The sequence below is a fragment of the Chlorocebus sabaeus genome, chromosome 13 (genome assembly GCF_047675955.1).
Source record: "Chlorocebus sabaeus isolate Y175 chromosome 13, mChlSab1.0.hap1, whole genome shotgun sequence".
Taxonomy (NCBI): domain Eukaryota; kingdom Metazoa; phylum Chordata; class Mammalia; order Primates; family Cercopithecidae; genus Chlorocebus; species Chlorocebus sabaeus.
In genome coordinates, this window is record NC_132916.1 from 53,130,789 (window position 1) to 54,284,221 (window position 1,153,433).

Genomic DNA, 1,153,433 nt, shown 5'->3' on the forward strand with positions numbered 1-1,153,433 from the left:
CAACACGTCACTTACATGTTTGTGGCGATGGTGGTGTAAACAAACCTATTGTGCTGCTAGTCATATAAAAGTATATTGTATACAATTATGTATAGTACATAATACTTGATAAAGATACTAAACAATGATGTTACAGATATATGTATTTACTATACTACAGTTTTTATCATTATTTTTAAAGTGTATTTCTTCTACTTATATAAAAAAAGGTAACTATAAAACAGCCTCAGGCAGGTCCTTCAGGAGGTCTTATAGAAGAAGGCATTGTTGTCATAGGAGATGACAGCTCCATGCGTGTTACAGTCCTTGAAAACCTTCCTGTGGCACAGATGTGGAAGCAGAAGACAGTGATATTGATCCTGACCCTGTGTAGGCCTAGGCTAATGTGTATGTTTGGGTCTTAGTTTTCAACAAAATCTTTAAAAAATAAAAATAAAAAAACTTTAAATCCAATAAAGTTTATAGAATAAAGACAGAATACATTTTTATTTATAAAAAGGATAAAAAGGATAGCTGAATTTTTGTACACCTGTTCAATGCATTTCTGTTTTAAGCTAATTGTTCCTTCAAAACAGTCAAAAAGTTTAAAAATTAAAAATTTTATGAAGCAAAAAAGTTATTGAATAGAAATTTTTTTAATAAATTAGTGTAGCCTAAGTGTACAGTGTTTATAAGTCTATAGCAGTAGAGTGCAGTAATATCCTAGGCCTTCACATTCACTCATCACTCATGCACTGACTTACCCAGAGCAATTTCCGGTCTTGCAAGCTCCATTTAAGGTAATTGCCCTATATAGGTGTACCCTTTTTTAATCTTTTTTATTGTATTTTTACTGTAACATTTCCATGTTTCAGTATGTTTAGATATACAAGTACTTATTGTGTTACAATAGCGTACGGTATCCAGTACAGTAACATGCTGTACAGGTTGTATAGCTTTGTAGTCTAGGAGCAAAAGGCTATACCTTTTTATATATACCTTTTATATAGTCTACATATGTAGTAGACTGTATCATCTAAGTTTGCACAGCAGTAAAATCGCCTAACGGTGCATTTCTCAGAACATCTCCCTGTTGTTAAGGGACATATGTCTGTAAATGTTTATTATTTATTACTTTTTGGTGGATATATTTTTACATCTTTTTACATCCTACTCAAAAGCAGAAATTATTTCAGCCATCTTATATTGTGCCTTCTGTTTGTGGAGACAGACTTATCTCTACTGTCTGTGTTCACCGACAGACCAGTTTCTTTCCTACCATCCTTTTATTAAGGGTACGGCCATCCCTGAGTGCGGCTACGAGTAGGTCCAAGATTTTGTCTCTTAGTTTCTATCTGTACCTTAAAATACAAACCATTAGTTCATTGAAGTCAATAAATCGTTCATGAAGAGTGATGATTAGGTTTTAGTGTACCACGCAGGTTATTAGTACTTTGTTTCTATTCTCTCTTCTCTCACTCACCCTTTTAACAACTCATGGGGGAGTACCCCCATCCCCAATTCGCTAAACTATACCTATGAAAGCTTGTTTTCTAGATTTTATTCAGCATTTCTAGGGGCTCCGTGGTTGGACAATATCTACTGTGCCATATTGACAGAAGACAGAAGTCCCTTCTTATGCCTCCATGTAACTTTTAACCTTTCCATCACACAATCTGGAAATACTGTTTTTCTTCTTCTGAAACCCTTCAGAATTTTTCAGTTCCCCCTTTATGACACTTATCGTGTTCTCTGTTATGTCACTACTAGTTTGCATGCATGTCCTAGATGTACTATAAGAATGTAAGTTTAATAACGAAATAATTTTCTTATATTCTTTATATCTTTAGGGCCAGGTGTAATACATGGCAATATACTATGCACTTGATGGAATAATTGATGTATGGAGAGCATAATAATGTCAATGAATTTCTCCAGACAAAAAGCAAAACATTTCCATGACCCAGGTAAAATTCTGCAGTTTTGATCCCTTTAGCTGTAGAAACAGACGAGAAAAAAATCCAAAGACAAGAAGACAATGGTGCTTTTCTCAAGTCAATTACAGCAAAGTTATATTGCCTTAATTATATAGTTGCCAGATTTAGCAAATAATTATAATAATATAAATCTCTCCATTAAATTTGAATTTCAAATAAACAATGAATTTTTAAATATATAAGTATGTCTCAAATCGCAATATTTGTTGTTTATCTGGAATTCAAATTTAAATAGATGTCCTGTATTTTATCTGGTAACCCCATTCACATTACAAGTAGGATGCTCAGAATCTAAACTTCAGGTTTAGACTCCTTGGACTGTATCCTATACCCCAAATATCTCTCTCAATGCCACTTCTCTCATTATCAGGAGAACCCACTCACGATGTTTAACATGGGTTCTTTTCTATTTCCTAAATGTCTCCGCTGGGTTGAAAAATAAAGGGAAAGAGCACAAGAGAGAGAAATTTAAAGCTGGGTGTCCGGGGAAGACATCACATGTCGCAGGATCCGTAAAACCAGCAAGTTTTTATTAGCGATTTTCAAAAGGGGAGGGAGTGCATGACTAGGGTGTAGGTCACAGAGATCACATACTTCACAAGGTAATAAAATAGCACAAAGCAAATGGAGGCAGGGCGAGATCACAGGACCACCGGATGAAGTGAAATTAAAATTGCTAATGAAGTTTTGGCACGCATTGTCATTGATAACATCTTATCAGGAAACAGGGTTTGAGAGCAGATAACCTGTCTGACCACAGTTTATTAGGCCGGAATTTTCCTCCACCTAATAAGCCTGGGAGTGCTATAGGAGACCGGGGCTTATTTCATCCCTTCGGCTTCAACCATAAAAGAAGGGACACCTTGAAAAGGGGCCGTCTATAAGCCTACCTTCAGGGCGCATTCTCTTTCTCAGGGATGTTCCTTGCTGAGAAAAAGAATTCAGCGATATTTCTCCTATTTGCTTATGAAAGAGGAGAAACATAGCTCTGTTCTGTCCGGCTCACCTGCGGCCAGTTCAAAGTTACCTCTCTTGTTCCCTGAACATTACTGTTATCCTGTTCTTTTTTTAAGATGCTCAGATTTCATATTGTTCAAACACACATGCTCTACAAACAATTTGTGCAGTTGATACAATCACAGGGTCCTGAGGCGACATTTATCCTCCTTAGTTTACAAAGAAGATGACGGGATTAAGAGATTAAAGACAGGCATAGGAAAATGCAAGGGTATTGACTGGGGAAGTGATAAGTGTCCATGAAATCTTCACAATTTATGTTCAGAGATTACAGTAAAGACAGGTGTAAGAAATTATGCAAGTATTAATTTGGGGAACTAATGAATGTCCATGAAATCTTCACAATTTATGTTCTTCTGCCGCAGCTTCAGCCGGTCCCTCCATTCACGGTCCCTGACTTCCCGCAACGTCTCATGAGGGTAATTTCCCAGTATTCTTTTTGTTTTTCAAGAGTGCGATTAGCAAATTGACAAAACTAAGCTGTGTTGCATGAATAGTAGGTATATCCTGGAATTTGCAAATCTCATGTAACATGTGCCTAAGGTAACAGTGATCTTTTGGATTCAATAATCCAAATAGATGATTCTATTAATGGAAATCTCAAACCAGAGACAAAAATATCAACAAAAAGCAAGGAAGAAACTTGTCTTCCAAACAACTCAATAAGGTGACTGCTAGTGACGTCCATGTTTGGAGGAGATTTCCTGCCTGTTAGAACTCCTAGCATGCAGATTTTGTGATTATTAGCTATCTTATGTTAACTGTAATTGAAAACATTTTTTGTTTTTTAAAAAGATATTAAAAATTTCATATGATCACTTGCAGTCTTGCATTCTAAAAATTTATGGCAGATAAATACTCTCTGGCAGATAAACAACCAAAACTGGTCATAAATAGGTCTTTTAGACACAAAATTGCACACACCACCAGAATTTCTCTCCAGATCACATACTTCTTACTGCACACCACAACTTCTCCACTATTAAAGTATGCAAGAAGTCTAGAAATCAAATAGACACATTATTGGAATTATGAACAAATAAACTGCTACCTAAAATTGTTGTTGTTATTATTATTATTATCAGAAGAGGGAAGAGAATATGGAATTGTTAAATGTTTCAAGTAAAATAAAAAGAAGTTTTTGAGTATTTTAAGTACATGTTTTGTTTTGTGAGACAACAGAGATTTTAAATTACAGCAGAAATAATGGTTACATGGAATATAAGGAAATACTTGTAACTGGAGTATAAACCAGGAAGATAACTGACAACTGTGGATAATTTTCAGAGGAACACTTATGATCATCTTTTTCAGATGGATATCTTCTTGATGATTTTGCACATTCTACAGATTTCTGTGTGGTTTGTTTATATATAATGAGTCAGATTTTAGGAATGGAAAGGACCATTTTCTTGTGGTTCTCAACCATTTTCCCCCTACTCAACACACCTGAGGAAAACAACCAACTCCTAAAGGTAACCACTGGAGTGGTTCCCAAAATGGTAGTAGTTCAGAATTCAGGTGAAGGATTGGGAGGCTACAGAGTGACATAAGTAGTTTGATGAAGTCCTCCAAATAATTCTGGCATCCAGCTGGGTGCAGTGACTCACGCCTATAATTCCAGCACTTTGGGAGGCCTAGGCAGGGGGATCACCTGAGGTCAGGAGTTCGAGACCAGCCTGGCCAACATGGCAAAATCCCATCTCTACTAAAAATACAAAAATTAGCCGGGTGTGGTGGTGGGTGCCTATAATCCTAGCTACTCAGGAGGCTGAGGCAGATTCACTTGAACTAGGGAGGTGGAGGTTGCAGTGAGCTGAGATCGCACCACTGCACTCCAGCCTGGGTGACAGAGTGAGACTCTTTCTCAAAATAATAATAATAATAATAATAATAATAATAATAATAATAATTCTGGTATCATTTTTCCTTTCTGAAGGATCATATATCTAATATCAACTTTTTTTTTAATGAGGTAATTGAGAGTCAGTTTTGTCCAACATTGCTGAGAAAATCAGATAAGAAAACAGAATTGGAAATGATGTCTATGTCTCCCATTTTTAAATGCAGTGCTCTTTCTAATGCATCATATTTTACCCTCCTCTTCATATACTTCTCTTAGTGACCGTAATGGTTTATCACTTCAGTTCACAAATGCATGTGGATTCTTTGACCTTTTCTTTTTCAAAAAAACTGATTTTCTTTAATTGTTTTAAAGCAGTGAGTCTCTGGCAGATAAATACTGAGACATGAATTGCCTTAGTTATTCCTACTCTGATGCTCCCTGATGAACTCAAAGGTATCAATATAGATCTTGTCTTTTTGTATTACATAAGGTTTTGGAACACATTGTTAGAATCTTTAATGAGGGATGAAAAATATCAGACCTCTTGCCCTAATGATTAATTCTGATTAACTCATTTAACCAATCTGGTTTATAATTCCATCCTGTGGTTTCACTAATTTCATAAGTTCAGACAGTCCTATAACAAGGAGGATAATCTTATGGGACAGTAGTCAGTGATGATGCACAGTCCTTTTCTGGTATCAGAGACAAGTGGGTGAAAAGAGGCATTGGCATGCAGCTGAGATCTGTCAGTTCCTGCTCATGGCACCTGGTTCTTGGGTGAGAATCAGAGCCAATTTCATCATATCAAAATTACTAATCCTACTCACTGTGTAAATTATTTTACATCCATCAATCTAATTTCTGAGCTTTGAGAGATATCCTTTTTTTTTGTTATGTCTTGAACTTTCTTTTGGTCTATTAAATATCTGTGTATATAAACTCATCAGAATTATATAATTTTTAGTATACATTCATTCATTTATGTTAAAAATATAGTCATTGAGCTCCTTCTATATGCCAAACATTGCCCTAAGTCATGGGCACAGAACAGTCACTACAACAGTCTTTGCTCTCATGGAGTTTATAGCCTGGTTGAAACTTATAATTTTAAAGTCTGGCTGGTAAAGATTTTACACACACAGATATGCATATGTGTGTGTGTGTGTGTGTATATATATATATGTTTATAAATATATATGTATATGTCTGTGGGTATATGTTTGGTGATAAGGGGTAATAAAATAAAGTGAGTAAGGGGACAGAATTTCCCAGGGGTGTTATTTTAGCTAGACAGCAAATGCCTCCCATATGTAGTAATGTATAAGTGGAGATATAGATTAAGTGAAGGAGTGAGCCAGGGTGAAATCAGACAAAAGAACATTTCAATTCTTGCTTTGGGAGGAGCTTGGTTTGTATGTTTGTAGAATTGCGGAGAGGTGATTTGGTAGGAGCACCATGACAGGAAAGTGAGAGAACCTGGCATCTGAGAAGTTGTCAGGAACCAGGTGATGTAGGGCTTTGTAGGCCTAGTAAAGAGTTTGGACTTTATTCTCTATAAAATGTGCATATACTGAAGGGTTTTGAGTTGATGAAGGACATGATCTTGTTTATGTTTTAAAAAATAGTACAGGAAAACACCAGCAAGATGAGAGATTAGAGATGCCTGGCATTTATCCTCTCAAAAACAAAGGACTAAGGCAGAAGATACACAGCTAAGATTTGACTGGAGGGTTGAAGGGGAGAGTGCTGGAGTGCAGTGGGGGAGTGGAGAGGTACCTATGGTGATTGGAGATCCAGGAGGGAAGTATGGAGGTGCCTCACCTCTGCAGCCCCATCTCCCCTAGCCTGGATAAGACCTGACTGGAGTCAGAATGGATTCTTGCTGAGGGGAAAAGGTAGGCAGAAGAATTCCACAGCCTCCATTGCCATCACAAACACCTATAGTCCTTGTAACAGGAGACTCCCACAATCTCCCAGGTTGGAGAACTTCCAGGTTTTCATGCCACTGCATTGCCCTGGATTGGGAGCACAGGGTGTGTACTCCTCACACCCTATCCACTCCCTGTGAGGCAACTTGTTTCAGCACGGTGCCATCTTGAGAATGGAACCACCTCTGAAGTGCGCCCTCCTCTGGAGGCCAGTGGCCACTGTAATTCCCCAGCATTGAGGCTCCATTTTTGTTCCACCAAGGGCACGTCAGTGGCTGAACACCACAACCCCAGTAGCATGGAACCTAAGCCCAGGATTGGTTGTGATGTTGTTCCCAGGCAGGAGGGAAGTCAACTCCTGTTACCCTAACTTCCAGTCAGAGAAACAATCTGATATTCCCACCGAGAACCTGCCCTTAAGCTGGTCAAACTGCTACGTACTCTTCCCACCAAGCGGGAGAGGTCTTTAAGCCTCCGAGCAGCTGGCGTGCTCCCAGGCCAGCAAAGCGGCTACATACCTGATTCAAGAACCTGAGTAACAACCCTGAAGGCCCCACCCCATGGCAGAGGAGCCCTTAACCTGCCCAATGGCCCCGTACCTGCAGCCAGAGGCTGAGAAAAACCTCTATGGGTTGCCCCTAGCATAAACACCTCAGGCCAGCTGAGCAGCTGTGTACCCATGCCCCAGGACTGAGAGAGACCTCTGCAGGCTTCTCCCGGTGGGCAGGCTCCCAGGCCAGTCAAGCAGCTGTCTGCCCATTGATATGCTTTGGCTGTGTCCCCACCAAAATCTCAATTTGAATTTTATCTCCCAGAATTCCCACATGTTGTGGGAGGGACCCAGCGGGGCGGAGGGAGTGGGGTAATTGAATCATGGGTGCTGGTCCTTTCCTGTGTCATTCTTCTGATAGTGAATAAGTTTCACAAGATCTGATGGATTTATCAGGGGTTTCTGCTCTTGCTTCTTCCTCATTTTTCTCTTGCTGCTGCCATGTAAGAAGTGCCTTTTGCCTCCCACCATAATTCTGAGGCCTCCCCAGCTATATGGAACTGTAAATCCAATTGAACCTCTTTTTCTTCCCAGTTTTAGGTATGTCTTTATCAGCAGCGTGAAAATGAACGAATACACCCATGCTCCAAGCCGAAAACTAGCCCCGTGGGCCACCCCCCGCAGACATAACCCCAGGCCAGCCAAGCAGCTTTGCCCCTATAGCCCACTCCTGAGAAGCAGCCCTGTAGACTGCCCCTGGCATACACACCTGTAAGTCAGCCAAGCAGTTTTGCGCCCACATCTCATGCTGGAGAAATAGTCCCACTAGGCCACTCACAGCAGATATGCACCTAGACCAACTGAGAAGCTGTGTAGCCATATACCAGACCTGAGAAACAGCTCTGTCAGCTGCCCCTGTTGGCCAAAACCCACCATGCCCCCACGTTGGCCAAAATCGACCAAAATCAAGATGGTGACAAGAAGTGATTTCTGGTCGTCCTCACTGCTCATTATATGCTAATTATAAGGCATAAGCATGCTAAAAGACACTCCTACAAACACCATGACAGTTTACAGATGCCATGGCAACATCCAGAGTTGCCCCATGTGGTCTAAAAAGGAGAGGAACTCTCAACTTTGGGAATTGCCCACCCCTTTCCTGGAAAATTCGTAAACACTCCACCCCTTGTTTAGCATATAATCAAGAAATAACCATAAAATAGCCAACGAGCAACCCATGCTGCTGCTCTGCTTATGGAGTAGTCATTGTTTATTCATTTAATGAACTTGCTTTCACGTAAGAAAAAAAAAGAAAAGTAAGAAGCCAGAAATAAAGTTAAACACTGCATGTTCTCACTCACAGGCAGACACTAAAAATAGTTGATGTTATAAAAGTAACAAGCAGAACAGAGGATACTAGAGACCAGGAACAGTAGAGAGAAATGGGAGTTCAGGAGATGTTTGTTAAAGAATGCAACATATATAGCCAGATAGGAGGAAAAAGTTCTAAGGTTCTGTACCACTATAGAATGAGCATAGTTAATAATAATATATAATTTTAAATGGCTAGAAGGAAGACATTGAATGTTCCCAGCAAAAAGAAATGATGAATGTTCAAGATAATGAATATGTTAATTACCCCAATCTGATCACTATACATCATGTGTGTTGGACATTACTATGTACCCCATTAATGTGTATAATTATTATTTGTCAGTTCAAAAAATAAAATAAGTATTAGTCAGAAAAACCAGTGGCAGTGGAGAAGGAGCAAGAAATCTGTAACTGGTTGTGAGCAATTCATTGTAAACACCACTGCACTTGGACCTACCCTGAAGGCATTTTAAAGGGAATGTTTTCAATATTTTCCATTAGGATGGGGGCAGTCTGATCTCAGTGCCCCACTGTCTCCTGGCCTTTTCTGGAGCCCCAGCCTTGCTGTAGCCACTTGCAGAACAGCCTTGAATGCCCAACCAGGGTGCTCCTGAGGCCATCATAGCTCCTTCACTGGGAGACTGTGCCTGACTATCAGCACCCCCTGACATGCAACTACCCATCTGCAGCCTCTCCCCATTGCAGCCTCCCCCAACCACTTTGCAGATGCACACTCACCAATGCCTGTCCCGGACACTGTTTTGCTGGCACCTGCAGGTGGACTTTGCCTCTTCTCCTCCACTAGCATGCATGCACACACTACACTGCTCCACTGCCACTGCCACAAATGTGCTTGTATGGCTAATGCTACCAAACCCCCATGGGCACCCCACCTCCACCAATGTGTGGGCACCTTTCTGCACCACTGCACACTGTTGCCCGTGTGAGCATGTGCATGGATGCTGGCCTCCCACCCTCACCCACGCCCCACCCCTGCCAATGCACATGTACCTCACCATGCCATGGCTCCCGCTGGTATGTAGTTGCAGGTAAGGATCCCACTGCTATTGCCCCAATGAAGCACTGTGGTAGGCACTCCTCATTGAATGTTGATGCCAGCAGACCTGCAACACTTCAGCCCCAAAATGCAGCAGGTTTCTAACCTCAAGGGGTCACAGAACAAAGCAATGGGCCTAGAAACAGCCCTTCAGGGCTACAGCACACAGCCCAGGAGTGATAAGCTGAGCTTTGGTCCGCTGAAATCTCCCAGTAACAAAACCAATCAAGTGAGCCCACCTTATACAACAATCAAACCGTCAAGTTATCAAATATAAAAGGATAAAACCTCATCCAAAGGGCAGCAACTTCAAAGATTAAAGGAATATCAACTCACACAGATGAGAAAGAACCAGCACAAGAACTCTGACAACTCAAAAAGCCAGAGTGCCTTCTTACTTCCAAATGAACACCCAAGTTTCCCAGCAATGGTTGTTAACCAAGCTGAAATGGCTGAGATGACAGACAGAGTTCAGAACCTGGATAGGAATAAAGATCATCAAGATTCAGGAGAAAGTTGAAACCCAATCCAAGGACTCTAAGGAATCCAATAAAACAATATAAAGAATGAAAGATGAAATAGTCATTTTAGGAAAGAACAAAACTGATCCAAGGGGGCTGAAAAACTCACTACAAGAATTTCATAACACAATTGCAAGTATTAACAGCAGATTGGACCAAAGTGAGGAAAGAATCTCAGAGCTCAAAGACTGGTTCTTGGAATCAACACAGTCAAATGAAAATAAGGAAAAATAATAAAAAGAAATGAGCAAAACCTCGGGGAAATATGGGATTATATGAGGAAAACAAGTCTATGACTCATTGATGTCTCTAAAGGGAGGGAGAGAAAGCAAGCAACTTGGAAAACATATTTGAGGATACTCTCTTATGAAAATTTCCCCAACCTCACTAGAGACTAGGCCAACATTCAAATTCTGGAATTGTAAATAACCCCTGTGAGATACCACAAAAAGATGACCGTCCTCATTACACATAATTATCAGACTCTCCAAGGTCAACATGAAAGAAAAGGGGCAGGTTACCTACAAAGGGAATACAATTAAGCAAACAGTGCAAACTTTCAGCAGAAACTCTAAAACCAAGAAGCAATTGGGGACCTATATTCAGTATTCTTAAGGAAAGAAATTCCAACCAAGAATTTCGTATCTAGCCAAACTAAGCTTCATAAGTGATAGAGAAATAAGATCCTTTTCAGACAAGCAAATGCTAAGGAAATTTACCACCAGACCTGCCTTATAAGGTATCTTTGCCTTATAAGGTGTCTTTAAGGGAGTACTAAATATGGAAACCAAAGACTGTTACAGCCACCACCACACATAAAAAAACCACTTAAGGACATAGACCATTGACACTATAAAGCAACTACACAATCAAGTCTGCGTAATAACCAGCTAGCAACACACTGGGATGTATTAGTGTGTATTAATGTACACACTAATACATCCTAATACATAGGATGTATTAGTCTGTTTTCATGCTGCTGATAAAGACATACCTGAGACTGGAAAATTTACAAAAGAAAGAGGTTTAATTGGACTTACAGTTCCACATGGCTGGGGAGGCCTCACAATCATGGTAGAAGGCAAGAAGGAACAAGTCACATCCTATGTAGATTGGTGGCAGGCAAAGAGAGAGAGAACTTGTGCAGGGGAATTCCTCTTTTCTAAAACCATCGATCTTGTGAGACTTATTCACTCTCATGAGAACAGCATGGGAAAGACTTGCCTCCATGATTCAGTTACCTCCCACTGCATCCCTCCCACAACACATGGGAATTCAAGATGAGATTTGGCGGGGGACACAGCCAAATCATATCACAGGATAATATCCACACATATCAATATTAACCTTGAACAAATATGGGCTTAAATGCCCCACTTGAGAGGCAGAGAGTGGCAAGTTGGAAAAGAAATAATACTCAGCATGCTGCATTCAAGAGATCCATCTCAAATGCAATGACACCCATAGGCTTAAAGTAAAAGGATGGGGGAAAAAAAAAAAAAAAAAAAAAAAAAAAACAACTCTACCAAGCAAATGTAAAATAAACAACAACAACAAAAAAAATCAGGGATTGCCACTCTAATTTCAGACAAAACAGACTCAAAACCAACAACTCTCAAAAAAAGACAAAGAAGGCCATTTCATAGTGGTAAAGAGTTCAATTCAATAAGAAGACCTAACTATCCTCAATATATATACCCCCAATACAGGAACACCCATATTCATAAAACAAGTTCTTAGAGATGTAGGCAGACACTTAGTTAACCACACAATAATAGTGGGAGACTTCAATACCTCACTGAGAGTATCAGAGAGATCATTGAGGCAGAAAACTAACAAAGATATTTAGGACCTAAACTCAACACTGGACCAAATGGACTTAAGAGACATGTATAGAACTCTCCACCCAAAACCAATAGAATATACATTCGTTTCATCTGCACATGACATATACTCTAAAATCAACCACACAGTCAGCCGTAACATAATTCTCAGCACTTTCAAAGGAACTGAAACAATATCAGCCACACTCTTGGACCACAGCGCACACACAAAAAAATAAAGAAAAGTGCTCAAAACCACACAATTACATGAATATTAAACAACCTGCTCATGAATGACTTTTGGGTCATTCAAACAATTTGAAACAATGAAATTAAGGCAGAAATCAAGAAATTATGAAACTAATGAAAATGAAGTTACAACATACCCGAATCTCTGGGACACAGCTAACACAGTGTTAAAAGGGAAGTTTATAGTGCTAAATGCCCACATCAAAAATTAGAAAGATCTAAAATTAACAACCTAAAATCATACCCAAGGAGCTAAAAAAATAGGACCAAACAAACCCAAAACCTAGCAGAAGACAAGAAATAATCCAAATCAGAACTGAACTGAATGAAACTAAGATGTGAAAACCATACAAAAGACAAACATAACCAGAAGATAGTTTGTCAAAAGAATAAAAATATTATAGATTTCTAGCTAGACTAATAAAAAAAAGAGAAGATCCAAACAAACACAGACATAAATTGGACGAAGAAGATGTTACCACCAACTCCACAGAAATACATAAAGCACTCAAAAACTATTATGAACACCTCTCTACCCGCAAACTAGACACCCTACAAGAAATGGATACATTCCTGGAAACATGCAACCTCCCAAGATTGAACCAGGAAAACACTGAAACCATGAACAGACCAATAAAGTTCAAAAATTGAATCAGTAGTAAAAATTCTAGCAATCAAGAAAGCCCTGGACCAGAGTGATTCAGAGCCGAATTGTACCAGACATATAAAGAAGTGTTAGTACTATTCCAGGGCCAGGCACAGTGGCACATGCCTGTAATCCCGGCACTTTGGAAAGCTGAGGCAGTTGCATCACTTGAGGCCAGGAGTTTGAGACCAGCCTGGCCAACACGGTGAAACCCCATCTCTACTAAAAATACAAAAATTAGCTGGTCATGGTGGCCCATGCCTTAATCCCAGCTACTCAAGGGGCTGAGGCACGAGAATGGCTTGAGCCTGGGAGGTGAAGGTTGTGTTGAGCTGAGATTGCACCACTGTACTCCAGCCTGGAAGACAGAGCAAGACTTGGTCTCAAAAGAAAAAAAAAAAGAAGAAAAGAAAAAGAAGTGTTAGTACCATTCCTACTGAAACTACTTTTTAAAATTGAGGAGGACGTACTCTTCACTAACTCATTTTACAAGACCAGTATCATCTTGATACCAAAACCTGGTAGAGACACAATAAAAATCAGAAAACTTCAGGCCAATATTCTTGATGAACATGAATGCAAAACTTTTCAACAAAATAATGACAAGCTGAACCAAGTAGGACATCAAAAAGCTAATTCACTACTATCAAGTAGGCTTTATTCGTGGGATGCATGGTTGGTTCAACATATACGAATCAATAAATGCGATTCATCATATGAACAGAACTATAAACCAAAGATCATCTCAATAGATGCAGAAAGGCTTTTGATAAAATTTGGCATTGTGTTACGTTATATATATATATTAAAAAAAACCTAAAGAAACTAGGCATTGAAGCAACTTACCTGGAAACAGCCAGCTATAACAAACTCACAGCCAACCCTAAAACCGAATGGGCAAAAGCTAGAATCATTCCCCGTGAAAATGGGAACAAGACAATTATGCCTACTCTAATCACTCCTATTCAAAATAGTAATGGAAGTCCTAGAAAGAGGAATCAGGCAAGAGAAAAAGAAGGCATCCAGATAGGAAAATAGGAAGTCAACATATCTCTGTTTGCAGATTATATGATTCTATACCTAGAAAATCCCATAGTCTTGGTCCAAAAGCCCCTTGATCTGATAAACAACTTCAGCAAAGTTTCAGTATACAAAATCAATGTACAAAAATTAGTAGCATTTCTATACCTCAACAATGTACATGCTGAGAAAACAATCCCATTCACAATAGCCACATATGAAAATAAAATACCTAGGAACGCAGCCAACCAGGGAGGAAAAAGATCTCCACAAAGAGAATTACAAAACCCTGCTGAAAGAAATCAGAGATGACACAAACAAATGGAAAAACATTCCATGCACGTGGATAAGAAGAATCAATATTGTTAAAATGGCCATACTGCCCAAAGCAATCTACAGATTCGATGCTATTCCTATCAAGTTACCAATGACATTTTTTACAGAATGTATTAGTCCATTCTCATGCTGCTAATAAAAACATGCCCAAGACTAGGTAATTTATAAAGAAAACAGGTTTAATGGACTCACAGTTCAGCATGGCTGGGGAGGCCTCAGGAAACTTACAATCATGGTGGAAGGGGAAGCAAACATATCCTTTCTCACATGGTGACAGCAAGGAGAAGTGCAGAGTGAAGTGAGGGAAAAGCTCCTTATAAAACCATCAGCTCTCATGAGAGCTCACTCACTATAATGAGAACATCATGGAGTTAACTGCCCCCATGATTCAATAACCTCCTACCAGGTCCCTCCCACAATATGTGGGGATTATGGAAACTACAATTTAAGATGAAATTTGGGTGGAGACAAACCAAACTCTATCGTTCTACCCCTGGCCCCCAAATCTCATGTCCTCACATTTCAAAACACAGTCCTGCCTTTGCAACAGTCCCTCAAAGTCTTAACTCATTCCAGCATTAACTCAAAATCCATGTCCAAAGTCTCATTTGAGAAAAGGCAATTCCCTTCCACCTATAAGCCTGTAAATTCAAAAACAAGGTAGCTACTTCCTAGATACAATGTGGGTACAAGCATTGGGCAAATCAGCCATTCCAAATGGGAGAAATTGGCCAAAATAAATGGGCCACAGGCTCCAAGAAAGTTCAGAATCCAATAGGGCAAGTTATTAAAGCTTAAAGTTCCATAATGATCTCCTTTGACTTCATGTCTCATATCCAGGGCATGCTGATGCAAGAGGTGGGCTCCCATGGCCTTGGGCAGCTCCACCTCTGTGGCTCCCCTCTTGGCTGGTAGCTGGTGTTATACAGGCTGGTGCTGAGTGTCTGTGGCTTTTCCAGGTGCATGGTACAAGCTGTCAGTGGACCTACCATTCTGGGGTCTGGAGGACGGTGGCCCTCTTCTCACAGCTCTACTAGGCAGGGCCCCAGTGGTGACTCTGCGTGGGTGCTCCGGACCCCACATTTCCCTTCTGCATTCCCGTAGCATGAGGGCTCTGTCCCAGCAGTGCAATATTCAGGTGTTTCTATACAACCTCTGTAATCTAGGCAGAGGTTCCTAAAGCTTGATTCTTGTCTTCTCTGCAACCCCAGGACCAACATCATGTGAAAGCCACCAAGGCTTGTGGCTTGCATCCTCTGAAGCCATGACCTGAGCTGTACCTTGGCCCCTTTTAGCCATAGCTGGAGCAGTTAGGACACAAGGTACCAAGTCTCTAGGCTGCACACTGCAGGGGGGTCCTGGATCAGGCCCACAAAACCATTTTTCCCTCCTAGGCCTCGACCTGTGGTGGGAGAGGCTGCCATGAAGGTCTCTGACATGTCCCGGAGATATTTTCCCCATTGTCTTGGCGATTAACATTTAGTTCCTCCTTAATTACGCAAATTTCTGTAGTTAGCTTGAAATTCTTTTACGAAAATAGGTTTTTTTTTTTTTTTCTGTTGCATTGTCAGGCTGCAAATTTTCTGAACTTTTATGCCCTGCTTCACTTTTAAATATAAGCTCCAATCCAAACCACATCTTTGTGAATACATAGATCTGAATGCTTTCAACAGCACCCAAGTCACCTCTTGAATACTTTGCTGCTTAGAAATTTCTTCTGCCAGATATTCTAGATTATCTCTCTCAAGTTCAAAGTTCCATAGATCTCTAGTGCAAGGGAAAAATGCCATGTCTCTTTGCTAAAACAGCAAAATTCACCTTTATTCAAGTTCCCAACAAGTTCCTCATCTCCATCTGAGACTACCTTAACCTGGGCTTCATTGTCCATATCACTATCAGCATTTGGTCCAAGCCATTCAATAAGTCCCTTGGAAGTTCCAAACTTTCCTATATCTTCCTGTTCTCCAAGATTTCCAAGTCTCTACGAAGTTCTAAACTTTCCCATATCTTCCTGTCTTCTTCTGAGCCTGCTACACAGTTCTGAAGCCACTTCCACATTTTCAGGTATGCTTACAGCAGTAACCCACTCTACCAGTACCAATTTACCATATTAGTCCATTTTCATACTGCTATGAAGAAATACCCAAGACTGGGTAATTTATAAAGAAAAAGAGGTTTAAGGAACTGACAGTTCCACATGACTGGGGAAACCTCAAAATTATAGCAGAATGTGAAGGAGGAGCAAAGGTACATCTTGCATGGTGGCAGGCAAGAGAGCATGTGCAGGGGCACTGCCCTTTATAAAACAATCATATCTCATGAAACTTATTCACTGTCATGAGAACAGCATGGGAAACACCTGCTCCCATGATTCAATTACCTCCTACCAGGTCCCTCCTATGATACATGGGCATTATGGGAGCCACAATTCAAGATGAGATTCTAGTGGGGACACAGCCAGACTATATCACAGAATTAGAAAAATCTATTCTAACATTCATATGGAACCCGAAAAAAGTCCAGGTAGCCAAAGCAATACTAAGTGTATTATGTCATTCTTGCATCACTATAGATAAGTACCTGAAACTTGGTAATTTATAGGAAAAAAAGTTTAATTGGCTCATGGCTCTGCAGGCTGAAAAGGAAGCATGGCAGCAGCTGCTTCTGGGGAGGTCTCAGCGAGCTTTTACTAATGGAGAAAGACAAAGTGGAAGCATGTACTTCACATGGCAAAAGCAGGAGCAAGAGAGAGAAAGAGGAAGTGCCATGCACTTTTAAATAACCAGGTCTCACTTTCTTGAGGATAGCACTAAGGGGATGATGCTAAATTATTCATGAAAAATTCTCCCCCATGGCCGAATTACTTCCCACCAGGCCCCACTTCCAACATTAGGGATTACATTTTAACATGATAGTTGGGTAGGGACACATATCCAAACTATATCACTATGCAAAAAGATCAAAGCTGGAGGCTTCACATTACCCAGTTCCAAACTGTATTACAAGGGTACAGTAACCAAAACAGAATGGGACTGGTACAAAAACAGACACATAGACCAATGGAACAGAGTAGAGAGCCCCGAAAAAGCCAAGACATCTACAACCACCTGATCTTTGACAAAGTCAACAAAAACAAGCAATGTGGAAAGGACTTCCTATTCAATAAATGGTGTCTGAATAACTGGCTAGCCATGTACAGAAGATTGAAAGAGAACCCTTTCCTTTTACCATACGCAAAAATCAACTCAAGGTGGATTAAAGACTTAAATGTAAAACCTAAGACTATAAAAACACTAGTCAAAAACCTAGGAAGTATTATTCTGGACACAGGCCCTGGCAAATATTTCATGACAAAGATGACAAAAGCAATTGCAACAAAAATTAAAACTGACAAATGTGACCTAATTAAACTAAAGAGCTTCTGCATAGCAAAAGAAACTGTCAACAGAGTAAGCAGACAATCTAGAATGGAAGAAAATATGTGTACACTATGCATCCTACAAAGGTATAATATTAAGAATCTATAAGGAGCTTAAACAACTTAACAAATAAAAATTTAAAAAACCATTAAAAAGTGGACAAAGGAAACAAACAGAAACTTTTCAAAAGAAGACATGCAAGTGGCCATCAAGCATATGAAAAAATGCACAACATCACTCATTATTAGATAAATGCAAATCAAAATCACAATGAATATCATCTCACACCAGTCAGAATGGCTATTATTAAAAAGTCAAAAAATAAACGATGCTGTTTCAGCCAGTGTGGAAAACAGTTTGGCAATTTTTCAAAGAACTTAAAATGAAGCTACCATTTGACCCAGCAATCCCATTATTGGTTATATACCCAAAGGAATATAAATCATTCTACCATAAAGACACTCTCACATGTACGTTCATTGTTGCATATTCACAATAACAAAGAAATGGAATCAACATAAATTCCCATTAATAGTAGACTAGAAGAAGAACATGTGGTACAGACACAACATGGAATACTATGCAGCCATAAAAAGGAAAGTGCAGCAACACTGATGGAGCTGGAGGTCATTATCCTAAGTGAACTAGTGCAGGAACAAAAATCCAAATACCACAAGTTCTCACTTATAAGTAGGAGCTAAATAATGAGTACACATGCACACAAAGAAGGGAACGATAGATACTGGGGCCTACTTGTGGGTGGAGAGTGGGAGGAGGGTGAGGATCAAAAAGCTACCCATTGCATACTATGTTTATCACCTGGGTGATGAAATAACATGAACACTATGCACCTGTAGCACACACTTTACATATATGACAAACCTGCACATGTACCCCGAACCTAAAAGTCTAAAAATAAAATTTACCATTATTTATGGTGCTATGTCTGTTTGTCTGTCTGTGTACATTGTGTCCGATGTAAGTACTTTATAGATGCACTTTTTCAATAAAGACCTTTTCAATTCCTGGTTCATTTTGTCATAAATGAATGTTTACCGACTATGTTTTCCATATCTATAGGGATAACTATACAATTTGTTTAATATGTCAAATTACATACATTTATTTTCTAAAGGATATTTCCATTCCTGAGTAGACTCAGTGAGTTGTGGTATATTTTTATACATATTGTTAGATTATTTTAACAAATATTTTACTTTTTATTTTATTAAGAAAATATTTTACTTGTATTTTATTAAGAGTGTTTGCATCTCTGTTATAGATTATATTGGACTATAATTTTCCTTTATTTTACTATCTTTGCCTGGGTTTGTTGTTCAGATTATAGATTGAGGAATTTTTCTGATCTTTCTGTTTTCAGGAAGAAATGATGCAAGATCTGAATGTTGTATTTCTTTATTTTTTTTTTTTTTTTTTTTTTTATTTTTTTTTTGAGACGGAGTCTGGCTCTGTCGCCCAGGGTGGAGTGCAGTGGCCGGATCTCAGCTCACTGCAAGCTCCGCCTCCCGGGTTTACGCCATTCTCCTGCCTCAGCGTCCCGAGTAGCTGGGACTACAGGCGCCGCCACCACGCCCGGCTGGTTTTTTTTTTTTTTGTATTTTTTAGTAGAGACGGGGTTTCACCGTGTTAGCCAGGATGGTCTCGATCTCCTGACCTCGTGATCCGCCCGTCTCGGCCTGCCAAAGTGCTGGGATTACAGGCTTGAGCCACCGCGCCCGGCCGTATTTCTTTAATATTTTATCAGCCTCAGCTATAAATTCATATGGTTATGCTGTTTTCCTTGCAAAAACATTTTAAACTACTGGTTTAAGTTTAGTAATGATTATAAATGACTATTCAGATTTTCCATTTCTTCTCAATTCAGGTAAGTAGTATTTTCCAAGAATTTATTCATTTCATTTAAGTTGTAAAATGTAGCGGCCTATTTCTGCTCCTAATATCCTTATATTACTATATTCCCCTCAAGGATTTCAAATGCAGAAGATTGAGTTATTCATAATCTTTGGATGATGGCACATTTTCATTATGATCCATGTTAGATGTCTTTCTCTTTCTTTCCTTTCTCTATTTATTTCCATTTCCAAACCCCATAGCCTATGGATTTGCATCTTTTTTTGTGATATTAAAATAATAACTCCAGCTTCCCTTATGATATGATAACCCTCAAATATTTTGTACATCCTGTGACTGAAGTTTTCTGTGTTGTTTAACATGTATCTTTAGAATGCAAAAATATCTGGATATTGTTCTTAACTATTCCACTAATCTTTTCTTTTACTGATAAGTTTAGTACGTTCACATTTATAATGATTGCTAACATATTGTGATTGGCTTGCATCTTCTTACAAACTTTCTACTTGTGTGGCTTCTTTATTTTATGTTATTTTATTTGCTTTCCTCTCTTTTCACTCTCATCTTCTTTAGATCACATTTTTTAAAACTTCCCCCTTTAATTTTTCTCAATTCATTTTTTTCTTCTAACAGCCTGAAACTTTTGTGATCTGCATATTATTTTTGCAAATAACAAAATCTTAAGCAATCTTAGGTGACATATTTAACATACTTAACAAATTCTAAATTAAACAGTATCTTTACCATGATTCCAAATAACATAAGTAAAGTACCGTAGTTAATTTAATTTAGAATTCAGAAGTTTCTTTAGTGTTTGATGTCTTGATTGACAATTTTTGCCAACAAATTAGGTATTATTGTTGTTGTTGTTGTTGTTGCTGTTTTATTTATCATATCAATAATGTATGGATATATCCACATACATGCAGTATCTTTGCCTGTAACTTTTACTCAATTAAACCTTGTATGTCAGATTGATTTCTATTAATATTTGTCAGAGGTAAATATTTTAAACTTTTTCAGTAATAAGAACCCTATGTGATAAAAATATCTAAAATTTTGTGTGCCTGAAAATAAACTTATTTTGCTGTGTTCTTAAAAGATAGATTCACTGGGTATAGAATTCTAAGTTGAAAATTATTTTTCTTGGTACATCAAACATATTCCACCTGTGGTTTCTCTTATCACTGTTAAGAAGTTGTGTCTAAATCTCAATGCTGTTTTCTTGATTTTTTTTTTTTTTTTTTTTTTTTGGTCTTTCTGATTTCTTTTAAAACCATTCCTTTTTTTTTTTTTTTTTTTTTTTTTGCCATTTTGCACTTCACATGCTGTGTCTAAGCATGGATTTTTAAATTTATTCGTTCATCCTGTTTGGGGATCCCTGAATTTCTTAGATCTGGTAATTGGAATATTTCAACAATTTTGGGAAAAAATATAATCTCTTTGAATAGCTGCGCTTGTCTGGAACTTACCTCAGCCCTGGAGCTAAGGAAATAATAAGAAATATCTGAAGTGGAGTTTCCATCTTGATATGCTGGTAGATGGGAGACTAAAAGGAAATTTGGACACAAACATGTAAGAAGAAAGAAGCTGCGAAGGAATAGGGAGAAGACGGCTATCTACAAGCCAAGGAGAGAGGTCTCAGAAGGAACTACTTTTGCTGACACCTGAATCACAGTCATCTGGTCTTCAGAATTGGTGACTTTCTCATGGAGTTCTAACTTGCTTGAAATTCTTGGCTACCTGAAGTATCTGGCATATTGGAAGGAATCCTCTGGACTTTAGAATGCAATTACCAGGACTGGAAGAATGGCTAATTGGATTAACAGCTCCTTGGATTTGCTGTTCTAAAGCTGCTAAAGTACCTGCTTTTCTGGGCTACCTAATGCCTGACACCTTCACCCACTCCTGTGTTCCCTGTATCTAGGGAACATCATATCTTTTTTATTTTTTATTATACTTTTAAGTTCTAGGGTACATGTGCGCAAGGTGCAGGTTTGTTACATAGGTATACATGTGCCATGTTGGTTTGCTGCACCCATCAACTCGTCATTTACATTAGGTATTTCTCCTAATACTATCCCTCCCCCAGTCACCTACCCCCCAACAGGCCCCAGTGTGTGATGTTCCCTGTCCTGCGTCCAAGTATTCTCATTGTTCAGTTTCCACCTATGAGTGAGAACATGTGGTGTTTGGGTTTCCATCCTCGTGATAGTTTGCTGAGAATGATGGTTTCCAGCATTATCCATGTTCCTGCAAAGGACAAGAACTCATCCTTTTTTATGGCTGCATAGTATTCCATTGTATATATGTGACATATTTTCTTAATCCAGTCTGTCATTGATGGACATTTGGGTTGGTTCCCAGTCTTTACTATTGTGAATAGTGCCACAGTAAACATACATGTGCATGTGTCTTTATAGTAGCATGATTTATAATCCTTTGGTTATATACCCAATAATGGGATTGCTGGGTCAAATGATATTTCTAGTTCTAGATCCTTGAGGAATCACCACACTGTCTTCCACAATGGTTGAACTAATTTACACTCCCACCAACAGTGTAAAGGCGTTCCTATTTCTCTGCATCCTCTCCAGCATCTGTTGTTTCCTGACTTTTTAATGATTGTCCTTCTAACTGGCATGAGATGGTATCTCACTGTGGTTTTGATTTGCATTTCTCTGATGGCCAGTGTTGATGAGCATTTTTTCATGTGTCTGTTGGCTGCATAAATGTCTTATTTTGAGAAGTATCTGTTCATATCCTTTGACCACTTTTTGATAGGGTTTTTTGGTTTTTTTCTTTTAAATTTCTTTAAGTTCTTTGTAGATTCTGGATATTAGACTTTGTCAGATGGGTAGATTGCATATTTTTCTACCGTTCTGTAGGTTGCCTGTTCACTCTGATGGTAGTTTCTTTTGCTATGCAGAAGCTCTTTAGTTTAATTAGATCCCATTTGTCTGTTTTTGCTTTTGTTGCCATTGCTTCTGGTGTTTTAGTCATGAAGTTTTTGCTCATGCCTATGTCCTGAATGGTATTGCCTAGGTTTTCTTCTATGGTTTTTATGATTTTAGGTCTGACATTTAAGTCTTTAATCCATCTTGAATTAATTCTTGTTTTTGTCAGGTTTGTCAAAGATCAGATGTTTGTAGAAGTGTGGTGTTATTTCTGAGGCCTCTGTTCTGTTCCATTGGTCTATATGTCTGTTTTGGTACCAGTACCATGCTGTTTTAGTTACTGTAGGCTTGTAGTATAATTTGAAGTCAGGTAGTTTGATGCCTCCAGCTTTTCTTTTTGCTTAGGATTGTCTTGGCTATGCAGGCTCTTTTTAGGTTCCATATGAACTTTAAAGTAGTTTCTTCCAATACTGTGAAGAAAGTCATTGGTAGCTTGATGGGGATGGCATTGAATCTATAAATTACTTTGGGCAGTATGGCCATTTTCACTATATTGATTCTTTCTATCCATGAGCATGGAATGTTCTTCCATTTGTTTGTGTCCTCTTATTTTGTTGAGCAGTGGTTTATAGTTCTCCTTGAAGAGGTCCTTCACATCCCTTGTAAGTTGTATTCCTAGGTATTTTATTATTCCTAGTTGTATTCCTAGGTAGCAATTCTGAATGGGAGTTCACTCATGATTTGTCTCTCTGTTTGTCTGTTATTGGTGTATAGGAATGCTTGTGATTGTTGCACATTGATTTTGTATCCTGAGACTTTTACTGAAGTTGTTTATCAGCTTAAGGAGATTTTGGGCTGAGACAATGGGGTTTTCTAAATATACGATCATGTAACTGCAAACAGGGACAATTTGAGTTCTTCTTTTCCTAATAGAATACCCTTTATTTCTTTCTCTGGCCTGATTGCCTTGGCCAGAACGTCTAGCACTATGTTGAATAGTAGTGGTGAGAGAGGGCATCCTTGTTTTTGGCCGGTTTTCAAAGGGAATGCTTCGAGTTTTTGCCCATTCAGTATGATATTGGCTGTGGGCTTGTCATGAATAGCTCTTATTATTTTTAGATACATTCCAGCAATACCTAATTTATTGAGAGTTTTTAACATGAAGGGTTGTTGAATTTTGTTGAAGGCCTTTTCTGCATCTATTAAGATAATCATGTGGTTTTTGTCGTTGGTTCTGTTTATGTGGTGGATTATGCTTATTGATTTGCGTATGTTGAACCAGCCTTGCATCCCAGAGATGAAGCTTACTTGATCATGGTGTATAAGCTTTTTGATGTGCTACTGGATTCTGTTTGCCAGTGTTTTGTTGAAGATTTTTGCATCGATGTTCATCAGGGATATTGGTCTAAAATTCTCTTTTTTTGTTGTGTCTCTGCCAGGCTTTGGTGTCAGGATGATGCTGGCCTCTTAAAATGAGTTAGGGAGAATTCCCTCTTTTTCTATTGATTGGAATAGTTTCAGGAATGGTACCAGTTCCTCTTTGTAGCTCTTGTAGAATCAGCTGTGAATCCATCTGGTCCTGGACTTTTTATGGTGGGTAGTATATTAATTATTGCCTCAATTTCAGAACCTGTTATTGGTCTATTCAGAGATTCAATTTCTTTCTGGTTGAGTCTTGGGAGGGTGTATGTGTCCAGGAATTTATCCGTTCTTCTAGATTTTCTAGTTTATTTGCACAGAGGTGTTTATAGTATTCTCTGATGGTAGTGTGTATTTCTGTGGGATCAGTGGTGATATCCTCCTTTATCATTTTTTATTGCATCTATTTGATTCTTTTCTCTTTTCTTCTTTATTATTTTTTGCTAGCTATCCATCAGTTTTGTTGATCTTTTCAAAAAACCAGCTCCTGGATTTATTGATTTTTTGAAGGGTTTTTGTGTCTCTATCTCCTTCAGTTTTGCTCTGATCTTGTTATTTCTTGCCTTCTGTTAGCTTTTGAATTTGTTTGCTCTTGCTACTCTAATTCTTTTAATTGTGATCTTTCCTGCTTTCTCTTGTGGGCATTTATTGCTATAAAATTTCCCTACACGCTGCTTTAAATGTGTCCCAGAGATTCTCATATGTGGTGTCTTTGTTCTCATTGGTTTCAAATAACATCTTTGTTTCTGCCATCATTTCGTTATTTACCCAGCAGTCAGTCAGGTGCAGGTTGTTCATTTTCCATGTAGTTGTGCAGTTTTGAGTGAGTTTCTAAATCGTGAGTTCTAATTTGATTGCACTGTGGTCTGAGAGACAGTTTTTTGTGATTTCTGTTCTTTTACATTTGCTGAGGAGTGCTTTACTTCCAATTACGTGGTCAATATTAGAATAAGAGCAATGTGGTACTGAGAAGAATGTATACTCTGTTGATTTGGGGTGGAGAGTTCTGTAGATGTCTGTTAAGCCTGCTGGGTGCAGAGCTGAGTTCAAGTCCTAGATATCCTTGTTAACCTTCTGTCTCGTTGATCTGTCTAATATTGACAGTGGGGTGTTGCAGTCTCCCATTGTTATTGTGTGGGAGTATAAGTCTCTTCGTAGGTCTCTGCTTTATGAATCCGTGTGCTCCTGTATTGGGTGCATATATATTTCCGATAGTTAGCTCTTCTTGTTGAATTGACCCCTTTACCATTATGTAATGGCCTTCTTTGTCTCTTTTGATCTTTGATAATGTAAAGTCTGTTTTATCAGAGACTAGGATTGCAACCTCTGCTTTTTTTTTTTTTTTTTTTTTTTCTTTCCATGTACTTGGTAGATCTTCCTCCATCCCTTTATTTTGAGCCTATGTGTGTTTCTGCATGTGAGATGGGTCTCCTGAATATAGCACACTGAGGGTCTTGACTCTTTTCCAGGCTGTGTCTTTTAACTGGAGAATTTAGCCCATTTACGTTTAAGGTTAATATTGTTATGTGTGAATTTGATCCTGTCATTATAATGTTAGCTGGTTATTTTGCCTGTTTAGTGCTGCAGTTTCTTCATGGCATCAATGATGTTTACAATTTGGCATGTTTTTGCAGTAGCTGGTCCCAGTTGGTTCTTTCCATGTTTACTGCTTCCTTCAGGAGCTCTTGTAAGGCAGGCCTGCTGGTGACAAAATCTCTCAGCATTTGCTTGTCTGTAAAGGATTTTATTTCTCCTTCACTTATAAAGCTTAGTTTGGCTGGATATGAAATTCTTGGTTGAAAGTTCTTTTCTTGAAGAATGTTGAATATTGGCCCCCACTCTCTTCTGGCATGTAGGGTTTCTGACGAGAAATCTGCTGTTAGTCTGATGGGCTTCCTCTTATAGGTAACCTGACCTTTCTCTCTGGCTGCTCTTAATGTTTTTTCCTTCATTTCAATCTTGGTGAATCTGACAATTATGTGTTTTGGGGTTATTCTTCTCGAGGAGTATCTTTGTGGTGTTCTCTGTATTCCTGAATTTGAATGTCGGCCTGCCTTGCAAAGTTGGGGAAATTCTCCTGGATAATATCCTGAAGAGTGTTTTTCAACTTGGTTCCATTTTCCCCATCACTTTTGGATACACCAATCAAACATAAATTTGGTCTTTTCACATAGTCCCGTATTTCTTGGAGGCTTTGTTTGTTTCTTTTTACTGTTTTTTCTCTAATCTTGTCTTCTTGCTTTATTTCTTTAATTTGATCTTCTATCACTGATATCCTTTCTTCCACTTGATAAAATTGACTACTGAAGGTTATGCATGCATCACAAAGTTTTCGTGCCATGGTTTTTGGCTCCATCAGGTCATTTAAGGTCTTCTCTACACTGTTTATTCTAGTTAGCCATTTGTCTAACGTTTTTTCAAGGTTTTTAGCTTCCTTGCGATGGGTTAGAACATGATCCTTCAGCTTGAAGAAGTTTGTTATTACCGACTGAAGTATGAAGCCTACTTCTGTCAACTCGTTAAAGTCATTCTCCATCCAGCTTTGTTCCATTACTGGTGAGGAGTTGCAATCCTTTGGAGGAGAAGAGGCACTCTGGTTTTTAGAATTTTCAGCTTTTCTTCTCTGGTTTCTCCCCATCTTTGTGGTATTATCTATCTTTGGTGTTTGATGTTGGTGAGCTACAGATGGGGTTTTGGTGTGGGTGTCCTTTTTGTTGATGTTGATCCTATTCCTTTCTGTTTGTTAGTTTTCCTTCTAACAGTCAGGTCCCTCAGCTGCAGGTCTGTTGGAGTTTGCTGGAAGACCATTCCAGACCCTGTTTCCCTGGGTATCACCAGCAGGGGCTGCAGAACAGCAAATATTGCAGATCAGAAAATATTGTTGCCTGATCCTTTCCCTGGAAGCTTCGTCCCAGAGGGTCACCCACCTGTATTAGGCGTCTGTCAGCTCCCACTGGGAGGTGTCTCCCAGTTAGGCTACATGGGGTTCAGGAACTCACTTGAGCAGGCAGTCTGTCTGTTCTCAGAGCTCAAATGCCATGCTGGGAGAACAACTGCTCTCTCCAGAGCTGTCAGGTAGGGACATTTAAGTCTGCAGAAGTTGTCTGCTGCCTTTTGTTCAGCTATGCCCTGCCCACAGAGGTGGAGTCTATAGAGGCAGTAGGCCTTGCTGAACTGTGGTGGGCTCTGCCCAGTTCAAGATTCCTGGCTGCTTTGTTTACCTACTCAAGCCTCAACAATGGCAGATGCCCTCCTACCCCTGCCAGGCTGCACCCTTGCAGGTCAATCTCAGTCTGGTGTGCTAGCAGTGAGCAAGGCTCCATGGGCATGGGACCCACCGAGCCAGGCACATGAGAGAATCTCCTGGTTTGCTAGATGCTAAGACTGTGGGAGAAGCGCAGTATTTGGGCACAAGTGTCCCATTTTTCCAGGCACAGTTTATCATGGCTTCCCTTGGCTAGAAAAGGGAAATCCCATGACCTCTTGCACTTCCTGGGTGAGGCAATGCCACACCCTGCTTCAGTTCACCCTCTGTAGGCTGCACCCACTGTCCAACCAGTCCCAATGAGATGAACCAGCTACCTCAGTTGGAAATGAAGAAACCACCTGTCTTCTGTGTTGGTCACGCAGGGAGTTGCAGACTGGAGCTGTTACTATTCGGCCATCTTGGAAAGGACACCCATTGTGGAGGGGACATCATATCTTTTAAGGCTAAAGCTGCCTTTTAGAAGTTGCTATTGCCAAATACTTTCCCATCCTCCTATATAGCTAGGAAGCACAAGACTCCAGTTCTGCCAATCACAATTGGAATCAAAGTCAGTGATAAGAAGAAACAGGTCCCTGGGCTAGAATCTATTAGGAAGTGGGTTGGAGGCAGTTATATCCAAGCTACAGAGATAAATGAAAATAAGGACATTCTGTCAAAACTTATGAGATATAATTGAAGCTACACTTAAGAAACTTTGTAAGTGGCAATAAATCTGGTATACATCCACAGTGATCCTTGAAGTGCTAGCTGTGGTCTCTATACAGGCTCCGTCACTGTGACAAATATTTCTTCACTGGAGTCTTCTCAAGTGGGCTTTGAGATAACATTCCTGGCTGTGTAGCCCCTAATTCTCGTTCTCTACCTTTCCTGGAGATCTTTGTGCCTCTTCACATTCTTTATTACATGTTGTTCAAGAGTAGACAAAAGTAGAGAGAATTGCATAATGAACACCTTGTACCCATGACCCAGATTCAACAATTATCAATGCAGGACCAGTTCATCCATTAAAAAATATACTTTAAACAAATTCAAGACTTTGTATCATTTCATCATAAGTACTTCACTTTGCATCTTTAAGAGGTTTTTTTTTTAAAAAAAAAAATATTATAGCCACTAACAAACAAAAAATTACCATCTTCAAAGAGTAAAATTAAAAATATAAGACAATATTGTATGTATATTGAAAAGAATAGTCCATAATTCCTGAATTTTTTAACCTAAGAAATAACCTAAGAAAATAAACTAGAACTAATGTTGAAGCTGGCTTGAACCAATGTGGCACCTATAGAGGAATCAGTTTCTCAATATTTCTTAAAGGTAAACCAAGATTTGTTGTTTTGGATATGGAATGTGAGAGGAAGAAAAGCTAAGATGTCTCCATGAATTTTGGCTTGACTGGAAAAACATAAGTTGCCATATTAGTGAGAAGAAGAAATAATATTAGATGAGTCGTGATTTCCAGAGTCTTTCTTAATAATGTAACAATTCCTGCTGGATGTAAGTAAAAACTCCTCCAAAAGATCAGATTGGTTCAGTACCTCTTTATGTTACTTCTTGAGTATTTTTCACACTTGCTAATCAAACTTAGGTAGTCAGCAGAGATAAAAATGATTGGTGGAGCTATGAGGGAAATTTTCAGAGAGGCTAACAATTATCTTGCTTGACAGGCAGAAACAATGATACTTAAATGCCTTTAGGACTTGGCAGTGGCCTAAAAAACCCTAGTTTAAAGGAATTCCAGCCTTACCATAGCCTCACAGGAACCCTGACTTCACTATCCGTTTGCTACTACAAAAGAAATAAGGGAGTTTCTCCCCTCTCTTGGTTGAATTTTAAATCAGTACTAAATGCTGAAAAATTAAATATTTAGGTTGGTGCGAAAGTAATTGTGGTTTTTTCATTACATTCAATGGCAAAAGCCATAATTATTTTTTGCACCAACCTAATAGATTTAATTTTTCCCTTTTAATTAGAAGAAAAGGACTCGTTTATTTTCTCCCTGGGAGTAGAATGAAGAAATCTAGAATCATTTAGTATTCTGATACGTTTCATATTGGAAAAATAATCAGATAAAAAACTTAATTAGAAAAATATATTTAACAGAAATCTTGAAAAAACATGTAAGAATAAATCTTAAAATTTATATGATGAACTTTTTTCTGGATACACACTGTTTTTTTTATGTGTGGATTTCCTATAATCTAGGATGTTTTGTTATTAGAGAAAACTATTGTTAAAAAGAGCACACTCAAGTAGTAACTTTTTAAAAATGCAAGAGTATATCAGAATCCAGATATTTTCAGTAATGACATGTTTTGTGTACTATATTAATACTCTACAGGTCAGTTCCTATAATAATCTGTCTTCCACCTAATGAAGAGTGCTGTGATCGCAGATATTTCAGACAAAATCTATCTCTTAACCTAAGAAAATAAACTAAAAGAAAACTCAAATTTCCAGGGTCACCAAAGCGGGAATCTTTCCAAAAAGAATTTTAATTTTTTATTCTGAATGCATTCCTGAAATATACAGTTTTCTAACTGAGCATTTCCTTCAATTCTTTGCCTCTCCTGATGACACAGCTAATTCGGTACCATTACATCGTCATCAGGTACCAGGACGGCCCTCTTTAGTTTACAAACCACTACTCCTGTGGCTGTGCCAGATGTAAAATACCTTGCCTTGTTTTGAAACCCTTACTATGACTCCAAGCCACCTTCCTCAGTTCTTTCATGAGTAGGCTTTTCAGTCTTTCCTTCTCATTCACTGAAGGCTTTAATACGCGAATTACAGCTTTCCACCTCACATCATATTCCTGCCATCATTCTTGATGACTGCAACAAACATGTGGATGATTTTTGCAACATTCTAATTTCTCAGTTTCTTGCACTCTTATCTCTACCCATCTTCAATCCCTCAGTCACTGTCATATCCTAAAAATTTTATCACCAAGGACTTACCCACTTCAACCATTTGATTCAGATCTTAATTTCTGCCCACATCCTCTTCTCAGGACAACTTTCTCACTTAGTTCCTCCCAGCTTGTCTCTCCTCTGCCCTCTCTGGAATCTCTGGCATTGGAAACCTCTTTTTTTTCTGCTTTCCCTGCTCCTGCCTTTACATGCATTCTTATTCAGTTTAGATGTCCAGGTTTATTACTTCACTTTCCCAGTATCTTCAGTCTCACATCAAATTCTCCTTCGATCCTATCTGCTAGGAAAAACATACCTGTATCCATCAGGAATAGTTGTTGCAAGTGATGGAAACTGCTCTGACTCATTAGATCAGAAAGGAATGTATTAGAAAGATACTCGGTAGCTTACGAAATAGGTTGGAAGACAGGAGAATGAAGCTCAGAAGATAGGCTGGCATCAAGGGAGGTTCTGCAAAGAACCTGTGTGCAGGGTCAGGCCACAGGGACATCTGGGTGGGGTGCTGATACTGAAGCAGCCAGCCGCACTGACATAGCTCTTAGAACAGTGCTGCCACAGCACACTAATTCAGATACTGATGGATTAGCAAAGCCGTGCTGTGGCCACAAAAGACTTCTAAACTGTGTTCCTTTGTATCATTTTCTCAAGATTCAGCGTCTCAGGTGGGAGCATATGTTATGTTGCTTCAAACAATCACATTCTGGTTTTAAGAATGGGAGGTAGAAAGTTCTCTCCCCTTCATCTCATCACATTTATATTTTTTCCATCTTTTATCTCATTTATTAATCTTCCATGCTCTAGATCCTTTCTCTTTGCATTTTTTTTCAAATTTTTTACTTGGTTGATTCTTCTTCTTCTTATGAGATGTTGGAAAATTTATTATGTATGACCTGTCCTATGCATTCCCCATCCATTATATAGTCCAAGGATGTTTAGAGGATTCTCATTTAAGTAAAGCATTGAGCACCAGCATCCTTGAAAAGCCCTGTGGCGACTGTCTTCTGTAGCCCAGTGACCACCATATGTGATGCTACCAGTAAGATAGGTTTCCTAATTTCAGTAGGGATGGTAAGATCCAAGAGCAACAGAAGCTTAGCAGCTGTGATTTAATAGGACAAGGTAGGTACATTTACCATAATGGAAAGTAGGCTTGAGTTGGTAATCTAAATATTTTAAGCCACAGGAATTTTTAGAGGAGACTATTTATAAAAATGGGTATGTATCAAAGGTGTTTTTAAATCCTTGTTGGCAGAGCCACAAAATGATAAAGCTGATTCTTTTTTAAAAAAACTATAGGGTAGAAATAATTGATAGACATAGAAAGAGAATGCTATATTAAGATTTCTAAATTATATACAAAAAAAAAATGTCAGTGCCCTACAGGGCATGCAATGTTTTCTATGGGATAAAAATCCTTTGCATATCTACAGGACAAAATTAATCTGCACTGCTACAGAAACAGAATCATCTGCATAACTATCAGTTTTCTACTCTTCAACACCTATCCTTATAGAGTTGTAAAATACTGTAATCAAAGGCACATCCCCCTTGGGTTTAGATAATCCTTGTTAGATAAGCCTCTTAGGCAATATTCTAGTATGACATTGAAAGGACAAGCAGTTTTCCATTATTTCCAAGCATTGGATTTTTTTTGTCTTAACAGTTCCTCCCTTATAAACACAAATTCTCTTTATCCCTGGCTGCAGACAACCACTGATGTTTTATGTCACTATAAATTAGATTTGATCTCTTAGAGATTCTAGAAATGGAATCATGTAGAATGTACTCTTTTGAGTCTGGGTATTTTGCTTAGTACAATATCATTGGGCTAAATATATTTTAGTGTTTACCAGTAGTAAATTTTGTTGTTGTTGTTGAGTTGTGTATGGATATCCCAAGATTTGTTTATCCACTTACTTACTTTTTGTGTCTTTTTATCTTCCCAGTTTTTAACTATTTTGAAAGAAGCTAAGGGTCTTCACATATAATAAGTCTTATGTGAATGCTTTCATTTCTACTGGATAAGTAACTCCGAGTTACATTAATGGGTTACCTTTATAAGTATCAATCTAAATAAACAGGGAGAGACTCTCTAAAAGAAAAGGATATTTATTTGGGAATAGAGCATAGCAATGGTAATACATGTGCCATAGTAAACCATATGCATATTCAAGGAAGTAAAGGAAGACAAAGATTTTTAAAGAAAAAATGAGGATGATCACACAATTGTTTTAAAATAATCCTCAGCTACAAAGATCAATTAAAAGGGTGACACCAGTCTGAGGGTTGACAGCCAGTTGCTGGGCAGATATCCTTGCAGAAGTATTGTTTTGTATAAGGATGTGATGGTCTTTTTGCAAGATTATGCTTTTCACAGATTCTTTTGTGATACTTTTTATTATCAAGTATACGAGCAGGAGAACCCTCTCTTCATGGTGTTGCCTGGCTCTATTTGTCAGGGTTTTTTTTTCAACATTAGTGACTCCATATTGATTCTGAAAACTTTCACATGAGAAACTGCCAACAACTTTTTCAAAATGGTTATATCATTTTAGAATCTTTTAGTGTATGAAAGTACCAGGGACTCCCCATCATTACCAACAATTGATATTATCAGTCCGCTTTGTTTTAACTATCATAATGAGTATGTAGCAATAACTTATTGCCGTTTTAATTTTCTTCTTTAAATTAACTTTTAAAATAATACTTTAAGTTCTGGGGTACATGTGTAGAACGTGTACATAGGTTGGTTACATAGGTATATATGTGCCATGGTGGTTTGCTGCACCCATCAAACTGTCATTACATTAGATATTTCTCCTAATACTAAACCTCCCCTAGCCCTCCACCCTCTGACAAGCCCCAGTGTGTGATGTTCCCCTCTCTGTGTCCATGCAGTCTCACTGTTCAACTACCACTTACGAGTGAGAACATGTGGTGTCTGGTTTTCTGTTCTTGTGTTAGTTTGCTGACAATGATGGTTTCTAGCCTCATCCATGTCCCCAAGGACATGAACTCATCCTTTTTTTGTGGCTGCATAGTATTCCGTGGTGTATATGTGCCATATTTTCTTTATCTGGTCTCTAACTGATGGACATTTGGGTTGGTTCCAAGTCTTTGCCCTTGTGAACAGTGCCACAATAAACATACGTGTGCATGAGTCTTTATAGTAGAATAATTTATAATCTTTTGGGTATATATCCAGTAATGAGATTCCTGGGTCAAATGGTATTTCTAGTTCTAGATCCTTGAGGAATCACCACACTGTCTTCCACAATGGTTGAACTAACTTACACTCCCACCAACAGTGTAAAAGTGTTCCTATTTCTCCACATCCTCTCCAGCATCTGTTTTTTTCCTGGGTTTTAAATGATCACCAATGTAACTGATGTGAGATGGTATCTCAGTGTGGTTTTGATTTGCATTTCTCTAATGACCAGTGATGATGAGCATTTTGCATGTGTTTGTTGGCTGCATAAATGTCTTCTTTTGAGAAATGTCTGTTCATATCCTTTGCCCACTTTTTGATGGGGCTGTTTGCTTTTTTCTTGTACATTTGTTTAACTTCTTTGTAGATTCTGGATATTAGCCCTTTGTCAGATGGGTAGATTGCAACAATTTTCTCCCATTCTGTAGGTTGCCTGTTCACTCTAATGATAATTTCTTTTGCTGTACAGAAGCTCTTTAGTTTAATTAGATCCCATTTGTCTATTTTGGCTTTTGTTGCCATTGCTTTTGGTGTTTTAGTCATGAAGTCTTTGTCCATGCCTATGTCCTCAATGGTATTGCCTAGGTTCTCTTCTAGGGTTTTTATGGTTTTAGGCCTAACATTTAAGTCTTTAATCCATCTTGAATTGCTTTTTGTATAAGGTGTAAGGAAGGAATCCAGTTTCAGCTTTCTGTATATGGCTATCCAGTCTTCCTAGCACCATTTATTAAATAGGGAATCCTTTTCTCATTGCTTGTTTTTGTCAGGTTTGCCAAAGATCACATGGTTGTAGATGTGTGGTGTTATTTCTGAGGTCTCTGTTCTGTTACATTGGTCTATATATCTGTTTTGGTATCAGCACCATGCTGTTTTGGTTACTGTAAGCTTGTAGAATAGCTTGAAGTCAGGTAGTTTGATGCCTCCAGCTTTGTTCTTTTTGTTTAGGATTATTTTGGCTATGTGGGCTCTTTTTAGGTTCCACATGAACTTTAAAGTAGTTTTTTCCAATTTTATGAAGAAAGTCAATCATAGTTTGATGAGGATAGCATTGAATCTGTAAATTACTTTGGGCAGTATGGCCATTTTCACTATATTGATTCTTCCTATCCATGAGCATGCAATGTTTTTGCATTTGTTTGTGTCCACTCTTATTTCATTGAGCAGTGGTTTGTCCTTCTCCTTGAAGGAGTCCTTTGCATCCCTTCTAAGTTGTATTCCTAGGTATTTTATTCTCTTTGTAGTAATTGTGAATGGGAGTTCACTCTTTTGACTGTCTGTCTGTCTGTTATTGGTGTATAGGAATATTTGTGATTTGGGCACATTGATTTTGTATCCTGAGACTGCTCTCTAGACTCCTCCTCTCTGGCCAGGGCATCTCTGAAAAATAGGCAGCAGCCCCAGTCAGGGACTTGTAGATAAAACCCCTATCTCCCTGGGACAGAGCACCTGTGGGAAGGGGCAGCTGTGGCGTAATGTCAGCAGACTTAAAAATCCCTGCCTGACAGCTCTGAGGAGGGCAGTGGTTCTCCCAGTACAGTGTTTGAGTTCTGATAAGGGGCAGACTGCCTCCTCAAGTGAGTCCCTGACCCCTGTGTATCCTGACTGGGAGTCACCTCCCAGTAGGTGCTGACAGACACCTCATATAGGAGAGTTCTGACCGGCATCTTGTGGGGGCCCCTCTGGGACGAAGCGTCCAAAGGAGAGAATAAGCAGCAATCTTTGTTGCTCTGCAGCCTCCACTGGTGATACCCAGAAAAACAGGGCCTGGAGTGGACCTCCAGCAAACTCCAGCAGATGTGCAGCAGAGGGGTCTGATGACTGTTAGAAGGAAAACTAACAAACAGAAAGGAATAGTATCAGCATTAACAAAAAGGACGTCCACTCAGAGACCCTTTCCGAAGGTCACCAGCATCAAAGACCAAAGGTAGATAAATCCACAAAGATGGGGTGAAACCAGTGCCAAAAGGCTGAAAATTCCAAAAACCAGAATGCTTCCTCTCCTCCAAAGGATCACAAGTCCTCACCAGCAAGGGAACAAAACTGGGCAGAGAATGAGTTTGATGAATTGACAGAAGCAGGCTTCAGAAAGTGGATAATAACAAACTCCTCCCCAATGCAAGGAATCTAAGAACCTTGAAAAAAAGGTTAGATGAATTGCTAACTAGAATATACAGTGTAGAGAAGAACATAAATGACCTGATGGAGCTGAAAAACACAGCATGAGAACTTCGTGAACCATACACAAGTATCAATAACTGAATCGATCAAGTGGAAGAAAGGATATCAGAAATTGAAGATAAACTCAATGAAATAAAGTGAGAAGACAAGATTAGATAAAAAAGAGTGAAAAGAAAAAAACAAAATCTCCAAGAAATATGGCACTATGTGAAAAGACCAAATCTACCTTTGATTGGAGTACCTAAAAGTGATGGGGAGAATGGAACCAAGTTGGAAAACACTCTTCAGGATAGTATCCAAGAGAACTTCCCCAACCTAGCAAGGCAGGCCAACATTCAAATTCAGGAAATACAGAGAACACCACAAAGATATTCCTCGAGAAGAGCAACCCCAAAACACATAATTGTCAAATTCACCAAGGTTGAAATGAAGGAAGAAATGTTAAGGGCATCCAGAGAGAAAGGCTGGGTTACCCACAAGGGGAAGCCCATCAGACTAACAGTAGATCTCTCGTCAGAAACCCTACAAGCCAGAAGAGAGTGGGGGCCAATATTCAACATTCTTCAAGAAAAGAGCTTTCAACCAAGAATTTCATATCCAGCCAAACTGAGCTTCATAAGTGAAGGAGAAATAAAATTCTTTAATTTTCTTTTTCTTTTTTTTTTTTGACAGAGTCTCACTCTCTCACCCAGGCTGGAGTACAGTGGCGTGATCTCGGCTCACTGCAGCCTCCGCCTCCTGAGTTCAAGCGATTCGCCTGTCTCAGCCTTCTAAGTAGCTGGTACCAGAGGTGTGCACCACCATGCCTGGCCAATTTTTGTTTTTTTAGTAGAGACAGGGTTTTACCACATTGCCCAGGCTATTCTCAAACTCCTGACCTCAAGTGATCCGCCTGCCTTGAACTCCCAAAGTGCTGGGATTACAGGTGTGAGGTAAATGATGAAGTCTTTTACTTATTTTTGAGGAGTGTGTCTTTTTCTACTAAATATTTATTTTTGAATACTCTTTATATACTCTAAATATAAGTCATTTTCTAAATATATATACTGAGAATGTTTTCTTTCAGTCTGTGCGCTGTCTTACCGTTTTCTTAACAGTGTAATTTAAAGAGCCTAAGTTTTGAACTGAAGGGGTACGGGACATGCCATGCCAAAATATGCTGCTTTGGCATTTTGAATTATTTTGATTTGAAGGCACTTGCAAAGCAGCAAATGCAGGTAGAGGCTTTTCCTAACTCCCCTTATCTATCAAAAGAAAGATCCTCCAAAAGAAATTCAGTTGTCATAAGTCTCTTCCCCAGCAGTTTCATCAGCTGGGGAAGATTGACTCTTATCACAGGAGAGGAGACTAGATTTCAACAGTATACCCAAACTTTGTCACAAACAATCATATCTCTCACCTATTCACCTTCCTTCCTTCCTTCATTCCTTTCCTTCCTTTCCTTCCTTTCCTTCTTTCTATCTTTTTTGAGACAGGATCTCACTTTGTCACCCAGACTGGTGGGCAGTGGCATGATCTCTACTCACTGGAGCCTCGACCTCCTCGGCTCAAGCTATCCTCCATCTCAGCCCCTCACATAGCTTTAAGTACAGGCATGCACCACCACACTGGCCAATTTTTGTATTTTTTTTGTAGCGTTGGAGTTTCACCATGTTGCCAAGGCTGGTCTTGAACTCCTGGGCTCGAGCGATCCACCCAGCTCAACCGCCCAAAGTGCTGAGATTAGAGGTGTGAGCCACCGCATCTGGCCCCACCTATTATTTTAAGGACCTGTATTAGTCTGTTCTGCTTTGCTATAAAGGAATACCTGAAACTGGGTAATTTATAATGAAAGGTTTATCTGGTTCACAGCTCTGCAGGCTGTACAAGAAGCATGCTGCCAGCATCTGCTTCTCATGAGGGCTTCAGAGAGCATCCAGTTATTGTGAAAGAGGAAGGGGAGCTGGCGTGTCACATGGTGAGAGAAGGAGCAAGAGAAAGAAGTGGAGGTGCCAGGACTTTTTTAAACGACCCGTTTTCATATGTACTAATTGAGCACTCATTATCATGGGAGGGCACCAAACCATTCATGAGAGATATATCCCCATGACCCAAACACCTTCCACCAGCCACCCCCAACACTGAGGGTCACATTTTCATATGAGATTTGGAGGGTGTAAATAGCCAAACAATATCAAGGTCCATTGAGTTTTCCTAAAAATCATTTACTCTCCCCTAAGTGGCCTACTTTACCCTCCTCCCATTATCCTCTTAAGACTGTATATAAACTTTCAAATCTCACCACTTCTTTTTGGTATTCACTTTTTTTTCCCCTTGTGATGCTTCATGTGTGTACCACTAAAAATTAATAAATTTGTATACCTTTTCTCTTATTGATCTTCCTGTTGTTGATTTATTTCATAGACCTAGCTATCAAACTTAGGAATGTGGTGAGAAAATCTTTCCTGCTCCATAGAATTTTAATTAAGTCCAATTTACATATATATGCATATGGATATGGATATATATATGAATGATGATTTTTCTGTACTATCTTTGCATACTTCACTATTACAAAGAGGGTGTCTTATGTTTTCTTCATAGAAATGTTACATTTTTAGGTTATATGTTTAGGTCTGTAATATACTTTGAACTAATTTTTTTTTTTTTTTTTTTTTTTTTTAAGATGGGAGTCTCTCTCTGTCACCCAGGCTGGTGTGCAGTGGCATGATCTTGGCTCACTGCAACCTCTGCCTCCCAGGTTCAAGTGATTCTCCTGCCTCAGCCTCCTAGAGCTAGCTTTTATATGTAAAAAGGTAATGGTAGCTGTCAGGTAGTAGTAGTAGAGGTTTACATTTTTTCCATGTAAATATCAAGTTGTTCTAGTACCATTTGATGAAAATATAATTTTCCTATAAAATTATCTCAGCATCTTTGTCAAAATAAATTCAGTGCAAATGTACAGACCTACTCTGTATTCTGTATTTTGTTCCTTTGATCCTTATCTCACTCCTTATATTAATGGCAGATTGTCTTGATTTCTGTAGCAATATACTAAGGCTTAAAATCAAGTAATGCATGTTCTTCAAATTCATTCTTCTTTTTATTAAATTAAATTAAATTAAATTTATTTATTTATTTATTTATTTTATTATACTTTAAGTTTTAGGGTACATTGCACAACGTGCAGGTTTGTTACATATGTATACTTGTGCCATGTTGGTGTGCTGCACCCATCAACTCGTCAGCACCCATCAACTCATTATTTACATCAGGTATAACTCCCAATGCCATCCCTCCCCCCACCTCCCCATAATAGGCCCCGTTGTGTGATGTTCCCCTTCCCAAATCCAAGTGATCTCATTGTTCAATTCCCACCTATGAGTGAGAACTTGCGGTGTTTGGTTTTCTGTTCTTACAACAGTTTGCTGAGAATGATGGTTTCCAGCTGCATTCATGTCCCTACAAAGGCCACAAACTCATCCTTTTTTATGGCTGCATAGTATTCCATGGTGTATATGTGCCACATTTTCTTAATCCAGTCTGTCACTGATGGACATTTGGGTTGATTCCAAGTCTTTGTATTTCTTCTTTTTTAAAAAAAATTTCATTATTCTAGGTTCTTTACATTTCTATGTAATTTTAGGAACAGCTTAACTTTCACAAAAATCCTCCTTGTGTTTTATTGGGACTGTATTGAAGAGATAGGTCAATTATGGAGAATTGTCTTAACAGCATGAGACCTATGAATTCATGAAGATAGAATTTTCCTCCATTTCTTCAGGTGTTTTAACATTTTACCCAGAAACGTTTTGAAATATTTAAAATGTAAGTTTTCCATATATTTTAAGAATTTATCCTTCAGTATTTCATGTCTTTGCTGCTTTTGTAAATTGTTACAGCTTGAATTTCAATTTCAAATTATTCATTGCTAGTAAACAGCAATAAAATTGATTTTTACATTGATTTTATATCTTATATGCTTGTTAAATTTTCTTATTATTTCTCAGAATCACTTGGTATATTTCTTACCATATTCCACATGAATGATCATGTCATCTGGAAACAAAGACAGATATATTTCCTCCTTATCCATGAGACTGCATTTTATTTATTTTTCTCACCTTATTGCATTGGCTAAAATTTTCAGTACAGTTTGAGTAGAAGAGCATATACCCTCATAGCTCCTGGTATTTAGTGAAAACATTCAGTTTTTTCATCATTAAGTATTATGTCACTATAGGTTTTTCATAGATGCCCTGTTTGAGTAAATTTCCCTGAATTTCCATTTTGCTCAGAATTTTTAATGTGGATGGATAATACATTTTGCTAACTGTTTTTCTGCATCTACTGGGATGTTCATATGACTTAACGTTTTATTTTGTCAATATGTTTCAGTATATGGCTTGATTTTCACGTGTTAAACCAACATTGAATTCCTGAGATAATAACTACATTTTTCACTTTTTCATTATTGTATTATCTCTCTGTATATTACTGGAATTGATTTGTCTAGAATTGCTAATTTTATCTAAGTTTTTCATCTATTTTCCAGATGGATATTTCTTCCTTCCTTCCTTCCTTCCTTCCTTCCTTCCTTCCTTCCTTCCTTCCTTCCTTCCTTCCTCTCTCTCTCTCCCCTTTTAAATAATTTGGCTCTTTTTCATATCAGGGTAATGTTGGTTTCATAAAATCATTTAGGCAGTGTATTTTCTAAAATTGTTTTCACTTATTGATATTTTCTTTTTCTCAAAGAGCTTGATAAAATTAAGTAGTAAACTCTTTGGTTCTAAATTTTTGTGTGTGTGGTAAAGTGCATTGAATATACATTACATTTCTTTAGTAAATTTACGGGTATTTATGTTTTCTATTTTTTCTTGAGTGAACTTTGATTGTTTATGTCTTAGAAGAAATTTTTCCTCTTTATAAAAATTGTCAAACTTGGTGTCAAATTTGACACATCAACTTGATCATTTATTCTTAAGTACAAATACACTTATACCTGTTTCTACAGTTACTAAAGACAAAAAAACCACATGATTATATCAAAAGATGAACAAAACGTTTTCAATAAAATTCAACATCTTTTTATGTTAAAGACTCTCAATACGCTAGGTATTGAAGGGGCATACCTCGAAATAGTGAGAGCCATATACAACAAAGCCACAGCAAACATCGTAATGAATGGGCAAAAGCTGGAAGCATTCCTCATGAAAACTGGCACAAGACAAGGATGCCCTCTCTCACCACTCATATCATATAGTATTCTCTTCCTATTTTGATGCCCTTTGTTTCTGGCCAGAGTAATTAGGCAAGAGAAAGAAATAAAGGACATCGAAATAGGAAGAGAAGAAGTCAAACTATCCCTGTTTGCAGACAACATAATCCTATATCTAGAAAACCCCATCAATTCAGCCCAAAAGCTTCTTAAGCTGATGAACAATTTCAGCAAAGTCTCAGGATACAAAATCAACATGCAAAAATCACTAGCCCTCCTGTACACTAACAACAGTCAAACCAACAGCCATGAACAAATTACTCAAATCAGGAATGAACTCTCATTCACAACTGCCACAAAAAGAATAAAATACCTAGAAATACAGGTAACTAGTGAGACAAAAGATCTCTACAAGGAGAACTACAAACCACTGCTCAAAGAAATCAAAGGTGACACAAAGAAATAGAAAAAGCTTTGATAGGAAAAATCAATACTGTTAAAATGGCCATACTTCCCAAAGCAATTTACAGATTCAATGCTATTCCTATTAAACTACCATGGATATTCCTCCCAGATCTAGAAAATACTATTTTAGAATTTACATGAAACCAAAAACAAACAAACAAAAAGAGCCCAAATAGCCAAGGCAATCCTAAGCAAAAAGGACAAAGCTGGAGGCATGATACTACTCTACTTCAAACTATACTAAAGAGCTACTGTAACCAAAACAACATGGTACTGGTACAAAACAGACATATAGACCAATGGAATAGAATGGAGAACCTAGAAATAAGACTGCACACCTACAACTGTCTGATCTTCAACAAACTTGGCAAAAACAAGCAACGAGGAAAGGATTCCCTATTCAATAAATGGTGCTGAGATAACTGGGTAGCCATATGCAGAAGATTTTAAATTAACTCAATTAACTCATACAACCATTAACTCAAAATGGATTAAAGACTTAAATGTAAAATCTAAAACTGGCCAGTATGGTGGCTCATACCTGTAATCACAGCACTTTGGAAGGCGGGGATGGGCAGATCACCTGAGATAAGGAACTTGAGACCAGCCTGGCCAACATGGTGAAACCCCATCTCTACTAAAAATACAAAAATGAGCCAGGCATGGTGGCGCATGCTTATAATCCCAGCTACCCACGGGGCTGAGGGAGGAGAATTGCTGGAACCTGGGATGAGCCAGGCATGGTGGCACGTGCCTGTAATCGCAGCTACTTGGGAGGGCTGAGGGAGGAGAAGAGCTGGAACCTGGGAGTCAGAGGTTGCAGAGAGTTGAAGTGGCGCCATTGCACTCCAGCCTGTGCTATAAAACAAGACTCTGTCTCAAAGAAAAAAAAATCTAAAACTATGAAAACCCTAGATGACAACCTAGGCAATACCATTCAGGACATAGGCATGGGCAAAGATTTAATGACAAAGACGCCAAAAGGAATTGCAACAGAAGCAAAAATTGACAAACTAGGATCTAGTTAAACTAAAGAGCTTCTGCACAGCAAGACAAACTATCAACGGAGTAAATAGATTACCTACAGAAAGGAAGAATATTTTTACAAACTATATATCTGACAAAGGTCTAATATCCAGCATCTATAAGGAACTTAAACAAATTTACAATGTAAAACCAAACAACCCCATTAAAAAGTGGGCAGAGAATATGAACATACACTTTTCAAAAGAAGACATACATGCGGCCAACAATTATAATTTTAAAAAGCTCGACATCACTGATCATTAGAGAAATGCAAATCAAAACTACAATGAGATAACATCTTACACCAGTCACAATGGCTATTACTGAAAAGTCAAAAAAAGAACAGACAGACGCTAGCAAGGTTATGGAGAAAAAGGGATGCTTATACACTGTTGATGGGACTGTAAATTAGTTCAACCATTGTGGAAGACAGCATGGCGATTCCTCGAAGACCTAAAGAAAGAATTACCATTCGACCTAGCAATCTCATTACTGGGTATGTACTCAAAGGAATATAAATCATTATATTATAAAGACACACACATGCATGTTCATTGCAGCACTATTCACAATGGCAAAGACATGGAATCAACCTACATGCCCATCAGTGATAGACTGGACAAAGAAAATGGTACATAAACACCATGGAATGCAATGCAGCTGTAAAAAAGAACGAAATCTTGTCCTTTTCAGGGACATGGATGGAGCTGGAGGCCATTATTCTTAGCAAACTAACACAGGAGCAGAAAACCAAATACCACATGTTCTCACTTATAAGTAGGAGCTAAATGATGAGAACACATGAACACACAGAGGCGAACAACACACACTGGGGCCTACGAGAAGGTGGAGGGTGGGAGGAGGGAGAGGATTTGGAAAAATAACTAATGGTTACTAGACTTAATACCTGAGTGATGAAATAACCTGTATAACGTACCCGCATGAGACACATTTACCTATGTAACCAATCTGTACATGTACCTGTGAATTTAAAAAGTTAAAAAAAAAAATCTTATGTCATGAAAGGGCTTCCCAATTTATGATATTTCTATTGATTGTATGTTTGTTATATTACTGTACAGTTTTACTTTTTAAATGTAGTCAAGTATTTTAAATTCTCTTATTGCTTTAATCTGACAGAATTATATTATGCCTCTACTAAAAAAACAAATGTTTTTTAATAGCTACAAGCTACAGTTGACATTACATTTATAGAAACATAGATTGAAAAGTCATGTAAAAGGAAGAAGCATATATGAAAGAAAATAAGTTTTTCGTTTGACTTAAGGATTTGTTTAACTTTGCTCATTTATTAATTTATTAAATCTACAAACATTGGGCTTAGCCCCAGCAATATAACACATTACTATGTACTGAGGATATAAAGTTATGTAAGACCTCTTTAATGTCCATGAAGCCACATGTTCAAAAAGGTAAAAACTAATTTGATACCATGTTAAAAGTGATAATTTAGATATGTAGTATATATACTCAATGAATAACTATACAATCAGTACATTTTATAATATTAATAGTAATAACCATGATAATATTATGATTCTGTCAGTCTGTATTTCCCAGCTTTAAAAATAGTACTTTATTATATTTGCATGGAACCCCAGATTAGTTCTAGTACCTGTATTGATCACAGTATATTTTTAGTGTTTTAAACTCCTACAGCTTGGGGCACTGGAGTTTTCATGACTAGAAAAGTGAGTCTTTTCCAAAAGGTTCTGCACTCAGGAGTTATAAACTTATGGGATCCCAGAAAGAAAGTGAAGAAGATTGTGAATGTGGCAGGATGACTTCAGCTGACACATTGGTTTCTAAGCCTAACTGAAACATCCTTGAATAGTACCAGGAGGAAAAATAACCCTGATGCATAAATGCAGGGAAGCTTATTTCCTACTTAGGCATATAGGAGAGAAGTTGGTGACCCATATTTAAGTATATGTCCATTTTTAAAACCACAGACTAGTAAGGTTTTGGAATACTGGATATAATTAAAATAAATTCCTATCAATTGAGATAACATCATCATATCCTAAAATGTTTGTTCCATTCTGAGGAAGCTTAACTAATACAATTATATAAGACACTTTTTTCTATAAGAAATGAGCACAGGCAGCAGTATTGAGAGTTTTTCTCCTACTGAATTAATGTGGGGATAGAAAAGACTAAGAGTTATGTTATTTTTATTTTTTGCTATTTCAAGCGAAAAAGGATTGTGATCAAAGAAGAAAACAACGAGCTAAGAAGAATGTGTTAGAAATTATCTCATAGAAATAGCTGAATTAATTTGTATAATTTAACAAATTATTTATAATTACTATTACTATTCTTTTTATTCAACTTTTTATTTTGAAAAAAATCATAGGCTTACTAACAGTTGCAAAAATAATACAGAGAGGGTCTGTATATGCATCACCCAGTTTCTGCCAACAATGGCATCTTATGCAGTGTTATCTAGGTCAGGATATTTATATTGGCAAATTTCAGTTAAACTAGACCAGTTCCTCAAATGCCACAAACTACCTAAACTCACCCAAGATGAAATAGATAATTTGAATGTTACTGCAACTCCTAGAGAAATTGAATTTGTCACATAAAACTTCTGAAAAGTGAATTTCATTGGAGAATTTTACCAAGTACTTACAGAAGAATTAATATCAACTCTATATAATCTCTCTCAGAAAATAGAAGAGTTATGCTTCTGACATATTTTTGAAGCCAACATTATCATGATACAAAAACTAGATGAAGATTGTACACAAAAATCTAACTACAAACCAGTATTTTGCAAGAATATAGATGCAAAAATCCTCCAGAAAATATTATATTAAATTCAGTAATACATAAAAAATTATATATAATGACCAAGTGAATTTTTCTCCACATGTGTGAGGTTAGTTTAACACTAAAATAATCTATCAATGTAGCCACCATATTAAGAGACTAGAGAGGAAAAAATCACGTGGTTACCTCAATTAATGCAGGAAAAGTATTTGACAGAATGTGGAATTTATTCCTGATAAAAACTTACAGTTAATTGGGAATAGAAGAAAACTTCCTCAACCTGATATAAAACATCTATGAAAAACCTCCATGTAGCATCATCTTCAACACTGAATACACTGGAAATAAGGCAAGAATGTTGCTAAGGTTTGAATATTTGTCCCCTCCAAAACTCATGTTGAAATTTAATCTCCAGTGTGGTATCACTGAGAAGTAGGGCCTTTTTAAGAGGTAATTGGGTCACAAGGGCTTTGCCCTCAGGAACATATTAACCCATTTGTGGATTAATGGATTAACAGGTTATCAAGGCATTTGGACTGGTAGCTTTGTGAGAAAAGGAAGAGAGACCTGAACTAGCCCCCTCACCATACGATGCGCTGTGCCACTTTGGGACTCTGTAGAGAGTCTCCGCCAGCAAAAGTGCCCTCACCAGATGTGGCCCCTTGACCTTGGATTTCTCAGTCTTCATAACTAAGAAACAAGCTCCTTTTAAAAATAAATTACCCAGTTTTGGATAATCTGTTGTAAGCAACAGAAACAGACTAAGACAGATGTCCACTCTCGCCATCCTTATTTCACAGAGTATTGGAAGACCTTGACAGTGCAAAAGGCAAGAAAATAAAAGTATGTAGTTTGTAAAGGAAAAAGTAAAACTGTCTTTACTTTGAGATTACATGATATTCTATATATAAAACCATAAAAAATCTAAAACACATTAGAACTACTAAGTAGGCTCGGTAAGGTCAAGGGTACAGTCAGCACACAAATTATTTGCATTACTTTATTCTAACAGTAAACTTTTGGAAAACATAATTTAAAACACAATATCATTTATAATTACTCTGAAAACACATGAACTACTTAGGCATAAATTTAACAAAACATGAACAGAATCTGTATGCTAAAAACTACAAAATCATGATGAAAAAAGGAGCTAGATAAATAGAGACACAAACCATGTTCCTGGATTGGAAAGCTCAACATGATAAAGAGGTTAATTCTCCCCAAACCAACTTGTGGATTAAACACATTTCTTGTCAAATTCCCAAGAAGATGGAGGAAGGATTGAAGGATTGTATGATTGTAGTTTCAAGTGATTTATGCACATTCGAACGTCAGTTGACAAAACAAAAAAACAAGCGTACGCAAAACCATTTACAGGAATTTGATTAAAATTAGTCATGTATATAAAACACGAAACTACAAACATTTAAAGGAGAATATTGGAGAAAGTCTTCATGACTTAGCATTAGGCAAAGACTTGCTAGACATAACATCAAAAGCATGATCCATAAGAGAAAAAGTAGATAAATTGAACCTCATAAAAAATTTAAAATATTTGCTCCATAAAGACTCTGGTAAATGTCTATTAGGTGAAGTTAGTTGATAAAATAAAAGCCACTGATTGGGAGAAAATATTTGGAAATCACATATAGGACAAAAACTTGAATCTGGAAAATAAACTTTCAACTCTACAGTCAAAAAAAAAGGAACCCAGTTAGAAAATATTAAAAAACTTGATCACTTCACTAAAACAGTTATTTGAGTAGTAAATAAACACGTGAAAGATGTTCAACATCACTAGCCACTAGAGAAATGCAAATTAAAAGCTACAATGATATGCCACTACGCACCTATTAGAATGGCCAAAATGAAAAAAAAAACAAAAACAAAAACAAAAACAAACTAGTAATACCAGTGCTGTACAGAATAGTGAAATTTGCTGGTATAAAGGTAAAGTGGTATAGCTACTGTGGAAATCAGTCTAGTTTTTCTTAAAAAATTAACCATACATTTACCATACAACTCAGCAATTACAACCCTGGTTGTTTATCCTAGAAAAATAAAAATTTATGTTACACAAAAACCTGAATAGAAATTTTTATAATAGTTTTATTTTTTATAGCTACAAACTTGAAACTACTCAGAAGTCTTTTATATGTATGGGTAAACAAACAGTGTTATATCTATACAATGCAATACTGCTGTACAATAAAAATTGATTAACTATTGATACACACAGCAACTTGCATGGATTTCAGCGTCATAATGTTGAGGAAAAATGCCAGCCTCAAAAGATTATGTGCCATATGACTTCCATGCATTTAAATTCATCAATATTTATTTATCATCCAGATTATGGCCTATCTTGGTAAATGTTCTGTGCATTTTTGAAACAAATTTGTATTCTTTTTTGAATAATGATGTTCAATATAATTTTAGAGTGTTGCATAAATTTCAATCAGCTGAAGGTGGTTGATAGTGTTACTCAATTCTTCTAAAGTCAAACTGAGTTTTTAATCCATTCAATGTATCATTTATTGAGAGGGGTATTGAAATCTGCCTGTGTAAATGTGTATATGTCTATTTCTCTTGCAATTCTATTCTTTTTGCTTTGTGTATTTTGAAACTCTACTTAGTAGTGTGATGTCCTTTTGATATATTTACTCTTTTATCATTTATGAACTGACTTCCTTTAACTCAAGTCATATTCTTTCCTTCAAAGTCCATTTTATCTAATATTCACACAGCAATTCTATCTTTCTTTTGATTTTTTTCTCTCCTTTATATTTAATGTTTGTGTATTATGTTTAAAAATGGTTTTATTACTTGTTAAAGAAGAGAGTAAACTCATGGTTACCAGGGGCTGGTGGGGTGGATTGGGGAATTGGGTACATGTTTGTCAAGGGATACAAAATTTCAGTAAGGTAAAAATCAGTTCAAGATACAACATGGTGACTACAATTAGTAACAATGTATTCTGTGTTGGAAAGTCACAAAGAGAGTAGATTTTGAGTATTCTCAGAACAAAAAAAAAATGATAACCATGTGAGGTAATGCATATGTTCATTCGCTTGATTCAGTCATTCCCCAATGTATATATATTTCAAGACATCGTATTGTACACCATAAATATATGCATTCTTTTTTTGTCAATTAAAAAATAACAAGAAAAATGAATTTCTTATAGGCAGCATATAGTAAAGTCTTGCTTTTTATTCCATCTGATTATCTGTACTTTACTTTTCCATTGTAAAGTCATTTATATTTAATGTAATTATCAATATGGTTAGGTTTGAATCTACAAACTTGTTATTTGTATTTTATTTTTCCCTTCTGATTGCTCTCCCCTTTTTCCTTTATTCTGCTTTATCTTTGATTCAGTGAATATTTTATGTCATTGCTTTTGTTAACTTATTAGCTAGAATGATTTGTTTTATTTTTCTAGTGGTTTAATTAGAGTTTAAGTCTGACATTAGAATTTTTTTTTTCTATGAAGAAAGTTATTAAACATCTTATGCTTTAAAAGTCATATGCAGTCTTGTGGTATACTCCTCTTTCCCCCCTCCTTCTCTTCTTCCTCTTCCCAATCCTCTTATTCTTCTGTTTCTTCTTGTTCTTCATCTAATAAGTCATTAATAATGAAAAACAGTGTTCTTAGCTCATGAACCACGCAAAACAACAACAAAAACCAACAACAATTTAAAAAATAGAGTGCTATTGTACCACTTTATATATAGTACAGGAATCTTACCTTATATTGTATTTTTTTCTAGCTCAGTCCTTTATGCTATTGTTACATATTTTATTTCTACAAATATTATCACCCCCATGCTACATTGTTGTTGTCTGCTTTAACAATACTATGTGGCTGAATAATAAGAAAAAATATGTTTATCCACATAGCGTCCATTTTCAGTGTTCTTTGTTCTTTTGTGTTGATTCAGATATTTATCCAGTGCCATTTTTCTTCTGCTTGAATTTCATTAGCAATTCTTATAGTGTGAATTCTGGTGATACTTTTTTAAACTTTTTTATGTCTAGAAAAGCTCATATTTGCCTTTACTTTTGAAATATCTTTTTTTCTTGTGTAAAATCTACATTGAGTTTTTTATTTCAGTATTTTAAACACATTGCTCTATTATCTTTTGGACTACAGTGTTTTCAATGAGGAATGTGCTGTCTTCCTTATCTTTGCTGCTTTTTATATAACAAAGTGTTTTTTCCATGTATACTTTTAAGATTGTTTCTTTATCACTGGTTTTGAGCAATTAGAATATGATGTGTATTGGTGTAGATTTCCTTATGACTCTCCTACTTTAGATTTTCTTGAGTTTGGTGTACCTTTGAGTTTATAATTTTAATCACATATGTGGAAAAATTGGCCTTTATTTATTCAATTAATTTTCTGTCTCATCATAATCTTCTCTTTTTTTGAGTCCTCCAGTTACTCATATGTTAGACCACTTGTAGTTATTTAACAGCTCACAACTCACTAATTCTCTGTTCAGTTTAATTCTTTTTATACGTCATGGTTTTTTTTGTTTGTTTGTTTCTATGGCTATGTCTTAGAGTTTGCTAATATTTTACAATATCTCATCTTCACTTAAACCTATCCAGTGTATTTTTCATCTCATATATTTTAGTTTTATCTCTAGAAGCTCAGTTCACACACACACATATATATGTATGTGTGTGTGCCTATATATGCGTGTATATATATATGGGGAATATATATAATATAAAACTTATATTTCATATCTAACATGACATATAATATTGAACTTTATAATAGATATATAGTATATAATATATGACTATTATATATCTTATATATTTTATAATTTCACATATGATATATAAATTCCCCCGTGTGTGTAAATATATGTGTGTATATATATGTGTGTGTATATATATATTACCCCCAGGTCTGCATGTCTTTTTGTCCCACGTACTTAATATGTTCAATCCTTCCTCTAGTTTGGAACATATAAGGAATAATTATAGTGACTGCTTTCATGTCCTGTCCACTAATTCTAATATCTGTTCCTGTTCTGGGTCAGTTACAACTGGTTGATTTTTCTCTAATGATGGGTCAGTCGTATTTTCTTTGTTCTTTGGATACTCGGTCTTCTCAATTGAATGACAGGCAATATGAATTTTGCTTGGTTTGGTACAAGATACTTTTGTATTTCTAGAAATGTTCTTTACTTTTAGTCTCAATGCACTTAAGTTATTTGAAAACAGTTTGATCCTTTCTGGTCTTGCTTTAAATTTGTCTGTGAGGACAAAAGCAACATTTAATCTTGGGCTTATTTTATCACATTACTGAGGCAAGACCTTTCTGAATACATAATGTGCCCCAAATTTTGAGGTTTTCTAATCTGGCTGGTGGGAATAGGCACTTTTTATGGCCCTGGGAGAGTACTAGATACTGGCCCCTCTAATTAATGAGGATAAATAGATTTTTCTTTGCTTTGAGTATTCTCATTACATTCATACAGCAATGAGTATTCTTTTGTAGACTAGAGACGAATGCTCCACAGTTCTTTGGGGTTTACGCTCTGTGAAGCTTTCTTCTCATTGGTAATCTTTTCTACAACTCTATTCGTTTTGATTTTTATGGATTTTCAGCTGTTTTCTTCACTTATGGAGTCTGCCATTCTCCTCTGGGTAGCCCTTTCCTGCACAGAAGCCTGGAAACTCTTTCAAGACAGGAAGTTCGGGCAGTAGGACTCACCTAATTTGGCTCCCATCTCTCAGGGATCATTGTCTTTAATCTGATGCATTGAAAACTATTGTTCCAGATATATTTTGTCTGCTTTTGTAGTTGTTCAAGTAGAACGGTTTTTCTAACTCCTTAACCAGATGTGAAAGTCTCCCACCATTCTATTTTACCTACATATCTAAAATATTTCCTACATTCTCTCCTTTGATTTTCACTCTCTTCTAGTAAATTTCCTTTGTTGCAATGAGAGTGATTCTTCTAAAATACATAGCTGGTCAAGAAAAACTCGGCTTTAAAATGTGCAGGGCTTCTGCTAGCATTTAGTGCGCGCACACACACACACACAAATAAAACTTAATATGGTTTAGAAAGAAGTCTTTCATTTAAATCTGGCCTCAACTTCTCCAGTCCAATATCCTTCAAGTCTTCCTCTGTAACCTATATTCCAGCCACACTGAACTTGGAGTTCTTCAGAGGTCCAAGACAGTCTCACATCTTTTAGATACAGATACATACTTTCCCCTTTCTCCTAGTTATTTCCTACTCTTCTTTAATGACTTCCTACTTATCTTTAAGTGGAGAACATTTAAAGTACACTTCCTATAGGTTTAACTCAGTGTCTACCACATAACAGGCAAATAAGAAATATTTCCTTTTGCATATTGTTATTTGGTGTTGGGGAAGATAGGATGGAGTTAAAAATAGACAAAATCTGAATATTTGTGATATTTTGTTTTTAAAACTAAATGGGTTCTTAAATAAAATTATGTTACTCATGCCTATCTTCTGAAGATCTTTATTTTTTTTAACTGAATGGTAGAAGTATGTTTGTTTTCAACAACTCAAGTTTGCAGCAGAGTTTATCCACCTGCTTCCTGTTCTCATCTCTCTCCTACCGAGTCATCTGGACTTTCTCCAGGGCTCTCCATTTAGTACCAGATTTCACCCAATTTAAGGCCGGCATAATCGTTCAATTTTATTCCAAGAAAAGTTCTTCTACTCCTTCCCCAGGCCAGCTGGAATCTTCTTAAAACCCTTTCCAATATTCATGGGCTGTCTTCTGTTCCAGGTTCTTCCTGACTTGGCTTTTTCTCGTAACACCAGATTCTCTAATGAGGCAAAGGCTATTGGTCTTGACTGGTGGTGGGCAGAATTCCTAGTCCTATTACAAACCACCAAGCAGAAATTATTTAACTAGTGAGGCAAGATGGTATTTAAATTGTTTGTTAAATCAAAGAAAAAAATAAAGGGCAAAACCTTATTTTTACACTTGAGATGAATGTCCGTAAGACAGTATTCTCACATAAAGCTAAAATGCTTTAAGTTACTAACATGAAACTCTAGTTTGCACTGTTTCAAAGGAATTTCTTTTTTCAGTTAAATGACTTGAAAATATATGTATGATAATGCTTCAAAAGAAAAAACGATTACTTTGGTTTTACTTCTTCAGACCTTTTTGAATATAGACTGCACTTAATTGTTTGAATCATATATCCATCTGTCATAGAATATTAAGCACTGATATATGAAAAACACAATGCTTGATTTGGGAACATGTAAGAGTCAACAATGGACATGTAGAGTCTGCTTTCATGTACATGTATGTAAACAGATCACTAAAAGGCAAGTTATTGGCTCAGAGCTGAACTGTAAAAGTTTAGAGCATCTACATTGTCTAACTATATTCTATACCTATTTTTAAAAATATTTTGCAGAAACTGAGATATTAACTAAATTTGTCTTCTTTTTTCCTTATTGCTTCTTCATATCCCAGGGGCATGGAATCAGATAAACATTTATCTTTGTTTTATCACATACTCTTACTAGTGGTGCTTGTGTACGGTATTTATTAGTCTGTTTTTGTTTATGAGTAATAATGTAACAAACACCAGTTTCTAACTTGACACCCAGTTTAGAACCTATAACATCTAATGATCTGGTTCTTCTCCTTTCTGTTCTCTATGTACTTTCTCACCAACTTCTAGTCCGTATTTTTCTGAATTACGTTTGGATATTCTCTTGCTTAAAAAAATATGACTTACTCATAGCTATGTATCTATAAAAAGTAAATGCTGTTTAAAAAATATATTATGTAGTATTTTAACTTTTTGGATTTACTTCCCCCACTTAATTTTAGACAGTTTTTATTTATATGTGTCATTGTGTGTAGTATTTATTCATTCATTATTTAACATTATTGCCTTTTGGGAATACAAACTAATGTGTTCATTCATTTGCCTGCCAGTGTGCTTTTGGATTGCTTTCAGATTTTTGCTATTATGAACCTTGCCAATATAAACTGGTACATACTGATATTCTGTACTTATGCACTGGTCCACCTTTGCAAACAATTATCTTTGGTATAAAATTGTCTGAATTAACCATGATTTTCCTAAAAGTTATCAGAGCAAAACAGGAGTGTTCTAAACTTTGTTGTTATATGATCTCATGGATCTCAGATAAATTTTATTTATCGTAATGTATGTGTGTAGAAATGTAATTTTAATACTTTTCTAAAAGTTATTTTTTTCTGAAATCTCAAATTTGTTGTTCAAGGATTAAATTCAACCTGCAAACGTTTTTATTTGCCTCACAGAACGCTTTAAAATATTAGATACAAACATTTACTTATTGGAATATAAAATACAAGTCTTGTTTTTTATCTCCTCTTGAACAATATAACAATTTGGCAGTGGTGAGTCTTTATTTCATACAATTAGCAAGAACTGTAGCGACAGACTCCTTGAAACTGGGTATCAGCTCAGAGGCATAAGGCTGTAAGAGAATATTTGACTAAAAGTGAACTAAAGAAAGGTAGTTTAATAATAAATCTCCTTTACTCCACAGGTAGATGATTTTAGCAGTTCAGTTTCTCAACAACTCTCCTGGATTTCCCCTCATTGCCACAGGATGACTACATTGCCAAGCATTATATCTTCAAATGACAGTGTCCAAGGCTGGCAGGAAGAAATTAGCTTTCTTTTCTTTATCAGTAAAGAGAAATTTTCCAGCTATCTCATCAGGTTCCATTGCTCAGGATTGTGACTGACTGTCTTAGTCTGCTTTGTGCTTACAGAGTACCCGAGACTGGGTAGTTTATCATGAAGAAAAGTTTTTTGACTCATAGTTCTGGAGGCTGGAAAGGCCAATATGAAGGTGCCAGTATCTTGCAAGGGCCTTCTTGCTGCATCATCACATAGCAGAAGGACAAAGAGAGAGCAAAAGGGGACAAAACATGCCCTTTTATAATGGCACCAATTCCACCCATGAGAATGGAGCCCTTGTGATCTAATCACCTCTAAAATGTGATTACTTAATACTGTTGCAATGGCATTTAAATTTCAACATCAGTTTTTGAGGGAACGAGCATTCAAACTACAGCACTGACAGATGGATGCAATGGTCTAGCTGCAAGGGAGGCTGCATAAGTAAATACCTGAATTTTTAAATCTTTCCATCAGGAGGCAGGTTCTGCCAGAAAGGAATAACGGACTCAGACAATGTTTCTGCCTAGAACACTTCACTAATATACGATTTCTTTATGGCCTATGTAGGTATTTGTGAACTTTGCTCAACATAATTATTTATCAGATAATTTTAAAGAGTTCTCAGGCTTATACAAACTTGAGCAACATTTTTTATTGACCAGAAAATATTACTGTTTCTTATTTCAATCTATATGTTCCTACTAAAAGTGTAAATATGTTTTGTCAATATGCAGTGACAATGACTTCTTTAATTCAGATCTCAGTAAAAAGCAAAAAAAAAAAAAAAAAAAAATTAGCAACTAAAATGGAATGGACTATTTAGAATTTCAGGCTATTTTTTAAAACTTTGGCAAGAGAGTCAGTAATTATTACGTAGATTGATTCAAACTTTAACATTCTGTTAATAGGATGATTTGTTGCAAATTTTATAGAAATTTACATTTCTATAAAATACACATTTTTCTGAATATAGAAAAATGCTTATGAAGTGAAATATAATACAAGAAAAATACTTTCAACTTATGAATTCTTCTTTTTTCATCATATTTTTAAAGGTGAACAGGTGCTCTTCTGCCTAATGAAAAAGAACATGCTAAATACCATGTTGTTTCTCAGTGGGTGTATCAGTTAATGTAATTGAAACAACTATTTTTGCACTGGACAACCATTTCTCAGGGTTAGCTAAAAAAAAGTAAGCCAAGAGCTGTAAACAGATTTTACAAATTGAGAGGAAATAGAAAATATCATCCTAATGCCGTTTTTTCATATGATAGAGTGCAGAATTTTTAACAAGTTATTTGGAGTGAAAGAATCCACTGATATGTGTTCAATATGTTTATGTTATTCAACATCACTTTTAATGGTCTCTTTCAAACTATTTGACATTTCTTTTTGTCCTAAGCCCTTTTATTCAAATTATGTCTCTTGTATCTCCTTATCACAAAGCAAAACTTACACTAAACTTTTTTTTCTGTGGCCAGGTAGGACAGTGGTCAGTGCCTCCTGAAGTTACTGAAGGCATGATTCTTACTTGCCTCTCTTAGGTCTGCTTTTGTATTCAGAATTTTTTTCTTAAGGTTGCATTTGTAATTTATTACTTTACCACAAGGGTGCACTAAGAAGCCCTCATAAACACAAGAATCAGCTACTTAATTTGCTGAAACTCATTTAACCAGAGCAGTAAAATGTTTTCATTGGATTCATTGAAAGTGTTGATACTTAAAGAACTTTCCTACATTGTTAGAGATACTGTGCATAGGGTCAAAACTATATTTCCCTCACAAATAAAATACAAAAGATAGAGTTTGTTTTCTATTAACTAATCATTAAATCTTTAAAATATCTCATAGATTGTTTCAGGCATGAAAATAAATTCAGTCAAGGATTTTTTTTTTATGTCTTTGGCAATTAAAAAATAGTTTCCTTTTGGAAAAAAATTTAATTATTTGGGAGAAATTGTGATAGGATTTTAGCATATATTCTAATTGTGAACTGTAAAACTTTATATTTTGTTAGCATCATGTCAATTTTTCTTCATTACTTGAATTGTTACGTAAAATTGTCTATTGGGTTTTTTATAAGCCTTACATAAATCAAGAGGCATTTAACATACTGCATATACAATCTGCACTATTGGAAATGAGGAGATTTCTTTTCAAAAAACAAACATTCACACAAACGATAGTGCCCCAAACCTAATTATGTCTCTATATTAGAAACACATCATGTATGCCATCTTATTGACAAATGGCAATCATTTTTCTTTTAGATAAAGCTTTGCAATTGTTGACATACAGATCTGACACAACCTTTATTCTGCAGTGAACATTATTAACTGCCTATTGTAGGTCAGACACTGTGATAGATTTTGTAGAATCAAGGATTAATAACAGCAACAACAAAGACCTCTTTAAAAGGCTTTCACCATCTATCAGGATGGTAGTGAAGATGGAGTTACTAGAGAGGAGTATGAGAGGTCAAAGCTTTCTTCAGTATGCATTGGAGAGTTTGCATTAGCAGAGTGAATTTATTTGCAAGGGACATAATGCCACATTATGTTTTTATGTTGGGTAACGGAAGAAGCACTAGGTTGAGAGGCAGAAGTTTTTTGAGTTTTAGACTCAGCTCAATCAATAATACCTTGGAAACTTCAAAATATCTCATTTGTAAAATACAAGATGTAGAGTACATGATCTTTCAATTTTCGTGAGCTTTAACATGCTATCATGTCACTTACGTGACTGCAGAATTAAAAGATTTGCTCCACTAGATGCAAAAGAAATTGGATTGCAAACAATATTTTATAGTAACAGGACAATACATATATTGTAAGCTTTTAATTTTGAATATAAAGACATTATTCATTTTTACAGTTTAGTTCAGCAGTGGGCATCTTGCCCATATGATAGGCACAAAATGACCCCTTACATAGAAAATAATCCTTTGAATACCACAACATTCCAGTCCACTGCTGTTCATTACTGTAAATTTCTTGGTAGGCTAATTGGCTTGATGATGAAAAAAAATGTAGAATACCATTCCAAGAAATTATATTTAACATTGAAAATTAAATACTGTGGGATTTCTTTTACTCTGTTAACAACTTTTTATTTTTTATCTTTTTATATTTTTCATTTTTTATTTCAATAGTTTTTGGGAACAGGTGGGTTTTGGTTACATGAATGAGTTCTTCAATGGTGATTTCTGAGATTTTGGTGCACCCATCACCTGAGCAGTGTACACTGTATCCAAGGTGTAGTCTTTTATCCCTTATCCCATCCCACCCTTTCCCCAGAGTTCCCAAAGTCCATTATATCATTCCTATACCTTTGAATCCTCATAGCTTGGCTCCCACTTATCAGGGAGAACATATGATGTTTGGTTTTCCATTCCTGACTTACTTCACTTAGAGTAATGGTCTGCAACTCCATCCAAGTTGCTGCAAATGCTATTATTTCATTTTTTTTTAATGGCTCAGTAGTATTCCATGGTATATATATACCAGATTTTCTTTATTTACTCATTGGCTGATGGGCATTTATGTTCAATCCATATTTTGCAATTCTGAATTGTGCTGCTATAAACATGTTTGTACAAGTGTCTTTTTCATTTAATGACTTATATTCCTTTGCATAGATACCTAGTAGTGGGATTGCTGCATCAAATGATGATAGTTCTACTTTTAGTTCTTTAAGGAATATCTGTACTATTTTCTATAGTGGTTGTGCTAGTTTACATTCCCACCAGCAGTTAGTGTTCCCTTTTCACCACATCCGTGCCAACATCCATTATTTTTTGATTTTTAAATTATGGCCATTCTTGCAAGAGTAAGATGGTAGCACATTGTGGTTTCAATTTGCATTTCCCTGATCATTAGTGATGTCAAGCATTTTTTTCTTGTTTGTTGGCCATTTGTATATCCTCTTTTGATAATTTTCTATTCATGTCCTTTACCCACTTTTTGATGGGGTTGTTTTTTACTTGCTGATTTGTTTGAGTTCCTTATAGATTCTGGATATTAATCCTTTGTTGGATGCATAGTTTGCAAATATTTTCTCTCACTCTGTGGGATGTCCATTTACTCTGCTGATTATTTCTTTTGCTGTGCAGAAGCTTTTTAGTTTAATTAGTTCCCATTTATTTATTTTTGTTTTTGTTGCATTTGCTTTTGAGTTCTTGGCCATGAATTCTTTGCATAAGCCAATATCTAGAGGAGTTTTTCTGATGTTATCTTCTAGAATTTTTAATGGCTTCAGGTCTTAGATTTAGGTCTTTGATCCATCTTGAGTCGATTTTTGTATAAGGTGACAGATGAGGATCCAGTTTCATTCTTCTACATATGCCAGTTTTCCCAGCACCATTTGTTGAATAGGGTGTCCTTTCCCCACTTTATGTTTTTGTATGCTTTGTCAAAGATCAGTTGACTGTAAGTATTTAGCTTTAATTCTGGCTTTTCTATTCTGTTTCAGTGGTCTTTATAAGAGTACCATGCCATTTTGGTAATGATAGCCTTGTACTATAGCTTGAAGTTGGGTAATGTGATGCCTCCAGATTTGTTCTTTTTGCTTAGCATTGCTTTGGCTATCTGGGCTCTTTTTTGGTTTCATATGAATTTTAGGATTTTTTTTTCTAGTTCTGGGAAGAAGGATGATGGTAGTTTGATGGGAATTGCATGAATTGTAGATTACTTTTGGCAATATGGTCATTTTCACAACATTGATTCTACCCATCCATGAGCATAGGATATGTTTCCATTTGTTTGTGTCATCTATTATTTCTTTCAGCAGTGTGTTGTAGTTTTCCTTGTAGAGATCTTTCACCTCCTTGGTTAAGTATATTCCTAAGTATTTTATATATTTTTGCAGCTGTTGTAAAAGGGATTGAGTTTTTGATTTGACTCTCAGCTTGGTCACTGTTGGTGTATAGCAATGCTATTGACTTGTGCATGTTGATTTTGTATCCTGAAATTTTACTGAATTTCTTTATCAGATCTAGGAACTTCTTGGATGATTTATATATATATTTTTAGATGGAATCTTGCTCTGTCACCCAGGCTGGAATGCAGTGGCATGATCTGTGCTCACTGCAACCTCCCGCTGCCTCTGGGTTCAAGCTATTCTTCTGCCTTAGCCTCCTGAGTAGATGCAGATGAGTCTTTAGGATTTACTGGGTATACAATCACAGCATTGGCAAACAGTGACATTTTGACTTCCTCTTTTCCAATCTGGATTTTTTTTTTTTTTTTTCTTGTCTAATTCCTCTGGGTAGGACTTCCAGTAATATGTTGAATAGAAATGGTAAAAGTGAGCATCCTTGTCTTGTTCCACTTCTCAAGGTGAATGCTTTAAACTGTTCCCCATTCAGTATGATGCTGGCTGTGGGTTTTTCATACATGGCTTTTATTACTTTGAGACATGTCTCTTCTAGGCCAATTTTGCTGAAGGTTTTTATCATAAAGGGATGCTGGATTTTGTCCAATGTTTTTTCTGCATCTATGAGATGATCATATGATGATCTATGATCATCTTTGTTTTTAATTCTGTTTATGTGATATACTGCATTTATTGACTGCCAAGATGATACCCACTTGATTGTGATGTATCATCTTTCTAATATGCTGTTGGATTGAGTTAGCTAGTATTTTGTTGAGGATTTTTGCATCTATATGTGTCAAGGATATTGGTCTCTTGTGTTCTTTTTTTTTTTTTTTTGGTTTGTTATGGGCTTTCCTGGTTTTGGTATTAAGGTGATACTGGTTTCATAGAATGATTTAGGAAGGATTTCTTCTTTCTCTATCTTTTGGAATAGTTTCAGTAGGATTGGTACCAATTCTTCTTTGAATGTCTGATAGAATTCAGCTATGAATCCATCTGGTCCTGGACTTTATTTTGTTGAAAAATTTGTCTTTATTACTGTTTCAAACTTGCTACTTGCTATTGATCTGTTCAGAGTTTCTATTTCTTCCTGATTTAATCTAGGAGGGTTGGATATTTCCAGGAATATATCCCTCTCCTCTAGGTGTTCTAGTTTGCCCACGTAAAGGTGTTCATAGTATCCTGGAATTATCTTTTGTATTTCTGTGGTATTGGTTGTAATATCTCCAGCTTCATCTCTTATTGAGCTTAATTATATCTTCTCTCTTCTCTTCTTGGTTAGTCTTGCTAATGGTCTATCAATTTTATTTATTTGTTCAAAGAACTAGCTTTTTGTTTGATTGATCTTTTGGTTTTTTTTTTTCAATTTTACTTAGTTCTGCTCTCATCTTTGTTATTTCTTTTCTTTGCTGATTTGGAGATTGGTTTGTTATTGTTTCTCTAGTTCCTTGAGATGTAACTTTAGGTTGTTTATTTGTATTCTTTCAGGCTTTTTATATATGCATTTAATGCTATGAACTTTCCTCTTAGCACCACTTTTGTTGTATCTCAGAGGTTTTGATAGGTTGTGTCACTATTATCATTCAGTTCAAATAATTTTTAAATTTCATTTTGATTTCATTATTAACCAAAAGATCATTCAAGAGCAGGTTATTTAATTTCCGTGTATTTGTATAGTTCTCAGGGTTCCTTCTGGAGTTAATTTCTAGTTTTATTTTCTGTGGTCTGAGATGATGCTTGATATAATTTTGATTTTCTTAAATTTATTGAGACTTGTTTTGTGACCTATTGTATGGTCTATCTTGGAGAATGTTCCATGTGCTGATGAAAAGAATGTATTCTGTATTGTTGGGTAGAATGTTCCATAAATATCTGTTAGGTCCATTTGTTCTAGGGTATAGCCAAAGTCTATTGTTTCTTTGTTGAGTTTCTGTCCTGATGACTTGTCTAGTGCTGTCAGTGGGATTTTGCAGTCTCTCAATACTGTAGTGTTTTACAGAGGACTTTATTTCCCATCACACCTATCATCACCTATTTAATTTTTTTAATTATAGAAAATGTAAAAATGTAATAAATGAGATAGAATGGTATAATACATTCCCTGTATTCCTCACACAGCTGTAACAATTATCAACCCATGACCAATCTTTATTACCATATGCCATCCACCCCTGATTATCATGTCATCTGAAAATACAATCACAAAGTGATCCAAACCATTTGTAATCCAGGTTCAGGCTTTTTCCTACTCGTTCCTCCTCCCACATGGCCACTGGTGTGAGTTAATGTGGATGATAGGGAATTCTGGGATGCCTGATCATGTGCTTTTTTTTTTTTTATGTACTTCAGCCTTATTTGGACTTGATCCTGGATGTACTATTTCCATCTTACAGTGTTTGGCTACCAGGTCTGCCTGACTTTATGACTTAGTAGACCCAATAGTACACAATCCATGATAGGGTTTTTGAATGGTTTTTTCCCACAATTTTAGAAGCATTTTATATGTTTGTGATATTAACTGTTTTCTGTGACAGATATTTACTTTTGTCACTTTCTCATTTGATTTCCACTTTGTTCATGACTTTTTTGGTCTCACAGATTATATGTAATAAACTGTATCTATCTTTCTTTTCTTATAGTTTTAGAATCTGAAATTTAGAAATATATACAATTTTGTTGTAATGGTTATCCTTATACTAATGCCTTTATAAAATATTCTTATTCCTTCCCCGCTGCCTTTTTCCCCACTATTGGCCACTGGTGTTCTACTATGTTAATGAATTCAGTTATTGTATTTATTTCTTAGGGTTACCATAACAAATTACCACAAACTCAGTGGCTTAAAACAAAAGAAATTTTATTCTTTCACAGTTTTAGAGACCAGGAGTACAAACTCCATGTGTCAGTAGGGCCATACTCCTTCCAGAGGATCTAGGGAGATTTATTTCTTATCTCTTCTGGCTTCTGGTGGCATTTCCTGGCATTCTTTTGCTGAATAACCCCAGTCTTTTCTTTCATGATCACATTGCCTCCTGCCCTTCTCTATTCTCCTCTGTGTGCCTCTTATAAGATTCTTCTCACTGGATTTAGGGCACACTCATATAATCCAGGATGATCTCCTCTCAAGTTCCTTAATTACAGCTGTAAAGACTGTTTTTCCAAATTAATATTTATAGGTCCTGAAATGTGATATGGGTATCTTTTGGGTGCTTGTTTTTAACCTACCACAGTTAGTATCTGTTCTATTTCCTTCCTATACCCAATATAAAATAATTATAGTGTATGTATGCCTCCACAGAAATACAGTCATTGTGACTGTACTATTTTCTTTATAGCTATCATTTAGTTTTAGGTTTATAGGTAAATATATACTTAACGTTCATTCCAGAGCTCACGCTGATGGCTCCCAATTCATGTAGGTTGTTGAAACTTCTCTAACAGATTTCTCCACAAGTGCTCATAGAAGCAATATTCTCTGTGCTCTTGATGTTCCTAAGAGTTGAATGCCTTTATGTCTGTATATATTGTATGTTTATGGGCATATATGGCAGTTAGCCTGAATAGAAAATCATTGATTTACATTTTCTTGCATCATGTTTTCAAATGTTTCTTCTTTGTCTTCCGACAGAAAGTGCTGATGTCAAATAGTCTAGTAACAGTCCAATTTCTTTTCTCTTTTAAGTGTCTCGGTATTTTGCCTAGATGCTCAAACTCCCCTACATGCTTTTTTTCTTTTTTCCCAAATATAATAGTTTTCCTAAAATGTGTCTTGATCTTTCCTATTCTGGATCATTTGTCCATGTATACAGTGTGCCTTACAATATGTACTTTCAAGTTCTCCTTTTTTTCAGGGAATTTTTAGAATTGTGTTATTACTATTTCTTATTTCACGATCTTGGTTTTTATATGTTGGATCTTGCCTGTCTTCCAGCTATCTTTCATTTTCTTTTGAATCCCACTTCATCTCTTTCTTCATTTTATGTTGATTTTTAAGCATTGGCTGCTTCCCATCTTCCCTTTCTCTGAAGTCATTATTTGTGTGTGTGTGTGTGTGTGTGTGTGTGTGTTTCCCTGCTAGTTTAGTCTTTATTTCTGAAATAATTTTCTCCTATTTATAATTATTTCTAAGTTTTGACATCTTTCCATTCTCTGGTAGTCTCAATTATGGGTATGTATAATTCTATTTAAGCTGCTCATTCATGGCTTCTAACATTTTCTTAATTTCTTTGGATTCATTTTTAAAGACAGGTAACTGGTTCGTAGAAGTGTCTTTCTAGTGGTAGATATTGTCTTCATTGTCTATGGAGACATAAACCTTCTCCTTAATCTCTATTTTATTCCAATAATTTTACATGTGATTTGACTATAATTCTTTTTATTGTTCATGCTTGAGATTAATTTTCTTGTATTCTTAGGAGAAAGGCATGGGTAATATTACATTTCCAAGGTTCATAATTCTGGATATCCTTCTTAGATGTCCTTCTTCTGCTAGCTAGGTGAAGTTTGAAAACAAATGCATCCTTGTACTCTCTGAGACATTATGGCTCTTTTCTTCCCCACTACATTAAGTGATATTTCTCTTTCTTTGCCCTATTGCTCATCTCTTACACAGTTTGATTCTACTCTCCAGCAGGTTTTCAAAGACATATTGCTTGAGTTTTGTTTTTTGTTTTTGTTTAGTTTTTTAATATTTTTACTGAGTTCAGAGGGCTCTGACTACTCCAACACCATCTGACCTTACCAGGTTTTGTTAGATTGTACCTGCAAATGAAAGCCTGTTAAGTCCTTTTCCAAATCAGTTACTCTTCCAACGTTTGCTTTCCATGCTTTCCAAAGCTTGGTGACTTGGACATTCTCTAGATCCCATGGCTCTCAAAAGTCCTTGTGCCTTCCCTCTGCTTCCTCCTGCATGGTCAGCCAGGCCATTTGGGTCTTGTTCTTGCAGTTTATATCCTCACCTATTAGTATTTTAAGGTTTGTGAGGATAACTTACCACCTAGTATTGATGTAGAGGTTGTCCATGGTTTTTGATGATCCTACTCCAAGTGCTCTGTCTGCTTTTATGGGAACATTAGGGAAGATAAAAAGCCATGCATATTAGTTTGCCAGGCTGCAATAACAAAGTGCCTGAGACTGGGTGATTTAAACTCCCTGTTCTAGAGACTGGAAGTCCCAAATCAAGGTGTCAGCAGGTTACTTAGTTCTGAGGGCTATGATAAAAGAACCTCTTCTAGGCCTCTCTCCTTGGCTTGTGGAGAGTCATCTTCTCTCTCGGGGAGGACATAATTAAAACCACAACACTATATAATAACTGCTGACTTTCAAACTTTATTTTCTTATTTAATTTATTTTTTACAAATCAAAAATTAATCAAAGTACTTTACTTAATCCATCATATGTATTTATAATGTCTATAAAAGAAGATTGCAGTTTTTAAGGAGTTTGCAAACAAATGGAGGGATAGTTGTAATACTGAAATGCATGAAAAACTGAATTTTTCATGCTTTAGGAGTTGAAACAAGAGCACTCAATAAAGGATTTTATAATCAGGAAAGGTTTTCTTTGAACTGAGAGTTGATCCAAGTGTTGAAGAATAATGGGAAGGATCTGCATAAATGAAAGGAGCATGTTTTCAATGTGATCAAGGCCTACATGTGCATACCTGTACAAATCGTCCAGAGAAGACTTAGAAGTTTATAGTGGGCCTTGGGAAGTAATGGGAAAATGTTGGATAGCAATGATGTAAGCAGCTTTTGCTGACCTTGAATGTTAGGTGGAGTAGCTAGATTACCTAAGAAAAGAAGCTGAAAGCTGATCAGTTTTGAGGCACATTGTGTGTAAAGCAAATTTAAGGAGATTGTCAGCAATGTGCTTGATGGTGTCCAGTTGAAATTAGTATTTTAATTTATAATATATAAAATAGGTTTACATCTTTTTTTTTTTTTTTTTTTTTTTTTTGAGAGAGAATCTCGCTCTGTTGCCCAGGCAGGAGTGCAGTGGCACGATCTCAGCTCACTACAAGCTCTGCCTCCCGGGTTCACACCATTCTCCTGCCTCAGCTTCCCGAGTAGCTGAGACTACAGGCACCCGCCACCACATCCGGCTAATATTTTGTATTTTTAATAGAGACGGGATTTCACTGTGTTAGCCAGGATGGTCTCGATCTCCCGACCTCATGTTCTGCCCACCTTGGCCTCCCAAAGTGCTGGGATTATAGGCATGAACCACCGCACCCAGCCTACATCATTTTTTTTTTTAACGCTGGTGGAAGTTAGGAAATAAAAATTAGCCTTGATAATATCCCAGGAGATTTGCATAATTGTTATCTCATTTACTCTTTGCAAAAACACTTCAATGTACATGTGAGTGCTCATATATTACAAATAACAAAATTAAGTCCAGAGAGTTGAAGCAACTTCCTCAAATACATATATTTCATATATGCTTAAGTTAAAATTTGAATCCAGGTCCTTCTGTCTTCAAAGTTCATGCTCTTTTCACTATCCTACACTGCTATATAAGAGGTTACTATGTTTTAGAGGTGTTATAAAATATATATTAGAGATCTGGCAATAAAGTCATAGAGGAAGGGATAGGCATTTTAGAGATCTGGCAATAAAACTATAGATGAAGGGATAGGCATGAGAAATTTGGGGGAAGCAGAATGGGTTAGAGAGTGATTATTTATTTTTTGAGCTCATTTATGCATTCCATGAACCCAGCATATTGTGGCAACACGTTTGTGTTTTTACAGACTCTTTTTATGAGAATGCAATGGTGAAACTTACTCTCAGTATTATACAAGTCAGAATAGCATTCTATGATCTTTCCCTGTACCGGAGTAAAAATAATGTCCAGAAAATCAATAGTATTTAATTATCATTCCTGGACATAATTTTCCTATATATTAAAAGGAAATATTTCATCATCTTTTTTTTTAAGTTAATGGTCAACTGTCTCCTACTTATTGTGGGTATAAAGGTTAATTTTAGTGTCAACTTGACTGGGTTAAAGGATATCCAGATAGCTGATAAAATACTATTTGGGGGTACGTGTATTAGTCTGTTCTCATGCTGCTGTTAAGGACTGCCAGAGACTGGGTATTTTGTAAAGGAAAGAGGTTTAATGGGCTCACAGTTTCACATGGCTAGGGAGGCCTCAGAAAATTTACAACCATGGCTGAAGGGGAAGCAAACATCTCCTTCTTCACATGATGGCAAGAAGGAGAAGAATGAGTGCCCAGTGAAGGAGGAAGCCCGTTATAAAATCATCAGCTCTGGTGAGACCTAACTCACTATCACAAGAAGAGGATATGGGAAATGGCTCCGATGAATCAATTATCTCCACCTGGTCCCTCCCATGACACATGGGGATTATGGGAACTACAATTCAGGATGAGATTTGGGTGGGGACAGAGCCAAACCATATCAGTATGTTTGTGAAAATTTTTCCAGTAGAAAATTTTTAATCAGTGGGCTGAGTTAGGAAGATCATCCTCACCTAGTGTGGGCCAGCACTATCAAATTGGTTGAGGACCCAGATAAAACAAAATGTCAGAGGAAAGGTAAATTATTTCTCTTTCTCCTGGAACTAAGACACCCTTCTTTCCCTGTCCTTGGACATCACAACTTCAGTTTCTCTGGCCTTTGGACTCCGGGAGTTTTATCAGTGGCTTTCCAGTTCTCGGAACTTTGGCTTCAGTCTGAGAGTTCTTACTTGGTTTTCAGGTCTTTGAATTTGGACTGAGCCAAATGGCTTCTCTGGTTTTCTACTTTGTAGAGACTGTCGTGGGATTTTTCAGCCTCCATAATCACATGAGCCAATTCTGATATTAAATCCTCTCACGCATCTTTATATCTTAAGGGTACTGTTTGTTGAGAGAAACCTACTAATGCAATGGCTCTCAGAGAAGTCTATTTGGTAGTTGAAAGTACACAAAGAAAATTGAGAGGATGAAAAGAGGAGCAGGAATCACTAGCTAGGTCTTTCTTTTTTGTGGGGATAGCATTTAGCACAATAGAAATTCAGTCATGGCGTTTTGCCTTCCTCTTCCCCCAGCTCTGGTTTCTGGTCTGTTATATTTCTATGATCAGAATAAATTTTGGACCTCCCTTAATTACATCACATTCTAAATAATTTAAGGATGTTAATGTGTTGTCTGCACAAACCAGGGACGTGATATAAGGGATACTAATTCCCATGAAACACGGACAGAGTAAGACGTTTCTTGCATTTAGTATTTTAAATTATGTCTTATATAATGTTAAAGATGAATGAATTATATTAGCGCATTGTGATAAAATTTATATTACGTTAAAGTATTTTCTGTTAAAATTATGAAATTATGTTAAAGATTAAGGAACACATATTTGAGCCTCATTAGTAGTCATTGAATGCTATTTAAAAAAATACTTTTGACATATTATACAATAAAAACTTTATAAAATTAAAATCTAACAAGTAGGTGATAAAAGTCAATGTATGAAGTTCATTTGTATTATGAAAATTAATATACAGGAATCATGGAGATGTTGCCTTATGGAACCTTTTTGTTTTTTTAAATTGAGATGCAGTCTCACTCAGTAACCCAGGTTGAGTGCAGTGGTGCTATCTCGGCTCACTGCAACCTCTCCTTCACAGGTTCAAGTGATTCTCATGCCTCAGCCTCCCGAGTAGCTGGGACTACAGTCATGTGCCACCAGACCAGGCTAATTTTTTGTATTTTTAGTAGAGACGGGGGTTTCTACATATTGGCCAGGCTGGTCTCAAACCCCTGACCTCAAGTGATCTGCCTACTTCGGCCTCCCAAAGTCCTGGGATTACAGGCGAGAGCCACCCTGCCTGGCCTGATTTTTTTTTTTTTTTAACCAAAGAACATTGATTCGAGTTCTGATTCCAGTAATGGTGAGTAACTTTTATCAAACTGACCCTCCTATTGACAACTATTACACGTCTAGTTTTAAAAAACTGTTTGAAGATATTAGAAAGCAATGAAAAGCACCAGAAACTTCATGGGATACAATACTTTAAAGACAAGAAGTGAAGAAGGTAATACTTCTATTTAGCTGGTTTTAACCCAAGGGTACTTCCCAATTTCCTGAGACATGTAGAGAAATAGAGGTCAAATAAAAATTTCAATTCTTACTGAATTGAAAGGACAGAGGTTGAAAAAGACAAGAGCAGACAGAAATTGAGGGGAAAGTCTCAGGAAGGACAGAGCCATAGAAAGGGGATACCTGCCGCTAAATTCTGGATACCAATTCTTCCCACACTTCTTTTAAGTCCTTCAGTGATTCCTAAAATATGCACATGACCAGCCAGACTCCAAAGAACCCAAAGGAAAACAGAGTTGGGAGGCCAAAAAATGAGAAGAGACTTCAGCACTTGCCCCTTGCTCAGGACAAAGAGTTTGCCTTTAAATGTTGCTAAGTTAAGTCTCTAGACCTGTGACAGAATAAGTCTCTCTTGTTGAAGTCACCCAGTTTGTGTACTTTGTTAAGGTAACCCTCATAAGCCAATATAATGAGCAAATCACATGCAGTCATATGTAACCAAGATAATAAATCATGACCAATGGCAGTTTATTCCATAAATGCAAGATTGATTTAATATTTGAAATCAATCAATGTAATTTTACCACATCAACAAGAAAATGAAAGAAAAATATGATCAATAGATGCACAAAAAGTATTTAATAAAATTCAATACTAATTCGTAAGAAAAAAAAAAAGATCCCAGCAAACTAGGAGTACACAGAAACATTCCTAACCTGATTGAGGAAACCTATGAAAAACCTACAATTAACATAATATAACTCTTAGTCGTTCACGAATATATATATTATTCCAACGAAAAATCAAGCACTCATTGCTCTCAGCACTTCTAGTCAATTTTGAAAGTCCTAGCCAGAAAGTTAAACAAAAAGAATAGCAAACTATCGCAAGAACAGAAAACCAAACACCGCATGTTCTCACTCATAGTTGGGAATTGAACAATGAGAACATTTGAACACAGGAAGGGGAACGTCACACACTGGGGCCTGTCGTGGGGTCGGGAGGTGGGGAGGGATAGCATTAGGAGGTATACCTAATATAAATGATGAGTTAACGGGTGCAGCACACCAACATGGTACATGTATACATGTGTAACAAACCTGCACGTTGTGCACATGTACCCTAGAACTTAAAGTCTAAAAGAAAAAAAAAAATCCATAAGATTAAGAAAAAAAGAAAAAAAAATAAAAGCAGGCTATTTCAAGAGAATGAGAAGACAAAGCACAGGCTGGGAGAAAAAATTTTCAGAAGATACGTCTGATTAAAAAAAACCTGTCATCCAAACTATACAAAGAACTCTTAAAACTCAACAAGAAAATAAACAATTAGGTTATAAAACAGGCAAAAGACTAACAGAAACCTCACCAGAGAAGATATACAGATGGCAAAGAAGCATATAAAAAGATGCTCCACATTACATATCATCAGGAAAATGCAAATTAAAACAACAATGAGATAAAAGTAGAAACCTATTAGAATGGCGAAAGTCCACAAGGTTGACAACATCAAATACTGGCAAGGATATGGAGGAACAAAAACTCTTGTTCATTGTTGGTGGGAATCCCAAATGGCATGACCACTGTGGAAGACAATCTGGCAAGTTTCTTACAACAAAACATGCTCTTATCATTTGATACAGCAATTGTGATCCTTCCTACCTAACCAAAGAAGTTGAAAACTATGTTCACACAAAAACTTGCACTCAGATGTTTATAGCAGCTGTGTTCATAATTGCCAAAACTTGGAAACAACCAAAATGCCCTTCAGTAGCTAAATAACTGTGGTACATCCAGACAAAGAGATATTATTAATGGGTAAAAAGAAATGAGCTATCACAACATGAAAAGACATTAAGCAAGCTTGAATGCATATTATTAAGTGAAAGAAGTCAATCTGAAAAAGCTACCTACTGTATAAACCCAACTATATGACATTCTGAAAAAGGCAAAACTAAAGGGACAGAAAAAAAAAAAAAAAAACAAAGAAACAGGGAGTAGGATGGTGGTGGGAGAAGGGATGAAGAGGCAAAACACAGAGAAATCAAAGGGCAGTGGAAATATTATGATACCATAATTGTATTTACATATACAACCCTGTTGTAACTACTAATTTCTGATGATGATCATGAGTTAATGTAGGTTCATCAGCTGTTAATAAATGTACCATTTTAGTGAAGGGTGTTGATGATGTTGAAATCTCTGTACCTTACTCTCAATTTTGCTGTGCAGCTGAAACTGCTCAAAAAAATTAATTTTTTTAAAAAAGTTTTTTTTAAAGTAGGAAGATTAGAACGGAAGAAGTAAAACTTTATTTGTTAATGGTAACATAACACATTGTATAGATAAAAAATTTCTAAACATTATAAAAATAAAGCAAAAACAAAAGCAAAAGCCTACTAGAACTAATGAGTGAATTTAGTGTGGTGACACAAATGCTTCCAGAAAACTGAAGAGGAAGGATTTCTAATCTATTCTTTTGAGGCCAGCATTACGCTGACAAATGCATTACTCTAACAAACCAGACAAATGCGTTACAGGGAAAAAAAATTATAGAACAATATCCTTTGTTAATGTAGATTTTAAAATTATTAATAGAATTTTAGTAAATCAAATATAATATATACAATTAATAAAGTGATATGAAAAAGTGATGTTTATGCCAGTAACACAAGTTTAGTTTAATGTTTGAAAGTAAGAGAATATGACCCATTATATAAACAAACAAAAAAGAAAAAACACATGCTTATCTCAACACATGCAGAAAAAAACATTTAAGAGAATCCAGCTTCTAGTACTATTAGAAACACTCAGCAGGTCGGGCGCCATGGCTCCAGGTGCTTTGGGAGGTCGAGGTGGGCAGATTGCTTGAGCCCAGGAGTTCAAGACTAGCCTGGTCCACTTGGTGAAATCCTGTCTCTACAAAAAATGCAAAAATTACCTGGGTGTGATGCTGCACACCTGTAGTGCCAGCTACTTGGGAAGCTGAGGTGGGAAGATTGCTTGAGCCCAAGAATTCGAGGCTGCGGTGAGCCGAGATCATACCACTGCACTCCAGTCTGGGTAACAGAGCAAGACCCTGTCTCAACAAACAAACAAACAAACAAACAAACAAGCAAACAAACAAAACCATTCAGCAAACAGGAATGGAAGGTGTATTAGTTAATATTCTCCAGAGAAACAGAACTGACGCAGATGGATAGATAGATGAATAAGTGGATGGACGCAGAAAGGCAGGGATTGAGAGACATTCATTTCAAGGAATTAGTTCATGTGATTGTAGTAGTAAGCAAGTCGGAAATTTGGCAGGCTGATAGGCTGGAGTTACTGGCAAGATGTTGTGTGGTCTTGAGTTTGAAGATAGTCTGGAGGCAAAAGTTCTCCTTTTGGAGACCTTAGTCTTTTATCTTAAGGCCTTCAACTGACTGGATGAGGCCCTTTGCCTAATGAAGAGGAGTCTACTTTACTCAGAATCTACTGATTTGCATGTTAGCCACTTCTAAACAGTATCTTAACCGGAATATCTAGACTGGTGTTTGACAAAACAACAGGGCACCATAGCCTAGACAAGCTGACGCATAAAATTAACCACTATAGAAAAGAATGTCTTCAACTTGATAAAAATCATCTTTGACAAACTTACAGTTAACCCCATATTTAATGGTGAAAGATTAAATGCTATCCCTCAAAGCTGAGGAAGAAAGCAAGGATACCCTGTCTCATCATTTCTATTCAAAATTGTATTGCAGATTTTAGCCAATACAATATAGCAAGCAAAAGAAATAAAAGGAATCCAGATTGGAAAAGAAGCTGTATTTTTTGTAGATGACATGACGGTAGAATATCCCATGGAACCTACAATAAGGCTACTCTAACTAACAAGGGAGTCTAGAAATGTTGCAGTACATAGGATCAATATATAAAGTTAATTATGTTTTTACATAGTAGTAATAAATAGGAAAATGGCATAAAAGAATACTACTTAAAAATACTACATCAAAAATATAAACTAGGGAAGAACCTGACCGAAAAAGGGACAAGACTTGTATACTGAAAATTATAAAATATCGCTGAGGTAAATTAAGGAAAAGCTAAATAAATGGAGAGATATGCTGTGTTCATGAGTCAGAAGACTAAATATTGTTAAGATGTCAGTTCTCTAAGAATTGATTTACACATTCAATGAATTACATTCATGTACATGTTGCCCAAAGCTGCTTTAGCACTACAGTAGCCAATTTGAGTAGAAGTTGCCACAAGGGATTGTATGGTCCATAAAGCCCAAATTATTTACTACCTAGCCTTTTACAGTAAAAGTTTGCTCTATTTCATTTTCTACACTGATCCTAGTTCTTTTTTCTGGCTCCTTCCTGTGTCACCTCCGACTTATACACCAGCATGCCAAACTTCTAACACATTTTCTAATGTACCATGCTGCCTCTCATCTTCTGTTTTCTCTGAAAGATTGTAAGCTTTCTCTGAAACCTTCATGAGGAAGGGATTGTGTCTAATTTGTTTACTGGGGACTGGCATATAATATCTTCTCAGTAAGTAACTATTGAATGAATTAATATATAAATGACAGCTTTGGACAAGACAAGTTTGGACCCAGGAAGAATGGTTGAAAAAAGCTTTTGTGACTATTATAATGGCACTTACCATTGTTCTCTTCCAAAAGAACTCTATGTCATTTCTCCTGGCTAGACTAGATTCCAATTTGAGACAGAGAGTTAGAGTTCTTAGAATCTAACTTTTTAATATATATATAAATTGTGGAATCAGATCACAAAGAATTCTTGTATAAACATTTGTGAAATTAACCTTCCCTCTGACATAACATTGATAGATTTCTGAATTCTATCTTTCAGAATTGCTTTCTGAATTTTTTTCAATCCTATTTTAAATGAAAATAAAAACTAGTTTATTGACTGATATGCTAACACAGGAGGGGAATTCTCTGGGCTCCTTTTTCAGATCAACCACTGACTTGTTTTGTATAAAAAGCACACATTTTTATTTGCAGCCCAGCTTTTTCCTATTTAAGGTGGTGAGAAAATGAGTTTCAACATAATTCCTTAACACGATTGTCAGGAGAATCGTCATCCCTGTAATATTTTAAAGTACAAAATTTGGAAGATCTCTGAGTGCAACTTCAGGGGTTATGGAGGAAGAACAGGTAGGCATCAGTAGCTGGGTAGAGAAGACAAAAGTTACACTTTTGTTATGTAAGTAAATACTATCTTGATATTCAAAGTAAATAAATGAAGTGCTTTAAAGTACAAATGAAACTTGAAACTGTGTGATGGGAACAACCACATGATATTGATCAGTAAAAGTTACAAATGGAATCTTGAATGAAAATTACTGATTCAAATCACTAGTTACCTAGTTTAACAATTGAAAGATCTTACCTGGGGCAACCACATTTCGATTGAAGGAGAAGGGGCAATACAGCTCTGATACTATGTGTTTGGTCATTTGGATTAAATGCAGTAGGAACAACTTTAGGAAGCCAGAAGGTACAGTGAGACATCTAAACAATGAAGGGATGATATTTGGGAAGGAAAGGCAGGTTCATTATTTAGACATCAAATAGTTAAGCGGATGTTAGACATAGTGCTTTTTTAAGATAAGGATTTATGGTATAACCATGTATTGGATTATAAAGAAATTGGAAAAATATATTGCAAAATATAGATTTTAAATTGGCTAGAAAGAATACAAAGTGACATCAGTTATGTTGCCCCAGAAAAATAACGTCCTAAAATCTCTCTTTGTGTTTTTTTTTGGCGCAATGCATTTGGCTTCCACCTGTGCAGGAAAAAAGGTGATGGGCAGAAGCGCTATCATCCCTGCAGAATATTTTTGACTCAGCAACGGAAAGTGGCATCCTAAGTTACAGAAAATTGGTGGAGATATACAATTGGACAAATAAAAGTCATTTTATTTCTTTCAGAAGTTAGAGTGTATAAACTAAGAAACAAAGGTTTGCAAAGCCAAAAAATCCAAACCTTAGAGGAGAAGTGAGCAGAAACTGTTGACTTAGAGTAAAAAAATTAGAAAGATAGACAAAGAGTGAATATATAACAGGATTACTGATGCATTATGTTCTTTTTGTGTCATCTCCTTGTTTCCAGAGACAAAGGAAAGATGTGTGAGAAAATAAGCAAAACAACAGCAATAAAAAATATGCAACAACACTCCCAAAAAAAGACACAAAACCCCAAATTTGAATATTTATGAAGAAAAATATTTATGAGGAAGGCCAGACTTGAAATCAATCAATAAATCTGAACTAAGTAATAATTTATCAAGTGATGTATGATGTTTCTTGAATTCATAAAGTACCTTCAGAGGGAATGTGTCCTTAGAAGAAAAATAATAAACCTCTTTAGAATTGGGTTTAGGGGATGGCACTTCATTCAAATTTGGAAAACAGAAACAGCTGTTTCTGAAGAGCTGCTATTATTAAGATAATAGCAAAAAATTGTTAAAAAGCCTTTAGATATAGGAAAAAATCAACTTATTCAACATGGTTCCTTCAACATTGACAGATGACAGCATTGCCCATGGATGTTGAGTAGGGAAGTATGGTCCAGGTACTTTTCTGGACACTGGAGATTCTCAGGGAAGTCATAGTTATTAAGTTGCTCACAGTATATTGAGAGAGATGTGGAAATAAAAACTACACTACCATATATTTTTGGAGAGGTGTACGTAGAATACATGAATATATTGATGAAAGAGCTCCTATGTCTCAAATTCTCAGAATGGATTCTCAATTTGCAGGCCAGAGAGAGATCTTACCTACTTTATTCCGCACTGTATTTCCAGTTCCTAGAATACTGACTGGCACAGAAGAGTACTCAGCATTTTTTAAAAGAATGAACAAAAATTAAATCTGCCTTAGGATGTTAGGCTAAATTTTACTGTGGAGATGATGCATAAACCGATTCTTTGGGAAAGACAGGAAAAGAATACATCAAGTTACTCAACAGCACAGAAGGACAAAACAGCTTGATAGTCTGGTTAACAGCCAGTAGGTCTGAGTGGCTGCCAGCCTTGTTTGAGAGATGAAGTCGCTAAAGGCTGAACAGCCTGGAGAGGGGAGCAGGGATTATCATTTTAGATAGATTAGACATGTAGAGGATACTGAATGTTTGGTATGGAAGTTCACCGAGATAATGGAAGAAAAGCTCTTGCTTGAAATTTCTTCCTGAAAAAGATGAGTTTCAATACTGTGTTAAATCTGGCTGTGGCAAGATTTGAATGGGCATCTCAACCAGAGCAGAGGAAGTTCTGAGACTTGGAAATGAGAGAAGCACTTTTGGATGGTGGACTTTGGGTGTGTGTGGATTGCCTCTGGCCATGGGAAGGCAGGCCAGGAGAAATAGACCTGAGGGTCGTACTAGAGCTACTCCATATTGTAGTATATGTCATGTACTGTTCAAGAATTCTCTTCCATTTTCACACAGTGGTGATATCACCTAGTGGGGTTCATGGCTAAAGTCGTAGTCTGGTCTCAATTGATGGTAGGATATTAAGATAAAACCTTGGGATACTCTCACGGAAATCTGCAATGAAGCCATTGATGTCTTATGCGGTTGCAGCTTGAATAAGACACTTTGGCACATTGTTTGGACATAGGAAGCACACATAAATGTTAGTTGCCGTTATCTTTCTTTGCCCCGTATTATGAAAGGCAAATACTTAATGATTTCCATGATCACAAGCCTTTGCCTTTCACTGCTCTTTATCAGTATCCGAATTTAGTGTCTGATCTTTTTTTTCTATGTAGACAATTTTTATTTATCTGCTTCCTCTTCTTAAAATGCTTACTTACTTTCTCTCCAACAAGTCATGTTAATCAATTCGATTAAAACTTGGATATTATCTCTATAAGGATACCTAATATCAACCTAATTTTGTGTATTTATTTCCTATGCTTGCAATTGATTTTTCTTTATTCTCACCAAATCTTAAACAATACTTAAGGTCTCTAAGTTCCCATCTAGTGCAAGAAGATACCTTCAGCCCTACTGTGTTTGTCTGAATTCAAACTACTGTTGCTTTTAGGTCAGTATTACTCATTAGGTATTAATGATTTTGTGTGTTACGGATGATGTCACCAATAGGTTGTAAACTCCTTGACCATCAGGTCTTCTGTGTATTTGTATCCCTCACAAGGCTAAATCCAAAGCTCAGTGTATACTCATTAAGTGCGTGCTACTTAAAGAGTCCACGTGTGGGTGGAAAAATGATTCTTAAGTCTCTCTACAGCCCTAAATCATGCACCTTTTTGATTAATCAGAGTTGGGAGGTGCCTTTCTCACCACCCTTCTCTTTCAGACTTCTTTATGACCTTTCTTTTGACATTCCACTATTTTCTTTCTGCCATCAACGACTTGCACAGCTCTACATCAATGAGATCTTTGTGATTATAAAATAACATGAGGTACGCATGGAAAGAATTTGTTGCATATCACTATAAATGAGATGTTGCTCATATGAGGTAATGTGATATGGCAAGCCCCAATCACTGGAATGTTCTCGGTGTATTATTGAACACAACAAAAATGGAACAGTTGCACCATGCACATATGACTTTGCAAATTTATTCTCAGAAACGGTGAAGTAGAAACCCTAAATAGTTGCTTATAATTTGCTGTGTTATATATAAATACAACTAAGTGTAGACTTATCTCCAGCATCTGGTTTAGTAAACTTGTTATCAACTATCTAAGGATCTTTGCTATTATATGAATAAAAAATTAAAAAATGCTTGGTTGAACTTTTCTTTTGTGCTTCTTAAAGGTAGAAATAGTAAGCAAGAATATTGGAACGTTTATGAAGAAAATAAATGTTGCACAAAAAATTCTGTGTAGAAAATTGGACTGTTGATATAAAATTGTTATCACCCTGAATATTTTCTTATCATTATCTCAGAGTTTTTGAATATATCATTTTCTAAGTTATTCTAAATAGCAAATGGGAATCATGTACCCAGTTAATTGACAATTTAATTAGCTGAACTATGATAGTATTTTTCTGATGAGTAACTTGGAATATTAGTTAAGGCAAGCTGGTGTATTGTCTGCATTTGTTCTGCAGGCACAGCTGTGTTTTTACTTCTACTGATGATAACAATTTTTTAACCCCTGATTTGTGACAAAGAAGGTAAGACAGTCATTTTTCTCTAACAATATCTGTGGTTGTTATTCCCAAGAGAAATTGCCTAAAGGCCCTCTTTTCCAGTTATAAGTTTTCTCAAAGACAAAAAATTCAGTCTCTCAAAAGCTATGAAGAGCTGTGAGCAAACTAGGCTTTTCCCAGTGGGTTTTCCCATAGCATTCCAGGACTACTGCTGTGCCCCTCACTGCCAAAACTGAATGGGGTTATAAATTGTTAGGACTAGAGAGACTAGTTGGAAATATTGGTGAGATCAATTTAACAGTGACCAGTATGCAGTCTATGCTCTCTCAATGCTATTTAAAATTAATTAAATATGATGGGAGTAGAACCCTAGAAAAAAGAAAATCAACACAACTAGACATCTTTACTACTGCTTTTGATTGTTTGTTGGTTATTTTATAATGGCAAATTAATGAAGTGAGGATTATGTGTAGAACTTTGTATGTGTACTTACATACACTTTGTTACATTAAGAGAACAGTTAGCTTCAATGAAATATAGACTTACCTTTTCTTTTTTTAAGAACTACAATCACATCACTTTGATGGTCTGTTGATGTATTTGATGAAGCCAGAAAAGAGCCGTACTAAAACGGGAGCTACAGTCCGTACAAAACATGCTAACGTTGATAATTTATTTCTACTTCCTGTGCCTTTCTTAGCCTTTCCTCAAGACTTGGACCACACTAGCCTTGAACACAAGTTAAGTTTAGAGTAAGAGCTACAGAGACATCAATCCCTCAGTCCCCATCTGGCACTGTCACAGGTGCCCCATGTCATTCTGCTCACTAAAATACTTACATTTTCATTTACTTATCCTCCTGGTAATTTTTTTTTTTTTTGAGGTGGAGTTTCACTCTTATTGCCCAGGCTGTAATGCAGTGGTGCAATCTCGGCTCACTGCAACCTCCACCTCCCAGGTTCAAGTGATTTTCCTGCCTCAGGCTCCTGAGTAGCTGAGACTATGGGTGCCCACCACCAAACCCGGCTAAGTTTGTGTATTTTTAGTAGAGATGGGGTTTCACCATGTTGGCCAGGCTGGTCTTGAACTCCTGACCTCAGGTGATCCACCCCCGCTTGACCTCCCAGAGTGCTGGGATTATAGGCATGAGTCACCATGCCCAGCCTCTTCTGGTAATCTTTTGCTGTGGCAGTTGCTTCCACTAAAATTGAGAAGCCCCTAGAGGACTGCGAGGGCCCATCCACCATGGCTATCCTTAGAATATTAATGCAAACTTATTTTTCCCACCGGTACTCACATTTTTTCCTCACCTAAATACTATCACAGAATACTGTAAAGTTCACAGAATTGGCAGAGATTTTCTTGATTGATTTCAGCATGACTGACCAACAATGCATCATTGCATTTTTCAATGATTACTGTACTTTATCCTCAGCTTTATAGTCCTTTTCACTGAGGTTACAAAGATGAAGGGTAACAAAATATAAGAATTCTCTAAAAAATATTTTCAAAAATGTTCCTTCCACAGTCACGTGTGTGGGCCTTTTGAATCTCTCTTCAAGAAGAACTTGCTGTTTAACTGTAAGTAGTGCGGTGAGCTGAGAGCCTACAGCTGTGAGCACATTCAGTATCTTTTGATCCAAGTCCATACTATTCTCAAACAGCCCCTAGTCAATGACTGAGCATGGTCTGGGCAGTGGTCCTGGTCCATCTGCCCAGAACAGGACTCCACTAAGGGACAATCTTTGCTCTAGAGTGTCCTGTTGGGTTGGTTGAGATTTCATCAGAACTGTATCACTGCTGAGAGACTCCCTGCCCAATCCTTCTTATAGCTCATTTTTCCTTTTGTAAGTATCAGATTTTCATTATGACCTCAAGCCTCTCTCTGCCAGATTCTGCTTCTTTCAACTCTTATCTTTTATGTGTATTGCCTCTCAATAAAATTCTTGACTGCCTATATTTGTCTCAGAGTCTGCTTCCCAAAGAAATAGTATTTTACCTGATTTGTTTAATGGTTAAATCATTTGCTGTGATTTATAATCTAATTCCCCTTTTATTCTCTTAAGTTCTTCCACAAACAGAGTTTGAGACTGGGGCTTATGTCTGGACAGCTTATTTGCTAAGTTATTCTAAAGAACAGGAGTGGACACTGGAACAGAATGAAACAGAGAATCCAAGGGTAGTCAGTCAGTTGGTCACTGTGACCTACTGGAGGAAAGTACTACTAAATACCTGTTGAGGAGGTTGGTCAAACCCTTTCAGAACTGTTTGCTGGAAGAATGAAAAAAGGGAGTTGATATGATTTGGATTTCTCTCCTTACCCAAATCTCATGCAGAATTGTAATCCCCAGTGCTGGAGGAAGGACCTGGTGGAAGGTGATTGGATCATGGGGGTGAATTTCTCCCTTGCTGTTCTCATTATAGTGAGTGAGATCTCACCAGATCTAGTTGTTTAAAAGTATGTAGCGCCTCCCACTTCACTTTCTTCCTCCCGCTTCTGCCATGTAGGATGTGCCTACTTCCCCTTCGCCTTCTGCCATGATTGTAAGTTTCCTGAGGCCTCCCCAGCCATGCCTCCTGTACAGCCTGCCGAACCATGAGCCAATCAAACCTCTTGTCTTTATAAATTATCCAGTTTCAGGTATTTCTTTATAGTAACGCAAGAACAGACTAATACAAGAGTGATTTTCATCACCCCCTGTGTCCCTCCTTGGTCAAAGGTTGCCCTTAGGGTGTTGACTCATTTGCGCTGCCTGGTTTCCTTGTATATGCTTGTATCCAAATGATTGAATGGATTCCTGCTGGCAACCCAGGAGTGGGATAGCAGATAATCCTTTGCCAAGAAGTGAGAGAGAGGAGGAATACCTGAAGCAAGATGCTATCACTTATACCTCTGTACAGCTATTTGCTGCATTAAGGGCTAAAATTAAAAGGCAGGTCAAGAGAATCTGAAGTGTGCCCCAAGAAGTGTCTAATATACCTTCTTTGGAAGCTTCATTACAAGTTAGGCTCAATTTCTCTTAAGGACTTCTGGCAATTTTCCATCTTTAATCCTGTTTTCACTGTATTAAGAAAATTTTGAAATAAATAAAATTATAAAAAATGATGCAATAGGACCCTACATACCCAGCTTTAACAACTGTCAATATTCCACCACTCTTATTTCATCAATTGCTCCCTCACCTTTTCTTCTGGCATGTTTTAAAGCAAATCCAATGCAATATATCAATTTTTATCTATAAGAACTTTAGTATATATCTCTATTAGATAAGAACTTTTAAATCTAATCACAATATCATTGTTACACTTGGTAAAAGAAATGTAATCTAATGCCAAGTTCATGTTCATTTTTTCCTTTTTCCAACATGCTTCTTATACAGTTGCTTTATTTGAATTAGAATCTTAACATTGCATTTGGTTTGATTTTTTTCATTTAATATATAATATTGTGTGTGTATGTGTGTGTGTGTGTACACCTAACACCCCATTTATTTGTTGAAGCGACAGCAACTGGATCATGTGTCCTGTGGAATTTCCTATACTATCTCACTGACTGTTAATGATTCCATGGTGTTTGTATAAGATACTCCTCCATACCAGAGTTTTTAACCTGGGTATCCCAGATTGATAGAATTCAAGGAGTCTGTTACTATGGATTAGATAAAAAAGCATCTTTATGTTCCCTGACCACTACCAGCAAGTTAGCATTTCCTTTATATTGAACGTAGGCAACCAATCACAGAAATATTAGCACCACTCTGTAGGCTTCTATTTGTCACAAGTAAACAAGTAAATGTTTCTATATAATATTACAGTTGTTGCAGATACCTTGAAATGCTATTTTCCTTTATTATTATTCTATTGATTAATTTATATCAACATTTAACTGTGGGTATTAGATACCTCACTAGAATATAAGTTGTCCGTTTTCTTGTCCACAATCCTGGTTAGCCAACTAGGAACCAAACCTGAGCCTAATAATTATTTATTGACAACACCATGACTTGGTTTGGATAGACTACATGGGAGTTCTCAACTCTGTTTGTGTTATTAAAAGGCAGTCTTTTGTTACACAAGCTATGAATGTAGACTACGCAAGTTCAAACATATCTTACAGTTGAGGTAAATACCATATTTGCTATTTAATGGAACTTCTTATTACTACAAGTAGATTGTATGCTTCCAGCTCTAAGCTTTGTAAGTAGCAGAGGCTCTTTCTTGTTTATCTTTTTTCTTGGTACCCTTTGAATACTATCTATGTTATGAAACAAAAACTTTCACATACTAAAATATTAGCAGCGAAATTCGATTTCAGGGAGACTCTATATATGTGAAAAAAATCTTGGAAATTTATGTGTCGAAATGGATTCTGATGTATTTCTTTTGACAGGTCTAAATCAACTAAAAATTATTGCACCCAATCTGTGTCACTTGGAGATGAAGAAAATAAAAAGCATCGAAAAAATACTCTTTGTTAGAGAGAATTCCTTTTTACTATTTTATTTTAAAATTTATAGAAATTCTTAAGTTGTTGAAAATCATTTATCAAGTTATAGGTGGCAAAAAAACATTGGGGATTCTTATTGTACTTGTCTTTCCTTCCATATAGTTCCTAGGTGGGTAGTTTTATTTCTTTAGTAAGAAAAGCAAATCATGATAAAATGTTGAATTATTTCTATATGATAGTAAGGTGAGTGTATATTTTATCATTTTTCCCTGTATTTTTTAATTTTCTCAGTATTAAAAAAACTAAAAATCAATGACACCATTGCTACCCTCAAGGAGCAATGCAATAAAAAAAGACAAGCAAGTACAACACCAATTTGGAAAGTATGTGACTCATGCTATATTAGAAGGACAGACCATGTGCTATGAGAGCAGAGAGGCTGGGTGCCTAACTGATAGGAACTAGGGAACAGCTTCCCAAAGGCATGGCCAGCAATTAAGAGATGAGAAGGAGTTGATGAACTGGGAACTGGAGGTTGAGTTTCTGCTGAAGGCAGTAAGAAGAGTATTTACAAAGGAAAGACAGCCAGAGAGAACATGATATTTTGGAGGAACTGGAAGGAATTTTTAATATCCCAGACTCACCTGGTGTGTGAAGGAGTTGTGAGAGTGGAGGCTAGAAAGGCAGGCAAGAGTGAGATGCTGAAAGGAAGTAGATTAAACTCTCAGGAGTTTCAAGTTTATCCTGAGTGAGGGAACCCACCAAAGACTTTTCATTAGGGCATAATATTACCAGGTGTAGCTTATAGAGAGATCATTGCAAGGAGACCAATCAGCTTGATCTTATAATAGGCTATTTGAGAAGTGATTATCTGAATGAGGGAGAGAAGCAGTAGGGCATAGGGGAGGAAATCAGATGTAGGAAGAGAAAACTATAGGACTAATTACATGTGACTGTGAGGAACAGAAAGAATAAGCAGATGACTAGGTGAGTAATTTTGAATGAACTAAGATTTCTATTATTGCTTGACAAGTGTTACTAAAGGTATGCAGTGTAAATGTGACCTATTACCCTGCAGAGTTTTTGAAAGACTACCTTAAATATTTCAAATGTTCACCAAACTACATTTTAAAGAAGTCACAACTTACTAATAATGATCAAGATTTAAGTACTAAAATATTAATGAGTTGCTATTTGCTACACTGTAAAATTTAGAATCCAGATGATAATTAATGGGACACTTTGCACTGTGACATCAACTGTTACTAAAATAATACCTGAAGGAAATAATTAAATGTGTTTATGAGATAAACAGCTCTTTCTTACCACATACTTTTTCAGTCATTCATTGAATTTTGAAATTCTCAGATTTGTATTGACTCTAAATCAGGGGTTCTCAAACTTTAGTCTGCATCAGGGTCACTTGAAGACTGTTAAAACTCAGAGGGCCGGCCCCAAATTCTTAATGCAATAAATTTGGAGTAGCATTTGGGAATGTGCCTTTCTCAGAAGTTCTTGGGTGATGTGAATGCTGATGGGCTAGGAACCACACTTTGAGAATCACTGTTGTAAAATGTTATGTGAATTTATTTAGTCATTAATTCAACCACTGTATACAAATTTAGAATGAGTACCTACTATGTATCAAAACCTAGAAATAAAACAGTGGGAAAGCTACATAGTGAGTGTGTAAGTTTGGTTTATATCACAAATTAATCCAGTGTTTAGCTACTACTTGCAATTTCATGTTTCTATGGTATTTTTATGTCACTCAAATTTTTTCCATATGGAATGAATCAGTATTTTATTTATCAAATCAAGACAATTATACTTAAAATGAAATGTAAAGCTATTTCACTAAATCTGAAAAGTGAGATCTGAAGATCTTATATTTGTAAATAGTGATTGAGATACTGTATTAGCTTGCTAGGACTTCCAAAACAAAATTCCACAAACTGAGTGGTTTCAACAACAGAGGCTTATTTCTCAGAGTTCTGAAGATGGAAAGTCTATGATCAAGGTGTTGGTAGGACTTACCTTCTGGTAAGGCCTCTTCTCTTGGCTTGCGGATGGCTGTCTTCATGCTGTGTCATCACATGGCTTTTTCTCTGTGCCTGTGCCTTCCTGGTGTCTCTTTCTCATCTGATGAGGACATCAGTCATTTTGGGTTAGGGCCCCACCCTACTGGCCTCATTTTAACTTCACCATGTCTTTGAAGGCCCTATCTCAAGTATGGTCACATGGATGAAGGCTCATGCTTATGACTTCATTTCACCTTAATTACCTCTTCAAAGGCCCTATCTCTATACATACTTACATTCTGAGGTACTGAGGGTTGGGACTTCAACATATGAATTTTGGGTAAATGCAACTCATCCCATAACAGATATTCACAGTTGTTACGAGAAAATATATCCTTGAAATACAACTTTAAAATTGCCCCCTTTGGATTTGTATCTAAAACATTCTCTTTTCTTTGTCATACAGTTAGTCCTTCTATAGCCATAAATTAAGTGCTACTACATTTCCAGGGCTACCATAGGAGCCAAGAGAATAAACGAAGCTTATTGTGCCTTCATTTTCGAAGGTTATTTCTAAATATTTATTTGTAAATTTGTCTATTAGTGAATTACAACCCCTAGTCCTATAGAAGGCATATTTTGTTGAAGGGTCAGTTTCTCAAAAGATCTAAAACATCCCATTTAATTTATAATCGGATTGAACTATCATATAACTCACAATATAAACTAACCTAATCCCAATTTGGGCTAAGGATAAATTGAATTTTCTTGATGCAAGTAGTAAAACAATTCACACAAGGTCGTTCACTCAAAGGAAGACTCCTCTGTAAAATAACTACTTAGGGAGTTGTGGACAGGGTTGAGAAAATAAATGAGATCCACTGAGGTGTTCCAAGCCTAGCCATTACCACTCTTAGATCAGAAGGTTCAAAGGCAGGAAATTCAGATGTTGGAGCCTGCTGAAAACTGGAATGAATCATGGAGGAAGGGACACACATGGGGAGCTATAGATGAGTGGGTGAGTTAAGCTACTGACAGAAATATGACCCAAAGCAATGGAGTAGTGAAAATATAATAATTTCTCCTTCCTTCTGCCCTCTATTCCCCTGATAGTGCCTTCTTTTATTCAAATCCCATAAGAAACCAGACAACAAGAGAATCTGAGTGACATAGTCCATTGGGATTGGCAAAGAAAGGAGTAGAATACATGAAGACAGGGGAGGACCAATGAATAACAGCAAATAACCAGCACAGAAGTCACAGTGGGGCTGAGATTACAGTCAGCACAGCCATTCGGATATGTTATTTACAGACGAGAATATGTGTATATCAAGTATTGTTGGTATAAAATAAGCTTGTACTCTTCTGCCTCTGAAATTGAATCACGGAGAAGACTAAGAAATATGCACAATAGATTACAAAGCCAAAAAGAATAAACAATTGTGAGCTAAGTCATGTACTGAGAAAAAGAAAAAAAAAGTGGAGGCTCAGTCCAGGAGAGATCACTGGGGGTAACAAATTTATATTTTAACAAAAATCAGTTGACCAATTTTAATGATGGCTTAACTAGTGTCCTGAGCTTATTATGCTCAGTGTCATGGTAACTCGATAGTTGATGTAAGATATTTTCCCAATCTTTATGGAGGATATGCCGTACTGGAATCTACTTATTTGAGAAGCCGTTGAAAGAAAGTCTTGGCAGTATTCTCAGAGTGACCAAATCTTTCTGTCTTTGGAAAGAGTTATACAGTTTCAGAAACTGCTAAGGTAGCTGTGTGGTATTTGAGCTCTATAGGTGGACAGTGTAAATATGTTACTTGACAAGATAAATGAATACCATAGAATAATAGGAAATCTCCAAGTTTTTTTCTCTGACATTTAAGTACAGGGGTACATGTGCAGGATATGCAGGTTTGTTACATAGGTAAATGTGTGCCATGGCTACACAAATCATCTCATCACCTAAGTATTAAGCCCAGCATCCATTAGCTATTCTTCCTGATGCTCTCCTTCCTCCGAATCCCCACCCTCCAACAGGTTCCAGTGTGTGTTATTCTCCTCTATGTGTCCATGTGTTCTCATCATTCAGCTCTCATTTATAAATAAGAATATACAGTATTTGGTTATCTGTTCCTGCATTACTTTGCTGAGGATAATGGCTTCCAACTCCATCTATGTACCTGCAAAGGATGTGATCTTGTTCATTTTTATGGCTACATAGTATTCCATGGTGAATACATTCTACATTTTCTTTATCCAGTCTATCATTGATGGACATTTAAGTTGATCCCATGTCTTTGCTGTTGTAAATTGTGCTGCAATGAACATATAAGTGCATGTATCTTTATAACAGAATGATTTGTATTCCTTTGGGTATATACTCAGTAATGGGATTGCTGGATCAAATGGTATTTCTGCCTCTAGGTCTTCAAGGAATTGCCGCTCTGTCTTCCACAATAGTTGAACTAATATATACTCCCACCAACACTGTAAAAACATTCCTTTTTCTCCCCAACTTTGCCAGCATCTGTTTTTTTTTTTTTTACTTTTTATTAATAGCCATTCTGACCAAGTATTTATGTATATAAAAAAGCAAAAATTAGAAATATCCTCATAAAATATTTTACCTCATTTATCAAAATAGTTGGAGCAATTATAAATAAGAGAAAATCCACCATATGATTAATTTACTCTTATCTTTGCACAGTTTCTGGGTTTTCTAAAATGCAACATATTATTGACAAAGCATTCCATCTTTTAGACAAATTCTACAACTTTATCTCCTCTGACAAATATTTATAAGTTCAATTTAACTGAATCCATAAGCACTAGAACTCATTATTTCCTTAGTGAATCATTTGAACAAATATATATCACTGCCGGAAATAATTAGCTAAATTACTAGATTGAATTCTATTCATATAATTGTTTGTCATCTGTCTCTTCAAATATTTGTAGCAATTATTTTATTTTTATTTTGCTAAGGTTTACATTGGAAAAGGACATATATGTTGGGAAGAATCATACAGTGATTAATCCTGTGGGCTTGCAGTAGAGTCCACAGATTTGAGCTGTGGCTCCTCCTTGCTAACTGTTTACCTTAATGAAGCTTTTAAACTTCTACAAACTTTACTTTCTTTATCTGTAAAATGAGGAATAATAGCAATATTTCTGCAAGAATTATTATGAGGAATGTATGAAAAATGTATCTTGATTGGTCAGTGATTTAAGTATTTAAATTATTATTGCTATTGTTAGTACATGTATCTAATATTATACACATCTAAAATATCAAAATAATGATAATATTTACTTGTTTATCAGTATGCTGTTTTTTGATGTTTATATCACTGGATATTAGCACAAACAACACAATATGCAACGTTCTCATACTTTAGACTGACCCATTACTTAATTTAGTGTATAATATGCCTATGAATAACAGTAAATTAATATTTTAGACTTAATATTTCTCTTTTGCAATTATTGATCTTTTAAAATAATTTATTATTGGTGAATTGAGAAATAAGATTTTAATATTAAATAGTCCATCTTATAAAAAACATATAATAGCTTAGTAATTTGGGTGAAATTTTAGAGAAAATAAATTCCTAAATGTTAAGTGTTTCCTGGCTGGGCATGGTGGCTCACACCTGTAATCCCAGTACTTTAGGAGGCTGAGGTGGGAGGATCACTTGAGGCCAGGGGTTTGAGACCAGCCTGTGCAACACAGCATGACTCCATCTTTACAAAAAAATAAAATAGAAAACTTATCCAGGCATGGTGGCACATGCCAGTAGTCCCAGCTGCTTGGGAAAATGAGGTGGGAAGATCATTGGAGCCCAGGAGTTTGAGGCTGCAGTGAGCTATGATTGCACCATTGCACTCCAGCCTGGGCAACAGAGTTAGGCTCTATCCCTAAGAAACATTTTTTAAAAAGTTTCCTCTAGTCATATTCTGAGGCATTCTAAAAAGTCAACATTTCCATCTGTTCTTTCTATCATTAGTGAAGCAGGTGGTGTATGTAATATCCAAGGTGAAGTAAAAATCATTTGGGCTTTCAAAAACTCTAATATGAGTGTATAAGAAATTAGTACTACTCCTGTTTACAGAATTTTTTTTAATGGAAGACAAATAATTTTAGTCATAGATATTTTGTTTTCCCCCATAAAAATAGAGGAAGACCTTAGGCCATTTGTGCCTAATCCCATGTATTTAGAAAGTAGACCCTCCAAGGAAAAATAATTCTAGAGATCAGAAATTCATATCCACAATTAGTACGCCTTGGCTTTTCTACCATACTTTACTGCATTCCTCATGTTGCACATAACATACAGACACAGACACCCAAGAGAAGGTGGCTTAAACATTAAAGGGGATTTATTGGCTTTCATAAGTATGTAACTCTGGAAGCCCCTTGACTTTCTGAGCTGGCTTTGATTCAACAACCTAATGGTATCTTTACGGACCCAGTGTTTTTTGGTATTTATTTTCACCCATAGTCAACTTCATCTTAGAGCTTTCCTCATGACGACAAAATTGTTGCAGCAATTCTAGTGTGTATAACCATACATCATCCTGAAATAAGAGGGCTTCTTTCCCAGCATTCTAAGCAAGGGTCCTAAAATTCACTTGTCAAAGTTCAGCTTCTGATTGGATCAGTTAAGATTACCTCCATACATTTGAAGTAACCACTATGCAGGGGATTAGAAATGTGCTGATTGATTTAGGTCAATCAGATGCCATGCTCTCTAGTTTAACTTTTCTTATAGTATCTGGGCTACATAGTGGAATAGTATATATACAAACTGAAATTCATAATGCTTTTAGGAAGGAGAAAGGAGTCAATAGATGCTGACTAGATGGCCAATTAATCCACTGCAGGGACTTTAATCAGAGTCATAAAAAAATCACAAAAATCACAAAATCTAATCTCAGAGATTTTGCTAATATAACTACATCTTAAATTACATCTAGAAATAAATAAAAGCACATCTAAAGAATATGTCTACTAATATTACAGTAATTATTTAACTTGTTTTTTCTCAAAGAGAGACTGTATTACCAAGGGTTACCTATTTTTTTAAATGCAGATCTTACTGAAGCATATAGATCTTGGGATGCAAAAGTCTTAAATGACTGTGGCCAAGTGTATATTGGGCAATGTGTTGCAATGGAGTGTATTATTAGTTACAGAAATTGGGTGCTTAAAAAAAACTCCTAATAAATGAATAATATAATAGAAAAATCTAAAAATATCCACTCCTAATGGCATCTGGGAGACACTTGTCATGTGAATCCATCGTGCTCAGTTCAGATACCTTTTCATCTGCAAGCATATTATTGGATTTCTAGATCTGGTTTAGCACTGGATGGTTTAAGAATGCATATATGAAAATTATATGTGGTTTTATCTTTACTATTTCTCTGGTGCCATCAACAACCACACCCCCTATTTCAAATAGACCTCCAGGACTGACAACTAACTGTATATGAAGAGGGAAGGAAGAGTTAACATTCCTCTTCCCTCTTTTTGGTTTTAGCACAACCACTCTGGATAAGTTGAGGCAAAACTTCAGTTAGAAGAGACTTGAGAATATTGGGCCAATACACAATACATATTAGTCAAAGTTCTCCAGATAGTCAGAACCAATAGGTACTTAATAGAACCTATGAATATTATAAGGAATTGGCTCATGCAATTATGGAGGCTGATGAGTCCCCAAATCTGTAGGTGGCAAGCTGGAGACCCTGGAGAGCTGATGGTTTTGTCCTAGTTGAGTCTGTAGGCCTGAGAACCAGGTATAGTTCTAGTATGAAGGCTAGTAGGTTTCAGACCCAGGAAGATTCAGTGTTTCAATTTGAGTCAGAAGGCAGGAAAACACCTGTATCCTAACTCAAAGGCAAGAACACTTCTTTTACTCAAGAAAGCCTCAGCCTTCTTGGTCTGTTCAGGACTTCAACTGATTGGGGGAGTCCACTGAGTGGGGGCCCACCCACATTATAGGAAGGACAGTCTGATTTTCTCAGTCTGCCTATTCAAATGTTAATCTTATCCAGAAACACCCTCACAGACACATCTAGAATGATGTTTGACCAAATGTCTGGACATCCCATGAGCAAGTCAAGTTGACACATAAAATTAACCTTCACACAATATAAGCTCAGGATGGTTTGTGTGAAAAGTTAACAGATGCTGTAAATTCTTCTTTAGGGACTGAACAAAGCAATTCTGTTCAATTCAAATGAACAAGATATAAAGCGTTGCTCCGAAATTTTTATGACTTTAGAGCCAAAATTCTTCAGTTCTTTATACATTTTTATCCACATGTAATGACCTAGATAGAACAAATAAACATGGGTTTGTATATGACTGTATTTGGAGGAAAGAATTAGGAGGATTAGAAGGATTAACGATATAGCAAACGTTATTTAGCCTAGAAAAGAGTTCCAAAAAGGACACCTTGAGAATGTGCATATCTTCAGGCCAAACTATGCTTAAAATTTTCCAGGAAGTTTATTGGTGCTAGTATTTCTTAAAATCCTCCAGAAGAGTAGGCTCAGACAATAATTTGATAGTCAAAGTATTGCATATTATATATAAAAGGAATTACTGCTAAGTTAGGCCGCACATGAGTTGATTTACATGAAGAAGAAAGGGCTTGGTGGTAGTTTATGCTTGGTTGACGCTGGAGGTCGGAGAAGTGCAGAGAAAGACCCCCTTGACTGCGTCTCAGCCTACGCACAGAGAAGCATAGGTAATTGAAAGAGTAACTGAAAGTAATTGAAAGAGCCCTTTTTATAAAGGATTCCATGAAATAAGGGAATCTTGAGCATTGTCAGTTCAGGGCTCTGGTCTGAAATGTGACTGAGACAGAGCGGTATATTCTAGTTGTTTATTTTTTCTAAGCAACACAGCATGACACAGACATAGAGAAGACTGAAGGAAATTCAGTGTCATTTTGTTCCCTAGTGAGTTTGTAGCTTTGTAAGCAACAAGAGAGGTTACCCTTATCTGGAAATAATATTTTCATGAAGGGCACACACAGCAGCAGCAGTGTAAGAGGCCACCCTCAGAGTGCTTTGGTAGAAAGCAAACTTCAGAGAGATGCTGGACTAAGTCCAGAGAATTGTTTGTAAGCTTATACAAGACAAAACAACAGGCGGAGAGGACTGGATGGAGATGCTGGATATTTTTTATAGACAGATGGAGTCATAATCCAATGGTATTTGAGTTGTTGCTGTTAATAAGATTACTTCATATTGGCAAGGGATGTATTCAATAGCCTATTTTTTAGCTTTATGATTGTAAAAACTAAACAAACAAAAATAAAAAGAGACAATTAATGAACCTCAAGGCAAATAATACTTGTACTTATGCTATGTATTTCAAGGGAACTCTGTTTTCCTATTACATTACTTCCGTGTCAGTGACTTCTAACATCAGTTGTAAAAAGGATTGCGGATTACTTATGTTCAGTTTAGAGGTTAATTTGATTGCCTGAGGCATGGATAATTAAATGAATAAGGGAAGACGCAGGAGCTCTCTTTTATATTGTGGGAAGCTAGCATTTGATATGCAAACCTTTAAAGAATAATTCTTCAGATTGGTTAGCATCGTTAGAGATGAGAAATAGTTACTTATGAGAAAAATATGGAATGTCTTTGATGGGTTTGCATAAATGACTCCTCTACATGGCCCTAATTCTGATGTTTTTTGATGTTTTAAGTAGAAATTTTTTGTTAGTAAATTGCAGTATGTGAACTATACAATAATCTTTCAACATATTTCTTGTTCTGCTTATATTAGAACTGTGGGTTTGAGGTATTCAGACAAGAACTGTGTCTCGTAAATGGATTATATTTTCTATGGAGTTGCTGAAAGACATATACAGCATTAACACTTGAGTATAAAAAAATTATTGAATTTGATGGTATTTGGTTCAGACTGGATCTTTACTCTGAAAATTTTCTTTTCTCATGTTCATTGCCTCTTGACTCCATCAACTTTGTTTTAGAACTGGTTTCGACACAAGAGAAGAAAGAGTAAGAGCCTTTTACTCAGTAGATTGAGGCTCAATGTTATCATAATGAATGTCAATCTAGCTCTCGTCTTTACTTATTTCTGAAAATTGGAATTCTGGCTTGCTCCTGTTAATAGACTATATGGATTAATTAAATTAACTAATTTTTCAAGTATTCGAATATGGTCAAACTCCCTACCACAATAACATTGTGGCATCCAAGTAAGTAAGTTTGAAATTGTCCTTAACTCTACCTTCTACCTCATACCTTCTATCCCACATTTAGCTGTTTATCAAGTTCTATGTTTTCAGTGTTCTCGTGAATATTGTTGGTGTTTTGCCCATATCCCCTTGGGTTTTCCTGTCCTTTCCATGTAAAATGACTTGATTTCCAAAGGCCATTTTTGTCTAATGGCAGCCCTTGTGTTGTTGAATCCATTTTGCCCTCCTGCTACTGAATGCACTTCACAAAATAAGAGTTGGAATGAAGAGATAAAGAATAGAGGTCCCTGGGAATTAGCAGCCTTCTGGAAGGAGCCCTTAATTGCTAAGTAGCATATTGGCTCAGGGTCTGCTGTTGAGGGAACTCCAAAGTTATACACTTCTTCACCTGTTTTTCCATAGCACTTTTCCTCTGTGTTTCTTAGATTTGATTATAGAACATCCATTAGAGCTTATCTCTTGACTCCTCCTCTCGACTGCTCCAGCAAAGGGACCAGAAAAGGGACTTATCTCTGCATTTCCATGATCTTGGGCTAAACTTGGCTCATGATGGGACTTCAACAAATGGCTACTGAAATGAACTGGGATTATCCTTTGTGGCATCGAAATCCCTCAATCACCCTTTTTAGTCCTCTGATTCCTCTAGAATTGTGGAGTGTTTGACCCTCCATAGAACGTAAGCTTCTCTTTCAGGGAATGGACTCTTGGACTCTTGTGCCTGAAATTCCAACTCATGACTTTTGCCTTCTAATTGATGACAAGTTTCATTTGATTTGTTTTTCTGATTTTTGCTTTCCTGGCTAGTCTTTCCAAAAAAAAAAAAAAAAGAAGGAGGAGGAGGAGGAGGAGAAGAAGAAGAAGAAGAAGAAGAAGAAGAAGAAGAAGAAGAAGAAGAAGAAGAAGAAGAAGAAGAAGAAGAAGAAGAAGGGGAGGAAGAAGGGGAGGAAGACAGAAATGAATTAAGAAGAAAGTGAATGAGAAAAAAAGAAAAGGAGAAAATAAATGAACAAAATGTGAGAGAGGTGACGGGGAGAAGGAGGGAGGAAGTAAAATGACAGGAAAATTAAAATAGAGAAGAACGTTGAGAGCTCATGTTAGATGTTCTTCCTCTTCTCAATAGGAGACAAAATCAGTTGCTGAGATAAAGAGATAAGAAGATACAGGATTGAGTGGAGTGGAAAAGGCTTGAGAAACCTGAAGAGGAAAACAGTGCAGATAGATAAGCAGCAGTGAGGCACAGTATTGGCATTTCCTCAATCAGTAAACAATTACAGCGCACCAATATGTATCCTGTCCCATACTGAGCATGATTGAGATGAAGAATACACATCCATAACTTTATATCAGTATTTTCATTCTGTTATTTTCACTAAGTTTACTCCTCAAAACATCTAAATAATACTATTAGCCAAAAATATGAAAACATTTATTAAAAAAGCAAAACATATATCAAGTATTTAAGCCTTGAAACTAAGCATTCTTCCATTACATATAGCTGCTACCAATGTCAGAATCTATTTTCTGCTGTTTTGTTGTCCAGTAAAGAGAAAAATACTTCTGGCAATATCACTTTCTTTATTATCTTTGCTGAAGTTATCCAGAAAGCAGGATATTGAGTCATTGTCCCAAAGCAGAAAAAAATACCTGCTGAGGTCTGCTCAGAGGTTTACAATATATTCTAAAGTAAAGTGTAATTTTATAACTAGAGTCTTTTGACTCAATTTCACAATTCGAAGAACTTTTAGGCCTATGGCAAAAATCTTAATCTACTGGTTCAGGTTTTAAATTCAATCATAATCTTACATTATTCTTCCATATCACATTTCCTTATCAGTTTTCCCCAAGAAAGAAGGCAATATTATATGTCAAAATTACTATGTACACTATTTACACTTTAAACCTTGTGCAAAGTTAATTATGCAATTATAAACAATGTACATAATAAGTAAAAGGGTGGAATTGGCATCTGACACACCTGAAATAATTGTTTTTTTCTGTCACTTATTACCTGTGACCTCAAAGAAGCTATTTAGTCTTGTTATATTTTAGATTCTGCTCCAAAAATGGGGAAAATGGAGTAATTTAAGAACCCAGTGAATTAATAGATTGAAAACTAATAAAAAATTGGCTGGTAATAACACAAAGTTGATAAATGTTAACAATTTATACTGAATATTTGCTTTTCTTTTAGTTTGCTTTAAGCTGTTCATTATGTGGTCTACTTTCCTATACACTGAGAATTTCCAACCTAAAACTCTTGGTGAGGGAGTCTACTTTGTTATATAGAAACTTAAATGACAAGCATTTATGATGCTTTGTTGTCTTGCCTCTCTCACAGTTAGACTTGAAAACCAAGTGCCATGTGGCCTATACTTTGAATTGAGATAATGTTGCAAAGAAATATACACAGAAGTGAATCTGTCTTAAAGAAGAAAAAGACAGTCATAACAATGACAATCACCTTCCAGGGGCAGCAATATCAGGAGTCCCAGCAGACATTTAGAATTGTTAGTGGTGCTTCCTGTGGCTTTGAATGTGTTTCAGCAGTGGCAACAGTGGCAAGGAAAGTGGCAAGTTCATAGTATTATTTTGGCTGCTGATCTAACTGTGTGACTGTTAAACCTGGTTCTCTAATACCACTGAAATTATTTCAAAACCTGCTTTTCTCTTGAATCAGCCAGTGTTAGTTTTTGTTGCTTTCAATGAAGAGCCCGGATTCATAAAAAATTGGGACCAGAAATATTTGCAAGCATCAAGCCTAAGGGAAAATTAGGCATGGATGTTGGGGGGTTGAGAAGTCTGGGATTTGTTAACTGGCTTGGAGGCAGAAAAAAAACCTAGTATTAAAGGAAAGAACTTTGGTAGGCAACGGCATGTGGTACCCAAGCCACTAATTAAATTATCCCCTGTGGTCATCTACTATGAAATAACCATTCGAAGAAAGGCTGTGACAGACGCAGTGTCTATTACAGTATAGTATGAAGGGCAATTCAATTAGTATGGAAGACTTTTTTCTGAATATATAGACATCCTAAAAAAAGAGAATGGTTTTCTCAAATTCCAAAATTCTTGGCTTAAGGCACAGACTGTAAGGGAATTTCTAGGTCCCTGCTGATAGAAGAAAAGACATCCATCATCTTTTGCTATGCATAGCTAAGATACTGAAAACAAAATGTAAGATTGAGTTTATGTATTGCTGAATTGTGTTGAGTGAATTCATTGTTCATACTTTTATTAGTGCATGCAAAACACTGTCCAGATACAAAGATAAATTAAATAGATCTTGCTTTTCAGTGCAGAGAGGCACAAACAACTTAATTGTAGTTGTTTAATCACCCAGATGAACCCATCTGTTTATGTTAGGATTATATTTGCCTGCAAGTAACAAAAGTCTAACTAGTGTGGTTTGTACCTAAACCAAGAAGCCCCGAGGTAAGACATGGTCAATGCATTCAAAAGCTCTGTGATGTTAGGGCCTATGGCTCTGTGTTTCACTTTGATGTTCCCTCATGTCAAAGGATGGCCACTGCAATTCTTACCTCTTCATTCATGTTCAAGGTAGGACCATGTTAAGAAAAAAAGGGCAAAATCTGCGTGTATTTCCCCGTTTATCAAGAAAATAAACATTTTCCCAAAATACCATCAATCTTACACACTTCTGCTAAGGTATCGTAGTTACCTTAGGTACATGTGTGTCCACCCTGACAATAAGAAAGTATAGAAGAAAACAGGGGAGGTTTGTCATGATGCATTCCATTGGGCTACACACATTGCTCTCTGAATCAAAGTGAGAGTGTTAAAAAAGGAGGTAAGGAATGAATATAAAGTTGTCAACTAATAAGGTATGCCACATTATCCTGTATTTATTTTGCCAGGTTCTGAGTGTATGATTGGAATACATATTTTTAGTAACTTGCAACACCTCCATTTACTCATCTAAACCACGGAATAAAGGTCACCATGACAGAAAGGACAAAATGCAATCTGGTGATCTCCTTTCCTAGCAAGATAATAAATTGGAACCAATACTCTATCCCTGGAGAAAAAATACCATTATCAAAAACTTGAAAGAAGCCCAAGATACAATAAAATGCCCTGTTCTTTGGAAAGATCTACTGGAATGCCTCAGACAGCTGATATATCCCCCATCTCCACCAAATTTCCGTGATGTGGTAGTCCCCTGATTTTTCGAAGAATATATTTTCTCTCTTCTGCAGCTGGTTTTTCTCACCAATGTTTCCAGCATGGTTGTCTCTTATTGCTTATCTGGCTTCTTTAGCATAATATCATTGATGTATAAGTAAACTACTCAGTTTTGTGCAGTATCCTGGGGCTTCGGGTCCCCTCAAGCTATATTACAAGAGTGTGGGTGAGAGTTAACAGAGGTGAAAGACAAGAGTTTAAGTGTACATGTCCAGAGTCACATCAGTGTGCTTTGGGTTTGAGAGCCTGATGAACTAGTCACTTGAGTGTTCGTGTGTGTGTGTTATTATGGGTGTGTTTGCAAAGACAACTCTAATACAGTTACTGATTTATTTATAACCATTCTTTCTTAAGTTATTTGAGTTTTGGATTACCGTTCCTAAAGGAAACATGTATTGTATTTTTAATAAGATTGGTTGTTAGGCCAGCCCATACAGGTCAACTTAGTTTTGTTAGGCCATGAAGTAGGTATAGTGTGATTGCACTAATGAGCATTTTAGGTCCTATAAAAAGGAAATCATGAACTGCAGTGGAAGAAGAAAAAAGAGGCATCTTTCTGTCTTCAGGGCTTTGGAAAAAAATAAAAGAACCAAAACTGTCGCTATTCTACTTCCTGGTTATTGATGTGTGGCCCTCATCCAGCTTTACTGTAAGATACACATTCCAAAATTATTGACTTTTAAAAATTAATTTACACTAATATTTATAGCACTGTATTTGCTGGTAAATCTGAAGATGCTTTACGTTTGGCTTCACGAAGTGCTATTTCAGTAGGCTGGCTCTACCTACAGGTCTACTCCCAGTGTTGGTTCGCCAGACCTCTTCTGCTTTCTACAGCTTCTTCTTTTCTCCAATTCTAAATACCTAGATAATTCTGAAACTTTATCTTCTGGAGATTCCTTTGGTGGCACAGCTTGGCTTCTAAGAATTGGGAGAGTGGATAAAGGTAGGTGGTTAGCATTTTGGGATTATCTGTACATTGAGTTTTAATGAAACTGAGGCCTTTTTAAAAAAATTATCGTCACTGTTAAGCAGACATTGTCATTAGAAAGTCCTAGTAGTTTTATTCCAGGGCTCCCAATGCCCTAGGAGCTACTAGAAAGCATATTGCAGACTTCTGCAAGGCAAAGAGGGAAAAGAGGAGAGAGCTGTTCAGTGGGCAGGGCTCCAGCTGTCTTCTTTGCTTACAGACTTTTGTGAAGCACTAGATGATATTTAATGCCCATTGAAACTTCAAAATTCAATAGCTTGATACTTACAAATTCTCCACTTATAAAATCTTAATTTTTTGAAATGTGTATATTTTGTGAGTATTAAAAAATATTTGATGAATTTGAGAGAATTAAATACAATGAATTTTAAAGTGTGATTATTTTTATTTATAATTAAAATCAGTAATAGATAAGTACATTGAATTTTAGAACAAAATAAGAGTCTTGTTTTTTCTTCCAAGGCTTAATAGATTAAAGCAGCATTAAATCCCTATTCCATCATTTCCTAGCAATGTGAACTTCTTGAACTTTTTATTCTTTAATTTCCTCATCTGTAAAATGAAGATAATAATGGCATCTATCTAGTGGTAGTAAAAAAATATTGTAAGACATTTAAAAGCTTTAGGAGAGTGGCTGAAAGATAGCAAGCACTCAATATAAATTATAATTTTTGTTATTGCTTATTGTGAAATTATCAACTCGATATGGCTTGACCACTGAAAATTAGAATGCCTAATTTATGCAATTGCAAAAAAAATAGGACATCTAGAATAGTTTGAAGTAGAAACGCAAAAAGGAAAACAGATGGGCAATATCCAGTAAGAAAATTTTGCTCAGTATTGCCCATCTGCTTCTCTCTGCCTGCATGCTTTGCAGTAATATAAATTTTCAAAGAGCCAAGTAATATAATTCTCAATCTAGTTTAATTTGTGTTTGCACTTCATTGGCTACTGGCAAGGGAATGGTTAGATTCAGATTTGATGATAATGCCACATAGTCCTCATGTTTATCCCATGAGAGGCAAAGCTGTACAAAAGATTAAAATTAGTAGGAGGCAATTATTCTCCTTATTAATCAATTCTAGACACATTTGGCAGCTTTTCTCTTGCAACAGAAGTACTATTCAAATAAAGGTGGTAGAGACTCTTTTCAAAAATGTTGTTTTAATTGAAAGTGTCAAGCTCTCTTTAGTAGACCATAACCTTCTTTGCCTAAGAATGTGTTAAGATTAGTATTTTTTCATTTGAAAATTACATAGTTTTCTAAAAGCATGATCATTATTCATTTTCTTATTACCTTAAAGCATGCTTCTTCACAGTGAAAATAAATAGAAGCTTATTTGATTCAGGAATTACGAAATAATGCACTTTCTGCCTAACAGGAAAAAGTTGATATTATTTTGATTTCTTTTAATAAATGGCCATTCATGCAGATCCAGATTAGAAATTGGATGATGGTTTTCCTAAATGCAAGACTGAAATAAAGCTTCTGTATTTAGTAAGTGATTGCCAGTTTTTGCAGAAATAAAGACAGAGATTAAGTTTATAGATTACTAGGCCACATGATCATTTTTCTGTTTTAAGAAGTCGATTCAAGCAGGCACTTGGGAATGAAAAATAAGAGACAGTAATTTTGGGTTTACTTGTACTCCAGAAGGGGAAAGTGTGCTGATGGCTTTTCCCCTCCTTTTTCTTGGATAATTCTTAGTAGGGATAGGAATGTAGGGATAGGAAGGTAAGGATAGGAATGCTCTACTGCAATCAAATACCCCAACCTCTCAAGGTCTGATAACAGCAAATGTTTAGATCTTATTTACACTACATGTCACTTAAAACAGCATGGGACCCAGGTACTGCCTTCTCTGGACCATTGCTAGTCTCCATGACGGAGTGGGGAAAAGCATGCTGAAGTACACAGAAGTGACAAATGCCACATTTCTTAATTAACTGGCCAAAACAAGTCACATGACAAGCCAGGGTTCAAATCAGTGAATTGTAACGTCCCCACTGGTAGGGTCAATGAATTACCCCTTTCAGCACTCATCACAAATACGACTAAAAGAGACCTTGTTGAATCCCCTGCAGACCTTTATCTGAAAAGTAGGAGGAGAGAAAAATTCTAGTTGTGTTAGATTGGTCATTTTTGTAGTGTGGGAAGAGAGAGAAAAGATCCAGTAAGAAGTAAAAACAAAAAATTGACCTTTATCCTGAGTAGCACTTCTAGCCATCCCCAAATTACTCTGGTTGAGTGTTTTGAGATTATACGTCCTGACATGAACAGGGTGCTTCAATTTTTAAGGACAATTTACTCACTAACTTAAAATTCAGAGTCTGTCAAATGATTTTCTTTCTCAATACCTCTTTTGATCCAAATGTTCTTTCAGTTGAAAATTTTTGTAACACTATGCTAGTTACAATGAATCTACAGTACTTCATAATTCTTTCTATATTTCTTGTCATAATTTTTGCCTCCATGTAGATAATGGATATATTTTGATCCTAATTGAATTATAATATGGTATAAGGTAAAATAGGTTGGTGGGACATTTGGCTTCTGAAGAATATTATTTGACACTTAAGATATAAATTTCAACCCTATTTTTCTCCTTCAGAGGAGTGCTGATTCAGGGAGCCATTCTATATTCTTAAACCTCTAAGTCAGGGTTAATGATGTATTTTATGTTCCATACAAGGGTTTTATCTACTGCAGAAGTTTTGTAAAAAAGTCCAAAAGAAAAGAATTTCCTTTAAAATGGTAGAAGCTGTTCTATGGTATGTGTTATCAATTATATTCATAACTAGGAGCTCATTAATTATTTTTTGAAATATTTTGGTCTCTTTGTGGTAGCCTTCTCCTAATTAAATATCAAAATCCTCACTGACTCTTCTGGTATACTTCTGCCTTTCTCAGTTTCCTGACTGTCTTTTCTCCAGGAGAAGAGGAGAAAATTATCTGGTCTGATAAACTGAGGAGTAAGAATTGGGCATGTAACGCTGTGGCTTTGCTATTTCTGATGTTTGACTGCTTGCTCAGTCCTCTGTTCCATAAATGTTTTCTTTGGGTGGGGCTCTGTGGAGTGGTGAGGGTGATGCTTGTAGTTGACTCCTAGCTGGTGGAAGTGCCTCACTCCAGGATTTGGTATTGAAAAGCTCTCCTGGTTACACAACAATACGATGGTACTTTCCAACAATACGATGGCATATACTGATTTTTTATTTCTTCTCTGCCTGGCTCCTTTGTCTATCTTTTAACAGATACTGAACTCAGAGAAAGAGAAAATTTTTCAAATCCTAAACATACAATCCTCCTCTAACCAGCCCCATTCTAGGTTCACTGCTACAGATTAGTCCATCCAATTTCCCTGCTGCTCTTCACTAATTGAACTGGAATTGCTGGAGGTGGGTCTGGAAATATATATTTTCAGAAAACTCCATATATGTTTTGATGTGCTCACAGGTTAATGAAGATGTTGACATATCAATTATATGTGTTGCATATTTTTTCGAGTTTAAGTTTTCATATTGTTTATGATTTTTGACATAAAGGTTTGAAATTTACTGATAAGGCTATTCATCTTTTTATTTTTCCATTTCTATCATCCTCTATTCTGGGAGTTGAATATTTTCCTGTAGATTTTTAGGGTTTGAATTTAAAATAGATTATTTAAAAATCACTACCTGAATGCATGCATATTGTTTAAAAAGCCCCAAATTGTATAGAAAAATATTTATTAAAACACAAAAATTTCCCATTAGTAACACTTCCAGCCTTATAAGCAACCATCAGGAACAATTTGGTACATGCAGATATAGCTTTGTATTTCTAATTTTAATGTTATCATATATATTCCTTAGTAACTTTAAGAAGTATTTTTAATTTTGTGGGTACATAGTGGGTATATGTATTTATGAAGTACATGAGGTGTTTTGCTACAGGCATGCAATGAATAATAATCACATCATGGAAAATTGGGTATCCATTTCCTCAAGCATTTATCCTGTGTGTTACAAACAATTCAATTATACTGCTTTGTTATTTTTAAACATACAGTTAAATTATTATTGACTATAGTCTAACTATTTTTTTGTATGCATCAACCATCTCTGTCTCCCCAACCCCCATCACTGCCTACTATCCTTCCAAGCTTCTGGTAATTATCCTTCTATTCTGTACCTCCATGACTTCAATTGTTTTGATTTTTAGGCCCCATAAACAAGTGAGAACATGCAAAGTTTGTCTTTCTATGCCTGGCCTATTTCACTTAACTAATGACCTCCAGCTCCATCCATATTGTTGCAAATGACAGGATCTCATTCTTTTTTATGGATGGATAGTACTCCATTGTTTATCTGTACCACGTTTTCTTTATCCATTCATCTGTCAATGCACACTTTGGTTGCTTCTAAATTTTACCTAGTATAAACCATCCTTGCCTTCCTAGGATAAATCCCACTTGGTCATGATGAATGACTGTTTTAATGCATTGCTGAATTTGGTTTGCTAGTATTTTGCTGAGAATTTTTGCATCAGTATTAATCAGGGTTATTAGCCTGTAGTTTTATTTCTCTGAGGTGTCTTTGTCTGGTTTTGGTATGAGGGTAATACTGGCCATGTAAGAATGAGTTTGGAAGTATTCCTTCTTCCTCTGTTTTTTGAAACAGTTTCAGTATGATTGATACTAGTTCTTCCTTAAGTGTTTAGTAGAAACAGCAGTGAAGTCACATTGGGTCCCAGGCTTTTCATTTTTGGAGAACTTTTATAATGGCTTTATATACTTGTTACTTGCTGTTGGTCTGTTCGGCTTTTGGATTTTGTTATGGTTCAATCTTGATAAGTTGTATGTGTCTAGGGATTTATCCATTTCTACATTTTGCAATTTATTGGCATATATTTGCTCATAGTAGCCACTAATGACCCTTTAAATTTCTGCAGTATCAGTTGTGATGTCTCCTTTTTCATTTATGATTTTCATTATTTGGTTCTTTTCTCTTTTTTCTTAATCTGGCTAACGGTTTGTCAATATTGTCTATGTTTTCAAAAAACCAACATTTGTTTATTGATGTTTTATATTGTTTTTGTTTCAAATTCATTTATTTCTGCTCTAATTTTATTATTTCTTCTACTAATTTTGTATTTGGTTTGCTCTTGCTTTTCTAGTTCTTTAAGACTCATCATTAGGTTATTTCTTTGAAGTTTTTATTTTTCTTTTTTTTTTGATGTAGGCACTTACAAAGTTTCCTCTTAGTACTGCTTTCACTATATCCCGTAGGTTTTGGTATGCTGTGTTACCATTCAATTTTCTTCTTAATTTCTTCATTGATCCACTGGTAATTCCAGAGCATATTGTTTAATTTCCACGTATTTGTGTAGTTTCCAAAATTATTCCTGTTATTTACTTCATTGAAGTCAGAGAAGATGCTTGATATTATTTCATGTTTTTGAATCTTTTAAGACTTATTTGTGACCTAATTTATGGTCTATCCTTAAGAATAATTCCTGTGCTGAAGAGAAAAAATGTGTATTATGCATCCATTGGATAAAATGTTCCATAAATAAATATCAGATCAATTTGTTCTGTAGTAAAGATTAAGTCCAATGTTTCTTTGTTGATTTTCTTTCCTGGAGATCTGTTCAGTGCTTAAAGTGGAGTGTTAAAGTCTCCAGCTATTATTGTATTGGGATCTATATTTTCTCTCTTTAGTGCTAATAATGTTTGCTTTATATATCTGATTGCTCCAGAGTTGGGTTCACATATATTTTAAATCCTTATATCCTCTTGCTGCATTGATCCCTTTATAATTATATAATGGCCCTTTTGGTCTCCTCTTATATAATGACCAGTTTTTATCTTGATATCTATTTTTGTCTCATGTAAGTATAGCTACTCCTGCTCTTTCTTGGTTTCTATTGGCATGGAATATCTTTTCCCCTCCCTTTATTAATTCTATGTGCTGCTTTATAGGTGAAGTGTGTTTCTTGTAGGCAACAGATCATTGGGTCTTTTTTTTTAATCCTTTCAGCACTCTGTCTTTTGATTAGAGAGTGTAGTTCATTTACGTTTAATATTGTTATTGATAAATAGGGTCTTACACCTGCCATTTTGTTATTTATTTTCTGTTTGTTTTACAGGCTTCTCTGCTTTCTTTCTTTCCTTCCTGACTTCCTTTAAGTGAAGGTCATTTTCTCTGGTGATATGCTTTCATTTCCTTCTTTTCATTTTGAGTGTCCTTTGGATGTTTTTCAATTTGAGGTTGCCATGAGACTTGTAAATAAATGGGTTATCTTATAACCCATTATTTTAAACTGATGAAAATTTAACTCTCATTGCCTAAACAAACATGCAAAATTAAAACTAGTAAAACTCTACACTTTAACTTCATCCCTCCACTTTTTAGATTTTTGTTGTTTATTTTTATGTCTTTTTATACTGTCTATGTTTTGAAAAATTGTTGTTGTCATTATTTTTGATTGTTTCATCATTTAGTTTTTCTACTTAAGTCAGGAAAAGTTTACACACCATAATTACCGTGTTACACTATTCTGTGTTTTTACTATTACCAGTGAGTTTTGTACCTTCTGATGATTTTTTTCTTGCATATTAACATTCTTTTTGTTCAGACTGAAGAATTCCTTTTAACATTTCTTGTAGGGCAGGTCTGGTGTTGATAAAATCCCTCAGCATTTGTTTGTCTGGGAAGGTCTTTATTTCTCCTTCAAGCTTAAAGGATATTTTCACTGGATATACTACTCTAGATTACAAGGTTTTTTCTTTCAGCACTTTAAATATGTCATGCCACTCTCTCTTGGCCTGCAAGGTTTCCACTGGAAAGTCTTCTGCCAGATGTATTGAAGCTCCATTTTATGTTATTTGTTTCTTTTCTCTTGCTGCTTTTAGAAACCTTTTTTGTTATTGACATTTGGGAGTTTGATTATTAAATGCCTTGAGGTAGCCTTTGGATTAAATCTACTTGTTGTTCTATAACCTTCTTGTACTTAAATGTTGATATTTTTCTCCAGGTTTGGAAAGTTCTCTGATATTATTTCTTGGAATAAACTTCTACCCCTGTCTCTTTCTTTACTTCTTCTTTAAGGCCAATAACTCTTAGATTTGCCATTATGAGGCTATTTTCTAGATCTTATAGACACGCTTTATTGTTTTTTATTCTTTTTTTTTGGTACCCTCTGATTGTATTTTCAAATAGCCTCTCTTCAAGCTCACTAACTGATTTGGATATGTGTTCCTGCTCAAGTCTCATGATGAATTGTAGTCCCCACTACTGGAGGTGGAGCCTGGTGGGAGCTAATAGGATCATGGGGTAGATTTCTCATGAATGTCTTAGTACCACCCACTTGGGGTGTCCTCATGATAGCGAGTTACTTCTCATGAGATCTGGCCATTTACAGCCATGTGGTACTTCACTTTCTTTCTCTTGCTCCTGCTTTCACCATATGACATGCCTACTCCCCTTTCACCTTCTGCCATTCTTCCTGAAACTTCCCTAGAAGCTGAGAAGCTGGTACCGTACTTCCTATAAAGCCCGTATAACTGTGAGCTAATTAAACCTCTTTTTTAAATAAATTACCCAATATTAGATTTTGTATAGCAATATAAGAATTGCCTAATACACTAGATATTTCTTCTGCTTGATCAGTTCTGTTAGTAAGAGACTGTGATGCATTCTTTAGCATGCCAATTGCATTTTTCAACTGCAGAATTTCTGCTTGATTCTTTTTAATTATTTCAATCTCTTTGTTAAATTTATCTGATAGAATTCTGAATTCTTTCTCTGTATTATCTTGAATTTCTTTGAGTTTCCTCAAAACAGCTCTTTTCAATTCTCTGTGTATATCTCTCAGGATCAGTCACTGATGTCTAATTTAGTTCATTTGGCAAGGTCTGGTTTTCCTGGCTGGTCTTAATGCTTGTAGACTTTCTTCACTGTCTGGGCATTAAAGAGTTAGGTATTAATTTTAGTCTTCACAGTCTGGGCTGTTTGTGCTTGCTCTTCCTAGGAAGGCTTTCCAGGGTTTTGAAGGGATTTGGACCCAAAGCCCAATAACACAGTGATTTTTGCAGACTTGTAGAGGCCTTAGTGGTCTTGCATAAGATCTGGAAGAATTATCTGGATTACCAGGCAGAGACTCTTGTTTTTTTCCCCTACTTTCTCCTAAACATAAGGAATTTTTCTCTCTATGATGAGCCACCTAGAACTGGGGGTGTGGTGATACAAGCAACCCTGTGGCCAGCAGTACTGGGACTGTACAGGTTCTGACCTGAAGCACAGCATTGGACCTTATCCAAGGCCCTTCCCTTAGGGGTGTCCAATTCCCCTAGGTCCCAAGCATGTCTAGAGATGCTATCAGGGAGCCAGGGATTGGAGTCAAAATCCTTAGCAATTTATCTAATGTTCTATTCTATTGAGGCTAAGCTGGCACTCAAGCCAAAATACAAAGTCCTTCCCACTCTTCCATTCCCTTTCCATAGGCAGAGGAGCCTCTCCCTGTGGCCACCACTTGTCCATGGGTTGGGGGGTTTCTCCTAGGCCACCACCAATGTTCACTTAAAGCCCAAAGGCTCTTTTGTCAGCTTCTGGTGAATGATGCCAGGCCTGGGACTCACTCTTTGGTGAGTTGGCTTTATTCTGGCCTAGTACAGGTCCAGAAATGCTTTCTAAGAGCCTAGGCATGGTCTTGGGAACCCCAAGAGGCTGCTTGTTGCTCTTCCCTACTGTGGCTGAGCTGGTATGTAGGGTATAAGACAGTCCACTTTAATTTTCTCTCTGCTTTTCTCAAACAGAAGGAGTCTTACATCATAGCCACCATAGCCGGGAATGTGCTGCGTCTCCCCTGCAACCAGGAGTTCTCAGAGCACATGGCCCACGGCGTTCCCTTCTGGCCCACCAAAGGGAACCCTGTTCCTTGAAGGTTATATCTAGAAATGCAGTCCAGGAGCGAGGGCCTGGACTAGAAGTCTCACAACTCTGCCCAGTGCCCTATCATGCTATGGCTGAGCTGATATCTAAGATGCAAGACAAAGTCCTCTTTACTCTTTGATCTCTTCTCCTTAAGTAGAAGGAAGGAATAACTTCTATTGCTGTAAGCTGCACTGCCTGGGGTTGGAGGAGGGATGGCGCCAGCCCTCCCTTAGCTGTGCCAGCTAAGGTCGTGTGCCACCCTACTTTGCTGGCTGTAAGCCCAGCCCAGCACTAGGAGTTGTCTAGTTGTCTTTGTGTCCTAGGTTGCCTTTCACGTTTACCTAGAACCACAGAGTACTTTGTCCTGCAGTGGAGAGGTTTGCCAAGGTGTGCCAAGAAACTCAAGTTCTGATGGCTGGAATGGACCGTTCCTCTCTGACTAGTGCTGGTTCAAATGCTCTCTCCATGCACAGGCACTGGCTAAGCCCGGTATGGCTTTATTTTCTACTGTGAAAGGGCAGCACTGAGTTCAATATAAAGTCTCCCAGTTGCTGTGCTCTCTTGCCCCAAAGAACACAGACTCTCTCTCTGTGCAGCACTGCCTCTGCAGGGGCAGATTGGGAGGGGTGGTGTGGGTGATTCAAGACTGTCTCTCCTGCCTTCCTCAATCCCTCTTTACATGATATGAAGTTAAAACCAGGTACTGTGATTGCTCACCTGATTTTTGGTTCTTGTGACAGTGCTTTCCTGTGTTCGGATAGTTGTTAAAATTTGCTGTTCCAGTGAGGGAGACAAATAGTACAGGCTTCTATTCTACCATCTTGGCTTAGTAACTTTTTAAAATTAGTATATCTTGGTGAAATTTTCATGCCTATGGAACTACTTCCTTTTGATAATGGCATAGTATTCTATAGAAAGGAAAGACCGTAATTTTTAAAATTCCCCCACTGATGGACTCGAGGTCTCCAAATATTTACTATTGCAGACACATTGCTTGCAAGTACAAGCTTTTTTCTTTGAGCTCCTAAAAATAGAGCCTCATGTTCTTCAAATTAGTGCAATTAAGATGACATGGCATAAAATAGGATTGTGATAGACCACTCAATACCTGTGTGTCTTTGAAACTAGAGCACCAACCAAAACAGAATATGGTACTTGGGGAGTCAATGTGGGCTGCCCAGGCAAAAGAGTTCTTGTGTTTGGAGGCTGTCACAGTGGATATAAAAAGTGTACAAAATCACTAAATGGTAATGCTGAAGAGTAGGTGCTGAAAGAGTGCAGTTGAAGAAGAGCTGTGAGCTGGATGGAGGCCCTTAACATGGGCAATGAAACCTTTGTGAGATGAGGGCTATGTGAGGCTGAGGGCAGGTCTTATGGGAAGTTGGCTGCAGGAGCTGCTTCTTAATGGAGTCCTAATACTATTGAATCAGCCCAGCTGTAGGCGTTTTCCTTTTATGCTGGAGATTGTATTTCTATTCATGCTTTCTGTACTTCCTTTGCCTGGAAAAAAAACCATGTATTAACCTACACAGATTCTATGTGATATTTGCACCCATTATCTTATTTATGAATCAAGTACTCATAATTCACATTAGAGAAATATGGGCTGAGGTAAAACAGACTGTGTATATGAATCATATGTTGCTACAAGAGGAATAATTAGAACAAAGGAAATTTATGTTTTAAATGTTGAGGATTCTACCAAATTGTTCCCCAAAACAATGATAATAATTTACAACAACAAGGTTTGAGAATATTTTTTCTGTATGTTCATCAGCATTAGGTAGGATTAACTTTTAGATTTTGTTTGTTCAATTTATTTCACCCATCAGAGTAAAAATAGATACTTCATAATTAAAACAATATCTTATCTAAGATAATTAGTTGAAAAATTTTTGTGTCTTTTTTCCAATTGAATCTTTGTTCTTGTGAATTATTTATTAATATTCTTTGCCTACTTTTACACTGGGTTGCTTGCTTTCTTCTTAGTAGTTCACAGAAACTTAAAAAACATGTATATAAACCATGCACCCATTATATGTTGAAAAAAATTCCTCACAGACTTTGGCCTGTAACTTAACATTACATGTGGGTTATTTTCACATGAAAAAAATTTAACATTTTTATGTTAAAAATTATGCTGATATTTCTCTGGTGGTTTGGAACTTTATGATTTGTTTAGGAAGAACTTTCCTACCCCTATATTATTCATATGTGAATATGTTCTTTTATAATTTTCATGTAGACTTTTGAAATGCTATTGTATTGTTAAAATTTGAATTTATTTGATATTAATTATTCTGTAAGATATGCAATAGTCACCTGTTTCATTTTTTTCTCAGTTGATACATAGTTAATGATCATAGGGTCAACCTTCTTCCCTTAATTCATAAGGATTTTACCTATAAATCTAAATATACACTATTGAATTGATTTATTTCCAAATTGCTGAAGTGTTAATGTCTTCCCTGGTTGTTCTTTTTTTTTTAATTGAAATTTTGTTTTGGCTATTTGTAACCTATTTCCCCCTAAGAAAACTTTTTTAAGGTAACTAAGACCCTCTTCTTGAGCAAACTTTAGTTAGGTTATATGAGCCCTCTTCTGGATAAGGCCTTGACCCTGGACTTCCATGTTTGTCCTTTCAGAGTCCAGTTTTAGCAAGAATCCTGCTGAGTCCAAGAGTGAGTCTCCTACCCCTGATATCAGGACACTCTGGCATAACTTTAGCAAGAATCCTGTTAAGTTGGTTTGGCAAGAATCTCCCTGCCCTTGATGTATCCTTTTAGTAAGTTTTCATCCACTGACCTCACAATCTACTCCTTGGCTATGAATCCCCACTTGTACTTCTTGTATTCGGAATTGAGGTCAATCTCTTTCCCCCATTGCAGCATCCTTCACACACACAAGCAGTCATCAGTAAAGTGTTCTTATCTTTTTAACAAATGTCAGAATAATTTTTTCTTTAACAAGAATCAACTTGTCATATTTCGTAAATAATTCTAGGGTTTTAATTAGTATTGATCAATTTTGAGAATAATATTTGGCACATAGTCTGTCTCTCTAGCTTTTGAAAAAAAATCTGTTGCATGAGTATAATTTTATTTTTATAAGTCTAGGCATGTGCATACAAGTACACATTTGTGTAGTTTTAAGCTTTAATAATATCAGAAGTATAGGCATAAACTTACAAAACATATTTAAACGTTCCTTTAGTTTTTTTACATTTTTTTATTTTTGGGAATTAGAATAATACATTTTTAATTCTTTTTAGTCAATGTTTGCCATCTTCAGTCAGAAAGACTAAAACAAAATTAAAAATTAATTTTTTTTTTTTTTTTTGAAACGGAGTCTCGCTCTGTCGCCCAGGCTGGAGTGCAGTGGCGCGATCTCGGCTCACTGCAAGCTCTGCCTCCTGGGTTCACGCCATTCTCCTGCCTCAGCCTCCTGAGTAGCTGGGACTACAGGCGCCCGCCACCGTGCCCGGCTAATTTTTTGTATTTTTAGTAGAGACGGGGTTTCACCGTGGTCTCGATCTCCTGACCTTGTGATCCGCCCATCTCGGCCCCCCAAAGTGCTGGGATTACAGGCGTGAGCCACCGCGCCCGGCCAAAAATTAAAAATTTATGATTCACTAAATTAAATGCATATATAGGAAATGTAAACAAATACACTTTCAAATGATTTTGAGGGTAGGTTTGTATAATTTGTAAAAAGGAACAACATTTCAAAGTAGATAGAGGGGAAAGGCTTTTCTTGGCTTTTTATCCTGAAAATGAGACTAAAAATATAAAACAAATATTTATCTTATGAAAATAAAAGATCATTTTAACTGCTCCTATTTATGGCATACTGAAAGAATGAAATGAGAGTGTTTTGTTGTAAATTTTTCTGATAATATTGTGTGAAAACATGATATAAAATTATTTATTTCACATTTGGCCTTTGTAACAAGGTCCTTAAACAGTCCAGTTTTACTTAAGTATGCGAGAGTGGTTTGTTAAGCACTTTGATCTTAAAATCATTCTCTTTTAAAGCATTCATCTTGTTACTATCCTTCTTCATTTTATCTTCTTTAATTGCTAACTGGACTAATTTCAAATGATCTGGTTTGTACCTTATGTAGTTCCCAAGGTCACTTTTAATGACTTCATGCAACGTTATAGTTTTTGCATAATTTTCATTTTCATATTGTAGGTGATTTATATTGTACTTTTTACTGTACTATTAGAAATAATTTCTAATAATCAATAAGAGACTGACCAATAATTTAGAATGACATGCAGGGATATGCTTCACTGAAGTTTGGGAACTAATTTTAAAATTGAGCTATTAAGATAGTTATTTTAATGTTATAATGACTTAATAATGACTTTATCTTTTTCTATCTAATCTAACAACTGTGGAAACTCAGATAACTTTTACCCAGACAATCATCATACCCTTTTATCACATGAGTATTATCCTGTGTTTTTTCAGTCAACTTCCTTTTTTGGGTAGCATTTATATTATATATCTTTCCATGTTAGGATCTAAAAATATACTTTATTCTTGTATGCGGTATATATGCTTCATAGGTTTATCAACTCCTCTGTTGGAAGAAATTTAGGAGACTTCTCATTTTTCACTAGTACAAAGAACACTGTGCATAGCTTCTTAAAATTATTATTATTATTATTATTTTCTTTTTGGAGGGAACACCCAGATCATAGATTTTTTTAGTTACATGAGAATATTTCCCAGTAATAGACATGAAATGAACTTGCTAGGTTGAGATTTTAGGTATTTTATATTTAAGCATATTTTGTCAATCTGCACTCCTCGATGTGTTTAGAAATTTTGCATTTCCATAGACAGTACATGAGCATCCCATATTGTGCTCTGTCCAACTCTTGAATATTTCCAACTTCTTGTTTTTTGTTTCCAACCTGATGGATGAAAACTGGCATTTAATTGTTTTAATTTGTGTTTTCTTGCTAACTGGCAAGGGTGAGCATCTTTTTCTATGTGTATTACTCTTCCCATTTTCTCTTTTGTGAATATCCTCAATATATATGTTACTAATTTTTTTCTATTGAATTATTTGCCTTCTCTTGTTCATTTCTAAGGATGTGATATATGTTTGAAGTACTAAGTTTTTATCTCATATATGTTACACATACTTTCTACCTGTCTGTTGCTTATCTGTTCATTTTATTTATTGTAATGTTAATATTACTTATGGCTTTTCAATTTTGAGGTGTTAAGAAGGCTTCCCTATCTTCTACTATATTTTCTTCTAATGTGTTTATAATTTTATTTTTAACACTTTTAACACTGCCTTTAAAAATTAGCTTTAAGTTAAGTTAAGTTCTTAATCTGCTGGAATTTTGATTTTGTGAAAAATGTGAAGCAAGAAAATCTGGTGAGATTTATCTTTAAAATATGACTAGTATCCACCTCTTCTCTCCACCTCAGCTACCCTCTGGTTCTAGACACCATCACAGTTACAGATTTCTGCAGTAGCCTGCTAAGTGATCATCTTTTGTCTGTACTTGTTGACTTCAAGCTATTTCAACACAGCATCCAGAGGTATCTTTTAAAAATATAAGATACACTTTGGGAGGCAGGGGCAGGTGGATCATGAGGTCAGGAGTTTGAAACCAGCCTGACCAACATGGTGAAACCCTGTCTCTACTAAAAATACAAAAATTAGCCAGGCATGGTCATGCACGTCTGTAATCCCAGCTACTCAAGAGGCTGAGGCAGGAGAATCGCTTGATCCCTGGAGGCAGAGGTTGCAGTGAGCCGAGATCACGGCACTGCACTCCAGCCTGGGCGACAAAGCGAGACTCCATCTCAAAAAAAAAAAAAAAAAAAAAAAAAAAAAAAAAAAAAAAAAAAAAGAAAGAAAAAAAGTAAAATAGCAATAGCTACTGTTTTCACTCAGTGTAAAACCAGTGTGTTCATAATGGCTAACATGATCTGTCCCCATTCTTGCTGGCCTCTCTTATGACTTTGCCGACCCCTTTCTTCATCCTTCAATGTCTTAAAGTTTGCATTGGCTTTAACTTACACCCCACCTCAGCTCTATGCACATATCCTGCTTTCTACACAGAGTACCCAAGGACAACCTGCCCTGTTTCCATAGGCCTCAAGCTAGGTTGCTGCTATAACAGCTTCTTCTACTTTAGACTGATTGGCCTGCTCTTGCTGGTGTTCCTGGTCCCTCTTTAACATATGAGCACAAACTTTCTTTTGCTTCTTTTTTAGGGTTCCTGTGTTGCCACTAAGTTTCAAGACATGGGCAGCAGCTCTTCGCTCTTCATTTTACTAAGCACCCAAACGTGCAACTCAGAAGTGTGGGGGGCTAATTCCTAAATAGTGAACTTTGACAAAAGGGTGATGGAGTCAGTGGACAAATTATTTTTCCCTTTTCCTCCTTTTGGAGGCAGAGTAGCTTCATGCAGTTTCTGGAAATGTCTTGCATGGCTAAGCAATTGGCTTGCTATAAATCTGTGTCCAGCTCAACAATATTTTCCTTTATTGTCTTCTATCTAATTCCCTGTTTTACTTCATTTTTCCAGCATTCCTGCTTCTCTGGGATTGTACTTCATAATAAAATGTTAGCACAAATGTATTTCCTTTAGGGTCTGTTTTCTATAGCACCATGGTTAAGACAAATTTTTCTGCAATGTCATGCTTTCACTGAAGCCTATCCCAGTCACCTACTCCAGGCACTGCTCGCCCCCACAAATCTCTTTGACTTTTTCATTTATTATTACCTAATGTATAATTTACTTAATTATTATAATTATTATTTGTATCTTCCCTCTTTCCCCATAATAAAAGCTTTCAGGTTATAGAGAATCAGAGGTCTTTGTTTTGTTGATAACTGTATCCCCAGCACCTAAAACAATGCTGGTCACATAGTAGACCCTCAATTAATATCAGTTGAATGAACTGAAATGAGGTCTGGTGTTGATACTACTGACGAAGCATCACCACCATTGCCACTATAATAAATTTGAACTTATCTCTGCTTCTTTATACTATCAGATGTAGGTTAGGAGGCCTGTTTGGGCAAGAGCTTCTGATTGGCAATGTTTAACACTGTTTCCCTTATCAGTTTCTTGGAAACTGATTTGTTTTCTGTATTGGATGACAAGACCCCTCCTTCTACCAAAAAATCAAACAACAGTTGGTTTCCCAAAAGAAGGACTAGCTGAAAAAAAGAAAAAAATTTCCTTATAGGATTGAATTAGATTTACAAATTAATTTGGAGGGACTCTTTATGTTTTGAATATTGTTATCTAAAAGTATTGAATAATCTTTTATTTATTTAGGTCATCTTTTATGTTACCTGGATGTTTTCAAAATATTGCTTTATATCTTTGCCTTATGCATTTCTTGTTATATTGATTACTAGATAGAATTTTTCAAAACTAGTATGAATAGATTCTCATTTTCTAATTGATTGTGTTTGGTATATAACACAATTGTTTTTTATTTCTATAATAACTGTGTATCTATCTTCCTTGCCATACTCATTATCATTGTTTTAAATAATTTGACATTTCTCACATTTAATTACTCAATTTATTTGAAATTTTATGTATGGCATTTAGTGAAGTTCTAACTCAATTTTATTTTTCCAGTTGTTCACCCAATTGTCTAAGCCATTATAGTTGATACTTCTGTTTTCTCCTCATTAATTTATGATGCAAATGAGCATATACTAAATTATTTTGTGTCTAGGCTAGCTATGTTTTTGAATTATTTCCTCCACATTCATTGCTCAACTTCATAGAGAAATCTATTCCCTTGACTGTGTGCTCTGTCCCTGAATGACTATGAAATGCTTGCATAAGAACTAAAAATAACCAGCTGGACATCTCCAATGGCAATTACTTCAACACATCTAACTCATACCTGGCAGTCTTTCTCTATGTCCTATCTCAGTTATTAATACTGCCAGACGGCCAGTTGCTCCAGCCAGAAACTTTAGAATAATCCTTAAATCCCCATATCCGGTTGGTTAGGAAGTCTTGTGAATTCACTGTTCCAAACATCTACAAAATATTTTCTCTCCTCTCCACTAACACTGCATTCATTGGAGTGCTGTCGGCTGTCAGATCTCAGCTTAAATGTCACCTCCTGTGAGAGGTTTTCCTGCCACCCTATTAAAGAAAACTTCACCTTATAGTTACTGTTGTATCACCTCATTTCTTTCCTTTATAAATGTTCTAACAGTTTCTAATGACTCATTTAAAACTTTTTGCTAATTTATTATTTATTTCTCCAGTAGAATGTAAGTGCTGTGACAGTGGGCCTTGTCTATTTTGTTTTCTGTAGTAATGACAGTGTCTAGTTTTTAGCATGTAGCAGGCAGTATGTAATTATATGAGAATGAGTGAATGAAAGAATGAATGACACAATGCCCTCTTATTAGTTTTATTTGCTTCCACCTGTCTTAGTAATTTTCTACCAAACAGCCCTCTGCACTGATAGAACTGGTTACGAAAATAGAGATCTAATCATGATAAATCTCATTTAAAAATCCATCGCTGCCTCCTAAGTACAAGATAGATACTACTTTCCTTAGCCTATTAAAAAAAATGATAGAACTACTTTGAATCTACTTTAAATGAAGTTTTGAGTAGAATTGAATATATGATATTAGATCAAAATCTTAAATTCATATTTCTGTATTAAATTCTGTATTTAGAAAAACTGAGCAGTTTTAGAGGGGAAAAAACCAACATGAGTTAATCCAGATTATGTGTATCCTTTCTTCAAAGATGTTTCCAACTTATTTTTTCCCACATATTAAATTATTTTACTTCTATTCTCCATAGGGATTTTTTTGTTTCTATTAATTTTTTTTAATATTTTAGAATTTTAACCCTTAAACGCTGTTTTTTTTTTTTTTTTTTTTTTTTTCCTAGGTAGAGCTACAGAAATCAAACAGAAAATAATTGTGTTTTGGGATTAGACAGCGGGGTTGGTTTCTCTTATGCCATTTTTCCTTCTACAGATAATAAGCCGGCACTGTGTGATAAAACTTTCAGTGACAAGGAAAATGTGCTGTGTTCGCAAATACTGTCCACATGTGACTTTAGAATATGTAAAATGACTAGGTGACTGAAAAACTTGAATTATTAGTTTTATTTTATTTGAACTTATTTAAATTTAGCTAGTCATGTGAGGCTAGTGATACTGCATTGGACAGTGCTAAACACTCCAGGAAGAAGGCAAAAATTATCAGCCTGTTTGAAAAAGCAAGACTCAATTATCGGCTGACTATAGGAGACAACCTTTATACATAAAGATAGAGGATGAGAAAAATATGCAAAGCAAAGATTAATTATCAAATATATAGAGTGGATATATGAATATCATGCACATGGATTTTGGCAGAAAAAATATTACCAGAGATAAAGAGAGATATTTAATTGTGATAAAAGATCAGATTTTGAGGAAGATATAACAATAGTAATGTGTAGACACTGATAATAGAGCTTCATCATGAGTAGAAATATTATGATGAAGAACTCTTAATCTTAAAATGAAGACAAACCTTATAAGATTGTGGTGGTTTTAAAATATACTCACATGTTTTCTGATACTCCTCCTTTGTAAGGTGTAACCTAATTTCTTGTCCCTTGGGAGTGTAATCTGTACTTATTTATCTACTTACAGTAAACAGAACTTGATGGAAGAGGTGTGTGTGACTTCTGTGACTAAGTCACAAATGGCATTGTGGATTTCTCCATGCCCTCTTTGTCTCTAATATCACTTGCTGTAGTAAGCCAACTGCCACAGCATAGGACACTCAAGGACCCCTATGGTGAAGCACATGTGGCAAGAAGCTAAAGCCTCCTGCCAATGGCCGTCTTAGACGTGGATCCTCTAGCCCCATTCTAGCCTTCAGATGACTATAACCCTGGCTAATATCTTCACTGCAACCTCATGAGAGACCCCACGTCAGAACTACCTGAGTAAATTATTTCTGAATTCTTGATCACAGTAACTCTGAGATAATAAGTGTTCAATTTTTTAAGCTGCTAAACTTGGTAGCAATTATTTACTAAGCAATAGATAATTAACAGAAGACATAAAAGGTGAAATAGAAATAGCCACAATTATAGTTGGAGATTTCAACATTTATCTCTTAGAAATCGATAGAACAAATAAACAGCAAATGATAAGTATAAAGAAAAATGCTATAAACAAACTTCACTTAATTAACCTTTACAGAATACCCCACCTAAGAAAGGCAGAATACCATTGTTTTCAAGTGAATATAGAATATTCACAAGTATAGATATACCATATGCTACAATAAAAAACAAGTTTCAGTAAGTTAAAAAGTATCGAAATCATGCAGATTATGTTCTCTGGCCATAAATAAATTAATGAGAAATTAATAACAATAAGATATTGTTATATCTAGCAAAAAAATTTTGCTAGAAATTTCTAGTAAAAATAATAATATTATTATCAGCAATAAGATATTGTTATTTTTAGCAAAAGCTAAAAAATTGAGTATTAACAACATACTTAAAAATAACATGTAGGTCAAATAAGGAAACACAAAAGAAATATTTCAAGTTTTTCATTGAATACAAACTTGTCAATTTTCAAATATGTGTGATGCACCTAAGGCTCTACTTAGAGGAAAATATAGTGCTTTAATACTTAGGAAAGAAAAAAGGTTTACAGTCAATCTAAACTTTCACCATAAGAAGCTATAATAAAACGATGAGTGAAGTAATCCCAACATTAGTAGAAGGAAGGAAATTTTAAATATTCAAGTAGAAATTAAAGATACAGAAAATTTAAAAAACAATAAAATAAAAAGTAGTAAAGTCAAAAGCTGATTCTTTGAAAGAATCAACAAAATTGACAAGCCTCTAGTTTGAATGATGTTAAAAAAATTGAGGAGACACAAATTATCAGGAAAAGGGGGTATCATTAAAGATCCTATAGACATTTAAGGATAATAAAAACTATTTTGAATAACTTTTTGCCAATAAATTTGACAACCTAAACAAAATAGATACATTCCTTAATAGGTACAAATCACTAAAACTGATGTAAGAAGAAATAGAAAATCTGAACAGTAATTCTATATTTACTTAAAATATCATGATATGATTTGACTCTGTGTTCCCACCCAAATTTCATTTTGGATTGTAGCTCCCATAATTCCCATGTGTTGTGGGAGGGGCCTGGTGTGAGGTAGTTGAATCATGGGGCGGTTTTCCCCGTACTGTTCTCGAGACAGAGAATAAGTCTCACAAGATCTGATGATTTTATAAGGGGGAGTTTCCCTGTGCAGGTGCTCTTTGCCTGCTGCCATCCATGTAAGACATGACTTGCTCCTTTTTGCCTTCTACCATGATTGTGAGGCCTCCCCAGCCATGTGGAACTGAGTTCATTAAACCTCTATCCTGCATAAATTACTCAGTCTCAGGTATGTCTTTATTAGCAGCATGAAAATGGACTAATACAGTAAATTGGTACCAGTAGAGTGCAGCACTGCTGAAAAGATACCTGAAAATGTGAAAATGACTTTGAAACTGGGTAACAGGCAGAGATTGGAACAGTTTGAAGGGCTCAGAAGAAGACAGGTAAATGTGGGAAGTTTGGAACTCCCTAGGGACTTGCTGAATGGCTTTGACCAAAATGCTGATAATGATATGTATGATGAAATCCAGGCTAAGGTGGTCTCAGATGAAGATGAGGAACTGCTTGGGAACTGGAGCAAAGGCGATTCTTGTTATATTTTAGCAAAGAAACTGGTGGCATTTTGCTTCTGCCCTAGAAATTTGTGGAACTTTGAACTTGAGAGAGATGATATAGGGTATCTGGCAGAAGAAATTTCTAGGCAGCAAAGCATTCAAGGGTTCACTTGGGTGCTGTTAAAGGCACTCAGTTTTAAAAGGGAAGCAGAGCATAAAAGTTTGGAAAATTTGCAGCCTGACAATGCAATAGAAAAGAAAATCCCATCTTCCGAGGAGAAATTCACGCTGGCTGCAGAAATTTGCATAAGTAACAAGGAGTTGAATATTAATCACCAAAACTATGGGGAAAACGTCTCCAGGGCATGTCAAAGACATTTGCAGCAGCCCATTCCATCACAGACTGGAAGGCCTAGGAAAAAAAAAAAATGGTTTGTGGGCAGAGCCCAGGGTCCCTCTGCTATGTGAAGTCTAGGGATTTGGTGACCTGTGTTCTATCTGCTCCAGCTGTGACTAAAAGGGGCCAAGGTACAGCTCAGGCCATGGCTTTGAAGGTGCAAGCCCCAAGCCTTGGCAGCTTCCATGTGGCGGTGAGCTTGCCAGTGCACAGAAGTCAGGAACTAAGGTTTGGGAACCTCTGCCTAGATTTCAGAGGCTGTATGGAAGCGCCTGGATGTCCAGGCAAAAGTTTGCTGCACGGGCAGGGCACCCATGGAGAACCTCTGCTAGGGCAGCGCGGAAGGGAAAGGTGGGGTCAGGACCCCCACACAGAGTCCCCACTGGGGTACTGCCTAGTGGAGATATGAGAAGAGGGCTACTGTCCTCCAGACCCCAGAATGGTAGATCCACTGACAGTTTGCATTGTGTGCCTGGAAAAGCCACAGACACCCAACACCAGCCCGTGAAAACAGCCAGGAGGGAGGCTGTACCCTGCAAAGCCACAGGGGCAGAGCTGCCCAAGATCATGGGAACCCCCATCTTCCATCAGTGTGACTTGGATGTGAGACAATCAAAGGAGTCAAAGGGGATCATTTCGGAGCTTTAAGATTTGACTGCCCCACTGAATTTCTGACTAGCATGGGGCCTGTAGCCCCTTTATTTTGGCAATTTCTCCCAAAATAATAATTTGGAATGGCTGCATTTTCCCAATGCCTGTACCCTCATTGTATCTAGGAAGTAACTAATTTGCTTTTGGTTTTACCAGCACATAGGTGGAAGGGACTTGCCTCGTCTCAGATAAGACTTGGGACTGTGGACTTTTGAGGTAATGCTGAAATGAGTTAAGAGGTTGGGAGACTGTTGGGAAGGCGTGATTTTGAAATCTGAGGACATGAGATTTGCTAGGGGCCAGCGGTGGAATGATATGATTTGGCTCTGTGTCTGCATCCAAATCTCATCTTGAACTGTAGCTCCCATAATTCCCATGTGTTTTGGGAGGGACCTAGTGGGAGATAATTGAATGATGGGATGGTTTCCCCCATACTGTTCTCGAGGTGGTAAATAAATCTCAGTCAGGTCTGATAGTTTTATAAGGGTTTTCTGCTTCTATGTCTCTCTCATTCTCTCTTGCCATTGCCATGTAAGAAGAGTTTTTCACCTTCTGCCATGATTGTGAAGCCTCACCAGCCATGTGGAACTGTGAGTCCATTAAACCTATTTTTCTTCCCAGTCTTAGGTATGTCTTTATTGGCAGCATAAAAACAGACTAATACACATTATATTTGAAATTTATAATAAAACCTTTCAAAAAAGTAAACTATAGCCCAAAATGGTTTCACTGGTGAAGTTCCATCCAACATGATGTAGGGAAGGAATTATGGAAACCCTACATGAACTGTTTCAGAAAGAAATATTCTCCAACTCATTATGTAAGGTCATCATAACCATGATACCCAAACCAGATAAAGATATTACAAGAAAATTACCATAGACTGATATCCCTCATAAATATACAAACAAACATACTTTTTTAAATAGAAAAAGTTCTATTGAAGTATAATTGATATAGAAAACACTGTACATATTTAATGTATACAATCTGATGAGCTTGGACATATACAAACACTCGTGAACCAATGCCATAATCAAGGAAATAGACATGTCTATCACCTCTAAAAGTTTCCTCATGTCCCTTTCTTCTGTGTGTGTGGCAAGAACACTTCACACGAGATCTACATTATCCTTTAAGTGCACAGGATAGTATTGTTGACTATTAGATACAAAAATACTTAACAAAATATTAATTAATCTACTCAGGTGCACGCAAAATGGGTGCACTAAAATCTTAGACTTCACCGCTATACTATTCATTCATGCAACCAAAAGTGACATGTACTCCAAAAGCTTTTGGAAATAAAACAATTATATATTTAAGAAAGAAAAATACTAAATTTAAACTGGTGACATATAAAGGGATAATACATCATGACTCATTGGGATTTATTGCGGGACCATGAATTTTGTTTAATGATGAAAATCAGTCACTATAATTCACCGTATTAACCAAAGAAAACAAATCATGTTTATATAAACAGATGCAAAAAAAGCATTTACCAAAATTTAATATTATTTTGTCAAAGAAACTCTCAGCAAAAGAAGAGAATTTTCTCCACTTTATACTGAGCATCTGTTGAAAACCTAGAGCCACATCATAACGGTCAATGAATGTTTTTTCCCTCTGATAAGAAATTAGGCAAAAATGTCCACTCTTACCATTTCTATTCAACTTTTTAACTAGAGGTCACAGCCAGAGCAAAATAGCAAGAAAAAATCTAAAAAGCATACAGATTGGAAAGACAGAAATAAAGCTGCCTTTATTTTTAGATAGCATAATCCTATGTATAATAATCCTAAAGAATCAACATACAAACTACTTACAAGTGATTTCAACAACTTTTTAGGATCTGATGTATACAACCTACATCACTTATATTACTATGAAACTAAATTTATGAAAAACTAAATGGAAAAATATTTATAATAGCACTCAAAAACTTGAAACACAAAGTAATTTTTAAATTTACTTTTATTTTTATTTTTATTTATTTTTCTTTTTGGAGACGGACTCTCACTCTGTCACCTAGGCTGGAGTGCAGTGGTGCAATCTTGGCTCACTGAAAACTCCGCCTCCTGGGTTCACGCCATTCCCCTGCCTCAGCCTCCCAAGTAGCTGGGACTACAGGCGCCCGCCACCATGCCTGGCTAATTTTTTGTATTTTTAGTAGAGATGGGGTTTCACAGTGTTAGCCAGAATGGTCTCGATCTCCTGATCTTGTGATCCGCCTGCCTCAGCCTCCCAAAGTGCTGGGATTAGAGGCGTGAGCCATCGCACCAGGCCACAAGTTAAATTTTAGAAATTATGTTGACATGTACATGAATGGGAAGCCAAGTTGGGAGGATTTCTTGAGCCCAGGAGTTCGAGACTGGCCTTGGCAACATAGTAAGACCCTATCTCTACAAAAAAAAAAAAAAAAAAAATTTGGATTAGCTGGGTGTGGGTGAGGTGGCATATGCGTATAGTTCCGTATTCTCAGAAGGCTGAAGTGGGAGGATTGATTGAGCCCAAGAGGTTGATACTGCAGTGAGCCATGACTGTGCCACTGCACTACAGTCTGGGTCATATAGTGAGACTCTGTCTCAAGAAGAAGCACGGTGGCTCACGTCCGTAATCCCAGCACTTTGGGAGACTGAGGTGGGTGGATCACTTGAGGTTAGAAGTTCAAGACCAGCAAGGCCAACATGCTGAAACCCTGTCTCTACTAAAAATACAAAAGTTAGCTGGGCTTGGTGGCACACATTTGTAATCCCAGCTACTTGGGAGGCTGAGGCGAGAGGATGACTTGAACCCAGGAGGCAGAAGTTGGAGTGAGCTGAGATCACACCACTGCACTGCAGCCTGGGTGACAGAGTGAGACTCTGTCTCAAAAGAGAAAAAAAAAGAAAAGAAAAGAAAAAAAATCTAAAGGACATGTACATTGAGAACTATAAGGCACTGCTTAGAATGTTAAAGATGTAAATAAATGAAGACAGGCTGTATTCGTGAGTGGTAGTCTAAATATTGCTAAGATATCAGTTATCCCACAATTTATCTATAGGTCCAACCTGATTACAATCATGTTCCCTATTCTCCTTTTTTTGGGTAAAAATTGATAAACTGATTTTTTAAATTATGTGGACTTAAGAAAGCTAAACTTACTCTTACCATATGATCCAGGCAATTGTACTCCTGGGTATTTACCCAAAGGAATTGGAAACTTGTGTCCACACAGAAACCTTCAAACAGATGTTGACAGCAGTTGTATCCATAATTGTCAAAACTTGGAACCAACAAAGGTGTTTTTCAGTAGATGAATGGAAGAGTAAACTGTGGTACTTCAAGATAATGAAATATTTTTTCAGTGCTAAAAAGAAATAAGCTATCAAGCCATGAAAAGAGGAAACTTAAATGCATATTACTAAGTGAAAGAAACCAATCTGAAAGGCTATATATTGTATGATTCCAAATATATGAGCTTTTGGAAAAGGTAAAACTAAGGGGACAGTAAAAAGATCAGTGGTTGCCGGAGTTTGGAGGTGGGAACAGGGAGGAGGCATGAATAGGTGGAGCACAGAGGAATCTCAGGGCAGTAAAATTACTCTATATGATAGTGTAATGTTGGATACATGACATTATAAATTTAAGTAATTGTAAATTACATGAAACCCTGATGTAAACTATGAAGTCTGAGTGATAACGATATGTCAATGTAGGTTTTCTGTTGTGACAAATATATCACTCTGAAGGGACATGTTGATAAAGGGGGAGGCTATGCATGTGTTGGGTCAGAGAGTATATGGGAAATCTCTCTGTACCTTTTGCTCAATTTTGTTGTGAATCTAAAACAGCTCTAAACAATTGTCTATTAAAATTAAAAAATAAAATATTCAACTTTACCAGTAAATAAATTTTTACCTAAATATTATATAACATGTGAAAAACCTAAAATAGTAAAGATAATTTCGTTCTGTAAAACAACATTGTAGGATTTACATTACCTAACTTTGAGGCTCACTATAAAGCTACAGTAATAGAGACTGTGATAGTGGAATAAGGATGGATATATATATGTCAATGAAAAGAGAGTCCAAAAATAGACCCACACATGGTCAATTGACTTTTGAAAAAAGATCTAAGATAATTAGATGAGGAAATTATATCTTTCTCAACAAATGATGCTGAAGTGAAGGGATATCTGCATGGAAAAAGAAAGCCCTTATCTAAGCCTTTACTTCAAAACAAACACCAAAATTTGCTGGAAATAAATTATAGACCCAACTGTAGAAGCTAAGACTATAAAATCTCTAGAAAAAAATAAAGAAGATAATGTTCACAACTTTGGTGTAAGCAATGATTTCTGAAAGGGACAAAAATATTAAGCACAAATGAATGATTTAATTGTATTTAATCAGAATTAAACACTTCTGCTCTTTGAGAGCACTCAAAATGGAAAGTCAAGTCACAGATTGAGAACAATACATATTATAGTAAATGTACTTGACAAGGTCTTTTCTCTAGAATATGTATTTAAATCTTATTAATAATCAGGCAAACAAAGCAAAATGAGCAAAGATTTGAAGAAGAATTTAACAAAAGAAGATATACAAATGATCACTAAGCACATGAAAATATGTTCAGCATCATCAAAGAAGTGCAAATGACACTGCCATTGAGATATCACCACACAAGCATTAGAGTGGCTAAAATGTAACACTATTACATGTTAATAAAGCCATAGAGCATCTGGAACTCCTATATATTGCTGTGGGAGGAATGTAAAATAATACAACAACACTGGAAAACAGTTCCACAGTTTTGTATAGTGCTAGTTACATACCTGATAATATAACTCCTAGGAATTGATAGGAATAGAGAAATATAAACATGTCCATGTAAACACTGTGTTTAAATAATCACAGAAATTTTATTCTTCATAGCCCCAAACTAGAACAACCCAAATGTACTTTAATAGCTGAATGTATTAAAAAATTGTGATATATCCATATGATGTAGAATGATAGATACTATTAGAATGAGATAGAATATTATTCAGCGATGAAAAGGAATGTACTACTGATATAAGCAACATGACTATACCTCCACAACATGTTGCAAAGTGGAAGAAGCCAGACACAAAAGATTACTATTTTATTACTGTATTTACATGAAATATGAGAATAGTTATAATCTATGGTGACAAAATTAGATCAGCAGTTGTCTTTTTCTGGGAATGGAGGTTTGGGTATTTATTGCAAAAGATCAGAAAGAAAACTTTTTGAGATTATAGAAATAGACGATATATTGCGTACTTTGTCAGATGAGTATTTACATTTAAAAAATGTTCCAAATGAGCATATTTATTGTGTGTACATTGTACCTTTTTTGGTTTATTTGAAAAAAATATAACTCTAAATATACTGGTTCATTTTAATTTGGGTTAAATATTTAAGAATTTTTTCTATGTGCTGAATCAAACAAGTAGAGTTGACAGTGGAGATCATAGTCTTATTCTCAAGGCATTTTCATGTAAAATAGGAGCTCAGGCAACTGGAGTGACTGCAGAAAAGCAGGTACAAATATTGATATAAAATCCTGGGAAAATGTAAAGAGGAAGGGGATAGAGGGAACATGGTATATTTTCATTCTATAATTAGAGTTAGCAGCTGCATCATTCTGATTTTCCTTTTTATTCATTTCCTTTTTATTCATTAGTTAACTAATTTGAGTTGAGGTCATAATATTGTTGAGTAAATATAATCATTCTGAGCCTAGCAATAGGTTTAGAAGGTTAATTTAGGGTGCCTCTTTGTTATTAGATGTACCTGAAAAACACTTTCAGGCAAAATTAGACCAAATTAAAAACACTGGTGTTTCAATTATAATAAACACTCAAATAGAAGTTTTATTATTGTTTATTATAACAATAATTAATAAAAAATAATGTGTGAGTGTGCAGACATGGGCCAGACTACATTTTGAAAATTTCCACAGTAAGGTAAAAGGATTATAAAGCTTTCTGGTATCATATTAACAGAATTTAAAAAACATGAATAATATTAAAGAATGGGCTTTGGCTAGTGATCAGTTCTCTCGGAAGCAATACTCTCTTAATTTTACTGAAAGAAAACTCAACTTTAATATAGTATTTAAATAAATCAATACAACATCTTAATGATAAAATAAAAAAGAGAAAACTATTTGTATAAGACAATATGTGTTTCAGTATATAAATTCTTGGGTAAAACTACCTTAGGAGACAAAATAAAATAGAAGTTTGCACCTATTCTTAGATGACCCCAATATAATCGATGGGGTGTTGATATTGTGCCGGTGACTCAAATACCATGGGCAAAGTTGTCATCAGTGACGTGCTTCTCTGAAAGCACATCAAAAAAAAAGTCCAAAAACTCAAAGTAAATTATCTTCTCAATTTATATAGTAGATGTATCCTAGAAAACAAAAACAACATAAAAAAATTTGATGTAGAAACAAACTTAAATTAGGTTTCAAATATAATGCAAGGTTTTGTTGTTTTGTTTGTTTGTTTACTTATTACATGAATGACCAGTGACCTATTCAGAAGTCCAAGGACAAAATATGTTGTAGGATTGTCCTGACCACTGAGGGACAGCTCGCACCCTGACCCCACAGTATACTAAGGCCTGCAGTAACCACCGTTCCCGGAGTAAACCAAAAGACATCCTTCTGCAACTCACAAAATCCATTAAGGAGTTGTTTCAAACCTTATGAGAACCACTGACTTAGGCCGTAAAACACAAACGAACAAATAACAACAAAAACTAGGCATGGCAGTAGTTCTGCTGAGTTAAAGAGGAGAAACCAGGACTGGTAGGGATGAAATTGTGAGTCTGGAAGGAAACCATTGCAAAGGCCTTTACCTTTAAGTAAATGTCTCCTAACTGAACTGAAAGCCTTCATTGTAACCATTACTTTGGTCAGGAACATTTCAGAGACGCCAGGGGGGCTGTTTTATCTTGCACTCCCTTTACTGTCCTCCCAGCAGCCTACCTAGCAGTAAGTTCCCCAGCCTGCAGTGTCCCCAGAGGGCACCTTCCCTCGAATAGAAACTTCTCAGACACTCTGGCCTTGGGCACGTCTTGGATCTTCTAGGTACCCAGTGGCTGCGCACAGTTTTGCCAGGCCTTTCTCAAGGGGTAAAAGTTCCTGGCTGTTTGCATTTCCCAGAAATAATGTTTTCCATGTGTAGGGATTTTACAGATTTCAAAGTGCTTTCATGTCAAGTACTTTCTTTAATTGAAAAGAAGTTCAGAGACTAGGTCAAGCTAGGAATGATCCGGTCTCAGAGGGAAGGAGCGCTCTAGGAAAGTAGGATCCTTTAATAGAGGGCCGTCCTGGGGCCGCGTGCCCGGGGAAGGCGAGAGTGGAGGAGTGTCCTCTCTCTCCCCCACCCTCAGGCGGCGGCCCGGCCAAAGCCAGAGGGGGCTGTCTCCTCCTCTTCCCCAGCAGCTGCTGCTCGCTCAGCTCACAAGCCAGGGTCAGGGGACTGGGCGGCAGCGACTCCTCTGGCTCCTGAGAAGTGGATCCGGTCGGGGCCACTACGATGCCGGGAGCCGCCGGGGTCCTCCTCCTCCTGCTGCTCTCCGGGGGCCTCAGGGGCGGTCAGGCGCAGCGGCCGCAGCAGCAACGGCGGCCACAGGCACATCAGCAAAGAGGTACAGTTGAGGCACGGGCTTGGGTTGCATCCTTTGCCGAGACGGAGACCCCTCACTTCTTCCATTCTTCCGAGAGTTGCTGTCTGGGGACCGCCGTCTTGCTTCGCCTTCAGAGAGTGCGCTTTGGGACAAGAGGAACTTGAAGCAAGTTCAAGTTCAATGCCCTGAGAGAGTAGTGTAGGGGGAATTACCTAAGTCCTGCAAAGGGAACCGGTAGTGCTTTTCATTGTTCATTCTTTTCGAAGAGATCTTGCTATCACGATACATCCTGTAAATTGATTTCTGAAATCTTTCCAAGAGGAAAACTTTTTCCAATTGGAAAAAAAAGAATTTCTTCAAATCAGATCCTGTCCTGCAGAGAAAGGTTTCCCAAGCTGTGTGGTACATATGGAGGGTAGCTGATGTATCTAATAAAACAATTACACACACACACACACACACACACACATATACACACACACACATATATATGTATAAATTTTACAGAACTTTGTTTTCAACTTTTAAAACAGGATTTCTAAAGAGGTTATGTGGTTTTTTTTCTTTCATGGCAATGGCGCCTCCAGCCTCACCTTTTTCAAGCCCACATCTTATCTTCATATCCTATTTTATTGCCGTGAAATTGGAAAATTTCTCCTTTTGTTTAAACACAGAGGAGACTTCTATGTCATGTGTGCTTTAAGGCCACAGTGACGAGATATTCAATTTGGGGGACTTTGGAAGATGGCTGTATTTAATGTAACTTAAATAACTTATTCTCCTCAGAGCCTCTTAGTGTTTATGTATATATCTCTCTCATTTCTGAAACTTTTGGGAGTCTTTGAAGAGTTATTTTATTATCATGAATTTTACAGGAAGTACATGTGCAGCATTCTAAAACATGCTTTGTAACACAGTATTTCAGCAAACAATTCTTTAAGTTGGAAAACCTGTATCAAAGTAAAAAAAGTTAAGAAATATTTATTATTCTGTTTTAAATATCAAAATGTTTAACCTAAGAGTACAAAATCTGGAGGTTAGAAGCTTTTAAACGTTTTAATGAGGCTGAATCTGCTAAAGTTTTGAAGTATACGTATCCTTCTTCCAGTTAACTTCTAGCTAAGTCAATAGTTCTGATATTTGTTCTTATAATCTTGCATTTTTAGCAGTACTATTTTTTTAAGGAGTAAAGAGATATCCCAGGCTCCTTCTATAATAATAACTCCCTGATTAAAATTCTTGGAATAAAAATGGCCTTGCATTCACTATATAACTTTTTTTCTTCTATTTTTGCTTTTGCTTCTCTGAGAGGTAAAATGGGGCCAATATGACTTAATGAATAGAATTTATGAGAGTGATTTTTGAGAGTATCTCTGGCCACTGATTTTTTAAAATGCTACTTTCAACTATTAAACTTTGCTCAATTACAAGATGTGTTTAAATAAGACTTAATACTTTAATAATATTACGTAGCTGGGAGAAATGAGGGGCCAGGGGCACCAATCCTTATGTCCACTTGGAATGGGGTAGAAACGCAAAGCATGCAGTGTAGGGATCAAGTGAATTGTCGCTGAGAATTATCCTGAGCACGCATAGGATTTCTCTTTTTCCGTCTCCCTTCTTATCTACTCTTTTTTCAAATAAGGTAATATCAACTCTGATTTCTATGACCCAGGTACAAGATGAAGTGAATTCCAGAGGAAGGGTTATACTACCATTCTGTCAAGATACCACTTAAATGCTACATACAATAAGGAATTTTATTCAAAATAACTACAACATACAATCTACTATAGACTGCTATAATCTGCATTCTAGTATCCATTATTGTCTTTGTCATAGACCATTTACAATATATTTGGAGGTTGGCTCAAGGATAAATGATTTAAACCTGTTAATATTAAAAGTGTGTAAAATTCATGGAACTTTAAAATTGGATAGTGATTTATGATTTAAAAATGCCTTATGTACATGATCTTTATTCGCCTTCAGATATTATTATTCTCAAAGGACAAATTTAGAACGTAGGCTTGCAGTAGTAGTAATTTAAGTTTACATAAGAACAACTTCATTTTCAACAACTAAAACACTTCTGGTATTGTTTGTGCTGAATTTTCTTTTTTATGGTTCCAAGGTTTCTTTCCATTAATTTTTTAGGCCATGTTTTCTTTTCAGTGTTGTTCCATTGAAGCAAGCCCTCTGTGAAAATCATGGGATATGAGTATGACTGAAGAAGGGGTTGCCTGGCTAAGATCAACTTTTCTGTTTTCGATTATACCAGCACTGACCTTTCTAGGCAAGCGCTAATTGTGTAGAAGGTCTATTTCTCCTTATAATTCGATGCCAATTTATTAAGAATTTTTGACATGAATCAACCATTTTGAGATGTTGTAATTGAGTTAGAAACATAACCAGACTTTTTGTTTGTTTTTTACTTTTTCTTTGCAATCTTATGTGGTTTGTATAGCATACTCTATTGTAGTATGAATAGCATTGATTCAGCAAGAATGGTAGTCCAAGGAAATTCTTTAGCTATATTTAAAATTGACAAAATAGGAGAATGATGTAATCAAACTGATTCTACATTTCAGCAAGTCAGTGTCTAAAATTTTTTCTGATATTCTTGTGAATAATATGTGGAAATGGAAGCATAACGTTAGGTAAATTGCAACTGATTGAAAAATAGTTTCCAAAGAATATTGCATAGTGGATTAAGATCAATCTGGAAAGAAGTCTCTAGCAGTTCTACAGTGGTTTTCTTATGTTCAACCATCTTGGTAATGGCTTGATGGAAAATGTAAAATCCAAGCTTATCAGAACTGCAGGTGGTCCAAAATTGATACAAGTGGCTAAGCAGGTTACTAACAAGTTCAGAAATTTTAAAGGTCTCTATAGCCTGGACCATGAATGGCACCTACATGAAGTTGCTTTTATTATTCATATCCACATGTTAAAAAAAGTCCATTTGTGCTCTTCGGGAAATTAGTTATATCCTTTATATATTTAGGAATGAATATGAAGACAGGAAGAGAAAGGCCACTCTGAATTGCAGCAAGTTCAATATGAACATATAGTATGATACAGTGACAAAAAAGGGTTAGCTCACTTTTATACAAAACTCGTAGAAGCACATAGGTCTGTTGGTTAACACACATTTGGGTATTTCATTGACAAATGGGTGTAGATTCAGAGAGGGGAGAGCAGAATGGTTAAGAGTCTGAGATTTTCAGAAGACGAATGTCCCAAGTAAAACCTTTCCATCTGAACAAGGAAAGATTTAGGGAAGGCAATCATAAGAAATGTCCTCAAATTTTCTGAAGAGTCGCTATGTTAAAGAGAGACTATTCTAAAGGCTGAGTGTGGATTCATAGAAGAACATGACTAACAACCAGGTTTGAATTTTATAATATGGAGAAAACAGCTACTCTCCTCACTCTCTCCCCACACCATTTTGAGCTGTTCAGAAATAGCTGGATTGTATTTGACCAACTTGCTTCTGGAAATGACCATGCCGTGATCAGATGTACAACTAGTGAGGGCTGCTTTATGAGGGAATACCTCTACTGAGAGGAAGTTAAGATCCATCAACTGTCTAGCCATTTTTCAATTCTAAGATTCTAATATTGTAGTCTATTGTTTTTAGAGTGCATACTTGTATTTAAATTTCTGAATTCTTAAAATGTCAAGAAAATGTTAAATATATAAAAATGTGCTTTTAAATCCCTTCTGGGATTTAAAATAAAAACATGTTTGAGACAATCCTCACACATTTTTGGCAAGAATACTTAGATATTTGGCATGGAATTTCCACATCACCGTCAATTGCACAGTTCTAAAACATCTTGTGTTATAACACGCAAGAATACTTTAGAAATTACCTGAGAAGTTTTCAGGGGACTCATAGTGGCCATAAACCTAGAATTAATTTTTTAAATGTTTTTCTTTGCCGCATACATAATTTTTTGGCTTGTTTGCCATATACTGATCTAATCATTTAATAAAAATGATTCATAACAGATAAAATGCATGGCATTTCAACATATTTAAAATATTTATATGAACATATTCAATACTAAATATTATAGATGTGATAGAATTAATAACATTTATATAAATTTTATATTACATTATGTTTCACGTATTAACATATACAGATTTCTGGTCTATCTTAAGATTTTTCTACCCTAGGATTTCATGCAAACTAATGAACTGAATCTATATCAAGAGATGCTGGGGGCTGGGCAAGGTGGCTCACTCCTGTAGTCACAGCACTTTGGGAGGCCTAGGTGGGTGGATCACCTGTCAGGAGTTCAAGACCAGCTGAACCAACATAGCGGAAACCTTGTCTGTACTAAAAATACAAAAATTAGCTGGGCGTGGTGGCATGTGCCTGTAATTCCAGCTACTCGGGAGGCTGAGGCAGGAGAATCACTTGAACCCTGGAGACAGAGGTTGCAGTGAGCTGAGATCGTGTCACTGCACTCCAGCCTGGGCAGCAGAGGGAGACTCTATCTCAAAAAAACAAAACAAAACAAAAATTTAAAGAGTTGCAACTTACCATCTGTCCAGTTTGCAGTAGGGCCTTATTTAGCATCTAGAAACCATGTGAAAAAGATCAGGAAGAAATTATTGTAAATAATTATTGTAAGTGGTTGCACAAGTGGTTTAACTTCTAATCTAGAAGATTCGGGTTTGGGATTTGTTTATAGTTGCAACTTGAAACTCGAGAGCTAAACAGGAATTCAGGCAGAAGCTCAGTTGCAGTGAATGAGAAAACAAGATAGAGTTTAGAGAAAGATACAAGTAGATTTTCCAGGCTTAGTATATACCAAGCAGATAGAAATAAAACTAATTCTAGGCTTTCCCCATTGTTAAGACTGAATTTAGAGGTCAGAATTTGTGAAGGAAATTGGGGGGGTTGGGCCCATATGCATTAGAATGTGGTAAATGAATGAATATTCAACTGAGTAAAACAGACAAAAAAATTCCTGCTCTTGTGGAACTAATATTTAGTCGGGATGGAGATGAGAAGACAGGACTATGATGAATATATAATAAAGTAACATAAGAACACCTATATTGTACAGAATGTAGTTAATGATAAATGCCCTGGACAAACAAATACAGTGGGGTAAGGACTGTCAGTTCTAGGAATGGAGGGAGGTTGATGACTATTTTAAATAGTTGGTAAAGGTTGACCACTTTGAGAGGATCTCACTTGGGCAAACACTTGAAAGTGACGTGGGAGTGATCCGTGCAGTTATCAGGGGAAAAGTACCCTCTGTACAGGGAGCAGGCCTCTGAGGATCTAAGCTTGGAGCACGGTGAGAAGGCTCAGAGGAGAAATGGGAAACTGGAACACATAGCATTGTTGACCTTAATTGTAAAGATTTTGCCTTTTAGTCTGAGTGAGACAGGGAGGCATTGGTGAGTTTTAACAGAGTTAAATAAATGAATAAAATCACTGTTAATTTTTTTTTTTCTCTAACACGCACTAATCCATGGGACTAGACCAACAATCCAAGCATAGAATTATTTTAGATTCATCTCTTGTCCCAAACATCCCACTGATACAACACATTTAAATGATTCTACATTCAAGAGCATTCCACTTCAACCATCCTGTCTTATCATGGTGAAGCTCAGATGCGTCTTTGTAACACTTCTTTTCTTCCCTTTGGCAACTCAGTGCTATTCCATTATTCAAAATATATCAGTACCTCAAAAACAACTTGTGTGCCGGGAACTTCCACAGCTTTTAAAAATTTTGCTCCAGTGTGCTTAGAAATATGACATAGATTTTTAAGGGTAATTTACAATAATATACACTTTAAAACAAGAATGAATTATTCACAATCCCACAGGGACATATAGGAACTTTGGAGTTCCCTTTTTTATTTTCTATTTCAATATCAAACGCTAAAGTTCGGACACAATTGTTGAAAATGACATAGTGATGTATTGGTCTGATGACTTATTTTATGATATGAACTTTTACATTCAGAAACTTATTCTATGCTCTGTTTCCATTTTTGTGACTGTTTTAAGAATCACTGTAAGTTTTAGCAATAACCTTTTGGACTATAGTATGCAATTTTGGCCTAATTTAATTCTGTCATTTAGAACAAAAAGGTGAAAAATTTGGATAGCTTTTCCCTCTCTCTCCCTCCCTTCTCTTTCTCCCTTCCTCCCTTTATTTTCCTTTTCCTTTAGTATTCTTCCTGTGAATAAAATATGGTGATTAAAATAGATGATTCTAACAAATGTAACATTCAGGAAGATAGTAAGGCAAAACGTTACTTAAATTTTCCTCATTAAAAGCCACAGGTAATTACTATCTAAAGATAATTTAGGACATACTTTCAGGGTGAGTTAAAGCTAAAGACATTTGCTTGTCAAAGCTGTAGAATATGGGTTTAAAAAGGTTTTTCTCCTAAGTAATCTTGAGTGTGGATCTTAATATGGGAACTTTATGTTATTTGGCTTTTATTTGGACACGTGACAATATCATTGAGGATTGCCTATTAATGGGTTATTATTCATAATATTGGCCTCTGTGACATGCCTAATCTAGTTCAAACAACAAGTTAATCTATGCAAATTGCTGATGATGAAAACCTCAGGAGCTGTTTAGTGCCTGACACTTAGGAAATGTACCTTGTGCAATGTTAAGTATGTCTCTGCATGTGTAGTCCACTCAACTGACCCCCGAACTGTGTACCTTCCCAAGGCTCTTCATTTAGCTGCGTCGTGTCAGATGGTTTCGATTGGTATAATAATATGTAGTTCCATTGTGAGCATTAACACATTTACTTACGTAGCAGAGCTGTTCAGTAGATTAATATAATTATCCTCATTTTGTAGAAGGAAAATATGCCCAGCAATTTGTCAAGGACAAATAAAAATTCCAATGCTTGTTTTAGAGTTAGAAATTGGACTTTTATATATTTATCTTTTATAAAACACCCTGAGGAAAAAAATATATATATCCATTTCTGAGTTATGTTAGTCTATCATAATCAGAGATTCATTTGGTATTATGGAAGAACAAAAAATAAAATGTTTAGTCTTGAAGATTTTTTTCATTTAAATACACACACACACACACACATATGCTGCTTATTACTATGTAGACATATACACACATGTGTATTACTTAAAACTATGCATTAATTCAAATGCATTCATCACATTTTAGTCTTTACATTCTTAGAACTTTGATTACTGGACACTAGGCTATAAGAAAATATTAATGATTCTTTATTGGCTTTTCAAAGTCACTTTACAGAAGTTACTGCAGCAAGCTAGAAATACAATGGTATTTATTATACTGTATAATGAACTCTTTAAAAATAGTCAATGTATAAATGTCAGTGAATGAAAAGAACAAGAACCAAACAGATATACCTAAGAATCAGAGCAAGGTTAATCTCAAAAGTCCTTCTGAAAAGATGAAAAACCTTGGCATCTTCATAAAAACATTTAAAGACTTTCATTTGAAGTTGAACTCAGTTAAGACAAAGTTTTTCTAATCTCCCAGATTTTGAGAGGGTGTGTTTGTGTATGTATGTAATTGCAGCACCAGTACACATGTACCATTTATAGCCTAGTACTCACAGGACCTAATCTGTATATTTAGTATGTTGTCTGTTTGATTTTTGTTTTCTTAAGGTATTAGATTTTGTTTATCAAAATCTTTGAATAAGAAAATATAAAAATTGAATTTCTGGAAAAGTCTCATTGCCCTGACAAAGGATTATGGACCAAAGAATAAATTATAAATGAGACAATTATAATATTCCATCCAGTAGCTATACTGTTAAAATTCCAAGGTGTAATCCCTTTCGAGTGACTTGTAACTTAGAAGGTCCTATTCTATAGAAGAAATAGAGTTAGTAGAGTTTGCTGCATCAAATATATTTTTTTCAAATGCCTACGTATTATAGTTGACACAATTTCCTGGCTTATTGCCTTCTATGCAATTTTCAATTACTGGATGAAGCTGAAAGTTTGAAAGAGAACATGAAGCAGTGCAATTGTCATTTCAGTGAGCTACCTCGTCTTATTGGTTTGTCATGGTGCATATGTAAAACACTGAATATAAAACATGAAACATCTAGTATAGCCTCAATAAATGTTCATTTTCAAAATGCCTCAAAAAAAGGAATTAAACCTAACAACCTAACATGACATTCTCTGGCTGAAAGTAACACTCTTCTCCAATATCATGTGGTATACCAAATTCAGTTGAGGGTGTTTGTGAAGGAAGGAATTTGCTTATATACTTGAAAACACAAGTGTTTGAATTCTGTTCTAATTAGAATTTGCACTGCAGTATTTCTTTATTCTCAACTTTATAGCTTAGCCTACAATAAAAACTCTTATTAGTACGTACCTCTTTATACCTTCAGTTTCCATATACAGTACTCTGCTTTGGAGGTAACTTTCAACCGTAGAAAATGTATGAACTTGGGAGAAGGCTAGAATTGGATTCATAGCCAAGTCACCACTTTACTAAGATCAGAAGCCTGAGTCAACAGAGTTAAATCTTCTATTTGTAAAATAGGTTTAGGTTAGATAATAAATGTGAAAATGCTTGCCAGCTAATCAGTAAATGCTAGCTCTTTTCTTATTTATTTTATGAGCATAAAACTAAAAAAAGTGATATTTGCTTTGCATATAACGTATCGTTTTTCCTTAAAAACAGCAAAATATTCTAAAAATTTCTTTGAGTAGAACCTAAGAGACTATAGATGGCAAACTATTTATCTCATTGCCAAGAGATTGAATAATACTGTCGAAGTTACACAGCAAGTCAGTAACAGAGATAAGAAGAAACACAAGTTCCTATAATTAGCCAACAGCTACGTTAGTAGCTCTGTGTGAGAAGTGATTTAAAACAGGCAACATGATGGAAATTTTTGCAATAATTTGTAGTTATTCATACTTCAAATGTGATACAATAAACATTTTTTCTAGGAATCTCATTGTTAACTATGTATTTATTTTGTTGATAAACTATTTTTTAAAAACTTCTTTAATACATATAATATGTTTAGATAAATATATGGCACATAGTAAGCATTTCATAAAGGTTAGTTATTATTCTTAGTCTATGAAGTATATGTTTTCCTTGACACCTGCTTGGGTAGAGATGACAATTTGGCATGTTTGACACACAATGTAAGTTAATTTCAGCATGGCCTTCAGTGAAAAGTCTACTGGATTCCAGAAAAGCTCTCAATATAGATTGTCTCTATTTGGACTCTCCCTAATTACTACAGTAAAAAAAATTCTGGGAATACATTATTTAATACAACCCTGGATAGGGAGGATTTTTAGTGTGTCTACTTGTGTATTAAATTTTCAGTGTGTCTATTTTGTATTAAATCTACTATTAAAATAAACCACCAAAAAACAAAACCAAAAAAACCTACTTCAGAAAATCATGTAACACTCTAACAAATCTCTAGAGAAAACTGCTTTTCTAAACTTGGGAACACTGGATTTTGAAAATATTGCAGACAAAACACTTCTTATAGGCCCTTTTACCTTCAAAAAGTTTCAATCTTGCCTAACACATAATGTGCAACTATCCATTTTTTCATTCTGATACATTAGAAAAGTCACTGGATTTGTAATTGGAATTACAGAATATAAATTTTCCCTCTAGCCCTTCCTAACGAGATTGCCTTAAACATGGATAAGTCATTTAACTATTCTGAAATTCAATTTTCCATCTAAAAAATGACAATATAAAGTTTGAATCTATTTCATGGGGTTGTTATAAGGGTTAAATAAGGCAGACCACACAAATACCATTACTAATACTATTTGTTATTGTAATAAATGACAGAGTTGGCCTTAGGCATCATTGGTTATGAAGTTTGCTCCACCCCCTTTCTTTGTTTTTTCCCCCCAGTGGCTCTTAACCATTTGTTATTAACTAATAATGTTATATATTTATATATATATATTTATTAATAATGTTATTAAAAACATTTTGTATCAATATACTTAGTTCTCCTGTTTTCAAGGACCCATGACACATAGCTTTCAAACATGCACAAATTATTTGTTTAGTAAACATATACATACTATTGCATAAGAAGAAAATGTGGTATCTGAAAATGTACATCAGTTTCCTACAAACAAGTAGCAAACAGTAAGTATTTAGTGAAACTATAAAACTATCATAAAAATAGTCCAAGGGTTCTGAAACATTTTGTGTCAAGATTCCTTTATCCTCTTAAAAATAATCAAAGCTTTGATTTATGGTATATCTACTATTTGATTATATTAAAATTAAAATTGGAAAATTTAAAAATGTTTGCTAATTAATTTAAAATAACAGTAATAAAACAATTGCGTGTTGACAAAAAGAACATAGCTTTATGAAAAATAATTTTATATCCAAAATAAAACTCTTCATATCTGATTTAATAGAAAAGAACTGGATTCTCATTTCTGCCTCTGCATTCAAATTATTACATGTTATTTTAGTTTAAATTACTTTGGTTTAAGCATATTACGAAATATATAACAACAAACATAGCTATGCTGTTGGAAAAAAGAGGAGACTTTCAGTGCCTTTTAAGATAGCTGTAAATATGCTTTGATTTTATATCAAAACTCAGTAAGTGGTAGTTTTCAAAATGATTGGCTGCAGTGTGGTATCTGAAACTGTATCAATGATATTTTTGTACTCTTTTATATTAAAATGCACTGATCTATCTTGCACTTAGAAAGAATTTTACCCAAGTGTGATGTTATAGCATCATTCATAGATCGTTTGGAAGATACTGATTTACTAGTTATGCAGATCACCCACAAGTTGACAGATTTTCTTGTAAAATATTTTTTTAAATCACGTTTTTTAATCACTATTGATCTCATCAGAAAAGTTCCTAAATATTAGAAGCTGTAAATCTCACAGTGATAGAGACAAGTTTTTCAGAATTTTTATTTTCCTTTGTAAGTTCACGTAGTTATTGACAAATTTTGTTATTTTTCTTGAAATGCAGTTACTTTATTCATTTTTAAGAAAATGTTTATCAAACAACTGAGTCTTAAAAACCATAATCAGATACTTTGTGTAGTACATAGGGTATTCCACGATAAAAGTGGCTAGTTTAGCTTGCAGCTGAAAACAGTTGTACAAATGCTTTTCTTCAAATCAACCATCATGCTTCAGTATACAATTAATGTTAAAAAGGTGTACCCAAGGGTAAAGATTTAATAAATTTAATCATTGTTACTACTTCATCAGTTATATTCATCTGTGAAACTAGTTGTTTTTTTCTTCTGGGAGTGTGCGGTGGTGAAAAGTAAACTGACCACTAGCATGCTTTAGTACCCCTGCCTTGATTTGTGCTAACATACCATCAGTGTTTCCCACGACTATTACTTTTGCACCATCAGTGCACATGTCAGTACAATGAAAAGGCAGCTAATAATTAAATCTTATTACTGAAAGCATTTTTGAACTTGTGTACCTATGGATAGCAGATCTTCCTCTGAGCTCCACAGGGTTAGACTATAGTTAAGTTCCTCACTGCCTGCCTCTTCACCAATTCTACAAAATCTATAGCCATATGAAGGTAAATTTTGCATTCAGAAAAAGCCAAAACCACTTCCGTTTTTACCTCAGGTCTAGTCTAGGCTAGTGATACCATTTCTTTTTAAGGGGGAAGAAATCCAGAAGAGATTCTTCTGTGGAAAAAGCAGGAAGGGTTAAAACCAGCCAGACATACATACAGAAATCAAAATCTCTCCATATCACCTGCCCTTCTTTCTTTCCGTTCACTTGCCCAAACTAGAGTAGAGATAGTGTACTTACCCACAGTTGGACATATGATGTTATTCCTAACAGATTTTAGAAGTGAACTCATGGCCGGGCGCGGTGGCTCACGCCTGTAATCCCAGCAGTTTGGGAGGCCAAGGCGGGCGAATCACGAGGTCAGGAGATCGAGACCATCCTGGCTAACACGGTGAAATCCCGCCTCTACTAGAAAAAAAAAAAAAAAAAAAATACAAAAATCAGCTGGGCGTGGTGGCCGGCGCCTGTAGTCCCAGCTACTCGGGAGGCTGAGGCAGGAAAATGGTGTGAACCCGGGAGGCGGAGCTTGCAGTGAGCAGAGATCGCGCCACTGCACTCCAGCCTGCGTGACAGATCGAGACTCCGTGAACTCATGAGCAAGGCTTAGTACAAAGGAAACATGCTAATATCGATAATTCTGAATATTAGCAGAGGAGATTTTTATTCCTTGCTGAGCTCCTGAACTCACATCAGGAGGGGTCCTTTGTACTTTTCATAGAAAGAATTCTTGTTAGAAGCACTGGATATCATATTTCTCAAAATATGGAATTTCCTTTATTTATTTCTAGCCTTTGAAGTTTTGTGATTTCTAAAGCATTTGAAAGGTTTTTGTAATGTTGAGAACCTAAAACGTGATTCTTTTCTCTGTGCCCTTCTCATACTATTATATGTGTGTCAAATGATGGATCTAGTTTCTTTTTCTTATTTTTTGGGAGATGTCCAGAGACTCAAGGATCCATCCTTTGACCAAATTTTTCACTCTTCAAGGTCCTCATACTGCTCTGATTTCAGATGTACAGCTATATTGCTTATCAAACACTGCTGGATCTGAACATGACTGGTAATAAGATATTTCCAGATTAAGTAGACAAATTGCTCAGAACTTTTTAGCATCACAATTTAAATGACTAAATTTTTGAGGTTTATGTGTTTCCAGCCCAATATGCCCTCTCCTTATCTAATGTAATTTATCTTTTAAAATTAGCCTGGCTTTGCATGTCAGATTTTGCATTTAACAGACTTTTTATGTATTTCTTTGTTAGGAAGTGTTCAATGTTAGACAAAGGGAGCAGTTTACTTTGGAATCCATGTCCTGGTCCTGTTGAATAACATGCCTTCACCCTTCTTCTCTCTCTCTCTTTTTTTTTTTTTCTCCCATACACTTCCAGTAACATAGAAAGAGTTAATTGGTGTGTCCCATCTTTATTGCTTTTGTAAATAGCTATAGATACACTTTATGTGTAGATAATGGTACGTTTTAAAATTCTGCAAAAATACCTTTTCAATTCTCTTTATTCTCTTTCTCAAGCTTTGATAAAATATTTTTCATTCAACTTTTAGGGACCGATTTTCTCCGTAGAGTTCCTGATGTAGTGCTACCGAAGTGGCGCTGAGAAAACGTTATTCTAAAGTTCCTCATTCACCTAGGATATGAAATTTTATCTTTATTTATTTATTCCTTTGGATAAAACATTGCCCTCGCAGGCTATTCTTTTCTAAAATGTTTGCTGTGCTGTTATTATTCACTTTAATGCGAATTAATTTTTCCGCTGACCTTCCTTCTTGATAGTTTAGGACTGCATTAAGTTTTCAGATCTGCTTGGTGAGGAATAGTGAAATAAAACTAGTTAACATCTATGGAATACTTAACTATGGGCCAGCACTGCTGTAAGCATGTCTCATGCCTTAATTTGTCAAAGGTAGATACTATTAATCTCATTTAACAGAAGAGAAAACTGAAATACAAAATGTTAAGTAACTTTCCAAAAGTCAAACAACCAGTGAACTGGTAGAGACCAAGATTTGGATCTAGGTGGTTCTTCTTTGTGGCCCATTCACCTACCCATGGCAGCATGTGACCTGAACCCTGAAAGAGCACAAATTAGTAAGTAAAGGGCTTCCTTTAGTGACATACTGCAGAGGTGATCTTGTTTCCCTCTTTTGTGAGGTTTCCTATGAAAAGATTAACATTTAAACAATATTTACCATTTACATTCAGCACTATATCCTGATACATCAGAAGAGTCTATGAACATATTTTTTTTAAAGAATCCTTGGAGATAGCAATGAATAAATTCTTAACTGTGTCAGGTATGCATGAATTTTTTGAGTCATATTTAAGGGTTTGTAGCACTCCTAGAATTATGAATTGGTAAAAGTGTGCTTTTTTTTCCTCTTTGTTGTTGTGTGCAGTGTTAAAGCAGAAATAATCAAGGCCCAGGGCTTTTCCTGGTTAATTAATGGATATATGACAAGTGATGGCAAAGGGATAGTTAAAGTTATTAACTTAATCATTAATTGGCCCAGGGTATCCCCAAAGCCACGGCTGGAACTGAAGTACTACAAAAATGACTGTTTTGTTGTTATACCTTTTCCTTTCATAAGGAAATAAATAAGCAAAAAGAGGGAGTATCTTACCTATTTGTCGATCAAATATCTTGTAATTCTGCTTATGGTAACTCCCAGAGTAGAGAATATCATCCAGTTGGCCCCCTTTTTGAAATTGGATTGCAATGAAAATCCTGCTGGCCAGGTTACTGGTTAACAGGAGCTCTAGTGCTAGAGCTGTGACTGCATCAGAAGTCCAGCGGTGTGGGCACAAAGCAGCGCAGCACTTTTGAAGTTAGACATCGAGAGTTTGAGTCCTAGATTCACACCTTGCTGGCTGAGTGCTGTTGAAATAGTGCTGTTGGGCGAATTATGTAACTTCTTTAAACCTGACAATCTCGCCTTTAAAAGAATGACAATAGTAGTGCCTTTTTAAAGATTAAATGGAATTAAGTGTTTAATTTGTATTCAGAAGAGGATGGAATCATCATTCAAAGACTTTATAGTCAGTGGTGTTTTCAGCATGGACAACAGGAGCTTTAACTTAAAAGATCTAGAAACTGGGCTTGTTGGCCATAGTTTTAGTGTGATTAGAGGTGGTCATAGGCTGGTCTAAGTTGCCATATCCTGGTTATGGATGGTAATAGAACGGCCTATTTATTTGATGTCTTTGCTTAGTTGTCTCCTAGGTCCTTCAAAGAGAACATTTGCCAGGATTGAACACAGGTACTCTGCATTTCCTCCACTCTTCTCCCATCAGCTTTTCCCAACTCAGAAAATGGTACCATCATTCACCCCTTGAATCAAATTTGACATCTAGAAGTTACTATTAACTTCTCTCTTTCCTTCACCTCCCAGATTGAAATAATCAGCATGTCTGTCATCTATACCACCAGAGTTTATTCCATAAATATCCACATCTTTTTGTCCTTATTGCCTTCTAGACCAGAGTACTTTTTTTTTGCCTAGGCAACTTCAGCAGCCTCCCAGCTGCTCTCCCTTCTTTTCTCTTTTCCATTTTACAATCAATTTTCCATGCAATAGGCAAAGTGAACTCTGAAAATAGTAAATCAGATTAGATCTTCCCTCTGCTTAAAACCTTTCAATGCTTTTCTATTATAAGAATAAATTCTAAATTCATTAGATTTTAAGGCTATTCATGATAGCTCTTGTATTTTTCTTTGATTTCAAATTATTCTCTTTTTCTGTTACTTTCCAGCAACAGTAAAGACTTTTTTTTCCATTTCAAGGCCTTTGTCCTTGCTGTTCCTCTGTCCATAAAATTGTTCCATTAGGTCCCCGATGGCTGTCTCCTTCTCAATGTTCCAATCTCATGTCAAATGTCACCTCTTAGAGAGGCCTTTCCAGAGGACCACTTTAAATTAGTTTCTGTCAGGCACTCAACTCCCTGTTGTAATTTCTTTGAACAATTAAATAAATGTTTATCTTGAATACCCTTGTTTATTTATTTTTCTTCTTTGTTGTTTGTCTGCCCAGACTGTTGGAATATAAATTCTGTTCTAAAAGGATCTTCATCTCCAGAGTTGAGGAGATACATAAATATTTTTTTATTTTGAATTAACACATGGCTGTGTTCAGGCTCTTCTGAACGTAATTCCATAGAGGAGGTCAAAATTGGATTCCTGTATGTAATGAATCTGTCCTGTTTATGATTTTCAGTTATATAATGAGTTAGAAGACCAATCCAACCATATTTCAGATAAACCTCAAGAGCAATTGCTATGGCAGAGAACTAGAAGGGTATTTAATCAACTAGTTCCTCTTCTAAGATCTTTAGCTCTTTAACAGTTATAAATTAGTAAACTATGTTATATAATGCTAGGACTTTTTGCCTTTCATTGTTTCTATTGCTTTATCTCCAGCTTCTAGTCTGACATATGGTAGGCACTCAAAAATTGGATGAAGAAGCAGCTCTTTTTGGACAGACCAAGAGTGTTGCCTTTTAAAACATTCTATGTGTACTTTTTCCCCCGATCCTTTTATAGTATGAATGAATATTTGTATAAGATATACATTTCTACAAATACTGAAACACAGTATGGACAGATATGAGTTATCATTATTAATATCACCTAGATAATAAATAAAATATCTTAGAAAGTAAGGCTACCTTAAATTATCTTGCTTCTTGAGTTTTTATTTTTCCACCTCTAAGGATATTCCAGTAAGAGTTGAGCAGTATTTAAGCTTTGGATAAGGAATGCGTATTTCTTGGCTTAGTCAGAACTTTTCTGGATGGAAGGTCTTTTTGGATGAGAATTACACTACATAAGATTAAAATGCCCATTTAAGATGTAAATTCTAAGGATAAAATATAGATAACTCACATGGGGCGATTTGATTGGCATCTGTTTTCATTTTTCTTTGTTTCTTTTTAGATACCACCAAAGTCCTTCCTATTTCAGGCAGAAAGATATGTTTTAAAAACCACTCACAAGGCCTCTACAATGTGTCAGATAATTCATGTGCGTGCATGTCCTTGGATGTGTATGGTCTCTTGCTTGAAGTTATCAGCCAGCAAAATGGTGAAATACTTAGAATTAGTAAAACTTCTGGAGGTCAAGAAATGCAGTACCTATATTCTTCTCTTTATTTTAAGAATGAAACTAATAAAAAGTAAGGTGGAGCTGGCCCTTCAGCAAAGGAGGGATTTTTATTTATGAGTGAATTTGAGAGAAAGGGGGACAAGAAAAGACCTTTGAGATCAGGGCCCAGGTCTGTTTTGTTGCTACTATATCCTTACTGCATAGCACAGTGCCTGGCACCTAGAATGGTCACAGTAAATATTGAATGAGAGAAAAATAGAAAAGGAAGAGCTAACTTTTAGGAAGGAACACTTACTTCCCACCTACAGGTACTGAAAAAAATATGAAGATGGTTAACATTATGATACTGTCAGATGTAGGCACTTACAATTTCTACTCAACTGTAGAGAAAAGAACTAAAGACAGAATTTACCAGGACATGAAAGAAAGGTGTAAGATCATGGATTCCTGAAACAGGATGTTCCAATTAAATATTTAAATTTAAGGGAGGATTCTAGGAGTTTAACAGCTATTTAAAATATGCCCTGCTGGTTTTCTTCCTAGGTTCTCCACACCTTCAAAGCTCATCACTTGGACAAGATTGCCTCTTTACTTTTTCTAAATTAAACTGGTTCATCCATTTTTTTTGCAAAAAATGACAACTCCCCTCTCTCACTACGGTATTTGAGCCATCCAGAACACCCTCCTGTCTAGGTATGGTGGCTCACAGCTGTAATCCTAGCATGTTGGAAGACCAAGGCAGGAGGATGGCTTGAGGCCAGGAGTTCAAGACCAGCCTAGGCAAAATAGTAAGATCCCTGCCTCTGCAAAAATAAAATGAAAAAATCAGCTGTGTGTGGCGGCACACGTCACGTCAGTGGTCCCAGCTACTCAGGAGGCTGAGGTGGGAAGATTACTTGAACCCGGGAGGTCAAGGCTGCAGTGAGCCATGATCACACAACTGCACTCTAGCCTGGGCATCAGAGCGAGACCCTATCTAGGAACAATAAAGAAACCCAAAACAAAAACACGTTATAGATTATCTATAGATTCAATTTTCAAAAATCCTAGGCTTCTCATCTCTAAATATTGTTATAATGCTGCAATTTTCAAATTAGCTTTCACCTTTAAGAAATGCTACTTTCCATATTGGAGTGAATAATTAATATAGAACAAAAATGCATGTCTGGAATTTAGAAAATCTTGGGATTCTGTTTCTATCCTTGCTTATTTTTTATTAAGCTAAGTCATTCATTTTAAGAAATGATCCCCTTTACCCCAACTGTAGAGGTATATACTACCTTATATACTACCATACTCAAAAGGTTAGTGAAGAGGCATAGAAAGAGTAGTGAAACAGTGAAACCTTCTAGATGCCAGACGCTAGACAAAAGTGAAGCATATGACACCAGCATGGTGAAGAAGGAAGCTAATTAAGACCATCAGATAGTATTTGATTTTATTTCTCCATAGAAATCATGATAACTATGTTATATAGTTACTGAAATTTAGACATTAAGTTTGTGGAATCTCTCTGACAGTTATATTAGCTAATCACTAAACAGAAATTTTAAAAGAAGTATTTAATATTAATTCCCAGTCTTAAGAGAATATTTAGCTAATAATTCTACAGTTGACTGCAGAGTTTATTCATTATTTAATTCATAATGTCTTTTCAATCACTTTACTGTTTCTTGATTCATGAAAAATACATACCAAGTGTATTAGTCTGTTCTCACACTGCTGTAAAGAACTGCCCAAGACTGGGTAATTCATAAAGAGGTTTAATTGACTCAGTTCCGCGTGGCTGGGGAGGCTTCAGGAAACTTACAATCATGGCAGAAAGGAAAGCAAACACAATCTTATTCATGATGTCAGGAAGAAGTGCAGAGCGAAGAGGGTTTTGGAAAAGCCCCTTATAAAACCATCAGACCTCATGAGACTCACTCACTATCATGAGAACAGCATGGGGGAACCACTCTCGTGATCTACTCCCCTTTCAGGAGGTCCCTCCCCCAACACATGAGGATTACAGTTTGGATTACAATTCAAGGTGAGATTTCGTGAGGACACAGAACCAGACCATATCACCAAGAGAATAAAAATTACCACAGAATGCCACTTTTCTATTCTCTTTAAATATTTCCAATTGAAAATATTTCCATGACCTGGCAAGTTCTTATAGAATTCAATCACTATTGATGTCCCAATTGGTATAATAAAAGAAGAAAACACACAATTTTGAGACAAATTCCACCTTTCCCACACTCTCAGCATATAAACACATAATTGAAACAAGAAAAATGAGAAAATAAATCAAATATACAATATGATGAAGAATTTACACTATTCATTATGATATGTGGGACCAAAGTGACAAAAGTAATTGGATAAAGGTAGACTCAGCAATGAGGACCTGGAAGAAACGAGTTTTCAACCCATTTTAAAAGTAGAAGAGAAGGTAGGGTATCAAAAGTAGAGTGTGCTAAGGAAAGTGGAGGGTATTTTTGTTGTTGTTGTTGTTGTTGTTGTTGTTGTTTTTAGAGACAGGGTCTCCCTCTGTCACCCATCTTTGCCCATTGCAACCTTGAACTACTGGGCTCAAGTGATCCTCCTGCCTCAGTCTCCCACAGTGCTGGAATTACAAATGTGAGCTACCCACCACCCGATGTTTTCTTGATTCAGTAAAAGAAAATTGATGGTTTCTCATGTTCACCAGAGGGAAACATCCATTCATTTTATCAATGTGTTCAAAATAATTCTTACTCCTTCTTTCACTTTCAAGTGTTTAATTCATTTTTGTATTCTATTCATAAATATGACCAGATACAACTTAGAATATGTATGCCATCTTATTTCATATTAACACACACATTTTGTTCTTTCATAATAGATTTGTGTACAGTTTCATATATTAGAGTGTTAAATATTGAATTTATTATAATTTACTTAGTAAAATATTGATGTTAAAATCTAGTGTGTTTATTTGAGGGGTATAGGAGGCTTACAGTGAAATCATCCTTTCATCAAGATTTCTTTGTAAGACACTATTACTGGAATTGTGCTTTGTGCATTATATTCCATTGACGTAATTTTAAACTTCCATTCTACTTCACTACAAATGGAATTTCATTATATCTGACTCCACAGTAAGTGGGTTCCAGAATCGTTGACATTTAGTAGAATTACAGATATTAATGTCTTTGTATTTTCTGCATTAAAATGCATTATGTGTGCTTTCAATTCTGTTTTAAAGAAACTGCCATTGATTTACATAGTTGTATAGAAGAGTTTTGTTTAAATGGCATTGCCTGATTTCATGGTGGCTTTTATTTTCCTTCTGAAATCATTTACAAATATTTCTTAAGGTATTGGCTACTGTTGGTTTGAAATGAGATAAAACTTATGGACTATAAATATGTTTGTGTAAATTTTCTCTAGCAGTAAGTCTTTCTAAAATCTTTGTGGACATTAAGCTGTAATTGTAGCTTTCTCTTGCAAGTTTCTTTATTCTCTGCTTTATTATTCCCTTGTAGGAAATTAAGTATTTTATATAATAATGCTTAGAACATCTTTCTCCTTTAAAGAGGGAAATTAAGATAAAGAGCTTGGTGAGAATAGGATCTTTTCCTGGATTGTATGTTTCTGAGACTTGGTGACACAGCGTCTGCTGTGGAGGCAGGAGAAGGAGGGATCCGGGCTGAAGAAGTAGACAAAGACAGTGGACTTTGGTTTTAGAGGCCTGCTGCTGGGATCTTCTCACCCATTCCTAGCAGAGTTCAGAAGTAGGCATCCAGTTGCAGGTAATTGTGTTTTGGGCTCAAAGGAGCCCTTAGAGTGCCAGACCTAAAGAGGCAACACCCGATAAGAGTTTCAATAGTTGTATCCGTTCTAGAATCGCCATTTTCTTAAGAGTCTGAGGCCCAGGGACAAATGCCCAAGACATATATACATTTTGATAGAGGAACATTTCAAATCCATCCAGGTCAAGATCACTCACTAGGTCTTGTGCACCTCCTCCTCCTCTTTTCTGTCTGGAGTTAGTAACTACCACAAAAGACAGCTTTCTGACTCGTCATTATACCACCCACAGTCTTATTTTTAGCTTGGTTTGAGGGTGTCCTGATGAGTTTTTTTCTCCCTTTCTTTCTTTCTCCGTTTCTTTCTTTCTTTCTTTTCTCCCTTCCCTTCCCTCCCCTTCCCTCCCCTCTCCTTCCCTTCCCTTCCCTTCCTCCCTTTCCCTCCCCTCCCCTCCCTTCCCCTGCCTTCTCCTCCCCCCCTCTTCCCTTCTCCTCACCTCCCCTCCTCTCCCCTCCCCTCCCCTCCCCTCCCCTTCCCTTCCTTTCCTTTCCTTTCCTTTCCTGGAGTCTCATCTTGTTGCCCAGGCTGGAGTGCAATGGCGTGATCTTGACTCACTGCAACCTCCGCCTCCTGGGTTCAAGCGATTCTCCTGCCTCAGCCTCCTAAGTAGCTGGGATTACAGGTAAGCACCACCACGCCCGGCTAATTTATTTTTGTATTTTCAGTGGAGATGGGGTTTCACTATGTTGGCCAGGCTGGTCTCGAACTCATGACCTTGTGATCTGCCCTCCTTGGCCTCCCAAAGTGCTGGGATTACAGGTGTGAGCCACCATGCCCAGCCTTCCTGCTGAGTTTCTTAGTATTATTGCCAGGTTAAAATTTAGGCATAGTAACATGAAACATGTTATTCTGCATCTGGAGGCCCGAATATAATAAGCATTGTTAATTTAGTTAAAGGAAAAGGCTGCTGTTGAAGATTACACTTCTTGTGTATATGTGGGAGATTACAGAATAATGTCTCTTTTCCAAGATGCTATGGTTTTCTTTTGCTTATATGCCAATTTTAATCAGTGGAGGAATAAGTTAAATAAAATAATTAACCATTTTATAATTTTAGTTAGATATTGGTTGACCCAGTACTTATATGATGGTATAAAGTTCTAGAAACTGGATAACTTTAAAAATCTTTCCATATAATGCATTATATTCTGGGTCATAGTTTCCTATATTATAACTACTAAACAAGATAAACCAATTTTATTTTCAAAATCAATCTTTGGGGTAACTTTTACTTAGAGCTCTGACCTAATAAATGATGTGCGTGTTTATTTCTGACATTTATTTTGATAATCATTTAGATTAGTCTTATTTGTGTTGGTATGTATAATAAAACTTCTTTGGAAAATATGGTTTATTTATTGAGTTTAAACCTCTTATCTCCATTTAGCTTTCCTAAATTTTAACTATTTTTTTCTGTTCTATTGAAGGCATAGTACCAATTTTGTGTCAGGCATTTTATTCACTTTGTTTCAACTGTTCTTGAGATCCCTGAGGACTAGGAGTATTGCAGTTATGAGTCTGTAACTGAGGAAAGGAAGCTTATCTGGACAGGAAGATATTTACAGTATGATATAAAGACACAATCTTTTTTTAAAAACAACATTTTAAAGGTATAATTTCTATAAAATAAAGGGTTTTTTTTACACATAAGCAGTGTATGTGACATTTGACAAATATATATACCCATATAACCATCACCCCAACCAAAAACAATAGAACATTTCTACTTTTCCAGAAAGCCCTCACTGGTTATTTGCTGTCTTCTTCCACAGCCCTGAAACTCTTATCTGATTAGTTTCATCTGTCCTAGAATTTCCTTTATATGAATCACCAACTATGTACTTTTTCCTGTCTGCCTTCTTTCACCCAGTCTACTGTCTGTAAAAATCATTCATGTTTTTGTGTCCATCAATATTTTGCTCCTTTTAATTACTAACTTTTTCCGTTGTATGAATGTACCTCCATTTTTATTTTATTGGCCTGTTGATGACATTCAGACTGTTTCCAGTTTTTAATTATTATGAATAAAGTTGCTGTATATAAGTCATGTACAAGTTTTTTTATGGACATATGTTTTCATTTGTCATGTTTATCTAGGAGTCAAATTCCTGGGTTGCATGGAAAAAAATGTTCATTTAATTTTATAATAGAAAAATTGTTTTCTAAATAAAGGCATGATCTTAGTCTGGTAATGTTTATTTACTTCTATCAACATACGTGTTTGGTGAGTTAATTTTTTGGATAATGAATGATACCATAACTGATACTTTTTCTTCCTACTTCTTCCTTTCTCCCTCTTTTTACACAATTAAAAAAATTAAGAGAAAAGTTGGCTCTACAGGGAAAGATTTTGTTTTTTAAGTTTCTGGCAAATTTGAGATTTCCATAAAATTCTTCATAGGCATATAAAACAGAGTAAGTATATTTTGTTTAACTTTTAAGGCAGGGTATTATCCATTTGTTAGTTAATTGTTTAAAATTTATTCTAATTATGGGTAAGGCAGTGATACAAAAGGAAGAAAAGAAAAATCCCAGCTTATTATTTAGTAAGAATGTGTCAATGCATTTTGACTGAGAAAAGTCATTTTACACTCCAGATACAAAGATGAGCAAGACAATTTTTTAACCTCAGGAATGGTATAGTACAGAAAACAGTGAATGTACATATATCATTAGATTTATACAGTCAGGCTGAATGTAGAAAGGACTTTAAGAAAGTTATTAAAATTGTTTTTAAATTATAGGGAAGTAGAAACATTTCCATCTAACAGGAGTAGGGCAGTTTCACAGAGGAGTTGAAATTTGGACTGAGTTTTGAACAGAAGAGAATTTTGATGGGCAGATCAGGAAAAGAGCAGTGCAGGAGGAGGGAATGGTGGGCTGTGGAGCATGGGCGATGAGAAAGGCAGATTAAGTTAAAATAGGGTTGACAAATTGTGAGAACACAGGATTAAGGGACTGGAATTTAAGTTTAGATTTGCTTTGATAAAGAAAAATGTTACTTTGTGATGAGAGAAAATAAGCTAAAAATTAAAAATTTAGAAGCATATCCACTCTGAGAGATTAAGAAAAGTAAAGATGGGGTCTGCTAACGTGTTATTGAAATGGACTGCAGAGTACAGCCATTGGCATTGATGAGTCTAGATGATGTGAGAAAGATCATTACTACATTGACAATTCTAAGTGGCTGGAGAACTTTTAAACTTTCAAATTCCATATTTTTAGTAATTTTTCAAACGTGATTAATTTAGCCCACAAAAATACACCCCATCATTGATATAACCAACCATTATAATTATTTATTCGACTGGTGCACTTTGTCTCTAAATGACACATTTCTGTGAAAAAAGGTCAGCTTCACTAACTCCTCAGGCTTCTGGCTGTGACTTTTCGTAAATGTCTGCATGAAAGTAAGCTATAACTTTGCTTCATTGTTGTTTAGATGACATTAATAATTGGTTTTACTTACTGACTACAGGCATTGTAATACAAGATTCCATTTTAAAATTGTGTACTTGTAGCTTATTGCAACATAGTGACCAAGACACCGTATTCTTACTTCTGGAATCAATTTGTGGGCATTGTTAACAGTATCTTCACAACTGCACTAGTCAAGCAGCCAGAGCTAAGCTTTCAGAGCAGATTAGGCAAAGCTTGTTAGCAATAAAATATAGTCAAAGTATACCAGGCGTAATCATATTTTCATGTAGTGGAATTACCTCAGCACATAGTGACTCTAAATTAAATGAGTTTATAATTGAGGTTTGTGTGCAAGGGAAAAGAAAATTCGTGTGTTATGGAAACTCTATATATTTTTTACATTATAGCCAAAGTCTTAGTTACCTTTTGAGGGTATCTGTAGGTGCCATTAAATTCAGCTATCCTCTTCAGCTGTGGGTATAAGCATATGGCAAACCCAGGCAAATATTAGAAAAATAAAAAGGATTGTAAAGAAATGGAAGATAAAAAATTAATAAGAGAAGAGGCAAGCTAACTTCCTCATCCATTTTTTTTCCCTCAAGGTTATTAACAGAAATTATTTCCAACATAAATGTCCATAAATAGTTTTCAAAAACTAGAAAGAAATTGCATTTCTACTTTAAAAATAGCTTTCTATGACTGAAGGTTTGCTTCAGTTGTTTTACTGTCACAACTCCCAAAAGCCACCTGGTTCTGGGATGTCGTATCAATTTGATACTTCAAACCAATGGTTTGTGCTCATTGGCTCCCTGGTGCATACAGGGAGATAAATGCTACTTAAATAGCAGGGGAATGTAATTTTGCACTTTAGAAAATGTCTGCATGTTTATTAGAAAAGTGAATGCTGAAATCAGCAACAAAATGTAAAGTGAGCAACTGAGAAATACTACTTATGATAAGAGCTCACTTGTATTGTTTAACTGTGTAATCCTCTATCATATATATATGTAATATTTGCTTCAAGTTCATTATAGCTCCTGGGCCCAGTACATCCTAGTCCGGTTCCAAGCATGTCTAATTTTAAAATAGCTACGCTCACTTCAAAAGAAGATTTTGCTACAGCTTTATTTTATGTTATAGGCTTTAATTTTTTTTTTTTTTTTTTTTTGAGACAGAGACTCATTCTGTCGCCCAGGCTAGAGTGCAGTGGTGCAATCTCCGCTCACTGCAAGCTATGCCTCCCGGGTTCACGCCATTCTCCTGCCTCAACCTCCCAAGTAGCTGACACTACAGGCGCCTGCCACCACGCCGGGCTAATTTTTTTTTTTTTTTTTTTTTTTTGGTATCTTAGTAAAAACGGGGTTTCACCATTTTAACCAGGATGGTTTTGATCTCCTGACCTCGTGATCCGCCCGCCTTGGTCTCCCAAAGTGCTGGGATTACAGGCGTGAGCCACCGCGCCTGGCAGGCTTTACTTTTAAAGTTGTATTACCTATAGATAACAGAGACAGCTTTCATGGACACCTCAATTTGGAAGAGTCTTATGGGCACTTTGTGAGATATACAGTAAGTGTATGTGCTAATCAGATAATTCTTTTACTAGAGCCTTTAGGTGAAGATACCAAATGTAAAACATCCTGATAATTAAACTGGGTTGATCATTATTGGGTTCATTATTATCAAATTTAATTATGCTTTATTTTATAATGTTTAAAATGTGTTCTTAAATTCAGTAGAATATTAATATATCTTACTTTTCCATTTTTTAATCTTATTAAAAATAACAAAAATATTACTTATCCAAAAATGCTTTATACTTAATGTACATTACTGATTTTAAGTACAAGAACGACTAAGACAATGAGCCAGACCTATTTATGAGTAGCTCTAATTGGAGCAGCTTATTGCTGGACCCTATTTAGTGGTAGAAATAAGGTTGAGATGGCTGAATATTTCATCTAATTTGAAATACTTTGGTGTCACATGGGCCTTTTCCTGAATACCATGGCTATGTACTCGCTATTTGGCCAAATGCTGAAAATGAACATACATTTGCCTCTGTCAAAATGTTTTGTAAATGTTCACTCAGACATTGACATGAGCAAGGCAGAAAGGTTAATGGGGAAAAAAAAATGATTTTTCTTTAAAAAACATACATACACATTTCCTCTCTTTTAGTTTTTAACCTGCTTTTTAGATTAGTCCATGGTCGTCTTGGAAGAGGTGTGGAGAACAGGGTGAGAGCTAAGGAAGGAATTCTACCCAAAGCGTTTCTGGTTCTCTTAGTATTTTGTGGAACAGCATGAGACATGTCTTCCAGTTGTGTAGGATAAGTACAGCCCACTGAACGCTGCTTATCAGCAGTTTACCACGAGCCAGTTATAATGTCAAAAACATCGGAACCCTTTCTTTTCTTCTATATTTGAATAATGATAAATGCCTTCATGCTGTGTGAATACTATTGAAGTGTGTTTCTCTGCAGGTAAACTTGGCAGTGTCTTGTATAACTACACTCGATGGGAGTATTACTTAAACAGTGTGAAATACATTGTCTGATAAAAATTGTATCACAATTTGGAATGATGTTTATGCAAGTGGATAGTCTGCCAGTTATTTTATAGTCTTAAAAATGAGCCTCTAAGGCTATAATATCAAATCCAAGTCTTTATAGTTGGATATTTGTAGTGAAAACAACTATGGGGGAATAATATAAGCTTAATCATTTGGTGATTAGTCTACCAACTATTTATGATGAGAGATAACCTATCTGTTCTTTATTTCTAAACTAAGATGTATAATACAACTAATGAATCACTATTTTAAAAGGAATTTAAATATGGTTTTCATTGAAATTCAAATATTTAATTGCATGTGTACCTAATGCCTAATTATTTACATGTCGGCTGATGTTCTCTATTATTTAACTGCTGTGCTGTTCTCAATTGCTGCTAGTTCATCTCTGCCCATCTCCATTGGTGATGATAGTCCTGAATTTCATGACAATTTTCAACAGCAGTTCAATGGTCCTAAGTGAGTAGCATAATAGCCAGGTGAAAAAGAAAACAAAAACAAAAACGTATTTGACTAATTGGGATATGGGAATTGAGGCCAAAACTTTTAGTCCTTGTTAAATTCTTTAAAACTTCAATTATCTTGACTCATATTCCCATTTGTTGGGTCGGTAGGCACTCCAAAAAAATATAATAATCAGAGAGAACACTAACTGTAGGTACTAGTTTTAGCAATGGAAACAACTGGTATTAAAATCACCGAGCTTCTGTTACGTGAATACCTGAGTGTTATGTGGTTACTTCTTAAATGAAGTATGCAGTGCTCTTATAATTGGGCATTTCAGTTGAACATTGCTTCAGTAAAATAACTGGCATTTCAAGTCTTCCTTCTCTAGTGATTGCTTTATCTTTATTCAATGATTACTTTTTTAAGTTAGAATCTGGTGGCATAGTGCTCCATGGTTCTTTCCTATGGAGTGGTGTTTCTCAAATAGGGTCGATGTGGAGAAGCCAGGAGACATCCTACAGCTCTGAGAAGCATTTGATGTTGGCAGCAGTGGCTGTGAGGTTAGCGCATGAACTTAGGGCTAGAGGTGAATCTTAACCTTCGATTCAGCATTTTTTCCATCTGAACATTCAAGTCAAATTGGAAACCTGTTGGCCCTCCAGCTGGATCTTTCCACTGTTTTAATTGGAATGGATTGGATAAGTTATAAGCCAGATGGTAAGACTGGATCTGATGGGATGGAGTTTCGTGAAGTGGAAACTTTTAAGCATTAGGTTTGAGATAGCTAGGGAGTGTTGACCTCTCTTTCCCCCTGACGTTATCCTCACATTTGTTTTTATTTCTCCAGATCTACCTTGGTCCACCTGATTCTTGTTTTCACTTTTTTCTTTCATTCACTTTGTGCTGGCTTTCTTTCCTTTTTTAAAAATCCCATGGTATCTCATAATTTCTTCTTGTCCGCCCATTCTACAAATAGAACATGAACTTGAAGCCCCTCTTAAAAAAAAAAAACAAACTAATTATAGAAGTAGTATATGTTTACTCTGTACTTACCATAATTAGAAACTATATATAAGCAAAAAAGAGAGCTTGTCCATCAATCCACATGCAACACTGGTTGAGTACCTTGAAGATTTGTAATAGTATATAGAGAAGAACATTCATTTTCTGAACTATTTAAAAGTGTGTTCCTCATTCTCAATTAAAAGTCATTTTATCTTTTACTTTTTCTTTTATTCCTTTTTAAGTAACAAAGGAATTAAATTTCCTTTGTTTTATATATGGCCTATTAACCTCAATGGAGAAAGAGGCTCCCCTTGCTTGCTTCAGGACTTACATATTATTATAGTTAGTCCTTAGGTCAATGAAATGAGAAGAGCTTCACATCAGCCCTAGTTCTTCCCCGTGGAATTTTAATTTCTCCACAACCACTTTACTGAATGTGTATAATTTTAAGAGTTATTTCATTTTCTTACAGCTTTATCTCTTTATTTTATACTCTCACCCTATTATCTGTCCTTTTTCATTTTTCTTTTTTGAGACAGGCTCTTACTCTGTTGCCCAGGCTGAAGTGCAGTGGCAGGATCATGGCTCATTGAACCCTTCATATCTCAGTTTCAAGCGATCCTCTCAATTCAGCCTCCCCACTAGCTGGGACTACAGGATCTTGCCACCATACCTGGCTAATTTTTCTATATATATATTTTTTTTTTGTAAAGATGGTATTTTGCCATGTTGCTCAGACTGAACTCCTGGGCTCAAATAATCCTCTGCTGTTGGCCTCCCAAAGTGCTAGTATTATAGGCATGAGCCACTGTGCCTGGCTTTTATATTCTTAATATTTCTTGTTTCTTCTATTTATTTTCTTTACTTTAAACTCATTGTTATAAAGTGGTATGGGTTAATCAAGAGTGATGGAAAGATTAGCTCTGTTTTTTTGTGTGTGAGTGAAAGATTTAGAAGTAAGAAAATATAATTATTTTTCTTCCCAAAGTGATATTTACCAAAACACTGGTAACATTACTTTAAATTTCCTAAATTTATAATTCAATTTAGTAAAGTAGGACTTCTGAAATGGATTTTTAGATACATTGGGGAAAAAAACAATTCAGGATCTAAGGTAAACTTTTTAGGATGTATATATATTTGCATGGCAGTCATGGTTGTGTTTATCTGAAAATCAAATACATTTTTATCATAAAAACCTACATAATTCTAAATAATCTTAAGTGAAATTAGAATTAATATAAAGAAATAAACAAATGTTGGAAGTTAGAATTTGCAGATTTATTAGGTGTTAAACTGAATTTTTCATCTTCTACTCCTATACTCCCATATATACTATATAGAAAATTGTCACCCAACCTATTGTAGAACTAGAAACCTAGTAGTCTTCCTCGTCTTCATTTTCTTCATTATCTCCACTACACTAAACATTCCCTTGTAACCAATAAAATATTCACAGCATTGTGCAAAAAAATGTACATTTTAAATTTCTAGTATAAAATTTGATTTGTGACTCTGAGCCCCCAGTTTCCTTAGGGCAAACAATATGGTTGCTTTCAGTTAATTTTAGTCCAATCCAGTAATTTTAAAGTTACTTTTCCATTTAAAACAAGTAGTTCGAGGTTCAGCCTTCTGATCATTTTCTTGATATGGAATCTGGGAGCAGCAGGGAACATAAGTATTGTCACGGTGTCAGGATTGGGAGGTGTGCATTTTGGATCCTGATTAAATGCATCAACGTAGGTAATATATTGTGATTGTTTCAAATAGTGAAGATCAGAAATCCTTCCTGGCACCAATTCAGTTCCCCACAGTAACCTCAAAATTGGCTTCAAACCTACATTCTATCTGACCCATGGTGTTTCTCCTCTTCCATCACTTTTCACTGTGTTCTGCTGATCTCCAGCAAATGAATGCACTCCCATTCTGTTTCCTCAATGATGGGCCCACAAAAATGCTGGAAGTTTTCTTCTATTTCCCTCTTTGAGAATCTTGAGGCACTCATTGGGATTGTGGTTCTGGGGTTTTTCCCTCTTTGTGCCTATTTATGTATGAGCCATATACAATCAACTGTTCTCTCAATATCAAGAGGTGGCAATTTTAAGTGTTCTATGTTTTAAACTTTAATGTATAACTTATGTCAGTCAATCGTGATAATACCACTATTCTCACTAGTCATCATCATCATCATTATCATCATTGTCATCATCGTCATGTAACAATTATATAACGGTTAATATTGGCCACAAATCAATCCTAGTTCCTTAAAATCTATTAGTTGAGCCTTATAAAACTGCCCTTTTTGTAGGTTCAAATGGTGAGTAGGAGTAATTTTATATGGTTTAACTTATTATTACTTCAATTTCCTTACAGGCTTACAACCATCACAGTGATTCAGGCCACCATCATCACACAACTAGAAATCATCACTGTGGCCTTCTAATGGATATTCTTGCTTCCAGTTTAGCCCTCCCCCATTTGTTTGTTGTACTTCAGCTAGATTAAGCTTTATAAAACACAATAGTATTGAGCAATTCCTCTCTCTAAAATGCTGTCGTGACATCTGATTGACCTTAGCATAAAATCCAAGCTCTGCTAATGTGATTTATAAGTCATGTAGCCGTACATCCCAGTTAGTCTCTGACAGCCCTGGTTTACAACTGCTGACCCAGCCTAATTAATAGTAGTGCTCCCTTTATTCTCAGAAGTGGACTGGTTTGGATGATGAATTACATGACCACCTTATTTATAAGGTACTTCATGCTCTGGCCTCTGCAACTCTCTCCAGCCTCATCTCTCACCACTTTTTAAATCATAAAAATGAGCTGTATCCATTCTGAATTCCTTTGGATTTATGGGATATATCACTGTCTCTTTCAGTTCAGAGACTGTGCCCATAATGCTGCTACTGCCTAAAACATCTGTCTGTTAACCTGACTAATGCATGCCAATTTTCATGCTCCTTTTTCCTTTTTTCTTTTTTTTTTGACGGAGTCTTGCTCTGTCCCCAGGCTGGAGTACAGTGCTGCGATCTCAGCTCACTGCAACCTCCACCTCCCGGGTTCAAGTGATTCTCCTGCCTCAGCCTCCAGAGTAGCTGGGACTACAGGCGTGTGCTACCACGCCCAGCTAATTTTTGTATTTTTAGTACAGACAGGATTTCACCATGTTGGCTATGTTGGTCTTGATCGCCTGACGTCGCAATTCGCCTGCCTTGGGCTCCCAAAGTGCTGGGATTACAGGTGTGAGCCACCATGCCCAGCCCTCATGCTCCATTTTTATAGTTTCTCCAAGAAGCACTTTCTGACCTCTAGACTAGTTTGAATTTTTCTATTTTCTGTACCCATATTGGCTCTATTCTTCCCCTAACCAAACCCTTTTCCCAGTTAACCATGTTTATATCCTAGTTTATGTGCTTCCTTTTACCTTGTACCATTGTTTCTCTGGGGCCTTATAAGTGTTTGTTATATAGATATTACATATATATATAGGCATATATATGCACACATATATGAGTGTATGTGTGTGCACATGTTGAACAAATTAATGAGACAAAATATAACTTTAAGGTTGTTTTTGGACTTTGACATCTGGTCTTGACTTTTTATGCTGAGAAAGGGATGTTGAAAGTATGAAGCACTATAACAAGAGAGAAGAAGAGAAAGAGAGACCAGAAAAGGGCCGATGATTGAATATCAAGAAAGGAACAAATAGAAAAGAACTGAGAGGCTTTGAACTGACAATTTGGATGGACAACTACATTCCATTTCTGATCATTGACCCTGTCTTTGCACTGTTGCTTGCACTTATCTTAGCAGTGGCACTTAAAAAGCCGGAAACGCATGTCTTGCCTGCAGTGTACAAACTTACCAGAACATCTTATATAGTAACAGAATTTTCAGTATAAGTATAGATAGTAATTATGTTTGAATTTGAGTAAGTATTTGACTAAGATTATCTCTCCTTTTTTAAAAGTTGGTAAGTTATGTTAAAGAAAAACAAAACAATTTCTAAAACGATGACTAAAAGTAAGGATTGTTTAAATCCGTTTCATAAAATTTACTTCCAGAAGATAAAAGTGGGAAGCTGAAGTGGCATATCATTTCTAAGCTATTTTTGTAGGTCGAATTGCATCCTCCAAAAAGAAATGTTGAAGTCTTAACCTCAGTTACCTATGAATGTGACCTTATTTGCAAATAGGGTCTTTGCAAATGTAATTAAGTTAAGGTGATGTCATACTGGTTTAGGGTGGACCCTGATCCAATATGGCTGATATCCTCATAGAAGAGGGGAGGAGATACAGAAACACAGGGAGAAAGCTGTGTAAAGATGGAGGTAGAGATGTGAGTGGTGCATCCACAAACCAAGCAATGCCAACGAAAGAAGCATGGACATTTTTTCTTACTGTGTCTAGAAGGAACCAACTAGGCTGACATTTTGGTTTCAGACTTATAGCCTCCTGAACTGTGAAATGAATGTCTATTGTTTTAAGCTACCTAGTTTGTGGTAATTTATTATGGCAGTACTAGAAAACTAAGATAGCGAAATTAGGAAACAAATATAGCTATACTAGGAAACAGGTATAACTATTTTAAAAGGGGAAAATATATTCAATATATTTAATACAGAAAGGATGAAGATATAGATAGTGGAACGATCAGAGGAATACTAATTTTTTCCCACTGTTCTCAATATCACTGCTAATTCCTATAAGAACACAATTACTCAATCACTAATCTGCTGTAGTAGTCTGATCAATGCTAAGCCTTACTGCAGGAATGAATAAACCCCCAAATCTCAAAAGCTTGGCATTACAGAGGTTTATTTCTCAATGATGCAATGTCAAATACAGGTCCATCTGGTGACTCAGGGTCCCAGTTGTCCTCTTCTTGTGATGTTTCCAACTCAGGAAATGGTTTCTATGGTTGCTATGGCAGAGGAAGAGAGTAGTGGGGAGCTGGCACCTAGGTCTTCAGTGCTTCAGCTAGGAAGTCATAGTCATGACTCCGCTCCACATTTTTACAATCTGAGAATAGTTAGATGCCCCTCTTAACTGCAATGGACTGAGAAGTGTAGGGAACACAAGAATACTTTTTGAGAGCTACTATCTCTGCTTATATATAATGGCAGAAGAAAATATGCTCCAAAATCTATTAAAATCATACTATGCTCTCAAAGATTCTAGATACTCCCTTAATTTGATTTTTTATCCCAGTTAGTTTTTACACACTTCTTTTCATATACATATATATACACACACACATATATATGTATTTATGTGTGTATGTATACATAACTGTTACACAAGTCTTTCCATTAACGTGGTGTTATATTTGTTTTTACCAGCACTACTAACTACTGACAACATGAAACTCTTCTTCACCCAAAATCATTCCTATTTAAACATTTATTAGTGTTCAATTCTAATACCATTGAACTGCTCATAAAGGAGAAAGAGGAAGAGAAGAAGAAGGAGGAGGAGAAGTTTTCCTGTTAAGTTTTTACAGTAAAGGAAATATCCTGCCATTTTGATTATTTTGAGTATCAATTAAATTATCAGTTAATAATTCAAGAAAATATATCCCAGGAAAAAAATTCCCCTATATAATAAACTACAGCTTTTTTAAACATCCTTCTTAATCCCTCATATGAAAAATTTATACTCCCCCTCTTAGATATTAGTAAGAGCCCATCATCCCTGCTGGCTTTGCAGGTCCAGCTCATGCAGATGGATTATTTCCCAGCATGTGGATGCTCTATTTGACTCCACTGTAGGCCAGCCATCCCTTCTCATCAATCATGTTGCAATTATTTTTACCCAATTACATATTCTTTTGGAGAAGAGAATTATTTAACCAGAAATAACATCAACAAGCCTTTTACAGAATATACATGCTTAGGTTTCACACCATATTGTTGAGATATTTTGAGTGTTTAAAAAATAGTATGTGAATATATTTTGGTTGTAAAAAATTCAAACGAAACTTTATACCCATTAGGATGGCTGCCATAATTTTAAAAATGAAAGGTAGAAATTGGTGAGGATGTGAAGGAATTAGAAGCCTTATGCATTGTTGATGGGAATATAAAATGGTGTGACAACCATGGAAAACAGTATGGAGGGTCCTCAAAACATTACAAATAGAATTGCAATAGGATCCAACAATTCCACTTCTGGGAATATGCCCCAAATAATTAAAAGCAGGGTCCTGAAAAGATATTTGTACATCTCTGTCATAATAGCATTATTTACAATGGCCAAAAGGTGGGAACAACCTGGCTGTTGACAGATGAATAGTTAAATAAAATGTTGTACATGTATACGATGGAATATTATTCCATCTGTAAAGGAGAGGAAATTCTGACACATGCTACCATATGAATGGACATTGAGGACATTGTGCTAAGTGAAATATACCAGTTACAAAAAGACAAATACTGTTATGATTCTACTTACCTAGAGTCGTCCGATTCATAGAGACAGAAAGTATAATGGCGATTACCAGGGGCTGCAGGGAGAGAGGAATGGGGAGTTCTTATTTAATGAGTACCAAATTTCAGTTTTGCAAGATGAAAAGCATTCTGGATGTGAATAGTGTTGATGGTTGCACAACAACGTGAAGGTACTAATACTACTGAACTGTACACTTAAAAATGGTTACAATGATGAATTTTATGTTATGTGTATTTTACCATACTTTAAAATCATTCAAAAACAACATCCTCACTCCCAGTGCTCTATCCAGAGAAAACCAATGCCTTTATTCTTTAGTTATGCATTTACATAGACACAAATTCTCACATAGCATTATATGGTTTATTCTTTGATTCATTTTGTTTATCACATAAATGTCATCTTAATGCATATCTTGTTCTGCATGTTCAACAGTATCTCAGTCTTGCTATGAGAAATGGAGCAGGGAAACTTCCTGGGCCTAAACTGAATAGGCCATTTTATTCTCTTCTCTACCACATTCTTTGTGATTCTATCTCCGTTGGACTGGGACTCTCCATTGGTCCTTCACCAATGAGCCATCCTGACAGAATATTTCACCAGATCTAGGATTTCCACATAGTACTTCTAACATTTCAGTATTTCTTTGCCTAAAATTTTCTGTTCTATTTGAAAATTGTGTGCCTTTTTTTTTTCTTTTTCCTTTTTGTCACCTACATGGGGAGGTAGAGTGTTGGCCTTCAAAGGTGAAATTGCATCTTTCCACAACTCTCAGTTTTCTTAGTTTTGAGTCTGTTCTTAACTTATTTTAAAAAGCTCTTTGGTCATGGTGGCAACAGAGGTTAGAGTATGAATACCAACTCCTCTCGTTTAGGCCTCTGTTCTTTAGATATGGTCATTTTACCGCTTCAAGGATCAGAACGTATCATATCCCAAATTTATAATCCCCAGAGGTAACTCAGATATGTATAATTCTTTAATAATAATGTGATTTGTTCTCAATATTTAAAGTGAACCCAAGATGAAGAGTTGGAAAGAAAATTTTTAAAACTCTAATGCGTTAGTAGGCTCTCAAACTGGTGACAGCTCAAATCTTCTGTTTCTTTTGTCAACATATAAAAATCCAGAATAGCCGGGTGCGGTGGCTCACGCCTGTAATCCTAGCACTTTGGGAGGCTGAGACGGGCGGATCATGAGGTCAGGAGATCGAGACCATCCTGGCTAACACGGTGAAACCTCGTCTCTACTAAAAATACAAAAAAAAATTAGCCGGGTGAGGTGGTGGGCACCTGTAGTCCCAGCTACTCGGGAGGCTGAGGCAGGAGAATGGCGTGAACCCGGGAGGTGGAGCTTGCAGTGAGCCGAGATTGCGCCACTGCACTCCAGCCTGGGAGACAGAGCCAGACTCCGTCTCAAAAAAAAAAAAAAAAAAAAAATCCAGAATAACAGTTAAATATTCCATAGCTAACTATTATTTAATACTAATATTATGTCTTGGTTAATGGAAGACACCATAGACCATATTTTGAATATTTATGCTCCTTTTTCATATTGGTAATCCTCCTTCTGAGATAAATTCAGGAATCTTATTAAGGTATATACTGAATCTTATTAAGGTCGACATCCAGTTTGAATATGTTCGTCCTCTAAGGTACGGTTTTGGGTATAAACCATCGAGCAAGCACAAAATAGCGAAGCTGAGAGCTGCAGGACATAAAGATCTGGTGGATTCTAAAGAACTGAGAATGATAGATGGCTACTAAAATGAAGTGTGAAATGGTATCCATAGCTGATATTTGTCTTTAACTGATAAAATGGCTAAAGCATTTCCTGGTCAACACACCACTCTCCCTCCTCTCTTCTTATTCCTCTAGAACAGTGGCCTTCAACCTCTTTTCTTGATAAGAAATGCACTTAAATTGGATAATATCTCTCTTTCTAACACATTCACACATAATAAAAATGACACGAGATGTCTTAAAGAAATACTTAGACATTTTACATTCAGAGGACTCCAATATTTCTATTTTATATTCTTTTTAAAATACCGGTTTTGACCTATTAAACGGACTTCAAGGTCCACTAGTAAATAATAATAGCAATTTGAAAACTACTCATCATAATGTTTCGCCTTATATATTTGACTACATTAGAATAATTGAATGTATGTTTATTGTGTAATTCAGGAGTCCCCAACCCCTGGGCCACAGACTGGTACTGGGGATTGGGGACCCGTGCATTCCACCAGTCAGTGGCCTGTTAGGAACTGGGCTGCACAGTAGGAAGTGAGTGGTGGGTGAGTGAGTGAAGCTTCATCTGTGTTTACAGCCACTCCCCATCACTGGCATTACCACCTGAGCTCCACCCTCTGTCAGATCAGCAGTGGCATTAGATTCTCATAGGAGTGCAAACCCTATTGTGAACTGCATCAGTAAGGGATCTAGGTTGCATGCTTCTTATAAGGATCTAATGTCTGATGATCTGTCACTGTTTCTCATTATCCCTAGATGGGACCATCTAGGTGCAGGAAAACAAGCTCAGGGCTCACCCTGATTCCGTGTTATGGTGAGTTGTATAATTATTTCATTATGTATTGCAATATAATGATAATAGACACGAAGTGCACAATAAATGTAATGCACTTGAATCATCCCAAAACCACCCCCAACCCTGGTCTCTGGAAAAATCTGTCTTCCACCAAACTGGACTCTGGTGCCAAAAAGGCTGGGAACCACTGGTATAATGAATTAGTTCAAATTTACCTGTATAGATAGTAAAAAAGCAATATATCTGCAAGCTGGAAACTTTGTTCAAAAACTGCACTTGAAAACCTTCATAAAGGATTTCATTCATTAATTCTTTACTAAAAATTCACGTCTGAGCATGTTAAGGCAAAGAGAATAGAAACCTCTCTTTAAAAATTGCAAAACTCTTATAATGCCTTTCAGAAGATCATCTTTAAGTATGTGCTTCTTAATTGTTCCACTGTAAGTCAAGTTTTCACTTATATTTTTACATGGTGAACTTCCAGGAATGAGATATAAAAACTGTAGGATATGTTAACATAAGACTCCTGAAAGATTCAAAATTCACAACTATCACCAATTTCATCCTTAAAGAGTAGTGTTCCTTCTTCCTGAAGAACTTTTCAAATTCTTACCTGAATTATATTTATTAGTAGTAGTTTATTTTTTTTCCCAGAAATGTGAAGCCAGTAAAATTAGATCAACATTCTTTCTATTGACTCAAGAATATGGGAAGGTCAATCTAATGGTATGAAATTTGCAGTCTCATCTAGGCCTATAGATTTAAATATTACTTCTATGTTAGTGACTTCAAAATCCTTATTTCCATATTTGACCACTTCTGTGAGTGAACTCCATCTCTAACTTTCTATCTCCTTTGGATATCCTTACTTGCACATTCCTTCCAGAACTTACAACTTTACATGGCTTAAACTTAACAGCTAAACATTCTCCCTCTGAAGTGTCCCATTCTTTCCACAGTCCTCACCCACCTCCATCAAGTTATTTTCCTCCTGTTTCCAAATTTCTGCTGAGGGTCCCATCAGTCTTGCAGGTATAAACCATTAGATTCCTACTAGATCCCTATCTTTCTTCCCATTATATCAATGAGCAAGGTCTTGATTCTATTTCTTTTTTTTGTCACAATTTGTATTAATAGGAAATAAACACTTATTCCAGTTTCAAAATTGTTGTACTTGAAGTTGCTAATTTAAAAAAAAGAATTTTAAATAATCACTTAATAATCATGCTTTGACTAAGACAATGAAATGTGGCTTAAAAAAAAAGTATTCAGCATCATTTGCTCATAGGTCTTTCAGAATTTGTTCTTAAAGTTTCTGGAACTTTCCTGTCTGTAAAGTACAGGAAATACTGAGCTACATTGGAAAGCCTCTCTGGGACAGGCAATGGGGAGTTAAGCAGTTGTCATAAAGGAATCAATGTACATTCAGCACAGTGACTTGGACTGCACAAGAATCCCTTCCCCTCTAGAGCAGCTCAAGAGAGATATGTTTCTAAGCACAGAGGTATGAGGAGTCTCAGACTGTTATTTGCTGTTAGAATTGGTCTCCCCATCTAGTAACAGTAAATCTCTGACACGGATGCTATTGGCCCTTAATGTTCTGTGATTTTAGGAAATAGTTTGGATTTAGTTTAATTTATTCAGAAATCAAACATGTTTAATTAGGTTCACTACTCTGGCAGAGTAAGGGTATGCTGGTTTAGTATCTTTATAATATATATATAATGTGTAGGTAAATCATAATCTTAAATCATGCTTAGAATACTATATTATTTAAACTAATATCTATTTTAACAAAATGTTTATAACTAAAAACAGCTGATGAAACTAAATCCAAAGGTATGACAAAGAGGACTCAGCTCTGTGTTGCTTAAAGAACTGTTCAAAAGAGTGTGCCCATAAAGCCATTCAAGGAGAGGGAAGGAGGTCCACTTCTCCTTATTCTTACTATAGAATTCCTACTGGGGCTGGGCCAGAAATGAGCATTTCTAAGTATTTCAGAGAAGTCCAAAGAGTTAAAGAAAAGTCTTCCACACAAAAGAACGTCTTTCTGAATCAGTGAATAGTAATGCTCATCAGAAATTCCTAATAACACAAAAACAAAGCCAGGTCCATACATTCGATCAGTTGTCAAAGTAATGGGAGGTGGATTATGTCAACCTTAGAGCTCCTGCTGGCTTCTTCCTATACACTGTTCACCAATTTGAGTAAAGTGGACTTTGTGAGAGAATAGTGTTTGATGGCCAGGACCTCTTTTGGGCATTCTTCCTAAGTGGAATACACAACAGATAAGGGAGTAGAGGAGGTAATACAGGGAAGCTACTCATTCCAGTTCAGAAGGAGGTGATGAAGCCCATATATGCATTCAGGGAGCCAATGGCATCCTCTAGCTGTGGATAGTGGCTTATGTGGTGGTCATCCAGAATCGACACTGCGGACCACGGCAGCGTTTTCCCGTACAGCTCCAAAAACTCTGCATAGAGATTTACAGGATCCAATGGCCCATAGATAAAATGAATAGGGATAGTTACAGAGGCAAGAGCTCCCACCCAGCGCCTTCTGAACTTCTTCCTCTGATTGATGTACTGTAAGAGACCATCAATGGCTAAGTTCCCGTCATTGTTGCGGATCCCTGCCCACGTGTCCCACAGCTCACTCTCAGAGGGCCAAGTATACAGCCCAAAGACTGCGGTGAGACCTCGAGAGAATACAAAGAAGTTCATCAGTTGTGTGAGGATGGGTGATAGCACACCTCTATCTTTGAGTAGCTGTTGGAGAAGGAGAGGACGGCGAGTCTCAGGGAAGATACCTCCATTTGACAGACAGACTCTATATGGTATGCCGACCAGATCGATTCTGCCTGTACCTGTAGAGAAGCTCCTGAGCAACAATTATCTCCATAGTCATGAGACTTGATCCTGAGGTTCTGGAGCCCCAGATGCCGCAAAAGTGCTTCCACGATGCTGACCTGCTCAAATATGGACTAGTGATGTGGTCTCGGTTTGTCACTGAAGCCAACGCCTAAAGAAATCAAGGGCAATCACTCGATGAAACCTCAAGGTCAGACCTTCCCAAATATTGTACAAATCGTAGCTGGATGTTGGAAAACGTGTAAAACCACAACTATCTCCTGACTTCCATCCACACCCACAGAGTCTTGGTAGAAGATACGCAGTCCCTTGTAAGTGAAAAACTTGTCTGAAGACTTCCATGATTGAAGATCAGGTGAGAGCTGAGGGGGCGGGATGTGCGGGTAAGCAGCAAGCCCCACCCGGACCCACCTGGACCCACCACTCCCTCATCCTCGGAGGCGATCTCTGCGAACGGCTACGTTATCCCAAGCTGCCCGCCGCAGCGTTGCAGAGCACGGGGCGCTGCGGCGCCTGCAGTCCTGCAGGGCCGGCCGCAAGCGGAGGCGCAGTCAGCAACCCACAGCCGGAACAGGGCGGCGCCGCGCCCGGCAGCTACAGCCACTCTGGCATGCACGGCGGCACTGCATTTGCTAGGCCCGACTGCCGCAAGGGAAGTGCCGGGTGTGGTGGTTGCTGCGGCCTCTATTTCTAAACTATTTCTTTTGTTTTCCTATTTCTTTTCATTTCTACTGCTTACACCCTCATTGACTATTGCAACCGCCTCTTGAGGGGATTGAAATATTCACAGATATTCCAGTTATTCTCCTTTTGGGCATATAGTAGGATTACATTTGCTCACCCCTGAAATTAGGCATAGACACAGTCAATGAAATGTGAATAGAACTGACATGCGTTACTCTTAGACTGAGTACGAGTTTTACAAGCCAGTGCATAATTCACCATGCTATAGAGACAGATGATCTTCCAGATGGATGCCTGAGTGTAGTGTAGCTCAGTTCCCCCCACCCTTCACACATGGGCCCAAAATGTACACGGAGCAGCAGCAAGAAATACATGTCCTTGCTATCTTTGTTAGTTTAATCCACAGAGACTTCGGAGTCTGCAGTTATACAGCATCCTAGCCTGTCCTGACTGATATGATCCCTTTACTGATTTCTCTACTCACAGTCTCTTCTCTCTCCGATTATTCTACATCACTATCATATTAATCTTCCTGAAATAGAAGTCTAATTACATAAATTCCTTATGAAAATCTTTCAATATTTCCCTGTTATCTTCACTGACTTTCACATCACAGAGTGCATCTCAACTTCCTTTTAAAACTCCCACGGTTTCTCTACATGCACACACATACTTTCTAACGCGTTCGCTTTTCTGTTCCGGTGATTCTAGGATGCTCTCTGCTAGTCCTGTCCGTTTAAGTGCTACCTATTCTTAAGTACCAGTTCAAATGCCAGTATCTCTATGAGGCCTTTTCTGGATCTCTGCAAAAAAACGGGGGGGTGGGGGGGGAGGACAAGAAATACCTTCCTCCCAAAGGAACAAAGAATGGCAATTACTTATAAGTAAGCCAGATTTTAGCAATTGGACCATTTTTGTCTTAAATATAACTAACCTGTCTCTGTAGCTTACAAGGTATTCATAAATTCTTCAAACAAAAGAAATTTATCATAAAGGATACAGGTAAATAGAAGTTCTGTGAAATTGTTTTAAAAATAAGTAAATAAATGAATTCCCAAAGGACTTTAAGTCTTTATTGTAGTTCTCATCACACTTGGCAGTGGCCATTTCTAGCACTTTTCAGGCAGTAAATGGTCTTCTTTCACTTCCGCGTTGTTGAAAATTCTTTTGCATAATGCCTAGTAAATATCTTAATATTGAATATCTGAATGAATGAATGAATGAATGAATGAAATTAAGGTTATATTGTATTTTACAACTACCACTTTTTTCTTCAGAAGTCACAACAAGGCAAATGTTGCCAATAAAAGAGTTATTAAGTTAAAAAACATAAGTATCTGAGAAATGAACGGAGAAAAGGAGAAATCGTTACAGGACATGAATGGTACAGGATAATAGTACATATCAAAGGGTGAACTCTGGGTCACAGCTTGTGGGATCAGGCAAGAACATATCTAGTCATAGTCTTTCAAATAATCTTCTTAAAAATTATTTTTTCTGAGATCCACTTTTATTCTTTTCTCTGACTAATTTTATTTGGCTTTCAAGCATTTCTTTGTGACTTCAGTTTTAAAACAATTTAAACAAATAAAAATTACGTTACAGAATTGTTACTTTTAAACTCTTACTTTCCACTGGGACTGTTAGTGTAAAATCTGTTCTTATTCTTTTAATTTATCTATATTATTTTGTTTTAAATGTAATAATTGTTCATTATATTTTTCTCCAACTGCTTTAAATGCACCAAACCTTCTTTTCTGTGTAAGTATCAAAGTCCTTAAATATTCTTTGTCATTATCCTAACTTTGAATAATAAAAGGAAAAAAAAAACTCTCACAACTTTTTATTATACAAAATAGTACTTAAAATATGCCCCTATTTTTACTGTAAATGTAGTCTTCACACCAACAGTCAAGAGAACAAGACTTAGTCATTCTTCATCACACATTGCAAGGGTTATGCCTCTTCTGTTGTGAGGCCTGCAGCAATATTCTCACAAGTGGAACTCTGGGTCATTGACTGCACTTTTGCTAATGAGAAATCTTCAGTAAGAGTGACCGGGCCTTATGCAAATATCTCCAGTAGTTTCTTCCTTATGCAAATATCTCCAGTAGTTTCTTCCACTAGTGATGCCTTAGAGCCTCAGAATCCGTCACTCAACAAGTATTTACTGAAAACTTACTGATACTCAGACCTTAAACTGTTACTAAACAGAATACCAGATATGGGATAGAATTCCTGCCTGAAGGGTTTATACTCCAGACAAGACTTATATATATTACAGAGAAGCGTAACAGAGCAAGTGATTAAGTTCTAAATTTCACTGTACACCCTAAAAAAAGGAGAAATTGATATGGAACATGAATGGTATAGGAAAACGGTTCTTAGGGAGGCCAGACATGAGAGGGGGAGCTCCAGGTGACCACTTCTAGGATCAGGCAAGAACATATCTAGTCCTGGAGTCAAGATTTCTATTTTTTCTAGATTTATAGAGGTATAATTGTCAAGTAAAAATTGTATATATTCTAGATATGCATGATGATTTAATATACATATCGATTGTGAAATGATTACCACAACCAAATTAATTAATATGTGTATCACCTCACATACTTATCACTCTGTGTGTGCGTGTTTGTTTATGCATGGAGGACATTTAAGATCTATGTTTGGAAAATTTCAAGTAAACAATAAAATATTGTTAACTATAGTCACTATTCTGTACACTAGTTCCCTAGAACTTATTCATCTTATAACTGAAAGTGTGTACCCTTTGACCCAAACCTCTCATTTACCCCAATTCCTGGCAACCGCCATTCATTCCACCATTCTACTCTCTGCTTCTATGAGTTCAACTTTTTAGGTTCCACATGTAAGTTAGATCATACTGTATTCGTTTTTCTGTGTGAGGCTTATTTCACCTAGCACAACGCCCTCCAGGCTCATCCATGTCATTGCAAATAGCAGGATTTCCTTCTCTTTTATGGCTGAATAATATTCCTCTATCTCCCTGTCTCCCTCCCTCCCTCTCTCTCTGTGTGTGTGTGTGTGTCTGTGTGTCTGTGTATGTGTGTATACCATATTTACTTTATCCATTCATTCACTGATGGATACTTAGGCCATTTATTTATCTTGACTGCTGTGAATGATGCTGCTATGAACATGTGGATGCAGATATCTCCTTGAGATACTGATATCACCTTTTAAAATATATAGCTAGAAATGGGATTGCTGGGTCATATTGTAGTACTATTTTTATTTTTTGAAGAATCTCTATGCTCTATGGTGTTTTCCATAGTGGCTATGCCTATTTACATTCCCACCAAAAGTATAGAAGGGTTTCTTTTTCTTGGTTTCCTCTCCAACATGTGTTATCTTTTATCTTTTATGTAGTAGCCATCCTAATAGGTATGAGGTGATATCTCACTGTGGTTTTGATTTGTATTTCCCTGGTGATTAATGATGTTGAACACTTTTTAATATACCTGTTGGCCATTTGTATGTCTCTTTTTGGAAACATGTCTATTTTTTAGGTATGTTTAGGTTCTATGTCCATTTTAAAATAGGTTTATTTTGTGTTTTCTTGCTATTGAGTTGTATGAATTCTGTATATATTTTGAATATTAACTCCTGATCATAGATATAGTTTGCCAATATATTATCACATACCACAACTTGCTTATTTATTTTGTTGATTGTATCCTTTGCTGCAGAAGTTTTTAGTTAGATGCAGTTACACTTCTTTGTTTTTGCTTTTGTTGCCTGTGCTTTGGGTGTCATACCCCAAAAATCATCACCAAGACCTATGGCAAGGAGCTTTTTCTTTGTATTTATTTTAGAAGCTTTATGGTTTCAGATCATACATTTCAGTCTTGAACCCATTTTCAGTTATTTTTGTATATGGAATAAGATAAACATCCAAAATCATTCTTTTGCATGTGGATATCTAGTTTCCCCAATACAGTCTATTGAAAAGACTATTTGTTCCCCATTGTGTAGTTTTCATGGCCTAGTCAAAGATTAGTTGGCCATATATTTGTGGTTTTACTTTGGGTTATTCCATTTCTTTGGTCTATATGTCTGTTTTTATAGCACTACTACACTGTTTTGATTACCATGGCTTTGTATATAGTTTGAAATCATGACCCATTATGCTTCTGGCTTTGTCCTTCTTTCTTAAGATTGCGTTGGATATTTTGGGTCATTTGTGATTTCATTTGAATTTTAATTATTAAAATTCTTATTCTATTTTTAGAACTGTTTTTTTCCACATTTTCTTTTCTTTTTTTTTCTTTCTTTCTTTTTTTTTTTTTCTTTTTTTTTTTTTTTTTTTTTTTTGAGGTGGAATTTCCCTCTTTTCACTCAAGTTGCAGTGCAATGGTGCAATCTCACCTCACTGCAACCTCTGCCTCCTGGGTTCAAGTGATTCTCCTGCCTCAGCCTCCTAAGTAGCTGAGATTACAGGTGCACACCACCATGTCCAGCTTTTTTTTGCTTTGTTTTGTTTTGTTTTTTGTATTTCTTAGTAGAGATGGGGTTTCACTATGTTGGCCAGGTTGGTCTCGAACTCTTGACCTCAAGTGATCCACTCACCTCAGCCTCCAAAGTGCTGGGCTTACAGGCATAAGCCACTACACCCGGCCATTTTTTCTACATTTTCTAAAAAAATGCCATTGAAATTTTGAGTGACTGCATTGACTCTGTAGATCATTATGGGTAGTGCAGACATTTTAACAATATTAGTTCTTCCAATTAATGAACACAGAAAATCTTTCCATTTATTTGTGTCTTCTTCCATTTCTTTCTTCAATGTCTTATAGTTTTCAGTGTACAGATCTTTCACCTCCTTGGTTAAATTTATTTGTAAGTAAGTATTTCATTATTTTTGATGCTGTTGCTTTGGTTTCTTCTTATTATTATACTTTGAGTTCTAGGGTACATGTGCACAACGTGCAGGTTTGTTACATAGGTATACATGTGCCATGTTGGTTTGCTGCACCCATCAACTCATCATTTACATTAGGTATTTCTCCTAACGCTATCCCTACCCCAGCCATGCACCCCCCAACAGACCCCAGTGTGTGATGTTCCCCTCCCTGTGTCTATGTGTTCTCATTGTTCAACTCCCACTTATGAGTGAGAACATACATTGTTTGGTTTTCTGTCCTTGTGATATTTTACCGAGAATAATGGTTTCCAGCTTCATCCATGTCCCTGCAAAGGACATGAACTCATCTTTTTTATGGCTGCATAGTATTCCATGGTGTATATGTGCCACATTTTTTTTATTGATTTTTTTCCAGTCTATTATTGATGGACATTTGGGTTGGTTCCAAGTCTTTGCTATTGTGAATAGTGCCGCAGTAAACATACGTGTACGTGTGTCTTTATAGTAGCATGATTTATAATCCTGTGGGTACTTAATTCTTTTTTGGATAATTTGTTGTTAGTATAGATGCACAACTGATTTTCATATGTTGATTTCATATCCTGCAACTTTATTGAATTTCTTTGTTAGTTTCTAATATCACTTTAGATGGAGTTTAGGATTTCCTATGTATAAGATCATGTCATCTGCAAACAGAGACAATTAACCTTCTTCCTTTCCAATTCAGATGAATGTTATTTCTTTTTCTTGCTTAATTGCTCTGGCTAGGACTTATAGTACTATGTTGATTGGGAGTGGTAAAAGTGGGCACCTGATAAGGTTAGGCTTTATGTCCCCACCCAAATCTCATCTTCAATTGTAACCTGCATCATCCCCATAATCCCCACATATCAAAGGAAACCAGGTGAAGGTAATTGAATCATGGAGGGCAGTTTCCCTGATGCTGTTCTTGTGATAGTGAGTTCTCGTGAACTCTGATAGTTTTGTAAGGGGCTCTTCCCCCTTCGCTTGGCACTTCTTCTTGCTACCTTGTGAAGAAGGTGCCTTGCTTCCCCTTGGCCTTCTGCCAGTTGTAAGCTTCCTGAGGTCTCCCCAGCCATGCTGAACTGTGATTCAGTTAAACCTTTTTCCTTTATAAATCACACACTTTCTTGCAGTTCTTTATAGCAGTGTGAAAACAGACTAATACAACACCCTTATCTTATTCCTAATGTCAGAAAAGCTTTCAACTTTTCACTATTCAGTATGATATCAGCTGTAGACTTGTCATACATGTCCTTTATTATGTTTAGATACATTCTTTCTATACCTAATTTGTTGGGAGCTTTTATCATGACAGGATGTTGAATTTTGAGAAATGCTTTTTCTGCATCTGAGATGATAATATGATTTTTATCCATTATTCTGTGAAGATGATATACAGTAGTCCCTGTTTATGCATGAGGAATACATTCCGGGACCCCCAGAGGATGTCTGAAACTGCAGATTGTACTGAAACCTACTTATAGTATGCTTTTTATTCTATGTATATACCTATGAAAAAGTTTAATTTATGTTAGGCACAGCAAGAGATTAACAACAATAGAGCAATTATAACAATATACTATAATAAGAGTTATGTGAATGTTGTCTCTCTCACTTCCTCTCAAAATATCCTATTGTATTAGACTCATCTTTCTTCTTGTGATGATGTGTGTGATAAAAGGTCACCATGATGTGATGAAGTATGGTGAACGACACAGACATTTATGTAGGCATTAATCTACATAAAATTAGGTTACTATTGACTTTATGATTATACATCAGAAGGAAGACCATTTGCTTTGAGTGACCCTTGATTATTGAGCTATGAGAATGTTGATGGTTGGATGCCAAGTGCATATGATGTCAATGTCCAACAGGTCGGTTGTGATACAGTTTGGATACCCTGGAAAAAGGAATGGTTCATCTCCTGGGTGGGAGGAAACAGGACAGTGTAAGATTTCATCCTGCTACTTAAAATGCACAATTCAAAACTTATGAATTGTTTTTCTGAAATTTTCCATTTAATATTTTCAGACCATGATTGAGTACAGGTAACTGAAACCATGGAAAGTGAAACCAAGCATAAGTGAGAATTCTATATCACATTTATTGACTCATGTATGTTGAATTATCTATTTATTCCAAGGATAAAGACCTCTTAATCATGGTGAATGTTCCTTTTGATATGCTGTTGAATTTGATTTGCTAGCATTTTTTTGAGGATTTTTATATCTATGTTCTTCAGAGATATTGGCCTGTAATTTTCTTTATTTGTGTTGTCCTTATCTGGGTTAGCATTATATAACAGTGACCTCATGTAATGAGATTGGAAGTGTTCCCTCCAAGTGTCTGCTCTTAGATTTTTCTTTATTGGGAGATTTTTTTTTTATTTCTGATTTATTCTCCTTACTCATTATTGGGTACTCATTACCCAAATTTGTTCAGATTTTCTATTTCTTCATCACTCAGTCTTGGTAGATTCTATGTGTCTAGCCTTTATCAATTTGTTGTAAGTTATTGTATTTTTTGGCATATAATTGTTCATAGCAGTCTCTATGATCCTTATTATTATTGGGTACTCATTACCCAAATTTGTTCAGATTTTCTATTTCTTCATCACTCAGTCTTGGTAGATTCTATGTGTCTAGCCTTTATCAATTTGTTGTAAGTTATTGTATTTTTTGGCATATAATTGTTCATAGCAGTCTCTATGATCCTTTTTTATTTCTGTTGCAATATCTCCTCGTTAATTTATAATTTTATTTAGTTGAATCCTCATTCCTTTTTTCTTGATTTGGCTGAAGGTTTGTCAATTTTGTTTATCTTTAAAAAAATAACTCTTAGTTATATTGATCTTTTCTATTATCTTTCTAGTAACTATTTCATTTATTTATGCTCTAATGTTTATTATTCCCTTCCCTTTTCTATCTTTGCCTTAGTTTTTTTTCCTATTTTCTTGAGGTATAAAGTTAAGTTGTTCATTTGAGATTTTTTAAATTATAGGCATTTATCAATGTAAACGTCCCTCTTAGAACATCTTTTGCTGCATCCCAGAAGTTTTGGTATGTTGTATTGTTATTGTTATTTTCATTTGTCTCAAGACACTTTTGATTTCTCTTTGGATTTCTTCTTTGACCCAATGGTCATTTGGGAGTATATTGTTTACTTTCCATATATCTGTGCTGGGATTAATATTTCTGACTTTTTAGCCAGGCTGCCTGTATTCTAATTACAACTTCACCACTTACAAGATATTTAGCTTTAGGTAAGCCATTTAAACTCTCAGTGCCTCAGTCCCCTTATCTGTAACAATGAGGAAGATAATGATATTAATAATAATAAGAGTATCTACCTCCCTGACTGATTGTGAAGATGAAATGAAATAGTCAGTAGAAACTAGTTAAAATTGTTCATAGTATGCAGTATTTATTCTTTTTATGTATAACTGATGTTTTATGAGATTCTTAGAGTGCTAGACATTGTTTGTATGAATTATTTTATATGATCTCACCACAACCTTATAAAAAAGTTTTTATTGTCCCATGTTTTAGGTGGAGTGGTTACAGGAGTTAGTTTCAGCCATCAGTTAGTATATAGAGAAGCTGCTAGGCAAACATAAGATTTTTTTTTAATCTAGCATAAGGACCTGAACACTTTACCACATCTGTCTCCCCTGTTGACTATGAATTCAATGCCTAGATCCCATGAGGCAAGGGTCAAAGCATTTGATGTTGGGAATGTCGAACTCATACTTCTCACAGGATGTCCTTCTGAGAAGTATTCTTTCTCTTACTTACTTATGTTTTGTTAATTTTTGCTTGGTTTTGATTGTAGACATCAGTTTGTAATTTCTTGTGTACAACAGAAATGAAGGGAAGATCCTGGGAGTACCAACATTTAAGAGTGACCAAAAGAATGGAAGCCAGCAGAAGGGATAGAAATCTATCATCTTGACTCCCAAACCTACTCCATGTTGATAGTCTTAATCTTAGTTAATGATCCCTGCTGCTTGATCCAAAAACCACGGAATGACTTCACTCATTTCCCTCCTTCTGTACTGTTGTTACCACTTCAGAGACAAAACTTCAATACTTTCCACTTAGACTTTCACTACTGACTTCTAACTCATCTTTTTGCTGCTAGCTTTCTCTTATTTTGAGCAGTTATCCAGCTTACTCTAAGACCAGAGTAAATTTTCAAAAAAATTAAAGGTTCTGCAACTTTTCATTTTTCTTCAATTCCAACTCAGGTTCATATGTTTGTCACCCAGTCTAGAAGGGCTTTCCTCCACAATTTTGCTTGGCAAACTCCTTTTCGTCCTTTAAGACCCAATAAAATTGTTGCCTTTTCATGAAAATGGACACTCTTCCATCCTTCCGATATTAACAATGTTTTGTTCTTGTGTCCATGATAAACCTTGTCATAATATATTACAGTTTATCCTGGAGGAAAGCACCACAAGACCAAGAATTTCTTTTTTTTCATCCCAATGCTTGATACATAGTAGCCATTTGGTAAATACATGTTGAATGAAAGCATGAATTTATAGCATATTTACCTTCGCTTGACTTGGAGTTCCATAAGGAATGCAACAGCAACCAATTTATGTACTTTCTTTCTGCTTAACAAAGTATCTGACACATAGTACAAAAGTTAAATATAATAAATAAAAGATTCATTGCATAGATTTTTTTAAAGGAGATAGAAAATATTTTAATATCCAGGAATTTCACCCTAAGATGGAAGACCTGTGGGTGGTTACAAGTAGGTAAGCAGAGTCCAAAATGTAGTGTCATTTTCAATGGCAGAGGGGAACAGGAGAGTCAGTAAAAAACAAATGCTCAAGGAGCTTGAGTGGAGACTGAAATAGGCATCTCTTTATTATCTTATTGGCTGATTTATACTTCTTATAAAATAATTAGCTTACGCATTACCTCCTCTAAGAAACAAGAATCCTAGGCAGATTATCCAAAAGTTTGGGTCCAAACATGATCCAAAAGTTTACAGTGGCCTACCATGGTTCCTTTACAAAAAAAGACCAAAAATGTTCTGCCATTCTTGCTCATCATGATTTTGCCTCAATTTTTCAAGTTATGTTTTATTCATAATGAATTTTTTTTTTTTTTTTTGGTTTTCTGAACGTGTTCTGTTCCTTTTACTGCCTTAAAAAACCCTTATCGCTGAGTCTTCCTATTTCCTTCACCTCCACATACCCTACTGAATTTTCAAACTGCAATTCAAATATTCCTTCCTTAGGGGAATCTCATCAGACTGTCTCCCTAGACCACCACACCCCACTCAACAACTAGATCACATCCCTTTATTAGGGGTACTATTGTTTCAATATAATTGCAATTATAATTATTGACCCATTGAATGGGTTGATTCGTGTCCCTTCCTTCTTTATTATAAGCTTAAGAGGGCAAAATCTATTTCTGTTTTTCTTATCATCTTTCCCTCTTTAGTGCTTCCACATTGTCTGGTACCTTTCTGACACCTAATAAATATTTGTTGGAAGGAATAAATATTAGTGAGAGAATAAATGGGTAATGCATTCATGAATGAATAAGGATTATATCATATTTTTGTGGTAAATATTTTGTTTACCTCCAATTACTGAAACAAAGAGTTCCATATCCTGAAATATGACCTGAAAGTCATGAAATGAAAGGTTTGATAAGGCTGGACATGGTAGCTCACACCTGTGATCCCAGCACTTCCGGAGGCCAGGGTGAGAGGATTGCTTGACCTCAGAAGTTCAAGACCAGCCTGGGCAGCACAATACCTTGTGTCCACAAAAAAAGAAACAAAATTAGCTGAGTGTGGCGGTACACACCTGTAGTCCCACCTACTCCAAAGGCTGAAGTGGGAGAATTGCATGAGCCCAGGAGTTCCAGGCTGCAGCATGCTGAGATCATGCCACTGTGCTCCAGGCTGGGTGACAGAGCAAGAGCCTGTCTCAAAAAAAAATTTTTTTTAAATAAGAAAGTTTTGATAAGCAGAATATTAGTTTAAATATGAATGAGAAGAGATGTATAGCATTTGTAGGTGTACAGAGCCATATATTCCATAAAGGAAGAAGTTAAGAGCAATGATATGGAATAAGCATGGGGCTTTTAAGAACTTGTCTAAGTAGAGCGTATTCTTTGGTCAGTACTTGAAAAAATAAAAAGGCTTGCTGGAGTGGAGCAAGTCAATGGAAACCCTTCACAGTTAGGAGGAGCATTTACAGTAAATGACTTTATTTCAAACATTCAATAAACACTGTCTATTGGTTACCAGCCATATAATGTTAGGTGCTAGGGAAATAGAAGTAAGTAGAATGAGGTGGGGGAGGTTCATTGTGGCTCTTGGAAAAGAAAATACATAATCAAAGTTTGTGTTAGAAGGGTCAACCTGAAGGCTTTTGAAAAATGGATCTGGGATAGGGAGGATGTTTGCTGAATGAACAAATCAATCGATTCAATTAATTCAATAAACTAATTATGATTTTAGTGAGTATTCTGTGAACCCTCACTTAGTTTGATTACCTTGACTGTGACATTTAACTTTGTATTTCACTACTTCTTTGCTTCTGTTACATTCAGTTAAAAATATTTTTAAAATATAATTTTCAAGGTTCAGAAACAAAAAAGTAAATGACATTCTGGAAAAAGATAGATGTGCTTAGAACCAAAAAATAAAAATAATGGAGATGGTAAATATGTAAGTGAGAAATATGATGATGATTTTCATTAACAAAATACACCATTAAATATATTCTCGTGTGGCCCAAAGTAATTTCATTCTCTGCGCCCAGCGAGTTGTTATCTACCGATGGTGGTTTTTCAAATGCACCGTGCAGTTAGAGGTCTGTGACCCCCATCATAGACCTCCATCACTGAGAAGTTCAGAGGTAGAAGATGTAGTGGGACAACATTGGCCTCCATTAATCTTAGCTTGAAAAGAGGATCTTTAGAGAACACTATCTAAATTTAGCTGTGTTCAAAATGCTCCACCACAAAAGAGCAGCATAAAGCAATCTCATTAAAACAAGCTCAGAAAACAATTCCAGGATATATGAGTAAAAGCAAACTGAACAATGGAAGCACAAATAGTATGACCTTCTCTTGACTTCTACTTGCACAGCTCTACTTATTCAAGCTCTGTTTTGGACATTAAGCTTTTTTCATAGCCATAACTTTTGTGTTTTTTCAATCATCCCATCTATTATGTTTCCCCTTTTACTTTTTATTCTTTTAGGAGAAATTTGAAAAAAAAAATCTTTATAAATCGAGGTTTTTTTACTCAAGAGCTTTTAAAATAACAGTACATCACCAGATCATTAAAAAAAGTGTTCTATCGTAGTTAAGTTACTGTTCATTGAAATTTCTCTAGTCTTCAGTGGGAGAGCTACTGTTTCTTCCAGTTGAGCTCAAAAGGAAAAGCAAAAAAAAAAAAAAGATGGGCAGAAGCCAGAAATGCTGAATAAATTAGTGTCCTTTTTATTTACTTTTTAAAAACTATGAATTGGCTCATTTAAATAGATTCTAAAAGTATTTGTATGTGGGTCCGGACACTGTTGTCATGGAGATTAAAACATTTTTGCTGTTGTTGTGTACACTAGAGATGGCAGTTTTCTTCTAGTTGATGCTTCTGTAGAATAAAAAAGAGTTGAGCTGAGAAAGGTATGTCTTAATGGAATTGTTAATATGTAGTCTTATTTTGGATGACATTTTAAAATCACTTACATATTTAATCTGTGTATTGTAGAGCATGCTGGGCAATTATCAGTTCCATTGGTACCTGCCTCAGTTGCAGTTCAGTCTTAAGTACTTACCAAAGGGAACTCATCTGGGGCGGCAGGGGTAACTGAAAAGTGTGGGAGCTGAGGAAGTGTTTGAGAGCTTGTGGGCAGTGTGCCTGCTCCAATTGTAGTCTCAGTGAGGAAGAGCACCATCTGTGCAAGATTTTCTCAGATGTCCTCTATAGAACTCTCATTGTCATCAGTTCTATGTGCTCTAAAATCATTACTTTTTCTTCTTCATTTTGAACATAAGCTATTTTTTAAGACATATAGGTTTTATTTCTGTGTGATCAAAAACTATGTCTCAGGCATCTTCTACTTTTTGGGATTAACAATTATTTTCTTTGTGGTCTTGACTGTCTCACTCTCTCTGTGTATATATACATCCATATATGTATATATACAAACAGAGAGAGTGTGTATATATATACACAGAGAGAGAGAGAGACAGAGAGAGAGTCAGTCTTGCTCTCTTAACCAGCTGGGGTGCAGTGGTGCAATTATGGCTCACTGGAGCCTCCACCTCCCAGACTCAAGCAATTCTCATGCCTCAGTCTTCTGAGTGGCTGGGACTACCAGCATGCACCACCACACCCAGTTAGTTATTGCACTTTTTTTTGAAGAGACAGGGTTTTGCAGTGTTGCCCAAGCTGGTCTTGAACTCCTGGGCCTCCAACAATTCTCCTGACTTGACTTCTCAATGTGCTAAAATTATAGGCATGAGCCACCTTGCCTGATCATCGTCCACATATATTTTTGAAAGTGAGGAACAATGAGACTTTTCTAAGTTTTTTTCTGTTTGCTAACTTATCAGAGAAAACTAGTGGAAATAATATTAAAAAGAAATCACTAAATACTACTCATGGATAATGTGCAAGAAAACACAGCAAAATTATTAGGCACAGATGAAGAAGAGAAGAAGAAAAATGCCCTCTTTGTGAGAATACCACAGTAGACCCTTCAGATAGGAGGTACCTTATTAAGAAAGAGCAATTCTTATTAATGAAGATTTAGAGAGATCACTTATAAGATGTATGTATGGCAGCAAGCTCATTCGGTACATATATGCAAGAGGAAATCAAGATCTGAAAAGATTTTCAAAGGTTAGAGTGATACATCTGTTATGATGCAATTAATAGTGATATACTCTCTATTGGAGATTTGTTCTCCAAAACTTGACCATCTAATACTTTGTAGGAACTAATATATAATATTAGGGGGCTTAGTGGACAGAAAGTTCATTAGTTGTTGGTATTGCGATAGAATGAGGAAAAAGCGAATGGGGCCTTATACAATATGAATAGAATGGTTTCTCAAAGAGTAGTCTACGGCTCACCTGAGTACAAATCACAAAGGATGCTGACAATGCACAGTCAAGGTTCCCTACCTAGATTAAATGAATTAATTTTGGACTTGGGTTTAGATATTTACATTTTTATCAGGACTTCTTATGTTCACCCCAAAGTTTGCAAAATGCTTATCTAAAATAAGAAAGGTGATAGGCCTGATCCATCTTCTGCTTAGTAGGCTAAATCTGGAAAATATAAACCTCAGGTGCCAGACTACAGAGGGATATAGAAAAGCAATTACTTTTTGCATTAGTCCATCCTTGCATTGCTAACATCCTAAAGTTTGGATAATTTCTAAAGAAAAGATGATTAAGGCCGGACGCGGTGGCTCAAGCCTGTAATCCCAGCACTTTGGGATGCCGAGGTGGGCAGATCATGAGGTCAGGAGTTGAAGACCAGCCTGGCCAACATGGTGAAACCTCGTCTCTGCTAAAAGTACAGAGAAGGAAGGAAGGAAGGAAGGAAGGAAGGAAGGAAGGAAGGAAGGAAGGAAGGAAGGAGGAAGGGAGGGAGGGAGGGAGGGAGGGAGGGAGGCAGGGAGGGAGGGAGGGAAAGAAAGAGAAAAACAAGAGAAAAGAAAGAAAAGAAAAGAAAGAAAAAAGAAAAGAAAAGACGATTAAGTGGTTCTAGATTCTACAGGCTGTACAGAAAGCACAACAGCATCTGCCTCTGGGGAGGCCTCAGGAAGCTTCCAATCATGACAGAAGGTTAAGGGGAAGCAGGCATGCCACATTGCATAATCAGGAGCAAGAGAGAGTGGGAAGGTGCTATATACTTTAAAATGACCTCATGAGAACTCACTATCATGAGGACAGTTCCAAGGGGGATGGTGCTAAACCACTCATGAGAAATCAGGCCCCATTATCCAATTATCTCCCACCAGGCTCCTCCCCTAACATCGGAGATTACATTTCAATATGAGATTTGGGTAGGGTCACACATCCTATATCACTTTTGGTGAAAGAATGGAGGTAGCTGTGAAGGTTTGTTACATCATGGCATTTGAGGAATGGCTGGGGTGATGGCAAATATTTATCATCTAGAAGAGCAGGCTCAGAAAAGATATACCAGTTGTTTTCAAATATCTGAGAAAATATCAGTAAAAAGAAGTATAGTCATGTCCCTCACTTGCCTAAACATTTTGATTAAAAATGCATTTTAGTAGATTTAATTATGCCCTTTTCCTCTGGTGACCACCTGTTAAAATTTTCAAAACCTAGACCTATTAAAAAAAATTGTCAGTAAGATGCATTTGTTGTACCAAACTTCTCAGTTCTGGACTTTTAATCAGTGAACTTGCCATTGGACTCACCCACCAGGTTGCCTGCTAATCCATCTGATCTGTGTCACTTAAATACAGCAGGGAGTGAAGAACAGCTGCTTTTCTTATTTCATCCTCCTTCTATCTGTCATAAAACCCAGGTACCAATAACTAGGGATAAGCGTTTTACCAAGAGAAGTTATTTCAATAGCTTGAACTTAAATACCAGCTTAATAGTCAAAAAATAAAAATAATGTTTAGTATAAGTTTTAATAATGGCATATAGATGAAATATTTGGACTTAGTGACTTTTAAGTTGTGGCTGCTTTTTAAATGACTTCTCTGGATGTTTGAGGACTTTGTGTATACACGAAGTCCTATCACATTTGTGGTAGGAAGATTCTAAGATGACCCTCGATTCACAACCTCTGGGGTACGCATCCTATATGATCCCCTCCTGTTGAGTGTGATTGGAGCCTATGAATATGACGGGACATCATTCCCATGATTAGGTGACATTTTACAACAAAGTAGAAGATATAATTCGGATATAACTCAGGTCCCTAATTAGTTTTCTTCAAGCTACTCAAAAGGAAGATTATCCTGAGGGCACCCAACTTAATCAAGTTAACTCCTAAAAGAGCATCTAGTTCTCAGAGAGCTTTTCCTGCTCTTGAAGAAGCAAACAATCATGCTGTGAGAGGGCCACACAGCAAGAGGCTCAGGAGGCCCCTAGAAGCTGAGAGCAGCACTGGATTGATAATCAGCAAGAAAGCACAGCTGAGCTAACACGGAGACTGCAGCCTCTCTAGGTCGACAGGAACTATCATAATCAATGAATGTTGTTTAAAGTCACTATGTTTGTGATAATTTATTATACAGCACTAAAAACCAAATACGAAAGATTTTTTAAAAGTCTGAGTTGAAGATATCTTAAGCCAAATTGCATTTAATACATCTAACCTACTGAACATCATAGTTTAGCCTAGGCTACGTTTAACATACTCAGAACACTCACGTTAGCCCACAGTTGGACAAAATTACCTGGCAGCGCAGTACACTGTGGAATATTGGTTGTTCAACCTCATGAACGTGTGGCGGACTGGGGTCCTCAGCTCACTGTCCCTGCCCAGCATCACACAGAGAAGTGTGCTTCATATCACTAGCCTGGAAAAAGATCAAAATTCAAAATTTGAAGTATGGTTTATATTGACTACGTATTGCTTTGGCACTATCACAAAATCGAAAAATATCAGGTTGAACCACCGCAAATCGAGGACAATCTGTACCGCCAAACAGCCCATTACTCAAATCCTCAACTTTTTCTCTTTAATACTTGTGACCTCTATTTATATAGTCAATACTTCTTGGTTTGAAAAAGGATTGGATAATAATAGAAGTGAAAAGTTTGAATGATTATACCCATTCTTTCTTTTTCTTTATCTACAAACCAGCATCCAGTTGGAACATTATCTAATTTTAGTTCTCAGGTTGTAAACTGCTGAAAGTTGAGGTTTTCTTATTGATGATTCTCTGCTAACATTTGATAAGTAGGTCTCACTGAATATCACAATTAATCTATTGAAGAAGATTGAGCGATATACACTGTTAAACCAAAGGAAAAATGGTAAATGAAATGATGATTTATATTTTTTTCCTAATTCATGAGCATTGAATATTAATTTAGTGGTCTGCACTTGTGGCTTGTTAATTGTTTGGTATCTAGCTGAAAAGTAAAGTGTTATATCACAGATAGCTTTTCTAATTGCAAACACATCACCTTGTTTATTCATTTGTTCACTAATCTTTAATTAGGTATCTATTCTGTACCAAATGGTATGCCAGGGGTGAGGATACAAAGATAGAATAGAACGTTTCAGTACAGTGTGAAGAAAGAAACATAAAGAAATAACACTGCTAAAGTATTTTAACTACCAGGTTTGCACATTGACTTCATGCTTCATTTGGATTTTCTGAGGCTTCAACGTTTTCTGTTTTTAAGACTAACCTCAAGGGTCAATTCTTTCATGAAAATTAATTGCTATTTATGTTTCCATCTATAAGAAGAGTGAAATAAACAATGAAATCTAATGACATTGAAAAGTGCTTTCAATGTACTGTTGAGTGGGAAAAGCCACATTTTTAACTTGTATGTTCAGTGTGATTCCAATTTTATAATTCTACTCTCGATCCGTATATGTGAATATAATACATAAGAAAGAGGTTGGAAGTAATTCAATCATGAGGTTAACAAGTTTTAACTCTGATGAGATTGTGTGTGATTTTTAAAAATTATATTTATTCTACCTAATAAGCATGTATTACTTTTATAACCTGAGAGATAAACATTATTGAAAAAGAAGAGCATGAATTTAAAGTGAGGATGTGAGACTGTAGTTGTTACTTTTTTTTTTTTTTTTTTTTTTTTGGAACTTGGTTAGGAAGGGAAAGAGGGACAGAGATTGTGGGACATAGAGGCAGATGCAGGCCTGAGGACAGTTACAACGTTATAAAGGGAGAGGCTTAAGTATCATTATAATATGAGCAGAAATTGCAAAGAGTGAGAGGCTAAAATGGAAGGGAGATGATAAATAGCTCAACAAGGTTTTTAGGGAAGCAGAAATGACTCAGATTTGAAATATAGGTGACAGAATTAGTCCTAAGGAGGAGAAAGAAAAGATCTTTTGAGACTATTAAGAAAGGAGGTGGAGAGTTGATGTAGCCATAAAAAATACAGAGATGAAAGGGTGGGAAGTTAAAAGAGTGTGTGTATGTAGCCTAAATTCTTGCTATGAACTAGAAAGCCAGGTCATTAGCTGAAATTGAGAATGGGATAGGGGTGTTCTTGGGGAGATTAATGCTAGAAAAATCCAAGCAAAGCAGGTAACAAGAGAGGGACTTGATTCCAGACTGTGAACAGATTTGAGTCAGCATCAGAAAGCCACCCTGGGATTTCAGTGCTATAAACCTTTAGTGGGAACTCTATAGGAATACTAATTTCTCCCTTCATCTACAAAGATACTATACTGGTCCTGTAAAGAGGCTTAGTCACTTCCCAGTTTATGTATTTCAAGATTATATTCAAAAAACATAGAAGTTTTTCAGTTTGTTCCCTAACCTGACCCCAGTCTCCCTGTTTCCATCCAGACATATCACTACCACTTCTAAACCACCTCCAGCCACACACACAACACACACTATGCTTGAGTCATTCCAAATTACACACCTTCCTCTAAATATTAGTGTGAAATTAGGACATTTGGGAAATGTGTTTGATATGATTTGCATGTTTGCCCCCTTCAAATCGCATGTTGAAATGGGATTCCCAGTGTTGGATGTGGGGACTGGTGGGAGGTGATTGAACCATGGGAGCACATCCCTCATGAATGGTGTAGCACCATCCCCTTGGTGATAAGTGAGTTCTCCATTAGTTCCCATGAGATCTGGTTGTTTAAAAGAAATTGGGATCTCCCCCTGCTTTCTCTTGCTCCCACTCTCTCCATGTGACATGCATACTCTAGCTTTACCTTCTGCCATGACTGGAATCTTCCTGAGGCCCTCACCAGAATCAGATGTCTGCACCATGCTTCCTGTACAGCCTACAGAACACTGAACTAATTAAACACCTTTTCTTTACAAATTACCCAGTCTCAGGTGTTTCTTAAAAGCAATGCAAAAATGGCTTCACACTGTGATATTTGGTATTTTCTAGTCCAGTAGTGAACATCTCCCCAATCTAGGATAAATATGGTATGAATATTTGAATATTTTTATGAGTAATAATTAAGCTTATTGAATTATCACAACTCCAGTGAGATATGTCTAATTTTAATATGATTAGAAAGATGAAGAAGTCAAGACCAGTGAGGGCTACTAACTTTTCAAGGACACGCTCATCCTCATGTGAGAGCTGGAACTCAAAACCAAACCTTGACTTTGTCAATATGCACTTTTGGTTCCCAATCTGATATTAGGTGCAGATTCTTCTCTCCTTTAACCAAGGGCCAAATAATACACCCTCCCACCCCATCCTGCCCCAGCTCTCCTCTTAGAACCAAACTGTTGCTCTCTCACTTTAGTGAGGTGGAAGGAAGACTATTTCAAATTGACTGATGAATTAACCCTATCAAAGGTCAGAAAAATGTCAGATAACTTACAGGGGGAAAAAATAAAATAAATATCAAAATGTGGAAATGTTTAAAAAAGAAAGACAAGAAGGATAGGGGAAAAGAGAGGGAAGAATAGAGACGGAAAGGAAGACAGAAGGGAAGGAAGAAGAATGTTTGATGAGCTTATGAAGGATGTCTCTTTGTAACTGAGTGTGTGAATTTAGATGCGTTTATATAACACGAAACAAAATGAAATGAAGGAAAAAAAACCAGATACATTCAATGATTTAAAAATGGGGTAATTCTTTCTGTTTTTATTTCACAAGTCTTTTGTAACTTATTTTAGAGTTTTAAAACTGTAGACATATTTAAAATGCTCAATTTTCACTAAAACAATCACATTTTTAAACATAAAGGCATATACTTGGTGTGACAACCTAACATTTACCACCAAGTGTTAAAGATGAACCCGTTTTAATTTTAACTAGATGATTTAAAACTTTTTTGATATACTTGAGAATTTGGGACTACCAAAAACCCCAAAATATGATCCTTCATAGTTTTATTATTTCTAAACTATTTTGATTCTAAACAAATATATGTAAACACTATCTGGAGAATTTTAAATACTAAAAATTTAAGGAAAATATTGTTTAAGTACTTACAATATGCTCGGGACTGTACATGATGCTAAAAGTAGCAAGATGCAATGGTTACTGACTTCAAGTGGCGTCTTTTTGAAACAGAGGGCAGAAATGAATAAATCTAAGAGACATGATGCGAGCTTGTCCCACACTGGTGAATATGTGGCACCAGAAAAAAGAGTGTGTGAAACTGCAGGAGAGGAGAAACTTTGGGTTTGGCACTCCAGGAAGATATGTTCAAAGCGGAAGGTAAAGGGCACTGATTGTTCAAGAAAAGTGAGTACTCTGGAAAGGGTCATTATATCTGAAGCAACATACCAAAAAGGAGGCAGGAAAAGAGAAGACAAAACAGCAGTGTGGAAGTTGGGTGAGGAGCCAGACCACGTGGGTAGAACTTGAGTATCAGAATGTTTCTCCATCTAAATGCTACTAGGACTAGAAGTCTTATGGACATTTTATTTACTCTACAAAGTACCCACCTCAGTGACAGACAGAGAGTCAACCTCTGGGAGTAGCTTAGGCAGGTTCCACACTGCCCAGGATTGAGCCTCTTTCTCTCACTGTTTAGCTGTTTGACCTCCGTCAAGTTATGTCACCTCTCATGCCTCTGTATTTTTGTCTGTAAATTGGGAATAATAAGGTACCTACCTCTTAGAAGTATTGTGAGGATTATACATACATATATATAATAATATATCATATATAATGTTAATATATATTAGCACATATGTATAATCTGCACATATGCTTATTAGGTATGCCCATATATATATTACATTATATATTCATGTATATATACACATGTAAGGTGCTTAACAGAGTCCCTGGTACCCAATAAGCACTGAATCAACATTAACTATTATTATTTAGTTTGCCTGAAACATTCAAATGGTATAGCACTAAGGCCACGTAAAAATATCGTGTATCTCAGCTATTGAAACTTTTTTCAGATTTTTGGGTATCTAGGATAGAGAAGGGGAGGAAGGATCTAGTCACATAATATTTGAGAGTCAGAAAACTGTTTCAACAATAATGTGTTTGTATTTGTCTGTGTGAGGTTTCTATGATGGTCATTTTCATGGAGCCAGTCAAGCATTGACTTTGAAATTAGGCAGATATGAATTTGAATTGCAGTTTTCCGTCTACTAGCCATTTGACCTTGTACAAGTGACTTTAACTCATTTTTTATTATTAAAAAAATAGGGATTTTTCTTTGTAAGATTTTTAAAGAGGATTCAATGTGATAACAGGTATAAGTGCTTGGTAGAGGGCCTGCCATAGATAAATCCTCAATGAAGGGTAACTGTTAGTAAAAGAAAGATATAAGGGGAGATACGACACCACTTCCAAATAAAATTCCTGGTTCAATGTTGGAGCAGGGGGACCCCCTTTAAGAGAAGCATCCTCCCAGCATAATGTCCAAAATGAAAATATTTCATTCATAAGCATAAGAAAGTAGTCATTTTAAGTGAAGTGACTGACTTATCAAGCCAATCCACTGAACTGTAGCTTGGAGTCTGAGTTACAAAGTAATCTATAGTGATCTGAGGGAATAATACAAACTCCAAGCTAATGATTGTAGAATAAATTCTACTGGTATTTGCAGTCAAGTGTCATCAAGGCTAATTCTCCTTTACAGAGGCAAAAGCTTCTTATTGTCCCCAAAGCTGTTGATATAGTATGTAACTCAGCATGTTACAGAAATGTTGTTTATCCACTTTGGCTATTTTCTTAAAAAAAACTTTTCTACCCTTTTTATTTACTTATTTTAAAATTTCTATATTTAATAAGTAAACCAAGCTTCAACACTCTTTAGAAAACATTTCAGGCCAGTCGTGGGGACTCACACCTGTAATCACAGCACTTTGGGAGGCTTGTACAGGAAGATCGCTTGAGGCCAGGAGTTCAAGACTAACCTGTGCCACATAGGGATACCCTGTCTCTACAGAAAATGAAAAATAATTAGCCGGGCATGGTGGCACATGTCTGTAGTCTCTGATACCTGAGAGGCTGAAGTGGGAGAATTGCTTGAGCCCAGGAGTTTGAGGCTGCAGTGAGCCATGATCGTGCCACTGCACTCCAGCCTGGGCAATGGAGCAAGACCCTGTCTTGAAAAAAGAAAACAAAAACAAACCATTTCAAATTCAAACAATATATTTTTCTGAATTAAAAAAGAAAAAATTACCTTCTTTAAATATATGAAAAAGCAAATGTCTTTTCTAGAGTATATTACATTTTAACAGCTCTTGAAAATTCAGTTAAGTGGTCTAGTGCTTGTGGTAATCTGGATGTTAGCGAAAAAGAATAAAAATTAATTCCATACATTATCAACAGCAAAGAATTTTGGAGTATCTACCATAAATAAGCAACTGCTTTAGATGCTGGAGATCTACGTATGGTTAAGATATAATTCCAACCCTCAAGGATCTAGTTTGTTGAGAAACATAGGCATCATAACAAATACATGTTCTTGAATTCAACAAAATTAAAGCTTGATTGTTCAGAAAGCAATTTCATCTATATTTAGCAGATCTGAGTTCACTTTTTGTATAAGTAGAAGGGTCACACTATTATATTAATAGTGATAATATTATTAACATTGTTAGATTTCTTCCATGTACTTTCCTAGGTATTTTGTTTATTCCTAGAATTTTATAGAAGAGGTAGTTTTTCTTATGTTAGCCTTCAGTTGCAGGTGATAGAAATCCAAACTGAGCATCTATTGACTCCTCTATCGATCTGTTCAGGGAAGTACAGAGGAGACCTGCCTTCGCCATCTGTTGACCAGAGGACAAATCACATCATCAGGACTCTCTCCTTTCTCCTCTCGACTTTCCTCTTTGTTGTCTTTATTTTCACTAAGGCTTTCTTTGTAAGGTGCATAAAATGGCTATTAGTAGCTACAGGATTAGGTCGTGGTCTGTAGCAGTTTAAATCGGAGAAGGAAAAAGACCTCCTGTTCTTAAAGTCCCTGTTAATCTCTGTTGGCCTTGCATGGGTGATGTGCCCAACCATGTGGGAACACAGGGCAGCTTAGGTCATATTTCCATAAATATCAGAGATGTGGTATTGCCTGATATATATTCCATAGCTAGCAAATGACAACTGGAATTGAAGTCCATGTTTCTTCCGAGTGATCACTCTCCCTCTGTTTAAGTACCTTTCAACTGAAACTGTTTCCTAGCGTTACTTTAATTTTGTGTGAAAAACTATCTTCTCAATTTTAAGTAAAAGCAATGAAAAAGGCCCTCTAATATTTTCTGCTCACAAAAAATTAGCTTTACAGATAGTAGACTTCATCAGTAGATACAGTCTTTAAGGAAGAAAAACATAGTTCATATACAATATTACTATACCACTTATTATGTAATGCCTCCTGGATTCTGTAATAATTGATGATCTGTGTGATCTGCTTGCCATCTTCCAAGATGTGCCCCTCATTGAAAAAACAAAAACAAAACCTGTGTCTGTAGTATGTATATTTGTGCCTTTAAATGTTTGTGCCCATGGACTTGTGTGTGTGTGTGTGACTATGTCTATGTATATGTATAGTGTTTGTGTGAGAGGCAAAGAGAAGAGAAAAAAAGTATGATGTTAGCTTATCAATATATTATAATTAAATTGTGTTGACTAGTTTCTTTATCTTTCTCTTCCAAACTGATAAAAGGACAATTTTTGGTGCGCCATTTAAAAAGAGAAGAACTTTTCCCTCTATACTGAGGGCAATTTTAAAAGAAGGTAGTTTCTCAGATGTTTCTAGTTAAAATGACAAACCTACAAAGTACATTTGCATTATTCTATGTATACTTTATTGGCAGTGTCCTTTAAATGTTGAGTCCAAGCTAATTTTTCTTAATCTTCAAAAAGTTTAGGGATCAAATTGTATCCTGCAGATTTTTGTTGTTTTTGTTATGCTAAATTTCATTTCATCTCTTTTTCTCCTTTAGTTCTACAGGGAAATTAGGTCAAGATTGTTTGAAAGTAGACTTGAGACCAAAAATTTGTCTCTTTGACCAGTAGATTGTTTACCAATTTTAAAAAATATAGCATGTCTATGGAAGAAAACGTTACTTTTGCATGTCAGCATGTTGTCATTATCATTAGAAGAACACATCTTTCAAAGAAAGAAAATATAAACTCCATAGTGATGCGTGATCTTATTCTTGAAGATGGCTATCATTTTAACTGTTATAAAACAGTAAGGAACATCATGGAGCATTAGATTATAATATCTAGAGTCCCACTAGCACACCATTAAATAAAGTGAAGGTATGAATATTTAAATTAGAATTTGTTTTTTATACTATATTATGTCAGGAAGAAATTGCAAGCTCTGGAAATTCTTTGTGTCTTAGGAAAATAAGATTCCATTTTTTATAACTCTTTTAAAAAAATACCTGCATCAGCAGACAATTGGTAACAGTCATCATATTTGGTGTTATTTAGTATTTCGTAAAAATGTGGCAGTTGTGTTTATGTGGGTGTGGTGTGTTGGCATTTTTACATTATCGATTTCCTTGATTCAATTTCTACTCTGTGCTGACCTGTCATATGGGATAAATATAACTACAGTAAAGCTCTATTGTGCTTCAGTATAGTACAACAGATAAGTAAGCCAGATATAATACATTTGGGTGAAAAAAACTACAAAATCATAGAGGTGGAACTTTGTAAGAGCTTTTAAAACAATCTTTTGGTTTAAGGCAGAGAAGTATTCTACAATGAAACACTAGATTGCATAAGATGAGCCTGTGCATGTTCCAACTTAATTTTCTTTGTTACTCTAAGAACTCCCCATATATATGTAAATTTTAGCAGTATTAATGGGCTTTCTTCAGTGTGTCAGAAAAAGATTGTAATTTGTGGATACAATCTTCTTCTGTCTCTGTGTCTTTGTCTATAAAATGAGGATAACAATAGTTCCTATCTACAAGTGTTATTGAGGAAATTAATGAATCATATGTAAAGAGTTCAGGACATTTCCTGGTATGTAATAAATGCCATATCCTCATAAGTCTTTGCTTTGATTATCCCTCAGATCTTGTATTAAAAATACAAACCAAAGATTTATCACTACATTTAATAGAACCATTTTAATGTCAGTTGGATTGAACTTTTCCTCTTTATAGAGATAGTAGCACTTACTACTATGGATAAAAAAATGCATGAACCACCTCAATAATAATTGTTATTTAGTATTTCTTTTTGAAGGGTGATTCTTACTATTTTTTTGCTCATACCTGTACCTTATGGATTTATCTCTAGACACAGAGATAGAGGTTAAATATATTTACTGGGACCACACAGCTAGGAATTGGCAGAACCAGGATTTGGGCACTAAAATCTGTGTACTTAACCACTAGCCTACATGGTCATTGGAAATGAATTATACAGAGATGAAAAGTTTTAGTTATAGATTCCCTCATTGAAACTCAAAAACAGAAGGTCAAATATGTAAAAGAACTCAAAATCGAGAATATTTTTGAAAATAGAATAAAATGTAATAGAAAAAAAAATCACATTTAATAGTTTCTTTCTTCTATTACTTTTACCATTCCAGTTATGGGCATTTGGATACAGTTTGGGTTTAATAAAACTCCCAAGTATGGTTTTTATTTAAATAAACAAATCTATCATTGGTCAATACATTACATTTATCTCTCTTTGCTAATAGTGTCAAATCTGAGCAGCAAATATAGAGCTACTATACAAAAATCAAAGATTTAAAAGTTTTAGCATTGCATTGAGCTATTAATCACTGTGAAAACATTTTGAATGCCTCAATTTTTTAGATGATAGCTACACATTAAAGAGGGAATGTAGGTAGGGTGGTTGATCAGTGTATCTAAATAGACTATAGTATGCAAAAACATTCAGTAAAAAATATTCCTTGAGCAAAAAGAAAAAATAACGACAGCTGATCAAAACACAGGAATTTATATGACTCAATACTTCTTACATTATCATACATTTTGCTACCACTTTTATGAAAACAATTCACAGAACTCACAATGTGAGGAGCAATTACCATCAAAGATACATAATAATATGCCATGCGATATATAGAGCCACAGGATGAAGATGGCAGGTTTTTTGGGGCCATCAATTTTACTCAAGAGCATTTTAAAATAATATTTTAATATTAAAGGAGCATATCATACTGTAGAATAAAATTTATTTGAATTTTTAAAATCTCCAACCTGTCTCTTCTATGAAATTTCAGAGTTGTGGCTGTTAAATTGGAACTATGCCACCAAGCCCTGGGGTATGTCTATTTATTCTTCTCTGCCTTTAGGGAATTTTTTTAAAAAGTTTGAGAAGCCATGAGATAATGCAACCTTCATAGTTATTCTGTTTGTAGATTGGTAGTAAATTTTTGATACTTATTATGAACCCAAGAGTGGAGGTGAAACACAGCACTGGACATTTTTATATGTGTTGGTCTATGTCAGTCAAATAGGATAGATAAAATGATAGTCTTGTTAGTGAAAGAAAATAAGGACAATTAATGTATAATAAACTTAAAGTTACATGATATGACAGCACAGAATTAAAAATATGTGTGTCTAGGAATTTTTTTTTTTACCTTGGCAATTGTTGCTTTCTTCGTAGGCTTTTCCTATTGTTTTCTGTCAAGACACTGCAGTCTGTTTTAATCATTATCATCTACTGCTTCTATTTCACTTGTCATATCATACTAATTCATGTTTGGTTCTCAACTAATACTATTTCAGGAGGTCACAAAGAAGGCTTTTTTTTAAAGGAACACCAAAATCAAATGATGGTATGGTAGATTTTATGTGTGACTGAGCTTGTGTGGAGTGAAGAGAAATTCAAAATAAACTGCTCTCTGAGACACACTGCATGGAAATATCAAAGCAGTGCAATTCTCTCATAAATTAAAGGTTATACTGTCATTCTATTTTGGGCCTATCCAGAACATGATGTTTCGAGAGCCACAATTTCTCAGGACACTCTTCTGTTTTTGACTGTGGTACCAAGAAATTTGCCAGGGAAAGAATGACTTGCCTTTATTCTTTTAATTTTTAATCTTTATTCTTTATAAATTTAATTCTATTTTAGCAAATTAAGAATATTTTTCCAAAATCATTTTAAATTATTGAGTGTTTATTATGAGTATTTATGATGTGCAAGGTGCCAGGCTAATCGCTGGTTGTGTATAAAGGTATTTGGACTCCAGTAATATTCTATTTTTATTTTGTAGTCTGTGTGAATTTATAAATCACTAAATCTTTTAGGTTTAATACTCAAAACTCCTTTTGTCATCAATATACCTACCACAGACTGTAAGGGATTATTTCAAGTAGTCAGTTGGGGATTGATACAGTGTTAGTGTATTTACACCATTCTATCAATTTCAGGTGTGTTCTTTTATTCTTTTTCTTTTTTCTTTAATTTTTCCAGGCTGAAATAGTTATCTTTTAAAGTCTATTTTATAGCAGCTACTCCACTGCAGTCATTGCCTTTAGCTTTCTCTGGATCGCCATTAGGCCTCCTTGAAGTCGTGCTTATTACAGATACGTGAGGAGTGCATTTGGCGGGGGGAAGGAGGGAAACAGATGTAGAATAATTCTTTTTTGCTGTTGTTTTTAACACCCTTTTCTATGATGGCCAGTGTTTCACTGATCTGGTAGGCTGTCTCAGTGGCTAGATGGTTTGTCTTGAAGAGCAGTTTACACTGAGTAGTGACCAGGTCCTTGAGAGCTCTTAGCTCATCATTCTTTAAGTATAATTTGGAGTATTCTTCCCAGTCTGTACTACTTCATGCATTTTTTTTTTTTCCTATTGTATTTAGAGTTTTTCCTGAAATGAATTTCTCACTATGTATTTGACTACCAGGAAGAGTTGTATCATCTGCAACTTTGAGGTTTCACTTGAAAATCCTCTTAGCATACAGGGAATACTTCATTCCAGTAGGTTCTTAATGTCCTTCCCTGTTTCCTGTTTCTAATCCATTTACTGCTCTTTGAAGATTACCTTATACTCCTTTTTCTTATTATAAAATATTGCATATTCATATTAAAATCTGGAAAATTCATAGAAGCAGAAATAAGTAATCTAATGAATCAAAAACAAAGTAGTGTTTATTAATCATTGCAATTATTTATGAATTGTGGTTTTAATTTTTCAACATTTGGTCTACTCGATCTGTGGCACACATTGTTCTATGAAATCCAAACAATGTTATTGTAAAGTCTCTGGGCTTCTTAGAGCAAAAGTTTTAAAACCATCATTTATATGTTTAATATATTTTTATCTATTTTTAGATTTATTTTAAAGGCAGAAAAATAATATAACAGGCTCCTGGGTATCCATGGTGTTTATATATTATGAAGAAATGAAATATTACTCATACAGTCGAAACCCTAGCATTAAATTCCTTCCCCTCCCTTCAGAGGGAACCTATTATAATTTATAATTTGTGATCATGAATGATTTCAACTAATTGTTATGATATTTGTATTTATTCTGCACCTTCACCCTCATCATCATCCTTACAATAGGCTTTTCTTCTGGAAATACGTATAATATTGATGTGCTTTGGTTTTAATCATCACCTGCCTCTTGCCTCAGCAAGCTCTAGGTTGTATTTTAAAGGAGGTTAAATATATTTTCACTGAATTTAATTGTATCTAAGTAATACCTTTCGAAGAGTCAAATAATACAGAAAAGCTCATAACAAAAAGTTGCAATTCTTCTATCCCTCCTTCACTCTCAGAGACATGACTGATCTATCTTAGCTGTTTCTTCTAGCATTTACCTCTGGATTTAAAAATAATATATTTAAACAACTATAACTTAATTTAAATATTTTAGACATTCTCTCTTCCTTTCCTAGTATGGAAGACAAAGGTGGAGCGCTCTCATCTGACACTCACACATTTCTGCCTACATCCTGCAACACACACTTAAAATAAATATTTAATGCTAACATTATTAAAACTATGTAAATATTACTCACAGCTGAGCTCTGTGGTGCACTGTCTCCTTTTTCTTTCTTTTTTTTTTTTTTTTTTTACATGGTTGCCTGGCGTTAATAATTGCCTTGTTTTTAAAAATTAGTCTTAGTTTACTATATACATTTTCCTAATTTTAAACTACACACTCTGACAGAATTATTAAACTCTCTTCAGTATGTTTCATCGCATTTGGAAATCTATTAATTGATTATTTTTGTTATTATTTGTGTTTCATTGTTAAGAAAAACCATCCTGATGCTTTTCTCTCCCACATTTTTGTAACTTCCTTAGAAAGAGGGAAGAAAAGGTAAATGTTTTCCATAGATTATGTGTCTGAAGATGCTGTAATTCCCCCCTCTTTTAGATATAAGCCGGCTCTAGAATTCTAGGTGGAAAGCATGTCTTCTCAGAATTTGAAGACACTGCTTCATGGCTCTCAATTCTTCACTCATCTTACTCTATGAACCCTGGGGTCTTTACATCCCTTGAGGACTGAAGCATGTTTCCACTTCGGGTCCTTTGCACTGGCTGGTCTTCTGTCTGGAATGCCTCTCCCCAAGATATCTTCTGGCTGACTCTCTTTTCTGCTTAGAAAATTGCTAAGATGTACCATTCCCAATGAGCCCCCTCTTGTTCTATTATTTATTTTTGCAAACTGCCCCTGCCCACTGCTATTCCTGGTCTCCGTAAACAAGTCTTAGTATTTCTTCCCTTTCTCTTTTCATGTTCAAATACACTATATAGTTTACTCATGTATTAGGTAAACTTTTTATTGCCTCTCTCTGTACCCCCCAAGCTACTTCCTGACCCTTGAAAAAATGTAGATTCCATGATGGTATACAATTTTTATTACTTTAAAATTTTTTTCTAAATTAATAAATTATGAAACAATAATCTATTAAAAGCAAATAGATGTATGCCTAAACACCTAGAAAAGTGCCTGGCGCATGTTAGAAATTAAAAAGTATTTGTTAAAGACTTGGAATCAACCCAAATGTCCATCAGTGACAGATTGGATTAAGAAAATGTGGCACATATACACCATGGAATACTATGCAGCCATAAAAAAGGATGAGTTTGTGTCCTTTGTAGGGACATGGATGCAGCTGGAAACCATCATTCTTAGCAAACTATCACAAGAACAGAAAACCAAACACCGCATGTTCTCACTCGTAGGTGGGAACTGAACAATGAGATCACTTGGACTCGGGAAGGGGAACATCACACACAGGGGCCTATCATGGGGAGGGGGGAGGGGGGAGGGATTGCATTGGGAGTTATACCTGATGTAAATGACGAGTTGATGGGTGCAGCACACCAACATGGCACAAGTATACATATGTAGCAAACCTGCACGTTGTGCACATGTACCCTACAACTTGAAGTTTAATAATAATAAATAAATAAAAATAAAAATAAAAAAAAAAGTATTTGTTATGAATAGTTTCATGATTTTCCACATTGAAGTTGCAGAGGCTTGCCAATTTCCCCCATTTTACGTATGTGATCAGATTTCTGCATCTGTAAACTTTTAGGATTTTATCTTGATCACAATATGACCGGTGCTATGAATTTTTTGACCCTGGAAATTCATACCTCTAACTTATGGATTTTAATTTTTCATTATTAATTCTTTAACAATGTGCTATTTATCTATGGAACTCTTCTTAGTTGGATATTGAATTTCATGGATTAATCCCCTAGCTTTTTGTCTTTTCTGTATTTTGATTTGTCTCTCTCTTTTTTTTTTTTTTTTTTTTTTTTTTTTTTTTGAGACGAAGTCACACTCTTGTCCCCCAGGCTGGAGTGCGATGGCATGATCTCGGCTCACTGCAACCTCCGCCTCCCGGGTTCCACGATTCTCTGACCTTGGCCCCTCGCCCTGAGTAGCTGGGATTTCAGGTGCCTGCCACCACGCCCGGCTAATTTTTGTGTTTTTAGTAGAGACGGGGTTTCACCATGTGGACCAGGCTGGTCTAGAATGCCTGACCTCAGGTGATCCACCCGCCTCGGCCTCCCAAAGTGCTGGGATTACAGGTGTGAGCCACCTCACCCGGCTGATTTCTCTTTTCTTTTATTTCCTTTTATTTATATTCTATTGTTTCCCCTGGGGAGACTTCCTCACCTTTGTCTTACAACATTTTTAAAATTATCATAATTTTATTTTTAATAACTCTTTTGTGCTTTGAATAGTCTTTTAAAAATTAATGCCTCATCCTGTTCTTGTTTCGTGCATGCCATATGTTTTGCTAGTTCTCCGAGGATGTTGACTCATTTTTGAAGTTTTTAATCCTATTTTTCCCTTTGTTTCCTCCTCTGAATGCCTTCATTCTATTTCTCTGTTTTGTTTACTTTCATGGGAGATATAAAATTTCTGGGAAAGTTTTGCTGTCCAATAATGTTTAGCTGAGACACTAAAATTGTTAAATCTCTGTATGTCAGAAAAACATGTTAACTCAGGTATGAATGAGGTATCATTTCATTGGAAGACTCCCAAATATCCTCTCAGTAGGTTATTTTTATGAACAGGTATTTTCCAATCTTTGTCTGCTAGCATTTCTGTTGAGAATGGAGCATGAGCTAAGGATGAGAATAATCACATTCTACAATATGTAGATTTTCACTTTTTCATTTTTAGTATGAAATCTTATCCTCACCCCTCATCCTTCACTGCATGGTAATTGGACACTTTCTTATTAAATTTCCCTAGAGAATTTTATTAGGGTTCTGTAGAGGGACAGAACTAATAGGATATATATATATATATGATATATAGGATATATATGAGATTTATAATATATAGGATATATGATATATATGATATGATATATGATAGTTATATATGATATATATGATATGATATATGATATGATATGATATATATGAGTTTATTAAGTATTAACTTACACGACTGCACACTTATATATATATATATATATAAACTTACACGATCACAAGGTCCCATAATAGGCTGTCTGCAAGCTGAGGAGCAAGGAGAGCCAGTCCAAGTCCCAAAACTGAAGACTTGGAGTCTGATGTTTGAGGGCAGAAAGCATCCAGCATGGGAGAAAGATGTAGCCTGGGAGTCTAGGCCAGTCTCTCCTTTTCACATTTTTCTGCCTGCTTTATATTTGCTGGCAGCTGATTAGATTGTGCCCACCAGATTAAGGGTGGATCTGCCTTTCCCAGCCCACTGAATCAAATGTTAATCTCCTTTGGCAACACCCTCACAGACATACCCAGGATCAATACTTTGTATCCTTCAGTCCTATCAAGTTGACACTCTATATTAACCATCACAAGAATAAATTCCCAGGAGTCTCTTGTCAGGTTCAGCAATGGGATAGTAACTAGGTTTATAGGGTTGGCAGGGGGATCTGGATACCTAACTAAGATTTTGCAGCCTCAACATTTACTCCAGCCTTGTAAGTTACCTGGTGCTTCAAATTTCAGAGACATTCTGGGGATCAACAGCTCAAATAACACTTCTTGCTGTGGTTTGCTCCTCCCGTTTGCAGACACATCTTATCCCCAGCTTTCACTGCTCTGGGCTAGTACCACTCACTCATCCACTTTCCTTCCATCATATATCAATTTGTTAACACTTCTTTTCTGATGTCATCCTCTGGCCCATATACATACATATTATATATAATATGTATATATATGACTTAACTCTTATTTTAGAAGATTTGTGGGTTATAACAGCATTTAAGTGTGTGTGTTCACCATCAGGTTTAACCAGTCCTAGGCCTGAGTATTTCAATCTGAAGAACAAACAGAATATGATCTTACTTTCGTACCTCTATTTTTGATAGTCTGTGATACTGAGCCCTATCTATGCTTTCAATCAAATTACCAGTGGTATGAAACTCTTTAATTTTGTGTGTCTCACATTAATACAGAGAAGTAGAGGGTGGTTTAAGAAGTCTTTAACTGCATGACTATTGTGAGGAGGATGCTTATGAGTTATTCTTCATTTCCATGGGGACAAGGACAATCAAAATACAGTATAACTACATTCAGAGTGTTATTAGAAGTTAGGTAGTACCTTTTAATTGTTAAACAATAAAGTAATAACATTTTGCTCATGAGGCATGTGCTTATATAGACAAAGAGGCCTGATTTACTGATTTAGTAATTTTGTCCAAGGCTTTGACATCCATATGATGTAGACCTCTGGGTACCAAAGAAGTCTATAAATCCCAATCACAACTATGATTAATTACAAAAATCTTATGCGTGTATTTCTTTAGCTAATGACAGAGGTAGAATCAATTAAATATTACTCCAAGTTTACTGCCCCTATTTCTCTTCATTTGAAAACAGCTCAAAAGGCAAAGGGAAAGTTTGTCATCCACATCTCTTATTAATGAAAGAAAGTGTAACAATCAAATACTCACATTTCTCCTTCTGAATAAAACAAACTACTGATGAGAGACTAAGATAATTATTTTTAGTATCTCTGTTTATTTATTTTTTGGAAAAGTGAAACAAGACATGATTATATTGGGAGAAGAATAGTGACCCAAGGACTAGATGACCTTCTTCTGGTACAGTTCTTTCACTATCTGGTATACCTCTAAAGTTTGATCGAACATGACTGATCATAACCAGATAATCTTTAAAGCCCTTATCCTCCCTCCCTTTCTGTATTTTTACCTTTCTTCCCTTCTTGATGCTAAGACCTTGATACCAAGTTGTTCACAACTGACCCACATTCTAGGGTGAAATGATGGTGCATGTTGGAGACAAATGTACAAATAAATACCATATGGTTACATTACTACTGTGAAATGTATGTAGAAAATGCTGGGGTAATATGGACTATTTTCTTAATAATCTAATTTCTTACTTAATAGACAGTCAACATTTCCAGTCATGGAAATGAACTATGTCCACATGACTGAAATCCTTCACATCTGGCTATCTTTAGGCACTAAATTATGTCACATTGACTGAGTATTTTCCACAGAGTGCTTTGTTTACTGTTGTAAAATCTTAAACCAAAATGTTACATCAAAGGAAGAGTTGCATCAAAAGAACCTCAGCAAAACCTCAAAACAACCAAACACTCCACTTCTCTGTTTAAATTATTAGCAAAAGCAGCTCTGTTATCCCAGCTTCTAAGCTAACCAGACTCATCATTTTGGCCTTTCATGTATGCTTTTCCCATGGACACAATGTCCGCAAATTACTAATAAATGCTGGCAAGGAGAGAGGTTAAAACAAGGAAACCATGCGTTTTAGCTGACAAAACATTCTTTGAAAGGCTATCTGGGTGAAGCACTGAGAAATTCATCATCTGAATAGTCTAAATTATAGTACATGAAGAATGCAACTTGCTAGGAGGACATACCTTCAGCATTATTCGAGGTTAATTTAAACCAACATGCAGATGTTTGTATGCTTCATGTGTGGTATCTCAAAAGGTTGTGTTTTCTCTTTTGATCTTTGAATATGCTGATCACCTTTCATGAACAGTGGCATTCAATGCACTTTGAAGAAAACATAATCTTTTTCTTTGAAGGTAACTTGTAAGAAAGAGAAACCATGAAAGCCTGGAGTGTAGGATTGTTGTTGACTGAAATGGTATCAAGTGAGTTGAATGCCCCCTATTTTAAAAGTGGGCATGATCTCTATTATTACTGAAAAAAATATCTGCATTTTATGTTATATCTGACATGGGAAAGGGATGCTTGATGAGTAGCCAATGATGTTGAACTGGCTGCATTTTCCGACTGACTTGTTTTTCTTATGAAGGCAGCAGTTTAGTAAAATTGTGTTTGTTTTTCTTTCTGATAGGCTCTAATTGAAGTTTGAAGGTTCATTACACAGTGCCTGGGAATATGCTGTCAAATACAATTCACCTCTCCCACAGTGAATGTTGGCATTATTTTATAGGACAGGGTACTCTAGAGCCCAGCTGTCATAATATTTGGCTCCAATTTCATTCATAATGGACAGAATATCTACAATGTTTTGAATCCCTACTTTCAAATGTCAGTACACTGGAACAAATATTAAAGAATGGGTTTGAATCTAAGTAGATGAATATAGGCCTTCAAACAACACGTTGTATGTTGTTTCCTTCAGTTATGTTGAAATAATGTAACCTTAAATGTTTCACAGATGTATCACTTGAAATCTAAAACACATACTACTCATCAAAGTCATCTTTATTTAAGCTTAGGAAGAAAAATAAAAATCTAAAATGTTTGCTCTTAGTCCACACACACTTCTCATCTGGCAGGACATTTCTGATTTTACCTAGGAAATTGAATATATGTCAGGTAGGTTTGGGTTGCTGGGTAAATGAGTGTGCTTCAGTGTCAGGACTGTTTTTATTAACAGATTTTATAAACTGACTTGGTAGTTTCCAGTTCTGTGGCAAGAACAATCTATCATAATAAACCTGTAACATAAATGTACAGAATACATTCCTGTTTCAAGAGGCTATAAGAGGAGTCCCCTCATGAACAATTTATATGAGAGGATTATAAAATGAAGTTCAGCAGTAGCACAAGCAACTGTGGTGAATGGTGTGTTGTTAAGGTACTTAAATCATGAAAAAAATATACTTTCAAGGATTTATTAATCTTACTCCAAATATGTATATTTTGGTAAATAGCAATTGGAAACAAGAGTTTGTATTTCTTAGAAGCACAGAGCTGACCAATATATTGGAAAACTAAATAAAGCCGGCCAGTGATCTCTGTTCTGAGTGAAATAATTTGCTCTGTTTGACATCTGGGTGCAATGATGGCTATGTCAGTGTCACTTTATTTTTCTTTTGTGCAAGTTTGATAAACTCTTTAAATACTAATGTGTATTTTAGAAAATGCAAACTCTGTTATATTCCAGGAGGAAGGAAATTGCCTTAGGATATGAATCAGATTTGATAACGTGATCATCAACTGAACTGTATCTTATTTATTTAATTATTCTAAATTGATAACATCATGAAAGATAATTGAGATTTTTCCAATTTTATTTTACTCTTGCTTCTTGTTTATTTGAATCATTCATTTTATTCTTCTTCCTACTCAGAGAGGCTAAGCTTTCAAAAGGAAAGAAGTAATTTATTATGTGTAAGTTTCTAAGCATAGATATTTTTCAACAAACACATAAGCAATTATTGAGGACATTATTACTTATGTCACATAAAAACTGTGTTTAAACAGGTTAAAAATATTTTCTGGTGAGTTTTATTTATTTTACAATGTTTACAAGTGAATCGTCAAGATGTCTCCCAATATTATTTCCTCTCCAGATAGCAACCTTTAAATCCTCCTTAAGTCATCTTTTATTCCAGTTTTCCTTTTTTTTTGAGTTTAAAGGACATAAATTATAACAATACAAAACTTATACTCTTGGTCCCATAGCTTCTCTTTTCTGTTGAAATATAGATTGCTTTTTGGAATATTAACATGTAAACCAGAGGTGTTTATTTTCTTGTTGTTGTTTGTTTGTTTGTTTTTTGAACAATCTGACTATTCTAAAACACTTTTTAGGATATTACTAATTGTCAGTCAGGAATTGAGATCCACAGATAAACTTATCAGGAACAGAAAATTCTTTTGAATACATTTTTAATATTTAAATAGTCATAGATCAGCACTAATTTTTTTTGTAAAGATTTTATTAAATAGGTAGGACTTCACATTGGATTCAACCTCGTATTTAAAATGCAAATACTTTCGATTTCTCTTTTTGCTAAGTAATATTCTAAGAGATTAGTCATATATTTTAAAATGTTGTGACTGTTTTTATGTTCCATGTTTGTATAAATGTAGAGATTAGACACTTGTTTAAGATCCTTAAAGATCTGAGGTAAATTATTTTTGAGAAATGCAAATTTCTTTGTGTAATTTCTACCTTCTGTGAATAACTTCCTGAAGACTGTTCTGTTGCTCTTGGTTTATATGCAGGTCTCTTAAAATAAAAAATAAAAATAAAAAACAATACATAAGGACAAAGACTGGAAATAAAGGAAAAATAATTTAAACTCAAGGGATTTTCTTGGGTAAGGCCTCAGAGAATGTTCCAGCTGTTCTTAAGAAAGGCATTGTATATAAAGGCCACATTTAGCTGAATCTATTGAAAAATCCTTATTATTTTGAGAAATAATTCAATTGTTGTCTCAATGCTAAATATTCATGAAAAGTATCTATTCATTCACGTAATCCTTTTTAAAATAAAGTAATTAGAAAAAACAGGTCAATGTGCTAAGAAATGAGCTTTTCTTTATCGAATGGTTAATTCTTTATTAAATGGTTATTCTTTAAAATGAGCAAAGATGAGCTCTGCAAATAAGGTACTTGTAATAATGAAAGTACTATATGCAGGAATACTAGCTTTTTGTTTTTAATCTGCAATTGGTTAATTAAATTTCATTGTGAATGTATTGCATAAAATATATTTCAAAGGCACCATTCTTCCTCATAATACAACTAGCAAAGGTCCAAATTTCAGTGACTCAAGTGTAGGTGGGAAAAAGTCCTCATAGACTTTACGCAAATTGTTAGAAAAGCTTATGTAAACATGACTACTGTGAATACAGACCAGGGACGTGCCCCAGAGTCAATGCGTTCTATTCACTTGCTGCCACAATGCTTTCAGGCCTAGGCTCTTTGCAGACAGAGAGCAGCATCAGGGAATGGTTAGCACCTGTGCCCAGTGGGGTTTGTTGAACTGCTAATGGACACAGGTAGATTCAAGTCCTCTATCATTCCCAAAGACATACAAAATCAAATATTGACTTAAAGAGAAATATAAATGAAATAAATTCTAAAAGGAAAAGAAAACAAAGAAATGTCTTTTACAAGGCACTAAAGAAAGACACAAGGGAACGTTCATATAGATTATTTTATTAAATATTTATTGAGCAAAACGTTTGTGCCAGGCACTGTTAGATTGGCCTCATGAGCTTTGCATGGGCACCCACTTGCTATACATCAGGCTTGGAAACATACTCCTGACCAGCATTTATGCTAGACGTGATTTCTGTCTCATACTGTGCTGAGGGAGTGACTAAAATCTATATTGACCAATACCTGATGAGTATATTTGACAGATGTTTAAAAATTAACCCTGCTCAAAAGTGTAAGGGAATCTCTGCTAATCAGGATCATAGGTTTGCACGGGTTCCTAGGAGGAAAAGAATGAGTGTGACCAGTTTATACATCAAGCATCAAAGGACTCCGTTCTCTCCCTAGGGAAACACGGATTTTACTGCTCAGTGGATGATGAAAATTTGATTCTGACTTTTACACCTCAGATTATTTCTAAGTTATTCAGTCTTAGCCTAAGATTCCCAGCCCCAGGTCCATAGTTGCTCAAGGGTAAGATCACAGACCTAGTGCCTGCATTGTTCCCCTTCTGCCCACATCGTGAGGGTCAATTTTGCCCCCTAATAATTTGCATTAAACAAACCAATCACTAGATTCCTTCTACAGGTGAAAATGCATTTATTCAATCAAACAAAAGGGAATCCATGTGAGGCAACTAAGGAAAGGCTTTCCCTCCAGTCTGGTGAGCAGTGGCTATGGCTCTGCTGGCTCTATTTTGGGAGGTCTTTATAAATGACCACAATTAAGCTGTAGATGTACTCATGCCCTAGATGTAACCATCTGTTCTGGGGAATATGGCTTGGTAAACCCATTGGTGTCTAACACTTATTCATGTCATTCATTCATTCATTTATTCAAACAAATATTTTTGAGCTCTTATGAGATGCCAGGCACTGTTCTAAGCAATGGGAAAACAGAAGTAAACAAGTGCCCTTTCTTATGATGCTTTATTTTAGAGGGGATGGGAAGAAGGAGAAAAAACTAATGAATAAGGAAAGAAATAAATCAACAAGATAATTTCGTATAATGCTAAGGATGAGAAGAAATGAAAGCAGGTGTTGGAATAGATCATGGGGTGGGAGTTAACTGAAAGGGTAGTCAAGAAAGGCCCTGCTAAAGAAGGGTTGAGTTGGTTAAAGCCCAGTGAGGGACTTTCCAACTCTGGAGATGTTTGCAGAGAAATGCAGAGGTCCTAAGATGGGAATGAACATCTCATGTAGGGTATAGCTTCTCATGTTTGAGAAACAGAAACAAGGCCCTAAAGGATCTAATATTGTGAGCCAGGATAAGGGCAGCCAGGGTAAGGGCAGATGACATCTGGAGACAGGTAGGACCTTGTACTGTGTATATAGGACCTTGTACATGTAGAAGTCAGATCACGTGGGACCTTGTGCTTCGTTTGAATTTTATTCTAAATGTTGGGAATAGATTAGATGATTTTGAAAATAATACTTGCTTAATACTGTGCCACTCTGCCTACTTTCTGAGAAACAGATCATAGGGAGACAAGGGTTGGAGGCAGGCAATGCTTCTATAGAAGACTTTGATGGGTTCGGTTTCTATAATTTCCAAACTCAACTTTGATGGGTTTGGTTTCTATAATTTCCAAACTCTGCAGGAGACCACTACAACTTCCTTCTCAGATGCTCTTATTTACTATGGGTCCAAACCCCTCAGCAGATAAAATCTGGCATCAATAACACTGCCAATTCTGGCTAACACCTTGGCCAGTGGAAAGGATTAATATAACAAGAGGGGAGACGACAGATGGAAAACCATTTCTTTTACCTCTTTTTTGGTCTCCACAGGATGACAATAACACTTTGTGATATTCACATGTATGCAATTTACTAGAAGTTTTGAAATCTTAGATTACCACTAACATTCCAATTTCTAAAGGCAGTGGACATGAATTCCTGCAGCTCTCTGTGACTAGATTTTAGCTGTTAATATTATATTACAACTTCCTACATAGTTTTAAAAATTTAGGTTAATGTTTCCTGTTAATTAATTGATTGATTGTTTTTTTTTTTTTTTGAAATGGAGTCTCACTCCGTTGCCCAGGCTGGAGTGTAGTGGTGTGATCTCAGGTCACTGCAACTTTGTCTCCCAGGCTCAAGTGATCCTCCTGCCTCGGTCACGAGAGTAGCTGGGATTACAGGTGCTTGCCGCTACGCCCAGCAAACTTTTGTATTTTCAGTAGATATGAGGTTTCACCATGTTGCCCAGGCTATTCTCAAACTCCTGAGCTCAAGTGATCCACCCACCTAGGCCTCCCAAAGTGCTGGGACTACAGGCATGAGCTACCGCACCCAGCTTCCTGTGAATTTAAAGTAAATTAATATTATGTACACAGAAGTTACAACAAAAAATGCTTCTATTTGGATAAAACAAAAAAATTAAAAGTACTTTAAAAGTGAAAGATACCACATACTTTAGAAATAACTGGTATTTGTATGCAAGCAGGCCCAAATCTAACGTTGTGTGAAGATCAAAGTCAAGTACAATCATAGCTCATGTTGCAGTTATTTCGAGGTCTCAAAAGGGATAACAAAAATCTATAATAAAAAACAGAATCTGGGTTAAAATCAGTGGAAATAATTTTTATTCAGGATTAAATAAATTGAGTGAAATGAAGTATCTGGCTCTTGGAGGAAAATATGGTGTCTTATTCTTTAAATATCTTTAAATTTATAAGCCATAAACTGCAAGTCACTAGCATCATTATGTTGATGAATTACCAGGTTTAATTCTTATAAAAATTGAAATTATCTTTTGAGTGCTAAGTCATATTTTAGCCACAGGTAGTTTTTTTGTTTTGTTTTGTTTTGTTTTGTTTAATCAATAATTCCTGAAAGAATGAAACTTATTTGACTTTTATTACGTGACAAGGTTTAAAAAAATTTGCTTGAATAAAACATTATGGAGCCTGAATTCAAAGCATAAAGGCAGAAAGTAAAGTATGAAGATCTTTCAAATGTCTGTCACTTTTAATAGTTTTGTTCTATGTTATATGACCTGCAAATGTTAAGAGTCTGTAAGAGTTTCTTCAGCTGCATTTGATTTTACCAACACCCTGTGGGCACAGTTAAGAAGATGACTTATTTGAGGCTTTATAACTGAAATTGGATATGGTTCAAATATTCAACAGATATAAACATACTTTAATTAAGAATAAATATTTTTATAAGATTGCTCAAATGACTTCTCTCAAAAATTTATTCTGGAATATCAGCAAATAAATTTGCATTACAAAATAGAAAATTCAATTGTGGAAAATCATATTCTAACTTATTCTGATGATGTATTTCCCTTGTCAGGAAGCTTTTCCTTGAAGTGTGTTTTATGATTTGTGATAGAATTATCATCACTAAGTTGATCATTGCCCATTGGTTAGTCTACATTTACTGCCTTTTAGTGACATGAGTTCAATTCTAATTAAGAATGAGAATAGCCTATAACTGTAAACATGGATAGCTACATGTGTCTCTAGTGAGAGGTACTAGTCCTCTTTGACATTTCTCTTAAAGCGGAATTTATCGGGAGTAGTGATGGTTCTACTGGTAGCCATGTGGGAAGATAAGGACCCCAAGATATTCATTTCTACTGCTGGCATGAGGAATGCTGTTTTTCTGCTCCATGCCAGTCTCTCATTTGATTCAGAAAGATTTGTGCATCCTTAGCTTTGACCATCAAGAAGAGTCCATCTCCTTTGCCCTCCTGTGCCTGGTACCTGAAAGACCTAGTGAAGACTGAAAGAAAAGTTTTTGATTTTTTACATAGTGAAAGCACTTCAAAGCATTTTGTTATACATATCTATAATTTAACATGATTCCTATATTGATCATTTACAATTCAACACATTATTTTAGCAAGTAATGAACCATTCTTAAGTGCTTAGTGTTGTCATAGGCATAAATCAAGTAGGATACCTGCCCTCAAGAAAGTGTATGGTTTTATTCATTGAGATAAGAGAGGAGTACTTTCACAGAAACAAACAAATAATTATTTAACAAAATGGAGAACTTAAGCTCATAGGTGAATGTGAGAATATGGAGGAGAATGAAAATCATTGCCAGGTGAGTGGTCCAAGAGTGCATTCTAGAAAAGGTGGTACTTGCACAGGGTTTGAAAGATGCATTGGGATTAAATAAGAGAGAAATGAGAGGGAAGTCAGATCTTCCAGGCAGAGTGTCTAGAAGCAGAGCCAGCAGCAGATTTCAGTGTAAGCAATTTATTGAAAAAGTCCTCTCAGATGATATCTGTGGGAGGATAAAGAGAAGCTGAAAAGGGTAGGGGAGAAAGTAGACAAAGATGTGATCTCCAAAGTTGAGCCTCAGACTGATACATGGCATGGTCTGAAGGGAGAATTGTACCACAGAAGTGGGTACCCCTTAAGGAACAGGATGCTGGGATTTTACACCTCATATCTGTCAGTTATTGGCTCCAGGTTCAAGGGGTAGGGGGAAGTGCAAGTGATGTATTTTGCTAAAGGTCTCTGGGTGAGGAGGCTCTCATTCAAAAAGGCAGATCTCTGGAATGAGGCAGCTGCAAGCCATTAGCAGCCAAGTCTTGCCTCAGCTGAGAGATGGGTACCAGGATGAAAGGCCTGGTAAAGGGTTATGGGTGTGCCACCAGTGGAATTTCCTACAATTGGAATATATATGCTAGGTACATACAATGTTCGGTGTGAGAGGGGAGACCAGCCTGTTGGAAAGTATTCATTAATGCATATTTGTCAAGAATTCTAGCTGGTAACACTATTAAACATTAGATATTGCTATTTTATGTTCTTTGAAGCAATTACACTGTTGGAAAAACCTTGTTTTGTAAAAAATCCATTCTATTCACTGTCTCACAGATTTAGGACAGTTTATTAATTAAGAACGCTAGATTTCAAGTCAAACAGACCTGACCTTAAACCTTGACCTTGTTCTTTGCTGTATAAATGGTTTTGTATGAGTTACTTAACCACACTGAGCCTCAAATTCCCATCAATTATATGTGGATTATAATATCTGCCTCATGCTTGTTGTGAACGTTCAATGTGATCATTCATATGAAGAAGCAATGAACACAGGGTCTGGTGCACGTAAATGTTCAACAAGTGATAGACATTACTTCCTTCTGGAAGAGTAAAACCTTGATGTTTTCAATACAGGTATTTGGAACTATGGTTGAATCTTTTCTGGGAGTTATTTACAGGACTAGAGTCAGGATGAGGTGGATGAAATGCCCGGTACTTTCATTTGTACGACTTGAGAGTGCATGCATCTAATTTTGCACCCTCGAGCACCTCTCTCACCTCAACATTGGAAAAAATATATGCCGGATTAAAAAAAATTAAATTGGAAAGGATGGTTTGTAGAAATGTTAGAGCATCCGTAAAACTCATTACAAAGGAAAATATATTAGTAATAAAATGATTCTAGTAATACCTCAGGAACCACTCTAATTCCAAATCATCTCTATGTCTCTTGTAATGGCTTTCCAATATTCTTTGAAAAATATTGAGGCTATTTTAGTTGTGATATTGGTATTCTGATTTAGTTTAAATATCCTTTTATTCTTGAGATATAACATTTCAACTGAATGGCAACTATGATGCAGTTGAAAATGTACAGAAAAATAAATTACAAATTAGTCAACATATTAATTTAAAAGCAGTTACAAGCAAGTTACTATATTGCAATGAAAAAAAGGTCCTAAAATTGGTAATTCAACTATTGCTGTCCTAATAGCTGAAGTCATTTTCATGTGTGGCAATCCTAAATCAAAACCATCGTATGATACTGCAGACCTCTTAATAGCTTGGCTCCAGTGCTAATGAGCCCAGGACATTAGAGCTCATTTGAGAGCAGGATTCATGATTATTTTAATGTGCAGCTCTCCTACCTCTGGCTTTGTCTCAAAGACGTAGCCACACATGGAGAAGGACACTGATAATATGAGACTTTGACATTCTTTATAATTTTTCTTTTGCCAGGATCCTTATAATTCTTGAATCAAAATGATTGAAGCAGTTATTTTTAAAAGTAGAAGCTAGATCTAAAATGTATTATTTCGTGCCTCTTTCCTTTGACATTATTTTGTTCAGAGCACCTTTAAAAATTCTATTGGTGATTAAAATATTGAAACTATAACAGTATTTATGGCATGATTTTTAAATACTTCTTTCAGCTATATACTTCTATAACTTATTGGCTTATTATTTGGTTTAATTGTTCTTAGGTAGCATTAATTATGAGAATTTGCTTCTTATTATGAGAAGCATTAATTATGAGAATTTTCCTCTTGGCAATTTGAGAATAAAGGAAGCGGGAAAGAGGAGGTGGTTGGAGGATGGATATAAACTGTTTTTTCAATGTACTGAAGGCATTTCAGATAACCAGAAGAATCTCAGCGACAAGGGACCATTTGGCCATAGGATTAAGCCTGTCACTTTACCTACCTCATGAATAAGTAACTATGGCAACTCACTAAAAGTGCTTAGCCACTATGGGAGTGGATGGAGTTCTTGCTTTGTGGGGACAATGCTGTGGGACCTCAATGCCCCCATCCGTAAGGGATCTTGGGAATTGCCTTCTAGCAGAGAGGCCAACTCACGTTTCAAATAAATATTTTTCTCTCTTGAATGGCTTTTTTAAGCTTTGCACATTAACACTGACCTAGTGCACCATTTAAAAGTCCTAAATATATCACACAGTAGCCAGCCCAATCAGGGTAAGTGGTCAGACACCAGCATGCTGTGCACAGTATGCTAGTTGGCCTTTGTATAATACAGGGTACACCATTTATGTCCAGTTAACCAGGTGACCCTCTAGTTGCTTTATTAAGCACAGGGTTGACTGTCAAACAGGTCACAAGGAGGACAAAAAGTGTCCTTGCATCATATGAAAAGAGTTGCTTGAAATCACAGAATACCTCCTATTAATTGCTAAAATCCAATTTCCACCTGAAGACATGCCTCCATGACTTGTGAGAAAAATCAATTCTTAAGTAAATAGGATCTGCAACTCAAACACTCAGACCTATTAGAGTATCCAGCAGAATGCCAGGAGATAGACTGAGCTGCAAGATAAATATGGAGCCATCTTGTGGAATATAAATTTTAATTAAAGGTTTTAAGTGAGCATATAATAAGGAAAGCATTGTTTTATATTAAAATGTATTCAATTATATTATGGGATGGAACTGAAAGTTCACATGCAGTTTTCAGATGTGTCCCCCAAAGTTAATATATTTCCTGGGCACTCATTCACACTCTTCTGCCAATAGTATTAATGCTTTGGGAAATGTTTGAGAAGTGCTATTCTAGTGGAAATGAGCCTGTGGGTTCACTGATTCATTTATCCACTCATTCATTTACTCATTCATACAGTATATAGCTTTCAAGCCACTTTTATGGACTATTTTTATTAACTTTGAATATCAAAACCAATAAAATAGACTTTGTGTCTGCTTTGTGACACAACCTAATGAGTAACAATTTTTAAAAGAAAAATAAATAGCAAATGATGAGTTAAGTACAAAAATAAATCAAACATAATGCTATTAGGACCATATGGCAGAAAAACAACAGAATCTTTTTTTAAAATTAATTAATTAATTATTATTATTATACTTTAAGTTCTAGGGTACATGTGCATAATGTGCAGGTTTGTTACATATGTATACTTGTGCCATGTTGGTGTGCTGCACCCATCAACTCGTCAGCACCCATCAACTCGTCATTTACATCAGGTATAACTCCCAATGCAATCCCTCCCCCCTCCCCCCTCCCCGTGAGAGGCCCCGGTGTGTGATGTTCCCCTTCCCGAGTCCAAGTGATCTCATTGTTCAGTTCCCACCTATGAGTGAGAACATGCGGTGTTTGGTTTTCTGTTCTTGTGATAGTTTGCTAAGAATGATGGTTTCCAACTGCATCCATGTCCCTACAAAGGACACAAACTCATCCTTTTTTATGGCTGCATAGTATTCCATGGTGTATATGTGCCACATTTAAAAGAGTTAGCGAAGACTTTCCAAAGGAAGTAGCAATTAACCTGGGGTTTTTAAGGATGAGCAGGAGAATTTCAGGCAAATAAAACTTGCAGTGGGGTTGGGGGTAGGTGGATGAACCATGATATTCCAGGTGAATAATTGAGCACTTTAGCTTGGGAGGCGGGCCCTAAGCGAGAAAGTATATGACGTATTTCAGGAACTGAAAGAAATTTGGAATGCTTGGAATATAAAATGTGGGGCAAATGATGGAGGACAAAGAGGCAGCAGGAATAATATGGTTTGGCTGTACCTCCACCCAAATCTCATCTTGAATTGTAGTTCCCACAATTCCCAAGGGTCATGAGAGGGACCCAGATGGAGGCAATTGAATCATGGGGGCAGGTCTTTCCCATGCTTTTCTGGTGATAGTGAATAAGTCTCACGAGATCTGGTTATTGTATAAAGGAGAGTTCCCCTGTACTTACCCTCTTGCCTGCCACCATAGATGTGACTTTGCTCTTCATTTGCCTTCTGCCATGATTTTGAGGCCTCCCCAGCCATGTGGAATTGTGAGTCAACTAAACTTGTTTCTTTTATAAATTACCCAGTCTTGGGTATGTCTTTATTAGCGGTGTGAGAATGGATTAATACAAGGCATTAGAGGAAAAGAGTGGGGAGGGGTAAGGTTGAAAGACAAGCAAGAAGCAGATCATGAACCACTTTGTAAGGCTTGTTAGTGAGTTTCAGGGAAATCCTTCTGACCGCAGTATGGAAAATGAATTGGAAGGGTTAGAAGAGGAAAATTCATTAAAAGGTTATGAAGTAATTAAAGGGATTTAGGATAATGGCCTGAACTAAGATGGTGGCAGTGGGAATGAATAATATGAATGGACTGACAGGATTTTTTATTTTTATTTTTATTCTGTATTTTGACTCAGCAGGCGTTGGTGGCATTAGGTATAGAGAGTGAGGAGGGAGAAGGCTTTAGGCATGACACTCAGATTGCTGATTTGGTTAAAAGAAGCACAGAAAGATACATTTGAAGAGGAAACAAGAATCCCCACTTGGAGTTTTTTGTTTTGTTTTGTTTTTGTTTTTTCCAGTTCCTGATAGATAGCCATGCTCAAGTGTCCGAGTGGCAGTTGAGTATTTCAAGTCAAAGCTCAGGGGAGAATTCGAGCTGGTGATAATGATTTGGGAAATTTTACTGTATAAATACTCATTGGAACCCAGGGAAATGGGAGGTAATATCCAGGATAAGCTTGCAGAAGGAAGAGACTGTATGGTAGGAACACAGAGAAAGAGATCAACACCAGAGAGGAAGAGATGCTTTACTTGAGGGTGGACTCTACATTTACATTGTTCTCTTTGAGAGAAGCATCATGACAACAAGAAATTTGATTTATTCCATATTTCAGATGTTTTTGAAAGTGGTATCTCACTAACGAAAGGAGTGTGAAATGAATATTGTTGACATTCCTGAGGAATATATCTTGGGGCCTTAAAATTTGTAAGTATCGTAAATATCATATGAATCCTAAGAAATTCTGGGATTTAAGGATGAGCAGGAGACTTAGGTTCTTGATTCTGTGTTATAAGTTATTCTCCAAATATAGTGGGACCATAGCACTGATGAAAATGATTTATACAGTAGTCTTATGATCCAATGTCCATGTATGAATAAAGGTTACTGTTCCTGTCCTCTAAATTGGGGTTCCCAGTGTAATACAGAAAGACTACCGTGTGATAGTAAACAGAAAGCACGATCTATATTTGACCTTATTTTCCTCATTGGATGTGTTTATGGATATATTTTATTCTGCTTTTATCTGTCTGAGATTAATGCCTTGTCTGGCCTTTTTTCCTATGAGTACCTTTGGTTATAAAGAACTTTGCATTGTTACATTATCAATTTTCCGTCTCTTTTCTTTTTTATTTTTTAATTTCTTTGCCACCTCCTCTTAGTACATAATGTTCTTTCTTCCTTCTTTCCTCCCCTTCTCTCTTCCTTCCTCTTTTCTTTCTTTCTTTCTTTCTTTCTTTCTTTCTTTCTTTCTTTCTTTCTTTCTTTCTTTCTTTCTTTCTTTCTTTCTTTCTTTCTTTCTTTCTTTTTCTTTCTTTCTCTCTCTCTTTCTTTCTTTCTTTCTTTCTTTCTTTCTTTCTTTCTTTCTTTCTTTCTTTCTTTCTTTCTTTCTTTCCTTGTTTCTTTCTTTCCTTCCTTCCTTCCTTCCTTCCTTCCTTCCTTCCTTCCTTCCTTCCTTCCTTCCTTCCTTCCTTCCTTCCTTCTTTCTCTTTTCGTTCCTTCCTTCCTTGCTTCCTTCCTTCCTTCCTTTCTTTATTTATTTCCTTTATTCTTTCTTTTTTTTTTCTTCAGGGTCTCACTCTGTTGCCCAGGATGGAGTACAGTAGTGCAATCATGGCTCACTGCAGCCTCAACCTCCTGGGCTCAAGCAATCCTTCCACCTCCGCACCCCTAAGCAGCTGGGACTACAAGCAAGTACCACCATGCCCAGCTAATTTATTTTCGGTTTTTGTAGAGATGAGGTCTCCCTATGTTGCCCAGGCTGGTCTCAAACTCCTGGGCCAAATGATCTTTCTGCCTCGGCCTTTCAAAATATGGGATTACAGATATGAGCCACCTTCCCCAAACTTTCCCTATTTTTTTTTTTTTTGAGAGATTCTTAAACTAGATTGTACTTATGATAAATGTTGTTTGATTCATTACCTTCAACAGTGCTTTTAGTCTCTGATGGTTCAGAGAAATTATGTGTGTAGTTAACATTTCACCTGAATCAGGTTTCGATTGAGACAATAATTTCCTGACTATGTCTCCACTTCACAAAATTAATTTATTTTCAACTTTTCTCTAGTTTTATCACTGTTTTGATAAATAGTCTTATAGTAGAGGAAGACTTATTGAAACAATTTCATCACTTTTTTTCTCTTGTTTGCCTCAGAGTATGGTTGATTCATTCTCTCTCTAGGTTGGAGCCATTGCAAAATCAATATTTTACTTTTAAATGACTCTAAAATGTATACATTCTAGTTAAGTACTCTCAGCACTATGAGTTGTCCTTCTTTTAAAGGGAACTTATTTTTCTAAATGATATCATTAAAAACAAGTCATTCCATGAGAAGAGAAGATAAGTACAGAGTTGTAAACCTGCAATAAAATAAGTACCCTGGATATCCAGCTTCACTGACTAGTTTAACTGGCTCATTCTTACTCGTTAACCAAATGCTTTTGAGATGCAAAGGCAGGGTCTGAGGGAAATTATCAATGAATACTTGTAATGAACCATTGAGGCTGGTTGTGAATAGTTGAAACTTCCAATATTAAGGCTCTGTATGCCAAGAATCTAGTTATACTTTCAGAAAAATTTTTTTCTGACCATCTACTCTGTGCCTTAAGCAAAAGTACCTGCCCTTCTCTCTCCCCCTCTTTTTTTTGTTTTATTTGAGAGCATTGGCACCGTCTTGGCTCACTGCAACCTCAGCCTCTCAGGTTCAAGCAATTCACCTGCCTCAGCCTCCTGAGTAGCTGGGATTACAGGTGTCTGCCACCAAGCCCGGCTAATTTTTGTATTTTTAGTAGAGACAGGGTTTCACCATGTTGGTCAGACTGGTCTTCAAACTTCTGACCTCATGATCCACCCGCCTGAGCTTTCCAAAGTGCTAGGATTACAAGCTTGAGCCACCATACCCAGCCAGGACCTGACCTTCTCTAAAGGCACTTGCTTGTAGTTGTTGGAGGAGATAGACTTTGATTAACTCATCAACCTAATTGCAAGTATCATTTGACATGAGAAAGGGTAAGAAACAGGATTCTCAATAGCGTGATCTACAAGATAGACAGCAGTCAGTAGACTCTTGCTTCTCTGAGGAAGTGACTCTTGAAAGAATTAGTAGGAGCTAGGTGGACAAACTAGGGTAAAATAGAAGGTTGAGAAAGATGTTTTCAGAGAAGTCTCCACAGGAACATAGTTCTGCTGTACTATGGAGAGAACATGGAGCCTTCAGAGATATAAAAATGTCTTTGTGGCTGGAATGCAAAGATGAGGTGAAAGAGTTTGAATTGAGGAAGGGGGCAGAGCATGCAACACTTTAAAGGTTACTTTAAGAATTTAGTGCATTGTACTCATTAAGTGATGTGTTTACCACTTAGGTCAACAAACATTCTGTAAAGGCTTAGATAGTAAGTATTATAAATATTGCAGGTGATATGGTCTCTGTTGAAATTATTCAACTCTGCTGTTGTAAGGGAAAAGCAGATATAAACAATATGTATGTGTGAGTGGATGTTTCAATAAAACTTTATTTACAGAAACAAGCCATGACAGTATCTGGCATATCCCCTGATTCGATCAATCCTAACATTGCTGCCTTATTTCCCAATGTCTCCATTTGAACTAGTGCAGGGATATTTTGGAGACTTTAGCAGTGCCTAGTCAGCAAGCATCAGTGTCTGTAGACATTGAAAATAAGATTAAGAAAAAAAAAATGGACTCCTTTGATTTTCCTTTGAAGTAATGTCACAAGAAGAAAACAGCAGGCTGATTCATTTGCCAAGAAAGGAAGAGCATAAAAGACAAAACGAAATGCCAGAAACTAGGTACTAGAGGAAAGGAGTGCTAAGAAAGTGTTCAAAAGGTATCTTGAAAAGCAAGGATCACCTGGTAGGTGAACTTGTTCAAAGTGTTCACTAACTCACCTCTTGCAAGAACAAACTATCTTATGAGGCTCTACTCCAACATGTCTGATACACAGCACGTGCAGTCAACAGACTCTGTAGTTGCAAAGTATTGAGTTTTGTGCTCAAGCTATAGAGGATAATGCACTGTCATAAAATTGTTCAGGTGAAACCCAGCAAAGCTTAAAAGACTAAGGTGGATTTTGCCTCCTCTTTTAATCTGGTACTAATTTCTTTGAGTAATTTCAGAAAACTTTTTTATGCTAAAGTGATTCATTTATAAAGTTCTCGTCGGCCGGGCGCGGTGGCTCACGCCTGTAATCCCAGCACTGTGGGAGGCCGAGACGAGCGGATCACCAGGTCAGGAGACCGAGACCACCCTGGCTGAGACGGGGTTTGTAAAAATACAAAAAACTAGCCGGGCGTGGTGGCGGGCGCCTGTAGTCCCAGCTACTCGGGAGGCTGAGGCAGGAGAATGGCGTGAACCAGGGAGGCGGAGCTTGCAGTGAGCCAAGATCATGCCACTGCACTCTAGTCTGGGAGACACAGCAAGACTCCGTCTCAAAAAAAAAAAAAAAAAAAGTTCTCGTCAAAACCACCAGTGTATTTAAAATATTTTGGAGTTATAATACAGGACACAAGTGAAAGAAGATACTTACTAGGCAGGATGGGCTAGATTATGCTGCAATAATGAACAACCCCCAAATCTTTAGTGGCTGCAAACAACACAACTTTTTGTTCCTCACTCACAATATGGGTTCATCATTGTCAGCAGGGTGCTCCACGAACCACAACTACTGATATAGCTACTGACAGATCAACAACCTTCTCAGTGTTGCTGGTAGCCATGAGAAAAGGCAATAATCATCTTTCATATCAAATATCAGAACAATGCAAGAGAAATATGGCGATTTTACTCTCTATATCAGTATCACACACACTAACATTTGGTGTGCATTTTAGAATATCTTGCTGGTGCCCAGTCAATGTGTCAACTTTTTGCACTGTATACCCCTTGAAATGTCAATACTCCACAAATATGCATAGTCTGCTGACAGTAACCTGCCAGGTTCTAGACTTCCATATTGATCACTGTTAGCTGAATGTGTAGGTGAATTTTTTTTTCTTTTTTGTTTTTTGAGACGGAGTCTCACTCTGTCCCCCAGGCTGGAGAGCAGTGGTGGGATCTCTGCTTACTGCAAGCTCCGCCTCCGGGGTTCACGCCATTCTCCTGCCTCAGCCTCCCGAGTAGCTGGGACTACAGGCGCCCAACACCACGCCCGGCTAATTTTTTGTATCTTTAGTAGAGACAGGGTTTCACCATGTTAGCCAGGATGGTCTCGATCTCCTGGCCTCATGATCCACTAGGCCTTCCAAAGTGCTGGGATTACAGGTGTGAGCCACCGCACCAGGCCATGTGTAGGTGAAATTTTTGTAGGGTACGCATGTGACCATTCACAAAAGGCAAGAGGTTCTCTTTGGAATTTAATTTTCTGTGTGAAAAAGAAATCACATTTTTTTGTGTGTGTGGAACATTTCTCATGGAATAATGGGTCATATTAGGTTAAGTTTAGGAAACTGATGTTTATTGAGCTGTGCACATATCTGCTAAAGGAATTTCACATCTATAAATAAATAAGCTTATTTTTCCATGGTGCCAGAGAGATAATGAGACTTTCATATAAAACTATTTTTGCCAGCTGAAATATCATGATTGTTGTTCTAATATTTCCTCCACAAAGACTTAGTGAACTGCGTGTCCATTTTAGAAAGTTGGAGTAGATATTTTAATTTTTTCTTGCTTCTTGAGAACTACTATCAACAATAAAAATAGCTTTGATTTTAACGTGTATATCTTAAGATTTCTTTGATCAATACTAATGAAAATAAATCTGAAATGCTAATCATTGGACAAATGTGAGATTTTTCCTTTAATTTATACCTTAATTGATGTAAGATAGTATTTAGAAAGTTTCAATCCTTTCCAGTTACAATTGTAATTGTCCCTTACCTCAAACTAAGCAAATGGACTCTTTCCCATATTTTTCAACTTGGTGAAGGACATTCTAATCATCTAGATGCCTAAATCAGAAACCTAGGAGTCATCCCTTCATTCTTTCTGTTCCTCACAGTCACACTTAATTAGTTGAATGGTTTTTGGTCCCTACATACTTCCTGATTTCCTCCCCGGTGCCCTACTGCTTCTCTCCCTAATTCAGATAATCATTTCTCGACTATCCCATTTTAAGATCAAGCTATTTTGTCTCCCTGCAATGATCTTTCTAGAACCCGGTAATGTCATGCCCTAATGAAAAGTCTTTGGTCAGCTTCTGTCACCCAGGATAAACTTGAAACTCCTGAGAGTTGGATCTACCTCCTTTCAGCATCTCACCCTTGCCTGCTCTTCTAGCCTCCACTCTCAAAACTCTTTCACACATCATTTGAAACTGAGACATTAAAAATGCTTTCCAGGGCTTGGTGCAGTGGCACACACCTGTAATCTCAGCATTTTGGGAGGCCAAGACCAGCAGATCGCTTGAGCTCAGGAGTTTGAGACTAGCCTGGGCAATATGCAAAACCCCATCTCCACCAAAAAAAAAAAAAAAAAAAAAAAAAAAAAAAAAAACAAAACAAAAAAAAAAAACCATAGCTGAGGTTGGTGGTTGTGCCTGTCATCCCAGCTACTCAGTAGGCTGAGGTTGGAGGATCCCTTGAATTCAGAAGTTCAAGGCTTCAGTGAGCAGAAATTGAGCCACTGTACTCCAGCATAGGTGACAGAGCCAGACCCTGTCTCAAAAAGAAAATGATAATAATACCTTTCAGTTCCTCCAAAATAACATGTCTTTCCTTTGTAAATACTCTTCTTACTGCTTTTAGCAGACATTCAACCTGCAGGTCCCACGTCATTGACTCATTCTTGTCTCTTAATTGCTGGCCAGGCCTTTGGGAAGCCATTCTCTAGTTCCTACTCAGTTAGGCACCAACCTCTCTGCACTGATAGCACATAGGCTGTCCCTGTAACATAGCATGAGCCACACACTTTCCAAACTTGGTGTTTACCTGCTTGTCTTCTTTACTGCGTTGCTCCTTGAGGTAGCAAGGATGTCTTCTTTATTAGCCTTTTTATACTGAGAACATTTTAAAATACAGGAAAAGAAACATGATAAAATATATACCCACATTCCTAAATCTTAGAAATAACTGTTGACATTTTATCATGTTTTCTTTTCTTACTAGAGAAAGAAAATGAAATAAAACTAACCTTCATTTCTATCCTACTTTTCTGCCTGTCTTAGAGGCAAACAATATCACCGGTTTGTTGTCAATTTATTTCCCATTAAAAATACTTTTACATACATATTATTTATCTATAGCCAACAAATCTTATACATATGTGGTATTTGTGTTTTTCCAATTTTAGAAATGGTTTCCTACCTTTCTTAACTTATGACTTCTGACAATTTTCTTTCAAAATTATGCCAATATGTATAAATCTCAAAAACATAATATTGAGTGAATATGCCAATAGGTAGAATGTCATGTAAAGTTTAATTTTTGTCAATTTTATGAGTGGAAATGGTATATCACTGTTGTTTTTATTTACCTTTTTGATGAATGAGATTTAACTTTTTCCCATTGACCACTCACATGTTCCCAACTCTGAATTTCTAGTAAATTCATGTTTTTCCAGGGAATGAAACAGTGAATGGCCACCGTCTTGAGGAAATGGGAGTATTCTAGATGCATAGTCAGGCAGTGTGGTTAGTACTGTGCAAGAATGGTAGGAGAGGATGGAGAGGAAAATGGGAAAACACCTTGCTAAGAAGTTTGGATTTTATCGTCTGGTGATAGAAATGTATTGATGGGCCCTGACAAGGGTAACAACTACTTTAGAGCTGAATTTCAAGAATCAGCTTGTGAACAATGCTTTGGAGATTAAGACAGTAGAAAGAAGATTTGAAGCGGTAAAGTGATTTAGAAAACTATTGCGGTGGACCAGACAAGAGATGGTAATGGCCTGAAATGAGCAGAGGGAGTGGAAATGAAGTCACATGGCTGCAGTTGCCATTTATTGGAGAAACTGAATTTCAGGGATTTGGATTGGGTCAAGGTATATTATGCACATAAACTAAATGTTAATGATATTTATTTAATATGCACCGATGATACTCAATTTTCCCTTCACTAAACTGAAGATTAAGGCAATCAGAACCTACTAAACATTGCTGAATTCACCATTGTATCCCCCAGTGCTAGTACACAAAAAGTATATAATGAATTCTACTAACTACCTTTTGTAGTGTGGTTATTCTTGCAGATTTTACCCTTTTCCTTCCTTTCAGTAATTCTTGTTTCCCCATGCCCCATATATCATTTAGCCACCACACCTTTTTGTGTTATTTTGTTTCTGCAATGATGCTGCTGCAATTCAGAACTGCTAGCAAAATCTCATCTTTAGCTTGATGTGATATTTTCCTGCTTATAAACTACCCATGTTCTTGCTGTGCTGTAGTCAATATGTGGAACTCTTCTAAAGCCTCCTCATTCATTGCAGATGTTTGCAAACTTACCTCTCTCCTTAAGGACCCATTAGTATATATTTAAATAGGAAGATCATTACAGACAAGTATCCACATGTGAACTCCCTTAGCTACTGTTCTTTTCTCTAAATTTGTCATTTTCTCTGTTCAAAACTTTTCCATCTTTCTACTTTGTGGACACCTCTGGAAAAAAAAAGAAAGTAATGTCTTACCAATTTTGCAGAATTGAATTACAAGTTTCTCACACCAAGACATTTTTCTAGGGAAGAAACAAGGTTCTTTTGTAGAGACGAGAATTTAAATGAATTTTTTGCAGTGGGAAGAGAGATATTTCTCACTAGTCTTACAGGTTTTCGTCTGACTTTATAGTTTAAACTTGATAGCCATTTTGATGGCAATAAACATGGTTTAGTTAAATTTTACTCCGTCCTCAGTTTTCCTGAGGGACTATCAGCTGCTGTGTTTGCTTTACAAAACAACATAAATTGCATGTATCCACCCTGGGAATCACTTCACTGCATTGAATCTGGATAGGACATAAAGATTCATGAATATTTCACAGTTTACTAGGAACTATCACTTTCTTGCTCTTCTGTGTAGATCTTCTGCTAATTAGTTACTTGGTACGTCTAAGATACGTTATTTTTATTATACATTCAAAGACTGTATTACTTTTTATCCTTTGATATAAATCATAATATAGTATCTTGTAAGTACGGCTTTTTAAAAACTCTTTTCATAGGCTGCCTCATTCTTTTTAGATTTATGCCCATGATGTACATGGTCCTGAACGTGGAATAGGTCTCTCTGAAGAAAAGTGGGTCAGATGGTCGTTCGTGCAGATTGGAAAGAAACTAGTAGCTTCCTGGTCTCTTTTGAAGGGCTCTGTTGTAAAATACGGATTAGTCAAGGTTTACAGTGCTGTTACTAGCCTGAACACTTCAAACCACCATGCAATTTAAAACTATTCAGTGCTTATGGCAAAATTCTGGTCTTTTGATGTTGGGGCAGGAGTAGACATTTTATTGGAATGAAAGGCAAAAATAGAGATGAAAACATTGGATCATTTTTGGCAGGGGGATTGACTTACCTTTAATAATAATTTTTTATACCTTTAAATCCAGAAATGTCAAGAAGATGCCACACAAGAACAAAACAAAAGAAAAATTCAATTTAGAGCCCACTTAAGAATCTGACATTGATCTTCCAATGCCTTAAAAATGTTTTTATTATGAAAAAATTTGAACATATAAAAAGTGGAAGATATGGTGTAAGGAACCTTCAAGTACACATTACTTGCTTCAATAATTATCACCCATCAACCAATTATTTTTCATCTGTAACCCCACCAACTGTTCTGTTTTCCCACTGGAATATTTCAAAGCAAATCATCGTCTCATGTAATCTATAATCTGCAAATATTTAAGTATGCATATCTAAAAGTTAAAATTCTTTTTAAAAACATAATCTCAATATAATTAAACACTAAAAAATGAACAATAATTATTTAATCCCATCAAATACTGACAAGCTATTATTCTTTTAATATATATGAGCTAGAATTTTATGTAGAGAAAAGCTTTCCACCATTGACTCTTGTTTACCTACAGGTAGAATTCAAACAGGAAAGCAGATCAAATACTTGATTCTTTCTATTTGCCAGTTTTTAGAAAAAGTGAGTTGGTTTACTAGTATCCTTTAATGGTAACCAGTTGGCTTTTTGTATCTCTATGAACTCATAGATTTTAAATATATTTGAGGTGTTTCAATTCATTGCAGTTATGATTCTTTTCAATAATCAAATTGTCTCATCTTTGGTTGGTAGGAGTGTCTTCAACTTGGCTTTCTAGTCCTTTAAACTCAGTTTTCCTTAATGATTCCCATGCTTTTCAGTGTTAAGGTATGGTAGGATTGTTTTACATATTTCCTGCCGTGGTCTTAGAAGCAGTCATTTCATGGAAGAGTCCTGGTTCCTTATAGTGAAAAAGGGTATTTCAAGACCACAGGTCTGTAGGGCTGTTTACTGTTAATATGTAGGTGGTTTCTAGGTCTTTTCAGTGGACCAGGTGGGAAATATCTATTTTAAATAGAGAAAATACATTATAGTTTATTCTGATATGCCCATTTAGGAATACGAGGCTTATATTTAAATTCATTAATTTCATATTTGTATCTTTTTTCTCATCCACTGAAAGTTTTGATTCCTAATAACTTGTTTACTCTATCATGCTGTCTATATATCATTTCATAATAATAATAGAAATATTATCATATACAACATAGTTGCTGAAATGACTTTGAAAGATTTCTTAGCTACAATTTTGTATTTCTAAAACATCCCACTAGGCATCTACAATCAAATTACCTTTAAAAAAAATCACTTGAAAAAATTCTTTTGTGGTTAAGCCACCAAACAACCTCATTGGCTTATTTGACTTTTCACCTGAAAATATTTTAAATATTTGCTTTATAATGATGTAAAACTCTTTTACATAGTTTCAAGGTCAAATTTGCAAAATGAGTTATATTCAGAGACTAGACTCTCTAGATCCATTCATCCTGTTTTCTTCCTCACTAATGTGTAACCATTTTCTTTAGGGTTATCTTTCCTTTTGTTAGAAATATTATATAGAAAAATAGGTTATTTTAACAGTCCACTTAAGAATATTTTTCCAGTCTTTTGCTGCTACAAATCTTGCAATCAGTTGTTTTGTGCATGTGTCTTTTATTTTTTTTGTCGGTGCATCTTTAGGATAGAATTTTTTTTTTTTTTTTGAGGCAGAGTCTCGCTCTGTTGCCCAGGCTGGAGTACAGTGGTGTGATATCAGTTCACTGCAACCTCTGCCTCCCAGGTTCAAGTGCTTCAGCCTCCCTAGTAGCCAAGACTACAAGTGTGCTTCAGCACGACTGGCTGTTTTTTTTTTTTTTTTTTTTTTCGTGTGTTTGGTAGAGACGGAGTTTCATCATTTTGGCCAGGCTGGTCTCAAACTCCTGACCTCAGGATCCACTGGCCTCGGTCTCCCAAACTGCTGGGATTACAGTTGTGAGCTACTGTGCCCTGCCAGGATAGATTTCTAAAAGTGTGATTACTCAGTCAAAAGGTAAAAGTAGATAAATTTATTAGATGTTGTCAAATTCTTCTTTGGGGGTAATGCCACTTTCCAATCCTAAGATCAGCATGTGAGAGTGTGTTGTGTTTCTATAGGTTCTCCAACAAATTATCTTGCCAAACTTTATGTTCCAAGGCTTTGTGGGGATATGTCTGGTAGTTGATTGGGGCAGAGAAAATGAGAAAAACTTGGTATGAAGAAAAGAGTCCTGGGCTTGAAACTAAAAGACACAGGTTTAATTCTTGACCACTCCTGATCACTTGTTTCACCTTAGACAAGTCAGCTAACTTTTTTCATCTGCTCCACAGATCTGTGGTAAGGATTAAATGAGATGACATCCACGAAACATATGACAGAATACCTTGCCATAGTGATTACTCAGCATGTAGGTTTTTTGTTTGTTTGTTTGTTTGAGACAGAGTCTCCTTCTGTCCCTGAGCTGGAGTGCAGAGGCGAGATCTCTGCTCACTGCAACCTCTGCCTCCCACATTCAAGTGAGTCTCCTGCCTCAGACTCCCGAGTACCTGAGATTACAGGCATCCGGCACCACGCCCAGCTAATTTTTTGTATTTTTAGTAGAGATGGGGTTTCACCATGTTAGCCAAGCTGGTCTTGAATTCCTGACCTAGGGTAATCTGCCCGTCTTGGCCTCCCAAAGTGCTGATATTATAGGCGTGAGCCACCGTGCCCGGCCTAGCATGTAGTTTCTAAAACGCAAAGCAATTGAGATTTGTACAGCATTTGGATATCGACAAAAGTTATTTGATGAGAACATACAAGGGGACATCTCTTATGGACTAGTGATTTTAGGATTGTCCAATTGATGTTAACTAAATATCCTTCCTAATGCCAAACCAACACACAGACTAAGAATATGTGATGCTGAATAAAAAAAAAAAAAAAAAAAATTGATTTCTCTATCAAATATACTTTTAGGTAATAAAAAAAAATACAAAGTATAAAATATTTGTATGGGTAAATGTTTTACTAAGGGTGTCTGGATTATTTTCTATTGAGCAAAACATGCTAAGCCAGCATAAGACGCACTGAACTAAAGTGCAGTAGAGATGCTACTGTCAGCAAGAAAAGGACTCAAAGAGACAGGAAGCCCAATCCAAGCATTACTTGGACAATTAAACAGTCAGTTATTGGGATTTTCACAGTTCTTAGAGTTTAGACTAAGTTAGGTTTTTTTTTTGTTTGTTTTTTGTTTTTTGTTTTTTTTTTTTTTGAGACAGAGTCTCGCTCAGTCCCCCAGGCTGGAGTGCAGTGGCGCGATTTCGGCTCACTGCAAGCTCCGCCTCCTGGGTTCACGCCATTCTCCTGCCTCAGCCTCCCAAGTATCTGGGACTACAGGCGCCTGCCGCCACGCCCAGCTCTTTTTTTTTTTTTTTTTTTTTTTTGTTTTTTTGCATTTTTAGTAGAGACGGAATTTCACTGTGTTAGCCAGGATGGTCTCCATCTCTTGACCTCGTGATCCGCCCGCCTCGGCCTCCCACAGTGCTGGGATTACAGGCGTGAGCCACCGTGCCCGGCCTAAGTTATCTTTTTTAACTTTAAGTTTTAAAAATCATCATGGAAAGAAATTCAGTTCTTAACTTTTATTTTCTGGGCTTGATGAAGATTAAATTTCATCAGAAATGAGCTAAACAAATTAAAACTGAAGCATTTAATTTAGAAACCTCAGAAATTTCTTCAGCCTAAAATTGTTCATTTAAACAAGTTTATTCGTTTCTCAAATTAATAGGATACTGAAAATCTGAAATTATTCTTTCCTGGAAAGGTGTATCGACAAACAGGACAAAATCGCTATTTTATAAGTAATACATATTAAGTCAAGAAATAGTAAAGGATTATTTGTCTTCAAGAAAACATTCGATGAAGAATGGCAATGTTAGTGGTATATAGATGTAAGATGCTTAAAAAGAATGATTATCTAGAAGATGTTATAGATGTCATAATTATCTTTAAGTCTGCCTTCTCTAATTCTGTAAGTTAGTTAAATACAAATATTGATACTTTAATTTTTTAAATATTTTTTAAAGTAGCTGAAAATGGGGCTCCATCCTTCAAAGTTCTAACAATACAATTTATAATAAAGAATATGTATGAGAAACATTTGTTCTTAGAAATTCAGAAAAATCAAATATATAATATGAAGACAGAATAATGTAGAGAAGTTAAAGAGGAGAAGGGGGTGACGAGTTCTGAATCAAGTGAGTTTTAGTTTCTTTTAAGTGAAATCATGCATGCTCCTCACATACGCTAATGTACAAAACATCAATTTATAGAATAGTATTTGAATTACCTGCCTGGCCTTTGCAAGCCTAGACCTTTGAATGTGCATTGGAATTCTTGATGTATATTTTCTAGCTGGGTTACTAGAAAGCAAGACACTTTCTTTTCAGTACCTTGGGCTCTCCATCTATTAAGTGGAGATCATTAAAATCTGTCTTGCATCGCTGTCCTAAGGATTTGAGATGAAACATACAAAGGGCTTAGCACATAGTAGGTGTTCCTAAATGGTAACTTTATTCTTCACCTCAGGCTTTGCTTATACTTATAAAAGCCAGTTTTGTAGATAATTTGCTGACTAGAACTAAGAATAGTTATAAATATTATAAATATTGGCTTAGTTTATTTGAGCTGCTATAACAACATACCATAAACTGGATGGATTATAAGCAATGAAAATTTATTTCTCACAGTCTGGAGGCTGGGAAGTCCAAGTCCACAGCAGTGGCAAATTCAGTGTCCAGTGAGTATCTGCTTTCTTGTTCATAGACAGCACGTTTATTTTCTGTAGCCTCACATGATGAAAGGGAGCAAGAGGGACCTCTTTCAGACACTAGTCACCTCCCTAAAGCCCCACCTCCTGATATCCTCACATTGGAGATTAGGTTTCAACATATGAATTTTAGGGGGACACAGACATTCATAACATAGAAAATACATATTATTTTAAAATGCTTTCTTATTCTTTATGATAACCACTATTAAAACCAAACAGAAAGCTGTAGAACTAGCCAAGGTATCTTACATAGATTTGCTTCAGAGGAGTGTTTATTAGATTCTGTTGTATACAATATTTGGTTAGATTTTTCTGTTTTTCGGGTCCTCGGCCTATGCTATTACAGAAAGAATATTATTCTCTTTTGTATTTACTATTGGTTTCCTGAAGGAAGCAATTATTTTAATTATTGATTATTTATGGTTTAATGGGGAACCATTTTATTCTAATTCATAGGAATAAAACAATAACAAATGGGATGCATGCAAAATATCTCATAAATGTGTACCTAACAAATAAAACATACATCTTCAAATATGAATATGCATTTAGAGCCTGGCTTGCTGTCTGAGGTCTTAACTTGTTCTGTGCTTCAACTTCCTATTATAATGGATGCTGCACATGGAAGCTCTTGGGTCACCACTGGAGGTAATAGCACCCTGTAGAGTTTTGTGTCTGGGAAGAAGTGGACTTTGTGGTTAGGCAATTAAATATTTACCAATTTGCCTTAAGCCAAGTACATGTTAAAGGACTATTTTGTATTTTTATTTTGTTTTTTAAGCAGGCCCCTTTCTCTCACGTTTATCTTTCCTTAATTGGGGAGTGTATTGTTTATTAAAAAGCTTTAATCTGAACTACTTTCATTGTGTATGTGTATGTTGTTTGAAACAAATGAACTAAAAATGTTTTTAACTGAGCTGCAAGTGAAGACTTGTCAGTACCTAAATTATACAGTATTATATATCCCTGTATACGCATAAAGAGGATATTTTAATCAGCACATGTCCCTGTATTTAAAAGTTAAAAGAACCACTCTACAGAGCTAAGAATATAGGTATTTTCATTTTTTAAATGATTATAACAGGGGAAATTCCACTGTTGTTTCTTTAGTGTTTGATGAGAGATTGTAATCTAATCAGTTTAAACAACTATAAACACAGAGATGATCATTTAAGTTGGATTTTCATTTGAAAAGTAAGTTCTTGGAATTTAGGAAATTGCACAATCTGTCCCACACAGGGGGAAAAAATCACCTACTTGTGATTTTTGCTAAATTTTTTTCCCTGAGAATAGAATCCTGCTGGGAAGCTTATTTTATTCTCTTAGATTTGCTTCCTCCTTTTTTCCTCCTCCTGAGAACGATGACTGGTTTACAAATAGAAATTTATATCAACTGACACAGTCCTTTTTCCTTATACTGTTGATCTCAAAACGGTTCTGCAGTCCTGAAATATGAAACACCATTGCCATTTTTTGGTACAGCCAGTGCTCTCAAAAATGTAAATGGATGAAAGTGATTCAATCTATTATGGAAGCAGAAACATCTTCCTATTTGCTTTACAAATTTTTCCAAGTAAAATACAGTCAGGTTTGTAACATTGCATAAAAACTTGCTTTAGAATTCTTTACAATAAATTGAAGAAAATAAAGCAATCTGCTTCTCATACTAAACTGTGAGGTGAAAAGCATTATTTTAAAGAAATATTTCCGTTTTCTTAGTGTACAAAATTCTGTAATAGTGGCTAACTTCTTTAGGAAACTTTTTAGGTGAAACTTATGATTGACTATGAAATCTATTATAGGACAAAATAAAATGAGAATAGAATTACATGTCTAATTAAATGATGAGATATCTAGGCAAACTAACTATTCAAGTTTTAATTTTTATGAATACTTTCTATGTGCCCCTGACATCTGTACATGTATTTAATTTCCAATGAATTCAAAATACTTCAAGTGGTCTCATTTGAGTATTAACTAGGGAAATACATTCATAGTCTAGTAATTTTCTTTTATGTCTACATTATTTTAAAACATATCATAGATTTTCCACTGTGCTTTATGACCAGAACACATTTATTTGTAGAATATTTCACTTATTTTATATTACAGCATATGGTATAGAACAATTGATAAGGTCAACTGTTCAAAACTTCAGATGCAATGATGGAGCCTTGGCATTTGTAGATGGCATTTGCACAGTTGCAACTCTTTCAGTTTCAGACATTTGTGAGGAGCCTCACAGGTGTGTAATATGGTTTGAAATTTGTGAGGACAGCAATTCGTACTCTGACTCCAGTCATTGGCGGCCAGTGAGGAAGCTCAACTGATCACCCAGTATCAACTTCACAATGTGGCTTCCACTAATCGGCACCTTATATTAATTTTTATGAAATAATGAAAACCTTATTTCATAACAGGACTAGTACCCAAAAAGAAGTTAAATGGCTAATCCTTTATAGGTTTTATAGTTTTGGAAATTTGTGATCTCAAGACTATCCCTCAAGAATGTTAAAGTTTTGCTGAAGTTAAAGACATTTGTTATTCTGTGGTCAGATTATTTCAGTAGTTGAGATGTAGTTTCACATTAAGGGAGAAATCTACAAACTAGAAATGGTTTGCAAATGGCAAGGCAAAGCATTCAAATAACTGTTACGTGTGATAAAAATCTCTTTTGGAATTCAGAATGACTAGGTACAGGACCCAGGGATTGGCATTTAAAGAAAACTCTTATACACACACCTAAATTCAACCAAAAAAAAAAGTCTGTATTCTATAATATCCAATTACCTTCATTGTGTAGTGGGGAAAACGAAGAGTTGAATTTCTGGTTAGCTAGATTAGGGTAGGAAGACACCAGCTGTTTGTTTGTTTTGTGCTTTGACATTTCAATTTTCCCACTTAGCTTTGTCCTTCTGTCTTCCCTTGCCATTGATGATTTTGTTGTAGGTACATCACTTCCTTGAATCGACTGATATGAAGAGAAAGCTATAACTAAAGTTAGGACAATGTTAAAGTAAGGTCCAGCTCTCAGGGCTATCCAAAAGAAAAATGGAAATTTCATTTAAAATAGCTGCATCTTTTAAGTAGGAATATTTTGGGCTATTATATGCCAAACCCATCACTGGTACCATTTAATTTCTCCTCCCATCAATGAGAGCTCTCCCTGAGACATATTGTGAAATCTTTCTGAGGATGAAATCACTTAACCGCAGCAATGCCACTGATTATTTTCAACTACAACAACCATACTTCTATGCACATATATCAATCATGCCATAAAACATTCTGACTAAAAAGCTCAAAAGGAAATAAGCATTCTCTTTTCCATATGAAGGTATTACTGACCAACAGAAAGTGGAAAAATGTATACATAATGTATATAGATACTGACTTAACAATGAGTGAACAGTTGCGTCTCACAAATTTCAGTACCGTTGTCTTGACAGTGGTTCATGGTGCTTCTGTGTTGCTAGGCAACCCAAGAGGGGATGGCGCATTTAAACGCAAATTTACTTATATATGTTAGATTTTAGACACATTATATTGAGAGTGTATTACACATATCATTACAGGCTAGTTGTACATTTCTATTCTGTCTTTTATATGAGCTTCTCTGTATGTACATGAAAGACACTCTGTCTGTATCCTTGCTCCTCTATTTTTGAAAATTAACATAGTCCTAATATGCATTTTTATGGTTGACAGTTGTGGCTATATGAGAGAAAGTATGTAGCCTTTGATGTAAAAAATGATTGTTTTTTAAAAAAACATAAACTGTCCAATATACGCTTGTATGTGTCAGTCAGAGAGGGGAAGGTGGAGAGAGGCAGTGTTTCTGAAACAAGAGATCTATGAAAGAAACAGTCTGTTAGTTCCACCTGGTTCTTCTCATTTAATTACTATAATTAATATGTGCAGAAGAAAAATTAATAGGGTTCTTAAATCCAGGGAGATATTAAATGTCAGAAATGTGGATATTTGAATTAAAGACGAATCAACTTGAACAACACATTATAATGTTAAAGAACTGGTAGCACATTAATTTCAAGTGAGAGTTTTAAACTTGATAACTGCAGTGGTTTTGTGAATCCAATTTTAAGAGTTAAATGTTGTGTCAATGCCATGAATCAAGGAATAGATATTTATAACAAAAGATCTTTATGAAATGATGCATAATAGATTGTGATGGCTGAAGCTGCTGAAAATTGATGGTCTAAATCAAAAGGATGGATTAGGAATCTTTGTGGAATTATTACACACCTGTAGTTTTGTGAGAAAATCAGGGAATGTCAAGATCTTTTACTTCAAGAAGGACTTGAAGAATTTGGGGGTATACATTATTGTATTAGCTTAGTCAGTTTACAGCTAGCTAGACAGTGCAGACTTGTGAGGGAGGATGTTTTCAGTATATCACACAAGGATCATGGCACCAGTCCTGAAGAAGTAGGTGGAGCTTTTGATCTCCATCATACCATATACACACCTATGTGTGGGAATGCTAATGGGATAGGATCTGATACAGTTAGTGTCTGAAACACTTTGAGTTCCTTATGGTACTTTGAATCAATATTTAGTTGAGTACTTGTTGTTCATTTCTTTGTATTATCCTCATTAGATTGAACCTGTATAGGTTTATATTTGAAACTAAAGATTAAATTGAAAGTAAGTTCTACTGCATATTTTATCAAGATTATTTTTAAAATAGCTTTTATTACAAGAATCCTGAGTACATATCTACTGCTATCCTCTACTGCATAGAAATTTAGAGATGATGAAAAAGTATGCTCCTGGGTTTGGTTTTCTGGGCAAAGAAAATTAAAAACTTTAAACAGGTATCACATAGAATAATATACTCAACAGAAATTATTTTGTGGGTGACAATTTTCATAGGCATTATATGTCAGATGAAATAGCTAATTAACATTAATTCTATTATATTTACCATAATACCATATATACCTGGGTGAATAGAGAAGATTTCTAAAGGATGAGTTTGAGAGGTATTGATAAGGATCAGATATTTAGTAAAGAAATCCCATGATTCCTTAGATTTGTGACTCTTCAGTGACACATTTAATTAGTTAATGTTTGTGAATCCCAAAATTCTTTGTAAATATTGTGATATACCATATTTTTGTCATATGAATAACAATGTAATTCTGATTCTCCTATAGATGAATCTCTGCATTCTATCTTTCATGCTACTTTGAATTCAGTTTTTAAAAGTGAATTTAAACATCACAGTACTTATCATATGATATTCAACAACTTGACTGATTTGTTTTCCATTTTATTTTATTTTATCAACTTTTATCTTAGAATCAGGGGGTATATGTGCAGGTATATATCACACAAGATATATTGTGTGATGCTGAGGTTTGGAGTACAAATGAATCTGTCATCCAGGTAGTGGGTATAGTACCCAATAGGTAGTTTTGTTTTCAGACAAAGTCTCACTCTGTAACCCAGGCTGGAGTGCAGTGGTGTGATCTTGGCTCACTGCAACCTCCACCTCCTGGGTTCAAGCACTTCTCCTGCCTCAGTCTCCATAGTAGCTGGTATTACAGGCACCTGCCACCACGCCTGGCTAATTTTTTTGTATTTTCAGTAGAGACGGGATTTTCACCATGTTAGCCAGGCTGGCCTTGAACTCCTTACCTCAGGTGATCCACCTGCCTTGACCTCCCAAAGTGTTGGGATTACAGGCATGAGCCACTGCACCTGGACCCAATAGGTGGTTTTAAACCCTTTCTCCTTCTCTCTCTCCCCTCTCTTGTATTCCCCAGTGTCTATTGTTCCCACTTTTATGACCATGTATTTTTCTTTTTTAAATCAGTAATTTTTTAGTTGTTAAAATCAATTTTTGCATAGATGACAATTTACTTAGCCTAATTTCTCATTCTTAAGTAAAACAAAATAAGGACATAATTAATAGACTTGATATATACTGATTTTTTGGTATAGATTACTCAATAAGTACTGAACTTTTTTCTTTAGGACGTTTAGAGTTTTTGACAGGTATATAGTCAAGTTCTACTCTCTTTTACTTCCTTTTTATTCTCTCTGATTATTTGTGTATGAATTCATTCTTTAATGATAATATCAAAATGACAAAACATACAAGGTCTTTGTCCTAATGGATCTTATAAATCTGATGCAGGAGGCAGACAGTAAGTAACTAAACAATAAAATTGTATATGTGGTAAGTGCTAGAAGGAATTAAACAAGGTGACACAACAGAAAGTAGTTGTGTTGGGCAATTTTAGATAGAATGGTGAGTGAATGCTGTGCATGGAGGTGACATCTTGCCAGAGACAGGAGGACGAGAAAGAGCTTGGCATGTGAAAATCGGGGAAATGAGCACATTGGGCAGAGTGAGGCAAAAATGAAAAAGGCATGATGGTGGGGAGTGTTTAGTGAGTAAGAGAAACTATCATCAGAGTAACAGGCAACCTACAGAATGGGAGAAAATTTTTGCAATCTATCCATCTGACAAAGGGCTAATATCCAGAATCTACAAGGAACTTAAACAAATTTACAAGAAAAAGCAACCCTATCGAAAAATGGGCAAAAGATATGAGCAGACACTTCTCAAAAGAAGACATTTATGCGGCCAAAAAACATATAAAAAAAGCTCATCATCACTGTAATTAAAGAAATGCAAATCAAAACCACAATGAGATACCATCTCATGCCAGTTAGAATGACGATCATTAAAAAGCCAGGAAACAACAGATACTGGAGAGGATGTGGAGAAATAGGAACGCTTTTACACTGTTGGTGGGAGTGTAAATTAGTTCAAACATTGCAGAAGACAGTGTGGTGATTCCTCAAGGATCTAGAACCAGGAATACCATTTGACCCAGCAATCCCATTACTGGGTATTTACCCAAAGGATTATAAATCATTCTACTGTAAAGACACATGCACACGTATGTTTACTGCAGCACTATTCACAATATCATAGACTTGAAACCAACCCAAATGCCTATCAATGATAGACTGGATAAAGAAAATGTGGCACATACACACCATGGAACACTATGCAGCCATGAAAAAGGAAGAGTTCATGTTCTTTCCAGGAACATGGATGAAGCTGGAAACCATCATTCTCAGCAAGCTAACACAGGAACAGAAAACCAAACACTGCATGTTCTCACTCATAAGTGAGTGTTGAACAATGAGAACACATGAACACAGGGAGGAGAACATCACACACCAGGGCCTGTCACGGGGGTCGGGGGCAAGGGGAGGGATAGCATTAGAAGAAATACCTAATGTAGATGATGGGTTGATGGCTGCAGGAAACTACCATGGCATGTGTATACCTATGTAACAAACCTGCACATTCTGCACATGTATCACAGAACTTAAAGTAGAAAGAAAGAAAGAAAGAAAGAAAGAAAGAAAGAAAGAAAGAAAGAAAGAAAGAAAGAAAGAAAGAAAGAAAGAAAGAAAGGAAAGAAAAAGAAAGAAAGAAAGAAAGAAAGAAAGAAAGAAAGAAAGAAAGAAAGAAAGAAAGAAAGAAAGAAAGAAAGAAAGAAAGAGAAAGAATGAAAGAGAAAGAAGGAAGGAAATGGGATAGCCAATGTGACTAGAGTGAAGTAAGGGAGAAGAAGAATAGTATGAGTCAAGGTTGAAATTGAAGACATGAACTGGCTATTCAAGACTTTATACCCGTGATGTGGCCAGGCATGGTGGCTCACACCTGTAATTCCAGCACTTTGGGAGGCCGAGGCAGGTGGATCACTTGAGGTCAGGAGTTCCAGACCAGCCTGGCAAACATGGTGAAACCCTGTCTCTACCAAAAATACAAAAATTGGCCAGGTGTGGTGGCACATGCCTATACTCACAGCTACTCAGGAGGCTGAGGTAGGAGAATCACTTGAACCTGGGAGGCAGAGGCTGCAGTGAGTCAAGATTGCACCACTGCACTCCAGCCTGAACAACAAAGCGAGACTCTGTCTCAAAAGGAAAAAAAAAGTTTATACCTGTAATGAGATGAGAAGTTCAGATTTTCTGGTGTGTGTTGTATAAATGAAGGATGCAATTTTCTCAGACAGAAGATAAAAGGAGTTAAGGTTCGTAATGAGGTGATTTTAAGGATGGATCATAGAATCATCAAGCCAGGAAGGAGAGAGTGAAATCAGGGAGAAGGCGACGGATGGGAGAAAGGACCCTGACTTACTATAACAGAGTCCAAGAGTCAGATTGCTGCACAGATGGAGTGTGGTATGCCAGTCAAGGGAAGAGCCATGGGAGTGGGTGCCTGATGCGGAGAGGAGGAAAAGAGGTCAACGAGGAGGTAAAGAGCCTGGGCACAGTCATGTTGGTGGATTTTACAGTTACACAAGGAGAGACAGGACGGAAGATGGTGATCCAGAAAGTAAGTCATTAATAATGGCTGAAAGGTGGTTTTACGGGGGATGTGGATTTTCGGAGAGAAAGAGAAAACTGATTAGGAAGTAGCATCAAAGAGGAACAAAGTTGACACACAACTTATCTCTAGATCTTGAAGGTCTTATAGAATATTGTTTCTAAGTCAGAAGTATGATGATGAATGGTCATTTTCCTTAAAATAAAATCATATATCCATACTTACTGACTTACACCTATATGCACTTCTGGGAAATTTAGCCAGCATGTATTTCCACAAGGGCAGGGATAGTTTTTGTTCTGTGGACTGCTGAATGATCACAGCCTAATGTATTGCCTTCTCAGTAAGCACACATTGACTTAAATCAGTTGGGTAAATTGTAAACTTAATTCCTTACTTTGACTTTAATTTGAAAATTAAGAATAGTGTACTTTTCTTATTTTCAGGCCTTATTTATAATTCCTAATGCTATATGCTATTATGTTACAGCATGCACTTGTATTTTGACACTTTCTAATTATTGTCAAATTATAAATATTACTAATTAATATATCCTTGATTCTTCATAACATTCTATTAACCAGCACTTAACACCTTTTTCATAAAACGCTTTTCAGGATATATTTATAGTTAGGGCTTGTTGACACTATTTCATCTTGGTTTTAATTTACACAGTCCAAATTTTCAAGTAAAACCTTATGGAATTATCAGATTCATCGCTAACTTTCAAAACTTTTATAAAACATCTGCTGAGTTTTCAGACGTTTATTCTGGAAAGAAAAGACATGCTGGAAAGAAACATTTTACTTACTCTAATGTGTTTTATTTTAAATAAAAAGTCCTATAGGTTATGATTTTACTGTCTTCTTTTTTTTCTGAAAAACATTAAGGTTTCTTTCCCAAAGCTTATTAGTTAATTGTCAGTTTTCATATAAGCTCATGAGGTTAGATTTGTATAAGGGAGTAATTTTAAATTCTCCCTCTCTTCCCACCCTTCCTTTTTTCCCTTTCTCTTTTATTTTCTTCCTTCTTCTTTATTAATTTTTAAATATGCATATCTCTTTTTATAGGAGAGAGGATGGATAATGATTGCAGCATTCTCTGACCATTCTAATATCTCATCCTAGAAATTTTAATAAATGATTTACTAACATTCTCATCAGGCTTTTTATTATGAAATAATATCAAAGAAAATTTACTTTTTGAAAAAATATCTTGATACTAGTATTTTACCAAATTCATGGGTATTGATAACTTTTGATTTCGCATTACTTTCAAGTATCTTCTTATTGTAAAATTTTAATCAAATTTCAGATCCCATGCTTAACATATAAAAATGAATAAATTGATGTTGAGGGACTTTCACATTATTTTATTCTGAAAAGTTGTTCAATTATTCTAAAGTTCTATATATTAATCCAAAGCTGTCTCTACTTGGGGGAAAAATGTGTGTGTGTATGTGTGTGTAAAATTTTTTGGAGATATATATATATATATATATATATGAGGATGACTGCCTTATCATAAGTTTCAGTACAATTGATATATATATAGGTTATATCTGCATTTTCGGTTATATATATTTATATATATAAATGCTTGGCCATTTTGTCTCTTTATTTACCTATCTACCTATAAACTTCAGCATTTTTTGTTTGGGTAATTAATATTTTGAAGTTTTCTCTCTTGTTATCCTTGTTTGGAATGATCTGTTTGAGACTTACTGTGTTTTTAACAAAAGTACATGTAAGCTTGATATACTTAACCTTATTTTTTGCTAAACAACAATGAAAAAGACCCCCTAATTTTGAAAAGTGTCCATCAGTATCACTGTTTGTCATTTTATCATAAAGATTCAATCAGTATTCAATAAATCTATAATTGAATAAATAATGTTAGCAGCAAATATCACAGGCTAGGATCAGCTTAAGAAATCTTCAAAATGTGAGCCTACATAATTGAGACCAAGTGACATTTCATTTGGTGTTAATTAACATATACTGTCTAAAAATGGTATTATTCTTTGCACAACAATATTTTCAGCATTTTAATGTAAATTTTAACATGCTTTCTGATAGTTTAATATCTTTTAACTTGTGCCAATAGATTTTTTTTTTTAGTAAGAAATGAGTGATAATCTTAATTTTATTTTACCCGATTCAAACATTCTTGCCTTGATATTAGAGGCCGGGGAATAGGCAGCATGACCTCTCATCTCTTCCTCTCTTTCCTGAGTCTTAGTGAAGAGTGTCCTATTCACCCATCTGTCCACACCAGGAGCCATACTGTGGATCATCCACTCAGCCACCAAGTCCTGCATGTACTGCCTCTTTCCAGTTACAGCCACTGCCTTCATTCGGAATCTAAATATTTCTGCCCTTGATTTCTGAACTGCGTCTGCAGTTAGTTATCTGCTGCCCTCTCCTCATTCCTTTCATCTTTCTATCATTCCTGCTTAATACTTTCCTAGGGATCTCCATGGTGTCCGATATAAAATTGTACTGAGACTTGTAATCAGGCAGGCATCCCCTTTATAATCAGATCTCCATCATCAGTCCAACCTGGTCTTTGACCTCTTCTCACTGACACTCTATGCTCCTGTCATGCTGGACTCTGCAGTTGCTGGGCAGTGTACCTGCATGCTTTCCTGCAGGCTATCCCATCTGACTCTCTTCTCCTAAACCTCACCATATTTGCATGGGTAACATGTCCTCACCTCTTAAGAATTTCCTGAAGTTCTCCCTGACATCCTGATTCCTGAACAACCACCCCTTTGTGTTCACAAAGGTCTTTGTAGATATATCATTTATCATACAGTATTTCCACTGAGAGTTTAAGAGTTTAAGTGCCTGTTCCCCATCGTGGCTCCTGAGTAGCTATGCAGAAGGCGTAGGGGAAGCAATCTGGTGGAACTGGGCCAAGGAGTCTTGTCTCTAAGCTACATTGGCAGAGCAGTGTTTTACTTAGATTATATCTATTTAAGATGGATTTAGGGAGGCTCAGGGAGATTACTGGAGAGAGGGAAAATATGAGAGACCCTAAGCACCTCTTGGCAGCACTGCTGTGTTTCCTCTACTGTGGAGTGAGCTCCTGGAAAACAGGGACTCTGTGTGTCATCTGTGTGCTCCCTGAGCACCACATGGTGTGTGCCAAATAGATTGTATGCCTGCTGCATAGTAGGCTCTTAATAAATAAGAAGTGAATTGAGGATTGTAGATGCTATTCATGTTCCCATATTAATTTGCTTTCAAAAAGTAAATCCTCTGTGGCACTGAAGTCTATTAAAAATACACTCCTCTTCCAAATAAAATGTCTGCTCCAGGCGATTTGAGGAAGACATGTGGGCTCAAATAAGATTAAACCAAACCATTGTCATGTACATGTAAATATTGCATGAGTAACTAGTCTTACATTTTCTCCACTAATGGGGATTTATTCTAAAGAACTTTTTTGTTCAGTATTTTTTGATGAAGGAATAGTCAGAAATATCAAAAGCCTTCTTACTCCATTTTAGGCTGCCATTTTTTTCCTAAGAGCTGTTACTCATCAAGCATACCTAAATTGCCTTTCTGAAATACAGGAACACAGTGTATTGTCAGTAAAATGGTCTGTGTTGATTAGTTTGTCTTTGGGGTGTACTTGATTCATCAGATGATGGAGATCCTGCTGGCATTTCATGCAACCTGCTATGGTATGTGGGCTTTATTGCCTTCCCAGTAGTGACACTGACACAAATTGTCAGATTTTATGGGCAGTTTTAAACCTAATGAAATACATCCTTGAGAAGCTTCCTTCACCATTTTAGTAGCTGTGCAATTTGAAAGAAAAAAGTCAGTGTACACCACACAGGGTAGTTCACTATTGAAATCATGGAGGACAATGACAGCATGCTTATTTTGCTCTTGAACATGCTGTCATTAACTGCACGATGGGATACTGATGCTGCCTCAGAGGCTGGTATTAATCTTTGTGCCAAACCTTGCAGAAACCCTGTGTGCATCTACTGACATAAGCATTGCTCTCCATCTCTTTGATCTTAAGATTACTCCTTTGGGGATAGACGGTAATATAAGGCTGCTGAAATTAAAAAAAAATGCTCAAAGTGAGTGAAGGTAAAAGATGTTCATTTTCTTCCAGTACTGAAAATTAAGAGTACAGACCCACATGCTATTATACAAGAGAAAGTAGTCCTACGACTGCTGGATAATTTACATACATTATCTAATTTAATCATAACCCTGGGAGAGTGGAAATACTGCTATTCCTATTTTACTAGTGAGAGACTAAGTGATTTGCTGGTTTTTGATCTCAGGTCTACATGAATACAAAGATAAAGCTTTAATTCATTCTGTATAGGGTCTCAAAGCAGTCATTTTACTAAATTTTTGATCTTTATTAAACATAGATGCAAAAGTAATAATAATATTTCCACATGTAAAGGGATGATGACAAAAATTAATGTTCAAGACTCATTTCAGTGTTTTTCTACCTCTTTAAATATTCCAGAAATGGTGATACAGTCAGGAGCAATATATTGCCAGGAACTTTGGCAGGATGAGAGATCACTTTTTGGATAGAAACAGTTGCAGGAATTTTCCAAATGATTCACACAGAATCAACTTAATCTTCTGGAAAACATTTTAGGGACCACAAATACATATTGTACCCAGGATGTAGTGTACTTACTGCAGTGTGGTCTATGATTTTTCTTGGCATGCGTAATTCAAAGACCCACATAGAAATGACTGATTTTAGCACTTCCAGCAATAAAACAAAAGCTCTTCTACAGGAGAATATCTTCATGCATGTTAAACGTATCAATATCTCAAGTAAATATAATGAATTTTGAGATAGGGATCATGCCATTGGGGTCTCATCTGGTGGCCATGGGGAAATGGTCCTCTTTCTTGGGTATCTTTGGAGAGTATAGTATTTGACTCGTTAGTCAAACTGAGGATCAGTATTTTAAAAGTCTATAAAATACTTAAGCCATCTTGCAGAAATAAATAGTCTTCCCACCCAGACCATAATCTCTTGAATAATTATTAGGAATTTTCTTTTTTCTTTCAAGTCCTTTGGAATTATAACTTAGATTCTTTAAAAACTGAGTTTTATGACTGATTTTTCAAAAAAGCCTCAAAAACGTGACAAATGTTGCGTTTCTTTTTCTAATTAGGATAAGTATTTTAAAAAGTCACAACATGCTTCAGCCAAAAATCCAGTGTGAAAATAGAAATTAGAAATGATCTTTTGAAAAAATTTAGAAATTATTTTTTGAAAAAGTGTGCAGTCATTCATTAAGTGTTTGACCTTTTGTGGCTTCTTAAATGTTCATTTTCAAAAAGATAGAAGCAGTTAGAAGGAAAAGACTATGAATGTAGGTTCAGGGCCAGAGGACAAAAACTGTTGAAATTGCCTTGATATAGATTCATAGATTGCAAACGAGCACTTTTTAAAATTTAAACTCTTGAATATGATATCTCAGGCACAGAGTGAGTTCTTTATATATACAAAACGTGATTCTTACCGCCTGCCAGCTGTCTTCCAATTTCACAAGATGACCTTGCCTATAAGTTTGACACGTAACTCATAAAATGCATGGCTCTGGAGAACAATTATCATGACGGGAGTATGCTTTCTTGATTGTATGGCGGGATCCTCTTTCCCACCTCTGCTTCTGAAGGATATTAAAGGTGAGATTAAAAATGCTCCAGTTGTTCTGCTTGTCTGATTGTAACAGTGAAGGAGACAAAATTGATTCTAGCTTATGGCTCAGTGTTTCAATGTTATTCCACAGCACTTGTTTGCCAGCAGCTGTTAGGGATTATTGCAGGTTTCTTTGTCAGGAACAGTGTGGCAACAATAATAAATCACATTTAAACTGGCTACTGAAGGGGTTTGTTTAAAAGATTTAAAAGTCTTTTTAGAGTCAAAGGTGTTAATTCTACCTGGTGAACCAGAATGATCATGCATGTATCTTGGGACTGACTTATATTTTCTAAATATCGGTAATGATCATACATGCACTGAAAAGAGGACCATCTTCTCTCAGAAATATACAACACCAAAAGATTCTCTACCAGACATGCATGAAAAGATAGAAAAGTACAGTATTTCTTTAATCATTTTCTTTCCTTTTTGGTTTAGGTGAAATAGAGGATACAGCTCTGATCATTAGAATTTCATATGGAAAACGCTCACACACATAGTGGATTTGAGGAAATCAATTTTCACTAATCTAGAAAATTCTCTCCTCAAGAGAAAAGGGATTTAAAAACTTTCATGGTGTATTTAAATTCAACATATCTTTCGCCTACTTTAAACAGGGAAAAAGTGACTCTAAGGTCATAACGTGGAATTGACTTTACCCTTCCTGGTACAGAATGGCATTTCACATTGAGAAAAACTAGGGAGAAGCATTGAAGAATCAATGGGCAGTGGGGAGAGTAATGTAGTTCATTATTTCATTATTTGTCATGGTAACACCTACTTTATACAATGTATCACTCCTACTTGTCCAAATATGTGTTTCTCCTAAGGTAAAATTTCAAAAATTCTCGATGATGTTTTGGAGGTTCTGTAGAGAAGGTGAATGGTATAGAGCTAAAGCAAATCTTGTACGACTTTTTATTTAATATGTTTATTTCCTATACCTATACCTTTACTGTGTATACATATACACACATATCCCTATATATTCACGTGGTCACTTTTGATTTCAAATCTTATTTGTGAAAAAAGCAGATTTATTATTTTTTCTCTTTGAGATGGAGTCTCGCTCTGTCACTCCCCCGGCTGGAGTGCAGTGGCTCGATCTCGGTTCACTGCAACTTCCGCCTCCCAGGTTCAAGTGATTCTCCTGCCTCAGCCTCCTGAGTAGCTGGAACTAGATTTATTCTTAATCCCATTTATCCATGTGGAGAATATGTCACCCTGCTCATTTCACTTTGCAAACTGACTCATTATTATTATTATTATTATTTTTTACCTCTTTCCTTCTATTTCTTTTTGCTCTGTCACTAATAGAGCTTTCAGCTACCAAGACACACAGGAGTGCTTTCTAGAGAGTAACTGAAATTAACCACATACATCGTTTTGGTGGCAAACCTTACAGTCACCAGTCATTTATAGTACCAAGTCCCTCCTCTTTGGGTAACAGTGGAAAAGAAATGCTACCAAGCTCCTTATGTGGAGAAAAGACTGTTCTCCCATTTGGAAGCCTTATGCCCACATCTGTGCCCTTTGCACATTTATAAAATAACCGTGACTTGTCCTTTTTGTTTTTTCAAGCATTCATACCATTAGGCAAGGCTCTGCTTAATGGAAGAGAAGTACTCTTATTCTGTGCCCAGGTGGCTCATCCATCTCTGGGTATTTTCAAGCATCGGAGGTGGCAATAGTGTGCTTAGTCTCATGACTGAGCAAAGAAAATAACTTTCCAGAGATTACTCTTAAAATCTCCCATTATGAGAGCACATGTTTCTCTTAGTACTGTTTACTCAGGACTTTCAGGGTCAGTAGGCAAACTTTTCAACAAATTTGGTTTCTTTTAAAACTTATTTTTGGTAGTTTTGTTAAATGTGCCTGGTAATTCATTTTAAGTGGAAAAGGGATGGAGATAAAGGGTAGGTAGAATTCTAAATGTCCTAAGGCTGTTTTATCATCCTATGGTTTTAATAAGTTTTATCTGGTAACAGACAAACATTGTAAAAACAAGAATGGGTTTAATGTAGTTAAATAAAGAAAATGTATTAAAAGAGAAAAATGAGGCACTGGGCTCTTCTACTCTCATTCATATTCTTCACCCTTGTGTTGCTTCTGCTCAGGACTCCATTGTAAATGCTCAGGATTAATTTTTTGTTACTTGATGCAGTTCTATACTGTACCTTGTCTTTCTGCAAAGCAAAGATAATATTGTAGTTTAAAACTTGGCTATACACCACCATGAGGGAATATGCTTCCATTATTTTTCTGCAGAAACATTTAAAATTTCTTCAGTTATATTTTGTACTTACCTGAATTCTTAAAAATAGAATATAGATAATACATTTCCCTATTTTTGTGACTCACACACTGTTAATAGTTACTGTTCTAATTTGAATAATATTACGCTTTGTTAAGTTATTTAGAACCACTTACCTCTATCTGTAAATAACCCCAAGTTCCTATACTGTCATCACCATTGTTTCTTCTAACATGCTGTAATGTAAAATCAAAATTAGTAAGTTGTTATAATTATTTATGATATAAGAAGTATTCTCCTGTGGATAAAGTACACATTTATTTTGGACATTTATAATACTTTTTGTTTGTTTTGGCATAATTCCTTTTTCTTGACTATTTACAGGAAATAGCTGGTTATAGTTTTTACCTAAGTCTCATTTGAGATAATGGATTATGCAAATAAAGTTTGCTCACTGAAGGACAAGAATATTCTGTATGTTTTTTTCTGGTTCTTCAAGATGATAGTTCATAAAGAATATGTTCCATTGACAAAGTTAGTTATGTATTTTAGCTTATTAAATGAATTTAAGGACAAAGAAGAGAAAAAAATTTTCAAACCCACTGTGCTTGGCCCTCACTAATTATGTTTTTGCCTATGGGATATGGATTTTGGAGGTTATATTTATGATAAGTGACACACCATTTATAAATGATAAAATATAAAATATTTGTCTTAAATAGGGAGATGCTGTAATGTCTCTTTCCCCTCTTCAACATAATCATGTTACAGTGATTCCTCAATGAGCAGCTGAATTTCCACCTCTTCTTGAGCCTATCACCATCATGCTGCTTTATGAAACTCATTTTTAGAGATAAAGCAAATTGTCCAAATGTCACCAGTTATTAAATCTAAATGTGGGCATACAGGTTTTATTTGAAGCAGTCTTTCAGCTTTTCTATATGATTATATTTTTATTTAAAAATTTTGAATAAACAGAATAAAGTGATAGCAAATAGCTAGGCAGCTATTATGGTGGTCAAGGAAAACCCACTAAAAGAAACCAGCACAGTATTTTGTATGAGCACAGAAGGTTAGAGAAATCCAATGTCTCTATTTTAGAAAGAAATGTCATCAAGGTGGACAGAGACCAGAACATGTAGCACTTTGTAAGCCATGAAAAGCATTTTCATTTTATTCTTGTAGATTTTAAGTAGAGATGCAGCTTACTTCTCATGCATTTTAGAAATATTTCTTTGGTTACCATATAGAGCCAGTTCTCATATAGGGAGTTTATTATTGGGACGCAAGATCTAAAATAGAAAGACAGGATATGAGGCTGTTGGATCCCCATTATAATGGTAGCTTGGATGAGATAGATTTCATGAAAATGGGAAAAAGCAGACATGTGTGGGATGTTTTTGGCAGGTGGAATCAATAGTACTTATTAACGGACTAGAGATCTTAGTAGTAAAGCAAAGAGGAGAAACTTTAGATAAGGCAGTTAGAGAAGGAAAATCCAGGATAGACTCTAGATTTTGGTCTTGAGCAATTGCATGGATGGTGATATCATTGAATGTAATGGAATAGATTGGGAGTGGTGCAAGATTTTTCATGGAGGGAAGTCCAGAGAAGAGAGTTCTGCTTTAGCCACACTGAAGTTTAGACACCTTTAAGACATCTAAATAGAACTATTGATTTACTATTTGGACATGTAAGTCTCATCTGTATGCCATCTCTTCTGGCTATCTTACATTTGGATCCTGTGTATTTTTGACACTGGCCTGGAAAAGCTGGCAAAACCTAGAACTGCACTTGTCCCCTCTGTATTTATACTGTTTCAGTTAACAGGTCTAATTTTAAGTTTCACCTTTTCATAATTGATTATTCATTTGTACACAAGTATTTATTGAGTACCAGAAATAGCATTTAGTCCTTTCAAGCTTTAGTCTTTCATAATTCTATTGTCCAGATTTCAGCAGCATCAGAAGAAGCCATATAAACACTGCCTTGGGATGGCCCTTAGATGGCCACCAAGATCCCCTAGTGACATTTTCTGAGTACAAAGCAGAAGAAAGATGTCCTTCATTCTGTACACAGTGTGCTACATTGTGGTTTAGTTTATTATTAAAGAGCATAATTAAAAAGAAAACATACACTATTTAGGTTTGGATTTCTAATTTTAAGATTAAATGCCTTTATGCCATATTTCTTTGAAGCTAAACATGTACTCAAACCTCAGCTCCCCCAAAATTAGATATTTGAACATGGTGGAAATAATGAACCTATCACCTTTAAAGAATATAAAATCTGATAGAGTGGATAACATTATTATAACAAAGTAAAGATTTAAAGATTATAAAATATTAAAAGTTCAATATTGTCATTAGACTCTAATCAATAATGAGCATATCAGGTATTATATTCTGACACGAAGAACTATCTAGCCTTAGAGCTTTGAAATATAACTAAGAAATCCATTAAAATAAATTAAATAGAATATATTCCAAAGTAACGAATGTTTTTCCATATTAACTCAGAACAACTTTGTCTGAAATTAAACTCAATATAGATCATTTATAGGTATAAGCATAGAGTTTAAATTCAGGTAATCTTATTTGGATGTACAAATGATGAATATAGACATTAAGGAAAAGTAGCCATAATTAATTATATCAAATCTTCAGAGTTCACACCTTTCCTCTTCCTAAAAACACATACAAGTTTAGGCTGGTCAAGACATCAATGTCTGCTCTGAGATCATCAAAGTAATGCATCCATTCTAAGAAGCACTAGTGGCATAGAAGATCATGGTAAAAGAGCAAGAAAAGGAGCCCTCACTTAGAACCCCGTAAGACAGGAAAGATACAGCATCAACCTGTCCTCCCCAGTTTATCTGTATTATGGATGTAAGAGCGTTTTGAAATAATATTTTACTTAGTAAAGTAATATCCACAAGCATTTCACCATGAAAAAATTAAACATTTTAAGTATATAATATGAAATGTACCATCTCTGATGATTATTTTTATTGACGATATTCTTGCCAACTCTAAAGTACTCTAACACTAGAATTTTAAACTTGTTATATTTTTTACTTTTGGTATGAATATCAAAGAAAGGTATTACCTGTAAGAATTAGATTCCTCATTGTTCCTAAACAAAGAATTTCTTTTTATGTAGTCTGCACTAGGAATTGGAAATGATGCACACAAAATACATCCTTTTAACCTGCGAGATTGTTTATGCATCTTAGGTTTGCATAGTTTTGCAAATGCGTGCATTTAAAAATCACCATTTGTATTTTGTACTCTTCTGGCTTTTGACTGTAGTGGAAATTTGGATTGAAGACAATGGAAACTGTGAAGTGCAATATATAAACTTGCATCCAACCGAGAAAAACCACTACTCTTATCTGCACTTCAATCAGCAGGAGGTTCTTTTTCAGTTTGTTTAGAAAAAGTAGGGCCTGTCATCTGCATGGCATACAATCTTTGACAGAGAAATTTTCTTTTGCCCTTTGTATCTTAACTACTAAGTGCTGCAGAAACTTCTGTCTAACTGCAAAACAGTTTAAGGTATCATCTATGACTACATTAAAAGTAAAACCCAATCAAATTTTATGTTATCGTGCATAATAGACCAAGCACAATTATCTGAATACCAAACAGGACCAAATATTTCTCTATGATTCCGATGAGACATAAAAGCATTTTAAAAACAAATATGTGCTATGAATCACTTTGGAAAACCATTAGCATTATCTACTGAAATTAATATGTGCATACTCTGTGATGCTGCAATTCAACTTGTAAGCATATACTCAAGAGAAATAGGTGTGCATGTGTACCAAGACATATTCAAGAATGCTCATAACAGCACTATTAATAATATCTAAAGCTGGAAATAACCAAATGACATTGCTATTGGCAAGAATAAATATTTTGTAGTATCATCATATTAAGAATACTATAAAGCAGTAAAAATGAACAAGCAACTGTTATACCCAACAGCATGGGTGAATCCATAAACATAATCTTAAGGAAAAGAAATTATACATAAAACAGGATACAGTGCCTGATTCCATTGACATAACATTCAAAAACAGATGCAGTTCAACTTTCATGTTAGATAGAAGTCAGGATACTGATTATCTTCGGAAAGGGTAGAGATAGGGAGGATTCTTAATACGGGCAATATGCTTTTTTGATCTATATGATGGTTACATAGGTTTTTATATGTAGGTTATTAAAATAATATAGTGATAATATGATCATACATTGAGGCTTTTATTTATTATAATCAGTTGGGATTATACAAAGAGTACATTTGTTCATTTTTCTATACCTATATATACAATATATATTACATATACATATATATATCAATTTTTTAAAATGTTCTAAGAGAAAGAACAAAAGCTCAGTAAACAAAAACAACCTATTTCCTTTTCACTAGATATGAATTATTATGTTCAAATCATATATACAGCATATTATATATATAAAACTCTTAAAATATGCTGAATAAGCATATCAACAACTACATCTAGACTTTCTTCTGCATCGCAAAGCAGAATTACATTTAAATGCATTTTATTTCACACTTAAAGAATTAAAATGAAACTCTTTTCTGAACAATCTTCCAATATATTGACCATAAGTAAATTTAATATGAGTCAATTATTTTAACGGTTTTGTAACTCAATGTCTGTTGTATTTATCTTGATTTTTATCAAGTTCAGCAATTCGATTTCCACATTTACTTTTGTTTCTATTTTTGTGAGGCACTATACTTTTTATATCATAAATGTTACTGATATGGCCACCTAGTTAGAAAATTTTGTTCATGAGAGTATATTGATTTTAGCAAAACTTACATATTTACATATATACATCCACGTTTGCATATGTAAAAATATAGGTTATTTACTTACTATTGAAGTGTATTATGGAAGATAAAAGGTTTTCATCCCTGCCATATGACAGCTTTAGTAACATAAGTTCTAGCAAACTTTCATTACTCCTACATATATATATATATAATTGTTTTTCATAATTTCATGGGATGCATCATCCAAGAGAATGATCGAGCTGATGCTAAGGCACCTGCCACATGCCAGACACATGATGACTTGACTGATGATACATGTGATAGGTGTTTCCCAAGAGAGTCCCTTTAAACAAGGTTTCTTCTCTCCCTTCATATTGATGAAGTGTTTTTTCTAAAGTCATTGTTTCATTTATTCTACGAAAGACAAAATTGGCATTTTCAAAGTAGAACACAGTCTTTTGATACCTGTCATCTGAGGTACTTACAAGTTTTTTTTTTTTTTTTTTTTTTTTTTTTTCACAAGTTAGCATCAAGGGGAAATAATAACAAATGTAGTTATTTTGTGTTAGATCTTGTAGGTCTAAATATACGCACAGCAATATTTAACATCCTGAAATCAGGAGTTTTGTTTCTGATGGCATCTTTTTCCATTATGTGATTTGAAACATTTTAGGGATATTTTCCTGTCTACTTTGCATGGAAAAAAACTACAGACTTTGTCAAATCTAGTTGCCTTGGAAGAAGAATGAAAAAGAGGAGATGTGTTAACCATTATAAAATTTTAGGATATGTTAAAAGTAGTATGAAAGTCAAAGGAAAGACTGATGAGACTTACTATTATGAAATGAGGTTTCTTCAATAAATATATAAGTACAAAAAAGTTAAATTGTATTAAGGAGCTTGAGAATAAAAAAGAAAAAAAAAAAGAAAAGTACTTAAACCACCCCTCTTGAGCTCCCAGCCACATTCCTCTTAGTTGTCTAACAATAACACTTCTTGGCTATTTCATTGGATATTTCTAAATGATAGGGTCCTATTCACATATCTCAAGTTGTCAATTTTTGATATCATCAACTGACATTCTTTTTTAAAAATCACAGTTTAGCTTTCTTATACTCCATGTTCAGTGCTTATCCTTCGAATGTAATAGTATCATAATTTTATTTAAATACTATGTGTCTTTTACGATGTAAATATTGTCTAATACTAAAACATCTACTGTTCCATATTTACGTGTTTTATCTTAAGGGGTTTTTTTTGTTTGTTTATTTTTCCTGGATTTTTAGTTTTTCTCGTACTTCTTGTCCTATTTGCCATTATTATATTATTTTCCCACTAACATTTCAAAATATTAGTTTTTCTAAATACTATGACTTTTCTTTAGAGTTCTTCACCCAAAGTCCTCTGTGTTCTGCCTGAACTAGGACTGATTATTCCCTACACCCACTGTACTCTTTTTCTACATTGGATCTACCTTGTCAGGGATCCACACCATTCCTCTTTCTTGGTTTACTTTCTCATTTTGCTGGAACACATCCTCAAATGGCTTCGTAAGAAATATTACATGGGCAGTGAATTTTCTGAGTCCTTCTATGTTTAACTCATTGCAATATACAAAATGGTAGGCTCGATCCATTTTATATACTTATTCCTTCAAGTTTTGGTAATTTATCTGCATTATTATTAAATAATAAAATAATATATTAATATATTATTTAAAATATAAATTCAAATATAAATTCCTTCTAATTTCTCCATTCTATTTTTTTGAAACTCCCGTGAGTCAAATTTTTACCTCTTTGTGTTGGTAATTGATATTATCATTTCTCTCATATTCTAAATATTTTTTTGTTTCTCTTTTGTGGGTAATGTCTTCAACTTTTTCATCCAAGAGTCATATTAAAACTTTATTTTAAAAGATTTGTATTTTCCCTTTTTAATATTATTCAATTTTTCTTCTTGAATCTCTTCAAAAATATTAATTAGCAGTTTGCTTTTAAAAATATTTTCAGTTTCTTTTTTGTATAAGCATTTGTCTTCCAGATTTGTTCCCCTGTTTAATCTTGATTCTTCTTTTCCATGAGGGACTGTTTACTCAACAATTTACATACTCTTTATTCCCTATTAACATTTAACTGTGATATACTAAAATGGCCTGATTGAGGAACTGATTGAGATGATTAAGAGCTCTGTAGCAGGGCACGGTGGCTCACACCTATAATCCCAGCACTTTGGGCATCCGAGATAGGCAGATCACCTGAGGTCAGGAGTTCGAGACCAGTCTGGCCAACATGGCAAAACTCTGGTCTCTACTAAAAGTACAAAAATTAGCTGGGTGTGGTGGCAGGTGCCTGTAATCCCAGCTACTCAGGAGACTGAGGCAGGAGAATTGCTTGAACCTGGGAGGCAGGGGTTGCAGTGAGCTGAGATCACCACTGCACTCCAGCCTAGGTGACAAGAGCCAGACTCCGTCTCAAAAAGAATGAAGAAGAAGAAGAAGGAGAAGGAGAAGGAGAAGGAGAAGGAGAAGGAAGAAGAAGAAGAAGAAGTCTGTGTATAGGGCAGGACAAAAGGTGATTTGGTAGAAAGTTAGCTGTTTTGCCAGGCAGCATCAAATGTAAGAATGTGCAGATTTTTTCCTCTGGGATCCTATCATTTCTCCAGAATGGTAATTTCCATACTTATCCCTGGAGGAGAGGTGGTTACAAGTATTCGGGGGCCACGGCTGTTCTTGGTCTTTTGTCTACCCCTGAAGGTTCCATCACTGGAATAAACCGAACAGTTAGACAGATTAACAAGAGAAAAGGCATACACATTCGTTACACGCACATGTACCTGGAAGGCAACAAAGTATGAGACCTAAAGAGGGGCCAGATGGTTGAAATTTAGATAGCATCTGGAGCTATGGAAGGAAATAAGGACTTAAAGTCTCGTAGTAGGTGGTGGCGACAAGCTGTGGGAGTGTGAAGAGAGGAACTGCATGGCAAGCAAAGGTTGTCATATCATGAAGACAAAGTCTCTAAGGTAACAATCCTCAGAAGAATACGTGAAAATGTGTCCCAGGCGTGGTGTCCTGGAAGTTTCCTCTCCTGAGATAGGATTTAATCTTCTGTGGTTCATGTAGATTCCACGGGAGGGGCTCACGGCAATTACATTCCTTCTGGAGGAACTTCCCTTAAATAAGGGGGAGCTTCGAAGAAAGCCTCTCCCTGTGCTTGAGGAGAGGCGGAGGGGTGAGAGACAGGAGTGGAAGGCGAGTCGGAGAGACCTTGGTTCTAAGGCGGCTTCTTTAGTCCAAGTGCTCAGCTCATGAAAGCGCCATACTTCGGAGTACTATTTGCTGAACCCTAACAGCCACAAATGGAAGAAGTATTCCCCTGTACTTCTTGACAAGTTTGCATTACTTTGTCAGATTATGTCTCTTAATAAAATCACATTTTATGAATAAGTTTCATTTCACATAACTGATTTATTTATTTTTTAAAACCACAACTTTAATTCCCAAGTGACTCTTAGAAGTTTCTCCTTTTTGGATTTTCATTTTGATATTTAGTAGGCTTAAATTCCAGTGTTTGACAAAACCCCTGGCTTTTGAGTCACAGTTTATTTCATTATAGTAGACCCCTGATTGCCAAATTACAATATCTTATGAACTGGGAAAAATGTTGACTTATTTAGGACATTATGTTACCTATTTATTCCAAAATATTTCATTTGAAAATCAACTACATTCCCATGTAGACTTTTCTTTGTACAAAAATTAAAATAATTACGGAAAGGTAAATTATTCTGATGCTAAAATTAGCCTTTCATTGATTTCAAGTGGATTGTAATTGGCTAGGATCAAATACATGCTTTATGTAATACAGTTTATTTCTCAAAATGACACAGAAAGTGCACATAATTCTGGAAGTAAAAATGTTCAAAAGCTAAGAAGCTCTCCTGTTATTTTTCTTCCATTTGCTACAAACATATATAGAGTGTAGTTACTTCTCTAGCCATAAGAATTAGCAGAAGCTTTGGAGAGAAAAGGTAGGAGACTGAATGCCCTGAGCATCCCTTTGAATAGCTCAGGCAAGAACAGGTGCTATTATCCCAGGAGGAGACTGTAAGTGACTTTTGTGTAATTGGAAGTATGTCCTGCCCTGATAAGGACTTGTGGGTAAGGAAACAAGAGACTAGTAAATAGCCAAAGGGAAGAAAGTCAGAAAAGCTTGCTGTGTTCCTCCACTTAAATATATGTTATTTCTTTAGGGTCTGCAGGTTTTACAAAGAGATGAAGACTAATTTGGAATGCTACTTACCTCTGTTTCCAAAAGAAAAAGACTCCTCCAGAATGTGGTTTTAAGTAGGCCATGGACCAAAAGTAGGCCATAAGGCATGGCAGGCAGCTTTATGAACTTCAAGGTTCTAGGAAATTTCATCCTTTGGAGAGTTCCCCAGTGCTTTAAACAGTATTAGAAAGAAAACAGCAGTACAAATCAACCATCCTAGTAAAAATCTCTCCTGCAAGACATTACTGAGTGGTGAAGACGAAATGGTTTTGCCATTGTTGTTTTGTACTGTTGGTTGGATGGTTTGCTTTGGATATTTGCTTGCTTCTTTGCTTGTTGATTTTTAGCATATAAATAAAATTTACAAGACCAACAAAAGAAAATAAAGCAACCTTTCAAGAGGCTTTAAGATAATATCGTACATTTTTGAGGTTTTTAAGGCTGAGATTCTATTTTGTTTTACTTAAAAGGAATGTTACAATGCTGTTAACATTTTTGCTTATTCTACATTTTTGCTCATTCATGAAACTCAGAAGAAATTCTGTCTATTGACAGGCTCTCATTGTGTATTCATCACCACACTAAACACTCATTTACTCCAAAATTAAGTGCTCAGTGATATGCATGTTATAAATTCATTCTCAGTTGCAAAATTTTCTTGGTGCTTAAGAAATTGTACTTTAATCGCTTTTAGCCAAAAAGTTTAGCAAAAAATTGTAGTTTAACATAGTACTGACAGCCTGTGCTTAGATTTTGATAAATGTGGACAAAATCAATGGATAGATGCATGAGGAGTGCCCAGATAAAATCATCATACTTCAAAAGCTTTTTCTAACGTAACTCACAGCTGTAGACTTTTCCTTTCAATAATAAGCAAAAACAGTTTTCATAACTAGAAACCACCGACTTTCTATTCAAAGAGGACTTCTTTGCAGGAGGCAGAGTAATAACTCAACAAAATAAATAGAATCTCTAATTTCAAAATACTATTATACCCAAAAGTAATGCGAATTTTAAAAAATATTTAGTGTTTCCAGTTTAGATATTTAAATGCACCACTCACATCTACATGCCAAATAAATTGACTCCACCCTCCACCCCTAATATCAGGGCCCCATTTCGTCCATTGTCTTTTGTCTTAGTTATATCTTGATATGTCACCCTATTAGTTTTTTCCTTGCAGCATTTCACTTGCTAACTTCTTACCTTTTTTAAACAAAAATTTATACACTACCCTGCCTGCATCCGTGTTCCTGCTGCCTCATATTCATTCGTTCTTCAGCTGGTGGCAATCAGCATTCAGTTTCTTTCTATAAAACTGTTATTAAATTCAATAAGCTTTTCATTTCTGAAACAAGTGAAGATTTTTCTCTATCTTTCCTGAATGCTTTATGGCATTTAACTTATCTTTTCTAAATAAATTCACATTATGATGGTAATGGTATATCCAAATAGCTATCCAGTTTTTGATTAGGCAGAAGTATGCTTATGGTCAGTCAGAATAAAAAGTCAGACCAATATGGTGGCATGCACATGTAGTCCCAGCTACTTAGGAGGTGGAGACAGGAGGACCCTTTGAGCTTAGGAGTCCAAGGCTATAGTGCACTATGATTGTACCTATGAATAACCGCTGCACTCTAGCCTGGGCAGTGTAGCAAGACCCTATCTCTGAAAAAAAAATCAAAGGCCTTAAGAAATATTTTATTTTTAACTCAGAAAATTTAAAAATTAACTTAGAGCTAAATAGTTTGGAGTTCATAGTGTGTAGAAATGAATCTTGCAACAGTAACAGTTTCCCATTACACATAATAAATGTCTGCTTTGAGTAAATTTGTTGAGGAGTCTAATTTAGTTTGAATCACCAGGAAGAGACACAACTGAGGTTTTATAAAATGTAAAAAAATCAAATGAACTCTGTACTTCCACTTTTTTACATAAAGGAGATCTTCCACTTCCAGTTACAAAAAGTCTTTTTTTCTCACTCTTGAGTTGCTTATCTGCAGTAAGTAAGTTTGGGAAAAGTGCAAGTATCCATATATACATTGTTTTGCATTTAAAAGAAAAGTGATAACGTTCAAACCCATGGTATTTACAAAAATCAAAAGCTCAAATCATGAATTTTGTTTGTGTTAAGGATTTTAACAAATAGAGGCATGAGAATAGTTATTGCTCCTTAATAAAGATAGAGATACCACATTTTGCTTTAACATACCTAGAGGCACCTTTTTCATCAATAGCTTTGTTAGTAGGTCAAGGAGAAATCATACCTAAGTAGAAAGGTCCATGGAGAAAAGAGACAAACCATATCGGAGTTAAAATTAAATTGAAAAAATTTAAATCAAGGAAACTATTTTTGCTTCTTTTGATAGGATGTGCAAAATCATGCATTTTAAATGGGAAATGGGACATTTCTTAGCCTCTTAGCAGTGATGTGAGCTCTGTGGTCTGAGTGGATACAGGGCATGTGGGTGCTTTTGCTCGTTTAAGGAAATTGCATTAGAAACATTCTCACTACATTATGGAGCCACAAGAAAATTTATAGTGATTTCTTTTTGGTGGAACAAAGTACATGCTCTTTTCCAGCTCAGGATCCTTTTCCAGTCTTCCTACACTTAACAACCAGTACAAACTTAGTCCATAGAATGTATTTGTTGTGCACAGACCTGCACAAACACACACACACGCAAGGTTTCACGAATCAGGTATGTATTTTGTGTATGTGTCAAACTTAGCCATTAACTGGAATTTGTGTTTCAGTTTGGACGCTAATTTGCCTCATCAATAAAATGCCCTTCACTTACTCTCTCTAGACGTAGACTATTTTCCATCAAATATGTTAGTGATTTCGTATTTAATGTGATATAGAATTGAATGAAAGGTTGTGTGAAATTAAAGTCATGATATCAATTATCTATCTGTCATGGGGAATAAAATAAGTGCTTTGACCAGATAGAAAAAGTATTTATAGTAATTAAGTACATTCATACTGTATCAACTAAATTTGTAGAATATTGATTTCTGTATTAAATTATGTAACATTTTAATTAAAACAAATGTATTGTCAATTGTGAGCAGCACAGTGGTAAGAATATTTTGTATGAAGATCGTTGCATAAGAATGCACTAAAATTGTGTCTAACTGCAAAAAACTGAACGCAGTAGCTACACATTTAGAAAGAAGTTCTAAGAATAAAGCAGTTTACAAGCAAATACTATATATACATGTATGTGCTTTGTTAGAAGAAAGAGAATTTATTGTGAGTGGGATACTTTCACTCTTTCAGACTTAAGGATTCTGTTTCCCAAATAACTTCATTCATGTAAGCAGCATACTTCATGTGAGTCAGGTTTTATTTTCTAGGTGTTTTCTAATGTGGGAAAGTGAAATACTAGGGTTTGAAATGGTTCTGGGGATGCAGTCTTTCCTGTCAGATTCCAGCAGATGCTGATATAATTTAATATTCGTGGAAGACAGGGCAAATATAGAATAGCATCAAATTGATTTTGCAGAGTTTTCAAGCCAGATGTCCCTTGGCATTTACATGGAAGAAGTCTACTGTGTACCAAGTTGAATATTTTTTTGTGTAAGTTCTCAGCCATGGTATGTAGTCATTGGTGTTTTGACAGCCATCTGCTCAGACCTTTCTTTCTCCGTTCAGCCATAACTAAAATTGAATATTTTTCAAATGTTCCAGGTAGTTTCGATTTTAAGATAACAGAAAACTAATATTCAATGTTAAAAAGAAAAAAAGCAATACCTATCTTTGGCTTAGTAATAACCCCTAAATTGAAAGATAATTTCTTATAAATAGCAGTGCAAAATGAATAAACTTTGAGAACAGAGGCCTCACCTTATTATCAAATGAGTTTGTTTTAATCATTTGGAAGGCTCTCAGCTAGACACTGAGGAAGTTATAGAAATGAGTAATTCCAAGGTGACTGTTCCAAGGATAGCCTTGTCTTATACATAACAAGCACTTCGTCAACATTTGCTGAATGAATGCGTATGTTAGAATCCATATGTAATAGCTTGTCCATTTGAACATATTTTCACCCCACTAATAGCTTTTAATACGTGGAGGTACACATACACATTTCTGTGTTTTTCGTGGGTGAGATATGTAGGCTTACATGTTGTGAGTGAATGAAACTGTGTTTGATAAGAACTGTTGAGCATTGACTATGCACTTATTGATGTGCTAAACATTTAAGATTCAGAAGTATACAACATTATTTCTAATGTTATGATTACATCTACAGACAAAGAATTAAACAATGATTCTTTTTAATGGTAAGTTGTGTTTTTCTAATGGCAAAGATATGGACCAAATGATACAGAATAGGAAAGGATGAGTTTTTTTCTCTGTCAGAAGGATAGATTTTGAGCTAATCTTGAAAGAAATACTAAATTTAGACTTATGGAGAATAATTGAGGAAAGTAAATGAGCACTACCCAGGGGAGGTGGGAAGTGAGATGCTGTGTTCAGAGTGAGATAAGGAAATAATTTGACCAGAGCATGGGATTTTAATTGAGAATATTAAGAGATAAAATTATAATAAATGTAGGGAAGGTGTATCAGAGTGAGATTATCATATACTATACTTGAAATATCTAAATGAACTATTTATGTTTACTCTAAAAGTCAAGTGAGACAGATTCTGGAGTGAGACAAGAATGTGAGGAATGGGGACTTCTGTGGAGTTTAATCTACAGTAATGCACATGAATCTGATAAATTATTATAATCTTTGTTTTTAATAGAAATGGGGATTTAGAGTACATTAGTACAGATGGAGAAAAATGTGAATTTAAAGCATATTTTAAAAAGCAAGGATAAGAATTAGTGTTTAAAACCGAAAAGACAAGAATTTGTGTCCGATAACTCCAAAATAAAGTAAATGCACATACACGTACACTACATACATCCTCATAATTTAAATTATGAACTATTTTATCACACTCTGCTGTGTAACTTTTTCTAACTCATATTGTATATCATCCATATTGTATTCTTGCATTAATTAATGTATTCATTAAATATGTCTTCAGTACTTTTTTGGGTCCAGTATTACATTAAGCAGATATATTATTAAGCAAGTTTAGTTTCAGAAATTTAGTTCAGAAAAAGAGGGACGATAAATAAATATTATTATGAGTGTTTAGAAATACCAAGACCCTGAATCCATCTATCAGTTTCATAACAATGATTTTCAAGCTTGTTTCATTTCTCAAAGGGTAGACAAAGACAAAATATATATCTCATAAAAATAATAATTTACCAGGCATGCTTGTTGTAGCCAAGCAAATATATTGAATTCTAAAATATTGTTTATAGCACTTGTTTCAACATGCTTGGGACAAGTTAATGTTTACAGTTTTATGAGTGAATAAATCTATATACTGAAAACATTTCATTCAATAAGTTGACCTTCTTGAGGTCTGAATAAATTTTGGAGCCTGAGGGAATCAATACGGTTCTTAAGTTGATCTCCTAGGTATGTCTAAGTTTAAGCTCTTAATATAATTATCAACCCTTTATTATTTTAATATTTCATTGCATTAATTCTCTTTTGGAATATTTTTGCTGATCAGTAACTTCTAGTCATAAACCATTCTGGTACCAATCATCAAATTTCATATTTGTAAGAAAAAAATGAATAGCCTTTGGCTGTCTTGACATGCCCAAATCCACCAAGTATATATTTCACTTCCAAAATAGTCTCAGGATATGTTTTCTAGATATGATCTTAGATGATGGAGTGTATTGTCAAATTAACAAGTAGGACAAAAATAAACAAAATGTTATTAAAAAAACAAGGAGAAAGGAATATGTTAGAAACGAGTAAGAAGTTCCATATGGAAAACTGAGAAGCAATTTTTTAGAAGCAAAAATCTCATGACGCTAAAACAAGATGATGAAGAAATTACTCTGTGTGCAAGTGTGGAGAAAAAATAGCTGGTGATACCATAGTGATCTTAGAGCTCATTATACATCAGCAATGAAGAGCTTTAACTACCATGCAATTAAAATACTAGAGAATATAAATAAGAGTGTACCATGTGTATGTGGCAGCATATAAAAACTCAGAAGTGGAAGGAATTTTAGTCAAGTGCTACTCTTGAAAAAGCGAATTGATTAGGAATATTTAATTGGAGAACAACATAGACACCTTCTGTAATATCATTCAAGTAAGAATGTCTCATTTTGGACATCTTACTTACAGTCAGATTGATTCTCAAAACACTTTTTAAATGTCTAGAAATATTTACAATGGTATTTATCCTGAGAAACGGTAAAAAAAAATTAGAAAACGTAAAGGTGACTGAAGTTAGGAAATAACATAAAATTGGTGATGATGAGCAATTTTCTTAATGGCTGTTCATAATTGGAAAAGAACAGATATGCTCCTAAATATATGAATTGTGAGATAAACTGCAGTAAAAGACCCCAAGAAATTGAGGGAAACCATGGAAATGATTTTAGCAAGTGGTAGCAAGCTATTTTTGGTTGCATTTTGAAAGCAGTTTTTAGAAATTTCTAATTTTGAAAATCTTAAATTGATTCTTATGAATTCTGGGGCTACTTCTTTCTCAGACCTCTAGGGCAACCAATTGTAGAGACTTCTCCCTTCTGTTAATTGACTAAGATCTGCTTACATATCAGCTGGAAAAAAGAGTTCCTCCCTTTTGAAGCAGTTGACTCAGAATCAGGTCCTTCTTTTAAGATCCTTACATTTAATTACTTTGTCTTCAAACCTGGGGTCCTAATCTTTGCCTAGGAATTTAAAGTAAAGATTGGCTGACTCTTATTTCTCTTGACTTGTATCCACCCTTACTTTAGCTCACCCTCTGGGCTTGACCTCTAGCCAGTCTCACTTTGAGTATCTTTGAAACTCTCTTCTTATTGTCAACCCCTACTTTGATTTTTTTTTTTTTAATTTACTGTTTCCAATGTAGAAATGTATCTTAAAAATTATGCAGAAATTCTATCATACAGTGTGCTTGCAAGGGTTTGAAGCTCTTTGAAGGCAACGGACTTTGCCTGCATTGTTCATTGTTGTGTAATTACTGCCTAGACGAGTGCTTGGAAAGGTGGAGGGATTCAATGAATATGTGTTGCATACAGTTTAAGAAGAACTGGGGCTGGAATTAAAAACACATGTTCCATCTTTAGCAAATCACCCATCATTACTAATCTTCCATTATTTTATCTGTGATATTGAGCAAGTAATGCCTATCCCATCTATGTTATAACTTTGTTGGAAGAATCAAGGGATAAAGTGAAAATACTTTGTAGAGTTCAGTGCTATACATTTATTATGGTCAATGAACTGCATTACCCAAACCAACATTAATTGTACATAACAGGTGACAAAGAAAGGCTTATGGTTTTGGAGTTTGTTTGTTTGTTTTAGAAGACCAGATAAACTAAAACAAATATTTTCCGTGAAGAATTTTTTTTCAAGTTAGAACTCATATGATTAAATTGATTCACAAAATTTGAGGTCATTTATTAATTTTATGAATATTTTACTGAGCACCTATTTGGTGTCAGTGACTCTAATTGTCTCTGAAAATAAAAAGATTAATGAATCATGGCTTCTGCCTTCAAGGAACTTAGAGTTTAATGGTTACAGAATGTTGGTTAAAAAAAAAAGGCAAAAATAAAATTCTGACAAAAACTCATTATATCTAAGAGTTTATATGTGCTTGCTAAATAAAAAGAATTATTACCAATACTATGCTGAATGACTGTAAAATGTTGACTTTTTACTTAAAATATTTACAAGAGGAAACAGAATATTTGTGGGTTTTCCTGCGTATTTATGTGTGTGTTCAAACAGCTGCTAAAGAACAAAGTGTTTTGCTATAAACACTGTCAAATCTCACTTTGAAAAAAATTTGTCTATAAAACAAGTATTTTCATAGATATACTAAAGCTGCATAGAATTTGCTTTTATAGCATAAAACAGAATTAGATGCTTGAGTCAGCTATGAAGTACTTTTCATGCAACACTCATTCTAATTCTTTACTCTATGCATTAGGCTGAGGCCTGGTAATTTGAAAGTGATAATGCAATATAGAAATTCCAGAAGCTGGGGGTGGAATAGACTGGAATACTGCAAAATGCATCATTTCAGCAATCAAACTCCTATTTCATCAACCAAACCAACCTAATCCCATAGAGAATTCAAAGTGACTCAGAAAAAGACAAACAAAAGATGAAATGTTTTGTTTATTTTCCAGATGGAATGTGTAAACTATCCAGAGGGTAGTGGTATGGGTTTAGAAAGACAATTCACACAATAAATTTTAAGGAAATAATGGTTTTAGTCTTTGATGCTAACATTATTTCTGGGCTTCCAAGTCACCAAAACAATACATGCATCATTTTTTAAACGTTATTTTTATTGTGTTGTTTGGTTTCGTGTTTTAGTCTTTTTATTTTCTGACAAAAGAAAGTTTGCCGTGTCTCCAGAACAGGCACACAATTTATGTACTAAATCCTGATATGAATTTATTTTCTTCTGTTTTTTTGTTTTGTTTTGTTTTGTTTTTTGTTTTTTGTTTTTTTGAAATGGAGTCTTACTCTGCTTCCCAGGCTGGAGTACAGTGGCACGATCTCTGCAACCTCTACCTCCCTGGTTCAAAATGATTCTCCTGCTTTATCCTCCTGAGTAGCTGGGATTACAGGCGTGCATGCGCCACCATACCTGGCCAATTTTTGTATTTTTAGTAGAGATGGGGTCTGGCCATGTTGGCCGGGCTGGTCTTGAATTCCTACTCGGGTGATCCTCCTGCCTTGGCCTACCAAAGTGGGATTACAGGCGTGAACCACCAGGCCCATCCTCTGATATGAATTTCTCTCTCTCTCTCTCTCTCTCTCTCTCTCTCTCTCTCTCTCTCTCTCTCTCTCTCTCTTTTTATTTTGACGGAGTCTTGCTCTGTCGTCCAGGCTGGAGTGCAGTGGCGCAATCTCGGCTCACTGCAAGCTCCGCCTCCCAGGTTCACGCCATTCTCCTGCCTCAGCCTCCCAAGTAGCTGCGACTACAGGCGCCCGCCACCACGCCCGGCTAATTTTTTGTAGTTTTCAGTAGAGACGGAGTTTCACCGTGTTAGCCAGGATGGTCTCGATCTCCTGACCTCGTGATCTGCCAGCCTCGGCCTCCCAAAGTGCTGGGATTACAGGAGTGAGCCACCGCACCTGGCCTCTGATAGGAATTTCTTTCTTTCTTTCTTTTTTTTTTTTTTGAGAGGGTGTCTCGCTCTGTTGCCCAGGCTGGAGTGCAGTGGCGCGATCTCGGCTCACTGCAAGCTCCACCTCTCAGGTTCACGCCATTCTCCTGCCTCAGCCTCCTGAGTAGCTGGGACTACAGGCGCCCACCACCACGTCAGACTAATTTTTTGTATTTTTAGTAGAGATGGGGTTTCACCATGTTAGCCAGGATGGTCTCGATCTCCTGACCTGGTGATCTGCCCGCCTCAGCCTCCCAAAGTGCTGGGATTACAGGAGTGAGCCACCGCACCCGGCCTCTGATAGGAATTTCTTATTGGAGAATCCCTTTATGTGTCCAGCCCGGTGGTAGGTTCTGAGAATACAGTGATGAACAAGGTAAACAAAACATACATAATCTCTCCCATCATGAAGCTTACATTCCAGGAAGGAAGCTGGACCTTCCATAGATTATTATCATTTAAAATTAAACTTTGCAATCAGTGCAAGAAAAATAAGGCAGAATTAGGGGCTGTAATGAAGGACCTGTTTACAAAGCATTAGGAAAGCCCTCATGGAGGAAATAAGACAAGGAAGAAACACTTGTGAACAATAGGAAGGTATGTGAAGTGAGGGAGAGTTAAGGAACAGAGATTTCTAGACAAGCCCTAAGGAAGGGAAAAGCAGAGCTTTATTGTAGAAACGGACTAAAGGTAGTATTCTTTGAATGTGATGAGAGGATATTGTAAGCCAGGATAATCATTTTGAATTTTAACCTAGGTACAACTGGGATCTACTTTTAAGAAGACCGACTTGATCACATTTGAATCTTAAGAAAACTCATTATGTTAAAAAAGGGGGGGGGGGAGCTAAAGAAAGGATAAGGGTAGTCAGCAGGCCATTTAGGAGGCTATTGCAGACGTCCAGATGTTACAAACGCTTGTGACTTGGCCCCAAGTATTGGCAGTGACCCTGGAGAGAAGCAGATGGATCTGAAATTTATTTTGGAGTTAGCATAATATTAAATGATGCAATGGCATCAGTAATAACTCCCAGTTTTCTCTACGAGACACTGGGTGGGTAAAGTAAAATGTGTTGAGCTTGAGAGAATTCAGGAGTAGCTAATCCTGGGTGTCCCTTCGGGTGGGGATTGGAACACTGAAAACCATAAACTCCACTTTGGAGTAATATGAAGTTTGTGATGTCCTGAGACATCTAAAAAAGTGGAGATTTAACCACGCATTTGGATATATAGGTCTATACTTTCAGAAAGATATCTGGTCTGGAGATATAACTTGGGAGTTTTTGACTCTACAGATGGTGTGTAAATAAGTTGGAAGTGGATAAGATTTGGGGAAGAGAAGAATGAAATAATAAAATGATCCAGGATTAAGCCCTGAGGAATGCTAATAGTTACTGATTAAAAAAAAAAGAATGAAGTAAATGAATGTGACTTTTCTGTCTCATTTTCTCTAAGTCTTTTAAGCCAGAGAAAACATAATGTGGAACAGTGTTTTTATGTGTATTTTATCACTAGAGATAGGAAATTGTCAAGCAGTACTTAAGGAGCAGGGAGGGTCCATGGGGAACAGCATCTTTCCTGATGCTGTTGCAGTCATCAAAGCGTACATGAATCGCTTCTGATATTTTTGTTTGAGGAACATGAATATAAGCTCATGCTCCTAGCATAGCAATTAGTTTAGAGATTTACCATTGTTTTGTTTTTACTTTTCAATTATTAACTGTAGACACAGCCCTAAATTTTTTTGGTTTTCTATATCACAAATACCTTTTTTTGGTTTAAGTTTCTAAATTTCATTTTCCGTGGCTTGAAACTGTTTTGCACTTCCCCTCCTTGCTTTATATTTTGAGTTTACACACTAACCTGCCAAAGAGACATCTAGTTTATAGGCTTGATTTTGGAAAGCAGACAGAAGAGAGCAGATACTGAACATATGTTCCACTGATATTGATGAAGTGAGGTTGGAAGAAGCTTGGAAGCAGTCTATTTCTCTCCAACTGCCACCCCCTCAATGAATATTTTGGGTACCCTTATGCTGGAACATTCCAAATAAGTGCCCCAGCTATGGTTTCTTTTTTTTTTTTTTTTTTCTCATAATGATTCTGAAAGCCTTTAGGATGATTTAGAATTGTTCTACAAGTGGAACATAAACCAAAACAAAGCAATTCAAGGTCTCTAATTTTATGACTGATGGATGAGATTTCAATGCAAATTGTAAAGACTGAAAATGGTGTGACCAGAAAAGTGCCCCCTAGATAGTAAGTACTCAATAAATGACAGAAGCAGGGTGTAGTATGAACCTGTTTCTTGGGAAAATAGATTTGAAGTTAGACAAAAATCTGTTTAATCAAAGTCTAGATATGATCTTTTTTATTATTATTATTATACTTTAAGTTCTAGGGTACATGTGCATAACGTGCAGGTTTGTTACATATGTATACTTGTGCCATCTTGCTGTGCTGCACCCATCAACCATCATTCTTAGCAAACTATCACAAGAACAGAAAACCAAACACCGCATGTTCTCACTCATAGGTGGGAACTGAACAATGAGATCACTTGGACTCAGGAAGGGGAACATCACACACCGGGGCCTATCATGGGGAGGGGGGAGGGAGGAGGGATTGCATTGGGAGTTATACCTGATGTAAATGACGAGTTGATGGGTAGATATGATCTTTTGCTAACTTTTGTGTTTTGTTGCTTTGGTGTTTTGGAGTTGTTTTTTTTTTTTTTTTTTTTTTTTTTTTTTTTTGCACTTCAAGAAGTCTTTTTGATCTGAGGTAGGGTAGTCAATTCTAATTTATTAAGCATAAAGTGACTGGTTACAGGTGTTTTAACAGATACTTGGAGGAGTTTGGGTAAGTTGAAGTACAAACACATTATTTGAAGTCACTGTTATAGAGGTGCACTATTTTTTTTTTTATTATACTTTAAGTTCTAGGGTACATGTACATAGCGTGCAGGTTTGTTACATATGTATACTTGTGCCATGTTGCTGTGCTGCACCCATCAACTCGTCAGCACCCATCAATTCGTCATTTACATCAGGTATAACTCCCAGTGCAATCCCTCCCCCCTCCCCCCTCCCCATGATAGGCCCCTGTGTGTGATGTTCCCCTTCCCGAGTCCAAGTGATCTCATTGTTCAGTTCCCACCTATGAGTGAGAACATGAGGTGCTTGGTTTTCTGTTCTTGTGATAGTTTGCTAAGAATGATGGTTTCCAGCTGCATCCATGTCCCTACAAAGGACACAAACTCATCCTTTTTTATGGCTGCATAGTATTCCATGGTGTATATGTGCCACATTTTCTTAATCCAGTCTGTCACTGATAGATATTTGGGTTGATTCCAAGTCTTTGCTATTGTGAATAGTGCCGCAGTAAACATACGTGTGCATGTGTCTTTATAGCAGCATGATTTATAATCCTTTGGGTATATACCCAGTAATGGGATGGCTGGGTCATATGGTACATCTAGTTCCAGATCCTTGAGGAATCGCCATACTGTTTTCCATAATGGTTGAACTAGTTTACAATCCCACCAACAGTGTAAAAGAGTTCCTATTTCTCCACATCCTCTCCAGCACCTGTTGTTTCCTGACTTTTTAATGATCGCCATTCTAACTGGTGTGAGATGGTATCTCATTGTGGTTTTGATTTGCATTTCTCTGATGGCCAGTGATGATGAGCATTTTTTCATGTGTGTGTTGGCTGTATGAATGTCTTCTTTTGAGAAATGTCTGTTCATATCCTTTGCCCACTTTTTGATGGGGTTGTTTGTTTTTTTCTTGTAAATTTGTTTGAGTTCTTTGTAGGTTCTGGTTATTAGCCCTTTGTCAGATGAGTAGATTGCAAAAATTTTCTCCCATTCTGTAGGTTGCCTGTTCACTCTGATGGTAGTTTCTTTTGCTGTGCAGAAGCTCTTTAGTTTAATGAGATCCCATTTGTCAATTTTGGCTTTTGCTGCCATTGCTTTTGGTGTTTTAGACATGAAGTCTTTGCCCATGCCTATGTCCTGAATGGTACTACCTAGGTTTTCCTCTAGGATTTTTATGGTATTAGGTCTAACATTTAAGTCTCTAATCCATCTTGAATTAATTTTCGTATAAGGAGAAAGGAAAGGATCCAGTTTCTGCTTTCTATTTATGGCTAGCCAATTTTCCCAGCACCATTTATTAAATAGGGAATCTTTTCCCCATTTCTTGTTTCTCTCAGGTTTGTCAAAGATCAGATGGCTGTAGATGTATGGTATTATTTCTGAGGACTCTATTCTGTTCCATTGGTCTATATCTCTGTTTTGGTACCAGTACCATGCTGTTTTGGTTACTGTAGCCTTGTAGTATAGTTTGAAGTCAGGTAGCGTGATGCCTCCAGTTTTGTTCTTTTGACTTAGGATTGTCTTGGAGATGCGGGCTCTTTTTTGGTTCCATATGAACTTTAAAGCAGTTTTTTCCAATTCTGTGAAGAAACTCATTGGTAGCTTAATGGAGATGGCATTGAATCTATAAATAACCTTGGACAGTATGGCCATTTTCACGATATCGATTCTTCCTATCCATGAGCATGGTATGTTCTTCCATTTGTTTGTGTCCTCTTTGATTTCACTGAGCAGTGGTTTGTAGTTCTCCTTGAAGAGGTCCTTTACATCCCTTGTAAGTTGGATTCCTAGGTATTTTATTCTCTTTGAAGCAATTGTGAATGGAAGTTCATTCATGATTTGGCTGTCTGTTTGTCTGTTACTGGTGTATATGAATGCCTGTGATTTTTGCACATTAATTTTGTATCCTGAGACTTTGCTGAAGTTGCTTATCAGTTTAAGGAGATTTTGGGCTGAGACAATGGGTTTTTCTAAATATACAATCATGTCATCTGCAAAGAGGGACAATTTGACTTCTTCTTTTCCTAACTGAATACCCTTGATTTCTTTCTCTTGCCTGATTGCCCTAGCCAGAACTTCCAACACTATGTTGAATAAGAGTGGTGAGAGAGGGCATCCCTGTCTTGTGCCAGTTTTCAAAGGGAATTTTTCCAGTTTTTGCCCATTCAGTATGATATTGGCTGTGGGTTTGTCATAAATAGCTCTTATTATTTTGAGGTACGTTCCATCAATACCAAATTTATTGAGCATTTTTAGCATGAAGGGCTGTTGAATTTTGTCAAAAGCCTTTTCTGCATCTATTGAGATAATCATGTGGTTTTTGTCTTTGGTTCCATTTATATGCTGGATTATGTTTATTGATTTGTGAATGTTGAACCAGCCTTGCATTCCAGGGATGAAGCCCACTTGATCATGGTGGATAAGCTTTTTGATGTGCTGCTGAATCCGGTTTGCCAGTATTTTATTGAGGATTTTTGCATCGATGTTCATCAGGGATATTGGTCTAAAATTCTCTGTTTTTGTTGTGTCTCTGCCAGGCTTTGGTATCAGGATGATGTTGGCCTCATAAAATGAGTTAGGGAGGATTCCCTCTTTTTCTATTGATTGGAATAGTTTCAGAAGGAATGGTACCAGCTCCTCCTTGTACCTCTGGTAGAATTCGGCTGTGAATCCATCTAGTCCTGGACTTTTTTTGGTTTGTAGGCTATTAATTATTGCCTCAATTTCAGAGCCTACTATTGGTCTATTCAGGGATTCAACTTCTTCCTGGTTTAGTCTTGGAAGAGTGTAAGTGTCCAGGAAATTATCCATTTCTTCTAGATTTTCCAGTTTATTTGCGTAGAGGTGTTTATAGTATTCTTTGATGGTAGTTTGTATTTCCGTGGGGTCGGTGGTGATATCCCCTTTATCATTTTTTATTGCGTCAATTTGATTCTTCTCTCTTTTCTTCTTTATTAGTCTCTCTAGCGGTCTGTCAATTTTGTTGATCTTTTCAAAAAACCAACTCCTGGATTCATTGATTTTTTGGAGGGTTTTTTGTGTCTCTATCTCCTTCAGTTCTGCTCTGATCTTAGTTATTTCTTGCCTTCTGCTAGCTTTTGAATGTGTTTGCTCTTGCTTCTCTAGTTCTTTTAATTGTGATGTTAGAGTGTCAATTTTAGATCTTTCCTGCTTTCTCTTGTGGGCATTTAGTGCTATAAATTTCCCTCTACACACTGCTTTAAATGTGTCCTAGAGATTCTGGTATGTTGTATCTTTGTTCTCATTGGTTTCAAAGAACATCTTTATTTCTGTCTTCATTTCGTTATGTACCCAGTAGTCATTCAGGAGCAGGTTGTTCAGTTTCCATGTAGTTGAGCGGTTTTGATTGGCTTTCTTAGTCCTGAGTTCTAGTTTGATTGCACTGTTTTCTGAGAGACAGTTTGTTATAATTTCTGTTCTTGTACATTTGCTGAGGAGTGCTTTACTTCCAATTATGTGGTCAATTTTGGAGTAAGTACGATGTGGTGCTGAGAAGAATGTATATTCTGTTGATTTGGGGTGGAGAGTTCTATAGATGTCTATTAGGTCTGCTTGCTGCAGAGATGAGTTCAATTCCTGGATATCCTTGTTAACTTTCTGTCTCGTTGATCTGTCTAATGTTGACAGTGGGGTGTTGAAGTCTCCCATTATTATTGTATGGGAGTCTAAGTCTCTTTGTAAGTCTCTAAGGACTTGCTTTATGAATCTGGGTGCTCCTGTATTGGGTGCATATATATTTAGGATAGTTAGCTCTTCCTGTTGAATTGATCCCTTTACCATTATGTAATGGCCTTCTTTGTCTCTTTTGATCTTTGATGGTTTAAAGTCTGTTTTATCAGAGACTAGTATTGCAACCCCTGCTTTTTTTTGTTCTCCATTTGCTTGGTGAATCTTCCTCCATCCCTTTATTTTGAGCCTATGTGTGTCTCTGCATGTGAGATGGGTCTCCTGAATACAGCAGACTGATGGGTCTTGACTCTTTATCCAGTTTGCCAGTCTGTGTCTTGTAATTGGAGCATTTAGTCCATTTACATTTAAGGTTAATATTGTTACGTGTGAACTTGATCCTGCCATTATGATATTAACTGGTTATTTTGCTCGTTAGTTGATGCAGTTTCTTCCTAGCCTTGATGGTCTTTACATTTTGGCATGTTTTTGCAATGGCTGGTACTGGTTGTTCCTTTCCATGTTTAGTGCTTCCTTCAGGGTCTCTTGTAAGGCAGGCCTAGTGGTAACGAAATCTCTAAGCATTTGCTTATCTGTAAAGGATTTTATTTCTCCTTCACTTATGAAACTTAGTTTGGCTGGATATGAAATTCTAGGTTTAAAATTCTTTTCTTTAAGAATGTTGAATATTGGCCCCCACTCTCTTCTGGCTTGTAGAGTTTCTGCCGAGAGATCTGCTGTTAGTCTGATGGGCTTCCCTTTGTGGGTAACCTGACCTTTCTCTCTGGCTGCCCTTAAGATTTTTTCCTTCATTTCAACTTTGGTGAATCTGGCAATTATGTGTCTTGGAGTTGCTCTTCTCGAGGAGTATCTTTGTGGTGTTCTCTGTATTTCCTGGATTTGAATGTTGGACTGCCCTACTAGGTTGGGGAAGTTCTCCTGGATGATATCCTGAAGTGTGTTTTCCAGCTTGGTTTCATTTTCCCCCTCACTTTCAGGCACCCCAATCAGACGTAGATTTGGTCTTTTTACATAATCCCATACTTCTTGCAGGCTTTGTTCATTTCTTTTACTTCTTTTTTCTTTTGGTTTCTCTTCTCGCTTCATTTCATTCATTTGATCCTCAGTCGCTGATACTCTTTCTTCCAGTTGATCGAGTCGGTTACTGAAGCTTGTGCATTTGTCACGTATTTCTCGTGTCATGGTTTTCATATCTTTCATTTCGTTTATGACCTTCTCTGCATTAATTACTCTAGCCATCAATTCTTCCACTTTTTTTTCAAGATTTTTAGTTTCTTTGCGCTGGGTACGTAATTCCTCCTTTAGCTCTGAGAAGTTTGATGGACTGAAGCCTTCTTCTCTCATCTCGTCAAAGTCATTCTCTGTCCAGCTTTGATCTGTTGCTGGCGATGAGCTGCGCTCCTTTGCCGGGGGAGATGCGCTCTTATTTTTTGAATTTCCAGCTTGTCTGCCCTGCTTTTTCCCCATCTTTGTGGTTTTATCTGCCTCTGGTCTTTGATGATGGTGACGTACTGATGGGGTTTTGGTGTAGGTGTCCTTCCTGTTTGATAGTTTTCCTTCTAACAGTCAGGACCCTCAGCTGAAGGTCTGCTGGAGATTGCTTGCGGTCCACTCCAGACCCTGTTTGCCTGGGTATCAGCAGCAGAGGCTGCAGAAGATAGAATATTGCTGAACAGCGAGTGTACCTGTCTGATTCTTGCTTTGGAAGCTTCCTCTCAGGGGTGTACTCCACCCTGTGAGGTGTGGGGTGTCAGACTGCCCCTAGTGGGGGATGTCTCCCAGTTAGGCTACTCAGGGGTCAGGGACCCACTTGAGTAGGCAGTCTGTCCCTTCTCAGATCTCGACCTCCGTGTTGGGAGATCCACTGCTCTCTTCAAAGCTGTCAGACAGAGTCGTTTGTGTCTGTAGAGGTTTCTGCTGCTTTTGTTTATCTGTGCCCTGTCCCCAGAGGTGGAGTCTACAGAGACAGGCAGGTTTCCTTGAGCTGCTGTGAGCTCCACCCAGTTTGAGCTTCCCAGTGGCTTTGTTTACCTACTTAAGCCTCAGCAATGGCGGGCGCCCCTCCCCCAGCCTCGCTGCTGCCTTGCAGTTAGATCGCAGACTGCTGTGCTAGCAATGAGGGAGGCTCTGTAGGCGTGGGACCCTCCCGGCCAGGTGTGGGATATAATCTCCTGGTGTGCCCATGTGCGCAGTATTGGGGTGGGAGCTACCCGATTTTCCAGGTGTTGTGTGTCTCAGTTCCCCTGGCTAGGAAAAGGGATTCCCTTCCCCCTTGCGCTTCCCAGGTGAGGGGATGCCTTGCCCTGCTTCAGCTCTCCCTGGTCGGGCTGCAGCAGCTGACCAGCACCGATTGTCTGGCACTCCCTAGTGAGATGAACCCAGTACCTTGGTTGAAAATGCAGAAATCACCGGTCTTCTGTGTTGCTGGCGCTGGGAGTTGGAGACTGGAGCTGTTCCTATTCAGCCATCTTGCTCCGCCCCTCAGAGGTACACTATTTTGTCCTTCCTGATGTAGCCATTAATGTTCCTACAAGAAATCTGAATTATCATGACAGCCTTTTTTTTTTTTTTTCTTTTTTTAATTTTAGATTCAGGGGATACATGTGCAGGTTTGTGACATGGGTATATTGTGTAATGGTGAGGTTTAGGCTTCTAGTGAACCCATCACCCAAATGGTGAACATTATATTCTGTCAGTAATTTTTCAGTCCTCATTCCTCTCTCAGCTTCTTCCCTTTTGTATTCCTAGGTGTCTATTTTTTCCATCTTCGTTTCCATGTGTATCCATTGGTTAGCTCCCACTTTCAAGTGAAAATGTGGTATTCAATTTTCTGCTTCTGAGTTATTTCATTTAGGATAATAGTCTCCAGCTCCATCCATGTTGCTGCAAAGGACGTGATTTCATTCTTTTTTGTGGCTGCTTAGTATTCTATGGTGTTCATACACCACACTTTCTTTGTCCAACCAACACATAGATTGTTGACCACATAGATTGATTCCATGACTTTGCTATTGTGAATAGTGCTGCAACAAACACACAAATGTAGGTGTCTTTTTGATATAGTTATTTATTTTCCTTTGGGTAGATACCCAGTAGTGGGATTTCTATATCAAACAGTAGTTCTCTTTTTCATTCTTTAAGAAATCTCCATACTGATTTCCGTAGGCGTTGAACTAATTTACATTCCCACCAACAGTGTACAAGCATTCCCTTTTCTCTGCAACCTCACCAACATGTAATATTTTTTTACTTTTTAATACTAGCTATTCTAATTTGTGTGAGGTGTCTCACATGGTTTTAATTTGCATCTCCCTGACGATTAGTGATACTGAGCATTTTTTCATTTGCTTTTTGGCCACTTGTATGTCTTTACTTTCTTTTTTCTTTTTTTTTCAGAAGTGTCTGTTAATTTCCTTTGCCCACTTTTAATGGAGTTATTTGTTTTTTTTTTCTTGTTGATTTGTTTAAGTTTCTTATCGTTTCTGGATATTAGTCATTTGTCAGATGCACAGTTTACAAGTATTTTCTCCCATTCTGCAGTTGTCTGTTTATTTTTGTTAATTGTTTCTTTGCTGTGCAAAAGCTCTTTAGTTTAATTAAGTCCCATTTGTTCATTTTTGTTTTTGTTGCATTTGCTTTTGCAATTAGTCTTAGTCATTAATTCTTTACCTAGGCCAATGTCCAGAAGAATTGTTCCCAGGTTTTCTTTTTATGGTTTCAGGTCTTGCATTTAAGTCTTTAATTGATCTTGAGTTAATTTTTGTATATAGTGACACATAGGGTCCAGTTTTATTCTTCCGCATAGTGCTAGCCAGTCATTAAATAGGGAGTCCTTTCCCCATTGCTTATTTGTATTGACTTTGTCTAAGATTAGTTATAGGAATATGGATTTATCTTTGCATTCTCTATTTTGTCTCATTGCCTTATGTGCCAATTTTATACCATTACCATGCTTTTTTGATTACTATAGCCTCATAGTCTCAGAGCATAGTGTGAAGTCAGGTAATGTGATGCCCCCAGCATTGATCTTTTTGCTTAGAATCTTTTTCTTTGGCTATTTGGGCTCTTTTTTGTTTCCATATTAATTTTAGAATTGTTTTTTCTAATTCTGTGAAAAATGACATTGGAAATTTGATAGGGATTCCATTGAATCTGTAGATACTTTTGGGTAGCATAGTCATTTTAAAGATATTGATTCTTTCTATCCATGAGCGTGGAATGTTTTTCCACTTGTCCATATCATTTATGATTTCTTTCATCAGTGTTTTGAAGAAATCATAATCAATTCCTGGTAGAGATCTTTTACCTCCTTGGTTAAATGTATTCCTAGGTATTTCACTTTTAATCGTTATTTTCTTATGTATGTCTAAATTTTAATCACAGAAAATTTATGGTGTAATCCTATCTTAATTAGATGAATGGTGTCCTTTGTTGGGGATTTAATAAAATCTAATACTGCTTAGCTGGACCAAGTGGCTAAGATGACATTTGTGTCCATAGTGGACCTTGTAGCCCTTCTTTTATTTGGGGTATCTACTACACAGAGAAAACTTTGGTATTCTATAAACATGCCTAAAATCCATTGAAGTATGTATGGTTAGCTCTGTTTATTTTCTCTTTGGTTAAAATAAAAATATGTAACATTTTCACTGTAATCTATTTGGAAGGAAGACAGTAAACAATTTAAAAAATTAATTCCACAGAGAAACATGTACTACCTTTTCTGATTAAAGAAAGAAAAAAAAGAAGAAAAGAGCCCATAGCAGCTCAGAAGCCTCCAAAAATACTGTTTTATTTTGGAAGCTGAAAAGGGCATATCTAACTAACAGTACAAGACAAACTGAAAGTCCTATAAACAGGAATAGAATACATGCTCTCTTTGGTTTTGTTTGCTTCTGAACAACTAGATTCAACATTATTTTTACCCCCCATCTCTTATGCATTGTTGTTTCAGGACAGCTATGATTCAAACTGGGCTGATTTTCCAGATCTATTAAACCCTTCATCTGCATTGTGGATCAAATACATTAACTTGCTGTCTGCAGTGCACAGCGGGAAATCATTCTCTTCCACATTTTGCTTTGTGCCATTTTTGTTTTATACCAATATGCTCTGACACACCCACATAGCTCAAGATTTCAGCAGTCAAGTGTCTCCTTTTCTTCCTTGATAGGTCTTAGAACATTTTAAATTGGTGTATTCTCTTTTGTCTTTTAAGTATTGAATCATTTGCAAACATCTCTGCTTGCATGAATATTTTTCAAAATGCTCCATAGACCTAGAAGCTGAAATGGAACGTTAGAATCATTCAAACACAAATTTTGATTTTATTCCTTTGAGAGGTGATAGGTGCTTGGCATGAACTAGCAGGAGAAATATTGTCTACCAAGAGTAAGATGAGAGAGAGAGGAAGAGAGAGAGACAGAGGCAGAGAGAAAGAATGAGAATCTGCCGTGTATTCTTGTAAACAATATATGATATCTTAGAGGTTACTTTAAAATTAATATATTGAAGTGAATTGTTTCATTGACTGAATGGCTTTTCCATAGAAAGACTCCAGCTATCATCAGTTATCAGTTACATTATTGGTGGTCTTTACAAACTTGACTATAAATGTTGAGACATTATTTGAGAAATACATACACATGTATGTGTATGTGTGTATATAAGTATCTATTGGTATCTCTGCATGTTAGTTAAAAATATAATAATATGCCAGGTACAAACAATGAAGACAACTACTCCACAATATTCATTTAGTTTGATATTTAAGCTGATAAAACAAGAAAATATATTTTTAAAATTTTGTGCTAGACTACATTAGAAAGATTTTCTTTAAAGATGTGAGCTTTATAGAGGTCATTTTAAAATGATGATTTATCAAATTTTACGCAGTTAATGATAGTGAAAATAAAGAGCACATTGAAAAATAACTAGATGGACATTTTCACTGTGAAACAGAATTCCTGAAGTGATGCTATGTTCACTTCTGATCATGGTCATTGTATAACCATTGAGTCTTTGTGTAATTGCTGTGAGTAGTGTCACTACCATTTTCCCTTCACATTTTTTCTATAGATATTTAAATGAAGCAACTGTATACATATTTATTCATTTTGTCAGTTATAATCAAGTTATTCTCTCTTAATCTTTCTAGCTTCACTCTGTGTGTGTGTGTCTGTGAGTGTGTACATAACATGTGATATTTATTTCCATCTTCCTTCTTGATCACAAGCAACAGAAACCACCAATACTATTTTACTTAAGCTGAAATACATTTGAAATATATCATATAACTTGCAGAGTTGATGGGAAAATTTGAAAACCAGGGTGAGAAGATGACAGACATCAAGGTCATCCCTAGGTTTTGATACGTGTACAGAATAGTCATTGCTTACTGCTGCCGCCATCACTACTTCCTCTTTCATTCCTCTGATATGACTATCTCTGCCACTATCCTTATCTGATTTTCCTTATCTCTCTAGTCTGTGCTTCACATCCTCAAGAGTCAAATTCCTAGGCCAAAGTCACGTGCACATGCCCTAATTGCTATAGGATAGGGAGAAAAAAAGTCTCCTGTATTTACGCTTCCTTGGCAGGAGGCAGGACACTGCATACCCTCAATAGTAAACACAATGCCAATTGCTCAAGAAAAGAAATGGAGGATGAATGTTGGACAGTCAAGAAATGATTAAGGTCTGCCACATTTTTCATACAGGTTGGCTTTCTCTTTGAATATTTTCACTTAGCTAGTGTACCAAAACAGTTCTACATTTCCACCAAATTAAGGGTCTGATTAGTTTAATGGCCTTCATTTGCCATAATTTTCTCAAGAAAGATTATACAGTGCATGAACTTATTCTCATTCAGCAAATTTAAATTTGAGTGGCAATATATTCCAGCTAGTGTTATCCATGCCCTCAGTAATTTTATAGACTAGAGAGCCACTGTAAAAAATATTAAAGTTACAGTATGGTGAGGGTTCTACTAAATATCAACTAAGTAGTATATGGACACCGAGAAAGAAACAGAAAATTCTGTGGGGCAAAGTCAGAAAACACTTTCATAGAGCAGGGAATATTTGAGCTAGGTCATGAAAGATGACCATGCAACAAAAAAGGAGAATATTCTTTGTTGAAGAGACAAGATAATGTCATCACAAAGCATTTTCAAAATGCCTACTATATTTGTAAATAGGAAGATATCAGTTCACTAGATGTATAAGAAGGCATGAAGGAGGATAGCAACAGATGAGTTCAGACAGGTAGAAGGGGGGGCCTGATTATAAATGCTGAGATCACCAAAGAGTTTGTCTACTACACTACAGGTGGTAGGCAACTCAGAAAAGTCTTTAAACAAGGAAGTAAGTTTTGGGGAAGATAATTTCAACAATGGGGAAGATTAATGGGAGTGGAGTCATGCAGGAAGACTGGGAAGGACAGTGGTGCGCAACCTTTTTGACGCCAGGGACCATTTTTGTGGAAGACAATTTTTCCATTGACAGGGGTAGGGGCAGATGGTTTCAGGATGAAACTGTTCCACCTCAGATCATCAGGCACTAGATTCTTCTAAGTAGCTCATAACCTAGATTCCTCGCATGCACAGTTCACAATACAGTTCATGCTCCTGTGAGAGTCTAATGCTGTTGTTTATTTGATAGGAGGCAGAGCTCAGATAGTAATGCTTGTTTGCCAGCCACTCACCTCCTGCTGTGCGGCCCTGTTCCTAACAGGCCACAGGCTGGTACTGGTCCATAGCCTGGGGGTTGGGGACCCTGGGTTAGGATGCTACTATAATAAATGTAAAGTAAGGTTAGGATATCTGAATATAAACGTTGATGTGTGTGTGGTAGGGGAGTGGTGTGTGTAGCTGAATTTGAGGTAGAGACAAAAAGTAATTAAACTGGAAGCAGAAATCTTAGAATGGGGAAAAGTAAGACATACTTGTTCACAAAGTATCTTTTAACATTTTCTGGTTTCTGTGGAGTCACATTTTATTAATGCTGGTTGATGTTTATCTACCTAGAAAGAATGACAGAAATTTCAGGAACAAAGATGACTGTGAATTAGGTACCAATATTTTTGTGGACAGTCTTCATGAAGTCAGCCAATAATGGAGATGAGTATGTGGAAAGGGTGGATTATTTTGACTTTTCGAAAAGAAGTTATTGGGCAAGCATGATGGCTCATGCCTGTAATCTCAACAGTTTGGAAGGTGGAAGTGGGAGGATCACTTGAGGCCAGGAGTTTGAGATCAACTTGGGCAACAGAGCAAGATCCATCTTTACAATAATTTTTTTAAAAAATAGAAATTAGTTGGATATGATGACTTTCACCTGTAGTTCTAGCTACTTCGGATGCTCAGGCAAGAGGATCACTTGAGCCTAGGAGGTAGAGGCTTCAGTGAGCCATGATCATGCCACTGCACTCCAGCCTGGGCAACAGAGTGAGATCCTGTCTTAAAAAAATTAAACAAATGAAAAGAAATGAAGCTATTGAGTGACAATGAAAGAAACTGATTTGTAAGTGGCCTTCAGGAAGCAGAAGGAGGCTACTTGTTTTTCCCCAGTGATTTTATGAATCCATTGAGGAGATCTGCAGAAGTGGTGTCACTGCCAGAGGAAACCAAGGCTTCACTTGCAAAGAGGAGTACTTTCTTAAAATTGAGAAATTTGGAAATATATCATAGAACTTGTAAAGCTGTGATGAAAGTTGGCCCATGAGTGTGTTTATAGAAGGTAGAACTAGATGGCATAAGACTCAGGAATGATGCAGGAGTTGATAAATGTTTTGGTTTAGAGTAGGAAAGAGAGTGAAACACAGTAGATCTTTAACAATAAAATTTTCACTCATTTGGAATCTTGGAAACTGTGTTTGAAAACCAGCTGTGCCATTTAAATTCTGGGCATTTGTTTCTTCATTTGTAAAATTCAAGTTTGAACTAGGCTTCTTTGAACTAAATTCTTCTTGCCACCAGACAACATCCTTCTTCTTCATCACCTAGAGGAACTTTGCCTGCCTGAAGCCTAAGGAAGTAGCCTTCCCTATGCCACACAGCAGACCCCTTAATGGTTCAGTGAATTTCTCATTGACTTGTATAGTGCTTCAAAAGAAAACACTTATGCATTAGACATGATTCTAAGTCCAAGTTCTTCATTTATATGAGATTAAAGAACTGGAAAACTGTACAAGAGAAATAGTCACCTGCTGATTGCAGGCCTGTAGGTTTCTTGGAAAAACTCAGCAATTTTGTTCCTCCAGGACTATCTTTTTGCTCAGTTCCTCTGATTCTGAAGGAAGTTGAAAAGATAGTTTTCCTTTGCTGTATCCAACATCCTTTTCTACAGTTGATTTAAGAAATGTCTATCTAACTTTATATTGATACTGATATTGAAAATACATAAAATCCAATGAATGAGATAAATCTTACATTTGTGTCATATTTCTATAGATTTTTTTTGACCAACATTTTATTTTGAAAATTTTCATGCACATGGTAAGGTTGAAAGAATCATACAGTGAAACACTACGTACTCGAAATATAGATTCTAAAATTAGGCCAAGTATAGTGGCTCATGCCTGTAATCCCAGTGATTAGGGAGGCTGAGGTGGGAGAATTGCCTGAGGGCGGGAGTTTGAGACCAGCACAGGCAACATAGTGAGACCATGTCTCTACCAAAAAAAAAAAAAAAAAAAAAAAAGTGAGCCCAGCACAGTGCTGCATGCCTGTAGTTATAGCTACTCAGGAAGCTGAGGCAGGAGGATTGCTTGAGCCCGGGAGTTCAAGGTTACAGTGAAGTATTATAATCATGCCATTCCACTCCAGCCTGGGCAACAGAATGAGACCCTGTCTCAAAAAATAATAATAGTTAATGCCAGGTGCGGTGACTCATGCCTGTAATCCTAACACTTTAGGAGTCTGAGACAGGCGAATCAGTTGAAGTCAGGCCAATAGGGCAAAACCCCGTCTCTACTAAAAATACAAAAAATAGCTGGGTGTGGTGGCAGGTGCCTGCAATATCAGCTACTCGGGAGGCTGAGGCAGGAGAATCACTTGAACCTGAGAGGTGGAGGTTGCAGTGAGTTGAGATCGTACAGCTGCACTCCAGCCTGGGCGACAGAGCAAGACTCTATGTCAATAATAATAATAATAATAATAATAATAATGATAAATTAACATGTGGCTATATTTGCTTTATCACACATCTATCCATCTGAGCATATCTACCCATAAATCCATTTTATCTTTTAATATACTGCAAACCTCATTCCTATACACATGATCATGAATATCGTTAACTGGAGTTAAATACTGCTATATTTCTTTTCAAGCTCAAATTTATCTACATTGAAATGCATAAATTATCACCCAGTGTAACATTCACTCACTGAATGTAATATTTAATTAACAAATACATACACCATTATAATACAAACTGCTACCAAGAATATTATCATCATCCCAGAAATTTTCTTTATGCCCCTTCCCAGTCAGACTCTGCCCCCAAGTCCCCAAAGGCAACCATTTTTCTTATTTTATTTTCCCAAAAGATTAGGTATGTTTAAAAAGATCATATAAATGAATAATAGAGTATCCACTCTTTGGTGTAAACTTCTATTATGTGGCATAATCCTTTTTGGAGTCATCAGCGTTGTTGTGTGTATCAGTAATTTGTTCCATTTTTATGTTGAATAGTATTTCATTGTTTAAATACACCACAGTTTTTGTATCATTTCTCCCATTTCATGGAAACCTAAGGTGTTTACAGGTTTGGCTATTATGATAAAAACTTCTATGAACATTTTTGTTTAGGTCTTTTTATGGACATGTAGTGTCGTTTATCTTGGATATGTACCTAACAGGAGAAAATGTGAAGGGCTTTTGTATTTATTAAAAACTACCTGTTTTCTAAAAAGGTTATGCTAATTTACATTCCCAATAGCAATACAGCAGACTTTCAGTTCTTCCACAAACTTTTTAATATTTGGTGTTGTCAATCTCTTTAATATAATGCCATTTAATCTAAAACATGAGAACTTTGCCAATATATAGGTCCAGTTACCGTGATCTCTTACCCACCATTTCTTCATTATAGTTGTCATATATATTCTATTTACAAACATAGGCAAGGATGTGATTTTTGCCTTAAATATTAACATGCATTTAAAAGAATTTAAGAGGGAAAAAGTCTATTGACTTCAAGTGTACTTATACTTTCTTTTATCATCTCCAATTTTCTATTAATCACATATAGTGGATTTTTTTAAATTCTAGATACTGTGTTACATTTTTCAGTTACAGAATTCAATATTGAATTGAAAAATATTCAATATTTTTTGTTGTTACTATTTCTTTTTTGGTACAATAATTTTGTGTATGTGTGTGTGTCCTTGAGTATAGTTTAAAAGCTGCTTGAAGATGCTTGTTTGCTTATTCCAACATCTGGTTGATCTCAGTATAGTCTCCATTGCTTGGTTTTTCTCATAAGTATGAGTTACTTTGTATTGCTTCCTTATATGTCTAGGGTTTTTTTATTTTTTATTTTTTATTTATTTATTTATTTTTTTAAATTGCCACCTGGATGTCATCAATAGTATATTGTAGAAACTCTGGGTTTTGTTATGTTCCTCTGAAGAGCACTCACTCATTCTTTTTTGTTGTTGCATCAGTTGGTTAACTTAACTGGGACCAAACTTTTTACTTTCCTGTAGAGTGCAGGACCTAAAATCTCTGTTCAGTTTTTCAGTCCTAGTTGGGCTACTTGGAATCTGCCTAGGGCATGTGTAGGTATGGCATCATTGAGCAATTTGGACAGAGTTTATGCACAGATTGAGGCTCCCTTTCTGTGGCCCTCTCGTTACAGCTGCTGTGGCTATTTTTAGTTTTGTTGACTAGTTCTTCAAGCCAGTAAAACTGTGGGTTTCTATCTGAGTTTTAGCCATCCAGTGCCTTTTCCTTCTAAGTATTCATAGCCCTCCTGGCTTACCTGTTCTTGGGTGCACTCCAGGTATCTGGTGTTTGCTGTGTATATATATATATACATATATGTGTGTGTGTATATACATAGGATATACACAGGATTTATAGCTGTTATCTATGGGAGCTTTGCTCCAATAAAAGCTACTTCACAATTATTAAAAGTAGAACCTCCATAAGTAGATTTAAAATGCTTCTGCCATTTGAAACCAAAAAGTGGGATTTTGAGAATGTAGATCATCAAAATCATGCCAACATGTATGAACATACTACATTATTTGAGAAAGCAAATACAGTATAAACACATCCAAATAAAAACAGTGGAAATTGGGTGATTTTTTTCAAATATTTGCCATATTGTAGCAGAATTTCAATTTTTCACATGATATAGTTAGCCCTTTTCTAGATATTCTGTTACCACATATATATATATATATACACGCTATAGAACAGAATATATTATTCTATATATTATATGAATAGTCTAATCTCTAATAAAATATTTAGTATAAACAGAATATTGTTTGATTTTTTTGTTCAGACATTGTTCCTTATAACCAGAACTCCAACTAATTTAGTCTAGTGCTATGCAGAAAAAAAATGTCAATCATAGTTGTATGGATAATGATCACTGGCTTTTATGTCATTAACATTACAGGACCTTAAATTGAGTTAAGAAGCTGTAAGTCAATACTCTCTAAAGGTTCATCAGTTATTTATAGTTCATTTACACTCCTAATGTTTACATAATCTTAACCAAGTAACACATATTGAATATGGAAATAAATATTGCCCTGGTGCTTTTGAATGGGAATAAGTAGGCACTGCATAATAGATTTAACATATAATGAAAATGGGTTGCAATCTATAATAAGACATGCTGAAGATTCAATAAAGGCTCAGATATTGATTCATTCTTCAAACTGGTCATTAGCAACTAACTGGAGACCTTCACTGACCAATATGCTTAACTTTTTAAAAATCAACAGCAAAATAGCTGATGAAATTTCATAAAGCAACTGTTCCCTGACCATAAAACAAGGCAATTAAATTGTGCAAAGGTTAATTTTTGAGCACATAATCAACAACTGTAATAGAAACAAATCAAAGACAAGAACTGAAAGATCCTAAATGTGAATTTTATTAGTATCTTTAGTTTTATGGTTAGAAAACTCTATGAAGCAATGATGGATTGGTGAGGGATAAGTTACTTATTTTATTAAAGATTTAAATAAGCTTTGCCAAGGACCAGATTTTGGTTTTACTTTAGGCCCTGACAAGAAGTCTTGTATGCTTTTTAAAGAGCTCTCTTGAAATCATAGTTATCAGTCTTACTAATTCATAACTTTGTGCATATCGTTTATCTTCTCTGAGCTGCACTTCCTTCATTTATAAAGTGGAATTAATAAAATTTATACAATGGGTTATATGGGAATTAAATAATATGAATAATATAGAATAGCTTCAGAATCAATGTTTCTTCTACTCTGATTTGCTTTGTAGCTGTATGATTTTGCTCTCTTTAATTATTTAATTATGTGGGATAATTGGCATATAATCCAATTCTATATTTTCTGAACATACAACATGAAGAAAATACTTTTTCCCTGGTCTGTTCTCTTCCTCCCATGATTGCTCAGGCCTGGGAAAGTACAGGTCTTACCTGCTCCAATCAGGTCTTTCAAGGCTCACCAAAGCAGGGCACGGGGAGTCTTACCCATACCTGCAAAACAGGACTGAGGCCATGGTCAGGGTCAAAACTAGTCAGTGCTGAGGGAGGAGGCAAAAATTCAAGAGAAAAACTGACAATGCGCTGGTGAAGTTTTAGAAATGTTAGCACCTGCCTGTGATGACTTTTGTGTAAGTACGCTGGCTGTCTTTGAAGGGGGCAGATGGAGCTAGACTACTTAAACTCATCATATAAGCCAGCAAGAGAAGTATAATTTTATAGATTCCCAGCATGTCTCTTCATTCTTACTACCTATTTTTCTATACTGTAAATTAAATTTTAAAGAACTGGAGAAAAATCCACTAAAACAAATTACTAACAGTGACAAATAAGCAGTGGTTTATGTTAATATGTAAGTGCACCATTGTATTAGTTCATTCTCATGCTGCTAATAAAGACATACACGAGACTGGAGAATTTATAGAGAAAAATAGATTTAATAGACTCACATTTCCACATGGCTGGGGAGGCCTCACAATCATGGTGGAAGGCAAAGAAGTAGCAAAGGCAGGTCTTCTTGCATGGTGGCAGGCAAGAGAGCATGTGCAGGGGCATGGCCCTTTATAAAATTGCCAGATATCATGAGAATTATTTACTAGCACGAGAACAGCATGAGAAAACCCTGCCCCCATGATTCAAATATCTCCCATCGTGTCCCTCCCACAACACATGGGGATTATGGAAGCTATAATTCAAGATGAGATTTGGGTAGGGACACAGCCAAACCATATCAACCATTATGTATATTCAGTGTGTAACCTATCTGTATCTGTATATATATCCGCATCTATATCCAGAAAATTACATAATCTTGTATGTTGAACAATTACAGATTCAAGTACTCTGACTCACTCATCATTCACATAAGCTTTCAGCATAGAGACCATACTCATATGCCATTCCCTCTGCCTGATATGTTTGGTTTTACTTTCTTCATTTTCCCTAACAGATAAACTTCTATTTCTCCTTGAAAATTCAGCTCAAGATTACTTCCCATGATAAGCCCATCTTAGTAATAGTTTTATTTTCAGATCCTTTACTGTCTGGCATGATACGTGCTCGAAACATATTTGATGAAAGAATAGTTGTACAGTTAAATGCAAAATGGTGATGAATGACAAAAGAGACAGATATACAGACAAACTTTATTTATTTAATCATATATCATTTATTTACCTAGAAAATAAAATGTCTAAGATAGATAACGGCGTGGAGACCATCTAATTATTTTTAAATTAGATGGTCTGATAAACTTCACAAAATTGTTAACCTGATAAACTTCACAAAATTGTTAGACAGTTTTCACTAAGCCTTCTATCATGGAAAAGATAAAAAGAAAAAAGGTAAAAACTTTTATATGGTACTCTACTTTTTGCAAAACATTACATTTTCTAATGAAATAAATAATAGTTTATGAATGTTTAATATTTCTGTAACCAAATATTACATTAGCTTTCCTTACATCACATTGACAGACTGTTTCACTGTGTTGGGGCCAGAGAGCACAGAGATGAGGGGGGGAATAAATTTATCAGGAACAATAAATGAGATAGTGATTAAGTGAAAAAGTAGGTACCATTGGCAAATCAGGAAAAATTGGGAACCTCAACTTTCAGCTGGAGAAAAACACAAGGCAGGAGGCCAAATGAGAGCTGGGGGGCACTATCTTGGAGGAGCAGAATCAAGGGATTTTAAAGATGTATGTATGGGTAGGGAGAAAAGAAAGAAGAGATTGTTTGTGTGCATCTCTTCGGGAGATCTTAAGCATGACTGAGACAAGAACTGAGCTGTCACTTGATCTTTTGAATTCATTTTCCTATGGAATTTTTTACAGTGATTACCATAAAGATTTAAACTATTTATAATTTCCATTTTTACTGTACTATTATCTTTAAAGAACTCATAATAATCAATACATACAAGTCTAATAATCAAATATTATAAAAATTTTCCTAATTTACTTTCTTTTTTAATTTTTTGTTTCTTTCAATTCCAAGGCCAACCAGGTCCGCGAGGTAGCACTAGATCTATGTTGGTTTCATACAACATTGTAGATGCCATTCAGTGGAGTGATTAAGAGGATAGACTCTGGAGCCAGATTGCTTTGGTTCAAATCATAGCTCTGCTACTTGCTAGCTGTAATCATGGGCGAGTTACTTAACACCTCTGTGCCTTCTTAATAAAATAGAGATAATAGTGGTATGAAGCTCATGTGGATGTTTCGTGTAGCAAATCAGTTCATGCAGAAAAATAATGTAGGAACAGTGTCTGACAATAGTGCCCGGCACATTGCAAACATTCAACGATGCTGGCTATTATGATTATAATTATTATTATTATATGCAGATGATACAGACAAACATTTTTGAGTCCAATATTTATAATCTAATTATTCATTTATTTTACAAATACATTGAGTGTCTACTCTGTCCCTACTATGTGCCAAGCTTTGAGGATAAGGCAGAAAACACAAATTCAAGATCTAGGGATCTCAGTAAAATATCAAGTCATGAGATTTAGTCGGGAAAGTTATTTCTCTTTCTTTCTTTCTTTTTTCTTTCTTTCTTTCTTTCTTTTTCTCTTTCTTTCTTTCCTTCCTTCCTTCCTTCCTTCCTTCCTCCTTCCTTCCTCCCTTCCTTCCCTTCCTTCCCTCCCTTCCTCCCTTCCTTCTCTCTCTCTCTCTCTCTCTCTCTCTTTCTGTTTTTCTTGACAGAGTCTTACTCTGTCTCCCAGTCTGGAGTGCAGTGATGTGATCTCAGCTCACTGCAACCTCCATCCCCGGGGCTCAAGCAGTTCTCCTGCCTCAACTTTCTGAGTAGCTGGGATTACATTACAGTAGCCCACCACCATGCCCTGCTAATTTTTGTACTTTTAGTAGAGACAGGGTTTCACCATGTTGGCCAGGCTGGTCTTGAACTCCTGACCTCAAGTGATCCACCCACCTCAGCCTCCCAAAGTGCTGGGATTACAAGCATGAGTCACCATGCCCGGCGAGGAATGACTTTCTATCAGAAGTTGAATTGATATTGACCTATTTGGCACATATATAGAGCTGAAACAACCTAGATGATCAGCATGTTTTCTCCATAAATAGAATCAAATTATCTGTAATCTCAAATGTACCTTCTCCAAGAACAGATTTTTCAGTTAAAGAGTGGCTTTTGATGAGTGATTTTGCTATACTGTTATTGAAAAAGGGTCTATAATATGCAAATGCTAGACATGTATGAAGCACAATTGACATTAAGTTACAGGAAGAAAAGAGACTGAATTTGGTTCTCAGAGGGAATAAAAAAATCTCCCTAGCCCTACACTTGCATGGACCTCTGAGATTGTATCTACAAAAGTCAAAAACTTCTATTCTATCTAAGACATAATTACTGGTGTATGATCATGGACTACTATAATGGCTTGTTTCTGGCAATATACTGCTTTATAATATTGCTGGATAGCATGGAAAGCAGTAAGAAATGGTTTTCCAAAATAAACATTCTCTATCTTCTCTAGTCTGGGGATAAAGAAGTTTTACTAATTATTTACACCAAAGGATAATTGGAGCATGAAATGACCATAAAAAATATTTGCATAGTTGTGAAGAAACATCAACATGCAATTATGTCTTAATACTAGATATAAAATATATGAAATGGAAGATGGAAGACTTAGTGAGATCTTTTACCAATAACTTCAACAGAAGATTTGTTTTTTAGAATGTGTCCTAGAAACAGGACCTTCTTTCTAGCTAAATAATAGAGATGAAAAATTAAAAAGAGTCTTAAAATCCATACTTAAGACCCAGAAAGAAAAATAATATTCTTTTGATAACACATAGTATTTATGTAGTATACTGAATTGTCAGGTATTTATCATTAATTATCTCATGTTGAGTTACTTTAATGCTCTGAAAAATATTTTATCTCAATTGCTTTTAAAATGCATCAAAATTATAACTTTGTTTCTGGTCTACTCACCTTCATTTGTCCGTCTTTTTCAGGTTTATTCCCTGCTGTCCTGAATCTTGCTTCTAATGCTCTTATCACAACCAATGCAACATGTGGAGAAAAGGGACCTGAAATGTACTGCAAATTGGTGGAACATGTCCCTGGGCAGCCTGTGAGAAACCCCCAGTGTCGAATCTGCAATCAAAACAGCAGCAATCCAAACCGTATGTATTTTAGTGTGTATTTGTGTGGCAGTGGGTAGGATCTATAACTGTGAGATGTTGAGGCCAAGTTGCATTAAATTCAAGGGTTTGTAATCCTAAGAATTCCTAGAATTCTTTTTTCCACTAAGAGCTTCTTCCTGGCCCCTCTCTGTCATTCAGCAAACATTATCAGACTTCCTTCTATGTACTAAGTACGGTGATTGGTGATGATTCGCCAGCTGAAGGCCTGGGGCAGTCATTGGGTTTACTAACTCCAGATACCAGAGTGGTTTCTGAGGACATGGTTATTAACTCAGGCTGTCGTCATTCATTGGTAACTTATGTGCCAGGTATTATACCTGAGATCCAGGAGGAATAAGGTAGGGTATGGTCTTTGAGCTACTGATATATAGTGTGGTAAGTACAAAGGAAAGAATGAGCACAGGGTTCTGCAGAATAGAGAGGATGGCCACAAAATCAGTCTTGGTGTAAGTAAAGGCTTGCTAGAAGGAGTGATGTGCAAGCTGATAACCAAGGACATGAGATAAACAAGGGTATGAGATAAACAGGTAAAGAGGTGAGGCAGGGGAAGAGGAAAAGTCATGCCGGGAAGAGAAATCAGAATTAGACAGAAAATCCTGATTACTCAGGGAGCTACAAGTAGTTAGGAATGACTAGAACTGAAAGTGCCAAAGGGCAGAGAGTAGAGATGAGACTAGAGCAGAAGGCTGGAGCCGGATTATGAAGGCATTTAACAGCACAGGAGAGGTGATTTAGGGAGAGGCACCATGCGAAGCCCTCTTTCCGGCCTCTATGAACCACAATGATACCTCAGACTTATTGATGTATTTATTTAATAGGCCTTTGAACGCCTCCTATTAGCAATGCATTGTATTGGAGCATAATGTTAAATTACACATAACCGCTGATTCAGAGGACCTAGAGGGGAAATAGAGGCAAAAGAAAAGTAAATTTGGTGATAAAGGAACATGAATGCTCCATGTAGATGCTAAGGTCATCTAAAGATTCCTGATTAAGAAATCTTTATATATCTCTATCTCTATCTGTATCTATCTTTCTGACATGCCTTCTTCTCTTCTCCTCCCTTACCTCTCTCTCTCTCTCTGTGTGTGTGTGTGTGTGTGTGTGTGTGTATATATATATAAAATATGCATAAAATAATATAGAAGGTGGCTATATACTTATATGTAATCTACATAAAGGTAAATATGTATCTTATTTATATTATTTTTATTTATATTATTTTTAATAAACAGATATATTTTGTTTTTATTTTGTTTTTGAGGCAGAGTCTCACTCTGTGACTCAGGCTGGAGTGCAGTGGTGCGATCTCAGCTCACTGCAACCGCCACCTCCTGGGTTCAAGCGATTCTCCTGCCTCAGCCTCCTGAGTAGCTAGGATTACAGGCATGTGACACCACGCCTGGCTATTTTTTTGTATTTTAAGTAGAGATGGGATTTTGCCATGTTGGCCAGGCTGATCTCAAACTCCTGACCTCAAGTGATCCACCCACCTGAGCATCCCAATAGATATATTTTTTGTTAATATTATTTTATATATAATATATAAAAAGGTAGATACATATATATATATATATGTAGAAAGAGAGAGAAAGGAGGTTAATAAAGTGAATACTTAATGTCAAGTGAGGTGAACTATGATGTGAGTAAAGCTTCACAGTTATATTATTTTAAAATTTACTCAGTATTTCTTCTTCTTCTTCTTTTTTTTTTTTTTTTTTGAGACGAAGTCTTGCTCTGTCACCCAGGCTGGAGGGCAGTGGCGCGATCTGGGCTCACTGCAAGCTCTGCCTCCTGGGTTCACACCATTCTCCTGCCTCAGCCTCCCCAGCAGCTAGGACTACAGGCACCCACCACCACGCCCGGCTAAGTTTTTTTTTTTATTTTTTATTTTTAGTAGAGACGGCGTTTCACCGTGTTAGCCAAGATGGTCTCGATCTCCTGACCTCGTGATCTGCCCGCCTCGGCCTCCCAAAGTGCTGGGATAACAGGCGTGAGCCACCGCGCCCGGCCTCTTCTCTATCTTTTTTAATAGACCTTATTTTTAGAGCAGTTTGAGATTCACACCAAAATTAAAAGTACAGAAATTCCCCATATATCCCCCGCCCCAAAACATGTGTGGACTTCTCCATTACCAATATCCCCCTCTAGGGTGCTACATTTGTTACAGTCCATGAACCTACATTGACAACAGCATCACCAAGTTCATAGACTGCATTAGGGTTTACTCTTGGTGTTCTACATTTTATGGGTTTGGACAAACTTATAATGATATATATCTACCATTAGAGTATCACACAAAGTAGTTTCATCGCTCTTTTTTTTTAATTACAAAATGTATGAGAGCTTTTTCTCACAATTTACATTTTTTATCCCAAAAAGAAAAGTGAAAGGCATTGTGCCTTTTTTCTTGGAGCTGGTTAAAGAGAGCCATGCATAGTTCCCTCATTATATAATTTAGGAATGCAGAAAACATTACTATATTTGAGCAATTGAGACGTGTGATTAAAATTACTGGTCATATATATCACGGAATATTAGAAAACATATTAAGACACCAAAGAAGGCAACCACCAGAAACCTTTCCTATTAATGATTCTGGTTCATTTCCTTCTTTTTAATTTTTTTTTTGGTTTTGTTTTGTTTTGAGACAGAGTTTTGCTCTTGTTGCTCAGGCTGGAGTGCAATGGCACGACCTCGGCTCACCACGACCTCCGGCTCCCGGGTTCAAGAGATTCTCCTGCCTCAGCCTCCTCAGAAGCTGGGATTACAGGCATGCGCCATCATGCCCGGCTAATTTTGTATTTTTAGTAGAGATGAGGTTTCTCCATGTTGGTTAGGCTGGTCCTGAACTCCGGACCTCAGTTGATCCACCTGCCTCGGCCTCCCAAAGTGCTGGGATTACAGGCATGAGCCACTGTGCCTGGCCGACTCTGGTGAATTTCTGGGATGTAAGTTGTTATGGTATGTGTGTAGGAGTGGGGAGTATCATTGTATACCCATGTGTTTGCTAGCTCTTGTATAGAATGTCAGAGGAAAGGATCTATGTCAGAGCCCTTTGCTTTTATGTAAAAGCCAAGGGAGTTCAGGTAAATGGAGTCAAGCAAGGCAATAAAGGGAAACAGATTTCAAGGAAAAAAATCAGGAAAATGAGGCATTAGGTATGTGATGAAGGAAAGAATATTCAGGAAGAAAAAGTAACAGTTTTAAATGCTTCCAAGATAATTGAGTAAGAAAAGCATGAAATAGGTTTCCCTTGCTTTTGACAACATGGCCATCCATTGATCACCTTTCTAAAGTACTCAGCAGATTTATGGTGGCAAGAGGCACACTTAAGAGGTAATAAATGAATGATGAAGAAGAGGGGAATATAGAAATATTCTCTCAAGTATCCTTGATGTGAAAGAGAATGAAGGACAGAGGAGGTTGTGGAGTTGCAAAGATTTTCAAAGATAACAGACATTTGAGCTGGTTTAGATGCTTAGGAGGAAGGGCAGGGAAGTTGAAGACCAAGTAGTAGTGGGGATGATATCTCTCTAGAAGTAAAAACATATGGGTCCTTAAGAATAGTAAAAAACCTTATATTATAAGATACATACTTTTACCTCACCAAATAAGAAAGAAGGAAGAATGAATAGCAGCACACAGCAGAAAGTATTGGGAGAAATTTCTTATTTGATGATCTTGATTTCTTCATTAAGATGTAAATCTGGGTTACCTGCTGAGGAAAGAAGCAAACATTTAGATTATGAGCCTCTCAGGGGAATAGGAGGGGATCACTGAGCCATAATCGGAATAAAGTGGCAATTCCATATGGAGTAAAATAAAGAATCGAACGTGTGGACTGATACTCTTGGAGCAATACAGGGAAAGTAGAATGGAAGGAGAAGATGGCAAGAAAATTGAAGAAAAGGCCAGAAAGTAAATGAATTGATGGATTATTAGTTTCAGGTTCATTAGGCAAGACGTAAAGTCTGATGGAGGGAAACCACCATTGGTTCAGGGACTGGTGGCCTTGAAAATTTCGTGGAGAATGTGAGAAAGCCCAGGGGCATGAACGGAGTTGTGGGGAGGAGGTGCGAGTGTGTAGATGTGTGTCTAGGATGGGCTGTGCAGACAGGGAGGATTAGAGAGATAAAATATGTAAAACCATAAATGTGTGTATATGTACGCAGGTATATAAATATATTTATTAAATATTTAATTTGACATGAAATATATGATGTGTTATATAATATACTTATATAATTATATTAAATAAATTTATATAAATAGTATATGTACATATATAAGTATATTATATATAAAATAATATATACATATGTGTATATAATATTTACACCAGAAAGGCAAGAAATAAGAAAATGTATCCAATCATAAAAATGGGATGGAGGAATGATACAAAGATTGGGGTAGAAAATAATTGGGATCTCCACTCAATTATTTTTATTCTTGGTTGGAAAAATGGATGAGATGCATTTGTTAAATTGAGTCCAAGAGCTATTCTGTCTCTCACCCTCTTGAAAGTTCTACATTCAGAGTATCTTTTATCTCATGGAAGATATATATATTCAGCCAATACTATCCATGTTTTCACACTGAAACCAAAAATGAATACATGATTTCAGTAAAGCAAGATTACCTGTAGTGTTTTTTAAACCCATCACAGTCTGGATTTACTTTATTATTATTACTATTATTGTTATTATTATTGTTATTATTTGAGATGGAGTCTCTCACTCTGTTGCCCAGGCTGGAGCGCAGTGGTGCGATCTCAGCTCACTGCAACCTCCACCTCCTAGGTTCAAGTCATTCTCAAGCCTCAGCCTCCTGAGTAGCTGGGACTACAGGCATGTATGCCACCGCATTTGGCTAATTTTTTTGTATTTTTAGTAGAGATGGGGTTTCACCATGTTGGCCAGGCTGGTCTTGAACTCCCGACCTCATGTGATCTGCCTGCCTTGGCCTCCCAAAGTGCTAGGATTACAGGCGTGAGTCACCATGCCCGGCCTGCATGATTATTTTTAAATGACCAGATTCATTCCACATTTCCAGATTATGCTTTAGTACTAGAAATTTAGAAAGAATAAAACCCCACAAGAATAAAAATCTAGCAATCAACTGCATGAATATATGTTAATAAAAGTTGGATCAACAGGTGATAAAATTCCACAAATTCAGTGAACTCTGAGAATAAATATGGAAGGTCCGCAGTGAATTACCCTGCAAAGAAAACGAACCTTGAACTTTCTGACTGTTAATAGACTTTGCTTCCCAATTAAAAACTAGCAGTTTGAAAGGTTTACTTCATCAATGATTCCCTATCCAGTTTTCAGATGCAGTTAGCCCTTGGATTGACTTGCATATTTATCCTTGTTGAGGATGTTATACATTTCTATCTCCTTTTAAATAAGGGAACTATGCCAACAATTCATCAGTATTTGCAAATTAATTATGATTAAACTTTCATAATAGGGATTATGGTTAATTGTTGATTCATCTCCCAGTCCTCCTTTTTGTGACTAATTCTCTTATCAATTTGACCTGAGGTGGCAGATATCAAAATTTCCAATTAGACAACTTCTCTCACAATTACCTAAGAGCCATGAATTTGATTTAGAAATGGGGTTGTACATGTGTGTTTTTCTATCATGTATTAAACCCACAATCTGTAAAAAAAATTTAGACGGATGTTTGGGAAATGTTTTCTGTGATATTTATTTTTCTTCAGAGGCAGTACCAACAATATTTCATTTATGGTTTGCATTCCCAATATGCCAATTTCAGCACCCCCTTATGTCACCAGGGTCATTTGTTTGGTATTTAGTTATGCTTCTGGTATTTGCTGTCATCATAGAGACCTGACATCTTCCCTAGCTTCAAAAGAACAATTTAACTAACGCTAACATTTAAATATATTCAGAAATTTTGCTTTTCATTAATGAGACAGGAAGCCTCATCTCTGTGGACTGCTAACATGATGATTTGGTGGAAAATAAAGTCCAGCCAGCTGTTAAGTTGAATTTAAAAATTTACTAATAACAGTGGAATATTTTTGCCCTGTCCTGTCCAGTCATATTAAGATTTGCAATATGAATATCCATATCTGGAATAGGACTATCATACCATAAATAGCTCAAAACATAGCCTGTATGTTTTCAGTAAATATTATGGCAGTTTATTATATATCAATTATAAACTAATATATAATACAAATCTTCACAAATCTGAAAATGCCAAATTTAGTGAATATTCAGCTTTTTTATTTTTAAGTGGAGTCTCACTCTGTCACCCAGGCTGGAGTGCAATGGCGTGATCTCATCTCACTACAATCTCTACCTCCCGGGTTCAAGTGATTTTCCTGTTTCAGCCTCCCAAGTAGCTGGGAATACAGGCGCCTGCCACCACGCCTGTGCTAATTTTTTTTTTTAAGGTTGGGATTTCACTGTGTTGACCAGGCTGGTCTTGAACTCCTGACGTCAGGTGACCTGCCCACCTCAGCCTCCCAAAGTGCTGGGATTACAGGCGTGAGGCACTGCACCTAGCCAATATTCAGCTTTTAATAAAATTTTTCTTTTAAAGATGATTTTACTTTCTATCAGATTCCTATTGGATTGAGGACTTAGTTTTGCTTTATTTTTATTGTTTTTTCAAATGTTTTACCAAGTGCAACTTGTCTCTTATTAAGATTTAGAACAGTGTACATTTTGAACAGATATATCATTTATTTTATATATATGCATAATAATGGTTAGAATGTTCATAGTTATACTGTTCATCAGTAACTCTGTGAAAAAAGGGTTCACATCCAAGATGTTTTCACTGGTCCGTGGCAAAGTAAGAAAATGAGAACAACTTGCCACATTTTTCATAAAAATAGAAAGGATACAATTTAAATAATTGTCCTCCATTTTGATCTTACGGTTTTTAAAAACTGTTGATGGTTTTTAAATGCCCTTTGTTTCATGAAATAATAATGATGCTTTATTAAATGATAGAAGTATATTGGAGGTTATTATTACTTGGAAAAACTAAAAGCTAGAATTCCTATATCAAATTCACAAATCTGTCATACATTTATTTTTAACTTCACTTTTTTTTTTTTTTCTGAAAATTATGAGTCTGGAAACCACTGCTGTGAGCAGAATTTTGTTATTCCTAGATCAGAGATGACACATAGTGTTGAAGTGATTTTTCTGTGGTCAATTATGTACTAAGTGGTGGAGCCAGTAGGAATATCTAGCTACCCGTGTGCTGGCACCTCATGGTCCCCCTCTCTTTCATCACCATTATTATTAGAATACATGGCTAGATTGCAATATTAGATAGGAAAATTGAGAGTCCATGTTTGTTCCTCATAGCGATGTGATTTGTTCATTATGTGAGGTATTCCTTCCAATTTAAAAAGGATTGTGTTCTAATCTAAAAGGTCATTCATAAGCCACTCATTTGAAACATCTTCCCAGATAATTAGTTTTATGAAATTCTCAAGACTGACACCCCAAAGCATCCTTAATCTATAATAAACACAGGAGTACAGGGAAGCTCACCTCCACTTTGTTTACATTTCTATGGGCAAATGTGCTGACTTTCCAGTGAGATGTGAGGAACTTAAGTGCCCTTACTGTAGCCTTGGGAATAGAACCAGGATCACCAACAACCTCCACTCCTGCCATCTTCACCCACACGTGAGCAAGGCCTGTTTAGAGAGGGAGAAAGAAAAAGACCTTATATTACTTGGAAAATGAGAAGCAAAGATTTTAGACAAGAACCAATGACTGGGAACCAAAATGCAATGAGTGCTTGGCAACCCAGGAGTAGTGGCTGCTGTTGTGAGACATGGGAGCTAAAACGGGAGGAGATGAGAAACTGAGCTTTGAGGGTTTTAAGAAGGAAGGCAGCTGCAGCAAAGATCACAGGTCTGTGGGGTTGCCACCCCTCCTATTTTCTTTTTCAAATATCTCTTTTGATTTTCACAATTGGTCCTGTTCTCATATGTCTGGCGTGAAAGTAAGGGAAGATCTGTGGTTTTTTGATAGGATGGAGTTTCATGTGCCATTGTCTCCTTCCTTGCCATTATTGTGAAGATTCCTCCACTAGAGTTAGTGATGATGGCAACAGACAAATGCCAGATGTGAGGTTTGGGTTATCGTTCATTTTATTAAATAGCGGTAGAAAATTGGCAACTTAAAGACTGGCTGCAAAAAGCTTCTGTAAGGGCCAAGGGAGAACTTCCCTTTTGCCCTCTGAAGGTTTGCTGAAAAATCAACCGAAAAAAGTTAGCCTGATAGGTGAAAGGCATACAAAGTGTATTTTAAAATGCATAGCATGGAATAATCACAGGAGGATGATTACCCAATAACCCCATGGGGGCATAGATGTAGATATACCCTTCTTCACAGGGGAGGGGAGATGGGGAAAATAATGGCAGTTTGGCAAATAGTAAATGATTTTTAGGGGAATTCAAGAACATACAACGGCCTGGGACAAAGTCTGTTGGGCCCACAGAGCAGACAGTGGTTTGTAACAAAAGTTTGTTCAGGTGTGTTGACAAACTTCAGTCCCTCTTCATGTGAAATGAGTTAAATTAATGAAAACTTAACAAAAGGGCCAGAGGAAACTTTTTTTCTTGGTGGGATTGGACTGTAAGTAGATAAGGGAGTTTCAGAGTAAAACTTATTTCAGCATTTGGTGGTCTCCAAGGACCTTTAATTTAAAATAATCAGCATACCAGGATGCTATATTTTCGGGTATTGGTTTCTGAGCCTCAATATCTCATAGAATGAATTTAACAGCGTTTTATATTAAAACCAGATACATATTGGACTCCTCAAGTCTTGATAATAATGAATGTGTCAGAAGGGCAAGTGTTCAAGTATCTTTCAACCACAAGTCAGGATTTTATGTTTCTGTTAACAAAGTTGATGGCATACTAGAGCTGTCTCAAGAGTTAGTTGTTGCTTTTTTGAATGATTGACAGGTCAATTAGATTTCAATATTATATCTTTACACTTAATTTCTGTAGTTACCTTTTAAAGTTGCGCATTTTGGTTGACGGCCAGAGTGCTGACCAGCTCATTCCCCTGCAGCCTAAGCATTTAAACATTTCCTGCTACCTTGTATGGTGCTATGAGACAGCTGTCATTGAAGAAATTCTGTTGAAAATCTGAATTACTCTCTTTTTGTATTATTTTCATGTTTATATTCACATGATGATTGTTTTAACAGTTTTATTATTATTATTTTTTACTTTAAAGAAAAAGCTATAAATTGTTATATGATCTTTTCTTCCTCCTTTCATGCTGCTAACTCAATAGAGAGACACCCGATTACAAATGCTATTGATGGAAAGAACACTTGGTGGCAGAGTCCCAGTATTAAGAATGGAATCGAATACCATTACGTGACAATTACACTGGATTTACAGCAGGTATAGTTCCTCTTTTTTTGTCATTTCCACTTTTGAAACTGCATTTTACATTTGCTGTTTGTTCAGTTAGTGGTTTGTGAGTGAAAGGATACTCTTTCTTATCACTCTCCATTGTTTTCTTGATAAGATGAACAAAGGGTCCTATTCATATGGCATATTGTTTTTTAAAGGTATTTGGCATTTAATTCTAAAGCACAACTCAAATGGAAGCATGTGAAGAGCTTAGAAATGAATTAGGAGCTGACTCTGTTTTAGCTAGCTGGACTTAATGATGAAAATAAGGATCAATAAAATTTTACCTAACAAAAATATAATAGTATCATTTTTAACTTTTAAAATAATACAGTGCTCCCACTGTGCTGATGGTGTGTGCACTTGAAGGTTCTTGGATAACAAGGCTCTTGAGCAAATTGCCTCTCATTACTGAGAGTTGAGAAAGCTGTGACAGTTGATTTCAAATTAAACTTGGGTGACTAAATGAGGTAACAAGCCTTGTAGTTATACAAAATTGATGCCGGAAGTTGTTCAAGTTTGTCTTGCATAGGCCTGGGTGCCTTCTATGCTTAATTTCTTTCTTCCTTCTCTTCACAATATTCAGGTCAGGCTGAAGTTATTAATCAGGAATCACCAGTACCTCAAATTATTTAGGCTTGCAATTAGGATGGAAAGTGGACAAATGCCACATTCCATCCTATTTGTATTCCTAAATAATGTGCAGGGGTGATGGTCAGGATAGTTAATGACAGACACCATACACTGTAAAGGTCACGGTTTTTATAAGTTGTCAGTGTGTGGGGAAGCCCCAGCCAGTGGGCTAGATCAGCACAAGACATTTTCCTAATGAAGGCCATTTGCCACCAGCATGAGTACAGTCTCCCTCCTCCAGTGTCTAGGTTCATTTTGGTGAGGGCTGCATATATTCAAGAGCCACAAAAAGCTGGCTGGAGCAAACAAACTGGCGGGTTACACGGTAGACCTGCCTTCCACCCATATGGGACTCTTCGGGATATGAGGAACTGGTGGCAGCAGGGGCTCAGTGCTGCAGCTTAAATCACCAACTGGCATGGACTTATTTCTACCCTCACTAGTATACAGCAGCTGAATGTCAGTCCTGAGTTAATAATATTTCTCAGGAAGTCTCAGAACACTATCAGAGAATACCAGGGCAAGCGACCACACTGATCAATCATGCTTTAGGAAAATTAATCCTGTGTATGAATCCCCTGGGGATTTTAGCCTTAAAATGGACTGCATACCACTTGTGATAAAGACAACTTGGTCCTTTATTGGTCACAGGAGTTCTCCCCCTTCATGTGATCATTGAAAGTCTAGTCTCCCAATCAAGAGTGAGTCTGCTGTGCATTGACTGAGGTCATCTCCTGGGACAGGCAGTCCATAGATAGTGATGCTTTATTGTTCTGGTTTACTTTCCATTTATTCTTTTAGATTGCACGTAGAACAATGGAGTCAATTTTTAATATAATTTGCACAAATCACTTATACTACTCTTTGAGCTCAACAGCAATATTATTTCCCTGTTATCAAACATGGCAGCATTTTTCCCCTCCTAATTTACAACTGTATGGTGCAACCACAAGTTTTTACTAAACCATTTCTATCTAACTTGCCTATTTTTATCAATTCAGCAAGTCAAAGAGTTTACCTGAAAGCCTATTTTTCAGTGATGTCATTGATGTTTTCCTAAATTTGCTTTGCATACTCACTCATCCATTCCCACACAGTGTCTTAAAAATTATGTGGATTTGTCTTTCTGTTTTCTCTTCCTCCAATTTAGTTTAATGGAGGTAAGATGAGTGAATATGGCAAGACATATTTTATGCTTCATTCATCATAACAAAGTGCCAGAAATCTGTATATAACCCAGGTCTACTGGACTCCAAAGTCTGAAATACAGCAAGTGGAATTGGTACAGAGGATATGTGTTCAAATTCTCCCATATTCCAGGATGGTGTCCATCCATATCCTTATTTATTCCAGCTTTCTATTTCCTGAAAATCAACCTACTGTGTGTGTAAAAGAAGGGGAATTCAAGTAATCTATAAAATGTAATAAACTCTTATTTCTACTTGACTCAAGATTTTAATTTAGTCAGTTATTTAATGATGTGAAAAGTTAAACAGTTTTTGTAATCAAGTTTGGTGATGGAGCTTCTCAGACAAGAAAGAGCTTCAGACTTCTCATTTGGCCTCAAGCTTTGGAATAACAAGCTGTGAGACATGTTTATAATACTTAGTCAGCTACGGATGGTATATTGTACTGCATTGGCAACAGAGAAAATGTGGACATTCTTATTATGTAACTCCACACAATAATCCTGAATAAGCCAGCTAATATTAATATTCCTATTGCATAGTTGAAGAACACTGTGCTTTAGAAAAGTTCAGTGACTTGGCCTTCTTTCTAAAGCTTATTATGGGTAGGGCTGGGACAACATGAATAGTCTGGATCCAGACCCAAAGTACACTAGTCTTTTGTAAGGGGAATCTGAAGACATAATCCTAGGGAGCTCAGGATAATTTTTATTAGATACTTTCAAGTGCTCCAAATATAGTTCAGGTTCAAAAAATATTGCACTATCTTCTCCTGGCTTCTATGGGATAATATAGCCAACAACCTGTTTTGTTATAAAGCAGGGGACTAGAACTCTCATTTTCTAGTATATTCTAGTGTGCCTCTAAAATGGCAAAGCTTCTGTCTTTTCTACCTACAGCATGAAAGATTAATAGGTTATTCGAAATAAGATGAACTATTATCCAACTGGGAGTAAAGGGCAGTAAAGTTATAATGAATAGGTAAATATCACTAAATGTTTGTTTGTCATTGATTCAGCAAGAGTCTTGACCATTTATTAGCTTTTCTTCTTATTTTGAGGTGTATAAATTTCAACAAGTGCCAGTATTGTTGATGAATGCTTGGCTCCTCTGTGACACATTTTTATAAATTAGTATCTGAAACATAACAGAAAACTATTGCATTTATTTGATTAAATCACCATAGATTACAGTGGGTTTTGTTGTTGTTGTTGTTGTACATTTTAACATTCAAGATAAGCACTAGAAAAAACAGCAATGTGTTTGGAAGAAAGTAGCTCCTTATTTTATAAGTAGATTGTTCTTAGATACGTATTACTAAGGGATTATCAACTTCTCAATTCTATTTACTCATAGCATATTTTGAGCAAGTGATTTAATCATGCTGTGCCTCAACTTCTAGATTAGCAGAATAAATATTACAATATCTTGGCAAGAAAATTAAAATCATGATAATGGCAATATAGCAACTAAATTCCATCTCACAATTACAGCTATTAAAAGGACCTAGAGTCAGCATGAACTTAAAGAAAAGCTTAACTGTTCCAGTGATGTGTATATAAAAATGCAATATAATCATGAACAAAAATATACAACAATTTAAAAGAGACAGTAATAGGGACTCATATTAATAAGATGTCCAAAACATTCTATTTTAGTATTTTTCTTACCAGATTTCACCAGAATATGTCATTATGTCTGATTTTATTTATGTCTTTTAAAATCTGGCCATTATCTCCATCATGCCCTTTGATTTGTTTCAGAAGAAAGCTGATTGGCAGATGGGGTAAAACAGGCGAGCAGCTTTTCAGTAGACTTTCCCAACATATATTGTGGTCATACTCACTCCTGGCTAATCCAGGAATACCATTAATTAGTTAAGTTCATGTCTTAACTATGAGTCTTCTTCTCCTCCATAAACAATTCACTTCTCTTCCTGGTGTATCTCTCAAAACTAAGAATGCATTTATCAAACAAGATTATCTTACAACTACAGAGATCACATGCCACATATTCTTAACCTACATATTTTATTCACTGACCTTGCAGAGAAAAATTTGGTGAGATGGGTTAACAGATTTAACAGGAAGTTACGTTTTAGGAGGAGGATAAACTAGTATTTCTATGAAAATATTACTATACTTTTAGAATCCATGTGAATAGTATAAAATGATTTTTTTCTAAAGCCTAGAATCATTAATGTAAAGGTTAAACATTTCTGCAATAATAAAACATAAAATTCATGGCGATACTTTATATATTCAAGTTTTAACAATCATTTAAACATATTAAAGGTGATCCAATTTTCAGTCTTGAAGGAAGGTCATTATTCTTTCATATCAAATTCTTTCTTCATGCTCTTCTTACTGATTCTTGATTACTGATTAAAGGATGTGTTGTACAAGGAGGGAATTTTGGAAAATTCACAATTACATGGAAATTGAGCAACATACTCCCAAACAACCAATGGATTAAGAAAAAATTAAACGAGAAATTTAAAAATAACTTGAGTCAAATGAGAATGGACACACTAACACTGATGAGAAGAAGCAAAAGCAGGTCTAAGAAGAAAGTCTATAATAATAAATGCCTATATCAAAAAGAAGAAAGATCTGAAATTAACAACCTAAGGTTACACTTCAAGAAACCTAGGCCTAGAAGTAGCAGAAAGAAGGAAATAATAAAGGTCTGGGTAGAAATAAATGAAATAGAGACTAGGGAAACAATGGAAGAGATTAGCAAAACTGTCACTTGGGTTTTGGAAAAGATAAGCCAAATTGACAAAACTTTAGCTAAACTTACTAAGATAAAAAGAGAGAAACTCAAATAAGATCAGAATTGAAAGAGGAGACATTACTACTGATACTTCAGAAATATGAAGGATCAAAAGTGACTACTCTCAACAATTATATGCCAACAAACTGGATAACCTAGAAAAAAATGGACAAATTCCTAGACACATAGCCTACCAACACTGAATCATGAAGAAATAGATAATATGAGCAGACCAAGAGTAACGAGATTGAATTGGTAATAAGAAATACCCCATCAAAGAAAAGTTCAGAACCTGATGGTTTTACTGCTGAATTCTACCAAACATTTAAGGAACTAATACCAATCCTTCTCAAAATCCTCCAAATAACTGAAAATGAGGGAATACTTCCAAACTTATTTTATGAGACCAGCCATTAGATACCAAAGCCAAAGACACTACAAGAAAAGAACATTACAGAACAATATTTTTGATGAACATAGATGCAAAACTCCTCAACAAAATACTAACAAACCAAATTGAACAGCACATTAAAAGGATCATTCACTGTGATCAAGTGGGATTAATCCCAGGGATGCCATGGTTTAACCTTTGCAAATCTGTAAATGTGATATCTTACATTAGTAGAATGAAGGACGAAAATCATATGATCATCTCAATAGATGCAGAAAAAGCATTTGACAAAATTCAACATTCTTTAATGATAAAAGCTGTCAACAAATTAGAAGGAATGTACATCAACATAATAAAGACTGTATATGACAAATCCATAGCTAACATCATACTCAATTGTGGAAAGCTGAACGATTTTTCTCTAAGATCAGGAATAAGACAGGGATATCCACTTGCACCACTTCTATTTGGCATAATACTGGAAGACCTAGCCAGAGAAATCAGGCAAGAAAAGAAATAAAGTTGGCATCAAAATTGAAAAAGAAAAAAGGTAAAATGTCACTTTTTGCAGATGACATAATCTTATATATAGAAAACCCTGACTCCACTAAAATAACTGTTAGAAGTAATAAATTCTGTAAATTAGCAGGATACAAAATCAACACACAAAAATTAGCAACATTTCCATACACTCACAAGGAACTATCTTTAAAAAAAAATCAATAAAATAATCCCATTCACGGTAGCTAAAAGAAAAATAAAAAACTTGATAATAATTTTAACCAAAAGGATTTCTATGATTTGGCTCTGTGTCCCCACCCGAATCTCATCTTGAATTGTACTCCAATAATTCCCACATGTTGTGGGAGGAACCTGGTGGGAGATGGTTGAATCATGGGGGTGTTTTCTCCCATGCTGCTCTTGTGGTAGTGAATAAGTCTCACGAGATCTGGTAGTTTTTCCACTTTTGTGTCTTCTTCATTCTCTCTTTGCCTGCTGCTATCCATGTTAAGACAGGACTCTCCTTGCCTTCCAACATGATTGTGAGGCTTCCCCAGCCATATGAAACTATAAGTCCAATTAAACCTCTTTCTTTTGTAAATTGCCCAGTCTCAGATATGTCTTTATCAGCAGTGTATAAACAGACTAATACAGGGATGAAAGACCAGTACACTGAAAACTGTAAAACAATGATGAAAGAAATTGAAGACACAAAGAAATGGGAAAACATCCTGTGTTCATAGATTGGAATAACTAATATTATTAAAATGTCCATACTACTCAAAGTGATCCATAGATTCAGTGCAATTCTTGTCAAAATTCCAATGACATTTTTCACAAACATAAAAATAAATCCTAAATATTTTATGGAACCCCAAAAGGTGCTGAATAGCCAAAGCAATCTTGAGCAAAAAGAACAAAGCTGGAAGCATCACATTATCTGACTTTAAAATATATACAAAGCTGTAGTTATCAAAACAGTATGCTGCTAACATAAAAACAGATACATAGACCAGCCGAACAGAATAAGAGCTCCGAAATAAGTCTAAGCATTTAGGGTCAATTGATTTTTGACAAAGGTGCCAAGAACACACAATGGGATTGAACTATCCAATGAAAGGTGTTGGGAGCAGTAGATGTCCACATGCAGAAGAATGAATGTAGACCCTTATCTCACACTATACAAAAAATCCATTCAAATTCTAAATGAAATGAAGACTAAACCTGTAAAACTACTGAAAGAAAACATAGGGGAAAAGTTCCATGACATTGGTCTGGGCAATGATTTTTTTTAAAGATATAAACCAAGAAACACAGGAAACACAATAAAAAAAATAGACAAATGAGATTACATTAAACTGAAACACTTCTGGATAACCAGGGAAACAGTCAACATGGCTGCTCTTCAAATCACTGTATTTGTTTTGTTGGTACTATTTGGGTCACTGCTAAATTGGTGAATACAAAAGTAACACAGAAGAGATTATAATATACATGTTCAAAATGTAGATTATACCTTACCTGGATATACTTTGTTTAAGTATAACAGAATATAATTAAAATCACAGTTCTTGGCCCAGCGTGGTGGCTCACGCCTGTAATCCCAGCACTTTGGAGGCCAAGGGGGGCGGATCACGAGGTCAGGAGATCGAGACCATCTTGGCTAACACGGTGAGCCCCCGTCTCCGCTAAAAATACAAAAAAAAATTAGCCGGGCGTGGTGGCGGGCGCCTGTAGTCCCAGCCACTCAGGAGGCTGAGGTAGGAGAATGGCGGGAACCCGGGAGGCGGAGCTTGCAGTGAGCCCAGATCATCACGCCACTGCGCTCCAGCCTGGGCGACAGTGTGAGACCCCGTCTGAAAAAAAAAAAAAAAAGAAAAAAGAAAAAGAAATCACAGTTTTTTACCTGCTTTACTTGTATACATATATTTAAGATCATTGTTCAGTATCATAAGTAGAATCTGTGGTTAATTAGAAAATATATTTTCCCTCTAAATGAATTTGCGCTGACTTTTAAAATCATTAATAAATGTGACAGCCAGCTTTGGTGTCTATATTGAAGAAACTGTTTATCCTAATTGGTTTCCACTTGTCTACCCTTTGGTCTGCTTTCAACATAGCAGTCACAGCAATCTCATTAGTACAGATCACACAACTCTTTCCACTAAAAGTGGAAATCTTATTAGTGCAGATCACACAACGCTTTCCATTAAAAGTCTCTACTGGTTTTCCATCACATTCAGTGAAAAAAGCACAATGCCCCACAAGGCCTTAAGGACCTTTTCCTCACCTCTCTTCATCTCTAGCCTCATCTGATCTCTCCTCCTCAGTTGCCCAGCTGGTTGTCCCTCTGTGTCTTGAACACTCACACCTGCCTCAGGGTCTTTGCACTTGATATTTCTTATGTCTAGAATTATTTTCTGCAATTTCAATGTAGCCTGTTTCCTCACCTCCTTTTGGTTTTTATTCAAGTGTTACCTTCTCAACAAGGACCCCTTTGACAACTCTATTTAAAATTGCAGCCCCCAGCCTGTCCACTTCCTACACCACTTTTCCTGCTTTATTTTTCCCCATAAAATATATCACCATTTAACTTACTATGTACATTTTACGATTTATGTTGAATATCTTTCTAAATACAATTTTTATGTGCATGGAGATATTTGTTGTAATCATTGCTTTCTAAGCACTTAGAATAGTGCCCAACATATAGGAAGCATTCAATGCATTTGTATTAAGTTAATAAATGATTGAATGAATAACCAGTACAAGCCACCGATCCATAATTTAAGAATCTTATTGAATCTGAGAATTAAAGGATTAAGTGATTTCATTGTGCTTCTTATGATAAACCACACTGCATTTTTTTCTAATTTATGAAATTTCCTTTAAGGTTGAATAGCATTGTTTTAGTCTGTTTGGGCTATTATAACAAAGTCAGCAGCAATTTATTTCTCATAGTTCTGGAGGCTTGACATCCAAGATCAAAGCATTGGCAGATTCAATGTCTGGTGAGGGTCTGCTTCCTGCTTCATAGATGGCCTTCTTCTTGCTACAGCCTCACACGGCAGAAGGAGCAAATAAACTTTCTGGGGTTTCATTTACAAGGGTACTAATTCCATTCTTGGGGGCTCTGTCCTCGTGACCTAATTACCTCCCAAATCCCCATCACCTAATACCATCACATTAGGGGTTAGGATTTCAACATATGAATTTTAGGGGAACAGAAACAGTCTATAGAAAGCATGAAGTAAATTTTCCTCCAGTTCCTATGCATGTTCTTACTCTGCTTTTAAGCATATTCTAAATTTCAGTCATATCTGTCACAATGTGACTTTACCACACTTACAGCTTTATTTGGGAAAAGAGATGTTAATTATTCTAACTCTTCTTTTGTAATAGAGAAGTCTGGGACTGTCTTTTTTTTTTTTTTTTTTTTGCTTGACATTTTATTTTTTCCTTATGGAAAAAAAGTTAGTATAAAAGAAAGGGAAAAAAGTTCATACAATGATGCTGTTTAAACAAGAGTGTAAATGTAGGATATGTATTTTGATCTAAAATGTTGATAAACCAAATTCTAGCAATACAATGAAAATGTAAACATTTTGGAGACCCAGATCCTATTTCCAACAGAGTCAAGATGACTGCCCTAGAAAATGCTTCTTGAAGTCATGGAATAAATTAGACAATTGTTTATTTAACAACAGGAACAATAATACATAGAGAGGAGATCTGTTAAAAATTTGTGAGGAAAGAGCTGTGAAAATGTTGAAACCACATGAATTCTGTTATGGAAAGTCTGAACAAGACTCTCTAAAATAGATTGAATGTGGGCAGTTTTCACAGCTGTCTGATGACTTCCACACACAAAACATCCACATTTCATCCTTTTGGTGGAATACTGTGTATTTTCCAATTTTATTCTTAGGGTTTAAATTTTTACTTGCATATTATGCTTATGTATATCATGTTTGTTATCTATATTATAGATAACTAATATACGATTATATTATTTATTTATAAATAAGGAATTAAAAACTTACAATTAAAATCAATTATATTATTTATTTATAAATGAGGAATTAAACAAATAAGGAAGAGACTGTATTTATTGTAGATCTTGGATCTGTGACTAAAAACCCCATGCACACAGAAAATTCTTGAGTTAAATGGCTTCACTGGTGAATAGAAGTTAGAATACCATTTATTGTTACAAGGAGAGGGAAGATAATGACTGGGAGAGGGTATGAGGAAAGTTTCAACTCTTATTTTTTATTATATATATAAAATTGTACAATAATAATGTGTTAGTACATAGAACTAATATAATTGTAAATAAGTATGGTTATATTATATAATAAAATATAATATGCAAATATATAATATATTGTATAATATATAATTATATATAATAAAATATGATAAATAATATTGTATAATATATAATTATATACAATTATATTAATTATATGTACTAATGTATTAGCTGTATGTATTTATATGTACCTATATATAAGATTTTTTTTCTAGAAATTGACTACATTTTTTTTTTTTTTATTGTTATACTTTGAGTTCTAGGGTACATGTGCATAACGTGCAGGTTTGTTACATATGTATACTTGTGCCATGTTGGTGTGCTGCACCCATCAACTCGTCATTTACATCAGGTATAACTCCCAATGCAATCCCTCCCCCCTCCCCATGATAGGCCCCGGTGTGTGATGTTCCCCTTCCTGAGTCCAGGTGATCTCATTGTTCAGTTCCCACCTATGAGTGAGAACATGCGGTGTTTGGTTTTCTGTTCTTGTGATAGTTTGCTAAGAATGATGGTTTCCAGCTGCATCCATGTCCCTACAAAGGACACAAACTCATCCTTTTTTATGGCTGCATAGTATTCCATGGTGTATATGTGCCACATTTTCTTAATCCAATCTGTCACTGATGGACATTTGGGTTGATTCCAAGTCTGCTATTGTGAATAGTGCCACAATAAACATACGTGTGCATGTGTCTTTATAGCAGCATGATTTATAATCCTTTGGGTATATACCCAGTAATGGGATGGCTGGGTCATATGGTACATCTAGTTCTAGATCCTTGAGGAATCGCCATACTGTTTTCCATACTGGTTGAACTAGTTTACAATCCCACCAACAGTGTAAAAGTGTTCCTATTTCTCCACATCCTCTCCAGCACCTGTTGTTTCCTGACTTTTTAATGATCGCCATTCTAACTGGTGTGAGATGGTATCTCATTGTGGTTTTGATTTGCATTTCTCTGATGGCCAGTGATGATGAGCATTTTTTCATGTGTCTGTTGGCTGTATGAATGTCTTCTTTTGAGAAATGTCTGTTCATATCCTTTGCCCACTTTTGGATGGGGTTGTTTGTTTTTTTCTTGTAAATTTGTTTGAGTTCTTTGTAGGTTCTGGATATTAGCCCTTTGTCAGATGAGTAGATTGCAAAAATTTTCTCCCATTCTGTAGGTTGCCTGTTCACTCTGATGGTAGTTTCTTTTGCTGTGCAGAAGCTCTTTAGTTTAATGAGATCCCATTTGTCAATTTTGGCTTTTGTTGCCGTTGCTTTTGGTGTTTTAGACATGAAGTCTTTGCCCATGCCTATGTCCTGAATGGTACTACCTAGGTTTTCTTCTAGGATTTTTATGGTATTAGGTCTAACATTTAAGTCTCTAATCCATCTTGAATTAATTTTTTATAAGGAGTAAGGAAAGGACCCAGTTTCAGCTTTCTACTTATGGCTAGCCAATTTTCCCAGCACCATTTATTAAATAGGGAATCCTTTCCCCATTTCCTGTTTCTCTCAGGTTTGTCAAAGATCAGATGGCTGTAGATGTGTGGTATTATTTCTGAGGACTCTGTTCTGTTCCATTGGTCTATATCTCTGTTTTGGTACCAGTACCATGCTGTTTTGGTTACTGTAGCCTTGTAGTATAATTTGAAGTCAGGTAGCGTGATGCCTCCAGCTTTGTTCTTTTGACTTAGGATTGTCTTGGAGATGCGGGCTCTTTTTTGGTTCCATATGAACTTTAAAGCAGTTTTTTCCAATTCTGTGAAGAAACTCATTGGTAGCTTGATGGGGATGGCATTGAATCTATAAATAACCTTGGGCAGTATGGCCATTTTCATGATATTGATTCTTCCTATCCATGAGCATGGTATGTTCTTCCATTTGTTTGTGTCCTCTTTTATTTCACTGAGCAGTGGTTTGTAGTTCTCCTTGAAGAGGTCCTTTACATCCCTTGTAAGTTGGATTCCTAGGTATTTTATTCTCTTTGAAGCAATTGTGAATGGAAGTTCATTCATGATTTGGCTCTCTGTTTGTCTGTTACTGGTGTATAGGAATGCTTGTGATTTTTGCACATTAATTTTGTATCCTGAGACTTTGCTGAAGTTGTTTATCAACTTAAGGAGATTTTGGGCTGAGACAATGGGGTTTTCTAAATATACAATCATGTCATCTGCAAAGAGGGACAATTTGACTTCTTCTTTTCCTAACTAAATCCCCTTGATTTCTTTCTCTTGCCTGATTGCCCTAGTCAGAACTTCCAACACTATGTTGAATAGGAGTGGTGAGAGAGGGCATCCCTGTCTTGCGCCAGTTTTCAAAGGGAATTTTCCAGTTTTTGCCCATTCAGTATGATATTGGCTGTGGGTTTGTCATAAATAGCTCTTATTATTTTGAGGTACGTTCCATCAATACTGAATCTATTGAGCATTTTTAGCATGAAGGGCTGTTGAATTTTGTCAAAAGCCTTTTCTGCATCTATTGAGATAATCATGTGGTTCTTGTCTTTGGTTCTGTTTATATGCTGGGTTATGTTTATTTATTTGCGAATGTTGAATCAGCCTTGCATTCCAGGGATGAAGCCCACTTGATCATGGTGGATAAGCTTTTTGATGTGCTGCTGAATCCGGTTTGCCAGTATTTTATTGAGGATTTTTGCATCGATGTTCATCAGGGATATTGGTCTAAAATTCTCTTTTTTTGTTGTGTCTCTGCCAGGCTTTGGTATCAGGATGATGTTGGCCTCATAAAATGAGTTAGGGAGGATTCCCTCTTTTTCTATTGATTGGAATAGTTTCAGAAGGAATGGTACCAGCTCCTCCTTGTACTTCTGGTAGAATTCGGCTGTGAATCCATCTGGTCCTGGACTTTTTTTGGTTGGTAGGCTATTAATTATTGCCACAATTTCAGAGCCTGCTATTGGTCTATTCAGGGATTCAACTTCTTCCTGGTTTAGTCTTGGAAGAGTGTAAGTGTCCAGGAAATTATCCATTTCTTCTAGATTTTCCAGCTTATTTGCATAGAGGTGTTTATAGTACTCTCTGATGATAGTTTGCATTTCTGTGGGGTCGGTGGTGATATCCCCTTTATCATTTTTTATTGCGTCAATTTGATTCTTCTCTCTTTTCTTCTTTATTAGTCTTGCTAGCGGTCTGTCAATTTTGTTGATCTTTTCAAAAAACCAACTCCTGGATTCATTGATTTTTTGGAGGGTTTTTGTGTTTCTATCTCCTTCAGTTCTGCTCTGATCTTCGTTATTTCTTGCCTTCTGCTAGCTTTCGAATGTGTTTGCTCTTGCTTCTCTAGTTCTTTTAATTGTGATGTTAGAGTGTCAATTTTAGATCTTTCCTGCTTTCTCTTGTGGGCATTTAGTGCTATAAATTTCCCTCTACACACTGCTTTAAATGTGTCCCAGAGATTCTGGTATGTTGTATCTTTGTTCTCATTGGTTTCAAAGAACATCTTTATTTCTGCCTTCATTTCGTTATGTACCCAGTAGTCATTCAGGAGCAGGTTGTTCAGTTTCCATGTAGTTGAGCGGTTTGGATTGAGTTTCTTAGTCCTGAGTTCTAGTTTGATTGCACTGTTTTCTGAGAGACAGTTTGTTATAATTTCTGTTCTTGTACATTTGCTGAGGAGTGCTTTACTTCCAATTATGTGGTCAATTTTGGAGTAAGTGCGATGTGGTGCTGAGAAGAATGTATATTCTGTTGATTTGGGGTGGAGAGTTCTATAGAAGTCTATTAGGTCTGCTTGCTGCAGAGATGAGTTCAATTCCTGGATATCCTTGTTAACTTTCTGTCTCGTTGATCTGTCTAATGTTGACAGTGGAGTGTTGAAGTCTCCCATTATTATTGTATGGGAGTCTAAGTCTCTTTGTAAGTCTCTAAGGACTTGCTTTATGAATCTGGGTGCTCCTGTATTGGGTGCATATGTATTTAGGATAGTTAGCTCTTCCTGTTGAATTGATCCCTTTACCATTATGTAATGGCCTTCTTTGTCTCTTTTGATCTTTGATGGTTTAAAGTCTGTTTTATCAGAGACTAGTATTGCAACCCCTGCTTTTTTTTGTTCTCCATTTGCTTGGTAAATCTTCCTCCATCCCTTTATTTTGAGCCTATGTATATCTCTGCATGTGAGATGGGTCTCCTGAATACAGCAGACTGATGGGTCTTGACTCTTTATCCAGTTTGCCAGTCTGTGTCTTTTAATTGGAGCATTTAGTCCATTTACATTTAAGGTTAATAGTGTTACATGTGAACTTGATCCTGCCATTATGATATTAACTGGTTATTTTGCTCGTTAGTTGATGCAGTTTCTTCCTAGCCTTGATGGTCTTTACATTTTGGCATGTTTTTGCAATGGCTGGTACCGGTTGTTCCTTTCCATGTTTAGTGCTTCCTTCAGGGTCTTTTGTAAGGCAGGCCTAGTGGTGACAAAATCTCTAAGCATTTGCTTATCTGTAAAGGATTTTATTTCTCCTTCACTTATGAAACTTAGTTTGGCTGGATATGAAATTCTAGGTTTAAAATTCTTTTCTTTAAGAATGTTGAATATTGGCCCCCACTCTCTTCTGGCTTGTAGAGTTTCTGCTGAGAGATCTGCTGTTAGTCTGATGGGCTTCCCTTTGTGGGTAACCCGACCTTTCTCTCTGGCTGCCCTTAAGATTTTTTCCTTCATTTCAACTTTGGTGAATCTGGCAATTACGTTTCTTGGAGTTGCTCTTCTCGAGGAGTATCTTTGTGGCGTTCTCTGTATTTCCTGGATTTGAATGTTGGCCTGCCCTACTAGGTTGGGGAAGTTCTCCTGGATGATATCCTGAAGTGTGTTTTCCAACTTGGTTCCATTTTCCCCCTCACTTTCAGGCACCCCAATCAGACGTAGATTTGGTCTTTTGACATAATCCCATACTTCTTGCAGGCTTTGTTCATTTCTTTTTCTTCTTTTTTCTTTTGGTTTCTCTTCTTGCTTCTTTTCATTCATTTGATCCTCAATCGCTGATACTCTTTCTTCCAGTTGATCGAGTCGGTTACTGAAGCTTGTGCATTTGTCACCTATTTCTCGTGTCATGGTTTTCATCTCTTTCATTTCGTTTATGACCTTCTCTGCATTAATTACTCTAGCCATCAATTCTTCCACTTTTTTTTCAAGATTTTTAGTTTCTTTGTGCTGGGTACGTAATTCCTCCTTTAGCTCTGAGAAGTTTGATGGACTGAAGCCTTCTTCTCTCATCTCGTCAAAGTCATTCTCCGTCCAGCTTTGATCCGTTGCTGGCGATGAGCTGTGCTCCTTTGCCGGGGGAGATGTGCTCTTATTTTTTGAATTTCCAGCTTTTCTGCCCTGCTTTTTCCCCATCTTTGTGGTTTTATCTGCCTCTGGTCTTTGATGATGGTGATGTACTGATGGGGTTTTGGTGTAGGTGTCCTTCCTCTTTGATAGTTTTCCTTCTAACAGTCAGGACCCTCAGCTGTAGGTCTGTTGGAGATTGCTTGAGGTCCACTCCAGACCCTGTTTGCCTGGGTATCAGCAGTAGAGGCTCAGTTGAAAATGCAGAAATCACCGGTCTTCTGTGTCGCTCGCGCTGGGAGTTGGAGACTGGAGCTGTTCCTATTTGGCCATCTTGCTCCGCCTTGACTACATATTTGAATTGTGAGACAGCATGTATGTTTTCATTCATAGATAAGATATGTTTCTAATATTACCCAAATCTCTAAAATACAAATATGGCAGAAAAGGCTGGAGTGAAACTAAGGAGAAATGAGGAGGTATCATTGTGCCCAGATTCCATTTCTTTATCTATGACTTATGCATCAGTACATATACCTTAGGTAACTTGTTCTACTTTTATGCTCTTCAATTTGGTCATGTGTAAAATGGAGCCAATGGGCCCACTTCCTTATTATGAGGGATATTATAAGGATAAAGTGATGTGATATAGGCAAAGAGCATAGCACACTGCTGCCCTTTAGTTGACACTCAGAAAATATAACTTTTGGTCTTCCACATTGAAAATAATGGTGAATGGAGAATAAATGGGCTAGATTTGTAATGGGAAAGATGGAAAATAACAAAACAAAAGCTCAAAAATACTTTAATTACTGAATATTTAAATGATACCTACCAGGTTCACTTTGTATATCACCTAAGAACAGTATTTTACTCAATATATTTTTAGTACTTTATGGACATTTATATTTCTATGGAGAAAGCTTAAAAGTGTCACTTGTGCATTGAAACTCTTGTAACACCCTCTTTACTCTTCTGTTGTTATTATATCCTCCAGATTACTTAAATTTTTAATCAAGAAGTAACCTTACTTATTACTAGTATGCTCTTAAAAGCTTTTCTGATTGATATTATTTTAGTTATATCAATCTTGTTTTGTTATTATTTACAGTTTTTAATTCTTTTAATAATTTCAACCTTTCTGCAACTTTCCATTTTAGATATGCTTCATTAATAGCACATAGTGAAGTTTTGATGTTTTGTCTAGTTTGGCAGTGTTGGTCTTTTAATGAAACATGCATTTTCAGCAGATCTGTGTGTATCTAGTAAAGCATGTACACAGAAAAGGTAACAATAAAAGTTTGATAGAATTTTTGCTACATGAACTTCCCAAATAACTACTACTGAGACAAAGATAACCAGCAACCCAGAAACTTCCCTCATGCCTTTTCCAATCACTATCTTGCCTCCTCCCCTAATAGTAACCAGTATTCTAACTTCTACTCACCAGTGAAGCCATTTGATCTAGGAGTTTTCTCTGCGCATGGGTTTTAGTCACAGATTCAATATCTATAATAAATGTGGGACTCACTAGAGTTTTCATTTCTTTTATTTTCATTTATTTTATATAAATAAAGTTTTCATTTATTTTCAGTTTAGTTGAGTTGGGTTTTTCAAGAAATTGATCCATTCCCCTAATTTTTCAAATATATCAACATGAGTTGTTAGTGATATTATCATCTTTTAATTTACAATGATCTGTAGTGATGCCCTTTTTTTCATTCCAGATATTGTTTGTGTAACCTTTGTGTTTCCTTTACAGCTTTAATAGGTCTTCATAATTTCATTAGTCTTTTCAAATAGCCAGCTTTTGGATTGATTGATTTTCTCTATCATGAAATTGTTTTATTGTATTGAATTCTGCTCTTATGTCTTGTTTTTACTTCCGGTTATTTTTTATTTTAGTTTACTACATTTTCTTAGCTTCTTGAAATGGATGCCTATGTTATTAATATTTCAGTTCTTCTTCTAATATATGTATTAAAGCCTACAATTTGCCTCTACACAGGGCTTTAGTTGCCTCCTACAGGTTTGATGTATTGGATTTTTCATTATCATTTATTTTAAAATATATTCTAACTTTCATAGTAATTTTTTCTGTGGCCTCTGAGTTATATAGAAGTGAAGTGCTTAATTTCTGAACTATTGAGTGCTTTTCTAATCTTTTTGTTTTTGTTGTTATTCCTTTCTTCACTAATTCCACTATGGTCAGTATATTTTCAATTCTTTGTGACTAAACTTTTTGAGACTTGTTTTCATCCAACATATGGCAGTGACTTGAAAACAGTGTGGAACAGTTGCCCTGGTTCCCTACTGTAATCCCAGCAATTTGGGAGGCCAAGGCAGGTGGATGGCTTGAGCCCAGAAGTTCAAGACCAGTGTGGGCAACATGGTAAAACCTCATCTCTACGAAAAAACAAAACCAAACTAACTAACTAAAACAACAACAACAAAACAACCCCAAAACAAATTAACCAGGTGTGTGCCTGTAGTCCCAGCTATTCTGGAGCGTGAGGTGGGAGAATCACTTGAACCCAGGAGGTAGAGTTTGTGGTGAGCTGAGATTATGCCACTGCACTCCAGCCTGGGTGACAAAGCTGAACATCAGACCCTGATGTCAAAAATAGCAAAGAAAAGAATGCAGATTCTATAGTTGTTGGTTGTACTGCTACAAATACATCAGTGAGTTATATTTATATATATTGAGACTTTTTAATTAGAGGCATAAAAATTTGGGATTATTAAATTTAATAATTTAAATTTTATATTAACCTTTTTGTATTAAATTTTGTATTAACCATATTTTTAATACTTCTACCAGCAGTACTATCTTTAGAGTGTACTTTTGTGTGTGGATTCACTAGCTTCCTTTTTTTGTGTATTTGCATGATATAGGTTTTCTCATATATTGAGTGTACATATATTTAAGGTGTATCTTCTGTGAGCAGCACAAATTTGAATTATTTAACTAATCTAATAATCTTTTCCTTTAAATTGGATACTTAATTCATTTACATTTAGTATTACTATACTGATATATGGGTTCAAATTACCATATTCTCATCTGTTTTCTGTTCCTCTTATCTTTTGTTAATTTTTCTTCCTCATAACTTTCTTACTTTGGAATTACTTTTTTCCCTATTTAATTATTCCATTTCTTCTTTCATTAGCTTGTCTTCTGTGAAGTCTTTTATTACTCATACTAATTACCATAAACATGGTAACTTGCATCCTTCATTTATCAGAACTTTGTAATATTTTACCTGAGTCCCACCTCCCCATCAGATTTAATTCTATAGTTCTCATATGTTTAATTCTATGTATATATTAAGCTCCATAGGAAGTAATTGTTACCATCATAAACATGCAGTATTCATCTAGTTTTAAACACCTTTAACTTTTTTGTTTATTTTTTGTTAGTATACTTTGTTTATTTATTTATTTTTGTTAGAATACTTCCATCAAGAAAGTGTCCCATTTCTTTTCTGCCTTTTTAAAATGAAGGCCTGCTAGTGACAAATCTCTCTTTTTTATGTTTTTGTTTTTTTACTTTTCTTTACTTTTGAGACTTATTTTCCACTGAGTATAAAATATAATTTCTTGCTTGGTTGGACTTTTGTTTTGTTTTGTTTTGTTTCCAGCACTCTAAATATATCCTATCAGTATTACCTGGTTTTCATTATTTCTATCATGAAGTAAGTGGAAAGTCTTATTGCTGGTCCTTGGAAACAAGATCATTTTTCCTTTTACTCCATTGAAGTCTCTTTTGTTTTGTTTTGTTTTGTTTTGCCTTTGGTGTTCGGGGGTTTATCACAATGTACTTAGGAATGATTTTATTTGTATAAATACTGCTTGGTATTCAAAAGCTTCTAGATTCTGTGGATCAATGTCTTTCACCAATTTGGGGAAATTCTTAGCCGATATTTTCTCGAATGTTGTTACTGTCCATTCTTTCTCTCCACTTTCCCTGAGACTTCAGTCACATCTCTGCTAAACTGTTTGCTGTGCTCATTATGTATTCTGTGGCTTCTTTTCGTTTGTCTTCTCTTCTTTTGAGGTTTCTCAGTCTGTACATTTTCTGGGTGACCTGTTGTTTGGTATAAATAATCCTTTTTTTTCTGCTAGATTCAATCTTCTATTACATACATTTACTGGATTCTTAATTTCAGTAATTTTGTTTTTTAGTTTTAGAATATCTATTTGATACTTTTAAAAAATTAGATTCCAAATACCTCTCCACTTAGTCATCTGGAACCTATTAGTAACAGTAATTTTAAATTATATGTCTGATAACTCTAACATTGGAAACAACTGGGAGTGTATTTCTATTGTCTTTTCATGCGTCCACGTTTTACTGTTTTATGACAAGCTTGGTAGTTTTTGATTAAATAATGTATGTGTCTGAAAATGTATAAAAATTCTGGAAGATGTTATTTTTCTCTTAAAAGTATTTATTTTCATTCTGTCAAGAGTTAGTGTAGAGGCAAGTTGCTTTGATTCAGTCAGCAACTTAAATGTTTTGTAGCTTAGTTAGAGATTCGGATGGTTGTTTCTAGTTTACCCTTAGTTCTAGGGATAGACTTTCAGGACTCCAACAGAAACCCCGTTTTGTTTACCACACTCTTTCCTTCTTGGCTGACTCTGAACTCCAAAGTTTGTCTTCCCAACTCTGTGAGACTTCCCAAGGATCTTCTTAGTTTTCCACTTCTCATGAGTTCATTTTTGCATGATGTTTATCTTCTGGCTCCTTCACCACTTAGAAATTGGCAAATCTCTTGGAGGCAAAAGCTGTGAAGAATGTAGATCTTATTACTCTATGAATTATGGTCCCTCACACCCTAGCTGACTTCATAGCCCTGAATTCTAATGTTTATCTTCTTATCCTGTGAGATTGCTGAACACGCTAAGATGTAGCTTTCTCTATGACTTCCTATTCAACTGTCAGCAGATCAGTAAAAGTACCCTGAGAGGAAAATGGCCAGCTTACCTTAATTTGCTTCCCTTTTGTTAAGTCTGGCTGCCTTGGTTGCTTGCTGATGCCTTCAAACAGCTGTTTTTAGTATTTTGTCTAGCTTTTATGGTTGTTGTCTTTGAGAGAAAATGGAAAGGGAAAAAATATTTATCTTATTTACAGTTTTAAAAACAAAAATCAGAGCATATTATCTGATAAAATTGTTATTGCTCTTTGTGAATTTAAGGAACGTTCTGAATTATTGCTTCAATATTAAAACAGTAATGATTGGAATATTTTGATGGATTATGAAGATAGAATGTGTAAAATTGGGATCATGTGGAAAATCTGGCATGCATGAAATTAGCATATAAAGTAGGCCTAAACAAAGTAGGTGCTATTCTTAGTAAGAAACATCATGCCTCTTATGGTATATCTGCTCTGAATAATACATAAAGAAAATAATTTAACAGTAATGTGTTTAAAAAAATATTTATTGAGCAACTACTGTTTTTTAAGCAGTGTTCTAAGCCTTCAGTTCTGCCCATTGAAGGAGACAGGAGTCCTTGCATTCCAGGGTTTTCAAGTAAACAATTTAAAATAGTACAGTTCATGAAAAAAAAAAAAAAAAAAAAAAACAGGATAAGATTATAGACAGTGATGAAAGAGCTAATTTACATGTATGTTCTATGTATGCATTTTTGACGAAGTGCTATTTGAGCTGAGAATTAAAAACCAGAAAATACCAGTCATAGAAAAATCTGGGTAAAATGTATTACCAGCAGGAATAAATGTGGGGTGCTGACGAATGGAAAGAAGACCAATGTGACTGGAACCGAGTGATCAAGAGCAAAGGTGGCAGGAGATGCTGTCAGGAAAGTCTCCAGGTCTTCTTAGCTCCTGAAGGGAGTGGTCAGTCATGATAAGCAGTTTATATTGAATTCTGGGTATAATGAGAAACCTGCAGTGGTATTTAAGCAGGTGTAACATGATTTCCTTTATCTCATTAGAAGTACCATTCTGCTAAATGGAGAATGATTACAGTGAGATAAGTATGAAAACTAGGTGGCAGTCAGAAAACCATAGCACTTTTTTTAGCAAAGAGAGGGTGGTAACTTGGACTAGAGTGGTAGTGGTAGAGAGAAGTGGCAGGCTGAGATTTATTTGGAGTTTGGCATCATCCGACTTGATGGCGGAACAAATGTGGAGAGTGGGGCCAAAATGTTGACTCCTAGGAGTCTGGCCTGAAGAAATTTTTCTGAAATAGTATGGATTGAAGGAGGAGCAGAATGGAGATACTGGGTGGCAATTAAGGTCTGTTTTAACATGTTATGTTTGGAACATTCGAGTGGTGCCGGGCATGGTGGCTCACTCCTGTAAGCCCAGCACTTTGAGAGGTCGAGGTGGGAGGATTGCTTAAGCCCAGGTATTTGAGACCAGCAACCAGCCCGGGCAACAAAGTGAGACCCCCATTTCTACCAAAAAAATAAAAAACCAGGCATAGTAGTCCCAGCAACTCAGGAGGTTGAGGCAAGAGAATCACTTAGGACCAGGAGGTCAAGGCTGCAGTGAGTCATGTTCACATCACTGCACTCCAGCCTGGGAGACAGAACAAGACCTTGTCTCAAAACAAAACAAAAAAAATTATTCAAGTGGAAATATTAAAGGGACAATTGGATTTATGAGTCTGCAGTTGAGTGATATGCATTGGGAAAGAGTCTGTTCTTAACAGTAAAGCCCTGTTTAAGATCATGTAGAAAGCAAGTATAGAGATAAAAAGAGGGCCTATAATTGAATCCTAGTCACTTCAAATTTAAAGATGGTAAGATGAAATACATCAAGAAAGAGGGAATCTTCAACTATGGCAATGCAGTTGCTGTGAGGTACAAGTTAAACCACTCAGGTTTTGGAAATATATGGACAGGGGGAAAAACACCTAAATGGTAGTGAGTAATATATATACACACACACACACATATATACATACATACATACGTACATATATATATATATATATTTTTTTTTAATTAGAGAATCTTTAATAAGAGGTGAATGGCTCCAAACACAGATTTAATTTGGAAGCTCCCATCTTAGCAATACCTACTGGTGTTCATTTTATTTATGTAAACACACAAATGTTGACTATGTAATTTTTCAATTAAAGAAATAACCAATAAAACTGTGTGGAAAAAGGATAGTGGTAGCAGATAATAGCATCTTTTACTTACTAAAGAGATCGTGTCTAAATATTAAAAGTAATACATTCCCTTCTCAAAACACTTCATTTTTATTTGTTTTCACAAATATTTTAATGTGGATTTTGAGCCACATTTTCTGTAAGAAGGTCATGGTAGATTAATCTCAAATTAGCTGAAACAATCAACACAACGAAAAGAAAAATCAGCCTTGTAATATAGTACAACTAAGCAGATCAGTTTATAACACTAACGAGCAGTTGCCTCTCAGCACTGGGTCATTATGATTATAGTAATATAATAAGTTAAGTTCAGGTTAGGAAGCAAAGATGAATAATCTTCAAAAGACACAGTAAATAGTTAATTTAGCTGCCTACCTTCATAGTATTTACTATTTCCATACTAAAAGTTTACAGCTGTGGGTTACAATATATGATATTCACGTAATAATTATTTAAATTGAATTTCATTTTTTTTGCTTCTTCATTATCCTTACCACCACCCTCCTCAATGAATTCATCTCAAATGATAAGTTTTTCCACCCATCATTGTGAAGAATAATTTTTTTACTCAATGAGTCTGGAAACATGAGAATGTTTATAAAATGAAATACAAAAATTAACAAATGGAGTGGGCAAGTAAAAAGACATTTTCCCACTGATTTTAGAGTATAATCAAGAAAATTAAACTAGTGACAAAATAGATTTATTTAACTTATAAGCTAATTCATAAATTAATTGCAAAATTTATCATAATATGCATAACTGGGATTTTGCAGATTTTTTGTAAATAGATAACATCCTGATACAATTAACAGATCTCCATCAGCTGCATTAGATTTCAAGTTGCCTTGCTATCTTTGTATATATGCATATAGATAAATATGTATATGTACTGCAATACAGACCAGAAGATACAAAGTTGTTTTATTTTGTTTGAATACGTAATATAGAGAACCCTATGTGTTCCATAGCACCTTATATATCTTTCTTTTAAGAGAACCTCATAGGACTTCCAAGTTCTTCACTGAAATAGCTCCTGCTTCTTATATTACCTTTTGATATGTCAGAAAGATTCTTTTTCTGAAAGCTGTTGTTTGCATCCACATCATTGCACAGGCTGACAATCAAGACACTATTTCTCACTTTCTTTAAAACTAAATCAGGAGTTGGGGGAGTGGAGGGATGACTAGGCAGAGCAAAAGGATTTTTAAGGCAGTGAAAATACTTTGTAGGATACTATAATGATAGGTACATGTCCAAACTCACAGAACGTGCAAGGCCAAGAGTGAAGCCTCATATAAACTATAGGCTTTGGGTAATTTTGACGTGTCAATGTCGTTTCATCAGTCATTACAAATGTACCACTCTCCTGGGGGATGATGACAATAGGGGAGATTATGCGTTTATGGGAGCAGTTGAGTGTATGGGAAATCTCTATTTTTTTTTTTTTTTTTTTTTTTTTCTTTTTTGAGGCAAAGTCTTGCTGGGTCGCTCAGACTGGAGTGCAGTGGCACGATCTCGGCTCATTGCAGCCTCCACCTCCAGCGTTCAAGCGATTCTCTGGCCTCAGCTTCCTGAATACCTGGGACTACAGGTGTGCACCACCATATCCAGCTAATTTTTGTGTTTTTAGTAAAGACGAGGTTTCACTTGCCCAGGCTGGTCTCGAACTCCTGACCTTAAGTGATCTGCCCACCTCAGCCTCCTAAAGTGCTTGGATTACAGGTATGAGCCACTGCACCTGGCCAAAATCTCTGTATCTTCCTTTCAATTTTGCTTTGAACCTAAAACTCTCCCTAAAAAATAAAATATTAAAAAATAAAAGAAACTCTATGTACCCCACTGACTCTTTGTCAAAGATTATCTGTTTTTTTTTTTTTTTTTTTTTTCTCAACTCATGCAATTATTAACACTTTGGACCACATTATTGCTTACGGTTAGCCTCTTATAATATGCTAAGGCTATTTTTTAAAAAGTGGTAAAATGACATAACAAACAATTATTTTTATCTTAGCCACTGTTAAGTGTACATTGTTGTGCAACCATCATCACCATTCAGCTCTACAGTGCTTTTCATCTTGTAAAACTTGAAATACTGCACTCATTAAATAATAACTCCTCATTCTCTCCCCCCAGCCCCTGGCAAACACTCAAACACTATTCTACCTTCGGTCTCTATAAATTTGATCATTCTAGACATGTCATATAAGTGGAACCACACAGTATTTGTCCTTTTGTGACTGGTTTATTTCATTCAACATAATGTCTTTGAGATTCTTTCATGTTATAGCATATATCAGAATTTCCTTCATTTTTAAGGCTGAATAATATTCCAATGTGTATGTGTAAGTACACTCACATACATACATATATGGCATGTTTTTTATCCATTAATCCATCTGTGGACACAGGTTAATTCCACCTTCTGGCTATTGTGAATAATGCTATAAACATGGGCATATGGGCTTCAATCTTTAAGGTTTCAGTTACTCATGGCAAACTGAAGTCTGAAAATATTATGTACAAAAACATTTTGAGAGAGAGAGAGAGAGTCTACATTCACATAACTTTTATTATTTTATATCGTTCTATTTTTATTATTGTTGTTAAATCTCCTACTGTGCCTATTTTATAAATTAAACTTTATCAAAGATGTGTATGTATGCAAAACTACATTGTATATATGGACTTCACGCATCGAGTGAGGGTCTTAGGATGTATCCCCTGAGGATAAGGAGGGACTACTACAATTCTGCTGTTAATTTTTTGAGGAACCACCATATTGTTTTGCATAGTGGCTGCACCATTTTACATTCCCATCGGCCATACACAAGGATTCTAATTTCTCCACACCCTTGCCAACTTTTTTTTCTGTTTTTTTTTTCTTTCTTTTTAAATAGCATCAAATGAGTGTGAGCAGTAGTGGTTCATATTTTTAGTCATCGTTTTCCGATATTTCTCAAGATAATTTTGAAATATTGTAAGAGATATAAAATAACTTCGATGTTGGAAAGAATAGCAGTGAAGAATGTGCATGTAAAATTTGAGAATCTTGAAACATGACAGATACAACATTGCATTAAAGGAAATTAAATCCTGGACAATTTTGCTTGGCTTGTAAGTACATATACAACACATAGAAATACATGTACCTGTAAGTACATATAAAATACATCTTTTCTAATTTTGGCTATATTGTCAGATTCCTGAGAAAATTATTATCTTTATAGCCTCTGTGATATGTCGCCAATGCAAGGCCCGTGATAACTCAAAAAGAGTCAGTTAGTAAATGAACTCTTTTATTATTTGTATAAATTATAGTTTTTATAATATAAATGTAATGTATGAATACTTGTATCTGGAATTACAATAGACACATTTTTATCTCCAGGGAGTTACTACTGGCACTTTTTGAAATCCCGTTTTGTCTGAGACACTGGACAAAATATTTTACATAAATTATCTTATAGAACTTTTCAACTCCATAAGAAAGACACTATTATAATTAGAACATTGTGTATCACAGAAATTAAACAACTTGCTCAAAATGACACAGTGAGAAAACAATAGAGCAGAAACTAAATCCAGTTCTTTCTGATGTCAGAGACTGCCCTGTATACTCTGGATGACCTGAACCTTAGAGTAACTAAAAGCGTCAGACTTCTCTGATGTATAATTGTGATAATCTCACTAAAAGCAAGATTAAATTACTACAGAAGAGTCTTAGGATTTAAAACTCTAAAAAGTGAAACTTACACTTTACCAAAACTGTTACTAACTTCTCAAATACATGTATGGATATAACCTGAAATGCTGGGTTGACTATTGAAATGTCTGTATGTTTTCTTGATTTTTTTCCAAATGTTTTGAAAAAAGTTATTGTATTATTGAATGCTATTCATTGGTCAATTTAAGTAATCTTCTTTTAAGAAATCATGCAGAATTTGTGGGTCCTTGATCCTAATTCTGTTTGGGTAATTCCAATTGCAATAGGCTAAACACTGCACTGGAAGATTTGAGAAAGAATATCATTGATCCATTTTGTCAAAATCATTTCTAGAAGTTTAAATCCTTTTTTCTTCATTTTTAGTGTGATTCACTGATTTTGCTACGGAAAGAACATTTAACTTCTCTCAGTAATCACAAGGAATACCTACCTGAGCGTTTAAGTATCAATAGAGGATTTAAAATTCTTATTACTTGTAAGCATTAAATGAATTCAATACTCCAAATTTTATAGAAGAAGCATTTCTGAAGATAGAAAACAAGGATAATTTTTAAACACAAGAAATCATACACTTTTTGCATCATTGTCAATGTGGTAAATCCTAAAACAATTTGGTATTAAAATCCATTTATTAGAAACTTGTTTAATTAATATGTCAAATATTTGGGTTTTTAAGTTATATATAACAATCAAAATATTCCTAAAAACATATTGAGAACTTTAACATAACATTTTACCCTTGAAATGAAATTAGTACTGGATGGTTGGATTAAAAGCCAGTAGAAATTATTTATTATCCTATAAATGTAGGACTGTATGAGTTCTTGGTAATCCCTTTTCATATTTTTATTACTTTTTCCAGTACCTAAGTGGATACTGGTGACTGGTGTATAATAGGTAACCAATGAATAGATATTAAATAAATGTGTTCCTTTACTCAATTTTCTCATCTCTGAGCTTTCCTGTCTGTGTTACTATAACATTACTTTATTAAGTATTTTCTCTCACTCCATTACAATAATATTACAGAAGTTATTCCCTGATTAAGAATAGTACATATTGACAATCCAAGCCCTCAAATGAAATTTTTTCATGATCTGAATGTCCAATAAAGGTATAACATGCTAGTTTTCCAGTAGGTGCCCATTTTCAAGATTCCAAAACTTTCAACAAAAACATTTATATATTTTTCTATTGATTGCATAACATGGGGATTCTGTTTTGGGAATGCACATAAAGATTATGATATTCTGAACTGTATTCGAACTGTAATTTATTCACCATCCTTTTTAAATTTGTCTATATTTTTGGTTTCCTGAGAAAAATTGTGTCTTTATAGCCATTCTGAATATTGAATATATTGAGACTCGCTTTAATTCTCTTGATTTTTATTAAGACTTCGAATTCCAACTTTATTAGTGAACTACATGCTTATATAAAAGTACATTTCATCAAACAGCTTTCTCTTTATCTCTTTAAAATCATTCCCTTTTATTATTTTCAGTATGCTTTAAAATTAATGCTTTTAAATTTTATTATTGAAACATTTGGTTTTTCCATTGCTACTTTCCTATTGATTGAGATTTTAGTCTAGGTTTTATAACAAGCATAGCTATATTTACAGATTTTTTTCTATAAAATTTTTTATATAGATTCTAATTGTTAATCTTACAAAAAATTGTTAACACCATTATCATTTGGATTTATTTCCTTCTAGTTCTCCTCTACACACACACACACACGTGTGTACACACAAATACATATATATATAAAATGGCCAGCACACCAATAAAGATAAAAATGAACTTTATAAAGTTTTACACTTCTTTTAAACTGGATATTATATTGTGAACATCCCCATGTAACTGCATAGTATTTGAAACTTAGTTATTTAAACGTTAAATTGCAAACATATGATCTTATAGACTATTTTCCTGCTTCCAAGACTTCTTTGGAACTGTGGACTCCCTGAAATGCCAGGGTAACATAAGTGAGACAGAACAGCTAGGGAACCTCAGGGAACACCACTGACTTTATGGTGTTAGCCAGTATCATGAGAGCCTGCAATGTTACCTTTCAAATCAAGTGATACATTTATATCAATAATTAAATAAATTTGAAAATACACTGTCATTGCATTTGCAATCTTCTGTCTTTGTTCTTTATTCATTGCAATAATAAAAACAAACAAACAAAAACCAACCCCAAATCCAATGACTATTGGCGGGGAAATTATAAGAATAGATGGGAGTGAAGACCCAAGCTGACTTTACCTCCAACTCGAAGATTTTTATCCACTAATCTAATTTCGCTTTCTGTCTCTTTTTGTTAAAAGTTTCAAAGTAGATGTAGGTTCTCTTGCCAACTTGAGACTCGTGTTCTTTCCTTTTCAAGATTACATAAAAAGTATAACTTAGATCCGACATATCAACCTGGAATGGATGCAAATATCACTACTGATTACAACTAGTATTTAACGAGGCTTACTATGGACAAAACACTGATCTAGGTATTTCATATGTATTATGTTTTGTAATCCTCACAACTTTATGAAGGAAGTCTACGATTATTTCCATTGTCCAGATGGAAATAAGCTGGAGCACAGAAAGATTAAGAAACTTGCCTAAGTGACAGAGCCCATTTAACAATATACTGCAGCAGTCTCTCGACCAGCAATTCCACTTGAATGTCTTTCTGCTGGAGCATCACAAAGTTTACCACTCAAAAAAGAATCCTTAATTTCCTTCCTCAAAACATGCACTTCTCTCCGTGAATAGCACCATTCTTAAGCCAATTGTTCAGACAAACAAAAACAAACAAAAACCCTGGGAATCATCCTGGATTATTCTTTTCTTTTCTTGCGTTTTAGTCAGGTCCTGCGAGTTCTACCTACAAAATATACCCTGAAACTGCCCACTTATCTGAACCGCTATTATCTTTAGCTAGGCCACCATCATCTCTCTCACCAGAGTCACTAGTATCACCACATATCTGGTGTCTCTGTTTCCACATCCCCTCTCTATAGCCCACACACCAAACAACAGCCAGAGTAATCTTTTAAAAATATACCTTAGATATCATCATCCCTCTTCTCTAAATCTCCAAACCCTCCAATGACATCTCAGTGTATGTAGTCTGAAATCTATATGTGCTACATCCTGTACAGCCCACATTACCTGACCCTTGTGTGATTCTCCAATGTCATAACTGACCACATTCTGTTGCTCCTATTTTATTCCAGCCACATTGGCTTTCTTGAGATGAGCCAAGTTTATTCCTGCATCGGGGTCTTTATGCTTGTTCTTTTCTCTGCCTTAAATGCCATTTCCCAAGATCTTGACATGGCTTCATCACTTGAGTCACTAAGGTCACTACTCAAATGTCACCTTCTCAGAAGATCACCATCTATTATAGAAACCTCTACCTAAAATTTCATTGCTTACTCATTTTCCTTGTTCGCCATTGCAGCGTTATCCTGAAAAATGTTTAACAACTTGTTCTCTCCAGAGGATTTTAAAAAATAAAAATAAATATGATTTAAAGTGTTAGCCAGTTTCCGTGGTGTAAATACTCCCTTCATAACTGATTTCAAGTGACCAATGTGCTGTTATTGCACAAGGAGTTGAGAAAAGATACACACGATTAGATTTTGAGAGCCAATGCAACTGCACTGCAGGTGTATCGCCTGTTCGAATCTTTCCTTACCACTCATATTAACACCTAAGTTAAAGGCTGGCACAATAAGTAATGTGTTTCTTGATAATATTTGTAAAATAAATGGATTAGTGAACAAGTTAATATGTCACTCTGTGGTCTTTAAAATATATATGGAAATGCAGAATATTAAAATCTGTAATACATATTTTGAAAAACAAAGGTGAGAGTAATGCTAGCCAAAGTAGGTTTGACTGCAGGCACAACTGTCCTTACCACTCTTCTTAATTGAAGAGTCACCTCAATCCCCATTTGAATGTTCTCTTTTCAACCTCCTTAAAAAGGTTACTGAGAATGTAGATATTAAAATGTATTCTGTTCATCTTTAAATAATTTCATTTACGTTTAAGCTGCAAAAATTGATCCAAAGTTAGTCTGGTGTATTGTGTAAGCATTTGATACATTTCTAAAATGTTGTTCATGTCAAGAATATCTACAATTCAAATCATGACCTTCTTTTGGCTTGTATTCTAATTTTGAAGTTTCTGACCTGGACACAAAAATCAGTAACTCAAGAATTTTAATAGTCATACTGTTGTTCTTCACTTCTATCAGCAATGATATTTGATAGTGTAATATGCTGAGCAGGCAAACAATGAAAAAGTCCCTTCCATGCAAAATGTATGTAAAATCAGCTTTCAATAAGTGAACAGTATTTACTACCTGCTGTTCCTTTTCATTATTTTCAGTACCATTCTTAGACTCACTGCAGGCATAAACCCTGGGATAAGGAAAAGTTAAGCCTGCATTCTTCATACCTCTAATAAGGCTTTGCCAATAGCTGCAATCATTTTACAACCATCCACTTATGTTTAGGTTTAACAGAGTCTTGGCTTCATAATGAAACACTTCATTAAAGTATTTTTATGGTATCTGTTTACACATATGTTCATGGTAGAATTGCATGGTGTTCTGTTAACCAGTCCTTGCCATTCACATGGACTCAGTTTATAGTGTCTGGTTATGCTACTGAAGATCTTCGAGCTTTACCATTTGCTGTTAAGTAATTGTAGTCAGTCAGACTGCCCAGGAAGCGCCATGGACTCAGTTTTATCCCTCGGGTATCACAAATGAGGAAGAGTTTGATTCCATATTGGTAAAATGCTACTTCTGTTTCCCAAAGATATGTTGTTTCCTAAGATTTGCTTCTAGATTTTGTGATTAAATGTTTTATTGGACAGGGATTTCAGAATCAGAATTTCATGACACTTTGTCCTACTTTAAATGAAAATGTCTATAGACTTTTCTAGTGAAGGCTTTTACAAATCATGTTAAGGGATGATTGAATGCTCACAGCAGGACACCTGGCATTACAGAAGGTCTCCAGAATTATTCACCCTTTTGGGGAGAACTATAACCATGATTTTTTGTGACACTCATAACCTATAATATTAATGTTAGAAATCTCTTCGCATGTCACTTTTAAAAATCTTTTTCTTTTTTGCCTCCTGTAGCATGAGTGCTAGTTTGATTAAACTAGACACTTGATTTTCTCCAATGGTAACATATTTTTTACAAATGATTTTTTCTCTGGTGCAACCAATTGGGCCAATATGAGGAACTTTGGAAGGACCATGAGCAGTCAAACTTGCTAACAGCAAAACATATTTTTCTGAAGGCAGCATGAAAAGGACGGAGGAGTTCTCTAAGTACTGTGAGTTTCACGGGTCCTTCTGAGCTTCAGAAATCCAGCTCTCAGCACTTCATAAATCATTTCTGACCTGATGTCACTGAAGTTGTATTATTATGTAGTTAGTATCAAATTCAGAAAAATTGGGAGAAAATACAAAGAAAAGAATTTGCTGGGTCATTCCTGTAAGAATTTTATCATGTCCTCTTAAAAATGGTAGCTTTTCAGAAGTATTTGTTAACTTTTTTGCATTCCATCTTGAGAAAATGTCTATATAGTTAGATGAGCGTCATCTCCTATCCTTGTTTTTAAATCATATCCAGAATGACATCAGGCTCTCTAGACTTCTCATTTTTTCCTTCCATTTACACTCTTCACACTTCATTGGCAACTGAGGTCACCACTTTAAATTTTAGGGTGAAGGCTAAAGGCCAGCTTGACAGACTGTTGGCAGATGCTCTCTTTTGCAAGTCTTCGTTTTAAAGAAAGAATGTGAGATTTAGAAATATTTCAGATTGTCATCTTGGTAGAATTTCTCATCTACCAATGAGGGATGCGGCATCTCTATTTATTTATGTTGTGTTGGTTAGATACGTTCACCCATTAGGTATGTGCAGAGGTACCTCAAACCATCTGAGAGGTGGCATTCCATTTTTCATCATCTATTCAATTGAATTTTAAAGATAACTGACCATCTTTTATATACAAGACATAAACAGACATTTATATTCTATGGTATCTACTGCTAGCAACTTACAACAGTTTTGGGGTAAAATAAAGGCAAACTTGCTTCATAATGAAACAATATTAAATTATCAAAAAGAAATGTTCAGTTGTTGATTTAAAATATAAAATGAGACATGAGAACAACCTTAGGTTAGAAATTCAGATGTAGAAAATATCTGTGTAAGAAGTTACTTGAAATACTCATAGGCATGAAAGGTATGCAAAAAGCCAAAGTAGACAAAACTGGATCTATGAAGTTGCTCCATAATGTACTAGTCAGGTGAAGTAGCACAAGTTACCTAGTGTATCAATTTTCTATTGTTAACATAACAGATTACCACAAATGTAATGGCTTAAAACCTCACAAATTTATTATCTCACAGTTTAATAGGTTAGTAATCTGATACAAGTCTCACTGAGCTAAAGTCCAGGTGTGGGCAATATTGCATTTCTTTCTGGAGGCTCTAAGGTAGAATTCATTTTCCAAAATTCATTCATTTAGGATAGAAGCTGGAAGAATCAGTTCCTACAGGCTACCTGCATCCCTTGGCTCCTGACCCCTTCCTCCATCTTCAAAGCCAGGAACAGTTTGAATCTTCCATTGTACCACTCAAACGTCTTCTTCTGCCTCCCTCTTATACTTTTCAGGACCCTCATTATTACACTGAGCCCAGTGGATCATCCAGGATCATCCTTTCATCTCAAGGTCTTTAACTGAATTATATCTACAAAGTTCCTTTTGCCATACAAAGGATCATATTCACAAGTTCCAAGAATTAAATATAGACGTCTTTGAGGGACCATTGTTCACTCTACCATAACTAGCCTATCTCATTTCCATTTTCTCGTCAGTTACTACCTGTCTCTTAGAGTTCTTGTTAGCAGAAACAAATTTTTGTGTGGTAAAGTGCCTGGCAAAAAGTAGATCCTAAGTAAAATGTTATTTTCCCCAAGGAAAAGATTATTAGGAACTGGAACACTGGGACACACCTTTGTTTAAAAAGCTCTAATTAGTAAGAACCACAGCAGGGGCACACATGCAGGCGTTGGAGAGGAATTCAGACAGTGCTGTCTTCTGAATACTCCTTCTATCTTCATTCTCTCCTCTGCCATTGTTTACCTTCCATTTTAGGCAAGGAGCTGTATTAGGAAGATGTGGTTTTCTTTTATTAAAAGAAAATCTCTAATTTATTAATAGATATTACTTTTCCAAAGAAAGTTTCAGAAAGGAGAAAAACAATATAATCAAGATCTGTGGACACTTTAAAGATGATGATGATGGAGAAAAAGACTGAATTTTGCAACCAGGTTATAATAGCTCCTGAGGGTGATTATAATAGGGTGATTAGGCCATGCATGGGCTGCAGGGGATTAAATAGAAAAGGAGTGGTAAAGTAATAAACAGCAGAGGATACAGGCTACTCTTAAGAGAGTCCCTCAAGAAGGATAAGAAAATGGGGCAATATATAAGCTTGAAAATAGATGATGATATTTCATTTGCAATAGCTAAAATTGACTGTTAAGTGACTCTGATCTGTTGAAAGAATTCATGAACCAAGATCAGAAACTTTCTACTGTCTTTGATTTGTTATTCTACGTTGTTAACATTATACTTCTAACACTTCCCATCACTACAAATCTTTGCTATTATTCCCCAAATGCTTTGAACTAGAGTGATTCATTTATGTGTGTAATGTCGTAAATTGGAGTACGTGTAGGTTCTTCTTACCTTGGTAACTACAGAAGCACAAAAACCAAAGGCAATGCCAGGTATTTCTCCAGGGTGAATAATTTTTAGAAAGCAAGTTTAAACTGTCATATTTGTGATTGTCTGTGATTCACACCATTGTTGTACTCTGTGATGGTTTTATTGAAAGGACTGTCATGTTCCATGGGGGACTCAGCCTACCTGCTCTTTTAACAGTAGCTGGTGGGAAAGCCATGCTGTGCTAGTGACTTATTCACAGGAGGCAGGTCAATCTTTTGAAACCATAGATTGTTTCAAATGAGAGAGAAACATGTGAGAAAAGAATAGATGTCAAGGGTAATGCTAAAGACAAGGAAAATGCTTGCCTGGGTTTTCCCTGCAGCCAGCGTGGTTAAAAATGATAGCAACTTAATGAAGCATGGAGTACTAAATGCATTAATAAGCCAAGGGAGGACCTTATTCATTACAATTTGGACTCTGCTCACTCGTGTTACTCGTTTTCTTAAGACTAGACTAAAATTGTGAGACCTTATGGGCCAAAAATGCCCTTTAGAGCTGATAATTAATTTGAAAGAATTATTAAAGCATATTTCTTGAGCTAAGAAAGCAGTGTATTCACAGTAAGAGGCAGAGTTAACCATTTATCAAGATAATTAAGAAAATGCATTAAAGGTTTGCTCTCTAAGAGCAAGCACTAAATTACCAGTAATAGTAATACTATTATGTGAAAGGCAATCCACAGTTTGTTTATTAAAATGAGATGGGCCGGGCGCGGTGGCTCAAGCCTATAATCCCAGCACTTTGGGAGGCCGAGACGGGTGGATCACGAGGTCAGGAGATCAAGACCATCCTGGCTAACACGGTGAAACCCCGTCTCTACTAAAAAATACAAAAAACTAGCTGGGCGAGGTGGCGGGCGCCTGTAGTCCCAGCTACTCGGGAGGCTGAGGCAGGAGAATGGCATAAACCCGGGAGGCGGAGCTTGCAGTGAGCTGAGATCCGGCCACTGCACTCCAGCCTGGGCAACAGAGCGAGACTCCGTCTCAAAAAAAAAAATAAATAAATAAAATAAAATAAAATAAAATAAAATGAGATGTATTAGCAAACTTTTTTATTCTGATTATAAAAATTTTCAAATATACACAAAGGTATAGAGAATACAATGGACTCAAATGTACCCAATACCCATCCATAACTATTAACTCAGGACCCCTCTTGTATCAGTTTTCAACTCATCCACATCCTACTTCACCTCTCCAGATTATTGGGAAGCAAATTCCATATGTATTACTCTCTTCGTAACCACTTCATTATGTATCTCTGAAGGATAAGACTATTTTATAAAGGAAACCATTGTCACATCTAAAAATTTATGCTATTACTACTGCTTCTTTAATATTAACAAATATTTACTCAGCATTCAAATTCATCACACCTGCTTTCAAGTTTTTAAAAAACGGTTGAATCAGGATTCACATGGAGTCACATACTGCATTTGTTCAGTATACCTAGGTCTCTCAATCTATAACATTATTATTTCCTTGCAACTTATTTTTTTGAAGAAACCGTATTGTTTCTCCAATAGTGTTTCTTACGTCCTGCATTTTGCTACTTAGGGTTCCTGTAGTACTGTTTGCATATTTCTCTAATACTATATTTCCCAAAAACTGATAGGTAAATTTAGAGAGTTACTCTGGTTCAGAGTTTACATTTTTGGCACAACCACTTTTTTTTTTTTTTTTTTTTTTGAGACGGAGTCTCGCTCTGTCGCCCAGGCTGGAGTGCAGTGGCGCAATCTCGGCTCACTACAAGCTCCGCCTCCCGGACAACCACTTTTTTGTGTGTGATAATTTCTTTTTTTTTAATTATACTTTAAGTTCTAGGGTACATGTGTACAACATGCAGGTTTGTTACATATGTATACATGTGCCATGTTGGTGTGCTGCACCCATTAACTCGTCATTTACATTAGGTGTATCTCCTAATGCTATCCCTCCCCCACCTCCCCACAATAGGCCCCGGTGTGTGATGATCCGCTTCCTGTGTCCAAGTGATCTCATTGTTCAATTCCCACCTATGAGTGAGAACATGTGGTATTCGGTTTTCTGTTCTTGCGATAGTTTGCTGAGAATGATGGTTTCCAGTTGCATCCACGTCCCTACAAAGGACACGAACTCATCCTTTTTGTGGCTGCATAGTATTCCATGGTATATATGTGCCACATTTTCTTAATCCAGTCTGTCATTGATGGACATTTGGGTTGATTCCAAGTCTTTGCTATTGTGAATAGTGCTGCAACACACATACGTGTGCATGTGTCTTTATAGCAGCATGACTTATAATCCTTTGGGTATATCTTCAGTAATAGGATGGCTGGGTCAAATGGTATGTCTAGTTCTAGATCCCTGAGGAATCGCCACACTGTTTTCCACAATGGTTGAACTAGTTTACAATCCCACCAACAGTGTAAAGGTGTTCCTATTTCTCCACATCCCCTCTAGCACCTGTTGTTTCCTGATATTTTAATGATAGCCATTCTAACTGGTGTGAGATGGTATCTCATTGTGGTTTTGATTTTCATTTCTCTGATGGCGAGTGATGATGAGCATTTTTTCTTGTGTGTGGCACAACCATTTTATAGATTTGCTTCCATCATGCTGCAGAAACTATCTGAGTGTCTCTCTTTTGGGGATGTTTGTGGTCATTGACCAGCATTAATGGCCACAGGTCCATCATTTTATGGGGGCTCCCTTCATAGTAAACTGCATAGTAAACTATACACAGTGAACCTTGTAGTAAACTGTAGCATCCTGTGTACTATAGCAATTTACTCCATGTTACTTTTTCCATTTAACATTAAATCCCGCCATTCATTGCTCTTCCACCTCAGGGTTTTCTTGCTTATTGTTACTTGTTAAAATTCTTCCAAATCATATTTATAATCAAGTTGTTCAGCACTAAGGAAAAAAACTAACATTTTCATGAAAAATGAAATTGCATTACATTTATATATTCTCTTAGGAACATTAAAAATAACTTGCTATTTTTCAGAGCTAGACTTTGCGATTTGCTTTCTTGCAGAGTGAGATAGAGAAGTCCTTCAAATAGTGTCCCTTGAAGAGTTAGGCATTGATATAAACCCTTTTGAAAAACAATTTCAACAAATAATTGAAAATATTCTCTTCAAAGGATTATTAGTCGTCCAGTTAGATTATTATTTCTTAGGAATTCCGGGGTAGTAGAATAATTCATTTTCCAATTTGTTAACTTCTCATGAGTTTAATGTGAGTATAAAAAGTCTGTTTTAATTGGGGGCAGAGTATTTCTTTTTCTCTTACAGTGCAGGAGCCAGTTACCCTGACGTGAAATGACCTCTTGGCGTACCTGCGACTTCAGGAATTTCATGCTTAGCAATTGCAGTACACACTTGCAGGGGTAGGGGTAGGTGTTTGGATAAGTGGGTTGAACTTAATAACTCAGTGACAATTACAAATCGTTTCACTATGGGAAAGTATTTGAAGTAAATTTACCTGAAGATAGAAAATATGGGTGGGCAAGCTCCTCCTGAACTCTCCACCACATTATTCTAGATTTATTGAAGTAAATGTAAACTTATAAGGGAACATAAAACTCACACAAAAAATAATAATTAGATGTATTTCAACGTTAATTTTTAAAGTTAAAAACATTATTTAAAAACTTATTGTCATCGGAACTTGACTTAAACAAGTTCAGTTATAACATTGTCAGAATCTGCATAAGGATCTCTTCAGGGAATTTTTAAGATGAGAGTGAACAACTAATTTTCTGAGATTGCCTAGACATTTTTGTAACAGGGTAGGAGCCACATTCTGTGTGGCTTAGGTGGGGATGGGGCTTTGAGTGAATCCTCTGTTGTACACAGACTTAATACATTCTCCATTTCAGCCCACTTTTCACCACTGCTTTCATCAGACCTACCTCGGTGAGGTTCTAGACTTCTGCTCTGCTGCAGTCACTCAGTACTTTAGGCCATAACCTCCGCTCTCCTTCCTCAGCAGCTCACCGTAGACCTTCCGGAAAAATGCTAAACCCTTCTCATCCTTTTCTTGTTATTGGTTTCTATTTTCTTTCTTTCTTTTTTCTTTAGAGTCACAGGGGAAGAGCTGATAATCGCTTTGGCTATGGGTATCAACTCAAACAGAGATACATTACCTGCAGTTCTGTGAACATTCCCAGATTATTCCAATGGGTACTAAGCTTGAAAACATGATGTCTATGATTCTTTCTGGTTCTGATATTGTATAACTCTCATTACTTAATGAAAACCACCGTTCCTATTTGGATAAATAAGAGAACTGAAAAACACACTGTTAGAACTAAGAGTACAAACGAGCTTTCCAAATATATTAGAGATGGCATCACAGTACATGGAAATGTTAAAATCCATAAAATGGGCAAGAGTACATACTAGAAAAGTGCAGAGCCTCCTTAGAAGTGAAACATTTTTGTTCCATGTACATCCATTTGCTATAGGAGTTCAGGGACAGACAGCAATGTGAGAAGGAGGCAGAGTTCAACATTGGGCAGAAATTAGACACACACTCTTCTCTTGAGAGATTAAGAAAGAATAAATAGAAGAGAGTAATTCAGGTCCTATGAAAAGGATAAATCATTATCTTCCATAGAGAATGACCTTCATTAATATTTTTATGGCTTTCGTGGAGATCATCCTAAGGAAACAGAAGTCCTTTGGCCTTATTACATCATTATAGAATCACACTTTGGCTGTGTCTCTTAACATGTGTGACAGTGATGCTTAAAAGTCTCTGTAAATCTCCAAAACACAATATTCTTTAGTAGCATTTCTTAGATTTGTGATTCTTCTGGGGACAAAGGATCTGGAATACAATGGGTTCCTGAGAATCATAGTAGAGGATTTTTTCTTTTTTTTTTTTTTTTTGACAGTTTTGCTCTTGTTGCCCAGGCTAGAGTGCAGTGGTGTGATCTCAGCTCACTGCAACCTCCGCCTTCCGGTTTTCAAGCAATTCTCCTGCCTCAGCCTCCGGAGTAGCCCGCCACCACCCCCGGCTAATCTTTTTTTTTTTTTTTTTTGTACTTTTTAGTAGAGACAGAGTTTCACCATGTTGGCCAGGCTGGTCTTGAACTCCTGACCTCATGATCCACCCGCCTCAGCCTCCCAAAGTGCTGGGATTACAGGCGTGAGCCACTGTGCCCGGCCGAGGTGTTTTTTTTTTTAAAATCAAGACTTAGCAGTGCATGTGCTAGAAACTGGTTCTGGTTTTCAGACTTACTGACATGGGTATAGGTGAGCTAAGATATTCAACTGCAGGGCAGGGTCAGAGTTCCTGGGCTGCTCACTTCAGGCTATGAGGGCTCCAGAACACTGGTAAAAACCCCAGTACTGTACAAATATCATTTTATCTTAGCCATGATGTTCAAAAGATTGGAAAACATAACTCTATGTGATCATCATTGTCCATTGCTTATTATTTTGAGACTAAAGGATGCTTTAGAAAGACCCTATTCTCTATTTCCACACTAAATGAGATCAAGTTCTTAATACTCTTCTTATTGTAGGAGGAACACCTAATTCAATGCTGCATCAGTAATTAAATGATATGTTGTTAGATGACATGCAAATGAGTAACAAATTGAATATGAAATAGAAAGCTTCCTTTGTTACGTAAATTGCCAAACACTTGGTATTGTTTTTAAAGTTATTTGGGATTTTTTTTTAAGACACTAAGTTTGTAACAAGTGCCCTTTAACAGAAAAGACACTTGGGTATCATGCGATGTTATCTTAGGTTCCTCAAAGCCTAGCAGTCATAGCATTTTAATACTTATTAATGGAGTGTTTGCCTTCCTTGCTGCACATGGGAACAGATTGGGGTGGGGGTTAATCATCTGGAAATGTGGTATTATAACTACTGATTTTGAAGAGTCTTTATAATGAAAACAAGACACAGTTAATAAAAGTAGCATAGATAACATTAGAGAGTTATTTTATTAGGGCCATTAAATATTTGGAGTACAGTACTTAGAAAATCACTTAAAATTTTTACAGTTACTCTGAAGCCTGCTAAGAATACTGCTATTTATTACATTTTTAATAATGCTATTTACTACATTTTAAAAGTTTACTCAAAAACTGCATGACTTTCAAGTCATTGAAGAAGTCCAAAAGAAATTCCATGCCAATAAATTTAATTAATTTTGCATGGAATGTGAAAGAACCCGTAGAAAATAAATGAAAGAGGGATATTGTTTTGAAATGGGACTCATTCAGTGTTCTCTAAGGTGGTGACTGCTTTTCCATGTCACTTACTGCTGGCAGTTATGTTGAATTATAGAAAGAGTCTGTGGGGTCTCTAGTAGAACTTCTCTTCGTGGATTATTTTTATCTATTATTCCAGAGCCAACACAGGAGCTATGAAGTCATAAATCCACATTGTAGCTGCATGAGAACTTGGCCCTGTCCCATATTTGCCTGCTGAGTGCTTTCTAAGCAAAGTTCTTTATCCATAACCTTAGTGCAGTCTTATTTTTCTTAGTGAGTACCTGTGATCTCTAATATGCTTTGTTATCTCTCTTTTTGTTTTATATCTTTAAAAAAATCTCTATGTTTTTATTTTTTCTGGAAGGAAACGAGCTCACTTGAAATATTTACATAGGTTCTCTCTTTCACAAGAACACGCAGTATTTTGTATTCATTATCTCTTCCCTCCTTGTGTCTTTAGAAAAGTAACAATGGACAACAGAGGGTAAAAGAATTTAAGTAATTGTCTCAACTCACAGATACCTAATAGGACAAACACTCCAGGAATGTATGCCTTAGTTCCTGCAGGTGACAATATATATTAACTGGGATTCAAGCTTTAACAAACAGAAAAGACCAGCGTAAAACTAATAACCATAACATACAAGCACATTACATGATTTTGGCTATCCAATTAAATGTAATCAATATCAAATGTCCACCGTTTCAGAAGAATTACAATAAGAAATATAGCATCTGTAACCCATTTCTCATTTGCCCAAAGAATACTCGCCAGCAGCACTTGTGGCTGTAGTGTTTACCCCGGGATAACTTGTGGATTACCGTCCTAATATTATCCCCAAAGTTTGTCATGCAATATTTCACTTTTGTTATTATTTTTGCAATGCTCTCGCATATTGACTTTGGAAACAAAAGACATCATTCTATTTATAGCATTCTGGGTTTGATAGTAGTATTTCCATATACAAAATATAGTAATTATTGATTGCAGAAACATCAAATCCTAGAAAATACAGCATTCCTACATAAAAAATCATTAAATTCTGATCATCATATACATTTCTGTTACATTAGGATTAGAGATATGTTTTATTTAGAAATAACTCTAAGAACAGTTTTTATGTTTTATTTTCACTTTGAAAACAAGTCAAATTTGCTTCAGCCTCAACGAACATGTTTATGTAAAATTAAATGAGAGCTGGCAGTGAGCTGTACATTTTTTTTCCTAATGGGAAATGGGTTATGGGTTAAAGATGTACAAGCTGGCTGGGCATGGTAGTTCATGCCTGTAATCTCAACACTTTGGGAGGCTAAGGCAGGTGTATCACCTGAGGTTAGGAGTTCGACACCAGCCTTACCAATATGGTGAAACTCCATCTCTACTAAATACAAAAAAATAAAATAGGATAAAATAAAAATTAGCCTGGTGCAGTGGCACCTGCCTGTAATCCCAGCTACTAGGGAGGCTGAGGCAGAAGAATTGCTTGAACCTGGGAGGCAGAGGTTGCAGTGAGCCAGGATTGTGCCATTGTACTCCAGCCTGGACAACAGAGCAAGATTCAATCTGGGGGGGGGAAAAAAAAAAAAAAAAGGTATAAGAGCTAGAGGCCCTGGCCTCTACAACCAGCAATTTAGTTATTCGTCTCCCTTGTCTTCTTTATTATTTGAAGACCTTGTGGGAATACTTTGGGATTACCAGTAGTTAGGACCAGGATATTTCATATTTTATAGTAGAGACAATTCTATCTGTGCATTTTATAAGATTAATCAGTTGGTATGTTTCTTGGTGAATTTCTATATGAAGAAATTCTACGTGATGAGTTGTTCAATATAAACTGTCTAAAAAACAATTCCTTATGAATAATACCTAAAAATGCATAAGTAGCAAATATCTTTTATAATGGTTGGTGTAACATGTTCTATGTTGTTCCTACTTTTGCCCTTTCTCTGTTGCTTATTTTACTTTGTCTTCATTTTAAAGATAATTTTATTTAAAAGTAAAACATTTATGTTCATACAAAAAATATAGCAGAATATGGGATGGAAAATAAAAGTCCTTCACCTTTTTCCTTGACTCCTAAAGGAAACAGCTTTAATATGTTCACATATTATCTCTCCCCAAATGTCTTGGCATATTCAAGCAGTTACAGGCACATACATAGATATGTGTGTCTATCTGCATTTATACTTATCTATGTGCCTTTGTAAATATAAATTCATCACTATTTCTCACCTGCAGTGATACTCAATAAAACAGAATTCTCAAAGCCCAGACGCCTCGGGACAAATATCTTGGCTGTCCTTCCTATGCTGGGTCCAATCAGCTGGTCTCAGGGGAGAGGAGGCATTTGGGAGGTTGGGCAGCAGTGATTTGTCAACAAGTACAGAAGCATTTCAGTATTTTATCAACTAGTTGTTCCACAGCTGCACCTAAAAGGCTAATACTAACCCTACTTTGACTCATTCGATGGGTGATTTCCCCTCTATGGTCTCAAGCAAGCCTGCATTCAAGTAAAGATCTTGAAGGACTAGCATCAGAGCCACCCATATTACCCCATTTCATACCAACTTTTTATATTTTTAAATCTAGTCCCTTAGGGTATACCATAGATCCTATACATGTATGCATGAGCTACCATGTCAAAACTATGAAGCAGATAAAATTTATTTCTAGAGCATCCCTTTCAGGATTCCCTCTAGCTCAGCAGGCCTGTTAATCACATTGTAGTGAGCCTGTCCTCCCAATTGTGCCCCACCAGTGATCTCACCCACTTAGAGCTTAGAGCTGCCAAGCTCTCATACCTCATAGCATTTACTAGTCAAGAACATATCATACTGTTTTATTATTACAGCACTTTTCATTTGTCTCATTATTACACTGTATTGCAACACATTGATGGTGAAATAATAATTTAAACTAATTTATATCTGTCTTTCTACCTAGAACATTGTATATAAATGTCATTCCATAATGTTTCTGCACTATTCTTTTGGACTACATTGGTAAAGACACAGATGTGTACTACCACAAAACATTTAGAATATGTCTTCTTTTATATCTTGAAATTCTATACAAATTTGTAAATAGAGCATTGCCACATTCGTCTCCATTGTCACTCTGTCGACAGTAAAAATACCTCTTTATTTCGCCCTTTTTCTTGCATGTTTACCTTTTGTAAAGAGAAGGTACAGAAACCCTTCAGTTAATGTGTTTCAGGTTTAATCAGTTGTCTTCATAATACTGGAATTTCTCATCCATTATTTTCTATTTCGGACTGTAAATGAATGGACATGTATTGAGGGTTTACTGCCACAATGCTAGAACCACAGTCTGAACATAGGAATGTGCTTGTTTTTGCTGTACCATACTAACTCCCTCTAAATGGCATTTTTTTGAGGATTATCTGATATAAGTAAACATGTTTTCTAAACTATCAAGCACTATTCACACTGGGAATTTCTAGCTTGTATTTTACAGTCTTTAACGTAGTAAGGTGAGTAAATTGGTATGTACTATTAATAAATGCTTTGGGTGGTAATAATTGTAATGGAACTTTAAATGTCAGGTGAAATGTTGCCAATGAGTTGTTACAAAACTAAAATCCAGTCTTAATCCATTTCTTTTAAAGCCATGGTTGTCAAAACAAAACATCACTTCTTAGCAAAAAAGGTTATTAACTATGAACCTATAATGGTAAAATCATTTCAGACAACATTATAAGATTATAGAATAAAATCCAAAATAAAATCTACTGTAGCATTTAGACTTATATTTGACATAAAATGATGACAATATTTGGGAACTCAATGTTGTTGTTGTTGTTATTCTTCCCTAGGTGTTCCAGATTGCGTATGTGATTGTGAAGGCAGCTAACTCCCCCCGGCCTGGAAACTGGATTTTGGAACGCTCTCTTGATGATGTTGAATACAAGCCCTGGCAGTATCATGCTGTGACAGACACGGAGTGCCTAACCCTTTACAATATTTATCCCCGCACTGGGCCACCGTCATATGCCAAAGACGATGAGGTCATCTGCACTTCATTTTACTCCAAGATACACCCCTTAGAAAATGGAGAGGTAAGATGAGAAAACTCACCATTTAAGCACATTTAAGACGGCGAAATAGGCCTGTCAGAAAGACCTGAATATATCAGTAATTAATGTCAGGGAGATTTTAAAATAGGATTTAGCAAAAGTACATTTAAATGAGTTATTAAATAAAAAAAGAAAAACCTGAGGTGATTAGAATTTTAACTACCCTCATGTGTCTCCCATCTCCAGTAAAGATCAGAGAAGAGGAAATAGGTTTAATCTGGAAAGTCAATGATTAATTTTGCATATAAAGAGACTTTCTCAACAATGAGGATTGCTAATGATTAGAGAAGGTCTGGAGACCTTACAGGTGGCCTTACATTTGTGTGTACTTTGGTCTGAGATGGAGACAAAAGAAATGAATTTGTGAAGAAATGTAATCCACATGAAAGACCCAAATGAAAAGTAATTCTTTCAATCTTTTGATGTTTTTCTGCTGTCACCCCGTAGGGCTACAGTGGGGTTTCTTCCCTGGGTCAGGCTTTGTGGAATAGTGATGTGCAGGAAGTCTTAAGTTCTCAGTGATGTGCAAGTTAGGTTATATGCTTACTTCAAATATGTTCTACTTCTCCAGTGTCTTTCATCTTGTGGTTAAGATTTGAGATTCATTCATTAATTTTAAGCCACATATTTTAACCATGGCTTCAGTTGTTATTAGTTTATTAGTTGTGTGTGGGGGTGGGGGGATTGGTGTTTTTTTTTTTTTTTTTTTTTTTCTATTTTCTGGCTTCGTTATGTGTTCTTGATCCAGTTACTTAAATTCTCTGCACCTCAGTTTCATCGCCCATAAATCAGGAATAATAATAGTTCTTACCTCATATAATTGTCAAGAAGAATAAATGCATTATTGTATTTAAAGCATTAGAACAATGCTGAAATGCACACTAAGTACTCTGTAAGTACTATTTTTATTGTTTTGTTGCCATTAAGGAATTAATAACCATTACTACTATTATTTTTATTATTATCCTTAGTCTTCTCTTAAATACCCAAACTTTGACTTAGTAACTCTCTTGGATTATCCAATATCTGTTTAGTATATTTCCCTAACTTGTCTCCCTTTAGTATATGTGACCCACCTCCTTTCATCCTACCTAATTATGTACATCTCCATTGATACTCACACATCTGAAGCTAGTATCATCTTTTATATTTACATTTTCAGAAAACCCGTACATTCTATCATGCCCACCCCAGCCGATCTAGGGTTATCTCTAAACACTTCTAGAGAAGATTAGATTTTTGGCATAAATCTGTCAGACCCTCATTAGGCACTATTCGTGTATTAATATATAGCAGTGGTTCACTATATTTCAAATTCCATGGTCAAAAATACCAGTTTTAGGGAAAAACATTCCAAACAGTACTCTCAGCAGAGATCTCAATCTGCCAAATGACAAGGACTCAAATGCAGTGAGTCAAACAGCTGTTCAACCTGCTTTGTGCCTAGAGGCATCCAATTCCTGGCCAGTTTGGCCTGAGGATAGGAGGGTAGGGACTGCAGAAAGAATTTTGAGTTGAATTTTTATTAATTTTTATCCTAGATTCAGTTTACATAAAACTAATAATTGTCTCATATTTTAAGGCTATTCTATACCTTTAAAAATGGTTCAATTCAGAAATTTATTAAGCAATGCAAAATACACTTAGGCAGATATGTAAAATGCATGCCACAAGCATATACCCTACCCATTCTCTCCCTTCATTAATAATGGTTCTCCATTTCTTAAACCAAGTCAGCCTGCCAATATGAAACAAAAGATGTGTTTGTTAGTTAATTACTTAGTTTCTTTAGTTGGCTATATTGTTTTCACTCCTAGACAACACTTACTAAAAACTATTTATTGATGGTTACTATTAAGAGCAACTGACTGAACTATCTCTATGACATATTTCCTTATATTCATTTGTCACTCATAGGGAAGTGAATGAAATAAGGAACAGAAAGTAATTCAAAATATCTGTAATAGAATGATAGGATTGAAGAATAAGAATTAAATTCAGACTTCTCCTAGGCTATCTGTTCATTTTATATAGCTTACTTTGTGGAATATGTTACCTTTTTGAATAGACAGGTGATATTCTCCAAGACTCTCAGCTCAATGGTAATAGAACTGAAATAATAATTGAGGTCTCTGATTCTCAGGTAAATATTTCATCCATAATCTGGTAAAGACTAGAAGTTGTCTTTTAAAGTTGACAATAGCTAAACTTAAAAATGGTTCAGAGAAGATATAGTATTGCTGGATCTAATGTAAGTAGAAAGACACATGGAATTAGAAGACCTGGATTCTGGTACTGGTTCCAGTTATTTGTGGGACCTTGGTCAAATGATTTAATCTCTCTGGGATTAAATTTGTTTAATAGATGAATTAGTTCAATGCCAAAATTGTTCTAAGGTAGCATGGTATTTTCTAAAATAATATAGTTTTGGCTATCATACAACATTTGAGGATATTCTAAAAGTTGTGGATGCTTTTCTCTAACATTATCCAGACAAAGCTGTGGAATAAATCTCACTTATCAGCTTCAGTTTCAAAATTTTGTACTTTCACATAACCCTTAACACCTGGAATACAATTATGAGTCGTTTATGTTCAAAACTTTACAGAGAAGTGACAGTCAAAGAAGAGAAGCAAACATTTAAACCAGTACATAAAACATGATTGTATAAGTACTACAACAGTAGTGTGTACAGAGAGCGGTAAATCTCCCCCTGCTTGAGTGGAAGGAGGCACATTGAGAAGAAAACTTCTCAGAATACAGGACAGCAACAACTCTTATCTCAAAAGTCTGAAAGCCAATATGCAAATTCATCTCTAATAATGCCTATGTGTTAAACTCGGTACATACAGAATTCACCTCCATTGTTGAGGGATATTGTTATTAGATATAGGATTCTAGGTTTGCAGTTATTTTGTTTTGGAACATTTTATTGTTTTCTGGTTTCCATTGCTTATGCAGAGAATGCAGCCATCTAATGACTATCTTTTGGAGTGACTTTTCTCTGATTTCTTTAAATATATTTTCTTTATCTTTGTTCTTCAGTAGTTTTATAATGATGCTCCAGATCTTCACTGCCCACTACAAGAGCCACTAGCCATATGTGGTAATTCAAATCTAAATTTCAGTTAATCCAAATTAAATTAAAATTCAGTTTCTCCGTTGCACTAGCCACATTTCAGGTGCTCAATAGCCACATGGGACTAGCAGCCATCACACTGGTTTGGGCAGAAAGGAACATTGCCATTATTGCACAAAGTTCTGTTGGGCAATGCTACTGTAGATTGTACCTTTTTATTTTCTACATCTCTGCAGACTGATGTCTTTCATCAGTTCAGAGAACTGTTCAGTCATTACCTCTCTAAATATTGCCTCTTCCCCGTTCCCTCTGCTCTATGATTCTAATTAAAAATGACTTGGAACTTTTTACTGTATACACTATGTATCTTAAACTATCTTCCTTAGTTTTCATCCTTTTGTCTTTCTGTAGCTTCATTCTAGATATTTTCTTCTGGATTATTTCTAGTTCATTAATTATCTTCTCAGCTATGTAAATATTGCTTTTAAAGTTATTCATAGGATTCTTAATCATATATTGTAGTTTTCAGTTTCTAAATTTATCTGGTTCATTTTATTTTTTCTTTCTTTTTTTTGAGACAGAGTCTCACTCTGTCACCCAGGCTGCAGTGCGATGGTGCAATCTCGGCTCACTGCAACCTCCACCTCCCAAGTTCAAGTGATTCTCCTGCTCAGCCTCCTGAGTAGCTGGGATTACAAGCATGTGCCACGATGTCCAGCTGTTTTTTGTGTTTTTAGTAGAGACAGAGTTTCACCATGTTGGCCAGGATGGTCTTGATCTCTTAACCCCGCGATCCACCCGCCTTGGCCTCCCAAAGTGCTGGGATTACAGGCATGAGCCACTGTGCCCGGCCTGGTTCATTTTCAAATAGAAGTTGTTTCTCATTTTACATTGAAATTTTATATTTATAGTAAAATTTTAATTTAATAATATGATTTATTCTAAAAGTTTCAATATTCTATTTTTGATCTCCTCGAGCATAAAGTAAAAATTATTTTTAAAAGTTTTTGATAATTCTAATATATGACCTTTTTGGATATATTTTATTTTCTGTTTCATCTGCTGATTCTTTTTATGCTGTCTTACATTCTTATGTGCCTGATTATCTTTGTATAATAGAAGTTGTATTTGAAAGAGAACGTGTAGAAATAATTTGAGAGCTAGTATATTGTTTTCATCCTGTGTGGATTTTCTTATGCTACTGCCAGGCCATGGAAATCTGGATCAACTTAATTCAATTTTAGGGATTCAAATTTCTGGGACATTCAGATGATTCAAAGCGGTGCTACAACCCAATGACAGCTGCTTTAATTCCAGTATATGCTCATTCTCATGCTGCCTGTCTTTGGAGTCCAAGCCAGCGTGTGTGGGAATTACCAAAGTCCCACCCATGCAGTCCTGGAATCCAACTTTTGTCCTCCTAATACAGCAGGGCTGTCAAAGTGCTGCTCAGTCTCTCAGCCATGTCCCTGGACAGGAAAATGCTCACAGGACAAAAACTGTCACAACATACCAGTCACCTGTCTAGACATCTCTTTTGTCCTTGATGTTGAGAAGGTTATTCTTCACTCTCCTGATAGCCCTCACATGGCTTTAAACATATGTTTTTGTATATTTATCCAGTTTGTCTAGTTGTTATCATTGAGAGTGTTGACTCTTACTGTATAATCTACCATAAATAGAAGCAAAGTTGCACATGCATTTAATTTTTTTTTATTTTGGAATTTTATTTTGGAATTATGTTAAATTTACACACATATATGAAGATTACAGAGAATCCTCACATTCCCTCATCCAGATATCCCTAGGAATAAGATCTTTAATGACGATACACATGTTAAAACTAAGAAATTAGCATTGATACATTATTTTTAACTAAACCACAGACCTCATTCAGGTTTCATTCACTTTACCAATTTCATTTTTTCTCTTCTGGGTTCCAATTCAGGTATTATGTTGCATTTAGTCACTTATCTGTGACAGTTTTAAGAGACATTTTAAGAGATACTTAGAGATATTTTATAGACTATTATTCAATTTGGGTTTACCTGATGTTTTCTCATGGTGAAACTGGGCTTCTGGATTTTGGGAACCAATACCACAGAGGAAAGAGTTTTCTCATTGCATCAATCATTGTTTATTAATATATGCATTTTTTTGTTTATTTTTTATTGGTTTATGGGGCTTATGCTTCTATTAATAGGTAGATTTTTAAAATGATTTTATTTTTAATTTTTATGGTTACATAATAGGTATATATATTTTAGACAGATTTTTCATGTGGACAACAGTATGTAAATATTTACTGTGATTTGCAATGTATATTTTTGACAAAGCATTGAATGGTCATTTTCTTCCAGACCATCAAAATATTCCTTAAATATGTCAGAAATAAGAAAAACAAGTCCCTTCCTCCCTTCTCCCTTCTCCCTTCCTTCCTTCCTTCCTTCCTTCCTTCCTTCCTTCCTTCCTTCCTTCCTTTCTTCCTTCCTTTTTTTTTCTTTCTTCTTTAAAAAGAGGTTCTCATTGTGTTGCTCAGGCTAGAGTCCAGTGGCGTGATTATAGCTCACTGCAGCCTCAAATTCCTAGTCTCAAGAAATCTTCCTACCTAAAAAATCAACCTCCAGCTAATTTTTAAAATGTTTTTGTAGAGACAGGGTCTTGCTATGTTGCCCAGGCTGTTCTCAAACTCCTGGCCTCAAGTGATACTTCCACTTTAGCCTTCTAAAGTTACAGTCTTCTGAGATTACAGGCATGAGCCAAGGCCCATCCATGTAACAAGGCATTATGAAATAAACATGTCTGAATTGTTACTCACTAGTTAGACAACAATGTTCATGTTTTAGGCTTAGAGCATTAATAGGAAATAGTCTTCTTGTGACTAACGCCAAATCTACTAAGTCTAAGGTTTATTACAATGCCACTTGTCTAGAGAATTTTTGAGACATGTGCCAAAATCTTTGGAACATTAGAGCTGAAAGGTACCTTAAGTAAATTTCTCATCGATCTATTAAAGGATATTCAAACCCTCAATTTCAGCCCCTGTATCCAAACTTCAATACTGCCCTATGTCCATATCATCACTGGAGAGGTCTAGCCTTTCCTTATGGCCTCTTTAATCTTAATTGCATCATCTCTCATGTTTTATTTGGCTTTGTTACTCCAGCTACTCCCACCTGTTTCCCTTCATGGTTTAGTTTGGCCCCTTCTCTGTCCTCCACCCCACATTGATTTCAAGAGATCAACAAATGTTAATCATGTGCATTTGCCAGTCCCCTAGATAACTAGGTTCAACTACTACCAAGAAAGAGCTTAAACCTGAAGCTTAGCATCCTAGGCCTGCACCCAAAGGGAGAAGAGAAGCTCATTCTGAGCTACGAGATAATCATAAGGTATCGAGTCTCAAGGCCTGGCAAAGGAGGGATAATGGAGGACATAGGCGGGACAATAATATGACCGGGTGTGTTGCTATCCAGGCTGCAAATAGAAGGAGGCTTTGAGCAAAAGCCTTAAAAGAGTTTTATTTTAGAAGAGCAATTTTCTATCATCAATGCCAAGAGAAGGCTCAGCAGGGACCCTACTTTGTCCTGCTTTGAGCAAATGATACTGAGCTCCCTAAGGGGAGTTGCAGGGTATGAAGCAACAGACCACAGGAGCCTCCATTACTTTGAGGTCAACCATAGGGTAGAGTTCTTGTGGGAACAGCTACATAACATGCATGTCCAGCAGTGCCGCAGGGAACCAAGCCATCAAGAGCTACTATCATAGCCCAAGTGCTGCCTCTGCCGAAAGCAGTAGCCCAGATGCTATTGAGAACTGCTAACAAGAACTGCCACTTGGAAGCACCCCGATAATTTGGCTTTACTTGAAAATCACCTAGAAGCATTTGAAAAATAGCTACTCCTGAAACCAAAACTTTTAATTCATTAGATTTGTCAGAAGCTCAGGGCTTCAGCCTTTTAAACCCTGTAGGAGAAAAGGGCACCAGTTATTTAGGGAAAGAATAGTGGTCATTCCAGCTACTTTCAACTGAAGAAAGAAACTAACTTTTTCTGTCAAGAAACGTGATAGGTTTTGGTGGACTGAATCTCTTGGCAGGTTTGAGTTGAGCAAATAAACTTCTAACTAAAATTAGGTTATTGATGGTCGAAAGGGTAGCTGAGAGAAGAATCACAGTAATAATGTTGAGGAGGACGAACTGTCTAGATGGCACTTCTTTAGAGATCCTAGAATTAAAATTATAATATTTTTCTGTTGTATGAGACTTTTCCCTTTCTATGACTCAGATTATTGCTTTTAATTTATTTGGATTGTCACTAGGCTGCTAACTAAATATTCATGGTTGCCATAGTGATTTTGCTTCCATTTCCTCATACAGAGAACTTTAAGTTATTTACATATGATTTTTTTTCCTTCTTACCACCACCTTCTCACTCTCCTGGACTGCAGCTCAATGGAACTTAGATTCACTTTGATTCTGCTTTGAAACATGGCAGGCTTATATAAAAATCTCTGGAGAAACCATCATTAAATCTTGAAGACACTTTTTTTTTTTTGTAAACTGTATGTAGAGCTTTGATATTATTTTGATTTCCTATGTGACAGAATTTTATATATACAGACAGAATATTTTTCTTCCTCTTTTCATCATCTGACATTATGGTGATCCTTAGAATTGCAAATACAGAAGAAGGAAGACACAAACCCAAGCCTGTATTAAAAAATGTTTCAGAAATTCTCCTTTGATATAACATTGTTAAGGTTATAACATGATTTCACATGTGAGTTTGTATGGAAATGAGGGAATGGAAATGAAGACCTAGGCTTTCTCAATTACCCTTGCAATTGTTCCTTTAGGGAGAAACAGTGGAGTATCACTAATTTGTATTGGTTTTGAATAGAAATTTAGTTAAAGAGTTATTTGGGGTTTCAGGCTTCCTTTCTCTAAACATAATTCTTTTTAGACCAATGTGGGGCCAGTCAGTACCTGGAGCAACAATGTTAAAATACCTCCTTACAATGAGGTATATATGGAGTCCTCTAAAAAATGAAATGTTTCAACTCTGGTTGGAAGACACAGAGCAGCTGAAATATTTTGGAATGGCACACACATAAAATACATAATTTATTTAAGGTAATATATTGTTATATTTTAAAAACACATCTTTGTAATAAAATAAAGATAAAATTAAGAGGATTATATTCCTCCTTTTTCTCTGTTGGTCAGTTAATAGACTCCCTTACTCCTCCAAAATATATATATATATATTATGCCTAGAAAGCATCCACAAATCCTTGTAAAATTAATGCAGTATTGTTGAAAAACAAAGATAGCCAGAGAAACTGAATGAGAATGGAATCCTGAGGAGAAAACGCCAATATTTAAGAGACCTGGTTTTCTCAGTGTTGTGGAACAGGAGCCACGTAATGGAACAGAAGGGTAAGCTTCTGTTAAGCTGGGTAAATAAGCCCAGAGCTGTGGAAGAAGGTACAAAGACAGTGCACACTGACTTTTGGGGAATTACCTGGATTTGGCTTTCAGGTAGCTCTGCAAGGATTAACAACAGGGTTCAGAAAGAAGAGTAAACTACCTAATATGTGCCCCAGCCAGTTTACATGGTTATGAAAACGCTCAAATTAGATTTTTATGGCAACACTCTCTTTAACCTCTACAATATAATAGCATTTCCAGCCTTTTTATTCTCAAGGTTCAGTAGCTAACATTGGCTTAAGCCCACTCCTAACTGTGAAATGACTGAGCTGGCTCAGCCTGGAATGCGAGGAACATGAGAGGGACCCAGCCATACCACATGGGGCCATGGCTAGGGAAGGCAGAGGCTGCTGAACAAGACCGAAGGAATAAGTGAAGCAAAACACCACAAGCTTACTGAAGTTGGAGGACCAGAAGGAATAGGTGAGGGTCTCAGTGCTAATGTAGGGTTAGTCCAGGACTAAGTAGACAAAAATAACAATAAAAACAACAACAATAATAATAACAATAACAAATGATGGCTAGTATTTGTTGCACATTTATTTTATGGAGGGTGTTAATCTCAGAATTTCCCATGTATAAATTCGTATATACTAATACTTGTCCCATTTTACAGCTGAGACACAGGTAGTACAGAGAGGTCAAATAACTTTCCCAGGGTTCCTTAGTTAGAAATTTTTGGAGTTGTGATTTGAATTCAGTGTATTCTCAGAGCACCAGAAAGGTACAAGGCTAAAAGTTTCCTTCTGTGTCTGGGGTTTCCTGGAAAATCTGCTCAACACGATAGGCTCAGAAGTCCCCTCTCTTAGCAGGTCCTGCTGAAACTCTGTGTGAGGTTGCACAGGTCTGAGTTTGAGCTGCTGCTTATTTTTTATTTTGGGGTTTCAGTGTTTTCATGTTTTAGATTTAAAAAATTCTTTACCTTTTAGCTTTGATGAATTACTTCATTTTTATAACTAATAGGGTTTTTTTTACCTTCACTTTAATTGATTTCTTAACCTCTTTATCTTGCTCATTTTTTGATCTTTTTAATGATTTTAGATTGCTGATTTTAATAATTTTATCTTGGTATATTTATATTTATCAGTTTTTTCTGCTTCAAGCTTTATTCTGGCAAATGATGTATATTTATATTTCTTTTGTGTTGTTTTTAAAATATTTTTAAAATTTTGTTTCTGGAATTTCATGTATTTCAATTGTGTTACATACTTGTCAGATTTTTTTCTTTAATAATTTTTAAAGTGACTTTTTGCATTACTTTTGATCATTTTACTCTTAGCCTATTTTGCACTTTTGATATCTAAATATAATCTTGTTTGTCTAGTGTTTTAGTGTCTTTATTCATTACTTCTACATGGCAATAGGAAATATGACCATAAAAACCTCAGTGAAAGTAACCCACATTTACAGATGGCTTGTATTCCTTTATCCCACCCCCGCCACACCCCACCCATTCAACCCATCTGTAACTTCCCTTTCAGCTGTTCTTAAGACTTTCTTTTTTAAGGGAACTTACATTTTCCCTTCAATACTAAATCCCAAGAGCTAATAGCAATACAGAAGATCCACTGACTAACAGTTCTTCCCAAGACAATAATAGTAACTTACATGCATAATTGTTAAAGCAGTTTTAAGGTTTTTGTTTTGTTTTTTGCTATCCATGCTCCTAAAACATGTTATTCCTCTAAAATTTTACTATATGAAATAATTGACTAATGGTTGAACAAATACTATAAACATATAAGGAAGGTGATATGGGTTTTACTCACAGAAGAATCCTCGAAACGTATATCTGATTTGGTTCTAATAAGAATCACATTACAGGAGATCCAACAGAAGCTATATAAAAAGGGTTTTAGAAAATGTCTTTAAATATTAATTTGCATCCACTATAGCATTACTATTTGAATTTAACTTCCTTCCAGTACACCTGTAGAATGAGCTATTGAGTTTAACTTCTTTCCAGGCATGGTTATGGAGTCTGCTAGTGTGTGGGCGTCCCAGGGGCCACACCATATTAAATAGGCTGGTGACAAAATGGGTAGGACAAGATTTCTCATCAGGAACATTTTAAACAGAATCTGTTGATTCTATGTTGGGGACAGAGGCTGGGAGAAATAGGAAGATATTAGTCAATGCATTACTTTTATAAGTGGGCAACAGAACCCATGTTTTGTGGTCAAAGTACTGCAGAACTTCCCAAGCATTGTACACATGTTTCAGTTTTTGACCACGACTTTAATGCTCCACAAGGAAGCCCTCTAAGAATCTTTTTCTTGTCCATTTCTATAAGAGAAAACAAACTGCTGTGTTAGACATAGTTGAGACCCATTATAATAATGTCACTACATTTTGAAATAAAATTCTGAAATGCCTTAATACATAAATCAGTTTATGAAGTCTTTAAAATTGCCTGCTAAAACCAGTAAAATTATATTTTTGGAACATAGTTAACCATTTTGTGCACGTAAGTGAGACTGTAGAAACTAGGGTTTTAAATGACTTAAAAGAGATATATGTCTCCAAATTGTAGGTAATTATATCAATATTACTTTGACAGAGATATAGTAATTCTCCATCTTAGAGTAAAATTTATTAAAATATTAAGTAAACCAACAAGTAAATACACTTTTGGTCAAACAAAACTTTAAAAATTATGCTTTTCTTTTATTTGACTCAAGCTAATTCTTTCTGTTATTTTTGTTATTAATTGACTACTCAGGTAAAATTCCATCTAAATTGAATTGACATCATCTATTCCATTGTCAGAAAAGACTAGCCCTCTATCCCATTCAATTTATTAAACCGCTTATCTTCCGGACTTTTCTTCGAAGCTTGTCAGTTTTGATCCAAATAAACTTCAGATTTCATTGTATAGACCTGTTACTTCTTGTGTGAAAGACAGTATGGTTTCATAGAATCCACTCTTGGCCATTGTTAGTATTGTACAGATAGGTACACAAGTGTTTAAATATGCTAGCACCTTATTGCAAAAAAAAAGTTCTACTTATATTCATTGCAATTTATTATAGAAAATATTTTCTGAACTGAAAATTATAAACTGTTGTCAATAATTCAAGTCCCAATTCTGAAGTGTATTGAGATTACTGAACTGTGAAGCAGGAAGGATATTTATTCTCTACATAAAGAAAGAAAAGGACTATTAAATGAACTTGATATTATAAGAAGCACTTCAGGTTGCCAAAACTCATATTATGACATCTATAATCAGGCCTAAAATTCCCAAGTAAACATTCCCTGATGGAATGGCAGATCATGCTAGATTTGCTGGTTATTGTCAGTTTTATTTAACGTTACCTAAGTAGAGTTTAAGCCTTTTAGTTAAAATATGACTCCCAAGCAAAAGGAAGAGGATTAGTGGATTAACTGTTGTTTGTATTATCAATAATATTGGCAATAATCATTTGTCTGTTGCGCTGTGTCAGTTACAAGGCACTCTGCCATGCATTCTTCCATCTGATCCTCACCAAAGCCTTGGAGATACTTGAAGCCAAAATTGTTATTTTTCTCATTTTACAGATGGAGATGAAGGAACTGATTTGAGGTCACATTGTGGTAAATGTTCAACACTAATCTCTAGTCCAGGTCCAGTCCAGACCTTCTGATGGCAAACTTTATAATCATTCCACTTCATAAATGGAACACTTAGGTCCAATCAGTCATTTTCTAAATGTGTATTTACCATTGGTCACAAGGGTTTGTACGACACTGTGTGGATAATTAAATGCCATCCACCATCTCTACTGAGGAAAACCCAAGGGTGTGTCAGTTAATCAGTCTTACACGGGAAAGATAATGTACTATTATCTTTATTGCAAAAGTATACTTGAAAATACAACAAAGGATATTGAAGCTATTAAAATAAGCTTCTGATCCTTAGGGAAACTATTTCAACACTAGAGCTATCATCAAAAGTCCTTGAGACAAGTAACCCAGGAGTGGAATGGTTATGATTACACTTTATAGGCAAACTTAAAAAGATATCAGGATTTGCTTTACTAGGTCCCCTGCTATGAAGTGAAAACTGGAGAAAAATGTACAGCAAAGCATTCTAGCCTGAGGATGTGTACTATTTTGCACCATAGCAGACTGACTACAGTCAAATATTTTCATTGGAAAAATGTAAATTAAAACCATTGCTCAATTCTGCTACCTGGGTAGTACATAAGACATATAATTTAAATTCTAATCATGGATAACAAAAATCCTATGATACTTATTTTGCAAAGGAAAATGGCAGTCCTGGCAAGATTATAAGTTAGAAAATTATATTTCCTTTGTGTAAATTTGTTCTTTAGCTTCATTCAGTAATCAGAATTATTTGTTTCCTTTTTCAAATTGTAAGTGCCTTCTAAAACCAAGCCTACTACTATTATGTTGAGCCATGAGAAATTGCCAATATTTGACTATTTTAGTCAATTAAAATGCAGTTTTGTATGGTTTAAACTAATAATATGCCAAAGCATGAATAGAAATACTTGCAGAAATACTGTCCTAAGTATAACCTCAGAGGTACACAGCATTTTAGCAAAAGCATCAGTGGGAAATCAGACAAGTCCTTTTGCTGAAACAATTTATAAGTATAATAATTTAATTTGTGAAGGCCTTTTCTTTACCAAATTAGTAATATGGTGAATATTAAACTAAACATGAGTCATACTACATTTGTTTTTAAATTTTGTAGGTAAGGGGGGAATAGCAAATAATATTTTTGTACTAATAATCAGGCATTATATCAGTTGTTATAAGGAACTACATGAAAGTTGGTGGTATACAGGTTACCAGTAGTAAGTTTGAGAACTGTGTTGTTTTGGCTCACAGAATATAAAGCATGTATGTATATACCTGTATCTTCACATAGACACACTCTGTTACCCTTATATGTATTATATAATCACATGTGTAGATGTTCATTGTATCAAGAGTGACAGTTGACACCTTTTAGGAGCATTTTACATATTTTAAAACCTGACATCCACTTATAGCACTTATCCACTATTCTCTTCAGGATAAACTACCTTTGTTGCATGACTGTTGGTAAAAATTCTTGGATTATGTCAAGGGAAAAAACAATCCTCTATTGCTTTTTAAAGAAAAAATATCAGAATGATTTAATTTTGTGTTATTTTTTATCTCCACATTAGTTTGTTCTTTCAGTGGATTAAAGACATTTTTCTCTTCCATTATTTCAATTTGTTATGTTGCATCCATTTATCTTACAGAAAGATAAATTTTTGTGTTGAATTAGCTATGGAAGACCAGTGCACACATTAATCACTACTAAGCAAATGCATTACAAAAAAAAAAGAGGACAACAAAAATGAGCTGGAATACAGTTTCAGTTCTAACACCAAACAATTTAATATCATGAATAATTTTCTTGGGTATATGTAGCCAGTGAGTAGACCTCAACATTTAGCTATTTTTTTCAATAAATAAATATTGATCACTGCCTTTATAGCAAACACTGTCTTAGGTGCAGGGGATAATGGACATTATGCTTTGGAGGGATTAGATAAGAGATGAAATAAGTCAGAGAAAAGATCTCTATTACAGAAAAATCTTGGTTACAAGATTACAGAGAGAGAGAGAGAGAGAGAGAGAGAGAGAGAGAAAATGGTAGTGACCTGTCTAGGGAACTGTGTGGTTGCCACATGGAAAATGTGGAAGGGAATGATGGGAGACATGCTATGTTCCTAGCAAATTGCCTTGACTCACCATAATTATTTCACCTACTGAATAACTGAATACATTGAGTAGAGAGGCTGCTTGTACTGAACTGTAAAACAGTTTCAGGATGAGAAAATTACATTTTAAATGTACACTTAGGGAAAACAAAAACAAAAACAAAACACCTGACTTGCAGAAACATGTCATAGAAACAGATTTTAGGGAGAATTATTTCCCTGTACAACGATTATGATCAAGTAAATGTTAAAATGAAAAGAAGTATGTTTAGCAGCATAAGAAATAGAAACATTTGGAGATTTAGCTTTAATTTATACAATGCATCCTGTTTTATAAATGTTTTCCAACAATGTTTACATAATGTGGGGGTCACTCTTTAGCATGAGAGGATCTGTCACTAGAATTGCAATGTGTTAGCCCCTCATTTTCTCCAGTGTTTTTGTAAATCTTTCCATTGACAATCTTTTAATAATTCCTAAAACAATCGGAGCTAATGTTCGAATTCTAAGTTCTTGTCGTAAATCAATCAATCCAGTTGGCAGGAGAAGGATGTACTCTTTTTGCTGATGTTCCATGCTAAGAAAAGCATACACATTTTTCTTGAGAGTATGGTTAGCCGAAAAGCATCTGAGAACTGATGAAATCCTAAGGCAGACAGAAAAGCCAAAAACCAAAAGCCAAGTAACTGGCTTTGTCTTCAGCACTTACATTTTGTTGTCTGGGTGCCATGACATAGCCTCTACTAGTTAATTCCATTAAGCAACATGGGCCATTTAAATATAGGCAAAACAAAAACAAAACAAAGCAAACAAATAAAAACTCTGTGACCGCAGAAAGAGCCTGTAACATAGACAGAAGACTACAAATAGTGTTCTTAGGAAGATAGATCATTAAAACAGTAGCAAAATGAGGAGGAATGGTGTTCTGAGCAACATAAAGTGTGTATACCCTTCTACCTGTACAAACACTCAACTGAAATTTGCCAAGGCTCACTAGTGTCTTTGAGGCATCCTTGAGAGGGGAACCAGGAAATAACCATCATCCTCAGCCCTTCCATGGTAAGGCCCTACAGTAGGACTCAGAGGAGAGATAGTTAGGAGCATTTTATCCCTATCACTGGAAAATAGCTCAGTTGGTGCCTAACTTCCTTTTGTTGAAAATAACACAGGTAATTTTTTAGCCAAATGAGATTTTTATCAAAAAAGCAAACAAAGGCAGAATGTGAAAAGGAGCTGATATCAGTAATTCCAAGAATACTAAAATTTGTCTTAAATAATAAAGAAATAGCATCTTCAGGCCCTTTAGAGTTTAGACTCCAAAATTGGATGCAGATCAAATAGGATATTTATATATTAAAAAATCCCAAGAGAACTTGTACAGCATAAGGTAAATACAAATCAAGGTTGAACAGATATAAAATAATTAGGTCAAGAGTAATCAGCAAAATATATGCAGAACCAAACAATACTTTGATATTCTGGTCTGGAAAGAGGATTTGGGGTTATTCTGAAAAATAACATCACTACAACCCTGTCCAGAATTCACAGCTGCAGAAGCAAGAGTAAACAAGTCATCTTATTAGAAGACTGCAAGGTTAAAGAACAGCTAAAGATTCAAAACTAAATGACATTCTTGTTAGTTCCCATTGATACGATTATAACTCATGCAATTCCCTAAAGGAAAACTACAAAAAGGATGTTTCTTGAGATAGGAATACAAATAAACTTTTGCTTGTTTGTTTGTTTTGTTTTAAATCCAGTAATAAGAATGAATGTTTTCTGTATTTGCTTTAAAAAAAAAAAAAAAAAAAAACTCTGTATTTTATGTGCAGACATTTAACATAAAATCTTTTCCCAATGTCTTTTCTTACATGATTAGGTAGTTGAAAGATGCTACTGTTTACCAGGCATTGCTACAAGCTTTTGAGTTCCATGAGGGAGGGTGCCATGACCTACTCCTTTGTACATTTGCCCACTCCTCAGTTTACATCACATAAACATATATGTATGGTCTTCCATGCAGTCAGCCAAATCAGATAAATCATGCCTGGGAGTTGAAAGTGGGAACTGACTTGTCTAGTTTGAATATTCTGATTATTGAACTAACTAGCTTAGAATTTTGTGGTGTTTGCATATGTCATTCATTTATGTACGAGAGCTACACCTAAGTCCCAGAAAAATCAATAACAAAATAACCTATTATTCTAGATTCAAATTTTAAAATCCACGTAAATTAATAACACAAATTATTTGTATGACAATGACTTCTATTTTTTTCATTTCACCCTCAGAGATCTGTACTTCCTCTATCCAAAAGCAACACAGAAGCAAAATGTTACAGAGATACCAGAATGTTGCCCAGAAAACCGTGCATTAATTACTCAAGCCAGGAAACTCCCAATTTTGCAACTCTATTTTATCATTTAAGAGAGATCTTTCCACATGTGTGTACTAAAAAAGAACAGAGAAATGACCAGTCTTCTGTAACTTAGCAAAAATACGAATTGGTGTCTCCACTTTGATTTCTCTTTTTGAAATCAACTTTCAGCTGGGCTTTCTTTTGCCTCCGGTATTCTGGATGATCATTTTGTAGCATCTGGATAATTTTACATTAACATCTGGAGTCGAGGGTCTTTTTATTTGTCTGATGCATATAGAATGCTTCTGTAAGAAATGTATTTTCCCAGCTGCTGTTTATTCCTTTTAAAGAGACATGGTTAAGTGACTGTAACAGCCTCCTTAGGAAATTCAATTCCTAAATTCCTTAGGAAACACAAACCATGTTTCATCTGAAGTCCTGCCAGTCTATTTTCTCTCTTACCGGCTTTTCCCATGGCAGAAATGGTTGAGATCTGTACAGAAGGAGGACTTTAGTCTGGTAACAGGTGGTGTTGCTGAGTGCAAGGGCCTTTGAAATCAGGCCTGGTTTGGAATCTTGGTCCGGCAATCAATAGCTGTGTAATCTTGGGTACCTCTTTGAAGTTTAGTTTCCACATCTAAGAATGAGGAAGTATAAATACATGTCTGCCCACATTGGTTGTATTAAATGAGATAATTTATATAACACATCCGGCTAAGGTGCAGATGTAATAAATGACAGCTGTTATTATCATTTATTTCAGCACATTGCAGAAAGCAACTTACCATTTCTTCTTTTCCTGACCTCCTAGGGCTTTTATGCATGCAATTAGCAATTTGGGATTTGCACAAGGTTTTTTCGGAGTACAAGCTTTTTGAGAGCTGTGGCTGAATCTTATTCTTTAGAAATTTACTGAGTAGAGGAAAAGGAAGAAACTAAGTTGATTAATGACGTTATAAAAGCAGGTAGAGAATCATTTCTTTCTGAGTTTCTGTAGCACAGGCTATGAAGTGTGCTAGTAAATTCAATTTTAAGCAAAGTTTCAGAAATCACCATAATAAAATAAATACTGTGAGTCCCAGCTATTAAACTGGCAGGGATAAAAGAGACCTACATTCATTAAATTAAATGCAATGTTCAATGTCGTTCGAATGTTGTTCAAAATGTTTTTAAATTTTTTCTTGTAGTTGATTGTTTTTAAAACGATGACTTCATGTCATGACTCTCAATGATTTTGTTTATCTCCCTGCACCCAAAATTATTCACCTTCACAGATGAAATTTGGTAATATTGAGACAGTCAAAGGAATGTCCTGAAGTTCTGACCACAGCTATGAATAGTTCTAAAATCTTCGGAATATTTTTGGGATATGTATCCAACCAAGATGATTTGTGTGAAAGGTTTTTCCATTCGCTTAGTTGTATTATTTTTTAATATAATTGTTTAAAAAAGATTTATGTCATATTCACAGATTAAAAGGCAGTTTTTAAAGGAAATGAATTATCAGAGAAACAATTTTAATAACATACATTTTTTGCATGTATTAATTCTGAAAACAGTTATTTTCTTCAATATATTATTTTCTTATAACTACTTTAAAGAAATTAAGGACTTGCAGGTTGTCTAGTTTTTTACTATTTTTCTTATACATAGCAAGATTGGTGCTCAGTAATACTAGATGAGCAACTGAATGAAGAGATCACAAAAATAAATGAATTTATTACCACTGCATGTTAAAGAAGTGTACTTTTTATGCTTGTCTTTGAGAAAAGTGTCAAGGTGGCATACATGACAAAACACAACTTAAAAAGACAAAAAATTAAAATTTCACTGAACAAAAAAAAGAAAGAAAAATGCACACTAGCTGCTCATCTGGGATGAGTTAGTTGTTGCAGTTGAACTTGTAATTTAATGCAGAATTGTCAGACAATTAGGGCCAAAAAAGAAAATGTTAAATTATCTAGTGTCTGACAAAGAAGAAAGCTTTCAAATTTTCAAGATGAACATTTTATTGGCAATGAACTATCAGAGCAAATTTAATGCAGTCCTTATGTAAGGACGTCAGGTAGAAAAAAGTATAAGGATTTCAAGCATCACTAATGCAAAGGACAATATTACTTGCTTATTTCTGCAGCATAAGAAAGCTAAAGATATTCTCTTAAATTTTTTACTCAGTGGTGATTCATGTGTCTCTGAGGAACTAAGATAATATGATTTAATTCTGTACTTTTGGAACAGTCTAACTTAATTCATGAAGGAGTACAGGGGATGGGCGCTTAGTATGTCCACTTTGTTGTCACTCTCAAATGTCAGATGTGCAGACAAATTCTCAGAGTTGAATTACTTGACAGACACTTAAGCATCCGTATTTGTTGCCAGGTAGTCTTCTGTGTGATTAAAGTACAGAGTGTACTCCTACAAAAACAGAGAGGCAGCCTACTGCCATGCAAAAATGTTTTTTTCAGATGGCTTCTGGTTAGAACCAATATATTTTTCTAGCACACACTTTGAGTGATAATAGCTCATATTCCTTGATCACATGCCATGTGCCAGGTACCATTCTAAATGCCTTGCATCTTGTAACTCATTAAACCTTTACAGTAACCTCATGAAATGTACACTCTTATTGTTCCCATTTTGCAAATAAGAAAACCGATGGGCAATATTACTTTGCCCAAGTTTATACAGCTAGTAAGTGGCAGAGTCAGGATTTGAACCCAGGCTGATGGTACAGTCTGCGTGCTTAGCCACAATCATGAACCTGCCTTCAAAATGCCTGTGTTTGCATAAGCATGTGGATACTACAGGATACATACTTTAGATTTATATCATGTAGGAGGAATAGTGACATGAACCATCATAAGAGGAGCATTAACTAAACTTTGCTTGCCTTACCCATGAAAGAAAATCAATGTGACTCCCTGCCAAATATCTGATAATGATAAGAAATGCATTGTGATCAGCAGGATAAAATGAAGAAAATAAAAATGTACACTGAAATAGTTGAACGAATGAATTAACAACCTATTTTATAGCATTGTGCTGGAGAAGAGTGCTCATCTTACAGAGGTGATTGTGTCTAATAAAAACTGCACTGGATTTGAAGTAAAAAATGAAAAATAAAAACTGGATCTAATTTCCAATTCTATCACTTGCAGTCTCTGTAACCTCCTGGTCTCTTTCACTGGGATCTTAGATGTGCCTTCTTAGAAGCTAAATTTTCTTATCTGTGAGTTGGTTTACGATTCCTTCTTCCTCTATCCTCTCACTTTATTGTGATATCAAAATAAGATAGTGTATGTGCATATCCTCGGAGATTTTAAAGCTATTTTAAAATGTGCTGTATTTAAACATACTGAACATAGTTAAAATACATGCATCTGATTAATGTAAAAACTATACCAATGTATTGTAGTCCAATTGGAAAGACAAGTAGCTTACATAAAGGTCTATTTTGTTGCATTTAAAGTTGGAAATTCACCACTTATAAATCTCTTCCCAAGTACTGTGATCCTGTCTTTAATACAACTTTAATAGACTGGAATATATGCCAAGAGTATACAGTCAGAATTTCTCTAAGTATCAAAGACTGACGAGAAACCACTGAAAGCTGTGAAAACTGTGTTATTGTTTTTAATTGCTTCCCTAAAGAATGAGAGAAGGCGAAGCCGGGACGCTAGTGGTGTTGATGGGCTGTTGCTCCTTATCCATGATGGGCAAGAGTGAGGAACTAAGTCTGAAAACGTTTTAAGGGGAAAATAGCAATATAGCATACTGGAAGTTTTGTTGTAATATTTAAAAATTCCAATTAAAAAATAAATAGTGCAAAATTGTATAAAGCAATTATATGAGAATTGTTTGGGGATCAGCAGTTCAAAGATAAAGTCTCCTCCCCATGTTCTTTTCACTGCTAGCAACGATTAACATTTGGCATATATCCTCCTAGATTTCATTTTCTATGCAAAAGTGAAAATGTATGAATAAAATGTGTTCTTGTTATATTATAGTTCTTGTTTTAACACAAGTGGAATTATCCTCTATATGATGTTTATGATTTGCTTTTGCACTTATGAGGTTGTATTTAAAATGTTTTACACTTTTTAAACTTTAGCATCGGTAAATTTACTTTGTTTTTATTTTAACATAGTATTCCATTGAAACGTAAGTATACTGCAACTTATTTATCATATCTCCACTGATGGCCCTTCAGGTTATTTCTAATTTTTCTTGATTATCAGCAATGTTATAATGACTGTCTTGTACAAGTATGTTTATACTCTTCCATTAATACTTTCGTAAATCTGAGAAGCGAAATTGTAGGCTAAAGGATATATTGTACATTTTATTTTATTTTATTTTATTTTATTTTAAGACGGAGTCTCGCTCTGTCACCCAGGCTGGAGTGTAGCGGCATGATCTCTGCTCACTGCAAGCTCCGCCTCCCAGGTTCACGCCATTCTCCTGCCTCAGCCTCCCCAGTAGCTGGGACTACAGGCTCCCGCCACCACGCCCGGCTAATTTTTTGTATTTTTAGTAGAGACGGGATTTCACCGTGTTAGCCAGGATGGTCTCGATCTCCTAACCTCGTGATCTGCCCGCCTCAAAGTGCTGAGATTACAGGCGTGAGCCACCGCGCCTGACCCACATTTTATTTTTGATATGCACTGGCACAGAATTGTGTGAAGAACCAACTAATAAATATGTCTAAGGATTTTCTACGACTTTCTACATGTCTCTTCACATTGAGTTAGGAAATCTTCAAGGAAATTAGTATCCTCGGGTATACACAACCTTTTGCTATCCTATTTGCTCTAACATGGAACAAAGGCAAAAGATAGGGGAAAATGTAGAAGTGGGCATTGTAAAAGAATTCAAATGTATCTAATGTCTTCTTCATACTCCTTCCTTCTAGCCTTTATTAAAAAAATAGCTTCTGAATTACAAGGATATTTTTAAGCCACATGAATCAGTATGCCCCTTCAGCTGGACTTTTCAAGGAGACTGTAAATGCTGAAATGGTTAACAATATGTGATGCTAAATTGCACTGAACCGTGGAACCATGTGGTGTGGCAATAGTGGGTGGGAAGACATATTAGTTAAGAGGTCCCTGCTGAGCAAAAGACAAAGACCTCCTTCTCCATTGTCCCTCTCTGATGGTGGGCTTGGGATGTATTTTCAGAAATAATTATTTGCAGGGAGCTTATAAAAACAAATGAATCACCCTCATCACTGTGCTTGTTCCGTTTTGCGATGTTTGTCTACTAGACTTTCTAAATTGGGAGATTTCGAAATTCAGTAAGAAAGATATTTAACAATTTTTTTGAGGTCTTCAGTGTCTTCTGCAAATACACTTTCAATTTTTATTACAGACAGACTCTCTTGATGCTGTTGTTCACCATTGCATTTCTATTTAACTTGAATATTTTAATTTAGCATGAGTCATTCCCATGGATTAACAACTTTGTATGCTAGTGTATCTAGTTGTATCTTCTGTGTGTTTTCAATGGTGTGTCTGCTACTCCAAAGATCTTCCTGAATTTTACATATTAGAAGTGGCATAGGCTCATGACACTTTTTATCAAGCAGGAAGTTCTGGAAGGTGATGCTAACAAATACCTCAAATCTGGAAATTGTGTGCTTTAGAAAAATAAAATCATCTTGTTAGTGAATGTCTATATTAGACTTTCTAATACCTTATAAACAGGTTTTCAAAAATTAATTATATTGATATCCTCAAAAAAAAAAAACTAGGGAAAAAGCTGTGTCTCAAACACATTACAATGGAGCAGTAAATTATAAACAATATATTTTGAAATCATAATTAAAATTAACGAGTCAATTTTCTGAGGCATTGACCTATTAAAGATTTATGAGTTACCTAAACCCCCAAATCTTTCCTGAGGTAATAGCTTCAGATGAGATAAAGGGAAGGTATCTTATTTGTTGCTTCACTGCAGGAAAAAATAAAATTTGTGATTATGACTCATTATCCTGATGCCTATTGCAAAATTACAGCTCACTCTTAAAATTTTGTGAGAAAAGATCATTAAATGTTTTAGACATTTCTTAAAACTTATAAGTGAAACTTTCAAGTTTTTAAAACCGATTTACTGGTTGTATATGTAGCTAATTGTCTATGAAAACTTTAAGCTTCACTCTTTGTAGACCTTCTATCATATCATTACTTTATAAATTATTATCAGAATATTGAAGGAAATAGACTTTTTTCAGCTATATTTATGCAGTCAATATTTACTAGGTAGTTTTTGAAAAAATCTTATATAAGAACTTATTACTTGTATGCCAAATGTTTCTTCATGGAACACCGCCAGCATAGACATTTTTGTTTCCTCTGTCCAACTGGATTTCATTCTGGGAAGCTTCAATTTGTACATGAGCTCATTTTCACAAACCGTCTTACCAATACTTAGAGTCCAAAGTGAAATTCAGGGAACTACGGCCCAGCAAGCCTTCATGTGCTATTCTTTGCTTCATGACTTTGGAAATCTGTGGGAGACCCTGAATCACCAGACTGAAAAGCAGGATTACATATGAAGTTTACCATCTGATTTTTTTCCTAAGGGTTTTTACACAAATGTTTATACCTTGTCTTTTTGTGTGGATTCAGCATCTTCAGGTTTACTGAACAGGGCTTGTGAAATCTGTTGTTCACAACTGAGCTCATTCCCACTGTGTTGATATACTCTGGCTCCCCAACACAGCTCCACCCCACTAACCCCAACCTTATGCACCACACTATTGGGCTTAAATCCTGACTCTGCCACTTCCTAGCTGGTTCTTGAGCATGCTCTTTAACCTCTCTGAACCTGTTTCCTCATCCACAAAAAGGATGAGGAACACAAAGGATGCGCTATCTTCTTAACACTGACAATTAAATAAGGTAAGCTTAAATTATAAAATCAGCATAGAGGGAATGTAAATTGGTGCAACCATTATGGAAGGAAAAAAAGTAGGAAGGTTCCTCAAAAAATTCAAAATGATACTGCCAGGCCAGGCTTGGTGGCTCACACCTGTAGTCTCAACACTTTGCGAGGCTGAGGCAGGCAGAGCATTTTGAGGTCAGGCATTTGAGACTAGCCTGGCCAATGTGGTGAAACTCCATCTCTACTAAAAAACATAGAAAAATTAGCCTGGCATAGTGGTGCATGCCTGTAATCCCAGGTACTTGGGAGGCTTAGGCAGGAGAATTGTGTGAATGGGGAGGCAGAGGTTGCAGTGAGCTGAAATTGTGCCACTGCACTCCAGCCTGAGCAATAGAGTAAGACTCTGTCTCAAAAAAAAAAAAAAAAAAAAAAAGGAAGTACCATATGATCCAGCCATCTCACTTCTGCATATATATATATATATATATATATATATACACACACACACATACATACATACACAAAGCAATTGAAATCAGGATCTCAAAGAGATATCTGCATCCCCATGTTTATTTTAGTATTATTCACAATAGTCAAGATATGGAAACAACCTAAATATCTGTTGACAGATGAATAAATAAGGAAAATGTGGTATATACATACAATGGGATATTACTTAGCCTTAGAAAAAGAAGGAAATCCTGCCATTTCAGACAATGTGGAAAACGTGAAGGACATTATGCCAAGTGAAATGGAAGGACAAATATTACAAAATATCATTTATATAAGAAAACTAAAATAGTCAAAACTCAGAAACCTGAGAGTAGAATGGTAGCTACCAGGGTCTGGGGTAGAGGGGAAAACAGGAAAGTATTAGTGAAAGGGTAACATTTTTATTTATACAAGATGAATTAAGTCCTTGAGATGTACTGCACTGCATAGTGCCTAGACTTAACATTACTGTATCGTATGTTTAAAATTTTCCTAACAAAGTCAATCTTACAAATGTCCTTATCACAAAATAATAATAATAATAAAGAGAGTGAGAGAAAACTTTTGGAGGTTATCAATATGTTCATGGCAGAAACGGTGGTGATGGTTTCACTGGTGCATACTTATCTCCAAACTCATTAGGTTGTAAACATCAAATACGTAAGGCGTTTTGTATGTCAATCAACGTCAACATGTTTTCTTTTTAAAAGCAGTATAGAAATACCTATTTTTAAAAATTATTACAACTTAAAGCCTTCTAACTCGTGGTGTTTTCTTGAAATAATAATAGTATCTTGGTTAATAGTTGAGGTCTAAAAGCTTAGGCCTAAATTCAGATAGAAACCGTGGCACATCTGTTATAAGTTTTGAAACCAGGTGCACAGACCATCTTTGTTCCAGACGATCTTCTCAGGGATGTTTGTAAAGTGAACAGCCTTGGAAGGTAGAGATGGTGTCTACCCGGGAAGCAAAGTGTAGGTCTACTCATAGCTTGCGAAGAGAGATGGTGTCTTTCTCTAGATGAGGGGAATATGTTTACCACCCATAAGAAAATATTTGTGCCCCTTAAACTGAGGGTGCCTCTTCTGCAACACCACCCACTGTGAGTGGCAGCATCAGCTGGCCCGCTTTCTATCTCTCTGCAGGAAGTAGAGCCCAGGCAACTGGCACCAAATATGCCAAAGCGTAAGCTGCTTCCTGGGCTGTGAGTAATAAAGTCCCTTTTCCCTCTTTTAGAAGTCTCATATGTTCTGCCAGCAGCCACCAAGCTGTGTCAGGCTAAATTGTTGTCTTGAAAGTAGAATAAAATCCTAGACCCTTTGCAATCTTTTACCAAAAAAAATAAAAAAATCTTATTAAAGAAATATTTTAAATACCACATAATTCACAAATTTACCGTATACAGTTCAGAAGTATTTATTAATAGTATATTCACAGAGTTGTGCAACCACCACCACAATCGAATTTTAGATCATTTCAACAACTCAAAAAGAAACCTTGTACATGTTAAGTGTCATTCCTTCCCCACTCCCTGCAAATCTGCTTGCTCTAGCTGTGCTGGATTGATGTCAAAACATAGGCGGGAAGGACAAATGCAAGGGAGCAGGTAAGAAGCTTTCACGCAACTCGGGACAAATGATAGTGGCTTGGAGCAGGGTAGCAGCATGAAGGTAGTAAGAAGTGGCAGAATAGAAGATACATTTTCAAAGTGGAACCAATAGTATTTCCTGACCAATTGGCTCTGCCAAGAGGATGTGCTGATCAATTTTCTGTGAGGTGTGAGAATGAGATGGCTGAGGAGTGAGTCCACGGTTTGGGCATGAGCAAAGGGAAGGATTGAGTTGCTTTGAAATGAGTTGGGGAAGACTGTGGGCATAGCAAGTTTTGACACAGAAGAATAGGAGTCCAGCATTGCATATGTTAACTTGATATGTCTATTAGACATTTTGGTGAAGCTGAATAGACGGTATATAGTATTCTGGAATTCAGATGAGAAATTCTGCTTAAAGATATGAATTAGAGAATTTAAAATCATGAGACTGAATGAGATCACCCAGGAAGTACAAGAAGACCTAGAAAAGTAACAGTCCAAGAACGGAGCTCTAAGGGACATCAACCTTTAGAGGTCAGAGAGATGAAGTAGAGCTAGTAAAACCAAGGAGCAAACACACACAGTTTTGGACAGAGAGATTTCCCATAAAAACATTGCATGTGTTACATATTCTCTTTATTGGATGTGAAAATAATCTTTTGGGAAATGTGTGCTTAGACCTTGATGTGATGCATAGAATAAGCAAGGGACAAATTGCTAATTCTATTTGCTTCCTAAAAAAATGAAATGTTATTAAATAAACAGTGTCAGGGCAAGGAGTCCAGGTCCATAAAGAAAAACTTGACCATGCTTTTCCAGGTTTGGTATACATTAAAAGTCAACAAGCTAGCGTATACTGTTTTATGGCACTGAGAATCCATATTCTAAATTATCATATCAGATTTATTTTTTTTTTCTTTTGAGACAAGATCTGCCTCTGTCATCCAGGTTGAAGTGCAGTAGCACAGTCTCAGCTCACTGCAACCTCTGCCTACCAGGCTCAAGCAATCCTCCCAGCTCAACCTCCCAATTCGCTGGGGCTACAGGTGCACACCACTGCACTTGGCTAATTTTTGCATTTTTATGTAGAGCTGGTGGCGTTTCACCATGTTGCCCATGCTGGTCTCAAACTCCAAGCAATTGAACTCAAGCAATCCACCTGCCTCAGTCTCCCAAAATGCTGGTGTGAGCAATCGTGAGCAACCGTGCCCAGTCCCTATCAGATCTTAAATATCATATAGTCAAGGATATGTCACTATGGCATATGCTTGAAATAGCATCTGAGGGATAAACTTTGAATTTGCAGACTTACTTTTTTAAAAATTTATAATTTATGATATATTCAGTTTCTGAAATTCATATATAACACTTGATATTCAAAATTAGGTTTTGATTCTGGCTTTCTTTGTGTTTGTAAAAGTTTGCAATTTATTTTAAAGTACAATTTTATTTATGATATTATAAAAGTCTTATCAGTAGAAATGTACACATTGAGGAAAAAAATGAACCATTCTGCTTCATTCATATTAGTTTCCTCCCCATTATGATAAGCCAGACTCAAGAAACATTTTATTTTTTTGTAAAACTAAGGTGGTGTCTTATGTGATGCCAAACATCTGGGTGAAACTGAAAAATATAGTTAGTCATCAATGTTTATTACTATCTGGATATTTGATGTCATGGAAATGATAAATCATAATTAGCATTTCAATTTGTCAAACAGATGTTCATTGAAAAACAAACACAACCTATTCCACAAGCTGGAAGGACGTTTTAGATGGCCCACCTAAGTATAATTGTTTTTCTGGTTCTCAAAAAAAGAAACAAAATTTGTCAGCATAGTTCATTTAATGATGTGTAAAGATAAGGTATGGTTTGTTTTATTCAAAATATGAGATTTTACACTGAAATGATACTGTGTTGAAATTTGATTTAACCTGTGCTTTCTTAATGATATTAATTACTGAAAACAGCAGCAGGCAGAATTATAAATTTAAATATAATTTATATTGTAGGTTTAAATACGAGTATAAGTATATCACAGATTTTTGCCAGGTGTTTTTTGATGGCTTTTATTTTTTATTGTAAATTGACAATTTCTAATTATATAAATTTATGGGTTACAAAGTGATGTTATAATATATGAATGCAATGTGGAATAATTCTATTAAGCTAGTAACATACCCATTCCCTCAAATACTAATATTTTTTATGATGAGAGCACTTGAAATTTACTCTTTTAGCAATTTTGAAATCTGCAATACACCATTATTACTTTTGTTCACCATGCTGTGCACTAGAAGTAAAAAAAAAAAATAAAAAATAAAGCCCATTTTTTTAACTGAGATTTTGTAGCTTTTGACATCATCTCCCCTTTCCCACAGCCCTCAGCCTCTGTAACTTCCTTTCCACTCATGCCCTCTAAGAATTTGATTGTTTTAGATATCACATGTAAGAGAGAACATGCAATCTTTCCAAATGACAGAATTTTCTTTTTTAGAGCTCAATAGTATTTCATTGTGTATGTGTACAATTTTTCTTTATCCATTCATCTGTTGATGGGCAGATTGATTTCAAAATGTGGCTACTGTGAAGTGCTGCAGTGAACGTGGGAGTGCAGATATTTCCGCTAAACTAATTTCACATCTTTGGGGTAAATACTTGGAAGTGAGATTGCTAAATTGCATTGTAATTCTACTTTTAGTTTTTTTAGAAAACTCCATGTAGTTTTCCATAATGGCTGTACTAGTTTACATTCCCACCAACAGTGTACAAGGATTCTGCTTCTTCCATATTCTCGCCAACATTTGTTATCTTCTTTTTGATAATACCTCTTCTGATAAGTGTGAGATGATATCTCATTGTAATTTTAATTCGCATTTCCCTAATGATTAGTGATTTCTTCATGTATCTCTTGGCCATTTGTTAGTCTTCTTTTGAGCAATGTCTATTCAGATTCCTTGCTCATTTTTAATTTTTTTTCTTTCTCTTAAGTTGATGGAACTCTTTATATATTTGTGGATATTAACTCTTTATTGAATGTATGGCTTACAAATATTTTCTCCACGTTCGTAGTTTGTCTCTTCACATTGTTGCTTCCTTTGTTGTGCAGAAGCTTTTTAGTTTGATATAACCCAATTTGTTTATTTGTACTTTTGTGGCCTATACTTTGGGGGTCAAATTCAAAAAATTATTACCCGGACCAATGTCATATAGTTTCTCTCCTGTGTTTTCTTCTAGCAGTTTGGAGTTGCTGGTCTTACACTTAAGGTCTTACACTCAATTCATTTTGAATTGAGTTTTGTATATGATGTGAAATAAAGGGCCAATTTTATTCTTCTGCATGTGGATATCTAGTTTCCGCAACACCATTCATTGAAGAGACTGACCTTTTCTCATTGTGTATTCTTAGCATCTTTGTCAAAAATAAATTGATTGTACATGCATAAGTTGATTTCTGGGCTCTGTATTATGCTGCATTGATCCATATTTCTTTTTTGCCAGTACCATGCTGTTTTAATTAATACTACAGTAGCTTTGTAGTATTGTTTGAAGTCAAGTAGTATGATGTCTTTATTTTTGTTTTGTTTGCTCGTGATGGGTTTGACTCTTCTAGGTTTTTTGTGGTTCCGTGGGATTTTAAAACTATTTTTTCTATATCTTTGAAAAATGACATCAAAATCTTGATAGGGATTGTACTGAATCTGTAGATTGCTTTGGGTAGTATGGACATTTTAACAATATTAAATTCTTCCAATCCATGAACACAGGATATCTTTCCATTTATTCATGTCTTCTTCAATTTCTTTCATCAACATTTTACAGTTTTCAGTGTATGCAGGTCTTTTCAACTCCTTGGTTAAATTTATTCCTAAGCGGTTAGTCTTTTTTTATAGCTATTGTGAATGGGATTTTTTAAACTCTAAGTTTATTTCATAGATGGCATTGATATAGTAAAATCCTTTATTCCATAAATGGCATTTATATAGTAAAATCTTTTCCGTGGTGAATGATTATTAGTCTTAAATGAAATACAAATATTTGATTTTATAAGTGAAAATATTTCTTAAGTAAACTATCCTTGGTTGCCAGTTTCTTTCTTAAAACTTTAATATTTCCCAGCAGCTTCCTGTGGTTGATTCTTAAGGAATACTGAAGCTGAAAGGAGCCCAGGAATTCTGGGTGATGGAGGAAATATGTGGCCAGGCTCTGCTATCCATATCTTACTCAATTTTCAGCTTGAATTTTATACTTGTACTCTGACCTCTAATTTTCGTGATCTAATTTCCTTTTCCCCAACAATATTTGTTTTTGCACTAGTCTTCCTCATGCCATTTAAATAAACATTTCAGGAATAAAGAAAAACACAGGAGTATTAAAATGGAGAGCATCAATATTGTTATAAACAGAGCACCCCAAAATAATTATTTTGAAAAAGCAGCACTCATTTGAATTTATAAACTCTGGAATGCTTATTTCAAAATTGTTAACTAATGTGTTAACCTACATACAAATTTGTATTTTTACTTGAAAGCAGGATTGCTGGTACTGTACATGTGCTTCTGTACAGATTGTACACATTGAGGATGATGTTTATGCCATAAGAGAATCATTTCCTCTCTTTTTATCAGGGCCATTACATCATTTCTCAAATAGACCACTGTTAGGAAGTAGCGATATATAAGTATAAGGGAAGAGACCCAAGTGAAAACAGAGTGGTGCATATCCTACAAATTGAGAATAAGGCATATTTTATCTTTTAAAATAACATATTTTAGAGACTCAGTAAAAGAATTTTAAACGGGCAGAAATACAGATGTAGCTGTTAGGAGGAAGCATTATTTCAGTCATAGCACATTACTGGAGGATAGGAAGAGCATGTGGTATTCCAGTGAAGGAGCTTAATTATAATAGAGAAGAAAGGATTAGAAACAGAAAAGAAGGTGGATTATCAGGAATAAAGTCAAAGAAGGGACTGAATATTGATCAGATTTTCAGAAAAACCTACAAACAAACCCCAGCACACACTAGCACCAGTCATAGGACTGAGATTTGCCAAAGCTATTTCTCTTGGGGTGCACTCTGGTTCACTGTGAATACAAGTGGGCCATAGAGTGTGACCATTGTGGTCTCTGGCCCTAGGCCATGGAGTGAGATAATTGAGACAAGAGAAGTCTGTATATCATCTTTCCACATAAGCAATAGAGCTCATTGGGCTGCCTGTGAACAAGATTTTAGAGATTCATTTTTATTTTTCTTAAAAGACTGCCACACTTAGCCATCTGATACAGAATGGCATCTCCTCTTAATGAAACTGTCTTTATTTGCATCTTATCAAACTGGGAGATACTGAAGTTAGCAGTGATGCTGATAGTGGTGAGACATGGAAGATGTAGAGGAAAGCTACAAGGAAGCCTGAGATGGGAGAGAAAGGGTAATATTTAGAAGTAGATTGGAAGAACTGCATTCTGGGCAATAAATATTCACTGGACTTAGAATGTATTCCTTTTTTTTAAAGGAACCAAGTTCACGGTTGTTAGAACTACAAGAGCACATTAGATAATCATGACATTAAATAAGCATAAAAATAATGCTTATTTTTAATTTTTCCAGGTGTAGTTCTAGAAACTATCTCTATAAAGAGATTAATGTTAGTTTCTTGTTTTGGAAATAAGATAATGGGAGGGAAGGACAAATGAAACAGTTTTTTTTTTGCCATCTCTCATTGTGAACCAGTTTAAACATGAAAACAAACAAACAAAACAACTCTTAAGCCCAACAGCAACATTCATTATAATTTTCCTAATTACACTCTCTCTTCTTTTTTGCTAAGAAGGAACGGTTGTATTTTTGTCATTAACAGAAAAGGGAACAGTGCCTAAACAACCTATTATAAATTCTTCTGGGAAAACATATTACAAATAATTGAAAACAACCCTGATTCTGTGAACTTGGCAGCAAATGTATAAAAGAAAGCAATTCAGCCCTGGTCCCTGGATGATTGATTAAATGTTTTATTCTTTTTACCTTTCATTCATGCTGTGTTTGTCAAGAGGAAAGAGAAAAGGAATGCTGTGAAACAAAGTCCACTTTAGACAAATAACTTACAATAATGATCAATGATCTCTAATCAGCTGTTTACTCATTTTTCTTAAGTTGTAATGTTTCTTAATATTAGCTATTCTGCATGGACCCGGCAGAAAACAAGGTCCTGAGTGTTAGCTTGTCCCCAACTCCCTACCAGCTAACCAGCAGCACAAGCTGTATCTGAGCTTCTTCGAGGGCATGGCCCTGCAGCTCCCTGTGGTCAGTTATTAGTCTGAGTCCAGCAAAGGAACAAGAACACTGTGTGCTTGGTAAATCTACAGGAAACTTCATCTTCTGGTTGTGTGGGAGGAGAGGTCCCTTTGTGTACTCTGTTTCTTTGAAGGAACTAGGGATCTGTCGGTGCTGTACAGATGTCGAGGTGCACAGAGCCAACATCCTACAAACCTAGTAAATAAATGATTAAGATTCAACTCTGTACAGAATCCCCCATAATGGTAGGAACCTAAACTTTAGGATACTGTTGACTTATATCAAAATTGTTGTTGTCCTATAAGCCATGTAAAATTAACTACAGATCTCCTCAATGAAACACTTTCTTAGAACCTTGATATTTTTAAATGATATCTAGCCATCTGTATACATCATAATGTTGAGCTGCAAATGTGGTGGCTTTAACAAAATTTTAAGTATGAAGTCAGATGTATAGAGGATCCCTTCTCCATCGCGTTCTTCTATTTTTCATTTCCCGCTTCTCACAAACTACTGCCCAGATGTCAATAATTCTACAATCTCCTGTTCCTGCAACCTTTGTGTTGGTCCTTGGTCATCTACTCTGATCTCAGCCACAAAAGCCATCATGTCAGGGGACGAGATTATAGGTCATCCCCAGAGCAACAGCCTCAGCACCTCAGCAGAAATCTGGAGGGGATTTGAGCTAGAAAGAACTCTGACCTTACTCTTAATTGCTTGCATGAAAATTGGATATGGATAAGAAGACAAACCCAAGAATATGTCCTGCTTTCCTTGATGCACATTCTCCTATTGATGTTCAGCTACCTTAACATTTCCAGAAGCACCTCTTTATTGTGGGTGGAAACTTACTTATTCATATTATCTCAGGCTGTCCATGTTGGTAACAGGTAACTGCTATAAAGGGTGGAGCGCATCCTGCTTAATGGAGAGATCCAGTGTCATTTACCTTTTTTTAACTCTTTCAAAGGTAATGCCAACTAGCAATGGTTTCTCTTGTGTGCTAGATATTGTTCTAATCATTTCACATAAATTATTCCTTTTAACCCACCAAACAACACTATAAGATAGATATTATTTTTATTTACCTTTGTTAGAGAAAACTAAGGTATGGAGAGATTAAGTAAATTGTCTAAATTCACATAGATAGTAAGTGGAGGAGCCAGAATTTGAACACAAGCAATTTGTCTCCAACAAATGTGATCTTAAACTATGGTTAACTCTCTGAACATACACACAAACACACATACATACATGGAATCACACAAAGTATCAGGCACATGGGGATAGACAATATTAGAAAAGCATATATATACAAACATCCCTACAGTCGCACACATAGACTCAGGTTTATAAACCCACTGAAATGAAGACTCATCATTTATGAAAATATACAATTTTATTCTGCAAAATAATTTATTTTTTTAAAATTCCTTGTGCAATGAGAAAAGATCAGAGAGGCCTGAGTTTCTTTTTACAGAGCTAGGCTAGGGGCTATATTTAGAGTAATTGAACACATGAGTTCACTTGAAAGCAGAGAAACTTGACCAACTGTGAATATGCAATTTCACTCTACAGATGAAATAAAATTAAACAGGGCAAAAGTAAAGAAGAATAGAGACTAGGTAAAGTGATGGAAAGAGACACCAAAAAACTTGTCATGTGAAAATGAAACTAAGAGGAGAGGGAAAGGTGGCAAAAGAAGGGAACGTTCAGAGAATGTTTATATATTGAGAGGTGAGAGTAGGGAGTTGGTAGGCAAGTGTCAGAGTGTGGAAGGATGGTGACAGTCACTAGGAACTCCAGTTTGCATACACACAATGTTAACAACATTAGAAATTAGCTAGCCAATGGAATGCTCAGTCTTGAAGAGCTTGTATCTCTGCCTAAACTCCTGTATGCAATAGTATGATTCCAAAAATTTAAAGTCTCTGACATCTTGAGTTTTAAGCTTTCTGAGCGTTAAATCGGCTGAGACTGCTGGTAGCTATCCTGAAATGCTGCTTCTATACATATGAGTAAAAATCCAAATTAATGTATTTATACAGCTTTTCATTTATGTACTCATAAAATACACACACACAAACACACCCACAATTCAGTTTTTCTCTGAAGAACCTTTGATTCAGAGAATGAGAATGAAGGAGACTGAATTTCTCTTTTAAGTTCCGGTCTAGGTTTTGTTCCAATCTAATGACACAGGATCTGGCACCATATTTAGACCTCCTGCTCCAAGATTTTATTTTAATTTTAAGCAAGTGTTCCCACACGGGGACTGAAAACAAAACAGGAAAATGTTGCTTAAGTTTTCCTTTGAGCTGTTGTTATCTGACTTTCAAGTGTACTGATTGTTCTGTCTCACCAATGTAGGTCATTGTACCCTCAGTTATTTTGTTTTCTATCAGAACTTTCTCTAACAGCTCTCCACATTAAGAGAGATCATGTTATTTCACAGAAATTTATTTTTGTTATTAACATATTTTCTTCATCTCCCTATTATTTGAGGTTTTAGCACTTTCTTCTTTGTAGACTTTACCATAAAGCATATGTATTTTTGAAAACTAGGGAATGGCTTTTACTTACTAAAGTACTTAGGTACTAAACCTATCATAACCAATTTCACTTATTAAGATGTTAGTAAGACTTTAGGAGTTGTTGGTTCTTTTCCAGAGAATAATACTTTAGCCCAGCAGTCCCCAACATTTTTGGTACCAGGGACTGACTTTGTAGAAGAGTTTTTCCATGGAATTGGCAGGGGGGGTGGGGTGTGGGGATGGGTTTCCAGATGAAACTGTTCTTCCTCACATCATCAAGCATCAGAGTCTCATAAGGAGCCTGCAAGCTAGGTCCCTCACATGCACAGTTCACAATAGGGTTTGCACTCCTTTGAGAACCTAATGCCACAGCTGCTGATCTGACAGAAGGCGGAGCTCAGGCACCTCCTTCTGTGCAGCCTGGTTCCTAACAGGCCACAGATAGTACTTGTCCATGGCCCAGCGGTTGGGGACCCCTGCTTTAGCCCTCAACTCTTAGGCATGTTTCAATTCTGATTTTGGTCAGCATAGAGTTTTGCTTCTATTTACCAGGAGGATCTCTACTGTTATGGATCAATGGCAGGAGGTGATACTGGGTCTGGAACTATCCTTTGGCTTAGTGACATTTGTATTCTAATCTGCCTCACTCCTGCACCTTCTCAGGGGACCTGGGCACTGTCTGATCCCATGACGGGTCCTACATGGTGACCTAGGGCATGGTAAACAGTCTACCCCAGGAAGCCTAGAATGGATAGAATACAGATTCATCCAACACAAATTCATGAAGAAAAGCCAAGATCTGCAGAAAATCAAACAGTAAAGACTATTCCAGAAGAGCAACAGCAGGACAATAAAGAGGAGATGGAGTTAAAATGCTGGGTCTGTCATAGACAGGATTGGAATGGAATCCCAAATCAGATGATAGAACGAAGGGAAGGTGCACAGAATAAGGCTCTCACTAGTGGTGAGCTTTCTGTCACTACAAGTCTTCAAAAGGGGCCTAGATGACTAGTTCTTTTTCATTCAACAAATGCTTATTGAACCCTTCCTCTGTGGGTAGTGATGAGCACATTCAGTGAATTCAGACTGGAATTGAGCACACTGAAGCATTAAATGAGTTAATCTTAGATGAGTTCGTACATATAGATCACATGCAAGAGTGTCTCATATCCAGTAACTTTGGAAGAATAACTACTATTGTTTTTGTGTACAAGATCTTGCGTATTGTAAAGAAATTTCTGAAATAGCAATGAGGTTGGAATACATGACTAATGAATCCATTCTCTTATGATATCTCTGGTTGGGGCACACCCAAAACAAAATTTGGAGCAATGCAAATGTTTGAGGAGAGTGAAAGAACTTCCTTCTGGTGTTTTTCCCTCATGACTTGCTCTGAAGCTACTCCTCTTAGATTGTTTCCTAGCTGTGTATTCCCATATAGTCTTAGCTTAACAGTACAAAGATTTGACAACAGTGTCTGCATTTGATAAAATGTAAATGAGAAGCTCCCAAAAGAAATTGAGAAGCCCTATTTTGACAACTCTTCTTTTATCTATGTAATTATCATATACTTTAACTGAAGAAAGAAAAACACAAAGATAAATACAATATTTCAACTTTGGGTACTGTTTAAAAATTATTTGAAAGCATTTAAAAATATATGTAAAATGAACTCCTGTATGTTAAATTCCTTTCAGAGAAAAAAAAAAGGTAGAGGGAAGAGGGAAATTTGCATTTAGTAATTTTGTTTTGTTTTGTTTTGTTTTGTTTGAAAATTTCAGGCAGTTAGTAATCAGTGTTCCTTTTGTACATCATGCCCAATGGGAATGATACCAGGATCTTTCATTCAATTATATGGATTACAGGTCACCCACCTGGGCATGTTTCAGATGAAACTAACCTAAGCTCATCTTGAATAAGGGGCTTAGAAGTAAATGCTTTGTTGGTTGCTTTGAGTTGTATAAAGCAGGACGACCACCAGAGGCTTTGTAAGAAAAAGAATCATAAAGACTTTGAGAAAATTGGAATCCTAAAGCAGCTGAGGCTTTGCTTCTATTTTTGATCATTTTTAAAAACTTAGTTCTTCCGGTGTTCAGTAGTTCCATAGTAGTTAGAAAGCACTGCCATATGAAATCTGCTATTGGTACAAAAAGAAAATGTTGCAGCTAACTCTGATACAATGAGACAGAGAGAGAGAGAGAGAGACAGAGAGAGAGAGAGAGAGAGAGAGAGAGAGAGAGAGAGAGAGAGGAGACCTGTTCTTCTTTGACCAGCAGGAAAAAAAAAAAAAAAAAAAAAAACCTGCACAAACCTTTTAACTAGTTTCGCTAGGAGAAAAGAAAAATAAAAACACAAAATAACAAACACTCTTTAAAGAAAACAGATTTTCTTATTATGCTGAAATTTATTAAAGACTATTGCTTTGACTGAAGAATATGTTTAAATATTTTGTAGAAGGCAAAGCTTTCATCCAGGAATGAGAAGTGCAAGGACTGTAATTCTAAAGACATTAAAGAAAAGGAGAATGACAATTTAAGTTCAGGGATAGTTGGAATCAAGCAATAATGATTTACAACTTTTGAAAATTTTCAGGCACTTAGTGGTCAGTGTTCCTTTTATGCGTTATGACCAGTGGGAAAGATACCAGAATCTTCCATTCAGTTATTACAGGTTACAGGTCACCCATCAGTGACCTGTGGTCGCAGTGTTAGGTACTGAAAGCATAATACCTTCTTATGTAAGAGGGAAAGACCTGTTAAGTCTATGCTTAGGGGTAGAGTTGTCAATGATACAGTCATATTTGTTGAACAGTTCAAGTTGCCATTTCCTTGTATTCTTGGAAGAGGTAAGTTAAAGAAGCCTGTGGCCAGTTCTTGACACTTTATTATTACAGCACTACCTTTCAAGCCACTCAGTAGTCATTGAACATGTAAGAGTAGTTGTTCTTTTTGGTCGTGTAAATTTGTAGTGACAGTAGGAAAAAAAAAAAAGGCCTTTATTAAAGACCTTCCAAACTAATTCAGTGCCCTCCATGCTGCATGAAAACAAAGTCGTTCCAAAAAAAGGAGTATTAAGGCACCTGAAAGGACAAATCCATTTATAAAATTATTTTTCTCTTTGTGATAAAAAATATAAATGGCTCTGTATACTAAAAAATATAAATGGCTCTACTAGTATATTTAATAATCCTTTATTGATTTACCTAAATGTATGAAGATACCCATATAACGTTTTTAAAAATATTTAAGTTATTATAGCTCTAAAATAATTTATTAGACTATAATAAATATATTTATACTAGAATTTATGAATAGTCATTAAATAGAATTTAAAATATAGGTAAAATACAATTAAATATATATACAAATTTTAAATGATACATGCAATGCACAAATTGTAAATGTTTGCCTGAGGAAAGAGTTAATTCATTGGAAACTCTATTCCAGTCTATAGTATTTGGGGACTGCTATTGATATGTTCATTCAACAAATAATTACTGATAATATAGTATGTACTTAAATCATTATGTTAAACACTGAGGCTATACAATAAATAAGAAAATGTATACCCTCATTGAACTTAAATCTATTAGCAGACACAAGCAAGTAAATTGGCAATAAAAATAGGGGGGAGTCAAGGGAGTTTGGATAAATTGTAAAAGGAGATCCTAGACAGTCCATGGAAGTATTTGTGGGAAGATGGAATTGGCAACACAGTTGAGATTTTAAAGATATATAAAGTACATCTTTGTAAATGGCAAGCAGTGAGAATACAGAAAAGGTGTTTAAGGAAAGGACCTAAAGATAAGATAGACCGTGATACAGAAAGGAAAGTAAAAATTCAGTGACCATCTAGTAGATATCCAATACATATATTTGAATGAATGAGTGATAGACTAACTATATGAATGAGAAATATTGAAATATAAAAAGGGAGTAAAGCTCTGAGAGGTAAGCATATGTTTTAAGCCTTCAGAGTACCTAATCATCTGAATATGCAAATAAGCAGTGTTCGAATTAATAAAAATGAGTCTAAAAATGAGAACTCTTGGCTGGAGAAAATAACAAAATGTGAAGTAAAGGAAAATTGACAGAATACTTCAAAAACTGTGCCTGATATAATTGGAAATAATGCCTGGAAAGAGATTGAGTCCATAATCCTGTATTTGCTTATTAAGGCCAGAAAGATTCTTGATAAGGAAATGTCTAGTCTGAAAGGTCTAAAGATTGTATTAACCTGTATAATAAATTATATCTTATGAAACTCTTGTCATTTATCCAGTATATTTGAATTATCCATGCATTACTGTTTCATATATTCATGGTATTTTCATATTTTATAACATTTAAAAGTATTTCAATATTCCATTGATTTGAATAAGATTTCTTAAATTACAGTGAAAACTTTCTGATAAGGTATGGTAAGATTATTTTTCAGTGACTATGCTGATACATACAATAAAGCCAGTGACAATTCATAAAGATGATAATACACTTAGTACAAACTGAGCTTCAATGGGATTACTAAATGAGTATGTGAGGACAGAGCAGAGAAAAAGGCCAAGGATTGAGCACTGTGGTGCTCTATTATGAGAAAGTTAAGAAGGATTAAAGGTAGCAGTGAAGGGGATTGAGAAGGGGTAGCTGAAGCAGTAGAAGGAAAAGAAGAACAGTGTGTCCTGGAAGTCAATGGAGTAATCAGTTGTCTCAAATGCTGCTAATAGATCAAATATGGTGAGGACTGAGAATTGGACACTTCAGTTAGTAATGTGAAGGACATTAGTGACTTTCCCAAGAGCAGTTTCAGTGGAATGGAGGAAGACCAATGGAATAATAGGAGCCTTGTGGAGGAATAAACCAAAATGTACCTATTTACCATCCCGAGCCAGACTCAGAGCCTTTACTCTGTGCTAGAAACACAATGACCAATTGTTGCATTGTTCCCTTTCCTTGAGCTTTCTACAGCTCACCTTGCTTCTTCAAATGTATACAGTCAGACCTCCGAATCTGTGGATTCCACATCCATGGATTCAACTGACTGCAGATGAAAAATATTAGAAAAAATACCTGCATCTGTACTGAACATGTGCAGACTTTTTTCTTGTCATTATTCCCTAAATAATACAGTATAACAACTATTTACATAGTCTTTACATTGTGTTAGGTATTTAAAGTAATGTAGATGTGATTTAAATAATTTTGAAGTATGTGTGTAGGTTACACGCACATACTATGCCATTTTATATCAAGGACTTGAGCATCCTCAGATTTTGATATCCACAGGGGGTCCTGGAACCAATCCCCACAAATCCCCTGAAACTATAACTGATGAGGGGTGATGGTACTTCTTTTTTTATACAGTCAAAATAAAAGAGATTAGGCTTATTTTTGAAAGTTCTTTTTATAATCTTATTATTTCTCCCGAAATAATGCCATATTGAGCATGACTGGATTTAAGAGGTTCCCAGATGTCTCAGCCACTCATTTACATACAAATTCTGTGTCCATATTCGTACATCCTTAATCTCAAACTACACGTATGGATTTACTGTTTTGTCTCCTGGGGTCAGTCAAACTTTCAATTTGTTTTGCTTATTTCATTTGCACACTTGTAGAGATTGATAACACAAACATGTTTTAAGAGAGAGCATACAACACATCAAGTTGCCAACTTTATCCACTTCTGCTACTTATTTCAAAGTTTCTGAGACTTATTCATGATCTTTCAGTAGCCTTCATTCTCCCGTCTATCCATTCACTCAAGAAACTTGTATTGTTAGGGAAGGTATTAGAATTATGGCTCTTCCAGCTGTCCAAAACAAATGTAGCAACATAAACAGACAAGCATAATACTGGAAAATCATCTATATGAGAAATCTAATTATTTGCAACATAAATCATTTTTAAAATGTATTCTAAAATAAAAATGCCAGAGAGGCACAGAGGTCTTACTAATCTATAAAGGAAACATGATTTATATAGTATGCTTACACTAGTAAAAACAGGATTATTTGGGTGAACAGAGTATCATATTGATATAGTCATTTGGTTATAAAAAGAGGTATTTCTGATGAGGTTTCCCCCATTTATTTGCCTTGGAAAATGAATTTCAAAGAAAAGTATAATTTTAAAATCTAAAAAACCAGTTGATACCCATAGTCTGATATTTTCAGTTGGAATGAATTTCTGTGACAGCATGAACATACACCCACCACCACGTCTGTAATAGAAACCATTTTGCAAGACATTAGAGGCTGCCACAGATTTCTCAGGTCCTCACAGCAAGACAGTGGTGGTCTTGGGGATGGATACATTTCATCTTCCTTGAAGACCGATACCACCCTCCGGTTGTCACCCCATAGGAAATCAGGAAGTACGCTAAGCTACCCAGTGGACTTGGAATTACACTGCATTGTGCTGGTGGAAATATCCTATCCAACATTATGATTTATTTTGAAGGAAAATGGAAAAAAAAATACACACAAAACGGTGGAAGGAAGCTGCACACAACATCGCCAAACAGCTGGCTTGTTTTATATCCCAGAAACAGCTTGGGACTAACTGTATTCACAAGATCTCTTGGCAGAGTAGCTTGATGAAAATACCAAAGCTGTGAGAAGTGTTCTTTTGCTGAATCCTTCATGTAGCTATCATACGGTTTATTAACTTAAATGAGAATATGTACACCTTTTTTTCCAAAAAAGTACTTTGTATATTTAAGTGAGAAACTTACTGATTCTTTATACGGCACAAACATGATTCACCACAGTATTCACACCAAATAAACCCTAATAATGTTCAGAAACTATAATCCTAGACATGTATTGATTTCCTTCTTTCTTTCAAGTAGTATTTTTGGGGGCAGTCAAGGGAGAATTTGATAGAAATGTAAGCTTGAGTTCAACGGCACTGGTGACTTTCTTGGGTGCCAGGGTTAATTTCAGAGGGAAATTAGTTTTAATGGCTTCATCCATACATTTATCCATTCTTTTAACATTTAACTCTTACTTCCTCAAGCGAAAAATATAACTCAATTCTAAACACATTTCTGGCTCACCTGCTAGATGCCAGAAATGTGTATCTTGAGGAATATACAAGATCTGCTTTACTCTTTTAGAATCCCTGCATTAGAGGGGATTCATTATTTTCAGATTCAGTATTTTAGAAGACCTTGCATTCTATTCCTTACTAAGTATCCAAGGTAGATTCAATTAGCTGGAACATATTCATATTTTTATCGTGAGGCATTTTGAGTCTATTCTTTGTGACACCGAATTAGTTTCTCGTCTCAGAGTTTGCTATATTTCTCTGGTGACTCAAGTAGTTTATTGGCAGTCAGTTTGTAAAAGGCTCCCTGGGATTATCTAAATGCAGGATGTTAGCAATGGAAATACATATCATTGCCTGTCCTGTCAAAAAATGTAATTAACACACATGATATATCATCTTACAAAAGTGGATGAAAATTCCAGTGAGTGACCTTGAGTCACAGCTCCCCAGTGCACACATTGTCCTGTACCCAAGCATCTCCTAGACAGCACAGAACTCCCACTTGCTGCATCCCTGTACGTTTGGCACTGTGTGTATGTATGTGTGTGTGTGTGTGAGTGTGTGTGTGTGTGTATTTTCAGTTCAAAATCTACCACTCAATTTCACTTTCTTTAACAATTTTGGTTTGATTCAACTTGTTACATAGGTAATAATCCATTTACAAAAAAAAAAAAGTGAAAATACGTGCTTCTTCCTACCTGTATATTGAGAGATTCCTCATTTTTATGGTTGCAAATAATTCATTATGCAGATATACAGTTTATTTATCCAGTCCCATATTGATGGATACTAGGTTATTTCCAGTCCTTTGATGTGACAAAAAAAAATTATAATCAAAAATGCTGAGGTAATAATATTGTTTTTGTCAGTTTGGGCAGCCATAAGAAAGGTCCATAGACTAGGTGGGCTGTAAACAAGAGAAATTCATTTCCCACAGTTCTGGAGACTGAAAGTCTGAGATCAAGGTGTCTGCATGGTTGCCCTCTGGTAAGGACTCTTTTCTGGCTTGCATACTGCTGACTTCTTGTAGCCTCACATGGTAGAAAGAGAGCTAGCTAGCTCTCTGGCCTCCTTTTATTAGGTCACTAATCTCATTCATGAGGGTTCCACCTTCAGGATCTAATTATCTACCAAAGGCCTTGCCCCCAAATATCATCACATTTGGGATTAGGGTTCCAACATATGAATTTTAGTGGGGGAATGCAAACATTCAGTCCATTAACCATATTCAGTTCACCTGCATTATAGTATCCATACCATTTTATATCTGTAGAATAATTCCTAGAAGTGGAATTGCTAGGTCAAAATTACTGTGTGTTTCTAATTTTGATAGTTACTGCTCAATTTACTTTCTTGAGAATTTGTATCATTTTAACTTTATACCTGTAAATGTAAGAGACATGTATCTACTCTCTTAGTCGTACCATCCGAGAGTATTACTAATATTTGTGGAGTTTGCCAATCTGAAAAAATGGGAAGTTTATCAGTGTGTTTTTAACTAATATTTATCCTATATGAGGGAGGATCAGTATCTTATAAACATTTAACAGTAATTTTAATTTTCTTTTCTTTGAATAGGGCCCTCACATATTTGTGCATTTTGTTATGTTGTTGGTGTGTTTGTTTATTTATTAACAACAGTTCTTTAGGTAATAGGAACACGCTTCTTTTATTTGTGCTAACAGTACTTTTTATTTTATCACACAGTTTATTCTTCATCAGAATTCTTTGCTCTTGGGACGTCTCTGTGAGAGTCTACCAGCATTGTACACCTTTGGAGGGCAGTTTGTTGTCAATTTCTCAATTCTTCTTTCACATAGAAAATGATCTGACTGAATTGTATTTCTTTTGGTGTCAACTGTGCTAAATTATTGCCCTAAAAAATTCACCATTCCATTCAGGTTCAACATATTTTTTAGAGTGTGATTTTCATAGAGTATGTTACATTCTTGGTGATTTTTTGTCCTCTTGACCTATCAATTACTAAAAAAAAAACTACACATAACAATAACCTAAAACAGCCTATTGAAATATCTCACTGTGATGATAGATTTGTCTAGTTTTTTTTGCAATTTTTGTTCTCCACATTTTAAGGCTACATAATGTGATGCTTTCAAGTAGAGAATTGTTTTAAGTTCCTAATGGGTTCCTTTTTTAATTTGATGTTTTATAACTTTTTCCCCAAGTTTTCTGGTTTCCCACCATAACCCAGATTCTTAAATAATTTAGGGCACAATAATTTTCAGAGAAAGAATGATTAAGAATTCATGGAAATCCTAAGAAGGTCAAGTTGATGCAGTGCCTTGGAAGAAAGAAATAGAGGTAGCTGAAGTATATAGAGAAATGCCTATGATATAAACAAACAAATTGCATGTACATGTATTAAGAAGACTATAAAATATGTCAATTACTTCACTAGATGCCAGTGTATAGGCATGTACCTGAATCTGCCTAATTGGGAGAATGGGAAGTTACCTTTATTTTTCCAAGAAAAAGAAACAAAATCAATATTTAAATTTTGGAAAACATAATTGTTAAATTATTTTTCATATTGTCTAGATTCACATCTCTTTAATCAATGGGAGACCAAGCGCCGATGATCCTTCTCCAGAACTGCTGGAATTTACCTCTGCTCGCTATATTCGCCTGAGATTTCAGAGGATCCGCACACTGAATGCTGACTTGATGATGTTTGCTCACAAAGACCCAAGAGAAATTGACCCCATTGTCACCAGAAGAGTAAGTTATGATGAATCGTATTAGAACCTACAAATGATATCCCAGTTATCTTTTTGTCTGTTAAATACTTTAAAAAAATTGTTAGTGATTTGTAGGAGTGGTTATTATCAAATTTTTATTTTAGAATTTTAAATTATTTTTATTAATTATCATTATTTGAAATTTGGCAGACTTTCATTTGTTCAGATTCAAGCTGTGCCACTTATTACACGTGTAACATTTATCAAACATTTTAGCCTTCTCAAACTTTAATTTCTTCTTTTGTAAAATGAGAATCACAATGTCTAGTTAATAATCTTATTTTTCAGAATAAAATTAGTCTTTGTACTTTAGGTGATCTGTACTACTATTATAATTGGCTTTGGCGAGTTACTACTGCAAGTGCAGGGGTTTGAAACATGATTTTTGCCATAACTGAGCCAGAATACACACATGCACACATACAGAGAGCAGTATGTCTGAAACCTTAATGTGCATGCAATTAGCCATGGATCTTGTGGAGTGATCTTGTGGAAATATAGATTATGATTCAGTAGGGCAGAGCAGAGACACTGCACTTCAAAAACTTTCAAGGTGATGCTGGTGTTGCTGGTTTGTAGGCCATCAAATAATTTGGTTTTATGCTTGATTAATGAATCACAATCCATAGTTTTAAAAATGCACTGTTATAGGAGAAAACTGATTCTACATACTGTTTTATTTTCCTTTACAAATAAAATATTAGGTGAAAAAAGTTTAAAGCATCTTTTCAAAAGCTTTTTGAACACAAGAGCTAACAGACGTGCTGTCTTCCAGTGTTAAACAGGAATTTGTGGAATTACAAGATAGATGACCAACTCAGATTGGTATGAGTGATAACCGTGCTTCCTCCTGTCTACCTTCTACCACATTCACTGGTTTATGGCACCTCCCACATACGCTGCTACACAACCAAGACATTATTATCAGTGAAATCAATTCAGCCATAACTCCATAAAGCAAACTCCTGTGAATAGAGTATCTACTGTATGACTAGAGGCATAGCTAAGAAAGAGGATTATAGGGAGAAACTAAAATTGTAGGACAAAGCACTTAATTCTAGAATGATCCTACTAAGGTAACACCACTGTTACCAGTTGCAAAATTGCTGAATCACTAGGGTAAATAGTTACAGATCCTAAATACTCCTCACATGTTTTCTTTCCTTGTTACTTAACTTCCCACATCTAACCTCTCCATCATCACAAGGTAACTTTTAAGGCTTTACTTAGTCCTATGCAACATATGTCAGATGTTTTAGTGCTCTGTATTTTCCAAACTTGAAATAATTTCCCCTTGTATTATATCTCAACATATTGTACATTGTCTCATGTAAAACTAATCATTATTTTATAGCAATGTTTAGATTTTTCACTCATTTAAGAAAACATTTTCAATTCTAATTTTGGTGTGACTTAAAAATATACACCGAGGAAGACTGAATAATATTGAATTGAAATTTAATCTTTCTTGACAGTATATCTAGCAGAGAAAAAAAATCAATGAAAATAAATTAGTGTTCTTTCTATCATCTTTTGCAGGAGGCAGAGTCGGGGTTGGGGTACACATCTATTATTTGTAACTTTATCGTACATGAGCCTTTAAAATAGTGCAGTATAAGTCAACATATAAATATGTTGTTTTGAAAGTACTGAAGTTCAATAAACACTACATCTAAATTTAAATATATAAAAATAAGATAGCGAATTTTAGCTATTCTTCATGACTCAAAAGCAAAGCATTATACATTTATATTTGAAATAGATTCTGCAGTTTTAAAAGCATTTACAAATACTACTGTATCAGCATTCTAAGCAAATACCTCTATTTGTATGTATATTATTAAGTGATGAGGTAAAATGAAAAAAAAATTTTATACTATCCAAACTCCCTAGCCAGTTCCATTACTTCAAGGTCTCGGTATATCAGATAAGATAACATAACAAATATATTTTCAAAGACACTATATGTATGTAACAAAAACAAATAAAAGGAAAAAGAAACAAATAAGTAAATTGGAAAAGGGGGATTTTTAGTCAGGTAACTCAGATATGTGTCCACCTACATATTCTTGCTAAATCTGTGTTTTTCTTTTGTGTGTGTAATTGGAATAATAGAACTATCGAACACTAAGTTATTTGAATATGATAATGTAAAGTGCTCTGACAATTATAAAATGTTATATACATATTAATTAAAACTTTAAAAATAGTCCAGCCTCCATAATTATCCTTAAAAAATAGCTAGATAGATTAAAATAATTAGTAACATAGCTCTATGTTAACTTCATATATAAAGGTAATTGTATGGACTTTTAAACTTAGTAATATAAAAATGCAAATGTTCTGCACAATAAACTTACAGTTAATGACTTTTTAATTTTCTTCTTAATAATTAAGGACTATATTGTTATGAGCACAATTTCTCCCTATGTTGGTTCTTTTCAAATCCATTAAGTAAAATAGTGTGCATATGATTTGTGAATACTGCAGTTCCTATAATCACAATAAAAGAAGGTTTCTTGCAAGAAACTATGTAAAACAACTTTTAAGAAGAAGAATAGTCGTCCTTAGCCCCAGATAAAAACTACTGTCAGCCACAAGTACTCCAGCATGGACTTGGTACTGACTGGGAGAAAGACATTTCTAAAATGCCTACCTAACTTAAATTAAACGCCACTCTTCCTTTGGGCTAAGATTACAATGCTAGAAGATACTTTGTCGGTTTTGTAAGTCCTCACTTGTCCTTAAGAAACATAAATGTCCTTCAAACTAAGGATAAAAGCAGAAAATAAAGTTTTTACTGAATGTCCCCTTTTGTTATTTTCACCCTGCAATCATCTTAACAGGATTTCTCTCTGGATTGCTTTTTGCAGTATTACTACTCGGTCAAGGATATTTCAGTTGGAGGGATGTGCATCTGCTATGGTCATGCCAGGGCTTGTCCACTTGATCCAGCGACAAATGTATGTATATTTATAGGATGCTTAGGCAAAATGAAGCCCTGAGCTGTAAAATGTTTCATGAGAGTCTTTGCTGACAGAGAACGCTGTAAATGGGTGTCAGGTCCCCACTTAGACAGTGTAACAGAAATCCATGCCAGGGTGAAATAAGAGCTGGCAGTTAGGATGATAGACTTTGAAATCAGCCATCACAGTATCAGAAAACAGATTAGTTTTTCTTTCTTTCTTTTTTTTTTTTCCAAAAAGGCTCCAAACTGGTCTATCTATTTTGAAACCTCTCTAGCTCTGACAGCCTGCCTCATGATGTAGCTTTAGCGAATGCCTGCCATCAATCAACCTGACCATTTCTTTTAAAGTTTTTAATCAAAAAATTAATGCAAATGAATTTAAAAATGTGCAGGGAAGTAAATATATAAATGGCAATGGAACGGGAGGATAAAGTAGGGCAGGGGCAATGAGGGGGTAGAGGGGGTGGAGTGGATGAGAGAATCAAGAGAGCAGTAGTGGCAAGCCGGAAAATGCCAGAATGCTTTTGGGTAGAGTTTTTTCATTAATGACAATGAATTAAGTGAACATAACCTAAAGGAGAAGATGAATAATGAGCATCAGTTTTTCCTGTCGTAGACAAACTGGTGAAATTCAAACTCATCTCCTGTATAGTATATGGAAAAATACATTGAATAGTAACATCAGTGAATGTAAATAGGCCACAAATTTTTTTCTCAAATATTGTAATGCAAATGACATTATACTCAAAGCTAGTTTTCTGATTCTTGGATTATAATGTTATCTCCTAGGAAGATTAAAGTACACTAGCATATTTTTATGGGCAAAGCTGCAGTGCTGCTTTCTGCCTGGTATGGGTGCTTTTTTTTTTTTTTTTTTTTTTTTTTTTTTCATTTTACTTTAAATCCTGGGATACTCATGCACAACATGCAGGTTTGTAACACAGATAAATGTGTGTCATATCATGGTCATTAGCTTCCCCTATCACCTGCCCCGTCACCTAGGCGTAATTTTCCACAGGCTTTAGAGTCCCTTTGTCTCACTGGCTTTCTGCATTTTAAAAATGCATTTACTGTTATTTTATTTGTAAGAAGTGAAAAAAATGCATATGCCACCATGGGATACAATGCTGCCATAAAAAGGAATGAGATCATGTCCTTTGCAGGGACATGGATGAAGCTGGAAACCATCATCCTCAGGAAACTAACACAGGAACAGAAAACCAAACACTGCATGTTCTCATTCATAAGTGAGAGCTAAACAATAAGAACACATGGACTCAAGGAGGGGAACAACACACACCAGGGCTTATCAGATGGAGGGAGACAAAAGGAGGGATAACATCAGGACAAATAGCTAATGCAGGCAGGGTGCTTTCTATCAGGTGTACTGATGAACAGTGTTTCCAAGGCTTTGAAAGTCCACAAGACAGCCTTGGAAGGCCAGTTCCATGTAGCAAATTGAGACTGTATTCAGAGCACACACAGACAGGAGATTTAGTCCTAGAGACATTCGATTTATGTTTTACCTGCATCCCCAGAGGCCTGGGAATCAACTCCCTCCTTTTTGCCATATCCAAAAATGTTAACAACATTTTGAGGGGAGCCTTAAAATAAGCACATCAACCCCCAAAAAACACATAGATCCCAGGCATCAGAGAAGGAGAATTCAGTCTTCAAGACCACTCCCAGCGTGGCCTTCCTGCTTTCTTCTGAGCCTAAACCCAGTGATTCCAGAACCGGCCTGGACTTCCTGAAGCTGATGTTGATCAAATACACCCACTTCAAGCCTGGCACCACTTTCTTCCTAGACTGTGTAGTTTTACATTTTAGTACATAGTCCAGATGTTTTCTCTTTTCTTCGTAGTATCTTTAGAGAGAGGCTTCCTTTATGGTTCTAAATAAGGCTAAAATTTGTGCTTCCTCCCTCTTCTTGACTAGAAATCTCGCTGTGAGTGTGAGCATAACACATGTGGCGATAGCTGTGATCAGTGCTGTCCAGGATTCCATCAGAAACCCTGGAGAGCTGGAACTTTTCTAACTAAAACTGAATGTGAAGGTATGTTCTTTAGAAGCCAACAAAATATGTCATACTTCCTTTCCAAGAAAAAAAAAGCCAATAATGAAAAATAGTGAAATGGCTGGTTATGCAAATGTGTCAACAAATACTCATTTATATTATCACTTCGAAGAGAACCCATATGTCTAGCTTTTCCTAAAGGGAAATAGCTAAGAAACGTAGCAGATGACTTTATAGCCTAATAGTGACAACTGGTCTTATTAGGTGACAGGTATCATGGAGAAATCTGTGTTTCTGGAGATTTTCTCAACCCAAGAAAAGACCTAAAAATAGTCTTGGGCTGAACTGTAAACCTAAACTAGCATAAAGTCCAATTCAACTGAATTCAAATATTAATATTACAGTAAATCAGCCCTAACCACATTTTTTTCAGCTCACTAAGTATATATGGCCTTCAAAAACAGCTTGATAGACATTTTAAATTAATACCAACAGTATATATTCTCCGAATAGCAAATTAACTCAACTCACATTTATCATGTACAACATGTCAGACATGACAGGTCTTTAAAGCTATTGAATCACAACACACCTTAATCATAAAATGTTCCCCAACTATAAGATATAAAGTCGGCCTTCCATATCCACGGTTTCCCCATCCATGGGTCTAACTAACTGCAGATCAAAGATGTTTGAAAAAATAACTGCATCTGTACTGAACTTGTAAAGACGTTTTTCTTGTTATTATTTCCTAAACAATATAATACAACAACTATTTATATAGTGTTTACATTTTGTTAGGTGTTATAAGTAATCTAGAGATGATTTAAAGTATACAGGAGAATGTGCACAGGCTGTATGCAAATACTATGCCACTTTATAGCAGGGACTTGAGTATCCTTGAATCTTGGTGTTTGAGGGAGGTCCTGGAACCATTCCCATGGATATTGAGGGATGGTTGTATTTTCTTTTTAGTTTGACATTCTGCATATATGCTATTAGGTCTCCTTATTTTCTGCACTCACTTCATTTGCTTGTGGATTTGTGTCTGCCTGCTTATAAAGATATTATGAATTAGAAATCTCCCATTATTATAGAAGCATATCTGGAGGCATGAGCCACCATTGGATCATCACTCACCATGCATGGTAGGGGACCATTGGAAGCCCAGCCTTTGTTTCCTTCAACTACTTCCAGCCATGTTCTGGCTAATCTCTCAGTTCTCCACAGCTTCTCCATAGAGAACAGACATTTGTTCTAAAGAGTAACTTTAAATGTAATGCCACCCAGGGATGTTTGCTCTCGAGCTTCTTTAAATTTTAATTACATTTCTCTTCTGTTTGTGGAATATCAGTAATCATAAGTGGGAGCAGCACTTGAAGTTAGGGGTCTTCCTGTTGCCACTGACATGCTTTCACACAGTGATAATTATGTAATGTTAAGTGGCTCTGCAAAATCCTTTACCACTCTTTACTTGTGTTTCTATGTTTAAATACAAAACAAAAAGAATAGAGCAACTTGTTAGCAATAGAGGTAGACTAAACAAAGCAAGACATTTCAAACCACTACTGTACACATTTTTAAAATAGTGGAATTGTGAAGCATTTTTTTTTTCTTTCCCTGTAGGGAAGAGGGAAGGTCATATTTCCAAACTGAAAAACAAACATTTTAAAAACCAAGAAATTCAAGATGGGGATCTTAGCCATAAAGTCATACATAAAATCACACTTTCAGCAATGAATACATTCCTAAAAGCTTATGTAAAAATGTTCTTTTCCAAGTTGAATCATATTCCAATCACCTTAATATTTAGAAAAATCCTTCCGTGACATGACAAATCCCTCCATAAAATGAATAATCACATTCTAATTCATTTGAGTTTAATTTGGATTTTCATCAATCTAGCTTACATAAGGGAAGATAATATCTCTAAAAAGCATAGAATATTCATTCAACTGCTAAGCCTTTACTAAAGAACAGTTTTATATGATATATCTTGGACATTCCGTGAAATAGTAAGTTGCTGACGACGGAGCAAAAACATGGCTTCGTGATCAGTTACTAGCCACATTCTTGAAGGTTACACACAGAGCAGGGTAGGCTGCAGCCTACAGACAGAAAATGGGGCTGTAGGTGTAGGGTCCTGGCTGCACAGAGTGTGTGAAGGACCGTTTCTTTGGCATCAGTGTTTTACCTACCTACAGTAGTTCATAGTTCTAAACACTCTTGACAACACCAATTCTAAATACTGTGAGTCTGTACTACTTTATGTTTTTCTCTGCTTATACTGGCAGCAGAAGTTTTGACTGTTTCTTGAAATACACTTTTACAACAAAGCTTTTAAGAATTCATAGCCAGGTCCAATGGCATGCGCCTATAATCCCAGCTACTAGAAAGAAGCTATGGTGGGAGGATCTCTTGAGCCCAGGAGTTTGAGGCCAGCCTGGGCCACATAGTGAGATCCTGTCTGTATTATTCCGTTTTCACACTGCTATAAAGATACTACCCGAGACTGGGTAATTTATAAAGGAAAGAGGTTTAGTTGATTCACCCTTCTGCATGGCCAGGAGGCCTCAGGAAACTTACAATCAAGGGGAAAGAGGGAGCAGGCATGTCTTACATGGTGCAGGAGAGAGAGGAGAAAGTGAAAGGGGAAGAGCCCCTTATAAAACCATCAGATCTTGTAAGAACTCACTCACTATCACGAGGACAGCGTGGGGGAGCTGCCCCCTTGATCCATCTCCTCCCTCCCTCCATACATGGAGATTACAATTTGAAATGAGGTTTGGGTGGGGACACAGAGCCAAGCTATATCACTGTCTTTCTGAAAAAAAAAAAAAAGGAATTCTTGTATGTTGTCCTAAAGATATAAAACTGCTTACAATGCCTAGTGATTTGTATTTATTACTATGTGTTCCCTAAAGTTTGAAACTCTCCATTAACATAGCAAAAATACTATATTCTAAATCAAATGTCAGCAGGTTGGGAAAGGTATTTACAACAAACATGACAAGGGGATAATAACCTTTCTATATTAAGAGATCTTACATATCAATAGAAAAAAGTTAATTAACCTGTTAAAAATGAGAAAGATCAAAACAGGCATTCCTCAGAAATGACATATAACTTTGTAAAAAGATAATCACACTCATAATGAAGGAAGTATCAATTAAAACAATGACAATATTATTTTTCACTTATCAAAGTGTTTATTCTTATCAAAGTGTTTATTCTTCCACTCAACAAATATTTGAATGCTTATTATGTCCAGGAATTATATTCAAGGGTTGATAATACACTAGGTTGGTGGCTATGGAGACACTGTTTTATCATATCTACTAGAGGAAAAGTCATTTGTCATAGCATTCCTGGAGGGGAATTTTTAAGTGATTAAAATTTAAATTTTACATATCCTTTGACTAGAAATTATGCTTCCAGGAGTTTAGCCTATAGATATATTCATATAGATGTACAAGGCATATTATCATGATCCTCATCATTATTATACAAGTGCTACCACTACTGCTACTAACATTTCTTGAGCTCAGTATTTAGTATGTTTCAGGCATTCTGCTAAGCATTCGAAAAACATGTATAAGAGACAAGTACTAAAGTGATGCTAGGACTTGAGTTTTTGCCTCAGTCTCTCAATTGGCAAATAGGAAACTTTTCTAACATTAGAGCCCCTCCCTGCACCCAGCATCCTTGTCCTCCCAGTATGTGTTCAGTATTATTTGAAAGGGAGAAACATGGAAGCTGTGTAACTGTTCATTAATAGGGACCTGATCAATACCTTCATTCAAGTAGTACTCTGTGTACCCTTAGGGGATACACATGCTAATGTGGAAAGATCTCCATGATTTACTGTTAGTAAAAAGAAACGGTTCTAAACAGTATACAAATGCCCTTTCCCTTTTGTAAAATAAATAAAAAGATTGAGCTGTATGCATACAAGCACACCTATGTGCACACGCACACACACACGTGAAAATAAATATAAGTACTCCTAAGAAACTCAACATCTCAGGTAGGAAGGAGACTCTGCGTCGGTATATTTCCCTGGTTCTATCCTAATATAAATTCTTCATGTTTAGAAAAGTCTTACCCAATCCTTTCTGGAGAAAGTGATTTTTCACTTCTTTGAATTCTTCTAATGTAACATGAAAAAGATAAGGAGGATGAAGAGAAGAAAAATCAATTGTGAACTTATTTATAAGACATTATGCTAATGATTGTACATGCATGATCTCACTTGCACTTTTAGATATCCCAATCTAGTAATTACTATTGATCACTCCGTGTTTTATATGGAAACTGGGCCTTCATGTAATTAAGAATTTTCCAATGTCATATGACTACTAAGTAGGGGAGAGCACACTCACATCCAAGACAGTTGGGTGCAAAATAGCATGATCTTAGCCGCTAGCTCTCGGTTTGTCTTAATTCCTTGGCACGCGCCGTGTATCTTATTTCGTTCACCAGGTAGAATGTGAAGGGATCCTGGCAGTCTTTAGCAGGGCAGACTCTGGAGTCTGGCTTCAGAGGTTGGTTTCCAATACTGATTGGAGGATCTTTTACACGTTATTTCACTTCTCTGGACTCAGGTTTCTAGTATACGAAAATGGGTTAATAATAATAATACCTAATTCCTAAAAGCATTTTTGAGGATTAAAATCAGTAGCAACAAATATGGAGCATTCAGAACAGTGTCTGGCATTGAAAAAAACCTAAATATGTTTTAGTTGTTATTAGTATCAAGAAAGGAATTACATTATACGTATTTTTCTTTACCCATAGGCTCTAATACAGAAATTTCCATATGGTAATAATTCATTACAGATGACCTAGTTGTTAATCATTCAGTGCCATCATTCAATAATTTATTATTTGTTATAATAGGAAATTGTAAGTTGATCCATATAAAATTGCACATTAGTCAAAATCAAATATTGGCAATTGCATATGATTGAGCTTAATGTATATGTTTTAATTATTTCAAATTCCATTATAATGTGTGAATTTATTAATACCTCCAATAAATCCAGATACTTTCTAGATGCCTTTGTGTGTGTGTATGCTAAATGTAATTTCCCGTATGGTACAAAAATCTAGGCCAGGAGCGGTGGCTCACGCCTGTAGTCCCAACACTTTGGGAGACCAAGGCGGGTGGATCATGGGTCAGGAGTTCAAGACCAGCCTGGTTAACATGGTGAAACCCTGTCTCTACTAAAAATACAAAAATTAGCTGGGTATAGTGACGCACGCCTGTAGTCCCAGCTACTCGGGAGGCTGGGACAGGAAGATTGCTTGAACCTGGGAGGCAGAGGTTGCAGTGAGCCAAGATGGTGCCACTCTGCACTCCAGCCTGGCAGCAGAGCAAGACTCTGTCTCAAAAAAAAAAAGAAATCTATTATGTATAATAGAAATGATTTTTAAATGTATCTGAAATCTGAAATTAATGTTTATTAATTTATTTTTCCCTAATGCAGCATGCAATTGTCATGGAAAAGCTGAAGAATGCTATTATGATGAAAATGTTGCCAGAAGAAGTCTGAGTTTGAATATACATGGAAAGTACATTGGAGGGGGTGTTTGCATTAATTGTACCCAAAATACTGCTGGTATAAACTGTGAGACATGTATTGATGGCTTCTTCAGACCCAAAGGGGTAAAGTATGCTTTTTCCTTCATAAAGAGTTATTTTTTGCTTTTTCATACAAAAATGTTTTATACAAAAAAAAAAAAAAAAAAAATTTGAAAGCTTCTCTAAGCAGTTGAACCTCAAATTAAAAGGTGAGTAGGAACATTTTGTAGTTGAAACTGACCTAAATCTTTGAGGATGTAAAATAAAACATTTCCATCACTCCAGAAAGTTTTATCATGGCTTCTTCCAGTCAATCCCCACCCCTAAGCAAACTCTATTCTGAGTTTTAGAACATAAATTACATGTGCCTCTTAGAGAATTTCATAAAAATGGAATCATACAGTACATACTAGTCTGTCTTCTTTCACTCAAGATAACATTTTGAGATTTATCCATGTTGTTTGTGCATCAGTAGTTCTTTTTCTTGAAAGAAATTGCTGAGTAGTATTTATCTGCCTGAACATACTAAAATTTTAAATCCATTCTCCTGTTGATAGAAATCAAGATCTTTTCCAGTTTTAGCTTACCTTCTACAAATAATTTTATACTACTATTTTTTTAGACTATACGTTTTATAGTCATGTTTTTATTTACCTTGTGTAAATACTTAGGAGTAGAATACTTTTTTCATAAGATAGGTAGATGCTTAACTTTATAAGAAACCATCAATATTTTGCCAAATTAGTAATAATGTATAACATGTTCACCAAAAAGTTATATGAGTTCCAGTTTTTCTATATCATCTCTAATATTTGATGTTGACTACCTTTTCGGATTTTAGTCATCTAGTGGATGTGAAATGGCATCTGATTATGGATTTAATTTTAATTTAAGGACTTATTGACCATGCCTGTATCTTCTCATATGAAGTACATGTTCAATGTCTAAATAATATTTTTTATCCTAAAAACTTACAGAGCTATTGCCCATGTCAAGTAAATGTTTGTGTGTGGTGTGAAATATGTAACCAGATTTATATGGTTAACCTGAAGTTCTATACCATTTGTTGAAAAATCAATTGATCATATTACATGGATCAGTTTCTAGAACCTCGGTTATCTATTTTTCCAAGCATCTGTTTTTCCCTCTATGTGCTAATACCATACTATCTTCATTGCTTTAGTAAGTCTAGAATTTAGGTAATATAATGTACCAATTTTATTATTTATTTTCAAGATTGTTTTGTCTATAGCAGGGTGTGTGTGTGTGTGTGTGTTTCCATACAATTTTAGAATCAACTTGTCAATTACAGAAAATATTAGGATTATTGCTTAGAATCTACATGCAAATATGGAAAATGTAGCTTGAGGAGTTGTTGGTCAAAGAATACAAAATTTCAGTTAGATAGTAGGAAAACATTGAAGATATCTATTGCACAACATGGTGACTATACCTAATAACAATATATTTATTCTTGAAAAATGCTGAGAGTAGATTTTCAGCATTCTTACCACAAAATTGATAATTATGTTAGATAATATGTTATTAGTTTGATATAACCATTTCACAATTTGTATATATATATAATAACATATACAGTAATATTCAAAATATCATGTCGCATGTGATAAATATATACAATTTTGTCAAAAGAAAAAATTAAACTTTAAAAGAAAACAAGTATTGAGGAAAATAACATAATAATATTGAGTCATTTAACCAATGAATATAGTATACCTCTCCATTTATTTCTATCTTCTTTATTCATGTCAGTGTTCCAGTACAGAGATCTTGCATGTCTTTTGTTAAATTAATCTTTAGTATTTTGCTTTGCATGATTGCAAAAAAAGTTTTTAAAATAGTTTTCAAATTATTTAGTGTAATTATTAAAGAATTTTGAATATTGACTTTATGTCCTATAGCCATCCTCAATTTCTTTATTAGTTCTAGTAGTTTTAAACTATGTGCTTTAGAAACGTACACATGAACAATCATTTTACCCGCAAGTAAATTCAGACTTACTTCTTCCTTTGCAATCTTTATGCCAAGGTTAACTAAAAATAGTGAGAGCTGACATCTTCACTTTGTTCTCAATTTTAAAGTAATATTTCACTATAGAGTATGACGTGAACTGCAGATTTTTAATGGACGCCCTTTATCAGATTCAGTAGGTCCCCCATTATTCCTAAGTTGCAGAGAGTTTTTATAACAAAATGCTTTTGAATTTTGTCATATGCTTTTTGAAACCTACTGAAATGAACATAAGGATTTTCTCCTTTATTCTGTTAACGTGGACAATTTACACAAATTTAATTTTAAAATATGAAGCCAGCTCTGCATTTGTGAATTAATCTCCCTTTGGTTATGTTATATTATCATTTTTATACATTGGATGATTCAGTTGACTAATGTTTGGTTAAGAATTTTGACATCCTTTCATAAAAGATATTGGATTGGTCTATAATTTTATTTTCTTATAATGTCTTCGTCAGGTTATTTTATTGGGGTATACTGGCATCAACAAATGATCTGGGAAATGCAATTCATCTTCCTCTGTTTTCTAAAGTAACTTCAGATTAAAATTAATTCTCTTTAAAATGCTTGATAAAATTTCCCGGTGAAACTATCTGAGTCTCTAGTTTTCTTTGTGGGAAAACTTTTTTAAATGCATTGGCTAATTTTTATTAGACATAGGCCTAGATAAGTTTTGTATTAATATCTTTGGGGAGGGTCAATTTTTGATATATTGTATTTTTCAAGTAATTTGTTCAATTCATCTAAATTGTCAAATTATTGGCAATTGGCAGTTTTAAAAATTCCATTATTATTTTCTCGAAGTCTATAGCATCTATCTGGATATCGCCTCTGTGGTTTTTAAAATGATTAAGTTGTGCTTTTCTCCTTTTATTGATCACTTTTGTTAGGGGTTTATCAATTTTCTTAATCTTTTCAAAAAAAACTCCTGCCATTTTATTTTTTGTATTTTTATTGATTCTGTTCTATTTATTATATTATTCATTTGACCTGTTTTGGGTTTAAATTACATTTTCTTTTGCTACCTATCAATTTGGAAAGTTAAATGATTTTAAACCTTTCTTCTTTTATCATGTGAACTTTTAAATATAAATTTCCTTCTAGCAGTTCTTTAGCTGCTGCTCATGAATTCAGAAATGCTGTATGTTCATTATCTATTTAACATAATTTATAATTTATCTTGCAATTTATTTTTTGTTGTCTAATATCCAAATATTTAAGCTTTATTAAATATTACATTTTTTATTTCTACACTGGATGTTTATGATCTGAGAACATACTCTCTAAGATATCAAACTTTAGAAGTTTATTGAAATGTAACTTATGGCTCAGTGCATGGTCTCTCTTGGTAAACAAATAAATGTGGATTTTTCCAGTCTGTGATTATGGATTCCTACCTTTCTTTCATTTTTTCAGTATTTCTTCATGTTTTTTGAAGCTCTGTTATGAGGTACATACATATTTAGAATATTTTGAATCTTTATATTTTTATATCTTATAAATTGATATTTTAATAACTGTGATGATCTCCACTTAATCTCAGATATCACTTTTTATCATAAAGTCTACTTTGTTTTTTATTAATATTGTTATAGCAGTTTTCATATGCTTACTCTGTATGGTATGTCTTTTCTGATTTTGTTTAACTTTCAACCTATCTTTATTTTCATTTAAAAGATTTCTTATAAAGAGTAAAATAGATGGAGTTTTTATCCTGAAAGTTACTGTGTGTTTAGTCCATAAATTTAATATAGTGAATAATATGATCGGGTTTTGCTCTTTGTTTCCTATTTGTGTCACAAAATTTTTGTTCCCATTCTTCCTTTTCTGTCTACTTTTATGTTAAACAAATATCTTTCAGTATTCCATTTTATTTCCTTTATTATCTTTTTAGCAGTAGGGAATTGTATATATTTTTTTCCATTCCAACTTTTATTTTAGGTTCAGGGAGTACGTGGGTAAATTATGTGTCATGGGATTTGGTGCACAGATTATTTCATCACCCAGATAATAAGCATAAGTTTTTCAATCTTCACCCCGCTCCCACCCTTCTCAAGTAGGCCCTAGTGTCTATTGTTGCCTTCTTTGTGTCCACGTGTACTCAGTGTTTACCTCCCACTCATAAGAGAGAACATGCAGTATCTGGTTTTCTATTCTTACATTAATTCACTTAGGATAATGGCCTTCGGCTCCATCCGTGTTGCTTCGAAGGACATGATTTTATTCTTTTTTATGGCTGTGTAGTATTCCATAGTGTATATGTACTACATTTTTTTATTCAGTCCACCGATGATGGTACCTAGGTTGATTCCATGTCTTTGTTACTGTGAATAGGGCTGCGATGAACATATGCATGCATGTGGCTTTATGGTAGAATGATATTTATTCCTTTGGGTAAATGCCCAGTAATGGGATTGCTGAGTTGAGTGCTAGTTCTGTTTTAAGTTTTTCGAGAAATCTCCCAACTGTTTCCCACAGTGGCTGAACTAATTTACATTCCCACCAGCAGTGTATAAATGTTCCCTTTCTCTGCAACCTCACCAGTATCTGTTATTTTTGACTTTCAGTAATAGCCGTTCTGACGGGTTCTGGTAGTATTTTAAGCTCATGATATAGTGATATAGTCCTATCTTTTGGACTATAGTTTTCATATGCTGCAAATAATTTATAAGCCACTAATACAATGTTGTAATTTTTGTTTGAAGTCACAAAATTACAAAAACAGTCTTAAAGAAATGAAAAGAAGGAAACAAACTTTACATTAACCCAAACTTTCCCATTTCCCATACTCTGTGGTTCTATCTTATATATATTGCCCTCCCGCTTGAAAATTTTCCTTTTAGCATTTTTTTTTTTTTTTTTTGATAGTGCAGAGCTGCTGGTGACAAATTTTCTCAATTTCCCTTTATCTGAAAATGTCTTTAATCTACTTTCATTATTGAAGGATATTTTCATCATAGTTACAGAGGTGTGTGTTTTCTTCTTTGCTTAGCACTTTAAAGATGTGGTACCATTATTTTCTGGATTTCATTCATTCTTATGAGAACATAGCCATTATTTGTTTCTCTGTTCTATATATATCTTTAATTCACTAGATGATTTCAAAATTTTTTTGTATCTGCTTTTTGACAGTTATACCATGTATGATAAAACTTTGGCCTGTAGACCAAATTTAACTCATGGCCTATATTTGTATGACCTGTAAGCAAAGGATGTTTTTACATTTGTAGAGATTTGTTAAAAGACGAAGTAGAAGAATGGGAGAATGAAGAGAATTATGAGGGGGAAGAAGAGAAGGAGGAATGAACAGAGTCTTTATATGGCTTATTTTACTATCTGGCTCTTTACAGAAAAGTTTTCCAGCCTCAGAGTTAAACTATGATGTGTCTGTATGGCTTTCAAGCTTACCTTGCTTGATTCGCAAAGCTTCCAGGAACTATAAATTGAGATTTTATTCCACATTTAGGAAATTTTAGGCTATTTTTTTAACACCTATTTTGGATCAATGTTTTTCTTTCTTTTTCTAGGACTCCAACTGCATGTGTGCTAAGGTGTTGATTGTATCTGAGGCAGTGCTAATTAATTTTTTTTTCTTTCTCTGTTCTTTAGATTGGATCTTTTCCTGTCCTTACACTTTGTTCTACATATAATGCATCTTTAATTTAATAGCTGATTTTAAAATATTCTCATTAGGCCAGGAACGGTGGCTCACACCTATAATCCCATCACTTTGGAAGGCCGAGGCAGGCAAATCACTTGAGGTCAGGAGTTCAAGACCAACCTGGCCAACATGGTGAAACACCGTCTCTATTAAAAATACAAAATTTAGCCAGGCATGGTGGCAGGCACCTGTAATCTCAGCTACTCTGGAGACTGAGGCAGGAGAAGAGCTTGAACCCAGGAACTGAGGCTGCAGTGGGCCGAACTTGTGCCAGTGCACTTCAGCCTGGGTGAGAGATCGAGACCCTATCTCAAAAATAAATAAATAAATACATACATAAATTCTCATTATTTATATATAATTTTAACAATTATACCGTGTTTGAGAAAACTTTGGCCTGTAGACCAAATCCTGGCCTATAGCCAGATGACTACAAAAGTAGTCATTAGGTAGACTTCTCTTCCTCCTATCATCTCTACCTGATGTTAAGCATATCCAGTGAATTATTAAATTGAGGTATTTTACTTTTCAGCTTTCTGGAGTTATTATATTCCTTAGAGCTTCCATTTCCCTGCTGAAATGCTCCAGGCCTTCACTCATTATAAACATTATTTCCTTTATATTCTTGGTCATATTTACAGAACTTACGTTGACTTCCTTGTATGCTAATTTCGATATCTGGGTCACCTCAGGATCTGCTTTTTTCAGCTTCTTTTTTTAATAAAGACAACATTTTCGTGTTTCTTTCCTGTATATCTAATGCAGTAGTCCTCGTTTATTCACAGAGGATATGTTCCAGGAACTCCAGTTGATACCTAAAATCATTGATAGTACCAAACTTATATATACTATGTTTTTTTCTGTTTGATACCTGTGATGGGACTAAGTGACTAATCGGAGGGTAGTTCTCTACAGCATAGATATGCTGGACAAAGGGACGATTCATATCCCTGGCGAGACAGAGCAAGATGGCTTGAGATTTCACCACACTATTCAAAATGGAATGCAAATTAAAACTTATGAATTGTTTATTTCTGGAATTTTCCATTTAATATTTCTGAACTGTAGTTAACCATGATAACTGAAACCTCAGACAGCAAAACTGCAGATGAGGTGGGGACTACTGTAATTTATCATCTGTACAGATACAATGCAGAGACACTGGTTTCTGTTATGTTCCTCTGAAGATTTTGAATTGGTTCTAATGAGTAATAAACTTGCTGAGTGATCACCATGAAGTCATGAAAGTTTACTCTCATACTTTGTTAGGACAGATTAATGGCAAACTCCAGGTATTCATCAGACATTTCTAATGTAGTTAACTTAAAGTCCAATTTCTCTTTACTTTATGGTTTGTAACACCTGAAAACTCTTCTCACCTTGTTCAGTTTACCAGCGGTTGCTTTCCACTGAATTTCCTAGAATCTTCTGAATGAATATACAATAAAGGGATCAGTTAAGGCTGGGACGGGTATTGTTATGCAAATTTTGTGAACTGCAATTTAACAGCTAAAAAATTTATCTCTATGATGTTCATAAAATTATTGTCTTAAAAATGTCATTTTAGATTTATCCACTTAATAACATTTCATTTATATGTGTATATAAAATATGCTTACCTATTCTGTGCACAGTCCTAACTTCATAATGGGGGAACGAATGAATGTGTCTTAAACAAATGATGATTTTGAAACTCATCTGTGAACTTAGTTAATTGAGATTCAGTCAGGTATATAAATAAGTCTAATTTTAACACTCTGATTTATAGTAGCAAACAAGTTTTCATTTGTAAATTAAGCCTAGATATATATACATATGAAAGCTATATTTAATAGGTGGGTATTTCTTGGACAAATAATTTAGTTTTTTTGGTTTTTTCCTATTAAATCTGGAAAATAAATCTTGTATATATAGCATATGAACACAGTGTAGGTTTGTTTAAGTAACTGTGTTCATATACTATATAAACAAGATAAAAAGGAATAAAACATGAAAATATCAATAATTATTGAATCTAAGTAACAAATATATAGGAGTTTATTGTTCCATCATCTTTACATTTGTGTAAGCACGTAAACGAATTGGATTTTAGACATTATAAACATGTATTAAAGGTAATTCTTATAATTTTCTCAATAATTTACTTCTCTGTATTACTAAAACTACTTTGTCTATAAAAGTTTGCTGAAATGAAAAATATTGCTATTTTTATTACATTTGGTTAAATTCATTTTAATATTTTTGTTAGGTATCTCCAAATTATCCAAGGCCATGCCAGCCATGTCACTGCAATCCAATTGGTTCCTTAAATGAAGTCTGTGTCAAGGATGAGAAACATGCTCGACGAGGTGAGAGCTGCAGCAGAATGTCACCGCTCTGATAGAAGGACAACTAAAAGCCAAATATGATTATTTTCAGAAGAATATTTTGCAGTAAATGTCATTCATGTAATAAGTTTATTCTTTAATCTATCAGTGTATTAGCGTTCCCTCCAGGAAGCAGTTTTTAAATTCATCTCGATAATTACTTTCATGTTTAATTATGTTTTCATAGCAAGAAGAGTTGAATTATTTATTTTGAGATACACACACACACACACACACACAGAGAGAGAGAGAGAGATAGAGAGAAAGAGAGAGAAAGTAAATCACAAATCTGTGGTATATGTAATTTTTTCATGTCATGTTATAGTTTGTAGCTTCTATGAGTTCTAGTATGAAATGCCAGCGTTCACTGAGGAATGTATGTGTTGTAGTGGGAAAAGCAAACAGAAGAACTCACACATTGAGATGTAGGCAATAATATAGAAAGCAAGAAGTGTTTATAAAGGACTAAGAAGGTAGTAGTCATGAGTTAATGAAAAGAAAGAGGCTGACACTAATTTAAGCTAAACACTTCCTTTGAGGAATGATATTCATGAACTCCAAACATTAAGGAATCAAATGCCAACATAACTCCTTGATATAAAGCGTTTAGGAGCTACTTCCAGGGCAGTTGCTCTCCAAGTTTAGGAAATTTATAGAATGCACTGGGACATTTCTTCTCTAGAAAGACTAAAATTAACCAAGGCTACAATGTAGTTTCCCCACACCTCCCCCACCAATGATTAGCGTTAAAAGATTGGCAATGTTTCTCAGGCACAATTTTGATTACCTGCATTCTTTATAAAACTGTAGGATTATCAATCTGAGTGTTACATGTAGACTAAATTTTGAAATATTAAAAAGCAGATACCTTTTGATAGTTGAATGATGAATTACTGAGCTCACTTTTCGTTTCAAGTCTTCTTTTCTTTTTGTGGTTACAAGTAAATCACAATGTTGTTTTCATTAATAGCATGTAACTCTTCCCTAGCCCTTTTTGAATAATGAGTATATGATCACAGAATAAAAATGGAAAGGTAGAAAAATAAATATACAATTCAGTAGTAATTCAGGAGAGATGCCATTATTAACAATGTCATATATTTCTGTCATAATGCATAGAGAAATTTCTGGTCTTACTCCTCTTAACTTTTTGTGATGAGTTTCCCCAAAAATCTATGAAGACGTTCTCTGAAGTCTGGTTTCAGCACTTAAATAACACATTTTATTATATGGTTATTATTGTATGGTTGTGCCATAATTATTTACCCTCTAAACTTTATATGGACATTAAGATTGTTTCAAATTTTTGTTTATTGTAACCAATCCTTTAATAATAATTATTCCATTTAATTATTTTTCAATTATTATAAAAACAATACATAGTAAAATAAATTCTTAATAGTAAAGAAATAAAATAACAAGTGTCCTCTTCAACCTATTTATCCCAGTCTTACTTCCAAAATTGAAAATATTGAGCATTTTTTCCAATTCAGTTTTTTAGTGAGTTACCTTTAATATCTAAATAATATTCTTATCAGTACTTTTATCACCATTACATATTGCCTATTGACTCTCCATCTGGAAAGGTGAAGAAATGTATCATTCACAACACCTTCCTCCTTCATTCCACCATTCATATATTTTTATTATGTGTTTCTTCTATGATATCTTTATCATATTGAAGAGAGCTTACATGTCTATTTCATCGTTGACTACATTTAGACTTTCTCTTGCGGTCCTACTATATAAGATGTGATAAAGACCATCATCCCTACATTCTTCGCCACTTGTCAGTGTCTGTCAATTACATATTTATCTTTTCAAAGATTTTCAGTTATATTCAGCTCCAGACCAATAATTAATGCTTATAATTTAGAAATAAAAACCTAATAATCAAAATTGTAACACTGTAATTAGATACATATTATTTGATACAGACTCAGATTGCAAAATTAGACAGATATCTGTAGGTCATTTTTATCTTCATGCTTACTCTGATAACTTCTTTAGGAAAGAGTGTAAGATGTGGTCTTATGGTTTGCACTTCTTCATCAGATTACATAACCAGATAGTAGAAAAGGATATTTTAGTGTATTACTGGTATTAATTTGATTACCAGGGAAATACAATATATTTCTTTTCTGATTTTTCTTTTAGTTTTCTTCATTTTCTTTTGCTAGAAGGACGTTTTCTCCCTCATAGATTTGTAAGAGCACTTTAAATATTAAAAACAGTGATAGAAGGTCATTTTTTAATAACCAGTTTTCAGATTTGCTTTGTGTCTCACTACTGTTGATAATTTCTAATGCACAAAACTTCAGAAGTTTTATGTAATCATCTATCAAAATTCAGGCAAAATTCTCTACTTATAATAATGGTATCATCCCATGGTTAGTATATATTTTGATATTTTTGTATTTCTTACATACTTTATAATCCTAAAACTCTCATCTATCCAAAGATTAGGAAAATGTATTTGTTTTCTTTATTTGTATGATTTCATTTTATAATATTTAATTTTTTAATCCATCTGGAATTTATTTTGTTATATTTTACAGGGAAAGTTTCAAACTACATTTTATTTTTCAATACTCTTTTTTACTCATCTACATTTAATATTACTTTCAGTTCTTTAGACATATTATGTATATTTATTTTATTTTCTGTATCTGTTAGAAGCACTCTCTGTTATCTGAATCTGAGTCTGCATTTTTATTTCTCTTCTATCTCTTATTCATATGGTCTTCATTTTCTTATGTGTGTGTATGTATGTATGTGTGTTTTGTGGATGTATGCCTGCATATATATTTCTTAGTTTATTCTTTCAGAAGCCTTGAATTTACATGAGGTTATGTGATAATGACCCAGCGTATGTAGGACCTAGAATTTTTGTTGTTCTTCTGTAAAGCCATGCTCCATGAACTGTAGTCTAGTCATCAGAATTTGCCAGTCAACTCCAGGAAAGACATTGTTTTAAAGAATGACTTAAGTCAATGTTTCTTTCTAGAAGTCCATTTTGTAGTTTCTCATCTCCAAGGGGTTTCTTTATTTCACACCAGTGCAACCATACTATTATCTGCCATCTATCTATTTATCTATCTATCTATCTATCTATCTATCTATCTATCTATCTGCCTACCTACCTACCTACCCATCTATTTTTCTATGTTTAATTTTATTCTGTATCTTCAAGTGTTCTGAACAGGAGGGGTTCTTTGGACATCCAGTTTACAATATTTCCAGAAATAAAAGTTAAGATATGCATTGTTTAATACATGAAGTACTTCTCCATTTAGCCTCAATTTCTGGAAACTTTAACATCAGAAGTAAATGATAAACTATTTAATGCCTTTGTAAACTTTATTAAAATTATCAGACTTCTTTTCCATTTGGTCTATTGGTGTAATCTATTAGAAATGAACTTATTAACATTAAACAGGCCGGGTGCAGTGGCTCACGCCTGTAATCCCAGCACTTTGGGAGGCCGAGACGGGAGGATCACGAAGTCAGGAGATTGAGACCATCCTGGCTAACACGGTGAAACTCCGTCTCTACTAAAAATACAAAAAATTAGCCGGGTGCGGTGGCGGGCGCCTGTAGTCCCAGCTACACAGGAGGCTGAGGCAGGAGAATGGCGTGAACCCGGGAGGCGGAGCTTGCAGTGAGCCAAGATTGTGCCACTGCACTCCAGCCTGGGGGACAGAGCAAGACTCCGTCTCAAAAAAAAAAAAAAAAAAAAAAATTAAACAATATTTATATTTCCAGAGTATGTTCTACCTGACATCATAGAGGATCCTTTTAATGTACTTTAGGATTCAGTTTGGAGTTTTACTCATCTTGATTCATAAGTTAAACTGCCTGTGACTCAGACACCCACCAGTTGTGCTCCTTTGGGAAATCACTTAATTTCTCTGTGCCTTATTTACCTCATCTGTGAAACGGAAAAATAATAATGTCTGTCTCATATAGATGTTTTGAGTACCAACTGAATTAACCCGTGTGTTTTGTGTAATGCTAAGTACAATGACTACCTTAAAATAAGTGCTATTTGAGTCTTAGCAGTTTTGTTTATTTTGTGTTATCATTTTTTGCATTTGGATATCAAGTTAAAATTAGCTTCATAAATTGAATTACATAGCTCTCCATTTCTATATGACCATAAGAGTTTCAAGTTTTGAAAACAATCTGTAAAAATTAACGAGCATTACAGAAAACCAAATAACGCATGTTCTCACTCATAGGTGGGTGTTGAACAACAAGAACACGTGGATGGACACAGGGACGGGAACATGACACACCGGGGCCTGTCAGTGGGTGGAGGTCTAGGGGAAGGATAGCATTAGGAGAAACACCTAATGTAGATGACAGACAGGTCGATGGCTGCAGCAAACCACCATGGCACATAGATATCCATGTAATAAACTTGGATATTTTGCACATGTATTCCAGAACTTAAAGTATAATAATAAAAAAATTAACTAGCATTAAAAGATATTTGTGGTAGTTCTTTGATAATTTGTCCTCTTTTGATACCCTTGATTAGCTTTGTTTACAGTTTCCTTTTGCTTGTTTTTCTTTTTTCAAATCTCTTTATTTCCTGTGGTGTTTATGTTTTCTCTTTCTTATACTTAAATGAATTGAATTTTAATTTATCTGTATTTTTTAAAGTAATGGACTATTTAAGCCTAGAAGTTTACTTTTGGGTACAGTTTATTTTTTCCATACCCAATAAACATTAAGTTCCCTTTTTACTGCTATTATATTCTACCTGGATAGCTATTTATTTTTAATCAAAGTCTTGATTTTCTCTTTAACCCAAGAGTTATTAAAGAGAAATATTCAGGCATTAATTCTTAAAATGGTTGAATTTTGCATAAAATTCTCTCATCATGTTTGATATTTGGAATTAATTTAATTCTAATTTTTGTGGCATTTGATACACATCTAAAAGTAGTAATTTATGTTAATAAAATAAGCCTTAGATAATTTCTGCTTTGATAATGGAACATTTTTTATAGATTAGTCAATCATAAGCTATGGTAAATATTTATAGTTATATACCACATAATATGTAATTCGACATTATTAGATTATTCAAATTTTCTGTTTTTACTTACTTCATCTGTAAATATTTAAGATGAGTAAGTTAGCATCATTTTCAGCCATTGACTTTTAAACTTTTTATTTCTGATATCTTTTGTTGTCTACATATTTTTGTGTTGATAATTAGTGCTTATTTGAAGCATGAACATAATAATTTAAATCATGTTTTCATTATATTTTTATCAATGTAAAATGAGAGTTTGTCTTATTGAACCTAGTTTATTTGAGTTCTACTTTGGCCCTAATTAATATTTCACAACTGTTTTTTCTTTTCCATATGCTTTCTTGACACACATTCATTTTCTTTTATTTGTAATATTCCTGTTCATTTTGTGTATCTCTTGTGCATATTACATGTTTATGTTTTTAATAAGAACAGTAAGACTACTTAACTCATTAGTATGTATTTAGTATGCATTTCTGACACTAATTCTGTCATTCTGCTTTCTGCTTTCTCTCCCTAAAGTTTCCTTGCCTTTTTTTTCCCCTGCTCCTTTCTTCTTTCTGATGGACTATGTATACTACTGATCTGCTTTTATCTTCCTCCAGATTTTGAAGGTCTGTTAGTTGTATTAATTCATCCTGTATTTTTTCCATTTTTTTTAACCAAAGACATGAATAAACAGTGTCTTTTGTACTTCTCCATGTTAAAAAAGTTAATTTAAACTTTTCATTTCCCTCATCTATTGCTTCTTATCCCCAAAGTATCAATTCCCATGAACACCTTTATTTTCTTTAATAATACTGCCAGTGGCAATGTTCTTAGAGAATCATTGTTAAACTGTGTTTTAAGTAGTATATCTTTATTCCCAAGGCTACTTGCACCTCTGATAGTCTGTTGGAGCAGGCTTGTTTCATGAGCCACTAGTTTTGCATTCGTTACTGCTTATTCTTCTCAATGTAGCATCATCAGCATTAGCGTTTGTGGAAATCACTCCTTGGTCTTTGTTTTCTATAGTCATAGTTTGGTAGATGCTTTGAGATTTCATCTTTCTTGTTTACATTTTTAATATTTTTATTGACACTTAGAAGATGCTATGTTTAGCCAATCATAGAAAACTTTTAATTAAACCCTATGCTCTTTGGTTTTAACTTTTCTTTATTGATGTACATCAAAAATCTATTTTTGTGTCAAAATAGTCTTTTAAAGGTTACGATCATTAAAACTTTAAGAACGAAATTATGTATTTGTTTTAGAAATGTTGATATGTGACTCATCTTTCTTTAGGATTGGCATCTGGATCCTGTCATTGCAAAACTGGTTTTGGAGGTGTGAGCTGTGATCGGTGTGCCAGGGGCTACACTGGCTACCCAGACTGCAAAGCCTGTAACTGCAGTGGCTTAGGGAGCAAAAATGAGGACCCTTGTTTTGGCCCCTGTAACTGCAAGGTACATTGTTTATTCCAGTAATGTCCCACTGTCAAGATACAAGGTTATTTTTCTTGGCTTCTCTGTTGATTTCCTTGGCATTAAGCAATTATAATGACTTCTGGAAGTATCCACTATCTATTCTATATGTGGTGACCCTATACATGTCTTTAAATGCCCACCAGGTTCACTGTAGCAAGATGTTTATAAGGCACTTATCTAAAAGCCTACAAATGCACAGAGGATAAACCACATTTAAAGGCTATGTTATTTTAAAACAAAAACACTTTCACCCCATTGCCCAACTAGGGTGTTAATTTAAAAATATACGGCGCTAGAAATAGCAACCCTTTAAAACTAAAGTGCATTCAAATCTATTATACCTTTGCATCTAAATCAGAAATGAATTCTGTCAAGGGTTTTATTCTGAATTTTTAAATAAACTTCTAAAAGTTGAACCCAGGTAAGTCTTCACATACTCACTACATTCAAATTTTTCTGTTTAATTATAAAAAATGTATGAAGCCCTAATGAAATTGATTAAAGGCTCAATATTTTCTTCCAAGAGTGCTTTTAGAAATGCAACTTTCTTTGTTGTACATGCTCACCTAATAACAAATCATGTTAACACCAAGGGATGCATTATATCTGCAACTTATAAACATTATGAAACATAGAGGCATGCACAAGTGAAAAATGAAAAGACTGATTTACTTTAGCTATGGTAATGAGTTCTCTAACATTCTGACCAGACGGTGTATAACTACATTAGCTGAGAGAATGAACCATTCTTTGAAAAAGTTAGCATACCATACTAATGTAAAAATGAAAGTTACTACTTTTTTTCTTTATTTTCAATTAAAAAGGGACCCTTATTAAAAATATTTTAACATGGTAGTATTATCTTGGCAGCTATGAAATATTATATAGTTGTATTTGATACATGTGACCCTATGTGTATATATACAACCATTAAGCCATAATATAAGTAGCAAATATTAGTTTTAATGAAGTATTTATGAATTGGGACAAGAATGTCTGGAAATATCAAGCTAAATATAATAATAGTTACATCATAGGTTTATGTTACATCAGGGGCAATTTAGGAACCTATTTTGAACTACTGAAATAACAAAAGTCCTGTGGACACAGTAAGCAGAAAAGTCCACAAGCCTGTAGTAAAAAGTCGCCATATCCTGGAATATAGTAAATTTTCTAATCTATTACATTTCATTCCAATATTATCTGAAATGAAAAATTGCTTGAGTCGACCAAGATCGTGTAGCAGTGTGTGAGTGATTGCTTGCTTAAGGACACCTCCCCTCTCCATCTTGTATGTCTTTGTGGGCAATCCTGCAGACTCTTAGTGCATCTTCTCTAGTATTTATCAAAACATGCCTTGTGTGTGCTTTATTCTCTTTTCAAAACTCCATAGAAATCTCTAACCTTTACCACTCGTTCAAATAAAGGACAGGCCAAACAGAGCTTAAAATGGAAAGAAACCTCCTGAGTTTCTGGAATACATAAAATCAAACAGGGAAGAAAAAGAAGTGGTTTGCTATACCTACCACTCATACAATGGTAATGTCTGGTATTTGCAAGGAAAGAGAGTAACAAGTGAGTTTATTTTCTTTGGTAAATATAGCGAGAAAGGCTAGAGCAAGAGAGCTGTGGTGATTAGCAGGGCTCCAAGGGAAAGCCCCTTGAGCTGCTTACTGCCTGCTCTCAGCCGAACTCAATATTGTACTGAGAATGATTATAATCCTAATAAGAAAGATGCCTCCTGTGTAGACACTTGAAGCTCTACACAGACAATTAAAATGCAACAATAAACAGCAATTAAGAAATCATAAAAGAGAATGAAAATTAAGTAAATAGCATCATTAAAATAAATGCCTTTCAACCATGTGATATCTTAAATAGAAAACTGTAAGTTCTTATAAACTAAATTGTTTCAGGATTAAAAACTTGCAGAAAGCAAGTTTCATAAAACATCTACATAATTATAAAAATCACAAATTATATGCATATAACATGAATTATATTACAAAATTACATCATATCACAATATCACAATATGCCATGAAGAGTCACATCAAAATGTGCATGCAATGTACTACAATTAAGTGCCTACAGTCTCTTGTTTAAAAAATAATAAATAACCCAGCATTTCAACAAAATATGCATACAATTTAAATACTGAAAAGACACTTAGTGTAGAGAGAAATGTAACAGTTCATACTGTTTCACAAAAACATGATTTGACATAGATATGTCAACTGATTGTAAAAACAGCATGGACCACAATGCTGTCTAAGAAGCAAAATTGTATTGAGAGACTAAAATATTGGAGATATAAATTCAAATCAAATGACATATTTTTAGCAGAAGGGGAAGAATATACACATAAGCGTCCATGTATTTATATCCAAGTTAGTAACTTTAAATAAGTATTTATCTGTAAATAGAAATAATATAAATCACATGTGAAATAATGTGTATATAAGTATTCATCTCCAAAATGCATATTAACCTTAAATATTTATACCTTTATTCTCTTATACTGTAACATATGAGTTTTTAAATAATTTTTCATCAGAAAGAAATATCTCACTGAAGTGTGAAGACGTTTTTAAAAAGGGCTTCATTAAGAAGTCTTGGGCCTAACTATTTTTTGTTTTATAAATTTTAAATGACTGCTCTGTGATGAGTGCATTTCACTTGAGGCTGTATTATTTTCCCTGTGGGTAAAATGACATACTGAGCTGATATGGACATCACTTCTCCCACTTTTGCTATTTTAAAAACACAGATATGCTGCATAAACATAACAAATAGATTTATAAACATTTAGATTCAAGAAAGAAAGGGAAATTCCTAGATGTCAGACCAAAGAGGGAAATCTAAGTTAAGCATAAGCAAAAGCTCAAGCTAAACTGAGCAACTGGGGTCATGGGGTGGGGGATGGGAGGCAAGTCTTAGTTCTAAGATCGGGGCTAACGTTTGGAGTTTTAATGCCCTCACTAGGACTTGCCACTAGGATTTGGACCCACAGAGGGAAATTGCAGCTGAGCTCACTGAAGCAGGGACACTAGAAATACTTTCAGACAGTGAAATGGGGGCTAGAAAATTCTTCCTGCAAGCCTACAGAGGCAGCTAGAAAACTTTTCTTTTAGGGCCTCTGAGTGGGTAAAGGTTACTACCTTGTATAGGACCAAATCCCCAAACCTGTGTGCCACATGGGAATGGGATCCATTTTTATTCTCCCTTTATGTGCTGGAATTCTTCAACAAGTCAAGGAAATGGTATTCTCATAAGAAAAATAATACAGCCTCAACTGAAAATGATCTCATCACGAAGCAAGTAAAGTACACAAAAGGAAAATAACTACAAAAGGAAACCAGCAGCCACAAAAATAAGAATATTTATACACAAAGAACTAGAAAGGATAGTCTGAAAGAAGTTTTATATTCATAAAAATCTGTGATAATATTTTTATCACATAAATCATAAAAATGTTTAAAATATACAATTGTAAAAGCATGATTAGAAGATTGAAGAATAAACAAAGAAGGAATAGGAAAAAAATAAAACAGATGCTATATTAAAATTCAAAAGTAATCAGGTTTGGAAAAGAAACATATGTAATTTACTTCCAGAAATTAAAAAAAATATATATATAGTCATTGAAATTAAAAATTCAATGATTGGGTTAAACAAGAGATGAGAAACCACAGGATAGAACATCAGAAATATAGACCTGAAAAAAATTACCTATAAATTGACATAGGGAAGTAAATAAATATGATGCTAACTGACTCATAGAATGATAAAATTCAACGGAAGTTTAGCAGAAGTTGCCAAAGAAGAGATTAGAAGAAGTTGAGGAGAAACAATATTCAAAAAAAAAATGAAGGAGAAAAGAATGATCATGAGTTAAAAACTATTATAAATCCTCAGTTTGAGGATGATAAAAAATAATCTTACCCATAGTAGAAAATCTGTCAACCAGAAAGACAAAGAGAAAAATATTAAAACTGGGGGCAAATATCTTTATTGTGAGTGTTTACCACTCACAGTCCAACTTCATTGAAAGAAATATTAAATAATGTATGTCCTTTAGTAAGAATATTGAACCCATAAGACATTTTAACTGGATTATAGCCTAGAAGAATCTATCTACAGCAGTAGTATTTCTATATGTCAATGACAAGCAAATAGAAAATGTAGTAAAAATATTTAGAATAGCGACAAAAACTTTGTGATACCTAAATATAAATGTTTTTTAAATTGAGATAATTTTTAAAGGTTACTGAAGAACATAAAATTCTAAATGAGCAGACAGCTGACCATCACCAAGTACCAGTGAAAATCTGTGAAATTTTAAATGTTTAAATGTTTACCATTTCTATTAATAGAGTTAATTAGTACCACAATTTAGGAGGGCAATATGGCATTATTTAGTATCTTTGAAGGTGATAAAACTCTGTCAACCAACAATTCCACATCCAAAGGTTTACCCCCAAAACTCTTAACAATATGTGCAGAAAAACCATCTAAAAAGTGCTCAACGTAGACGTACTTACTATGATGAAGATAAGAAAAATAAATAAATAGCAAAAATAAATTGTCATATTCCCTTTAGTCTGATAAAAAACCAGTTAAAGTGAATGAAATAGGTCTTCATGTATAAACAATGATAAATTTCAGAAACTTCAGGTGGAAAAACAATGTCATTATGCTATTATTTATATCAAGTTGTAAAACATAAAACAATGCTACATTGTTTGTGAGCACATACATTATAATTTTAAAATTTGAATACACTTGTAGGGTAAGTACTAATTTCAGAATAGTAGTTACCTCTAGAGAAACAGGAAAGGGAATAAATTATATAGTTGTATTTGATACATGTGAGCCTATGTGTACATATACAACCATTAAGCCATAATATAAGTAGCAAATATTAGTTTTAATGAAGTGTTTATGAATTGGGACAAGAATGTCTGGAAATATCAAGCTAAATATAATAATAGTTACATCATAGGTTTATGTTACATCAGGGGCAATTTAGGAACCTATTTTGAACTACTGAAATAACAAAAGTCCTGTGGACACAGTAAGTGAAATGAGATTCATTTGTATCTAAGTATCATTGCTTTAAAAATATATCTGAGGCAAATATAAAATATGAATGTTTTGTTACCCCTAGGTTGCATGGGTAATGCATGTTATATGTGCTTTTTGAATGTCTTAAAATAATTTCTAATTTAAAATTTCTTTAATTGAATGTAAAAAAGAATTTCAGATTTAAAAAGAGGTGAATGAAATTTTTAATACAATGTCAACTACATTATTACATTTTACACATAATATTTTCTCTTCAACAATGATATTAATGAACATTATCATCATTATATTTCAAAATGTTAAAGGAATGCTAGCTCAAGACACTAAAATGTTTATAATATTTTCGCATTGTTAAAAATTTTGAAACTTCTGTCTCTTATGAATTACAAGAAGCAAGTCAATTTCAGATATATGACAAGTCATTGAATATAAGTGCTGTCTGACTCTCGGTATTTGTTTATTTCAAGTACCATATGCTAGAAATTGGCTCTTTTGCAGTTTGGTGTCATATTATTTATGCAAAATCAGTTGGTTTGTAGAATCTCACACATAATATAAATTGACCTTGATCTAGGTAGGAACATGTGCTTTTATCAAAGTTTTATCAAAGTGTTATAATAGAAAGATAAATAGTGAAGTAGAAGACTAGAAATTAAAGTCTGTATTTTCATATTGTTTTCCTTTGTTTTTATTGCATTTTTCCATTAAGTCCTTACAGGCCCATGAGACTATGTGATCTGGCCTTGGCTTACCTCTCCAGAATGTTCTTGAGTTTCAGTCACTGTTTTTCAGCTTTGCTTAAATTTCTTGAGTCTATTAGTTCTTTGTAGCATCTGGAATTTTATAAGTTCTATTCGGATTGCTTGGGAAATCTCATTTCTAGCCCTATTCCTTTGCTTAGCCAGGCATTTTTAATGGCTCGACTTAACTTCAACTTTCTCAGGAAAGCTGCCCCTGCATCCTCAAATCATATCATTCCCATGGCATAATCACTTTTCAAACCTTTTTCTTTTCTTTTATGATCTCATAATTATTAATTCTGTTTTATGTCTATCTCACCTCTGGTGATGATATGGACCCTATGTATTTTCTTTATCATTGCACAATAAGAAGATAACACAATGACTCATACAAAAGAAAGATGGAAGGAAGAGAGCTAAAATCTCGTGAAGCTTTAACAGTCATTTAGCCTTTCTGATTCTATTTTGTAATCTATGAAATGGTGTTATTGAATCTTTTCTGCCTTTCAATAGGTATAATTATAACATTGAAGACCTGTACAAATATAAAGTATAACTATAAATACCTATTGGATTACTTTTTGTTGTTGTTTATATTGCTTTTCTCAAGCAGAGATAAGTTTCTGTTCTTTTTCCCTGAAAGGATTTTTATGGTGTGTTAACATTTTTATTGGTTTTGGATTTCCCCCTTCTTTTTCATTTGTGTACAGGAATGGTCACTTCATTAACTTGTAGACTTGATTCCTGGGTATTTTTACAAATGGCCTTCAATGGTACATTTAATCGTGAATCGAAATTACAGATGTAGAATTTTTGGCATAAAAAGTTCATGCAGGAATTTATCTCTTGCAACAGCTACAGTTCAAATAACATTATGTTAGCCAATTTTTTACATTGACAGACTCCTTGACCAAACTTTGGAAAGGCTTCTCTGAGTCCTCTTTTTGATGAGGCCTCTTCGTTGAGCCTTGTCCTCAAACCTAGCTTAGTTATAGCAAGAATTCTGCTAAGTCAGTGTGTGAATAACCCCTTACCCTTGATATCTGATCTCTCTGGCCTGTCTTCAGCAAGAATCCTGTTCATGTGGTTTAGCAAGAATCCCCTGTATCGCTGATGTCTCTTCTTAATGATTGTTCACCCCTGATCCTTGCTCCATGGCTATAAATCTCCACCCTGTTCCTTGGCTGTGAATCCCTACTTGTTCATGTTGTATTGGGAATGGAGGCTAGTTCTTTACTAAGGTCGTTTTTTCCCTATTGCAGTAGTTTTTCATTGAAGCCTATTTTCATTGTTTTAACTACTGTCCAGCTCTGGTTCTCTTTCACACTATTAAAAGCTAAGCTTGTGAAAAGTAAGAACTAATGTTTATGTATTTCCTTCTCCTCCCTAACCCATCAACTATTATCTAGCCTTGGAAAAATGTGTTTTAGGAGTAAGTCTTCAACAAATACTGCTGATTAACTAATTATCCCTGTTTTGTTAACTTCTTTTAATACTAGGATGCATTAGTATAAAGGTCATAACAGAAGAAAACCTGTAATTAACTACAAACTACCAAAAAACCAAGCATGACTGAGAAATTCCTGAAGCAATTATCACAGAAAAATAACTTAAATGTCACTGTATCTATTCCTGGTAACTTTGTCAGTAGTACTCCAAGCTGACTAACAATCACAGTTCAGTATGTATTGCTGAAGTTGTACCTAATTTATAAGGCAGTAGCTTCCATGAGAAAGAATATAAGAAAACTACTGTGACTGTATTTCTCCAGAGAAAAACTGTACTGAGGAAACTACAGCAAAAAGAAAATTGATGTCAACACGATAGTATCTCACTTCAAGAAATCAAAAACAAAAGAACTTAGTAAAATTTTTCTAATTCAACTTTGTTTTTAAAGGGAAAAAAGAACTAAAGAAAAAAAAGGCAGCCATGATAAGTTTTTTGTAGCATAGGCCACAACATTTAGCTATGTTCAACAGAAATAGATGTCTAAAGCACACATTTCTTCCTAAAAGAATGAAAACTGGTTCTTGGGGAACAAAAATATCATTGATTTTATGTAAAGGCAAACATTCACATGGTGCATCTGTACATAAAATATATCTGGAGTATTAAAGCTTCATGGTGGGGATGATTATGAAAAAATGTCTATATAGGTTCTGTAGGGACATGATAATAAAAAATAGATTAAGTAGACTGAAAACACTAGTCTAAAGTGAAGTGGCATGTTTTAATATCATAATATGTGAGAATATAAAAGTATTTATGTGTGGATTATTTACAATGGAAAAATGAATATTATCTATTGGGGGAACCTGCCCCCAATATTTCAACGTAGGTTCTTTCTATTTTCCCTAAGTGTTGACTGGTCTGAGAAATAAAGAGAAAGAATACAAAGAGAGGAATTTTATAGCTGGGCCTCTGGGGGTAACATCACATATCGGTAGGGCTGTGATGCCCACCTGAGCCACAAAACCAGCAAGTTTTTATTAAGGATTTCAAAAGGGGAAGGGGTGTACGAACAGGGAGTAGTTCACAAAGATCACATGCTTCAAAAGGCAAAAGGGAGAACAAAGATCACGTGCTTCTGAGGAAACGGCACAGACAAAAGCAAAGATCACAATGCAAATGGCAAAATTAGAACTACTGATATGGATCTATGTTTAGCTGTGCATGTATTGTCTTGATAAACATCTTAAACAACAGAAAACAGGATTTGAGAGCAGAGAACGGTCTGACCTCAAATTTACCAGGGTGGGGTTTCTTCCCCACTCTAATAAGCCTGCGGGTACTACAGGAGATCAGGGTATATTTCGGTATTTCAGTCCTTATCTCAACCGCATAAAACAGACACTCCCAGAGCAGCCTTTATAGACCTCCCCCAAGGAATGCATTCCTTTCCCAAGGTCTTAATTATTAATATTCCTTGCAAGGAAAAGAATTTAGCGATATCTTCCCTATTTGCACGTCCATTTATAGGCTCTGCAAGAAGGACAATATAGCTGTATTCTGCCTGACCCCGCAGGCAGTCAGACCTTATAGTTGTCTTCCCTTGTTCCCTGAAAATTGCTGTTATTCCTTCCTTTTTCAAGGTGCACTGATTTCATATTGTTCAAACACACATGTTTTACAATCAATTTGTACAGTTTAACACAATAGTGGTCCTGAGGTGACATACCTTCTCAGCTTACGAAGATAACAGGATTAAGAGATTAAAGTAAGACAGGCATAAGAAATTATAAAAGTATTAATTTTGGGAACTGATATGTGTCCATATTAAAATGAAATCTTCACAATTTGTGTTCCTCTGCTCCGGCTCCAGCTGGTCCCTGAGTTCAGGATCCCTGACTTCCTGTAACAATTATCAGTTCATATTTCATTTTATTAATATAATTGATTACAATAATGGCATAGAAATAGCAAAAGTTGAATATTTGGTTTTAAGAAAATATGGTGATATAAGCGAATGAATATTAATCTCTAGAGTGGAAGTCTGTAGCATTCTAGAAATTACCCTGTTTTATAGGCTTTAGTGTGAAAGTTATCATTAACTATGCAAAATGAAAAGAATCACTAATGGACTCTATACAAATAAAGTGTTAAAATGAATTTATTGGATCAATAGGAGTTTCCCAGTAGGAATGCTGAGAGATTTAATACATTAGACTCCATTTTGTTTAGATTAACAGTTAAAACAACTTTAAATTTTTTTATTAAATTATGTTTTTGCAACCATTGAAGTACAAACAAAAAAAGAAAAAATTAGTTATATGTTAATAACTTTTTAAAATTCATCAGTACAAATAAGTTATAGAATTATAAAGGAACATAGAAATCTCATGATGATTAAAATAACATTCAATCTGGAAGGTACAAGACTTTTACCATATCATTTGATATTTAGGGTCATTATATTCCCATCTGTGCTTTAGGGACTGAATTGGATGATGGTAATAAGGTATAATATATGGTCTGTGCCAATCTTATAAATGGCAAGAAAAGAATAAAATTATGCTTTTACTGTTTGTATTTATTTGTCTATTTATTTATTTCAATAAATGCCCTTTAGTAGATATTTTTACATCTGGAGACATTCTTACATCTGGAAGAGGACAGCATGGCAGTACCTTATTTTAATCTTATGAAAATCTTGGGATACATCTTTTTTGCTCAACCCTATGGTTTTTCTGCCTTATTTTTTTCTTCAGGGGCATAGTGGACTCTGGTGATGAATTTGGTGTCAGATCCAGAATATGTTGTCTGTATGCCTCTTACAACAGTGATTTTCTTCCACCTTGTGATATACTTATCTGAAATGAGCCTCATCAGAAAGTACATAGGGAAGCTATCGTGACTCTATTTCTCCAGGTAGAAACTGTGCTAAGGGAACTATAGCAAAAAAGAAAATTCCTACTTCCTTTACTATAATCCTCTTGAGGGCATTTTTATATTCCCTCTGATATCTCATATGTCTTGTATATAGTAGTTCAGCTATAAGGTGATGAACGAATAATATAAAGAATAAAGCAACAATAAGAAATAATGTACAGAGCATTTATTCATAATTTGATATTGATATTGATATTGATAACAGAGGAAGTGAAATTATTCAAAGAGCTCAATCATAAAGCTAATGGCTCACTTGCAAGCTAGGAATCAAAAAAAAATGTAAGTCCTAGAATATTCATATCAAGAAGATCTTCCAAGAATAAGCCAGGAATGCAATTAGGAGCTGACTCATGGATGACAATGGTTGATGAGTCACGAAGAAATTTTGGAAAAGCAATGATGTCCCTGGAGACACATAGAAAGAATTGGAACTAGACTGTCAAGATCATGTATATTAACAAGCTAGTAGAAGGCAGGAAACTTTGGTCTCTGTGAAGATGTGCACAAAAGTCCCGGGACATGGTACTTCTGTGTTTGAATTGTGCTACTCTAAATTATATAAAATATACACTCTAGTGTAGTAAAGAAAGATTTCTTTAAGCCAATGTCTTACATTTTATAGACATTTTACCTGCTACTGCCAACTTAAGTGACTCAAGTATAGTTCTGTTGATTTATCTCCTAATGAACAACCGCTAATGACTTACCAATTCCTAAGGAATATCTCTTAGGATGGGCTTTCTGAGGGCAGGGCCCTGGATCTCAAGTACCAAGTGAAGTTCTAGCATATAGGAAGTATTAAATGCAAGACTGAGTATCCCTTATCCAAAATGCTTGAGGCCAGAAATGTTTCAGATTTTGGATTTTTTCAGATTTTGGAATATTTGCAGAATACATACTGGCTGATCATTCCTAATCAGAAAATCCAAAAGCTGACATGCTCCAATGAGCATTCCTTTTGAGCATCATATAGGTGCCCCTAAAGTTTCAAATTTCGAAACATTTCAGATTTGGGTTCTGATTAGGGATGCTCAACCTGCACATTTGTCTTGAAAAATAAATAATGAATGAACCTCCAACTTTTAAAATGAATTCTTGTTCCCAATGTCTTTGCTAACATGGGTCTCTCATTCTGTCTATGTCCACAAGTTGAATTTTTAAACCATGCTTCAAGGATTGGGTCAAACTCCACTCCTGTCATAAAGCTTCCTTAAGCCTTATAGCAGAAATTAGTGCTTCCTCTATGTGCCCATAATTTAATTCATTTCTCAGATGCACTTACCATATTCCACCCTGCATTATAGTTGATTGTGAGTATATCTTTTTACCCAACTAGATATTGGTTTTTAAGGACAAAGACCTTGACTTATTTATCTTCAGAGTGCCTAGAATTCCTACCCTAATATGTTGCTTCAGGTTATTAAATAAAATTGAATATGAAATTATTTAATCATATTTTTTCAAGGTCATTTTACTAGGCTAAAATGGAACTAAGGAAAATGTAGCTAGTGTCTGCAAATTTCTCATTGTTGAACTTAGTCTGAATCTCAGAATAGTGGCATTATAAGCTTTCAAATTAGAGTAAATGAAAAGTAGATTAGACCAAGCGCGTAAGAACACAGTGTACAGAACAGCTGTACTGTGTCCTCAACGGAATAAACTAAATCATAATTACAGATATGTTTCATCTTTCTTGCCTTTATACTCTTTTGAAGATGCTCTCAACTTTAGTGCTTTGGGGATTTATTTGTCACTATAAGTCTGAAATTAGTTTGATTAGTTTTGCTGATATCTATCATTTCAAAATGTCTGAAATCTGCCTTAAAAAGTAAGCTGGCAAAAATCTTATGGCAGTGCTTAGTAAGGTTCCCACATAGAAGTGGCTGAGTTTGGAAATGAGTCATAATAATTCAGTATCAAAAAGTTAATTTAAGACAAATTATTCTCTTGGATATAAGGAGGACCGCTTTCTTTATTCTTAAAATTTTCTCCTTATTTCTTCATGCTATTTTTCTCTTCTCCTCTGATTTTCCTTATATGTTCTCAGATTTTATCATCCCTATCTTCTGCTCAATCTGGGTTTGTTTAAAGATGTTTTTATTAAGCTCGTACTCTGTGTATAGCACTTTGCTATGCATGAAAAACATGACAGCCAAGAGATTTATTTGAACTTAGTAAATTTGATGAAGCTAATGCTCAATGCTGTACCAGGAACCATGTTATTTTCTCAGACTATAAAGATAAGAAAGACGGAGTTTCTACCTCTGAATAGATTATGGTAGATAGCTAGAGAGAACAATCTTTGAACAATGCTTTTTTGTGGTTGTGATAGGGTAATGTATAAAGGGCTATGAAAACTACATTGAGAGAGAAGTTAGTTGTCCAAGGGAATTTATTAAAAAGCCCCAGAACTGATAATAAGGGAATTCAAGGAAGAGGGGAAATGTAGAGAAAATATGTATGTAGGGAATATTACAAATCTGTTTCCTGGAAAGCAGGATGCCTTCATTTAGAAGTATTAGTCAAGATTAACTGCTCTTTAAATTGAGAGATTACATCCTTCCCTGTTTATCATTATAGGGTCAGCTTTCACTGGCCTGAGTCCACATTTTAGGCTCAACTGTATACAAATAATTTTTCAGTGTACTGAAAGTAGGATTAATGAAATCAGTCTGGAGAGCAGTCACAGAATGAGAATAGCTCTTTCCCATAGTATCACTATGTGACTAACTGATTGTTCTGATGTGTTACAGAAAACACTGTAAACAGTTAACCGGGAGAAAACTTTGCTACCTTTCTACTTTATCTAATCTTTACCCCAGTTTCTCTACCTGTCAAGTTCCTATGCTTGCCTCAAATGTACATATTTTTAATCTGAAATGTGAAAAGTATTTATAACTGGTGTGATATCAATGTTCTATTATACATCCATGTATTAATGTCTTTAATTTTACCATAAAATTAAATGAAGTACCTCAATAAGAGAACAGTGAACCTAACTGGCCCCATTTTAGTCTAATTCATTCCTGCACAGGTATTTATCATGACATTTACTCTACACTCAACCTACATGAAGATCAAAATAGTCACTTTTACGAGAGTAGATTTGCATCCAGTAATCTTTCTCACCCGTGTAATTAGAAAGGATATGGCTTAATATAGAGCTTTCGAGCAGGTTTTTTAAAATATCATTATACTTTAAATATAGTTGAGAGGGTAAAATGAAGAAGGTACAGTTAATATTTTATACAGACATGGACACAGATCATAATGTTGAAGGATACCTCTGTTGCTGATACATCCCTTTATTTTCAGGAGAATGTTGAAGGAGGAGACTGTAGTCGTTGCAAATCCGGCTTCTTCAATTTGCAAGAGGATAATTGGAAAGGCTGCGATGAGTGTTTCTGTTCAGGTGTTTCAAACAGATGTCAGAGTTCCTACTGGACCTATGGCAAAGTAAGCAAGCACCATTTGGTTCTGTTTGCTGCCCCATCAGCCTTCTTTGTTGCTTTCATTGTGGTTCCTTTGTAAGAAATTTTTACATACTTTTTTCTGATAGTGAACTTCTACATGAAGTTACATGAAGAAGTAATGGAATTTTCTTCAAATGCTATTCTGTATTTTTGCTCAAAGCCTTTGAGGTTGTATTTGTAATATTGTGTAGACTGGAATTTCTTAGAATAGGTAGACATTGTCTTTTTAGTGTTCATGATTACTCTATGAAACAGTAATGCAATTAAGGTTTCAATTCCAAGAGTGCATGATTTAAGAGAGAAAACAGGACATTGTGATATGAATTATAGTTTCCATTTACTGGTATGTTTGCATACAAGTTGAGAAAAACTCTTTATCATCTATATACATAATACATATTATCCACCAACCCTTTAGTTACTATTTGATGTTGCCTAGGCTCTTTCATTATTAAAAGGGGACATTAAATATAGACAATACCTTCATTCTGAGTTGGCTTGAAAAACTATTAAACTATTTAATAGCAACTGAAATTTTCTTTCTTTCTTTTTTTTTTTTTTTTTTTTTTTTTTTGAGATGGAGTCTTGCTCTATTGCCCAGGCTGGAGTGCAGTGGCGCAATCTCGGCTCACTGCAAGCTCTAGTTCCCGGGTTCACACCATTCTCCTGCCTCAGCCTCCCAAGAAGCTGGGACTACAGGCACCCACCACCACGCCCGGCTAATTTTTTGTATGTTTTAGTAGAGACGGGGTTTCACCACGTTAGCCAGGATGGTCTCGATCTCCTGACCTTGTGATCCACCTGCCTCGGCCTCCCAAAGTACTGGGATTACAGGTGTGAGCCACCGTGCCTGGCCTAAAAATTTTCTTTGTTTAACATGAATGTCTTTACTTTTCTGACTTCACTGCCTACACTACTTACTGCCTTTTCAACTCTGTGCAGACAGCATGTTGTCTCCCTATACAGAAGAGTGTCAGAGGAAAATGGGACTTTCTGGGAATTTTACACAGCCTATGTGGCTGGACTTAAAAGTGCAGAATGGTAGGAAATGGGCTGGAGAGAGAGAGAAGTCTAGAGAGGGGAATGAGAAGCTAGAACTTATAGGGTTGAATACGCTAAGAATTTGAGATACTTTACTTGGAGTGTCATTGAAGAATTTTAAGCTAAGGACTGACATTATCAGAGTTGTGTTTTATAAAGACTGCTATTTAGATAAACTATTTCCTAAACACTTCTTCCTTTCAACTTTAATCAGCGGACTAATCCTGAACAGAGCTATCAAATATTTTCTCTGCCTGCGGTGCTTTTAAGTCAAATCTCATATTATGAAATATTATCTATACTTTATCAACTATATCGCTTTCAGAGCAGACTTCAAAGAATCAAACACAGATGGACATCTAGTCTAACCCTCATTTTGTTTATGAAGTCCCACCCCACCCTCCAGACTACTCCACTGACAGATCAAAGTTTCATAGCCAGCCAAGGGGCAGAGCTGGTACTCAAGCTTTGATCATCAGATGCTAGAGACACAGAATCCCACTCAACTGTCTTAGAATGCCTCAAGGGTGACGTTAGAAAGGGAAGAAGAGCAAGGAATATATTACTTATTGTCCAGTAAGTCAACAGGTTGTACCTGGCTTCTATTTCTCATTTAACCAAAGAAATCTCAGTGATTTCACAGCTTTGGGATAAGCAGAGTCAAATAATCTATGAAGATATTTTTTAAAATATTTCATCCACATAGTCACCCTTAGCATTCTGCTTCCCATCACCCACAACATGAAGCAGCTCATGCATGTCTAGTAGGTTCCTGATAGCTTGTACCCTAAGCCCTTAGTAATCAGTGTTTTGTCCTGACTGGGTAGGATGCTTTAAATTAGACATGTAGCTGTGGGCCTGAACTTGGCTGGAGCATAAAGACGTAAAAACAAATCATTGTGCATTCCCTGATTCCTCCTTTAAGGTTCCTTCCATTTCTGGGTCAGGGATCTAGGCTGTGGGTCCCCACAGAACTTCTGACCCTGTTTGAAGGAATACATACAGTATTGCGAGGTGTTGTCATAGTAACAGGCCGGTGGGTTCAAATATCCTTAAGCCTCAAAGTAGAAATTTTTCTAAAAGCAACAAGAAATTACTAGTGGAGTAAGAAATATGGAACTGAAAGTCCAACTGTATCTTATAACCATTGTATGACTTTGAGTGAGTTTCTATTTTTAAGAAAGTGGTATTTGGAACCACAATTTTTTAAAAAGCATAAGTTCAATGAAAACAGATTATTATAGAATACCTTGGAAACTCCTAGAAACATCGAGAAAAAAAAATAAACAATGGAAACCTACGTGAGTACATATGTCTAATGATATCCATAATGCTCATGTTTTTTTTAAATGTTTGTAGTTTTGTGGTTTTTTTTTTTTTTTTTTTTTTTTTTTTAATTTCCAAAAGTAGACATGACCAGGAACATGAAAGAAAATGAAGCTTAGAGATATTTTTTTAAATTAATGATGATGTGTGTTTTCTCTAAGATACAAGATATGAGTGGCTGGTATCTGACTGACCTTTCTGGCCGCATTCGAGTGGCTCCCCAGCAGGACGACTCGGACTCACCTCAGCAGATCAGCATCAGTAACGCGGAGGCCCGGCAAGCCCTGCCGCACAGCTACTACTGGAGCGCACCGGCTCCCTATCTGGGAAACAAAGTAAGTCCACGCTTAATTCCCGCTATTCTGCTTTAACTGACTGATCGTGAGAATGGGTTTTAGTTGATAATTCTTTTAGAGAAAGACAAAATTAAATACACACTGGATTGGATTGCCAGAACCAGCTAAATCACATTGAGTTGGGCGTTTCTTCCATGTTGCACAAGACCTTAACGAGCCACGGCATCCCTAATATGCAACTTTGTATAGTTGATGTTCTATGTAAACTTTTTGAATGGGCAAATAAATTAATGAAGCCTCTAGGGTATTTTGTAAAGCAAATTACAGCTATTGGAAGAAACTGTTGTGCTTATGTGAAAAGAACTGTTTTCTGGAGTTGTTTATGGTGGGATACTTACTGAAGGTTTTCTCATCTGTTTCCATTCCATTACAAAACTGATACTCAAGAGATTTACTTTTCCTTCTACCTGATATGAATGTTAATTGGAAAAGGAATGTATTACATAACTAATTAAATGCTTGCCATGAGGCTTATGTAAACAACATATTTCCTGGAGCTCAGACAGAAACTACCCTAAAAGTGCCAGATTGGAAGCACATGTTTGTTTTAAAGCCCACACATACGTAAAAACATACACAGATAAACAAATGTAGCAGCCTCAGACATACAGGCTTATTTTTTTCTGTTGTGGATTATGTCTATCTAGATAGATATCCTGGGGTTTAGAATTTTAGTTTATCTTGCCTAATACTTCGTTGGAAATAAAATTTGGCGACTTCTCTATAAACGTGAATACTTGCTTGTTGTGTGAAAGTTAATACCTTCTCAGCTGATAGTTAAAATACCTGATCACACCAGAAGCTGTGATGGGAAAATCCCTTCGTGAATTGATGCTGTTTAAGCCTAGTTTACACCTAACGAAATATAGCATTATTTATGAAGAAATTGTCATTGATTAAGCAAATAAAAGTGTGTTTATAGTCAGTGGTTTTCTTGCATGGCATGTGAGTATTGAAATAGAAAAACTTAGTATCTCATATGCTACTCAGTGAATGGGAACTTGTGGTGTTGGCTGGTTGAAACATTTTTAACTTATGGCCGTTTTCTTATTTTTAGCAGACCTCTAAATGCTATTACAAAAAGTATGTAAATGTCTAAAACACATTTTCAATGAACATGTATTCTAAGAGACAGCGTATGTTGCATAAAATTCAATAGCTGTAATAAAAATCAAATTAAACTTCTATTTGCAAGGCCCTTTACAGCAAGAAGTCATTTTATCCTATTCTATTTAGGAAACTCTAGTATTCCCAAAAAGAACAAAATAGCATGTAGGACTTGAATTTCCACTGCTTAAAATTGCCAAAAAAATATAAAAATGTACTGTCAATTAAAAAAAAAAAAAAAAAAAACTACTCTGAAGAGTTCCAAGAAGAGCCTTAGGTCAAAATTGGATGAATTTCAAAGGTCTTATTTCTTATATGATGGCAACACTTATTTAAAGTAGCTTATAATAGAAATATTCTTTACCAGATTTTCCATCCTTTCTTCTTTGGTCATATGCATTTTTTTTCTGTTGGCTGACAATCAAACTGACAGAAGGAAAGCAAGCAAATGGAATATTCGATAGAATCAGAACAAAGAATTTGGACATCCCATTAGTAGTTGTTGGTTCCCGAAGATAACTTCCCTTATCCTGGTTGAAAAGTTTCTTTCTTATAACCCACAATGAAGCTCTTCATATTCCCCTACCAATCATTTTCACATCAAAACGCTGTTCTTGCCTGTGCTGCCGTTTCCATTCGGTGCACAAAATAACAGTAACAGGGTGTACAAATTGTTTGAATACGGAGGACATTTTTAATGTAACGTGAAGCCCTTGGTGGTTTACTGTCAGGCATCTCAGTATGAATGAAACAATTTGCCTTAATAACTGAACCATATAAATTTTTGATACTACAATAATACTGCAAGCTCTCAGAAATTACCACAGTACATCTTAACTGTCATGTCACATCACGTAAATTATAGTCATGATGACATGCTTAGCTTGGTTGATTTAATATCTTGCTAAGGAAATGGAAAATTGTAGGGCCTTGTCGGTAAATTCAATAAATCCACTTTTCTAAATAGCTGAAACTAAATTCTTTTTCTTTTTTTTTTTTTTTTTAAAACGGAGTCTCGCTCTGTCGCTCAGGCTGGAGTGCAGTGGCAAGATCTCGGTTCCCTGCAAGCTCCGCCTCCTGAGTTCACACTATTCTCCTGTCTCAGCCTCCCTAGTAGCTGGGACTACAGGTGCCCGCCACCACGCCCAGCTAATTATTTTTGTATTTTTAGTAGAGATGGGGTTTCACCATGTTAGCCAGGATGGTCTCGATCTCCTGACCTCGTGACCCACCTGCCTCGGCTTCCCAAAGTGCTGGAATTACAGGTATGAGCCACCACACCCAGCTGAGGCTGAATTCTTTACCAGTAATTGCTGTTCGAATCAGAACCATTGCCAGAATCTGACAGAAATAGCATATCAAGATACAAACGCATCTGCTTAAATGTTGAATTTTATTTACATCCATGACCGAGAGGCTATGGTACATAATCCTTCCTCTGCTTTTATAGTGTTATTTCCTAATTGGAAAAAATTATGAGATGCTATTAGCTTTTCCTAAATATTTACATACAGACTTTCAAACATTTTCCAAGTTGCTTGATTATAAGCCTTCTTCTAACAGAAGGGAGATATGATGTGCGTGTTCTCTTATAATGGAGATGCCACATGCCGTTATTCTTTTTTTTAGGAGCCTAATCCCAAATAATAAAAGTGTGCTGACATGGGACACACTTTTGCTCACATGGGTGTCTGCCTGGTTGTAATAAAACTCAGGAATACTAGCCAATTTAGCAAAGGAGTACCTTGCATCCTGTGAAACATTTTTCACATTTTTACTCTTTTGGAATAATGAAGTATAAGTAAGTGATTATAAGTACATGTGTGGATAATGGATGAGGCCTAGGAAAACTTAGCACGTTTTTATACTTTCTATTTTTGAAATTCTCACAATCTCAGCTAGGAATTATTCCTCAATTTTTTTCCCCTATGTACCAGTGAAGATTCGGCACAACTGGCAGAATAAAGTGTTAATTTTTCCCCGCCTCATTCTCAATAGTCAAAGAGAACTAAATCAGGCACCCACAGGGCTATCCCAGGTGCATTTCATTTTCAAAATGCTTGGCAAATGTTAATGCTTGGTTTTAGGGCATTTGTTTAAGCAACCAGGCAGCAGTGGAAAGAGCTAGAGGACAAAGAATCCTGCTGGTTTGCTGCAGGCTACAGCTATTCAGAAACAGTTTGGGAATTTCAGAGTTGGGATAATTTGCTGCCTTAGTAAACTAAGTGCTACTGGAACATTGTGACAGTCATTTACTTAAGGTTACCCTAGTGGTCTGAAATAGTTAATGCAGCTTCCAAAAGCAATTCTCTTTGCATCTGTAAGTTCTGAGAGAAGCTAGCTTGGCTTGTCTACTGTTCCTGTATTACCATTAAGGTTTGAAATTCTGTCTCTGAACATTATTAAATTAATCTTATATGATTTGTTCTTCACCCAAACATGCTTATTTTCTACAGCATTATGCTGTCTTTCTGTTTCTAGCTTAGAGAAGCCTTTAAATTTTTTCATGTAGTTGCCAAGAATACCTACAGCCTAGTTTAAGATGCACATTAGGAGAGTCTGCTGACATAGTAGCACCTGGCTTCTAAAAGTAATCTCTGGTAAATTCCTTTGTTGTTCTTGCTTGATTTTCAGTTTTGCTTCACAGATCTCAAATTAAAGCCATAGATTTGAAGAAGGAAATTGATATTTGAGATTTATAGGACAGGGTAGATCTTATCACATAAAAGAAGCTCAACAAGTACTATGTAATTGATGCTACATGCTTAACACAAACAAAATTCTAAGAAATTGTTTTTTTTTTTTTTTTTTTTGGATTGGTCAGAAATGCCCATTGAGTTAGATTTGTGTGAGTTGAAAGATGAATTCTGTCTTACTTTACAAAATAATTAAAAACTCACTAACAAATATGTTCCACTCTCCTTGCGTATTTGTGACCTCTTCCTTCATAGTCCTCAAAATTATTCAACAGTGAAGTTCAAACCCCTCCTCCCCATCCATAATTTCCTCCTATTTAGATCTTGGATTAAGTGGGTTAGTTAAGAAGATCACTATGCAAGTGAAGAATGGCATGGCTATAAAAGTAAATAGGATAAATCATCTATGGTTGATTTTTTATTCCATAAATCAGATCCCATCAAGACTGACTTGGCAATGGAGTAGAACCAGGAAGAAGGTTTGCTGCCTAAAATAAACTGAATTAATTTGTAAGCCAAAAATAAAATTCTAAGCCCCCTGACCGAATGAACCGCCATCTTGGCCAAGGGAATCCCAAAGAAACCTGAAAATCCCAAAGAAACCTGAACATCATGGGAAGGGACAGTTACACATTCCTCATTATACGATGCTCCCTTTGGAGTTTAGACACAACAGACCAACAGTAACATTAAAACAGAGATTTTAAAACTGACTAGACAGACGCTTTACAGCAGCAAGATACCAAATTCCAACCTCACTCTGGTATAGCATAACATAACAGATAGCAGACCCTAAAAGAAATCAAAGTATTTTATACCAAAATATATTTCTTTGACATATGAAATGGCCTTGCAAAGCTGTCTCTTGGGGAAATTTGCATTCTATGGAGAACCTCCTTCCCTTACTAAGTCTTTTCTGGAGAGTCGGATACCTTTTAAGGTCTGGTGAGAGACATTCACCATCAGCCTGCTACTTTAGCCTACTACCTGGAGGCTTCATCTACCTGACAAGGACCATGGCTTCCACAATCAACCTTCTTAACTCAAGCTGACATCAACTCTTCAGGCATAATTTTACTCTTTTGACCAATTGCCAGTCAGAAAATCTTTGAATCCATCAATGACTTGAAAGCCCCCACCTCGCTTCGAGATGTCCTACCTTTCTGGGCTGAACCAATGTATAACTTACATGTATTGGTGTATGTCTTTGCCTGCAACTTTTTTCTCCCTAAAATATATAAAGCCAAGCTGTAACCCAATCATCTTGGGTGCATATTCTCAGGACCTCCTGAAGCTGTGTCACAGGCCATGGTCCTTAACCTCGACAAATAAACCTCTAAACTGAGACCTGTCTCTGATGCTTTTTGGTTTATAAATTGTTAAGGATAAATAAGAAAATAAGTATTAAAAAACAAAAAAATCAAGTACTTATTTATTTCCCATAGCTGTGATAGAATCTGCTATGTAAAACTAGCACAAATGCAAGAGCTCAAGGTCAAACATAGAAATCTCTGTCTTACCTACCCTTGTCATAACATTCTCTTGACATTTTTCCTAATTACATTTATAAAGCACTAGTTCTCATGTTACAAATTTTTGTATAAAAAGCATTTTAATCTTCACATGCATTCTGTTTACAGTGTTTTCCATTTTGTTTACAATTCATCAGCTGAATGAATACTACATAGGAAAATGTTCCATTTGATAAAAACTCATGAGAAAAATAAAATAGCTTACTTAACAGTAATTTCAGTAAGAGTTGATGTGTGATGTGGTTGGCAACAAAACTTACATGATCTAGGGCTACATTGGCAGGAATTTACTGGTCAGGACAAAGGAGGTAGTGTTTGTACAGATTCTGCACAAAACACATGTCACCCAAAATATTTACCTTACTTGTGAATTTCTCTTTTTATCTTTGTTAATATACATGACCCAAGTCATCAGCTAATAAACCAAGAAATCCAAATTAAGAAGAAATAGAGCCAGGATTACTGTCCAGATGTGTCTATAGCCTCTTCCAATTAAGCATTTTTTTAATCAGTTAAGTTTATGAGTTCTTGCAGGGCATTGATCTTTGGAATAGAGATACTGAAGCAGCTTATTCAAAAGAAAGCATAAGAAAGGGAACAACAAAGATATGAATTTGTATAAATACAAATGAATGAGATGAATAACAAATGTCAATAGAAAGGACACAAATCCACCAACTTTTTAAAATGGTTTCAAAGCTCTGGCAAGATTAATCAAGCAAAAAGTGGGTGAAGAGCACATAATTTTAGAAATGTAAAAATGGACGTAACTGCAATTACTTCAAAAATAAACAAATAAGGAAGTATCAGAAAATAAATTAAGAGTATTATGAAAATTTACACACAATAAATTAGAATACAATTTAGAAAAAGGAATATCTTTCTAGGAAAATGCAACTTAATAAAACTGACTCAAAGGAAAAAAATCTATAATGTCAGATAAACATTAAAGTAATTGAATCAGCAGTGCAATAAACCATCCAATGAAGTTAATTCCAAGCCTATTTGTTTGCAAGTAAGTTCAATCAAAACTCAAAATTTTTTTAAATGCAAAATTATACAAACTTTCCAGAGAATGGAACAACTGGGACCTGCTCTTCAAGTAATTTTATGTGACTTGATACAAAATCTTGACAAGAGGACTATGAAAAAGAAAACCCTTACCCAAAGCCACTCATGAATATGGTTGAAAATATCCTAAATAAAACATTAACAACCCAAATCCATCAGTTTATAAAAATAGTCAGGCTAAATTGGCTAAGTGGATTTTATCATCGGTGTTTAAGGTTACTTTCAAATAGAAAACCGGTTTAAGTAGTTGACTATATTGACTGATTAAAAGAGAAGAAAATCAATTATCTCAATAGATGCAGAAAAAGAAATGGGTAAAATTAATTAAACATTCTTCATGTCTGAAAAATTTTGAAAACTAAAGTTGGAAAAGCACTTTAACTGACGAAGGCTACCTACATAAAAATAAATAGCAAATATCTTACTTAATATAAAATCTTTAAAGTATTGTTTAATATAACAAACATAAAACAGTTGTCACTATCACGACTTGCATTTAACATTGTGCTAGAAGATATGGATAGTGCAGTAGATAGGAAAAAAATATATAGGAATCAGAAAGGAAGAAATAAAACTCACTTGTAGATGATATAATTAACTGCTTTGTAAAATCAAAAGAATCTACAGACAATTCTTAATCAGTGAGTCAATAAGGGGATTATGCAAAAGTAATATACAAAAGTCAATCATATTTCTTTATATCAACACTTTTCAAAAAAAAAATTTTAAGAAGCCATGTATAATAGCAATAAATATAAATAGTACCAAGGATTAAATTTGTAGGGAAAAGCCAATTGCCAAGAATAATCAAAAGAAATTCTAAGCAGGGCACAATGGCTCGCGTCCCAGCACTTTGGGAGGCCAAGGCGGGTGAATCACCAGAGGTCAGAAGTTCAAGACCACCCTGGTCAACATGGCAAAACCCTGTCTCTACTAAAAATACAAAAATTAGCCGGACGTGGTGACAGGTGCCTGTAATCCCAGCTACTCAGGAGGCTTAGGCAAGAGAATCGCTTGAACCCAGGAGGCAGAGGCTGCAGTGAGCCGAGATCAGGCTGCGGCATGAAGACTCTCCAAAAAAAAAAAAAAAAAAAAAAAGTACATGTATATATACATATGTATAGAAATTCTAAAGGAAAGAGGTGGGTCTTTTGGGAAAGTGATTGTTATGAGGGTTCTAATCTCTATGAATGGAGTTAATGCCCTTATAAAAATCTTATCTGATATAAAGAGTTAGGACTTACTTTAAAAGATATAATGATGAAGGCAAAATGTTATTAGTGTGAAAACAAACCAATGGAACTGAAAAAATAGCTCATAGACATCGCACACATATATGAATACTTAATTTTTAATGAAATAGGCATTGCAGATCAATGACAATAGGTTAGACCCTATATAGTAAATGGCCTGGTACCACTGATTATCTAGAGAAAAAATTAAAATTTCTGCATCCTTACTCCACATTATACATAAAAATAAACTCCCCTTGAAACAAATCATAAATGTTCAAAAATTATGCTAAAAACAAGCCTTTATAAAGACAACACATTGGGATTTCTGCTCCTGACCATAACTGAATAATAGTGTCTATATTTGCTTATCTGCCTTAAACAACAAGAAAACCTGAGGGGGAAATAATGTGGAACAAAAGTTTTTAGACACTGTTCCACAGATAGCCTAAAACTGTGATCTCTGAAAAAGAAAAACAAATGAAGTGAGGTTTACAGTTGCCCCAAGATTATTGCCTGGGGACTGTCTCCAGGGTGAAGTGCATTGGTGTATTGAGAAAAAAGCCAAACATAGCCTGGCCTTGCGAAATGGAAAGACAGAGGTTAGGGTTCGTGGAGGCCCAGGCAGCTAGCCTTTGTGAGGCAGCATATAAGGCAAGAGGGACCTGACCTACACAGAGAGAGAGAGGAGGAGAGAGCTGCAGATACGTGTAAAGAGAATCTAGAGTACTGAGTTGTAAATATGTGAGAGAAAACTACCTAAGGGTAATGGAAGAATCACTAAAAAGTAGTAAGAGAAACAATTCCTGAGCTGATACAGGGCTGGTAATAGTTTACTTTCCTACCACCCAACGTGGAATGCCTTTATAACAGGGACTAAATTAGCTCCGAACTGTAAGCTACTCTAGGTTCACCCGAACAAATCTTAAAAACAAGCCTTAAAAGAAGTCGACTTATTTCAAATAAATTAACTACATGCCAGAACAAAGTCCAATAGTATTTAATTACAACAAAATCCAGCACTCAACAATGCAAAATTCATGATGTCTGGCATCAAATCAAAAATTACCAGGTACATAAACAAGCACAGCATATAAACCACAACCAGAAGGAAAATCAATCAATGGAAACAGAATCCCAAATGGCAAGAAAATCATGTCAAGATATATCAGAATCAAATTATTAAAAAGACAGGTAACTGGAAAATTTGTAAAAGCAGCCAGAGAAAAAAATAACATTACGAGACATGGTGGCTCATGCTTGTAATCCCACCACTTTGGGAGGCCACGGCGGGTGGATCATGAGGTCAGGAGTTCAAGACCAGCCTGGCCAATATGGTGAAACCCCATCTCTACCAAAAATACAAAAATTAGCTGGGCGTGGTGTGCACACCTGTAGTCCCAGCTGCTCGGGAGGCTGAGGCAGGAGAATCACTTGAACCTGGGAGGCGGTGGTTGCAGTAGGCCAAGATCATGCCACTATACTCCAGACTAGGCAAAAGAGCGAGACTCCGTCAAAAAAAAAAAAAAAAAAAGAACGAAAAGAAAAAAAATAAATAACAGGTACAGAGGAACAAAGATAAGAAAGAGCAGTCTCTTGTGAGGCATGATATGCTATGGTCTGAATGTTGGTGTCCTCCTAAAACTTATATGCTGGAACCTAATGCCTAATGTGATAGTATTAAGAGGTGGGGCTTTGGGGAAGTGATTAAGTCATGAGGGCTCTAATCTCCATGAATGGGATTAATGCCCTTATAAAAGAGGTTGAGGATGCTGCCTTGCCCTTTCCTTTATGTGAAGGGGCAGCAGGGAGGTACCACCTTGGAAACCTTGAGCAATCCCTCACCAGACATCAAATCTGCTGATGCGTGCATCTTGGACTTCTCAGTCTCTAGCACTGTGAGCAATATATTTTTAATGCTTAAAACCTACCTAGTCTGTGTTATTTTGTTGTAGCAGCCTGAATGGACCAGGACACTTTGCAAGCCAGAATACAATACAGAGATATGTTAAAGTATTAGGAAAAAGCAATACAAGCAATCAAACAAAACAAATACTATCAGTTTATAATTCTTTACCAGGCAAAAATATCTTCCAAAAATGAAGAAAAAACAAAGATTGTTTCAGAGAAATAGAAGTTGAATGTATCACAGACTGATGTACACTAGAAGAAATGTAGAAAGTTCTTCAGGCAAAAGAAAAATGATACCAGATGGAAATTTGCTCCTACAAATAGAAATAAAGTGTATCAAAAAGGTGAATAGCAACGTTTTGTCACCAGTGCTAGCTATCACAGGACCTCTAGCCAGTCACGTTTTTAGCTGTAGGGCCTAACACCATGGTTAAGGAATGAATACCTAAATACACAAACTTAAAGTAGAACTTCAAATACTCCCTGTATAAAATTATCTCTCTGAAGTTTTAAAAAGAAAGACTGGGTTGTAAAATAAGTATAAAAAAGTCTTGCTTCTCCAGCTCTCATTTCTCATTTCAAACCTAAAGAAAGAAAACCAGCACCAATTGTAAAGTGTTTCAATCAACTCTCAATGTAAAACTTCATGTCGTTTTCTGTAGCTTTTCAGTAACTTCTTACACTCACGTTCTGTGTGCAGCTCAGTGGAGAACTATTTGGTATTCGGATCCAGTGGATTGTTGGTTCTGACACACTAGCCTACGTGCATGTGGGGCAACCCCCAATATGCTGGACCCTGCCACTTGCAATAGATCAGACCCACCCATTGTGGTTGAGTGAGGCAGTATTATGCCAATTCTAAACCTGGCTTTCTGTTTATTTTTGTTGAGTGTTGTTGGTAGTGGGAGAAGAAAATGGGTCACAGACAGTGTGAAGACACAGGAGATGACAGCCATCTACAAGCTAAGGAGAGAGGGCTGCAACAGCTTAATTCCTTGTAGCGTTCATAAAGAACCAATCCTGCTGACAGCTTGATCTCAGACTAGCAAAATAATACATGACTTTTTTTCCTCCTTCATTTCCATGAGAATTGGGTGAAAGCTATTATTCATATAAGCGGATGACCTGATTCTCTTATTGTGGTTATCTTTTATTAGTGTTTTGGTCTTTATGTGTTTCACAGACCTGATTCAAATGCTGGATCTCTGCTTTATTAGCTTTGTGATTTCGGACATATCCCTTAATCTAGTTGAGCCAGACTCTCATTGTCTGCAAAATGAGGGTTCTAGCACCCCTCAGAATTGTACAAAGCTCTCAAAAATATCCTTAGCACACCGAAGCTGTCCGATAAATGCCAATTGCTTTATGCATTTCTGTAGTTGTATGCTGCCATAATTTATTTTGGAGATCATCCTTATATCAGTAAAAGACATTTGTTAAACAACACTTTGTCACCTGTCTGACACAGTATCTGGTGGTAGTAAGGATAAGACATCATTAAAAATAAAAATGGACAATCAGAGAGAGTTAATTTTAGCAAGTAAGTAGATTATGTACCTTAAATGGCAGCTTTGTAGCAAAGTGCAAAACATAAATCAGTCAACCAGCTTTGTGAAATACCCACAGAGTGTTTTAGACTTGATTTTGAAGGTGCCAAATTAGAGCTAACATGCATCGCTTCATGTCTTCCCAAGAAAATTACATGATAAATATCTAACTATCTCTGCTTCACTGACGACCTAGCAGTGAAAGGGATTTGAGGTTTGTGCCCATCAATAACTAATTAGAGAAGCAAATTTTATAACTAGTCAGTATTCTGTGGCTACAGTGTGATAAGTTAAAATAAGATCCTTAAGGTGGGCGCTAACCCAATATGACTTGTATCCTTATGACAAAAAAGAACAATTTGGAGATAAACACACAGACAGGGTGAACATCATGTGAGCATCATCATGGCCATTCACAAGCCACGGAGAGAGACCTGGAACAGATTTCTCTTAGCCCTCAGAGGGAACTAACCCTGCCAATACCTTGATTTCAGACTTAGAGCCTCTAGAACTGCGAAACAATACATTCCTGTTGTATAAGCCACCTAGTCTGTGATATTTTATTATGGCAGCCCTAACGAACCAATACAAATCATAAAACATCAATTATTTTTAAAATCTCACAATTTTCATTCTTGTTATATATATAAAACAAAAGGTGAATCTCTCTAATGTATAAAGAAGTTAGAGAAATTGATAACAGAAAGGCCAACAGTCCAACAGAAATGAATGAGCAGTTTATAGAGAAGGAAATTTAAATGGCTCTTAAATGTATGAAACAGTACTCAATCTGACTCATAACATGCGAACAACACTGAGAAATCATTGCCTTCTAACATATAGGAAAGTCAACCAAATGAATAACACATGCTATTACTGTGGTTTCTTCAGGAACAAAGGTCCTCATAAATTGGTAGTGGGAACATACATGGATGCAATCCCTCCCCCGCAAAAAAAAAATCCAAAGTTATAACCGGGCAGGGTGGCTCATGCCTGTAATCCCAGCACTTTGGGAGGCTGAGGTGGACGGATCATGAGGTCAGGAGTTGGGCACCATCTTGGCTAACACGGTGAAACCCCTTCTTTACTGTAAAAAATACAAAAAGTTAGCTGGGCCTGGTGGCATGCACCTGTAGTCCCAGCTACTCGAGAGGCTGAGGCAGGAGTATCGCTTTAATCCAGGAGGCAGAGGTTGCAGTGAGCTGAGATCATGCTACTGCACTCCAGCCTGGATGACAGAGCAAGAAAGTCTGTCTCAAAAAAAAAAAAAAAAAAAAAAATCCAAAGTTATAAATGCACTTAGTCCTACATACTTCTCTTCTGGGAATGTATTCTGTAAGTGTGTGTGTGTGTGTGTGTGTGTGTGTGTGTGTATGTAAAATGACATGTATGCAAAGTGATTCATTCCAGAAATGTTTGTGATAGTCACCACAAAGCTGTCAATCACTGAGAGACTGATTAAATGAGTTTTGGTACACTCGTGCAATCAAACACTATAAAACTATTAAAAAAAAAAAAAGGAAGGAAGATTTTTGTATAATAATATGGAATGATCCAAGGTGTATTTTAAATAAATTAAACTTAGGAGGCCAGGTACACTGGCTCATGCCTGTAATCCCAACACTTTTGGTGGTTGGGGCAGGTGGATCACTGGAGGCCAGGAGTTCAAGACCAGCCTGGCCAACATGGTGAGACCCCCTCTCTACTAAAAATACAAAAATTAGTGGGCATGGTGGCATATACCTGTAGTCCCTGCTATCAGGGAGGCTGAGACATGAGAATCACCTGAACCCAGAAAGCAGAGATAGCTGAGATTGTGCCACTGCACTCCAGTCTGGGTGACAGAGCGAGACTCCATTTCAAAAAAAAAGAAAGGAAAAGAAAAAAAAGAAAAGAAAAGAGAAAAGGGAAGGGAAGGGAAGGAGGGAGGGAGGGAGGAAGGAAGGAAGGAAGGAAGGAAGGAAGGAAGGAAGGAAGGAAGGAAGGAAGGAAGGAAGGAAGGGAAATTAAACCTAGGAACAATGTAGTTTATCTAATCTATATATATGACTACTATTTGTCTTTTAAAGTGAGAAACGAATATGTCTTTGTAATTATAAGGTGACTTAGCTACTTAGAGTGACATGTAGCATTTACATCAAGGTGAGTTTGTCTCAAAAGCTCTGTTCTACTGCCCCACTCAAGAACAGGTATTGTCAAATTTGTAAAACAGATATTTTAACTAGAATAGACTTTATTTTTATTGCTGATTTAATATATTACAAAATATTACTTTTCTATTCTAAGCTGTTATAAAAATGATTGCTTTAATATGATCACTTAATAAGTATTAAACGCCCCAATTCTATCTGCTAAAAATTGTTTGGCATGTTTAATTGATCACAAGGATTTGAATAGCACTCTTATCTTTCCAAGTATCTTCAAGAAATTCTTATTTTCAGCAGGTCATGTTGAGGAAACATAAAGCTTACATTTTTATTCCTGATGTCTTCTCATCACTTCCAACAGTAGCCACTGAGTCAAAGCCAGTGCTCTCTTTTCTCACTTTTTCTAAAGCTCTCCCTGTCTATTAGCTACGTCTGAGATTGCAGGCAGTTAAAATCCAACATTTGGCACACTGAAAAAGGGGCTATGTGATAGGGCCCCAAACTGAAATGTGATGAATTATTAAACAGGTAGTTTGTTGGGTGATTGAAAATTACCTGCGAAAGAGTGCTTATCTCCTTGAGGCACATCGAAAGCTAACGGAATTGAGCCAATTAGACTGACTGTCTCTTCAATGAGTTGTGACCTATCATTGGTAATAGCTTATTATGATGATAAATGAACCCATCTCTCAAACTGAAGCCTGAGTACACACTTCAGCAGTTTCCTTGAATCATGAGGCCATTACCTCTCAACTTCAGATCGACAGCAGTGACAGCCACAGGAGCAGAGAGCATGCATGACTAGACACAGATGATTGTTTTACTCAGATGAATATATTTACAGCTATTTCCAAAGAAACGGGCCCTTCTTTTGCATTGTGTATTCGTATCTGAAATAGTTACCATATGACGTTTCCTTCATTAGGAAGACAATCCCTCCCTGCTGTAGCATTCTGAGATAACTGGATTTTGAAGGTCTTTTTTCTTCACTTTTTGTTTATTGTTTACAATGTTTTAATTTCTCATTCTTGTGAGTAATAACTCCTTGTTGAGTAAAATTTCAGAATAAAAGTATTGTTTTATAGTAAACATGCTTGTAATATCAAAACAAGTATTTTTTAAAAAAAATAATTTCATCCTATTACATTTCACATTTTATATTTGATGTGGGTTGGAGGAACCCCTTAGAGCTTCTTTTTTCTTTGTAGAGAAGTTTTGTAGAGATCAATAGTGTAAGAATCATACAAGTGTAAATAGTTCTGTTTCCTTTTAATTTTTTTAAAAAAATTGAAAATTCTTTAAGTAGTTACTGAAATTTGGTAAGTTCCATGTGCTGTTATATCGATATATTTTGTTTTACGAGAATTAGAAGCAAAAGGGCTATTTTTATAATGAAATACAATCTTCTAGTTCCTAAAAAGTATTAGACACCTGTTAGCTGCCAACTTCCCAAAAAATACCCCTGGAAAAAAAAAAAACCTGTTGGTCAAGAAAGTTTATGAAGTTATTACAGTAAAGAAGAACATCGCCTTGATATTCATAGTAATGTCTCAGAAGGTGAGGGTCAGGAGAAGATATTTACAGGTTTTAGGGAAAAGACTGGGTGATTTCAAGGCAAATCTTGCATGAGAGGGAACTGGTTGGGATTCTGCAGGGTTTATTATATAATAGTTTTGGATTTGTCACCAGAGTGAAGCAAGGGTCTTGAATCAAACATTGAAGAACATGTTATAGGTCTATAAGGAAGTTAGTTTAGATGGATCACAGAGCAGACAAGATTTTCTTGGAGATTGTTCACAGCATTCTTAAAATAGGGGGTGGAAATTTTGCTTGCTCCCAGCATTATTTAGTACAGGAAAAGGAAATTGTGTTAACCTTACAAGAGATTGTGTCTGCTTTAGTTCTTACAGACATATGTTTACTGAATCGTCTGTGCCACTGTTTCCTAATATATAAAATGAAAATAATATGAATACCTACTTTATAGTGTTATTTTGAGGGTTAAATGAATTAACACATATGCAGTACTCAAGATGGTGTCGGAAAATGATAAGCATTTAGTATTAGCTATTATTATTAACTCCAACTGGGCTTAATTTGAGGTCAGGCATTATTTTGTAGAAACTTTATTTTATTTTATTTTATTTTATTTTTGAGACGGAGTCGCTCTGTCGCCCAGGCTGGAGTGCAGTGGCGCGATCTCGGCTCACTGCAAGCTCCGCCTCCCAGGTTCACGCCATTCTCCTGCCTCAGCCTCCCGAGTAGCTGGGACTTGTTGAAATTTTAGAAAGACTTCCCTCACACATAAACAGACAGAAAGAGAGAGAGGAAGAAAGAAGAAAAGAGCGAGAAAGAGAGAGAGATAGAGAGAGGCAGAAAGAGAGAAAAAGAAAGAGAGAAAGAAAGAAAAGGAAGGAAGAAAGAAGGAAGAAAGGAAGGGAGGAAGGGAGGAAGGAAGGAAGGAAGGAAGGAAGGAAGGAAGGAAGGAAGGAAGGAAGGAAGGAAGGAAGGAAGGGAGGGAGGGAGGGAGGAAGGGAGGAAGGAAAAGAAAGAAAGAGAAAGAAAAGAAGGAAAAAAGAAAAGGAGAGAGAGAAAAAAAGAAAGAGAGAGAGAAAGAGAAGGAAGGAAAGAAAAGAGGGAGAGAGAAAGAAAAGAAGAAGGAGGAGGAGGAGGGGAAGGACGGAAGGAAGGAGGAAGGAAGGAAGGAAAGAAGGAAGGAAGGAAGGAAAAGGGAGGAAGGAAGGAAAAGGGAGGAAGGAAGGAAGGAAGGAAGGAAGGAAGGAAGGGGAAGCAGGGAGGGAAAGGAAAGGAAAAAATGGAAAGAATAAAGAAGTAAATACTGCAGGAAAGGAAAAATAATAGGAGGAATTTGCTCAAATATGTTTAATTTTTAGGGTATTTTGATTTACGAAGTAACTGACTATCAAGACCTCTCTTAGAGATGATCTGGTATGACAGTAAATGGCTTTTCTTTCCAGTTTTCATCTCGGGCTGGGTTTGAAGTGATCATCAGCCTCAGTGTTCTGGAAGTAAGTCATTTATAATGGAATGGAGTTGGAAATAACCCACAGACCAAAAGCTTAGCAAGCCATTGAAGTTCCCCTAGGCCATTTACTGCCTTAAGCTTGTTTTTACTTGTACTGCAGGAAAAAAAGAATGAGTATGGAGGTGGTGTTCTTATATCACATAATTTTAAATTAAGATGTGATGGTTTTATATAAAAGTAAAAATGCTTGATTTTGCTTTTTGTTCAAGACAAGTACAGAGATGAAATGTAAATATGTTAATATCTAATCTTAAGTCTGCTCTTGATCCGAAACTCTTTTGAAACTTTACCTAGAAAATGATAGAGCAATTTAATGTGTCTCAGAATCTAGCAGAGATTTGGAAGGTGATGGATAGAATAAGGGCTTAACACGAGAAATAATTTCTGTTGTACCAAGCTCGTGAGCTTTATGCATGGTGAAAGATATTTAGGCTAAAGAAAATGTTAACTATGCAGGGAATGAAACTCGTGACAGCTTGATCCCATAAGACTCAGCAAGGATGAGGTTTGACTCTGCATCCCTGACTTATATAGTGCAGTATTTTTATTTAAAGGAGATAAACCAGGTTGAAGGATTCAGCAAAACTGTTAAATTAACTCCTTTAAAAAACTAGTTATTGCTATGAAAGTATCTCAAGTGCGGTGCTCAGGCTTTTTGCATCTGTCATCTGGAGTCTTTATTTAAACTGTTTATTATTAGCTGGGCGTGGTGGCTCACGCCTGTAATCCCAGCACTTTGGGAGGCCGAGGTGGGCAGATCACGAGGTCAGGAGATGGAGACCATCCTGGCTAAGGCAGTGAAACTCCGTCTCTACTAAAAATACAAAAAAAAAAAAAAAAAAAAAAAAAATAGCCGGCCATGGTGGCGGGCACCTGTAGTCGCAGCTACTCGGGAGGCTGAGGCAGGAGAATGGCATGAACCCGGAAGGAGGAACTTGCAGTGAGCAGAGATTGCGCCACTGCGCTCCAGCCTGGGTGACAGAGCGAGACTCCGTCTCAAAAATAAATAAATAAATAAATAAATAAATAAATAAATAAATAAATAAATTTTTTAAAAACTTTATTATTGACCGTTACTCTGGATTCACTTACTCAGGAGATGTGGGGAAACCTACGTTTTTATTCAGCTCCCCAAGTGATTCTTCACCCATAAGAATTTGGCGGCCACTCTTTTATGACTACTTTTTAAAATTACTGATGATTAATTATCTGCAGATATTTCCCTAGACTATGACTTTCCAAGACTTTAAAAAAGCAAACCAATAAACAAAAAACCCTGCATATGCTTTTAGTCTGAATTCAGGGATTGATTTTCTTATTTAATAGTCTATCCTGTACAAGGGAACCCTAAAATAATGCCTTCTTAGCCACCACCAAAGTCTATGCAAATACAAATTTATTTATCAATCTCATTAGAAACCGAACCATGCATGTGTGCACGCACACACACACACACACACCCCACACCAACCACACATTTACATTGGAATAAAATGAATCTTAGAAAGCAGCTATTTTTTTAAAAAACAGGAAGTCTAACATGTACTGCCATTAACATTTGGAATGACAGAGAAAGGAAACTTGGCAGAACCAGAATATTGCGTGAAGGTTGGAGATAGCTTCAGATTCTAGCAGTTTCTAGCTCTTCCTGAATATGTGTTAACAGTTTTGCTGTTTGAGCTCTGCTACCCACTAGCCAGGTGTAAACACAGGCAAGACCCTTAACTTCACAGGGCCTGTTGGGAAGAGGTTATACGTTTTTAGCACAGAACCTGTTTTTCAAACAAAATCCTGATTAGAACACCCAAAAACAAACAAAATAAAGGATTCAAATGGGTGACATGGCCAGTCCTGGTTATATGAGACAGATGCCGGTTACAGTGGGCAACAGAACAGATGCTGGCTACAGTGGTTGACAGAGTTCATTTTTTCAAGCAGAAGGTAGGGCTGGTTTCTGGTTATAACATACGACAGAGTTAGGAGTTCTACCTACATTATATCCCCATGGCCTCATCTGTGGTTTCCCCATAAGAAAACTACCTTTTGGGAAAACAAGTTATGAATACAAACAGATCAGATGAATTAAAAGGTCTCCTGCAGATTTAAAATTTTATGAATATAATGCCAGATATAATCTTACACTCAGTTGACTACTAATAAGGAAAAAATAACCCTACAAAAATATGGTAAAATGAATCCATGACAACAATTGAAAAGAAAATAATTGCACTCAGCTGAGCTGTTGTCCATATCTAGATGCACTGATGATACATAAACCCAGCCACAGAAAATGCGGAATGTGTCAAAGCAAAGCAACTAAAATGATTCAAGGCACTAACAGTGTTCAAGCTATGTAATTTCTTACCTATATTGCAGGAAAAAAACATCTAACTTTTTTTCTACCTCCAACCTCCCTCCTCTGAAATGCTATTCACATACCTGGTTGAGAAGAATCTTTAAAAAACTCAAATTTGATTACCTTAGTCCTCTGTTTAAAATTTCAGTGTCTTTCAATGAAAGCTCAGAGACCATTCTGGACTTGTAACTCCCTTGCAGCTCGTAAGGGACCTGTGGTCCAGTAATTAAAATGCCCGTAAGTGTTCAGTGCTCTCTCATGCTTTTCTTCTCACAATGTCCCTTCAGTACAGGATTTATTTCTCCCATTTTCCTAGTCATCATTCAAAATGCATTTAAGCATTGACTTCTATATGAAATGTTTCTGATCACCGTATCTCCCAGCTCTGGCTAAGTTAGGCCTTCTCTACACAATTCCCATGAGACCACCTACCACCCAGCAGGCAGAAATATCCCTCTTTGACTTTCTCACTAAACTGCGAGTTCCTAGTGGGTAAGAACTGGATTCTGTTCTTCTTCCGACCTCTAGAACCTAGCAGATTGCTTTGGAGAGCTTAGGAACTTAATTCTTTGTTGAGTGAATAAAGGGATGCTTTGTGTGGACAGTAGTTATTTCTGTTTCCACAGAAGATGAACAAGAGAAATACAGGTAAAATTATCCTAAATTTTAAAAAATTTGGAACTTAGAAAAAGTGTTGGATTTAAGTTCCTTTGTCTGGATTTCTGAAACATTTTTAAGATTTTTTCTGGGATCATTTAAGGCCACATCTATTCAAAACGAAGGGGAGGACCAAAATATTCTGCCAAATTCTTTTCCAGCCCTCAAATTTTATGAGCCTGAGTTGCATTGTGTGGGTAAAAGTCTTGTGCTCTGTGGATCAGGAGGAAGTTAGATGTTTTGGATGTTTACATAGAAACAAAGAATTTGAAGACTGGAAAGAACTTGAGCAGGACTCTATTAAATGTGTTTTGTGTGAGATGGTTTTCACCCTATGTTCTTGTGGTTCCTCCATGCTAGGGGCAGGAGGTAGGATGAAGCAGATCGGAAGTCTCTTTCCCTCTTAAACCAGGATGTTTTTTTAAAATCAATTTTGTATGTTGAGAGTCCATGGAGTGGAATGTGGAAACTGAGACCCTGAAAGATTCAGTCACTTGAAAAAAGATAAACAGCTTCTCCAGAGGCCAGGCAGACATCAGATTTATGATTTCCTGACTTTCACTGCAGATCTCTCACCATTTTTCTATGCAAGACGTAAAAAAAGAGTCAGCTATTTACTTTCTAGTCAAGGTAGGTTAAAATCAAGCCACTTGTTTTCAAACATCGATTTAGGGTTCATGCCATCAAATTTAAAAATTCGCTTAACTGAGCTTAATTTGCGTTCACTTAGGAAGCAGCTGCCTTTCAAGATAATAAAATAAACAGATACAATAATATTTGGTCAGCTGTGGCTTTTAATTTAAATGTTTAATTTAATGTTGTTTAGTTTGCTGGATTCCAAAATATTCTCTGCAAGAGAAGCATACACATTCTAAAGCATTTCAAGTGTTTATTATGATGTCCTAGAGGTGACTGTCTTTCTGTTGCTGCGCATAACCTGAGCAGACTTGACATTGCTTTGGAAGCACATATTTTCTGATAGACATATTTCTCTCATAATCTAAATTTTTTCAGAAGTTACAAAAGTGGGGTGGGCCATTTTCTTCTTCACTGTCTCTAGGATTTTGCTTTTTTCCAGATGTCATGTAGTTAGACTCATAGTGTGTTGTTTTTTATGTTGGCTTCTTTCACTTGGCAATACACCTGTCAGGTTCCTCCATGTCTTTTCTTGCCTTGAGAGTTCATTTCTTTTTAGCTCTGAATATTGTTTTGTTGTCTGGATATAACCACAGTTGAATTATCCATTTACCTCCTGAAAAACATCTTGCTTGCTTGTTCTGGCAATATGAACAAAGCTGCTATAAACACTCGTGTGATAAGTCTTGTGTGGATATAAGTATTCAACTTATTTGGGTAAACACCAAAGAGTACAATTGCTCGATCATATGGTCAGAGTATGCCAGTTTTGTAAAAAACTGCCAAACTATCTTCCAATATGGTTGTATAATTTTGCATTCTCACCAGCAATGAATGAGAGTTCGTGTTTCTCCACATTCTCACCAGCGTTTGATATTGTCAATGCTTTAGACATCAGCTATACTAATAGGTATGTAGTGGTACATCATTGTTGTTTTAATTTGAAATTCTCTAATGACGTAAGATGATGAGCATCTTTTCATATGCTTATTTTCCATCTGTATATAAGCTTTGCTGAGGTATCTGTTTAGATTTTTTCCAATTTTTAAATTGGGTCATTTATTTTCTTATTGTTGACAGTTAAGAGTTCTTTGTATGTTTTGGACCACATCAGGTACATCTTTTGCAAATATTTTCTTGCAAATGGGGATTTCTCTTCTCATTCTCTTCACAGTGTCTTTCATAGAGAAGATGATTTTTAATTTTAATAATATCTAAAATGAATTTTTCTTTCATGGATCTTGACTTTATATATAAACAGTTATATATAAAGAGTTACTACAAACTCAGGGTTATTTAGATTTTCTTCTATGTTATCTTCCAAGAGTCACAGTTTTGCACTTTATATGATCCATTTTGAGGTCTATGATCCATTTTGTGTTAATTTTTGTGAGGGTCTGTATCTGGATTTATGTATTTTTTCACAAGTTGTCTCAGTCAATTTTCTGTTGCTGTAACAGAATACCTGAGACTGGGTAATTTATAAGGGAGAGAGTTCTATTTAGCTTGTGATCCTGGGAGCTTGACTAAGACATATAAGTTAGGACAGCCGCATTTGGTCCAGTTCTGGTGAGAGTCTTGTGCTGCATCTTAACATGGTGGAGAAGTGAAAGAAAAGTGGGCATGTCCAAAATGACCAAACACAAGAGGGCAACTTCCTTTTTAACAACCCACCCTTGAGGTAACTAATACAGTCCTGCAAGAGCAAGAACTCATGCTAAGAAAGGTATGAATTCCTTTTTAAAAACCTAACCACCTCTCCAAGGCACCACCTCTCATCACCCCATTGGGAACCAAGCCTCACTATGAGTTTTGATGGGGACAAACCATATTCAAACCGTAACACAAATGATGTCCAGTTTTTCTAGTGCCATTTGTTGAAAACACTTTTCTTTCTTCATTGAATTTCCTTTGCTCCTTTGTGAAAGATCAGATGACCATATTCATATGAGTGTATTTCTGGGCTTGCTATTCTGTTCCATTGACCTAAGTGTCTTTTTTCTCACTAGTACTACATTGTCTTGATTACTATAGTTTTATACTAAGTCTTGAAGTTGTGTAGTGTTAGCTTTACAAGTTTGTTCAATATTATTCGAAGTTGTGTTGGCTATTCTTGGTCTTTCCTCTCCATATAAATTTTAGAATCAGTGTGTTGATATCCAAAAAATAACTTGCTGGGATTTTGACTGGGATTGCTTTGAATCTATACACAAATTGGGAAGAACTGGCATCCCACCTTGAGTATTCCTATTTATGGACATAGAATATGTCTCCCTTTATTTAGTTTTCCTTTGATGACTTTCATTGGAGTTTTATAGTTTTCCTCGTATAGATTTTGTACATAATTTGTTAGATTTATATTGAAGTGTCTTTCGGGGCTTGCTAGTGTAAATGGTTTTGTGTTTTTAACTTCACATTCCAATTTGCTTTGCTAATATATAAGGAAGCAATAGACTTTTATACCACCTTTTTCTTCAGACAGATGGAATCAAGTGACTTAGAAATTGGCTTTGTTGCTCTATCTTGAAAATTCTCATCTTCCTTCTGAAAACCGTAACCTACATATCTCAAAGTTATAGATAAAATGCTGCCTACAAAGTCCTTGTAATGTTTATGATCTAAAAGACTAAATAAGGCCTCAAGAGATTATTCAAAATCAGAGTTGTTGATTCCCAGTGGATTCATAAAGGGCTATGTTACATTAGCTGCAACTCTAATCCAATATCAAAGCTTCTGACTTCCACTCCCCCATATCTAGGGAGGTTTCCCTCAACAGTTAAAAAATAACTATAGATACTGCTTTGCCATTTCATGCCACAAAAATGCATTTCTGAAGGATGCAACAGAGCAATATGTATCTCTTAAGCCCAGCTCGTATCTATTTCTCAAGGCGTGTGATATCATAGAAAGAATGATGGAGTCAAATAGATAAATGTTTATTTATTTATTTATTTATCAGTCAAAAAAATCTGATTTAATTTTTTAGAACTTAACATTTAGTAACTGTGAGACCTTACAGAAATTTCTTCACCTTGTATCCTTTGTCACTTTATCTATGAAATGGAGAGTGTAAATACTACTTCTTAGAATTATCATGATTATTTAATCTAATAACACATGAGACACTGGATATGTAATAGGAACTGAATAGTTATTAACCCACTTGCTTTCCCTTGACATTTCCAGAAAATAAAACTTGATTGAATGTCTAAGATTATATGATAGATTCCACTAGACTAAGTGAATCTAAGGGAAGAAGTATTTGTCACTTTTCTTCTCTTCTTTGGTTTCTTAAAAGTACCATTAGAAATAGAATCAGTAACTATAAACAAATTTCTGTGTACTGATCCAATATTAACGAGACAATGATTGTTGACTGTGCCTTACTGTGCAAGGTAAAAATGAACTCAAGATATTATCAAAATCGTGAATCAGAAAGAAAATTTTGTTTTACAAATGATGGATAACTACAAAACAACTAGGACATATAATCTCTGATTACACAACTACAGTCTATAGCTGTATTCTGCAGATTAAACACCATTGTAGAGATGGAAACTTTATTGTTTATATTTTATGAAAACTATTCTCTTTTGTTTTTATGTCAGTTTGAGAGTAGAAGAATATCCTGGAGGGCAAAACATGTCTTTCATACATTAGAGCTGCCTAGAGCATAGTCTGGCACATTATATAAATATTAAATAATTCCTATAATTAAACTGATGTTTTTTTGGAATGAGGATGGAGACACATAGTTATCTGAATCGCCTTAAGCTAGTTTTGCAGTAAGTAGATTTTACTATTCTAGAATATGTAATGAATGAATCATGCTATGTTACAAGTAAGTATTAATTAATGGTTGAAATACGAAAACATCTCCCTTGAATTATGTGAGAATCTACATCACAGCAAAAGGAATTTATCATGATAAATGCTAGTCAATGTTGAATCACAGAGGGCTATATGAGATCCATTTTCATTCTTAAAGAAAATTATTATATCTTTTTATTAATACTGTGAATATCAACTCAGTAAATAATAAAGAAAACTAATATAAAGTGTAATTTGTAATATTCTATTTATGATGCATGATTTTTGTTGCACAATTAGAAAATACTTAAGTTCTTGAGAATAGTTGGAAGGGGTTGTAATGATCAGAAACACTTATTATACCTAAACATGTATTAGGACCTTGTTTTAAAAATTAGATCTTGAAGCAAGAAAGTAAGCTGTATAATTATGTTCTTAGAATACAGGGTCAGGTGCGGGGGCTCATGCCTGTAATCCCAGAACTATGGGAGGCCGAGGCGGGCAGATCATGAGGTTAGGAGATCAAGACTATCCTGACCAACATGACGAAACCCTGTCTCTACTAAAAATACAAAAATTAGCTGTGTATGATGGCATGTGCCTGTAATCCCAGCTACTCTGGAGGCTGAGGCAGGAGAATTGCTTGAACCCAGGAGGCAGAGGTTGCAGTGAGCTGAGATCGTGCCACTGCACTCCAACCTGGTGACAGAGCGAGACTACATCTCAAAAAATAATAATAATAATAATACAGGTAAATACAAGGAGTGTATTTTGAATGCAAAATATCTATTTTTAGAATCTCAAACCCATGAGTTACTTCCTTCCATATATAAGTCCCAACATATGTTTTCTATAATCAGTCTATGTCTATTAGATGTGTAATTATATTAATTATGTAAGTGCACATGAATACCAAATTATTTGGTTAATCTTTGAGTTTCTTTTAGCAATTATATACTCTCCTCCGCGTTAGATTGAGCTTTCCCTTCAACTCAGAGAAATCAGTGTCAACAGGCTACCTTCTATAAGACTACCAGAGAGCTATGCATTAGTCTGTACAAGGATATTTCTCCTATAAATGTTCCCATAGTGCTTTCAATAGGGAAAATCTGTTACCGTGTTGTCAGTAAATTCAAATATTTCCTCTTTTGTAATACTCTGTTCCTATTAAAACAAGAGCTGTTTCCTTCTTTGAAACAGGATATTTAGATTTATCTGGTTACGATATCCTATCTTAAACCATAAGACCTTTTTGAATACTTTACATAGAGAAAAATGAAAAAATTTAAACAAATGTCAGAGCTGCTGGGAACCCCAGGATGTAGTCTACTGTAGATTGTCATTCACAGACAAAGACACCTCCTATTTATAGGCTTGGGACAGTTCAGCTTCTCCAACTTGAAGAGCGTTTTGAAGATCAAATACAAGTGGGTCTTGTGAAGTTTCAAAAAATGTTTCTCAAAGTCCTTTGAGAAAAATAATTTGGGCCTGTAGCCAATAGTTTGTATTCCAGGCTTTTAGAAAAAAATTCAAATCCAGAAACACCAGATTTTATTTGCCATAGGGGTCATGACATATTTTAATGTAAGTGCAGAAACTATCTGTAATGAATCAAAACTTAAATCAGATGACATTAAGACCAGCTTTGCTATTACCACAGATGGCATCACAATTAACTTTTAATATATCAAATATATGAGTGTATTCATATATCATCAGTCATTTAATCATGACATTCCAATATTAACATCTTAGTGTATTGTGAAAATGATTCATTTGTGAAGTGTTTTTGCTCTTCTAGATTTTCAGTTTCATGAAGGAAGGAACAGTATTTTACTCATCTTGTGGTGACCCTCCTGTACATGTTGCCTGAGACATAATAACTATTCAACAAGGTTTACAGTATTCAGTGGAATTATATAAATCTTGGTTTAAAAAGTTTGATATACAACAAAACATACTTGGGCAAATTATAAAGCTGTTCCTGAAAATGAGCTAATACATATTTAGTTGTTAAAATTCTGAGGGGAAAATGTAAATTAGATGTGAACTACCTCTACCATATAAAGTAGCAGTAGGCTGTAAGTTAAAATAATGGTTTCTCTCATTTTTGAGTAACATTCATTAAATGCCTGATACAATTCTGTACTTCTGAAAATTGACTATAATGAAGAAATCCTGGCCATTATAAAATTGTCATCCAGTCATAGGTAGAATAAATGAGAGAATTATGGTGATCTAAATATAGAAAGCATTTAAATTGAAGAACAGATGAAATTGTGCTTCTAAAACATTTCAGTGTTGTTCATTTTCTATATGTTATATTGAAAAAAGTAATATGGAAATGTAATGTTTTCATTTGCAGATGCTTAAATTTAGATACATGTTTAATACTGTAATCATTTTGATCAAACAGCTGCTATTATTTATTATTCAATATTTATATGTAAAACCTGAAACTTTCATCTACCTTAATGAAGGTATTGTAATAAAAGTTACCTGTGTATCAGCAAGATTTGACAATTCTTTTTATTCCTTAAAGAATATCTGACAATTTGCTGGTTTGCATAAGTTTGAATTAAGACACTTGATAATGTCCTGCAGTATATATGTCAAAATATATGGGGTCAAAAAGACACTCTAAGATAGCAGTCTCCAGGAACCCAGGAAGTATGTGATCCATAGGAGTGTACATATTTTATTTTCTTTAAGAATAAGACTATTAAAAGTTCATCGCATGGATTGCCACTGGCCTGCTCCCTGGTGGAGTACCAGCTCAAGATGTTTTGAGGAAAAAATTTGCATTTACCAAGTGGGAGGATTTGTAGTGGTGATTTCACTTGTTCATTGATTTAGACATATAAAATATTATATTTTTTGCACAACTAAGTTGGCTTTCAAATTATATGACCATATTTTGAACTAAATGAAGCTTTGCTGAATAAATACATGAGTTAGTATATGCCTTCAAAAAACTTATAGTGAAATAATATTAACTATACAACAATAAGCAATGAACAAGAAAACACTAGTGCTTACCACTGCTCCTGGTAAGAGCTTTCCTTCAGGCCCAAAATGAGATAAAAGTAATGACAACATAAAACTGGATGAAAAGTTGATCAACAAATGAGGAATCAACTGTCTTGCAAAAGCAGTTTTTATTATACAGAAACCATTCTGAAAGCAGTTATTCAGAAAGATTCTATCAGTATATGATTTGTAGCTCAAATTTTTGTTGGTCTATCAATCACAAATACTATTTTCTGCATAATAAAACTAGAAAATATAATTAACCTGTTTTTAAAGTCTTCTAAACATGAAGTTTCAGTGAGCTTTGAAGCTTTTTGTTAAATATGTTAAATGTTATGCTTTCCAAATAGTTTCCAATGATAACCAATTAGCATCAGAAAATGTATTAGCCAAATTTCATCAAGAACCTAATTTGTGAGAGAATTGAAAAATGAGTATCGTAATTTAGTGTGCTCAGCTATTGATGTAATTCTTATAACAGGACCTGTGTATTTTTTTGTCTGTGCAGTATCTCTTTTCAGCTGTGAAAACCATTACTATTAAGTATTAAAACAAACCAAGGGCAAGGCATGGTGGCTCATGCCTGTATTCCCAGCACTTTGGGAGGCCAAGGCAGGTGGATCACTTGAGGTCAGGAGTTCAAGACCAGCCTGGCCAACAGGGTGAAACCCAGTCTCTGCTAAAAATACAAAAATTAGCCGGGCATGGTGGCACATGCCTGTAATCCCACCTACTTGGGAGGCTGAGGCAGGAGAATCATTTGAACCTGGGAGACAGAGGTTGCAGTGAGCTGATACCGTACCACTGCACTCCAGCCTGGGCGACAGAGCAAGACTCCATCTCAGGGGAAAAAAAAAAAAAAAAAAAAACTGAACCTGGAAATGGACCTTCAAATGTCAACACTTAGTAATATTTTTAATTATTAAACCAAGATTTTCAAAAACAAGAAAAGCATAGTTGATTATACTGATTTCTAAAAAAGATTGTAATATATTGTTGAGAGTAAAAGGGAGTTTTATATCAACAATTAAATTATTTTAAAATAGTGTTTATTTCATTTCTCATATTTTAAATTACTTATTTACATTTTAATAATAGATTACTATCATAACACATGTATATAGTACGGGTAGAAAGAGAGAGCATATACTCTGAAAGCATTTTTAATTATAATGTTGTAAAACCAAACTCTAGAGACCCCTGTTCTAGGTAACTGATTAGTCCAGTAAATGCAAGCATAAGAAAAATGTATGAAATAGATGACGTTAATCTTTCATGCACAATAACACCTTTCTCCAGCTGTGGCTCTAACTCTCCTGATGGATTCTTTACTGCTCTCAACTAATCCATTATATGGTTTTAGACATTCAGGATAGACACTGAAAGGAATAACTATTACAAAAGTAAGGAATAACTATTAAAAAAGTAATTTTAAGAGGAGCATTTGATTGACTAATTTATGTATTCATTGATCCTGCATATATCTGATAATTTGATTGGTGGTTTGATTCCAGATATATTAACTTGCCAGAAACTTTCTAGTTTCCAAACAGCAAATACAACTTAGACATCATGAAGCTTACATTCTCGTTAGAAGAGAGAATATTAATTAGATAAGCACATAAAATATATAGTGTGTTAGATAGTGATAAATGACAAGAAAAAAAGTAGAGCATGGAGGGCCTAGGAAGGATGATAGTGATTGAATAGGCTTTAATTTTAGGTGGAATATTAGGTCAGAGAACTGAAAGTGACTAGGAAAACATTATGTGGGTATCTGGAGCAAGAGGGTCTTAAGAGAAAGAGAAAGTAAGTGCAAAGGCCCTAAGATGTGAATGTGCCTGGCATGTTCAAAGAACCTCAAGGATGGGGTAAGAGTGGGGGAGAGCTGAAGGATGGGGGGAAGGGGAAAATACTGTAGGCCTTTGACACTTTGTAGTTAATGTCTTCACATTTTTCTTGCAATGCAATGCGAAGCACAGACATGTAGTGATCTGAGTTATGTTTTAAAAGGGTTAGTATGATTGTTACCTTGAGAATTGATTGAGCGAGGACAGAGAGACCAGGTAAGAGACTTGGCATTCATCCAGTCATTAGCTATGAAGGCTTGGACCACAGTGATGATGGTGAAAATGGTCAAGTGTGGTTTGATTCCAGATACAATTTGAAGGTAATGCTAAAAAGATATGCTAATAGTTTGGCTGTGGAACATGAAAGAAAGAGAAGAGTTGAGAATTATTTCCCAGTTATGGGCCTGAGCAACTAAGAGACTTGTCATTGACTTGGATAGGGAAGACTGTGGTAAAAACAAATTTTTTTTAAGGAAGATCATAAGCTTAGCTATTTATATAAAGTTAGAGATGCCTATTATATATCGAGGTGGAAATGTTAAATTGATAGCTAGTATAGAAGTCTGAAGTTCATTGGGTCAGGGGCATCTGAACTGAAGATGAATGATGTTTGAATCATCAGTACAGATGTCGTTTAAAACAGGAGACTAGATGTGATAACCAAGGAAATGAATAATAAGAGACAAAATAAGAGATCTAAGGATTGGGCCTTACAGCACCCCAACATTTAGAAATTAGGATACTGAGGAGGAAGTAGAAAGGAGTCTAAAGATCAGTGGCCAAAAAAAGTAGAAGGAAAACCACAGAAGTTTTGTATTGAAAGTCATTTGAATGAATCAAGTGATCACCTTTGTCTGATACTGTTGATGGGCCAAATAAGGTAAGAAATGAGAATTGACCATTGGATATAGCAATGCATTCGACCAATGACCTTGAGAAGAGTACTTCAGTGGAATGAAGGACAACATGGGAACTGGAGTGGATTTAAGAGAGAATAAGAAGAAAGAATATGGAGACGGCAAGTGTAGACTTGTGTCTTTCTAGAAAAAAAATAAGGGCATAGATACTTTTATAGGGGGTGGAATGGTGCTGAGACATGTGGAAGTCTCTTCTATTGGTCTTTATATTCTTAGAAAATAGAAAATAATTGAGTATGAGAATATGGGGGGAGAATGCTGAAGATTCAAGGAGAAAGGAGAAAGTATGAAACAGTATCCAGGAACATAGCAAAGAACATGGACCAGACAGCATTAGGGATCTACATGAGCTTAGTAATCATGAATTTGAGGCAAGGTCAGTCAACAGGTACGGTGAGTTTCTTCAGATGTATCCAGCTCAACAGTTACAGGTACAGAGAAGATAGAGATTAGATTTAACTGAAGTTGTGGTTTAGCCAAGTGAATACAGTAAAACTAGAGATTAAAATAATTGACCATGGAATCGAAGACAGTGATGAGAAACCCTCAAGCTACAGCAATTTCCCATTGTCTCCCTAAATGCTATTGGTACTGTATTCAAGACAAGTCTTTGTTTTATAGGACTACACAAGGCCTTAGAGGATATTTAGTATCCTTGGCCTAAAGGATAAAGGTAAAGTGGTACAGTACACATTTATTATGCTGTACACTAAATATCAGTAGCACTTTGCCACTAATTAAAGGAACAGTATATAGTCCTTGACAGTGCTTTAACTCCACTGCATTTCCTTCTTTTTTAGAACGGAGTTTTTTTCTATATGTTCCCCAAAGCAAGGATAATTTATATAACATTAAATTACTTATGCAAATGCAAAAATTAATCTGTTCATCTATTTATTATATCCAGCACAAAACATAGCAACAAAGAAGGCATAGGTTAATGTTTGGAAATTATGCTTTACTAAACACATAGGAATTACTACCAATCATTTAAATAGTTGCCTTATTTCTTAGACAAATAGTAACTGAAATGTATGGAGCATTCATGTGTATATTTGGAATGTATTAAGTGTTCATGTGTATACCTGGCACAGTGTTAATTGTTTTGCCTGCATTATCTGATTTGATTTTCCCACAGTGCTCTGAAGTATGAATTATACTATATAATATCTCTATTATATAGTAAACAGTATAAAAATATACCTATGACTTGGAGAATGGAAAAATGTTTTACAATATTATATTCTGGTTATTCACTTTCCTTCCATTCATTGAATTGTTCTAGGCTGCTAAGGCTGCACCATCAGAAGCCACTTTTTTTCTAGGCATACACATGATTCCTTTGTCCTTTAGTTCCTTAAATTACCCATGCACTTTTCTCCTCTTTCTTTTTACATTGATGATTAAAATAGTGAGCCTAAATTTTTTTTAATAAAACCCAACCGAGTGGAACATACGCCCTACAAAATATCATTTAGTGCATTTTAAACATAAAATGATTTAACTGCTTGAAGAAAATTTCCAGCTTCTGAAATGGCATGCCATTAGATGTTAGTGACATTTATTTATAAACAAATAAATGTCTTCAACCTCTATGTAGTTAGTATCAATATAGCCGTACAATATATATGGAGTTCCAAATACATTTCAAAAAGTAATATAGATACAGTAGTGATCTCTTATGTCCCTTTGATTGAAACTGCATTATATGAAGTTCTTTCCTTTCAGCACAATAACCTGAAAAATATAGCTGTCTATTTAAAGAAGACATTTTCTTGTTTGGCAGAATATTATCATCATACAGCATATGTACAATATGGTCCTAATTTGTGTCAATATGTGCTAGGCTTAGAAAACTCGTTTTAAGTTTTACCAAATTTATTTTGGAGTTTAACTCTTACTTTTGACATGATTTATATTCTAAGGAGATCTCAGCTTCTTTCTACTTAAATGACATTACATAGATAGCAAGGTATATATTCTTATTATAGCAGTGTCTGCCAGGGCTGCAGTCCTGTTGTTAGAAGGCTGTCAGAATTTTAAATGTAAGCCTTCCTTTCCTAGGTGTTATAATTTAATCTGCTAACTCCTATTAGTTTCTGAAGACTGTGCGGCCATCCTGTGTCTTAGCACAAAATCTAGATATGTATGTTCCTGATTTTTTCTCCATATTTACCTTCCCCCAAATGTTTACATTTTATTATTTCAAAATAATAGTAATAGCAATGGATTTCAAATTGAAATTCTGGCTAGTGAATCCCTCAGGAATTTCTTTATATTGATTGATTTATATGTTGTAGGCTAAATAATGCCCTCCTCCAAGATACCCATAGCTGAATTTCCAGAACCTGTAAATATGTTCCCTGTTACATGGCAAAAGAGACTTTGCAAATGTGACTAAATTTAAGAGCCTTAAGGTGGGAAGATAATCCTGCATTATCCAGGTGGACCAAATCCAGTCACGTGAGACCTTAAAAGTAGAAGAGGGGGTCAGAGTGATGAAACAATGGAAGAAGAGGAAGGAGAAATTTGAAGCATGAAAAATAATTCATTCATCATTGCTGGCTTTAAAGATGGAGAGTCCCTTAGACCAAGGAATGTGAATGACCTCTAGAACCTGGGAAAGAGCATTGGCTGACAAACAGCAAGGAAATGGGAACCTCAGTTCCACAACCACAAGAACTGAATTCTGCCAACAACCTGAGTGAACAAGGAAATAGATTCTCCTCTAGAGCCACCAGAAAGGAATGTATCCATGCCAACACCATCATTTTAGTCCTTTTAGCTAAAGGAGACCCATGTTGGAATATTCACCTACAGAACAACAATATTCCAACAAGGAGGCACATGTTGGAATATTCACCTACAGAACCATGAGATAATATATTTGTGTTGCTTTCAACTGCTAAGTTTGTTATGGTAACAATAGGAAACTAATGCAATGTACAGTTGACCCTTGAACAATGCAGGGGTTAGGGATGCTGATCTCTACACAGTTGAAAATTTGTTTATAATTTTTAACTCTCTGAAAGCATAACTACTAATAGTCTACTGTTGATCAGAAGTCTTACTGATAACATAAACAATTTATTAACATATTTTGTATTTCATATGTATATATACTGTATTCTTACACTAAAGTGTTAGAGAAAAGAAAATGTTATTAAGGAAATCATAAGGAAGATAAAATATATTGTTGTTCATCAAGTGAAAGTGGATCATCTTAAAGGTCTTCATCTGCATCATCTTCATGTTGAGTCGGCTAAGGAGGAGGAAGAAGAGGAGGAGTTGATCTTGCCATCTCAGGGGCGGCAGAGACAGAAGAAAATCCACGAGTAAGTGGACCGGACCTGCACGGTTCACACCTGTGTTGTTCAGGTGTCAACTGTATGTGAAGGCCTTCTTCTTTAAACAGATTTGAAGAAAACAATGGGATAAAAAAAATCATGGCGATTTCATGGTATTTGTCCTTTTTTTCCCTCTCCCCTTCACTAAGGGTCTTGAAAAACCGGTTTGAAACTCCACTCCAGTAGAGCAAAAAGAAGGACTGAAAGTTAAGAAGATATTTTTGTGAAAAATGTTATGAGACAAATTTTGACACAGGGTTGAAGAACTCTTTTTTTTTTTTCCACATCTGACCAAGAGCAGGCTTGATATCCTGAGGGTTAACGCCAGCTTTGCTTGAAGCAAAGTTCTCACTATGTGAAGTAGCAGCCACTTAATGAAGAGTTATCTTGATGGGAGGCCAGAACAAATTTGCTTTGGAGATGTATAAGGGCCTAAGAACTCTTCTTAGTGGACTCCAATGTGAGATTTTATTTCTATCCATTGGTTTGCAAAGCCTGGAGATATATGCATTATATAAAAATACTGTATTTATAATTAGAAAAGTCTCCAATAATTAATGTCCAAATATGCAACCAATTTAAATGATGTCCACATAATACCACATATAGATGAAAATCCAAAAAGTCAAACATTCATTATAATAATTCTTCCAATCTAGTTGTTATTACGTAGAAGCCCCTCAGAGGGCACCCTGTTTTGCTGACTTTCTTGAGTATTTTACTTACACCACAGAATCAGGATGTTCAAAGTATAACAAAGATGAGAGGTAAGTTGAAAAAAGAATTAATAGTGATATTTCTTCTACCATATACATGTTATCTTGGAATTTTTTTGTAATAAGAAATCTATTAGGATAAATACAGTTTAAATTGAATAAGTAAATTTCATTAAAAACAAAATATTTCTTTGGGGTACATTTTATAAATAGTTGCAAAATCAAAACTGTACTTTTAAAATATAAGCCATATTGATGCAAGTAAGTCAATATGCTCATTATTAATTGTGTATGTACTTTTATGTTATTTAGAAAATTTAATTACATGTACAATGTTTTAAGTATTCAATAGATAAACCACCTAGGAATATAATAGGGGGCATAAAACATATCATTGACTGTGTGTCTTTATGAAACCAAATAAAGGAAAGAAAAGTCTGTCAATTACTCAGCCAGTTTCATCTTAGTATTGTACTGTAAATTAAGGTCTATGTTTTTGAGTGAATGAAATCTAGTAAATTAAGTTCATCAGGTCTTATTCTAGTTTATTTTAGATATAAATGTATGATTTTTAAAACTGGGAATAAAATCTTACACATATTTCTGAAATGTTAAGAAGATAATTTCATAATTCAAACCTGTACAAGAACTTAGTCTGCCTATCTGAGAAAATTGTACATTCCTTATTGAATGCTCACGTGAAAGACAAGCAGGAAACTTCCAGGGGCCAAGGGACTTAGAACCGACTGAACTGGAACAAAATAAACCATAAACCTTAGGTATTTCAGTACATAGAGTTTGTGGACAAAAAGAATAGGCTCTTACCAATTACTATGCTACCAAAATATCCAGTTTTGCTTTTACCAAGTCTTAGTGAGAAGTGAATGAATTCTAACAAGAAGATTCAAAGACCCTGGTGCTCCTGTGTTTCCCTTCACTTATTCTGCATGGTCAGCACCTCTTCAAAAGACCAAACTTTGCTTCACCCCAACATTTTCCATTTGTTGATAGAGCTACCGGGCTTTTCTATCTTTCTACCATGATATAAAATAAAGATTTATGTTTTCATGAATTGTACCAAAATAGAAATGTATTCATTCTCTTTGCTGTATTCTTAGATTTATACATGCTTTGGATAGGACCAAGCTTAACACCAAGCCATATATAAAAATATGCCTATTGAATTACCTAATAATCACTAAAATTATAATGGAATTTTATTTTGTCCAGAAAGATGATCAAATTTTCTTGAATGTCAGATATGTAAAGTAAGATATTAGAAAATTTAATAATATGATATATGTGCTTGCCTAATGATTATTATACACATTAACATTTCTTCAGTTCTCATTAGCTAAATATAATGTAACTCTAAAAATGTCTATTATCACATTAATTTGCTGAAAATTTATTATGCAACTTACCTTGCCTGAAGAATATTTTGCCTGGATGTTCTTTTTTCTTTTTGAACTTTTATTAATTAATTTAAAGTATATTGCTAGATTTTATCACTTTTTTAGAAAGAGTGAAATTCCTTGTTTTTGTCTTAATTATTTGATTCTTAATTATTTTAAATAAAAAAATTACACAATTATACAGGGAAAATTTTTAAAGAAATTTGACTAAAAAAGTAAAAGCGAAGTCACTCTATTCTGGGATCACAAAAATAGTATATGAATAGATGGAACAATTATAGGCCCCAAAGAAAGATTAAGAAATAAAGCTGTAGAACAGCCTAACTTTTGACCTGTGGTGGATGAATTTATTAAACTAGCCAGGTACACTACATCAGACCTAAAAATGTACCCATTACCTATTGCCAACCTGATTAACAAACAACATCAGAATTAGCAGTGTCAAACAGCTATTTTATATGTTCACAGATTTTGCAGGTAAAGAATTTGGACAGTGCATTGTAGAGATGACTTGTCTTTATTCCATAATATCTGAGGTCTCAGCCAGGCAAACTTAAATGGTAGGGGTGAATTGAATGGCTGGAGGCTTCTTCACTGATATATCTGGTGCCTGGGCTACAAAAACTCAAAGGCTGAGCTCAGCTGAGATAGATAACCAGGCATCCCACGCATGACCTAGATATGTAGCTTGGGCTTCCTCAAAACATGGTGGCCTGAGGCAGCTCTTTTAGGGTTCCAAAAGAATAGGTAATCAGAACACAAGGCAAAAGCTCAGTGGTCTTTTATAATCTTACCTCAGAAGCTACAGACTACTTCCACAGTATTGCATTGGTCAAAGCAATCACAGGCCAATTCAGATTCAAGATACAGGACAAAGACTTCAGTGACACTCACTGGAAAGATCATCAAGGAATTTGAGACCATATTTTAAAGCCATGATGACGAAATAAAATGGAACAGAAAATATGTTGTCCCAAGCAAATAGTGTTTATGAACACATGTGGAGACACAGAACTGAAAGCCAAGACCAAGACCCTCTGCCATTATTTGCAATTTGACTTTGAGCACATTGTATATCTTTCCTAGGACCATTTTTTCTTAATGATAAAATAAAGTAAGTGGTTTGGGGTTTTAAAATATATAAAATGCTTTGACAGCTGAGGAAATAAATGTAATCAATAAGATTTTCAGGCAGCTTTTTAATACATGATTCCTTTCAGAATTTAAGCTGTAGATTCTGAAGTGATAAAAAAAAGTCATTCGTTTATCAAGCTACTGCTTATTCATCATTGAATACATGTCTACCAAAGATCAGATGGTCATACATATAGGTTTTCTTTACAATTCACTTTTAGTGAATTTCAAGGAAATTTCTGATATTTTAAAATATAAAATGATTACTTCAAAGAATGACAAGTGGCCTAAGTTTAGGAGACAGTTAAAGCTCAGTATTTTTCTGTCTCAGCAGTTAGGATATGGGTTAACGGAAGAAGGTGTTTTCCTTCTTCCTCAGTAGGAGGGGACATTTTTGTTAAATGAACCAGAAAGCTTGGAGTTTTGGATTAGGAAAACCTTTGCTGTTGCCATTTCCACGCAAGTACACAGGACATTATATATTTAATTGGAAATGTTTTATATTAGTCGTTAGTAGCCAGAGATAGCCTTCTGTTTTAACTAATAACACAAGTCCCGTGTATTTTCACATACCAAGATCTAAATGGTAGCTCAAAGAGAAAAATTGATGAGGAGCCTGAAAATTAATGATACATAAAAGCTTTTGACTATGACCTTGAGATGCAATTTGGTATTTATGATGTTAAATTACTTGCCTTGTTTTAAATACAGAAACAGCTGGTCTGTGTGGGAGGGATGTTCAGTTAAGATTGAGCAAAAACAGAGAAACAACAGAAATTTTAAGTTCTTCAAAAAATGCTATATAAAATAAATACTACAAAATCCAACGCAATATGTTAAAGTTCACAAAATACATAAAGGTTGTCCCCTGCAAGAAGTATACAATTGCTCCTCTGATGTGAAAGCATATGAAGAAAATAAGTGTCCAAAGCTGCATAAATATTTGCACCCCTGTGAGAGTGTGAGAAAGTGTGTGTTTTATGTTGTGATTGATAAGACAGCTTTCATGGCCCACTTTGAACTCTTAGCAGGAACTTTGGAATGTCCTGAGGGTCTGTCTGCCTTTGTATGGCAGGAACTCTGTTTTCTTAGAAAATAGTAAAGAACAGTTTGTACTCCTTTGTTCTAAAAGGGTGCCTATAGTTTATGGGAATTGGGGAACTTAGTAGAAAAATCACCAACTTTCTCATATTTCTTGTAAAAAATGTTCAACTTTATTTGGAAACTTTGGCCATTGTTTTCTTTTTCTTCTTTCTTCTCCTCCTTCTTCTTTTGAGTTAAAAAGGCCAAAGTCTGACCTACTTATATGTGTGATGAAATGTGTAGTCTCTACCAAGACTATTTATTGTAATGATTTATCTACTCAAGATAAAAAGAAATAAAGTGAAGACAAATCTAAAATACTGTGTAATGTACTTACTTGAAAGCAATAAGTTCGCATGTTAGAGGACTTCCCTATTAAACAAGAAATCTTGAACACTTCATTGAAATTGTATGATCTGATTTTTATTATCATTTAAGTCAGGGAATTTTAGAATTAAAAGTGTCGATTATAAAACTGTACATATGTATAGCCTCCAAAATGTGTTAAACTTTACTTCATATGAATCTCAAAATACTATAACACCATAAAATGAGCAAGAAAATTATTGAAATTTGCACAGTAGAGATGACACTTTTAATGTTCACTGAGGAAAATAATTTGTCCAAAGTTATATTTCTGTGAGATACTCAACTGAGACATAATCTCAGCTTTTTTCCCTTCCATATTCTATATTTTGGTTTTCATTTTGCTCTTAAGAAACAAGTATTTTAAAAATGAAACATCTGGTTTCAGCAGTGCTGGCTAACACTGAGAACTCCCTTCCCTTATTTTCTTCAATGTCACCCTTCTATAAAAACCTCTGAACATCTGAATACATTTTAAGAGCACCCTTTATAAAACACACTTTTTGCTTGGTTATAAGTTTCATTTTGCAGGTGCCAAAGTCACAAATATTTCACCTCAGGCAGATATTCCAGGTAGTAATGCTGATATTTTTTTGAGTCATTTTATCTGACAAAATTAATTTAAGAATAAATAACAGTGAAATAGTAAGTACCATGCATTTTGGACTTAATTCTTATTTTCTCTATTTCTATCCTTCCATGTTTTAATAGATTAATATACACTCATATGTATGTATGTACATGCACATTCATATACACACACATATAAGTATATATATATTTCTTTTTCATCATTTTATACAGGTGGAAATGTGCTATACACATTATAAGAGCACAGTATAATTTTTGTGTAATATAATTTGAAGTTAATTCCATATTGGATAGTTTCTTCATTATATGTGTAAGTATATGTAATATATCATATGTATCTATGATTGTGTATTTCATTGAATGCATGCACTCAAATGTGTTCAGCAATCAGCATAGAAGTTATAGAGGTTAAACATTGACTCTAGTACTAGACTGTGAAGGTTCAAATCCTGCTTTTACCACCTGTCATCTTTGTAACCTTGAACAAGTTATGTAAGTACTCAATGCTTCAATTCCCTCATCTTTAAAATCAATGTAACAGTTATAAGATTCTTACCACATAAGGTTGTGTGTGTTGTTTTGAGAATTTAATGAATGAATGTATCCAAAGCCACATTGTAGAATGCTTAGCACTTACAAAGCATAATGTCAGTGTTAGCTGTCATTTCCATCGTCATTTTTAACATGTTTAATTGCAACCCCTATTGATGGACATGAGGATATTTTCAATATTTTTTACTACAAACATTGTTCAACATTGTTTTTCTGTTGTTGTTGTTGTTGTTTGAGATGGAGTCTCCCTCTGTCACCCAGGCTGGAGTGCAGTGGTGCGATCTCGGCTCACTGCAACCTCCACCTCCCGGGTTCAAGTGATTCTCTGCCTCAGCCTCCCGAGTAGCTGGGATTACAGGCGCCGGCCACCAGCCCTGCTAATCTTTGTATTTTTAGTAGAGACAGGGTTTCGCCATCTTGGCCAGGCTGGTCTTGAACTCCTGAACTCATGATTCACCCTTTTCAGCCTCCCAAAGTGCTGGGATTACAAGCATTTTTCAATGAATAGCCATGTGCCCAGCTATTTCTCACATGCACCCTTGTAACTGTGAGATAAATCTCTGAAGATGAAATTGCTATGTCAAAGTATATATATCCTTTTATAATTTTAACAGATATTGCCAAATTGAACCCATATGTTTTAGACATGCTGCCACCAGTGCATGAGAGTACTTGTTTCCCTAAACCCCTCTCTAATAGAGTATATTATCAAACTTTTGGGTCTTTGGCAATCCAATGGGTGAAAAATGACATTTCGGGCTTGGGGTGGTGGCTCATGCCTGTAATCCCACCACTTAGGAGGCTGAGGCAGGCAAATCCCTGAGGCCACGAGTTTGAGACCAGGCTGGCCAACATGGTAAAACCCTGTGTTTACTAAAAATACATTAAAAAAAAAAAAAAAGCTGGGCATGGTGGTGCACACCTGTAATTCCAGCTACTTGGGAGTCTGAGGCATGAGAATCAATTAATTGCTTGAACCTGGGAGACAGAGGTTGCAGTGAGCCAAGATAGTGCCATTGCACTCCAACCTGGGCAACAGAACAAGACTCCATCTCAAAAAAAAGAAAAACAGAGAGAGAGAGACAATTATACTTTTTTCCACACAAGCTTTACAATCTAATTCAAAAATCTATTTTGAACTTACCGAATCCCAAGAATAATTAAGAGAGGAAAAGAGATAATGTTTAAATAAATTCTATCTGCCTGGTACTATAGAACATGAAGAATGGGTTCTGTGTTCCTCTTAGGAATTTCTTTTTAAAACCCTTCAAAGTAGATATTTTCATACCCTTTTAGACATAACACAACTTATAATTCAGAGTTGAATTAATTTTCCCAAAATCACACAGTAAATATATAGACTACAATTAGAGGGTGGGTAGGTCTCATTCTTAAACACATACCTTTGCATTATAGTCACATGATACCACTGAGAGTGTGTGTGTGTGTGTGTGTGTGTGTGTGTGTGTGTGAGAGAGAGAGAGAGAGAGAGAGAGAGAGAGCCCAAGAGTGAGAGTTTGTCTTGAGGAGAAGTGTTTAGAAGGTAAACATAAATCAAGGATGCATTACAGTATCACCAAAGTAACGGTGTGAACTTGAACAATTTAACCTTTCAGAGCCATGATTGCTCCATCTATACAAAAGAATAATAATAATAAACCTACATTATACAATTTCTGGAAATTAAATGAGGATGAAGAGTACTTTTGAAATTCTAAAGTTCTGTGAAAATGTTAGCTTTGATTACATATGGTTCAGCAGTTGGGTCTCCTTATTTTTTGAGATCTACCTTTTTTTTGTATTATCTGTAGCTTGCTAAAATAACGTGCCAGATGTTTTTGTTTTCAAATTTTAAAAATCCAGATCATACTGATTAGTTACAATGGTATAGTATTCAGAGAATCTTGCTCTGGGCAGTTACAATATTTTGGAGATTGTTTTACATAATAGCAACAATAACAAGAACAATGATAACTGCTAACCTGTTTACATTTACAAAATGTCAAACACTATTCTAGAATATTCAATTGAATCATCACAAAAACCCTATGAAGTAGTTACTGTTATATTGTTTTGATTTCCCTGATGGAGACTTGACACAAAGAAAGACTAAGTAATTCACTCCTGTCACACACAGCTAAAAAGTGGCAGAGCTCAGTGTTTTACCCCAGGTGGTCCAGTTCTAGAGCTGTACTCTTTTCCACTATGCTATACTATCTTCCTAATATTATCTGTACAAGGAATTTTCTCCTAATGAAATGTGTTGCTGTACCCTATATAAGCTTTAGCTCTAAAATTGCAGAGCAGGGAGCAGGTGGATAAAGCTAATTGCTATTCTAGTACCCTACAATAGAAATTGCAATGGACTAACTCTAATATTTAAATAACCCACTGTTAATAAACTGGCATGGTGGAATTGCATGTTTCCCAGTTAGATCAGATCTAGTCCAACAACTCAGCAGATATAGGAATTCCTTTTCTATCACCTCAGACAGGTGGACCTCTACTCATGAATCTTCAGAGAAATGGATACCATACAAAGGAGCACATTCCATTTTCAACAGCTCTAGATATTATTTTATTTATTTATGTTAGATGAAGTTTTGCCGTGTTGTCCAACCTGGTCTCAATCCCCTGGGCTCAAGCAATCCTCCTGCCTCAGCTTCCCAAGTAACTGGAATTATAGTTGTGTGTCACTGCACCTAGCTCTAGTTCCAGATTTTAGAAGTTAATTCTTACACAGGGTTCTCTGGAGGGACAGAACTAATAGGATTGATGTATATATGAAGGGAAGTTTGTTAGGAGAGAGTTGACTCACATGGTCACAAGGTGAAGTCCCACAATAGGCCATCTACAAGCTGAGGAGCAAGGAAGCCAGTGCGAGTCCCGGAACCTCAGAAGTAGGGAAGCCAGCAGTGCAGCCTTCAGTCTGTGGCTGAAGGCCCGAGAGCCCCTGGCAAATTACTGGTGTAAGTGCAAAGATCCAAAAGCTGAAAAACTTGGGAACTGATATTTGAGGGCAGGAAGCATCCGGCACAGGAGAAAGATGAAAACTGGAAGACTGTGCAATTCTAGACCTTCCATGTTCTTCTGCCTGCTTTATCCTAGCCAAACTGGCAGCTAATTAGATGGTGCCCACCCAGAATGAGGGTGGTTCTGTCTTTCCCAGCCCACTGACTCAAATGTTAATCTCCTTTGGCAACACCCTCACAGACACACCCAGGATCAATACTTTTCATCCTTCAATGCAATCAAGTAGATATTCAATATTAACCATCACATTCTCCAACACGTTCTTATATAGGTTCTATTTCTACACTATGAACAGTGAGGTTTTTCTCTAGTATACTTGATAGACCTTCAAATGTTCCAAGAAAACAATCATCACGCTTTTCCTAAGTCTTCTCTTTTTAAACACTCCCATTACCTTTCCAAACCTTTCGTTCAGCTATTGGGACCATCAACATCCTGGTCACACCTCTATGGATGAACTCTAATTTGTCAACTACTCTCTTAAATGGTGGTGTCATGAATTGATCACAGTGCTCTGGATGTGCTCTGACTAGCTATGACTGCTACTGGATCGCCGCTTCCTTTAATCTGTACACTACTTGTTTTCCTAATACAGAGACTATGTTGTTTGCCTATATATCATAACATATTGAAAATGCATTTACAACTTATAAAGTATATATTATTAGGTGCTAGAATTTACACTATTATTCTAATATACCGAAGCTGAGAAAAGTAATGCCATATAGTTGATTTATGTGTGTAAATGTCTAAGTGACTTAAATATTGATTTTTCTCCTTCAACTGCAGATCAAACTTCCCAAACGCTAAAGCTTCCTTATTTTAAAACAAATGCATTTATGGTTTACCAGTCGGCAGTACAGTAAGCTTTTTATAAGTAAGCTCAAATCACTGAAAAGCTCAAATAGACACATCTCCTTTAGCCTATTTTTAGGACTGATAAAGCTAAGAACAGAGAAACCAATAAAGACATATTTTAATGATGGCAAGGTATCTCATGGGGTAGTACAAATTTATCCCAGTTTTTTTATGCCTTCTCTATGTGTAACACGTTGAAGTGATATATGGTGTTGAATGTGATTAAAATTCAGCAGATACTTATGCAAGATCTACTATCTATAAGATGCTTATGCAGAGTTCCATAGGGAAACATTAAGACGTGAATAAAATCTGAATTGGGCCATCACTATGATCTCTCCCCCAAAACCTGGGATTTTAAAGTGCATTTAGAATTATGAAATAAACCACTAGGTTTTTAATGTGAAATGTTTACAGTATTTTAATTTTGAAAACTATACTTATTAAAACAGTATGACTGACAACATTTGTTGAATACATGTTATGTGCTAGGTACCAAGTGAGGAGTTTTATGTTTATTTTCTCATTTCATCTTGAGAACAAACTTCTGAGGTAGGTGTGATTCGTCTCATTTTAGCGAAAATTCACTGATGCTCTGAAAGCAAAATTAACTTTCCCAAGGGCCTTGTAGTGCTTAAAGGCAGAATCAGAATCCACAACCAGCTCTGGAAAATCTCCAGAAATGAGCTTAATTTTTGTGTTATTTATATATGACTCCAATATTAATAGACATGTCAAACAACTAACACAACCCTTTACCTGTTTATTTTGGAAGAAGAGGCATAAAATGTATTTTATTAACCTGTTGATTCTCCTCTGGAGTGTGACTTAGTATCTGTTGCACCTTTGGGATTCTTATCTTCTAAAATTCACAGTTTCTACTGCTGTAATAACGAATCACCTGCAGAGTTCACGAATGAGGAAAGAGTGAAAAGGGAATAGTGGTAGATCAATAACACTTAGCATCACATCAAAATAGTATTCCAAGGTTGGTGTTCTGGCTTCTGCTTTTGTGGGAAATAAGTTGTCTGCTATTTCAAAATGCCCTCCGTCTGAATAATGTAACCTGAAATTTATTCAACTCATATTTAGCACTTTAGGCCATATTCAGGGTTGTGGACAGTGTAAGTAAACAATGAGGATTGGCTACAAGGCAAGATGAGAACTCTGTTTTCTATGCTTTCTATTGTTCCTCCCTTTGCAACAAAAGTAGAAAGGGCCATACCATAGCCATCCACTGTCCAACGTGATGAATATCCTTAAAGACAAAATCCTTAAGCAGTAAGTGAAAGGTTAACTACAATTCTCATTTAAAAAGAAAATTGCATTGCTCATATCTCTTTTTTACAGCATTCCCATAAATTTTCCACAAAGATTATACATTTTCTTTTTATTCATTTGTCATTTATTTGACAATAGTAAGCCTGTTTGTCTTTAGCTTAAAGGAACTTGGATTAAATTTTTTTTTTTTCTTTCTTTTTCTTTTTCTTTTTTTTTTTTTGAGACGGAATCTCGCTCTGTAGTCCAGGCTGGAGTGCAGTGGCGCAATCTCGGCTCACTGCAAGCTCCGCCTCCCAGGTTCACGCCATTCTGCTGCCTCAGCCTCCAGAGTAGTTGAGACTACAGGCGCCCGCCACCACGCTTGGCTAATTTTTTGTATTTTTAGTAGAGACGGGGTTTCACCGTGTTAGCCAGGATGGTCTCGATCTCCTGACCTCGTGATCCACCCGCCTAGGCCTCCCAAAGTGCTGGGATTGCAGGTGTGAGCCACCGCACGCGGCCTTTTCTGTTATTACAATCAGCATTGATGTTGTATATTATGAACGTGTGACTTTTCATTTGCTTGGCAGAGACTTTGAAAAACTTTTGAACTCTAGTCAATAAGAAATCTCTGTTTTAATATAAAACCATAACTTAAGGTTTATTTGATTAGGTCAATGTTTAATTATGGATAACATGTATTTTTTGCACTGAATATTTACACATAAATTAATCTAGCCCATAGTAAGAGTGCTAATGGAATGTTTCATCCAAACTTAAGTTAGTAAATGGAAAACAAACAGCTGTTGCAAAGACCCTGTTTTTGGGTCTGGACCTCATAGCACAAAGCACTTCAGAGAATTTCGCCACTACCATTTACTCACATCTGTTGAGATTGTACTATTTCAACTCAAGATTTGATCAGTATATGTCACAAAGTAACAAGTAGTACTCTAAGCCAGAAAACTTAAAGGAAACATTAAATACTCATTTCCTATATGGAATGTTGCCTTTCTAAGCACACTATCTTCTTCTACGTGACGTTTTGCAAATCTATTCATAGGAGATTTATATTTTCAAGCGTGCCCAAATGGATCTAAGTGTTGGGGAAAGATATGTGAAGTAAGAAAAGAAAAAAACCTAATCCATTTGTTTTAAAATTTTGTCTGCCTACCACATTTTGTTGGACTTCTTGTTATATGAGAACTCCTAACTGTCTGGTTTTCAATTGCAACCAAAAGCATTCTTACCTGATCAAACTCTTCAAATTCTATTTACTTTGAATTATAACTGAGTACATGGAAAGTATAACTGGGCCTTACTTTTTTTTTTTTTTCCATTAAGTTCTAGGGTACATGTGCACAATGTGCAGGTTTGTTACATATGTATACATGTGCCATGTTGGTGTGCTGCACCCATTAACTCGTCATTTACATTAGGTATATCTCCTAATGCTATCCCTCCCCCATCCCCTACCCCACGACAGGCTCCAGTGTGTGATGTTCCCCTTCCTGTGTCCAAGTGATCTCATTGTTCAGTTCCCACCTATGAGTGAGAACATGCGGTGTTTGGTTTTTTGTCCTTGCGATAGTTTGCTGAGAGTGATGGTTTCCAGCTTCATCTATGTCCGTACAAAGGCCATGAACTCATCCTTTTTTATGGCTGCATAGTATTCCATGGTGTATATGTGCCACATTTTTTTAATCCAGTCTGTCACTGATGGACATTTGGGTTGATTCCAAGTCTTTGCTATTGTGAATAGTGCCACAATAAACATACGTGTGCATGTGTCTTTATAGCAGCATGATTTATAATCCTTTGGGTATATCCCCAGTAATGGGATGGCTGGGTCAAATGGTATTTCTAGTCTAGATCCTTGAGGAATCACCACACTGTCTTCCACAATGGTTCAACTAGTTTACAGTCCACCAACAGTGTAAAAGTGTTCCTATTTCTCCACATCCTCTCTAGCACCTGTTGTTTCCTGACTTTTTAATGATCACCATTCTAACTGGTGTGAGATAGTATCTCATTGTGGTTTTGATTTGCATTTCTCTGATGGCCAGTGATGATGAGCATTTTTTCATGTGTCTGTTGGCTGCAGAAATGTCTCTTTTGAGAAGTGTCTGTTCATATCCTTCACCCACTTTTTGATGGGGTTGTTTTTTTCTTGTGTATTTGTTTGAGTTCTTTGTAGATTCTGGATATTAGCCGTTTGTCAGATAAGTAGATTTCAAAGATTTTCTCCATTCTATAGGTTGCCTGTTCACTCTGATGGTAGTTTCTTTTGCTGTGCAGAAGATCTTTAGTTTAATTAGATCCCATTTGTCAAGTTTGGCTTTTGTTGCCATTGCTTTTGATGTTTTAGACATGAAGTCCTTGAATTGGGTCTTTAACACAGCCGACAAAACACATGCTCAAGATAGGTTAGTGCTATTCAAGTGAATAAACATTTTGACAAAAATTTGTATGAGAAATTCCTGTTGGCCTCTCATTCCTCTCTATATGTCTTTCATAGTTATTCTTTTTCCCCTTGACAATCAAAACACTTTAATGAATATCTCTTGGCCTTAACAATAAGAAACATTGAATTGGGTTTTGTTTATTGTATATTGACTAGGCTGTAGTTTATGAGAATGTGGAGTTATATGAAATTGGGAAGAAATAATATGAGTGAGTAGTCCTGTGGGGAGTGGAAGGGCTGAGCTTCTGGGACACTGATAAGCAATCAGTGTTAGTTACACTTGAGGCAGTATCTCTGGTGGTCTGTCCCAGAATTATGTCCTTGACCCTGTCACATTCATAGTTTTCATCACTACCTTTTATACTTCTGCAATTTAGGTCACCCAACACAGATTATCTTATCAGGTTAAACTGATTGTAGTGGTCACATTGAAAAGGAAAAAAAAAAATCCCAAATTCAGGCCTTTTCCCAGCTATTTCTAATTACTGCATGTGTAAAAGGACATAGTTATTGTGAAAAGAAATGCTATCAAAACAGTCTAATGACTACAAGAAAAAAAAAGAAAAGAAGAAGAAGGAGGAAGAGGAGAAGGAGACGAAGAAGAAAGCTAAGGAGAAGATGGGTAACAGGAGAGAAAAAAGAGGGCAAGAAAAGCAGATAGGAAGGGAAAAAAAAAGGGGAAGAGAGAAATGAATGCAGGCAGGCAGGATGTTTCCTTGAGGTGTTTTATGTGTCTCCCCTGGACTGCATAACTCAGTTTCTTCCCTTCTAAACCAACTTTTCTAGAATATATTGTCTCCGTTTGACACCTACAACTCTGGTCCATTTTCTATGCATTAAGGATGATGTAACTTTAAAACCTCTCATGTCAATTCTGCCTGTTCTCTAATTCTACAATCCTCTTGTTTATGTTCTATTCTAATAATTATTGAGCTTTTAAAGAAGAGAAATCTGTTCTTATCTCAAATTTATAAATACACTGAAGGAAATAACAAAACCTTGAAGTGAAACACTGTTTCTGTGATAAAAGAGAGCTCTACAAACAGATGCATGAATAAACACTTTTATGGGAGGGATACCTTTTCAGAGTTTAAGACTCAGGGGCTTTGGAATCTAAGAAGATGAATCGCTTGCCCTGTTTGTGATCCTGAATGGAAATTGACAGATATGTTTAATTTATCCTGCTTGCTATTACAAAGCCTTTTTCTCATTTGATTTTTGTGTATCCCTCCTGAAATATTCGCTCTGGTAAGCAAAGCAAATATTAGGTTTTACACCCCATTTAGTGAAATAACAGTGATGATAATCTGACATCAGAGAACTAAATGTTCCAGGCTTATTTCATGAAAAGGATTTCCTCTCCAGATACATTGTCCTCAATAGGCTATCCCATCCTTCATTCCTCAATTCATATTTCTTGAGATTGAGAGGGAAAAAAAAAGAGGCCAGACCACCAGTAGCCTACTGCTAAATTCTTTTATGAAGCTTAGTTTTATAAATTACCTTTTAGCCTTTTCCAGTCATGTGGGAAAACTTTCCTGCCTCATTAAATCTTTAATGCAATGTGCACCATGCACACTGTATTGTTATTTGTGACATTAGGTTATATATTGCATAGTAACGATAATATTACTTGCAAACAAGCTGGTTTTTTCCCCCTGAAGGTAGAATTAAAACAGGTACTCATGGGAAACAACTACTTGTGTTGTTCTTTTCTTAATGGGGTGAAGCTGAAGAACAGGAAAGTGAATGGCTTAGCCCAGAACCATCTCCAGGAATGGTGATACATTTTTCCTGCAGTGCCTTCTCAATTTGACATCTGAATCTCCCTGAAGAGAATTTCCCTTAGTAGATATGGAGAAAGAGGGAAAAGGCCAAGCCTTTGGAGACCCTTATGAAATGGAATGAACTGCTCTCACTAAATTCACTTTCTCTTTGTATTGAAAAGAGATATAATTTTCATCTCTAGTAAATATAGTCTAATCCATCCAGCAAATATAAGAATTACCTCAAAGTGAACTAAAATTGCACTTACTTCTACCTGTGGAAAACCATATTTCTCTAGTCAATAGAACAATGACAGCTTAGTTCCTAAATAGCAGGAAAAAATGAAATGTTCTATTGGCTGAACACACAGTGCTCTGTAAAATCAGAGAAACCATTTTGTCCCCAAAATGAACTAATTTGAAAGTCTCGAAGATGCTCAATTTTATGAAAGACTCATAAAATTAATAAATGAGTCTGCAAAGTCCAAAAATGTGGAAAATTACAGTTATATTTAGTATATATAACTTACCAAGACCACTTATATTTTGTCAAAAATTTTCAACGAATGTTAATGGATGAATTTTTTTATACAGAGTTCTCCTGTTTGGAATCTTTTAGCTCCCTTATTTACTGTGGTTGCCACTGACTCCTCATCAGACTTTGAAAATGTAACTAAAAACCTTTTTTTCCTTAGTCTTCTTACTAAGCAAACAAAGAAAAGCATTTGAACGATCAGAGAGCTATAAGAATGAGAATTCTGACAGGAAAATTTGTTTTTAAAAATCTAAGTAACAGAATGGGTAAATACAAAAAGAGGCTAGATCAGACATACCCAAACATTCTCAGTTCAGAATGCTCATAGTGTATTCATGATTTTTGCATAGTGCCTCCTTGGCCAACAGAAATAAGCCACCGTTCTATTTCTTAAGTAGTTAGTGCCAAACAACTTAATAAATATTCATGTTCTAACAACCTAGCAATTGTTTAGGAAGAAAATGGACAGGAAATAATAATTTTTTTCATAAATAACCAGAATTACTTACTGATGGGATGTGGTACCTTTGGGGTAGTATATGCCTTCTCAAACTTGAGTATCAGATTGGATAATGCTATCCTTATTTCCTTTTCCACATTGACTTTTGTGCAGTTCTTGCTTTTAATTACAGTCTCCCCTGAAAACCTTTCTTTATAAGATATAAGATGGCCTAAAGTACAAGTAAGCAAAAACATGGCTCAAAATGTTGAGAACATCCTTAAATGGAATATAGCATGTTCTAAGGTTTCAATTTGTGAACCACCTTGAATTAGTTGTTGCAGTGCCCAACAGATATTTAGTATCGCTGTGTTTCCTTCAAATGTTTAGAATATTCCACTGTGCCTTTATGAGTTCACTGCAGCACCCTGGGGCACCTCTACACACAGTTTGTGAACATGGGAGTAAATAGATCCTACAGGCATTGAAACTACACAGAAACTTGAATGACATTAGGGATCCCAGAGCCACTGGAGAATCTTCATTAGGGAAGTGCAACAACATATGTAATAGCTGATTAAACTTTCCCCATCAAAAAGACTGAAGTCAGAGAGATGAATTCAGATTCTTGATGAGGACCTACTTGGTGTGATATGGCATTGGGAATGGAAAGTTAGACTAGAAATAATTCAAGAGAATAGATTGAAGGACTAATCTGATATAAATAATAAAGTTAAAAAATCTGATGCACTTATGAGTTTTGTAATTTAAAATAGAAAAATAAAGCATTTGGCTTGACCCAATCATGGAGGTTGAGAAAATGATCAAGTTTGGCTCCCAGAAAGATCTAGATAATGAGATTAACTTAGGGTATGTTGAGCGTTCAAGACATTATTGGAAAGTAATTCAGTAAAAGACTGTTATGGGCTACATTGCACTCCCTCAAAAGTCATATGTTGAAGTGTTAATCTTCAGTACCTCTGAATATGACTCTGTTCAGAGATAGTATCTTTTAAGGGGTAATTAAGTTAAAATGATGTCATTAGCGTGGACCCTGATCCAATATGACTGGTGTTCTTATAGCAAGACACAATTAGAGCACAGATACACTCAGAGGGAAGTCCCTGTGAAGAAACAGAGAGAAGGCAGCCATCCATGTGCTAAGGTGGGAGGTCTCAAAAGAAACCAACTCTGTTGACACCTTGATCTTGAACTTCTAGCTTCTAGTACTGTGAGATAATAAGTTTCTGTTGTTTAAGTCACTTCATGTCTGGTACTTTTTTATACAGGCCAGAGAAAATTAACAGAGAAACACAGGACAGGCCAGAAGATATAGATTGGTGGACCGGGTATAAACATAGTAGATAATCTATGAGAATGGAATCCATATGAAATGATAATCAAAAAAGAGTGAGAAAAGTCTTAGAGATATCAATCACTGAGTGGAGAATAAGGGGAAAAAAAGTGTCTATAAGTGAGACAGAGGTATGACCAGGGCAGGGGAAGAAGTACCAGGAAAATTCAGTGTAATGAAAGACAAGGGAGTCAAGAATCATAAGAATCTTGACTCTTAATAATAAAGATTAAGAATAAAACTCAACCAAAGGGCCATTAGTGGTTGCTACACAGAATTTATAAGTGACCTTTCAAGACTCACTTCTAATGGAGTACCAAAGGCAGTCAACAGGATGCAGAAGATAAAAATTAGAAAACATGGATGTATGGGAAGACAGAAACTGAATGTGATGCCCCATATCTCTAAGTTTGATAGTGAAACTAATAAATAACCATAGGTAAGAGCTGGAGGAGACAATAGAGATTGGCAACCCTGTGCACATGGGATTTGAAGGAGAGAGTAAACGTTAGGATACTGAAGGGTTTCTAAGAGAGTGCAGAAGCGAGGGCAAGGAGGCACCAAACAAAGGTGGTACCTGGAACATAGGGGAGTGGACAGATGGAGAAGAGGTAGAGAATTCTTCATCTAAAGCAAGAAGAAAGTATGATGTATACTCAGAATATTCTCAAAGCTTTTTCCCTGAATAAAAGCATCCTTCAGAAAAAAAAGTGTTGTCTTGTAACTGACTCATTGCAAAGTCTCATATGCAATGGTATGTACTCTTTGGGGAAGACACATTAGCCGGAGACAACACCAGGAAAAGCTTGATTTTACAGCTTATGGAAAGATTGTGGAGTTGAAGAAAAAAATAGAAAGAAAGGCATTTTAAAAATAATAAGTTAGTATTCCTAGGGGTACAACCTCTAAATTGCAGAATGATATCTTAAGCAATCCTTTTAAGAATTACTTAAGTGTCTGAGCATGGTGGCTCACACCTATAATTCCAGCACTTTGGGAGACGGAGGTGAGTAGATTGCTTGGGTTAGGATTTTGAGACCATCCTGGTCAACATGGCGAAATCCCATCTCTACAAAAAATACAAAAAATTAGCCAGGTGTGGTGGCACACACCTGTAGTCCCAGATACGTGGGAGGTTGAGGCACGAGAACTGCATAAGCCTGGGAGGAGGAGGTTGCAGTGAGCTGAGATTGTGCCACTCCACTCCAGCCTTGTTGGCAGAGTAAGACTCTATCTCAAAAAATAAAGAAAGAAAGAATTACTTAAGTAAGTACTTGACTAACTGGTTATATAAATGTGATCATAAACACATACCTTTAGGGTGACTGAAAACGATATTGATTCTAATATTGTAAATGAGTACTCATGGCTTGGGAAAAAACATCTAGTAACAGTATCCTGAAAATTTTTAAGCAGTCTGTGTTTCACACAACTTAAGTGGAAATCAAACAGCTTCACTCACAACAATTTCCAGGTGATTCAAAATATGTTGTAATTGGCAAACATGAGTATCAGAGACACACAAGAGAGTTTAGAAAAAGAATCATTTTATGGAATATGAGCTAAAACAATGTTTTACTATTGTTGCTATTTTTATTAGCCCTCAGCAGAATAAGGTAAATTATTTCTATTCCTTAGTTCGTGTTTTATATTATCTCTGACATGTGTAAGGCACCCCTATTTTTCTACATATTTATTTGTTCATCTTTCCCCCTTTCTCCACCTCTAATTTCTTTCTCTTAGTATTTTACTTTATGTCAGGAATCCCCAACCCCTCGGGGCTATACAGGTCCATGGCCTGTTAAGAATTGGGCCGCACAGCAGTAGGTGAGCATCAGGCAAGTGAGCATTACTGCCTGAGCTCCACCCCTGTCTGATCATCAGGCATTAGATTCTCATAGGAGCATGTGCCTCATTGTGAACTGCACATGCGAGGGATCTAGGTTGCATGCTCCTTATGAGAATCTAATGCCTGATGATCTGACGTGGAAAAGTTTTATCCCAAAACCCCTCCTCTGCCTCTGTGGGAAAAATTGTCTTCCACGAAACCAGTCCCTGATGCCAAAAAGGTTGGGGACTGCTGCAAGTTTACATTATATGTGACTTTATTGACTTTATTATAAATAGATATGAAAAACACATTAGCAAATCAGATATCATAGGTGATCTTTTTCTACTTCATCTATAGTCTTAACAGTTTTGACATTCAAATTACACACAATTTGACTCTTTTTATTGACAAAATGGAAAATTATCCTTAATTCAAAATGTATTTTATTTGAGCATATATGGTGATTTCATATATTGATATTTTTCTTTCCTTTTTAGAGAAGCCATATTCAAGAAAAATAGGATGTACTTCAAATTTTAAATAATCAAAATAGATTCGGAAGCTCAAAAGTTTTGGAACATTATAGGCCTATATCCCGATATTCTTCCAAAACCTCCTTTCAAATATATTTATTAATTTACAAAATTCTAAATAGTTTATTCTTTTTTTTTTTTGAAATATATACAATGTAAAACTTTTTTTTCTCCTGCCTTTCTAGAATCCTCTTACTGAGAAAATGTGTAGCTGATCTGAAGAAGCATGCTATGTGAAATTTTGAATGTTTATCTTAATAGAACCTAAAATCTTCCACATAGGTTCACCCCTCATTACTCATAATAATGCCAAGTGCTGTAGTCCAGGCAGATGTGTATTATTTTATATGTGAAAAGACATTAGAATAAGGCCATTTCTCAGTGGATTAGGGGAGTCAGAGTTTTCTGAATTTAAGTTCCTTATAGAGCCCCACGTAATGAGCTCTTAGAAGACGTTGCAGAGCTGTAATATAAAATCCTGTTTAATCAGCCATAGTGAGCTATGTGCCATTCTCTGTGGAACACTAAGAGGAATCAGGGTTCCTCCTCCTCCATCCAGTGCACTCCCAGCCCGGAATTGCTTTCTGGTCAGGGTCGGCCATGAAAGGCCATAGAGAGCCAACCCTGCGAAGCCAGGTCTCCGCATGTCAGCACGGAGCAAGCAGCAGAATACAGATCATCAGCTTTGTTTTATGAATGTCTCTATTTACAGTGCTGGAGTGGAATTTTAAAAAAAGGATTGCAGTATTTGCATTGAATCTGTCACTCACAACTTCAATTTTGATTCCTGTCCTATAAATGATCTTGCTTTCCCATTTTTTTCTTAATTTCTACAAGGTGACTGTCAATGTCAAAAAATGTAAACCTCAAGTGTATATTACATGGGGCTTGGCATGTATGTTAGAAGGAAAGAAGTTCGCTTAATGAAAAGAGGATAATATTTATTCAAACTAAGCCTTTTAAATTGCACAGAGGAAAGTATACCTTCTTTGGCTGTTTTGATTGAATTTTAATATAAAATAAAACTTGCTGCTAACCTTTTGTTTTTATTTGACCAATAACATTTCTCAGCTTAGTGTATGGGTTATGTAAAGTGCCTGTCAAATGGAGGGATGTCTTGTTGAAAGAATCCAGACTCACAGAAAGTGAGTGACCCTCAGGGATGGGTAGAAATCTCCCAATTTTGACAAAGATCATTCTCTGTTTGGGATTTGTAAAGCTCAAACTATAGACTAAGAAGATGACAGGAGTGTCTGGTGTTTGGCTTCGTGGAACTTAACCTATTTCAGCAAGCCTGCAATACTGGGGAAAATAATACATAAATTTATGTTTATGTCAGGCTTGCAGTTGATGAGTAAGGTTTGTAAAAGTTTACTTCTAAATAAATGCCTATCATTCCCACTCCATACTCCAGTGATTTCTGCTTCTTGCAAATACTGCCCTCTAGAACAATAAAATTCTTATACAACAATAAGTAAAATATGATTTAATAGCCCATCTCCTATCCTGTAATGATTATGCATCTTCTGTCTTGTAGCTCCCAGCAGTAGGAGGACAGTTGACATTTACCATATCATATGACCTGGAAGAAGAGGAAGAAGATACAGAACATGTTCTCCAGTTTATTATTATCTTAGAGGTAGAGTACTGAGAGCATCATTGATGTTCACCCATGTTACTTCCTTATGTTACTTGAGGTTACCAGTACTGTATTTTTTTACCTGCCTCGTTTGACATTGACTTACATGACTACTAAAAATATATACCTTAGGAGTTTTTAATGCCACTCTTATGTTTCTCTCTGAGACATATCTAGAAGATTGAGTATATTTGTTGGGTTTGAATGATAAAAGAGAACTCTAGACCAGACTTGAAATGAAATTTCAAACATAAGAATCATGTTTCCAAAATATAAATATTATGAAAGTGTTTAGGTACACGCTAATTTACATAGTTGTGTTTTTCTCATGTTCACTTGCTTCCAAGTAGATTTTATTGTCTACTTCCTTGATTACATTAGATAAAATAAAATGAAACAGGAAACTTGTTTATTTAGCGATAGTTTAATCTCGACTTCAAAATCCTGTTTTAGGTAAGAAAGGTACAGGAGAAACTGCTTTCAAGATTTGAAGGGCCATAGGCAATTTCAAAATGCTCGAAGCCTGAAGTTTCCTTAGAGGCTCTCTGCCACCCTTTCTTATCATATCCATTCTTTCCAATAATGTATCCCCTCCCCTCGACACTGATATATATTCAGAGGCACACACATGCATGCATGTTCGTGATTCCAAACGGGTAGATGTTAATTTAGCACCAGGCTCTGTTGTTCTTCTGTCTTGAAACTTTCATGCATGTGAATCTATGACAAAATAAAAAATTCTTTTCTCAAAATGGACATTTTCCAGTATTGGATGAAGTGGTCTGCTCTTGCTCTCTCTTTCTCTCTCTCTCTATGTCTCTCTCTCTCTCTCTCTCTCTCTCTCTCTCTCTCTGTGTGTATATATATATATCTATGGCAACTAGATGTATACTTTGGAATTCCTTTAAGATAAAAGGAGTTCTCTAAATGCAAAGTGTTGAGTGAAATTACGTATCATTCATGTGAATGAACTAAGACAAGAAGGATTACCTAAATGTCATAGGTCATTCAATATACTCCTTAGATGCCATTATCCTATTTTGAGAATTAGACTGCAGTCTTTTTTATTGTTTGTTTTTTCCCATGTAGAAGTTCCTTTAAAATAATAGCTTAATTCAGTTTTAAGTTTCTTTCCCTATTGTTCTACACGACCCACATCCATCATAAAATAATATATTTGAAATATGTAACTTTTGTGCACTTTTGTCAGTTTCAGGTGTTTGTAATCACATATATATTTATGAGTTGTCAGGTAGCTATTATTTTAGTTAATGGGGAACTAACATCATGCCAAACCAAGAAGCAAGAAGCATATGCTTCATAATGCATTTGGCTAAGGTTAATATTGAAATTGCATTGCCTTCCCTTCATGTATACCACAAATATATTCCCTGAATGATAGGGAAAGCCAACCTGAAAATAAAAGTCTACTAAAACCAGGCATGGTGGCTCACACCTGTAATCCCAGCACTTTGGGAGGCTGAGGCAGGTGGATCACCTGATGTCGGGAGTTTGAGACCAGACTGGCCAACATGGCAAAACCCTCACCTCTTCTAAAAATAAAAAAAAATTAGCCGGGCTTGGTGGCAGGCACCTGTAATCCCAGTTACTAGGGAGGCTGAGGCATGAGAATTGCTTGAACCTGGGAGGCAGAGGTGGCAGTGAGCGGAGATCACACCATTGCACTCCAGCCTGGGGGATACAGCGAGACTCTGTCTCCAAAAAACATAAATAAATAAAAAATAAACATAAATTTAAAAAGTTAAAAGTCTATTGAGGGTGGAGGATCCAAATATAGATATGTTTGACACTTTTGTACCCTCTTTTCAGTTTTACCCTTTTTGCTTTTTTTTTTTTTTCCTCCCTTTAGGGTAATGACTTGAGAATCAGCACAGCCCAAGATGAGGTGTACCTGCACCCATCTGAAGAACATGTTAATGTATTGTTACTTAGAGAAGAATCATTTACCATACATGGCACACATTTTCCAGTCAGTAGAAAGGAATTTATGACCGTGCTTGCGAATTTGAAGAGAGTCCTCCTACAAATCACATACAGCTTTGGGATGGATGCCATCTTCAGGTAAAATCAAGAACTGCAGCTCCAACATTCACACATTTGCTTTGGGGCAAAGGTACAGGAGCCGCCCCAGGAGTGAATTTTTTAAGGCACCTAGGATTTGCTGTCTTCAAAGAGCAGATAAGAACGGAGTCCTAGTTTTCTGAAAGGTTTTCCTCTTAAACATTTACAGTTTTAAATGCCCAGAATAAATTCGTCTCGGTTTTTATTATTATTGATGATTCACTCACAATTGTGTCAGAACATGTGATCAATAATGATTCCTATATTGAGAAATGTTATATTGGAAAATAAAGTCTCCTTTATGATGGCTCAGAGTGGGAAACTAAAAGATATACTTTCCAGGGCACCCTTATTCGGAAAGCGGTTTCTAAAATATTTCCTTCCAGTGGTTGTTAACTAGTTTCTGGCTTAATAGTATATAGACTGTAATAAGAAACGTAAGTCTTTTCATTTAAGTAACCACCGATCTCACTGTAAAACACTTTAAGACTATAACAGCCACATGGTATAAAGGAAAGAATATGAACTTTGGAGCCAAACTGAGTAGAAATTCAATAAGCTTTATTGCTTACTGTATGTGTGACCTTGGGCAAGTGATTAGGCCTCAAGGAACGTTTCTTTCCCGTGTAAAGTGGATATACTAATGCCTACTTTTCAGGGTCTTTGTTAACATGATATGTGATAATTAGGAAAGTACTCATCACCTAGAACACTTTCAGTTTTTTCTTGTTCTCCCCCGCACCCCCCCCCCCTTGTTTTTTAAATAGCAAACTCCCTGACTTGAACCAAATCTGCTTGTGTCTGATTAACTGCTGTAGGCTGCTATGTTTTTTTATTTTTAAAACAATGACATTTTTATCTGACAGAATTTTAACTTCAACTGTGTCTGAATGGGCTCTTTACCCTTCTCCTTTTCTACTCTAATAATAAGTAACACAAGGTGTCATAGGAACTTGCTTCTAAATCAGATTAAGTTAGATGTTCAAATGTGACCCCAGCCTGACAACCCAGTATACCTTTAATGAAAGCAATGCCTCCAGTATTGGAGTTTTTATTGCTGATGCCACCACCTCTCACCTCCCTGTTCCCCATCATTTCCCTGTGCTGCCTAGTTTGCCTTTCACTGGTAATATTTCAACTTAGTCTATCATCATTACCATTTCCCAAAGGAGAGAACTGCAGAATCATAAACAGAACCATTGCCAAACAATGTACCTCTTTTGCATAGGCAATTCTTCTAGAAGCTGGGTTAAAATGCCATGGAGATGAGAAGCAGCACTTAGGAATTAATTATGTTTTTCCCATTTAGTAAATAGAGATTGTCATGATGTTTAAACTACAAAGAGATGAGTCCTCCGGCTTTCAAAATGAATGACAACCAAATTGAAAAAAAAGTGGCTAGGGGGGCTTATTTATTTTTGTCAGCATTGCTTTTCAGGCTAGTTAATACAGAGACATTTCTCCCTGATTTATGTCAGACAGTTTCAGTGTCTACCCATCTTAAAATCACTGGTTTCATTTGCAGTCTTCTGAGGTTTCGCCATATAGGAAGAATGCATTCACAGTGCGACTCTGTGCTCTGTGAAATGACAAAAGAGCTAATCCAAGTAGGTGGCTACTTTCTGTCACCTATATTACCTAAAGCACTGTGGTTCAGTAAGTAAAAGTCCATGTCAGATTTGAAACTCCTACCCACTCAGGTGAGCTGAAAGTGAGCATGAATCTGGAGTCAGTCAGTAAGCTTGTTATATATTATCTTTGATCTACTAGTAGATTGAGTCATATTTGCAAAACATCACTTGAATTGATTTCAACTTGTCTTCCACAGTAGGCTTCCGACTTGGTATACTGTTTGTGTGCAAGCATGAGTAAATTGAAGCTCAACAAAAATTCATATTTAGACTTATTTACAGTGGATTTACTTCCATGGCAGTTCTTTCAGCAAATGGGCTTAGGTTCCTCCAGTTATATGGTTAGATGGAATTCTATAACGGAAGGAGAACTGGACTGCAGGTCAAGGATTTTGACTTTTGTTTTCAAGTCAGCTATTTAATAGTTGTAAACATAAGTATGGTTTTGACCTCTTTGGACTTCAATCACTTCATCTGTAAAATAAGGAGGACGACAATTGCCCTGCCAACTTCAAAAGGTCGCCGCAAGAATTGAATTACAGAGCTGCAAAAGCACTTGGCTAGTGATAACCCAGCATACAAATATGAGGCATTTCTATCTTATCTACTTCATCCCAAAGGATCACGTTTTCTCCAAATACCATTAGACTTAGAGACCTCTAGAGAAAGGCACATACTGGTATTTCCATACATATGACAGTTCTTATTGTCATTTTTTTTCCAGAATCCTGATACCCATTAGATAAAATAATTTATTTTCTTCTCACTGTTCTCACTAGGAAGATGAAGGCACAAGTAGAACACTTTTCCTTCTTCTTTTAAGAGTATAAGAGAAATCAACCTAACTGAACTGTGCATCTTTCTCTTTTAAATTCTCCAAGCCTTGGATTTAGTAACATCCTTGGTCTTTAAATTAAGAAAGGCTTTTATGAAGCACCTACATTAGATACAGAACTCTGCACAAAATGTATTTTCCTCTTACTTTACAGTAGACATTAGTAGAGTTCACCAAATTTCCAATCTCATCCATAAGGGATATTGCATTTCTCTAACCCTGGAGGGCAGATGTGTCATATGACTTAGTTTAGCCAATGAACTGTGGCCGAAATGTATTTTTTTCCCACCTGGGTTAAACGTTGAATTTCCAATGTGAGACTCTCTGCAGCTTACTCAGCAAACAGATTAAAAAACAGCTTGAGGCCAGGCGCGGTGGCTCGTGCCTGTAATCCCAGCAATTTGGGAGGCCGAGGTGGGCAGATCACGAGGTCAGGAGTTCGAGACCGGCCTGACCAACATGGTGAAACCCTGTCTCTACTAAAAATACCAAAATTAGCCGGGCATAGTGACGCATGCCTATAATCCCAGCTACTCAGAAGGCTGAGGCAGTAGAATGGCTTGATCCTGTGAGGCGGATGTTGCAGTGAGCCGAGATCTCGCCATTGCACTCCAGCCTGGGCAACAGAGGGACACTCTGTCAAAAAAAAAAGAGAAAAAAAACAGCCTGGAATACAGATTTAGCACACAGACGTCAGCTGCCCTAACAGTCACCCAGGCCTGTAGAGGATTTTACATGAGTAAGCCTTTGTTTTCTGTGAAGCCATTGGGAATTTGGAGTTGTTACCACAGCATAACCAAGTCCATCATGACTTTATCATTGATACAACTCATGAGTATTGCTCGAAAATAAATACAAAATATTTTCAAGGCAAGATATTTTTATACAACTTTTAGTGTAAATTTTGGGGTTTGGGATCAAAAAAGATTATACAGAATTTATATAATAATCTAGAAAAATTCTTGTAAGCAAAGGAGTCTTTGATAATCATAGAAATAGTATTGATAGGTACACAGCGTACCTCTGCCTTCTGAAGTTAATGATTTGGGTAACTACATTTTGAAGACATTTTGCTGATTACACTAGGACTTAAAAAGATTTTTGCAGCTCCCTTGGCATCCGGCTATTGGTAAGAGGTGCAGTCAAAACTTTACCCTACGTTTCCTTCCCATTATCTTTGACTACCTCCCAATGCTATTCTGTAAGTATTCGATTCGTTCAGTCTTCAAATATTTACTGAGCACCTTCCATGATTCTCTCTCTAAATCTTAGTTCCTCTTCTATACAATGGCAGAAACAATGTCTAAATTTCAAGATTGGCAATTAAGTGAAAACACAATGTATGTTAAGCACCTGAAATAGTATCTAGCATATATTGGGAGGCAATGCAGGGTAACAAGGAGATCTCTGTTTTTGGAGTCGTGCTTGGGTTTGAATCTATGCTGCACCTTTTGCTAATAGTATTACGTTGGACAAGGCTCTTTACTCCTCTGAGCCTCAGATTCTTCATTTGTAAATGTGACTATACATGGGTTGTTACATTGTTTATTGATACTTAAATGAAATGTCTTTGCAGCCTGTATCATAGTGCACAGAAGATAGTAGACAGTAAGTAGTAACTATTAAGAAGCAGTCATTCTAGGCTAGGCTATAAGGATACAAACGTGGACAAATGATCATTCAATTCAAAGAAGGCATTGTACAGCAGAGAAGACAGAGATATATATACATGCTGTACATTTATGATAATATAAATAGTGCAGAAGAAGTGTGCACAGTGCATATAAATAGTGCAGAAGAAGTGTGCACAGTGCATACTGGTAGAACTAAGAAGGAAGAGATGAATTCTTGTGTTAGCATTTAATACACTTTTAATAAATTGCTGCAAAAGTATCAGATTCTGTCAGTTACTGCTCGTACTTGATGTGAGATTGAAAATGTTTAGATAAAATATCTTGCTCTGTCTCTATATATATAGAAAAAAGACAATTGTAACATGAAGGGCTTTTTGTTGTTTTAAAGTATAATGTTTTGAGCTGGTTGTTTTAGTATAATATAGCATGTCTTATTCTGGTGGGAAATGTAGTAAAACAAAAATATTGAGAACAATCTTTAAAGCAGCACCAGGACAATATTTTCCATAGTAGCTTGTAGAATTATGTCCTCTCTCTTCATCCATCATCTTTTCTGTATTTTCAAGGCATAAAAATAAGAAGGGAAAGTCAGCTAAAGCATTTGACTTAGTTGACAATTCTTTGATAGCTCATGTATCTCCAAAATTCAGTGCTTTATTACTGCCAACATTATGTATTTAAATGAATACAGCTTGATATCAAGAAAATGACCATATTGAAGGAAAAAACAGTAAACTGCAGCCTTCTTCATGAGTAACACTTGAAACTGTTAAGCACATTAAAATCCCATTTAACAAATAGCAGAACCTAATGAACATTGGGATTACTCAGTGAATACTAATGTGGAATATTACTGGGAAGGATGTTTGAGTGTTGAAGTTTCTCACAGCTCAAAATGGTTACACAGATTAAGGAGAGGAACATCTGTTGTTCAAAAGACAAATGAAATTTGTCAGTTTACTGAAATTATTTTTGTTTTTGTATCTTTTTAAAAATCGTTTCTTAAAGTAGTCAATTACTCATTCTTCTATTTTGAAATTTCCAGAAATCTTTCTTTAAGTGTTGCATGTCAATTTTATATCAGAAATTCTTGGGCTGTATCTAGATACAGTTAATCAATCTGCTGTTTAGTAAATTGTAGTGATCTATTGTATGATAATCAACTAGTATATCAACCATGAAATCATCTAATTCTGAAATTAAAATGATCAGAATTACAGGCTTATCAAGTGACAGTCCACTAATTCCAGGCAGTTAGGTTTCACAATACATTCAGGTGAGCTCTGGTCTCTGGCCTCAAGTTCTAACGATAACAGTTTCCATTCATTTTCTATTGCAAATCAAACAAGTAATTTGTCTTTTACTTATCTGATTTTATTTGTCTGAAATGTGGTTAGTAGGCTTTACTGTATCCTTTGTCATGGAGTGTGTTAGTCATTGATTGTAATAGAACTGTTTTACATTCATCTATTCATTTGTTATTTAAGTATTTAGTCAGTTACTTTTGTATACATCTATCCATCTATCTACTCATCCATCCATCCATTCATCAATTCACCCATTCAACAAAAGTCTACTGAACTACTGAACATGTGTGGAGATGATCATGTTGCTTATATAGATGGCAGGACAGGTTTCTGTTCTCAAGGAGTAGCCCATAAGCTCATACCAACATAAGTACTGTCTTTAGTTTAGTAACTCTTCCAAACCCTGTTGTGTTAAGGAGACTTATGAGGCCCAGAAATTCTGTTTCTAGATATATATCCAAAAGAATTGAAAATGGGTATTATGTGTTCATGAATATGAATAGCAATGTTATTTATGATAGCTCAAAGGTATAAACAATCCAAATATTCATCAACTGATGAATGAATAAACAAAATGTAGCATGTACATGCAGTGAATATTAGTCATAAAAAGAAATGAAATACTGATACATGCTACAGTGAAGTTATCTAGAATAGGTAACTTCATAGCGACAAAAGCAGATTGTTAGCTTACAGGGGTTAGAGGAAGAGTGGAATAGAGAATGACTGCCTAATGGATTCTGGGTTTTCTTTTGGGCTGACAAAATGTCTTAGAATTAGATGTATGTAGTAGCTGCACAACATTGTAAATGTACTAAATGGCAGAATTGTACAATTTATTTTTTAAATTTTAAATAGGTTTGAAAATGTCCATCCTATCCCAAACATCATACTTCCTCTCTATGTATAATTTAAAATGCTTAATTTCATGTGATGTGAATTGCACCTGAACTAATGACAAGAAAAAGAAATGAAGATGGCCGAATAGGAACAGCTGCAGTCTCCAACTCCCAGCGCGAGTGACACAGAAGACAGGTGATTTCCGCATTTTCAACTGAAGTACTGGGTTCATCTCACTAGGGAGTACAGGATGGTCGGTGTGTTCAGCTGCTGCAGCCCAACCAGCGAGAGCTGAAGCAGGGCAAGGCATCACCTCACCTGGGAAGCGCAAGGGGGAAGGGAATCCCTTTTCCTAGCCAGGGGAACTGAGACACACAACACCTGTTAAATTGGGTAACTCCCACCCCAATACTGTGCTCTACCAAGGATCTTAGCAAACGGACACATCAGGAGATTATATTCCACACCTGGCCGGGAGGGTCCCACGCCCACGGAGCCTCCCTCATTGCTAGCACAGCAGTCTGGGATCTCCTGACAAGGCAGCAGCAAGGCTGGGGGAGGGGTGCCCACCATTGCTGAGGCTTAAGTAGATAAACAAAGCGGCTAGGAAGCTCAAACTGGGTGGAGCCCACAGCAGCTCAAGGAGTCCTGCCTGTCTCTGCAGACTCCACCTCTGGGGACAGGGCACAGCTAAACAACAACAACAACAAGAAAAAGCAGCTGAAACCTCTGCAGACACAAACGACTCTGTCTGACAGCTTTGAAGAGAGCAGTGGCTCTCCCAACACGGAGGTTGAGATCTGAGAACAGACAGGCTGCCTGCTCAAGTGGGTCCCTGACCCCTGAGTAGCCTAACTGGGAGACATCCCCCACTAGGGGCAGACCAAAACCCCACACCTCACACGGTGGAGTACACCCCTGAGAGGAAGCTTCCAAAGCAAGAATCAGACAGGTACACTCGCTGTTCAGCGATATTCTATCTTCTGCAGCCTCTGCTGCTGATACCCAAGCAAACAGGGTCTGGAGTGGACAGCAACAATCTCCAATAGACTTACAGCTGAGGGTCCTGACTGTTAGAAGGAAAACTAACAAACAGGAAGGACACCCACACCAAAACCCCATCAGTACGTCACCATCATCAAAGACCAGAGGCAGATAAAACCACAAAGATGGGGAAAAAGCAGAGCAGAAAAGCTGGAAATTCAAAAAAGAAGAGCGCATCTCCCCCTGCAAAGGAACGCAGCTCATCGCCAGCAATGGATCAAAGCTGGACGGAGAATGACTTTGATGACACGAGAGAATAAGGCTGCAGTCCATCAAACTTCTCAGAGCTAAAGGAGGAATTATGTACCCAGCGCAAAGAAACTAAAAATCTTGAAAAAAGAGTGGAAGAATTGATAACTAGAATAATTAATGCAGAGAAGGCCATAAACGAATGGACAGAGATGAAAACCATGACACGAGAAATACGTAACAAATGCACAAGCTTCAGTAACCGACTCGATCAACTGGAAGAAAGAGTATCAGTGATTGAGGATCAAATGAATGAAATGAAGCAAGAAGAGAAACCTAAAGAAAAAAGAAGAAAAAGAAATGAACAAAGCCTGCAAGAAGTATGGGATTATGTCAAAAGACAAAATCTACGTCTGATTGCAGTGCCTGAAAGTGAGGGGGAATATGGAACCAAGTTGGAAAACACTCTTCAGGATATCATCCAGGAGAACTTCTCCAAACTAGTAGGGCAGGCCAACATTCAAATTCAGGAAATACAGAGAACGCCACAAAGATACTCCTCGAGAAGAGCAACTCCAAGACACATAATTGCCAGATTCACCAAAGTTGAAATGAAGGAAAAAGTCTTAAGGGCAGCCAGAGAGAAAGGTTGGGTTACCCACAAAGGGAAGCCCATCAGACTAACAGCAGATCTCTCAGCAGAAACTCTACAAGCCAGAAGAGAGTGGGGGCCAATATTCAACATTCTTAAAGAAAAGAATTTTAAACCCAGAATTTCATATCCAGCCAAACTAAGTTTCATAAGTGAAGGAGAAATAAAATCCTTTACAGATAAGCAAATGCTTAGAGATTTTGTCCCACCAGGCCTGCCTTACAAGAGACCCTGAAGGAAGCACTAAACATGGAAAGGAACAACCGGTACCAGCCATTGCAAAAACATGCCAAAATGTAAAGACCATCGAGGCTAGGAATAAACTGCATCAACTAACGAGCAAAATAACCAGTTAATATCATAATGGCAGGATCAAGTTCACACATAACACTATTAACCTTAAATGTAAATGGAGTAAATGCTCCAATTAAAAGACACAGACTGGCAAACTGGATAAAGAGTCAAGACCCATCAGTCTGCTGTATTCAGGAGACCCATCTCACATGCAGAGACATACATAGGCTCAAAATAAAGGGATGGTAGAAGATCTACCAAACAAATGGAGAACAAAAAAAAGCAGGTGTTGCAATACAAGTCTCTGATAAAACAGACTTTAAACCATCAAAGATCAAAAGAGACAAAGAAGGCCATTACATAATGGTAAAGGGATCAATTCAACAGGAAGAGCTAACTATCCTAAATATATATGCACCCAATACAGGAGCACCCAGATTCATAAAGCAAGTCCTTAGAGACTTACAAAGAGACTTAGACTCCCATACAATAATAATGGCAGACTTCAACACCTCACTGTCAACATTAGACAGATCAACGAGACAGAAAGTTAACAAGGATATCCAGGAATTGAACTCATCTCTGCAGCAAGCAGACCTAATAAACATCTACAGAACTCTCCACCCCAAATCAACAGAATATACATTCTACTCAGCACCACATCACACTTATTCCAAAATCGACCATATAATTGGAAGTAAAGCACTCCTCAGCAAATATAAAAGAACAGAAATTATAACAAACTGTCTCTCAGACCACAGTGCAATCAAACTAGAACTCAGGACTAAGAAACTCAATCAAAACCACTCAACTACATGGAAACTGAATAACCTGCTCCTGAATGACTACTGGGTATATAAGGAAATGAAGGCAGAAATAAAGATGTTCTTTGAAACCAATGAGAACAAAGATGCAACATACCAGAATCTCTGGGACACATTTAAAGCAGTGTGTAAAGGGAAATTTATAGCACTAAATGCCCACAAGAGAAAGCTGGAAAGATCTAAAATTTACACTCTAACATCACAATTAAAAGAACCAGAGAAGCAAGAGCAAACACATTCAAAAGCTAGCAGAAGGCAAGAAATAACTAAGATCAGAGCAGAAGTGAAGGAGATAGAGACACAAAAAGCCCTCCCAAAAATCAATGAATCCAGGAGTTGGTTTTTTGAAAAGATCAACAAAATTGATACCGCTAGCAAGACTAATAAAGAAGAAAAGAGAGAAGAATCAAATAGACGCAATAAAAAATGAAAAACGGGATATCACCACCGACCCCACAGAAATACAAACTACCATCAGAGAATACTATAAACACTTCTATGCAAATAAACTAGAAAATCTAGAAGAAATGGATAATTTCCTGGACACTTACACTCTCCCAAGACTAAACCAGGAAGAAGCTGAATTCCTGAATAGACCAATAGCAGGCTCTGAAATTGAGGCAATAATTAATAGCCTACCAACCAAAAAAAGTACAGGACCAGATGGATTCACAGCTGAATTCTACCAGAGGTACAAGGAGGAGCTGGTACCATTCCTTCTGAAGCTATTCCAATCAATAGAAAAAGAGAGAATCCTCCCTAACTCATTTTATGAGGCCAACATCATCCCGATACCAAAGCCTGGCACAGACAAAACAAAAAAAGAGAATTTTAGACCAATATCCCTGATGAACATTGATGCAAAAATCCTCAATAAAATACTGGCAAACTGGATCCAGTAGCACATCAAAAAGCTTATCCACCATGATCAAGTGGGCTTCATCTCTGGGATGCAAGGCTGGTTCAACATACGCAAATCAATAAACGTAATCCAGCATATAAACAGAACCAAAGACAAAAACCACATGATTATCTCAATAGATGCAGAAAAGGCCTTTGACAAAATTCAACAGCCCTTCATGTTAAAAACTCTCGATAAATTCGGTATTGATGGAACGTATCTCAAAATCATAAGAGCTATTTATGACAAACCCACAGCCAATATCATACTGAATGGGCAAAAACTGGAAAAATTCCCTTTGAAAACTGGCACAAGACAGGGATGCCCTCTCTCACCACTCCTATTCAACATAGTGTTGGAAGTTCTGGTTAGGGCAATCAGGCAAGAGAAAGAAATCAAGGGTATTCAGTTAGGAAAAGAAGAAGTCAAATTGTCCCTGTTTGCAGATGACATGATTGTATATTTAGAAAACCCCATTGTCTCAGCCCAAAATCTCCTTAAGCTGATAAGCAACTTCAGCAAAATCTCAAGATACAAAATTAATGTGCAAAAATCACAAGCATTCTTATACACCAGTAACAGACAAACAGAAAGCCAAATCATGAATGAACTTCCATTCACAATTGCTTCAAAGAGAATGAAATACCTAGGAATCCAACTTACAAGGGATGTAAAGGACCTCTTCAAGGAGAACTACAAACCACTGCTCAGTGAAATAAAAGAGGACACAAACAAATGGAAGAACATACCATGCTCATGGATAGGAAGAATCATTATCGTGAAAATGGCCATACTGCCCAAGGTAATTTATAGATTCAATGCCATCCCCATCAAGCTACCAATGAGTTTCTTCACAGAATTGGAAAAAACTGCTTTAAAGTTCATATGGAACCAAAAAAGAGCCCGCATTGCCAAGACAATCCTAAGTCAAAAGAACAAAGCTGGAGGCATCACGCTACCTGACTTCAAACTATACTACAAGGCTACAGTAACCATAACAGCATGGTACTGGTACCAAAACAGAAATATAGACCAATGGATCAGAACAGAGTCCTCAGAAATAATACCACATATCTACAGCCATCTGATCTTTGAAAACCTCAGAAAAACAAGAAATGGGGAAAGGATCCCTATTTAATAAATGGTGTGGGAAAATTGGCTAGCCATAAGTAGAAAGCTGAAACTGGATCCTTTCCTTACTCCTTATACGAAAATGAATTCAAGATGGATTACAGACTTAAATGTTAGACCTAATGCCATAAAAACCCTAGAAGAAAACCTAGGTAATACCATTCAAGACATAGGCATGGGCAAGGACTTCATGTCTAAAACACCAAAAGCAACGGCAACAAAAGCCAAAATTGACACATGGGATCTAATTAAACTAAAGATCTTCTGCACAGCAAAAGAAACTACCATCAGAGTGAACAGGCAACCTACAGAATGGGAGAAAATTTTTGCAATCTACTCATCTGACAAAGGGCTAATATCCAGAACCTACAAAGAACTCAAACAAATTTACAGGAAAAAAACAAACAACCCCATCAAAAAGTGGGCAAAGGATATGAACAGACAGTTCTCAAAAGAAGGCATTCATACAGCCAACAGACACTTGAAAAAATGCTCATCATCACTGGCCATCAAAGAAATGCAAATCAAAACCACAATGAGATACCATCTCACAGCATTTAGAATGGCAATCATCAAAAAGTCAGGAAGCAACAGGTGCTGGAGAGGATGTGGAGAAATAGGTACACTTTTACACTGTTGGTGGGATTGTAAAATAGTTCAACCATTATGGAAAACAGTATGGCGATTCCTCAAGGATCTAGAACTAGAAGTACCATATGACCCAGCCATCCCATTACTGGGTATATACCCAAAGGATTATAAATCATGCTGCTATAAAGACACATGCACACGTATGTTTATTGCAGCACTATTCACAATAGCAAAGACTTGGAATCAACCCAAATGTCCATCAGTGACAGACTGGATTAAGAAAATGTGGCACATATACACCATGGAATACTATGCATCCATAAAAATGGATGAGTTTGTGTCCTTTGTAGGGACATGGATGCAGCTGGAAACCATCATTCTCAGCAAACTATCAGAAGAACAGAAAACCAAACACTGCAGGTTCTCACTTACAGGTGGGAACTGAACAATGAGATCACTTGGACTCGGGAAGGGGAACATCATACACTGGGGCCTATCACGGGAAGTGGGGAGGGGGGAGGGATTGCACTGGGAGTTATACCTGATGTAAATGAAGAGTTGATGGGTGCTGACGAGTTGATGGGTGCAGCACGCCAACATGGCACAAGTATACATATGTAACAAACCTGCACGTTATGCACATGTACCCTAGAACTTAAAGTATAATAATATAAAAAAAAAGAAAGAAAAAGAAAAAGAAATGCTTGTGACACTGCATTTTTCATTAATAGGGTTCCTTGGTGAAAGGGGAAAAAAGCATTTAATGATTTTCAGATGACACAAGTAACCTAAACACTGTAGACCAGTGATATTTGCCTAATCTAGGACCTTCTACCAGGTTGTCCAAAATGTGCCTCTAGAGAAGATAGCACTCAATTAATAGTGTTGGATGAGTTTATTTACAGGTAAAGATAATTTGCTTGTCTTTAGAGGGTGCCACCTAGCACTCAGCAGCTAGGATGATTCCATCCAACTGCCTGTATTTGGTGATTTCAGGGTTAATTTCCTTTTCTGCTTCCTGATCATATATGAACTCAAACATATTCAAAAGTACTGTCAAGTGTCTAGGCTTAGCAAAGTGGGGGTAAAAGCAATGAAAATTTGAGAAATCTATTGCCGAAAAGCTTACAATTTGGGTAAAGATCATCATTTTTGAAGATACATTTACACCTTGTAATGAGCCTTTTAGCTTTGCTCTCTGGCTTGATTCCCAAATTCCCAGCCTTGATTCCCAAATCTAACAAGTTATTTGGTAAGTGTGAATCACTGATCAATAGAAATCTACCATCACTCCTGAGAAAGGAACTGAAAATGCAGGCCATAGCAAGATTCAGTTGCTTCTTTCTTATAGTTACAAGATGGCATATCATATGCTATGAAATGTCTATCAGTAATTTTTAAAACTGTAATTATTATGAATCAATAGTAGTCATTTAATTATGTGCTTTTAGAGTTTATTTAAAATGTATTTTCATACACTAAAATGATTTGGAGATACAAATAGTAAAAAGTGTACTTCTTGTAATGTTCATGTCGTCATTTCTATTTGGTTTCAACAGTCGATGAAAATAGGTTAATAAAATGTCTAGTATTCCATAATAACCTACTGTGTGTTACGTATTATACAAGAACTTTATATTCATTTTCCTTTTAAATCAAGCTCAAGGTGTATGGACTATTATATTATCTCCATTGTATAGAAGAAAAAATTGAGGTCTAGAAAGAATAAGTTATTTTCTTCTAGGCCACAAGGCTGGTAAATATCAGAGAAAGGACATAAATCCTGGTCTATTTGACCCGCAAAATTGTATTCTTAATAATTAAGCTTTTAAAATGTCCTTTTACACAAAAATAGGAAAAGCAAGTAAGATACCGGTAACATTTATTCAAATCGTGAATGCATAATAAGAAAAGAAATGTGTGTGTGACAGCATTTTTTCCAGTTTTCCATTTGACCAAACCAGCTTTTCTCTGAAATAATGAGTTATATCAAATCACTCCACCAACATCACCAGATTGCAAAAAAGTACCAGTAAAATGAAAGCCATAGGTACAGAGAACAACAGATTTAATTTATGACAAAAACAAATCCCAGAGATCATCCTAAGTCAGTCAACTGAGTATTTTGAGAAAGTTTAGCTTATACCGATGACAAACATGCAAGTTTATCTCAAAGGAAAAGAAAATACAATTGTTTCGTCTTTTATTTCAATTTAAAAGCTGAGATGGAATGTTAATATTGTCTGCTTCTGCTTTCCTTGTTTAAGCACTAAAAGAAATCAAGCAGTCATTGGAATGTTTTCCATTTTAAAAATCCCTTTAACTATATGATTTTAAAAATGTCTATCTATCTTCAAAAAATGAAAATCAAAACACATAGCCAAGAGCCAAGAGATGAGGAAGAACGTTCTCATATCTCTTCAACATTTGGGGTTGGTGGTGATTGTCAGCACTTTAGACTGAGCTAACTTGACCTAATATGACAGACGACCAGAGCTTTTGGTTATGGTATTCATCAGCTTCCTTTCTCAGCATACATAATTGGCTTATATTTATGTCATTGTTGCTGTACGATTCCTACAGCTGTATAATACCTAAAAACTTTACTTATTCACCATCTCTTTTTTCCTCTGCCATAGGTTGAGCTCTGTTAACCTTGAATCCGCTGTCTCCTATCCTACTGATGGAAGCGTTGCGGCAGCTGTAGAAGTGTGTCAGTGCCCACCAGGGTATACTGGCTCCTCTTGTGAAGTAAGCTTGCAAGAATGCATCCTCAGTGCATTCAAAATTCCCTCAACATTGCTTTCAATAACCTATTCTAATAAGAGCTCTTTTTTTCTATCAATAATTACACAAATAATGGGTATCACTTAAAAAAGAAACTTGAATGTATACCAAAAGTTGTGGCTTTCAATTAGAGTATTAACCACATAATTTCATCTTGTAACTGTTTCTCTCTGAGATATTTTGCCTATGACTGAAAATCTGATGTTTCTGTCTTTGTTACCTATTTGATCTATTGAATGGTAGCGGAATAAGACTTCAAAATATTTTCTCTTCATTTTCATCACAATGGTTATCCAAAATTTAGCACTATTTTTTTTTTTTTTACTTTTCTCTCATGTTTTAATTCTATGTATCACACTTTTCCTCTACTTCATTTCTAAGAATACAACCAAATCGCAATCATCTGAAGCATTACAATCTTCAGAATGTCAAGAACATAATATATGGAAAAAATACCTTGATAGAGAAAATTGCCTACAGGTCTTTCATTTGTTTAGCACCTAATGTTTGAGATATTTATTGTTGTCTCCGCATCCAAGATTTATAATAAGATTAATGATTCTTACTTAATACCACAGTGTGTCGTCTTAAGGTAACACTTTGTATTTACTTCTATATATTTTCCTTTAGATTGTCTGAAAATTAGTTTTACTTGAAACCTGGTCAAAAAATGTGAGCACTATTTCCTTGACAGAGGGCATGGCTTACAGATAAATAGGAGCTTAGTTCCTTTAAAATGGTGCCTTTAAGGAATCATTTGAGTGTACTGAGATATTTCACTTCAGAACACTACCTCATTATGCCATTTATAGAAATACTCTAGGCATTGCTTTGTCGGTTCTCTCGTACTTTAAAAATAATGCATACATCTAGAGATACACAGTCATATTCATGACAGCTGTGTTGCCTTTAACTGAGCTCAGATTCACCTTTCTAGAAATAAAACTAGATATAACTTATAGAAGTACTTGCTTTTCCAAAATTCATGTAGATAAGATAAAAACAATTATGGATATCAATTAGTTATGCCAACCCAAATTTGATTTTACATATAAAACATACACTGTATTTGATGAAACAAGAGGCTTTCGCTCTTGATTCCAACCAGACTGCTCTATTTGAACTTTAAAGATCCTCTCTCAATTGGCATAATACATAACTTAATTCTACTCTTGTTTTAATGCTTGTTTCCACATATGTTATTCTCATCCTTTGCATTATCTTTTATACAAGTTCTAAATGCCCATTGAATATAAAATTACTTGAATATTACAATTGCTTAATTGGCTATGCTTTTAGTCTCTTCCTTCTCTCCGTCAAAAATATTTTTGATTCTAGTTATGTCTGATAAATTCTGTAAATTTACCTGTATAAATTATCAGTAAGTACATACAACATAATCCCTGTCTTTATGGAGCTAGCAATCTGTTTAGGGAGACAATAAATACCTATGAAAAATGGGATCTCAGCGCTATGTAATTAAGGGATCAGTATGTGCTACAGAACATTCATGCAATAATCATTCAGAGGGATGAACTACTGCAGTGGAGAGAGGTGTAAAGTGTCCTGGGGTGGAGAAATCTTAAATTGGATGCTAAATAATGGTAACAGATAGATAGAAGCATTTGAGTGTGAAAAAAAAACAAAACAAAAACAAAGAAGAGAGAGATAATAAAAGCTTCTTGTATCTGTCACACAGGAATTGTTTGATAAATAAAGTTACTTTGTAATCCATAAAATAACTTAGTTGAATCAAGAGACAATGAATTTTGGAACTTTGAATTTTTTCTCTGACTTCTTCATTTCTTCTATTCTCTAAAATTCGTTTTTTCTTATCAAAATTTTCTGTGCCTAAATTCTCTATTATTCTGTCCTATCCTTTCGTTATTTCATTTGCTTTTCAATTAAGTGTAGTTCATAAGGCCAGTCATTCTAGCCTTGTTATCACTAATATTCTGGGATCCCTTAAAAGCTGAGTAAACACCAAAGACCATTAATGTCTTCATTCCAGCTTGCTGAAAGCCTCTAGCCAAAAACAGATCAAATGACTCCATTGTAGATATTCTCTTTTACTTCATTTGAGGCCAAAGTGTTGATTCAGAATCTTTTTCTCATTTCTACTTGACTTCTTATAAAGTGTTCTACAGTTAAATCTTTTAAAAATTTTCTTACTTTCATAGTACTGTCATCATTCATTTCACCTGACAGATGAGACAGGTGGGACACTAAAAAAAAGAGTTTTGGGCAGTCTCAGTTTCTTCTATGTAATGGAAATAATATTAACCACCTCATAGAATTGCTTGTTTGTTCATACTTTCATTTAGCTGACTAGTATTTGATGAACATATATTTTGAGACAAACAAGACCCTACACATGGAAAATAGTACAATTAACAATGCAGATATTGTACCTGTCCTCAAGGATGTTGCATTGAGTGGTGGCATTAACAATATGCCAGAAAGCAAATATAAATAAATGTGACAAATTCTATGAAGGAAATAAACAGGGTGAAATAAATAGGGTTCTATGATAAAGTTACTGCAAGTGGTTATATGAAGGTTAGAAAGTCTATTTTGTAAAAGTTTGTCAGGAAAGGCTTCCTGAGGTGGTGACAGCTAAACGGAATGTTGAAGAATGAGAGGGACAACGATGTAAAAAGAGCTGCTAAGGAAGCAGTGTAGATTGTGGAGTATGTAAGGACTGCAAAGAAGGAGCATGGCTGGAGCTTTCTAAGCAAGGGGAAAAGTGGGACAAGAGGTGAATGGAAAAGCCAGGCCATTAGGAGTTTTGCACATATGATAAGAATTGAGCATTTTATTCTCATGGCATGGAACATCATTGCAAACCTTTTAGCAGAGTAGTGGAATAGTGTAGTGATCTGATTTACATTTTTGGGTTTGGGGTGTTTCTTGTTTTTTGAGACAGGGTCTTGCTCTGTCACCCAGGCTGGAGTGCAGTGATGCTGTCAAAGCTTACTGCAGCCTCAAACTCCTGAGCTTAAGTGATCCTCCTGCCTCAGCCTCCTGAGTAGCTGGGACTACGGGTGTATACCACTATGCCCAGCTATTTTTGTTTGTTTGTTTGTTTGTTTTAATAGAGACAAGACCTCACTATGTTGCACAGGCTGATCTCGAACTCCTGAGCTCAAGCAATCCTCCCACCTCAGCCTCCCAAAGTTCTGAGGTTACAGGCATGAGTCAATGCACCCAGCCTGAGTTACATTATTTTGAAGAAGGCATTATGGCTACAGTAGGAAGAACATGTCTTAGGAGGGCATGAATGATAGGAAGGAGAAGGGTTAATATGTAGTTGCAGTGGAACACAGCAATAATAGTGGTTGCTGTTAGGATCATGGCAGGGGATATAAAAAGTCTTATCATATTCTATATATATTTTGATAGTAGAACCAGTAGGACTCACTGATTCAAGACTGTATGTCTGGGGAGAGATTAAAGAAATAAAGACTTTAAGAGTGAGTCATGGATGACCAGTTTGAACGATTGATCAGTTGCTTGTGTTGTCCTTTACTGAGCTGAGGAAGACAGAGAGAGGAATAGTTGGTGGGGGTGGGGGGGTATGGAATCCATAGTCCATTTTAGAAATTTTAGGTTTGAAAAGGCTGTGAAGTGTAAATGTCAATGTGTATTTATAATATTCAGGTCTTAAATTCAGCATGTCTGTCTGGTCTAGAGATATGTTTTTGGAAGGCATCATAAACTATGGAACTGAATAAAATTACCCAGGAGAAAGTGCAATTGATTTAAAAAAGAGAAAAATAACCCAACCCAAGCCCCGAGGAGCTCCTGACGTTAAGAAGCAGGGTCAAAGCAGAGGACACAGCAAAGAAATATGGTAGAAATTTGAAAAGAGTGATGTCATAGAAGTTGAGAAAAGAAATTGTGGGAGGAAAAGGAGTCAGCTAGGCCCCAGGCTGATAAAAGGTCAGATAAAATGCAATTGCAGAATCATCCATCAAATTTGGCTGCATGGAATTTGGTGACAAGGACCAGAGCAGTTTTAATTGAGAGGTGGTGACACAAAACAGATTAGAATGGAATGAAGTGTGAAAAAGAAGTGAGGAATATAATACTTGTTAAGAGTAGTGTGACTGAAAAGAAAAACATAGATGACTAGAAAAGTTATATGAGGTTGAGGACAGTTTTCTCATTTGTGTTTTGTTTATTTTTGATGGAGACACTAGATCGTATTTTTGTGTGTGTGTGTGCTGAAAATAATGACCCAGTAGAAAAGAAAGTTATTACTAATGCATCAGAGAAAGTGAATATTGAGAAGAAAATAGATGCTGGAATCAGATGACAAGTGGAGCAATGTTCCTTTAGGAAGAAGGACCCCACATCCGCCACATCTCTTGTTTGGAATGGGAATATGGCAACAAGGTTTGGAGATATATGCTTAGATCTCTGGACTTGTTAGTGCAAAGATGGCTTTAATTTTTTCTGTGAGTAATAAGATAAAATCACTGGCTAAAAGAGAGGTGTAAGGAGTTGGGAAGATTGAAGAAAGAAGATGTGGTATGAGTAGTGCATTTGCAGAGTATTAAAACAAAAAACTTATTAAGGAAAACTTCATGGATATCTGTCTGAAAACAGATTAGTTCTCTCCCTTTTCTCAATATCCTTAATTTTTACCCCCTTATGAACATGTAGCTTCACCAGCTTTTTAAAAAGTATATTACAGAAGTAAATCACTTCTATAATAAATCTAGGGATGCAAACAATGTAATGGGGAGGTATGGGAAGGGATTTAATTGGGAGAAATGGAAATGGAAAGGGATAGAAATTTGACAATTTTGGGTTGGTTGTGGGAGTTGAACAATGAGAACACATGGACACAGGGAGGGGAACATTACACACTGGGGCCTGTTGGGGGGTGGGGGGCTAGGGGAGGGATAGCATTAGCAGAAATACCTAATGTAGATGATGGGTTGGTGGGTTCAACAAACTACCATGGCACGTGTATATGTATGTAACAAACCTGCACGTTCTGCACATGTATCCTAGAACTTAAAGTATAATAATAACTAAAAAAAAGAAATTTGACACTTTTTTGTTACTGCTCAAATTAAAGAGAAAGTTTATTTTATTTATTTTCAGATATGAAGTATCAGTACATAATGTTTTTATGTGTTTGTTATTGACGGAGAAGGAACATTTCCACGGACACATAACACAATTCTATATCCTTTATTGCTTCAGTGATTTCTCTTTTGTTTCCTTTTTCAACTGGAGAAGATGGGCTTTTCATGATATATGATGTTGTACGCAACCATCCAGAAATACAGTAAATAACCCACAAGATGCAATTTCACTGGAGGGGGATCATAAGCTCTTAGAGGGCAGCAGTATTTGCCTCGTGCTTATTTTGCATCTCATTCACTTTGTAGTAATCCCCACAGACGAAAAACTTAATTAAGGATGACGGGGAACTTAGAGCAGGCATTGACACAGGGAATCTAAGACTCAAATATCCTGTTTTAATCAGAATTCAGTTTTTATATAATAAAGTGTTTCACATTTTAAACAAGAAATGAAAAATACAGGCAAAGTTATAGAAGAATGCCATAAAGTAAACTAACAAGAAAGTATGTGGGAAATAAATCATAAACTTTTTGTATACATAGCAAAGCATTATAGGATTGAGGAAATTTAGCATGAAATACATGAATTATATATGTGTAGAAATTAGCTGTGTACGTGGTCAAATATAAGTGTGGGTGCCGCCTTTCTTCCAAATCATGTCAAATATTTTCTGGAAATGATGAAGTTAAGGGCAATTAGTATGTGGGAAAGTGAACACATTCCAGAAAATCAAAATTGCTTGGGATGACATTGGGTACTCTCTGAGGCTAAGATTATATGATGAGTCCTTTTATATCAGCTGCCTTTTTTACAGTACTTTTTCTTCTATTTTCCTGTCTGTGCTTTTTACTTTGAGACTGTCACATTTCAATTCTTTATATCTCTGCTTTATTTTACCATTTCAGAAGCGACACCAAGCTAATGCTTCCTCTAATCTCATACCTGCCAATAACACTAAGGTCAGTGCAAAGCCCCAGTGTCAGGAAGAATACCTCTGTCGCAACGTGTCAATAATGGCAATGCTTTGACAAGCACATTTGATGAGTTTCCTACATGTTATTTTCTATTATCACAAAACAAACAAAAACAACTTTTTGTTTTAATCTCCAAAACCGACTAAAGCCTTATCTTCCTTTCAGTCTTGTTGGCCTAGGCACAGGCGAATTAACGGCACCATTTTTGGTGGCATCTGTGAGCCATGTCAGTGCTTTGGTCATGCGGAGTCCTGTGATGACGTCACTGGAGAATGCCTGGTAAGTGCTCTCTTCTTTGGGGATGCTGATTGACAAGTCTGAAATCATCTCAACAGATGCTACAATTCAGTTACTACCTGGGGACCTTAAACACTTGAGTCAGTAAGTGCTTTGACAAAGATCTTTGTATTGAACTGAATTGGAACTGAGAATGCTCTTTCATATGTGATCTACCTAATGAATATGAAGAAGTGTTTATTCATATTAGTCCAAGAATTAAATTAGAATCACATACATTATTTTAAGGCATAACTTATGATTGGAGATATAACTACCATGAATATATATGGTTTACTTCCTTCTATAAATCTATGGAAAGTACAGCGTGCTTTTAAAATAGAGAATAATTTTTATCCCCATAACATGAAAAGTATAAAATATAACCTTTACAGGAAGCATAATTAAGTTTTCTTCATGTTGAAAGTGAAAACATACTGCATATTTTTACTTAAAATGTTCAGAATTTAACTAAATGCATAGCGTCATTTGTAGATTAAAAATAAAAACAATATGTAATACATATTCACCAGAGCTGCTTCTCCTTTACAATTAAGTCTAAGCTTTAACCAGAAAATAGGTTTTACAAAGTGCAAAGCACTTTCCATCCTGCTAAGAAGTCTTAGGATTGGAGAATTACACTGAATAGACCATTTTGATTAACTCAAGGGCATGTTAGTTTTATATTGTCTGACATGGCATGAAGCTTGAAACAACACTTCTCATTTCATTAGTCTTGCAGAAACACAATTTAAAATGGTACCAATTTAGGAGGATATCACACTCTCATTTCCCTGAAGAATTTAAGGCGGACTCTGTTATCTGTAATTCTTAATATTCTGTCTTTCTCTTGCTTATTTTCCCCCATTTCTCTTCTACTTAAGAGCTTCTGGGAAAAATCCAAAATGAAAATTCAGGGCTTTCGTTTCAGTGTAATTTGGCATTTAGGTTTATTGATGCTCTTTTTCTTTTCTCTATATAAGATTTTTGTTTAATTGCATTGCATTATAAAGCATGAGAGTCTTAATTTGTGGATCAGTAGATTTTTGAAATGACATTTTTATGAATAGAAAGACTAAGTGATTTTCATTTTAATTATGCCATAAGTCTTTTAAAATGTACTTTGGGAAAAATATTGGGTTACCTTTAAACACTTTACTAACATGCAATAGGAAATAATATTCAGCCCAAACCTGACATGGAATTGTTTTACTCACCCTAAGAAGACAAAAATAAATATGTCATAATACCAAACTCATAATGTTCCCTATAGTCATATTTCATGTTGAATTCATTAGGATAAAATCAAATCAAATGTTCATGCTGAATTCATTAGGATGAAAGCAAATTGGTCCATTTGGTGATGTGATATTTCTAAAACGAGAAGCCTTTTTTAACGAACGAAACAGTGTCATTCAGCATAATTTTGAGAGAAAGAAGGGAGAGAACAGACCCTACTAATGAAACCTACTTTACTGATTTTGTTTCATGAACAGAGAGATAGGAGGTCTCTTTCAAATAACAGAGTGATCTTGAGGCAACAGTGGACATCTTGATGATAAAGACAGAATCTGGTGTTTCCTGAATTTTCCATCATAGCTAGTAAATAGGTGATCATGTAGGATATACTGACTTTCAAGTGCCCTTTCTCCAAAATAGTACTGAAAACTAAGTGCTGATATTCCATTTTGAGTATGTGAGTTCTGATATAATATACAAAGAGAAGAATATTTTAATGTTGCTCATCAAGGGCATTCTTACTGTTCAGTTGACCCTGCATTTTAGCTTCTTATTTAGTTTTCATGAGCATTAAATAGTATGGTTTTTACCGTGAAAAATGAATTTATGAACAAATGCTTAGCTTGCTTTAAAATTTGATTGTAAATTATCTGAAATATATTTTTGACAACAGAACAAAATCTAAACTTCTGCAATAGTGTAGGTCTATATTAAAAAGACATTTTAACTCAAAGTACATTTGAAGTAAGCCAGGAAATATTCAATGTCACATGGGAAGATTGCATGCTTGCTTCTTCTCATGGTTCTTGTGATATGTAATGTGAACGCTTTTGTAAAAAATTTGTAAATTTGTAAAGCGCTTTTGTAACAGGACGCCTGTAAGAATAACCAATTCATCAGAGTGAAACTTCCATCTTTTTGTTTTGATTTCCATTATATAGGTTGTCTGATGCTATTTTCTGGTTTCCACTACAAAAATACTTGAGTTTTAAAGATGATTTTTATTTAATGAAACGTGACATTAGAAAATGTAAGAACTACATATTATTTCTCTTTTAAATCAATAATTGGAAAAAAAAAACCCTCTTAATTATGCAAGATTTTCAGTTGAAAGTTAGAAATACCGTTTTCAACATGTTTAAGGCATAATTAATTTTTTGATTCCATTTTTTTTAAACCCTTAAGTCTTTGAAGACATAATTTTAGTTGTATCAGTGAGATAACATGTAAATAATTTTACAAAAAAACAAAACAATTCTTTAGTAATAGCTTAGTTTAGCTAAACTTAAAAATTGAAAGGAAGTAAAACAAAAATCAAATCGGGGAAAAATCCTTCTCCATGTTTTGCCCATTAAATCCCAATATGCTGCATTATTAAGGCAACTATTCATAGTGGAGTTGACCTTAATGCTATCTTTTAAAACGTTTTGTTAAAAATAAATTTCAGAAAGAATTTTAAATAACTTAAAGAAAAGCCTATTTTCAAATATCACCAGTTACTACAGAAATACATATTCACATTTAGTTGATTAAACTGGCATGTGATGTGTAAAATTTTTCAGTTTTCTCAATGTTTGATTATGAGTCAAACAAGCTTCTCACAGCTGTAATACAGTAGTGCATTGTCCAAGCCATCAGTGTCCACTGAGGCCAAAATTAATGTCTGAGCTAAGAGGGCATAGCCCCAGAGGATTTGTATGACTAGCCACAGTCTCCATTAAGTCAGCAATTTCAAGCTGAACAATTGATTTTTACCTAGAATCAGCTACAATTTCCATTAAACATATGTTGTTAGTGCTCTATGACTACACACACACACACACACACACACACACACACACAAAATCATGTATTTTCTTAAGGAAAAAACTAAAGAAAAAATGAAGTAAGATTTGCATAATGAAAAATATTAAAATGAATTTCAGTCATCTTTTTGTAAGTATGCATATGCTGAAATTAGTGTGTAGTTTATAAGCTAGATATTAAATTAACTTTCAATGCTATTTCCCTGCTGTAAAATTGACCATTTAACATGGAAAAAATATTCTTGCTGGTGGGGAGCAGACTAATGGCTTCGTAGACCTATTTTTGGCAGCATGTTGATCCCTGACACCAAAATAATAAACTCTGATGCGCATTTCTTTCTCAGAACTGTAAAGATCACACAGGCGGCCCATATTGTGATAAATGTCTTCCTGGTTTCTATGGAGATCCTACTAAAGGAACCTCTGAAGACTGTCAACCCTGTGCCTGTCCACTCAATATCCCATCCAATAAGTAAGTAACAAACTTACCCTGTGAATAAATTCAGCATCCTTTTCTGCAAGTACACTTTTCATAGCAAATATACCCTTTTTCTTATCCCATGTAAATAAATAATAAACACAGGCATGAATTTTTTTCAGAAAAATAATATGAATTTTCCAAACCTAAGGTATTTAAAACTATGAGGATTTCTAAGAATTTGTAATTTTTTAGCTCTAGTTTTGGTGATTTAATATCTGAGAGTAGAACTCAAAAAGAATTTTGACACCAATTCCAAAGAACATAAACATTTATACAAACACATACATGTGCATGCATGTACACACCTACACACAGACACATACCCATCTTCATGCCTTAATAAAAGGATACAAATACAGCTAATTTGGATTCTACCCATACACTATTTTTTTTTGTGAATCTTGGGCAAGTCATAAACCTCTTAAAATGTAAACTGAAGGGGCTGATTTAACTGACTTTTAAGCACCCATTCTATCTCTTCTTTTTTAAAAAATTCCAGTTGTTTACCTAGAACAACCACCTTAGAGCAGATTTTTAAAAAGCACACAGCAACAAGAAAGAGCACTTGACTTCCTCGTTTCCTTGCCTTTTAGGGAAATGCTATATCCAGCTGCTTGAATTCACATTTCCTCAGGGCAGCCATCTCTAAGTAAACAGCTAAGCACACCCCAACAAAAATGTTCTGTTTTGTTTTTAAATTGGGATACTATGTTGAAAAAAAATCAACAACTGTTACTCAAAAGCAATTACAGATAACTATACTTTTAAATAAAAGGAGATTCTTTTCTGAAGAACTCTCTTAAAGGTGAACTTAGTGCTTAATGAAGTTCATATCGTATGGTACACTTTCCAGCTACATCTAGGCACTGTGATAACTGACAGAGCAAAAATTGTCTATGATCTTTAAGGGAAATCTGTCAGCTATAGTCTTTTAATGTGAAGATGTGATCAAGTAGGTCATACTTCAAACTCTTACCCAGAATGCGCCTAATTAAAATGGTCTTTTGTTAGATTCAATGAATACTATAAGCTAAAGACTTTCAGATAATTCTGACATTAAGTTTAAATGTTCTCCTTGGAACTGTTCTTCCTACTGTTCAATCCGCATGAAATCCTTATCCTCCCAATGACCCTCTTTACTCAGAATTTTTTTACCTTACTCGTTGTTTGGAAAAGAAAAGAAAGCACTACTATTTAGTAAAAGCAGACTGCTATATTCTAGGCCAAACACTATATTTGGTGTTATTTCACCTTCAACTATAACTCAGTAAGGTAGATATTATTATCCTCATTTTATAGATTAAGAAATGAAAGCTATTAGTAGAAAAATGGCATTATGGTGCCAATTCTAGAACCAGAATCTTTGGTTTAAATGCTGGGTTCCATTCTTTCCAGCTGTGCAACTTTAGGCAAGTCGCTGAAACTCTCCATGCCTCAGTTCTGACATCATTAGTTATAATAATAGGACTCTCATAGGGTTGATGTGGGAAAGACATAATTGAGATGTGTAAACCACCTAAACTGTGACTGGATATGATTAACCCAATCTAAGAGCTGACTGTTATTAACCTGCTCAGAGTCATCAAGCATTAAAGTATCAGAGTTGGAATTCTAGTTTTAAAATCCATGTGCTTTCCAAATCTCTACAGTCTACAATGAAGACCTTAAAAAAAAAAATACACAGTTCATTTTAAGTGACAACACTAAAAGCAATAATTAATTCATTAGATAAGTCAATTTTTCTAGCAAGGTTTTGAGAATATAAGACGTTGGTTTAATGCAGGGGTCCTCAACCATCTATGGCCTGTTAGGAACCGGGCCGCCCAGCAAGAGGTGAGTGGTGGACGTTACCACCTGAGCTCTGCCTCCTATCAGATCAGGCAGGCATTAGATTCTCATAGAAGCTCGAACCCTATTGCGAACTGCACCTGTGAGGGATCTAGGTTGCATACCCCTTTTGAGAGTCTGACTAATGCCTGATGATCTGACGTGGAACAGTTTTATCCCAAAACTCCTCCCCTGCGTCTGTGGACAAAATTGTCTCCAAAACGAATACCTGGTGCCAAAAATGTTGGGGACCACTGGTTAGTGTATATTAGTGATCAGAACATTTCCAGGGCTTAAGGCATGAGCCTGAATGAGCACAAAGCTGAAGATTCTTTAACAACCAAGGATGTTAGAGAAGAGGAAGAAGGCAAGAGAGAAACCTACTGGAAAATAATGAATATAGGAGAACAAATGAAATATATTCCTTCATAATTAATGGCTACTCAAGTCTATGATAGTCACAACATCACACAAAAACCTGCACTCTGGTATGTAAGTGAAGAGTTAGATCACCCAATGGAAGACCTACCCGTTTGCCATGGCTGAATGGCATTCTCTTAACCATCCTCATTTACATGAAACTCATTGTTCATGACTAACATGCATTTGAGGAAAGCAGAAGGATTTCATCTGGCCACTTATATTGCATCTCCTTCTCAGCCAAGATGTCAAGAGCATTAGCACCACTATCAATCCAGTAGAGCTGGCTGCTCATTGCACCATGTGAATTCTAGCTGAATACATATTAGAATTATATAATTGATTGAGTATGTAAACCCTATGGATTTACCCTCAAGTCTGACCAATATTTACTATAAATGTAGAGGAAACATTAGGGAGATAATTTTGCTTGGATAATTATAGGCATTCATGACCCATTGTTGTCTCTTTATTTGCTGTGCATTTACTTGGATAATAGGTTCTAATTGTTGTTTCTGAAAAAGAAAGAAAGTCTGCAAGCATTAAAACACAGTCTATCAGTGCCAAAGGGATTGGGGTTCCAGTGTCCAATAATGTTATTTCCTAAAAGATGTGTATTCCAATTTGGTATAATTATGTTGATCCTGATTTTTAAAAATGCAGATAACACAGTGATAGCAATACCAGTAACACCAAGTATTTAAGGATTCTTCCATTTTCAAAGTGCTTTCACTTAGAGTAATTAGCAATTATTAGTAAATATTATAATTAGCAAATTATCAAATATTAATATTATAAAATATTAAAACTAGCAAATTACTAAATAATAATTTTATTTTTAGTAATAGAATTGGGACTAGAGTAGCAATCTATTTTAAATTCCAGCTTTCAATGTGGTATTTTAACAAGCAGAAAGGGAGGGCAGTGATAATTCACTTAGTTTATAAATCCTAGAAGTTTTGTGATAGGATTATAATGTCTTTTACATTTAAAACAATTTCAAACAATTTTACATTTAAAACAACTAGAAAATTATCATAGTTTAACTGCACAACTGTGATGAGAAAAATCCATTTTCATCTAACAACCTGAAATGTTTAAAAAAAATCAGTAAACAAGACACTTACTGACCTAGGGAAACTATCCTTTTTAAAAAGGTTTTGTAAAAAACATTACTGTTATAATGTGAGCTAGAAACTCTGAGATGTGAATTGAATATGTGCATATAATCCTGAAGATGGGATTTTAATTTCCATGGGTTATTCAGAGAGAAAAAAAAAAGAGCTAAAGGTTGCCGCAACCTTCATGGGAAGTCTAAAGCTTAGTGATAGTTTTACCTTGGTGATTTATCTATTTAATCCCTGGTCATAAATCTTATAGATCACAAGCATTTTGGCTCCAAATTTCTTAGATAATATTGCTAAATAAATCAAATGTGTAAGAAGATAGAGATAGATTGGTGTAATTATTATGATGTATGAATACAGACAAGCATATAATATTTAAATTATACATATATATCAACTTCATCAACTATTTACGGTGGTCACTGTGCTTGGCCTTATCATCTTGTTGATGTATCTATTCTAGCTATAGATTGTAACTAGGCAGTAACATTTATCTAAAGAGAAGCAAATAAAAATGTAAGTATTCCAAATGTTTATATTCATTAATTTCTGGCATCACATAGCTTATAGGTTAAATAAAATATGAAAGTGACATGTGAATCTCTGCCTTTGAATACTTAGGATGTATTTGAATATATAATATTATTGAAGTTGTTATAGATTTTCATCAGTTATATAATAAAAGACAGTATTGGCACAAGGCTGGGCAGAGGTAGGCCCTCAATAAGTTCTGTCTACTAATATCATTGTAAATACTACTGCCTTTTGTAGGTCAGGAATGCTGAAATTTAAGTTTTTGAAAGAATGAAACTCAAATTTAAGTCGACCTTTAGGCTCACTCAAGAGATCATATAGAATGCACATTGTTAAAATTAATATAGAGAAATATATTCCAAGACAAGAAGTAAATTTAAGGAAACATCCAATTCAACCATATTCTCTAGAAAATTGAGAATGCTCTAGATGCTTTAGTACTCTTTCCTACACATTGTTTTATGTCCACATGGGAGATTATGATGGGTCTTCCTGGTTCCATATACCAAAGGAAAAAACTAAAGTTCAGAGAAATTAAATGCCTTGATAGTGATTACACAGCTTGCTTGTGGCAGAACCAATATTGGAACTCATATATTTTGACTCACCTCTCTGTGCTTCTTCCACTGGGGCTACAGTAATAGAAACAATTACAGGAACATTGAAAAGAAGCCAAAAAAGAAAAAAATCAATAGAATTTAATGTCAGACAAACTGTAAATGTTCAGTGTAAAAATCAGTAAATCTTCACTGTTTGGCAAGAGTTATGTTAACTATGCTACATAGTTACAGTTATATTAACAGGTATGTTAATATAGGGGACTACAACAGGATGCAAAAACTGCAGATTTAATTCTTTAACTATTAACTAAATACCTTAAACGTTAAATCAACATACCTTAATTTGTTTAAAAATTTGTAAAAAAAAAAAGGCAAAGTTTTTGAAAAATTAGTAAATTGTATCTATAATTTATTATGGCACTATGCTTTCATACTTTTTCAGTATAAAAGGGTTTATCAAATCAATCATATTATTCCATTTTGCAGAATAGGAAACAGGTTTAGAGAAATATATCATTCAAAGACATACTTAGAAAATAAATCAAGTCTAATTAAAAAATCCAATTGTGGAGATTAAATCAGATTTCATAGTACTTAAAGGTAATTAAAGAAATAAGTGCTTGCTTAATGATTCTTCTGAGAATAAGTAGGAGAGATCATTGAACTGAAGAAGAAAAAACTTAGAGAGAAACTTCAGAAATGTATGAAGCTAACACCAAAATCATGAAGTAAATGATTTTTTTCTTTTTCTCCTCTTCCTCTCAGTCCTCTGCCCCTTCTCAGTTGTGTGTGGATAGTCTCATTACCCTCATCTGCAGCTTCTCCACTGACATTGCGTAGCCACTCAGAATGGTTTCTTTTCCTACCCAACTGTTCAAGATGATAATTAGTTGAAAGGAGTCCTGATCCCCTATATGTGCAAATACTGAACATGCCCTGATTCTCTAACTCTCATGATGGAAGTTTTAATTTTATGCTCGTGATTAAAGGAGTAGTTATTTTATATGACATCACAGTCCCAAGAAGCAATTCCTTATATTTTATTTCAAATGCATGACAGTTAAAGACACACAAAATATTCCCACACATTTACTTAATATGTGTTTAATTTTATTTTAAAGTATTGGATTAACTCTCTGTGGGAGCATTTTATGTTAGAACTGAATTTCAAGACCCACAGAAGTTTCCCTAATGTCTGATAATCAGGAATTGTTGAGCTTCTATTGAGCAACTGTTTTGTTTTTGGCTTCTAGCTGCTCTGAATTGTTTACCTGTTGATTGTTCACTTTTGCATTACTGTGAAAAACCTCAAGGCCAAATGCTGATCCACCATTATCAAATGGACATACCTTATAACATGCAGTTTGAATTCTAAATACACCCTTGAATTTGTCTTTTTTTTAGTATTTTTTTATCTTTAACCTTGCTTTATTCTTAATGCACATATTTTGACAGATAGAATTAAATTATTTTTAGAACAAGATTGATTGTTTCTGTATGTATACATGTACATGCATAAACATACATGCATATGTTGACATACATAGTCACATGTATACACGTGTATGTACACATACATATATGCATACATGTATACATACTTATAAGTAGATCCTTATAAAAATAAAAGTGTATATTCAACCACTAAGAGGGATTATTTTCATGTCCAGCTTCTTATTGGTTATCCCAATAACAGCTTCCCTTCCTCCCCTATTTGTGGAAAATGCCTGCTGCTCTTGGCTTTCTTGTGTTTCCTGAGCCGTGGTTTGGATAATCCAGGATGAAGAACATTCTCTGCTGGTGTGGAGCTAGCCAAATAGAGATAAATGACATAATCTTGGAATCACTTGAACTCAGTGATGATCTCAAAATTTCCTCTTTGTGTCACGGAACAATTAGCTTCATATCTTGGCCAAAATCAGTGCTAAGTCACTGCATTTGCCAATGCAAATTCTGTAGATGTTTTTTACTGTGCATGTTTATTTCTCATTCTAATTTTATTTTTGTTGTTGAATGCCATCTTCTGCCATAGCTGTAACTGCAATTACAGCAATAAGAGAGTGAATCTTCAGTTTCTGTTGTTGAAAGAATATCAAAGCACAAATACAGATATATTTTATGAGAAAGTTTTATTTGGATGCATTATGTCAAGTATCTACATTACTAGAAACCTAAACTTACTTAATTCTTACCAGTAGGTTTCAATGACAGTTGGTTATAGGAAGAAGAGAATATCACCTTAAGAATCTGAAGTCCTAGATCCCATACTAAATTCTCCTGGAAATTTTGTATATGACTTTGGTTAAGAAAAACTGTGCTTGCCCCAACCAACTCATAGGAATTTGTGAAAATGTGGTAAAATTGTAAATGTATTCTGAATGGTAAGGAGCTAGTCAAATCTAACATATTCTTATTGCTTAATTTTTTTCTTGAAAAAGTATTGATTTTTGTCAGTGAACACCTTTTACTTTACTTATGTTGGTTTTAACTGACATGTGAATGCATTTAATAATTTGAAATCTATTTTGTGAATAGGTTTAAAGTGTAGGGTGCAGTGGCTCATGCCTGTAATCCTAGCACTTTGGGGGGCCAAAGCAGGTGGATCACTTGAGGTCAGGAGTTCAAGACCAGCCTGGCCAATATGGTGAGACCCCATTTCTACTAAAAATACAAAAATTAGCCAGGTGTGGTAGCACCCGCATGTAATACCAGCTACTCAGGAGGGTAAGACAGAAGAATCGCTTGAACCCAGGAGGCAGAGGTTTCAGTGAGTCAAGATCGCACCACTGCATTCCAGCCTGGGCAACAGAGCAAGACTCTGTCTCAAATAAAATAAAATATTTTTAAAATGTTCGGAAGCCTTGTCAACAACCATTGACACGAGTTATGATAAACTGATGTAGGATTATAAAAAATAATTGGTACAGTTTTCTTTCAATCAGTGTAGTCCTATAGAGGGGGTATTTTAACCTGTGCATCTTCAGTGCAATCACAATCCTGTCAAGAAAATCACCCATAGTAAACTGTCTTTGGGTCAGGTGTAGCAAAGTACAGGATGCTTTATAAAAGGAGTTTCTTTACTCGCAGTGCACACACTGGGTATGTCTTGTCTGCTGTTCATGACAGCTACCATAACTCCTTAATGTGGAATCTTTGATTCAGATAATATTTGTAAATTCAAAGCATCCCAGACCAGGTTTTATCTCCTTGACCCAGGAGATTCATTTAGACTTTCCACTGAGCTGAAATGTTTAAAACATAGACTTACCTGATCCTAGTATCTTGCTAGTATCCCAAAAAAGAGAAGAACTATTAAATCTTTGCACAACTACCCAGAGTTAAGCCAGAGAAATATCATTCAGAAAGAGTGTTCATGATCTGATCTGCACCGAAGTTAAGAAAGTATTTCAAAGTAATTCAAGTGTCAGGAGCAGAATGAAATCAGGACTTGCAATGTTTAATTTGTTGTTCTTTCTTTAATTCATTTAGCCATCAAGCAAGCCTCTATTGAATTGCCCTGTCATATATAATAGAAAATAAATCTACTTAGGGAAAACATAATAAGAGAAAGATTAATTGAGGGCATTTCCCTTTGAAACGGTAGCACAGCAGACCTTACAGAATTCAAAATGGTTGATGGCCCTTCAGAGAGCCAGTCGAGAACCACATTACCATGTGTCAATCTTGGGGTAGGGGTTCGTGTATGAGAGGTGCCTCTCACAAGGCAAAGAAGCATGACTGGAGTGAAACATGTTGTTGAAGGCTAAAGCTAGCACCTGAGTTCTCTGCTGGTTCTTCATCTGGTGTTCAGCTCTATTACTTCAGACCCAAATTAGAAATATGTGCAAAGAAAGAAGTGAACTTTGAAACATGCCAGAAGGTACGAGATGGCAAGGTTGCTTTTGTTTGTTGAGGTTTATGATAAGTTTAGGTAGAATATGCACACTCGATCCCTTCTGAAAGCTTTCCTGAGGTGTGAGGGCATACCTGCAAGGAAGCACATGCCACAGCCTGCACACAGGCATGCCCCACTATGGCAGTAGCTGAAGAAGGAAGAACTGCCACCACCACTGCTACATACTGAGATTTCCAAAATCTCTAACAAATTTCTTCAGGCTGCTTCAAAGTCAGAGGGATTTGGCTAGAGAAGAAAGTATGTGAGGCTGCATATGTGCCAGGCCTGGAGGAATTTCTAAAAAGCAGCTCTACATTTCCACTTGTTACTAATGATCACGACCCAGAGCAGTCGAAAGTCAGTTAATAACATGTCACAGGGATACTGCTCTCCACTGGGCTATATTCACGTCTGCAGAAACAGCAATGTCATTTCATCCTCCATTGGCCAGACCCTAATCTCCATCTCTGGGGCGAGAATGACCAGCCTGTACTCTTTTGTCAGAGCAGTAGTGGAGATAGAAATGAGAAAATGCTGCTAATGACTTTGTGTATGTGCTTCTTCCTTGTCCCTGTTTTCCACAACAATATCAACGTAGCTTTAGCCCAACGTGCCATTTAGATCGGAGTCTTGGATTGATCTGTGATGGATGCCCTGTCGGGTACATAGGACCACGCTGTGAGAGGTAAGCGTGTACTGCACCATCTTGCAAAATGATTTCTACCTTGGGAGTTATAAAACCACAGATACAATCATCCTTTGCATCATCCTTTGGAGAAAAATGGCCACGCTCAATGAGGTGAAATAAAGTTTCTCAACACACTTGTCAAACAAATGCATTATATTTTTGTAATTTATTTATTTTTCAGAAATTGCTTCATAAATCTTCATTCACTCAGAGAATATCTGATTAATGTTTTAATCTTAAAGGTTAAGTATTAACCTACAATCTTTGTAGAAAGTATTGCTCAAGTGGAAAGTCATGCACTTTAAGATTTATCTTGCTGTCTATGTCGGCACCATTTATTTTTCATAATTAACTTTTTGTCCTTAAAATGTAGCTTAAATGCATAGTTCATAGTTCACCAAGTGGTTCATAATTTACTTTAAAGATACTTGAAAATAGAAACAAAATGTAATTTATTATCATGATTTGTATCCTCTTCTAATTACTCCTAAACCAGTATTTTAATTCCTGTTGATTTTACTGGGTTGCTTTGCAGTGGAAACAAGAGTATTATTTTATGTGATTTGTGTGATTATATTTCCTCCTGAAATGTTTTTGAAGAAATAATTCTTCTATATATTCAGCTTTAGCATAAAAATGATACAAACTTCCCCCTTGGCATCATTGCCAAACACAAAAACCTCCCTCTGGTTTCAGCACTGGGAATGTCCCTGCTGCTGCCCTTCCTGGGAGGGAGGGGTGCAAAGGAAGTGACCTGCTTTCACTCATCATCACTGAGGCTAACCCTGAAGAGGGCTGTTTTTGCCCATCTTTTCCTGTCATCTTGGCAGCTATCACCCCTGTTTCAACCAGGATGCATAAAATTAATGAAGCAGGAGCCTATCACCCAGAGAGAATTTAGCTAGCGACTAGCAGTCTGTGGACAAACTGCCAGTGACAGTTCCTAGCAGCAACAAGTACTATTTGTGAGTATGGAAGCATCTGTAAATTAGGAATGTAAGAAAAAAAAAAAAATGAAACAAGCAGCGTTTATTTGCAATCAAGAAACTAGATCTCTTTAATTGTGTGTGTGTCTGTGTGTGTGTTTAAAGAAAGGCATGTGCATATTACTTACTATAATAGGAGAACATATCATTGCCAAGACAGATTTACATCAAGTGCTTAAACCCCCCAGTTCACTACAGGCAGCCTTTTTTTAGCAACTGGAAAATGACAGCTGCTCTGTCATACAAGGCTATTAAATCCACTTATCTAGGTGAGCATAATCTCTGATATATTTACTTTGCTCTGCTTTATGTACTATGCTCCCTATACATGTTAGACAGTAGTTTCTGAACCATCTATAATTTAAAACCCTACATTTTACTTAACAAACATCTGTTTAGCAACTACCATGTGCTGGGTACAGGGCTAGACATTGGATATAAATATATGCATTTTCCCATCCTTGCCCTCAGCACCTCACATCTTTCTTTAATGCAAGTGAGGATGGTTGCATGTATTCTTCAGAGAATTCTATTTGAATAGCAAAAATCACCAAGGAACGAAATACCTGACAGAAAGCATGATTTCCTGTCTAAAATCTGTATTAATCTGATTCAGAAGATGGCAACATGCATATGCAGTGTAATGAATGGCATATCTTATCTCCAGCTCAAGTTTTTCCACAACTGATACCATATTTTTCTAGCCAGAATTTAGGTTAGGGTTTTCCAGGAATATTTAAGATTTATAATTTCATTGTATTTATGTGAGTCAAAAGAACCCCTTGGATAGATCTAAAATATGAAGGAAACATTTTTTGTTTGAGACGTGCCTGTTGAAGTAGAAGAGGGGGAAGATAAGGGTCAGGGTAAGGAGGAGATACTGGTTGCATTGAAAATCTTGTAATCAAAACCATTCTGTAACTGATTTGTGTGATCAGCTTATGCACATCATCTAAATAAGACCAGAATTTAAAAACTAAAGCAACATTTCCCAAATTGTAGATGTTCCTGGAATAAAGAATTCTGTGATCACATAAGTTTGGGAAGCATCCATTTGCATGTTAAAAGTTCTGGCATGTCCTACAGTGCGTAATGAAGAAATCTGTTCAATTTGTTTAGCTCAGCATTTCCTAAACTTATGTGGCCATAAACTCTCTGCTTTAACTATATAGCAGGAATATATCTCAGACTACAGCTCAGGTGGGACAACAGTTATAACTTTATAGTCTTTATCACAATTTAATGTATATTTTGAGACCCCTTTCTCTATATGTGGGACCTGTGAGGGCTTAGAAACATAATCTGAGCCCTTTTCAAGTTGTTTTCTTCTCCTCTCTCCAAGCTTGAATCAAAGTTCTATTAAGCTTACCTAGTACCAAAGGCCTTGTTATGCAAGGGTAGAAGGGAGGGTATAATGTCTGTGAGTATGTGTTGAGCAAGGGGACATATGCTAGGGCCAGCCAGTGCTGAGCATTTCACCCAAGCATGTTTCTGCTGACCTATCCCTTTTTTCCTGTCCTCCTAATTACCTTTCCTTTCAGGTCTAGAAAGCCTCCCAACTACTTTCCTCCCATTCTTGGGGGCACAGGAATCATTCAGCTTATTTCATTCCACACTAAGACCCACCAACATCTCTACCATCATCATTTTTCCAACTCCATCCCATTTTCTATTTGGAAGAGGATGAGCTACATTCTTGGAACTGGTGGCTTTCAGAACTTGGAGTCTGGAAGATTCCTATGTCTCTGCCTTCTGCCCTGTCAAATCCCTTCACTCAGACATGTGGCACAAGATGGCCTTGCTTCTTGAATTGAGGGGGTTAAGAAAAGCAGTGAACAAGAGAGTGGCCAAACAAGATACAACCAAGCATGGATTGGTATTCTGTCACAAGTAGAACACTAGTTACAGCTTGGAAAACATTCACTTATGGCCAAAACACCACTGTTTTTGAGGTATCACTGCTTTGCTGGGGAATGTTTTAAACAAAGGAAAAAGAAGAGTCAGAGAGTAAGGGGAGAAGGTATTCATTATGGCACCTTTGCTAAGATTATAGACTTTTATCATCTGGACAAGAGGAGAAAAAAATTAACAAAGAGACAGTATCTTGAAGGGCTAAAAAGGATTAAGTAAGCCTTAGAGCATCAAGAGCAATTAAAAAGAATATTGAGCTAAAAGTGAGTTAAATGCTGAGGATACCTGCCTGATCGGACACTAAGATACTTTCAGAATAAGTCTGTAACCTCAGCAACGTGTCATACATTATGGAGAAGGCATTTCCAAAAGACTGTGGCAAGTTCACCTGGTGGGTTCTATAGGACAACATGAAACTTAATGGGATACATAGACTTCTTAAGCCCTACCCACTCCCCAGCTGGCAAATTTTTAACAACTCCTCCCTAGGTGAGGAGAGAGGGGTCAAAAGCCAGGACTAATTTCACAGTTGCCACTGAAAATATGGAAGATATTTAAATCCATTTACTTAATATTTTGAAAATTCACCTACAGTTTTATCCTCAAGATTCATATCAGGTATCGAAGAAATTCCTTTTTGTTTCTTCAACTTCAGTTCCAAAATCCCATTTAGTTTTTGTCTGCTTCAGAATGTCTGAATTGGAATCAAGTCTAATCACCCCCTTTGATCACTATGCTCTTGAGACCTTCTACTCATTTATGAGTCTCCTTGTGCCTTTGGGTCCTGCAGAGCATGGGCTACAGAAATAACGGCGGATGGGGGCAGTTATACCTACTTGCTAGTGCCGTTAGCAAAACTGCGACTCCAACTGAGGTGTCAAGAGGCCACTCATATGTGGTTGTGCAGTTTGTACACTGCACAAAGGCCCTCAGGGAAGGGGAAGATTGAGGGCTTGAATCCAGTCTGCCCTCTTCTTTTCTGTGAAGTCCCTGGGTGTCTAGCTGTGTCCACTGTCTCTTTACTTTTTCTGCATATGTCTAGAGAGAACACTTTCTTCCAACTTGCAAAAGTCATCATTTGAGCAGGCAAACACCCTCAGTCTTTTGCTGATTGTGTCATATGGGAGGAAGTAAGCATTACAGCCATGCCTCTTTATACAGCAGCCACCCTCTTCTGTGCCTTTGCCAATACTGTTCCCTCTGCCTGGAGGATTGCAGCCCTTTCACTCCTCCGCCCGAGACTAACTAATCCCTGTTCAGCTCCCAAAAGTCAGCACTATCATCCTGAAAATGTCCTTGATGAGGCCTAATCTGAGTTGATTGCCCTTTTCTGTGCTGCTATAATAGCATTTGCATATCTCCAGTTGTTCTACTGCTACATTTTAAAATGTGTGTTTATTCTCCATGGACTGTAGTATAAGACGGTACCTTCTTTATATTAGTACCATGTAAAAGTGCTCAGCTGATTTTTTTTTTTTTTTTTTTTGAATGCGGTGGGAGAAATGAGAGCTTTTCTCATTTGCTTGGCTAGATTAAGCTAGCATTATATTGTTTCATTGTTTTCAGTGTATAGATAATAGAAATGTAGACCATGATTTTAGCCAAAAGTTGCTGAAAAAATGATGGTGCAGAATGAGATAAAAGTCTCATCAATGCGGTTGTTTTCTTCTCATTGTTGCTTCTCTGCACGTCCGCTCTTTTTCTACCTCTCCCTCTCTCTCTTCTTCTCTCCCTCCCTCCCTCTAACATTGTTCCTAAATTATCAATAGCAGCAAGAGTAACAAATAACTGCATGTGTTATCTGGAGTCTTATTTACATTTAAATGGTCCTTTCTCAAAATATTACAATTTGATTTGAAAAAGGTAACAGATATGGAAAGGAACAATGCCTTTGTTATGTCAAGATGTCTGTTTCTAGCAAGGCATTCAATAAACTATTTTTTAAAATGCACTCATTCTGCCTTGCATATGAAAATGAGGGGGCTTGACATTTCACATTACAATTATTTTTGGTGGAGTGAAAAACCAAAGGACTGTGATTTTAACTGATTTTAATTAGGTGAATGCAACTTAATCAGACTCTAACACATTATTTTTATTAATAAAAGTTATATGATTAGCAGTATTATATTCTCTGACCCTCAAATTACTTTTTAATTCCGAATGGAACATCTTCAGAAATCTCTAATACTGTTCTCTGTATAGAAACACACACCCATACACCAGTAATGTGCTGAGTATTGCAGAAAATAGTCCCACTTTCAGTAACATGGCATATGATTTTTCTATCATGTATATTCACAAATTTTCCTTACATGCCCTGCAAGAAAAAAAAAAAAGACAGATACTTCTTTAGTTATTCTATTTAATTGTAGTTATCTTCTTCCTGAAATGAGTTTTTTTTTTTTATTATGGAGAATTTCAGTCTTATTAATTGCTATCTAAGTTAAGAAAAAGTCCCAGATCTCGTTATATAAAGCCATATCTCTGAAGGGCAATAAGTCATCTTGAGGAGAGTGAGCTGAAAATAATAGGTTTTCATTTGCTGTGATAATGATCATTGTATATCCTTATTCCAGTGGTGCAAAGTCACTCTCTTACTGGTAAACAAAATGAGATGTGAATATACGTGGATGTGATCATAAGCTCTGAATATTAAATAAGGCAAGAAGAATCAGATTCAAAAGAATCTTCTTCTTATCTTTATCAAATGTCTCTCCTGAAGGGATTTTGGAGGAATTTTATGCACTCAAATTTTGTTACATATTTTATAATAGAGAATTAGTGAACAATTATATTTGTGGTTGGCAGTATTTTTCTAAGCAATATTTATACAACTCATAAATGAATAAAATCTTTTGTGAATATAAGTAATTTCATTTACAAAATTATGATAAAAGATCAGATCTATGAATTATAGTACCTAAGTATCTATACATTTTCTAGAAAACTAAGAATAGTCAGTGTATCTGCACCAAATTAATGACTCTGCCCCAGAATTGTGATTTGTTAAAGTACTCTCAACATAATGTACTGGATTTAAACCATTTTTATTTCAAATGGGAGAGAGCCTTTCTCTAAATAATGACTGCATATCTGTGAGTAGATGAGCATAAAAGTAGTGTACTACTGAGAAAATTATATTCTCCCACATTGTTTTTGATCCCCTTCAATTTTGACACTTGCTGCAAAAGACTTTATCTTCTTAAGATGGCAAAGATAACAGAGCTAGCCTGACCATAAGATTCAGATGTCCTGTTTTGTTTCTCCTTTGGCAAGGGTGGCTTAGTATAAAGCGTGAGCAAATGTCATTGAAAGAGAAGAGAGAGCAGAATATAAATAGGCGCTGCCTATAAGGACATTTCTGCATGCCTGTAGCAGTAAGTTGCATTTTAAAACATAACATTTAGGTCAGAGAAAATTTGCTGCAATGATTTTTTAAAAATCTTCTCTACCATGCCCTATAAACAAACTTTTGTTTTTCCAATAATATGTAGATAGTTTTTGGTAAGAAAGAAAGAGAGAAAGAGAGAGAGAGAAAGAAGGACAGAGAAAGAAAGAAGGAAAGAAAGAAAGAAAGAAAGAACCTGGATTTGCTAATAGAGTTGGCAGGCACAGTTCAGTATCACCTTATGGCATATTCCCATAATATGCAGGCATGCTTTCTCAAACTTCCCTTTAGTAAAGCCTTCAATGAAAATCTGCCTCTGAATTCATATACAAATACATACAAACAGATTATTAATTCAGATATACCCACAGCCCCCACCCAATTAATAAGAATCTTCTGAGTCACAGTTTCTAGTTAATACATTCTGAACTCTTATTACTGAATTTCCTTGTGAGCCTGTTTCCTCATAACAAGTTCTGGCTGCAACAACAACAAAAAATGTGAACCTTACATATTTGTAGAGAAAATAACCAACTGGAGTAGAGACACATGATGTGTTGTACTACAAAGGCTTTCCAACATGGACCTGGATTCCTCCAGAGTGCCAGCGGCAGATTCTTATTATGCTTTGGTCTCGTCTTCAGTGCCAGTGACAAGATTATATATATATTTTTTTCGGGCTGAAATCTAATTACTAGTGGGCTGGCAGGATTTCATCTTGTATCTACACTGCAGTTGTAGAAAAACATTTTTTAATCACTTTGCGTTTGAGAAAAGGAACACTTAAAAGGAAAAGCCATCATCCTGGGAGAAGGGGAGAATGAAAAATATGTAAACATTGCCCCAACTGAGGTCCCCCCAAAGGCTCACTGATGAAATTTCTCGCCTCAGGTGTGCAGAAGGCTATTTTGGACAACCCTCTGTACCTGGAGGATCATGTCAGCCATGCCAATGCAATGACAACCTTGACTTCTCCATCCCTGGCAGCTGTGACAGTTTGTCTGGCTCCTGTCTGATATGTAAACCAGGTACAACAGGCCGGTACTGTGAGCTCTGTGCTGATGGATATTTTGGAGACGCAGTTGATGCAAGGAACTGTCAGCGTAAGTCCTGAACTATTGATGCCCCTGACAGAATTGATGTATTGTACTTCAAAGTAGCTGATGAGTTCTTGACTGTGGATTGAAGATTAGGAAATTATGTGGAATACATGGTTGATAGATGCGCAGGATATACAGAGTCTGCATACTCCAGAACATTTCCTTGTACTACCCCTAATAGAGTAAATCCTTTTAAAATTGCTGTGTTATTGAAGTGTCACTGTTTTCCACATGATAAACATGTTTCTATTTACATGCGGAAGGAAGTTTCTTTAATGAACTTATGTCCATGGCAGGAAACAAGAATTTGCACATTAGGTAGACCCCATGTATCCTTTTTTTGTTTATCTTAATTCTAATCACTTGCTTGAAATAAATTTTTCTGCCCATGATATTTCAGTAGTAGCCATCAGAAGATGTTTATCAGTTATGCTTTCATATGTTAACTTTACAGTGTCATATTTTGTAATAAGTGTAAAATTCTGCCAATATTTTCACACATGGGCATTTGTCATTGTTGAATGATTAACCTCATTTTAGTTTCATAATAGTAATTTAAAGACTATTTCTAGAATGCTCTTTCAGTGTTTTCCTTCCACAAAATTAGCTACTCTAGGGCTTCATCCATACTAATATAATACATTTCTCCCCTCTTTACCTTTTTAGCTATATTAATACTACATAGAATTTCCAAATCCTTAATGTCAGTGGGATTATAATATGAAGGGGGATCTTGTTGCAGAAGATCAAATGGAATGTGAATCCAATGTTAGCACTTGGCCATGATCAGCTTCATCTGCTATCATATTGTTTAAGCACAGTAGGTTATGAGACCAGCCTATTCATTCATTTCTGTCAAGTTTATGTGAGAGGCCCTTCCAATTATTCAGGTGGGTCCCAGGACATGCAGAATTATAGAAACCACTGTAAATGTAGCCTATCATCAACTCTACTGTAAGCACCAAAGACCCAGTAGGGTCTCCTATTTCATTAACAAATGTGTCTCTCTCATCACAGGTTTAGAAGATGAGTTCTAACTTTGTTATTTAATAATGATAATTTGTTGAATCAAAACCAGATCACTCTCTGGACCAACTGGCACCTATTAATGTAACCTGTACATTGATCTTTTTTTAAAGCAAAATTTCCAGCAGGCTCAAAGTGCCATTAAACACTGAATTCTTGACAAATGTGTAAAATCATAGGGAGCCTAAGAAATTCTTCCTTTCCAGCAGATCATCTAGGATCTACATTTTCTAACTGTGTGCTCCTGAGCAAGACATTTGACCTCCTTGAGACACAGTTTCCTAGTCTACAAAAAGGGTCATGAATTTTCTGTGGGGACTAAAGGATTTGGCACATAGAGGGTATCCAGTGAGTTCCTGAGTCCTGGAGATGCTCACACATGGTAACTGTTTTTGGTAGCAGTGCTCGTAGTAGCTGTGATATCAATTGTTCACCAGTGAATTCTAGGGCTAAGTTAGTCATTTACTGACATTTTATCCTGTCTTCCAATAACCCCCACCCCCATAAAGTTAGAGATATTATTCCACTTATTTTATTATGGTAAACTAGGGATCTGTGGCATGAAGTCTTAAGAACATAAAAAAGAATGTGAGAATAAAAACATTTTGACCATTACCAATTTTCATACTACTTGCCATGAGTATAGATATGATTACAATTTTTAATGCTCTTTGCCATATAATCACAATTAAAATTATAAGAAGCACATTTGTTACCTATTTTTGTAATTTTTCATGGATACAATTATCACTTCTATGCATAGATGGCAAAACCTCAAGGAAAGAAATTTCATGAAAATACATTATTTTAGTTACCTATAGATTTGTTCAAGAAAAGTACACCACTACAAAGAAATACATTTTGCATTTTAAATTTGTGTATATTGTTGGTGTCATACTTTTCCATTGAAATGACACTTTAGCAAAACTTTATATTGCTTTGTTTTTTTAAGATAACGTTAATTAATTACCATCATATTTATGGTAAATTTAATTTTGCGGTTTACACTCTAAGAAGTGACTTCTAAAGTCTAAATAAATTGATGTTTTTAAAATGTATGTATGATATGCATAAGAAGCTTTCATAAAATAATAAAAGTATATACAAATTTGATAATTCAGATGAAAATGGATATTTAAAGGAAAAATTTTCAGGCTTTCCTTATATTTCAGCCACAGACTATCCATAAGCTCTTTCCGTTTCTCAATGGCCGTTACTCTAGTATCCACTTGGCAGACACTGAAGACAAACTTTACTGGAAGATAAATTAAGCAGTTTTTAGAAAAGCAGTTGTTTTGTTTGTTTGTTTGTTTGTTTTTTAAAAGGAGAACCTAGAGCCAGGAGAATAAAATATTAGCATAGGCTGATAGAGTACCTGTTTATAACATAATTTTAAGTTGTGTTCAAATCAAAGTATTCAGAAATTTAACAAAATCATCTATGAGTAGCCTAAATTCCCATGTCATCTCCTCCTTGTATTTTTATTCTGGTATAAATGCAATTATATGTACCATTAAAAATATAGGGTAAACAATGAATTACTATTCTATTTGTGAAAAGGCCACTTGAGCTTTGGACTGATTTATTCTACATTTTAGAATAACCTCAGACAGCTTTATAACAAAGCAAAAAAGAAAAAAAGATTACTTAAACTACATATATTTTGTATGTTTGGAGATAGCCTATAAACTGTAAAATAAAAGTGATTCTTAAATGCTATAATACTATAGTCTTAAGATACTTGAAATGATGTTGTTGTTGTCTGATAAACTTTCAAATCTTAAAAAAGGCATAAATATTTCACCTCAAACCATTTTTTAAACTTAACACGAAAACTGGCACATAGTAAATCATTAAATCAAAAAAAGTAACTAAATTTGTCTAGATTAATAGTAACATTAAAATTATGCCAGGGGTGCTACTAATTTTGATAATTCCTCAAAACTATTTTAGTTCTAAAGTCAGTATGTATTACTTACAATGGGATAATAGTATTTTAAGTGTTACCCTGATGTATCTGTAAAGAACTAAAACAGCGTTACACCTTGAGTCAAGAACTCCAAGTTCCCATCACGTTCTGGACTCACCTATACGACAGAACAGCCATATGGACTTGTATAAGCTATGGCTCCTTTCGATTTCAGTGTCTTCATGCTCAAAATTGGAATAATGATGATGACATTAATATTTTAATGTCATATGATGGGCCAGACAAGTTGCTAAAGCCTTTACGTGAATTATGTCTACAGCTTGTAGAATTGTCATAGGGATTAAATGCCTAACAGGGCACTTAACATTCTGTTACTGAACTTAAGTGTCCATGTTACCATGTGGGGTATATTATTATTTAACAAGCCTATTAAGACTATTAGAAAGTTTTCCTGACCACAGATTTCTCTTCTCTTTGCAGCCTGTCGCTGTAATGCCAATGGCTCTTTCTCTGAGATTTGCCACAGTCAAACTGGACAGTGTGAGTGCAGAGCCAACGTGCAGGGTCAGAGGTGTGACAAATGCAAGGTAAAGAGTAGAGGCTGACCCATATGTTACTTTCTCTTTGCAAATGTTCACTGACTTTTCATGACATGTTTTGTATACCTTCATATATTAAAAGGAAGGTTTGGGATTATCTAATTCTACAAGTGAAATGACTGTGATCAGTGAAAAGTTTTTATCAGACTAGAACAAAATTCATTATACGTTACCATTTGACCTTAAGCTAACATTTTGTTTGGCAGTGAATGTGTATTATATTCGCTTTAATTCAGACATTTCTGAAACAAATAGCATGCAAATTTAATCTTAATCTGTGGAGATACTCTTTCTTTTGCCTTTACATTTCTGGCAGAATAAAATTTTACTCCCGGGGCCGGTGGCTCACGCCTGTAATCCCAGCACTTCGGGAGGCCGAGGCAGGTGGATCACAAGGTCAGGAGTTCAAGAACAGCCTGGCCAAGATGGTGAAACCCTGTCTCTGCTAAAAACTACAGAAATTAGCCAGGTGTGGTGGCAGGCACCTGTAATCCCAGCTACTCGGGAGTCTGAGGCAGAAGAATCGCTTGAACCCAGGTGGCAGAGGTTGCAGTGAGCCGAGATGGTGCCACTGCACTCCAGCCTGTGCAACCGAGTGAGACTCTGTCTCAAAACACAAAACAAAACAAAAATGTTACTCCCTTTGCTTTTTAGCAAACACCTTCTTCTAGTTCCATCATTTAAAAGCTACTTCCTGTGAGAACTGTACCTAACAGAAGTTTTCAGTAGAGAAGCTAATCAAGATATTTTTTAAGATGCATTATTTTGCTAAAACAAAATATTCCATTAAAGTACAGCATGTTGTTCTCAGTCCCTGAACATACCGATTGCCCTGCTTTCAGTATGGTAAGCAACTTCAGATTCCTCCATGAGAGCGGACAGATTTGCTCTAGCTCTTTCACAAAAATACATTGTATTTGTGATAAAGATGGTTAAGCAGAAGCAAGCATTTCTCCTATGTCAAACTGGCCTTACTGTAGGAAGTTTGAAAGTATCATCTGCTTCTATCTCTTGAATAATATCATTGCTCTGTTTTGTTTTTATTTTATTTTATGGTTGGCTTTTAAAGCCCAATATGTGGTGGGATCCAGAGAAGCGATTCTGTGTGCTATGTGACTGCGATCCCGTTGGCTCTGTGTCACCGCAATGTGATATTACAGGAAGATGTGTCTGTAAATCAGACTTCGTAGGGAAACAGTGCAACCTCGGCAGGCAGGTGCACCAACAGGAGGAGCAGCCGCGGAGAGCGCAACGGGTGCTGGGTTCTCCTCAGAGGTGGGCTATCGGCAGTTCCAGCGGGTGCCCTCGGGGAGCCTATCGGGCCCCAGCTCCGGTAATCCCAGAGGCACTGCATGGCTCATGCCTCCGCATGTTGTGTTCTGTGTGCTGCGGCTGAAGTTCCCTGGTGGCATTTTACCAAGTAACAATTGCTAAGTGTGCAAATTGCAAATGCAAAAATTAGAGAATTCCTAATTGAACCCTTGCCCTTTTAAAAATAACCATCCATATGCTTTAAAAAGCATATTCAAGTTCACAGGGTCATAAAACTTTCAATTAACCAAACTTTCAATTAACCATGAATATGTAGAAATCAAATAAAAATCTACTTGCGAGAACCTATAATCTTAGACATGGAAGGGACTTCAGGCATCCTTTGGATAAAGCTAACATTTATGAATGAACAAATGAAGGGAAATCTAGCAGAGAAAGTGATTTGCCCAAGAAAACTCAGCCCGTTTATCTGGCATTTTATCATCAGTAAAAATTTTGTTAATTTCCACATCAGTTGTGCTTATGTGTACGACAAACACAAGAAACACATTTTCACACACTATAAATGGACAAATACCCCAAATGGGGGAAGTTTTTTCTAATTACAAAAGTGTGGTTCTCCTATCACAGGACAAAACAAAACAAATGCTGGGGAAGAAGGAAGAGAGTGAGGGAGGGAAGAAGAGGTCCCAGGCTGAGCTGCAGAAGAGCAGGAGACAAAACTTGCCAGTATAGAGTGAGGACCTGCAGGGAGTTGAGGATAGGGCATAGAAGGAGAGAGGGAAATAAAGGGTAAAGAAGAAGAAGTGAAAAACAATTCATGGTTTTCTTGGCTCATTATCACACATTTTTTAAAAAACAGATTTTGATGTCAGACTGCCTTAGATCAAATCCCGGCCTCATTACTTCCTAGCTATAAATTCGTTGAATCTTTCTGTAATTCAGCTTCTTCATCTGTAGTAAGATCCACTTCAGAGAGTTTATGTCTGCTTACATACTCCAAGAAGCAAATGCCAAGAGATTTCCTGGGGGAAAGGCCAATGAAGCATGAAGTGGAAGAGAGAATAGCCTTCTGCTGCAATGGGATTCTGACTCCCAGGAAAACATATAAGGAAAGACTGGGTAGGAAAAGCCTCGTTTGGTGAATTTTGTCAAACCCTAAATTCTTGGCCAAGCCAGTGGGATGTACCCAAGCAAATTTTGCCCACTACAGGAATCCTGAATTGGTCAGGAAGACTCTAGTATCTTACTGTAATCAGCCTGAGAGAAAGATAATCTTGTGGAAGCTCATCTTAGTTCGTTCCGAGTGCTATAAGAGCATAGCATAGACTAAGTGGCATGTAAACAATGGAAATTCACTTCGCACAGTTCTGGAGGCTGGGAAGTACAAGATCCAGGTGCTAGCAGATTTCCTATCTAGTGTGGGCCCTCTTTCTCTAGACAGTCATTTACCCAATAGAACCTCACATGGTGGAGGAACCTCTCTGGGACCTCTTTTATAAGTGCAGTGATCCCATTCAGGAGAGCTCCATCCTCACGACCTAATCACCTCCCAAAGGCCGCACCTCCTGTCTATACCACCACCTTGAGGGTTAAGATTTCTACGTATGAATTTTGGGGGAACATAAACATTCAGTCCATTACAGAGCGCCTCTGGTGGATCCAAAAGCCAGGAAACTGGAGGCTTTCATTCAGTGAAATTCTGCACTGCAGGTTGTCTGGCAGGTAGATCGGATGAGGCGCCTCCAAGGTGTCTCAGGGCAGCAGTGAGAACAGTGTATCAGGCAGGAGCATGGAGAGTTTTTAGTAAATGTTAGACCTGATTACTATTATTATTACTAGTGTTGTTAAATGAAAACATCTTTAAAATAATTTTTTTCAAAAACAAATGCATACATTTACAATAAAAAAAGATAATAACTGATTAAATTGTCTCCAAAATATAAATTTAGCAGAAAATCAACGTTCATTCAAGCCCTACATGTCTTACAGTACTATTGCATGAAGCAGGGTTTTATCCTGAGACTATTTCTTCCTCTGCGGCAGTATGTGTGAGGGCTAAGAACTCGAATTCCGGAGCCAACCTAGCTGATCTGGAATCTTGACTCCACAGTTGGTTAGCTCGTGACCTTAGGCAACTTACTTAACCTGTCTGTGCCTCAGTTTCACCACTCAATAAAAAAGTGGTGAGAATGACAACTGTCTGCCAGGGTTGTCCTGAGGAGTAAATGAGTACGTATTTGTAAAGAGTTTAGATTTGTAAAGGGTTTAGAATCGTGCTTTTCAAAAAGGAAGCACAGTATGTGAATGCTAGTTCTTATTACCCCGAGAGAGACACATTTATGGGAACCCATCCAATTTCCCACTGGGTCTGGACAGACACTCTCTCCTGTATTTGTTTTACCTCATTAATTTCAATTACTGACTATGAATGTCTGGTCCTTAAGTTTGTTTACTAGTGGGGTTTTCTTTAGCCTTTGAAATAAATTTTTGAACAAATTTGTAAACATTTTATTACTGAAATTTGGTAGTATTTATTTTGCTACAACTTAGCCTTTAAAGCTACATTATTTAAATATTTGAAATGCGAGGTAGACCCATTTCTTCTTGTATATTTCCTTACATGATCAACTATGGAATTTTTAAAATGATAGATATAATTTAGAATTTCATTTGATATTTGATTGATTTAAAGGGGTGTACACACACCCCTTTAATGAGTAAATCAATATGAGTGTGTTGCATGTATAGATATAGATGTAATTATATAAGTCTATGTATATATATGTCTGTGTATATATATGTGTGTATATCAGCATATATATATGAGTGAAGATAATTTCTGAAATAAAGATGAATACAATTCTATGACTCAGATATTTTTCAATACTGTTTTAATATATTATGTTTAGTTTTTTTGTCTATATATTTCTGTTTCTGTTTGTGTGTCTGGGTAGTGTGTGTGTCATTATGGGTATGTAATTGAAATTTACATAGCATTTATATAATTTCGTATTTTTGTTTAATTTCTATTTCATGCTATATCCTAAGCATATTTATATCATTAAAACTGCTTCAAAACAGGATTTTAATTCTTGCATATTATTTTATAATGTGGATGTCATCATTTAATTTATTCAACAATTTTTCTAACATTGAACATTTAAATGCCTGCATAGTTATTCACCATGATAAATATTATTGTAACAGGCATGCTTTTGCTTTAATAATTGTTCCAATTTCTGATTATTTCTCTAAGCCAGGTATCTACAATTTTACGTGAATTTCTTTTTACCAATAATAATACTATATGGTTAGTTTTTTTTATATGGGTGAATTTAATTTCAAAGTCATGTCATCTGTTGGAACTGTTACATGCTTTTTTCTTTAATCGTTTCCCACAATCTGAATTAGAACTAGAAATAAAAATAAAACCAAAAGTACATGTAAAGATGAGAATGATTGTCAAACTCAGTCAACCCATTTTGCATTTTAAAAATAAAACTATTCTTAGCTACAGTCATTTTAAAAGTCTAATTTTCAGTTTGATTTCATTTTTATAACATTTTTAAAACTACTAACAATAATATCTAAAATATATAATGAGGCTTATTCACTTCTCTTTGGGTGGCTCACGTTAAGTGGCAAGATTTGTTTTTTTACCAAGAAGCAATGATTAAGTCTAATTTTCCACAATAAGAATTATTTTTACAAAGAAGTAATTACCAAGACTAATTTTCCAGATTAAAATATCATAATAATGTGACATGCTTTATACTTTTTAAAAATGGCCCTGAAATACTTTAAGCAGGATAGATTCTTTTCATTTTTCTGATACAAGTGATTTTTTAATCCATCAGCATTTTCTAACATTGTCATTTTAGGCCTGATAACATGCATTTCAAGAAAGTCAACTGAAGCTGGTAATGCAAACTTGACCATAAAAGATGATTTGTTATAGATAGATAAGAGATATGCATATGAATAACTCATCAGAGAATGAAAGTTTCCTTTACTTACCTACTCTGGTTCTTTAATATGTGTTCTCACTAAGCAATTTCAATTATTAGAATGAAACCCAAGAAATCAAATGTTTGTTGAAACAATTATTTGGTCAGTGTAAGCATAACCTGAAAATTATATTTATAATATGAACATTATAGCAATGATTAAAAGTATGTATGGATAGTGACAGAATTCGATCAAATGCTAGGATGAAAAGGATTATTTTAACATTAGGCTGCTGGTCGATAATGCTGAAAGTACTTTTACCAAGTAGGAGTCCATAGATCTGAAAGTAATCAATTCAGATTACTGAGAAAGAAGCAAGTAAAATTTTAAATTAAGACTAGAAATATCGCCTATAGGTCCTTTCCATATTGCTATTGGAACCTTGAGAAGTATTGGGACAGGCTGGTGAAAATACAACAGACAGTAAAGGAAGTGCCTAATTCTGCAGTTAATTTTGATAAAATATCAGAATAATTGAACTTTTCTCTTTGGATATTCTAGAAAAGGTCCATTTGATTGAATGAAAACCCAGTTGTCATAACATCAGTGAGGAATCCTGATAACTCCCAAGTTCCTTTTTTCCCACCAGATCTTTGGTATTGTGATTCTTGCTTCACTTTGAGTTAACTGATTTAAATTTAATTTTTCTCTCCTCTTCCATTGCCAGCCTGGGACCTTTGGTCTGCAATCAGCAAGGGGCTGTGTTCCCTGTAACTGCAATTCTTTTGGGTCTAAGTCATTTGACTGTGAAGAGAGTGGACAATGTTGGTGCCAACCTGGAGTCACAGGGAAGAAATGTGACCGCTGTGCCCACGGCTATTTCAACTTCCAAGAAGGAGGCTGCACAGGTCTGTAAATACCACTTAAGTCCTACATATTCACTCTGATAGTTTTAGAGTCTGACTTCTGTAATGGTTTGTTCTTTTAAAGGAAGCGCAGATTGATACAACATATTTAACATAATGAGTAATGTCTACTTATTTTTACATTACTTAAAAAAAGAAATACATGGCAGTTTGAAATACCGCCTTAATAACTGTGTGCAGGTACTCAATAAAAATCAGCAGAAGCTCATTTGGTTGTGTCCCTCCCTGTCTGTGACATTCCTTCAGCCAATCACTCAAAGACTGCTACAGCTTGAAAGGTAGATGTTCGATTTTTCTGGTACCAATCTTATCTTAGTTTAAGCTCAAACTCCACACCAAAGCATTTCAACTTTCCCTTTTTCCTATTGCAAAATTGGTATCAGGATCAAGAAGTCAAGGTGTTTTTTTTTTTTTTCTGGTACCCCCAAAATATGTTGTCATCTACTTTTGGCTGCCTTGAAAACTGTGACGTTCTAAGAGAGAAATAGGTTGGCTCTAGATATTTAGTTCATAAAACAAATGCAGGCAGAGATTTCTAACCATGATTCCCTCAAGCAGTATTCTTATACATTCTACAGCCTTCACCCAAATCATGAGCTAAGAAAATATCACTTGGCATGCTGCAGATGAAAGTAAAGATTGAACATTAGCCTTGATTTATATGCCACTAATTTCAAATTGACCCTTATTCCAACAATAACTAGTTTGAATATTACCTTTGCTTACTAATGTCATTGATTCAACCTGGATAATGCTCACATACTCTCAGCACCATAGTAAGATTTCAAAACATTATTATTCACTGTTGTGGCAAATTTATGTAGGAAGCAGTAGGAATAATATTTAAAACTATTTAAAGAACCAATATCTTTCAGATATTCTCTAGCACTTTAGATATGTGGATTTTACCATAAATTAAGCCATGATAAGTTATTCTAATTGTTATAATTGTAGATCCTGTAAGAATCTGTATATCTCTAAGTCAATATCTGTATATACTTAAAAATTATAAAGCTGAATTTTAAAATATACTCTGTTCTTTAAATCCAAAGCTCACTGACATTTTCACTTAATATGAATTAATGAGGTAGTATTATACATGTACATACATATAGTAACAAATTATAAACGAGACCAAGAATGTTATTTTAAATTATAGAAAGATGACAGTATTTAAGAAATGCAGACCAACTAATATTCTGACCCAAAAAACACCACAGAAAAAAAAAGCACAAAACAGGCAGGTTAGTAATAGGACTGAGGACATGACTTGCACAAAACAGCCTGGATTTGTCTAATGGCTCCCTCAGTAACTAGTTCTGGGACCTTGAGTGATTTTGTTTCACTTTCCACCTGCAAAATTCATCTATTAAATGAAGATAATAATAGTATCTACCACACATGGTTTTTGTTACAATTAGTTGAGTTAGTGGCTATAAAATATTTAGAGTAATGCCTAACATGTAAGTGCTATGGAAGCATTTATCATTATTATTATTATCTTTATTAGTTTTATTCATTGTGGTATACATTGTGCTTTGGCACAGGAAAACTAGCTAATTACTCAGGTCTTCTTTCTATTTAGTGTTATGATTCCGCTGAAGAACTACTTAAGATAATTTCTGTTTGCAAGTAATGATTTGGACTGTCCCATGACATTTTTTAGCATATAAATTTAAATGTAATGGTAACTATTTTTCTTCTTAATGAAGGACACATCTAAAATAAATCATTTGGCTTAAAATTAGCAACAGCAGTAATAACCAAAACAGCAATGACTAACATTTATTTAGTGTTTACTCTGTGTAAAGTATTTTTCTAAGCATCTTTCACAGCTGGTATATAATGCTGTGAGCAATGATTATTGTAATCTCATAAAAAGTGAGTTTTGTCAAATATTCTAAGTATATTCAGTGAAAATGATTTAGTCATCACATAGCCAATTAAAAGTTTACTCATAACATTAGTCTTCCATTTGAATTCAAGTATTTGGGTTTCTTCCCTCACTTACATTTCTTTGACATGAAACGCTGCACTAGAAATATTCTTAGTAGCTGGGTCAACTATCGCTATGTGGCATGCATTCCTTGTCTTGGATGACTTTGAAGATATTCTCAAACATTATTTTTACAATCTTTGAAAAAGTACAAAAGGTATATAACTTTGTACCCTTTGAATATTGCATGGTAGCAACAAAAATGAAAAATCTATAAAAAAAAGTTAGGTGGTAAATAAAAATCAAAAGTATCTTTATATATAAACAGTGTCTGTAATTCAACCATTTTAAAGTATTTGCAAAATTGGAATATCCTGATGTGTGTGTTTCTAACTATATACATGATGTACCAAATTTAAGAAGCTTATTAAGTTTTTTGGTTTTTACTGTAGATCAGACTCATCAAGGAAAATCTACTCCGTACAGCATAAACAAATCAGAAATGAACTTAAAATAAATATACAAACAAAATAGTAAACTTTATAATACCTGGGTATAAGGTATTACAGTTAACATGGAATCTGATAACACCAGTTCTTTCCTTTCTTAAACTTCATAAGAAAGCTAAAAATACTTTAACTTTTGAAATTATTACATGAAATACATCTTATATTTATTGAACAGCTCCTTTCTGAAATACACTGTATTATAATATAAAAGGTGAATGAGGTAAGTTTTAATTTCCAAATATCCTTAAGTATAGAACTGAAAAGAAAGTAAGATAAACCAACACAATATAAAACTCAACACTTTGTATCAAATTTTTACTATTTTTTCCCCTTCTTTGTTTTCCCTCTTACACCTGTGAAGCTTGTGAGTGTTCTCATCTGGGTAATAATTGTGACCCAAAGACTGGGCGATGCATTTGCCCTCCCAATACCATTGGAGAGAAATGTTCTAAATGCACACCCAATACCTGGGGCCACAGCATTACCACTGGTTGTAAGGTGAGTGAACCACTTTCTTGCTCTGATAATTTTTTGGAGAGATCTTTGTTTTATAGAGCTCTATAATTGGGCATTTCAAAATTCAATATTATATCACAAAATAACGTAGAACTATTACTATAATGTGATTACAAATATTAATCAGTATCTTACAGTTTACTTGTAGGAAAGATGATGAAGTAAGCACACATTGATGCAGCTGAACCCTTGAAATCTACAAGAGGGGTACAAAAGAACAAAAAATTCTATAATAATACCAGAAAAGAGCTATAACTTCATACCTAGGCACAAGGACATACATCTGCAAAGCATGAGGAAATGAGGAACTAATTAATTTTCCAAAAATCTATAGAAATGGCCCCAGATTATGACTAGGTTTTAGGTTTCAAGAAGTAGTCGAGATCATTCTGAAGAGTCATTTTAACAACATTTAGCTTGGAAAAAAATCATTTTTTCCCATTAGTAGTCCATAGAAAGTGACATGGCCAGAGTCATGTTGAGAGAAATCTATCTACATTAGCAGGAATGGGTAACAATTTATAAGGCTGTTGAAGAAATATTAACGAGAGATGCCAGAAGCCTGGACCCAGCCAATGAGCATCAGTGAAGATATATAGAAAGCGAGTTACGTTTTAGAACTCAGACTGATACAGCCTGGCGAACTCATTGATTTGGGGAATAAGAAAGAGAAGGCGTAAGGATGACTCCCAGGTTTTGCTTTGCAATGGAGTAGATGATAATAAGTACCAGTTATGGTTACAGGAATTATAGAAGGAGGAGCAAGTTCAGGAAGGAAAGATAATCACTTTGGATTTTTATCAGCTTTTTGTGAAGTATTAATAAAACAAAATTCACCCATTTAAGGAAATGAATTTTAACCCATGATTACAGAGGTGTAATCATCCCTTGTGCCCCATTGCCAGGAACTCCCCATCACCTCCCATGCACCTACTGTTTTGCCTTCTAGCATTGTAATTTTGCAATTTCTACAACTTCTTAAAAATAGAATCATAGTCTGTTTTTTGGGGGGAGGGTTGTTTGTTTCTTTGTTTGGCTTCCTTCACTTGCTGTTATGTTTTTATGATTCATCCATATTGTTGCATATATCAGCAGTTTATTCTAAAAATTGCTTGATAATATTCCATTTGTATAATGTACAGTGACTTGCTTATCTGTTTATCATTTGATGGGTGTTTGGGTCATTTCCAGTTTGGGGTTACAATTTTTCTATGAACAGTAGCATACAAGTCAAAAGCATATTTAGAGACAAATGTTTTCTCTTTTTTTCATAAGAACACTCCACATCTTTACCAACTCTTGGAATGTTAACCCTATTTTAATTTTAAGAATTCTGAGGCATATGTATTTCTATTGTTTGCATTTATTTAATGCCTAATAATGTTGGGAATCATTTTTTTATTTATTTGTCATTTATACATCTTTTATGAAGTGTTTACAAAGCTTATGCCCATTTCTATTTTGAGTTGTTTGTTTCCTTAGTAATGCATTGCAATAATTCTTTATAGATTCTGGATACATGTTCTTAACATATGTTAAAGCTTGCTTTTCATGTAGATTGCTTTTTACCTGGTTTCATCATGTAATTTTTATGAACACTAGCTTATTATCTTTTTCTTTTATAGTCCATACTTTTTTATGTTCTACCCAAGAAAGACAAGGTCCAAGGATTTCTCTCCTAGGTTTTCTTCAAGAAGCTTTATAGTTTTAGCTCTTAAATGTAGGTTTGTATTTCATTTTGAATATTAATTTTTCTATATATCAGGTAGTGGTCAAAGTTCACTTTTTATGGATATCCAAGTTTTCAAACATTATTTGTTGTAAAGACTATCTTTTTCCCATTGAATTACTTTGGCTCCTTTGTCAAAATCTATCAACTATGCATTTCTGGACTCTTTTCTGCTTCACTGATCTATTCTTATGTTAATACTAGTTAATATGTTAATTGTTGTAGCTTTCCAGCAAGTCATAAAATCAGGTATTGTAAACTCTTCAACCTCATTCATCATTTTCAATACCTTTTGAGTACTTTAGCTCCTTTACATTTCCACGTAACTTTTAAATTTAGCATGTCAATTCTTTACCAAAAAGCCTGCTAGGATTTGGCTGAAATTATATTGAATTAATAGGTCAATTTGGGAAGAACTGACATCTTACAAGTATTAGATATCCCAATGTATGAACATGGCATAACTCTGCATTTATTTAGGTCGTTATAATTTTTTTCTCAGAAATGTTTTCTAGTTTTTGATATGCAAGCCTTGCATGCATATTGTTAAATTTATCAGTGTTTCATATTTTTGATCAAAAGCAAATGTTACTGTATTCCATTTCAGTTTTAAATTATTTGTTACTAGAATAGAAAAATACAATAATTTTTATGCGTTAACCTTCTATACTGTAATCTTGCTAAACTTATTAGTTCTAGTTACTTTTCGGTCCATTTAGTGGGATTTTCTTGTAGATAATCATGTCATCTGCAAAGGGAAATTTACTTCCTTTCTAATCTGTGTAACTTCTGTGGCATTTTCTTATCCTATTGCAGTAAACTATTGACTAGAAGTGGTGGAAGAAAATATCCTTGCCTTATTCCTTATGTTAAGTGGAAAGCATTGTCTCTTACAATTGAAAATGATGTTGGCTATATTTTACCTATAGGTGCTCCTTATTGGTTTGAGGATGCCCCCTCATGTTTTTAGTTTGCTGAGAGCTTTTATCAAGACTATGTGTTCAATTTTGTTAAATGGACTTTTCTGCATCTATTGAGATGACCATATGATATTTCTTTTTAAGCTGTTAATATGACAAATTATACTGATTGACTTTCACAATGTCAATCCAGTCTTGCAATCTTTAGATTAATCCTGCTTGGCAATTGGGATTATCCTTTTAAAATTATGTTGAATCCTGTTTGCTAGCATTTTGTTAATGATTTTGGATCTATGTTTATAAGGAATATTGGTATGAACTTATTTTTTCTTGTGGCGTTGCTGTCGGGATGAGATACTGCAAGCCTCATGAAATGGATTCAGAAGTATTCTCTCCTCATAATTTCTAAAAGAGTTTACACAATCAATGAAGTAGAAAACAGAAATACTTTAGAGGAACCCAAAAGCTGGTTCTTTGAAAAGATCAGTAAAGTTGATAATATTCTAGAAAAGTTTATCAAGAAAAAAGAGAGAAGAAACAAGCAATCAAAATCATAAATAAAGGGAGACATCACTATAGATCCTATAGACATTAAAATAATAATATGGTAGAAATAGGAACAACTTTTGCCTAGTAAATGTAACAACTTGTATGAAAAGAACATTCCTTCTTTTTGCTTACTTTGAGTTTAATTTTTCTCTTGTGTTCCAAGTTTCTTAAGGTTAAACATTAGATCATTGATTTGTAATCTTTTTTCTCTACTAATATAGGCATTTTATATTACAATTTTTTTCCAGGAACTACTTTGTTTGCACTCCACATATTTTGGTATGTTGTGCTTTAATTTTCACTCGGTTTAATATAATCTTTCATTTATTTTGGGGATAATTTTTAGTTTCTAAATATTTGGGGAATTGTCAAGGTATCTTTACTAGTATCTAGTTTAATTCTAAATTGGTCTGAGAACATAATTTGCATTATTTCAGACCTTTTGAAAACTATTGAGATTTAGTTTTATGGCCCAGAATAGGGTTCAGTTTGTTTATTATAACATGTGCACTTGAAAATAATGTGTATTCTGGAGTTGTTGGATGAAAACTTCTATACAGGTCAATTATCCTTAATGGTTTTTATATCTATATGTTCTCTCAGTTACTGAGAGTGTTGGACTATAACTTTGTCTGTTTCTTCCTTCACTTCTCTCAGGTTTTATTCCCATGTATTTTTGAGCAGTGATATTAGGTGCATGATCATTTAGGATTGCTATGTCTTTTTGAAAAGTTGATACCTTTTGGCATTATGAAATGTCCCTCTTTATTCCCGGTAACATTCCTTGTTCAGAAGTACACTTTTCTGATATTTGTATAGCTATTCCAACTTTTTTTAATGATGTTTGTGTGGTATATATTTTTCACACCATCATCTATTTCATCTCTCTTTTTAGTATTTTTTTTTTTTTTTTTTTTTTTGAGATGGAGTCTCGCTCTGTGGCCTAGGCTGGCGTGCAGTGGCTGGATCTCAGCTCACTGCAAGCTCCGCCTCCCGGGTTTACGCCATTCTCCTGCCTCAGCCTCCCGAGCAGCTGGGACTACAGGTGCCCGCCACCTCACCCAGCTAGTTTTTTGTATTTTTTAGTAGAGGCGGGGTTTCACCGGGTTAGACAGGATGGTCTCGATCTCCTGACCTCGTGATCCACCCGTCTCGGCCTCCCAAAGTGCTGGGATTACAGGCTTGAGCCACCGCGCCTGGCTCTTTTTAGTATTTTAATGTGTGCTTTTTTTTTTTTTTTTTTTTTGAGACAGGGTCTCACTCCCTTGCCCAGGCTGGAGTGCAGTAGTGTGATCTCAGCTCACTGCAACCTCCGGCTTCTGGGCTCAAGAAATCCTTTCACATCAGCCTCCAGAGTAGCTGGGACTACAGCTGGGACTACACTATGTGTGGCTAATTTTTAAATTTTTGTGTAGAAATGAGGTCTCACTATATTGCCTATGCTGTTCTCAAATTCCTGTGCTCAAGTGATCCTTCTGCAAAGTTCTGAGATTACAGGTGTATACTACCATGCCCAGCTTATGTGAGAGAGAGAGAGAGAGAGAGAGAGAGAGAGAGAGAGAGAGAGTGTGTGTGTGTGTAAATAACATATATTTAGATCTTTATTTTTCAACCAATCTTAATAATTTAGCCATTTACTTTGAGAGTTAAGTCACTTCCATTTAATGTAAATATTGATATGATTGGATTAAGCCTACACTTTGCTAGTTGCTTTGGCTTGTCTTATCTGCTCTTGCCTTTTTTTTTTTTTTTCCTTATTGTCCTGCCTTCTTTTGCATTAATTTGTATAACATCTTCTCTTGACTTTTGGATTATTAAAGATACCTATTCATTTTGTTTCTTTGGTTTTGTCTAGGAATATACTTCTTTAACTTTCCAGAATGTACATTAAAATAATATTATACCACTTTACATTTAGCATAAGAACCTTACAACAGTAAACCTCCAATCCCCTTTCCTATCCTCTGTACTATGTTGTCATGTATTTTTACTTCTATATATTATACATCTGACAATATAAGCTTATGATTTTGATTTCAATAGTCAATTATCTTTTTAAACAAGAAAAATTTCTCCTATAACTATTTTTCCATGTACATATCAATTATAATGCTTTTAATTCCTTTGTGTACATTAAAATTTTCATTTCATATCATTTTTCCTCTTCCATTAACTACTTCCCTAATCTTTATCATTTTATTCCTGTTATATCAAGTCTGCTGACAATGATTTTTTCCTTTTTTTTTTTTGTTTTTTTGGTTGTTCCAGTAAGTTTTTATTTTATTTCTTTTTCCTTTTTTTTTTTCTAAACAAGTTTTTGCAGAGTATGTAATCCTAAATACTGGTTTTCAGCAATTTAATTATGCTTTTTGTTTTTTGTGTGTGTTTAATAATTATTTTTTCATGGAATTAATTAGATCTGTTGGCCCTGTAGGATTACAGTTTTCATCAAATTTGGAAATGAAAGTTGTCAGCCATTATATGTTTAAATATTTTTCTGTTCTTCATTCCAACTGTCTTTTTCTGGAAATCATTTTTTTGTATGTTGGACCAATTGATATTTTCCATCTCACTGAGGTTCTTTTTTTTTAATTATTTTTGTATCTGTATTTTTTATTTCTGATAGTTTCTATTGTGAAGTGTCCAAAGTCACTGATTTTTTAATGCAGCCTAACCTGTTTTTAATCCAATTGAGTCTATTTTTTATTTTAAACATTATATTTTTTTATCTTTTAAATTTCCTTTTGGACATTGTATGTCTTTTATTTCTTTACTATATTCACAATTTTTCATTTGTTCTTGAAAATAAAATGTTTATAAACATTAGCATTTTTTAAATGATTGTCTGATAACTCCATCTTTTTTTATTGCAAGACTATTTCTATTGACTGATTTTTCTCCTGTTTATGAGTCATATTTTCTTGATTCTTTACATGCCTGATAATTTTTGTTTGGATGCCAGGCATTATATACTTTTTGTTGTTGTGTATTGGATTTTGTTGTATTTCTTTAAAGAATGTTGAACTTTATCCTGGAAAATAGTTTAGATAGTCACGGGTCACTTGGATTCTTTTGAAGCTTGCTTTTAAGTTTTGTTAGGGAAGGTGCAGCAGAACAGTCTGAAAGCCAGGGGTCAGTTAGCCCCTCTACTAAGCCGTGAAACTTCTGAGTATACTCCTAGTTGGTTACTACGTCTCTTTACTCTGGTTGTTGAAAATATGGCTTATTCCAAGCTTTCTCTGAGCTCTTAAGAATTTTTTCAGCCTAGGGTTTTCCAATGCCATTTTCCTTCATCCCATGCATGTACCTATCAGCATTCAGCCAATGACTCAAGGGAACCCTTCTGCACATCTCTGAAATAATCTTTCTATCTAACTTCTTTCTTTTTGAACACGTATTCTATTTGCCATCATAAGTTTTAGCAGCCTCAGCTTCCTCAGATTCCACTCTTTGTCTCTCAACTCAGCTATACTATGGGCTTTGGGTTTACCCTGTCTGTGTTGCAGCCTAGAAATTGCCTCTGTACACTGCTTCATGTTTTTTTCCTTCTCTCAGAAATCACAGTCCTGTGCTTCCTATAATTCAATATCTAAAAACAATTGTTTCTTGGTCTATATTTTTGTTTTATTTGGTTGTGTAGTTTAATAGCTTAACAAAGAAGAATAAATACTGTAAAAACTAAGAAGAGACTGTTCAGAAGAAGAATATTCTTCAGTGCCTAATGCAATACAAAGGTCAAGTAGGATTAGTGCTGAAGTGTATTCATTAAATTGAAGAGCAATAATAAGGGCATTTTTTTTTAATGTTAGTGAGAGTCATTCCAATTGATTCCATTGGGTTGTGAAATATTGAAACGTGATGACCAAGTGTGGTTCTGCTTGACCTAATAGCAGTACCCTATAGAGATGTAAACTCTTTTTACCACTGAGTTAGCACAGATGAAATAATAGACTCCAACCATCTTCACATGTATGATAAAACATTTGAGCCTGGTTTAGAATATGCTGACCTAGAGGAAAACAAGTGTACTGATGATTTTGCAAGGAAGTTCAGATGTCTGACTTCCATTAGACATGTGATTAGAGAAAATAAAAACTGGACAGGACATTCATTTTTCTATTGCCAATAGCATTATTAAGTTTAAAATTCAAGAGAGCTACATTTTTAGAAACAAAACAAAAACTCCTCAGAATTTCAAAGTGTTCTGATGAGTATGAACAATGCTATAAGTGTCTATGACTGCCTTTTGCGTTTTCAGCTTCAAATTCAGCTATAAGTGTCTATGACTGCCTTTTGCGTTTTCAGCTTCAAATGCAAGCATCCACTCTATCACTTGTACTCAGGAATAAGCCCTAGGGAAACTTACAAGAGTTCCATTTTGTCCACAAAATGCTATGATATAGCCAAACTCTAATTAAACTCCTGAAATGGAAGTTGATACCTCATGTTCAATATATAAATCAGGATAAAATACATTCCAAGTTTCTGTTAAAATATAGTTATATGTTTGGTACTATCATTTTTACTGATCATTAGATAAATATTCTGTTGACTAAAGTTGATTGAATTTTTTGATTACTTTAAAATCACCATTAAAAGTCTAAACTTCTGAATCAAGAAACACTTTGCCATTATAAAGAATTAGAAAAACAAACAAACAAACAACAACAACAAAAAAGCCTCATAGAGCCTGTGTCAGACCATTCTTGCATTGCTATAAAGAAATACCTGAGACTGGTTAATTTATAAGAAGACAGGTTTAATTGGCTCACAGTTCCAGAGGGTGTACAGGAAGCATAGTGGCATCTGTTTCTGGTGAAGGCCTCAGGAAGCTTCCAATATTGTTGAAGGCCAAGCGGGGACAGGCTTCCACATGGTAGGTTCTGGAGAAAGGCAGGGATGCCATGCACTTAAACAACCAGATCTTGCCAGTTGGCACTCTGTCGCGAGGACAGCACCAAGTCCTGAGTGATCAACCCCCATGATCCAAACACCTCCCACCAGGCTCCACCTCCAACACTGGGGATTATATTTTAACACGAGAATTAGTGGGGACACATTCAACTGTATCAGAGCCCTCTCAAGTAATTTATTTATGAGCATGTGTTTTACTGTTTTTAAAACTGGAATGACTAATTTAAGTGAACAGTGATTTGAGATTTATAGCTTCCCTTTCTTTGTGTCATGGATAATTTCTCTGTGCTAAGGTGTGAGCATACACATCATTTGAGCTGTTATTGAAGTAGAATACGAAGCCTGCCTTCTTTCACTAGCAGGGGAATAGTGAGTAAATTCTCTATTGCTAAACAAATATTACATCTAATTATGATTTAAGTTTGATGTTGGCCATAGTGCTATCTAAACACATGGTTAATGGTCTGGTTTATTCTCCACTATAACTTCCTGAATAAACTTTCTGATTTCGAAAGGTCCCAATGTCTATTTGTACTGTCAACAATTTTGTAAAAATTCGTGCTTTGGTTTTATACAATTATTTGGATAATTGTATATTTTAGTTAAAGATAAAGATGTCTCACAGGATAATTTAAATTTATTATATGATTATAGTTTTGATAACATATCATAATTTTCTATTAATACCTGATTATGGCCCATTTTGTTTAAGTGAGTCAATACATACTCAAAGCAAAGAAAAACTACGTAAGTGAATATGTAAGTCATCTTAATTTTGAGATTTTATTCTACATCTGATGTTCTTTAAGTTACTTGGGGGTGAGGTTAGTGGGTTATTCTATGCCTTGGAAGCTGTGTCCATGTTTGTAATATACAAATAATCACATTTTAGGTCTTTGGGTTTAAAATACCTTCTAGTTGCAGCCCCTATTGCAGCCTTTCTACTGATTAGCAATAATGAGATAGAAAAATATTTACCTATAAAGACAAAAAATAAAGCTAATCCTGATAATTATTTTAACATCAGAATCTGGGAAGATTTTTAACCAAATATTTGGGCAGGAAAGACAATAGAGGAGGAACTGGTGATTATACATCACATCTTAGAAACAATAAAATCATAAGTAAACTACTGTTAGCAGGAACAAAAACATAATACCTCTGGTAGCAGTGGATATAAGAATTAAGCTGAGGAGGGAAAGTGTGAAATACACAGTGAGATGCAGCCAGATTTGGATCTAGGAATTTGGCAAGGTACTATGCATATGACTTTACCACTGAGCTGTAGATCTGAGAAGGATAATAGAACAACACCAAAAAGAGTTAAGTCACAGACAAAGTGCATACACTATGTGGTGGCAAACTCGGACACAGAGAGAGGTGATGCCCTTTGTAATGACAAGTCATGTTCTGCTTGGGAGACAGAAACCACACTGGTTTCTTAAACAGTGAAATGGAATTGTTAACTGGTAAAAGGTGGTTGGTTACTAAAAAAGGATAAAAGAAAGCTATAAAGGGTCCCGAGTACAGGTACAGAAGAGCAACTACTCCCTCTAGGCTGAGGGAAGGAAGACAGTGAAGGAGTTAAGGGCTAAGAGAGGACATGCTCCTTCTCCCCACCTGCAGCAAAGCTGAGGTTCAAAGGTCTTTGAAGAGGGTGTTGCTGTCATAGGAATGTACAGCCTATCGGTGGTCAAACAAAACCAGAAACAAACATGTCGGAGTTCATAGGCAAATGCATGTCTGTAGAAGCTGCCCACCGTTCTTGGAGGATGGGAGCATGCTGGGCTACTGAGAAGCAGACTTCAAAGTCAGAGTGTGTGTGTAGACCAAAGTTAGCCAGAAGAGTGCCTATGGAGAGACAGTGTGCCCTCCCAGCTGGTATTCTTTCTGGGCCACTGGTTTCCCATGCTAAATAATACAAAATAATGATGAAGATTCTAATGAAGAACCAGAACTCAGCTTGGAAGTGTGGTGGGCCACCATTATGGACTCATTAGGTCCTTCCGGGGCCTCTATTGACTAAGCCTATCATTCTGCCACCTGATACGGAGAAATGTCTACAGGGTCTACCTACTCTATTACAAAGCAGGGTGAATTTGGAGCTCAGAAACAGTAGATGTATAATTGGCACAACTGGTCCCAGAAAATGACTTATTCCAAGATCCTAAATGACGTTTTAGAAATTCATTTGGCATTTTTATTAAATTGCAAGAAGATATGAGCTCTGTAAATCAAGAGCAGAAACCTTTCAAAGGAGAATATAAGACAAAAAGACAAATGGATAAGCAGAAATTCAAGATGAGAGAAATGAAATAAAATTATTCAAAAGAAGTTAAGATTGTAATAGATTAATGAAAATAAGCATTTGTGATATGTGTATATAATAAAACTTTTCCTGTAAAACAGGAGCTGTAAAAGTAGGGTACCAATTTGAGAGGTAGATACAGCAAGAAACGTAAAACAAAGGAAAATGATTTCAGAAGACATTAGGATATTACAGATTTGGCAGAGAGACCAGAGTGATGTACTTCAAGAATTATAGGTGATCCTGAAAAAGAAAATTGATTAATTAGAACAGATGTAAAAATCAAAAACAAATCTGAAGAAGAAACAGTACTGAATCAAAACCCAATTATGTTCCCAAACTGAAAGAACTCACTATGTTCCAGTAAATTGATAGAAAAAAAAAAAAAAAAAAACCCCAAGCTTTAAAAAATTCTAGCAAAAATGTGAATTATGTAAATAAAGAGAAAATCATGTTTATATCTTGGGCAAAGAAAAATGTTACTAACAAAGACCTCAAATCAGAATTATATTCAAGAATAAATGCCAAAAAACAATAGGCTAGATGTTACTTCTCTTCAAGCACTCCTTGGATTCCCCAAGTCTAGTTTGGTGCCCTTTATATGTTCACATAGCATTTTGGACTTCTCCTTTTATATAATGCTTATTCTATCATGTTATGCTAACATATTTACTTGTCTTCCTCTACTAGACCATAAGGTATGTCTCCAAAGAAATGTTTAAATGCTACAATTATAAGATGATAAAGTAAAATAACTTTGTTTAAAATTTAATCTTCAAGACAAAGAGCAGTTGGAAAAAGCCCATACCCAACCCCTCTCTACCTCGAAAAGAGAGAAAACACATTTTCTTTCTAATTCACATAGCACTGTGGTTTCTGCAGGATCATCTATTTCCATAAACACAGGAAGCAGTTTTAATGTTTATGTTCACTGATGTTTCCCAAGTGACTAAACTAGAATAGTACAAAGCATATAACAGATACATGATTAATACGTGTTTAATGGAAGCATAGAAACATTAGAATTAAAATTTTAAGATATTTGCCATAAAGTTGTGTTAATGGTTGCTGTTTTTATCTCCTCCATAGGCTTGTAACTGCAGCATAGTGGGATCCTTGGATTTCCAATGCAATGTAAATACAGGCCAATGCAACTGTCATCCAAAATTCTCTGGTGCAAAATGTACAGAGTGCAGTCGAGGTCACTGGAACTACCCTCGCTGCAATCTCTGTGACTGCTTCCTCCCTGGGACGGATGCCGCAACCTGTGATTCAGAGACTAAAAAATGCTCCTGTAGTGATCAAACTGGGCAGTGCACTTGTAAGGTATGTGCTGCTGACATGCAGCTAGGGAAAACCTCCCTCAATTCTGTTTCCATTGCTCAGTTTTAACTTCATTCAGTGTTTGTTATACCTGCTTCGTTAAGCTAAACAAACAGATGGACAAAATCTTGTTGCCAGACACGGAGTTTTCATTGATATGTATTTGTTGGCATACCAATAAAACCTGCTTTTCTAGAACTTATTTTCAACCCAAACCCACCTTTTTTTGGAGTTGGTAGAGATGATATATTTTCAATGGTAAAGTTATTTTTTAGAAAGTATATTAGCTTTGCTTCAATAAGGACAACCTGGGAAGGGTGACAGGGAAGACAGTTCTTTTAAGCATCATCAGAGAAAATCACAGCTAAATAATAAGCCTTATAAAAACCATTTCTCAAAAAATTAATCTGCAATCGCTGTATACTAGAAAATATATTTACTGCTGTGGAAGTTTAGTAAAATTTCAACACATATAAATGCTGTTATTACAAACAGTGACTATGTGCAAATTTCAGCCCTCATTAATGTGGTTAAATGATGTAGAAAAAGAGCCAATTAAAAAGGATAAAAAGGATTTTTCCCCTCAGATAGTTCTGAAAAATCAATTCCAGGATAAATACAGTTTAAACTGTGTCAGAGGTATCTTTTCAAGATAAAATCTATGCAAAGAGGGACAGAGGAAACAGGAGGATAAAATCTAGGGAGTGGTTGTTAAAATGGCCTTGAGAATTGAGGAGAACGGCAGTTTCTACCATCAAGACCTTCAGCCAACACCGACTACAATGCTGCATATCTTGCAATTATGATCATATATTATATTTAATACATGTTATGTATGTATATATTATATTACAATAATTATATAAATTGATATTTTAATATGCTGCCTATTTCTTATGGCTTTTAATAGCACCACTGTTTAGGACTGAATGTTTTTATGTTGCTTTTGAAATTTTCATGAGTCTTTCATATTGCTCAGAGCAGAATTGTAGAAAATGTACCGCTTACATTTAAGAAACAATGTACGATACCTTTAGTCTTACGTCTATTTAAAAATAAAGCATTTTCAAAAGACCCATGAACTCCCAACAATGAGATTAACTACATGTGCCATTTGAGATGTGAGTCTAATATTCAGTGTTCTTTTGTTTTGTTTTAAATTTTTTAAAAGGAGTGTGCTCCTGTTATGCATTCTTAAGGTGATTTATCCCCTAGCTTTGCTGTTACAAACTCTGAGGGTCTCTTGTCTTTCCTCAGGTGAATGTGGAAGGCATCCACTGTGACAGATGCCAGCCTGGCAAATTCGGACTCGATGCCAAGAATCCACTTGGCTGCAGCAGCTGCTATTGCTTCGGCGCTACTACTCAGTGCTCTGAAGCCAAAGGACTGATCTGGACGTGGGTGAGTAGGGAACTGCTGAGCCATGTAATGGTATAATGTTAGTTCCTGCTGGTGTCTTTTAGTCAGGCACTAAGGGGTAGTAGGAAATGGCAAAACATTTAAGTAACCTTTTCCTCTGTGAACATTTAGGAACAGCGAAGGGGTCACGTGCCATTAGACAGTTGGAGTAAAAGCCTTTCTTATTTGTTCTTAAAAGTAGTTCACTTATTATTGATAAGGAAATAGATGCCAAGTGAAAAAGAGGAACCTTGTCCAGGAAGCATTATGTTTTGGGATGGGAAGAGTGAGGGTACCAGAGCATGAACATCGATGTGAGCTAACGCAGCAATGGGAACCAGAACTTGTCACACATTCATTCCAACCAACCTTAGGCAATCATGATTTTTGCAGTGGAAGCATGTTCATTTTTGATTTTCCTTTAACTCTTTCTACATTTAGATTCCATTTGTGTTAGTGTGAAAGGCTCCAGTGTTCACAGATATTGTGGTTTTCACTATGTGAATTAGTCAAAAAGATTTATGTCCTGCCATGCTTGCCCACTATGTGTGAGTTCTGTTGCTTGTGAGAACATCACTAGAATGGGGATGGGGACTGCAGATAGACATGCAGTTCATAACTTAGTTTTAAATAGATGTCCAAAAGCATAAATTCAGCCTTCCGCTGTATTTTGACCCCTTGCAGGTGACTCTGAAGGCTGAGCAGACCATTCTACCCCTGGTAGATGAGGCTCTGCAGCACACGACCACCAAGGGCATTGTTTTTCAGCATCCAGAGATTGTTGCCCACATGGACCTGATGAGAGAAGATCTCCATTGGGAACCTTTTTATTGGAAACTTCCAGAACAATTTGAAGGAAAGAAGGTGAGCACAAGAACTTTAATGTCAAGTGAGAACAAGATAAAATCTTGTTTTTAGAATCACAACATTTGGAGATTTATCCAATTCCTCATTCTTCTTTTTATTTTGTCAGTTGATGGCCTATGGGGGCAAACTCAAGTATGCAATCTATTTCGAGGCTCGGGAAGAAACAGGTTTCTCTACATATAATCCTCAAGTGATCATTCGAGGTGGGACACCTACTCATGCTAGAATTATCGTCAGGCATATGGCTGCTCCTTTGATTGGCCAATTGACAAGACATGAAATTGAAATGACAGAGGTAAAGTTATTCATTGTTTGGTGCAAAGATGCCAATGGTTTCGCATTTGGTTTTGTCAGAGTGATTTCTCTTCTTCTTAACAGAAAGAATGGAAATATTACGGGGACGATCCTCGAGTCCATAGAACTGTGACCCGAGAAGACTTCTTGGATATACTATATGATATTCATTACATTCTTATCAAGGCTACTTATGGAAATTTCATGCGACAAAGCAGGTAAACTGTAATAGAAAATATTCAAGCTCTTATTTTAGAATCTGTAGGGAAGGTTACTGACCTACAGATATCAGATAAGAAAGATTGGGAGGTGGTTGGTTTTGCAGTATAATGATAGAAGACAAACCACGGTGGCTTCCCGGTGACCTGGAAGAAGTTACTGTCATTCATCAGAAAAGAAAAATAGCATGAGAAGCAAGTTAAAGGGAAAAAAATATTTGGAATTCACTGCAGACATAGTGAGTTTAAGATGCCAGTCATAAATTCAGGAGATCATGTACTGTAGGATAGGTAAAATTAGCTGTTGTGCTATTAACGGACTATAAGAGTGCTGAGAAAGCGACTTTCTTCACCCATCAGGGGAACTAGGCAGGGCCAAGTTGATCCAGTCTCCTCCAACTGTGGGCATTATCTGTTCACCCCAGTGTGCCACACAATGTTGTCATTTTCCCTATGCATCATGATGAGAAATGATTCTGAATCACTTTGAAATAATCACACAGAACAGCAAGAATGAATGCAATGTTGTCGAACCTACATGATGGGAATACTTCAAGGGAGTTGTCCATGTTTTCTTAGGACCCAAATTGGCCAGTTGAAATGAGGCTTGTTGGGTCTGACACTTAGGACCACACTGGGGACATTCATGATACCAGTGTCGGTGGAGTCCTGGGGCAGAAATCATCTCAAACTTTTAAAGAAAGAATGTGACACATGAACCCAATATTATGAGTGTAAACTATTATTTTCCATGAATATAATTGTAAAAAGAAGGAATAACATAGTGTCAAAAGTAAAGAGATGATTGTTTAATTTGAAAGAGTGTGTTTACAGCTATGGGAAAGGATTAGTAATGAGGAAAATATTAAAATGTGAAATAAAGAGAGAATAACTAATAGAGGAACCAGGAGACTTCCACATCATGAGCCCTCATGGTCATATTGCTTGAGTGGAAGGTTCACCTTATCCAATGGGATAAAATGAGAAATCGCACAGATGTAGGTAAGTTTCACACCATGGAGGCAGAAAGTTGAACTGAGTTCATATATGAGATCTCATTTTCTCTTTCACATCAGTTTCTGTTACAGTCGATAAGAATACAGATCAATATATGTTTGTAAATAGTCTTATGTAATAAATTCTTAGACCTGCCTAGGAAAGCAAAACAGAAAAATCATGAAGTCTCTCAATGGCCAACTAATGAATATAAAAATACTATTTTTCAAATGTTTATACTGTAATAAGCACACAAGACAGCAGAAAATCTTTTATTTCATACAGAAGATCCATAATGCTTTTCTGATTCATGTAGAGACTTCTAGTAAAAGAGTAAATCAAGGACCAAAATTCACTTTTATATCTGTATTCTTTTGGCTTCCTTTTGATATTTCTCACTATAACAGGATTTTTTTTTATATGAAATAATAAAAAAAGCATATACTTAAAAAATGCTGTCAGCTATACTGTTAATTATTTTAGAATATCAAATGTAAATCAGGTGGCAGAAGCCATAGCAGATTTGCATGTCTTAGAAAATAGCAGGTAATTTCGTGAGTTTGCAAATAGATTATTTTGCAAATGGTTCTGTACTGCAGTAAGAATTTGGTAGTAAACAGAACATCTTGTTAGTGGAACTGATAGAAACAATATTGTCATTCATCTTTAATTATACTTTCTTTGCTCCTCTCCCACCAATTTCACCTTCCTACACTGTGACACTTTGTCTTTTCTTCCCCCCCCCCGGCCCCCGCCCCGCCGCCCCATGTCTTTTTCTTTTGTCACACTGTTTTACATCCCTCACTAAATGAGATCCTTTGGTTTAATTGACCATTTTTTTGAAACTTTAGAATACATTTTTCCTAATCTCAGTAAAAACTAGGGTCATAGTCTCACAATACTAAGAACAAATAAAGCGTGTCATCAGCATTTGGTTTTGTAAGGCAGTGGAATTGTGGCAAAGGTTTTTAAAAGGCTTAAATAGTCCCTCTAAAGTAATTAAAATAACCCTGTATCTTTATTTATTCAATTGTAAATTTAAATCTCAAAAGCAGAGAGTTTAAGAGTTTATATGTGATTTGAGATTTGAACTTTGTACATTGTATCAGTGCTGGCATTATCTTTTTTCTTTGCTTTTGTTTCCTTTTATAAAGTTTAATTTAAGGAAATAGCAACTTTTGCATTTCAGTATTCATTTAAATGGAAGCTGGAGTTTGGCCAAATCCCTGATCCAATCGAAGCCATTGCCCTCTAATCCCCTGAAAAAAAAAAAAAATGGTGTATTACAAAAATATTTGTTGTTGCTGCCATTCAAGTTTCACCTGATTTGTAAACACTTGCTGGTCTGTTATGTGCATTCGTGTGCAAGAGAAAGGAGAATGAAGCCAGTAGCTCCTCCGGCTATAAAATTCCATGGAGATACCAATGCAAAGTTACCTTCTTACTCCCACAGAGAGCCCAGAGAACATAAGGGAGGTCTTTCTTGCAGGAGGGGAGTGGTTTGTTTACAGCTTACCACCACTGTGTGTACTTATAGGGAGCAGAGAGTGAAACTTGAATTTTAATTGAATGTGTGTTTCATCAAGACCAATCTTCAGAGTGCAGATTACAATGCTAGCAAAACCATTATGCATTCATAATTCAGTTTCAATAAAACCTACTATGCTTGTTATAAAGTTTTGATTCAAACTCCTTAAACTACTGGAGGTAACTTTTATTTGAAGCAAAACTATTCATTGTCACATTTTAATTTGAAGCAAAATTATTCATTGCCACATTTTAAAGTTTATTTGCCAAACATGTTTGTGTTACCAGTTAGTCCATCATAAAACAGTCCCAGTTTATGGACTACATATATTTTTTAATGAAAAGGGTATTAATATGTTTTCTTCAATTATGATTTTCTTTCCAATTACAATGACTATTTGCCATCAGAAAAGGTGAGTTAAGTTACTTGAAGGAATTATTTAATAAAGTTAAGAAAATATTATTTTGAAACATTATTTATCCTCAGAAAGATATCTATATTATTAGATTATGCGTGATCATTATTCTCTAGGTGGTTTTCTAAAGTTCTTGAAAGGTCATTCAGAGCGTTGGGAAGAAGAAATTTGGGATAGTAGTAAATTAAAAGCAATTTCACCAGTGCCTATGTGAAATAATCGAATGGGGAATGACCTTGGATTGTCTGTTTGCAAGAATATAAATGTCTAATTAATTGGCCATGTCTACCTGAAACCACTGACATTTTTAAAAGTAGGGGAAAAGTTATCAACAGGATATAAGACATCCAATGTACTGAACTTCTTATGATTTATGTGACTCTTTTGCTAATATGTACTCTTAACATTTGAGGAAGCAAAAATGCAATATTAGGATGTGGTACATGAGTCTCAGAAATTTAAACAGCTTCAAAACAGTGTTAATTATCTTGATCTAATCATCCCACAACTTATCTATGTATCAAAATATCACATTGTTTCAACAAATACAGTTGACCCTTGAACAACATGGTGGTTAGGAGCATCAACCCCACCTCATGCAGTAAGAAATCCACATATAACTTTTGATACCTTCAAAACTTAACTACTAATAGCCTCCTGTTGAACAGAAGCCATACTGATAACATAGTAGATTAACATATATTTGTGTAGGTATTATATACTCTATTCTTAAAATAAAGTGAGCTAGAGAAAATAAAATGTTATTAAGAAAATAATAAGGGCTGGGCTCAGTGGCTCATGCCTATAATCCTACCACTCTGGGAGGCCAAAGCAGGCAGATCACTTGAGGCCAACAGTTCGAGACCAGCCTGGCCAACATGATAAAACCCGTTTCTACTAAAAATACAATAATTAGCTGGGCATGGTGTTGCACACCTGTAATCCCAGCTACTCAGGAGGCCGAGGCAGGAGAATCACTTGAACTTGGTAGGCGGATGTTGTAGTGAGCCAAGATTATGCCACTACACTCCAGCCTGGGTGACGGAGTGAGAATCGGTCTCAAAAAAATGAATAAAATAATAAAATAAAATAAAATAATAAGTAAAGAAAATATATGAAGTGGCGATGGATCATTGTGAAGGTCTCCAACCTCATTGTCTTCATTTTGAGCAGACTAAAGAGGAGGAGGAAGAAGAGGAGGGGTTGGTCCTGCTGTCTCTGGGTAGCAGACATGGAAGAAAATCCCCATATAAGTGAACCATGCAGTTCAAGCCCATATTGTTCAAGGGTCAACTTATGTACAATTATTATTTGTCAATTAAAAACAAAAAGACAATAGAACATACTTGAGGTTGACAAAAACCTGAGAAGGATATCGCTGTAGGATTGAGTGTTTACTAGGTGATCTTAACTGACTGTCCTGGTAATCTAAGTACATTCTCGCTGTTTCTAGGATTTCTGAAATCTCAATGGAGGTAGCTGAACAAGGACGTAGAACAGCAGTGACTCCTCCAGCTCACTTGATTGAAAAATGTGATTGCCCCCTGGGCTATTCTGGCCTGTCCTGTGAGGTAAGGTAGCTCCTACTAACCTGCTTAATCTCAACTCACTTCAGGAGCTAAATGGAAATACTCCCAGAAGTACCTTTACTGCATACTTATTCTTAATCTGTTTTATTTAATCTTCCACTCACAGTGTGAGTCACAGTGGCAAGAGGATAATTTAGTACAAATCACACCTGAAGGGAAATAGTTGATAAAAAATTTAAAGATTTGTGAAAATATTTACCAATCAGGAATTAAGAATGTTTTAGTAAGCCACTTTATTACAACTGATCTATTTTCTTGGACCACTTCTGAAGAGTTAGAGACTTTTAAACTGCAATGATTAGGAGATAGGATTATACTGGGTTTTGAAAATATTTTTATATAGAACATGACAAAACTTGTACACTAAATAGCAGGCTGCTCCCTTTAACATAAGCTTCTCAGGGAAGCATACATTTGTTCCAACAGTGTTGCTGTGAGTCATTACATTTGTAAAACTATCTTTTTTTTACTTTTTTTTTTTTTCTCTGAGACGGAGTTTTGCTCTGTCGCCCAGGCTGGAGTGCAGTGGCGCAATCTTGGCTCACTGCAAACTCCACTTCCCAGGTTCACGCCATTCTCCTGCTTCAGCCTCCCGAGTGGCTGGGACTACAAGCGCCTGCCACCACGCCCGGCTAATTTTTCGTATTTTTAGTAGAGATGGGGTTTCACCGTGTTAGCCAGGATGGTCTCGATGTCCTGACTTCGTGATCCGCCCACCTCAGCCTTCCAAGTGCTGGGATTACAGGCATGAGCCACCGCGCCCGGCCTTTTTTTTACATTTTAAAAGTAATTTTAAAACTACTTTTTAATAAACCTTCTGGGATATTCTTTTGTCTGCCTTCAGGATTGTCAAATTTCTTAGGATCTTCACCTTCTGAAAGTTGATTTACTTTCTATAATTACAAAATGTGAATAGAAACAATATGATTTAAGGGAGGTGGAATGAATGGATGAGAAACTGCCCTGGGTTTCAATCTCAACTTCGCCATATAGTAAGCCTGAGGCCCTGCACAGGGTACTACACCTCTTCAGGCTTTAGCAGGTAGACAGCAAGTCCCTGAGTAACCACCCCTACACTGTCACCTCTCCTGCAGACCCTGCAGTCTGAAGCCTGGCATGGGAGGGACCTCCAGGACTGCCCCAGCCCTGCAGCTGGGATTCTTTCTCATTAGTCAGGCTGGCTGTGCTCACAGCATACCAGTTAGATATTATTAATATCTCCCTCACCTATAGCCTAAGAGTCTCATGAAGACTAAATGAGCTGTGAATGTTAAGGATTCATCACAGCACCTGGTGTGTAGATGATGTAAGTTTTGATGGTTAATATTATTATTAATGTAATCGCTAGTTATGTCTCCATGTACTGATTTGGTTATAAACAATTTTATACATCTTATTTTGTAAATAGGATTTGAGAAGTTTCATTAAGTATGGTACATGAAACAGATGATAACACTAGGTCAAAACCGAAGTGCAACTTAAAAATAATGAGTATGCATTTCCTGAGAGGGACATGACATCATGAAAAGAAAAAGAAATTTAGTTTCAGTGAATCCTACCTAGTTGCACTACTTGGACAGGGTACTTGCTCTGTTTCTTGCTAAATCTTGACTTTTTACCTATACATCGTAAGGATTTATTTAAATGGAGACGTATGTGTGAAAGTCCCGTTACAAACTGACATGCCATTCAGCTTCGTTACCATCACATGGATTCCACATTGTTCAAGGAAAAATTTTATAGAATAACTGCAACTACTTTGTGACACAAGCTTTAAATAATTTTCTAGCCTTTCTTGTGACTGCTCTGAAGGGCAATATTTATTTACCTGTGTCCATTTTGAGCTAATAAATAATCAAATAATCCATCTCCTTATTAAATCATATCTCCTACATCTATTTATACACACACCAGTAAACTTAAACTAGTAAGCACTGCTTATACAGTAAGCACTGCTCTTTCCAATATATGTATGTACACATAGTATATGGGTGAAAACTGAGACCATGTGGCACATATAAAATGAGTAACCTTTCCAGTGAGCATTGAAGATTTTAAAATGGAGGACAGAAAGAATGTGAGATTTTTCTAGACAAGAGATGGAATTTCCTTTATCCTAGGTAGTGTTTAGTTTTACTTTTAACTGTGTGCACTTGTGATCAACGCTCTTAATTACTACAGACCTTCGTTATTACATAGGTATCCAATCTATAAAATGACAGATTGAGTTGAAGTTCTAAAATTCTCTGATTCTGCAATATTATTTTGCTATAGAAAATATTCAGTAAGTAGTCAAGGCTGACCTTTAGATATCCTGAAGAGAAGGTTATTACAGCTATATTTTTCTGCATTTATTTAAAATAATACTGTTCACTTGTGAACAAAAATGTTAGTAGAATAGCAAATTATTTTCATGCAACAACCTTCCATTCTGGATTTAAAATGTTAAAAACTTTTCTTCACATGATTGATAGACTGTTTAAATAATACATTCAAATACATGCTTTCCCATTAATTTGAGTCATTTTCCATCATTATATGAAAATGTAAATGAGCACAAATAAAGCAAATGATAAATGAAAATCAGGAAAAACTAAGAATATGTACAAATTGTCATCTGCATTTGTGGCTTCACCATCCCATGACTTTCACTTAAGCATCTATTTACAGACAGTAATTGCAGTAATATCTTAGTAGAGAGATTAGAAATAAAGGCCTATCTCTCATAATAAGGTACCTGAAGTGTTTTCCACAACCCATGGCCTCTAATCCATAATACATCTTATTTATAATTCATCTTGATTCCTAAGTGTCATTACCCAGGCATAAAATCTTGTCATCCAAGCAAGAGCTCAGGACAGTTTTGAAATAATACATCCCATTCCAGTAACATATGCTTTGGGTCATGAACACACAAAGCAATTCCTCTACAATATTTTTACAAAATGTATAGTATTCTAGAGATGTCTGCATCTACAGGCTATTTTATTTCATGTTTTAATCCACAATATGGTTGCAAGTAAACAAAATTAAGTATCAGTTACTGCTAAAATATAGCCAGTTGTAAAGACACTTAGCCTTTGCCTGTTTCCTGTACTGTGATGACACTGCAGCCGTGGTCATTAAAAATGTTAGTTCTAGAAATGTCTAATTATTCTAATTTACTATTCCCGAAGGGGCCAGATTACCTTCAGGAGTCAAACAAAGGACACCATTTCCTCACCAAATGTCTTGGTGTTGGAGCCCTTGAGTTTGTTATACTTTATTTAACCTGCCTTTGAGTTACATTAAATGTAGGTTATTGCCCAAACTGACCTAAACTGAGCTTTATGCAGTTAAAAGGTTACATGCAGGTACCATTCTGACTTATGACTTTCTTTCTTAAAGATGGAAACTATTCAGCATTGCATGTGCAGCTCTCTGCAGTAATATGGAAATCAGAAATTTGTCAGTGATCTCTAGGTCATGTTTTCATAGTTTCAGCTTCTATCCTCTCTTCCCATATTTTAATAGGGCTTTAGGCTCACAGTTGAATGGCCTGTGTGTATCGGGTCGCCACTCAGAAGCTGTCCCTTGTGGCTACTAAAACTGATTTTTTTGAATCTCCAAATAATTTATACCTATCGTCAACTCATAAACCCAAAAGGCAAAATATAAAAATAGTCTTAGCTACTTACACATGCACACATCTATCCTTTATCACGTCTGTTGCACACCGGAGACCCAAAGTCTCTGTTTTCATGTACAGACAAGTTTTGAGGAAAATGGCATGGGTAAGTTATATTATAATTTTGTTTACAAATATAACCTAAAACAATCATGGTGTTTTTATTTGTAGTTATTTCCAGCAATTACATTGAAAAAACTATTTGAAATAGAGAAACCTATTGATTTATGTATGTCGATTATTAAACATACTTTATCTCAAGTTATCCTCATATCAACCCTGTGAAAACCAGAACCTACCATTGATTGCTTACTATCTCCCGTACCTTTCCCAATACAGTTACACCAACATCATCGACTATAATTTATGATCTCCATTTTACAGGTGAGAGAATTGAAGCCCATGATCACACACCCACACAGCAATTCAAACCTCAGTGAGTCTGTTCCCAAAACCTAGGTAAACTTGTACTCAGCTATTATATTATACAGTCATGTGCTGCTTAACGACAGGGATACGTTCTGAGAAATGTGTTGTTAGGTGATTTCTTCATTGTGCAAACATCATGGAGTGTACATACACAAACCTAAATGGTACAGCCTGCTACACACCTAGGCTGCATGGGATAGCCTGTTGCTCCTAGACTACGAACCTGCACAGCATGTTATTGGTACTGAGTACAGTAGGCAATTGTAACATAATGGTAAGTATTTGCATATCTAAACATATTTAAACATAGCAAAGGTACAGTAAAAATATAGTTCTATAATCTTATGGGACCACTGTCGTATACATGGTCCTGTCATTGACCAAAATGTCATTATGCAGCAGCACATGACTGTACAATATTCCTACTTTCTAGGTGAGGAAATGAGGCACATAGTATTCAAAACCTTACTACATACAAAGTGGTGGAACAGGAATTAAACCTGGGTCTACTGGATTGCAAAATCCATGCAAAGATACAAGATAGAGTGTTTTCATGAGCTTCAGCACGAGTATCTATTTTATTACTAAACTCTGAAGAAAGAAAGGAGCACAGTGTGCAGCCCTGAGCCTAGGATATGATGGCTCTCTACTGTCTGCTTCATTCTCTCCTCTCTACCCTCCCACATTTTTGTGTAAATTTGATCTGATGTTTTGATGAAACAATATATTATGAAAATAAAGTAAAGATAGAGGAGAGCAGAAGAAAATTGAGCCATGAATAATTTCAACACTGAGGAAGAAAACTTTGGAAAAGTTTAAATTAGAGTAGAAATGGGGAAGAGGAGCTCAGGAAGGTATTTATTTACTTTTCTTTAATTTGCCATTGTGTTCCAGAAAGGATTTTAGATGGGACTCAAAAAGTAATTTTTTTGCTTCCAATTTTAAACATAATCATTCTCATGAACTTTGTCGCAGTTCACCAAGAGGAAAAACAATCAATATTGAAAAACACCCAAAAATTTTTTTTTAATTGAAAGAATGATATAAAATTATCAAGGAAAAGAGAGACTTTCTGTGTGTTTTTTTTTTTAATGTTTTAAGTTTCCGATTTTTGCATTGTCAAATCTTCTCTCTCTCTCTCTCGCTACCTCATAGAAATTGAATCCATCAGGACACAAAATAAATCAAAACTAATCTAAAATGTTGAAATTGAAAGACACTTTAGAAGTCATCTGAGTTAACCTGCTCATTTGTGGGATGAGGAAATTGTGTCTCAAAGTAACTTGCCCATATCTCTCAGACAAAACTAACATAAAATCAAAGCTTCCCTATTCATTCCTTTTACAGTACCAAGGAGTGGTATGCACTTTGTTTGTTTGTTTGTTTTGTTTTGTCTTGTTTTTTGTTGAGACAGAGTCTCGCTTTGTCACTCAGGCTGGAGTGTAGTGGCCGCATCTTAGCTCACTGCAACCTCCACCTCCCAGGTTCAAGTGATTCTCGTGCCTCAGCCTCCAGAGTAGTTGGGACTACAGACACGCATCACCATGCCTGGCTGATTTTTGCATTTTTAGTCAAGACATGGTTTCACCATGTTGACCAGGCTGGTCTGGAACTCCTGACCTCAAATGATCCACCCACCTCAGCCTCCCAAAATGCTAAGATTACAGGCGTGAGCCACCGTGTCTGGCCTTGTCCATATGCCCTTTTAAATGCACACATGCACAGTAGAGAATAAGGAGCTTGCCAGTGATGCTGCACCCTAATAGCTTATTAGACTCTCCTAAGAGTTTTAAAACAAACCCGGGCCTCAACTCTCCCCCAAAGGAATTAGACCAGACCACAGACTCCCACTGTGGGTGCTTTTCTATTGTGTCAGGCTGCCTGCCAGGGAAAGCCACAGTAATAAGAAAAATGTGTTGCGCGTTAGAGTAGACTTCACCTTAGGGCTCACCTTCACGTTTGGGCCTACAACACTAAACTTTGTACAGTTCCTCGGTGAGGAGTATTGTTTCTTATCTTCCTTTTTCTTCCAAGATTTATTTTAAACTTTTGTTTGAGTTTAAAGTGAAGCTAGAAACTTCCTCTCAATTTGTGTGATTTTTTGTACAAATTTTTATGGACAACAATTACAGTAATAACTTAGTAAAGATATTACAGAGATAAAGGCCTGTCTCTCATAATAACACACACACATGCACCTAGCAAGTATGTCAATAACACAACTCTGTGTGTGTGTGTGTGTGTGTTTGTGTGTGTGTATATATATATATATTCAAGGATGAAATCCATGCACAGAAAATCCCATTTTATTCAGTGGTCAGCTTGTTAAAGAATTGGAATAAGCCACACTATAAGCCACTTTTTTTTTTTCTTTGAGATGGAGTCTCGCTCTGTCGCCCAGGCTAGAGTGCAGTGTTGTGATCTCGGCTCACTGCCAGCTCTGCCTCCTGGGTTCACACCATTCTCCTGCCTCAACTTAAGGAGTAGCTGGAACTACAGGCCCCCACCACCATGCCCAGCTAATTTTTTGTATTTTTAGTAGAGACGGGGGTTCACCGTGTCAGGATGGTCTCGATCTCCTGACCTTGTGATCTGCCTGCCTTGGCCTCCCAAAGTCCTGGGATTATAGGCGTGAGCCACCATGCCTGGCCACTATGAACCACTTTTAAATGGATCTTGGTTTATTTCTTCAGTTATGCTTAAATTAATTCCTCAACCATCATTTCCAGTACTTATTCAATAATAATGGCAAAAATGAACCTTGCTTTTTAAACAATATGTACAAATTTTGTTAAATTATATGATTATGTCCACCATAAGAAAAATAAGACTCAAAATATCTTGAATACTATTCTCAGTTTTGTCTGTCAGCTTGCTGAAAGTTGGGATATTATTAAATCTCATTAGAATTTCTTTTAGGATGTGATAAAAGCAGAGTCTCATGATTAAGTGCTTAATTGAGGTACTTTTGCGTTATCCAAATCTAAATAAACAAGAAGGGTGCTGGCTATTAAACTAGATGTTTTTATAAGGAGCCTCTTTGTATATTTGTCTCTGGACTGTCTAGGCCAGAACCAAAGGGATGTGGAGGCACTAGAAAATTCTTAGTCTGATATTTTTTCTTGCTTAGTCAGCGATCACTCTTCTTTCATCAATGGGCATAAGATTTTTAAGTGGAAAAAAAAAAATCCTACTTAACCAAGGTGGTAAAATAGTCGCCTTGTAATTCTCCATGGGATTTGAAAAACTGACTTCCACCTTTTATTCATAAATCAAGCAATGTCTGCAGCTATGCGTGAGGAGAGGACTGAGCCTGAAACACAAGACAGTTCTCATCCTCATTCCAGAGCTGTGGACTGCCTTCCAGAAAGCCAAAGATGTTTGTTGATACATTTTCATAAGAAACCCAAATGAAGATGGAAGTCTTGATTTTGCATATGTCAGCTTCACTAGAAGTTTTCTGTTTGCTTTCAGATTTTTATTGCAAGATGAAACAAATTATATCAGGGAAAGATAAATTTTGCTGGTGGTCTAATAGTCCCAAGACATGCAGAACTTTTATTATTTTGGATTTCTTATTTTTATAGCCTTTAAATTTTATCAGTATAAATAATGCATCCATAACACTTTTTATTTAATTTTTTGCTGTGTTTCATTGGACATGTGCTAGTTATCCATTAAGCACAGTAAAAGCATATTTTAGGTGTTAAAGACATTGGAATTTTCTTTATTCCATATGACAATGTTATTTAAAAACAAACCTCTTTTTCAAGAAAAAGACTCTTTGGAGCTCTTTCGGGTTGAGTTGTATCTACAAATAAAAACTTTCCTTGGTTAAAGTCTGATTACACATGGATGCCGCCTGAACACCTTGGAGACCAGGAAGAAATACACATTAGGTATCAAAATTGGCACTTGTGTTTGTAAGTGATATTGCCCCTGCCGCAGGTAGGGGAAGGCTAGTCTGTCTTTGCAGCCACTGAAGAGCTCAAGCATTGCTAATGCAAGATTTCTAAGCTGGCTGTCCTAATTGGCTTCCTTTTCTTTCAGGCATGCTTGCCAGGATTTTATCGACTGCGTTCTCAACCAGGTGGCCGCACCCCTGGACCAACCCTGGGCACCTGTGTTCCATGTCAATGTAATGGACACAGCAGCCTGTGTGACCCTGAAACATCGATATGCCAGGTAGTCCTCTGAGCCTTTCTTGAACAAGGCCCATGTGCTCATTTCTCTTTACACATGCTCAGCATCTGCACTCAGAGGCCGGCTAAACTGCAAGGGAACACAACCATGTGTGTGAAACAAAACATGCAGGGGAAAAAGATATTCACAGATTCTACATTTTAAAAAGTAAGGAAAAAATAACTGGGAGAGCCACTGCACATGTCAAGAAATAGAATTTTAGCAGCATCTTAGAAGAGCACCAGAAGACATACCTATTTAAAAATTACATGTGCCTTTTTTTCTGATTATTTTCTTGTAGATAAACTTTACATAAAATTTGGAAATTACAGAAAAGAAAAGAAGAAAAAATTCACCCCAAATGCAAAATAAGATAAAATTTTAATATTTTAAGTATTTCCCACCAATTTGTACATGTGTTTGTGAATAAGATTTATATAACACCATTGATGCAGTTTTATGTCTTGTCCCTTAAATTTTTACCTATCACGAGGTTGTATTATGTTGTTAGATATTATTTAAGATCTTTACAATCTTTGTTTGGATGTCCCATAATTTGCACATTTCCCTTATAATTAAGGTCGCTCTTATTTTTTGATGTTTCTGCTAGCACCCTGCACTCTCTACCACTACCGTCTACATTAGAACAATCAGAACAATCATGTGTTCCACCCTTTTTATTGTAGTCACTGTAAGAAATTCAGGTTGCCCCTGTCACCACTTGTCCCCTAAACTGTAATCTGCCTACAGCTCATCTTTGTTAAGCCCATCTCCCACCTCTGCTCATCTTCTGAAACCATTCTACTGAGCCTTGTGGCACTCATGGTCAAAATAGGCAAAATCCCCTGCAGAATCCTCCTCTTCCCTCAATGTTCTCTCCACCATGCTGACTGAAACCCAGCTCGCACTTTGCATGCTGCTGCCCTGGCAGCCCTCTTAAGGAGTAGCCATCACCATTTTTTTTTTTTTTTTCCTGAGACGTTGACTCTCTTTGTCACCCAGGCTGGAGGACAGTGCCGATCTTGGCTCACTGCAACCTCCGCCTCCTGAGTTCAAGTGATTCTCATGCCTCAGTCTCCTGAGTAGCTGGGACTACAGGCTCACGCCACCATACCTGGCTAATTTTTTGTATTTTTAGTAGAGACGGGGTTTCACCATGTTGTCTAGGCTGGTCTTGAACTCCTAACCTCAGGTAATCCGTCTGCCTTGGCCTCCCAAAGTGCTGGGATTACAGGCATGACCACCACACCCAGCTGCAGTAGCCATCCCTTTCTTTCACTCTCTTCATTCCCCTGAGTCTGAAAGTGCGGCAGGTTTTCCTGCTCCTCGCTGCCAGTTTTATATTATCCATCCTCCTCAATATCAGGGTCCACAACCCCTGGGCCACAGACAAATATTGGTCCGTGGCCTTTTGGTAACCGGACTACACAGCAGGAGGCAAGCAGCAGACAAAGGAGCAAGCTTCATTAGCATTTACAGCTGCTCCTCATTCCTGGCATTACTGTACTGCCTGAGCTCCACCTCCTGTCAGATCAGAGACAGCATTAGATTCTCATAGGAGCACACACCCTATTGTGAACTGCGCATGCTCCTTCTGAGAATCTAATGCCTGATGATCGACGATCTGTCACTGTCTCCCATCACCCCAAGATGGAACTGTCTAGTTGCAGGAAAACAAGCTTAGGGCTCCCGCTGATTCTATGTTATGGTGAGTTGTATAATTATTTCATTATATATTACAATGTAATAATAATAGAAATAAAGTGCACAGTAAATGTAATGTGCTTGGATCATCACAAAACCATCCTCCAATCCCAGTCCATGGAAAAATTGCCTTCCACGAAACCAGTCCCTGGTGCAAAAAAAAAAATTGGAGACGCTGCTCTACAGCACCCAGCTTTGACTCTCATGCTTCCCTCTACAGGCGCCTCTCTCCATCTGCTTGTCGAAGTCACCTACTAAACTTTAAATACCCCACGTCCTTCCTTGCTGATTTTCCCTGTCTAATTGTCATTTTCCCTAGCACTATTCCTGTCATCATTCTTAGTGATTTTAATGGCCATGATCTTAACTCTTCCATACTCTTAACTTTCAGTTTCTTGTACCTCTCTGGTCTCCATTTGAAGCGCCTTTTTTTTTTTTTTTAACCACTGCGTAGTTTCTGTCTAGTTCACTTCTAAATACTTCAGCTTCAATGTGTGTAATCTCACAATTGATGCACACACTTTTTTTCTTGTTCCTTATCTCATGTTTTCACTGTAGTAACCAGCTTAATAGTCATGATCCTTCATTGGTATTACTGCCTTGCAATGCTCATTTCCCTGGCTACTCCTTTACTTATTTTTCACTCAAGTGAACTCCAACACTGTGAGAACCCTACTATCTCCTCCATACCTGCACCTTCTTTTTCTTTTCTTTTTTTTTTTTTTTTTTTTTTTTTTTTTTTTTTGAGACAGATTCTTGCTCAGTTGCCCAGGCTGGAGTGCAGTGGTGCGATCTCAGCTCACTGCAAGCTCTGCCTCCCAGGTTCAAGCCATTCTCCTGCCTCAGCCTCCTGAGTAGCTGGGACTACAGGCACCCACCACCATGCCTGGCTACTTTTTTTGTATTTTAAGTAGAGACAGGGTTTAACTATGTTAGCCAGGATGGTCTCGATCTCCTGACCTCATGATCCGTGATCCATCTGCTTTGGCCTCCCAAAGTGCTGGGATTACAGGCATAAGCCATCATGCCCAGTCACCTGCACCTCCTAAACTGAACGTGGCTGTAGAAAAAGACAATTGTGCCATCTAATCTTACCTTAAATTCATGATCACTCTCTTCAAATGGACCCTTTGTGCTGCTCTGCAATCATGCCACTTTTCTCTCATCCTTTTTCTTTTCCACATTCCTAGTTGATTATTTCATACCTTCCCCTCCATCCTCAAGCCTAAACCTCTCCTCTCACCCCCTCCAATCCTTACCCTCAGTTGATGGTGTTGCCTCTTACTTCATTGAGAATTTAGAAGCTATCAGAAGAGAGGTAACAAGCTCCCACTACTGCATGCACCCATTTTTCTGCATGTGTGCCCAATTATTATGATTCTTATCTATTACTGTGGATGAACTATTCTTGTTTCCAGAAAAGATTATATCTTCCCCATATGTTCTCAATTCTACCCCTCTCCCGCTTAACATCACTCTAGCTAATCTCTCCTCTCCTCCTTCTTATCTTGTCACTTTTTTTTTTTCACCTTCAAAGCAAAAACAAACTCTCCTGACTCATTTCCCTTCTAAGTAACCACTTCATTCTTCTCCTTCCATACAATGGAGAGCTGTCTATCCCCTGTCTATAATTTCTCTTCATCTATTCTCCTTTGAATTACTAAAAACAGGCTATCACCTGCTCTTCTATATTGGAACCAATGGCTAATGTACGGCCACCAGTGTTCACCTTACTAGATCTAACAACCATGTTTGCCACTGTGAATCACCCCATTCTTCTTGAAACCCTTTGCTCAATTTGCTTCCCAGGCCATGGTATTCTGGAGATGTTCAAATTCAAACACTGCTCCTTCTCAGTTTTCTTCATTACTCTGAAATCCGCGTAGTGGTATTGCTGGGACTCAATCCTTGCAGCAATTTGTTTCTCTAGCTACATTCATTCAGATGCTGATCTTACCCAGGCACATGGCTTTCTATGTTGAGATGTTTTGATATTGACATCCCACAGTATTTACTATTAAGTTTATGATTTAATTTTAGATCCAATCATTACTATGGTGTGAGGAGGTAATTTTTCTGCAGATATGTATTACTACTGTAAAGAAACATTTACTGATTAATATTTCCTTTTCCCCTTGATACATTGTTGTTTCTGAACACACACAAATTTATTTTGTTGATATTAAGATGTTTCAGATAATCCATTTTGTTTTACTTACCTTTTAGTTCTTATTACAGTGTTCTGCTTACCTTCATTTTATGTTAAGTTAACATTATCTGGTAAAACAAGGTCTTTTACTTCTCTTCTCTTCTAATTAACTAGATGCTCTTACATATTCTTCCAGCTGACATTTTTATGCACTATTTCAATCTCTTACCCAAACATGTTACTGGAATTTTGATTGGAATTAAATTAGCCTATTTGTAAAGAATTAATATATTTACACTAGTCACTCTTCTCTATTCAGACATTTTATGTCTTACAGTAAACTATTTTAAAGTTGTCTATATTGAGCACACATTTCTCATATTAAAATTCTTTCTATGTATCTTACATTTTCATTTTAATGGTAAACATTAGCTATTTTGTTTCAACATAGTAAATGTACTAACTGGTCATTACTGGTAAACCTTAACTATTAGAATAGGTGTTTTTACATGTATTTGATGTTCAATAACTTTTATTTTAGTTCTAGAGGTTTATCAATTGATTCAGTTATTGTTATGTTTACAATTTTTTTTTTTTTTTTTTTTGAGAAGGAGTCTTGCTCTGTCACCCAGGCTAGAGTGCAGTGGTGATATCACGCCTCACTGCAACCTCCACCTTCCAGGTTCAAGCGATTTTCCTGCCTTAGCCTCCTGAGTAGCTGAGATTACAGGCACCTGCCACCATAACTGGCTAATTTTTGTGTTCTAGTAGAGATGGGTTTTCACCATTTTAGCCAGGCTGATCTCGAACTCCTGACCTCAAGTGGTCTGCCTGCCTCGGCCTCCCAAAGTTCTGGGATTACAGGTGTGAGCCACCACGCCTGGCCTATAATACTATTATTTGCAAATATTATAATTGTGTTTTTACTTGTCAAAAGCTATATCTGTTATAATAATAATTTCATGTTTTTTAATTATTTCCCAAAATAATCAGCTTTCTATTTTATTCTTGATTTTAATATGATTGCCTTAAGTCTTTCACCATTAAGTATGATGCTGATGTTTAGTGTAAGAAAAACATTTCTTGTCATGTTAAGAAAACTTATTTCTATTCCTAGCTTATTAAATATATCCTATTTCAATCAGAATAAGATATTTAAATTAGTCATATGCTTAATTGTGGAGAGTGGGGTAGGAACGCAGATGCATTTAAGAGGTGATCCACCTTAAACAGAACCATAAATGATATTATTGACAAAATAAATAACTAATATTAGCCATCCATGAATTCCAGAAATAATTACTATCTTGCTTTAGTATACTGTTTTTTCATCATTTGCTTGCCTGAAAAATTCAATAGGTAATTTGGGGAGGTTAATCTATACACTTTCTTAAGCAAGAATTAAATGCATTTTTGTTATGCAATCTTCACTGGCATTTTTAACACAGTTATGTTTGCTTTATATGATTAATTTAGAAGCATTTATAAAGAATGCAATTTAATTTCATTTTTATTAGGATTAAAATTATCATCTTTATACTGTCCTCTTTTGACCAATTGATTATTATGACTACTTTTGTTCCCTAAGAATTCTAAAAGCATGTCTATTTTCTGAGTAATCCCTAGATGAAGTAAAAAATAAATACTTCCATTAAACAAACACAGCTGGTATAAACCGTTATGCTCTGAATTTTTATATTTTCTTTCATGGAACTCACAACTTTTGAATTTAGGCAACTCTGTTCATCTTTGAAATGGCCTCATGAGGCAAATAAGAAATAGCTGTTATTACTCCCACATTGTAACTGAGGAAACCGAAGCATACTGATTTCTCTGTTATGTGTAATATGGCTCTCAGTTTCATATCATATCCATTATACAGAGCAATGCCTTCTACTTTGGTATAGTGGCAAGCATGAACTCTGCAGTCAAAGTGCCTTGATTCAAATCCTGGCTTCACCCCTTACTGGCAGTGTGAGCCTACTCAATTTATTTAACCTTAATGAGGTCTTAGTTTCTTCATTTATATAATGAAAATAATAATAGTGCCTACTCACAGAGTTTTTGTAAGGATTTGATGAAATACTCAATAAAAGGCTTAGAACATTACTTAGTGTATGGTATGCTTCTGATATGCAATGATCATATTATGATAATGCTGATCATTATGATAATGATGATCATAAAGATGATCATTACCATACACGTTATCTACCATTTATAGTTGAAGAACCAATCAGTTGATAATTGATCAAAAAGTGTAAAAAAAAAAATGTCTAGCACTATGCTAGATTTTCTTACTGTCTTAGTCCATTTAGGATGCTGTAACAAAATATCATAAACTGGGTAGCTTATAAATAACAGAAACTTATTTCCCACAGTTCTGAAGGCTGGGAAGTCCAAGATCATATCTCCAGCAAAGTCAGTGTCTGGCGAAGGTTTATTTCCTTATCATAGATGACCCCTTCTTTCTTTGTCTTCACATGTTGGAAGGCACTGGATAGCTCTCTGGGGTCTCTTTTGTAAAGGTCCTAATCCCACTCATAAGGCTCCAGCCTCATGATGTAATCACCTCCCACAGGCCCCTTCTCCTATTACTATCACATTGGGAGACAGGATTTCAACATACGAATTTTTGGAGAACACAATTATTCAGACCATAGCAAGCCTTAACCTCCAACATGATGATATTTGGAAATGGGAACTCACTTATCTTGTTTTTCTTTTTCTTCACACCTTTCCCTGAAAATATAAAGTGCATAGGAAAGAAAACTATAGAAAGCTTTATAGACTAAATATTTCAAAGAAACCCAGATCACTTTGTAACTATGCTCTTCATCATACCTAATGATACTTGCAAGATAATTGTTGCTTCATCCTAGGCATTAATAAATCTTATACATAGGCATGTTATGAATAGCTCAGTGACTATTACTCATTAAGAAAAAAAAATTTTTGAAGAATAAAACCTATGTGATACTGAATCCAAGGGGAGAGAGGGAGATAAGTGAACTAACAGTAACTAGTACACACACATGAGTAGGTAGAAAGAGAGAGACAGAAGGAAGATATTTTCATTTAATCATTGCTACACCCTGTAGTCAGAATTATTTCTCCTATTGTTTTTTCACATGGGAATATTGAAGCCTTAGCTAGCTCAAACGACTTTTTAAAGATAAAATAATTTGTGGAAATATTATTTTCACTCTATCACAATTCTTATTTTTTAAAAAAATAATAAAATAAATCTCTATAACTGATTGTTGCTGTTGCCTGAAACATTTAATCAATTAACCCTATCTTCAGTAAATAGACAGATTTGTAACTAGAATTCACTAATTTTTTGTTTTGTAAACCTTATTTAATCTACCTAACAACCTTGCCAAAATAGAGATTGTTAGCCTTATACTAAGTTCTGAAAATTAATGCTAAGAAAATGTAAGCAACCTATAAAGTCTTGACCAAAAAGTATTAGAAGCAGGTTTCAAATCCACCACAAACTGCTTTCTCCAGATGGCGAGAGAGTGTAAACACACTCTGCTGATTAAATGAGTTTGATTTTGAAAGCTCAAGTGAATTACATCTTAGAGTCGTGACAGAATCTGCAAAAGTGACTAGGGGTCATGTATGGAAAACACTTGACAAATTGTGAGAACATAAAATTTGTCACAGGATAGTAAGCAATAAAACGTCTTTCCAGGTTTTATAAAGGAAAATAAAATGTAGGAAACAGATTGATTGTGATCTCCAATGAAACTTAAGTATTGCTTACTTAACAAATATCTGTCAACTGTGGAAAAAATAAACAGTGCTCATTAGGAATCAGAATAGGTTCACTTTGTTGGGGGCAGTGGCTCATGCCTGTAATCCCAGCACTTTTGGGGGCCAAGAGAAGAGGATCCAGGAGTTCTAGACCAGCATGGTCAACACAGGCCCCGTGTCTACAAAAAATTAAAAATTGAAAAAAAGAATAGGTTCACTCAAAATAACACATATCAAACTAAGTGCTAGGTTTACTGTATATATAATATCTGAAAACCTAGTTTTCTAAATCACAGTAAAATATCAAGTTTATCAGACAATGTGATACATCATATCTCAAATTCAGCAAAAATAATAACCGCTATTATGTGTCCAAAACTGTGTATGTACCAGGACCAAAACAGGTCACTGTACAGAGATTTTCTCATTTATTGTTACAATAAACTTATGAGATAGACAAGATTATTTTGTCTTTTACAGTTGATGAACTGATGCTGGAGAAATTAAATAACTTGCTTAAGTTATAAAGCAGTAGAGGTCTTATCCATGATTCAAATGCTGGTTTTGTTTAAATAGGCATTTGATGAGCTATTTCATAGTATCCTTGCACACAAGATTGAAAATATGAGCCAGATGTTAGCCAGCTGATAGGTTGATGGGCATACACGTTGCTAAAAATATGTGACCCAGAGTATGCTCTAGTGATATCTCCAATGATGAGGCATAAGCTCTGTATTTGACCTTGTTTTGTTCAAAATATCTGTAAATGCTTTGGATGAGATCTACCAAATATTCAGATAACATAAAGCTGAAAGTATTATCTAATGTGTTGGATGGTGGGAAAAGATCCTGACAGATGAAACTATGAATTACAATTAACAAGATGAGATTAATAGAAAAGATTTGAACTCAGGTAAGCTCACTTGTTTGTTCATTCCTGTGGCATCTGTTAATTATGTTTCCAATATACAGGTCTATGGCCTATGATAGGTACTAGGAATGTGAAGACTGCATGAGTCTTGCCCTCTAGAGCTTATTTTCTAGTTTAGGGGAAAGAACAGAGGAAATGACACGTATTAGCAATTCACGTGAAGTAAGAGTCCTTACTTGATTGCAGATTCACTAGGTGCCAACACAGGGCATTGCTACTTGTATAAGATCCAAATCAAGGGAGGAAGTACATTTAACATATTTGCAAATCACAGCTAGAGACTTATATTTGAAGGAAACCCTGGGTAAGATTGCTAAATGTTTAGCTTGAAACAAAGATTTAGGAGGTAATAGTATTCTTAGATATTTGAGGACCTTCACTAGGAAAAGGGAATTAGACTTAATTTTCATCACTTCAGAAGGCAGAACTCGGATCACTGATTGAAAATTAGAATGCAACAAATTTTTACTCACCGTAAGGAAAAACTTCACAGCTTATGCAAGATGAAAAAAAGCCGTCTTATAAGAATTCATGCATTTAATGATATCTCAAGGAAGTATAGAAGGCATTCCTGTATGGCAAGAAGGTTAGGTTAAGTAATTTCTCACCTTAGGCCTGAGATACTATAATATTAATGTTATATTCATTTGATTTTGTAGAAGGAATATATACCAACAGTTTTCCAGTGTGCAAAAAAACTTAACAAATCTAATATATTCTAATGTATTATTGAAGAGATACTAGCACATACCACTCTTGAGAATATAATTAAACTTCTCATTAGGCATCCAAAATATAGAAATTTTCCCTAAAGGCTAATTTTTATATAAGAAAAAAATTATGTACACTATTTCAAAGCAGACAGGAAAGTCATATGAAAAGGGTATGTCAGAAAAGTTTCAAAAAGAGGCTCCTGATTTATGTGTTGTGTGTTTGTGGACACAACCAGGACATTTGATTCAATTAACCAAGTTTAGTATGTCAGCAACCCTGTGAAAGATTGATAAGATTATCCAGAGAAGATTACAATATTTGCTTTCTCTATTGAAGAAATTATGTAGACTTACAGGTATAAGAGAAACAAAATCATATTTTTGAATCTCTGTCTTTTTAGTAATGATTATTGGCTTTAAGGATTTTAATTGAGTTACTAATGTTATATTTAGGTGACATAAAATAATTCATTATGCAATTATTTTACTGCAAAAGTAAAATGCTGAAAATTATTGTTGAAGGTCCTATGTATTTTTGGCACATTCATCTCTATAACTATAAAATATGTTCTTAAAACACTCCCCAGTTAACACTTATTCGTCAGCATGACCCCTTGCTGAATGACTTGAAGTTAGAATTCATAGATAATTATTTTATCTTGGAGCCATTATCTCTCATAATGCTACTGTTAAATATGGAATGGCTCTTTTATTGCTAAAAACTAGTGGTTCCTTTGGATGGTTGAGTAAAAGAGGATTATGGCACTTAAATCACTGGCAAAATATGACAAATCATTTTGCTCTGCTAACCACTTTTCTGCAATGACACTTGAAATTTGGGCTTTTTCATCTGAAAAAGCCTGACCAGTTTCATCTAGACTTCCGGAACCATGCATTCATTCATTCAGCCATTCAAAAATAGTCATTGAATGCCTCCCGTGTTTGATGCACTAAAAGGAGCATTTAAGCCAATTTTAGGGCATCAGGGAATGTTTCTCAGAGAAACTAACATTTAAAATGAGAGTTGAAATGAATAGGTGCTAGCCCGATATACACTCTAGAGCTAAGGATTTGCAAATGAAAAGTCCCAGCAGTGATAAAGAGTATCCGCATAATTTGAGAATTTCAGATGGCCCCATGTGGCTATGGCATTATATGCAAAGAAAGCCGTGGTTACAGCTACATATGTAGGGGTAAGTACTGTGGTGGTGAAGGCGTGGGGGCGTGCGGAGTGGCAGATAATGAACTCTTCCTTGCCATGCTAATAACTTGTTATTCATCCTGACTGCATTTGGGAACTAGTGTAGCCTTTCAAGCAAGAGAAGGGCATAGTCTGATATGTTCATAGGATGATCACTCTGATTGCAGTGTGGAGAAATCACCAGATAAGAAAATATGGAGACAGGATCTTTAGCTAAGAGGCTATTCTAATAATCCAAGTAAAATATGACAGTGGCCAGATGAAAATAGTAGCAACAAGAAGGTCAAGAAACAGAGAGTAATAGACTCGTGGAACTGATGATCTGATGGATACCTCTGATAAGAGAGGCCTGTAGGTTACCGACCTTGGCAATTGAGTGGATGACAGTGACCTCAGATGAAATGAGAAATACAGGAGTATTCGCAGGTTTAGCAAGAGATGAACTTAATTGTGGTCATTTCAAATTTAAGGCGCTTCTGTGTTATACAATATTTACTCAAGAAGCAATTAGAAGTGGAAGTCTGGAACCCAACAGAGATATCCAGGCTGAATACATAAAATACAGAGTTTTGGGCACACCGTTAACTGAAGTCATAGTAATGGATGAAATCACCAAGGTAAATATGGAGGAGAAAAAAGAGATGAGGATCAAAGTTAGAATTAAGGGCATCAATTATATTAAACAGAAAGGGAAGGAAGAATCCATAAGGGAGAATTAGAGTAGCCGTAGAAATGGGAGAAACATCAACTGGCTTACTCTTAAAGAAACCATGGGGGCTGGGTGCCATGGCTCACATCTGTAATCCCAACACTCTGGGAGGCTGAGGGGGATGGATCACGAGGTCAAGAGATTGGGATGATCCTGGCCAACATGGTGAAACCCCGTCTTTACTAAAAATACAAACATTAGCTGGGCATGGTGACGCACACCTGTAATCCCAGCTATTCGGAAGGCTGAGGCAGGAGAATCACTTGAACCTGGGAGGCAGAGGTTGCAATGAGCCAAGATCATACCACTGCACTCTAGCCTGGCAATAGAGCGAGACTCTGTCTCAAAAAAAAAAAAAAGAAAAAGAAAAAGAAACCATGGGAAGAGAAAATTTCAAAGAAAGAGTATCCAGAAATATCAGTGGCTACAGAAAACGTATATATCATGAGACCTGATGATTCTAAGTTTTGCTTTAGCAACAAAGATCTTATGGGTCATTCTGGTATTGTGTTTAATGGTGAAACCAGAAGCCTGTTTAAAGGGTGAATGGGAGATGAAGAAGTAGAGACCAGGAATGTAAACAATGTCTTTTAAAAAGCTTATTGAAAATAGGATAGACATTGTTGAGCAATTTGAGACCTCACAGATTTTTTTTTTTTTAAGACAGGAAAAGCTTGACCAATTTCAAATATTAATGGGAATAAGCCTGCAAAGGAGGGAATGAAGATGCTGGAGAAAATGGGGAGGCAGGAGGCAAGGAAACCAATTTAGGAGTGGAGTAGCTTCAGACAAAGGACGGAAACAAATGTCAAACGGATGGAAAATAATGTGGCAAGACACTGAATTGTTTGCCAGGAAACCAAGGGAGCATCCAAATTAGATTGGATTATTATAATAGATAATAGATAATTATTTTATCTTGGAGACATTATCTCTCATAATGCTACTGTTAAATACAGAATGGCTCTTTTATTGCTAAAAAATGGTGGTTCTTTTGGATGGTTGAATAAAAGAGGATTATGGCACTTAAATCAATGGCAAAATATGACAAATCATTTTGCTCTGCTAACCACTTTTCTGCAATGACACTTGAAATTAGAGCTTTCTTATTTCTTAAAATAGGGGGCCATCATTGACTGAGGGTGAGGTGTAGAAGTAGAGGATTTGAGATTTGCCAGGCACTTTGGGAGGCTGAGGTGGGTGGATCACCTGAGGTCAGGAGTTCGAGAACAGCCTGGCCAACATGGTGAAACCCCATCCCTACTAAAAATACAAAAATTAGCAGGGCATGGTGGCATGTGCCTGGAGTCCCAGCTACTCGGGAGGGTGAGGCAGGAGAATCCCTTTACTCAGGAAGCAGAGGTTGCAGTGAGCCAAGATCATGCCATTGGACTCCAGCCGGGGCGACAGAGCTCTGTCTCAAAAGAAAAACAAACAAACAAACAAAAAATGACAAGATTTGTACCTTGCCATATTGGAAAAACCGGATTCATTTCACATTGTTATAAAATCTGTAAATGTCACAATATACTTTCAAATATAACACGAAAAATGTAAAAACTAAATGATCTAAAATTCACTGCGGCAATGTCATAGTTTCACTGCAAGAAATAGCATAAACTCTCAGAAAGAGTTAGCAGAAGTTCTAAGCAGAAATTAATTCCCTGGCAATATCTGTGGTGGAAATGACGTCAGCTATTGTTTGTTGTGAATTACCACACATTCCATACCAACAATTGTCTGGCCACACATGAAACATTCTTCAAGAAGAATAAATACATTCTTCTTGATTGATTAAATGAAGCAGAGCCCAGTCTATGGGATATCATCCAAGTTCAGTATAGAGCCTGCAGGCAGCTTTGTGGCTCCAGCTGAGATTATCAGGAAGCCAGGTCACTAACATGTCCATCTAGTTGTTACTGACTTACTTGTTTCTCAACTTTTCTTTCGATGTTGTTTATAAGATGTAAGTCACTATTCTGACCAGTCCAAATCCTGTCTTATAAAATCCAACTAAAATCCAATTCCAAATTCCCTTCTTCCTTTTTCTCAACTCTCAAATGCAAGGACCACATTCCCACGAAACAGCATTCAACGTTGCATTCTTGCTGCCATGTTTATTTTTTGTCAGGTGGTTTTTTAAAATTATTATTTTCCCAAAGCTTACGTACATTTCTAGAAGGTAGGATGTTCTTTCATTGACTGTTTCAGTTCATTCCATGTAGCTCTTCCTAAGTTCTTATTGCATAATTGATTATTGCATTAAATATAATTCTGCTTTGTGAAAATTTTAATTTGAAGCTATTTACACACTATTCTGAAGCTATTCTTATTTCCTTGTGGAAAGGTGTTAAAGGATATCACTCCAATGTCTCTTATTATGCAAGCATAAAAAAGAAGATATTGATCTGAGATTGCTGGTTTTAGACTGACTTCTCCGTATTTACGAAGAACCACCTACATCTATGCTTTCCACCTTGAGGTGGTTTCAGAAAGCCCACTAGTGGGCATGTGCCAAGGCCACAGTATTTGTTGCACCTTTTACTAACATCTCAGAGAGCTAAAATCTGGGATATGAAGAAACGTAAATGCCTAGAAGAAATAATAAATTTTAGAGACTCTTGAAGTCTATTCCCCAATTTAGAGTAGGAGAAACATTTACATTGCGATGGATGCAGGGAAAAGAGAATAGTAACTCTTATTGTCAGTGTAGCTACAATAGCTCGTTCTTAGTTTCTCAAATAAAAGAGCTTCTTTAAAAATATTTCTATCAAAGACTGAGTTCTCTGTCAGTGATAAAGTGTGTGTGTGTGTGTGTGTGTGTGTGTGTGTGTAAGAAAGTATATGTGTTCATAGACACACATTCATAGCTAGGGACTGTATGATAAATTACATCCTAACTCTCACTAAATGAAAAACAAACTTATTTCCTTTGCAGAATTGTCAACATCACACTGCTGGTGACTTCTGTGAACGATGTGCTCTTGGATACTATGGAATTGTCAAGGGATTGCCAAATGACTGTCAGCAATGTGCCTGCCCTCTGATTTCTTCCAGTAACAAGTAAGATTGAGAAATATAACCACATGTCCCAATCAGAAACGCCATCTGTCTAGCACATGGGCTGTCTATGATTTGGCTATTTTTTCCATGTAGACAAAAATCTCAATTTAAGATAGAGATATTTTTAATAATATAAAAACATGACAAAAGTGAGTATATAATACTCTATGGTTCATTTTTCCTTTGAAACTCTGCTGCAAGTAAATAATACTTATTACTTAAAATGTAAGTACCAATATTAATGTAAGATATGTTTATAAAACAAATTTTTTATATATATATACACACACACACACACAAATATGCATGGTTTCATAAATATACCTGTCTAATGTTTACCTATACCTCTGCCCATAATATCAGCTATGAAGGATTGTTCGGGTGCATATTATATAATTTTTGTGGCTGTTTCCATTCATTTTATGTGTTTGATTCAAGATTTGGAAATAATTATCAAGAAAACAATTGAAAAATTGTACAATTAAAGCAGGTGACTTTTTGTTATGCTCCAAAAAAAAAAAGGAAACTCCCGGAATCACAACCTCCTTTTTCTTAAGATGCTCTGCGCTTGGTACCATGGAAACACAGCCCTAACCAGAAACAAAAGCTGGAATATCTTCTTTCAGTGCTGTCTGAAGATTCTGGACTGGTTTATATATTGATGAAAACTGTAGGTGTTTTCATTTACCTTTTTGCCCAGACTACCTGCACTTTCTGTTAAGTGATTTATAGACTTCAGTAAGGCAGGGCAGTTTTACTCTAAGAATTTGCTTTTGAAAATAATGTATGGCAGTTTGTTCAGAATTAGAATTCTGGACACTTTATCTTGAGTGTTAAAGAGCCACAGAGCAATTCAGACAACGTGATCTTTGCACCTGTGCCTACTCACTTTCTTCTTCATCTTCGGCTTTGTATGCATTCTGAAAACGTTTCCTGTAAATCATCTCCTTTTCCTCTGAAAGCTCCTCTTTTTTGTTGGCTGGAATCACAAGCCTTTTACAGGGTGTCAAATGTAAATTTTTAGGTAAGCTGGATATTGAAGAGGATAATATGCATGGTCTTATTGTTCATCCAGGAACCAAGTAGTAGGTGTATGAAAAATAGTATTATTTTTGTCTTTCTTTCCCTAATTTCTCCTTGATGCCCAGATTTAAACAAGATAATGCTATGTATTTAATTGTTTTAAAATGTAAGCCATTTGGATTAGAAAAATGTAATAACTAATTGATAATTCCCTGGTGATTACACTATAATAAAAGCTACAGGAGATATACAAGAGAAGCATGCCATTTTTTGGAGGAGCTCACTGTAAAACCTGTGTGTTAAGGGGTATCAACTTAAATGTAAAGAGAATTCAAAGGCACAAAACACCACACTTAATACTGGAAGCTTCAAGAACATATGAAAAGAAATAGTAGCATGTATAATGGATCTTAAATAATTAATTTAAAGATTTTCACTGGTGGGAATAGTAGGAAATTAAATGGGCAAATGCTTAGAAAATACAAGGGATGTGCAAAATCTAATAAGTAACAGAATTTGGAACATGGAGTTCAGACACAATTTCATAGTCGCAGATGAAAATGAATGGGAGAATAAAGTCCATATTGTAGAAAACCCTAAATACCAGTCAAAGAAATATTTAATTTTCTATGTAATAAAGAAACACTACAAATTTTTATTTTGGAAAAAAAGGTTAATACGATTATAGCCACATTTTAGGAAAACTATTATAATAGATTTGAGTATAATGAATTGAAACAGGCAAATGAGAAAAGCATAGAGACCAATTAAAAGGCTAGTATACTTGTGTGGGCAAAAGATAATTAGAACCAGAAGTAGGTAATAGTAACAAGAATGGAGACAAAGGAATGAATGTGAGAAAATTGTTTAATACAGCTCTACAAATTTGAAAACTAATTAGATGTGAGGGGTGAGGGTCCGGGCAGGAGTTGAAGGCTGAGGTTTTTAGGCAGGTTGCCCCCGAAAATGGTGGTGCCATTAACTGAAATAGAGAAACCAGGAGAGAGCTGTTAGAAAAGAAAGATAATTTATGTTTCAAATGGGTTCAGATTGATAGAACATATCTGTCTGAATGGAAATATGCAAATAGCTGCAGGAAATAGAAATCTGAAAATTGTAGGAGCAGATGAAGGAAAAGATATGTTAATAAGTGAATTAAAGTTGGATAAGATTTCCCAGGCTAATGTTATCCAAAGCTAGTATATAGAAAGAAGGAAAGACAGGACTTCATGTTGGGAAAGAAGAAAAAGGAGAGCCAAGGCAGGAGCAGTCAGAAGAGAGGGAACCCTGGCGGCACTGCCATTGACACCAAGGGAGAGAAGAGCAATGAACAGCATCAGTTGCTGCTTTCACAAGGGACACCCAGTGAATATGGTGGCAACTGACTATTGTAATTGAGCAAATAAATGGGCTTGCTGCCTGAAGCACATAGAAGCCAATAATGTTGGCATGGGCTTTGGGGAAAAGAAAATCTTTATTGCAAAATTGGTCAGCAAGGAGACAAGAGTCAGGTTCAAATCTGTCTCCCTAATTTGGGATATGAGGAAAGTTTCAAGGGATCAGAAGGCAAGGCAAAGGATTTAGAAATGCTGGCTTGGCAAAGTCTGATTGGAAGGCTTCAAATTTGATCACTTACAATAAGGTATATTCAGGCAGATTTTAGCCCTAGATCTTCTGGGCCAATGAACCCCTCATTTCTGAAGGAGTGCCAATGTTCAGGTTTTGATTTTATCCCTGTCTTGTTGGTTCAAGGGGAGGAATAGTTGGTTCCTGGTGTTGTTAGAGGTCACAGTTTTTCTATTTAACATGCCTAGGCTATACGACTTGCAGTTTTTGGCTCTGCTATACCTAAAAGGTAACCTGACATTTTGTTATCAACAGGGTAGGCCCAGTTTTGGTTGGTCCTGTGGTTACACTATGAGTCATTGATGAATTTTGACCATCAGTAATGAAAGCAGAATTATAATTTATAGTTTTAAGAAATTTCAAGAATAAAATGGTAGATACTACGCTGATTGGTTAGCAGGATCAATAACAGAGTGTGTTTTCATTTTTGTTTCATTGTTGTTTTATGTGATTTGTATAATTTGAGTAAATTTTTATGCAAAAGACACTGAATCAAAATGTCAAATTAAAATGGCAAGTTCAGTGACTTTCAAACTTTATTGATTGCAACCACTGTAAGAAACACTTTTTTATATCATAAACCGGAAACCCACAAAAACTTGTGTGTGTAGATATCTAAATAGATGTATTATACACCATGCTGTTTATTTAATTTTGTTATTTTACATTTTTAGAAAAAAATTTTAGCCAAAACCTACTAAATGGAGTTCATGAGTCACTAATATCACCATCTAAAGCTTGGGACATATTAGGTTAATTAACAAAGTGAAGACCTATAAATGGTGAGAAGAGAATAATTAAAATGTGAAGCAAAGAAACCAGCCAGGGCAAAGAAAAGAGGCACTTCTCCTCCAGACATAAAAACAGATTCTGAGGAATAGATGGAGGAGGCTGAGATATCTCAATTTACGACTTCAATCTGTGCAGTCAGTGAGAAATATGGAGGCATGATGAATGATTACTGACTCATTTCCACGGCATTAGTTCAAGTCCTCATTATCTCTTACCAAAACAAATATGGTAGAAATTTAACTCTCATAACAGAGTGGCAGTGCTCACACACCCTTAGAAGTTTCCAGTGCCTTCCCAAGGAAAGATCAGACTCTTTGAGCATTAGAAACCCTTTGTAATCTGACTACCTTTCCAGGCTCCATGCCCTCAACACCATTCTATATAATGCCAAGTTTGGCATTTCTTGCACTTATCTAGACATCGTTAGCAGTCTGCTCTAGCTATTCCCTGAGACAATCCCTGCAAAATCTAATTTATTTTAAAAGACATTTTTCAAACCCTACCTCTGCCACAAAACCTATCCATAGCACAGCATGTATTTTGTACATTTTATATACAACTAACACATTTTACTATATAGAATTATTTCAATCATTTTTTCAGAAGATGAACATTTACTAAGCATGTCCTTCATCCCAACACTATGAATAGATAAAAGATATGTTTCCTGTCCTATATGTGTACATATCTGTCTCTCACACGGAATTGTAAATTTCTTGACGGTAAACATAATATTTTATTTATTTCTTTATTCAAGAAAAAGTTAATGAGGGCCCAACCCAATGCTAGGCATGGCTCTTCATACTGGGAATATACAAGTGAACAAAACAGCCCATGTTTCCTAGCCTTCTAGAGCTTATATTTTTAATAAGAGAGTAAGATAAAGAAGTAGATATACAATGTAATGTCAGGTAATGACAGGTACTACCAGGAGAAATAAAGGAGCCTCAGTGAACTTAGAGTGACTAAGGTATGATTTTAGATAAGGTGATCAATGATCTTCACAAACAGATGAGACTTGTGCAGAAATGTGAATAATGTGAGTCATGTGAATACCTGCAGGAAGAACAGTCCCCTCAGAGAAAAACGTCACTGCAGTCTCCCAGAGACAGGCCCATGCTTGGCAGACAACAGGAGGCTAGGGTGGTTGGAACAGAGTGAATGAGAAGAGGGTGCTAGGAGATGAAGTCAGCAAAGCTCTAATGAATATCTAAATGTCCTGAAGGCTAAAAATCTTGCAGTGGCAAGAGGTGTCTTGGTACAGGATAATCCAGTGGTGGTATTGATGGAAGCACCAGCAGCATTTGCAGATAGGAGATAAGTGGAGTGTGACAGAGGAGACACGGTTGACACCATGGTTTTTGGCAGAGCAAATGGAAACATGGAGTGGCTGTTGACTGGGATGGGGAAAATTGGGAAAGGTCTGGTGTATTTTTGGAGGGGGAGAAACTTACTTTAAATCTGTGAAGGTAGGCACAATGTTTAGAGCCCTTAGGACTAAGTGAGATCATTTAGAGGAGAGAGGAGAAGGGAGCAGAAATCAGAAAACTGAATTGTGAAGCACGTTAAGAGATCAAGGACATGCCACAGATCCAACAAAGGAAACTGAAAAGGAACAACCAATGAACTGGAATAAAAACCAGAAGGAAATGGTTTCCAGAAGCCCATTTATCTCTGCAGTGTCCATTGGAGATGACACAGACTCTGTAAATGTTTAAAATTCTGTTGAGGGGAGTTTGGAATTAGCAGCCATAGGGAAATGTAAAAGATGGTCACCATGAGAAAAGCCCAAGGATTTCTGAGTAGCCCTGCAGACGAAATGAGAATTGAGAGCAGATTAGGAAGTTGTGAACAGAAATAATAAACTCAAGCTTCAAGTGAGATGGAATCCCTACTCCCTCCAGAAGACCTTTTATGAGATATAAGGAAACAGTGCAATCCACCATAATATCATAATTTGAAAAAAAAAATCAACTATTCAAGAATTACTACATTCCTATATAGTAAACACTTTATTAATTATTTATTTATTGACATTTCATTATTTTACTATAAAGAAATGTAATTTAATCATATTGGCTCTTTAGAGTTTCACTGGAAATGTCTAAAATCTGTATAAGAGTGTGTGTGTGTGTATGTGTGCACGTGTGCGTAAGTGCATATGCACAGATGCACTCAGTATCAGGCTTTAAATGAATGCGCTAAAAACTTGGCAGAGTGTGTCAGTTATAAGTTTATTTTTTGTGAAGACAAAAATAAATTTCTTGGATAATGAGTTTGTGAGTAGTAGATCAATTTGTTCACATATTTTGCAAAAGTTAGAGCCTGTTACTCATTCATGTACTATTGATATAATGCATTAGAAGACAGTTAACATTAGGTCCTAATGGCACCTGACCAAAAGGAGCTGTGGGCCTGGCCTGTACACCTTATTGCGTGTTCAGCATCAACTGATTTAGTGAAGCAGCGAAAAGAAAAATGGTGTGTGCAGCATTATTGTTCTGCCACAGATACATGTTTTATTTTCCAAGTTTCCAATGCATCACTCAGTTCTATCTAATGGGAATGCAGCTGAGAGAAGTTTGTAACAACCCAAAACTGCATGCTAATATAGTTTAGTTTTCAAGTCTTGTGGAGTCTTTTTTTTTTTTATAGAATAAGATCATCAGAAATCCTGAAGCAAGACAGACTGGCTGTGGTCTACCAGCATTGTAGTAAAAACATTCGGGAAGTTATATAAGACCTAATTATTAGAAAATACCATAAAATAGTCATTTTCATAGAAAAAGCTTTCCCTTTTTTCCTCACTACTAAATCACATTACTTTGTGTTCAAAGTAAAATGTAGTTTGAAATCTGGATGTAAATTAGAAAAGATATTCTTTTATTCCAAGTGAAACATTTATTCACACTTCATGTCTTGAAGCACTGGTGGCCATTTGGGCAGAGTTTTCAAGAAAAAAAAATTATATAGATTTTATGCCCTTTTTTTAACCTAAAAGATAATAAGTAATAGCTATTCTACTATCAGACAATGTGCATAAATTCTAGTCAGATTTTTCTTTTGATTAGTGAACAATAGGACAATTTTGCTGGACGTTTAGTATATTCATGGCTGTCACATCATTGTTAAATTCCAGAATATTAACATGCCTTGTGTGATGCATTTTTAATCCATCATTTAAACCAAACAATATGTATTTGTTTACTATTATTAATGGTTTTTCACTGTGATGTCCTACCATTAAATAAGAACTTCAGCTAATTGTAAGGATGGCATTTATCACCACTTAAAAGTAGGTCCCAAAACCCTTGATAATGGATAGGAATACTATTTTATAAAATAAATGGATTAAACTTTTTTTGCAATCCTTTTCTTTCTGATTCAGTTTCAGCCCCTCTTGTGTCACAGAAGGCCTTGATGACTACCGCTGCACTGCTTGTCCACGGGGATACGAAGGCCAGTACTGTGAAAGGTACCAACAGCCATGAAATGTACAGAGTAATGATATGTAGGGATTATATGGTAAAAGGTCACAATAGGAAAACATTCGTTATTTGAAGAACTTCAATATTTGCATAGTAGTTTAAATTATAATGCTTTCAAAACTACTTGTGTATCTTGGAATTTATCCAAAGAAAGTTGTTTATTTCCACCATGTTTAGACTTTCTCAAAGATTCCAAACTATTTCACAATTATCTAATTTATGCTTTAGTATATATATATAATTTTATATGTAAATATATAATTTTGTAAGAACAAATCAATTTTCAAAAGCTTAGCAGTAGTTACTACTAATAAAAAACTGGCTACACTTTTCTTATTTTAATGCACTGGAAAATATTGTCTGGAAGTCACTGCTTTCACATCATTGTTCTGAACACTGTGGCACTACACCAGCAAGTGTATACATAACTCAAAATATAAATAATATCAAGAATTTTTAATTAGTACCCAGATAATAAAGTATTTGTTATTCAATTTTTCTTTTCAATAGGCAAACAATATGAGTTAAATGTTTTCTCTTCCCATATTGCTTATGAAATCTCATAATGCATGTATACAGCTGTTAAATTGAATTCTGAATGTAATCCAAATGGTAAATTAAGGAATACAGTTTACTGTCTAAACAAACTCACTGTCTAGAAAGGTTGTAATTAATATCTTCCAGATACATATTTTCTGTAAGATCAGTATCCTGGATATTCAAATTTGTCACCACCATTTTTAGTACATTTTAGGTATTATCTCTGATATAACAGAGTGTTACTAATGTTAACTACTAACATTATACACACACGATAATTCTAGCATAATTGCTAGCAGTATAAAAGTTTTATAAAGATCCATAGACTTTGCTCAGTTCCAACAGTTTAGCTATATTCCATTTTCCTCATCTATAATCTCAGGAATCATCGATAGGCCACCTACTTTACACTAATATTGTGACAATAAGTGTGTAAAGGACACTGTTGGTGCCCTGCCTAGGCACCTACACTGAAGCCTTCTCTCCAACAGAAGAGGAAGAAAGGCCTGAGTGCTTACCCCACCTTCCTGCAGTGGCCCGTGGCTAACCAGCATGAGAGTACAAAAGTCCAGCTCTTTGGCCCCTAAGTGGAACAAGTTTTGAGATCTTATTTTATGCTCCAGAGCATTCCATGGAATCAGGCTAAGACTGGGACATCACCTGAAATCACACCCTTCGAGTTTTTCTTTTCCATGTCCTGCTTCACCCATTCCTTTGCTAGATTCTCCGAAGAACACTTAAATAAGTTTCTTTGCAAATATAAACTAATACTAATTATCAGCACCCACTTAAGAGTCTTGTTTTATATAGCAAGCAACAGCTGTATTAATCATGGCAATAAGTAACTAAATAATTAGGCTTAACTTTTATAAATCCCAATGCAATTTTTATACATTTGTAAAATATATTTCTAAATAAATCCATATGTGGTAACTCTAAACACAATATCCAATATTTGCATATATATAAAACAGTGGATTCACAATTTCCATGCCAACAGAAATTAGCAGCAATTAAATAACTCACAGCAACACCAAATCTAAAAATATTTCCGTTTGTTCTGAAGATATGTACATCATTTGGATATAGATATAGGTGATACAAGTACATACTTGTTAATATCCACCAGGGAGCTTTGGTATTTATGGTTACACTAATACTTATTTCTTGCAGCAGGATAGTCACCAGTAGGATAGTGACTAAAAGCATTGCTGGGCACCAAAAGGATTATATACACTAATTCATGAAAAAAAATTTATAGTATAGCTACATTTATACACTGTAATTACATTTTCTACAAAAGCATGTGTATAGAAAAGGCTAGAAGGGTACACTAAAATAACAATTATAGTGTTAAAGCAGAATGATTCCAGAAAATTTATTTTTAATATCCAGGAGTATTTAATCGATAAAAGCTGTCGGTTTGTATAGCATATAGATGAGCAGGGCCATCCAGTGTCAAATGTGAGTGACTTAAATTGTTTTTCCTGTCCTCAAATGTTGTTATAGCTTTGCATTCATCATCTCTAACACATAAATGATCAGGTTATATGTCTCTGAAAAATTGCTTTATTCAGCTATATTAAACCAAAGTTCTTGGTTAAATTTTTATTGTAACCTTCCAAATAAATTTGTTCCAGTGCTGAGAGCTTCTTAAATCATTTAAATCATCTTTTGACCTGCCCAGACTGATCAGGTTAGGTCTAACACTGCTTAAATTTCTTGAGTATCCCTGTAATGTAGAAACCTCTCCCCATACTTTATTTTCAATACTCTTGTAATAAACTCTTTGAACATTTAATCAATCTGAATCTGCTTGGAATACAATTATTTTACCCGTAAAAGTTAAGAAGTCTTTCAAGTGGACTTACTTAAATGCTCTTTTCAGTATTTGTAATCTTTTATTGAAAAGAAAATAATCAAAAACATAAATGTATAAAAGCCTCATGTCACAAATCGTCTTCTTCATGTTTTGCCTTTTCTAACCAGCACAGGATGAATTAACTTTCACAGTCAGCCATGCAGATTTCACAGTCTCAGGCAGCTAAAGATGGTCTATGATTATCTTGCCAGTATTTATAGCTGTTGGCTCCAGTCCCCTACTGTCTCTCAACTTCCTCACACACTTGCCTGTTCAACAAAAATTCTAACTGTTGGTTATATTTACACTGACCATATATATAACTTGTTGTCCAATCTGAGACACTATATTAAAAACAGGAAGTGTTGTTAGCAATTAAGCCAAAACAACAGGTAGTATGAAATTGTCCTGGGTGAACTGCAATGTATGGCCCTGCTAGCATTGTGCAAAGTTACCAAACTTCCAGTGTCATAACCCCGAGTGAAATACACTTAGGTGAATGGATGCATAGGTAGGTGGAAGAGTCAATTAATGGACTGCATTTAGGGTTCATCCAGTTGGATTCTCTTTCTAATTTTCCCAATCAGTGTTATATATTTTGTTTGCATATCATTAACCCAATTCCACAGATACACATGAAAAATCCATCTTGAGGAAGATGTGGTAAAAAGAAAAGATGAATAAAATTAAACAGAAAATCTGAGTAGCCTATTGCCACTTAACTTGCCTCTTTTGCCTCATTAGTAAAATTAATGCATTGTAGTATTTAGTTAATTTGAGCTCTGAAATTCATGAGTATAGGAAAGCCCAGAAGTCAATATAGAATTGTATTCATCTCTATAGAAGAGGACTTAACAAAAAAGTTTATGATCTAGAGCAGTGACAGACAAACTATGGTCCACAGGCCAAATTTGGCCTATTTCTGATTCTGTATGGCACTCAGTTAAGAACTGTTGTTACGGGTCAGCATTTACAATCAATTTGATGATAGCAGGCACTAAATTATAACCCAAATGAAGGATAATTTCAAACCTCAGGAAGAATCCAATTCTTCTCATTAGTAGCCTGATATTACAAAGTAATTTGACTTATTGTTATTATTATTATTACGTTTTCAATTCCATCAACAACAGCAGCAGAATACTTTAAAATTTTATTTCTTTTTCACAGCATAATCTTGATTTTCCCTATGTCCTGCAAAGTCTACTATTTACTATCTGGCCCTTTACAGGAAAAGTTAACTGACTTATGGACTCTTGCTATCAGTTTTGTTTCATCAAAACAAAAGACCACGCACACAACAATGTGGAGATATGACTTGCTATTAACCTCTTTTGCTTTGTCACTGTTTCAATTCAGGTGTGCCCCTGGCTATACTGGCAGTCCAAGCAGCCCTGGAGGCTCCTGCCAAGAATGTGAGTGTGATCCCTATGGCTCACTGCCTGTGCCCTGTGACCCTGTCACAGGAATCTGCACGTGCCGACCCGGAGCCACGGGAAGGAAGTGTGACGGCTGCAAGCGCTGGCATGCACGCGAGGGCTGGGAGTGTGTTTGTACGTATACTAACTTCGCTGTTAGTTTTGGAGGCCTCGATTCCATTTCTGTCTCATTTCCAATGAGAAAGACTGACTCCCTCCACCTGCCTTTTTTTTTTTTTTTTTTTTTTTTTTTTTGCAATAGCTGGTTCTACTCTTCATTCTTTCTGACACTATCTATCCACCTTCTGCTGTTCACCTGCTGATTTCGTGTCCATCCTGCTGAGCCAAGAACAGCTGAGAAAATCCTCAGTGTGCTTTACTCAGTTCATTGAAAGACCTACAGTGAAGCTCCTGGAGGCACTTTATTTGATTTGTCCATCTCATGGTTTCCAGTTTCGCCTCAAGTTGGCATTGCCTTTGTGACAGATTAAAGATCTGAGTATATTAAAAATTTTAGAATCCTCCTGCATTTGTAATCGACTGGACAGATACTTTAAGCCTTGAATGACAACTGACGTTTCTTTTCCCAGCTTTTATGAAAATCCTTGGGGATACTGCTTCATAATTTTCTCTTGAACTACAAAACCCGTAAGCAGTAACAATGAAGTCAAGTATTTTTACTCATGTACAATAAGTGGAGAGTAGTTTTGCTCTCTTGCTGTCTCTTTTTTTTCTTACTGATTCTGGATTTGGTAGTGCCATATTGAAAGTACATTGAAATCAGTAGCTAAATATAATTCTTAGATCTTGCATACATTCAAATCCAAAATAGGTTATTTATAAATTTAAGGAAGGAATGCTGTTCTATAGTAGTCTTTTCTTAAGGAATTTATTTTAGCACCTTTTCTTTCAACATTTACCTACTTTAATGATGTTTGTGCATGTCAACATTTCTTGTTTTAGCATGTTGTTTGTGTCTAAATTGTAATAGTATCTTAAATAGAAGAATTTTTGTTTATGTTCTAGTTTTATAACAGTTAACCTCAGAAGCTAAGGCTGTATTAAAAAATACACCAAAAAGTTAAGACTGGGTGTTGTTTGGGAAAATCGATTTTAAAATCATTTTTTCTTTGTATTTTAATCATCTTTAATGAAAATGTATTACACTGAAAATAAATGTGAAGGTAGGTGAGGGGGAGAGATTAAATGTACTGTCAAATACATTTATATTGTCATATTTAGTTGTTAGTATATCCACACTCATTCTTCCCAAGTATAATGATATATTTTAATGATAATTAAAGAAGTAGATGACCAAAGTATTTTATAATATTGCTTTCAAGTTAAATAAATTATTAACATGCACATAATTAACTAGATAATATATAGATATTCTTAATGTAAACATGAAACAGTCCTTGAATTATTAATCATCACTTTTATTAATTATCCAGAAGCAAACTTAAAATAAAAAGATCACATTAATGTTAAGCACAAAAATTAAACAATAGCACATTAAAATCTGGGGAAGATAATATAATGGGATTATTTTAGGAACATTTCTTTTAAAGAGAACTGGCATTCTGCCCATCAAAACAATGGCTTTAAGTTTTCATTGTTATTGTTGATGATCAATACTTTTTGAACATTTTGAATACATTTATCATTAGAAATCTTAACTCATCTTCTCCCTGTCGCATATGCAGGTTTCTAATTTCCACTTGTCCCATGTGATATTAACAAAAGGGCCAAACCTCCAGCTACAAATCTAAACCAGTTTTATTTTATTTTATTTTATTTTTTGAGACGGAGTCTTGCTTTGTCGCCCAGGCTGGAGTGCGGTAGTGCGATCTTGGCTCACTGCAAGCTCCACCTCCCGGGTTCCCGCCATTCTCCTGCCTCAGCCTCCTGAGTAGCTGGGACTACAGGCGCCCGCCACCACTCCCGGCTAATTTTTTTGTATTTTTTAGTAGAGACGGGGTTTCACCATGTTAGCCAGGATGGTCCCTATCTCCTGACCTCGTGATCCGCTCGCATCGGCCTCCCAAAGTGCTGGGATTACAGGCGTGAGCCACCGCGCCCGGCCTAAACCAGTTTTATAATGCCTATTTGCTTTATTCTTGCCCCACGAGGAAATGTATTTGCAGGGGTTACACACGATATTTAATTCAGTTGCTAGACTGGAAGTGTTTATATTCTTTTGGAGGGTTAAATAATAGCAATTTTTCTTCCAGAAAAAAAATATTAAATTATAGGATTGTTTTTGATATCTAGACCCTTTTTCTAAAGCACAATTATCTTATAATTATGCTGTATAGATTTTCCATATATTGCTCTTAAGCATTAGTGATTTCCACTTACTTCTAGGAATGTTTTCTCTTCACCTTTCATGAAGCTAACTCGAAGAATTGTTACACAGAATATCTTTAGACTTTTCATGTTTTCTTTTCTTCTAAAATTTCTCCAGTTATGGAAAAATGTGCCATTGGCCTTTCCCAGGATTCAGTTTCTACTTCTACTCCTAGTTTTGAAATGAGATAAAAGAAGACACAAGTGAGGATGTAATTCTGACTTATTCTCAATTCTCCTTTTAATATATTTCTGTATCCTTAAGCTAAATTAGTGCGAGAGATCAAAAAATGGGTTCACCTTGTGTGTTTGATCTGCAGGGCCTGTTTTAGCACCTGTGATCGTGGTGGACTTGTCTAAGGCCTGGGAGTGAGAGTAAGGGAGGTAGCTTGGCTCAGGCAAGAGAATTTAGATGTAGTAAGAGAAATGTCTGCAGTGCTTGTTGTGAATATGATACTGACTACAGAAAATAAACTTTCTCCTATTACTTAGAATAAGTAAACAGTTTAGTAGCATGTATTGTACAAGAGTTAATTTTGCTCCCTTTAGTTACTTCTCTGGGAAATATAATTTAGACTGATCCACACCATAGATTTGTGTATTTCAAAAAAAGAAAGAGAGAAATGCATGATAAATGACCTAAGCCTGATCATTGCATGATCTCAGGTAATTTGCGTATTGGTGAAAGGAATCTATACACTCACTATAAATTTAGATTAGGCTCTTATTTCACAAAGGATATAAAATTCCACTGAAGAGATCAGGCAAAACAAAGCCAATGCAGGAACTGTGAAAGGACTTCCCTTGGACACCTTGGTCCCTAAAATACTTACAGTTTCCAGGGACAGTTGCCAGTGACCAGGCCTGGATTTTGCTGGATCCAAAATGGAATTTTTTGCAGCACACAGGCCTTTTATATGTGGATTTTAACTACTATCATGAAGAATTTATACGAATAATCTGTGTCCACATTAGGAACCATTTAGACATCACAGTCTCTCAAAGTTAGTGACCTAAATTCAGCCCCACCAAGCAGAGTCAGTTCCTGGGCCTAACTCAGCAACGTATTCACCTTCAAATTCCAGACATTCTCTACAGTCCCTTTTACCACACAGGGTTCATCATAATAGTAACTTTATTTAAAGGCTCACCTTGACTGAGAACTTGCCATTTTCCAGGCACTATATTAAGCATTTCACATGTGGTTCTTTTCATTCTTGTAACATTCCCGTTCCTTATCACCCCACTGTGTGATAAGAACACTGAATTTAGGTAGGTTAAGTCATTTCCTCAGTGACTTTTCAGTAGATCTGTGATTTGAGCGTGGGTCAGTCTTACAAATCTTATTTTCGTAACCTCTGTGCTGGCTACTGATAAACAGAGAAAGCAAACGTGGTTTAGCCAATATATTCAACAGTAATGAATTGAGCCCTTTATTCATTTACTGCTTCCTTGTTTAGAGACCATTCTACCTGGATTAAAAATAAATATAAAATGAGGTAAAATTACCAAATGAGAAATTTTAAGTATATACAACTCGATACTGACATTTATTTTCTGCTAACCTTTGAGACTCCTCTAAGATTTAAAACATTGTGGCGTTTATGGTAGATTCGTTTTCATCAGAGATTGTCAACTAGAGACTGTCCTCTATGCAGAAGAAGAGACACTAGCTGGATGCCCAGATTAACTTCACAGCCTCTTTGTTTTTCTAAAAGGAATTATTTGGAACAGCTTTACAATGTTATGTATGTTGGTGAGTTCTGAACAGATATTTTATTAATTTCCCAAATTAAAATTTCTTCTTAATCAGTTAATACAAATCCATCCTCCTCTTTCAACTCTCGTTCATAGTTCACATGTCATTTTATAAAATGAGAACAACTAACCTGCCTTCAAGAAACTTAAAAATGAACGAAGAAGCCATTATTTGCTTAGCAGTAAAGTTTAGTATTTTGAAACACAAAACTTGGATTTGTTCATATCCTATTTTCTGTAAACTCATATAAGTAACACAGAATAACTCATGTGATGTTTAAAATAGATTATGAGTGGCATAGTAAAATGTATTACTCTCCTAGAGAACAGAAATTAAAATTCTATCTGTTGGCAAGATATTACTTCATGAAAATTGCCTGAAATAACATTTTATAAATATCAAATTGGTGTTGCCTATTTTTAATCACTGCATAGTGAGGTATTTGGGATATATCAGCTTTTATTATTTACAGTAACAATTTACTTAAATTCTAACATACATTTATTTAAAATAAAACATACACTTTGCTTGCCAATTTGTAAAAGTGATCACAAAGTATGTTTTCTACTTGCAACCTGAGATTAACCTAGCTAAATGTGATAATTTACCTTAACTCTGTAATATAGGCAACTTCCAACCACTTGGTGAAACCTGAAGTCTGAAGTTTTATCCTACCTTGATCTACAGAGATGTAATCAACACTGTTGTTTTTAATAGCCATTTGCCACCAAAGATCTGATCACAATAATGTAGATACCATTATATCTTATCACTAGAACACTATTGTACATTTATAATAAAAAATGATTAATAATGGCAGTTATGGCTCCCTATACATGGGAGCAGAAACAAAATAAAATGTGGTTATCACTGTAATGAAAACAGGACTTTCTATTCTAAAAGATGATGATAAACATCAGTTAATCTCCAGATGCTGATTATTGATCTAACACTTTGCTTGTTGTACCTCCTAAATGTCATCCTCTCTCTATTCCTCCTCACTGCTCAAGTAAGCTCTTATTTGGAAGGACAGTATGTATCATATAGTTTTCTATAAGTCTAAGCTGTGACATGTTGTTCACATCCAGGTGTTAGGCAATCTATAAAACATTTTCTCTTCACCTTGTCTGCACCTTCTACTCATTTGTTTTGTTAGTAAAAGATATTTGAGTTTCTTGTTGTCAACCTTAGCCTTGGTCCAGGCTAACAGTGTGTGGAATGGCAACTATCACTGTGATTCTAGATGATTTTCCTAGTTGTTAGAGATCCGTCTCAGTGGTTTGTATATCATTGAGGAAGCTGCTCTGTTAGCTGATTAAGGAGTTGTGCATTTGAATTGTCATATAGAGACAGCAGATGACTGTTGCCTTTGTTTTCAGTAAGTTTTATTTTAAGAGTAAACTAAACTCTATTTTGATTGCAATTTCCACTCTGGCAAGGCCCAGGAGGTTTTACTGACCTTAAAAGACAAACTAAAATCACATAATCTTAAAGTTGGAAGAAATAAGTAAACTAGTCTAGCCTTCTCTTTTTCTGTGACGTCCACAAAACAGACAGTATCCTAATGCAAGGAAACATGGTGTTATGAAGTGGCTACAGAAGGTTTGAATCCTAGCTTGCAATTTGTGTGACATTATTTAATTTCCTAAACCTCATTTTCATCCTCTGTAAAATGAATGTAAAATACTACATACATGTATGTTAAGTATCTAAGCATAATAGGTGCTCAATAAATTCTAGGCATTGTTATCATCATTGTTATTAGGTAACCATTTTTTTCCCCAAAGACCTGATGTTTTGTGCAGCTCATCAGTTTCTGATGAAATATTTTCTTTATTTTAGGCTGACTTTCCGTTTCCAGTTATTATCTCTAATTCTAGGCTCTTCAAGTCACTGAAAACCCCTTTTATGGCCACCTTACATTCCTCCTGTCTTTAAGCCCTTCACATGCATTATTTATAGATTCATAAGCACCCTGGTTGTGACTATTTTTCTCATCTATAAAATGAGGATACGAATAGTACTTACCTCACAGAATTGCTGTAAATATTAAGTGAGATAATGATTGCAAAATATAATACATTGCCTGTCATGTAGTGACTGTTGTGTAGATAAAAAATATTATCCCATCATTATTTATAGTACTTTCAAAGTTTCCATTAGTGTTTTGAACAGTTACACCATCTTTGAACCACATTGAACTTGTTTTCCTATGTATTATATATATAGTTTGATTTAATATATATAAAACAAATATCATTATTTAATATACAAAAACATATATATAAAACATGTACATATAAAACATATATATCATAAAACATATATAAAAACATAAATATCATTACTTGGTAAGTCAACAAATTCATCAGTCTCAACTGAAGTCTACAGCTTTCCTCTCTATTCAAAGAAATGACAGGTTAAAAGGCCTTCTTAATGACTCTGGAATCAAATATTTATTTTAGAAGATATTTATTTTAAAATAGAATAACTAAGTACATTTTAATAAGCCATAAATATATGCTAATGTAAAAGTTTCTTTTTGAAGATGATAAAGGGAAGTGAGAAACATAAAATTCAGATCCAGGGAACCATCAATGGCATTCATCTGGAAGAGTTCATTTAAAATACACACATTAGCACATAATTTTATCTTTTGTTAAAAACATGTCTTTATTCATTTTATTCCTATTTGATTAGAGCAGAGAATTTATGTATCTCTACCTAAAATTGGTTAATAGCTTTGGCCGTTTCAAAAATACTCAGTGTCCTCATTTTAGCTTCAGCTTCTTTGGTTTGGATGCAGTGTGTGATTTCTTTTGTGACAGTAAGCCAGTAGTTACTATGCATGGGGAATCCTGGTAGAAATGCAGTATTTTGTACTAATTGCTGACCGAAAGATCTGTAATACTGGCTGCATGATTTGCCCCTTACATGTGCCCAGCTATAACAATCTGAATTTAGTACTGCGTTTGTTATTATTAGACTCAAATTTATCCTGACACTTTTATAGGCAAAGCCTCGGAAACATTTAGTCATGTAAAATATAATCATGGTCTTGAAATATTTGCTTTTGCTCCTCTGCATTTCAGGCAGGATTTCACTTTGTAACCTTATCAGTATTGCTGAATTTGGAGAATGGTTCGGAAAGGTTCTTTGAGGTCCCGACTGTAAGATAGGTGTTAATTTACACTGAGCTGTTACTGCACTTTGTAAAAGAACAGTGGTTTACACAATGTGAATAGTCCATGTCTCTACATACTCTTCAGATCTTCCCTATTATAGTGAATTAAATTTGGTTTTAATTTGCATTCCATTTCCGATGTTTGTTGCCAGACACTTTGGACTTTTTGAGGGCAAATAAAAATAGCTTCTGGTGTAAGCGAAATATTTTGTGTCCGAATAAAATAGCAAACCATTAGGTAAGGGACACTTTTCCCCATGTGTTTACCTTATAATAAGGTAAACTTCACGAGCTAGACTTGTACAGAAGCTTTGAAAAAATCCCCATGGCTGTCATATTCATAAGTCTCTCTGACCCATTCAGACAGATGTTAGTATATTACTTGGAATATACTATAAAACTTACCTTTCACTTATGGAAATGTGCTTGCACATTGTTCCCCAAAAAGCAAATACAGAGACCATAAGACATGGGATAATAATAGACCTTTGGACACAGAAACATAAAACAGAATGTATGAGCCCTTGAAAGAGCAATTAAATACATTTTCATTTCAACAACTGAAGATGAGGAACCAAAACAGATGGGCAGGGGATAGAATAAATGAGAGAAAAATCAGTATTCATCATGCCTCTTGGCATTCTAGTACACCAATTTACTCCATAGCATATTACAGTATGTCAGCTCTAGTTCTGCAGTCCAGTCCCTGGTTTATTCTTGTATGAGGTAAAAATTGAGAAAACTATAGGTATTTTCCCTGGCAATTTCTGGAACCACCTAGTAAAGAGTATCTAACCATGCTATTATCAACAAACTGATTCAATTCCTTCTTGGAAATAGGTAGGTTATGTATTATTAAATAAATTAAAGAATAATTTAGTGTGTGCTATCAAAGGCACACGCCACCCTAAAAAGCATGGTGAAACATCTTATTATCGTTATCAAGTATCTTTCAAGATCCTGTAGATGAAAAAAGAGCAAATTGCTTGCTTACGTCCTGGGAACATCTGCCCAAAATACATCTTCACTAGAGGTGAAATGGAACTTTTAAAACAATGATGAACTTGGGCTCAGTGTGAAAAGAACCTTCCTATTTTTCATAATTCCTAATAAAATTGTAATTGTTACCAACGCTGTTTTCAACCTATGAATTGCAGTTGAAAGTCTCTGATCTGAATCACATGTGCAAACCTTGAATAAGTGTATCCATTACTGATTGTATCAGTTATGCATTCCAAAAGTTTAGTAGCTGAAAACAACAAGGACGTACACTCTCATGATTCTGAAGGTTGGCAATTTGGGCTGAGCTCAGTTGGACAGATCTTCCACTGTCATGCCTAGGGGTTGCCAGATGGTGTCAAGCCCAAGTTGGGGCCACAACTGCCCTTTCCTCTCTCACGTTGCCTCCCTTCCTCAAGGAGGCTAACCTGGGATTGTTCTGAAGGCAGCAGGGGTCCAAGAGTGTGAAAGCAGAAACTGCAAAATTCAACATGCTCCTCTGCCACTTTCTGTCAGTCAGAGTATGCTGCAAAGCCAACCCAGATTCAAGGGGAAGGGAAGTAGACTTCACCTCTTAATGGGAGGTGCAGCAAAGAAGTATTAACAATAACCTTTTTTTTTTTTTCTTTTTTTTGAGATGGAGTCTCCCTCTGTCACCCAGGCTGGAGTGCAGTGGCATGATCTAGGCTCACTGCAGCCGGATTCAAGTGATACTCCTCCCTCAGCCTCCCGCGTAGCTGGGACTACAGGCACATGCCACCATGCCTGGCTAATTTTTGTATTTTTAGTAGAGACGGGGTTTCACCATGTTGGCCCGGCTGGTCTCAAACTTCTGAACTCAAGTGATCTATCTGCCTGTGTCAAGCCTCCCAAATCCTGCTTGGATTACAGGCCTGAGCCACCATACCCAGCCAATAGTAACCATTTTTAATTCTCCCCGGAAATGAGCATCGCTTGATCTGTCAGTCATGGTGTTGTTTCTTTCCTCCTAAAGTTCTGTGCTGATTTTCTTCCCCTCCATCTCTCCATTACAACATCCCTTTCCTGAGTCAAAACTGAATTCCTTCAGGCAGGCATCTGAATAGTCATTCTTATTGATCGGACAATCTCTGCCTCTGCAATCACAAGATAGTTCTCTTTCTCTCTCTAAACCATGGTTTTTCATGTATTCTCCTGTTCCTCACATATCTGTGAGGTTTTCTAGCTTGTTCTCACATTCAGAAGTTTTCTGTTCGGCCAACCCCAACCTCGTCCCTTTTCCTTCTTCCCCTCTCTCTTCTCTCCTAACATTCTACCTCCCTGCTCTCACCATTCCATGTACTTGGGCACACGCCATGCTCAAACATTAACCCCTGCCGTCCTCTTTGTCCAAAATGTTTTGATGCCCTTCTTTCACAAAAATATTAGCCCACAAATATTTATTGAATGTTAACTGTGTAAAACACCCTTTCCTAGGCACCATAACCAAGGTGTTTAAGGTCCCTCCTTAACGAGGGAGAAAGAATATATAAATAAATAAAGTAATAAGGTAGCCCAAACAGGTATGAGTGTTAAGAAAGCAAAGGAAATGCAGTAGTGACTGGTGCAGAGTATGGGGCAGGCGGTGGTGGGGAGTTTCAGGTAACAGTAATTTTAGAATCATCAGGGACTTTCCCTCTGAAAAAGTGACACTTGAACTCTTGACCTGAACACCCAGGAACCAGGTGAGAGAAGACCAAGGGAGAAGAATTCTAGGTAGAGAAGACAGCAAGCAAAAGGACCTCTTCCAAATCCTTGCTCCCTTGAAGATTGAGCATCCCTGTAATTTATCACCTGGTTCAGTGGTTTTACCCTTTGCCTACATGGTTTTTCAAATACTGGAATATTTTAAAAATACAGTGCTCATGCCTGTAATCCTAGCATGCTGGGAAGCTGAGGTGGGAGGATCACTTGAGGCCAGGAATCTGACACCAGCCAGGGCAACACAGCAAGACCCCATCTCTACATTAAAAAAAAAAAAATAGCTGGATGTGGTGGCATATGCCTGTAGTCCCAGTCACTCGGGAGGCTGAGGCAGGAGGATCACCTGAGCCCAGGACTTTGAGGCTGCAGTGAGTCATGATCACACCACTGTACTCCAGCATGGGTGGCAGAGCAAGACCCTGTCTCAGAAAAAATAAATAAAAATAGAAATACTGAAGCTTAGACCTTACCACAGACCCATCAAATCACATTCTGTGGTGGTGAGGGGGGAAAGAGCCCAGGCATCTGTATTTTATAAATCCTTATGTGATTCCAATGGGCAGCCAAAGTGAGAACCACTGATCCACACCAATGTTTGTCACATTCTAATGTGCAGAGATAACGTGGAACCTTTCTAAAGTGCAGATTCTGATTTCCTAGATCTGGGGTACAGCCCGATTATACATTTCTAATAAGCTTCCAGATCATGCCAAAACTGCTGGTCTGATTGCTACTCAAAGTGTGGTTCACAGACCAGCAGTATCAGTATCACATTCTCAGTCAGAGACTAACAGAAACCAGGCAATCAAATCACCTCCTGATTCAGAAACACTGGGGGTGTGACCCTGCCCTCTGGGATTTCCCAAAGTCCTACAGGTGTTGAGGCCCACTAAAGCCTGAGAATCAGACCGCAGATCTTGGTGTTTAGACACAGTCAATTTGGCACTTAATTGAGTTCTATGTTGTGTTTTCTGTAACTGTTTAATGTAGACAGGTCTGTTGAAGGTTGCATTGAACAGGGCTACGAAGCCAAAACAATCTTTTCCTTTTACTTGGTTTCCATGCAGTGCAAATTCTGGTTCATTCTGGCTAGGAGAAGAGTAAGAGATACAGCCCTAGTTCCAGACTTCTGCTCTTGCCTCCAAAGCCTCTGTGTTCACTCAGCTTGTGAAACTTCAGGAGCTTGCAAAGCCCCTGCAGGTGACACTCTGCAGTTGCAGGTGTCACCTGCAAGAAGCTGATTTATTAAAAGCCCTGCCAGGGCAGTTTAATCCCTGTGAAGTGATATTGTAACTCACCTCTAGCTGCTGTCCTATCAAAAAATCACCATCCATCCTCCTTCTCTTTGTTTACAAGCACCAGTTAGTGGTTTTCTCTCCATTAAGCAGCTCAGGGGACTGCTATTTAGAGAAGTAATTGAATTCTTGCCAAGTTTGGGCATGATCCAGAGCTACTCCAATTCTCAGTATTTTCCATGCTATGTATTTTCCCCTATTCTAACATGTATATTGCGTTGATACCTCTATCTGCAGAATGTAAGAAATTATAACTGTACACATGAGAGTATATTATAAATGCGGTAGTTCCTGCTCCTTGGCATGAAGAAACACCTCATTACTCTGCAATGCAAAACTAAAAATATGCATGTTTTTCAAATCTGCCAAAAGAATCAATATATGTTAATTTTGGAAATTATACTACTATTTATGAGATCTATTCCATAATGAAGAGTCAATAATCCATTTGTCTCTCTACCAATTTTACCACCAATCCTAGCCCCTACCACCAAATTTGAATAGTACCTCTTTGACGGCCAAAATATTATAGTGAGTGCATTAGTCCATTCTCGTTATAAAGAAATGCCTGAGACTGGGTAATTTGTAAAGAAAAGAGGTTTAATTGGCTCATGGTTCCATCAGGCTGTACAGGAAGCATGGCTGGGGTGGCTTCAGGGAACTTTCACTCATGGCAGAAGGCAAAGCCGAAGCAGGCATCTTCACACAGCCAGAGCAGGACGACGTGGGGACTGGAGGTGGCACACACTTTTAAATAACCAGGTCTCATGAGAACTCTGTCATGAGAGCAGCACTAGGGGACTGGTGCTAAGCCATGAAAACCACTCCAGTGATTCAATATCTCCCACCAGGCCCCATATCCAGTATTGGGGATTACACTTCAACATGAGATTTGGATGGGGACACAGATCCAAACCATATCTGGTAGAATATTAGCATTCTTGGCTACTTAAAGAATACAGTTTTTGGCCTTTAGCAATTATTTCTCTATAAGACTGAAAGAGGTTAATCATCAAAGTAGGGATTTGGGACTGTATCTAATCATGGGTGGTCATAGACTGAAGAGATAAAGAGGAAGAGTTGGCAAATAAATAAGTCAATAAATAGTATCATAAGAAAAAAACACTAATTACAGAAATAACAGTTATTTTTCCTTTGAGTTTTTTTTTTTTTTTTTTTGAGATGGAGACTTAGTCTGTTGTCCAGGCTGGAGTGCAGTGGCACGATCTTGGCTCACTGCAAGCTCCGCTTCCCGGGTTCATGCCATTCTCCTGCCTCAGCCTTCTGGGTAGCTGAGACTACAGGCGCCCACCACCATGCCCGGCTAATTTTTGTATGTTTGGTAGAGACAGGGTCTCACCATGTTGGTCAGGCTGGTCTTGAACTCCTGACCTCAGGTGATCCACCCACCTCGGTCTCTCAAAGTGCTGGGATTACAGGTGTGAGCCACCACTCCTGGACTTCTTTAGACTTTTTTTTTTTTTTTAATTATTCTATTCAGTAGATACCAAGCCAAAAATTTATATACTTTTTGAATGGGTAATACATAAAGCATGTGGATGTCAAATTACTATGATTTTCTCCAGTGCAATCTAATGTAACACTGCACATTTAGACTCTGGAGCACGTTTTATTTCCTGTGGAAAGGTTCCTTTAGATTGCTCATGTAGGGATTTAGGGGGTATTTTTAATGTTATATTCGATACCTTAAAGGAAATCTTCAATGCTTGTGCAATACAATTTTTCTTCCCAAATCTGTTTGCTCCTCCTCTTTGGTCCCTCAGTTTATATTATCGCCTCTATTTCAGGTTCTGGGTGACATGCATATCTGTTCTTTTGTTGTTGTTCTTATCTTTTTTCAACCATCATCCATTTGATAACATTAATATTCTGAGATGAGTAGCTTCATCTTCCATGGAATTATTCTTGGACCATAAAATATTTCATAGCTGAATTCTTTGAACATCTGCCTGAGATGTTTAGCAGAAGTAACTACTCTTTGTCGCTTCTCTTTCACAGTCTGTGGAGATGAGTGCACCGGCCTTCTTCTCGGTGACTTGGCTCGCCTGGAGCAGATGGTCATGAGCATCAACCTCTCTGGTCCGCTGCCTGCGCCATATAAAATGCTGTATGGTCTTGAAAATACGACTCAGGAGCTAAAGGTAGGTTGGTGCAGTCACAAGCAAGGGCCAGGGACAAGGTGACAGAAGCTTCGCAAGGGGTATTGGCTATAATTGGTAAATGTTCTTCCCACAGCCCCAAATCAAGGGACACAGCTGTTAGGGAAATTCAGAGACTTTCTTAACCAGTGTTTTTCAAACTCAAGAACTATAATATACAGATTTCTATTAAGGGAAAAGAGTCTCATGTACTCCCCAGTGTCTGGCCTAAATCAGTTTTATTATGTCACTTAAATATGTGCAAACATAAAATCAGGTATGAACTCTTTATACTTATAGCTCTATAAAATTAAAACAAATTAATCCTTACGAAACCAATAAAATTCAAATTAAAAACATTAATAAAAAGTAACATGATTTTGGCTAAATGGAAATTGCTGCTTGCAACAAAAATAGGATATTGACTATTTCCACACAGTTCTTCCACTAGAGGTGATGTGGTAACTCAGTTCTCCTACCTTACCACATTTGAACGAGAGAGCCCCCCGCAAAGGGTCCTGAAATGACACGTGGGCATCACTTGACAAGTTTATGTGACTTACGTGTTCAGTCTGCCATCAGATCAAACACGCAAGCAAATGTAGACACCGAGATCTAGTGGCCATATTCATCTCTCAGGTGCCTAGCCTGGGATCCAGAAATGCTTACGTTAATATTTAAGGTTATCGTCAAAATGAAAACACATAATTAGAATCTTGTACTAGAGAACTAGAACTAGTAGACCTTTAAAAGTTCTTTAACAAGCACCAGTTTGATAAACACTGTTCTAAATTGTGATTAAAGCTTTTGGCAGTTAATGGGGTCAAAGAAAATATTAAGGAAATTGGGGTTGTTTCGTCTGATGAAAAAAGATGAAAGGTGTCAACTTACTCTCAATTATCAGATATTTATTGAGAAATTATAGAATGCCTCAGCATTGCACTTGGTTCCCTGGGGATTTCATGACTCTTTTAATATCTTCACTACCCTTAGGCAATGTAGATCCTATGTGCTTTAAAAATAATCATTAGGCCGGGCGCGGTGGCTCAAGCCTGTAATCCCAGCACTTTGGGAGGCCGAGACGGGTGGATCATGAGGTCAGGAGATCGAGACCATCCTGGCAAACATGGTGAAACCCCGTCTCTACTAAAAAATACAAAAAACTAGCCAGCGAGGTGGTGGGCGCCTGTAGTCCCAGCTACTCGGGAGGCTGAGGCAGGAGAATGGCGTGAACTCTGGAGGCGGAGCTTGCAGTGAGCTGAGATCCAGCCACTGCACTCCAGCCTGGGCGACAGAGTGAGACTGTCTCATAAAAAAAAAAAAAAAAAAAAAAAAATCATTAACCAATAATCAAGCAATTAGCGAAAATACATAATGACTGTGTGTTTTACAAACATTCAAAGTACATTAGAGTACAGCGATTGGAGATATCAGTAAGATTCAGAGTAACCAGGGAAGGTACCATTACTGAGAGTATAATTGCATTGGAATTTGAAGCGGAGACACAATTTTAATAGAGAAGTATTGGTTGCTCTAGAGGAAGGCATCTAAGATTTCTTCATTAGGTGTTGGTAGATATTCTTTCAGGAAATATATTCTTTAATTCTGACAGTAACCTTCAAGGTAAGTATTATTATCCCTATTTTCCAGAAGAAGAAATCAGTAATGATGATAACAAGAATAACTAACATTTATTGACAAGCTAGGCAATTGACTGAAGTCCTACATGGATTACCATACATAGCTTTTACAGAAACTCCAAGAAATAGGAAAGAAGTTGTCATGGGCTGAATATTTACATCTCCCCAATTTTATATGTTGAAGGTCTGTCATAGTCCATTGGAGCTGCTATGACAAATACCATAAACTGATTAGCTTATAAACAATAGAAATATATTTCTCACAGTTCTGAGGCTGGGAAGCCTAAGATCAAGGTACCAGCAGGTTCAATGTCTAGTGAAGGCCTGTTCCTCATAGAGAGTGACTTCTTGTTATGACCCCACATTTAATTCGTTTAATATCTGGATACTGAGGAAAAGGATGGCTAGCTCTCTGGGGTCTCTTTAATAAGGGCCCTAATCCCAATCATGAAGACTGCATTCTCATGACTTAATCACTTCCCAAAGGCTCCACCTCCTAATATCATCACACTGGGGACTAGGACGTCAACACATGAATAATGGAAGGACACAAACATTGTGACCACAGCAAGCCCTAGCGCCCAATGTAATGGTATTTGGAGATCCCTCTGCCATGTGAGGACACAGGGAGAAGGCAGCTGTGCTTAACACAGCCATGTGAGCAGAGGCAGTGGTGTGAATTAGGCCTGTCTGGCAGATACTAAAAGTCAGACCTGCTAGTGAAAGATAAGACTGGAGACTTCAGTGAGGCAGGGTGATATGATGGACAACCTTGAAAGTCAGGCAGAAGAACCTGAGTGTACCTTGTGGTCCCGGTATTCAGGGAAGTGAAGAGTTTTGGTAAAAAGAATGCTGATCAGTTATTTTCCTTGTATATGGAAGGAATACAGAAAAATAAACTAGAAAAGCAAACATCTTAGTTGAACATAAAACATTTTAAAACTAATAGCTAAGCAACGGATGATGAATTAAAGAGGGTCCTATAGAAGAGGCTCCAATCTTGAACATCATCTAAGCCAAGGGTTTCAGTGACCCATCCACTTCTGGCTGAATATTGATCCAGATGACCTGGATTATCCTGAAAATCCAGTCTTTCTTGATTCTTTATTTTGTTCTTCTTCCATCATTCACTTGACATTTGTATACTGAGGATCACCTTTTGGTATTATAAAAACTTAAGTTATTTTGCCTCTTTGCTCAATTCCTTTAACTATGTCAGTGCTCCCCAAGCTTCAGCCAAAGACCATCAAGGACACACATGTGATGGAACAAAGTGGGATTTATTAACTTGTTGCAACAAGGGACACTGAACACCATGGGGGAATTGTGGGCTGTCTCAATAAGAAGGTGTAGGAATAACTTCCAGTATTTGCAGTTGTGCTAGATAATTTAAGGTTAGCACTCAGCTGGGTGCTATTCGGAAGTGGGAGTAATTCTGTGACTATTTTGTGAATCCTATCTAGAGGGAAGAAAGAACAGAAAGAGGATAAAGCTATGATTAATAAGGAGGCAGTGGTCATTCGTATTAGCCAGGAAATGGAAGGTTGGGGTAGTTTTGTGGTCTGCACAAAACCCGCTACGGTTTTGTCTGTGCTTAGACCTTGCAGGGTAGTCTGTTTTTTTGTGTTTCATTCATCACTGGCTCCAAGTGACCTGGTCTAATGTTAGTGTCCTGCGAGATTATTTATGTTCCATAGGAAAAAAATATGGCCCCGCTGTCAGGCCAGTTCCTAGCAACACGGAGGGCAGGCCAGTTAGTTAGTGCCTAGCCGGGTCCCTACGTCAAGGCCTGCCCTTCTCTTTTTTACCTGTGATCTGTGTCTCTGTTAATTGGAATTGGAGCCTTAAATGGGCCAGGCAAGGAGTTTATCTTAACTCTACCCCTTACTGACTGTGTGATCTTGTGCACATTTTTAATCCTTTTCAAGACAGTTTGCTCTTTCATGAAATGGAATAACACCCCCCATCGAGCTGTTGTGAGAATTAAATGAAAAAACAAAACAAAACAAAAAAGCCTGGCACTTAGTAATTTCTCAATAAGTCATTGCAATTTTTATTTTTATTTTTTTTGAGACGGAGTCTCGCTCTGTCGCCCAGGCTGGAGTGCAGTGGCGAGATTTCCTCTCACCACAAGCTCCGCCTCCCGGGTTCACGCCGTTCTCCTGCCTCAGCCTCCCGAGTAGCTGGGACCACAGGCGCCCGCTACAAAGCTCGGGTAATTTTTATTTATTTATTTATTTATTTTTTGTATTTTTGGTAGAGACGGGGTTTCACTGTGTTAGCCAGGATGGTCTCGATCTCCTGACCTCGTGATCTGCCTGCCTCGGCCTCCCAAAGTGCTGGGATTACAGGAGTGAGCCACCGCGCCCGGCCTGCAATTTTTATTATTTGCCTGAATATTTGGCATGACACTCAATGTGTAAGTGCACAATTGAAATAGCTTCCTTCTCTTTTCTTTGAAGGTGAGAAGGCTAAGTTCCTTATATATATACAAAAATGTGTTCCGTTAAACACTGATCACTGCGAGGCCATTTACTAAAATGTTTATGGGATGGAATCTTTTTCAGCACTTGCTCTCTCCTCAGCGGGCCCCAGAGAGGCTTATTCAGCTGGCAGAGGGCAATCTGAATACACTCGTGACCGAAATGAACGAGCTGCTGACCAGGGTAAGTTGGCAACATTATGAATCTCTTGAAAGCAGATAGATTATGTCAATGAAGGAAAATTACTTCGAAGTTCTGAAATGCAAATCACCTTCTTCCTAATTCCCAATTTGGTATATAAAATAGATGCATTCTGACTTGCTAGTTCTGCTTCAAATCAAATCATAGAAATCAGTAGCACACAGAAAAGTTTGGGATACCTGGAAATTGTCAAGAACATTGGCTAAAAAGTCCAGAATGACAGTGTGTTTTGAGAACTTTATTCAGTAGCGTCCATGGTAGTTTTTATCTGTTCTGATTTCCAAAAGCACTATCTTTGATTGTGTAAAGAGAAAGAAAAACAAATGAAAATACTTGCGGTCTCTTTCATCTCATCGTGGGATTTTTGCATTTGTATAGAAATACAGTGTAAATCAGTCTTTCTACACAAAAGAGGAAATCTTCTCTATTGTGAGACTCCAAAGCACTTAAGACACTTTTTAAAGTCAGAATGTAAAGTCCATGTTGCATTTATCAGACTTTTTAAGGAATTGGAAATTTTAAATTTTCAAAACTGTGATGGCATTAAAAACTTTTTGCTGTTAGAGAATGAAGAAAACAACATAAAGCCCGCCATCTTGTGGCCAGAAATATGCATGAAGCGAGAAACGGGGCTGCAAAGTAGGGATTTAATTTGATTATCTAAGAGCTTTAAATGATAAAGAATATTGGAGTTAGAAGGTTCCTGGGGATTATCTAGTCCATTTTGTATTTTAAAGAAGAGCTGCCTCGGACCATGACAGTGAAACGAATTAACAATGGCCATACAATTTGCTAAACCCAGGGACCTAAGCAGGACCCAGTCTGAAGATTCCCACTGGCCCAGTACTTTTTCTACATAGCCTGCTGTCGGTTTAGGAAAATTTCCACAGGGAAATCAAATAGGCTTCTGAGCACATAATGCTAAACAATGGCCCTGATGTTACAACAGCATACTAAACACTTTTTCAGAATCTCATAGCAACAATATAAAATGTACAGATACAACATGGAGTTTCTTGCCAAATGTATGTAGACATTAGATTAAATTGAGTGCATTTATCTCATATTAATTTAATACGTAATAATTCATATTTGTTATGTGACTACTAATAAATATGAATTTTCTAACAGGTCATGGCAGAATAAATCAATTTAACAAGCACACATAAATGTTCATAACATGCAAAACCTAAGTTAAGTGTTGGCAGATGAAAAATATGAATGAGGCTCAATCTGTCTTCAAAGAACTTTCAGGTGTGTGTGTGTGTGTGTGTGTGTGTGTGTATACATCAGTGTTTAGGTGTATGGAGGACAATATTAGACAATTGCATGCAAGTATAAAATAAAACATGAAATAAAATAAAGTCAGAAGAAATTCTTGAGAAATATGTAGTAACAGAACAATTTCATCTGGTTAGGGTTAATTAGAAAAAAAATCCATGTAATAAGTGGCATTTCATTCATTCATTAACTAACACTTATTGGGGGTTTCCCATGTTCTAGGAATTATGACAGACACTGGGGATAGAGGTGTGAGCAAAACTGTGCAGTCCTTGCCCTCGTTGGCTTAGTATAGTCTGATGATCTGACCTTGGAGACACAAGAAGTATTTCATTAAAAGTGTCAGATCTTTATTATGTCTCAGCCTACACTCTTTACTCTTTCCAGCAGATTCTCTCACACTGTTTTTTAAACAGACTTTGTTTTTTAGAGCAGTTTAAAGTTCACAAAAAAAATTGAGCGTAAAGTTCAGAGAGTTCTCTTATCTACTCCCTGCCCCCACAGTCTTTCCCACTGTCTACCTCCCCCACCAGAATGGTACATTTGTTACAGTCGATAAACCTAAGTTGACACCTCCTCATCACCCAAAGGCCATAGTTTTACATTAGGGTTCACTATTGATGTTATACATTCTATGAGTTTGGACAAATGCATTATAACATGTGTCCACCATTGTAGTATAATATAGAAAAGTTGTACTGCCCGAAAAATCCTCTATGCTTCACCTGTTCGTACCACCCTCCTCCTTGACCCTGACAACCACTTATATTTTTACTACGTCCATAGTTTTGTGTTTTTTGGAATATATAGCTGGAAGCATACAGTGTGGTGCTTTTTCATGTTGGCTTCTTTCCCTTGGTAATATGCACCTAAGGTTTCTCCATATTTTTTCATGGCTTTATAGCTCATTTCTTTGTAGTGTTGAATAATATTTCATTGTCTAGACATCTCACTGTTTATGTATTCGTTCCCCTACTGAAGGACATCTTGTTTGCTTCCAAATTCTGGCAGCATGAATCATGTTGCTATAAACATCTTTGTGCAGACTTTTGTGTGGACACAAGTTTTCAACCTATTTGGGTGAATGTAAAGGAGCATGATTGCTGGATGGTATGGTAAGAGTATATTTAGTTTTGAAAGAAATTGCCAAAATGTATTCCAAATGGTCTTTACTATTTTGCATTTCCACCAGCAATAAATGAGAGTTTCTGTTGCTCCACATCCTCACCAGCATTTGGTGTTTTAGTGTTTGGATTTTGTCATTCTAGTAAGTGTGTATGGTATCTCATTCTTGTTTTAGTTTGCAGTTCCTTAATGACATATGATGTCAAGCATCTTTTCGTATGCTTATTATTTGCCATCTGTATATCTTCTTTGATAAGGTGTCTATTTAGGTCTTTGTCCGTTTTTTTGATTGGGTTCTTTTCTTGTTGAATTCAGAGTTTTTTGTATATTTTGGTTAATAGTCCTTTATCAGGTATGTCTTTTGCCATTATTTTCTTCCCCTCTGTGGCTTGTATTATTCTCTTGAGAAGTATCTTTCACAGAGCAGAGCCACACACTGGGCTTCCACTTGTGTGTATGGCATTCATCTCTACTACAGCACTCTCATCCAATCTTATATTGTCTAGTTTGGGATTATCACCTTTGTTTTTTAGCTGGTCTCTCTGCTTTTACTCTTGTTCTCCTCCAAATCTGTTCTCTGTAATGTAGCCAGAATGAACGTTTGCTATTCCAAATGTGAATATGTCGTTGCAGTGCTTACAAATTCTTCCCCGACTTCCCTTAGGCTCTTAGGATAAAGATCAAAATTCTCCCTTTGGCCATATCTCCCACCACTTGAGCCCCTGGCTATCTGCACTCCAGCCATACTATCCCCCAGGCACTTTGTCCCACCACAAAGCATTTCCACATATTTCACTACTTTGCCTTAAAAGTAATCTACCTCTCCCCACACTTTGTTAATTTCTGTTAACTCCAATTTACTTTTCAAATCACAGCTTGTGAAAGCCTTCTGTGCCATCGCAGGGGTTCTGAGATTCTTCCTGTGGTATCTTATACCGGTATTGTTTCCTCCAGTTTGCAATTATAAATTTATCTACATGATCATTTGATAAATAACTCTCTAGTCCACCAGACTATAGACTCCAAATGGGCAAGAAGCCTTTTTGTTTCTTATCAGAGTATCACCAATATTATGCACATAATAGGTGTTGAGTCAATATTTGTTTAATTAATTGTGAATAATTTTAAAAGCATTTGAACAAGATGAAATGTAGACAAGCCCAAAATAAACATTGATTTTGCATGCTTTAAAATGCATTAAAATCAGGCATATATTTATAATTATATTATTGAATATTTTGTTTTCATTGATAAACACCTCTTAAATGTTTATATTCGGTAAGAGGAGAATGCTGTGTAGTAGACTGAGCTGTATAAAATATTAAAATTTAGCTTCACTTATATTGTATTTTATTGCCTATTTAATATCAAATTTAATGAAAATGAAGCATTTCCAAAAGGATGAAACTAGTTTTTAAATTATTTAAGTGCCAATATTATAAGTTTATAATATTTTATTTATAGTTTTTAAAAGATTTCAACTGCTAACAGTGTTTTTTATTTCTCCTTTTATATTTTTAAAAGATATATATATACATAATATAAAACAAGTCATATATTTTTGGTTTGGAACTTTTAAAATTGGCACGTGAAATATTTAGGAAGAAATTCTACATGGAACTGGCTCATTGTCATTCCACAGGGTCAGCTGGTTGCTCTCTTTCCTTGTGTGTTGTTGGTCCTCACGGCTTGCCTGATGAGTCCTTCACTGCCACTTAGACATATGGAGCTGGTAATATTGGAAGATGACCCTTGAGAGTATCATATAAATGATTTGATCTGAAATTTAATTTTAGCAGGAAACCATATGAGTCTGCAAATGCAAAGGTAGACGGTATCTAAGCAATGTTATCTATTCAGTAGTTAGGTTTGCTCCATTGGATTCTAGTTTTAACATAAAGAAGGTAGAAAATGAAACACACTGGTAATATCCAACCAAGAAAATTGTGTGCAGATTTTAAGAGGTGCAGTAAGAACTGCTTGAGCTAAAGCAGGAAAGTAACAGCTACATTGTTCAGAAGTAAATTAACGTGTGCTTAATGGTAATGCATGCTGCCTAGACATAAATACTCTAAAAAACAAAACAAGAAAAAAATAGAAAAAGAAATGGGGAAAAAAACCTAGTTGAGTGAATGTCAACATAAAAAAAAAGGTAATCAAAGGCAAGAGAGATACAAGATACTGTGTAAGGCATCATTTACAAAGGAACACTGTAAAGATTGCAGAATAGAGGTAAGAGGATGTTAAAACAAGAAAATCCAAGATAGAGAATGAAAGGAAGATTGTACAACATATTAGGATAAATGAGAAGTTATTTATCAAATACTCAAAGGACAAGATAATAGTGAATGAGAAGAAGGATGACTAAAAGATGGAGATGGTAATTTAACATCATCACAGAAAGAGCCAAACTGAATCAGACAGATAGTTTCTATCATGTAGTATTTAGCATTCACTCGTAACATTATCACTAGCCTGTCCTGGGTGAGATTGATTTTTGTGAACTTTGCTTTGACAATGATACCACTATCTATCACCACCTCCCATAGGTGATAGTGCGTTTGTCATAGACTTCTTTATGAAGTCTCTCGTGGGTATTTTTGACAAGGGTAACTCTTCAACTTAATTACTGTGTAATGAGACATGATTTTTAAAAATATATACCTAGATGATGTTCTGATATGATTTTGAAATGTGTTAATTCACTGAAAGCCAAAACTTACATACGTAAAGTATACATTAACTGGAGCAGTGTCCTCCACTCACCTAGAATATTCCAGTTTTCATGTATTTTACTACTGTTTCTGAATGTTAGCTGAACAAAAAATAGCGTTGGGTACAAACAAAACAAAAAAAGTGTGTGTTTCATCTCCAATTCCCCATACATGTAAGTTCAGATAAGTCACTTAACCTCCTCATACCTTCCTTTTCACCTGTGTAAAAAGAGGGATCATGCCTTCTGTGTATCTCTAAATGCAGGAAGAGTAAGTGAGACACAGGAGAGTGCTGTAAGCCTTTGCAAACATGCATATAAATCTGGCATAACTATTCACAATAGCAAAGACATGGAATCAACCTAAGTGCCCATCAATGATTGATTGAATAAAGAAAATGTGGTACATATATGCCATGGAATACTATGCGGCCATAAAAAAAATGAGTTCATGTCCTTTGCAGGGACATGGATGGAGCTAGAGGGCATTACCCTTAGCAAACTAACACAGGAACAGAAAAATCAAATACTACATGTCCCACTTATAAATGGGAGTTAAATGATGAGAACACATACACATATAGAAGGGAACAACGCACACTGGGGCCTACCAGAAAGCAGAGGGTGGGCAGGATGAGAGGATGGAGAGGATCAGGAAGAATAACTTATGGGCACTGGGCTTAATACCTGGGTGATGAAATAATCTGTGCAACAAACCCCATTACACACATTTACCTGTGTAACAAATCTGCACATCCCGCACATGTACCCTGAACTTAAAATAAAAGTTAAAAAAATATAAAAAATACAAGTACTTCTGAAGTACAGCTGAGCCTGACTGTGTGTAACTCATCCTTTAGAGTGCCAACCCGCATTAAGTTGATGCTTTTGGTGCCAGGAACCTCACATCTCCTCCTCTTCTGGAATATAGCCTAGAGAGGAAGCTCTTCTTCTGTGTTTAGAGGGAAGGTATCTCCTTCAGTAAGCACTGCACTGGCCCTGAAAAGTCTGCCTACCCTCTTCCTGCCCCCTACTCCCACTCCCATCCCACCAGTGTGGAACTACTTGGTGTGTAATCAAAGGCCTAGTTTGAATTACTGTGAGGCCAGTGACTAGCAAGCAGTGTCGTTGGGACTGGAAATTATCATGCCTGGTTCTCTTCCCAAGCTTCAACTGTAGCTCTTGAGCAGCAGCTTCCTCTGAGCTTCTAAAAAAATGCCCAGAAAACTGCCCAGCCAACCACATTTGCTGGCAAGCATAGCACCAGGCATATGGTCAGTTTGAGTGCTATTAGTTAGGCTTTAGAACTTCCAAGGGATCGTTGGTTTGATTGTCATGGTATCAGCCAATCACCCAACATCTTTGACCCATGACAATTTGCCAGACACTATGCCTGGCACTCTGAGGAATAAAAGAAAATGAGACAGAGCCCTAGCCTGCTCTAATCTATCTATCTAATGGAGATTAGATAGATATGGCAAAGCACCCAACAAAGTTACTACCCATTAGAGTTGTGAATAGTGGTAATAATAATTATTTTTGAAAATCTAAAAAAAGAGAGCATGTGCTAGAATAGGTAAGGAGGGCTACACTGAGAAGATGGAGTTGGAATTGAATCTCAAAAGCTGGATTTATTTTGGAGAAATAGAGAGGAGTTAAGAAGCAAAAGTATGAACAAAATCTTTTTTTGAGAATGTTCCAAAAGAAAGTAGGCAAGAAGAATGGTAATAAGGTTGGCAAGATTGGTTAGGAAAATTGTTGTTTAGTCCTGTATATAACAACATTAGAGAATATTTACTGTAAGTTAGGTATCATACTAGGAGCTGGATATAATATGATGAACAAAACAGACCAGTTCTCACCCCCTTAGAACTTACCTTTCAGTTGGATAGGTTGTCAATAAATAGGTGAGCCAATTACTAAGTAATTCTCAAATCCATGGTGCTATGAAGGATACATCCTGCTGCAGGAAGTGTGGCAACCAAGGTAGCACCCTGGGAATGGCCACACTAAGGAGGAGCCCTTAAACTGAAAGCTGTTGGGTAACAAGGACCCAGTCTTTAAAGGTGTTGAGGAGAAGTTCATTCTAGGTAAAGACAACGGGATACAAGAGAGTGCTAAGAAGGGATGAGTTTTGCTATGTCAGGGAGGTTCACTGCATAGGGTCTTAGTGCTAATTTTTTGAACTTCTTTCTTATCATGGAGCTTGTAGGATTCTTGACAATTTAGTATTGAAGTACTTAGTACATCAATACTAAGAATAAAATGCACGTGAATGATGACTCTTACACAATCCTACATAAATGAAATAACCTGTAAAACAGATTACAAGCCAGAGGAAGTAAAGACAATGAATATGATCTTGATCATCCAGAATGTAAAAGAGACAGGGCATGATATATACTTACTTTTTAAAATTTAGACACTTTGAGTTGTTAATAAGAATTGGTCCATTTGTTGCAAAATTATGATTGTTTGGTAACAGAAAATATATTGATGAAGCAAAAGAATATATTTTAAGTTTAAATTATAATGTACATTTTCTGTATCATTAGAGACACCGGTGGTATTGATACATTAATTCTTAAGGTAAGATACTGGAAGATGACCAAAATGTAGATCAAGTTCCTTATTATGGTGTTCGGTAATATGTGAAAGTAGGAGTGGTACCATCAAGTCCAGTCAAGTCTAGACTGGAAAAATATCCAAAGCAGTTTAGACTACCAACGTCTTTTTTTTTTTTTTTTTTTTTTTTTTTGAAACAGAGGCTCACTCTGTCGCCAAGCTGTAGTGCAGTGGCATGATCTTGGCTCACTGCCAAGCTGTTGACCTTAGTTAGTGATTCAAAAGTAACGTTTAAAAAATTATGGATGAGTATGTGTGTGTATGGGAATGTGTTTATGTATATGTGTCTGTGTGTAAAAAGTTATTTGACCCATCAGACCTTTGAGTGCAAACAGGTGCAGGAAACGAAGTTTAAGGAAATTAATGGAACATAATTGCAACACTCACCACAAAAGCAAGGATTTGAGTAACCTAGGGATTGAATGCACAGTTTGTTCCAAAAAAAGTTTTAAATCTAACAGTGAAAATTTTAGAAGAATAAATCCAGAGCATTATAATACATTGGTTAATACTCTCCAAATTATTGTGTATATGTACTGCAAATTATACAGAAAATTCCAATGGATTCTTACCCTTTCATCCTTTTATTTGTGATGTTAACACTTGCAGGTTAAGAGGTTAGATGATAATAGTTGGACTTTATATTCTTTCATTTATGCAAAACCTTGAAAACTTTCATAAGTTAAACCTCTTGCTGCCCTTGGGAAATCACAAAATGCAGTACAATTCCTCTAGCATCTTTTACCATGTTCTGTGCTGGCCAGACATTTAATTCTATTTAAAATCCACTTATGTATATTTTAAAAATTAATTCTCTGGCCATGCCTAGTATGCAAGCACTCTGGTATAAGATTGTAGACGATTAATATGCTGCCAACTTGGACCTTATTCAAAATTATATTGAGACAGTTTGTGATTCTCTAATTCATTATCTGTAGTTAGACTATCCGTATCTTTTTAGTAAAAGAGAAGAAGGCTTATATATTGGCATATGCATACACATAGGAAAATAAAGTGTAAACCTTTCAGGATACTCTAAACCTTGTAATTTTTAAAGAAACAATGTTATACACACACCTTTTTTGTTTGACTAGATATGGTATATTTTAACCGTGAACACATTGAATGCATTCCAGTGTGTCAAATGATATTTTAAATGTGAATAGAGGTGAATGTGCTTGAGAATACTCTTTGGGAGGTGTGGCTGTTTTGGGGTTCTGTTTTACTTTGCTGACAGTGTTGCATGATTCTGTGATTAACAACCATATTTCTGGTGCTATCATATGGAAAAAGCTAACATTTATTCTCCCTTAACATTTTATTGGCATCTTTGATGTGTTATAAAACAGACATTTACTACTGAGTGGCTAAGCATTTCCCCCTCTTTGTTTCTTTAATTAACGTATTGATCTAAAACAAATCTATAGGATCAAGCTTATTGAGGCAGACAGCCTGTTCATCTCTCAAGAGATCACTGTTGCACTCCACACACTTTTTCAGTAAATAAAATATGGACAAAACTGCCACATGTGGAGGCTGAAGATTCCATTAAAGACTTTTGGCAACTCTACCTTAAAGATATTTCAAAAATAATTGTGCTTTATCGCTTCTTCTGTGCCATATCATGTAACAAGGGTTTTTTAAAAGACCAAATACAGCTCTCTGATTTCCATTTAATGGAAGAAGTAATAAAGTTTAATTGTATACTTGAGCACAGGGTGTCATTTCCAATACATCTGATCAATAATTCATCGATTGCCTTTGGCTCAAAGTAATATTTGAAAGAAAATGCAGCCAGTGGGAGCTTCTCTAGCTGTAGCTTCATCATCTCTATTAATTATGCTTTTCCTGAATTTGGATCGTTAGGCTACCAAAGTGACAGCAGATGGCGAGCAGACTGGACAGGATGCTGAGAGGACCAACACAAGAGCAAAGTCGCTGGGAGAATTCATTAAGGAGCTTGCCCGGGATGCAGAAGGTATTAGAAAGAATCATGTTTTAATCATCATTTCTCCCAACAGAAAAATACCGACAGGGATGACACAGGACTGGAATTTCTCTTGCTATAAGTGACATCTGTAAAATCAAAGGTTGAGTTTCAAAAAGTAGTACGGTTAAGATATTCAAGGGTATCATCTGCTGAGAACCCGTGACCTGCAGTGTTAAATTAGCGATAGTAGTCAGTGAATTAGTGACAATGAGGGCAGAATAGCAGTAAATTCTTGAAACATGGCTATTATGATTACATAAGAATAGGAAACTTTTGTTTTTATTTGAAAGTATTTAAAATGTTTTTCGTTTTTAAGAAAGTTAATGTCATCATTCCACTTGATACATTAAAGCAGCACTTCAGTTTCTCAAAATGGCCTTTCAAATACCGGGGACTGGTTTTTAATGAACATCTGTTGCTTGGGATTTGGATGTGTTACTTTATGAGAAGCTCTGATGCATTTAGCTCACAATGCTCTAGGAGTTAGTTCTTGCCATCTACTAACATGAATGAGAAAGTGGAAGCCATTTTTGGGCAAAAACCCAAATTAAGAAACTCAAAGAATGCAGATAATGCCTCTCCGCACTCAGCCCCCCAAAAAAACCTAGTCTTTAAATATCTGGTAAAATATAATCAGCATGCACGCAGGTTTAGAAATTGGGAAAAATTGTTTTTGTTGTTTTTTGCTTGAAGAAATAAAACATTTTTGTTGCTCTGCAATATTATGCATTTTAGATACTTTGTTTCTTAATGTAGCCAAATAAGTAAGGATGTGAGATCAACTTCAAGGCAGATTCTGATTGATAATTCTTAGGTACCACTGGCCAAGAAGAAACAAACTCCCAAAGATTCACCACTACAAGAAGCAACAGGGTTTTAATTTGAGAGCTAATTTGAGGCAAAGATGTGAGGTTCTGAAACAGAAATTACCTCTACCAGCAACATCTCAGTTAACTCGTTGTGGTTTATCCTCTGCTAGATGAAGCTGTTGTACTTTCCCTAGTATTATTTTCCATTAATGCTGCTTGAAGTGCCCTCCTCTGACCGAAAACAACAACAACAACAAATCCCACTGCAGGTAGAGCATCTTCACTCTGAGCTGATCCCCAAACGCCCTAGTAAATGCTCCAGGAACTTTCCTTTTCTTTCCATTGACATTTCAAACCCCCAACACCCAGGAGCCCATCCTGGGGACTCATTTTCAATTTGTTTCTGTCAAGCACTGGTATGAGAATAAATGCTAGCATATGTTTTAATAGATCCTATTATCAAAACTGCTTACTTTATTCTCTGCATTGAACCCTCCGTCTCCCAACAAATATAGATGCATATTCATGATTATGCATGAATCAATATGAATGACTATGCATGGTTATGCATAAATGCTCAATATGAATATTTTCTTCTTCTGGGTGTCTAGGGCCTCTAGGTACTGTTTGTACAATTTGTGAACCAACATGGGGCAAAGTGGAGATGACATTTATCCCAGGCTTGCTCACCACCCCAAATCCCAAGTCTATGCACCAGAGAAGGGATTACCTATCAAAGGTGTCACTCATTTCCTAAATTATGCATTGATCAGGTGGTCTGATTGTGTCTGTCCAGATAGGGCACCCATTTCTAATTTGTGTAAAGTGCCATGTGGGATAGCTATACTTTAGGGAAATAAGAACACTATTCACTTTTGCCTGCAGGCACTATTTGGCAGAATTAATCCAACTGTTAAAATTGAATGAAAGCCCAAATTTAAATTGTACCAGAGCAACACTAAATGTTCATTGAGATGTAATACAAAGCTTGGCAGTTTAAGGGAGAAAAAAAGAGAAGGTCGGGGAAGGAAGAGAGGGGAGGGAAGGAAGGGAGGGGAAGGAAGGAAGGGAGGGGAGGGAAGGAAGGGAGAGGAGGGAAGGAAGGAAGGAGAGGGAGGAAAAAAGGAAGGAAGGAAGGAAGGAAGGAAGCAAGGGAGGGAAGGAGGGAGGGGGAGAGAGTGTGGGAGGAGAAGGGAGTGGGGAAGAAAGGAAAGAAGGGATGAAAGGAGGAAGAGAGGGATGAAGGGAGAAAGGAGGGAAGGAAGGGGAAGGAAGGGAAGGAGGGAAGGAGGAAGGAAGGAAAGGAAGGAAGAAAGAAGGAAGGAAGGAACAAAGGAAGGAAAGAGGAAGGAAGGAAGGAGGAAAAGGAGGGAGGGAGGAAGGAAGAAAGGAAGGGCAGAAGGAAGGAAAGAAGGAAGGAAGGGCAGAAGGAAGGGGGAAGGGAGAGAAGAAAGAAGGAAGGGAAAGGAAGGAGGAAGGAAGAAAGGAAACAGAAAGAAGGAAGGAAGGGAAAGGAGGGAGAGAGGAAGAAAAAAAGGGGAAGGAAGGAAGGAAGGAGAAATAAGAAAGGGAGGGAGGGAAGGAAGCACTAACCAAAGGCTTTAAGTAGGTTATACAACATATCCACACCTCTTTTTTTTACTCTCAAAACTATAATATGAGGGATAACCATCAGTACTTTTACATTTTTGTTAGTTGTAATAAATTGCTGTGGGAAAAGTAGATGCTTCAGCCTGACATTTATCTATTTCAGCTTTATGTTTGGATAGATGTACTATTCATCCTATCTTTCATTATGAGTCATGACCTCTTCATAGATAATCAACTTCTATTCATCTAAGGCATTCTTGTCTCACTATAATTTTATAATATCTACCATGCTATGACTCCTGATTAGTTCATGAATAAACTCTGTTTTTTCCATGCATTATTAGAATTAATGAGTGGACATAGGTAAACCCATTAGTGTTTATTTCCTGACATACAATAGGACTTAATCAATGATAGACACCTTTCCTTCCTGTTTCTCAGATCAGAGTATTTCTAGTCTTAATAAATTTACCCATCAGAGGATCTTTTTTTTTTTTCAGACTTAGTATGAAAACAGTTTGGCTTCTCCTGAGGAATTTTTACTCATATTTATAGATACTGTATACCTCTTAAGAATCCTATTTGTATTCCCTGCTGCACATAGGCTACTAAGATGCTTAGAAGTGGACTTAGGATGCACTGCATGGAATGTTACGGCATGGTTTTCTGTCTACTAATTCTTTTCCTAATTTACACAGTTTTTTTTTTTTTTTTACCTGTAGCGCTATTTCCCTTTATTTTAATTTTATCTGGTATTAGGATTTTTTAAAATTACCTAAATCCTCCTTTGAATTAAGTTGGAAATAAATAAGTAAATTGCAAAGATATATATTTTACAATCATTTTCAATACTGTGGGAAAGAAAATATATTGAAGTGATAGCGCATACTTTTGAATAAGAAACGAAAAACACATTCATCTCTAAGAATGCTCAGAGAAGTTCCAAATCCTATTTATATGTAGGATCTGGAACTATATATATGTGTATAAACATAAAAATGTATGTTTATATATGTGAAACAATTAAACTTCTCCTATTAAAATGATGCTTCTTTTCCTTTTTTGGCTAGGGGGGCAGTGATTTCTAAGAAAATCATATTGCCTAGCACTTGATAGATGCCTATGAGATAAATGGAAAATGACAGCATTTTTAAATTTAACTTTCAGTAGAAAAATAATGGAAATAAAAATTAAACTAGACAGTTCACCATACAAAAAGAATGTTAAATGAGGGTAAGTAAAGCACAGTGAAATAATCTGGAAAATAACTGTAAAACTTTAAAACACTAATGATAAACAAATGTTATCTGAATTAAACTGAAAAGTTTTAATGGCCATATATAATTTATTTGGGTCCCAATGAGGCCATATTTTTCTCCAAAACCTTTATCTAAAATTTGTTTTTCATAATGAAGATAAAGTAGCACACATACCAAATACCCATTTGAAAGATGCTATCATTTAATCCAAAAAGATACTGAAGGACCATGTCCATTTTGGGGAGCTTGTATTTTTTTTTTACATAACATGGGTTGCAACAAAAAGCTGGCCATGGAATAGCAGTTTATTCCATGCAACCAATAGCAGTTTATTCCATAAGCAGCCAATATATTTGCTAAAATGTTTGTTCTTTTGGTTCTAATCACATTGCAATCTTTTGGGACTATTTCAATAACAGTAATTACAACAATTGATAATATCCAACTGGAAAAAAAAAAAAAAAACCTCATGACTGAGTTGCACAGTGATGTCCTATAGAAACTTTATGGAGTACATGTTACATGTTTTGATGTTTTTCTTTTTTTTCCTCATGTTTTTATTTTCCTTTTTACTTTAAGTTCTGGGATGCATGCGCAGAATGTTCAGGTTTGTTACATAGGTATACCTGTACCATGGTGGTTTGCTGCACTTATAAACCCATCAAAAGAAGACATTTATGTAGCCACGAACACATGAAAAAAGCTCATCATCACTGATCATCAGAGAAATGCAAGTCAAAACCACAATGAGATAACATCTGACACCAGTCAGAATGGTAATTATTAAGAAGTCAGGAAACAACAGACGCTGGCGAGGCTGTGGAGAAATAGGAACACTTTTACACTGTTGGTGGGAATGTAAATTAGTTTAACCATTGTGGAAGACAGGGTGGCGATTCCTCAAGGATATAGAACTAGAAATACCATTTGACCCAGCAATCCCATCACTGGGTATATACCCAAAGGAATATCAATCATTCTGCTATAAAGACACAGGCACATGTATGTTTATTGCAGCACTATTTATGCAAAGAGATGGAACCAACCCAAATGCCCATGAATGATACACTGGGTAAAGAAAATGTGGTACATATACACCATGGAATGCTATGCAGCCATAAAAAAGAATGATATTATGTCCTTTGCAGGGATATGGATGAAGCTGAAAGCTTCAGCATCCTCAGTAAACTAACATAGGAACGAAAAACCAAACACCACATGTTCTCACTCATAAGTGGGAGTTGAAGAGTGAGAACACATGGACAGGGAGGGGAACAACACACACTGGAGCCTTTTGGGGGTTGGGGGCAGAGGAAAGGGAGAGCATTAGGACAAATAGCTAATGTAGGCTTAAAACCTGGATGATGGGCTGGGCGCCGTGGCTCACTCCTGTAATCGCAGCACTTTGAGAGGTCGAGGTGGGCAGATCACCTGAGGTCAGGCATTCAAGACCAGCTTGGCCAACATGGCAAAGTCCCATCTCTACTAAAATACAAAAAACAGCTGGGTGCAGTGGCATGCGCTGTAATTCCAGCTGCTCAGGAGGCTGAGACAGTAGAATGGCTTGAACCCGGGAGGTGGAGGTCGCAGTGAGCGGAGATTGTGCCAATGCACTCCAGCCTGGACGACAGGGCAAGACTCCATTTCAAAAAACAAAACAAAACAAAACAAACAAACAAAACCTGGATGACAGGTTCATAGGTGCAGCAAACCACCATGGCACATGTATACCTATGTAACAAAGCTTGCTTTCTTAATACATGATCATTTTGCTAAAGCCATTTTTGTGTACCTTAATGATTTCTTCTACTTGTTTACAAATGGTTTTAATTTAAAGAAATTATGTATGCCATCCAAAAGATACAGCCATATTTGCCTTTTCCCTTTCTCTATCTGATGTCGTTCTTTTTCCACCAGATTTTTCTCTGTAGAAGTTTAGCTTTGAGACTAGAGCACAAGAGAAACAGTGAGATTCTATCTCTCATTTGTCCCTTCCTCTATACTGCCTAGGCCCAGAACCTAAATTAGATCAAATTTCAAAAGATATCTCTTATGAAAGCTGATTTATACACACACACACACACACACACACACACACACACATTTAACAAAGAAAAAACATACAGCTTTAGCAGGTTGAGAAGTGGCATTTATTAATATCTTCATTTTAAAAAATGAGTACAAATTATGTCAGTTAAAGCCCAGATTGCTGGTCCTCACCCCCAGAATTTCTGAGTCCGTAGGTTTGTGGTAGGGCCTGAGCATCTGCATGTCTAATGGACTCCAAGGTGGTGATGCTCCTGCTGCTTGTTGGGGACCACATTTTAGAACCACTGTGCTGACCCACCTTCTCACATACCCTCTGCCTGCTCTGCTTGTCCTGCCTGTGTGCAACTGTTTCAGGAGCTCTACCCAGTGCAAAACTCTCTCCAAGAAAAGAAATTAATTTTCAGGATTCTCTATGTCATACAGAGATCTTTAGATACACCCTAGAATGGTAGAAAATGCCTCTTGGCCAACCCAGACCCCTCCTCATTCTAGAAGTTTTCAAAGGTAATATTATAGAAATAAGTATTCAGCTGACAAAAGAGTTTGAGAAAACATCTCTCTTAAACTCACTAAAAAAAATGTCCTATAGAACACGCTCCAGGAAACTTTAGTATAAAACTAATAATATAACTGTGTAAATGTTTCAATTCACCATTTTAAACTTTTATTTGACAGAAAATTCTTTTTTCAAATGAAATCTTGCCCAGAACACCAACCTATAAAGCAGATTCTTGGCAGAATAGACATCATTTGTAGAAAACCTGAAGCACCTGGAGAATCCTACGATTCCAAGGAGCACAGTTTGAAACTCCATTTAATGCATAATAAACACAGACCTTTGTGAAGGATGCTATGGCTGGAAGGTGTCGTTGAAGCCTAATTTATAACCCTTCTAAGAGAAGGGTTATAAGCCTAGACCAGAGTGCTTCTTTCTTCACTCCTTTAAAAAATGAACACAGGAGAACTATGTGGAAACACAAGGGCAGGTTCATTTTCAGAGATCTCATCACTGAATGTATTTCCATACTCGGTATTTTTAAACTGACTGATAGCACTGCTATGACTATCTTATCAGCAATGCAGAGCTTGTGTTTCCAGCCTCCAAGTGTTATGCTACAGGTCACCGTTTTTTTTTAGAGCTCTTACCTGAATATGCTTTGACCTACTTCTTTATTTGTAATTCTTTCTTTCTTTTGATGTTAGAAACACCATGTTTTAATTGCTGTAACCCCCAAAAGAAATAAAATATTGAGAAATATATTACATTTCCCTGTTACTGATTGTTGTCTTAACTGCCTCTGTGTTTCCCAACAGGAACACTCACGGCAAAATACTCTTCATTTGGAGATGGTGGTACCCAGCAGATGCTGAATACCATGTTTTCATGTGGCATTTTTGTTTGCTAATTTACAAAATTTGTTTTACCCCCTGCAGCTGTAAATGAAAAAGCTATAAAACTAAATGAAACTCTAGGAACTCGAGACGAGGCCTTTGAGAGAAATTTGGAAGGGCTTCAGAAAGAGATTGACCAGATGATTAAAGAACTGAGGAGGAAAAATCTAGAGACACAAAAGGAAATTGCTGAAGACGAGTTGGTGTGAGTAGATGAGTTATTATTTTTTCATTTGACACACTGAGATTTCCAGATAATTTACAGTTTTCTAAATTTTTATCATATGTATAAATAAAAGATGCTTTGTTTTTCCAACCTGGAGATGTTTGCTATGTTATCTATCATCTGTCTATCTATCTATCTATCAATCATTATTTATTCATTTACTTATTTAATTGTACTTTATCATCGTTCTAAAATGAAACAAAAGCATGTTCTTGCCTACATATAATCAAGTAAATGATCTTTTCTGGTGTTGCCCCTTCTATAATTAGGCTAATGAGCTTGCTTTGTTAATCACCTGCATTAGGGACTTTTGGACTACCAGTTGATTTTTGTTTTAATAAAAATACCTATATACAAAGTAATGACTTTACCATTCATGTATTGGCCAACCTATACATTTTATCATCTTAAGAAATGCTGAAAAGAAAAGTCATCAAATAATAAACACCTAATACTTTCAAATAAGAATTGGGAATATGAGGGTTGGGAAAAGTGATAGGGATTTTACTCATGCTAAAGAACTTTTGTGATAACACTCAATAAAATAGATACATCTCTACATTTATAGTCAGCTAACTTCAAAGTGGTAGTATTATTAATAGTTAAATAATTTATACTAAACCAGCAATATCAGCACACCAGAGAACTTGTTAAAAATACAGGTTGTCAGACCCCATCCCAGACCTCCTGAATCAGAAACTTTGGGGATGGTACCAGCAAACCATGTATTAATAAGCCCTTCAGGGGATTATGAGGCACGTTAGTTTGAGAATTACTGTCTTTCAAGTATTTACAGTTTCTGAATGATTTGGAAATTATCACTTTAGAAAAACTAGGTAAGTTAAACCCAGAAAAACTTCCAGATCAGTCAGTTGGAAGAAAAAGAAACATAGATTAAAATCATGCTATTCTACTAGCATGACAATGACCTAGAATTCTGTTTACAGTTTCTAAGCAAACACACCAATATTCATCATTACATTCAAAGTAATAGAGAACAGGTCTCAGTATGATGAAACAGGTGGACTGTTTGATTTTGGTATGTGAACTGAATCATAAAACTCATAAAACTCATTTCATCAATCAGATTCCCAGAATGACATGAGACCCCTTCTGACTCAAAATATCTTTTTTCTTACAAATTTAAAAGGATTTTTAAAAAATACGTTTTGCTTTTAATTAATTATAAATGGTCTCAGGTAGCAGTTTTCAACTTGATTTAGCACACAGTGAATCTATTTTACATGTTTTCTTATTTTTTCATTCTTTTCATGTTAGTATCTCTTTGTAACATTGTTTAATACCAATAAACCCTAAGGCAGTGACATGAGCTCATTGTCTATCATTGGGCTGGGGGTGGTTGCAGAGCTGCAGAAGGGCTTCTGAAAAAAGTGAAGAAGCTGTTTGGAGAGTCCCGGGGAAAAAATGAAGAAATGGAGAAGGATCTCCGAGAAAAACTGGCAGACTACAAAAACAAAGTTGATGACGCTTGGGACCTGTTGAGAGAAGCCACGAATAAAATCAGAGAAGCTAATCGCTTATTTGCAGTAAACCAGAGAAACATGACTGCGTTGGAGGTGAGTCTTAGGAGCACTTTTGTCTTAATCTCAGAAGGTTGGGGACTGTGGGGGCAGTGTTGAACATGGCTGGGCTATTCTACTTGATGCCCATTTACGAAGATCAAAAGTGACAACTCTGAAAGGGAACTTCTAAGAAACAGAACAAGAAATGACTTTTTTTGTTTTGTTTTTAATGACCAGTTACCATCGCTCGAAGTATCAAATAAAATTTCGATAAATTAAACAGTTGAAGATATTTAAGAACACTGTGATACAGTGGAAGAAGTTCTTTACAGGGAGTCAGGTGACCTTGGTCTAAGTAACAACTGTGCCACTAACTAGACATAAAAATTGGGCAAGTCAATGAACATCTGTAAGCATCAGTTCCCCAAATCTACAATGAGTGCATTATACTATAGCAGGTGGGGTATCTTCAGATATTCATATCATATTATTTTGCAGCTTTCCCAAACTAATTCACAAACTTTGTTCAGAGATCTTGCTGCCAAAGATCATAGAAGTCCCCTACACTTTCAAATTCAATCTAAGCACATGACAAATAGCTCAATGAATTGAGACCACAGCTTGGAAAACATTTGGTTCCCCTTTTTCTGTGCACTGTGTTCTAGGCAAATGATCCTTTAAAAGGGACTAATAGGAACAGATCAGGTCTGAGTTATTTTCTCCTCCTTTTCCACACAGATAACAGTTATTTCCCAACTCAAGAAATTATGGGCAGCCTCTATCTTTTTAAGAGTGCTGATGGAATTAGAACTAAAACAGATTCCTCCATTATTATTTTCTTCTTCTTTTCATTTTCTTTCTTAATCTTAACATAGTAAATAACCACTTTTCCTAAGAGTAAATTCAGCACATATAACAGCAGAAACCTGTATTTGATATTAATATTTAAACAATAACAACTTTCTCCCCAGAAACAAATTTGCCTTTGCTGTTTCCAAAGTATCCGACTCCAGCAGGTCAGAAAACAGCAGCAGACCTATACGTCTTCTAACACATAATTTCACCTACAACAGTAACTCAACACCCCCAGGCATATAGTATGTATGTAGGAATGTTTGTCGAATGACAGTAACAATTGAATAAAATGAACCAGGATTTTAAAAATCTATTTATTTCTATTTTCCTTTGGATTAAGTAGTAAGAGGATGAATTACTTTTTTTAAAATATATTTTATTTCTGGGTCCCTCTTCTGGGACTCAGCCTTGTCATTCTGGTAGAAGATTGAAGAGGCTTACTTTTTTCTTAACTGAGTCACCTAATCCTAACTAATTTGGAGTCTACTGACATGCTAGCAGTATTCCAGAAAAAGCTCCCTCCTGTGAGGCAGGATGCTGGGCCACTGTCCTATCACAGGCTCCAGCATGATTCGCCCTGCTCAGTGACACACCGGCCGTGTGACTTACCCAAAGGTGCACCTCTCTATTTTATGGCAACAGTTTGAGAAATGAAAATTACCTGTGTGGAAAGCACAGTAAGTATTTGAGAAATATTTCAAGAAGAGTTACATGGCACAGTCAGTAGTACCTTTAGCTATTCGTTTCTTTTAGTGATGTTTAAAACGAGAAGTCATCATTCTTGGGCACCCCTACAAATGCCTGGAGCTTATGGATAGTCAGTATTGAAATTCTAAGTGGTCCTTTTTGGATTTTCATTTTATGTGCCACGCTTAACTAAAGGCTTGTTTAAAAGTTACTGGATAAAATAGATAAACTAATTGAATTAATATGAATAAGGCATAGATTATTTATGGTTGCTTAAATTACCATGGTTGCTGCCAAAACGGCTGAAAATCACGTGGAGTGTTTGTTAAGCCAACAGGTTTCATGGGCTCCCACCCAGAGAGTCTGTGTAGGCTGGTCTGGGGTGTGGCCCCATGTCTGTGTTCTAACACTCTCCCTGGGCTAATCTGATGCCTATACAGGTTGAAGAAAACTGGTGCATTCCATCTCTTTGGTAGAATAGTAAGCTGCATTTTAAATAAATAACTCTTTTATGGCTGTGCCCACAATGAATGTGATATAATTAAGACCCAACTCAAAAACTTTCTATTTATTTTAAGGTGGTATGCAATTTTCTTTTTAAAAATTTTATCAAGCCTCTAATTCATTCAGGAAACATGCTAGACTCCAAAATTGATTGTGTCAATGATGAGGCCCCTCAGAGCAGCAGCCTCAGTGTGACCTAGAAACTTCTCAAAAAGACGAATTCTCGGACCCCATCCCCAAATGATCAACTCAGAAACTCTGAGAATGGGGCCCAGAAATCTGTGTTTTAAAAATCCCTCCAGTGATTCAGATGCAGCCTCAAGGTTGAGAACCACTGGTATAAACAATAAAACACCATCTCTGATTACTTCAAGTAACTTGTATTTAGTGGGAGGTACACATAAGCAAACCACTCCATACAGTACCATAATTGTCACAGGGGTAAGCAAAGGAGGGAGTCTAAGTCACCCCTGAGTTTAGGAAGATCTTTGTAGAGGCCCTGACACTTGTGCTAGATCCTAAAGGATAAGAACTGGGCCACAGAAGAAGAAAGAGAAGAACATTCCAGAAGCTGGGAAAAACATATACAAAGGCATGGAGGAAAGAAAAGGACATTTTGGGGGAAAGTTCAGTGGTTTGACAGGCTTGGAAAGAAGATTGCGTGTGAACGACTGAAGGGATAGAAAGACAGAGAAGATAGGCAGAGTGCAGACCTTCAGTTCTAAGAGAATCGCATTGTGAGACTAATCTAAGTAATTGGTTTTTATCCTGACAGCTATAGGAAGCAATTGAAATATTGCAGTCATGGGTTAAAATAAAATGTTGCAGAATTTGAGTGGTTCACTTAAACTGAAGAAATGGTTTTGTATTGGAGAATAGTGTGATATTAGGCTAGAAAAGTAGGCTGAGATAATATTTATCTAAACGTCTGTCAGGTACCTACCATATCAAGGTACTGTCGGTAACCAGGGTATTTGAGGTTGAATAGAAATGATTCCTGGCCTCAGAGAACTTATAATCTTCTGAAAAATTCAGACATGTTAACCTTTCACTCTACGTAATACTATGATAATATTGACTGGGAGATTCAGCAAAAGTTTCACAAATATGACAGCATCATAGCAGAAGTGGAGAGGAATTGGAAGAAAGACAGAGCAACAGGAACCCCAGACAGAGCTTTGGAAGTGTAAGGTGATCTTAGGATGTTTTCAGTATAGCAGAAAAACTTTCAAAAGCTACGTAAAAGTCTGTAGCAGAGAAGGCGCTGGAATTTGGAGCCAGATCATAGATAGTGATGGAGTTGGAAAGGCATTTCCAGCCATGGGGAGAGGGCTAAGGGAACTGGGGACCTCACGGGCAGGAGAGAAGGCGAATAATTCAGTGAAGCAAAAGAATATGTATTGAGCAGTCTATCCCCAAATCTACCATTATAACCTTGCCAAAGAAGGCAGTGTGGATCGAGTAAAGAGTAAGTTGCTACATAAAGATTACATAGGCCAGCCTGGGCACCATGGTGACACCGTATCTCTATAGAAAAATGCAAAAATTAGTCAGGCATAGTGGTGAATGCCTGTGGTCCCAGCTACTTGGAGGCTGAGGTGGGAGGATTGTTTGAGCCCAGTAGTTTGAGCCTGCAGTTAGCTGTGATCATGCCACTGAACTCCAGCCTGGATGACAGTGAGACCCTGTCTCAAAAAAATAAATAAATAAATAAAAAAGAAAGAAAAGAAAACAAGAATAGACAGTAAGAGAGCTTTTGCAGGTTCCTGAAGAATCTACCACACCAACACACCACCAAAAAAAGAAAGAAAGAAAGAAAAAGAAAGTGTTCAATTTGCAAAGCTCTGGAATAAATTAAGATATAATTGATTACAAGTTAAAAGTAGAAATATAATCAACCTTCATATCCAAACAGAATCATTGAGCAATTATACTTATGCCATACTTTTTGTAGAATAATTCTCCCTATACATAGGCCTTCCTTCTGTTTCTTAAATACTCTAAGTTTTCTATATTAGGTATTTTATATGCTATATCATTTTCTATCTGTCCCTCTCTTTGTTTTTATTGTACTCCTCTAATCTTTCTTTAAGAATATATTATACATTAATTTACTCATTCATTTTATCTCCCCTCCAGACAAGCCTTGAGGAACACATGTTCTTCCTCACTTCATCCCCAAATCCTAGAACAGTATCTAGCAAAGACAAAACAGATTTTTCTTCAGTAAATAAAGTGCCATAAAACAAACCCAAATACTCTATACTTTTATCAATATTTGTGAGCTCCAAATTTCCATCTTTCCTTGGTTCAAAGCTGGAACCCATCAGTATCTAATCTGAAAATAAGACACCTCCAAAATTTCTTTAACCTCATCCCAACACTTTGGGATGCCGAGACAGGTGGATGACAAGGTCAGGAGATTGAGACCATCCTGGCTAACATGGTGAAATCCCATCTCTACTGAAAATACAAAAAAAAAAAAAAAAAAAAAAATTAGCCGGGTGTGGTGGCAGGTGCCTGTAGTGAGGCAGGAGAATGGCATGAACCTGGGAAGTGGGAGGCGGAACTTGCAGTGAGCCGAGATCACGCCACTGCATTCCAGCCTGGGTGACAGAGCAAGACCCCGTCTCAAAAAAAAAAAAAAAAAAAAAAAAAAAAAAAAAAATTATTTAACCTCTTGATCATCATTTCTGATCGAGTATGATAAGAAGCACATTTTGATCTTTGCATGACAATTGACTCCCTAAAGTGACTCAATTAGAGCTTTTACAAAAGATTCTAAGTCACTACTTTATTGAAATCAAAATATATATAGCTCTTCAATTAACACGTGTGGAAATATTCTCCCTGTTTCCAGTGGCACAGCATTTTAAATTACCTCGATCCATTAATTCGAACAAGCCACGTTGTAAAATATTCTTGTGTTTCTGTACATGCTATACTTTAACTCAGTTCATACAAAAGCTAAGGGCTAAAATTGGCAGTTGTGTAAAAGAATGTTAGACCCTTGGAAGATAAGATATGACTTGTAATCAGGGACATTGTAATCAGGGACGTTGGGACTGTTCCTACATTTGTTGTCTGTGAAGAGTGAATGACATATCACTACTTCCCCTGAATTAGTGATGGGGGTAGCTGAATGAACCAAGTGTCACCAACACAAGTCCCAGGAATTGACTCCGTTTTCTTTTTTCTTTCTTTGTTTTTTTTTTGGTTTTTTTGTTTTTTTTTGTAGACAGAGTTTTGCTCTTGTCACCAAGGCTGGATTGCAATGGTATGATCTCAGCTCACTTTAACCTCCGCCTCCCAGGTCAAGCAATTCTGCCTCAGCCTCCCGAGTAGCTGGGACTACAGGCATGCACCACCACAGCCAGCTAATTTGGTATTTTTAGTGCAGACAAGGTTTCACCATGTTGGCCAGGCTGGTCTCAGACTCCTGACCTCAGGTGATCCACCTGCCTCGACCTTCCACAGTGCTGAGATAACAGGCATAATCCACCATGCCTGACCCATTTTCATTTATTTACTAAAAACATCTATTGAGGAAACTCATCTAGGTACTAGAGATAGTGGTACATAAGACTGTCTTTATGGAATTTGTGTTACAGTGCAGGAGACAGTCACTAAACCAATAAACAAGTATAAGATACAAACATAAAGTTTGGATGCAAGGGCTGATATACATAAATTGTTTATTGATACATAATACATGGTATATTGCATGATATTGCATAATACATTCAATGTGTTGTCCTTCATTAACGACGTATAGTTCAACAGACTGTGCCTTTCTGCTAGTCCCCGTACATGTATCTGTGATGCATTGGTATTTCTGATTTTTATTACATAATCTTTGTTTTTAGCAACTCCTGGCAAAAGTAATCAAGATGAATCAATCTATATAAAAAAGAAAATAATATTATCTATGTTTCTATAGCTTTTGACCACTCTAAAGAATACAATTCAGATAAATGAGTTCTAAGAACAAAATAAGGTAATTATAATAATTAAAATTACAGTGTTACTGTGTGCCAGGCAGTGTTTTAAGCTAATTCTTCTCTAATTTTACAATGTCTGTCAATCTCATGGGGTTCTTGTTAAAATTCAGATTCTAAGTCAGTAGTTCCTAAGAACAGATTGAGATTATGCATTTCTGATGAGCTTCCAGGTGTGGATGATGCTGCTGGTGAATGGGCTGCACATTGAGTAGCGAGGGACTAAACATTTTATATGAAGCTAAATTACTTCCTTAAGGTTTCATAGCTTAGGAGTGAGCAGAGCTGGGATCTGAAACCAGGAGGGCTGTCACTTGGAAGTAGCTTTTAATCACTGTGCCCTAGTATACAGAGAATGATTGAGACAAGGATGGGTGCTATTTTAGATAGGTAATCAGAGGAGTGGCTGTTACCAAAATGGAGGGAGGAAACAAGTCAAAGAGCAGGAAGAGCACATAGTGGGAAGATCTGCAAGTGCAAAGTCTTAGAGGCAGGAACTAGATGTATGTACCTGGCAACATACTGATTTGGTTGGTGAAGGTAAGGAAAGAAGGGTATGAAATTAGCACTAGCCCAGTGCAAATTTTAAAAGTGTGATTTCTATAATAGAAGAGATAGTATTTTCATAGTCCAGGACCCAGGATCTATCATTAAGTAGACAGGGGTTTAAATCTTAACCACACTGTACTATTTTACCTTAAGGAAATCATTTAATGTCTTAGTTCATTTAAGCTGCTATAGCAAGAGACCAAATACTGAGTGACTTATATGCAATCAAAATTTATTTCCTATGGTTCTGGAGGCTGGGAAATCCAAGATCAAAGTGGTGGCAGATTTGATGTGTGATGAAGGACCATTTTCTGATTCATAGACACCATTTTCACTGTGTCCTAACATGGTGAAAGGATGAACAAGCTCCTTCAGGTCTCGTTTATAAGGACAGTAATCCTATTTATGAAGTCTCTGCTTCATGACCTGGTCATCTCCAAGGGCACCACTTCCTAATCCTATCACCTTGAGGATTAGGATTTCAACATATTAATTATCAGGGGACACAAACATTCAGACCACTGCCCTTTACTTGTTCAATTTTCCACTTATGTAAAAAGTGATCAACATAGGATCCAAAGAGTTGGACTAACAAAATGCTTATAAACTGTCTGGCACATATTGAGATCTAAATGAATTAGCATTATTGTCTATAGAAAAAGCCTATTAGTGGTCGAAGCTTAAAATTATAATTGATGCAGTTAAATCTATAGGTAGAATGGTGATTTCAGGAATAGGAATGAATCAGAAGTATAAAGAATAAAATAAGTAAAAAATATGCCCCAAATCGAGAAATAGCAATATTTGTCTCTCATTAATTTTACTCTTTTAGGCCAGGATTGAGTTTCATGTAATTTCGAGACAAGCTATGTGTTCCAAAGAAAAATTATAATCTATTCTCCCATGAAACAGTCCATTAGGTTGATTCTTCCATGTGATAGTTTCTCTATTTCTTAAAAAGTACTTTCCCTAAGTTTCCTTAAAAATCTCACTTCAAATTTCACAGAACTCCCATTGAATACATCTGTTTACATTTATGCTCACAAAGTACTCATTTGTATATAGATTCTAGAATTCAATATGTAGTACCAATGTAACTATTCAGCACTTACATTTTAGTTAGAAATGGATACTCTATCTTTCTTTTAAAGTAGTTTTAATTCCTCAACTAGTATCGCATAACTTTTCTTCGCTTGGATGACCTTCTCACAATGAGAAGGAGAAATAACCTGTACAAGCCTCTACATAGAAGAACTCTTGAAGGACTGGCTAAGTAGTTTATATTATTCTCATCTAGCCACATTGTCAACATGACGTACCTTTTTTGCCAAGCTTTTATTCAAACAGCTCAGGAAAGTCAGGAATACAGGGGTAGGTAGGATTTTACGAAAACGCAGTTTTAATGTCTTGTTTGTAATGGTCTACAGAAAAAGAAGGAGGCTGTTGAAAGTGGGAAACGACAAATTGAGAACACTTTAAAAGAGGGCGATGACATACTCGATGAAGCCAACCGTCTTGCAGATGAAATCAACTCCATCATAGACGTGAGTATTTGGTAGAACTCAAAAGAGAGATGATAATGAGTAAATGGGAGCCTATGAGAAAGCTCAGTAATATAAGCAAATACTAGTATTTGTTTTCTTGTAGAGATAAAATTATTTTTGCATTATTCTGCTGTGACCATGCCTATCTATTGGTGACAACTGGAATATCACTTTGTTCTCCCAGTGGACATGAGTGTTTGTGTGACGGTACTCAAACTTCACACAAATCTGTTTTTGTCCACAGCGATGAAGGACATTTCTTGTTCCTAGAGCAGCACTTACAATCTGCTTCAATATTTATATAACATTAGTTAAAAGAGAAATGTAAATTTACAAACAGGCTTTTAACATGTAATGTATAATGCATTACATAGAGTGATATGTGGTCATAGAAATGCAAATGGCCTAAGAGATCCTAATGATATGTATAACTATGAAGTGGCATTGTTTAAATAGATAGGCTTTTCTTGGTGTAAGTTGGTTTCTTAAATTTCCTAGTCTATTTCATTAAATAATGACTTTAATTCTCTATTCTTTCTGCTATGTTAGTAAGTTTGAAGTTTCATTTAAAAACTGAACATTTGGGCCAGGCACGGTGGCTCACGCCTGTAATCCCAGCACTTCGGGAGGCCGAGGCGGGCGGATTGCTTGAGCTCGGGAGTTCAAAATTAGCCTGGGCAACATGGCGAGACCCCGTCTCTACTAAAAATTCGAAAAATTAGCTGGGTGTGGTGGCAGGCACCTGTAATCCCAGCTACTCAGGAGGCTGAGGCAGGAGAATTGCTTGAACCTGGGAGGCAGAGGTTGCAGTGAGCTGAGATCGCACCACTGCACTCCAGCCTGGGCGACAGAGCAAGAGTCTGTCTCAAAAAATAAATAAATAAATAAACAAACATGTGTAGTTATGTCTCATAGAGAAATTAGTAAAAGAGAGGAGGCTTGAATTCACTTGCTTAAAATGCCCTCTTCTCTACAAATCAGTATGTTGAAGACATCCAAACTAAATTGCCACCTATGTCTGAGGAGCTTAACAACAAAATAGATGACCTCTCCCAAGAAATAAAGGACAGGAAGCTTGCCGAGAAGGTGTCCCAGGCTGAGAGCCACGCAGCTCAGTTGAATGACTCATCTGCTGTCCTTGATGGGTATGTCATTTGTTGTTGGAAATGTTTGTGTATTTTGATGCTTGTCCAAAGGTTTTGACTAGCATAAATGGTACAGAATCATTTTCAAATCCTGATTTCTGTTAACTATGAACACACTAGCTATATGGCTTTTCTGTGGACAGGCTTAATTAGGAGGTTCTGGGCAAAGCTCTGCTAGAGCAGCATCAAAGTCTAAGTTACAAGTAGATTTAAATATGGCTTAGTAGGAAATGAACATAGCCCTAGGCTACACTTAGAAAAAATTATTTTCTGTTCTTTATTAGAAAGCACAGTGGTTGCCTTATTAGCATTTTAAATAACATATAAAAACACATTCTGTTTCAAATTTCAGTTTTATGTTTCTAATGCAATCAAAACAATTTATTGTTAAAAGGGTGGCTTTTGAAAATGTGGTCCCATACATAGCCTTTAAGTCTTTTTTTTTCCTCTTTTAAGCTCCAGGGAGATATTACATTTTCTACTGTAAAATATCAGCTTATTCTAGCTGGGATTATTACATAGGTCATAGAAGGGAGAGTAAAGAGGAAAGTATATATTTGACTTACAAACAGCCTTCTGTGTGTAACTGATACACTTCTCCCACAATTTTGAGATTGTCATAATTAATAGAGGTTCTATTAGCCCCAAGAATAATTTGCCCAAATAAATCTACATCACATGCAAGGCTTTTTTCTCATACTTAATACTTACTGTTACAAAGAAAAAATACTAATGTTTGAAGACCTTGGAAAATGTATGCATTATCATTTTATTTTATGTCAAACTTTTGCCACTTTATAATGAAGGGTGAGTGGTAGATGAAACACAAAGTTAGATATCATCAGATCCAAGTTCTAAGTCCTTTCTTGGGGACATATTGGTCATTTGGCCTGAAACAGGCCATTTACTCTTCTGAAATTCATTTAGTCTCCTCTGGGAAGTGCAGCTATCCCAAAAAGATTTTGTGAAATTAATCCCAGTAGAAGAAGTGCTCCGAATCTCACAGCATGCTTAACAAACAAAGAACTGTCTCATATCACACACCTGCTAGAGTACATGGTTGCAGAGACTTTTGGAGGATGCAATGGGTATTTAAGATATGTTGGTAGTATTTCATAGCTGAATTATTTAGAAATATAAGTTTAGGTTGTAGAAAACTACAAGACAATATAATAAGGAGATACTTCACTGTGATTTGGAATTGTCCTAGATATATTGGCCATGATCATTTGGAAGCCAGATTTCTTAATAATTGGGATGTTCTTCACTTAAGTACCATTGAGTGCCCTGACATTCTTTTTTTTGAATCATCCCACCAGAATCCTTGATGAGGCTAAAAACATCTCCTTCAATGCCACTGCAGCCTTCAAAGCTTACAGCAATATTAAGGACTATATTGATGAAGCTGAGAAAGTTGCCAAAGAAGCCAAAGATCTTGCACATGAAGCTACGAAACTGGTAAGAAACAAATAGCACATGTGCTGGGAATGGAAGTCAACCTTTTTGAATTTTTCAAATGTAAGTCAGTCTGGAAAATCCCAGTAAATTGGCATATTTGTTTTGGGTTATTTTTGAAGACCTCTTTTAAAATTTACCTAAAATAAATTCTCAGTATGCTATAATTATAGCAGAACTCTTTTGTCAGTCACCCACTACTACTGTTAAGGTCTTAAAATTATCACAGACACCAAGCAAGTTTGTGCTACCAACTCACAAAATAAAACAGACAAAGAGAACACTCTGGATAGGGAATTTTATCACCATTATCTCAAATGTCATTAGTAAAAAAGAAAAAAAAACATTGCATATAATCACACACAAGTCGGTTACATATGAAGTTTGGCTATAAAATGCACTTTTTATAAAACATACTGGATCATATGCTTTTAAGCAATTTATACCATTTTTATGAATTAATGAATTTTTATGAATTTATGAATTTAAAAGCTCTTAACCTTTGCTTACAGTCATTGTTCATAATATATTTGGAACAAGTATTTTAGAGTTTGGGCATTCCAAGTTCTATCACATTATTTGAATGCCTTCAATGGTGACAAATCTTTATTCTTTACATGTAAAGCAACATTTTGTAAAAAAGTTGTGTGATAGTAAGTTGGTAGTAGTATTTCAGCTTTAAAAAAATCTCATAGGAATCTTCCTGAATAAAATGTTTAGAACCATCATTTATTTTGCTTCACATAGAACCTACCAAACACATGAGAATTTTTTTGGGGGGAAACCTGATTGGACATCTGACTGTGAGTGAAGTACACATAAGCAATGGTGTTAAAGAAACCGATCAATATTTTCTTTGCTTCGGTGTTGGGCAAAAATGCTTTCTAGGATTTCAGGGATATTAGAGATACCACAGTCCTAGCAGGTTCATTTTGTGGTCATAATGAAACATCACATTCTATGAGCAATTAGTACTGTTTTTGGTTTCTCTTGAATGAGCGAGCTCTACTGACACCATATGTTCTGTTTACTTCTTATTCAAAGCAGTGGCATGATCATTGCAGAAGCATTTCTATGTTCAGTTATCCTTTCAAAATGAATCTACTTTTCAAATCTAAACTAAATTTTTGTCCTTCTTCTGATAGATAATTTTCTATTTTAAAGACCCTAATTTCCAAGTTCACCATTTTCATTTCACCTCTTTTATTGTATGATTATTTTCAGCACCTAAAATGGTGCCGGCAAATAGTAGGCACTTATGAATGAATAAGTGATTTTTTTCATTATAATTGACACCTTTTATGCCTATTCATAATCTTTTATACCAATAAAAATTTGCTATAGTAATTGCTTCATCCTTATAAATTTATTGTAACATTTTATGTTAAGGAGTTGTTTAATTTTACCCTAATTTAATACCTTTAGGAAAAATCATTTTTTGCCAACATGAAGTGTGCACTTACTTCTTACCACCCATGCTTATGCATGGTAGGCTAACCAACCTCAAACAGAGAGTGATGGTGAGTTGTAACGCATTATATCATGTCCGCGGTTATCATTATTCCTTCTCTCTTTCCACAATCATTTAAAAATAATTAAATGTCTGAAAAATTACAAAATAAGTGCTATAGAGAATCACTGATTCATTAAATGACTATCAGAAAATAAAAAGATGATCTGTCCTAGAAATTTTGTTGGAATGTTTTTCATAAGCAGAATAAATAAAATTTTAGTTTTAATAGATCAGTATAATATAGTTCTATTTTGCTGGAAAAGAAATATATTTGAAAAACATTAAGTTGAGTAATTATCTAGATAGGACTAACATCCCATAAATATAAGATCTGATATATAAGCTATATATCAACAGAGAAGAATGAGATTAAGTGTTATTATTAAGTTTAAGAGTTCAAAGCATAACAATATAGAAGAGTCCTCTACCCATTTGAGTCTAGCCCTATAAAGAAGGAAGAATGTTTTCAATAACTTAAAAAGAAAAACAAAGAAACAAATTATACATTTGCAGGAGAAAAGAAAAAGGTCAAATAAAAAAGCAACCAATGACCACTATGAAGAAAATGGAGGTCAGATAATTTGAGAAGAAAAAAAGCATTGAAAATACTATAAGAAAAGAAGCAAAGAAATGATAGAAATAACATCCAAGCATAATTAAGACAATACTTTAAAATCAACTTTGTTTTTTCAAAATTTACTTGTCTTCTATATATAAACACACATAGACAATCAAGAATCACATTAAAAGGAAAATATGAGTGAGAAGGAAGTGGATCCTTTATAAGCAGGAGACAGCTAATATGATTTGTTTGTAGTGCAGTATTATTTTGTAAAGAGTAATAGCTACTTGTCTTACATAAATAATTTCTTTAAATATCAGAATGAAATATTATTTTAAAAACTTAGACATCATGAAATAACAAATACTGTTTTTCTATTGGTGTTAGGCGAGGAAAGTACTATAAAGCATTTGTTTTCCTACATATAATCTCCAAGAAAATATCTCATTTTGTACTTCTCTAGAGGGTGCAAGGAAAAGGAGAAAGGAGATATGTCACTCATAAAATGGAATCAAAATGGAGTATGGACATCCAGTAATTTTTTCTAATCTTAGTGGCTTTGATCCTATAAGACTCTAAAATAACAGAGAATTAGATGTTTTTAAAACATTTCCAGGTCATAGATAAACTCAAAGCCTACATTATCTACCAGATCAGATTTTTAAAACTGATGAATGTATTAGGGTTCTCTAGAAGGACAGAATTAATAGGATAGATGTGTATATACAGGGGAGTTTATTAAGGAATATTGACTCACACCATCACAAGATGAAGTCCCACAATAGACCGTCTGCAAGCTAAGGAGCAGGGAAGCCAGTCCAAGTCCCAAAACCTCAAAAGTAGGGAAGCTGACAGTGCAGCCTTCAGTCTGTGGCTGAAGGCCTGAGAGCCCCTGGCAAACCACTGGTGTAAGTCCAGGAGTCCAAAAGCTGAAGAACTTGGAGTGTGATGTTTGAGGGCAGGAAGCACCCAGCACAGGCGAAAGATGAAGGCTGGAAGAGTCAGAAGATCTGCTCTTTCCACTTTCTCCTGCCTGCTTTCATTCTAGCCACACTGGCAGCTGATTAGATGGTGCCCACACACATTGAGGGTGGGTCTGCCTTTTCCAGTCCAGTAACTCAAATTTTAATCTCCTTCGGCAACACTCTCACAGAGACACCCAGGAACAATACTTTGCATCCTTCAATCCAATCAAGCTGATACTCAATATTAATCATCACAAGTCCACCCCTTGTCAACTTGAAACTATACACATCTCCCGAAATCATTCATAATCTCCAAATAAAGACAATAATAATGTCATAATTATACCTAACAGAATACAGCTATCCCTTGTACAATCGGAAGCACACTAATCCATAACCTAAATGCTATTACATAAAGTTAACAACACTTAAATGCTGACATGAAGTCAATAAATTTTATGTCACATGATAAAGGAAAAAGAAAGCAAATGAAGATATTTTCCCAGTACAAGTGTATACATGCACAAACATATTCTTAGCTGAATAAGGAGGAAAGATTCATGACAATTACAGTCTTCATTTCTGCTACTGGCCACGTGGTCACAGCTGGTATTGATGACTACCTTCTTCTACTACCCATTATGTATTCCCTTTGCCTTCTGCAAGCACTCAGCGGGTCATGTTTTTTTACCTAGTTGTGTGACCCAAACCTTTATTCTGGAAGGGTCTGTGCCATTTGTAGTCCTGTCTAGATTGGGTTGTTGTAGTTTCCCATTGACCTTAATCACAGGGGATGGTAATATTAAGAGATGACCTATGGGATCTCTTGTATTCCACGCATGCTCTTCCTTACCTCTATTGTGGAATAGTAGACTTATTTCACCTTGATATTCTGGGTCAATTACCAACCAACACTGTAACTCCCTTCTTAGCCTGTTGACTTGGAGGTAGGAAGGTCCCAATTGGCCAAGTGGCAATCTTAACTTCCAGTTTAATGGAATCATTGTTGTATCTCTTGGTGACAGCATTCTTCCCTCTGGAACTAAGGTATCTAGGCCAGCAGAATATAATGTTGTGGGAACAGGAAGCAAAAATTTTGTTAGTGGGTCACTTGGGGTGATGGTGAGTGGTGCCACTTCCACTTCCACTCCTTCATTCCAGGACCCATGAACCCTGGCTGTGGAAGAAACAGTACCGTATTTTGGACACTGATTCAAGGCATACACAGCCTTCTGCAGAACTTTACCCCAGTCCGGCAAAGTATTGTCACCTAGTTGGCATTGTAATTATGACTTCAAAAGGCCATTCCACCATTCTGTCAATACAGCTGCTTCAGAAAGATGGGAAACATGGTAAGACCAGTGAATTCCATGAGCGTGAGCCCAATGCTGCACTTCTTTAGCTGTAAAGTAAGTGCCTTGGTCAGAGGCAATGCTGTGTGGAATACCATTACAGTGGATAAGCCATTCTGTGAGTTCACGGATGGTACTCTTGGCAGAAACGTTGGGTGTAGGATGGGCAAACCCATGTCCAGAATAAGTGTCTGTTCCAGTGAGGACAAACCTCTGCCTTTCCATGATGGAAGAGGTCCGATATAATCAACCTGCCACCAAGTAGCTGGCTGATCACCCTGAGGAATGATGCCAGATGGAGGACTCAGTATTGGTCTCTGCTGCTGGCAAATTGGGCACTCAGTTTTGGCTACAGCCAGGTCAGTCCATGTTGCTGAGCCTCTGCATAACCTCCATTCCTGCCACCATAGCCATTTTGTTCATGAGCCCATTGAGCGATGACAGGGTGGCTGGGGAAAGAGGCTGAGTGGTGTCCACAGAAAGAGTCATCCTATCCACTTGATTATTAAAATCCTCCTCAGCTGAGGTCACCCACTGGTGAGCACTCACATAGGATATAAATATCTTCACAGTTTTTGGCCACTCAGAGAGGTCCATCCACATAACACTTCCCCAGATTTCTTTGCCACCAATGTTCTAATCATGCTTCTTCCAAGTCTCTGACCATCCAGCCAAACCATTGGCTACAGCACACGAAATAGTATATAATTACACATATTGCCATTTCTCCTTGCAAGCAAAGTGCACAACCAGATGCACTACTCAAAGTTCTGCCCACTGGAAATACTTCCCTTTGCCACTATCCTTCAGGGATGTCCTAGAAAGGGGCTGCAGTGCTGCAGCTGTCCACTTTTGGGTGCTACCTGCATATCTTGCAGAATCATCTGTGAACCAGGCCCCAGTCTTCTCTTCCTCTGTCAGCTGATCATGGGGAACTCCCCATGAAGCCATCATTGCAGGCTCGGGGAGAGAAGGCAGGGTGGCCGGAGGGAAGGCCATGGGCATTTGAGCCACTTTCTCACGCAACTTACTTGTGCCTTTAGGACCTGCTTGAGCCTGATCATGTATATACCACTTACATTTGACAATGGAGGGCTGCTGTGTATGCCCAACTTTATGGCTAGATGGGTCAGAAAGCACCCAGTTCATGAAAGGCAGTTTAGGTTGCAGGGTGACTTGATGATCTACAGTCAAACGTTCAGTTTCTGCCAAAGCCCAGTAACAGGCCAAGAGCTATCTCTCAAATGGAGAGTAGTTATCTGCAGAGGATAGCAGGGCCTTGCTCCAAAATCCTAGACACCTCCACTGTGATTCACCTATGGGAACCTGCCAAAGGCTTCAAACAGCATTCCTGTCTGCCCCTGACACTTCAAACACCATTAGATCTGCTGGGTCATATGGCCCAAGCGGCAGAGCAGTTTGCACAGCAGCCTGGACCTGTTGCAGAGCCCACTCAAAATTGGCGGCCTTTCAGGTCACTCAATAAGTAGGCACTGTAACACACCCAGGAACAATGCTTTGCATCCTTCAATTCAATCAAGTTGACTCTTAATATTAATCATCACAGTGAAATGAATAGATTTTCTATGATGTGGGCTCCTTGGAATGACCACCAGAGGCAATAAGCACACTCTCAGTGGTACTAGGATATGAGGTTCTCCTGTGCCCATTTCCACTGGAAATGTCTTAGATGCTGTGCTTTTCAATCAGGTATATCCAAGCAACAAACAAACGAATAAAATAAGATTAATGTAGAATGAATTCCATAGTTCAGATTCTTAAAGATAGTGGAAAATTATCAGATAATCGCCACCTGTTTTGAAACATTATCTTCTTTCCTTCCTTTCCTCCCTTTCTCCAAGTCAATAGAATGTCCTAGTTTAACTATGATGTGGAAAATTTAGGCAGTCCTCAACCTCTCTAGGTATGCCGAATTCAAAAAAAAAAAAAAAAAAAAAAAAAAAAAAGAACCACCTTTTTACTTCCCATGGTAAGTGGAGTTCTTCACTTTCTTCTGTTCCTCTTATTCACCTTGCAATCACTGTCATTTTGTAAAATTTCTCTCTGTCTCTTTCTCTCTTACATACACATACACTCACAATGTTTCTTAATATCTTCTAATCCTGAATTTCCTTTCTCAATTTGTTTAGTTATATCTTCATTAGAAATGAGTATTATAAATTGGGAAAAGTTTATACTGGTTGTATTAGGGTTCTCCAAATAAACAGAACTATTAGGAGATGGATAAATAGATACATGGATTGATAGGTGACAGATAGGTGAATGGATGGATAGGTAGATAATAGGTTGCTAGATGGTAGAGAGAGAGAGAGAGAGAGAATAGATACATTAGATGATAGATGGAAAGAAGAGATTTATTATGAAGAATTGGCTTACGTGATTATGGAGGCTGCAAAGTCCCAGCTGCGAGCTGCAGACCCAGGATATAGTTCACTTCGAGTCCAAAGGCCAGAGAGCCAGGAGAGTTGATGGTATAAACCACAGTTCAAGAACTAGAGAGAAAATGAGATGAGATGTCCCAGCTCAATCTATAAGGCAGAAAAAAAGGGAAGGAATTCCTCCTTTCTTTGCTTTTTGTTCTGTTCAGGCCCTCAGGAGACTGGGTGATGCACAACCATATTGAGGAGGGCAATCTCTTTTACTCTCATCCAGAAACACCCTCACAGACACACCCAGAAGTAATGTTTACTCTAGGTGCCCATGGCCAGTCAAGTTGACACATACAGTTTACAATCACACTGGCCTTCAACCCCAGTGCACAATGTGGTCTTCCTCTTTATTCTCCAAATTCAAGTTCTCTCACTTACTACAATTATCCATATTTCTTGGGAACCATCATTCTAAAAAACGTTGACCAGGTCTTTTGTAGGCATTTCTAGGAAAAATAATATAAAATACAGAAGAAAGTGAGGGGAGTTTAGATATAGTGCATTTTTTTCATAGAAAAACAATAGTGGGAAGGTTAGTAAAGAACTGTGCTGTGTAAGCAAGATGTAAGCTTTAGACAAAGTGAAGAAAAGGGGAGAAGCCTAGAAAAAATAATATCATACCGAAAGAGAATATTCTTAAATACATGAACTTCTCTTATAGCAAATTTCCCAGTGTTCATTCTTAATACAAGGAGAGTAAGAACTCCACAGAAACCTCAAAAAGAACTTTTTCTTGCGATGGGATTGGGTGTCTAAGGAGTAAATAGGACTTTTGAAACTTTACTCTTAAGTGACAGATCAGTGAGGAGGAAACACTGATAAGCACTGAACTACTACAAATACACTTCATTTGCTATAAATACACTTCATTCACTGAACTATAATAAAATTCGCTTCAAAAGGAATGTGAACAAAATGAAAGAACTTGGATATTAAAGGGGTAAAAGTGAACAAAAAGATAGAAACTGTGTACAAATCTAAGTAAGCATTGTGAAAAGCATAATGATAATAATTATTAAACATGTGGAATTAAAAACAAAGTGGAACTAAAACACAAGAGACTAATGACATGGAAAAATGGGGCAGGTAGTCATTATTTAATAAAAGTTTTTAAGATTCTTGAATTCTGGGGGGGAAAGTAAAAAGCTAATTAACTTTAGTTTTTACTAAGAACATGTATTAAACATTGAAGAAAATTATAGAAAAATAAAATTGACAGTATTCGAGTTCTCCAGAGAAACAGAACAAATTGGAAGTGTATATATACACAGAGATATATATATATATATGTTTTAAACAATTGGCTCATGAGATTGTGGGGTCTGGCTGCAGGGAATAGTGAATATTACCGTCTTGAATCCAAAGGCAGTTTGGAGGCAGAATTTCTTCTTCTTCAGGGGACCTCAGTAATTCCTCTTAAGGCCTCCAACTGTTGGATGAAGCTCCCCAACATCATGGAGGGTGACCTGCTTTCCTCAAAGTCTACTGACTGAAAGGTTAATCACATCTAAAAAATACATTCACAGCAACATCTAGACTGCTGTTTTACCAAAAACCAGGTACGATAGCCTAGCCAAGTGGATATAAATTAACAATCACAAACGGCTAAACATTCCAAACAAGCAGACAGAGAGAGAGAGAAAAAAATAAAGAAATGTGAAGGGAAGGAGAATTTTCAATCAGTTCTGTAAAAGGCAAAAAAAAAAAAAAAAATAGAAAAACAGAAACAAATCGGAAATATAAAACATAATGGAATTAAATCCAAATACAACAATCAGGGTAATTATCACCAGCTGCCTCAAGAAATAACCCCTGAAATCTCACATGATGGACATAATTCAAGTTTATGTCTCACATCACAACCCAGTGTGAGTTATACCACCGTTTACATCTTGCAGTGACACCATACCATGTAGCCTCCAAGGCAGGGAAGAGAAAAAAAGGAAGAGACACGCAAGCCCCTACCATATTGGCTCATGTGGCCTGGACCACGTCTGGTCTAAGTCATTGACCAGAAGTAGCCATGTGCCCCAAGCTAACTGTAAGGAAGGCCTGGAAAAGTAGGAGGCACATAGGATGTTTGATGAGCACTATCTATCTCTGCTTCAAGTTGTCTTCATAATAAATGCAAACATTAAAATTGACAGGTAGCAATGATTTTCATATTGGATTAAAATGTCTGAAACAAAGGCATTCGTCTATATATGACTTACACAAATACCGCAAATCTTAGGGGAACAGAAAGACTGAAAACGAGAGATCAGATACACTATGGAAACTCTAACCAGAAGAAAGTTGGTATGCTACTATTAATAGCAATCAAGAATACTTTAATTTTTTAAAAGAGTTATTAGGGATTAAGAAAGTGATCATGATAGAATAAAAGGAGGAAGGAAGACTAAAAAGTTACAAGCCTGCAAGGTCATAATAACAAAGCCTATGGATAAATAAAGATAAATATATCAGAATAAGAACATTTTCATATGTATAACAGGGAGTGATTTTACCATATCTCTCTGAAAAATTGATAGGTCAAGCAAAGAGACACAGATATTAAAATTACCTTAAATAAGATGACTTAATGGCCTTACAGAACTCTATATCAACTAGATAATTAATTCTACATGCCTCATTATATGAAGTAACTCATGAAAAAAACAAAGGACCACAACCTAGATCACAAAGCAAGAATCAATAAATCCTAATGATCCAATAGCATCTAGACTACATTCTCTTATCATAATGCAATACAATTAGAAATTGGTGTAAAACAATAGACAAAAAAAGTTTTAAAACAAAAAGCACTTCAAAGTAATCCATGGTTTGAGAAAAAACACAGTTTAAATTTACAAAGTATTTAATAACAGAATGGAAATAAAACTTCACCTCAAAATTTGTGTGTGCAAATAAAGTGCTACCAACAGGAAAATGTAGTTTGGAATGCAGATATTAGGAAAGGATAAGAACTGATACTAATTATCTAAGGTTTCTGCTCAAGGTGTTTACAAAAGTACACAGAAAGAAATAAAAATAAAAGCAGAAATTAATGACCTAAGGAAAAGCATTAGACAGGGTTGACAAAACAGAAAGCTGATTCCTAGAATAAACTAGCAAATAAACAGAAGACAAGAACAATTAAGCAAACAAAGAGAGACAATATAAACGAATAGGATCAAGAATGAAAAGGGGATCATAACTGTAGATGCAGTATAGATTGAAAAATAAAAATTGATATGTTGGAGTATATGAGCAACTTTATTCAAACACATTTGAATACTTAGATGAAGTAAACAATAAGATTAGAGCAAAATTTACTCAAAAAGAAATAGTACACCTGAGAACTATAACCATTAAATAAACTGAATCAGTAGTTAATACAACAAAATAACAATGTGTTCAAAAATGTCAAGGACCCATTATGCAATTTGTTCCAAAGAATAAAAAAAGAGGAAAAATTTCCTCAGCTTATTTTATGAGGTTGATACAATCTTGATGACAAACCCTATAGAGGACAGTACTGCAAAGAAAACTATAGGCAAGTTATTTAACTAGAAAGAGAAGCTATAAATGAAACATTATAAAACTCAATTCAAATGTACATATTTTAAAGATCTGTAAATATACAGTAAAACATTAACATTTGCCAGCTATGGATGATGGGAACAGAGGTGTCTGTATTAATTTCTAATCGTATCTATATTATTTCCTACTTAAATATTTTAATCAAAGTGAACCTAAGAGGAGATAGAACATCAGTCCTGCAATAAAATCTGTTCTAAAATAATAAAGAAAATAGGTCTAAAATGAGTCTGGAAATGAAACAACAACCCTCATCATTTACACCAACAAGAGGTTCTGAATTTCTTTCTTTTTCTGAATTCATGATGCATGCCTGTTTTCATTTCTTTTAAATGATCAGAGGCTGATCATTGCAAGCAACAATCCCCTGACCTAACTTTTCTCTCAACTAAGCTCGCAGCTCCAGGATCAACCATTCCAAATCTTTCAAATAGTTCTTCTTTTACTACATCTCTTAGTAATTTTATTGTGCCATCATGTATTTAATTAAGGGGGGCATTATCTGTTTAATTACTGCTATGATGAGGGAGATGTAGTTCACTTAGAGAATATCACATCACATTTTCCCACCCATCAATTTTCCAATATAGGTACATTACTATGTTTAGATTCTTCATTTTTTAACCTAATATACTGAGAGCGTTATTTCCTGTATAAATGATAGACTCTATGCTCTTTAAGATGAAGCTATTTATGTCCTCATTCTTCCCTTTAGCTTCATTTTTTCCTCCTCCTCTCAGCTTCTACCTCTTTAACTTTGATATTGTGATAGTCTTTACATTTTATCTATGTCCATAATTGTTCCATAGCAGAATACAGAAGTCCCTTCTCTGAAGCCATTTGATGCCTTAAAGGACTCCCTTTGATTTTTTGTCAGTGGGGCATTTGATGCTTTATTGCCAGTTGCTCTGTGCAGGAGAGAAGGGGTATTCTGTTCCATAAAATAACTTGCAGTGAATTATTCCTTTTTATTCTCACAACTGACTCTCATTCTCTACCTTACCTGTTCTTTTAAAGGCTGGCCTTCTCCCAGTTTTTTCTACCTCCTTGCTGGCATTTACCCTATAGTGCAAGTTGTGGGTACAATAACTGAAAAAGATTGAGGAGCAGGAACTATCTAAATAAACCATGGTGGCTGAGTGCAGTGACTCATGCCGGTAATCCCAGCAGTTTGGGAGGCTGAGGTGGGAAGATTGCTTGAGCCCAGGAGTTTGAGACCAGCCTGGACAACATGGCAAAACCCTATCTCTACTAAAAATACAAAAATTAACCAGCCATGGTGGCACATTCCTGTAATCTGAGCTACTCAGGAGGCTGAGGTGGGAGGATCCCCTGAGCCTGGGAGGTCAAGGCTGCTGGGAGCCAAGATCATGCCATTGCACTCCAGCCTGCATGACAGAGCAAGACCTTGTCTCACACAAAAAGAAAATAAAAGGCCCATGGTGGTGTGGCTAGGAAAGGGTGCCCACCCTGCCCAAAGGGAAGGTTTCTTTGCTGAATTTATACACTTTCTTTGATCGACTTCTCTTTACTCCACCATAGTTTTATTCCCCACCAATCTCCCTCACACAGTCACTCTATTTTACTTAATCTCTTGGTAGTATTCTCCGAATTCAAATTTTAAATTAATTTATCTTATTTCTGAGGAGCTGTTTGTTTTCCTACTGTATATTTTGCTTTCTCCATGGGAAAGATATGCTTGGGAGCCTCATGCAGTCTTGGCAGGAGTTATGTAGCCACTGGGCTAGATATGTCAGAACACACAGCATAGTGAGCCATTCCCTGGCCAGTTCCATCACCCAGAGCCAGACCCTTTGGGCACTACATAGACTGCTTGTATATGGGAAGCTTGTATATGGGAAGTTCTGACATCACAGGATCCTTGGAGTTGCTTCACCAGCTAGAAACCTCTGTGGCCGGTGGCACCTTTGCCTGAGTTTTGCTCAGGTCCACTGGACTCGTTCTGCCCACTCAGCCTGGCAGGCTACACTTGGCTCACACTACCGCTACTGGGCTGGATCCCACGCCTGCCAAGGGTGATTCGGGGCAGAGTGGCGAGGGGTGTGTGAGTGAGCATGAGATCTAGCCACTGTGCACAGCTAAGCGTGCCAGCCACAGTGGACTAGGCAGCTCCAGGTCCTGGCTCCATGCGAGACTGTGGCTGAACCAGACATATTACAAGTGGTTTCCACCACTGGCACCAGGGAATGCAGTGGCACCCAGGAACTTGGAGATGCCAAGAATCACAGAGTCTGAAAGTGGGTCTCACAGCCCTGGCTCAGGGAGCCCTTAGATCTCAGCTCACCAAAAGGCCACAGCTCTTCTCTCCTGCTCATTGCTGTCAACATGGTGAGCTGGGGAAGGGGGTGTGTTTCAGCCCTGTTTGTGTTACAGCTCTTTTCATTTACACCATTTGGGGGGTCCCGAGTTCTTGTCCCACATCCAGGAAGAATGAGGTTTGCAGACAACTGGAGGGTGAGCAAGGTGAAGAGGTGCTTACTGAGTGACAGTGCAACTCTTAGGAGGCCCGAAATGGGTAGCTCCTTTCCACAGGCAGGTAATCCCAGCATCCGTGCAACACCCTCAACAGAGGGGAGACACACAGTGGGTAGCTCCTATCCACAGGTAGATCATCCTGTTGTCTGCCCATGTCTGGCTGAGTCCAGGGTTTTTTATGGGCTTCAGAGGGGAGGAAGTGTATGCTGATTGGTCCATGGGTGGAGCTGGCCCAAGAAAGCACCATAAGTTCTCACTCCAGTTTGTGAAACTGACTGTCCAGCTCCCTTCTTTCAGGCAGTCCCTGGCTTGAAGGTGGAGCTTCACCAAAGGCCCACCCCTTTCCACCCAGAAGCCTGTCTATCTCCTGCCACCACCAGCCTACCATTCACAGCGCCCACTGGCACCCAGGCTGTTCATGCTGAGGGTCACCTTCAGGCCCGTGCAGAGCCACCCTCGGCTCCCCCTTGGCCTCCTTCCTGTGCTCCTTGGCATCCAAAATCCAGAAGGGGCCAAGGTAGCAGGGGGCTAGAGTGTTGATGCCGCCCCGAGCATATGCACACCTGGCTGGGTTGCAAAAGCCTCAACTTTACTCCGAAATCAGCATGGGGGCTGGGAACAGGGAGAGGCCAGACAGAAGGGACAGGCACTTCTGAGCCTGTAGTGGAAGAGAGGTGGCCCGAGAGCACAGGGATGCCTGGGTCCACAGCTGGCTGGATGGCTGCAGCTGCAGCCAGAAGGGCAGGGCTCCACCCACCTTCAACTCGGAAGGGGACATAGCTCCCACCTGTTCCTGGCTCCCACCACCTCTGTGGAGCACAAAGCCAGACAGGCTGACACTGCCGTTACTGAGACCCTCTTGCTCTCAGAAGAGTTTTCATGGCCGGCTGCCTCTGTTTTCACTGCTTGGTGACTGTGGTGTTCTGTTTTGTTCCTATTTCCTTTTCTCAGAAAAGAAAGTCTTTAGAATTAAAATTTCAGCTGACAATAGATCCCCTCTCCCCAGGGAGCAGAAATATGGATATCCCTAAAGGTCTTGAGTGTTTCAGTCTTTCACTGTTTTACACTCAATATTCCACGATTTTTATCTAGATATGCCTTGTGGACAATAGGTGATCTCCAAATATAGGTTGTCCCTCCCATCTCCAAATTCTGATGCTAGAAATTGGGAATGGCTATGATAGTCCAGATTTTCAGAATTAATAAGATATTTATATTACCCTAAGAGATATGGAAGTTGAACAAAATAAAAAAATTCAAAGTAAAAGTAAATAAAATTAGTTTCTTTCCCTGTTTAGTTTGAGGTCATGTGTAAATATCAGTGAATGTGATGTCATAGAGGATTTTTTTTTTTTTTTAATCAGAATTAGGTTCGAGTTGTATTATGGAAACTTCTAATCAAATTGAGGGAAGATGTTAGCAGGTCAGAATTTGGGAATCAGATGATCTGGCTCCAAATTCAATACCTATTGTCTATGTAATTAGCTGTGTCACCTAATGTGTTAATAATACCTTTTCAAGAAACATTGTGCCATCTGTTCTGATTCCTCCATTGGCTTAGTTCCTATAATAAATATAGTTTCCAAAGTTTAGAACTTAATTTTCAGAATTTATTTTAATTTGACAGATAAAAGTTGTATATATTTATCATGTACAAAATAATGCTTTGAAATAAGTATACGTTGTGGAATGGCTAAATCGAGCTATTTAAAAATACGCACTGCTTCACATACTGATCATTTTTTTGTGTTGAGAACACTTCAAATCTACTCTCTTAGCAAAGCCACACTGACTTTTGTGATTTTTGTTTGTTTGTTTGTATATGATACTCTCATTTGGGTCAATAATTTTTTTTAAAGTCTATTGGAAGCAGAGAAGTAAACATTTTGACCCAAACTTGTATGTATTTAAAAGTTCAAGGCATAAAATGATGTCTCGGGGTTTGTGTCATCAGTCAGAAACACAGAAACTCTTTTGAACAATGCCACAGTGCAATCTAAGTTTGATCTAATTTACTTCAAGGCAACAATGCACTTGGTGCCATCCTACCTGCTCTTTATAATTTCTACCCCTAAGTAGAATAAGCAACAGGTGAGATTGCTATGTTGTATTTGATTCTGGACATTAACTGGAGGGAAAACTCGAAGCCCTCTAAAAATGGTACCTAACTTAATAGACACCTCTCCATTACTTTTGCTCAAAACTAAGACTCTTTGTGGTATCTGCCCACCCCACCTCTAGTAGCCAGCTGCTAGTCCAGGGTCTGTCTCATTGAAGCAGTCTAGTGGTACCCATAGGTGCTGAGCAATTACGGCTGTCACGCTGTAATTGAGGAAAACCATTCTTACTTAGCTTTATATTTTTCAATGCTCCTTTGATTGTCTTTCTCGGTGTTCTCATTCAAGCTAAAAATTCGCAATCACAAATTTTAAATTATCATGAGCATTTTGGGGGATTTCCTATTTCATCTCTGAGTCTCCTTTGTATGCTCAGTTGCTTTCAATCTTGACAGAGACTCATCTGATCTATCTACCACTCTTAGGATATGCTATGCAATGCCAGGGACCTACAGCCTTTTAACAGATTGTTGACCAAGGCCATCTCTTTCAGGTGTTTCTTGATTCATTTTTCACTCATTATTTAATTTTAATAACCTATAGTACTTAAAAATATACAGTACTATATAAAGCACCTTAAAAGTTGATGCATAGTGATTTTCTTATTTTAAAATTGTGTTGATTTTTTAAAATTATTACAAAAGCAGCTATTATAGAAAATAGAAAATTCAGAAAAACAAGAGGGAGAAAATGTAAAATGTGCATATGAATACTTACTTTTATAATATCATTGTATATCTACTCATATATTTTCCCATGCAAATAGTTTTTGTACAAATGGGTGATGTTTATGTAACTGTTTCATAGCTTACTATAACAAGTAACATCACATACATATTTTTAAAAATATTCTCAAAAATGTATTTTTAAAATGTATATTGAACTAGATTCCACTATTTATTCTGAGAATTCACATTATTATAGAAAGACCATTATCCTTGATTTTGATTCATAGTCTAACATACCGAACTCTAAATTCTTCTGTTACACACTTTACATAAACATAATAAAGCCAGTCACCAACCCTTATATATATAGCTGCACATTTTGAACAGTTTTCTTTATTGAAAATATTTTTAATTTAAAATCATCTAAGTTTTATATTATCTTGGCACATTAACCCCTGTGGACATGTGTAAGACTTCTCTTCTAAAATAAATTATTTCATAAAGAGAGAGTAACAGAATAAATCATAAGCCATGCTGATGAATTTTTAGTTACTACTGTCTTTAAAAAATAAAAACAAAAACAGAAAATAAATATTTTACATCTTCTTTTAGAGCCAACTCTTTCAATGAATTCAAAAAATTCATCGCTAATAAAAAAGTAATTTGAGGAACATTTAGGAAAAAAGCATAATATATAAAGCAACGTAAACAATAACTTTTAAACTTGGTTGTTTAGAACATCACTGGGGTACAGGTTAGTCAGCCTGATAAACTCTAACTTGACTTCAGGTCTCATCATCACACCTCCCTCCTCCAACAGAGCCTCCTCTGACAGCCAAACATCTAGGCATTTCTGTGCTTCATTATGGTGATGATTGTCTTTTTTTATAAGTGACTATATTTGTTTGTCTTTCCCCTTCCCTCCACTCCAGTTCCATTAGGGAAGGCATAGTCTTTCCATTTTTGAATATTTGATGCTTGAGACAACTAAAAAGTTTTGTTGGGTAAATAAATCAATTCACTTATCTATTAATCAATGGCAGTATGCTTTAGCAAGAGGAATTATGAATATTTAATAAATAGTAGGAAGAGGAAAACAACATGTATTAAAATGCAATTAAATGCCAAGCCATCTGTTGAATCCTAACAGACTTTATAATTTCATTTTTTCCTACTATAATGTTTTAAATTACCTCATATTTTCATAAACAATTATTAACTAATAAAAACCTACAGCAACTTACATAAAAATAGACTCTTTTGCATGATATAGTTGAAATTTTTATATAACTTGTATATTCGTATGTATGAATATATATACGTATACAGACACAGAGAAAACCAAGAATTTATTGTTTAAAAAAAAAAAACTCTAAAAAACAAGAAACAAAATACCTTTCAACTCAAAGACTCTCATTTATATTTCACATATGCTGTAGACACAGCTCAGGAACTCAGATGTGATGCTTATGCATATGTATAAAGTATAATTAGCTTAGAAAATGCTGCTTCATCACCTGTCCTGATATTGTTGATGTGCTTCAATAACTTACCAGGCAATGCTGGAAAAGGTTCTCTCCAAATTCCAGTGAGTTGAAACGGTGCTTTTCACCCATAACATGTTAGTGTTTTCCATTTCCTTATCATATGAAAAGTCTGTCCTTTAAACCCGGATTGCTGGCAGACTGCTTGTAACTGACAGTTGCACGCCACAAGCTCTTTACTTTAATGTTTTAGAGAGCTTCTTGAAACATTGAGGCATGTATTTTCCTCCAAATCTCTTGATTTTAACCTCTCAATTCCACAGTGCTTGCATGAGGTGACTACTCTTTTCTCTGGCCTATTCTATTACAATAACCAATTGATGGTTCCTTTTTTCCCACACAGCTGCCCAATACATCTTCCTGGACTACAGCTCTGATCACACTCTCCTACTCAGAAACTTTCAATGCCTCCAAATTGCTCATTGCTCAGTTTCCTTAATCGCACCTTCAAACCTTCCAGAAATTGACTCTGACCTGTCTAATAGCCTTACTTCTCCACATTGCCTTTGACAAACCCTACAATCTTAGGGAGCTAAAATACTAGCTCTCACATCCACGCATCGAAAGTCCCTGCCTGCCTCCCTGCCTTTCCTTATACTGTTTCTACTATATCTTCTACATTCCTGTACATACCACCTGTCTTCTTTGATCTGAGCAAGGAGTTGTTGACTAAGGATCCAGGAAGAAATCACTGACTTCCTAAAAAGCAGGAAAGAAAAAATTGCCTGGAAGCAAAGAGCAGGTGATATTCAGAAATGCAAGAAGATAGAAAATTAGCAACACGGAGGTCTGTATCAGTAGATAGCCTTCAGTCAGGGTCGCCATGTTCCTGGATGAAGGTGCAAGAGTCAGTGGAAAATCAATACATTGATAATCATCCAGCCAGACTAATCAGAAAAAAATAAGAAAAGACACCAACTACCAATATCCGGAATACAAGAGGTGAAATCACTACAACTTCTGCAGACACTAAAGGGTGTTAAGAGGATATTATGAACCATTTTATGGCAATAATTCAAAAATTTGGATAAAAAGGGCATATTCTTTGAAAATCACAAACTACCAAAACTCACTCACAAATAAATCATCTGAATAGTTCCATATTCATTAAAGATTTAATTTGTAGTTCAAAACCTTCACACACACAAATTCAGTTCCAGATGACTTTACTTGTGAATTCCACCAAACATTTAATGAAGAAATAATAAACTCGTTCAGAAAATTGAAGAGGAGAAAATACATCCAACCTCATTCCACGAGGCCAGTATTACTCTGATACCAATGTCAGACAAAGATAGTTTTTAAAAAAGAAAATTATATAACAATATCCTTCCATGAACATAGATGCAGAAGTTCATGGCAAAGTTATAATAAATCAAATCTAATGATTTATTCAAAGGATTATACATTATCACTAAATGAGATTAATCCCAGGATGAAAGATTGGTTTAATATTTGAAATTAGTCAGTGTAATTTACCATATAGCAAACTAAAAAGCAAACTATATAATCACCTCAATTGATATAGCAAAGGCATCTGACAAAATGCAATATCCATTTTTTTTAAAAAACAGCCTACTAAGAGTAGGAGAACTTCACTACCTGATCACTATAAAAATTTATTTTTTAAAAAACCTAACAGCTAAAATCATACTTAGTAAAAGACTAAGATTAGAAACAAGGCAAGGATATCTGCTTCCATCACTTCCGTTTAACATTGTACTAGAGATGCTAGCCAGTACAATGGGCAAGAAAAAGGAAATAAATGGCATCCAGATTGAAAAATCAGTACAATTGTTTTTATTCACGGATACTCTAGAAGTCTAAGCCTAGAATCCTGGTGGTTCATGCCTGTAACCCTAGCGCTTTAGGAGGCTGAGGCAGGTGGATCACTTGAGGCCAAGAGTTTGAGACTACCTGGGCAACATAGCAAGACCCCATCTCTACAACCCAAAAAAGTTTAAAAAGCATAAAATAAAATGCTATCTATTTAAAAAGTTACTAGAACTAATAAGTGAGCTTTCCAATGTTATAAGGTACAACGTCTATATATGAAAATCAATAATTTTAAAGACTGGCAAAGATACGTTGGAAGTTGAAATTAAAAGGATACAGTTTATAATAGCCTTAAAAATGCGAAAGACCCCCTACACCGAATACTCTGGAGATAAATTACAGAAAATCTAAATAAATCAAGAGAGATACCATGTTCATTGACCAGAAGATTCAATATTCCTATAATCCTAGTTTTATACATATTGACCTACACATTCAATGCAATCCCAGTAAAAATCCTAGCAGGCTTTTTCCTAAAAATTGACAGGTATATTTTAGAATTCATATGGAATTGGAAAGGAGAAAAATGTTGGAAAGGTTATACTACCTGACTTCAATACTTACTACCAAGCTATGGTAATCAGAAAGTGAGGTGTTGGTATCAATATTGACAAATAGATTATTAGAACAGATTAAAGAGTCCAGATATAGATTCAGACATGTGTGATCAAATGATTTATGACATAAATACAAAAGCAATACAAGGTACATTTAACAAATTCTATTAGAGGAATTGAATAGCCATGAGCAACAACAAAAAAATGAACTTCAGTCTGTATCTTGCACCTTATTTCAAAATTAACTCAAAAGAGATGCTAGACCTAACTGTAAAACATAAAAATACAAAACATCTGCAAATATATAAGAGAAATCTTTGTGATCTTGGGTAAAGCAAAGATTCTTAGATACAACACCAAAAGCATATCCTCAAAAGGAAAAAAAATTAACAACTTAAACTTCATCAAAATTGAGAACTTCTTCCCTTCAAAAAAAAAAAAAGCACTTTTAAGAAAATGAAAAGATAACTACAAACTAGTAGAATATATTTCCAAATTACATATCTGATAAAGGACTCACATCCAGATTATTCATACGTATCATTCAAAACTCAAAAATAAGAGCAAATAGCCCAAGAAAATTTGAACAAAAGATTTAAACAGATACGTCACCAAAGAAGGTAGAAAATAAGCATGTGAAAAGATGCTCAATGTTATTAGTCATAAGGAAAACACAAAGCAAAACCAAAATGATGACCAATTAGAATGTCTAAAATTTTAAAAGACAGGTTATACCAAGTATCAACAAAGATGTAGGCAAATGCAACTCTCATACACGGTGGGGGGAATATAAATAGTTCAGATACTTTAGAAAACAGGTTGGTAATTTCTTAAAAACATAAACATAAATTGCCATATGATCCAGCCATTCTGCTTCTATGTATTCACTCCAAGATAAATGATGGCATATGTTCACCCAAAAATTTGTACACAGATGTGTACATATCCCTATGATGAAATACTACTTACCAATAAAAACGGTCAAATATGGATACACACACAACATGGATGAATGTTGAAACTATGTTGAGTGAAAGAAGCCAGACAAAAAGAGAGTACATCCAGAATGGTTCCATTTATATAAAATTCTATGAAATGCAAACCTACAGTGATGGAAAGCAGACCAGTATTTTTCTGGGGACAGAGGGAAGAGAAAGAAGGATAGAAGGAAGGGATTCAAAAGAAATGATGGATATATTCTCTACCATGGTTGTGTTAATGGTCTCATGGGTGTATATATTCAAAACTTATCCAATTGTAAATTGGTTTGCATGGTTTGTTTATGCCAGTTTTACATCAATAAAAGTATTAAACAGTATGGTCATCTCTGGTCCCACCACAATTTCCACAGCTTAGATTTTAGCCTCTTTCACTGTCATTTGGGCCATCTTCCTCTCCTCTCTCTTACCTATTCCCTTTATTTCCTTTTTAAAATTCTTTTCAAATTTTTTTAATTTTTGAAACTTGTATTTTAGGTTCAAAGGTGCATGTACAGGTTTGTTATATAGGTAAACTCTTGTCATGGAGGTTTGTTGTATAGATTTTATCACGCAGGAACTAAACCTACCACCCAATAGTTATTTTCTGATTCTCTCCTCTCTCCCACTAACTACCCTCAAGTAGGCCTCAGTGTATGTTGTTCTCCTCTTTTCTTTGTGTCCATATGTTCTCATCATTTAGCTACCACTTATAAGTGAGAACATACTGTATTTGTTTTTCTGTTCCTGCATTAGTTTGCTAAGAATAATGGCCTCCAGCTCCATCCATGTTCCTGCAAAGGACATGATTGCGTTCATTTTATAACTGCATAGTATTCCACAGTGTATATGTACCACATTTTATTTATCCAATCTGCCACTGAGCCTATTCCTTTTATTTTCTTATGCTCAGCAAATCAACCTTTTCTCCCCACTATAATCTTGTGACTCACTTTGCACATGTGAGGTTAGCTTTAAAATTATGACTTTTAAATGCTTGTCAGATTATATTCTTACAAAAAGGTATTCACACTCCAAGACCCTGGGGAAAGCTGTTTTCTTTTTTCTTTTCTTTTTTTTCTTTTTTTTTTGTCTAGTTTATCTAGTACTATAAATGGCCCATATTATCCTGGCGATTCAGGACTGTATTATCATCCTTGGTTATTTTACTACAATAATATTGGCATCTACTGAGACCTACTTTACCTCTATACATTTTATCCCTTTCCAAATTGACTCAGACTCCTGAGTTTTAAAAATTCTTCTCTCCACTTTTTAGAGTTTTCTCTTCTCTTTGCTCATTGTCAGACAGAACGTCAGCTGTCACTTCTGCTGTTTTCATGTGTTTGTTTAGAGAATCTTCACACATTCTTTCACTGTAGTTTCGTGTCTCTAAACTGTTTTGATTCAGAAAACCTATAACCAAGGGAGTAAAAATGATGTGTAAGTTTGGAACAAATATAGAATCTGAGTGGGTAACCTGAGGCTGGCTTTGTGAGTTAAAGTGCATTGCATCTGTGCCATTAATTTTGACACTCTTTTTTTTTTTTCCAAGATAAATGACACTTATGTGATGTTACTGTATCTAATTCCCAAGAGAACTGTAGCAATGAGAATTCCTGTTTTTCCCAGTGGAAAACATCATCAGTTTTCTGGAGAATAATTTGCCAAGGTTGTCTTTTGCAAGAACTATGTTCAGTGTTCCTTTTTATTCATGTAGATGTTTCCAATATATCTTTTTGTAGATATTTTAGTATTGTACAATCAATCTGTTTGATGAGCAATCGATTATTTACCTGAAAGCTCTTAGAATAATACATTAAAATAAATTTGACCACAGCCATGCCAAGTTCTGTAATCTTTTCTAGTTTAATGTTCAAATAATGTGACTGATAAAAATAATGTAACTAAGGCAGTCCAGATGCCTTTAACAAGTGTTATGCCTGTGATAATCTGAGTTCAGATTTATATCTTCAACAGTAAGTATTTAGCATTCTCCAACCCTTCTTGCACTTGCAATACTTTTCTAATTTAAAATTTGCACATAAGATTCTATTTGATTTATCTCTTGGTATATATGAATTATGTAATGATTGCTGAGAAGCAAACACTATTAAAATGGGTAACTAGACATTCAAGTTAAACATTCCTTTTCCCATATCATTCTATTAACTTTGTGTCACCTTTTTTAATCTAAGCCTAAACAAATATATCTTTGCTTGGAGATAATTGTGGCTCTGAGATTGTCATTTAGAAGATTGTGTTTTGCCATACTGCTTTAAGATGCATTTTTAAAAAGGAGCAGTGTTCTTTCTCATTTCAGCACTTGGGAGATACAGGAAATGCTCCCCTCACTCCACAACTAGAGTGAAATTTACTTAGGGATAAAGTCAGGGGATGTGTTTAGTTCTTAATTTGCTTAACTTCTGCAGCGAGTCATAATACTGCTTGGTTATGTCCTTGCAACACCGCCAGTTATGCATTGAGTCACTTCTGCCTCTCTTAATTTCCATAGTGTCATGCTCTCCTAATTTCTCCTTTTCATCTCTGGAATAGCAGTCACCTTGCCAGCTCCACTTTCTCTACCTACTCTCTAAACATTGAAGTTCCTAAGAACTCTGTTCTAGATCTTCTCATACCATAATAAACAGTCTCCTAACTTTAACTACCGAAAATGTGCTAATAATTTACAATTCTGTATCTGCAGCCCAGAACTCTTTTCTGAAGGTAAACTCTGTGTACCAACTGCCTTCTGGATCCCTCCACTCCATTATTCTATGGTTTTACATGTATGACATTTGTTTTTCTGTCCACAGGCAACAGGTCCTCGGGGTTTATTAAAGGAAGATGCCAAAGGCTCTCTTCAGAAAAGCTTCAGGATTCTTAACGAAGCCAAGAAGTTAGCAAATGATGTAAAAGGTCAGTGTGGCCATAGTTTTTTTTATATTCCAGTTAATTGAGTTGTTACTGATAAGATATTCTATCACACTATTGGAGAATATAATTTCTTTGGCATGATTTTTGTGATGATTCTATAATCTATGTTACGCAAATAAACTTTCTCACTAGCTTTGCAAAATTTTGTCTACCTATCTCACTTCAAGTAGGGTAATATTTCACAATTTTTAAGTCTTATTTCTATAGCATCATTTCACCTGTATCTAATGTATAGTAACTTTTTGTGTAACAAGTTTTTAAGAGTCTCAAACCTAAGCCAGCCATAATGGCTCACATCTATGATCCCAGTGCTTTGGGAGGTCGGGGCAGGAGGATCACTTGGGGCCAAGAATTTGAAACCAGTCAGGGAAGCATAGCAAGATCCCTTCTCTACGAAACATTTTGTAAAATTTAACCAGGTATAGCAGTGTGAGCACATAAACATAGCTACTTGGAAGACTGAGCCAGAAGGATCACTTTAGCCCAAGGGTTTGAAGTTACTATGAGTTGTGATCACACTACTGTACAGCAGCCTGGGTAACAGAGTAAGACCCTGTCTCTAAAAAGAAAAACAAAATTAAATACATTTTTCTTTTTTGAGATGAAGTCTCGCTCTGTCACCCAGACTGGAGTACAGTGGTGCAATCTTGGCTCACTGCAGCCTCCGTCTCCCAGGTTCAAGTGATTCTCCTACCTCAGCCTCCTGAGTATCTGGGATTACAGATGCGTGCCACCACACCTGGTAATCTGCAATTTGAGTAGAAATGGGGTTTCACCATGTTGGCCAGGCTGGTCTCAAACTCCAGACCTCAAGTGAGCCTCCCGCCTCAGCCTTCCAAAGTGCTGGGATTATAGGCGTGAGCCACCATGCCTGGCCTTAAATATATTTTTCTTGTATTTTATTTCTGATTCAGGGATCAAAATGCACAAAATATCTACTGCTATATTATGGGCTTCGTGTTAATAATACATCATTAAACGTGGCTGCTCTCTGTATGAGCTATTACATATATTATTTCATGCATGTATCTCTTGTTTCTCATTTGAATTGCCACCTGTTTCTCTCTCCAGGTTCATTCCCTACCATTTTCTGTCTCATATGTGTCTCCCCAACCTTACCTAAGTATTCATAATTCCTCCCAAACATAGTACTATTCCAGGCCTTCATGTTTTCAGTATTATTTCTTCCCCTTGGAATGCCTCATCCTTCACTTCTCTTCTTTGTCTAACTGCTTGTCTCAGACCTTCAGGATTTAGTTCAAATGCCATCATTTCCAGGAAATCTAACACCTCATCTGATTTACATACCCCATCTCTGGTACAGTTTTCTCATAGACTTGTCAAACCACCGCAATCATGGACTCATTAATGTTTCATCATCTTTTTAAACTTTAAAAAAAAATTTATTGATGCATAATAGGTGTATATATTTTTGGCATTCCATCTACTTGAGGAAAGACATGGGGTTTTATTCACTGTGTGTTTCTAGTATGCATAATAGTGACTAGCTCAAATGAGGAAATACTTATTTTTTTACATAAATGGTGTTGGCTTACCTTACTTATCTTAGAAAGAGAAGAGGTTTTAAAATCATTTATATTTGACATGTTTTGGTCTCAGTAGAGGTTGATATGGAATTACAAGTTCTATCTCCATCATAAGTAAAATTTTAATAGTACAATTCTTCAGACTGTGTATTACAGGTGAAATAAACTCCCTACATACCTAATTCTGCTCAGCAGGTACCTCTTATTACAATCCGAAGAATGACTATAAAAAGCCAAAACCTGTGTTCCTATTGTACAAATGGACTCAATCCCGTGACTTTGCGGTCATTCCTTCCTATCTCATACCCTTGCCCAGGGCTGGGAATAGGGAGGATGGGAGTGAGGTGATTCATGCAAGTGCAGGAACCAATCCTGTCTTTAAGATTTTAGTAATATCAGGGCTGTGCCCTTGCCTCTATTTCCCCACAAACACTGGTATTATAAAAATGAAGATTGAGTCCACTTGTCCAATAGGAACACAGGTTTTAGCTTTCTATAGGGACTCTACAGATTGCAATAAGAGCTCTTTGCTGTGCAGAATTATGTATGTAAGGAGTTTTATTTCACCTGTAGTACCCAGTCCAAAGGGCTGTACTATTAAAGTACCATTTATAATGGAGATCAAATTTGTTCATCATGTATCTTGTTTATTGCACCAATTTTGATTTTTTACATATTGCATTAAAATATTTTTATCTTGACTGCAGAATTTTTTAATGCACCTTTAAATTTTGCACCTGAACTGAGTGCCTTAATCACCTTGTTCTGCTTCCAACCCTGCTCTTGCCTCTATTTCCCCACTTACACTGGTGTTATAAAAATGAAGAAAGAATTTTATTTTTAGGCATTTTTTTCCAAGAGAAAAAGCAATCTAAAGACAAGCATGGTAGGAAGGGTTAGCAAACAGAAATGTTCGTTAGTTTAAATTTCTTTTTTTGTAGTTCAGGTAGTACATTATTTAAAGTAATGAAAACCCACAAACTACTCAAGTAATAATTCCTCTAGAAAACCAAGCCAAGGCTATGACGGAGATGGGAATGTTTTCTTGCTACATTATGACATTTCTCTGATTTGTGGCCAATTACAGAGGTTATAAAATGGCTGTTAATCAGGGAAATGCCATATATTACCACCAGGAACTGCTGAAATAGGCCCTACAGAGCAAAACTCTTGACAGCAGCTATTAAAATAGAGATTTAGTCATTTCTCTCTCTATGGTGCCGGGAGTTAGAAGGAATAAAAATGGTGAGGCCAGTATACCCTCTATATTTCTAATTTGTTGCTTGGTTCAATTCAGTACAGTTCAGTTAGTTCGTGAACTTCAGTCATGAATGACTTAGAACTGCTCCCTGCCATTTTTATGCTGTCCTTGCCTTGAGGGAGTCTGAACTTGCCAGGAGCAATTTGTTTTGCTTTTTAATTTTTTAATATACATCTGTTAAAAGTAAATTTGCCCTTGTGTGAGTTTGAGATTCGAAGCCTGTCTACATTGCACTGATCAAATGTCTGTGAAGATAAAAAGTATTTTGTTGATGGATATGAGACTTGGTACAAATTGATGACTGAAAGAGTGAGAAGATGAATTAGTACCACCAGGTGAATGAATACTACTTTGCAGATGAACAAGAAATTTTTTTAGGCTGGGCACAGTGACTCATGCCCTGTATGTAATTCCAGCATTTTGGGAGGCCAAAGCAGGCAGATTGTTTGAACCCAGGAGTTCAAGAACAGCCTGGGCCACATGGTGAAACCCCGTGTATACAAAAAAATAGTAAAAAAAGAATAAAAACTTAGCTGGGCGTGGTGGTGCGCATCTGCAGTTCCAGCTACTCAGCTACTTGGGAAGCTGAAGTGGGAGGATAACTTGAGCCCAGGAGGCAGAGGTTGCAGTGAGTCAAGATAGTTCCATTGCACTCCAGCCTGGGTGAGAGAGTGAGAGCCTGTCTCAAATAATAATTAATTAATCAATAATAAAAATTAAAAAGAATTTTTTTCAGTAAAATACCAACTTGAGGTTCTCATGGAATGTGTATAAGGCAAGGAAGAAGTAGAGTTTGGTTTATTAAAAGTTTGAGACTATTAAGATTTTTAAATTATACATCTTATTTTATATTGACTAACTTTTCAGTTTTATTTCCTTTTTCATTTATCCCCGGTTTTTGTCTTTGCCCAAGATAAATGAAATTACTTAATTACTTAGAAAAATAATAGGTAACATGTTGGCCAGGTGCAGTGGCTTGCACTTGTAATCCCAACACTTTGGGAGGCCGAGGTGGGCAGATCACCTGAGGTAAGGAGTTTGAGACCAACCTGGCCATCGTGGTGAAACTCTGTCTCTACTAAAAATGCAAAAATTAGCTGGGCATGGTGGTGGGTGCCTGCAATCCCAGCTACTCGGGAGGCTGACGTAGGAGAATTGCTTGAACCCAGGAGACAGGGGTTGCAGTGAGCCAAGATTGCACCAAGGCACTCCAACCTGGGCAACAGGAGAGACTCTGTCTTAAAAAAAAAAAAAAAAAAAAAAAAAAAATAGGTAACATATCTATAAAATAGATAACACAGGAAATAAAAAGAACTATTCCCTGGAGATCTGTGACAGCTCCCTTTGAAGGAGGTGGTTTGTCTCATAGCACTGTAGCCTGTGGTATATAATTACAGTTAACCCTTGAATAATGTGGGGGTTGAAGAGCATGGATCCACTGCACAGTTGAAAATCCACGTATAACATTAGACTCTTCATAAACTTGACTAAAAAAAAAAAATCTATTCCCAAGCCCAAGAATAATGAATCAGTGCGTTGCTTGACATATGGTGCTGTCCCACACAGAGAACAGTATGAAACATTATTCCAATCATTAAGTTTTATCAAACCAGTTGAAGCCTTGCTTCCATACTGTGGTCGTCCAAACACTCAGTCATTCTGTTGAGACAAGTGAGTCATGAAGATTCTGAGATCATGGATGTAATACATTTGCAATTGCTAACCTTTTGAGATTCTGTGTTATTATTTTATATTTTTAAAATAAGAGAATAAACTGGAATATTGCAGTGCTCCTAAACCAAAGTAAGATATAGGAGTGCAATTGTGACTAAGGGATCCTTTTATTACTAAAGATATACTTCTTTTGAATTTGTATATTACCCTTTGCCTGAATCAGGCTTTCCATAGCAGGCATGTAAAAGACAAGCAAAATCTGCTCTATTGACAACAATTTTAGACTAAAAGGATGAAATTAAGCCTGGATCCCCTGGCCTACTGTGGTCTGGAGATCAAAGCAGTCTTTTCCAGGTGAAATTGTCGATCCCTCATACAAAGTTTTGGTACCTCTTTTAGAGTGTGAATGGTGGAAATCAAAAAAATAAAATGAGGGTGGACTTCAATTAGGAGTAAAAATGAAAAGTGGCAAAATAGTGGCAAATATAGAGGGGCAGGTTCTATTGGAAAGATTATCCCTAAGAGTCAGTCGTAGGTTGTCATATCCAAACCCACCATGTGAGTAGAACATAAGAAACAAACATTCAGAACATTCCTGTATATCATCTCAGCAAGAGACAAAGGCCTGTGCGATAAAAACTGGACTTAGAGCTAAAAACTCATCTGGACTTTGTTGTGATTAAATCCAATCAGAGTCTGAGATTCTGTGGGGTTTTTTGCAAGTAAGTTAATTTAGACCAGAGATAAACAGAAATGCCTTCAGGAGACTTACGGATAACATAAAGGGATGGTCGGGCCTGTGTTAAACCAAAGAGTATTTGTCTTATTTAAAGGTATTCAAACTCAATTTTCTTGCTGGCTAAAAGAAAACAAGTCTGCAAGTCCACAGTCAGCATGTCCTAGAGGAGTCAAATGCGGCTGTTGATATCTGGTGGTTTTAGTTTTTCATTCCACTGGCTGCAGAGAGGACTCCCTTTTATCCCAATATCCTAAATATTTGCAGAACCTGCTGCCAGACAAGTACACCTTCCCTCTTTTCCTGAACCTCCTACTATGACCCCCTAGTGGGAGGAAGAGCATATGCAAGCATGGTGTTCATTGTGAACAAGATCTAATTTTTTACTTTCAAATCAGAAGAGGGTTTCTCCATAACCTGACTTCCTGTGAAACAGTCATCTCTGAGGTTCCCATATGTGGTCACTCTAGTATGTATGCCTGTCTGTGCAGAATAAGTAATCAGATATAGAGCACATCCCAAACTTGTGACAACTACTGGGGAAAGGGAACACAGGAGTAACAATCCTGAAAGAAGGCTAGAAGTATAAAGTTTCAGGAAATGATACCATTCCGAGTCATTGTCACCAAACTCAGTGATTGCCTGCATAATGCAGAGAATTGGAGGGATTTTTCTAAAAAGTACAAAGATTGGGTGTAGCAACCTTATCAAATCAATTTGCTGGAGACCTAGGAGAGAAACACAGTTGTAGATTTCACCTTCTGTTCTTCCTCACTTGGGTGCTCTTCTTTCCTACCCTGGTCTCAAGATCCTGCACTGGGTCTTTAGGTTGACTTAGGGGACAGGGTCTTTAGAAATCTCAAGAAGCCAAAATCTGAACACAGTGGCTTACGCCTGTAATCCCAGGTCCTTTCCAAAGTCATCACATTTCCATGAATTTCACCCTTTGAATGGGGCATTCTTTCAGGGCTTTTATTTGTGCCCTGTTCATATTAATAAAAAATGAAAATTCCATTTGAGAAACTCAACTGGATGGAATTTGAATAGTCAAATTAGACGTTCCCATTAAAACTTATAGAAATCATCCTGGTATTTAGTTTACTAACTGCCTATGGTAAATTCAGCACTTTTTCATGCCTCTCCCAGTTTATTTCTCATATCAGTCACATGAAGGAAGATATTGTCTTTATTTGACTCATGTAAAAGGGACAGAAATAACATTTGAACCCACATCTTCCAACTCTGTGTCCTATAATAATTTCATTGTACCAGACTATATTTCAGAGAAATAATATGTAGCAGCTTTATTTTGAGATCGTACATAGTTAGTTCTAATATAACTAAGCCCTAATTTATATTTAGCATCATGGTAGAAACATGATAAACACGAGTAACAGCTCATTATTAATGCAAGTGACTTGCAAATCTGCCCTGCGATTTTATTCTGGATACATCTATTTTGTGCCATTTCAATGGGCATGTGACAAAAGAGAATTATACTGTCAGCGTGTTCCCAGTCAACCCTTGCTACTCTGCTTCTTCCATTCCCTTATTTTGAGTCCTGCCTTTGCCAAACTAATTCTTGGACATTTTTCTTCTACTGTATGAGGAGGAGATGAGAAAGGGAGAACCAGAATTAAAGAGGTATGTGTGTGGAGCCTTTGAGTTTTGGTGGATGTGATCTTTAGAGAGAAAATAGAATGACTAGGCTTCTGTTATTGGGTATGAGAGCTGAAGGAATAAGGAGAGGGAATCTAGAAATGTAACTATGGATTATAAATTAGATCTTCTTTTTATTCTCCAAAAATCACTAGTAAAAAATTCAGTTGGATTTTCTTTTAACTATCGATAAATCTGTTTCTTTACCCTTGTTACAATCCAAACTGAACCACAGGAGTTCTTTCTTACATTTTAGTTACAGATACATTATGCCTCCTCTGTCTTTTGGCTAAACTCAGCCTTGGAGTGCTTATTTTTCTAGGTTTTCCCCGCTATTATTTTGTAAGTTCCATTTTGAAATCTGCAATTCTTCTCTGAATAGCTTCTACTCATCTAATTCTATCATCAAAGCTACAAAATGTTTAGACGTAGTTCAAGAAATTCCAGAAACTACTTTAGGAAAAAGAGATCAGTGTAAGAAAGGGCAAATTAATAAGGATCAGAGTCAAGCAGCTGAAATATTTTTTAAAAATCAGAACAAGGTTGGAATATACACACTGTAACTTGCTAGTACAAAAAAATTGCAGAGAATCAAAATTAGTGCTTTAGAACTTGAGAGGCAGCAGTAAAAATATTCTTCAGGTGAGTCTTCTGAATAATTGGCCCAATTGTTCAGCCAGTATTTTGCTATCAGAATGCAGAAAGTGGTATAAACCCAGGGACGCCCTTCAAATTAATGCTGTTTTTCACCATATGTGAATATCTTGCTTGTCAGAACATTTGAATGCTCCATTATGTTAAAAATTAAATCCAATCAAGAAGCTAAGAAATGAAATTTCTACAGTTACATTTTCTGAAGTGTTGAAGACTTTTAAGTGAATATCAAAAGAGCAGCCCTTTATTCTCAAAGAATTTGTATAGATATCAAAGTCATAATCAGACTGGCTTTATTTCAGAGAATATGCTTTCGGTAGCCTATCCAACGATCTCATTTTAGTATAAACAGTAAAAATAACAGAAGTGTTGTAGGAAAGATGAATTGTGATTGGCACAGGAAAAAATTCAATTACTTGGAAAGTATATTTTGTGGGATTAGAATTGAAAATAATAATGTATTAGTGACTGAAATAGACATATTGATGTTTTAGAGCCATGCTTTGCTGGAATATTTTACGCTTTGTTTTTCAGTGATGTCAGGTCTTTGGCTTGGAATTTAACAACAGACACTTTAAACAATGTTATGTGCTTATATTAGTATAATCTGTAGTATAACAGAGGTTTAAGGTGTCTGCCTATAAAACTCTTTATACGAAATGGAGTGGATCATTAATTAATATGCCCAGTACTCTTCTTCACATCCAGACACCATCTATCCACCTTTCCCTTTGCTATTCTTCACAGCTGCAGGTCAATAAAGATGTGGATAGTTCTCCAGCTGCCCGTGGCCTGCACAGCTCCTCTAATGAGCCGCATGCACAGCCTCTGAGAGGGGTGTGCACACAATCAAATCAAGACTGCTCTAGCTCTATTATATGGGGCATATTCTCTCCCACCTGCCTTCTCTGGGTACCAGGAAAGTGATGAAAATCAGTCTTGGTGTTGGCAAATAACATGAAGATAGCAAATAACATTCTTCCCCATTTAGGTGGTTTACCTTTTTTAAAAAATTGAAAAACAGAAATATATGCACACAGAAAGCAATTTAGCCAGCACAACCAGCTATAAAATGAGAAGTTTTAGTACATTGCCCCTCACGGCACTATTAACTGCCTCCTTCTTTCCCAGTTTCTGCTCACTATTAAGTACTGTAAAGGTTTTTGGCATGTTCTTCTCTACCCAGCTCCCACCAGCCCCTACCATCCCAAATGCTTGTATATGTGTCAGCGTATATATGGTGCATCTTGCTTATTTTCATGGAAAGGTCTTAAGATTTATTTCACGTCCACATCCACTCATCTACTTCTTTTTATAGATTGCACATGTACCATTGTATGAACGTGCTATGTTGATATAAACAGTACTTTAATCTTATTAGGGTATTTTCATTCCCCCCTCCTTTTTTTATTACAAAAGAAGAGCTAATGAGTATCCCCAAAGATAAATCTTTTACAGGTATATTGTAGGGTAAATTTCTGTCAGTAAAATTGCCAAACCAAATACATGTCTATTTAAAATTCTAATAAACTTATTAACTTGCTCTTCAAACAGTGGAATCAGTTTGCACTTCCACTAGCACTCTTGTGAGCACTTGGCATTATCATACATTTAGTTTTCCCCAATCTCAAAAATAAGAAATGACATCTCACTGTTGCTTAGTTTTACAGTTCTTTATGATAATGTTAAGTGCTTTCTAAGAATTTCATAATTGATTATGTATGTTTATTTTATTGTGAAGTACCTATTCTTATATTTTCCTCATTATCCTTAAAAATATGGAACACTTTGCATATTTGCCTGCCACTTTTGCACGTAGACAATGCTAATCCACTCTGAATAATTACAATTTGGTTATATATGTTGCTTAGGTGAGGCTTCTCTGATTTCTGTAACTGTGACCAATTTTTTTTAAGACAACAAAGGAGAAAATTAGAGGAAGACAAAGGAAAGGAGGAGGACAGGAAGAAAAGGTTGAGGGTGATGGTGGGAGGAGCATTACTACCCAAAATGCTCTACTAATCCCTGGTTTTGACTATCAATCCCTGGTAGAATACAGTAGTTAGCATTGTTTATGGAATGAGACTAAGTGGATTTGAATACCACCACTGCCATTTATTAACCATGCAAGCTTAAGAAATTTACTCAAATTCTCTAAGTCTCAATTTCCTCATTTGTAAATTGGAGATAGTAACAGTATATACATCATCATATACATCATACATCAATGCTATTGTAAGGATTAAGTAAAACAACCCACTGAAACTGAAGAACACTAAATGCGTGTAATATACACACTCAATGCTTGTCAGGCATTACTCTTACTAAATACTGGTCCATCCTATCCAGGAGGGACTGGAACAACTTCTCCTTCTTGGTCCTTTCTCAGTGGTCCTCCTTACTTGGGGACTCTGTCTTGTATTTACATGTTGCATTTCTGTGGAGCTAATTTAAACAATTGGTATACATGTCCCAAAAACAATTTTTATGGCATAGTAAACTATTAAAAATTTACCTAAGAAATGATCTGTTGTATCCAGTCAAGAGAGGTAAATAGTATTGTGGGAAGTATAGGATTTTTCATATTTTGTTTTTTCCATTTGAATTTTCACTAATAAATGATGTAAGAAAAAGAAGACAGATGAACTCTATTTCAGTCTTAAGATATATTTGCAGTTTAATGCATACCTGAGCAAGATTTCTAAACTGATATCAACAGATTGGATCTTTATTTTCTTTCCCCTTAATGATTTCAAATTTTGCTCTTTATATTGTTGTACTAGGATTTAAACTGCTTAGTTACTATTACCATATAAATTAATCTAAAGTTTAGAGAATATTAAAAAGCTAGTGGAAAGAAGCTAGAAAACTTATATATGTAATATTAAATTATCTCTAGCAAATGACATTTTTTAATATTAAAGATAACATTGCTAAAGTAGCAAGAGAAAAAATTCTATATAAAGTTTATTGGGCCCAATTTGTAAAAATATTGTTTACTTTATGAGAAAAATGACTATTATCAGATATGTGCTAACAGTTGTTTTTCCATTTTTTTAATTTGTATTTTAGTCCAAATAAATATTAATAAATATTATTATACTGAAGTTGGAGGATTCCGCTAAACAGTAGTATCTGAGATTTTGAAAATCTAATCCAATGATTCATTTTGGTAATAAAAGTTTTTAAATAAGTGGAATCAATGGGAGTGATAACAAGAGGGCATAATTACAAATGGAGTAGAAAACTAATTCTTTGGAGGTTTTTTCTCTATAGGAAGATATCAAATTAAGTCAGATAAAGATCAGATACCAAGAAGAAAATGTCAATGTTCAACATGTAGAAGCATCCAATAATTCAATGATAATAAAAACACATATTTTTTGTGATTGGAAATATATTTATGTATAGATGCCAATAAATACGTTGTCTTGCTTTTAATTAATTTTATATTAAAATAATCTGAAATCGCACATCCAAGTATAAGTTCAGAGATGATAAAACTTAATCCTTTTGTTGTTGTTGTTTTCTATTCACAGAAAATGAAGACCATCTAAACGGCTTAAAAACCAGGATAGAAAATGCTGATGCTAGAAATGGGGATCTCTTGAGAGCTTTGAATGACACTTTGGGAAAGTTATCAGCTATTCCAAATGGTAAACATTCAGGACACTACCAACTGTGTCAGTTGACCTGAAATTTTGAAGACTGTTGTTAACTTTTACCAATTTTTTCTAAGATTATTCTGGTACTATTATCTGGAAATTAGATACTGGTTTTCTTACTTATGAATTCTTCTTTGTGAGAATGAGAAACTAAACCATACTTTGCATTATGGTATTTTTTATCTTTTATTGCCTTTAGCCAGTATCCTTAGGAATGTGTTACAGAAAGGAAGTTATAGACATCTTATTATTATAAAACTCATTCTTCAGTATTGGCAGGCAATTGGTTCCAGGCCCCCCCACAGATATCAAAATTCTTGAATACTCCAGTCCATTTTATAAGATGACATAGTATTTGCATACAACCTATGCATAGGCAGCCTCCCATATCCTTTAAATAATCCCTAGATTATTTATAATACCTAACATAATGTAAATGCTATGTAAGTTCTTACAGTGTATTGTTTAGGAAATAATGACAAGAAAAAAGTTCGTCCATGTTCAGTACAGACACAACCATTTTTTCCCCCTAAATATCCAAATATCCAACTCTCCAAGGTTGGTTGAATTTACAGATACAGAACCCACTGACAAAGAGGGACAACTGTATTGTCTTCTGTGTTTCAGCCCAAGAAGTCATGTATTAGTGAGATAGAATAAATCACATAGACACTATTCTCTAAAATACTGATGTAGCACCACAAAGGCACAGTTTATTAAAGTACCTGCAGTAATAGGTGAGAGCCCACTGCATCCTCTCTTGATAAAGTTCAATTTCTGTAGCTATTCCAACTTTCAAAAACATTAGTGGTCAAACCATGTCTGTAATGTCTTTCTACCTATTAGAACTGCTGGAAATTTTTGAATGTTATTAGTTCCTGAAAGCACACATTATTTTAAAGATACTACTTTTACTATTTTTATACTGTTAAAGCATGATATAATAACTGCAAAGATTACAAACACTTATTGAGTACTTAATATACTTACGTTAAGTATGTATGTAATCCTCATACCAATTGGAACAAAAAAATTTGCTTCATTTGCTCACATCAATTGGTATGAGGATTACATACACTTAACATAAGCATATTGAATATAGATAACATAAGTATAGATAGTGTTATGGTAATAACACTATCTTAACATAAGTTAGCACTAACACTTAACATCAGTTAAGATAGTGTTATTATCCCCACTTTACAGGTAAGAAATAGACACAGCATACTAAAGGCCATTTTGTTAAAACTGGCACATAGGAAACTTAAACCCCACAGTTTGATTTCAGAGCCTATGATCTTAACCACTAACCTATACACACTAGTAGTCATCTACAGGTACAATATACAAATTAGGATCAGGAGACAAATGCACATATTTATACAACACAGTTAACATTAAAATCTAGTGGTTTTTACTTTTTTAACATTTAAAAACCTGAGTAACTTTTCAGATTTTCATGTCACTTCTTCCTTAGTAAGTACATAGAAAATTTCCAATGCTGAAAACAAATATAATTACACAAATGCATGGCCTGACATACCTGACGATGTTTCTCTATCCTAAAATGAAAATACGTTAATTTCCCTCCAACCCCCACCCCGACCCCTGCCCCACTTTGGAAATGCAGATTAAATCTTAAGCCTCGTTTTCATGAAGCTCACGTGGATAAATTTTTTCTCGTTAATAAGTTCAGCAGCAAATCACAATATGACCTTAAACAATGAACATTTAGAATAGTCACTTCACTACTTTAAGAGCTAATCAGGTATTCATAGCAAAAGTCCCTGAGAAAATTTAATTTAGCTAAAAAATTTGCTTCATTTGCTACACCTGAATGAGACAAAGTTCAGCCTTTTCTCTTTGTAAATGTGTCCCTGAGATTAGCCAGCAGCAGCCTCACTTTGACAAGCATGGATTAAGCCACTAACTCCACACCCTTTCTTTTGTTTTTCATACCCTCATCTGCTGACAGACACAGCTGCTAAACTGCAAGCTGTTAAGGACAAAGCCAGACAAGCCAACGACACAGCTAAAGATGTACTGGCACAGATTAAAGAGCTCCACCAGAACCTCGATGGCCTGAAGAAGAATTACGATAAACTAGCAGACAGCGTCGCCAAAACGAATGCTGTGGTTAAAGATCCCTCCAAGAACAGTAAGATCTCCTTTTTCACTGCGATGATGTCTTTTATTTCCTCTCACTGTAAAAGTATCCCAGACTCGTAAATGCTCCAGTTGGAAAAGACCCTCACAGTGGTGTAGTCTGCCTTCCTAGTTTCATAGATTGGCCTCAGGAATCGAGTGTCATGCAGTTCCAAAGCTAGAATCCAAGTCTTCCAGCTCTGTCCCAGTGCTTTCATCATCTGAATTTTTTCAAATCGAGAAGAGATTAGGAATTCTCAAGGTGTGCCTAACATTAGGCATAGAGATGCCAAACACTTTTTAATCCGTGTGTGTAATTAAAAATACAGTTGTACTTGGGTAATTATATCCTCAGAATTGGCGAAGTGTCATGGAACATAGAGGTTAGGGGGCACGTTCATTAGCAGACTTGTTAGAACAGGGTATGAAAATGATATCAAATTGAAATACATTAAAATTTGAAAATCTTGATATTTTATTATTTAGATTCCAGTTATTTCACATTTCCAGGAAAAAAAATAAAGCATTTATCTAGTTTCTAAAGACTATTCACATCTTTTATATATTGTATCAAATTATATTGACTTAAGGATTTACTGAGAAAACCTCAGAGAAAATATCATAATTTATATTATTAGTTAAATATAGTCAAAATATTAATATTTTTAAATACATTTTTCCTTTTCTGTCAAATGATACAAAGCTATATTGGGCCAGGTACAGTGGCTAACACCTGTAATGTTTGCACTTTAGGAGGCTGAGGCGGGAGGATCACTTGAGCCTAGAAATTCGAGACCAGCCTGGGCATCATAGCAAGACCCCATCTTTACAAAAAATTTTAAAAATAGCCAGGCATGGTAGTGGCATTGCACCTGTATTCCCAGCCACTTGGGAGTCTGAGGCTGGAGAATCCCTTGAACCCAGAAGGGTGAGGCTACAGTGAGCTGTGATCATGCCACCACACTCCAGCCTGGGTGGCAGATTGAGATGCTATCTCAAAAAAAAAAAGGGTTACCTTGGTACCCTTGTTACATGGTTTCACCAAAGGAGATGCTTGGGTAATCTGTGTGTTTCACTTTCAAGAGACAAGCCCTCTTTATATGCCAACATTTTTGGGGGGTGTCAAAGTATTTGGAGTATAAAAACAAAAGCACTGTAATTGGTATTATACGCCATACAATTCAAATGCTGTTTGAGTGGGGAATGGAGCCTGATTTCAGCATCCTAGCCTCAAATCAAATCCTATGGATGCTATGATATAACAGACATTATTAAAATGACTTCTTCATAAGCAAGGAAGAGTACAAACACATATAACATAAACTTCAGAGCCAGGGAGAAAAAGGGGAGATAAAAACATTTTAAAATTTTTTTAATGTAAGCCCAGAAATGGCTTGCCTTGTAGTTCAAAGATTCCATAATAACTTCTTATGATTTATGCCAAATCACAATATTCCCACTAAAAATGAATGAAAGCAAAATTTTAATCAAATATTACTATCTCTTCTGCTTATTTCATAATTGAAGATATATTTTTAACTTTCATTTTAAGTTCAGGGGCATAAGTGCAGGTTTGTTTATTAGGTAAACCTGTGTCATAGGGGTTTGTTGTATGGATTATTTTTTTCATCACACATGCATTAAGCCTAGTACCCATTAGTGATTTTTCCTCACCCTCTCCCTCGTCCTGCGCACCATCCTCCAAAAGAATCCCATTCTATTTTAGATTGATTCTCAACTAGTAGTGGCCTTTCATAATATCTCTGTTTTAATCCTACCTTCTATTATGAGAAATAGTTAATTATCTATAAATATTAATTAAATTGGGTCTGTTTTCATCGTACTAAAATGTGGAAATAATTTTTAAAATACAAAGAGTGGTCACTAAATTATATATTTGGTGTACTTTTATTTGATAACATTTGTTTGAGTTAAAATGGGGTGCATTTATAATTAGTATCTGTTATGAAAAATACCATTTTTTATAGTCACTACTTTGTAATATTTATAGAAAATACTTCCTCATGAATTTTCTAATTTTTTTTGTTTTGCTTCCATGTGAAATTGCCTGCAGAGATCAGTATGTATATGTTTACTTATATACCTTTTAGTGACGCTCATGCTTCATTGTCTGTTGCAAAAAGTTTCAGCTTTACATGTACTATATTTTGGTTTTGCTTTAAACATTGCATAGCTGTTCTTTCCACTGTCACGGTATTAATGGTAGATATATAAAAGGAATCTTCCTTTATAAAAAGGTCATATGTGAATAAAGGTGATATAAAATGTTTTTAATAGTGTTATAAAAAGTTTGGTCAGGCGAAGTGGCTCATACTCTAACCCCAGAACTTTGGGAGGCCAAGGTGGGAGGATCACTTGAGGCCAGGAGTTTGAGACCAGCCTGGGAAACATAGCAAGACTCTATCTCTACAAAAAGGAAAAATGAGTGAAATATCTGTATGATAGCCACATAAAAGTGGAAAACTGAATTTCTCTATAGAATTAACTAGATTATGCTGCCTCTGATAATACAGATTCACCCCCTGACATACAAATGACTTATTTGCAAGAGGATTAAAATAGATTAGGTCTACATCGTTGTTGTTTTTATGCCCCGAAGCTCACTTTTTCCTCTCCATGTAATTATTCTCAACTTCTGTAGAATTATATTTGGAGAAACACATAATAAAATTAAGTCTTAACAAATGAGCAACTACTGGGCTATCAAAATATTCTCTCTTAAACATCCCATAGTTTAAATTGAAAGTCAAGATGAAACTGAAAAACATAGCTACAAAAATAATAATAACAACATTTAATTTATCACTATTTGAAAAATATGACCAAGGGTGTCCTCAGTGGAAAATGAGAGCAACTACGTTACTAAACCATCACTGAAATAACAATTTTAAAGAATCCACTTTGGTGACTTAGAAAAAGCAGAGTTAACTTAAAGAATGAAAAAGATTGAAAAATTAATGAATTTGAAGACAGAAAATAATAGACCTGATAAATCTAAGAGGTGAGTCCTTAGGAATATAGATTAGAAATTAAGTGATTGTCAGGTTTCATCAAGAAAAATAAAGGACAAATAGGCAAAGCTCTAAAAGAGGCATCACTAGACAAGGGAGGAAATTTAACGCATAAGAGATTACTTGGCAAAACTTCAACTGCTCCAGAGGATAGAGGAAAAAGAGGGGAGAAGAGGAACTTCCAAGTTCCATTTTGAAACGTTTGGCAAAAACTTCTGAGAACTTGTGAATAAAGGGGTCTGTAATTTGCCTCAGTCTACGTAGCCTTTGTTTAACTACTTTTGCTGTTTCTCATTAATCTAAATCTAAATCATTTTGCTTCAGTTTTAGAATAATTTGTAGAATGTCAGAATAACAGTGGAGAATTAAAGGAAGGGCAAAATGAACAAACGGTTTATTAAAAGTATACAAAATAAAGGGATCACTGTGTTTATGCTATCTATTTGATGACATAACAAACACTTCTTTCCAGATAACACGCACTTCAGGAATAAAATACTGCGCTCAGTTCTTGATATAGCAAGCCCCAGCTATTCGTTAAAGTTAATAATAGACCTATATTCTTTTTAAATGCCAGTAACAATATAAGTCATATTTATGAGTATGAGTTCAAAATACCTACTTCAAAACCGAATTTTAAAAAAAATAATAATTTACTTCCCTTTGAGCGCATGTGATTCTTTCCTGAGGGTTAGTTCTCAGTGGTTGTATGTCAGCCACAGAGCAGATCATTCAGAGTCTAACACGGCGTGTAGCCTTGAACTTTAAGCAGTTTCACTTTTTCATCAGAGTCACAATACAGAAAGCTGAACTATACACACTGAATCAGATAATAAATGACATAGTGTGGATGAGACTGCAAGCATCCCAGCAATAGAATAAGTGGTTTACCACGTGGCATAGGCCCTCCCTTGAAAAGCACATACTGAAAGTCTGTGGATCAGTGATGACCTCTAACTACTTTAGGGTTGAAACTTTTGAAATTGCCAATATGTAACCTTTTATTTTTTTTTAACCTACAAAAACAGCTATTTAATATGGGTCAACCTAATATATAACACAGGATAATCAACTATTCTTCAAAATGAAATTGAACTGCACCATGAAAGATTTAATTAAATATAGGCCTTCAGTCTAAGGGTTTTTCAACATCAAAATGTTCTTCAAAAGACATTTTGATAGCTTCTCTCTTTAAGATGTGCAAAAAAAAAAGACGGTGAGAAAAAGAAAGAGAACCAATTTTGTGTAAAAACCCTGATTTAAATACAGTTCTGGCTTGGACAGACTAGGTGACATTTTAAAGATGCTTTCATTTCCTTGCTTCTGTGACTAAAGTTCTATTCTGTAAAGGTTAACTTTTTGGCTGAAGTTAGAAATTAAGCATTGAATTAAGTTCTTCATATTATCTACCTTCAATGCTAATTTTTACCTTAATCACAAAGCAAAAGTGGTGGCCCTCTATCCTAACATCTGCTCCCCTGGCCTGCTTTAGTCTCAACTAAAATATTCACATTTGGCATCACACATTTTGCTTTAGCTGTTATGGCCATGCTTTGTCGCATTAATAAGAAGAAATTGTTTGGTTAAGCATACTGCTATTCTAATTCTGTGTGTGCACGTGTGTGCATGCACATACGTGCACACTAATTTTGTTCTATGCAGTTGCCGACGCAGATGCCACTGTCAAAAATCTAGAACAGGAAGCTGACCGGCTAATAGATAAACTCAAACCCATCAAGGAACTTGAGGATAATCTAAAGAAAAACATCTCTGAGATAAAGGAATTGATAAACCAAGCTCGGAAACAAGCCAATTCTGTAAGTTCTTTTTATCGTCAGTATCAGTAATTGATTGTAATTGTTGGATTATTCCTAGAGGGAATGTCTTTCCCCAGGATTCCCCGATGAATGATCTTGGGTTCTTTTCCTTTAACCTGAAGCGATTTGGAGTAGGAGGAGTTGGAATGGGAGAGAGGTTAGTTTTGTTTTGTTTGTAAATTGCAAAAGACATTTCATGAGAACAATAATCACCACTTATTATTGTAGAACTAAGAATTCTGGTATATTCTATTACTGTTTGCATAGAATAATACAAATAGCAAGAAAGAAAATCTTATTATTGTATAATAAAAAGCCATGGATGAGAGTACCTTCCTCTTGCTAAAAACAAACCAAAAAAAGGCCAACTAGTGGGGTTATTGCAGGAATGAACAATATACGGAATAAGAGCAAAAAGAAACAAACATTATACATATATATTCTTTTGTCTCATATAAACAACAACAAAAATGGCTTTGGTTATAATTTTTACATTTATTTTTTGTTTTGGAGTAGATAGGAAATAGCTGATTTGTCTCAAAATTTTGCTCTTTATTTACCCAATTTGAAGTTTACTAGGATAGAGACAGAGCTTTCTAGAAGGTAGCATGCTAATGAGCCAGGGCAGAGTTGTTAAGTGCCAATGTGAAACTTTAGTCAAAGAAGGAAGGAAAGGGAGTGGAGGGGAGGGGAGGAAGAAAGAAAGAAAGGACAGTTTTCTTGTTTTCAGGCTTGAACTCAAACCTTGTTAGATACCTTAGTCTTCCCTCTCAAAAATTCTGTTTTTTTAACAACTGTGGAGCTAGGATGATCAGAAAAGCCCTTTCTTAGTCCATCGATTTATATTTTTGTAGTATTTAAGAATATGATGCTCCAGTAACAGCATATTCTTTTTCCTCTTTATTCACATCTAACACTTCTAAACAATGCCAAGACAGTAAGTTCAAGGTGAACATTGAAAAGGAATTCATGACTGCCTGAAAAAAACTTAGAAAACAACAAAAAGGGCCGGGCGCGGTGGCTCACGCCTGTAATCCCAGCACTTTGGGAGGCCGAGGCGGGTGGATCACAAGGTCAGGAGATCGAGACCATCCTGGCTAACACAGTGAAACCCCGTCTCTACTAAAAATACAAAAAAATAGCCGGGCGTGGAGGTGGGTGCCTGTAGTCCCAGCTACTCGGGAGGCTGAGGCAGGAGAATGGCGTGAACCCGGGAGGCAGAGCTTGCAGTGAGCCGAGATCGCGCCACTGCACTATAGCCTGGGAGACAGCGAGACTCCGTCTCAAAAAAAAAAAAAGAAAAAGAAAAAAGAAAACAACAGAAAGATTAGTGAAGATGATATTACATAAGACCAGAGTAATAAATCAGTGAAAGGATCTGAGAAAACATATATTCAGCTAGAATATGAAAGCCAGGCAGTATCGTTGACAGGTGATCATTATGTATGTAAAGCAGAAGGTTAAAAGAAACCAGATGTTACTTCAAGGTTTGAAGTTTTATCTAAGATTTAGCCAACATGGAAAAAACCTCTACTATGTTCAGTGTTACTTTCTGTAAGTTATACAAGGATGAATAAAGGAGTTCTTTCACTCACAAAGTTTATAAAATAGTGGGGAAAATAAGATATGTACACATACCTTGTCACATAATGCAGAATGTTTTACCACATTATAGAAGCCTTGAGAAGTGACATAAAAATTCTAGAAGGAACAATCACTTCTAGTAGGCCCTGAAGATTTCCTGAAGGGAAGGATTTGAGCCAGGCATTGAGGTGGGACAGTGCTGGGGAGTTGGAGGTAGAGTCAGGGAACGGGGAGAGTATTCTGAAAAGAGGGAATGACTTAAAGCAAGGCAGAGGGAGAAGGAAGTTTTACGGTCCGTTTAAGAAAAAGAAGTCCAGTTTGCCCAGAGTAATTGATAAAGGAAACACATAACCAGAAAGGCCAATAGAGGCCAGGTCTTGTCAGGCCTTCAATAATCAGTTAAGCAGTTTCATTTAACAACACTTGTACTTGGGATAAGCCTCACTGGAGAGGATAAGCTGAAAGCTTTGAGCATGGAACACAGTGTAATCAGAACTGTGCTTTTTAAATATAAATCCAGAAGCAATTTGTGGGGTAGATGAAAGAAAGAAGAATGAAGGACCCAACTATAGCTGTGGCAAGAGAAAAGAAGAACGTGATGTACCACTCTTATATTTTGCAATGTTAACTTGGAAGAAGCAATAAGAGTAAATATTATTTTGTGAATCTCACATTTAGCCACATTTTCTGACTTAGTCATCAAGTAGATAAATCTAGACTTTTTTATTATTTCTTCATTGTAAAGATTTCTGAGTGCTTTTCCCCTCCTCACAAAAGGGTGAAATTTGGACATGTAAGCATATAAAACCTGTCTTAAAGTACAAAATAAAAGAAAGGTATAGGCTGGGCATGGTGGCTCATGCCTGTAATCCCAACACTTTGGGAGGCCAAGGCGGGCAGATTTCATGAACTCAGGAGTTTGGGACCAGCCTGGGCAATGTCACAAAACCACATCTCTACAAAAAATTGAAAAATTACCTGAGCATAGTGGTGCATGCCTATAGTGCCAGCTACTTGGGGGGCTGAGGTGGGAGGATCACTTGCTCCGGAAGATGAGGTTGCAGTGAGCCATATTCACACCATGGCACTCCAGCCTGGGTGACAAATAGAATCCCCGTCTCAAAAAAAAAAAAAAAAAGAAAAAGAAAAAGAAAAAAAAGGAAAGAAAAGAAAAAAAGAAAGGTACAAAAGTAATGTTAAAAAAAGGAATCATTGTCCACGCATTTCAAAGAAATTCCCAATCACTTTTGCAAATGGAACTACAACACAATGCCTTATTTTTTGTAAGACATTAGAAATATGCAAGTAGCCAATTTTTTTCCAAATGAGTTTTATAGTAAATGAATATTACATTTTCTGATTTGTAAATATGGATATCTGGATACGACCTTAACACATACTTGACATGACCAAAACATTAAAGATATTTATTTTAAAGTAGCTTTCTCTGGGTTTGTTGATTCTGAAATTGAGTGGCTGATACTCCTTTAAATGAATGACCTACTTACTGGATGGAAAATACAGTGAAAATCCAATAGATATAGTAACGGGATACTCAATAATGTTTGAGTTCGTGATGATTAACTGGTAAATAATGTTGTATTATTGAAATGCCTTAAAGATACTTAATGCTTAGTGATTTTTGTTTAGAGGTCTTACTAAGGATCTGCATTAGAAATAACAATAATTGATAGAGCCAAACATTCTGAAAGGATGTTTGAATTTCAGAAATTTCTTTCCTCTTACAAGAGGGATATATCCCAAAGATTTCTTTTAGAAATATAGTATTTTGATTTACCTGATTTCTTCTAAAGATATAATATTTAGATTTACCTATTTAAAGTTGGTTAAAAGAAATACCTATTATTGAAAATCAAAACACAAAGTATTCAAAAGGAAAAGACTACTAGTTATGTACTGGTTATCAACAGTTTGGGCTAAGTGAATGTTTCAGGTTCTGAGAGTATATTCAAAACCAGAAAACAGAGAGCAGACAATCAAAGAGGATTTTCTACATGAATGTGTGAGAGCTGGACAATAGGTTACTGTCTAATCCACTTCGCGCTGCTGTGACAAAATACCACAGACTGGGTAATTTATAAAGAAAAGAAATTTATTCTCACAGTTCTAGAGACTGGGAAATCCAAGATCAAGGCGCTGGCAGGTTAGGGACCTGTTTTTTGGCTTCCAAGATGGCACTTTGAATGCTACATCCTCAGGAGAGAAGGAACATTGTGTCTTCACATGGCAGAAGAGCAAGAGAGAGAGCGAGCTCTCGCCCCTGTAAGCCTTTTTAACAGTGGCATCAATTCATGCATGAGGAGAGAGCCCTCATGACCAAAACACTTTCCAAAAGGGCCCCCTCCCAACACTGTTGCACTGAGGATTAAATTTCAAGCACATGGATTTCGTTGGACACATTCAAACCATAGCAGTTACTCTGTAGGATTAATTGCTGGCATATTTGGTATAACATCATCATTTTGTTCCAAGAATTGTATTTGTTAGATATGTATTCTATACAATAGATTGGTTGTAACTTCTAGTGACATTAGATACTCAGTTTTAAAATGGCTGCTCTCTTAGACTTGGAGTTCTCAAGTAGAGCTTCACCAGGTCAGTTAGATTTTAATGCTGCTGCTCTGTCTGCATCACTTTTTTTTTTTCTTTTTTTTTTTTTTTTTTTTTTTGAGACGGAGTCTCACTCTGTGGACAGGCTGGAGTGCAGTGGCGCAATCTTGGCTCACTGCAGTCTCTGCCTCCCAGGTTCAAGCAATTCTCCTGCCTCAGCCTCCTGAGTAGCTGGGACTACTACTAATGGTTTTGTAAAAATACAAAACCATTAGTAGTTGTTTTTGTATTTTTAGTAGATACAGGGCTTCACCATGTTGGCCAAGATTGTCTCCATCTCTTGACCTCATAATCCGCCCGCCTTGGCCTCCCAAAGTGCTGGGATTACAGGCATGATCCACCACACCCGGCTCTGTCTGCTACACTTTGACAACCCCCTTTTCAACACACTAATCATGGAATCTCCTGGGGTTTTTTTTGTTTGTTTTTTGTTTTGTTTTGTTTTGTTTACCAGGCTTACCTAAGCAAGGACTGAAATTCATTCTGTGACCAAATAATCACGTTACATTTATATTCAGTCATCTCTTCTCTAAATAATAACTGAGGGATATTATTCAATTGTGTTTTGTTTTGTTTTGTTTTGTTTTGACATAAAGTCTCGCTCTGTCACCCAGGCTGGAGTACAGTGGCGCAATCTTGGCTCACTGCAACCTCCACCTCCCGGGTTCAAGCAATTCTCCTGCCTCAGCCTCCTGAGTAGCTGGGACTACAGGCACGTGCCACCATGGCCAGCTAATTTTGTATTTTTAGTAAGATGGGGTTTCACCATGTTGGCCAGGATGGTCTCGATCTCCTGACCTTGGGATCCACCCACCTCAGCCTCCCAAAGTGCTGGGATTACAGGCATGAGCCACTGCACTCAGCCTCAATTGTGATTTTAAACAAAACTGATTTATTAGGAATTAAACTAGCCATAATTCAGCCATAGGGCCAAGCTATAAAGCGTTTATGAAATAAAAATGAAGTAAACTACATATAGTCACTTTGACTACTAATTCAGCCCCATCAGAATTGGATATGCTTATCTGCCAGGGATAACACACTATTCAGTTCTACTCATGAATTCCAGTCAGATCTTGATTTCTTGTTCGCTTTGATCTTCTTATGATGTCAATGGTACTTATAGCCTGCCTCAGATATTAAATTTTCTCAATGCCAAGGTCTTCTCTGATAGTGATTTTGGTTCACTTTCAGCAAATTGCTAAAAAATCACTATATCTGACACCCTTTCCTGAACATTAAAAATATCTGAAGACCATATTTTTCCCCCTGCCCTCTACTGTGCTGTCTTTCTCTTGCTTTGCTTTATTCTTTTTATCTCTAATCCCTTGGATGACCCTTGGTATAGCTGCCATTCTATCACAGAACACCCTTTGCCAACTCCCATCGCTCATCTGCTTTGCCATGTTAACATCCAAGTAAAAATTGTACATTTCCTACATTGTTTTGTAATTCATTTTCACTCACCTACTCTCAACACTGTATGTAGAAGGGAAATTCCCTGATTTGTGAAGCGGAAACTAACTTCCCAACTGAAAACCGCCCCATCCAGAAGACTATCTCCCTAAGACACAGAGCAAACACTCTGGGGACCTTAGTTGGCCCCAAATCCTGCACCCAGCAGTTGGCAGGCTGGCCCCACCTTTTTGAGGAAGGCAAAAACAAGAAAGTAGTTTAAGCAGCAGCCTTCCTGGGATGTCCAGCCCCAAGTCACCACATTCAGGCCTCCAGGAGTCACCCTTCCTCAGGTGGTGGAGGAAACAGCCCCTGTTTCTCTCCAGAACACAGTTTCCTCTTTGTGGAGATACAATTTGTTTAGCAGATCAGGTGAGGCGACAACAATAAACAAATAAATGACTTATGTAGGTCTGTGGGAGACATAACAGATCTTCTGTATCCCTAGAAGTCTCAAATCTATATGAATTTACCATTGCAAAAATCCCTCTTTAGTCTTCTCTTTTGAATCCAACCAATTTGGCACTCAACCTTTGCAGTAAACTTTCATAACCCTTGGAGAAGGGCCACAGTTCTGCCCATACTCAAACACAAATGAGACCCCTGGAGGCACCTCCTGGTGTCATGATCATATGGAGGCTGTTTTGGTTTCTAGGCTATCTTATTGGGAGTCTGCACAGCCCTTACATAGGGGTAATGATAATGCTAGTTCATTTTCTTCCAAATGTGCAAATTACACAAGTAGCACAAAATGCTAGAAGAAATGAAAAGATGAAAATTCACGGCAAGTGAAAGCCAACAGGGCATTTGAACAAATGGCAGAGAGAGGTTTTACATCTTCCTCTGTCTCTGCCTCTTTCTGGAGTGCTATCAATGAGCAAAGTTACAGATTCTCTCTGAGTCCAAGCAACTATTTTGCTATCCTGAAAGTAACCCTTTGATGGTGATTTTCCATCTGACCCTACAGAAATTAAATCAAATAATCAACTAGTGTTATTTATGATTGAAGGAGGGCTATCTAAATGTAAGTAAAAATTGGTATGAACAGTGTTACTCTATTCATATAGGCGTTCCTTTTGTATCAATTTATAGTAATTTTTAAGGTATTTTTCAAAAGAAAAGGGAGCTATTAAATCCATTAGTAGTGATAGCCATTGGAAATTATTTCCATTTCATTTCCTGGCAACTTCATAAAAAGGTATAATTTATTCTGAAATGTGTGTTCTGAGTGGAATGATTAATATTCTTCTTACTGTTAGAACACCTAGAACAAAATCTATTTGTCCCCTTGCAACTATGAAAGCATGGGAGGGTTGATAATTTCCTCTTGAAAACTAAAAGAAAAATAGTTTCTTAGTTTAAGTGATACCAAAACCGCTGAAATTTCAATTGTAAAATTTCACTAAACAACCTAATGAAGATCATTCTTGTTAGCTCCATGTAAAATCACCTTCCTAAAATGTTCCCATATTCATAATGGAGAAAGGTATGATGGTAGCAAGTTGTTAGTTGCATGCTTCAAAAAATAGTATGATAACAAGACATGGAACTGTGAACAGCTCATTGGCAAAATTCTAGTGGAAAACTGCTCTTCTGTGCCCTCATTAATGAGCATAATGGTGTCTGCATATGGGCACTTAATGATACTATTTGGTGATAGAAAATAACTTCAAAGAAGAAACAATGATGGCTTTGTGGTTGGAAGCTACTTCAAACTTTCTGAGAGATTTACTCTTGGTTCTTTGTACCTTGTTTTTCTTAAAGATCAAAGTATCTGTGTCTTCGGGAGGTGACTGCATTCGAACGTACAAGCCAGAAATCAAGAAAGGAAGTTACAATAATATTGTTATCAATGTAAAGACAGCTGTTGCTGACAACCTCCTCTTTTATCTTGGAAGTGCCAAATTTGTAAGTCTAATATTCAACTTTTCATTAGGCTGCTATATGTGTCTAGCTAGAGGTTAATCCAAAAATGTGTAGAATCCAATAACATGGTCCCCAAATGGTCTAACATAGGCATTCAGATTTGAAAACCTCAGCATCTTACCTCACAAAATTCTGAAGTGTCAAATTAAGTTAGAAGTCAAATGAAAGGAAGAAATACAGTATTTAGTCACATTTACGTTCATTTGTCAGTATACCATCATGTCTGTTAAATTATACTTTCAGATCGGTGATTTAAGAACGCTAATGAGAACAAAGCTATTTTACTTACTTTTTATTTATTTATCTTATTTACTGTTCAAACTAAATTACAATAAACTCTTCTGTTAATGAAATGAAAATAGCTAAGTGTGTACTTTTTTTTTTAACCAATGAAAACTCTTCTAACTTGTTTTGAATTTATGACCTGAACTGAAATAACACAGATTATATGGACAAAAGCCCACCCATAAAGTTCTAATTTCTTCCATTTGAACTATTTGATTTTGCATGCATGGGGATCTTCCAAAATGAATATGACTTCTTAACAAATCAGTCATGGTATAAGTCAATATTTGCCATTTGGGTAAGGAATTCTAGGTCAATTTGGGAAATAAAATCATAGCTGCCCCCTCAAAAATGTCAGTGTCCTTGGTGAAAATAATAATGGATTCCAAATTTAAATATTTGTTTTTATCTTTACCACAAGTATCAGAGTGAGAAAGGCTTTGGTCTCAAAATTAGACTTAATTAGAATTGGTAAAATTAACAAACATGCCTGAGCATTATGGACTTTTTTTTTCTTTTTTTCACTTTAAGGATACAAAAATAAAATATTATTTTAATAATGTATAATAATAAATAATATTATTTGACAAGTATTATCATGAAGCTCTTAATTATTTCACATGTCTGCAAATGGCACTTACTGAAAATCACTCTGCTTGTCTCCTCTTTAAAGGTGCTTTATATCTGATATCTCTTGTTTTTGTATTTCTCTGAACTAGATTGACTTTCTGGCTATAGAAATGCGTAAAGGCAAAGTCAGCTTCCTCTGGGATGTTGGATCTGGAGTTGGACGTGTAGAGTACCCAGATTTGACTATTGATGACTCATATTGGTACCGTATCATGGCATCAAGGTAACCAACTTAATAAAGATTAAGATAATTAAATGACAGAATTTTGAAGTAGTTTCCCAGTTTATAAGACAACTCCTATTTCCATTCCAATAAGGTAGCTGTGTATGTATGTAGACACATGTGTATGAATTTTATATGTTATACGTATACATATCTGGGAGTGGGTATGTTTGTCATACTTGTTAGGAACTGACAAACCCTCCAGGTATTGACCAGAGGAACCAGTCCATTTCTGACCCCTTTATCTTGTGTCTGTAGGAATTTGGGGACATCGCTGCCTCAGGCTTCTTATCTCACCTGAAAAAAGTACCGTCACTCATTCTTATGCAATACAAGCCAAAGCATAAGAGCATCATTATTGCCTGTCTTTGGTGTACACAGCTCCTCTTTTAGTCTACATAGCCACCATAGAAACATGCAGTATCAAAACGCTGAAATTCGTATGAAGCATATCAGGTCCACCCTACTTAAAATGGGAAATAATCGAGCATTGATTCAGTTATTCTATCTTTGGAGCTTTAATGCAATTATCAACGTCTAGTACGATATAGATTACTTATAGAACTATCCCTATCTTCAGCACTTCCCTCATTATCTCTTCTCGTTTTCCCAATTCTCAACTCCCTGTTAAACCCAAAGCAGCTAACAGTTGAGAGGTATGGCTACGGGCCTAGGGCTGGACATGAAGCTGATCGGAGATAGAGAAGATTTAAAGAACTGGTAATCGTTGACTCTGGGTGATAGATACATAGAGTTGCATTCTGTTTGTAGATACTTAAGTTTTTCCATAATAAAAAGTTTAAAAGAAAGAGCCATGTTCAATGGCATGTGCTGTAGTTTCAGCTACTTGGGAGGCTGAGGCAGGAGGATCATTTCAGCCCAGGAATTCAAGGCTGTGGTCATGATGATCGTGCCTGTGAATAACCACTGCAGTCCAGCCTGGGCAACATAGCAAGACTTCATCTCTTAAAAAAAAAAAAAAAAAAAAAAAAAGTTATAAAAAAAAATGAGAAGCAATATTTTTAGTTCGTTTTAAGCAAGTTTTTCAGCAAAAGTGTGTGTGCATGTGTGAGAGAGAGAGAGAGTGACAGAGTGCTTGCATATTTAGTGGTGTTGAGGGAATTAAGTACTTAACCGGGTTTAAGGACATTTATACTCATAAAGTACAGTTCTTCTTTCAGAAAAGATACATTCTGTTAAAGAAGATGAACCTTATTTGATAAATTCATTCTTTTGTTACCATGTATTTCACTTAACACTGCATCCTCAAAGATAAAAAGATTACCAAAATGAGACAGCAGGGAGAGAAATATGACACCGAAGTTTTATTATGACTGCTTGTCTCCAAAGAGAGACCAGATTTTCATATTTAACAGCTCATGGAAATCAATCACTTAAAAAAGAAAATGAAATAAAATGATAATAGCTTTCAAAATTCTGTTAATTGAATTTCAAAGTGAACTTCTATGCAATTTGTACACTGAAATCTGAACAGTGGATATTGTACTATACATTAAGATGCTGTGCCAAACAATAAAAGATATACCATTCTAGGAAGACTACTTCAACAAACTGGGATCCAAGATATTATAAAGAATTTTAGGAGAAATCATGCAGCTTATGATGTGGAAGGGTGGTTCATTTGGGGTCCACTTGCTGAATTAAATTAGACAAAATGCTGAAAGTAATATAAACTTGCATAAATTGTATGTGTTGGAAAATAGTAAATTATGTAAGCCATAGGAAAAAGACTTTCCACTTAACCAATAGCAATTCCATCAATTAACTGCTGCTGTGTCATTTCATGTCAATGAACACACACAGAATCAGGATATGGTGCTCACTGGTTCTGGTTGAAACTGATGTGAGTGTTCAGCCAAGATCAGACTCTGAGTATTGATTTGAGATCTAATGAATTTGGAATGTTAGAAACTAAACAGCCAGTTTTCTCCTAAATTCTTAAAAACAAGTCTCTGCATTTTGTATCTTTTAAATCTGGAATTACCAGAAATGTGATGCATATTACATTTTCTGTATGTTCCTCCCCTTCACTTCAACATGTACCCTTGAAGAACTGGGAGAAATGGAACTATTTCTGTGAGAGCCCTGGATGGACCCAAAGCCAGCATTGTACCCAGCACATACCATTCGACGTCTCCTCCAGGGTACACTATTCTAGATGTGGATGCAAATGCAATGCTGTTTGTTGGTGGCCTGACTGGGAAATTAAAGGTAATGTGTTCATCCTCCTCCTGTTCTATTTCATCTTTGTTGACATCTCTTGACATAATTGCTTCAGGAGAAGGTATGATAAAGCTCTGTAAAACTTGACCACGTTTTACTTAACTTGCATTTATGAAAACATGAATTTATTTTGAGTAAGAATTTTCTTCTTTGAAGATTCAACCTGGAAACACCATATTTTTAAGCCTGTGTGTATTTATTTAAACAGCTGTTGTTTGGTCTTTATCTGTGGCATCAGTTTTGTGTATATTCTTGTTTTAGTTGCCTCAAGAGCCAAGTGTTTTTTAAGTATACCTGATCTTCTGAATCGATTTATGATTTATAGATATGAAGTGCTATAAAGTTCATACTCACATCTAATTAAAAGATTTATGAAGACTTTGGGAAATATCACAGGAGCTATAAGCTTTCAAAACATGATCTGGTTTAAAGTTTTGAAGTTGCTCTTATTCTTATACGGTGATGCACTTAATATTCATAATTGCTTCATGACAGTCCTTGCGCATTTCAGATTGCAGAAAGCCTGCCTTTTAAAGAAGGTTGTGTTGATTAAATGGAATTAGGTGTTGGGAAACCACTATGGGTGAGATGCAGGAGCACAACCAAATATAATGGATAATCCTGGGATTGTCAGAATCATTCTGGGATGAGATTAGTCAGAAAATGTGAAAAGCCAGGGTGACCCCAAATTTATGAGGACTCAGCCTTCATATAGAATGAGGTTTTTTTTTTTGCTTTGAGTATGAGATGTGGCTCTAAAGTATGAGAACTGATTCCAAAACCACACGCTGAAATTGTCCTCATTTCTTAGAACTTCATATAAATGTATATGGTACATAGTTATATATAGTCATATTATCAACTTTCTCTCCTTCACAGATAGATAAATACAGGGACAGCACACAGTAGTACAAAAGCCATGAATTTTGAAATCAAATCCAGGTTGAATTTCCTTCTCGTCCACTTACTAAAATATGACCTTAGACAAGTTGCTTAACCCCTTGGGCTTTGGTTTTCTCAACTAGAAAAGAATGATAAAAATATCTACCTTGCTTGCATATTGTAGGATACAATAATACATTTTTAATATGCTTATAACTCTTCCTATATGTTAAGTAATGTTCTCAGTAGTTTACATGAATTAACTTGTTTAATTTTTACCACAACCCCAAAAGGTATGTCTTAGTCCATTAAGGCTGCTGTAAGAAAAATACCCTGGGTAGTTTATAAATAAACAAACATTTATTTCTCACAGTTCTTGAAGCTAAGAAGTCTGAGATCAAGGTACTGGCAGATTTGGTGTTTAGTGAGGGCCAGTTTTTCATAGAAGGAGCCTCCTTGCTGTTCTCACATAGTAGAAAGAGTGAACAAGCTCCTTTGGACCTATTTTATAGGGGCACTAATTCCACCCCTCACCACCTAAAACTTACCTCTCAAATGCCCTGCCTCCTAATACCATCACTTTGGTGGGTAGGATTTTAATATATGAATTTTGGAAGGGACACAAACATTCACACCACAGCAAGGTAGATACTAATATTCTCCTCATTCTATAGTTAAGGAATCTGAAGAAGAGAGACGTTAAATATCTTGACCAAGTTCACACAGTAATTAGCAAAGCTGAGATTTGAACACAGGTTAATAGGCACAATAGTCTTCACTCGTAACATCTTGCTTCACTGCCACAGTGAATAGAATAGTGAGATTGTGTGTATAAAACATATGGCAAATAACTGAGATGTGGTCATCACACCTTAAATTGTACTTTAATAATTATTATGCAAATGTAATTGGCACAAAAGCAGCATTCTGTCAGTCTCAGAGAAAGGAAGAAAACATGAACAAATGAAATCTACAGAAAACCTTAAGAAATCATTTTGGCCAAGAATTTCAAGGCTCCTGCCACACCAGAATATGAACCAAAAGCTGAAAACAACTAAATGAACTTGCTGAAGAGAATTCAAATGAGCAGATCTCTCAAATATAGCTTTTCAGGATGCGAGAAGAAGCAGAAAGCAAGGAGAATTCACAAGTAGGATAATCAATCTCTAGAAAATTAAGAGGTTCAGATTGATGACAGAGCATTGCAAGGACGACTCCAATGTGCAAGTCAGGGGCTCCGATCAACAGTCTTTCTACGCGGCTGTGCAACACGTGGTCACAGCAGTGGGAAATGTACATGTTGATGGGTTTAACCTAAAACTATAGCAGTAGGCCATACCATACAGCCTAGGTGTGTAGTAAGCTATACCATCTAGATTTGTGCAAGTACTGTACACTCTATGATTTTAACCATTCAGTAACTGATTTTACTATTTAAAATTTTAACTAGTCAGTAACTGTTTTCTTACATGTGTTCTAAAAACCAAATGAATCAATGCACTGTTTTTCCTAGATAATTTGAGTAAATATGGGTTCACTTTGGCATAGAGTTTTTAAAGTTATAGGCACCAGAATATAGTACAGTCGTGTGTCACTCAATGTCAGGAATACATTCCGAGAAAGATGGAATTAGGCAATTTCTTCAATGTGCAAACATCATAGAGTGTATAGTACACAAATCTGGATGGCACAACCTACCACACACCTGGGCTCTATGGTATAGCCTACTGTTCCAAGGCTACCGCCTATACAGCATGTTACTCCACTGGATACCGTAGGCAATTGTAACTCAGGGTAAGTATTTGTGTATCTAAACATAAACAAGGTACAGTAAAAATACAGTATTATAATTTTATGGAAGCACCATCATATATGTGATCTGTCATTTACCAAGACATTTGTAATATGTCAATGCCAAAACAGTTGTTTAAATTTACAACAAACTTCTCTAGGAGGGACCAGGTCATTCTCTTTCTTCATGATTGTGCATCAAGCCTAAGACCTTTCCTGTGAAAATGATCTGAATTTGTTCAGATTATTTATTGATTCTCTATTTGACTCCAGGCCTCGTGCTGTGTATACAAGCAACCAACACCAACGTGGTCTCTTTTCTTACAAAGTTGCTTACTTTTTCTTCATTCCCTTGAACTCGAAATATTCTTGGCTGTGAACAGAAATTAAAAAATTTAGAACAGCACTACCGTAGAGTGATTTAAACAAGTGCTTTTACAAAATCTCTTCTATGTCATCAGCACGTACCCTTTCTTCAGATCTCAGGGGAAAAATCTTTGTGTATGCATGGCCCAAAGAAAATTAGGTAGGAGCATTAGCATTTATTGAACACCCTCTGTATGTCAGGCACTGAGATTGGTGCCATAAATAAATTATCTAACTTTATTCTCACAACAATTCCACATTGCAGACAAAAGAATAGAATTGTGGAGAAGGTCAGCAGCTCACCTAAAGTAAGAAGCTAGGAAGTGTTTATTTACTGATGATGAAAACTGGTATAGCAAAATGTAATCAGCATTCATTGATTACATAGTTGAGCTTTTCCCCTGTTGTTGACTCATCCTGGAGTAGCTCTAAGGATATAGATATAATATGATGAAAAGATGAATATGTACATATGCCAAAATATCAGAAAGAATGGATAATGATCACTTTAGCTTCTGCTGATAATAACTCTCATGGATAAACCAAGATTATTTGTGAAATTCCAAATTCTAACAAATACGGTATTTCTTTCTGCAGAAGGCTGATGCTGTACGTGTGATTACATTCACCGGCTGCATGGGAGAAACATACTTTGACAACAAACCTATAGGTTTGTGGAATTTCCGAGAAAAAGAAGGTGACTGCAAAGGATGCACTGTGAGGTTAGTTGAGATGAGGACTCTCCCAGATCTGTCCTGTGCATAATAAAAGCTTCAATTTTTATTGCATAATATTCTATTATCATGTGGATGATGTAGAGCAGGTTTGAAATGATTATGCTCAGAGGTGGAATTACCCCAAAACTAATGAATCTTCAAGTCCCTGCCTGCATTTGCGCAGGCGTATTTCAAGCCCTGGGAGGTACACTAGCAGTACATTTGCATAGTCACATGTTTATATAAAATTTGCAAAGGTAAGAAATTTTGACTACAATCAGTTAAGTTTCCACACCAGTATTCCTTCATGTCGAGGGGGGTTTTAGTGTCTGTGAGTAACTCATTGTTATAATTTTTTTTTTTTTCCTAAAGAGAGCTTTCCCCAAACAGGTCTTGGTGAGCATGAATTCACTCTATTTATGTTTATAACAAAATTAGAACCCCAGCCCAGGTTTTATGGGTTATTTTTATTGACACATAGGATCCTACAAGTGCTTCAAGTGGAAACCTATGGGATTTAATGATTCTGCTTCAAGAGAGAAGGAGAACAAGGGGCCGAGATAGTCCAGGAGGAAAGTTCCTAACACATGTCCTCAATTACAAGATAGAGGGTAGAATGAATAGGAATTTGAAAATATTTAACATCCTGTCATACTAAGCATGTGTAGAGAATAAACATTTTTATATAAAAATGAATAGAGGATATAAAATATTTAGCTAGAAGTAGAGGATTTCTCAGCATAAAAAGCTTAGAGCCCACTGATCACCCAAGCCTAAAGCAATTTTATTACATTAAATTAAAACAATAAAACATACTTTAAATACCTGCAGACTTAACATGTCATAACAGCAACTCAGAAACCATTAAGTGCTAAGGAGTTTGTGTTATTTTCCATTTAAAGGACATACTATGTTTGTAGGACCCAAATCCTAGCAGAGTACAGTTCACATTTCCTTCTCTACATCTCTACAGTTTTATAGAAGAAAGTAGCCCCAAAATATTATCCGTCTAAAAGTCTTAACTTCCAACTCTTTGTTTTCTTTTTGACATCATGGACTTGTCAACATGAAATTGAGGATAGTTTGAAAGCCTGACCCATTCATTGTTTAAGATGATTTTGTCAATAATCTTCAACAAAATCTAACATGGAAGGTTGTCTGTAAAATTCTTTCAATACATGAAAGACAATGAAGCCCATATTAATATTCTGCTACTCATAAACAAACACCAACTTTTCCCTAAGCATTTTTTGGGTAAACTTCTAAGTAGGATTTTCAAAAGCCTATTATCAACAAAACATCTAAGGCATTTAAATATCCATTCAGCAGTGCATGTCATGTGAGACTGAACATCACTAATTAACAATTCTGCAAAGATTTTGCGCTTCAACATATAAAGCATTATGCTAATTTCTGATAAGAGTATTCCTGTATATACATAGGGTGTTTTGTAGGTTGCAGAGATTCACACTTACAACTTCTTGATACTAGAATGAATACAGCCTAGTCCTGGCCATGAAGAGACATCACCAAGAAGGGAGGAAAGGACAAATATTAAATATTTCAAATATCAGACGTAATACAAATCCCTTTAAAAAGACATATTCAGAGTATACTACGATTGCCCACATCAGATTAAGGGCATCATCATCTGCGTCATGGAGGAGGTGATGTTTGAAATGGGTCTTGACCTGAGGTAAGAGTCCAAAAAGAGGAGACAGCAGATGAAATGTGAAGAACATTCTAATTCCTGAAACCAGTAAGAGCAAAGGGAGGAAGAGTGGGAAGCTGGAGTGTTTTTAGAAAAGAACAAGTGTGAATCCAATCATACAGGACTGGCAAATGGGAGAATGATTCAGGTAAGATGCAGTGGCCACATAGGTTCATACACAGTTCTTCCCAGCATAATCATGGTTTCTTTTCTACCCCATAACGGTAGCTGAATGCAAAGTAAACCAACATAGCTGAAGACACCAACTTCAAAGTACCGTGCCACAACACAGCCTGTCCACAGTGCCCATTCACCCATATGCCTGCCTTCTGCATGATTTGGCCAAGCACTCTATCTTGGAAATGTTCATGGCCCATGTCTTTTCTGTCATTGTGCATTTTTGCCCATTGCTAACACTTGACAGTGTCAACCCTTCTCATACCCCTTGTCATCAAACTATCTTCACATTTTCCTTTTAAGGTGAAGTGATATGTATACTGAAATAATCTTATATTTTTTAATGTTTTAGTGTGTCGTTTTGAGCTGTGCTAATACTTTGATCAGGATTGTTATTGTTTTGTGAGTTCTCTAATTACATAGTTGTGTAAGTTTTTAGCAGTCGGCCCCAACCCTATTTTCCCATAAGCCCCATTATTTGTTAGAATAATTTTTATAGAACTCCTGGTGTGTGTTTGTTCATTTATTTGTTGTTTTCAGGAAAACACTTATCACATTTGAACATAAAGAGCAATCATTCCTACTAAAGAGCAGGAGTGATTTTATGGAGAAGATGTAAAAATGAGGCTAAAAGAGGTAGACTAAGAAAATGTCATAAAGACCTTAGAATGTCAGTTTTAGAAATTTGCATTTATGGGGGGAGGGATTGCATTGGGAGTTATACCTGATGTAAATGACGAGTTAATGGGTGCAGCACACCAACATGGCACAAGTATACATATGTAGCAAACCTGCACGTTGTGCACATGTACCCTACAACTTGAAGTTTAATAATAATAAATAAATTAAAAAAAAAAAAATTTGCATTTATTCAATAGTCAGTAGAAGAGATAAAATTGTTGTTATGCTTTAGAAAGGGTAATCTGTCAAAGATATTTTTGAAAGTGTATCTTATTTTTCTCACACTTCTAAATTCACATTAAGATTAAAGTAAGGGGGAAAAAAAGCTGCTACAAGTAAAATGTAGTTAGTTGAGCATTGAAATGATATTTTAATAGACTAAGCCCCAATAGTCACCTAGTTCTTGTTAACTAGAGTTACATGTGGAAGAACATAGTTGCTCCAAAATAGCATAATTAATCTGTACTAACTTTACCAGACATCAAGGTTCAAAAGAGAAACAAAAGGCAAGTTAAGAAGCTTAGTGTTTATTAATTATGAAAGAGTAGGTTTTTTTTTTAGTAAATGTATTCAGAATGAATAGGATAATTCTATTCTATGTCGAAATATTATAGTATATACCTTGAAGGACTCATATTTTTTCTCATCCCCTAGTCACCAATTCAAAGCCAGACTTATCTTGTTTCTCCTAGTGTTTGCTAATGAATTAAATGAAGCGGGGGGGGGATCTACAGCTCTGTGTTTAGCCACTCCCAGCCCACAACTCTTTCCTGCAGATATCTCCACAATCATAGTAACATCAGACAAATAGATAGGTAGATAAAGAGATACATAAAAATAGCCTCATGTTTGGAAAAAATATTTTAAATGTTGTATTCACAAGACTTATCTTAGATATTCATTAATTATGCACCCAATATTGATTAGACATATCTTCTTTGTGAGGCAATTTGCTATACTAAAATCTTTTTCATCCCACAAACATCAACTGGATTCTAGGATCCAAGTACTGTACTGTATGTACTAGATGTTTTGAGTTTGTGCCTGACATGGGACCTAGCCCATAATCTCTTAGATGGTCTCATGAAATTTACATTCTAGTGAAGGAGACAGATAAAAAACATACAAATAAATACAGGCCTCCTTCATTGTCTGAATCTAATTTGTTCCAGAAAAACTTGTTGGAAGGCAAATATTGAGAGTAGGATCCTGTATAAAAGAAATGTAATAATGTATTCTCAGCCCATCCAGAAACCCCACCACTTTGCCCAAGTACCACTAAGACACCCTTAGGCTTCAATATAACTATCTACTACCAAGTACTTCTACAAAACATAAAGCACTTAAAAAAACTGATGACTTAGTTATTGCACACCTCATGAAAGGTGAGAGATGGTTTTTACTTATTGTAGCACGGTGGCAGTAGAGATGGAGATATGTGGATGGAACGAAGATGTATTTAAGATATTTCCTGCCCTACAACAGCCTATAATCTCACTGCTATTCAATGATGTGTTGAATAATGACAGACCAAATAGATATGATCTGATTCACGTGAAATGTCTCCTTCTCAGTCCTCAGGTGGAAGATAGTGAGGGGACTATTCAGTTTGATGGAGAAGGTTATGCTTTGGTCAGCCGCCCCATTCGCTGGTACCCCAACATCTCCACCGTCATGTTCAAGTTCAGAACATTTTCTTCGAGTGCTCTCCTGATGTATCTTGCCACACGAGACCTGGTAAAGATCATGTGCATAGGAGAGTTTCCGTGATTGAAAATATGTTTGCTTCTTTTATCAGTTATTGGTAAAATTATCAGTTATTTTCTAAAAAGCTTGGGATGGCTGTCTGGCAGCCAAGAATGGGTGATACAGATAGTGCTTATGTATTTTCACTAATAACTTTAATCACAGATACAATTTAATTACTATTTATTTTCAGTACAGCTCCCCACATAATCCTTTAAGCAATGCATCCGGTAATAATTTTTCCCAGCGTGGAGCCATGCAGCAGCAAAATGCTTCCTTAATCTTCTTTCAGAGACCTAAGTTGAAAAGGGGATTCTAAATATTCTTTGGCCTCATTGTTTTCTGGTCAGTATTTCTTAATGAATTCTTTCAGGGAACATACCTTTTGGTTCACTTAATATGTTTTCAAATGAACTCACATTTTACTACTCTAACAAAAGGGTATGTCTTAGAAATTTGGTTGTGACCATTTGCATCATAATTTCACAACCACAGAAATTCAGAAAACAGTAACACCAATTCTATTTTCAGAATGGATTTCTGTAGCAGAGCGACATATTCAGCAATTTAGCCACAAGATCCTAATATAAACCCCACAAAAAAGTGAACACTCATCTATTTATCTGTGTATCTAATCACTGGTGTATGTTTACTCCATTAATAGAGAGATTTCATGAGTGTGGAGCTCACTGATGGGCACGTAAAAGTCAGTTATGATCTGGGTTCAGGAATGGCTTCTGTTGTCAGCAATCAAAACCATAATGATGGGAAATGGAAATCATTCACCCTGTCAAGAATTCAAAAACAAGGTGAGTTTTCACAGTAATAATGCAATATGGGCCTTAATCATGCAATCCAGAGTGCACATGTACCTGATCAAGAGGAAGATTCCGTCTATCATTTTAGCTACTCATGAGTTCAGTGAAAAATTGATACAGTCATTTTTTTGGCTTAGATTACAGGTGATTTGGGTTAAACATGACTGATTGAAGAGCCAAATGCTTCTCTATCATTTTCTTTTGAAACTGAGAGCTTAATTTGAAAGCATAAAACTGTCTTACAACTTGCAAAATTATATCCTGTAATATGTTTGAAAAATGTTGAGTGTTTTTCTTTTCTCCCTATTCTGTCAAGATGTTTCCTTTAAAGCGGTCCACAGTGGAATCTGTAGGGGTGGTAGGGCATAGTTATCAGTTCTTTGCTCATTTAAATTGCCAAACATTTGTATGCGTGCAAGTAAATAATTGATCAATAGTAACATGACATGGTTATGATTCGGGGACATTTTAAAACACTTCCCCAAATGTTGTTTTGTCTGATCACATAAGCAGGTATTTTGTTCCAGTGTTAGAGAAAGTAAAATATACACTCAAACTTTTATGTGGTCACAGACATATATATAAAAGATCTCACAACCAAGACAGAAATCCACATCTATTAGTTCCGAGTGTCGTACTATTGCTTTTTAAGTATATAATTGCACTAATTCTGTGTAGTATGGCATTACCAATATCTGCAAATGAAACTTCATTACTTCTGCTGATATAAATAGACTTAATTAATGTTGCCAATGCCAATGTGACATTTCATGAAAATTTAAATTTAACTTTGTACCGTCTTTCATTTCTGCATTTAATACATATCTGCCAAGCACCTTCTAAGTTCCATGTAAGAACTAAATGAAGTTCTAAGTTCTTGCCTTCAAGGAACTTGCATCAAATTGGGGAGATAGACAAGTATCAATGGTTAGAGGTTAGAGAGCTAATTGCTCTGATAGAGATGTGTGTAGCCAGCGAGCAATCACAGAAGAGAGACACTTGAGTCAAACAGAGAGGTCAGTTTCCACTGGAGTGCCCCTGAGGCACAAGCTGGATGAGGAGTTAGCTGGATGAAAAGCATGTATGGACATTTCAGAGTAGTGAAAGTCGTGTGAAAGCCTGGAGTCATCAGAGAGCATAACACATCCTTTTCCAGCTGCATTTCCAACAGGAAACTCTAGAGAAACCCCTCATATGGGACAAAAACTGGCTTTACAATTCTTTATTTTGGAGTGCTGCTGCATACATTGTTCCTGTGTAAGAGAGGCACAAGGCACATTTGCATGTCAGAAGCTCTGTGTAGTTAGTTGTTCAATAAGAAGAATGTTTTGCTGTTTAACCCAGCATTTCCCAAATTTATTTAACCAGAGAAATCCTTCCATTCCTGTAATACTAGCATTCTGCTGAACACACTCTGGCGAATGCTTTAGTAACTACAAGTGAATACATAGCCTACATGTATGAAAGTTGGCAGGAAATTATCAGTAGGGGCCACGTGATGACAGAACCAGTGCATAAGAGGACATATGAGCTAAGTGAGTGAGTTTCAACGTTATCCTGAAAGCTACAGGGATACAGAGAACACTACGAGTTTTAAGAAAGAGTGTGATATCATAAGATTTGTGCTTTAGTAAAGTTTCTTTAGCAGCAGTTTGGAGATGTGTAACAATGTAGGATGCTATGGAGTCTGGTGAGCCTAGTGTCTCCCTACCAACTTCTCTTCTATAGTAGTAGAATAATAGATTTGAAGAAAGAAGGAAAAGATGGATATGTATTATAAAAGAAAAAAAGACAACCTAAATGTCCATCAACAGATGATTGAGAAAAAATGTGGTATATATACACCATGGAATAATATGCAGCCATAAAAAAAGAAGGAAATCATGTCTTTTGCAGCAAGATGAATGGAGCTGGAGGTCATTATCCTAAGTGAAATAACCCAGAAACAGAAAATCAAATACCACGTGTTCTCACTTACAAGGCGAGAAGCTAAACAATGGATACACATTGACGTGAAGGTGGAAACAATAGACACTGTGGACTCCAAAATGGTGGAGGGAGGAAAAGGGGTGAAAGTTTAAGAATCACCTATTGGGCTGAGCGCGGTGGCTCACGCCTGTAATCCCAGCACTTTGGGAGGCCGAGGCAGGTGGATCACAAGGTCTGGAGATCGAGACCATCCTGGCTAACACGGTGAAACTCCATCTCTACTAAAAATATTTTAAAAATAGCCAGGAGTGGTGGCAGGTGCCTGTAGTCCCAGCTACTCGGGAGGCTGAGGCAGGAGAATGGGTGTGAACCCAGGAAGCAGAGCTTGCAGTAAGCCAAGATAGGACCACTGCACTCCAGCCTGGGCAACAGAGCGAGACTCCATCTCAAAAAAAAAAAAAAAAAAAAAAAGTATCTTGAATACAGTGTTCACTGTGTGGGTGATGGATCCACTAGAAGCCCAAACTTCACTCTTGTGCAATATATCCGTGTAACAAACCTGCATATGCACCCCCTGAATCTAAAATTTTAAAACAATAAAAATAAAGACATTCAAAACACTAGGCTGAATTGGCTAATGCTATAAACTCTAAAGATAATAAGATGCTTGGTTAATGTATAGTGTAACAAACAGAGATAAAATGATTCAACAACTTAGGAGAACAATTTTTATAAATGGTCACCTTGGAAATGCTCATTTCCATGATCAGTCTGTTATCTCAACTTTTATTCTAGCCAATAAAACAAATAACCAAAAGATCTGCGCTCTGAATCAATGTTAGTCAAAGGTCAAGTTACAGAATTATATAAATTTGAAAGTAGTTAAAAATATGTTTTAGGTTTACTGTAACTCCAACATTCCATCAATTCAGAAAGTTCTTCCCCCAATAGGTCTAATTTTTCCAGATTTTACTAGAGCTACTGTTACTGTTACTTTACTATTCTGTGGTCCAGAAATCAGAAAGAACTTTCCTTTATCCCAGCCTACTCAGTATCTTCTGTTCCATTTCTGGTTTCTAGTTCAATGCTTTTGACACAGTTGGCTGATATTTTTTCATTTTTAAGTCTTCTCCTTGGTTTTCAAATTGACTCTAGACTCACATTGCTTTTTGCCTTTCTGAATATTCCTGTCAAATGCACCAAGCAGTCATTCTCACTTTTATTTTGGGTATTAATGACATGAATCATTCTCCTTACTTCTCTAATGTATCTCTCTGGTGTCACCATTAAAAAGAAATTAAGTCCTATGAAGTTCAGTTGTTCAGAATTTTGATTCTCAAATTAGACTGGGAATATCTACCTTCTCCTGCCCATGGTTATTACCCATTCTCTGTTATTTCTGGTGTCTCACCACAAATTTCTCAAATTAAATGGGTGAAATTTTTTATTATAATAAAACTATAGCTGTTCTGTTTTTCCACATGCATTCTCATATATCCAATATATTTTCTCTGATACTTTTAAAGTATTTTATTACTATAGCAGGTCAGTTAATATGTATTAATTTTCCCTTATAAAAAGAAAAGCACTGAAGTCCCAATGGGAAAAGCAAATGTTATAAACAAATAATTCACAAAAGAAAAATGCAGACTTCTTATATAAAGTTGAAAAATGCAATCTCAATAGATTACAAGGATATGGTCCTTGACCTGCAGTAGCATATCCAAAGATCACACTTAAAGCAGTAAAATCTGAATTTAAAAGGAAAAGAAGAAAGGCTTGGTGAAATAACCTTACTACCTGCTTTGATACGAGTAGCTCCTACAGGACACATTTATTAAATACCAACTATACATCAGATACTATGCTGGATCAGTGAAGATGCATAAGGTTCCTACCCTTGAGTAACTTACCTGCTGCACAAGTAGCAAATTACCGTATCATTTAGGATACAGTAAATACCAAGGGAGATACTATGGAGGGAGAGAAATAAGGCACTACCTGAGCCCTAAGGCGTTTTTTTGGTTGTGGGGGTAGGAGAGGTGGAAGCAGTTGCAGGACGATCCAGGCCAAAAAGCATCATATGAAAAGATAAAGATGTATAAAAACATGGATTATTTGAGCAGATATTGCAATCAGTTTGAATTACTGGAGTTTAAATTTTCAAAAGAGTGATAGAAGATAATTCTGGGCATGTTGGCAAGGGCCAGATCACAGGAAGCTGTTTAAAATATGTGGAGGAGTTTGCAGTTCACTTGATGAACTCGATTTTAAGTAGAGATGTGACAGGGTAATTTCGACTTAAGTATATTAGTTGAGGTGTCAATGTGGAAGATATATTGTCAGAAGACTAAACTGAAGACAAAGTGAAAAATTAGGTTCGATAATAGTCCAGGAAGGAGGTAAATGATGCTTGAAGTAAGAGTTGCAGTGGGAATTGACATCAAAGAAATGCAGAATAAATCCACCATATGATACCACTACACAGTTATTAGAATGACTGAAATTAAAAAGACTGGCCATACTCAGTGCTGGCAGAAGGTGGAGACACTGGAACTCATACACTGCTGCTGAGGATATAAAGTAGGATAACATTGGAAGAGGTTGGCCATTTCTTAAAAGACTAAATACACATCTTCCATACAAACCAGTCATTTCACTCCTAATTATTCACCCAAGACACATGAAAGCATATTTTTATACAAAGACTTGTACCAGAATGCTCACATTACTTTTATCTGTGTTACTTAAAAACTATAAACAACTCCAATATCCATCAGCAGGTAAATAGATATACATAAATTGTGGTATACTCATACTACGGAATACTAGTCAGCAATAAAAAACAAGAAAGTATTAATATAGGTACAAAATGGATGAATATCCAAATAGGCAGACAAAAAAAAAGGCAAATTTAGGCAGACAAAAAGAGTACACTTGTATAAAATTACATGGAAAATGTAAACTAATCTATAGTCACAGAAAGCAGAGGGATGCTACTTGTGAATGGCATATGTAGGAAAAGGCAAAAAGGAGGGATTACAAATGAGCATAAAGAAACTTCCGGGGTGATGGATATGTTCATTGAGTGTGGTGGTGGTTCCACAGGTGTATACATATCTCCTAAAGCATGTAGTTGTTAAATTGCATGCTATAAACATGGTTTAAATTATAGCATGTCAATTATTCCTCAGTAAAACTGTTTTAAAAGTAGAACAGATATTAAAGGTATTTAGGAGAAGAAATTAGTGAAGCTGTTGATTGATTAGATGTGGTGAGGAAGAAGTCAGGATGATTCTCTAGTTTAGTAAATTGGGTGGGGGGTCATAATACCAACAATAAAAAAGTAAGTTAAGTAATACAGATTTGGGAGTTAGATGATAATTATTTTGATTTGGAATGTTTAGCTTTAAGTATGCAAGGAAAATATAGATGATGGTGTCTCACCTGTTGAATGTGAATTTTTAGGCAAAAATCAGGTCCAAGCATACATACATTTAAATCATCAATACATTGTCAGTAGATATAAACTTGAGTTTGCCCAGATGGCTAAAACCTGAGATGTGGGCAAAGGAAGGGATATTATAAAACATCAACATTTTAGAAGTGTTCAAAAATAGATCCCGTGGTAGGAGATTGAGAATGAAAGGTAAAAAAAAGCCAGAGAGCTTGACATTGTGGAAGCCAGAAGAAATTTCCTATAAGGAAGGAAATGCTAACAGCATTAAATGTTGCATAAACATGGATTCAGATAAAGATTAAAAGGACTCCACTGGGTTTGGATATAGGGAGGTCCCTGAGGACTTTAGCAAGACCAGAGTTCACAGAGTAATGGGAGGGGAATTGAAATACGGCTCCAGCAATGTGGATCATTGCTCCTTTTCAGTGACCAGATTACTTGTTTTACAGAATTATTCTCAACTAGTTGGCAAGAGCAGTGTCCCTTGAAATTCAAGTACAGTCCTTCAGGAGTGTTCCCCATCTTCTTTGAGTCAGTTACAGAACCACAGTCCCTGACACAAGTGTGCCCTATCCCCCAAATGCATCAATAAGGAAGCAAAGTTGAGAACACTCAATTAGATTTACAGTGGATCAAGAAAGAGAAAAAAAGAATAATAGCCAAAAGTAAAAACACTTAGCTTATAATAACTCTGCATTGATTATAAAATATTTTTTAAGTCCCTACTCTGTCTATTACTTAATAAAATCCTGATTTCCCTACCTACTTATAAATCACATCTGAACCCATCAACTGTGAAATTTTGTGTTAATAGACTACTTTTCTATTCTGTAAAGAAAAGAAATAGGGCATGAAATAAAAGCAAGCATTAGCATTTACTAGCATTTCCTGGTAGAACCCACTTCATCGCTATCACTCATGAAGGATAGAGTAAAGCACTTCCTTTAAGTCAGTAAAAATATGCCATCCTGTCTCTCTGCCAAAGTTACCTTTTGGGCCAGTGAATTTCAGTTCAATTGTGTTGTTGCTCTTTAATCATTTTTTCTTAGAATGATCTCTAAAAATGCATATATTCATTCATGGATAAGGAGGAAAACTACCTCCAGTCACCGGCTTGCCTGTGATAGAGAGGCAGAATCTCATTTTCAGACACCATTAAAATACCCACCAGGTCTGCAGAAAGAGACTATTTTCATCTTCCAGTCAACAGCCCCATACGAAAATGTCTTTGCAGATCTAGGTAAAAAGGAATGTGTATGAAAAAGTCTTGAAAACAGTTTTATAAATCTATTTTCTTTTAGCCCCCAGTCCAGTCAAGGAGATATATGTGTATGAAACTAATTATGTATACAAAAATAATAAAATAGGTGTGTGAAAGTGATTCAATTTTAAAATCTTAACATGCTAACTATATTTAATAGGACAATTATTTTAGGTATTTTTCTTGTTCGCTTTTAAGTCTGGTTTGAAGTGTTCATTGGTTTGTGTATTTGATTTTGGTCCTTTTTTAATAAGGCAATTGTGTTTGATTTTACTGAAGATAGATCTTTTTGAAATGATAGAGCTATAAACTTCAAGGGAATTTTGGAATTCGATGTTTCTGTGTATTTTCCAAAGAACACTGATTCTGAAAGATGATGGGTTGAGTGAAAATAATATTTCATGGTCAAATAAATTTGGGAAATACTTTTCACTCTCTGTCCTTCTCTAGGAGCATTGCATTGCATGTTAGCATGCCGAAAGATCTGGGCAGTCATAAAATTAAGAAGATAAATGTTTAACTTTGTATAACCCAGTATTTGTCATATTTATTTGAGCCAGGAACATCCAAGAAACCAGCATCCTAAAAAATAAACATTTAGAAATTTCCTTATAACCCATTGGTTCAAATGCCCATTTTCAAACCCTTGCTAATTCAGATCCTATATCAGACAAAGGTTTAGAGGTCAAATCTGTCATCTTAAGGAACTGATGTCAGTATGCATCAAGGATGCATATGAAGTAGTTAAAGGCTGGATCTAAGGAACTGTGGTAGAAAAGCATGTAATTCAGAAGAAACCTAGCTTGACCCCTAAGAAAGGAGCGGTAGTGAGGGGGATCAATGAGATAAGGAGTTACTGTCTGCTTTCTAAACAATGTAGTTTGAACAGAGAAGTTCCTCGTCTTTCCTTTTTTCTATCTATTTCTGAATTCTTATCTTCATCACATTAAAAGTACCTTGAGAGACCCAAAAGAAAAGCAAGAAGGCATGAGGACTATACCTCTGTCACAACACTTAGCATCCCAGTCTAAAATGTAATTTATAGTGGACCTGGATCCCACAACTTCTTTGTACAACATCCCCTTCCACTTGCATGTACAACCATATTTTACAACAGTAACACTTTGCAGATGAGTCTAAATCCCAGTAGTTTCTGTGGATAGTGAAACTTACAGAAAGAGCCATAAATTAAATGTGTTTCTAATTAATTATCTAATTCCTAATTAGATATCTTTGTTATTTAGCATTTTTAAATCTTGCTTTATTTTCTAACTACTTATCTAGATTATGGAAAACTACATCAAATGAATCTTTGATGTCCATTTATTTTTATCTCTTTTATCTTCATTGGTTTGCCTTCCTTGGTGTTCAAGCTATTATTTTCATGCTCTTTGGGGGATAGTTTAATAATGTATTTTATTGATGTTGTTTCTGTAATTATTAAATTGCTAAATATAGTGCAAGTGCTTGAGAAAGTCAATGTTAATTCTCGAATTAAACCAAATTTGTCTTGAAGTATTAATGATGATATAGATGTGGTTGATATTGCTCAAACAAAATGTTAAATTTTCTATCTCCTTTATAGCCAATATATCAATTGTAGATATAGATACTAATCAGGAGGAGAACATAGCAACTTCATCTTCTGGAAACAACTTTGGTCTTGACTTGAAAGCAGATGACAAAATATATTTTGGTGGCCTGCCAACGTTGAGAAACTTGAGGTAATTTAGTTTATAGGTAAAGCTAAGGATTAAGTTTTAATTAAATGACCACTTTGCTCACTAGAGTTCTGAAGCTTAATTACAATAGGAATGTCATATAACCCTTGGTTGCAGAAAGGCCTAATCAAAAACATCATGTTGCATGTTAGAACAACACCAGGATTTAGAAACCAAAGGACTAATTTGACATCTTTGTTGAAGAGATGGATTGGAGTCACTGTTTCCTTTATATGCACCTGCTGAAAAGAATTATGAAAGTAATTAAAGGTCCAAGCCAGAGTTGAATGTGGATCTTGTAATTGCTGTTCTTCTTGTACATTCACTGGAGATAATGGCACTCTGACTTTGCTTAGTGTTCTGAAAATTAGTCAGTGTTCCAGGATGCTATGAGTATAACCTATTTTATTGCTAAGCATTAGCATCATAATGGCGTATTGGAGCTTTCCCATATGCCTAATACAAGAACTATATTAGTTGTTCTCATGCCCATACCAACATTTTTTTTAATTTCACATATGCTTTTTAGCTAGCAGTATGGGGAGACACATTTGCTTCCTAATTTAGTTAGTTCAAAAAATAAAGTAACTAAAAAATGTCAGAAAATACTCACGTGCTATGTAGTTAATTTACTGCTCATTATAAAACATAAGATAGTCTATAAGGATGGTACTTGGTGCTCCATAAATGTTAATTAAACTCTAATTAGAATGGGATTAATTGATTTGGTTAAACTGTAAGAGTTTATTACAGACTACCATGTTTTTAATTTTTTTGTTTTGTTTAATTAGTTTGGTAGTTTTTAAAGGGTATAAAAGTTCTGTCTAGGTTTTCTACTCCAAAAAGACAGATTATGATTGGAAAAATCCCGGAATAACTGAAAAGTGTGATGGTCAGTTATTTTCATATTTCCCAAATGAGCAGTGAAGTTTCACTCTCATTCTATGACAGCTAGTGTGCAGGCTGAAATTTCTTCTCCCCAAATCTAAACTCATAGACGAAGCAACTGTCTAATTATCTGATGAGCTTCATGGTGCAAATAAATTGGCTCTGCATTCATTGTAATATATTTGTATTAGAAAAATAAATTTAAAGTGTCAAGTCAGAAAAACATTACAAATCAAATTTGAATAGTACCACAGTTATTACCTGGAAATCCATTTACTGGACAGTCATTCACCAAAAGTTTGTTGAGTATCTACTATGTGACAGGCTCCATACTAAATACTAGGAATCCAGTGGTTGTTCAGATCTAAGATTTGCTTTACAAGATCATTAACTCTATATTATTGAGTGAATTAAATACAGCCAAACTAAGGTTGTTCAAATCTAGCTTCGTTTATTTTAGTAATGATTTTAGTGATCATAAAATAATTTTTAGGAATTATCTATAAAGGCATGCCTGTCAAATTCTATAAAATCTTATAAATCTGAATCTGTTAAATGAATCTTTATCACTAAAATGTTTTTACTTTCATGGTACAGCATTGCATAATTACAGTATAGTATTTCTATAGTGTGGTACATTATTTCAAAACAGCTGTTAGAGATATGTTTGTGATTGATAAAGGAACCAAACATTCATAGTTACCTGCTATTTTGCCTGCAGACAGGTTCTCAATATGACAAAGTGCAAAAGATGTGGTAAACAAATTATTTTTACATGCATTGTTAAGCTCAAGCTCTTTGAAAGGCAATATTTATAAGCCATTCATGAACACTACAGAATACTGACATTGTACATTTCCCATTTATTAGATTGATAAGAACAAGTACTTTAAATTCATATTTCAAAGTAAAAATTTTCCAAGTTGATAGTGTGCGCTATGGTCATATTTTGATTCTAATTTCACTGCCGTCAAGGGCATATGTCTATTTTTAGTTCTGTTGGAGCTTTTGCATTTCTTTCCTTTGTAGATCCCTGTGAAATGATCTTTTTAAAGATTTATGATTTAAGTTTATTGTTTTACTAAATGAAAATGTAATTATAAGTAAATTGTTTTTTTTTGTTTTTTTTTTCCTCTTTCCCGTTACCTAGTATGAAAGCAAGGTAAAATTTAAATTTATGCATGCCTTCTTCGAGTGCATGGGTTGGGTAAATGTGGCTTCTTAGATAAAGCAGCCGTGCAGAAGCAGAGCAACACCAGTACAGCTTTGTTCATAGTATGTTTCACGAGCAAGCCGTGCGCTCTGTGAGAGTTCTCCTGCTGCCCCTTGCTGGCCAACATTCTGCTGCTTACCCACCATCAGTTGGGCTGCAATTTGAGTTGTCTCACCAGCAGTGATGAGATTTGCTCTGCTCACTTGTTCAAACATCTGAGCAGAGTGCCCCTGGTAACCAGCAGCACACACTCAAAAGGCAGCTGGTCAATTTCTGGTACACAGTCTAGTTCTGGGGAACACAGGAAAGTGGACTCGGATTGAACCCCGGGCCCCGGCCTCCCTAGTACCATGCTGTCTGCTGAAGAATTAAATTGTGCTCTCACATGCTTACCACTGTCTTCTTGCTTTTTGCAGGCCTGCAGATATGCAAACATTTACACAGCCTCTGCACCTCTTGTCAAAGCTGTTTATGTATTGACATGTTTATTTAAAACTAGCTATGGTGCCAGATGAAAGAATCTCTGGAAATACTATATTTAAAATAAGTATTTGCGTTAATAGTAAAGAAATGTGAGATAGTTCTAGCTTCTCAGGAGCATTTTAATTCTTACTAGCATTAGCATAAAAGCTGTGAGCAACGGGCCTCCATAAATGGCTGACCAAACCTCGGAGATGTGCAGGGCTGGTATCCTCGGGCTAGAGCTAAAGCCTGGTGTTTTGGCATTTCAGAGCCCAGCTGTGCCACATTTCTGCAAAGAAGATAATAAAGCCAAACTGATCCAAGAAAATTTTAAAACCAAGTCTAGATTTTTAATAAAAGGAATAGAATATACAGAAATGAAAGTAGGGGGAAATAAACCATGCGTTTTATCATGATTCAGTTGTAAGACCACCTGTGCTACGTTTGCTGAGATAGCTAAAAAGTGAAGGCTGGCTTTCATGGAAATATATGTTAATAAAACTCTGGGATGGCACTGTGTAGGTTTGTAATTTTGCCTTTGAGTGGTGACCCTCAAGAAACAGAGACCCGTGGTTACCATTGAGTCCGGTCACCTTATGTGACTATTTATCCCCTGTAATTGTCCTAATATTGAGGTTGCTAAATCGTATTTTGAAACGGTTCTTTGTGTTTCCATGAAACAATGAACTGTATAACTTATAGGGGTGATTTACTTTATTAACAAGACCTCTGAAAAAAATGGTGATAATTCAGTCTTTCCATAAGGAAAGTATGGAAGCAAGTGAACACTATTAATGAAAGTCACCATTCTCTTTGCATTATGCAAGAAAAATATAAGCGAAATTCTCGCCCTACAGTTGGACATGTTCTTTATAACAACCAACTGACTGAACGAAAAGAAAACCTTGAGAACAAGGAGAAATTATCAATGAAAATAAAGAAGTTCCAGAAAGGAGTTGGGGGTGGAAACAGACATGAAATAAATCACCTGATAAACACTGCCAAGGTCTAATTCGTTTTTCCACCTGTTTTTCCTCATGCCATGTGTTTTTCATTAAGATAAAAAAAGGAACTTGGCCTCATGGGACAATGAGGAGAGAATTAATCATCACCCTATCAACTACAATATATTGATGCCGACTGGACAGTCTTTACCGATGCTGATTAACACCACATAAAGAATTATCTTTTTTTTTTTCTTTTTTTTTTTTTGAGACAGAGTCTGGCTCTGTCTCCCAGGCTGGGGTGCAGTTGCGTGATCTCAGCTCACTGCAAGCTCCGCCTCCCGGGTTCACACCATTCTCCTGCCTCAGCCTCCTGAGTAGCTGGGACTGCAGGCGCCCGCCCCCTCACCCGGCTAGTTTTTTGTATTTTTTAGTAGAGACGGGGTTTCACCTTGTTAGCCAGGATGATCTCGATCTCCTGACCTCCTGATCTGACCATCTCGGCCTCCCAAAGTGCTGGGATTACAGGCTTGAGCCACCGCGCCCGGCCAGAATTACCTTTTTTCACTTCTATATAGTTTCACTATTCAAAATAGTAGCCACAAGTCACAGTAGCTATTTAATTGTAAATTAAATCAAATTAAATAACAATAAATATTCAGTTTCTCATTGAGACAAGCTACATTTCAAGTCCCAATAGCCACGTGTGGCTAGTAACTACTGATTTGAACAGTGCAGAACAGACAATAGCCATCATCACAGAAAGTTCTGTGGAACAGCACTGTTATAATTAAAGAAGTATCATCATCACTGACATTCTGATAGCCTTTGTTTGTTGAGCACTTACTGTGTGCAATGCTATTCCTTAATTTTTATCCTTTGCAACTTGATCATGTAGATACTATGATTATTATTATCATGCCTATTTCACATATAAGAACACTGAGTCTTGGAGAACTCAGGTCACTTGCAACATCTGGACTCAAGGGCAAGGACTTCATTTTCTAATCTGCTGACACACTTGCCCCATTTTATGAAGTCGCATGCAAAAGTAAACATTCAAGTGTAGATTGAGTATAAAAGTCATTTTTGAAATTTATTGAAAAAATAAAATGTATGGGTTTTTGCATTTGGTTGCTTTATTTTGTTATTGTTCGAATATAGAATACAGACTTTAGGGTTAATCTGTAAACTAAACTCATCTGTTAAAAAAAAAAAAAAAAAAAAAAAAAAAAAAAAAAAAAACATGTTTTTATTTTGAGACAGGGATCTCACTCTGTAGCCCAAGCTGTAGTGCAGTGGCATGATCATAAGTCACTGCAGCTTCAGCCTCTTGGGCCCAAAAGATCCTCCCTCCTCAGCATCTCCAAGTAGCTGGGACTCCAAGCACACACCAACATGCCCAGCTACTTTTTTTGGAGGGGAGGGCAAAGACAGGGTCTCACTATGTTACCTCAGGCTGATCTTGATCTTCTGGCCTCAAGCGCTCCTCCCTCTTTGGCCTCCCAAAATGCAGGGATTACAGGCATAAGCCACTACACCCAGCCAGTAAACCTAATTTTTAAACATCTGTTTTTAAACTATGTAATCCAAAAGAATGTTTCTTAGACTTCGTTTTACTTAAAAGCCTTAAAGAGATGTGTAATGTTATTTTATTTTTCACCTATCTCTCAAGAAAAAGCCTCAAATTAAAAAAAAAAAAAGTCTTTTTCAAGATAAACATTTTCAGATTTTTTTCTAACTTTTGAGCAAGGTTTTTAAAAACTTTTTGTTATATAGTTTGTTTATGCTGCCTACACAATTATCTTCTCTTTGTTGAAAAAAAATAAAACTTATTTCATTACACATATAAAGCATTAATAAGAAGTCAGTTAATTCCCGTACCTCATATTTAAATGCTGTGGGTGAGATTATTGTTAAAGGGGAGAAGAAGGACTACAAAAAGACTCCTTCTGCAGGATAACATTCACATCCAGTTAGACCAACCAGTAGATAATGGAAACCGGAGTTTGCTGGGTACACGTGTGCACAGTTTGATAGACATGTGCCTGCATGTGTCTGCTCCATAAGGCTTCCTTCCAGTAGTCAGAGACTACGCTGCCATCACCCTAATGATATTGCTTTTGCTTTCCGTTTAACTATTCAATAGGCCAGAAGTAAATTTGAAGAAATATTCCGGCTGCCTCAAAGATATTGAAATTTCAAGAACGCCGTACAATATACTCAGTAGTCCCGATTATGTTGGTGTTACCAAAGGATGTTCCCTGGAGGTTGGTCTGTTTTTGACGGTTCTCTAAACACATTTATATCAGATTTCACTTACTTAGTGTGGCTGCTCCTACAAGGATCAGTCTTTTGTTAATATATTTTACATTTCTACTGATCCTACTCTTAAACGATAAAGCAAGATTAAAGCATTGTCTAAATTACCATGATTAAAAAATGGGATTATGAAGTCTCAGAATTGTGATCCAATTTTCCAAATGTGTAGCTCTTCATGGCACACATCAGTAATACTAATCTCTTTTCTGTTTTTCTCTTTTTTTCAAACACTACTTTTCCCTTTTCCTCATTTTTGTCATTCATTTTAAATTTATTTTACTTTTATGTGTTGCATATAGCTTTATTAGCAACCTTACATTTCTTTCTGGAACCATTTGAGTTTACACAAGTAGCAAGCAGTAATTTACACCATAACCATTAGTGCATAGTCTGTTGTCTATAACCTTGAAGTCTAGCCCCCTTGTCTTTGAAATAACGTAGACTGGGCCCTGTGGCAACCAACTCTGCAAAGACTTGTGTTTGACATACCTGCAAAGTCCTTTGTTCGCTGATATCCTCAGTAACTCTTCTTTGATGCTAAAGCATCCTAGCATTCCCCTATTTTCATTTAACTATTCTGCACTGTTTGTTCAGTCGACACTGACCCGTATGTGAGAAAGACCCCGGCCGTAGCTCTACTCTCTTAAAATATCGATAAGATAAGCAAGAGTCAATGGTCAACAGCAAATATTAGCAAGAATTTTATAGAAACTCAATAATGATGAGCTTGTTTTTAAAATGAAAATGTTAAATATGTCATTCTCATACATTTTTAATTATCCTACTGTAATACAATTATTCATTTCGGCGGCTGCTTCTAATTAAAATTATCTTAAACCACTCCAATAGAATAAGGGAAATGAAGGGAAAATGTGGGTAAAGAAAAAAGTGAATCCACCACTTGAATGATGAGGTTTAAAGACTGGAACAGAACTTTCAAGATCTTCATTGTTCACAGCTACAGGCCCCAATTTGGAATTGGCCATAGACACCCACTCTGAGAAGTCTGGGAATAAGAAAAGGGAAAATACATTAAGAACTAAAACTGTAAGGACCCATATTGGCTTCTTAAAGGAAGTTTTACTGAGAATTTTAATCTTCAAAGCCTAACTCTCATTCACATTCAAAAGATATATACATGAGGATGGAAACTGTCCGGAAAATGAATAGCCTCTGCACGTGGAAATTACGATTCCGTAAAGGCATTTGTCAGTAACCAGGAATTATTTTGCAACTAAAATATGAAGCAGAAATTTGATGTGGATAAATATTGAAAAGTCTGCACAGTAGTTTTATCTGAACTATCTAAAACTCCATGATTTGAAAATTGGAATAGAAAACAGATTATACATTTTACCAGCTCTTGTGTCATTTAACTGGTCTTGAAACACTGTGGGAGGAAAATATCCTACATTAAAGGATTCTTTGCTTTTACTCCTACAAAATCTAAGACTTTAAAAATGAATATTTTAAGCACTTTAAATTCCTAACTATATGGGCTTGCTTAAATAAATACTAGCAAATTCATACAGTGGAAAGTCCTCCTGCCTTTAAAAGTGATGATCTACATTTACTGAGAGAGTGATATCCTCCACATATGTAAGAAAAAAAGACATTAGGAATGAACGTGTCTATCAAGATTCATTTGAAGTGTAGGGAGGAGGAGAGAGGAAGAGGGCAAGGTTATGAAAGAGTGAATGAATGAATGAATGAATGAATGAATGAATGAATTAGAGAAAGCTCTATGCTTCTGCACAGCTTTGAGGAGACTGAGATGGGGAGCTGATTTTCTCCCTTTTGCACCTTATTTACATTTCTACTTGAAATGTAACTGTTTTAATTTTATACTCAGCAAGGACAATGGTACTACTTTAATTTTGAGAAAAAACTAGACTATGTGGTGTTTGGTTTATTTATTTTTAAGGTTTGGTCTTATCACTGGGGAAAAATGCAGACACAGATAATGGTCATACCCATCTGTAAAACATAAACAATTAAGTGATAGAGTTTATTCAAGAGATATTAATTATAGTGTTTTCAAGGCAAACTTAGGGAGATTGATAGACATGTAACCGCTTGTGTGTCAGTTTGGCTTAAATCTTTGGTTTAAACTAAATAAAAAGTTATCTAACAGTGATAATCTTCTATATTTAAAATCAAAAGTTCTGAATAAAAGTAGATGCTATAATTCTGATTTTAACATAAACTGCTTAGAAGATTTGAAGTTATCATATAACTAGAAATAATATTTCTTCAACTGCTCTTAAGCTTTCCATTAACTGTGGGTTTTCCTGCTTTCTAAAACTATGATCTATTTCATAATCACATTAAGTGCATCGAGGAGGGTGAGATGGAGAATTTATTTAAATTTTTATTTCTAATGGTATCTACTCTTCTTTTCCTTTACTCACAGAATGTTTACACAGTGAGCTTTCCTAAGCCTGGTTTTGTGGAGCTCTCCCCTGTGCCAATTGATGTAGGAACAGAAATCAACCTGTCCTTCAGCACCAAGAATGAGTCTGGCATCATTCTTTTGGGAAGTGGAGGGACACCAGCACCACCTAGGAGAAAACGAAGGCAGACTGGACAGGTACCTTCACACCTAGCTGATAATGCATTTTTCCTAATGCTTACATAAAACAGTTAACTTGCTTTTATATTTTCAGTTTTGCGTCATTTATTTCTGCTCTTGGCTAGCAAGGACTGAACATTCCATTTTTCCATGCTGGCCTCCTGTTTCACTTGCATCATCTCCCCAGGACAATTATCTTCTCTAGGATGTTCCTGTTGATCAATTGCAGGTGCAAAGTCACACTCATATTTGCACCTATATTTCCTATGCGTTTAACATATGCATATGTAAAGAGGATAACTTAAAACATATTCACATTATCTTAATTTCTACTGTCTCCAAGTCCAACTCCTTACCAAATCTGTAGATATTCACCTACGGTCCCTTAAATTTAAATTCCTCTAAGATCAGTTTCCCAGTTGCACTAGCTGAAGTGATAGTCTGTTGGGCCTGACTCATCCCATCCTCTCTGGACACAAAGAAGGGCAGAAAATGGACCTGGGAGAAAGCAAGTAGAACACAACCAACACAGACAGGGACAATTGTAGCCCAATAGCATTCAAGGATGTTAAAACCTAAAGAATATCAACCGGCCGGGTGTAGAGGCCCATGTCTGTAATCCCAGCACTCTGGGAGGCTGAAGCAGGAGGATCACTTGAGCCCAGGAGTTTGAAACTAGGCTGGGCAACATGATAAGACCCTATCTCTACAAAAATGTTTAAAAATTAACTGGGCATGGTGGCGTACGACTGTGGTCCCAGCTATTCAGGACTGCTACTCAGCTATTCATGCCACCACACTGTAGCCTGGATGACAGAGTGAGACTGTCTCAAAACATTTTTTTAAAAAGAGTATCAATTTTGCAAGGACATAAACCTTAGTATTTATATCCCCTGTCCATTTGATTCTGTTAAAAGCAATCCCTCCAATGCCCAGATTTAAGCATCATACCTCTTATTGCCTTGGTATTCTTTAATACCTTCAATCACATTTTTTAAAATGTAATTTTGCATTTAACCTAGTTTTTCTCAGTGAAAGGGTTCATAGGAATTATTTTATCTGCCATGACCAAAAGAACAGAATAGTTTATAAATATGTCCTTAAGTATGCACGTACCGTTGTAAACCAGATCATGTTATTTGTGATTATGTGTTTTAAAAATCAATTTTAGCATGTGACATTTAGTGATCAATCATGTCATGTAACAAATCTTATTTATTTTTCTAAAAAATACAAAGCTCACACAAAATATTCGCAAATAGAACCCAAAGATGTATAACCACGAGTAACTTGGATTATTTCAGGAATGCAGAAGTGGTTTAATATTAGAAAATCTGAAAATCGTCCAGGCACAGTGGCTCACACCTGTAATCCCAGCACTTTGGGAGGCTGAGATGGGTGGATCACAAGGTCAGGATTTTGAGACCAGCCTGGCCAACATAGTGAAACCCTGTCTCTACTAAAAATACAAAAAAATTAGCTGGGCATGGTGGCAGTCGCCTGTAATCCTAGCTACTTGGGAGGCTGAGGCAGGAGAATTGCTTGAACCTGGGAGGCCTAGGTTGCAGTGAGCCGAGACTGCGCCATTGCACTCCAGCCTGTGCGACAATGCGAGACTCCGACTTAAAAAAAAAAAAAGAAAGAAAATCGAAAAATCATATAATCTTGTCAATAGATAGTAAAACATGGTAAAATTTAACAGTCATTCATGATTTTTAAAAAATACTTAAGTAAACTAAGAGGAAGGAACTTCCTTAGCCATCTATTAAAAAAAACTATAACAAGTATTCCTGATTTAAAAAAAAAGACATTATAAACATTTGCTATAAAATCAAGCCCAAGAAATGAATGACTATTTTAACTGCACTGATCTTAGCATAGTAAGAAAAGAACAAGTAAATATAGCACAAGAACAAGAATAAGAATAAATATATAATTTAAGAATCATTATAACAAAATAGACACAAAGCCCATATGGAGAAAATTATAAAATTTCATTGAATGATATCAAAGTAGTTCTCAATGATTATAGTCAATAAATTGGTATAGTCAACATGTTAATGAAGATAGTAAAGACTCATTATTAAAAATACGTCATTTCTCCCCAAAATGATATGTAGATTCAATTATAATAAAATATCACCTTATTTTTCTGTGAATCATGACAGCTTATTCTAAAATTTATATCAAGGATGAAATTCCTAGAAGAGAAGGATAATGTAGTTGGGGCTGTTCCACCAGATAGCAGCACATTGAAAGGTAGAGTTTTGTATGGTGGAACTATCATGTTAATTCATGTATAACTGTGCAAACAGGAAAGAATTGAGAACGCTGAAAATACACAAGCACAGATGGAAACAACATTTGACAATAAGTGGCATTGCATTTCATTAAAAAAAAAAACATTGAACTGTTCAGTGAATGACTTCAGGGTAATTAGTTATTCATATGGAAAAAATGAACTAAATTTCTTTTTCATATCAAACCAAAAAAATAAGTTCACAATAAATTAAAGTCTTAAATATGGAAGGACAAAAATCTTTAAAATTCTTAGAAGAAAATATACCAGGATAACTTTTGACCTTCAGGAAAAGAAGACTTAATTGAACAAAACAAGATTATAAGTGGAACTGCATTAAAATTAAATTCTTTGGTCATCAAACAACACAAAACACAAGCCTCGGTCTGGAAATGTACAGTATGTATAATCTACAAGGAATACAGTCCTTGTCCCCAAAAGGGGAAAAGCTCATTGCGGTTTATAATGGGATATCAAAACATACTGGTTGCTATAGTATTAGAAAGAACAGTATTGGAAAGGTGTGAATCAAAGAGTGCCTTTGATCACTGCTGGTAGAAAATGTAAATTTCTAAAGCAACTTTGGAAAACAGTTTGGCACTGTCTTCTAAAGTTGAACATTTGCATACTCTCTACAAGCCAGCAATTCCACTCCTGGGTACAGACCCAAGTTTTTGCACATATGCATAATAAGACTTGTACAACAATGTTTATAGAAGTGTTCTTTATAATAGCAGAGAAACTAGAAACAACCCAAATATTCATCAGCTGGAGAACAGAGAGGCAAACTGTGGCACTTTTGCATAACGGGATATCAAGCAATAAGAAAAAGGAATAAATTATAACTCAACATAACAACATAATAAATAGAAAATAAATAAAAATGAAAAATGTGCTATATACCATTTTTGTAGATTTGTTATACAAGTAGCACTAAACAACATATTGTTAACAGACACATGTGAATTTCAAAAAAATTTTTTTTTTTTAAGTAAGGTAATGATAAACAAAATCCACACTTGTGGTTACCTCTGAGATGGAGAAGCAAGGAGATGGTATTAGAAAGAAACTCATAAGAGATGCAATGGTATTGTTTCTGAAATTTGGTGGTAGATTTACAGGTATTCATTTTATTGTACAGTGTTAATGCAGATTCATCATTTACATGTATATCACTCATATTTGAAGAATATATCAAATAGTCATAATAAAAATATTTTTGAAGAGTAGGAGAAGTGTTATTTTATTTCATTTCTTACTACACATAATAAGCACTAAATAAATATAAAATACAAATGCCCTCTTAAATTATTTTCTTTATCTTGAAAAATAAACTTTTTTCTCACTATTGCAAATGATAAGCTAGTTATAATAAGAAGACCAGATCAAATATTCTGAAATAGATTTCCACTAAAGGATACTTGAGTCCTTCATCATTGCCAGATTTTTAAACACTACCTACTGGCTCCAAATTTCTCCCCTTCAAGACAAAAGAATGAATGTGAATCACCAGCTTTCAGGATAGTGCCTAAAATAAAAGATTCCTATTAAAACAATTACAATAAGAAAACACTAAGTACTATAGTATAAATTAAGTTAAAATGACATTTTAATGTTTTAACATTTTAATAACTCATATCTAGTTTATAAAATATCATAGTATATGCTATCTGAAGGAGGACCCAATGTTAAATAGTGTAAATCTGTTAGACATAATTAGATTTAGATTCAGTGCTGGTTAAATTGACATGTTTTATATTTCAAAGCTAACAGTTTTGATACCTATAGAGTTATTTGTGATTCCGTTCTGCTAAATGGGTTTGATATGTCGAACAATCCATGAGCTAAGGAATTTTTAATTGAGTGAGTAGTTTGTGATTTCCCTTTGACAGATGGTAAGCACTTATCCAGATCCTCAAAATGTTTTGTGGACCACATGTAACTACATACATGATTTAGTAAATTATTGGAACGTGATGATGTTTGATGGAAACTGTCTCTACCACCACAGATGACTCATGGAGAACTGAGCCATCACTGTGCGTCAGGTGCTCCCATACTCCACAAGAAAAGGAGAGCACGTGGCATCAGCTCTAGGGACAAGGACTGCATTTAGGCTCCCTGGGGTTCATGATGGGATATCAAAACCACACTGGTTGCTATAGTAACAGCAGCAAGAAGAAAGCAGGCATGTTTGTGGATGAAAATTTATCTTCCTTCTTTCTAAATGTGGGAGGCAGGTTACATGTTTGTGATAGCAATCTATTCCACCAGCTCAGAGAACAAATTGAAGTCTAAATACTCAGAATGCCACAAGGTTGAGAGTCAGTCCTGATTCTCAGAAGCTAGCTATCCACTTGTGAATATAAAGGACAGGGATTTTGTTGACACCCTTTGTCTCCTGATGGGTTTTGTAAGTTAGAGGACCAACGCAAGCACAGCTGTTATTTTCAGCATCACAAATCTGCTTTGCAGAGAACTGCTATATTAATATATCCAGTTTCCAGATCATCTCACAAGCAAAAATGGTAACTTATTAGAAAGATATTTCCAGCTGTTTTCAAAACCATTTGAGAAAAGTCTTAATTTCTCAGGTAAGTTCTCAGAGCAGATGAACCTGTGGTTCTGCTAGGGAATCTCTAAAGCTAAGTCATAAATGAGACTTCTGTTTAATCTTCAATAACCACTTGCTTTTGCAGGCCTATTATGCAATACTCCTCAACAGGGGCCGTCTGGAAGTGCATCTCTCCACAGGGGCACGAACAATGAGGAAAATTGTTGTCAGACCAGAACCAAATCTGTTTCATGATGGAAGAGAACATTCCGTTCATGTAGAGCGAACTAGAGGGTAACAATAGCACTAAAATATTTATTATTGTAACTCAGGTGAACTTCCTTTGCTAGCACCAGTATCCATCAGTATCTGCCTGAACTTCTGTGTTTGCGTACCTACTATGCCTTGCAAAAGGATACAGTAGCTTAATTCCCTCTTCTTTACTTTTCATAGTTCGGGAACCTCATTTGCCTCAGCCCTTAGGAGTTCCACCCTTAACATTTCTATTTGTGCAGTTATCTCTACCTTTGGAAAAACCAAATGCATTTTCTGAAGGTATAAATAAGAAAAATCTCTCTCTCTGCCCCTCCTCAAATAAGATACGCACACAGCGAAACACACAAAACAGCTCCACTGGAACCAGCAGGCTTTGGCGGCTGCTGTCTCGTTCAGGTTCCAAAGCGGTTATGGCAGCTGCTTAGCTATCACAGATACAGAGTGTGGCAGCAGCTGCAGGACCTACTGAGCCTATTAAGTGCACATCTTGTCCCTGTCCCCCTTCCCAAGGTTTGCAGGGTCCCTGAAGAGTGGCTTCCTGAGGGAACAGAATCAAGGGAGGGGAGGAAAATGACTGCCGCCCTGAGATTGGTCACCTTTCTACAAATCTACCAGAGCGCTTGCCCCCAGCCCTGGGCCTGGGAATTGGCTTCACTCATGCACAAACTGATGACTTTCTTTCGAATGCTGCAATACTTTATCCTTACTTTATTAGGAAAGTCATCTGTATTTTTCATCAAAATACTGTATGACAACTCAGAGAGATACTTAGTTTAGAAGAACAATTAGAGAAAAAGGAAACAGAAACCCAAAGACTTCAGGGGCTTCAGACCTCCAAGCCAGCAATCCATTTATCAGACTGAAGACATAGAAAAGAACTGGAAATCCAATTTGATGAGGCGTCAAAACACAGAGGATACTTTTAAATGTAACGAGTATGAATATGTAGCAGTAGTTCGGCCAAGCTGATACTATCCTGCAGTGAAAGACCTACATTCACTAATTACCCTCTTGTGGAAAACATTTAGATAAGTAATAAAGATTTCTTACCTTCTAAGTAAATAGCAAAGCTTTCCTCAGATTTTATTATTATTATTATTATTATTATTATTATTATTATTATTTAGAGGATTAGGCTTTAAGTTGAATTGATACTAAGCATTCATGCAGAATGGCTACTGAGATGTTTAGAAACCATGATTGAGACAAATGAGGGATCAATATTTGGGCAAACTAAGAACTTTTACTAATCTAATAGCCAGATATTGCAGTCATGGTCTGTGAGGAGAAATGCAAACTGAATGCTCTCATTTGAATCTTAGAATGTTTTAGAATCCTGGTTTTACATGTCTTCTAGATTAGATGTTAGACACTTTGACAAACTTTAATCCTTTACATTGTGGAAAGGACTTTTTAAAAGATTTAAACTTTAGTCAGGCGCGGTGGCTCACGCCTGTAATCCCAGCATTTTGGGAGGCCGAGGCAGGTGGGTCATGAGGTCAGGAGTTCGAGACCAGCCTGGCCAACATGGTGAAATCCCGTCTCTACTAAACATGCAAAAAAAAATTAGCCAGACATAGTAGTGAGCACCTGTAATCACAGCTACTCTGGAGACTGAGGCAGGAGAATTGCTTAAACCTGGGGGAAAGAGGTTGCAGTGAGCTGAGATCGCACCACTGCACTCCAGCCTGGGCAACAGAGCAAGACTCCATCTAGGACTCCATCTCGGAAAAAACAAAACAAAACCAAAACACACACACACACACACACACACATTTAAACGTTAAAGAATTTCAATAAATAACTGCAGATTTGAGAAATTAGTTTACCAAAATCACTCAAAATGTATTATTTTATTGAGAAAGAATTCTGGAATTCCCAAATGCATTACACTGTTGTACCAAAGTGTCCTTTTAACAGGTGCTTCTTCAAGAAGGGCATTTTATTATGCCAACTTCACAGCTGTTGACCATCAATCCAACCTTTATTTGATTAAGTTCAGTATATGGTACATCACTGGAAACTGGTCATTTAGTTAATTGGCCATATAAACAAACAGCTTTGCCATTCATTGTTAATTACAGGATAATATATTAGATATATTAGTGTGTAGTCACTGAACTCTGTGCCAAAACAAGAACACATTTGCTACCATAATGGCTCATTTGGCACTCTAAGGTTAAAATGCCATCTACTCTATAAGCAAGTGCCACATTAAACTGATTAACCAGAGATCGCGAGTGAGCATGAGAACTTCACCCAGAAACATTTTTTAATGCTTTATATGCCTATTCTATGGCATGATTTGTGTAACATACTAGACAAAGATGATTTGTTTTAATTATTCTAAATGTATGTGAGATCTATAATAACATCCTTTCATCACAGATGAGAAAATATTAACTAACTTGCTCAAAATCATATACTACAAATAACAGGGTCAGGTATTAAATGAGATATATTTGACTTAAATACCTCCATCTATGCACGGCTGATAGATTATTCTTACATTTTTGTGTGACTATAAAGGTTGATATTACTTAATGTTGATTATGATATATGATTATTAATTTGGAGATATTTGCTTTATCCCAACACTTTTCAGACTATGCATGTCAATCATCATTTCTTTTCCTAAAATCCTGGACAAAATGATAGCTTTAATACCACCTCACAAAATAATTGGATTTTTACCAAATTGGGGGCCAAGCCTCTCAAGAAGCTCTTTCTCCCTTGCCCTCTGCCTCTCTCTACTCCACCTCCCTCATTCTCTCTCCCTTCCACCGCTTTGTCTGGAAAAATCTCCCTTCAGTCACTTTGGTATCTAATTTCTTGGCACTCCAGTGACCTCTGCCTCCTATATCTGCTTTGGCCTCTGATCCTTCTCGTGGCGTCTGCCTTGGTGGCCAGCCGTTCTTACTGGACAAAAGCATCAAACCCTAAGAGCATGAAGTAGTTACTTAAGCAAATAGGACAAGCAAATGAGCTGAGTTTTTCTTCTGGGAAAGCTTTCTTCACACAGGTACAGAAATAGGCTAAAGGTCACAAAGTAGGATGAGATATTTTAGGAGTCACTTGGGGATTCCAGAATGAGATAAAGATTTTAACACTGAAACCTAAATATTTTCTTTTTTAACATCCAAAGTATGTTCAAACAGAAAAAAGATTAGATTTTATTTATTATATAAATTACAAATGCTAGGACACTTATTTCTCTTAATATCTTCTTCCAAGTATGCAATCCGATTGATATGCTTTTTAAAAAATATCTTAAACCCATATTCCAAACAAATAAGAAATAAGGTATAAGTAATAAGGTAATTATGAAACTCTAAGAATCGGCCACTGAAACTGTAAAAACATAAATAAATAAAGCTGACCTATTATAATCCTAAAGTAATACAAAGTTTAATGTACCTTTTTGCACATAGTAAGCCTCAATAAAAAGCTGTTAAATAAATACTTTAAAAAATGGAAAACACACCAGAATCATAATGGACTTATTGACAATGTACTTCTCAATGAAAACTAAATAAATGATCTAGATTTGGTGCTCCTAAAAGGTAAAATATGAGCAGGATTTAGCTATAGTTTTCTAGCAATGCCCTTATTAAGTAATACAGCTTCAGGGGAATCCCTTAATTAATATTTTCCGCTGTTTGAAGTAGGCATTTTTATCTCCATCTTATAAATGAATGAAATGGACCTGAGTGTGATTAAATAACTTGCCCAAGGTCACACAGCTAGTAAGCTTCCACACTAGTACTTAATTCCAGTATGTTCCTCCTGAAAGCCCACACTCATTCTCTGTCACCACCCTGTGAACTGGTTTAAAAAAAAAAAAAAAAAAAAGGTCACTATGATCGTCCTTGTGGCAGAACCACACTACAAAGAGAGGCTACACCATAAAGAGGAAGGCCTCTAGCTTTGTAAAATTCTAATCAAGAACAAAGATTTACTCTCCTTGGACAATCTTTAATAGAGGCTTATATCCCTCATTAAAACCCTTAGGATCCCTGTGATATCATGTTGCTAAGAGGCTGCTTTCAGCTAAAGGGGAAAAAGGGTGTGGGGGAGGGGTTTCTCAATGAGTCACACATACCCGGAAGTGAGTGGTTTTCTGAAATTCTCGTCTCAGAAAACCACCGACACTCTTAGCAAGGAAGCTGAACCTTCTGGGTTTTGCCAACACATTTTTCCATAGTTTGGTAAAGAAAGAAACCTCAGAAGTATGTCATTTTCCCCTATTTTCTCTTTGAAACTAAATTTTACCGGTGGCTTCTTCACCCCCTTAACAGTGACATTTTGAGCCACAGCAAAATCCATTTTTTGTCCCTTTCTCTTACTTTTGAATTCTCTTGCTTGTAAAGTGCCAATTCGGAGCACCTTTACCCTGGCTTATTGTTTTTTCCAGTTCTACATGTGGTTTTTCTTCATAAAATCAAGTAAGAGGGCACTTTAGGACTGAGGTTTCCACCCAAGTACTTTGGTTTTCTCTCCACATATAAAGTAAGCTTTCAGTAATCCATTCATGATCCTCAGGCTAGTGACTAATGCTTATGACTAATAGCACCGTGATGACTGTTAAGACCGAAACTCAAAACTTGCTTCCGGAACAAAAGAGAAAATGCCTTTGGTCATTTTCATCAGAACTCTTTGTCTCCTTCTGATTCTTGGCCCAGGGTTCCAAGGATTGTTGTAAATAAGTAGCATGAGGTTCTCAATTAGCAGTGTGTGAGTTATCTCTCATAAGCAAATTAGGGAAATTAATGAAACAGCCACTAAGGAAAATCATTGCAAGGAACAATTAGCAGGGTGTTCTTGCCTGCCTCTTCTATTCAAAAGCCATCAGCTACATTCTTTATAAAATGTGCTTTAAGTGTTTGCTGTTGATTCCTGCAATCTAAGCTCTCAGGAGGATGGTTTGTTCCCTAGCAAGAAGATAATAGCCAGCACAACCCAAGAAAGACCCCACGCTATGCTAAACCCACCGACCCTTACACAATTAGACATTACTGCACAGTACAGAAGCCTCAGTTGTCACAACCTCATGTGTTGGGCTGCACAGTGCTGTTGTCAGCTCCACCAGAGGCTAATGCTGCAGTGCACTGTGACCCGGTTTCAGTAAACTTTCAGGAAGAGTGAACAAGGGTGTCATGGGATGAGATCCTGAGAACTGCGTTTGCTTAGTGTAGAATTCCTAACCATCCAATTTTGGCTCCCTTAAAAGCTATGGTTGAGAGGGGTGAAGGGTGGCAGGAAAGAATTTGATTTCCAACTGTATTGAATGAGATGTGATTTATACTTATTTTTAATATTTTATCAGCATCTTTACAGTTCAAGTCGATGAAAACAGAAGATATATGCAAAACCTGACAGTTGAACAGCCTCTTGAAGTTAAAAAGCTTTTCGTTGGGGGTGCTCCGCCTGAATTTCAACCTTCCCCACTCAGAAATATTCCTCCTTTTGAAGGCTGTGTGTGGAATCTTGTTATTAACTCTGTGTAAGTGGATCTCCTCATTACTACTACTAATTCTTATTTTTATTTTTCGGTATCGGGGTCCCAATGCATCTACATTGTCTACAGCTATGCAAGGGAGGAGGGAAACAATGAGGATCTTCAATTTAGACTGAGAAAAGCACACTGATGGACTTAAAACGGCATGCAGAGATCAGGCTTCATTGTAAGGAAGCAAAAAAATGAAAATAAAAAAATCTTATTTTATTACATTCTATTAGACCCATGGACTTTGCAAGGCCTGTATCCTTCAAAAACGCTGACATTGGTCGCTGTGTCCATCAGAAACTCCATGAAGATGAAGATGGAGCAGCTCCAGCTGAAATAGTTATCCAGCCTGAGCCAGTTCCCACCCCAGCCTTTCCTACACCCACCCCAGTTCTGACACATGTAAGTGTTTATATTATCCCCATTGCTTTCTAATTTTTACCTAGTTTTCTGAGTCATTTCAGAAGGAAGATTATTCAGGATATCTAGTACACTCTGCTATTAGAATTGAAGGAAATATAACCTATCAAAACCTATTCTTACATCTTTGTTGAATGACTTACCTATACTTCTTCCTTTAATTTTGTTTACAAAACAGTACATTTTCAGTTGAAATGTTGGAAAACACAGAAATATCCAGAATCGAGAATAAAAGCCACCTATAATACCACGACAGAGGCAACCATGTTGGTTTTCAGGCCTTTTTATCTGCATAGTAGATGTCCTACCTCTATACAATTTGGTGTCCTGTGTTTAGAAACTGATAATACACCACTAAAACTGTTTCTAGGCCGGGCAGGGTGACTCACGCCTGTAATCCTAGCACTTTGGGAGGCCAAGGCAGGCAAATTACCTGAGCTCAGGAGTTAGAGACCAGCCTGGGCAACAACGGTGAAACCCCTTCTCTAGTAAAATACAAAAAAAATAGCCTGGTGTGGCGGTGTGTGCCTGTAGTCCCAGCTACTCAGGAGGCTGAGGCAGGAGAATCGCTTTGAACCAGGGAGGCAGAAGTTGCAGTGAGCTGAGATTGTGCCACTGCACTCCAGCCTGGGCAACAGAGTGAGACTCCTTGTCCAAAAAATAAAAATAAATAAATAAATAAAAACTGTTTCTAAACATCATATAAATGTGTATGTCTAATATGATTTTATGTTAAGTAGTAAGTATGTATACACACAGAGACACACAACTATTTATAGCATTGGAGGTCACATAGCCTTGATTGGAGCATGGGCTCAAGTCAACTGCTGGTGTTCAAATCCCAGCACTGTAACCAACCATCTGTGTGAATTTGAGAAAGCTACCTAGCCAATCTATTTCTCAGTTTCACATCCAAGTACTAACCAGGCCCAACCCTGCTTAGCTTTCCAGATAAGAAAAGATCAGATGCTTTCAGGGTGGTTTGGCCACAGACTATTTCTGTATCCTCATCTGTCAAATGAGGATATTAACAGCACAGACATCAAAGATTTTTATCAGAGTTTTAAAAGATAATGTTTGTTAAATGACTCACATATACTGAACGTTTAATAAATGGCATAAGTACTATAGAGTAATGATAAGAATTAGTACTTTCACCAGCCCAGGGCTAAACAATTTTCATTCAATATATATGTAATTCTCATAACGGCTCCGTAAAACATAGTCTTTCTATTATTAGTCGAGTTAATAAGAATTAGCTATCTTAAGTAACCAGCCCACTCACATCACTAGTAAAAGGCAGAGTAAGAATTTGATTCTAGCGAGTCACACTCCAAAGTCTGACTCCTTATCTCTGGAACACTCTGCCTTTCCAGTTTCTTCTACTTTTAATAGACCATGGTAGGCTATTGAGAGTGTTTCCAGTTTTTCACTGTTAGAAACTATACTCTGATGAGCTCCTTTATGCATCAAACTTTTTCATTGTTTCCAGTTATTCTTAAAATAAATAAGTAGTTAGGAAATTATAAGACCAAAAGATGAATATGTCTAAGGTTTTCAATACATGTACCTGAATTGCTTCTTCCACAGGATATGCCAATTTACATTCTTACCACCAATACAACAAAGATGGTCACGGTCACTACACTCTTTACAGCTCATGTGCTGCGGTTGTATTCCATACCAGTAATGGGTGGGAAATTGTCTTGAGTGCAGATCTGGAAAACTCTTGAATATCTCATTCTCTTCCTTAGTGTCCACGATGGAATTGGTTAAGCAATGTGCTCCTTGCAGTAGAAATATTTATTCAATGAGAGGCCAAATAACCATCGTTCAAGGAAACTGGTTATTCATTCCAAGCATCCTTTCATCCTTTGTAAAATGTGGATATTTCACTTACCTTGCCTACCACATAGAGTTATTATGAAAAATCAAATGGGATAATGTACGTGGAAGTTCTTTGAAAACTGGAAAAAGCATACCCACATAGACAATCTGAGGAATCCCTGCATTTAGTGAATAACTACTATGTGTCCAGTACTCTGCCAGGCATTTTGTATCTGTTATTTCATTTGATCTCCACCCTATTAATTGTTTTATTTACATTTATTTATATTGCTGGAAGTATTATATTTTACAAAGGAAAATACCTAAGATCACACAGCTAGCAAGCGGAAAACCATCAGTCACGTGGGGATTAGTTCCAGGTGTTGATTTCATCCTAAGGCATTCCTGAGATCTGCCACATGGATTCCAGAATGTTTCCTCAGTTCTTTTATAATTCAGCCACAGGCTAGATCTTTGCTTAGCAAAGGTAAGGTTAATGATCCTCCTCTTCACCCTTATATACCTGAAAATCATGTGTTTCTCAGACTCGAGAATGCATTTTCAATTGAAGAATTAGAAAACATCATGAGTTGAATGAACTTTTTTGACCTTGGATCCTAATGTCCACTTATAAAAATGTTTCTAGGAGAAAACAGAGCCTAATTTCTAAACAACTAACTTAAAAGTATAAAGTAAAATTGGCAAGAGCCCTAACGATCATCTGGTCCAATCACCATCTTAATGCATGAATTCCTTTTATATGATACTTACAGCCTTTGCTTGAACACTTCATTGACAAGATTTTCCAGTGTTATGACAAGGCAGGCTTGAGTTGTTAGAAAGCCATTGGTTATATTGGGGTAAAACTGAGTCCCTAAAACTTCTAAGTAATGATTGTGTTTCTACAGGCAAACACACTTTATTATGTATTCTCTAACATCCCTTCAAGAATTTGAAAATAGCTAAGTCTTCTCCTTCCCTAGGCTAACCATTTCCCTAGTTCAGGTATTCTTTGTATCACCTCATTTCTAATTGTTATCCCCTCCATGATCAGTATTCTTAAATTTGAAATATTCCCTTCATAATATGGCACCTACTACTCAAAAGGAAGTCACCAGCTCAGGGGACAGTGGGACCCCTCCCTCCCTTAATTGTTACCATATTTCTACTAATGCACCCAAGAATGTTTTAACGTTTTTAATAGATATAATGCTACTAATTCCTAATCGAGTACCTTATTCAATCAAGCAAAACCTCATGGACCTTCTTATCTATCACTAGAACATCCTCCAGGCAGGTCTCTCAACCTGTGCTGGTTTGGATTTTTAGGGATAACCCTGCCAGCCTCCATGGATCACCTTACTTTTCTAAGTACTTACACAAACTTCATTTTATAGGGCCTCTCAAGCACATTTTTCTGTGGTATTTAGAGATCACACTTTTTCCCTTTTTCTCAAAATAAAGATACTTGCCCATCTGGGAATGGAGATTTTTACTCATTTAAGGTTCTTTTTTTTTTTTTTTTTTTTTATAACCTTCTGTTCTAATTTCGATTTCCATTTCCTCTCAGCAGTGTATGTTTTAACTTTTCCGAAAACAGAGCATTCCACTTAGTAGATGAGACAGAAGCAAAAAGTTGAGTAGCACGCCAAATTGGTTGGTTTAGAAAGAATCACCGAACATCAGAACTAGAAGACACCCTAAAGATTCCAACTCTTAACTTGCACATGAAGAAAGAAAGCCCTCAAACTTACAGCATGGCCCAAGGTTACAAACATGAGCGATAGTTGCAACTAAAACCCAGATATCTATATTCCAACTGCTATTTCCCTTTTTTTTTTTTTTTTTTTTTTTAGGACAGAGTTTCTCTCTTGTTGCCCAGGCTGGAGTGTAATGTCACAATCTCGGCTCACTGCAATCTCTGCCTCCCGGGTTCAAGCAATTCTCCTGCCTCAGTCTCCCAAGTAGCTAGAATTACAGACATGCACCACCACGCCTGGCTAATTTTGTATTTTTAGTTGAGATGGGATTTCTCCATGTTGGTCAGGCTGGTCTCGAACTCCCGACCTCAGATGATCCTCTCGCATTGGCCTCCCAAAGTGCTGGGATTACAGGCACGAGACACAGCGCCCAGCCTATTTCTCCTTCTTTTGCACATTGTAATTATTTCCGACTATGTGGTCAGAATTAGATTTTTTAGAACTTTCCATCTCTATTAATTGTATCATATTCTAGAATTCAGATCATGGAGCCACACATATCTTCTGTTTTAATTTGATTCCTTTCTTATGTTATTTTTGTGTGTGTAGGTAGAAAAGGGTGTCTTCTTTTTAAAGGTTATTAAAAGTTAAACGTTTTACAGTTTATTTTATAACAAATATTTATTAAGCATCTCCTAAGTGCAAAGTTGAATACGATATTATCATTGCTGGTCAGGGAAAAAGAGAGAGAGCTGGTTTTTCTGCCATAGCCCTCCCACTTTTATTCCATGATTTCTGGCAGGTTACTTGTCCTTTCTAAAAGTAAAATAATTAACGGACAAATAAGGATAGTAATATCTTCCTTCTAGGATTACTATTATGAGGGAATAAGTTATACATTTTATGCAAAGCACCCAGCACCATGCCTGGTTCAAAGTAACATTCCATCTCTGTATTTATTTATTCTTGTGTTAGTTTAACTTCTGTGTTTCTTTAACTTAATTATTCTAGTTAGTTTAACTTTTCACATTTTTAGGGTGGGTGACAGGTGCTGGAAAAAAAGGGATGTGGTAAGTATTCAATTTTTAAGCAATTCCAAACCCTTTTATTGGTTTGATATGTAATGCTATATGCATTGTAATGATGTGGTTATTAAATAAGTCCTCCATAATTTTCAATTCTCACCATTTTCCTTTTTTGTATCAGACTTTAGATTCTTTTTTTTTTTTTTTTTCCTTGCTCTGTCGCCCAGGCTGGTGTGCAGTGGCACAATCATGGCTCACTGCAGCCTCAATCTCCCAGGCTCAGGCAATCCTCAAGCCTCAGCCACCTGAGTAGCTGGGTCTACAGGTGCATTCCACCGTGCCCGGCTAATTTTTGTATTTTTAATAGAGACGGGATTTCGCCATGTTGGCCAGGCTGGTCTCGAACTCTTGGGAAGTGATCCACCTGCCTCAGTCTGCCAAAATGTTGAGATTACAGGCATGAGCCACCATGCCTGGCCCAGAATTTAGATTTTTAAGAGTTATTTAAGAACTAAGACTTAAAAGTTAACTCCTGAAGTGAGAACTGCCTATTTATGAGCTCCATATTTGTGCTAGCACAGTTGACAGAAAAGATCTCCTATTCTCAGTGCCCTTCTTTTTCTTCTTTACACCCATCACACCCAATCCTGCCAGCAACTTACAGCATGAGGACAACATTCACTATACTACAGGGCAATGTAAGAGTGTCTTGAGAAAGCTCTGCCCTGTGAAATGGATTATGTCAATCTTATGATTAATTCATGTTGAACATGCTAGATTAAAGAGCATTTCATGCATATTATCTCATTTCATAGTATGGTAGCTTGTCTTCTCTTTATACTTCTCTCTTATTCTTTAGCCCATTCAGAGCTAGAGAAAACATTTCTACGTGTTCTATTTGTGGATATTTTTCATGGAGGATGGCAGGAGGTAGAGGTAGATAAGAGGCTGAACTTCAAGTATTACAGAAATTTGTTGACATGTGGAAACGTGACAAGTTCTCTGCAAGTATGTGCACTGTTTAGACCAAGTCTTTTTAACAAGGATAGCTTGTGTGGATTTGTAGATAATAAGCTGGCTACATTCTTTTACTTGAATTTTATTGAAGAGTTCAGCTGTAAAGCTCACAGTTTAAAATGTGAAAACTAAATAAAACAATACAAGTAGCCATGGAGAGTTCCTGTACTGATGAGGTCTCTTTGGGATTTGAGGAAAAGAAGCGAACAGAGAAGGAAAGAATAGAGGAAAGGAAAGTGATTTCCCTAGGATCTTTAGTGCTACACCTTTAAGAGCTAAGTACAGTCAAGGCCAAAGGATAAACTGATTGGCTACTGATATGTATTTAAAGAGAAAACATACATTTTCCACATATCAAGGAATCCCTGTTTAGACATTAATGTATAAATATTACTGTAAATGCCCAAGACCCACCAAAAGAGCTTAAGTGCACTGTTAACAATAATTCAGTTTCTCAATAAACATCATGAGTAGGGCTTTTATATTTTAGAAGATTAAAGTCAGTGCTATAAAAAATATCTTCCACTTATTCATCCATAAAGAAAATCATGACAAATAAGCATCAGATGTGATTTTAGCCCACATTTATTAGGGGAATTATTGACTCATGAAAGAAGAAAATTATGCAATTTCTATGATGATTCATTGTTTGGTGCTTTCAAGAACAAAGATGCCAGTTTTGATAAATGCAACATAAATCTCTGCTCAGGACCTAGGAAATTCAAGAGATGCTTATCAACGAATTATACGCACTCCTGAATCTAAGAACTCATTTCCAAATGTCAGCCACCAATCTACAGATAGAAACGACCATTGCTTTATTCTGACCTGAAGTTAAACAAGTGACACTGTGAGGGTGAAAACATTTTGGCCCCATTACTAATTTGGTGCACTATCTACTTCCCTAAACAAGGCTTTAGGAAGCATGGCTTCCTCCATAATTATTCCCAAACACGTCACTGCTGTAATCAACAGGTGCACCACCACGCTAGACTCCCCAGCCAAGTCCTGTCTGCCTACAACCTGTAACCTACCAAGCAAAGGCAAATGAAAAACAAGCATATCTGTCCTCCTTTCATACCCCATTTTCACCATTATCTATTTCTAGTACTTTAAAAAGTCCCCACAAGGTGGCAGAATTGTAACACGTTGAGATTGATGAGCCTCTACTGAGACCGTGAATTTATTTTTTTATTATTATTCTTGTTTTAACACATTTGAGAGATTAGTGTGTCCAAAACAACACAAGTAAAGCATCATGTCCGTAGAGATGAGGATGCCTTCAAGTATACACTAGCTTAGAAAAGGATGATTCATCTTGCAATGACCATTCTTTAAAAGTTCCTTAAAATTACCTCATTAGATCTTTTCTTATCCTTTTGTCTTAGCTTAGATTTTAATGGCAAGCAGAGTTGAAAACATCCTTAATGACAAGATCATTTTATTTCTGAGCAAAGCACGGGGCAGTGTCTGTTCCATCTCACTTGTTCCCCCTTTAACATGCTAGAAGGAAAAAGGAAGCTTGAGCTGCTGAATGAGCAGCTCCACCCACTGTGGAACATGAGGCAGAAGGAAGAGAAGAGGAAGCAACACTGGGCAAACCAATAAACTGGTGCTGCCCTGATTCCATCGTGTTTTTTTCTTTTTGAGACAGGTTCTTGCTTTATTGTCCAGGCTGGAGTGCAGTGATGCAATCGTAATTCACTCTAACCTTGAACTCCTGGACTCAAGCGATTCTCTTGCCTCAGCCTCCCAAGTAGCTGAGACTTTCAGCATGCAACAACATAACTGGCTAATTTTTTATTTTTTATTTTGTTGTTGTTGTTGTTGTTCTTTTTGGAGAGACAGAGCGGGGCAGGGGTCCTTACTTTGTTGCCCAGGCTGGTCTCAAACTAGTAGCCTCAAGTGGTCTTCCTGCCCCGGCTTTCCAAATGCTGGGATTACAAACATGAGCATCCATGCCCATCAGACTTGGTTTCAGTTTACCCAAGGAAAAGTGATGCAAGGAAGACATCCTTTAACCAAGCAAGGGGGAGATCTAGATTTGTACAAAACACTATCAAATTAGAGGGTGGGGAATTTTTGTCCCATTTAAATCCTGAGGTACACATGTATAAAAACCCTCTCACATCAGCACTTCTCAGTCCTTTTCCAACTGCCAGTTTAATAAAGGAAGGTGGTAGAAGTTTTATTAAAACAGCGTCCATCCTGTTGCAAATCAATGATAGTAAACATCACCTTGGATGTCCTTAAAAACAAAGGGCTATACACCATAATGGCTTTAAACTTTGAGGTTACATGTTAGAGTGTCAGTTTGGTACAACTATTCCGTAACATTGGCTCATCTGAGAACACCATTTTATTAAGCACTGCTTCTGCCTGCTTCTCCAGGGCTGCCCGTTGCAGAAATGGAGGATCTAATCCAGGAGGTGCTGTTCTTCCTAAATTTCAAGCGAGTGTGTCCTGCAATGACTCTTAAAAGAACTTTGACAAAGTCCTTGTCCTTTTCTGGTCAAAGGTTTTTTTCTAAAATGACTTGACCAGTGCCTTGTCCATCTAGAAAATCTGATAGTATACGACGAAACAACAACAAAACAAAAACAAAAAAACTGCTGCTTAGCTCTGGACCAGTTTTGGATACACCTGTCCAGTCTACCAGCAATCAAGAAGTCCCCCACAACATACAGCTGCTACCAGGAGTGTACAACTGCCACCTTGAAATTTGTTTTAATTTTAATACAGAAGTTATATTAACATTTACATATAAGAATTAGACAAGTGACTGTAACCACAATAATATGGACATAACCCACTAATGGTTCTCTTTTGAGCTACATGTAATTGTTTCCTAATTCCTCAGCATCCATTCACAATTTTAATCCCTCAGTTTTCAGAGCTGAGGGTGTAAAGATGTTTCAGTGAAATTCTGTCCCCAGTGGACTCACAGCAGATAGGATTCTCTTAGCAATTTCTGAGGAAGACTGCAGGCTCCACATGTTTGTCGAGATGGTCCTCCATCCGGGAAGTATCATGAGAGGTTGATAAAAGACCCCAATTCTATTAATAGGAATATTCATGACTGAGATCTTAAGCTACCAAAGCGTCTCCATTCGGGCTCTTTTTGCAGGCAGCGTAATAAGAAAGGTGCCACATGCTGACTCTAAAAGAGGCCATTCAACTGTGCGAATGAATAGCATTTTCCTGTCCTGCCCACGGGGTTTTGCATAGCTGTGTGAATTTCGGCCAGTCTGCTCTTTATAACTGACCATCTCCTGGGAAGCAAGAAGGGAAATACTTCCAGGAAGACCAATTTTATAGCGTTTCAAAACACTTAAAGCCTTTTACCTGCTGTGGCAGAGTGCTTTGTTTGACTAAGATCAAGAGAAAAGAGAACAAGGCTTTTCCTCATCAAGTAAAAATTTCCTGTGTGCTGATGAGTCATCTCTGAGGTACACTCTTTGGGAAGAACACTGTGCATCAAAAGCCTGCCTTGGGCTGCTTGAGAACCTCTGCTGAGTCAGCACTCACTGGGGCAGTGGCCCAGCCAGAGCTATTAAGTGCAGATCTTAAAAACAGATGTGTTGGTGAGAGTGTGCAGGTTATTTTCTCATGTACTGAGTGTTCTAAGAGACTTCCGAAGCAGCCTGTATATCGAGCTATCTTGTGAAAATAGAGAACAGGGAAAGAAATTGTGGCTTTGGTAATTTAAGGAGCCTTGATTATTTATGGAGCTGTGTGTTATGGTAGCCAAATGTGATCTACTTAGCCAGGACTGCTGTATGCTTTGCAAGACCCAGTGCAAAACTGAAAATGCAGGACCCCTCATTGAAAAATTATTAAGAATTTCAAGACGGTGACAGCAGAGCATTAAACCACGTGACGGCACAGCCCCACACCTAGCTCTCCCCCTTCAGCACCCTGGGAAGCTGATCTTTGAACAGTGGCAGTTGAAATGGTGTATGGTGGGTTACATTTTTAAAATGTGCTGGGTTGCCTAGCAACTGGCAAGGGCCTGAATGGGCTGACGTGCAGGTTTAGATACACCATCTTGAAAGTCTAAATTCATGGAAACCTTCTAGTGGACTGATAATTTTCAAGAAAAAGTAATATAGTGGGAGATGGAAATGGGGAGGGCAAGAAAAAAAGCACATTTTTCTACTGTTATAACCCAAGTGGCTAGCTTGTCATTTTCACTGTTCGATCTTCTAAGAATAGAACTCTTCATATGTGAAGGAAAAATGAAAGGGAAATTCCAGTTTTCTCAGAAATATAAATAAATTTTTAGAGGATAATGAAACTATGAATTAATCAATAAATATGTCTGAGCACATTCCTTTAGCAATTCAAGGGTGTGATATAAGAAAACTGATTCACACTCGCTGAGCACTTGATAATAAGTACTTACTATGCAGTAGACTACAGAGATGAATAATGTACAGTTTTTATTCTTAAAGAATTACTCTAATATGTAAGAAACAATTAGACAGCATCATTACCTTTTTAAAGAACAGTCCATAATCTCTTGTCTTTCTCTCCTGGGTATTTTACAGGGTCCTTGTGCTGCAGAATCAGAACCAGCTCTTTTGATAGGGAGCAAGCAGTTCGGGCTTTCAAGAAACAGTCACATTGCAATTGCATTTGATGACACCAAAGTTAAAAACCGGTATGTATCATCCTGAGACACTGGGAAAGAACTGATAAATGAAGAACTGAGTATTCGTGTTTAATTAAGTTTAATCTACTACACTTATTAATTAATGAAGCTAGCTTTTCTTTTAATTTACTGAGTACAGTAGAGAATAGAATGTTATTTGAGCCTGAGGAGCCCAATTTAGGAAATCAGTAGTCCAGGACATTCCTCATCTCTGAGAAAGTTTTACTCTCTTTTATGAAAATGCAGCCACGATCTGATACCGCTCTATTTTAGCATGAGAATGCTCTTATTTTTCTGTTTGACTTTGCATGCTTTTGTTTCACAGTCTCACAATTGAGTTGGAAGTAAGAACCGAAGCTGAATCTGGCTTGCTTTTTTACATGGCTCGCATCAATCATGCGGATTTTGCCACAGTTCAGCTGAGAAATGGATTGCCCTACTTCAGCTATGACTTGGGGAGTGGGGACACCAACACCATGATCCCCACCAAAATCAATGATGGCCAGTGGCACAAGGTAATAGTCCCCTGGATATTGGCAGTACCCTAAGGGAATTAGTGAGTAGCAGCCATCAGCATTCTCCTGGTGCCAGTATATTCTGCCAGGGCAGACACTGACTCTGGCAGAAGCTAAAAATAAAATGAGTGCCATATACAACTACTACAATCTTGGAAAATGTGCTCAGACCTGTGCAGGTTTACATTTGACCACTGACATGCCTCATCATGGTTCCATCACTGCTATATGGCTGTGGTTCTCAAACCTCTACCCATAAACTGAGACCAGGCGGCTGAAGACATTTCCACTGCTCTAAGTGAGAAACGTAGAACAACAGAGTGTGTTCATCATAAAGCTCGATGTATTCGATCTGAAGGAATAATATTTATTCTGAGATTATATTATAGCATTTTTATGGTGGTTAAAAGGCCTTTCTATTATGAAATAGTATTTGCCAAAAGCAAAAGTTGGCAACACTAAAATGGGTCCCAAGACTCCCCACCTAACCACACACTGGTCTGTGAAAACCAGGAATCCAGGAATCTCTGGTTTATCATGTTTAAAGGGCTCTAAGGTATCATTTCTACTGACAGTTATTTGGAACAATTTTAAAAACGTTGGCCTTACACCCAGAAACTGGTACTATTATGGGCACAGAAGGCTCGTTTGCCAGCTTACTGTCCTCTTTGGCATGACTGCAAATAGATAATATACTGCCTGATTAAAACAAAATCTCAATGTTTGTCTCTGCACCTGCGATAGCCTATTAAAGTAACGCTTCCCTCGGTAGACCAATAAAATTTTTAATTTTCAGAGTATGATATTATTAGATGTTAGATTTGGTTAATGTTAACATACTTGGACTTGTCATATTCTAGAAAGTCAAAAAACCTTAAAAAACGCAAAGCCAACCAATTTGTTATCATGGAAATAAGAAAAGGAATCTTCATTTTTGCTGGGAGCTTATGACTAGCAAATATGGATCCAAATGAAGGAGCTCTCATTAAGATTTCTTCCATCTCTAGCTAATAGAATAATAAATATGACACTTGAGAAAAAGACATATCGTTGAACCACAATGAGGCTGGGATTAAGAAAGGGAACTTAAATACTATAATTAGTCAAATTAAAAATGGATTTTATTTTTGGTGGTTTTTTAAAATTACTTCCCAAACCAGAATAAATATATGTAAAATGAAGAGTTAAATTACTCTAATCCTGACCCAGACTAATTTTTAAACCATCGTGGTACTTTAGCGTTTTACAGGCTTTCATGCTCCTTTACCTAAATTCAGACTCAAGATTTTTATACTCCAGCCAGTCTTTACACCCCTTATTTCATTCTGTCTCAGAAGATAATTCGCTCCACCACCCTAATTTCAGCCTCAGTCAGTTCTCTGTCTTCCTCCCTGACTTTGTACTAATCCGTTTCTGCAGAAAGAAGTACAGCCTATTTGTGCAACTCTTTCTCTAATTCTGCACAAGAAGGGCCTGTTAGGCAAAGGGATGTAGCGTATCTGAAATCGTGTTGGGAGCCCAGGCTCCTTGCTCAATCAAACTAAGGCACTTTTAAAACTGTACATGAATTTTGCTGCACTTAATTCATGAAAGTGCTATTAGTCTGCAGGCTTCCTTACAACATTCCTCCCTCTCAACACATATCCACACTTGGGAAACTACTGAAGAGACTTCAACCTAAAACTGACCCAGGAAAATTTGGTATTCTTTTGGTGATAGTAGTCATGGAAAAGACAGAATTTGAGATATTCTGTAAAATGGGTTTAACTTTCCCATATATAATGGGCTTAGCACATAGTAAGCACTGTGTACATTGTTTCAATTTTTCTTGGTAACATCGTTAAAGTCCTTATGTCTTATACTCTGCATATTTGAAATTTGTTCAGGATTGGCATTAATGACCTCTTTCTTTTTTGTAGATTAAGATAATGAGAAGTAAGCAAGAAGGAATTCTTTATGTAGATGGGGCCTCCAACAGAACCATTAGTCCCAGAAAAGCTGACATCCTGGATGTTGTGGGAATGCTGTATGTTGGTGGGTTACCCGTCAACTATACTACCCGAAGAATTGGTCCAGTAAATATCTAATTTCTTCTTTATTACCTAAATATATGACTGATTCATTTATTGATATATTTTGATTTATTAAGTCATATGGGCCCATGAAAGCTGATAGGTGAGTAGGAAGTTATCTTTTCTGAAAAGGGACAGGTTTTTTTTTTTTTTTTTTTTTTTTTGAGACGGAGTCTCGCTTTGTCGCCCAGGCTGGAGTGCAGTGACGCGATCTTGGCTCACACCCAGATAATTTTTTGTACTTTTAATAGAGATGGGGTTTCACCGTGTTAGCCAGGATGGTCTCCATCTCTTGACCTCATGATCCACCTGCCTCGGCCTCCCAAAGTGCTGGGATTACAGGCGTGAGCCACCGTGCCCAGCGGACAGAAGGTTTTTTAGATTAGCTTATGAGAGACAATGCCACAGAACAATGAGTGGGGATTCTGGAGCCAGACTTTCTTGGTTTGAATACCTATTTAACTATTGACTAGCTGCGTGTTTTGGAGCAAGTTAATCTTTTTTAACAAAGATTTCTCTTTTGCAAAATAGGGTAATGAAAATACTAAACACAAAGGATTGCTTAAAGAGTAAATGATTGAGTTGGGCGTGGTGGCTCACACCTGTAATCCCAGCACTTTGGGAGGCCGAGGCGGGCAGATCCCTTGAGACCAGGAGTTCAAGACCAGCCTGGCCAAAAACCCTGTCTCTACTACAAATACAAAAAATTAGCCAGGTGTGGTGGTATGTGCCTGCAGTCCCAGCTAGTTCGGGGGCTGAGGCACGAGAATCGCTTGAACCTGAGGGGCAGAGGTTGCAGTGAGCTGTAATAGCACCACTGCATTCCAGCCTGGGCAACACAGCAAGACCCTGTCTCAAAAAACAAATAAATAAATAAAAATAAAGTGATTGGAAGAGTAGCAGGCATATAAAAAGCACTGAAAAGATGAAAATGATGGTATGTATTCATGGTGTTTCAGGCATAGAGATTTAGCAAATATTGAGAGATGCAGTAGTTAGAGTACAGTTATCCAATTTTGGATTCAGAATTTAAAGCCCTCACACTTTTGTAAATCAATATTCACCAAATAATTTTTTATCAGACCATGTGTCCTAGTTTGCTTTGGAAAATGTTACTCTGAGAGAAGCATGGGGGATTGATTGGTGCTTTTAGAGAACACACTAGATACAAATGTGATACATTTCTGTACTCAAATTAGAACACATGATAATGTAGATTTGTTCACTCATCAAAGACAATCACCGATTATAGTTGTAATTCTCAGCATTTGGCTTCTCTTGTGGATGATCAGTATTACTTTCCTTTCATAGCTATTGGATATGCTTTTTAGGTCTATCAAAAACAAAAGTCTCTGAAGTGACAGTGGTAAAAGCAATTCACTTGAATTTCTAAAAACAGATAAAATATAATGGACCAGAGTATGATTGAGTTACTTCTAAATTCCTCGAATCCCCAATGTTTTATGCAAACTTTCAAGTTTTATGCATATTTGCATTTTCTTAGGGGAGGGTCTGCTGCTTTCATTAGATATTCAAAAGGAAGAAGCACTGAACCAAACCTAATTACCTTTTCAAATAGAAATTGAACATAGGCTATGACAAAATGTGTATATAGTAAGTTTAACAAACTATTAATAGAAACATAAAATCAGGAACATAAGAGACCAATTAAAACTTATGATACCCACATGGGGCCCATAGCGCTGTCAAACCAATGGAGACACAGTGTGCAGTATTTAGACTATGAGAACAGTCATATTCCAGGATAGATACATCTGAGTTGAGAAGCACAACACAGGATTTTCTGCATCCATGCCAGGAAGCCTGGTGGTAATAGAGAACCCAGGCAGCTTTGGGGGATGTCCTACCCTAAGACAACTGGCCAATAACCACACACATAGAGCACCCCGCAGATGATTGTATTCTACGTAAAGGCAAAGTTCTGCTAAAACTTGACATTTGTTTCTTCTGATCTGAACGTTTAGGTGACCTATAGCATTGCCGGCTGCATCAGGAATCTCCACATGGCAGAGGCCCCTGCTGATCTGGAAGAGCCCACCTCCAGCTTCCATGTTGGGACATGTTTTGCAAATGCTCAGAGGGGAACATATTTTGATGGAACAGGTTTTGCCGAAGCAGGTAAGGCTCTTTCATTTCCTTCCTGTTGATTATTAACTGGATACAAATACTAACTTCTTGCTAGTACCAAATAATAAAAGTTCCCAGAGTCCTAAACTAGTATCCTTTATTTAAGCCAAAAATAAACTTATGGAAGTAATTTCAAAAATGCTTCTTAAAAATTCATGTATCTGATCCTGATAAGAATTAATAGAAGAAATAAAGTAAAGGTCTATTTAGAGAATTTATTCCATCTCCTTCACTGGAGATTAAGAACAGCAAAATAAATAATTTTGCAAGAACACTCATATGTTTATACTATGTTGTTTTCCTACCTTCCAGTTTCTGGAGATACGTTTTTCTTCTTCTTTTCAATTCCCTGCAAGGCTGTATTTCATAATCTCCTCCCCTTCAACACACACCCATACACACAATGCACACCCGTGTCCGTTTCTTGTTGATGGTGACGATGGCTGGCATCATTCCTGGCTTTCTCCACTCCATTTCCAATGAACATTTCCAGTATGGTTTTATATCACTGGTCATAAAGGTACAGCTAGGAAAAAGAAATAGGAAATAACCTCTACATAATAATGTTTTAATCCTTTGATTTTTAATTTTTGCGGGTACACAGTGGGTGTATATATTTATGGGTTACCTGAGATATTTTGATATAGGCATGCAATGCATAATAATCATATCAGGGTAAATGGGGTATCCATCACCTCAAACATGTATTCTTTATGTTTCAAACCATCTGATTATACTCTTTTAGTTAATTTAAAATGTACAATTAATTTTTTTTTAACGTAGTTACACTTGTGCTAGGAAATACTAACTCTTATTCATTCAAACTATTTTGTATCATTAACCATCCCTGCTCCTCCCTGCCACTAACCTTCCCAACGTCTGGTAACTATCCTTCTAATTTCTATCTCCATGAGTTCAATTGCTTTCATTTTTAGCTCCCACAGATAAGTGAGAACATGTGATGTTTGCCTTCGTGTGCCTGGCTTATTTCACTTAATATAATGACCTCGAGAACCACCCATGTTGCTGCAAATGACAGGATCTCATTCTTTTTTATGGCTTATTCATATCCATTATGTATATGTACCACATTTTCTTTATCCATTCATCTGCTGATGGGCATATAGGTGGCTTCCAAATCTTGGCTATTGTAAATAGTGCTGCAATAAACATGAGAGTGCACATATCTCTTCGATATTCTTTTGAGTATATATCTAAGAGTGGAATTGATGGATCATATGGTAGCTCTATTTTTAGTGTTCTGAGGAACCTCCAAACTGTTCTCCATAGCAGTTGCACTAGTTTACATTCCCACCAACAGTGTACGAGGGTTCCCTTTTCTCCACATCCTCGTCAGCATTTGTTATATTGCCTGTCTTTTGGATAAAAGCCATTTTAACTTGGGTGAGATAATAGCTCATTGTAGTTTTGATTTGCATTTCTCTGATGATCAGTGATGTTGAGCACCTTTTCATATACCTGTTTGCCATCTGAATATCTTCTTTTGAGAAATGTCTATCCAAATTTTGTACCCATTTTTAAATAGGATTATTAGATTTTTTTTCCCCTGTAGAATTGTTTGAGTTCCTTTTATATTCTGGTTATTAATCACTTCTCAGATGGGTAGTTTGCAAATATTTTCTCCCATTCTGTGAGTTGTCACTTCACTTTGTTGATAGTTTCCTTTGCTGTGCAGAAGCTTTTTAACTTGATGTGGCCCTATTTGTCTATTTTTGCTTTGGTTGCCTGTGGTTGTGGGGTATTACTCAAGAAGTCTTTGCCCATTTCAATGTCAAATTTTGTGATGAGTTTCAGCTTCAGCTTCTGCAGTTAATGGATTGACTTGCCATCCTGCCTGGAATCTTATAATTCTGGATCAAACCAAACCAGAAAATTACCCACTTCCTCTGTTTCTAATGGCCTTTGCCATCCCCTGAACACACAGTGTAATACAATTTACATAAGACTTGGGTGGTCAGAAGAGATCACTTCACTGGAAAACGTACAATTCATCTTAACCTTTGACATCTTTGTTCTTAAATGTTTTCCACCGACCCAGTCACTGGGACTTTTTATTGGCCTCTTCATTCTTTCTGTCCTCAGCCGAACTTCCTCATGTCCTTCCTCTCTTCTCCTTACTTCTCCCTTTTGGTTTTATTTTGCAGAACAATTCAGCTTCTTGTACCCCTTTTTTTTTTTTTTTTAATTTATTTACAGAATGGGTGTCACTATGTTTCCCAGGCACAACTGGCTAGCTTTTATTATTAAAATTTGCTATGAACCCACCTTTGCCAATCCAAACCCATTGAGGTTCTCAGTAGAACAAAAGTCTTTCACATAACAGCTACCATCCTTCATTGGAGACAGCTGTGGCTACACATAGCATTTATTTCTTGACTAATAAATAGAAGACTTGGAGAAAATTCCCCTGAGTAGTTCCCTGATACTCAATTCAGTTTCTGTGGTCTAGACAGATCTTAACAGATCACTTTGTTCCTAAGAGGCATATCTTAAATACTTGCTCAAAGATTTAAAAAAATCGAAGAGTCAAATATGGAAAATCATAGAGAAAAGAATTAACTGGATGAACAAGGTAAGTCTACTTATGTCCCAGAAACTTCCCATCAACATTGTATTTACAGTTTCTCTCTGTATTAATAAAATGTGTGGCAACTTTTGAACCCTTTCAGATGATTGTGGCACCATTTAGTGTGCCCCACTAAAATTTTACTGAAATATCACTGAAATGTTTTTCTTAACTCAATAGAGAGACTTCTAAGATAATAATACCTGACAGTGAGATTCTTTGAGTCAATCTCAGTGTGTATCCATTTATTCAAATAATACATATTAAACTTCCATGATGTGCCAGATACTTTAGTAAGCACAGGGATAAAATGGTGAAAAGTATAGATAATGCCCCTGATCTCATAGAACGTACATTCCAGAAGGGAAGGCAGCCCAGAAAAGAAGCAATAACTATGGAGTGTGTTAGAGGACACAATGGTGGAAGATAGGCCAGGCAGGATCTGAAACTTACAGCCCTCATTAGAATTAGCTAGCATTTGAATTGAAATCTAATAAAAAGTCATGCATTGCACACGTTTGAATTAACAATCCCCATACTCTAATCCACAATATTTAAAATCTTCATTTTACAGTTGGTGGATTCAAAGTGGGATTGGACCTTCTTGTAGAATTTGAATTCCGCACAACTAGAACGACTGGAGTTCTTCTGGGGATCAGTAGTCAAAAAATGGATGGAATGGGTATTGAAATGATTGATGAAAAGGTGAGTGTCAGCAATCGAAACATTTCTGATTTCTTCATGATATTGTTGATGTGTAGATATCGTTCATATGTGACGAACTCGAATATTTTGAAGCCTGGCTGTATTCTTTGTTGGGAGAAAGCTAAATTGTATGTTTTCATCCTTCCGGATTATTTCAATTTGTGTATGTTTTCAGCATAACTATTGTGTAGGCCAGTATAAACTTTAAATGCATTAATTCTATAGCAAGCCAATTATGTTGACTAATAATGAACCAAATAGTTTGAGATCTCAAGTTCTTACTGTGTTGCTATGAATACACTCTTATTCTCCTCTTAAGGAACACACAGTCTATGAAACTATTGACTCCAGTGGGAGAAAAGGCAGAGGTGTGGATCATCTAAAATTAATCTGCCTCTTATAACAGGTTAGGCATCTCTTAGAAGTCAAGGTAGCCAACTGACATATCAGTTTCTCAATTTTTTAAAAGAGCATCCAGATACCATTTCAAAAAACAGCAAATTTATAAAAGTAGTATGTCAAAACACTTCTCTAAGCCCTGCAGTGAGACAACTTTGCACTATAGGCAGCAGGTAAAAAGAGAAGGCAGAACAAGAAATTTCACAAGTTTTCTATTTGGCTATTAAATAGGAATTGTACTTCAACTCAGTTCACATTTCCACCCTTAGTGTTGCCTCCCAAGAAGAAAAATCACATAGTGACCTAAACTATTTTTTTTCTTGCTTTCTTTCTCCTTCCGCTCAATTTTCAAACTGTCCTCAAACAAAAGTAATACAGGAAAAAAGATCCACCAACTTAGAGGTAAAAAAGGGTGAACAAATAAGCAACACTTAATAGTTTTACCAAATTTCCAAAACACACTTTTACTACATCTTTTTCAAGTAAGCTTCATTTTCATCACGTGCTGTTAAGGGCAGTTACCATCAATATGTCACTATCATGTGCATTTCTCAACAAGCTCCTTTTACATGCAAAAGCTACCCAATATATTATGCAATATTGTATGCACCCAATATAGTATGCAATATACATGCAAACTCCACCCAATATAGTAAACATTTCAGTATTAATAACATACCTAGAGTTTACAAACTTTTCACCTATTTACTTGCATTTTTAATCTTCTTTTATAAGACTTCATTTCTTTTACCTTGTCAAATGTGTTGCCAAACTGACTAATGTTTTTAATGTTTCAATATGTTTCATTTCTTCACCAGCTTCAAAAGAATTCTGTCATCTCAAATTTCAGGGGCCTTTCCACATTACTAAAAACAGATTTTTCTCATTTAGACTAGAACTTCTAATCTAAGTTCTTCATTGTTAGGAATTTAACTGGCCTTCTGGCTCAGGTCTTTGGCACCTGTGACATGAAACGGGCTCCAAGATATAATTTATGTAACTCTTAATCTTGTATATAAAATGAAATCCATGAAAGAAAAAACATAATTAAAACATCAAAAGTTTAAAATTTTAAAAATCCTTTACTTTGAATTTGTAAACCAAATTAATAGTCACTTTAAACAATATCTTTTAAGAAAATTTTATGAGGTTCAGTAAGAACTCTCACATTCTACAAAGATCTGAGGTAGAATTTTTCCCTGTGTACACTAGGTCCTTTTCTTGTCATCTGGCCTCAAATTTTTCTGAAAGCAGAATTATTACCAGCTTTATGTATCTTGCCTATTAACTCCCAAAAATGCCCCAAAGCAAAGAACATAATTTGTGGCTCCTGGTGATTAGATTTATACTTTAATTTCTATCAAGTTTTACAATTTTTTTCAATATGCCCCATTACATCCAGTTCAAATGATTCTGGCTGACGTCTTTCCTAGAGACCTGATCATTTTTATGTGTGAAACATCATGATACTTCTTTAATAAAACCATCTGTGACTGTTCTATTTCCTGCCTTCCAGCTGATGTTTCATGTGGACAATGGCGCTGGCAGATTCACTGCTGTCTACGATGCTGGGGTTCCAGGGCATTTGTGTGATGGACAATGGCATAAAGTCACTGCCAACAAGATCAAACACCGCATCGAGCTCACAGTCGATGGGAACCAGGTGGAAGCCCAAAGCCTAAACCCAGCATCTACATCAGCTGACACAAATGACCCTGTGTTTGTTGGAGGCTTCCCAGGTGAGTGTTGGCTACCCCCGCAAGAATGTCTTTGCTCTCTTATGTTAGTGGTTTTGAAATCATTTATATTTACATGTGTCTAAGAATATGTGCTTATGTGTACTTGCTTCCTAGCTTTAGCATCTGCTCCTATAAATAGCACCTTACCTAAAATTTCCAGTCTGTAAAATGAACATATTATATAAACCACATGGGACTGAACTTTTCATGAGAGCCCCCAAAGTTTCATTTGTGGAGAGATTGAAGCTAGAGGAAATGAATTTGGCTTATAAAAGATATGAGGCATTTAACAGCAATTGGAGCCAAACTTGGTGTTCTTACTGATTTTTTTAAAATTAATATACCAGAGGAATCATAAAATGTTATGGAACTTATTTCCTCAAGTTCTGGAAATCATTGGGTTAAACGTAGCTAATTTCCCCCTTATGTTATTATAGAGTTTATATTTATATTACAAAGAAACCCAAGCAATAAATCCTTATTCAAAATCCTTCTCTAGCACATTAAACATAGCATGTGAACTGCAGAGATTTACCTAAAGTGCCCATAAACAAGAGTGGCCAACTTGATGAGAAGTAAGCCAAGTGGCTCTTAATAAGTACTGTAATAACAAAGACTCCTGGAATGGTCTTTCATCATTTTGTCGAGAGGAACTTTTGTCCCCGTTTACATAAAGCTCCTTTGCTTAATGAAACAAGCAAAATGTATATTCAGCAATTGTTGACAGAGCAACGTTGACAGAAATGCAATGGGGGCCCAACGACAGCTCCTCTTTCCAAAGTGCCTTCTGGGTTTTAAAAAGATCTTTTGCTTCAATCAGGATACATTCCAAGACATTATGAAGGAGGTAATGTACTTCTCCATTCAGTCTATGAAATGGGATCCTGATTAACACCTAGTAGGCCTGCTGAAACAAGCACCTCCATAATAGGAAGATTCTACATGAATTTCCAAACTACTTAACCTTTAGGGATTTATTTTTACAATGTAACAAAGTGATAAAGTCACCTACAAAAAGTTCTAAGTCAGTACTTAAAAGTATTTGATCAATTGCTTTGTTTCATGAACTAACATTTTACAATTTTAATTCACAACTGTAAATTTGTTCATCCCAAACCACTTTATTTCATATCTTAAGATGTATAATTATAGATGTTTTCAGATTTTATAATATATAACTATTAAAAAGTTGAGGCTGGGCATGGTGGCTCATGCCTGTAATCCCAACACTGGAATTACACTTTGGGCTGAGATGGGCAGATCTCTTGAGCCCAGGAGTTGGAGAGTAGCCTGGGCAACACAGAGAAGGGAGGATCGCTGGAACCCAGGAGGTTTAGGCTGCAGTAAGCCTTGATTGCACCACTGCACTCCAGCCTAGGCAACAGAGCAAGAACCTATCTCAAAAAAAATTTCAGTTGATCTTTCTTCACAATTCTATTAGTAAGACTAAAAACAAAACCACTAACTTTGCATAAAACAGCATTCCAATTTAATCTCAAGCTAACAGGTGACTTTGAAACATGCTCTTAATATTTGGCGCAGGAGCATTTCAAAGCTGAGCCCTCTTGCGTTGCCTTTTTCAGATGACCTCAAGCAGTTTGGCCTGACCACCAGCATTCCGTTCCGAGGTTGTATCAGATCCCTGAAGCTCACCAAAGGCACGGGCAAGCCACTGGAAGTTAATTTTGCCAAGGCCCTGGAACTGAGGGGCGTTCAACCTGTATCATGCCCAGCCAACTAATAAAAATAAGTGTAACCCCAGGAAGGGTCTGTCAAAACAAGCATATCAAGTAAAACAAATATATTTTACCTATATATGTTAATTAAACTAATTTGTGCATGTATATAGAATTCTTTCTGTATTCAGATGGTGCTAATTCAGACTACAGACTGAATTTTAATTCAAGTTCTTTCTCAAGTCTATAAATATTAAACTAATTATTTCATTCTAAATAATTGCCTGTTTTGTGTGATTTTAAGGATAAAAGGAAACTGGCCATAAATTGTTGAATTTGCAACATGTGCTCCAGTCATCTCAAGGAAAGAGTTCAGATGTAATTTATGAAGGCAATTTTTTTTAACTTATTCCTATTAATACTTTTATCATCCTTTACCATGTATGTCAGCTTTGGCCTTCTGTCCAAGCCACTGACAGCAAGTGAATTTGGCATGTGTGATTGGGAGGAAATCAGTTCCCTTACTCTGTTTGTGAAAGAATTAGCAAATCATTTTCCTGACCCAAGTTCATTATTAGAGAGTTTAACTAGCCATATGAGAGAATAGCTTTTTATGCTGAAGGTAGAGGGTATAGATCAGATTCAGGCCAGAAAGCTTAATTATTTGATTTTCTTATTGATAATGATTTTTGGGCTTTGGGGAGATGCCAGAACCAAGCTTATGAATGACAACTAAGCACACATTTGATACTACAGTACTAAGATTTGGGACTCTCTAAGCCTACAGTGAATATCACAATTTACACCTAGGTGGAGAGGAATAATGCTGAAATGCATTTCTACTTATCAGGAAACAATAAACCAGTAACTTAAAAGGCATACTTCATTGAGTCTTTTGGAGTTGTAATTTGACCTAACAAATTCATTTTCTAAAAAAGTTCTGTGTTTTGTTCTCCTTTTACCCATGATTTCAGTCATCTTCAAAGAGCTCTGTGAGAAGACTGGCCTTGATTTTATTCACCAGCTTAAAAAGGAAACGTTTCATTTGCCATCTTTAGTAAACAATGGTTGCAGTCTAATAATTCAGAACATGTAAAAGAACAGGAAACTTTCTTCTCCTATTTTAGCAAAAATTTTAGCAAAAAAGAGTAATCCTCTCTGACAATGTTATCCATTAGGGGAAGGAAGGTGCTGTTTCCAATCGAGGTGATGACTGACATATTCACTATTTCACCACCGTCCAGTTGCTCAATACAATTTGTACACACAACTTCATTCTAGAGAAGCAATTCTCAACCTTGGCTCCGTGTTTGAGAAAAGTGCCTATGTTTTAGAAAAGGGCCTAGGGAGTTTCTGGTACCTGGTCCAGTGATTCTGATTTTGTCTAGGACATAGCCAGAGCATAAGGAGTTTTTTTTTTTTATTTTATTTTATTTTTTTTTTTGAGACAGAGTCTCATGTTGTCACCCAGGATGGAGTGCAATGGCACCATCTTGGCTCACTGCAGCCTCAACCTCCCCAGTTCAAGTGATCCTCTTGCCTCACTCCCCAAGTAGCTGAGACTACAGGTGCACATCACCATGCCCAACTAATTTTTATATTTTTAGTAGAGATGGGGTTTCACCATGTTGCCCAGGCTGGTCTTGAACTCCTGAGCTCAAGCAATCTGTCTGCCTCAGCCTCCCAAAGTGCTAGGATTACTGGTGTGAACCGCTGTGCCCAGTCAAGCATCAGAATTTTAAAAAACATTCCCAGGCAATTCTAATGTGTTGTCAAGGATAAGAACCACTATTCTAAAAAGAAACATTATCCTCCATGCCAACAAAGAGTTTTATAGTCATTCGAGAACCCTACTATTAGCTTTGTCTTGGCCATTTCCACATCTATTAAAAAAATAATATAGGCCAGGTGCAGTAGCTCACACCTGTAATCCCAGCACTTTGGGAGGCCGAGGCAGGAGGATCACTGGAACCCAGAAGTTTGAGACCAGCCTGGGCAACATAGGGAGACCCTGCCTCTACCAAAAATCTAAAAATTAGCCAGGCATAGCGGCATGCACCTATAATCCTAGCTACTCCAGGAGGCTGATGCAGGAGGATTGCTTGAGCCTGGGAAGTCAAAGCTGCAGTGAACTGGTGATCATACCACTGCACTCCAGCTGGGGCAACAGAGCACGACTCTGTCTCAAATGAAAGAGATATATTTTTATATCACATATTGAATCTAGTGAATTTAATATATAAAACATTGAATCTACTGAATATCTTTTAATCAAACTTTAAGAAATAAAACTTTTGAAAACCAATGTGTTTTAAAAGTGGAAACATACATCTGCACTAAACACTGACATGACTTTGGGGGCTTAATCTGGACACTGAGTGGGCTAAACGGGAATAAAGATGTTGGGTTCCTTAGATTAAAAGCTAAAGCCTTTCTTTCTTGAGTCTTGCACAGAAAGATATGTAATAAAATGGAAAGCAAAGGTACTTAAATTGGCACTCCTATCAGAATAAAATCCTGCTTCAGTCAATTTGTAGGTAGAGGCCTTAGAATGATAGAATTGGAAGTGAATTGAGATCAGCCAATACAGTGATTCTCAAGTCTAGTTAGATATTAAAATTGCCTTGGGTGCTTAAAAAATCTACATTTGGGCTGGGCACTGTAGCTCATGCCTGTAATCCCAACACTCTGGGAGGCCAAGGCAGGAAGATTGCTTAAGCCCAAAAGTTTGAGACCAGCCTGAGCCACATAGTGGGACGTTATCTCTACAAAAAAAAAAAAAAAAAAATTAGCTGGGAGTGGTGGTCCTTGCCTGTGGTCCCGGCTACTTGGGAAGCTGAGGTGGGAGGTTCACTTGAGCAGGGCAGGTTGATACTGCAGTGAGCCAGTGATTGTGACAGTATGCCGCAGCCTGGGCAACAAAGCAATATCCTGTCTCGAAAAAGAAAAACAAAATTGACATCTGGGTGTCACCCCAGCCCAATTAAACTATAATCTCTGGGTAGGGCCCAAGCATTGGCATTTTCTAAAATTCCCCACTTGATTCAAATGTGAAACCAAGACTGAAAACCCCTGGGCTCCTGTCACCTCCACATTTTATGGGGAGGAATTAGAAGGAACCCAAGGATATTTTGATAGCTGTGCTCCAAGTCCAGCCTTAGTAAAGTTTCCCAGTGTAGTCCAGACAGTTGCATCTGGATCCAAGCAGAATTCACTGAATTAGGTTTGGGCAAAACTTATCCCATACAACATTCATACTCCAGAGTGACCCATGAATTTGGATAACGAAAAATTGTCCAAATTTTAAGATCAGAAATAAGGACATTTTGGTTGGCACAGTGGCTCATGCCTGTAATCACAGCACTTTGAAATGTTGAAGCAGGTGGATCACCTGAGTCAGGAGTTCGAGACCAGCCTGGTCAACATGGTGAAACCCCATCTCTACTAACAATACAAAAATTAGCTAGGTGTGGTGGGGCACCTGTAATCCCAGCTACTCGGGAGGCTGAGGCAGGAGAATTGCTTGAACCCAAGAGGCGGAGGTTGCAGTGAGCCAAGATCATGCCACTGCACTCCAGCCTGGGTATCAGAGTGAGACTCTGTCTCAAAAATAAATAAATAATAAATAAGGACATTTTATGAAAGAGAAAAGTTTCTTCTCTAGTATTTTTAATTAATTTCTGACCTCAAAAATCAAATTAATACTTATCCCAAAACAAGATAAAATATTTTCTCCACTCAACCTTGTCCCCTCAATGATTTCCTCTCCTCCTACCACCCACAGCAATTATGAAGAAAGCAGAAGACTTTTCATTTATTTTCCAAACACCCACTCCTACCAGGTTGTCAGCCTTCTTCTTTAAAAAGGTGCTTTGCACTTTAGGAGAAAAACATTTGTGAGGGGACTTTTATTGAAGTTACCATGGTGAACACCACCGACTAAAGAACAGAGCAGATTTCAGCCCCAAAGCACCAGAACACTGACAGACACTTAAGGCTTCAATTAGCGCTTTAAAAAAATCATCACTATTTTCTCCTACTCTGATTTAACCTATTGTCCCCAACTACAGAACTCTTCTAGATTTCCTACTTACTGACAGAGGAAAAAGGACTTTGACAAATTGAAATTCTCTTGATGTTATATGAATTATTTGCTGAGTTATTTGGTGTACAATATAATCTGTGATTAACATGAAAACAAAACACAATACCATAATCCATTTTTGCAAGCCCTGAGTATACTTTTTTTTCCTACCACTTGCAAAGGATGTGACTCAACTGCTAATGCCACTTTTTAATCTCATGTTAATGTCTTTTAATCTCAGTTAAATTAAGAGAGATATAAAAACATATGCACTTTATTCCTTTGCTCAACTGAGATTAATACATACCTCACACCCAAAGTATACCTGGAGGGAAGCAATGCCCCAGGCTGGACCCTAAGTTCCAACTTGATTTCGGAATCTTGGCATGCAGGGTGGTGGCTCAGACTCATTCTTCGGCCTTTATGCCAGTTACCTAAGTGAGCATGATGTTTGTGCCCATTATTGATATGAGGGTGTCATTGGCTGAACTGTGTCCCCACAAAATTCATGTGTCAATGTTCTAAACCAGAGTACTTCAAAAAGTGGCTCTATTTGGAGATAGAACCTTTAAAGGAATAATTAAGGTGAAATGAGGTCACTTGGATGGGCCCCAATTCAATATGACTGATGTAAGAATTTGAGAAGAGATTAGGCCACAGATAGGCATAGAGAGAAAACCACGTGAAGATGAAGAGAGAAGACGGCCATCCACAAGCCAAAGAGAGAAGCCTCCAGAAGAAACTGACCTTTCCAACACCTTGATCTCAAACTTCTATCCTCCAGAATTGTGAAAAAAAAAATTTCCATTGTTTATGCCACCCAGTCTGTGTTACTTAGTAATGGTGGCTCTAGAAAACTAATATGGAATGTTTCTTCACTAAAAATAATACTTAAAAAATTTAAAGTATCAGCACATTTCAGGTTCTCTGAAGAGTGACATATATATCATAGAAATCCATTATTTTGAACAGTGACCATTATCACTTATGTAATGATTAGAAAAAGTTTGAGAATAAGAAAAGCACATTCATAACATACTTAAGAAAGTTGTTTTATATATTCTTGGGGATATTAGAAATAGCTACATTCAGTTATAAGTCAGAATTAATACTTTTTGAACGTTTTGGTAGAATGGGCTCTCTTGAGAGCTAGTTTTGTATCTTTAGGTTTGAAGAACTGCTCATTCACCCTTGGACAAATTAAGGCCCTGTTTTATTTAGAAAAGTTATCTCCCGGAAGCGCTACACTTCTGCAGGAACACACCTAGAGATAGAAAAGGTGGTAGCAGTAGAAGAAGTGAGAAGTAATTAGACACTGATTTATTTTGAAGGTTGGGTTAGGCTATTTTTGCATCACTATAAAGAAATATATGAGGCTGGGTAATTTATAAAGGAAAGAGGTTTAATTGGCTCACAGTTCTGACGCTAAAGGAAAGAGGTTTAATTGACTCACAAGAAGCATGGTGCCAACATCCGCTTGGCTTCTGCTGAGGGCTTCGGGAAGCTTACAATCATGATGTAAGGCAACAGGAAGTCAGCCCATCACATGGCGAGAATGGGGAGCAAGAGAGAGAGAAGGGGGAGGTCTCAGACTCTTACTAGACAACCATATCTCCATGAACTAACTGAGCAAGAGCTCACTTATCACCAAGGGGGTGGTGCTAAACCATGCATGATGGATCTGCCCCCATGATCCAATCACTTACCATGAGTCCCCACCTTCAACACCAAATCACATTTCAACATGAGATTTAAAGGGGACAAACGTCCAAACCATATCAAAGGTGGACTGGTGCTTCCTGAAGGATCGCCTATGGAGTGTGACAAAATAAGGTATTGATAACTTGTGGTCATCTGGAAGGATAGAGTAGGTATTACTGGGGGATGTGAGTGGAGTAGGCTTTTTGTGGAAAACATAACACAGAATTTAGTTTTAGACATGTTTAATTTAAACTACCCAGTAGTCATCTAAGTGCATCATGCCACAGGCAGTTGAACATAAGGGTCTGCAGTTCAAGGAAAAGATCTGAACTACAGATATAAATATGGGAATCATGAGAATATTGATGTTACTTATAACCACAAGACTGAGCGAGATCACTAAGGGAGTGAGTATAGAGGAAGGACTATGGACACACTCCCACATTAAGAGTATTAAGAGTATGGGCATCAGAAACATTATTCAGAACTTAGAAATAGGCAAAATAAATTTCTGGATATTCTTTCAGTGCAGTACTTACTGGGCTTGTCTTTCTATCAACTGGTCTGTTTTACAACTCCACATAGGCAAAGGTTAACTTGTAGGTTTTTGTCTAGTAGGGATGCAAATAAGTTCTGTCTGGTGGAGAGATAACCCTAAAGGTAACAGTTTTATATCTGAGAAATCTTATCCTAATATTCTTTTATGAAATGTGTGTGTGTGAGAGAGAGAGTATGTGTGTGTGTGCGCATATGTGTGTGTAGCTTCTCAAATTCTTATACCAGTTTTAACATTTTATTGGTTCCCTCATGGATTAAGGTAAATAAAATCTTTGACATGAGTTCACACTATCTTTGCCTGAGAGCCATAAATTTTTTAACTTTGAAAACTGGGAAAAAGGGAAAAGGAGTAACCAGCTGAATTTGCCCAGGTTAATTGAAAACTAAAAGCCAGTTCACACAATGTGTTTATTTGTGATTGAATTTTCTCAACACCCTGACCTTATGTTTCCACTGCTACATTTCTTATGAAGTAAATAGTAAGTTTAAAAGTTACTTTTATGCTAAGGAGGGAAAAAAGGCTTAAGAGAAGAATTTTGGTTTTTTATTTCACTTTTATGGGCAATTACATTCTCCTGTTAGCCTCAGCTTCTAGACACAAACACACACACATACACACACACACACACCCAGTCTTATCTGTTTAATAATGTTGGAGCCAAGAACAGATTATCTGAAGCCAAATATACCACTGTTTTTATATTTCTTTACAGAAGTCAAACTCTTGAATAATAATAAAGGATTGAAAAAACATAGAATTTTTAAATCATTTTGTTACTTTTGAATTACATAGGACAAAACAATACTTTTAAGTAAAAAAATTATGTCAGTATATTATTTAAGATCACTTTATGTAATTAATTTGTATAATATTTAAAGTCTATTATCTTACATGTAACTTAAATAAAATTATTGACTTTAACATCACAAAAGAAATATCTGAACAGACTTTCACTGAATTTGGAGAACGTGTTTTGGATTGACTTAATTAAAATGCAAACTACGCAACATTACAGAATTCACTGGAGCACCCTGATGGGCACCTCAGGGAGATGGGCAATCATCCCTGAAACTGAAGTATCCACATTAGAAACTGTTAACTGTTTATGGAGGAAAATACACCATACATATTAACACATGGTGAACAGAAAAGAAACACAATATCAAGTACGAGTTCCAAATCAAAATTCACCAAGCAGATGCTACAAATTTTAGGTGCTGATGAGTCATTGTGCTATATTTTGCATGGGCAACTCTATAGAGTGTGTTCCAGGGTTAGAACCACCAAGGACTTATTTAAATAAATAAATGAAGGTTCATACATCTTTCAAGAGGTGTAGAATAGGCCAATTAACTTCTTTGTACATAAACAGATGGAGATGGAGTACAGAAGGGTATAAGGATGGGAGGGAGAGGCAGAAAGAAAGAGAGATTTAGGCTTTTCCCATTTTAAAGGTGATAGTCCCTTTCATTTAAATATGTAAATAAAAGAAAATGTATTTATAAATTTCTTTTGTTTGGTCTTATACCAAATGCATATTAATATTTTCATTGACATTTTAACAATGTGTTGTGGAATCAAAAATGGACCAAAACTAACTTTATGATCTGATGTTTGTAATTCTTACATTTTTATACCTTAAAATATCAATTGGATTATTTAGATACTCTTCATTTTTTTGATTCTTAATGATAATTAAAAAGTTTACACTACTATGTGTAGACGATTCTCCAGAATAACACATTGTTGCTATGAATAGTTTAGTCCCAGTAAATAAAATGTAAATTGAATATAATTTAACATTTCATTTTCTTTTATAAATTGGTTTTTAATGTATTAGTGGTAATCATGCTGCCTCATGTAATGAGATAAATGTAAATTATGGATCTGGTGAGGCAGATGAATATAAATTATGGATCTGGTGAGGCAGATGAATATAAATTATGGATCTGGTGAGGCAGATGTGCAGAAATTACTTCATAACAGTCAAAACAATCAAGGTGTTCAGCATCACTGTGTTGGGTAGTTAACAAAATGAGTAACTGAATCATAAAATTTATCTGGTTTTCATTAATTGGCACGCATACTCACTTGATGTGCTCCGGTGGGCTCTAAACAGTGCAGCTATTAAGTGGAAACTTTTGATACTTGTATTTTGTATAATGCTCTTTTAAATGGAAATAGAAATATTTGCCATTTTTGCCTTATAAAGACAAGAATTCTCTTGAGCACAATCATAAACCCTAGATGTACAATATCACTAGTGAGAAAGTACAGTTTAGCAATAATTTTCAAATGGTATGTTGAGACATGTCAGTGGGTCATAAGATCAAATTACAGATTTGTAAAAGAGCAACTTTTATAACAGAGTAGGATGGAAGGAAATGAATAGACTAGAACACAGTAACAACACCAAAGTGCACTGTACAGAGGAAGCATTGTTTCGTGGAATTTGTCTTCTGTATGTTTCTGTGAGTATACACACTGGGTCATAATATAAAATGTATTTATTTCTGTGGATTATAATTTTTAAAAGTTGAAGTAGAGGATATCAGAAAATATGGAAAAATAAAATGGGGTAAAATGAAAGGGATCAATAAGGAAATTATTTCTTTGGGAAAATTAGAATAATAAATTTGTAAAATGTATACACTAACCAATAAAATTGGCTTAGTAATGTAATATAGACCATCAAACTGTACTCTCAAACCTCACTGGGGTGTTCCATTAAAAACTGTAGCTTAATGAAGACTCCGCAATTGTGATGGCTCTGACTCTACCGGATAGCAAGGGCTTCAGTTGAATCGAAAAACTTGTCACTGAAAAGAACAGAAAAAATGTGGTAACAATAAAGAAGAGTCATGGGAGAACAAAGTTATTGAAGGAATAATGGAACAGGAATATAATGGAAACTAAAAACAACCAGATCCAGCACAGTAAAACTAGGATTTCTCTTTTTGAATTAAAACATTGCCAAAATCTCATTTCCTCAGCAGACTCTGAAGAGTAGAGCCCCCATAAAAGAATTTTTTAAAAGGCAAATAAAATACAAAGAAAGATTTGTTCAGATCAGCCTTTAGGTTAAGAATAAACCATTTCTTAAGATCCATTTGTAAAAATCACATTCAGACATAAACTAACAAAAATATATGCAGCAATTGTAGTAGCTCATGCATAATTATAATACTGGATAAAATAATATACTATTTTGTATGGGTTCTTAAAAAAATCCTTTTTAAGGTAAAAGAAAGGTACATTTATTGAATGTATTGCACTGCAGAAGACAACTGCCTGAAATCTATTCTCTTTACTTCTGGAAAGAGTTCCTTACATTTTCTTAGGGACCTATTCCTTTCACCATCCCTGTGCCAGAACTGGGTGCTATCAATTCAATAAGTGAATTCCATTCCGCTTCCTGCCTACAATGCTTGAGATGATAAGGAATCTAATCAGAGCCAGTGAGTTTTTAGTAAGGCTTATTTGAAATGATGCACCCCTCTCCTGAGCTAAAGCGTAGTGTGTGTAAGGATGTATAGTTGGAACTGTTGTATTTGATTTGCTACTAAGTAGGGACAGCTCAGATCTGCCAAGCGACCAAAGGATGCATCCTGAGGATGAAGATGACATTGCAAAAGGCAGAATGGAGAAACTACATCTCCGGTAAGACCTCATCTGAAGCCTGTCATAACTCTGCCCTTTTCACCTATGTGCACTAGAATAGTTACTTTGTTGTTAAAGCCAATATTGGAGTTTCCTCTCATCTGCAATATTCCGTTCTAATGGATAGATCTGCGAGCCATGTGCCAGAGCCTGTACTCTGCCTAACAGACAGAGTTTCCCAGTAAATGCCCTCAACAGTCCTTTGTGACAGCACTGTTGTCATCCCCATTTTAGATATGAAAAAACAGAGGCTTAAAGCAATTAAGTGACTTGCCCTAAGTCACCAAGCCAGAAGGTCCTGAAACCATACATTTTAAATTTAAAACATTCTCATTAGGTTTAATACGTTCCAAAGGTAAAATCCTATATTACTTTTCTAACATTTCAATTATTTTAAAAACTAGAACTTGCAGGATACAGGTTAAGTAGTGATTGGGAGCCCAGTGCTGTTCTCATTGAGAAGAGAGGTAAACGACATTCCTGACCTTTCTTTCCACATACATTCAGTTAAATCCTAAAACATACAGGCACTCTTGAGACAAGAAGTATATCTTGTCCACAGTTCTTTAGTTTGTAAGCAAAATCTTCAAACCAGGCAAAGTCACACAAGTGTGTTTATTATCAAAATATCAGGATTTTTCGTGGAACCCAAAGGAAAACAGAGAAGCCTGAGATCGTAAGGACATGCAATCAAGGACTGAAACTATCAGGGCTCGTGGCAGCTATTCTGCCTCCATCTTTGCTTCCTTCCCACTGTGTTTCTGCTTCAGTCTTCTCTCTCTCCAGATGGGATGCCTGGCTTTGGCTTCATGGAAATAGACAACCTCTGATTCTAACAGTTATTTTCAAGGGGCCTATGGAGAAGAACCAGCTGCTCTTTATTCAAATTTTAAATTCCCTAAGAAGGAAGCATGACTGGCTGGACATGAATCAAGTGTTGACCTCTTGTGATCCAAGCGCTATTGCAGGATCAGGTGGTACAAATAACCACTCTCAAGTGGCTGAGGGGTGAGGTGATCCTAGAGAGGAGGAGATTGGCTACACCGAAATCCAAAAACTGTTTGACTATAGGATTAGCAGTAAAACAAACCAAGACAAAGTCAGAGTTAAATTCAGGATGCATAGAAGTTCAGGGGAGAAGGAATTCTGTGGGGCTGTCAGGTGAGGGTTTGAGTCCCCAGGGAAACTTGAACTTGGTCATTAAGAGATTTAGCAAGAAGAAGGGAAGGTAATCCAAATAGGGAAATCTGAAACCTGAACAACAGAACGTGATCTGATGAATGAATGAAAGAATCATTTTTTAAACAAAATATGTAACAACAGAAGCAGTCATTGAAAAAAAAAAATGAACTGACATGTTGAAAGTAGAGCTTTTTTGATATCCCTAAAGAGGTAGTAAGAATTATGTGGTGTCTCTTCGAATTCTTCCAAAAAGACAGACAATAAATGAATTTCTTGACTAAGTGTGGTTTTGAAGTGAAAGCTTTATCACCACAACTAAAAAATATTAGTCATTGATTAAATGATAATGAGTTTTTAAAATCTTTCTTCTTTCTTCCCCTGCTTCTAAACAATCCCATCTGCCTGATAAATCAATATAAATTGCTCCATAATTTAAAGGCTTTGTGTTTACTCAGAATATTTGGTTTGTGTGTCCATTGCAGTCCACATAGTGCAAATATGAAAAAAAAAATCCTATTTTCTTAATGGAAAGTCTATAATTGATTCAATCTAATGTATTTCTGAAAGATTAATAAAGCTACTTCTCCTCATGGCAGTAAGACAAATATTAAACAAAAACTTCTCTCAGGAGTGAATAGCAACCCCAGTGACCTCCTTCTCATGATCTGCAAACACTTTATAAACACATCCAAGTGGGATGTGACGGCTGGATCCACTGTCATCTCTCCCGAACTAAACTAGATTGCTTTCCCACTCAAGTGGAATCAAAATGTAAAACTCAAATAATGACCTTTATTTATGCTTTCTAGATCAAACATTAGGATTCTCAGAAATGATTTTTCAATTACTTCTAAAACAAGGTTATTAATATTAGTAGCTTGATAAATTATAAAATGCCTCTTGCTTTTCCTGTCTTCTCCCTTTTTCTTTGCCTTTCCATTATGTCAGTCTCTTGTTTAAAAAAAAAAAATCTAATCTTGGTGAATGCCTGATTGAGATCAATAGACATGGCTCTGAAAAATGAGAACAAGGAAAGTTATCACTCATCTTTCATCTGGCACCTAAGTTTGAGAGCCTCCTATATGTAATGCACTGATTAGGTGCTGGAGACACAATGTTGAATAATTAAGACAGAATCCCTTGTCTCTTCTCTTCCTCTGGGATAGGCAGGTAAGTCGAGCAGTAAATAAAATAAAACTTTGTTGGGAGTGCTATAAAGGAAACAAGGGACTAAAACAGAGAGAAATGGGGAAACCAACTTTAGAATGTATGCTCAGGAAAGCCTTTTCTCATTTTAGGTGATACCTAAATAGTATCTCATTTTAGACATCATTTGGGTGATACCTAAAATGAGAAGAAGCCAAGTATCTGAAAAGCATGTTCATGCATTTGGGCAAGGCAGGGTGTCACCCCTCAGAAGGCAGTTTGAGCAGAACTAGAACACAGAGACTCCAAGCTGGGACAGGATAGATGTCTTCTAGGAAGCGGAAGAAGATCAGTGTGGCCAGAGGTTAACAAGCCAGTGGAAGGATGGCATGAACTGAGTTGGACAGAGGTTCCGGACCACATCATGCAGGGTTTTATGCGTTATGGGGATGAATTTGGGTATTGGTTTTAAGAGTAGTGAGAAGCCACTGAAAAGCTTTAATCACAGGGCCTGATTCAGTTTCTTTTGCTGCTACCTGAATACAGGATTGGAAGGGCACGAGAGCAAAAGCAGAAAGACCCCCAAAGTAATTGTGGCAAAAAGGTGATAGTGGCTTGGACTACGGTGTGTTTGCAGAAACATAGAGAAAATGATACATTAAAGAATATTTGAACACAGAGCTAGACTTAAGATGGATTGGGTGCAGGGGAGGTATCTGAGGAATAGGCAAGGAAGATTTCAAGGACAACTTTTAGATTTCAAGACTTGAAAGATCATACAGATGATGACGATGTTATTTATAAGACTAAGGAAAACTAGGGAGGTGAGAGGAGAGTAACAACTATAGGATGCTTTGTCTACAGAAAATCCAGGCTTAATGTGCTTTAAATCTTAGGAAAATATGTCATCTAACATAACTAACAGGTACACAGTAGGACAGGATCCAAGTGCTGGACTTTAGGGCTCTGAGTCCACTGCTCTGTGGTTCTCTTAACTCTGCCCTGTTCCTTATGGGTCTATCCTTAGGCACAACAGCTGCAACAGTTTCAAGTATCAGTACATTTTTAGACAGAAGTGGCCATTTTGACCACTGTCTCCTTCCTACAAGTGAAGAAACATTTTCTAAAAGTTTTACAGAAGTCTGTACTCAGTTCTTATCGGCAGAATATAACTACCCCCAACCAACAGTATGCAGGAAAAAGGAGATCTTCATATTTTCTAGTATCAATAAGGATATTTTTCCCAAACTAAAGATAGAATTCTCTTCCCAAAATTCGTTAGGAAATTGCAAATAATAAAATAAAATCAGGATTTAGGTATTTACCCTAATGTATTGAAAATGTATGTCCACTCAAAAACCTGCACACAGATGTTTATAGCAGCATTATTAATAATTGCCAAAAATTGAGAGCATCCAAGATGTCCTTCAATAGGTGAATGGATAAACAAACAGTGGTATATCCATATAATGGAATATTATTCTGTGATAAAAAGAAATAAGCTATCATGTAATGAGAATACATGGAGGAAACCTAAACGTACATTTCTCCTTTTTTTAACCACCTAACTTAAAATGTGATACAGGCTTCGAAGTGAAAGAAGCCATTCTTAAAAGACAACATACTGTATGATTTTAACCATATGACATTCTGGAAAAGGGCAAAGCTATAAAGACAGTAAAAGGAACAGTGGTTTCCAAGGGGCCAGAGGGGAGGAAGGGGGAGAAATGAGTAGGCAGAGCACAGAGGATTTTTAGGGCAGTGAAACTATTCTGCATGATACTGTCATGGTGGATACATGATATTATGCATTGGTCAACACCCACTCTGTACAACACAGTGAAACTTAATATAAACTATGAGCTTTGGTTAATCATAATTTATCAATATTGGTTCATCAGTTGTTATAAATGTACTGCACTAATGTAAGTTAATACTGTAATAGAAGAAACTCTGTAGGGGTTGGCAGTAGAAAGGAGTTTATGGCTTCTGCTCAATTTGTCTGTAAACCTACAATTTTTTCTGAGACAGAGTCTCACTCTGGCACCCATGCTGGAGTACAGTCATGAAATCTTGGCTCACTGCAACCTCTGCCTCCCAGGTTCAAATGATTCTCATGCCTCAGCCTTCCTAGTGGTTGGGACTACAGGTGTGTGCCACCACATCTGACTAATTTTTGTACTTTTTGTAGAGACAGAGTTCCACCATGTTGGCCAGGCTGGTCTCGAACTCCTGTCCTCAAGTGATCCACCCTCCTTGGTCTGCCAAAGTGCTGAGATTACAAGTATGAGCCACCATGCCCAGACCCTACAATTACTTTTTAAAAATGGTCTATTAAAATAAAATCAGGACTCTGCCAACCAGAAATACAGGATAAACAGAGCTGCATAGGTGACTAATGATGTCTACAATGGGTGAGGGAAATAACTAGATTCTTTTTAAACATCTTGAATTTGTGATGTGAAGTATCATGTCGAATATGTCAGGTAGGCAGTCAGATGAGTGGATCTGACACTCAAAGGATAGGCCTGAGCAAGAGATAAGAATTTTGAAGGCGAGGGGTCAAAAATTCATGGCAATTAGTAAGACCTCTGTATTAGTCCATTTTCATGCTGCTATGAAGAAATAACTGAGACTGGGTAATTTATAAATGAAAGAGGTTTAATTGACTCACAGTTTCTTATGACTGGGGAGGCCTCAGGAAACTTATAATCATGGCAGAAGGCACCTCTTCACAGGGCTGCAGGAGAGAGAATGAATGCAAGCAGGGCAAATGCCAGACACTTATAAAACCATCAGATTCAAACAAGACTCACTCATTATCACGAAAACAGCATGGGGGAAACTGCCCCCATGATCCAATTACCTCTACCTGGTGCCGCCCATGACACGTGGGGATTATTACAATTCAAGGTAAGATTTGGGTGGGGATACAGAACCAAACCATATTAACCTTCTAGGGAGAGAGAGAAAAATAGAGGGTTCCAGGACCAGGTATGAGAAACTGTGGCAGGAGAATAGGGTCTGGAGGCAGGGAACCCAGGCTGATTCACACTGACTACCTAGAACTGAATCAAAAGGAAAACCCCACCTCTGCACACCCAAGTGACAAAAGAATCAAAGCTTACTCCCTTTGCAACTCCCCCCACCACCTTTTTTCTGCCTTGCAGATGAAAAATGAAACTACCTCTGATTGGTCCCTTCCTGCAACCAATCAGACTGGTCATAGGCCAAGTCTTCATGTGTAACTTTGTAACTTCACTTCAGCCTCTGATTTGGTCACCTTCTGCAACCAATCACACTGGTTGCAGGCCACTACTTCATTTACATAGGGTGTAAACCAAGTAACCAATGGGAAACTTCTAGAGGGTATTTAAACCCCAGAAAATTCTGTAACAGGCTCTTTTGAGGTGCTTGCTCAAGCCCACTCCCATTCTGTGGAATATACTTTGTTTCAATAAATCTGTGCTTTTCTTATGTTGCTTTGTGTATTTTGTCCAATTCTTTGTTCAAAACACCAACAACCTGGACACCTTCTACCAGTAACAGAACTACCACATTCAGAGGTTGAACTTGAAGGTGATGCCAATGAAGGAGAATGAGAAGGACCAGACAATGAGATTTTAGGAAAATGTGATGTCAAGAAAGCTAAGAGAGGAGAGTGTTTCAGGACACAGGGAGAGTCAAATCTTATGCTATTTCTGTTTAGTGTTTTAGTTCTATCAAACTCATCATAATTGGTTGTCACTGGGGGTTTTTTGTTTTTGTTTTTGGGTTTTGTTTGTTTGCTTGTTTTTGTGGACAATACCTATTTTGGTTTAACACCTTTTTTTTGCTTACTATCCTTTCTTGAATTACACACCCTCCATCTGGCTTATTTTTTTGTTTGTTTGTTTTTTGCTCAGGAATTAGATAAATAACTCATTTAGTGAGGGTGAACTCCTTGGTTTGCAAGTGTCAGAAAATATGTTTGTTCAGCTCTTAATCTTGAGTGATTGTTTTGGGTATAAAATTCTAGGTGGACATTTTCCCTCAGCATTTGATGATACGATTACATTGTCTTTCTACATCAATCAATGCTAATAAAAAATCTACTTTTAGTTTGATTAGTATCTTTATAGGTACTTTCTTTCTTTTCTATGGTAGTTTTTAAGAGTTTCTCTTTGTTTATGATAATCTGCAATTTCATTACGATGTATTTAGGTGAAGATTTTGGTTTTGCACTATTCAGAACTTAACGTACTTTTTCCCATTTAAGATTTAAGTCTTGCAATTTGAGAAAATTTTCTAACATATCTCTTTAAATATTGTCTCTTCCAAATTTTTTTATTCTCATTTGAATCTTAGTTAACTTAAATTGGAGCTTCTCATTTTATCTTCCATGTGTCAACCTGTCTTTCATACTTCCCGAGACAGATCCAGGTTTTTTGGGACCTGCAGTTTAGACAATCTGGGAGTCTTTAAACTTAGACTCCCAGAAAAAATCTGGGAAAGAACACAAAAGTACAAGTAGAAAATTAGATATGAAGTACATATTTCTTTAGAATAAGAAAAGTAAATCACATAAATTAGACATTGAAACAAAACAAACAAATTCTACAAACATAATAAACTCCAGAAAAATATTGTAATATGTATATTAACTACTAGAATACCTCCATAATTATTTATTGTTCTCCATCTTTGGGTGCATATTTTTCTGTGATAATAATTATGTAATATATTTTTCAATTGAGGGAATGAAAAATATTTAATCTCTCCTCTAGCTTGGTTATTATTGAGAGCTGTTTTAGTGCCACAAGTCATCATTGGTCAAAAAATGTGCATGGACTCTTCAATGTTATCTAACATACAAAAAGTATGACAGAAGCCAAATGGAATGAAAAAATTCTGCAGTCTTCATCAATTGCAGTTAAAAATCTCACTTTGCAAATTTTTTTAGCAACACATAACAATATAAACACACTGCTAAGGAGGAGCATAAGCTGAAGGGTCTATGCAATTGAGGGGCCTAGAGCTTAAGCACCATTACTTCGTTATAAATTTGGTAAATCAGTCTCTGTGTATTTCCTCTCTTTCTTTCTTTCTTTCTTTCTTTCTTTCTTTCTTTCTTTCTTTCTTTCTTTCTTTCTTTCTTTCTTTCTTTCTTTCTGCTGTATTCTTGCTTCTTCAATTCTATTTTGCATTTCAATAATTCTCTTTTCAATGAAGTTAGTCTGCCATTTAGCCCATCTATTGACTTTTTCATTTCAATGACTTTTTTTATCTCTGAAATCTGTTTTTCTTTTTCATGCCTTCCTATAATTTTCAAAAAAAAATATCTATTATTCAGTTTTTTCTTCATAAGTATCTAAACATTTTAAGGATTCTGATATTTTAATTTATGCTAAGTTGCTCTATTATCTATAATTCCAGTCATTGGAATGCTTCCGATCGTTATAGAGGCAAACAATCACAGGGTGGTAGAGTGCCTTGGTGTTTTGTAATTTTTGATTGTATGCTAATTACGATGACAGTCTTTCATGTGCCCTGGCTTATGAAGGCATCTCCATGGAGCACTTTTCTGTTTATCTTTATGAATACAGCCCAGGTCTGATACTTTGTCATATATAGGGCCTGCAGTTTTGACACCATCTCTGCACTAGTATTAAAATCCCATCCCCTTGTTGAAAAACAGATGTAAGATAATTTGCTTATTCAGGAAATAGCAGATTTAGGAGGATAAATATTGTTATTTTTCTATGGATAGAGGTAGAAGTTGATACCACTCACTAACACAAACACACATAGAACTGGAACGATGGTCACTAGCAGCTCCCAGTATCACTTTCCAACAGCTTTATGACTGGAGAGGGAAATAAACTTCTATCTTCCAGTTTCAGTTTGCAAATTCCAGTGTACAATGCTCCTCTTCAACGTGGTGTTCAGAACCAAATGGTCAGATGTGAGCCAAACATCATTAAAAAAATAATAACTCTTATACCATTGAGATTGACATTCTAATTCTGTTTACATGATTGCAGAGTTTTCTTGCAGCTATTGGCTGATGTTGTTTTTAATCACCTGTTATTTCTCACACGTGTACACAAGTACTCAACATAGGAATCCTCCATTCTGTAATTGTATGATTAATTTTTTACATCTAAATTTAGGGATTATATGTATCCCTTTTACATTTAATCTTACAACTTTCCCCACATAATATCCAAGGTTTTTTTTAGAATATTTATTCTACCATCTGGGTGAACAGATGGATGGATGGATAAAACATCTAACATTACTCCACTCAGTAGAGCTGACTGTTTTACAGTCAGCAGTGCTGTTCTAAAACTATTTCAAGCTCTGGATCCTGCTTCTATTATTTCCCTATCATTGCCCCACTTTCTCACTTTTTTTTTGGATATTGCAAGCAGTCACCACTAGCAGCCAAGGAAATTGCAACTGAAGAGAAAAGCTTATCATGAAGAAATAGTAATTTATGAAGTGGTACCCCAGTGGCCTGGATTATTAAAGGCTCCCAATGAGCCTAGCTCCCTTTGGAGGAGCAGTTTCTGCAGCAGGAGAAGCTGATTCAACACATTTCTGATTCTGTACCCCCTCCTGGTATTGGGTATGCTATCACCAACTCTGCTAAGTGATCAAGTTTCATGGCACATGTAATGATGGCACAGCGGGACTCCAGTAAACAACAAAAATTGAGAGGTAGCTAGGGAAAGCAAACAGTTATGGAAGAGAAGACTTAAGGATGGGGAGAGGTGGCTCCTAAGGCAGAAAATTATTCCTATTTCAGGCTTGAGTCTAGGGAAACATAAATACGGTAGTCTATTGTGCAGCTGCCCAATCAGAATGGGTTTTGGCCACTATCAGCCTGGAAACATTTATAACAAGCAATTGTAAGAGTTATTTGGCTGATTATTAGTGCCTGAAGCTATTCTGTCATTCTATGCTAAATAATAAGAGTAATAATCATAATAATAATTTCAAATTCTTTCATACAATGGTCTTTTAAAAACTCAGTACACTCTAATTCCTAGCAAAATATTATTTGATAAGGGATATGGCATCATATTGCTAATCTCTCAAAAGCTCTTGAGGGATATCATATTATCCCATTGAATATTTCTGACTATAGTATTGGTTAAATGAATGATCTCCCTGTAGATGAGTCTAACAGACATAAAAGGCTTGATTCTTTTATTAAATGATTTTTTTCCTCAAAACTATGAAGTCCTCTGTGTGTATATTTAAACCCTAGAATTTTTCCCCTTATATAACTTTCCTAAAGAAAAAGTCTATAAACCTATCAGAGTTCTCTTTTGGGGGGTCTTCACTCGTGTTAATGTCTCTGCCATGCCTCCTAAAGCTCCCTTTCACATTCCAAACTTTCCTTTCATTGTATCTTCATTTTATATTGACTTATTCATAGAAGGAAAATCTGTTTCTTGGTTTTCTGGTGGTGCTTAACCCATATTTTCTTTCAGTAAAGTGAATATTTACAATGAGACATTATGATAGATTTTAAAATGCTGACAACACCACAAATACCATAAAATCCAGAAAATAACAAAAGAATTAACTGCTTGGCAATCACCATATTGCTTTTGTTGTTGTTGCTACCTACATTTTGTTTTTTGTTTTTTGGTTTTTTGGGTTTTTTGTTTTGTTTTGTTTTGTTTTGTTTTGTAAAATACATGTGGCAGAAAATGTAACATACTTTAAAATGCTGAAGATTAGCATTTGTGATTCACTATATGCTGATTGTTCTGAAAAGCTCCTTCATGGGTCCTATTTCATGTTTGAAGGATGCTAGCCAAAATCCCTCTTAAGCAAAGAGGAAATTGCTTCTTCTGCCTTGATTCTGGATTGTCTTCTTCATCCTCTTCAGGAATAGAGAAAGCAAGGAGGCTGGGCAAGTCAGTGAATCCCAGTTCCCAGGTAGCTGTCAGCTGCAGCCCTGACAAAGCCTCTGCAATGTCTTTCCTAGGGTGCTTAGCTGAGCAGTGCCTGCGCTGTGCGGCCCTCCCTGGTAGCAAATGTCTGCATGTGCCGATTTCTTGTCAGGGTAATGATTGTCCAGGGTGGTGATTTCTTGTACAGGGTCGCTGTTGTGTTTTGTGAATATGTGAGTATGTTTGAGTGGGGTGTTGGAGGGAAGATCTTTAGCTCAGCAAACAACAAATCAGCAAATCTACCAAAGTCTCAGTCTCTGCCTCAAGATAGCGAAGAAGTGTAAATTCTGGTTTGATTTTAATTGACTAGAATTAGATTTAAAAAGACAGATTTCAGTTCTTCTGTGTTAAGACTAAGTGCCTTTTCATTTATGTTGTTTGTTAAGTAATATACACAGAAAATAAACACAGACGAAAACTATGCTGACCTAAATAACTATTTGCCTTGTCTTCTGCAGATGTAATTTGAAAGCCTGGATAAAGAAAATAAAGTTCCTTAGGGTTTCATGTGATTACAAAGGAAACACTCCAGAAAACTAAAATGGCAAATATATTTAAGGTAATTCTCAGTGAATAGACTTGGGTTGCCACAATCCATTTTATTATTGCTTTTCTAAATTGCTTTCTTGCTGTTCTCTACCAGAGCCTCAGATCAATCTCTGGGAACTGTTGTGAGAACTTGTCCAATGTAATGACACCTGGCACAGAGCTGTAATTGTTTTATGTGCAGGGCATGTTATGCTGTGCACTAGGTCTTTTGCTTCATTAAGAGACTTTGAGTCTTGTAGTAGGCTTTAAGCACAAAAGAGGGCACCATACAGCAAATGTTTTAGTTTCAGTAGAATTTCACCAGAAAGCAAGGAGCACATGGTCACGGGCATTTGGGAAATGAGAGGTGGTGGGGAGGCATCTGGAGCACAATGTGAGTTATTGATTTATTGCCTCTCAGCTCCAAATCCTCCTTTCCTTCCATGGAGCTGAATTCTGTAAATACCTTCCCATCACCAGCTGGCCCAATGTTCAGCTCTGTCAGTGGAGGAGCACTGGAGGAAAGAGTGTTTTCTCTTGCTCTGCTGTGATCACCTTGTTGGGCTCCTGCAGAGGGTCCAGTTATTTCAACAGTGCCTAGGGGCCAGCAGCAAGTGCTCTCACCTGTGGCAGCTTCCCCAGCATACCCTTGGGTTATGAAGCGCCTCACTGTGACCAGTTTTCCAACACTCTGCTTTTGGGCAGCTTCCTAGGGGAAGGTCCACTCCAGTTCTCTGCACCCTTCCCTGAGGAAGCCTCATAATAGAGTGTTAGTGAGCATGGTTTCTCCCCTAGAACAGTTTCCCCAGCTCCCCACAGTCTGTAGAGTTCTGAGGCACAGTACCTTCATGAGGACAGCCTCCCTCGAACTCCAGGGGGAAGATTTCCAGCAATTCCTACCAGAGCGGTGCCACAGTGAACTGCTCCATACCCCTCCACAGTCGGCATCTCAGCCCCTGGAGGAGCGGCCTTTTTCTTGGGTGCTCTATCCCAGTCCCAGGGCGTGGCTCTCCCTATGCCTACTGTTCTTTACTTTTTTGCATTCTCCATGCTTCTATTAGCCAATTCCTCATTACTGAAATCCCCTCTGAGTTATTTATGTTAAACTTTCCCTATTTTTATGTGGTTTCTGTCTCCTGTTGAACTGACTGATAGAATCCCTCAGTGATGAAGAAGAGAGGATTCTCAGTGCTTCACAGAAAGAAATACTGCTTTTCCCCTGAGCATTTCTGTGCCATGTACCCATCTTCCTAACAACACCCTCCCTGCTCTCTATGCTTGGTCATCAATGGCTTAACCCCATTGAATATTCTTCCTTTAAAGGTCTCCTACTTCCCTCACTCCCAGTTTCCCCAAATCTGTGCCTGTCTTAGACAAAATCTTGGGGGGATGAGTAAGAAAAATCACTTTAATTTCTCCATGAAATGTACCGAAGTAAAACCTGCACCTTGACCTTTAAGAAAATTCCCAACTTTTATATTCTGTAACAGATTCTTGAATAAGAGACTCTGACTTGATCAATATTGCAAACTGCCAAGTTTGTGAAAGTTCCTGAAAATCATGCTGAGAAACAGCAGAAATGTGTTCATAATATGAAGGTCAGTTGAGAATTTCTGAATTGCACTGGACAGAATCAGAGCCACTATGGCCTGGTTTGACACTATAATCTGTCTCAACCATGGCACACAGAAAATTGGTGTTCATTACATAATTTTCCAGTACATGACCAGAGTAGTGACAAATTTACTTCCCATGATGATTATAAATAAAAGAAATGCACTGTAAGTGAAAGCTAGAGATGCTGAAATATACACTACACTTATTTCATTGATCTGATTCCTCTACTGGCCTTTATCCTCTGGCCCAAATAGGTATGTGCTCCAATTATTTCTCTAGGTGTAGGTAACTTTAATCTCACCTTAAAAAAAGAATGATTCATTTGAAAAATTAGCATCTGAGCATAAAACATGAAACAAACAATGGACTTTTGTCCAATAACAGAAATACACGACCAGATTCCATTTCACAAGCATGCTGCAAAGGGTACAGAGCTATTCATTTTATATTTGAAATCCATTCATTTAAGAATACGACATAAAACCCAGTTCCTGAAACCTGCACGAATATTGTACTGAGGCTCAGCTTAGGTAGTGCTTGGCCTTGCAAGTTTCATTTTGATATACATTATGGTCTGTTCACCTCTTCAATTAGCCTCAGAGGTGAAAGACATAGAGGATTTTTCTCTTGAAGTGCTATGAATCTCAGAGGGCATAGTAGCAGAAGGGTTTTAGGGGGTGGAAAAGTGTGAGAGCTGGATGGGGCCCGTACAGGCGATGTGCAGAGTGTCGTGTGGATTAGAGTGATAAAGATGAGGATGGTGTTGGGGTCTGCGGCCTCTGGAGGTAATGAGCGTATATAGAGATGAATGACACCATGATATTAATCCTAGTCGACCCTAGTCAGATGGCAAAAACAAGACTTTGGGTGCTGAGAAGTAGAGAAGTCAAAATACAGAAAATACTAGAAAAAGAACTTAAAGAAGATAAATGTGGAGAGTGGGATGAGTGGTGCACAGGACTGCTATTTTTTTTAAGCTATTAATTTTTCAAAAAGTAAAATTTTCTGAAAGGCATCATTTTGATAAATAATTCTAAAAACTAATTTTGAGCCACAGATAAAGATCCAATGAAGCCTCTCAAACCCTGCCAATATCTCTGAAAGCCTAAGGTCCTGTAACTATGAGTTACAGTGCTTGTTACATTCCAAATGCTTATCTAAAACCCAGACCTCCCTCTCAGTCTCCTAACCCACATGTCCAAATGCCTTTTCAAAATATCAACTTGTATGTCTAATAGGAACCTCAAATTTTATATGTCCAGAACCCAAATCCTATTATCTCCCTATTATCACCAAAATTAAAACTAAAACAAACTCCTGCATAGAAGTTATATATAACCAAATTGCTCAGATCATTTCACTGCATAATTCCCTTCAACTCCTTTACCCACTCTCGCTTTGTTTGTTGTCTTATGTTTTTATGCTTTTTAAAATTTTTTGACAAAATACATGTAACATAAAGTTTATGATTAACATTTTTAAGTGTATAATTCAGTAGTATTAAGTACATTCATATTGGTGTGCAACCATAACCATTATCCATCTCCAGAACCCTTTTCATCTTGCAAGCCTGAAATTCTGTACCCCTTAAACAAGAAATACCCTCAGACCCTGGCAACCACCATCTAGTTTCTGTCTCTATGAATTTAACTACTCTAGGTATCTCATATAAGTGGAACCATACAGAAGGCATCCTTTTGTGACTGGCTTATTTCACTTAACATATTGTCCTCAAGGTTCATCCATGTATCAGAATTTCCTTCCTTTTTAAGGCTAAACAATATTCCATTGTATGTATACACCACATTTTGTTTATCCATTCATCTGTCAATGGACACTTGTAATGCCTCCATCTTTGGCTATTTGAATAATACTTCTCTAAACACAAGTGTACAAATAGTTTGAGACTCTTCTTTTAATTCTTTTGGATATATACCCAGAAGTGAAATGGTTGGATCAAATTGTTTGGTGTATTCTTTGGCAAAACTATAACCCTGGTCAAATTCTCTCTCTCTCTCTCTCTCTCTCTCTCTCTCTCTCACCCCCCCCCCCCCCCGTCTCTCACTCTCTCTCTCTCTGTGCCTAATTTAATCCTGCATTCCTGCAGCTGTTCCTGGCAGCAGAAGAAACAAAAACATTAAATTCTCTCAATTCACAACTAAAAACTAGTAAGACCAACCATCCTGGTTTGCCCAGGACTATTTCATTTTTAGCACTGAAAGTCTAAATCCGAGAAAACCCATGAATTCCAAGCAAACTGGGACAGTGTGTCACCTTACCAGGAACCTGAAACAGGCCTTTGATCATACCTTGCAATCACATTGTACTTTCCTAGGCCTTTTATTCTCCTACTCCCCTGAATGACTACTTCACACCTTCTGCTCACTCCTTAAGCCTCCAACACATCCTCGTCTCCTCACTCTCAACAGATTATCTTAATTCCTACTCCAGTAATTAAACATAAGCATCCAGAAATTAACTTGCCAGATTCCTACCACCATCTACCCACTTGCCATGGTCTACACCCACAATCTTTGACTTCCTTCCTAGTACCTATCTGTCAACTATCCATTTTCCTAGAGAGGAACTCTCGGTGTTCCTCTCTAAAGCCACTTCCTTGTTTTGTGAACTACATCCCATTCCTTCTCATCTACTGAAGAAACTCTCTCTAGCAATCATCCCCTCATTTTAAACATCAATTTCCTCCTTTACTTGATCATTTCCAAAACCAATAAAATATTTGGTTATTACTCCTGTGTTTTTTTTAAAAAAAGAAAGAAAAACAACCTTCCTTCAGCCCCACTTCCCCTGTCTGTTAGACCATGTCTCTAATCTTCTTTACAAGCAAAACTCTCTGAAAGTGTTTTCACATATTTTCTCCAATTCTTCCCCTCTCAGTCTCTCTTAAACCCTCTTGAACCTAGCTTTTCATTCCGTACCACGGTATTAAATATGCTCTTGTCACAATCACCAATGATCTTTATGTTGCTAAATTCAATGATCGATTAGCAGCCCTCCTCTTACTTGTTAATAACATTTGATAAGTTAGATGAGTTACATCTGATAGGTTGATATACTTGGTCAGACCTTGTTATCTAATACATTGCTGGGCCTTCCTCCTGTCTCCTCATTTCCTTTTCTTCTCTTTCTTTACTTCTGAAAATTTGAAGTGCTCTGTATCTGTTTTTGGCCCTTATCTCTTTTAGATTCATACTTATTTAAGAAAAAGGTTTTAATTTTAAAAAATTGAAAAAAACTGTAAATATTTATGGTGTACATGTTTGAAAACATACATATAGCGGCCGGGCGCGGTGGCTCAAGCCTGTAATCCCAGCACTTTGGGAGGCCGAGACGGGCGGATCACGAGGTCAGGAGATCCAGACCATCCTGGCTAACACGGTGAAACCCCGTCTCTACTAAAAATACAAAAAACTAGCCGGGCGTAGTGGCGGGCGCCTGTAGTCCCAGCTACTCAGGAGGCTGAGGCAGGAGAATGGTGTAAACCCGGGAGGCGGAGCTTGCAGTGAGCTGAGATCCGGCCACTGCACTCCAGCCTGGGCGACAGAGCAAGACTCCGTCTCAAAAAAAAAAAAAAAAAAAAAAAAAAGAAAACATACATATATATGTAGTGGAATGGCTAAATCAAGCTAATTAACATATGTATTATCTCACATATTTGTGAAGATAAAATCTTTCTTACCAATTTTCAAGCATAAAATACATTGCTATTTTTGTACAATAGATTTCTTGAACTTGTTCCTCCTGTTGAACCTAAATTTTGTAAACTTTGATGAACATCTCCCCAATCCCTTCCCTGCCAACCCCTGGTAACCACCATTTGATCTTCTGCTACTCTGAGTTAAATATTTTAACTTTTTGAATTTCTACATATATGTGAGATCATGTTGTATTTGTCATTTCATTCTTGACTTATTTCACTTAAAATAATGTTCTTTAGTTTCATCCATGTTGTCACAAATGGCAGGATTTTCTGTTTGTAAGGCTGTATAGTATTCCATTATGTATATATCCAACATTTTCTTTATCCACTCATCCACTGATGGACACTTAGGGTGATTCCATATCTTTATCTTAGCTATTGTGAATAGTGCTGCAATGAACATGTGTGTGCAGGTGTCTCTTCAACATACTGATTTCATTTCCTTTGGATATATGCCCAGTAATGGGATTGCTGGATCACATGGTAGTTCTGTTTTTAATTTTTTGAGAAACCTCAACACCTTTTTCCATAATGACTGTGTGATTCCCACCAACAGTGTGCAAGGGTTCCCTCTCCTCCACATCCTCATCCACACTTGTTATCTTTTGTCTTTTTCATAACAGTCATTCTAACAGCTATAAGGTGATAACTCATTGTGGTTTTCATTTGTATCTCTCTGATGATTAGTCATGTTGAAGATTTCTTCTATATCTGCTGGCCATTTGTACGTCTTCTTTTGAAAGATGTCTATTGATGGGGTTCAGGACACGCTACCTCAAAATATGGCACGTTGGCATTTTGAAACCACCCTCACAAGGCTGATGAGAATTATAAGCCAAGATTTCAGCAGAATTATAGTTAGGCATTAACCAGGGTACATTAGTGCACCTAGACCCACTTTCTTACAGTTGTTAACTAAGAATCGACATAGAGCATGCTGATCCGTCTCCTACATTGCTCCTGTAGATAAGATTTGTGATATTAAAATTATAAAACCTTTTGTACTCGAGAACTACTTAAGGTATTTTTCGTTTTATTTTATTTTTTATTGAGACAGAGTCTCGCTCTGCTGTCCAAACTGGAGTGCAGTGGCACGATCTCGGCTCACTGCAATCTCTGCCTCCTGGATTCAAGCCATTCTCTTGTATCAGGCTTCCGAGTAGCTGGGATTACAGATGCGCACCACCCACGACCGGCTAATTTTTGTATTTTTTAGTACAGACGGGGTTTCGCCATGTTAGCCAGGTTGTTCTTGAACTCCTGACCTCAAGTGATCCTGCCTCAACCTCCCAGAGTGCTGGGATTATAGGTGTGAGCCACCGCACTCAGCCAAGAATTGCTTAAGGTATTTTTAAATCCTTAATTCCAGCAGAATGGCCGATGCTAACCAGTCTGAAGACTCCCCTTCCAAGGGAACTGACTCAGCACAAGAATGTAGTTTCTACATCACCCTGTCCAATGATTTCACATCTCACTTCTTGACCAACTGTCTATTCCCACACTTCAGCCCATTCCCCATCCAGACCCCTTAAAACCCCTACCCTCATACATCTTGGGAAGGCAGATTTGAGGTTTCTTCTTGTTCAGCTGCCCTACAATTACCAAACTTTTTTTCTGTTGCAACTCCTGATGTCACGGTATATTTACTCCCTGTGCATTAAGCAATGAACCTATTACAGTTACAATTTGAGAAAACAGCAGAAGCAGGAAGGTCTCTCTGAGTGTCTCCAACCCTCCTGCACTGAATAAGGCCTTCACTCCAGAGGCACCTGTCCTATACACAGAGAAAAGGAATGTTCTTATCTCTGAAGATGTACTGAAACAGAGAAGAATCTGAACAAATAGGCCTTGGTAAGTTTCCCCCAGTTTTTTACCATTAGATCATACCCCTTTTATCCAATTATACTTCTCTGTAACTATCTGCTTTTTCATCAAATTTAGCATAAAAATACATATTCTCTGTTTCTTTGGGAGTTTATTTCCAAAGGTTCCCAAGTTACATAAAACTTATTTTAAATAAAGTTGTAATTTTGAAATTAATCTGTCTTTTGTGATAGGAGCCAAAATCATGTATCTCATGATGAGAAAAGAAAATATATTTCTTTTCCTTTACTATTCAGGGTTTTTGCCCATTTTTAAGTTGCGTCATTTATTTTCTTGCTATTGTGTTTTCTGGGTTCTTTATATATTTAGTATATTAATCCCATTTCAGATATATGGTTTGCAAATATTTTCTCCCATTCCATAGGTTGTCTTTTCATTCTGTCGATTGTTTCCTTTGCTGTGCAGAAGAACTTTTAATTTGATCTGATCCCATTTGCCTATTTTTGCTTTTATTACCTAACCTTTTGTTAGGCATTATTTGATCCATACTCATTCTTTTGGTGATCGCACGCAGCTTCCTGCCTTTAAAGATGCTGACTGCCCTCAAATTTACGTCTCCAACCCAAACTTCTCTCCTGAACTTCAGACTCACACATTTTAGTTGCCTAACTAGCATCTCTACTTGGAAGTTAAATAGACATCTCAAATATATCCCAAAACTGAAATTTACGATCTTTATTATTTCATTCCCAGCTTTTTCTCCCTAAAGGCTTCCCTATCATAAATGATGGTAAATGTATATTTTCAGTTTCTCAAGCCAAAATATTTGGAACCATCCTTTAGTCTTATATATTTCTTTCACAGTTTATATCCAAATTATCAGAAAATGCTATTTGGTCTACCTTCAAAATATACCATGTTGCAGTTGGTGTTTTGCTGGTGTTTCTGCTGTTCACTAAGGGGTGGCTGTGACATTTTCCTGGCAGTTTTTCTCCTTCAGCTTGGGTAATTTCAAAATAACAGAAAAATAGAGCAAGCTAATGAATAAAAGGGTAGAGCATGGGTGTGATACTCTAATTGCTTCTAAGAACTTCCTTTTTTTTTCCAGGAAGTTATGCTTAGAAACACATACACGTAGCTGAAGAAAGATGAAAAGTGAGACTATAGCTCTTGTACAATAGTTTAATATGTTCTGCACAGGGTCTATCACATTCAGTGCCTAATAACTGCTCACTGACACAAATAATACCATATTACATTTTTATAGTGGCTTTCTATGTGTCCAGTGTTGTTATATGCATCTCATTCAACACATTTACTCTTTACAGCAATCCTACAGACACTGAAGTCCTTGGGGGCAGAGAGTGCTTTGCATCCCCAAACACTAGCAAAGGGCCTGGCGCTCAGTGATTATCCAAAAAATGTTTGTTGAAGGGGTTGAGTCACTGACATAGGCTTATTATCTTTGTTTTACAGCTGATAAAATAAGACTCAGAGAGACAGAATGACTTGTTCAATATCACCAAGTTAATAACTGGGAGTCAGCCATCTTCTAATTCCCAAGTGAGTGTTCTCCACAATAATCGCAAGCTATAATTACTTTAGAATGAGTTATGGCATCTCTGTAAAGTGGGATTTAACACATTAGAGTAATAATCTAACACAGTTCGATTGTTAAAGTTCAAGTTTTAGTGCAGATCTGCACCACAAAAGCAAAGCTAAATGTTGGGGCAATATTTTCCAGAGATCTTAGTTATTTGCTTTTGCAACAAAGAGTCCGCACAATGAGAGAATGCTATGGGGCCTCCAGAAAGATGGTCATCTCACCTCTATTTGAATACTGCTCCAGGACAGCCCACTCAATATTGGAATTCTTTATTGTTAGAAAGATATTCCTTATTGGCCAGGCGCAGTGGCTCAAGCCTGTAATCCCAGCACTTTGGGAGGCCGAGACGGGCAGATCACGAGGTCAGGAGATAGAGACCATCCTGGCTAACACGGTGAAACCCCGTCTCTACTAAAAAATACAAAAAAAACTAGACGAGCAAGGTGGCGGGCTCCTGTAGTCCCAGCTACTCGGGAGGCTGAGGCAGGAGAATGGCGTGAACCAGGGAGATGGAGTTTGCAGTGAGCTGAGATCCGGCCACTGCACTCCAGCCTGGGCGACAGAGCGAGACTCCGTCTCAAAAAAAAAAAAAAAAAAAAAAAAAAAAAGACATTTCTTATTTAATATAACAAATATCTACGGAATTTCTACTGTCACTGAACCAAAGCTAGGTCTACTCACTCAGTGCAATACAGTGCACTAAAGCCAAACATTCACAGAAAGATTTTACAGCAAGAGAAAGGAGGGTGTTTACTTGCAGGACACCAAAAAAGGAGAATCAGGAAGCTCATGCTTAAGACTCAACCTCCCTGGTAATTTACAAGCAAGGGTTTTTAAAGGTAGGAGTGCATTTCAGGAAGGCAGAAGTTAAAGCAAAGTCATGAATCAATACATGGAGGTTATACATTGATTTGGCCTAAAAAGGCGGGATATCTTGAAGTGGAGGTTGACAGGTCATAGGGAGATTCAAAGATTCTCTGAATCACCATTGGTTAAAGAAGAGAAACTTGGGGTCAGCAGAAATGAATGTTAGGGTCTGGCCTATGGGAATGACTTTCTCCAGGCCTCTCAGGGAGAAATTCAGAACATAGAATCGCCATCGGAGTTCAGTCCTCAATTCCCCCTTATCTGAGGTCTAAGTGCCAGCAAATGGCATTTTCTATTTGGCGGGGTCTAGGTTTCTGAAAAACAACTCAAGGACATATGTTAAGATATAATCTTTAGTTTCTATAGAAAAACAAACATCTTGTGACTCTAACTTCTTTGGCTATTTTCTTAAGTTATTATTACTTGCTTTCTTATCAGGTTGCCTATTTCCTTCTCAAGGCTAGGCAGGCGCTGAAACTTTCCTTGAAGGAATTCAAGATTGCCCTGTATTTCTGCGCTTGGTGGTTGAGGGAGCAGCAGGCCCCCAAGAGTGGTGGCTGCTCTAACTACTGTCAGTCATTTGGAGTTTTCTACTCCATATGTTTAATCTTTATCTGCCTCCCTACCCCACTCCACCTACCTTTTTAAATCTCTGAAGACTACTGTCATACCTACTCTAAGTAGCCCCATTCCTTCCTTCTGGGTTATTTTCAACCATGTTTCATGTGACATCATGTCCATATTTCTCATCATCCTGGTCCTCATGCTCTGAATAAAAATTAGATTATCACGAGTCCTCTTAAAATGTACTTAGCAGAACTTAATATAATCTCTCAGGATAATTTGAAAATGCAGAATTTAAAGAGTAGGTCTTCTCTTGCTTGACTCTCCCTAACTTTAGTTGACAGAATTTAAAATAATTGCCTTTTTTTCCCCCAAATGTATTGCCTCATGTAGAGTATACTAAAAGTGTGTTCAACTAAAGAACAATTTTTTCAATTCACAGAAACTTTTGCCCAGAGAGCTGCACCAAGCCTGTGCACTCACAATTTTTTAAAGATTCTAATAAACAACTTCATAATTTTCTTGAAGTTCATCTTCCTTGTTTCTGTATAGCTTTTGACATTTAAGGCTAAACACACCAAGTTTGCAGGCCAATTTTACCTAAGCAGTAATTCGACAGTAATATGAGAGTTCGCTTGCCCTCTGCAGGTAGAAATGAGACTTAAGTTTCTGCCTGCAGATCTTCACCCCTTCATGATGTTTAGGGCCTTGGTCCTGAACCACCACTCTCATCCATCTTGCACTATCTGTCCTGCTCTGTCAGCTTCCAACACCATGATTTTCTGCCCTCCCACGGTGCCACTGCTCTCCTTGTGTCTAACACACTATCTTTTCTTTCTGCTTTCTTCCTCAACCACAGGTAAAGTTCTGGGCTTGGGCTATACTACCCTTAGCAGCTCTCGGTAAACTACGCATTACTCAGCCCATCCTTGAAACCTCATGTCCCACAGGGTTTGCCGTAGTCCCTTAAGTAGGACCCACTGGACACAACACAGAAGCATTTTCCCCACAAACCCTCCTGAAATCAGCATTTGCATTACTGGGTTTGACCTTAGTTTTCTGATTGCTAGCCACCTCTGTATAAGGGGTTGGCCTGATTTCCTTTATGTTTAGCTATTGGCCAGGGTCATGTTCTAACTGGGTAGAACACTTGGCATCTCATCAACTTCATTCTATCACCTTCTATATGAAAATTTCAGTGGCTCTGTTCTACCCACCAGATTGGACTACCATAGATATTGATAGTTCCTCAATCAAACTGAGGTTCACAGTATCCTTTTGGACGGGTATCTGGACTTCAGGTCTCCCTTTTCTAAGAGTGGCCTTACAGCTGGATCAAGTCCCCTAAGTCCTGGCTTCATCCCAAGTTCTAGTCTCCATTTCTCCTAATCTGCCTGTGTACATCTATGATTTCAGCAAGCCTCAGTCCAAAACCAAGCCTGTTAAAAGTCTTATAATCATCTTTCACTTGACCTTGTCTCTCATAAATCATTGTCTACACTTTGTTGATTTGATAAGTTTATTTTTTTTCTTCACTCAACCTGTGAACAACATCAACAAAAAAAATGTTGTTCAGTCTTTTCCAGTGCAAGAAGAAAGAAAAAAAAATGTTGACATGAGCTATGTCAGCCTGCGTGAGGCTTCTCTCTAGCTTTTAAAACAATCACCAATCAAAACTGTTTGGGTAAGGTTGCTTAAGCATACTATAATTGAATTCACATTTTACAATTGTATCGTGGAAACAAGAAAAATGTAGTCAAATATTTACCTAATTTAATGCTATTTCTAGGACAGTCTCTTAATTCACTAATCCTACTTTATAAAGAGAAGAAAATGAGATTTAGTTGGCATATGTTCTTCCTAGTGAACCTATTTTAGTCCCTCATACACATACTTACAGATTTATAGTTATTGCAAATACAAACAGGTGGAAACAGCCTGCGGTTAGTGAAACAGTGGCAAGAGATGACTCCTACAGGTAACAACTTCCCTTGACAGAGAATCATAGCACCTTTTTTTGACCTTTCTGAAATATGTTCCTTAAGTAGTTTAATAAATAAACAATGAGGGTAATGTAGAATTTTTAAACGGAGTTTTACATCTTCTCTCAGAATGAAAAGAAAGATGAACTTTGGCATTTGTCAGAACTGGGTTCAACCTACAACTAGACAGCTACATGACCTGAATGTCTTTAATTATGAATTTCCCTGTGTGTTAATGAGAGCATAATATCTTACAATTTGATTGCCGGGATTAAACTAAAATGTAAAGCAACTAATATGTAAGAATTTAATAAAGGTAAAATCCCTTTCTCTTCATCCTCTTCTAAATGTTAATCTAAAGTTTCTTATACAATTAATTTTCCTCTTTAAGATTTAGTTTCCTATTCTATCTAACAGAACAAAACTTTTATAAAACATATGGTCACCATTATCTCCTTTCAATATCTTCCAACTTACCCTAAGTGAATACTAGTTTCCAATTATCTTCAACCATATAGAAACCTGGGAAAAATTAGTCAAATAGGTATATGCTCCCCAGTTACTAAAAGGGTAATGAAGTGCTCATATTAATGCTTTTGAGAATATCCTATTTTATTTAGATTGGGTATATGTGATTATATTAAATAAACAGTATTCTTTTAAAACACGTAGACCTTGCACATAACTCTCCATATTTGGGGGTGGAAGGTGGGCTTTCCGAATGTTCTGATCTCCACCAGCCCACTTCTCCGAGACTACTGTCTTTAGTGGGTTATTCCTCTCACACTTTACTAAACTTCCTGACATCGCCATTTTTTTCACATGGAAGTATCTAGTTAAATCTGCTACTCCTGCTGCCATTTAGGGGATATTGTTTCATCTTCACCTATATGTGTGCCTTATTTTAAAAAACATTGTTTTCATTTTCCAACTACCGTCTGCAGTCATCCTCTGATGCCTTCCACACAGTGGGGACTCAGCAATCAGGACCAGCTTATTCTCTCCTGAACCTTTTGCTCCCCAAAATCCTCCCCCCCTATTTTTTTCAGTGCTCTCAGGTGGTCCCGCACTTGATGCTTAGATTCTAAAGCCAAAGTCTCATCCATGGCAACAAATAACCAAGCTAGAAACCTACTCCCACACCAATCTGATTATAGCAATAATGGTATCTCCCACCTTTGGAATATTCTCTCTTCATCTCAGCAATGCTCATAAAATCTACCCAAGACTTCTTAAGATATGTCTTTTTAAATCAATGAATAACTTTAGCAAACATAAGAAAGAAAAGTGCCAGGAATGTAAACAAGAAAGGTCGGGATAATCAGGGCCATAAGCAAGCTCCATCCCATGTCAGCCAGCCAGGGCACCCAAATTGTCTTCTTCAATGGCCATGGCATGACTTTCCAGGTTCAACCAATCTCAAGGCAGCTTTGGAACAATCAAGAAACAGTTATGCCCTAGGTTCCAACTAATCTGTGGGAGGCAAGCACACAAGAAATAAGAAAGAAATTGACAAAGAGTATACTATTTACAGTTATTTTCTTTATGTTACATTTTATACAACCTTACAGAGCTTTGTAATGGCTAGAATGTCTAACAGGCCCAGAAAATGTTCTCTACCTCCTTCCTTACCTTGAGCTGACATTTTTTAAAAAGAAGTAATGAATTGAAAGACTCTCGAGTACCTTAAAGAAGCAGGGAAAGAACTGGGAGCCCTGTGTTTGAGTCAAATTCAAAATTTGCTTAATGACCTTGAGTAAATTGCTTTGCCTCTTTGAGTCTGTTTCCTCATCTAAAAATGAGAATGACATTATCTTCTTCCTAAGACCATTGTGAGGGATAAATGAGAGTATATTTGAAAGGATTTCAGAAAATATAAAGTGCCAAACATATGGTAAGTGCTATCATCCAATTCCAGCAAAATAACAGAGTAGAACCACCCATCAGATGAGGGGGAAGCTACAAAATGTGCAATTTGGATCAGCGCACGAATTTCATTCCCCAAACCACAAAATTATCATCCCTGCTTCAAGTCACCATACTGGTCTCTCACATCTTATAGAATGTATATTTTCAAAGACAATGTGTAGAGATTTCCAGGGCTCTGGAAAATGGAATTGTTACCCTGGGAGTATAAGAAGAGAAACATAAAAATTGATCTTAAAATAAGCTCATTATGTGGCATTTTGTTAGTGTTGACTAGAGAAATAAGAACAAAAGATTTTATGTAAATGTGATTAATTCTCAAGGAGAATTAATGTCTTCTTATATGTATACATAATTTTCTAAGGTAAATTATATTTTTCCAACTTATTTTGCAATCATTTCTAACATATTTCCCAATCGCCCCTCACCTCCTCCACTCTAATCCTACGGGAAAGCCTTTGCCCATGCCTGTCTGTTCGTTTGCCTTATCAATTTGCCTTATCAGTTTGCCATCTATTTGCTGTCAACCCCCAAATACATATCTCCAGCGCCAACCCCTCTCTTGATGGACAGACTTTGATATCTGACTGCCACTCAGTGCCTCTACTTAAATGTCGAACACGTCTCAAATTGAACTCCTGATCTGCGCTCTCTCTCTGTACCCTGGTTTTCTCCATCTTAGTTAATGGGTACTCCATTTTCTGGTTGGTTAGACCAAACACTTCAGAGTCACATTTCCACATTCATTCTATCAGGAAATCTTTTTCGTCCTACTCTTCAAAACAAATACCAATCTAACCACTGCTCACAAATGCTACAGTTACCATTTTCATCATAGCCACCAACATCTCTTGCCTAGGATACACAATAGCCTTTTGAAACTTACATCGGTATATGCCATGGCTCTGCTCAAAACCCTCCAGTGGTAACCCATTATACTCCAGGGAGAGCCTGACAAGAGTTGAGTCTACTGTTACCTCTATGACCTCATTATCCTATTTTTCTACCCCAGCTCACCCTGCCTCAGCCACACTGGCCTTTTTACTGTTCTGTGAATATCCAGGCACATTCTCTTCTTATGACCTCTGTACTAGTTTTTTTATCTGCCTGGTGAATGCCCTAAGAGATCCATATAGCTAACTCCTTCACATTGCCCACTATCTCAAGGAGGCCTGCACTGACCACCCTATTTAAAATTTCAATTCCCCTCCCTAGCACTACAGATCCATTTTATCTTCTTCTTATTTTTTTATCTTCTCTAAATGCATAGCACTAATAACTCCAATATGATTTTTTTTTTGTTTTTTTTTCTGTCTTTCTGTATTAGAAAATAAAACCACAAGGGCAATGTCTCAGGTAGAGTACCTGGCACTCAAAAGATATTTGTTAAATAAATGACTTCAGTCTGTCGGTTTTCTAGAATCTTGAAAGTTGGGTCATGGGATGTATTTGTTTCCTATTGCTATTCTAACAAGTGACAATAAATTTTGTGTCATAAAACAAGAAAAATTTATCCTCCTACAATTCTGAAGATTGGAAGTCTAAAATAAGGTTTTCAGCAGGATGTCTTCCTTCTGGGGACTTCAGGTCTCTGTTTCTTTGCCTTTTTCAGTCCTAGAGATTCCCTGTACTCTTGGATCATAGTCCCTTCTTATCACCCCACCTTCTTGTTTCTGTTGTCACATTTCCTACTACTCTTACTCTGATCTCCTGCCTCCCTCTTAAAGTATCTTAAAGAAGCAATGAAAGGTTGAGGTAATTAGGGCCATTAGTAGAGCCATTAGACTTGTGATTACAGCAGGCCCACACAGATCATCCAGGATAACTTTCCCCCCTCAAGATCCTTAATTTATTCACACCTGCAAAATCCCTTTTGCCGTATAAAATAACATTCACAAGTCCCGGGACTTAGGACTTCAACATCTTTGGGGTGGAAGGACAACATTCAACCTACCAGGTTGAATATGAGAAACAGCTAGAACTACAACAGCTGAACAGATGCGAATAAAACTACTACAAAACTATATTTGCCAGTGGAGCAGGCACAACAAGGAATAGCCAAATTGGGGTTCAAGCTTTATTTGAATAACTTGGGAGACAGATAATATAATTTATATTTAGGCACCTACTGAAGATAGAAAGAAAACTAGTAGATTTGGGTTAAAGAAGTTTTGATCAAAGAGCTAAGAGACAAGAGTAAGAACTTGGTCCAGGGTGAAACACGGCAATTCTCCTAAGCCACATAAAGGATTTTGGACTTGGTTCTAAGGGAAATTGGAAACTACTGACAGGGCTTACATAGGAAAGTGGCCTAATAAGACGTACATTTTGAAACATAACACTCTTGCAATAATGTGGGAAAAGAGTGAAGAATAAGAGGATATGTGAAAAGACCACTTGGGAGAATGATACAGTAGTCAAGGTGACAGTGGCTTGCTATTGTATTGAGTCTTAGTTTCCTCTCTGTCAAACAAAGATCATATTATCAACCTCACCTGGCTTTTGCAATGATTCAATAAGAATACACATAAATCACTATGTTGGGCACATAAACTGTGCTGGCTACTGGCATTGTAACTCTATGTTATCTATTCCTAATACAAAACTACAGAGCTACTGCTTAAAAGGAAATAAGGTATTGATTATATCTAAAACAAGGTATTTAAAAACCAATAACCATTGACCTAAGCACAACAGGATAAGGAGCTGCCCTCTGCACTGTCTGATTAGGTTGAGAAGATAGGTCTTTCCACACCTCTTGCTAATAGAAGTAAGAGATGACAATGAGCTCAGAGGGAACTTTGGGCCCTGGATGTTAATAACTGGGAAACAGGGAGAAACAAAATCATCACAGTGACATTTTGTTGCCAAAGATGCAATATTATGAAAATGAAAAATGTTGAGGGTCTCAGAAGTGCTTTTCCTTGTGTCTCCAAGCAATGAGGTCGAATAGGACTGGGTATAGGAATAGACTTGGGCATGGCAAGTAGGCTCAAGTTGTGGCTCTATCATTCACTAGTCTTACCATTGGGAAAGTAATGTAAACTCTCTGAGCTTCAGTTACCACTTCTGAAATCAAGATAACACCAGAAATATATCACATATGACTTTTCATCAGAATTTGATGAGAAAATGCTTGCAAAGTGCTAACACAGTGCATGACACAAAGTACTCAAATAGTTATTATTACATTATTTATGCTGTAGCCTTTTTCTTTTCTTATATGTTGATCAGTCCAGTATCTTCAAGGAATTGTGAAATAGCATCCTGAAAGTTAAGGGAGGCAGAAAAGAGACCAGAAAGGAAGCAGCAGAGAGAATGCTAGGGTCAATATCAAGTCATCTTAACCAGGGACAACACTCGCCTATGACTCAAGCAAGGATGGGGAATTGTGTTGCAGTCGAAGCGTGTCAGCAAAGAGCAGACTAAGAGCAAGCAAGGGAAGATGTAGGCTGGAGCCAAGGGGAAGACGGAATGATAGTATCACAAGAAGAGGTCATCTCCTTGAGTGTCCGACTCACTGTTGCCAGGAATCCGACAGCCCACAGGAGGAGGAGGACAAATGAGAACACTGGGCATACCCTTGAACTGCAGCTGCCTTCTCTGAAAACACAGGCATGTTAACTCTCCTTAGATGAAAAGGGGAAAGAAGCTCTTTGTTTGCAGTCTATTCCAGAGGGCATTGAGTGTCTCCTATTGGAGTGTGAAAAAGAACCACTTAAAACAAGACTGCTGTTGTCAACAAATAAAATTAGGAAGACAAATCTCATTAGATACTATCAAGACTAACAGAGACTAGTACTTCTGAGCTTTCCAATAGATTTGGATTGCCAAGGTTTATAAGTTGCCAAGGTTTATAGGAAAATAAAATAGATAATCTAATTTTCCAAAAGCCAAGGGAGTGTGAGTCAAAGATAAGAAAAGAAGGCTCATATAACTAAGTTTCCTCAGGAGGAGAATGGGAGAGTTGCCTAATCCACATTCTTCCCTTTTGATGTCCCATGAACTCAGGCTGAGAAGAACACATTTAATGCTATGGGAAGGAAGAACTGGGATTTTTGTCTCAGCAAAGTACGTAGAACAGGCATTTGGAATAGCTGTCATAAGATGAATTTAGAAATTTTCAGAATTATAAAGTGTAACATGTCTTCAGCAAACTAGATATGACTGGTTACAGGTTATGCCCATAGAGAAAAAGATTTCAGTGGCTCCCCATTGCCTAATGATTACAAGATCCTCCCCCTGGGGAGGAAAAACCTTCCCTTTCTCTGTTCAGTCCCCATGGTGAGATCAGGAAACCCTGAGTGTCCCAAGTATGCCATATTACCTGTGTGTGAAGACTAATCAGAGGATGCCCAGTCCAAATTCTAAATTCCCAAGATGAAAGGACTGTCCATCTCAAGGCAAGCATCCACTCTTGGTCCAATTACACATAGTGAGCCCCACACCACAAACATGGCTCCCAGAACATGTGCAACGGGGGAAGGAAACTGTAGATTTGTTAGAGATCCTAAAGTGTGTCCAGATTACTTTTCCCTCTCTTTATCTCCTGATTGCTACACTCAATCACATTAGACCTGTTGGAAAAAGAAATTACACAGGACTTCAAGGCCAAGATTTGGAAAATAGTCAGTTTATGCGCTCAGGCTCATAAATCTTAAATTATATTGTACCTTTCTAAGCTTAAAGGGCATGGGTCTCAGTAAAAGTGACAAAATCACATCAAGGTGGGGATGTTCAGAGTACAGTTTCTCTGGTAAGTGCTGGTTCCTTACCAGGGAACGTGTGTAGATGCCAGTGTACATGTCATGGAAGCCTGGCACTGGGATATTTCGAGTCTCTTTTAAATCCAGCTATGTCACTTTGAAATGATAGTGTTATTATCTTAAAAAGATCATCAGTGCCATAGGGTTGAATTCATCTCAGTTGATTTTCCCCTAAGTCTCATGCCTGTAGCTACAGAATGGCACCTAGTTCTCATAGATGAGTGATCATTCATCTGCAGAGCCACAGGGCCCAGGAGGTACTGAACATGACAGGCTTGGCCATAGCCTGTCACACAGGCCCCACTCAGTGTCCCATCAGAAAGAAGCCTCTTCCTTATCCTTCCAAGCAGTGCAATATCTCCCTCTTTCCCATCACTAGAATACGGTGGTTTTGTCTCCTGATTTGGTTGTAAACATTACGGCACTGCTTAGGTGTCAGTTTGAATCCTGGCTCAGCCACTTGATCATGTGACCTGGGAGAGAGAGTTGCCAACTGGGAAAAAGGAGATACAAATATCACCCTCTTAGGTGTGTTGTGAAAATTAAAAGGCAATGTATATAAAGCACATAACATGTTGCCTGGTACAAAGGAACTGCCCAATAAAGGCAAATAACATCATTATCATTTTTTGAGAGAAGAATCAGTATCATACTGCTATTTGCATGCAATGCCTATACCTAAGTACAAAAACAATAAATTAAATAGAAAAATGGCCACTCCAGGACAATGCCTCCAGCCACCTGACACAGAGACTTGCCAAATGCCTAACATGAAGACACAGCATTGGCAGGTTGCTAGACTTGCCTGTCTTCTTTGAATTCCTCTTTGGTTGCTAGACTTGCCTGAGCTCTTCGAATCTCTTTAGAATCCTACCTATCTGTGGATGCTAGACTTGCCTGTCTTCTTCGAATCCCTTTAGAATCCTATCTATCACATGTGGGTAAGTTCTAGGAGTGTATTAGCCACAAATATCCACTGAGCACCTATTATGTGTGAATTACTGGCTTTTAACATTGGAGACATCTGATGAGAAAAAAAAAAAAGACCCTGTTCTCAAGGTGCCAACCATCTCATTCCTGAATGCATTATCTACTTTAACTCTTAATGTTCACCTCGTGTTCACCAATCCAAAAGTTTTCACAATTTCATGGTTTGCAATGATTTCAGATTTTCCAGCTGAAGCAGTAGCATCTTTTCCGGTTGACAGCATCCCTCAGGACACCGCTGTCAGCCCTACTCTTGCTCCAGTTCTATTGCAACAGCATCCGGGTCACTGCTGTCATTGTAACTAACATTCACAAATGATGGGCACAATTTACAAAGTATTTGTGTAGATTCTCTCATTTATTGCATCCAGATGGGATACGTATGGGTTGCTTTACCACAGCTCTATACAACACAGTCTCTGCTGGGTTTTAGCATCTTTTTAAATAAGCCTAGATGCTCAGTTTTCTTTTTGTCCACAGCAGGTCACTGAGTCTTTGTCTTTATGTAACAATTTATATGTTATTCACCAAGCTTCTCTTCTAGGTTCAGACTCAGGGTAACACATTTTGTGTTTGAAATTTTGTGTTTCTCTCAAATCCATGGCTTTGTACTTACCATCCTTTGAAGGTCATCCGCTACCTTTGCGCCCATTCAGAGCTTTGATCATTCTTATAGCCCGAAGTCAGATCCCAAAGCATCAAAGCATCTTCATTCTGAAATGATCTTATGCTGCTCTGGGAAGGAAAGTTTCTTAATTTATTTTTATTAATTTTTATCCACTAAATATGTATCTCAGTCACAGCATTTAAAATCTTAGTCATTATATTTCTCTACCTAGATAATTCATTTTCCTTATTTTCTTCTGTAGGTAGTTTCCTAACTAACTGACTCTGACAGAGCCACAGAAGTTGCATGTGTACTAGGACATATTTTGGTGTAAAAGTTTGAGAAATAATTTTAAAATCTCAAACACATGTATCAGTTTCCCTCTACCTAAATGCTTCTTCACTCTCACTCAGGATGATGCAATACTGCTCTGTGGTGAATTACCATGGCCATTCTTGTGGGTCAGTGCTCATGCCACATTAGTGATTGACATTTGACTATCGCTCATGTATCCATAAGTTTATGTGTATATATTTTGACATAAATCGACCAGTTTTAAATATCATTTAACTTCTTAGCAAAAAAAAAAACTGATACAAAATCTCAAGTTAAAAATGGCTAAAACAAAATTCTATTCTATTCACCTAGTAATTCCTATGTATAAATCAACATATTCAAGGAGAGGATGAGGAGCAACATTATTTGTAACTATACCAACTTTGCAAAGACAAATAGTTCATAATTTCTAAGGCAGCCTTCTGTAGTAATCATCTCAGGCTATGATAACAGAATGCCAAATGGATGATTTAAACAACAGAAATTGATCCTCGCAGTTGTGGAGACTAGGAAGCCCAAGATAAAGGTGCTGGACAATTCAGTTCCTGGTGAGGACTCTTTCCCTGGCTTACAGACAGCTGCCTTACTTTACCTTTCCACCTTGATGCATATACATTAAGAAGAAGGGAGATATCTCTTTCTTCCTGTTAAAGCCACTAATTCATGATGAAATCTTGCCATATTTAAAAGAAAAGCCACTAGTCGTAAGAGACCCACCCTTATAACCTCACCTAACCCTAATTATCTCCCAAAGCCCTCATCTCCAAATTAACAAATGAATATTGGGGAAATAAAAACAGTTCATAACACCTTCTTTATTGAATAATAATCTCTCAGCTCAGAACAACTCTGAAACACCAAGGCAAAAAAAAAAAAAAAAAAAAGGCAGCATTATGTTAAAATAAAAACATTTAAGGTCAAATCAGAAAAAATATTTATCATTGTAATAATAATGCTGCTGAGTTTGATGTAAACATTATTTACTGTGGGCCAGGTGCTCTTCTATAGCATTTATATTCTCTATTATATATACTCATTCAATGTGCAAATATGATAAATCTAAGGATCCTAAATATACAGTTTATGCATTTGTTATAGAGTATATAGAGTATACATAACCAGTACTGTAACAGAGAAACAAATAATATAAAAAGATATCTCTCCTGGTTTTATGAATTCACTAACAAACATATGAAATATTATTAGCCTCATTAGTTATCCATGAAATGCAAATTAAAACAGCAAAATGTCATTTCTTCACCCATGAAATTAATGAATATTAAAGAAAATGATGGTGCAAAGACATTGAGATTATCACTCAACTGCTATTGATGGAAGTATAAATTAGTATGACTTTCCTAAAAAGCAATTTGACAATATATGCAACAAGGGCTTTACAGATTTTTCTCCTCATCAAGCCAGTAATCATTATCTGGCATACTTCTCAGAAATTAAAAAATGAATGATTATAACAGCTGGGTAACAAGTCCTTATATAAGTCAGATTGTTTCAAAAAATACAAAGAAGGACCTAATAATTTTGAGACAGAGATCTATGGTTTTTGGCATATAATGAACTTTTTAAAAATTCAAAAAACTGCATATCTCTGAGTATCACTAAAATAATTGCAATTAACATTTGATTGTGAAAAGTTTCTCAGTGTCTACACATATATAATTGAAAAAAGGACTAAATCAATGCTGAATTTATTAGGAAAAATATGTATCCATTGACAACTAAATTTTTTAAAAGCTGAAATCCTTTCTCAGGAACTAATTTTCAGTAAAACTTAAATGTTTTAATTCTATCAAAGTGTGTGATATATTTTTGTTTCATCAACAATAACTTCAACATATATACTTATTTCGCTGTAGAGAAACACAATTGCTTTGTATCATTGAATGTATTACTTTAGGATAAACTTCTAAGGAAGAAAGTCCAATAAAAACAGGAGTTCAGAGGCCGGGCGCGGTGGCTCAAGCCTGTAATCCCAGCACTTTGGGAGGCCAAGACGGGCAGATCACAAGGTCAGGAGATCAAGACCATCCTGGCTAACACGGTGAAACCCAGTCTCTACTAAAAAATACAAAAAACTAGCCAGGCGTGGTGATGGGCACCTGTAGTCCCAGCTACTCGGGAGGCTGAGGCAGGAGAATGGCGTGAACCCTGGAGGCGGAGCTTGCAGTGAGCTGAGATCCAGCCACTGCACTCCAGCCTGGGTGACAGAGAGCGACTCTGTCTCAAAAAAAAAAAACAAAAAAAAAAAAACAGGAGTTCAAGGGAAAAAATGTAGAAATTCTTGCTATTAATGATGAGCTTCCATGCATTTTTTAAAACAGACAACAGGGTATCAAATCATTATGGTTCTGATATTATTCTTGAAATAATTTAAAGTATTAGAATGTCCTTTGCAATTATTTAAACTTAGGATGAAAAATGTTAGATTTTAATGTATTCAAGGTAATACATCCTTGTAATAATCATTTTAGGGAGTGTGTAAGTGGAAAATTTTGAAGAACATCATTATAGTGTACTCAGTGTATTGTTTACCATCCAATAATTAGGCTTTGGAATCAAAGCCTTCTGTTAGTAACTTGTCCTAAGTCTTGTTTTACAGGGCATCATATTTTTCAATGCATCTAGTATATGTTCCTTGGGTTTTGCTATATAAATTATAGTAGGCAGACCAAAACTCTTATTATATGTGGCAATGCAGAAAAGGAATGAGAATCAGGACAGCAGCTCCCAACCAAGGATACTTTCAAAAACGCTGCTAATATGGAACAAGCTTTAGTGTCTCAGAGTTATCAGCCCTTCTTTAACACCAGCACCCAAACACGTTTAATTTAAAATCATTTGATTTAAATGTGGAAAAGTTTCTTAAAGGTAAAAATCATAAAAAAGAAAATTTAAATTAATGGTATCCCTTAAAGACAGGCAAAATTCTTGGAGAAGGAGGCTTTTTCACCTTTAGCCCAATTTTCTTCAAAAGTTACTCTGAGTGATCTTTTAGATACTTTAGCACAGTCAATTTTCTTCAAAAGTTAACCATTGTGAGTAATATTTTAGATAAGAGGAACCAAGAAGTTCTTGTATTAACTCAAAATAGAAATACAGATAATTCAGATATTAGAAATTAGATGTGAAAACGATTTTATGATCAAGTTTCCCTCTGCAAAATATCCAAGTGGGGAAAAAAAGCCTTGATAAACCTTATTCCTCTGCCTTTTCCCCCAACAATCCCAACTAAATTCATAGTTCCCAATTCCTATTTACATGTTGGCGTTTGGCAATAGGCATCTGTTCCCATCACTCCAAAATACTCTAGACCTGCTCTCTAGGTCAGCCTTGAACTTGTCGACTTCAGCTCCAGTGGTTTCTACTTAACTTTCTTCTGGTTCACTTCTTTCAATTATTTGACATAGTTGAGCATTTCCTTTCTGTTAAACCTGTTATCAACCCTGACACCTGTGATTTTTACTCTTCTGACATTACTACTATGGTTTGAACTGTTCCTTCTAAGGTATTTCTCCCTTTATGCATCCTGTAAGCAGAGAAAGGCATTCTTCAAAGTTGTTCTTAGCCCTCGTTTGGCCCTTCGCTCTCAAGGGACCATTTGTTTTGCTTCTATGGCTTTAAATATCACCTCCTTGCAAAGTATTTTCTAAATACATATTTTCAAAGAAATCTTACCTAAAAGACGTCTCAGTTGTAACTGTTCAGTCTCTTCAACACTGTAAGCTCAACATATCCTCACCTTCTCTCCTTTCACACCCATAATACTTCCCCCTCTCTTGCCCCAATCACTTCATTTCAAACCAGTACTTCTCCCTGTTCTGGGAGTCAGTGAAAAGCACCATCATCTTCTCCTAAAGGTCTTTAAACCCCGCTCCCTCACTTCTCTTCATCCAATGGAATCATCAAGTCCTTTTGACCTCACTCTGCAACATCTGTCTGCCCCGTTCTCACTTTTCACTGCCACAATCCTAATTCTGAGCCTCATCATTTCTGACCTGATCTAGTCTTCAATATTCTAACTGGGCCTCCAGCTTAAGTACCACTATACTCCGTTAACAATTACCCAACTAACAGTGTCCTTTCTTTATCCTCCCATTACATTTTACCCATACAATTAGTTGTACCCATATCTGCTTCCCTCAAATCAAAGCCCATTTGCTAGGGATACATTCCCCGTCAATCCTAGTCACAAATCTAAATCCAATCTCCTTGTGGGAATGCACATACAATTGATTTTTACATCATCACAACCTAATTTATGGTATAGCACATAGCAAGCACCAAAATGCTAAGAAAAACAAATGGATAGCCATTTTTCTTTCAGAAATGTCAGAGTATTCCTTATCAAAATAATATTGTCTAATGAACTCGGTATACTTTGATGTATTATCTAGTTATGCCTAACAGTTTCTTAAGAATAAAGAATCTTCATTCCTTCTCCCTTCTTTTTTTTTTTTTTTTTTTTTTTTTAACAAAGTTTCACTCTTGTCACCCAGACTGGAGTGCAATGGCGTAATCTTGGCTCACTGCAACTTCCGTCTCCCAGGTTCAAGCAATTCTCCTGCCTCAGCCACCCAAGTAGCTGGGATTACAGGTGTGCACCACTACACCCGGCTAATTTTTGTATTTTTAGTAGAGAGGGGTTTTGCCATGTTGGCCAGGTTGGTCTTGAACTCCTGACCTCAGCTGATCCATCCACCTCAGCCTTCCAAAGTGCTGAAATTACAGGTGTGAGCCACCACGACTGGCTCCTTCCCTCCTCTTAACATCATAATTAGCATGAGGATGAATGAAGCATGTCCTCGAACATGTTTCAGGATTCTTCGACAAATGGAGATGCACAATCTCTTACTTAATTCTTCATGTTCTCAGTAAAACTCCTTGTTTTTGCCAAATACTTGACAAAAAAGTAACAAATATAAGAAGTAATGTTTACTTGCCAACAAAATTTTAGTCTCCCTGATTCTAAGTATGGATCTCCAAAATAATGCCTTAAAGACATAAACAAGATAGGGCACACAGCTCCCCACCGTCTCTTGCCTAAGATATTACATTCCTTAAAAAATAAATGAACTTGGTCCTCGTCTGTTCTTACACATAAAATCATGCCTGCCAAAATCAACAATTATGCCCTCACAAATTGTAACCAAATATACTTAGGCCCAAATTTTAATATAATTTTACACATACTGGATCTTCACTCCCTATATAAAAACTATACGCTGCATTAAAACAGTCTAACAAAACATCTCTCTAGACAATTTTTCCAAAATATAATCCTCAATAAGACTCTAAATAAATTTTAATTCTTTAAACATCTAGTATTTCTTTAGTCAACATACAAACTGCGTGATACAAGCAACCAAAGCTAAGATGCCCCAAGATTTTCCCCATTGAAATGAGAGTTATGAAGGCACAAGTAATGATTAAATCACTCCCTTTTTGTGATTGTAACAAAGCTACAGTCAGGTGAAAGAAAAATTTAACTGATCGACTGCTCAGAATTTGGCCACTGTCTGTGACTCTCCTTATGAACTTCCCTCCAGGGGAAATTCCTTGTTCACTTTGGCCCTTGCTGGAGGGGAAGGTGACTTGCAGCAGAGATTACATGAAAGCTGTTATTTTGTAAAGGTTACAGGAGATGCAACAAGAGGCAGCGCTGAGCTACCCAGGTGCAGTGAGAGGAGAACATCAAAAGAGGAGTAAAGACAGCACGAAGTAGAGCTGCATTCTCTGAAGCTTATCTGAGCTCCTTCAGTTGAGAAATCAAGACTTGCAGTCTCAAGATAAAAAGCTGGCTTGTGACAAAGCCAGTGTTTCTTGACCAAGTTGGAAGTACCATAGAAGCAGTTTTTCTTGCAACCAATCTATTTCTCATATACAGTATGCAGCTACATGTGAAAATAACTCATGAAACTCTTCAAAGAAACCTTAAGGACTTGAAGAAATGCTTATATGAAAGGAGGGGGTTCTAGTGTTTCATCTGGAATCCTTTCTACCAGAGCCAACCGACTGCATACACGACTTTAAGGCACAAGTGAAAAAGAGAAGCTGGATGCCAAGTCCAGATTCCAAGATGTGAAGCCAATGGAAATGGGAGGGAAATTATTATTGCCATTTAATATGTGTTAAATATAACATTTGAGAGGTCAGAGACCCAGAAACACCAGGGCAAGGAATTGGAACTTCTGCCAGCATGAGCAGCTAACGCCAACTGAAAGAGCCCAAGATTGTCCCAGAAGTGAACAATGTATCAAGACAGAACGTGAACTGGATAAGAGTTTTTCTTCCTAGACCTTCTGGTCTGAAATGCAGGGAGAGAACTCTGTCTTCAGGCCAATCTGTTTAACTTAAATGAAACAAACAATATTTAAAGTTGAGCTGAGCTCATGGAAGTAGAAAAAAGGTGTTCTCACAAAATTATTTCTATGCCCTACGGTGCCACCGATAATCTAAGGAAGAGTTACTAGCACTGATTTCCAGCTGAGATAGTGTGGCATTGGAATCAATAACTCCAAATGAGATAAAGAGGGACATTCCACAAATATCCAATAAATGACTCCTAACTTGGGAAAGGAATGTTCATGGGGGATGCTATCAGAATTACCCTTCAGGGGAACGCTGGTTATTCTAAATACAGGTGCTGCCCACCATTCTGCCATTCTCTCATCTATTTATTGGGATCTATTACTGATAGGTCTGTTACATCTTTTCTCTGTATAGATGGGAAAAATAGAATATGGCAGAATTACATATAAATATAAATATATATTTACACACACACATTTTTTTTTTTTTTGAGACTAAGTCTCACTCTGTCACCAGGCTAGAGTACAGTGGTGCCATCTCAGCTCACTGCAACCTCCAACTCTCTGGTTCAAGTGATTCTCCTGCCTCAGCCTCCCGAGTAGTTGGGATTACAGGCACGCGCCACCACACCCAGATACTTTTTTTGTATTTTTAGTAGAAGTGGGGTTTCATCATGTTGGCCAGGGTGGTCTTGATCTCCTGACCCCGTGATCTGCCTGCCTCGGCCTCCCAAAGTGCTGGGATTACAGGCGTGAGCCACTGTGCCAGGCCCAGAATATTTTAAAATTATTAAGGTACAGCTCTGATAATACTGAACAAAGTAACAAATAATGAAAATACATTTATTAAATACTATAAGGCTAGTATGCTGCTGAGCCCTTTGTATGGATTATTTAATTCTAGTAAGCTGCTAAGAAGTAAATATTTCTATTATTATCTTTATACAAAGTATGAAATGAGGCACAGGTAAGTAACTTGTCCAAGATCACATTTGTTAACCCAGGTAGTCTGGCTCCAGTATCCATATCATGTCTTCTCAAAATATTACTTAAATTTGAAAAAAAAAAAAACCTTAAAATTAAAAAAACCCTTTTGCCCAGCATCAAAGGTCCTATGTGAAGCACTTCCAACTGCTTCTTCTGCTAGTGCCTTATTTACTCTCTTGTGTAGCAGGAGAGCTCCTTATACATGCTGCCCATACTCACAGTCCCCAATTCTCATTCTCTTAACCCCACTACAAGCATCCTTATCACTTTACCAAAACTACTCAGCAAGGTCTACTAAGACCTCCATATAGATAAAGCCAGTGGTTAACTTCTGCCCTTTAGCTCATTTGAGCTATAAGTAGCATCTGATACTACAATCACTCCCACTGCAGTTGGCTTCTGGGACACCACTGTCTCTCCGTTATCTATAAGGTTACTTATTTTCAACCTCTTTGCTAGTTTCTTTTTTTCTAACCGCTAATGTTGGGTAGCTCCAGGGCCGAGTTCTTGGTAATTTTATTATACCCAGACTCATTCCCTTGGTGATCTCACGCAAGGTCATGGTTTAAAAGTCCATATGTGTGCAGATGAATCCAGCCTAGACTTCTCTCCTTAATGCCTGCTCATGTAACTGCTTTCAAAATATTACCACTTGGATATCTAACAGGCACTTCAAATTCCATACATCCATGACTGAACTCCTGAATCCCTGCTAACGGTACCTGATTTACCTCCACTACCCTATTTCTCTTGTTGGAAAAATCCATCCTTGCAATGGCTCAAGTCAAAAATCTTGTGGTTATCCTTGATTTAAAATCCTCTCGTATCAGAAAAAATACTATAGACTCTACCTTCAAAAATATATCTAGAATCTGATTACTTATCACTCCACAGTTACTGCCCTCACCAACAATGCCCTGCTTCACTCTCAGAAATGTCCTGATTTGAACAATAATTCACAAAGCCTAACACAAAGCCCTCCATGAACTCATTCTCCATCATAGTGTTACTTCTCTGCCCTGCCCTGTTACTATCACCAGCCCTGAGTCCACCTCAGCCACACCTTCGGTAACAGGCACATTTCTGCTTTGGACCTTTGTTCTAGTAGTTTTCTTTGCATAGAATGTTCTTCCAGATATCTACATGGCAAGTTCCTTGAAGACTTGTTTCCAGTATTTTCTTAGTTTTTAATTATTCAATGAGACTTCTTGTTGAATGTTGCAATGGCCCTATCTCTCCACATCTTGTCCTATTTGTTCTGCTTATCTTTTTTGTCTCCATTGTACTTACCACCTTTCAATACACTATAGAATTTTATTTGCTCATTAATGTTTCATTATCAGTCTCCCTCCACTAGAATGTAAGCTCTATGAAATAAGGGCTTTTTATTACTTTGTTCACTAGTGCATCGCAAGGGTAGAACATGTCTGGCATATATGTAAGTGACCAGTAAATATTTGTTGAATGAACACATATACACTATCACAGTGACTGGCAAGATGGCCAAATAGGAACAGCTCCAGTCTGCAACTCCCAGCAAGATCAATGCAGAAGGCAGGTGATTTCTGCATTTCCAACTGAGGCACCCTACTCCTCTCATTGGGACTGCTTAGATAGTGTGTACAGCCCATGGAGGGCGAGCTGAAGCAGGGTGAGGCGTTGCATCACCCAGGAAGTGCAAGAGGTCAGGGAACTCTCTCCCCTAGCCAAGGGAAACCATGAGGGACTATGCCGTGAGGAACAGTGCATTTCGGCCCAGAAACTACGCTTTTCCCAGGGTCTTCACAACCCACAGATCAGGAGATTCCCTCAGGTGCCTACACCACCAGGGCCCTGGGTTTCAAGTACAAAACTGGGCGGCCATTTGGGCAGACACTGAGCTAGCTGCAGTGGTTTTATTTCATAACCCATTGATGCCTGGAACGCCAGCGAGACAGAAACGTTCACTCACCTGGAAAGGGGGCTGAAGCTAGGGAGCCAAGTGGTCTAGCTCAGCAGATTCCACCTCCACAGAGCCCAGTAAGCTAAGATCCACTGGCTTGAACTTCTCGCTGCCACAACAGTAGTCTGAAGTCAACCTGGGACGCTCCAGCTTGTTGGGAGGAGGGGCGTCTGCCATTACTGAGGCTTGAGTAGGCTGTTTTCCCCTTCAGTGTATACAAAGCTGCTGGGAAGTTCTAATTGGGTGAAGCCCACCACAGTTCGGCAAAGCCGCCGTAGCCAGACTGCCTCTCTAAATTCCTCCTCTCTGGGCAGGGTATCTCTGACAGAAAGGCAGTAGCCCCAGTCAGGAGTTTATAGATAAAACTCCCATCCCCATGGGACAAAGCACCCGGGGGAAGGGGTGGCTGTGGGCACAGCTTCAGCAGACTTAAACATTCCTGCCTGCCAGCTCTGAAGAGAGCAGTGGATCTCCCAGCACAGCACTTGAGCTCTGCTAAGGGACAGACTGCCTCCTCAAGTGGGTCCCTGACCCCTGTGCCTCCTGACTGGGAGACACCTCCCAGGAGGGGTTGACAGACACTTCATCCAAGAGAGCTCCGGCTGGCATCTGGCAGGTGTCCCTCTGGGATGAAGCTTCCAGAGGAAGGAGCAGGTAGCAATCTCTGGTGTTCTGTAGCCTCTGCTGGTGATACCCAGGCAAACAGGGTCTGGAGTGGACCTCCAGAAAACAGCAGCAGACCTGCAGCAGAGGGGCCTGACTGTTAGAAGGCAAACTAACAAACAGAAAGGAATAGCATCAACATCAACAAAAAGAGCCTTCACACAAAAACCCCATCCGAAGGCCACCAACATCAAAGACCAAAGGTAGATAAATCCACGAAGATGAGAAAAAAAAAAAAAAAAAGCACAAAAATGCTGAAAATTCCAAAAACCAGAACACCTCTTCTCCTCTGAAGGATCACAACTCCTCACCAACGAGGGAACAAAACTGGATGGAGAATGAGTTCAATGAATTGACAGAAGTAGGTTTCAGAAGGTGGGTAGTCACAAACTCCTCCAAGCTAAAGGAGCATGTTTTAACCCCATGCAAGGAAGAAAGAACCTTGAAAAAAAAGGCTAGAGGAATTGCTAACCAGAATAACCAATTTAGAGTAGAAAATAAGTGACTTGATGGAGCTGAAAAACATAGCACAGGAACTTCATGAAGCATACACAAGTATCAATAGCAGAATCAATCAAGTGGAAGAAAGGACATCAGAGACTGAAGATCAACTTAATTAAATAAAGAGTGAAGACAAGATTAAAGAAGAATGAATGAAAAGGAACGAACAAAGCCTCCAAGAAATATAGGACTATGTAAAAAGACCAAAAAGACCAAACCTACGTTTGACTGGTGCACCTGAGAGGGATGGGGAGAATGGAACCAAGTTGGAAAACACTCTTCAGGATATTATCCAGCAGAACTTCCCTAGCCTAGCAAGACAGGCCAACATTCAAATTCAGAAAATACAGAGACCACCACAAAGATACTCCTCAAGAAGAGCAACCCAAAACACATAACTGTCAGACTCACCAGAGGTGAAATGAAGGAAAAAATGTTAAAGGCAGCCAGAGAGAAAGGTCAGGTTACCCACAAAGGGAAGCCCACTGGACTAACAGCAGATGTCTCTGCAGAAACCCTACAAGCCAGAAGAGAGTGGGGCCAATATTCAACATTATTAAAGAAAAGAATTTTCAAGCAAGAATTTCATATCCACCCAAACTAAGCTTCATAAGCGAAGGAGAAAAAAAAAAATCCTTTACAGACAAGCAAATGCTGAGAGATTTTGTCACCACCAGGCCTGCCTTACAAGAGGTCCTGAAGGAAGCACTGAATATGAAAAGGAAAATCTGGTACCAGCCACTGCAAAAACATACCAAATTTTAATGACCACTGACACTATGAAGAAACTGCATCAATGAATGGGCAGAATAATCAGCTAGCATCATAATGACAGGATCAAATTCACACATAATAATATTAACCTTAAATGTAAATGGGCTAAATTTCCCAATTAAAAGACACAGACTGGCAAATTGGATAGAGTCAAGACCCATCAGTGTGCTGTACTCAGGAGACCCATCTCACATGCAGAGACATACATAGGCTCAAAATAAAGGGATGGAGGAATATTTACCAAGCAAATGGAAAGAAAAAAAAAAAAAAGGCAGAGGTTGCAATCCTAATCTCTGATAAAATAGACTTTAAACCGACAAAGATTAAAAAAAGGCAAAGAAGGGCACTACGTAATGGTAAAGGGATCAATGCAACAAGAAGAGCTAACTATCCTAAATATATATGCACCCAACACAGGAGCACCCAGATTCCTAAAGCAAGTTCTTAGATACCTACAAATAGACTTAGACTCCTGCACAATAATAGTGGGAGACTTTAACATTCCACTGTCAATATAAGACAGATCAATGAGACAGAAAATTAATAAGGATATTCAGGACTTTAACTCAGCTCTGGACCAAGTGGACCTAATAGACATCTACTGAACTCTCCACCCCAAATCAACAGAATATATATTCTTCTCAGCACCACATAGCATTTATTCTAAAATTGATCACATAATTGGAAGTAAGACCCTTCTCAGGAAATGCAAAATAACTGAAATTATAACCAATAGTCTCTCAGACTATAGTGCAAACAAATTAGAACTCAAGATTAAGAAACTCACTCAAAACCACACAACTACATGGAAACTGAACAATCTGCTCCTGAATGACTACTGGGCAAATAAAAAGAATTAAGGCAGAAAAAAATAAGTTATTTGAAACCAATGAGAACAAAGACATAACATACCAGAATCTCTGGGACACAGCTAAAGCACTGTTTAGAGGGAAATTTATGGCACTAAATGCATTGACACCCTAACATCACAATTAAAAGAACTACAGAAGCAAGAGCAAACAAATTCAAAAGCTAGCAGAAGACAAGAAATAACTAAGATCAGAGCAGAACTGAAGGAGATAATGAAAAACCCTTCAAAAATCAATGAATCCAGGAGCTGGTTTTCTGAAAAGATTAACAAAATTGATAGACCACTAGCCAGACTACTAAAGAAGAGAGAAGAATCAAATAGACACGATAAAAAATGATGAAGGGGATATCATAACTGATCCCACAGAAATACAAACTACCATCAGAGAATACTATAAACACCTCTATGCAAATAAACTAGCAAAACTAGAAGAAATGGGTAAATTCCTGGACACATACACCCTCCCAAGACTAAACCAGGAAGAAGCTGAATCCCTGAATAGACCAATAACAAGTTCTGAAATTGAAACAGTAATTAATAGCCTACCAACCAAAAAAAGCTCAGTACCAGACGGATTCATAGCCAAAGTCTACCAGAGGTACAAAGAGGAGCTGGTACCATTCCTTCTGAAACTACTCCAAACAACAGAAAAAGAGGGACTCCTCCCTAACTCATTTTATGAGGCTAGCATCATCCTAAAACCAAAACCTGGCAGAGACACAACAAAAAAAGAAAATTTCAGGCCAATATCCTTGATGAATATTGATGCGAAAGTCCTCAATAAAATACTGGCAAAGGGAATCCAGCAGCACATGAAAAAGCTTATCCACCACGATCAAGTTGGCTTCATCCCTGGGATGCAAGGCTGCTTAAACATACTTAAATCAATAAACATAATCCATCACATAAACAGAACCAATGACAAAATCCACATGATTATCTCAACAGATGCAGAAAAGGCCTTTGATAAAATTCCACACAACTTCATGCTAAAAACTCTCAATAAACTAGGTATTGATGGAACATATTTCATAATAATAAGTCATTTATGACAAACCCACAGCCAATATCATACTGAATTGGCAAAAGCTGGAAGCATTCCCTTTGAAAACCAGCACAAGACAAGGATGTCCTCTTCTCACCACTCCTATTCAACATAATATTGGAAGTTCTGGCCAGGGCAATCAGGGAAGAGAAAGAAAGAAAGAGTATTTAAATAGGAAGAGAGGAAGTCAAATTATCTCTGTTTGCAGACAACATGATTGTATATTTAGAAAACCCCATCGTCTCAGCGCAAAATATCCTTTAGCTGATAAGCAACTTCAGCAAAGTCTCAGGATACAAAATCAGTGTGCAAAAATCACAAGCATTCCTATACACCAATAATAGACAAGCAGAGAGCCAAATCATGAGTGAACTCCCATTCACAATTGCTATAAAGAGAATAAAATACCTAGGAATCCAACTTAAAAGGGACATGAAGGACCTCTTCAAGGACAACTACAAACCACTGCTCAAGGAAATAGAGGACACAAATGGAAAAACATTCCATGCTTATGGATAGGAAGAATCAATATCGTGAAAATGGCCATATTGCCCAAAGTAATTTATAGATTCAATGCTATCTCCATCAAGCTACCATTGACTTTCTTCACAGAATTAGAAAAAACTACTTTAAATCTCATATGAAACCAACAAAGAGCCCATATGGCCAAGACAATCCTAAGCAAAAAGAACGAAGCTGGAGACATCACGCTACCTGACTTCAAACTGTGCTACAAGTCTACAGTAACCAAAACAGCATGGTACTAGTACCAAAACAGATATATAGACCAATGAAACAGAACAGAGGCATCAGAAATAACACCACACATCTACAACCACCTGATCTTTGACAAACCTGACAAAAACAAGCAATGGGGAAGGGATTCTTTATTTAATGTGTTGGAAAAATTGGCTAGACATATGCAGAAAACTGAAATTGGACACCTTCCTTACACTTTATACAAAAATTAACTCAATAGATTAAAGACTTAAACATAAGATCTAAAACCATAAAAACCCTAGAGGAAAAATTAGGCAATACCATTCAGGACATAGGCATGGGCAAAGACTTCATGACTAAAACACCAAAAGCAATGGCAACAAAAGCCAAAATTGACAAATGGGATCTAATTAAACTAAAGAGCTTCTGCACAGCAAAAGAAACTACCATCAGAGTAAACAGGTAACCTACAGAATGGAGAAAATTTTTGCAGTCCATCCATCTGACAAAGGGCTAATATCCAGATTCTTCAAGGAACTTAAACAAATTTACAATAAAATCAACCCCATCAAAAAGTGGGTGAAGGATATGAACAGACACTTCTCAAAAGAAGACATTTATGTAGCCAACAAACATGGAAAAAAGCTCATCACCACTGGTCGTTAGAGAAATGCAAATAAAAACCACAATGAGATACCATCTCATGCCAGTTAGAATGGTGATCATTAAGAAGTCAGGAAACAACAGATACTGGAGAGGACGTGGAGAAATAGGAACACTTTACACTGTTGGTGGGAGTGTAAATTAGTTCAACCATTGTGGAAGACAGTGTGGCAATTCCTCAAGGATCTAGAACCAGAAATACCATTTGACCCAGCAATCCCATTACTGGCTATATACCCAAAGGATTATAAATCATTCTACTATAAAGACACATGCACACATGTGTTTATTGCAGCATTGCTCACAATAGCAAAGACTTGGAACCAACCCAAATGCCCATCTATGATAGATTGGATAAAAGAAAATGTGACACATACACACCATGAAATACTATGCAGCCATAAAAAAGGATGAGTTCATGTCCTTTGCAGGGACATGGATAAAGCTGGAAACTATCATTCTCAGCAAACTAACACAGGAACAGAAAACCAAGCACTGCATATTCTCCCTCATAAGTGGGAGCTGAATAACGAGAACACATGGAGACAGAGGGGGAACATCACACACTGGCACCTATCAGGGATTGGGGAGCTAGGGGAGGGAGAGCATTAGGAGAAATACCTAATGTATATGACAGGTCGATGGGTACAGCAAAACACCAAGGCACATGTATACCTATGTAACAAACCTGCACGTTCTGCACATGTATCCCAGAACTTAAACTATATTAAAAAAAAAAAAAAAGTTAATTATCGTCTTATCTTAGACATCCCTTCACTCACTTTCCCAGTTCACTGCCTTCCTTCTTGTCATAATCCTTCTGCTCGAAATAGACGTTGTCAAAAGCCTAATTTCAGCTTAGAAAAATGTCCTCTTCTACCACCCTTCCCATTCAATGGATTAAGGATAAAAGCAGACAAACAGATTGAACATAGAAACTCTGAAATTATTTACAATTTCAGAATCAGTAATCAAAGCAAGAGCTCCACAGTGTTCTTACCTAACTGCCTGGCACTGAGTCTTAGCAACTTCCCTATGAACTCAGGTTCATTTAAAAAACTTCCCGTAGTTTCGATTCAAAGGAATCCCTGACCAATACTGCCACCTACTGATGAGTAAGTGAGAAACCAGGACAATCAGAGAGTGCAAACCAGTTTAATGAAAACGAGGAAAGACAATAATGAAAAATCCCATGAAGTTGGTAAAATAATCTGCCTTTCCCAAAGAGTACTAGTAAGGAATTTACATCGAATTCTACAGCAGCATTAAGCAAAGATTGTGTAAGTGCAAAGAATTACAATGACCTCCGATATAGTCTGGCTCTGTGTCCCCACCCGAATCTCATCTTGAATTGTAATCTGAATTGTAATCCCCACATGTTGGGGGAGGCACCTTGTGGGAGGTGACTGAATCATGGGGGCAGTTCCCCGTGCTGTTCTCGTGATTGGGAGTTCTCACAAGATCTGATGGTTTTGTGAGGGGCTTTTCCCCGCTTCACTCTGCACTTCTCTTTCTTCTCCGTCCTGGCGCCATATGAAGGACATGTTTTCTTCCCCTTCCGCCGTGACTGTAGGTTTTCTGAGGCCTCCCCAACTATGTGAGTCAATTAAACTTCTTTTCTTTATAAATTATCCAGTCTCAGGTATTTCTTCATAGAAGTGTGAGAACAGATTAATGAACCCTCTTTCAGAAAGGAGCATCACCAACGTTAACAGGACAACCAGTCCTCCTTTAAGAGTTCAAATGTTTCAAACTCAAGGCAAATATATTTGTTTTTATTTTGTCTTATACACACATAGAAAAACAAATAAAAATCTAGCCTGAGATTTAAAACTCACTAAGGGAAAAAAATCACAGCAAAAGCAGTAGGTTAATACCAGGATATTTATATTCAAGGATCTATAGTATCAAGATTTTTTTCTCTTTAGATCCAGGCATGGTGGCATGCACCTGTGGTCCTAGCTACTTAGGAGACTGAAGCAGGAGGATTGCTTGAGCCCCAGCACTTGAGGCTGCAGTTAGCCACGAATGCACTACTGTACTCCAATCTGGACAACAGAGCAAGACCCTGTCTCTAAAAAAATAAAGATTCTTTAAAGTCCATATTTTTTGGTTATTTATGTGATATTATTCAATATTGATTAACTTGGGTCATGAGTTCTAAAAGGCATTCAAAATAAAATGGCATTTTCACTTTTTAAAAATTAAGATCTGATACTTTTTCATGATCAAAAATATGTTGTGTCTCCCTCCTGACCCTCCTTTTCAGGTAGGTAGCAAACATGTGAAAATTAGTTGGCATAGGCTTCAGAAAACCTTTTACTTAAATCATCATCCTCACTGCTATCTTTTTTTTTTTTTTTTTGAAGTCATATACACCTAAAATGTTCTAAGCACTTAATTTTTCTTTTATGTTGTTAATTGTTTTCAACTCACTAATAAGTACCATTTTGCTAATTGGGAAATTGATACATATTGTCAAAGAAACAGACTAAACTGTATTTTGAAAATCCTAAAAAATAAAAATTTGTAAAAGGAAAAAAACTAAAGATGAACACACATTTATATCTCTGACATCTTCCTACTTTAAAAATTACAAAGAAAATAGCAGAAATAAAATAGAGGTGACTTTTAATAACAAAGAGAGTCCATTTCTCAATATTAATGAAGAGCAAAAATCCTCATAAACACATAGGATTAAAAGTAATGATTCCAAGAGAAGATAATTTAGAAAAAGGCATTTAATTACAAAATTTTCTTTTAAATAAAAAAAGCAATGGCACGAATCACCACAAAATTATTTAAGTGATCATATCCACAGGCTGTTCTTGTAATTATATGCTAAAAATTTGTGACTGTTCTCATTAACACCATTTCCCCCGCCCCTTTATTAGAGACATCAAGAGCTTCTGAGAATGTGTAATTTTTCCTAAAGTACTACTAAAAGTATCATAAACACCGTTTGTGCAGCATTCATTTACATCACCTTTTATTTACTACATTCTAAACTCATAAAATATTTAACATTTCTCTACTTCATTTCTCTTATTTACAGTACAGAGGCTCATCTCTTGTCACAATATGGTTTCTGCATTAAAATCCCTGGAATAGGCTTTTGACAATATTTTAATAAATTGACTCCGATTATTTAAAATCAGAACACAAACAAAAGCTTGTTCACCCAGAAGAATAACTCTTCCAGTAGACTTATTCAGGAGTTAAAAAAAAAATCCCTCTTTAAGTAAAATACTTTCTTCAACCATTACTGGATTATACTATCATGCATATTTATAATGCTAATATGACAACACGTAAAGCCAGCTATGACTTTTAAAATTCCATTTAGAAGAGTACAGTAGACAGAAAGTGCTTTGGCTTTCACTCTCTTGTTATCCATAATCCAGTTATTATTTCACATGGGTATATTTTATTTATTCTTAGTATATAAGTATTTAATGGTTCAGTAATAACTGGCAGCTTCTGACAGTCCTATTTTCTTGATCGCTGATACAATTCTGTGAACATAAGTCAGATGAACTGAAAAAAAATGCAAATCACCTCCTGTGATACAGCAGGAAAAGGTGGAACGTTATTATTTGAGCAAATGATTCAAAGAGATGAATACTAACATTCTATCGTGACAGGAATACTATGAAATTAGGTATGTTTTAATGTGCTGTCTTCACAACTTGCCATACCTGGTATTCGTTATCTTTTTGGTCAAAAAGCAAACCTAACTGGGAAAGGGCAGATGTGAGGAGGTAATAGAGGTGAGAGAGCATATATTACAGTATACATGAGTTTAGGAGAAAAGAGTGGGAAAAGAATACATTTTCACATATTAAAAAAAACAGCCATGTCACATCTGGACACATTTCACAGAGCATATGAAAACTGCCCATAAGCTAATTAAGCCTCTTTACTCTCACTCCAGAAATTTTTTTTCTAATAATAACATTAATAATAATTAATATAATTCTGGCAGCAGCACAAATCTATGACTTTTTAAGGCTTGAGAGAGTCACTTTTAAATAGTTGGGTACAACTGAATAATAAGAGTCCTGCCACTTCTTTTATTTACACTCTTGACTCAGCAAGAATTATTACAGTAGTCCACATGGTTATCTGCAGCTTGTTAAGTCTTCTACAATGGCTTTGACTTTATAACCCACTCAGCATTTGGGTTAAGCTGATATAAATCCTTCATGTAAGTGTCATCATCAAGGCAGCGTTCCCCTGTTAAAATAGATGTTGTGTCAGTTTAATACAGCAGGTAGATTGGTATGCAATTTTAAACTTAAGCTTAATTATTTAACTCTTAAATCTTGGGCTTCAAAATACTTATTCTACTTTGGGAGGCTGACGTGGGCAGATTGCTTGAGATCAGGAGTTCAAGATCAGCCTGGGCAACATAATGAAACCCCGTCTCTACAAAAAATACAAAAATTAGCTAAGCATGGCGGCTTGCACCTGTAGTCCCAGCTACTCAGGAGGCTGAGGTGGGAGGATGGCTTGAGCTCAGGAGGTGGAGGTTGCAGTGAGCCGAGATTGCGCCACTGCACTCCAGCGTGGGTGACAGAGGCAGACACTGTCTCCAAAACAAAACAAATTAAAAAAAAAAAAAACTTCTCTTTCCTGTTTCTCAAAATATTGTAAAAATTGGCCAATTGGAAAACTAAAATTGATAGTCTTTCTCTAAATGAATAGGTTTCAAATTAATTCAGGAAGCTGAAAATACTTTGTATGATAGGCTTTTAAATGGTTCCTTAAAAGCTTAATCACCTTATTAGGAGGGGCAATGGTTCTGAATCCACCTAAGAAACTACACTTAATTCCCAAGATCTAAAAGTAAAATAAGAAATCAAATATATTAATATTTAAATAACCTTTACTAATAGAGTTAACAATTCCAGGTTTCTAGTGTCATGGCCTATTTAAAGAATAAGCCTTCACATTCCTATCCTTAACTTTCAATAATTTACTAACATTTTTAATTCCCACAAAAAATTCTACAAAATTTATTGTTTTACGTGTGTGTGTGTGTGTGTGTGTGTGTGTATATATATATATATTTTTTTTTGAGACAGAGTCTCGCTCTGTTGCCCAGGCTGGAGTGCAGTGGCCTGATCTCGGCTCACTGCAAGCTCTGCCTCCCGGGTTCACGTCATTCTCCTGCCTCAGCCTCCTGAGTAGCTGGGATTACAGGCACCCATCACCACGCCCGGCTAATTTGTTTTTTGTATTTTTAGTAGAGACAGGGTTTAACCATGTTAGCCAGGATGGTCTCGATCTCCTGACCTTGTGATCCACCTGCCTTGGCCTCCCAAAGTGCTGGGATCACAGGTGTGAGCCACCGTGCCCGGCCTGTAAAATTATTTTTAATTACTATTTTGAACTTAACATTATTTCATTTATTTGTTAATAATTTTACCCTTACCATTTCCAAGAGTCAAAAAAGAGAAAAAGATTATTTCAAATTTTTAAAGAGATGGGTAAGACTCACTGATAATTACAAAAGGGTAAAATATAAAACATGGTCAAAATTAATTCATTCCATTTTTTAAATTACTAATGTGAATTTGAGTGTGTGCATTTGTATAAAATTTAGCAGTAAATCAACTATGGCAAAAGTAAATCTGCTTTTACTAAAAATATCTAATGCTGTACTATAATAAAGTATTATCTTAGCTTTATATAAGCTCAACTATTTCCTTTACTATGTGACATGAGTATATTAAAAAGAAGAGAGTTTTGAAAAACTTGCATCATTAACCATTCCAGGAATTATTCTTACTGTATAGGGAACTTGCCTTTGCTGAAATTGAACATAGATGGGCATTTATACAGAAGCAGCTCAAACAGAGCCTGAAGAGAAAGGTCAAACTATTAAATAAATTCACAATATTCAGCAACTATCTAAAGCATGGTATATTTTACTTCTAATTTCCCGTTCTTCCTCCAAAGACATAAATAATAACCACTGGCAATATCCAAACAGCATGTGAAATGTAAAGAGAAAGAAAACCTGCTTACCAATATTTCCTCCAATTTCATACAAAAAAACTTCTCCTTTCTTAAGAGTCTGGGCAACCCCACTATGAGGGACAAAACAAAGGGATTACTTGTATCATCAAACAGCTTGCAAGTAAACCACTTTAACGTGCTTGGGGAATTCTGGCTGGTATGGAAAAATTCATAACTTAGATACACTGTAATTATCTACACGTTTATATTTTCCCATCTGTTAAATGTACCCAATAGGTAATAAAAGTGTCACACCTGTACATTAAGATAAACAAATGGAATTATACATCTGAAGGCAAAATAGTAAATCAGTATTTAAATTTGTAAAATTCAAAAGAAAAGTTAATGTAACATTTCAGCTGCCAATCAAATTATTAATATGATTATCCACTTTGTATACAAGCCTAAATGATCCTCATAAAACTATTAAAAGAAATGTTTCCACCTTAGTTTTCACATTATGCTTATTCAATAAGTATTTATCATGGGTTTGCTGTGCTGACAACTCCAGTAGTGTGCAAGATGCATATAAAGAATAAGACATGCATCTGGCTGGGTGTGAAGGCTCATGCCTGTAATCCCAGCACTTTGGGAGGCCAAAGCAGGTAGATCACTTGAGCCCAGCCTGGGCAACATGGCAAAACCCCATCTCTACCCAAAATACAAAAAATTCAGCTGGGCATGGTGGTGAAAGCCTGTGATCCTAGCTACTCCGGAGGCTGAGGTGGGAGGACTGCTTGAGCCCAGGAGATGGACGTTGCAGTGAGCTGAGATTGCGCCACTGCATTCCAGCCTGGGAGACAGAATGAGACCCCGTCTCCAAAAAGACCAAAAAAAAAAAAAAAAAAAAAAAAAAGTGTTTAAAGATTTACACTCTTCAAAGAATAAAGTGTTCCAGAACATTAGCTTCAAACATAAAAATTGGTGAAACTCAGTGGCTTTCAAATCTTTCTATAAAAGAATTACCTGAGAAACCTGCTAAAAATTCAGACCGAGAGCTCTAGAAACTCAGATTTAACTGGTCTAGAATAAAGCCCAAGAAACTGCTTTTCAAATGCTCTATAGTGGATACTGAAGCATGGCAAGGTTAGTAGACCACTGAGATAAGGCCCTGAAGACACGCTCTCTGGAACTGAGAAGAGAAAATCAGGTCTGACTTGTATTCGAGCCATTAGGAAGAACATGGTAGAGCAGCAGTGCTCCTCACCACCCACGGAATGGCTTCTGGTTCTCCTCCTTTCTCTCCCTGCCCTGTGTCCCTGGCACACCGGAGGGCTCTCTGGGTCCTCAGGCTATGTTCCACCTGCTGCACTGCATCTGATCCACTTTGTTTCCAACCAGGGTGTAGGTTTATCTTTTAAATTAAGTAATTTAATCATTACTATTTTTGTTTTTAATCTAGTACATAACACAATCAACTATGTGTCTAAAGAGAGTCCCTATTTCTGTGAAAACCAAATTGAATGTTTCAGGAGACTTGATTTAAAGAAAGACATCTAGTTAGATATTGCTCTCAGACTGATTCTCAAGTATCTGTGTTCCACTTTAAAGAAACAGGAACTAGATTTCCTGGCATACTCAGATTTTTGCATAATGCTAATCAACAAATTCATCATTAAAGAAAAGGCAATAATCCTTTATCAAAGAATGAATGAATGTGCAATTTATTATACATATATTGTATGTCATTCATGTATCTATCGGCTTCAGTTGAGGAGGTGGGGGGAGAAAAAGAATGGAAGGATATAGTTTCCAACTGCCCCAACACAGGTGGAATACAAATGGAAGCAGCACAGGAATGTGGTGGAAGAAATATATAAACATTTACTGAGAATTTCACTTATTATGTGGCCCAGATAGACAGTGCTATATGTGCACGGTCATTTTCCTAGTTAATTACAATAATAGACGCTATTCTGGTCCATTCTTATAAATGAGGAAGTTGGACTTAAAGAGATGATAAAAACTAGCTGAAGGTGAAACAGAAATAGTTAGCTTTGAAATCCAGATTGCATCCGCAAGCATAGGGAAAGGGGCTGAGGACTGGGGGCGGAAGTGAGGTAAATGGAGGAGAAGTTTACCAGACTTCCATCTAGGTGGAGAAGGATAGGAGGAAGAGTGGGAAGAAGATACCCTAATCCGGGTGTAGCAAATGCTTATTTAATACAAACACAACAAGCAGGAAACCCAAATTTGTCAGAGGATAGTTGTCATAAGTTGGTGCTTTCTGTAACAATATACCTATGACTGTTTCATGCTATAACTTAAATATTAAAGTCACAGTTGAATGTGGAGTACAGCTTCATAGTCTCATACTATTAGCAAGTAGAGGAACAAAAGCATAGACTAAATTGAGCACTTGGGTCCTGAAAGTAAATGTAAATTAACTGTGTCTGGCTGGAAAGAGCTGCTTATATCTGAAGTCTGGCCAGGTCTTCAGGTACACATTCTGGGAGACAATGAGAGCATGGCTGGTGGGAAGAATGGCAAAAGTTAGTATCTACTAAGTCAAAGTAGGGAGCAGAGAGGAAGTGGACTGGCTTTGCAGAAGCTGCAAAACACTATAGGGAGCAAAGACATTTGAGAACTTCCAACTGCCCCCAGGACATAATCCCCAAAAATCCATCTACTCTCAGACTCTGCACTGGTGGTTCCCAGATCTATGGTGCTCTGTAGATCCTCCAGCCAGCGTGGAGAATGGTTAAGGGACTGTCTTCGGAGTGAAACCACAGATTGAGAATTCCAGTTCTACCACCTATGAAAAAATGTGTGACCTTGCAAATCTCTGTTTTCTTATCAGTGAAACAGACGCAATAATAGCACTTACTTCAGAGTGCTGTTTTGAGGGAAGTTTACACTGGCTTACTGAAGCCTAGATATTACCAATAAACCTCTCTCTCATTTCATCACCATCTGTTAGCTGCACAGATTCATCCTTTCTCCCAATTTATAAACCCTAAGGGAAGGTACTTTAAAACATATGTTTATATCTCCCCTTCCATTTATGGTACTAGAAGTATGTAACATGTTTGTTCTGTTTAAGGCCCTGTGCTAGAACAGAAACATATTACATACTTCTAGTACCATATATTAAAATCGGAGAGGCTTTAGCGGAAAGCTTGATTGAAGCCCCCAAATGTTAGAATGAGGAGATTAAATTCAATGAAAGACCAAGAGAGAGTATTCGTAAACTGAGATGCCAGTGCCCTGGATTTCCCTCTGTTTTTAAACATTTAGTTTATTTCAGTGACTGAAAATGAGGCTGGAGAAGGCATGAAAACATGACTTCAGCTAAAAGAAAGAATTCAAAGGGCAAAACCTGAAAATTCAATATACTTGTTAGAATCTCTAAAATTTAAGAAAAGACACTACAAAGTGTTGTGGAAAGGGCATACTCTAATATAGTGAGAGGGATGCTAGCAGCTTTCCAATGACTTTCCCTGCCCCGTCAACCCCAAAATATAGATGAAGGGCCTGTTGTCCTTAATGAGGATGGTATGTTCTCCCCTTGAGACTTCAGCGCTCAAAGGCCTGGTTTTCCTCTTTCAATTCTTTACGGTTTTGTTTTTAAATTTAACCATTTTGAAATTCATTATATTTCATAGAAAAAGTTGTGTCTTTTCTTTATTTTAATGCCACTGCATCCTAATTAGTAATTTTTCTTACAGCCTACAAACAGTAATTAACCTCCAATCAACATATCCTGGAAAGAATATTGAGTGGTCTTGTTTGGCAAGCCCATCATAGGCGCAGTGAAGGAACGCTCAGAAATCCTGCTTGAATCAAGCTCAACCTGAACACAAGCCACATCAAATGAACTAAACTCATTCTAACAGTCTAATGGTTAAGTCTGCTGTTCTCTTCTTCTGGGAACACAACATTTTTAAGCATTTCATACTACCCCACAATTAAAAAAAGGAAAAAAAAAAGCAGCAGCGAAGGGGAGAGAGAGAGCAAGTGAGTTTTTATGCCATGGAATAATTAACACAAAACAGGCCTCTACCTTTCTTGGCTGAGAAACCTGGCAAGTACATCACTGGCTTTTAGTTCTTCAGTTAGCTGTATTGCCATGGAAACTTTCGAAAGATGGGGAGCTTGCACTCGAATCACTCCCTGAGGAACGTCAGCCTGCAAAGCAATAATGACACTGGAACAAAGCTGGCAGCAGCTGGAATGTGTAACTCTACAATGCATTATATAGTAAGTGTGCTTAACTACTACACATTTTACTTCACTACATAAAAACCTTAACTACTGTATAATGTAATTTGCTAAATTACATCAAACCTCAAATATCCTCTTAATGGTGATAGGGGAACTTTATAATGCCTGTGCAGTAATGCTTAATTATTTTTAAAGATGTAAAGAATGACAGCAATAACCATTACTGCCATATTAAGTGCTGATTTCTGAGTATTATCTACTAGAGGGTGCTTCTTCATGTAGCAATTTATGAAATTGAATCAGAAAGAAGTTACTTTGTGTGCTATTGCAATATGTACATTTGAACAATCTTCCTGGACATTCACAAAATTTCACAAAAATTTTTTTGTCTCTGAATGTTTTATAAAAAAGAAACATGCTTTTCTATTTATATTATGTCTGTTCCCCATTTGGTTAATGAGCTCATGCTTTTTGGCTATACACTTTGAACTTACGATGACCCCTTCTAAATCTTTTGCCCATGGATGTGAAAAACATTTTATGGATTCGAGGATACCAGTGAAAGTTTATGAGGTTTGTAATACCAAAATGTCAGCTACAGCATTAGAAATATTAAGCTTAATTAATTCCTAAATGGTTTTGCTAAAATAAATACTATTATTTATAACCATTATGACTTAGAACTTAGAATAAACAGCAAGCATAAATCATGTTTAAAAGATAATGCTTTAAAAAATATAAATACCCTGTTCAATTGAACCAAAATTTATTAAGCATCTACTGAGTACTGGATATTGTACTATGTTTACTTACCTAGTAATAAGAAACAAGTCCTTTACTGCATAATATTATTTTATGCCTACAATATCATGTCCTTTTTTTTTTCTTTCTTTTTAATGTACACAGTCTTGAATTTTTTTTTTTTTTTTTAAATAAACATCTCGGGAGTTTGAGACTAGCCTAGCCAACATGGCAAGACCCTGTTTCTACTAAAATTTAAAAAATTAGCTGGGTGTGGTGGCACCCACCTGTAATCCCAGCTACTTGGAGGCTGAGGTAGGAGAACTGCTTGAACCCAAGAGGCGGAGTTTGCAGTGAGCCAAGACGCACTCCAGCCTGGGAGACAGAGTGAGACTCCATCTCAAAAAATAAATTAATTAATTAAATAAATATCAAGCAGAGATATACAACAGATGCCATAAATCTGATTTCTTTCAAAGTTCAACAAAAATAATATACCTTTAGAATCAGGCTCTATAAAAATGTAGGGTACCCTAAAAGATTTAATATTGCTTCTCAGTAATATCAGATATTTAGTGTGGGAATAACAAGAAAAAGAAGCAACACTGTATAAGACTGTACAGTGAATATGGGACTGTGTAAGGCCACGGTCTGCAACCAACAGCTAGACCTGCAAAGGTATCACAAAGGACCTGACCATCAACCTCAGAAATCCTGCTGCAGAGTGGGTGGTGCCCCACCTGCCTCCCTCCTCTGACCAATCAGTGAAGGGCCACAGAACACATTACTCCAAACCTTAACAAAAATAGACAAAGGCTTCCAGGGCCTTGCACTCGTGATTTTGCTGGGCTAACTTTGGTCATAGCATCCTCTAATAATATGCAGGACATATTATGCTCAATTCAATCTGTGAAGGACAACCTAATTCCAACCTCCCAATTCCAACCTGTGCCCAAATCCCTCAATTCCTGCTTCATCTTTCTATCCAGCCTGAATCCTTAGCTTGGTTTTTGACTTATTGATACTTTAATCTATGACCTTGACCTTATCCCTAGGATACAAGTATAATTTCCTCTGTCCTTGATTCTGTGACAGGCTTTATTTTCACTTGTAACACTTAGGAAAACATGCTGCTTCTTGCAATGGATGGGGCATTTCATGTGGTACAAAGCAGTTATTAAATCAATGGTGTAACATACAACTCAGGGGCTCCATGAACTTCTCCCTGGGGTTTGAACTCTAGGTTATTTCCCACTATGGCCATTTAACCTGTTCGCATGGCCTCACCTATCTGTTGCCTTATAGAAGGTGGAAAATAATAAGTGGCATGGACATCTTTAACGTTAGACTGAAAATTGTAATAGCAACATCTGAAGCATTGAGACTGTGCTCGTAAAACCCCAATCTGCCTCGTCTACTCAGTAAGCACAACTATATTAGTATTTTGAATTTTGTTAGTTTATCATTATTATTACTATTGTTTTGTAGAGGGACCTGAATAGCAGGCTAGAGTTTGCAGATAGCCATGTACTTTATATCGAGGTTAAAAGTTAGGAAATCCTCGTTAAGTCATAGTGTCAAATATCCTTATATATAGGTTTATCAGGGACAGAAATTGCTCCCATAGTCACATCTTATCCAGCCCTAGAATATCAAGGCAGTCAAATCTACACTGACATTTAAAGTGAAGATGATTGGATTAAGTTTTTATATAGAGAAAGTCCACAATAAATGAGTTGCAAAACCAAAATGATTCAGAAAATAATATATTATCATAGAGAGTTCAGGGATATGGTAACCTTAAGTCAGCTCCTTGCCTTTCCCCCCACTATTTCTTGTAGCATCACCTATTGTTTAGATGAAAAGGCCCATCAGCACTCCAAGCTTTCCTATCTTTGTGTACGTTCTACTCCCCCTCCCAAATCTCTCTCTGCTAACCATTTTTCAAGGCTCAGCTCAAATACCTCAAACTCCATGGACGCTTCCATGCTCCACAGGGTCAAAAGGAATCTCTTCATTCTCATTCTTATAAAGGAGCGCTGACTCTCCTTTATAAGGGTCCTACTATATGACCTGTATTCTGGTTGTATGCCACATGTCTTACTGTTATATGTAGCCACCCATCCATGTTTATTGATTAAATGAATCATTCAAAATTATTTTTTGTTTGTTTTTACTAACAATTACAACATAAACAAAGTAAAATTAATCTAGAATAAAAGAAAGTATGCAAAGGGGTATCTCCTTAATGGCAAAAAATCATCTTAGGAACATTGTCTAAAAGAAACAAGTTAAGGTGCCTCTATCTACCATATGGTATTCCCTCCACTACCAAGAAAAGACAGGAAGGGAAAGAAAGCAGAGAAAAGGAATTAAGTATGCTACAAGAGACAATTCAGTCACTTACTTCTGTAGAGAGCCAGAGAAAAGCCAGAGTTACTAACCTTAGCATGTACCTGCTTGGGGATGTAGTCTCTTTTCCCCTCCAACACCTCTCATGAAGAGCTGAATGTATTAGTCTCTTCTCGTGCTGCTATGAAGAAATACCCAAGACTGGATAATTTACAAAGAAAAAAGGTTTAACTGATTCACAGTTCCTCACGGCTAGGGAGGCCTCAGGAAACTTACAATCATGGCAGAAGGCACCTCTTCACAGGGCAGCAGGAGAGAGAAATGTCAAACAAAGGGGTAAAAGTCCCTTATAAAACCATCAGATGTCATGAGAACTCACTCGCTATCACAAGGACAGCAGCATAAGGGTTACTACCACCATGATTCAATTACCTCCTACCAGGTGCCTCCCACAACACATGGGGATTATGGAAACTACAATTCAATATGAGATTTGGGTGGGGTATCATTCCATCCCCAGCCTCCCAAAATCTCATGTCCTCACATTTCAAAACATAATCATGCCTTTCCAACAGTCCCCCAAAGTCTTAACTCATTCCAGCATTAACCCAAAAGTCCAAGTCCAAGGCCTCATCTGAGACAAGGCAAGTCTCTTCTGCCTATGAGCCTACAAAATCAAAAGCAAGTTAGTTACTTCCCGGATACAATGGGGATACAGGCAATGAGCAAATGCACCCATTCCAAATGGGAGAAATTGGCCAAAACAGGTGGCTACAGGCCCCATGCAAGTCTGAAATCCAACAGGGAAGTTGCCAAATCTTTTTTTTTTTTTTTTTCCAGTGGAGTCTTGCTTTGTTACCCAGGCTGGAGTGTAGTGGCATGATCTCAGCTCACTGCAACCTCTGCCTCCTGGGTTCAAGTGATTCTCCTGCCTCATCCTCCCAAGTAGCTGAGATTATAGGTGCTTGCCACCATGCCCAGCTAAATTTTGTATTTTTAGTAGAGACAGGTTTCACCATGTTGGCTGCTGGTCTTCAACCCCTGACCTCAAGTGATCCACCCGCCTTGGCCTCCCAGAGTGCTGGGGTAACAGGCATGAGCCACCATGCCCAGTCTAACCAAATCTTAAAGTTCTAAAATGATCTTCTTTGACTCCATGTCTCACATTCTCACATTCAGGTCATGCTGATACCAGAGGTAGGCTCCAACAGCCTTGGGCAGCACTGTCCCTGTGGCTTTGCAGGGTACAGTCCCCCTCCCGGCTGCTTTCACAGGCTGCTGTTGAGTGTCTGCAGCCTTTCTAGGCACATAGCAACAGCTGTCAGTGGATCTACCATTCTGGGGTCTGAAGGACAATGGCCCTCCTCTTATAGCTCCACTAGGCAGTGTCCTAGTGGGGACTCTGTGTGGGGACTCCAAACCCACATCTCCCTTCTGCACTGCCTTAGTAGCAGTTCTCCATGAGGGTTCTGCCCCTGCAGCAAATTTTGCCTGGACATCCAGGCATTTCTGGCTATCCAGGCATTTCCATATATCCTCTAAAATATAGGCGGAGATTCCCAAACCTCATTTCTTGACTTTGGTGTACCTATAGACTAAACACCATATGTAAACTTGCCAGGCTTAGGGTTTGCACCCTCTGAAGTAATGGCCCGAGCTGTACCTTGGCCCCTTTTAGCCATTGCTGGAGCTGAAGCAGTTGGGATTCAGGGCACCACGTCCTGAGGCTGCGTAGAGCAGGGGGGCCCTGGGCCTGGCCCAGGAAACCAGTTCTCCCTCCTAGGCCTCTCTGTGATGGGAAGGGCTGCCTTGAAGGTCTCTGACATGCCTTAGAGACATTTTTCCCATTGTCTTGGTGATTAACATTTAGCTTCTTGTTACTTATGCAAATGTCTGCAGTGGGATTTAACTTCTCCCCGGAAAATGGGTTTTTCTTTTCTATCACATGGGCTGCAAATTTTCCAGACTTTTATGTTCTGCTTCTCCTTGAATGCTTTGCCGCTTAGACATTTCCTCCACCAGATACCCTAAATCATCTCTCTCAAGTTCAAAGTTTCACAGACCTCTAGGGCAGAGTCAAATTGCCATCAGTTTCTTTGCTACAGCATAGCAAGAATCACCCTTATTCCAGTGGCCAACAAGTTCCTCATCTCCATCTGTGACCACCTCAGCATGGACTTCTTTGTCCATAACACTATCAGCATTTTGGTCAAAGCCATTCAACGCATCTCTAGAAGTTCCAAACTTTCCCACATCTTCCTGTCTTCTGAGCCCTCCAAGTCTCTAGGAAGTTCCAAATTCTTTCATATTTTCTTATCTTCTTCTGAGCCCTCCAAACGGTTCCAACCTCTGCCTGTTACCCAGTTTCAAAGTCACTTCCACATTTTCAGGTATCTTTACAGCAGCACCCCACTCTATCGGTACCAATATCTGTATTAGTCATGGTTCTCTAAAGGGACAGAATTCATAGCATAGATGTATACATAAAGGGGAGTTTATTAAGGAGTATTGACTCACATGATGACATGGTGAAGTCCCACAATAGCTCATCTGCAAGCTGAGGAGCAAGGAAGCCAGTCCGAGTCCCAAAACCTCAAAAGCGGGGAAGCGGACAGTGCAGCCTTCAGTCTGTGGCTGAAGACCAGACAGTCCCTGGCAAACCACTGGTGTAAGTCCAACAGTCCAAACCTTCAAGAACTTGGAGTCCAGTGTTCGAGAGCAGTAAGCATCCAGCCAGAAGAAAGATGAAGGCCAGAGGACTCAGCAAGTCTGTTCTTTCCACTTTCTTCTGCCTATTTTTATTCTAGCCATGGTGGCAGCTGATTAGATGGTGCCCACCCACATTGAGGGTGGGTCTGCCTCTCCAGTCCACCAACCTAAATGTTAATCTCCTTTGGCAACGCCCTCACAGACACACCCAGGAACAACACTTTGCATCCGTCAGTCCAATCAAGTTGACATTCAATATTGACCATCACACAAAGGCGGCCTCTAACAATATGACCATAAGCCCATGATTTCTAAATGAGCTCAGGTATCATAGCTTTGGGGAGTACGACCATGCTTCCTTATGAAATGAGGTGTGGAGTTCAGGGTGGTATAAGGATTTGCACAGAAAGCACCACATCTGACCCAGGAATCTAGGATCTTTCTGATAGTTAAGAGTTTTAATAGAGTCCCAAAGTACTAGCTTCTGGGGGCAATTGAGAGTTTTCACGTATATGTGTAATGTTAGATAATTGACATATAATTGACATAAAAACCACAGGCTCGTTTTTGCCAAGATGGGAAGCAGCATGAGTACCCTCCTACAGATTCCTTCTGGCTATGAAATAAAACATTTCCCACATCCCTTTCCCTCAGTGAGCAGGGGATGAGGTTAAGCCACCTCTGAGCTCAGCAAGAAACCTTCCCAAGCTACAAACTGTAATCATTTTGACTTATTTCAAACAGCTTGAATATCAATATCCTTGGAAAGCATTTCATTAAACTAACAATAGTACATGGTTTTCATTAAACCTTCCTAGGCTGACATTCCCTGACCACTAGAGAACCTGTATTCTATAGCAAGGAGAGTGTGTGTGTGTGGTTTGTGTGTCTATGGGATATGAACATTTCTCAGCTTGTTTATTTCTGCAGTGATTCATCCCATCCAAATTCTTTTTTTTTTTTTTTTTTTTTTTTTTTTTTGAGGCGGAGTCTCACTCTGTCGCCCAGGCTGGAGTGCAGTGGCCAGATCTCGGCTCACTGCAAGCTCCGCCTCCCGGGTTTACGCCATTCTCCTGCCTCAGCCTCCCGAGTAGCTGGGACTACAGGCGCCCGCCACCGCGCCCAGCTAGTTTTTTGTATTTTTTAGTAGAGATGGGGTTTCACTGTGTTAGCCAGGATGGTCTCGATCTCCTGACCTCCTGATCCGCCCGTCTCGGCCTCCCAAAGTGCTGGGATTACAGGCTTGAGCCACCGCGCCCAGCCTCATCCCATCCAAATTCTTACAATGATACAGAGATTGAGAGTTTGACTCAATATGGATCTACAATGCTCTTTATCTCCGAAGAAGAAATGAGTTTAACCAGTATATATAATGGTAAAGCTAAAGAGTTAAACTTGTTTCTGGGAAGTTTTTTGCTGGATATCTTGACAAGGAAGGCCAAATGATATTTATGAAGATGACAAACAATAAATTATGCCAAAGCCATCATTTAAATGGTGTATGACAACCACTATTAAGTACTAGCATCATGCTGTATCGAATACTGAAGCTATTAGTATACTAATTACATTGAGCTGCCAAGCTTTGAAAAGACATAACATGCCTAATCGTTAAGCCAAACAGTCTGTTCTTAACTTGAGCCATAATAATAACTGAATCTGTACACAGTATGATCTTTATAACCTTTCTATTTCACATGTTTTAATCTAAAGTTGTGACTCTGTCCCCTGCATTTTTTTCCCCCATTGAGATAGGGGAGGAGTGTGCTTGTGAACTGCAGTTATGTGAGGTACAGCAGGACTGGAGAAGGGCAGTATTTGACTAACACACCATCAAAGAAAAGTCACAAAGGATTTTACAACTTCAAGAGTGTTAATTTCTTATGCTTGCAAAGATTATAATAATAGTGAAAATGACCTCATATTGTCTTCACATGTTTTACATATTGAAATAAAGTTTATATTTCTAAACCTGATTTTATTATTATCTGGTTAAATAACAATTTTAGCATTTTTTCATAAGGTATATAAAAACACTGCATTGCTCATATTTTTGCACTCTAGAGATTAGAAATTTAATGTCAGACCTGTAGAAGAGGTCTTTTTCTTTTCCATTAAAAGCTAATTTAAATGTAAAGCTGACATTTTTTATGCTACAGAAAACCCTTTTTATCTTCAAAAGGGCAAATTGGAAATACAGCTTTTTCAAAAAGAAGGCCAGATATAACACATATTTTAGAAAATTAAACAGGGACATTTTAGCAAGGTATCTTAAACTAAAACGGTATATTCATCACCCTAGTCTGAACTGACAATACTGGGAAGTGGTGATATAAAAGGAATTCTCTAGTATCTTGAACTATGTGCTAATTATAATTGGATCTTTGTTATCCAAATGCCTTAAACTTTTATCCAACTCACAGATTCAGAGGATTTTAAAGAAAGGCTTAAAATAACTTCCATAGTTAATAAGCATTCAATTTCCAATGACATAAGTTCTAGTATTTTTTCTTTTAATGTGGTATTTTTATGCACTATTAAAAAATCAGGGAATGTCATAAAAAGAAATAAGATTTTGTGCTTGATATTGTAATTTGATTTTCCACTTGGGTCCCCAAGTAAATCCAGACACTGTTTCCAGACCTAAAGCAGATGCTTGAAACAATACCTGCCACAACGCTTTGCAGCGAGAACCATTAAATGAAATCAGAGTTGCAATTCTAAACAGAGTTGTGCGTAAAGGCACGCAACCCTGGCCACAAACAACTCAGCATCTACACCACACTGCTGCCAATGCCAGGATTCTTCCAGTGGTAGCAACAGATTTCTTTTTCACAGCCATAGCCCTACACTCTAAAATGTGACAAGATTATTCTGGAACTTTTAGCAAGTCACGTAAGCTCTCTAAAGCTTGAGTTCCTCCCTGGTAAATTAAGGGTGTGATACTAGCATGTTCCAAGTTAACACTAACATTAACCCTAAGAGAGAAAGCCTTTTGTTTTCTTGACCTATGAGGTCAAATGTGGTGAGCAGCATATGGCATCTTTGACAGAATCTCACAGAGCCACTCTGTACCCTCACTCTCATAAACGAACAGCCTCCCTTTGAGAGGTGAGCTTGAATGGCAGAAGAAACATCATACAAACCTAAGTCGCAATAACCCTGAGGCCTGGATGAGTCAACAAATCATAATCAATTGTTCATCAAAGCTGCCCCCACATTCTTAGTAGGCAGAGATGCAATCTGAGGTAATTATAAGATATCTGGCATTTCCTTTAAAATTCTAAAAGGCAAAAACATGTGAGAGATAGGATGCAACAAGATCAGAAAAATGTGTTCGATTGTTGATGATAAAGGTTTTGGGGGGCTCAGGTACTATTCTTTCTACTCATATGTGTGTTAAAAAAAGTTTCATGATAAAATTAAATATACATGTGCATACACACATACAAACATACCAATAGGAAGAGGGAATTACCCTTCCAGTTTTTAGACAATACACACGCCCAAGTCCTGCCCTGGGAGAGTCTGACGCAGTGGGTCTAGTGAGTCACCCAATCATGGTTTGCTTTTTGTTTTGTTCTAAAATAATATTAGTAGGCCAGGTGCAGTGGCTCACACCTGTGATTCCAGGTGTGAGAGGCTGAGGAGGGAGGATTGCTTGAGGCCAGGAGTTCGAGATCAGCCTGTGCAACATAGCAAGACCCTGTCTCTACAAAAAAGTTTAAAAATTAACCAGGCATGGTGGTGCATGCCTGTAGTCCCACTTACTCATGAGGCTGAGGTGGGAGGATCCCTTGAGCTGAAACTTTGAGGTTACAATGAGCCATGATTGCACCATTGCTCTTCAGCCTGAGTGACAAAGCAAGATCTTATCTCCAAAAATAAAAAAACCTTTAAAAAATTAAATATTACAGATGCCTCTATTGTGAACTTCTGGTTAAACACCATTAACCTGATCCTAGGCTATCATTTTATAAAAGAAACTGAAGCCCACAGAGGTAAAATGACTTGTCACACTCACTCATGGCAGAGCTGGGGCTACATCCTCAAGCCACATGACTTCTGAGGTGTATGTGTGGGTGCAGGTGTGTGTTATCAATCCCAACAAGTTAAAGGCTATCAGAAAATGATTGTTACTAATGGCCTACAATTTTCTTATTGTTCCTCCAACTGTTTCTTCCTAGTATAATTAATGGATAAGACATATTAGTATTTAAGAACATCTACATTTGAACCAAACACTTAGTATGCTCTAATCACTAAAAACACTTGCCTCATGAGGTAAATTGAGTACATCTTACAAGCTGGCTGAAATTATTAATTACCTAGTCTAGCATGTCTTAATAATACGAATGCCCGATTTTAAACAGTTAGCTTTAATAGCATACAAAATTATTATTTTTTAAGAGGGGTGTCACTGTGTTACCCAGGCTGACATCTAACTCTGGGCTCAAGTGATCCTCCTGTTCAGCCTCCCAAGTAGCTGGGACTACAGGTACATACCATTGCATCGAGCCAAAGCCTCTTAAAAATATTACCTTGAAGAATGTTTACGATCTATAATCTCTTTCACTCTCCAATCCCTGGCAACATAGCTTCTTCCAAAAATTATCGTTGACAATGTTTTGGGGAAACTAATAATTAACCTTCAAATTCAAAAACCTTTGTCCAATGTTAACCTTACTCAGCCTCTCCGCAGCATTTGGCATTACTAACCAACCTCTTTTTACTTAGTCTACTCTTTCTGCCTGGGCTTCAGATAAACTGTACATCCTTCAACTTTCTCTTATTTCTTATTATTTCCTAGCATCCTTTACCAGCTCTTCTTGAATGGCCCATACTTCAATATTGGAATCCCTAGAGATCTCTCTTTGCCTCTTTATTTTCTTACTCCTATATCCACCTTGTATAATATGAATCACTCTATGGCTTCAACAACAATTTCTAGGCTCATCCCAAAGCTGTGCCTCCAATGCTGGACGTTCCTTAAAATTCAAGCCCCTGTAGCCAACTCTCACACAGGCACATTAACCCAAAGTGTCAAAAACTTACTTTTAAGCCTGTTTCCCTTTGGCTTGATGCTAAAGTCACCCAAGGCAAAATTTGGCAAGTCATTCTAGATTCCCTTCTTCTTCCACACCCTTCACATCCAATCAGTATCCACATCTTGCAGGGTTCCTATTGGCTCACATTCTAAAGTTTTTTCCATTCTCAACTGGGCCTTGGCTCTAGCCCAGAACCATTTTAAGAACTACATATAAAACATATTTTATAACAGCAGTGATCCATGTTCATTGTATTACCACCCATAAACCCAGAGTTTTGGTATATATCCTTCTTAGAGTCCTTCTGTGATCTATGGCGAAACAAAGGATAATGGTGAAGACTCCATGGATTTAAAGTCATATAGATTTGGTTTCAAATTCCAGCTCCACCAATTCCTATCTAGATAACCTTAGTAACTTTAAGATCGATAATTCTCATTTTCCTCATCTGAAAAAAATTAGACAATAATACACTCCAATTAGACTACCATAAATATTACATGAGACAATGTTTATAGAATGTTTAGCATCATGCCTGATCTATGCAAAAACATTAAAATCATAGTTATTACCCCCTAAAAATACAGCACTACACCACTCACTGATTCCTAACTTCTTTTTTCACATAGTAACAGATTATGAATCTCTTCAATGTCAAGATACACATTTGTACATTTTCATGGTATTTCGCTGCACAGATATGCCATACCGTATTTAACTAGCCACCTCTATTCTTTTGGATTATCTCTAATTTTGGTCAGTGTAAGAAAATGACAATGAACTTAACCATAAATATTTGCTTGCTCATGCTATTACTCTCTTTGGAGGAATTTCTGAGTCCAGTGAAGTGCATGGTTTTCAAGACTTTGCCACATGCCACTGTTCTCTGGAAGGACTCTACCAATTTATATACTCCCATCAACAAGGAAATTACCTACCATCTCCTACCTACCCTCCAGTCTTACACTCCCTCATTCTTTCCTTTGCCTTTCAGTAGTTCCCTGTCATGCACAGAGTAGAAACTTTGCTCTCTATCTCTCTTGAGGCTCACTCCTGCTTCCCTCCTCTGCCCCTGTCTCTCTACACACCTAAGTGGCCAGTTAGTATGACCTGATTGTCTCTCCAAACATTTCAAATATCCCCACTTATATGTCTAATAGACATCATACTCAACAGGTCCTAAATTGAAATCATGAAATTGAAAGCAATACCATCCTTCCAATTTCTCAGGACAAAAATCAGTCATTTTTGACCTCTTTTGTTCTCCTACATGATTTCCATCAGGAAATCTCAATGGCTTTAACTTCAAAACAAAATCTAGAATCCAACCATTTCTCCACTTTCCAGTGCTGATACCCTGGTCTGAACCACCATTATCTCTCATCTGGATTACATGAACCTCTCAAATGATCTCCCTATTTCTCTTTGCCCCCTTATAGTCTATTCTCAACACAACAGCCTAAGGAATCATTTTAAAATATAGTATAGATTTTCAAGCCTTTGTTTCAAACCCCCATTTCACTCAGAGTAAATCCAAATTTCTAAAGACGATCTGTCTACAAGGCCCTATGCAATCTTGTCCCCTTGCCCCCTGACCTCATTTCACACTACCGTTCCCTCTGCTGGCTTCACTGCAGCTACACTCACTCCTTAAGGTAAGTTCCTGCCTTAAGGATTTTGCACAGACTATTCTTTCTGCCTGGACTGAGTTTCCTGAGATATACACACAGCTCAACTCCCTGCCCTTCTTCTTGTCTTTGCTTAAATGAATAATATCCAGACTATCTCAACTTAATAGTGCCAGGGGCTCTCCTTCCCAATTCCCCTTGTTCTGTTGTTTTTATTACTTTTGGAGGATAAACTACATACTAACACATTGTATGAATTACTTCCTAGATTTACTTTTATTTTTAGAATTCAAACTGTAGAAGAGCAGTGATCTTTATATGTTTCGTCCAATAATTTATATTTCAAGTATCCAATAATTCCTGGCACATAGTAGGCACATATCAAGCAACTGTTTAACAAATGAAAAAAACTACCCCCAGGCAATTTCATGCCCTATAGTTTCCTATTGCATATTTGAATGATTTGGAGGAGAGTCAAGAAAGTACAGCAACCAGACAGAATGAAGGAGGGGGCGTGGCTTACAGCAAAGTAGATGGTCTATGTTCCATCCAAAGGGAACAGCTTCTACTCAATTCCAGGCAATTGCTACCCTGCTCGAAAGCAGGCCCCTTACTGCCAGAAGATGAGGGATGTCCCAACATCCATTTGTTATTCAGATGATAGTTCAAACTTTCACATTAAATCTTTTAGTTTTAGAATTCTGGCAGTTGCCAGTTGGAAGAAACATGCAAAAAACTCTTGTTACTTAGTGACTTACCACATATCCACAGTATTTGAACTTAGCTTGCACCTCTACTTGTTCTGTAATTGCTTTCTGTGTCTATTTACTCTCCCTAATAAAAGGACATAATTTTTTTAAAAAACCTTTGGATATTGATTAGAATTTTTTTTTTTTTTTTTGGGGGGGGTGAAGTCTCACTCTGTCACTCAAACTGGAGTGCAGTGGCACAGCCTTGGCTCACTGCCTCCTGGGATCAAGCGATTCTCCTGCCTTTGCATCCCGAGTAGATGAACTACAGGTGTGTGCCACCACGTCCAGCTAATTTTTATATTTTTAGCAGATATGAGGTTCCACTGTCTTGGCCAGGCTGGAGGTTAGAATTTTTCTACCAAAATGACAGGCCAAATGGACCTCCACCATGGGCTGTGATGTCAGAAGCCTTCCTCTGTGGGTTAGATGGCTCCTCTCTAGTGACACCTGAAGAACACTGATTTATTTTTCACATCTCAGCTTGACTCCCCAGTGAAGCCTCTCTCATGCATACTTCCTGTTTTGTCGATGACGGTACCCTGGTCAGGCTTCAATCACATACCTCTGAGCTACATCCCTTCTACATCCCTTCTCCTGGCTCCTCGAGGGTGAGCACCCAGCTCCCTGACTCCCTGGGAACACCTAACATAAAGTGGGGGCCTAGCACCAAGGTGGCAGTAGCATTTTGTTAGATGAGTAACTGAATTTCACATAAGGGAAAAACAAAACAAAACTCAAATGCTTTTTCCCATAAATGACAAAATCACTAAAATATTCCATCTCCAAAAAGTAAACATTTCATTTTTTCTAAATATTATTAAAAAGGTATACCCCAAATGTTTCCTTAAGTAGATCCTGAGCTTCAGAGTATCACGGCTAAATGCCCTATAAAAAAACAAGGCTATAAAGTCACTTAATATGAATGAGAAGGGCTGCAAAACAGATTTTATTCACATATTTACAATGGTCTTAGAGGTAACAGAACATTCTAAATTTAACCAAAAGCCAAACAAAAATGCTTTCTAAAAGCCTTTAGGATAATATCAAGGCCTTTCTAAAAAAAATAAACATTATTTACAACTTCTCTTTATGTTTTTAAAGATATTTAAAACTTGATTTAAAATGTTTTACAATGCCAAGAAAGTATTATTTTTTAAGAGTGAGAGATACAAATAAATCTAAGAGAAAAACTTTGTTTTTATGGTTACTGGATCCATAAGCAGGTCAAAACCAAAAATTCAAAGGCTGATAACTGCATTTTCACATTATTCCACAAGATGTCAGCATGTAACTAAACAACTTCAATGGTGGTGGTAGAGGGAGGAGGTGGATTCACTTAAATAGAACAATAGAAACCCGTTCATTTCATGATCTTAAGCTACAGCTTTGGTAACTCACTTCATAAACGCATATCCATGTATATTTCATTATTGTAAACTCAGTTCTTAATATATCCTTACAGTACTTTATAAATACAGCTATTTAGGTATTTCTTTTTTGAAACATCTTAATTTTTTTCTTTCCAATTTAGCTCTCAAAATTCTTCTGATCAAATTAAGAACCTTCAAATACTTATTAAAGTCTAGGAATAATCCTCGGCACAACACAAACATTAACCTATTTGTCTTTCTGGATTAGCTATTTTCCCCCATTCTACAGATGAGAAAATTTTAGAAAAAAATGTCAGTGGTTCACATGGGGTTACTTACTCACTCTAGATTATATATTCAGTAGGCGACTAGAGTCTCCGCAGGAGAGGTAGGGGTAGGGGTGTGTGTGTGTGTGTGTGTGTGTGTGTGTGTGTATTCAGTCTTGTCTTGATATCTTCCTTTGTTCCCCATTAACAGCTCACATGCTGAGTCACCAACACCTGACCAACTATCAATCCTGATCATTAGCAGCAGTAGTAGGAAGATAGTTACTGCTGTCTTTCACTTACAAGTAGTACCAAAGCCTAGTAAGTGGCAGAAAGTCATACTATGATGACATTAAATAAAAATTTTTGGTATTAAAAAATAACTCAAAATGTGAATAGATAACACATCTCCACTATTTTCTTACATCATTTGTACTCTTATCTTGCTTTTCATATTTCTCTCGGTCATAAGCCATTTTCTTCAGCAGTTTCTTCATGGCTCTTTTATCCTTTTTATGATTTTCCGTGTTTTGCTTCCTCACTTGGTTTACAATAAACTTGGGAATCTACAGAGAAAAGGAATTAATCTTAGACAGGAAAAAGAAATGCCAGCATTTTAAACTACAGAAAAAAAACTGTATTTTTTAAATTTCGAAAGGAGTAAAGAGTTTCTCTTTTTGATAAGACTGCCATTTTCCATGCACTATTCATTAAATCTGTGAAAAGAAAGTGCTTCATATTATTCACTTACCAGGTGTGCAGGGCATCCGTGTGGTGTAATTCACCACCCACTGTGGAAGGTTCCAAAAGAGGCTTTGTGAAGTTCAAGGACACAGTGACCTTCTTCCAGACTGGAGACCCCCTGAGGTGACGAGCAGTAGAAGCCACCACCTCCATAGGTCTTTCCTTTTGCAGCTTCCTACCTACAGCCCTGCTAGCTAACCTAAAGCCCCCTTCTAATAACCAGCTAGCCTCTGCTGTCACGAGAGAAAGAACAACTCCCCAAGAAACAAGAGCTGATAGGTGGCTAGCAAAAATCCAGGACAAATTTATCCTAAGAAATCACATTAGCAAAAACAAAATATTTTAAGGTATCAAAATGTAACCATGAAATAATGTTGACAAACATTGAGATTTAATAAATGGACATTAATTTTTTATTAAAAAACACATTTGAAATCATCTATATCAGTTGTCTTTCTATAGATTATAAAGACTTCAGGATCTAAATATCATCACTCTTTTTAACAAATTAATGTTTGGAAGTTCCTCAAATAAGAGACTGAAATATTCAATATTATAATTTTGCTTGGAATTCCTTTAGGTCATTTTTTTCTAAATGCTTATAAGATGCCTCACTGAAAAATTAAAAATTTCATTGGAAAATGAGCACCTAATCAACGAAGGCTCTCATCCACTACCATCCACTGATAAGCTGTCAAAACAAGCTCAAAATAAGTGTAAAACAGAGGAAACCATTTTTAAAGATGTTCTCAGCAATAAGGGTACAAAATGCATGCACCCCTTTCAATAAAGGGTCTACGAATAAGAACTGAATAATCTGAAACGAAGATAGCATGGGCTTTTAAAAATAGAGCAGGACTAAACACTGAGAAATGGAAAATAGGCAGAAGAAAATAAAAAGTACTTCTTACAAGGCATGTTTTGACATAATTTTAAAACAGAAATTCACAGGGCCCTCCTTACCTATACGAATAAAATGTCTTTAATATTTTCTGCACTCACAAATTTTAAATGTAATTTAATAAAGCTAATAACAAACATGCAATATGTTTTTAAACTACTAAGAACAAAGCATATGATATATACTTACTGTCCACAGAAGTTTTTGATACTTAATCAATAAGTGCATGGTATTTGCTGTCCCGGCTGCCATTACAAATTCTCGCTGTTCACTGGATTTCAATCCCAACGCATGACACATAAAGAGATTTGGGGCCATGACCATTGCTACATTCATGACTGTCATTTTATTTTTTTCTTTATTATCTATTACTCTTTGGAGAAATTCAAGAAGGGCCTGAAACAGAAATGACTCTTTTGAGATTGGTGTCATATATGAAGATAAAAGATTAAAGCACTGTCGCATATGCAATTTTTTTTTTTTTTTTTTTTTTTTCTTTTGAGACGGCGTCTCGCTCTGTCGCCCAGGCTGGAGTGCAGTGGCGCAATCTCGGCTCACTGCAAGCTCCGCCTCCCGGGTTCACGCCATTCTCCTGCCTCAGCCTCCCAAGTAGCTGGGACTACAGGCACCCGCCACTGCGCCCGGCTAATTTTTTCTATTTTTAGTAGAGACGGGGTTTCACCATGGTCTCGATCTCCTGACCTTGTGATCCGACCGCCTCGGCCTCCCAAAGTGCTGGGATTACAGGCGTGAGCCACCGCGCCCGGCTGCAATTTTTATTTCATTAAAAAAAAAAAAAAAGTTGTGTATAAGCACAGTCAACTAATCACATCCAACAGGCCCTGTTACCAAAACTTCTCCATTTGGTTGACGCTCCCTGAGATGGAAATTTGCTTCTACTAAGGACTGTGGTGCTGGAGAATGAAGCAGGGATGGCATATAGCTGAACTAGGGAGCAGAGAGAGGAGAGGGGAAGTGTCAGACCTCTGGCCTATGGGAGTCATGGAGAGCTGAAAAGTAATTTAAAACATCATACAAACATTTGCCTATTTCAGGAAGTGCTGCACTTTCCTATGTAGAGACTTTTAAAAATTACCTCAAAAAGGGTCATTCGACTCCAGTTTCATTTGCTTTAAGGCAATCAATATCTGGCTGATATGGAACTTATAAAGAATGAGCCAGGATGGGGCACACCTGTAGTCCTAAGCACTGGGCATGGTGGTGCAAATCTGTAGTCCCAGGCACTAGGCATGGTGGTGCACACCTGTAGTCCCAGATCAGTGGGAGGATCATCTGCGCTTAGGAGTTCGAGTCCAGCCTAGGCAACAGAGAGAAACCCTGTCTCAGAAACAGAGAAAAGAAGAGAAGACAAGAGAAGACAAGAGGAGAGGAGAGGGAATATTGTGATAGAAAAAGCGGAGAAATGAAGAAAGACCAAAGAGAAATTTTTTTTTTTTTTAATGAATGAAAAAAAGGAACTTTTCATCAGAACAGGTTAGGTTATGCTCAGCTTGATGCCACATACATCCACCCCTATTGCAGACACTCATTGTCCTCTGAAACTACCTTCTCCAAAAGATAAAGGCAGCTGAGGTCGCCCTACTCTAACAGGGCTTAAGATTTCTCTTTTGCCTTCTTCATTTGTTCTAGAACAACAGTAACTAATAACTGCACAGGTATTCAATGTTCTCTATGAATGAGGCAGTTTATGAAGCACATTATAGAGATTACTTAATCCTAACTTGGAGACAGATGCTGTAATTACCTCCATTTTACAGATGAGAAAACAATGTTTGAAGAATGTAAGTAACTTCCCAGTGGTCATACAGCTAGCAAATCCTGAGAAAATTTAATTACCTGTCTATCTGGCTTTTGTTTCTAAATTCTTAACTACTAAAAGAATCATTTTTTCATAGTTAGCCTAAAATCCCTACCCTAAAAAAGCCAAATATACTATACTAAAATGGAAAAAGGAAAAAAAGTGTCTATCTTTCAAAGAATTTCAGGAAAAAAAAGTTACTGTAAGTTCTAACAGGTTGCTCTTGAATCAAGTTTAGCTGCTATATAGACCTTGAAAATTTGAAACAAATCAAGGACAGAGCTTTAATATCTAACAATGAGATTTATGTATCTAATTTCTAGTACAGTGCTCAGGAAGTTAAATTGTAATCCAAGCATAAAGTTATATAAAACAACATGTTCTCAAATGAGGACAAAAGATTAATTGAAGTTTAGAAAAAATATTTAATTTTGTTCCACAGAGACCAGAATAATTGTTCAGGGACCAGTGTATCTCTTTCTTTATGAGCATAAATTACAGAGATTAGGTAATAAACCATTTTAATTGTGCTGTGCATATGTAATAACGTTACTCAAAATATTACTATCAGAATACTAGAGAATAAGACAGTTGATATAAAATTAACGAAATGTTAGCCCAGACCTTGCTGAAGGAACTGCAGAATTTTCTATCTGAACCTTAAGAATTTCCCCTTTTTATATATATATTTTTTATTTCAATAGTTTTTGGGATATAGGTGGTTTCTGCTTACATGGGTAAGTTCTTTTGTGGTGATTTCTAAGATTTTGGTGCGCCTGTCACCTGAGCACTGTACAAGGTACCCAATATGCAGTCTTTTATCTCTCACCCTTCTCCTATGCTTCCCCCAAGTTCCCAAAGTCCAGTGTATCATTCTTATGCCTTTGCATCCTCATAGCTTAGCTCCTACTTATAAGTGAGAACATGCAATATTTGGTTTCTCATTCCTGTGTTACTTCACTTAGAATAATGGCTTCTGGTTCCATTCAAGTTATTGCAAAGGCCATTATTTCATTCTGTCTTATGGCTGAGTAGTATTGCATGGCGTGTGTGTGTGTGTATGTGTGTATCTATCACATTTTCTTTATACACTCATGAGAACTTCTCCTGTTTCAAAAAGTATTTACTTTATCACCATCCTGGTGGTATCAATCTATCACTGGCCTCACTCTCTGAAAAGCCAGGTTTGAGTCCCAGCACATTTACTTATTAGCTGGGTATGATGTTAAATCTTTATATACCTCTGCTCTTTAAAGCTTTCTTATTTGTAAAATGGGAATACTTATCTCTCAGCCTGGAAGGATTGAGATAATGTATATAATGAGCTTCTTAAAACTGCAAGAAAGATAAATGTCAAGAATTATATTAACATGGATCCCCTCTTGCTATCTTAAAATCAGTCTTCAGTATGGTTCCAAGTCAAAGGTAGGTGTGATCATTTGTCCAAATGCATCATAATTCAAAGTAAAAAGGAACTGTGGGCCGGGAGCGGTGGCTCACGCCTGTAATCCCAGCACTTTGGGAGGCCGAGGTGGGCGGATCACCTGAGGTTGGGAGTTCGAGACCAATCTGACCAACATGGAGAAACCCCGTCTCTACTAAAAATACAAAATTAGCCGGGTGTGGTGGCATGCGCCTGAAGTCTCAGCTACTCGGGAGGCTGAGGCAGGAGAATCGCTTGAACCCGAGAGGCGGAGGTTGCGGTGAGCCAAGATCACGCCACTGCACTCTATGCACTCTAGCCTGGGCAACAGGAGCGAGACTGTCTCAAAAAAAAAAAAAAAAAAAGTAACTGTGGTTAAGTAGCTTGCCCAAACACACCTGTCACTTCACTATCACACCAAGATGTGGTATTTAACATGGTGCCTCCTAACCCTTAGACTTGCTGTAGCAATATTCCAAACAAGTCATGCACGTGATTCTGTCCTTCAGATGACAACTGAAGGCATGTTGCTAGCAGTGGATAAGTCAGGGAATTTTGCGTTAGGCTTCCTGAAATTATATTGCATTGGAGTTTCCCTTCCCTTTTACAGAACTAAATTTATGGCTTATTCTTTGCACATATGGCATTCTTGTTAAAATGTTCTATTATTAAAGTTCTGGTTTGAAACCTTCAGCAGAGCTGGCTAATTAAGTCACTAAAGCTTAAGTAAACATGTAAAATTACTTGTTTGCATCTTCCAGTTTTTTACCAAAAATAGTACTTCCTCCCCCTTAATTAAAAAATTATGTTTCCAATAGCCTCATACACAAAATGTAAGAACTATCCTATAATTTTAAAAATATTTTTTAGTAGTTTTTTTTTAAAGAATATGCCTGGGACTTTGAGGGCAAAGTCCAAAGAAGAGTTCCAGATCAGTCACACCCAAAGCAGCCATATTGAATTGAGTGCTTCCTCCCACAACGACTTGAACTCATTTGAATGTAGGGGTATCTTAAGTAAATCATGAGTCTTGCAATACTCACCGCACACTGGTCATTGATAGGACGGTCACCCAAAGATGTGCCAAGAAAAAGTCAATGAGTAAGAAAAAGATGTTCCTCCCTATTTCTGAGTAGTTGAAGCCCTGTGTTGGGAGCACTGCTGACAAGCAGAGGACATGTTGGATCATCAGCCCCACTTTGTCCTGGGCCATATGCCCCTGTCTCAGCCACAGTCTACACACACTTACACAGCAGCCCTGGGCACACACGCTTCAAATATAACCCTCTCTGAATTGACCTCTGTCTCAAAAGCAAATTGAACCAAAACCTAATGCTGCCTTCTGGGTTATTCATTTGACAACCAGTGAAGCAAAGGGCTTTTTCTCTGACTTAGGAAAGGGAATAGCCCTTTGGAAGTTCTCCTGTAGCAGACGTAGCATTTTTACCTCCAGTAATCCCCATAAGCTGCTTCATCAAGAAAAGTTGAGTATTAATATTCATTCCATGGCATTAAAGAACTATCAGTCATACAGTTACAATTCAAGGAGTTTTAATGAATTAAGAGAAAAAAATTCCAAGATGTAGCAAGTAGTAAATTTTTTTTCTTAACTTGAAAGTTCTTTTCATGAGGAGATTTCATTTTAAATAGAAAAAAATGAAGAGGGTAAAGAAGCCCTCTACCCATATAAAAAATATTTTTACAGCAAGGGCAAAACTTAAGATAATACTTTTACTAAGTTAATTTTTTTTCTTTTTCTAAGAGTTTATAATTAAACCTTTTGCAACTACACTATAAACTCTGTAAACTCTGCTGTTAAGGAAAATAAATCAGTGTGGCACAATCCCTGATTATAAGAGCTTCTGACAACACTTACAATAGATGGTATTAAGTCATATAAACATCAGACCAAATCACTTCAAAATGATGATATAAATCAGAAACTCAGGATAAACCTTTAGAGAAATAACTAGAATTTGTTTGAGTTGGTCTATATTTTGGCTAACAAATGTATCAAATCACCATTATGACTTACTTCAAAATCTACCATTTCTAACTACAAATTGTAATATCTTTAGGTAGTAGTGGGTTATATTTGATGAGCTTTAGAATTTTTGTTTTAAACATTTATATTTTACCTTACTGCTAACTGCTTATTAAATACAATTCAATAAATGCAAAAAAAAAAAAAAAAAAGGAGAAAAAAACTAAAAACCACCCATGTTTCCATTAACCAATGAACCTTAATCATCTGGTTTGGAAGAATAAATGTTATAGTGAAAATTTTAAAAAAAACTTAAAAATATTAGTAACATAACCTCATAAATAAAGAGTTAAAGACTTTCACCCTCTGTCCTTAAAAGCAGGCTTTTTTCTTTACAGACTTTTATGACCATATCCAAGATACACATCTTATTGCTTTGCAACAAATAGTGAAAAATTACTGTGCTTAGTTCTAAGGGATATTTAATGTAAATTAACCGAGCTGACCTTCAGTGTGTCCCTGTTTGCATCAGGTAGGAGGATGACAAGAAGGTTCAAAGCCTGTAGTTGCTGCTTCTTGGTTGGAAGATCTGTAGAAAAATTAAATAAATCTGAACTCTTTTCTTTAGTGAACATTTTCCTTTACTTTCTTTTTTCACTTTTTAAGGAAAAAGTTATTTGGCATAAACATGACTGTAAAATCTAAGACACAACGACTGAGCAGCAAGCCTTGTTGAGTGTGTTTGTGGGAGATCAGCAGAAGCAGCTGCTGTTAGGAGCTTCCTCTCTCTCAGAATGCTCACTTCCAACTGTGATCATATGACGCGCGGCCTTATGTTTGCAGACACACAACAGTGCTTTGGAAATAATTTTAACTTCTGCATAATTATTCCCCAATGAAAAGACATAGAGGATTAGACCTTCCACGATATGGTATCAGGGTGCGTCTATAACAGTGAAGTTTGTTTCTTTTAATGGCGAGTGAACAAATGCATGGTAAGAGTCCATTAATTCCAACAGGCATATGTAAAATACGGCCTGGAACACGATAGGTGCTTATAAATGCCTGTGGAATAAATTAGAAAACCAAGCAGCAATTCAACAGTCTAAGAGGTGCATTATTATCACTGATGCTATCATTTTCAGCAGCCCTTACCCTATTTAAGTAATACTCATGGATATTTAGAATCATTCCAGCATTTCTTTTCAGCAATAAATTTGGTCCTCTAATCCATATCCAGGAAATGTGTGCAACATAGCACAATTTAAACATTAAAAAGTATTTCCAGCAGAAGGTAATTTATTCTGTTTAAAGAAGAAACATGTTAAGAAAAAAACACTTTAAACAGAAGATGATTTCAGTTTCATCTCTCCTAGAAATTCTGAAGAAATGTCATGATACGAGATGACTCATGAAACCATCTCAATATTGTATGTGTTAAGAATAGCCTAGCAGTTCTGGTTGAAACTGTAGCTCACTGCAATTTTTTTTTTTTCTTTTTTTTTCTGAGTCGGAGTCTCACTCTGTCTCCCAGACTGGAGTGCAATGGTGCAATTTTGGTTCACTGCAACCTCAACCTCTCGGGTTCGAGCGATTCTCTGCCTCAGGGAAGCACGGATCACAGGTGCACACCCCTACGCCTGGCTAATTTTTGTATTTTTAGTAGAGACAGGATTTCACCATGTTGGCCACGTTGGTCTCAAACTCCTGACCTCAAGTGATCTGCCTGCCTCAGCCTCCCAAAGTGCTGGGAGCTCACCATAATTATTAATAGTGCCCCTCTTTCATTCTTATAAGTGTCCCTGTTTAAAAGATAAAGATACAGTTACTTGAAGGCAGTGATCGCATTTTTACTTTTCTTCATGGCCTCTAGGTGTAAAATGGATAATTAGGTCAGTAGATAAACCTTATAAGATGTGGGTTCGCTGGAAAAAGAATCGAGAACTATTAGAGACACTAATGTGTAACTTGCCCAAGATGACAAAACGGCAGTACATAAGAAGCAGCTTGTGACCTTCCACCAATGAGGCAGCAAAATGCTTTGCTCCACATTTCTGCATGACAACGTCAGAATTTAATTTTTCAAGAAATGCTCACAGACCCTACCACTTCTCCTTGTGCTTTTATAATAAAAGCTCATCCATAACTTCTCCAGTAAGAGTTGCTTTTTAACACTTGGCAAGAAAATTGTATCAGAGATCTTACATGACTCATTCTATTATAAGAGAAACGTAAAGTTTCCAGGTTTTAACACTGAAATATATTGTATTGCTTAAATGTCATGCAATTAATCTGTACCCAAAGAGAACATTCTGTTATCTGTTTACTCAGAAATGCATATTTATAAGAAAAACGGAAAACAATGCATGGCAGCTGAGCACCCACTGACATCAGTTGAGTCAATATGTCCACCCAAATACGTCTGGTTACATTCTTTGTGATGCCAAATGTCATTAAAACAATTAACATAGATGGCACCAGCAGAAGGACTGCTTCAAAGAGGGATAGCACTTACTCTGGACAGCCTGAAAGGCTTTGAGATACTCCACACTGAGCAATGGCTGAGGCAACTCCCGAATGAAGAGCTTCAGCAGGCTGGCGGCATCATGCTGTTTGACACTTTCCCAATTAAAAGTCCCTTCATAAAACTTTGCTTCTAGTTCTTGGCAAAGATTCTGATAGGCACAGGGAAAAAAAAAAAAAAAAAAAAAGCAGCAGCTATAAGTGCATTTTTTTCTTGCTGAGAGTATATTTTCACTTTCAAGAGATTCTGCTCTTTAGACAAGACAAAGCAAACTACCAAAAGTCAGTATTTCTTTTACTCAGAAAAAAACTACTCCTCTCCTCTAATCCAAATGTACTTTACCAATAAAAAACTGTACCTAAGGCCAAAAAACATTTTAAAATTTATACTTTTTCCTGGACATTCCACAAACTGTAAATAATAAAGTTTTAATTAAGAGATTTGGTTAAAATAATTGTTCCATTTTGGGGCTTCATCTACGTATTATAAATCTTCATTAAATTAAGAAAAAAATCATTAAAAAAGAAGTATGTTTTAAATTATTTAGAAGTATATTATATAACAAAATACATATTCAATCTCTGGGCCTAAAACAGAAGGTTACCTCTGATTAGTCACCTATGGGAAATGGAAAACCCAATTTTAAAGCAAACGAGGCATGAAAATACATCAATATACTTGTCTTTAACGCACAGCCATCCTGCTGCCAGCTGCGGAAAACAATCTGAGTCCATGCAGAATTAGAAATATCTAGTTCACTTACCTCAGAACTCTACAATATTTGTCAGGCAAATTATTACTAAGAAACCAATTGAGTTCTGTAATTACTATTTTTTGTATACTTCTTTACTATACATAAATCCTACCATGTTAAAAACCATCACAAGTTTCTGTCACTTTCCTCTATTACATGAAACCATTCTCCCAAAGTATGTTTTCTGTTTTCTTGTAAGGCAAATTACCACATTTTCTTTTCCTAACACAACAACCATTCTCTACCCTCAATTATTTTTGTAATTGATGAAATAGGTGAAGGGGAGTGGGCAAAGACAGAAAAATAAATAGGGAGGAAGAAACGAGGAGGGAGAAAAGGAGGGAAAAAAAGAGGAGGGAGGGAAAAAAGAGGAGGGAGGGAAAGATAGAAAAAGGGAGTGGGAGATAGGGAGGGAAGGAAGAGGAGAGAGAAGGGGCATGGAGGGAAAGAATGAGGGAGGAAAGGACAACAGAGGAACATACAGAGAAGAGAGACAGAAAGAATGGAGGGAGAAGGAGAGAGAATAGTACAGAGAAATTTGGTGGGGCCAGGGAGAAAAGAGACAACCAAAATTTTTGCATATTATCTTTTAAATTATTTATAATGGACCAGCTGCTGCATAATTTGGCATATGACAACAGGCTGGGTTGAAGAGTTGAGCCAGCTGAATCCACTTAATTGGCCTTCTTAGAAATTACACTTAGTTAAACTTGTCCTTCTGCCAGCCTTCTCATTGCAAAGTAAAATCTGCATTATATTCACTATTCTGTACTAAGTAAATGTATTTTTGCCTCCTGTGAGCTGGCCATCGCAGTCTGCTAGTGAGGGACTGAGTGCTTTCAACGGTGAATTGAAGACTATGTTGCTGATATGGGTAATATGAAGTTATATTTGTTACCTGTTTCTGAGGAACTATATCTTTGTTAGTGAATGTACTTACTAGAACTTGTCTCAGAACCACACAATGTCCATGACTGACTAGTGGCGAATGTGCCGTAGGTGTTATATGAAGTGAGAGAATGACAAGCTATGAAACTTACAAATACCACAATTTCAGGGACGTCTAAATATCAGACGCCAAACCCAGGGGACACAAGTAGAAGCTTATGATCCGAATATAGCAGGCTACTCAAATCCTATTAAATTGAGATCACTATGCAGTAAGAGCCAAGGAGGTCGAAACTGGTGTCCTAAATCAAGGCAACTTATCAAAATAAGCAGGTGATGCAAACTGTGAAATGTATAAAGAGTAATTCCAATCCTGGCCACACCACAGCCCATTAGAAGCAGGCCAGGACAGTGTGCACTCTCCAAGAAACACTTAGTCCTGATCCAGTTCTAAAGATTTCATAAAGAATGTTATGAAAGTGAAGAGAGAATATCTCTCTTCTCTCCTATTTTCTCTTGGATTTTCAAATTCAGGAAGATAATGCGTTGGATGTGGGCAGTGGTTACTTGTGCTATCTCAGTGCAGAGGTAAAGGTGAATCTGGAAGATAGGGTAAAAGTGAATAGTTAATGGCTGCTTTCCAGATACAGCTACAATTCCAAGTATGAGTCCCCTTGACATTTAAATCCCCTGAGGGGATATGTAGTATGCATCCCCTGTAGGGTAATTCCATGTTTATCATGCATTCATTGGAAGCTTCATCCCCTAGAGCAAAAAGTGAGGCACAAAGATGACAGCAGGAGGATACATGGTACCCCAGAACAGTAGGAAAGAAACATCATACAGAGAGAAGAAAAGGCAAGGGAGAAGGGAGGGCTCAAATTGGGAAGTCTGGGAATTATTCTTTCACCAGCCAGACTCAGGCCACCCTGGATGCAGCAAGACAGGGAACTGTGTGAATTAGGAAGGTGGTTGAGAGTGTCTCGTCTGACCAGCTCACTAAGACTAATTATGCATAGGATGCCAAGGCCCCCCACCTGCTGGAGTCTATGATTCTGGCTTTTTTTTTTTTTAATCTTTTGAGACAATGTTGCGTACTGTTGCCCAGGCTGGAATGCGGTGGCACGATCTTGGCTCACTGCAACCTCTGCCTCCCAGGTTCAAGTGATTCTCCTGCCTCAGCCTCCTAAGTAGCTGGGAATACAGGTGCCCAACACCATGCCCAGCTAACTTTTTGTATTTTTAGTAGAGACAGTGTTTCATTATGTTGGCCAGGCTGGTCTCGAACTCCTGACCTCATGATCCGCCCACCTTGGCCTCCCAAAGTGTTTTTTATTTTTAAGAAACAGGGTCTTATTGCTCTGTCACCTCGGCTGGAGAACAGTGGGACAATGAGAGCTCACTGCCACATGGAACTCCTGGGTTCAGGCAATCCTCTCCGCTCAGCTTCCTGAGTAGCTGGAACTCCAGGTGAGCACCACAGTGCCTGGCTAATTTTTTTAAATTATTTTTTGTAGAGACAGGGTCTCACTTTGTTGCCCAGGTGGTCTCGAATTCCTAACCTCAAGCAATCCTCCCGCTTTGGCCTCCCAAAGAGCTGGGATTACAGGTGTGAACCACCACACCCAGCCCTGACTTTTGTAAACTCAATTGCTTCTACTCATCCTGGCCAAATCTATCACAATTATCTCCACGCCATTAATATTTTAACTCATCACATTCTCTTGTCATAGTATTATTATAGGTAATATGGTGATTTTGAAAAAAAAAAAAGAACGAAAAACAAAAACCAGATGGGACTGTAAAAAAAACTAAACTGAATGATAAAAGGTTTTATTGTTTTATTTTTTCTACTTTACTAACAATGGAAAAAAGGGGTGGAGAGGACAAGCTTTTTTAGCTTTTAAAATGCATAAATGGGCCGGGCGCGGTGGCTCAAGCCTGTAATCCCAGCACTTTGGGAGGCCGAGACGGGTGGATCACGAGGCCAGGAGATCGAGACCATCCTGGCTAACACGGTGAAACCCCGTCTCTACTAAAAACACAAAAAACTAGCCGGGCGAGGTGGCGGGCGCCTGTAGTCCTCACTACTCAGGAGGCTGAGGCAGGAGAATGGCGTAAACCCGGGAGGCAGAGCTTGCAGTGAGCTGAGATCCGGCCACTGCACTCCAGCCCGGGCGACAGAGCGAGACTCCGTCTCAAAAAAAAAAAAAAAAAAAAAAAAAAAAAAAAAGCATAAATGTAAATAAACAATAACATGTTTACAGTTAGTAGAACCCAGAGATTACCTTGATTCTAATGGCAGCTCCAGGGATTCGTAAGAGGCCTTCGGTTTCCAAACCTCCCTCTTCAATTCGAGAAATTAGCTGTGCATAAACAGAGAAACATTCTAATTTCGATATTTGTAACAGATACATTTCCAAATTTAACATCTGTTTCACATGCAAATAAAACTGATTACAATGACATGTAAACTGGATTGTATGAGGTTTTGAACGCTATTGCACTACCACTGTCCTTCAAAACAATAAGTCCAGAAACTTTTGTTGTAATTTAGAAAAAGTTGGGCCTTATGCTACTTTATAACAAAAGTGTGTAATTTCACACAACAGCTGTGGTACTCCAAACAGAGAATAAAGATGCTCATTGTTTAAAAGCAACTAAGAACATCTATTTATTCTGCTTTTCCAGAAACCTACATTCTGCAATCAAATAAATCTTATGAATATCTAACATTTGCATATTTACATCTCATTTTTAGCTTGTTCCAAGAAAGAATTATTTATGACATGCAGGAAAAAAAAAAATGTTTGCAAATATTCATTTTTTAAGCCTTTGGTGTTAAACAAAGAAAAATGTCCTTGTATATGGCCTCTAAGTCATACCTGATGCCCAGTGAATACACTGATCTAACTCCAGATTCCCACAAAAAGCATTTTTGTTTTTGTTTTTTAAAAAAGCAGAAACCCACAAAAATAAGGCAAATGGAGAAATTACAATGACTATTGGAGGCTAAGAAGAAGATAGAAGAGTGGTCAGATTCTTGGTAAAGTGATCTTCTTGGAGTAGGCATTTCCTAAGCTGTACACAAAACCTTTACAGAACATATTCTGCTATTTTAAGAAAATCAGTTTTCATGTCCTCGTTTAAATATAAGGCATTTCCTAGCATCATACAGGTTTTCCTCCCTGGCACCCATTCTCATTTCACAATTGCCTTCTCTACTTTATAAGAGACAGACCTATTCTTCACTCATCCACAATCTTACTATAATATTCTCTACATGCCCCAAGGTATAAAATCTTCTAGAGTATCAAAAGAATGTTAAAAAAAAAAAAAAAAAAAAAATTCAGGGAAGCCTCCTTTAATGATTAAACAAGACTCTATAAACTACCCAGAGCTTACTGTTTTCCCCTTGCACATAAAAGTGTCTGTTAGGAGCAAAGCCTGGCATCATAAATGAGGTCTTTTGACCTTTGTCTCGATATTCTGAAGTTAGATATATTGTAGGATGTGGACACTGGAAGAGCTATCAACTTTTCTTTCAAGACTTCGCCTCTTCTATTCCTGGGTTATATTATGGCCAAAGAATGCACTGATATTGAGGAAGTCAGATAAGAATTAAGCATAGTAGTATCAAAATTCTCTTAAGGATTATTAGGAAAAGAGAAGCATCTTTGATCAGTCAAAGCAGTACAGGATTTTTAAAAATTCTTCTGGAATATTTTCCAAGACCACATTTTTCAAGTAACACTGGACAAAAACCCACAGCAAAAATTTTAGGTGAATTATTTTAGATCAGATGGGCGTTATTCAAAATAAAGCATTTAAAACCAAATTTAACCAATATTCAATGTAGAGCCAATTTTCATTTTATGTGATCTTATAAAATGTTTAAAATGTTTCTAGACCTATTAACAAAATGTACAATTGTATGCTAGCTGCCGGAGCAAATTAGTTTTCAGCAATACATGCCTTTCACTTTCATTAAGTACACAGGAAAAAGTGATTGTGACTTCTAAATAACTGAATGAGCATAATTTCTGCATTTTAATATTTGAGTCCTTTTCATTATTCTCTAAGGCTAAAAGCCAGCACCCAAGAGAGTTATGTACATATATCCTCAGAAGGAATGCCATGTGTTTTCTCATATATCTCGCTCTGAAAATAACATATTTTTAGCTACCACATTATACTGCATTATTAAAATATAAATAATACTTTATAGCTTTCCTTTTCTTATCAGGATTAAAATAGAGATGAAAAATAACTACATTGACCCATACATTTTAATGATGCTGTTTTTACTAATTTACCTATGTTTTGTAATTTATCAGTAATTTTCATAGCATTTCTCAAAATACATATTACATACTTACGTGAATTGAAAAATGAAACGAAAATACAGACTCTGATACAAAGTATGGCTGAATTGGCTGATTCATCTGACAGTGAAAACACTAGATTTGATAATTAGGTTATAAGGCAGACTTTTGTCATAGATTAAAAATTAGCAATATTTCTATTTCCCCACCCTTCTAAGAATACAAGGTTTAAACAATGTACCTCTGAGTAAAATAATAATATAACAGATAAAGGTTCATAGATAATAGATAAGCTTTGTTAGTGCCCTTTCTGGGTATATAAGCTCAAAAAAATAGTCCTCTAAAGACTGGTAATGAATCTTCTTGCAAATTAGTCGTTTCTAATTTTTCCCCTTTAACAAAACAGAGATAAGACCTAATTGAGTTGTCAGCTGATAAATCAAAACTTTTTTTGTGATAGATCATTGTGACTTTTTGCTTATAATTTACAGGGGATGCAAACAGATGAGTGTTATCTACAAGTAAACTTTTTATATGCTCCTTTATTTTTTATAGAAACAAAAATACTTTAGGGTCATTATCCAATCCTTCAAACAGATAGACAGCCAGAGTCTGCAGAATGTTAAGGGACCAAAAATGTAAAATAACCAACTAAATAAATTTTAAAAAACTTCAAGAGAAAATGACAAAGGGAGATTTTTCTTAACAGACTGGATGCAATCCTCAGGCAGATCACGTGGCATCATTGAACCTCCACAGAAACTGAAGCTCGCTGTATTTCTGTGGTGTGATGGTGAATTTTGTGTGCCAATTTGGCTAGGCTATAGTGCCCAGGTGTTCAGTCAAACACCAGTCTATATATTGCAGTGACAGGTTTTGTTGTTGTTGTTGTTGTTGTTGTAACAGTAGACTTTGAGTAATGAAAATTATTTAATACTCTCTATAATGCGGTGGGCCTCATCCAAACAGTTGAAGGCCTAAAAGAGTCTGGTTTCCCAAAGCAGCAGCAATTTCGCTTCAAGATTGCAACAAAGAAACACTGCCTAAGTTTCCAGCCTGCAGCTTTTCTACTCAAGATGGTAGCATCAACTCTTGCCTGAGCTTCCAGTCTGCTAGCCTGCTCTACATATTTCAGACTTGTGAGCCCAATTGTGTGAGCCAATTAAAAAAAAAAAAAAATCTCTTCATCTCACTCTAAATATATCCTATTGCTTCTGTTTCTCTGGAGAACTTTGACCCAGGAAAGGATGCTGCTGAGATCCCTGCTTTGTATAGGCTTTGGTATATAGTAAATTGCAACTGTTACTGACAGAAGAATTTGAATATGTAGCCTGTATTTGTCAGCCTCCTCCTGTTAATCACAGGTACTGCTGACAGCTCTCCATAGATACATGTTCTGCACACGGTGGCTAGCAGAGGCTGATGGGTGGGATAAACTGTGTAGAACAAAGTTTGTCAGGAGAAATAATGAGATGCAGGTTTGAATGTAGTGGTAGATATGAGAGGAAAAAAGCACCAAATGTTAGTAGGTAAGACAGGGAATTGACTAGTTTGGAAGAGGGGAAGAATAAGTGCCAAGTAGATTGAGCCTTAGTACTGGATGAGCTTGCTGAGCCAATTAACTGCAAATCAATTTCTACTGTCCCAAGAAATTTCAGAAACTGTGATATGCCTGGGCTGCAGCAAAGAATCTACAGCTTGGGTAGTTCGCAACTGAGTTGACCTGTCTTCCTCTCTGTGCGTTCCTTAGCCTTTCTCAAATGTAATCTGTGTTTCTGAACAATGATGGCTCAGACGTTGCATGGAAATTTTTATATTGCCACAGATAATCCCCTTATGAATAATTGAGTGTTGACTACACAAGTGACTTAATAGTTTAGCAATCATTTTCTAATTCTACTTTATGGTTTCTTTGCCTACTTTGGAAATAGGCACTGGTAAATTAAATTGGACATCCTCACTGTAAATAGAAAAGCTTAGGAAATATACACAGGCATGAAATATTCATGAGGATGCAATTCCCTAGAAATTTATAAGCAGTTCCCACTCCTATGTATTATAGAATTGAAATCTCAATTATACAAAGCCAGCTAATGTAAGACAGGAAAATGATGCCAGGTAATCACAGTTACAGTAATAACACAGAAAGCATCACCAGGAATATAAAACTTATGAGCCCTTGAAACAAATTTGCTTCCTGAATAGAAAATCAAAGTACAAAACATGACAGTATATCAATTGGAAAACTATATTATAATAATATGAATACAAAAAACCACTATTAGCTTAAGTATGTTCTCTCTATGCTGACCGATCCAAGCCTACTTACTTTTTGAAAGATCAAGGGTATTCGAGTTCCTAGTACTTTCCTCTGATCTTGTTCTAATAGCACTGTCAATGGAATGCAAAAAAGACCAGAATCTGCAAGAAAAAATTGTCAATCTATAAAATATTAATATAAAAATGTTAAAGCATGAGATTTCTGATACTGTCAATCAGACGACTATATATTGAGCAACTACTAAGTGAATGACAGCATCTCAACATTATATATATGGTGGCCAAAAGCAAAATCCTGGCCCTGACTTATAGAGGCATGTAGCAAGGAAAGACAGCTAAACAAATGATTGCAAATAATTACCAACATAATTACAAAAGTGCAAACTGCTGCATAAGAGAAATAGAGTACTGTGACAGCATGAAAAATATCCAGATAATTTACTAAATGTAATCAAATTAAAAATTCTTACTTAAAAGCAAATATTGGCCCGGTGCAGTGACTTATGTCTGTAATCCCAGCACTCTGGGAAGCCAAGGTGGGAGGATTGCTTGAGCCCAGGAGTTCAAGACCAGCCTAAGCCTGGGCAACATAATGAGACTCTATCTCTATGAAAATTTAAAAAAAAAGTTAGGCAGGTATGATGGCAGGCTCCTATAGTCCCAGCTACTTGGGGGGCTGAGGTTGGAGGATAGCTTGAGCCTGGGAGGTTGAGGCTATGGTGAGCCATGATTGTACCACTGCACTCCAGCCTCAGTGACAGAGCTATCACCTTTTTATCACCAAAAAAAAAGCAAATATCATTCGTCTTTTCCACATTAAATAGACACTGAACATTTTACAATACAGCAAAATATAAATATTTGCTTTCTAAGAAATCAGGCAAGATTAAGATCTTGTTCTACAAATGTTTCTCTTTAGAAAACAGATACTTGCTACTCTTAAATTTGTGGTTGTATATACTTAGAAATAGCTCCAGAAAAAAATGACGGTAATAATTTACAATTTTTCTAAATTAAAATCATATGCCTTGAGTCTGGTATGAACATGGCTTCTACCAGCACTTCCACCCTGCCCCCATCACTGAGTGGACAGTTAGCACCAAAGTGATAACTTTTTCCTTTATGACACACACCAGCATGGAAACGAAAATCATCTGTGAACATGAAAAATGGGATTATCTTGTGGTATGAGGACAGACATTGGATATTGTGACACTTAATCGAGATGCTATTCAAAAGAATGCCAGTACCCAGTAAATAACTTTCCAGTTTGGGAATTCAGAAAAGATGTAATCTCAAAAATGCCAGGGGTCTAGGGTATAACATAAAATCAGTATCTTGGATAAGACAAAGAGGTATTAAATAAAAATGGAAAGAAAGTCTATTACAGTGATAGCCTTGATATAAATAATTTAATGTTTCTTTGCCAGGATGCAATTCTAAAACATACCATTTAAAAAAAAAAAAAAAAAAAAAAAAAAAAACTCTCTGAGCCACTTTAAAAATCTTGAGCACTGACCCACAACTGCTGAAATTGTATTTCTAGTGTATGTTTGGAGAAGACTTTGTGATGAGCTTCTCAGAAAGCATCTTAAGTCTTCATTATCAACAATGGACTTCGGAAAAAACAGAGCACCATGTAACTCAGAAATTCACCATCCTAGGCTTTAAGCTCAAATACTCAAAGGAACTAAGCACAGAATGAGGTCTTCTGGGGCCCAGCATGACAGGACAAGAAGGGAAGGTACACTTCAGTCCTACAGAGTAATTGCCTCTAAAACCTAAATCAGGTGAATACTCGTCTTTGTGAATGTTACCATAGCAATTCGATAATCCTCATTCTTGGTTTCTCTTTAGGAGGTACCTCTAAGGTTAAATAAGAGGACAAAGAATCCTAAAGTAAAGCTTTGTCAACAGAGAATTATGTGGATTTCAAGACCAATAAATTACTGGAGAAACAAAAACTGAAGAGGTGTCTGTTCTCCATTATATCATTAAAAAAATAAACTGTTTATTTAATGGGTAAAGCAAGGTACTTACAAAAAAAAAATAAAACCACTCCACATTTCCATGATGAGTACAGTCTAGTGGTACTGTTATGTCACAATGGTGGTATTTTCTTAATAGGGGAAAGAATGTATTTGCAAAATAGGTAAAATTAGAATGTCGAGGAACAAAGGGGCAGACTACTAACTGGCCTATTTATTTTCTATCTAATGAATAAATAAAAGTAGTCACTGAGAATCAACAGTCTTAAAGTCATTTTTCAAGACCTGATTCTGGAAATAAGTATGTGCACCAAATATGTATCTTTTTAAATATATAGTTTTTAAAGGAGAAAGCACATGAGTTACAATTGATTGTTTAAGATTTTCCTTCTATGAGAATTAAATTATTTCATTATGCCTTTATTCTCTATAGTCTAGGACACAGTGTATCTCTATCCAGTTACAAAACTTTTGAAGGCCACATCTTAGAATACAAACTTTAGACGTCTTCAAGTGTTGGTTTATTTTGTAGGTGTTTTTCCCTGTCTCCCAGAAACACTGCTAAAAAGTCAAGTCCATCCTTGCGATTTGAGAAATAAATGCAACGATTTATCATTTCATGATTACCTCTTGTTTTGATTTTCACAGCCTTTTGTTGTTTCAGCTCAATACCCAATACATCATAGAGGGCAGTCAGCTCAATCAGAGCTAAATGGCAAACTTTCTTCATGTCCTGAGGTGCGAGGTCACCAATCCTTGTGGTACCCGTTTTGTCTTTTGGCAATCTGAAACTCTAAAATAAACATCATTAATATAGTAAAAGCTTACAGTATCTAACCTCCATTGCAATGCAAGAAGAAAAAACCAGCTACACAAAGAAGTTATACTCAGAATAAGTGACAAGAAAAGCCACAGTACAATTTCTCCAGACAGAATGAAGAGTGATCCTGTCATGACGACGACCCCTAAAGCTGTGGAGTGTTCAAGAGTCAACATTCAAAGTCTGTCAGACAATGAATGGGACTGGACCGCAAACTCGGAGTATTAATACCAGTGGCTCGGAGGACAAGAGAGACAGTGAGCCCAATGGAGAAAAAGATTTCTAGTTAAGTGACCTTCAGAAAAGGAAGGCTAGAAGTCAAGCACAATCCATGAGGGGGAAGGGGAAGAAAAAGGGGAAAGAGAAGGGTAAACAGAGGGGGAGAGGAGGGGGAAAAGAAAGAGGGGGGAAAAGAAAGAGAAGGAGAGGGAGGGGGAGAGGAGGGGGAGGAGTAAAGGGGAGGAAAAGGGGGGGGAGGAAAAGGGGGAGGAGGAAAAGGGGGAGGAGGAAAAGGGGGAGGAGAAAAGGGGGAGGAGAAAAGGGGGAGGAGGAAAAGGGGGAGGAGAAAAGGGGGAGGAGAAAGGGGGAGGAGAAAAGGGGAGGAGAAAAGGGGAGGAAAAGGGGGAGGAGAAAAGGGGAGGAAAAGGGGGAGGAGAAAAGGGGAGGAAAAGGGGAGGAAAAAGGGGAGGAAAAAGGGGAGGAAAAAGGGGAGGAAAAGGGGGAGGAAAAGGGGGAGGAAAAGGGGGAGGAAAAGGGGGAGGAAAAAAGGGGAGAAAAAGGGGAGGAAAAAGGGAGGAAAAAAGGGGAGGAAAAAAGGGGAGGATAAAAGGGGAAGAAAAAAGGGGAAGAAAAAAGGGGAAGAAAAAAGGGGAGGAAAAGGGGGGAGGAAAGGGGAGGAAAGAGGAGGAAAGGGGAGGAAAGGGGAGGGAAAGGGGGGGAAGGAAAGGGGGGGAAGAAAAGGGGGGGAAAGGGGGGGAAGAAAAGGGGAGGAAAAGGGGGGAGGAAGAAGGGGGAGGAGGAAGGGGGGGAGGAGGAAGGGGGGAGGAGGAAGGGGGGGAGGAGGAAGGGGGAGGAAAGGGGGGGAGGAAAGGGGGGGAGGAGGAAGGGGGGGAGGAGGAAGGGGGGGAGGAGGAAGGGGGGGAGGAGGAAGGGGGGGAGGAGGAAGGGGGGAGGAGGAAGGGGGGAGGAAAGGGGGGGAGGAGGAAGGGGGGAGGAAAGGGGGGGAGGAGGAAGGGGGGAGGAAAGGGGGGGAGGAGGAAGGGGGGAGGAAAGGGGGGGAGGAGGAAGGGGGGAGGAAAGGGGGGGAGGAGGAAGGGGGGAGGAAAGGGGGGGAGGAGGAAGGGGGGAGGAAAGGGGGGGAGGAGGAAGGGGGGAGGAAAGGGGGGGAGGAAAGGGGGAGGAAATGGGGGAGGAAAGGGGGGAGAAGGGGGGGAGGAAAGGGGGGAGAAGGGGGGAGGAAAGGGGGGAAGGGGGGAGAAAGGGGGGAGAAAGGGGGGAGAAGGGGGGAGAAAGGGGGGAGAAAGGGGGGGAGAAAAGGGGGGAGGAAAAGGGGGGAAGGAAAAGGGGGAGAGAAAGGGGGAGGAAAAGGGGGAGGAAAAGAGGAGGAAAAGAAAAGGGGGAGAGAAAAGGGGAGGAAAAGGGGAGGAAAAGCGGAGGAAAAGCTGAGGAAAAGGGGAGGAAAAGGGGAGGAAAAGGGGAGGAAAAGGGGGGGAGAAAAGGGGAGGAAAAGGGGAAGAAAAGGGGGGAGAAAAGGGGAAGAAAAGGGGGGAGAAAAGGGGAGAAAAAGGGGGGGAGAAAGGGAGGAAAAGGGTGGGGGAGAAAAGGGGAGGAAAGGGGGAGGGGAAGGGGAAAGAGGGAGGAGAAAGGGGAAAGGGAAACGGGGAAGGGAAAGGGAAACGGGGAGGGGAAAGGGAAACGGGGAAGGGAAAGGGAAACGGGGAGGGGAAAGGGAAACGGAGAGGGGAAAGGGAAACGGGGAGGGTGAGAGGGAAAGGGAGGCTGAGAGGGAAGGGGAGGGGAAGGGAAAGGGGAGGGGGGAAGGAGAAGGGGAGGGGGGAAGGAGAAGGGGAGGGGGGGAAGGAGAAGGGGAGGGGGGAAGGAGAAGGGGAGGGGGGAAGGAGAAGGGGAGGGAGAAGGAGAAGGGGAGGGAGAAGGAGAAGGGGAGGGAGAAGGGAAAGGGGAGGGAGAAGGGAAAGGGGAGGGAGAAGGGAAAGGGGAGGGTGAAGGGAAAGGGGGAGAGGAAGGGGAGGGAGAAGGGAAAGGGGAGGGAGAAGGGAAAGGGGAGGGAGAAGGGAAAGGGGAGGGAGAAGGGAAAGGGGAGGGAGAAGGGAAAGGGGAGGGAGAAGGGAAAGGGGAGGGAGAAGGGGAAAGGGGAGGGAGAAGGGAAAGGGGAGGGTGAAGGGAAAGGGGAGGGTGAAGGGAAAGGGGAGGGTGAAGGGGAGGGTGAAGGGGAGGGTGAAGGGAAAGGGGAGAGGAGGAGGAGGGTGAAAGGAAAGGGGAGAGGAAGGGAAGGGTGAAGGGAAAGGGGAGAGGAAGGGGAGGGTGAAGGGAAAGGGGGAGAGGAAGGGGAGGGTGAAGGGAAAGGGGAAAGGAAGGGGGAGGGTGAAGGGAAAGGGGAAAGGAAGGGGAGGGTGAAGGGAAAGGGGGAGAGAAAGGGGAGGGTGAAGGGAAAGGGGAGAGGAAGGGAGAGGAAGGGGAGGGTGAAGGGAAAGGGGGAGAGGAAGGGGAGGGTGAAGGGAAAGGGGACAGGAAGGGGAGGGTGAAGGGAAAGGGGACAGGAAGGGGAGGGTGAAGGGAAAGGGGACAGGAAGGGAAAAGGAAAAAGGGGGAGGGGAAGGGAGAGGGGAATGGGAAGGGAGAGGGGAAGGAGGAGGGGAAGGGAGGAGGAGGGGAAAGGAGAGGGAAAGAAGAAGGGGAGGAGGAGCGGGAGGAGGAGCGGGAGGAGGAGGGGAAGGGAGAGGGGAAGGGAGAGGGGGAAGGGAGAGGGGGAAAGGAGGGGGAAAGGAGGGGGGGAAGGAGGGGGGAAAGGAGGGGGGAAAGGAGGGGGGGAAAGGAGGGGGGGAAAGGAGGGGGGGAAAGGAGGGGGGGGAAAGGAGGGGGGGAAAGGAGGGGGGGAAAGGAGGGGGGGAAAGGAGGGGGGGAAAGGAGGGGGGGAAAGGAGGGGGGGAAAGGAGGGGGGGAAAGGAGGGGGGGGAAAGGAGGGGGGAAAGGAGGGGGGAAAGGAGGGGGGGAGGGGGAAGGGGGAGGGGAACAGGAGAAGGAAAAAGAAGGGGAGAGGGAAAGGGAGAGGGAAGGGGAGAGGGAAGGGGAGGAGGGAAGGGGAGAGGGAAGGGGAGAGGGAAGGGGAGAGGGAAGGGGAGAGGGAGAGGGAGAGGGAAGGGGAGAGGGAAAGGGAGAGGGAAGGGGAGAGGGAGAGGGAGAGAAGGGAGAGAGGGAGAGGGAGAGGGAGAGGGAGAGGGAGGAAGGGAGAGGGAAGGGGAGAGGGAAGGGAGGAGGGAAGGGGAGAGGGAGGGGAGAGGGGAGAGGGAGAGGGAGAGGGAGAGGAGAGGGAGAGGGAGAGGGAAAGGGAAAGGGAGAGGGAGAGGGAAAGGGAAAGGGAGAGGGAAAGGGAGAGGGAAGGGGAGAGGGAGAGGGAGAGGGGAGAGGGAAGGGGAGAGGGAGAGGGAGAGGGAAGGGGAGAGGGAGAGGGAGAGGGAGAGGGAAAGGGAGAGGGAAAGGGAGAGGGAAAGGGAGAGAGGGAAAGGGAAAAGAAGAGGGAAAGGGAAAAGAAGAGGGAAAGGGAAGAGGGAAGGGGAGGGGGAAGGAGGGGAGAGGGGGGAGGGGAGGGGGGAGGGGAGGGGGAGGGGAGGGGGAGGGGAGGGGGAGGGAAAGGTGAAGGGGGAGGGGAAGGAGAGGGGAAGGTGGGAAGGAGAGGGGAAGGTGGGGAGGAGAGGGGAAGGTGGGGGAGGAGAGGGGAAGGCGGGGGAGGGGAGGGGGAGGGGAGGGGGAAACAGAGGAAGATGACATGGAGAAGACAAGTACAGGGAAGAGAAAGCGGAATAGTAGCCATGAGTGTATGCTTAGAACGTGCCAGGTACTCTTCACATATACTTATGTATCTTTTAATTATCACAGAAGCCAAGTAAGGTTGGTTCAGAAAGACTAGAGCACATTGGGTTAAGAGTGGAGGGACACAGGGAAACGAAGAGCATGGACTTCAGAGCTTACCAGTCATCTGTCTACTTACTAGTTGTGTGACTATGGTAATGGCTTAACCTTTCTTTCCATAAACTGGGAGACGGAGGGGGAGGGAAAGGAGAAGGATAACAAAAAGGAGGAAGAGGAGGTGGACCGGGCCACCGAATTTAGAGGGCTGTTGTGAGATTTAGTGCCCAGCACTTCCCAAGTGATTTTATGTGTTTGCTACTGCAGGTTGAGTATACCTCATCCAGACTGCTTGAGACCAGAAGTGCTCTGGATTTCAGCTTTTGAAATATTTGTATATACTCAATGAGACATCTTGGGATGGGTCCCAAGTCTAAACACAAAATTCATTTATGTTTTATATACACATAGCCTGAAAGCAATTTTCCAAAATATTTTAACTAATTTGCATGAAACTAATTTTGTGTTAAGTACTTATGTGTGGGATTTTTCACTGTGGCATCATGCCAGTGCTCAAAGAGGTTCTGATTTTGGAACATTTAGGATTTTTGATTTTTGGATTATGGATACTCAACTTGTATGTTACTTTCACTGCTGAATAAACTGGGACTAAGATGTTACTTCATAATCACAAGCACACAGTGGTGTGTTTTTCTGCCTTTCTCAAATATCATCTTTTAATATTAAACACATTAAACATTAGAAAGCAAACCACAAGATAAAAAGGCAAATTTCACTAGTGTGTACATTTAATACAAATTACAATCCCATTGTGTTTACCCATTACTAAAACTGATCATTCTCTTACAGTTTGGGTTTACCTTTGAATTTTCCAATTGCTGATTAGCTGATTTAACTGCATCTATTTTATTCCCTTTGCTTTGGTACTATTTGCATCTTATCGTTAATACTTCATCGTCTCAATACTAGGGCAAAAGACATGTCCTAAAGCAGTAATTCTCAAAGGGTAGTCCAGGGACCATTGGGGGTATCCAAACCCTTCCAAAACGTCCAGAACTATTTTAATAACTAGTAATGAGGCATTATTTTGCCTTTCAAACTCTCATTCTCTCATGAGTCTACAGTGCAGTTTTCCAGATGTAAATGAGTGCCATTGCAACAGACTGAATGCAAACATAAATATGAGAATCCAGCTGACTTCAACTAAAACCAGACATTAGAGACTTGCTAAAATTAAAACCATGATACACTTAATTTTTAGAAAATATGACTATTTTCCATTTTGAGAAAAGGGTATTTATTTTAACTATAATATTCTTATATTAAATGGACTAATATTTTTTCAATTTCTCAATTTTATTTTCAGATATGGTAAGTGTCCATAAGTATAACCCACATAAACAGAAGGTTTTTGAGGCCCTTAATAATTTTTAAGTGTATGAAGGAGTTGTGAGATGAAAATGTTGGAGTCACTCTCCTAGAGCAATTCGTAAAACCTATGACTTTAAGTGAGAAGCTAATTCCCTTTAAGCAAACTCAATTCCAAAAGAGAGACTTCAAGTCCACTGTAAGAGGAAGGGGTCTTTCTTAACTGTTTGTAATGTGTTTTTTTCCTAGGAGAACATTAAATAAACAGAATGAACATCACTGAAGATGGGGCCTAAGCAAATTTCCAGCAGTGGGCAGGATGGCCTCCATGGGGCACTGCACTGGATTCAAGAGGGTGGAGCCAGACTACAGGTGGCAAATCCTGTTTTCATCACTTACTATGTGACCTTTGGCAAACAATGTCCCCTTCTGCGCCTTAGCCTCCTCATCTGTAAAATGAGAACAACTGAACCTAACTTATAAGGTTGTGGTGAAGATCAAATGATAAATAGCACTCAAAAAGTATTACATATTATATTTTTTCATGGAGCTTTTAAAATAATATCAGCATGTCATGGTCTTCCTTTATTCCTATGTGTCATGGCAAGGTAAGAAAAAAATGAAAATAATAATTATCTTATCGAAAGACAGTTTATTTAATTCTGCAAAAGTCCTAATAAGGTAAGAATTATTACAGCATCTTCTAGGTGGAGAAACTGAGACTCAGTTAAGTCCCTTATACATGGCCACAAAGCCACTGATGTCATGAGGATGTAAATTCAGTTCTCCTAAATCCTAAATTTTGTAACCCTTCTGTTTTACTCCATATTTCCCATCCACCAGAGTAGGCAGGGAGATATCTAGGTTGATAGGTGTTCATGTGGTACTGTGAGCCCCTCAAGGAGAGCAGCCACTTCTTAACCACTTCTGTAACCCTGTTGTACCACAGACCTGGCACACTACGGGTGGTCTGTCACAGTCCACTAAATGAATGAAGATGCACATCCTACAGGGAGGAGAGCAAAGAATCAAACTCAATGAGGTGGAGGGCCCCTGGCTTTGTGTTCCCCTGATTTTCTGTGAGTTCTACTGAGTTTTCCTTTTTAAAAATCACACAAAACTGGTCACATTTTTCCCATGTTTGGTCCTATATTTCTGGTAATTGCTTCATTTTTCGAATGCTGAACCAACCGTATTTACCTTTTTTTTTAGTGCTAAGTTTCATTAAAATCAGTTGCTTTGGGTCTAATAAGCCAAGCACACATAATACAGGCATTTAAGCATTACTCAAGGTAAATGTTTACAGAATCCTGAAATATTATTAATTCAAACATTTGATTTACCTAGCGATATATGTCATGAGCTTATTTATTTATTTATTTAAACATTGTGCTTAATGAAGGAGTTAGTTCTTTATCCCAATGTTTAATTCATAGCAGCAGCTTTAAATATTTATGAAGTTTCCTGTCGTTTTTTGTTTAGTTAATAGACTGAATGGTTCAGTTCGTTGGCTAAGAGAAAGCAGTGAAATTTCAGCAAGAGAAAAGTTCTCTACCTCTTGGAAAATGTGTTTAAAGAAAATAATAAGGCCAGGCATGGTGGCTCACGCCTATAATCTCAGCACTTTGGGAGGCTGAGGCGGCTGGATCACCTAAGGTCAGGAGTTCAAGATCAGCCAGATCAACATGGTGAAACCCCATCTCTACTAAAAACACAAAAACTAGCCAGGCGTGGTGGCAGGTGCCTATAATCCTAGTTACTCAGGAGGCTGAGGAAGGAGAATCACTTGAACCCAGGAGGTGGAGGTTGCAGTGAGACAAGATTGCACCATTGCACTCTAGCCTGGGAAACAAGAGTGAAACTCAGTCTCAAAACAAAACAAAAAAAAAGAAAGAAAAAAGAAAAGAATAAAATAAAAATTGTCAAAAAAAAAATAAGGTCATTGATTCCCATGTGTTACCATAAATTAACTAGGTAGCTTTCCCTGGCTGTGTTGCTCTTTTGTAGGATTTGCATTTGGGGGTCCTTAGGCATTTCATCACTAATAATAAACTTGACTTTTTTACTCATCAAATCGCTCTAGCTTTGAGTTGGAAAGCAAGAGAAAGGTTTCAAAAGTGTAGTCATTAATGTCAAGCCTCAGCATGTCAAGTTACCTCTCTAACTTGTTTTCATGTATGAAAAATAGGGATATCTACACCTCCTGGATGTCATCTAATAAATAAAATAATTACAGACCATAATATCTGAGATATAATGTGTACACACTACGTAGGGCTAAGTTTTCAAACTAAAGCAAATTAAAGGTTATAAAACCTGATCTCCAAATTTAAGAGGAGAAATTTGAATCCACTGTGAGAGATCATAAAGAAGTAACAAAGACTGCTCGATGCTGTGAGGAAAAGGAAGTGAATATGAAATGAGGTCAACAGAGAACAATGTATTACACAAAGCCTACTGCTTATTTACAGAAGCAGAGGAGCATGGAACAGAAATGGAACTGAAGGTTTTATCTACTTAGACACCTGCCTCAGAGTAGTGAATAGAAATCTTACTTCTTCGACCACGGGAAGGACTTGTAGAAATTTAACAGAGTCCACACCTTCTAGAAGACAAATGGACTAAAAAAAAGTTTGTATAGATGAGTATAAGCCTATTTGCATAAACAAATACATGGACAGATTAACAATAATGTCTAAAGGATGCCACCTAAATCAAAGGTGATTTCATATATTTGTTTGATCTAATATAAGTTCATGATCAGGAAAGACGGAACAGGAAAACTGATCTTGAGCTAGTCTCTGAAGAATAGATTAAGGTTTCCTTGGCAAATACGGAACAACAGAGGGGTAGAAATAGAGAGGTCATTTTAAACTTGGGGCACAACATGAATATAATTAAGAAACTAGGTGAAGGTAAATTAGTTAAAGAGAGAAGAAAATGGCAGAGGGAGTTTTGTTTTGAAAGCTCTCAAGTGGAGATTGATTATATTTCATTCCATTGTTAGAGTCAACAACTTAAAAGCCAACAATGTCTTCATTTTGTTTAATTAGATTTTACTATCTTTCAATTTAAAACCTGTCCATATTTTGTGATGAAGACTGTCACTTTGAAAACATACTTTTCGGCCGGGCACAGTGGTTCATGCCTGTAATCCCAGCACTTTGGGAGGCCGAGGTGGGCAGATCACAAGGTCAGGAGTTCGAGACCAGCCTGGCCAACATAGTGAAACCCTGTCTCTACCAAAACTACAAAAAATTAGCCAGGCATGGTGGTACATGCTTGTAATCCGAGCTACTCAGGAAGCTGAGGCAGGAGAATCTCTTGAGCCTGAGAGGCAGAGGTTGCAGTGAGCCAAGATGGTACCTGGGCAACAGAGCAAGACTCCATCTCAAGAAAAACAAAAACAAAAACATACTTTTCCTGAGGATAGTCTGGCAGAGTGGATCATCATTTTAGGCCAATTTGCATACTCTTTTACTTTTCCCATTAGGTATAAACACAAAGTTATAAAAATACACAAGAAGGCCAGGCACTGTGGCTGATGCCTGTAATCCTAGTGTTTTGGGAGGCCGAGGCAGGAGGATCACCTGAGGAGAGGAGTTCAAGACCAGCCTGGCCAACATGGTGAGATCCCGTCTCTACCAAAAATACAAAAATCAGCCGGGTGTGGTGGCGGGCACCTATAATCCCAGCTATTTGGGAGGCTGAGGCAGGAGAATTGCTTGTATCCAGGAGGCGGAGATTGCAGTGAGCTGAGATCGCGCCATTGCACTCCAGCCTGGGCAACAAGAGTGAAACTCCAACTCAAAAAATATATATATACACACACACACACACACACACAAATATATATATACACACATATATACACATACACACACACACACACACACATATATATATACAAGAGAGCCTGGAAACAATTCAGATGTCCACCATTAGGGGACTGACTTGAAAAATTATGATATATCCATACAATGGAGTACAATGTATCTAATAAAAAGAAGTGAGAAATATTTCTCTATACTACTATGGTATGATTTCCAGAATACACCAGTAAGTCAACAAAACAAAAATCAATGTGGAAGAAACTGCATAGTGAGCTACCAGTTTTCTATGAACAGAAAGATAAACCATGATATTAAAAGGAAAGAAAATTTGCTTCTAAGAGGAGGGATTGAATAGGTTGGTATATATACGTGTATATACATATATACATGTATATACACATATATACACATACACATACTAACATATATGTATACACACGTACATAAATATATACACACACACATATATTTGAATGTTCATATATATATATATGAAAGTTTGCCTCTAAGAGGAGGGATTGAATAGGTTGGTAGCTGAAGGATAAAAGCTAGACTTTTAATACACTTTGTTTTTCAACTTTAATGTTGGACTACATAAGTATTTTACATACTTATAAACCAAAATTAAATTTCAAGAAAAGCAATCTCTAAAAATTGATAATAAAATAAAGCAAATTAACCAAACCAGGTATGCAGTTGATGGCTTAACCATCCAAAGAGTAACAATCCTAGACAACTTAAAACACAATAATTATAAAATCCCTTTTAGGATGTACCCCCAAAACACACACACACACACACACACACACACACACACACACACACACACACAAAATAAAAAAAGAAAAACAAGTTTAAACCATTTCTAGTAATCATAGTATTGATGGTAATATTAGCATACTCTGAGAATACTGTGCATTAGCGTAGGATAAAGCAAACATGCAATTATGTGATATTCTAAATATATCATCTGCCATTTCCTGAGAACTACAATTCTCAGCATGGGAGACAGAAGATACTCATGTACTTCTGTCCTCTGAAAAGGCTCAAAAGTAATGACCAGCCCAGAGAAATGAACACTTCTAGTGTCCTGATCATAGTCACAAAAGTCTATTTCTGCTCAACGGAATCAGGGTTTCCTGCAGAAATAAATCAGTCTAGGTCTGGAACAGAAAATACACCAGACAAGTCTGTAAAATCTTGTCCAGGATCATGTCAAATATGTATAAATCCATGAGTTAAGACTATTTTTACAAATATATATAAGTCCATGAGTTAAGACTATTTTTTACAAAGCAAATTAAAACATTAATTGGTCACAGGTGAAAACTGTAAGTCAACAATTTCTGACAACAAACAGAAGGTAAAAATGACCACTTTCAGAAAGTTGTTCTCAAAGAAATATCCAAATGAATAAATAAAAAAGAAGAAAATATTAGATCACAATTTTGTAACCGTTAATAAATTACTGGATCCAGGTATTGATCAGCAACAGCTGCTACAGTGACAAAAAAAAGAAACAGCTATTATGAGCTTCCCAACAGAAAACACACAATCACATATCTGACATAGTCTTGGCCTCCCCAAAAAAGTCAAATTTAAAGTCAATTTAAATTGATCAATTTAAAGTCAACTAATTGATAGGAAACAAAAGAACATGTTAAACTACCCCAGGGGAATAGTCAGAGGGGGAAACTCTCCACAATTTTAATAACCAGGTTTCTTTAATAAATTAATGAGGAGGGAGGAAGGAAAAACAGTGAGAGAGAGGAAGGGATAGAGGGAAAGGAAGAAAGGAGGAAGGAAGGAAAGAGAGAGAGGGAAAAAGAAACAGAGAAGGAGATTTAAAAATTCTTAAACGATGTATCATGTATGTAATTGCAATACAATACATGAGCCTTATTTGGATCCTGACTCAACCTGTATAAAAAGATCATAAAATGATGTGATACAATTTGAAATCTGAACACTGCTTAGATATTTGAAATTAAAAATTGTTAGCATTTTTGGTACAATAATGGTTATATGGTTATGAGTTTTAAAATCCTCTCTTTGTCTTTTAGAAATATAGATGATAAAATGTAATTCAGAGATGTATTTCAAAATAACACAGAATAGGGAACTGGGTGGGGGTATGAATAAGTCAGGATTGGCCATGGGCTAATGAATGTTGGGGCTGAGTGCTAAGTATTTGGGGGTTCAGAATACCATTCTTTTTAACTTTTGCCTGTGTGAAATTCTGCATAATAAATGTATTTTTTAGAAAATACAAGATATTCAGTAGCAATGAGAACATTCACTACACAGAGCTTGGTTTCTTTCTAAACACAATTTGCTGCTAAAAAGTACCAGAGCTTCTTGGAGAAATGGATGCTTTCAAGTCTGCAGGGAGAAAATTACAAAGAGAGCCTGGAACATCTTGTGCTAGAAACTGAAGAAGCAATTATGGAAGACTGTGTCAGCCAGTAAGTGTAGAAGGAATAATGGAATTTTAAAATAGCCATTTCTTAAGCACCAGGTTAGTTATTGTTTAAGGCAAAGTTACAAATGGATGGTGAAACTACTGGTCAATAGGCTTTACTGACATAAAAGATATTTGCCCAGTCTCAAGGATGACAAATTATTATTAATTGCACATAGGAAAGGTATCTTTTTACGATGAGGAGATCTGGCGAACATCTCTCATTAGATAAGTTGGTGATCAAACTTCTATCACCAATAAAGGGACCAGCTGGTACCATGCATCTCTTCTGATGATGCAATCGAAGGCATAAACATCCCCCATGCAGTAAATGTGGCTAAAAATGTATAACTTGAATCCAGTCCTGAGGAAACAATCAGAAAACTGATTTGGACTCTTCGATAATACTGAAGGAAAGCAGGAGACTGACCTAGATTCAAGAAAAACAAACAGACATGACAACAAATATAGTATATGACCCTTGTTTGGAACCCAAATGGGAGTGGAAAAGAGAGAAGCTATAAAGAACAATATTGTGACAATTGGGAAAGTTTTGATATGACTGTATATTAAATATGATTATCACTTCAGTTTAAATTTCCTAAGTATTAAACTAAAAACAAAGTTAGAACACACATACAGATAGATATAGAAAAGAAAAAGAGGTTATAAAATGTTAGTAACTGTTGAATTGATCTATGAAGGCCAAATGTGTTTGCCATACTATTCTTTCAATTTTTCTGTGGGTTCTACATTTTTAAAATAAAAAGTTGATGAAAAATATATCCTGAGCCAGGTGTGATGGCTCATCCCTGTAATCCCAAGACTTTGGGAGGCTGAGGTGGGAGGATCGCTGGAGCCCAGGAGTTTGAGATAAGCCTGGGCAACATAGTGAGACCTCATCTTTCTCTCTCTCTCTCTCTCTCTCTCTCTCTCTATATATATATATATATATACACACACACACACACACACACATATATATATGTGTGTGTGTGTATAACTGTATGTGTAGATATATGTATATGTGTATGTACATATATGTATATTTATAAATAGTGTACTACATACAGGTAACGTGGCATCATCGCCTTTGCTCTTCTGGATTTTCTCCGTGGAGCTCTCTTTCTGATTGAGTGCTTGCTCGGCAAATGATACCTCCAGGTTGATGTCTGTTTCAGGGGCAGGTGTCTCCTCAGGTGGGATCAGCTTCTCTTCACCAACAAGGTTAGATGCCTGGTCTGGGGGACCGGGGGAAAAGAACCCAATTCATATGCTTTATTTCTTTCTTTTTTAAAAAAATTCTAATGCATTCACTACATAAAAACATTTGGGAAGAGTACTATTTTCTCTAGGCAATACTTAGCTGTTATTTTAATAATAAAGAGTATACTCAAAACTCCTATCAATGGTGCATGGGAAGTGGGCAGGGAGTCTGTGGTGACTAGCAATCCATAGTTCAATTGTGCAGTCTTTGAGAGCACAGTCCTTAAACTGGGTTCCAATTCCAAAACATTGCTGGAAGATAGTAACCTTGTAATGAAAAACCTCAAAAGGTTTTGAAGTATTAATTGTTGTTTTATTCTACACTGAGAAACTAAAAGCAAAAAAAGAGGGAGGTAATGAGCAGTAATCTCTTGTAAAGCTAGTAATTTACCATTGAATTAACTTCCTCAGAGTGGATCAGATTCCTGGAATAAACTTCTTCCACACCCTGCATTTACTTTCTGGAATATTACCTACCTATCACAGTAAAATTTCCAAAACAACAGTTAGTGCCAAATAATTATCACTATGTGAGTCAGGTCTGGACGTACCTGGTACGGGAATGGTTGGGTTTCCACCTGATCATGTCAAAGAACATAAAAGTTCCCATGACTATAAATACTAGTCAAATAATTTTCACATATTTACATCAAGATTTCAAGGATATCGTAAGTTTAACTTTGTTTTGCTTTTTTTTTTGGTTTGTTGTAATCCTCCAGAAAGGAATTTACATTTAAAAATCTCTTCGCTGAAAACACCAGGTTTAAGCTTTGGAGAAGATACTTCTAAATTTGATTATTTGGTAAATTTACAGAATTAATGCAATTGACAGAAAAAAACCTAGAGCCAATAACCAAGATTACTGTTATTTTCTCACTGTTGACCTCTGAATCATAGTAAGAAGCTCTGAATTACAAAATACATCTATGCAGTGTCTACATATGCTTACATGCTAACAGGCTCACGTACAAACAAAGTGACAGAAGCTAAGTTAATTTTAAAAGTTAATAAATGTCATAAATGCATACATTATTAAAAGTCTGCGGTTCAGAAAAATAATCTTTATATTCATTTACATAAAAGTGAAAATGCCTGTTTTAATCAAAATCAAGTTTAGAAGTAAATATGGATCTAGTTTTATTCAGTCCCATTAAATAATGAGGGTAGACTTCGTGGGCATGAGACCCGTGCAGCCACATACGGCTCCAGGCTCAGGAGGGTTCCACACTTAGTTTAATACTCGCTGTTACATCATGAAATTAAATAAGAGGCCCTATATTTTCAGTTTGTCCCTGACCTTGCAAATTACATAGCTGGTCCTGATAGCATCTCACAGTTAAGAAAGTAAGAATTTACCTGTGCCAATTCCAAAACTAAGAATACATTTAAAGTCCGTTGATATTATTAGTATTCATCTGCTGTCATGTATATTTATGTTTCTCAACAGCCTGTGACCATTTTTTAAATTAGACTACCTATACCTTTTGATGATTAATTTTTTTTAAGTATCAACATGAATGTCAAAGCACAATTTTAATTTTATTTTCCCTCTGGTTTACACTCCTTTATGTTTTACTGTGACTATGTACGTTGGTTTCCTAGGAAACTATTCTAAGAGGAAAAAAAATGATTAGCCATTTTCTTAAATTAGAAGCTACCTTTCTAACAGCTGAGTAGTTGTGGGCACGAATTTCAAAACTACTCTTTCTTGTCACCACTTCCATGTCAGGGTTACAATGAATACCCCCACACTCACACCCACACCAACGGACTATGCTGAATGTAAAGCTGAGTAACTATAATTAAGGTATTACACATTTAATACACAAATTTCCTTCAAAAGCATGGGAAAAAAAAAAAAACGCATATCAAAGTTCTGGTTAAAAGAGAAAAGTTGAAGCAGAGCACAGAAAAAAGCAGTTTCAGGGTTGAAGGGGGTACTGCTACAAGAAATGGATGATTACTTGGCTAATAAGTGATGATTTAATTATCTACTCTTTTTTTTTTTTTTTTTTTTTTTTTTTTGAGACAGAGTCTCGCTCTGTCGCCCGGGCTGGAGTGCAGTGGCCGGATCTCAGCTCACTGCAAGCTCCGCCTCCCGGGTTTACGCCATTCTCCTGCCTCAGCCTCCCGAGTAGCTGGGACTACAGGCGCCCGCCACCTCGCCCGGCTAGTTTTTTGTATTTTTTAGTAGAGACGGGGTTTCACCGTGTTAGCCAGGATGGTCTCTATCTCCTGACCTCGTGATCCGCCCGTCTCGGCCTCCCAAAGTGCTGGGATTACAGGCTTGAGCCACAGCGCCCGGCCTAATTATCTACTCTTAATAAGAACAGAATGCTGAGATCAACCTTTTGGTTCTTAAGGTCCTAAAATAAATAACATTTCTGTCATCTAGTTTCTTTTTAAGTGCACAATAGCACTGGGTTACAAACATTTTGCAAATCTCCCTCAAGTTTTTCAGTTGTCCAAAATATCCTGAAATGCCTTAAAAAAAGTTTTTTTAATCACCTGACTTTAAGATTCAATTGCTTCTATTTAAAAAAAAAAAAAAAAAAAAAAAAAAAAAAAAAAGATTTTTCTTTCCTCTGTAGAAATTCAAAAGAAAATAAGAAACTACACATATCAATATAAAAGTTTAAAAAATTACTGGGGCATTATTAATATTTCTAAATGTATTATTAAATACTGGGCCTTTCATAGAGTTTATGATTTAATGAAAAATGAACACATTACAGTGAATTAATTAATTTGGAATGTAACAACCCTTGCAACTATAAAACTTAACAACTTTTTCATTTAGAGTAAGTATTGTTGGTGGAACATGTTTAAAAATCCAAGTGTGGGGAAAACATTTAAAAGAGACTATGTCTCCCACGCCTTCAAATTTTAATCAGAAACAGCCCCATTTTTGAACCTGAGACAATGTTTCCATGCATTTCATCCTGAACTTTCCAATGTTTGGCTTACACTGGTTAATTCACTGGCTAGTGAAAGAGCATGGCATTGCCCAGAACAGGTGCAATAGGGAATACTCAGTGACTTGGATGGCATCACACATTCTCTTGTTATTCTGATTGGAGGCTCTATGCCCACTACGTTGCATTCCAGCAAAAGCAGATGTAAATCAAGCAGCAAGTTTGTCACATTTCACTTGCCTGCTGCAAGCTAGGCAGGAAAGTGCTCACACTATGAACTTGTCTTCCAGAACTTTTGTTGATATAGCCTACATCATGATCCCTGGCAAGGGAGGAAAACACCAAGAAAAGGACAATGTTTTCCTCAGTATCCATTCACCAACTGCCAGTCACTCTTCCCCAGAGCCCAAAGCATATTGACATTGGCACAAAAAAACCTGTCTCTCCTGATGACCTAGCTCTCTAGCAGGCAGGGTAGCTATGCCAGCTTGCTTGCCACTTCAACATCTGTGGGTACATAGATTTGAGAAAACACCTAGTGATTTCATTCAGATATAACACATAAAACTGAAGAAACATCCACAGAATAGTAAAAAGCAAGTGCTTTTATAAATATATATGTGTGTATACACATGTGTGCATATTACCTTTAAGGCAGGGGTGCCAGAGGGAAGTTCTGAGAAAAGTATGGAAGGAAAATATCCCATATGATCTTGAGTAATGTAGGATTTTTATAGGAATGTTGGAACACTCCTCAGTCCTCCACAGTTTACCTAATACTCCTCCCACTACTACTTCCAAACCAAATGCAACACTATTAATGGCATGAACACCCCAGTTGCTAAATTTTAGGAATATAAACATAAATCACCTGTTTTAGTTTGTTAAATAACAATTAACGATTAAATTTTTAAGCTTAAAGCGATTAACTTCACTTAGAATATTTTCCCTTTCTGTAAACAAATGAAATAGCTATAAACTCTTTCTTAGTAAGTACTAATACAGCCTTAATAGTTACTTTTGGCTGGGCATGGTTGCTCACACCTGTAATCGCCACACTTTGGGAGGCTCAGGTAGGCAGATCATTTGAGGTCAGGCGTTCAAGACCAGCCTCACCAACATGGCAAAACCCTGTCTCTATTAAAAAAAAAAAAAAAAAAAAAAAATTAGCCGGGCATGGTTGCATGTGCCTATAATCCCAGCTACTGGAGAGGCTGAGGCAGGAGGATCGCTTGAATCTGGGAGGCGGAGGTTGCAGTGAGCCAAGACCACACCACTGCACTCTAGCCTGGGAGACAGAGCAAGACTCCACTTAAAAAAAAAGTTACTTTCTTCCATACCTCAAGTTTCTAATTCACTTCTGAAATAACAAATGTTAGCAGAGAAACATGAAAAGGAGAATTATAATCAATTGCCCATAAAAATCTTAACTATTTAAAAAAGTTTTTCTATAATATCTAAAAAATTACCCCATTTATGAATTAGGAGCTTGTGATTTAAGAACAATGCTGCAAGTTTGTTGGCTCAGTGACCAGCTGTATGGCATTGGAAAGTGGCTTCTCAGATCTAAGCCTCAGCTCACTCATCTGTCAAATGGATTAAGAACAATAACCATTCCATTGTTTTTGGGTGTGTTAAATGAGGTAGGCATCTCCTCATAACATCTGGCACACGGTAAGCACTCAGGAAGATACGTATACGCATTTTGAATCAGAAGATAGGGATACACATTAAAAGAAAATTGAAGGCCAACTATATGCTCAGCCTCACGTAATGATCCACTTGGGACTTTTCATTAGCATTTTAATAGAATTTGTTTACTAGAATTGAAGGTGAATGCTTCATAAGACTGTAACTGTTTGTTATGCTAATTAAAGGGGGCGGGGAAAACAAGAGAACAGGTTCAACATACCATCTCTTCCTTGGTATTTGTTTTCATTTGTTCTAAGTGACTGCGATTCAGTGTCATCTGGAGCCTAAACATAGAAAACAGGCCATTTAGTCATCTCCAACTCAAAACCAGAGAAAATGATATTGTAAATAATTTTGTTACTAATCTTTAGAGTACAAGAAATGTACTCAGAATTATAACAATCACAGTGCAAAAGGGGCACTAAGGTAATAATCAACAAGCAATCATCCAAAAAATATTTTATTACCTACAACTTGTAAGAGACAAGAGTAGGCCCAGTGGGAAATATAAAAAAAGTCATGAGTGTGTCCCTGTCATCAAGAATGCTACTATTTAGTGGAGGAGAAAGGACAAACATGTTAAAAAATTAGTAATATCTATTAATTGACAAATGGATAAGCAAAATGTGGTCTATCTGTACCATGGAATGTTATTTGGCTATAAAAAGAAATGAAGTATTGATACATGCTGCAACATAAATAAACCTTGAAAACATTATGCTAAGTAAAAGGAACCCGTCACAAAGAGCCACATATTATATGATTCCATGTATAGCAAATGACCATAATATGCAAACCATAGAGACACAAAGCTGACTAGTGGTCACCTAAGAGTAGGGAGGGAAAGATGGGGAAGGACTGCTAATGGATACAGGCTTTCTTTTGGAAATAATAAAAATGTGCTAAAACTGATTGTGGTGATCATTGCACGACTGTGAATATGCTAAAAAGAACATTGAATTGTGCACTTTTAGTGGGCGAATTGTATGGTATGTGAATTATATCTCAATCATGCTGTTATAAAACGATAAAAGTACACGTCCCTAATAAAATAGAAATTCTTCAAGTAAAAAAAAAAATCCAGAAATAAACGTGAGATAAGTAACTAAATTACCAAACCAGCAATAAGACCTAAAACATCTGAAGGAATCCTTGTTTTCAAGGGGCCGGGGCAGTGACACCCAAGGAATGGAGCCTTCCAAAGGTTTATGGAGATGTTAAACCACGGCTGACTCTGCTCAGCAGTAAATGTGGCCAGACAGTACTTCCTCCTTTCCAGGTAAGGCTTCAGAAGGAATTCAGAGGTCAGGAAGGAGAGTCTGGATCAACCACAGAAAGAGGTCTATTCAAATTATTTTAAAAAATAATATTGATAATTCTACTGGATTTTATCTCAGACAGAAAGTGGCCATTGCAGTCTCACTACACGTTTCACCTCAAGCTGTTGTCCAAGAAGGACTTCATCCTCCACCTGAAGTCTAAAAAGAGCCTAGAAAAGCACTAGGCTAGGGACATCTTGACCACTAATGAATCACTCAGAGATGGGGAAAACCCAGGACAATGTTACAGTGACTACCAAGTCACAGAAGTGGGACGTGGGTACCCAGCATCACTTTAACGCCTTGAAAGACAGAGCAGTCCCATTCTCCCTCCCTCCTTCCACAAGTCGGCAGAGGCTGGTCCTGCATGGCACAATGAGCAGAGTGATTCCAATCTCACAAAAGAACACATATTTTGGAGCATGTGGTTGGAATTATTTTCCTTAGCAATTGAAGATGGCAGTACAGATGGTGTTCATTTCTGTATTATATTTCCTAGTGTCAGCAAGGCCTTCATGAGGAAGCATTTAACATGGAAGAGCTGAATATACAATCGCTCAAAAACAGAAGAACTGCAAGTGAAGATGGCTGGCCCACGTTTGCTTGAGGGATGGGGGAGATAAAGCACTTTTCTCATGGGTGGCAGTGTTTCAATCAAAGGCATGCAGTGTAAGCAAGTTACCATTATTCAAATTTCCTTTTGCTAGTTCTCTCTTAATGACTCCATCAGATGACACAATCCACCAATTACCTTGGACTCAAACCATGTGGTTCTGACACTGCCAGAAACTTGCTGGAAAAATGTTGTTTCTAGCACCGAGTAGCAACATCCTCTTGGAGACTGGCAGAAGTCCCACAGTTTATATTTTGCTTAGGCTCAGCTCTCTGTTCCATCCCCCTTTTCACTTTTCACTTCCTCTTAACTCCCTTAGTGAGGGTTCTCTAGTTGGGAAGAAAATGTCGTAATACTAAATTTCCTTACCATTCATTTTTCTTCAGCTGGAAACCTAGCCCAGTCCTTTAATACTAGTGGATATCCCAAATAACCACGGGATAGTAAGCAAGTGCTTAACTTAAGCAAGTGCCTGGAGCAATTTAATGACCCCAAAACTCCTATAAAATGGACTGGACTTGATTCGAAATTGGTCATGCAAAGAGAGTAGCAATCTGCAGCTACAAGGGCTTTCTTGCAAGAATAAAATGTCTAGAAAGAGCAAAAGAGTGTCTACATGACAGGAAGATACCATGAATATAAACTCTTTCATTCCTTTTTTAAAATCAATAATCATTCAATTTTTGTTATCTTCTATAGTGTGAATAGAATCTCATATTCAGGATGCTTAATGTCAGAATCGTGTACAAAATGCAAATATACCAGGATAGAGAGTGGTTAAAAGCATGTACTTCAAAATCAAACAAATTTGGGGTTACTATCTATAGGACACTGAGCAAGTTACTTAAAATCTGGCAGGGCATGGTGGCTCACACCTGTAATCCCAGCGCTTTGGGAGGCTGAGGGAGGCAGATCACCTAAGGTCAGGAGTTCAAGACTAGCCTGGCCAACATAGTGAGACCCCGTCTCTACTAAAAGTACAAAAAATTAGCCGCGCATGGTGGCGTGCACCTGCAGTCCCAGCTACTCGGGAGGCTGAGGCCGGAGAACTGCTTGAACCTGGGAGGTGGAGGTTGCACTGAGCCAAGATTGTGCCACTGCACGCCAGCCTGGGTGACAGAGAGAGACTCTATTTCCAAAAATAAAAATTAAAAAATAAAATAAAATCTATGAGCCTCAGCCACAGAATGGAAATAATGCCTCACTCACAAGACAGCTGTAAGGATTAAGTGAGATAAAGCACGTTAAAGTGGTTGGCACAGTAATTGTTCAGCAATGGTGGCAGCAGCTGGTATTGTTATTATTATTACAATCATTGTTCAAGAGTCCCATTCCGTGTTCATTCTCCTTCCAACCACCTCACTGGTCTTTTAGGCCAGAGCTACTCAAGCCAGAATGTAAATCAACTTTGACCTCAAGAACACTATCTAGATCAGCTGATTTTTTACTTTTTTTCTGGCAGCAAGACTTTTTTGATGAAAGAAAGAAGGATCATTTATATTCTGTGCAAGCTCCTTATGCCCTTACAGATGAGTAAAAGGTAATCCACCAACTGGCTTGTTCGAGGAGCACTGATCTGAGCCACACAGTTCTTGTACTGTTGTTGTTGTTGTTGTTGTTGTTGTTGTTGTTTGAGATGGGTTCTCATTTTGTCACCCAGTCTGGAGTGCAGTGGCATGAACACAGCTTACTGCAGCCTCGACCTCCAGGGCTCAAGCAATCCTCTGGCCTTAGCTCCGCAAGTAGCTGGGCCTACAGGCACACGCCACCACACCCAGCTAATTCTTGTGCTTTTTGTAGAGATTAGGTTTTGCTATGTTGCCCAGGCTGGTCTTGAACTCTCCAGTCTCAGCCTCCCAAAGAGCTGGGATAACAGCTGTGAGCCACCACGCCCAGCCTCTCAAACTTTTATCATGCCTTCCCTGATACCTCTCTTCATTCATCAGTCCCACAGTCTCTACCAGACCCCACAGCTTTCATTAATAAGTCAATCACCTAGACAAATATTTACTCAATCTTTTGTGTGCTGTCGCTGTGCTAAGGCTAGACACCTTAAAGTTTAACCTAAAGCTGCCTCCTTACATATCTTATGTTCATCCTAAAGGGTTTCTCTGTATTTAGTGAACTCTAACCTAACTGAATATGTAAACAGACTGTAACCTACTCGTGTCAATCACCAAATTTTGACCAGTCAAAGGTGGCCAACTGTTCAAACCATATTCAAATAAGGCAAACACAAAGCTGTAACCAATCCGGCTGATTCTGCACCTCACTTCCGTTTTCTGTAGAACACTTTCCTTTCCCTGTCCATAAATCTTCTTTGACCACACGGTAGCACTGGAGTCTCTCTGAATCTGCTGTGATTCTGGGGGCTGCCCAATTTGCAAATCACTGTTTGCTCAATTAAATTCTGTTAAATTTAATTTGTCTAAGGTCTTTCTTTTAACACCACAAAGGAGAAGTTACTTCATGTCTCAAGGTTCCTACTTTGTAATTCAGCTGCAATTAGCTCCCTCACACTCTACTTATCCATCCCCAAACGAGTCTAGGGACAAATCAAATATTCCTACAAGCATTAATAGATAGGGAAGAACACCCTAATCCTACTTTTCTCTAAGTAACTGTTGGTAGTCACGTTGTCTGAGAAGCTGTCCGCTGTCCCTGTCACCCCTAGTGGAGTTAGAGTCACTTCTAATGCTCCAAGGACACCCTCTTCCCCTAACGCATGGATTATCATGCTGAATTTTAACTAGTTTTGTTTTCTGCCTCATCAGTATAACTTCCAGAAAGGCAGGAAGCAAGTCTCTTGTTTGCTGCAAGCATGGAGTTTTGGTGCCTGGCACAGAATAGGTGATCATTACGTTTTTAATCATTCGAATTAAACCAGATTGATCCAATTAATTGTAAGCAATTAGTCCTTTGCCTTAACATCAAAAAAGAAAACCTACTGTTTCTTTGGATTCTCTCTGTTGAGCAAATATGTCTCTGACGTCAGGAATCTGGTACTGTTTGTTTTTCTTCCTCAAGGTCTGGGAGACCGTCTCTACTCGCTTCTGAACTGCTGCTGCCTGGGTCCGGGTCAATGTTGATAAAAACACCATGCTTTCCTGTGGATCTCCAGCAGACTCTCCAAAGAGATTGGACAAACCGGCCTCTTTAAGCCATTCTTCTTCCAATTCTCCCTCTAAGATAGTCGAGAAAAGTGGTACTTAAATCACAAAATATAAGAACCTTTATATTTTTTAAGCTGTTAAAAATTCTTACTAAAACTCTTCTATTGTAACCAAACCACAGTGCTAATAATCATTATCTAAAACTTGGACAACTGCCATACACTCCAGCCACGATATCAAATTTTAGATGGATTTCATATATACTGAATTAAAATTTTTAAATGACTTCACATGTAATTAACCTCTATAACTTCCTTGCAGATTAACCCAGAGGATGATACTATTCCCCTTCCAGAGATGAGCAAAGAATAAAGAGATAACTTACTTCCATCAAGTTACAGAAGGAAGTCAATGCTGGGGCTATACATTAAGCCCAGTTTCTTGGCTTAAATTCAGTACTACCTCAGAGTCCAACACTAATTTATGGAAAGCCTTGTTTTCTCTGTTCACTGTAGCTGACAGGAAGTGCAGCAAAGAAGTTAACAGCATCAGAACATTGGGAACTAATCAATTTCAAATTAATTTTTCTAATCTTCCAAGTCAGCACATCAGATTATGTTATTTTACAATGTTTTTTAAAAGCACAATATATTCAGCAAAAAAAGCTTATATAGGAAGCTAATCAAACAAGAATCAATTCAAAACACTGAAAGCAGGAAGTAAACATTCATGCAAATATTGTGTAAGATCTAATGAAAGTTATTTAAAAGCAGAAGGATAATTAGAATAGATTCTTTCCAATCATCATGTTTATAGAGGAAAATAAAAGAGCGATGAATTGGGACACAAAAGACCTGGATCTGTACCCCATTTCTGCACCTTGATAGCCAAGTCTCTTTGGACAAGTTACTTAGCCTCAAGTTGACTCTGTTTTCTGATCTGTACACTAAAGCATACCTCTTCCAGCTATGCTATAACCAAAGGTGAGAATGTTATATGGAAGGAGCTTTGAAAAGCCCTGAGACAGACTGAATCACATAGTATAGCACCTAGTCCTGCCTGTCTTTCTATACTATATAAACTTCTTGATGGCAGAAATCAAGTATTAATAACTGACTTCAAGAGACATAAACCAGTACTAGGCACTGTGCACACCAGACAACAAAAACAGCTTACTAGCATAAAAAGTCAGCAAGGCTGGGCATGGTGACTCAGGCTTATAATCCCAGCACTTTTGAGGTGGGTAGATCACTTGAGGTCAGGAGTTGGAGACCAGCCTGGCCAACCTGGTAAAACCCCCCTCTACTAAAAATACAAAAATTAGCTAGGCGTGGTGGTGCACGCCTGTAATCCCAGCTACTAGGGAGGCTGAGGCGAGAGAATCTCTTAAACCTGGGAGGCGGAGGTTGCAATGAACTGAGATTGTGCCACTCCAGCCTGGGCGACAGAGCGAGACTGTCTCAAGAAAAAACAAAAAACAAAACAAAACAACAACAAAAAAGTAAGTCAGCCATTATTATTTATGCTTTTAAGGTAGTACTCAGTATTGGTGTACAAAACCAAATTGCCAGGAAAAAAGCTGATGTTGTTAGATAACAAGGAAAATAAACAAGATTACTATGTAGCGTCACTTTTTCCATTAAAAAGTAGAAGTAAAGCTTAAATAATTTAAAGTCTAAGAAAAGGTGTGGGCATGTAGAAAACATTTCCAATCTTCTTGATGACCACATAGTACATAATAATCAATGAATCTAATTAACGTTGGAGAATTATCAAACAGCTAACGACATACTTCTATGTATCGGGTTTAAACGCCACTTTCTCAAACATATTCTCTCCTTATTCAGCAGACTAGTATGCTACATCCATCTTGAAACAGGGAGAAAGAAAGGGTGAAAGATACTATTAATTATCACAAATAAGCTTGACTTTATTGGTATCATATTTGGGAAACAATGATAGAAAAATAAACAAGAAGCTAAAGAATGAGTTAACTGTAGTGTTCTTCTAGGTCTAAGAAATTAAATTAAGAAAAATCCCCAAGTCTTCTTTTTAAATTAGTATTGGTAGATTTTTCAAGCAATGTTGTAGCCAAGGAGAAAAATCTTATTTATATAGATTTTGCTACTTAATTAGATCCTAAGTAATTTAGTTAAGAAGTCATTGTGTTGAGAAGGAAGTCTCTATTCGTGAATCCCAAAGCACTGATTGGGGCTCTCACATTTTGGCATTTATATATCAACTTACATAAACATACTGACAAATGTATAGACGGCACAAGGCATAGAAAGAAAGCTAATATAACAGACAAGAGAAATGGACATGAAAATCTTGGCAACTGCTTGAATTTCAGAGATTAAAAGAAATGGTACAAAAAAACTTTAAAGTTTTACATGTTTCTCCCAGAATATCAAGTATTACAGCAGACAATGGGAACTATGGCTGGAAAGTGACTCTACAGAAATTATGCACCAAATACAAGAAAGAAGTAAATATGGAAGCTAAAAATGGTAATGCCACCATCTACTGCCCAACTCTATATTTTTAGATTAGTTGGCTAAACATGAGCCGTTGCATCCAATCTGGAGAACTATACTTTGAATGACAAAATAGCCAGAACCACAGCAGGTCTTTGAAAACCACCCACAAAGATTGGTTTATGTGAATTTTCTTTCTAGAAAGGTCCTGGCTAGGAACAAGATAAATATTCTCAAACATATGAAAGGCTATCATGTAAAAATAGAAGAGCCCTGTTCCATTTGTCCCAAAGGCATAACTACAGCAAGAGAGTCAAAGTTAGAGGACAGCAGACTGTAAATCAATAAAACAAAGATCAAAAGAACTCAAGCTGACTGACCACTGGAAAAACAGTATCACTGCAAAGCAGTGCTCTTTCTATCACCATCTGCACTCACTAGAGACCAAATGACAATGTGGCTACCACATTACAGAAGAAATTTAAAGGGAGGTTAGATGGTTTCAAAGATGAAGTCTAACTCTAAAAAGCTATGATACAGTGAGCTTAGCCAACAACACTCCAGCCATATCTATGACTACGCTAACTTACTTATGCCACTTGTATCCGGCAGTTGCATCCATAAATCTGCCTCAAACAAGTAATTCTCAAGTTGAAAGGCAGTATCTTTTTTTGGTGGTCCTAGCTTTAATTTTTTTGTTGTTGTTATCTTCCTTTCTATGCATTCATTTCCTATAAATACAAATACAAACAACAAAAGTTTTACTTAATTAGTTATTACCATCAGGTTCTTTGACGACAACCACCTCTTGATCTTCTTGTCTGTTTTCACTAGATTTCTTGATGTTTTCTAGTTCTATCCAATAGTCTTCCATAGACAGTTCATCCAAAGAATCCTGGGAAATTGATCGATCAAATGGAGGCTTCTCCATAACTCTGGTGGTGGTGCCTTCCTGGTTCATAGTGTACTGGCCATATCTGCGACTACAAATTCAAAAGAACACATGGTTTATTTTAGTAGAAAAGGAAGCAGTATAATTTCTAAAATATCACAGCAATAAGCTGGAAAATTTGTTAACTCCTTAAGTTCTCCTTAATAAAACCAAAGGAATATATATTTTGAAACTGTTTACTCTGGAGTGCTACTGATTATAATATGCTTGTAGAATAAACAGTTGCATGCTCCACAGAAAAGCATAGTGAAGTACAAAGAGCAACATGGTAAATTATTTTTCCATTTACATTAAATGAAGACTCATTTTTCAAATATATTTTTTTAGCAACAAGGTCTTGCTCTGTTGCCAAGGTTCGAGTGCACCAGTGTGACCATTGCTCACTCTAATTCCAAACTACTGGGCTCAAGTGATCCTCCCACCTTAGTCTCCTGAGTAGCTATTGCCCAGCTATTTTTTTTCCTTTTGGCAGACATGGGGTCTTGCTGTGTTGCCCAGGTTGGTCTGAAACTCCTGGCCTCAAATGATCCTCAACTGATCCTCCCACCTCAACCTCCCAAAGCACTGAGATTAAAGGCATGAGCCACCACACCCAGGCATAAGAGTCATTTAAACCTGAAACTTAGTTTTTTAAAAAGCAACATGTTAAATCTTAATTACAGACTATTAATTGGGAATGAATTTTATACAATTTTTGTGGTTATCATTTATATTAATAAACCAAACTTAGTCAACTGTTATATAGCAAATATCATTAACCGATGAAGTATTTGAATTTCCATTTTATTTTTGAAATCAAAATATAAGTAAGATGATTTAAGTTTGCTGTTATAATCTACTATAGAAAGCAATTTCTAATCTTTATTTATAAATGGACCCATGATTTACATGTATTAAAAATTCCAAAATGTGGTAAAAACTCATTTATTAGCAACTCTGAATAGCTTGGAATTACCTCAAACATTTCTCTCTCTGATATTATCTATGAAGAATAAATTGAATAAATAAGAGTATTTGTATAACTTCAAGTAAACGGTATTTTTTTTATAATTCACATCTCCCCTACTTCTAAAATTGAATTAAAGGAGCTTGTAAGACTTAGATATAATAAAATAATGTTTTTGTTTTATTATTTACAGAGAAAACCATGCCTGATTCCTTAAAAGAAATTTTTCAGCTTTGATGCCTTTCCTTTATTTACAGTTGATATGGTTTTGCTATGTCCCCACCCAAATCTCATCTTGAATTGTAGTAACTATAAGCCCCACATGTCCTGGGGGGACCCAACAGGAGGTAATTTAATCATGGGGACAGTTACCTTCATGCTGTTCTCGTGATAGTGAGTGAGCTGTCACAAGATCTGACGGTTTCATAAGGGGCTTTTCCCCTTTTTGCTTGTTACTTTTCCTTGTTGCCATCAGATGAAGAAGGGTGTGTTTGCTTCCCTTTCTGCCATGATTTAAGTTTCCTGAGGCTTCCCCAGCCATGCTGAACTGTGAGTCAATTAAACCTCTTTCCTTTACAAATTACCCAGTCTCAGGTATGTCTTTATTAGCAGCATGAGAATGGACTAACACAACAATAAATTTTTTTAAAGAATACAATTTGAGTGAGGACAATCGTTGAATAACTGTTTTGCTATTTTAATTTTCAGATTACTTCTCTCAAGAAGGACTTCCAGGAAGTAATTCTTCATTTGCCAGATTGGTTTTACTTACTGTACCTATTGAAAATAATTTTAAAATTACAATAAAATTCTTTAATAGTGTGTGAACATTCACATTTAAACTAGCCTTTCCCAAAATTGTTTAAAATAGTAGGATTTTAATAGTACATAAGGGAGAGGGTCACTAAACTCTGGGCAAATCTATCCAGCAGCTTAATTCCAACTGGTTTGTTAGAAAAAGTCAAGGAACTTAATTGCCTATTGCTGCAAATAAATGCAGTATAACTGAGCACTTAGCTTTAATATGCTGATACGCCAGTTTTATTCCTTTAAAGATGATTCTTCCTGCCTTGATTACAAACTTTATTAATGCTGGTTGCATGCATGAATAAACAATCACTATAATCTCTCCCCAGTAGCAACCTTGGGGTGGTGACGGGTGGGAATTAGGACACGGGCCAACAAGCCTAAGTCTAGACATGTTTGTGAATCTCTTTCCTTAAGTCTCCATTGTTCATTGTTTGCCTTCTTCATCCCTTAATTCAAGGGGTACTTCCTCCCTCCCTGGCCTCAATCGTCCTGTTTACATCTCTGTATTCCACCTGGGTCCCCATATCCGGCCCCAATGGTCATTACATAGCCAGTATTTTTCTTTTAGAGTTTTCACTCCTGATTCTTAAATTAACATGTAAATGAGAAAGTCATCCCTCTCTTAAAAATAAAAAATATATATTTTTAAATTTCTGGTTCATCAGCTCAACTTATCTATATTGTTCATATTCCTTACTTCTGCCTTACCAGGATAGCTAATGTTAATTTACAGATGCCTGCCAGATTCATTTTTCATATTGCATGTCAAATATACAGGTGCCTTATCCTTTTGTTTTCTCTCTCATAGTGTGAAATTGACCACCTTACTTCTGTCTCCTTCAACTCTTACCCCCCTGTGAGACCACAATAAGTACTGTAAACTGTGTGAAGTATAATGACTAATGCCAAATAATTTGGTTTATCTGCTCATGGGAAAAAGGTGCAGTTGAACTAGAAGTACATTAAGCCTTTCAGTCCTGAAGGAATGTGTTTATTCTGGCAAGAATTTTCCAGTAAATTTCCATTAAGATAGCATGTGCAGAAAAATGCAAGGTCATTGAGTAATACCATTGTTACATAAATACACCATCTATATCAAGCCTTGCTTTCAAAACATGCATAAAGCAAAAATTGAATAGCTTAGTGCTGATGAATTGATTCAATATTTTGACTTTAATAAGATTCAGAAGCTGAATAGCTTTGTGATAACCTAAAAATACTGAGTCATGGAAAGGAGGAATTTTTTCTTTCTTCCATATTTTTTTGATCACTGGTAAATACTGCAAGAACACATTTTCATTTTTAAATAAGAGGGGATGAGGAGTGGGAAGGAGGCAGCCATTCAGTAATAGACTACCCTCCTTGGTCAACCTGCCATGTATTTTTTAATTTGTCTAAAAATGTAAGTAAACATTCCTTCAGTTTACCTCAATGAACATGTTGTGTTACTTCTTTTCTTTGTAGAATATATTCTACTTTTGTGCTTCAGACAGGCAGTGACTAAAAGCCTGGACCCTCTTAAAACCATTCTGCTAAGAGGCCAGTTAACTGGTTTCCTCTTTTCTGTTTTTAGGAGTATGTTATATGATACCATGTTCATTCTGCAAATGAGGTTCAAAAACATAAAGCAACATCTGCTAGATGTAATGAAGTACAGAGCAGAAATATTTTATATTGCCAAAAGATCCAAGCTGACACATGGTGTTGAAATCAAAGAAACACGCAGTTTATACCACAGGCAACTACCAGTGACCCCTACCTGACTTTCTAGCAAGCAATTATTCCAAGTTCCTTCCTCCTCCCTCTCCCTCCAGGATTCTGTGTGCTAATCATGCCATGGATATGCTTCAGAAGCTCCCGCATTTCTCACCTTTTCCAACTATAATGACAGAACTAGACACTGTCCTCTAAAGGAAGTTGCCAGCATTGCCCTATGAAGAATCGCTTCCTAGCTTGCTGTACAAGTCACGCTCTTTCCAATACACCAGAGTATAATCATTTTGCCTTTTTACCATGGATACTCACATCACAAGCAAATAATCACTTTACAGACCCTGATGGGCCTTCCCGGAATCTTCTTTTCCCTCTTGCTAGCATGCTCTGTTTACAAAAATGAGGGCTTTGTTTTGTTGTATTTTCCCCAGGTATATGCTATCCCATTTTCTGGTGATACATTTTCCACCTAATCAGTGAATTTCAAAGGCAATGATGTCGTTCAGGGTATCAGTTATAATGCCTGTTATTTATTTTGTCATAGCGAATATTAAACTGGTCTGACATTTTTTCTTTACAAAGAGGTGGAGGTTGCCATTGATTATACTGAGGTCAGCTAGAAGATTGATGATTTATTCTGTTATCAATGCAGTCAGCTCAGTCAGCAAAATGAAATGGAAACATATGGAACTAGGAGTCTAAGTACCAAATGATTCCAGCTCTACTTAACTGCAATCTTTGGGTAAATCACTCAATTTCTCTACTCCTCACTTTTCCTATCTAAAAAATGGGAAGAATAACAGTAGCCTTGCTAGCTTTGTTTGTTGTGAAAATTCTTACTGAAGTGCCTCATAGGTAACCATGAAAAACGTCCCCTAGGTAAACTTGTGCTAACTGCATAGAACTGCCCCTCACATTGTTTAATAAGATCCAGAGGAATCATATGTCCTCTAGAACATTCTCAAGCTTTTTGGTCTCAGGACTCCTTTACACACTTAAGATTGTTCTAAGACCCTCAAAGAGCTTTTGCTTATGTAGGCGATATCTATTGATATTTATAATACTAAACACTGGAACAAAAAAATTTAAATACTATTCATTCAAGAATAAACATCTTCACAGAGATAACATTAAAAAGGCCATTTTTCAAATAAAAATAGTGAGATGAGTAGCTCTGTTTTATATTTTTGAAACTGCCTTTAATGTCAAGCTTAACAGAAGACATCTGGATTCTTACATCTGCTTCTGCGTTCAATCTTTTACAATACTACAGTTCACATCGTCTCTGGGAAACTCCACTGTATTCTCATGAGAGAATGAGAGTGAAAGAGGCAAATAACATCTTAGCGTTATTATGAAAACAGTTTTACTCTGCTACACACCTGAAAGGGTCTGGAGAGCCTCTGGTGTTCCCAGTCCACACTTTGGAAACCACTGTTTTAAGAATTCTCAGAAACAATACCTAATGGGTCTGAAAATGCACATTTCAATTCTGTGGGCAAAACTCCAGAAAGCCTGAGAGAAACAGACTTGCTTTCCTAGTGACTGGACCTATTTCTTTGTTTTTGTTTAGTTCTGTATCTTTTCACACAAACTGGGACTTATTCCAATATATCCATATTTAATTTATACTATAATGACAAAGAATAAAAACGTCATTTTAAAAAAACCCCTCCCTTACCAATATTGTTAATCTTTTGCTGGTGTCCATGATGAGTAAGGGGCAGAAGTTCTCTCTGGGTGTCCCCTATTGGCGTATATTTGAAAAATGTGCCTTAATGTGCCTTTGTCATCCCTACCCTCTAGCTAAAACCTCCCTCAGGGCAGATTTATTTGTAGGTAGGATGTTTCTTCTGAGCTCATATATTTAACTATCTGGTCCTATTTCTACCCTGTGTTCCCTACCCTGTTAAAAGCCCTGCTGTGATGCTTTATACCCAGTCTGTCTCCTGATTCTGACCCTTCGAGGCATTTTTGTGGCCCAAAGTCAGCTTTCTTGAAATCCTCTGATCCTAGCACCTGTTTTGTTTTGTTTTGTTTTCTTACAAGATCCTTTCTAAAAAGGATATACTTTCTTTCATGTTCCCTATTCTACTCTTATTTCCATGCAGGACAAGAAGTGACTGAGTTGGGATATACATACAGTGTAAGACAAAAGAATAAAGTTTATTTTTGTTTCAGCTTTGTCCTGTTTTAACGTGTAGAAAAAGGCAAGGGGGTGGGGGTTCTTACTCAGATCATGACTTATAAACCATAATGACTAAGAATATTTTAGAAAAAGCCATATGTATTGAAGTGTAAACATTAGAATACTATTGCACCTCAGAGATTTAAACCTATCCCATCATTTTCTAGATGAGGTAATGAGGCCTGAAGGTTAAATCTTCCCCAATTTTACCCAGCAAAGGGGTGACAGAACCGAGATTAATGCCCTCATTTCTTCTTCAGTGGTCACTTTAATATGTCAAACAGACTAAAAAGGGTAGGATTTACTTTGTTTTCCCCAGATGCATCAATCTTTCTGAGTTTGTATTGCGTATAGCCAAGGCAAAAGTAATCTTGTTGACAGTCTATAATTTGCACTTTCAAATGACCATTACACTTATCAAGAAAAAAATACATTTAAAAATCAAACCATATATTTTTAAAAGGGATGAGAATTATTTTCCAATGCACTTTTTCTTTTTAATTTTTCAATTTTTTTTTTTTGTTTTCTGAGATGGGGTTTTGCTGTGTCTCCCAGGCCGAAGTACAGTAGCACAATCATAGCTCGCTACAGCCTGGAGCTCCTGGGCTCAAGCAATCCTCCCAACTTAGCCTCCCTGAGTAGGTGGGACTACAGGCACACACCACTTCATCTGGCTAACTTTTTCTAGAGACAGAGTCTCCTTGTATTGCCAAGGCTGGTTTGGAACTCCTGGCCTCAGGCAATCCTCCTGTCTCAGCCTCCCAAAGTGTTGGGATTACAGGTGTAAGCCACTGTCCCTGTTCAATGCACTTTCTAAAATATGGTTTGTGGCCAGGCACAGTGCCTCACACTTGTAATCCCACCACTTTGGAAGGCTGAAGTGGGAAGAGTGCTTGAGCCCAGAAGTTCAAGACCAGCCTGGGCAACTAGTAAGACACCCATCTCTATTTTTTAAAAAAAAAGTGTCATGCTGGGCATAACTTCAAATATAATCTGTTTTTTAAAAAACTTTGTTTTGTAAATTTGGAAATTTTAAAATTTAATACTGTTTCTTTACATTATCTCTATGTTGGAAAAAAAAAAAAGCACGTTTCTCATGTGTAGATTTCTCTCTTTCGTTTCAGCAGTGATATTAAAGAACTACTGTAATCACTACCATGGTGAGATGGCAAAGCTATTAATACTGTGTAATGACCCTGTCCATCAAAATACGCTGAATTTGAATGACTATGAAGAGCTGCAGCCTATGAATGACCCAAGTCATTTTTACCCCTTCGAAGAGAATGCCTACTGTTGTTTAGCTGAAAGCAGTAATTATTAGAAGTGGCTCTGACATCCAGGAAGAAAGAACACTGATAATGCCTGAAGGCAGTAAGAAGTTGATTAGAAAGCAATACCACATCACTTACCCACACACATACCCATGCAACCATCAGAACCCAGAGAAAGAATCTAATCTCTTCTATCTGACTCAATTGCTATAGTCTCAAGGATGTACTGAACTTCACATAAACTTACTTATTTTCCTCTCTGCATATCTTACCCTTTTCATTTTGGGAAAAAAATAAAATTTACTTAGTTCTTTCAGCTTTCCTTTTCTTTAAATAAAAGTTGCAGCCCGGTGCGGTGACTCATGCCTATAATCCCAGCACTTTGGGAGTCCGAGGCGGGCGAATCATGGGGTCAGGAGATCGAGACCAGCCTGGCCAACATGGTGAAACTTCGTCTCTACTAAAAATGCAAAAATTAGCTGGGCATAGTGGCGCACGCCTGTAGTTCCAGCTACTCTGGAGGCCGAGGCAGGAGAATCGCTGGAACCCAGGAGGCAGAGCTTGCAGTGAGCCAAGATAATGCCACTGCACTCTAGCCAGGGGACAGAGCAAGACTCTGTCTCAAAAAAAAAAAAAAAAAAAAAAAAAAAAACCAAAGTCACTTAACATCTTGTATAGTGCTTTATAGTTTTTCAGTGTTCATCCACTTTTGGGTTTGTTTTTTGCTCCTCACTTTTGACAGGCAGAAAAGACAAAAAAAAAAAAAAAAAAAAAAAAAAAAAAAAAAAAAACCCTTAGCAAAACAATAAGCAAATGACCTGATTATCCTGTTTATGTCACATTACCTAAGCAAAACTGAGAAAAGAAGCCCATTAATGACACTGTTAAGAGCTAGCTTTGAGGCCGGGCACGGTGGCTCAAGCCTGTAATCCCAGCACTTTGGGAGGCCGAGGCGGGCGGATCACGAGGTCAGGAGATAGAGACCATCTGGCTAACACAGTGAAATCCCGTCTCTACTAAAAAATACAAAAAACTAGCCGGGCGAGGTGGCGGGCGCCTGTAGTCCCAGCTACTCGGGAGGCTGAGGCAGGAGAATGGCGTGAACCCGGGAGGCGGAGCTTGCAGTGAGCTGAGATCCGGGCACTGCACTCCAGCCTGGGCGACAGGGCGAGACTCCGCCTCAAAAAAAAAAAAAAAAAAAAAAAAAAAAAAAAAAAAAAAAGAAAAAAAAAAAGAGCTAGCTTTGAAAACTTGGCTTTATCACTTTTAGAGAAATACATGACACAACCAATTCATAGGTGCTGGGTTTTTTGTTTCGTTATTTATCGTTGCGACTTTCACTCTACTTTTTCTTCTTTTTTTTGTTTTTTTTTTGAGATGGAGTTCTGCCGTTGTTGTTCAGGCTGGAGTGCAATGGCGCGATTTCGGCTCACCACAACCTCCACCTCCCGGGTTCAAGTGATTCTCCTGCCTCAGTCTCCCAAGTAGCTGGGACTACACACATGTGCCACCACGCCTGGCTTTTTTTTTTTTTTTTTTTTTTTTTTTTGTATTTTTAGTAGAGACAGGTTTTCTCCATGTTGGTCAGGCTGGTCTCAAACTCCCAACCTCAGGTGATTCGCCCACCTCGGCCTCCCAAAGTGCTGAGATTACAGGCGTGAGTCACGGAGCCTGGCCTCCCTCTACTTCTTGACATCACTAAAAGAATAGTGATATAGTAACCACCGCCAGGTCTGGTAGAAAGAAGGGAGGGAAGGCCTAGAAAGAAAGGAGTATGGGAAAGGCAGCAGGCAGCCGAGGCACGTTGCAAAAATTCACTTCCTTTTTAGATACAGACACAAGGAATATATAAAGGGAAAATGGTAGGCCATCACTGGCCAGGCATAGGTGTCTTGCTTTAGAGCTCTGGTTCTAGGTAGAAGTGAAATCCTCTTTGTTCCTGAGCTTGCCAAATCTCTCAGGAAGCAGTTTTTCCTCCTCAATCGGAGGTACAACTCAACAAGTAGCCAAATGGGAACCTGGGACCTTAATGTCAAAATCACCTTCCAAGACAAGGATGAAGGTATCTGTAGTGGGGCTTTGACATAAAAATCTCAGGATCTTGCAACATGGGTTCAAAGCATATCCACTTCATTCAATTATCTGTCACCATGACTTGCATCCACCTGATACCCTGGACCTGCTGTTCTTTCTCCAAGACCCTCTATCTTTTTCTTGTTCTGGCCAGCTGTAGAGCCACCTGGAAATAAAACACCAGTAGCTACCTCGCCACTCAGAGCATAGGCTCTCCAGTTTGACCTGTTTTCCAGCTGTCATTACTCAATTTCATATCTCAGTACCTTTCTCTGTGGGGTTGGAATCACCTTGCTTCTGCAGCCTCCCCACATCCCTTACCACATCCTGCACTTTGATGATCTGCTCATGAGTGTCCCCACTATTAAATTATGTGTTTCTTGGGGGCAAGAATCCACGTTTGTTTTTTCTTTTTTTTTTCATTTTCGTATCCCTGGGTTCAAGCAAACTGCCATAGCAGATGTTGGTGAGCTGTTCAATTATTAAAGTACTGCTGCCTCTGAAATAATTTCTAAGGCATTTCTTATTTAATTGCACAAAACTACAAAAAAATAAGAGAGAGGGATGAAAATTGGATAGTAAAGAAATCAGTCATCAGAAAACTCTAAAATGAATTAAGGTAAATGTCCCGTGTCTCCATGATGCTACTTGTGGATGTTTAGTCTCAAAGTAGGTTTTCTAAAGGAAACAGAAGCATACAAAAGGAAGGGCTGGTTGCATATGAGATTGTAACTAATATTAAATTATAAACAAGTTTCGGCTCAGAGTTTTTTTAAGCACACATTCCATAATTCCATTCTTCACCTTAATCTTTAAAACAAATAAATATTTACTGAATGCACTACTCTCTGGTTGGGTGCCTTATCACAGATGTTGCTTTAACCAAGCTCTTCAAACCTTTAGTGTGAGGTAGATGAAAAAAGACACCAGCACCAGTTACGGGTGGAATTTTCCAGTTCCTCACTGAACTAGTAGCCCAGACAACTCTTTCCAGCATAGGCCTCCAGGTCATGGCCTTTACTTCAAGATTGTCCCTAACACTCTTCAGGCCCTGCAGTGGTTCACCATTCCTTCTCCAGTAAGAATTTCACCTCCTCTTGGGCCATTTCTGCCACTGTTATCCACTCATTCTCAAGTCATCCCCTGCTCAATCACTTCCTGAGATTTAGACCAATAATTTGAGGTAACATCTATAGTCCCTTGCTCTGGCCTAAGTGCTACTTATTCCCCGCCAACTTCGTATGTTGAAATCCTAATTCTCAAGGAGATGCTATTAGAAAATGGAGCCCTTAGGGAGGGGATTCGTGCTCCCATAAAGGAGGCCCCAGATGGCAGCCTCGCCTCTTCCACAATGTGAAGGACATGGTGAGAAGGTGCCATCCGTGAGAAAGCCAGCCCTTCCAGACACCCAATCCACCAGCCCTTTGATCTTGAACTTTCCAGTTTCTGAAACTGTGAGAAATACATTTCTGTTGTTTATAGGCCACCTAGCTTATGGTATTTTGTTACAACAGCACAAACAGACTGAGACACCCTTCCTGGTATCCCTGCCCCTCCCCTGGTCTGTTTCTCAAGTTCTCCAGGGTTTGCCTGAAGCCCCCTCACTGTCCATTATTAAAGTTGTTCTTTCCCAAGATGGAGCCCAGCTTCCTCAGCACAACTGTGTAGTACTCAGTTCTTGTTTCACAGCAACCATATAGCTTTAGAGGTAGTGATCAGCATCTAAATTTTTTGTCAACCTTTATCCATTCATTTTTATTGCTCTTGGCAAATCAAATTTTTCACCTTTTCAGTTTCAAAGCTGTGCTCCTGTTTTCTTTCTGAGAAATCTATCAAGTTCCCAAGACATTTTCAGGGATAAAATGAAGCAAGATTCACTAATGAAGATTAAAGGTTTTTCCACCTCCCCTCATATTCTTCAACTGGTCACTCAAAATTCCCCCATCGTAATTTCTATTAGTTCAGAATCTCATCACTACAGTTTACCAATACACCTTAAACATGCAATAATACAGATAAATTTACGCCAAGATGCAAACTCCCTCACATATAAGACTTAATATGCTTCAAGATCTGGGATCCAAGAAGAATATTTAAATATCAGCCAGGAATTTCATTCTGGCTGCTGACTGACTACAGATTTATAAATTGTAATATTCTGACATCCCTGCAGTTCATAAAAAGTTTCTATTGATTCTTAATACCTGTCATGATATAAGCACTAACAAAATACTTGTTGATATAATACAAAATTATAAACAATGTTTTGAAATTTAATGTTAGAATAGTACTGAATATAATCATGGTTTTCCTTGTTTCCTATAGCAAATATATTGCCCTCCAGCAGGACTTTTATATAATTTTCCATGCTAACGAAAACATCAACACAAGGCAATGGCGAATTTAAAACAATTTTTTTTGATAATAACAAAAGCTACATAACAGCATATTATGAAAGAGACATGGGCATTATCATTAAACTCTTCTTGGTTCTTTGTGATTATCCACTGCAATAAGGTAGAGAAATCATCTCATATCTCAGTGGGAGTAGGAGAGTATGAAACCAACCTTCCACCAGCTAGCAAAGGAAAAAACATAGACAAACACTGGATGAAAATATTAAAAGTGAAAGGAGATTTGTGTTTATGTTAGAAAATACAAATGGAGAGGATATTTATAAAGTAATGTTGGTGGATAGTAATAGAACAATTAAAAGCAGCAGCACATCTGTGGTAAATACCTAGATAGAAAAAAGAAAACTGCTTCCCTTATGCTATACCTGTAATTTTACGGGTAGCTCAAAATGAACTTCAAACATTACAATGCTCCACTGGTAAGTATGGAAGGCCAGGAAGTGTTTTTATATGCAAGGTGCTAAAAGTCGGCTCTACTAGGGGGGACAGAGAGGATGGAGAAATAACTTCCAGCCAAGCAAATAATTAGCCAAGCTTAGAAACAATTCATTTGTATTTTCTACTAAATGTGTTCAGCAGTCAGTAACAAAGTAGAATATGTGAATACTACTACAAAACAATCTTTCTTAAGTGAGATTATCTAAGGCCACTTTTTTCTTCACGTATTTGAAACGCTGAGCCCAAGACAGATGTGAATGCAAGCAGCCTAAAAGATACATGAAATATAAAACAAGAATTAAAGACAATTTCCATTTGCAAAATGCTACTTCTGGGTAACCCACAACATTTGAAGAGAAAAAAAAAAAAATCCAACTGACCAGCCTGGGCAACATAGTGACACACTGTCTCTACAAAAAATAAAACAATTAGCCAGGCACAGTGGCATGTGACTGTAGTCCCAGCTACTCAGGAGGCTGAGGTGGGAGAATCCCTTGAGCCCAGAAGTTCAAGGCTACAGTGAGCTATGATCATATCACGGCCCTTCAGCCTGGGTGATAGAGTGAGACCCTGTCTGGAAAAAGACACACACACACACACACACACACAACTCACAAAAACAAGCATTTTCAGTAAAAGCCACTGAGCTTTGTTTAGAGGATAGGAATGGGGCTCATAGGGCAGTGAAGCCTAACATGAATATGAGGGATGGACAAAGGTTTTACAAGAAGGGATTGTGGAAACCTGAAAAAGGTGAAGGGAGGAGAGGTAGATGACAGAGAAAAACACTTTTAATAGGGAAGCATAGTTAATGCTATTCTTGTGCAATGCCACATCATCTAGCACAATATGGGCATACTGAGCTCCAGCAAATGCCACTCACAGACACATCAAATTCTAGGCAGATTAAACCCCACAAGCTGGAAATTTATTACCCTGTCCTAGCTTAATTTCTTTCCTGATCCTTAAGAAACATCTCTCTCTTCCAACCCTTAGTCTCAGTCTCATTACCAGGCTTACACTAGCCTACTGCTTTACCTGTTTTTCACATGGGGCAGCAAAATTCCCACTTAACCAAAAGCAGTATGGCATCAGGTTCCAAAATGTCATTCCCTGCGGGGATCTGAAACAGCTGAAGACGAACATAAGTAGTTCATGGCCTCAAGAGTTGCCCCGCTACCTACAGCCAAGGCTGTCTTGGCACTCTATAGAAATCTGACTCTGTATCAGTGTCCCATTCAAGGACTTCCACCTCTAGTCTTCCATTTCCATTCCTCTGGTTCTCCTCTGCTTTTGCCATTGCTATACACCTGGATCCTCCTCTCTGCCCAGTTCCTATAAAGAAATGATCCAAGTTGACTGATTTCTACTTCTCCCCAAAATGCTGTCTGCTACATCACTTTCCTGAGCCCTGAATTCTGCACTGGTCAAGGCTCCCAGGACCTCAACTGAACCTCAGCAGAGGTCTGAGCTACCCATGCCCCTGCTTGTCAGGAAAGAGAGGTGGAAGAAAGAGCTGTTGTGTCAGAAATCCATCACTTCAGAAGAGATTAGTTAATGGGCTAACAGAGGCTCGACTGGGTGCGGTGGCTCACGCCTGTAATCCCAGCACTTTGGGAGGCCGAGGCGGGCGGATCACCTGAGGTTGGGAGTTCAAGACCAGCCTGACCAACATGGAGAAATCCCGTCTCTACTAAAATACACAATTAGCTGGGCGTCGTGGTACATGCCTGTAATCCCAGCTACTCGGGAGGCTGAGGCAGGAGAATTGCTTGAACCCAGGAGACAGAGGATGTAGTGAGCTGAGATTGTGCCATTGCACTCCATCCTGGGTGACAAGAGCAAAACTCTGTCTCAAAAAAAAAAAAAAAAAAGAAAGAAAAGAAAACAGAGTCCGTAGAGACCACAGTTATAAAAGATGATGAAAGGATTAAGAGCATGTAATATCCTCCAGGGCAGAAGTCAGTATTTATGCTGTATCACAACCATGGAAACCAGTGTAGATGATAGCATCAAAAATAGAACTTCCTTTACCATCTTGCCAGGATAAGTCTACAGAAAGATCAAGGCTGTCAGACACTCTAAGGTAAAGATCAAAGACTTAGAACTTTTTCTTTTTTTTTTTTTTTAAACTCATGTGTTTGAGGGCCAATTGTTAAAGGCTCCTACCTCATGAATGACTTCAGTTATTTGCAAAAGCCAGTTCTGTAAAATGCACAGCTTTCATAAGACAAATATTGTCAGACTCTAAGCATACTTTCATACACCAACCAATGCAATACAGAAATGCTAATTTCTTAATCCAATAGTTTTATGAAAACAGTTTTACTGAACAATGCCTATATTTATTCATTGGTCTTCTCTCATTACAGATATTAATCAGAATTATGTACTTAGGTTTTATTATACAAATCATTGAGGTTATGGTTTTAAAAGGAACTTCATCCACATAATATATGTCAGGCCTCTGAGCCCAAGCCAAGCCATCGCATCCCCTGTGACTTGCAGGTCCGCCTGCCCAGATGGCCCAAAGTAATGGAAGAATCACAAGTGAAAATGCCCTGCCCCACCTTAACTGATGACATTCCACCACAAAAGAAGTGAAAATGGCCGGTCCTTGCCTTAAGTGATGACATTACCTTGTGAAAGTCCTTTTCCTGGCTCATCCTGGCTCAAAAAGCTCCCCCACTGAGCACCTTGTGACCCCCACTCCTGCCCACCAGAGAAAACCCCCCTTTGACTGTAATTTTCCTTTACCTACCCAAATCCTATAAAACGGTCCCACCCTTATCTCCCTTTACGGAGTCTCTTTTCGGACTCAGCCCGCCTGCACCCAGGTGATTAAAAAGCTTTATTGTTCACACAAAGCCTGTTTGGTGGTCTCTTCACATGGACGCGCATGACAATATATATTTTCCATTTCAAGTAATACAGGAGACATTGAAAAAGTAGTGAAACTGAAACGAAGGCAAGGCTTCAATGTTTTGGTGCAGTGATACTATAGAACTTGAGTTCCTGCTTGTTAATGATAAACAGATCACTAAAGTTGTGATTCACATAATCATTCAACAACTACTGACTCCCTATTAATTGCAAGGCAACTATAAACGCTGATGTTTCAAGTCCAAAGAAGCACAGGGCTTTACTGCTGATCTCTGAATCTACATTTTGATAGAGGTGATAACATATGTAGGGAAAGAGTAATACAGGGCAGCCTTGGCTTGTTTGAGTGGGACAAACAACAGGTGTGGCAGTGCTCACTGCCAGTTAAACATAGGCAACGACAAGATGCCAAAAAGTGTTTAAAAATGTCAATAGCACAGTAGGCCGGGTGCAGTGGCTCACGCCTGTAATCCCAGCACTTTGGGAGGCCCAGGCAGATGGATCACGAGCTCAGGAGTTCAAGACCAGCCAGGCCAATATGGTGAAACCCCCTCTCTACTAAAAATACAAAAATTAGCCGGGCATGGTGGCGCGCGCCTATAATCCCAGCTACTTGGGAAGCTGAGGCAGAAGAATCGCTTGACGAACCTGGGAGAAGGAGGTTGCAGTGAGCCCAGATCATGCCACTGCACTCCAACCTGGGCAATACAGTGATTCCGTCTCAAAAAAAAAAGAAAAAAAGTCAATAGCACAGTAAGAGGAGGTGAGAAGGGAGATTCCAGTCTTTTGCTATGCCTCATTCTAATTGAATAAAGCTCTCCCAGAGCCAACAGTGTCTTCCTGTTGTTCAGTTCAACTTTATTTCCCTCTAACTTAAGCCCATTTCCTGTGAGCAAATAAAGAAGTAATCAGTGTCCTCTTTATATTAATCCCCTCCTGGGAAAAGTTCAAGGCAGTCCTTTATTATATCTTGAGTTGGCCAATCAGTATTACTCCTTTACTTTTTTCCCCTATATTTTGAAAAGCAATGTCTTATAAATACAACCTGTAGTACACATTCTTATTGACATCTAAATCATGAAGTACCTACAGATAATAGCATATCATCTTTGTTCTGAAATTTTTCCATTGGGCCTTTTTCAGATTGGCTCTTACTCTGCAAGTGAAAGTTCCAAGTTGACATTAATTTTAGAAACAGGTACATATTTAGGCCCAGGTGGGAAGTCCTTGGCACAGATACCAAAGTTAAAAGCCTAATCATAAATGTTTTTTGCTTCCTAACTGAGGAAATTGGCACAGTTATTAATTGTTTTCCATGGTTCTAGTTTCTTTTTAAGAAAGCGTTTGCAGATCATTTGCATTAATATTATGCTAATAAAAGGGGATGGTAACTAGTTTAGTCTCTTCAGTAGTAACTACAGATCAGAGAGAGGTAATTTGCATGTTTTCTTAATTGAAGTGAGCTAGCATTTACACACTCATTTTCATCATTTTTGGGGGAAAAAAAAAAAAACACACATGTTGGGCCAGACTGGACAGGAGTAATTTCTCCAATGGAATCATCTAAACTCAAGTATTTCCAGAGACATTTTGCTTCTAAGCATGAATCTCAAATGACAAGGATGAGTATTCAAACACAGAGCAACCATCTGCATCACAAAATACATTTCAGTTCCTCTCTGCAGAAGGAATTCATTTACCGTGGAAGGCCATTCACTTCCACTTCTGAGTGCTTATTCCTCAAAAAGCTTCCAAGTATTGTGAGAACAATGATTAAAAGAGGATCTTTCCATCTGTGCTGCATTAGGCTGCAACACAGACCCTCCTGCAGAAACAGTTTTTGCATAATTCATTATGCCATTTTAAACCCTCATCAGTGAATTGCAATAAGCGATGGAGTATGCATGACAGAAAAGAGGCTGGCGTTTATTAGCTGCCCGCTAAGCATTCACCTAATCCTTACTTTGGGCTATTGTTCCATGAATCATAGTATAGGGTCACTCATCTTATCTCCAGTAGGTTCTTACTCCCACCTGAAGTGTGATCATCATTTTTAGCCCATACTAATGTCTCCAGAAAAAGTGTTTCTTACACCATTATCACTGTATAGTGTGGGAAGGAAATACTACTGGAAGAGAGAAGGTGGCATATCTTCAGGTCTACTGTTCACCGTGTGAGCATGGCTGATACATCCTACAAGAAACATCCTACAAAAGGAATGACAATATCTTGTCTCTTCTCCTTCTAAAAATCATATAGCACACCTATAAAGCCATAATTTCACCTGCCACTTTGCCTTGGAAGTGGCAGGCAAGGACCTCTCTGGGTCCCAACTGACACCCCAACCACAGAATCTGTATCTTGATTTTGTTATTTTGAGATCTGTTTAAGGATGCACTGGAAAAGAATTTTATCATTACAAAAAAATTAAAATACAATTGCCTTAGGTACCTCAAATAAAATTAAAAAAAAAAAAAACCTTAAAAGTGATAGAATCTTTAAACTTTAAACACTGAAAAACTGATTAGGCAGAAGGTATCAATGATGGCATGATGGCATGCAATGTATATAATTTTAAACTAGCAAAAGTAGTGAGAAACTGTGTGGACAGCAGGGTTGAGGATGCGGACAAATCTTACACTAAAATTTTTCACTTTCCATTTCTAATTCCCTAGGTCATGGTAAAAAGAAAAACAATACATTTTGAGTTTTCTATTTATAGGTAACAGTAACATCTGACATATGATAAAGTTCTTCAGTTTGGTGATTCAGTAAGAATCAAGAAATCATCTCAAAAATACAACTTGAACTGAGTTCACTGATAGACTCTTCACTGAAACAAATTTAAAGTCAGTAACTCATAAGAATGGAAAACAACTAAACATCACTTTATGGAATCTTCAAAAGCACAATTTGGCGGGCGGGGGGGCGTAATGGGAAACCTTCCTGAGGTGTTTCAAATATGAGAAATAAATTGATATTTGAGAACAGTGCTGGCCAATAGAAATAAAAGGTGAGGACAAAAGTTATTTAATATTTTTTAGTAACTACATTTACAAAAGTGAAAAGCAGATAAAATTAATGTTAATTTTAACCCATGCAATATACCCCAAATATTATCACTGCAACATGTAATAAATATGGCAATTATTAATGAAATCCTTTTTATTCCATTCTAAGTCTTTGAAATCCTGCACATAATTTGCACTTCCATCGTAACTCAATTTGGAGCAGACAGTCCAAGTGTTCAATGACCACGGGTTGCTGATGACTACCGTCTTGACAGGGTAGCTTTAGAATGAATGAGGCAGTAGGCAGGTTCTCCTTGGACAGTCCAGCAGATACAATTGCTGTAATTCCTTCTCACTGCTAACATGTACAAGTTAATGCCTGTTTATCTATAGAATATTTGTTTTCTCATTGACTCAGCAAATATTCAGAGAAAACCTACTTTATTCCACACTATGCCAAACTAAGGAACACAGGTGTACTTCACACAAGATAGGCCTAGAATTTTTTATTTTTATTTTTATTTTTTATTTTGAGGCAGAGTCTCACTGTTGCCCAGCAGTGACGCAATCTCGGTTCACTGCAACCTTCGCTTCCGGGGTTCAAATGATTCTCCTGCCTCAGCCTCCGTAGTAGCTAGGATTACAGGCACTTGCCACCAAACCCTAGCTAAATTTTTTGTATTTTTTGTAGAGATGGGGTTTCGGTATGTTGGCCAGGCTGGTCTCGAACTCCTGGCTTCAAGTGATCCATCCACCTTGGCCTCCCAAAGTGCTGGGATTATAGGTGTGAGCCACCATGCCCGGCCTGGGCCTAGAATTTTGAAGCCAACAAAGACATGTGCAACTCCATATCCTAAGTGGTAAGTACTATGGAAGCACATATCAGGGAAGTCACAAGCTCTAGTGAAGGGATCCGTTGAAGGCTCCACAGAAGAGTGACATAGCTGGAGGTTGAGTACAAGGAGTCTGCCAGGTAGAATGTGATGAGAAAGGCCTTCAAGGCATGGCAACCATACAAGCAAAGACAGAGAAGCAAGCATGGACAGCGGGTTTAGAGAACCACGAATGCGGTGATGTAGACAGACTGCATTTTCAGACTGTTTTCAGGGAGGTACAACCCCCTGGGGGAGGGAGAAAGCACCAGGTGGGGGGTTGGGGGTGGGGGGAATAAGGCTGCTGCCAAATTCTGCAGGACCTTGCTTGTCAAATTAAGAACCCTGGAATGCAGGCAGTATGACAATGGAAAGTTTTTAAACAAGCAAATGTCACTATCAAATTCCTGTTTTAGAAAGATAATTCTGAGAAGGCACATCCTGAGACAGCCTGGGGCCAAGATACTGTGGAGTAAACAGATTGCTGAGCGATGATAAGGTCCTGAATCCAAAGGGCATTGGTAGAAACAAAAGTGGAAGGACACATGCAAGAAGTTTTTCCCAAAGAGAATGCTTTGGTGACCAATTAGATAGAGTAGATAAAGGAAACAGAAGAAACAAAGATAATTCCACAGTTTGAGGGTAGATGGCAAAGTCATTAATTGAGAAAGGGAAGATAGGAAAAAAAAAAAAAAAGAGCAGTTTGGCAGAGAATGTGACACCCTCAGTTTGGACCTGTTGAATCTGAGGTATGTTGGAGACCCTTACTACCTAAACGTGCTCCATGGACCAGCGGCACCAGGCATCAAGCTTGCCAAAAAGACAGAAATATTAGGCTCCACTCCAGATTTGTTGGATTCAAATCTGCATTTTAACAAGATCCCAAGGTGATGCCTGTGCACAGTCAAATTAGACAAGGACTGAGCTAGGCATCTGAAAGTCTAGGTTGTGCTCATGAAAGAGTTACTGGCTGGAGGATAATTTTGGAATAATTAGCATATCCATGAGAGTTAAAATGATGGGAGTGAAAGAGCTTACCAAAAACAAATTTAGGATGAAAGGCTCTGTGTGTGGTGTGAGGGAGGCTGCATGTTTGGAATTGAAATAAAGAATCATCATAAAGGTCTACAATGGCTCTCTTGTTAAGTACATTAAATAAAAACTGAACCAAGAAGAAAAGGAAGAGGAAGAGGAGAAAAAGAGGAAACAAAACCTTTAAAAACAAAACAACAACAACAAAAAGAATCACAATGGTGAATTAACATTAAAGCTATAAAGAACTTCTTTTTATGATTAAGAAAAACTCATATTAATGTTCCTTAATAGTCAGGGATGCTGAGCAACAAAAATTTGATATGAGTGGAAGGAGAAATAAATGGAAACTTTAAAAAAGAAGTGGGAGCAGTCAGGTGTGGTGGCACATACCTGTAGTCCTAGCTACTGGGGAGGCTGAGGCAGGAAGACTGCATGAGCCCAGGAGTTCAAGTCCAGCCTGGGCAAGAAAGTAAGATCTCATCTCCGAAAAGAAAAAGAAAAAAAAAGTGGGATGCAAAATATGGATAATTTGTTTAATAATTTGTAAAAGAATTTTTTTAAAGTTAATATATGGGATGATGAATATAAAAATATCAACAGTGGTTTGTCTTGATAGTAGGATTATAGATTACTTTGTTCATTCTACTTTACTGTTCCTTTCCCCCTATTTAATAAAAATCTAGTCCTTTTTTCTTTAAAGGAAAAAAAAAAAAAAAAAAAAAGACACTGTTTGCTGGGATGGGGGGAATCAAAAGGCCTGGATTCTTGGCTAGTTTTACCAAGCAGCTAACTGACTTTAGGCAAGTCATTTCACCTCTGCATGCCACGGTCTCCGCGGCTGTATACTGAGGGGCTTGAGAACAAGATGTTCTCTTCTAAGATGATTTCCAGCTGTGACTGTCTATGATCCAAATTGGCAGCAAGGTGAGATTCATGTGTTGCCTCTAAACTCTCCCTTGACAACACCACAAATAATGTGCAGGGTATCCGTTCAGCCCTCCACCCTCAGCCCATCCCAGTCTCTTCATCCCACCAGCTCACCCAGCGAACAATTTTCCTGGAGTTTTGTTCAGAACCCAACAGCTGTTTAGAGCTGGTTTCAAGTCCACCAAGCAGTCATCTGTGTCCTCTGTTTCCCAGGTGACACTGTTGTCACTACCTGGTGTTGCCACACACACATACACACACACACAGAACACAGAGCCCCTGAAACCAAGGGCCCCTCCCAAGATCCATGCAAGCTGCAGCTCTCTGAGGCATAACACTCTCTGAAGGCTCCATGCTAGATGCCAAATGATTAAAAACCATTGTGCATAATTACCATTCCATGTAAAAAGCCTTAAAATATATTTTTAATGGTTTTACTGCAGGTCACAGAAGCAAAGGCAGGAATAGCAAGCTGTGCTCTTTTATGTGGGAGGATAGTGCACATGAATACAAATATGGCAGAAGATGAAAGTACAGCAGACAAGGACAGGCTGCTCTTTCAGCAGCGACAGCAACCCAGTGTGAAGGGCCCATCGGGGCATGATGCCTGCTTCTCAGCTCCTTGGAACAAATACTCAGTGTAAACGCACTCTCTCCTTTTGAAGTGGGTGCAATTTGTCTATTGTCCTCCTCTTGCCTTAAATTATGCTCCAATATGGATCTGGAGAGGTGTTTTTGTTCTTCTAGTGCAGAAGTCCTTCACATTAGCCCATGAAAGCTACTAAAGGGGTTCTTCTCCTGTAATACATGCTTCCTTCTACAGCAAAGTTGTAGTCAGATGGCCTCCTTCGAGTGATACTGAATGCCCATGTGAAGCCTTCTTTCTGTTTCACTGTGCAAGGATTCACAAGCACGACCTTGTAGCCATAGGCAAAGTCAGCTGTTTGGTTAAAATCAGGGTACCGACAGCTCGCACTATCTGATACAAGATTCACTGCTCTCTACGCCTTAATCAATTGGTCCTGCTGGAATACAGAGAGGCACATTAGGCTAAACTGAATGTGTAACTGAGGAACAGTATGGATTGAGCCTGCCACCTCTTAATTCCAACACATCTCAATTCCTAATAAGAATTTAAAAGCCTAAAATCTGCCAGAAAAAGAGAACTCTCACGCATTTGAAACGTAAATGTTAATTAAAATTTTATTATTTATGCTGCCCAGTTGCTCCACTGTAAGAATTAAAGGTGTATTTAATAATTTGTCAGGGGCAATTATCACAATAACAAGACTACGAGGCAGTTGTCATTATAACCCCCATTTTAAGGATGAGGAAACTGAGGCTTAGAGAAAATCAGCATGGCCAGGAAAGTGAAGATGCAACCCAGCCGTGTGGCCACAAAACCCACGCTCTAGCCTCTGTATGATAAAATCCTTTGAAATCTGTCCTCAGCAAGGGTAACACACGCTGTGACAGGGTTTAGAGCTGAAACGACCCTGGAGATCATGAGGTCCAGTCATTCTCAACCTATGTAAGCTTCACAGCTGGCTGGCAGAGGAGGAGGAGCAAATACTCTGGATTATCAATGTGCTCCAAGACATATGTGATAGATACGGACGATCCAGTCCCTATCTTGCTCTGACAACACAGGCTTTTTCTTTTTTTCTAGAGATGAAGATTAAAAACAAGGTTCAAGTCTGGTATAAAATCCTCTGCATCCTGTTTCCTAGGCCCCAGTAATTAAGTCCAGTCCTTAATTACTCCAATGTGAATATGGCACAACAGAAAAACTGGGTGCTTTGCCCAGTAACATCCAGGTAGTTAATAGCTGCACCAAACATCTAAAAAAGTCTCCTGACTCCCAGTCAGGAAACAGCACAACCAAGTATCCTCCATTAGGACAGACTGTATCATGACAGAGGAAACACATTACTCTTTAACTTTATCAGCAGGGTAATAAAGACAGGCAATAAATACTCTTTTATTGATAATTATTTTCACTCTGTGAACTTTGACAGCCCAACCCACTGATCTTTTGGCTAAAGAACAATTAGCCACAATGATAGCACTTCACATATTCTCCACCATATCCACGCGTAATGAAATCTCCTTTGGAAAGAGCTGTTCATACTAAGATTTTAGCAATCGCAAACTGAAGCCCACCAGGGTGACCTGGCAGCCAGAAGTGTTTTGTTTGGCCAGCAGGGTGTTTCAAACATTTTTAAATTGGTTTACCATGTTTTTTTCTTGTGACATGTTTCTCTGAGCAGGCAGCAGGTGCGGTGGGGCTGGCCCCTTTGAACAGGTTATCTACCTCCCAGGTTGGCACAGCCCCCACCAGTCCCATCTGAAAGCTATGCTATCTATGGGTCCCTGTGGGCCTCTGGGTTTGCAGCCTCTGCTTTACTGCATTAACGTTATGGGATTAAAACGGCATGACTCGTTATCTCGAACCCATCACCAATGATTGGCATCTGAATTCGGAATCAAAATATTGGGCTTACTTTAATCAAGACAACAATGAACACAGCAGGGGATGGGGAGATAGGACTGAACTGATGACCAGCTAGGTTGATTATGGTCCTTCCTTTATCAGTAAATAGCAGTATTACTTTGATCAAGACACCTACTCTCAATGGATCATGGTTATTTCCTCATTTGTAAAATAGGAAAGTTGGACTAGCTACTTAAGTTTTTTTTTTTTTCAACTTTGAAATCCCGTGAGATGTTTCCTACCCAAATTGCGTACAAATCTAGGAATTTTCCCAGGAATAGAGATATTAGTGAAGAGTGGAACCTGAGAAATGTGTCTTTGGAGTCACCTAGCAACTTGGTTTCATCATTTTCCATGAGATCAAACGCAAGTTATCTAAAACTCTCAGAGCCTCAGTTTCGTCACCTTCTTTCATTTACTCAAGATTGAAGTAAATGAATTTGAGCATCTACTATACATCAGATACATTCTATATGATGGGGATTTAGTAGTGAACAAAACAGTCCGTGGTCTGATGAAACCTACACATTCTAGTGGCAAGGAGACAAAAAATAAACAAAAAGATGTATAACCAGTCAGGTGGTGAGAAGTGCTATGAAAATAAATTAGGTGGGTTAAGAGGATGGGTGGGTAGCAGGGAGCAGGTTATTAAAGATGGAAGAGAAGACCTCTCTGATGACACTTGAGACCTGAATGAAATGGGGGGATCACACTAGAGACCTGAATAAAATGGGGGAAGGGGATAGCGGGCAGGGAGTTTCAGCCATGCAGATATCTGTGTATAGACTGCTCTAGGTGAATAGTTATTATGAAAATTTGATGATGTGAGAAAGAGAACTCTGATAGAGCCTTTAGCACTTTTTAGAAGTGTGATAAGTTCCTTTCCTCCCACCTCTTCATTCCCCACTTTCCCTCTTCTATGCCTGTTTGTCTTCGGGATCTACTCTCTGCCTTTACATCAGCCCCAAACACAACACAGCGAAGTAGATCAAGGGTTTAATTCCACTCTCTAACCAATGACAATCTACATCTGTCAAATCCTATTTTTAATAATCAAGTAAGAAGGCCAGTGCAGTGGCTCACGTCTGTAATCCCAGCACTTAGGGAGACTGAGGCGGGTAGATCGCTTTGAGCTCACAAGTTTGAGACCAGCATGGGTAACATGATGAAACTCTGTCTCTACTAAAAATACACACACAAAAAATTAGCCGGGTGTGGTGGTGCATGCCTGTAGTCACAGCTGCTCGGGAGGCTGAGGTGGGAGGATGTCTTGAGCCCGAGAGGCAGAAGTTGCAATGAGCCAAGATCGTGCCATTGTACTCCAGCCTGGGCAACAGAACCAGATCCTGTCTCCAAAAAAAATGAATAAATAAAAAATAATCAAGTAAGAGAGCCAAGTCTTGCCTCCACTATGTTCTGGTAAAGATCCTTTTATAATAAAATGCTCCAAAATACAAACAGGTAGTTAATAACAACATAGAGCAGAGCAGAAGAGGTTAAGATCACAGTCTCCCTATCAGAAAAGCCTGGATCACATCCCAGCTTTGTTTGCTGCCTGCATGACCTTGATTAAGTTGCGTAACCTCTCTGAACCTCGGATTTTTTCACCTGTGAATTAGAGACCAACAATGTTACCTCTTCTCAGAGTTCAGGAGAAACCTGAATGAGATATGTACATAAAACACATGCAACTTTCTTGGCACAGAGGAAAGTGCTCAATGATGTGCATCTGTTTCTATCAGGGCTTTTCATTACAAGTTACAGAAATCAACTCCAATATCTTTGCCTGCTGCTAGTCTACTGGCAAAATAAATATATTAAAAATATAAATTAAAAGAGAAAAAAATTAACTCTGATGAGCCAAGCAGAAGAGAATTTTTTTTTTTTTTTTTTTTTTTGAGACGGAGTCTCGCTCTGTCGCCCAGGCTGGAGTGCAGTGGCCGGATCTCAGCTCACTGCAAGCTTCGCCTCCCGAGTTTATGCCATTCTCCTGCCTCGGCCTCCCGAGTAGCTGGGACTACAGGCGCCTGCCACCTCGCCCGGCTAGTTTTCTTTTTTTTTGTATTTTTTAGTAAAGACGGGGTTTCACCGTGTTAGCCAGGATAGTCTCGATCTCCTGACCTCGTGATCCGCCCGTCTCGGCCTCCCAAAGTGCTGGGATTACAGGCTTGAGCCACGGCGCCCGGCCGAGAATTTTATTAAAAGCATACTGGGTGGCTCCCAGAATGTCCATCAGCCAGGAATAATGCCTCAGATCACGCCAGGGACTGATCCAGGAGCACCAGGGAGCGGCAGATGATGGTGCTCCACCAGCAATGCCGGTAGCAATTGACATAGCCCTCCTTTTGTGTGGAAAAGAGGGTTACTCTGCCTCCCAGCAAAGTTCTGAAAGTAGAGAACTCCCCACACCAGAATGAGCGCTCAGATTCTGGACTGCCAAAAGAATCGCAAGTGTCTAGCTACACCACCAGTGCAATACAGTCCTCCTGCCTCCACATCATGGGGATTGGCTTCAGGGCCCCCTGTGAATACCAAGCCCTGTGGATGTTCAAGTCACCGAGTTGGCCCTCTGTTTCTGTGGGTTCTTATTCACAGGGCCAACGGTATACAGTATCCTCATCAAACCACCTTTGGAGCACCTACTAGTTGATCACACTACTTCCCTCACCAATAATGTCCCTGGCCCTCTCCACACACTTCAGTCACATCCTGGAGACCCCCCACTCTGGAACGCCTTCAACCTGAACTCCAGGCCCTGCCTCCACCCTTCCCCAGCTACTTCTCTTGCAAAGTACCCTATTATAAACTGATTTACATCCTGACTATACCTGTGCATATAGACACCGACTCTTTTTAGAAGTAGAGATCAAAAACAAATGTATATACAGTAGTAAATAACACATCCTGGTTCACTAATCTTTTCTGTGTATATCTCATCCCACAAATAAGGTTACAAGTCTTGGTTGACTGGGAACAGCATTCTTTTCTCCTGTACCTGTTAAAAACCTATTTCCTATTCTTTGTTGATGCTTAATAGCACTTCCTTTAAATCTGGGATGAAGCATAGTTTTTTTTTATAGGGAGGGTCAATTGTCTAATTCATCTACAAATATTCCTTTGTTAAAAAAATAAATTCAAAATCTAATATGGAATGAGAAAAGTAATCAGTCAATATTATTTCACAATATTGAAGCATTACAAATTATAATAAATTATCATTTTATAAACTCAGTTTTTTTTTTTTTTAATCTAAAAGGAGTAAAAATATCTTCCCACTCTGGGAAGTGGGGAAACCTACAATGCCCCAATTTTACCAAGAAAAAAAAAATGTTTTTTTTTTTCCTATGGAATAACATCCCCATCTTGTGGGCACTGTTGTTCAATGTTTTCAAAAATCATAGCAACATTTTTAGAACAGTGATTTCTCTTAATACTTCTCAGGGGTAGAATTGAACTACAACCCCTATTTGGCCCATAAGCCAAAAGTTCCCTGTATCTTTAATAAATGCTTTCTGCACAAAGCATTCAAAAATTTAAACTAATCAAAATCCATAATGAGTCAGGCATCAACCAGGCCTATATAAAAAGAAAAATATATATGTGTGTGTGCATGTGTGTGTTTGTATGTTGTGTATGTGGATGTATATGCATACATATCTTTGGATTCACGGGTACCTAAAGAGAATTCTTGCCATGAAAGGATTCTCTATTCACATGAGTAATAAACTCATTCAGGAAACATATATTGAGATCCAAAGTGTCTAGTAGGGCATTGGCTATTCCCCTCAGGTCAGGATTTGCCAAGCAGAAGGCAATACATACATGGAGGACAGGGAGAAACTGACAAGAAACTCAGTGGTTCCCAGCAGGCTCTTGGCCAAGGACAGGAGGCTGATAATATCTGCCTGGGCTCTTGGCCAAGAGGAGGAAGGTTACTGAGCATGTAGAAATATGCATGCACAAAAGAAGTGAAAATCAAGAAGGGAGAGGAGGGTTACAAAACAATGGAACAATGGAAAAGCAAGGGAAGAAAGCATCAGTATCCTTTTCATCAAAGGGAAGGAAAGACATGCACATCTATAAAAAGGAAGTAAAATGAAAGTGAGGAAAGAGGCTGACAACAGTTTCCAATTCTTTCTCCCTCTGTCTGTCAAATGCCCCTTGGATATGCAAGTAAATCTGCAACTTCAAGATACCATAGATATGTAAAGTACCCTAGTCAGCTACCTGCCATCCATTTGGAATTATCATGTAACAAGCTTATCTGGTCTTGTTTATATTAATTTCCCTCACTCAAATAGTTCTTTTCTACAGATAATGTTTCCCAAGCCAGGACATGATATAAACCCACTATTTCTGATCATATTTATTTCAGATGACATTTTTCATTGAAGGGTATCACTGCATGATGGAGCACATGTGCAATATAAATACAGCATCCTCAACTGCTAGTCCACAAACCTTCAACTTATCCAAATAATCACACACACACACACACACACACACACACACACACACACACCATTAAAAACAGTCTATGGCCGGGCGCGGTGGCTCACGCCTGTAATCCCAGCACTTTCGGAGGCCGAGGCGGGCGGATCACAAGGTCAGGAGATCCAGACCATGGTGAAACCCCGTCTCTACTAAAAGTACAAAAAATTAGCCGGGCGTGGTGGCGGGCGCCTATAGTCCCAGCTACTCAGGAGGCTGAGGCAGGAGAATGGCGTGAACCCGGGAGGCGGAGCTTGCAGTGAGCCGAGATCGCGCCACTGCACTTCAGCCTGGGCAACAGAGCGAGACTCCGTCTCAAAAAAAAAAAAAAAAAAAAAAAAGTCTATGGACTCAGTACATGTCAACATCTCCAAAATCTCTTTTAAATCTTTCTAAACCATAAAAGAAGTCAATCCCAGGGCACCCTGGTCCATCTGGTCCCCAGATTCTTCAGTCTGCTATTCAAGACTCTACGAGCTCTGCCCAGCTTTTCTCCATTCCTCCTCGGGTTCCTCTCCCACTTCTCCCTTCAAGTCCCCCACTATAGCCAAACAGTACCAGCTTCCGGAGCCCACCAGGCACTTTTCCTACCCCAGAAGCATTGCCTGTACCGTCCCCCTCCGCCTAACACCCTCGACACTTCCCTAATGGCCACACTGCAGCGAATGTCCTCCACTCGATCTCTAAACGTCTACCATGTTGTGCACTGCTCTTCTCCAACAATCACTGAATGACTCCACAGTTATGATGACATTCCTTTAGTGACAGTCTGCGGTTGCAGGGAGAATTGCAGATTTTGAAGTCCAACAACCTTGCTGCTGACAGGACATAGAACTCTGGGTATAATATCTAACCTCTTTGAACACTTGTTTCCTTATTTGTAAAACGAAATTGAACAGTACCTATCATCTTGCATGGCTGTTAAGAGGACTAGAAATAATTCACATAAAGGGCCAAATAGAACTGCCTCAACTCCAGAGAAATAAAACAACTACGCGGTGTCTGTAGCACAGGCTGTGTGCTCAGTGAAAACAGAGCCAGGGACTACTCTCCTCTGTGGTCTCCGTACTCCAACTACTGTGCTTGGCATCTAACATGCACTTTTTTGTTTTTTCTTTTTTCTTGAGACGGAGTCTCGCTCTGTCGCCCAGGCTGTAGTATAGTGGCGCGATCTTGGCTCACTGGAACCTCCGCCTCCCAGTTTCAAGCCATTCTCCTGCCTCAGCCTCCCGAGTAGCTGGGACTACAGGCGCCTGCCACCATGCCCGGCTAATTTTTTTGTATTTTTAGTAGAGATGGGGTTTCACTGTGTTAGCCAGGATGGCCTCAATCTCCTGACCTCATGATCCGCCCATCTCGGCCTCCCAAAGTGCTGGGATTACAGGGGTGAGCCACCACACCCAGCCCTAACACACACTTTTTAAAGTCAGAAAAAATAGGCCAAGCACGGTGGCTCATGCCTCTAATCCCAGCATGAGCTGGGAGGCCTAGGCGGGCGGATCACCTGATGTCGGGAGTTCAAGACCAGCCTGACCAACATGGAGAAATCCCATCTCTATTAAAAATACAAAATCAGCTGGGCATGTTGGTGCATGCCTGTAATACCAGCTACTTGGGAGGCTGAGGCAGGAGAATCGCTTGAACCCAGGAGGCTGAACCCAGGAGGCGGAGGTTGCAGTGAGCCAAGATCATGCCACTGCACTCCAACCTGGGGAACAAGAGTGAAACATCTCAAAATAAATAAATAAATAAATTCAGGAAAAATAACTAAACTAATATGCATCAAAATGTTAATGAATCTATATTCAAGCAATGGTTTTATAGACAATTTGTTATTTTTTTATTTGTACTTTTCAGGACTGCCTTAATTTTCTAGAGTAAACAAATATTATAAAAGCTATGCTAAATATATTCACTACAGCACCATAATTTTGGCACATAATCCCCGTTACACATTGCAAGTAGAAATTACATCGACTTTATATCTATTTGTCTCTTATACTTTGTATAATTTTTCTCCTCAGGCACTTATGCTTGCATAAAGCAATTTTGCTGGACTGAAATAAGGACAGTTTTTATTAAAATTCCCCTTAAATTCAACTCCAAAACACTTCCTCAGAATTTTATTTGTGACCACAGTGTGTGTTAATTTGGTTATCAAGTTCAAACTTTCTCTGGTCTAAATTCAACTTTAAAAAAAAAGGAAATAAACCTAAGAGAGCTTACATTATCACTTCATGGATATCTCATTATTATGACATTCCCACTCCCTTATATGGTAGGTGTCTACAGTCATCTGGAGTTTTAGTATTTTAAATATTCTTCAATATATTATGCAAAGTTAATGCAAGTGGAAGATGGAGAAATTCTCTATTTCAAAACTGAAGTGGCAACAATGTGCCCATTAAAATGAAAAGGAAGATCACATATCACAGGTAACATTTGTTCCTGCATGCTGGTAGAGAATATTCACACCAAGGATGAAGGGTGGTACCCTCTCATAATCATAAAGCAAAACAAACTGCCAGAAGAGAAGGCTACATTAGTGGACAACTAAATTATTTGAAGTCTCTTATACCACCTACTTCACATCAAAAGGAGAATCATTCAGATTCACCAAAAGTATGTGAAGTCGTAACTCCCATTTTTTTTTTACTGCCCTCCCCCCACCAAGCCTTTCTCAGCCTACTCCCCTCCTCTGGGAACTGCCAAATTATAACACTGTGCTCCCCTGTGCTCACCTGCTGGCATCAGCAGGAACCCAGCTGCCCCTCAGGTTCCTCCCCTCCACACAGATCTCAACTACCTCAGGCCTTCCCGGAGTCCCAAGAAGTAATGACTTTTACCCAATTACCAACCTGATGTCAGTTTTTAACACTTCCCGGTATCAAGCCCTTCCCAAGAGAGAAAACCTACCTCTTCAAATCATAACATTTGCAGAGTTACAGTATTTTAGAGATGTCAGGAGTTAGAAGCCATGGATACCCTCTAGTTCAGTGGCTCTCAACCTTAACACACTTACTTGCCTTTAACCTAATACCTATTTTATAATCTTCACCTTTATGATTCTGAAGTAAAATTCAAGTAATTTACCTATACATAATCCTGTGTGTATGCATATGCCCTTTATCATAATATTAAGGAGAAATAAAGGAAAATCATTTAAAATAGGTATTTCAATATGTGCTGGACACTAACAGACATACAATGAAGTGGTCAACTGTTTATATTTACCTATAATTATGAGTGCGTTCACATTTGGAAAAAAATTCAGAAAACATTCTGCATGAGAAATACAAAAATTAAAAGGATAAAGGGACACATGTGTTCATCTTCACAAATGAAAATGTGAATTAGGGCCAGGCGCAGTGGCTTATGCCTATAACCTCAGTGCTTTTTGGGAGGCTAAAGTGGGAAGACTGCTTGAGCCTGGGGGTTCAAGACCAGCCTGGGCAAAAAAGCAAGACCTCATCTCTATAAAAAAAATATTAAAAATTACTCAGGTGCAGTGATGTGAGCCTGTAGTTCTATTAATAGCTACTTGGGAGGCTGAGGTGTGGGGACTGCTTGAGCCCAGGAGCTCGAAGCTACAGTGAGCTATGATCATGCACCTGCACTCGAGTCTGGGTAAACGGAGTAAGACTCTGTCCCTAAAAATAAAAAATAAAAAAACTTGAGTCAGATTAAGCAGAGGTGAGACTGACTTGTACATGACATCTTTTCAGGAATGCCAGCTAGGTCATTCTAGACAACAGACAATTCTTTGTTGGGCAGGTCTGTCCTGAAATTGTAGAATGTCTAACACAGCTGGAATCTGCCCTACAAATGATGGGACAACATAAAACACCCCCACAAATTCCCAAAATACCCTTTAGAGGGCATTACTGGGAAGTACTGATCTAGTTCACCCCATTTTGCCTCTGAGAACACAGAAGTTCTGAGAGGTCAAGTGATTACAATACTCACAGCAGGAATAGGTCACGAACCATGACAAAGTGGGTTCCAGAAACAAGTCTCATAATCACCACCCACACATACATGTGCGTGCACACACACACTTCCTCTCCCCTCCTTTCTTCTACTCATGGCTCAGATTTTTCACCTATGTCCTCTGCAATCATCGTGCTTCAAATTCAACCATCTGTGTCCCTCTGACCCCACCCGTCCCAGGTTCTTCCTGAATTGTGTGTGCCAACTTTACTCTCCACAGCACATCAAATCTCACTAATGTGTCCACAACCTTGGCCTTGTTAACTCAGATCACAAAGATCTCTAACTTAGCAGTCCCCTTCTTGAGCTCCAACCAGCCTCCTGACTGTCTCTGGGACCTTCCAGTTCCCAACCATTCCTTTATGTCAGTTCCTTCCTTCCCACTCCCAACTCAGCACCCAAGAGAACTCATTCAGCATTGCTCCCTCAACATTAACCATTATGTGCAACATGGGTCTCTTGGTTGACACCCACTGTTGGCTTTTTCCTTAGTCCTTACTATACAGAAGTGTGAAGTATATTAAGTTCCATATCTACACAGGCTTGCAATACTTCCTATTCACCAAACACAGTGCTATTCTATTCAATGTAGTTCTAGCTGTTTAAACATTTTTTTCAATGGCTGTCCCCAGTGTGCTGAGCTAATGTCTAATTCAATCAACCTATAGGAAACAACTTCGCTTTTATAATCATTAGGCAATAAATGATGAGGATGCTCCTTCCAATAATGTCTTTGTTCATGCTCTATGGCTAAGAGGAATGCCCTCTTTCTCAAAGAACACATTTCCTTCAAAATCTGGTTCTTGTTAATATCCTCAGCAAAGCTTTCAAGACCTTAGCTCATATTGATCTCTGAATTCTCAACTTATTAACAATGACAGACTTTCAGAGAAGAAAGAAATCTACAGACTACCTAGTCAAGTCATTTATTTTACAGATGAAGAAACTGGAACTCAGAGAAGGGAGCAAGCAGTATCCAGTGATATAATCAGTTGTCTGCAGAGAAAGCTGCAATATAGGTCTCTCCACTTCCTGCCCGGTTTCTTTCGAATACACCAATGACTCATTGCATAGCATTTACAAACCTTTCAAAAGATCAGAATTGTTTTTCTTTAAAAATATGCTTCTGCATAAATTTTAGAAAGATAATTCTATTATGCTTCACAATGTCCTTCATTCAGTAACTTAAAAATGGAAATATTTTTGCTTGCTACATATTTTCATACCACATGGAAATTTAATACAAATATCCACTTCCTATTTCCCTTGTTAATTTCTTTCTCTTCCCACCCCCCCACCCCCCCACAAGTCAAAAACCATCTGCAGCTTGCTTCCCAGGACAAAATAGTCATGCCAAAAAAAATCTTAAACATAGTAGCCAAATCAGTGTCCCAAATGAAGGTTAAGTTATACAGCATTTTGGTTGCTAACCAGGTTTATTTTACAAGTGTTTTTTCTCTTTATAGGAAGGAGAGAGTAAAGGAAATCACAACATTTCTAAAGTGTGCCTGCATGCCTTAACTATTAGTCAACAATGATTCATACATTTTTAAGCTCTTATTTGTCTCAATGACACTTCTCAGATCTCAACTATTTTATATGGTAAATGCCTTGAATGATCAGATTCAATTATTTCTATTCTTTTCATGCACTTATTTTTACCATTTGTTTCTTAAATTAATGTACATCAGTTAACTCTTTTTAATGGTATCTGTAGAGAAGACCAGTTAAAATCCAAAATAACAACTCATTTCACCAGCTTTGAAAATCTATTATTTCTATTATTTGAGGTTATTTTATAATATATTTTAAATACAACTGCAATGCAGAAAAGGAAGTAGATATGTTATCCCAAATCCACTAAACTGAGTGACAAAATAGAGAAAGTTTCTAAAGTACTGGCTCAAATTTCACTGCCTTAATCTCTAGGCCCACAGAGTAATACACACACACACACACACACGCACACACACTCCTCCTCTTTGAAAAAGATGATAGTCATTGATTTGTTTCAAGCTTCTTCCCAACTCTGCCTCAAGCTTTTAATCTCCCCATCACTAAATACATATATTTTATTACAGTATTTTATAAACTGTCTTAAAATTTCAATTAATAATTTTTACCTACATGAAAAGTGTTCATTGAAATTCTCATTATTACAACTACCTGGTATTGAAGGAAACAAGTGTAAGATGTTAGCAAGGAAGGAGGCACACAGGAAGATTTGTAATACATGTCCACAACTTAAAAAAAAAAGACACTGTAGGCTGCCTGCCTGGTTCCATCATTAATTGTGAAATCTTGAATGTCACTTAATCTTTCTGGCCTCCTTCCTTCCATGTAAACCAAGGGAGAATATGAACATGGTATCTGTTTAAAATTCTATGGCTCTAGGACACTACAAAAAATGTTCTGAATTATTTTTCTGTGACATGACTGATTAAAGAGCTTATATACACAGTCAGCTTTCCATGTCCATGAGCTCCACATCTGTGGATTCAGCCAACCATGGATCGAAAATATTCGGGAAAAATAAATATCCTACACAAGTTCCAAAAAGCAAAACTTAAATTTGCTGTGCACTGAGTACTATGTTGAATCTATGCAAGTAAAGTGATGTATGGGTAGTGTGTTAGGTATTATAAACAATCCAGAGATGATTTAAACTATACAGGAGTATGTGCATAAGTTATACTATGCCATTTTACATCAGGGACTTGAGCATCTGTGAATTTTGGTGTCCTCAGGGGTTCCTGTTCAATCCCCCATGGATACCAAGCAAGGACTGTTTATGTTTAGTTAGCCCCTCAGCAGAGGCCCTCTCCAAGAGTTAAATTATGAATCCCTGATGTTTGTGACATCAGTTCGCTATCACATATTAAGTGTGGCCAACTGAATCTATGATTATTTCACAAATTTTATTTTTATAAGGTGTCACCTCTATTCTTCATTAAAAAAAATTTGACAAAATTGCTAACGAGCAAAACAGCCACGAGGGAACACAATAATAATGAAACGATACCAGCAGCTTATACTTACTGAGCTCTCACCATCTGCCAGGGACTCTTAAACATCTGCACAGGTATTTGTGCATTTACCCCTTACAATCTTACCATTCTGATTTGTCAGTTGAGACACAGAAGGACAAGTGGTGAAATAACGTGGCCCATGCCACATTGTAAGTGGGAGATCTGGACTTGGACCCCAGGCAATCCACCTTCAGCTCACTCAAGTGGCTAACCCCTTCACCTGGGAGTGTCTAATTAAGAGACTGAGTGGCAATATATGTACGTCAGTTCAATCTCACACTGATGAGCTACGTAATCCTAGAACCCATTTTTCACATCTGCAAGGTGTGGGCAGGTGTTGGAGCTTTCACAGTCCATTATCTGGCAATGTAATCTGGAAAGCCCACAAAAGCGTTTACCATAGACATCTAAAAAAGATGGATACTTCTCTCTGGAACACCTCTTACAGCACAGCCACTTGCCTTTCCCTGCTTAGTATAAATGGACCTAAGAGCAAGGAAACAGCTGGGTTCCCAGCCCTAAGACATTATGAGAGAGTATCTCAGAAGGAATAAGAAATAGAGACTTAATTGTTTTTCCTTGTTCCTAGAGATCCAGGTAATAAATTCCCCTCCATATGTCCCTATGTCTACCTGTGCTGTCAATCAAATAGCTACTATTTTTAGACCAACTCCTACACCAAGTTTACCCAAGAGCCACCTCACTCCACCTTACTCCACCCAACCCTGCTCCATGCTTGTCCACAATTGGAGGAGCAATTGAATCACATGTAAGGACTGACCAATAAGGGGCCATGGGTCATTTTAAATGGCAGCTCTTATTTCTGCTCATGTTTAAAACAGATCCACCCAAAACACCTCGTTGGTGCCATTGGGGTCAGACACTTGATCCATCGTATCAAGTGTCAGACTCTGATTCTTTCCTGGCTATCTTCCAGAAGAGGCTACTGAATGGTGAGAAAGGTGGGAGAGAATGAGGAGAGCTGCTGACCGGCCAAGCTTCCTCATATCTTATGCAGTTCGTCAGTGTTCCTTTAATAGGTGGGAAAGTAGTAATCTGTAGCAAAAGTAGTCAATGTCTTCTAACGAGGGAAAGTGGTAAGGACTGTTATTTCTGCTTTCTAACGACCCACAAAGGTTAAATTACCCTAATGAGTTGCAGAGGGGGCAACAGGTCCAATACCACAATTAGAACCTATATCACAGGGTCGGTCCATTCAATGGGGTTTAAGGTATTCAGAAACTGAATATTCACTAGTATGTGAAACCATCAAACGATCCAAAAATCAACTGTACGTGGCTTATGAGCTCTCACACCCCTGGCATCTCCACGGTTAGAGCTCACATGGAAAATATTCCTTTTCCATCCTGAAGATGGAATGGAAAGACTCAATCTACTCATGGAGCTTAATATTATACACCTTATAGAGCTTCAATTTTAAATGTTACAATAATACTCTTTAAAGCACCTGCAAAGTGTGATGCACTGAGCAGGCACTCACTGCATAACACTCATCAGGGATTCTAGGTTCCGGTCCTCCCATCACCAGTCAGACATGAGCTCCCTGAGTAGTCACTTTACCTCTCCAACGTGCATTTCCTTGGGTGTGTAAAAAAAAAAAAAGAGTTATACCAAACGACACTCAAAGTCCCTTAAACACAAAAATCTGTAACTACAAGGTAAAAGTAATATCCTCGAAAATTATCAAACCATCAGTGGTTTATCTGAAAACAGACGAAAAATTTTTGTCCTTTTTTTTTTTTTTAAGTAAGGAAAATAGAGGATTCAGGGACAGTAACACCGCTGAATTTTTGTAAGCCTAGATAAGATAAACGGCAACGCCAGATCTAAAATGTAAATTCAGAGAGACTGTCAGAGTCCTGTGCCAAAGGTCAAGTTTAAATAAAAAGTTGTTTTGTTGGCCAGGCGCCATGGTTCACGCCTGTAATCCCAGCACTTTGGGAGGCCGAGGCGGGTGGATCACGAGGTCAGGCGAGTGAGACCATCCTGGCTAACACATGAAACCCGTCTCTACTAAAAATACAAAAAAAATTAGCCGGGCGTGATGGTGGGCGCCTGTATTCCCAGCTATTGGGCAGGCTGAATCAGGAGAATGGCGTGAATCCGGGAGGCGGAGCTTGCAGTGAGCCGAGATCGCACCACTGCACTCTAGCCTGGGTGAAAGAACGAGACTCCATCTCAAAAAAAAAAAAAAAAACAGTTGCTTTTGACAAATATACCTCCATCTACCTTTCTTTCCTTGTTCATAATGATTACATTAACTTATGATTGTGGGTAGCTAGTTTTAGCCAGTTTGGTGTACTCTCACTTTCACTAAGTACACCAATTTAAAGTTCTGACTCTAAAAGAAATGAGACACTGTTTTAAAGCATTTAGATTGTATCTCTGGGTTATATTTGTGTGTGCTATTCAACAAACTCCTAGAAATGTCCTCACTGATGTTTACAGAACATTCAATGAAAGACGCAAAATAACAATGGCTACACTATTTCTCAGAATTCTATCATTAAGAGTACCTTGAAAAGCTGGTTGGCTCTTTCCCACACATCCCCAACCCTCTTGTCTTTTATTATAGCAACACTGTTCACAAGTCACTTCTTCCTATCATCATTTTTCCTTGTCCTTGCACAGAAATCTTCGCAACCAAACTTCAGCACTCCCACCACTGGCTGGTATTTAAGCTTCCCATACAGCAATAATATTACCAACAAAGCTATGAGTAATTTTAATGTGGGAAAGGGAAAGGAAGTGCAAGATAGCAATAACTGAAAGGTAAAAAACAAAACTTGCCTATGAGTATCATCCATATTTTATCAACTCTGCCTTACATTTCTACCAAAGTAGAATTATCCTTGTTTGTTGTCAGATAACAGAGAGATGATTACATGCACACAAGTTATACCAGCTCACCAGGGGGAAGGTGCAAACTTCAAGTGTGCGTTCTTTCAAACCATGCCCCATTGAACCCCAGAGGTCCATAGGGTAGGCCCTTTTGGGTCTCTGATCAATATTTACACAAAACATGAAATAAAATTCCCCCTTACATCTCTGAGCACATATCTGAACTTAAATGCATTATGGATTAGAAAGTTGCAGTTCTTTATTGATCTCTTTTCCAAATCCATGCTGATACAACATTTGTGCTTAAGAAAAGCTGTACAGGCAAAGATACTGCTCAAACATATACAACACACTCAACAGATGCCTGGCAAAATGCAGGAGCCGTTGGCATCTGTACTTATGGAGATACAGCAACCAAATACATTGTAATTTGGAAACAAACCCATGTAAGAGGTATCTGGGGGAAAACTGTGGAAATTTTAATATGGCCTTCATATTAGACCATAATTATCTTTGGTGTGATAATGGTACAGTGCAATGGTTCTCAAACTTGCCTGCACGTTAGAATCACCCGGAGCTTCACGAAAAGCAAACAAACAAAAAATACTTATGCCTGTGACTCATGCAGGGATTGAGATTAATTTATCTGGAGTGTGGGCTGAGCTTCATAGTATTAAATTTTTCTAAATTTAAAACTTCAAATATAGAAATAAGATTTACATGTACTTATTAACCCATGGTAAAAATTTCTAAGTGCTTAAATCTTTCAAAAAAAAAAAGTTGAGAAAACAGTATCAACCATCCTGCTCATGTGACTATCTTAGACAAGATACTATCCTGGGCACAAAATTCAGCATATCACAAACAGAAAACTACTTTCAGATGATAAGAAATGTTTAGGAATTCACTAAATAGCTTAATAAACTATAGAATAAACTCTTTTGGCTTCAATGCTTACTTTAAAATGTCTTTAAAAGTTGAAGTCCAATGCCTTACTTACATTATTCTGAATATTAATTGTCTCTGAAGAATACTGCAGGCATAGGATACGTTTGGGTTTTATCTCTACTGACCCTAAAAACACGCTTTAAAGTACATTTTAAAATAAATTCTTACTATTCATCTGATTTGTCCTAATTTGCCACTTTCTCTTAAAAGATACAACAAAAATGTTCCAATTAATATTGATTCTTCAATCAGTCTAAACTAGTGCCATCTGTCATCTGGACAGTTATTATTCATAGGAAAACTGTAGTTATTATTCATTATTTATCTCTCATCAACTTGATATTTTTCCTTGGCAAGAACATAAAAAGAATAGTGAGAAACATAGCTGGAAAAGCAGATTGGAGTCCTGATTTTGAAAATGTTCATACTTAAGCATGTACTCATTTGGAAAATATTTATTGAGAACCTACTACATGCCAAGTAATGTGGATACAATTATACACAAGCCAAACAAAATCCCAGATTTATAGTTATGTTGGGAATACAGACAAACATGCATGACACAATTAGAGGGCTGCTTTTAGAAAGTAATCTGATGATCAGAATTAAACTAAACCTGGCTTGTAGTAAAAGCTGATATTATATGTAAGTAAAAGGGTGTTCTTTCATGAAAATTAAGTTTGGTGGTAAGGTCCTCCTGGACAAGCTGCTTACCATTTCGTTTTTATTTCTCTTTCCTCCTATATTGATTTCATGTGACTGCTATAACAAATTACCAAAATTTGGTGGCTTAAAACAAATTAAATCTATTCTCTAAAAGTCTGGAGACTAGAAATTTAAAAGCAGGATCACTGGGCTGAAATCCTGGCGTCAGCAAGGTCGCACGCTCTCCGAAGTTTCTAGGGATCCAGTCCTTGCCTCTTCCAGTGTCTATCTGGCGGTACCAGCATTTCCTTGCTGTGGCCACATGACTTCAGTCTCTGCCTTCATCTTTACATGCTTCTCCTCTGCATATCAAATCTCCCTCTGCCACCTAAAAGGATACTTGTAATTGCATTTAGGACCCAACTAGATAATCCAGGATAATCTCCCATCTCAAAACCCTTAACTTAATCACATCTGCAAAGACCCTTTTTCCAAATAAGTTCACATTCACAACTTCCGTGAATTAGGACTTTTTTTTATTTTTGGAAGCCATTATCAGACTATCATACCTACATAGAAAGCCTAAGAATGAAAAAGGGTAATGAGGAAAAAAACCACAAATTTACTAAGCCAGAGCATTTACAGTTCTGCTCCAAACACATCTGAAGAGTTTTTCTGCTTCTGAATAGGTCCCCAAAAGCAAAGTTCTTTACTCCTAAGTTATTTAATGTGTTTATGGTGAGAATTTAATTAAATTATACTGGGAAGTGCCATACAAATTAAAACTTTTTATTTATTTTTATTTATTTTTTTTGAGACAAAGTCTCACTCTGTCGCCCAGGCTGGAGGGCAGTGGCACAATCTCGGCTCACTGCAAGCTCCGCCTCCCGGGTTCACCTCCCGGGTTCTCCTGCCTCAGCCTCCCGAGTAGCTGGGACTACAGGCGCCCGCCACCATGCCCGGCTAATTTTTTATATTTTTAGTAGAGACGGTATTTCACCGTGTTAGCCAGGATGGTCTGGATCTCCTGACCTCGTGATCCACCTGCCTCGGCCTCACAAAGTGCTGGGATTACAGGTGTGAGCCACCGCGCCCGGCCTAAAACTAATATTATACCTCCTTTCTCCCCCCTCTTCTTCCTCCTCAGTAATAACCTCAAATTTCCCTTCAAACAGCTCCTGTAAGTTTTACTGACCCATTTCAGAACTCTGGCTTGACACTTCACTGTATTACATCCTGGGAGAGAGAGCCCAAGAAAACTCAGCAAACAGCCCCCTACACAGGGCCAGTTCTCAGGAGCCTTTAGGATCAGAGGTGAATCTGGGCAAGGCCAAAGCCTGGTCTGGTAGTACCCTGGAGCCAGATCGTTTCCAGAACTGGAAGAGTAACATGGCATTCATCCAGGGGACATGCTCATTACAGCTGCTTTTCCTTAACTGAAAAAAGAAGTCTGGGCTAGAGAGCCTAAAAGCCTAAAGGCAAAATTATATGGATAACCCAGACAGTATGGATAGACCTCAAGTCTCCAAGGAAAACAGTGAGGAGCCATTATGACTTTTGTACTTCAGCAATGACAGCAGTGGAGGAGGGGCCAAATCTCTGCCTTCCCGATAAACCCTTTGAGTAGAACTGAAACACAGCTCACCATCATCCTGACTCGCCTCCTTCTCTAGTTTCCTGGATATGGAGAATTGCTGCCATTCTAGAATCCACTTGCTAAGATCTTTAATCAAAAGTATTTGTTTGTTTGTTTGTTTTTTTGAGACAAACTCTCACTCTGTTGCCCCAGCTGGAGTGCGGTGGTGCAATCACGGCTCACTGTAACCTCCACCTCCCGGGTTCAAGTGATTCTCCTGCCCCAGCCTCCCGAGTAGCTGCTGGGGCTACAGGCATGCACCGCCATGTCCAGCTAATTTTTGTATTTTTAGTAGAGACCGGGTTTCACTATGTTGGCCAGGCTCGTCTTGAACTCCTAACCTCATGATCCCGCCTCAGCCTCCCAAAGTGCTGGGATTACAGGCGTGAGCCACCGCACCCAGGCGTATTTCTTAACATTGTTAATACTTAATGGTGTCCTCCGAAAAAGAAAACATCCTGATGTAGAAAACCTACATATAAATCAATAATTCAATGATTGCTTGTATATAAGCCCCATCTACTTTCTTCTCATTCCAAATCTGAATTAGTATACAAATTCAATCCTCAGCCTCTTAAGCAAGAATAAAAATACCACCTCATATACTATGATGCCATTAGAAATATATTCCCATTTTATTTGAGCTATTAACATTTTTTTTGCTTGTATAAACAGAATAAATAATTCATTTCATGGATTAAAACATAGCAACATGAAGGCAAATGCAAAATAAATAGCAAATCAAAATCCGTGAAATACTAGACAATGGTTGTCTGATGTAGGGCAAGCACTGTGAGACAGTCCAAAGACAACACATTGCATTTCACTTTGTTTTCAAAGAACATGGTGACCAAGTTCACAGGTTAGGCAATCCATTATCCCCTCTTCCTCATTTATTGGCTTGCCTTCACCTAGCAGAAGTTTCAGGCAGCTACACAAAAAGTCTATTGTTTCCTCTCCGCTATATCTCATCAAGTAATGTCCTTTCACTCCAGTGAAAAGCCTATACTCTCTTACTGAGCTCATCCGAGCTTATTAAATTTATAATTTAACAACTGTGCCAACACACAGTAATTACAGAATCATTACATGGTTTTTACATACAATTATTTTTTAAAGGAAGGCTCGCTGGAGATCCGGTTTATGAAAGCAGATATTACATCAATCCCCTTCATACATTCTGAAGAAAAGCTCCTTCACCTCTTACTACCCACCCTAACGCCCGGTTTTAGCTAAACCAAGGAAAGGACAATATTGGTGTCTGTTAAGTATGAAGGCATGCCAGGGTCACAGAAGAAATAACTCCAGCTTTGGAACATAAAACAACCCACGCCTTTCTCTTGGCCAAGCCAGAATCCTGACATGACCGCTTCTGAAGCCCCCTTGCCTCATTTCCCTGTGTTCTGAGGCTAGTTTCCCTCTCTGGCAGACCCCTAGGACAATACATGAGGTCTTACAGCCAAGTAGTCCTACAGATACAAGAGGAATCAAAGCATAGCCGTCACCCACACAGGATGCAAATGGCATCTTCTCTTGGACAATTGGGTGCCATTATCTGTAGATGGTTATTGAAACATAGATTTCTGACATTAGTGTTAGTCGAATTCTAAAGTTTGATCTGGCAAAAATAAACTAAAACCCTAGAGATACAAAGTAACATTCTTATGTTCCAAAGGACCATCACATAATTGGCAAACATTTATTGACTGTCCACAGCCTGCCTGGCATGAACTAGACGTTGAGATTCAGGAATAAAGAAAACAACATGTTTAATGCCTTGATGAGTTTATAGTCTAAGATGGATACAGTAACTGGACATACAGCTGAGAATAAACAAGGACTGAACAATAAAACACAACGAGAATTTTTTTGAGAAAACTGCACACATAATGCATTTTAATTAAGGTAAACCATATAATAATTTTAATCAAAAGACATAGCTTGATAATATTACTATATTCTATTGATTGTTCTATTTCTTTCTTTCTCTTCCTGTTTCTCCTTTCTGTTTTTACCACCATGGTTATTCGCAGACTTATATACTTCAGAAAAGAAAAGTGAGAAATGTGTTTTTTTCTTTTAATTTGAAGTGGAAGGAACCAGCACAGGGTTGTTGGGTTTTTTATCTGCCAAGTAAGGGCCTTTTTTTCCCCCAGATATGAAAAACTATATCTACTTGCATTAGTTTCATTTCATTAAAACATTGATCACACATTAATAAAAGAATTTGTGATCAAATTAATTTACATATAAACAACCAATATCAGATCCTTTCATATTTTGATTAGCAGTAGGAATTACAGAGCAGGAATTATAAAATTAAGAGAAGAAAAAAGCCCTAATGAGTCAAAAATGTAATGGAAAATAGAGGTTGGAGATGGCAAAATCTTTCCTTATTTCACAATTTTCTCTGGGGCCAGCCCAATTTACCTTTAACAATGCAGTAACAAAGCAGCAAGGTGTATCTCTGCCTTGCATGGAGTGGATATAGTGAATGAGAACACCATCAATAGTCACAAAATGATGTAGGCATACCTGGAAAGTAACGTGGAGGTGTAACCACATTGGGGGGAGTTCTGCTAAGAAAGGCAAGGTAAGAAAACATTTGGGAGAAAATGGCTTTTTAAAGTGTGAATTGAAAAGAGAAGGAGCTCAAGGCCAAGAAACTGACACTGACAGCCCGAGATGATCGAAGTGCAGATTAGGATTGAGTTGGGGCAGTTGAAGAATAAAGTACAGATCTGAAAAATCTTAGAGAGAAAAAAATAACAAAGCTTAGTAACAGCTCCTTGAGCAGGCCTGGGGAGAGAGATGTCAGTGATGACTCAGATGTCAGGAGTGGCAAGGCAGGCCAGCAGCGGGACTGCCAGCCACAGGAGGAAGTAGGAAAGGAAATGATGCATGTGATAGCTAAGAAACACTATAAATGGCTACATATCTGTGGTTTCTCCAGAAAAAATGCATGTGCAAAACGTTCTGTATTCAGTTCCCTAGTTAAAATATAACTGTGAGGAGAGCAACAGATTAACTACACAAATTGTTGCTGTAAGATAGCATGCCTAAGAATGTGCATGGGAAAAAAAATACTGAGGCAAAACAAAATTCAACTGTGGTTAGCTCTAGAGTAGTATTATATTAATAATATAAGTGACTTTTGCCTCTTCCTTTGTGCTGCTATTTTCCTAAATTTTCTCTAATGAGAATGTTGTCTTGGAGGGCAAATTTTTGAAAGTTCCTAAGTGATCATGTTAGAATGCTGTGTATTAGTTTGTAAAGTTCACGGAAACACATACACACCAGAACGCATCCACCAACATTAGGAATTATGGCGCTTTCAGCACATAGAGGGTCCTCCAAAACAGCATTAATGTATCCATAGAAGTCGATGTGAGTCATTGTAGTTGGCTTTCTGGTGACTTTCACGTGTTTAGCATATAATGAGAAGTACATAGATTAACCATACTTTACCCAAATCATGAAAGCCAGAAATTTGTCTAATCAATAAATTACTTAACCCAAAGTCTAATACTACCCCAAGGAATTTTTCAAGAAGATCTGTGAAATGTCCTCTAGAGTTAGAGACATCAGCACTAAGATATTCAAGTATTAAATAGTGCTTCACGATCCTAGAAAAGTGGAATGGGTACTTGCAAAGTAAACTGGGCAAATCCAGTATGCAAGGTCACTGAAATAGAGAAACGTCATTACCACTTTCTCAGACTCTGGCAGTGGACAGTGGACACAGTGTAGTAATTAATAGGACAGCCTCTGGAACCAGGCTGCCAGGGTTTCAAAGCAGCCCCACCACATTCCTAGCATGTCACCTCGAGCAAGTTTCCTTCACTTTTGGGTCTTGGTTTCCCCAACTATAAAATAGAGACCATAACTATACCTACTCTCATAGAATCATGAAATATAGGGCTGGGCGCAGTGGCTCACATGTATAATCCCAGTACTTTGGGAGGCCAAGGCCGAGGTGGGTGGGTCGCTTGAGGTCAGGAGTTCAAGACCAGCCTGGCCAATATGGTGAAAACCCATCTCTACTAAAAATGGAAAAATTAGCCAGGCATGGTGGCAGGCACCTGTAATCCCAGCTACTTGGGAGGCTGAGGCAGGAGAATTGCTTGAACCCGCGAGCCAGAGGTTGCAGCGAGCTGAGATCACACCACTGCACTCCATCCTGACAGATGGGCTGACAGAGCAAGACTCCGCCTAAAAAAAAAAAAAAAAAAAAAAAAAAAAAAAAGTGTGAAATATAAATGAGTCAATATTCAAATATAGGATATTATAAAGCACATAATACCAGGCAAATTGACAGTATTGTTTAAAGGTTGTTATTATTATATATTTATTAAAGAGAGATGTCAAAAAAAGCCCAGTCTTCTCAAAAATTCTATTCAGACTTAGATGCAACCATTAAATGTGCCATCATGGTGACCACTTGATAGTTTTCTCCGTGTTGAAAAATACAAGGTAGCTTTTTTCCTCTCCCACTTCCTTGTATTTTCCGGTCTAAATCTACACACAAAAATGAATCTAGTTAATACTTGAGTTCCCAGAAGTGAGAAGTCCAGATGGTTTTCTCCCTACTCAAGCCCTCCTCTAGGAAACGAAGAAGTCTTTTTGCAACAACCTTGTATGTTGGCAACAACTTTCAAAATCAAAAGCAAGTTGACTCCACTGTAAAAGAAAAAGGCTTCTTGAGCCTTTACATTGCAGGGTCGGGGGCGGCGGGGGGGCGGTTGGTACACAGGTGGAGAAAATTAGAACAGAAAAGGAAAAGTCTGGGCTAAAGGAAAATTAAATAAATTTGGGTTTTTGCAAAAGGCTGTAACACCTAGCTCTCCCGTGATGCCGCACAGCTTCTCGGAACCCAACTCTTACTATTTCCTCAGATCCCCTCTCTGGATAAAGGTTCTTTTCCCAACAGGGCCATTCATTTGTGTGGTAAGTACCAACATAATGTAAAATATGAACTCCCACGCTTCCAAACCCTCCTACCATGGCTGCCCTGTGTTCCTCAGCCACTTTCTCCTTTGCACTGTCCTCTACAGGCTGGGCTGCTCATCTCTTAGTGAGCTTGCCTTCTCAGCCATTCCCACAAGACTCCCTGCACATTCTACAAGTGATCTTTGAACTTTGAAAGTTCCTAAGCGATCATGTTAGATCATGTTCAGGGAGCATCTGCAAGCTCAACTTACCTCCAAATCTCACCAATCAGAGGAGCCTCCAGCCTACCACTCCACCAGTTAGGATATGAGGATAGAGGTTCCCTGTGCAGGTAAGCTGGCAAAGGCCAGAGTCTTACCCAGAATTGTTTGGCTCCTCACAGGGTTCTCCTCACCGACTTCTTCAAAGTTCAGTCTATTCCCTAGGATACTGAGAAAGCCATCCACCTGGATATTCCAGAGAAATATGGGCTGAACTTCCAGAATCCTCAGATTTGCAACTATAGAAGTGTTTAAGTGTTACAAGTTATAAGGTATATGGATTTTTGTCTTTCTCCAGATTGATATTTCTTTCAGAAGTCAGGGGAGTCATCCTGTTATCTGCCACTGAATTCCCTCCCTAATAAAACCTTTTTTTTTTTTTTTGAGATAGAGTCTCGCTCTCGTTGCCCAGGCCAGAGTGCAATGGTGCGATCTCGGCCCTACTGCAACCTCTGCCTCCTAGGTTCAAGCCCTTCTCCTGCCTCAGCCTCCTGAGTAGCTGTGATTACAGGCACACGCCATCATACCTGGCTTTTTTTTTTTTTTGTATTTTTAGTAGAGACGAGGTTTCACCATGTTGGCCAGCCTAGTCTCGAACTCCTGACCTCAGGTTATTCACCCAACTCGGCCTCCCAAAGCGCTGGGATTACAGGCATGAGCCACTGCACCTGGCCGTAAAACCATTCTTTGCAAGCAGTTTCATCCCTTTGAGATGACAATTGGCTACAGATGTTGAACAGGTATGCAGGGACCAGCTTCTATGCACCCCACCTTTAGGACTTGCAACTTCGGTTCATGGGTCTCAGAGAAGTTGTAAGTTACCAGTTTCCAACATTCCAAATTACTGCAAATGGCAGAAACTACTAATGTTTGGAAACGCCAAGAGTCTGAGGATCTACTGACACAGCATATAGCTAAAACCTCACCCACATAGTGTTAAGAAAGCATTTCCTGCCTGTCTGGGCTGACAAGCCACAACCCTTTTCTTCTCCTCAGGCACCAAGCAGGACTCATCAGGACACCTGGGCTCAGGCTCAAAGCCTGTCAAAGCAGGGCTGGACTGAGGACACACCTTCATTCTCTTCCCAGAACAAGGGAAGGAAATAGGAGAGCATCTTTGCTCTAGGAAGGCAGGCTTCAGTACAGGAAGTGGCAACAATTCATACAAAGTGCCATTCTTTCCTCTAACCCACACCTTGACCTGTGTTGACCATCTCCCTCTCTCATCACACTATCTCTAGATTCTTCCACAAACTCATTGAAAACTGTGTTCATGACAGAATAGAGGAGGAAACTGTCTCAGATAGCATAAGAGGTTCAACAGTAACCAAGCATTTTTTTTTAGTTATTTCCAGTGGGCCTGTGTGCTTTAGCTCACTTAAATCTTCACAACACCACTAAGGCACAGGGATGTTTTGTAACTCATCCAAGGTCAGTTAACCAATAAGGGTGGATCTGAGACACAAAACCATGCCATCTTGTCATCAAGAGCTCCCTCTTCCCACTGCAATGTCAATCCATTAGACAGTTCCAGTTCAGTAGACCCAGTGATCTCTGATAGAGCAATTGGGTATTCTGAAGAGTGGGCAGATCACAAGCAAACATGGATGAAAAGAAATCCCAATTCTTCAGTCAAGACTGATCTTTAAGACCTTCCACAAAGTGGCCTCAACCTCTCGTTCCAATCTTCCCTTCTCCTCCCCAAGAGCCATGTCAGCATCCTTACAGTATCAACTCTCTTCCAAACTTCTCTCTCTTCAGAATGTATTTACCTTCTTCCCCTAAAACCAGAATGTATTTACCTTCTTATCCTAAAACCCAATCCTATCCAACTGTGCCAGCAAGATGAAACCTGAAACTTTCTCTATCTTCTTAGTTGGATGTAAGATGTCATTCTTCTGTAAACACCTATAGCAAGATTGTTTAAAAATGATTTAACATTATAATAATTGTAACTTCCAGTCCTGTAACACAGATATGACAGAGCTTATCATCTTTAGTAGAAAACATGGGACAGTACACAAAGCACCTGTTAAACTCCAAGGAGTTACCACAGCAGTTTCTAAAAAACACATCTTATCAGCTGCGCGCAGTGGCTCACGCCTGTAGTCCCAGCACTTTGGGAGGCCAAGGTGGGTGGATCCCCTGAGGTCAGGAGTTCAAGACCAGCCTGACCAACATGGTGAAATTCCATCTCTACTAAAAGTACAAAATTAGCCAAGCATGGTGGCACATACCTGTAATCCCAGCTACTTGGGAGGCTTAGGCAGAAGAATCACTTGAACGCAAGAGACAGAGGTTGCAGTGAGCTGAGATCATGCCATTGCCCTCTAGCCTGGGCAACAAGAATGAAACTCCAAGTCAAAAAAAAAAAAAGTCTCGTCATTGATAGCTACTATACTGGGTAATGAAAACCAAATATAGCTGCTACCAGTGACAAATGATTCCATATTTTGGAGATTCAATAGACCGATGCTAAGAGCAATGCATCTAACTATTGTCTAATATAAAAACCTCTAGTTTCTTCCTGTCTCCTTGAGAATCTCAATGTCACAGAGTCAACAAGAGGCAAATTCTAAGTCATTCTTTAGCATGCAAAATATATGTGCTATTACTCTCCTTTGTCTGGAATTTATTAAACAAGCAGAATCAAGGGAGCGAATCTGAAATTTCTAGAGGAATAAAGGTGTGCTGTCACTAATGATCATCTCTGAGGCCTTGTCAGGTGTTTGGGAACAAACTTGCCAGGCTCCAGCATGAAAGACACCAAGGAGAAACCTGACAGCTGAGAAGCTCCGATTTCCCTCTCACATGAGGATAAGAGAAACCGGCATATATTGTTTGTGTGTGTCTGTGTGTGTGTGTGGTTCCTTGGATGGTTTTGTTTTTGTTTTTGTTTTATTGAGACTAACTCTCACTCTGTCACCCAAGCTGGAGTGCAGTAGTGCGATCTCGGCTCACTGCAACCTCTGCCTCCTCGGTTCAAGCAACGCTCCTGCCTCAACCTCCGGAGTAGCTTGGATTGTGGGCATGCACCTTCATGAACGGCTAATTTTTGTATTTTTGGTAGAGATGGGGTTTCACCATGTTGACCAGGCTGGTCTTGAACTCCTAGCCTCAAGTGATCCACCCACCTCAGCCTCCCGAAGTGCTGAAATGGGCATATATTGTTTTTTAACTACCCCAAGAAGGAGAAACGGGCATACATTGCTGTGAATTTGAAAACTTCACCAGAGTACTTTCCTCAATAATACAGGAATAAGAATCCACTTAAACATTACAGTTTTGCATTAAAATGCCCTTTCAGCATAATTGCAGGAATCCTTGTGAGTGTATAAGCAAAATGCATATATAGTGACACCTTTCTGTTCCTCTATTTCATCACTTAGAAAAGGCATGCATTTGCTTTTCACAGAAACCTGGAAAACAGTATTCCTGGAAAAACGATTCTTTGTGTACCTCCCACAGTCCTGGCGTCCAGCCTTCAAATTTCCATTCTGAATTCCAAAACTACAAAGAGGTTTGGCCATGTAAGTAAACTTGTCATCTAATTTCTAAAGGAGGCTGATTCATTTTTAAGTAATTGCATACATTTAAATTATGAGTCTTATGTTAGTAAGTAGACATATAAGCGCTGTGGCCAAACAGTTCATTTATAATGTTTTATTCATTACAAAATCAGCATAAATGTTCTGCCCATGTACACGTGTGTGTGTATGTGTGTGTGTGCATGTGTGTGTATGTGGTGTATGTGTAATGATTTGTATGGAAACTATAAGTAAAAATGCACCAATAATGTATTCATAATTCTTACATTATTGTCATATACATGCAGTGCCTAAAGTGTAACAGTTCACAAAAATGAATAAAACCACTGCTGAACTAAATATATGTTCATCAGAGAGAAACCTACAAATGCTATGCTTAAGACAGAGACAATTAGTATCTGATGTGGCTTAAACAAAAGTGGTAGATTTTTACCCTCATCTCATCTATTATTACATACAACATATAACTTCTCCAAATGCAAAATGATTCACATTCCAAATACAATGAAACATAACAATTCAGAGACTAAAGAGAGTTGATTGTCTACATTACTTACAAGTACAATTTTAGAATCTATAGATAAGATTCATTTTCAAACAAATAATATTTTCCTTATTTACTTTTTCCCAATATGTAATACAAATAAAATATTAAATGATATAAATATTCACTTCGAAGATATTCAGGCATAGAGGATACATATCAATAATACAGCATTATGTAGATTTGTAGCATTTCATATTCCTCCCCCTGAAAACAAAAACATTTCATACTACAATTTCACCAGCTTAATAACATATGTCACAATCTAGAAGATTCATGTGAGACCAAATAAATTTTATATGCTTTCACAATTTCATATATTCACAATATTTCACAATATCTGAATAAAGCAAAATTTATATGCTTTCAAAGATTTTCTTAAAATCTTTGAAACTGAAAATTCATTTCAATGCTATCATTACTTATTCAATATAAACTACTTTTGAATTATTTTTAAATGCTACTTGAATGCAAAATCACCCTATAACAACTGTTTTGCATCTCAATCATTTATATATTGAGCTCAATGTAAGCTGATCCTTTGAGAAATACAATGCATGTAATATTATTGCACAAAATCCTCACAGTTCAACTGGTTGTTCAACATTAATTTAGTCCACTAATACAAATGAGATGGGGAAGAAGCAGGTAGTATGTATATGGGGGAAGGAAGGAAGTGAATGGCCCCAAAACAGTCACCTCCAACATAAACACACACTTTCCCCTAGCCTTATTCCTTGATAAAGACTACACAGACTTTGGCCCCAGCTCTTATCAGCATGGGGCCCTAGAGAACTCCACTAACAGAAAAAGAAAACTAGTACTCAGGGGTGGGAAAATATTGAATCATGCAGAAATGCTTTAGCATATCCATGAAAAGATCTATCTTCATCTAAAAAGAATTCTGCGCACTTTAACATTTTGCTGAGTAAGCTGTTTTTCCTAATAAAATTCACTTTCAATCATTTCTTCAAGATGCTCAGATTACTACGATTTCAGGTAGAAATTTGAAGAGTGGCTCTCTCTAAGCATTAAAACTTACTGGCCAAGGGTTCACAGAACAAAGTTTTATAAGTGACATATTGTATTCGAGCACTATCAATTAAAAATTTTTCAAAGTACACCTAAACAAGTGCTTCTCGCCACCTAACCAGGAAGCATAATCTCAGAGGTGTGAACTACCCCCACAATGGCAAAAAACAAAAGGTCTCTGGCTGATACTACATTCACATAATTGTGGGAGTCCTCACCCACCCACTGCCCAGTCTGTTTTCAGGTTCCCAAAAGGCTTCCGAGGGGCAACATCTACTCCTCCCTGTAGTCCTGTGCTCCAGGAAGTGCTATGTCCTTGCATCTGATACCCCCGTTTCTGGTCAGCCCACACTGGCTTCTCCAGTCCTTGGCTGTTCTTGCAAGCCACCGCCATTGCCAGGAGTGCCTCGGGCAGTCTCCTCTCAGGGGCCACCTGGGCTTGGCCCAGGGCTTCCTCAGCACTGACATAGCCAGCACCTCTGTAGAATGACAGAGGAGGAGCAACTGCCCTTTCCTTCCGTAATTGTTTCCCTCTTCCAGGCCCCTGACCATTTTTCTGTTCCTGGCCCTGAAACCCAAAGACCCCCTCCTCTTTCTTTGAAAGACAACCTCTGGGCCTACTGGCCTAAGTCAAAGGCTGGGCAGCCTGGGCATTTCTGTGGATTTTGTTTTCAGTACCTTGTGAAATGTTTTACTCTTTACAAAATGCATGTTTCCTTCCTCTCCTCTCCTCAAAGGCAGGCTGTCCAGGGAGTTAAGCTTGCCTGAGCAAACCCTTTTCTCAAGAATATTCCATCGTGCCTGGGTCCCCAGTAACACAGAGTTCATTCATATTTTCCTTCCCTCTCTTTGTCCTCCCTGCACTAGGTTGGCTGACTTTGGAAGATCCCTCCATATGAACAACTTGCCTGGGTACAGAGAAATGATATCATGTTAAGGTGGTTAAAAAGGCACAGAATTTCAGGGGATAAATATGAAAGCATACCGACATCACCCACAGAACTCTACAGGGAGAAGGCAGCATGGGATGGCATCCTAGGAAAGCAGGAACAGTTTGAGTGGACACAGAATTCTATTTTTGCCAAGATTTGTAATTTGTGGCAGCAGGACATTTATGGGAACATGTCATGCAGGGACACCTTGGCCTGGAAATCATCTATTTATAAAACAGGTCTAGGTTTAGGACCAAGAATAAGGCAATCCCCATACCTTTGGCTTCCTAAGAAATTCAAATCACTTCGCCTAAAAATGGAGAAGCTCCTGAAAGAGCTGTAGTGAGTTGATCACTTGGCTAATATTTATAAACTAAGAAACTCTACCTGCTATGAAAACGATCCATGACTAAAAGATTATTACAAGTATATTCTCTCCCACCAGCCAGTCCTCATTCATCACCTCCTCAAATATCCAGTAATTTAATCAAAGGCACTTTTGAACCACCAAATAGGTCATTTTATTTTAAAACCTTTGGGTCTGTGGTAGGCCAAGACTTTAATGTCCTTGTGTCCCCCTGAAATATATAAATGACTTTACTACGTGAAAAAGAGCTGTTCATCGGTAACTATGAGAACTCCAAGCTGTTTCACACCCAAAGAGAATTGTCCTTGGATTTGAGTGGAAAGTTCTCATGCAACAGCAAGGGTACTGAAACAATCCAGATTGTTGGGGAAGACCTGGAGATAAGGAGACTCAGAGCCATCTTACTGTACTATTTCTAGGCTTAAGAAGATCTGATGCTTCATCTTCTAAAGAAAAATACAACCATTAATGCCAGTAGTGATGGTGGTGGTAGCAGTGGTGTTCTCAAAGCATATCTTGTTTCTGTGTCATGCTGGTTCCAGAAGACTTTTAATGCATCTATGGAGTTTCTAGTTTTCAAATGATTAATAATGGGGAGAGAAGAAGGTCCCAGCCTAGGGCTTTCTCTTCTGCTCTATCTACAGGAACTCTTACTTCCCCCTTGGTTCCTATGGCCCCCACTACAGCCATGGCCCTCCCCAAATGCTGCTAGGAAGAGCCAGACCACAGCCTGCCATAGAAGATGTCCTCCCTGTGAACTGAGGCCCCACTGCCACTCAGACACATGCACACAGAAGGGAGAAAAACAATAACTGCACTGACTCTACACCTCTCAGTACAATGAAAATGACTGAGGTTCAAACCAAAGCTGATCTACATACAGGTCACGTCATCTGGGACCAGTTATGTCATGTACCTGAGTTTTAAGATGAGGATAATAATTCTCATCTTATGAGGATTAAACAAATTCCATCTCAAAGTACTTGGAATATACAGAATACTCAATATATATTCTTCTTTCCTGCGATGATACAGTTTGCCCCAGTTTTATGAGCAGCTGACCATGAAATACCAGTCGATGTCAAGGCGACACAAAATTATTTACTAAATGGCAGAATTTTGTAAAAGTGTTTACTACTTTATTGTAGTAAATAGCATCTTGGCGCCTGAAAGCAGTTAAGGTGATTTCCCAAAGTACCTATTTTACTACCAATGAATTGCCTAGAATCCAGACTGGCATAACCTTCTCTAAATACCAAAGGGAGTAGAGCTTTTATTACAAAAACAAACACAAACTACCGGACAGGCAAACATTCCCTTGTACTTTTAACTTGCTCTGTATATACTTGAAGAAATAGCATTCGGTTCACAAAAGATAGAAACAAAATAATTTCTCTGAATGGCACAGTGGTAAAGACCCTGACAACAAATTGCCTACGTCTAAATCTCAGCCGTGCCACTAGCAGTGTGACCTTGGGCAAATTACTTTACTCTGTGCTTCTGTTTCATCATCAGTAAAATGAGGATAATACCAACAGCCTGAATGGGTTGCTATGAGGATTAAATGAGGTAAGACAGCCTCTCCAACTGAGTGGCAGTGATCCTTACCTGAAAATCAATGTTCTGCAAGAAAACGCTGAAACTGTGCCACTTTTAAATAGAAAAAACTTGTAACACATATACCCAAGACACTGAAGCAGTTTCTAAAACATACGCAACAAAACTCCCATGTCGAATAAAGAAACTATCATGTTGGAATACAAAATGCTTAAAATGCTATTAACTGAAGACCGGTTAGTAAGATTATGAGTTGCTTCTAGGCAGTGACAATGGTATGTATCCTCTTAGGTGACATTGTGTATGTTTTCAACATGTCACTTATTTCCTCCATATTTAGGTTAAAATGTTTTATTGGGATTTAAGACATAAATATAAATTTTCTCTATAGAAGATATAAAGTAAAAACTGTTTTACTGAAAGACTTGTGTTCTGTGAAGCTTGAGTATTAAAAAGAAATATTCTTACTATGGAAATAAATTCACCAAGGTGGAGATTCTGCAGATCATGTCAATATCTGTAAAGTATATGGTAGCAAGCAGAAGACAGCTTCAAAACATTAACAACTGTGGCTATTACAAAAAAGCCTAAAATATCTCACTAATTCCAAAGTATACACTTTTTAACATTTTTCAACATATAAAGGGATAGCCATGTTTGGGAATTTCACAAACTGTGTTCCCTGGAACAATGGTAATAACAATTCTGCAAATAATAATAATAATAATGGCTCCTAGGTCAAAAACAATTTGGAATATGTTACTTGCTACAAAGTCTCTGCATCTTTCTTTTAGAGATTCAAAACACTCACCAGGATATTATATGCTACAAGAAGTCCTGCAGTAAACTTTTTTTGCCCCAGAAACTCATTGCTTGCTAACTGCAGTAAACTCTGTTTACACCAAAATATTGAACCACAAAACTCTTTTTAATGGAACACCTGTTAACAGTGTCCAACACACAATTTTGGAAACAGGGATCTAAACCCAATTTATGGAAGAAATTTTGCTTTAAGCGGATTAACAAAGTATTAGTCTCTCCTGAGATGTGTAAATAGCTATAAGAATGGGCCTTTCATTTTAAGAGCTGCTACCCTGGACTTTGCCTTCAAGCTTCAGGCTTCAAGCTAAGTTTAAAAAGGGATTAGTCTTTTTCCTCTCCCTGCAAAACGGAGATGACACAATTTTCAATCTAGAACATAGGGGATGGGAAAATTATCGAAAGTTTATTTCTCTAAATGACACTAATATCTTAGCAATTAAGTGATCTGACAAAGCATCACATCATTTCTACAAATAATTTAAATGTATGCATTAAGTCCCCACAAAAACAGTGGCAGTCCTAAGCTGAAGATACGAAGTATTTTAAAGAAATGTAAACATTTTCTTATCTTAAAGTACTGTTAAAAGAAAGTTCCCTCAATTAAGGGAAAAACATTGTCCTCCAGCCTGCCCCACCTGCCTACAGCTCAGAGGGCTTCCTAGTCACGTACCTTCTCCCTTTCTTTGAAGTGTGGCAAGAAGCAAATAGAGTTTAGTAATAAGCACAGTAAAGTGAAAGTTTCTAAACGAGAAAGAAAGGAAATCCTACACTGATGCTATTCAAGTATGTGAAGTCTCAATGATAACAGTTATTGGATGACTGCTAAATGTAACTACTGTACTGGGAGTAGAAAAACCAAGTAACTCAAATACTGGCAATTAATTTTCGTATAGCCTCTGGGATGTTTTTCACATGTAACATGTGATCTCAAAAAAATACCACCTACTCTAAAACACTGCATCTGTGTCCAATAGTCCCTTAGAGTAAATATCACTGGATGTAAACAAAGAAGGGCCTTTGGCAACTTGGCTGCCAAGAAAAGGCAGCAGCAGCTTAATTTATTACACTACACAGAATAATAGCTAGCTGACATTTCACAAGAACTTCTTACAGACCCTGTCATGTTCTTTAAAAGAGTATCTCGTTTCTCAGTACTCTGTTCTTCCCAAATTCAAATTGGCACTTGTGCCTAAAATCTAAATTTACATACTTTTTGGAAAACATTTTTGGGAATCAAGCATAATTTTTTGTTCCTTTTTTTTTTTTTTTTTTTTTTTTTGAAGACGGAGTCTCGCTCTGTCGCCCAGGCTGGAGTGCAGTGGCGCAATCTCGGCTCACTGCAACCTCCGCCTCCCGGGTTCACGCCATTCTCCTGCCTCAGCCTCCTGAGTAGCTGGGACTACAGGCGCCCGCCACCACGCCTGGCTAATTTTTTGTATTTTTTTTTTAGTAGAGACGGGGGTTTCACCGTGTTAGCCAGGATGGTCTTGATCTCCCAACCTCGTGATCTGCCCGCCTCGGCCCCCCAAAGTGCTGGGATTACAGGCATGAGCCACGGCGCCTGGCCCCATAATTTTTAGCAGGGGGGAAAAAGTCTGTATAATAAAGTGTCCTGCAAACAATAAATACCCAATCCTTCTAAAATATCAAATATCAATCAATTCAAAAATATAGTTACATTCTATTATATATGGGGAATTGAATCTATATAGTCCTTAGGATAAAGAATAATACCGGGCCCCTGCATAAGGCATTTATGTTCGTGATGGACAAAAAGATTATTCAATATGAAGTTACCAACAAAGCAAGGCTAAGAGATAAATGCACATAGGATATGCATTTATATACAGATGCAGATTTGAAAGTCAAGCTCCAGGGTATAAGGGATCCTGTATAAGAGAAGCAAGCAAGAAGATCAGGAAAGGCAGGTAAGGCCAGGTACAAAGAGACTGGAATGACATCTGGGTAGCTTTTCACCAAAGATAGCCACAATCAACTCCTTCCCCTCTCTGTGTGCTAGCCATTCCCTCATTGAGAAGTGTATCCTATTCCTCCATCCTCTCCAATCTGAGTTGGCCTATGATTAATTGGCCAATAGAACACAGCCAAGTGACAATAAGTAACTTCTGAGGTCATGAGAAGCCTGGTAGCTTCCTCCTAGACTTCTCGAAATCCTCGCTCTGGGGTAAACCCGCAAGAATGTCAGAAGTCTGATTACCTGGCTACTGTCATACTATCAGGGAGCCCAAGTCATCCAGAAAATGCAGGAGGAGAAATGCAAGAGATAACCAACCAGCACAAGTGCCAAACAAATGTGTACATGAAGAAGCCTCTGATGACCCCATCCTAGCCCATCTTGCATGATAAAGCCCAAGAAAGAATTTGATTGTGATCCAAGAAAACTGGGGTTTTTAGCCCCTAAGTTTTGGAATGGTATTTTTTCACAGCAACAGACAACTCAAACCACCACCTTGTCCTTCAGGATAGGGGTCACACACTGGCAGTGCCTGGGTCAGATCCATCCTGCAGATGGGATTTTTTTTTTTTCTTACTCAGTATTTTGGAAATCCTAGCTAACATTTTCTACCAAAACCCACATTTTTCTGAGGCCTGCAATTGCTAGTCATCCACTTCACTCATTTATTACCTGCCAGGTCTCTATTGATTCTTCTGTAAATAAACCTTGTTCTAAGAAAATAACAGGGGGCAAAGGATTAATAAGGCACTTATACAATTGCCTAAATATATCCTGTGTGATTACACTATAATAGAAAATAATTCAGAAATGCTATAATTCCAAAGACATTCAGTCTGGAAACATTAAAATATATCCCCATTTTCAATAATAAATAAAAAATTAACAACCAATAATTTATCTTTAAAAAAGACACACTATATACATTTACTCCTAATTTCACCTAAAAATATTCTATCAGATGATATACCGTAACTTTGTATTATTTGGACAACGAGAAATGAACAGGCACACACTTAGTAACCTTAGTTAAAACATTAATTATAGAATACATTGATCAAGTTACACGTTTCTAGCCCACCTATAAATAGCCTGAGTTGCTTTCAACTTTCAGTTGCCAACTTACCTTTTCTTACTCAAACTTCATCTCAATTACTCAACAACAAACTCTTTGAAAGTTTTATTCCTCAAAAGAAAGAACCATGCAAGACTTCCTAAATATTATATTTAAAAAGTTGTTTTAGAACCCAATTGAGTTGTACTGCAAGCTCCTTCAGAGCAGACATTTGTACATTTGTTTTTTTCTAGGCTTATCATTTGTACCTAGCGAAGACCTTCACTCTTGTTTAGTTAAAACATGTATTCATTTTCAAAAAACAATTTAAAACTTAAGATATCCCATGTTTACATGTCTTTAAAGCCTGAGTTACCCAAATCTCTTAAGTATGATTTTAATTTTATGCTGTTCAATCAATAATTCCTATTATTTTCCTCAAATATAGATGGTATCTGACAGTCATTAGCATTCAGAAATGAGCCAGATCTCTACAGCCAAACCGCTAAAATTTCAAAATTCTTGTTAGTGTGAATTGCAAGATTTTTCTACAGAATTCTAATTTTATAGAAGCATGGTGTTAAAGCACTTTTTTTTTTTTGGAGACGGAGGCTTGCTCTTTCGCCCAAGCTGGAGTGCAGTAACACGATCTTGGCTAACTGCAACCTCCGTTTCCTGGGTTCAAGCGATTCTCCTGCCTCAGCCTCCCGAGTAGCGCGTACCACCACATCCAGCTTTTTTTTTTCTTTTTTGAGATGAAGTTTTGCTCTTGTCACCCAAGCTGGAGTGCAATGGCACAATCTCAGCTCACTGCAACCTCCGCCTAATGGGTTCAAGCAATTCTCCTGCCTCAGCCTCCCGAGTAGCTGGAATTACAGGCATGTACCACCACGCCAGACTAATTTTTTTTATTTTTAGTAGAGACGCGGTTTCGCCATGTTGGCCAGGCTGGTCTTGAACCACTGACCTCAGATGACCCACCCCGCCTTGGCATCCCAGAGTGCTGGGATTACAGGCATGAGCCACGCACCCGGCCTAACGCCCAGCTAATTCCTGTATTTTTAGTAGAGACGGAGTTTCACCATATTGGCCAGGCTGGTCTTGAACTCCTGACCTTGCGATCCACCAGCCTCAGCCTCCCAAAGTGCTGGGATTTACAGGCATGAGCCACCACGCCCAGCCAAAGCACTTCTTCTTACTTTACTAAACTAATTACATTATACAGCTATAATCTGATTCATCTAAAGTCACAAGAATGTATGCCATTTTCCACCTTCCTAAATATTCCCAAATCAATGACAAATGTAGACAAGTACATAATCCCTAACAGAAGACAGGCACATGTTTAGGAGACAAAGAAAGGCATATTTATTGGAGTATACAAAGCTCCCATGTGCCTGGGGAAGGACATTGTACTAAAGTAAGATAAAACTAGAAGCAGAAAAAAATCAGAACTTTTACTTCTCAGATCACAAAAGTCTGGAGACGCAACAAAGAAACATTGAACAGAAACCCCCAACTTAGTTGAAGATTTTATTTGGGTTGGAAAAGTTTATTTCTAAACCTGTAGTTGGGAACTTTTCCTACAGTAATGGTGCTACAAATAAACGCTGTTTTAAGTTTTCTGGCTAGTAAAAAGAAATTAATCCATAATATGGTAGAATTATAGAATGAATATCTCCATGGAATTTAAATATCATTTTTGCTATTTTTTTCCCTATGAAAAATGGCTTCTAAATTTCTAATTGCATACAGCTCTATCCTCCCCTCCAGTTCATCTTTTCGCTAATTATGTCCACACCCACCAAAAATGTCCCCAGTCTCTTAGAGGTGGAAGCAAAGCAGCCTGCTCTTATGAGCCTTTTGTAAGCAGGAACTACAGTGCTGATAAGAACTTGAAATGTAGGTGTAGGGAGAAACTGGAGAACTTACTAGAAGGACATAGTTTCCCAGCCTACAGCCTGGAGCATGTAAGCAAGTTTATTATGTATTCTATAGATGAGGAGAAAAACAGTACAGTTTTCAAATTTTTGCATTAAATGGGAAGGAGATGGGGCACAGAGCTCAGGAAGAACTAGGTGAAGGGAACACATCCCCCAGATCTGTGCCACAGATATACATTCAGCTGAACTCTGCCCCATGAAACATCACTTCTTGGTTATGAGAACAGTCTAATCAAAAACAGCTGTTTTATATAAATACATTTTAAGGGCACAAAAGTATAACAATTATTCTTTTCTCAAACCCTTTAGCTACAACAATACATTGGTACTTTTACCTGCAAGTATTCATATAACCTAAAGTCCATTTGCTCTTTGAGGAACATGTGCAAATAACTTTTCCTTGCTCTACACTAGACGATTTTCCACCTTATTAAGAGCAACAAACGCTCTGCAACTTTATAGCTACCCAAACTGAAGCATTAAAACTATTCAAAACAGTCACCCGGGCTTAACAAGAGTTCGATACTTTTAAACACTTAAGGTCCTTTTTGGATATTAAATGTAGTATTCAAATCATATGAGCTATTTATATAACTTATCCCACTATTAGTTTTAAAATAAAGGCATTATACTGCATATGCATTAGAAGCAAACATTCATTTCCCAAATGACTTACAAATTAATCACAACGATGCTTCCTTATACTATTTCCAAATTAATTCACCAACAGGTAACAGTCTGCCCTTTATCATCATCGAAAACATGTACTTTACGTCAAGCACTCATGTAAGTATGTTACATATGTTGACTCAGTCAATCCTTAAAATAACTCTTGAGTTAGGTATTATTATTCCCAGTGTGCAGAAGGAAACAAAAAACTTGAGGCCCTGAAACATTAAATAACTAACCCAGGGTCACAAGCTACTACATGAAAGAAAGTAGGACTTCAACCCTGGCAGTCTAGCTCCAAAATCTGTATATGCAATCACTGCGCCTCCTCCCGCTCACTCGTTCATTCATTCAATCTTTTAGTAACTGCCTAAAGTGGACTAAGCACTTTGCCAAGGCTTAGGTATAAAGGAACACTCCTCCCTTAAAAAAAAAAAAAAAAAAGACAGGCAAAGGCTCCACCCTCGATGAACATACATCTGAGTAGATAACGAAAAGTAAAATTCAAATTAAACTCAAATGTTTAGTATGACAACTCTGGTTAAGTGAAATGAAGTGAAATGTCTGGGGAAATTGTAAGATACTGTATGGAAAAGGATTTACTAATAATGTCCATCTGTATAATTTTTTAACTTTCTCAAATGCTACACATTTGATCTTTATGATTAACTTTGTGAAGCAGGCAGGACATCATTACATGATATGATTCGATAAATGAGGAAACAGATAAATGTGTTATGTCCTAAATATCTTAGCAAAGATGCCACATCCTTTGTCCAGGAATCTCCCTATCCACAGACTCTGCTTTTCTAAAAAGATCCAGAACAAGCCAAATCATAAGCTGCCTGGGGATGTACTATGGCCTGTTCACAAAGATTAACTGGACAAATCTGATCTCCTTTTAAAAATGTTACATTAAGGCTGGGCACGGTGGCTCATGCCTGTAATCCCTGCACTTTGGGAGGCCGAGGCAGGCAGATCGAGAGGTCAGGAGTTCGAGACCAGCCTGACTAACATGGTGAAACCCCATCTCTACTAAAAATACAAAAATTAGCCTGGCGTGGTGACAGGCGCCTGTAATCTCAGCTACTCAGGAGGCTGAGGCAGGAGAATCACTTGAACCTGGGAGGCGGAGGTTGCAGTGAGCCGAGATCGTGCCACTGCACTCCAGCCTGGACGACAGAGCGAGACTCCGTCTTAAAAAAACAAAAAGCGAAATTAGGAAATAAAGAGATGGGTCAGTTAGCTATGAAATGTAAGATGACTCAGGAGGTAACCAGGCTGGGCATCCATCAGGAGCCAAAAGCTCAAGCTGAAATGATGAGATTAGAAAACCAGTGGTTAGAAAAGGATCGAGAGTCTCCGAGAGCAGAAATGCCACAAGTGTCCACACATGACCAGTTGCTGAGGGAAGAAGAGATGCTTCCTTTTCCTATGACCCAGATCCCTGTAATAAACCTCATTTCCCATCAGGAAACCTCAGTGTTCTTTACAGCCAAAAAGCTTCTACCAAACGCATACGAAAAGGAGAAGAGGTGCCACACTCTTTTTCAACACAGAAATTCAGATACTTAGTGGACTTGAGTACGGGAAAAAAAACACAGGTAGTAACTGGTCACACAGGTCTCCATAGTTTCTGTTTATTTCTTGCAAAAAAAGGATAAACTTGGCCAGCTCACAGCAACAAACATGGAAGCCAAAAGAATGTGCCTTTAGAAAGATCTAGACATCCCTTCTGCTTCTCCTGCCCTAATCCATGCCCAATACCCTGACTCATCCCCACTCTCCTCAAATAATGAGATTTCTTATTCTGTATCTCTTTTTAATCAAAAGAAAATTAAAAGCCCATCAAATACTAACTAAATAAAACATTTAGAACAAATCATCTTTCTCAAAGTATTCGTATGAAATTAAAGGGTGGGCACAGGACAGAGGGTACCTAGAGCAGGGTTCAGGAGAGGATTGTTGTCATACCTGGTCTAGCAACCCCAAACCTATGGGGTGATCCATGCTGTTAACGACTCCCACTGAGACCCACCGCCTACGGGCCTCGTCACAGTGACACCACTATGACGATGAGACAGCCTTCTCAGGGCTTTTGGACAGAGCAGAATCAAGAAGAGGCAGCAGGGCCGGGCACAGTGGCTCACAGCTGTAATCCCAGCACTTTGGGAGGCCTAGGCGGGCGGATCACCTGAGGTCAGGAGTTCGAGACCAGCCTGGCCACCATGGCAAAACCTTGTCTCTAATAAAAATACAAAAATTAGACAGGTGTGGTGGTGCATGCCTGTCATCCCAGCTACTCGGGAAGCTGAGTCAGGAGAATTGCTTCAACCCAGGAGACAGAGGTTGCAGTGAGCCGAGATTGCGCCATGCACTCCAGCCTGGCAACAGAGCGAGATTCCATCTCCAAAACAAACAAAAGAAGAAGAAGAGGCAGGAGGAAGAAGAAGGGGAGGCAGGAGAAAGAACACAGCCACAGGGCATGGAACTTACAGATTCATGAGCAAGGAGTAGAGAGGGAACTGACCCTGTGGCCAGGGGCAGTCTTGGCCTCTAGGGTGCTGGGTTCTCTTTCTAATTCATGAGACAGATGTTTACAGCCAGCGGGGAATTAGAAAAGAAGAGTGAAACAGATAATTTGTTCTGGCAATAGGTCCATTTATCAAAAGTGATTTAAGCCTAACACTCATGCAGTCCAGTGGCAATCATGTGCATCATTAAATGCATCAATTGTTATGAGTCTTTATTGCTTCAACACTTGTAGAAGTATGATAAATACTAGTAGAATGCAAAATATTAGGAAATTCATAAAATATGAGAGCAAGCCCCCCTTAGAAGAAACAAGGGAGCACAGTGCAATTATACAATGCAGAAGTAATAAATGTGCCGTGGATAACAAGGCAAATGTTCAGCAAGTTTCTCTAGGAGGGGGTGGGTGGGGATGGTTCTGATAATTTCTAACTCCTTATATTTGAAAGGCATAAACTTAATTAAAAGTTCTATGAAGATATTATAACTTTAATAGGCCCACAAAAACCACAGGTCTCGTCAATGAGAGGAATCAAAAGGCAAATATCACATGTCTGTCAATGAACGTAAGACCTCCCCAGTTGGACACTGGGTACAACCTCTAACAATTCAAGAAGAAACTATGGATAGGGCTTTTAAACTACAGTGAAGAAAATGTCTTTACAAAGGACCCTTATGTCACAAAATTGAAGAAGAGATTGATCTGGAAAACAATTATCCCCATGGACAGGTTTAAATCCATTTAGTCACTAAATTCTATGAAATTAGAATGAGGAAATACCCTTTAGAAGCTAAAGTTAGAAAAAATAAAATTTACATATTACATAATTGCATTATAAAAACTCATTACCATTCCTTTTTTCCAACAACAACAACAACAAAATATATATATACACACACACACACACACACACACCCCATCAGGTAATATACAAATTCAGAATGCGGAAACTTTTTTAATGGTATACTACATAGGTTTTTAAAATCCTGTGAAGATTCATGTAAAAACACTGAACTAATCAAGGCAGCCAGCCATGTTCCTCTTTTAATGTTTATCTCAAAAAGATGTTTCTCAAAACTGAGCTTCAGGCCAGGCATGATGGCTCACACCTATAATCCTAGCACTTTGGGAGGATGACGTAGGCAGATCACTTGAGGTCAGGAGTTCAAGACCAGCCTGGCCAACATGGTGAAACCCCATCTTCACTAAAAATTCAAAAATTAGCCAGGTATGGCAGCAGGCACCTGTAATCCCAGCTACTAGGGAGCCTGAGACACGAAAATCGCTTGAACCTGGGAGGTGGAGGCTGCAATGTGCCAAGATCACCCATTGCACTCCAACCTGGGTGACACAGCGAGACTCAGTATTGGAAAAAAACAAACAACAACAACAAAAAAAACTGAGCTTCATGTCTTGCTCAATTTACCCCAGCCCCCTTATACCCCTCTGCAAGTCTTCCCTATCTAAATTAATGATCACTTTAACATTACAAGTTTCGTAGGGCAAAAACCTTGCAACAATCTTCAGGTATTCTCATTTGTCCATCTCCTACAGGCTCTAACGTCAAAAGACTCCACTGCTCACCCCATTAATTACTAAAACAACTGAAACCCTGGCCCAAACCACCACCACCTTAACTTCTTGAGCAGTACCACTGCTTCTACACTCTATAATCAATATAACAGCCACAGGGACCTTTTAAATGTGCTGTCTTCCTCCACTGCTCAAAACCCACTCCCTCAACGGCTTCCCATCTTTCTTTCAGCAAAAACCCAAGTCCTCAAATGTTCTATAAGGTTATCAACTCACACCTTGCTTTCTTCTTCCTCCCTCTTCCTTACCCTGACCCCTGCAGCCACGCAGGGCTCTTTGCTCTCTGGGTACTTGGTTTCAGACTTACTCTATCTAGGCTTAAGGCTTCTACACTCCCTACCCACTAACTGCCTTAAAAGCTCTTCTTCTTCTGATTTTTGCCCCCAGATATTTTGGGGCTCACCTGTCACCTGCTCAGGTCTTTTTTCCCTCCAGGCTACCCTCCCTGCACCCAGGTGTTTGTCTAGTTTATTTCCCCCCATTACAACCCCAGTATTTAAACAACTGCATGATACACAGTAAGAGAGAGCTCTTATATGTGGAATGGCTGAATGATTATGCTTGCAGAACCAAGGAATGGGTGAGACATGAACAAGTCAAGAACTGAGATAAGCTTATCAAGATGATAGCCCTCTTACATTGGGCATACTGGGCAGTAGTAGTTTTAAGAACAGGAAGAAAGCATGGAGACAGGAGTGAGTCCAGCTGCCAAAAGAGGATCCACCCACATTCTATCTTACCATAGAGTCAATATTTGCAGACCTCAATGCCCATCAATACCCGCAAGAAAGGCCTAGTATAGGCAATCACTACCAGTTCAAATCATAAATGGTGCTATGGATCAAGATGATATTTCCAAGGTCTTTCAAACTTGAAAGGCCTAAACTTTTACATTATGGTTCATTCTCAAATACGTTATTTTTTAAGCATATGGATCATGCCCGGGTTTCTTAACACATGACAAAATGATATTCAGAAAAACGCTTCTGAAACAAGGGAGAATATTCCATATCCTGCAAAACTCAATCCTTTCTTTCCTTTTCTTTACCTAGTATCAAAGAAAAAGCAGCTAGCTACAAACCAGACACTCTTCTATGGGCTTGACAGAGTTCATCCCACTCAGTTGTCTTAATGAGGTGAGTAATATTATGAAGTTCAATTTATAGGTAGAGAGAGAACTCCTCCAAGGTCACACTGCTAATGAATGAGAGTTGGGATGTGACCCCAGACAGGTTGCCCCCAGAGTCCAGGGTTTCTGGGTTTATGTCACCCCTGTGTAGTGCCTCTTGGTTCTGCCTACCCAATACCAATGGCAAGTTGGGTCAACAAGACCTTACGTGATGAATGCCATACATTTAATTCAGAGAAGGCATAAAAATATCTCACTCATCAGTCCATTTAGGTAGCTAAGGAGTTAAAAGGTCCAATAAAAAAGGTTGATGTTCACATTAAAATATTAGTAAAAATATACAAAGTAAACAACCATTTCTCTTAAAATGGGAAAGTCAAAGGAGAACAGTAAGAATAGACAAAATGCAATATTCTTTGAAAAAATTCTTTTCTAAAGTAAATATTAAGAAGCCTGCTTGAAAAACAAGTAAACAAAGTCTTATAAATATAGCTACTCATAAAAAAGTGGTTTCCTTTGGAAACATTCAACTGTGTACAAGTCAGCCATAACAACTAATATTAACATATTTCTTCAAATCCTCATGTTTTGATGAGGAAACATACAAGAGAAAAACAGAACTCTATAAAGGGAGAGGCTGTAACCAGGAGTGGGAGGAATTCCTTAATCTGACATTCAATAAATGTTTTCTGATAAAGAGGGATAATGGAATGAAGAAAATTTTAGCTAACAAATTACTTCCAAAAATATTAATTCCCTACTATCCCAGCTTTTCAAAAGACCAAATGGTAATAAAAAAGGACTTGGAGCCGGGTGCAGTGGCTCAGGGCTGTAGTCTCAGCACTTTGGGAGGACAAGGTGGGCAGATCATCTGAGATCAGGAGTTCGAGACCAGCCTGGTCAACATGGTGAAACCCCGTCTCTACTAAAAATACAAAAATTAGCCAGGGGTGGTGGCACTTGCCTGTAATCCCAGATGCTTGGGAGGCTGAAGCAGGAGAATCACTTGAACCTGGGAGATGGAGGTTGCAGTGAGCCCAGATCACGCCACTGCATTCCACCCTGGGTGACACAGTGAGACTCTATCTCAAAACAAAAAAAAGACTTGGTATGGCTAGGCTAAAACTCAGACACTTTCAGGCTGGGCAGAGTGGCTCATGCCTGAAATCCTAGCACTTTGGGAGGCTAAGGCAGGCAGATCACCTGAAGTCGAGAGTTCGAGATCAGTCTGACCAACATGGAGAAACCCCGACTCTACTTAAAAAAAAAACAACAACAAAATTAGCACTCAATACTTTCTTTCCTTTTCTTTACCTAGTATTAAAGAAAAAGCAGCTAGCTACAAACCAGACACTCTTCTATGGGCTTGACAGAGTTCATCCCACTCAGCTGTCTTAATGAGGTGAGTAATATTATGAAGTTCAATTTATAGGTAGAGAGAGAACTCCTCCAAGGTCACACTGCTAATGAATGAGAGAGTTGGGATGTGACCCCAGACAGGTTGCCCCCAGAGTCCAGGGTTTCTGGGTTTATGTCACCCCTGTGTAGTGCCTCTTGGTTCTGCCTACCCAATACCAATGGCAAGTTGGGTCAACAAGACCTTACGTGATGAATGCCATACATTTAATTCAGAGAAGGCATAAAAATATCTCACTCATCAGTCCATTTAGGTAGCTAAGGAATTAGGTAGCTATAGGTGCATGCCTGTAGTCCCAGTTACTCTGGAGGCTGAGGCAGGAGAATAGCTTGAACCTGGGAGGCAGAGGTTGCAGTGAGCCAAGATCGTGCCATTGTGCTCCAGCGTGGGCAACAAGAGCAAAACTCCATCTCAAAAAAAAAAAAAAAGAAACATTTTTCAATAAATATGCTAAGTCATACGCTAAGTCATATACATACGTCTAAATGGCATTATAAAGGCATGAATTCATCTCATGAAACTAAATATTGGATTAAATATTTCAAAGAACATATTATTTGCAGACAAAATATTGTGATAAGAAAAGTAATACTTCCATGCTGTCTCCTATAACTTTTAAATGGGTAGGAGGAAATGCAGAATTTAATTTAGCTTTTATTTTTATTTTATTTATTATTATTTTTCTTTGAGCCAGGGTCTTGCTCCCTCACCCAGGCTGGAGTGCAGTGGCGTGATCTCGGCTCACTGCAATCTCTGCCCCCACAGCCTCAAGTGATCCTCCCACCTCAGCCTCCTGAGTAGCTGGGACCACAGGCATGCGCTACCATGCCTAGTTTGTGTGTGTGTGGTTTGTTTTTTGTTTTTTGTTTTTTTATTTTTGGTAGAGAATTTGGGGGGGGTCTTTTTTTTTTGCCCAGGCTGGTCTCTAACTCCTGAGCTCAAGCAATCCACCCACCTCAGCTTTCCAACATGCTGAGACGGCAAGTGTGAGCCATCACACCCAGCCTAATGTAGCCTCTTTTTAAGAGTTTTGTTTTGTTTTTACTTTTTGGAGAACTTCTTTAAATAGGCATCGACCATCAACCTTGCACCTTGGAGCAGCCTCCCAGTGCTTAAAACATCACCTGACCAACCCAGCCAAAGCCAAAGTCCAGTTCACCCCCACCCCAAACCACCATCACCATTCTTAGGTGGTTACCACTGACCCCATCCCACCTTCAAATCCTCCTTCCTTCTATCCATCCCCTCCCCCATATCAATTACAGTATCTCAATTCTCCCAGGATAAACAGGGCAGTCTCCCAAAACAACAATAAGTTTATCTGATTACCCCTTCCTTAAGGGTAAAAGCCAGTAAAGACTAGCCCTCCTCCCTCCTTCCTCCCTGCCCTGAAACCAGGCTCCCATCTTCTCCAGTCAATATCAGTAACGATCCCTAGAACTAATTCAGTGGTGGGAAGCTGGGTCTGGTATGGGCAGGCATGGCAGCCAACAAAGATGCCCACCTGGAGTTGTGGCCCTACACAGGGCACCTGCTGTGTGGGCAGCTGCCCACCCTGCCACCTTAGGACCTCTTGGTTCTGCTTCAGTCTAGGCAGAGAATGGTCTGATCCTCTCTTGTTCTCTCAACCCACTCAAGTATGGGCCACCCACACTGCCAACACAGAATAATGAGTATCCAGAACTGGAGATGCAGCCCCAGACAAAGGCCTAGAACTTCAGACCTTCCAAAAACTTAACTAATCCCTGGGGTTTGAGTCCTATGTGAAAATGAGAGGTTTGGACTCACAGTCCTTAAGGTCCTTTCCATTCTCACAATCGAGATCCAAGATTCTGCTCATATCCTTAGGCCATCCCAGCCTAAAGTCATTGGAGAATGTGCTGTGCTTGTATAATTCTGGTAATTTTGACTGACATGTGGAATCCAAGTTATGGTTGGGTATGGGGTTGGTGTTGCAGGCTGCTTAATGCTTAACAATTACTAATACATTACAGAAAAATGGATGAAAACACTTCAAGATCTCTTGATTTAATGATTTAACATTAAGTCATTTAAAATGATGGAAAATGAAATGGTAACACAGCTAAGGCACAAGCAGCAAATCTTTTTCATCTTTGGAAATGAATTCATTCAATGAAATACATACTGTGGATGCTATGTGAGAAACAGTTCCGGTCAGCTGGGAGTCTAACACCAAGTATTACAGCCATTCCTTTGATTTTTCTCCCTCCCTCATATTTGGGGATTTTAAAACAAATGAAAGGCAGCATTATTTCAGCTTAAGGCACAGGCATAAGTCACATAAGAACAAAGAAGGTTTTATTATCACATTAAGCATTGAGGAGGAAATGTGCTTACTGATAACTAATTTAGTGTTCTAGGCTATTAGGTTAGTATTTGCTTCTTGCAATCTTCTAGGCCAATATTTATGATTTATATCTTGATGGAGGTAAAAATGTTCAGCTACTGAGAAGGTCATTAAGGAGAGAAAGAAAAAAAAAAGCTCTTAGAAAACGGAACAAGAACAAAGTACACAGACAGGGAGAAAGGTACCCTTTGTGCCTCAGTGGTCTATAGAACATTTGCCCTCTCTGCCTATAAAGTGATTTAACATTAACCACATTTCACTCCAGAAGCAGAGTGCTATCTCCTGACAAAAACTCCTTTCTGAAAGCCTGGGGGGAAAAAAATCCACATACACAAAAGAATGTGAAACATATTGCCACAGGCCAGTGTCTTGGGCTTTTTGCCTAAGAGGTTTGCTTTCAGCAAAGAGAGGGGGGAATAAAAACACTCTAACAACAACAGCTTGTACAGTACAGTGAACAGCCTCCCTGCTTTTTGGCAGACTTTCCCAGCGAACAGTTCCAGTGGCAGTGCCTTGAGCCCATTCAAGAATTCCATTTCATAGGAAAGGAAGTGTTTCAGATACACCTATTTGATCTTTCAGCATGTGCAAATGCACCTGCTAAACACCTAGTCTGACAGCCCATACAGTCCTCTCCCCAGTTCCTTCTTGTCCGTCTTCACCAGTCATCATATGGGTTATTTCAGACGTGGACTAGGTGAGATGAAAAGTACATAAAAATCACGCCAAACATTGCTACTGCTGCTGCATGAGCTTAGGCTCGACGTGCAGATGGAATTCCCTTCTCCCCACGTCAACTTCCCTGTCACTTTTTCCCTGGAGCAGGTAAGAGGGTTTGGTTTTGTTTTCAGCTTCCAAAGGCTTACCTCGAGGTGGCTTCCTCCCCTCCCTTTGCATGGCTGTCCCCCACGGCCTGGTCCTTGCCGCTGGGGTGGTAGGCTGTTAGCACCACTCCCTGGGAACTGGAGAGCCAGCTCATGGTGAGAGAAGGGGCATAATTTCTGCGATCCTGACACAGAGAAGGGGAAAGAAGTTCCTGTCTCGCCTGGCAACTCGCTCATTAGCATTGGCCAGCTCCTCCCCGCAGGCTGGTGATTCGCACGGGGAGGGGCGGGGTCTGTCCAGGGAAGGGCTTCCTGCCTCTCCAATTAGAAGCTGCAACTCACAGCATTGTTTAAACTCTGGGCAATTGCACTCTGGGCGGCTTTGGTTAAAGGAGGCGAAGGGTGGAAGCGACGGGTTGCACCTACCCCCAAGTTAGTCTGATCAGATTAAACTGCCAGAACGTATATTCAACTCAAAACTGTAACTACAAGCTATCTTGCTTAGGAAGCCATGAGTTACTACCGAGCCTTTTCTTCCCCCTCCCCAATTCCTCTATCTGATAATTTCTGCTGCTTAATGTAACATGAGTTAAAGGCATTTCTTAACCCCTTCATGTTCAGCGTTAAAATTAGCCACAGTAAAAAACAACGAACCTGCGGCAAAACTGTGCAATCCAGACGACGAGAAAGGCTTGATCCTTGTGCCCAGTTGAAAATGCCCTCATAAAAATTATTGTGTGTCCTGGAATGTCGTCTTCTTTCACATAAAGCCAATCTCAAATATACATCTTATCAAAATATTGTTCAGTACCCAAAAGGGATAGACCTACCAATGCACTGTTAAGTGTTATTGCTGGGAACAAAAGACGTCCCTGCCGTTTGTTGAGCACCTACTATATGCCAAGCTCTCATGGACGGGTGTTTCACATGTTTTATCTCATTCCATTCAATTCTCTCTCTCTCTCTCTCTCACACACACACACACACACACACCCTACAAGATAGGTATCACTATCATCTGTGTTATACATAACACAAGGAAAGTAAGGCTGAGGGACAAGTTAAGTAACTTCACTAAGATAACACAGTTGCTAGTGCCAGAAGCTGGATTTGAACAGAATTCTAGGCTACATTTTTTTTTTTTTTTAATCACCAGTATACTGTTCTTTGTTTTGCAGATTAAGAAACAAGTTCAAAAGTTATCGTAAACACAAAAGACAACTCTGTTCTTTCTCCCCATACCCCCTCCAAAAAAAAAAAAAAATCACATTTTTAGTTTGTTTTTGAATCAGGGTCTCACTCTGTCACCCAGGCTGGAGTACGGCGGTGATCATAACTCACTGCAGCCTCAACCTCCCGGGCTCAAGAAATCCTCTAGCCTCAGCCTCCCCAAGAGCTAGGACCACAGGCATGCACTACCACACCCAGCTAATTTTTTTATGCTTTGTGGAGAGGGGGGATCTCACTGTGTTGCCCAGGCTGGTCTTGAACTCCTGGGCTCAAGCAATCCTCTTGGCTCAGGCTCCCAAAGTATTGAGATTACAGGCATGAGCCACCACGCCCACCTTCTACTCTCTTTGACATACCCAGTAGTCTGAAGTTTTTTTCAGATTTTTATGATTCATCCAACTATCTAGAATTCCCCATGAACAAGCTTTTAATTCCATCATTACATAAACTTATTGCTTATACCTTTTCATTATTTAAAACAGTCATGAAAAATCATTTCTTCCTCCTTACATACTCTAGAAGTATCTGAAATTTATTTTTGAATCCTCTTATAATTTACAAAAGTCTTCCTTAAAAAGAATTTATATCTTCCACCCTCCCCACTGCATAGTTGCTCAGCCTTCCCATTTCCACTTCCACGGGACTTTACTTGCTGTCTCCTTTTTATCACCATGACGTCAACCACCTCTAGATCCTATAATGCAGTCTTAGCTCCAATCTTACAACAGCCCTTTTAGCTCATCTCCTTGTCACCTCCTTTAAATTGCTTTAACATTATGATCACACCCTGGCATAGCCCTCATGATCCCTCTCCTTGCTTAAAAACCTTCATTGGCTCCCCACTGCTAAAAGAGCCAGTTCCAGGCTTTTGAGCAGATCACTGGGCATTCCTGCTACCTTATTCATACAAGTCTTTCCATCTGCTAGACACAATCTTTTCAGGTCCCACCATCACTCCTTTCTCTTCATCTGACAGCTAACTTAAATTTTATACCTACTGAGCCTTCAGGAAACACTGAATGGAGGAAAAACTGAATGAATTGAAAGTATCCTTTAAAACTCTACTAAATATATATATATATATATCTCTCTACTAAATTTATTTATATATATATATATATATATATATATATATATATATATTTTTTTTTTTTTTTTTTTTTTTGAGACGGAGTCTTACTCTGTAGCCCGGGCTGGACTGCAGTGGCCGGATCTCAGCTCACTGCAAGCTCCGCCTCCCGGGTTTACGCCATTCTCCTGCCTCAGCCTCCGGATATATTTTTTTTTTTTTGAGACAGAGTTTTGCTCTTATTGCCCAGGCTGGAGTGCAATGGCGTGATCTCGGCTCACCACAATCTCCACCTCCCAAGTTCAAGCGATTCTCCTGCCTCAGTCTCCCAAGTAGCTGGGATTACAGGCACCTCCCACGACGCCAGCTAATTTTGTATTTTTAGTAGAGAGTGGGTTTCTCCATGTTGGTCAGGCTGGTCTTGAACTCCAGACCTCAGGTGATCCGCCAACCTCAGCCTCCCAAAGTGCTGGGATTACAGGCGTGAGCCACCATGCCCAGCCAACTCTACTAAATTTTAATATTAAAATTGGTAATATTAGATAAGTGGTTCCCATGCACATACCAGTGCTAACCTATGATGAAATGTTCACCAGTTCAGGCAAAACAAAAACTATAGAGAGAGGGAGGCAAAAATTAAAGTAAATTAGAAAAAAATGTGTTTGTCTTTTTAACGTCCTTACATGGAAAAAACGTTAATACCCAGCTTATCCACCCTCACCCCGTTTTTTATGTAGCTACTCTGAAATGCAAACATATGGGAATCACTATCTTACACAATTACTGATGGCAATCTCTACATTATCATTTGGAAATTCTTTTCTGTTCCCCCCCACCCTTTTTCCTCCCCTTACTTCCCTCTACCGCCCTTTTTATTATCTTCCTTTTTTTCTATTTCTCCTTTTTCCTTTGCTATGTCTTTAGCCTGTCAATGTCATCCATGCCCACTGACAGACATGGGCTCTGCGCCTCTCACGTGACAGTTTGCGATGAAGATTTTGTCCAGTCATAGCCAAAACAATTATTTATTTATATTTTTGCCTAATTATGGTCTTTTCACTTGTTTAATAACAAATCACAATGTACAGGTTGGAATGTAATTATTTTACAAAGTCAAAATAATATTTGAGTTTGCAATAACCAGTTTTTAATTTCTGTGCGGCAGAAAACCAAATGTGATCCAAATTGATTTACATAGCTTCGTACAGAAAATGTGAATCCTTCTAATTTAGCTCTCAAATGTCTGAAAATCCTCCTAGCTTCTTCTCCTTTCCTCCCAGCAAGCCCTGTTGCTACTGGTCTAAGGGTATTGCCTATCATAGGCAGAAAACTGGTAGGACTGTGGCCTGGTGTGCATAGCCTCAGATACATGCTCATGTAGATTAAAAATGGTTTTCAGAATTTTCCTATGTCATCAAGGAAGTAAACCTAGCTACCAGTATGGTCCCTTAAAAAGCTGTTCTTTTTTGGGAGGCTGAGGTAGTGGATCATCTGAGGTCAGGAGTTCAGGATCAGCCTGGTCAATATGGGGAAACCCCATCTCTACTTAAAAATACAAAAATTAGCTGGGTGGTGTGGTGGTGGGCACCTGTAATCCCAGCTACTCAGTAGGCTGAGTCAGGAGAATTGCTTGAACCCAGGAGGCGGAGGTTGCGGTGCACTCCAACCTGGGGGACAGCACGAGACTCCGTCTAAAAAAAAAAAAAAAAAGAAAAAAAAACCTATTCTTATTTCACACTGTAAACTGTACTAAGGTTTAGCTCACATCCATCCCTTATACCATTATCGCTCTTTTGCAGAGACAAATATTATGAAAAAAAACACACACACTTTTTTACTCCTTTCCGCAACCATTTTAAACACACACTAAGAGCCTCGTGACCTTGAAGATGTTAATATTCCGAGCTATTGAGTGCATGCCAAACACTTTCCTGTTATGAAACATCTTACAAAGTAATTAACAACATCAAGACAGTTTAAACATTCATATCATTCATTCTCTTTAAATGGGGTGTACTAGATGACACAGGAAGGGAAAAGGAAGCGGTAATTTATGTACCCAAATAGGTTGTTAAAAATACGGTGAAGATGGTCCTGCAGTCTCTGACATTTGACACCCATGTTCAAAAACAATGAAAAAATTTTTCTTCAGTCCAGTGCTAGTGGTAGCAAAGAGTTGATTAGCTGGTTTTTATCTGTTGATTTAGGAGCCTCTTTAGTAACGTGGAATTGTATTAGAAGAATGTCATGCAATGGAATCAACATACAATTTATCAAATTTTTCCTCAATTGGTCTAGTTCTCTTAAAGAATTAACGAAGGAGAATATGTACTATATTGATGTACAATATGATGATGAAAATCTTCATATTATGAAGATTTCTCTCTATATGATGATGAAAATCATCATAGAGACAAAAGCCATATGAAAATGACCTTTCAAATGGTAAAATTAAATCCAATTTTCAATATTATAACAAGAATTTGAATAAATTAATCAACTGTGAAGTTAAAGTTTCACGTAGGTAGTAAAGGCTAGATGTATGAAGTAGCATTGACTAATGAAGAGGAAGGGTTCTTAACATCCCTTACCTCATGTTTTATTAGGACCTTGTAGGAATAGTTCTTGTCAGCTTACAAAGTTAGCTACCTCTGTGTTAGGGTACTATAACTGAAAATTATTCCACATACAGAATCTCAAACTATTTCCTTGGGAATTACACTCATTGTTATTAATTCTGCCTCTGGAACAACAAGAAATAACCCTTTTCCCTTTCTCTGGACAGCTCTAAGAATGTTTACATTATTCTCAAAGTTATTTTCTTAACTGCTCCTCCTGGGAGAAAATACTAGCCGTGCTTGGGATAATTTGTAACTGCTATTGCCAGAGGTTAATTTAGGCTTTTCGGCAATCATATAGAAAACATGTTTCTTACAAATAGTTTATTACCAATAAATAACAATAGCTAATATTGAGTCCTTACTCTTCGCTAGACATGGTACACATAGTCTATCATTTAATCATCACAACCACCACCAGGGATAGAAACTGGAATTACGCTCACTTTAGAGATGAGGAATTTGAGGTCATCCGGTTCGTAGGTGGCAGAACCAGGACATGTAAACCTGGGTTTAATATGACCTTGGAGCCTGAGCTCTTAAGCATTATAAAGGTTACAGCAGTCCTAGAATTGACATCATTTTATTTCTGAAAAGAATCATAAGAATAACAAAGTTAAATAATCTACAGCAAACCTAAGGTCCTTAATCAAATGGAATATTGATATAAATGCAATGCTATGGAGATTTACACTCAATTCTTTTCTGGTACTTTGAAACTTGTTTTTTATGTCAAATTATTGGGGTAGTGTGGCATAATATATATACTAGTCTAAAAGGTCATCATCATTACGCCATCATATATAAAATTGTTTCCACTGACAGAAGTGAAAAAAAGTACTCTGATCATTATGATTATGAATTTTTTTCTTAAAAAAGCAGATTAGATGTGCGGAACCCAAAGCTTATAGAATTTGTTAGCTATGGAGCCTTAGATGAGGCCTTATGCAAGAGCCAGACTTTAAGATTCAATTTCATTTAACTTCATGAGAAATTTGCCCTTCATATCAAAACTAGCCTAAGCTGGAAATTATCCAAGGAAAAGTGCCATGCCCCTAACTTTTCTTTTGGTTTTCTCTTCATTGACAACTAGAATGGAGACATATGTTGCAAACACTTGCAACTAGAAGTATGAAGATGAAGTATATTCTGGGACTAATACATACTAGAAAAGTAGAATTTTGTTTATATGTTTCGATTTTAAAAGTCTACAAATTGTATCAATATTAGATTTGCCAAATACAAAAATCCTTGTCCTGCAGTAGATTACAAGGGATGCTTATCCCCTTGTTATGCAAAAGCAGCCACTGTGAGTGGGGAAGAATGGTGAAGCTGCAGATCTAAGGAAAGGGATGAACTGATTCATGACTTGGAGAAAAAGAAAAATGGAAGCCATGTTTCCTTCTTTTTTTTTTTTTTTTTTTTTTTTTAAAACAGAGTCTCGCTCTGTTGCCCAGGCTGGAGTGCAGTGGTACAATCTAGGCTCACTGCAACCTCTGCCTCCTGGGTTCAAGTGATGCTCCTGCCTCAGCCTCCCGAGTACGAGTACCTGGGACTACAGGTGTGTGCCACCACGCCCAGCTAATTTTGTATTTTTAGTAGAGACAGGGTTTCATTGTGTTGGCCAGGCTGTTCTCAAACTCCTGACCTCAGGTAATCCAGCTGCCTTAATCTCCCAAAGTGCTGGGATTACAGGCATGAGCCACTGCACCTGGCCTTTTTTATTAATGGGGGTTATCTACTCTAAAATGAAGGCGGTTCTTCCAATGTGTTACAGTAGTCCCTGGAGTATTTTTTTTTAATTTTTTATTTTTTAACCGAAATACTTGATAAAACTGCACAAATGTCATTACATAATAATTTCTATATTCTGAGCCCATTGGGGAATTTTCAGTCCTAGAAATGTCATCAAAAATGGTGAAGCTTTCTGCTTCCTTTCTTGAAGGTAGAGGGGAAGAAATGGTGAAGCAAAGTTTTTCTGGAAAACAGGAATCCTAGTACCCTACTTACAAATGAAGCATCTTAAATGTTCACTAGTGTACTTGCTTTTCTAGTGAAGAGATTAGATTCACATATCATCATGGATCATTGTCCTCTACAAGTGCACGAATTAGTAGCAAGAACAACTATTTTAGGGCCATGTAAGTTATCAATATCATCAGAACTTGGGCCTTAATTACTAACATCTTAAAATGGGGTATTAAGAAACAATAGAAAAATGTTAGTATTCTCTTTTATGACAAAGCTTCATTAGTTTTCTAGAGTATGTCTAGATATATGTGACTATTTCACAGAAAAGGTTTAGTTTTAAAGAGAAAAGCAAAACACACCCTCAAGATAATTTCAAAGAGGAATTTAATGGGCATGGGAGGTGGCTTATTTAATAGTAATTTTTTCTGGTCAATTGGATGATTAAATCTTTTCATTCTTAAAGACTCAGAACATGCCGAGTTGTTTTGCATGAGCAGCCACTGTGTCAGCAGAGATTGGAAACAAATACTAGCCAAGATTTTTTTAATCCCACAATTGAATGCTGGCACAGAAAGGGACAACTTCTTAATGTCTCTGCAAGCAAAAATCTCCAGAAGATGAATATAACTTTTTTCCAAATTTGCTTTTACTCAAACAGGAGAGTAACAATTCTTGGCCTCCTGACATGACTTCAACTTAGGGCCTTGGGAAGATTCTAGATGAGTCAACCTCGATCTGTGTCTAGCAGAGCAAGTTACACGAATTCTTTTTTTTTGACACAGGATCTCACTCTTGTCACCAAGCTGGAGTGCAGTGGCACAATCACAGCTGATTGTAACCTTGAACTCCTGGGCTCAAGTAATCCTCCCACTTCGGCCTCCTGAATAGCTGGCACTGCAGACATGTGCCACCACGCCCATCTAATTTTTATTTTTTTAAAGACAGGGCCTCGCCCATTTCTCAGGCTGGTCTTAAACTCCTGGGCTCAAGTGATTCTCCTGCCTCAGCCTCCCTGAGTAGCTAGGATTTCAGGCAGAAACAACCATATCCAGCAGGTTATATGAATTCTAATTTCCTCTGCTACTACAGACCTCTAGGAACCAAGGTTTTCAGGAATTATTGTTAGCAAAATGAAAGTAAAATAAATTATATATTAAAAAATATATAGTCTCTATGAGACAAGGTCTTGCTATGTTGTCCAGGCTGGTCTCAAACTCCTGAGCTCATTTTATATATATATTATATATATTTGTATGTGTATATTATATATAATATATATAAAATATAAAATATATAATATATATTTTAATATATAATATATAAATATATAATAAAATTATATATAAAATATAATATAAAATTATAAAATATATATTATAAAATTATATATAAAATATATTATATTATATATAATATACACATACAAATATATACAAAATATATGCTATATATAATTATATGTTTTTGTAATATACACACACAAAAATATATGCAAAAATATATACTACATATATAATTATATAATATATAGTATATATTTTGTATACTTTTTGTATATGTAGTATATATATGTATGTATATATTATATATAATGTGTATTTTGTATTTTTAGTAGAGACAGGGTTTCGCTGTGTTGGTCAGGCTGTTCTCAAACTCCTGACCTCATGTAATCCAGCTGCCTCAATCTCCCAAAGTGCTGAGATTATATATATATATTATATATAATGTATAATATATAATCTATACATACATATATAATTTCATATATAATATATTATATATTAATATATTTATGTTATATATAAAACAAATCTATAATATATAATATATTAAATATATATGTATTTATATATATATTAAAAATATTAGCCAGGTAAGGTGGCATGCACCTGTAGTCCCAGCTATTCAGGAGGCTGGGAGAAAAAGATCCTTTGAGCCCAGGAGGTCGAGGTTGCAGTGAGCCATGATCAAGCCACTGCATTCCAGCCTGGGTGACAGAGGAAGACCCTGTCTCAAAAAATAAAACTAAATAAATACATGTAGGGGTGTGTGTGTGTATATATGTATATATGTATATATGTGTATATATATACACATACACATTATTTTGTGGAAAAATAGAATTTTATTAAAATTTATTTGGGGAAGAATTTACCTTGTTTCTTATATGACCATTATGACCATTGGGGATTTTTGTTTTCCGGAAATAATCATTTTTTGCAAATAAGTGAGCTATAGGTAAACACATTTTGTACTGTATCCCCTCAATTTTAATAAACAGATTTTAACATATTCAAAATTAGTATATACTGTAAAATCATTCAGATTATTTGATATGGTGGCAAGACTTATTTCCCAAAAATCAATTAACTTGACTCATCTTACAATTAATAGAAAGCTAAAATGAAGAAATAACGTACTCTGTCTCTGTCAAATTTTGGTATACCTTACTTACCTACCTCATTGGGTATAAAGTATTTGCTTCATTGGTTATATATTCTTTATGCAAAAATAAATTTCTAGTAAAATAAGTAAATTGCATCCAAAATTTTGAGTATCATTCATTATATGTTTTTTTGGAGTCAAGATCTGTAAGTTTCAACTGATTTCGTGCCTTCAGAAAAGATTGAGAATCACTGTGTAGACATTACTGTAAAGGCTTTTCACCTAAATGCCCCATACCTTATTCTAATTGAGAAAGATCTCTTTATATAATATCCTAGCACCAAAATGGTTTGTGCTCCTGAAATATGCTCTGTAAATAGCTGGAAAGGTTATTTTCCCTCATTCTATTTAATAATTTGGCTAGCTGGTTTGTTACAAAGGCTCAAAGAACACAGCTATAATCACAAGGACCTTGGCCTTCTGAAATTTTAAAACAGAGAGAGTTTAAAGTATAGGGCTGAGGTTGTCCAGAGTTTCTATCTAGTCCAAATATCTTTTTTCATAGAAACAGCTGCTAAGGAAACAAAGGTTAGGCAACAGCTGGTCAGGCAAATGGTTACAGTGCCAAGACTGTAAGATTTGAGGAAAACTCCATATCCTGACACCAGAACACTTTCTTACAGTGTAAACTGCTCCTGTTCAGAGACTGCCTCAACACACAGTCCCGGGCTCTATCAAAATAACTATTATAAGAACTGATGCCAAAGCCTTAAGAATCACTCATAAATAACATCTTCAAAATTTCTATTCCACCCCCCCAACACGCCCCACCAAACAAAACAACAAAAATTCAGAAGATTGTCTACACTTCAAACAGTGAAAAAAATCACATTCCACTACAGAGAGTAAAAAATATATTATTTTCCATCAATCCATCTTCCCAGTAACTATGTTTCATCTTTGTATTTTTCTTTTAAAGTCTATAAGATAGTTTTCCTTTTCCAATAAGAAAATTACATTTTTAATACAGATATGTCACATTCCTAAGATTAGTAACAATAAACGTAATAAAATTCTGTCTAGCCATCATCCTTCTAAGCATGTCACCACATTTTATACATACAGAGAATACCTCTCAACACTGCAGATTAGATATATTCATAAAAAAAAAGGTTTAATCATAATTGGCATGAGAGTGAAGAAAAGCAGGAAGAGAGTGCCTTGGTGTGACAAAGGTAGATTGTTGAAGTAGTTTTAAAATTTTTTCCAGAAGGTGAATATAACCTTCCAAGTGTTTGAGTTTAAATCATACTCTGTGATGTTCTGGGAAATTTATATCACTATAAATTATCAAGCATTCAAATCAAGGCAGTAGAGCCACATTTGGGGTCACAAAAATGAGATATATATCAGAATTCTCCTTACTATATCTGCCAGGCTCAAAAGTAATGCTTGTCTTAACCTTGCAAAGATCATCAAAATAAAACTCTGGTGGGCAAATGAATACATCAGTTGGAGAAAACAAAGTGAAATAGGCAGAGCCCTTCACAATTTCATTTCTTTCAAGAGAGACTGCCTTTACAGTATTTTATGCAGTCTATTGGGAACATTCATGTATTGGAGGAATATAAAAAGAAATTCAGTAGAGTCACCATCAAACATTTTAAAAAGAGACTTCTTCAAAGGTTTCAGTCCAGAGCAGAAATTCTACCATCTCAGTGTGAACAAGAAGCACAAAATGATCCTGTCTGAGACTCCTCAGCTCATCCAAGAGCAGGTACCAGGCACTAGCAATGGTCTCCTTTGGTGTTTTGAGGTAGACAAGTAGACCTGCCTCCAATAAAATAATTCCCTATCAATCTACAGTTCCACCATCGAAGTCACATGTGGGGTTATATTGCAGAGTCACTGATTCACTTCAATCAAATAGTTCTAAGAGGGATAGATGAATCAGATACAACAATCCAGCCCCCAGATGTTTATATTCAGTTAGGATGGACACGTGTGTGCCTATTTATGACATGAAGCATTAAATCATAAATGCAAAAATAAGTATACTCCATTGCTAAGTGGATATTTAGTTATAAATATTTCCAAAATCTATTAAAGTTTCGTAATTAAAGTAATGGGCATATGTGATTTTCCCATAAGCTTTCTGTATTAAACACTTATTATAACTAGAGAAAATGCTAGTAAAAATACATCAGGTACTAACACACTATATCTTGAATTAGGGGGGGTAGAACAAGGCTTTTCATAAGGAGGAGGGACAAAAGAAGCCAAGGCTGACTGCTGACACTAGGTCAAGGTGTGTTCACAAAGTGTTGTGAAGCATGTAGGATGGGGAAGGGGAGGCAGGATAGGGAGATTCACCACAGAAATAGATAAATTTCTACCACATGTTTAGGGACATCCAGTGCTTTGCAAGTATTTCATCTATATTCCATAGCAGTGGGGAATAATCCGAGGTGACTGAGCGAGATAGCAACATCATCAGATCTACACAAAGAGAAAACACAGTGACGGCTGTGAATAAACAGCCACAGACAGGAGGAAAAGATGGGTAGGAGGTTGCCACGGTGAGCATATCAGTTAGGAGGTTGCAATGATAGGACAGCAGGGGCAGATCCATCTCTGCTTCATCATCTCCCCCAACCCATGCTACACATAGCAGGGCCAATGCAAAGACACAGTGGAGCAATAGAATCTTCAGGACCTCATAGATATGTGGAAGTGGGAATGAAAGAGGGAGTCCAAAACTATCCAGTGGATTTTACCCTAGATGAATGGAGATGTCTAACAAATGGTCAGAAGACAGACCCTGATAGTGCCCACAATAGGAAGGCCTTGGGCATACAGTTTTGTAGTGCGTGGTAGCAGATGGTAGATGACGAAACAGTGTTGAAAACTCTCTTTTCTTAATTGAGGTTTTAGATCTCTAGGCAGCCTTCCCCAAGAGAACTAGTAGTCCAAAGGATTTTTCTTGTGTCTGCCTTATTGATGAGTGCTGCATTTACCCATTTCTCAGGGATGCTTAATTTCCACACTGGGAGCCCACATAGGTCCTTTAAACTTCAAAACTTCAGGGAAGTTTTTCATCAAGGATACAGGGTTTAAGGGCAGAGTGAGGGAGGGTGGAGAAGAAAGATCAGAAAGGTGAACTTACTAAGCATCTATCAAGTTTTAGACACTCGCTGAGCTCTTTAAGATATTTTTTCTCTCTTAATCCCCTATTTGACAACAGAAGGATGATGGTACTTCAAGATGTATCAGTGACTTGGTTGCCCAAGATGGTATAGCCAGCCTTTGGTAGAGGCTGGGAGGAGGCTAGGCTTACTTGGAAGCCCAACTGCAACTTCCAGTAACAGGCACCCATATCATCTTCATTTAGGTTTGAGGATTTTTAAAAATTTTTTTCTGAGACAGAGTCTCACTCTGTCACCAGGCTGGAGTGCAGTGGTGCAATCTCAGCTCACTGCAACCTCTGCCTCCCAGGTTCAAGCGATTCTCCAACCTCAGCCTCCTGAGTAGATGGGATTACAGACATGAGCCACCATGCCCAGCCAATTTTTGTATTTTTAGTAGAGACAGGGTTTCTCCATGTTAATCAGGCTGGTCTTGAACTCCTGACCTCGTGATCTGCCCACCTCGGCCTCCCAAAGTGCTGGGATTACAGGCATGAGCCACTGCGTCCGGCCTGGATATTTGATATTACTGAAATAAGTTTATTTCTTTGTTACTGGATCCATTTGCAGCCTAAATAAAATGTGATTACTAAATAGAAAAAAAAATTCTAAAGCTAAAAAAATTCATAATTGAAGATTTTCCAGATAGACCATGAAAATATAAAAGGAATTCCCACAGGAACTTACCAGTGATTCCACCCTGGATGTTTAAGGCCTGAAGGTCTAATACCTACCATCAGTTGCTCTATCACAGTATAATACTGATAACTTGCTTTGCTTTTGGGTTGACACCATGGTCTGGGGTTTTAGTATTGATCTTTAATTTTCAATCCATCCTCATAGTTTTGCTCTATCCAAGCAAAATAATAGTATGAATTGATTTAGGGATCACAGTTTTTTTAAACGTTTGGTTTATATGACCTCAAACCAATTTTCTGTGAACAATGAAAGGAGGAAAACATCTGCTCCAAAAAATGCTAGGCCAGGTGAATAATATCCTTCCCCCGTCTTCCTTTTCCTCTTCTTTAAATAGAGGCCCATCCTTGTTTACAGGATGAGGGCAAGAGGTAAAATCCTTTCCAAAAAGGATGTAGTGTATGACATTGTTTTTAAGTTATTCTGCAAAACTGCTACATTGGCTGCCCAAGGAGATTTATTCAACATAAGAGTAGCTAAGCTCTCACCTGTATCAGTAGATACCTGTGAGAGGCCTAATGGAACACTAAGGAACACTGGAAAAATCAAAGGCTCTGAGGAGATCTCTCTCTTAACTCACTCATACCACTAAACTTCTGTTTCTGAATCCACAAAATGGAAATGCCACGTTCCTACCTACCAGGGCTATTCTAAGGTATAAATAAGCTTGTTGAGGGGGTAGAGAAGAAGAACAAGCTTTCACTGAATTTTATTCATTGCATATCTGCATAGTGCCAAAGCCTAATATGGAATGCTTTATTCCCATCATATAGACAAGAACAGTGCAACTCAAAGATTAACAGCAGGACAAGCTCTTTGCTCAAATTGCTTAGATTTAAAAAAAAAAAAAAAAGCAGAGCTAGGATTCACAATAAAATCTCTTTGATTCAAAAATTCATGCTTTTCCCATTATTCTATTCTGTATATAAAACACCATATGCACTGTTAAGGTGAGCTTAGTTTTGTTACTATTAGTTTACCAAATCTAAGAAATCGATCACTTGTTAGACCTATCATTCATTATTTTGTCAACGGCTTATAAAGAAAAAATAAAATAACACTGCCAATAATATTATGAACCAATTGTAAGGTTACACTCCAATTTCAGAGAAGTTTAAATGTGAATGAAACAAATATACATCTTAGAATCAATGGGAGATAGAAATAGAATGCCCAAGTAGAACCAATTTTTAAATTTCATAAAAAAGTTACAAACTTGGTTCTTTTCAGGCTTACCAGGTCTTTCAAATCTTTAATAAATGATAGAGATGCAGCCATTTATTCAGTCAATATTGTATACCTACTCTGTGTGTGGCATTGTCTCAACCTTCAAGGACAGCAGGCATACCAAAAAATAGCTCTGGATATGATGATAGAAGACTGCAAAGATAAGAGGGTATACAAAGCATGGAGTAGTTAATTCTCCCAGGGACAGAATGAGCTGTCAATTTTTTCAAGGCAAACACAAAGGTCGAGTTAGTTGCAGGTAGTCATTTACCTCCTCATCATCTTTATTACACACAAGTAACTGACGTCAAATGCAAAGCATCCATTTTATTATGAAAGTCCCTACCCTGGATTCATCTGTTTATCCTTTGTCACCTTTAGGAAGGTTTGTCGCCTTTCTGACTGGCACAGAAGTCTTTGTAATGGGCCATGGGTTATTGGAACCTGCCCAGGACTGGATTCCTCCAGACTTTGCACGTCACCACCTGTATCCGTCACGTTCCTTGGCTTGGTTTTTGGGCTCCTGGATAGACTCTGGGATTGTCCCTTGGCTGACCTGCACCTTAGCATTTTCACTGAAACAGTCCTGCTGGGATGAGTTTCTGTGTCTTCTAGGAGTACACGTGAAGGCCTAAACCCTAGAGACCACCTACTCTGCCCTGGATCACTTGGCAATGACTCAGTTTATATCCTTTAAGAGTTCTGTTTTGCACCAATCAATGAATTTATTTGTAGCCTGACAGACATGTGTTAGAAACACAGTCATTCGTTTCTAAATATCAAAGCCACTACTTGTCACATTAATTGATGCAGCAAACTTCAAGTTAATTAATAAAAGAAGAAAATCCCTAACTACCTTTTGATAGTTGCGGATTGTCTCTTCACTCTCTATTTCCCGGATTAACGTGAGGGTTGCCAAATAGGCTCTAAAATATCACCCATGGCATAAATATTGCCAATTCATTTGTTTATTGTTCTGTGAGAATGTGTTCCTTGCCTACGCAGTTTATTCATTCAGCAAACACTTTTGGCATGTACCTACTAGTGAAAGGCACTGTGATACTGATAGTGATGGTAATATGTTGATGAATAAGATGGAATAATGAACCTGCAAAAAGCTAAGGGGCTCAAATTTTTAAATCCTTGAGTTGAAAACAATGTGCATTTATTAAAATGTCAATTATATGCTATTCTGTACTATTTTTCATTTCCGTTTTCTGAAATAGTTTCTACTCCATTGCCTCTGTTTGACAAATGAGGAAACTGAAAAATTAGAAAGATTAAGCAATTTGCCAGAGATAAAGCCAACAGTGCTTAGATTTGAACCCAGGTCTCTTGACTCTAAATCAATTATTTGACCTTTTTACTAAAACATGTTGCTCATGACATCTATTCAAAAAGGGGTATTATGGTATAGTTAGACATTCCAGGCTCAGGCAGATTTGTGTTGTGCTGGTTGTCATTAATGAAACCTTAGAGAACAACTTAGCAGCTAGAGCTACAGTATTTCAAATGCTAGTCTTTCAACTAAACAAACAAGATACCCTATGTTTGTTTACATTTGACCAAGGAAATATCATGGATCTATATTATATTCATATAAGTGCTCCATAGATTCATTGGAACTCATTATAATGAATTCCAGGTCCATAACAAAGGATTGTTCTTAAGGTGAGCCACTCTTAACTTGAAATAACATTTGGTTCCAATAACTAAATCCTCCTGGAGTCCACTGAGTAGCAAAGCACTTGCCTGCTTGCTTACTTTCAGAGTACTCTCTGTACTCTGTACCACCATAAAGAGGGATATGAGGCTGTTCTTTTAGGTATTTTTAGTTAAACATGTACTCTTAAAACACATACAATAGCCTAACCTTTTAAAAAAGTGACAGCCTTCGTTTCTCATGGGAAAGAACTGGTTATTAATTTAGATCTCCCTTAGACACTCTAGAAAGGTCCAATTACTGAAGTATGAACAACATTTCAAGGTGTGACAGTTTCACCTATAACATGTTCCCATGGAATGCGTCTCACTCTTTATTCTGCTATCGTGCTATACTAAAGTTATTTATACTTCTGATAAACACTTCCCTCTGCTGTGCACACACATACACACATGCACACAGACTCCATAGGACTCTGTTTCCTGAGGACAGGAAGTTCCACCCATTTCCCTACTCTCAATATGTCATCTGGCACACAGTCATTCATTAGCGTTTGTTGAGTGAATATGCCGAAGTGCTAAAGTAAAAGCCACTGATCTGCCCAAGGACACAAGTAAACGCCTCGAGAGTTCTGCATCTCCACAAAGGAGATGGATGGGTCAGTGTCAAGCCTGAGAACAGCATAATAGAGAAATAAGGTAGCTGTAAATCCTTGCTAGAATAGTTATCTGGTTGAAAAAATAAATGCTGGAAATCTGTGGTAAGAATAAGCTGTTGCACCGAATCACTCATTATTAATTCAACCCTATATCACCAGTGAGGGAAAAGTAACATCAACTATACATTCTGAAATAGCAAGGAAAAAAATCATTTTCACTCTGTGCTTTTACCTCCCCTCTCTTAAAGAAACCAGAATCACTATCACATTAGCAATGACTGATTTGTCAGTAGTCACAACCTGTCTTTATCTTATTGAGCTTCAGAATCCATGATAAAATTGCATCAAGAGAAGAATATGAAGTCCTTGATTCTCTACAGCACAGCATTAAACTACTACTTTAATCACTAATCAACAACCATAATTTAGCCTAATTATAAATTATAAGTATCTAATTTTAGAAGACCTTTGCTTTATAAATCCTAGACACTAGAGACATTATTAACTTAGCTCCTTGAAATTATTCCAGGGCCGGAAACATCCCTTGTACATTCTTGCTGCATGTATCTGGTCTAGAAACAGACCTGTAATCAGGATCTTTTCTTCAGGTTTCTAGGGGTCAGAGCAGCCATCTATTTGGTATGAGTTGAGCATCTCTGAGAAGGCAATTATATGCCACCCACCCAAATCCCTCTTCTCCTTATACTTGAAATATCACCTTGGGCCTCAGATTGTATTTTAATTGCTCCCCCAAGGTACTGGTCTCTGGAATTGTGGTAAAATCAAGCCCTTATCAATGTAGCAAAGACCTGAGTCAAGGAGATCCCTGAAATGGGAAAATAAATCCCAGAAAGGAAGGGACACATTTGCCACCGCATATACGCATGTGCATGGAGAACATAAGCCTTTTGCTTATAGCTTTGAACTACCACCAATTATGTTTCTGTTGGGTGTTGAACATTTTCAACTAGAACTGGGACAACTGAAATATTATCTTTGCCAGGTGTAACTACTGGCATAAAAAAAAAGGCAAAAACCATTGTGGTCCTTCAAGATGTGATGGCCAGTGACATCGCGCTGAATTTTCTGGTTTGTAAAATGAGGGGTTGTGCTGCTCCTGGGGACCCCTGCACACCTTTAAGTTCCCGCATGATAGGTCTACGGTATATAACTATGGCGCAAATTTCACTGGCAGTGTGATGGACCTCACTCTGTACATTGGCAGGTCATATAGGTATGATGGTGACAGTCACCAGCTGATTCAAAGAACAGTGTCCCAAAACTCCTGACCTCTGGAGATACTGGACAGTCAAGAGTAGCGAGCAGTGAAACAAATGGGGGAAAAATGTTTGCTCCCCTGGCCTCCTACTCCTTGAAAGGCCTTCTATAGGAAATTGCAAATCATTAAGAAAGCTACAGGGGGCCAGGCACGGTGGCTCACGCCTGTAATCCCAGCACTTTGGGAGGCCAAGGCGGGCAGACCACAAGGTCAGGAGATGGAGACCATCCTGCCTAACACGGTGAAACCCCATCTCTACTAAAAATACAAAAAAAAACCAAAAAACAAAAAAACACTAGCCGGGTGTGGTGGTGGGTGCCTGTAGTCCCAGCTACTCGGGAGGCTGAGGCAGGAGAATGGCATGAACCCGGGAGGCAGAGCTTGCAGTGAGCCGAGATCGCGCCACTGCACTCCAGCCTGGGCAACAAAGCAAGACTCCATCTCAAAAAAAAAAAAAAAAAAAAAAAAAAAAGAAAGAAAAAGAAAACTACAGGGTAACAGCTTTAGCAAGTGAAGGCTAGTAACTTTTTTTTCCCTGGAACCTGCACAGTGGTGCTGATTAGTCATTCCTGATAATCACATGATGCTGGACATCACGAAGTACAACAGCTAATTTGTGTGGTCTTCCCATTAAGAGAGAGGCAGTCTAGTAGGGACTTGGCTTTGGAAAAGGAAGCCAGTATTAGGAATTTATCTTTACTGTTTAGAGTTGACTTTATTTCAAAGGATGTCAGCAGCATCTATCATGTGACAGTGGGTCAATCATGACCCCTCATCCAAATGCAGTCATCATAGTACCTGGTCTTGGTCTTCCCACTACCTTGCCCACCGTCCATAAAAAGAGGGTTACTCTAGTCCCTGATAGCCTTGCCTTCATACCATCCACCTCCAGCCAGAACTAATAATTAATCCAGGGGTAGCAGTGTGAAAAAGACCAGTGGCTTCAGGAATTTTGGGTTCCAAAACTGATATGGATACTAATTAGCTCTGTACAAGTTAACTTTTCTGTCTCCACACCCTAAACAAACAATGAAAGGGCTGGTTAGACCATATGAGCTCTCAGCTCCCTTCCATCTTTAGTGATTCTTTGTTAATAAGTTATCTAAATGATATCATTTATTATGATTGCTTACTGTGTACCATGCACCATACTAAGTGCTTTTCATTTATCATCTATTTTAATCCTTACAGAAAGAGAGGAAAATGACATTATCCTCACTTTATAGATTAAAAACTGGCCAGGTGCAGTGGCTCACACCTGTAATCTCAACACTTTGGGAGGCCGAGGCAGGCAGATCACGAGGTCAAGAGATTGATCAAGACCATCCTGATCAACATAGTGAAGCCCCGTCTCTACTAAAAATACAAAAATTAGCTAGGCGTGGTGGCGCATGCTTGTAATCCCAGCTACTTGAAAGGCTGAGGCAGGAGAATCACCTGAACCCGGGAGGTGGAGGTTGCAGTGAGCCGAGATCGTGCCACTGCACTCCAGCCTGGTGACAGAGCAAGACTCCATCTCAAAAACAAACTAACAACAAAAAAAAGAAGAATCAAAAATAGAGTTTACAGAGAGTTCTTCCCTACTTACACTTTTCAGTCAAAAGGTGTTCTTTGTTTAAAAATCACACACAAATTCAGTGAGACAACAACAAAAAATTCACGTAAAACCAGACCAAATATAAAATAGTATTATTCTAACCATTCTCTCAAATGATGACTTCACTTTTTACTCTGCTTTTTTAAACTGCCAAATCAAGTGAATAGATTCATTATTTTAAACACAGTGTTGCATAAATCTGGAGGATTCCTCTGACAAGCCTCTAAGAAGGTGTATGACAATGATACGCAGGTACTGAAATCAAAAGCAGCTTTAGGAAAACTAATCTTCTGTGTCTAGGGCCTCGTGTTAAAAATGCCTTCGTCAGGGGTGACTCCACTTCAGTGCCAAATGTCTGTCATTCACCTGTCATTTCCATCAAGTATTAATATGAAAAAAGGCAATGTTTTCACCTGTTATAATGAGGCGAACTTTTAGCTTTAATTTGATTGCCACCTGCTGGCTAAAAGACAAAACCTTCCTTCCGTAGCGAAAACCGCTTGGTAACTCAGAAGGATAAATGCAAACAAATGAAATTCATATCATTAGCAAAGCCAGCGCTCTCTTCTGCCAGCTTGTTTTCTAAAAGGAAGGGAACTGATATTTAATGTGTCTATTGTATGTCAGGTGCCATGCTAGGTGCTTCAGATTACTGTATTATTACATTTAATCAGCTCCAAACCATGTGACATACCACCATTTTGAAGAAGAAAAAACAAGCAACTGGCTTCACATCACACAAACAAAAAGCAGCAACAACCCAAAACTAGGTCTCACCTAGACAACTTTCCTTCATCATCAACATATCCTCATTCCATGATTCCATGATTCCACCCCTACCATGAGATGCCCTAATAATCTCATGCTATCCAGAAAATATTGGTGAGCTGAGGCTTAGAAGCAGAGCTATAATTCACTGCAGAATCACAAAGCCTTCCTGATATTTCACAGGGAGGCAGAGACAGGCCAGATAAATACCTCAAAACATTAGCAGGGAGAGCCATCAACAATTAGTCAAAGTAAGGTAGTAGAACGAGAAGACCGAAAGTCATCAATAGGAGCAACATAAGGGGATGAGGGAAAAAAAAAAAGACATGAATAATTACAAACCTTCAGTCCTTTAGCAAAAACAAACAAAAACAAACAAACAAAAGAAAATAAGGGGTGTTGGGTATTTTTCTTTGGTTTATTTAGGAAAGACTCACCTGCTCACCTGTCTCCTGGGGGTCCCGGGGTACTACTGCCACGTAGCACATGCGTGGCCTAGCACCTGGCCACCAAGAGCTCAACATCTTGTTGGACAGGCACAAATAAAAAGAAAGGCTTTCATACTAGGGGTACTCGGGGCCCCTCTCTCACTCTCATCTACCATCTCCTTTTGTCTTTGAGAGTCTTTACCACTGAAAAAAAACAATGGCTAGTGTTTGAGTGGTAACCTTGTGCCAGACACTGTTCTAAGTACTTTAATATATTAACTTAATCTTCACACAATGGTAAGAGATAACTGGTGTCTTTAATCTCTCTTCCATAGATAGGAGGGTAAGCAACCTGCCTGAGATCACACAGATATCTTAAGTGATGGAACCAGTGTTCAAATCCAGGCACTGAGGCACTTTGTTCCACAATTTATGTCTTTAAAAAATAGTTTATGTGGCCTCTCAGAGAATCATGATCGCCTTGTTTTGCAGAGGAAGACTAGGAACCGAAAGGTCAAGTGATTTATCATATGTTGTACAGTTAAGAAGCCAGCAGGGCCAGAAGTGGAACTAATTCTCCAATGATTTGTCAGTCCCGTTATCTATTATTACCATCATGTTGCTTCTGAAAATAAGAATAATGACACAACAAGCAGAAAGAACATACACACCCGCTAAGGAAGTTCAGGGTCAGGTTCTTGGGAACAGAACCTGCAGTAGTAATGATGGTGGAATGTGCTTATTCCAGCAAGGCTGCTGGAGGTTGGGAATTACCTCTAGATCCAGCCCATCAGGCTGAGAACCCCTCTTTTATCTTGGAGGCCAGCTCCACTCCACAGAGAGGCCTGGCACGAAGAAACAATTCTGTTAATGAGAAGTGATTAATTACACATCACAGATAGCCCCTGTACTTGGAGGAAGCATGTGAACTTCCATTTACATGGTTTATCAAATTAGAATGATCATCAACTTCTGGGGCAAATTTTAAATGTCAGCTTGATGTTCTAGAGCCAAGTGGAAAGAGAAGAGAATTACAATCCACTGCAAACGCCACTATGAAAGTAACACCCACACAAAATCGTATCCTCAGATGAAATTTTACCTGGAAGTTTTAGGAGGAATAATTATCATTTAACAATCATTTTCCACTTTGTCTAAGACCACTATAATTGGAGAATATAGTTATAACTAGCATTTACCACCAATCAAAATATTGACACTGAAGGCAGTGTTTAATGAGATAGATCAGGAGTTTAACCAGTCCAGAATTAAAGACAGAAAAATCACAAACTAATGATCACCAGTACGTAGACCTAAAGGAATTTGATGAGTGTTTCCACTTTGATTACATGTATTTGATTTCATAGGACACTAAAGCTTGTATGGCACTATACTTTTTAAATTTTTTTTCCACCATATAATGTGTATGTGTTTTCCTTTATGACGGCTTTTGGGTGAAGGGGAAAAAATGCAAGTAGAGAAAGGAAAAAAGTATGATGGAAAATGTAGGAGATTCCACAGAGAATTTTACAAGAGTTATAATATTCATTGTTCTAAAATACTTTATAATTATTGCCAATAGCTTGAAGAGACATATATCATGCTTTGCCTGTGAGCTAAATAAACTGAATTTGTTTTAAGCTTTAGTGTAACATTTCAAGAAAAATATGTATCTAGAGAGGATGATCAGAATGGTATGAAATTCTCAAAATAGATATGAGAAAAAGTAGAAAGAAACAGGAATACTTGTCTTTGAGAAAGAAAAAACCTTCGGAAATAATAGTAGCAAACATTTACTGAATGTGTATTATATACCAGACATGGTGCTATGTAATTTACATGTATTACCTCATTTAATCCTTACAACAACCACATAAGGTAAGTATTATTGCAATTTACAGATGAAGAACTGAGGGTGAGAAATACTCACTACTCACCCAAGATCATGAATTGACAAATGGGGAAGGTAAAACCTACCGGCAGGTCTGCCTTATGTAAAAGCCTAGCATCTCATTCAATCTGCTGTATGGCTGCAATGTAAGAAACCATTGCCGAGTCTGTATTGTAGAGACCGTGCTGATAGACAGGTTCTGGTACCACTGCTGCCACCACCTGGGAATATGCTTTAGGTAAATTATCACTTCAATGCATTGCTGTCCCCTCATCTAACAAAGCAGCAGTTTGGATGATCATTAAAGATTTTTATTACTTAGATTCTATAACTCCAAATATTTGGAAATGTATTGAATGGAGAATGAATGAATTTTGTTGCTCTAGATGGCAGAATCAGAAGAAATGGACTTATACAGAAACTGTCTATAACACATGGATTTTTCTGGCATTTCTATAGAATAAAATGGAAGAGAGAAACATACAGAATAAGAGAATCAATAATAATATGTCCCAAACTTTTTCAACATTAAATACATTTATATTTTAGCGACAATTTCATGTATTTCCTACTAATGGTATAGTAGAACCAAAAATTTACCCTGAATTCAAATTTTACAAACTAAAAGTATAAAATTATATTCTGTGCACCTTCTAATTATTTTCATATCTATCTTTGAGGCAGTGACTTTCAAAAAAATTAAATTCTGAATATCTTAAATGCTAAAATGATTTTAGTAATTTGAGGCAGTTAAAATGTAATTTAGCAGTGCTAATGATAAGTGTTTTAAAACATTTATAATCCACCAAAAAAACATGTTGACATATTTATCAGAACAATTCATTCTCAAATATAAATGTTTCAGATGACATTTAATTATTTTTCTATCAAACTAAGGCTACGGTAAATAAAATTTAAGATATTGAGAGAAAATCCATATTGTCTAGCCATTCTGCTCTAAAAATTAACTTATTACCTCTATGGGGATGATTTGCAGTCTTGATTTCTTTTCTCAATTTCTCTCCATTTAATGCTAGGTCTTGCATTTCCAGCTACCTGCTGGATCTCTCTGCTGGGCATCCCTTCAATACCTCAACTCTAAATGTGCATCTTGGCAGCCTGTGGAAATTACAGAAAAGTGTCCCTAAAAGAACTTTATGAAATGATAGCAATGAGTAGTCCTCAGTGTCTGATCCAATGTAACCTGAAGAGTAGACCAACTATCAGGCCAGAAGGACCATGCCAGTAGGAATGGTTTATAATCCCTTTGGGTTAACATATACAAGGAAAGATCATGTGGATGAGAAGAGAAGCATAGCCAAGGCAGGAAAAACAGACACATGCATGGGAAATGGCAGCATCTCTCCAAATGAGAGGCCAAGGACCTTACCAACTTGACATGGACACTAACTAGACCTCGTTACTGAGAGAAATACCCCAAGTCTATTCTATCTGGCATCCCTTGTTTTTGCTTACAAACTTTTTCTTCTCATAACATGGCTTCACATGTTGTTCTGCCCAAAAGTAGACATAGTACTATGCAAATCAACCAAACACAAGAATTTCAGGCCAGGCATGGTGACTCACGCCTATAATCCCAGCACTTTGGGAGGCCGAGGCGGACAGATCACCTGAGGTCAGGAGTTCAAGACAAGCCTGGCCAACATGGCAAAACCCCGTCTCTACTAAAAATACAAAAATTAGCTGGGTATGGTGGTGGGCGCCTGTAACCCCAGCTACCCAGGAGGCTGACGCAGGAGAATTGCTCGAGCCCGGGAAGTGGAGACTGCAGTGAGCCGAGATCATACAGTCATCACGAGATGGTGACAGAGCGAGACTCCATCTCAAAAACAAAGAAGAATTTCACCTTTCTGTGTCACTGGTCCCTGATAATGTATCAATAAAATGGCTTCTAACTTACTTGACAAAGGATGAATTGGCCATGCCCACCTGAACACTCCTGTCCTTGACAAGTCAAATATAATACAAGAAACATGTACAAAACAGAAATACAGCTCTATGATTTACCACAATGCAAACTCAAGTAAACACCTCCCCAATTAAGAAATAAGATACTCAGGCCCAGAAACCTTGCATGCCCACTCTACTTCCTTTTCTATGTCTACCTCTACTATCTGACATGGTAACCAATTCTTTGCCTTTTTTTTTTTTGGTACAGTTGCCACCTAAGCACACACCCCTAAAACTGAAGCTCATGTTTTATCTGTTCTTTAAGTTTTCTGTAAATGTAAAGATACAATATGCATTCTTTACTGCCTGGCTTTCTTTTGCTTCTAGTTATGCTCATAAGATCCATCGATATTGTTCAGACTATTCAGATAATTGGAGTTTATTCATTCTCATTGCTTCATAGTACTCTATGGATAGAACACAATTTATCTGCTCTACTGCAGAAGTTAGGGCTGTTGGTTGTTGTTTTATGTTTTGAGATGGAGTTTCACTCTTGTTGCCTAGGCTGGAGTGCAATGGTGAGATCTCAGCTCACTGCAACCTCTGCCTCCTGGGTTCAAGCGATTCTCTTGCAACAGCCTCCTGAGTACCTGGGATTATAGGTGCCTGCCACCACGCCCAGCTAATTTTTCTATTTTTAGTAGAGACAGGGTTTCACCAAGTTGGCCAGGCTGGTCTCGAACTCCTGACCTCAGGTGATCGATCCACCTTGACCTCCCAAAGTGCTGGGATTACAGGTGTGAGCCACCATGCCCGGCCCTGCAGTTTTTATCCGCACAAATAATGTGCTATGAATACTCTTGTATGTCTCTTGGTTCACTTGTGAACACATTTCTACTGAGTATATACCCAGGATTTGAACTGTCATGTCATAAGGTCTGCATACCTGCAACTTTAGCAAATAATGCTAAACAGTTCTCCAAAGGGATTGCACCTATACATTATCTCAGCAGCACAGGAGAGGTCCTGCTCTTCCATACCATTGTCAACACTTGGCATTGTCAGTCTTTTGAATTTTAGCCAATGCGATAGTTAATACTGAGTGTTAACTTCATTGGATATATATATATATCTCCTATTAGTTCTGTTCCTCTAGAGAACACTGACATACAGATTCAACCTGTTGGGTGGAAAAACTTAAAATCACAAATAGAGTTAATTTTATCAAACAGTACATGCATCTATTTAGACAATCAAGTTTTTTTTTTCATTTGTTCTGTTAATGTGGTAAGTTATATTTTTTTAATGTTAAACCAATGTTATATTTCTAGATTAAGTCCAATTTGGTTGTTACATATTATTTTTTCATATGTTGCCAGAGTTGGAATGTATTTTATTAGTGACTTTTGCATCTAGCTTCATAAATGAGAGGAATGTATGCTGTGATACGAAGAATAATGCTCTCCCCTCAAAAAATGTCCAGATCCTAATCCTTAGAACCTGTGAATACATTATATTCTACAACAAAGGGAAGTTAAGGTTGCCAATTAGCTGACCATGAAATCTGGAGTGCCCTAGATTAGCCAAGTGGCCTAAGGTAATCAGAAGAGTCTTGAAAAGTAGAAGGAGGAAGCAGAGGAGGCCAGAATGATGCAATATCCTAAGGACTAGGCTGCTGTTGGCTTTTTAGATAGAGGAAGAGTTTTCACAGCTAATGAATGCAGGCAGCTTCCAGAAGCTGGAAAGCACAAGAATTCTCTCCTAGAGCTTCCAGAAAAACATGTAGCCCTCCTGACACATTGATTTTAGCCTAGTGAGACTTGCATGGATTTCTAACTTATAGAATTGTAAGATAATACATTCATATTGTTTTAAGTCATAAAGTTTGTGATTTGTCATAGCTGTAAGATAAAATTGTAACATGTGCTTAAGTGGCAATTCTACCAAAAAAAGTAAGGAATTCTCAATTTCTTGTAATAACCTTCTCAGTGTTTGATATCATGATTATTCTGGTTTCCTTAAAAAATGCTGAGCTTTCCTTCTTTTTCTACTATTTCAGAGAATTTGAAAAACATTCATTTTTTAGTGTTTTGTAGAATTCATCAGTGCAGGCATTTGGGCCAAAGGTGTCCCTAAGTAAAGGTTTTAATTATGAACTCAACTTATTTAATAGTTACAGGATGACTCCAGCATTCTATTTTTTCTTGTATCAGTTTTGTTAGTTTATATTTACTAGGAATTCATTAATTTCAACTAAATTTTCAAACATATCAGTATGAAGTTTTCATGATATCCCCTTATCTAATGTCTAAGATTTATAGGGACATCATGTTGTCTTCTTCGAGATCAGTATTTGTGCCTTCTCTTTTTCTTAATCTTGGTTTCACCAAAAGGTTATTTGTTCTCTTAAAGAATTTGCTTTTAGAATATACGATTGTTCTTTATTATATTTTTTCATGTCATTTCTTTCTTTCCCTATATTTTTAACTAAATTTGCTGGTCTTTTTACTTTCTCCTATCATATGCTTAGCTCACTGATATTTAGACTGTCTTCTAACATATAGTCATACATTTCCTTCTAAACAGGGCTTAGGTTTAGCCAATTCATCTTACAAATATGAATCAATATTACGTGCTGAAAATATCAAAATATTTTATAATTCTAGATTTCATTCAAGGGTTACTGGATGCCAGTTATGTCTTTATTTCCAATCATGTGGGTTTTCTCTAAGTCTCCGTTTGTTGATTTGTAGCTTATTTGAAATTTGATCTCCAAGATATGCTGTAGGATTTCAATCCTTTAAAGTTTGTTCAGACTTTTGTTGACCCAGTATATAGCCTATTTTAATAAATGTTTTACACATGCGGAAAAGAAGGTATATGCTCAGTTGTTAAGCTCTATGTGCTCATCAAGTCACATTTGCTAACTGATGTTCAAATCAAACTAATCATGCTGTTCAAATTTTCCACATCTTTGCAGGGTTTATTTTACCTTGCTTATTCTATTAGTGCCTCGGAGTAGTATATTAAAATCCCTCACTCTGGTTAAAGATTTATTTCTCCTTGTAGTTCCATAAATTTTATGTGGCAGTTATTTCTTATTGCAAATTAATGAACTGACATTCTGGTCTTTACTTCAGCCTTCCATAAGTGTAATTTAGATACAGTGAGTCAGACTCTGAAGGTATCATGGCCTCTGGATCCCCACAAATGTCTCTGGGTCAAAGATTCTCAAACTTTATACCCTGAACCCCCTTTGTCAGTCTGGGGAAATTGGTAGATTTCAAGTTTTTAAATGCATAAAATAATCAAGATAACCATTTCAGAGGAGTTAATTTCATCTGTTATCAATATGTTAAAAATAATTGTGATATTGTAACACGTGGGTTTCTTTACTGTTACATTCAATAACAAGATCAAATGGTAGTTCTCATGATCTCTATAATTTCAAATTAGTTATAAGCACAAGTAGCTTTAAGATATTTGCAACAACTGCTCTGTGATGTGAAAATATCTGTGCTGTCCATTGGTGACAAAGTAACAGATTCTGCTAATACTACTGTGGTTCATGGCCTACATTCTTTTTTCTTTTTCTTTTTTTTTTTTTTTTTGGACAGGGTCTCACTCTCTCACCCAGCCTGAAGTGCAGTGACATGATCAACAACTCACTGCAGCCTCCACCTCCTCAGCTTGATCGATCCTCCCACCTCAACCTCCTGAGTAGCGGGAACTATAGGCACATGCCATCATGGCTGGCTAATTTTTGTATTTTTTGTAAAGACGAGGTTTTGCCATGTTGCCCAGTCTGGTCTTCAACTCCTGGGATAGAGCAATCTACCTGCTTCAGGCTCCCAAAGTGCCAGGAATACAGGCATGACCCATCATGCCTGGCCTTTACAGCCAATATTCTTAAAGAAATATTCAATCTGAGACAGTGAAAATAAATATGCGATTTTGTTTCTGTCCATGTTCATAGGCATCCTCAGTTTTACCTGTTAAGGGGTTCATGTTCATGGACCATAGGCTAACAACTTCTGCTTCAGGTTGTCAAATCAGAGATAAACCTTTTAGGTTTTATAAGTTTAGGTTTTATTTTATTTTTATTTTTTATTTTTTTGCTTTCTGAGACAGGCTCTTGCTCTGTTGCCCAGGCTGATGGACAGGAACATAATCACAGCTCACTGCAGCCTTGACGTCCTGGGCTCAAGGGATCCTCCCACCTCAGTCTCCCGAGTAAAGACAGAGTCCCTGTGTTGCCCAGGCTGGTTTCAAACTCTTGGGCTCAAGTGATCCTCCTGCCTCAGCCTCCCAGCGTGTTGGGATAATAGGCATGAGTCACTGTACTTGGCCAAATAAACCTTTTATAAAATTCTCTAATGATGTTTTCACCTCTAGTTTGCTAGCTCCTGTTTATTCCATTCTCTTTCAGTATTTTCTTCCCCCTTCCTCATTCTTGCCATTTATTATTCTTCAGTTTATAACAAAAACAAATTCCACTCTTTCTCCTATTTAAGTGGCTTTTTCTACCAACTCTGCTATTTTAGTTAATGATATAATCATTTTCTTAAGGAATAGGATTGTTTCCTTCTCTGAATACAAATAGTAATCTATTCCTCGTATATTCCTCTCATTGTGTTTATCATATTGTGTCTTGCATTATATTTGTATACCAGCCATATCAACATTATTAGATAACAAATTTGTTTAGAGATTTACTCAACTATTTCATGAGTATGAATGCAACAGATGTTCCATAAACACTTGTTGAAATGATGTAATTTTTACCTTTTAATTATATTCATCCTTTAGAGATCAATTGAGTGGATAAAAAATTGACTGACATTTCATTTTTATTGTTTTAATCTCTTTACTTTAGAAAAATCTAAATCTAGATAAAATCTCGATTTATGTTAACTCAATTCTGGAAAGCTGCCAAATGCCCATTTATAGAAAAACTGACAATCTGTGGTATTTTCATACAATCAGCAATAAAAAAATTAGCTTGATACAAGAAACAATACAGGTGAACCTCAAAAACATCACAATAAGAAACAAAACAGACATACACACTTAAAAGCCAGACACAAAAGCACATATGTATTCCATTTTAAATGAAGTTCAGTAATAGACTAAAATAATCTGTGGTGACAGAAACCAGGATAGGGGGATATGAGAGCAGGACTTGGCTGAAAAGGGCACAGGAGAAATGTCTAGGATGATAGACATGTGCTTTTTCTTGATCTAGGTTGGTGGTTACACAGGTGTACACATTTGTGCTCATTCACTGATGTCTACATTTTACCATAGATGAATTATGCCTCAATAAAGTTAAACACTAAAGAAAATATACTGGCCAGCCACAGTGGCTCATGCCTGTAATCCCAGCACTTTTGGAGGCTGACGCAGAAAGACCACTTGAGCCCAGGAGTTACAAGACCAGCCTGGGCAACATAGGGAGACCTTGTCTCTACAAAAATAAAAATAAAAAATTAGCCAAGTGTGGTAACACATGCCTATGGCCCCAGCTACTTGGGAGGATTGCTTAATCGCAGGAGGTCAGGGTGGCACAGTGAGCAGAGATCTTGCCACTGTACTCTAGTCTGGGCAACAGAGTGAGACCCTGGCTCAAAAACAGACAAACAAAAAGATAAAAAGCTGCAGCATATAGAAGAAAGCCTACTACGAGGCACTATTCTAAGAACTGAAGATATAGCACTAAACAAAACACTGGGATATGAAAGAGAAAAAAATAATGAATAGTATGTTGTGATTGTAAACTTCTTTTGACCAGAGCAAAATATATGCCTAGTAACATAATTTGAATTGCAACCTTTCAGAAGCATTCTTTCATGCTGGTTTCCCATTTTTATTACAGTTTAATGTCTTTATTAATACATTTTTATAATACACAGTTAAGTGTTCATTGTAAAAATATATATAGAAAATCCAAATAAGCATGAAGAAAGTTAATTCTCCATAATCCCACCACAGAGGATATGTTTTTATATTGTCTAAATAAGCTATTTGTTCTACTATTGGACTATGTCCAATAGTAACAAGGGGTTTTAACTATAAGTTCCAAGATCCTTTCAACATTGAAAATATTCCATTCTTTGCCTATAATCCCAGCACTCTGGAAGGCCAAGATGGGAGGACTGCTTAAGCTCAGGAGTTTGAGACCAGCCTGGGCAATGTAGTGAGACCCAATCTCCTTTTTAAATTAAAAATAATTCATTCTAATTGATTCATCAGTCATTAAAAACAAACTTAAAACAAGAAACAGCTAGGATATGTTTTATTTACAGCTTGTCACAATAAAGGGAGTATGGATCTATGTGACATTTGTACATTTAGTACATATTTTAATGCAATTGAAACTAAGTCTGAGGAGACTATATGGGCTTAAGAATCCTTGACTTCAGTCACTGGATATCATCAGGATTTTTGGAAATGTTTAACACATTAAAATCATCCATATAGAGAGGATGGGGTGAAAGTAGATACAGAGTCTTAAGAATAAAATGTTCTAATGGGTCCCCAAGGCTTGCAGCAGCACTTCCAATGAGGGTGGAGGGAGTGGTTAATTGTTCTGCTGTCAGTGCATTTAAGAAACAGTTCATGTCTTTTCTCACCCTAGGAACATCGGAATACACATAGTAAAATGATGCTGTCAGAAGTCCTACAGTCAGAAAGCAAGCTTGTTTTTATGGAACATTCCCTCAAACTTATTTGGCTGTCCAAGCTGCTCTCTCTCCTCCTACTCCCATCTTAAGTGACAACTGAGAACATCTCAAAGGCTACACTTTGGAAACATCAGTGTATCAGGAGCACCCGGTCCATCCTGATGTTCCCAGCTGCCCTCTAGCCTGCCCGCCATCTTCTTCACACACACATCAGAGCACCACCACTGCAGACCCACTGCCGCTCACCATTGACACCCTGGTGGCTCCAAGTGCTACCCCTTGGGACATGCTATTTGCTCAGCATGACTACTCTGCTCCCACTTAGGCCTCCCAGCTGGTAAATGCCTTCTCACTCTTCACCAAGTTCTGGTAAAACTTGCTCGTCTCTGCCATAGAGGCTTAGACATTTTACATTCCAGTTTTCTAGGCTTCCATTTTACACGCTAGTTTTTGCCCTTCTAGACATTTCACAATATATTATAATTGTCTTCTTGTGTAACACCCTACACACAAGTCTAAAGGTAAGATCCCTAGATAGTAGGTCATTTTCCTTTTTTTACTAAGGTAGACTGTCAGATAAGAGAGTCTTAAATATTGGTTAAATTAATGAATTGATGAACAGTAAATTATGATACAAGCTCTTTTCAGGGAGGGAAAACAAAATGAAATAGCAGATTAAGGTGCCTGGCTATATTCTTATTTCATCAACTAACATATGGTGTTCAAAGTCTTATTAAGAGTGTATTTCTGAGTAACCTCAGATCTCTCCATTTATTATCCAATCAAAAAACATCTGTCAGTGATGGGTTATGCTGTAAAAAAAATTAAAAAGGCTGGGTGTGGTGGCTCACACCCGTAATCCCAGCACTTTAGGGGACCGAGGCGGGTGGATCACCTGGGGTCAGGAGTTCAAGACCAGCCTGGCCAACATGGTGAAACCCCATCTCTACAAAAATATTAAAATTAGCCAGATGTGGTAGCAGATGCCTGTAATCCCAGCTACTTGGGAGGCTTAGGCAGCAGAATCGCTTGAACCCAGGAGGCAGAGGTTGCAATGAGCCAAGATCGTGCCACTGCACTCCAGCCTGGGACACAGAGCGAGACTCTGTCTCAAAATAATTAAAAAAAAAAAAAAAAAAAAGAAAAAAATGGACTAAATATCACTGAATATACATTTTAAAATGGGTAAAATTATGTTTTATATTGTTTACATTTTACCACAATAAAAAAGCAAATAGAAACAAGAATCATTTTTCTGATTGTTGTGGGAGAGGGAAACATACTTAGTAAACTAATACAACACCTACAAGTTTTTAACCAATTTCTTTGAATAGACAATTTTTAAATGTATTGAGCTGAAATTGAAAACAAATCTAAGGGTAAAAACAAAGTAAGTGAAAAGAAGTTATGAAAGCATAGATGCATGTTTTTATTATAAAATTAAACCACAAAGAGCCCTTTAATTAGAGAAAATAGAGAGCTATTACTGTAAATGACATCCCCATTAGTACTAAGTAAATTGCAAAGGACAGCTTACAGCTTATGTGTGACTATGAAGTTAACTGGTTTTACAATGAAACACATTCTAACACCATCTAAGAACTGTCTATGAGTGAGATTTTTATGTGGTTCATAAGCTTATTCCAAAAGACATCATGGTATAGGGGTTCCTAGGGTACTTTGATATCTGAGGGACAAGTTGTAATAACAGATCCTCGAGCCCTTTACTCATAAATGTTCTTCAAAGGGGATAATGTTTCTGCTTTGTTTTAGACTAATCAGCCGTGACTTTATAGGCAAACTGCTTCTTTATTTTGGAACTTTAATCAAAAGCTCTAGTCTTTATAATATATACAGAAAAAGCAACTACATTTAAACTCAGTCCATCATTCACATGACTTATACAGATCAAACACATTCTGCTTCTTTTAGTTTTGCCATTCTTAAAAATAAAACACTTCTTAAATTGGTTTAACTAAGATTTTCCAGGTTTCCTTTATATATTATGTAGCATGTAACACTGAGAAAAAAAAAAGATCAGTGAAGAAATAGTAAATCATATTTAAAAAGTGCCAATCCAACCACAGAAATGACACTTCCCTAGAAATAGTCACAACATACCAGATAAACAGCAGTAAGAACTTTCTAAAAACAAATTCCAGAATTTTCTGTTCACCTCTTGTAGTTATTTTTCATAATCAAATGTGGGAAAGATAAGGGAAAAAAGTATTATCCATTGACTCTGATGATCTGGTGGCAAACTATAAGGTTAGTATTTTCTGTCACCTTTTTCTTGAGATGAGGCTAGGAACCCCTGTACTTTTCAATCCTCAGGATCTGCTATAGGCCACATGGAGTTAATGGATTTATTTTTTCCACTACTTCTTGTAGACAGATAATCCAGGATCATAAAATAGAAGAAACCAGTTCATACAGAGTGAGTGCAGCCAAGCGGCCGTCAGCTTCTTCCTGTTCCACTTCACTGAGCAATTACTGAACAGACGAGCTGTGCAGACACTAAATGAACATCGTCACTACCTCTCACTTGTTTTTTGCTTCTGACCTCTTTAAAGGTTTGGACAAAGCAGGTACATTTTGTAAAGACCTAAATAACTTATGAGAGAGTACAAAGTAAAAGCTATTTATCAATTCTGCGTGGCCTGCCATGCCCTTTCAACATCCTGGGGATACAACTTCCCCCCAAATGATTCCAGTATCAAATATTATTATTTTGTTGCTACTTGATCTACTTCTAAGGCCTAGTGTTTAGACCTTGACATATAGATTTGTCAAACAAAGCTTCCATCCTCCCCATTGCGCAGCTTCTCTGCCTAGTCCCATGATCGCCTCTCTCCATGGAATTCTACACTTGAATTTCTGACTCATCCCTTTGTGATTTTCTCAGAGTTGACACTTTATCTGCTTGGGCTGTGGTCCCAGCCCATCCCTTACAACTTAGTTAACTTCCCCTATACTTGACTCCAGAGATGCTGTACTTACGATATCAACCAACCTGCCTTCTAGCTGACCAAATTCCAGACACTGGCACTCTGGGCCTGCTACTTCACTGTAATTTGTAGACTACATACTCTATACAATAAACAGTATGAAGTTATTATGTTGGTGCAAAAGTAATCGCGGTTTTCCTCATTACATTTGATGGCAAAAACCGCAATTACTTTTGTACCAATCTAATATTTGGCAGTATTGCCCAAGCTGTTTGGGGAGGTGAGAGAAGGGACACATTTGCACAGCCAAAAACTAAGACTTGATAATAAGAACTCTGATCCAAAAAAACAGACATATATCAAGGGAAAAACTACATCTTGTCAGCATAATGTGAAACATGCAAGAGGTTTAACATGTAATATGTGACACATCAAATAAGCTTACATCAAAATATAAGTGAAGAGAAAGGTATCAGAACATCCTTTAAAGTACATTATATGCAAAGTTAATAAGTAAAGAGTAAGTTTGGCCATTTTCAACAAATCCTTTTTTCCCCATGTAACCACAGATGTAAAAGAATATCTGGATAATATTATAGGAATAATAATGGAGGAGACACAGAAGAGCACGTGCAGTCTCTACCATCCAGGTACAAATAGTGGGAAACAATTACGTATATAATAAAACTTTTCACAACCCTCTGTAAAAACCACAGCAGAAGCAGAATGTTTGAAACTTGCAGGCTTCTATCTAGGTTGGGGGAGCTTTTCTCTCGTTATACGTTTACCAAGAATTGGTAAGCTATTAACTAGTTGGACCTACTATTCCAATCAGACACATTTTATATCAAACTGATGAAATGAGTTCAAAAAGAATGGCTTCTATAAAAACAAAGTTGAATGCCACATGAATCCTCTAAAAGGCAGGCTGCCAAGAAAAACTGCTGTTGAATTAGGAGAGAGCTAGACAGCCATAAAAAAGCTAGAGAGAAATTTATAAAAATCTAGAATCCGGCCAGGCACGGTGGCTCACACCTGTAATCCCACCACTTTGGGAGGTCAAGGCGGGCAGATCACCTGAGGTCAGGAGTTCGAGACCAGCCTGGCCAACATGGTGAAACCCTGTCTCTATTAAAAATACAAAAATTAGCCAGGCGTGGTGGTGCATGCCTATAATCCCAGCTACTCAGGAGGCTGAGGCAGGAGAATTGCTTGAACCCGGGAGGCAGAGGTTGCAGTGAGCCAAGATTGGACCATCACACTCCAGCCTGGGGACAAGAGTGAGACTTCGTCTCAAAAAAAAAAAAAAAAAAAGAAAAAAAAGAAAATCTAGAAATCTACTGTGAAGATGTTTTAAACTATAGTACTATATGATTTTTATTATTTATAGAACAATACAACTCAAAATACATTTATGTCCTTATGTTTCCATGTGTTATATGAGTATGGGGAAAGACACGAAGAGGTACCAACACCAAGTTGTAAGTATGGATTTCCTATTTTTGTACTATTGTTTGGAAAGTGGTTATGGAGATAAGGTGAGGGGGGAAAAGACTGCATGTGAGAAAAAAGTTACACAATAGATAACATCATAAAGACAACCGTGAAAGGATTATTGAAATATCAGTGGTAGTTATTATCGAACAATTTTAATTTCATACATTTCACCATTTGTGTATTTTACAATGAACATTATTTTATATAATCATAAGAAAAGGAAGTTGATTTTCATTTTGAAATTTTTTAATATAAAAAGTGTGAGAACAGAGACCATGAGATTAACTTTTGGGGGACAGCAGGGAATCAATGCGTAGACATTGCAGGAAAATTACTTTTGATTTTTGCTGACAGAGTGCCGACCATTATACCAGAGAGGAAAGACTATAGTGAACAATCTCTATCATTTAATTTTCTGAATCTACAGTTCCATTCTTCAGGGAACGAAGGCATCAGTTGTTTCAAACCTCATGCTCAGCTTTTAGCAGGACATTTTCTTGTCCGCTTTTACCTGCAGTATTTTAGTAGAAAATTAACATTGTCTTTTATAACTAGAGCCCATAGACTTATTTATCATTCTAAGTCAACTTGTCTTCTGGTGGATTTTCAGTATTTAACTCTGGGCCAGTGCATCATTCAAGCATTGCCTGTCACACGTTATAATTTAATTGAAAGAGCAATGTACTCATTATCCTTTGACTTCCCAATAGATGCGGAGCATCCGATTGGAAGGTGCTTTGTGTTAATTGCAAGGGATAGGGGTCTTTGACATTAAGTTCTAATGATACACTTCCATGTGGGAAAACAATTTGTAAGGAAACCTTGATTCTTTTAAAAGTTGACTTAACAGGAAAAATGCAACGGGGAACAAATTCTAAAAGAAAAATAACAACTTTGCTACAGTGCAAACTACTAACTCAACAACATCTGGGACCAGCAATAAGAATCCAGCTCCAAGCTGGACACAGTGGCTGATGCCTATAATCCCAGCACTTTGGGAGGCCAAGGAGGGAGGACTGCTTGAGGCCAGGAGTTTGAGACCAACCTGGACAACATAATGAGACCCCATCTCTACAAAAAAAAAAAAAAAAAAAAAAAAAAAAGGTCTCAACAAAAGAATTCAGGTCTACTTACAGTGTCATAACAATTCTTTAGAGTTTTTAGGAAGTGAACATATATGTATTTTTTTAATCCTTTTTAACATTTTTCCCTTTCCAATACATCTCAACCTTTAAACTTCAGTACTACTTAGAAAAATCCACACACACCTCAGTCTACTCCTTTTTCTCTATGAATTCAATCATTTATTAGACAGGCTAAAATAGCCACTACCATTTAGGTGTATGGTATCTTCTGTACATCAGGTTCCTCACCCATTAGGTTGGTGCAAAAGTAATTGCAGTTTTTGCCATTACTATGGCAAAATATTAACTCATATATGGGGGAATTCAGGCTCACAGAAATTACCTAACTTGCCTATGTTTCTATACAAATAGGAAGTGATAAAACTAGAATTCAGATACATCTTACCCTGGATTCTGGGTGAGAGCAGGTACAATGTGCTCAAGACAGGGACACACAAATGCCTCCACTTTTGCTATTAGCTCCATTGGTCAAAAGCTACCTTAGGAGTAATTTTATAAGATTAGGTTTACTCAAAAAGAAAAAAAAAAAGTATGAAGTGAATTAATCTGTACTAATCTAGAACCACTGAGTAAAAAAGTCCTAGAAAATAAATACAATTTTAACAGCTTTTTAAAAGATTAGGTTTACTTTAGAGGGATTCCACCACCTTGGTTGTGCTCCAGAACTGTTTGTCTCCATATTTATCCAGGAAGGTCAAAAGAAAAAAAAAAAATTATTCTAGAGCTACTGCAGGCTAGCATCAATTTTCTAGGTCCCCTGCAAAACCACTTCCATTCACTCTAAGTTAAAAGGACCATGACTAGGAAGGAGCCCTCCTGAAGTGGACTTTAGGTTCATACCAGACTATTAGGGAAGCTGGTGCGTGAAAACACGCCCGGCGGGAGGAATTCCGGTGCACCTTTGTGCAGCTGCCTTTGGCTGACGCAAGAGTCCTGACAGACACTGATCCGGTCTGTTTCGCTTCCTAGCTCTTCTCATCCTGTCTTAATAATTCATTTGGTTTTACTTTCACTTACACACAAACACACACACCACACGAGTGTATCACTAGGAGTTGTTATTAGTATACTTAATATTAATGTAAAGAGCATGTATTCTGAGCTCACCCAAAAATGCAAATGCTTTTTCTCTGTGAAGAAAATATGGTTAATTCCACAAATTTTTCTTTTTCTCCTTAAAGTAACAATTAGATTGTTTAGATGCTGTATACTCTGTAATGTACAAAACCAGACCTTCAAATCTCATGTCAAAAGCAGAAGTCAAACACACAAAAATCAACGAATTTGATTAGCAGGATAGCACAGTTTGCAAATTACCTGCTTTCTATTTTTCTCCTCTACATCTAGGTACCATAAAAAGCGGCAATGTGGCATGGTAGAAGGATTCTGAACTTGACCATCAGGAGCCCTGGAGTCTAGTCCTGGCTCTCCCACTGAACTGTTGTGCTACCACAGGCAAGGGCCTTAACTTCTCTGGCCTTAGTTTCTTGATACGGGAAACAGGAAGAAAGATGAAAAACCAGCTTCTGAGATGCCTTGCAGTCTAATCCCCACGTTGGAGACTAGTGATCCCACCTTTGACAATGCTTCCCTACTTTAAACTTTCACTTGAACTGTGAACTTTATCATTGCCCAGCACCCCCATTAGAAAAAACAACTGCTTGATTACAAGACTGACCAAACATCTGCTCTAATCTTGCAAAAAAGAACTGAAGAAGCAGGAGAAATGGAGCACTACCACCTTCTGTGCGAAATGAAACTTGTGGTTATTTGATGCCGCTGACAAAGGACATTATTACACTATTCGGAATTACAAATGAGGTTAGAGGTAGTGTTAGATATTAAGCAGGTTCTATTTCATGGTGATTAACAAGGATAGAAAACGACATGCTAAATCACATCAGAAATGTCTTTTGGCTGTTTTTCTTAGGTATGCCAGGAAAACTGGAGTCGCTTTTATTGCTTTTCTTATTCCTGTGCTCCTGAAGGGAGAGGGGAACAGGCAGAAGAATATTAGTCATCTGCAATTAATTACTCACTGAATTTTCTAAGCCATGATCATCTTTCCTTTTGAGCTTTCATCTAAGTATCTTTAAGAACTTCTGAGTATTAATTATACCAACACTGTCTTGAAATAAGTTTTGGCTTTGATTAAAAATTATGTGTCCTACTTTTAATTACTCTCTTCAGGTGTGGAGCCTAAGAATCCCAGAAGGTTTGAGTTTGGAAAGATGTTGAAATACATCCGGACCGACACTCACATTTTACAGTTTTTGAGACTAGAGAGGTTAAGGGACTTGCCCGATTTCACCCACCTAATCAAGAGACAGATTTAGCCTAGAATGAACCACATCCTGTTCTCTAAGGCCTCATTTGAGCTGGTGCCAAAATAACATATTTCATAATAATCTTGTAACCACTCACCTCCTAAGTTACTTTAAAAAAGTAATTTATGGATAACTTCCTTAGACACGAGGCCAGCATGTAGGTGGAAATGCCTGCTGCCATTTAAAGATGATCTGAGGACTTAACATGAAATATATTTCCCTTCCTGAAATTTTCAGTAGTTGTGATATAGGCTAAAATTCAGGCAATCAAGATTAGGTTAATCCTCTCTACATGGCAAGTTATTTTGGAGATGAATGAGATCAACTGTGTTCAAATCCAAGAAAGCAGCCCCTAAACCTTAAAAAGTCCACTTTATCTGGCTAGTAACATTAAAACCTGGGTTCAAGCATTATGCTATCTGTGAGGGATAGCAAAAACAAGTGAAATAGCTTCTTTTCTTAATGTCACCTACAGTACCCAAGTTTCTCTAGGGTCACTGAGCAGTGTGGGAAGGACATAAAAGAATGCTTGTGGGTGAGAAAGAAACAGGAGATCACCTACGGGGTGTTTAAAGAATTTTGTTTTTAAATTAATTCACAATATGGCAGAGGTCCAGCCTTCAAATGCAACACTTATCTCAAGGGAACACCATGACATAGGTCAAAGCCTTGAGAATCAGAACAGGCTCCTCCACTTGACACTCATGAGACCCCTGGGCTTATTACTTCACCTTCTTAAGTCTCAGTTTTCTCATCCATAAAGTGGGATAATTGCCCCCCACCACAGAACTGTTAGGAGAATTGAATGAGATAATACATAAACAACGCTGATGTTAAGTCATCAGAAAGTAGTACTCAATAAGTAAACTCAAGCTTGCTTCAAGACAATTGGCCCATCTTCAGACCAAGTGTTGGGCCATTAATGGTTTATGTAGTTGTAAAGCACAAAGATACTCACGGAGCATTCTTTTCATGATGCTATTTTTCTTCTCTCCTAAAAAGCTGTTTTAAATATATATATATATTTGTGTGTGTGTAAGAGAGACAGGGTCTCCCTCTTTTGCCCAGGCTGGAGTACAATGGCATGACCATGGCTCACTGTAGCCTTGACCTCCCCGGTCTCAAGCGATCCTCCCATCTCAACCTCCTGAGTAGTTGGGACCACAGGTGCATGCCACCATACCTAGCTCATTTCTTAATTTTTTGTAAAGACAGGGTTCTCCCTATGTTGCCCAGGCTGGTCTCGAGCTCCTGGGCTCCAGCAGTCCTCCTGCACCAGCCTCACAAAGTACTGGGATTACGGGAGTGAGCCACTGAACCTGGCCTAAAATTAATTTTTTGTTTGAAGGAATGAGACTTCAACTGATCCTTCTGACCACCATTATTTTTTTTTTCCTCTAGAGACATTCAGAAAATCATGTGAAATTGCATTGACCTGGGTTACATTAGAGCATCTAATCCGAATACTTATGCTTTGTCTCTACTTTGTAATATCCTTTTGTTTTCTACCTCTTGTTTGTTGCCTCTCACTCTGCCTCACTAGGCTCTCCTCCTCAAAGGAGGCACAGGTGATAAAAAGTGAAAAAAGTTATGAATAATAGTTGAAAATACAAATAAATTACATTAGAGCCCAAAGTCTGGGAGCTTCATGACCTAAAAAACAAAGACCTCTAGAGAATACATCCGTATGCTTTTTGGTTATGTTTTTTTTTTTTTTTTTTTTGCTTTGTATAATGTCACAAGCCTGCGTTTCTGAAAACAAATTTTAATCCATAAAAAAGCACAGAAATTAATTTTATAGAGCTCATAAAACTATCCCTTGACTCTATCATCTTTTTTAAATACTCAATTTACTTTATTTTTGCTATGATTAGGGCCAGAATTATTTAGTAGAAATGATGCCAGGAAGTCTGTTTGGTGACTGTTCTGCCAAACAAAGTGTTGGCATTCTGCTCAGACTTTTCAAAGGACGACTCCACACGGGAGATAAGGCAGAATTTTACATTGGCAAAACGTAAGGTCAGGTATTCCTTACGTTAGGTATCAGTAGCCTAAAATCAATTATTCACTTCAGAAAATACATTCTATCACAAATTGAAACGAGGGTTGCATGTATCCTACAAATGTCCCCTGTCTCTTTTGTTCTTGCGCGCCATCTAGTGTTATTTAGGGGAATATTTATCTACAATTCTCACGCCCAATCCGGCCTTAGTCTGGAGAGCGATCAAATAGTTCAATACCCTGCCTTCATTTTTCATTGGAAGCCGAGTCACTGCTTTCCGGAGGTGAAACAGATAATTACTCATCATTTTGAAATTAGATTTTATTCTGGGATACTAGGAACAGTCTCCGTTATACCCTGCTGACTCACTTTATTGCTCATAATCATCGTTTACTGAGAGTTTCAGCAGCACGGAATTGAGATATACACAGTGCTCATTAAAGAAAATTAAATATTACAGTGACTTCAAAATTAGACAAATAACTGATTTGGTGCAAGGTATATACTTTATTCAGACTCAGAATGAGTTTGTTCAGACTCAATAACACCTACGATAATCACTTATAAAATGGGCATCATTATATATATTACCACCAACATAATCTATCTTCGAGGCTTATTTTGAGGGTGGGGGGAAGAATTTTCAAAGTCCCTAATAGAGTTTATGATCCACGGAAGCAATTAATGACAGCCATTTTTAATACAGAACAAGTATTCCTATAAAATGGAGTTCTCAGAAGCCAACACTCCATTGGATCAGCACCCACCAAGACAAATCAGATATGGTCTTGTGCAATTACTAGAGTATTCTGTCTTCCAACAGTTCTTCCCCCACGATGTATGCGGTACAGTGGAATGGGTGACTGCAGTGGCTCTAGTGCTCACAGGTAGAGCTCACAGCTCCTTCACTTACCAGCCAAGTGACCTCACACTTCCCACTTGACTTCTCTTCAGTGCAGTTTCAATATCTGTCAAATAGGGATAATGATAATATCTATGTCACTGATTTTTGTGAGGATTAATGTGCTGATATGTGTACCTGGCACCTAGCAAGTGCTATATGATTAAGTTGTTGTTTAAGTATTAGCTGAAATTTAAAGCACAACAAAAGTTGTTTACAGACTGGCTGTGGTAGCTCATGTCTACAGTCCCAGCACTTTGGGAGGCAGAGGCAGGAGGATCACTTGAGGTCAGGAGTTCAAGACCGGCCTGGGCAACATAGTGAGACTTCGTCTTTACAAAAAAAATGCAACATGTAGCCAGGCGTGGTATTGCATGCCTGTAGCACCAGCTACCCGAGGGGCTGAGGAGGCTGAGGCAGGAGGATTGCCTGAGTGAGCCCAGGAGTTTGAATTTACAGTCAGCTATGATCATGCCATTGCATTCCAGCCTAGGCACCAGAGCAAGACCCTCTCTGGAAAAAAAAGAAAAAAATTATTTATTTGGTACAAGTACTAATAACACTGTTGTAGAGGTAAGCGATATTTAACAAAACCTACATTTTCGAGAAAAAGGCTACTACACTACATAGGTTGGTGTTTCTAATATACATTGTTAAAAATGTCACCTTGAAAGATCTTTTAAATAGAAGTATTTTTATTTTAAACAATACTAATTTTCTCTTATTTTTTCTTCTATGCCCCCCTACTGTGCTACATGCTTGTGGTTATTATGTAACTTAATTCCTAGGACCACACTCTGAGGGAGGAGAGCGTGACCATTTTCCAGACCGTATAGATGAGGAACTGAAGCCTTAGAGAAATTAAGGAACTTGAAGTTCAGAGCTGGCATGTATATGTGAAAAACACAAACAGGCTCCAAATCCAGGAATGTTTATAACCGCTACGTTAAATTCCCTCTCCACTTATAAATGGTTGACGTGGTGTCCTGTAAATGCTTAAACATAAAATAATCCCTAGCACCTACAGCAAATAGCTCAACTTCTCCAAGTCTCCATTTTCCTTAAATGTAAAATGAGATTCAGTGGATCAGATGGTCCAAGATGCTGAAAACTGTAGAATTTAAAGCAAATATTTTTACTTCATAAGTCTTATTGGTAAATCTAGGAATTTATTTGAAATTGAAAAATAAATCTATTGTCTTAATTTGGCTTCATTCATTTGGGCTGCCATAAAAATATGTCACGAATTAAATGGCTTATAAATAATTTCTCACAGTTCTGGAGACTGGAAAGTCCATCATCAAGGCAGATTCAGTGTCTGGTGAGGGCCCACTTTCTGGATCATAGATGGTACCCTCTTGCTTTATATTCACATGATAGGAGGACTAGCTAGCTCCCTGGGGTCTCTTTTATAGGGGCATGAATCCCAATAATGAGGGCTCTGCCCTTGTGACCTAATCACTTCCCAAAGGTATCACCTCCTAATATCATTTCCTTGGGGGTAGGAATTTTTGGGGGGATGCAAACATTCAGACTATAACAGAATTGTTCTACTGGATTCTCTAATTCATAGTCTAACAATTATAAATCATCTATATCAGTACAAGAAATTGTTAGATTTGATATTATCTAATTCAAAATTTGGAAAGTATAAGGATATTTATCCTTACATAAATAACATCACGGTATCACAATATGCAATTCATTAAATTTATATGAAAACACAAAATCAGACAACTTAATATTTTCTTATTCTGTGATATTTAGACATTTTATATTAAAAATACTATCACTTTAATTACTTATTAGCCAGTCCCAATTTGAGTAAATGTAAAAAAAGGAGAAATGTGCCACAAGTCAACCTGGGTATTAGCAACACTAAAATCATTGGTATTTTGTTTTTATTTTCCTCAAGTCAGCCAAACATGTATAAGAAATAGGAAGATAATAATATTGGTACAATCTTACATTCTTTAGCATTCAGTTAACACACATGCAACAGTTGAAAGGGATTACTTGCTATTATGGTACTGATGTAATAGACAGTACTGAATTCAGTCTCAGTCCCCATAAATCATCCTATACAGCCAATGCTGCAATGGTCTGGCCAAGAATGTGAATTCGGTAGTGGTCACCAAGATAAGGAAACATAGTTCTTAACAAATGAGCATATTAGGGTAGTAGTGATACTTAATGTAGAAGGAAGAAGATATTCCCACATCTCTGACCATTCATTGTAAGGTTCATAATCTTTCACACACACTATTTTCATTCTCTTCATAGGACTCATAACTCTGATTTATTTATTCCCTAATTTTTAGTTTATAAATAATAATTGTGTATATCTATTGTGGACTTGTTTCGAAATACATGTGGAATAGCTAAATTGAATATGTACATTACCTCACATATTTTTGTGGTGAGAAAACTTAAAATCTACTCCTAGCAATTTTCAATAACTCAATACATTGTTATTAACTATAGTCACCAAGTTGTACAATAGATCTCTTCAACTTATTCCTCCTATCTAACTGAAATGTTGTGTCCTTTGACCAATATCTATCTCCCCAATCCAGCCCACCAACTCCTAGGCCCCTGGTAACTGCCATTCTACCCTTTACTTATGAATCTGAGCTTGTTAGATTCTTCATAGAAGTAACATCATGTAGTATTTGTCTTTCTGTGCCTGGGTTATTTCACATAACATAATATCACCTAGGTTCATCCATGTTGTCCCAAATGACAGGATTTCTTCTGCTTTAAGACTGAACGGTATTCCACTGGGTATGTACACACCATATTTTCTTTATCCATTTATTTATTGGTAGACACTAAGGTTTATTCTATTTGTTGGCTATCGTGAATAATGCTGCAATAAACATGGGAGTAGAAATATCTTTTTGACATACTGATTTCATTTCCTTTGAATATGTCCCTGGTGGTGGGACTGCTGAATAACATAGCTCCATTTTAATTTTTTGAGGGAACTCCAAACTGTTTTTCATAATGACTATACAAATTTACCCTCCAACCATGATGTGTTTATCAATCATCTATCAAAATTCAAGTTCCATGACATGAGGAATTAACCTGTGTTAATAACCTGTATGCCTAGTATATAATCTGTATAGCTAGTATGTGACCTAGTAAATAACCTATATACCTAGTACCTAGAATAGTAGTACCTAACACATTCTAGTTGTGCAGAATGTATTTACTGAGTAATGAATGAGATCATGCAAGTGGTTAAAAATAAATTACTTTCTCTGTCCGGATAAATTTTATTGCTAATATTTTGTTGATAGTTATTGTCCTTTCTACCGCTCCACTACTAAGACGAATCTCCTCCTACCTCCATTTACAAGTGTATCTTAATCTGAAAACTCTTCTAGACAATGACAGACAATGATTGTTTGGTATCCAGCAACCTAACCTGCTCCTGAGCCTGGCGGATGTTCGCCCTCATGCACACAACCTTCCTTCTGGGCAAGAAGCATTTCAGGGTGGTTCTACCTCTCCTTCTGAAATTTCCTGTCTTCTCAGACTAGATGCTTTCATCTGGCAACATGAACTGTGCACATCTTCCTCATGCTTAGAGTTACAAGTTTCCTTATGGATTGAGAGACTGGTGTCTCATAAGCATCTTCACCTTTCATTAGTAGATACATATAATGTACACCATGACAGGCATCAGATGTCCTCCTACCCTGAATCTTTGCTTTCTGAATGAAAACGTGGATGTCATTCGGTACTGTGAGATGGACAAGCCCACATCCACAACTTGCTTCAGACGCCACCCTCACCACACCCCTCCAGCCCCTGCAAAAACCTATAGTAGCTCTGACAAGGCCCACGTCTAAACTGCACGTGAAGGTACCAGGCTTACCATCAGGCTTTTCCACACTACAACACCTCTGATTCCCTCCATTTGGAGGTAGATCTCATTTTACTAAATCTGTGAGGAGGGCACCAGATGGCAACAGGCTGACACTTTATGCTGTAGCATAGTTTCTAAGACCAACCTTGACCTCATCCTTTGGGAGTTTGTGAGCACAAGGTACACGAAGTATCATATCCCTTTGATGGGGCATGAGCAATTAGACAAATGGTAGCCCTGTTGCTATTACACTGGATCACCCTAGACTTGGATTATATACTTCTTAGGCTGGTTATCCCCGCACCATATCCTAAATTTCACTTGAGATCATTTGAAATAGGCCTTTTTCTTGACAACTTCGACAAATCCCCAAAGAAATCTGTATCTAGGCACAGACATGCGGGCCTTGTAGAGCTCTATGGGAAAAGACTGTCAATCAGGCACAGGCTCAGTAGTACCTAAGGTGCCTTTAAAATACAGATTCCTGAGCTCCAGTCTCAAGAAATTTTGATTCAGGAAGATTCAGGTGGGGCCTGAGAATCTGTATTCTTCAAAAGTTCATTTACTGCTGGCACTTCCTCCTAACCATCACTCGACTCTCCACCTCATTGTGTCTGAAGTATATTCATGTTAGGAGCTCATTAACCTAAACTGCACATCTATGATCAATGCAAAAAGCTTCATCTTGCTCTCAGAATAAGGAAGGACCCATTCATTCATTTGTGCATCAGACATCATGCTAAAAATCTATAGGGAAATAAATAATAAAATACAGTTCCTTGGGCAGGACTGACTACATAATTTATGGGGTGCAGTGAAAAATAAAAATGTGAAGGCTCTTGTTCAATAACTTTTTTTTTTTTTTTTTTTTTTTTAGAGACAGGGTCTTACTCTGTTGCCCAGGCTGGAGTGCTATGGCATGATCTCAGTTCACTGCAACCTCCGCCTCCTGGGTTCAAGTGATTCTCCCGCCTCAACCTCCCAAGTAGCTGGGATTACACACGTGTGCCACCACATCCAACTAATTTTTGTATTTTTAGTAGAGATGAGGTTCCACCATGTTGGCCAGGCTGGTCTCGAACTCCTGAGCTCAGGTGATCCTCACACTTCGGCCTCCCAAAGTGCTGGGATTACAGATACGAGCAACCGTGCCCAGCGAAATTAAGATGCTGTTTCCCCCGTAAAATAGGGCTCAAGAAATATTAAGAATCTCAGGACAGCAACAGCAGAGCATTAAACCAAGCATGGGGCCCATCTGACCTTGGGCAAAGCATATTCATTTTGAGAATCCACTTATCTAAACTACACTCCTAGGAGCGATAGAAAAGACAAGAAGTATTTCATTTTGCTCTCAGAACAAGATCTCTTAGAACTATGTCCATAATCCTGGCCCAGCCTGTGTATGAAGAAGGAATCTAGAACATTCCCACCTGAGAAATGAAGTTCCACTAACAGGCAAAAAGTGATGAGCCGATCAAAAAAAATATTAATGATCATGAAGAAACAGTCTCCATTTCAATCAATTTTTCTAGTTGAACTAGAGTTTGTACTTCTAATGAGTATGCTTAAAATATCAACAACATAATAATAAATTAGCATTCTCCATTACTTCATGGTTTTCCCAGGTACTATAGCTTTCTAGAATCTATGAAAATAAATCCTTAGAAATAAAATTCTTTGTTGAGCTGACCAGGGGATATGCAGGTGATATCCATGAAAAGGAAAGAACAACAGGTCTTCATTTCTACTTAACTCACAATAGCTTTTAATATCCTTTCTAATCTTAATCATATGCAAAAAAAGTATGAAAAATTTCACTGAAGACAGCCAGGTTCAAACTTGAATTAATCCAAAGGCACTTAATAAATGAGCTCTTTCATACTACAGAACATTATTCTTGTTAAGCCATTTGTCAAATTCATATGCCAACATTTCACATTAGTAATCATCATGATTCTATAATACAGAATTATGTAGTTTAAGAAGTTGATGGCTATTTTGTTGTATGGATTTGGGAATCTATAAACCCAAGTCTTGGTATTTATTCCTATCCTTTTAAGATTAAAGAATTTTAAAAAGAAAGGATCCAGGCCAAAAGCATGACAGAAATGCTTGCTCTTCATAAACACAATGCTTAACAGTTTTTTGTATGGATCATGATTGTCGAGGTTACTATATTAGCTGCCAAAGTGCCAAAGGCTTGGTTCTTCTACATTTACTGTTTCATTGTTGTTTTGCCTTATTTGTATTCCGACATAATACTTGGCTTCAGAACATTATAAATAGCAATCAACAGAATTAAAATGAGCACAGCCAGCATACAGTATATTGAAACTGTGGTACGAGTTAACGGGTGCAGCACACCAACATGGCACATGTATACATATGTAACAAACCTGCATGTTGTGCACATGTACCATAGAACATAAAGTACAATTAAAAAAAAAAAACTGTAGTAGAGAGGAAACAAGTTCTCTAAACAAAAGCGCACACAGAGTAATAAGGGCTTTATATTGTTTAAAAGGTACCTTGCCCAGATGTTAAGGGATATTTTCTCCTTGCACACAGAATAGGAAGAGCCAGGAAAGATGACCTCTCTAGCGCCGCAGCCATTTCTACACGGCACTTGTACATTTAAGTGTCTTTCTCTGACACCATGTAAGAGTAGCAAAATGTGAGCCCTTCACACACGGTCAAAATAAAATCTCACCACTCACTTTCAAGGAAAAGTAGAAAAGAGAAGCATCAGGTATAGAATCACAATTTTACACACTGAAAACAAATTTACAAAAGAAAAATAATTTTGCTGAATTGAACACTATACTTTTTGGACTATAGTTTTATTGCAGTCCACTGACAAATGTAATATCCATTCGATAACAAAATTCCAGTTTATAGATTTTCTGAATACTGATAATATAACAACATCTATGTCGAGTTGTTGTTTCGAACTTATCAAAACATCTTATACCTCAACCAGCAAAGCCTATATGATAGTTCTATACACCATGACAGGTAAGTATTCTTCAGAACCATTCTTTTAAAAATACATTCAAGCCCTGGGACTTCCGAAGTGGTGAGCCTGGGGTAAGGGCCAAGCACGGTCTTAAAATAATTTTAAAACTCTCTGGGTGATTCTGAAATACAGCTAAGGCTCAGAACCACTGTTCCAGACAAATGGTTCTCAAAGTGTGGTCCCTAGACCAGACACATCTGGGAACATGTTCCAAATGCAACTTTTGCAGCTCCACCCACACATACTAAATTAGAAACTCACTGTGGGGAAGGAGGAGTTTAACAAGCCCTCCGTGGGATTCTGATTCAACTTTGAGAATCGCTGTTTAGAGATGAGTTAAGTCAAAATCGTCTGTCTTGTAATTACTAAAACAAAGCTATCAGGCCTTTCACCAGATTTTGACAGTTTCTATGCTCATCATACAAATCAACATCCATCTTAGACATTTACTACTCCACATAAGGACCTAATAGCTGCTACTTTGGGAATGTTTCTACAGGCAATCACTTGTAGGATCTTAGCCTCCAGCTCTTTCTCTGGGTTAGAGCAGAGGTCAGCAAACTTTTTCTGTTAGGGTTAGATAGGAAATGTCTTCAGCTTTGCAGGCCACATGGTCTCTGCCACACACAACTGTCATACACAATACATATGTGAATGGATGTGGCTATGTTCCAATGAAACTTTATTTACAAAAGCAGGGGTCAGGCCAGATTTGGCCCAAGGGCTGTAGTTCTTGGAAACTCCTGAGTCTAAGAAATGACTATAGACTAGTTGGGAAAGCAAAACAAAACACAACACACCGCTCCTCATCCATGAAGGCACACTCTCCCATGAGCACAAAACTGATCCAATCTGGAAGGACAGACTTCCTTCCAGATGAAGGACAGACTGTAAGGAAAAGGAGAGAAGGAAACGTGGTTCATTTATTCACTCATCCACATAGTAAACATTAACTAAATGTACACTAATGTATGGAACCAAACACCAAAGCTCTATCCTCACAGACCCAAGTTTAATAGAAGAAAAAACTAGATTAGACATGAATAAAAAGAAACAAGGCTTTAATATTGACCAAATTGTTCTGAGAGTGTAGGGTTGATTGATAAGGTCTGAAGCAGCCCTGAAATAGGTCACATTAGGCCTGGATCTTCAGGACTGAAGAAGATGATGTCTCTTGGGAAAAAGGGAGAAAAAAACATTCCGTGGGGGAGACAGCAGGTGCAGAGGCACAAAGCTCAGGATTAACACATTCAAGAAACAAAGAGATCAACGTAACTGGACCACAGGGACAATGGTAAGAAACGGGAGACAGACTTGGAACATGGGCAAATTGGGATGTACCTTGTCTGAGAAGTTTGAAGTTTATGTGGATATGCAGTATTGTAAAAGTTGGAAACTCTCATAATCAGAACCTTTAGGGAAAAAAAGAAACTCAATAGATCATCCTGCCTGTAGCATAAATGACCAATTAGGAGAGTGTTGCAACTTCCTATAATATTAACTGACTAACTGTAGGTCAACCTAAACAAAAAATGGAGAGAAGCTCTCTTAAAAAAAAGAAAGATATTTGAGAATAGAGTATTGCAACAGGAATACACTACCATAGTAAGCCATGTTTATATTCAGGGAAGTAAAGGAAGACAAAGTTTTAAAAAGAAAAAATGAGGAGGATTGCATAATTGCTTTGACATAATTATCCTTGGCTACAAAGATCAATAACAAGGATGATGCCAGTCTAAGATTGAACCGGCACTTGCTGTGCAGATGTCCTTGCAGAAGTAGTTTTTGTAGAAGGTTTTAATGGCTTTTGTGCAAGCTTGTGACTTCTTTGGTCTTTTGTAACACTTTTTTTAAATCAGGCATACAAGCATGAGAATCTTCCCTTCATAGCCCTTCTGCAATGCTTAACAGACCCAGTGAAAGACAGAAGTTTATTGAACCAAAGTAGTGACTGGTAGACTGGATGAGAGGAAAAGTTTTATGAGGCTTTTCTGAACTTGCATAGACATACTTTCCTACTGAATGGAGGAGAAAGAGCTAAAAAAGATGCTCCTCGATCATTTGGGAGACTTTAGAAAAGGTCAGACTTAACTGAGACAGGAAATACAGCAGGAGGAGCAAGCTTGGATTACAAATATAAACCCTATTCTTTTTTCGGCATGCTGAATTTCAGACGTCTGGGGACAGATAAAGAGGTGGTCTTAAATGTTTATTTCATAAAGTAACTTGTATGAAATCACTCTAAAAGCTTGGAAATAAAATGCAAACAGTACTAGTATTTTTAATAATCAAGTCATTACACAGCTATTAAAGGGAACGTATTCGAAACCAGAGTAAGAGGTGAAATGAATACATTCTTAGAGAGTTGTAAGGAGACTACTGCAAGATTTCTCCCTTCTATATTTCAAGTAGCCCCTGTCTGAGGGTCTGGAGGAAGCCCCACTTCCTCCTTTACTGATAAGTACTTCTGGAAAGATGAAGACTTATGAGCAAAACAACAAAAAAGTTTGGTCCTCTCAGTCTTTGAACCTCTTCTGGTCTACTCCAAGTCAGAGTGGTCCTCCCAAGTTCAGCCTCTTCCTAGTCTACCTCTAGTGAAAAGACTCCAATGTAAAGAGAGTACTAATATCCACGTCTCTGCGAAAGGATAGTGAACAAGTACAACTTATACAGAAGGTCAAAGGGGAAAATTCAGCCTTCCTAACTGCAAGGAGTGTAGTGCTAACAATTTAGGTTGTGAAAGGGGTTGGTTAATTGAGAAAAACAGACACCACATATCAAAGACCTCCAGCATCTGGTGTGTAGTAAAATATTTAATAAATAAAAGAAATGACTCCGTGGCACATAAACTCACTTTCTCATCCAGTCGTAGAGCAGACATTTTCCAGTTTATTTAAGCCAAATAGATATTTTATCAGAATAAATCAGTTTCTCTGAAAATAATAACACTGGTGTCAAAAAGGGTTCACAGGACAGATACCAAAAATATTACCTGTAAGTTTGGGTGCTAAGACTACAGAATACTTCATTCTTTTTGAAGACAGATCCCTGTATTTTCTAGGTTTTCTACAGGATACCAAAAATATTATAGCAATTCAGTTTGGGTAGAGGGATTATGATTTAATTTCTTTGGGGACAAGTCTGTATGTTTTCTAGGTTTTCTACAATGAAAGTACATTATGTTCGTAATTAAAAATTAAACACAATTTACAGAAGGAGGTCTATGTATTGGCTTCCACCTCCACTACTACCTCCGTAGTGCAAGTTACCAAGGTCTCCTCTCTACAGCAATGACATCTTTCCTGATCTCCCAGCTTTCCCTCTTGACATTCTCCACATAGTAACCACAGTGCTCCTTTAAAATGCATTCTCCAGTGGGTTCCACCGCACTTTAAAAAAATGCAGTCTCTATAGCCATTGCCTATCTTTTTAAACTTATCTTCTTCCTCCCCATCTCCCCCACACCCTAGTCCCCACCTCATTCCCACCCCCATACTCCATTCCTGCCGTTACCCCACCACACACATACCCTCCAGTCTGACTACACTACTATATATCCATTGCTAGAGCAAACCAAGCAACCAGAAACATGTCGCCAGACTTCAGCTCCATTCCAGGTTCAAATCATGTGTCATTTCCTCAGAGAGGGCTTCTTCCCTCAGTGCCCTACCAGAAGTCGCACTCTAAACTCTTTGTCTGCTCTTCATAGCACCAAGAAATGCCAATATTCAGATTCCAACTGGACTTTCACGTTTGATAAGATATCTGCCATGGCCCTCATGTAACCTCCATTGCTGAGCTGCTTGGCAGAAACAATATCACGGAGAAACAATATCAGGCTTTGCCTCAAACCTCAGTGTGTCTGTGTTCTCAAATTGTATTCCTAGCAGTGACAATCAAAGTCACTGGCTGCACTAAAAGCTAACTATACCCTTGAAGATGACACAGAATCCCTGGAATTTGGGGCATGAATGTATCAATCCTAGAACTAATTTCATTTTTCTGACATCTTGCCTAGACTACACATAGTTAATGTTTGAGTATTTCCAGTTCTCTGTAGGTACAATTTTCCTTTCATTAAATTGCTAAAACCGAAGCTAGGAATCATTTAAGTAATGGAAAATTTCTTTATTACATCAAAACCAATCAGTGATTAGCACTAGGACTGAAACCTATCATGCTATACAAATATAGCTGAATAGTTATTTTTAGACTGTTAAAAATTTGATGGAGGGAATAACTGAGAAAATTCTCTATTTGATGGTGATGATGATGATAATGATGCTTATTTAGAGACAGAGTCTTGCTCTGTCATCCAGTTTGGAGTGCAGTGGCAAGATCATAGCTCACTGCAGCTTGGAACTCCCGGGCTCAAGGGATCCTCCCACCTCAGCCTCCTAAGTAGCTAGGACTACAGGCAAGTGCTACCACACTGGGCTAATTTTTAAATTTTTTTGTAGACAGGATCTTACTGTCTTGCTCAAGATGATCTCAAACTCCTAGCCTCAAGCCAGCCTCCCAGCTTAGTCTCCCAAGTAGCTGAGGCTACAGGCATGAGCCGTCACACCCTGCCCTATAGTTCATTAATATGCTTAGAATCTATATTTATGTTATTTTGTTATAGTAAGTATAATTTATAGGAAAAAATAACATTTATATTAAGATAAAACATTTCTGATCATGTAACCCTCTACTGAATGTTCTTGGGGTATATTCTGGTCCTGGTTTTGAGAATAAACAAGTTATATAGCTGAACTATGTTCAGCTCCTAAGCACTAGTTGAGTCCATTTCTAAAATAGTAGTAGGGAAATAAAGAGGCACATAAAAGTTCTTAATGAAGCAAAAGGCAGGGAAAACACATTATAACAGAAGTTCTAGGACTATTTGATTGCCAAAAGGGAATTCATTATATATCAACCATGTGCTTCACAGACTAACTCCCTCTACGGGAGCTTATGAAATCTCAGTTATTTTCTATCTGATATGGAAGAGACATGGAGGATGGAGAGTGGGGTCTGGGACAGATTAGGGACAGAGGATAGGATGCCTCCACAATTCTCACCCTTTAAAATGGGAAACATAATAATTTGCCCTGGAATAGTTTTACTCCTCATTGTGTCATAGTTGGGTGACAGATGAAAGAGGGAGAGAAAGGAACAGAACAGTCTCTCTCTCATATTCAAATGCGGAAATCACTGTTTCCTGTTTTCCTTTTATGACTGATCATCAAGGCAGTACTCTGGGTCACTGCTGAGTGTGGTACTCAGCATTAGAACACATTTTATGTCTAACTAGAATAGGAATGATCATTGCTGGTTACAGACTTACCATCCATCCCAGACAATGAGACCAACACAGACAAGGGAATGGAAGACAGGTTTTCCTTAGTAAAATCCTAGGTCTTTGAGAGCTTCTGAGAAGGGCGCTTCTTACGTTAATTTCACTAAGGGACACCTGGGTGGGACCTGAGCCACCAGCAGCATGAACAGGCAAAGATCAGAGGTCACACTATTAACATCAGAGAGCTCAGCTTTTGTCTTCCCATGAGTCCACTGAGGGCTCAGGAAGTGGAGTGCTACTAATCATGCTGGGGTGTTGACACCCAAAAAAGTAAGAAATAGGTTTCGCCAAGCTTCTAGATAAGTAATCAGACTTCAAAGAACCTCATCGCTTTTGTAGAACAAAGTTTGTTGACTGAATGTATGTGGGTTCTAGTCCCTACAGAACAAACTAGAAATAGGAATTTCTAGCGCTATACAAGCTTGACCCCTCACCCTTTCTTACTAGCTGATGTGTCCTCAGGTTTGTCGCCTTCTTCTTGCTTTGTTAGAATTTCCTCACTGGTTTCAATCATCTTTAACTGTTTTCAGAGCTGAGACACACCTCCCTTGCCTTATGTACCTGCCTGAATTTCATGTATCAGGCATGCCTTCATAGACCTGTGCAGATCTGCCATGGCAAGCTATGGAAAACAGCAAGTACATCAGTGAAGGCTTGGATTACCAGTGATAAGGCAAATTTTGAACCTATTTTACAGTTTGTCTATAAAGATAATGTCACTCATTCATGGTTAAATGGGCCTGCCAGGGTATGCGTCACAAATACTAAATTATGTTTAAAAGAAGGCTTTAAAAGCAATCATCTAGCCAGAAATTCCAACTTTTTTTTCCAGTGAAGTAGTCACCACTCAACAAGTATTTCCTTGTCTTTTTTCTTCCTCTGCATCACTGCAAGATTTTTATTCTTTTTATTTTGGTTTTGATAAGGAAAGAAAGATCCTTTGATGCCTCAGAGAAAGAATACAGTTATTATTCCAAATGAGTTGTTTTTAATAAGTGTATATTTAAGCATGAAACAAGTCTAATACCAAACTAGGAGACAACATTTTTCTGCCCCATTTGATTACAATTGCTAAATGTTAGACAATACTTGTAGACCTATTATCTTATTAACTTGGAATTTACTTGGAAAAGTGCTTTCTCTTAAAACTGCTAGCCAAATTAATAGCAATGGAAATTGTAGCTATGATTATACGACATTTTGGACAGGTTTTCTTTGGTGGCAGAGTTAGATATATTTATGCAGCTGCTGTTGGTTTCAGTTCCTACAGACTCCTCTCTTTCACTTTTTTCTATGAGGAGCCATATGAAGATGTTGGCTTTCCACAATTTCCATCAAAAATGTTATTTTGCAAACACAAAACTACGTTTTGAAAATGTTTCTTTACTTTTAAACCAATGCCTGATTGGAGAAGCCATCCTTCTCAGCACCCAAAGATGACGAGTGTTAATTTAAAATTTTTGTTTAAATTTGTGTCTCCTATTTATTTCGAGAGTAAACCCTGAACACGTTTGAGGTTGTGTTGTTTTTTCTTAACAAATAACCAGATAATCATAGTATGACTATTTCCTCTAGTCAGTCTAAGTTCAATGCTGACCAAGGTTGATGTAAATGTCAAGATTAATTTTTCTCTCTTGGCTGTTACCGAAGTCATAATCATCCCGAAAAGGCTATTAATTGTATCAGTTTACCTACAAGCATAAAGTACCTTTCCAAGAATATCCCAGGAATTATTTTTAAAAGGAGAAAAGAAAGTACCCTTAACCTCATCTTGCAAATGGAGACTTAAATGTTAGGCTCAAGGCAAAATTCTACCAAGTAAATTTTAGAGTCAAGACGGGTTAGTAAGAACACTAATGCTTGTCTTTAACCCCAACCTGAAAAGATTTTTTTTTTTAATTACACAAAAAGTCCTCTTCCCCAGTCTTCCTTAAGAACAAACTAATAGAGTGAGAGCAAGGCTAGTTGAAAGACCTTTCTCAGCTGTATATTTCAAAGCTGATATGCATTGCAAAGAGAAAAGCATGCAAAGATGCTCTCCTTACCGGAGGTGAAAGCATTGTGCCAGCTCTGTCACTACTGTAACCATCTTCCGCAGGTGGAGAGCAGGGAACGCCAGGGTCCCAACAAGTGATGAAAAGCGATAATTAGAGCTCCTGCCAAGAATCTTCCCTAAGCACTTTCTTCCGTGACACACCTACTTTGTGGCATCTACGCGCTCTTCACGGCTAACCACAATCCTGTCATTGCGGCTCATTCATCCAGCAGCTGCTGGAAGGACCGGGCTGAAGCGTGGGCGCGAGGAGGGGGACACCCGTGCGAGCGCTGAGCCGGCAGAGCGGCTGCAGCCCGCGGACTCCCCGGGCCCCCGCTGCTGCGCCGCTGCAGCTGACCGTGCGAAAGCCGCATGTTATTGGGTAGAAATCAGCTTTCCAGGAACAGGCATCAGCTGTGCACGAGCCCGGCAGCATCTCCAGACAAGTGCTAGCCGGTGTTGGTGCAAACCAAAGCTTGCTATGTGCTCAGAAAGCGGCCCCAGCTACTGAGCATGCTCGGCTTCTACCCAGCTGCTGTTATCAGAGCCCCTCAACTGTTCACTTCTGCTGATTTGAGAAGGGAGAATGAAGGAGTGGGCACGAGGGTGCGATTCGGTGAAGGTAATACCTTACATCTGGAAATAATCTCTTCCGTATCCCCGCGCCCCTTCCCCATTGCAAAAATAAAATTTAAAAAACAGAGTAAGGATATACTGCTCTGCAATTAGGAAACATTTTTATGGATAGGATGATAGAGATGTTTGAAACCTACCAGTAGCTTTTAGTCTTTCGCTTTCTCCCTGCCTAAACCTCCGGGATCTAGCTTGTGGTGTAAACTGCGAAAGGGTTTAATCCTAACAAATTACTGTTCCTCGAGGATTAAGTATAGAATTGCCTTGTATTTGAATATCTAGGCAATGTGCCACAAATTAATTATCTCTCTATAGTCATAATCTGCCTCCTACTAGACAACAACTTTCTTAAATATTTTATAAAGTAATTGTGCCAGTTTTGAAATTTAAATGTTAACCTATATTATAATACACATCTTGAAATTTAAGTCTTCCAGATGGTAAGCTCGATGCAAGCAAAGAATGCCTGACTGATTCACGACTGTAAACACAAATCTTTTCTTGCGGCCTTGGTGGATGGCCAGTACTCCATAAATGTTCCTGTGATGATTAATTGGTGAACGATGGGTTAGATCATCTGTTAGTGGTGCTTACAGGAAAGCTGAAGTTCTCGAATTTGGTATGGACCCCTATGCTAACTCTACCTTCTCAGCTATTTTGGGCTTGTCAATTATTTGAAGATAGAAATACACTATACATTAGGTGTGCAATATGTAAGAAAATGGCTTTTAAGTACTATTTACATTTTATTATTTTTATTATGCCTCCTTTTCTTCTCTTTTTTCAGCCCCCTAAGATGCCACTCACCAAGTTGAGCCTAATTCAGAGCATGCTGTCTCAGCTACTACTGAAACCAATAACATCAACTCTCCATGGTTTGCAGATAACAAAATTATTTCATTTTGAGAAACTTTTAGCCAGTCATCTCTGCCAAGTACATGGAGGGTGAATCTGAGAGGCTTTCACAGCTGAAAGGGAGCCTGAAAACTGGGCCTGTGAGAGCCCACACAGGACACGGGTGAGATGGAAGTCAAGTATCTCTTGAATTCCTACCAGGTGTTTCTCTGGCTTGGCCCATGAATCCAGTTCCTTGGGGCTGGAAAGTCCTCTCTTTCTCCCCTTTTTCTCTGCCCCATCCTCTGACTCTTTTGTTTATTTTATTTTATTTTATTTTTTTGAGATACAGCCTTGCTCTGTTGCCCAGGCTGGAGTGCAATGGCACAAACACAGCTGAGACAAGTGCTAGCTGGTGCAGTGTCAACCTCCCGGCTCAAGCAATCTTCCCACCTCAGCCTCCCAAGCAACTGGGACTACAGGCACACACCACTACTGTGGGCTGATTTTTTTATTTTTTATTTTTTGTAAAGACGGAGTCTCACCATATTGCCCAGGCTGGTCTCAAACTCTGGGGCTCAAGCGATCCTCCCTCCTTGACCTCCCAAAGCACTGGGATTACAGGTGTGAACCACTTACACCTAGCCCTCTTTCTGTCCTTTTAGGACTCAAGTGTTACCTAAGTACCTCCTGACTCCAGAGCAAGCCCACTCTGGCTCCCCTTCCCTGTGCCTTTTCAGTGATACTTTCTTCATTATCTGTAGTTGAATCATACCCCACCACACCAGCAGCTTTGAATTTCTTAAGGGTAGAGACAATGCTGGTTGTTTTTTTTTTTAATCTGTATGTATAATTGTATACATACAATTACAATTTAATTGTATAATTGTATACATCTGTGCAGTTACTTGTTTTCACATGTTGTCAAGATTACATGGAGACACAGGAGGAAGTCCTTCTATTGTAATGACCACTTAGAAAATGGACAGAGTTAGTCTAGGGACATTTCTTTTTTTTTTTTTTTTTTAACAACTGCTTTTTATTATTGAGTTTCAGAAACCTTTCACAAGATGGTAAAAAAAAAAAAAAAAAGAAAGAAAAAAAAAGAAACAGAAAAAAACCCAAAAACAAAAAACTTTACAACCACAGCTAATGTAATTTTTTCCATTGTTCCCAGTCAGCTCCAAACCCATGTGTGCAAAGCCCATTTTTTCCCATGCATCTAAATGATAGATACAGGCTATGAAATTCTTTATTCTATTTGTAGCAGCTTATGCAAGTGCAGCCAAACACAAAGCTTCAGGACAAATTATACAAACTTTACAATGTGGGATTTAAATTTCAAATATGAAACATAAAAATCTACACAAAACTGATAAAAATCAAGCACAGATACCAGGATTGAAACTTATAATATCCACATGTGAAAGGGAGTCTTGTTTCCTTTCAAGTGCTTTATTCTGCTATGGAACAGTCAAAATGAAGATGTAAAGCTTTGTGGTTAGTTTAAATTATACATTCTGTAGATACTAAACCAATTTTAAAAGTTATACATAGACCAACAGATGTCCCTCAGTTCATCTGGATTGATAAGACACTCCAGCTGGATTGCTGAGAACAAATCAGGCAAACGTGGAAAGAAAATCCACCTGTGCAATTTGTTTGCAGAGTTTACTGATGGGCACACTGCACTCCAGGTCCATGATGGCTGCTGCTTTCTTCATCAGAGCTATCATTATAGGCTTCACGCCTCTGACCACCTCCTGAGCCTCGAGTGCTATCAAATTCCTGAAGCTCTACCTCCTCTGTTTCTCCAATTATGTTAGGAACTTCCAGTCTAGATGGCAGAAGATCTTCTAGTTCGGAAAGCTTGTCTGGGTTGATCCAGTTGTTTTCAGGAAACTGCACATGAAACTTTATGTAAAGATCACCTTTTTCAAAGGGATAACGACACTGCGGCATCCCTTCACCTCGAACTACACGAACACATCCTGGTTCAATTACTTTGCCAGGGGGGTATTTCACCACAATCTGACGTCCATCAAGGTGCTTAAATGTGAACTGAAATCCACATAGAGCTTCAACAAGTCCTATTTTATATGTCATGTGCAAATCATTCCCATCTCTCTGAAATACCTCATGTTCTTTCTCCTGTAGCAAAAGAACAATGTCTCCAGGTTCCACTCCTGGGGCCTGGCCTGCTTCCCCAGTGAATGTAATTCTCTGTCCATGTTTCATGCCTTTGTCTACGTGGACTTCAAGAATCTTCACTTCTTTAATCACCTTCTTCCCTTCACATTTTTTACAGCGGTCTTTTTCATTAATTACCTCTCCTTCTCCATTACAATCAGAGCATACAGACTGCATCTGTTGTACCATTCCTGGAGCCAGCTGTCTGATCATGATTCGCACACCCCGACCTCGACAAGCACTACACTTCTGGACAGCTCCAGACTTTCCGCCTTGGCCACTGCATGCACTACAGAGTACATTCTTGCTAAGTTGGAGTTTGGTTGTCTTGCCATTATACAGACCTTCTAATGATACTTTGAGTGGATGCATCATGTCCTCGCCTCTTCTTCTGCCATTTCTACTTCTACTCTGATTGCCCATGAAGCCGAACAATCCCCCACCAAAAATGTGGGAGAAAATATCATCCATGCCACCACCTCCGCCGCTGCCTTCCCGAAGACCTTGCTCTCCGTATCTGTTACATAACTCACGCTTCTCAGGATTTGATAGTACTTCATATGCAAAACTTATTTCTTTAAATTTGTCTCCTGCATTTGGATTCTTATCAGGATGATATTCCTTGGCTAACTTTCTGTATGCCTTCTTCAGCTCGTTCTCGCTGGCGCCGGGCGGGACACCCAGGATGTCGTACAGCTTCGTGTCAGCCACGTTAGCCATGGTGGCCCCGGGCAGTGCTCAGGAGGAAGGTGGCTCCGGGCAGTGCTCAGGAGGAAGGTGGCGGAGCAGACAGAGAGGAGCCGGGCCCACAAGCGGCGTCGGCAGCGGCACAGGCCGAGGGAGCAGGGACATTTCTTAAAGGAAGCGATTGCAGGAGGAGAAAGAACCTTTTCAGTATAACCAAATCAAAGATTTCATAACTGGAAAGGAAGACGCAGACCTGCTAAGAACAGATAACTAGGGTGGGGCTGTTTTATAGGTTTTAATCCCTACTTCTCTGTCCCGAACAAAAATAGAAACAAGTGGGGAGACACAACTGCTCCTGCCACGGGCCCCATGGACTCATTCAAATTCATAGCAGAGATTCCTTATTCCATCTACCTCATTTACCATCTACCTTTTTTTTTTCTTGCTATTTATTATATTGCAATGAACCTAGTTCTCAAGGGTTGCCCAAGGTGTTCTAATCACCAAAGTCAAGAATGTCTCAGTTTTGATGACAAAAATCATAATTATCACTTATTTGCACCTTATTCTCTGCCAAGCACCACTAAAATCTTTACAACTATCACATTTAATTACCACATGAAGCATTTTTTAGCAGCATTCATCACGATCTTACATTTTGAATTTATACTATATAATAATGTGTTTGCTAATATCCAAACCATACAGACACACAATAATTGGTGATGGATAAGGACAGAGAATATTATCTTTAGCTGCTGACAAAACCAAGGCTTTGAGAGCCCAAGGTGAGATAGCTAATAGGTGGAGCACAGTGTGAATTCCATCCTGTTTAGTGCCAAAGTTCAACAGTCCTTAACCAGTCTAAATTATAGCCTCGCTCCACAATAGTACCTTTTCCAAGAAAATACAGCTAAAGTTGAAGGCAGGGGCCAATTCCAAGTTGACTTGATGCCACTGGGGCTCAGAAACCAATACCTCAAAATATAGCACTTCAACATGCTAAACTGAAGGAGCCTCAAGGTCTGACCTTTCCCATCCCACCTCTAAGCATCTCTCGAAAAGCACAGGATGGATCTGAAGTTCCTTTAACTGTTTAAGGATCCAGATCCATCAAGGACAGTAGTGTTTTGTTTTTTGTTTTTTGTTTTTTTTTATTCCCCCCGGTAATACCAAAAATGTAAACACACCTGAACAGACCCTTCACAAGATATTGTCTGCCTCCCAAGATCATTCAGATCCCAAAGTGAACTATTTACAAGTTAATTTCTGTTCACAGAGACATTCATTCTCCTTCTGACATGATTTGGCTCTGTGTCTTCATCCAAATCTCATCTTGAATTATAATCCCCACATGTCAAGAGAGGGAAGTGATTGGATCATGGGGGCTGTTTTGTTTCCCCCATGCTTTCTCGTGATAGATCTGATGGTTTTATAAGCGTCTGGCATTTTCCCCGCTTGCACTTCTCTCTCCTGCCACCATATGAAGAAGGCCCTTGCTTCTCCTTCACCTTCCACCGTGATTGTAAGTTTCCGGAGGCTACACCAGCCATGTGGAACTGAGAGTCAATTAAGCCTCTTTTCTTTATAAATTACCCAGTCTCAGGTAGTACCTTTATAGCAGTGTGAGAACTGACTAATACACCCTAGTAATCATATTGCCTTTTAACAGAATTCCTCTTCATCCTGTTCCCATAACCAGTTTTGTCAGGGTGGTATATAAGCTTTGAAACCCATTGGACGGTACGTAATCACACTGTGGTTCTCCTGTGTACATGTTAATACATTTTGGATGCCTCATCTCCAACTAATCTGCTTCCTTGAGTTGATTTTTTTTTTTTTTTTTTAAGTGAAACTTCATGGGCAAAGGGGCTGTTTTCTCTTGGACCCTATAATGCCAAATCCTGGGCTTAAACTCTACTATTCTGTCCCACTCCTCTACAAAATTCTTTCCTCATTTGAATTCCTTGACATCACAGTTTTCTAATTCTATGCCTTTCTTATTTTTCCAAAAAAATTAAGGTTTCTTTCCCATTCATTCATTCATCTCATTGTTGCTACTTGTAACAATAGTTATCACTTCTTGTGACTTTTGCATTTCTGTCTAACTAGTAACCCTGTTTTAATTTCTTACTCTTCCATCCTTCTTCCAAAAAACCCCCAAAGTGTCCTCCTAAAATTTCATTTACCATTACAATTGAGAAATAAAAATAAAATTCTAAGTCACCCAGCTGACTTAATGGACCCCGCTCTTGGCCAAGGGGACCCCAAAGAAATCTTGAAAACTGAGTTTCCAGTCATGATGGGATGCGAGGTCGGACACCTTGTTATATCCCCTCCCTAAATAACTGCCATTAGGCTTTCATCCCTAAGGGTGAAAAAGAAGCCAGCCCTCTCAAAAGACTCCACCACTGATAGCAGGCAAATGCCTGGAGCTGCCCTTTGTGGTTCCCACAAAACAACTGACCACATGTCTTCCTGATAAGAGACAACCAGCTATAGAGTGGTTCCGACCAGTCTACAGAGGATGCACCATGAGGATTTTGATGTCCTCTGCTTCACCTTTTGACATCAGGGGGCCAGAAACTCTACCCTCGGATCACGCTAATGCTGCCATTTTTTTGTAGATGGTGCCCATGAAGAGGCATGAAGCTCAATTGGATATACACATGCTTCTCCTTTCATAAGTATTCATGGCTCCTCCTATGGTTTATTGAATAGATTTGCTCATCCCACCCAGCGTAAACTCCTGTTCCTTTTGCCACTCCCTCAAGTGTTTGTTTCCAGCTCCCAACCAGAGGTAACACTTCCCAGCCTGTCAGAATGGCCACCTGCAGGCTGCAGCCCTTTATGAGAACTAAAGCTCTCCTTTCTAAATCTATGAACCTCATCAATCTTCAGCTGACACAGTGAACATTGTTCATTGTCTTGAGAGGGTCGGCCTTTCTTCTAATAGATCCCAAATTATCTGTCTTTATCTGTTCATATCCCCAAACAGTCCATTTGCTCAAGGAAAAGTTCACCAGTCTGATTCTCATTGATCTAATAACAACACCAAACTCTTGCCATTCCTTGGTTAAGGAATGGGTATGTAACCCAATTTTACCTGGTGAAAAGGGCAGGAAAGTTTGCGGCAGGCTTCAGAAAGCTATCTCCTTTTTCTTTAGTGGATTTCTGAGATTCCTTCTTATGTCTTATATTTAAACAAGGAAATACATAGCCCCTAACACTACTAGAAAGCCTCTTTACACCTTGAAAAGAAGTTAACATTGTACAAAGCAAAGAGCAGAGATCTAAAAAAAAAAAAAAAGGTGGGGGGGACTACTGGTGATATCATTAAATTGATCTACCCACCCAAAGGCCTACCTTACCTCTTGATTTATTGGATTGTGAGCCAATAAAATCTGCTTAGAACCAATAGAATTGGGTTTTCTACTTACAGTCAAAAAACCTCTTGTCTGAGATAGCATTTTTTTTCTTTCCTATTCAAAATGCTGAAATGATTAGGAATAAACTAAGTTTTGTGGTATAGCATTTGAGAGTTTGTTCCTGGTCCCTTCTGTCTTGGAAACTTTGTCTCCCATTATATTCTGCTATGCACTTGACACTCTGGACATGCTTGACTGCTTGCTCTCACCATGTCACTTGCTATCCCACAGGCCCCTGCTTTTGTACTGCATTTTCTCCTACTGAAATTGAACTCTTCAAGATCCAGAGTACAAGATACTTCCCTCCGAGACAGATTTTCAAACTTAGTATTTCTTCTTTTTATATCTTCATATATGTTGCTTGTACCTGTGTGTGTAAATCTGGGTCCTCCAGGAGGCAGAGCAGCCAGGATGGAATTAAACTGCAACAATGACGTCTGAGGAAATGTGTGGGAGAGAACATGAAGAGAGCCAAGGGAGGCTGGGGGAACTATCAGACTATGATGCAGGTATGACCCTGAGTGAAGAAGAGAGAAAAGGGAAGGAAGCTGGATGCAGTATAGTTATCAAGAAAGTTCAGCAAGGGTGGTGGTAAATCCTCAAGCTAGCCTTTCATCAGAGGAGTCTGACTTCTTCCAGAAACAGGCTGCCCTAGTATGGCTGCCACTCTCAGTCGTTGGCTGGGAGCAGCCTACAGGAAGCTTGGTTTCGGTATAAAAGCTGTGATGCCTGTCATAAGGGGACCTTGTTCACTCCCTGCAGCTTTACATTCCCTGCAGCGTTACACTCCCTGCAGCTGGAGGGTAGGAGGGTACTTGCTCATGACTGCCATACTCTTTATTTATTACTCATTCAGTATGTCCTAAATTCTACAAGTTATTTACATGAATCTCTTCCCTGCTGGATATAAACTCCTTAAGGGCAGGACCTGGACCTGGATTCATCTTTTTGTCCCACTGTGTGTTTTCCATAGTATGATTCCAGTAGACTGCTGCTGTGTTACTGAACTGCATTCTAGAATATATTGCCTCAGACCTCTATATCTGCAGTTTCTTAAAATAATAGGAATAATACACCCCCTAAAGTCAATGAGAACTTGCTTTCATAAGATGTAAGATATTGTTACATGATTAATATTTTTAAAAAGTTTAATTCAGTCATACTCACCTGTCTTTTCCTACAGATCAATGTGTCTCCACAAAGAAGTTTGATTCTGAAATTTCAGCATTGATGAGGTGGTGAAGTGGAGCATTTGCTGATTAATACGCAATTTTTCACAAATTTAATCCCCAAGGAAATGGATGATTAAACTTGGAGTTAAATTTATAATGGACTTTAGTTTGGGCTGGAGAAAACTATTTCAGACTGGTGTGATACACTCTACTATTTCTTCAACATTCATTTTTAGGTGACATGAAAATGGATCTTTCAGGTACATTTTTTTCAGATAAAAGGAAGATTAATAGTGGTCACTGAGGAATAAAGAAGATTAGAAAAATCTGTGATTATTTAAGGTATAATATGCATTATTAAGCAAGGAGGGAAAGCTTGTAAATACAGGTATTTTGGCACTTCATTATACTTTGTAATGTTCTAGATACTATCAATTTAGGGTCAATCAATTTATCTATGGTTAGGATATAATAAATAGTGCTTGTATCAGTTATGGTCCAATAAGGAGACAGAAACCACATAGTAATTTGAAAAGAGAATGTTTAATATAAAGAATCATTAACTATTTACAGAGAAAATTACAAAAAGGGAATAAAAATAAATTCAAAGAATACCCCAAGACTGAGTGAGTTTACTCAAGGAAGGAGGCCCTCTCCAACACTGGGACTCAGAGCTCTTTGGAGTGGTTGCTGTCCCCTGGATGGTGGAGAAGTTCACTGGGTTGCCCAGGCTGGAGCTCTTCCACAGTCTGCAGGCTGATACTCACAAGCTGTAAGTCTCCTGCTGAGGTGCTCATGGGCTAAGCTAGTAGGCAGGACACTGCCTTCTGGGATGCTGATGAGATTTTCTGGGGAGCTACCTGCTGGGCTGCTGTAGAACTGGCTGGGAAGAAGCTGGCTGGGTACTGACTGAAATCACCAGAAAACCAGAGTCACCAGCAAGAGGTTTTGTTGAACTCTCTGGGCACCCACAGAATTCACCAGAATCTACCTGCAGCAGTGTGCCACTGAACATACTGATGTGAAGCTAGCTGGGGTGACTACAGAGTTCATCCAAAAGCTGCTGCTAGGAGAATGAGATGCCTGGAGAGCCTGCTGAGATGACTGCAGCCCTCACCTGGAAACTGCTTTGGGAAGTACTGCCGTATCTCACTCACTACTGTAAAGCCTCCTGGAGCACTTTTGGAACCACTGCAAGATTTCTACAGCGGTGCTGCTGAAACTCCCTGGAAGTGAGCGCCACTGGGTGTCCTGAATGCCAGTCCAGCGCTGCAGAAGCAAGAATGCTGGAAAAATAAAAAATAAAAAATCACTGGAACCAGGAAAAGACATCCCATCCTCCCTCGGTGTCCCTCTAGCGCCCTCTACTGACAATGCCTAACATCATGCCTGCTGGCAAAAGAAATGCTTCTTCAGTGTTTGGCGATAAAAGAATGGATTTGGAGCTGAGAGGTAATAAATTGATAACTGACACAGTCCTTTTGTCAAAATCACAACTTTGTATTCAAATGCTCTCTTTACTCACTTGTCTCTTCCATTAGTAGATGATATGTGTTTCAAAAGTAAGGATAATTTTTATAGTTCATGTGTAGCACAGCTCCTGGCACATATTATGTATTTACCAAACATTTGTGAAAATGTGGTACTGAATACGTAAATATTGCATCCTGTACTAAAAGATTCACTTGGTCTGAGAGCACTAGGTCTGTGCAACTTTAGGTGGCATAAAGGGAAGCTGTTGTTTTCATTGTTTGTACACAGAAGGAAAATGGCGGCAGTGCTGATTGATACATAGCACACCTGCCGAGTCACTATTTTCTAAAAGTGGAATTTTTTTAAGTCACTAGGAATTTCAGTTAGGGTTGACTGATTGGAAATCCTCCATAAATCTCTAGGGAAAAAAAAATCTCCTTTTTTTGAGCAGCAGTACATTCTACTCAGAAATGTACTGCGACAAAAGCAGTTATACTAGTAAGCTGAATGATGTCCATTTCACACAAACTTTAATAACATGGAAAAATGAAATAAAAACTACTGGAATATACGACAAAGGTTTATTGTGCTTAAGTATATATCAACAAGACCCATTTCTTCGACATTTTGATTTAAGGACTGAATTTATGTTGAAGGTTGAATTACTTGAATGAGTTTGGGAGTTGAAGAATAGAGAGATGAAATTATTTTGTCAATATCAAGCATCAAATAAATGCCTCAAGTAGCTAGAATAAGAATAAAAGAGAAAGACAGATTTACTTTAAGGAATTGGCTCACACAATTGTGGGGGATGACAAGTCTGAATTTTGCAGGGCAGGCTTGCAGGCCAGAGACTGATACCTAATATCTCAATTTGGAGGCAGAATTCCTTCTCCCTTGGGAGACTTCAGTGTTGTTGTTTTTCTTTGTTTGTTTCTTTTTTGAGATAGGGTCTTGCTCTGTGGCCCAGGCTGGAGTGCAGTCGCGCAATCTTGGCTCACTACAGTCTCAAACCCCCTGGGCCCAAGTGAACCTCCCACCTCAGCCCCCTCCAGTAGCTGGTACCACAGGTGTGTACCACTACACACAGCTAATTTTGCTTATTTTTTGTAGAGACGAGATTTCACTATGTTGCCCAGGTTGGTCTTCAACTCCGGAGCTTGAGTGATCCTTCTACCTCGGCTTCCCAAAGTGCTGGGGTTACAGGAGTGAGTTACTGTGCACAGCCAGTGTTTTTTTCATAAGGCCTTCAACTGATTGGATGAGGCCCACTCACATTATAGAAAAGTAATCTGCTTTACTCAAAGTCTATGACTGGTTTAAATGTTAATCGTATCTGAAAAGAAAAATCTAGATTGATATTTGACTGAATGTCTAGGGACCATAACCTAGCCAAGTTGACACATAAAATTAATCATCATAACATCTAACTTCATTTGCAAAATCACCTTAGCAATAACACCAGAAATGTGTGAAAATATTGTACTGAATACATAAATATTGTGTCCCGTGCTAAAAGATTCACTTGGTCTGAGAGCACTAGGTCTGTACAAATTTAGGTGGCATAAAGAGAAGCTGTTGTTTTCATTGTTTGTACACAGAAGGAAAATGGCAGCAGTGCTGATTGACACATAGCACACCTGCTGAGTCACTATTTTCTAAAAGTGGGATTTTTTAAAGTCGCTAGGAATTTCAGTTAGGGTTGACTGATTGGAAATCCTCACCAGTCATCACATGCATTATTATTTTATACATTTAATCTTTTAGATTTATCAAGATGTAAGATAACTGAGACAGACAGAGAGAAACTATTAGCACAGTGTATTAGTCTGTTCTCACATTGCTATAAAGAACTACATGAGACCATATAATTTATAAAGAAAAGAGGTTTAATTGACTCACAGTTCTGCAGACTTTACAGGAAGTATGGCTATAGGTAGGCCTCAGGAAACTTACAATTATGGCAGGAGGCAAAAGGGAAGCAGGTACATCTTACAAGGCTGAAGAAGGAGGAAGAGAGTGAAGGTGGAGGTGCTAAAAACTTATAAACACACAGCTCTCATGAGAACTCACTATCACAAGAACAGCAAGGGGGAAGTCCACCCCCTTGATCCAATCACCTTCCACCAGGCCCCTCCTCCAAAATTGGGGATTACAATTAGACATGAGATTTGGGCAGGGATAAAAATTCAAATCATATCATGTAGAAATCGTAAAGGAAATATTAACATACAGAATTTAACAAAATATTACTGGTATAAAATATTATGACCAAGTGGAGTTCATTGGATGAAAAATTAGGTCAATGTTAGGAAATATGTTTAAACCCCTACATAGATTGAAAGATTAAAAGGAAACTGAACATGTAATTATCATAGCAGAAGCTTAGCAGAACCATTTTTCTGGCCAGAGGAATTGAGAAAAGGGAACTTTAGGAGTCTGAGAATGTGGGGGGAATCCCTGAAATGAGACAGCTGGGCAAGAGAACTGTCTATACAAACAAATCTGACACAAGCCCCCATTTTAATCTCTGCGTGTACAGAACATACCCAAAGAAGCACAGCAAAGGCTTTGGGAATGGAACTATGATATAAAACAGGGACAGATTCACAAACTGGCGCATGCACAGGGTGGATTCATACAGCGTAGCACAGCTTTGAGAAATGAACTGACAGTGGAACCATAGTCTAATATGGATCTTTTAGTCTGAACATTGACTGATTGCTGACAGCAGTTAACATTCTCCACAGGAATTTAACAGGACCCAGAGTCTCACAATATAATATTCAAAATGCCTGTGGTAAAATACAAATGTATGAAAAGTATCACAAAAATCTAACCAATTAAAGGAAAAGTTCATCTACAGATGCCAACTCTGAGATGACCAGATGCTGGAATAACTGGACAAAGGCTACTATTCAGGAATCAAATAGACTGAAGTGTTGATGTACTCAACAGAGTGGCTAAATCTCAGCTGCATGTGTTAAGTGAAATAAGCTAGACTAAGAAGGGTACTTTCTGTGTGATTCCACTTACATGGTATTCCAGAAAAGACAAAACTACAAAGATGGTGATCTGTTAAATCAGTGGATGTTTACGGTGAGGCATGAGGGGAGGGGCAGACTATAGTAAGAGTCACAGTGGAATCTGGGGGGCAATGTAAAGTATCTTGATGGTGGTGTGATTACATGACTACATGCATTTGTCAAAACTCAGAATGTACAGCAAGCCAGGTGTGGCAGCGCATGCCTGTAGTCCCAGCTATTTGGGAGGCTGAGATGGGAGAATTGCTTGAGCCCAGGTGTTTGAGGTTGCATTGAGCTATGATCACACCACTGCACTCGTGGTGACAGAGTGAGACTCTGTCTCTAAGAAATAAAATAATAGTTTTTAAAACTTAGAGTTTATAACAAATAGAGTGAATTTACTTTATGTAAATTTTAAAAGAAATACTAAGAATTTTTTTTTTAATTACTCTCATGCCTTTGAGGAATGATTGAACTCTATTAATGCATCTCCCATCTTACATATTAATATTGTGGCAGCATTTTCATATTCCCTTGTTTTTATAGCTACAAACCAGTTATCACATGTAGTATTATTTTATACATTTAATCTTTTGTTTTTAAGATTTATTAAGATGTAAAAAGTTCTTTTCTACTTCTTGCATCTCATTTCTTCATGAAATTAATGTTCTCCTCCCTGAAGTATCTTTCTTAATAATTCACTCAGCATCATTTGTAATTTCCCTCATGTTTTGTTTATCTTAATAGCAGTTCATTTTGACCTGACATTTGAATGATAGTTTATCTGGGTATAAAATCTAGTTTCTCAGTTATTTCCTCTGAATATTTTGGATATATTATTTCGCTGTCTGAGAAGATTTCACTGGTAATATTTCACTGGTATTGATGCTGTTTATAAGTCATTATTTTGCCACATTGCTTAACATCTTCTCTTTGATATTCATTTATCTGAGTGTGTATGTAGTTTTGCTATCCTGTTGATTACTTGATTTGACTTATGAATCTTGGATTCTATCTTTATTAAATTCTGAAAACTTCTATTTTATGCCATTTATAAAATTTTCCTCTTTTCTATTTTCTCTAATGTCTTTTTATGTAAAACCAGTTATATGTATGTTGAACTTTCTCATTCTATCTTTCATGTCTGTTCATTTTTCTTTCACATTATCTATTTTGTACAATGTGTTGCTTTCTGGATCATCTTCTCAGTACAATTTACCAATTCACTAGTTCTATTTCTAAATATAATCATATGTTTAATCTATTCAATGTTTTAAAAATTCTAGTGACTATAGATTTATTTTCTTAAATATAGATTTATTGTTCTTAAAATTACCTGGTAACCTTCATAGTGATTTATACCTTTCTCATATTCTTGTTTGTTTAGTTTGTACTGCTTTAATTATTTAAACATAATCATTTTATGGTTTGTGCCTGATAATCTTATTCTTGATGTTATTCTTGGGGTTTAATCATATCATTTTTTTTCTCTGCTGACTCTTTTTGTGGTGCATCATTTCCTGTGTGTTTTAGAATTGTAGATTGTAAATTTATCTTCCCAGGACTTTATAATGAGAATCCTATGTGATCTGATTTGACATACCACAGGATTATAATTAATCCAGCAATAAAATTTATGTTAATGTATACAGTTACTAGACTACAGAGATGCAGTTACCAGACTATAGAGATGATGAAAATTCAAACCTGAAACCTGTGTGATTGGGTTCATGATTATAAATTTATAAGAAACGTTTTTGTTTCTTGATTTTTTTCAACTACAGCCCTAGCTAAGACTAAAAGTTTTCCTCATCACCTACCTGTGCCAGGGACAGAAAATTTTTAGTCTACTCTTCTCTATGTGTGTATATAACTTCAATTGCTTATCTTTCTATAGACCTAGTTCCTTACATGCTATCTCAGCATGAAATTATGTTCAGTTAATTTCCAAGCCTCTAGTTTATCGAGATTCACATGCCCCTCTCAGAAGACTGAAGTATCAACTCACACTTAATCTTGTTGTGTACAGTTCTCTTTACATTTTTATCTTCTGGAGATTTCCCTCACTTTTTTGTTAGGATAACTGTGTATTATTAAATTAAATATACTATCTTTTATCCATCATTTCTATGTATTTGTATATGAAAGATTTTTAGTTTATGTAGACTGCCCTATTTTCAGAAAACCTTCGATTTCCTTTATACATTATATTTAAAAATATTAATTTGCCAAATTTTTATAAACACAAAATATTTTGATATTAATTTTGAAGTCATTTTAATGGTGTCAGATAAGGACAAAAATTACATAACATGTCCAATAAATGGTTCATGTTAAAAGACTAAAAGCCTAATCACAGGTTAATAACCAATGTAGTCTTCTAGAATTTTTACAACCAATTTGAATAAAACACTGAATACAGAAATGGTTAATGGGATAATTGCATAAATAACTTTTCTTGGGATAATTGTGTAAGTAACTTTTCTTCACAGGCGAAATCTCTTACTAATAGATCCTAATTCTAGCAAGAAAATTGACATGGAATTTTGAGCATCTAGTGTATAAATTATTGGTTTTGGATGTTTGCTGTTCATCAATTCTTAGAGACATAAAAATGATTTAGCATAATGTTGGCAGGCCTGCATGGAAATGAGTAAATGCTTTTATGGCTGATAGTAATATAAATTGGTGCCATTTTTCTAAAAAGCAAAAAGGCAGTATATAACAAGATCTTGAAAATATTTTTGTATCATTTGACAAAAAGAATTCTACTTTTGTGTATACAGCTTTCCTTTTTATTCATCTGTTTTTTTCTTCCTTTGTTCATTGACCAACAGTATTTAGGAAGGTGATTGTATGTCAAGTCTTATGATTATTCTGTGGCTAAAAAGATAATTCAGACACACTTCTTTCCCTTGAGAAACCACAGACCTAATTGTGTAACTCACTTCTCCTCCTACTTTCACACTCCCACCCTGCTCCCCAAAGACATGCATTATCTACAAATATATTTTGAAACTTGATAGTTTATTATGGCCATTTGTTTCACATAAGCTCCTTCAATAGTCATACAAAGAAATATAATGGTAGCATGAATAGTGAATATATGTCAATCTACTTCTTCTGTGAGGGAGTAATACAGTCCACAATTAACCTCTAGCCATAGATATCTAAATAATGGAAAACTATGAAGAAAAAATATCTTTTATTATTTATTTTTTATTTAAGCATATATGTTCATTGAGTATAATACGATGTTTTGAATATGTATATTTTATGGAATGGCTAAATCAAGCTAATTAACAAACTATCATTTTTTTTAATGGTGAGAACACTTTAAATCTACTCCCTTAGCAATTTCCAAGAATGTAATACATTGTTATTAACTGTAGTTACCACGTTGCACAATAGGGGAAAAACTATTTTTCAATATTGGAGAACATGCCACACAGGACTGTGAATTCTGAAGTGAAAGTATTGATATTAGACCTCCCATCACCTATACTTTCTGCCCAGAGGCAATTCTTTATAGTGTAGATAGGAAAACCTAAACAGTTTGACAATTATTCTGAGTTGAATAGACCAAGGTTGAAGGTATAAAAACATTAACCAACTAGAATTCATGGAGTAGATTACTCAAAAATCATAGGTACATGGATAAAATGTCCAGAAATCTAAGTACGGAACCCTTGAATTTTTACCTGAATATGAAAGTGTTTTTACATAGAGTGAATACTCCATAAGCCCAGACAAAAACAGCTTTCAAGAAATGAATAATTACTTACGAGTTGTAAGACAAGTTTCCAGAATTCACAGAACCAGGAATTAAGCACTCACAATCCAAGTAGAGAGGTCTCATTGAAGACATGAGGCTTGAAGGGGCTTCATTTAAAACTTACAATAATGACAACTCTAGACACAACTTTAAAAAGCTTAAAGGGCCAGGCATGGTGGCTCACACCTGTAATCCCAGCACTTTGGGAGGCCGAGGCGGGCAGATCACCTGAGGTCTGGAGTTCGAGACCAGCCTGACCAACATGGAGATTATAGGCATGAGCCACCGCGCCTGAGCTTGTGCCATTGCACTCCAGTCTGGGCAACAAGAGGGAAACTCCGTCTAAAAAAAAAAAAAAAAAGCTTAAAAACAAATCTCAAAGGCAATATGCTCATCAAAAGAAACTTGATTGCTTTCCAGAAAATAACCAAAGTATTTTAAAATAAAAAATCCAGCAGTCGACAACGTAAAATTCACAACATTTAGCATCCCATCAAAGCTCACTAGACGTGAAGAAGGGAAATGTAACTCACAATCATGAGAAAAAAATCAGTTACAAAAGAAATCAGAAACAAAAGAAATAACAGATGATGAAATTTGCAGAAAATGATGTTAAAGTATCTATTATAAATATGGTACATATGCTCAAATATATGAGGGAGAGTAGAATCATAATGAGGAGACAAATTGAAAGTGTAAAAAAAATGGAATGTGGCTCCTAAAGATGAAAAACACAAAATCTGAAATGAAAAAGATACTAGAGGGGGTGAACAGAATATTAGATACTGCAAAAATAAAAGGTTGAACTTGAAAACCTAGCAACAGAATCTATTCAAAATAAAGTACAGAGAAAAAAGACAGAAAATAGTAAACAGAGCACAGTGACATGTGGAACAGTATGAATCAGGTTAAACATATCATGAGAGTCCCAGAAAGAAGAAAGCAGACAGGAAAACAAAATCACTAAGAGCTTAATTTAAATGCAGAGGAAAAATTATACTACTGACTAGAATTTTTACTCAGTGAAAATAGGTTTCAAAAATGAAGGTCATTCTTTCACGGTTCAGGTCTCTGAAAAACTTCCATCTCCCACTGAAAGTTGTAGTCTTAAGAGTGAAGTCATCACATACAAGACTTCAGTAAAGTCAGTCTGAACACTTGTATTAGTTGATCTTATTTATTATCACAAGCTTGAAAACACACAGCTCCAGAAAAGGTGGCCTCCCCGTGCACACATATAATTTTTAAAAAGGAGAAGGCACTTTGTGAGGCTGGAGCAGGAGGATGACTTGAAGCCAGGAGTTCAAGACCAGCCTGGACAATCAAGCAAGACTGTCTCTACAGAAATAAAAATTAAAACTAAAAAGGAGGGCAATAGAAAAGGGAACAGTCAGCACAAAGAGGGCTGAAATGTGCAACAAAAATCAGCACAATGAAAACAATGAATAATGAGCCCTGGAATTCAAAGAGATGGGGTATCAGTTTTCATTACGTTCTGAACAACACATTACGAATAAACTATTTTTAAAAATGAAAAGTGAGGGAAAAAGAAAAAAGAATGTCAACCCATTAATTGAGCTCTTCATTTTCTCTTCAAATTGTTTTTGATACATAATAGTTGTATGTATTTATGGGGTGCATGTGATAGTTTGATACATGGATCCAACGTGTAATGTTCAAATCAGAGTAATTGAGATATCCATCACCTCAAACATTTATCATTTCTTTGTGTTGGGAACATTTCCAATCTTCTCTCTGAGCTATTTTGAAACATACAATGAACTATAGTCACCCTATTGTACTATTGAACACTACAACTTAATCCTTCTGTCTAACTGTATTTTTGTACCCATTAACAAATCCCCATTTGTTCTTGATAAAGTTCAATCAACTCTTTTGTGAACACACATTCTCAGGTCTTTTGGGATATGATTATCAGCAATTCTTTGACCTTCAAAGACAAATCTGAGTGAATTCACTGGAACTCCCAATGTTGACAGTGTGCTTCTCTGAGTTTCCTGAGATGTGTTGCCATTTCCACTTTGAAGTGAATCTTACAGCTATCTGGTTTTAATGTATTCTCCTTCCTTCTTATTCCCCAACTCCTCAGTTAAAGGATTTGTCTCCTGGTCAGACAAGGTGATGGTGGCTTTACCCAGTGGTCTCCTCTGAACAGTAGGTACCAGCCTAGGGTACGCAGAACCTAGCTACAGAGTTTACAAATCCACCTGTATTCCTCACAGTACAATCAGGAAAATACCCTTTTTAGGTGGGCACCAAGACCCAACCTAAGCTAATGAACCTGTTTGTGCTGGGTGTTTGAATCTGCTGTGGAGATACAATAGGTAGGAAAGGAAGTAGAGTGAGTCATTTCAGATATAGGTGTGCAAGACTTCCCACTAAAATGTACTACTGGTACCTGTTCCAAGTAGTATGTAGGCTCTCTTTATTGGGTACTTTTCAGGTATGTTCCTCTTGTAGTCTAAAAACATGCCATTTTCCAAAAAAATAAAAAATAAAAAAATAAAGTGAGAATGGGGTAACCCCTTAACTAAAAATAAGATAATATTATTGGTTAAAAATCTAAAATGTAAAACAGGCCATATACACAATCTGTAATTATAACAACTCTACAAAGTTAATATTATGATCTTCTTTGCAGCAGAATGCAAATACTTAATCCCTCTGCACCAATAGTCTTATTATTCTATCTCCCTATCTAATTGACTTGCTATTCATTCTATGATTTTGTCCCAGTGTTTCTCAGTTTCATTTCTCCTGACTCAGAAGTATGGCACATCTTTATATTTTGATGTTAGTATTTTGTCTTGACTTATTCATAGATACTCCTTAATATTGCCCCTCCCAGGTCAGACTAGCCCTTTGCTATATTTTTTTCTGACTGCAAGAGGCATTTGTTCATTCAGTAAACATCCATTAAGCCCCCACAGAATTCTAACTCAGCAGTGAGAAAAGTAGGTCTATGGACAGTACAGAGCTTATAACATTTCAGAACAAGTGCTTCTCCTCTGGCCAAAGCCAAAGCCTATTAGTGAGCTTGATTAACTCCTTCACCTTAAGTAAGCAAGAAAAGATGAAGCAGAATAGCATAAGTGAGGCAGATGACTTCAGTGACAGCTGATCTGAGCACATGCTTTGGTTAAATTCTAACTTTATAAATATTTATTGAGCATCTAGGCAGAAGCCGGGAATGGGAGTATGGTGGTGAAAAAGGTGGACAAGACCTAGACTTTACTGGCATATACACTTTAGTAAGGCACATGGACATTGAATTAGTGGGTGATGAAAATCTTGTAGGTTGAAATGAAGGGCACTTACACTAGTGAAGAGTGAGGGAAGATGATTCCAGGCAGAAGAAATAGAACTCACAATGACTCAGAATTAAGAAAGAGCTTGGAATACTGGGTGAACTGAGGGTGGATGGAGGTGGTGGTCTGGAACAGGGATAATGGGTGGTGGGGTGGTAAACAGGTGGAAAGGTAAGCTTGATACTGAACTGGGAGCCTCTGCGGTCTTGTTAAGAATTTAAATCTTGAAAAACAAGAGAATCTTTAAAGAATTTAAAGAATTTTAAGCAGGTGGAGTAACATGATTAGATTTACATTCCTAACCTAACACAGTGGATAAAATAAGCAGAATAGGGGACTTTTGTTCAAATATGGCTGATGGAACACGTACACCTCTAACTGCTCCCCCAGTCCTTTCTCAAATAACAGTAAAGGTATTTTTTAAGAAAGCAGAAACCCTGAATGACAAGGAGAAGAGTAAAAGTGATCCCATCAATAAAATTTTGGAAGCTGAAAAGCAGATGGCCAAGTGGTAAAGGATTTAGCAGGCCCAAGAAAACCAAACCAACAGTGGAAAAGCGGAGAACCAACCTGATTTCTACAATAGAATCCCCCGAAGCTCAGCAGCTAGTGCCACCAGCTGCTTCTAAATGTAGACATGACAGGGACCAAGGAAAGCACCAGAGTCAGGGGCACTGGCCTAACATCTGTTTAAGAAGCAGTCAATCTCCGTTCCATGTAGCTGGGCTACTGTGTTTCACCCACCCTGGGGAAAGACTGAAGGCGTATTCTCCGGAAAGGAGGTTTCTGGACTAGAGGACACCTAGGCATAGCCAAGAAGAAGGAGGAAGATAGATGTTGTCAACAGACGGGTACTGAGACCTGGCAACTTTATTCTCCACTCCTAGACAGCTAAAAGTCAAGCTTTCGTTCATAAGGCAGGAATGTAGAATCATCTCCTTTAAAGAACCTTTTCAGCTCAGGGGAAAAGTCCTAAAAATACTAACATCAGAGGCTTCACAACTACTGTTATTGCAAATGATTTTATTGCTACAAAAGTATTTAGTGAGATTTTATTAATTCTCCCCCCAATAGATTCCTTTAAATAATGTTATATTAAAATTTATATTAATAATTATAATTTACTTTGCATTTTAACATTTATATGTCATTTTGGATATTTTAGAATATAACTTTTTTGAAAATATATAAACAAAATTTTATTTACATATTTAATGAAAATACAGTCATTTCGTATTCAATGAAGTTAAGCTCACTTTGAATATAATTGCATTTTATATCTTAATCCCTTAGTAAGAATGAGTTCAAATTGAGAAATAGAAAATATAAAAGTAGAGCTCAGGGGAAAACTAAAAAGCATAAGGAAATAAGAAATGTTCAGTGGTGCAGTCTGCTTAAGTTATTAAAAACTGGAAACAACAAAAATAAGATTTATATTGAGCATGACCCACATAAAAATTGTAAACCGGCCTGAGCATGGTGAGTCACACTTGTAATCCCAGCATTTTGGGACGCTAAGGCAGGAGGATCGCTTGAGCCCAGGAGTTCCAGACCAGCCTGGGCAACAAAGTGAGACCTTGCCTCTAGAAAAAAAATTTTAAAAATTAGCCGGGCATGATGATGCAAGCCTGTGGTCCCAGCTACATGGGAGGCTGAGATGGGAGGATCGCTTGGGCTCAGGAGGTCAAGGCTGCAGTGAGCCGTGGTTATGCCACTGCACTCTAGCCTGGATGACAGAGTTAGATCCTGTCTCAAAAAACCCCCACAAAATCGTAAACAAGATGTTACATATTCTTTATTATAATAAATGAAGATTTAATTACTGACCAAAATAATGAAAATGAAAAAAAAACTTTTATCAAGTCCACAACTTAAACAAGTCAAATGAAATCCCTGCAATTTTATATAAATATTTCATGAAGATATTACTGTAAGGGATGGTCAAAATCACAACATAAGTGATAGACATATGCTGAAAATAAAAAATATGTTATAACTATGTTTAAACTTGTACAATTATTGTTTCATTTCCAAATATGCTTACAGTGGCTTTTTTTGTTTGTTTTTTTTTGAGACAGGGTCTCACTCTGCCCATGCTGGAGTGCAGTGGCACAATCACAGCTCACTGCAACCTCAACCTCCCCAAGGCTCAATCAATCCTCCCATCTCAACCTACCGACTAGCCGGGACTACAGGCACATGTCACTATTCCCAGCTAATTTAGTTTATTTTTTGTAGCAACAGGTCTTACTACGTTGCCCAAGCTGGTCTCAAACTCCTGGACTCAAGCAATCTTCCAGCCTCACCCTCCCAAAGTGCTGGGATTACAGGCATGAGCCACTGCACCTGGCCACATATTGTGACTTTTATTAACAATTTCATTTACTATTCCTCAGCTAAGCAGCTTCGCCAAATGTAAATAATCAAAAATAGTCTAAGAACTACACTGACCTAATTTGACATTAATGTTAATAGAATACAAATCATGAGAAAATCCTAATTTTAACATAAGTAGTATTTTTTAAATTTTTAAGTGTTTAGTTATTAGATGGCATTTTGGCTTCCGTTTGTACTCTCTCACAGACCATCTAGAGTTAGCAGTGGACTAGAGACTGGTCAACAGTTGTTAAATCAGAACCCATTAACTTAACCAGGTGAGGACTCATTAACTTAGCCGGAGGATTCTGTAGACCTGATAACTACCTTTAATACTTCACTGGGATCATTTGACAAGCAATAATGCAAGCAAATTAACCTGAAGAGATTCAGCCAGGGCAAAAGAAATAGAAAGGATGCATGAAAGGAAGATGGTCTCTAAATCACTGGTTCACATCAGAATCACCTTCATGAAACATTGAATAGAGTAGACAGGGCTAATAAAAATTTTCACCCATAAAAGGTTTAACCAAATAGTTTCCAGACTATTTGCAAATCTGGAGTGGTAATGAGTTGCTTGTTTACTTTTGTTATTTTTTCTTAAAAAATAGTGATTCTAATGTGAGGAAGCAATTGCAATAAAGTACAATAGATATGACTTAGTGGCATCATCTTCTTATTGAAAAAATACCCCAACCTCATCTTATCTGCAATGGAAATAGAATATTTCTTTAGTGCATAAAATGGAAAACAATTACAACTGTCAGAAATGATAACCTAGACTACTTGTAGAAAGCTTCCCTTAAAGCTGTAAATCACCAGTGTTAGCACAATTGCGCAAATTTCCTTTTCGTTCCTTTTTTATTCTTCTCCCTGTCTGTATTTCCTCTCCTCTTTATTTCTTTAATTGTCCCCCTTATAAGTGTTTCCCCACATTGACATTTCGAGTAATGCTTCTCGTTAAAAATTTAAAAATATTTTCACATTTTTGAACATATGAAGCATCAAAAATGTGTGGCCTTTGTGATATAATTCTTTAGATTTGTGACATATTAGGGAAGAAGATATTTTTAGTTTTGACATTTGAGAAAGTTTTTACCTGTATTAAAACATATGTTATAGTCTTCATTAGGATTCTTATTTGAACACACAAAAAAAAACATCAGCAAGAAAACGCAAATAGCAGCAACAGTGAAGAGCACTGGCTTAGGTCAAACAGAACTCAATTTAATGTGAGCTCCCCCTTTGCCAGCTGTGTGACATAAAACAACTGGTTAACCTTCACTCATCTAAATGTCCTCATCTGCCAAATGGGTGTAATAGTAGCTCCTATCTCCTAGAGATGTGAGAATAAAATAATCTGTGTGAAATCCTTGGAATTGTGTGAGGCACACAGACAAGCTTGTGGACATTATTACTGATCCCACTGTTGTTATTATTATTCATTATTTTTAAGTGACTCTGATTTACTTTTATAAAATAAAATAATACATGCCCGATATGGTTTGGCTGTGTCCCCACCCGAATATCATCTATAGCTCCCATAAATCCTGTGTGTTGTCGGAGGGACCCGGTGGGAGATAACTGAATCATGAGGGCAGTTTCCCCCATACTCTTTGTGGTAGTGAAAGAGTCTCACAAGATCTGATGATTTTATAGGGGATTTCCTCTTTTGCTTGGCTCTCATTCTCTCTTGCCTGCCATCATGTAAGATGTACCTTTGTTCTTCCCTCACCTTCCGCCATGTTTGTGAGACCTCCCCAGTCATGTGGAACTGTGAGTCCACTAAATTTCTTTATAAATTACCCAGTCTTGGGTATGTCTTTATCAGCAGTGTGAAAACAGACGAATACAATGCCTACAATAGAAAAATGTAGATTGCAGAGAAGCACAAAATAAAGAGTCTTCTTCTGACTGCTACCACCCACCTCTCTGTTAATGGCTTCTTATGTATCGTCTCTCAAATTATTTTAGGAACCAGCTTATATACGATCCTTTCTGAAGCTTCATCCAGGCTTTGTCACTGAACATTTTATCTTAATGACTTTCTCTATCCACACATCTACATCACTCTCATTCTTTATAATAATAACTGTATCATATTCCATTATGTACACATACTACAATTTATATAAACATTGTTTTGCAGTTTTTTTTTGTTTGTTTGTTTGTTTGTTTTTTTTTTTGCAATTATGTCCGTTAGGAAATGTCCTAGTGTGGTAGAATTTCTGGATTAAACTATGTGTATTTTCTACTTTGGTATATTTTGCTGAGTTACCCTCCCAAAAAGTTTGCATTAATTTCCTTCAGTGGTATTTAATGAATTTGGGTATGGCCCTGAAAAGATGCATGTAAATAATCTGTTTGAAATAGATTTTTACATTAAATTCACTAGGGATATGATTTGCTTTAGCAGGGTTCATGACCCTTTGTGATAATTTTTGAAAGATGTAGATTCTCATCTTTCTGATGATGTGCATTCAAGAAAGTGCTCAGGGGTACACATTTTAGAGGAAGCATGCCTTTGGGAGACTGAACAATGGCCAGCCAATAATACTCACAACCCAATCCTTTGATTTCAGTCCAGTGAAACTCACATCAGACTTCTGACCTCCAGAGCTAAGATTATAAATGTGTGTTGTTTAAAATCACTAAGTTTATGGTAATTTGCTACAACAGCAGCAGGAGAAACCATTCATGTATCTCAGATGAAGATTCAGCTCTGTGGGCACATGCCGTCCGTACGAATGTATGAGAGCACAGCTTTAGAAAACCAAAAGCTGGCCAGGTGCAGCGGCTCATGCCTGTAATCCTGGTACTTTGGGATGAGGCAGGAGGATCAGTTGAGGCCAGGAGTTCGAGACCAGCCAGGCCAATATGGCGAAACCCCGTCTCTACCAAAAATACAAAAATTAGCTGGGCACGGAGGTGCATGCCTGTAATCCCCGCTACTCAGGCAGCTGTGGCAGGAGAATCACTTGAACCTAGGAGGTGTAGCAAGCCAAGTTGGTGCCACTGCACTCCAGCCTGCATGACCGAGCTTGACGCCATGTCAAAAAACAAACAACAACAACAAAACCCAGAAAACCAAAAATCTTTAGTACACAAAGCAGAAAAGCATTGAACCGGCCACATTTAGAGCAATATGGGCGGACCTGGAGGTCAGGATATTAAGCAAAATAAGCCAGACATGGAAAGACAAATACTGTATGATTTCACTTATATGTAGAATCTAAAATAGTCAAACTCACAGAAGCGGAGACTGGGTGGTTCCCAGGGGCTGAAGGTAAGAAGGGGTAAACGGGGAGGTGTTGGTCAAAGGGTACAAAGTTTCAGCTATGCAAGATAGGTAAGTTCTGGAGCTCTTCTGTACAACATAGCGTCTATGACTGACAATATTACATTGTATACTTAAAAATGTTCTAGGAGGATAGATCTCACATTAAATTCTCTTACCACAAAAGGAACAACAAACTAACAAAAAGTAAAACGAACAGGAGGAAATTTTGTCGGAAGTAAATAATTTTGTTGCATTGATTATCGGTAATGGTTTCAAGGGTATATCCTTATCTCCAAACACATCAAGTTATATACATTAAAAATCTACAGCTTTTTGCCTGTTGTCCCAGTTACTGAGGAGGCTGAGGCAGAAGGATCTCTTGAGACCAAGAGTTCAAGGCTTCAGTAAACTATGATAGTGCCACTGCACTCCACCCTGGCAACAAAGTAAGACTGTCTACACTTAAGAAAAAAGAAAAATAATCCACAACTTTTTGCCTGTAGTCCCAGTTATGCAGGAGGCTGAGGCAGAAGGATCACTTGCGCCCAAGAGTTTAAGGCTGTAGTAAGCTATGATAGCGCCACTGCACTCCAGCCTGGGCAACAAAGCAAGTCTGTTTCCAAAAGAAAAAAGAAAAAAATCTACAACTTTTTGTTATGTCAATCGTACATTAATAAAGTGGTTTAAAAAGTGTCGAGCAGGCCACTCCACCTCCCCATCCTCCACTGCCCTAGACTCCAAGTGTCTCCATGGAGCGCCCAGTGTTCCAAGAAGCAGATTGAAAACTATTCCTTTAGTAAATGAAACAAGCTTTCCTTTAAAATTTGAGCATGTATTCGTAAATCTGATCTTAAAAAAAAAAATTATTTTCACTTAGTAAGTTTGTTTTTGTTTTTGTTTTTTGAGAGAGTCTCATTCTGTCACCAAGGCTAGAGTGCAGCAGCGAAATCATAGCTCACTGCAGCCTGGATCTCCTGGGCTCAGGCGATCCTCCCACCTTAGCCGCCTCAGTAGCTGCAACTATGGGTGTATGCTACCACACTCGTCTAATTTTTTATATATGTATATTTTTTAGTAGAGGTGAGGTCTTGCTGTGTTGTCCAGGCTGGTCTCAAACTCCCAGGCTCAAGCAATTCTCTTGTGTCAGCCTCCCAAAGTACTGGGATTATAGGCATGAGCCACCATGCCTAATCTTGGTAAATATCTTTTGTTTTTTTCAACTTGGTAAGTATTTATTTATTTATTTATTTATTTATTTTATCTATTTTCAGGGACGCTATACTGTGCTAGGCTCTGGGACACAGCATTGTACAAGACACACTTACTCTCCCTCCCCCAACCCCCCACCCCCACCCACACAGGCTAAAGTGCAGTAAGGAAAGTAGCCAATTTCAATGTAACAGACAAATGTTTTGATTGATAAGGAAAGAGTAGAGAGCTGTGCAGATGAACAGAAGGGGTACTGTCCATGGTCTCATATGAGGAGCAGGTTAACAGAGATCTTTCTGAAGATGTCCAAGCTGAGAACAAGCAGAGTGACCCAGCCAGGCATAGAGGAAGGCACTGGGTAAGAGAAAGTGGGTGGAATGTAGATAATTATTCCCACTGAAAGAACAGCATTTCCAAAGACTTAGAAGTGAGAGTTGGGTAAATGTGGAAAACCAGAAGTAGTTTGGCATGGCTGAAGCACAGAATGCTATGGTAAAATGGAAGAAAGTGAGGCTGAAGCTTTTGAGGGCCTTGCTGTTTCTATAAAGGTACTTCCAGTTTATCATCTTGTCCAGGCAGAGCTGCCCCTGTAGGTCTGGGATGGAGCCGCCTTTGCATTTTGAATAATTACTCTGGCCAGAATGAGGAGGCCAGATGAGAAGGAGCAGCACCAGAGGTGGGATGAGCAGTGAGGGGGCTACTACAGGAATCCAAAGCTCATCTCAATGGATCTAGACCCAAGGGAATGACCAGAAGAGTTTTTTAGGTCACACGCTTGGCAGGGCCTGGTGATGGGTGGATATATAGGGAATGTGGCAGGAAGAGAGAAATTCCAAAAAGACACCCAGATGCTTGTCAGGGAACCTAGGAAGCTTCTATCCTAGAAGTTTTGAGTTTGAGAACTTGGAGGAGGTATTCTCTCAGAGAGGTCTAGTAAATCGATGCATAAATAGATCTGAAGCCTCAGAAATAAATTTGGGATGGAGCTAGAGACTTACGAATTACAATTCATACCTGTTATACTTGTTACAAGCATAAGAAGTGTAATGTAACAAGTTATGCTTGGTGTTAAGCAAAGCATGGTGGCTCATGCCTATAATATAAGTACTTTGGGAGGCCAAGGAAGGAAGATCACTTGAGCCCAGGGGTTTGAGACCATCATGGGCAACATAGTGAGACCCCATATGTACCAAAAAATATTAGCTGTACACTTGCGGTCCCAGCTACTGGGAAAGCTGAGGCAGGAGGCTCACTTGAGCCCAGGAGGTTGAGGTTGCCATGAGCCATCATCTTGCCACTGAACTCCAGCTGGGGTGACAGAGCAACACCCTGTCTCAAAACAACAACAACAAAAGCAAAGAGAGTGAATTAAATTACTTAGGGAGAGGGTATAGAATGGGAAGAGAGTTTAGGACAGAATTCTGGGGAAAGCAAAGAATAAAGGACTAAAGGAAGAGAAGCCACCATGAGGCTGAAGAGGAGCAGCTGCCAGGGAGGAGGAGGAAAGGCAGTCAAGTGTGAGGAAGTGGTTAGCAGAGCCAGATGCGGTGCAGTGGAGGGTTAAATACAATGATCACAGAAAACACCTTTTGAATGTAGTACTGAAGGAGATCTTGATCTTCACTCAAATAGTTCCAATAGTGTGATGGGGGCAGAAGGGTGACCACAAGATTTGAAAGTGACTGGGAACTGAGATCTGGTGATAAGGGATGCAATTCAGAGCACAGGTGGAAGCACTAACCTCAAATGAGGGAAGGGAAACACGTTCAACTGTAACAGAAGGAAAAGAGGAAAAGATGGGTGCATTTATATTTTCCTTAAGGCAAGATTTTGCAAGGTTTCAAATATGAGAGAATGACCCTCTGATATCCAAATTATAAGAAAGTGCAATTTGCATTCTTTTTTATTTTTATTTTGTTGAGATGGGGTCTCACTCTCTCTTGCAGATTGGAGTACAGTGGTGTGATCTCAGCCTACTGCAACCTCCACCTCCCAGGCTGAAGCGATCCTTCCACCTCAGCCTCCTGATTAGCTGGGATGACAGGTGCATGCCACCATGCCTAGCTAATTTTTTGTATTTTTGGTAAAGATGGGGTTTTGCCATGTTGTCCAGGCTGGAGCAATTCAAATTCTTGGGTTGCCTTATATGACAGAGACAGGACAGACAAAGATTAATTTTGGCTTTACCTAAGGAGAAACTTGTTAATGATTATAGCTACTAAAAATGGAATGCTTGTGTTAGTAAATTGCGAGTTCCCTATCACTGGTCTGGTTGAAATAGAGGCAGTAGCTTCTTCAAAAAAGAGTAAAGAATAAAATGGGGATGGCAGGGTTGGGGGTTGGAAAACAGAGGATTAACCACATGTTTTCTAATGTCCCTTCCTGTCCTTGACATTCAACCCTGCAAACTATAGCAAGCATGTTATGTATTGAGTCTCCTCCCTCTTGATTCCTTTTGGCTGGTGGTAAATATTTCATCCTGCAGACCCAGCCTTCAGATCCAGAAGCAGTCCCAAATATTTCAGACCTAAAAACTGGATTGCCTCCAGGGTGGGGACTGGAATCAGTCCTCTGACCTATGGTTAGTTTCTGGAGTATCTGAGTTGTGAGCCTTGGGACTCCCTGGATGCCCATATCTTTCCTCCAAATCACCACAAGTGCCCATTCCAAGTGGCATTGTCTCCCTTATTGTTGAGCACTTGCTATGTTCCAGATGCTGTGCTAAATGCTAAATATATGATGATGAAATTACATTCTATAAGGACACAGACTTTTGTCCAAAAACAGTTCACTGATGTATCCCCAGCACCTAAAACAGTGCGTGGTACAATGCAAGTCTTGATAAATATTTTTTCAATGAATGCCACAGACTGTCTTCTTGAATCCAGTGTACAAGACAAGCATATATACTGACAACTGCAGTATAATATGGCAAGTACTATTATGGAAGCTCATAGGAAGCACAGAAGGGGAATACCTTCCTTAGCCTGGGGATTTTTTTGGTATTTTGGTGCCCAACTAGCATTGGAGCACAAATCTGAATCAAAATCTGCCGCTGACTTGCCAGCCTTTGCCACACTTGTCTACCCATAAAGCAGAACCACGTTACTCTCCCTTAACCACTAGCTTCAGTCAAGGCACTCCTCTTGGGTCCCTTGGGACCCCTCTGCCATTGAGGCACTGCCACCATCATGACCACGTGTGGATATTGCTCCTGACCAGAGGTAGGCACTCACATCTACCAGGACAGGTCACACCTACCAGGTCAGTGTCCTTAGAGAGAGGAATGCCAGCCTCAATTGCAACTTATTAGACATTGTATCTTGGACAGCTGGCCGAGCTCTTAGAGGGCAAGGCACATTGCCAGGAGAATGCCTCTAGCACCAGTCACACTCCTGCCCCTGTGCTGCCTGCCTTAGAGTCCCAGTATGATTCACAGGATGTTCAAGCGAGTTCTCTAGGAATTAACAATCCAGCCACTAGCCCAGCTCATTTGCTTTCCAGTACGTGTTACTAGGAACACTGAAGTGTCATCATAAAGAGGGAGGGACGTGGTGGAAGGAGCATGAGCTTGAGACCCAGACAGCTTCTTTGCCTCCTTTGTGTGACTTTGGGCAAGTCACCTTAATTGTCTGGTTCCCCATCTCTCCCTTCTCTCCCTTCTTTTTTATTTTTCCCTATTTTGACATATCAAGCATACAGAAAAGTTGCAAGAATAATAAAAAGAATTCCCAGAAGCCCTTCATCCAGATTCCCAAAATGGCAACTGTTTCTGTAATTGCTTCATCCTTTCCTCAGTCACTATCTGTGGGTGCTTGTGTGCACGTATACCATGCATCTCAATTTTTTTCTGAACCACTTAAGAATAAGTTGCAGACACCCTCTTTCCCCTAAATACTTTAATGTGTATTTCTAAAAACAAGGAATTCCTCAAGTAACCAGAATACAGTTTTCAAAATTGAAACAAATACTATTTGAAATAACATTGAAGCATTGAAACAAATACTATTGTTTAATCTACAGACCTGTTAAGGTTTTGTCAATGTTTCAAAAATGTCTCTTATAGCAATAAAAATCCCAGATCATGCATTTCATTCAGTTGTCATGTTCTTTTTTTTTCCCCCCCCCACTCTTCTGCTGAAAGAGAAAGTTGTCATATTTTTAAAGATTCCTTTAATCTGGAACATTTTCTGAGTCTTTCTTTGAATTTCATGATATTGGCATTTTTATAAAGTATAGCACAGTGATTTTGTAGAATGCCTCTAAGTTTGGGTTTGTCTGATGTACCGTCAAGAATAGATTCAGAGGCTAGGCATGGTGGCTCACGCCTAAAATCCCAGCACTTTGGGAGGCCGTGGCGGATGGATCATGAGGTCAGGAGTTTGAGACCATCCTGGCCAACATAGTGAAGCCCTGTCTCTGCTAAAAATACAAAAAAATTAGCCGGGCGTGGTGGCGGGCGCCTGTAATCCTAGCTACTTGGGAGGCTGAGGCAGGAGAATGACTTGAACCTGGGAGGCAGAAGTTGCAGCAAGTCGAGATCACATCACTGCACTCCAGCCCAGGAGACAGTGGGAGACTCCGTCCCCCCCAAAAAGAATAGATTCAGATTATTCACTTTTGGCAGAATGACGCAGAAGTGATGCTGAGCTCTTCTGAGTGAATTGTGTAAGAGGTATGTATTAGTTCGTTTTCACACTGCTATAAAGAAATACCCGAGACTGGGTAATTTATAAAGGAAAGAGGTTTAATTGACTGTGGTTCCACATGGCTGGGGAGACCTCAGGAAACTTACAATCATGGCAGAAGGTGAAGGAGAGGCAAGCACCTTCTTCACAAAGCAGCAGGAGAGAGAAGAGTGAAGGAGGAACTTCCAAACACTTATAAAACCATCCGGTCTCATGAGAACTCACTCACTATCATGAGTACAGCATGGAGGTAACCGCCTCCATGACCTAATCACCTCCCACCTGGTGGCTCCCTTGACACATGGGGATTACGGGGATTACAATTCGAGATGAGGTTTGGGTTGGGACACAGAGCCAAATGATATCAAGGTATATGCTGCTGGTCAGTCCCATTGCTGGTAATGTTAACTTTGACCATTTTCTAATGTGGCATTCTGCAGTTTTCTCAACTGCTATATTTTACCCTTTGTATTTAAGGATCTTGTGGGGATGCCCATTACTCCTTAAACAAGATGAATCAATGATTATACTGGCTGGCAAATGTTGATTTGTACAATTCCAACATTCTTTCTAAATGTATGAGTTGGCAGTCCCTTGTAAGAAAGAGTTTACCTTGTCCCCCAATTTGCTTGTTTTACTCGAGACTAATGAAGTTTAATTTACTAATAGTGTAAACTCCTTTAATTTACTATCTTTATTTTGATACTCAAATTGTCCCTGGTTTTGCCAATGGGAGCCCCTTTGAGCTGGCTCTTTTATCTTTTTGGTATGTCCTCATCATCCTTTGGTATGATGAAACGTCCCAGGTTTATTCTTTCTGTAAACTACCCCTGCTTAGCCATTTTTTTTTTTTTTTCAGAGAAACCTGGCTGTTTTCGTGAAGAATGGTATTTGGAAAACAAGATCTAGTGCTAAGAGGTGAACCCCATTTTTAGTGGGATTTCATTTTTTCTAGGTACTCTCAGAGGACAGACCTGAGTGGGAAGGAAAAGGGGGAGTCAATGGAGTTGGGGGAGAGAGAGACAGAATATATACATACATATATACATACTATATATGTATGTACATACATGTGCAGGTCTGTATTTGTGTGTGCATCTTTGTGCACAGTATATATAGAGGCAATATGTACATACACATACATGCATATATTCTGTACATATATGTGTATATATGTATATATTCTGTCTATATACATACATATATGTATATATTCTGTACATACATGTGTATGAATGTATATTCTATATACTGTATATGTATACACAGGTATATTTGTATGTACATATTCTATCTACTTTGTATATATATACACACAGATATGCATATATGTATGTATATATTCTGTCTCTCTACTGTTTGTATATATTCTGTCTCTATATATACTGTGCAGTTTCATGCACAGAGGCACACATACACATATACAGACCTATACATATGTATATCCATTTGTGCCAATTTGTCTATATCCCCGTGAGTCACACTGATATCGACAATTCTAGTTCCCTTTTCAGATTTATCACTATCTTCTCCAACAGTGAGAACTCTGGATCCCAACATCACCATTGTGTGTATTTATTTATTTGTTCAATTCTAGAATATACAAGTAGTTCTGGAATTACTAACCTATATTTCTGGGGAAAAAATGAGGTCTACTAATTAGAGTTCGATATTTGTTTAGAGGTATTTTTGCCTTTAGCCTGAAGGCAAGTAATCTAGATAATTTGTTCAACATTTGCCTGAGTTAATTTTGTCTCCCTTCTTGAGTGTGATTATTGTATTCATTTGATTTATGTGGGGCAATTTATTTGTTTCCAATTGCATTCAGTTTTAGGCTATCCCCTCTTTTCTTTGTCGGTTTTGCATTTTTATTTATTTATTTATTTGAATGTGGGAAACAGTAATATTATGGGTTTAATTGTGTCCCACCTCCCATCCCCTGATTCATTATTGAATTCCTAAGCCACAGTACCTCAGGACTCACCCTTATTTGGAAATAGGGTCGCTGCAGTTGTAATAAAGTAAGTTAAGATGAGGTCATACTGGAGTAGGTGGCTCAGTATGACTGGTGGGACACCAATGTGACTGGTGTTCTTATAAAAGGGAGACAGAGACATCCATACAGGGAGAACATTATGTGAACTGGAGTTACGCTGCTATGGGCCAGGGAACTACCAGAAGCTAAGACAGAGGCCCGGAGCACATTCTTCCTAGTGCCTTCTGAGGAAGCATGGCCCTGTCGGTGCCTGGATGCAGACTTCTAGGCTCCAGAACTGTGAGGCCACCAATTTCTGCTGTTTACACCGCTAAGTTTGTGGTACTTTGTTATGACAGCCCTAAAAACCTAATTCAATTAATATAGTTCCAGAAGTCAGGTCTATAAAAACAAGGTGTATTCAGAGAAATGACCCTTTACTTTCTACCCAACTCTCACTATGCCCAGTAGCAACCAATATCTTTATCGTAGTCTCTGATGTTTTCTTCTTGTGTTTCTTTTCATTCAAGCTAATAGTTAAACATGTTTTTATTTTCTCTGGAAATCACTCTATATTACTTCCCACAGATCTTATTCATTCTGTTGTATAGCTGCATAGTAGTCCATTTTGTAGATATGCCATTTTTGTGTACATTGTGGGGAAATCCATTTTGTGTGTAGACGTGTCCATTTTGAAGAATAGTTGCTTCAACTATTCTATATGTGGGCATTTAGGCATTTTCAATGCAAACAATGCAGAAATGAATAACCTTGTGCATTTATATTTTTGTATTGGCGAAGGTATATCTTTACAGTAGATTTCTAAAAGTGGGATTCTTTGATCAAAAGGTAAATACGTGTGTGATTTTTTAGGTATTGCGAAATTCCCCTCAAGAAGGCTGCATTCCCTTTAGCAACATATGAGAGTTCCCGCTTTTCCATAGCCTAACAAATAGAGTGTGTTATATATTTTTAAATGTTTCCTAATCTAATAATAAATGATGTATCAGTGTAGTTTTAATTTGCATTTTTCTTATCCTGAATGAAGTTCAACCTTTTTTTATACATTTTTATACCCTTTTTCAAATTGTTTCTGTATTTCCTCCCTTTTTCACTTGGATTTTTAAAATCTTTTCACTCTCGATTTTGAAGAATGTTCTATACATTACAGAAGCTCACCCTTTTTCTGCATGATAGAAGTGTTTTCATCCAGTATGTCAGTGGTTTTTTTTTTTTCCTTTGTTTATGATGCTTTTTGCTGTCTAGATTTTCTTTTTCATTTTTACATAGTTAAAAATCATCTTTTTTTTTTTTTTATTTACATCCAGATTTGGAGAATCCGTTAGGCCTTTTCCAGCTTAAAGAGAAATTCAATCAGATTTTCTTATTGTACTTGATGGTTTCTTTTTTTTTTTTTTTTTTTTTTTTTTTTTTTTTTTTTTTTTTTTACCATTAGGTTCTTTATCTGTTTGAGGTTTATTCTTTTCTCTCATATGAGTTATGGATCTGATATTATCTTTTTTTCAAATGGCTACCAGTTGTCGCAGAAACATTTATTAAAGTTCACTCTTTGCCTTTTTGATGTAAGATGCTCCCTTTATCATATACTAAAGTTTCAAATATGCTTGGATTTCTTTCTGGACTTTTGTTCTATTCAACTTATCTGTCAACGTCTACTAGTAATATGCTTTTTTAATTTTAGAGGCTTTATAATATGTTTTCTTTCTTGGTTTTTTTTTTTTTTAGACTAGAATGAGGCAAGTATATTTTAATATCTAGTAAAGCTAGTATTCCCTCAAAGCTTTTTGAAAAGCATTTTTCTGGGTATTCTTGCATGTTTATTTTTCCATATGAAGTTTGTGAAATTTTTTAGTGATACTGCACTAAATTTATAAATTTGCTTAAAGGAAAGACTTATCTTCATTTTTATGATGTTGAGTCTTCCAACCCAAAAATAAGGATGTTTTTCTGTTTGTTCAAGACGATTTTTACATCTTTCAAGAGTGTTTAAAGTTTTGCACTATAGATTTTGTACATTAATTGTTAAATTTATTTCTAAGTACTTTTATCTTCTTTATTGCTAATGTTAATGGGGCTTTCTCTGCTCTTGTGTTCTCCAACTGATTATCCTTTATGTAAATGATTGCAACTTGCCCACACCTCCAAGGCTGGCCCTGTGGACCAGTTGGCCTTATTTCTTCAGTGGAAACCTAGTCACTATGATGTGGTAGTAGGTGTGTTGTCACCTTGCTGTAACCATGAACTTCAAAAGGTGATAAGCACCTGGCTGAATCATTGGATACAACATCCCGCATTAAGTCAACATGTGCTTGTCAAGTTCATAATAGGTGCCTGTGGCTGCTAAGTGCCTGTGGAAGACCGGGAGGATCCCTACTACTCAATATCACAAATCCAGCTTTGAATTAGGAAATTGAGACATTTAGTCTCTCTGAAGACACTTCATCAGGGCTCACTGAGGACCGAGTTGTCAGTGTGAGTTTCTAAGTTCTCTACATGATCATTATTACCAGTCTTGAGGTGTACTACAATGCCAATGATGTGGGTTTCCAGAGGAACGTCGCTGTCAAGCTTTCTCAGGCAAAACAGGAAGAGGCCCTCTTCATTGTTGACTGGAGTCCTCCAAGCCATGGTGTGCAGGTGGACACGTTGTGTACAAGCACATGGAACAATTCATCTTACCAGAGAGCTTTGAAGGTACAATCTCATGGGAGAGCCAAGACCTCCAAAGCTTTGTGTTAAGAAACCTTCACAAAGTGACAGTGAATATGGAGGGGGATTCTTGGAGTCTTTACAGCTGGGGAGGGTGCATTGCCTCATGAATTATTGGAAGGTATGGAGGGAGTTGGAGTGGTTTTAGATGCCTTAGTTAAGGAGGAAAACAGCATCTATGATGATATCGTTTTTGTGGATGTTGTCAACACTCATTGAAATATACCTGCAAAATTATTGAACTTTATAGATGGACTGTGGAAACAACCAACTTTGATTTGTTACTAAAGACAGATGATGACTGTTACATAGGCTTGAAAGCTGTATTTAATAGAATTTCTCAAAAGAATCTGAATAGGTCTAATTTTGGTAGGGGTATTTCAGACTGAATTGGGCAGTTGACAGAACCAGGAAGTGGCAGGAGTTGGAGCACCCTGGTCATGCTTATCCTGCCTTTGCATATGGGTCAGGGTTTGTGATCTTCAGGGACGTCATCAACTGACTGGCAGGCAACTCCAGGAGGTTACAGACCTGTCAGGGTGAAAATGTACGCATGGGCACTTGGATGGCAGCCACAGAACCTAACAGATACCAGCACAGTATGTGGCTGTATGAGAAGACTTGTCAGACAGGAATGTTGTCTTCCCCACAGTATTCTCCACAGGAGCTGACAGAACTGTGGAAACTGAAGGAATTCTGTGGTGATCCTTGTCAATCTGAAGCAAGATAACAGGATTTGAATTAGCAGTGTCTAAACTCAGGGTAGGTGATATGGTTTGGCTGTATCCCCACCCAAATCTCATCTTGAATTATAACTCTCACATTTCCCACATGTCGTGGTAGGAACCTGGTGGGAGGTAATCAGATCACAGGGGCAGGTCTTTCCCGTGCTGTTCTCATGATAGTGAATAAGTCTCACAAGATCTGATGGTTTTAAAAATGGGAGCTTCCCTGCATAAGCTCTCTCTCTCTCTCTTTGTCTGCTGTCATCTGTGTAAGACATGGCTTGCTCCTCCTTGTCGTCCACCATGATTGTGAGGCTTGTCAAGCAACATGGAACTGTAAGCCATTAAACCTCTTCCTTTTATAAAATGCCAGGTCTTGGGTGTGTTTTTATCAGCAGTCAATTGGTACCAGTAGAATGGGGCACTGTTGAAAAGATACCTGAGACTGTGGAAGCAACTTTATAACTGGGTAACAGGCAGAGGTTGGAACAGTTTGGAGTGCTTAGAAGAAGATAGGAAAATGTAGGAAAGTTTGGAACTCCCTAGAGACTTGTTGAATGGCTTTGACAAAAATGCTGATAATAATGTGGACAATGAAATCTAGGCTGAGGTGGTCCTGGATGGAGATGGGGAACTTGTTGGGAGGTGGAACAAAGGTGACTCTTGTTATGTTTTAGAAAAGAAACTGGTGGCATTTTGTCCCTGCCCTACAGATTTGTGGAAACTTGACAGAGATGATTTAGGGTATGTGGTGGAAAAAATTTCTAAGCAGCAAAGCATTCAAGATGTGATTTGGGTGCTCTTAAAGGCATTCAGTTGTATAAGGGAAGCAGAGCATAAAAGTTCAAAAATTTGCAGCCTGACAATGTGATAGAAGAGAAAATCCCATTTTCTGAGGAGAAATTCAAGCCAGTTGCAGAAATTTGTGTAAGTAATGAGGAGCTGACTGTTAAGCCCCAAGACAATGGGGGAAATGTCTCCAGGGCATGCCAGAGGTCTTTATGGCAGCCCTTCCCGTCACTAGCCAGGAGGCCTAAGAGGTAAAAATTGTTTTGTGGCCAAGCCCAGGGTCCCCGTGCTGTGTGCAGTCTAGGGACTTGGTGCCCTGTGTCCCAGCTGCTCCAGTCATGACTAAAAGGGGTCAGGACATGGCTCGGGTTGTGGCTTCAGAGGGTGCTAGCCCCAAACCTTGGAAGCTTCCATGTGGTGTGGAGCCTCCAGGTATACAGAAGTCAAGAATTGAGGTTTGGGCAACTCTGCCTAGATTTCAGAGGATGTATGGAAATGCCTGGATGCCCAGGCAGAAGTTTGCTGCAGGGGTGGGGCCCTAATGGAGAACCTCTGCTAGGGCAGTGCAGAAGGGAAATGTGAGGTCAAAGCCCTGACATAGAGTCCCTACTGGGGCACTGTCTAGTGGAGCTGTGAGAAGAGGGCCACCATCCTCCAGACCCCAGAATGGCAGATCCACTGTCAGCTTGCATCACGCACCTGGAAAAACTACAGACACTCAATGTCAACCCATGAAAGCAGCCAGGAGAAGGGCTATACTCTGCAAAGCCACAGGGGTGGAGCTGCCTAGGGCCATAGAAGCTCACCTCTTGCATCAGCATGACCTGGATGTGAGACATGAAGCCAAAGGAGATCATTTTGGAGCTTTAAGCCCCATGGGATTTCGGACTTGCATGGGGCCTGTAGCCCCTTTGTTTTGGCCAGTTTCTCCCATTTGGAATGGCTGTATTTACCCAATTCCTGTACCCTCATTGCATCTAGGAAGTAACTAACTTGTCTTTGATTTTACAGGCCCATAGGTGGAAAGGACTTGCCTTGTCTCAGATGAGACATTGGACTGTGGACTTTTGAGTTAATGCTGAAATGAGTTAAGACTTTGGGGGACTGTTGGGAAGGCATGATTGGTTTTGAAATGTAAAAAGGACATGAGATTTTGGAGGGGCAGAGTGATAGTGGATATGGTTTGGCTGTGTCCTCACCCAAATCTTATCTTGAATTATTGTAACTCCCTCAATTTCCCACATGTTGTGGGAGGAACTTGGTAGGAGGTAATTGAATCATGGGGACGGGTCTTTCTCACGTTGTTCTCGTGACAGTGAATAAGTCTCACAAGATCTGATGGTTTTAAAAACAGGAGTTTCCCTGCACAAGCTCTCTCTTTCGTTGCTTGCTGCCATCCTTGTCAGATGTGGCTTGTTCCCCCTTGCCTTCCACCATGACTGTGAGGCTTCCCCAGCCATGTGGAACTGTAAGTCCATTAAACTTCTTTCTTTTGTAAATTGCCCAGTCTCGGATATGTCTTTCTCAGCAGCATGAAAACGGACTAATACAGTGGGCAAATGATAATCCAAGTATAAGTCTGAGGAAGCCCAAGGTTTAGCAATAGATTTGTGGTCTTTCAGGAGAGTTCTAGACTGGCACTTTCACTTGGAATCAATGTATTTCTTAATGTTTGTGCAAATTTCCTTTTTAAAAATCAACTGATTCTGTTGCACAAGAAAATTTTTATGTATATATTTGAAGATGATTTGAAAAACACTAAATTATTTTATAAAAGAAAAGATATTTCTAAAAATTAAAAAAAAATGCCATTGATTTCTGTATGTTAATTTAATAGCCTGCAACATTATGAAGTTTTTTGATTGAGGTTGCCATTGATTCTCTAAGATCCTCCAGGTGTATGGTACATCTGCAAATAGAAAAAATTTATTCCTTCTTTTCAATTCTCCTATCTTTCTTTTGTCTGATTTCTTTTGATTTCTTTTGTCTGATGTCTTTCAATTTCTTTTGTCTGATTGCATTGGCTGACATTAATGGTAGAATGTTGAGAATAGTGAAAGCAGTGGCCATCCTTGCATTGTGCCTCTTATTGTGTTTTCTCATTAAGTAAGGCACTGGCTTTAAGACTAAGGAATATGTATATTTTATCATGTTAAAAATGTATGTAACAATTCTTATTTTCTTGAGTTTTTTTTAAATCAGAAGAGGGTATTGATTTTTTTCACAGGGTTTTTTCAGTATCTGTGGAGGTAATCATACTATTTTTCTTCTTTAAAATCTCAACATGGCATATTATACTAATGAATTTCCTATTTTTGAAACAACCTTGCATTCCTGAGATAAATTCTACTTGGTCATGCTGTATTTTTTAAAATGTGAAGTTTGATTCTTTTTGCTAATATTTAGAATTTTTCCAACAATTATTCATAAGTGATACTGGGCTGCAATTTTCTCTTTTTGTACTGTCTATACCAGGGTTAAGTGTTAATTTTATACTTGCTTCATGAAAAATGAGGATGTTTTCCTTCATTTTCAATTGTCTGTAACATGTAACAACAGAGCATTGGGACTATCTGATCTCTGAAGATTTAATAGTGATTTTCAGTCTCTCTAGCACAAAATGGGAACAATTATAATATTTCCTTCTAGGGAGTTGTCAGAACAATTGAACTGATGGACTTGGAAGTGCTTTACAAACAGCACATCTCTTGTCATGTGTTGATTACTGTAACAGGCAAGAACAAAATGTAGTGCAGAATGGATAATTAAATCACTCTCAATTGGGAAAAAGATAGATACTGAGAAGGTTTCATAGAAATTATCTTTTAGTTCAATTTTGAATGAGGAGTAGGATTTTACTGACCCAAAAAGTAAATATTCCAGATAAAGGAAAGAGCATAAGTGGAGATATTTAAGCTTATGATTGCAAAATTTACCACATCCATGTAGTGATGTCTAGTTGATACTTTGACATACATTTATTTCTTTGATTCTTCTAGGATGGTAGGTGATTTGGTTTGGTGGTGTCCCCATCCAAATCTCATCTTGAATCGTAACTCCCAGAATTCCCACCTGTCATGAGAGGAACCTGGTGGGAGGTGATTGAGTTATGAGTGTGGGTCTTTCGTGTGCTGTTCTCGTGGTAGTGAATGAGTCTCACAAGATCTGATGGTTTTAAAAATGACAGTTTCCCTGCACAGTCTCTCTCTTTGCCTGCTACCATTAGTGTAAGATGTGACTTGCTCCTCATTGCATTCCACCATAGTTGTGAGGCCTGCCCAGTCATGTGGAACTGTAAGTCCATTAAACCTCTTTCTATTATAGATTGCCCAGTATCAGGTAGGTCTTTATCAGCAGCATGAAAACAGACTAATACAGTAGGATAGATATTATCCCCATCTTAAGGTCAGAGAGGGCAATGACTTCACAAGTAAGTAACAGATCCTAGCACAGACACAGAGAGTAGGTGCCTTGATAAATTTTTGGAACATTTTCTACTGATAAAAAACCACAATTGATTTTGTTTCATTTACCCTTCCCTCTGTTCAGCTCTTATTTTTGTGTATTATGCAATTAAACATTTATTACCAATGTTTACTGTTGTTTTGCATGATAACATACTGGCCATTCATTACTTCATTTATGTATCTTTTATCTTCACAACTAAACTATAGGTAAAGTTGTGATACTATTTGATAGATAAAGTAGACATTTGTTGCTCGAACTCCTTGTTGACACAGACCTAATTTTTACTCTCGTATTCTGCTTCTTCAAATAGCTCACGGGTTTCAAGGGAAGCTGACACTGTCTTCCACCCTTCCACTCTCTAGTCACAAGTGAGCTCAGATTGTCTCAACACTAAACCACTGATTCCACTGCTCTGGGATGGCGATTGGCAGAGGATCCAGTGTGAGCCAGTAAAAACAGAACTTTTTGGGAAAGAGACATCCTTGCCCTTTTTTCACTGGCTCTAACAAGAAGCATGAGGAACCAGATAGGAAATACAAGAGGTGAAACCGTCCCCAAATGGAGCTCCTACAGGGGAGCACATTGAAAAATAGAGAGACATGAACCAAGTCTTTTATTATTATTATTATTATTATTATTATTATACTTTAAGTTCTAGGGTACATGGGCACAACATGCAGGTGTGTTACATGGGTATACATGTGCCATGTTGGCTTGCTGCACCCATCGACTCACCATTTACATTAGGTATTTCTCCTAATGCTATCCCTTTCCCAGCCCCCCACTCCTACACAGGCCCTGGTGTGTGTGTGATGTTCCCCACCCTGTGTCCATGTGTTCTTATTGTTCAATTCCGACCTGTGAGTGAGAACATGCAATGTGTGGTTTTCTGTCCTTGTGATAGTATGCTGAGAATGATGGTTTCTAACTTCATCCATGTCCCTGCAAAGGACATGAACTCATCCTTTTTTATGGTTGCATAGTGTTCCATGTTGTATATGTGCCACATTTTCTTAATCCAGTCTATCATTGATGGACATTTGGGTTGGTTCCAAGTCTTTGCTATTGTGAACAGTCCTGCAATAAACATACATGTGCAAGTGTCTTTACAGTAGTATGTTTTATAATCCTTTGGGTATATACCTAGTAATGGACTCACTGGGTTAAATGGTATTTCTAGCTCTAGATCCTTGAGGAATCACCACACTGTCTTCCACAACGGTTGAACTAATTTACACTCCCACCAACCATGTAAAAGTGTTCCTATTTTTCCACATCCTCTCCAGCAACTGCTATTTCCTAACTTTTTAATGATTGCCATTCTAACTGGCATGAGGTGGTATCTCATTGTGGTTTTCATTTGCATTTCTCTGATGACCAGTGATGATGAGCATCTTTTCATGTGTCTGTTAGCTGCATAAATGTCTTCTTTTGAGAAGTGTCTGTTCATATACTTTGCCCGCTTTTTGATGGGTTTGTTTTTTTCTTGTAAATTTGTTTAAGTTCTTTGTAGATTCTGAATATTAGGCCTTTGTCAGATGGATAGATTGCAAAAATTTTCTCCCATTCTGTAGATTGCCTGTTCACTCTGACGATAGTTTCTTTTGCTGTGCAGAAGCGCTTTAATTTAATTAGATCCCATTTGTCTATTTTGATTTTGTTGCCATTGCTTTTGGTGTTTTAGTCATGAAGTCTTTGCCCATGCCTATGTCCTGAAAGGTATTGCCTAGGTTTTCTTCTGGGGTTTTTATGGTGTTAGGTCTTACATTCAAGTCTTTAATTCATCTTGAATTAATTTTTGCATAAGGTGTAAGGAAGGGATCCAGTTTCTTTCTGCATATGGCTAGCCAGTTTTCCCAGCACCATTTATTAAATAGGAAATCCTTTCCCCATCTCTTGTTTTTGTCAGATTTGTCAAAGATCACATGGTTGTAGATATGTGGCATTATTCCTGAGGCCTCTGTTCTGTTCCATTGGTCTAGATATCTGTTTTGGTACCAGTACCATGCTGTTTTGGTTACTGTAGCCTTATAGTATAGTTTGAAGTCAGGTAGTGTGATGCCTCCAGCTTTGTTCTTTTTGCTTAGGATTTTCTTGGTTATGTGAGCTCTTTTTTGGTTCTGTATGAACATTAGAGTAGTTTTTTTCTTTTATTTCGTTAAGCAGAGGTTTGTAGTTCTCCTTGAAGAGGTCCTTCACATCCCTTGTAAGGGATTCCGAGGTGTTTTATTCTGTTTGTAGCAATTGTGAATGGGAGTTCACTCATGATTTGGCTCTCTGTGTGTCTGTTATTGGTGTATAGGAATGCTTGTGATTTTTGCATGTTGATTTTATATCCTGAGACTTTGCTGAAATTGCTTATCAGTTTAAGGAGATTTTGGGCTGAGACGATGGGGTTTTCTAAGTATACAATCCTGTCATCTGCAAACAGGGACAATTTGACTTCCTCTTTTCCTAACTGAATACCCTTTATTTCTTTCTCTTACCTGATTGCCCTGGCCAGTACTTCCAACACTATGTTGAACAGGAGTGGTGAGAGAGAACATCCTTGTCTTGTGCCAGTTTTCAAAGGGAATGCTTTCAGTTTTTGCCCATTCAGTAAGATATTGGCTGTGGATTTGACATAAATAGCTCTTATTATTTTGAGATACGCTCCATCAATACCTAGTTTATTGAGAATTTTTAGCATGAAGGGCTGTTTAATTTTGTTGAAGGCCTTTTCTGCTTCTATTGAGATAATCACGTGGTTTTTGTCATTGGTTCTGTTTACGTGTTTGAATACATTTATTGATTTGAGTGTGGTGAACCAGCCTTGCATCCCAGGGATGAAGTCGACTGGATTGTGGTGGATAAGCTTTTTGATGTGATGCTGGATTTGGTTTGCCTGATTTTATTGAGAATTTTCGCATTGATGTTCATCAGTGATATTGGTCTAAAATTCTCTTTTTTTGTTGTGTCTCTGCCAGGCTTTGGTATCAGGATGATGCTGGCCTCATAGAATGAGTTAGGGAGGGTTCTCTCTTTTTCTATTGATTGGAATACTTTCAGAAGGAATGATACCAGTTCCAGTTTTTACCTGTGCTAGAATTCGGCTGTGGATCCATCTGGTCCTGGACTTTTTTTGGTTGGTATGCTATTAATTATGGCCTGAATTTCAGAACCTGTTATTGGTCTATTCAGAGATTCAACTTCTTCCTGGTTTAGTCTTGGGAGGCTGTATGTGTCCAGGAATTTATCCATTTCTTCTAGATTTTCTAGTTTATTTGCATAGAGGTGTCTATAGTATTCTCTGATGGTAGTTTGTATTTTTTTTATTGTGTCTATTTGATTCTTCCCTCTTTTCTTCTTTACTGATCTTGCTAGAGGTCTATCTATTTTGTTGATCTTTTCAAAAAACCAGCTCCTGGATTCATTGATTTTTTGAAGGGTTTTTCATGTCTCTATCTCCTTCAGTTCTGCTCAGATCTTAGTTATTTCTTGCCTTCTGCTAGCTTTTGAATGTGTTTGCTCTTACTGCTCTAGTTCTTTTCATTGTGACGTTAGGGTGTCGATTTTAGATCTTTCTTGCTTTCTCTTGTGGGCATTTAGTGCTATAAATTTCCCTCTACATACTGCTTTAAATGTGTCCCAGAGATTCTGATACGTTGTGTCTTTGTTCTCATTGGTTTGAAAGAACATCTTTATTTCTGCCTTCATTTTGTTATGTACCCAGTAGTCATTCAGGAGCAGGTTGTTCAATTTCCACATAGTTGTGTGGTTTTGAGTGAGTTTCTTAATCCTGAGTTCTAATTTGATTGTACTGTGGTCTGAGAGACAGTTTGTTGTGATTTCTGTTCTTTTACATTTGCTGAGGAATGTTTTACTATCAATTATGTGGTCAATTTTGGAATAAGTGCGATGTGGTGCTGGGACAAATGTATGTTCTGTTAATTTGGGGTATAGAATTCTGTAGATGTCTATTAGATCTGCTTGGTGCAGAGCTGAATTCACATTCTGGATATCCTTGTTAACCTTCTGTTTTGTTGATCTAATATTGACGGTGGGGTGTTAAAGTCTCCCATTATTATTGTGTGGGAGTCTAAGTCTCTTTGTAGCCTCTAAGAACTTGCTTTATGCATCTGGGTGCATATATATTTAGGATAGTTAGCTCTTCTTGTTGAATTGATCCCTTTACCATTATGTAATGGCCTTCTTTGTCTGTTTTTGACCTTTATTGGTTTAAAGTCTGTTTTATCAGAGACTAGGATTGCAACCACTGCTTTTTTTTTTTTCTCTCTATTTGCTTGGTAGATCTTCCTCCATCCCTTTAGTTTGACCCTATGTGTGTCTGTGCACATGAGAATTGGTCTCCTGAATACAGCACACTGATGAGTCTCAACTCTTTATCCAATTTGCCAGTCTGTGTCTTTTAATTGGGGCATTTAGCCCATTTACATTTAAGGTTACTATTATTATGTGTGAATTTGATCCTGTCATTATGATGTTAGCTGGTTATTTTGCCTATCAATTGATGCAGTTTCTTCATAGCATCAACGGTCTTTACAATTTGGCATGTTTTTGCAGTGGCTGGTACCAGTTTTCCCTTTCCATGTTTAGTGTTTCCTTCAGGACCTCTTGTAAGGCAGGCCTGGTGGTAACAACATTTCTCAGCATTTTCTTGTCTGTAAAGGATGTTATTTCTCTTTCACTTATGAAGCTTACTTTGGCTGGATATGAAATTCTGGGTTTAAAATTCTTTTCTTTAAGAATGTTGAATATTGGCCCCCACTCTCTTCTGGTTTGTAAGGTTTCTGTCCAGAGATCTGCTGTTAGTCTGATGGGTTTCCTTTGTGGGTAACCTGACCTTTCTGGCTGCCCTTAACATTTTTCCTTCATTTCAACCTTGGTGAATCTGACAATTATGTGTCTTGGGGTTGCTCTTCTTGAGGAGCATCTTTGTGGTGTTCTCTGTATTTCCTGAATTTGCATGTTGGCCTGCCTCGCTAGGTTGGGGAAATTTTCCTGGATAATATCCTGAAGATTGTTTTCTAACTTGGTTCCGTTCTCCCTATCACTTTCAGGGACATCCATCAAATGTAGATTAGGTCTTTTCACATCGCCCCATATTTCTTGGAGGCTTTGTTCTTTTCTTTCTACCCCTCTTTCCCTAATCTTTTCTTCTCACTTTAGACATAAACCACATCTTGAGCCACCATTTTAAGCTGCACCTGAAGCCAGTAGACTTACTTTTCAAGCACAGAAGCCAATAAATGCCTTTATTCTCAAAATCAGTTTCTACCATTTTCAACAAAAGGGTATAACTAATACAATAAAATAGACAGTCCTGTATATATCTGATATATCTCATTAATAGTAAGGAAGCAGGCAAAAAACCATTTACTGAGTTTTTGTAAGAATATAAATGTAGTACAGTGTAGCCATTCATGTCTTCATTCAATGCACACTTACTAAGCATCTACAATGCCACTGGTTGATAGGTTTTCATGCAGAAAAATATATGTGAACTACCCTTAATATTTTTATTAATGTAAAATAAATTTGCCATTAGTGTTTTAAGATTTTTGGAGCTTTCTACAAATGATAATTTATTCATTCATTCACTCAATTCAGCAAAAATATTTGAGCACTTACCATGTGCTAGTCCAATATTTCTCAGAGATGCTTCCCCTTGTAATTAGCAGAACTCATTTGTAGAAAAGCATGTTAATGACTATGAAAATTGACTCACATTACCAGTCCAAATTACAAAACCAGAACTTTGTACCGCTAGCCCAATCTTGTTTACTATATTAATAGAACTAAGAAAAGAAAAATGAACATATCAAGTTTTTATATATTTATCAAATTAGGTTTGGTTTGGATTTTGTTAAGTGGTAAGAAAAATAGCCAATTCTTTAAACATCATTATATTCCTTTATTATACAAATATATCCTGTAAAAATTGAAGTATATTTAAGCCTGACTTCATAAGATCAAGTATATTGGTCAACAGAGCATTTGCCCTCACAGCACAAAAGAATTATGCAATATTGACTGAGCTTCAGAAAGTGAATCTCACCCATGTTTACTTTATATAGTATGATATATAACCCATTTTATTTGTACTGCAACATTTTGAAGCTACATTTGGAACTGAAATTTCTAAAGATGAGATTCTTCAGTGAGTTTATAAGTTTAGTTAGCTCTTCAAATTATAATAGATACCCACAAATTGTTTTTTTGTTACAATAGTTCGATCAGCCATTAACTTTAGGTTCACAAGCAGCATTAGAAATGTTCTTTAAAATAGGCTGCTTGAATCCAGGACTTTGGGAGGCTGAGGCAGGATGATCACTCGAGCCCAGGAGTTTGAGACCAGCCTAGGCAACATAATGAGACTCTATCTTTACAAAATATGTTTAAAAATTAGCCAGGAATCGTGGAATGCCTGTAGTCCCAGCTACTAGGGAGGCTAAGGTGGGAAAATCGCTTGAGCCCAGGAGATTGAGGCTGCAGTGAGCCGTAATCGCACCACTGCACTTCAGCCTGAGTGACAGAGCAAGACCCTGTGAAAAAAGAAAATAAAGTAAAATAAAGTGAAAAACAGGCTGCCTGATTCCTTGATTTTTATGTTCCACTGCCATAAATGGATATTTCCATTGGAAAATCCCACTGTCAGCTCAAAAGCAGCATGCCCAGTGCTTAATCTTTCTCTGTTCCATTCCCAGCCATTCTCACCTTGCACCCCAGGTCATTCGTATCATGAATTTGATGCACATCACTGTATCAGTCCTGCCATACATCTGTGCACCCATATATAATATATAGTAACATTTGTGTGCATGTTAAAAAATATCCACAAAGAGATAAACATGTGTTTTGATTTTTTCACCAACATATTTTTGAGATATATCATGTTCACTTACAACTTCTTATTAATTTCTTTTAAGGGATATATAGTATTTCACCTATTAATAAGTTTTTAAAATCTACATCATATCAATGGACATTTATGTTGCTCTAATTTCTCTCTATTAGAAACAATGCTGTAATGTATATTTTTGTACAAGTGTCCTTGTGCATGTGTTTCTCTGGGGTATTCACCTATAAGTTGACTGGCTGATTATGGGATATCACAGAGGCACAGTTACTAGATACTGCTTTCCAAAGACAGGCCAGTTTAGCAGTGTTTGAACATTCTCTTTTCTTCACATTCTTGACATTTACTAGTTTCATCTGCATTTTCAACTTGAAATTCCTTAATCTCAAGCTACCTTTGACAAGTCCCCAAAATATCTGCAATATAACTTGATGTTCCACTAGATGCCTCAGTAGTGTTTGGCTAATTTCTACTAAAACTGTCTGCTACAAGACACCTTCATGACGCATAGTCAATTTTAATGAAGTAAAGATTCTAATTCCATATACTGCTAAACTTCCTCTCAGAATCCCATCACCAAATTTTGGCAAATACTTTCAGTCCAATATCATAAATCTAGTCACTACAGAACTTTAATTAGGCATGTCCAACCTTTTGTGTAAGCCCCCAAACATCATTCTCCATGGAATGCAATTAACAGAACAATGAAGAGGAATAAGCATTGGCCAGGATGTGGGAACACAATCGCTTTTACATATTTCTGATGGGAGTACAAATTGATTGCTATATGAGCTTTGGTGTACCATCAACCACATCTAGTAAAACAAAAAGTACACGTTGATTGTATTGAGTTTTTATTTCAGCTAAATTCATTTGGTAAAAAGTAGTATTTCATAATTATGGAAAATTAACTTTTCTTCACAGTCATATTGGCATTTTGTATTTCTTATTTTAATATCATTTCTAGTTTGTATCCTTTGTTCATTTTTCTATTAGGCTGTTTGTATTTCCTTATTCATGTGTAACAGTACTTTCTATATTCAGGATACTATTATTTCATGTAAGTTTTTGTGTATTTATATAAATTGCAAGTAACTTCACGCTATATTGCTTGTCTTTGAACTTTGGTTATGATGTCTTTGTTCTTTTTGGTCTGAAACTTTCTTCTTCTTCTAAAATATTGCTTAATCTTTTAAAAACTTTATGTTCCTAATCCACTCGTAATTTTATTTTATTTTTGAGATGGAGTCTTCCTCTGTCTCCAGGCTACAGTGCAGTGGCCCAATCTTGGCTCACTGCAACCTTCACCTCCTGGATTCAAGCAATTCCCCTGCCTCAGCCTCATGAGTAGCTGGGACTACAGGTGCAGGCCACCACGCCTGGCTAATTGTTTGTATTTTTAGTAGAGACGGGATTTCACCATGTTGGCCAGGATGGTCTCGATCTCCTGACCTCATGATTCCCCGCTTCAGCCTCCCAAAGTGCTGGGATTACAGGTGTGAGCCACCTCGCCTGGCCACTTGTAATTTTTTATGATATAAAGAACCCTAATTTATATTTTCCATATGGAAAGTCATTTATTGAATGATATATATTTTCTCTACCAATTTTTAATGTCACTGCTGTCTTTACACTAAGTTCCAGAACCTGCTTGGGTTTCTGCATACTTGATTCTGTTCCATTGATCTATTTATCTGTTCCAAAACCAAGACCACAATATTTTAATTATTATAGCTTAATACTAAATCTTGACATCACATATAGCAAATCCTTCCCCTGAACTCCTTTGAAAATTACCTGGACTATTCTTGGACTTCTACTCAAATATTAATTTTAGAATTAGTTTGGTAGATTTTTTTCATTGAAAAAATATTGATTTAAGAAATTAATTCAGAGATAATTGACTTCAAAACATTACATCTCCTAGTCTGTGGACATCTGCAATTATTCAGTGACTTTTTAACATATTTCAACATAATTTAGTTTAACAAGTTTTCCACATATAATTGCTTAGTTTTATCATGGTAATTTAAGATTTTGTTGCTAATTTAAGTAAGATCTTTATTTGTTTGGGATATTTTCTAATTATTTATTAAAAAGGGACACTATTAAATTTTTTATGTTTATCTTACTTCCTACAACGTTTCTAAATTCTTTCATTGATTTTAATTAAATAGTTATTTATTTTTATTTTATATGTCATGTCATCATATACTCTTTCACTAATAGCCTATTAACCCTTTATTTGTTATTTTATCTCTTATTCAATTGGTTAAGAATTTCAATAGAATATTGAATCATGGGCAAGGGATGTTAACTTTACTTGTTTTGTTATTGACACTATTATTTACAAATCAGTGTCTGACCATTAAATATATAGTTTGCATTAGGATTTTATACCAGATAAATAGATTTTGTTTCGTGTTTAGAATGAAAATTAAAAAAAAAAAAGAATCTTAAGAAGTCTGTTATTTTCTTATTTTTATAATGATCACAGTTTTCTCCTTTAATCTGACATATGTTGACTTGCAGTGATAGATTGTCAAATGTTAAACTATTTTTATATCCTTAGGATAAAGTTTATGATAATGAGGTAATATTTTTAGAAGTACCCAGTTTGGATTCATTTGGAAATATTTCATTTTTTATATTTTTAAATATATCATTGTAAGTTAGATTGGTCTATTATTTTATTCTTACTTACATTTGTCAAGTTTTGGTATCAATGTCAGGCCAGACTTGAAAACTAATTAGACAGCTTTTTCTCTTTTTCTATTATGACAGAGATTGCCTGGTCCTTAATCATGTCATACAATTTACAATCTGAACCAGATGTGCTTTAGGGAAAAGATATTTTGTTTTTACTACCAAATTAAGTTCCCCTAATAATTATTAATTACTTAATGTTTCTATATCTTCTATTATTTAAAAAGTGTCTATTTTATCAAAATCTCAATTTTTAATTATACGACTCTAAAATCCTCTACTTCATCTGAATTATATCTAATATTTTATTCCAAACATTGTTTATTTACATTTTCTCTTTTTCTTGGTCAGCAGTAGCACTTTCCACACAAGGTAGGGGCTTGACAGGTCTGGAAAGATCAATTTATTTTAATGCCACTTTGCTTTCTTATTAAGAGATTTTGGTTTATTCACTCTAAATTGACACTAAGTCTATTTGCTTGCTTTAAGGAAATGATTATAAACACCATCCTTTCTGTTTTATTAACCACATTCAGTGTCAGCAAGGCCAAATTCTCACCTGATCATGGAGAGGTTGGGACACAGAGGGTCAGGAGAAAGCAGAGTCAGTCCCCAGATATTTTTGGACAACATATTTGCCTCAAGTTGACCAGCATTCTGAATAGCACCTTTTCCTCCATTGGATAACTTTTTATATCTGGTTGTTCTTAAAGATTTTCATCATCATTCTTCTTCAACTTCTGTATGTCTTGATCAGGTTTGGGTTCTTTCATTTGTCTGACTTGACATTTGGTACGCCCTTTCACCTGGATACACATATATCCCGGCCCGCGGGATCGTCCAAGCAGGCCCTGGAGGAGGGAGTGGGAATTTGGGGAACAAGAGACACGAGAAATGGAGACAAGACAGTGCTCTGATCAAGTCTCGTTTAATGGCAGTAATGCAGTGCCTTATATACACTTGGAGAGGAAGGGGTTGGGCCAAGGCGGAAATGATCTCATTTCAGAGGGCGCGGCCAGGCAGGTTTCGGTTTCAACGGTCAGTCGTCATGTTGCGCCTGCGCTAGGAAGTAACCATTTTGCTACGAAGTAACAATTTTCGCGCGCGCGGGAAAGATGGGTGAAGAAGAAGCAGGAAGAGCGCCATCTTGTGCGAGGTATTTAATACAGGGAAAAGACAAATCTGGGAAGGAGGTGAGAGGTGGAAATGAATAGAGCTCAGGCGTCTAATCGTCAATAATTACTCGCTATGGCCGGGGCGCGCAGCTCCGGACACACATATGCCTCTGCAGTTTCAGAAACCCTTCAGCTATTACATCCACATATTTTCTCTTCTTTATTTTTACTGGCATATACTTGTAGGTGCTGATTAAATGGGTGTTGAAGCTTCTCAATCTAGCTTCCATGTTTCAACTTATCCATATTTTCCATCTCTTTTTCTGTAGTGAATTCTGAGTTTCTCAATTCTTTTTTCATGTCATTAATCTTTTTCTTCAGCCGTATTTAGACGACTAATTATCTTGTCTACTTAGCTTTTTATAGCAATGACTATATTTTTCATTTCCATGATTTCTAAATCTGTTGCTTTTGTATGATTACCAACTGTTCTCACTGAAGAAATGGTGTTTCCTATTTTTCTGTTTGAGGGAAAATATGGAATATGTATATATTTGTTTTAAAATTGCTGCCTTCTTTTTCTCTCTGTGGTTGAAATTCTTCCGTATCTTGAATATGCTATCTTCCATAGAGGTATGTTTGCTCAATTGATTTGTCATTTTTGGAAGAACTAGGTTGTGTAAAAACACTTTTGTGCATGTTGTGCTCTGATTGGTGGGTTTGTGTTTTCCTTGGACCATATCTCTGTGTTACATAGGTCAGACCAAGTTTTTCAATAGAGCTTTTTGGGATGGCTCTTCTTTGTTGAGAGGGATGGGGGTGGTACCGGATCAGAGAGAGTCAAGGCGACACCCCTTAGGGACTCCTTTCCCAGGAGGCCACGTCTGAGATCTCACTATTTCCTGTAGACTCTTATTTCCTTCCAAAGTATGTGGCTCCTTGAAAATGGAAAGCCCTTTATTCACTTTAGGTCCTTGGGGAATTCTCAGATAACACCAAGGGCTGGGACCCGGTGTGATGGGAATGGGAGGAGGTAGATCATCCTCTCCACAGGACTGAGGCAGGGAGGCAGGTCAAGGCCATTCAGAGACTCTCTGCCTACAGCAGCACCTAGGAAGACCCCACATTCTAGAGAAAGTGATGTTGTTGAGATGAGATGCAATTGGATTTATATGAAATCTTCCTTGTGACCCTTGCCTGAGACCTTTGGTCTGAGGGGAGTTTGCTTAAAGCTCTACTCCTGGCGATAATATTCTCTTTTGTGAGTGATAACTTCCAGGTGGCTGAGATCTGCTGCTAGCTTTAGCACAAAGCTTCCTGGCCTTTGGTAAGACCAAAAGCAGGCATCATACTACCTTCCAAGGAATAATCTTTCCTGAACACTTGGCACACAAGGATGGAGGAAAAGGAGGTGAGAGCAGTAGCCAAAGGATTAGAACGATTCCGTAGTGAAAGGATGCTAACAGTAGGGGCAGAAAACTCACCATGGTTCTTGGTGCTAGTCTATAAACAAATACTTGTGTCTCAATTACTCAGTTGTATAATGGCATGTTACACTTACTCAGTGCTTACCATATTGTACCATAGCATGGTTATCAAAAAACTTCTAGGTTCTTCAGAGGGCACCAAATAGTAATTTTTCTGCCTAATGCCAACCTCTCATTTTATCCGCATCCTAGTCATTTTGTGACAGCAGTTTCCTAGAAAGAGATGCTGATGATTCATAACCAGGTACCACTGATACACTCATTAGAAGACTTGCTGACTACTTTAAATTTGATAGAAAATTAACTGCAAGTCTCGCTGGATAACTCCTATATACATCTTAATTTACTACATTTTTTTCAGGGTTGAATAAAAGAATAAAAACCTGTAATCTTCAGAGAATAAAAGTGCAGCAAATTAAGAAAAGATTATAAAACATTTTGTGGGGAAGGACAAGAGATAGCTATTATAGGATTAAATATATTTGACATTATCTTCTGGAAATGACCATTTAAAACCTAATTCATTCTCAGCGTTACTGAAAATCTTAAGTTATTTTCATGTTCTCAAACCATTCAAGATAAAGAATGGTGCTTGATGGTGAAAGCCATTGTGACCATAAAAATAGTCATATAACGTAGTAGGCATCACCACATCCAATTCCCATTTATTCTTTTTCCTTGATACCATTAACCTAACTGGATGCTGATGGTTTGGAACACATTGCCATTTAATACTCCACTTAGACTGTACACATAGTATTAGTTCCAGGAGACAACCGGAGGCCTATAAAGGAAAGGGAAAGAGGAGATGGATTGTAAGATTACATATTTCTGGGATTGTTTCTTGTTTGTTTTTAAAGCATGGCCAGCACATTTTCACATTTAAGACCCACTGATACTAAACACTCATGAAAGGAAAAAAAAAAAAAAAAAAAAAAAAAAACAACTTTCAGTCCTAGCTCCAAGGTAGAAGTTAATTTAAAAAAAAAAGTCATTTATTTTTTTGAGACAGGGTCTTGCTCTGTCAGCCAGGCTGGAGTGCAGTGGCTCGATCTTGGCTCACTACAACCTCCACCTCCCAGGTTCAAGCAATTCTCCTGCCTCAGCCTCCCAAGTAGCTGGGATTGCAGGTGTGTGCTACCATGTCTGGCTATTTTTTGTATTTTTAATAGAGACAGGGTTTCACCGTGTTGGCCAGGATGGTCTCAAACTCCTGACCTCAAATGATCTGCCGACTTCAGCCTCCCAAAGTGTTGTGATTACAGGCGTGAGCCACCACGCCCAGCCACACGTTTTTTCAATGTGAAAGGAAATAAAGACACCAACACATTGCACATCACTGCACAATGTACACACAGTCTTTATGCACGATGTCTCTGAGATTTGTGCACTCTTTCTTCTGGAATGTCTTGAGTTCCGGAAAGCTGGAATGCTGTTCATTCCTAATCCCACTTGGGTTTTTGCCCATTTGATTGTCCTCTGATGAATGTTATCCATGGCAGACAATGATTTTTTACAAGCCACTTTGAGATAGCTCAGGTGCTTGTGTGTCCGTGCTACCCCATGCTATGGAATGGACTCTGCCTCCACACCAAGGTAGTGTCCAGTTTGTACATCTCCATCTGGATTTTTTTTTGTACATCTCTATCTGGATTTTTTTCTATCACTGTGTAACTGATGGATTTTTTTCCGCTCTTCATTTTCCACTGCAATTACTAACAGTAAGTAGGTGCCCAGAGAAGAGGGAGATCAGATCTAGTTTTGACCACAGAAGGAAGCACATTGATTACCACTGAAGCTTCTTCTCCAGGGTGGATCTTTCTGCCCTGAAAAACTCAACCTCGAGCTCAGCCTGATTGGGAATTCTAACATCTGCAGATGCTACTATCTTTTCCTTGTAAAATGACAAGGATATCCTCTAGATCTGCACTGGGAAATGCAGTTGCCACTGGTTTAAATTTGAATTAAATAAAAAATTCAGTTCTCAATTACAGTAGCCACATTTCAAGAGCTCCATAGCCACATGTAGCTAGTGGCTACTGCGTAACACAGCATATATATAGAACATTTTTATCATTGCAGAAAGTGCAGTTGGATAAGACTGTTCTACAACGTACATAGAATATTTCCATTTCAGCAGCAAAATTTGGCCCTGAGAAGAGACTTGATATCTTTGGATATGGTGACTATCTTAGAAGGTCCTTTGGGATGGGGCAAAGTGATACCCTGAAGGAACAAGATTGGAGAACAAAGGATAGTTGTTAGCTAAGAATTTTGCTTTGATTGCCTGTATAAGGTAGCTGTGGTCTGAATCTGATTGGCTTGAAACGTACAGGTGTTTTTAGAGGCTGTGTAGAGAGAAGGCAAGAAAGGGAAAAGAGATCTGGCAATTAGGAGCAGCTAGGGGAGACAGCCAGGATGTCTAATGAAGGGATAAAGCAGTGTGCTTTGTCAAGTGCAATGCAATCCCTCCTCCATCTCCCCCAAAAAACCTTGTGTAAAATATGCTTTACTTACTAATGAGTTGAAAATTTAAAATGTAGTTTTTTCTGAGTCTGCTCTCAACAGGAGTTCTGGGAATGCACAATGTGTCCAATTACATTGGGTTTAAACATTTTACTTCCTTGCTACTTAGTATCTTCTTTCTCCAAGGCAATCTGTGCACGTCTTTTCCTTAGGACATTAAAGACTTTTGATTGGCGGAATCAGCTCAAGGATCAGTCCCTTCCCAGGTGTGCCAGTGTTTGACACTTCCTGGAGTCTTCCAGTTTGCAACTAATTTGATGGAACGTAGCTGACTGCTTTGAAGCAAGGAAAAATTAATTTGTTTTTTCTCTTATTTAACAAATGTGTATTGCACACTTGATATGTAACAGACAGTGTTTTAGAAGCTGGTTATATAGCAATGAACAAAATCATATTCCTGCCCTCAAATAGCTTAAATCTGTTTTCCTTTTATGCCCTATCATCTAACCAAAAACAGCTAGTTACAGATATGACAATTACTAGATACACTGCTTTACCTGTTACACTTGACCGTGCTAAACATTATGTAATTTGAAGATTATCATTCATTTGTAAGGTAAGGTGAAAAGATTCATCTGGATCACACACTTAATAAGAGATAGGGGTAGGGTTCCAACACAAACTTCCCCCTTTCTCTCTTCTTGAGACATTATGTGCTTGAGACATGTGCTTCTTCTCTTGAGACATTATGTGCTTCGGTGAACCACAAATGGGAGGTAGGAGAAAAATCAGATATGTCCTTTGCTTTTTTTTTTTTTTTTTTCACCTTTAGATTTTATTTATTTATTTATTTATTTATTTATTTATTTATTTATTATTATTATACTTTAAGTTGTAGGGTACATGTGCATAACGTGCAGGTTTGTTACATATGTATACTTGTGTCATGTTGGTGTACTGCACCCATCAACTCGTCATTTACATCAGGTATAACTCCCAGTGCAATCCCTCCCCCCTCCCCCCTCCCCATGATAGGCCCCGGTGTGTGATGTTCCCCTTCCCACGTCCAAGTGATCTCATTGTTCAGTTCCCACCTATGAGTGAGAACATGCGGTGTTTGGTTTTCTGTTCTTGTGATAGTTTGCTAAGAATGATGGTTTCCAGCTGCATCCATGTCCCTACAAAGGACACAAACTCATCCTTTTTTATGGCTGCATAGTATTCCATGGTGTATATGTGCCACATTTTCTTAATCCAATCTGTCACTGATGGACATTTGGGTTGATTCCAAGTCTTTGCTATTGTGAATAGTGCTGCAATAAACATACGTGTGCATGTGTCTTTATAGCAGCATAATTTATAATCCTTTGGGTATATACCCAGTAATGGGATGGCTGGGTCATATGGTACATCTAGTTCTAGATCCTTGAGGAATCGCCATACTGTTTTCCATAATGGTTGAACTAGTTTACAATCCCACCAACAGTGTAAAAGTGTTCCTATTTCTCCACATCCTCTCCAGCACCTGTTGTTTCCTGACTTTTTAATGATCGCCATTCTAACTGGTGTGAGATGGTATCTCATTGTGGTTTTGATTTGCATTTCTCTGACGGCCAGTGATGATGAGCATTTTTTCATGTGTCTGTTGGCTGTATGAATGTCTTCTTTTGAGAAATGTCTGTTCATATCCTTTGCCCACTTTTTGATAGGGCTGTTTGTTTTTTTCTTGTAAATTTGTTTGAGTTCTTTGTAGGTTCTGGATATTAGCCCTTTGTCAGATGAGTAGATTGCAAAAATTTTCTCCCATTCTGTAGGTTGCCTGTTCACTCTGATGGTAGTTTCTTTTGCCGTGCAGAAGCTCTTTAGTTTAATGAGATCCCATTTGTCAATTTTGGCTTTTGCTGCTGTTGCTTTTGGTGTTTTAGACATGAAGTCTTTGCCCATGCCTATGTCCTGAATGGTACTACCTAGGTTTTCCTCTAGGATTTTTATAGTATTAGGTCTAACATTTAAGTCTCTATTCCATCTTGAATTAATTTTTGTATAAGGAGTAAGGAAAGGATCCAGTTTCAGCTTTCTACTTATGGCTAGCCAATTTTCCCAGCACCATTTATTAAATAGGGAATCCTTTCCCCATTTCTTGTTTCTCTCAGGTTTGTCAAAGATCAGATGGCTGTAGATGTGTGGTATTATTTCTGAGGACTCTGTTCTGTTCCATTGGTCTATATCTCTGTTTTGGTACCAGTACCATGCTGCTTTGGTTACTGTAGCCTTGTCGTATAGTTTGAAGTCAGGTAGCGTGATGCCTCCAGCTTTGTTCTTTTGACTTAGGATTGTCTTGGAGATGCGGGCTCTTTTTTGGTTCCATATGAACTTTAAAGCAGTTTTTTCCAATTCTGTGAAGAAGCTCATTGGTAGCTCAATGGGGATGGCATTGAATCTATAAATTACCTTGGGCAGTATGGCCATTTTCACGATATTGATTCTTCCTATCCATGAGCATGGTATGTTCTTCCATTTGTTTGTGTCCTCTTTGATTTCACTGAGCAGTGGTTTGTAGTTCTCCTTGAAGAGGTCCTTTACATCCCTTGTAAGTTGGATTCCTAGGTATTTTATTCTCTTTGAAGCAATTGTGAATGGAAGTTCATTCCTGATTTGGCTCTCTGTTTGTCTGTTACTGGTGTATAAGAATGCTTGTGATTTTTGCACATTAATTTTGTATCCTGAGACTTTGCTGAAGTTGCTTATCAGCTTAAGGAGATTTTGGGCTGAGACAATGGGGTTTTCTAAATATACAATCATGTCATCTGCAAACAGGGACAATTTGACTTCTTCTTTTCCTAACTGAATACCCTTGATTTCTTTCTCTTGCCTGATTGCCCTAGCCAGAACTTCCAACACTAGGTTGAATAGGAGTGGTGAGAGAGGGCATCCCTGTCTTGTGCCAGTTTTCAAAGGGAATTTTTCCAGTTTTTGCCCATTCAGTATGATATTGGCTGTGGGTTTGTCATAAATAGCTCTTATTATTTTGAGGTATGTTCCATCAATACCGAATTTATTGAGCGTTTTTAGCATGAAGGGCTGTTGAATTTTGTCAAAAGCCTTTTCTGCATCTATTGAGATAATGATGTGGTTCTTGTCTTTGGTTCTGTTTATATGCTGGATTATGTTTATTGATTTGCGAATGTTGAACCAGCCTTGCATCCCAGGGATGAAGCCCACTTGACCATGGTGGATAAGCTTTTTGATGTGTTGCTGAATCCAGTTTGCCAGTATTTTATTGAGGATTTTTGCATCGATGTTCATCAGGGATATTGGTCTAAAATTCTCTTTTTTTGTTGTGTCTCTGCCAGGCTTTGGTATCAGGATGATGTTGGCCTCATAAAATGAGTTAGGGAGGATTCCCTCTTTTTCTATTGATTGGAATAGTTTCAGAAGGAATGGTACCAACTCCTCCTTGTACCTCTGGTAGAATTCAGCTGTGAATCCATCTGGTCCTGGACTTTTTTTGGTTGGTAGGCTATTAATTATTGCCTCAATTTCAGAGCCTGCTATTGGTCTATTCAGGGATTCAACTTCTTCGAGGTTTAGTCTTGGAAGAGTGTAAGTGTCCAGGAAATTATCCATTTCTTCTAGATTTTCCAGTTTATTTGCGTAGAGGTGTTTATAGTATTCTCTGATGGTAGTTTGTATTTCTGCGGGGTCAGTGGTGATATCCCCTTTATCATTTTTAATTGCGTTGATTTGATTCTTCTCTCTTTTCTTCTTTATTAGTCTTGCTAGCGGTCTGTCAATTTTGTTGATCTTTTCAAAAAACCAACTCCTGGATTCATTGATTTTTTGGAGGGTTTTTTGTGTCTCTATCTCCTTCAGTTCTGCTCTGATCTTAGTTATTTCTTGCCTTCTGCTAGCTTTCGAATGTGTTTGCTCTTGCTTCTCTAGTTCTTTTAATTGTGATGTTAGAGTGTCAATTTTGGATCTTTCCTGCTTTCTCTTGTGGGCATTTAGTGCTATAAATTTCCCTCTACACACTGCTTTAAATGTGTCCCAGAGATTCTGGTATGTTGTATCTTTGTTCTCATTGGTTTGAAAGAACATCTTTATTTCTGCCTTCATTTCGTTATGTACCCAGTAGTCATTCAGGAGCAGGTTGTTCAGTTTCCATGTAGTTGAGTGGTTTTGATTGACTTTCTCAGTCCTGAGTTCTAGTTTGATTGCACTGTGGTCTGAGAGACAGTTTGTTATAATTTCTGTTCTTGTACATTTGCTGAGGAGTGCTTTACTTCCAATTACGTGGTCAATTTTGGAGTAAGTATGATGTGGTGCTGAGAAGAATGTATATTCTGTTGATTTGGGGTGGAGAGTTCTATAGATGTCTATTAGGTCTGCTTGCTGCAGAGATGAGTTCAATTCCTGGATATCCTTGTTAACTTTCTGTCTCGTTGATCTGTCTAATGTTGACAGTGGAGTGTTGAAGTCTCCCATTATTATTGTATGGGAGTCTAAGTCTCTTTGTAAGTCTCTAAGGACTTGCTTTATGAATCTGGGTGCTCCTGTATTGGGTGCATATATATTTAGGATAGTTAGCTCTTCCTGTTGAATTGATCCCTTTACCATTATGTAATGGCCTTCTTTGTCTCTTTTGATCTTTGATGGTTTCAAGTCTGTTTTATCAGAGACTAGTATTGCAACCCCCGCTTTTTTTTTGTTCTCCATTTGCTTGGTAAATCTTCCTCCATCCCTTTATTTTGAGCCTATGTATGTCTCTGCGTGTGAGATGGGTCTCCTGAATACAGCAGATTGATGGGTCTTGACTCTTTATCCAGTTTGCCAGTCTGTGTCTTTTAATTGGAGCATTTAGTCCATTTACATTTAAGGTTAAGATTGTTATGTGTGAACTTGATCCTGCCATTATGATATTAACTGGTTATTTTGCTCATTAGTTGATGCAGTTTCTTCCTAGCCTTGATGGTCTTTACATTTTGGCATGTTTTTGCAATGGCTGGTACCGGTTGTTCCTTTCCACGTTTAGTGCTTCTTTCAGGGTCTCTTGTAAGGCAGGCCTAGTGGTGACAAAATCTCTAAGCATTTGCTTATCTGTAAAGGATTTTATTTCTCCTTCACTTATGAAACTTAGTTTGGCTGGATATAAAATTCTGGGTTTAAAATTCTTTTCTTTAAGAATGTTGAATATTGGCCCCCACTCTCTTCTGGCTTGAAGAGTTTCTGCCAAGAGATCTGCTGTTAGTCTGATGGGCTTCCCTTTGTGGGTAACCCGACATTTCTTTCTGGCTGCCCTTAAGATTTTTTCCTTCATTTCAACTTTGGTGAATCTGGCAATTATGTGTCTTGGAGTTGCTCTTCTCGAGGAGTATCTTTGTGGCGTTCTCTGTATTTCCTGGATTTGAATGTTGGCCTGCCCTACTAGGTTGGGGAAGTTCTCCTGGATGATATCCTGAAGAGTGTTTTCCAACTTGGTTCCATTTTCCCCCTCACTTTCAGGCACCCCAATCAGACATTGATTTGGTCTTTTTACATAATCCCATACTTCTTGCAGGCTTTGTTCATTTCTTTTTCTTCTTTTTTCTTTTGGTTTCTCTTCTCGCTTCATTTCATTCATTTGATCCTCCATCGCTGACATTCTTTCTTCCAGTTGATCGAGTCGGTTACTGAAGCTTGTGCATTTGTCACGTATTTCTTGTGTCATGGTTTTCGTCTCTTTCATTTCGTTTATGACCTTCTCTGCATTAATTACTCTAGCCATCAATTCTTCCACTTTTTTTTCAAGATTTTTAGTTTCTTTGTGCTGGGTACGTAATTCCTCCTTTAGCTCTGAGAAATTTGATGGACTGAAGCCTTCTTCTCTCATCTCGTCGAAGTCATTCTCCGTCCAGCTTTGATCCGTTGCTGGCGATGAGCTGCGTTCCTTTGCCGGGGGAGATGCGCTCTTATTTTTTGAATTTCCAGCTTTTCTGCCCTGCTTTTTCCCCATCTTTGTGGTTTTATCTGCCTCTGGTCTTTGATGATGGTGATGTACTGATGGGGTTTTGGTGTAGGTGTCCTTCCTGTTTGATAGTTTTCCTTCTAACAGTCAGGACTCTCAGCTGTAGGTCTGTTGGAGATTGCTTGAAGTCCACTCCAGACCCTGTTTGCCTGGGTATCAGCAGCAGAGGCTGCAGAAGCTAGAATATTTCTGAACAGCGAGTGTACCTGTCTGATTCTTGCTTTGGAAGCTTCCTCTCAGGGGTGTACTCCACCCTGTGAGGTGTGGGGTGTCAGACTGCCCCTAGTGGGGGATGTCTCCCAGTTAGGCTACTGAGGGGTCAGGGACCCACTTGAGCAGGGAGTCTGTCCCTTCTCGGATCTCAACCTCCGTGTTGGGAGATCCACTGCTCTCTTCAAAGCTGTCAGACAGAGTCGTTTGTGTCTGCAGAGCTTTCTGCTGCGTTTGTTATTGTTTACTGTGCCCTGTCCCCAGAGGTGGAGTCTACAGAGACAGGCAGGTTTCCTTGAGCTGCTGTGAGCTCCACCCAGTTCGAGCTTCCCAGCAGCTTTGTTTACCTACTTAAGCCTCAGCAATGGCGGGCGCCCCTCCCTCAGCCTCGCTGCTGCCTTGCCGGTAGATCACAGACTGCTGTGCTAGCAATGAGGGAGGCTCCGTGGGTGTGGGACCCTCTCGTCCAGGTGTGGGATATGATCTCCTGGTGTGCCTGTTTGCTTAAAGCGCAGTATTGGGGTGGGAGTTACCCGATTTTCCAGGTGTTGTGTGTCTCAGTTCCCCTGGCTAGGAAAAGGGATTCCCTTCCCCCTTGTGCTTCCCAGGTGAGGCAATGCCTCGCCCTGCTTCAGCTCTCGCTGGTCAGGCTGCAGCAGCTGACCAGCACCGATCTTCTGGCACTCCCCAGTGAGATGAACCCAGTACCTCAGTTGAAAATGCAGAAATCACCGGTCTTCTGTGTCGCTCGCGCTGGGAGTTGGAGACTGGAGCTGTTCCTATTCGGCCATCTTGCTCCGCCCCTCGTCCTTTGCTTTTACATTTCCCATAATGCCTAGCATGATATCCCAGAACCTAGCAAAATTGTCTGACATGTAGGAGGCATTCAATAAATATTTGTTGGCTGGTTAAATAAATAGCTACATAAATGGATGGGTAACTGGCATCGTGTGCAGTGTAGGCGTTTAATCCATATTTGTTGTTAAAGGTTACTCCAGAAGTAGGATAAAATTAAATTCTTCTGAATTAGATTTGGCTTACTAACCACCTTCATTTAGGTTTCAATTATACAAATCAGTTTTTTGCAACAACTGAGAAGTTGGTATTTTTTTCACAAAAATATAATTATTAGGTGCATATTAATAGTGTAAAATAATAATTCTTAATGTTGGTGTGATATAATAAAGTGGGTATGTTCAAACTTCTGAGGGGAGAATAATACAACATTTCTGAAAATCAATTTGAAAATATTTTTCAATAATTAAAAAATTGTCACACTGTATGACCTAATAATTCTACTTCTAGTGATCCATTTAAAAGAACTATCCAAGAATGCAAATGAAGACCTATCTAAGGTCTATCTACTTAATGTGAGGAAAAAAACTCAAAAAATTCAAGCATCAATATTAAGGATTAAATTATAATATTTATATTATAGAAAAATGTACAGCCATTCGAAATATCTTTAATAACCTGTTTAGAATATAACATAAAGTTTTAGAGAAGCAGAATTTAAAATTATAGTATGATCCAAAGTATTCAAATAATGCACACATAGATACACATATACCCACACATACACAAATATTGGCTGAGATTATCTTGACTCTGAATTGTAAGATTATGAGTTATCTTGGTTTTCTTCTTCACACTTTTTGTATTTTTTTTAAACAATAAAGAACACAATACTGTGGTAATCTCTAAGAGTGTTAATGTACAAGAAATACACAGGCATAATAAAGAAATACAAACTCAGTTTTAGATAAAGAAATGTTATATCAACTTTTAAAATACTGGTTAGATTAACAGTTTGATATTTTAAAAAGGTGTCATTTAAAATGCTTAGTTGAAATAATATTTTTGGTTTGTTTAAATTATTGGGTATGTGGGAATGGTGGTGGTGAATATTTTCACTAAGAAGAAAGTCAAGTGGTAATTAACTGTTTTTTAGGATGTATTTGAGCCTTATGTTACTGAACCACCAAAAACATTTGTAGAATAAAACAAAAAATGTGAAAGAAACAGCTAAGTACGAAATAATAAATGGAAAAATTGTAACTTTATTGTCCCCTATTAAAAATGTGAAATATTCCCACATTTTTTCATATTTTTTGAGAACTGTTTATACAGTTGAAATTTTCTGTAGAAGAATTACATTATCTTCATATGAACCATATTGTATTTTCTTCCTTTTTTGACAATTTTTACCAAAGCTATATCTATGGATGCTTTGTTATGCATTTACTTACCTAGCAATTCATGTTTCTAAAGTGCATAAAGCAACAACATTAGGAGTGCTTTTGTTCTTCTGTTAGATATTTGTCATAAACAAACTTCTCTATCTCATAATATACATGTTTGCAATTTTATAGGATAATCTCTACAACTTTAGTGATACTAAACAGCTTTAGAATTTATCAGTTCAGCTATTAAGGTAAATTGGTTGAACAAAACCCATAAAATTTTAGATAGGAATCTGATCTTTATACTGCAGATGTGAAAATAGTTCTCATATACATTTGGGATTATTATCAGCAAAAGAAAATATACTGTTCATTCATTTGGGACATAATTTTTTTAAGTAAAACATTATTAAAGGAGTATGTAAATGGATTTAAATATAAAATAACACAATGGTATAACTTTAAAGCATGTTTGTGAAGAAGTTATGCATAACATACAAGTATTATCCTTCTTGAAAATATGAAAATATTAATCCTAAAACTATGCATCAAAATACCGGGTAGGATTCTACCAACTTTTGCTTTTATATGGGACACTGGAAAAGTTAGTTAAATAAACATAACTCTTGGCCTTTGAAAAGGTTTTATTTATCATTTAGGGCAATAAAAACTAAAGTGGATATTTAGTTGATATGTTTGATATATAATATTTTTGTGCTAAAATATGCATTCTAATTGAATTTTTAATTTTTTTGTGTCAGGAGATATCATCAAATAGACAATGGTAATCATTTTAATGAGTAAAAGAGGAAAACCACAGATTATTCCTACAATCAGAAGAAATAAAATGAAGGAGTAACACAATAGTAATTACCTGAGCAGATGGATTTCTAATCCTAGAAATAAACATGCTAATTAAGCTACACTACAGAATGACAAGATATTAAGGTCTTCTGAGTCTGGAGAGATTGTTATTCTAATTTACCAGTAGAACTTAATTTTCATTATATTAAAAAGTACTTAATCAACCAAATCTTTTTTTATTAACCAATGTATTTAGGCAGTTTTAGTGTTTCTGTAAATTTCTTCCAAGGGTGTTAGTTTTACAGGGGCACACTTCCTCATCAGTGTATTCATAGTTTGTTTACTGTCTGTAGTTTGCACAGAGCAGAAATGAGTTTTGCTGTCTCTCTAACAAGGCACTTTTTCCTGTGTGCTGTCAATGGGGGGTTTTAATTGCAGAATCAAAGCTCCTATTGCTGGCACTTTCATAACCACCCTATGCTGCCTTCCTTAAAAGATAAAAAATCTGCCAGGCGCGGTGGCTTACGCCTGTAATCCCAACACTTTCGGAGCCCGACGCAGGTGGATCACGAGGTCAGGAGATCGAGCGCATCCTGGCTAACACGGTGAAACCCCGTCTGTACTTAAAAAAAAAAAAAAAAAAAAAAGGTTAGCCAGGCGTGGTGGCGGGTGCCTGTAGTCCCAGCTACTCAGGAGGCTGAGGCAGGAGAATGGCGTGAACCCGGGAGGCGGAGCTTGCAGTGAGCCGAGATCGCGCCACTGCACTCCGGCCTGGGCGACAGAGGGAGACTCTGTCTCAAAAAAAAAAAAAAAAAAAAAAAAAAAGATATAAAATCTTCGTTAGTAATTGGAATTCCTAGTACCTTGACTGATTAGGTGAGCTCCAGGTTTTGTCACTTCCACGGCCAATCATTTTGGAAGAAATTAACTGGAAGAATGGGAAAAATGGATGGGATACAAAAGTTCGTGTGATAAGTAATGTGAGAAAGAAGCAAAGGAGCCAGTGCCATATTTTCATGCTTACCTGTACATGGTAAGTTTACATTTTCTAAAGCAGTAACTGATCAATACATCACAGTTTTTGGATGGACACATAAAATACATAAAATCAGCATGACATTTCTTATTGGGAGAATGGAAAGCCTTTGTGGAAGAAATGCATTTTTAGGGCAAAAAGACTCAGGACAAAAATCTAGGCAATGACTTAGTTTAGTTTCTCATTTGTGTGGATGTGTGTTTGAGGGAGTGTTACTTTCCTGTCCCTTTTCTTATGCTTATATTTTAGTTGTAACCATAGTAGGCACTTATTTTATATCAGGAGATACTTTAACTATATTAAAATGTGGTAAATATTTAATACAGTTATAAAAACTTAACTCATCTCAGTTTACATCCAATTCAACAAACCTTTATTGAATAATCAGGATATTTTTAAAAACATAGGACTGGTTATACAGAGCTATACCAACTTACCAAAATATGATCCCAATCACTTGGACCCTTGCTACTCAAAGTATGGTACAAGCACTGGCATTTCTTGGGAATTGTTAGAAATATGGAATCTTAGGCCCCAATTCCTGCCCTCTGAACCAAAATCTGCATTGTAACAAGATCCTCACATAAATCAAATCCACATTAAATTTTGAAAAGCACTGTGTTAGAAGACCACAGTCTAAAAACGGGAAGTAATTTCATAAGAAATGCTCTAACAGAGAACAAATACCAGAGGCCAATCAAAGAATGCAATTCTGGTTGCAGGGATTCACAGTAGTTTTAAATCTGCCCCTTACTACATTACACTTTCCACAAGATACATCAGCAGCTTCTAAAGCGTGCCCCTGGTCAAATACATTCGAGAAACAGTGCATAATGTATACCATAGTTTACAGATGGCTTGTTTTGTTAAAGATTTTAGCCAGGCATCGTGGCAGGTGCCTGTTGTCCCAGTTACTCAAGAGGCTGAGGCAGGAAGATTGCATGAGCCCAGGAGTTGAAGGCTGCAGTGAGCTTTGATTATACTACTGCACTCCAATCTGGGTGAATAAGTGAGATCCTGTTTCAGAATAAATAAGTAAACATTTGGAGAAATCCTGAAATAAATAAATCTGTTTTACTTAAACCCAGGATTCCACAAATAGACAGGGAACACACTTTGAGAAACACTGCATGTTATGAGTTTGCAACGTTTTGTTTATGAAGTATTTTACTAGAGTTGTTCTGTACTCCATTAGCTTCTTTTTCTTCTTTTTATACTGAATATATTTAACCTTGAATATAAGTTTGAACAAAAAATAAAATTTAGCTCTGACACAATATATGTAATATTATAGAAATTCTGAGGCAAATTAATTCAACTGTTCTGTTAAAAATTATCCAGATCTGGATAGATAAAGTTGTCTTTGAACAAATAGTATGCTAAAGTCTGGCCTCCACATATCATTGAAATTAAGCCGGATCCTGCAAGTAAATGAAAGGGAAGTTTTGGTTAACTATCAATAATGAATAATTCATTAGTGACATTATGAATAAGAACAATTGTCATGACTAAAATAATGTTTCTGAAACTGACATAGCATTTGAAACAGAATAGTTTATAGATTCAGCTAAAAGAGGTAGGTATGTAGTCTGAGGATGGTAAATTGTTGCAATTTAAAACTTCCTTCAGGGAATAGGTGCATGGTTCTGTCAAATGATATTAAGGAGTTCTTAAAACCCAGAAATCAAAGGCAATGGAGTCAAAGCACATGCCAAAGAATTCACAATTCTCAATTCTTTTAACTCTTCAATCTGTCTTTTGTTTGTGTTGTGGTTGTTTAGAATATATTTTTTTTCTAAAGTGCTTTCCCTCTAATTATAAAAAGAAAGCATGTCCACTAACTTGGGAAATATTTCAAGTATAGAAAGTAAATTTTAAAAAGCAGAATCTCACCTCCCTGAGATTCTCAACTGTTTGGTTTTATGAAAATGTCTTTAGTTCTGATTTCATTGGCCCAGTGATTCTTGTTTGTTTTAAAATATTGATCTGGCCTTACACAATTTTCACAAATCTGCTGTTCTCTGTGTGGCAGTAATAGTATAACTCCCATAAAAGGTAAAGTTTCCTGAGTTAAGAACTCTGACAGGACTGCACGACTTCCTTGCACAAAGACACATGTCCAGAGTGAGACCATGAGATAGAATTTCCCAAATGTGTAGCCACTGTTCTCTTACATTTAAATTTTTCACTCAAAGAGAAAAAAAAAGGCTAACTCAAATGTTACACTGCAACTTTTTTTTTTTTTTTTTTTTTTTTTTTTAGATGGAGTCTTGCTCTGTTGCCCAGGCTGGAGTGCAGTGACATGATCTTGGCTCACTGCAACCTCCGCCTCCTGGGTTCAAGTGATTCTCCTGCCTCAGCCCCCTGAGTAGCTAGGATTACAGGTGTGTGCCACCATGCCTGACTAATTTTTATATTTTTAGTAGAGATAGATTTCTCCATGTTGCCCAGGCAGTTCTTGAACTCCTGACCTCAAGTGATCCACCTGCCTAGGCCTCCTAAAGTGCTGGGATTACAGGCGAGAGCCACAATGCCCGGCTGCAGCAACTGTTTTCTGAGTAATCCAACCATGATTATTGAAGAAAAATAGTCATCCAACTCTTATAGCAAATTGAATTGACCATTCCATTACACCTAACTTGACTCTTCTTGGCATCAAGGTGGCATATACCATGTAACTGAGCTGGCTAAAGCACAGTAAATTCTGTGGTATTAAAAATAAAACCCAAAAGTTATAAGTTCTTGTTTTGGGAGAGAAAAAGTCATTTCACTTATGCTTATAGAATTTCTTACAAAACCTTTTCTGATTTATTAAAAATTTACATCTTTGAAAGACATACAAAATAAAACCTCAGTACTTTCTACATGTGTTTTCTGTACATACTAAACAATACTGGAGGAAATTACACATCTAAGACTTAACAGACATGCAAGGTAAGTGGAGAATAAACTCTAGTGAAGGAGCCAGTAGATGACATAAATAATACTAGTACTCTAAACAGATAATGTGACTAGATGTTGTGATCATTGCGGTCAATACCTGGCGTAAGCGAAACAAAAAGCTTTAGGAAAGTTCATTTTCACTTGGTTAATTTCCTTACTAGGTATGTGGTTGATGAATTCAGTTCAATTTGTGAGAAAAAAAATGTAATTTCTTCTTGTACTACTACCATAAAGACAGTGATGTCATACATGAAGAAAAGTGAAGGTGTCACAAATATATCCAGTGTGTTATTCTCTGTAATTTTTGAATGATAATGTTTTTGAAGTTTTTTGGTTTAATTACATGACCCACATAAAAATATTTCCCCCATCTTTATATATTTATATTATATAACTATTATGTAATATGCATATATTTATAATGCTAAATATAATTATATAACACACACACACACATATATATACATATTGCTTACAAAAGGCAATTGTCTATATTCTTTTGGGACCCTCCCATGGTGAAGATTGAACAGCTTTCCTTGATAGTCTACTGGAGTGTGTTCTTTGTCAGGACCCCAAATATACATTACAGATTTGTATAAGATACAACTATATAATATATAATATATATAATATATAATATACAAATTATATCATTACATGCCAGGAAAATCTCTGCTCCTTAATTTTATCTCATTTAATTCTCTCCATACTTACACAGCAAATATTTATTAATGCTCTACTATACGCCAGGCACGGCCCTGAGGACTGAATATTTTATTATGGACATTTTAGCTCTTAAAAGATTTTTTTAACACTTAAAAATGAAAATTAAGCCATTCCATAATTTTCCTTTCAAAGGTTAAGCAGCATTTGCTATTTTCCAGTTGAGTATAGAAACAACTCCTTTGACCATTTGTATGTTCTTTCCCAAGGCATATCTTGTATGCTTGCCTCTGTGTGCTTTGAAAGCAATAGTCACAGCACTAGAAAGCAACAGGGAAGTCCTACTATGGCTTGTGATACTAACTGATCAATCCATCTTCTTTTCAGTTTCTTTTGACTCTTCACATTGTCTAAATGGTGTTCTCAATTTCTGTAAGCTCTGCTCTTAACCCTGTGTATTCTTTATCTTAGAGTGTGTACCCACTACAGAGGCAGCAACCATCACATCTGTGCGGTAGTAGCTTCAGGATTCTATGTAGAAGTGTCTCTGGGTGGCCATCTATGTTGAGGGAAAGGCTAGTTAGAGGACACACCTTAGTGACTCTGAAAATGCTCCTAAATTATCCAATTCTATAAGCTTCAGTTTTTACATTTGCTAAATTGGCATATAATACTTATCTCACAGGACTGTAATAAAGGTTAATGAGATAAATGCAATGTCCCTGGCTTATATTATGCATATCAATGAATGGTAAGTACTATTAATACTGTGTAGGCCATTAAAATTGAGTAGCAATTCCAGAGCATGTTTGAGTATGCATGCTGTTGTCAGAACAGATTGAAGATATTATACAAGATTATTGCCAAATCAATAAGAGTGATTAAAAAAGATTTTATGACCTTTATGTTTGAAAGCCAGATGCAACAGATTTAGAACTAAATGATTTTCATATTTGACAAATATTGAAATCTGTTTAGAAGCATAGAAGCATCCAACTTTGCTTTACATTTACTTTTATTTACTTTTTTATTTTTTAGAGATGGGGTCTCACTCTGTTGCCCAGGCTGGGGTAGAGTGGTGTCATCATAGCTCACTGTAGCCTCAAACTCCTGGGCTCAAGAGATCCTCCCACCTCAGCCTCCCAGGTAGCTCGGATTACTGGCATGAGCCACCATGCCAGGACTGTGTAGCAGTTTATTAACACAAGTAACTGTTAATATTGTAATGTTCTGTTTCTCTCCTAAATTTCTAATTACTGTTACATACTATGATTAAGGAAGAAAATAAGTAAAAGCGTGTGTAATCTCGTCTCCTGTATGTTCACTGTTTTGTATCTTGATTTTCCTGTTTCATAAAATAGAATTCTATGGAAAACATAATCCAATATAGATTGGATTTCTTAAAAGTAAGACTGAGCTAAATGTGGTTGGCTACTTCAATTCTAGAAAATGATTTTAAAAAACAACAGGGGAGATTAAAGTTAAACACCTTGAAGAACTTCTCAATTGTTAAGAACTTGAAAATACTATGAAGACATAAAATTTATTGACTTTGTTTCAACTTATGCATTGCATAAGGGAATAAAAAGACTCAGAACAATGTCTGTGCTATTGCTGCTCCAACTATGGTCTCTGGACTAGCAGTGCCAGCATAACCTGGGCCCTACCCAGACTCACTACCTTTTTGCAAGATCTTTAGGTGATTTGCATGCATTATGTACATTACAAATTGAGAACTTCTGCTCTGAGATATACTTCTAGGTTCTTTGTATTTGTATTAATATGGGAAAAAAAGAGTGGAGGCTAATTTATCTTTGTATATTCTTATGTTCCTAGTTGTTTACCTGGAAGCTCTTTTCATACTTTGCTAGTTTCAATACACACTCATTTTTGTTGTGGTTTCCACTTCCTTCATCATAATTTTGTCTTCACCGAAGTATAGCTTGAGTCTTGACTATTTCACTTGAATTCTTCTACAGAGGGCAGTTCCCTCTAGCGATCTATAAATCAGGTTTCAACCTCTTTGTCCTACTAAAAATTCAACCTTTTGAGTGTCCATAAATGTTATGAGAGGGCTTATTTAGATAAGTTGTGTACAATAAGAAGTTAGAGAAAACTGTGTCTTGGAACATAGGAATAAATAAAATATAGTCCCATAATAAGATGTGAGAGCATGAAGCTTTGTGAATAGATGAGGAAATGTCAGAGAAGGAAAGAAGAGGAACTGTATTGTTTGGCATCCGTTCTTTCGTGTACCTGTAACTCATACTGTTTCTTAGTCTACCCAGTCTGCCTGTTCTTACAGTAGAATGTTTGATGCACCCATGAGCATATAATCAAGTGTGTATGCAGATTCCATTAAAAGTGCAAAAATGGTCCCTAAAACACTTTTTAAAGAAAGTTATATCTATCTGCTCAAGTTTTGCTCCTCGTGGAAACTCAGTCCCTATTTCCTACTATAGAGGAAAAATGAGAGAAGAAAGGGAGAAAAAACTGGTGCAGATCAGTCTTGGAGGCAAGCTAAGAAAATCCATGGCTTATTGAAGACTGTGCCAGAATATAGTCTTTACTGACTTTCACTCCAGCTCCTTCATTATTGACATCAACATCTGTCATTCCTCTGTAAATTCAAATTGTACCAGAAGCAGAAGTAGAGTATGCTATACTTTTTTTCCTTTTTCTTTTCTTTTCTTTTCTTTTTCTTTTTTTTTTTTTTTTTTTTTTTGAGACATAGTCTGCTCTGTCTCTCCTAGGCTGAAGTGCAGGGGTGCAATCTCGACTCAGTGCAACTTCTACCTCCCAGGTTCAAGCGATTCTCCTGCCTCAGCCTCCTGAGGAGCTGGGATTACAGGTGCCCACCACCACGTCATGGCTAATTTTTGTATTTTTAGTAGAATAGAGTTTCACCATGTTGACCAGGCTTGTCTCAAACTCCTGACCTCAAGTGATCTGCCTGCCTTGGCTTCCCAAAGTGCTGGGATTACAGGCATGAGCCACCACATCGGCCACTATGCTTCTTATATGTCTATTTACTGGATGTATTTTTGTTTCTAAATACATGTTAAGATTGCACCTTCTCTCCCGTGGATGGTATCTGGGTTGGCCTGAGAGTATATTTGGGCCAAAAGAGACAATCAGTGGAGTCCATCTTCAGTAAAACTGTGTTTTTTTTTTAAATTATCTTAGATACTATTATTCTTAGAAAGGTAATGATTATAAAATCTATGAGAAAATAAAATATATTTCCACAGTTGTTCTATTTAACGTTGTTTCTGTGCATTAAAGAATCTAAACAAACAATTTCATTATACCTAAAGCAGCCCACCAATGTGATGTCAAGGGGAATTCCAACATAACTGCAATAGAAAAAAAATGTTTAATTTCAAAACATGCATTTTTATCTTTTACTCAAGAAGAAATAATCCTGTTTGGTCAAAATATATCCACCCAACAAGAAAAAGTTTATCCACGTTCACGAAATCAGGTAGCCCCCAGTTGTACTTCAGTCCTGGTCTAAAAGGTCACTTGTTAAGTCAAACCTTTACAACTCTTCTCCTAGAAATAATACTATGAATTGTGAGGTTCTCAGGTTAGCTCCCAAAGTTGATTTTAAGTGATCATCCTAAGGCCATCCTGAATCCTCAATGCCTAGTTCCCTCAGGAATTCCAAACCACTTCATGCTGAAGTAAGTCACTTCTGTCCAGTAGTCGTTTGTTAACATTTTCTAAGTGCCACGTGTTAGATCATTAACTCATAACTTTTCTAGGTCCAGAACCTATAGCTCATCTCAACCCTGAGGATTGAACCACCTATACTCCAAGTCCTTTTTACAAATATTGGTGGTTGTCTTGCAGAAAAAATTAAGCCCCAAAGTAAAGTAGAGCACTTCAGAAGCAGAGTGAGGGGGGAAGGGCCTTCAGTGATTCTTTGAGTTACTGAGGGAGGGCTTGTGTCTGTGGAAACTGATACTAGGCCATGAATATACTGGCATTCTCTAATAGCAGTGAAGCTGGGAAGTTGTAATTCATTTGGAAATTGTGTGTCCTTCAGTTGGAGACAGATTGTACTGTTTTTTGTTGTTGTTGTTTGTTTGTTTTTTATTTTTTGAGACAGAGTCTCACTCTGTCACCCAGGCTGGAGTGCAATGGTGCAGTCTCAGCTCACTGCAACCTCTGCCTCCTGGGTTCAAGGGATTCTCCCTGCCTCAGCCTCCCAAGTAGCTGGGATTACAGGTGACCGCCACCACGCCTGGCTAATTTTTGTATTTTTAGTAGAGATGGGGTTTCACCATGTTGATCAGGCTGGTCTTGAACTCCTGACCTCAGGTGATCTGTCCACCTCAGCCTCCCAAAGTGCTGGGATTACCGGCGTGAGCCACTGCACCTGGCAGAGACAGATTATACTATCAACAGATCAGGGCACTGAAAATATGACAGTGATTTAAGTTGGTCATAAGTAAGAATAAACTTTGAATTATAACCTGTGGTTGGTTATCACTCATATTTTGACTGATATGCTTTAAAAAATAAGGCAGTATAGTAAGGGAGAAAAAATACAGTGGATGAGTACATTTTGAATGGATAGGCAAACAAATGGATGAAATAGTCATTTACTGAGTAATTATTATATACTAGACACATGTCAGACAATTTCTTATTATCTAATTGAAACCTCATCAGGTTTCCCCCATTTTGTAGAGAAGGAAACTGATGTGAGAGATGTGACTTGGCCACAACTACCCACCTAGTAAAATGTAGGACTGGAATTTGTATCTATTTTCTTCTGACTCCAAAAATCATAGGTAGAAATAAAAACCATTTAATCTAAGAACTGGTATTTGTTTTAAAATAACTGTTGCTGGACAGGTGTCCATGAATCCCAGTTCCCAGTCTTTGATCAGTTTCTGCCCTCATGGAAGGGTTTTGGAGGAAAAATATGTCTTACAGGGCAAACCTTGCCAAGTTGGTGATAAGTTGAATGTGAAAGGGAAAGATCTCTATTTCAGTTTAGTTCTGAATCAGGTTGGATCTTGAAACAGAAAAATGATGCAGGGAAAACCAGGGTAATACAAATAAAGTTTAGCTAATAATAGTATTATACCAATGTTAATTTATTAGTTTTGACAATTGTACTATGGTTATATGAAATGCTAACATTAGGGGAAGCTGGGTGAAGGGTACATGGGAACTCTCAGTTATATTTTTGTAACTTTTCTGTAACTCTAAAATTATTTCAAAATAAAACATTTTTTAAAAAGTTTTAAAAAACCTCCCTGAGAAGAGCAGTAGAAAAAAATGTGGCTGGAAAGAGGGAGGAAGACCTTTCATCTTCAGTTTTTATCATTTAGCTATCATACAAGAATATGCAGACAACAAAGTTCTACTCAGGAAGTGGTTTACGTCCAACATCTGTTTTAATACATTTTCCTTGTTTCTGTTATTTCATTTTGCTTACCAGTTGAAGTGATGACAACATGAAGAATAGTTACTGAAATAGCATAATCCCAAACCCATTCTTCCACAACCAGAACAAAAAGCAATCCACAAACAAAGTAGGTGACCTCTGTTGAAACTAAAAGAACTGCAAATACAAGAAAGAATATAATTATTGGGGACTAGAGCAACTAACATTCTGATATACAACTAGTAACAAGACCAGGAAAGCTTACTCTGAGAAGAAATTTTGGTAAGAATTTTTTAAATGTTCCATTTCCTAACAATCCTCAAATTTGGATAAAATGATTAACGCATTTTATCTTTTCACAATTTTTAGATTTGTAGAAAACCACAATATATCATTTCTGTTTCACATTCTTTGTATTTAACATTTTAGAAGGTGAAATACAATAAAGAAGTGTTACAGTGTAACCAATATGTGCAAATCTGTAATTGGATTGCAAATCTCATTTTAAGATATATTAAAAACTAATGAAAAAATCCAGTTCTGAGTTTTGAGAAATGAAAAAAAAAATTAAACCAAATGTAAGAGTTTATTGAACTACAACATTTGTTTGATACCAAGCACTGCTTAACTTGGAAATGAGTTCCTTTGTGTCTTTGTAATAAAATGGTTCGTTCAGATCGTCACTTGGGAAACATAACTGATAACCATGAATGAAAGAAAGTCTCATAGATGACAAGTATGGATGGAGACAGTCTCCTAAATCCACTAGTTGTGACAGAGTGGTTTACCTGAACACGTATGAAGAGCTAGATATTTACAGGTGAGAACCACAAAGCTCTAAGAGCCCTGAACACGTGATGGGTCAATCTTTTGCCTCTTGTCTTTGATATGGATCTTTAAGACTATCATGGTTTCAAAAGAGAAATCCATCAAACTTTAAAGTGACAAATATATGTGATACACCACCAAGGTCCCTTTGTACATGATACCACTTTCCATAAAAATTACCTTTCCTCTTAAAACACAGAAAATAAGTGATATGTTCATATAATTCAGGGATAAATAAATCTAGGCAAACTCTACTATTTTTCAAAGCAATAAATAAAATAATCACCTTATGTCCTACTGTGTAGAAGTAATTTATTATCCAGCAAGCCAGCAATTGCAGTCGGTAAGGGAGGTACCAAGGAAGCAAGCCCCAGGTGCAATCTTTTTAAAGGCCTCACACATATTCCTCTTCAATTCTATTTAATTTAACTTAACGGGTTTCAAAATTTAAATACAGAATTCATACTAACTTCTTTTCTATTGAACAGGAATTCCTTTGATCAGTGGAGATCAGTTCAGCATGTCCTGCCACCTAATATCCAGGAAAGAACTGTCCTGTTGTGTCATATTGACACCATCTCTTTCCATCACATTTCATTCCTCCCTCCCCCACTGGTTTACAGAATCACTACATTATTGTAGAGAAAGAGAGATGCCTCTTTTGTCAGCATTTAGAGATTTTATAGGTTAACTTGCAGCTGCTTGGAGATAGTGATTTTAGTCTTGCACAAGCTGTATTCATGTTTATTAATAGAGAATACTTATGCTTTGTTCATGATAGGAAAGAAAGCATGACTTAAGGAAAGTAATACAAAATTTGAAGTCAAGATAACAGCATTCTAGTCTCGCTTTTACAGCTTACGAGTCATAAGACCTTGTCTGGGCACGGTGGTTCACACCTGTAATTCCAGTACTTTGGGAGGCCGACGTGGGAGCATCACTTGAAGCTAGGAGTTCAAGGCCACCCTGGGAAACATAGCAAGACTCTGTCTCTAAAATAAATTGAAAAAAAACTTGGCCTGGCATAATAGTTTGCCCCATAGTCCTAGCTACTCAGGAGGCTGAGATGGGAGGATCTCTTGAGTGCAGGAGTTTGAGATTACAATAAGCTATGATCGTGCCACTGCACTGCACTCCAGACTGGGTGACAGAGTGAATCTCTGTCTCTTTAAAAAAAAAAAAAGAGTTATGGAGTCGGTTCCAAGATGGCCGAATAGGAACAGCTCTTGTCTGCAGCTCCCAGAGAGACTGACGCAGAAGACAGGTGATTTCTGCATTTCCAACTAAAGAACCTGGTTCATCTCACTGGGACTGGTTGGACAGTGGGTGCAGCCCACAGAGGGTGAGCAGGGCAGGGCATCGCCTCACCTGGGAAGTGCAAGGGGTTGGGGGATTTGCCTCTCCTAGCTAAGGGAAGCCATGACAGACTGTATCTGGAGAAACAGTACACTCTTGACAAAATACTGTGCTATTCCCACAGTCTTAGCAACCAGCAGACCAGGAGATACCCTCCCCTGACTGGCTTGGCAGATCCCACACCCACGGAGTCTTGCTCACTGCTAGTGCAGCAGTCTGAGATAGACCTGTGACACTGCATCTTGATGGAGGGACGGGTGTCTGCCATTGCTGAGGCTTGAGTAGCTCACAGTGTAAACAAAGAGGCCTGGAAGCATGAACTGGGTGGAGCCCACTGCAGCTCAGCAAGGCCTGCTGCCTCTATAGATTCCACCTCTGTGGACAGGGCATAGTAGAACAAAAGGCAGCAGTCAGATTCTGCAGACTTAAACGTCCCTGTCTGACAGTTCTGAAGAGAGCAGTGGTTCTCTCAGCATGGTGTTCAAGCTCCAAGAACAGACAGACTGCCTCCTCAAATGGGTCCCTGACTGCCATGTAGCCTGACTGGGAAACACCTCCCAGTAAGGGCTGACAGACACCTCAAACAGGCAGGTGCCCTCTGGGACAAAGCTTCCAGAGGAAGGATCAGGCAACAATATTTGTCATTCTACAGCCTCCACTGGTGATACCCAGGCAAACAGGGTCTGGAGTGGACCTCCAGCAAATTCCAACAGACCTACAGCTGAGGGGTCTGACTGTTAGAGGAAAACTAACAAAGTGAAAAAAATAGCATATATATCAACAAAAAGAACATCCACACCAAAACCCCATCTGTAGGTCACCTACATCAAAGACCAAAGGTAGATAAAACCACAAAGATGGGGAGAAACCAGAACAGAAAAGCTGAAAATTTTAAAAAACAGAGTGCCTCTTCTCCTCCAAAGGATCACAGCTTCTTGCCAGAGAGGGAACAAAACTGGATGGAGAATGAGTTTGACGAGTTGACAGAAGTAGGCTTCAGAAGACTGGCAATAACAAACTTCTCCGAGCTAAAGGAGCATGTTCTAACCCATCGCAATGAAGCTAAAAACCTTGAAAAAAGGTTAGATGAATGGCTAATCTAGAATAAACAGTATAGAGATGATGTTAAATGACCTGAAGGAGTTGAAAAACATGGAATGAGAACTTTGTGATGCATGCACCAGCTTCAATAGCCGATTTGATGAAGAGGAAGAGAGAATATCAGTGACTGAAGATCAATTAATGAAACAAAGCGAGAAGACAAGATTCAAGAAAAAAGACTGAAAAGAAATGAACAAAGCCTCCAAGAAATATGGGACTATGTGAAAAGACCAGATATATGTTTGAAGGGTGTACCTGAAAGTGACAAGAGAATGGAACCAAGTTAGAAACCACACTCTTCAGGATATCATTCAGGAGAACTTCCCTAACCTAGCAAGGCAGACAAACATTCAAATTCAGAATATACAGAGACACCACAAGATACTCCTCAAGAAGAGCAATTCCAAGACACATAATTGTCAGATTCACCAAGGTTGAAATGGGGGAAAAAATGTTAAGGGCAGCCAGAGAGAAAGGTCAGGTTACCCACAAAGGGAAGCCCATCAGACTAACAGCGGATCTCTTGGCAGAAACCCTACAAACCAGAAGAGAGTGGGGGCCACTATGTAACATTCTTAAAGAAAAGTGTTTTCAACCCAGAATTTCGTATCCAGCCAAACTAAGCTTCATAAGTTAAGGAGAAATAAAATCCTTTACAGACAAGCAAATGCTGAGAGATTTTGTCACCACCAGGCCTGCCTTACAAGAGCTCCTGAAGGAAGCACTAAACATGGAAAGGAATAACCGGTACCAGCCACTGCAAAAACATGCCAAATGGTAAAGACCATTGACGCTACAAAGAAACTGCATCAATTAATGGGCAAAATAACCAGCTAACATCATAATGACAGGATTAAATTCAAACATAACAATATTAACCTTAAATGTAAATGGGCTAAATGCCCCAATTAAAAGATACAGACTGGCAAATTGGATAAAGAGTCAAGACCCATTGGTGTGCTGTATTCAGGAGACCCATCTCACATGCAAAGACACACATAGGCTGAAAATAAAGGGATGGAAGAAGACCTACCAAGCAAATGGAAAGCAAAAAAGAGCAGGGGTTACAATCTTAGTCTCTGATAAAATAGACTTTAAACCAACAAAGATCAAAAGAGACAAAGAAGACCACAACATAATGCTAAAGGGATCAATTCAACAAGAAATGCTAACTATCCTAAATATATATGCACCCAATACAGATTCATAAAGCAACTCCTCAGAGACCTACAAAGAGACTTAGACTCCCACACAATAATATTGGGAGACTTTAACACCCCACTGTCAGTATTAGACAGGTCAACAAGACAGAAGGTTAACAAGGATACCCAGGACTTGAACTCAGCTCTGCACTAAGTGGACCTAATAGACATCTATAGAATTCTATACCCCAAATAAACAGAATATACATTCTTCTCAGCACCACATTGCAGTTATTCTAAAATTGACCACATAATTGGTAATAAAACACTCCTCAGCAAATGTAAAAGAACAGAAATCACAACAAACTGTCTCTCAGACCACAGTGCAATCAAATTGGAACTCAGGATTAAGAAACTCACTCAAAACTGCACCACTATGTGGAAACTGAACAACCTGCTCCTGAATGACTACTGGGTACATAACAAAATGAAGGCAGAAATAAAGATGTTCTTTGAAACCAATAAGAACAAAGACACAGTGTACCAGAATCTCTGGGACACATTTAAAGCAGTATGTAGAGGGAAATTTATAGCACTAAATGCCCACAAGAGAAAGCAAGAAAGATGTAAAGTTGACACCCTAACATCACAATTAAAATAACTAAAGAAGCAAGAGCAAACACATTCAAAAGCCAGCAGAAGGCAAGAAATAACTAAGATCAGAGCAGAACTGAAGGAGATAGAGACATGAAAAACCCTTCAAAAAATCAGTGAATCCAGGAGCTGGTTTTTTGAAAAGATGAACAAAACAGACTGATAGCAACACTAATAAAGAAGTAAAGATAGAATAATCAAATAGACACAATAAAAAATGATAAAGGGGATATCATCACTGATCACACAGAAATACAAACTACCATCAGAGACTACTATAAACACCTCTACCCTAATAAACTAGAAAATCTAGAAGAAATGGATAAATTCCTGGACACATACACCCTCCCAAGACTAAACCAGGAAGAAGTTGAATCTCTGAATAGACAAATAACAGGTTCTGAAATTAAGGCAATAATTAATAACCTATTAACCAAAAAAAGTCCAGGACGAGATGGATTCACAGCCGAATTCTACCAGAGGTACAAAGAGGAGCTGGTATCATTCCTTCTGAAAGTATTCCAATCAATAGAAAAGAGAGAATCCTCCCTAACTCATTTCATGAGGCTGGCATCATCCTGATACCAAAGCCTGGTAGACACACAACAAAAAAAGAGAAATTTTGGCCAATATTTCTGATGAACATCAACGCAAAAATCCTCAATAAAATACTGTCAAACCGAATCCAGCAGCACATTAAAAAGTTTATCCACCAGGAACAAGTTGACTTCATCCCTGGGATACAAGGCTGGTTCAACATACTCAAATCAATAAACGTAGCCCATCATATAAACAGAACCAATGACAAAAACCACATGAGTATCTCAATAGGTGCAGAAAAGGCCTTTGACAAAATTCAACAGCCCTTCATGCTAAAAACTCTCAATAAACTAGGTATTGAGGGAATGTATCTCAAAATAAAAAGAGCTATTTATGACAAACCCACAGCCAATATCATACTGAATGGGCATAAACTGGAAGCATTCCCTTTGAAAACTGGCACAAGACAGGGATGCCCTCTCTCACCACTCCTATTCAACATAGTGTTGGAAGTTCTGGCTCGGGCAATCAGGCAAGAGAAAGAAATCAAGGGTATTCAATTAGGAAAAGAGGAAGTCAAATTGTCTCTGTTTGCAGATGACATGATCGAATATTTAGAAACCCCCATCATCTCAGCCCAAAATCTCCTTAAACTGCTAAGCAATTTCAGCAAAGTCTCAGGATATAAAATCAACATGCAAAAATCACAAGTATTCCTATACACCAAGAATAGACAAACAGAGACCCAAAACATGAGTGAATTCCCATTCACAATTGCTACAAAGACAATAAGGTACATAGGAATCCAACTTACAAGGGATGTGAAGGACCTCTTCAAGGAGAACTACAAACCTCTGCTTAACGAAATAAAAGAGGACACAAACAAATGGAAGAACATTCCATGCTCATGAATAGGAAGAATCAGTATCATGAAAATGGCCATACTACCCAAAGTAATTTATAGATTCAATGCTATACCCATCAAGCTACCAATGACTTTCTTCACAGAATTGGAAAAAACTACTCTAAAGTTAATATGGAACCAAAAGAAATCCCACATAACCAAGACAATCCTAAGTAAAAAGAACAAAGCTGGAGTCATCACACTACCTGACTTCAAACTATACAACAAGGCTACAGTAACCAAAACAGCATGGTACTGGTACCAAACAGATATCTAGACCAATGGAACAGAACAGAGGCCTTGGAAATAACACCACACATCTACAACCATGTGATCTTTGACAAACCTGACAAAAACAAGAGATGGGGAAAGGATTCCCTATTTAATAAATGGTGGTGGGAAACCTAGCTAGCCATATGTAGAAAGCTGAAACTGGATCCCTTCCTTACGTCTTATACAAAAATTGACTCAAGATGGATAAAGACTTAAATGTAATACCTAACACCATAAAAACCCTAGAAGAAAACCTAGGCAATATCATTTAGGACATAGTCATGGGCAAAGACTTCATGACTAAAACACCAAAAGCAATGGCAAAAAAAGCCAAAATAGACAAATGGGATCTAATCAAACTAAAGAGCTTCTGCACAGCAAAAGAAACTGTCATCAGAGTGTACAGGCAACCTACAGAATGGGAGAAAATTTTTGCAATCTATCCATCTGACAAAGGGCTAATATTCAGAATCTAGAAAGAACTTAAACAAATTTATAAGAAAAAAACAAACCCATCAAAAAGCAGGCAAAGTATATGAGCAGACACTTCTCAAAAGAAGACATTTATGGAGCCAACAGACATATGAAAAAATGCTCATCATCACTGGTCATCAGAGAAATGCAAATCAAAACCACAATGAGATACCACCTCATGCCAGTTAGAATGGCGATCATTAAAAAGTCAGGAAACAACAGATTCTGCAGAGGATGTGGAGAAATAGAAACACTTTTATACATTGTTGGTGGGAGTATAAGTTAGTTCCACCATTGTGGAAGACTGTGTGGCAATCCCTCAAGGATCTAGAACTAGAAATACCATTTGACCCAGCAATTCCATTACTGGGCATATACCCAAAGGATTATAAATCTTTCTATGATAAAGACACATGCACGTATACATTTATTGAGGCACTATTCACATAGCAAAGACTTGGAACCAACCCAAATGTCCATCAATGATAGACTGGATTAAGAAAATATGGCACATATACACCATGGAATACTATGCATCCTTAAAAAAGGATGAGTTCATGTTCTTTGCAGAGACATGGATGAAGCTGGAAACCATCATTCTAAGCAAACTATCACAAGAACAGAAAACCAAACACTGCATGTTCTCACTCATAGGTGGGAGTTGAACAATGAGAACACAGAACACAAGGCGAGGAACATCACACTGGGGCCTGTCGGGGGGTGGGGGGCTGGGGGTGAATATCATTAGGAGAAATACCTAATGTAAATGACAAGTTGATGGGTGCAGTAAACCAACATGGCACATGTATACCTATGTAACAGACCTGCATATTGTGCACATGTACCCTAGAACTTAAAATATAAGAATAATAAAAAAAAGTTATAAGATGTTGAGCAGGATTTTAACTTTTAGATAAGTCTGTTTTCTTCTCCATAAATTGGAATATGGAGTATTATTTATCTCAAAAAGTTGTTGGGAGGATTTTAATGTAAAATGAAAGAAATTTGCAAACTATTCTCTGCCATGCAGAGGAAAGATACTAGTAATTGGAGTGTTTTAACTGGACTCACACTTTCCAGGGTCCTTGCTAAAACTGGTCTCTTGGGTGACAAAATTATTGAAACCTACACAAAACCTGACCATAATAAATACATGCCAAAGTCTCTGAGATTACTCTCATATTTTATTAATATCTCTGAGATTAGACAAGTATAGATTCTCAGAGCAACAACTTTGAAGAGTTATGACATTTATCTCCCCAAGCCCAAAATTAAAGATTTAATAGGCTGAGGGTTTATTGATATCTTTGTACAAATGTTTGTGTTTTATGGGAGGAAAGGACGACTGTAAACTCTGCCAGGCATTTTGGGGATCTTCACTAATCCCTGCTATATAAAAGATCATCACTGGTCTCCGCTATGAAAAAACACAGCCTTCTCCAATAAGCCTGTGATATTGCCCTTTCTTTAATGACTGACCCAAAGACTAGAATTAAATAATGACAGTTGAGTGTTCAATCTCTCCCTCTACCCAAAACACACACATGGGCCATACCTGACTCTTTACTGGGACTATATTTTTTAATCGTTTGTGGATAGTGTTGGTAAAAGCTAGGGAAGTGCCTGAAAGAAAGTTAAGATAAAGTGTTAGACTTCTTGTATTTCAGAATCGAAGTATCTCGTTCTCACATATGCTTTGCTATCCAAAATTGAATCAATAATGGCACCAAAAAAGGATACCCATTTGAGAAGGCTGTTCTAAAGCTTTCTATTTCAATTCAGTAACTCTAACTGAACAAGTTTCCGATACAAATTATACTAGAAATCCCATTTCACTGGCCTCCAGCAATTTTTCTATATTTGCATATTTGTACCCCAAAAAGATTCTCCAATGGTTTTCTAGTGAATTGTATGATTTAAGAAATTGACAATACATTAAAAAACAAGAATAGGGAAAAACTTAACAAAATATTAAGAGTAATTACTGTATATAGAATGTAAGTATGCAATTTATTTTACTTTTTTCTGCTTGTAGATATTTTCTAAACTTTCATTAATTAATGTTTTATTTTATGATAGAACACATTAAAATTTTACTTTTCTAAAGATGTAGGAAACTCACCATGAAGAGCCCCCAAACAAGAATATTTTACATATATTCAAGGTACATAGGTGTAATTATTAATATACATAAGGTTAACGAACATACTAGATATTAATTAATAACTATTCAACAAAAATGCCAAATTTAAAAGAGACAAATTTTGCCTTAGTGTATTCTTTCTTATTGTTTTTCTTCTGCAACAAGTTCTATACTATTTTGGGAAGAAAAATAAAACCAAGCAGAAATGTACAAAGTAGAAAATGAAAGTTCTCTGTCATCCCAAATGGGAGATAACAATTTGTTGCATAATTCTCCAGACTTCTTATCACTGACACCATGTATTTTACTTTATGCTACAAAAATGAAATTGTATTATATGAACTCTTTTGCTGTATTTAATTTTCTATTTTATATCTCACAAATATTTTTCTACATCAACACATTAAGTTATTATTCTTCCTTTTCTTTGAAAATAATGAATAAAAATTCACCCCCAATACAATGAAATGAAAATTTATATAAGAATTCTCCTTCCTTTTCTCCACTTATTCCATCTTATTCCACCTCCAAGGAATTACAACTTTAAAATTTTTGATAGCACTTTTCCTCATTAATTTTTGAAGTCAGATAAAATGCATAGATGACTGTGAGATAGGCCTGATATTTAAAATTATTTTATTAAAAAATTTATTTTTAGTGGCATTTTGTTCACTAATTGATAAGAATTTTAAATTAAAACAATTACCTTTATAGTTTATGTTGAGCCATGAGGGATTTGTTTTGAAATCAAATGGTGCCAGGACATCCAACTCATGCACACTAAAGATGTTATAAATGAAAACAGTTTACTCTGGATGAAGCAGTTCATAACTGCACATCAAAGCAACGCATATTACTATTCTCATACAAGGATAAGTTACTCCATTTACCCACATTATGGCACATTTCAAAACTGGCTGAAATGGGAAGAAATTACCAGTGAAGATAATAATCTCTATAGAATTTTTTTCTGACTCAAACGTCTCACTCTTCTTGCTAGAATTACAAGTTGTGGTAACAGTTACAGCAAACTTTCAGATCAATCATTAGGTGAGAGGGAAAAAAGGTAACAAGGGACAAGGCAATGTCTAGCTACAAAATGTAAGCTCACTTTAGGGCCAAACCAGTAGTTCTACTGATGTAAAATAGGTTCACCCTAATGGTGCTATAACATATTTTTTAACACTAAGTGAGCTACTGTAGCAGTTAGAATTAATAAAATGCTAAATACATCTCATCATGGATATATTTTTGAAATGTAATGTTGAAAAAAGTTATAAAATGACACCTATTATATGATACCATTTATATAAAAAAAACTTGCTAAGCAGAAAAAAATGAAGTGAGCTAAAAAGAGTTTTTAAAAACTGGCTGACTTGGATGACAGCCAAATAACGTTTTGTCCACATTGTCTTCTTTGTCCAATTAAGTTCCACTTTGTCCACCAAGTGGACTTAATTTTATTTGATGTCTCAGCTAGAATCTTGGTATTTCCTGCCATCAAACATGGAAGGAGAATGTAATACCATGGAGACAGCGGAGGCTTGAAAAACAACAAGATACAGGTTCTAATCCCGGTGGTGCTATAACCACGAACTTGGGCAAGTCACCTAACCTCTCTGGGCTCCAATTTCCTATCTGTAAATTGAAGCGATTAATCTCTGAGTTCCCTTCCTGTTCTAAAATCTGAGTCTATAAAGCACACAACTGGACTTTATACTATACCCAAGTTTGTAGTTATGTGCAGCTGGCCAACCAGTTTGCTGCCTCCTGAAGCTTTAAGGTCTAATTACTTCAAATTCCTCACCTCTGACTCATGTTAACTACAAACCCTTGAATGCTCAGAGAATCCTACAGAGTCTTGCCTTCTCCTTGCCCCGGGCATAGCCTCACCATCTCCAGTCCCAGCAAAGAGGCTGAGGCTGCATGTGAGCGCCAGATACTTCCTCCATGGGCTTGCCTGCAAGCATGCTGAGTAACATTCTTTCCATTGCAAACACTGGTACCATTATTTTTTGATAGTTGCATATTGGTATTAATTTGCACATTGAAATGGAATTCCTTGCTTGCACAATAAAATTAAATTGTGTAAGCACTCAATTTCTAAGAAATCATTTGTAAATACACATAATGAATCTCAAGGCAACCAATATATTGGCAGCCAAAATCTGTAGAGACAAAATTCAACCATAGCAAGACAAAAAATTACCTGAAAATATACTGTTTTACACTTACATAAAAACAATACCATTAAAATACATGTATTGTCCCATTTTGTCCTCATAATAACTCTTTTTTGGATTATTCCATTTGACAAACGAAGGCACTGAAATAGGAGATACACTGTGGTTTGGTCAAGATGATTCAGAAAGTTAGTAAGAACTTGGGTCTCTTGCCTCCCAAAAGCTATCTCCAATCTAACAGAAATTATTTAAATTGGATGTGGATGATCTTTAAGCGCCTTTCTTGTTCAAGCCTTCTCTGATTCAATACCAGACCAGGGAGTAATGGGTTCACTTTCTTTCCATGAACATCCTCCAAAGAGGTAAGAGAAACAGTCCTAACTGATTCTATCCACTTCATTTCATGATTGTTACTTTTATCATTTTCAGAGATAGAACATTTGCCTATTTTCACTTAAATAATGAAAGTAGGCTGGATGCAATGGTTCATGCCTGTAATCCTAGCACTTTGGGAGACCAAGGCAGGAGGATCATTTGAGGCCAGGGGTTCAAGACCAGCCTAGGCAACATAGTGAGACCTTATCTCTACCAAAAATTAAAAAATAAACAAAAGTAAGAAACTATGTCTTAAAAAAAAAATCCACATCCTCTAATCCATAAAAACATATGAAACGTTAACTATAAAAGTCTTTCCTATTCAATGTTAGCTTTTTAATTCTGTTTGAAGACAATGTGCTACTTACTCAAACAACACGCACCCCGTGCTCAGGGACACGTAGTACACGGTGTAGAATAGGATGACACACAGAAGAAGCTTCTGCAAAACAACCTGTGGAGAAAACAGGTGTGAGGTCCAAGAACCTGGGATTTTTCACATGGTCTTTAGTAACTAGTTTGGCAAAAGATGATGAATGATTACTAGATAGTGTTGGCTAGCCTTGTATTGCTTAAGGACCCATGGGATGGGAAGGACTTCAAAGTGTCCATCTTGGAGCTTCTTTGGCGGTATAATTTTCTTAAGTGTCATGTGTCTTGGGTTTAGTTTATCCTTCCTACCATGTATTAAAATCAGTTAGTTTTTCTTTTCATTTAAACATTAATAGCCTCTAGATATTTCTAGATGATTGCTTTCATTTCAATCCAAAATAAGATGAATAATATATAGTCTCTATATTAGTGTGTGTTTTCAACCATTAAACTTTTCTTATTTCTGTTAATATTAAAATTCAAATAACATTTTAATTTTTTAGTACATTCACTACTATAAAATTTTCCTTGTATAATCCAAAAACATGAGGATGGTACTACATACCCAGAAAACCTACAAATACTAAATCTGTGTAAGACATTTGGAACTATTTTTTTTAATTAAATCATAATTTGTGAGACAATATATTTGTTGACAAATTTTATAAGAAGATACACTGACTTTTCCCGACAAATTTATAAAACACTACATATTTTTAAAATAATGCTAGCTGAAGAGGTTACCATCTTACACATTTGCACCAAGAATTAATGCAATATACAAATCCATATCACTTACGCTCCATTCACTGGAACAAACTTCCTAAATGCCAATATTTGTATTTTAACTTGACAAAATGACTCTAAACCTCAGCTGTGATAATAATATAATCTTGCCAGTCATAATAATAATGGAAAGAACCACAGTTACTTTTGCACCAACCTATAGAAAGATGAGAACAGGTAAATTCCAAATAATATTAACAAAAAACCCACATAATACCACAATAATTAAACCTCTGTACAAGAATTTACAGAGCAATTTGGTAAAACACAATAGATGGTCCTGAAATGGACTCTTCCACATCTGAGACCTAAGAAAGAAGCACTGCAGATTAATGAGAATTGGAAAGATTATTTGACAAATGGTCCTGTGAAAATAGTCTAACTTCTAAACAGAAAAATCCCATTAGATTCCAGTCTTGTACCAGACACCACAATAAATTTCAAGGGGATTAAAGGCTTAAATGCCAAGGAATAGGTTGAGAGAAAATATTTGCAATATATATCACAGGAAAAGGATTGATATCTATAATATATAAACTCACACAAATGTTAGAAAAAGACAAACCAATAGAAAAATGGACAAAGTATATAAATAGGCAATTCACATGAAGAAATACTTAAAAAGCCAACAAACAATCAAAAATGTGCCAAACTTCACTATTAACCTTTTCAAAGATATCCTTGTGACTATAATAAAGGTCGCAGCATTTCACATGAGAAATGCTCAATTTACTCACTTTATTCTTTTATTTTAGAATCTTAAAGCCATTTTTGCTTAACCCACACTCCAACACTTTAGGATTATTATTAATTTTACTTGAATGACCAATTCACCAAACTGACCACATATTTTCACTTGCCTAGGTACAGAAGGAGCCCACAGCTAGAGGCAAGAGGAGAAGCTGGTTAGCAGAGAGTAGACCACAACTAAGTGACTGAATGGACCAAATTTACAGATCTACTAAGAACCTACTTCTTCCAACTATTTTTAAATGGGTAGGATGTGAAGCCTGAGAGGGCCATGAGAAAACAGGACTCCAACATTCTGGGACCTTCAGAGTCTTACCCCCTCCCTTGCTCCCACACCATCCTCAACACTCCCTACTCTTTGCCTATGTCCACCCCCAGCCTTGCTCACCAAGTCTCATCTCTCTTCGCTGATTCTTATCCCCAGTTCACCCTCAGGATTTCACATTCCTTGTCTCTGTTTTTTTTTTTTTTTTTTGAGACAGAGTTTCGCTCTTGTTGCCCAGGCTGGAGTGCAATGGCACTATCGCGGCTCACCGCAACCTCAGTCTCCCAGGTTCAAGCAATTCTCCTGCCTCAGCCTCCCTAGTGGCTGGGATTTCAGGCATGCACCACCAAGCCCAGCTAATTTTGTATTTTTAATAGAGTCGAGGTTTCTCCATGTTGGCCAGGCTAGTCTCAAACTCGCCTGCCTCGGCCTCCCAAAGTGCTGGGATTACAGGCATGAGCCACCCCGCGCCTGGTCTTCACATTCCTTGTCTCTTAATCTCTCCTCCCTCATGACCTTCAGTCTCTCCTTCCTCAACCCTTGGTCCCCTCCTGTCCATGCTCCTCATTCTCTCCCTAAGACCTGCATAGCCTGTGGTTCCATGATAGCTGACACAATATGATTTTTTTAAAAGGAATGTGTACAAAAGAGACCTTCTTCCCACAGCTGTCTTTCTTTTATCAGAGAATAAAAATCCTTCCTAGAAGCTACAAACAGCCTTCCCATTATGTCTCATTGTCCGCCACAGGGCCACATGTCCACTTACTGAGCAATCACAGGTAGAGTAAAAGGGTTTACCATGGCAGCTTTATGACATCATGACTGCGCTTCCGGGAACAGGCACCTACTGCCTCAATAAAAGAAAAATTGGAGTTCTATTAGCAGGGAAGAAGGAGTTGGGCAGGAAACTACATCTTCCACTCGGAAAGAATCAATACGGAAATAGCTAAAAGCCCTCATTTTGTAGCAAAGAGTCTTTGAAGTCAAAAGAAAATGTGGAGGTATTGCCTGAGTTGAGGCCCATGCATCAACTGGCTCAATTCTTCCCCAACTGCTGGAATAAGAATTTGCTGCTGGGAGATGGGTATGTAAAACGGAGCAGCTGGGAGCTTCTTCAGCACTATAATTTTTTTAAGAGTCATGTGTCTTTGGGTTTGCTTTATTCTTCCTACCCTGTATTGATATATCAATTGTTTTTCTTTTAATTTGAGCATTAATAGCCTTTAGATCTTTCTAGATGATTGCTTTATTTCATTTCAATCCAAAATAAGATGAATAATATATAGTCTCTATACTAACATGTATTTTTAACCATGAAACTATTCTTATCTCTGTTAATATTAAAATTTAAATAACATTTTAATGTTTTAATACATTCATTTACTATAAAATTTCCCTTGTATAATCCAAACATGAGGATTGTACTACGTACCCAGAAAACCTACAAATACTAAATCTGTATAAGACATTTGGAACCATTTTTTAATTAAATTATAATTTGTGAGACAATATATTTGTTGACAAACTTTACATAGAGATACACTTACTTTTCCTGACAAATTTAGAAAACATTAAATATAAATATAATATCAAAATAATATATTTCAAAATGATTTGTAAGAAATATTTGGAAAAGCAAGGCATAATGTTTATAAACAATTTTTCTACCTGAATTATAAGTCTAGATTTTCAAATAATACTTTTCTCATAAGCAAATTCATTTGCTTTTAGTATGTTCTTCCTCGAATCTATACCCTACAGAGTCTATAGAACGTAAGTATTTTCTAAAAAACAATCAGACCATCACTTCCTCTGCTTTATATCCTTTTATGGCCTCACATCATTATCAGGATTTATTCTTCCAATTTTTTCATTTGACAAATAGTTACTGGGTGGGGTGGCAATGCAAGGTAAATTGGATGTGGTCCAAGCCATAGAGATGCAGTTGAGCTGTTGTTCTCAAATGTACAAGCATCAGACTCACATTAAGGTCCTATTAAAACACAGATTACAGGGCCCAAGTCCCAGAGTTTCTGATTTGGTAATTCTGGGATGGGTTCCAGGAATTTGTGTTCGTAACAAGTTCCCAGCTGATGCTGGATCAGCTGTACCTATTACCACACTTTGAGAACTACTGATCTAGAGGCAAGAATGAGTGAAGAAATGGCTACAATACAAAGAGAAGAGGTATAATTGAGGAGGGTATGGGGTGCTATGTAAGCCCAAGCAAGACAACAGCAGAGAATGGGTAGGTTATGTGTGTGTGTGTGTTTGTGTGCTTCCATGCACATGTGTGAAGGGGGCATGAACATTCCCCAGAAAATCTTCCACGACATTTATTGTAGGTTTTCTTGAGTTACGATATCACATCTGCATTACCTCATTTCATCCTTATAAAACTTCTGAGTGGTAGAATCCTTTTTTAGAGAGAAGAAAAATGAGGTTCAGAGAGCTTTTGTAACTTTCTGAACATTTAACAGTAGATTGCTGAGCTGAGACGCAAGTTCTGCTCTGACTCAACCCTTATTCTACTTATGATGAGCTGGAGCAGTGGCAGGGGTGTCCATAGGCACAAGAAGCACTTGCAAAGACCTGGGTGAAGCCAAACTTGACGGAGAGGAGTTTTGGTAGGAGAGGTTTAAAGAGCTGAAGTCAGAGGTGAAGGGAAGTTTACGCCTTAATGAGGAATTTTGCATATCTCTGAAGGCCCTGGGGAGGCTGAAAGATTTAAGGAGTAGTATAGACTAGAGAGGGGCCATTAGGTCAGGGAAGCATTTAAATGGGTTTGCAATGGAAATGGAGAGGAGGACAGGTATGTGAACTATTAAGGAAACAGAATAGATAACTTGTGGGGGTTAAGGGAGAGGAAACTGTTGACTCTATCTCCTAGTTTCCCAACCCAATTTTATTGACTGGTTGGACAATAAGGGGAGCACTATCAGTTCTAAATGACTGGAATGGTAATCCATAATCTAGCTCAGTGCTGTCCAGCAGAAATACAATGCAAGCCACATATGTAATTTTAAATTTTTTAATAGCCACATTTATAAACATTTTGATAGGGTAAAATTAATTTTAATAATATTTATTTAACACAACATATCCAAGATATTATGATATTGACATAAATGAATCATCAAAAATAGAGATATTTTATGTTGTTTGTTCATACTACGTCTTAGAAGTACAAAAGGTAATTTATTTACAAGACATCTCAATTCAGACTAGCCACATTTCAAGTACTAAATTGCCATGTGTGGACAGTGGACAAGACAGTTCTCACCTCTGCCTGTCCTCCAGCCTCATCTCCTCATCCCCTGCCCCAGTTAACCTAACTATATTGACTATTTATTGGGGATTCCTACGTGACAATCACTGTACTCATATTTTCTCACTGTATTCACCCTTCCCTGTACCCCACCACTATATGCATACAGGAAAAACTTTCTGGGTTTGGTTGTCTTTCATTTGCATTTCACAGACTTGGAAACCAAGACAAAGAGAGATTAAGGAACTAATCCCAGCTCATGTGGCCTACATGTGGCAGGGCTCCAGGCCAGATCTGCTGGATGTTTCCTCTCAACCCTGTGCTGTCCTGCCCCCACCCAGAAGTTCAGAATGAAAGCATGCTGAATAATCTTTATTTATTTATTTAGAGAAGGAGTCTTGTTTTGTCACCTAGGCTGGAGTGCCGTGGCATGATCTTGGCTCACTGCAACCTCCACCTCCCAGGCTCAAGCAATTCCCTGCCTCAGCCTCCCGAGTAGCTGGGATTACAGGCATCCGCCACCACACCCAGCAAATTTTTTGTATTTTTATCTAGAGACGGGGTTTCACCATGTTGGCCAGGGTGGTCTCAAACTGCTGACTTCAAGTGATCTGCCTGCCTTAGCCTCCCAAAGTGCTGGGATTGCATGTATGAGTCACTGCACCTGGCATGAATAATCAATTTTAGTTCAACACTCTGTTTTTAAAAGTATGAAAACTGTGACTCAGACAAGTTGAGTGAATAGCCCAAGGACACACCTTTATTTAGTGGCCAAATTGAGATCAGGAAAATAATTGTATTGAATTAACAAAGTAAAAGCACTTAATGCGGTCCAAATGAGGGAGCATTATTTTATTATGATACAATATTATTGCTGCACTCTAGGAAAAGCCAATATGTGAGATTCAGAATTTGTAGCTGTCTAGATATTTGGCTACTGCCAAACTTTTTATTATGTTTTTAAATATATTTGGATCCTGAATCAAATAAACTTTTAAAAATTAAGACATTTATGGGACATTTGGCTATTTAAACTTGACTGGATATTTAATAATGTTAAAAAATTATTGTTACGTTTTTAAGGTAAGATAATGGTATGGTGTTTTTTTCTAAGTCGTTGTCTTTGAAGATGCATAAGGGACATGTTTGCAGTTGAAATAATATGATGTCTGGGTTAGTTTCCAAATAAAAAGATAAGAGAATAGCTGGAAATGAGGATGAAACAAGATTGAATAGGAGTTGATAATTTTGAAGCGAGGTGAGGGATAAATGGGATTCATTATACCATTTTATTTAAATTTGCATATATTTACTTTTTTGGTAATACCTTTTTTCAATAAATTTATTCAACCAGTGAGCATCTTCACAAAATTTAAAGCATGCTTTGATTAATACAATTTTGAGGAACATCCCTGAGGGATGCGGTAAGGGGTAACCTTTGCTTAATACCTGTATGTGCGAGACGCTAAGCTAGCCACTTTGCAAACCTTATCTCCTTTAATCCTCACAACAACACTGCCAGACAGGAAGTATGATCCATCTTTATCACTGGAGCACAGAAGCTGGCACTTTGCCTTGTTTGTTCCTCTGGGGTCAAGGACATACGGTTTCAGGGGGTTTACAAGTACTCCGGCCCATTGAGATGGGGCTGGCATGAAGAGAAAAGGGTCACTGAGCAAGTCCATGGACTCAGCAAAGTCCCAGGGACCAGAGGGCATGTTGTTCTGCTGGACTATACAAGGGCAATGAAGAGGCAGGTAGCTATGCCTACTGGCAAGGCGAAACACACCTTCCCCCAGTAACAGCAGGTTAACAGGGCTCTACGAGGGGTTTGTCTGCAAACAGTGCCTCACCTTCCTTTTAGCGCCCTGGCGCCAGCCACAAACCGTTCTAGGTAGCCTTCTTCTGCCTTCTCCAGCTCTTCTCCACACAAGCCCCACAACCTGCAATCCAGTCTCAGCCTCTCCCCCAGCCACCTCCTCACCATCTCCCTCAAGATCCGGTGCTCCTCAGGCAGATCCCTGCAGAGCCTATTCAAGCTCCCTCTGGAATTCTCTTTCCAGTCTATTGATGGAGCTCATTTTGGAAGTTGAAAAAACAAACGAGCACCCACAGCACTGAATGTTCCTCTTCATTGCTTTCCCACTACACCAAGTCTAATTCTCCGGCACAACATCACCTCCAATGGAGGAACTGGTAGAAAAGGAAAACACAAGAACATTTCACAATATTATCTTGTGCATATAAGAAAGTCACCCATGGGTCCTGTTATTTCCTTTGTGTTCACTCTTCTCTTTGGTGCTCCAGCCATTCTTAAGTACTTCCTATATCTGGAAAAGTTCAATGCTGTTCCCCCTATCTAGAATTACTGACTCCTCTCTTTGGAAAACTAACTCCCACTCATCTTTTCAGGTCTAAACTGAGACCTCACTTCCTCCAAGAAGTTCCCCTGACTTCTTATTCTCTACTGTATGCTCCCTAACACTCTCTTTTCTCCCAAAAAAAGCCCTCATTAGTCTGAAGATTTATAATATTCAAACACAGATCATTATAACTGCAGTTTCTTTATTAAAAAGCTTCCACCTTTTTTTTTGTTTTACAATCCTATTCTGAAAATGAAATAAATGTACACCAGTCTGCAAAATGTGCACATTTATGATGTAATGAATGTTTTTACAAGTTGCTTTCAGAAAATGGTCTGCTACAACTTGTCTTTACATCTTTGTCATCTTTTTCAATCAAAATATTTTGATACCAGCCTTCCTTCTACTGCCCTAAAAACTAAAGCAGTTTTAATAAGTTGAAATTAAGAAACGGCTATACCTATGTAAAAAAGGATAGAGGAAAGTGCTATTGATTTGCACACTTAGAATCTCCCAAAACCATGAGCACTATCTTTGCTAGGGCTAGGCTGGAACCTGGATAGAATATGAGTATGTGCAGGTGGCATCCCTAAGGATTCAGAGCTTAAGTGGAGCTGAGTACTTCAGCAGTGTAACTCACTTAACTGCCTTGCCAATTTCTACACTGGCTCGATGGGGCATAATTCAAAAAGGAAAAGCTCACATTCATTCTACTCTCCTGGAGCTGAGAGCCACCTCTCTTCATTTAGCTCTCAAGTTTTTCTTGTTGTTGCGTTTAATAACACCCTAGTGGGATGTCTTCTAGATATTATTTTATGGTTCTGCAAGTAATTGCTAAAAGATACAGGGTCTACTTTTTCTATGCTACTTACCTCATTTTATTTAAGAAGGGACTGGGAGGAAGAGATGTGTCCATTTGGCTCACTAATATATGTGTAGTGTCTGGTGTAGTTCCTGGCACACATTAGGTATTCAAAGAACATAAGTTGTTGGATGATTTGTTACAGTTTTAGAATTAATAGAAGGATGGCTCTACAGACATTCTGGTTATTTAAGTAGAATCAGTTACGATTGGTCAGAGTCCAGGCCACACTGAACAGTACCCCAGATAAAAGCAATCTTTGCTGTACAGTGAGAGAGTCACCAATCAGGAGATAATTATCAGGTGTTGATATTCTGCCCAAAACTGTTTCAGACTTCCTGGGGATAAAAAGGAAGAAGTAAGAAGAGACAAAATAATCACACAGAAAATAATTAGAACAAGCAAGTATACCCAACATTTATATGACTCTTTACTGTGTACTTGTCTAGATGAGCTCACTCATCTGATTAAACATGTGAGTTAGGATTATAGTCACCTCTTTATAGATGAAAAAACAGAGGCCCAGAGAAATTAAGTGATTTTCACAAAGCTAGTCACTTAAAGAGTTATAATTTGTATATACAATTGTATATAAAATTTATTGAATCCTGGTCAGAACAAAAAGCTTTGTGGTTCTGATTACAGCTGGTCCCTGACTTACAATGGTTCAATTTAACAATGTTTCAACTTTACAACAGGTTTATTGGGACACAATCCCATTGTAAGTCAAGAAGCATCCATAATTGCTAAAAGTAATTGCAAAGCTACCTCACAGAAAAGAGATAAGCTAGGTTTCATGAAGATCTAGCCTCCTAGGAAAAATCACAATGGTCCAGACTCTTCATATTCAACATCTGCCCACATACATGGCCTTTAAGTGGTTCACAAAGGTTATTATTCTTAACGCTGGTAACTGCATTTTAACAAACCTCTCAGGTGATTACAATGGAAATAACTACTGAGGATATAGGAGCTGTTCTAGGTGACAAACAGAAACCTAGACCTGTCCTAGAGTTTCCCCTCAGGCAGGATTTCCACATGGGACAGCCACAGGTCTGGATTCCTGAGCAAAATGGGCAAGAGACAAATTTCCAATTAAAACGAGCAAATGTAATATTTTACTTCACTAACAATAAAGAAACACATACCCAAACTTCATAGACACTATTGTTCTATCAAGTTAGTGAAGATATTTTTCTTTTTTAAAAAATGAATTACTTGTTCTGGTGGATGAAATGCATACTGTTCTAGACAGCCTTGCTAAAGACGGTGGGATATAGTGTCAAGCTAATGTGACATTATAATACATTTATTTCTCAATGACAGAAAGTGAAGACAAAATTTCCAAAGAACTTAGTAAGTGTTTTTCCCAAATTCTCACAGGCAGGAAAAAGGACATTCTCCTATAATTCAAAACTATTACTACACACAATAAATCCTACATAGATATAAAATATTATTGATATAGAGTTTATATTAAGATTTCCTCTATTGTTCTCAAAATCTGAGAATTCTGGAATCAATCATATTTTCACATGTTACATTTGGTTGTCATGTCTCTTTAGTAACCTACTCTGAATTTGTCTGATGGTTTCCTCATGATCAGATTCTTTGGGGAAGAATTCTACAAAGGTAATATTGTGCATTTCCCATTGTATCTTATGAGAAGATGTAAAATATGACTTTCATTATTACTGATGGTCAGTTTGATCACTTGGTAAAGGTGATATCTACTAGATCTATTTTCACTGCACTGTTCATCATTTGTAATTAATAAGTAATCTGTGGGGTGACACTTGAGACTATATAAATATCTGGTTCCCCCAAAACTGTTTAGCCATTCATCAACGTATCTCGTCTGAATCAATTATTTATATTGGTATTGTAAATCGATGGTTTTATTATTTTATTTTTTCTTCTGCATTTCAGTAGATATTCTTCCATGAAGAGATTTCCTTTCTTACCCTTGAACTTACATATTAATTTATATATTTATTATTTATTCATTTATTTTTGATAACTTATGGTCTTTTTTGTTTTCTGTGTGCCATAATTAATTAACATCATGATTCCTGTTGATGCTCAAATTATCCCAAATTTGATCAATTTGAGCACCTACCAGATACCACCTGTGTTCTTTTTACATATCCCCATCATTTTTATACTTCCTTGCTTTATGACATTCCAATGGGATATTGTCTTTTTCATTACTACATTTTCATATACACTTTTGTCTATTTGTGAACTTTCTATTTGCCTCCATTGAACTATCTACTCATGAATCAATACCACACTGTTTTAATTATAGAAGCTTTATAGTATGTTTTAATATCTGGCAAGGCATTTGTTAAAAGGATAGAGCTTGCATTAAGTGTTCTTACCACACACTCGTGCACACACAGGAAACCATCAATGGAGCACAAGGAAACTTTATAACGTTTACAAGGAAATTTGTGGAGGTGATAAATATGTCTATTATCTTAATTATGGTGATGGTTTCACAGGTGTTGAAAATGTTCAAATGTATAAACTTGTATACATTAAATAAGTACACTTTTTGTATATTAATTTATTCCTCAATAAAACTGCTTAAAAAATATCTAGTAAGGCTAGTCACCTCTCCTTTTTCTTTTCTTTAGGGTTCTTATAACTATTTTTATTTTTTCATATAAACTTCAAAATCTACTTGACTAGCTCCATAAAAACAACTTTGTTATTTTTATTGAGATTATGCCAAACTTATTAAGATGGGAATAAATGATAGCTTTATTATGTTTACGAGTACCATTCAAAAACAAGAAAAATTTCCAAACTTATTCAAGTCCACTTTTGTATTTTTCAGGAGTATGTTAATTTTTTTCTCATATAGATTGTACACACTTCCTGTTAAGCTTATGATTAAATAAATTCTTTTTGCTACTAATACAACTGAAGTTTCCTCTTCTGTTACATTATCTAACTAGCTATTGTGTGTTTATAGAAAGGTTTCTGATTTTTGTATTTTAATAGTCTATTACCTTACTGATTTTTAAAATTGTGTTAGTGTTTTCATTGTTGTTTTGGATTTTCCGTATATACTATGATATCAACTGTAAATAGAGATAGTTTTACTTCTATTTTAATTATCATGGCTCTTTCATTTGTTCTGATCTGATTGAATGGAATAGTATCTCTAACATATATTTTTTTATATATATATAATTTTTTTTTTTTTTTTGAGATGGAGTCTAGCTCTGTCGCCCAGACTGGAGTGCAGTGGTGAGATCTTGGCTCACCACAACCTCCATCTGCCAGGTTTAAGCAATTCTCCTGCCCTAGCCTCCCAAGTAGCTGGGATTACAGGCACATGCTACCACGCCCGGCTAATTTTTTGTATTTTTAGTAGAGATGGGGTTTTGTCATGTTGGCCAGGCTGGTCTGGAACTGCTGACCTCAGGTGATCTACCCACCTCAGCCTCCCAAAGTGTTGGGATTATAGACGTGAGCCACTGCGCCCGACCCTAACATATGTTTAGATAGTAGTGGAGTTAGTGGACATTCTTTCCTTGTTCTTGGCCTTTCTGTAAACGCCTCTAGTATTCTCCATTAAGTAATATACCAGCTTTAGGACTGCAATGTGTGTGTGCATGTGTGGTTACATATATATATTTCAGTTATATATCTGATCAGACAAAATCATAAGTTCTTATTTTATTCAGTATTTTAATCAGGAATGGTTCAGGAACGATTGCCAATTTTTGTCAAAGGCAGTTTTAGCATCTATGAAGATGAGTGAAGATGATCATATGATTTTCTGCTTAGATTTATGAACATCTAAATTATGTTAGTAGATAACCTAATATTGAACTATCCTTATGTTTTTGGAATAATGTCACTTGGTCATGATGTTTTATTTTTATGATGAGTTATTGGGTTCTGTTTGCTAATATGTTTAGATTTTTACTTCTGTATTCATAAGTAAGATTGATCTATAGTTTTTTTTGTACTATCTTATATGGTTTAGGTGACAATATATTTCTTGTTTCATAAAACTTCCTTGTGGCTTTTCTTGTTTTTCTATACTCAAAAATGATTTAAGTAGCATTGGGAGTATGTGATCTTTGAAGACTTAGGAGAATTCTTTTGTGAAATCTAGGCCTAGTCCTTCTGTTATAGCCTTCTCTATTTATTCTATGGAAACGGGAAGCCCTTGTGTGATTTTGCAAAGCAGAATGTTCCCATTGCCTACAATAGCTTCACTCTTCTTTACAGAGCAAGTAGCTATATTCACTAGGTCTGGCTCATATACCATCTTCTCACTCCACCCCTCACTGCAGGACAGAATCAATCTCTATTTTCTTTTATTGCTTCCATAATATTACATTTGTCTTATAGATCTGACCATGCTTATATTGTAGCATACCTACTTTTGGAGGTATACATTTCTTTCTCCAGTCTCTAAAAGACAGACACTGATTTGATCACATTTAATTCTTCAGCCCCCAAAATACGGGTCAGGCTTTCATAGGTATTCAATAAATATATTTTGAATAATAATCATGGACGGAAGGAAAGAAATAATGGAAGACAAGACCACTATAGTAGGAACCATAGTCTTTTTTTCTTTTTGAAACAGAGTCTTGCTCTGTCACCCAGGGTGGAGTACAGTGACACAATCTCAGCTCACTGTAACCTCTGCCTCCTGGCTTCAAGGGATTCTCTTGCCTCAGCCTCCCTGAGTAGCTGGGACTACAGGTGTGCACCACCACAGCCAGGTAATTTTTGTATTTTTAGTAGAGATGGGGTTTCACCATGTTGACCAGGCTGGTATTGAACTCCTGACCTAAAGTGATCTGTCTGGTTTGGCCTCCCAACGTGCTGGGATTACAGGCATGAGCCACCGCACCTGGCCGGAACCATAGTCTATTAATAAAGTATGTGGACTCTAAGTCATATATGCTGGAGTTTCTCCCCCAGTGATCTGAATCACTGGCAGGTGTGTGATATTGGCTGCTTACTTTCTGAGTTTCGTTCTACTCATCTATAGGTAAAGTTTCATAAGGGATTTGTATTCCAAACATGTGTACAATTCTTAACATTAAGTACTGTGTGTGCTCAATAGATAATACTTTCTCTCTTTCTTCTCCCCATGGGAAAGCCTGCATTGTAGTTCTCTGGACAATTCCTGGAGAAATCATGAGATATGACTCTCTCACCTGTAGAATCACAGCAAAGGATCCATCCTACTGATAAGTAGTTCCCTCTGAAATTGCCTGAATGAATGAAATTCTCCAGTTCAGGTGAACAGCCCTGAGGATATGCAGGCATGTGTTGTGCTTCTGAGATTTTTACAACATTTGTTTTACAGAGGAAAGTTTACATTAGTTTAACATAGTTAGGAAACATGTCGTCTACAGGAGTAGAATACATTGTATTCTGAACAATTTAGCAGTCCTCATACTTGGGCTTTCTTCCCAGTTCTTATGCTATTTTCCCAGACAGCAAATTAGTTAAATGGCCTTTGGCCATGACTCTTTCCCTTGAGTCAGCTTTTCTCTCGTTGAAAGTGTAGAGATAGGGGGGATTTAATTAGCCCAATGCCTGGCACATTGCATGCACTCAATAAATGTTTGTTGAGTATTCGAGTTATCTCTAGATGGTCACTTTTGCTATTACTATTAATTTATGAGCATATCAGTAATTATTGTGCTGATAATACTGACAGTGAACAAGCACTTAAAGAAGAGTTAACTCATAACTTACAGGGATGTATTATGAGAGTCCAGATAGTCAACAACCTGTCTATTTCAAACATGTTCACTATTATTCTAACGTTCTAAGGCTGTAATTCTACACATGAAGCTCAAATAATTTTAAGATAGTGAGGAACTGCAGCAACTATCTGGATATTTTCCCTGCAATGTGTGTGTGTGTGTGTGTGTGTGTGTGTGTGTGTAAGCCCCAACTAAATATAGAACCCCCATTCTTTGTGTAAGCTACTTAAGAGAAAGGATTTTATCTTTTAATTTTTATCTCTTCAGCAGAAGTTATTATTGCTAGTTCAATCCCAAATCTACACATAAATTATGAAATTTAAAAACCCCTTAAAAATAAGTTTTTAATAAATATTTTTCCTGAAATAATGTTTTTACTGACCTTGAAAATTTTTCTTAGCTGTTGTCATGCTCAACATTACTCACTGATGACATATGTGGTAATGATGGCAGTGTAAAGAAAAAGCTTGAGGAAATACACACGGTGCTGATATTTTACTAAAATGAATGTAGCACTCATTCGTAATTGTAATTTAATTTTTAAGTAAAAATCTGATTTCTACTATCATTCCCTTAAGCCTGGCTCGTTATAGGCCTAAAGCCTGTGTGAATTTACACAGCTGCTTTGAGGCTTTGCATATTTCCTTGTTTTAGATTCTTTGATTTTTTTTTAAGGGGTATTTTTACACTGAAGTAAAACACAACTATTAACACTAGCCTCGGGGGAGAAAAAGAAACTAACAAACCTACAGCTTGAAATGTTTCAATACTTTGCCTTTAAAATTTTGCACACCCTTTAGAAGTTACAAAAATAAAAACCACTCCCTGTAAAAAAAAAAAGAAAAAAAAAAAGAAAGAAAGAAAAAAAGATTGAGAACAAACTGTCATGATTTCAGAAAACGATAGCAGACTTGCAGGTGTTAACACCAGAGAGCTTACCTCTGAATAAAATGGTGCCTTCCAAACAGCCACTATTTACATGTTTTAGAATCCTTTCTTGGGCATGGGTGCCTTTATATTGCCCTATTACCACAAGATGCAAGCCGTGCAGCAGAATGTTTTCTGTATGGTACCCAGCCAAAAGTGAAACAAGTTGCCCACTGACAGAGAGGCCATTTATAGAACATATTCATTTACACCAGTGCTAGGCAGCCACAGAAAGGCAATGCAAAGAAGTAATTTCTCTTTACCTTGCTTGGAGCAACTCTGACCTGGAGAGCCATGTACACATCCTACGTCAAGGAGGTGATGAAAGCCCCACTCCTTATAGCGATGACATCTGGAAGAAGACACAATTGTCACCGTGAGCTTTTCAATTACTCCTGGAGACTAAGTGTGAGACGCAGTAGTGCAGGATGATTGGATTACGCAAAATGAGACAGATGCCATCTGCGAGCCATGCGTAAGCTGCTGAGTGCCAAAATGAACATCCTTATTAAACGATGGAGTTCTCATACCATTTGTAGTTTGGTCAGATTTGAAAGATGAGTTGACTGTTTTTAGATAGTGCTGCAAATAGGCAGGGACTTGGAATCCTCTCTGGCTGTATGAGTAATTACTGTCTCATACTTAAATTAGAAACATTGGTTTTCAGTTAGGTCTTGAGATTGTTTCCAAAGGATGCTGCTGCATTCATGTTGAAGCATGGCCTGTCCTCTCTGTTTCACTCACAAGGGCCACAGAGTTCTGAGAAAGAAATCATCAGTTCCTTTCACATCATGACAAAGAAATGTAAAAATTATGACTTTTTGTTAGGAAACAAAAGGATTCCCATACTCTAAAATAATGGCCACAGTACAGTGGGTGGAATGTTTTCCAGAAACTGCCAGAAGGCAGTATTGGAGCTCTGTGTCTCTCTAAGTCCTGAGGCTCCAGAACCAATCCTTCATTTACAATCCATTCTCTCATCTTTTTACTGGTACCAACTCTATTATTATTATTATTTTTATTTTTCATTGCTGTGATTACATAGTAATACAGTAATATACCCATAGTATTTATGGGGTATATGATATATTTTGATATAGGCATTGAATATGTAATGATCGCATCAAGGTCAGTGGGATTTCCATCACTTCAAGCATTTATCCTTTGTGTTACAAACAATCCAATTATACCTTTTTAGTTATTTTCAAATGTACAATTAAATTATTATTGACTATAGTCACTCTGTTGTGCTATCAAATACTAGATCTTATACATTCTCTCTAACTCTTTTTTGTATGCATTAACCATCCCCACACTCCCCCTTTCCTCCCACTGCCCTTCCCAGCTTCTGGTAACCATTCTGCTTTCCATCTCCATGAGTTCAATTGTTTTCAATGTCAGCTCCCACAAATAAGTGGGGACATACGAAATTTGTCTTTCTGTGCCCGGTTTATTTCGCTTAACATAAGGACCTCCAGTTCCATCCATATTGTTGCAAATGACAGGATCTCGTTCTTTCCTCTGATTGAATTCTATTCTGCACCTGTACCACATTTCTTTATCCACTTGTCTGTTGATGGACACTTATGTTGTTTCTTAATCTAGGATATTGTGAAACATGCTGCAATATACATGGACATGCAGATACTTCTTCGATAGACTGATTTCCATTCTTTGGGGTATATACTCAGCAGTGGGATTGCTGGATCATATGGCAGTCCTATTTTTGCTCTTTTGAGGAACTTCTAAACTGTTCTCCATAGTGGCTGTACTAATTTACATTCCCACCATTAGTGTATGAGGGTTTCCTTTTCTTCACCTCCTCACCAGCACTTGTTATTGCCTGTTTTGGGATAAAAACCATTTTAACTGGGGTGAAGTCATATTACTTTGTAGTTTTAATTTGCATTTCTCTGATGATCAGTGATGTTGAGCAGTTCTCACATACCCGTTTGCCATTTATATGTCTTCTGATAAATGTCTGTCAGATATTTTGAGCATTTTTAAATCATATTAGATTTTCCTGTAGAGTTGTTTGAGCTCCTTATATATTCTGGTTGTTAGCCCCTTGTCAGATGGGTAGTGTTTGAGTATTTTTTTCCCATTCTGCAGGTTGGTGTCTTCACTTTGTTGATTGATTCCTTTGCTGTGGCACCAACTTTAGATGGGAACTTAGCTGTGCCCTGTAATCCTTTTTCCGTTACAGCATCTTCTTAACCTCTATAAAGAGAAGATTCTGCAATACCTACCTGCATACCAAAAGCAAAGGTGAAAAGAGTGCCTTCAGCAAGTCCAGGCCTTGATAGTTTTCATCTGAATATGTTATTGAATTTGACATTCGTAATGCATATTAATAACACTATCAATGCTCTTTTATTCATATACCTTAGATAATTCATTTAATATGGGGTTGCCCTGTTCTCTGCTTATGTTGTGAGTTCTTGCAGAAAAAGACTTTTCTGTCTGCTAGTAACACTGAAACAGCTCCCAGTGTCGTCTTCAGATTTCAGCACATGGTGGACCTTAAGTAAATGCTGATTGTCCAAATCCCATGCCCTGCCCTGTTTGTAACAGTGATGACCCAGACTTTCTCCTTAAAGAGAGCAGGCAGAGGCCAGGCGCGGTGGCTCATGCCTGTAATCCTTCCACTTTGGGAGGCTGAGGCTGGCGGATCACAAGGTCAGGAGATCGAGTCCAGCCTGGCCAACATAGTGAAATGCTGTCTCTACTAAAAATACAAAAAAATTAGCTGGGCATGGTGGCGGGCGCCTGTAATCCCAGCTACTCAGGAGGCTTAGGCAGGAGAATCATTTAAAGCAGAAGGCGGAGGTTGCAGTGAGCCGAGATCACGCCATTGCACTCCAGCCCTGGTGACAATGAGGGATTCCATCTCAAAAAACAAACAAACAAAATTAAAAAAAATTAAAAAAAAAAAAAAGAGGGCAAGTGGAACTTCCTGGGAGTCAGAGCACAGCACAAAGCAGAGGACTTGTGCCTGACTCACTCTACTCCCAACACAGGCTGCTTTGTGTACAACTCAGATGCCTTCTGAATTACTCAGGTAAACAACAACCACCCAAAAACTATCCTCTCAGGAAGTTGGCACCATACATTGGGAGCCAATACTCCAGTAACTCTACTGGATAAAATACTGAAAAGTACTAATTTTCTATAATTACATTGGAAAAAAATTTGAAGGCCAGTAGTCTGATGGGTAGAGATTATGTGTGTATGGGTATTTACATCTATAATACGCATCTGTTTTTTTTTTTTTTTTCATCAGAGACACCACACTGGATTTAAGCATCATTTTTTGAATTGCTACTGTGATCTATTGTGAGAATAAGGCATGAGGCATACGCATACACATTCAGCAACTACAATTCTGTTTCCCAAGTCTGTCATTAGACTGATGAAATATTTACATGTGTACATTTTATATGTATATGTGTGTGCATATATATAGTGTATACATATATTCATTCAGCACATATGTATGATAAAGAATAAAATACATTACAACTCTTCATATTCTTGAGTTCTGAATTGTGCTCCTTCATATTTCATCATGTTTTAAATTATTTTCAGTCCCTTTGTGTAATTTGTATCCAGAGTTCTCCTTTGTTTGTTAAAAATCTGACTCAGCTACTTCCTTCATGATAGAGGCATTCAAAAACTTCAAGGTACTAAAGAAATATTTGCAAGATTGTAGCACATAATTTAGAATTTCTCCTTGATAAAATCAAAGGAGAAAATGAGCTCAGATCCACAATTACTAATTGCAAATCGTTAGGGCCAGATAGGCTTCCAATTTCAGAAAATTTTGAATTTTAGTCAAATAATAGCATCCATATAGTATATCACATGTCCAAGTAGTCTAGAACTTCCCTCTGTATCCAAACATTGTTTGAGCAGCAAAATGTATAAATATTTGCCAGAAGTGGGATAAATGAAAATTAAATAATTTTGTCAATTTGGTTTTATCACCAAATTCATTAAGGTCTGGTAATATTCTGTCACCCAAGGATAATAAAAATAGTTTCCACGGATTTTTAGATTTTTTGGATTCACAAAAGGAGTACTGGACAAATACAGATTTAATTATAAGAATCTACAGATTGGCATTGATAATAGAACTCTTGCTAAATTAAATTAAACTTGGCCTAAAGCAGCCTCTGCACATAATAAACTGCAGCCCAACTTAAGAGCATGTTCTTATAAGGAGTTGCTGAGCCTCAGCCAATCACAGCAGCTGAGCTTTGGCCAATCACAGACTGTCAACCAATCAGAGAGTGTCTATATCAGGCAAATGCTGAACTGTAGCCAATCAAACTGTTTCTGTATGTCATTTCCTTTTCCTAATACTGCCTCCCCATGTTGAGTGGAGCTCTCTGAACCTCTCCTGGTTCTGAGGGCTGCCCAATAGATGAATAATTCTTTTCTCAAATAAACTCTGCTAAATTTAATTTTTCTAAAGTTTTTCTTTTAAAACTGTGAATACAATTTTAAATGATGTGGTAAAAATAAAGATGCTGTGTTGACAAAGTCAATTTGTCCCCAAGAAATTAAAAAGTAAAATTTCTTTGCCCTCAGTGCCAGAATGAAATAAGAGATTTCCCCTGATGCTTTCTGCTCCATTATAGCTGGCTTTGCTTTGGAAGTCTGATGGTGTTATATTTTTAGTTTTACTGATTCTCTCTAACCCATTTCTTCCCTTCAGGCTCTTCTACCACATCTATTGTTCACCGCCTTTGTGAAATTGAATTATTCTATAGGATATCACTAAATCATAAAAACATTAAGAATAAACAGACTCTTTTATTTCAGGGAACCATGAAAATAATGGTCAAAAGTGGGGTAATTTTTTTTCTGTTTACAGCCTTCATGGAATTTAGGTTTAGGCCCATGTTAAGGCAAAGATACATGTATACACACGAGCACACACTGATTTCACTGCTTCCTATTTGTTGAATAGTAAATTGTGTCTTGAAAGATAAAGGCACAATAAGGAGGAGTGCCCCGTATGGTAATGAATGGCACAGCATCATAAAAGAGTTGGCATGGATGACTAGTTATGAATATTCAAACTGTTATTAGATAGATAGTAGTCTCCATGCTGCCTCCCATAAACCTAAACCAGGTATACCAATGACTGCAAATGTGGACACTTGAGTTTTGGTATCTCATTTTACTTACTTTTAAACCAGTTGACTATGTGCTGCATCTTATCATAGGTAGTACGGAATAAAGGATCATCTTTAAGAGAATATAGAAAAGATCTGGAGATGTACATTGTATCAACTTGAATTCACAATGGGAAAGAAACATACAAGTTAGAGCAATTCAATACAATGACCACATAGTAAAAATAAATACGAAAGATGAAGTTAGAGCCCTAATTCAAAGAATATGAGTTGTATCTTCAATAGGAAAATAAAATAGAGTGGAGAGAAGGAGAGAGAGGGCATTCGGATAAGAGAAATATAAAGTACAAAGGAAGTGAGAACAAGGCAATGAGATCTGCTTTGCTAGAGAATGAGAAATAAGACTAATGCAGGGGTGGAATGTTGATTGGTGAAGGCCTCAAAGGACAAAAGGAGCGTTGTATTTTGGTTCAAAATAAAACAGCACTGTTCTTGAGCAGCAGCATGAAAGACAAAATCAGCAGATGTGAAAAATTATTTTAACAGCAATATAGGAGAAGAGACTACAAAGTGAGTACATATTGGCTTATTGAAAAGGCTTGAAGTTTGATTTTGGGGCCTAGAATAATTGAGAATAGTTAGATTTTTGAGAATACCTTGGAAATAACAGCCTTCTTGATGAGAAACTGAGGAAGGGGGAACAAAGAAGAACAAAAATAAAATCAAGATTTTAATGCCAATAAATTAGGGGATTACAATGCTATTGATAAGAATAGGTTATAAAAACAGGCAATGAAAAGCAAACTGTGGGATTCAACACATTAACTTTCAGGGTCAGTTCATACATCAGTGGGCATCAGAATCACTTGGAGGACTTGCTACAATACAGATAGAAGGGCCTCAAACCAGAGTTTCTAATTCAATAGGTCTTGGGTGGACCTAGTGTTTGCACTTCTGAGTACCATATTTTGAGAAGCACTTATTTAAATTATGTCCTCTAAGACAATTCACGATGGTTGAAGGTGAGGATGGAGGTCTGGGCCAACGACATAAGTATGAGAAGTATCTATACCCAGGCTGTTGTTGAAATTTTGTCATGGAAATTTCTGACTTACAGCACTTTCTATGATTTTGATACCTTCCATCAACTGTTTCCTTAATTATATGCTCATATTGAAGTGAAATGAATGTTTATTCTCTGGCAGTTGGGAGTAAAAGGGGCTGAAAGTTTAGGAAATAAAAACATTCTGAAAATAGACAGTGAGTGTATAAGGGAAGATCAGAGCATAGCTTTTGAAGAATGCAACAGAAAGAGAACCAGGAGGGAATTGCAATCAGGCATTATGTGATATTGGGAAAAAAGACTAGGTACTTGACAATCTACTCTAGAAATTTCTTCTCACTCTCTGCAAAGATGCAAAAAGGTGGAAATTTAAAAGGAAAAGTTAATAAGTCTACTTTGTATTTTAATTATTGTCAAGTACCCAGGTGCTTAAGTGAAGAGTTTCATGTACATATAAATTACTTCTGTGCCCTAGCATATTTGTAGAAATCTAAATGAGATGTTGTTCCATTTAAAATTTAAATAACTCCCTTGAGAAAATGCCAACCAGACTGCTTCAACTAGAAGCCAATGCATAAACATGTATTTGTTATTTACTTGTTAATGTGTTCAGTATCTTGATGTATTCTGGCCTTTTTTTTTTTTTTTTTTTTTTTGCATGAAAACTAAAGTCCTGTGTTATGTGATTTGATGACCCTAAAATGATGTTTGGAAAACTAAACAAACAATATTGTGGTAGATGCAGACTATACCATTTATACAAAGGCTCCCCTCAACCCTTCAAAAATAATGGTTACAAAGTGATACTACATTGTTCCCAAAGGGCTCAGACCTGTCTGAGCTTACACTTTTTTCAAAATGGCGGGTTCAGATCCCTGAACCTAACTTTTTAAAGGATGACACAGTGGAGGGGAGTTCGCCTGAGACTCTAGAGCACGGAAGGTGATTAAGGGGCAAACCTGACTTTGTTTAGCAGGCTCAAGCTCATTGTATCAGCCTTGGTTATGGCAAGGCAGCTGCTGGCAGAAATGTTCAGCCATTTTACATTCTCTGTGTCCTGATTGGAACTTACCTCTTACCAGAAATGATTTGAAGTTAAAATGAAGTTGGGGGAAACTTCAAGCAATCCTTAATACTTGAAAATGTACAGCTTCCAGGCTCCAACTGGGGAAAAATTTGACTAAAGCCAGATTATATGTATATATATGTATATATAAAACATGCCCGTAGGGTTTCTTGGACATAAAATTGTTTTTTGAAGACAACAATATGATGAGTTAAGAGTGAATGAATCAGAAACATACGGATTAAATTTTCCCTGAAATTTGCATGGATTTGGAAGTCATGGAGAAAAGGGCACTTGGCAAGATGCATTTGGGATTTTACTGAACCAAAAACATTTGAGAAATTATCTGAGGTTCTTGGGTGGATGCAAAACTGTGCCAATTTTTTTTTTCATTTTTACAAACTGCACTAAACTAAAAAAAGAAATAAAAGTCACCTAATTATAATTTAATGAAGACATGGAATACTGCTTGTACAGCAACTACCAAGCTTCACAGATAAGCATTAGTTTTCTAAGGGATTGGGCTGAGGGAATTTACGCACAAATATAAATCAAACATTGGCATTAGTTTCACAGACTACAAAGAAATGCTCAATGCCCAAAGATACAGCAGGAGTACAACCTGATGCTGTGGAGAGAAAGCTTCATTTGCTGGCCATTTTTTTCCCCCTCAACCTAAATGAAACTAAACAACAATAACTAAAATGTCACTTTAAGAAAAACACATAGTGACGCTTATGTGTATGCATTATTAGGCTCTTTTGTTTGTTTTAGTACACAGCATGTCTATATCATATCACTCTTGGGGTGTGACCACGCTACAGCAAGGCCTTCTGGGACTTCTAGTATCAGGTAAGACAAAGCCAGGTTTATACTAATCTTGGTGCTTTAGCAAGTAAAAGTAAGCTTCAAGTTGCTTTAAAAGCTTTTAAAAGGTTTTAACAAAATGATATATGAAGAAAACATGTATTTTTAAAAAATCTCCGTTCTATTGTTTTTATTGTACTAAATATTGTTCAGCACTAGCAAAGATCTTAGTTTAACGATTTTTCCCATGCCTTTTTTCTGGTGGATCAAAAACTAGCATCCTATTCATACAGGATCCTATTCAATAACTATATTCATGTAATAGCTTAGAAAGTAGTTACAAAGAGATTTTCTAAATAGCCACTTTTCAGTGTTTAGTTGAAAAGGAAAGTAGAGAAGAGGAATGGAATGCATGGTGAGAGCTTTTATAGGGTTGGATATGTATGATAATCTTTGTAGTTTTAATCCAGGAATCTAAAATTTAGACATACCATGGACATAAGCAAGAATATCAGAAACCTCAACTTACCCCAAATTTGCTCTTGACCCTGGGTAAGTGAATTCACTATTTTTTACTTTGCAGATGGGTTCTAGCTTCTCAAAAGGAAGGTTCATTTGAGCATAAAACCTATCATAAGCACTTCCAGCTAATAAGCTAATAATAGGAGCAGTTTTTAAGTGAAATCTGAGCTGAACTGGGGAGTCATTTATAGATCCTGTTAGGTGTGCACATTTTTACTTGGGCAAACTAAATTAGCTGTGTAAATAACATTTAAAATATTTGAAAGTCAGTCTCATGGACTTCTTACCTCTGGCAATATCCTGTCATATGCAGGGAAGGAGAACTTGGAGAGGGTAAACAAGCATGGGAAAGTGGATGGGTTTGCTCAGATGCTAAGAGACCCAAGATACGGATGCTTGATTTCTACAAGTTTTTCTTTAGAGAAAATATCATGTCTATCTGAAGGGGATAGGCCTTCATGTTGGCAGAAAGGAAGTCCAGAGACCTCTATGAATTTCCAAATTTGTGAATGCCACCATAAAACACTATTTTCCTACAAAACAAAAGCAAAACCACAAGTGAAGATCTATGCACCTCTTCAGACACATGGTGATTGATCTCTCCACCTACAAGTACATTTTTCCTGGCTCTGGTACTTGCTGTATCAATTTTTCAATCTGTTTTTACTTATTTCCATACAGAACACACAAGGGAACTCAGTTGCCTCATAGAGTGGAACTATTGTAAAACAATTCAATAGATCATAGATTTCTATTTTTATGGCTAAAAGCCATTAATTTATTACACTGGTTACTTCATCTTCACTTCCATCTTTGGCCTTAACAATTGTCTTTCTTTCCAGGGCCTGTTTTTTAAAATAAGAGCAATTTTGTCTCATTACCAGATTTACTGCATGTGCCATATTACGGAGGGAAAAGAAGCTGCTCCAGGTTGTGGCTACTGAATGAATGAATGAATGAGGGAATGAATGAATGAATGACTGCACTCTCACCTTAGTGAGACAACCAGTTCTTATGGATGAGCTCCATAGCAAACAGAGCTCAAATTTGAGCCTCAGCCTGAGACTCACTTCCCTCAGGGTGTTTTCCAATACTCTTCCCCAACCCAACACATTTGCCTTAGTTAGTGCATCTACCTGTGTGTTTCTATGGCACCTTGCACATTGCCCATCATAGCTCTTGTCACTTTCCATTGTGATTGCCTATTTACTTATCTTTAAACCCACTAGACTATAAACCCTATTAAGGCGGGTATTGTGTCTGACCTGGTTTGTTTCTACAATGCAAGCACATAGAAAATGCCCAAGACACACACACATGCACACATACATGGACACACATTCATACATACATATATATACACATATACACACACACACATATACACACACATACACACATACACACACATCCATACATATATTAACAGATAAATAAATGGATCATGGGCTACATTCAGATATATACGGTCCTTTATTTTAAGTGGAATACAGTGGCTACTAAAGGACTGTATACATTTAAAAGTGTGAAAACATGAATAGTAGAATAGCAAAAGTGTGCAAAAGTTCAACAACAGACTTAAACGTGATAGATTTCCAGACCAGAGAGATTTAAAAAACATTTTTAAGTGTGCTTTTTCTTAAAGAAACCATACATTCCTTCATTTTACACAACCTTTCCTTTTCTTTCATTCCTCAACATTGAATACACTGTTGACTGCTTTAGATCTATTTAACAGACAAACAAATTGAAGCCAAAAACTGTGTTTTTCAGAATGCCTAATGATATCCATCTTTGTCTTGAGATGTCACATTTATGAAATCCATGGTTTTTATCACTAATGCCAATGTTTTCATTTTTCCAATTTTTATTGTTTTACAAAATAAGAAGGGAAAGGGCAGTAAAGAGTAAAATGAGTGTATAAACAGAGCTGTGCTGGCCAGAAAGGTGACAGAGCCAAAAGAGCTGAGGTTTGGCAGACAACTTCACCACATGCAATCCATCAAGCTCCTCTGGATCTTCCTCCAAAGTGTACCTTGCATATATCAGCTTCTCTCATTTTCTATTACTATCTCCATGGTCAAGCCACCGTTATTCTTCCTTATACTACTCTACTAGTCCTCTGTGTCCTCACATGGTCTTTTCTCTGTGTGTGCACATCCCTGGTGGCTGTTCGTGTGTCCAAATTTCCTCTTCTTATAAGGACATCAGTCGGATTGGATTAGCGCCCACTCTAACAACTCTGCTTTTACTTTTGCCACCATATAATACCCATTTACCACAAAGCAGCCAGAATCAGTTTAAAATATAAGTCAAATCATTGGCTTAAAATCTTCATTAACTTCTTAGTGCTTTTAAAAAAAAAAAGATTCTAATTGTTTATTCTATCGTAGAAAGGTCTCCCTACCTGGAATGGCTGAATTGTCTGACCTCATTTGACAAGTACACCCTTCTCCTGCCCATTGTACACTTTTGTACACTTTTCTTCCACCTATTGGCCTTTGTTGCATCCCAAGTGTGCCAACCTCTTTCCCACCTCGTGTGACCTTTACTTTCTGCTCCTTCTGCCTGTGATACCCTTCCCTTCATCTTTGTCACCTCTTTCAAATTTCAGGTTATCTGTCCTCTGAAACAGCCACCCAATGACTCTAGCATACCATTCTATTTTACATCTCTACACAGAGCTTATTGCTCTTTAGTAATTTTCTTCTTTTTGTTTAGTGTCATTTTATCTAAAAGAATGAAGACCTTGGAGATCAGGGGTCTTGTGGCTCTTGGAGGAAGTTGAAGCTCTCGATTAATGGGTAATTCTCAGATTTATTTTTTACACAAATCAAAAGCTGATTACATTCTTCACAAGAAAATTATATCAGGAAGATACCAAATGCTAACAAACTCCCTTTGTCCAGGAGATTTCTTTTTTTCTGAATACCAGGCTAATTGGAAAGATCAAATGCATGCAAGGTACTGCAAAACTCACTGCATACATAGAAAGGGGTAATGTGGGTGGAAACACAGAGCATAATGTGTGAGAACACTTAACACAGTCCCCAGCACATATTCGGCACCAAAATCTGTTCATTGGTTTATATGTTTATCACTTATTATTTGTGAATCCCTTAATTTATTCACTCACCAGGTCTAGCTCACCAATCCCAAGAGAAGCTGCAGATATCGATTATAAAACTTACTTCGTATCCCTGTCTGCGTGTCTCCAGAGAGGGATAAGAAGTAAATCCACCAAAGCAGTTAAAGTCTAGAAAAGCTGGACCTGGAACTGACTGCTTTGCAGCCTTTCAGTGTCAAATAGTAACAAAACCAACAAGGAACTTAATGACTCAGAACTGAATACACTCAACATAGAAATTTTTCTAAGAGAAATTTGATAGATGATTCTTGGACAATTAAGCATGTACTTGATCTCAGAATCACTATTGATTTTCAATTCTCTTAAAAGTGAAAATTAATTCATAAATTTGTTAACTATGAAGACCTTTAAATATTATTCTAGTTACAGAAAACTTGATGACATAAAGTAATGATTTTTTATGCCCATAAATTCTAGGTCAGGAATTCAAGGGCACTGTTGGTTATTTCTCACTTAGGACTACAGTCAGATTTTGATTGGGGTGACTGTCATCTGCAGGTTTTGGGGCTTCAGGATCCTCTTCTGAGGTGCCTTCCTTACAGGTGTGAGAAGTTAATCAGCTGCTCCAGTTTTCCTCTTCAAGGAGCCACTTTAATGCCCTCGTAGTATGGTGGCTGTCTTCCCCCAGAGACAGCAATCTAAGAGATCAGGGTGATAAATACAATAGCTTTGCACCCCTGAGACCATATACAATCACTTTTGTACTCTCTCCGTCACACAGGGCCAGCCTTGATTCATCTACTAAATCCAGAGAGGGCTCTATAAGGGTGTGGGTCATTGGGGATCATTTTGGAGGCTAACACAAATATCATTAAATATTAACATCTTGGGTAGATAATATGATTAGAGGGTGCCTGAGGACCAAACAAGGATTTTTACATTACAAAAGTTAAGAGAAATGTATTGATTATAGCAATCAGTAACATGAGTATAGTTTTAAATAAAAAAGCATAATTATAGCATATTCATAGGAAAACATGAAATTATTTTAATCACTGAATGTTCTGCATACCTTTGAAGACAGGATTGTTCACTGACTCATTTATCCAAACATTCATTGCACTAAAATGTATTGAATAATTGCTATATACAGGGTCTTGTGAAGGAACCTGTGAAAAAAGTATGAATTTTGACATCCTCTTTTCAAATGTAATATAGGTCAATAAAGGCATTAGTAGTTTGACCAATAAATTGTAGAAAAAACAACTCTCTACACTGATTGGTACCTTTAAAAAATTCCGGGAAGGGGAACATCACACACAGGGGCCTATCATGGGGAGGGGGGAGGGGGGAGGGATTGCATTGGGAGTTATACCTGATGTAAATGACGAATTGATGGGTGCTGACGAGTTGATGGGTGCAGCACCCCAACATGGCACAAGTATACATATGTAACAAACCTGCACGCTATGTACATGTACCCTAGAACTTAAAGTATAATAATAATAATAAAAATTCCAAAAAAATGTTTAGACTATTTACACCATTTCTTCATAGCTTTCCACTTTTCCTTCCAGTGCAAACCCATGGTCAGCACCAGGGATGGGGGTAGGAACCTTAAAACTTGATTTGATTAATCATTAGTTTCAATGTATAGCTTGTCTTTTATTTAAAGGCATATATGAGCACACACGCACGTACACATGCAGACACATACATCCTACATGCATATGCCCATTAAAGTACTGATTTGGCAATAAGTTATGCAGCTGAATTTTGATCCTTAGGTTCTTCTCTCTGAAAATCAAGTCCAGATGATCTAAAACAAGCCGACAGTAAAAATGAGAGAACAGGTTTTACCAAATTTAGACCCACTCAAAACTTCATGGAATCTAAGTTTAGAATACACTGAATTTTCCAGCTCTTTCTGGGTTTTGCTTTGCCTAGCACTAGGGAGTGCATCTTTCCAGCAGTTTAAAAGAAGGAGGAGGAGGAGAAAGAGCAGTAGCAGTTCGTGAAATAACTTCCACAACTTTGAGAAAATAAAAAGGGTAGAGAAAATGACACCATGATAACTTGATGGTTAACTTTGCACATTTCTCTAGAATTCAGTTACCCTCAGGGCATTAACAGTTTCAAATGGATGGTAGGAAGGCGACGTTAGATGAAGGTCTTCTGAGTTTGAACAAACCTGAAGTATTTGAGAAGTATCTGGAAATAAATGAGTCTAAACTACCACTGGACTTATAATAGATACTGTTACAATTTACCAGAACGTTTAAAACTCAAGACAATTTCTTCCATGTCTCTAAAAACAAAATAATCAATGGTCACTGATGAAAAGTCGTATTACTTATTCACTCACTGTTTTCTAGTATTTCAGTGTTTATTACTGTCCAGCCTCATCTTGGTTATATTTTAATAACCAAACATTTTCCTACAACTGTGAATTAGCTTAAACAGTACAATGTAGTTACCATATTGTGCTTCAACTGCTAAACCTATCATGTCACAGCACTAAAATGATTCATTTAAAAATCAAGATTTTAAAAATATATGTTGATTAAAATATACCACTAGAAAGGTATTACATGGCTTACAATGGAAGTGAAATGTATATAAATATGAATAAAAAGGCAAGTCACTAGTATGAGACTAAAACTAAAACTGAAACTAAAATTTTCATGGTAAAATCCCAGCAGGTATGTACTTGTATAGTGTATACTTCTAAACACTGAAGGCTTGTAAAAGTAAATGTGTTAAATAGAAGTTTGATAGCTTATCATAAACCTATAGGGAAAAAAACAGACTTTGTGTTTTTGATATTTTGTGTATTAATATATTATTACAAACATGAAGATGTTTGTGAATGTTTGTTTTCGTCATTTTCTTTGAAGTCACAGCATTGGACCATCTTTATTTCTGTATAGAGCTGCTTCAATCATAAGTCATCTAGACTTCCCCTGCCTGTCTGGCTTTTATGTTTTTGTTTAAGACAGTGAAATAAGTGTTTTTTGAATCAAAAAATAAGATACTGTTACAGAACTAAGCATATTGAACATTTATAAAAAGAACCATTCAATAATACTGTTTCAGACACCACAATGCAGACAGGTGTTCCAAAAATAAGTCCATAGGCTCTGTATTTGCACTTCCAGCCCAGTGTTTCGTGAAACTCAATCATAATGACTCTTGAGCCTGGCGATTCAGCTAAGCATAATTGAATATGGAAAAATTTACATAGAAAGTTTTGTGCCAAAAGAAAATATTTATGTTTGCATATAGTAATGGCATTCTTGGACAATTTGAAGTTTTGCAGAAAAATCCCATGTGAGATAAGACCTGATACATTAATTAAATTATGCTAGCTTGCTCAAATTGCTATGATATAAACTGACATACTTTCTTCATCATGGGTTAAAAAAATAATGATCTATTACAGGAAGTGAAACCTAATTGCATGAAACCAAACCCACACAAAACTGAAGTTACTCAGATAAACAAAGTTTCCTCCGAGAAAGCTTTGCCTTGCCCTTTTCAAGACATTAGTTTATATGTCGGATTTAAACTTACCAATCAGAAAATTACAGAATGAATATTTGTCTTATAAGAAGCTCTTTGTTCCTTCTCTTTTCAATTGCAAGGTCACGCATTTTTTTCTTCATGCCCCATTACTTTGGGGAGCACATTTATTATGTAAGATAGAGACTTTGAAGAAAGTCTTATAATCGTACACATGACTCCCTTTGTCAATGTTTAAGTAAATGTTCATTCGCAAGCCTAGTTATCCCCAGGGCATTATTTATGCTAACATAAATAGCATCTATAAAATTAATTAGAGAATGATTCCTCCTATTTGTCAGTTACTCTAAAGTTTTGCTTTGAATAAATTAATCGCTCAGCTCACAGTGATGAGTAACATGCTCAAGGATTACTGAAAGGAAAAAAAGATTCTTATCAGGACTTCCCCTTGACCTTACCAACTGAACATTGATGGAACAACGGCCAACAAAACCAAAACAAAACAGTCAAACTGATGCTAGGAAAGAGATGGATGTGTCACCATTGCTGAAGATAAATATAGTGGAAGCTGCACCTGGCCAAGGTGAGCATTGAGATAAGAAATACCCAAATTTAATGATAATCCAAAGTCAGTACTTACAAAGAGATCAGACCAGGAAATGTGCCAAGTTTGTTTAGGGAAAGTAGGGGAATATGGAAACTCACAAAGAATAAGAAGAAATAAACACATAATTTTATTCCTCAGATATAATCCTTGTTAAATTTTAGACTATTAACATAAATTTTTTTTAAAAAAATAGATATCATGTTTTATTAACTTTTAATTGACATTTCCATGTGTCAATAACTATTATATATTTAAAATGGCTGTAAAATGAATACTGCACACTATGGAAGTATCATTTTATTTAACAAATCTCTTATTGCCAGACTTTTACCACACACAGGCTTAGTTGTAATTGTTGCTATTGTTTTACTATTTTAAATGATGCTGTGATGTGAATTCTTTTATGATTGTGAATAAATATTTGAATAAAGTAAATTACCAAAAGTGGATTTGCTAGGTAATTTGCACATTTTCTAGTCATTTGTTGTGTATTGAAAATGCTCCTCTAGAAAGATTATACTGATTGATAACCAGCCATGTAGGAAAGGTGAGGTCCTTTTCAAGGCTTCCATCTCAGCCCTTGCAATTTTGTCTCAGTAAGTCTTAAAAGCATGGTTCCTGAGGCCTAGAATTTGGGAGAGAGAGGGGAAAGCCCTGCTAAACATGTGTGCAACTGTGCTTCTTTGACTTCTTCTGCTTGTTCCATGTAATCTTGTAAGTGGAACACATTACACATAGGAGAATTGTTGGCCAGTGCTAAATGACAGAAAGCATGATAAAATTAAGCTTCATAATTTTTATCTTAAGAGTAGGAGAGATTTATTTTATTTTTTGTTTTTATTTTAAATTCTGGGATACATGTGCAGAAGTGCAGGTTTGTTACATAGGTATACCTGTGCCATGGTGGTTTGCTGCACCTGTTGACCTGTACTCTAAATTCTCTTCCCTCACCCCCCAACCCCCAACAGGTCCTGGTGTATGTTATTCCCTTCCTTGTGTCCATGTGTTCTCGTTGTTCAACTCCCACTTATGAGTGAGAACATGCAGTGTTTGGTTTTCTGTTCCTGTGTTGGTTTGCTGAGGATGATGACTTCCAGCTTCATCCATATCCCTGCAAAGGACATGATCTCATTCCTCTTTACAGCTGTATAGTATTTCATGGTGTATATGTACCACATTTTCTTTATCCAGCCTATCACTGAGGGGCATTTGGGTTGGTTCCATGACTTTGCTATTGTAAATAGTGCTGCAATAAACATGTGTGTGCATGTATCTTTATAGTAGAATGATTTATATTCCTTTGGATATATACCCAGTAATGAGGTGCTGGGGCAAATGATATTTCTGGTTCTAGATCCCTGAGGAATTGCCATACTGTCTTCCACAATGGTTGAACTAATTTACATTCCCACCAACAGGGTAAAAACATTCCTATTTCTCCACAGCCTTGCCAACATCTATTGTTTCTTGACTTTATAATAATTACCATTCTGACTGGCATGAGATGGTATCTCATTGTGGTTTTGATTTGCATTTCTCTAGTGATAAGTGATGTTGAGCTTTTTTTTGTATGTTTGTTGCCCATGCAAATGTCTTCTTTTGAGAAGTGTCTGTTCATATTTGCCCACTTTTTGATGGGGTTGTTTTTATCTCGTACATATGTTTAAGTTTCTTGTAAATTCTGGATATTAGACCTTTGTCAGATGGGTAGATTGCAAAAATTTTCTTCCATTCTGTAGGTTGCCTATTCACTCTGATGATAGTTACTTTTGATGTGCAGAAACTCTTTAATTTAATTAGATCCCATTTCTTAATTTTGGCTTTTGTTGCAATTGCTTTTGGTGTTTTAGTCATGAAGTCTTTGCCCATGCCTATGTCCTGAATGGTATTGCCTAGCTTTTCTTCCAGGGTTTTCATGGTTTGGGGTTTTACATTTAAATCTTTAATCCATCTTAATTTTTGTATAAGGTGTAAGGAAGGAGTCCAGTTTCAGTTTTCTGCATATGGCTAGTCAGTTTTCCCAGCATCATTTATTGAACAGGAAATTCTTTCCCCATTGCTTGTTTTTGTCAGGTTTGTCAAAGATTGGATGGTTGTAAATATGTAGTGTTATTTCTGAGGTCTCTGTACTATTCCATTGGTCTACATGTCTGTTGTGGTACCAGTACCATGCTGTTTTGGTTACTATACCCTTGTAGTATAGTTTGAAATCAGGTAGTATGATGCCTCCAGCTTTGTTCTTTTTGGTTAGGATTGTCTTGGCTATACGGGGTCTTCTTTGAGTCCATATAAAATTTAAAGTAGTTTCTTTTAATTCTGTGAAGAATGTCAGTTGTAGTTTGATCAATGTGAATAGCATTGAATCTGTAAATTACTTTGGGCAGTATGGCCATCTTCAAGACATTGATTCTTCCTATCCATGAGCATGGAATGTTTTTCCATTTGTTTGTGTCCTCTCTTATTTCCTTGAGCAGTGGTTTGTAGTTCTCCTTGAAAAGGGCCTTCATATCTCTTGTTGCTGTATTCCTCGTATTTTATTCTCTTTGTAGCAATTGTGAATGGGAGTTCACTCATGATTTGGCTCTCTACTTGTCTATTGTTGGTGTAAAGGAATGCTGGTGATTTTGGCACATTGATTTTGTATACTGAGATTTTGCTGAAGTTGGTTATCAGGTTAAGGAGTTTTTGGGCTGAGATGACAGGATTTTCTAAATATAGAATTATGCAAACAGAAACAATTTGACTTCCTGTCTTCCTATTTGAATACCCTTTATTTCTTTCTGTTGCCTGATTGCCCTGGCCAGAACTTCCAATACTGTGTTGACTGGGTGTGGTGAGAGAAGGCCTCTTTGTCTTATACTGGTTTTCAAAGGGAATGCTTCCAACTTTTGCCCATTTAATATGATATCGGGTGTGGGTTTGTCATAAATAGTTCTTATTGAGATATGTTCTATCAATACCTAGGTTATTGAGAGTTTTTAACATGAAGGAATGTTGAATTTTGTCAAAGGCCTTTTCTGCATCAATTGAGATAATCATGTGATTTTTGTCTTGGTTCTGCTTTGTGATGGATTATGTTTATTGATTTGCATAGGTTGAACCAGCCTTGCATCCCAGGGATGAAGCTGACTTAATCATGATAGGTAAGTTGGTTTTTTGTTTGTTTGTTTGTTTGTTTTGAGATGGCATTTTACTCTCGTTGCCCAGTCTGGAATGCAATGGCACAATCTTGGCTCACTGTAACCTCTGCCTCCCGGGTTCAAGCAATTATCCTGCCTCAGCCTCCTGAGTAGCTGGGATTACAGGCATTCGCCACCACACCCAGCTAATTTTTGTATATTTAGTAGAGACAGGGTTTCACCATGTTGGTCAGGCTGCTCTCGAACTCCTGACTTCAGGTGATCCATATGGTGGCTGTTTTTTGTTGGGCTGCTGGATTCAGTTTGCCAATATTTTATTGAGGATTTTTGCATTGATATTCATCAGGGTTATTGGCCTGAAGTCTTCTTTTTTTGTTGTTGTGTCTCTGCCAGGTTTTGGTATCAGGATGATGCTGGTTTCATAAAACCAGTTAGGGAGAAATCCCTCCTTTTCAATTGTTTAGAATAGCTTCAGATGGAATGGTACCAGCTCCTCTTTGTAGCTCTGGTAGAACTCAGCTGTGAATCTGTCTGTTCCTGGGCCTTTTTTGGTTGGTAGGCTATTAATTATTGCCTCAATTTCAGAAATTGTTATTGGTCTGTTGAGGGATTTGACTTCTTCCTGGTTTAGTCTTGGGAGGGTGTATGTGTCCAGGAATTTATCCATTTCTTCTAGATTTTCTAGTTTATTTGTGTAGAGGTGTTTTTAGCATTCTCTGGTGGTAGTTTGTGTTTCTACAGGGTCATCGGTGATATCCCCTGTATCATTTTTTTATTGTGTCTATTTGATTCTTCTCTCTCTTCTTAATTAGTGTAGCTAGCGGTCTATTTTGTTAAGTTTTAACCAACTCCTGGATTCATTTATTTTTGGAAGGGTTTTTCGTGTCTCTATCTCCTTCAAGTCTGCTCTGATCTTAATCATTTCTTTTCTTCCGCTAGCTTCTGGATTAGTTTGCTTTTGCTTCTATAGCTCTTTTAATTGTGATGTTAGGGTGTCAATTTTAGATCTTTCCCACTTTCTGATGTGGTCATTTCATGCTATAAACTTCCCTGTTAACACCGCTTTAGCTGTGTTCCATAGATTCTGGTACATTGTCTCTTTGTTCTCACCGGTTTCAAAGAATTTCCCAATTTCTGCCTTAATTTCATTACTTACCCAGGAGTCATTCAGTAGCAGGTTGTTCAATTTCCATGTAATTCTGTGGTTTTGAGTGAGTTTCTTAATCCTGAGTTCTAATTTGATTTCAGTGTAGTCTCAGAGACTGTTTGATATGATTTTAGTTCTTTTGTATGGGCTGAGGAGTGTTTTACTTCCAAATATGTGATTGTTTTTAGAATAAGTGCCACGTGGCATTGAGGAGAATGGGTATTCTGTTGATTTGGAGTGAACAGTTCTGTAGATGTCTATTAGGTCCATTTGATTTAGAGCTGAGTTCAAGTCCTGAATATCCTTGTTAATTTACTGTCTTGTTGATCTGTCTAATATTGACAGTGGGGTGTTAAAGACTCCCACTATTGTTGTATGGGAGTCTAAGTCTCTTTGTAGGTCTCTAAGAGCTTCTTTTATGAATCAGGGTGCTCCTGTATTAGGTGCATACATATTTAGGATTGTTAGCCCTTTTTGTTGAATTGATCCCTTTACCATTACGTAATGCCCTTTTTTTTTTTTTTTTTTTTTTATCTTTGTTGGTTTAAAGTCTTTTGTCAGAAAGCAGGATTGCAACATCTGCTTTTTTTTTTTTTTTTTTTTTTTTCGCTTTCCATTTGCTTGGTAAATTTTCCTCCACCCCTTTGTTTTGAGTCTATGTGTGTCTTTCTACGAGATGGGTCTCCTGAATACAGCCCACCAATGAGTCTTTACTCTTTATCCAACTTGCCTGTCATCATGATGCTATCTGGTTATTTTGCACATTAGTTGATGCAGTTTCTTCGTGGTGTCATTGGACTTTATATTTTGGGTTGTTTTTGCAGTGACAGGTACCAGTTTTTCCTTTCCACTTTTAGTGTTTCCTTCAGGAGCTCTTACAAGGCAAGCCTGGTGGTAAGAAAATCCCTCAGCATTTGCTTTCCTGGAAAGGATTTTATTTCTCCTTCACTTATGAAGCTTAGTTTGACTGGATATGAAATTCTGGGTCAAAAATTCTTTTCTTTAAGAATATTGAATATTGACCCCAAATCTCTTCTGGCTTGTAGGGTTTCTGCTGAAAGGTCTGCTGTTAGTCTGATGGGCTTCCCTTTGTAGGTGACCTGGCCTTTCTCTCTGGCTGCCCTTAACATTTTTCCCTTCATTTCAACCTTGGAGAATCTGATGATTATGTGTCTTGCAGTTAATCTTCTCTTGGAGTATCTTAGAGGTGTTCTCTGTATTTCCTGAATTTGCACACTGGCCTGCCTTACTAGGTTGGGGAAGTTCTCCTGGATAATATCCTGAAGTGTGTTTTCCAGCCTTTTTCCATTCTCCCGGTGTCCTTCAGGTACTCCAGTCAATTGTATGTTCAGTCTTTTCACATAGTTCCATATTTCTCAGAGGCTTTGTTCATTCCTTTTCATTATTTTTTCTCTAATCTTGTCTGCATGCCTTATTTCAGCAGATGGTTTTCAAACTTTGATATCTTTTCTTCCACTTGGTCGATCCGTGTATGCTTCATGAAGTTCTCATGCTGTGTTTTTCAGCTCCATCAGGTCATTTATATTCCTCTCTAAACTGGTTATTCTGGTTAGCAGCTACTCTAACTTTTTATCAAGGTCCTTAGCTTCTTTGCATTGGGTTAGAATATGCTCCTTTTGTTCAGTGGAGTTTTTTATTATCCATCTTCTGAAGTCTACTTCTGTCAATTCATCTATCTCATCCTCTTGCCAGTTCTGCAACCTTGCTGGAGAGTTGTCATGATCATTTGGAGGAGAAGAGGCACTCTGACCTTTTGGGTTTTCAGTGTTTTTGCTGATTCTTTCTAATCTTCTTGTGTTTGTCTAGTTTCGATCTTTGAGGCTGCTGATCCTTGGATGGGGTTTTTGTGGGGACTTTTTGTTGTTCATGTTGCTATTGTTGCTTTCTGTTTGTTTTTCCTTCAATGGTCAGGTTCCTCTTCTGCAGGGCTGCTGCGGTTTGCTGGGGGTTCACTTCAGGCCCTATTCATCTGGTTTGCTCCCGTGCCTGGAGATGTCACTCAAGAAGGCTGGAGAACGGCAAAGATGGGTGCCTGCTTTTTTCTTCTGAGACCTCGGACCTCGAGGGGCACCAACTGCCTCCCTTGGCTGGGAGGTGGGGGCTCCCCTGCCCAGTTGTGGCTCTCAGGCGGGTCACCGAACCACATTGCTCTTCCTGCCTCTCCGCGGATCACCAGAGAGATTTATTGACTTTCTGAAGGTTATATAAGCAACTCAAGACATGACCAAAGAATCAAATGCAATCTAGTGACTATTCTGATAATTACCAAACCAATTTTTCATCCTCATAAAAGTAATTCAGTTTAATTTCTAGGTTAATTAAAAATTAATAAAAGATGGCAGATGAATAGCTCAGAAGGCTCCTACCTTCTTAATCTACAATCCAAACAATAACATGCTTTTAATAACATCATTTACAAATGAGCTAAAACTGTGTCATCTCCATGGCCGTAACTCAGGACACTGGCAGAATTATATGTGTCTAAGAAATTCAGTCAGATCAATTTATTGAGGCTTCTTAAAATGCCACGATGAATAGAAAACTTTGAGTGGGAGTTGGGGAGGGGACCTAGACAGGCGATGTGAATCGAAATGATTAAATCACTTTGGTCATGTTTCATTATTCTGTGGTCATTTTGCCACAGACTTTATTTCTAAATTTACTTTCTGGTTTTCTTAACATATTATATAACTGGGAGGCAGCAGTTTGGAGGGACATATTGGACAGGGAAACTAGGATTCATTCGTGGCTTTCCCGTTAACTGAATGACTTGGGATCATTTCTTTAAACTTTCTGATCTGCAGTTACTTCATTTGTCATGTAATCACTTATCTTGATGACAAGCAAATTCTACTATTAAAATATAGATATGACCCAGTTGAGTCGATATGGTGGTTAAGATATTTGACTCTAGAGCCTGATTATAGATTCAAATCCCAGCTACTTACCACTTAATAATCACATAACTTTGGGAGATTTGCTTAACTTCTCTGTATGTATCAGTCCCTTCATCTTCAAAACATGAATAATAATAGCAACTACCTCAGAGAGTTCATGTGAGAACTCAGTAATATAGTTTTTGCCTGACATATGGTAAGTACCCACTAAATCTTAGCTGCCAATAGTAGTATAACACTCATTATAAGTGCAATAGAAATGTATTATATGAGATCCTTCAATTCATCTAATGTAGGAAACCTTAGGATTAATGTTTTCATTGAATCTATCTGAGCACTATTTAGCTCAGTATCTTCACTGGCAGTAATGACTTATTCCCATGATGAAATTGGCTTCCTTTTCTAACTAAGTTTTTTGTACTTAGAAAGGCCTTCATTTTATCTTTATCTTCTTGTTTCAAACCTGCTTTCAGAAAAACACTGAAAGAGTTGCTAATATTGTTATGATTATATTCGACTGGCTTTCAAAATATGCTTCAAGTTTTATGAGATCCTAAAATGTGTAAATTAGCTTTTTAAAAAATTATTTTTAATCACATCAGTCATTCTGTTAAATAAAAATTTTGACTACACATTCAAAGACAGTGTTGAAATTTGGCATTGTGTGGCTCTGTCTTGGTCTGCCAAGGGAGGTTAATTATCAGAAAAGCGGGAAATCCTCAGTGCAACATGATTCACCCTAAGGAGGTCCTTCAGCTGTTTCCAGAGGGCAATTGGAATAATAAGCAAGGCTTTAGTATAAAAAGAATTTTTATTAATGTAAAAAAATTTTATTAGTATCCAAAATTTAATATCACATCTTAAATTACTTCAGTTCCCATATGACAAAAGTAAAATTAAATAAGATTTCAACATAAATGCAGATATGGCCCTGCACAGGTTATAATAATTTGACAATGAAATAGTCTTTCATGTCAAGAGGAAATATGTTAAAGCAATACAAGGCATAAAAAGACTTCTTTATTTGAGTTGATGAAAGAGTGGCAAGTACCAAAGTAGATGCAAAAGAGATCTATATAATTATACCACAGATAAAAAGATAAACCTGTCAATATCCCAAATTTGTGATATTTTAGGAAGTTGTAGTCTTTCCTGAATTTAAATAAACAAAATAAAAAAAACTGACAACTCTTGGAAGCAATCAATCCTTCCAGACCACAGTTTGTTAGGGAAGAATATATTTTTTAAAAATATTGAAATGCTAATTTTTGAGACGGGTTACTGAAGTAGTTGAAATTTATGATTATTGTCTTATGTAGCCCTAATATAAAAGGGGAATGATTTTGTGTATCTTTAATTACCTTTTCATCATACCTAAGTAAGCTTAGGATTTATTTTAAGTTTCTGATTTAAAACACACATTGCAGGGAAATCAGAGGAATAACTGGATTTTAACATCAAGCGTTCTGATGAAGAAAGCACCTCATCAATTTGAAGTGTTTTCCAAATATGCAAAGTGATTGGAAGACGTAAGTTAAAGGAGCATTTCAACCCCAATTTTTGACATAAAGCATTTCTGAATTCCATGCAATAAAAGAATCTTAGCTTTAATGTTTTCTCATAAAGCCTTATATAATTTGAAGTATCTAACTAATTTTGTCCAAACTAAATATAAAAATAAATTGCATTTGAAACTCTTATATTGACAGCTAAAGATGAAAAGGAATATGTTTGTGGCATTGGATCAAACCAGTTAGTGCAATTTAAATTTCCAAATGCATCACATGTGAGTATAGAAAAGAAATTAGAAAATATGATCTGTGTTCTCAAGATAATCCATCCATACGTGAAATGTATGGTTTAAGCCAATGTCTCAATAAGAGTAGAAAGATGCAAGTATTACTGTGGGCCTGTCGTCAGGTGGAGGGCTGGGAGAGGCATAGTATTAGGAGAAATATCTAATGTAAATGATGAGCTAATGGGTGCAGCAAACCAACATACCACATGTATACCTATGTAACAAACCTGCACCTTGTGTACATGTACTCTAGAACTTAAAGTATAAGAAAAAAATATGCAAAGCACCTAGCTCAGTATGTGGCATATACTGAGTGCTAATAAATGTTGACTAACATTAGCCATCTTATTTCTTTAGAGAAACAGAGAAACAGGAATGCACCTATGTTATTGAGTAACAGGAATGCACCATAAATTGTTTAGTAATCACCTACATGTGCGTATTGACATTGTTTCCTCTGTGGGTTGCTTTGTTTGATTGGTTGGTTTGCTTGGTAGTACAAGCAACCCATATTGTGTACTACACAAATAAGACTACTTCTAAAGGATAGAGTGCTATAAGTAGAACCATTGGATAAAGAGACACAGATTTCCAGCTCTGATAGAGACTACCAAAAGGCCTACACTAATTTACACTTTCAGTATATATGAAGGTCTATTTTCCTTTGGATATGATCCCAGAAAAATGTAGTGCCAATCTGATAACTTATTTTTATTTGTGGGTTACAAAGAAGTTTAGGCTTTTTTTCCCCAAATGTTCCAATTGTCAGAAATAGCATGTATATTTTTTTTTTATTATAATACTTTAAGTTCTAGGGTACATGTGCATAATGTGCAGGTTTGTTACATATGTATACTTGTGCCATGTTGGTGTACTGCACCCATCAACTCGTCAGCATCCATCAACTCATCATTTACATCAGGTATAACTCCCAATGCAATCCCTCCCCTCTCCCCCCTCCCCATAATAGGCCCCGGTGTGTGATGTTCCCCTTCCTGAGTCCACATGATCTCATTGTTCAGTTCCCACCTATGAGTGAGAACATGCGGTATTTGGATTTCTGTTCTTGTAATAGTTTGCTGAGAATGATGGTTTCCAGCTGCATCCATGTCCCTACAAAGGACACAAACTCATCCTTTTTTATGGCTGCATAGTATTCCATGGTGTATATGTGCCACATTTTCTTAATCCAGTCTGTCACTGATGGACAGTTGGGTTGATTCCAAGTCTTTGCTATTGTGAATAGTGCCGCAATGAGCATACGTGTGCATGTGTCTTTATAGCAGCATGATTTATAATCCTTTGGGTATATACCCAGTAATGGGATGGCTGGGTCATATGGTACTTCTAGTTCTAGATCCTTGAAGAATCGCCATACTCTTTTCCATAATGGTTGAACTACAGTGTAAAAGTGTTCCTATTTCTCCACATCCTCTCCAGCACCTGTTGTTTCCTGACTTTTTAATGATCGCCATTCTAACTGGTGTGAGATGGTATCTCATTGTGGTTTTGATTTGCATTTCTCTGATGGCCTGTGATGATGAGCATTTTTTCATATGTCTGTTGGCTGTATGCATGTCTTCTTTTGAGAAATGTCTGTTCATATCCTTTGCCCACTTTTTGATGGGGCTGTTTGTTTTTTTCTTGTAAATTTGTTTGAGTTCTTTGTAGGTTCTGGATATTAGCCCTTTGTCAGATGAGTAGATTGCAAAAATTTTCTCCCATTCTGTAGGTTGCCTGTTCAATCTGATGGTAGTTTCTTTTGCTGTGCAGAAGCTCTTTAGTTTAATTATATCCCATTTGTCAATTTTGGCTTTTGTTGCCATTGCTTTTGGTGTTTTAGACATGAAGTCCTTGCCCATGCCTATGTCCTGAATGGTATTACCTAAGTTTTCTTCTAGAGTTTTTATGGTATTAGGTCTAACATTTAAGTCTCTAATCCATCTTGAGTTAATTTTCATATAAGGAGTAAGGAAAGGATCCAGTTTCAGCTTTCTACTTATGGTTAGCCAGTTTTCCCAGCACCATTTATTAAATAGGGAATCCTTTCCCCATTTCTTGTTTTTCTCAGGTTTGTCAAAGATCAGATGGCTGTAGATGTGTGGTATTATTTCTGAGGACTCTGTTCTGTTCCATTGGTCTATATCTCTGTTTTGGTACCAGTACCATGTTGTTTTGGTTACTGTAGCCTTGTAGTATAAATTGAAGTCAGGTAGCGTGATGCTTCCAGCTTGGTTCTTTTGACTTAGGATTTTCTTGGCAATGCGGGCTCTTTTTTGGTTCCATATGAACTTTAAAGCAGTTTTTTCCAATTCTGTGAAGAAACTCATTGGTAGCTTGATGGGGATGGCATTGAATCTATAAATTACCTTGGGCAGTATGGCCATTTTCACAATATTGATTCTTCCTATCCATGAGCATGGTATGTTCTTCCATTTGTTTGTGTCCTCTTTTATTTCACTGAGCAGTGGTTTGTAGTTCTCCTTGAAGAGGTCCTTCATATCTCTCTTGTAAGTTAGATTCCTAGGTACTTTATTCTCTTTGAAGCAATTGTGAATGGAAGTTCATTCATGATTTGGCTCTCTGTTTGTCTGTTACTGGTGTATAAGAATGCTTGTGATTTTTGCACATTAATTTTATATCCTGAGACTTTGCTGAAGTTTCTTATCAGCTTAAGGAGATGTTGGGCTGAGACGATGGGGGTTTCTAAATATACAATCATGTCATCTGCAAACAGGGACAATTTGACTTCTTCTTTTCCTAACTGAATACCCTTGATTTCTTTCTCTTGCCTGATTGCCCTAGCCAGAACTTCCAACACTGTGTTGAATAGGAGTGGTGAGAGAGGGCATCCCTGTCTTGTGCCAGTTTTCAAAGGGAATGCTTCCAGTTTTTGCCCATTCAGTATGATATTGGCTGTGGGTTTGTCATAAATAACTCTTATTATTTTGAGATATGTTCCATCAATAAGGAATTTATTGAGAGTTTTTAGCATGAAGGGCTGTTGAATTTTGTCAAAGGCCTTTTCTGCATCTATTGAGATAATCATGTGGTTTTTGTCTTTGGTTCTGTTTATATGCTGGATTACGTTTATTGATTTGCCTATGTTGAACCAGCCTTGCATCCCAGGGATGAAGCCCACTTGATCATGGTGGATAAGCTTTTTGATGTGCTGCTGGATCCAGTTTGCCAGTATTTTATTGAGGATTTTTGCATCGATGTTCATCAGGGATATTGGTCTAAAATTCTTTTTTTTTTCTTGTGTCTCTGCCAGGCTTTGGTATCAGGATGATGTTGGCCTCATAAAATGAATTAGGGAGGATTCCCTCTTTTTCTATCATTTCAGAAGGAATGGTACCAGCTCCTCCTTGTACCTCTTGTAGAATTCAGCTGTGAATCCATCTGATCCCGGACTTTTTTTGGTTGGTAGGCTATTAATTATTGCCTCAATTTCAGAGCCTGCTATTGGTCTATTCAGGGATTCAATTTCTTCCTGGTTTAGTCTTGGGAGAGTGTAAGTGTCCAGGAAATTATCCATTTCTTCTAGATTTTCTAGTTTGTTTGCATAGAGGTGTTTATAGTATTCTCTGATGGTAGTTTGTATTTCTGTGGGGTTTGTGGTGATATCCCCTTTATCATTTTTTATTGCATCTATTTGATTCTTCTCTCTTTTCTTCTTTATTAATCTTGCTAGCAGCCTATCAATTTTGTTGATCTTTCCAAAAAACCAACTCCTGGATTCATTGATTTTTTGGAGGGTTTTTTGTGTCTCTATCTCCTTCAGTTCTGCTCTGATCTTAGTTATTTCTTGCCTTCTGCTAGCTTTTGAATGTGTTTGCTCTTGCTTCTCTAGTTCTTTTAATTGTGATGTTAGAGTGTCAATTTTTGATCTTTCCAGCTTTCTCTTGTGGGCATTTAGTGCTATAAATTTCCCACTACACACTGCTTTAAATGTGTCCCAGAGATTCTGGTATGTTGTATCTTTGTTCTCATTGGTTTCAAAGAACATCTTTATTTCTGCCTTCATTTCGTTATGTACTCAGTAGTCATTCAGGAGCAGGTTGTTCAGTTTCCATGTAGTTGAGTGGTTTTGGTTGAGTTTCTTAGTCCTGAGTTCTAGTTTGATTGCACTGTGGTCTGAGAAACAGTTTGTTACAATTTCTGTTCTTGTACATTTGCTGCGGAGTGCTTTACTTCCAATTATGTGGTCAATTTTGGAATAAGTGCGATGTGGTGCTGAGAAGAATGTATATTCTGTTGATTTGGGGTGGAGAGTTCTGTAGATGTCCATCAGGTCCGCTTGGTACAGAGATGAGTTCAATTCCTGGATATCCTTGTTAACTTTCTATCTCGTTGATCTGTCTAATGTTGACAGTAGGGTGTTGAAGTCTCCCATTATTATTGTATGGGAGTCTAAGTCTCTTTGTAAGTCTCTAAGGACTTGCTTTATGAATCTGGGTGCTCCTGTATTGGGTGCATATATATTTAGGATAGTTAGCTCTTCCTGTTGAATTGATCCCTTTACCATTATGTAATGGCCTTCTTTGTCTCTTTTGATCTTTGATGGTTTAAAGTCTGTTTTATTAGAGACTAGTATTGCAACCCCTGCTTTTTTTTGTTCTCCATTTGCTCGGTAGGTCTTCCTCCATCCCTTTATTTTGAGCCTATGCGTGTCTCTGTATCTGAGATGGGTCTCCTGAATACAGTAAACTGATGGGTCTTGACTCTTTATCCAGTTTGCCAGTCTGTGTCTTTTAATTGGACCATTTAGTCCATCTACATTTATGGTTAATATTGTTACGTGTGAACTTGATCCTGTCATTATGATATTAACTGGTTATTTTGCTCGTTAGTTGATGCAGTTTCTTCCTAGCATCGATGGTCTTTACATTTTGGCATGTTTTTGCAATGGCTGGTACCGGTTGTTCCTTTCCATGTTTAGTGCTTCCTTCAGAGTCTCTTGTAAGGCAGGCCTGGTGGTGACAAAATCTCTAAGCATTTGCTTATCTGTAAAGGATTTTATTTCTCCTTCACTTATGAAACTTAGTTTGGCTGGATATGAAATTCTGGGTTTAAAATTCTTTTCTTTAAGAATGTTGAATATTGGCCCCCACTCTCTTCTGGCTTGTAGAGTTTCTGCCGAGAGATCTGCTGTTAGTCTGCTGGGCTTCCCTTTGTGGGTAACCTGACCTTTCTCTCTGGCTGCCCTTAACGGTTTTTCCTTCATTTCAACTTTGGTGAATCTGGCAATTATGTGTCTTGGAGTTGTTCTTCTTGAGGAGTATCTTTGTGGCATTCTCTGTATTTCCTGAATTTGAATGTTGGCCTGCCTTACTAGGTTGGAGAAGTTCTCCTGGATGATATCCTGAAGAGTGTTTTCCAACTTGGTTCCATTTTCCCATTCACTTTCAGGCACCATAATCAGACGTAGATTTGGTCTTTTCACGTAATCCCATACTTCTTGAAGGCTTTGTTTTTTTCTTTTTCCTCTTTTTTCTTTAGACTTCTCTTCTCGCTTCATTTCATTCATTTGATCCTCAATCGCTGATACTCTTTCTTCCCGTTGATCGAGTTGGTTACTGAAGCTTCTGCATTTGTCATGTATTTCTGGTGTCATGGTTTTTATCTCTGTCAATTTGTTTATGGCCTTCTCTGCATTGATTATTCTAGTTATCCATTCTTCCATTCTTTTTTCAAGATTTTTAGTTTCTTTGCACTGGGTATGTAATTTCTCCTTTAGCTTTGAGAATTTTGATGGACTGAAGCCTTCTTCTCTCATCTCGTCAAAGGCATTCTCCGTCCAGCTTTGGTCTGTTGCTGGCGATGAACTGCGTTCCTTTGGAGGAGAAGATGCGCTCTTCTTTTTTGAATTTCCAGCTTTTCTGCCCTGCTTTTTCCCCATATTTGTGGTTTTATCTGCCGCTGGTCTTTGATGATGGTGACGTATTGATGGGGTTTTTGTGTGGGTGTCCTTCCTGTTTGTTAGTTTTCCTTCTAACAGTCAGGACCTTCAGTTGTAGGTCTGTTGGAGATTGCTTGAGGTCCACTCCAGACCCTGTTTGCCTGGGTATCAGCAGCAGAGGCTGCAGAAGATAGAATATTGCTGAACAGCGAGTGTACCTGTCTGATTCTTGCTTTGGAAACTTCGTCTCAAGGGTGTACCCCGCCATGTGAGGTGTGGGGTGTTGGTCTGCCCCTAGTGGGAGATGTCTGCCAGTTAGGCTACTCAGGGGTCACGGACCCACTTGAGCAGGCAGTCTGTCCGTTCTCAGATCTCAACCTCTGTGTTGGGAGATCCAGTGCTCTTTTCAAAGCTGTCAGACAGGGTCGTTTGCGCCTGCAGAGGTTTTTGCTGCTTTCTATTTGCTTGTTTAGCTGTGCCCTGTCCCCAGAGGTGGAGTCTACAGAGACAGGCAGGCCTCCTTGAGCTGCTGTGGGCTCCACCCAGTTCCAGCTTCCCAGCAGCTTTGTTTACCTACTTAAGCCTCAGCAATGGCGGTCACCCCTCCCCCAGCCTCGCTGCTGCCTTGCCGTTAGATCACAGACTGCTGTGCTAGCAATGAGGGAGGCTCCACGGGCGTGGGACCCTCCCAGCCAGGTGTGGGATATAATCTCCTGGTGTGCCCGTTTACTAAGACCTTTGGTAAAGTGCAGTATTGGGGTGGGAGTTACCCGATTTTCCAGGTGTTATGTGTCTCAGTTCCCCTGGCTAGGAAAAGGGATTCCCTTCCCCCTTGTGCTTCCCAGATGAGGCAATGCCTCACCCTGCTTCAGCTCTCGCTGGTCGGGCTGCAGCAGCTGACCAGCACCAATTGTCTGGCACTCCCTAGTGTGATGAACCCGGTACCTCAGTTGAAAATGCAGAAATCACCCATCTTCTGTGTCGCTCGCGCTGGGAGCTGGAGACTGGAGCTGTTCCTATTCGGCCATCTTGCTCCACGCCCCCCCCCCCCACCCGCCCCAGAAATAGCATGTATTTTATAGTCCGTTCTTTTTCCATTGCTATGAAACAAATCTTTATTATATGTTAGGTTTGATGTAGATCATTATCTAAACATAGGCATATAGATATATGAAAAAGTGTTTCTTTGAAGGAAAACAATGTTTCCATTTCACTATATATTCTAATTCTAATCATGTGTGATGATCCAAAAGCTGCATACTGGAGCCATGTTGTTTTGTTGCCCCTTGAAATTGTCTTAACTGGGCTTTATTATTACCTTGCTTTTCACTGAGAGAACTTTCAAGAAGTACCCTCGTGGGCCTGGTGGCATACGCGCATAATCCCAGCTACTCAGAAGGCTGAGATAGGAGGACAGCTTGAGCCCGGAAGTTCAGGGTTGTAGTGACCGATGATTGCACCAGCCTGGGTGACAGAGACTTCATCACAAGAAAGAAAGAAAAGAAAAAAAGGAAGGGAGGAAGAAGGAAGGAAGGAAGGAAGGAAGGAAGGAAGGAAGGAAGGAAGGAAGGAAGGAAATGCTTATATGAGCTGCCATTTCTGAAAATTCTCCCTCACAATGTTCACTTGGCTGATACAGACTTCCTCCAACCTGGGAAAATAGATATGCACGACATATGACAGACAAAAGCTAACATCCCTAAAAAATGAAAAACACTTGGTAATCAATTTTTTTAACTTACTAGAGAAATTGGCAAAGGATAAAAAGCATGAAAGGCAGCTCTTAGAAGACAAAATATAATTGTTCAATAAACACATAAATGTATGCCCAATCTTACTCTTAATTTAGAAAATGCAAATGGAAATAATGAGAGACCAATCTGAGCTTCCTCCTTGCCCTGTTGATAAGTTGGCAAGCAAAAAGCTTCTGGGTGTGAAATAAATAAGCCCTCTTATGGGCTGCTAATAAGAGAAAAATTGGTGCAAACTTTTGTGAAATAATTTGGCATTACTTATCAAATGTTTAAGTGATTTTTATTTTGCAATTCCACTACTAAGCATTTATCCTGAGTCTGTCTTGTGCATTTACACAGAGGCAGATAAATGAAATAATGTCTATAGTAATAATTTTTGTAATTATAAAAAAATTGAAAACAATCTGTTTTATAAATAGATTAGATTGATAGATTGTGGCCATTCATATAAGGGAATATCACTCAGCTCTTAAGAAGGATGATACCTATTTATCCACCAAGATTTATATATACTGTGTATGCAAACCAGCAGCTCAGCTTACTGAATAGATTCTGAAGGCTCAGTGCAGACTCTGGAATCATACCTGGGTTTGAAACTTGGCCCCACTATTTATAGCTGGGGTTATCTATAGCAAGTATCATAATATCCATACGTCTCACTTTGCTTGTCTGTGAAATGGACACAAGAATAGGACCTACTCACTAGTTGCTATGAAGATAAATGATACATTATTTGCAAGGCACTTAGAAAAGGGTCTGGCACATAGAAAGCACTATATAATTTTTTGTGAAATATAATAAATACATGGAAAGTCGTTTAAAGTACGTGAAGTAGAAAGTAAAGTGGGGCAGAAGAGTATATCCATATATGGAAAAGAAATGATAGAGGTGAGATACCTACTTCCATTTGAATAAAACATTTCTGGAAGCCACAATAAGAAATGATGAGTTACCTCTAGGATATGGCAACGAGTTACGTGATCTTAAGGCCCTTTTATTTTCACCCTTCAGTATTGTTTGAAGTTCTTTTATTTTTATTTCATGGGGAAGTGGAAGGAGACACAGCAGCAGCAGCAACAGTGCCTGGATTTCATGGCAGGTGAGAGGCTGTTTCACCCTTAGCTCACAGGTGACCTCTGCAGCATGGTAGGTTTCGTGCTGCAAGCAGCTGGGCTCACATCATCTTGTCTCTGATTTGACCCAAATACTGTCTCCTGTCTCTTTGTGTTTGTGTGTGTGTGCGTGTGTGCGTATGTGTGTGTGTGTCTCTCACACACACATATCTATGTTAAAAAGCTAGTACCATGTGGTAAGTACAACTTTTATTTCTATTATTATTAGTAGTAGTATTTGAGATGGGGTCTTATTATATCACCCAGGCTGGCCTTGAACTCATGGAATCAAGTGATCTCCTGTTTCAGCCTCTCAAGCAGCTGGGATTACAGGTGCATGCCACTATGCCCAGCCCTATTATTTTTAGTTAATGATTCATTAGGGGTGTCTTCCCATTTTCTTACATTTTCTTCGAAAATATGATTTTAATAACTGCATGATGTTCTATTATGTACATACACTACAGCCTTTTCTGAACAGAACTAAATGGGCCAAGTGGAGCAGAGAATCAAGTTCATGTCCTGTGAGGTCAGCCTACACAGTGTATTCACAGTCTTCATCTTTTACTGCTGTATGGCATTCCTCCTCATTGTTATAAAAATGTAGAAGGCAAGGATCTGGCAAGCTAATTCACTTTAAGATACAAATTACTGATATAGGGGAAGATTGATACTGATACTGTTATGGGGGAAAACACTCTGCATTTTAACAATAAGCAAACCATTAATCCAGAAATTTAATTTTTAATGGTAGATTTTCACTTATTAGCAAGACAAGTAAGGGAAACATTGCGGATGGAAGAAACATTTAAACGTAGCATTTGCAGATGAGACTGGGTAGATGTTGGCTGAATTCAAATATTTGGAAGCTGGCACAAATAGGCCTTCAATATGTCATCTTTTTAATTGTTGCAAATTGCTACGGCATACAAACCATAGCCACTCAAACAAGTCACAATAGTAACAAGAGACCACAGAGACCCCTGGAATATTAAATACTAGCTTTCCAATTTTGCCCACTCACGGTTTCTGGCTTTGCTATTACCTTTGGTAAGTTTACTCGACTTTTCTGTGTTTCACTTTTATCAACTACACAGTATGGTCTACCCTAGAAAGATTGTGAGAAATGAATGCTCAGAATAATCAATTTCATGTTTCTTACCTTCATCCTTCCCTTGCCTCTCTTCCCAGAAAAGGCTGAATGCTAGAACACAATACCTTTGACAAAAAACATGAATGCAAGTCTTGCCTTAAACACTTACCATCTAGGCAGGCAACTAATCTTAGCTCACTTTGCTAATTGATAAAAATAGGCTAAAATATATCAATGTATGCTTTAACTCAAATGAATGTTAATGTCTGTTGTGCCTATTACCTAACACTTTTATCGCCATTGGGAGAAGAAGCAGGAGGATAAAAATACATTTAACATTTTTGAGAACATAATATGAGTTAGCTTTTTCAGTTGCTTACCTCCTTTGATCCTCAAAGTAGCTGTCTAAGGTAGATAGTTTACACAGAGAGAGATGAAAGCTTAGAGTTTACCCCAATGCACACACTTCAGAAGCAGTGGAGCTAGAATTAAAATTCTAAGGCCTCTCTCTGCTGCTTCAGACTGCCTGTGTGATCTTTAGAGGTCTGTAGGGGCACATGGAATTCAAGAATTACTATTATCATATTACTAAATGGTTATAAAACCAAAATGGCATGAGTCACCAAAGTGGGAGTGACTCACCAACATCTCTATTGTGAGAACTTTTTGTTCTGCAAATCTTTTCTCAATATGGAAGGAATTAATTTATGATGAAGTGTTTCATAAAATAAAAGCATGATATGTCAATGCCTATAAGTGTATATCCCAATGATAGCTAGATTTTTAGGTACAGATGACTAAGCTTCTTACATGTGTATAAAGCATATAGATATTTATATAGATATCGCACATATAAGAAAAATGTGTGTGTGTGCATATATATATACATATGATAGAGATATATGTGTGTATATGTATATGTAAAGAATATATGGTCGGACTCTTACTTTATATCTGAACGATAGACAGGGAAAATTGAGTACAACATTTGAAAAACAGGTAAGTTCAATTCCTTTTCTTTCCCTGTGTAAAGTGAGCCACACACCTTCTAGCTACTTGGTGAATCATCTTAACATCATGTCCACTCACATTATTTTGTCTTTCTCATTCATGTCATTCCCACGGAAACCAAGAAAGTGAATCTTACACACCTGTCTTCTCTTCTTCCTTAATTGTGGCCAAATGTCTCACCCTCCATACAATAAACATGTCCGAACTGTTCTCATGCCAGTGTCTGTTCCAGGCAGAGCAACACGAGGCACTGCATGTGCAAAGACAAGAATTCGCTATTTCTGCTCTCCAGGAGCTCACAATTGAATTAGAAGAAGCTCAGTTTGGGTGGTGGAGCCAGTGAGGCTGACTTGGACATGGAGGAGGCTGGAGGAGGGCAAGTCCTCCTCCAAATGCAGAGTGGGCAGGGAGAGCCAGGGATGACTTTTTGACAAAGTGTGAGAAAGCTGGGCAGAAAATACAGCGAAGGCACCAGGAGAATGTAAGTTTAAAAGATGTCAAGTCACATGGTTTGGGGACATTCTTCAGCTGGCTTTAGAAGGAAAGAGATGAGAAAACATCTAAATTCAGGAAAAGAACAGGGCATTGTGGCATTTTTCCCACCTTGTCATTGACACCTTCCCTACTTCCTATGCTACTAAAAATATTGGTCATCTTGGGTAAAAGGCTTGTCCTGAGGCATATGGTCACATCATGTCCCTACATATGAGTCATCATAGCCTCTCTCACCTAGTGTGTATGTGTACCCCAGACCGTGAGCTGCAGTGATAAGTGAGGCTTGACTGTTCAAGTCAGACACATGGCCCTGAAGTTTGCTAGCCTTCTCATCTCTACTAGTGTGCTTCAATTTCCTAATCCTTGATTTCCTCATAGGTATAATGGAGATAATAATATCTCTCTCACAAGATTTTTTTTTTTTTTTTTAGTGACAATTTTTAAAAAGTACTTAGTAAAGTACTTGTTCTAGTGCCTGGTATATAGCAAATGTTCAAAAATTGTCCTGAATAATATTGTTTTGCTTTATACATATCTCATTTTCTTGCCTGGTGTATTCTTTTTTTTTCTTTTTTTTTTTTTTTTTTTTTTTTTGAGATGGAGTTTTGCTCTTGTTGTCCAGAATGGAGTGTAATGGCATAATCTCAGCTCACTGCAACCTCTACCTCCCGGGTTCAAGCAATTCTCCTGCCTCAGCCTCCCGAGTAGGTGGGATTATAGGCAAACACTACCACTCCTGGCTAATTTTGTATTTTTAGTAGAGACGGGGTTTCACCATGTTGGTCAGACTGGTCTCGAACTCCCAACCTCAGGTGATCCACCCACCTCAGTCTCCCAAAGTGCTGGGATTACAGGTGTGAACCACTGCACCCAGCCTTGTGTCGTCTGTTCTTAACTTCCATGGTTGCTCATTTTATCTCCTGCCTTAGCCTCATTCCTCTCATGTTTAAAATGGATTCTTGATTCCCTCACACTGCCCAGAACCACAGGCTCCTTCACCTGTTGCCACATTCTCCTGGGTCCCTACTCCAATGGGCTGTCTGCATGGACTGGGTGTGTCCTGTTCCTCAATCCTGCTTCTAAACCTGCCCCCAGATCTCATGTTCATCCCTACTCTGGAATACTCTGTGGCTGGAAAGAAAGAAAAGAAAGAAGAAGAAAGAAAGAAAGAAAGAAAGAAAGAAAGAAAGAAAGAAAGAAAGAAAGAAAGAAAGAAAGAAAGAAAGAAAGAAAGAAAGAAAGAAAGAAAGAAAGAGAAAGAAAGAAAGAAAGAAAGGAAGGAAGGAAGGAAAGAAAGAAAGAAAAGACAGAGAGAGAAAGAGAAAGAAAGAAAGAAAGAAAGAAAGAAAGAAAGAAAAAGAAAGAAAGAAAGAAAGAAAAAGAAAGAAAGAAAGAGAAAGAAAGAAAGAAAGAAGAAAGAAAGAAGAGAGAGAGAGAAGGAAGGAAGGAAGGAAGGAAGGAAGGAAGGAAGGAAGGAAGGAAGAAAGGAAGGAAGGAAGTAAAGAGAGAGAGAAAGAAGGAAGGAAGGACAAATTAAATGATGTGACTATTCTGATGAAGAGGGTGTCTAAGGTGTATTACTGAATGAAGGAGGGGAGGTATAGCTTAGGAGATGTGCTATGATCTCATTTCTCAAATAAAATGTGTTACTTAAAAGTCTCTATGGTCTAAAATTTTTCAACAAGCATATATGTTTGGAACCTCTGTGCTCCTGATTCTCTGACTCAGTCCAGGACTTATACCATTGCCTGCTCAGCACCCCAACCCCAGTTCTAGACTCAGACTGGGACACTGGCTCCTCTTGTCTGGTTCTTGGGTTTGGACTGGAAGTACACTATTGGCTTGCAGATCACAGATCCTGGGATTTCTCAGCCTCCATTATCACGTGAGCCAACCTCTCATAATAAATTGCTTCCTATATGTCTCTTTCTCTCCATAAGGTATATCCTATTGGTCCCGCTCCTCAAGAATACGCTATTTTTACCATTGTGTGTGAGTATTTTCAAGGAAATTCATGTAAGTTACAGGCATCACAAAGACTCCTGTGAAATGAAAAACAGAGGTTAAAACAAAAGGATAGAAGAGAGAAGTCTGCCTAAACTAGCGTTTTGCAAAACGACCGTGGAAGACTGAGTTTGCAAAACGCAGGATGTTAATGGCTTTTACAGAAGTAAAGATCATTTGGTCAAATATGTCTAAGAAATACGAAGTTTGGTGAAGTCAAGCAGGTGTATTTATTTAATGCAGGCCATCTCTGAGGCTTTAATGTGCTCATGCTCTCTGTGAGTCTGCAAAATGGAGAGAGTAGATGGTGTCCCTACAACACCATCTTTTCCTATGGAGCAGCACCCGACATCTTTTTTTTTTTTTTTTTTTTTTTTTATGAGAGGGGAAACGGCCAACGTTTCAGAAATGCTGACCCAAACCAAGTGGGCCAGCTATTTCTCTCCTGAAATATCTCTGGTGTTTTTGTTGTTCTTGTTGTTACATCTCTGTTCTCTTTTATTCTATTTCTACCAAGTGTTTGTATCAGACAGTTGCCTTTCAGTTCAAAATTTTGTCCATTTAATAACCATATATTCAAAATCTCAAGACCTGGTGGACTCGAAATATAAATAACCTCAGGCTGTTTACAATGATCCCAAACCCCAAATCAGCTAGCTAAAATAAGTATCTCCTGTACTTGAGAGAAATACCTCCTTTGCTTAAAAGGGAAAATTTTGTTTTTGAAAAAATACTTTTAAATTTGATTCCTAAATGTAAAACACCGTGATTGTTGTTTGTACCTCACATTTAGAGATTGAGTTGATCTTCATCATCATTGAGTTTTCAGTTCAAGACACATTATCCTCTAAGCCCCTTTTTGAACTCCTGACCTCAGGTGAACCATCCACCTCAGCCTCCCAAAGTGTTGGGATTACAGGTGAGCGCCCGGCCTCTAAGCTCCTTTCTGTTAGCTTAGTCATTAATTCATTCCTTCACTTGTTCCTTTTTATATCCACTTCCTGATTCCATGTCTCTTTCCTCCTACCATTCTAATATATTCAAATACATTAAATACAGAAGTTTGGGATTTTATGTTTTTGTAAAATGTGGAATGTTGTTTTTATATTATTTGTGGGAATTATTTCAGCCCTGCTGTCCAGGCTGTTATGAGATTCTGACTGGATAACTTTTAATAAAATGTTAACAATTAAAACATCACTAATAACTGATTCACTATTTTAAGTTACATAGGTCAACATTCGCATGAGATAAGTCAATGAATTTAGTAGCTATGTGTATCTATTTTGCCAAGCAATAGTGAATGCAAAACAGAAAACCACCACATCCAAAGAACATCCTAGTGTTATTTGCTAAAAATTGAAATGTTCATTTTATCATTCTCTACATTCTTCTTGCAACAGGAAATGACTTCTGAATACACTGCCTCGTTTGTCATTGTCAAGGATTAGATATGAACCAAATTTGCAAGGTACATTTTTTAAAGTTTGCTAGAGCAGAATAATGTCATTGTCAACACTTTTAAACATTTTATGACTTTGGAATTTTTTCTTAAAAAAAAAAAGTACATTGCCGAACTAATTAGAATTGGTCATGAATATTAATGTTTGAGTTGAAAACAACTGCCACTAGGTGGCAAACAATCTACACATAGACTTAAACAAAAAAGAAAATTATAAATGCACTATATCATATATGCATATTAAATGAGACAGTGCAAAATAGATGGTTAATGCAGTATCTTCTGCATATTGTGAATAATATCACTACTTGGAAACAAGCCTAACAGTACAGTGACAAATGCATTTTTTGAGGAGTTAAACTTTCTTTTGTCTTAAGTAAGATTTAAAAAAAAAAAAAAAACCATATGAGAATAGCAGATATTGACCTTAAATTCTAACATTTGTCATTATTTGGAACTGGAACATGGACATTTATTAATTATCTCATCTGTGCTCTCCAAGTTTGGCATCTCTCTGTGGTTGAAAATACACTGATGATGAAACTCTATAGCCCTGAGAGATCTTGAACTTCTTGTCCTTGGGCTTCTTGTCTGGCTTCATGGATTCTATATAGTCATCAATTTTTATACCATGTCGGATATAGGAGAGAGAAAGCACTGCTGGGATTTTTCTTTCTCCATCTGATGCAACCTTCTTGGGAATAGGAGAAACAATGCTATGTGAGAAGACTTCAGTGCTAGACTGCCAGGTTGGAATCTTAGCATAATTTCTTACAAGTTCTGTGCTGTGATTTAAATGTGTCCCCCAAAGTTCATGTGTTGGAAGCAACAGCCTTAAGAGGTGGGGGCTTTAAAAAGTGATTAGGGCTCGGTGTGGTGGCTCATGCCTGTAATCCCAGCACTTTGGTAGGCTGAGGCAGGTGGATCACTTGAGGTTAGGAGCTCGAGACCAGCCTGAGCAACATGGTGAAACCTCGTCTCTACTATAAATAAAAAAATAAAAAAATTAGCCGGGTGTGGTGGCATATACTTGTAATCTCAGCTACTCAGAAGGCTGAGGCAGGAGAATCGCTTGAAGTTGGGAGGCGGAGGTTGCAGTGAGCCGATATTGTGCCACTGCACTCCAGCCTGGGTGACAGAGTAAGACCCCGTCTCAAAAATAATGATAATAATAATAAAATAAAATAAATACATAAGTAAATCAAAATAAAGTGATTATGTCACAAGGGCTCTGCAGTTATGAATGGATTAACACCATTATTACAGGAGTAGGTTCCTGATAAAATGATAAGTTCAGTCCCTTCTCCCCCACTCTCCAACTTTCTCTCATGCATATGCTCTCTTTTCCTTCTGCCTTCCATCATAGGATGATGCAGCAAGACAATTCTCACCAGATGTGGGCCCTTTGACCTTGAACTTTCCAGGACTTTCTAGTTCCAGGACTTTCAGAAATAAATCTCTGTACTGTAGAGATTACCCAATCTCAAGTATTCTGTTATAGCAGAACAAAAGAGACAAAAAAGACAGTGTAACTGTGACAGACTATTATTGCTCCCAAATAATCATTTCTCCTTCTTGTAAGGGGATGATACTTCTTTGTTCTATTGACCTTGGGCTTGGCCATGAGTGCGCTCTGGCCAGTGGTATGCGAGTAATCATGATGTATACTGTATCTAGCAAGCGGCTTCAAGAGCTGCCGTGAATTTCCACCATCTCTCTTGCTTTTACCCTCTTCCAAGGAAATGATGTGTCCCTCAGAAGAACTGTCTACTCCTTCAGCCTGGGGCCTGAAATGAGAAGACCTAAGAGAAGAGCTAAGGAAAGTGAGGTGCAGCCACCAAAATCATATATGTGAAAAATAAGTATTTATTGTTATAAGCTATTGGAATTTTGAAGTTGTTTCTTATTACAGCATTACCTAGTGAAAACTGACTATGGCCCTCAGTTTATTAACCTGTCAAATGAAGCTAATAATATTATTCATCTCACAGGACTTGGATTGAATGAGTTAATACACAGGAAGAATGTTGAATAGTACATAACATTATGGAGGCTATATATTATTATTGAAATAGTCTAAATGCATATGCCATAAAAGATTACATGTATTGAATGACTAATAGAGACCAGGAATGTGTTACTCATGATTTTATTTAATTATGCAGTATCTTTCTAAAGTATTGACATTCTTGTTTCATAGAGCAGAAAACAGAGACTCAGGAAGTCTTCCAGTTCAGTGAGACTTTCAGTTCCTAGTTCAGTGTGGCTAACTTCCAGTTTTTTTGTGTATGTTTTTTGCTCTGAATCAGTCACAGTTACACTGTCTTTTTTGTCCCTTTTGTTCTGCTATAACAGAATACTTGAGATTGGGTAATCTCCACAGTACAGAGATTTATTTCTGAAAGTCATTTCTAATAGTTTTGGAAAATACAAATAAAATTGAGTTATTAGAAAATAAATAAACAAATTTTAAAAATCATACAAGATATAATTCCAATTTTTTATTATTAGATTCCATAGACATAAAATTACATTTTAATTAATGCCATTGGAACAAATATAATGTTAAAAATGAAAGAATTACAAAAACTGTCCACATTATTCAGTGAAAATATGTATGTAGACCACTAATGTAGAAAATCACTGTTTTGACAATAACTTTTTGTCATTTCATAATTGTAACTAAACAAAAATATGAATGAAAAGCAACTTACCAACTTCAGCACTATTTACATACATTAAACTACCCACATGCAGTTTTTAATGTGACAAGTAAGCTTGCTTCTTACTTGTTAACATATCTAATCTACTTTAATTTCTCCTTTTTTTTTTTTTTTTTTTTGAGACTGGGTCTCACTCTGTCGCCCAGACTGGAGTGCAATGATGCGATCATGGCTCACTGAAGCTTTGACCTCCTGGGCTCAAGCGATCCTCCCACCTCAGCCCGCAGGTAGTTGGGACTACAGACGTGTGCCACCACGCCCCACTAATATTTTATTTTTTGTAGAGATGAGGGTCTCGGGGGTCTCACTATGTTGCCCAGGTTGGTCTCAAACTCCTGGGCTCAAGCTATCCTCTGGCCTCTTATGGCTGGGATCACAGGCGTATACCACCATATCTGGCTTTTTTTTTTTTTTTTTTTTCCGGAGACACAGGGGTCTCACTTTGTTGCCTCAGTTGGTCTTGAATTCCTGGCCTCAGATAATGTGCCATCCTTGACTTCACAAAGTGCTGGAATTGCAGGCATGAGCCACGATGCCAGGCCTACTTTAATTTTAACAACTGATAGTAGAGAAACAAGTCTCACAAAGCTGTGTTAATGGAAATGAAACAAAAGATTTTAAGGCAGTTATAGCAATCTCAGGATATTCATTTTAATTTTTTTATCCAAAATGAAGCATATGCTGCTGTATGTTCAGAATTTCTATTTTTATCAGATGCCAAATTCAATAATTTACTCTGTAAAGTTACAGTTAAGTTCAAATTATTTCTTAATGAAGGAAATGAATTCTAGATTCACACTTCTGGGTTATCATTGGCAAACTAACTTTAAGACATTGTGTTGTAAAAGTTCTGCTGCAGACAATTAGTAGGCATCTTTGAGGCCATGTAGCATGAGTCCATGTAAAACTCATCATGTAATTTCAAGAACACTTAAACTGTTCTATATTTGCTGACTGAGATGAGTTAACTGCTCCACGTTGAATGTTTCAGCAAGCAAGTGGTAGAAAAAGATTTGTATGCTGGTCTCCTCCATTGTGTAAGGTTCTTCTTCCTCTATTGGAGGTTGTCATCCTGTAAGAAGATCACCTGAGATATGAATTATATTTGTTCTACTACCTATACTGTCTAGCAGGACCAGTGGCTAACCGTATCCTGAAGCCAGCCTTAGAGAGGACAATTGGCTTAATAAAAACATACAGTTGACCCCTGAACAACTTGGGGGCAAGGAACACTGATGCCCTGCAGTTGAAAACCCTCAGATAACTTTTGACTCCCCCACAAATTTAACTATGAATAGCCTATTTTTGACCAGAAGACTTAGCAACAACATAAAGTCTATTAACAGATATTTTGCATATTATATGTATTATATGAAGTATTCTTACAGCAAAGTGAGCTAGAGAAAAGAAAATGTTATTAGTTATTAAGAAAATCATAAGGAAGAGGAAATACATTTACTATTCATTAATTGGAAGTGGATCATTATAAAGGTCCTCATCTTTGTCATCTTCATGTTGAGTAGGCTGAGAAGGAGAAGGAAAAGGAGGAGTTGGTCTTACTTTCTCAGGACTGGCAGAGGCAGAAGAGGTGGAGGAGGTGAAAGGGGAGGCAGGAGAGGCAGGCACACTTTATGTAACTTTTATAGGAAAAAATTCGCATATAAGCGGACCTGCCTAGTAGTTTAAACCTGTGTTGTTCAAGGGTCATGCATGCACACACAAACACACACACATACACACAGTTATATATGTATACACATACATATGTTTATATATCACATATACATATATGTTGTGCATACTTATTGGTTAAAGTGTATATTGTACTAAATATTGCTGTCTGCATTTCAAACTCAAATAATGACTTTTAGACCTCACTTCTTTGAATTGTAAGTACAGTTGCCATGCTGTATTGTGTGCACTTTGATGACAGAAATAAAATTTGAAATGTTTCTGGAAATTTGTATTCATCTATAATTGATTGACTAGTCAATTGGCTGGTTTGTTAGTTGCCTTGGTTACAGCATTCAAATATTTATTGGCTACCTGGTCTAAATAAGATCAAATTACAACTTAATTTCCAGTATGAGAAAATTAAAGATGGCTTTTCCATAAAAAATTGGACAACTATGAAATTCTAGGGATCAGCCTGTAAGCACAGGCGAGGAATTTGGATAGAACCAAAAGCTATAAACCTTAGTTCCTTACTCCCAGTTAAAAATAGGGCATTGTTTTAAGTGCTTCAATTCTGGCCAGACAATGGTGGGTGGCTCATGCCTATAATCCCAGCAGTTTGGGAGGCCAACGCTGGAGGATCACTTGAGCCTGGGAGTTTGAGATCAGCCTGGGCAACAAAGGGAGATGCCCCCACCCCATCTATACAAAATATTTTCTTAAAGACTAGCTGGATGTGTTGGTGTGCACCTGTGGACCCAGCTACTTGGGAGGACGAGAAGAGAGGATTGCTTCAGTCCAAGAGGTTGAGGCTGCAGTGAGCTGTGTTCACACCAATGGATTCTAGCCTGGGATACAGACTAAGACTTGTCTAAAAATAAAATAAAATAAAATATAAAAGTAAAACTGGAGAGTATGTCATATCCATATGTTTAAAACACCAGCATTTAAAAATAAAGCAATAACTTCAGTTTTAAAATTATATCCAATCAAACATTTTGTTACCATAACAATTTTATCTATCTATGGAAATGCAAATATATAAACAAGCTTTTCCGACTCTTTCTACACATACTTCTAATCCATGCCTTCATAATTTTACCTATATATTTATGATACATTTTTATGCTTAAAAGTCTTTAATTAGTCTATAATACTTTCAGTGTAGTATTTGAAATTATAAAATTTTGTGAACATAAGGCTCTAAGCATTAAAGAAATGCAATCTGGATTGAGTTATCATTATTATTAGTGCACAATTGATACAAACATTTATTAAAACTTTGATGTAATCCCAGCACTTTGGGAGGTTGAAACAGGTGGATCACGAGGTCAGGAGATCGGGACCATCCTGGCTAACATGGTGAAATCTCGTCTCTATTAAAAATGCAAAAAATATTAGCCAGGCGTGGTGGCAGGCCCCTGTAGTCCCAGCTACTTGGGAGGTTGAGGAAGGAGAATGGCGTGAACCAGGGAGGCGGAGCTTGCAGTGAGCCGAGATCGCGCCACTGCACTCCAGCCTGGGTGACAAGGCAAGACTCCATCTCAAAAAAAAAAAAAAAAAAAAAAAGTTGATAAATATGTGGTAAATACATTTACTGGAAATGCATCTTTTAATGAAATAAATGGGGTTGTATCTGTGTATGATCATTACTCGTTACTAAAATTAAAAATGGCATTTCCGTTTTTTGTTTTTACAAATGTATGCCCTGAGAAACACAGGTGACCTAAATAAGTAGAGGGAACTGGATGGAGTTTGTTGTGGCTCTGTTATTCAATTCTTTGAACTCCTTTTGAGACATATAACAAATTCCATAGTGATTTATCGTCAAAAATTAGTTTTTAATAATCTATTGGTTAAGAAGTCTATTAGATCCTCATTGGATTTTGATGAAAACAATTGAAAAGAGAAACTCTCAACAAAAAACATTTGCTAACCAATCATTTGCGTTATTCACTTTCTCAATACTGTTACCAATACTTGGAACTGCTCCTTTCCCCACTGCCCTTTTATGGGTGCCTCAGAAGTTTTTTCAAACAATGAGAATACAATAAAGTAAAATTCAATTCAGGAAAGGTGAGTTGTTCACTTTTCTTTTATAAAGTTTGAGAAGAGGGATTATAAATGGAGATGTGGAAATTAGGAAAGCACAGAAGACAATTTTAGTAGTTTTCTGAGAGTATATATGTGAAAGGTGAAGATCTGGAAGTTGATTTCCTTAAAATCGTGGTCCTATGTAGGCCTTGGAAAGGTTCCTGGTGCTCCCAGATATACATAAACCCCAATTTGAAGGTACTGCTCTATTGTCAGGAGAGTAATTCTTTTCTGGGTGAAGGGGTTTTGCTTTACAAGTTTATCACAATCTACTTCCCAGTTAATGGACCTAATAATATTATCTTACAAGTTACTCTTTTAAGACAGGTGGACAACTCTTCATTTGTTATTGTGTGTAAAAAGAAAGCTATTGGCTAAATTAAGTAACACAAATGATGATGTCCTTGCCAAAAGACAGAACCATCTTTAGTTCTAAAGTTACCTTTCCTGATACCCAGTTTGACAAGAGAAAATTATTTTCTAGACTCTAGGGATTTTGAACTGTACCAAACCTGGTGAAAAGGTACTGAGAAAGCATTTTATGAAATCTCAGGGTTGGCAAAGTTTTCCTCTTCTGGGCATCCATAATTCTCTCTACAGACCTTTATCTAACAAGAATACATTAAAATTATTTTCTTATTATCTGTCTTCTTCACTACACTATGAAGTCCTTCAGGTGAGAGGATCATGTCATACTCATTTTTGAACCCCCACTCCCCAAAACTGCTACACAATACTTGATATATAGAGGTGCTCAATAAATACATACAGAAATGAACTCCACAGAATGAAGTGAAACAATTCTATTTGCAGGGTGTGATGTGAAAATTAGAAAACTCTTTTGCCCTGAAATATTAACTTTCAAAGTCATTCTTAATTTATATGATAGAGACTTTTGCATCTCTTAGCATCCTAATATTAAAAAATGAAATATGACTAAGATTTAGCTGGGAAAATATAGCAGAGAGAAGAGAAATTGTTCCCTACAGTGGGAACAATCTCTGCAATAACACTGCAGACACTGCAGGAACATGGCAAGGAGTGGAGCTTCCAAGGAGAGAATGTTTTAGGAGAGGTGAATGAAGGGTTTTATCCAGGCAGGATCACCAGGGTCAGGTGTATGATTTGGGATTTGATCAGAAGCATAATAAGTAGCCATAGAAAGTATTAAGCATAATACTGCCATGATTTGATTTGGTTATTACAAGAAAAGCTGGCAGAGACTTCTTTCTCTAATAAAGTTAGCCTGGGTTAATTACACCAGTCCTTATACTAAAAGCAATAAAAACTTCTAGAAAAATAATTTTTAAATATATTTAAAGCATTGAAAAATCAAAAGTGAATAAGAAACTTCCAGGCCAAAACCAAATAGAAAATAAGAACCCCAAGAGATCCCAGAAACCAAATGAATTCTAAACAAGGTAAATCAAAAGAAGTCCACAGTTATATATATCAGAGCGAAGCTGTGGAACACGAAAAACAAAGAATTTGCAATCAGCAAAATAAAAGATAATGTTTTCATTTCCTAGAGCTGCCCTAACAAATGGCCACAAACTGGGTGCCCCAAAACAATAGCAACTTATTCTCTTACAGTTATGGAGGATGGAAGTCTAAGATCAAAAAAAAAAAAAAAAAAAAAATCGGAGGGAGACAGGTTGTAGATACCTCTTCCAATCTCTGCCTTTGATTTCACATGGTGTTCTGCTGGGTATGATCCGTCGTGGGACAAAATTCCTCTCCATTTGTGCATCTATAAACTAGAAAACAAATTATCTGCTTTCCAAATTCAATGATGAGACAGGCATACGGTAAACATTACCATCCCAAAAGGGAGAAAGTGAAAAAAAAATGGGGTCACTGGTTTGGAGCAAGCTTCCAGCAGGGAAAACTCCATTCGTCTTCAAAGCCCGAGAGTGAACCTGTGTGGATCAATCCACTCTCTGGGCCTGCAGAAGCCTCAGGGTCCACTTCTCTAGTCTCTGTCTCTGCATCCACAGCTCTGCTTTTGCAGTCATTCTTTTTTCTTAAAGGGTAGCAGATGTTTGTAGTTCAGCAGTTCTGTCAGCCTATTTTTTGTGTGTAGAATCTCAGAAATCCAACGGCTTTCCTTCATTTTATTGAGTCTTCTGGCTTTCTCAGTCTAAGCTGGCATTGTTTTTGCTGCTATACCATTTTCAAAAACCTTATAGGTCACTTACATATCTCAAGGAGGTCCACACCTCCTTGAGACATGAGTATTCTCCACAGATTCTGCCTGGATAACCTCATCTCTATTTCTGATTTCTGCTGAGATGGTTGGCTGGATCTATGAGTCATAAACCTAATCTCTCCAGCAAAAGGTTGCCAGCCACACCTTTGGTGTTCTATTTAGCACATGCTTTGGGATTTTTTGAAATATGGATAGGCTGAGAATGTTCCAAATCACAATGTTCTGGTTCCTTTCTGCTTAACAGTTCTTTCTTCAATTTACCTCTTTCATGTCACATTTTACAGTAAGCAACAATAAAAACTCAGGCTGCACTTTCCACACTTTGTTGGGAAAGCTCCTTAGCTAAATATCCAAATTCATTACTTATAAGTTCTGTTTTCTACCTAGCCACAGAATACAATTCAGTCACATTTTCTGCACTTTATAACAAGCATTACTTTTCCTCCAGTTTCTAGTAACATATCCTCATTTCCTTCTAATACCTCATCAGAAGCATCTCTAACATTCATATTTCTACCAATGGCCTCTCCAAAGCAGTCTACCTTTTTTTTTTCTATTAAGCACCTTAGAATTCTTCCAGTCTCCACCCATTAACTGATTCTGAAGCCACTCTTCATTTTTAGGTACTTATTTACAGTATTTTAGTAAGTGTTTAGGTATCTGTTA

At 36.9% G+C, this 1,153,433-nt stretch overlaps 3 protein-coding genes and 3 pseudogenes across 7 annotated transcripts; 2 read left to right on the forward strand and 4 right to left on the reverse strand.

The window, feature by feature from the left end:
• The first annotated feature begins 125,759 nt into the window (after nt 1-125,759).
• On the forward strand, nt 125,760-747,253 carry LAMA2 (laminin subunit alpha 2). Of its 2 annotated transcripts, XM_073022454.1 has the most exons (64): nt 125,760-126,032; nt 286,524-286,694; nt 296,033-296,145; nt 340,006-340,248; nt 384,311-384,490; nt 387,384-387,473; nt 389,417-389,534; nt 394,985-395,163; nt 403,023-403,122; nt 409,472-409,632; nt 423,186-423,326; nt 425,872-426,045; nt 480,426-480,527; nt 482,398-482,609; nt 497,122-497,233; nt 503,509-503,622; nt 507,008-507,135; nt 516,106-516,192; nt 523,375-523,586; nt 527,020-527,126; nt 533,089-533,269; nt 536,094-536,230; nt 547,758-547,994; nt 549,249-549,392; nt 550,074-550,253; nt 550,363-550,551; nt 550,635-550,768; nt 555,161-555,278; nt 563,443-563,577; nt 577,682-577,806; nt 584,636-584,722; nt 588,496-588,689; nt 601,882-602,024; nt 606,229-606,327; nt 615,956-616,067; nt 623,221-623,383; nt 624,771-624,981; nt 632,948-633,064; nt 634,046-634,209; nt 635,529-635,667; nt 659,097-659,199; nt 670,288-670,404; nt 672,389-672,571; nt 677,253-677,407; nt 684,842-684,985; nt 686,008-686,141; nt 688,214-688,373; nt 692,022-692,146; nt 696,284-696,446; nt 697,120-697,264; nt 705,509-705,647; nt 707,683-707,694; nt 711,301-711,421; nt 713,887-714,063; nt 719,044-719,192; nt 724,501-724,677; nt 724,914-725,082; nt 735,220-735,332; nt 735,649-735,838; nt 737,758-737,913; nt 739,896-740,049; nt 743,220-743,350; nt 745,266-745,488; nt 747,072-747,253. In XM_073022454.1, exons 1-64 carry the CDS (start codon nt 125,921-125,923, stop codon nt 747,227-747,229), a joined length of 9,363 nt encoding a protein of 3,120 aa, XP_072878555.1. In that variant the 5' UTR covers nt 125,760-125,920; the 3' UTR covers nt 747,230-747,253. The 2 variants fall into 2 exon arrangements, with proteins under 2 accessions (XP_072878555.1, XP_072878556.1); XM_073022455.1 differs by lacking the exon at nt 707,683-707,694.
• Nucleotides 165,146-166,310, reverse strand: LOC103240393 (mesoderm-specific transcript homolog protein pseudogene; annotated as a pseudogene).
• A 58,987-nt stretch (nt 747,254-806,240) lies between the features above and the next one.
• On the reverse strand, nt 806,241-945,321 carry ARHGAP18 (Rho GTPase activating protein 18). The gene is made up of 15 exons (XM_008007091.3): nt 945,121-945,321; nt 874,714-874,916; nt 871,292-871,527; nt 866,632-866,695; nt 861,610-861,779; nt 848,580-848,745; nt 846,014-846,105; nt 841,648-841,725; nt 837,709-837,868; nt 835,700-835,782; nt 830,157-830,363; nt 828,748-828,888; nt 813,296-813,420; nt 809,302-809,363; nt 806,241-807,504 (listed from the first exon to the last, which is right to left on the reverse strand). The coding sequence occupies exons 1-15, from the start codon at nt 945,231-945,233 to the stop codon at nt 807,413-807,415; spliced, it is 1,992 nt and encodes a 663-aa protein (XP_008005282.3). The 5' UTR covers nt 945,234-945,321; the 3' UTR covers nt 806,241-807,412.
• A 58,793-nt stretch (nt 945,322-1,004,114) lies between these two features.
• On the reverse strand, nt 1,004,115-1,005,826 carry LOC103240392 (dnaJ homolog subfamily A member 2 pseudogene; annotated as a pseudogene).
• A 3,802-nt stretch (nt 1,005,827-1,009,628) lies between these two features.
• Nucleotides 1,009,629-1,038,961, forward strand: LOC103241005 (UDP-GalNAc:beta-1,3-N-acetylgalactosaminyltransferase 2-like; annotated as a pseudogene).
• A 28,948-nt stretch (nt 1,038,962-1,067,909) lies between these two features.
• Nucleotides 1,067,910-1,105,024, reverse strand: TMEM244 (transmembrane protein 244). 4 transcript variants are annotated; one of them, XM_073022457.1, is made up of 7 exons: nt 1,104,943-1,105,024; nt 1,104,676-1,104,764; nt 1,089,435-1,089,520; nt 1,087,215-1,087,288; nt 1,077,145-1,077,270; nt 1,075,001-1,075,045; nt 1,067,910-1,069,504 (listed from the first exon to the last, which is right to left on the reverse strand). In XM_073022457.1, the coding sequence occupies exons 2-7, from the start codon at nt 1,104,706-1,104,708 to the stop codon at nt 1,069,410-1,069,412; spliced, it is 459 nt and encodes a 152-aa protein (XP_072878558.1). In that variant the 5' UTR covers nt 1,104,709-1,104,764; nt 1,104,943-1,105,024; the 3' UTR covers nt 1,067,910-1,069,409. The 4 variants fall into 4 exon arrangements, 3 of the variants coding, with proteins under 3 accessions (XP_072878558.1, XP_072878559.1, XP_008005278.3); XM_073022458.1 differs by lacking the exon at nt 1,104,943-1,105,024 and having other exon boundaries at nt 1,104,676-1,104,918; XM_008007087.3 differs by lacking the exon at nt 1,067,910-1,069,504 and having other exon boundaries at nt 1,074,399-1,075,045.
• Between the last annotated feature and the right edge of the window lie 48,409 nt (nt 1,105,025-1,153,433).

Bases quoted from the DNA above. Each gene is read 5' to 3' on its own strand.
- LAMA2 (XM_073022454.1), top strand. From the start codon at position 125,921: ATGCCGGGAGCCGCCGGGGTCCTCCTCCTCCTGCTGCTCTCCGGGGGC. The intron at 395,164-403,022 runs GTAAAGTATGCT...TATTTTTGTTAG, and splicing joins GCTTCTTCAGACCCAAAGGG to GTATCTCCAAATTATCCAAG. The intron at 423,327-425,871 runs GTAAGCAAGCAC...GTTTTCTCTAAG, and splicing joins CCTACTGGACCTATGGCAAA to ATACAAGATATGAGTGGCTG.
- ARHGAP18 (XM_008007091.3), bottom strand. From the start codon at position 945,233: ATGAGCTGGCTCTCCAGTTCCCAGGGAGTGGTGCTAACAGCCTACCAC. The intron at 841,726-846,013 runs GTAAGTAGGCTT...GTTTATGCACAG, and splicing joins TACCCTTGATCTTTCAAAAA to CTAATTTCTCGAATTGAAGA. The intron at 835,783-837,708 runs GTAAGTGCTATC...ATTTTTCTACAG, and splicing joins AGCCTTTCAGGCTGTCCAGA to ATCTTCCAACCAAGAAGCAG.
- TMEM244 (XM_073022457.1), bottom strand. From the start codon at position 1,104,708: ATGGCTCTCCAGGTCAGAGTTGCTCCAAGCAAG. The intron at 1,077,271-1,087,214 runs GTAATTGTTTTA...TTGTATTTGCAG, and splicing joins GCTCAACATAAACTATAAAG to TTCTTTTAGTTTCAACAGAG. The intron at 1,075,046-1,077,144 runs GTAAGCAAAATG...TTTCTATTGCAG, and splicing joins TGTTGTCATCACTTCAACTG to TTATGTTGGAATTCCCCTTG.